This window comes from Euwallacea similis, chromosome 8, assembly GCF_039881205.1.
Source record: "Euwallacea similis isolate ESF13 chromosome 8, ESF131.1, whole genome shotgun sequence".
NCBI lineage: Eukaryota > Metazoa > Arthropoda > Insecta > Coleoptera > Curculionidae > Euwallacea > Euwallacea similis.
In genome coordinates this window covers 40,137-1,148,863 of record NC_089616.1, presented here as the reverse complement: position 1 = coordinate 1,148,863, position 1,108,727 = coordinate 40,137, and the positions used below count along the sequence as shown (strand labels likewise).

Below are 1,108,727 nucleotides of genomic sequence, written 5' to 3'. Positions count from 1 at the left end.
ATGGCCTAATGCAGAGGTGCAGTGGTTAAGGAACAAAAACAAAACATTTCATGAGTCATTCCACGTATTTTATATAAAACAAAAACATGAAAAATGTGAAAAATTAATGATAACTTCAAATAATAATAATTATACTTAGTTATGTCGTTACAATTCTAAGAACAATCAAAGATAGGACATAGGGCAAATCACAATTTTCACTTTCCAAAGCATTGCACTTTGCCATTTAATAATATTAATAATTTTATTGAATTACTCATCACAGATAATCTTAACTGTACACCCACCAAAAAGGCAGAAAAAAATAAATACGTATAAATATTATGTCTTAACTAATTACAGCTAAAAAGCCTTGTTTTAGCGTAAGAATGCATTCCTCGATACAAATACAAATCTACTTAGGCATATCAATATTGTTTAAAAATAGTTTTTTCTTTATATCTTGCACATGCACACGTATCAATTGCTACTTAAACTACAAGTTAAGTTGCCTGCGATTCCAGTTGTCTATCCGGCGTTTTTGATATGCAATATAAATTACAAAATACCTTTTGTTATCTAGGACTTTTTCACTGCAATTTTGAATCCGCCCTGGATTTGCAACATTTACAACTGACTATAGGAAATAGCATTGTTCCTCGAGACACTCCAGCCACATTACTACTCAAAACATTAAACTACTATTTATATTTATACACAAATGTTGTAGGTGGATAATTAGGTATAAGTATACACAACCAAGTACGTTTTTTAATGAGAAATGAAAACAATATACTAAGTTAAGGTCCCTGAGCGTTGCTAAAAAATTACAATTTTCCTAAAACAAATATACAACAATTCTATGTATAGGATTCAAAATTGGGCGCGATACTGAGTGACGATAAGATTAAAAGGGTACCTACCCCTTGTGGTTTGATCTAAAGTGGGCAAAAAGCTAACATTTTTTACAGCCGATATAGAAGCGTTTGAAAGGCCGGCTGCAAACAACTGATTTTCTTCAATGAATTAGGGAAGAGTACCCTCTATTAAGACAGTCAAAATGCCCTTTGATTTAAATTGAAAACCTAACTGAATGGGCGTATAAGTACACAATACTTCTAATGCCGGCCATTTGTGGAAAATACCCTTATCCCCACTCCATAGACCAAAAAACCCTTAAACCGCCATCTTTTCAATTATAATTTTTAACTTGAAATTGGTTTTTCGAAAAATCTGAAAAAAATCACTCATATATGTATAGAAAACCTTCGCGCATTCACCATATTTTTTTCGTTTTTTTCCCTGCTAATTCTAATCTAAAAACGTTTTTTAAAATTTTTAAATTTCATTTTTCATAATTCCATTTCATTCATTTTTCAGAATTTCATTTTTTATAATCGAATAGTATTTATTTATCGAATTTTATTTGCTGTTTCTCGATTTAAATTCAACAGTTTTTTACTATTTATAAAGATAGTTTTAATATGACTACGAAATATACAGAATTGAAAAAAATATTCTATTCACAAATAGTTATATAAAAAACGCATCAAATGCCCAAAAACGCCGAAATGTTTAATTCGGTATTGAAAAAAATTCCAAAAAAGTGAGTTTTTGTACTTTTCAATACGGTGCAGTCTAAAAAGTGGACACATTTTATATACACTTAGATTTGCCATAAAAATGTCCATCATTAGAAGAAAAAATTGGACCTGCAGTTCATTTAAAAAGAAGTTATTCCATTTTGAAATTTAAAAAAATGAAATTTAAGAATAGGATTAACAGGAAAAAAACGAAAACATGTGGCGAATACGCGAAGGTGGGATTTTTTCAGATATTTCGAAAAACCAGTTTTCAAGTTAAAAATTATAATTGAGAAGATGGCGGTTTAAGGGCTTTTTTGGTCAAGGAGGTGGAGGGTAAGGGTATTTTGCACAACTAACCGGTATTAGAAGGTTAGAATTTATGTATTTATATGCCCATTCAGTTAGGTTTTCAATTTAGATCAAAGGGCATTTTGGCTATCTTAATGGAAGGTACTCTCTCACTAACCGGACGAGAACCACGTACTTAGGTGCTTTGGTGAAGAATTTCGACAAACGAAGCTAGTGCAAAGTTTCAATCGATAAAGTTCTGGTGGTTTATCTATCAAAGTATTTAAATCCAACTATTGATAATTAAGTTACAATCACTGGTCAGCATCGCCCGAAAGGTATCGATAAATGTGAATAACCCGCGAAATGGGAGGATACCAGAATTTCCCAATTTTGCAAGTATTTAATGGCTTATGTAAGAATTTTGAGACGTTAAGTGAAAAATGATAATAGATTCTCAATAGGATTGTTATAAGAGGGGCACTAACAGAGAGTTTGTGAAAACGATCATTTTAGTGGAGAAGAAAGGTGGTGTACACTCCTCACACTGGACCAACAAAAATATGCTAACCAACGCCTATTGAAGATGTATTGTGAGAGGAAAGAAAAGAAGGAATGTGTAAGACTACCTGCAGAACATCTTAGAATATTTCCAATAACTGAACAGTGAGTCGAATAACTGCGGAAATTCCACAGGGTTCAAAGAGGGGCATCTTTGCTGCGGAACACCTTATATCACTAATACCAAATTCAGAATATTCTCTCAATTTGGTGGGAATGACACGCACTATCGGCAAAAAGTGGAGGCACAATTCAAAATTATCATGACTGGAAAAAATGATTTAAAGACTTAATCGTCCTGTATACAAAATTGATTTTAACTTGTAAAAAATATTCTTGTACACAAATATTTATTTTTGATTTTTTTTGTCGAGAAGGAAATGATAAATTTACTGCGATAAAAAGTAGAAAAACACTTTTGTTACTGCAATTTATTCAAACAATTTCCCAAAATTTTTGTACAGAATAGTACCGAATATGCCGTGCAGTCATTTCAACATGATAACGACCCGAAGCATACTCCTGGGGTCGTTAAACGTTGAATTGCAGAAAACGAGATTTGCGTTTTGAAATAGCCAGCGCTGAATCCCGATTTGAACCCCATCGAGAACTTATGGGATCAGTTAGATAGACAGTTATGCCAACAATATTCAGGAAAACTTAAAAATCAAGGCGAACTGTTCTCTGCATTGGAAAAAGTCTGGGTTTCTGTAATTCTCGAATACATTGAAAACCTGATTAAGTCAGTGAGATCTAGTTGCATTGACGTGATCAAAAATAAAAGATACGGAACTAGATACTAGTCATTGTAAATATAAAAAGGTTATTAATAAATGTTTCTCTACTTTTCGTCATACCGAATTTATCAATTATTTCTCTCGTAGCAAAACAATTCAAAAATAAATAATCATATACAAGAATGTTGTTTACAAGTTGAAATCAATTTTGTACACAGGATGATTAAGACTTTAAATAATTTTTTGAAAAGTTATTGATAATTTTGAATATTTCTCCATTTCTTACCGATAATGTAAGTGGGAATATTCGGCAGGATGCCAATTTTTAAAATTATCATCAGCATGTGATAACGCAAATTTGCCCCATTTTGAGCAAATTTGTATCTCTTACGACGTTAAGACAAACACCACTTTAATTGAAAGCCATTTCAGCGACTAGGAGAGTTTAGCAAAGTCTGAGGCTGATATATTTTTAATTATTAGCTAACATTTTCAAAATCAAACGTAACGATCACTACCCTTATCATCATCATCATCACAATCATAAAACACATAAATGAGACATATAGCGAATATAAATTTTGCAATAAAAAATGACATTCATTTTTAGTAAATTTAAGTGCGCTCTAGTAAATTTAAATACGGCGCCAGAAAAAAGGGGGGAAACAACCTTAGGTGGTTAAAGGCACAGAAGGGGCATAGTCTTCCTCGTAGATGATGAAGAAATTATACTCTATAAAGCAGTCAAACGTTTGGGGTGACGAGAACATGGACTTCGCTCAATATGTGAAAATTTAGCACAAAAGAGCGTTAATGGGGTGGACCACCTACAAAGGCCCATGCCAACAGTGGACGGCACTCGCAATGAAGAAGCATGCTGCGTGGAGTAGTTGAGGCGGATTATTCATTTTTTCTATTACCTTGATCGAGAATAAGGCTTAACACACGAGTTATGGAAGTGGTAGAAACTGAGAATTCCAAAAAGTTCCACAAGATTCTGAGCTACTTCACAAAATAAATTCATTATACAGGGTGAATCTGAAAGTGAGGTTTTTTGCTTTGTTTGACAAAAAAATTGTTTATATAAAAATTTTAAGGTAACGGAGATACTGTAACTGTTACGGGGAACTCCATGAGTGGTGCTGCAGCTTCTCGTCTTTATTTCAAGTTTTCCATTACGTGTTCACCCATGAGCAACTGCATTTGCCCGTCTAATTCAAAGAGCTCGAAATACAGGAAAATTCAGAGAAAATCGAGGAAGACACGTCGGCAGAAATAGACCGCCTCGAGTGCTCGAAGAAAAAATTATTAATTTGATTGACGATGATCCCACAACTAGTACACGATAAATTGCAAGACAGGTCGGTGATAGTCAAATGAAAGTTTGGCGCACGTTACAAGAGCAACTGTACCCTTATCACGTCCAACGTGTTCAACCCTTATGCCCCGTGATCATCCCCAGCGAGTGCGGTTTTGTCTGTGGCTTTAACGACAACAAGAACATGACGAGCATTTTACAAGACAAGTTTTGGTTGCCGATGAATCAGCCTTTACAAGAAACGATGTTAAAAATTTTCGAAATACTCGTGTTTGGTTAATGGAAAATTTGCATGCTGTTCGCAGAACTAACTTTCAGCAAAGATTGTCTCTTAATATTTGGGCTGGAACGTTTAATGGCGTGCTTATCGGCTCCTTCTTTTTTTTAGATAGGATGCCAGATTCAAACTATGTTAATTTTTGCAATAGAATTTACCGGTATTGCTAGAAGATTTGAATTTAAATATACGTCAAGTAATGCGGTTTTACACGACGGTGCTCCATCCTATTTTAATCGTCCAGTTCGAGACCACTTAAACCCTCAGTTTCCTAATAGGTGGCTGAGGTAAAATGGACCACTTTTATGGTCTTCACGGTCACCAAACTTTACCCCAAGTGATTTTTTTAGTGGGAGTACATGAAAAGCTTGACTTGCGCAACAGAAGTAAATACTTTGAAAGAGTTACGTAATCGAATTCAAAATGCTAGTGAAACAATTCGAGGACGCGGAGATTTTATTTTAAAAGCTTCTACTAAGTCTTGGATTCGCCAAGCAACACTATGGGCACATCAGACAAATATGGATAATTTTGAACATTTTTTGTGACAATTTTTATCATATTTTCTCTAATAAATCTCTCCAATACCTCCATTATCTTAAATTTTTTAAGTAAATAATTTTTTGCCGAACAACTTATTTTGGTCAGTTCTATATCCTGTTAAAAAAAAACTCACTTTCAGATTCACTCTCTATAAGAACTTCTTCGCTACTATGCATCAAAAATATCTGAAACTTCTTGATCATCAAATTGTTTCAGCCACTACTGAGCTTTTTAATATTGAAATCAATAACGTTTAATTTCAACGAGACGATGGTCCTGCCCACAACAGTCAAGCAGTGCGAAAATAATTAAATCAAAATTTTCCTAATCGTTCAATTATTGGATTTGGAAATATTAAGTGGACTGCTAGATCACCTGACTTAACCCTAAATGACTTTTTCCTCTGGGGTTATCTTAAATAAAAAATCTTTCAATATGAGGAAGGTCAGGCACTGGATTTAGCGGGGCTAGAATAAAAAATTCTTGATGCCTGTCAATCAATTACTTCGGACATGCTAAATAATGTTCGTAGGGAATTCTATGATCGTCTCGGGTATTGTTAAGGGATGGTCGGTTTGAGTACCTTCTATAAATCTCTTTTTTAGAAAAGATACATTTTCTTGTAGCTGCGGGTTTTAATCGCAAAAATTTTAATTTATTATAAAACAGAATGTGTGCACGTGATTCGTGTTTTCCAGAATCACGTAGAACTGCATCCCTCCCTGGATTAAGGCATACTGTTTGCGAGTCAACGACGTTAGCCGATCGTGGACAATGCAAGGGGAAACGGTAGTCTGTCTCCCTCGCACTCATCAATCGCCTAATTGCCTCTTGCTCGCACTTATTAAAACTCCATGTGCATAGCAGCGAAAAAGATACTATATTGTGGGAGGGGGGCAAGTAATCTAATTTTTTCACTTTTTTGTGAGAAAAATAGATGAACACCTACAAGGTGAAGTACCAAGAATTTCCAATTGCCACTCAGTATATTTGAATGAGGATGCTTCTTAATAGACTCTTGTTTGAAACTAAAATATCGTCCAATAATGGTTAGTGTTTTTAAAACAAAATAAATTGCACTTGATGTTTACCTTGGCTTAAAACATCGGGATTTACAATAGTTTTATCATGTTAATAATAATGTGGTAACTTAAAGGCTTAAGGGAGGTTTGCACAATTTGGATTATCATTTGTTGCAATTGTAGTATTATACAATAAAATTCAATATTAGAGACTATTAAACAATAAGTTAAACAGAAAAACTTGTAATTGCTAAATTTCGCCTATTAACAAAAACGGAAAACTACGAAAGGAAAAAACACAGAAAATATCACTTTTCGTTACCTAAGAAGACCTTATCGCGTCGATATGTTTTTGAGAAACGTGCGAGTTCCATTTACAGTCAGTCACATTAGTCTTTGTACTTCTGGCAAACTCATATTATTTCATAGTTAGAATCATGATCCAAAAAATATTTTTAAATATATTGAAATCCTCTCATAAACGATCTTTATTGGTAATGAAAACTTTGGGTTTCGCTTAACAGGTTGGAAGGAAAAAATTAATATACAAATTTCCGATCTCACAAAAGCGAACATACAGCAAAAATACCACAAATACTACAACTTTTTTTGGGCTTAATGGATTTTTATCGCTCATATACTGTGACCCACTTAAGAGCGGGACACCCCCGTAAAATTTTTATTTGTGGTCCGATATAGATATTTTTTTTATATGTTGTATCTCAAATTCCGTTAAGAAATGTTTATTCATAAAAAAAGTTATAGAACAATCAAATTTTTTATCAAGTGAGCAATGTGAATTCTGCAAGTTTTTTAAAACTATTGAGAAATGAATTATCCGATGCGATTGACAATCTTCCACTAATATACACAAATAATATGCACTTTTAACTTGATGGAAGTCCTCTACATAACGCGAGAATTGTTCGGGAGTGGTTAAATACAAACGTTCCCAATCAATGGATCGGACGGAACAGTCTATTAATACAATGGCCACCCAGATCGCCAGATCTGACTCCATTAAATTTCTTTTTGTAGGGTACCCTTGGGCAAAAAGTGTATAAAAACCGCCCCAGAAGTAGAGAACTATGCATGAACTTGACGCGCTTGTGAAGAGATTATTCCTTTATCTCTCAAAAAAGTGATGCGGAATACTAGAAGATACAAGAAATATATCCAGTTGAACGGTGGCTTAATCGAAGCAAGTGCTTTTTAAAATGAAGTAAATATCTTTTCTTTATAATTTTTTTTTCACATTGAACGATTCATTAAATATTTCACAGGGGTGTTCTGGTTTTAAGTGGGTCAAATTTGATTGTCTTATAACTTTTTTATGAATAAACATTTTTTAACGAAATTTGAGATACAACCATTTTGAATTATTCTGAAGTTATTACGGAAGTTAAATTGAAAATAAAAAAATCCTTAATGCCTTTTTTTGAATTTTCGCCACAAGAGGGGCAAAGTAGACCTTAGATTTTAAGCGAGTATAACAAATTAGAGTTTTTGATGTCCTACAACATATAAAGAAAATTGTCAGAATAGGACCACAAATAAAAATTTTACAGGGGTGTCCCGCTCTTGAGTAGGTCACACTGTATATGCACAAATAATATTTTAGTCTAGTATAAAATTTTCAATAAAACATAAAACATTATACAACAACAATAAAACATTAGAGAACTAATAGTTCCATTACGAAACGAGGGAAAATCTTATGGTGACGTAGCAAAAACTGTTAAGTCAGCTCGATTTACAGTGCACACCAGTATAAAAAACTTTAATTTCACAAATTCAACTAATAATAAACCCGATCTGAACGCTCTAAAAAATAAGTAGAAAAGTTGCATTAAACCAGAAAATTAGTGCTTCAAAACTGGGAAATGTGTCAGTGCTGAAACTATAAGAAGAGTTTCGAGATCAAAGAGATTTTGTGGACAGGTTCCTAGGTAAAAGCCCCTGATCTCCCAGCAAAATAGAAGAAAATGCCTAGAATTTGCAAACAAGCATTTAGAAAAGGGCCTTGAGTTTTGGAGTTCCGTCTCGTTTACTGATGAAAGCAACTACAACATTTTTGGTTCCGATGATAAAGGAAAAATATAGCGAAAAACTAATGAAGAACTGAAACTTGAAAACTTGTTACCCACAGTCAAGCATGACGGAGACAATGTAATGGCACGGAGCTCAATGTCTGCGGCTGGTGTAGGAAATTTGGTGTTCATTGAAGGTGTAATAGATCATTGGAAGTATATCCAAATTTTGCGTGATAATTTATTGCGTTCAGTTGAACGTTTGGGATTAGGAAACCAATGGATATTCCAACAAGACAACGATCCCAAACATACCGCCCTGCTTGTCAAAGAATGGCTCCTTTAGAACGTGCCCAAGCAACTTCATTCTCCTCCACACTCGCCAGACATTAACCCTATTGAACACCTATGGGACGAATTAGAACGAAGGGTGCGAAATTACGAAATTTCAGGGAAGGAATCGCTAAAAAGAGCATTAACCTCGGCTTGGGGTGAAATTACCCCAGATATTGCAAGAAATTTGGTTTCGTTCATGCCAAGGAGGTTGCAAGCAGCTGTAGATGCAGAAGGGGGACTAACAAAATTTGTTTTTTTATTGTTTTTTTTTTAAATATAATAAAATTTATCTGCTGTGTGTTCACTTTTGTGAGATTGGAAATATTGATACTGATTTTTTCTTCAAACCTACTGATCGAAACCCAAATTTTTAATTACCAATAATGATCGTTTGTGAGAGGGTTTCAATATATTTAAAAATATTTTTTGGATCATGATTGTAACTGTGAAATAATACGAGTTTACCAGGTGTACGTAGACTTATGTGACCGACTGTGCATGACGATTTAAACGACTTGAAAACATATTTTAAAGCAATATTTAGCTTCGCAATTCGATGGAAATTGAGAAAATAAAAATACATTTTAATACGATAATAATAATAATAACTGAAATTGATTTTATTCTACCATACATTGTTTGATAAATTAAATAGGTAATGGAATTGACGAATTTTAAAGCTGTTGCGAAATTGCAAAATGAAAGTCTAATGCTTTATTAAAACGCGGCTTTCAAGCGAGCATGTTTATACCAGCTTTACGTTGGTGATATACAGGGTGTTCCAAAAATTATGGACATTCCCAATTCTCTGGGAAAACTTTATCGAAAGTCTCACACCGACTTGGCTCGTTGCATCAGATCACTCCAACTGGGATTACAATGAAGCCCTTCCGTTCTTTTTGAATGTGTTCACCACCGTGCTGCGAGTTGAAAAAACAAGTCCGCGGTGTTTTGGAGATCAAATATTTTCCCCTGTATAATTTTTGGATTCCCTCGTTTGGGAAACTAAGCAGCTTTCGATCCGAAGTGGATTCATATATTTTTATGATTCCCAGTTAGCGGGTAGCGCCCTACTACTCACACGTCCTCCAAAACATAAGCGAAACTTTTCCGACGAACCGAGTATTCCGAGCCCAAACCAAAATCGTTAAACTCGCCCTAAACCTGTTAAAAATCCTAAAATTCAACGAAAAACTCTCAATGGCCGATGGCGTGTCACCTGGCCACAATCAATGCCGATTCGATTCCTAACAGTTCCTTCACTCTATCCGTATATTTCACTAGGGCGATTTTCGACGCCCTCGTATTCAATTTCTCACCCATGTTCAAGAACTGACAACAATGAGCCTGCTCTAAAAAGTCCGTCATTTTCAGTTCTTTGATCACATTTTTTGGGCTCACTTTGAGGCTGGGCGAGGTGGGGGTGGAGATCTGTTTCAACAAGGCATCTCGCGACTTAATTTTCAGGAAATGGGACAAGTCCTGCAACAAAATCCATCGGTCCGCAGGGGGATCCCCTCGTAACGTGTAGAGGTTTGGTAGTAGAGCTTCGGACATGTCGATTTCGATGTCTTCCAGTTCTCGGTCGCAGTCCTCCAGAGGGGCATCTTCAAAAACGTCGTAGCCCCAATCGTCCGGATCTATAGTAATTTATTTATTAATTGTTTCGAAGGAAATTCTTGTATGTCACTCACCGAAACACGAAGAAGGGCCGTAAAATGGCCAAGGTGTTCCGCCTTCCCCTGCTTTATCACTAAGATGGTCCTTCAGGAACTTCCTGGTGTTGTCATCGGAAGCTAAGGAAATTGGAGTCAATCCTGCGTAGGTGGCTAACGTAGGGTCGGCTCCATATGAAAGCAACAGTCTTACGATCTCCATGAAACCATTTTCTATCGCTTCGTGAAGCGGTCTGGAATTGTGATTACATAAGGATAATACGATCATTGGGTTATTAGTTGTAACTGAAATATACCGGGTGTATTTTTAAAAACTTGCCACCCTCCATATTTCTAAAAGTGTAAATTAAAGTTAGAAATGGTCAGACACGTTGATCTTAGAATGGAGGGGGAAGAAGAAAAATTAAAAAAATATTCACCCCCAATCGACGATATTGCAAGGCTGGCAATTCCTTTGTGGTTTTAAATGGAGAACATGGGTTAAGTGATACATCATTTTAAACGTCTTCAAATTCTCCAAACAATGCCAATATTTTGTTTTTTTTTAATTTAAATTTCATTGAAAGAATGGATTATTCCGTGAAATTATCAAGAGAAGAATGGACTCCCAATGTTGGATGGGGATTTATTATATTTCTAACAGGATGGTGCATTTCCACATTAGGTTTTACCGGTTCAACAATTTTTTGACAATAATTTTTCTGATAAATTGATTGGCAGAAAAGATACTATCGAGTGGCCAGTTAGACCTCCCGATCTTACACCTCTTGATTTCTTTCTTTGCGGATATCTTAAAAGAGTGGATGCGACTCTTGTACAAGATTTTTAATTATTACATCAGAGAATTGCAGAAACTTGTCATAATATTTCACAGTAGGTGTTTGAAAAAGTAGGACGCGAGTTTGACGACTGCTTGTATTATCGCATGCAGGATAATGGAAGGTATTTCGAACGTCTCTTGAAAAATTTGAATAAAAAAACTAACATTTTGGCATAGATGCTTAGAAAATTTGAACACCTTTAAAATGATGTGTCACTTGATCCATGTTCCCTATTTAAAAAACCGAAGGGGTCGATCGGGAGTGCGAACTTTTTCCATTTTTCGTCGTCCTCCTCCATTCTAAAGTCGACGTGTTTCAGCATTTTTATCTTTAGTTTACACTTCTAAAAATCTGGAGTGGCAACTTTTTAAAAATATACTCTATATGTGAATACATTGAGCCTGTATTGAGGCCCTGAAGTATCGGCGTTTAAAGTTAGAACACTGGAAATTTTCAAAAAAGTTCGTTTTTCGGTTTAATGGAGAGGTATGTTGTTTCAACATACTCCGAAATAATCGTTTTCTTGTAATAATAAAGAACCAAATTATTAAAATGCTGTTAGCTTTAGTCTCATGCTAATTTCCACAGAAACCAAGAATCTGACCTATGCTAGACTCCGGTTCAATTATTCTATACAAATTAACTTGCAATTAAAGTTAACAGTACATTAACAATCTGGCCCTAAGGGCCAACACAAGCAATCAGATAAATTTAACATAAATAGTGAGTATAAATTGACACCTACCTTATACCACCCTTGGCAGCCTCGTGGACATTGGCACCGTATTTCAACAGTAATTTTGCAATTTCCAGTTGACCTCTTGCACAGGCCTCATGCAAGGGCGTATACCCCGCATTGTCTTTTGGTCCTGGAGGACAATCCATTTTGTCCAGACAATAGGCTGTGACGTCCTAGAAAAAATGTCGCTGTTAGTGTCCATCGAACCAGTCTTGTGACCAAATTGCACAGAGTTAGGTAATGGATACTCGTTAAAAAATCCTGCCATTAAACAATTGTAAATTGTTATTAACAAAAAATCTTTCGCTTGAATTTATCGACGAGAAAATACGTTTTGTAATGTTTTGCCGGAAAATAACAACGCTTAACAAAGAACGGAAAAACTCAGTGATAAACGAAAATTCCATTCGCAAAGTTATTATTAAACAGAAAAGGGCATTTTTAACCTGTTTCCACACATAGTAGATTTAATGCCGGCCACTTAGAAAAACGGCTATTTGGCGCCCCTGGGTCATAAATAACACCTTCTTATCTTTCTCCGAAGGAAGCCGGGGGAAAATGGAAACGGCATTTTTACTTTCGGGTTATTAACGCTTTCGAGGTGTTTCGGAATTCATGAAAATCTTAACCAGATCCAATTAAGATGAAATTTTTTAATGCTGGATAAAAGATAAATTTATATAATACCGATTCTCAGACGTGAATACGTTTAATGAAATATCAACAACGTGTATTTCCACTTTTTTAAATCCAAAAGTTAAAGGGAATTTTGAAGCTCGCTCTAACCACTCAAAAAAATATGTATAAAAAAACCACAAAACAAAACAAAAAAATGCGCCGCAAGTAAAAAATAGAGCAAAAATTCTGAAATAAGTAAAGGCAAACTTACCACATATCCCAATCGAGCTGCCCGATGCAAGTGCGACTCCCCGATGCCCTTATTCAGCACCCAGCTCTTGATTTCCTTCTGGATGTCGTCAATGGACTCCGGTGCTTTGGCCGGTACCAGTCTCTTCTTCTTCCGCTCAATATTACCACTGTCGAATTCTTCCTTTTTCGTTTTCTTCTTCTTTCTTATATAGTCGAAACCGGAGCTGAATTTCCTACGTATTTTGCCGTACTTGCTTTTCCGTCTGCCGGTCATCATGGCCTCTTCGCTGTCCAAAGACATCGTCTCCGAGCAGGCATCTGGGTCCTTCTTTACCACTAAATCAATTAATTTCTTGTTCTCTTCTTCGTCTTCTTCGAGAACTTCCTTCTTGATTTTCGCAGCAAGTTCTAAACTATTGTCAAAGTGTTGTTGGTTATTGTTGTTGTTGCTCCTATTGGTTTGATCTAAGGCTAGATCAGTTTTCTCCTTCTTGATTAAAATCTCCTCCAGGTTCTTGGAAAACGGCTCTAATTGTAGCATCACCTCTTTTTTAGCTTCATTAACGCAGGTATCAGGAGGAGCTGAGGCGGGCCGATCCTCCCCAAACACCTCCTTGATCGTAGCCCGTTGTTTCATGGCCCTCGTCTCTTTTCTAGTTCTAGAGGAGAGCACGATGGTGGTGAATTTATCGTGCATTCCCAAGATGTTATTTCCGCTATTTATGAACGCGTCCTTAAAATGATTTACTGTATCTTTTCTGAAGGGAAGAACAGCGGAAGTCGTGCTGATAACTGGGGCTGATAGACCCTTGGACTTTTCTGGAGATTTCTCTGAAAGCTCCACACTGGGAGTTGGGGTGGCCAAGAGCTCCACAGCATTCTCAGCTTTAGGAATAATTTTAGGAGAGTGATCATCCTTTCTCTTGTTCCTCTTTCTTCTCCCTCCGCACTTCTCCAGCAGTTTGTCCAATATGGACATATTTTCATTTCTAGTGTTCGGAAGACTCCTAATCGACGATGAGCCCTCGGAATCGTAATTGGTCTTGCTGAACACGTTAAAACCACTAATACTTTCACTGTCACTGTCCGCAAGTTCCGATTTAAAGCTCTTTTTGGTACTAATAAGAGATTCTTTCAGTTCCGTTTCTGTTGTTATAGACGTAGTAGGGGACTGAGGACAGGGATCTAGGTCTGGTAAAGAAGTGGACAATCGGTTGGATGGCCTAGTCGTTGGTATTAAACTAGGAGGCATTCGTAGAGATCTTTTATACTTATACACTCCTTCTTCCCATCCTGGGTAGAAGCCTGAACCGTCTCCAAATAAGGGTTTCTTTGCTGGGCGGATTATTGATATAGCGTCCACTGGCTTGGATGGAGTTTTCTCCGTTTCTTGAGGCTCCACAACTTTACCTTCACTCTTAGGTTCAGTTAAATCAGCAGCAACTTCAGATGTCTCTAGTTTTACGTTTTTAGTACTTTCTTTTTCGTTATCACTACTATCGCTGGACGAAACAATTTTACGGACTACACGATGCTTGTTGCGCACTATCATACAGCCCCCCGGCTTGATTTCGCTGTCCGAGAGATCACTATCGCTCTGAATCACGTTCTTGGTTAAGGGGGTGGCACAATTCTCCGCTTCTACAGCTTCAACCTTCAACAGCTCTTCATTACTGATACGCTCTATTGGTTCATCCTCTACTTCCACTTTAATCTTAACCGCTTCAATAGCCTCTTCACGAACGGCCTCTATTTTTACTTCAACTTCCAAAGGAGTCCTCCTGACTCGTTTAGCCGGCTTAGTTTTTAATTGTTCCAGGAATTTATCACAGATCGACCTGAAGATGTCGTCCTCAGGGCTTAGAGACCGTTCGAATGGCTCTATCTTAGTTTCCGCCTCCAAGCTAAGCAATGACGTTGAATTCTTTAAAGAATTCCTCCGATCCTTCCTCATAGCACCCAACGTTTGTCTCTCCAACACCGGCATTTCGTTTTCGTCTTCAGAGTCCGGAAAATCGAACACGGAAGTCTCGGAGGAGCTGCGCATGGACTTCTCCCTGCCGGGAATGTGCTCATGTTTTCCTGGGTCTTCTTCGTTTTTACTGAAGAGCCGCTTTCTTGGAGGAAAGACTGAAGGTTTTTCTTTGATCAACTTAGGGGGCCCACTAGGGACATTCGCGGAGGGAGGCAAGTGCATATTGGGTCTATTGGGAGATTTGATGGCGTCCTCCAAGAAAGCCTGAATTCTGGCGTCTCTAGCCGCATTCGTGTGGTTCTGTGCCAACTCTTTAAGTTCTCCTTTTGTCCGTATTCTAGCTGCTAGAAACGCGGCTAAGCCATCATAATCGTTGTTCAAATTGCTGTTCATGATAACTGTGCTCTCTTCATTTGACAATTTATTAATTGCCATCTCCGATGATGGAACCACCTTCGGTGGCATTTTACAAACATTAGGGTCAGGTACACTAATCGGTGTGAAGGGCGATACATTATTTCGATCGATGCCAGGTTTGGGCTGCAAGGGGGCCGTCACGTCTGTGCTCGGATGCTGCACATCACTTAACTGGTTCAAATCTTGCGCTTTTTGCTGCTCGATTTTCTTTTGCTCCTTGATTTCTATGCTATTTCTTAGCAAGCTCAGAACTCTCTTGTCAGCCCCGGACGGGGCATTCTGCTTCACTGCGGGGGCCAATGATTGTGTGGAATTGCTGAATCTAGAGACCGGATTTACATACAAATATTGTGAAGACTTTCCTGGAGGATTAAAGTAGCCTGGATAATTATGGCTGGACGAAGGTACGTAGTTTTGATGACCAACTTTCGGCTGCACATTCGGGGCCTTACCAAACGAGGTTTCTTGAGTATTATAGGCGGACTTTTGATTATAGTAATTATAAGCGGTAGTTCCATTCACCGGTACTTGTCCCACAGCCTTAGAATGTTGCTGCACCACCGACTGAGTGCGCTGCTGTTGGATTTGATGATGTTGCGCTTGCAGCTGCTGCTGCCTATGAGAAGTGAATTTCTCCTCGATTTGCAGATTAATAGACTCCATCCAATTATCAACTTTAGCCAATTTGGCTGGAATTGCTGGGGATACCACTTGACCAGGGCGTTTGGCTGTTAAACCGTCAGTCTGAGGCATGAATTGCCGCGTATTAGGTACGCTGCTAGGATACTTATTCTTGTACAGGTACTCCGGCTGTTGTATGGGTGAGGGCTGTTTCATATAGGACGCTATCACGCTTTCTTGATAGCGCCTCATCGATTGCTCATCCACAGGTTTCGATGCCGTCCAAGTGTTGGAATGTTTGGAAGAAGCTGATAAGTTGAAATTCGGTTGGAACTCCACCTTCGGCGCAGTCACAGTGGGCGGCTGAGATCTCTGGTTGAAGCTGCGCTCTATGGTGTTAACGTCCAAAGTGGGATAGCTGTGACTCAGTGATTTATTCGGACCGTATCTGTTCCGAGAAGCCTCCCCTTCAGTAGAATCAGCGGAGGACTTCACAGTTTTCACGGATAAATCTAGGGGGCTCTCCTTCCTCTGCTTGATCACTGATGGGTTAGCTGCAACACTCAGCATCTCGCTCTGAACAGAATTTGGCTTCAGGTAACTAACGTTTTGATTGGGCTCGCTTTTAACAACGTTCAGCAATCTTTGCTGCGAGGAATAGTGACTTTGATTATTATTTGGAATAGTGTTTGTACTGGTCATGATGACATTCGTATACGTCTGAGTAATGACCGTGGAGGCCTGACGGTTATTTTGATTGTAAGAACTGAATTGATTGTAACTGGTAGCACTGGATACCGGAGGATTGTAAGACTCAGATCTAATAACAGTTTTCCCGTACTGAATTGTGGGGGTGTGGCTTGGATACGAGCTAGGAAAAGGTACTTTAGGACGGGGCAATACGCTCTTAACAGGATCCTTGGCCTTATTCGAATGATAACTGGAAACTGCAGCTATAGGAGGCAGGTTATGCGTCGCCCTGTAAGGCGTCTGCTCCCCGTGGTACTGCCCATTGCTAGGCTTCAATGGAGCACTGGCCTGCATGGGCACAGAGGAACTTTGCTTATTACCGCTGTAATAAGAATGCTGCGCAGATTGCATTTGCTGAGTCTGAGCAGTACCATAATACGCCCGGTTTTGATGATAAGTGTACTGACTCTGCGATGGTACCGGAGGCCTAGCAGGTTGCTGATAGGGTGCCATATTTGTTAACTGTTCCCTGGAAGACGGTCTGGACAAGTGTGGATTGGTCGATGGTTGATAGCTGGAGCTGCCAACGTTAGGCTGTTGGTGGTACTGTTGACTAGGGTGCAGGTCACGGGACTGGGGTCTGGTGAACTGGAAAGTAGTCTGCGACGCGTGCGCCATCGAGTGGTGGTCTTGGTTTGGCTGTTGTGGTGGAGGGTATGCATTATGGTATTGTCTGGGACCTTCTTGGTACGGCAGAGACGAATGTGATGGCGGTCTTGAGCCGGATGAACTATGGGAAGAAGGTCGTTGTTGGAGTGGTGTGCGTTCCCGGGTAGGAGTCCTGAGGAGTAAGAGGAAAGTATAAAATACTCGAGTTCAATGGCAATATTAGACATTGCTTTTTCATCAAACAGCTTTTCAAAAGTGAACTAGGGAATTACAAGAGTTGCGCTACCGGCAAAAACAATTCAAAATCATCAATAACTCTGCAAAAAATGATTTAAAGACTTAATCGTCCTGTACACAAAATTGATTTTAACTTGTAAACAATATTCCTGTATGTGATTATTTATTTTTGAATTTTTTTACTAAGATAGAAATGATAAGTTCGGTGCGGCAAAAAGTAGAAAAACCTTTTTTTAATAACTTTTTTATATTTACAATGACTAGTATCTAGTTGCGTATTTTTTATTTTTGATCACGTCAATGCATTTAACTTCCATTGACTTGATCAGTTTATTAATGAATTGGATAGTTATAGAAACCCATGCTTCTTTCCATACATAGAACAGTTCGTCTTCATTTTTAAATTTGCCTGGATTTTGTTGGCGTAATTGCCTAATTGATCCCATAGGTTTTCAATGGGGTTCAAATCAGGACTCTGCGCTGGCCACTTCAACATTCAAATCTCATTTTGTGCAACCCAACGTTTAACGACCCCAGCAGTATGCTTCGGGTCGTTATTATGTTGAAATGACCGAACGGCATATTCGGTACTACTCTGTACAAAAATTCTGGAAAACTGTTCAAATAAATTGCAATAACAAAAACGTTTCTCTACTTTTTGTCGCACCGAATTTATCAATTATTTCCCTTTTAATGAAAAAAATCGAAAATAAATATTTATATACAAGAATATTATTTACGAGCTGAAATCAATTTTGTATACAGGATGATCAAGTATTTAAATCATTTTTTGCAGAGTTATTGACTGTTTTGAATTGTTTTTCCACTTTTTGCCAATAATGTGCATGAATATTCTGGGCTCATGGCTCTAAGCGTTCTCAGTTCTCATTTCGGCCACACAAGAAGACATTAGGTGGCTTACAGGTGTCGAAAGTAACAGTAATTGTTTGAAGTACTCATTTTGCATTCTTTAAGATTGTAGACATTTCACTGCTTAGCGAAGTCTCAATTCCGCAAAAGGGGCAAATTAAGGGTCCGAGGGTATAAGAACAACCAAAGTAATTCAGACCCTGTGTGAAAACCGGCCACACAGAATACCCAGCAGACCAGAAAACCTGGTCGCGGCGCGACAATCGGCAAGGTGAAGAAATGCCTAGCATTGAATGGTTGAGAATAAGATGCAGGCTCACTGAGATTACTGTGTGCTGGTACGCAATCATACCATTTAGTTTTGTTTGTCGTGTACCCTCCACATGATCCAAAAATCTGCTGGCTACCCACGACAGTCGCTTTCCCAATCAGCGACTATACAAATAGCTACGTGAAGAATGTCTCACCTGCTTCCTTCGGATGGGCTATGCTGCTGGATCCAATGGCCGGAACTCGAAGCGGACGCATTAGCAGTTTCGGCCCCATAGTGCTCGTTGCTTTGTTGGTAGTACCCTTGCTGTTGCGGCTGACAGTGACCGTGTTGCTGCACCTGATGCTGCGGTTGCTGTTGCTGCTGCTGCTGCTGCTGCTGCTGCTGTAGATTATGCTGAGATCGCTCGTGGTGCACATTCTGCTGGAAGTAGGGGCCAGCCGCCGCACTCGCCGTCGGCAGCCCCTGGAAGTATTGACGCGCCCCCTCCAATACGTTCGTAAAAGACACATCCATAATCTGCAGGTGTCAACCTGCAAACCGGTAGTTTTCAGTGTCTGAAAACAGATAAAACATCGTCAAAAAGACAATAAACGTCGAGGGCGAAGCTGAAATGCCGCATCAATCCTCTGTCCAGTTCAGACAATTACTTTGGGGTAACGGTACGTGGGTTATTTGCTCTGACAGCATAACTTTGGTGATTGATTTTGCACTTTTGAGCCGCCCAGGCTAGTTTAGCGGAAGCTGGCCCCGATGTGGCTTTTCGACAATTCTCTTTGTGTTGCATATGCAGTCCCCATGATATTTGCGCTTGCCAGTAACGTGGAGAATCCAATTCTGTCCCTTGTGGCCCGAATGGCAGAGACACGTCCCGAATAGATTCGTTTCTTATGTTGCTGTTAAACAAAATGTAGATTCGACCCAGAAACGAGAGATACCACTCTTATCTCGAAACAAACAACCTGCGTCATATTAAATATTATTAATTGTGTCCTTGCGTGTGTTTCGTTACACACAGGGAAGATTAGGTTGTATCGGATTGTGTTACATATTGAGAAAGGTCAAGCGATTCGCTTGTAGGTCGTGCTTACGTAAACAGGCTCCTGCACTATTGAATATATAAACACCACCGCAGTCCATTGTTCGTGAATGTAATTTACACTCGTGTGTGCAATGGAGACAACTTGAGGCTGCAGCAGCAGAATCAAAGATGAGTTTAACGGTTGTTGGGGCCAAGACAATGAACACGGTCCGGTAATAAGAGCCCCGCCCGAGGGGGAGGGCGTATGAATTTGTTAGCTCAGGTATATGATCTAACACGTTTGCATCCGCTGGACACTCGTCCAAGATCCCCACAGTAGCCCTTCCGTGGCCGCAAGTGTAGCAAATCTACCTGGGTCAAAGACTATAATACCTTACTATAAACCCCAGTTTACCCCTCACGTAATTTACTCATTACCCGGCTTGTAACGTTAATGGCCAATACCGCAGGTGTAATGTAGTACAATATTGTACAAGGTGTCTTATTTTCGTTGTAATCGTGGGATATCTCGGTTATTAGCAAAGGTATGGAGATCCGGTTTTCGCGAACTTATGTCACACTTTAGTGAAACTAATGATAACGTCGACAGAATTAGTCAAGCTATCTTGGTTTTTACGCTACGGGGCGTTTTTGAAAATATTGCATTTTGGGCCCCCCTATAGTTTGAATGTGCGTCAAGTTATTGTAAATGTAAAAACGTCGTCGGATAGAGGTTTTTACGTAAAATCCAGTGGCGTACTCAGATTTTATTTATAATTCATGCTTTTAGAGATATGAACCAAACTCATGTTTTTTTTTTTACAATAAGACACCCTGTATATTTTTTGCTATTCGGATTTCCCTAATTTTTCCGATTCCAAAAACATAAAACTCGATATGGTTATTTCAAATAATAATGTCACAAATTGACATTTTCTGAAAGTGGTCTTTATGTATGGCGTGCCATGATTAAGAATCGACCATATTTAAATATACAGGGTGAGTCAGAAAGAATGGGCCAACACTAAACTGGAGATCTTAGTCACCAAAATATTGTGATTGAGCTAGGTCAACATGGCTTATAACAATGTCACTGGTTTAAGAGATACAGTATGTTCAAAGCTTTTCTTCTGAAATATCTCAACAATTAAGAAAGTTTTGATAGTCTCAATCTGAAAATTGGTAATTTTATCTTTTTTGGTGTGAGAATTACGAATTTTAAGGTTATTTTGACGTTGCTCCTAAAGGGTGCTGGTTCCACCGTATTATTTAAGTAATTTAAGACATTTTTTTTTCCTGTTCAGCCATACTTAAAACAAGTCGAGAATTTAAAAAAACGCTCAATTCTACAGAGAAAATATACTTTTGTTTAGGTTATCTAAACCTATTGGTTTTTAAGTTATTTGCATTTAAAAAATTCAACGTATTTTGTTATGATTTTTTTTATTCTAAAAAAAAGGAAAGGCACGGAGAAGTAATCAAAGCAACAATAACTAACAATAACAAGCATTGGTAATACTGATAATGACAAATTTTAAATCAAATGTTGGAAGTGTCCACTACCTACCTCAATATATTTTAAAATGCACTTTTTAAATGCCTCTGAACGTTAAACAAAATTTCTCTATTATTTTTAAATATATTCGCGGTTTCTTGTGTTATCTGCCGCAGCTCCTGAAGAATATGGAAATGAACGAAAAAAGAAAAACAAATCTTAGCACAACGCATTGAACATTTTAAATGTAAATTATTTAAAAACTGATAGATTTAGACAACCTAAACAAGAGTACATATTCTCTGTAGAATTGATCATTCTTTTAAATTCTCGACTTGTTTTAAATATGGTTCAACAGGTAAAAAAAATATCTCAAATTACTTAAATAATACGGTGAAACTAGCGTCTTCTAAAAGCACCGTTAAAATAACCTGAAAATTCGAAATTTTCACACAAATAAACATAAAATTATCAATTTTCAGATTTATACTATCAAATCTTTCTTAATTATGGAGAAATTTCTGAACAAAATTTAAACTTTGAATACACTATATCTCTTAAACCAGTGACATTGATATAAGCCATGTTGAGCTGGCTTAATCACAATATTTTGGTGATTAGTGTTGACCCATTCTTTCTGACTCACCTTGTATATAATTCATATATTTATCTTAGACTTCTTTTTATGGAGGTATTTAAAAAACAGGACTTATTGAAGATAACAAGAAAATATGGATGGTTCACGGATTGCTACAGAGGAAGCTTTCCAACACCTAGAAAGACACCTGGTAATAGTTTTAAACGGCTTAAACAGAATATCCAAAATATATGAAAAATGTTTAGAGGTGATCGGAGGTCAGTTTGAACATTTGCTTTAATTTACATCATTATGCAGTTAAAAAAAAAATGGTAAATTTGTTTGTGCTAGTAATATATTCATATTTTAAAAATAAGATTATATGTTGGGCCCTTTCATAATGCACACTGTTAATTACATTTTAACTGTTAATATAGTTATTAACAATTATAATCGTCACTAATTATTTTGTTTTAAATATGGCCGCCTCTAGTAACTATTCTAGCAGAAAAAGTTAATTTGTGACATTATTATTTGAAATAATTATATCGAGTTTTGTACTTTTAGAATAGGGAAATATTAGGGGAATCAGAATAGCTAAAAATATACAGGGTGTTCTATTTTAAAAAAACATAAGTTTTTGAGGAAAACCTTTTTTTTTAAATTATTTAATATTATTAAATTATTTTTTTATTAATTTTTAAATTAATTATAAATAAAATCTGAGTACGCCACAGGGTTTTACGTAAAAATCTCTATCCAATACCGTTTTTATATTTTCAATAACTTGACGCATATTCAGACTGTAGGGAGGCCCAAAATACAATATTTTCAAAAACGCTCTGTAATGTAAAAACTAAGATAGCTGATCAATTCTATCATTAGTTTCATTATCATTATCATTAGTTTCACTAAAATGTGACATAAGTTCGCGAAAACCGCATTACTATGCCTTTGCTAATAACCGAGATATCTCATGATTACAACGAAAATGGGACACCTTGTACATACAGAGCGTCCGGGAAGATCTTGTCATAAATTCTAGGAGTTATGGAGAAGGCTAAAATAATGCCAGCACTTCATATAAAAAAGTTCCTAGCGGCCTTCGTTACCAAGTTATTCGCTCTCAACGTAAGAAGTTAAAAACAGTATTTTTGTTGTAACTTTCAAACAATTTTCATGGTAACAATGAAAGTTAGGCGGTTTAAATAATTCATGGTCTTGCTTACTTTCATGTGTAAACAGATGTTTCACATGTTTTCCTTATACGGGGTAAGTCAAAATTTCTCATTTAAACTCGTGAATTTTTTTAGTGAGTCGATGAACTTAGTTTTTTTTCACAGCTTAATTTTTTCATAACTTTCCTGCAAAAAAGATATACCTCGCTTTAATCGGTAACTTGTACCGCTTTTGAGCAAATCGCGTTTAATTATCGACACGCACCATACATGCCAACAATTTGAAATAAAATAAAATAGGTGTTTTTATTATAAAAAATGGCATGTATTGCAGCTAAAATGATCAACAATGTTCAATATGAGCACCTTGAACTGCAAGGCAGTATCTTCGACAGCATCACCTCCTACAAGTCCGAAAATTAGATGCATATCTGCACGCTCTTTGTTGCTGAACTCTATGGTATTGTTGAAATAACTAATGTTGATGACACTGAATATTGTTGATATTGAATGTTGATACGAACATTTTTGATAATTTTAGCTGTAATACATATAATTTTTTACAATAAACTGCTACTTCATTTGATTTCAAATTGTTGGCATGTATGGCGCATATTGATAATAAAATGCGATTTTCTCAAAAACGATACAAGTTACCAGTTAAATCAAGGTATACCTCTTTTGTAGGAAAATTCTGGAAAAATTAAGCTGTGAAAAAACCAATTTCGTCGGCGCACTAAAAAAATTCACGAGTTTAAATGAGAAATTTTGACTTCCCCTGTATAAGGAGAACATATGAAACATCTGTTTACAGATGAAAATAAGAAGGATTATGAGTTATTTAAACAGTCCAGTTTTAATAGTTACCATGAAAATTGTTTGAAGGTTACAGCAAAAATACTTTTTTTTAACTTCTTTGAGAGCAAACAGCTTGGTAATGAAGGTCACTAGGAATTTTTTTATATCAAATATCATCATTTTAGCCTTCTTTATAACCCATAGAATTAGTGACGTGACCTTTCCGGACACCCTGTATATCTGCACGATGTTTTGAAGAAACGTGTCTCATAAAGTCAAGAATTATAATTCCATCAAAGTGTGGTTCTTGGCGAATTTCGTCAAATTTAGTCACTAAGTTCTATAATTTAACTGCATTTAATGATGGATTATTCATTTTCTCTTCTGTTATGCTTGGGAATAACGCCCCACACAGAAGTAGGAGTTGTTGAAGTGGTGGAATCGTACGCTATTCTCAGTTAAAACTAACTGAGAATAACGTTCACTCTTTATTAAGGGCTCGGACGAAAACCCTTATTAACGTTTCGGCTGAGGAAAGACAGTTTTTGTGGTTTGAGGTAAGTGATTGATCGTTATATCTAATTTAACCTGTCTGGTTTAAAACGTTATTATCTGTGTTGGTGATCACTTTAACTGGTATTTGGTAGTGTTGAGGGTCTTTTTATGTGGGAGAGGTTGACTTCTTGTTTAAACACAGGTATGTAAGTGTTACCCATGTTTACTGAACCAGGGGCCACACATCGGCTTTCTATTCGGACAAAAACCTTTGTTACGTCCAGGCCCAAATAAAGGAAGAACGTTATTCTCAATTAGTTTTAAGTGCAGGTTCCACCGTTACAACAATCCCTACTTCTGTGTGATAGGTATTATTTCCAGACAAAATGAAAGAAATACAGGGTGTTCTTAAATAGGTCCAAATAAGACGATTTTTCGTTTACACAAAAGTCGCAATCGCTTCGTTATTGAAACACCGGGTATTAAAATTAACATTCCATAAATCAGAAGATGAACAAGTATACAGGACGTTCCTGAATATCATGTACATACAGAAGGAGGTAATTCTTTAGATTATTCCGTGACTAAAAGTTCATATAAGCATAGATGCGTAAACGCTTTGTTACCCAGCTACAGGGTGTTCAAATTTTAAAAAAGTAAGTTTTTCCTTCATAGCCCCCAAAGTTTTTGAGATATTTAGCTAAAATTTAAAATATAGTTTACGAAGTAGGACTTACATAATTAGGCATATCAAATAGTTTTGATAATCTACAGGGTGATATTTTTTCAGGAGTTTGTTTTCTCTCGTTAAACTTTTTTGCGATTCGCCACTGATAGAATCTAAAATACAAAATGACAATTTCATCTCATTTAGAAACTTTTTGGTCTGTCGTACTTTTTTCGTATCTGCGTCGGTTATCGGGAAAATAGTAAAAAACGATTTTCTGTAATTCGCCAGATGAGATTAGAATTTGAATGATCTTAAATAATAGCTTAAATAATAATAATAATTAGCTTAACAAGGAAACTACGTTACAGCAACTGTCGAATGTGAAAATTGAAATTCGAACACCCTGTATATAGATAATAAAGCGTTTGCTGACCTATGTTTATATGAACTTTCAGTCTTGAAATAAACTAAAAAATAACCTCCTTCCATATGTACATGATATTTAGGAGCACCCTGTATATTTGCTCATCTTCTGAGTTATGGAATGTTAATTTTAATACCCTGTGTTTCAATAACAAAGCGATTGCGATTTTTTGTGTAAATGAAAAATCGCCTTATTTGGCTAAGCAATGGCCTCCCAACATATTTGCGCGCCTTCTTGTAACACCCTGTGCAAAATTCACTATAGTTGAATATTTTATTGATGTATCAATTTTCCCAATGGAAAGCTTTTTGATCAGGAACTAAAGTGCGGCTTCGTTAATTCAATATGAATTTTGTTCGGAGAGTTAATGCAGATTAGATTTAAACAATTCTGATGGCTTTTATCCACTTATGTTGATATGATCATGATACAAAAGTTGATATTGACATGTTCATTGGTAGTAAAAGCTCGGTACATATATTCGATTTTTAGTGTGAATAATGAAGTCAATTGGTTCGTTTTAGAAGTGCTACCGCTGCGGTACTCTCGAATGTACAGAGTGTTCCGAAATATCCCCAGCTTAGGGAATAGCCGTTTTGTCCGCAGAATCTTGGTTGGGGTAGAAACTGCCCTAAATACAATTCCTGTTCGACCATTGAAGACGTACCCACGCACAGCGTGAGACGTTCCTACCCAAACACAAGACACACAGCAACAAAAGAAAAATTTAGTCACTTTTATTATGACACCGATTTATAGGTAGGTAACGAAGCTTAAGTGAGGTAATGACCTCATTATTACTCCATCAACATAATTATAGTTTTCGACTCTGTGGGCGATTCCAACTATTTTCCATGCGATGGCCTGCGCTACATCAATTGAGATATCTCAATTGACATATATTCTCTCAATGATTTAACTGTTTTCAAAGATAAGATTATCTCTAGATCTGAAATTCGCATTATTGTCTTCCACCTCTTCGACGCAATTTAGTTACCGGTAGAAATATAGTTTGTGGGAAAACTCTTATTGGAGCTTGTTTGCTCGTGGCGTATTGTTTCTAGGTCACGAGAACGGCAGGAGCCGTCTTTGACCCGAGGCGGAGTTTACGTACGGCCATTCTTCCATATTACTTTTGTATTCAAATCTATTATTTGTGAAGTGAATATATTATTACTGAATCTAGATTTTATTAATGATGGGGTTAGATCGGGATCTGTCTGGTATTATGTTTCAATAAGGCGTGCTGTTGTTTTGACAGTTTGGTAATGGGGCCACGTTGAGGCTTATCTTTGAACCTTCATGGCCATATGGTTGACCGCCTCGAGCGCAGCTCTTTCGCTAGGTGTCGATCCAATCGGTGGAAGTGACGAAGAACCAAAAATAACTGATTACGTGACTAGGTTGGAAATGTGTAGTTTTGCGTAACGGGAGATTCCGATTCGATCATTCACTATGGCGTCTATTATGGCATTATAGAGTTATACCAAAGAGCATTTCTTGCGCGCACGAAGTGTTGTAATTTTACCGTACGATGAAGAGATCATAAGAAATTATTGCTCGATTGAAAGTTCCAGGTTAAACCTAATATCTGGAAGTACACACGATTCCGAATTGAGTTTATTTTCACTGTTCATTTTCCGTCGCTCCCTGCAAACAAGCGTTTTATGTATGGCATTGGGAGAATTTTCTATTATGTTCGGCAAAATAAAGACGCTTGAGCATTTTCTCTACCTCCATAAAACGTTTTAATGACCCACAACTTTTCTTCCAAACAATAAAATTTTTGATGACTACTGATCTGACTGAAATTACTGAAATCGCGTAGAAAATGACTGTTGACAATTTAATCGGAATCAGCAGAGGTAGACACTTCGACATGCAAAGATTTCCCAAAATCCAGATTGAAATTACGCCTTATAGAAGAGTTAGTCTACATGCATACAGTGTGTTCATTTAGAACTTACCACCCCGACTATCGTAAAAACGGAAATACTTGTGAAAGTACTGAGTAAAGTGGTTCTTCAGGCTGCGAGGGGGAATACATTAAAAATTATCTCAGTAAACCTAATAGTCACCCCTCGCCGTCCCGCCACCCTCACTTGAAAATTTTAAATGGCACCTCCACCGAGTTGCACCTCATATTAAAGGTAATTAAGTGTACAAAATATCGCTGGATTAAGACATTCAGTTTGTCAAAGCGTTTCACATATATCTTATAAGTGTTTTATATCTAAAGCCTGTTTAAAAAAATGTAAATCCTAACCTTCGATTTGAAACAAAGTAGCAAGTATTATTTACTGTTTCTGGAAAGCTCTTGGCAAGTAGAATATAACTAACAGTTAACATACAGGGTGTCGCATTCAAGAAACCTCAATTTTGGTAATTTTCTCATAAATAGGGACATCTGGAAAAAATTGAGTACGCCACTGGCTTCTGCACAAAAAATGTGTAAGATTCCGTTTTCACCTAGTTGATAACTTAGAAGATAACTGAATTACAATGGGTGTCTGAAAATGCACAATTTTCAATTTCACCCTGTGTTTCAAATATCAAGAGGGCCATGATAAATCTGCGGCATCGTTTGTTTTACAAGAAAGCGTCGAAAATTGGACACCCTGTATATATACAGTCGATGATCGATACGAGCATACATATAAATTCAAACTCATTTCTAATCCATATTTTTTCGAAATTTCCTGGATTTCAAGAGTTTTTTAAATAATATCAAAAAAATTCAATATCAAGACGCAAACCCCGTTTTTAAAATCCGAAAAAAAAAAAAATTAAAAAATATTTTTTAACTCGCGTAGTTCTTGCAATACGTATTTAGAAATCCTAAGAAATTTTAACGAGCTTTTGGGCAATTAGGGCAGTATGTTTTAGGGCAATTAGAAAAAAAAGGAGAAACCATAAGGAAGCATCGTATCAGTCATTTGCGGAAAAACCCAAAGTTTCCTCCCAATTTCGGTGATGAGTTTCCTCAAAAGGCTGAGTTGATGGTTGCTGGAAATTTCAATGTTTTCCTTGTCATGCTTTTCAGGGAACATCGCGTTATGTGCGTGTAAGCACGAACATGCACGGCATGCTGCGTGTGTACTATTTAGTACAGGGTGTCCCATATTTGATTCTCAATATGGGGATCTCGGAAACCGTATAAAACACAGAGTCGGTTAAATGGAGGCAAAGTTGTGTCTTTATGAGAGGAGTACTTTATCTTTTTAATTTTTTTAATATTCCAATTGCTTCTGGAGATATCCGGAAAAACCTAAAATTCCTATTTTATTTTTTTCTGCTTTTAATTATAGAGGAATATGAAAATGACAACACTTTCTTAAGACATTTTTTCCCGTACTACAACATGAAAATAGTTTTTCAGAAGTGCGACGTTTCGGTTTTTCAATATCATCATCAACTTTTTTTTTCAAATAAGGACTTGACTGTTTTATTATGAATTCGACTACTTATTGATAATTGAAAAACAACTATGTGCCACATTTGCCAATTTGCAACGTCTAGATCAAAAATATTCATTCTCAGGAGAAAGAATGCCTCAACATTTTCACGTTCTGCATTGATGCATCTTACTTACTCAACTTTTATGGTAGAAATTGAAAACCTCTATGTTAAAATGAATAGCTCAATAAATGTCAGATCACATGACAGGCATAGACGCGTTACAGTTGGTGTCACAGACGCGGCCTACTTGTCTACTTTATTTATATTGTTATTACTAAACCGAATATTTCCAAATAAATGAACGGGTAACCTTGGTGCGGTTCATTGGCCTGCCCACAGTCCAGACCTGAATTAACAATCAGCATGTTTTAAATATATTTTAAAAATCCTAACAATGAATATTTTTGATTCAGACGTCGCAAATCGGCAAGTGTGACACATGTTGTTTTTCAATTATCAATGACTGGCTGAATTTGTGAAAAAAAAAGCGGTCAGGTCTCTATTTAAAAAAAAAAAGTTGATGGTGGTATTGAAAAGCCGAAACGTCGCATCTTCGAAAAACTATTTTCATGTTGTAGTGCGGGAAAAAGTGTAATACCTTAAGAAAGCGTTTTCCATTTTCATGTTTTTCTGCAATTTAAGGCAGAAAAAAAATAGCAATTTCCGATTTTTTCGGATATTTCTCTCGAATATCAAATCTCTTGGGAAATCTGTGTTTCTGTGTTTCTTAAGGATCTCTTCGCATCTGTTATTTTAACAACGTTTCTGGGTCGCCTGCTGCATTCCTCCTCGTAACCCACCCTTGAAATCTAAACTCTAGTAAAATTCCAACTTCTATGGCTAATTGTAGTAGACAGTGATTGCTTTTCAAGTAGGAACTATTAAGGTGCTATTTATTTTACACATATGTGCGATGAAGCCAATAAGTAGAGACACGTGTCGCTGTTATCCTCTTTATATTTCTCATTGAACGCTCCATTCCTTTTGCGGGCTGGCCACTAATTCTTTCTGTATTTATCTATATAAAACTTTTCCCATTTTTAACTATAATTACTACTACTAAGGTATAATCTCCTTGAAGCTCGATAACTGACATCATCATAGAATGCTTCAGAGATCCCTCACAATTCATTAAGTCATCAGATTGTGGACTCGGCTGGGAGTGCTGTGAATACATGATATATGAAACCGTCCTTTTAAGGATACAGGGTGTTAATTAAGTATGCAGATTAATTTTCAGCAAGAATCTTTCAAGAAAATGAAAATTAAAAAATTATTAATTGTGTGTCGTACTATGCACCTTGTCCACGGAGCGGCTTACGGCAATGTTTACACCGCAAGACGGACGCCATTTCTTCATTGAGTGTCTCTAAACGTCGTGAAAGTTTCAAAAGGACATCGCATTTGCCAGAAATTCTGCAGCAGCGCGAACAGCTGAGATTAAAGAAACAATAAAATCGAAAGAAAATCTTCAAATTAGTACCCGAAAAACTGCTAATGATATATCCACTTTGTAGCAAATTTTAAAGGCTTAGCAGCTTTATTCTTATAAAAGCGAGCTTTTCACAGATGAGCTTCAGAATAACCATATTTGGCCTACATAGGATCCGCAAGCTCTTGTAGAAAATTATCTTTGAGTATGTACAAATATTGAGTGTACCTCAACATTTGTGTTGGAATTTTCGATAATCACCTTATTATTACTTACCAAAGGTTTTTGGAATACGATCTTTCTGAACATTTAGAAATTGACGTTGGGTTAAGGACCAGGCTGGTCTACCACCACACTTTAGTTCAGTTACGAGTCAATTTCTGACGGCAACTACTCTAACTGTTGAATAGGACGAGCAGTATCGCATGCATGACCTCCGAGAACACCCGACATAAACCCTTTAGATATTTTTTGTGGGGTCACTTGAAGTCGCTACTATTACTACTTAAAAAGGTCAAGAAACTCATTCATTCTTTCCGTTTCTTTATTGATCTGAGTAAATTTAGTGACGTGAACCAAACTTGGATCAACTAACTCGTTGTGTCTAAGAATGTAGCACGCACTACGGCCCACTAAACTATACGGTCATTTGGCCCAAAAGGCGATTTTACAGAACCCACGTGTGTATTTTATTTACAAGGCGGTAATTTATTACCCCGGCCATTCGTGCCGGGGGTTTACGTATTCGCATGAGTAGATCGATACTTGGGGGGTAATTAAAATCGCCCATACGGAATTTATATGTTAATATTTGGATAATGACAGTCGTTTACCAGTTCATTCAACACCAGCTATTTACACGCGATCTAATTTTAACTTAAGAAGTTTATTTTTAGAAGAAAGTTTAAACAGTATTGTTTTGCGGCGATTTTATTTTGTGTTTATTTATTTTTGAATATTCATGTGAAGCACCCTAAAGCTTGCGAAGGAAGAAAGTTCTGGGAAGACAGCCGTCAGGTCGAATAAAATGCTCTAAGACTGGCAGAACATGAACTTTGAAAACCATTTTGGAGTAAATTCATATACGAGAGGAGGAAAATGGGATGTATAATAATTTCATATTTTGTTTGCGTGGGATACATATTGGGAGAAGGGCCGCCGACATGAAGGTCAGTTCCTCGATTCTATGGGTATGAAAGCTGGTCGTAAATTAAAATGGACCGCTGAATCCTCCTGGACGACTGGACTTTTTAGGCCAGATTCAGTATTAGCTTTACATAAACACGTTTCTCGTACGAACCCTGAAATATTTGCACATCTCCGTCACTAACGCCTTTATGGCCGAACAGAAGCTTTTCCTTCGCTGGAGGCTGTTTCAATATTTCAAAATCCCGTCTAAAACATATGTAAATTGCTTAAAAGAGAAACGCCTGCGACTTTCGCTAAGCCACCAAGGCAAAATAGCTGTAAAGATCAAGTTCACATCACATAAACACATTCATTCGGTCGGTTTTGTGAAATCTGGGTCAGATCCGATGCGTCCGCGACGCAGAAACTTTTCCAGTTAAAATCGAATCACGTAACTTAAACGCCTGTTCAATTTGCCACTTTATTGAGAGAAATTACGTTTAAGTTTCTACGAATCTGAACCTGGAAAACTTTGGCTTTAATTTCGCGTGAAGCAGCCGTTAAAAACGACGATTGTATTGTGGCATTTTGCAACGAAAAGAAGCAGTCATATCGCAATTGACTGTAACTGCTTATTTATTACCGTTATGTCCATCGGCAAGAAGCCCCGTAGTCCACAGCCCATTAGCCCAGAACGAATAAACCATGGCACATGCATGTAAATTGAACCCACGACATGAACAACGTTGCGTCGCAGGACTTAATGGAAATTTCACATTTCGACAGCATTGGCTGAGGCCCATTCAAGTAGGTAAACGGCCGTACATTACATCAGGACTAACATTGCTATTTTATTTCCCTTCGGCAGCATATATCGATTTTTCGCAACACGGTGGAAAGTTGTATATATCAAAGCATAATATAGGACGGATGGCAGAAAATCTTCCCTGTGAAACTTTCCCCAGCGGTGGAGTTCGTTTGTTAGGGGTGCCAAACACGAGGGTTAAATCCGTTTGCATGTTCGGGATACCAAACGATTTCATTAAATATAAAATATAAGGCTTTTTTTGCAGTTTAAATTGTTCGATTAAACAGTATAAAGGGTGTCCATTAAACATACGGCAAAAATTCGGGCGATTATCCCCTGGATTATTCTAAGAGTTTTTTGTTCTTTGAGGATTTTTAAAAAGCCTCTGCGCTCCGAAGGTACACAGCGAGAAACATTTCCAACAATAGCAACATTTTATTACTAAATATTACATAAAGCTCTTAATCTACAAGAACCGTTGAAAATAACTACCTCGAGTAAAGTAGCTATTATGAGGTCCACCTCGACCAATCCATTTCTTGAGAAATTCGTTTCATCGGTAAAAAAGAATCGTCGTCGATGTGGACATCACTTACGGCCTGCTCGATCTCCGGACTTAAATCCCCTGGATTACTTCCTATGGGGGCATCTAAGGTCATTAGTTTATAATACTCCGATGGAAAATGTGGAAGATTTGAAAAATCGGATCATTGTGGGTGTAACTCAATAAGAAACGACTCTGATGTTTTTGAGAGAGTTCGGCAGTCAATGAGGGGAAGAATAGATTCTTGCACCCTAGCTGTTGTTATTGTCAAAATTTTTCCTCCTCCTGCATCTTCGAAACAAAGAGTATTTTCAAAAATCATCAAAGGACAAAATATTCTTAGGATAGACCAGAGAATAACCCTTTGAATTTTTGTCGTATGTTTAATGGACACCCCGTATAAATGTATTTTATGCCTTTAAGGCGGGTTGTTAATATTTCTTTTATTTTGTTTGGGACTAACGCCTCAAACACACGTAGGGGTTCTTAAACGATGCAACATCTTAAAATACGTATGGACCATAGTTTATTTATATATAGTGGTGTGCAAAATAATAACAGCGCTAAGACCAGTTTTGCAGAAGGTTGATTATTAACTTCGGTAATGCTTTTCGGGAATCATAAATTTCAAGCCTTCTCACGATACTCTATCAGGCCTTGAATGAGTATAATTATAGACAGTTTATGTTGAAACCTTTTTGGGATTCCCCTATTTATGTGAATTTGATATTTATACACCTGTGCAAAAGATTAGCAGTGTTGACTGTAGTACGCATTAAAATACTACGTAATTTCATTCTAGAATTAATTTAACGTTTTAAAGTTTTCATTTAAGGTAAACATAACTTAAGTAGTAAGGTTCAACTGTACATTGACGATTTTTAGTCGAAATACTATGGGTAGAAAAGTTCATTGTACGACAGAAATGCGGAACAGGATTTTAGCACTTAGAAATTAAGGGAAACGTTATAAATTTATTCAAAATGTATTAAAATGTTCCGCTAAAGTAATCAGCAATGCCGTACAATTTGTAAAAAAACCGGAAACGCGAGGTAGAAGAAGAAAAACCACGTCAATAGATGATAGACAGAGTACAGAGGGTGATGAAAGTGTCTCCTTTCTTAACATCTAAGCAAATAAAAACACAAATTGGAGTTAACGTGAGCATTTTTACAGTACGGAGGCGATTTGTTGAAGGAAATTTACGTGGGAGATGTCCAAAGAAAGTTGCTGAATTAACTCACAGACAGATCTCCAACTGTCTAAAATTTGTAAGAAAGCATGCCCCTTGGCCTCCATCTAGATAGAAAAATATTCTTTGGTCAAACGAATCAAAAATTGTTCTTTTTGGTTTTTCAGGACAAAGACAATATGTTGGAAGACCGCCACAATCTGAGTCCAACCCAAAGTATACCCTGAAAACTATAAAACATGGTGCGTCCTCCATAATGGTGTGAAATTGTTTTTCGTATTACTGTATAGGTCGGATACATCGTATTGAGAGGATCATGGCCAAAGTTGTCTGTGCTGATATCCTGGAAAATGGAATTTTTCCTTATGCCGACCTCAATATGCCCATCTGGTGGATTTTTATGCAGGATAATGGTCCTAAACACACGAATAGAAGAGCAAGGGCATAGTTTGCCGACAACAGAGGATCGAGGTGTGAAGTGGTCTGCTCAATCTCCGGAACTTAACCCTATTGAGCACATATGGACAGATGTTAAAAAAGGAGTTTCTGCAGCAAGACTAACCAATAATGAAGATCTGTGGAAAACTGTTCAGGATACTTGGAATGCAATTCCAGTCGAGAGGTGTCAACGCTTAGTCGACTCAATGCCGAGGAGATGTTTGGTTGTTATTGCTCAAAAAGGGTACAAGCCAAAGTGTTAATATTAGTTTACTTAAGTAAGTTACTTTTTTAATTTCAATACTTTTCTTTCCATTCTCTCTGACTTTTAAGAAAGACTGCTATTTTTTTGGAATATTTATTTTCCACAGAAGAACTTAAATATATTTTTTTAATAAGGGTTTTTTTATAAGCTGTTTTGCCTTTCCTTGCGTAATTAGTGAAGTTTTATGTTTCTTACAAAAACAATAAACTACTGAAATTTGTTCAAAACTAAAGGTTTTTTTTTTTAAAGTACCTGCACTGCTTTTATTTTGCACACGTATGCGTGTGATGAGTTGGTTAAAAGAATGAGATAACTTTGTTATTTACCAAAACATCTTTGTTCATTAATCCCAATCAATCAAGGGGACGATGTGTTAACGCGTGATCTACAGTCTGCTCTACAAAGTTGCCTGATCCTTTTTCTGCACCTGTGACATTAACTAGTCGATTGAAATGTGGTGCCTAATAGCAATTCAAGGTAGATAGAAGATACAGAAACGTTGGATAAAGACAAATGGCGGCAATTAGCGATGATTTAAATATTATATAGTAATTAGGTCGAATTGACGTTTCTAGGCGAATGAGTATGATTTACCGAGAACGAATGACCTCCTTAAATGACTGCAGATTTCTAAAAGAAATGGAGCATCGAAATTCTGTTATTTCCAGAAATTGCTGACCTATAGAGGCAAAGAATTCTACGAGCCAAACATCCATCATTTTGATTAATTAAATTTGATCGGAAGCAAAAAAAAAACAATTTTGGTTTATTTCCAATTGACTTGTCAACAAGCGTTTTATTTTTTATGGAGATTTTATGTCTTTTACCTTAAAGGAAAATTGCAACAATCATTAAATGTAATGTGATAGATCACCATTAAACAATACAACTCGGATCTCGCACGATATAGAGCAGAAACAAGGTCAACGTCAAAATGGTGTTATTTTTAGCCTTTGCCTGGGGAATTTATTATTTTTGTGTTCCGATAGTCTCTATTAATTATATCGTGGTTGAAAACAAACGGCGTGAAATGTTAATTACCTTTAATGCGATTAAATCGTTATTCTGTTATATTTATCCGCCTAAAAAATGCGCCACAGGTATTTAGATAGCATTCATGCTAATGTGATGCTATTGTGCGGGATTAATGGAGGTTAATTTGCTAATTGAGATTTTTTAGGGCTTTTTTAATCGCGTTGAGTAAAATTCACTGGGAAGTCTTCGTTAGAGCCGTCTTCGTATCTCCAAGACGAACATAGATATAGCGTTGATAAGACAATCGCACCAATCCACCATACAGGGTGTTCCAAATCCGATGTGCTATCATGGCTATCTCTTAAACGGTAAGAGTTACAGGGTCGGTTAAACTAGAAAAAATGTGCTAAATTCAATTCCCTTGTTAGTACTGAAAACAATGTTGCCAAATTATCTTTAGCTTCCGAGTTATTGTGAAAAAACAAATTTGGTCAAATTTAATCTTCTAAGTGAATCGAAAACTAAAGGTTTTTCAGTAAAATTTTTAATACGAAAACTTCATAGTTTTCTTATATCTACAAACTAGTAAATTTCAAAATTTTAAATATTGCTTCGTCTTTGAGATAATGACAACAACTTGAGTTTATTAAATGCGGACCTGTACATTTTTTGGCAATTCTTAAAAGCCCTTAGTAACCCCTTTGCAATGATCACACGATATATATTTTTTATGTTTTAGGCCAAAAAAAGGATTCTGGATTTTGCTCTTAATAAGCTATGCCAGTCCTGGAGTTCTAAGTAAAAAATGTAATTGTTATGTTATGCAGGCAAATAAATAATTAATCAAGCCATAGAAAATTAATAATAAATCGGTAAAACATGTACAGGTCCGTATTTAAGAAACTCAAGTTGTTGTCATCATCTAAAAAACTAAGCTATATTTAAAATTTTTAACTTTACTGGTTTGTAGACATAAGAAAACTATGAAATAAAGTGTGAAAATGACGTTTTTGTATCAAACGTTTTACTGAAAAACCTTTAGTTTTCGATTCATTTAGAAAATTAAATTTGACCAAATTTAAGTTTCTTGGAAACTAAAGATAATTTGGCAACATTGTTTTCAGTTGTAACAAGAGTATTAAATTTGGCACATTTTTTAAAATTTCACCGACCCTGTAACTCTTGCCGTTTAAGAGATAGCCATGATAGCATATCGGAGTTGAACACCATTTGTTCTTTTATAGATTTGTAAACGCCTTTGATTCGCATTTGCTCGATTAGTCCTTATCTCGCCGGGCCTCCTCATCTTCGAATCCCCTCATTCTTTTACTGTAAACCAATAATACCACGATCCATATAGGCTCTGTCTATCCTTTGCCTCTCAATGTCATGAACTCAATTCCGGTGTTCGTATCCTCTTTCTTTAATTAAAAAGGATGCCGACTCGCAGTCCTTTTCGTAAAATATTATCGCGTTTGGGACGGCTCCGTCCAATGAAAAGGGCAAATCTGACGTCAAATATGGTCTAGACAAATTTTAATTTTCGGTTGCAAGAAGTGGGAGACAGAAAACTGCCTTCGCCACGTATAATCCTCGAGAATGGGCCTGTCAAGTTGCACCTATGTAACTGGGGTTACAGTAGTCTCGTCTACTTAATGAAGCCGACGAGCCTACTGGACATGGAATTTATTATCCCACGGACTGCTTCGGGCACGCAGGAAAGCTAAGACATTGAGCCAGCTTTCCTGCGTGCCCTGATTGCAACAAGTAAACCTACGCTATCGGCAAAAAGTCGAGAAACAATTCAAAATCATCAATAACTCTGAAAAAAATGATTTAAATACTTAATTGTTCTGTATACAAAATTGTTCTCAACTTGTAAACAATTTTCCTGTACATAAATATTTATTTTTGATTTTTTTTTGCTAAGAGGGAAATAATTGATAAATTCGGTGCGGTAAAAAGTAGAAAAATATTTTTGTTATTGCAATTTATTCGAACAATTCTCCGCAATTTTGTGCAGAGCAGTGATGAAAATACCGCGGGGTCATACTTCAACTGAAGATATTAAATTAAATATGATAGAAAAATTCATTAATCGTGAAAAGCAGGCTTCAATTGTTGGACAGTTTCATCTCAATCGAAGTGTGATAAGTAAAATGATTTCAACTTTTAAAACGTTGTGGAACAGTGAAAACCCCTAGGAAAACTGGAAGATCTAAAAAACAACCCCCGCTGCAGACAGACTAATGAAAAGATTCGTTGTAGCAAATCCAGTTGCGTCTTCCGCTACAGCGAAGAAAAAATGCCCAGAAATATCGCCCTCGGTTTGTAATATTCGCTATCGCTTGGGCAGTATGGGGCTTTATGGAAAACGTCCAGCAAAAGATCATTCTGACTGAAGTATTTCTAAATGGAGGACTGTGTTATTCGCAGACGAAAGCAAGTTCAATTTGTTCGGATCAGATAGAGTAAGGCGGGTGAGACGGCCAAAACAGTGTGGGTTAGACCTTAAATACGCATTACCAACAATAAAACACGGCGGAGAAAATGTTATGGTGTGGGAATGTTTTTCTGGGTTTCGTGAGTGTGGTGTTGGCCCCTTGATTAGAATACAAGGAAAGGTGGATCGATTTCAGTATTTGGACATATTGCAGAATCAAATGTATCCATTTGCAAAGGGAAATATGCACTTGTGCTGGACATTTCAACATGATAACGAACCGAAGCATACTACTGGGGTCGTTAAACGTTGGATTGCACAAAACGAGATTTGAATGTTGAAATGGCCAGTGCAAAGTCCTGATTTGAACCCCGTTGAGAACCTATGGGATCAGTTAGATAGACAGTTACGCCTACAACATCTAGAAAAATTTTAAAATCGAGACAAACTGTTCTCTGCACGGAAAGAAGCCCGGGTTTCTATAACTCCCGATACATTAATAACTTGATCAAGTCAATGGGATCTAGATGCATTGACGTGATCAAAAATAAAGAATACGCAACTAGGTACTAGTCATTATAAATATAAAAAAGTTATTAATAAATGTTTCTTTACTTTTTGCCGTACCCAATTTATCAATTACTTCACTCTTAGCAAAAAAAACCGACAAATAAACATTCATATAAAGGAATATCATTTACCTAGTTGAGAACTATTTTGTATACACGACGATTAAATCTTTAAATCGATTTTTGTATAGTTTTTGACCATTTTGAATTACTTCTCAACATTTTATCGACAGTATAGTTATAGCCCCCCCAATTTAATTTAATATGAGCTACACTGACTAAATTTGTCCACATCTGGGTATAGTCCGACAATTTAAATGTCTGTCTGGTTCCATGTCTCGTCGTCACCTTCGAAGTATCTTCTACACTCGGGGTCCTTGGCAATACCCAAGTTCATGCCACCGAAGGTAACAGTGAATAGGTCTGACTCATGTGTTCTTTCAAGTCGAAGTTGATGCTTCGTCCCCGAAATTTGAACCGGCTGCGTGTGACTTACAGTGACTCACAAATTCGTTCACAGCTGTGTACAAATTGAGTTATTTGATTACTTACTTCATGAAAAAATTGTGGGAAGTCAAGTAAACTTTTTTTGTATAATTTTATTTAGCTTAGCACAAAATAATAACTCCAAAAAAATGAAATTGACCTTTAGCATGATTGATTAAATATTAAAAAAAAAATACCGAGGGTGGACGATTATATGATTCCTGTGTTTTAAAAGTCTTTCAATATTTGGTACGGTTTCCTTTAGCTTTCAAAACTGCGTGGATCCTTCTGGGCATATTTCTCACGAAATTTCTGTACTGTTCTGGATCAATGCTGTCCCATGCAAATTGTGTTTTTTCCCAAAGTTGGTCGAAATTTGAAACATCCCCTACAGAATCGGCTAAAAATCTTTTTAATATTCCCCACAAGTACTCTATTGGATTAAGGTCAGGTGACTATGGGGGCCATCCTATAATATTAAAAACACAATCAGCTAGCCACTGTATAGTGAGTTTGGCAGTATCTTAGCAAACTGTATTCGAAAATATTAACGTAATCCTTAGCAATCATCTGTTCTGAAATACTATAAAGCACTCCAACACCACTTGACGTCATGCAACCCCAAATCATTACGTTCCCATCACCAAATTTTACATTTGGGAGGACTGTTCGAGTGCTCAAGGGTTCTTTCTTTCCGTTCCAAACCTAAACTTTTCCATCTGACGGTAATCTATTCATTTTGGATTCGTCAGACCAAATCAAATTATCCCACATTTCTTCTTTGCAGTTTTTATATATTTTTTTACAAAATTCAAGGGAAGAGAAACTTGTGGCGTTTCGTTAACACTGGCTTCTCTACTTTTCTCGTCGCTTTTAATCCGGCCTTACGCAAACATCTTCGTACTACTTCAGCACTGACATCTGTATTATCAATATCTCGCAGGCTAAGTTGAATTTGGACAGCATTATCAACCTCTCCTGATCGAGTAAAGCGAATGATACAACGTTTCTGGTTTCGGATTTTTTTTAGGGCCACTCCTATTTTTTTTAAGGCCACAATCGAAAACTCTGGAAGATTTTTAAAACGTTGTTATTACACCGATAGAGCACTCGTATTTTTTTTAGATTTCACGGTAATAAAGTCTTCCTTGCAGAGATTTTATTATTTGATTTCTCAAAAACTTCGACAATGGTTTCAAACTGCAATGAAAAGAAATAGAATATAACCATTAAGGAAGAGAAATATATCCAATATGTGAGAAAAATAAGTAAATTAATAATGCCTGATTAAACAATTAGAGAATTTTTTTTTGGCGAAATTTCCACTGAAATAACCCGAGACACAAAAGTGTCTACACGAAGATTCGAGACGAACCGGTTCAGTTCAAAAATGTAAAGCTAAAGAATTATTATGCTAAATGTTTGTTTACTAAGAGTTCAACGAAATCAATCCTGTTGTTATTAACAGAGATTTTAAAAAAATGTTGGATTTGCAAAATTAGGCATAACAGAAAATTGTTAACCAGTTTGCACAAATGTGCGAATCACTGTATGTCCATTTGGACCGCTTTTCGAGATCTCCACACTCCATTCGGGTCCGTCTCGAGGTCAGTTTGGTCAGACGATCTCTCTCCCAATTCCTAGAACCCCTATATGTTCCCAATTTTTCTTTCATTTCGAAACCTTTCTTAATTGCGATTTCTTGTGTCATATAATACTTCTTTGATGCCTACACAATCAAACCACAAATTTTGTTACACAACACTTAAGCGATTAAACATTAATTAATTAATTCAACTAACTCTAACTTTCGAGCTTTTTTGTTAGTTTTAATTGGACAAAACATTTAAAAGCTGACTGAAATGCCACCTTCGTACTTCATTACAGATAATTAATATTCCTGAGTGGTTTCACGTCAAGGACGATAAATGGCCCAATGGTTATTCAAAATATTAAATATCGAACAATTATTAATAAATATATATATAGATAAATCAATAAAGAATTTTGATTTTCCAAGGAGAAGCGTTCGTTTAGTAACTTTTGAACTTGACGATTCGTGAAGCCAACAGTGGAGAGAATCATTACTTAAAACAGCTTTAAATGCGTGAGTCATTCACGATTACCATTACAATCAGAAACAGATAAGTATACACTGACCCATGCTAACGAGATTAAGGGAGAGGACCTGATCGCAAAGTTTACCGTACAGTATAACCCGGCCGAGTACGGTCATCCTCTTCGGTTCTTTCCTCTTTTTTCAATTTAAAACAGCCGGACGTGATGAGGCCATTGTTCTCGCCCACCGAGGCCGTGAACGTCTTTTCTTGCCTCAAGTTGGAGTCAGCAACATCGGTTGCCCCAGTTTTTTAATAGGAGCTCTGAACAGTTGCCAGCCCTCCATTAAAATTCCATTTCTCAGGATAACGGCATTACAGGGAAAAGGGTCATTCACTGTTCGATTGATTTTCCTCCGGCTACTTTTTGAATATTCTCTAATACCGAATTCGCTATCTTGTCTGTAGTAAGTCGATTATACCCGAATAATAAATGGCCTGAAATACATCACCTTTTCTTCAGTTATTTGGCGTGATGTTTGTTTTAACGACCGTGTAATGAAGGTGTGGAGCATAAGACATGGGTGAAACCGCTTGTTGATATATTGGGGCCATTTATCTCGAGCTATCTCGCGATCTTCCAATTTCAGGGTCTGATGTATAAATTTTTTTGCCTACATAGTGGATGAGCTTTCTTCATTGCTGCTGATGAGCCATGAGGTTTGCAAGATGACCATGGGTAATGCAATTAACATTTGATAACAATCAAGCAAGCACACTAATATTATATTCAAAAATTTAAAGGTTAAATTAAATTAATGCTCATTGTGTCTATTCAAAAATGCCTTTTGTCGAGAAACTGCATTCATCTCTCCAGATCGCTTTGCTCGAAAAGTTTTGGTCCTCCGTTATTTTTTCTCGGATCCATAAACAGAACTCTAATCTTCGTACTTTATCGCCGGGTCTTACAGTCTGGCTTACATGAATTTTGTAGGGTTTATAGTTATTGCGTTTTAAAGTTCTCCAAATGTTCGCTCTAGGCATATTCAATTCATTTTCGAAATATCTAACAGAAGCTCGGGGATTGTTACTAACTTTAAACAAACTCAAAGTTGTTATAAGTTAAATATACAGGATTATTCAAATGTCCTGCATAAAATTCATATCTTTTTTATGAATGATTTTTTCGAAAAACGCTGATAGATAATTACCACTTACCTAATTTCATTTAATGTAGTAAATGTCTTACACCACTCGATTTCTTTCTATGGGGGTATTTAAAGGAAAGGATACACCAAAATAGACCCGAAAACATGGAAAACCTTAAACATAGGATAAGGATGGAAATAAATAATATTTCATCCAAAAATATTCGTAGTGCAGTAGATAATACTTATCCTAGACTCGGTGCATGTCAGGTGAAAGGTGGAGGTCATTTTCAACATTTACTACATTAAATGAAATTAGCTAAGTGGTAGTTATCTATTTAAAATAGCTAATTTTATTAAAAAGGGTATTGTCCTTAAAAATAATTAGCACTTGTTTTATCGAAACGGAATGAACAGATCCAGATTTTTTTGGTACCACTGAAGACAGTTTTTGAAGACCTTTTCATAGAACCCTCATATAATCATAAATATATAAATATCTAAAGCTGGGGTAGCTAAGGATGAAGGGGTTGCAAATAAAGGATGAATGTTATCATCAAAAGTTGAACAGTGATTTCAATGAAGTTTCGTGTTTCAGCATTTTTCGAAAAAGTCATTCATAAAAAAGATAGAAATTTTATGCGGGACATTTGAACAACCCTGTATAGTATTAGTTACTTTTGTAACTAGTGCGCGAAATCCTATATATAAAAAAACTGGTTTTCTCACTGCATTGATAATATCCGCTCCTTGATCAGCATCCAGATGGGGTGTATAACGATTTCTTGATTTGTTAAATGTACCATAAGTTAGCAGGTTTTGGTCCAGTAATCTGAAATAACTTCCGTGTGGTTGCAAACGTTCTGGGTAGTATCCAAATATTGCTGAACGGCAACATTACTATTTCTATTTGAAGAGTAGCAGATTTTGAAAATATCGCGTTCTTCTTCGTTAGAAAGATTCGTTTTCTGGCAACGAATATTAATACATTAACTACTAGAGCATGATTTTTCATCAACGAAAGATTTTTCAAAATAGACAAGTAGGCCGCGTTTGTGACACCAATTCCGAGGCGTCCATGCCTGTCATGTGACCAATATCTGACATTTATTTAGCTATTTATTTTGACATAGGGGTTTTCAATTTCTACCATGAAAGTGGAGTAAGTAGGACGCACTGATGCAGAATGTGAAAATGTTGAGGTATTTTTTCTCCTGAATGAATATTTTTGATCTAGACGTCACAAATCGGCAAATGTGGCATATGGTTGTTTTTCAATTATCAATGAATAGCTGAATTCGTAATAAAACGATCTAGTCCCTATTTAGAAAAAACGTTGATGATGGTATTGAAAAACCGAAACGTCGTACTTCTGAAAAACTCTTTTCATGTTGTAGCACGGGAAAAAATGTCTTAAGAAAGTGCCCTTCATTTTCAAATTCCTCTGTAATTTAAAGCAGGAAAAATAAAAATGAGCAATTTTCGTCTTTTTCCGGAGATCTCCAGAAGCAATTGGAGTATTTAAAAAATTAAAAAGACAAAGTATTCCTCTCATAAAGACGCAACTTTGCCTCAATTTAACAGACGCTGCATCTCCTCCGAGATCCTTATGTTAAGAGTCGAATATGAGACATCCTGTATAGAGAAATATATAATACAACTTTTCCTACCTCTACTCGAATAAATTTGTCATTATGTTCCTAAGCGGAGTAGATGATACAAAAATCACTCTACAAAACGCTTAAAATAAATCAACACGATTTTTAGGCCCTGTTTGTTAAAACTGATGTCACACATCTTCCAGATGCGGTCAAATTTCCGCGGTAACAAAACCCAGGGCAATTTTACTAGCTTCATGCCACCACGCAACCAGAAGAATCGCCCACTGACCTTATTCAAGATGTTTTTTTTTTCTACAATGTGCGATAAAATAGCTTTAGTTTTGATGCTTGACCTGAACACCCCGGACACGGCTGGATGTTAACGAAATGCTCTGGACGTTCATAGCTGCTATCACAGTAAATCTTACCTAATTTTCTGTCCAACTATCCGGCGGTGTATCTTTGCCAGCGAGAAGCCGGCGATTCCGATAGCTTTGTCATCTGAAACAAACATTTCACTTATTCCCAATAAGATTTTTTATTTTTATTTTAAGTCAACAGCACGTCTAATAAAAACGTAAAAATAACTCTACGAAGTCCACTTTGGTATCTTGATAAATAACAGTTTTAATGAATAAAACGTGAACTAGATATTTATCAACGTCGTATCAAGTACATGAGTCATTGGTTCGTAATTGAGGAACGGAAACTCCTTTCAGAGGCAAATAATGGTGGTGCTTTTCATCTTTCTCTCGCACGAAACGTTTTCATCTCCCGTCCCATAATGCACTCTTTAACCGACTAGAGTGTTAGAAGGCTCTATCAGTACCCATTCCCGTTTTCAATTTATTATTTCTAGTCACTGAAAATGATCGCCTTCAAGGCTGCAATAATGTTTAACACCCTGTATATAGTATGTATATCAACGTAAATCCTCCGAGCATTAAATGCTTATTATCATTCAAATCACAACAAAGGATTCCTATTAATACTCGAGTAAATGATTTGTAACAGTGGATGTTTTGGAAACAGGGGCCATGTATTTTTAGAGCCGGAATATAAATTTAGAAAACTGGAATTTGGTGTTTGGTTGGTAAACATCCATGCCACAAACCTGCATATTTTAAGATAAATCCAAATGATCCGAATAGATTTAATGGCAATAATAGAATTAGTGGACTTAGGTGCGATTGAAAATGCCGTTCCCTCTCAAGGGTTAATGAGGGCGCATTCCTCTTCATTAGATTTTTGGATATGGGGAAATTATTTGGGAGGTTTATAAGGAGAAGAGAAACCTGGACAGGTCGGTAATTATCATTAATCTCCTAAGACGGTTTCAGATTCCTAATCTAAGCTAAAAGATCCAAATTGAGTTCAAAAGGGGGAAATAGTCCATAAAATGCTACCCATTTACATAAATGTCGAACCAAATTAGAAACCAGTGGAAATCCTTTTTTAATGTTGGGTTCTCGGAGCTCAAAAATTGTGGGCATCCTGAAGTCTATTAGCGCTATTTGAGATTAAAACAGTAGCAAAAACGTCCAAAACTTCAGAACAAGAATTTGACTTTGCTAAAAAAGAGAAAAAACTGTTGTTAAAGAAAAATGTTGAAAATGCAATATCCGTCAAAAATTATCTAACAGCAGAGAATTTGATGTACACCATCGACAAAAAGTGGAGAAACAATTCAAAATAGTCTATAGCTCTGCAAAAAATTATTTAAAAATTTTATAGTCCTGTATATAAAATTGATTTCAGCTCGTAAACAATATTCCTGTAGATAAATATTTATTTTTGAATTTTTTTGTAAAAAAAAAATTGATAAATTCGGTGCGGTAAAAAGTAGAGATATTTTTGTTATTGCAATTTATTTGAACAATTTTCCAGAATTTTTGTACAAAGTAGTATCGAATATGCCATGCGGTCATTTCAACATGATAACGACTCGAAGCATACTGCTGGGGTCGTTAAACGTTGGATTGCACAAAACCAGATTTGTATGTTGAAATGGCCAGCGCAGAGTCCTGATTTGAACCCCATTGAAAACCTATGGGATCAATTAGGCAGTTACGCCAATGAAATCTAGGCAAATTTAAAAATGAAGACGAACTGTTCTCTGCATGGAAAGAAACCTGGGTTTCTATAACTACCAAATACGTTAACAACCTGATCAAATCAATGGGATTTAGATGCATTGACGTGACCAAAAATAAAGGATACACAACTAGATACTAGTCATTGTAAATATAAAAAAGTTATTAACAAGTGTTTCTTTACTTTTTGCCGTACCCAATTTATCAATTACTTCACTCTTAGCAAAAAAAATCAAAAATAAATATTTACATACAGGAATATTACTTACGAGCTAAAATAAATTTTGTATATAGGACGAATAAATCTTTAAAGCATTTTTTGCAGAGTTATTGATAATTTTGAATTGTTTCTCCATTTTTTTGCCGACAGTGTATGCAGTCTTCTCTCTATGGCGTTCAAAAGCTTCCAAAAAAACAACTGAAATTGATGGAAAATAACGGTAAAGTGCTGGTTCTTCAATGTCTTGCTAAACTGCATGTGAAGTGGTTTACAGTTAAGGGTGGCCATTAGTCAAATTGTCTCTTTTCATTGCGGAAGTATTTCAGATAGCTTCTCAACTGCCGGTTAAGTTTTAACATCAGGTCGAAAAAATAATCTGCCAGCTAGTTGCTAATTGACAGCTGTCGCTAACTGTACGTTGAAAAACCAATCTTAAGGTTGTTTGTACATTAAAGCGAGTTACTGGAAAGTTAAATCATATAGAATATTACGAACTCCCACGGTAATAAAGTGGTCTGGATGGCTACCTGCTGTGTGGAGGGAGTCGAGTTCGAGCCTCGGTCGAAATCGACTTTTGTATTTGTTAAAGCACTATTATAAAGCCTAAAAGTTGTAAAAAAATAGCTGGAACTTGTAACTAACTAGTGACTATCGTAACTGTAAAAAACGGCCTCAAAACTTTTGTGAATTTTTTTCAAACGAGTTCCAGAACTGTTAAATCGTATTGAAAATGGCTCAGGACTTATTTGGATTTAGGTAATGAAGATTTTTATCCAGCCACTCCTGCGACAATTTGGCCGGTTCTCAGATCCTTTCGGGGACAGTTTTTTCAGCATTAACAGAAAACATCGCACAGACATCGCTTTAAACAACTTTAATAATTATCACTTTACGAGAAAGAGAAATAATTTAACTTGCAAAGTAAATACATAATACATATTGTCCTGCTCAATGGGCACGTTGCATTATTGCCTGCTAACGTATATCACTTAGGGGCCAGTAATGTTTAGAGCGTGAAATTTAATGGGCTTACTGGACACACAAATCGATATATTTGGGGAATTTTTGCGATTCAACGTTAAAGGGCATCTATTTTGCCCTTTTTCATTGTTTCCCGCTTCAGGAACGTTCAAAAAAGGATTGTGACTATTACTTTTCGACTAGACACTGATATTTTGAATTACGCACAGAAGATTGCAGTTCAGTGATGCTTATTGATATAGCGGTCAGAACGGATGGTCCGACAATAGAGCAGATTGCAAAGAGTACCCCCCGTTAAAATGGTCAAAATACCCTTTGATCTAAATCGAAAACATGCAAAAAAGTCGATTTTTTTGGCGTTTTTTTCAATACCGAATTAAGCATTTCCGCTTTTTTGGGCATTTGATGCATCTTTTATAATCCAATAGTATCTATTTATCGCATTTTATGGCCAAATGCTTAATTCGGTATTGAAAAAAGTGCCAAAAAAATTGAATTTTTTGCATTTTTCAATACGGCGCAGCTTAAAAAGTGACACATTTTATATTCACTTAAATTTGCAATAAAAATGTTCATCGTTAGAAGAAAAAACTGGACTGCAGTCTATTCCGAAAAAAATTATTTCATTTTGAACTTTTAAAAATCGTTTTTAAGTTAAAATTAGAAGGAAAAAAAATGAAAAAAATGTGGCGAATGCGCAAGGGTTTTCTATATACTTGTGGTTTTTTCATATTTTTTGGAAAAACCAGTTTTAAAGTTAAAAATTATAGTTGAGAAGATAGCGGTTTAAGGGTTTTTTTGGTCCAGGGGGTGGAGGGTAAGGGTATTTGCACAACTAATTGGCATTAGAGGGTTATAACTTGTGTACTTACATGCCCATTCAGTTAGGTTTTCAATTTAGATCAAAGGGCATTTTGACTATCTCAATTGGGGGTACTCTTTGTAGATGTTTCGATTAATATACTCAAACTTTTCAAAGCATGATGGGATCTGATTTTCTTGTAAATGACCAACATGACATTTCGCCAAGATTATACAACTGAATGTTCTCCGGTAGCCGCAAAATGAATTTCCGAATTTTCCTTTTTATACGTTCAGCCAAATAAAAATTTACTGGGATTCAGTATTATTCTTCTTTGCCAATTATTCCAATATAATTCAATTAAGAGCGACCAATCGAATTTACCATAAAATTTATTTTCTCTTGATTAGACCGTAATTTGGTTATCCAGTTGGGAATAATTAAGTGTAGCTATATTTCACATTAAGTGCACTTTAACCTAGAGAGTTCACCTGAAATAAGCACTTTGTGGCTACTTTCTCCTTCAATTTTCATTTCCTGAGAGTTTTAGATTATCCAGAACGCCGCTATTCTTCTCCTAGGCTGAAAGCTGGATCCATTTTACCATTCCGTCTTGATCCGTTGAACTCTAAAACAACTAAATACGAACTTTGTGGAAACTGGGTTTCCTAAAATGACTAAATCCTGAAAATATAATTAATGCCATTAATTATTGGGCAACTTATTTTCCCTTTAACAAAACCAGAAGGCAATTTTCACCTTTTCGAAATTACTGCACTACGCGATTATTTTGGACACACTGTAGGCCTCCCGTCTGGCTTTGAAGGTTCAAAAAATGTCGAAAAAAGCGGATTACGTATTTCTTTGAGCAGTTAAAAAGGAATTTTAATCTCTAAGCCCTTTCCACGAAGATGATGTTTTCGTGCTTTTTTATTTACTCAAGTTATTTAATATTAAGAAAAACGTGAGTACTAATTGCGAAAGTACAAAAACGAAGACGAACACTTACTTGTCTTAGTAATAACCACCTCATCTTTGGCTACTTTATTTTCCAATATTTTTTAAGGACAAATTCAAAGCTTTCGGTTGACCGCAATCGGGTACTATTGAATTTTGGTGATAATTAATAGCTCAAGACCCATCAATCCGTATCACTCCGTATATGAAATCAAAGTCCGAAAATTTCCGTTTGTAGGAAACACTCGGCGTATGATGTACAAATTTTCAGCAAGTTTCGATAAAAAATAAGCAAGTAATTAAAAAAAAACAAAAAAGTGTTTTTTAACACTCTGTAGATCGAAGGCGAAGCATTTTTGGACATATCTTTATATGAACTTTTCGTCTTAAATTTAGCTCAGGATTCATCCATTAACTTTTTTTCCATCTGTTCAGAAACGCCTTGTATAGAAGATCTTTGAAATAGGATGAATCAGACCAAATCAAAATCAAAGGGAGATCAACAACTCAAAGAGACACAAAATGCAGACCATTTAGACAGGTAAAATGTAGTATAGATGAATATGAAACCGAAAGGAAGGAAAAAAACTAGAAAATGAGAGATTAAAGTTGTTGGGACATCAAAGGAAAAATAATTTGTGTTTCTATTTTCAGTTTTAGCAAAGAGAAATATTGTACCAATGAAAATCAATCAACTTGGGCGGGTTGTTCAGTTCTCTAGTTGGAACAGTCTGCACAAAAAAAAGATAATCTGAAAAGAGTTTTAAAATGATTTATTTTTTATCACATAGTATATAATAATCACATGATTAACTTTTTAAAAGTTTGGAAGCTTTCCCACATTACTGTCCTCTATTTCCCATCCCAATTTCCCCACTTAATTTCCCGTCCTGATTTCACTCATCGATTTTCTTGCCGCATTTTAATTATGCATTAATATGTATGTAATGTGTATTAATCACTGAAATCCGATAATTATTACAAATGCGAAACAAAAAAACCTGAAGATGTGTATTGAAAACCAGTCCATGTTATTTATTTGTAACAATATAAATATACAGGATGTCCGGAAATTAGTGGACTAAAAGGAAATGGTGAATTATATGGTTGATAATAAGAGAAAAACGCTTAAGAGCACATGCCCAAAAATACCCTCCAGAGGAGCTACAGCTCTTTAAAGAAAGAGCTGTGACAAAGCTTTTTTGACAATAATGGCAAAATGGTAGCAGTTAAAATCATTAAAGTTGGTTGGTATTAAGGTATTAAGGTGACTTGACACGTTGAAGAAGCTGATATATCTCGTTTTGCAAAATGTTAATCAGAGGCGTGCGTTTTGGGGGGTCTGAGGAAGACTTTGTTGTAACTTTTTTGGACACCATTTTATGCTCACCAATATTACTTATTATTTTAACATACCCTCAAAAATATTTCCATTTTCTTAAATATATAGTTGAGATCGGCGTTTAAAATATCGATACATTTCATATATCGATATTTTAAACCATAATGATGAGGTATAAAATTAGATACAATACTTTCAAATCGCGTTAACTTGAAAACGGTGCACCCAAGAGAGGTCAATCAAGAGTACCTTTTTCATGAAAAGTAGTTTGAAATTTTATGACTTGGCTTTATGCTACTGGAAAAACGGTGTTTAAAAAAGTTACAGCAAAATCTTCCAAAGACCCCCCCAAAATTCACGCCACTGAGTGACATTTTGCAAAACGAGATATAACAGCTTCTTTGACGTGTTTAGTTGTCAGAATACTCCAAATTTGGTGTTTTAAATAGTTACTCTTTAGCTATTATTGCCAAAAAACCTTTGCCATAGCTCACCCTTTAAAGAGCTGTAGCTCCTCTGGAAATTATTTTTGGATATATGTTTATAAGCATTTTTTCTTATTTTCGACCATAAAGCCCACCCTTCTTTTTGACCTGCTAGTTTCCGGACACCTTGTATAATACTGACCTATTTGTTTAAATAAATAATAATTTGTAATATGTTAAATGAATTGTAATTAATTTAATATCAGATTACACTGATTGAGCATTTAAGTCCTTCTCGATTCTGCTGGAAACATAATCTCTCGATAGTAACAACACGTTTCTCATTTTGTATCCATAGAAAACTGCAGGTGATTATGAACTTCCTAATCTCTGAAGGTCAGACACGTGCCACGGTTCTGAGACTGCTGAGATCTTTTTTGCGAATATGTACAAGAAAAATAAATAACAAACATTTTTCCTCAATTTTAGTTTCTTTTTGTAACATTCGTTGGCCCGATCCTGGTTTTTGCAACGTCCCTAAACAGGAACGTCTGTACATGCACTACTTAATTTCTTCACTGTTATTTTATATCAATGGAAAACTAATCATTAGCCTGTTAATTTACCACGAATCTTTACCTCAGAACATTTCATCATAAGTTTCAATCGAACATATGCTTTTCAAGGCTAATGCAGCCGGAGGTCGCAACATTGATGCGATGATATCATCATCATGCCCGCCACGAAACAGAAAGAAAAATTACCGATAGAGCAGTCGGTTAAATGTAAGTAAACGATATTAAATACTGCCATAAGTATTTTGGAAATTAGATGCGGAAAATCTCCAGAACGAATCTTCGGCATTAAGTCGTCAAAAAAGGGGGTTTTGAACTTCCAACCCCCGGGGTTAAACCTTTTTTTTTCAGGCAAAATCCTCTTCCGGAGCTGGCAATTTATCGACAAAGGACTTTAATGGGGGTATTTTCATCTTTTGATCTCGTTTTCGCTGTTTCAAATTACGCAGCGATATTCAGCAGGAAATAAAAACTATTTTGCACAATTGGACGACGTCTGCAATAATTGCGTAAGCAGACAGACACACCTTCTCCTGCATCACAATATGAACTTCACACCGTGCATTCTCATAATAGTGGTCATTGTCATAAATTAATGGCCCCACTTATTACGTATTCACCGCGAGATATTTTCTATTCAGCTCTGTATGCCACCGATTTGCATTGTCCTCATTATGTAGCTACACGCTTAAAACATACTCCATGCATGAAGCGAAGTCAAGGTGAAGGCAACTGTTGATATTGTTATCATCGGGTTTTGTATTATATTTATCAGGTTACGTGCTGTAACCAATTCTGAGATTTTAAAATATGATAGCTTGAGGGAGTTTTCGGAGTTATGTCAATAGCATTCTATTTATTTTGGCTTTTTATTAAATAATTCTCTGCCCAACGAGTAAACAGTATAATAACAGATAACGAGTCGATACTTCTCATTTCCTAGAACGTGTTCAGCAAAAATACTCGGTTTTGGTAAAATACAATTCATGTGAACTAAAAAATCAATACTTTCTGGGTAGATCCAACAGCGGTATAAGGCTTGAAACCAAACGGTTAATATCACAATTCTCTCTAGGATCAATCTGGGTTGTACAGGGTGTTCCGATATTTAAAGAGCCGATTTTTTTAGTTGTTTTAACACGAAAATGTTATATAAACGAATGTCCTAAAATGAGTCATTTTCGAGATACAGGGTGTTAAGTATTAACAAAAATATATTTTTTCGTATTTTCAAAATGGCGCAAGATATTTATTGAAATTCCTGCACAGTAGTCCAAGCAGTACATTTACCTTCTATTTAAAGAAAATTGCTGTAACCATAAACGTGTGCAGGGGTTACCATATTAGTTCTTATAGGGGAATGGGGGTACGCCACTGGTATTTTCCAAATGGGACAAATTTTTTCAAATAACCGATTCAAAATACACCAAAACTGTCTCTTGAGTTTTTGATACGATAAGGTGTCTTTAAGAAAAACAAATAATTCCCATTGAAAATCCATGCTGAAAATAATAGCATAAAATAATAGTAACAGGTATTTTTGAACGTGTTCGAGAGTCCATGAGAAAAAAGATAGAGCAAGTATTATGGCAAATAGTGGCCATTTTCAACCAACAATGTTATAATGTATCCATTTTGGAAAATACTAATGAAGTAGCCCCTATAAGAATTAACATGGTAACCCTTATTCACGTCTATGGTTACAGCATTTTTCTTTAAATAGACGGGAAATGTACTGTTTGGGCTACTGTGTAGGTATACGGAGTTATACGGTACACCATGTATCTCGGAAACTATTCATTTTAGGACATACGTTTATATTATGAGATCATTTAAATTTCATATCTAGCCAGCTGTGCGATTTTACACAAAAGAAATAGAAGATAAAAAGTAGGTCGTAGCTTGATCATATGCCGCAAATTGACGTTAAAATCAATTTTTGATAAAGGAGCCGAGTGAGGTTATGTTACTTTATTTACTTTTATCGACATAAGTTCTTTTCTTCAACAAACTTTACAACTGACTAGATGTGAAATTTAAATGATCTCTCTGTATAACATTTTCGTCTTAAATCATCAATCCAGAGAATCAGCTCCTTAAATATCGGAACACCCTTAGGGACCATCCTGCATAAGGTGAAGTGGAGTATGTGTGTAAAAGAGGTAAGTGCGTTACTACTACTACGTTTTCTCTGTTGTAATAAAAGTGAAAATGCACTTGTTAATGATTAGAAATCTTCTTAAAAGTGATTTCAATCCAACGACGTAGATTTAGCTTCATTATTTGTGGGTTTCCCCTGTGTAAATAAATTAGTTCGGCAGCGCTTCAACAAAGAGATGTGTGCAAGTTTAGACTCGTAATTGAGGTGCCTTGTTCTTTAGTGAAATATTCATTTCCGAATTATAATTATTGGTAAGTATAAAGATTGTTTATTAAAGTTTATGTTAAAAATAAGAATTGTAGATTGTTTATTAATATTTATTGAGAAATGCACTAGTCTGCTGCCCCGGAAATATTTCTACACGGGGCAAGTGCATGTTATTTTTATTGTTTTTAGTCTAAATCTTATATTTACTGTTTTTTTGCTTAGTCTAGGTGTGATTTTTGGTTTTTAGATCCGGCATGGTTCGGAATTATCTTAGAAAATAAAATCGAGGGAGTCATTCCCAAGACACATTGTAGGAAAGATTAGAAGCAATTAAAGCTGAACGCATGAATGCATATACAGCATGTAAATTAACAATTCATTCTTTACATTATAATTTTTTATGAAATAAAATTATTATATACATATTAGATCTTTTTAACTTTTTATTTAGCCAAAGTCCTACTTTAATACGTACAATAAAGTGTTTTTGTTTTGTTTAAAAGCGTTTATGTAGCAAACTAAACCAGATTTATGAATGCGGAAAAAGCAATTTGTAGCTGAATCAATACTAATTCTGATCTGGCCCCTTGGCCTGTGATATACGGCGTCAAAACATTTTAACCAGGCATGTACACACTTGCCCCATTTTCGGGGCAAGTGCAAAACAGTTGATTTTTTTACGATTTCCTATAATACTGAATATTATGATGAAAATTTGACGTTTTGGCCTATTTAATTTAAATAGCAATAAGTCAGGAAGCTATTGATATGAAAAATATATACTTACATAATTAACAAAATATATGTAACAGGGTAAATCGGAGTTTAACAAACCCGATCCGCAGTTACCCCACTGCACCTTAACCGAGAAGTCGTAGAAATTCCTCCAAATTTTCTTGCAGGAGGGCCCTAGATAGAACAGCAAAAAATCTGACTCACACCTCTACAAAACCAAAATAATAGCACTTTTCACTGGCCTCGCTAGGGCGGATTAAATATATCTGTAACATTAGTTAACCAAGGGTAATAGGGCAATATAAAGTTAGGGACAGCGATACCTTCGCATTGCCCTGATGCGTCCAGTAGAAAAGTCTATTAGTCAGTATTGGCCGGAATCCCTTACAATTCGCTCCTCAACCTTCCCTAAGATCACTTAGCTCAGATTAAATCCGTCAGTATGAAATCTGTTCATGTCAGTTCAAGTGATTAGCTTGTTTTCTTGAACAATTCGGTGTTCCGGGTATCATTTTACGTTTAAAATATCAAGAAGGTTATTTCAAGACATCTTAGCTACGTGGAAAAATTCAAGTTTTAAATAGATCTCGTCGCTTCAAGTTAAATACCTTTTATGAGAAATGCAATCCTCAGATTACGATCCTTCATAGATTCGATAAATGTAATTTAATTCTAGAAGAAACGACCTTCCAAAATCTCGTTAATGATGAATTTCGGCTAAGGCATTTCTGAAACACAGATCATCAAAAAATACCCCAAACGTTTTGCCGCGATGCTTTCTGTGAACAGTTTATGAAGAATTTTTCCCGCGTTACTAATACGAAAAAAAATCTAATAATATACCAAATCTCTTCGTCTTGTCATCAATACTTCACGAGTTCTTGTCTGAAGTTCTGGTTCCACCGTAGATTGAGAAAAATCCGCACCCAATTTATCCGCGGAACTATTAAAGATGAGTCATCAGCATAATAAGACAACTTGCACTTGCTTTTTATAATATTTGTATAATATACTCACAGCTGTGGTCTATGTCATCTTTAAATTAAACCCTAATAAACACATTATAAGAATGAAAGCTTTTCTGCTTGCTGACCCTCGGTGACTTCAATTAAGAGGTAGTTTTCTCCTTAGAATAAGCGAGCCCGTGATAATTGCACATATTCATTTGGAACCCATAGGTCGATGTTATTGCCGCAATTAACAGAATCGAAAGCTTTAGCAAGGTCTGCGAGGCAGCATTCGAGTTATGTGACTGCTTGTCCCAATTGTGGTATGGTTTGTCATGGTTTTCTTCGTCATTTATACGAGTTTGAATAAACACATGGCCTATTCTTAACGGATGGGTCGGAAAAGAAAAATAACTTCCTATACAGGTTGTCCCGAAAATGCATGTCAAAAATGGTATCATGAGATTATTTAGGTGTAAGATTATATGTGACATCAGCGTTCACACTGACAATACCGATAATTATCGAAGTGATGGCAAATTGGTGTTCTGCATGAGAGAAAAAACTTTTTTCAGCGAGAAATATTAACGGTACGAGAAATTTCTAAAAGATAGAAAAATTGTGAAAAGGTCTAATACTATGTGTCCACGGATAGACTTTACTATACTTGTAAAAATCTTTATTTTCAGTTTTTCGAAAAAAAGTCATTTTTCATCATTTATTTTGGTTGTTGTATAAATACGATTCACGTTAAGAAACTTTGATTTTGATATACAGAGTGCGCAAAAAATGTAAAAATGTAGATTTTCCAAATTAAACATTTTTGAAACATCAAAATGAAAGAGCTTAGAAGGAAAAATCGACAAGCCGAATAAAGTTTTTCGATAGGATTTGTGATTGCTGTAATATTTTATTTAAAAATTTAATCTCTAGAAAATATCAATAATTTATTTAACTTATTACATTGAGATAAATGACAAACAGTTAAATTTATAAAAAATTTTAAATATTAAAAATCACAGTAACCATAATTCCTATCGAAAAACTTTATTTAATTTTTCGATTTCTCCTTCTAAGCTCTCTCATTTTAATACTTAAAACATTTTTAATTTGGAAAATCTACTTTTTTACATTTTTTGCGCACCCTGTAAATAAAAATAAAAATTTCTTAATGTAAATCGTATTTATACAATGAGGAAAAGAAATTATGAAGAATTAATTTTTTTAGAAAAACTAAAAAATTTGTTACAAGTATAGTGAAGTCCATCCATGGACACACAGTATATCATCAGAAAGATATTAATACGATGCTGCTACTCAGTGAACAGCTCTGGTCATTTTTATACGAAGATGGCTAAGAACTAACCACTTGTGCATTGCGAATAAATATGAATGTTACATGAAAAGAATCCCTGCACTAATGAATAAATGCACAATATGTTTTATTGAAATCCATTGAAGCATTCTCTAGATATAGCGAAAAACATGTTTTAACCAAGAACTTTGATCGTCAATAGTGTCTAAACGAGGCATTTTTTTCAAATAATTTTCGAACCAAATCTTGATGTATTAACCCAGATAATTTCATGATACAATTTTTGACATGCAATTTCAAGACGCCCTATATTCAAAAAAGTGAGCAGTAGGCTTTAGAAAGTTTTTTTAACGAAGAGGTATAATTCATGTCATACTTGACCTGTTAATAATTATTGCAACTAGAGAGGGAAACTACTCCAGAGATAGTCCTTATAAAAATTAGAAAAAATAGATACTCGTAAACACAGATATAAACAATAGCTCCACTAACACCCAGAACATTAATACTAAGCGTAGTTTTACAGCGATCCATAGTCTTTTGAGACGAAGTGTCTTGAACTTGTCTTCGAATAGTAGGAGTGGCGAACCCAATAAAACATACCTGCCTTGAAAAAGGACTGTTGTGGCCTTAAGTTCAACAACGGCCTAATTGTCTAACATTACGTCATTCCATAATGGAACAGGGTCAGTTATATTTTCCCGGAACAGGGGAAGGCAGGCCAACCCAACGCTCCTAAAGCCGGCCTCCCACGGCGAGTCAATTACCGAGTGAAATTTGAAGAAATGTGCTCTGGTTCGACGACCCTTGTTGCATTCTGATGGTGTGTGTAGATAAAAATTCTTGAACGGTATCATTGGACTATTCGATTCTGAATGGTTAATGTAAAAATGGAGCCGGTAAAGTAAGGGCACTCCAGGAAATTTTCTTCGTTCTTTCTCTTAAAATTCAATGAAGACGCGTCACAGAAATAGATGGCATATGCTCGTAGGATGTCGGCTTTAGACATCTGTAGGCTATTGTATTAACCGCAGTAATACACCGAATTCTTGATAAATGACATGTAGTTATCGTAAAACTGATATGACCTAGGACAAGCGAAAACCGATGATCATATCAAACGATTGGAATTCCTAGTATCGCAATAGACTTCCTCAAGTAACTGGAAAATTTTATTGGTAATATAACGTATAAAATGTATCACCCCGACAAGCACTGCAAACAAATAATCGCACGCGATTTGCATTCAATTTAATGTTATGTGATAATGCATGTTTATGAGTTGTTTTCGCAATAGAAACAAAACCGATTTAGTTTATGGAACTATTTTATAGAACACCTGAGTACTGTGGTAAAGAAATAAAATAATCGAATTCTATAAATCCTTTACTGAGGGCCATTCAGGCATTTTCGTTAAAGGTCCTCGAGTCTTCAATGTAGGCTATACGGACAAAAAAGATAAGGCACTTTTTTCAAGTCGACAGAATGAAGACAGAACACAACTGCGCTTTGAATTGCCGTGGAATGCCGACTTTAGGTCATGCGCAGGCTAGGAGTTCCATGAGTTTGACTTTCAACTCGCTGATCCTTTTATCGGAGATTGTGAGCTTTAAATAGCCAGAGGCTGGAACTTTGGCGAATGAATTACTATGCCAAACCACACATTTACATATTTTGGCTGATAATGTGGGATATTCAAGGCGATGAGTGGTAGTGGACATGCAAATATTTTACATTGAGGAGAAAGTAACAGAGATATTTATGCTGGTAATGCAGGATTTCCAAGGCAGGAAGCAGTGAAGATGCATATCTTTTATATTGAGGTGGAGTGTCGAAGATCTTCCAGAAATACCCTCTTAAACTCGTACAGGCGTTTATACCTCAATTAACAACGTTTTGAGCAGTTTTACCGAAAATGGGTTGCCGCAGGGGAACATTTTAAGTTGAATAACGTATAGACAGCTCTTAAACTTAGACAGAAAAGTTTAAGGACAACGAGCAATTTCCAAAAATATTCAATTGAAATAACGCCGAATCAGGAATTCTTGTTGAACATCTTCGACCAAAATTTAATGAAGGATTAAAGTAATTACAGTCAACCGAACTCAAATATTACGGGCCGAACTTGCGTTTTGAATTATCGTGGGATGCCGGCTTTAGTTCATTTACAGGCCGAGAATACCACGAATGCGACGTCCTATTTGCTGCGGCATGCAGGCTTTAGACATGTACAGCGCGTTTTATTTTCGACGGGTTCAACTAACCAAATTATTTTTTGTAAATAAAATGTATAATGCTTTATTTACAGGACTCTCCAAATAGTCCAAATCATTAATTTGGAGGAAAATGCTTGGAATGCATTTAGAGCAGGCGAGAAGGTTACAAAGACTTTCAACACAGGAAGGTATGCGTTCCTATGAAATAAATAATCCAGAGTCGGACTGTTTCCGGGGCTTTGCAATGCTCGAATATCGTAACATAGGATTGTATGCAGTTACTCCTCTACTTTAACACAACGACGTGAGGATATTATGAGAAAAGACGATGAATTGAGACTCTATCGAAAGACGAAGAACTGGAAGGTTCAAATACTCATATTCGTCGTAGTATCCTAGAATTGGAGGATCAAAATGGGAAATAATTAGTTGTTTTGCGTGAAAACATCATCATTAAGATAATCCAAATTAACGTAATGCATATTCTCAAGTATCAAACGTGATTAAGGAAAGAAGGTCAAGAGCTTTAAGTCTTGAACAACGCAAGTCTAGCATAAATGTCTCAAATGAGAAACTGTTTGTATAGAGGAAAACTGGAATATCGCCTTATGACATTACGGTTAGATAAACTGAAGCCCCTGCTGTAAAAGTTTCTAAATGAAGAGATACTTTGCCATCAAGGCCTTTATGTTGCCTACAGGAGTAATTTCGACGGAGGTATTGCGGATAGGGATAAAACTCTTAGGACAAAGATGTCTGGATTTGAAAGTATGCATAGTTGCTGTGAGGAACGATTTTTCAGAGGTGGCACTGCAGGGAGGTTAATCTTAAGTAGGTCATGATACCTGAACTCACTTGGAAGAGTTTTATACCCGGATATTTCGATCGGTTCACTCGCAATTTTGCCCGAGAGAAAATTTTATTTTGGCCACTGCATAGCTCAGCTCTTCAATTTAGCAACAAAGTTCGCATCGCTAAGATAGTTACTAAGTTTTCTCGGTCGAAGAGAAACTGGTGCCTTTAGAGTAAATTATGTTTCTGCCCTTAAACTTAAATACATGCATTAAGTCTAAATGCCTATTGATTATGCCATGTGGTGGGTCGTAAACTCGAAACCTGCAGCAATTAATTTTATACGGCCTTTCGGGTCGGTCCTACGTTGACCTGAATAATCTTAATTTAATATCGATTCATCCTCGTCCTGCCACTGTCGGCGGAATATGTATAGTGGATTAGAAAAATATTCGGACACCTATGTTTTTGAATAATATTTGCTTATAACTAACAAAAAATTAACGGGTGTTCGTTTTTCTTTTTAATATGATTTTGTAGTCGTTTATTATTAACAAAAATGCGAAAATACGTAAATGTTTTCTTATTTTTTAATTCTTCTCGTTATTAATACAAAAAAATATATAAAACTTTAATCTCGTATCGATTTTGGACATCAAAAAAATATTCGGACATTTGTTGATTCTTCAATATTCTAATGTTTATTCCCACAAATAACTCAATTTGGCGATTTGAAATCAGTGTTATTCGTGAATTTAAAGTTAGAACCGAAAAAAATGGGTCGAATTCAAAATAAAAGCAATACTAGTTTTGATTTAAGACAATTAGTGATATTCAACTATGAAAAGAAGCTTTCCCATTGCAAAATCGCTGAAAAACTAAATTTGGCGAAAAGAGTGCAGTTAGTGACATTATCCAACGTTATAAGAATGAAGATCGCGTTTCTCCCCTAAATCAAACCGGACGTTCACATGCCTTAAACGAACGAGAAGAAAGGTTCATTATAAACCAAGTCAAGAAAAATCCCAAAATTGGCGCCGCTAAACTGCAAGGAAAATAAACGGGTAAAAAAGTATCTGCTGAAACTATTCGATGCTGCATAGGCAGAAATGGAAATAATGGGAAGGTAGCTAGAAAAAAGCCCTGGTTCAACAACAAAAATAAGAACTTTACATCCACGTTTGCGTCTAAATTAATTTCAAAGGAAGATGGGTTTTGGAATTACGTCAAATAGTGTGGCGAAAGCCAAACAAGGAGTTAAAATCAAAGAAAAGACTTAGGCGCTACTGTAGCGGGTGAGTTTTCACCGCGATTCAATGATGGTATTGTAAGGTGTTGTATTTCGTCTCAGGGAGTTGGTGAATTGGTTTTCATTTAAGATATCATAGATAAAACAATATACTTAAACATTTTAAAAACTAATTTATTAAAAAGTGCAAGTGACATGGGCATAAGGAGGAGTTTAAAGTTTTATCAGGACAATGGTCCAAAGCGCACTGCTACAATTGTGCAAGAAGAATGGATGTTGCACAATTATTCAAAAGTCATTGAAAGGCCTGCCCATTCCCTGGATCTTAATTCCATTGAAAACGTATGGCATTATTTAGACACAAAGATAAGACAACATGATATTTCAAACAAAAATGAATTAAAACGAATTTTACTTGAAGAGTGGAAAAAATTGATATAAGTTTTATCAAAAATCTCACGTCATCCATGCCTAGACGTTTGCAATGTGTGATAGATCGAAAATCGGGTCATGCTAAGTATTAGTTACTTTTTTTATGTGATAAATAGCTTTAAGACTGATTGTTTGAATATTTTTGTGATGTCCGAAATATGTAGTTTGTTGTATTTTTGCTAAATATTCTGTTGAAATCATTTTTTAATATTTTTACGTTATTGTTAATAATATATTATTACAAAGACTACTATAAAAATTCCATTATCTATTGTTTCTTGATACGGCATAGACACATATACGCATGCTTATACAGTGTGTCTCACTTAAGATGAATACAGTCTTATATTTTTCTTATTTTTAAAGGTCAAGAAATAATTTTTGATACACATACACAGCTCCATAAACTGTATATTTTACGGCATTTAGCATACGCAAAATGTCGAGAAGTCGCCTGCTGCGATTGATGAACAAAGCGACTTCTTTAATATTTAGCTTCGCGTTAGAGATATAGAAAGAAAATATTTGAAAAAGTTGTTTAAAATATTATTTCCAGCCTATATTTTTCATCGAAAAAAAATAGTAAAATAAAAAAATAACAACTATTGTTTAAATATCATTGTTTAAATTCAATTGTTTTGGGTTTCATAGTTTTTGCATTCATGGCCTACTAGTAAAGATAATTATATTAGAATTAAAGGAAATCCCTGAATCAGTTTAAGAAATTTTACACAATAAGCGTAAAACTGTAGAATAATTAAGAAACTAAAAACTGGAATTTTTCGATGAAAATCGATATATAGGCTGAAAATATTCTAAACAACTTTTTCGAATAACTTTTTTCGATATCTCTAACGCGAAGCTAAATATTAAAAAAGTCGCTTTGTTCATCAATCGCAACAGACGACTCCCTGATATTTTGCCTATGCCAAATGCGCAAAACATGCAGTTTATGGAGCTCTACAAGTGTACCAAAAGTGATTCTTCTACGTCTAAGAATAAGATAAATATGACACCGTATTCATCTTAAGTGGGACACACTGTACATAAGCGTCCTAATATTTTTCTAATCCACTGTAGGTTTAATCCTAAAAATTAAGCTCTGGAAATACCACACTTTTTATCGCCATTTAAAGGGAAAGTATAACGATTCGCCGAATCCCGCGCGTGCTGAGCGCACCTACTCGAGGACTTACTGTTAATAGATTGATTTGTGTTTGTGTGTTTTTTTTTGTTGCTGGAAATTGTCGGGCTTTAGTTTAAAAATCACTCTCAACAAATAGATTATTTGCTTAACCGGGAAACAAAGGCTAATGCATTTTTAATTGGCGAGCGAGTATGTACGATTTGTTTGCTCAGCGTTTATCACCTTTGAAAATTGGCTCATTGTTTATGAATTGTTTTCACACTCGAATGACCCGATTCGCCAGACAGATCGGTTCGTTACTTTGCAATTTTCACAACATTTCTGTGTGAAGAAATCCAATTCACGTATCGAAGATTAGCCTCAAAGCAAATGTCGTAAAATAGTCGTTTCCCCGTTTATTTCCGGCTGCCTGCTGACGCATCTCGACATAATTCGAGGCCACGTAAACAAGATCAAAAGATGACTATACGTACAACCATAAAGTACTTTGGCGATAAAGTTATCGGCCACTGCTAAGATTTTGCCGCAAAACGGTATTAAATCCCAGACTAAAGGTCAAAAATCGATTTCTGATGCTGCTCTTTAGTTTAGGTCACACGTGCGTGTTTTTGCTTCGGATCTTACCCTATTTTCACATTTCTGCAGTTGCAAGGGTCAAATCTTAAAGAGATTTAAACTTTCTTGATGGAAGTGAGCTCGCAATTATTCCCATTCATTTGTGGGGCCCGTTTAGCGCGTTCCAAGCCGCAATAGGCGTACTACGTTCGTAGTTGTTGCCCCATGCGTTCCGGTCGCATTTAGAAAAGACCACAACCGAGGGATGGAAAAGAATGAAAGATTAGGCGAATAAATCCGTAGCAAACTATCAACATTTTAATTATTTTATTGAGTCATATAAATATGTAATGATGTCAACTCTTGCGTTCTACTCAGATGGAAACTGTTCGACGTCTGACTGGTATCTTCCGCTCGGGTGGAAAACGCGCACTTTCCAACCGGATGGACGTCGACTGATACGTCAAAGGCCCAACAAATTCTTTTCGGTTTTGTATAACAGAAGCAGGCCTACCCGATATTTAATCTCCGACACGTTTTCTAGAAATTTCCTCTGATAAACTTTTTGAATAAACGATTTATTTCCCTTGCAACTTCTAACAATACAAGTACCGGTACAACTTCGGTTGTACATACCGAGGCTTGTTTAAACACCTAAGTCCACATTTTTCTTTCATTTTCATACTTAATGTAACAGGTGAAAATTATGGCTCAATTTAGGACAATATGCTATGATAGATACGAATGTGGTTAAATCGCGCACTCCACAATTTCTTCGAATTTGGGACACGCTGTATTGTTTAATTTTCATGTGCACCCAAACGACGTATATAAGGGGTTTTCGAATTGGTGAATTTGAGCATGCGGGGTAAGTAAAACATTTAGGGTAAATGACACTGACAATTGACACTTTTGCCATGTGCGATGGCGACATCTCGAAAAACAAATCGCGTTTCTTGCTAGTCCCATTTTTTCAGACTTGGACGGCCGGAATTAGCTGGACGACTTTACAGACAAGTTCTTTGGCCGGATATGTAACAACTCTTAATTGACATCCGACAATTTATTACTTGACGCGATTAGTAAAACCACCTGCAGTTGCACAAATTCCAGACAACCATAACTAAGACACGAACGTTGAGGAGACCCAGTAATGAAAGTGAAATCTACCACATGGTTCAAACTTTCAGACAAATTTCGCGGCACCAGTTGGCAACATCGCCTGCCTTGGCATATCGGCCGGGCATGGTTTATATCTGCTCTGGTCGGAAAGAAAGAAGCGCAACGCTGTCGGTAGAAGTGGAATTTTAATACCATTCTGGCCAGATCCGAGAGAAGTCAGTTCTGGGGGTCACTGCCACTAAACTGACTGCTGTTAACGTAACTGTTTAATCCAACAGAAGAACATTTTGCTTGTTTCTGATTTTTAATCAATAATCATTATTTTACTACCTGCCAACAATTCTAATAAGAATAAACAGAATCTGTAATGGACATTCTCGAGGAGCTATAAGTCACAAAGCACAATATGTGTTCAATACTCCCAGACTCGGACCACATCTAAAAAAAAATCCCAGGACAAAAACCCTATTTAATTTATAATCTCTGCTTGTGACACATGCACCCTAATAGATCTTAAGTCCTATCTTTTATCCGATTTTCCTTTGACAGTTTTATTGGTAGGCCCATTTCTTTAGTCTGACCCGAAGTCTGGAGAAAGTCCTTTTGGAGTACAGTAACCTGATAAAGATTCTTGTTAAATTTTTAAACGGTTCCGTCTATGGTTATGCATTGAGGCCCATATTGGGGAGAAATGTTATAAAGGGTATTAGAATAAGAACGCAAGATTTAAATTTTGAAGAAAACACGGCTTTCTATGGCAAAATACTGAAATATTTATTGATTTAGAATATAGACATGTGGGAATTCAGTATGAAATAACGCATCCGATAAATGGCTGCCGCAGCTTTGGTGGCACAAATGCACTCAGTCAACGAAATTTTGAACAACTGTTTTGTATAAATGTGACAGTATTTGTTTGATACAGCGTTCAGTTTAGGGTTTCAATGCTTGGGTGGTCTTAGATTTCTTGGCATAAACATGAGATTTCAAAAAACCCCAAAGAAAAAAGTCAAGAGGTGTTAGATCATATGATTCTAGAGGCCACTTCTTGCTGCCACAACGAGAGACGACTCGACCAGGAAAACTGTCGTGTAAGATCGTCAATGTTTGACGGTAGCACTGTCCTGCTCAAACCACATGTCCCCAAGAGCAATATCTTGAAATAGAAGCACAAACCACTGGATTATTATGTCGCGACAACGTTTGCAATTTATCGTTATTGCATTACCTGATTCGTTTTCAAAGAACCATGGTCCAATGATTCCTCCAGACCAAAATGCACACCAAACAGCGACATGACTAGGGTGCATACGTTTCTTGCAGATTTTCTGAGCCCCAAAAGAGACAATTTCGCTTATTCACGAACCCACCGAGGTGAAAATGAGCCTCGTCACTAAAGATTATTTTGTCCACAAAATCGGCATTCATTTCTTGTCGTTCAATGATCCAATAGGTAAACTCTCTTCGCTGTGCATGGTTTGTAGGCAAAAGTTGTTAAGTCAGTTGGATTTTGTAAGAATGGAAATGTAAATTTTTTTGTAAGAATATGATGAAGAGTGGCTGTTGAAATGTTCAATTCTTGTGCACTTCGACGAATCGAGAACCCTGGATTCTCGCCCACACTTTGGGGAACTGCCGTGATATTTTCTTCTGAACGATCGCTACGAGGTCGTTTTATGTCTCCCACATCAATAACAGAACCAGTACTTTCAAATTTATCGCTGATTCTTTTTGCAGTTGATGAAGTAATAACACTATTCTTACCGAAAATTGGACGCACTTTACGCATTGTAGCAACCAAGCTTTCACTATTTTTATAGTAAGATTTAATAATAAGGACGCACTGCTGCACCGTATTGTATATCGCCCCATGTTTACTAACTACCATCTGTTTTCTTTCTACCAGGCACGCATATTCACTTAATAAAAGATTATAGCCAAAAAGCCCAAATTCAAATCTTGTGTACTTATTGCAACACCCTTTATACTGTATGACTCTAAAGTAACGGGGGGGGGCTCCCCTCCCTCTTTTTAACAAATTATAACTTTTTAAAACTTCAAAAGCAGCATTAAATATGACAACAAATACTATCTGTTTGACATTTGTTAATTTTTTTAAATGTTTCTTACGTTACTGGTAACATAAAATAGTTGATTTTTAAAAATTGAAACATAAGTCAAGTTACACCTGAAATTAAAGGTTTTTCAAAGCTACATTTAATGGTGCCTTGCAATTCAAAAGCTATAGATTAGTTTTTGAGAAAAACACGTATAAATTTGGTAAAAAATGCAATACAAACTTAGTTAAATAGTACACAAACAAGGAAAAACTTGTTTATTGAAAGAAAATTGGTTTGTTTTGCGCTCACAAAGAGTATTTGGTTGTTTTTATTTATGAATTTAATTTTTGTTTTTTTTTTAAGACTTTTTTGTGAGCATAAAATGGAAAACAAACCAATTTCCTATCAACCAACATGTTTTTTCATTGTTTTCGTACTATTTAACTGAGTTTTTATTGCATTTTTACCAAATTTATATCTATTTTTCTCAAAAACTAATCGATAGATTTTCAATCGCAAAACACCATTGAGTGTAGCTTTCAAAGATTTTTTATTTGAGATGTCACTTGACTCATGTTTTAATTAAAAAAGTCAGCCATTTTGCGCTCCCGGTGACGTAAGCAACATAAAAAAAAACCAAACGTCAAAAAATACAATTTTTTTCCTATTTAATGCTGCTTTTGAATTAAAAAAAATATATGTTTTAAATAGTTAACAGAGGAGACAATTTAGAGCCGCACGGCTACGTTGTAGGCCACGTAATTGTCGAGATCTCGGAAATAGTGAAGGGGACAGAGTTGGCTAAATAGAGGCAAAGTTACGTCTTTTTGTGGTCAAAACTATCCTGCGATAACATTTCAGAAATTCCATATGTTTCAGAAAACATTCGGGAACAAACGAAATTAAGCAAAACTGCTTTTATTTCTTATGGATTTAAGTCGAGCTAGATGAAATAACAGGGTCGGACATATGTCTGAAATAGCATGATGAATCATGTATCCCTCAACATCCTATCTAAGGACGTCTGTCAATATAGATAACTGGACCTCATTAGGACCAAGCGATAATTAACAACATGAAACCGCCCCTAATGAGTAAATTGCATTCTTCTCCACAATTTTCTGCAAGCAATTCTGCTTCGAGTTGGTTATTGGTCTATTAATTCTTAAGTAAAATAAAGCGGCTTTAAAAAAACTGTTTGCAAAAAAAGAATCTTATTTGATGACACATATGAAGGAAAGGAGTCTTTGATACACTGTAAGGCAAAATTACTCAAATTTTGATTCGATGCAAGGCAAAAAACAGTACCTATGGATGAATTTCATTTGCTTAACTTGTCATCCGCCATCAAGCAGTACATCCCCTATATATTATTGATTTTTTAAACCTCAAGAAAATTAAAGTGTTTTTCGTTCAGCATTTCGTATGTCTAACTCCATCTGTTCTTGAAATACTGAAGCATTACAAACCGAATATTTATTAATTTGCTCTTTACCACATTATCGACGTTTTAGTCGTGGGAATTTCTAATAAATTTACTTAACACACGCGGAAGTGATATTCCACCAAACACTGATTGCAGTTCTCAGGCGTTAAATCTGGTAAAAATACCGACACGCGTACAACATTTTTTCAACGAGCGTGCGTGAGTTAACTTTGTTCTCGTTTGTAAGTTCAATTAAATCTTAGCGTGCGATAAAGTCTTTACCCGCACACGTGCGGAAATAATACATTAAGATACAAATATTATATGATGAAAACATTGGCGCGCGAATCCAAGTTTGGATGAATGTGTGTTGCAGCTTACGATGGACAAGTGTGACGAGTATGAGAAAATAATAAGTTTTTTCGCATTAGTCATTCATTATTTCACAAAGATGGCCTGGGGTAAATTGTTGGCATTTGAGCATTGTAGCTGATTTAATTTGCTTTTTTTTAAATTTTAATATCTGTGTTGGTGATTATTTAAGTGGTAATTATCAGTGTTACTGTCCTTTTATGTGTCCGAGGTCGATCTCTTGTTGAAACATAGTGTTATCATGCACACTGAGCAAAAGGCCACACATCGGCTTTTATTAAGTAAAATGTATGCACTTTCTTTGATTTTACGCTTCTCTGATAATGGTTTCTTGGTAACGATGCAAGCGTCGTTCCATTTATTTATCAAAGGCATGCTGGCACATATTTCACTTATGAAATACTCTATTTTTAATGTAGTATTGGTGCTCTTCAATTCTCATTTTTAATATCTCTTTCTTTTACATAAATATAATTTCATAGATCAAATATTTGCCTACATGTCTTTGATAAGGGTCACATAATTAAATGAAACGACGCTTGCATCGTTACCAAAGAACCATTATCAAAGAAGCGTAAAATCAAAGAAACTGCATATATTTCACTTAATAAAAACCGATGTGTGGTGTCTTGTTCAGTAAGCATGGATAACGTTTGATTATGCTTGCGCAAGAGAGGTCAACGGCGGACCCATTACAATAGAATTGTACTGTGTCCGTCATTAATTTGTTTTTCTTATCACACGTGTGTGTTAGGAATTGGTAACACCCGCTTGTTAGCACGTGTGTACTCTCTCCGTTGATTATCTTCACTTTCGTATGAGGCCGTGGGAAACGTGGCTTGTCAATACTTATTGCAGGCTCGCAGAAAAAGCAAATTTTCATTCATTTAAGTGGCCGATTAAATAGCAACCCAATTAAATATTAAATCTACACTACCTAAGAAAGGCAAACCGGTTAAATATTAAAGAAGGGATATCCTTAGCCTCTATTCGTTAGTAGGTGCCTACGTGGAAATTTGAAAATTATGGACGGAATGAATTGATTTAGACCTCTCTGCTAGGTTTCGTCTACCAGTCCCCCATCCTAATCATCTTCCACCTAATAGATTGGGCACTAAAATTTAGCGATGCCTTTTATAATTTTAAATCTATCAAAGTACAATAGCAACAAGTAACTACAAACAACCGACGTAAAAATAGACATTCAATTTATAATAATGATAAATTTGCATCATATAACCAACAGAAATAATCCTGGGAAATTTTTCATAGTATTATAATAGTTATCTATCCTAATCCATCTCGACTCATAACGCAACAGCAAAATACCAAGCAGTAATAAATTTAGAAAATAACTATGTGGTTGGCATTGACCCTGATAATTCCAAAGTTATGCACCTTGTGATTTACAATTCGCATGGGAGTGGCAAATGACGTTCCTGGCCCTGGTGTTCAATTCAAAATTATTATACTCTACCTCGAAATCAAGATACTGATTGATGAGATTTGGCCTACTGGTGGTAGGTGGTGAAATTTAAAACAAACCCTCGCGGCGTGCGGAAAGTGAACTTTTCACACGCTAATCATCCATGTTTTTCACCGCTCTAAAAAAGAATGTCGTCAAACACTGTAGCGCTCTACTTTACCAGTTGGTCGTTTTTTTTACCCGCGCGTGTAAAACAGGTCTTAAATGAACGTAATGATACTGAAGACCGGTAATAAGCGATGTTAATTTGTGTAATTTTATATTCTCGCTCATATGAAAAGGAAGTGCGTCACGTGCCAACACTACCTGAGAATCACGTATATCACAACTCGGCTAAAGGAAGCGATATGACATCACATCCTTAAACGACGAACAACGGTACTTTTCACGGTTTATCTACGGAAATTTGACGCACATCAGGCACAGTAAAAGAAATCAAGTCCGACGGTCAAAAACAACAGTTGGCATCGATAAAATCATCTAATTGTTTGAACCGGTACGGAAGAAGAAAATGCCCCCGAGAACTAATTCAAAACGAAAAATTGAATTACTTAATAAACCGTCCAGAATTAATTTGTAATTTTTCTAATTTAAAGGCCGACAACAACAAAAAAGAAAACAAAAATGGGAAAATAAACGATGGCACTTGTTTATTCTGTTATGTTTCACGGAAGTAAATTAATGGGCTTAAAAGCTGCCAAGATCCAATGAATGAGATGAAAGGGAAACGAGAAAGCTAAATTCTTCTGCTGTTGGAAAATGTAGAAGAGTTTAATCGTTGATTTTATACTAATTGTTTCCTTTTGATGAGGGGAACATTGTTACCGGTTATACAGGTGCGAAAGAACTAGATTCTGGAGGAGCATTAAGACCGCAACAGCGACTACAGGTGCAAGCCAACATACATGCGAAACAAAAAAGAAAATAAAATTAACATTACCCCACATACCGAATATATACACTAAACATGAGGCATTTCCAGGACGGACCTGGAAACGCTTGCGCATGCGCCGTTCAACGGTTAACCAAATACGTATATTATCTTTATTATCAGTTGAAACTGCGAAAAAACTTCTTATCGTCACACATTAAGGGAATTCAGGATGTAGGCGCAACAAAAATATATTTTTTGTTGCACAACAAATAAGCTTAGTAGGTACATATTACTTTTTAATTAAATTTCAATACAGGTTTCGTCATTCTCATCATCAGTCGCTATCAACGCTCAATTGAATAATTACTGAGGCAACGGGAGGTGACACATGAGCCGCACAGCTTTCACACTACATTGTCTAATTCACTCATCACCTGCCGGATATTTTCCAAAACTGCATCATTTAAAGTCGGTGACTTATTTATCTTTCGTAATATAGTTTTTTGTGATCTCCCAAAGTATTTCAATTGAATTAAAAACGCAATAACAGGGCGGCAACACCAAATTCCATGTCCTTGATCGCAGCCCACAGCATCCGCCAAAATAAACAGTACCGAAACAAAAGACGCTGCGGAGTTGCTTATAAAACATGCATCTGTCATATTTGACTTAGCTGTCATTAATTGACATTTTAATCATACGCTGCAGTTAAATTTGATTTTAAAATGGTTCTAATGAAAGAAAAAGTGTTTTCGATAAAGCATTAGTTCTGACCATACGGAAATGGCCGCATTGATAGTCCAAGCTTACAATAGGTGTCAATGAAACATCGATAAAAGTTTAATAAAGTAGGTCCCAGTAAAAGCCTGATATTAACTGTTGTCGAAAAAATTCGTTGCGCTATCGTGTCAATGTAAAGTTTCTTCAGGTCGTCGAAAAACAGTGCGTACAAACAAAAACAAAGGACGTGTTTTTGGCCAAGTTGTGTAATCACCTCAAAGAAGCCTTATCGGAACTGCATGTAAACCCAACATCAGTGAAACGTCTACACGTTGAATGTTCAAATCAAACGATGGTTATCCGTACCGTATGCAAGTTGGACAACGGCTAAACGCTGCGGACAAACGTGCAAGAGAAATTTACTGCGGTCGCGTGTTGAGCTTAATTTAGGAGGATCCGGAATTTTTGAAAAACATATGGTTTTCAGACGAGAGTCGCGTTCACCTTAGCGACTATGTTAATCGACAAACAACCAAATTCCTTGGATTTAAACGTCATGACGTTATTATAGAGAAACAACTTCAGTGTTCAAGTTACGGTGTGGTGCGCGGTATCTGGTCACGGAGTGATTGGTCTTTATTTCGTTGAAGACGAAAATCAAAACCCACTTACTGTCAACCAAGAACGTTACAGAAAGAAAATTATTGTACCGTTTATGAGAGATATAAAGAACTTTTGTCGCGCACGAAGTCTACAGGTGCGCACATAATATTTCCAACAATATGGTGCAACGAGCCGTACAGCTGTGCGCACCCTAGACTTGCTCCATCAGCATTGTGATAATAGAACAATTTCCCGAGGAACAGACTTCGAATATCCTTCTCATTCTCCTGATCTGACGCCACCTGATGCAAGCATTTGGGGCGTAATGGAATATAAAATATTTCACTCAGAAAATCCGCCGGCGAATATTTCAGAACTACGAAAAAGAATTTAAAAATCGATATGGGGCCTGTGTGCGTCGAAATGGTGACTATTTTGAATATTTAAATTACAGAGATTAAAAAATAAATCAAATTTGTATTTGATGTCGTACCGGATGTTGTACTTCCGCAACATCCGGATGGTGCGGATCTTGTAGTTTTTCCGTTACATACCGTTACTTCTTTTTTGAAATTTTATAAGATTCCATTATATCTAATCTTTTTTTGTTATTGTTTTTTTCTGAAATATGTACATTTGTGTCACTCATAAAGTTGATTATATCCTGTTTCTTTGTACTATTATTAGGGATCTTGACTAGTAACCGGGAATGATAAGGGGCGTCGTCCATTACAATGCCTGAGTTAGGGAGATGTTTGGTACTAGTTCGGCGATCCATTTTTTGAATAATTGAGCAGTCATGTCTTCGTAGTAATCAACACAGGCTTATATTTTTAGCAGACAGCAACAAGCCCTTTGGCACAAATCCATTTTCACTGCCAGCGAGCAGAATAATAATTCGTTTGCCTCTCGAGCATGGCGTATCTAAACTGCAATTTTTTGAATTATCTACCCAGCCATATTTAATCACGTCATGAGTGTTGAATCACGTTTCATCTAAATAAACTATACATCTTCCTAACTGTCGATAATTCGTAATTTCACGTAAATATTCTCCCCGCAAACCAACTATTCGTTGTGATTCCATTATCAACGTTCTATTATCAATATTTTATATTTAAAGTCGCAGTCCATCATAACGGCTCGCAATATTGCTAAGCAGTTATAGTTGTGTGAGTTGTCTTTTACCGTTTCTCGGATCGTCTCTACTAGTAGGTATCGTATTTTCTTTATAAAAATTATAGATAATTTTCCGAATAACATCTCTGTCGCCATCGTCGGTTTGTTTAAATTTTCGAGAAGTCCCTTTCCTTTCAAAGCTACGGTCGATAACATTTTCCTCCTTAGTAACCCGATAAATCGTCAACAATGATAATTTAGTTATTTCGCTGATTCTTGTTACAAAACTTTTAACTGAATTATGCTTGTTTTCTTTCTTTAAACAGTCATAAATATTTAAAACGTGACGTTAACCCTGCACATGCAAATCTTTGTTTTTAAAATCATTACTAAGCCCTGCTGGATTCGCATTTACTTTTTTTTCCTTTTCTTCAAAGGGCCTCCAAAAAGCCAATTAGTCCTATGAAAAGTATACACATAAAATTATGAATGACTTAATTTAACTGTGCAACACCACAAACGATCAACAAAAATTGAATTTTAAAAGCCCTTCGTCGGCGCCACTGGTTTTAGTTTGTTTACACCTGTAAGTACATGTCTCCATGCGGAGTGGGGGCGCATCTCAAATATTCGTCATTTCACCACCCAGGCCGAGTCAATATTCGTTTGGTCCGCTGGCTTAGACATCCGAAATGTTGCAGGGCTCTGTCACCGGATAGTACCGAGGAATGTATGATTGATTTTGCATCGTGATTCATCTTCTCTAGACAAGCTTTTCATCTGATATTAAAAATACTATATATACGTGCTGATTCACTGCATCAGATTGGTATTGGCACAGAGATCAACAACTTCTACACCAAGACGCTCATCTTCGTTTCTACACCAGAACGGAACTTTTACTGCCGCTTATCTATCAAGTTTGTGGTTTCAAAAAAGCGTTTCATTACTGCCTAGGCATTAAAGTTACGCTGACAGCTTGTTTAAACTGTCCCAAGCACATGCGGTAAGTGAAACTTTTACTACGATTCGCTTACTCAAACAGCGTGAAGGGCAATTTAAAGAATACTATTATTGCACAGGGGGCGAAAAGTAGGTACTGAGTTTTGGCTCGGAATCTGAAAAATATCGCAAATATTCTCGTTAAATATCTCAAAACCAGTAAGCGAGCCAGTATGTAAACAGCATAATAAAACAGGAACTAAGCACTTAGCTCTGCGTTTCTCCGATCAAGATATTTAAGTGATTTTACATAAACGCGTAATTATATAGGGCGATGCACAACCTAATAGATACAAAACAGATGCGTGTAGTGTGAAACAAGCCGTTTTTTCATACGAAATTTTTTCTCGTGTTTACAATTACTGAGATATTGGCCTCAGAAAATATCTCAACATAGAACAACCAAATGCCTAACAGGCATTTTCTTTATTAACACTTTTAGTTGGTAGAAACTTGGAGCGACTGGCAGCCCAAGAGGGGAAGGCTTAAGGGCTCACCACCCTTAATGTTCCATCAATTTTTTAGCTCTAATTTAATTTACAATCGAGACCTACCAGGTTTTTTTCTTGTGAACTTTCGGAGAAATCGCCTGTTTCTGAGAAAACTGCGATTTTGCACAGCGATTAAGCCGAACAGAAATATGTGGTTTTACAATAGTGAGTAGGCCGTGTTACTACTGCTCTTCAATTGTTTTGTCGCTAAGATGTTATTGCTGTCAAATGTGACGTTTCAAAAAACCGCCCGTTCCTGAGTATTATTTGTTCAAATTTACGAATTAAGTTATGGCACCCAGTTCTTGTTTTAATTTTTCTATATGGAACTCTTGACTAACAATATTTAAAACACTTGTAATTTTGTTTGATTTAATCGATTTTGACCTTTATCACAAAATCGCATTTTTTCCAGAAACAGACAGTTCTTACTAGTAAAACAATTGAAGAGCAGTAGTAACCCAGCCTACTTGTCATTATAAAATCACATATTTCAATTCGATCCTTGTTAGAAAATTGCAGTTTTTGAGAAAAGGACGGTAAGAATTAAAAGAATATATCAAATTGGATTTGCCGAAAATCTGGTAGATCTCAATAATACATACAATTAGAGTAAAAATAAATGATAAAATTTTAAAGTGGGCTTCCGAAATTTCTATTAACCAAATACATACATTAATAAAGACACTTTTTCGAAATTTGGTTGTTTTATGTCCAGGAATTGCTGAGTTTTTCGAATTTTTAATACACTCTCTGAGGTGAAGATCTCAGCAACTGTAAGCACGAGAGAATAATTTTACGTGCAAAATCACTAGTTTTGGAGTCCTCCATACGCGCCTGATCTGTGCCCATCGCGTTGCGAATCCCCTGCATGTATTTCACGTGACGCCCTGAAAACTGCTAAATTTCGAACACCATTGCACTCAATGGTAAGAACAAACGTAAAAATTCTTTCAGTTAGAATATTTTTATGAGAACCTGAGGTTCTGAGGAACATTTGTCACGCATTCCACGGCAGAAACAAAAACACAGAAACAACCTTTTACCTTTTTAATTAGAGGGCGACATCGACGTATTCAGCGCAACAATACCAAGGCAAATCGATCTTTTATGTCGCGTCCTACGTGATGTAATGCGAATTAATCGGATGTTATTCGCTCTACAGTGAGTTAATTAAGCACAGTTCTTTATCACCGATCTTCCAAAGACTAATCGCTGGTTATCAGCGTCAAACTCTTCTTCTCCGGAGGGTTTATTCAATTTATGTGGAGTATGAATGAGTGAATGAATAGAAATGAATCGTGCGAAAAGTGGGGCTTTGAAACCACGCACGTAATCTAACATAACGCTACAATGCCAAGTGAAGAATTTTTTAAGGCTTATGGCATGCGGTATATATCTAATGCGTTACGTATTGTGCGAACTTTGTACTCTTATTTTTGTTGTGGTTCACTTTCCGTGCTTGCTACACGCGAATGCAAATTTACGAAAGAAGGATCCAGTGTACTGATGAATTACGTAAATAATTAGCGAACTTATTAAGAATGTGCATAACAGTTCAGGTTTGTGTATTTTAAGCTGGCATCAAACTGACGATGATGCCTCAGCAAAAACAGTGATTGCTGTGCAATTCTAAATGTTGTAATAGTTTGCCGTATTCCGAGCCGCATTTATAAGGAAATGCTAATTAACCCAGACTAAACTGGTTTATCTAACAAGTGTCTGCTCTACCTAAGAAAGTTTTGAAAGTCAGTTCCAATCCTATTAAACTTCATCCACTCACGAGCTTATGAGCGCAATATGAGCGCTTTTCCTCCTCACTGCTACTTCTAGTTCTCTTGAATAAGCGGACGAAGCGGTTACTCTTTAATTTCTCATGAGAAAGAGTGCGCTATAGAGACGGGCCATAACATGTGTATACCTCGAATTGACGAGCGTTTCTTTTCTACTCTTCAAAACATATCAAAAAATTAAATCTTGGCTCGAATGCCGTTTCAGCAGCATAACCATTTCCAGACGTGATTTTAAGTATTCACGGCCTTGATTTTAGTCTCGACACAACAAATACTTAATGACTCTATCGACTCTACATGACTTAGTCTTAATAAGAGACCCGGATAAAAGAGAAATCGGAGTGGTGCGAGTTACTTTCAAATGTGAAGCAAAAAGCCGAGATCAATTCGGGGAACTTTAAAGAAATATTTATAGACAAAGTTGCTGAGGAAACTTCGGGTCTGGGCGCGGTTTGTAGACAAATCTATGAAAAAATCAGAACTGCTACTTTAATATCTGTTAAACTCAGCCGTGAGGTTTACTACGACGGTACAGGTTACTGTAAATTTAGAGATAACTCGGGATTAGTTGAGAGTTGGAGTTTTTTCACCCTTTACTAAGAGCGTACCTAATTTGACCTGTCTTGTTTCAAACGTTATTATCTGTGTTAATGATTCCTCTGAGAGGTATTTGTTAACGTTCAGTTTTTGCTTGCGTTCGAGATTGACCTCCCGCTCAAGCATAGATAACCGAGTGTTAACCATGCTTACCGCGCAAGAAACTCCACATAAATTTTTATTAAGTAAAATTTATGCACTTTCTTTGATTTTACGCTTCGTTAAATGGTCCTTTGGTAACGATTCAAGCATTGTTCCAAACGTTATTATCAAAGAAGCATAAAATCAAAGAAAGTGCATACATTCTACTTCACAAAACTCCATATAAGGCCTCTTGTCTAGCAAGCATGGATAAAACTTGGCTGCCTATGTTTGGATAGAATGTGCACCTTGGACACACAGGAAAGGAAATTAAATACTAAGAAACCTTTTAAAATGACGTTTTAACTCGTGTCAAAACTGTCATTTGTCATTGAGAAGAGGATTTTTCAGGGTGTTTCGCATGTTTTATATAGCGACATTATATAAACTTTAGTTCTGTTAATTTTCGTTTTTATGATAATCTGTTTAGCGTTGTTAAGACTGTGATAGCTTTGTCGCAGAAACGTTAACACATGTTTTCGTCCGCATCCTTAGGTAAGGGTGAATGTCATTCTCAGTCATTGTTAACCGAGAATAGTGTGCAATTCTATTGTTCCAACAACTCCTTCCTGTACGAGGCATTTATTCCGAGCAAAATAAGACAAAAAATGAATATTGCGTTTCAAACGTATGAAATATATGAGCCCATTTTACCTACACGTTCACTTTTTTCCTGCATACTTAAAGCTCGGAGTTATCCCAATTTCGGGCTTGTTTTAGCTCGTTTCTAGGGAAACATGTTTCCCACCAACGGGATCCTTACGGTCTCAAACAATTTCGTGACACGTTACCAGCAAAAAGGGCAAATCAACTCCCCCGCAACACCTTTGCCCAAGCATTTTTATCTTCACTTTTGCTTTTTGATTGAAACCCTGGACTGTTCCAGAACACCTCTCTCATCTCAAGAAGTCATCGAGGTTTGCGACAGCTTATCACGGTCTTTGAGAGATTTTAGTAGATGTTTTCGCCAGCCAGCCTCGTTACCCAAATTTTCCGTTCTGCCCTCCAAAGCGATGACTAAACGTTAAAGTTACAAGTTCCGTTTGTCTCGGAGGATTTCTAGGAGAATTCGTTCTAATATTTCTGCCAGACTCCTCGAATCACATTCAATAATAGATGACGTCCTTGCCCCTGAATCCAATCATCGATTGCACCAGCCCAAACACAAAACAAGTTCACCGATATTCTTCCGCTGTTCCATCATCACGCGGAATTGAGCATGGGAATGCGCGGCAACAGCGCAGAACCTGAATTTGTCGGATCTGTGTCACAGCACTTTCACGTCCACGATACGAATTACGAATGTTCGCAGATTTATTAATAAACAGAAACGCCAATGGCACTATCGCAAAGCTTTAAGTTTTATTGCAAACGTCGCTGTCGTTACGATTCGAATGACGTAATTCTCGTATTTAGATTCGGGATATTTATAAAACTGTTTGGCTTTCCTGTGGCTGCGCGCCTCCCGAATTTGCGGAAATGAACAAATTAAAATAGAAATACTTTAAAAATGAAGAAACACCAAACAGACATTTACGAGGAGAATCATTCGTGTGCAAACATTAATAAAGTGCCCGAAATTGCGAATTTCTCACCTGCCGCGAGTGGCGCCTCGTGTAGTAATAGTACCTCGTGCGGCAACGGGGCTTCGTGCGGAATGAACTCGTGCGAAAAACGCAACCGAGCAGATCGGGCCCTCGTGCTGCGCTACTGCCGCAGCTAGCGGGATCCGCTACTACTTTTTAAGAAAATATTTTAATAAGAAAAAAATCCATCGCCGTAGCTCATCAAATTTTTAATTTTTTTGCTGTCTATTAGATTAACAATGTTAGACAATAATTTATCTTTTCGTAGACAGGTGTTTTGAGGTAAACAATTAAATGGAAAATGTTTAAGGCGAACATATTAATAAAACTGTTATTTTTAACCGCCGGGGTCTTAAAAATAGAACGTTATACGGGCAAGATGAAACAACAATCCTCACAACTGAACCATTCTCTCTTTACCTTCAACCACTCTATCGGGGAATTTTTTAAATATTTTTTTCCCTTTTCTTTTCTGCATTTAATCAACGCTTCTTTGCGTGCAGATGTAAATGTTTCTGTCACAAGGGCAGAAAGATCAAATCGTCGATTGCCTTATAGATCTATCTATATACGAAGTTACGTAAAAAGACTAGAGCTTATTTTGGAAGTTCTCGAGACTGGGTTTGTTTGGGCTCTCACCAGCTGTTACCGGAATTATGCCGGATAAAGCCAAAGCCTGTTTTGTTTGCCCGACTTCAACTTTCAAGTTAAAACAGTAATAGATATCCACTTGATCCTAGAATGGGTGCGATTTAAGGGAACGTCAAATTTGCACCTATACAATAATTAAAAGTATTTAAAAATTGTTGTTATTTTTTGAAAAATTTTACTCGATGGTCGTGTGCAATCTGAACGCTCCAATGACCCATACTTGTGTGCGAGGCATTATTCTAAAACCAAACGAAAGAAAAATGAGCAATCCGCCTTAAACGTATAGAACATATGAGCCCATTTCACCTGCACATCCGCTGTTTTTCCTGCATACTTAAAGCTCGAAATTATTCCAATTTTAGGCCTTTTTAGCTCCTTTCTAGGGCAACTTGTTTCCTACCAGCGGAATTTTTCCACTCTCAAGCAACTTTCCTCTACGCCACCAGCATGCAGAGCAGACCAACTCTCTGTCCCACCTCTGTCTAAAAACTTTTATCTTCAGTTTTGTGGAAACTTTGGACTATTCGAAAACACCTCCCTCTTATCAAAAAATCACTGATATTTGCGACTGTGTTATCGGGCCTGATAGCACATCACGTGCGGTAAACAATTATTGTTATCGCTTCCATGTCGCGTTTTAAATAATTACCCTTAAGTCGTAGTTCAATTGGTTCATTGTTTATATCGATTTCGCCGGACACATATTATTTACTTAGGATTGAGATTATTAAGTTGTTAAACGGAATAATTACGCATAAAAATGGGTCAGTAATAGGCACCAACTTTTAATTACTATGGGCAACTTTCCAACTGTTACCGAGATATTCCATTTCTTCGCTTAAGAACGTTTCAACCTCCGATGGATGGTTCTCCTCCAAGAGGGGCTGGAACATTATAGCACGTTTAACGGAATAAAATACTTAAAATAAATAGGCACGACTTCAATTGATTTCTCATTTTAAATAAGTATTCGATTACTTTCAATTGCTCCCATATCCTCAATTTAAACACATCTACTCGACGTCAGCCAAGAAAATTACCTGCAGATTGCGATATTCAAAGCGGGTTTTTTCTGTGTCGGATTGTCTTATTGACCGATGTAGGTCGATCCATCCATAGATTGACAGACCGCTGAACTAAAGATGGATTTGGAGATGACTCCGAACAAATAGGAAATGCGAGGTGAAAGACAAGAATATCGGATCAAGTGGCTCAATGGAAATAGAACTAAGTGAGCTTCCTTGGAAAAGAAAAGAATCGTTCGGGTGTTGAGTTTTACTATCTCCCCCATTTCCTTCCAGAGGCTCCAAAAAATAATCAATTCCAGATAAGTGACATTTGTTTAATATCATACTGTTTATTGATTTTCCGCCGATATCAAAACACGCAGCAGGTGCACGTTTGGAGGCGTCCCGTCCGGGACTTCGATATCGAAAATAGAACAGATTAACTGAAGTGGTTGCACGAGATTCACTTCGTTTTGATGTTGATGTGGAACACAGTCAAACATTCCCGGCTGGTTTAAAAATAACTCCCATTCTGACAATGGTCCTCCCGCCTTCGTTGTCACAGCTAGTTCTGATTCATGGGGACACAAACAAAACTTTCCTCGGCATCCGTTGCAGGAAAACGTGCTAAAACTGCTCACTAAGCCGCAGTCATCATTACTGACGATACCGTTCCGTTTCGAAAGCTTTTATTCAATTTACAAGTTTCTCCGCAATTTTACCTGTTAAAGAAGTATCGAGATTCTCCAGTTCTCCCCATTCCGCTTGCCTGGCACGCTGCTGGCATTTTTTTACTGTTAAACGACTGGTTTTTGAATGCCAACCATCGACATAGTGCACTGGTATATTACGCCTTTTTATTCCTTTGCTTCTCGATACTGGTTCATTAAAAATCGGGGTTTGCGTGATGAGGAGGCTGAATCTCATTACAGCTAATTAAAAACAAATGCGATTTCATCTATATAAATATCTGCTCCTATTGTTGCTAGGCAATATCTCTGTTGCTAGGCAATATCTCTGTTGCTAGGCAACATCTCTGTTGCAAATATGTTTCATATGTTTTGGGAATAAGGCCCAAATAGGGATGGAACTGTCCACTATCCTCGGTTAAAACTGATTGAGAATGGGGCTCACCTTTGTTGATAGCTCAAATGCGAACCCTTGTTAACGTTTCGGTGGCAATTCTGTTCCCTTTTTCTGAATCTGGGGAAAAATGGTTATAAAAGCAAAAATTTGCAGAACTAAGACGTAGAGAATGTCTGTATGTGACGTACTTAGAAAATTCCTCATCCGAATCGCTGAAGAATGAATTTTTAACACGGGTCATGTCATCGTTTTAAAAGGTTGATTTGAGTTAAGTGATTAGTGTTTAATTATTGTACCTAATTAAACCTTTTTTAAATTTAACTTCCTGTGCTTGTGTAAGAGACCACACACCGCCTTTTATTAAATAAACTACACGCACTTCTCTTGATTTTACGCTTATTTATTAGTGGTTCCTGGGTAACCATGCAAGCATCGTTTCATTTACTTCTATGACCATTACCAAAGGTGCCTGGTAAATATTTGACTTTAAAATTTTCTATTTTTAACGTAATAGTGAATATTCTTTAATTCTCTTGTTAAAGGTGTAGAGATTTCGCCAAGATAAAATTGCCCACATTGCAACGAATTTGATGCACAGAATGTTTCATAAACATATCGACAAATTTTCAGGGGATGTGGAGCTCATAAAAGCCAATATTTAGAACGAATAAAATTGAGTCCGAAATCACCTCGTTTCCAAGATACAGAGTGTTTAATTTCTTATGTATTTTTATACTTTTTAAATATTTCAAAAACTGTTTGGAATACAGACATAAAATTCGGGACACGCTATGTCGGGATAAATGTGCATGTTCTGGAATAGAAAGAATATTTCCATTTATACCAGTAGCGTCCCTGCGGCCATTTAATAGGATGTTTTTAATGAAAAAAATAGTACGCCACTGATTTTCTTACTACGAACATTTTTTCCTCAATATTCCATCAATTCCTAATAAAAAAGGCCTCTTAGTGTTTTGTTTTGTTTCGTTTTCGAGATAAAAAGTAATTTCTCATTTGTGTGCCTACCAAAAAAACGGTATAGGTTTCTAAGTGCGATTTTTTTAACTCTTTAGGAGAAATTAATTTAATTTTCTTTTAGTAGCGGTAGAGGACATGAAGACAAACATTTTTTGTCTAATAAAATATATCCGCAAAAAAACCTGTTTTTTCTACTAATAGATTTAGGATCTCGATTAAGAACCTCGACTATGGATGTGTGGGTTATGTGAATTATTCTAAAGAACTTGCTATTAAGGGAACCGTGAAAAAATCAAAAAGTAGGTAAAATTAAACTAAAACCAGTACGTCAATACTCAAAGAATGGATACAATTCCACAGATATAATAAAATTATATTTAAATCTGATATTAATTTGATCAAAAATAATTTATAATCAAAAATATACATAAATGATTTTAATCGTTGGTGAGATAGTATTCAAAACAGCTCCATTGTTAAATATTGCAAACAAAAATTCTCATTTCAATGAATTTCATTCAATGAAAATTTAATAACAAGTTTCGAACATCCAATAATAATATAATAATAATAATGATAATAATAATAATAAGATAGTTGAAAAGACACGAATTAATCTGTGCAACAAAAACCTCTGAAACTGAAACTCCTTTTATTTCCAAAGGCTTAAAGTATTCTGGCATCCCTGAATTTATTCCCAACCTTGACTTCATTTTAGCTATAGAACAAACAGTTCAAAACTTACCACAGGAACACCAACAAGAGTTTAAAATTAGGTCAAAACTAATTTTAGATAAACATCTTAAAATTAATCGAAATTTTATCCTAATTGAACAAATGGCGAAGGTAACGCTGCAAACATAATGAATTGTGTTACCTATGAGCAATAAATGTAGGACTTTTTAAATAATGGGATTTGCAGAAAGTAGCAGGAAACAAGTGGAAACTTAATTTCACAAGTGTAGATAGATATAAATTAAGCACTCGAAAAAGCAAAACACCCCATTTTTATGGTGTTTCTCAGACCAACAAAAATAACATACCTTTAAGACCTACTGTTAGTAGCATAAACTCACCCACGCATTCGCTGTTAAGATTTCTATTAAATATCTTAAATCCATCAGTAGGAAACACAGATTTTTAGTTTATTCATAAACATTCCAGAAAATAAAACACCTTACAATAATATCAATTGCTAATCTCTATCTTTTACCTTTCATTCATTAAAAAAATCTTAAAAAATCGACTGTATCCTTAAAATAAAATCCTAATTTGATCATTTCTAGCAGTTACTGTTCTTCCTATTTTCTACATCACTTCTCACAGCTAGCTCAGTTGAAAATCCCTGCATTATCACAGAACAAATTTTAAGTATTTTATATTTTTTATTATTCTGTGTAAACCTCCTACACAAAAAAATATATCTTGGAGAACGAACGAAATTACACATGAACAGTCTTATGAAGGTAATAACGGTCTGTGTGAAAACAACTTATTTTCAATACAAAATGATTATTATTAGCAAAACTCTGCAAAAATTTAATTGTGTTTATAACAATAATTTTAAACTTAGTTTGGATAACTTTCTCAATCATCTAAATTTGAAAGAACTTACTGCAGAATTTATGACTGAAAAACAACCAAATAAAAAACTGAAACTAAACTTTTAAATTGAAAATAATGGGCAATTCCACCGCTCCAACAACCTCTACTTGTGTGCGAGACGCTATTCCCAAATAAAATTATAGAAACATACTTGTTAGATCATGTTTTGTTATGTGGAACAGTTCTATAAACTGTTTCGTTCCCAGAAAATTGAGTGGAGTAGAGACTGCCTTAAACACAACAGAGGTCCACCAAGAAAGAGGTTCCAGAAGGTGGACATGGGTCTAAGAGGGCATCTCGATGTTAACTAAGGTGCTGTTTAATGCCTTTCAGGACCGCTATTTTGATGTTTCCTCTATGTACTAGAAGACCAATATCTTCTTTCTACCTACTCCATTCTTAGTTCTACCGTGGACTCTGTGGCAATGCCCAAAACAGGGTCGAGATCAGTAGATTCTTGTGCAACATTGCATCTGCCTTTGTCCCCTTTGAACGTTTGGTCCAAAAATAAGAACCAAAATATATCAAGTCCATATTAGCACTTCTGAAGACTTTCATCAGCTTTTATCCCACCGTATATCAATTTGCTTGCAATGTTTGCCTCTATTCTCCAGCACTCCGACAGACTGATGCCGTTATCAGCCTTCCTTTTCGGTGCTTCTTTTCGTTATCCATTGTCGTCAATATTTTAAGGGATAAAGCTTTCCAAACTAAATTATATTAGGATAAATGGTTGCCGTGTTTGTGTTAATTTATCCTATAACATTGAAAAAAGGTGTCGTTAGAAGGTAAAGAAGAAATTTTAGTTGTTACTTGACACTTCAAGCAACGAGCATACATTTATCATAGAAAATTCACTCCCCCAAAGACCCAAATAAGTTCGGGATACCTCGACTGAACCTGTCTTTCTCTGCTCTATCGTTGGAGCCAGTGAAACAAGCAACTTCATTTATTTTAGAGCAGCACTCGATGATAAAAAAGCCAAATTAACAACAGAATGGTGAATACTACTAGACTAGACGAATAGATCAAAGTGCCGGGGCTGAGGGAACTTTCTATGAGCGTATGTGTTCGGTGTTACAAGGTCCCACTGGACACTGCTATATTGACTAAATTTTTGATTATACTCAATGCGGGAATTCTGTCGCATACCTACTATTGATCAGGACTTTATGGGTTCTTCAGTGATCTTTTGTGCTAGTCGAAAAGATGGTAATTGCTTATTTATGAAGTAAATCGATGCAAACCCTGAAGTTTTACTCTGAAGCTTGATCAGCCAATTTGAACACTGTCAAAGCATAATACTCCAAATTGCAGACAGGCAAAGAAATAAGAGGAAAAGTTCAAATACAAACAAAGGTCGATGAAAGCTTCATTAAGACATCGGAAAATCGAATTTCTTTCTTGAATTTTTACCGAGATTTTTCGTCCTGAGTTTCAAGGAAAATTAACTAGAACGTTTTTGAAATACTTGAATCAAATTACATTAAGAAGGAAAGTAGCTGCTTATGTCCTCCAAAGTATGGAACATTGCTTTAGAACACTATCTTTCTGAACGAACGCACTACTTGATGATAGTGCGGGGTGACCTGAGCTTCCTGGCACAAAAACAGCTTGCTCAGTATTATTTGAAAGAGTGTGATTCATACTTGAACAACAGCAAGAAGTCCGAATACCGATACTAGAGTTTATGCGAGCGCAGGAAGAGAAAACAAAGTGGAAATATGGAAAGTGTCCTGATTAAGATTGATCTGGTTTCATGGGTGCCAGAATCCAAATCCACGGATAACGATGAGGAAATGTCAAGCTTTCAGCTCGCAAAGAGACAGGGAACTTTTCGCTTTCCGAAATCTTTAATGAATATGAAAAAGTAGTGACGACGAGGACCAACGTCCTCACAATACTCGGCTTGTGTCATGACGGAAGTCACGAGACACATACCCTCGATGAGCGGACATTAAAGCGGCTTCTAACGGAGTCATGTCAAGATTTGTTTAATGAAAACACCACAAGGAAGTGACGTTCAAATCACTCTTTGATAAAACGGTTTCCCGACAGGCAGATTCCTATAGGAAAAACCTGAAAATAACACCGAGTTCTGAACTTATTGCTCCTCGTGGGAATAATACGAGGAAGAAACTTTCAAACAGTATCTCGTTATTTCCTTTTCTCGTTCGATCTCACTAACTCTTTGGCCCTAATTTTCCTTTTTTACCTGCGAGATTTAAAATCTACGAGGACGCGTATGCTTCGACTGAAAGACATGTCTGCGCGTTACCTTCTCCGAAGTTTCTTCCGGGTTTTTCTTATATCAAACGCCTTTTGTACGACCGGACCGTAATCTGGATGGATGTTCACGCTCCAGAAACGACCAAATCCACATGACATCTAAACGTTCTTGGTGCGTGGGTCCCGTGGAGCCGCTTCAATCGATTAAAGTTGAAATCGAAGGACCATTTGTTCGAAAATATCAAACCCCAAATAGGAACATCGGAATGGGAAACGGAATTGTTCCACTTTCGTTATATTCCCGGTGTCGTGTCGACGAAAATCCAACTCACGGTTCGCGCCGACGCGTTTCGAATCTTTGTATACACACTTCGGTTTGCCGCCCCCTCCGCCGCCACAGTTTGGCGGACTAAATTGTCGCACCGCGTTGGCCTTGGTGCCGATGCCATTTAGGATGAAGTGCAATGAATTACGACAGAATGTTCGCTTCATAGCATACGACACTGCAGTTTGCCTGCGTCTTCCTGGATACGCCGTGGATTAATGAGTTCTTTTCATCGAGTTTATCCGTACGTTAATCGGGACAAATACATTCACGGTGTAACCGAGACGTCTGGAATCGGATCAGGTTCTGGCGCGCAATCCAGTACCTTCTGGTCCGAAGTCGCAGGTGACGCAGCGACCTGGATCTCACCCGGACTAAATCTTGATCTGGTTTGACTCTGGGAGCTCTGGGTGAACTCTGGGAGCTCCGGGTAAACTCTGGGAGCTCCCGACATCAGTCCGTCTCGCTCCTATTCGTTGTAAATTGTGGAGAAAAAGTGAAACGAAAGAGTCACTCCGTGTACTTAGAGCTCCTTCCGAAGGCGGCTAGTCATTGTAAATTTTTTTAGCTGAGCTACTTGTTTGCAATAGCGATGGTCTTTTTTCCGAATACAAAAGCCAAAAGGTCGTTATTTTACGGTGTTGTGGCAACTGCGACTGTCTTCAAATAATTATTAAAGCTTAAGAACCGTTTGCCCGCTTATCGCATTCTTTTCATTCTTCTCTCTTTCGTGCTTCGCATTGTTTGGACTAGCTATACATGTATTCGAAGTTGCCCCGTTATGCCAGCGGAACAATATAAAACGGATTTTTATTTTAAATTTAGAAAACAACGTAAGAGAGCATTGCTTATTAGGTCAATAAACCAAGCCAATCACGATCGTTCGCGAACGCTATCATTCTATTACTTCACTATCAACCATCCAAAAGTTTTAACCTTTTCAGCCTTAAAATGTTTCCCGAAGAATTCCCAAAATTTCTCGAGAGATTTGTTTGCTCAGCTATAGATTATTGTCCCTGTTAGGCTGGTCAATTTTAGCGCATTCGTACAGCGTCGCCCTGCAAGGGATTTGCGCTCTCCATAACAATTTTGATACGGAATGGAAGAAATATTGACCTTGGCATTGACCCATTAAATATTTAATACATTTTTTGGAGATGGGCACGATTTGAACTTCTAAACAGATCCTAAGGCAACAAAAACGGACTTGCGAATTTCAGGTTTTCTGGTATCTCTCTTTGGGAGGATCAATATTCCCTGGAATTTCCTGCAAAAGCCGGAAAATAACTATTAAAGGCGATGAGAAACATATACCTTAGATGGATCGAAAAATAGACCAGAAATTCCACTGGCATAATTGATATTCGCCCCAATTTTCTTTAGCCTCGACCTTCGCTTAGCGCAAATCTTCCATCGCACCGAACTGCGTAACCGACAATGGCTTCTGTGAATTTGAAACCAGTTCATATTCATTAATTTTATCTTTATCGAAAATTCACTTTATCAACGAAAATTACTCTGGCAAGTTTCTTATTTTTGTATTATTATACAGGGGGTCCCAGGACTTATGACCAGGACATTAGCAGGTTTAAAAAGACGTCTCTTAATGGGATTCAAGGTTACATCATTCGTATTTTTTTCCTTAATGAGATTCAGCTCCTTGAGGTTTATTATTGTAATTTTTTATTTCATTGCCCCTTCAATTTTTGAGGCGTATTTTTGAGACGTTAAAATTGAAACTTTGTATGAAAACCGAGGAAGTTGTGTGGCTATAAAAGCCAGCTTGACTGACTGTACATTTTCACAGCAATTTTTCTTAAATACCATGTGTGTGCACAAACCGGAGAAGTTCTTTTATTTCACAACCTCTTCGGTGTTGGTCCTACTTTTTGGATTAAATCGGTATTGCAAATGGATCTTGTAAATGTGGGTAATCACTGAAGTAGAAAATCGAATAAAACACGCTGAAATTTCATCAATTCTTCTCAATGTGCTGCTGTCAATCCGCGTCACAATCGACAAACATTTTTATGATTAATCAAATGGTTTAAGATGTGTAGTGCACCTTAAACGGAGCCGAGCCAGAATTGACGGAGATTGAAGGCCCCATTCTGTAATATTTCGATAATCAAGTATTTAATATTCAATCATGAATATTCATAGAACGCACTCGGGTCAATGCTATCGTAAACAGCTGGTTTCAAACAAACACCAAATCAAATATTGTCAATAATGTAATCTACTACAAAACAAACCGATTTAATGTCAGAATAATTGCTAAAGTTCGCTTCTTAAATACATCCATCAAAAGATACGTTTGTAGTAGAATGGCCCGCATGGTCGCCCATGTGGGCAGTTCTATGTGTTTATCGTATGGTAGGTCGGTACTCTCCGCTTCCTCTCATATCGATAATGAGATTTGTTTACAAATTTTCAAGTTAATTGTTAGGTTCACATGTTCTTTTTTTTGCTCCTAAGCTGGTTAGTAATTCTAACGGTATTCCATCTTACTTGGTTGGTTGGGTATGATGGGCAAGCTGTTTAAATCTCTAAAATTCTAATATACACTCGCGGCCAAAAGTATGGAGGGATCTTTATTTTGTATTGTATTTGTTGCACTGAAGAAGGACTCATTTAATTGTATTATTAAATTATACGTTTTTTTATTGATTGAACGTTTTTTAAACATCTTTACATTTCTGGGAAGCCGATATGTCTGTTTTTCTATAAATATTGTTGATACCTCGAACAAAAACATGGAAAGATAAGCATTATTAGTAGTTTTGAGCCAATAACTCCCACAGTTTTCTTATTTTGTGTCTCTAAACAACGATGCAACGATGGGTAAAAATAAGTATTTCTCAGAGGACTTACGCAAAGAGATTGTGGAATTGAATCGACAAGGTTTAAAACAAAGTGTTATTGCAAGAAATTTTCCAATCAGTGAAGGCTGTATCTAAAATGTCGAAGAAATTTAAACTGGTAGGCAAGGTAAAACTCTAGAAAAAGTTGGACGTCCCAGGAAAACCACCTTGAACATCGACAAATGCATTAAACGTACATCACTTGCGAACCTCAGTAAGACGATGCGGCAAATTAGGCAAGAAATATGCGAGAGATACAATGTAAACATCACAATTCAAACGGTAAGACGTGGATTATGTGCTGTTGATCTTATGGGAAGAACTGCCATCAAGAAACCTCTTATTTCTAAGAAAAACCGAAAGGCGCGAGTTGAATTTGCAAATGAACATTTGACTTGGTCTTCACAAAAATGGAATACAGTTCTTTGGAGCGATGAATCCAAGTCCAACATCTTTAACTTAGATGGAAAAACGTATGTTACAAGACCAGTAGGCTAAAGATTCGATCTTAGATACCAGAAACCAACGATAAAATATGATGGTGGCAAAATCATGGCATTGGGATGTTTTCGTGGTCCGGAGTCGGCCTCCTTGTGAAAATTGACGATATTATGAATCGATTTGTTTATTGGGATATTTTAGAAAGTAGGATGTTGCTATGGGCCGAGGTGGAAATGCTCCTTATTTGGTGATGTCAACAGGATAACGATCCGAAATACTCTTCACGGCTTGTGAGAAATTAGTTTCTGGAAAACAGTACTAATATATTAAAGTGGCCATCTCAGTCAGCAGACCTGAACCCCATCGAACACTTATGAGACCGTTTAAAACGACAAATAAAGCAAATTAATGTCCGCAACAAAAAAGAGCTTTGGCATAGAGGATGTCAGGCAGTCCTCAGGGCAAAAAGTTATGCAACTTCATATTGATTAAATAGCTTTATGTTTATTTATTTTTGAATAAATGTTTCCTTTTCATACTTTCGTCCACATTAATTTAGTTTTACTTTAAATTAATTAAAAATAGTAGGCACTAAAGCTAATGGAATTTGAAATCTACATTTACTTCAAACAAGATTTTAATGCCATAGAGTTTATTTCTTAAATCTATTAAAACAAGAAATATTGATAATTTAAAGATATTTCCCTACTTTTGTCCGCAAGTGTATCTCGAAAAATTTTAGTGTATTCCTGAAAAAACCTTTAATATTTTTAAATAAGCATTTCGTTGTTTTTTCGGAATATCTTTTGCAGACCAAAACTGACCATCAGTATTTCGTATTGTATTTTAATTCGTCAGCACGTTAAATTATCATTTACCATAAGCGTACTCTTTAGGTTAAGCATGCCCTGGAGTACCTTGAACACATGAATATTCAAGGCAACTTGCAGCGAATTATTATGGCTGATGATTACGCGTATTAATAAAGCTTTATGTCAACATTTGTTTGATGTGCATAAAGGTAATAATGCTTGGTTAAATCGCGGCTTAAATTAATGGCTATAAGCACCTGTCAGTGAATTGCATCAATTAGTAAGAAGTTCGTTGATTACTAAGTATTTACTGCAGGCTATCTTTCCCTTTAAGATACTTTTAGGGTCCAGCCAATTCTTTCTATCGAAATTACAACCTTGGACAAAAATATTTGCCACTTATGTAAAACCTCAATAATTTTAAATTATTTCATATTTGAGATAAAAGCAAATTACCAGTTGATAACAATAGGAATATTTATTAAAATAAAACATTAAACATTAATATTTAGTAGAAACCCCTTTAGCTTTAATAACAGCGGTGATTCTTTTGGATAAACTCGACACCAAACGTCGGCATTCTTGGTGAGTAATGTTATGCCACTCCTGAATCAAAACATTTTTTAGTGATTCCTTTGATGTAATAGAGTGTTCTCTAATTTTGCGCTCCAGTATCGACTAAATATGTTCAATGGGGTTGAGGTCCGGTGACTGAGCAGGCCAGTCTATGACCTCAACCCCATTATCTGAGAACCACTTCATTATCGTTCGCGATTTATAACATGGCGCGCTATCTTGCTGAAAACGAATCCATGTTGGTGTCACCAAACATTTTATTAAAAGACGGTTCTAGTGCCGTTTCCAGTACTTGGATCTATTTATTTGAATCCGTTCGGCCCTCACACACAACGATTTCGTCCACCCCGTATGCCGACATGCTACCCAACAACATTATACTTTCTGCTCCGCGTTTTATGGCTGGTACGATACATTCTGACTTGTATTCTTCGCCTATTCTGCGTCTAACAAAGGTTGCACCCGCGGTATCAAAAGCTTTAAATTATTACAAAAATCATGGAATATTTAAAAGGCGACTATTAGGAATTTTACTTGTTTATTGTTATAATGTATTTGAAATAAATTCATAAAATAAGTATACCTCGAAGTTATACACGTGCGACCACACGATATTTCACTAATCTTCTTCAGTGAAATTTTTATGTTGAATACGCCATTGCAAGTGGTTTTTTTAAAATTATTTTCTGGCATTTCCGCAGCCACGGTTTCTTCCTTGCTGCCCAACCCTTGAGCCCCGCATGTTCAAGCCGTCTCCTGACTGTTCTAGCAGAAACTTCTTTCTCAATGCTCCCGAATAAATTTAGAGCCAGCTCAGAAGATGTGTCTTTCCGATTTTGTAAAAAAGTGTGTACCAACTGCCTCTTGCACTTGCAGTGCGTTTTCTACCACTTTTTTTAAATTTTCATGACTTTTTGATTTTTCATAACGTTTTAATGTATGTATATCTGACAGTACTAAGAGGGCACTTGACTATTTTTGCGATTTGTGTTTTACTTTTACCTTCCTCAAAAAGTACTTGAATTTTTATGCGTTTCGCTAAATCGAATTCTCTCGTTTTTGGCATTTTTGTAAAAAAATAAGAGTTTTCTTTAGAATAAACGACTATAATCTAATAATTATTAATCAGTGCGCACACTACGAGTGACCAACTAAAATTCAAGTTTGTTACTGTAATCGTGTTGCGACTTGTCCTGCCGCGTTGATGCTTTGTTTACGTTGCTCAGGTGATCGCGCCGATTAATAAGAAAATACAAAATAATTGTTTAGAGTAAAAAGAAAATTAAATTTCCAAGAATTAAGAGGGGCAGCAAATAGTTTCGGCCAAGGCTGTACATCATGGGCGCCTCACGTGGTTGTTAAGCATTAGCAACAGGGGAAACATCTGCGAGTTCACGTTTTTAAAAACCGTTTTCGAACACATTTTCGAGTATACGCGTGGAGCTAAAAATATAATTACCAACGCGGATTTAATTATCATTAAACACACTCTATATTGGCTTATCCATTAGTAACGGGATGTCCCACTTTTTATGTAAATCTGAGCCAAGTTTGCCGGTTCACGCGATTATTCCAATTCCGCCATTGTACGGTATGGCGGAGACGAACCGGCGGCCTCGGAAGACCGAGCATGGGTCGCGATTATGGTTGAGGAAGCCTTTGGTTGGAGTTATGATGATGGTTGTTTTGCCTTTGACAATTCAGGTTAATCATATACGATGCAGTTTTCTGTTTTTGCGATGGAAATATGCGTTCGAACACACGAGAGATATAAAATCAACACGAGGCAGCTCTTTACAACTAAAGGAAGCATGGAAAGTTTTATACTTGATTTTACGCCTACTTACGTTCATAACACATAAATCTCCGAGATTCTCGACGGTGCCAACGATTTATTAGAAAGAAAGCAAACTGCAGCGCTAATCCTCTCACCTGAAAATTAAAACATCCATAAAGAGAAGTAAATTAAAAAAAATTACTACAGTATACCTTGAATGACTCGGTACGTATTGAAACTCGCTCATTCATAGGAAATCAAAACTCAGATTATTTAATCCTGTCTAACCTCAAAATTCATCGGTGCATGCGCAAATTGACCGTGATTTTATTTTAAAGGTAGAAGCTCGACTCAGAAACCTTTTGACGTGCTCGACGCGGCTAAAAATGTCAGTTGTCATTAACCAAACGCCCAAATTGAAAATCGAACTTATACAGGGCGGTCCAATTGCTTAAAACGTTAATGGCCCTTTTACAGTGAAAGGTAGATGCTTGAACTAAATATCAACGTATCATATCGAATATTCCTAGGTACATATCTCTGCAAGATGATATATTTTCAGAAATTGAGAAAGTCTATTAAGTAAATATATTTCTATTAAATAAACATCTCGGCAATTATAGTATTGAATTGAAGCTTCAACGTTCAATTCTTTCATCGATTTGAGAACGTCAATTTTTACTTTGTTGAACACTACATTTAAGGGAAGAAAACAATTAAAATAAAATGGCCTCAAATTGACCTTCTATTTCAAATAAATGTTCCACTACTTTCGATTCCCCCTATATCTTAAATTTAAATGCATTTACTGAGTGTTAACTATTGGGAAATTACTTGCGAACTTAGATATTCAACCGTTGTAGACTGTGTCAATAGCGACAGGGTTCAGACCAAGTCCACATATCAGATCTTACAAATCAAAGTTTGTGCCCCCTTCAAGAAAATCTCAACTAACGATCTGTTGCTTTGTAAGAGTCGTAGCAACATTTTCATATAAAGCAGCTAAAGGCATAAAACATTTTCAAAACGGATTACTCACCAGCTATAATGACGTAAAAGGTGCCCTCTTATAAAAATCTCTTAATTTTTTAAAATGTTTAATAGAAATCGAAAACGGCTTTGTAACAAGTCCGTTACCAAGTTGTTTTCTAAATAGACTTTATGTAACACTTTTACAGATGCTGTTACAAAGCTGAAGTCCGTTACAGGCCTACGAAGACATTAATAAAACAATAAAGTTTTTGTAAATTTCGAATTTTTTACACAGAAGTAGGTACAGAGAATAGGAAATGGATAAAAGGTAAAAGTAAAAAGAAAAAGTAAGTAAAACTATCAATTTCTGGACTGAAACGACTGAACGAGTGCAAAAACACTTTCCGCACGTGCGTGCATACGCCTGTTTCATAACGCGTAACTGTAATTTGCACTTGCAGAAAGCGATTTTACAGTCACTTGATCCAAAAATGGAAAAGTTTTTATAAATTTGGCACTAATTCGCATCTCAAAACCAAATCTAAATTTTTGTTTCATTTCTTCAATTATCTGCTTTATTTCGTGGCTATTTATGCCCAATTTCATCCTCTATCTATCTGTATTAATGAACTGCAATCCATGGAATAGCCGTAGAGCAGATTCGTTTGCATTTTTCAATTTTGTAATTTTCTTGCTTACTTCATATTCATTGTACATACTTTTTTGTAAACGCTAAAAATTCCGAAGTTAAACTATTTCTCGCTGAAAATTAATCTTCTATTCAATTAATAAAGTTTTTATTAGAGTTTTTACATTGTACTAGAGAACAGGGATAGGGAACTTTAGAGTTTTCTAGAACATAAAACAATCTTCAGGAAGCAACAAGTAGTGTCGGATATTCATAATTAAGAGGCCTCAATGAATAAGTTCTAAAGAAAATAAAGATAACGTCACATCATATTACACAGGGTGTTTTTTTTTTAAGTGAAACAATGTATTTACTTGAAATCCATTTACAGTGAGCTGATAAAATTTAATACTCCTGTTTGGAGCAAAGGGAGATCCTTTTTCATGATTTTTTTATCGCAACTTTTTCACCACACTCGCAAGGGCAGAAGTCCCCTTAAAATATTCAATAGAATGGGATACTTTTTTCATCGGGATTCGATTCTACTAATCAAATGGCCGTTATTTGTTTTTGTTACAATTTGAACTTGAATAAGTATAAAACCACTCGAGAATGGGACTAAATTGAGCTACACCGAGAAGGGCGTGTACGTTTCCAAATACCATCAAGTGACTCAGACCAAGTCGCGGTACCACGGGTTCAAAAGAGCAGAGGAAACCCAATAACGTATATGAAGCGGGTCTTGAAGAAACGCGAGTTGAAATCCAAGAACTTCTCGAGACGGTGAACACATAGAGATGAACTTGGCTGGGTCTTGGGAAACATATACCAATGTAATGGGGATTTTGCAGTTGGCCTGGTCGGGTGCTTTTTGGCTAAATACTGTGCGTTTAAAAAAATTCTGGTCAAGCAGGCTTTGAAATTATTTCACGTCAAGCCCGTATGTCTTTGATATGTTCTTCTGCATAATCTTAAACGTAAACAAATAAACCTAACTTCACTTAAATAGAACTCTGTTTACCTTTAGTATTAGTTGGATTTTATTAGAAATAGTCTTTTTCAAGACTTAAACTTTAAACAAATTCCAATATTTGTGTCTCTTTTTATAATCCGGGGATGAAGTTTCTGAAACGCTTTGTATAGATATAATCCCAGATTTTTTAAAAGAATTCAAGGACAAGTGCCAGACGATACGTCCACTTGTTGAGGAAGTGTTCTTAAAGATGTGCTAGAATTGTCATCCAATACTCGCCTCATGTGTTCAGCGGTTCGTTTAGTCGGTCTACAACTTCCCGATTTCCTTTGAACACTGCCAGTTTTACAAAACAATTTCAGAACATAATTCAAAAAGTCGTGAAATTGCGATTCCAACACTGCAATGTTGGGAAATTTTTCAAGAAACTCTTAAAGACAGGGTTGAATTTCAAAGGCCCATTTTCCGTTTATGAACTGTTCATTCCGAAAAAAGACCCAACCATAAAGACTTTTTGTCTGAATATAAACACCATTTTTAGCGCTCAGAAAACGTTAACTAACCAACACACAAGTCCGTGGGGTCTCGAAAAAGACTATTTTTAATAAAATCCAACTAATAATAAAGGTCAACACAGTCGTATTTAAGTGAGGTTAGGTTTATTTGTTGATGTTGGAGATTACGTAGAAGAACATATCAAAGACATACGGACTCGGTGTGATATAATTTCAAAGCCTACTTGACAGAAAATTTTTCACAACGCAGGGTGCTTCACACAGACTATTAAGGACTCCCGCATGGTACCGCAGGATAAGCTGCGAAACCGATTAGCAACAGAAGCTATCAATATGCTGACCAATCACTGTAGCTGATACAGAGAGTGACAACAATCAACGTCATGATGCGGCGCTTTAACGAGTGACCTGCCGGTGATTGAAAATGTGATAATGTCTGACAGTAGTTTCTAAGCATAGACAGTTTCAGCACGTAGATATAGGTTGTGTGGCAGGAATTGTAATTTTATTGCCCATTTTAAAGCGTCATTTTACGCCCGCAAATGGGCCCTCGTAAAATTCCACTTTACGTCCGGACGTACAAAAACATTATTTTGAAGATTTGCAATGTTCATTAGGTCGTCTTGTCAGCATATTCTTCGGCATGTTGTGATGATACGAGAGAAACCGTGAAAGTTTGTAAATTTTAACTGTTTTCTCTCACTTGAAATAAAGTCGTTGAGTACTCCAAATGTAATTAATGTTCGATGAATTAATTACATTTACTCCTGGATTTACGCATGTTTTTCTTGACATTTCCTTTCATGCTCTACACGTTAGAGGCGAGCTATTTTTTATTTTATTATGTTTAGCAATAACTCCTTACTGATAAGTAGAGATGGTTGTGTGTGGAATTGAGCACTATACTTAGTTAAATAATTTATTACGCAGAGATTAGTAACATGTTTTTCGCGTACTGAATAATAATAATAATAATAATAATAATAATGATATTAATAATGATAATACTGATAATAATAATGATGATAATGATAATAATAACAATGTAAGCACAGAGAGTAATAAATCTGTCGCATAAAGATATGCGAACTCTTATCTTTTCTAAGGGTAAAGCCACTCCCAAATATATTCCTAAGCTTGGCTTCGTTTCAGCTATAGGAAAGCAGTCCAAAACTTACCGCATATTCACATATGTTACGTACTCGCATTCCATACAGTTAGTTCTGTTAATTTTCGTTTTTACAATATATTTTTTTTGTTCTGAAGACGCAAATAAATTTATCCCTAAAACGTGAACAAGGGTTGTCGTACCAACCGTTAGCTAAAGATGAATATTATTCTTCGTTGATTTTAACTGAAAACGATGTGCAATTCCACCGCTTCGCAACCCCTACTTGTATGAGGCATTATTCCCAAACATAAAAAACGACAAAATTGACATTTTCAGGACATTTTTTTAACTTATACCTCCCTTTCGCTCGGCTGTTTGTCCTCGTGCTTACCACTCAAACACTACATAAATCATCTAAAGCAAATCCTAGAACAGTCCTTGAAATTTTGATCTGCAAGGTGTCTCTGAACACAGTGCCATAAATTCAACCACGTATTCTCGGTCCCAAAATATGACGAAAACTTCATATAAACATGTGTCTAAAGGCCCTTCATTTTCGATATACAGGGTGAGAAAGGTTGGTTCATGAGGATGGTTTTTTATTAATATTTTTTAAATGTTTCGATATAAATTAATGAAATTGTGTACTTTATTATGACTTTTTGTGCTCTTTCTGAGTCCATAAATAGATTGCCACATTTTTCCAGAGGCGGGTAATACAGGGCGGTAGCCTTTAAAAAGTAGCTGAACTTTTTTGTATTTAGCTTTACTGGCGATTTTATAGGAAAAATATTAGATTTGAAGATTTTTACATAAAAAAGGTACTCTTGTTGAATGTCGAAATCTAAGAATTTTCAAGAAAATTGAGATTTAACCAATCAATCGATACTATGTGTTATTAAATGAACATCAGATTTAAAACTTTTTTTATCAATTTTATTTTGTTTTCATTAATTATCATTTTCACCACCAGAGTTTATTTATAAATGTTAACATATACGGAAATGTGAAAAATAATTTTTTGTTTTATTTCTAGGCCAACTCGGTTTAAATCTAATATTTATTTAGTAAAACATAGCATTCACAGAGTTTTTAAATCTCAATTTCCTCGATAACTATTGGAGATTTCGATTTTCAACAAGAGTGCTTTTTTATGTAAAAATCTCACGTTTAACATTTTTCCTATAAAACCGTCAATAAAGTTAAGACAAAAAAGTTTAAATACTTTTTAAGTACTGTCCCCCTGTATCGCCCGCCCCTGGAAAAATATGGCAATTTCTTTACAGAGATTTAAAAAGAGCACAAAAAGTTATAATAATGTACCAAATTTCATTAACGCATCTCAAAACATTTCGAAAATACTAATAAAAAAAACCGTTCTAAGGAACCAAACTTCCAGATCCTGTATATCGAAAACGAAGCGCCTTTCAATACATATTTATGAAAGTTTCGTCATATTTTGTGGCCGAGAATGTGTGGTCGACTTTATGGCACTATGTACATACAGAGACGCCTTGTATATTGTAAATCGAACGAAAAATCATTTACTTAAAAAACAATTGGTCAATTAGTAGCCACATTCAAATTAGCAAATTTGCCCAAGATCCGGCACCGTTAGTGAAGAATTAGAGAATGAATAGGAGGAGGTGGATGACTTCGACTCGGTTTTTGGCCACGCCTGTTAAATATTACGCCGCAAACAAGGGAACGTATTTATTTCGAAGATCATTGATCTCGGTCAAAGGAAACATTTTCGCTACCTCGCATTGTTCTCACACTTTTTCCGCTCACGTACTCATGATAAAGGATAGACTTGAAAAAAACGTCGCTTCGGATTTCACTGTTATAGAACCTTAGGCTTACATCGCAAATTCCTTGATTTCACAATGTTGACAATACAGATAAGTGCCATAATATTACGTGTAGGTACGCTTTCACTTTGAACTACTTCATTGTACCATGTGCTCAAAGCTAACGCTACTTCAATAGCCTAATAGGTCGTCAACCTGAAACTAGGCACCTTCATTAAGTTTTTTTCTCGTCCTGAAATGTATAATAAAACATATCGGTTTAATGTTTTATTAAATCCACGCAGACTATCGGATTTCCCAATGGAAGTCGTCACACAAAACCTTTTCCCTATCGATAATTTCGCAATATCACCGATACGGTTAAGGGACAATGAACGGAAAGATAAGCCGAAAAGATAAGAGTAACTGAAAACAAGTTATAAAAGTTGCGTGACCGCACAGGCAAATTGAAGTGACCTTTACGGTCTTTCCTGACATATTACGCTTCATAGAATTCTGAGTGCGTTCGAACGCTGGAATCCTAAATACATCAACTTCTGAAGTTTGCCTCGCAAGACGGGACGGGGTGATAAAATTATAGAAAACAAGCCAAAATAAAGGGCTCTAATCAAAAATTTAACCGCACCGCCTGAAGGCCGCTTCTAATTAACTAAATAGCACACAAACTCGAGTCCGGTCAGGCCATTCAAAAGGCGATCCCGAAGCAACGAACTCCCTACACAATCGTTATATCGATTCAAGGCCTCGTGTATTTGCATAATTTGAATACAAAACGTATGGAACATATACCTGAAAGGTGCTAAGCGATGAGTATTCCAAGGGAATTTAAAAAGCTTTATTAAACAAGTCATAAAAGATGCAAGGTTAACTTGGTTCAAACAAATAGCAACATATATCTTTTGGCGATTTGACCGAATAAAATTTCGCTCAAAAAAAAGCTCAGATCCAGGAATATAAAATCGAAAGATTTAGGATTAAAAAACGGCGTTTAACGCGTAAAGGAATGATGAAATTCTTTGTAGAAACTGCGCTGCAAAAGAAATAGCGATCACCAATGGGGCAAGCGAGCCAACGTGACGAAATTTTTATTTAAATTGGTGAAAGTGAATTTGTGACATTAACAGAGAACATTCGAGCCGATTGTTAAAACGTATTCTTGCACTTGACATGGACATAAACACACCGGAAGGTGACCTAAAAAATAGAACTATGTGCGCCTAACTTGGACTTCGATAGCTGAATGTCCCTAATAATTGCCTTTAATAATGCGTTTTTGCTCTCAATAAACAAGATACTTCAAAAACGAAGTTTTCCCCTTAAATCCGACGAGCTCAGTTTCTGCCCTAAATTTAAAATTTATTGTTTTCCGCCACCGGCAGAGTGTTCAAGCAGTTTTACGCTTGTTTTGTCCAAAATCGACTATTTGTCGAGGTTGAGGTAATTATTTTGCTGAATGTACCCGCGTGTAAAAACGTTTATATTGGTTATTTTCAGGTTAAGGTCAATATTGTGGGTAATACTGCACTGTGTTCATGTCGCAGTCGTAACCATTACCGAAGAACAACAAAATAATTAGTAATGCCAGCGCTCGATTGTTTAACTACGCTGCTGTTTTATCTCTTTTAGGGTTTAAGTTGACGCGCGTAAGTCCGAATTTTAGACGTTGACGCGCGTAAGTCCGAATTTTAGACGTTGACGCGCGTAAGTCCGAATTTTAGACGTTGACGCGCGTAAGTCCGAATTTTAGACGTAGACGCTCTTCCATACTTATCTACGTATGAGGTACCCATTGTTCTAATCCATACGTCTTTGGGACTTTTGCATACCAGGTTGCTAGTGAACTTTCAAATTCGAACGTGCAGGAATCTAATGCGAGATGGTCCTCGCACTCGACTCCAACGTTTTCTACCTCTCTTCGAGCAAAAAATGCACGATACCAAATCCGGACCGCGATCGCGATGTTGAATTAGCGTGTTAAAGCATTAATAACGAAGAAAAACCCAATTAGCTCGTAAGTTGCAACTATACAGGTATGAGGTCTAATTTTTTATATGAAATATTTTTGGGTGCTCTCTTCTTCGCCGGTCGTCAGACACTGTATTTAACACGAACACAAGTCGTAAATAGGTAAAAGAAATAAATTCAAACTCATAATTTATTAACAATACATACAAATATGTTCAGTATTCGCTATTAACATAAAATAGTGTTTCAAGATCGCGTCCATTTGAAGTTGTGCAACTTCACAAGTAGTCAAATGAAGGGAGAAAAGTGTACTCGGAATTTCATGCAGAGAGCTAAAATAAAACGATTGTCCCAGAAAAAATTAGAAATTTCACATCATTAACGAGGTACAGAGTGTTAAAAGTTTCCGCTTTTAATCAACTTTTGCTCATCTTACTTTTTTAAATATTTGACTCAAATCTGGGTTGCAGGTTGTCCTTTATGATCAGTACAGACGGAGAAATTAACAAGATGTTCTCTTTTTTCTACAGTCAGGCCTTCATTTTTTTAATGAAATATTTATGAACGCGCTTTTCTTTCGAGTACGTTCATTTTCCGAAATTTAAATTTCATGTTTAATTTAGATCCTTTTTGTTTCATGAATCGTTCCCTCATCTCTCGCCGTTTTCGAGCCATTTGCAATACAATCAAGCATTGCGTGCAGGTTTATGCTCTTTATCTTTATGGTTAAATTGTCTCATTTTTACGCTTAAATATCAAAATCGGTTAAGTTTGACACGATACTTTTAACACCCTCTACCTGGACGACAAAGTAAAATCTCAGTCTTCCAAATTTAGAATTTCTTGTTCCCCTTATCTAGCTTTAAAAAATTTCTAGATGTACGGAATCCTGGCAATCCCTAATTTTCTATCCCAATTTGAAGATCAAGAGTCTGAAATAAGGCCTTATAAAAACAACAACAAAAATAAATACCGAATCTAAAAATGAGATAATATATAGGGTGTCCTCATATTGTACCTCCTCCACTTTTCCTTTTTCAAATTCAAATCGTCTAGAAAAACCGGGTTTAGCAGATATTTAGCTTTTTCGAGCAATTTTTATTCTATTAGGAAGGTCAGTTTGTCAAGGCTGTATTAGGTATTTTCCATTAAAATCTGCCTACGGTAAGTTTGTTAATGATTGCGGCGAGGCACTTAAAGAAATTTCGGCGTGGTAAATATTTATTAATTTTAAATGTGAAGAGCGAGCTCACCTAAAACATAATAATTGCATTAATGATAATGATTAAACAGTCTCAGATCAATTAAAAATAAATTATAATACACTCGTCACTTTAAACAGTTGTTGTCCACGGAATGGTTTATGAACGAGCTGTTTTCAAATTAGCATCCTTCTTATCACTTAAAATGCCTCCGATTAAATTTTATGTATCATAGACACGGGCCGTTTTAAAGCACCAATGACTTTCTAAAAATTAAATCATTAAAAATTAAAGGCACAAAATACTGGACTTCCTGCAACAGCATGAGAAAGCTCCCCCAAACGCCCCCTCTCTCTCTCTTTACAAGTTATACTATTCGCAGTTTGTCCTTGCCTGTGCTAAGATTTAATTATCTCCTTTTGGTCGGTGAAGCAGGGAGGAAATTGATTCGAAAGAGATATACGAGTAGCTACGAGTGCAACAAATCGAATCTCTGGATCTTAGTTTAGGTCTACCCTTTAAGTTTATACTTTAGACACTGAAATAAGGTCAAAACCAAAAAACAGAATTACCGAGAACATTTTCTCATAAAAGATGAACACAAACATTGATCAGTCTCTCAAATTGAAATTCTACTTATGGTTTTGTTAGATGTTACCTCTATGTTACGCGTTTGATGTATCGATATACAATTCGGACTCGAATTACAAGAGCGAAATAATATGAAAGGTGCTCTATGCACGCCGAGCTGAATACATTCGAGATGTGAGTTTATAGAAGAAACCTGGAAATATCGCAAAATTGGCAGTGGTCAGGACATGGGAACATTGAGAGAGGACTTGCAAGGTAAAAAATGAAGAGCACTGAGCAATATTACCTGTATAACCCTTTGATTATCCTCTAGAAATTCACTCAACTCACCTCGGCTTAGACGACCAATATTCCCTTTGATTATCCCGGGTTGATATTCGACCCTTTGGTAATAATTCGTTTGCAAAATGTAATTCGCAGGGATTTAACATATACAGGATGATTCGTGATCGGTGGAATGTTAGGCGTTTATCGAAAACCGGACCCGTGATCTTTCTGAAAATTTGTGAAAATAGGCGATGAGCCTCGCTCTATCGACCCAAACTATTTTTAGCAATGCGACGTTGCTGGTTATATAAAAAGGTAGTTACAACTGCGACACTTTAAAAATAATACCCTGTATATCGTTTAATTTTGTCCTATGTAGCAAAAATGGGTTCACTTTGTACAAGGTGGCTTAAAAATAATTCTTTTACGTTGACCCCTCTCTGAAGTGAATTTTTTAATGGGGCGTTCTCTCTTTGCCTATTAGGAGGAGAAGCAAATTTCCTTACCGCGTTCCTGTGTCTGAACCGTTATATTTCACAAATAAATACTACAAATGAAGGAAAGGAAGCTTATATGGATACAACACAATTTGGAGTTAGCATATATTTCGATTCAGAAAATCCTGGCAACATAACATGCTTGTATTCAAGTTCGCAAAAGTCCAACCGCTAAAGCCAAAAGATTACGAACACAGAATCTACTTTTGCGAAGCGATTTTAGTATGCAAACTAAAAGACACCAACTTTTTTAAAAATATTATTTGGTCAAACGAAGCAAAGTTTTCCAGAAATGGCTTTTTCAGTAGACAAAATAAACACCTCTGGTCTAATCACAATCTACAAGTGGTTAAGGAAATAGGGGAATTCAGTTTAACGTTTTTTTTGTTCTCCTAAAGGGTAAAGCTTCGGCGAACTCCTGAGATCTATAATTAACGATTCCTTTGAAAATCCAATTCTAGAAGTATATCGCCCCTGCCGATTCCAATTCGACAGATCACCAAGCAAGTAACAAGCGAAGCTTTTTGAAACGATCAACGATTGTTGGTTTAGACGTTTGGGCCCGTAGGATTGGCCTGCTAGATCTCCTGATCTTACTCCAATGGATTTTTACTTGTAGCAATATAAGAACAGGTTTACAGGTTGAGAGATAAAACAACAAGTCTACATCACATCAGTAGTAAATCGTAAAGAGAAATTGCGTTAACGTGCTAGTGAATTCGTGAGCTTGATGCAAATGATATCCAGAGGGCCACAAATCACTCTGTAAAATTCTGTGGTGTTTGAAAACCAATGCCGACCATATTCGGCATATAATGTAAATATGAAATAGGTGTATTATTTCGTTGTTTATATGAGTTTTAGTTGGGAATGCAGTTATTTCGTGCTTGTAAAGTTGTTCTACATTTAAAGACTTGCGGTGTACCCGTGTAAATACGCAAACTGATATTCACAACCCTGCTACTTGTTTGTTGAACAATTGCATAGTTTTCAACCATCATAGCGTTCTAAAGCCATTTTCCGCAAATATGCCAAAATAATCCATTGTTTAGAGACAATAAACAAAACAGCATTTAATTGTGAAATGTGACGGTTTAGATACAGGAACATGATACATTGTTTTAAAGGAAATTAAATTGTCTTTTAACGAATTTACATATATAAATTTTAAAAAATCTAGTAAAAAAAGTACTTTAGGGATGTTTAAGTAAAAGTATTAATTTTGAGCCACCCTATACAAAATAGAACTGCTTTTTCGGGATGGGGCAAATTCGCGGACCTTCCACTTTTTGTGACCTCAAATCACGTTGTAACAGAGGTTTCATTAGGACCTTATTTTTGAATTAAAAGATGATGGGCCCCGTTTTTTGTAAACTTATAACCTACCGTCGACCATGAATCACCCTGTATAAAACTGAGGTCGTTTCTCGCCCATTACTTTTCTATCTATTCCTGGAAAGGATTTAAGATACAAAGATTGTCCTCTAAATGCATCGAAAATTTGGGGTGCTATACAGCTTTGAAACGACTGGTTCAAGTTCTATCAAAGAGGGGACGAAACCGCTAAGAACAGTAATAGGTATATTAAGGGTAGAGAACATGATGGAAACAAAATTTTTAAAAATTTTTTTGTATATTTCAATAAAACAAAAAAAAGGTTATTTTTGGTCTTTTTTTATTCTTCCGAAAATGGCTTTTTTCACACACTCCATGGCAACATGAATTTAATTTTCACTTACAAGAACCTAATTGACCACAATTCCATTCGAATGGGAAGAATTCGCAAAACCATATGGTTGTTCATGTATGTAGGCAAAATTGCGTGTGAAAGAAAGCAGACAGGCAAATCGCGGAAATTATAAGTCCCACAAATTTCAATATATTATTTCAGCCTCCTGAACTTAAGCCGAATTATTTATAGTTCGCCCCAGAAAACGCCGAGGGATAAATGGTAATTTTCTGCTGTGAAAATATGAAAGCAATTTTCAAACTATCGTATATTGATGATGGTTTTTATGAACGTTGGGGTTCGCAACGATTTGTCTCTGACGCCGGGGATTTTTCAATAATTTATTAGGTTATTCCTTTGTTATCCACACCATAATTGGGAACATTTGGGCTAAGTCCCCCCCTTACATATTTAAACCAAACAAATATCCGAAAACCGTTCAGGGCCTTGCAACAGGCATGACCCAATTTCGCTGCCCCGCGCGAAAACAATAAGAAACTTATTAATGGCTTATGACGAGCCCGAGAAAGTGAAGAACCTCTTTTATTTATTATCTATGCATAGCAGTTGAAACTGAATTCTCTTGGCCTGAATTACTTAAACCAACCGCAATATCAATTATCCAATTTCCACGTCCAAGTCGAATACCTGATTAGCTGAGACCTGCGATAACCGCTAGGCACAAGCAGTGACGTGGAGGTTTCGCAGTACCGGAATGGCGAGTCGATTCACCGAACGTAGTGGTTCCTTGAATGATCGTGAGGTATTCGGCGGTACTCGGTGTCGGACAGCGTTGCCGTATTACCAAGCTGATAGATCTGATTATCAAAGTGTTTTGGTTGAATACGTTCGAGGTCGGGCACATTGCAATAGCAGGTAGGTATGTATGAATTCATAATGTTTTCTCTTTGACACCGATGAAGGTTGAATAAAACCAACTCCGTTGAAGAGGAAAATTAAGCCTGCGTTCGTGGTACCGATGTATCGAACAAGTCTAATTCCTGGAGTTGATGTTATCGCAGCTTACAATACAGATTTAAGCCCATCTTAAAATATCCCCTTTTTTGGAGCGGTGCAGTTAAACTTGCGACTTCAGATACTCTTAAGAGAAAAATATCCAATGAGTTTAAGTGTGGAGATCGGGCTGGCCAAAACTGCTGAAGTCGACTGGATCAATCCGTCAAGCCGAAAATATTGCGTTAAAAACCTACCGAATTAATTTCAACTAAAGAGCACTAGAGAAAATCTTCCATAGACCACGATAAACGCTGTGGATAGCAAAGCAAAAATGCGAGCAACTAAGTGGTCAGTAACACGCAATTCAATTCGAAAGATTGATAGGAATCTTCAAGTACTTGTGGAATTCGGATTTTCTCGGCCCACACGCTGCCAGTGAAATCTTGTAATAAAAGTCGATGCATCAGATGATACTCAAATCGGTAAACTAAAATCGAGAGAAAATTACGACAAGAACGTCTCTGAATGACATTACCTTAAATATTCGCGATGAAGTAGAAGGCAAGCTGAAGAAACTTGCAGATTCTGTATATCAAGTTAAGAGGGATGTCGATGTTGAAAGACGAACTTTTGCAAAAGTTAAAGCCCAAAAATAGAATTTTAATTTTCCCTGCTCAGCTGTCGAAAAATGTATTCTTGATCCACCCCGTCGGAAATACTTTAATTAGTTTCCCTCGATTTTATATGTCCTTTTTTGAAACAAAATATTTCAGAAATCCGCACAAACTCTCAGAAACTTTTCCATCTAAAAGGGCCAAATTTATTTCATCTTAGTTAAGTTTATCGATTCCGACTGCCGCTGAGACCCCATAAAGCGACTATAGAAGTCCATGGACGTTTAAGTTTGCTTTATCTCGTGTCGACTGTATGCACTTAGTGCAGCAGTTTCAAAACATTCCGATTGTTACTGTCGACAAACTTTGAGCAATAAATAAACAAACAGATAAACAAACAAATAAATAAATAAATGTATATATATGATAAATTGAACACCTCATTAAATCGCCGTGTGTCAACGGTTCTACAAGGTTTCATGCTCGAAAGCGACAAAGACAAGGGTGAATGCCTGACTGTTAAGGGGGAGAAACGCCACGTGTGTTTGTGGCATTCACTTGTCACTATGACATGCACTGAGGCATATTCTGTTACTGACTCATGTGGACCCTAAACGATTATTGACATGATTCTTTTCCCTGACTCGTCTACCTGTAAATTTCTACCTCGTGGGGAGCCGACGTGATTGGACGGCACAGATTAGGTTTGGCCCGGGGTTATCGGACGGCCTTCTTTACCTGTTTCTAAATGCCCCCTTTTCACTTATCTTCGCTACAAATGCTTTTCATGTCTCATCCGAGTGATAAAACAATTAAAGGGGGCTGCATAAAGTAGTTATGTAGGTTAGGTGCGCGAAGTTGCCTTACATTAATTAATCGCTCGGATTTTCGCAATCAACTGGTAGTAAATATTTATTAACTGGGCAGCCAAGTGTGTATCAAATGCATAGCTGAGTAGTTTTTAACGATTTGGACCTAATGAGCCTTCAGGTTTTATACGAGTGGCGTCTTTTAAACGCTTGACCGTTAGGACGTACGCGCAACAAAAGAAAGTTTTTTTTTTATGGACATTCTACATTTATCACTTCTGCTCTCTACACCCACTCCTAAGAGCTCTAAGAGCAGAGCTAAGCTCTGTGGAAGTCGTTTCGAGCTCGTCAGAAATGCAGTGGAGCGGGGCATGGCCTTCGCAATAATTGCATAACTTATCTAATGTTATTGTATACTATTGCTCAGACCATCCGAAAGTTCAACTGCATTAAAATTGCAAATATCGCATTCTGATGGAGACTCCCAGAACTGCTTCCGTGTTGCTGACACCTGAAAATGTGAGGTTGAACATGCATTAAACATAATTCATCTGCAGGGCGTGTTGCAGGAATCAAAGCCGGTGCTTAGATATGTGGACTTAGCAAACTATGTCACCTGCAACGTCTCAGAGCACCATTAAAGGTTGACGGTTATAAATTCACGACGTCGTGGGTCTCACTGGAAAGAAAATGCATCAGCTGGGTTTCTGTAGGTTCACCTCGGCCTATAACTAGCGGTTTCGAGTTCGTGGACTCCCACTCACTCAGTTATCTGGTATCTTTGCATCTGCGAGTTTCGGAGTTTAGCCGCAATTGCCTTCGAATAGAGAAAATGGAAAATTTGCAGTTCTTCTTCATCGCTTCAACCAGAACGTCGACAGGGCCCATTCGCACTAAGCACATTGATTGCATTTTTCGATATACAGGGCGATTGCAAATTGAACGCGAATATTTTAAGAGAGCGTTTTTGAGGTCAAAATTAGGCCGTTTCTTCCTATAAACTTGTGTCCCGAAATGCACCCCTTCGGAGCTGGAGTCGTCGAGAGTTGGGCGGAAAAAATCGACTTTGTCAAATTGTGACAGTTACCGATCGAATTTCGTCAAAATTTGCAAGTCCTCGTTTTTCAGGTGCTCTATTAATTTTTCAAAAATTATATGAACCTAATTTCAGAAGGGTTGGAGGGGGGCCATACTATGTGTTTATTTTGCAGTCAACGCTTCGAGGAACGAAAAACAGGGAGAAGAGCTTGAACTAAACCAGAGCGTCAACAATAATTGCAAACACTAAAAAAACAAAAGAACAAACGACAAAGAGGAGAAAAAAAATGACGAAGTCGCAGCGATCACGGTCCACCAAGTCTTTTAGTTTGTCATTTCGCTAACATTAATCTTTCGCTCAACAACGATTTTCTTACGAACGGTCTGTTGTAGCGAAAAAACGCAAGACATCAAAATTTTTCATTTTCTCACGGGCTACTAGATGATAATCGCGAAATTTGGAGTTTCTCGGTGGAAACGTTAAATGTGGACTACGCAAAGCGCAGACCCCTCCAGCCCTTCTAAAATTAAGTTTACATAATTTTTGAAACAAAAATCGAATAGAGCGCCTGGAAAACACGGGCTTGCGAATTTTCGTGAAATTTCATCGGTGGTCACAATTTGACCCAATCAATTTTTTTCGCCCACCTTTCGGTCACTCCGGCTGCTAAGCGGTGGTTTTTGGGACACAGGTTCGTGCGAAGAAACGGTCTTATTTCCACCTAAAAAATTCCCTCTTGAAATATTTGCGCTAAATTTTGAATCGCCCTGCATTCTTAGAAGTCCTTTAGTTTTTACCCGACAGATTACCATCTCTCGCCTGCCATATGCAGGCAGACGTCTGCGACGTCCGAGAACAATCAAGAACCGTTAGATCTTGATTAGGCCGCACATGAACCTCCGTATTTGTAATCTGTATCAGATAAGACATTTCGGAAACTGCAATTCCACCGGCAAGAGATCCATTAAGAACCCAACTAATTATATCGCTCGAATCCGACTATTAAGTGCCAAGCGTTCAAATCTTAATTAATGCCCCAAGGTCGCTCACTTGACCTTCATCATGAACCGAGTAGCAGCACTTATTCTAAATAATTGCAAAAGCATATTTTCGTCCATAATCCGAGTCAACGGTTTCCAGACAAAGAACAATCATCATGCAACGACCCGGGATTCCCTTTATGGCTCCCATATGCGATTTGTTCCGATAAATCTCGCGATAAATTGTCTTTAAGAGTTTTAAATATTTTGATAACATTGTTCCAGCCACAACAGGCATGTCGAAAAGTGGAATATATCTTAAATAAAACGGCGTGAAACTTGCGACTGTTACAAAAGTTTATTTTAATCGACTCGGCCTGAAAGTGGGCCAACGATCGAGCTCGGCGCATTTCTCTTCGGCGGTCGCGGCCAATGCCTCGTGCTTGAAAGGAGGGGAGGCCCCTTTCTTGATTGCCCGGCTGCTCCCCTGGGGTCCAAGGGGGTCCGTTGTATTTGTGGGGCACGTATAGCTGATATATTGAACTTTGAGCTGGCAGCTAGTTTGCTTAAAGTTTGTTATACCTAGCTATAAAGTCTAAACTTGGCGAATGGGGATTATCACAAGTTTTAGTGGTCTAACCTCCGGAGTTCCAGTTTTTGTTGAGTAGGTTCGGAATAAGTTCAATCAAGAGATAATTCCGGTTTATGACTCCATTCACGAGAGTTATTTCCAAGGTTAGTTCAATACTGCACTTTCAGGCCGTGGCATCAAAAGGAACGAGCGATGCTCGGAGATGTGATAAATCGTCGGCTCAATTTTGCCCGTTTCGTGCATGACGTCATTTGTGAACACGCGTAAATAGATGTGCACTTTTTGTGTTACTTTCGATTAAGGACGATTTGACGTAAAGCCATTAGCGGTCCAACGCGGTGACGTCACCAGGAGGACGATATCATCCTAAGTAGTATCTTTAGTTTCTAAATGAACGTGCCTTCATTATTCAAAACGTTCGAGGCACTTACAGAACGGAACCGTTAGCAAGAAGTGGGCACGAAATAAGGTTCAACACAAAGGTATTAGTTCTATAGATTTTAGACAAACCCACGGCACAGAGTTAGGTACTAGAAGCGACAACCCCGCAAAATCATATCGCGTTCATATCTCTCGAGGTTGGTGCAACATCTTTGTGGTGACTCAAGCACTTCACTTATCACACTTTTTCAGCACTTAGAGTATTACAACAATTGTACTCGAACTCACCGTACATGTATAGTCAGTTCCATCATCACCATATACGGGGTGTTCCTAAATATCATGTACATACCGAAGGAGGAAATTCCTTACCTTATTTCATGACTAAAAGTTCATATGAACATAGCTCCGCAAACACTTCGTTACTTATCTACAGAGTATTCAAAATTTTAAAAAATCAGTTTTTGAAATATAGTGTACGCTGTGAGACTTACATCATTGGGAACATCAAACGGTTTTGGTAATCTACAGGGTGATATTTTTTCAGTGGTCACGTTCCCTTTTTGTCCACCTAAACAGAGCCTACTGCGCTTTTTCACACTCATTTTAAAAGTTTTAATTTCATTTGACGAATTGCAGAAAATTGTTTTTTATTTTTTTCCTCGATAACCGACGAAAATACGAAAACGCTAGAAGAGACCAAAAAATTTCTAAACAAGATAAAGAACTTATTTTGTATTTTAGATTTTACCAGTGGCGCACTGCAAAAAAATTTAGGGGAGAAACGGGGGCATGACCCCTGAAAAAATATCAGCCTGTAGATTATCAAAACCATTTGATATGCCCAATGATGTAAGTCCTACAACGTAAAATATATTCCCAATTTTAAGAAAATATCTCAAAGATTTACCTGAACTATAAAGAAAAAACAGAATTTTTTTTGAAATTTGAACACCCTGTAGATAAATAACGAAACATTTACGGACCCATGTTTATATAAACTTTTAGTCACAAAACAAGCTGAAGAATTACCCTTTTCCGTCCGTACACGATATTTAGGAACACCCTGTATATGGCGATTTCCATCACATAACTTTGCCCAGAAGTTAGTTCTGCCTCCCGATGCTATAGATAGCAGTTTAATTCAATATTATTCAGGTTATGCACTTAATTAAAATTAGTTTTGGCTGAAGGATTCAATTTTAAAAATCAATCGACTATTCGTCACTCGCAGTATGCTGCTTTTGTACAAGATCCGTTAAGTCGAACACAAAACATTCAACTAGGACGAGCGCGACGATTAAGTTGAAAACGCTATAAAGTTAATGAAGTGGCATGGTACTCTCGGTTCTTAAATATACAGGGTGATAATTAAGTATATAGACAAACTTTAAACTTTCGCTTTATCTTTAAAGATTTTAAAATGAGAAGTTTATACTGCTGCAACGGCGGTTCCATAAATATATAATAAAAACGAGGCCGAACTACGTTTAAACGTTTCAGCGATCGCGAACGTTCAGAACGGGGAACGCATCTTTAAGTTTCTTCCCTGAAATAAACTCCTTGGGATTACGACTGCTGAAGCAACACATTTTCATTTTAATTCACCTTTCCTTGTTCTAAATATCTTAAATATTTTTCACGCCATTTGCATAAAATGCTCGTAAAATGCCTTGCTAGTATGGTGTTCTTTTAATTGCTGTTACCCCAAAATACCTCTATGTTGCATACCAACTCAGATTTACCTATACGTCCTTGCTTGAGACATTGTGGAAGTAACATTCTTAGTCACATTCACCAACTTGAACGGAAAGTCGGACTAGCTATAATTTATTATTCGAAAATTACTATACCATATTGAGCACATGGAATCTCACTATGGGAAGTGTGATCTTCAGTGATGTCAATGTGAAAGCCATGTGAACTTCAGATCATTCTTCGGCTCTCATTCCTAATTTTTTTTTTATTCCATAAAAACCTAAAAATCGCATTGTCATGGATGGTAACTAATTCAATACCTGACACAAAAGCATTCTATGCCGTACTTCTGAGAGAAGTCGTCTATCTAGCGTGTACAGCAGGCGAAATAGGGGACTTTTTTACAAGGAGTGTAAGTAGGCAAAATCAGAGGCAAATCGGCCGTACGCGAGGGGCCCCAAAGTGAATCATAATTCAATAAAATCAAAAGAGAAAGAGACTGCTAAAGTGCTTATCAACAATGAGTTATTGGGGACGACATCGACGTTTTCCAGTGCTTTTGATGCTTTTTCTAGTTCCTGATCACATCTTTGATTACATACCGACCAAGCGCCGATTTCGACTTGAAAGTATTCTTTTCTCTTGCACGATCATCGCTCACAGTAGCCCCATCGCGCGGGAGCCGAGTGGGCTCCCCAGGCCCATATTAAAACCATCGTAAGTACGAGTAAAGATTATCGGTTTTTCGGCTATTATCCAGTCGATCCTCAATTTGCAGAGACCATATACCCTCAACGAACTTCGAACCTCCAATACAATTACCGATCCGTCATGACAAATCCTCGAGTATTTTAACCCGAGGATTTTTCAAGCCATTATGAAGGATTCTGCGAAAATTCCCCTGAATATTCTCAAACCAAACATTACGAATTAAGCACCTGTTAGGACTACTCTCTTCGGATCTCCCTTGCGTAATGTTTGCAGGTATAGGAGCCGTCCTTTCACGTCCAGGTTAATTTATGGTCTGCCCAAAACCATTATGGGTTTGGTTCTGGTAATGGTGTGATCCTAATTTAATATAATACACTGTGACAGAGCTTCTAACTAAATTGCTGCCCAAATTCACTAATAACCGACTCGAATGTAGGTACATTTACGCAGATCGAACAAGTTTCAGAATCGAATGGGAAACAGGACCCACAAGTTTGCTTTCTAGCCGCGAATTCGGAGTTTAGCGGACATTCAGACTACTTTTTACCAGAAAAATACCTCAGATGGGCGTCCAGGGTAAAGCACGGAAAAACGGCTTATTTTGACACCCAAAACGTAAATTCCCAGCCAAGCTCACGATCGAGGTCACATCACAGTTTCACCAGATGTTCCGCCGCATTGCAAATTGGAATTTTGAACATTGAGATTGAACCTGAAGCATTTAAAAAATTAATGAGAATGGGCATGAGAAACAAGATGTTAAAAACAGATTAAATCAGACCTCGGGTCAGATTAACTGTAATTTATGTTATGCTGGACTAACTGCTGAAAATCCTAGAGAAAATCAAGGGCTGGAAATGAAATCTGAAGAAAAGAGAGGAACTTGAAAGATTTAAAAGTTTGAATTACTTTTATAAATCTCTATTCCAGATCCAGATTTAATTACGATAATTATCATTTTATGGCTTATGTGGCGATATCGGAAAGTACAGGCTGAACGGCCAATAATAATAACTATCAGCGAAGGCTTCCGTAGGTAACAGGTAGCTACTCATCAAAAAATCAGTGCGAGTTCCAGTATTCTTCTCTGATTACCCACTTTTATGACTTAATATTTATGTATTATCAGCGAATGTCCTTAAATTGATTTTCTATTAGCTGCGTCTCTCAATAGAACGCACTAATACGTACGATTAAAAATCTTAAAAATCAAGGATTATTGAGGAAAAAACGGTCACAGTCATCTGTTAAGCTCTGCTAGATAAGTCACTGGAGTCATTAAAGACCCATATTTGATTACGTATTATATTTATGATAAATTCCGTATCACCGCAGCTTTACGATTAGATTAACACTCAAATGAAACTTATGGGAGTTACAGCGCTATTACGTTTCGTTTTACAGCTTTCTTGTAGATAAGAATATTTTTGTTAGTATCGCGCTTTTTTATCATCCTTCTCCGTATCCCCCCTCAACGCAGTTGAGAATCAAATATTGATTATAGGAATCGTACAGAAGAACAAAGGGAGACTTAAATGGTAACATTGAGTTCTGACCTACTCTTCTAATTACTTAGCGTCTGCTGATATATCTAAATTCTACGTTACGGTATATCTTTTCTGTCCTCTATAGAGCTCTAGAGGCTTAGAAAATCTTCTTACTCTGCTTTTTAATGGCATCCATTTTTTCTAGTAGGCCATTTATCTTTTGAAAACGCATGCGAAAACAGGTATCTGAGCACGATAAAGCCGGATTCCAAGCCAGATTAGCTTCTTAAAGCAGAGTTAGCCTCCCTTTCAGAGCTTATCCATAACTGTAAACAGGAGGCCCAATTTGGTATGTACAGGACGGACTAATTTCGAGGTTTATACAGGATGTCCATTAAACATTCGGCAAAAATTCAAGGGGTTGTTCCCTGGACTATTCTAAAAATATTTTGCCCTTTGATGATTTTTGAAGAGTCTCTTTGTTCCTAAAGTACAGGACGAGAAAAATGTTTGACACTAGCACCATTTTATTACTAATTATTACATGTAAAGTTTCTTAATCTACAAGAACTGTTGAATGACTATCTCTAGCTAGGATGGAAGAATCTAATCTTCTCCTCATTGATTGCCGAACTGTTTCAATAACATCAAGGTCGTTTCTTATAGAGTTACCGGCAGCAATGATCCGATTTTGCAAATTTTCCACATTTTCCGCCGGAGTATTGTAAACTAATGACTTTAGATGCCCCCATAGGAAATAATCCGGGGGATTTAAGTCCGGAGATCGAGCAGGCCATAAGTGAGATCCACCTCGACGGTGATTCTTTTTATCGATAAAGCGAATTTTTCAAGAAATGGATTGATGAAGGTGGTCCTCACAATGACTACTTTACTCAAGGTAGTAATTTTCAACAGTTCTTGTAGATTAAGAAACTTTACACGTAATATTTAGTAATAAAATCTTGCTATTGTCGAAAATTTTTTCGTCCTGTATTTCCGGAACAAAGAAACCGGAGGAAGAAAACTTTTCAAAAATCATCAAGGGACAAAATATCGTTAGAATAATACTGAGAATAACCCCCCGAATTTTTGCCGTATGTTTAATGGACAACCTGTATAAGACATTTCAGAAACTACACAAAAAACGACTAGAGAGCTCTTAAAATGTCTCTTTTGTGTGATTTGAAGTTTTCACCATAACAATCTACTCTTAAAACTGTCTTAAATACAAAGCGCAATGAAAATCGCTAAAATGGCGATCGAAAACTTTTAATCGCTGCCCTAGACTTGGGTCCAGAAAAGACATTGAGAGTGCTCTACTTCCTTTTCTCTACCTCTTACAATGACCGAGATTTCCTATATAAACTTCGAAATTTGTTTTTTGCCACTGTGAACAAATGCGCATTAGACGACCGTCTGAGGTTTGCGTTCACGTAAAACTTTGTGTGTCCGCATCTGAACAAAGCGTATACGTAAATACGTATTCCACCAAAAGTAGATATTACGCTACTTACAGCATCGATCCAACAGATGCTTACCCTTGGTAATTCAAATGTAAACAAACTTATTACCGTGCTTTTAAACCTATTTAACAAAAATTTACCAAACATTCAATTCGTAAGGAATTACGACGAGGGGCTGACTGTTAATGTGTTTACTAAGGTATTTTAGTGCATGTGCTAGAAATATTTCAAATTATTTCGAGGTATTTCAAGGTACTTAGAAGTATTTCCGAGGTTCATATTTCGAGGTATTTCAATGTACACCCGAGCCATTTCGAGATATTTGCAAGATATCTTAGAATATTTCAGAACTAAGAAGAGCCCCCCAAATATCATCACGGAGCAATGTCTCGATGCACAACAGACACTGACAAATGCTACTTTGTTTTGCAAGTGCTACTGTCAGCTCATAATGCGTGCGGTAAGCCCCCTTTACCGCACAATGGAAAAACGTTTTAGAAATATTCGGCTTCGACTCTATTTAAAAAGACTGTCGAGCTGGGCTGAACTTAAAGGAAACAGGGATCACGGCTCGGTCTACGGCAGTCAAATACGTTAACGTTTATCTCGATTTATCGTGCGCTATAAGCGGGGATTAATCTGCAGTTGGGGATAGATCTGTAGGATTAGTAGTATACGATACATCGGTTATGGATAGATACAGATTAATTATATTACTATTTATAGGCATGTAGGGAGTACCTGCCGGTACCGACCCTGGTACAATTATTTAAAAAAAAGGATATACAACTTTAAAAAAGGAAAGAATCAGTTACCAGAGAATGACCCCCTGGGTTTGCACTGTTCATTCGGCCCAACACGACTGCGTTTACGTATTACGTAGAACTGAGCGTAGAACCAATAGAACTCTTGGCGCGTGCGTTCCTGCGCGTAGCCAGAGAATTAGACCAGAGTTTATATTCTCTACGTCTGTGGTTACGCATTCTTTCAGCCCTTAATTGGATTGCACTTTATAAAATACCCACAATTAGATCACTGCTTTGACGTCATGGTAAAGGACGACACATTTTGTTAGATATTCGTAAGTCGTTTGAACTCGACGTTTTTTGCTAGATACCTAATCGCTGCCTAGTGTACAGTGAGGCCACTGGGATTTCAGGGCGAAGAGGGAAATTTTACTAGTTGCGGCTGAGTATGGCGACTTCGGTTCCGACTTACTGTAATGGACACAAATTGATTAGACAACTGGCTAGACCTTGCGCTAGATGATTTATTATGCTACCGAGCGTGCAGGTTTGTGAATTTGCTAATTACATTACGTTACGTTAACTACGATCATCACCTTAAATGAGACCTTTATCGAAAAGTTACAATAGGGGTTAAAAACGAGCGCTAACTCGGGAGTCACCTGCAATAAGGTAAACGTAACCCGAAGTTGTTAGAAACTCAGTAAAAGCTATTAACATGTCACTGGAACGGAAATGTCTAATTTGAACGGTCCACAGTGTCATTAGAACTGTCACTGCGGCTGTCTCTCCTGTGCAATTGTTTGCCGTGCAGCATTTTTTTTATAATCAGCCGTGCGGTAAGTACCGTCTGACTACCTTAACTCAACATCAAATTTCATGAGAAAACATCCAATCTTCCAGTCTCCAATTTAAAAAAATTAAGTAAAATCGAGTGATGTGACTTTGTCGCACGCTTTACAGTACATTCATAAAGAAGTCCTAGTTTTGACACTTAGTATATTACGTAAATGAAATTGTTAAAGCATGCAAAAGGATTGTTCCCTTTTTTTGTGAAGACTCATGGAAGTTTGCCAGTTTTTCATGGGAGCGGCAATGGAGTGTGACTTTTACAGCTTTTTAATATAAATAACTGAAATAAGAGGAGACGCGTTATGTATGAAAGTTAAAGCCTGACTGCTAAGCGAACCCCGCTGCAGTTTGCATTAAAATAACACTTCCGGCCTTTGTAAGGTAATAAATAATGCGATTTTCTATATTTCTACCCGTATGCGGGAGAATATATTTTTCGCGCACCAAACAGGGACGCACTTTTCTGCACAATTTATCCGCACGCTAAACCGACACGCACTTTTATGCATCTTAAGTAAATAGGAATGTAACCTAAGATATATTTTTTATTTAATTTTATTTTATTTAAACTATGGCAAAGTCATAATTAAGCAGTGAGAAAATACTCAGAAAAATATCTAAAGAGCTTTAAATTAAATACGGTTGAAGGTCAAGGCATATTTTACAAGCTATGTAGTTGGTTTATTAACGCTAAATGCACATTTCAATAGCGTAATCTACGTACTATCCCTGAGAGTATCTCAATTCAGGAGTTTTCATTTGATGTTTCCATAGAAAAAACTATGCAAAACTCGTGAGGAAAGTGTTTTTTTTTTTCATGTCGGGTGAAGACTTACAGTTTCACGCACTAATGCGGGAAAGACGGTCAGGTATTGTGACATTGACCGCACTAATTTGACTAAAGTGACTGTGACGAAAGGCACCGAAGTGGCTGTGGCCACTGTTTATCAGAGTACCTGAGGTCACAATATCTTCCTAGAAAAGCTGTTGCCCTAATTTGCGAAAAATGCTTTTCTAGAACCATGCTTAATTGGCAATGTCCGGGCGCATTTGCGCACCGCAGACTAAACGACACTTTCATCCACAGTGAATGAGGGAAAGAGTTTTTCCCGCACTCGCACTGTATCTTTTGCAAGTGTAAATTTTGCCTTCTTTTGTTGCTTTGTAGATTTATCAAGGTTTATAATCTTCCTCATAAGAGTTTACGTGGGTAACCTATTTAGAACATTCCCCGGTTTTAACTTTTACATGAAAAATAGTGTAGGCATAAAGGCAGTTTTTGTCCAATTCCGAGTTTTTACGCTTGTTTAAAAAAAAATCCAAAATAAAAAGGTGCTTCTATCTATCTGCGCTAGTAGGAAAAAAACCGTTCCAAACTCATGTGAAAAGCATGACTTTCCGCACTTGTTAGAAAAATAACTATTCCCGCACTTGACTGCCTGCCGGAACTCCGCTTCGCGCCGATCGTGCAGGGGCAGTCGCGTGCGGGAAAGAATCACATTCCGCACTTGTTAGGAAAATAACTCGGCTGGATGGCGAAACACTGCTTTCAGTTGCGTGCGAAAAACTGTCACTTGCCGTACTGGTTCGATTCTTAAATAGCTATTGTCACGTGTCAAAGATAAAGATTTTTACCTTCAAATAATACGTGGCTTAATCCAATCAAAGTACTCCTTGTATCCAATGGCGCAAGTAATCCAAATAAATCGTAATGCAACACTTCACTCGACGAGCTGAATTCGTCATTAATCAACGCAATTTCGCCGTCGCATCACTGGTCAGCGATGCTCAGGACCCACGCCAACCGCTCGTCAGTACAAAAACAAAAATCACTGGAGATCAAGAAACAAAAATAACTCATAAACACAGCAACGTGGCACAAAAATAGCAGTTCTCAATACACAATCCAATTTTGTTAGAAATGACGCGTTTAGTGTGTCCCAGTATTTTTAAAACTTTTCCTTAAGGCGAGGACACTGCACACAACTCGTGTCCCGAGACAAAGCGGATCCGTCAGTCGCTCATTTCGTGTGGCGGCCTCGGGCAGAGACCGGACGAAAAACGGGGGATTTCGCACGTGTCCGTTTTTCACGGAGAAATTCAATTTTTTACGACAATCAAAGAGACAAAGTGGTTTAAAGGCGCGGTTCCACTCGGCGGGACACACCGCAGCACAACGCACCGACGACAACTCCGACTGAAATGAGCGGGCGCGGGGAACGGTATGGGAAACCGCTTGACTTTGGAGGGGGGTGTTTGGATGAGAACGATGAGAAGCGACGATGCCGTCCAGGGCAGCAATTCTCAGATCGCCGGAAATCGCTTTCGGTCCAACCTTGCCGGATATGACGTTTTTCGTACGGTCTTGCCGAAAGTGACACATTTCTCACGATCGACCCGAGAGTGTCACTTTCCGCAAGTGTTCACACCGCGTTTTTTCCACGGTGCCAGAAACGTGAAAGTAGTCTTTTGTGGTTCGTGTGCGAAAAGTGAATTTTAGACAGGCGCACAAAGTTGTCCGGGTCAATTTGCAGTTTTTTAATTGGTACAATGCAGTGCAGTATTGTTTGTTTTCGAAATAGTTCTTGGGGAACATTCATGTTATGAAACATCCCCAAATCTCATTGAAGCGTAGCATCAATCTTATGATCGAGTCGAAATTATACCGTGATTTTCCATGATTTTCAGGGAATATTTTGCATAAAATTCAAATTTATAATAATCTTTTGAAGATGCCATTGTGAAAACTAATTAAAGCTCACTAATATTTTCCAATCCTGCCGCTTAAATTCAACGCACATCGCGCTTAAATATATTTTAGCGTTTTCAAGATACGCGTTTTTAAATTTAGAGTAAAAGTTAGCATTATGCGATGGATTTTGCCAGCAGTTTATTTTTGAAATATTGATCCTTGAAATATGGCACTTTTAGTACTTCCGAATGGTTTGTATTATGGCGAAATGGCGCCTGTTCGCTTTTCCATAGACTAATCGAATAAACGCTGCAATTCTCTATTGTTGAAGTCATATCTCCTTAGTAAATTTGATGAGGTTCTCATGTAGTAATTGTTCAAGATCGCGTTGTCATGGCAAATACTTCTCATTGTGTTAGGAAACTGCTTTGTTTTAAGAGTCAATAATATACAGAAAAGTTGTTGAAAAGATTTATGACGCTTATTTTGCTTTTTAGCGGTTATAAGCAAGTACTCTCTCAACAGCTTCTCTCCAATCCCCTTCAAAAATTACCAATTCCATCACTTGTTACAGAATGTTACTGCGTAATATATACCAGCTCATTTAAAAAAATTTTTTTATTAATTATTATTTATAATTTTAATTAATTTAAAATACATGAGAAACAATCAGAAATGAAAGATATACAGGCGAACTTCGCGGGCGATCGGATTGTAGTCATATACAGGGTGTCCACTAAACATACGGTAAAAATTCAAGAGATTATTCCCTGGACTATTCTAAGAATATTTTGTCCTTTGATGGTTTTTGAAAAGCCTCTTTGTTCCCAAGATACGGGACGAGAAAAATTTTCGGCAACAGCGACATTTTATTACTAAATACTACACGTAAAGCTTCTTAATCTACAAGAATTATTGAAAATGACTACCTCCAGCTAGAATGCAAAAATCTCATTTTTTCTCATTAATTGCCAAACTCTTTCAAAAACACTAAGATAGTTTCTTATCGAGTTACACTCAGCAATGATCCGATTTTCTCAATCTTCCACATTTTCCACTGGAGCACTATAAACTAATAACTTTAGATGCCCTCATAAGAAATAATCCAAGGGGTTTAAGTCCGGAGATCGAGCAGGCCATAAGTGAGGTCCACCTCGACGACGATCCTTTTTACGGATGAAGCGAATTTCCCAAGAAATGTATGGGTCGAGGTGGATCTCATAATAACTACTTCACTCGAGATAGTCGTTTTTAACAGTTCTTGTAGCTCTGATTAAGAAGCTTTACATATAATATTTAGTAATAAAAGTTGTTATTGTCGAAAATGTATCTCGCCCTTTATCTTCGCAACAAAGGGACCTTTCAAAAATCATCAAAAGACAAAATATCTTTATAGTCAGAGTAGTCCAGGGAATAGCTCCCTGAATTTTTGACGTATGTTTAATGGGTGTTCTGTAAATGGTGCTGATATGCTGATCAATCAAAAATTTGGCAAAACTCGATCCATAATACAAGTAACACGGATTGTGTTAGAGAACGTATAGTCTAAAACTCGTAAGAAATAGTGCTATTCGTAGACCTCGTCTCCGGCTTAGCCTGTAAGGTTTTCGCTCGTGTGTCATACTCCTTATTTATTCCATACTTTTTATAGTGGTTATTTAAAAAAGGCTTAACGTAGGCGTTGAAATACAAAATTTAACATGAAATTTATTTATTATCTGTCGTCAATGTCGGATGTTCGCTGGCAAATAGTCAATGGTTTAATCGACGCCCTATGATTACGGTTCACCGCCTAGCGTTGGCTTCTTTTTAATAATTATTTAATGTTATGAATTAATAATAATTTAACCATTACTCGTTACCGATACATTTCTTTAATGTGTAAAAAATATTTTGCTAGCAGCAGGCCCATTCCTGATATCTAAATTTCTCGTTCTATTCCTTGCCCCGTTCAGAGAATCTGGAAAATTCGTTTCTTCTTTGGCTTTTATCGACGTATGGAATGAATGATTTCCGAGACGATTTTTGTAGTGAAGATTTTCTCTCCGTTAGACGAACGGTATTTCCGGCTAATTGCGAATTGTGCAGAAATATTCCACATGTAATGATGACGCTTTTCAAATGAACTTGCATTAGGGCTTTCTGCCCTGGAGTCTAGGAGAGCACACTAAGGCATGTCGAACACAATTCTTCTAGATATTTGTCTCTCGGCTTTCATCTTCTCAGGTTTTATTATGCGATGTGAAGAGTAGTTTTCTTATTAAATTCATCTCCACGTCCATCCATCATATCAATCATAATATAACAGTACCTTATAGTATTAATTGGTCATTTCACAACTCTCCTGAACGAGGGTCCAACGAAGTTGCTTGTACATTCTGGTGTTATTAAATTTTAAATCTCGTTGCAGCAGTTGGTAGTTTCTTGGTCGGAAGTTTTGTTTTAAAATGTAGTTTATCATTCTTCTTCGCTTCTAAAAGGCCGTTTTTATAGGTGCATTAGCTCGTTGGAAATTGAGATCACCCCCCTATAGGGCTCTAAGAGATGGTATTGAAACTTGATTCAGTATTACCGTTAATATATCCGTTAATCTTCCTCCTCCCGCTCGAAAAGTACCTGAGCTTCCGAAACTAATCCGATGCCATTAACAGAAAAAAGGTCCTCTTTGGTTTGTTTTATGCGTGAATCTAACATCGCATCTTGAATCGCTAGATCTAGTCGTCCACATCGGAGACCCGGTTCTTGCACTACTGAATGATTGAAATGCGGTAAAATAAAACGAAAGTATGATGAATGATAAATTACATTTTAATACAGGATTTCCGACGAAGAAACCAACAAGTATTTCAAAGAATAAATAAGGCTTATGACCACGCAACACTAGAATACATACAGAGTGTCCCCAAAATGCATGTCAAAGATGGTGCCATGAGATTACTTGGATCAATGTATTAAAATTTGGTTTAAAAATTATTTGAAAAAAGCGTTTCGCTAAGACGCTATTGGCGGTCAAAGCTCTTGAAAAAAAGCATGTTTCTTGCTATATCTGAAAAATGCTTCAATGGATTTCAATGAAACCCATTGTGCATTTACTCATTAGTACAGGCATTATTTTTACGTAACATTCGTGTCTATTCGCTACGTGCAAGTGAAAAGTTTTTAGTCATCTTCGTACAAAAATGACTAAAACTTTTCACTGGGTAGCTGCATCATATTGATTTTTTTTCTGATGATACATTAGCTGTTTCTCCAACTTTTCAATCATTTGGAATTTTCTCGTAGGGTTAACATTTCACGCCGAAAAAAATAATTTTCTTTTCTCATGCAGAACACCAATTTGCCATCTCTTCGATAATTATCGATGCTTGTCGATGTGAACACTGATGTCATTTGTGGAAAATGTAACAACAAAATAACCGTGACACAAGACATCATATTCTTTTCACAAAAACCCCATATTTTTAACCATATCGATGGTTTTTTCATTAGAGAACGCCATTATTGATCTCAAAAGAAACTTAAAAATTTTTATGACATTTTCCATGATACCATTTTTGACATCCATTTTCGGAACACTCTTTATGAAAGAAACCTGATTGGATCGACGTTCAGAATAGTGTCGAAGTGAGTACTAATGCTGTGAAGACTCAAAGTAACCCCCCCGGTAACATTTTTAACGTGACAAAAAAATGTTAAACGCAAAAGGTTGAATTTTTATTTATACAGGGGGCCTCACAGAAACGCAGTGAAGTAGTAATACTTTTTTAAAGGACACTCTGTATATCACTTCAGTTTTGTGTTCTACGTTTATTATTAGTTATGTACAGTGCGGACGTTAAAAGCCCCCCCCCCCCCCCACATTTTTTTTAACGGAGAAAGATATGGACTTGTGGTTCATTTTATTCGATTTAGGGTCACATCTACTACATTCCGATGGACAAGTGACATATGTTGTGTGAACACCCTCGGAGAGGGCGCTGTTAACGCAATTTTTTCAAATGGAAAGAGGAGTCATGTGATATACCGTTTTAAAGGGAATTTGATTTCTTTTTCAGCGAACTACTTTTTATTAATATCCGTTCAGCGATTGGAGAGAACATTAAATACAATAACTTATTAAAGAAAAATATTTATTGTGAAAGGTACATATTATCTCAATAAGTGTTCGAAATGTTCACCTTGTACTCCCTGGCAATAAAACAGTCTATTCTCAAATTCAGCCCTCACATTCTGGAAAATTTCTCGAGAAATATTAGCACACACGTCTCTAATTCTACCAATAAGTTATTGAGATAGTCTGTACCTTTTTCAATAAATGTTTTTCTTCAATAAGTTTTGTTTTTTATTTTCTCTCTAATCGCTGAACCGATTTTAATAAAAAATAGTTCGCTGAAAAGAAAATCAAATTCCCTTTCAAACGTTATGTCACATGACTCCCCTTTCCATTTGAAAAAATTGCGTTGATAGCGCCCTCTCCGAGGGTGTTTGCGTGACACATGTCATTTGTTGATCAGAATGTCGTAGATGTGATTCTAAATCGAACAAATTTACCCCAAGTCCATATTTTCCTCCGTTTAAAAAAAATAGGGGAGGGAGAACTTTTAACGTCCGCACTATATAATTATATATTATTGGTATTATTATTGCAATCCTTAATTTCATGTTTTGAAAACAACTAAACCTAAGTGCAGTGTGTGCTACGCGGAATCTGCTTAGAATTTTACGTAGAATGTAAAAATGCAATAATTTACATGGTGTCCCATTAAAAAATTACCCCTAAGTCACTGCGCTTATGCGAAGCACCCTGTATAAATGAAAGTTAAGCCTTCAAAGGGGTCGACTAAAGCCATACAGCTTTTGTATTTGACATTTTTCGTAACATTTTAAATTAAAAGTTACGGGCTGAACGACGGGCTTAACATTCTGACACGCATATAGCGCATTATTCACCAAGGGAACTAATCGGCCACAATGTCTTCATCATTCCCATTGTTGTTTTATTTATGGTTGCCATGGAAGTGAATGTCAGATGAATTATCACCGTTGATTCAAGACTTGCGTTGTCTTTTTTGTTTCGAATTCAAGGTATAAGTTGTAAATGGCGTAAGAGGTGTAAGTTTATCAAATCTATTTAAATCCAGTAAGTAGTGGACAAAACCGTATGTATCCCGTGGTTATGAAATATTTATAGCCCTCACTCGTGCTTTGTGCGGTTATTGTTTATCAACTTTAGGCCACTCTCCTTATACAGGGTCCGCCTTTGAGAACTGACATAAACCGTATATGGAAAATTAGAAGTTTAATGTATTATTCAAGTTTATATTTTGTTTTGTGGAAGCAATCTGACATTGTAAAAATAATTTCCACCGGATATGACTTCCGGATAAACCGGAAACTAGTCCTTACTTCATTTTCTTAAACGGAACATAGCAGTTTCTTTTGTGAAAGTTGATTTTGTGTCGAAAATAAGCATAAGTTTCGTAACATAGCACCGATTCTCAACTGTTTTTTATTTATTTCAATTTTTTATACTTCTTCAACATTTTTAGAGCTTTACTAAAATTCAATTATTTACAAAACTATTTGACATAAATTGATGAAGTAAATTTTAAATTACTGGAAAATTAACAAATTTTTATAAACAGTTAAAGTGAGAAAAATATTTGAAAAAGTTTTTTTTAAAAACTATTGAATTTAGATTTTTCAAATTCAAAAAGTCATTTCTTTCAAATAGCCCCATACAATTATTTTGCACTATTTGATTGATAGGAAAAAGTGAACAAATACGATATACTTCATAAATATAAAAAATTAACACTTTTTGAGTAAGCTGAAAAAAATTACTTTACATTGCTTAGATAACAGATACATAAGCGTAACATTGCACAATCAAATTGCCTGATGTTTATTTTGATTATTTATTTTTTGTTATACATAGTTGTTAATAGAGTAAAATTGTTCATAATTTAGGTTCCTTCTGGCGAAATGGCTTGACTTAGTTTTTTTAATCAAGGTTATTTAAATTTAATGCTAATTCATGGAGAATGTCATAGAGTCGTAGTGCGAACAGTAAGAACATTTATCGAACACTATCCAGAGCGTCTCCGACCATCTGCGGATGCAATAAGACGCCTGGTTCAAAGTTTGGAACGGTTTGGCGCATTTATCAACTCTGCAGTCAGAAAGAAACCTGCTGTTGATAATGAAGAAAATGACGTAATCTAACATAACCATCTAACGGGCAACATTTTGAACATTTATTGGAAATTAGTTGGAAACATGTATTGTTAATTATTGTTAATTAAATAGTTAGAATAACACAAATTTTTTTTCAATTATGTTTTTGACTAATTTTTGACTAAAATTTAAAAAAAAGCGAAACAAACAATCAAAATAAACGTTAACCAACTTGATCGTGTAACGGTGCGCTGATGTATCTATTATCTAAGCAATTTGGAGTTTTTTTCGATTTACTCGAAAAGTATTAATTTTTGATACTTATTATGATGATGATGATTATTATGATGTATCTCGTATTTGTTTAATTTTTCCTCTCAATCCAATGGTGCAGAAATAATTGTAGGGTGCCATTTGAAAAAAATTATTATTTTTTATTTTAAAATTTAAAATTTCAATCATTTTTTTAGAAACTTTTAAAAATATTTCCCTTAATTCTTTAATTGTTTATAAAAATTTGTTAATTTTTCAGTAATTTAAAATTTAACTCGTCGATTTACGTCAAATAGATTTGTAAATAGTGGAGTTTTAGTAAAGGTCCAAGAGTGTCAAAAAAGTCGTAAAAATCAAAATAAATCAAAAACAGTTGAGAATCGGTGCTATGTTATGAAACTTATGTTTATTTTCGACACAAAATCCATTTTCACTAAAGAAACTTCCACGTTCCATTTAAAAAAATGAAGTAAGGACCAGTTTCCGGTTTAACCGGAAGTCATATCAGGTTGAAAATATTTTTACAATGTCGGGTTTTTTTCACAAAAAAATACAAACTTTAAAAATACATTAAACTTCTAATTTTTCATCCACTAATTGTGTCAGCTCCCAAAGATGGACCCTGTATCTATATATGATTGTTGTCTCTAGTTCTGTCCTTATGAAATCCATGATCATGCAGGAAATCTATGTACATATGTACATATACATATTGTTTTTGACATTCTTCCGGCAGTTGATTTGTGACGTTATATCCAGCTAATCGTTGGACTTCTGAACATATCCTCTTATAGAAAATAGGGGATTCACAATTCCCCTATTTTCTGACCGATCTGGGACCAACTTTAAGGTTGTGCAGCCTTTAAATTGGTTCCCTTTTGCTTTATGACCAAAGGTCAGCTCGTAATATTTTGTGCCTAATCTTTCTCCCTTCCCCGCCTTCGTCCATTCTTCCACATCTGACCCCGATAATCGGTCTTCTTTGGTTTTAGGTTCTTCATTCACTAATTTTATGGTTGCCAAATAACGGTCAGGCGGCACTCCAAGGTTCGAACTTCTTATATCGCTTCATCCTCTGATTTATCAGTTCCCACGGTATTCGGATCGTTTTTTTGCATTTGTCTCGTCTGTGGAATCCGTTTTATTGCTAATCCTTTAAATAACCTGGTAGATAGGAGCTTTTCCGAAACTATCTTCTGTATTTTCTTGAAATTTAGATTGGCTTTTATTGTCGTCCATAAAGATGAAATCTCGGTTAATGGGCAACTTATGGGTTTCCCCTATCGAGGAATCGGAATGCCTTAGATTCCCCACTATACTCGACGAAACCTTTTTCGCCTTTTCATCGAGTTTTCTTGTTTTTGGGTTCTTCTTGGGTGTGTGCACCCAGAGAACAAAGAAGAAAAAATGTGTCATAGACACAAAAGTGAACACATTCGTGATACATCATTTCCGCTTATTTCATGATCCGTACGGTGACTGATGTAGTCTTAGTACGCAAATCATTCTAAAAGAAATTGAAGCCACATTGATGATAGCCTCAGCTCAACAAACATCATCAGAACATGCATTTAAGAGTCATTTTCCAATCATAATTTTGCCACGTTCTGCTTTTTCTTCTGACATCTGGACTTTACTAGAAAAAACCTCCTGATTTGGAGCCATTGGTTGTCTGCAACTAAGAGACCAATTCTGGCAAGAGCTTCATCGTTCCTGTTTTTCCACCTGGCCAATTTAGTAGAACTGGTTTCAGCGGGTTGATTCTGTTATCACTGCTCATACATTTTCTTAATAATAAAGGAGTTTTTGCCATTAAGCCTTTGAGTTGCGCACCTTAATGAGTCTCTGCCATTCTCGCAAAGAGCTCTTTACCCTTTACACTTATTGGATTTTATACACTCTTTAGTCAACGCCATTAACACTGTTTAGGTCACTTTGCGCTGTTTAGGCTGGACTTAATAGAATAATAGCTAGTCTTCATCAGTTTAGTTAGTTATTCAGTGAGTAACCCGTAATAAACGATACAAGGTGAGGAGTAATCCGCAATAAATGTAAAGGTCTGCAGAGGTGTAAAAAGGTCGTCAGCGATAAGCACGGTTTCTGTTTAAACTGACTTCCCACTAACCCAAACATGCCAAACATGCTTTTCCGGATAAATTATTTGAAGCTTCAGGTAGGAAGTCCTTTAAGAGAAAGGGTTTTCCATCCTTATTGCTAAATATGTTCAATCTGGTACTTTAATTGAAGTACATATTCTAGGAATAGTTTTTTAAGTGGTTGGGAAAAGTAAAATTTTTCCGGGCTCCAAAGACTTTTGCGGGCGTCCCTTTAAGTGTCAGAATTAGGGAAAAAATAATCTTGAGCTCATACCAAGCTCTTGCTTCGACTTCGTAACTTATTGAAGTCTGGTAATAAATGAGTTTTGTGTTCAATTTTCAGGTTTTGGCCTGCTGAGTGATTTAATTAGTTTCGTAAGTCTGGAATCTTCGAAATTAAAATGAAGTTTTTGTCTATTTTCAAAAAAATTTAAGAGCTTTTCCTCTAGAAATTTCAAGACGATTCTAAATTGGGTATCTACTATCGTTTTTAAGAGTCTCGAATCTCAGATTTTTTTCAATATTTCAAACGATTTGCAGTTTTAAAATTTTCTAGAAGCTTTGAAACTGGTAAAGACTTTTCAAATCCCTTGCAAAGTTTGTTCGGATCCTCAATTCTCTCGATACTACAGAGATATTTTTTTATCTTACTTTTTTTACAGGTTATTTTAGAACTTTGAGATCAAACTTCTAGGGATTGTTCAGTGCAACATTAGAAGACATCTGAGTATAAAAACTCGAAAATGTTTCCCTAAGGCGCTACAGCCTTATGATGCTTTAAGGCAGATATGTGCAAAACTGTTTTTATCGAGTTTTAGTACGTTGCATTTTAATTTATTTATACAAAATAACACTACAGTAATTGTTCAAAATGTCGTCTTTAAAGTTGAATACACCTGTTGAAACGACGTACATGATTTCTGCGGACTTGACTGAAAATTTGACAATCATTTTGAACGACTTCAAACGCCGCAGTGATTTGTGCAATCAGGTCTTGCTCTGTTTCCACTGGCGTTTCATAAATCAGAGACTTTAAATGTCCCCACAGAAAGAAATCTAAAGACGTTAGATCGGATGACCTAGGAGGCCACGGAACTAGATCACCTCTGCCGATGCAATATTGTCCGAACTGGCGAAGTTCAAGGACGACATTTTGAAAAATTCCTGTAGTACAAACAAATTAGAATAAAACGTACTAAAATTCGATAAATCGCTTTTTTGCACATAACGATCTAAAAGCATCGTAGGGCCGTAGCGCCTTAAGGAGACATTTGCGGACACGGATTCTTACACTCGGATATCTTCTATTGTTGCACTGAACAATCCTTAAAAGTTTGATCCCATAGTTCTGAAACACCCAGTATACATCTTTGGATTTTCAAATTATTTATTTAGATTATTTACGTTTCTCATTGGCTAATAAGATTTCTGAGAGATTCGGTTTGGTTCGATAAAACACAGAGTAGACTTCATATATACCGCGTTGAAATAAGAAGGTACCTGTTTTTTTTCACTAACCACATGGCTTCATAAAAGCTTTTGGAGTCTCTTAATAGTTAGTCAAGCCGTCTGTTCAGATTCTATTTAGCCCAATTCCTGAGAATATCGAATTTACAGAGAAACTCTTCTCTCTGACACAGGAAAATCATGTATTAATGAAAAAATAATGAATTAATGTAGGGGTCATTAATGAATGATTTTGTATACATTCGAGGAAAGTGCTGACTCATCCACGAAGGGCACAAATAAGCTAAACGCGATGTTGTGGGGAGGTAATACCCTATTTTACTTAATGTGTATATATTAGGGGCTCATAAGGTCTCATTTAGAATATGGCAATTTAATTTTAAACTCTCTTACCAAACACCAGAGAGAGTCTCTAAACAAAGCTCCATATGCGGCTCTTAGGATGGGGCTAGAGCTTGAAATTTACCACCACAAATCGCCTTCTAGTTAAGGCAGGCAAGGCGGGGCTAGAAGTCGGAAGGAAAAAACTTTCCATCAATTTTGTCCTTATAAGAAGACATAGGTACTTGTTGTGTTGTGGAGAATCCGACTATACAATCCATTGAACATTTTGAGGAGGTGGATCTTTGGAACGCCTTGTATGCAGTAGGGGCAGGTCTTCCTCAATTTATTAAAAGCATACAGGAAAATAAAGAAATTGGGAAACATTCCAAATAGCACCAAATGACAAACTTTTTCCTTAACAAACGACAAAAAATAATCATTAGAAGGCTTTATAGGAAGGTAGAGAATTGAAGGGATGCACGATAGTACACACCGATGCATCAATGAAGAAAGAAAATGAAAAGCGGGGTTTGGGGGTGATGAATACTGAACAAGATATAAATTTTTGCCGAAAATTATCCGATTACATACAGATATATAATAATGAGATTATAATAGAACTGACCCAGATTCCTGGCCGTAAAAGAGAAAGAAAAAAAGTATTGTTCTCCAAACCCTGAAGTTTTTGGTATCCCCTGGTTTGCTCGTCGTTCCTCATGAATATAGAGTGGTAAAGCTAAATGATTTAAAAGCCAAATTGCAGATTTCATGCTTCCTAGTCAACATGTTGTGTGCGCCGGGGCTAATGAAGATATCAGACTTAAGCTTCAAGTTTTTCTTTTTATGCTATTTGCTCTTATTTTGCGTTGTACTAAGAAATTAAAATTTGCTTCTCTGTTCATGATTATGGGACGCATTCAGAGAACAGCAACGCTACAATGCTTTAACTTAGCGGTTTCATTTCGCTGCAGCATTAATCCAAAACTGTAAAGTATACGTTACGCTGGAAAAAGGAAATTTTGAATAATTAATTCCCACAAAATCAAATTAGCAACTGCTTGTCAAGGGAAATTGTTAGACAAAAAACAGTCACTGAATTCAGGAGTCAGCAAATACCCTGAATATGCCCATTGTACATTATCTCCCAAATTACTAAAAAATGCCACATAGATCTATTTTTCCATTAAAAAAATAGTAACTCTACTGGGAACCCCCATTAAACGTTTTGGGAAAATTATCAATAGCGAAGTTACGAAAATTTTGTGGTTTGGTAAGTTTTGAGACGACTTGATCTAAAATATCTTCAGTAACGTCACACTTCCGGTTGGACCGGAAATCGGTACTTGTTTGCTTATTTGAAATGAAACACCCTATACATTATTGTATTTTTTTGGATTCTGCGTTTAATTTTAATACGAGTTTATTAATATGTTGGCTATCTTAGAATGAATAGTTTTCAAGATATATAGAATTAAGTGTTAAAAGTAACAGATGCAGACGTTTGCAGAATTACGAATTGTTAACAAACGGAAAAGTATGTTGTAACTCTTTTTTATCACAATACTGTAGAAGGTCCATATTTTAGTATGCTGTCAAGCTTTGCTTCATATTTTCTATAGAGTGTCTACAAAGATAGAGCTAATTTGGACATAAAAAGATAATCAAAATTTAAAAATTTTAAATGGAATCCTGCTATTATTTTAATATATGATGAAACTACGTCCAAAAAGAAGCTTTGTTCACATTTAATTGCATATAGTAAAGTTGCATAGTTTTTGCATAATTTCGTTCTAAAAGTTGATGCAGGGACAATACATCTCTAATGCTAAGCTGTAATATGAATATGATAGACGTATCCATGGAAAAGGGAAATATCAGCAAAATGCTATTGTTATGTGACATAAATTATACACACTTAAATAAAAAAATTAGTTATATAAAATTCATTTAATTATGGAATTATAACTTAGGATTAGGGATGTACTAGCCCTATATCAACTTTTTACGAAGGAAATTACGCTAAAACTATACAATTTTACTATAGGTAATTAAATGGGAACAGAGGTTCTTTTTGGATGTAGTTTTATAATACATTAAAATAATAGTAAAGTTCCATTTAAAATTTGTAAGTTTTGATGATTTTTTTAGGTTCAGGTTAGCTCTATTTTTGTGGACGTCCTATAGAAAATATTAGGCAAAACTTGGCAGCATACTAAAATATGAATCTTTTACAGCATTATAACAGAAAATACTTACAAAATACCTTTCCATTTGTTAACAGCTTGCAATTCTACAGTCATCTGCATCTGCACTTTCAACACTCAATTGCACTAGATGTCTTGAAAACTATTAGTTCTAAGAAAGCCAACGTATTAATAAACTTATATTCAAATTTAATGTAAAATCCAAAAATGCAATAATATATAGGGTATTCCATTTCAAATAAGCAAGCATCGATCTCCGGTACAACCAGAAGAGTGACGTCACTGAACATTTTTTAGATGAGGCCGCCCCATAGCCCTTACCAAACCATTAAATTTTGATATTCATAGTTTCCCAAAACGTCCAATGGCGGTTCCTGGTGAGATACCCTGTATAGGGTGTTCCATTTAAAGGTGCCCACTTTTGTTATTTCCGAGACGGGTAAAGTTGCGAAATCGGTTAAATGGGAAAAAAGTCGCTATGTTTTGTGACTTAATATGCCGTAAACACCCAGTATAATGGTTATTACAAATATGCGTATTGGGGGATTGTTCAACTCTGTAGCATATTTTCCTTGTGAAAGCTCCTGATACTGCTCGTGTGGGAAGTCTGGAACACGATAACGTTCCGGTGGAAGAATGTGCTGTTCAGGTGTGACCTACATCTCTCTTCTTGATATAAAAATGTGCAATAAAAAGGTGGAAAATATTTATAAACTTAAAGTAAAACACATGCGCTTTAAACATTGTAAGTATAATTTCAAATAAATATTCCAATATGTATATCTATATTCAACTTAGGTGATAATAAAATCCAATTGGAAATAATCATAGGGACATTTGGGAACATTACATATTTTCATCAACTATTATTAATTAAAAATAAGATTTAATTCGTAAGATTCGCAATAAAACCTTTTTCTACGACTCTGCAATAAAGATAGTTACGAGTCGTCTTGACCGTAAATGTGCGTGCAAACATTTCAACCTGCTTGAGTGAACATTGCCTTTAATGCACTCGAATGCTGACAGCGTCGTACAATTATCAACATGCGGCAAAGCATCATTTTCCGCACTTGTTAAATAAATAGGTCGGTAACTATAACGTTAACTGATGTCTTTGTCAAAACTTATTGGTACACCTGTAGGTACTTACTCAATATTATGATTTTAGGGACATATTGTGCTTTTGAGAAGAACTAGCGTACAAGAAGTTCAAGAGTTCAATAAGTACCAAAAATTTCAAGGCAAATAGGTATCTATGAACGGACTTAAATGTACTGGGCCTAACAGAAGAATTCGATTTTTTCTCAATAAAAAGCTTTTTTAATTTCTACATCATTATAATAAGGCACTAATATTTGATGACCAATAAGGCACAATGTTTCCACTTAGTTAAAGAACCGTTCCTTTAAGAATGATTATACAAACCAGTCGGCATACTTCAATTCCTACACCCAACAAACGAAATAAAGCCTCAAAACTGAATTCTATACTTGTTAGGATCAGTAGAGCTTTTCGCTTCGCGCCCCAGGGAATTGCCCCGCCTCAAACCACCTCCATACATCCTCAGTTTCGATGGAGTTGGCAGAGAACTCGCTGAATTCTCGCTTAACGTAGAAGCAGAGTCCCTCTCCCCTGCACTACCACTTCTAATTCTTCCTGCAGACTTCCTCAAACTGGCAGAACTGCCTCCACTTTCACTCAGCCGCCCATATTCACCGAGCTTCCTCGGAGGTTGAATTAACGATCTGGCAGGAGAAGCTCTTCTTGAGCTGTTGTTTGATGAGAGAGATTCAGCCCCGTTGGAGTTTTTACGCTGAGGTTCAGTATTCTCCAACCTATTGTACTCCCCTATTCTGCGCGGGAGTCCCGAGCGATGCGAAGGACGGGGCGGGCGGGGCAACGAGCTGGGGGATGGACAAATGTTGGATCCTTCTTGACCCCTGGACATATCGTTTGCTTCGGTCATACGCTGCTGCTGTGAAGAACGGCCTTGCTTCTCCAACAACATCATTTCCCCGTTTTCCTGGCGATTTGAGGAGGTGAAGAACGTCGAACCTCCAGCCGTAAAGGGAGACTCCCGATCAGTTGAGTTTCTTACACTGCCCAGTAGTGGTTTGGGAAGTTTGCCCTTTCTCTGTGCAGACATCGGATTAGCGAGTCCTGGAAAACAGCAGAGGCCACGCTGTAAAGAGGTAGAAACGTGTTTTCACGGTGCATTGGGATCTGGAAAGGTTAGTAGACACCGCAATCGGGGAGAGGATAATTGAGAGTGCCGTGCCAGAAAGAGCAGATGAGTGGGAGAGATTATATTTTGGCTTTGTTTGGATATTTCTAGGAATTCTACGGGATCCTAGACTTTTCGAACATGATCGAAGTTCCATACTTGTGGCCGATAAATGGGAAAATAACAATTCCCTTTGGAGTCCATCCAAAAAAATATTTAAACTAAACATCAATTAAAATGGTAGACCCCAATTTTGGTATGAATTTTAGAGAGCGTATAGCTCTAATTTATTGCTCCGATGCCTAAGTATAGTACCTTCAAGATAATATGCGATCGTTAAATTGTAATCTATATTTTCCCTTTTTAGAAATGTAAAAAGCTTCTTATGTTTTGACATATCCATATTGCCTTTAGTGATAAAGGGTGCTCTTAGCATAGAGTATTTAGCCCAAAAGATTGACGAGAATTTTTTGACCAATCAATGTCGCTGTTGATCTATTGTCGTTCATATGGAATTAGAGCCCTGAATATCAACCTATAGAATAGCATTTAGCGCTCAATATTATTTTATATGGCAATAGTAAGAATACTTAAATTTCGAAGGAAATAAAAAAATGTACTATTTCACCTGCCCTCAAATGTCTAACACACAAAGATCGAGTTCATATCGTTAGAAACTCTTAAAAATGAAGAGATACCAAAACTCCCAGTATAGTAACAAATGGCCTCCGAACTTTTCTAAGAATTCCCCACTAGAGATTTATGCTCGCTACTTGTGAAGCAGTTAATGTGATATCATCGACGTTAATGTACAGATGGCAGAGATCAATTTTCATTTAGAATCTGGTAATACCTCGAAATCTTTGGCTCCGCTTGTTTTTTTTTTAGGTTCTCGTATTATTGGAGAAATCTCAAATTTCAAACCAAAATCGGGATATTCCTATAATGCTTAGTTGAGGATTGTTGTATTGGATTGCAACTGGCACGATTTAGTGACAAAATAGGATTTAAAAAAATGCAAAACACTAGTAATAAGTCCAGCAATGGCAAGGCTTTATATACGGTGAGCGCTGAACACTGGGAGAGATAAAAGCATCAAACACACACATATAAAAACTATAATTTATTTTTAACATGCTAAAAACACGATACATGCATAAAACTAAAATCGACGGCGGTCATGTTAGCCAGAATAACATAAATTGCTTTAAAATCAGATCTTACGTTAAAGAACAAGCTTTGCAGATAAATTGCCTAATAAATGCGACAAAGAATAATGGTTTCTATCCAACGAATCTATAGACGGTTCCGAGTTATCAAAAATCTGTTACCAAGAAAATCAAGAGTTCACCTTGATTATATAATAAACAGCGACAGTGCCCAAGAAATTTAGTAAATGTCTAATTTCAGCTCAATTCCAACTCATTTATTAAAATTGAACACCATCTATTACATATACAGGAGAAAACATTTGATTTTTATGTGACTGCAGGATTTTTCTGTAATCTGGAACATAGCATATCTTGATTTTACATACCTACACTCATTCTACAGATTTACAAGCCTATTAATAAGTCTAGAAATTCTCTAAATTATAGAATAAATCTGATTAAAAACCTAAATTCGAGTTAGTGCTAAAATAATGAGAAATTATTAAATAAGTTCTTGGATCTACTAAAAACTATTTTTGGATCAAATCTGAAGACTAGAATAAGATACAAAATGTAGTTGGTTTCATAGAAATTTTTAAGGAATTACTGAACTTGGAATGTAATTCTAGGCCTGACTACGGACGCCGAAATACAGTAAAAAAATACTAATAAAAATAAGAATAAATCGATACACTACTACAAAAAAAAATGATCTAAAATTGCATAAATTGCGAAATAATTTAAAAAATACAACAGATGCAAATAAAACTTCCTAAATATTTCTTTGGTACGTTAGCGTAACCGAATTAAACAAAAGCGAGGCAATAGTCACTGTAAAAAAATGGCGTTTTAATAACTTAAAACCAATTTCACATACAGCGCGACCAAAATATGGTTAGGCTCACTAATAATTCTAGGAAAATAACGATTTAATCGCAAAAAACAGTTTTTCCAAATTCTTATATCATCTGAGATAATAAATAGGCATTTCCATCCATTTAAAATGTCTTGGATTATTTTACAGTGACTAACTAAATCCCTAAAGGCACCACACTCATCAGTAAAACGTCTCAGTTTCTCCTACCTTGCCCAGTAGCTGGTTGTCCAGTTGGCTGTCAATTTCCTTAAGCTGATTATCTAACTGCTGTTTTGTGGCATCAAAGTTTTTATTGGAGTCGTATTGGCTGTAAGACGGCATGTGATATGAAGTTTCGCTGCCAGTGTACGAGTTGCCTGAACCGTATGCTGTAGAGTTTTTCAGGCTGTTCACTGAAATTAAAATTAGAATGGTGAGTTACTTATACAGTGAGCACCAAAATTGTTCCTTCCTCTGATTAATTGATCACTAAACCGGTAAATTCATTCAGATAACTGCACCAGTAGACATCCATTGAGACAATATGGCCAACTTTTTTTTACTGTGTTTTACCTAAATAAATAACAATGAAAATGGGAAAAAAGTGAATAATGCAAAATTTACTATACGCGATCATCTGTCATATACTAAAGGACACACTCGCTTAAAGGTTAATATATCAACTCAAAGGCATAAAGCCTTTCAAGAATTGCAATGTTTTAAATCCAAAAAGGAAAATCAGAATATGACTCAAGACAAGATAAATCGGTTACGCGTGACCTAGCTGAATCTTTTTCGATGGGTTTATATAAGGTATGGGTATATGAATTTGGAATCAGTAATTTCATAATTAGTGTAATGTATTTCAAGAGCTTCGTTCATAATTTCTCAGCGAAATTAGCTCACCTAATTCCTCCCGTGAAACTGTAGTCCCCAAGCCGATATCAATATCGGCGCCTCCTAAACTTGGATGCGGGGTATGATGCGGAGATCTTCCTAATATTGACACATCTTTGTCATAGGTGTGCTTTTGGAGAACTCTGATCATTGCATCTTTTTCTGCCAACTTTGATTCTAGATCTTTCAATCTGAAAATGAAATAAAGACAATTACATATCAGCAAATATTAGAGGTTTATTCTTCATTTAATTGCAAAGCCACATCTCTTTGGTATACTTTCATATGTTTTGGTTAGCTTAACTAATTAAAAAAATTTATGTACTTGCCTTGATTCCAAGTCTGCGACTTTCTTTTGTGAGGCGTGAACTTCATCCATGTGCCTGATTTTTTCATTACGGGCTTCCGCTATTATCTTCTCAGTTTCCTGACTGGTTTTCTCTAAGGCGGCAATTTTTGCGTCCCTGCAAAACATTTGAAATTATCTCAGTTTGTATTTTAAAGCTTATATCGTACTTAGGAATGCTTGCGGCATCTATGGCCGCTTGTCGCAGCGCGTTCTCTTCCAAATACCGTTGTTCCCATTTGGCGCATTCTCCTTCGAGTCTCATAAGACTCTCATCTTTTTCACGCAGTTGCCGTTTGAGTTCCGAGGCCGATTCGTTTCCTAATCCACTGGGCAACTCCCAACCTTTATGTTCTCCTAAAATTTACAAAATAATCTGCTTAACATTCCCATTTTTAATAATCAATTTTACCTTGCGCTGCTTTGGCTCTCTGCAATTCGGTCTCCAATTGAAGCCTCAATTTTCGTTCGGTTTCTTCTCGTCGGTCGCTTGCCAATTGCAATGAGTAGAGTGCTCTCTGCAGTTGCGCCACTCGGTCGACGTAGACTTGTTTCTTTCGGTTCTGAAATGGCCAATTCAAAAGATAATTATAGACTTCAAAAGAAAATATGAATAACTGCTATATACCTCTTCTTCGAGTCGGACTACATTTCCTTGTGCGTTTGTTAAGGCCGTATCTAAAATATCGATGTGCGTTCGCTGCTCTTGGAGAGTGGCTCTCTGAGCCGCTAACTCGATTTCTTGTCTTTCTTTAGCTGCTGCTAATTCCTTATCTGAAAAAAAAATTAATTATTCTTGCTCGTTAGTTCATAATTTTTCAGATTTACTTTGCATTATTAATTGCTTGATTATTCCCTCTCGCTTGCTTAGCTCCCTTCTTAGGCTGTCCGGGCCAGTGGTGTCAGGTACTGGGGATCTGCTCAGCACTTGTGTTGAAAGTAGGTCAACCTAATCGTGGGTTTAATAATTTTCATGACTCAAATCTAGAGTATTTTAGAATGGAGGACAAACTGAACAAAATCTAAAATATTTCTGTTTTCATGCATTTCACATATCATTTTTATTGCCAAATAAAAATAATGTTTAGCTTACTTGTTCACGTAAAGCTCTATTTAATTCCTGATAGCGTCGGCCATCTGCTTGCAAACGAACCCTGGCTGCCCTTTCCAGCCTTTCCCTTCTATCGCATGACTGTACCAAGTCTTCATGAGCCTTGTATACTTTCAGAATCTCTTGTTCTAGCTGAATATGAACAAAAATATAACATTGAAAAAATGCACTTCCAAATCGGTTTAAATTATTTTAAAAAACACACCAAATCATAAAAGTTAATAGCGTTTCCGATGGCTGCTGCAGGGCAATCCGAAGATACATTTAACCTTATATTACTCTTAAGTTAATAGATAGAATTACCTTCGCACCGCCCTAGGAAGGCCACTGAAAAACGCTATAATACTTTTCAGTATTCGTCATTAACGCCGACTGATTTGAATGATAAGTAAACTTGTTTAACATATGATTTGGAACCAAATTTATGATAAAAGGAACAGACGTCTCTGAAACTCACTTTATGAGTTTTCTCGACCCTCCTATAGCAATTTTCCAACTCATGCTTTAGGGCACTATTTTCCTTTATAAGAATCTCCACCATCTCCCCGGAAGGCCACACTTCTTCATTCTTCGATTCATTTTCCTCTCTACCTTTAGTGGGAGGTCTCGGAGCTGACACTCCTCTTCTGAATCCTGCAATGACAGCTGCATCTTCTACACACATCAACCCACCAATAAAACATTAATATCGCAAGAAAGTATTGAATCTCTACCTGTAAAGTCAGACTTGGCAACGCCGACCGAAGTCAAATCGGGCTGCGACTTGGACAATGACAACTTGTCATTGATTATTTTGTTTTGATTGTTAACGGCAGCTTGTAAGGGCGATTTATCTGCCCATTTATTTGGGTATTCGGTGGATGATGGCAGGACGGTAAAATCGAAGGAAGCAGCATCAAATCTGCCTATCAAATCGTGTATCATGTCGTTGTTGACTGTGCTACCAGGAGATGGAGCTTTTACCTGAGTAAAGCACATTAGCATTATGCTAATTTAGAAAAATAACACTGGCACATACCTCTTTCGCTAAATGCTTCAAAACGCTGGATTGGCTCAGGTAGTCGTCCGGGATTTCAGTTATTTCTTGAACGCCTAAAATAATTTTAATGCAGCTACATTAAAAATGTTAAAATGAAAGCAGTGAACTGTTAGTTTTTCAAACGAATTGAACGTTTAGAGTAATAATAATGTATGTGTCATTTGCAAAACAATAAAGAAAGAAACTAGCCGTATCAATCAACAACCAATAAAAGTAACACAACAAATTTAAGAAACTTTACACATATGTACGTTAGTGCTCAAATATTTACCTGTGCTTGTAACTGAAGGGGAAGGAGAAGTTGAGCTCCTTTTCAGGCCTGGTGACAGTTTGGTATCGTAAATACTAGATTGTTGATGTAGGTAACTTTGGGGTGACGATGTTGGACCAGAATTTCTCCCTAAATAGAAAAAACAATTATAAAATGACAGGTGTTGCTTAAAAAAATAACCAGACTCACCTGTCCAGGGTTCATCTCCAGCACTATGAATAATCAAAGTATTGTATGAAGACGATGACACATCTAAAGAACTACGGTTTGAGGGCAAACTATCCCTTAACGAGCTTCGGTTACTGGCTTGGAGATTCTCTTGACCTTGAGGTTCTTGCCTGGGAGTGTGCCTAATAACGTATTTTTCCTCATTTGAGAGGTTTTCGTTAGAAGTGGACACGTCAGTCTCACTCCCACTCAAACTTTGACGAAACGCACCTTAAAAGTATCCAAATGCATTTTAGATAAATGACTAACATGTGTAAGTATAATCACCTTGTCCCTGACCAACTTGGATTGAATAAGACCTAAATCTGTTTGCTTGCTGCATTATTGAATTGTATAAATTGATGTCCAGATAAGCTGGAGCGGTAAGAGCATACCTGCAAGAAACATGAGATTGACTGCACTTAAAAGGGTAATAAATTTGACCTCCTATTTGTTTTTAATCTGCAGACAACCTACACTTTAAGAGTTAGGCAAAATTCATTGGAATTTATAAAATAAATACCGCACATAAGCTGCTATTGAGAACTCGATATTATGGTGCTTATCAATTTCTCGTTTCACATTCCAATAAAATTAAAAATATAAATACTTCGGTGATTAGATAGATGAGTTATTTCTTGAAATTCAATATAAATTTCTTATTGAATGGCAATAAAAAATCAAAGAGCCGTACATCTTTTTACTCAAAATTCCCTGCTAAAAGCTTTTTTGCCTTTTCTCTTGTTACTTCCAATCTAAATAATAACAATGAAGTAGGAAACGAAAACAATTTGTAGGCACACTTAATAACATAAGTACACGTTCTTAATCCTCACCTCATCCTTAATATAATAATTGTTTCCACTTCTATACTAACAACGTATAATTCTTAATAAGAAGAGTAAAAACACAATAAGAATTATAATCCCTCAATAAACAGCAGCACCAACAACTGCCTGAAAAACTGCTAAACGTACTAGCTTATTTTCATAAAGATAAGCACTTAATAAATTTTATCATTAGAAATAAAAATGAAATATTGCAATATCTTGATAAGGACATTCCTCAGGAAATATTTAAAGACTACTTCAACCTGGTATAAATATTTGAAGTGGTGATTAAGGGTCTTCAGTGACGCATTTACAGGATGGCTAAATCGACATTTTAACAGCCTAACTATTGTGATTTTAAGTATGTAATTTTTAACGTCTACCCAGAAATAATTACAATGGATATGAAGTAATAAAGCTGCAAAACTGAAATTTGCAAACAAGTTTGTAATTTTATTACCATGGCCTGTAGTCATATAAACTTTTATCACATCATAACTACCTGCAATTTCAATTCATCAAAAACGATCAAACATTCTATCAAAAATGCCTTGTTAGTAATAAAAGTTTCATTTCTAAAGGGGTTTTCTGAGAATTTTAGTGTAAAAAAAATATCACTAGAAATACCCTATAGAAAACTGTAAAAGTGTATGAATATATTTTATTAATGCTTTATTTTTGCTCTGTCTATGTGTTACAGAATCTGCAAAATCACCAAATCTCTTTGAATTTGGATCACTCTATCAATATAAAAATGTGGATATCTTGAATTATTTTCACAGGTCAAAATTTTATCAGTTCTACAATTATTCTATGTCCTGGAATTAGTTCAATATGAGAAATTCACCAACCTATATACATATGTATATCAGCAGAGGCAACAGATAAGTAACTATTTGCACTGTAGTGAAGCCACGTTTTACAAGGGAACTTTTAAGGATGCTCTGCACTTCCAGCATACTTCACTAAGTTGTTCCAGATTCATGAATATCACTAGAATGATATTTCCTTTTTGACTAAACGAGCAGTGCCAGTAAATAGAACAAAACTACATGGGTCAGCCCAGGTCAAGTGATTGAAGTGATTGACTGAACATTGAGATAAAAAAATTATATTTTGGGTTCTACAATATAAGAATCAGATTAAAAATTGACTCTTATTGGGTCACAGAATGCCAAAGGAGTCTTAAGGAGGAGGAGCATTCTGAATGAATGTCTAGCAGTTGCTAAGCAAATGCTTGATCTGTTTCATAAAACAGGAATTGTGACAACAGACCTAACAGGATGTTATTTAGAGGGGCAGTGAGGTTTACAAGGAATCTGGACATGCTAAGTGAAGACTACTCAAAGTCATTAAATTATTTAGGGATTTGCTTACTCCCAGTAGACTTTTTAGATTTGCCCTAATCCCGATTTATAATGTGCTACATGGTACAAACTGGAATGTTTGAAGCCTCAATAAGTTTGCCATTAACATTTCTTTTAACTTGTATTTTCTTGTTATATTCATAAGTATATTTATTAAAATATTGTTTATTTACACTTCCATACTAGACAACCAGGTATTGCTCAATTGACAACTCTAAACGGAACAAAATTGTTAAAATAAGCCAAAGAATTTATAGTTAGTAAATTGGCATCTTTTTTGTCCCGTTTTATAGACTGTTTACAAGCCATTTAGAGGTGATTTCTAGGATTTTGAGCAACCTGATGACATATATTTCTATTTGGTCATTGGCTTCATCAGACATTGATGTGTACAAAGTAGATATACAAGTACATATTTATTGTGCTGTACATGTCCGAAGACATAAGTATATATGTACATACAGATTTAGTCTGGAAAGAAAAAAAAGAAGACACTACAACCAAGCATCAGTTCAGTCTTTTGCAGACACACTCAAAGTTTCCTCAATTCATATATTTTTTTATTCTTTCAAATCATGGCTACTAGTGCTTATATTGGGAAACAAGTTTTTAACATCTAACGAAAATTTAAAACTGTTACCTACAGTTTTTGTTTGCAAAATGTCCTTGACAAACAAAATAAAATTAATTGTAAAAAATATAGTATTATTTACTTGCTATTTATTTACCAGTTGCCTTGCCTGAATAGACCTATATGCCATGTCTAAATACTTTGAGTAGGCATATATTAGTTGATACTGCCCATTACTAAAGGCATAGGTATTTCAGCTGACCTATAAGTAGTCTTGAACTTGTATTAATAGTTACAACATCAAACTTGTATTACACATTTTTTTGTGCTTGTTCAGAATTTTAAAGGGAACTTGAGCATTGCAAACAGCAAATTATCCTGTGTTTATTTATTTGACTGCATTTTTTAGCATTTCTTTGTAGGAAAAGTAACAGCATATACGATTAGTGAATTGATACGTTTTTAAAGACTTAAATTATAGCAAGCTATGAACATTTAAATTGTCTTTTATGATAGTTCTACGCCAAAGCTTTCTACTTCCCCATTCAGCTGAAATAGTAGTTATATTAAAATGTAATTTCTACAGTACTTACGGAAAAGGAAATCCAATGTCTTGTGGTGGAAATATATAGTTATTTTCCGTAGCAGCTAGCAGCACAGTTTAATTTTCCACAAGGCTCAAGCAAAAGTTAAATTTATAAAATTAAAACAAGAAAAATAACCTTTCTCCCCGCATTCTCCGAGTGACAGACTGACAGACAGTGTCATACCAAATGTCTGAAATTCTTAGAATTCCTTTCACTTACACGAATGACATTGAAAAACAAGTGACTAGTGACATGACAGAGTACACCGGAGTAGGTTCAGAACTTGCTCGTAGAAATGAGTGGGTTGGACTTTACAAGTGTTGGACTCTGTTGATTATTTCGTGCGGCACACAGTGTGCGAACTAATAGTTTAGGCGGACAAAATTCAATTTCTCAAAATATATTTTTAATGATTTTTATCAGCAAAGATAATCCATCGATTTATTTTATTTAAAAGTAAAGACTCTGTAGCTATGAAATGAAAAACTTGGGTGACTAAATAAACATTTTATTAAAGAGAAAATTATACCTCTCTTTAGAACATCAAATTCTTCTGAATATGGATCATATGGGTTTTCAAAAATTTACGTATTTATAGACGTCATACAGTCCATCATGACTGTAGCGTTACCTTTATTATCTAAAAGGAGATTAATATATATTTTTTTAAAATAATAAAGCGTAATTTACAACTTGGTCATAAAACTTAATTTGTTACTTGCAGCGCTACCCTGTAATCGAGTTACTGTAATTTTCACGTTCAATTTGAAAATTGCAGCTTGGCAAGCATTTTTAGCGTGACCCAGAGATCTCTTGCGACTTGCATGCGAATATTCAATTGTTTTTATCCATCATGGCCTTCCGTGGACATTTTCAACAAAAATGCCAAAATAATCTAATATATAAAGACAATACATAAAACTTATTTTTTGGGGAAAATGTGATGATAAGATAATCTTTTAAGTAATATTTTAAACGAAAAGATTTAAAATTCAAGTTACTTCAGGTTGGGGGTCAGTCTTATCCCCATCTCGAGGTTAACGGCCCCTGGATGTCTCTGACCTCTGAGATCGGGCGTTCTGGTAGAAGGGATCAGGGGTAACTAAGGTGAATCGTCCTGGTAATGCCCGACTATTGTAAGGTTGTTCTGCGTATGGAAGGAAACATTTTCCATCCAGAATTAGTCCCTTTTAGCCTTCATCAAGAAAGTGGAGGTCGGAAGCCCTACTGCTATAAGCCATTTTCAATAAAGAGAGATGACGTTGTTGGCCTTCTGATAAATAGCGACGAAGGTTAAATACTGATTAGAAGGTTGATACTGATGAAGGTTAATACTTATCATGAATACAATGAGGAAGGGAGACAAAGAAGTAGAGGAGAGACTGGAATAGAGATCTTTGATAGAAGAGAAGAAACAAAACACAAAAACATATAAAGATAAGGGCCAAAAACGATACAGTTAGTCAATTTTTTTATGATGATGACATGACTCAATGATCCTTAATGATTGAGAAGAGGAATTTTCGCGATTTTTACCTATTCTCCTTTCATATATTTCAGTTAACTATTAATTTCCGTTTTTCTAGTAATTTTTTCCCAGGTCCTGAAGATGGTGGCCGATTGGTCATCGAAACGTTAACAAGGATTTTCGTCTAAAGCCCTTAATAAAGGGAGAATATTATTCTACTCTTAGTTTTAGCTGGGAGTAGATACGTAAAAAACGTAACAAATAAAAACTCTTTCTAAATTGAACAGCAGAGTATTTGAATATCGTCCGGAAATAAATGACCACTGACGTAGGTTCTTCGAAAAAAGTTTGATGTGGATAAGGGAGAATTAAAAAACAAGTTTCGCGTGCTGCAATTCGATCCCTTTGTATATGATCTCTTCAAATTTATAGCTCGTAAATTTTTCTTCTAAATCCTAGAAGAGCTCAAATCCACTTGTTTGTGGTTGGACACTTTTAAAGCCATAGAAGGACACTCGTAGAATGATAAATCCATGATATCCATGAGAGGACGCGTTTTCCGCACTTCGCCGTCATCGATTTGCCGCATCGGGTCGCGCCGGCGTCTCGACGCTCCATTGGCCGGGCGTCCGCTCAGTCGCCTTTCGATGTTCAGAGGTTTGCGTGGACCGCGTTGAAATCTCGTTTGGAAAGAGTCATCGCGATATAGTGTAGAGTTTTCACTTTGATCTTAAACTTAGTGAACATTTGGCAGAGACCAAAGTAGATTTTTGCAGAGGTCTTTTCAGGTAGATGCGGAAAATGATAGTACACTGAAACATCTAGATTTCTATAGGTAGGTATTTTGAGCATTCTGTGAATGTAGATTTCTGGGGGTTTTATAGGTCAACCAAAGGCTTGACATGGAATATTTGATTTGGGATCAAAGTGCGACTAAAATATATTGAGTAGTGATAGTAATGTCGTTGGTAGGGGAGCATCGACTAATAATTAAATTTATGTTTCCCAATTTTAATTATTAAGAATATTGGAAATGTATGTCAGTACTTTTTTGGGAATTTAATTATTGAACTAGTCCCATAAGGTTGGGCGAGAATAACAACTTAGACTTCAGTACTGCCAGTACATACATATAAAACGAGGTGGTACACCTATTTAGTTTTAATTTTTGATATTTAAAAATATTTGTTGCGCACTGACAATCGATGCCAGTAAAAAATAAGGAAATCCAGATGATTAAAATCAATTTTTTTATATTTTTAGAATTTAAATTAAAATAATCGCTAGAAAAATCTCAAATATCAGAGGCATCTCTTGGATACATTCATCTATTAGCCATTGTTAATGTTAGAGGGTAAATCTAATATTGACCAATGAAACAATGGCTTACGTTTATGGTTCCCCGCCTACTGCGAGGTTTTTATGACCACCCGTTATTGCAATCTTGAAATATTAATAGGTTTAGTTTTGACCTTACTCTATGAAAAAAATCTATTTGCTCTGGTTAAATCTTTTGCGATTCGAAATGAATTAAGACAGTTCTCACCCTCTTCCAAAATGGCGTTCTTTCTCTAATATAACAATAGTAGTGGTAGGTACACGATATTTCACACATCCTGTATAAATGCATTCTGCCTGTAAAATCCTCAAAAGGTATCTAAGGATTTTTGTTGAATAATAATAGAACTATAAGAGCAATCACTTACTAATTGCTACGTTCTCATGGAGCATTGAGACATTTTTGAGTTTGCACCCGATTTCCTGATAGAGCAATAATGGGCTCGAAACGGTTTCAATACTCCGTGAAAACAACGCAAACATTACAAAGCAACTTACGCAGAAATTACAGTATAATGCAATTGCTACTTCCCACAATATGTATTTAAATATGGTTAAGAAAGTTCTAATAACATGCAAAGAACTCGAATAACTATAGGAATTTAAGTAATGTACAACTGATCAAATTCCGTTCATGTAATGGTTTGACCTTACATCTCTATTATCAAATAGGTAGGTAAAGATTATGGTAGTGTGTGCACAGGATGGTTCAACTTCCGTATCTACGTGCATATTAGAAATGGTAATAATAAGCCAAAAAACTATTATGCGTATGGAGGTCAGGGGATGTATTTTAGAGAAACAAAACGCGGTAAAAAAATTATTGAAAAATCACCCATCGTTTTCGAATTAGAAATTTCTTATTCTCTATTCTCCGACGCCAGGTAACCATTGATGAGTGAACTTTAACTAAAGTGAAATAATCGTGAGAGATCCTATACCGAGCATAATAAATATTATTAAAATCCTGGTTGCTCAAAAGTTTTCTCTCCGCAACCCCAATCCGAAAACCCGAGGTTTTTTAGTCTACCTTACCAAATTATAAGAAATAGGGAAGAGTAATCATTTTCGGACAGTACAAAACTATATGTCAACAGAAGAGAGCCAAAGCCAAACATACAAGGTTAACAGTTTCGGATTAACCTGGAATATTGCCATCATATGCATTTTCTCATAAATTTCATATATGCGGTATGACACTTGGCATCTTTTACATAGATAAATTATAGGGCTTCTCAGTCGCTGAGTCCCGTAATACACACTTCTTTCTTAGGGCTCGGCAGCAGTTGCGCCCCATACTTTGTTTAATTTACAGAGCATTGCATTAGGGAAGTATCTTTGTCGAAGTAGGAGAACTCTCCTTTTTCATCCAGAGACATGACACTGGTTCGAGCTTTAATCTCAAACGTATAATCCATAATAACCCAAATTACAGACTTTCGTCACGCACTAACCCTCCGTTCTCCATTCCTTTTCTCCGTAACCCACTAAAGTGCCCTTTCATGTTGTTTCTTATCCAATTTCAAATCTTTCTGGATTGTGTGTTTACGGTTACATTCGCTGTAATTTCTGGATATATTATATTGCGTTATCATTTTAATAAACTGTCATTCACAGTCATCATTTATGTTATTACCTACTTTCCTCTCCATTCATCATTACACTCCATTCAACATTAAATCCCTCTTCATCTTTCTTCTGAGTTAGGCAGGTTTATTTTTCAAAGTCCTGGTAACTCTGCCGCAAGATCCAGAAGTTACAAAGAAACTGGCCACTGATCTGTCGTTGTTTCATTGTTTCTATGGAAATTATCTTCTTAGTGAAGCTAACTTTCAGCATTTAAAGTTTTCATTTATTTACAATTTTGACTGTTTTGTCACGCTTATTAAAAGTGGCTTATGCAGCTTTGTTTTCACGATGATGGTTTGGTCAAGTTTGATGGTTTTAACAGAACAGCAACATTTAACGTTTAAAATTTTCCTGAATTTAGCAGGAGCATGTCGAATCGACTTTGCCCTCTTGGCTACTGCTTTAAGTTTTATCCTGGTTTAAATATATTTTATCTTTGTTCAGCATGTAATCGGCAGAGAAATTCAATATTTAACTTTTTTTGCTCCTTTTTCCACATAATAAGCTGAATTAATTTTCGTTGAAACATAATAAAATTTAAAAAAAGAGAGAAACTGAAGGCAAATTTTTGTAAATTTAACTGTTTTTCGCTACGTAACGATCTCTTTTAATGGTAAATAAAATACATTTGAAATTTTCAAAGTAAAAGCGAAAAGTAAACAAAACACATTAGTTTTGGTTGCTCAATTGATTTTTACAGCAATATATAATTTTTCAGTTGCTCCCCAAGAAGCCATAATATGTTTAATGCCTAATATCATAATTTAATAAGGCGTTTGGGTTGAAGAACCTTGAGCTAAGTCTTTTACTTTGGATAATTAAGAGTTTTGTAATTCTAGCCGCATGCTTCATACATAAATTTAATCCTGGCGTTATTGGCCTTGTTTTTACATCGCTAAAGTTAAAATACACATCAGCGATAGTGTCATAGGTCGTGATACATTCAAATGATTTATTGAACTATTGTACATCTACCAATTTTCGTGACTCATTTTTCAGGATTGACACGTGTTCCTGTCTAGCTGCAAAATATGTTCCTCGGCGTTTCCCAAAGATCATAATCAGTGAGGAACCGGGACCACCCGATGCCCGTCCCAACGTCTGAATGACGTCGGAGGACGCGAAGGGCGGCATCAGGCCGTCCTCGCCCTGCCCCAACAGTACCGTGTTGCCTAATGACTACATTGTAGACCCCACCCTTCATCCTGAAGCCTGTTTGGCCACTCGGAAGTATTGGTGTTTCTTGCTCTCTTCGATTTGCACGTTCCTCGCTGGATTATGCATTGTCCTGGTAAGTTATTTGAAATAAAGGAACCTATCAATAATATAGGAATTTCACTTGCACATTTACCCTATAGATTTTTGGAACCGGGGGGGGTATTAACACCTCATACTTCAGAGCCCCTAATGAAACGTGGGCTAAATAAACAAGCGTGTTTGTCCGAGACCTTAATAGAGGGCGAATGTTATTCTCAGTTAGTTTTAATTGAGAATAGTGTGCAATTCCATCATTCATCATTCCAACAACCCTTACTGGTGCGTGAAATCCAAGTAAGGAGCGGAACGAAGGGCTCGAAGGAACACTCTTGTTCGTCTGAGCGTACGAGAAAAATGTGATTACATAGTTATCACCTATTTTCGTTGAAATTTATTATTCATGTTTAAGAACGTTTTTTAATTATACATACAGGGTGACCGCTTTTCGAGTTTAAGCAAATAGATTTCGGTTATTTCGCGATTTCCGAGGGCTGCTAAATTAGGGCAAAGTTGCATAACTTGGAATTCAACTAAATGCTGCATATACTTTTTGTTCTAAGCATTTTACTGCAAATCGCAAATTTCGTCCTTTTAATCGCATAAAAGTCGATACTGAATGATTAAGTATATTATTATTCAGTCATAACTAAGAATGGTTGTCTGTAATATTCTAAGCTTTCCGAGTATATCTATGCGAATCACGCAATGGACGAGTCATACGATATTGACGTCGTGTTTTGTCCAAAGAAGATAATCATTTATGAATAGAATTGTTTCAACTTTTATGCAAATTAGCATAAGGGCGTGGGGAATGGTTGCTGTGGGATACTGTGGGAGTATACCTTAATAGTGTTCCAGAATATTAAGTTTTATGAAATTTCTCTCCACAGACCTTCTACTATGGAGTGCACGTGGAGAAAAGTTCCATGAGTTACCATTAAAGCGTTTGGAGCATTTTAATAAGAATCAAATATTTTAATTAGTTTTTGAATGAATACCATTTCAACAATTAAATAATCAACAGCAGGTACAGTAAACACAAAACAACAATGCGTTATTATATAGTTACAATGGAGCAAGATTAAATTTTCTTTACAAATTTTCATTGTAGAACGTTCAGTATCCCTATAATTCAATAAAGAAAATAAAAGGTCTGAAAAGATTATTCACCTCCTATGACCCAAATTAAACGAAATCGAAAAACCCTGTTTTTATAGGTAAATAGGGCGATTTATAGCCAACAAAGGAAAGTTTAAGGGTAGATTCTATGGCATAAAAGAAACATTTTTTGCTAATAAATTTATCGTAGAATCTTAAAAATTAAAAACTCGTATTTTACAATAAAATCCATATTTACAATTCGCCAATTTACAACAAGTGCTAGAAGAATTAAATTACTACTAAATTAAATTACCGAAATGTCAATCTAACATTTTACTTTTCAAACAAATTACCTGTACGCTCCTATGGTATAGTCAATAAGTGGGAACATTGCTTATAACTTCAATACTTCATAATTTTTCAATTATTAAGATTTGATAATAAGTTTATTAACCGAAAATTTTTATTTTGAACCCTAGTACCTGTCCCTAAATTTACTTTTGTTAATTGTGAGTCATCCTGTATTTGAAAATTCCACCCTGTTACGTGCTGTACGATATTTTTTTAGCTTATTTTTTCATACCTACTTTTGTATTATTTTTTCTAATTTATTATTCAAAGTAAGAACGTGCTGTGAGCGATGATGACAGATTTCAAATCATGATTTGCAAATGTCAAGAAAGTACAAGTGAAACAAAAAGAAAATAAATATGTCAGTAATTATTGAGATTTATGCGTGTATCCGACTATTAGCACGACCGCTTAAATGACCTTCCTGGCAACAGAGGAATGGAGGCAAACATGTTTTTAAATAGCTATAAAAACTCTAAACTGGATAAAAAGTCGCTATTATTTTCATGTTATTTTTCATGTAAAAAGTAAAACTAGCGCATGTTCTAAATATTTTACTCATCTAAACTCATATGAGGAAAATGACAGAGCTTAATAAATGTTAGATAAAAAAAGGAGATAAAATTTACTATTAGAGAAATTACAGCACTAGTGCGGGAAAATATTAATTTTCACGTGCAAATGCACGTGGGAACGTTAATTAAGCATGTTAGTAAAAAGAACTACCTCAAGCAAAGTGACATGTGTCAGTGTCAAAATGTTTATTACGCACGAATATATTTTTTCACTATACGCTAATATATAATTGAATTTAGAAGACAACATAAAGTAACCACGCAACTTTGTAGGAAAACATTGTATCTAACATGTGCGGAAATGTCTACCGCACTTAGTTGCTAGCCGAAATAATATCGCTTTTTGCTCTTACCACTTCCTACCTTTCCTTTAAATGATATCACATCAGTCATCATTATAAATCAAAGAGGTATTTAGGCATTTTCAAGCAACGCTTCTTCTTTTGACGAACTGCTCATATTGTTCGTCGTCTCGTACTCTAAACCAATTTTTTTTTAGTAAAATCTTATTTTTTGTGCCTTTAACAGTTTGCAAAAAACACATACAACAGCCACAAAAAGCCTTTTGGGTTCTCTCAGTTCATGTCTTTAATTCCCAAGTAATTTTCTTATAAATAAGCGAAACGTCTCCAAATTTCAATTAAATATTTCGAAAACTGCACGTATAGAGAAGAAAGAACCGAAGTGAATAAATTAATTCCTCATATGTTAATTGTTCTCTCTATACAGGGTTATTCACCCAACCCGTTCATTAGAAGTTTACTAGGATCTAAAAGTGATACGAATTTGAAAATTTGGAGTTATGTTAAGTTCGACATATACTATTTTTTTTTAAATAGTTTCAACTTGCTGTCACTTCCGGTTTAACCGGAAATAGCTGTAACTTGCTTATTTCAAATGGAACCCCCAGTATATTATTTTATTTTTACATTCTTCATAATATTTTAGGTACATTTTCTGTATGATGTCCTATACTTAGTTCTTACCGTTTTTGAGATATTTGACCTTGAATTAAAAATACGCCTCTGTAATGGTCAATTTTAAAATTGCATATCTCCGCAGTTATTATGGGCATCATCTCCATATTTTGCAGAATGTCAATACATAGTCTTAGATTCACACTTTCACTATTTATATGGCTTAGTGTTATACAGAGTGTCCAAAATTCAGCTCCTAACATTTACATTTTTGAAGTTGCAAAAGTCGTTTTTTTTTAATAGGGCACCCTATAACTTTAAGCAGTATCAAGTAGAAAATGTAATTCTCTATCGAACTGTATTAGGGTTACCTATACCTATTCCAAACCATTTTCGAAATAATTAAGTTTATGTGAAACTAATAATAGATATTCATTCTGGTAAATTTTTATTATTCGCGTAGTTGGCCGTGAAAAAGAAATAATGACAGTTATTTGTTAATAATGACAGTTATTGTACGTTTCTGTTTTTCGGTGGATGTTAGTATTTAAAGTATTTAAAGTTAAAATTAAAGTGAAATTTTGAAACAAAATGGAAGAATACACAAACGCTGATATTCTCAATTTTGATTCAAAGTTTCACTCTAATTTTGCTACTAACAGCCACTGAAAAAGAAAAACGTACAATGCAAGTAATAACTGTCATTATTTCTTTTCCATGGCCAACTACTCGAATAATAAAAATTTACCAGAATGAATATCTAAAATTAGTTTCACATAAATTTAATTATTTCGAAAATGGTTTGGAATAGGTATAGGTAACCCTAATACAGTTCGATAGAGAATTACATTTTCTATTTGATACTGCTTAAAGTTATAGGGTGTCTCATTAAAAAAAAAACGACTTTTGCAACTTCAAATATGCAAATGTTAGGAGCTTAATTTTGGACACCTTGTGTAATACTAAGCCATATAAATAGTGAAAGTGTGAACCTAAGACTATGTATTGACATTCTACAAAATATGAAAATTATGTCTATAATAACTGCGGAGATATGCAATTTTAAAATTGGCCATTACAGAGGCACATTTTTAATTCAAAGTCAAATATCTCAAAAACAGTAAGAACTAAGTATAGGATATTATACAGAAAATGTACCTAAAATATTATGAAGAATCTAAAAATAAAATAATATACTGGGGGTTCCATTTGAAATAAGCAAGTTACAGCTATTTCCGGTTAAATCGGAAGTGGCAGCAAGTTGAAACTATTTAAAAAAAATAGTATATGTCGAACTTAACATAACTCCAAATTTTCAAATTCGTATCACTTTTAGATCCTAGTAAACTTCCAATGAACGGGTTGGGTGAATAACCCTGTATATAGCTTGTTTATGCCATCGATAGGTAGGTACTTAAATCAATCATGATATTGAATACCTAGTGAAATACCAAAATTTAAAAAAATCTTCACATCTGGACGATACATTGCGATTTACGTTTTTAAATTTCGACGCAGTTTTATGTATGAATGTATGTACGTGTTCCATTCCAGGGAATTTGATCCACAGCCATGTGTCGATATTTTGCATTTTTACGATTAATATACTGTACCCTTGCTGTACCCATGCCGTTGTTAACGACAAGAGAGCAATAAACGTATTATATAGCCTCCATAACGATTCTTATATTAGCATAGTTTTATTCTTTACAATAGTAATCGTAGTAATAACATTAACGACTTCCATTCATGGGATTTACATAATGTTCTACTATCGTCACAATTATGAGGCAAATTGTAAAATATTAGTACTTTAAAATCGAAATCATCCATTTTAATTTATTGCATTGAGGTTCTTACTTTTATGTTTAGATATGGCGATTGTTCGCGTTTCTGTGCTGTCGCAAAGAAGCCGAATATGGTCCGAACGACCCCAAACAGAAGGAGCAAAAGGCAGCCAGACAGGGAAAACAAGAGTTCGAAGGCACTTTTATGACAGAGGCAAAAGACTGGGCAGGGGAACTTATTTCTGGACAGACCACTACAGGTCGAATTTTGGTAAGTTAATCACTGCATTACCTGAAACCTCTTTTATCGATGTGGTTTCTCTCGGGTGTTTAACAAAAACACACTTTACTTAATTGAAATAATTCTAAAAAAATTTCAAACAATAAGTCCACTGCACTTGATTCCTCAATCCTTCTAGCTTTCTGACTTAAATCCGCGTTTAAAGCGCTTATACTTAACGCAGTTATAGACTTGAAGCTATCATCCGATAATCTATTACTATTCTTTATTGTTCACAGCTCCTTTCTGTCCTTTAATGATTAAAAACAAATCAATAATCGATTTCAAGTCTCTATGTATAGAGACCTCGGAAGTCCGAATCGTGTATCAAAGAGCCGAACCTTGAAAACCATCCATTAGCGGCAATAAGTGCGAATTAATTCTTTATTGTCTTTGATAACATTCAGTAATTTTTTTTAAAGATGTTGGTATTATCGATCGTTAGATAGAATTGCTCTTTAGTATAACTTTTTATTTTTTCTGAAAATCGCCCTTTTGCTTGCTCTGGCTGCGATCAAAAGTGTCCAGCGCACTGCAGGAACTCGAGCTCTGCAAGCAGATCGCAGGATGTTGTTGGGTTTGCCCCCCCTCTAAAAATGTGAAGAATGAATAGTTTATTCGCTGCTTTTCATTTGTGAGGTAGCGCAATGTTTGCCATGAAAATAATTAGGTGCTGAATATTTTCTAAGAGCCAGTTGCTCAAATTGTTCGCGTTGTTTGGCCAATGTCCGACGCGCACGGAAAACAGGATTTTTCAGGATAAGGTGCAAATATGGCAAACAAGCATTTTATGAATATTTTAATTATTTTTCTCATTTCCACGTGTATGCTAAAAGTTGTGCATTTCGACGCAATAAGCATTCATCCATAAAACATGTCTATACCGTTGCTGTTCTATTTTGGATTTAATTATTTATTATTTTCCTGATCCTCAGTGTAAATATGAAAGTGGAAATACAAAGATTACACTCGAGCGTTTCGCAGATTTTAGCGGGAGATCGAGGAAAAAACTGAAAATAATTCCAGTTCTGAAAAATTTCAAGCAGGGATGCCTTGGCCTGATATCCTCTGTTTTTTGCGAACTTTTAAACGAAATTACACAATCATACTGGTTATTTTTAAGCAACTTCTGTTATCTATTTTCCGCGGACAGAGAAATATCGATATTATGGTGGGAAATCCAGCTTTGTTATGTTCAGAAAGGAGAATGAGGTTCATGTTAATGCCTTAGACGTAGTTTTACACTATCCTAGTTACATGTCTGTCAAGTTTTTCCGAATAACTCAAATTGGCCTTATTTTAAAATTTCCTATTATCAGGCTCTTTTTTTGTTATGTGTTTGTTGCTAGGTTACTTTTTTCCGTGCTTGGTGATTGCTTTCTGTTTCGTTGGTCTTCGCCAGGTGGACTAACACTGAAAAGGGCCATTTGTAGCTCCCCTTCCCCCACAGTAGCACCCCAAAAACAATAGTTTTGACAAAACGTTCTTTACCATTTACTGCTGTGATGTAAACTTGTCTTTGTATTTTACTCCACAAGTAAAAATCTAAGAGTAGGAGATCTAGTAGGCAAGTCCCACGGGCCCAAACGGGCTGAAACAACTGCCGTCAAATGTTTCACAAAACACTCTTGTTGCATCTATTGGCTGCAAAGAGCCCGCCCTCCTCCAGTTAGAACCAATAGGTGCGATTTTCTTCTAAAGTCACATGTTCTAACAAATCACTATCATTAAAGTTTTAAAAGAAAATCACAAGTCATCCGTAGAGCCTCTGGAGAGAATAGCCTTATTATCAGCATATAGTCAACAGTATTTTCGTTCTCTCTACCGTGCAGAGAAGTTGGGTAAGAGCAACTTTTGTAGATAAGGATTTGTCATGTTTGTGTGTAGCCATATATGTCAGTTTTTCGCCGTTTTACTGCTACCACTGCAGTCCCAATTAAGATAAGGACATCGTCATGGACAAGGTTCTCATGCAAATGAGATATAAGAACTCCTAATTTTCTCTTTCTGTTGATGCTTAAGTATTTACAATTTACGCCAAACAACAGAAATAATTACAGAGATGTACAACAACACCGCATCTATACCTTTGTCGCGGTTTGATTGTAATAAAATTTTATGTTAATGTTTAACCCAATTGTATATAATCTTCTGAACTGTTTAACTGTGAATAATGATTTTATGGCACAATGAGACTTGCGCAGCGATTTTTACGATTCTTCTTGTATGCTTTCGATTTTCCAACAAACTATTTATTTATTGTGCAGTGATTTGTCGGAATTTCCCCATACTAAGGAATTTTGTAAATTTGGTGGGTTATTCAACTTGCACTACGTTGATAATAGAGAAGTAGTGTTTATGCCAAATCGTAAACCTATTTGCTCATCTCGCGATGCCGGCGGTCACATGGAGACGTAAATAGCTACGTGCTCACTTTGAGGTAAAATAATGGCTATACAATGTTTCACTCCCATATATTTTCATTGTCTGGCGATTTCGCGGCACTATCAGTAAGCTTACTTGCTGATATAATCGGTCAGTCCTAAACGATTTTCCGTTTCCTTTTGGGACACCGAATCTAGGTCACATCGAAAGTTCCACACGGCAATTTTCCATGAAAAATGGCCCTACAATCAATTTTTCCTGCGAAAATTAATATTTCATGCAGGACCGCTTAGCGCTCTGTATCATTTACGGATCGGTCAGTAAGGCAATTAGATTTTCGAGTGCACGAAAGAATTTCCTCGAGTTTCACACCCGTTATATCCGATCCGCAACAAAAGGATGATTAATGCCTTTATAACAACGCTCTGATACCTGCTGAAATGCCCCGACCATTTGTTTTTCATGGCGTACGTTCCAACATCGAGTGTTGATGATTTTATTCCCCCTATTTAAGCATTACATCAGAGTCCAATCAGAATTGAGACTTCTGAGTATAACTTGGCACTGACTACGATCGATTCATTTCACAGTCATTAATTTTGATCTCTAAATTTCTAGTATGAAATAAGCTTGCGACTTGCCCAACGATCTATGATCTGTTTGTGGTAGATGTTTCAAGGGATGACCCTGAATATGAACACTTGCGAAGCAGAGTCGGATTTTTCACAGATTCAGATTTTCATGCCAAGTACCATCTATTCAACACGTCAAATTTCACACAAATCATTACTGCATCGCACATTAATTGATTCACTAATTGCGTCCATTCTAAATCTTTCAAATATTAATCGTTAAATCTATAAAACGGGAATGAATGAAAATAAACATTTTTGAGAGACTACTTCGTTTTATTAGGTTCCAAAGTAGGATCGCCCGTTGAATAGTTTGCTAAGTAGATATGGGTTAACTTTTGAAAGTGTGTGTATTTATATACATACATCGGACGTATCTAATTATAATTTCGCTATATTTAGCTAAAGTACACACCAAACAGCGTAAATAACTTGTTTGGTTGCATTTTTTGCAGTCTGATGCGCGTAATTAGACAGATTCATTGCAGGAGACTTCAGAAGAGAAGACTGTCATTAGAAATTTGCTATTGTAAGCTTAAGAAAATTTCAATGAAGGAAAACTAATGGCGGAGGAATTCAGTTAAGGTTAAAAATATCCATCACCAATCTCCAGACTTCAGACGTTGCCTAAAGCGTTTCCCTATAGCTTGTGATACCTCGCTGTAATGCGATTGTATTCTTTTAGTTGTCGCAAATCTTGTAATAATTCAGGCCTTAGGTGAATTTTTACTTTTAAACCTAGAAATAACAGAAAGTTCGGATTTGTTAAATTGGAGAAAAGTGCAGGCTATTCCGGGTATATTCTCCTCCCAATATTCCCTCATCGTTCAGAAAGATTGACATCAAAGAAATTATATTACGGACTTTGCGTAATGTGAAGGACAACCATCTTGTAGGAACAATTTGGGTCTTTTCATGGGAAAGCTGCATATGTAGTCCTTTTCAATTACGTCTTTCGAGTTTAGATAAATGGCGACTTCTAAGGTAACGAATAAAGGTCAAACGACAGTTACCTCGCTTTTCCCTATAATATTAAGAAATACCATTCGTCGAAAAAGAAGATTAAAGGTTCAGTTTGGATGGTCATTGCGTCACCCAATCATAATATTACAAAATTCCAAACGGTACTTATCGAAGAAAACAGCAAATTTCTTCCACGACTGTTGCTCGATTACCTTTAAAATTGCCATTTTTATTTTATTTCGCCATAAACCAGTTTCATTGAATTTTGCCATTAACTCAAGTTAAGATACACGGTCGTGGGAGAGTTGAGGAACGGTCATAATATACTCTTTGTGTAATGATCTAGGGCAGCAGTAAAGTTCAGAACATAATTGCCACTGGAGTTCAGGTTAGTTCGGGTTATAGGTAGCCCCAATAAAAAATGTTAGGAGAAGAAGCAGGCCCCTAACAGACAATTATTCTCCATTATATGAAAGTAGCACACAGAAACTCTGTAACTGACACAAATTTGAGAATAGAACATACGAACAGTGGGAAAAGACAAGACAGGGAAAGTTTCTGCCTCACTCATTCGAAAAAACATTTTTTTCTTAATTTGCTTACTATTACGAGCAGATTATTACATGAAGTAAAACATATTTTGTTCCCATTGAGGTAATTTTTCGGAATTGGAAAGTCCAATAGGATCAAATCAGGTGAGCTGAGTGGAAACTCAATAGGCCCCCTTCTCTCAATCAAATATCCCAAACTTATTACATATTGAATCTGCAATATCTCTACGGACGGCCAGCATTTAAATCTCTATTAAAGTTTCCGGGGATTCAGTTAACATACAAGCGAAATGCTTAATTTAAACGGTATTATGTGGATAATGGTTTAGGAATTGCCTTGACCCGTCGCTAGAAAGCAATAGAGCCAACATAAATAGGTGTACTAGTCTTGATGGAAACACGTGTCTCGTTCCTGGTTAATTTGTCAACTAATTAACATTTCCAATGGATATTGATTGGTGACTCTGAGGCCCTAGTTTCACAGCGCACAGCTGCATATAAGTTTCAAACGAAGTAATTTACTGTAGATAAAAATCTTTAACACACATAATTATCTCTTATCTGATATTAGCAGGAAGATGTTATTAATTACTTAAATCCATCCAAGTTTATAGCCGTCAAGAATTTTTACAAGTTTGAAGTGTCGGTGGGAAAGTTGCCAATTTAAATTAAACTCCTACGAGTAATATTAACTGTTTACTCGAGGATTCGATGTAATTATTGTAAAGCATACATTTACTCCCTAAGGAAAATCAATCAACGAGTTTATTGCTCCAAAGACGGCACGTCTTAATTAACTCACCACGCAGTGTAATTAGGGCGGAAAAGTGCGAGTAAACAGTTTTCCTCAGGTCTTTAATGACGTCTTATAAGAAATATTGCGAAATTAAAGCCTTGCTAGTGGTGAATAGATTGTTTAGACATGACGACAAATAAATTTAAGTTTGTTGATCGGGCCCTTTTCGTTTCAGGTTGTGCTGGTGTTTATCCTAAGTATCGCCTCACTTGTGATCTACTTCATAGATGCGTCTTAGTAAGTATATCCACATTCCCAATTTACTAATGCTATTTAGCTCTATTTTTGGTTCTACATTCTCGTGTCTTAGATTTATCAGTGAATCAAGTGAATTTTCATTATCACATTATAATTCCCTATAAATATCTACATAGTAGCGTTGCGCTATTTTGACGTGTATTAGATGTGCTAACATACATTATTTGGGAGAAGTTTTGTAAATAATTTTTTTTATTTTTTAGTTACCATGCTGGGTAAATATTTTTTGTTACTAATTATCGGAAGTGCAGATAAGTATTCGATCACACAATGGGACGATCTTGAATTAACCACATTTTTCAACTAATTTTTACATTTTTATCGTTGATGTTGTTTCAGTCCGAGGCACTAATGTCGTTCTAATTGTGCTTTAATGTTGTGTGCTTATCTTATAACGCTACTCATATAATAACAATTATGTTAGATACAGCTGTGTTGATATTTAACTTAGGTCTTAGGCATTCGCTTAGAATTTTTTTTACACTTGTATAACAGAAAATGTTATTAATTTTTTCTAAACTTAATAAGCAGCGTAGAACGTGAGTAATCTGAGAACACATACACAAGATGTATACAAGAGGTGTACTACATAATATGCCGTGAAATTTCAATGAATGATTTCCTCACTAAATCCTCACTAATCCACTCACTAGATCGAGAATTGCAATACGTTTTGTAAACTTTTAGGAATCGAGTCTCTGAAAAACTAACTGAAAATTGTCAAGGAAGTAAGTAAAATTCATATCAGATTAATTGGAGGTTAATAAGGTTTTCATATCTTCCCATTAAATTCAGAATTCTAGTCTAGCGCGTTTAACACTTTCACTGTCGGCTTGAATTTCAGCATTAATGGTATCCATCAAGATTAATGGTATTTTTGGCATTTCTGTATTTTGCATCCGCGTGCTATGGATATTCCGTAATTTGCAATAAATTTGAGTCAGTGGTACACGTTGTATACCACCGGCACTTCACCGTGGGCACTGAACGTGTTAAAAGACCTATAAGAACCACTAAAAAACAATTTTGAAAAATTACTTGGGCATTTCCACTCTTATGCAAGTTAAATCAGGTTACTTGAGGTTAAAGAGGTTTTCAAATCTCATCATTAAATCAAGAATTATTTTAGTGCCCTTTGTGGACTGTTGAGAACCGCCAGAAAGGCAGTATGGTATTTTTCCTGTATCCTCGAATGAAGCATTTCACAAGGTGCATCAAATGACACAATCTTGCAAATATGTATAACCCAGGAAATCTTCACTTTGCAATTTGACTGCATATTTAAGGCACAACAAAAGAAAACATTTAAAATCCAAAATATCTTGCTTGGATTCACTTAACCCCTCTAATTCGGCCTATTTGGTACACACAGGGTGTAAAAGTTATCTTGTCATTATTACCAAAATATCAGAAACACCATGCACACATCTGGGTCAACTTCATGCCTAATGATGTTTATAATCACAGTCGTCTGTATATTAAGCACGGATTTGACCAAACAAGTAATATGTCTGCCTTATTATGCTAACGCATACTATAGCAATTCTATGGATTATGTGTTTTTAAATTTGCTGGAAAACTTGACTAATCAACATGTCTTTCTTTCCAGTGAGGGTGTTGAGCATTGCCAGGAGTGGAGTAAAAACATTACTCAACAGATTGATCTTGCCTTCAACATATTTTTTATGGTCTATTATTTTATACGAGTAAGTATGAGGTGCGGAATTTCTAGTCAAGTACTCCATAATGTTGACGCGAATTGAATTGGAATAGAGGCAGAAGTGTGCAAGCAAACATGTTGCAATAATATAACTGATGTGCATACATGAGAGGCACTTGTTGGTGATGTGACAAAACCTGAAAATCCACAAATTGGCAAATAAACGGTCATTGCAGCTCTTATTTCTTTGTTTCAGTTTATAGCTGCTAGTGATAAATTATGGTTCATGCTAGAAATGTACTCGTTCGTAGATTATTTCACGATACCCCCGTCCTTTGTCTCAATATATCTTGACCGAACTTGGATAGGTAAGTTTTGAGACACTAAATGAAACTAAAAATTTATTCATGTCGCAATATTTATGCAACACATTCGGCAGGTCTCCGATTTCTTCGTGCATTGCGTCTCATGACTGTACCGGATATTTTACAGTACCTCAACATTTTAAAGACTTCCAGTTCCATTCGTCTTGCTCAGCTAGTCTCTATATTTATATCTGTATGGCTTACTGCTGCAGGAATCATACATTTGGTAAGTCTGCTTGGTAAAATTTTACAATTAAACATTACCTACAGAAAATAGTTGTGTTGTCTGGATGACAATGGTCTGGATGACCACCAAGAATTCTGAATGAAGTATTTGATAGCGACGAAGTATCACGTTTCAATTCATTTGAAGTGAGCTGGCAGCAGTTTATTGCTGACTAATTTGACAAAAGCTGGATAGATGTCTGCGTCGGTAGTACCAGTATATCGCCGACTGCTGAGGCGTTTGGATGGTCCTGGATGCCTTGCCATGCACTTTTTTAACAAGACTATTGTAAATTCACACCAGTAAACTGTTATTATTACTGATCTTACTGAGAAGATAACTTCATGGAAACGGCTTAATGAGAGCTGATCATCGGTCAGTTTCTTGGTTTCCAGGAAAATTATTTTCCAGTTAAACCTGCGAATACTTTTCCTCACTGAATTTCTTTCTTTCCGAATGTGGTAGCTCGAAAATTCCGGAGATCCGTTGGATTTTAAGAATCCCCACCAGCTGCCTTACTGGACCTGCGTGTACTTTCTGATCGTGACGATGTCCACTGTTGGATATGGTGACGTGTTTTGTCACACCGTCCTAGGGCGGACATTTCTGGTGTTTTTCCTCTTAGTTGGCTTGGTAAGTATTGTCGCTTAGATGTGTCGATTTTATCTTTCATTTTGGCTATTTATTTAATCTATTTCAAAGGAGAGCTGTGATGTCGCCCTGTGCTTACAGTTTTCTTCTTTCAAAACTTATGCTTGATATATCGAATATTGCCTTACTAGAAGTTCCAAACGTATTTGACGGAATTTCTTGGACGATATTTTTACCGTTTTCGAGTACATTGGCATTAAACAAAATAAATACCAAATAATATCTTCCCACCTCCTTTTCATCACTCAAACAATGATTTCATCCAGTCATGTTTCCCCCTTCCAAACCCAAAAACAACTTTTGAAGGAATATAATAGCAGTCGCTGGATAGATGTGTCTGTTCGCAAAGGTAATTAAGTTGATAGAGATTGCATTATATTCTTTAAAATCGGTGTCTAAGCATGCCCCTTTGAGTTCTTTCTGTACCTGCTCTGTGCTTTAAAGCTTTGCATTAGGATGTTGTTATGAGCTTTGGTGTCATGTTACGTAATTGCCACCACTTTGACACAGGCAACGATGATATTATATAACATGTTTTACAACACATTTTGAGTTTCGTAGACTGATTATGAACTGCAGACCAAAGTAGTTAAAATAAACACGTTGCTACGCGACATGCTATGACGATGACGGCGACAATAGTTTCGGATTCTTCCTGGGTTATAAAAGTAATTGCGGCTAAGTAGAAGGAACGCATCTAGCCACGCGCGAATCGTTGTTTAGCTGAATCAAATTTTCTAAATTTCCTACGATTTGTAATGAGGAAATACAGGGTCTTCAGAAATATTCGCAACCGACGTCGCAAGAAATTCTTTAATTGATTTCTGTTTTTTTTTTCATAATACAAAAACCCATTAGCCATTCATCAATTGTGCTGCGATCAGATTCATATGTCAAGACGTACATTTTTCAAATTCCGTATGGATAGAATTTGTGGATCATGAGTAAATGTTGATTTGTCCTTCCGCGACAGATGTGAAATGTTCGTACGTTCATTTTTGTGTATCGAAATGGAGGGAGAAAGAGGGCGAGGCAGTAAGTTGATAAGCAATATTTGTAAAAATTTCGCGTTGGTACTCTTAACCCCAAAGCAGTGCGTCCATATTGAATATACACGTAGGCCCTATAGGAGGCATTAGAGGTGTGCCACAACTACCCTAGTTTCATAATGGAACCCGAATATCCATCGAATCCATTATTTGATTTCCGTAGTTGTTATCGGTTAAGACCCAGTAGCATGGCCAAAAAAGCGATCGCTAACGTCTTGTAAAGGAAATCCGTTTCTAACGATACATTTAATGACAGTGACGGTTTTTGAGGCTCCAAATGCATTGATAAAGCGCCGAGGGTGACTAGGAATGACGAAATCGCTTGTGGAGTAAGTCGATAAATTTCCGAACCACCAAACGGTTATGAGCGTCATTATGGTGCGAGAGAGCATATCAGTTTAGAGCACGGTTCCGGTAAGAGTACCGCCAACGGACCAACAAAATGATTAGGGAAAAGGGGTGAATTAAATCACGTGATTCTGGATATGAGTTCGGCAAAGGTAATGAACGACGGTGACGGGGTGAGGGAAGTAGCGATATCAGTTTCGAGTTCGGTAATGCGCAACGGCGACAATGTGACCAACTAAGGGAAGATAGGTAAGTTCATGAGGTGATCAAAGCAAAGATGAAGTCATGAGCTCAGAGCAAGTAATTCCTCAAGTTATGCAACGTTTTGAGCCAGTAAGATCGGTTACGGGGTCGGCAATGACGTAGATTCGTGTTGCGGTAACACTACAGGGCTTTCCTAAACATGCAGCGCAAATTTAAAGGGGTATTCCTTCGGTCGAAATAAAAAAGTTCCAATGAACAATAATAAATAGATAAATAATAATAATAAATTAACACTATAATAGTAACAATAAATAAATTATATATTCGGAATCGCGTTGTAGCTCATGGTAATTTTGGGACGTAATCCGGGAGCTCCCAATGTGCGTGTATCTCGATGAAATTATAGAGGCTTTGATATGCATTTCATGATTAAAATCATCATTTACATAGTCTATACAGGGTGTCCGAACACCCCGTGTACGCCCTACCAGATATAGTACCGCTCATAATAAGTCAATTTAATTAAACTTGTTTTAATATAAAAGTTCATAATAACGGAGCTAGAGGGTGTCAAAGTTGAAAAAAGAAATCAGATTTTCTTTAATATCTTTCCCCTTCTTCAAGCTAATTTCACGAAATTTTGTATCCGGGGGTTTTTTGCGATGAGAAATTCAAATTTGTAAACCATTTTATTATATCTTCTAGAAGGTGCCACAAGCAACCATTAGGACATTTTTAAATCGTCAAAACTTTTTTCTGCCAGTAGAAAAATCTTTTACCATATCTTTTCTGCTTAAAAAAGGTATACTTGTTAAATATCACTAAAGTCAACTGTTTAAAAGATATTTGCAATTTTATTAGTAGATGTAATTTTTAATTCAAAGCATTTTATTACAAAAATTTCATAGCAAATGTTCAAAACGCGAATCGTTTTATTTGTATTGTAACATAAGTTTTTTATTATTTCTATGAAGACCTTTAAATAAACAAATAAAAACAACACTGCACGTCTTAGTTCCTTTTTGACGTTATTAGAGTGTTGAAGTTTTATTAAGTCAATAACTATCGCTTTTTCACAATGGGTTTTTGAAATCCAAAGTTTATTCGACACCAGTTGATCATATTCAACAGTTACATAATCGAATTTTCAATGCACTTGATGATGTGAGAAATAGGCCAGAAGTTGTGCAGAGAATGCACTTTAATTTCTTGAAAAGAATCAGTTTATGTATGCAAGAAAATAGTGCGCATTTTGAGCATTTGCCATGAAAGTTTTATAATAAAATGCTTTGAATTAAAAATTGCATCTACTAATAAAATTGCAAATATATTTTAAACAGGTATACCTTTTTTAAGCAGAAAAGATAGGGCAAAAGGTTTTTTTACTCGAAATTGACATACACCGTGGCAGAAAAAAGTTTTGATAGCTTAAAAGTGTCTTAATGGCTGCTTGTGGCGCCCTCTAGAAGATGCAACAAAATTGTTTACAAATTTGAATTTCTCACCCCAAAAAACCACCGGATACAAAATTTCGTGAAATTAGCTCGAAGAAGTTGAAAGATATTAAAGAAAAGCTGATTTCTTTTTTCAACTTTGACACCCTCTAGCTCCGTTATTATGAACTTTTATATTAAAATAAGTTTAGTTAAATCGACTTATTATGAGCGGTACTATATCTGGTAGGGCGTACACGGGGTGTTCGGACACCCTGTATATTACCGACATTAAGGGATGATATTTTAGGAAAAAACTCTCCCAAAAACCTGAAAAGTCGAAGACGCTCCTTTAAAGAAATTTTGGTTTGCAGTTCATTAGCTTCATAATACACAGTTGAATTTATAATAACGCAATTATTGGGAATGATGTTTTCAGGCAATGTTTGCTAGTAGCATTCCCGAAATCATAGATCTAGTAGGTACTAGGTCCAAGTACGGAGGCGAGTACAAGCGAGAACATGGAAAGAGGTACTTACCAACCAAAGGAAATCTGGTTATATCATTAGATTAGTTGGATTATGACATCGCTTGCGTTAGCGACACGTTGATTTGATATTGGTACACAGTAGCATGTTATAACCATATTTTCTTCTGCATTAGAGTATCGAGAATATGTACAGTCTTATGTCAAATAAATACATAATATGTGGATACTTGTACTTCGGCCAAGACCTAAACAGTGCATGCTTAAGAAATATAATACAACTAACGATTTTTATTTATTTTCACACAGCCAGCCCGCACAAAATTAGTACATATTATCCTTTTGTTTGGTAACTGTAGTATAATACACGTACTTTTAACACTCTTTTAAACACTAAAATAACCTGATGTTTTTGAGAGATATGCGGAAATTGCTATTTGATAAAGTTTAAAAAATGTCAGGTGACTTATTAGGTACTTACTTAGTACACTATTTGAATACACACTTACGTATTCTAATATGTTTTTTGTTTTTGAGTAGACTGAAGGAGCACTTATAACTGAATGACCATATTTGGATTACAAATCTACTTTTTTAGTATTGATACGACCGCATAGCCCCAACTGATACCTCGCATCATACTCCTCATTCACTCGCCCAACTCCCTCCATCACTCAACACTAATATACAATACACATCCGATTAATGAGTCAATCGGTAAATCAGCCAGTAATAAAACAGTTACTTGAAGAAATTAGAACTTTCCCTTCGACATAACTTGTTTTTGTTCAAAAAAATCTGGCACAACTCCTTGTACGTGTCTTTTAATGCCCTGTAAAAAAATTCGACTAATACAATTAGTTAGTAATAGTAGATAGTTAATTGGGGAGCCTAATTGGGGATAATGTGGGTTCTCTGGTAGGCTGTATTTGCCAGTTGGATCCCGGAGATCACAGAGTTAGCGGCCAATCGTTCGAAATATGGTGGGAAATACAGCAAAGATATCAGGCGCAGGTACTCAATGGTTCAGCAATCACAGACCATGATTGGCACACTTTTAGCATAGAGATCAAACGAATTTTAGGCTACGAAAAGTGTGGCCTATTCGTGCATCTACATGTTGTTTAAAAATCGTTAAGAGTTTGGAGCAATAAGAAATTGTAGATGCATGGATCGGTTGCGGATTTTGCTGATTTTTACACGAGAATTCCATGAAGTGTATCATTTTAATTAGAATGAAGCTGATTACTGACGTTTTAATGAATTCTTACTACAGTAGTGTGACATGCTGACCCGAGTATGTTTAAGCTCAACATTGGAAAAACATTTTAGTTTCAAGCATCTACATGATAGATCTTTCTGTTTTTTTTTCTATCTAACGGAGAATTTTCAATCATAAAATTGAAGCATTCCTTCACAGAAACGATCTCAATCAAACTGTGTTATTTATTTTTTTTTTTTTTGGGTGGGAGAGGGGATAGGTAGAATTGGAGTGTCCAGAAAATTTTTAATAATGCAGGGTTCCCACGGAATGGGCCATCTCGAGTTGCGTTTTGTGACACGTACGTGGTTTGAACACGATTTAGTTGCATTAGACCGTTTATCAGACTTACTCTCAGCGGCAGAATATACTTTTAAAAAAGAACGCTCTAACCAAGGCGTCATCTGTGTGGTTAAGCCAAATAGAGAGTAAGAGAAATCCAGAAGAATTAGTAAAAGATTCAAATAATGTTGAATTTGCGAGGTGGTGGGAGCGAGTGAAGCAATATCGTGATGGAGTTTTCAACTCTGGCCATCTTTTAATGACAAACATTTATGAGAGCTGGTTGGTGTGCCTGTTAATTGTAAACACACATGTGTTGTAAAAACGAGTAGGTACCTACTTATATCATATGGTATGTATTATATATGCTTATCATTAATTTTCGGGGTTCGAAAGGCCGCAGTACAACACCCATTTCCTGTATGGAGGGAAATCCTAAGTCCGATCCAAGCTACTTCACTAACAACATTTAATATATTTAGTTACCTTTTTGAGTTTATAGCACTATTACCGCCTTGAAGGTGAAGCAAATTGTAAAATAATCCGCGTATTCCCAAACTAAACTGATTCAACAAACCTTATTCCTATATTATACGTGCGACCATTTAATCTGGTAATGTTCATCGATATGATTACAGGACATGCTCGTTAACGAATGGTTGTCGTAACAATATATACTTATTCCAATGTAAATAACAGATGTTGAATGATCTATGGTCGTTTTCGTGAAAATCAATGGTCAATTGCTGCCATTCATTATCTCCCTTTAAGAGCCCCCGTACCCACCCTCTGTGCCTACAAAATCATCGAATATGAGAAAACTCTTCTTAGCAAATTCCCCCAAAAAGGTCTTAGAAATCTGTAGATTATGTTGAGCTTAAATACACCGGACTATTTTTAAAAGCTTTAAAGTTACTTACAACTGCAATTTAGCCAAAATTACGGCATGTCTTAGAACTTTTCAACTTCCATCAATACTGCCTTTCCGGCCTGAGCGGGCCGAAGGGTAATATTTTTGATTAAAATTACAATTTCGTTTATTAGTTTTTTTATATTTAGGCATGCTGTGCTAGGCTAGACGCCGAAAGTAACCAATTTGCTCATTTTGTATGCTTAACGCTCAATTTTGACGACTATTTAAAGCGCTTTGGCTTATGTTTACTTATTGACACTAACAACACGCCGCAACCAATTCGAGGAGCATACAGAATGAGAGATTATAGTGATCCAACTGAAGTAAATTTGAGATTAGCACCGAAAAAAATTTTATGGAGTTTTGGACCACTACACTTGTATTCAATTGCCTTAGATCCCATAGTTAGACCAAGTAGGTAGCCCATTAGAAGCATTTTATTGCCTGCACAGCCTCACTGAGCCACGCACGGGTCAAAATTGGTCGGCAAACTCGCAGATGCGATCTTCACTATGGCAAAATAGTTAAAGTCTACTAACGAGGTACTTTATCACATCATGTATGTTTCAATTTTTGAAATTTCTATTCTAGATTTGGTATGGAGAAAAGTGAAGTGGTAAATTAACTAAATGGTTATTATAGGTATTTCTAATAGTATTAGGGTGAAACTTTACAAATATAGCAATCAGTGAATAGTAAAGTTGTACTAACAGCAAAGTTGTGGCTGCGTTCCAGAAGTAATAAAATATTTCTCATAATCGAGCTTAGCTAACACATTGACCTTATAAGGCTCCTCAATTATTAGTCCTGTGTTTGTGAATTAAATTCTAGTTAGCTGTCCCTTTCCTCTTTTTCCAACACTCCTGAACTACTTCCCAATACTCTAAAGCTTACATAAAAAAATAATAGTTTCAGGGTAACACTAAAAGTGAACCGTCTATTTTTATTTCGTCACAATAAGGATTACCTCTCGCGTTTCGCTAGTCAGTCCCAATCAATTTCAATTAAACGAAATGCCAGAGGTAATTTCAACAATTTGTGTATAATGTCCTCAGAAATTATGCAAATGTTTATTTGTCTCGCTATAGGCGATTTTCGCCAGTTGTATCCCAGAAATCATTGACTTGATCGGGACTAGACCAAAATACGGTGGAACATTGAAGAATGAACGGGGTAGAAGGTGAGAAAACCTAGAATTTGTTTTGCATTAGGTCTGAACTCATTTGAACAGGACTCCTTTTAAGGTCCTTAGAAACGGATTTAAGCGTTAGTTAGTCGGATACACGATTCAGCATCGGTAATGATGCTCAGTCGCAAATTGGGGAAAATGTGAAACGACAAGTTTCACTTTCCCATTATTTGTTATAAATAAATAATATAGTCTGTTTGTTAATCGATGTGTGTTCATGCCGTAGTCTCAATGCTCAGTGGCTATATTTTCCTGCACGCTTATTATCATTCCTATAAATGTGACTTATTCGTTATTTTTGTTGTGTTGTTTTTCATATTTTTTAACATTCAAAAAGCCCGGCCTTACTCTATACTAATCATTGTGTTGTAGACAAGTACCACAACCAGTAAGTTCTTTTGCTGGTCTCGTAGATGTGAGAAATATATATAATTAAAACGTAATTTAGTAGATGTGATTTGCATGAACATGACATGATGTGGCGTTATGAAAAAATCCTAGTTTAAATTTTATACTTTCACATATCGATTGGAATCTACAATGTGCGTGGCCAGGCTGTGGTTAGGTTCCCACTTTTAGATGTAAATATTGAAATTTTAATTACCCAAATAGGATTTGATCGACTAAGTACAGAACTGTATATTTTTACATGCACAATCTAAATTTTAATTAAAATTCCGATTTTTTTGGTTAGTTGCATGGGGGTTTTAGTTCTCAACAGCAGTAACAATACTAACTTTTGTCTAGATTTTTCATAACATTGTCGTACGAGCAACTAACTAGAACCTTCCGATGGTCCGAGGCCTTTGCTAATCCATTTTTTTATGCATTAGGCACATTGTCGTTTGTGGACATATAACCTACGAGTCAGTGTCGCACTTCTTAAAGGACTTTCTGCACGAAGACCGAGAAGACGTCGACGTGGAGGTAGTTTTTCTTCATAGGTAAGATGCTAGTTTATAGATTTCGTAATTGTTGAATATAAAGTAGGTATTCAGAAAAAGCTCAATAAGCGCCGAAAAGAGAATGTTCTGCCAGGGAGCTAAAACGAAAAATCCGTTCCACTTGATATATTCCAAGTCATGCTTGTTACAGTTATACTTCGCTGTGAGTCAGTTATTTTGGACCACAATATATCAATCTTACCCGATTCAGGACAGCCACCTGTCCAATAGAAACCCTGAATCTTAATTAGTTACAGAAAGACACTTTCTACGTCCTTTCAGTCCATCCAATTTCTGTCTTCTTACCATTCATGTTAGGACTCAATAATGTCTAGGAAGATCCGGAAGTCACTTTCCCGTTTGTGCGGATATGCCTTGTTCCCACGTATCTGCAGCAATTTATCTTAAGACTCCAAACGCTTACTCGTTGGGGCAGGATTCCGATTTCCGACTATCTCGGGAGAAATTCTGGACAAGATTTCAAGTTGGTATAAGCATCTGTGCTTCCACGTAGCCCGCACTCTATACAAGCCCACATACCAAACATTACCCTTCAAGTAAAAAATTTAAGTAAATATACCGTAAAAACGACGGTTTCCGTATTTCCCATTGATGCGGGTAAAAGTCTCACGTAAATCGCGATTGTTCAACTCAGGACTCTAAGCTCTTACCACTCAACTAAAGACACAAACATTAACTGTTTACAGAGGCCTACTACCCCTTCTCACTTCAGGTACGGGTGAGCTGTGTCCCCACGCGCCCCCCACTTCTTGTGTTTCTCCGGAAAATTTTTCATATTTTTCGCAGATTCTGGATAGTAATAAGTTAAATTTATAATAATTTGTAGAAAAGAGCCAGACTTGGAATTGGAGGGATTACTAAAGCGACACTACACAACCGTGGAGTTTTTTCAGGGCACCATGATGAACGCAGTTGACCTTGAGCGAGTCAAGGTATCCATTTGGTGGGGTTGGGACAATCGAAATTCGCTTTTTTCCATACCTTTATTATATACATACAATAATTATTGCACACCGCCTACCTATTTTGAGTTTGGCAGAATTTTTTACGTAACTAGTAGCTGCATGGTACAACTCAGGAATTCCAAGTGTTCTCGATAGACGTCAAGCAGTATTATTCGCGCGCCCTTGTTCGCCTCTTTGATTTTGAGTTTTCTCTATTTTATGTTTTTTACTTTTTGGGAATGTACAGGAAGCCTCCTGATCTCGAACTGGAAGGCCTATTCAAGCGACATTTTACCACCGTGGAATTCTTCCAAGGTACCATTATGAATCCCATTGATCTACAAAGGGTCAAGGTAAGTAAGTTTACTCACAACCCAATATACTGATAGGGACGTTTCCTTGTGCTGGGGGTTTCTACTTTGGCACGTATTGTAGCTACATATTAACAGACATGAGGAGGTTCAAATATTTCTTGGGACAACTTAGAATACAGCGACTTGCTAGAATTATTATTGTTTACATTGCAGTATGTCACTATAGTTAAAAATCACTCGTAATGTGTTAGTTATAAACAATAAAAAACAAAAGGAACATATTAGATATACAGTAAGGGAGGACGAACAGAGAAATAAAAAACTTCGTACTTATAGTTCGGTCGTTTTTCTCTCATCATTTAAAATGGGGAATATAATTCTTTAAAAGGTATCTTTTAAAAATAAGAAACTGTGCAAGATGCCATATCGACAGCATCTCCCTAATTTCTCCAAAAAGCAAGCCCTCCCGTTTCGTTTCCTTTTCAAGCAACCGATCTTTTTTTTATCATGAGGAAAATCTTCGAAAGACACCCCTGAGCTGCTTGTCCTGTCCGCTGGGTAGTGTGGGATTCGCCGAGCCTCCTCTACCCATCAAGAACCTCGGAAATTGAAAAGAACCCTTTTTTCTCGGAACAGTCCCTGAGGGATTAAAATATCGTCAGCGTAGGAGAAGATTTTTATTTTTACAGGTTTTCTTCCACTTCTTTCATCTTGAACTTTACCTTCAATATGGCGCGCTCCTGACGTGTATTTTTTTTTGTCCGAGGGCCGGATTTCTTTGGTGATGCAAAAGGTCGTCCTTTACCTACCTGCGCGGTCACACCCATCCATTTGCTAACCGCGCCTGAAGTCGCTCTACTTCGGCGACCGAACGGGAACATGCAGACCAACGTGGTAGGCGACCAGCTTCGAGCAACCGACCCATGGGTAGTTCTTCTACCGTAATCTGATTGCATCTGCGATTATATTAGTTATAGGTTATTCATATCAGAACTTCCTCTTGGACATTTAGAAGAACTCCCACCTAGCAAGGAGGTGCATTTTTGTTGATTCCTCTATATTTTGACATTTTCTAGATGGAGGTCTTAGGTGTCGAGTTCGAACCTTGGAAAATTTTAAAGGCAAATTCGTATATCCAAAAAGTGCACACTGATCTTCTACCTCTTAAATGAGTGATTTATATGTGTTTCGTCAAAACAAAGAGTAAGTGAATAGCCGATGGTTTCAGTTTACAGCCAAATTGATATATTGGTATATGTTTGCCCATTAGTAACTGAAGTCTATTTTTGTTGTATGTTTAAAAACTTGCCTTCGCTCTAAAAGTAATGTAATCGGTGTGTATTCGTATATTGTCCAATCTAATTAATATTCTAATGGTGAATTTGTTCCTCATAAAATACCTTAATAGTATATTATTATACGAGCTTTTTATGATGGTCATTATTTTCTAAGAGAAACGTTTACGTCCCAAGCAGCAAGCGAAGAGCGCCCGTCTCCCGAGGGGATAATGGCCATAAAACATGTACTATACGTTTGAGATGGATTGCTCATTCTTCCTTTTATTTTATTCAGTTATCAGTTAAAATTAATTGAGAATAGCATTTCTCCTTCATTAAGGGCTCAGGTAAAAACCGTTTTTAATGTTTCGGTGATAAATCTGTCAGCGTCTTCAAAACCAAGGAAAATTGGGTAGAAACATGAAAATTAACACTTAACCGTGCATGAGAAATATCTAGAGATTTTCTGGAGGAATTTCAGAATATTTATCACATTTTAGACCCTTTGACGCTATATTTAACTTCAGTCAATAAACTGTATGCAATTCGATGTCCACTGAATTCCTAACATTTTCAAGACACAAGATTTCCGGCTCTAATATCCGTCAGCGTCTGTAAGAGCAATCAACTGGCCCTGCTCTAAACCAAAACTGGAGTCAGTCGGAGAACCATTGTCATTCTGTGGGCTTCTGTCTAAGACAAGACTTGTTGGCTGGGAACCCCTCAAAAACAACCGGATATTTAGACTGAGATCTGCAACTAAGACTTAATCTCTTCGTGCTGTTCTGAGTTCAGGACTTCCGCCTCGTTTCTTTTTCCTGCACGTTACGACTTTTATGTTGATGGGACTAACTGGATTTAGAAAATCTATCCCCAGAGGCTGCTGCCTATGACACTTTCGAACTCTTATCGAATTCTTGACTCGGTTCTGCTGATACTCGCTTCTCGGCCATCACCCTGGCTATATGTCTCTCGACCTTCGTAAAGTTCCCTAGGGCCCCAACTAATAATCGTGCAAATTTTAATAATACGCAATGAAGGGATGGTGAGTGTGATAGGTTTAGGCAGTTAAAGACGAGAACTTCGAAAATTCCTGTTTTGAAATGTTGTTGGTAATAGAATAGAAAAAGCTCTACGAGATAATAAGTCTCGGATGGTCTAGAAGATGGGGGTTAAAATATTGAATGTCAAACGATACTGTATTTCTAATACCTAATGATGCATTTATTCGATATTTTCTTGCATTCAATGTTCGACATAATATCTCATCTTCTACAGACTGAGCTTTTTGTATACTTTGCAGTTGCTTATATTTTTTTCCTTTAATGTGGCTAATAGCCGTGAGACCTACGGCACAAGCGGGTTTCAATACTAATGATAGTCCGGACGTGCTTTTCAACCAGACAGTCGTAACTTGCATTAGATCGGTCGCATAACATGAAATTCTGCGCTAAATACTTGAAAATGCTCAAAAATTTGGTTCGTATCAAACTCTATCGTTTTGGACATTATGTTTAGTACTGATCAAATTCAATTTCAAAAGTAACGTTGTTGGCGACAACATTGAGAGAAATATTCTTTAAATTGATCTAAGTCAACTTTAGTGACATACATGCGCCAAAAGACAACCCAATAGAAAATTTAGAATGTTCAACACATCCACACTACACACATTAAACATTCATAGACTAGGACAATTAAAACATCTCACTAGTAACGATTTCGGTAAGGAAGAATGCACTCTAGACTTACAGTTAGAGATTAGAAGTTCCTTAGCAACTAACATTTATATAAAGTCAAAACACAGGGAGGGCTAATTACGCTCGCACTTTAAGTTTCAATTAATAATCGAATTAATAATCAGTGACTAATTAAATACGGGAATGGAATAGGGCCAGTTTCGGGGTAAGTTGGCTCCCGAGCAAAGAGCAGTTTCATTCTTATGATAGATTCCGCTTGCATGCTGATAGATGAGTTCGTTAGAGCCTTTTTAAGACACTTTAAAGCACTTATGTTACCATTAAAACATTATTTGTTCTTCACGGCGTATTGACTTTTATTATCGAATAGAAGAATGTTAGAAGTTTAAGCATGGACAAAGGCAATCCATATCTAGACAAACACTTTATACCTACGGCAACCTTCACAGTAAATGTCTTGATATGAATGATCTTTGGCATGAAGTTCCCAAATATTGGAACCAACTAAGTTCTCCAGTTCATTCTCATAGAGTTACTAGAGCTGTTAGTTTCCTTTTGGTTCTGTTAAAATTGACTTGATTAGTCGGTTTTATTCAGAGTTAGCAATAGTTAGGTATTATCTATAGTCAAAACACGTTGGTGTGGCTACCCTATGCACAGTACCGGAAATTCACCACTTTTAGGTGCACGAAGCCGATGCTTGCCTGGTATTGGCTAATAAGTATTGTCAAGACCCAGACGCAGAAGATGCAGCCAATATAATGAGGGTGATATCCATTAAAAACTATAGTGACGATATTAGAGTGATCATTCAGTTGATGCAGTATCACAATAAGGTGAGTGCTTGAGCTGTTGGGAGAAGGTGATTTTGGAAGAAACCATATAGGCTTATCTATTGAACATTCCATCGTGGGACTGGAAACAGGGCGATGATGTCATATGTCTGGCAGAACTGAAGTTAGGATTCATCGCTCAGTCCTGCCTGGCTCCCGGATTTTCCACTATGATGGCGAATTTATTCGCCATGCGCTCCTTCAAAACTGTAAGTAGAAATTTGACTTTGGTTCTTGAAAAAAAAATCGGGAAACGTTGCTTCAGTGCCTGGAATAAACAATGGTTAAGCAATATCGGAATAAACGAGACTAATGTCAGTTTTCAACTTAATTAGGAGCGTTCACCACCTCTGCAATCACCCAGATATACAGGATGATTTCAAGAACAGGATGTTTTCACAGACGCAATTATTTTAAATTTATTTATAGCTTCATAAGAAAATCGCAATAACAGAAGTCTGGAGGGTGTGCAGGCCAAACTGCAGATTCATTTCGTATGATTTATCTTATTAAGAAATAAAACGCTCGAAAATAAATACCAAAGCTATTTTTACTTAGAATATTTGAGTAATTCAGAATACTTTCTGCTCCAATTTTATTGTTTAATGTGGAATTTCCTCCATAGTTGATTAATAAACGTGGATAGCTATCTCTATTGCATCCAATGTAGATTCCAGCTACTGTAGTTACAGCGAATCGGGATTTGTTATTCAGTTGCGCCGGTTTTAAGATAAAAATTAATACATTATAGTTTCATATTTTTCTTATAGTTAACACTTAATTCGGAAAATAATTGTATTTTGTAAAAAAAGCAGCTTTTGACAGACCTACGGAAAAATAACTACTTAACAATCAACAGCAGAAAAAACAAATTTCTCTGGACATTTTGTAACGTACCTAAATTCTAGTCACCGGGGATGCAAATCTGGACCAACGACTACTTGCGGGGCACCGGTATGGAAATGTACACGGAAACTCTCAGCCCTTCATTTATCGGCATACCCTTTGGGCACGCGGCCGAGTAAGTCAACCATCATGGACTCTTATCGGACGATAATGAGACTGCACCCTTATTATAATTTTTGTCATGTGCGTTCTTGCTGAACCCGTCTCTCTGCGAATCTGAATTGTCTCTTACTACCATCTCTGTGCCCGAAATTGCCTTTGTTACACATATTCAAGGTTGAACCTCTCTTGGAGTTGCGTGAGATCAAAGAAGCTATAACAGCGAAACTTTAAATAATGTTGGAAGTGTGATGTGTAAGCCAAATAAGATTTAAAATCCAAGAAGTACCCAACATGCCTTTCAAGTGTAATGTAATGTAAAATGTAAAAATAAGCACACAAACGCAAACACGATATTATGGGGTTGTTTGACAAGCGTATCGGAACTGGAAATCTCTGGATGTAATATTCCTATTGACCTATGAGATTCTAGATCTCGATGTACTATTTCCGCAGTTTGTATAACCGGCTATCTTTTGGAAACGTCTTTAAACATCAAATAGGAAACGGTACCAAACTTTGGCAACAAAGCTTTTAATCTCTGAATCGAAATTTTTGGCGATATCTTTAAATCCCAAATAAAGAACTTGAGAAACTTTAAATATGGAGGGGGGAGATCAATTGCATAATAAAATTATCTTATACAATGTGTTCTAGATAAGGATGTCCAGCATGGCAATCTCCTAAACGGTAAAAAAGAGACTTGGTTAATTGGGAGAAAAGTTGAGGATTCAAAGGAGTAATTTCATGCTGTGAACAGATCTGCAAAATTATTTCTAGTTTTTCCGTTATTATTCAATCAGTTTGATTTAAGTTTTCATAATGCTGAAAAAAAAATTACCAGGACCGTATTTAGGAAAAAAATTAATTATCACTCTTGACAAATGAAAAGTCCTGTAATGAATCGAAGATTGGCATATTGAAACTTATAAAAAACCTGCAATGGAAAAGTGATTTTAGTTGTCAACTATCTTTTTCCATAACTTGAGGAAGAAATAAAAAGAGTTCGAAAATTTCGGTTTTTTCGAAATTACTGAAAAAGCAAAAATAAATTTATAGATCTATATGCATCGTGAAACTACTCTCTTAAGTACGTAAATATGTCTTCCCTTTAACCAAATCTATAAGTATTACTGTGTACGAGATCTTCATTCTGGACATCCTTATCTCGGACACGGCGTGTATTATACCTACCAATGTTTCTCATACATATTTTTACTGTTTTTATAAAATTTGCTTTCCTGAATTCTTCTGCTACTCAATGGTTTAGTACCCCACAAAATCTTCGCAAACATACTTTCTTCGAAATTTCAATATTTCAATGTAGTCAGCAACAACAAGGGTCCAACCTTGAGGGACTAAAACACGTGCTGTAGTACATTGTATATAGTCCTACGTCCAGTTGTATCAGAACCAAATTGAATGATATGTCTTGTGGAAAAGTGACACGCAATTCGTGAGTTTTGTTTCGTTTCTTCGCTGAAGGACGCTGTATTATTTGAGAATTCCAAGCAAGCTTTTGTGATTATATCTGCTGTTGGTGTGTTCTTTTTATTCATACGTATGGCGGCATGAAACCGAGGAAAAGGCCGGCTGGAACGGTCACTTAAATTACGATCCACCAATTTCCTGTTTGTCAACAGTGAAATTGTATTTTTCTTGCGAATGCGCGGTACAGTGGCATTACCGCACGTATTTGCCAGCTGAAAGTAGCATATTACCGCACGTCTATGGTGAAAATGCCTAGCGCACGCAAGACAAAGTGGCATGTGTCGGTGACAAACATTTTTGCGGCCAACGTCAAGCCGTCATTTATATGCGTGCGGTAAAGCTAACACACGTGCTCTCATAGGAATAAAATTATACCCAACACGTGCGAAAATGTCTTTACCGGCCTCGATTGCTGCGGAATTCGGTCCGCTTTGCGTTGTTCCGTCAGCTGCAGTTAGGGTGCGGTAAAGTATCACTTTCCGCACTTAGGTAGGTAGGTAGGGACTCGAGGGCGTTTATAAATGCATTTTGAATGTTACTGATATAATTAATTTAATTTAGAACCGAAATATGGAGAAACGGTGATGATTTTTTCAGTCTCCCGATACTCAAGTATGGCAGAACGATTACCTTCAAGGGACGGGGTGCGAGATGTATACTGAGACTCTGTCCCCCTCATTCACGGGCATGACCTTTCCCCAGGCCAGCGAGTAAGGCTCCCTAATCATTTCAAACACAGCCTTTCACAATACACAATTAACAAATTTTTGGCGGAGCAACATATTCAAATGAATGGAAAATAAAACGACAAAAATACTCCAAATTGATTCTGAAAGTAAACTAAAAGACTCAACCTCTGCGTTGGATGTCGTTTTATTTATCTAAAAATGGCAGTGGGTACTAAATTTTCGAGTTACAAGTCGAGTTAAACGACTTACACCAGTGTTGTGAATTTCTATATTTCCTTACTGTCTTAATTTTTGTAGAATTTAGATTAATTCTTGCATCTAAAAATAGAATAGGTAGGGGCAGTTCGCAAGTATGATCATACTTACAAAAACATGCCACAAATAAGTGATTAGGGGATAAGGCATTTTAGAACGCAGCATTTTAGTGTGTTTAATTCAGGGGTACCTATCAAAGAAATATCGTACTTTATGCTATGTTCCAAGTTAGAATTATTATATTGCAGTGTTATGGAAATCGCAGAAATCCATTCAGTATTTCCTCTTGCTGTGATTTCCATAGCGCCAATTTTTATGACCGCCCTGTATAGTTCGTTATTGAAACATGAAACGAATAGCAATGCAAATTTAATCAAATTTGTGCTCCAGCTTGAAATATATTCGCTTCTACTAACCCGTACTAATTCGCTTGGTTCAAGCCGTTTGTCCGTTTTGGGTGCTTTTGCATGAATGTTGCATGTATATGTTTTGTATAATTTTATCTATAATTGATTATCATCTAGGCAACGTTAAGGGGGGATTCCAGGGGAGAGAAAGGAAAAATTAAATATGATGTGGAAGTCACACTTTGTTGCAGGTTTTAACCTGATCTTTCAGCAAATATTTTGTTCAGAACGACTACTTCGCTATCCGTCGGTTTCTGAAAAATCGTTCTGAATTGAGGTTCATAAAGGCCTTTTCCCTTTTTTCATTTCTTCGAGCTCTCCAATTCCAATAGTTTTACTTCGGCTAATGAAGTTGATTCTAGACCATTCGCAATTAAGAGCCAAATTATTGAGGCAGGCTTGGAGAGAAAATTAAATTCCTGTTAACCTGGTTCTTTTCCTCCATATCCATGGAAACTATACTGCAGCTCAAATTCTCTGCATTTCAGTAATTTCAACATAAATAAAACGTAGCTGTTCTGAGCAAACCCTTTCTGTTGCTTAGATTTCTAGGGCTATTTATACTAAAACTAAAACATTTCTCAATTCACTGAACCAGCCTTGTATTCTAAAATAGGTTGTGCTTCACTAAACTCAAACTTCTCCTTTTGGCGATCGAAGTTAAGGGCGTGGAGGGAGCGGACACTAAAATCTCCATCAATCCAAAAGGGGCGAAAATAGTCGCTAACACGCAAGGATTTTTTATAGCTCAATCAGCCGATGAGGTGAAGAGGTAAATGTCCATCCAATTAACCACTTATCTCTTTAGGTGAGATGTTTGGAATTCCAGGGCGTGGTTTTACTGCAAGGCTTGTCACGAGCAAATAAAAGACGAAACTTTGATCAAGAAGTGCAAGTGCAAAAATTGTAAGTGTGCATCATTGCTACCTTTGATATTCTCTAGTAATAATCATTCCAAACCCATTCGGACACACTGCAGAATTTCGGGCATAATTCTGCTTGATACGATATACAAAATTTAAGACATTGTTGAAGCGGGACCGTCTTCCTTCACAGAAACTGTTATGACTGTAATTTTTGTCCTGATGGAAAATGGTTCTGCATCACATTTGTGACTCAGTTTAAACGCAAAAATTATAATACCCTTTCTGATGACTTTTAGTGGCACAACAGCGTAACTGGTCCCACGATCTAGGTAAATCATTGATTCTAGATCGTTCTAGATCTTGCCTGCGGATCAGCTCTGATTTTGTTTATTGTTCTCGATTTTTAATCATTTTATTTTGTTCTAGTGCACCAAATAAAATAACGTTTTTGCGTTATTATTGCCCTTGAAAAGCAGTTGTGCTTATTTTATTTGGTCCATTTGCTACATTGAAATTTACTGTTACCTTTTATGCATTCGACACGTGTTTATATACTCCCCTCACTCTTAGCCATTTTCAGTACGTAATGTCGACTTTGTAGATATTTTGCCATTACATGAATCCTAAACATTGTTTGTAGATTTTTCACGGAGTGCACATTTTTCCCGAAGAATTTTGAACAACTTTTTAAATTTTTTTCAATTTTCTAGGCTTTGAAATCGCTGACCAGTTCTGCCTGCGTAACGGAATGTATATTGACACACATTCTGTACCCCTTTTGCACATTAAAATGCATGGCTGAGTTTACGTCCCTATTTTCTCTATTTTACCTACGAATTGTTGAACATAATTTAGCTGCGAAAATGTCCAGGCTAACAATACTTGTAATTTGAAAACAAAATTAAGGCCTGAACTAAAACTGGTGAGGTGAACTCAGTAATTTTCGTATAAATTATTGAACAATCCAGATTTGGAGGCACAAGCTTGACTGCAAATTTTGCACTCGAGCAGGGAGCGTTTTGTTTAAATTTTCTGCAGTGATAAAAATTCCTACATATATCCGTTTGTGTGTAGTATAGAGTTTATTTCCAAAACGTTCTTACACCATTTTCTAGCTGATTCATTCCGATACCTTTTTTAATTTTGTTGAAGTAGGAATTTTGTTTTAGCATAAATATAGGTATTCGTCGCGATCTGCTGAAGCATAGAATCAGACCTAACTGGTTTCATATTTTTTCCGATAATTTAAATGCGAGCAGTAGCAAGTGATGATGATCTTCCACTGGTTACTACCGAGACTTCTACCGTTACAACCATAGCTGCTAACGTGATTAATAACCGATTAATAACTTGAAAAATAAGCGTGAATAATAGAATAAATGCGAAAGTTTGATTTTCACAATTGGATATATCACAAAGAGTGGATTTATTCAAAACGAGTCTCATACAATTTCAATGTGACCCAATAAGACAAACTACACTGAATGTTTGGCAGTCAACCGTAAAACATTCCTGTTCCGCATCACTAACTAATGCAAGAAAGTGGAGTGTCGGTTCTCGTGGAAGACACAATCCATTTGCTTTCCTAAAAATACTCAAAAAGATTTGTGTTTTGACACGATAAACAGTAAATAAATCCGTCTTAAAATTCTTGGCCACAAAGGCCAGTATTGGGAACCTAACTGAATAGAGATATTGCGCAGGTAACCAACTTCACAGTAATTCCCCGGGAGCTCTCACATGTCTTTATGAAAATAAATGCTCCAGTACAGGTCCTTCGTCTGCAATTTCTCTCAAACAACAGCAACGCTAAACTGGTTGCTAAGAAAATTGCATTTATATAAGTGAATGAAACCTGTCTAAAAGGATGATGTTGCTCCGAAACACGAACACTTGAAAAATAATCTGAGGGCACGTAAAAATAGATTGCGGGCACGTGAAAAATAATCTGGAGGCACATAAAAAATGAGCTGCGAGTACGTAGAAATAAGGGAGAAAAATGGATGTGGAACAAAACGAATTTGAAAATAACAAATTTATTTTACCGCTGCTTTAGTATTGACTTGTCGTGATTTTGTTAAGAAATTCTTTCTGCAAACTGATGGCGCAGATAATGGTTTAAATGCGGGCTATTCGAAGGGTTTCTGCTAAAATTGGAGTGCTTTAGGGGAGGTTTTTTCGAGATTTAGCAGTCCAGAAACCATAATTTCCCACAATGCAACTCGTTACAGCGGACACTGTTTTGTCGCATTACTCAAAGAAATAAGTAGTCAGCTTCATCACTATCTAATCCCTTCAAGAAAGCAAACAAAAAAATATTCCATTTTTTCGCTTTTAATAAAGCAGCCAATTATGGAGAAGCATCGAAGACTGTTCAGGTCTTAATCCCCTTTTCGAGATCATTAAGAATCGTTTGGAAAGACTAATTTTATTAGAAATCGGCTGCAACTAGAAAAATAAAATATTCTGGAAAACAACACTATACACAATGGATAAAGCTCTGGAAAAGAAAAAAAAGAGAATTACGTGTGTTAGTTTTCATCTCACCAGTTTTAATACTCATATAAGAGATTCATACACGACATGTATACATTCCCATCACCTTCCCATCTATAAATAGGCCAATATCTGTTCGGTGAAAAGTTTTAGCCCTTTATGTTCAGGGATTATATACAAACCGTGCGGCAAATTCATCTTAGAGAATATCTCTTATCTGGCTCTAGCCAGGTGTTTTTAGGGTAATGTAGCACCTCTGATTGATCTGACAACTTTCTTATTTAAGTAAAATAGATGGAACGGTTTAACAATAAGAATCTTAAATATCAGGACATATTTACTTTATTGGGGAATTCTAGGTGATTGTTACATACAGGGTGTTTGGAAAAATTAGTACAGAATGGAGGTGAATGTAGAGCTAAAAATAGTAAAAAAAGTTCCTAATAGCGTTGATCCAACGGAGCATCGTTACTGAGATATGTCCCTCCAAAGGGATCCTATTATTTGGATATTTTTTAAAATAGCTCTCTTTCTGATTGAAATAATGGAATAAAAATTGTAGATAGTAATCGTATCATAAGAGTCTTTAACCGTTATAAGTTTCATTAAAATCCATTATAAATAATCGATTTTAATGGAACTTATAATACTTGAGGCCCTTGTGGTATGATTAACTACAATTTTCATTCTATTATCTTAATCAGAAAAAAAGTTATTTTGACAAATGTCCAAATGATAAGATCTCTTTGGAAGGCTACATCTCAGTAACGGTGCTCCCTCGGACCAATATTTATAAAAACTTTTTTTACTATTTTTGACTCTACACTCACCTTCTTAAGTTTTGTTCCAACTTTTCCAAACGCCCTGTATACAAGTTCTACACCTTATAAAGTAACATTATAATTCCTTGCCAATAAGTTTCGTCTTGTTTTTTTTGTTTGGAAATAACTCCTCATATAGAATTAAGGGTTTGTTATAGCTGTAAAATTGTACACTATTCTTAGTTAAAACTAACTGAGAATAACGTTTACTTTTCAGTAAATTCGACTCCTCTAAAAACCCTGACTTCTGCATGAAACTTTATTCCCAAACAAAATAAAAGAAAAAACGAACCATGTGCCTCAAACGTATAGAACATACTTGCTAATAAAATCGAGATTGTGGTTTTTCGCTTTTTCCAGATGTCGGAATGATCATGATGCAAACGGGTATGGTCAAACAAGGCCTTAACTACCAAAGATACCTCGATGGTAGGCCACAGTTAAAAGTTCCTCGCTTTGCGCTTAATCGGTGTATTTTTTCGTTTGTTACTGTGACGGGTGAAATTTTTAAAGGAATGTTTCTCTTCCACTCCCAGGGACTAATTGCATGCATTCAGGCTAACATTCAAAATTATGAAATGACCTTGAAACCTCTATGTCAGCCTGACCTATACAATTGGCCCTAAGAAACTAAATACAGCTAGGTTTGGCATGCGTACTCATTGGATTTACTTGAGAGCTTCTCTACCGGTCAATCGCGTTTATGCAAAGGCTGAAGTAGGGAGGTTTTAGAGGAAATTTGCTTGTTCTTGACCAAACCAGGCTAATACTCCATGTCTATGCCATTCTGAAGTATGAAGTAATTTGATAAGTCTGATTTTGAGTAAGTGATGTCGACAAAAAGGTATCATTCTCGAACGTATGGAATGTCCCACCTGAAAATGTGTCTCAGGAAAGGAGCATTGATCAAACAAGATCAGTTGAACGCTCTTGTGCTTCGTTTGGTGTAGATATTCCGCACGTTCGTCTAAAAAATGCACTATCAAAATCAGGCCTACCAGAACACGTACATTCCTAGAAAATGTAAAGCAACAATACCGTCCGTAACTGCTTGCCAGATCAGATAGATTTTGACATTTTACCTAAGCACTGCCTTATTAGATGTCAACAAATCCGGATAACTGCTCATGAAACCAGAGAGTGTTGAATAGAAAACATACACCTGAGGACGATGTTTCACGAAAAACACTCGGTAGAGTCTATAACACACGCCGTTTTTATTATGCTAGCGCTTAAGCCACCAGGCGGAAATGTTTTGCTAACAATAAGTCTACTCACATTAAGCCAGTCCCTCGTACATACATGCGTATCCCAACCCTGTACACTGTATTTCCCATCCAACTTTTCTAACCGAAAGTAATAATTTCTTTTGATTGATTGTCTGCAGTGGCGCCGTTTAGGAAAGGGGTCCGGGCCATCCAATTGGTTGGCCGAGCAAGTACGTATGTTTAACGTTTCTTTTGTCTCTTGTTCTTCAGTCTAAGAGTATTGCTATCAAATAGGTCAATATATTCGATAAATGGTCAAAATCACTCTTCCACATGGAAAACACACACACACAATTCGTGTAGCACATTATTGTTGAAGATGACAACCGATGAAAAGATGTCTCATCACTGTCTTCTATTTATTGAAGCACTTATCAAACTATCACAGAACACTCATACCCGATTGAACGTGTTTTTCGAGGGTAATTCTCCAGGAACCTCTGAAAAAATTCAAGCGTTCCTTGAAGGGCACACAGTAAATCATACTACCTTTAACTATCTATATGTGCTAGATTGTGTGTGTGATACTACTAGATTGTGCAATAGAGGTTCTACTATGTGTATAGAAACTTGAAGTATTAGTTTGTATAGTTTGATAGTTTCGAAACGGTTTGTTACACAGGTTTGCAACTGTTCATTGAGAGAGAGAAGTATATAGAGATCCTTTAAGTCGACAAAGATAGGAGAAATGCGTTAAGTGGAGGAGAAGATTGCAAGATGGTGGGGAGAAGATTGGGACGTCCAGTCCAAAAGTTTCGAAAAAGACATCGGAAGTGCAGATTTGCTATGCAAACATAGAAATTTTCTGACGAAAGGTCTTTAAGGCGTTATACTGAGTCAGTGTCTTGACATCAAAAGGGGGATAAACATTTATCAGTTGCGTTGATGAGCCAAACTTACTTATCATGCATTATGATATCAACAATTTAACCTTTGAATTTTTTTTTTTTAATTTCATAAAGCCATGCTTGTGCCATGAGATCAGACTTTCCCTATTTTTTTTCGATTCAAAGGATATTTCCACCCTCCCTGAACAGCTGCATCCTGCATAAAACAATTTAACATTCAATATTAAACTTATAGTGAGTATTTTATCGTATTGATCGTGCCCTATTTCTTCTCTATTTCAATGACATTATCACAGGTCAGGCGGATTTGTCTCTGCTAAGTAAGTCCGAATCATCACCTTGCAACTCATTTCAATCACCTCTCCCACCATAACTATTATCACAAACAGTTTTCAGGGAAAAATATCAAAAAAATGAATTAGAAACTGAATTTTCAATCAAAAGAGAAACATCTTTTGCATGCACTTTTCCAATGTCCCCTGGCGCACTTACGTATGTTGAGCTCAACTCCATTTTTGCATAGGAAATAAAATTGGTTAAACTTTTATGAGGCATGAACCTGCTCTTTGCATGAGGTGTGCTTACAAAGCTTTCTGAAAAACTTTTGGTAGACGCCTCTGAAAACATTCTGACCACGTAGCTTTTTGGAAATCTTTGTACATTGTGTTTTGGTCTTTTGAATCTATTTTTACTTTTTCTGTATTTTTTGTTTGTTTTGAGCCAATTATATCTTAGCTAGAATAGTAGTAATGAAAACAAGCCGCTCTGAATTCTATTAGCTTCAGAACGGTTTTTACTTAGATTCTAGATCTAAGTTAGCCTTAAGTCAAATACAGATTTAATTTTTCCTCATTGTAACAACAAGGAATCTGTATTTTTGAACCATAATAGAATAACTATAGACTTAGCGTAGGCTACAAAAATGTAGTTGAATGCGAGTATGGTTTATGGTTTACAGATGACCATCATCCTCCCCCTACTTTTACACCACCAGAGTTGCCCAAGAAGGTTCATGTTAGAGGTACTTCACAGAACTTAGCTGATAATTCGCTAAACCGATGTTTTGTTTGCCTGTCCGAATTCACCGAAATCATTCATAATTTACGTTCAGTAATATACCAAACTTCAGTTATTCCATCAAAAGTTTAATATTTTTATGCTGGTCATATTGAAGTAGTTTTAGTGATAGAGAAATTAGGTGCTTAGGCGATGCGTTTTGAGATATATGAACTTTTTAGCAAAAGTTTTTATTTCTTTTAATTGTGATTTTTGTGTACAGGAGTGGCCTCATTTAATTCTTCTAATAATAAATGGATCCGTGACACTGCAAAAATTGATATTTAAAACGCTGATAAATGAAATTAAAAAATACCGATCTGCAAAAAAGTATAGCGGAAAATATGACTTTTTGAAAATTTTGGTTCATATTTTTACGTTTATCATTGCTTCTCCACCTTAGCGCCTTCATAATGTTTCTCATTAAATTCACATTCACGTAATTCATGTTCTCGCATTTGATGTATTTTAAATTTCTTGGCCTGAGCGCCTCTATCTGTCTCTATAAATTTACGTTGAAAAATTGCAGTTTTCAGCGGTGATTCAGTACTATTGAGCTGTAAAAGATCTATTGCCTTGGCTGAAACCTAGCAGGAGGTATGATATTTTTTAAAATTGTCGTTTCTGTAAGATTCTTTGATATATTTAGTTCTGCTTCGTATATTACGCCCTTCATTTAATTCACCCCTATTTTTAATTTTGAAACTTTGAAATTCTGAACACAGATGCAATGTTATAACTGAATTTTAATGGAGAATCACAATTTGATCCTTAAAAGAAAGACATTTTTTAGTTATTTCAGCAAGAACTGTCTTTTTCCACTTGCGTTATTACTGAACGTAATTCCAAACTACCAAAAAACTGTGACTATTGCAGATCTACCTACATGTTAATTTTATTTCGCACAAATCATCCATTCAACCATCGACTTTTAGTGTTCGTTTAGATGTATGCTCGTCTTAGTTGAGAATTTTAATTTATAATTTAATCACGAAAACAAACTGCTTCTTGACAAACTCTGCTAAATTTCCACCCTTCAGCCATTTAGTCTACACTAAAGTGTCCTTCTAAGTCCCTACCGCACTTACTGCTTCAAGAAACTTAGTTTCTATTGTCAGTCCATATACATTTTTGCAAAAAAATAAATTATTGCTCATAGGAAGTGTTAGCTTACACATCGATTTAAGTGGTAGCGTAGTCTAGTGAAAAAAAAAATGTGAATTGTGTGTTTTAGACTGATTCCTACTTAAAGTTTCTGTTTTTCAGGTGATATGAACCGACATGATGATCTACTTAGTAAGTTTTTGCTGTAAATAACTCTGTCAGTGTTTAGTTTAGTTAGGTGTAGGCTATCCCGCCTTCACATGCATATTATGTACAAAAGGGCTACAAAATTCAATGTGTTCGAGCAGTAAATAATTTCTCTGTAGCTGTGCTAATTAAGACGAATCTCCCTTTTAAAAATGTTCATCCAAGCGTTTTGCGTACTCTGTAATACCTTATATGTTCAGACACCTAAATTTCATATTAGGAGGCAGGTACTTGATGATAATAAGATCGCTCTGTTTTTAGTGGCCCACCGCAATCAGAACCACAGGAATAGCACAGTCCCCACGATGAATATGGTGAACTCCACGAAACAGGTGAACAAAGTGAAACCGAACATCACTAGGAACGCTACGGATAACTTAGTGTCTCCTAGTTTTAATTCCCGGTATGTTATACATTTAAAGGTTTTAGGATGATTACAGGAATACTGATTTTAAATCACTACTAATAGAGGTTAAATTTAAGATTCTGTCCTATTAGCAGTGAAGAAGGTAATACATTTTATGAGTTGGAGGTGTACACTACAAATCATTATTTCATAGATCTAAAGCGCTTATCAATTGTGAAATTTTACGTGGAATTTTTGATTTAAAAAAGTTCCTATCTGAAACAAAAATTTCAAAAAATACTTAGAGCTATTTTGAAACTTTGACACCCAGTATGGCTACCTGTACTATAAGCTGACGACGAATAAGAGTTTTCCAACAAACTACCAACCTACCAAGAAATTAGATATTACGAATACGTAAGACTGCTAATCCGGTACATACAGGGTATATGCAAATAGCGTCCAAGTTCTCCAGCACGATTTCTGTCTTGATTTAGCAGTACATGAGAGGTCTCAGATTTTGGGTAAAACCGGTCTAATAATTTAAACGTAAATACCGTTAAGAGTTGAAGAAAATTTTAAAAACTGTGTACTTCGATTGTTTCTCGTAATTTTCGAACCTTTCGCCACCGATTTTAAGCTTTACTTACTTAACAAAAAATAATTATACCTACATGTGGTGTGCTATCAGCAGTGTGCTATTTTCAGCCCGCCGGATCCAGACACTACGACTTACGCCGGCTATCATCTTGCCTATGAAGTCAAAAAACTCATGTACGCTTTAGCCGATACTAACTCTTCTAATTTTTTTTATACAACAGTGGCGTCCCTCGCGCAATTTGCATGCATGCTTTCTTTAACGAAAAGACAAGCCGATGCCGCCACTGGTCTTTAAACTTAAACGTTGCAGCTTGAGTAGTGATTTGCTTTTGGTGATATTTTGTTGACTTTATTAGTGTTGGTGTCTAGGTAATAATAACAAGATTGCTCAGTGAAAATTTTTTTAGGTAAGGAATGCAGTGATCACTTTCATTGATATGGTACCTACGAAATGTCCCAATATCAGTAGCTTCTCAGTCGTTCCAATTAATTACAGCTAAATTGAGTTAAATTCAAGTGAATTAGTAGCAAAAAGGGACTCGGGAAAACTTCTAATGTGTATGCGCGATAACCACGTTGCCAAGTTATACGTTTTTTTGGAGGAATCACTTAATTTACGTAGTTTCAGTATGAGTTTTAATACCTCCTTAAACTTCAATTTTTGCTAAAATAACTGCGTTAACAACAACGCATTTTCGCGTTATAATCTTCCATCGAAGGAAATGGTTTTTCTGTGATTCTATGAGTGACTTCCAGTAATGAGTTTACATGATACATTTAATCGAAAAGTGATATTTTTGATCAATTTAAGGCACCCCTATCATCCACTTGACCAGTTTGATCGCTTATCTCTCCTTCTTTCCAGATTTTTTGCAATATTTTACGCAGTGTTTGCTTGAATGTTTTTTGTTCTTAACTTTCTGCTACCTGCTGATAGGTCAGCCACATTTTTCATAGAATTTTTCCTAAAGGCATGTAAGAGGATAACCTAGATGTTGATCAAACGAAATTAATGTCAGAACTTTTAACGTTTTTCGAAGTATGTGCATGTGCTACTGCAAGTACGTCTAGGATAAACGACGTTAGCCGGTCTAGGACTTAAGCTAGATGTTGGTGTTTTTAGTTCTCGTTATTCTTGATAGAATTTAACAAGTTTTTCGTTAGCACGTCGCATCTTGAATTTGTAGGCCGACAAGTAGAAGTAGCGGGGGCACCAACCAGAACAACAACGGAGTGGCGCTGCCAGTGGGCCTAGCCGATGATCAAGCCAAAGATTTCGACTTTGAAAAGACTGAAATGAAGTATGACAGCACGGGGATGTTCCATTGGGGTCCGGCCAGGAACTTGGAGGAGTGCATCCTGGTACTGTCATGGACATTTTTCCCTGAATAGTCCGAAATTAATTTCAATTTTAGGATCGCAACCAAGCTGCGATGACAGTGCTCAACGGCCACGTGGTGGTTTGCTTGTTCGCAGATCCTGACTCTCCCCTTATAGGACTCCGGAACCTGGTCATGCCCCTGAGAGCCAGCAATTTCCATTATCACGAGCTGAAGCACGTGGTCATTGTAGGATCGGTGGATTATATCCGACGAGAATGGAAAATGCTACAAAATCTACCAAAGATTTCTGTATTAAATGTAAGCTCCTACTGCACCTACTGAGATTCCTTCCATTTTACCACTCTTTTTCATTCTTCAGGGTTCTCCATTGAGTAGGGCAGACCTTCGCGCTGTTAACGTGAACTTATGTGATATGTGCTGTATTCTCTCAGCCAAAGTGCCAAGCAATGACGATCCGACTCTGGCTGACAAAGAGGCAATTCTGGCATCCCTTAACATAAAAGCGATGACATTTGATGACACGATAGGAGTGCTGAGCCAAAATAACGAGAATGAAGAAGATGGAACGCCAGTGGGAAGTCCCATAATATTGCAAAGGAGGGGTTCGGTATACGGAGCTAATGTTCCAATGATTACAGGTAAAAAATCGAGCATTACAGAGATTAACCTGTATACGCAATTATCAATTTTATTTCAGAGTTAGTAAATGACAGTAACGTACAATTTTTGGATCAAGACGATGACGATGATCCTGACACCGAGTTGTACTTAACACAACCATTTGCTTGCGGCACCGCCTTCGCTGTCAGTGTGTTAGATTCTTTAATGTCCACGGTAATAAGCCACTCATAAATTCTGAGAAACTTTAATAATTTTACATGTTTAAAGACGTATTTCAACCAAAATGCCTTAACACTCATACGTTCACTGATCACTGGAGGAGCTACTCCCGAACTGGAACTGATACTTGCCGAAGGAGCGGGTTTACGAGGAGGCTACAGGTCAGTTATATGAAGAAAACATATACCTATATTTGCACCAGATTCAAAGAAACAGAGGTTTCTCAATGTTTTTTTAACCAAACTAGAGTTCTGATTCACAGCCAGAAGTAAGTACACTCCAGTTCGATGCTTAGATTAGTATGGATTTTGTTGCTTTCGCAGCGACGGAATTTTTTTTAAATATGACAGCAAAAAACAGCAATGTAAATAAATGAAAAAGAAAACGATTAATCCATCACCAGAACTTATGTTAGTAAAAATTCTGAAACAGAAGTTGAAGTTTGGCCGAATTTAATTTTTCTTGTAAGTGTTCAGATAGCAAGTGAACTCGATATCTCGCCCCAAACAGTTAAGAGTGTTTAAAAAGAAATAAATTTAAGTGCGACAAGTTGCAAACCACCTAAAAAGTTTTTCTTGAGAATCACATCAAGCGGATGGGATTTTGCTAGGATATGATGAAAAGGGCATGACGTAAATGATAAATTCATTAATATTTTATTTACTGGTAAATTTTCATTTTCGTTGCATTGCCGTAATAATCTTTCCATTGCTGTAGGTTATTCAATGGAAAACAAACACCTTAGCATACCATAACGCACTCAATACCCTCAAAAAGACAATGTATGAAATGGCATTTTCTCAGTTGTTGGGCCGTTTTTTATTGAGGGAAGCCTAAATACTAGCAAATATTTTGATCTTTTAACAGGAGAAATAATTCCTACTATTCAACAACAGCAAGATATTAATTTTAATGCTATCTAGTATCAACAGGACGGCTGCCCTGTTCATAATGCAACTGTAGTAAGGGAGTTTTTAGAGTCCACTTTTTCCAATCACATTATTAGTACGAATGGCTCGATCAAATGGCCTCCTAAGTTTCCAGATCTGTCACCGAATGTTTTTTTTCTATATGGGGGGTATGTTAGTCGGCAAATTTAATAGCATTGGCGCGAACGTACCAGAAATCTGGATTAACTTCGTGCAAAAATGACTGATAGAATTAGGAGTATCCCCATCGAAATATTGGGAAATGCCCGGCACTAGGAGGTGGTTTGTTTTGAGAATGTGTTAAAACGATTCGGATTTTGTGCTTTAGAATGTTTTTGATTTTATTGGAATTTTGCTCGGTTAGTTTATTACAGAAAATAAGTTCATTTCTTTTAAGATGAGACAAAATAAAACAGCGATAAGAAATTCAAACGTCATAAATGCGCGTATTTATGTATTATTTTGATGGAATTAACTGATACCTCTAACGTTCCCCATATGACAGTTGATTGGTACTAAACATTCTTGTAAAAGGTAAACATACCTCAAGAGGCACAGTGCTGCCGGCTCAGTCTTCGACTAATCAAAGGCTCATAAACAAATATCCAGCGAATTCACATCATCATATTCATTAATAACGTAACCAAGTTATGCTATAATAGAGAAATGTGCAATAATTAAAAATTCGAAACTAATTTAATTCGCCACTAGAACTTATTACGAATAAAAACCCTGAAATGGTAAGAGATCCAGCAAACAACGAAACAACTATGCTCATGTCAGTTGCCAGCCGCGCAATCCACTTCATTGATCTTTGTCTGAGGCATATTAAACCATATACGGTCCTTCTCCCACCTGCACAATCCCTATGTCCCTCCCCCTTGAACTGGTTTTACCTGTATATGAAAGACCGTACGTGTTACGCATATTCCTTCTCTGTCTTTCGTCTCGGCATTTTCTTGCTTTGTCTTACCTACGGTGACCGACTGACCTACATACCTTGGATTGGCGCTAAAAGCACTTGCCAGTGGAATGTTTGGAATGTGGATAAAACCGGTTCTTGGTGGCGTCGCTTTTTTTTCCCTGTAACTGGGTCATGCAGTGGAATGTTCGCAAAGCGGATATAACCGGTTTTTGCGAGCACCGCTTGTTATTATTAAAGGGATGCGGGCATTTAAATATTATAGCGAATTTAAAGACAGTTTTGGAGTAATTTTTCGGAGAACTGAAGGAGTTTTAGAGAGTTGCTGTTTATGGTCTATATATACATATATCTAGAAAGAAGGTAATGGCAAATGATATTTTTTAAAATATTAATAAATTTTTTTTTTTAATGATTAGTATATTAGGTAAATACCAATTTAATCCAATTTAATTATTATTATGGGGTGATTCACAACTTATCTATAAATTTTTAGGGATAGGTTTGTCATGAAAAACTAAGTCGATTTTGTAAGAAAAATTTTTGGAAAATCCTTAAAAATTTTTCGGAAAAAATTGTTAAAGTTTAACCATTATATAACTGGACGACTGTAATGTTCCCGTTTTTCTGCAGAATCCCTTTTAGATTCATCAACCTTACTTATAATTTACAGTTGGGTCTCCCACGTGTCAATGGTTGGGAGCTGAAGACATAGGTGATCCGACTTAAGGGTACTTTTGTTTCACCCGAAATAAAAGAAGCGAGCTTACATGTGTAAGCAATTTTGGCATCATAAATTGTTACCCTTAAGTTGGATCACCCATGTCTTTATCTCCCAACCATTGACACGTGGGAGACCTAACTATAAATTATACGTAAGGTCGATGAACCTAAAAGGGATTCTGCAGAAAAACGTAAATATTATGGTCGTCCAGTTATACAATGGTTAAACTTTAACAATTTTTTCCGCGGAAATTATAAGGATTTTCAAAAAAATGTTCTTACAAAATCGACTTAGTTTTTCATGATACACCTACCCCTAAAATTTTATAGATAAGTTGTGAATCACCCTGTATATTCAACATATAAAATGAGTATCGTAAACACTCAAAAACAAACAGGTTCTACAAGCCTCTAATTGGAGATATATTCTTAGACACCCTATAAGTGTCAAATAAGAAATAACTTCAAGAGGGGACCGATTTACCCCTGCTATGAGAAAACATGAAGTGAAATATCGTATGAATCTGACGTGGTACACCATTCTGATTTTAAAAGGGTTTGCTCGAAGAAACGCGAGCACTCTTTGCACCATCCACTTTGCAGATCCGAAATTCTGCTGTTTACAATTCTGAAAAGCCAAATTATCGTCGTCTTTTAAGAGACAAGGATTTATCGCACTCTTATTATGTGGTATATTTCGCCTAATTCTTTTCCTTACTGGGTTATTACATGGCCGTATTGTTCTTCTTAAATAGCGGCACGCTCCATTTGTTCCTTTTCTTTAACCATCGCAGAAATGGCATTACTGCAATGATCTCCCTTCGTTTTGTTTTCTATCATCCCGTTGATGAGAGATGTTGCGGTCAGATTGTTCACACACTCATTTGACGGTCCTTTTTGTTCTTCGAATAAGGGGCATTGAAAAATGCAGTGCTCAGTAGTGTCGTCCGTAATTCCTGCAATCCTGGGCCCGTTTTAGCTGTACGGTACGTGTAGCTCCTGAAGCTTCCGCTTCCGCTAAATGCCTGAGTTAGGTAGTAATTTAGGAGCCTATGTTTACACAAAATCCATAAATTTAAGTCAGACATAAGTCTTTTTGTCCACTGACCCTTGTCCTCAAGACTTAACTCATTTGCTTATCCTGCGGATTCTTCTTGGGTCTATCAACCGAACCAGTTTTGCAGTTTTTCACATCTATAGCAAGATGCTTTTTAACAGACACTGGTTAAATATGCACTGAAGCGCTCCGGGATCGGTCTTGGCGAATTACACAGCTATCTCTTCTAAAACTTTACCTGGACCAGGTGTTTTTCTAAACCTTAAGCAATTTGCCACGGCTTGAAGCTAGGGTTCAAGCCAGACACAATCGAAAAGAGAGAGAAAAAATTTTGGCTTAATTATTTTTTTATTAAATTTTAAGCTTAACTTAAAATATAATCAAGAGAAACCTCTGCTACGCTCCTTTTGCCAGCTACTTCAAGTGCATTCTTCATGTTATTCCCTAGCACTCCCGAAAGTTTAGCCAATCGGGATCGTTGCCGAGTAGGCCAAATCTCCCTCTATGATGGTCCTCTGGCCCAATTCGGCGAAACTGGAAAATACGGGGATCTCTTCGTAGCCGCTCTGAAGCAATTCGGGATGCTGTGCATCGGCCTTTACCGATTTAGGGACACCAGCTCGTCATGTGATGCAAGCAGTAAGCGCTATGTCATCACGAATCCGCCTGATGACTTTCAGCTTCTACCCACGGATCAAGTATAAATTTAAATCCTAAAAATTGAAACTTATTAACCAAAAGCATGCGATTTCAGGTATTCGTTTTAATGCAGTTTGATCCAGGTTTGGAGTACAAGCAGGTGAGAGGTGGTCGCTCGAATACTGGTCAGGGTAGCGGTACTGGCGGAGGAGGCACCAACAAAGACGAGAATTCTTGACTGTTGTTGTGTAGCGCCCTCACAGATGGACCTTACTCGTACATTTAAATTGGTCTAATGAAAGTAAAAGTTCCCACCATTCCATTATTTAGTAGTGAAGGCGTTTTGCACAGTTTCTTTCAGTGCATTAATGGTATAAGTGTTATGACAATTTAAATAATGTTGTGTTCCCTTGTTTGTATAAAATGTTTTTTTCTTGTTGCAAGAAGCGAAATTTTGGGTTTAGCTCCTTCTTTCAGCTTGTCACACTACTTGTGATTATTTTTTCGGGAATCTGGAGCTCAGGTCTGGTTTAAACTCGCTGCATTGGCGATAGCTGAAAACTAACTCACTACATCACAAAAATTTCAATAAGTACGCAAAGTCATAGCACTATAAGTCAATAGCTGCGTTATGAACTTTTCGTACGTAATGGTCTTGATGTATCAGCTAACTTCGTACATGCAGAGGGTTGAAGTGCGGAATAGGACCTTATTATCGAACTGAGGGCGTTACACTGTTAAGTAATTATATCGATGTACAAATAGTTGTATATAAAAGCAAACTAATAATATTTCTAGCCAATGGGAAACATATTGTACATTCGCTGATAATTTTCATAGCAGTTTGGCATAAAACCACAAGGATTCAAATCGGAAAATCGCCACCAACTGGTGTTTACCGTTTGGTTCCAAATGACTGGCTTTTGTAGCGTTATTTTTACAGCTACATCGTTGCTGATAAAAGTTAACGGATAATACTGCTGCTGTTTGGAACTAGGAAATGCTTGTACATCGTGCACCCAAATGATGTAAAAAAGCTTCTTGTAGAAGAATTTAATATCTCCCAGATGCTCCGGTATCCCTTTATGGGCCACCCAATGAAAGGGGGATTTTAAACTGACATTCGCTACGTTTTAATAAAATAGATATTTAAATAATGAATAATTACAAGCGTGATGTAAGATACTATCAATGTAATGTAATAAAAAGCTACCTACACAAATCATTAATTTACCTTAAACAATTGAATTGTGATATTGTAAATAATAAATAAACTGAATAATATAACAATGTTTGTTAGGTTTTTAACGTATACATAGAACTTATTTATTAGCAATATGGACTGTGAAATTGTTATTTATATTTACACCAAATTCTTGTTTATACAGGGTATCCGGGGATGACGGGAATATATTTCAAGAAGCAATTCCTTAGGTCGAAATAAGAAGAAAAGATCCTTTGAACATGAGTCCAGAAATAAGTTTCAACAGAGCCAGAGCCCTTTGAAGATAACGCCTTATGAACGGTATTTTCTAAGTATCTCAGATGATATTCAAGCCACATGGATAAAGTACGAGCACGATTGAAAACCTCTGAAAATCGTGATGCATAAAGGAAATTCTTCGCGATTTTGCCGCAAATGATGCATCCTACGTATGTTCAGCAGGAGAATCGTTTTTACGTAAAAATGTACGGAGAATTTTGATTTAAGAATATACAGTACTCTTCAAAACATGAGTAAATGGTGCATGTTTAGCCTAGAAATTCTACGCCAATGACGATAGCAATTTTCTAGTGCTTACATGCATTTGTAGTATAAAAATAATATCCAGGTACAATTTTCATCCATGTAGCCCGAGATATTTATATAAAATACCATTTATGGAGCGTCATCTTCGAAGGGCTCTAGCTCCCTGAGACTTCATTTCTGGATTCATGTTCATAGAAATTTTTTTTCGTACTTCAACCTAAGAGATCGCTTCCTAAAATATTTACAGGCTGCTCCGGGACACCCTGTATATTATTGTGCTAAACTATTTTAAGTCGTTTTTTGTAGCCTGTCGGGCAAGCGTTCTACAAAAGCATATGTTCTATATTTTGCTCATTAGTTATTTTTTCCACGGTGATTCACATACTTAATAATATTATTCCACATCGTTGTTACGTTGTTTATATCGATAGAGTCACACTTCAATCACATGAGTGTCTTTGTAAAAGGTTACCCTAAATTCACTTATAAGATTTTTGTAGTTGTATATTGTTGATTCGATTTTATAAAAGTTATGATAATTTTGAAGTTAAGAGAATATTTGTTATTCCCTTTGAACATTCTTCCATCGATTTAATTTACAACCAATTTGTAACTGTGCGTAAGGGGCGCCTTATTTCGCATGGTTTCGATCCTTTTTGAATTGAAACCATTCTAAATCTTGGGAGAAGAGCTTCTCTGCCTATGGAGAGATTGATTAGGTGTCAAAGTAGGTACTTGCAAAACCTCCCGACTAGAAAATCCTAACAATATTAGCCCGTTCTTGCCATAAGCCCTTGTAATGATAATTATTTTTGGGTTCTACATAGTAATTATTCAGACAATCATTTCTACACCTGTGAGTTTATAGATTACGTGCCAACGTATTTGGAGAAATACTGTCGAAAAATTCAGCTACGCCACTGGAAAACTAGCAATTCTAAACAAATGTTGTCATTAATCATGTTGATTCTCCTTTGGTGGTTGAAAGAATCCGTGAATACAGGGCGACTTTTCGTTACCTGCTCCTTAGAAAACTTTGAGGAAATATAAATGATAATCTCCGCAAATCCGATATACAGCCATAGAGAAATTTTCAGTAGTACAACGTTGTCAATAATATCTGAGAGCAATGGCATTATCATGATTTCAAATACAACACCCAGTATATGTATTTGGGCATTTTTTGGCAACGTAGCAAATGATATTCTGATTTTCAATTGTTTGCGCGATTTTGACGTTCGAAACATGACGCGTTTTGCAGCTTTGAGAATCGGGTCATATCTTACAAACAGTTTGAGCTGAGCCAAAATGATTGCCACATTTCTATCATGTTTTTTCAAAACGAATAAAAATTCAAAACTTTACATGTACCAAATTAGTACGTTTAGATTTGTCTTACAAATTTAAGTTAGGACCCATTGTGAAGACATCTGCCACTTGCCATCAGGAAGAGTGAGGTTAGTTAGCTTTGAAAATTTAAGATTTCAATTTCAATTATTTTCATAACGTTGGTTACTCTTTATAACTATTCATTTTTTACCTATAGTGCGCTATATTTACTTTTATATTAACTTTTAGTATCTTTATTCCTCCCTCAATAATTCTATGCGGTATTTACTAAAGTATTTACATTTATATTAGCATTTGTTGCAATAAAATGTTCCAATCCCTATATATCCACACAGATATTACATGTGTAGAAATTATTGGCAATTACTTATTTGTGGGTAAGAACAGATACTCAGAAGTTTATGATGGCGATGATTGTCAATATTGAGATAATGCTGTGAGCTTTTTAATGTCAGTCTTTAACTACTCAAAATGTTACATGATAAATAGCTTTCTGGCAGTAGTCACAAACAGTATTTATGAGCTGCTACTGAGTAATTTATTATTAAAACACTGTTTTAGCAAAAATAAAAAATCCGTATTTATCAATAACTGTAGAAGTGAACACCAAGTTATGACATTGATATTTACTTCTGGCGAATAAACATTAACTGTCTTAGGAAGCATCGCATTAGTCAACCCTTTGATTGAATGGGGTAACAAAAAAAAAACCTGTTACATTATGGTCAATCAAGTTATCAATACTTGTTTCGTTGGCCTTACCCATATCTTCTTTTGATTGGCTTTTATGTATGAAAATAACATAGATTTCTTTCTTATCCCATTTCTTTTTTGTAAATTTCAGGGACTGGTGGAAATTTACAAATCTATGATACACTGACAAACAACCTAGTACAAAGACACCAAATTTTTGATGGGCAAAACATTACTGGCATTAGACCAAATTCAACTGAAACCATACTTATAATCTATGGGGGCAAACACATTACTTTGCTACGAATACAATGGAAGTCAATCAAAACAAATTCCACTAGCAGTAGCACTGGCAATCAGCGCAAACTTAGTGATTGGATTCTGGATGCCAAGTGGATTGCTAATAATGGAAAATTTGCAACTGTTTTCATGCATAATAAAATTACAATTTGGGATGAGGCCTTCAACTTTGAAATGTCAGTTAAATGTGAGGAAAGGTGTATTTTGTATAGTGCTCATTTATGTTTTGACACTGCCTCTGAGTTAATTGTATTATCTGGCACTATATTTAGTGAGATTTTATTATGGAAACCACTTTGCCAAAATGAAAATGGTTTGGCTGTTGTTTTGAAGCGATTAAACCAGCATAAAGTAAGCATTACAAACTAGCTCATTATACTTCTTCTTTCTAACTTAAAAAATTCTTTAGGGAGTGATTTTTTCCATTAACTATAATCCTACCAAAGGATTAATATGTTCGGCATCAGATGACAGATCGGCCATTCTCTGGAGGGTAAAAAATTCTAGTTCATTAACTAGTATAACACCTAATAATTCACATTTAACTGAAATTGTAATGGAGTGCCAGGTATATGGCCACCTGTCTAGAGTATTTCGTTGCATAATTATGGATGATTTCTTCATGACTGCAGGGGAGGATTCCTTTTTGTTATTGTGGAATTTTCAAGGATTACTATTGAGAAAAATTAACATTCATCAAGGTGGATCTATGTGGGCATTGTGTTATAATTCCAAGACAGATGTGGTGTGTACTGGAGGAAATGATGGAGCAGTATTAACATTTAAAGCCAACCTGAAAGCTTTGAATCAAAGCACTATGTTGCCGCAACTAGAAAGTCCTAAAAATGTTGGTTTGTTCAAATCTGGAAGATTGGTTTGCTTCTCTGAAACTGGTACTCTTTACTATAATAATTTCGAAAATAAGTGGTCAATTGTGGGAGACTTTACAGGCTTGCAAAAATATTGCATCATGCAGTTTAGTCCTTGTAGGAGACTATTGTCTTTGTCTGGATTTGAAGGTCAAATATACATTTTTCGTGAACAGGAGCGAGTTGTGAAACTCCAGCATAAATTCCGCCTGAACAATCAATCAAGAATATTTTCCTTCCATTGGCTGGATTGCAGAACATTTCTAGTTTCTCAGAAAAACTCTGTTGCCACCATATATTTCTTGAAAAATAATACCATTAAGTTTGCTCAGAATTTAAAGCTGCCAACTTCAAAGAAGCCCTGGCCCACTGCAGCTTGTCTCTACAAGGATCATATTCTTCTTGGAGACCGCAAGGGAAATATTCACAACTATAAAATTGGCTCTGAAAACAGGTTAAATTCCCTCTGGAGAGCACACAGCTACTTGGGGGTTACCTGCTTGCAACGAAGCCTTAAGGAGATAGTTTCGTTAGGCAGAGATGGCTTGATAAAAAAATACTTATTAGACAGTGAAGATGGCCATTTAAATTGCATAGAAACCAGTAAAACAAAGTTCTCATGGTTAGCAGCTCTGGACAATAATCTGCTTCTGTCTTTTGGGGGAAATCAGTTTATTGTCTCAGACTTAAAATTCCAGAGGATATTGTTTCAGGTACCTTGTGGAGGAGGCCACAGATCCTGGCACCACTTGATCACCTCTGATGCTTTTCAATTCTCATTTATTAAAGAGAAAGTTGTTCACTCAATTAAAACAAACAGGGAAGATTTGGAGCCTACCAGCGTTGTAGAGGGCTATCATATAAAGGAAATTAATTGTGCGAAAATTCTTCATAAGGCGGATGGTTTAGTTGTGATTTCTGGGGGTGAAGACACGGTTTTGCGCATAAGCCTAATTAAAGAACACCAATTAAGAGTTTTGGAAAGTTTGAAAGTACACTTATCCAGTATTAGAGCAATGGACCTTTGGTTTATAGAAAAATCTAGTAAATATCTGTTGGTTACTGGGGGAGGACGCGCTCAAATTATTTGTTGGGAGCTAAAATGTGATCAAAAATTCAGTGTTACTTGTAAAGAAAAGTATAATTTTTATGAGCCATTAGGACATGAAGACTCTGAAACCAGAATAATGGATGTATTGATTACTAAAGTCAACGATATTTTACTGCTATTTGCTGGAAGATCTGATGGTTCTATAATAACCTTTAAGGTCTCTAGAGACCACCAGTTAATCAAGAAAAATTCGATTGTGCACTCACAACATAGCATAACAAAACTAGACAGAATTACCATGATCTCTGCGGAGATTTTATTGACAATGGCTACAGATGGACAAATAAAATTCTGGTCTATATCAGAAATTAATCCAGTAGAGTTAAGTTCATTTCAAATGCACCAGTCCGGGATAACCAGTATTAGTTGTCTAGTAAATGGGAATAATCTGTGGCTTTTGAGTGGAGGAGATGATAACTGTACAAGTTTAGCCTTATTTGCATCAGAAGAGCCCAACCTAATAGTTTCAAAAATAAATTCATTTCAAAGCAGCGGAGTGCATTGTGCGCAAATTACTGGCTGTTATTTAATTGAAAAATATTTTATAACTTGTAGTATCGACCAAAGAATAATAGTGAGTAGTTGGACTTCGACCAATGGAGAAGTGGAATTTAAAGCTATAAAAACTTATAACACAGCAATAGCAGACCCTCAAGGTTTACAAGTAGCTACTTGGGATAATAAATTGGTGGTGTGTGTTTATGGAAATGGTTTTGAAGTGTTGGATATCACACTATAACATCAAAAGCAGAGAAAAGGGAATTTTAGGGATACACACTTGTTACAATGTTAAAGAGAAAAAATGGAAAGGGATTGTTTCTAATAAAGAATTTTATTACTACTATACTCTGATTTTATATAAATTAGGGGTAAATATTACATACATTACAAACATTATTATTTTATTTTGTATCTGGTTAATACAGCGAGTAAACCTATGGAGCGCATATTGTCTGTCTATCAATTTTCATCAAAGAACGGTGCGTCATTGCCATTTTAGATTCATAGCTTTCGAATTGTTACAGCAAGGTTCGGTCATCAGCTGATTACGACAGACTTCACTTACATGACGCATGTGTCAACATTCGTTTGTTGTTCGTTGGGCCGTGAGTTTGTGCATCTAATCTTAAATTTTTATTTAAAATTTACCTACTCTTTCACAAGTAAAAAATTTCCTTATTGTTATAATGGGTTGTGATGGTGGTACCATTCCTCGTCGTGATGAACTGGTTAGAGTTAAAAAGAGGCCAGAACAAAAGGACAAGGATGCTGAGCAAGCAGCCTTGTGGAAGTGCTGTGCTATAACTCAAGAACTCTTGCAAGAACCCATCGTAATGTGTCACTTGGGTAAATTATACAACAAGATGTCACTGATTGAAGCTTTACTGGACCGAAGTGCATTGCCCACCCAGTTTCACTACATCAAAAGTCTCAAAGATGTCAAGAATTTAAAACTCACTAAAAATCCTGAATACAAAAGCCAAGAAGATAAAAAGGGAGGAGCTGTTGATCATCGAGGCTTTCCCTATATTTGTCCAGTCTTGGGGCTTGAAATGAATGGCAAGTTCAGGTTTGTGGCTCTCTGGAGTTGCGGTTGTGTGTTCTCTGAGAGAGCATACAAGGAAATTGCCACCAAAAACTGCCACAAATGTACAAAACCTTTCGAAGATAATGATGTGGTTACTTTGAATGCTTCAACTGAGGAAGATGTGGCATTGATGAAGTCAAGAATGCATATCCGTCAAGCACAAAATAAAAAAGATAAAAAGAAAATTAAAGTTGAACCTTCAACACCAAGCAATTCAAGTGCAATTCCTACTACATTCCTACCTGAGGATGCTAATATGAAAGGAAGTAAACGTTCAGGACCCAGTTGTGAAGAAACAGCTAAAAGAGCTAAAACCCTTGTAGGTCCCTCAAGTTCTTTATCAAAAATTGGCAATGTTATTGCTTCAGGGAAAGTAACAAAACCTGAAGAATTGAAGAAAATGGCTGCAGCTTACAGTATTGCCAAGGATAACAAAGCTACTGACGTTTATAAGTCATTGTTCACATCTCACAAGTCTGAACAGGAGCAAGACAGAGCCCATTGGATTACCTATAATCCATTTTATAATTAAGCAGGTACTCAACATTGACATTTTCTTGCAAATAAGATTTTGTAAATATTTATATTTGTATTGTTCTCTTTTGTTTGTCCTACTGGATGTCCTGGACATAATTTATTTTGTTTAAATAGGGTGAGGTATTTCCTAGGCACCCAGTTATGAAATAAAAAATTATTGTCATAATGAACCCATTTTTATGAAATTAGAATTATTAATTATTTATGTTATATAATTAGGTACATGATTTTATCTATCATCATTCAAATAAATATAGTTAGGAGAGGTTTTCCTGATTGCATAATTGTAGGTAAGTATGTATTTCTTTTCACATATTTAATCAAAGGTACCTACATCACTTCATTTAAAATTTGAAAGATACCCCCAGTTGTCTAAATTCACAGTGGTTAAATTGCAAATTTTAACTAGTGTTCCTTAAGAGAAAAGAATGTCTGTGGATATCCGAGGTGGAAACGCGGAAATGGAAATTTTGCTGTTTATATACTTTTTCTCATTAAAGACTACTTCAAGAACTACCTTTCCGTTTCTTCAGAAATTAAAATATTTTCAAACATGTAAATAATCATTAATGTATTGTAAAACTTTACGATAACAAAAGATACACGAGACAATGCAAAAAATTCGTTGGAGCACCCGTAATCCAAACAAATATATAATAAAGTACAAAACGTAACTGAGTTCTCAAATTTAAAATATAACATTTTATGTTGTAAACTAGTATTTGCTATTAATCCCAATCATCTCCCCAACCTTCTTCACTCACATCTCCCGTATTAACTGACAGTTTGCTGCTAACTAAATCACCGGTTTTTCCTATTGTAGTGTTGATTACAAATTTATTATTCGTCCGTATCACCGGTTCCATATCCTCAAAAAAATCAATTTCATTCTGTTCCAACTCCATTTTAGTCTGATTTTTAATATCTAATTCTGTAATGTCTATTATCTTCTTCGTTTTACTGCCATTCATTATTTTATTCGAATTTGCTTCCGACAGTCTAACTTCCTCTATGTCATTTACATGTAAATAGTGAGTGTCAGTAATATCTTCTATTAATGTCATTTCGCCAATTCCCTCCACATTCTCGTTATCCCAATCATCCCAAATATCAACATCTTCTTCTGCCGATTGTTCAATTTCCTCTGTAGACGTTTCTCCTTCTTCACCATCAGGTCTGGGTCGTTCTGGAAGTTCATGGGGACTTGTATTTAATTCAACACTCGAGCTTGTTGCGCTTGATTCAGGCCCAATGATTGGAAGATTTTGACCAACCATAGAATTAAATTTTTGAGGATTTTTAGACGATTTGCGGGAAGAATTGTGATGTTTTGGGCGGCCGTCGTTGAATAATTTAGCGCGCTTGCCTCCAATCACTACATCAGCCCCAAGAACTGGCACTAGATCTGCTAATGTATGCAGAGTGACTGCTACTAGTTCGTTATTCGTGTCTTTAATTCCAACCAAAAGCTAAAAAAGAAGTTTAAGAAATGGGATTTTTATGGAAGAACTAAGAAGTTTACATACTTCTGGCAAAATTTGTAATTGTAGTTCTTCTTTGGTGAAAGAATCTATAAAGTGACAAAAGTATTCTAGAAGCAGAAGTCGAATTTGGGCATCTCTAACGCAAAATATGTTTAAAAGTTGAGGTGCTATGTATTTTCTGAAAACCGAGTCAGAAAATAAGGCACTGTTTTCACCTGAAACAAGATAAGACTTTTTTAATGGTGTTGAATGTGAAGTATATTGAACATCAAATACTAGATTTTCAAGGTTGAAAAATGAGGCCATTACAACGTGATTTTTGTCAAAAACAATCATTTTGGTATTCTCTTCAAATATTATCCTTTTCCCTATAACATCAGTGACAATACTTACCATTCTTTGGAATCAAAATATATGGCAATAAACAATTCCTTGCTGTCTTATTTAGAAGCACCATCCTAGAGACTAAAAGGCGACCCAATTGACTAGCCACAACTTGCTCATCCAGTTCCTCCAGTTCACGTTTTAAATTCGTAAAAAATTCTGTTTTTTCTCTATCAGCCTTCAAGGGCAATTCAATAAGATAAGAGTGAATGAAAATAAATTTATGCTTGAAAAGCTCATGTTCTAGTAGAGATATTAATTTGGGCCGAAGCAACACATTTGGCTCTTGCACTACTTTAGTACATAACTCCTTAAATGTATTTAAAATATCCATGTCTATAAAAATGGCTTTTAAGGTCTGTCTTGTTCTAAAATACCTAAATCAACATACCACTGTTTTTGCCTTTCAAAATTTCAATGGCAAATATGCAAAAGGCAAATGTATCTACAAAATCCTTTCTTCCAACATTGTTCTGTACATGCATACCCTCATTACTGTCTATTGCTTTGCCATATCTATGAGATCTGGATTTTTGCAGGTACTCAGCCGTTAAGTGCTTGTAACGACAAAGGTATTCTAATCCTCCCAGTTTCCAAGTCCCCTCCTTGGTTACAAAAATTGAAGCCAAACAAACATTGTTATGGGAGGCATCAGCATTTTCATGCAAAAAACTCAAGGCTTTCAGGATAGAGTATAAGCCAAGACAAATTTCTATCGTAGTCATATGAGCTAATAAATGAGATAAGGGAATTACTTCCTCGACAGCCAAGAAAAACTTGTTGGCCTTTTGCCATGATGAGATATAACGGATGATGCTTGGATGACGGTAAAGCATCAGATTCTAAAAGAAACAAGTGGAATCCTGTAGTTATTGTATCATAATGATTTACATCAGGATTAAAGCATTGGTCTAACAGTTACTGATGAGGAATACCTTGTTGAACCTTTCTAAAGGAGTTTGAGGCACCCAGAAGGGCTCGTTTAAGAAGATATCTCCTACAAATATCGAGAGTTTCGACCCGTTCTGCAGATTGTTCACAGTGGCATTATGTTGAGCCCAGAAATCAGATACTTCTATGGCCTTTTGTTCGATCTCTATTCCCGGTATTTGCGACTGTTCATTACCCATATTTAGAAATTAAAACAACTTTTTTAACATGATTGAGAAAATTACAAAATTTCTTTTAAAGGGAGATAAATTGTAATTTTACCATATTTTAATTATGAAAAACTACAGGACGTGTCTTTAAAATTCGCTTCAAATGTAAACTTCCATCCGAAAAACACCGAACGGCGGTCTTTTAAAGCCAAAGAGTTTGGCTGAGAGTGTAGTAGGGACTTATGAAACTACTTCTCTCTGCACTTTCTATTCTCTCTAACATTCTCCTGGTTGTATTGCGTCAATGTCATTGTCAAAAGTTAAATCCATCTGGCTCTGTTAAAACTGGTCACCTATTAAGGGAAACGAAATGAATTGTCTAAAACAAATAGAAAACTTTAAATTTTAAAAAGAAAATAAACATGGAAGCGTGTTTGGCAGTGGAAAAAGACGTGGAAAAAGTAATTGCCAAATTTACAGGAATTAACGAACATGGTAAGCGGGTCCTCTCGGACCTGGTGGATCAAATAAGCAGCCTGAAACAGGAGTTGCAAAATGGTACGTTCTTTCTTTGTTAAAAATTAATCTATTTTAAAACTTTCTGCGTAATCTCGGAACCAAGTATCCACATTTGCTTTGTATCCGGGTTAATGAAATTCTTGCTTAGAACTTATGCTGCAATTCAATAGAGTAAAACTATATACAACTCTTCCATTAGAAAAATGTATTTAGTGCTGATTGTTTTGACTAGTAGGTCAATGGCCAGCTAAAGGGCCCGATAATGGAGCTGATAACCTAATAATTTTCAGCAAGTTGTAGCTGAAACATTTCACTATACTAATACATGGTTCAAGAGACATATCTTCAGATTTATCACCTTTGATTCCAACTTAGGTTTGACCAAGGAAAACAGGATATCAAGAAATTGAGTACAAATATTGTGGGAGGTGATTCTTTAGTAATAAAGACGCATGTAAATAGTCATAAGAAAAATCTGACAAGATTAAGAATTTTTAATACCAGTCTGGATATTAAACTCTGCAGTACAGTAAACCAGATTCGCTTGTTGTTAGTAATTTCCTCAACCAATTAAAAAGAAAACAAGGGGTCCCAGCAGAACCCATAATTTAAATAAAGTTAGTCTAAATATGTTAGTCTAATATATTGTGTTTGGAAAAAATGACTTCAGTGCCACTTTCTTTAATCAGATATCTACCCCAAAAATAGTTTTTTTATGTCTTTTTCTTAACTTTAGCTCCTGAAGACCACATTTTGACAAGTGTCCAGCAAGAGTTACTTAAACAAACAATGACGAAAATAAAAGATGTAACGTCATGTCTTACGCAAGAGCACAGAGATCTACACAGTTCTGTTTCCAAAGTAGGAAAATCGATTGATCGTAATTTCATCCAAGATTTTGGAGCTTGCAGCAGAGACAGTGTGTTCAATGACCCAGAAAAAGTTAATATTATAAATAAGGTCATTTGTAACCATTACTACAGGTCAGTTTTACCAACTATAACACTTTTGAAGTGAATTTTGTGGGTCCAAAATTGCAGGCAAGGAATGCATGATGTCGCAGATACTTTAGTTGAAGAGGCCCAGGTTTCAGTAGAATGTTATGATAAAGAGCCTTTTACTCAGATTCACCACATTTGTGAAAGCTTAAATAATAGAAACTTGGAGCCTTTGATAGCATGGGCTACAGCCCTCCATGATGCTCTAGAAGCACAAAATTCTCCTCTGGAGTTCATGATCCATAGGTTAAAGTATATAGAACTTTTAAGAAAAGGACCTGTTTATCAGGCAGATGCAATTGCATATGCAAGAAATCATTTTAGGAACTTTGTTCATAAACATGAAAAAGGTGTGTTTTTGCTAATATAGCAGAGGCTTTATATGCTTATTTGCTGTTGTAGATATTCAGACTTTAATGGGGATGTTACTATACGTACCCAATGGCATAAGCCATTCTCCCTATAGTTCGTACTTTACCACAGATAGTGAAATGTGGTTAGAGATTTACGAGATGTTTATCAAGGACGCGTGTCAGATGCTCGGAGTGTGTGTTAATAGCCCTTTAATTACTTGTATTAATGCAGGATGTCAGGCAATTCCTGCTCTACTCAACATAAAACAAGTCATGATGCAGAGGCAGGTCAGTCAGATATGGAAGGGAACTGAAGAACTTCCGGTTAGTAAAAGTTGTCTTTTTTGGTGGAAATTTAAACTTGAATTTTTGATCGATATATAACTAACATTATTTAATAATTTAGATTGAGATTGACTTAGGCTCAGACAGCAGGTACCACTCAATGTTCGCCTGCCCCATATTAAGGCAACAATCGACGAAAAACAATCCTCCCATGAGACTGATTTGCGGTCACGTGATATCGAAGGACGCTTTGCAAAAACTGGCAAGCGGAAACAAGTATGTTTCGTTTTAATCTTGAGAAGGTGTGTGAAAACGATGCTATTCCAGATTGAAATGTCCCTACTGCCCAATGGAACAATCTCCGCAAGACGCTAGGCAAATTTATTTTTAGATCGCTCTGGGAATGGTGTTTGGAGTAATAAGTCAATTAGCCGTTTTGAGATTAATCGTAAAATATCGTCGTCAAAAGGGTTTGTCACGAATTTGGGTCTTTTCTTATGACGATTTTCTTTGACTGCCATTTTGTTGGAGATTTTTTCCTTAATCTTGTTGAGGCGACGTTACTAAATATAGAGGGTGTTTGGCGCATTTATTTGTAGATTTTTTTTAAACATATAAATCCTCGTTTCTTAGAAAAAAGTTTATGTAAACTATCCGGAAAGCAATTCATACTGAGATAAGTATAGGAAGTTAGACCTCAAAAATTCTAAAACACCACATGTATTTTAGTAAGGAATTGCTTGCAACACTTTGCCTAAATAAGATATATTTTTGACAACCTTGTATCTGCAGGGATAATCAATAAAAATATTATGTGTTTCAAGGGTTTCAAACAGAAAGAGCAGCTTTTAAATAGAGTTGTTGAATCACGGCTTAAGCTTAGTTCTGCCAAACTCGTTTCTCGTACAGTCTGAAAACCTATAAGGAATTGATTTATATTAGATTGATGTTATGACGACAAAGCATTTCTTATGCACCTGAAAATTTACCAGGATCAAGTTTAGGTGGACGGTTTTAAGCAATGATTCAATAACTCTGCCTAAAAATTGCACTTCCTGTTTGAAAAATGATGTACGTTGTCTTGCTTTCTAAATAGTCCAGTCGTTTACGCGATAACACCCTGTATATCTAGTGACACTAGAAGAATGAAGTAATTGAAATATTGTTCATTATATTAATGAACAGGAATTAGGCGCCAGTTAGTGAAAGGAGGAATTTTGTCTAGTGGGTTGTTGGTCCAGGCTCGTCTTTAACAGATTCACGCATTAATAAATACATTTCGCCGTGACGTCCCTTGTATAAAGTTTCAAAAATGATCTCTGGAAGCCTGAGCAAACAAACCTTATTTTTGTGGGTAATAGTCGTTTTAAGTCGTTGTTTTCTACTAATACCAGCACTCATTACATTAGATAGCCATTTTTGCTTCAATAAGTAATAGCAATAGATATATCAGCTAATTTAATATCAAATTAGAGTCGTGCTTGAAATAAATATGTACCAAAAATTTAAAAAAAAACTAAAAATATTTTTTAAGATATCCATATTTCTAAAAATGATTTAAAATATAAAATCGTATGTTTCTATGAAGTATTTTACTGCACGATCCTTAAAGCTTCAACCAATCCTTAAGGCAGGTTTGTTACTTAAGCCAATGGCTCTAACAATATCTGATTTGATAACAATAAATAAAATGGTAATAATAAACCAGTTAATTTTATCAACGGCATTCACAATACTTCTTGCCGTTTAAATACAACACATCATTGGGCATTCGAGTCATAAAAGCAACATTAGACTGTTTTGCGATCTGCTGTCCCCAGATTTCTATGTGGTAGTATATCATCTGAGAATCTTGGCCGCGCATTTCGATCCTCACACTGGTCTTTCCGACACCCCCTTCGCTGATTCTGGTTTCAGCCGCATTTTTGTCTCTGGCCATACGGTTCAGGACTCGTATACAGGTAATTTGGTATATGTCGCGGCCATTCCAAGTATACTGAAAACGATTTTAAATTAATTTAGTACGTATTGTAATGTTACCTACAATGTAACGTGGATTATAAATTAATACAAGGGTTGTTGAGTGCGCATATGTATACTTTCCATACTTATGTGAAAGTGTAAGATGCGTTTTCTACACACTAATCATAGGAGTCTTATTTCGTGTTTTTACAGCTTTGAGCACTGCTCCACCACACAGAGAAAAACGCAATTTTCTGGATAATACTCCATTTCCATACTTACTGTTGTTTTTTTGTTAGTGTACGGATCTGCCTCTTTCCTGACATCCTCATCAACCAATTTTTCACCCATACAGTTTCCTTGGTCAATGCTATAAGAGTAGTCGGACCACTCTAAATTATTTCTGGAACCAGTAGTGTAGTAAGTGTTTGGTCGTTGATTTGACGTTGTGCCATGGTAATTATTGTATTCAGCTAGACACAAACAGCTCAAATTCAGGACAAATACAACTAGAACGACCGAATTCTTCATTCTCGAATAGTGTCAGTGGGGTAGAGTTTATCTGGCCAGACGTACTTGTGTAATGGTAATTGGCGAATCAGTTGTTTGTGAGCTATTTGGATTTGTTTATTAATCTTTAACCCGGCTTGTTATCATTCGAATAACAAACAATTATTTTCAGTGTTTTGGAAAAAAAAGCTCGTGTTCTGATGTTTTTCAGAAGAAAAATTGTGGAAATGTCAAGGACAATACATAGCAACGTTGTAACGAAGTATTATAGGTGTACTTTTCGTGTACGAAGAGTGTTGATGAAAACATGTCAATATATTCAGTGTCTTCAACTTTAAATTCCCATTCCAACCACCCAGACCCTAGGTATATCGCTTCAAACTTCAGTATCAGTGTAATTTAGAATAAGAATCAAAGAGATGAAATTGAAAAGCAAGGCTTTTTCCTCCGGCGTGTCTTCAGATTGAATTTTATAGGGAACAGGAACTCGTTTTAGTTCCACCCTGTTTATGTGAAAATTGACATTGCCTCTGCGCATGACATTCTATTCCTTTAATCCCCTTCCACTTGAACCATTGAGGAGCGACTAAGTAACGAGACAAAATTATTAATATAAGCGAAGGAATGATGCAAAGTAATTTATTCGTGAAACACCAAAATGTCAAGATAAGTAGATATTCAAATAAATCTAGATCCTTGTATAATGGAAGTTTAATTCTACAGTATGGCCTCGTATGGGAGGAGCAGGGCCACCAGATTTTCGAAATAAATCGAATTTACTCATTTTTAAAGCTATATAATTTATTATTTTTCCATATTGTGATTATGTCATTAAACTATCTCATAATACAAGTCATGCCAGGTCAGTAATCAGTACGATAAACGAATGTGTATTTAGAACTCAACACCCCTGAACGGAAAATCGTTACTCTTTTCCAAATCTTCAGCACCAATGGCTCTAAAGTCTTTATTGTAACTATCCAAAATCTTCATTTCTTCAGAAGTCAGCTCGAAATCGAAAATATTTATATTTTGTTTGATTCTAGCTGGATTTTCCGATTTCGGGATTGGAATCACACCCAGTTGAATCAAGTACCTGGTTGGTTAAAAAAAAAATGTTTTTGCAAATTGATCAATAATTATGAATACAGACCTGAGAATAACTTGTGCGCTATTCTTTCCATACTTCAGACCAATCTCCACTAACTGAGGATCATCGAAATCAATTGCAGGATCATTAGTCGTCTTCCAGGGCCTTGCAGGGGATGCAAAAGGACTGTATGCAGTGATTTCAATGCCCCTCTCTTTGCAAAACGCCGTTAGTTTTTTCTGGTTCAATAAGGGGGTGACCTCAACCTAAAGCAAGGAAATAACTTTTCTTATGCTTCATTAAATATTCATCTTCGACGCTTACCTGGTTCATCACAGGCTTAATTCTGGCTTTTTCCAAAATCTTTAGAATTTGTTTGCTATTAAAATTTGATAATCCAATGCTTTTAGTCAAATTCAAGTCTACACATTGTTCCATACCAGCCCACGTTTCACAGAAATCATGGTCAACAATTACTGTGTTCTATAATATTAAGTAAATGAATTTCTGAGTAGTAATAGGATAATGAGTAATACCTTGAATGGAAGATTAATGTCAATGGGTCCTTTAACACTTTGCGAAGCCACTGGCCAATGAATCAGATACAAATCAATATAGTCCAACCCCAGATTCTTCAGCGATTCTTTTAAAGCCGGCACCACTTGGTCTTTTTCATGAAATGTGTTCCATAGTTTGGTAGTAATGAACAAATCTTCTCGTTTGACTAGGCCTTAGACTTAAAATTAAATTGGGTTTTCACTTGTTAAACTATATTCATACCTTCTTCTATGGCTTCCCTAACTCCCTTACCCACCTCCTTTTCATTTCCATACAGCCAGGCTGCATCAATGAGCCTATATCCCTCTTTGATTGCACATTTGACTGCTTGAGTACATTGTCCTGGTGAAGACTGAAGCAATGAAGTTATATTAGTATTTATTGAAACACAGTAATATGGCAAAACTATTCCAAACTCACAAGCCATGTTCCCAACCCAAGAACTGGGCATTTCTTGCCATTATTCAATGTAATTTCAGTAGCAAGTGGCATTTGGACCTGGCGTTGAACAGTGTACAATATCAACTTGTGAAATATCGTTTTATAGGTCTTATCAGCAAAAATTATGTATCGATGGGATCGATGACTTGCATTTTTAGATATATTTTACTTGTGTTAGAAAACTGAATTTTTAATTTACTTCTCAGGACATAGAGATTAGTTGTCTCTAATTTGTATTGCTGTTCCTACAATATTGAAAGAACTTCTGAATATTACAAATTCGAAATGTGGTATTCCAGGAGACTCTCACGAGACTTTCTGCAATTTTGTAAACAAAAACCTAGGGGATTCTAACCTGGTCCTAAGATAATGAGGTATACGGTGAGACGTAATTGGTTAGTGTACGTCTACGAGGTTTTTATCGTATCAATTCATTCAGTAACGTTAAATCTCCCGTTATCAATACTTGTGGTTAATTTAGGTTAATTGCATATTACGTTATCGCAACGCAATGTTAAATACCAAAATATGCCAATTCATATTGATAAATATGCGCATGAATAAGTTAGCAATTTACTCGTAATTAATAATCTTTCAATTCTTTCTTGAAAGAAAACTTTAAACTTATATCTTAATAATAAATGAATACATTGACATATAAAATTTGTAATAGAGTAGATGAACCTCTCTAGAAAAAATTCTTATAGATATAGATATAGATATATAAATAAATAATCTTTAAAAAGGCATTTCAAAATATAATTGACATCATAAAAAAATCAAGAAATCCGTACACTTTCTTGTGGTACCATCTTTGTATGAGTAACCAAATTCAGTATTGCGGGATAGAAGAAATCTGTATCTTTTTTGTTTCAACATGCATTTTAATACAGCACCATCTATATATGGTTATCATAAGTAATCCTTTTCCTATCTAAAGAAATCTATAATTTTACTTACAGCTCCATCTCTAGGTAAATAGTTAAAGTGTGTCATGCAGTAGAAGAAATCTGTTTATTTTTAGCGCTACTGTTTCCCGTGATTTATAGTTGACGCCACTACTCTATTAAAGAAAACGACGGCATGCTGATGCACTTTTTCAAAGATCGATTTGTAAGGTAAGGTATACGCGTATACTTTGGTTAATTTTTTTTAGATATTTTTCATATCGTAATTTATTATTTTACATTAACGATAACAGGATATTTCTATATATTGTGATCAGTAATCTCATTGGAATATACATCTTGAAAATATTTATTAAATACTTAACAACATTCAAGTATTTAATAATTCATCACTTTACCAGGTCGTGATCATGATCATCGGCTTCAATTTAAGCAAGTTTAGCAGATTAGACTTTATCATGTTCTTTTATTTATTTTGACATAAAATTTACGACACAATGATGATTTTTAATTATAAAAATGAATATATTTACCAGTCAGGTACCAATACCCATAATAAGACATTTTGCCTCATTATTCAACTGAATCGTAGGTGCGGACATGCTGAGGTTACACTGTCTGGCAAATACTGATAGATGAAATAGCGATAAGCTAGTAATAATAATGTTTGTATCGCAATGTACGCAAATTAATGTTTTTCCTATTTAGTAACATTATTACAACGAATATATGGAGCGATTTTTCTGGTTTTTCTGATACCTACATAGCGAATCATCGATTTGGGCAACATATTTTTTTAACAAGAATAGCATGGCCTTGTGCCATTTTTCTATTAGATTCCTACCAGGAGAAGTGGAAATGTGAACCTATTATAAGGTCGAAATGCTAAGGAAAAAAGTAAATTATTCTCATCATGCAGCATTTTTAGATTTATTTAAATATAGAAGGCAAAGCCAGACAGTTTGTTAATGTGTGTAAAATTGATAAGACTACGACTCATTTTTCTGTTATTCTAATCATTTTCTTGTACAGTTGTAACAACTTGTAATTGTGCATTATGTAGTATAGCATAATTAAAATTTTCCCTACATCTGTAAAAGTAATAAGAAAAATTACCCATTAAAATATCATTAGTTAATCCAATTTATCAATTCTATTTATTAATATTCCAAGCGGGTACGATTCCTCGAAAAAGTATTTAAAAGCATTGAGAAAGTAAAGAGGAAGTTGAGTTTTAACCTGAAAATATACTAAAGACTCTCGCGAAACTCAATTGTCTCAAGTCTTAAAACACAATTAAATTATCTAAGAAGAATCCAGGCATAAACTTAATGCCAATTTTAGCATTCTCTTCTCTTATTTCAAATTTTCCGGAAATTCCTTGAAATCATTGCAATTTTCTATAGAAAATCATGGCCCATATGGAAGCTGTGAAAACTCATTAGGTATCCTTAAAGGATATCATGAAATATCCAGAAATGTGCATCAAAAATGCAAATTTTCCGGTTAAGAATAATTGGCTTCACAAACGTGTTGATTTCTTCTCTCCATCAATGAAATGACAAAGGTAGGCAGAGATTAAGGTAAGCATAGTAGGTATTTAATTGGTTAAATGATATAATGCCTTGGGTCAGGATACTTAGTGAAGACACTTTTAAGAGATTCGAAGGTATAAGTAAATTTACCTGTTTACCTTCGGGTGCCACCATTGGAAATAAAAACCCAAGTTGGAACTTAAACTCCTAACTTTTGAAGATTTGTTTCATCCGGCTTTTGAGGAGTTTTTATGGCTCTAGAAGTACTACACCCTTGAAGATTATGATGTCTGCTCTTCCCATCCCGATTTTGTCTTCGAATCGTTTCCTATCTTCACCCTATTTCTCCCTTCTCCTGAGACTTTTATAGCATGTTTAATTTCGATAATCTTTCTTTCGAAAGCAGTTGAAGACTCCTCCAACTCTTAGGATCATAAGATTGACAAAATGTATCTTATGGTATCATGAAGCGTAACTCTTGTAAAAGACTTATGCAATCCTGCAGCATTAGTCGTCATTTCTGAAAAGAAGCCTGGCAGTCTGATGCAAATGATATTTTTAATTTCATCAGATTATTTCCTATCCAGGCGACTCTCTTCATCTAGAGTTTCAGTCTATCGCAACCCTTCAGGACTACAGGCTCAGAAACTGGCTTAATATGCTTCGAAATTTTGATTAGTGCCCAACACAATTTTGTGGACAAAATGGCGACAATACTTAATAGGCAAGTAGCACTACTGATTTAATCGGTACCAGCAGTACCTATTATAGCCTTATAGTTTTAGTACCAAGCATTGCCAACAGATACCCTGGCTAGTACCACCTGGAACCATTCTATAAACTACTTAATTATCAAAACAAACAGATAACATAACCCTAGAGCCTACTTGAAACATTGCTCATCGGTTGCGTTACATACATACGTAGCTGTTCAGTGGTTCTTCAGCAAGTAGTGACTGAAAATGGCTTCCAAAGTACCTATCGTTAAGCTGAACAATGGCCTGCAAATCCCTATTTGCGGCCTGGGAACTTGGAAGGTAAGTTTGCTTTGATTCGCTGGTTCGTACATTGTTGTTGACCGTTTATTCCGCTAGTGTCCGGCTCAAGAGGTCAGCACGTTAACGGCTTATCTTGTGCATTAAAGATGTCTCTACTTGACATTCATGTTAGTGTTACCATGCAATTAGTGCTTTTATTTCTGATAAATACTATTGTGCCAAGGGGGGCCGTGTGTTTTTTTTTCTAAGGCTTTTTTGGGGTCATTCAAAAGTTATCGAAAGGACCATAATTCGAAGAATGGTTTGGTCACGTGGTTGGACCACCCGAGACTTTTGATAAGGTTTTCACACCGTGACAAACCTAATTTTTTGTTCGAGAATACTGGAATATTGTCCCAAAAACAATGCAAAATTAACGTCTCCTTAGTTTCCTGTTACGTACTGATAACAATACTCCAGTTTTAGTTGAGTTTCGTAATTCAACAAGAACGGCTTCTAATATACTCGTTCAGGTATAAATATCTTATCAACGTGCCTACATAATATTTGTCCACTCTTTAAGTGCAAAATACATAATTTGTTGAAACTAAAGCAAAATATGTTTAGGACTTTTATTATTCCGTTCAATTTGTCGTTTTCTACGGGCTTAAATTTGTTCAAGCATTTATTTTTCTGTATCTGATTTCAAGGTCAACTAAAATTCTCGCAGTAGTGCGATTGGGCCTTAATCGCCTGAGTCTAAACGTTATTATTGACGAATGCATTAGTGTGTAGTGTAGTTTAAAAAGGCAAATAAAAAATAGTCTGATGATGAATTATTCGGGTTGAAACGTTCATAAATGTAAACATATCATAAACGGGTTTGTTAGGAATAAAAAGTGCTCTCGAAGTATGAGATAAAAATTCTAAGTCCGTATTTAAAATAATGAAGTTGATAACGATTACTTAGTTATGAAAAGCTGTACAATGATGTTAGATATGTCGTTTTGCAGAGAGTAAGAAGTTGTGAAACTTTGTAATTTAAACTTCTTTTGTGTCAGAAACAGTATACGAAATACGAAGGATTGAAGTTTTAGGCCTTTGTCATATTTTTCCAAATATTTAGGAAACTACTGAACATGTGGCAACATTATAACAATTTCCTTAATCAGCTTCACAAGGGGCCAATTTAGTCTAGTTTAATCGAAGTTGTAACTCTCACCGTTTCGAAGATAGCAATAGTAAGCACCTCAAAAAAACCCACTGTATGGAGGGTCGAAATTAAAATTTTGTTTTACTTTTTAAAACTTTTTCAAAAATCGAGGGAATTCAACTGGTAACTCCTTCGGTTTATACAGCACTTGTAAAAAGTATTGCAACACCTTTATAATTTTCATAAACTCGATATACTTAAAAAATGCTTAAAAACGCATAATTTTATTTAAAAAAAGGCATTTAATGCATTATTTTCGATTTTCAAATTCTTCACCTCTATTAACTTTTTTTTTAATGGAAAGGTACCCACTGTAGTATATCAAATGAAGGGTAATTCAATAAAGGATACAACGGTATACTCAGAACTAAAATTGAACTTATAGTTTCCTTAAAAAAAAAAGAAATGAAGCCTATATCCTAAAAAGGTTAAAAGTTTTAAATTAAAAAGGGACAACAAGACGTAGAAATTCTAAATCGTCTTCAATTTAAACTATTTTTTAGATACGAAATATTTTGTTTTTTATAGACCAACTTATTGATAAAAGTGTAGTTTGTCGGATTAATAAAAAATTTCAATAACCTGGAAGTGTGAAAACTACTCTAAAAACTGTGGAAAACTTAGACGATTTACGTTTTAGACATCAAACAGAATTAGAATTAATAACAGAAGCAACGCTGGATAATTGCATAAAAGAATTTGAAGAACGACTGAATCATTGCTGAATTGTTACTGGAACCCAACTTGAGCATTTTTTTGGAAGGAATTTCAATTTTGTTTGATGTAATAGTTTTTAAATGGGTTCTTTATTTGGTATCTAGTAATTTAATGGTTTTAAGGAAACTCTAAATCCAATTTTAGTTCTGAATATACCGTTGTATTCCTTATTGAATTACCCTTTATTTGATATATTGCAGTGGGTACCTTTCCATTTGAAAATAAATAGTTACTAGGGGTAGTTGGATAGGGGTAAAAAATTTGAATATCGAAAATAATGCATTAAATACTTTTTTTAAATAAAATTATACGTTTTAAGCAATTTTTTTAAATATTGGGTTTATGAGTTATAAACGTGTTCCAATGCTTTTGACAACTGCTGTATACATCATTGGTGTATTTCTGTAGCGTAAGTGTTAATGTCCTGATAACAATTATCAGAAGTCGGCGTACTTACATCTTTTGCCACAATCGTTTTTGTGGTTTGAAGTCTCGATGGTATGAAAAATTCATTGCATTGAACTTTACTTTTGTCCCAGGTCAGACAAAATAACGATTTTAGTGCATATCACGCAATAGGTATTATGGGTACTTATACTGAAAAACCTGTAATTCCATTGGTTATTTTTCCTCATCAATCATCAAATACTTGTAGCTAATATCGACTCGAGAGAGACACGTACACCAATTTCAACATAGAAAATATAGAAGTGAAAACATTATTTACTTAATCGTTATACCAGGCTGAAGGCGCATTCACGTTTAGATTCAAGATTTACTTTTTCAGAGACGACCAGGTGAATAATTAATCGATTATTGAAAATGTGATCATTCTTATCTTTATTAATTTTATTATTATTAACATTATCCAGTTTTTCACTTCCCTTTCTAAAAAAAATAATGCAGAAAAAGGGTTTAAAATTTTTTCCCACGGAGCAAATCTGTCAAATTTTGCACAAAAGTAGTAACGCGGTAGATTTTTGCAAATTTCATAATTATGTCCATTAAAATTACATCTTTCCACCTTTTAAGTTTTTCACATTTCGCCTAAATTAAATTTCAAATTTTTGCACGTCTCTGAACGGACTGCCGCTAATTTTTTTCACCGCTGATCGAGTTTTTCCAGAAAAGTAATACGAAATTTTCACAATGATTATACATGGGCTGAAGAAAACCCACATGAAGATTATGCAATTTCCAATATCATTATTCATTAAAGGTTTCGGTTGGAATAGTGGGAGACTGACAAATTGGACCCGCATTTTTACCAGAACAAACTCTTCCTGCTTTTTTAAAGCATGTTCCGTTGGTGGCAAGAAACGAAATGTGAATTACATGTATATGACGATAGGACACTGTGCTTTGGTTGCGTTTCTATATTTAACAGCAATTTACGAAGATCTCTGGACTGGTCGAGGCGGTCCTCACTTATGGCCTGCTGGACTTCCAGACTTAAATCCATTAGATTAAGTAAGCAAAACCCTTCGTAGCGTTTCAGTTTTCAATAGCTGTCGCTACCAACACTATTCTCTCAAATTTATATGCTCGTATATCTAATTAATAATATGATTCAACAGCATCTATCATTTGCTCCTAAGGACGTTATTCGAAAACAGCATTTACCCCCTCAGTAATTAATAATAGTAAAGAGCTACAATCAATTATTATAAACATGTTTTTATGTGGTGCTAAAACACATAATTAAAGTAATTACCGAACTAATCGATAAAAATTAAATGCGGGATAATCGTGAAATTAGAATTTGGTGACTTCGCGTTGATAGCTTTTCATATAAATATGTCTTGCGTCGATGAAAAACTATCAGTTGAATCCAGTCAACCCCAGCAAGCAGACCATGAAGCTGGCCATACTATTCGCCTTGGTGGCTTGTGCGTCCGCCGTTCCTCCCACTGATAGAAATGTGGTGGTTTCCACTCCTGAAAAAGTGGTGGTAGTGGCTGAAACCTACAATGTGCCCCAACAGAAAGGTTTCGCCCACTTTGGACAATACAGTGGCAACCAATTTGGAAGTCAAGGTGACAACATTTATCAAGTAGCTCAGTATATTGCTTACCAGTTCAAATATGCCCAACAACAAGGGTACACTGCAGCTGAATTTTCCGAATACCTTCTTCAGCAAGGATTCCCTCATGTAGTTGCTGAATACCTTAGCAAACAATATGAAGCTGGTGAATCTGAGCCTTATTTTCAGTCTCCTTACCAAATCTTCCAATACTACTACACCCAAGGCGTAAACGAGGAAACTTTGCAATATCTTACCCAACAGATCACTAAGGCCTTCAAGCTGTTCCAGAACTTCTTAGCCCAAAATGGACAAAAAGTCTCTGAACAAAAGTTTCCTGGAGTTCCCCATACAATTTCCCAATACGTCTTGGAGCAAGGCAAATACTATAATGAAAATGCAGTTACTTACCTAGTTGCCCAACACGCTTACCAACAATTGCAGCAGGCTCAACAGTATGCTCAAAACGCTCTTGAGTACTTCACCAATGGACAAATCTCCCAGGAGGCTTACCGCTATCTTTTCGAACAATTGCAGCAGGGAATTCACTACATTCGTAACATCCAGGTGTACCATAACTACCAACAGAACTACCTCCCTTATTATGCTGCGCAGTACTATACTCTTCAAGCACAAGAAGCTTACCAGTTCTTCCAGAACGCTTACCAATTCATCCAAGAAGAAACTCAAAGTGTTTTCCCTCAGTCTTTTGTCCAACAAGTCCAATACGCTTACTTTACCGCTCGGAAGGCCTATCAAACTTTCCAACAAAAGGAAATTGTCTCTTCTGCTTTGTACGAAAACCAATATCAGGGCTATAGTGGAATTTACCAGTACGTCCAGAATTTGTTACACTACATCCAGTTGCAGCTGAGCCAAGGAAAAATTTCTCAAGAATTCGCCAACTATATGTCCCAACAATTGCGATTCATCCAACAGTTTCCATACGGCTCTCAACACTCAATTCAACAGGTGCAAGAGTATTTTCAGAAAATTTTGCAATTCGTTAAACACCAGAACGAAATTCCTCAATACGTTGAGCAGTACATAAACCAACAAGTCCAATATGCCCTGCAGGTTCTGCAAAACTACTATCAAGGATACCAATATTATGGCAAGTACTACCCAAAGAGCGGAAGTGGTTTCTTCCAGTCTCTCTACCAAAAGTACTTCGATAAAAACAACCAATACTCCGGTTATCAATACGGACCTTACCAAAGTCAGGCTTATGGAAACCAATATGTGCATTCTGGCCCTTTCGTTTCTGGTTACCAATATGGCCGTTCTTACGTTCCATCTGGAAACCTCCATGGTTACCAATATGGTCCCTCAGTTTACCAATGGGAATACGTACCTACTAGCCATTACTATGGTTACCAGCATGGTCCTAGCCACTTCGAATATACTAGCTACCCGTACCAATACCAGTCTGGATCCCACATGCCTTCTGCTACTTTCCAGAACAGTTACCCATACCAGTACTCTCAAGTCAGTTCTATTCCTCAAGGTAAAATTTGGAATTAGGATGTTTTTATGTTAATTGTGTTTTGTTTAATATTTACTGTAGTTTTATTTTAGCAATTGCTCTATTTGTTTGTTCTATTCTAGCTGCCTAAATAATGAGTCCTCTAGGACCAAAGGAGATTCTACCGGAAATCAACTTATGAACCAGTTAACATTACAATCTATACAATATTTTGATAATAAATTTGTTTAATATTTGAATACTCTGTTTTTCTTCATATGGAATTTGTAAATAATTCCTCAAAGATGAAATACCTATACATTGGGTTTTCTTGAAGAGCCTCGCTAATACCTATGACTGAGTGTTTGATGCCCCACTTACTCGTGAAATCTTTAGATGACTCCATAAAAAAGATCAGGAGTGCTTAAATCTTTAGAGTTAGCAGGCCATTCTATGACGGTCTTTGCTGAAGTAGCTGATATAGTCTCTGGAATGAACCCTTTCCAGTCTTTGAGTGTTGCTGGGCGTAATATTGGTTCTACATTTACGGTCTTACATGATTTATGGGGAAGCGGGGAGACAAAGCAAGGGATATTGTATTGCTGGAAGTTATGGTAGTCCAGGACGTTAACAATATATTAAACTACTTGCTATAATTGAAAGTTATTGGCTGAAGTATTGAAGAGTGTTTTCGACGCATTATTGAGTTTTGGACTAGAGATATTGTGGAACTATTTTTCAGGAAGTTTACAGTATCACTCGATGAAAAATTTCAAATTTCCCAGTGGCGGATATATAACCGAGCAGTTCAGTGCTCTGTTCGGGCATCCTTTTACCCCTTAGTCCGCCGCTGACTGTGAGATAGGGCTCTAGCCAAAAAAGGGGTGGTATCAAGCACGACTATTCAGCGTTATTTATTACCTATTATACTATACGTATGTTATAAAGTCACGTATTCACTCATACCTAAATTCAAAATACGAATAATATTTTTTAATTTCTAAGCCTCTGTTTTTTGCCTCGCCCTTATCTCATTCGAAATGTTCCTAATTTTTCCTCTAATGTTAATTAATTAAAAATGTTTTAATTCGTTAGATAAAATGAATTTTGGCAGATTGTTAACCAGTGAACAGTCGCTGTGTTAAGTGATTATTGTTATTAAACAACACAGGCCATTTCAGATAAAAAAACATATTTTTACTGATGCAATGAGTGCTGGGTTGGCAACAAATTTAATTGTTTTTGTGGCAAATTCCAAGCATTAAAAAATAATTAAAATACAAATGCAACAGAAATTCTCTAAGGTGGATGATGATCTCTTATTGCTTTTATTGCTGTAAAAGAGACTTCTTCCTTTAAAAGTCTATTCATGTGAAAGTACATAATGATCATTTCTGCCTCTGGTAATAATAGTCACATGCTTTGAGTAGTCCTCAATTGCAATTGTTAAGAAGCATGGGGAGAAAGCCCTATAGGCATATTCAAAGTTTCAAAGTACGGTCTCCATCTAGCCCTTGAGAACATTCCCAGTAAAGCCCACAATACACGCTTCTAGGGACCAAACGCCATAGTTGCGTTGGAAGATGAACTTCAAAAAATGTACTGTATCCGATAATGGAGTGTATCTAATGAAATAAAAGTGTGCCAAGAGATATTCAGCACCTTCAATTCGTTTTAAAAATGCACACGAGTTTTTATGTTATGCAGGTAAAACCAGTTCAAGTGGATACTAGGGGTTGTGCGAGTGGGAGAAGGACCGCATAAGGTTAAATATGTTTCCGACAAAGATGAACAACAAAGTGGGCGGAGTCAGTCTGGCCGGCGCCTCCACTTCGATATTTAGATTAGTATCGATTTTGCTACCTTCGCGGTTATGGAAGTTTTAAAAACTATTGGAGCAAAAAACGGCGATAAGAAATTAAAACATGCATAAATGCGCGTATTTACGTGTTATTTTGATGAAAAGAAAACACCAATTCCCGCAGAACACACACCTTAACAATGGATATTTTTAGGCAAACTATATTGCACAATAGACAAACTATTTGCTTTCTTCCCTGCACAAAAGATTTCATAAATAACGACCAAGTATATTGCAATCCATAACTTGTCATTTATTGAATCAAAATGTCAAAAAAAAAACTTTTTTTAGCGTTACAAAACTGAAAATTGATCATACATGGTGTCTCAAAAAAAAAAAACAGGCGAAGCTATAAGTCGGTTATTTATAAACGGATTTTAATGAACTAAAAATCAAACCAGCCTGAAAAATATAATTTTATTTGATTTTTAGTCCATCGAAATCCGTTGATAAATAACCAACTTATAGCCTCGCCCGTTTTTTTTGAGACACCATGTGTAAAATTCAAATATTTTTTCAAAAGGTGTAACGTCACAAGTGAGTGTTAGTACTGTTACACCTTCTCGAGTTGGCCTCGAAAGCATTGATTCAGTGCTTTTCTATAGCATCGATGAGTATTTTGTAGAAACACCTCTAATATTTTTCCTTTGCCACGGTAGTACCTGTATTATGCAATTTTGCAATAATTCTGCCCTACAGAAGATTGATCCGTTATGAGAATTCTAAAAATTCAACGTCTGGCTCTCTGATTGAAAAAACAACATCCGTGACACTTCACCTTCGCAAAATTACCATTTAACTTGTCGCCAAGCAGAGATTAGTAAATTAATTAGTGCTCACCAACAAACATGTTTTCTTTACAAGCAATAAAATCAAAATTTTGCTAATTAAAACTATCATAATTCGATAAGGGGTGAAAATGTTCAATGCTACGTTTAGATAATTTTCGGTATAAATACGGGAAGGTAGATTCGAAACACCATCAGTTTGATCCGATCGTTTGCTAGTTCTTTACTGTAGAAGAAGAGCAATGAAGTCGGTTATCCTATTAGCCTTGGTGGCTGCTGCTGCTGCGGTGCCCTTCCCGACCAAGCCTCTGGAGGTGTCCCGTCCTGCTGTAGTTGGTGGTAATATTCCAAGTACTTACGGTTTCTTTGGTCAACAATACGGATCCGAAGGTAACATTTTCTATGTCGCCCAATATATTGCCTACCAATTCAACCACTTCCAACAACTTGGCTACACTCCTGCCCAAGTCTCTCAATATCTCTTGGAACAGGGATACCCACAATATGTGGCCAACTATTTCAGTCAGCAATATGAAACTGGGTTGAACCTTCCGTACTTCCAGGCCCCATATCTGATTTTCCAATACTTCTATCAGAACGGAGTTCCTCAAGAAATTGAACAATACGTTGTCCAGAAAATCAGCCATGTTCACCAGCTTTTCCAAAACTACTACTCTCAACACGGTCAACAAGCTTACAGTCAAGTTTTCTCTGGAGTTCCCACCCCATTCTCCCAATTCATCACAGAATTCGGAAAATACTACAACCAGAACGGTGTGACTTACTCCAGTGCCACTTACGCTTACCAACAATTGGTTTTAGTTGAGCAGTACATTCAAAAGGTCTTCCAATACTTCCAAACTGAAAATGTCAACCAACAAATTTACCAGTACGTCTACCAACAATTGGAATTGGCTTTGGAATCCATCCAAATCGCGAAAGAAGTTTACCAATCCTACCAATCTTACCATCACAACTACATTCCTTATTATGCCGTCCAGTACTACGGTCAACAAACCCATCAAATTTACCAATACTTGCAAAATGTGTTCCAATACATCCAAGAGTATCAATCTGTGTTCCCTCAATACGTCTTCGAACAAGTGCAAATGGCTTACACCACCGCCTTGACCGCCTTTAAAACCTACCAAAACTATCAACCCAGCCATTACACCTTCGGACAAGAACACCAATACGGTTCCACTTACGAATACAAATACGTGCTTAAGCAAGTGTACCAATACACCCAATACTTCCTCCAATACCTCCACCAACAAGTCAACCAAGGAGTCATCAGCCAAGAGTATGCCAGCTACATCTTCCAACAACTTGAACTGATCCTGCAAGTAACTCAACCTGGATACCAATACAACAGCGGATACCAAACTGTCTTCCAACAAATCTTCCAGTACTACCACAACATCTTGCGATACATTCAAGGAAACTCTTCCTCTACTGTGTCTCAGTACTTCATCCAGTACTTCATCCAACATCTGCAGTATGTTCTTCAAATCCTCCAAGGAGGACAATACCCATCAAGCTATTTCGGAGGATACTTCTCGAAATACTTAAACAAGTTCTACGGACAAGGATCTTACACCCCCTACTACAGCTATGGACCTTACAGCACTTCTTCCTATGAATCTGGATCTTACACACCCTATTACAATTCCAAGTTCTACGGTAACTACGGACCTTACAGCCAAGACTACAGCTACAATGGACCTTACAGCTCCTCACACTACTACGGTTCCTTCTTCCCTAACACCTACTATGGAAGCTACACCCCCTACAAATACCAATCCTATGGAACCTACGGTTACAGCGGAATGAAGGATCAATCCTACATGCACCCATATGTATTCGGCAGTTTCTCTACTTCCGGTAAAATCGCTGCTGCTGGTAAGTTCTTGCACCATTGAAGCATGACGAGTTTATTAATAGTTATTACCTTTTCAGCTGCCTAAACCATGGTAGAGCCAAGAAGACCTTATGACGAGTGCACTACTATTTAATTTTATGTGGAATATGCTAGAGTCAATAAAAGATATGTTTTAGATGGAAAATAGTGTTTGTTCCTTATGCGGTTTTGGAAGAGAAGATTGATAGTCGAATGAATCTTTCATTTTGAGGTTCTCGTCTTCCCTAAGTACCTTAATAGCCATTTTTTAGTATATAGGAAGTTGATTGTAAGATATGCAAAACTAACCGAATACCATCGAAAACGAAGTACCGGATTGCACTGTCTACCCAAGATCAGTTCTTTTGGTAATCAAGTTTTTGAAGATCCCTATGAAGGTCTCCAAAATTCAAAAATCCTCAAAAACAGGACTTTCTTCAGGACTGGAAAATCCGTCAAACGTGTTTTTTTCTTTACAAACATTAGTTCTTCTGGCAATCGATATCTCGTTACAAATTCCTTAGCACCCTTTTAATACTCATTGCCTCATAAAATACCTTTAACTCTCACGAAGATCCATATAACTGCGGTCAGTTCAAATGCATAGGGATGTGGAAGTGGGAAAAGGTTCGCATAAGATTTGATATGCCTCCGACAAAGACCGACGAAGTGAGTTGCGACGCTGGTGGCTGACTTGGGCGGAGTCAGTGTTACCAGATCTCTCACCGTTTCAAAATGTTTACTAATATAAGTTTTAACGATGAACTAATTGTTTTCCTTTCATTTATTGATATTACTGCTTTTTGCTGTGATATGTTAAAAAAATCCATCGCCACAAAATCAATATTAATCTATACATCGAAGTGAAGACGTCGATCAGACAGACTCCGCCCACGTCAACTACCAGCTTCGCAACCCACTTCGTTGGTCTTTATCGGAGGCATGTTAAACCTTATGCGGTCCTTCTTCCACTTGCACAGAGTCTATGTTTCCACTTGAACTGGTGATACCTGTATACAGGGCTCCTGAGCAAATTAAGAAATTTCTTCCAATTTAGACTGAAGGGATCACTTCATTTTCTAAATTTATAACTAATTGAGGAAATTTCTTGCAAATCAAAATAATCGCCCAAGAATGCCCTCAGAAACTAAATGGACATTCCTTTGAAATTCACTTCTTCCAGAATTTAGTTCTCTTGGAGAACGAGTGTCTTAAAAATCCCTTTCCCTTTAATATGCTAAAAATCCCCCCTTTAATATGCTTAAAATCCCCCCTTTAAATATGCTTTGAAGATCCAACAATCCTCAAATGAGGGACTTCTCTCCTGAAAAACCCCTTAAAACCTTTGCAAAAGCAAACACCCTGCAGCGCAAGATTCTTCAGAAACTGAAGAAATCTAATGGAACTTAAACGTTTTGAGTAAGGAATCTTAGGTTCCCTTTAAGTGAAGAGATGACCCGTTCAAGAAAAGGAATTCATCAATTTCTCAAAGAAAAGCAGGGAGGGGAGGGGGGATCTTCGAATTTGAGCAGCTTCAATACTTTTACTATTTTTTCCACAATCCACCTTTTTTACTTTAGTCTGGAATTTTCCAGCTGAATATGCATTCTGACAAACTCTGGGGTTTTTGTATATTATCAAAATTGTGATTAATTTTGGCTGAGATTTTTTTTTCTTCTTCAGTCCCAACCTGGCCAGGTAGAGCAAGCCGTGAAAGATGCCATTGATATTGGTTACCGCCATATTGACTGCGCCTATGCTTATCGTAATGAGAAAGAAGTTGGAGATGCTCTGAAAACTAAATTCGAGGATGGTACCGTTAAAAGAGAAGATATTTGGGTCACCGGGTATATAACTGCTAAAATTGGCTTAGTAGGTTGCTTAAAAAATGAATTTCTGATTTAGAAAAATCTGGAATACTTTCCATAGACCAGACTTAGTCGAGAAAAACGTCAAACTATCTCTAGCAGATTTAGGTTTAGAGTACCTGGACCTTGCCTTGATCCACTGGCCTTTTGCGTACAAGGTAAATCAGTGTTGTAAAATGAATGAACTATTTACCCTTATTTTTGTCTTTTTGTATATAGGAAGAGCAGGATCTCTTCCCTAAAGACGAAGCAGGTAAAATTCTTTTTAGCGACGTAGACTATCTGGACACCTGGAAAGCTTTGGAAGCAGTCCATAAGAAGGGGCTTGTTAAAACAATTGGACTCTCCAACTTCAACAAGGCTCAGATAACAAGGGTTTTGGAAAACGCCACCATCCCTCCTTCAGTTTTGCAGGTACGCTTCGATTTATCTACTACAGCATACTTACGACTATTAATTATCTATTGGAACCCAGATTGAATGCCATCCATACTTGAACCAGAAGAGATTGATCGATTTCGCCAGATCCAAAGGGATTGCAGTCACTGCTTACAGCCCTCTCGGGTCCCCTGACAGGCCCTGGGCTAAATCGGGTAATTGTTTAAAAATTAATCAGAGGGTTAGGTATCTAGATAAGGATTTTAGGTGACCCACAACTAATGGAAGATCCTAAAGTTGTTGAACTTGCCAAAAAGTACGGCAAAACTCCTGCTCAAATTTTGCTGAGATACCAAATTGAAAGGGGGGTAATCGTCATTCCGAAGTCAGTTACCAAGTCCAGGATCCAGCAAAACTTGGATATCTTTGACTTTAAATTGGCTCCTGTGGATATTGCCCATATTGATTCATTTGACTGCAATGGGAGGTTCTGCCCACTCACAGCGTAAGTACACTAGCCTTGCTGCTAAAGTTTCAATTTTGTTCCCTTAAAATTCAACAGTTAATCTATATTTTCTATTTCAGGGCTTTTGGTCATAAATATCATCCATTCGAAAACGATGAGTTTTAAATTGTTATTCACAGTTATTTGTTAATAAAGATATTATATTCAGAGTTTTATTAAAAGGAAGATTTAGGGGGGTTAAACGAAGAATTCAGTGGAATACCTACTCCACTGGATTTTGAAATGTATACTCAGCCGGGTTTACAGGATGTCCATTAAAAATACGGCAAAAATTCAAGGGGTCATTTCCTAGACTATTCTAAGGATATTTTGTCCTTTGATGATTTTTGAAAAGTCTCTTTGTCCCCTAGGACGAGAAAAAATTTCGACATTAGCAACATTTTATTACCAAGTTTTACATGTAAAATTTCTTAATCTACCAGAACTATGAGCTGAGTAGCAAAATTAATTTTCAACATAAGTTTTCAGTAAACGTGTGGGGTGGTATGATTGTGAGTTATTTAACTAGTCCTTTTACTTTGGAGAACGCTTCACAGGAGAACACTATTTGAACTCCATTCAAAATGAATTACAAAGACTTCTAGAGAATGTTCCTTTAAACATCCGAATCCTATTGTACTACCAGCACGATGGAGCTCCTGCACATTTTGCTCGGCAGGTTAAGCAACATTTAGACGAAAAGTTCCTAAGGCGCTGGATTAGTTGCGATGGTTCTATTAGTTGGCCTCCAAGATCTCCAGATCTTACACCATTCGACTATTGTTTGTGGGGTTGGTTTAAGAATGAAGTGTACAGAGTCAACGTATTAGAAATGCTGCAGCTAATATAATATTAAAGAACAACTTGAAACAATCAGGAGCGCAACGAAGGCTCTTCATTGACCAAATAAAAAATTTTTAGAAGTCAATGGCAGTATTTTTGAATATTAATTAACATAACACACAAAATGTTAATTTATGAAATTTAAGAATTTTTTGAATTTTATGTTTTAATTTTATTTAGCTTATAATTGTAAACAAATAAAAATCGGATAACAACATTTGAGTTTTTTACATTTATTTTTTCGTGTATTATACGCTTCTGAAGTTTGGCACGATTCTCCCGACTCACCCAGTAGAATATATACAAATGTACTATCGACCACAAAAGTGGCCGACCAGTTTCAAATCAAAATCGCTTGCGGTACTGTGGGTCGGATACCTTTTTTTGTCACACTTGACCTAGATTACTTTTTGTTAGATCCCCCTTTTTGTGTATATACATCAATATTTTGCACAAAAACATGTATTGCTGGCCCAATTCATTAAGACAATTTTATTTTTTGGTATTTTCTCAGTTCACCGTTAAGGCGCAATGGCTCCGAATCTGAGCAAAGACATAAAAAGTAATATAGTACTTTTGTACGAACAAGGGCGTAATATTTCCCAAATTAGTCGTGAGTTGAATATTACGGTACGTAATCACATTGTCTTTTTTCAATTAAGGTAACTTTATTACTGGCTTAAATTTGGGGACGTTTTTTTGTTTATATTGTTACTTCTGGCAAGAATTTCATCTCGAGTTGAGCGAAAAGTCTGTGAGACGTCAGCTGTGTTATCTATAGGAAAAATTGCTGTTCAGAAACTCAAGTTTTAGCGGTTTTTACATTTTTTTGTATCTGTGCAGTTTTGATCTCGCTTCAGAGGGAGACCATCCGTCGCTGGATCACCAGTCATGGGGTCGAGGGTCACGTAGACCAGCGACCCAGGCCTGGTAGACCCCCCAAGTTATCGGACGACCAGTGGCAGGAACTGGTCGCCGATTTTCGGAGATGTGGTTTCCGACGAACATCCCAGTGCGCTGTACGTTGGGGTGTAAGTATGCAGACCATCCGAAGGACTCTTCATAAAGAGGGTCTTCATAATCGGCGACCAGCAACGAAACTAGCTCCGACAAATCAACATAAACAGGCCCGCTTAGCATTTGCCCAAGAGTATTTAAATTTCGATTGGGCAAATGCTATTTTTGCTGACGAAAAAACTTTTTTGTCAAGCGAAAACGGCAGGCTACATTTATGGCGACCTCATAATACTCGGTACGATGAACGCTATATTGTATTGAACAGAAGGTTCGGCCGAATACGGGTTAACTTCTATGGGTGGATGTCTGCTGATGGTCCCGGCGAACTGGCAAGTTTTGAAACAAGGGCGAATTCTATTGAATACGTTCGGATGCTCGACGAAGTTATGCTTCCTTCTGTTCGTACTTTGTATCCTGTAGCAGAAATACGTGTCATCAATTATGTTGATGACAACTGTAGGATACATCGCACAAACATTGTGAGGGACTGGTATCACGAGCATCCAGACATAAATAATTTTCCTTGGCCTACATATTCACCAGACCTAAACCCCATAGAAAATTTATGGGGCCTAATGGTTCAAAGGTGGCACAATAATAATGAACGTACCACCGACGATTTGGTGGCACATTGAAACCAAATCTGGAATGCGGTTAGAGGTTCACCCTTGTGTTAAAACCTTGTGGGTTCAATGGATCGGAGGCTGCAAGACGTCATTGACGCCAATGGGGGAGTAACCCGCTATTAGAATTGTTTATTTTTAATTTTGTCACTTATTTATATAAATTTTAAGTTTATTTTCTCTCGATCGTACTGTATTTCCGAAAAAAATGTGTCTTGAAATTGTCCCTTTTAACGTACGCATTACGAAAAACGCCGTTTATGTTTGTCTAAAGAATTTTGCAACATAGAAATCGCTTGATTGTTAAGTGAGAGGTAGGAAATTACTAGCCGAATTGATTTATTTGAAATTATCATCCTGAAAATATTCCGGCAAACTTGGTATTTGATGTAAAATTCTAAATTTATTCGCTCAACACAACGTGTCTGTTATATAGGTCTGTGGGTCATTTTTTGTGAACTAAAACGCCTTCGCTCGGAACACGCGTCAAGCGATTTTGAAACTTAGCGTGGTCGACCACTTTTGTAGGCGATAGTATATAAGATATTGGCTTTACCGAGTACTGAAGTCGATTTCACCAAAGTATTAGTTCCCATATTACCAACTCAAATTAAGTTTAGACCACGAGTATCATATGTATACAAATTGAAGCCTTATGTAAGGTTCTCAGCGAAAAAGCTATATCGCATTACCATACATATTTATTTGCAATCAGCTTTTCCTGCATTAAAATGAAGACTGTGAATCAGGATAGTTCTGCAAAACGCACTGCGATCGTCATTGGGGGTGGTTTAGTACTAACAGTGCCTTAATTTGTTCAGAATTTCCCTTTTTCAAGTTTAAACTTTTTAGGTGGGGTCTTTGTGTACTTGTTTGTTGGCTGAGCGGGGATATAAAGTGACTTTGTATGAGAAAAGACCAGGTAAATTATCATCTTCTGATTTAAAACACACTCAAAGTCCGATAGATATTAGGAAATTAACGATAGCTAAGGGGCGATCAATAAACTTGGCCCTGTCGCATAGAGGCAGGAAAGGTCTTAAGTTGGTGGGTGTAGAAGAACAGGTATTGAAAAATGCGATTCCAATGATTGGGCGATTTCTGCACAGAAAAGATGGATTTACTGTTTCTGTGCCTTATGATCCTGTTTCTAGTCAGGTAGGAAAGATTTGAAGCAGAGATTTACCAAAGGAAACGATGGAAATTGGGGGATTTTTCATTATTGTTTTAGTGTATTTACTCCGTGGGGCGTAATCTGCTAAACCAGATACTCCTAGATGGTAAGTTATATGAAATCCAGCATCTAAAAGATTTATTAGCTAGGTGATTGTACAGGACGTTCCATATTCGACTCTCAACATAGAGATCTTGGAAATCGTAGGAGATACAAAGTCGGTTAAATGCAGGCAAAGTTATGTCTTTATGAGAGGAGTACTTTGCCTTTTTAATTAAAAAAAATCCGATTACTTCCGGAGATATCAGAAAAAAACTGAAAATTGTTTTTTTTTCTGCCGTAAGTTACAGAGAAACTCAAAAATGAAGAACACTTTTTTAAGGCTCTTTTTCTAGCGCTACAACATGAAAATAGTTTTTCAGAAATACGACGTTTTGATTTTAAAATACCATCTTCAACTTTTCTTTTCAAATAGGGACCTGACCGTTCTTTTACGAATTCGTCTAGTCCTTGATAATTGAAAAACGACCATGTGACACACTTGCCGATTTGCAATGTCTAGATTAAAAATATTGTCAGAATTTTGAAAATATATTTTAAACATTGTGGTTGTTGATTCAGGTCTGGTCTGCGGGCAGGCCAATGAACCGCATCACGGTTATTGATCCACTTACTTGGAAATAGTTTGGGAGTAAGTTGAATGCACTAATGCAGAGTGGGAAAATGTTAAGGTATTGTTTCTCTTGATAATGAATATTTTTTATCTAGACGTCGCAAATCGACAAGTGTGGCACATAGTTGTTTTTCAATTATCAATGACTAGCCCCATTTGTAAAAAAACGGTCAGGTCCCTATTTGAAAAAAAAAGTTGATGATGGTATTGAATAACCAAGTATTTCTGAGAAATTATTTTCATGTTGTAGCACGGGAAAAAATGTCTTAAGAAAGCGTTTTCCATTTTCATGTTTCTCTGTAATTTAAGGTAGAAAAAAATAAAAAGAAAATAGCAATTTTCATTTTTTTCCAGATATCTCCGGAAATAATTGGAATTTAAAGAAAATTAAAAAGGTATAGTACTCTTCCCATAAAAATACAAATTTGTCTCCATTTAACCGACTCTGTATCTTCTACGGTTTCTGGGATCCCCATGTTGAGAATGGAATGTGGGACACCCTGTATATAATCCAATCCATGCAAAAATTCTCTACTCAATTAGTACTAAAAATTACTTTATTACATGGATGTCAACGCTTTCAGTTGCGGAAAGAAGTAAATCTGTCTCCCTCTGCTTCGAACACAAGTTGGTGAACGTAGATTTCAATACCGATATCATAACCATTCAGAAGTAAATTTTTCGAGATCGTTTATCTCTCTGATTGAACGTCTTCGACTATTTTTAAAATTTTAAGGAATGGTTGGGAGGACTTAATCAAAACCACTGCTGATTTTATAGTCGGGGCAGATGGAGCTTTCTCATCTTTAAGAGCATTCATGCAAAAAACCCCACTGTTTAACTTCTCACAAAATTTTGTCGATCATGGATATTTGGAGTTGTCCATTCCACCAGAGAAAAGTGATAATATGATAAACAACCATCTGCATATTTGGCCCAGAGGTATGGCAGCGTTTTCAGTTTGATGAGTTACAGATAATTTTCATCAGGTGATTTTATGATGATTGCCCTGCCTAATCGAGACAAATCTTGGACAGTCACTCTCTTCATGCCCTTTAAGAACTTTGACGCTATTACCAACGCAGAGGAGTTGCTTTCATTTTTTAAAACTACCTTCCCAGATGCAATTCCTCTTATGGGCGAAGATACTTTGAAGGACTTTTACTTCAAAACTCCTCCCCAGTCTCTGGTTTCAATTAAATGCAGCCAGTATCACCTGGGAAAAAAGTTTATGATCATTGGTGATGCTGCCCATGCAATTGTGCCCTTTTATGGTCAAGGTATGAATGCTGGCTTCGAAGATTGCACCGTCCTCAACGAAATCCTTAATGAAACGGACGATGACATCCAGAAATCCATTGTGTTATTCACTGAAAGAAGGCGAGGAGATGCTTTTGCAATAAGCGACTTGGCTCTGTATAACTACAAGGAGATGAGGGACTTAGTTACTAAACCTTCGTATCAGGCCAGGAAAGTGATTGACACGTACTTAGCTAAGATATGGCCGAAATTTTGGGTTCCTTTGTATAATTCTGTTAGCTTTAGCCATATGGGTTATAGACAGTGTGTGGAGAACAGGAAATGGCAAAATAAAGTAAGACTATTAGTTAGATGACATGAGAGTTTGATGCAGGGTGAGTTTTCAGATGTTGATCGTCGGTCTGAGCCTGGCGATAGCTATTGCAATATTGATGAGTCTGGTTTTGAGAATTTTGGCTAACAAATAGAGGTATCATCAATGTTAAGACGAAAATGATCTGATATCGTCGGATTTATTGAGAACTGTGTGCATTGCCCTACCTTGGTGTTTTGATTATAAAGCTAGTAGCACTTTAAAATAGTATGCACATTAGTGGTGTTTCCTTTATTCCCACCTACTCAAGACACTAGGAAAGAATTTTACATGTGTCACAGAACAGATATCTTAAGTATCTACCTTTTCGAGGGGTTTCGCATGGATACGAATAGATCTTCAGCATTTCATCTACATTACCAGAATACATAATGCCTTGCCACGAGAACAATAGAGACCGAATAGCAAACGAACAAGGAATGGTACATTACGTTACGAGGTTAGTAAAAGGCACGTTACGAGCGAGACGAAAGTTTGTTGCCGCGCTGTAGACTATGGCAGTAATTTCGTCCTTTCTTTTCAAATAGTGCAGAATGCTCTTTGCATGACTTACTAAGTCAATAACATATGTACGAGTATGGATCATTTCATCAGAAACTTACTGAAGATTCCATAATTTTGATAATACCCAGGATCACGTTTGTTCTGTTTGTATTCCGAAATACTGACGCAACATATAACGCATATTTAATGGCGTGTACTGTGTGTGTAATCTATCGGCTTGCCTCAGTTAAACAATGTTACGTAATAGTATTACGCACAGTTTGAGTATTCGTTATCCATATTTATCTGTAATTTTCCGTTATAACTTAACTTTTATGAGGTGAATTTCTATGAAGGATATAGAGGATTTTGGACCTGAGCGAAGCTGAATCTTTTTTATTCATATCTTGCGGTTCTGCATTTGCCCTCCACCTTTTGACGTATGGTTATTTTTTAAATATTGCTTATGTTACCGGTACCGCTAAATGTTTAAAAATTGAAACATAAGTCAAGTGACACCCCAAGTTAAAGGTTTTTCGAAACTACATTTAATGGTGTATTGTAATTCAAAATCTACCAATTAGTTGTTGAGAAAAACAGATATAAATTTGGCAAAAACTGCAATACAAAGTCAGTTAAATAATACGTAAACTACGAAAAACCTCTTTGTGGAAAGGAAATTGGTTTGATTTCCATTTTGTGCACACAGCAACTTTGTTTAAAAAATCGAATTAATAAATAAAAATAATCAAAGAGTTTTTGTGTTCACAAAATGAACCAAGTTCCTATCAGCAAATAAGTTTTTTTATTATCTGCGCACTATTTAACTGAGTTTGTATTGCATTTTATACCAAATTTATACCTATTCTTTTCAAAAACCAATCGGTAGATTTTGAATCGCAATACACCATTAAATGTAGTTTCGAAAAACCTTTAACTTGGGGTGTCACTTGACTCATGTTTTAATTTAAAAAATTCAGCCATTTTGTACTACCGGTGACGTAAGCAATATTAAAAAAATAAAAAAATCTCAAAAGATAATATTTTTTGTCCTATCTAATGCTATTTTTGAACTTTCAAAAAAAATAACGACTTGTTAAAAAGTTAGCAAGAAGGGTATGGGGGTGGGTAATTTAGGACCGCACGGTATATTTGACTGATTCAATGTAGCTTTTAATGTGCATATTTTCTTTTATGCTCCATCACCATCCAAAATAAACTTGTTTACGTTAAAATATTCATTGATTACCTTCATCAAACCGAAAATCAAGGCATCCTGAAAATTTTCCATTTGACGCATCACGCACTAAAACTCTTCCATTGTGTACTTTATTGGTTCAAATAAGATTAGCTAGTTCCTCCTTAATTATATGTAATTTACTAGTAACATAAAAATTTCGCTAGCCAGTCACGTACTACGGGCCTGGCAACTTTACCACGAGGATAACTTCTGTAGAAGAAAGAGTAGAGAGTAAAGAAATAAAAACAAGGACTTGGTTTCCTTAAAAATGCTCTTTAAGATTAAATACCTTTCGAGCAGAACACTTTTAAAATCTGCAAAATCATCGTCGTAAATTCAAGTGAGTTATGAAATGGCTTGTGATGATCCCTGATAATAAAAAACTATTCAGATAACTCGTGGATTTGTGAAGCTCAAATTGACTGCCTTCGTACTATTATGGCAATTTTTCGCAATTTCAAGTGGGTATGAAATATACGAAGCTATTTCGTATTTTTAAACAAATATCTATATAATAATAATAAATATCTTTATCAGTACAGTCCAGCAAAATAACGTCAAAGGGCTCACAAATTCCAAACACTAACATTTCAGATTTGCTCAAAAAACATTTGGCTCTGCTGAGGCTATTTATAAGAGTTTCTTTACTGGTAAATCCAACTATTTTTGGACCGTTGCCGGACTTGTTTCATGTTTGTCGCATCTGCTGGTGAATTAAGCAATTTTCGCAAATTCACACTTCACATGCTTTGCAAATTTCGATTTAATTGATCACCTTTGCAGTATCAATCCGCCTATGAAATCTGACCTAAATCCGTCCCTGTGCAGTTTCATTGATCAAGGCTCCCTCCAATTCTCCTACCGTCTATATATCCCCAAGTTAAACTTGAATCGCGCATTTGGTGCGGGCATTTTGCGTTTTGTGGTGTCTGAAGTTGATCGCATTTTACGAAATATGGCTGAAAAAGTACCCAAAATCAAGTTCAATAATGGGCAGGAATTCCCTGTTTTCGGTCTGGGAACGTGGAAGGTAAGAATTACCTTAATTTTCTTTCACAATTTTGACTTTTTTACTGTTGTTAATTTTGTGGCCTTGATGATGGGCACTCACTTCACGTCCGGCAGGTGTGAGGGGCAAGGTTGGCAAATGTTATGCAATATTGTTATTTACTTCCTGATTAATGCTGGCATGCAAGTTGAATACCAGTAAACTAATTATCGAATCTTAAAATTAACGGAAGCTTAAGCTAGATTATTTCCCGGCGTTTTTTTCTTGTAAAGCGGTTTCTTCAGAAATTCTTCTTGCTCAAAGGTCAAATTAGAATTAGACATAGGCAGTACAGACATTGGCGTACAAAAAAATTTTTGTTAGAAATTTATTAAAGTAAACCAGGAAATCATGGGGAGAAATGACGTCACTTGCTTAATCGTATGAAAGATTAGGAGGAAATTCTCTCTCCTTTATCAGGAACTTCTTAAACTCGGCAAGTTGTTTCAGTGCTCCCGGAATTACAACAGGCTCCGCTTCTGGAACTCCACTTTCGCTAAACAGTGGGATATCCCTAATGCTGACTCAGGTTCCACGAAAGGTCAATCTCCCCTTGGCGAAATGCTATTTTTTAGAAATTTACAAGCCAACTTCGGAGGTCAATATCTCCTCCACTATCAATCGTATTTTGAGGTCCCCTACACACACCTGCTCTGTGTCGGTTCCGTTACGACTCACCCTGTATAATTTGGTGTCCATATCAACTTGGGCACTTTTTTTCAACGGTTCCATCAGGAACCTTTTAACATCTAGGTTCTTCAAGTGTTCTTGGATTCTCAGGTTCCACAAAAGGTGAGCCCGCCCTCGATGCTCAATCAAAGCATTCAGTATCATGCGACCTTTCTTAATGGCTTTAAAATTAAAATGGAAAGTTGCAGTGGCGATTAATCGCTGCTCGCCAGTTTGAGCAGGTTTTAATAAGGCCGACTTCTCCATGATATAACTTACACATATTTCTGTTGCGTATATCTCAACTTTGAATCTAGGCTCAATCTGCGGATTTTATCCGCACTTTACTCGTTTTTTTGAAGTCAAGCTTTAGCTGTCCGTTTATAGGAAAACTAATGCTTTCCGCACCGTGTTGACCACGCAGTTGTCCAATCTTGTGATCTCTATGAGTCGCGCTACTCACTTCACTTCTTTTTAGAGCGGATCTGTAACTCCAAAGAGCGGCGTTTCTTTCAGGGAGAGTACTTTCCTTTGTTTCTTCAGCACCCCCTGAATGGTGCTGGAGATGCACCTGTTCAGTCCAAATGTAAAAATTTACACTTTTTTCTGTGTTCTTTGTCGTCTGGAAATGACCGGACTGCAGACGCTTCCCATAGGATCAGAGTGGTCGACGGACGAGTTGTCCACGGGTAGGGATCACAGAAGAAGGGTCGAAACCCCACCCTGCCGACAGTCGCTCCTCGCTCTAAATTTGACTCCAGCCTTCCGTACATTTTTGGAGGTTTGAACACATCGAAAATCATAGATTTCTGGGAGACATAAATAGTGGCTGCATGTAACACTTCAGTACACACTGTGACCAAAAAAACACACATTCTTGAAAACCGTAAGGTAAAGGAATGCTAACTGGCAGTAGCAAAAGTTGCAAACTAGAAAAAGGTCAATTTTGCGACACGTGAATTCTAATTTACAAGTTACGGATGTATTTTAGCAATTCAAAATATAACAAAAAATTAAGTACTATTTTAGCGCAAACAGGTTCAGTTAGAGTGGTTATTTTAATTTTTTATCTACTTTTATACATGATAAAACTTATGTAACGATCGTTTTTTTATATTAAGAATAATGCCTAAACTAATAAATGAGAAATTTGTGCATTATCCAGCAAAAACTGTAAATTCGCTTATTTTTATTAATCAACATCAAAAATATAATAGTAATGCACTCACCTTATGGGGAGTTAAGCTGGCCACAATCTGAAGAAGTAAGTGTTATGAGCTTACTCGAGAATATCTACAGGACCAGGAGAAAGACTCAATTTTCAATACATATTGTATTATGAGTCCCAAAATCGTTTGAATTTACCACGAGAGAAGTCTTGTTGCAGGAAATTTCTATTCAAAACAATTACTGCCCTTTAGATGCAATGAGTCCCCTTCATCTCTTTCTTCTCCTTCTCTTCTTCTTCTCTTCTTCTTCTCTTCTTCTTCTCTTCTTCTTCTCTCTCTAGGTTCTAATCGAAGATCTCCAAATCGACAGTGAGGTTATTTGATAACGAATCAAATGGTCCATTTTCGCTACCAGTCTCATCAAACTCGTTCCTTCAGCGCATCATAACTTTATTTTCTAACATACCTGAAGTGGTCACGTAGAAACTGCTACGGTGATACAATTTTTCTTTCTCTTATGTTACTATGCAATCTGTCAGCGTTGCAGACAAGAAGCAATTAGATTCACAGACATGGACAGGAGGCGAAACACTCCCATTAGAATGCTTCGCACGCTATTTTATGGTATTCAACAGTTACCAGGTATCGCAATTATTGCAAGCGTTGCTGAAGGTCTAGCGGGTGAATCCTTTTCAGTCTTTTGATCGCCACTCCATCCAGCAATCCCCTAACGAGAACATTCGGGTGGTCTTCAAGTCTCTGCTTGTAATTGGTGAAGTACTTTCCGATTTCCTCTCGTACCGTGGTAACTTTAAAATTATTGTGAATTGTCTTATTGCTGATGTACCATGGAGCCTTGGTTATACTCCTGAGTAGTGTTTTTGATTGGGATCTTTGCAAAACTTCGATATTTGAGTTACTCGTGGTACCCCATAGTTGGATGCCACATGTCCAAGTGGGTTTTAATATGGTTTTATATATCGTTTATAACCTTATACCTTTATGACCGTTTGCATTCCAGAGCGCGATATTTAGTGTTAGATGTTTTGGGTGTGTTGGATGTGTTGGATACAGACATTTTAATTGATTTTTGAGATGAGACATGTTATTAGGTTCATTAGAGCGGCAAGTTGTTCTGTTTGCTTCATGAGGATATTTTCTAGCTTAACGAATGGTTGGCTGATCAGATTGAAAGTTGTTGCTTGTTCATCATGATTCTGCTCTTCTGCTTGATGATTCCCAGTTGTAGCGTTGACATATGTTAGGCCACTTGTTATCATATGATTTAGATTAGTTTGATTACTTTCTGTTCCGGTGACTGAATTGCGTGTGTTGTTATTTGAGTTGTTGTTTGGAGAGGGAGTTTTGCGTTTCTGGATGTCCCGGTAAACTTGACATCCTTTGTAGTTGGAGGTATGGGCACCATTGCAGGGAGCACATGTGGGAGGAGTGTCTTTGCCTTTACTGCATTGCGCGGTTCCATGATCACCACCACTTTTGACGCATCTGGGAGGTCTCCAACAATATGATTTGACGTGTCCATATCTTTGGCACCTGGTACACTGTGGGGTATCCTTCTTTTTTCTTGGTGGTTCCACTGCTATGTCCTCTCTAAACAGTCTTTTGACGCTGTATATTTGTTTACTTGAGCTATTTGGTTCTAGATCGAGGAAGAAGAGTGGTAAATTTTCATTTTTGTCTTTTCTGTCTCTGATGCTGGATACTTGGCGTACTTCGAAACCTATTTTTTCAATTTCAACTTTTATATCCTCTAGTGGTGTGGTTGGGTAAACTTTTCTGAGAGCGACACGAAAAGCGCGCTCCAATTTTGGTTGAAATGTGTGAAAGGCAGCATCTTTACTTTTAAGAAGTTGGACAATCCTTCTATAAGTATCTATTGTGTCTGGTGTAATTTTTATTTCATCATTCTTAATTGTGTTATAAGACATAGTGGTAATGTTTGGTCTTAGGCAATTCTTCTAACAGCAGCTTAACATTATCTACCCTTGGTACATATATTGGTGATGGTTTTGGCTCCTTGTTTTGTCGCGAATCAGGCTTGTTATTACTAGAGTTGTCATTTTCAGTGTCCATTTCAGAAAGAGGTGCATATCTGTTTCTATTTTGGTTGCTTAGTGTGGTTTCTATTTCTTCAGTAGGACTATCAGATTCTCTGCGACTCTTAGCCGTTCTTTTAACTGTTTACCATCCATTAACTGCTCGTGTTAAAGCAATATGAGTTATTGCTGAATTAGGGTCAGTACCGTTTGCAGAGTTGACAAGATTTTCAGTACGGATAACAGTTCCTGGATGTAACAACATTTGGCTAATGCTTTCGTTATCTGACTCCATGATGTCCATTTCGTTAATTAAATATTATTTGCAGATTACTGCGGGGTCCGAAACCGCAGTCGACACAAGATATTTTGAATCGTTTTATTCACAATTTAGTGCAATATTAATATGTGCATTGAGAGATTACGAATTCTTGAAATTCCTTTTGGGTTTTTTATCCGTATGTAAATATTTGCTTCTATCAAGCACGTCCGAACTCATTGATAGCTTATAGTCCGATACAATTTTTGAATCATATTATTTATTCGTCCATTAAACTGTTGTTTTTCTAGACCTATGGGGTATTCACCTGTTAGATGTAATGTGTTTCCTGTAGTTTAGTTAAATTCGCATGTGATAAAATTAGACAAGAAGCCACTGAGTTTCTGACGGTAATTTACGTCCAAAGTGACCTTGCGGGCATTTGCCAGGAATCCACACTACCACTTCCATTAAGTTTCGCTATTGATTCGAATTACTTGCACTTTTATCGTCCAATATCTACTTCGCTAATATTTTGTATAGGGATGTGCACCCAAGATCTTATCAGTCCGTAAATATTTATAGTTTATTTGTATCCAATAACTTGCCTTTCTCTCATTGAAAACAAAAATTTTATTATATAAAACCCGATATTTATAGCGTATTATACAAAACCTTTGAGTGATGTAGTTGTGACCAATCTGCCGAGATAACATTTATCCAAGTCATCGACATGTTCACGCTTATCCTCTCTCAATGCTTATGCAAAAGGTTATCAAATAACACTTTTCCTTTACCTCAAATTGTTTGCACAGTGTGTCAATTTGAAAACGAGCCATACTCAATATTTCGGTGATTATATTATAGAAAATATCTTCATATGCAAAAACACGTCGATTTTATCTTCAAGGGGGACATTTTTTAAGTCGGTTGTCTATTATATTGCACGCACCCTCTAGCGGAGGCGGAAACAACCACTAGAATCTTAAATGGGCGGGGGGGTTGAATTGAAAAGAAGAATTGCAGTTGCGTGTAGGGAAATTCAAATAGAAGTTTTTGTGAATGTTTGACGAGTGGAATTTTAAAACACATTTTATTATTGTTTAGAAAATAATGGACAGCATTTTGAATATTTAAAATATTAAGCATAATTTTTGTACAATAAAATTGATACCGAAGCTTGTTTACGCTTTGAACATAATTTTTCGACAAGCTTTCAATAAAGAAAAGGTACATTTGGAAAGGTAATTGAAAGACTTTTCGAATGAGGTATAACTCAACCCCCCTTCCCATTTAAGATTTTAATGGTTGTTTTCACCCCCGTTAAAAGGCGCGTGCAATATAATAGACAACCAACTTAAAGAATGTCCCCCTCGAAGATAAAATCGACGTGTGATGAACATATTTTCTATAATCACCTAAATATCGAGGGTGGTTCGTTTTCAAATTAATACACAGTAAGTGTTTCTTAGTCGAAACCAGGTGAAGTCACTCAAGCAGTAAAAGATGCCTTTGACATTGGCTATCGTCATATCGACTGCGCCCATGTGTACGGAAACGAACCTGAAATTGGGGAAGCTATCAAGGGCAAGATTGCTGATGGGACTGTCAAAAGAGAAGATATTTACATTACTAGGTGAGAGCCCTAGTTCCCTTTAAAAGGAAAAATAACAAAGTTCTTTCTTCTGCAGTAAATTGTGGAACACAATGCACCGACCCGATTTAGTAGAACCAGCCCTGAGGAAAACCCTTTCAGATTTAGGGCTTAAATATTTAGACTTATACTTGATGCACTGGCCTTTCGCCCTAAAGGTAAGTCTTGACCCTTCGGTAACCTTAGTTGTTGAATAATTTCTAAACAGGAAGAAGATGCTCTTTTCCCAGTAGATGCAAGTGGCAAAACTGTGTTCAGTGAAGTAGACTATTTGGATACATGGAAAGCATTGGAAGAGGTTGTCAAGAAGGGTCTTACTAAGTCTATTGGCATCTCAAACTTTAACAAAAAGCAGGTGGACAGGCTATGGGAAAATTCCACCATCAAGCCTGTGACTAATCAGGTAAGAAATGGTATCGATTATACCATTACATCAAATTGCGGTTATTGTTTCGGAATCAATACAGCATTGTCCCTTTTTAATTTCTCTATTATCCTCAATTGCTTTTCAGGTCTTGGAATTACTCATGCATGACTTTATTTGTGTTATTGTTTTAAGCAGATAAGTTTGAGCATTTATTGCACATGTTTATCGATTCTTTTATGAGCTCTATCATGAGTTAGATAAGAGTTATCATTACTAAAAAAGCTGTTTTTCTGGCCACGCCTAGATAGCTCTCATATTATTTCCGATATCCTAAAATAGCACAATTTGCTCCAGTAGTTTAATAAGGTTTTGAAAATTTTAGCGAATTTTCATGATAAAAGATTTCAGTATGAATTCGTATTCGTACTGAATTGAATGAACGGAATTGAAGTGAGTAATTCGATTTCAGTATGAATTGAATTACTAAGATAGAGAATCTATGTGGTAAGATTTAGAGAATTTTCACACCATATTTGTTATTTTCCTAAATCTGCTCTGATAATTGCCGATTATTCAAACAATACTTGTTATAATTTTTAGAACATTTTTTCGTGATGTAGTTTAGAGAAAACGGTTGTCGCAAAGTTTAGAGAAGATTCGTTGCTTCGAGGCGTAATTTTTTTTTTAAGCGAAGAAGTATTTTATCATAAAATATAGAGCAGTTCCCACGTAGAGAACATTGCCGATGCAATATGTAGAGAATATTTATTCTTCATTTTTGTGCTCTAATCCGATATGTGTTAAAAAGTTAGAGAATGTAGGGAATAATCTTTTGAGTTTTAAAGCTGTAGTGACTAAACTAGCTCAACGGCATCCAGAAGACCTTTTCGATAAGATTACACGTTTATTTTATTATTTCAGCGAATACTTACTGAATTATAGGTACTGAACGACAAAGAAACCCAAAACACATTAGCATGCAAATATTATTGAATTAAAAATACAAACACTGGGTGTTTACCTTTCTTTGTCCTTCAATATATTTTTCAAACCTGCCATCAAACGCATATTCTCTCAAGATGCAATTACGATTCCAGATTGAGGTCCATCCATACCTCAACCAGAAGAAACTTATCGCGCATTGCCAAGCAAAGGGCATCACCATCACCGCTTACAGTCCCTTGGGATCTCCTGACAGGCCCTGGGCTAAACCTGGAGACTCACAATTACTTGAAGATCCTAAAATCCAGGCAATTGCCAAGAAGTATGGAAAAACGCCTGCTCAAGTCGTTATCAAGTAAGGATCGGGGGAATACATATTATAAAACTGACGGGAACTTGGTCCATTTTGAAGACTCAAATTCAAGCAATTGTTTTGGTGTCACTATACAGGATGTTACTTAATGATGGGCCGTAGTTTCAAGGGCGCATTCCTGAACCAAATTATGTTCATAACAACAAGACAACATTTTCTAGGAACCAGTAAAGTTAACTTGACTTTATTTTAATAGTTTTTCGGTATGCAATAAAGTGGTTTTTATTTTTTTCCTCGGAAACGAAACAAGATACGAAATAATAACAAGAGATGGAAACGTTGCATTTTTAGCTGATTAGTCCGAAAAAATACAAAACTTTTAAAGAAAGTCAGTGGCGTATTTTTTTTGGTCAATATTATTCGTATGATTGCCCCTCGGAACGTCACTGGAGCTCACAATTATCATCTAGTTAGTGCTAACTTAGCATCTTATTGCAATAAACAACAGAGCCAAATTTCAACAAAATTGGCAAAAGGATCTTTCAGATATTAATAGAAAACCAATTTTTTTTTACCTTTGACACCCTGTATCTTGAAAACCTGATTTTCTAGGACATGTGTTTATATGAATTTTTCTATTTGAATTTAGTTCAGGAATGCGCCCTTGGAACTACGGCATATCATTAAGTAACACCGAGTATTTTCAATATCTTTAGATATGGAATCCAGAGAAAATTGATCGTTATTCCAAAATCGGTCAATAAATCCAGGATCCAGCAGAACTTCGACATATGGGACTTTGCACTATCCGCAGACGATATTGGTCACTTGGACAGCTTCGACTGCAACGGCAGAATTTGCCCATATACCGAGTAAGTTTAATAATTATTACAATCTTTCATAAGTGATGTTTTCTGTGAATAATTATTCTTCATTCTCTTCTAATTTTCTAGTGCTTATGACCACAAAGACCACCCTTTCATCCGTGATGAGTACTAAACCAGCACCATTGCACATTGATGTGATCAACAATATCTTTTTACTTAGTTATAAAACATACAAATATTATTTTGTGTTATTTGTTAGAAAACAAAATAATTTTTTTAATACATCCGTTAATTTTGAGCTATATTGGTTTTATTACAAATTACCTTTTATTCGTGCCACAATTTATTCATTTCTTTTTTTTTTTCATTCATTACATTCATTCATATTCAGATGTTCAACTGTGGCGTCTTCCAGTCCTCATTTCTCAGGCGATTTATTCTTACTTGCGATATCTCAACAACTGAAAATGTGTGCATCGAAACTGAACCTTGAATGTAGGAGAAAATCACAGAAATGGAAGAAATACTGCCCAGGGCATGCGATTTCATGGAAACTGAAATGTTAGAAAACTGAACGCTAGAAATTCTTCTATTCGAAGATGGTAATAGTCAACGCTACGGGAGGTATTGGAGCAAAACAAATTGTATGATATAAAAAATTTAATTAAAAATTGAAAATATTGAATCTGATTGCAGAAGAAGTCATTGAGACCAGATTATTCCCCCCGAGACCAACGAACCTGCCAAATCCAAAGAAAATATGATTCAAGTGCAGTCCTATTGCTTCTTTAATAACTGAGTTGTATTCCTACGCAAATCATCTAGTTCAATATAAATATCTGATGAACAGCCCATTTAAAATTTTGATATACTTAGCTGCGTACCGCTTTGGTCTGCTGATTCCCGTCTGATCACCGAAGTATAGAGAGACGTCGGGCTTAGATAGCAAATGGATTCTGCATCACCGCAAAAAGAACCCCTCGGCCCTTGGGCAAAAAATTCACAACAGGAGAAATAAAACGTCAACACGAAAGCAGTAAAAAGAAAAAAATCCGTTTTTTCCGGCACTGATTCCTTCAAGGACAGTTCCGGATCGGAGAAAGAGAGGGGGAAGGGTTCTTTCGTTTCCAAGATTTTTAGTGCGTGGATAGACGCCATGGCGAATTTCACACTATCTCCACTACCTGGATGATAAATCAACCCACCAGGCGTCGGATATCTTTCGAAGATTTCTCTCGTGATAAAAAAGTTTTGATACATATACAGTAGCAGTCAAAAGTTTTGCGCTTAATATACAGCGCTTGTAAAAAGCACTCCAACATATTTATAACTTTGATAAACCTGATATTAAAAAAAAACTACTTAAACACGTATAATTTTATTAAAAAAAGCATTCAATGCATTATTTTCGATGTTCAAATTTTTCGCCCCTATCCAGCTACCCCTATTAACGTTTTATTTTCAAATGGGAAGGCACCCATTGTAGTATATCAAATTAAAGATAATTCAGTAAGGTATACCACGGTATACCTGGAATTAAAATTGGATCTAAATTTTTTTTAAAGATAAGATTAAATTTAAAAGAGAAGATTTTCTGGTAGATTTAGGTAAATTCAGAGCGATTATAGATAGTAAAAATACATTAATTCATTTTGAATTTCTATATCGAATAATTATATTGAATGGTTCAACGTTTTTCTAAAGAAAATCTTTGCAGAGTTCGAACAATGATCCAGTATTATTGGTCATCATGCCGCATAAAAAATAGGATAAAACAATATTTGAAAAAAGCTCAAACATGAACAAACTTGTTACTACCCCTCTCACTAACTACGCCAATGACATAACACTCCTTAGATCAAATTCTATTTTCATATCGACCTTCAATTTTAATGAAACAGTGTGCACATGGTGATAGCATACCTAATCGTTTATTTGACTTCAACAAGTTAACACCGAACCAGGCGTCCCCGGTTAGTACCCCAAACATGCCACCCAAAGTACCAAGCATCGTTCTTAATGATGGAAAACTCTTGCCTGCTATTGGTCTTGGAACTTGGAAGGTATGTTTCTGTTAAGTATCCATAAGGTACTTAAAATATACCATTCTCACAGTCCAAACCCGGTGAAGTGACGCAAGCAGTCAAAGATGCCATCGATGCTGGGTACCGCCACTTGGACTGTGCTTTGTATTACCTCAATGAGGAGGAAGTAGGTGCGGGAATTAAAGCCAAAATCGACGAAGGAGTCGTCAAGAGAGAGGACCTCTTCATTACAAGTAAGCTATGGTGCAACCTCATGAGGCCTGATTTGGTGGAACCGACCATTAAGAAGAGCTTAGGATTCCTGGGGCTGGATTATTTGGATTTGTACTTGATTCACTGGCCCACAGCCTTTAAAGTAAGTTATGAGAGTGTTCTAACATCAGATATTATCATCATTCTAATGTAATTAAGATCCGCTTTTATTGGTCACATTAGTAACATGCGGTACACTTTAACATCCAGCTGATTTCCATGGAGGCTCAAAGACTTGAATATATTATATTATTTGATGTTAATGATATTTAAAAACAGTCTTATATAAATGCTTTCCAATATATTGTTATGTACTTGATACATCACAATTAAGTTAATTTCGAGTGCTATTTATGCATAAATGGGCACCAACCAGTGATAAGTGTCGTCAGTATTCAGATATCAGCTTGAAGCAAGACAATTTCAATGCGTATTATATCGAGTAAAGAGATAATGTTGGAACAAGCAATTGGTTCATGTTTTGATTAAAAAATTATATAAAATAAAATCAGACTTTTGTAAAGTGTTTATCCTTTGCTAAACTACCTGAATCCGGAAGTAACATGTATGACCGAAAATACTTTAAAAATATTGAAGAAATTCTTGAATCAAAGTGATGGACTGGACTACGAAAGACTGTAGTAACCAAATCTTGTATAATCTTACTGAACGGAAACATCGAGAAGAAGTCCAGCTCCAGAGTCTTCATCGTAATTATTGAATTCCTTGAGAGTCCCTATGAAAGCTTTCTCCTTTCAGGAAGGTGGTGATTACACCCCTAAGGGCCCAGATGGTGAGACGTTATATAGTGACGTAGATTATGTAGACACGTGGAAAGCCTATGAAGAGATCCACAAAAAGGGACTAGCAAGGTCCATCGGTGTGTCCAATTTCAACAAAAGACAGTTACAAAGAATTCTGGATGTAGCCACTGTTAAGCCAGTAACGAATCAAGTCGGTATCACATATTTATCGATTGAGAACTAAATGATGTCATTGTCTCCAGATTGAGTGCCATCCCTACTTAAACCAGAAAAAACTCATCTCCTTCTGCAAATCCCAGGACATTGTGATAACCGCCTATAGTCCGTTAGGCTCCCCTGACAGGCCATGGGCCAAACCTGGAGACCCGATCTTAGTCCAGGAACCTAAAATCTTGGCTTTAGCTGAGAAGTACAAGAAGAGTCCTGCTCAAATCATCTTGAGGTATCTAATACACTCTGAATTTGCCAGTTTAAAAGAATACAGTGTAAAAGGTATCTTCACCAACTTGGAGTGGTGCCAATTCCCAAATCCGTCACCAAATCCAGGATACAAGAAAACATTAACATTTTCGACTTTTACCTGGAGCCTGCAGATGTGGCTGTATTAGACTCGTGTAATTGTGAAGGAAGAGTATGCCAACATTCAGAGTATGTTAATTTATGATAATTCTTGCTTAAGTTGGCGTTCTAATTCCTGTTTGGTTTTAGGGGCGCTGGTCATCCAAACCATCCTTTTGAAAACGACGAATATTAGGCGTAAAATAACAATTCTTTACGATGCGAGAGGTAACTTAGTAAATGAAGAACAATGGGGGGTAAAAAGTTAACTTCTAGGTAAAGCAATTGCCATAGTTAATAACAATACACCTTTTTTGGTTTTTATTTCTCAGAAAGGGATTCAAATAATTCAGATTCAGCTTCTGCATTTCAAATTTATGAAATATGTTGTTAGATTTTTTGGGTTCATATCACTTTAACCCACCAAAAGTTCATGGTTTTTTTTTTTGAAAAAATAACTTCTTTGATATTGTCATTAGTGATTCTTTACAAAAAATTGCGGATTTTTTATTTATTTTCCATATACAATGGATTCCGTTTATAAAGTACTCTCTAGGGAGCAAAAATAGGGCACTGTACAACCGGAGGTACGTTATAAAAAGTACAAAAAAAAAATTCGTATTTTAACCAATAAAATACGTACTTAATAACCGAAAGTGCGTTATATTCCATGTACGTTATAGACAAAATCCAGTGTAAGTATCTGCAAGATTTCGGGACTGTGAAGTGAATAAGGGTACTGGTATATAATGAAACATCATGACGACTCACATACTTTTGCATCATAGAAGTAGGACAGAGTTACCTGCCGAGGGTCGCAAGCAATATTTTGATTGTCCTTTATAAGTCAACTTCCAAGGGGGTGTACTGGTTAGCCGAAGAGGGATGTGCGATTTTCATGGTGGTACGCAAAATGGTCGATTATATGCAACTTACAATGGTCGGTTGTACGTTGGCGTGAAGTTGTGCATAAAAAAATAACTGTAAAAAATATTTTCATCTTTTTATTTACCTAACTAAACAAAAGTTTTCAGGATACACATTAACCCCTTTCTATCGATACACCTGCAAGATTTTCAAATAAAAGATAAACAATTTTAAATTATTTTATTCATTTGTCAAAACGAAAATTATTACAAATATATATAAAATATTGCATTATTAAATTCCTAATTTTTGCATCAAACAGACGAGACTGGCAATTAATCATAGCATACACGCGAAGAAATTAGGAGTCTGTTTGAAGCAAAATAACCGAGATACTATTATAACATCACTTATATAATAATCATTATATTCTTTATGAGAGTTTATAATATAGTAACTTATAATATAAGTGCATAAGAAGGCTCTTATACTCGAATATTATAGAATATTTTTTATTACGCAATGCAACGAATTGACGTGTTTAGGCATTTAGGAGTATTACGAGTTTGTCTAAGTATCTAGACATGCCCGAAATGAAATTTCTAACGTTGTTTATCTACATAGGCATGTACCAGAAAGGTAGTTTTATGCTCACCGATTATGCTGCGCGCGTAATAGAAAATCATTTATCGCTAATGTGCACATACGAAGGCCAGAACTGAATCGTTTTGGTACGAAGTAAAAGTAATATAAACACTCGTGCTGGTAAAAAACTTGCCCCTTTGTTACACCAATACATGTTATAGCAAAAACTCCCTGTAGGTACTATACGTTACTATAAATCGATGCAACAAACATCTACCATCATCATCAATATGACAACAGTGGCAACATGTAAAAAAGAATTTCTAAAAGAAAATGCATGTAAAAACCCCAGCTATAAAAATAAAATTTCCCTAAATCCAAAAATCCAATAAAATTTCCAGATGTAAAAACTCAATAGCGAAAACTTAAACGTGATGTAAAATTAAAAAAACAACTCCTTCCGTAAATGGACTTCACTCATCCCCTTCAGGGATAGTAGGCGGAATCAATATAGGCCCATTACTCTGACTAGGCACCATAGCACCAGCCTCACTTGGATTGGGAGGTAGGAAAGTGGGCCTCTTTGCTCCCTGGTAAACCTGCGAGGAATTTTCAACTTTGCTTGACTCGGCATCTTCGAAGTCGTCGTCTTCTATTGAAGACTGCTGCTCCAAGTGCTTTTCCAGCTGCATCAGACGCATCTGGAAATACCGTTTCTCCTCGTTGATGCAGGCAAGATCCTTTTCTTGCTCTGCTATCACTTGCCTCAAATCAGAAATAATGTTCAAGTCTTCTTGGCGCGATTCGCGTCTTTCGTAGCGTTGGCGCACCTCTTCGAAGCTATTAACGAGGGATATTCAAGAAGAGGAACGAATATTGGAAAAAGAACTTACAGTTTAGTAAGGCATGTGACCTTTCTTTGCAAATGGTCGATAGTTTCTTGGCTTTGCTTATGGGAGCCCATGTATTTAAGCCTGAAAGCTTCTCGTTCCTTGTCCCTCTCATCCAGTAACTGGGCTATGGATTCGTGTAAGCTTCTGTGAGAAGGAATAGGGGCTTATAGGAGTTATAATTTAAACAAATTTTGTGTTGAAGTTTACCATATAAGCTGCCAATTAGTCGTTGTGATGGTTTTGGGTTATAGTTTTATACATTATTATACGATGAAATTGTAAATTATAAATGGTCTAAGAGTAAATTTATGGGACATGCACAGGCGATGTATGTATCTGCTGGTTATAATTAATGAATGGTATGATTAAATACACACAACTAAACTTATATGGAATCGCCCAGCATTTAGTGGAAAAAATCTTTATTTTGCAAAAAAATAGCAAGTGAATAAAAATCGAATTTGTTTACTGTTAAAAGGAGTTAAATTCATAAAAAGATTATCAGATTTGTTCCTGTACTCTCGGTTCTAGTGTTTCGATGTAGTCTTAGTGAAACTATAAGTTTTTTCTTTCCGCAAATTTTATTAAAAACGCCTCACGTGGGGTTATCAGACGTGGGGGGGGGGGGGGGGGGGTGTATTATTACTCTTTCGTAACAAGACATGTCTGAAAGGAAAATTGCACGAACGGTGTGGGTTACACAAAGGGTTGTTTCAAAAGCTTATTCAATATTTCTGGAGTTGGGGACCCTAAAAAACAGGCCTAGAAGAAGTCGTAGAAAAGTCACTACAGAAAGTCAGGATCGCTTTTTAGCTCAAATAGCAAGAAGAAATCCCACAACATCCCACCCCGAGCTTCAAAGGCAACTTTTGCGAGCTACAGGTTTCGGTTGAAACTATCAGGAAAAGACTTCAAGCTCGAGGTCTTTTCAGCAAAAGACAGCTAAGAGTTCCAATCCTAGCAGTACAAAATAAAGTTGATCGTTTAAATTGATGTTTGGAGTACTAAAACTGGACAATTGAAGACTGACGAAATGTCTTGTTTTCAGATGAAGCCAGAATTGACCTACAATCAGACGACCGGCAAATTCTTGTTTTAAGAGGTTGTAGGTCACAGGTTAGGCTTGGAGCTGCTCAATTTGTTTCCAAGTATAGAGGAAGAACTGTAATGTTTTGGGGTGGCATTATGATTGGTGAAAAAATTCCTTTAATTCCCATTAGACAAACACTAATGCGATGAAGGTATGTGGATCTCATACTGCAACCCGTAGTAAGGCTCTATAGAGGTGCTTTTGGTGATTTTTTTTTATTCATGCACGATAACGCACGAACCTCCACATATTAGCGGAGCTAGGAGAAATTTTTTAGGAGTGGAAGATGTGACAGTTTTAGATTGGCCTTCTTGTTCACCGGATCTTAATTCAATTGAGTACTTGTGGATTAAGATTAAAAGAAGAAATAAAGCACGTCAAAATAACCCTGACCTCGTCGAACAATTAATACAAGTAGTTTTAGAAGATTGGAGAAATGTTCCCCAAGAAGCCATTGATAATTTAATAGAGAGCATGCCTCATCGAATTCGTTTTTGTATTATCGTTAAAGGAAGCAATACTGATTATTAAATTTAAAGAACCTATTATTTTTTATTAAATTTTTATTTACCTTACATTTAATTTTCCTACTTAAAAAAATTATTTTATTTTAGAATTTGTTTCGATAATTTTTTTTATAATAAAACGTTTTTGGATAAATTGATTTTTATCTTAAAATTATTTGTTTCAAGTGTAATACTGTTTCTTCGTAATTACTAAGTGATTCCATATAAGTTCGGTTGTGTGTATATTTCTTGAACAGCATTATTCTCACCATGATACTGGAGCAAAAAATGTGAAAAAGTTTTGTAGCTTCCCCAATTCTATTAAATAACTTTTTTTGAGCAAATCATAGTGGAGCCACGGAAAATTTCTGTAATTTTTTGGAAAATTTGAAAACGCAATAAAGGAACATAGGTTTTGGGTTTTTGGAAACTAGGGAAAAAACCTGAATAATCGAATTTTAAGAAACTTGTAATGACCATATACTAGAAAGCTTATAGAACTGCGCAACTTCTGATCACAAGAAAGTGAAGATTAAGAGATCTCTGAGGAAACCACAGATCATTTTATGCATTATTTTGGAAATTCGAAGACATCTAAAATACAGAAACAGGAGATTTTTGAGTAAGCGAAAGATTTCGCCAAATTGCAATTTAGGATTTCCGAGTCGCATCGAGCCCAGTTTCAAACCTTTGAATTGTTATGGAAAACATTAATTTCAAATAAATTTCATTAAAACTTTTTAAAATTGGATCTTGCTCAGGTGGAAAGTTGTTACGAACTAACCTGACATTGTGTTCTTATTCGCATTATTTGCAACAAATCAAATCGTACCAAGTAAACCCACACTTTACCTACTTACAGTGATTTTCGGTTAACAATGTATAAAACAGAAATTACGATGAACACTATAGTTTGGAATATGGACTGGGAAAGGAGGTACGAAACTAAAGGAAATATCAGTACTAAAACCGGAGTATCCGAAGATAGACCATTATTAGTAGATCTACATAGGAAGACAAAAGAGCCACATGAATAATGGTCATGAATGAAGGGTGGAATTGAACTTATACAAAATAACTCACCGTATCTTTTGCTCAGCTTCCTTTTTCGACTTAGTCAATTCGCTAGTTTGTTGGGCAATTTCATGGTTAAGCACTTGAACTCCTCCTTCCAAAGTCTCAATGCTGCTTTGCAAGTCATCTATTGTAGAGTCTTTACTCTGAATGTCATGCTTTAGAGTGTCGATAGCTTTTAGCAGCTCTATTTCTCTCGCGCTGGAAGATTTTTGCTGCATGCAAAGTTGGTCTTCTAGAGTTCGGTATTTTGATACATATTCGTCTTCAACTAGTTTTACAGCTTCTGATTTTTGGTGCTTAAGGTTTTCCCATTGGGTATCTAAAGGTTTATGATGGAATACTTGTTATTAATTGATTCTGGGAAGAAAGAAATACATACCTAATTCATATCTGTGTTGCTCCACCAACGCTTCCATTTTCTTCTCAGCATCCTTTTCCAGTTGTTCTTTAACATCTTCTAGGTTTGAAGTAACATCTGATAGACGGCTTTTCCAGTGATTTTCCATATCTCTCAGCGCAACTTCATGTTCCCTATTGATTTTCTCTGGGAGACAAATGTAATTAATTTTCTTCCCTATTGTTGAAGTTAAAGGACCTACCAATTTCTTCATCATGCTGCATGACAAGTTTCTCATAATTATCATGATGAGTCATATCAATTTTATCCATAAGTCTTCTAAGCTCCATTATATCTCTATCGGTATTAGATCTTACTCTTATTAACTCATCGTGGTAGTATTCATCTTTCTGATCCAGGGCTTTCTTAAGAGATTCGATCTAAAGAAACATTTTTGTATATATTTCTTTATATTTACATTGAAAAATTCCGTACCTCCTTCAAGCACTCCTTCAGTTTGCTCTCCCACTGGTTCTGCTTCTTCTGAAACTCCTCCTCCTTCTGCTTTCGCACAGCTTCCATTGCAAAATACTTCTCCTCGTTATGGATCTGCTCCATCTCATCCTTGAGCCTCCCACATTCAGTCAACAATTTGTCCTCCCAATACATCGCTATCTCCGTTCGCTTTTGATTGAGGGTGTCCTTGAGCTTCCTCTCCTTGTCTAACAGTTCTTGTCTATGGATTCTTTGAACGTGTTGGATATTTTCTTTCTCCATTTCTGAAGTTGCAATGAAAGATTGGAGATTTTCGGCGTGCTAAAGATACTTGCCTATAAGATTAAGCAGTCTTTTGGTTTCATTTTTTAGGTTGGCTTCCGCTTGCATCATTTGGCCTTGCTGGTCTCTCATTTGTTGCAAAGCTTTTTCTTGTTCAGAAGTTCGGGTTCGAAGCTGCTGTACTTCTGATTCGTATGATTTTAATGCTTCTACCTGCAGGGTAAAAACATTAAAATCACACGTTTTTAAATATTTTTAATAAAAATACCTGTCCCAACATCTTCTCAGCTTCCTCCATCCTCTCTTCAGCCTCCCTGTAAGCCTCCTGTAGCCTTTCTTCAATAAGTTGCTCCTTATCGTCCAGCTTCTTCTTACAGGTTTGCTGCACTTCTCTTAATTTCCATTCGAAATCGTTGAGCAAATCCTGTTCTTTAACTATATTGACCGTTCTCAGTTTTTCAAAATCCTCCTTCCATTTTTTTTCAATTTCTTCTTTCTGCTTGGAAGCTGTTTCAAGAGTTTCTGCCAATTTTTTCCGTTCTTCATCTCTGTAAAGTCCAGTGATGAGTATCAGTAAAAAATATTTCGGATTTTAATACCTATCTGACTGGAGCTCTGCATGTTTAGCTTCAAGCTGCTCTTTTTCTTCCTTCAATTCATTGATTTGACTTTCCAGAGTTTCAATTCGGAGCCTCAAATTTTTGATCACACCTTCAAGCTCGTTGATTCTGGTTTCTGTTTCTTTCTCATATTTGCTGTATGACTCTAAAATCATCGAATTTGTGAAAAAAATACTTGTTTAGAAGTGGTCCTCACCTGTTTTGTTTTGAATTTCTTCGCCGAGATCGTGGTTTCGTTTACGATAATTCTCAAGTTCATTCTCCAAGTGGCGGATCTTTTGCCGTACTGTGTCGGCTTCTTTATTGGCGGCATTGAGTTCAGTTTGCAGTCCTGGATTTGGAATTTATAAGGAGGATTGTTAAAGAAATGCTGAGTACGTACTGTCCATGCCAGCTGATTTGGCGAAAACGTCCCTTTGCAGTTCATCCATCTGGAAGCGGAGTTTCGTTGCCTCGGCATCTCGAATGGACAATTCTTTGGATAAGTCATTGAGTTGGCTTTGGAATTTGGCCTCTTGGTTTATTAAATTTTTCCTGCAAAGAACGAAGACAGCCGCTGAGTGAGCGTAATTGGTGTCAAAAGAACCAACCTGGCCGAACTATTTGATAAGACCGCCGATCTCAAATTGCTAGTACTGAACACTAATAACTTATACATAAGGAAAACCACTTTGAGTCCAATTTTTAAAACTAAATCTGTCTTGCGCAATACATGCATCGACGCACTAAAGCAGTCACTTCAGACCAACCAGCGTCTTGATAATGAACCGATCAACAGGTCTGTGAGCTCGTTCTAACAGTCGTCCGCTTTAAATAATCCAGACAATGGAGTAATTAAGATTTCCAATAAGAGCAAAAACGGGAAAGACAATGTTAATGTTCCAGGAATTGCTGACTAAAAATAAAAGCAAAATTTCTGCTCTTTTATTTGGATCTGAAAATAATCGCAAATCCAAGCCAGGTTTGTCTTTGAAGAACGTAATGTAAAAGGTAAAAGAGTAAACGGGTGGTGAACGAACTTCTGGTTTTTAAAAATATAGAAAAATGTTGTGAAAAAAAGTGGTTTAGGTTCACTAGACTAAATATAATCGAGCTAAATGAGTGACTTAATAAGAGACTGATATAATACTTTGCTTGTTTCTGTGTGCCCACATACGAAAACATGGGTAAATTATTTTTTTAATCCACAATGCACGTGTATCTCCCAATTTTACATGACATGAATTTGAACTATAAATAAAACACTTTGAGGTGGAAAAAAAATAACATTACGATTCCTGATTTTGTACCTGGTGAAAGATAATAACTATCGCACTGTCTCCTCCTACAAGTATTTATTGAAAAAAGGTTTTATTTTAAAAATAATTACACAATTCTTTTTTCAAGAAAAGTATCTAAGATATCTTTCTTACAGGCAAAAGGATCTAATAGGTGTAACTTCTGCCCTTTTGGAACTCGTCCGCTCTTCTCGGACATATCCTGCAGATTTTTGGATAATCCACGCTTGCCTGGCTAACGGAGAGTTTAATTTCTTTTAATGCATTGGAAGTTTCACTACTTGGGAGAAAAACTGCTGGCAGTTTTTATAAAGCAAAAGATTCGGTAGCAACAGTACAAAGTATTTGTAGTGTAAGTCCAAAGCTGCATATCAATAATAAAGGAGAACACTTTTGAGATATTTTCAGCTTGTTTGACGCGAATTGATTCATAATACACCCACTCGGATTTCAAAATAGCTGTTTAGACTATTAATAGGTGTAATTCTGCGTTTCACGATGGTTTGTTTTGTCAGAGGGATTATTCAGGTCATGTCTTTGTTTTTTCTGTAAAAGCTGCAGTTTTCATAAAAAGCTAAAATTGTTTATCCTGTCTCTCACAATAAAACGCTAATACGCTTAAGCTATTATTTTGATTTTAAGGAAACACAAATGTTCTATAGTAAGGAAATCAATATCAAAATTCATGCTGAAGAATGTTTCCATTTTTGCGCATATTAAACAAAACACCGAAAATATATAAAATTGTTTCACGAATAGCAAATTCAAGGAAAAATATGTCTAATGAAGGATTTGATTTTAGAAAAATTTATAAACGACTTTCGAAAAACTGTTTTTAAATTGAAAACCATCGGGTTCCTTTGGAAAATGTTTGAAGTGAGAAATGCACTCATACTTAGAAACGTTCGATTTTCAGGCAATCGTATCAATTTGGAGCCAAATAAGTGTTCCTGGCATGATAAAAGCATGATTTTGTTCGCGATACAAATCCAGATTTTTTTCAGTTTTGTCTAGATAATATGACCAGTTTGATTATTTTCCAACGTCTTACTTAACTACTACTACGTCAACTTTAACTTGACACTGACTAATTTGTTGTCAAATATTACACTTTGTCATAAAAGGATCATTCACATATGGAATTAATGATGAATGTAGCAAAATTAATCACATCTCCATTGAAGACATGTATAGTTTCACATTTATGATTCATTCTGACTCGCAATGGATTCCGGCAATACAGTAAATACTTTTTAAAGACATAATTGTGCTTATGCCGAGTGGGTGAGATTTTTTGGGCATGCTTCCAGCCAAATATAAATCGACCTCATGTTCGATCCAATAAATTTATGTGTTTCCTAGCTTAATAATTGTTTTCTGCGAAAAAAAACACTTAAAATCAGCATATAGTCCAAAATCTTTAAATTAGTCTCAATTTTTGTTATTATTAATATTTTGCAATGATTGTGGCTTTTTCCATTAGTTTAAACCCGACATTCAAAAATAAAGAGAAATATCTCAAAAACAGTAGAAGCTGTGAAAAGAAAAATTTGAAAAAAAATCAACTGCGAATTTGGCAATCTAAGAGTTTCCGGATGTATGTTTACACTATGGACTTCTTCATAGTTGGCGCATTGGTTGTAGTATTATTGCTTTAAAAAGAGGAGAAAAAATATAATAATTTTACTCTACAAACAAATATTCAAATATTTCACCTTATATATCAACTTGTTAAATTGTATTTTGTACATTTAATTCAACTTTAACGTATTCCTCATTTTGAGTAAACTATTTGTTCACCTTCTGTAACTTAATGCATAATGGAATTTGTGGACGTCATGGGAAAGACTATTTTATTTATAGAATAATTCTGGAGTTTTGGCAAACGACGTTGATAACAGGATTTCATATTTCAATTGAAACTCATTAATATGAGCTGGCTGAAAATTTCAATTTTCGTTTTCCGCAAAGAAGATATTTGCAGTTTTATTTTTAATAGATAAATTGAATTTCAGAACATTTAAAGGAAATTAATTTTGATTTAGTATCTTCGTAAATAGCGTTGAACGAGATTGAAAAAACCCCAAATAGTTTTTTACTTTTTACCCACTTGCAAATAACTTGAAAGTTGAAGTAGATAAGAAGAAAAAAACACAAAAGAAAATATTGCATTCGACAAGATATTAAGATTTAGCATTATGAAAAATTAGTGACATCTTTTTTGACAAATTTGACACCTATCAAAGAGTTTTCAAATTTTCGACGCATGTCAAACCTGGAATTCCGATGATCTTTAACGACGAAGATAAGTATGCAACCTAAAAGCCACTTTGTCATAGCCCAAGCCTCTTGAAAGTTACGACTATTGAAAGTGTAAAAAGTGCCATAATTCAAACGTTGACATTTAGAAATCAGTTGAAATTCGCAATAAGACATATTACACGAGATGTTGGGCATGAAGACGAATTGGAAAATGTGAAAATATATAGAGTTCCATTTAAAATAAATGGAAAAATTTTGTCTTGCCTCATCACTTGCTCCTCTGCAAAAAAATGTAATAGATTCTCGTATATTAACCATCTCTCAATAGCTAATATGAGTTTCAATATCCATCACGGCATCCCTGCTCGAATCCTTATCTTGGGTGCACTGTATACATTTTTTTCAAAACAACCATCGGGAAGGAAAATTCTTAATTACGCGATAACCAGGTATATTTAATCAAGTCAATTTCTGAACAAATTACTTCAAAAACTGCCTAAAATACGAAAATTCAAACTTTCAATTTTATGTCCAACAAATTTGGAAAGCACGCCAGGTAAAAGTGAATATGATTCATTAGGCTCAAAATTCTCTCGTGTTAATGGGTATTTCACTTTAGCAATTTTTTAGAAAGTACAGGTGTTTTTCTGGGCACTTCAACAATTTGTTTAATCCTAGTTAACGTCCGTTTTTTATTATAATAATAAGGAACTTCAATGCAACTCTAAGCCATAGCTTCACATATTTAAAGTGTAATATTGATGTTTCCTCATTTGTTAATTTTAATGTTGTGGTTAAAAATAACGAACATTGAGTTCTCTCCGACCTACAGATGTTTGGAATGACCTTTGTCTCATTTATCATAATGCAAATTTATCTCATCGCTCATACTTTTATGAAATCAGATACAAAACTATGATAAAACTGACAATTTTTCGACATCCTTAAAAAGAAAAAAATAAGTTTTTTAAAATATTGTGTCAGACTGGAGTTAAAATGGCTCGAGATTGTGTGAAATTCATCTTCATCATAATTTACGCTTGAAAGTATTTGCAGTCCAACATTAAATTGCCTGACAGAATTTGAGGCAAAATAAACACTTCCATCTTATGATGGATGGTAATACTTCTCATGAGAAGTAAATAGAGTTAAATTTAAAGCAATCGAGAGATTCTAATATTATTAAGCACACGTGAGTTACGTACTCATCCATCTCACTTCTATCCTCAAGTACTCCATTGGGAATTTTCGCTGCTGCCGGGAAATTCTCAAACTTCTTCCTTTCCTTCTTATCCTCAAGATCTTCCTGGTGATTTCCCTCAATTCCATTGACAGTGTACCTGAAAGTTTTCTTAACTTCCATAATGGGGCTTCCTGGTGGGGTGGCATCCCTCTTCGCGTTGGAGCTCTGGAGGGGCGATCTCGGCAAAATAGCGGTGGTACCATGTCCACAGGGCTTCACACAAGAACCGCGTCTTTCTGTGAGTCGATTTCCATCGTTTGGATTAACTCTAAGTCCGTTTACGTAAGGATCGCACATTTTTGAGTCGTTTGGGTCGTTGTCTTTTTCGGAAAATGTCGCCACCTCACTATAACCGATAGTTTTAGCTGCATTCACCGCATTTTTTGGCAGTGGAATGGAGACGGATTCGGGCGCAAGTTCAGGTGTGGAAGGTTGATTATTTTTACACATATTCTGCTCATCATCAGACGAGGATTGTTCTGTCATTCCATTCAGACTTTGGCCAATTAGTTCTTTATTTATAGATGTTGAGGCAGTAACACTGTCACGGTCTTCAACAGGTGGCTTGTCACTAGGGCTGGAGCTTTTCATTTCCCTGTTACCATTCTTGGTCTTCTTCGAACTCTCATCTTTTTTGGACTTCTTGAAGAAGCTGAACATGTTTTCCTAGACTGAACTGAACTCAATTGTGTGTTATTCGAAGCACCTCATGTTGCTTCTATTTACACTCGTACACGCACTTGGACGATTGTCGGTTTTAGACTAAAACTTCCTCACTGATATTCAAAAAAGCGCGTGTTAATTTTAGAAATAGGAGAGTCCACTTGAACCGAAAGCGTTGAGAGGTTTCTCAAAATTGTGCCATCAAATTATTATTAAAATCAACAAGCGAAATCGAGTCTTTTGCAACGGAGCAAGTTATGATCCGGTTCGGTAATGCTGAGCGAATCTTGCGAGAAGGAGCAAAAAACAATGAGCAAGCAGGGTGTTAAGGTGGGAGACAGTCCAGAAGCTGGAATTGGCGTCACAAAAAGAAAACCGAGGCAAATTTAGATCCTGTCCTTGGTGTGGATTTAAGTAGAAACACTTGTTATTTAGGTGGCTGCAGCTTTGATTTGGGACCACTCAATTATCACCAATGTTTGTTCAAGAAAATGCATTAGTAGATACTACTGTTACCAGACCTTAAAACGTCCAGCGATTTAAAGCAAGCTAGACAATGCGATAAAGAGCCAAAAGAAGCAAACATAAACAAAACAACATTTAGATGTTTGCGCCATTAACCTGATAATGAGTGTGCATTTTCTAAAAAAAACTAATAAATCTCATGGTGTTTCTCCTGAAGGAGCATCGAAAATCTAACATCATAAACCTAAAAATAATACACTAATGACGCAATTTTGTATCGAAATCAAATTTCATGACGTGAACTGCAGAGGTTTTGTGTTAGCTATACAGGGTGTTCCAAAAATAAACCACCATACGTTAACCATGAATTCTACGCCGAAAAATAACCTTAATATGCTATATAGACCATGGTCCAAAGGTGTTTCGTTACAGAAACGCAGGTCGTTGAAATAAAATTTAAAAAACTCAAAAATTCAATTATCTTCAAAACCGTTTAAGGTATTGTAATATTTGGGTGGTGTCGATAGAAACGTAAGCCGAATATTTTGCGATGCAAAATAGTTTTTTAGAACTGCCAATGGCGTTGCGCTACGCCGCATTTTTGAAGAAAAAAATACGACACTGATTTTTCCATAAATAAATTATTTCGTTTAATTCTCTGTTCCATTCTGAAGGGCTTAACTCCCATGATATTTTATTGTGTGATTCACGATTTTTGAGGAAAAAATACTGTTGTTTTTCACCGCATTTCAGTGTTAAGAAAGTATTCTCGTAAATAATTATTTTACGCGCTAGAAAATTGAAAATTAAAGTTAAAATAAAGAAGTATTTTTAAATAATTAATAAAACTAACAAGTCTACAAAAATTGCTCAAAATGGTCTCCATTGCTTTTTATGCATGCTTTTTTTAACACCCTGTATTTCTGTAACGAAACATCTTTGAGCCGTAGCCTACATAGCGAACTAGGGTTATTTTTCGACGTAGAATTAATGGTCAACATATGGAGGTTTATGTTTGGGACACCCTGTATAGTGATAAGGGCACATGGTATTTTTGCCCTGGGGAATTATTTATTCTATTCTATATTTTAGGAATATAGGACGAAATGATTATGAAGCACTTCAGTGTGATAGTCTAAGATAGATTGAATCTGTTGTTGACCTAGATCGGAAATAGAAACTGTGCAGTGTGAAATCTAAACGTTGATATGTAAAAGTGACTTTTAGTTCATTCCATTCTTTGTGCTATAGGGAAGTGGTATTTTCCATATGAATGGTCCAGATTTAGCGTTAAAACATTAAACTTTTTATATAAAAATTAAAATTACATTCATACAAAGACCATTTGTATTAAGAAATATTAAAATTATTAGAAACGTTATCTATACGCCGGCATTAAAGCATGTGATAAAATAGTATTTCTGTTTAATTTTAGTGCTGCCAAAATGTGATAAACAACCTAATTATTAAATACAGAGAGATTTAACGTTGATAAATTTCAACCTCTGGAATGTTGCTTGAATATAAATTGTTGAAATTGAAATTCGAGCTTGAATGTGAAGTTGAGAAATATGCACAACTTATACAATAATTAATAACACAACCAGGAATTTGCTGCAACCATAAAAAAGGCTACTAATGCTGACAAAAATAAAATAATGATAATTTGTAATGTCTTTCAGAACCAAAGGTACAATATGTACCCTCGGTGATGGTGATCCATCTGTCAAACCATCTGTCATGGCGGTATTTCAATAGGATTTGATTCTATGTACCACCCATGACTATCGTTTTACACCATTTTCAAATGTACTTAAAAAAATATCACTTATGAAGTATTTCAGAAGAATTATTTGAATGTCAGCGATCGTGGAAAATCAATTGAAGCAAATTTAAAAGATAAATCTAAGAGGATTGTAAGAGGATTTGAAACGTTTAAATAACTTCACCTTCGCCATCGTCAAGATACGAAATATTTCTGTTTCGTATACGGGATATCTCATTTTCGATGTTTCTGCCAAGTATTTCACTTATTAATGAACATGGGAGGATGCGATTTTCATGGAGTGTTGTTAAATTTTTATAAAACCAACGAAGGTATCAATGAAAGTGTTATTCTCCACCTACACAGGAACTCAAAAGAATTGGGACAGTTATAGCTGAAAGCGGAAATTTGAGTTCTGATCTTTAGGATGGTACTGGACTTCTGAGCCTTAATAATGTAACCAAAAGATACAAAAAGTTTAAGAAACAAAATCCAAAAATTCAGTGACAATTACTAGCAAATAAATGCAATTTCCTTAAAATGAACATTGATACGACTAATTAAGCAATTAGTTTGGAGTTTATAATATCATATGTACTCGTATCATACGACTTGGTTACCAAGCAGCTTTTACGGCGATAGTTGTACTTTATTGAGCATTATAGTAAATTAAGTGTTTGCACAAAATATTAATTTAAGAACTGTTTGATTTTACAAATACACCTTTGCCATTATGTCAAGAAACGGGATCTGTGTTATTCAAATCAAAATCAAATCACTACCTTACTCTGTATACGTGTAAACATTTTTCTTTGCGGTTTCTTGATAGGTGCAGATATTTTAGTTTGAACGCTTGCATATTCCCCATTAAGCATTTAATCTTGAATGCCCACATAAAACTACCTAGCCAAATTGGCAATTTATGTTGAAATTAGTGGCCCTGAACATGGGTTTTGTATATGAAAACACAGGTACAAATTATGTAATTTGTTTAAGTAGCCAATCGTTTGCGCTTTATTCATAATAAAATATGTAGATTAGCTGAGAATAGAATTTAGTTACAAGTGATGGTGGATAACTTTATTTAAATTTAAAATTATTTATCTATTGGATGGTCAAAATCAATCTTGCCTTGTTCAGGAATTGAAGTTTGGACAATTAAGGAACAAATTTAAATAAAATTTGCAAGTGAAATGTTACCAACTCTAACATAAAATCCTGTAACACTTTCTATAAAATTTCATTTAGCTGGAAGTGATACCTTCTATTAATAATTTACTTATAAGTTAACATGACTTGAACATACTACGTTCTCCATAAGCTCATCTCAGCACCCACCTACTGCCTGTCTAAGAATAACTTTGACAGCACCACAAGGCACGAATTTCGAAGAATTTTTCAGGAGAGAACAATAGGCTTTGTTAAACAATATCTAACATAGAAAGAAACACATACCAGTATCCAAAAAAATTTGATATAGTCGCGCAATCAGGTTCAACGTTCATGCCCTCAACAACAGTCCCTCCAAGTCTTTCTACAGGTATACTGGCACCACTATCATTGAGAGAAGTACCTCCACTCAGTCTGCTACCCATGTTGCTGTTGCTGTTAACAGGGCTGAAAGAGTCCGACGGAGTGAACACCCCAGTATCATCAGATTCTTCACTGGACGTTTCGCTCAAATCCTCTTCATCATCAGGGTCGTCTTCCAAGCTCGAAGCGCCACCACTCATTTTGCTGAAGATATTTTTCACAAAACTCATCTTTCTTCTTCACCGATGAGAAGTAAAACGACACAAGGCGTCACTAGAGTAAAAGTTTGGCGTTTATTTGGTACGACGTTATTTGCAGCGCAAAGGCACGCGATATTTAGCCGCAAAGCTCGATTCAATTTATTTTTGGCTCTATTCTAGATAACTTTTAAGCTTGTCGTCGTCTCTTTCTAACTTGTTTGGGAAGGCTGTTAACATTTTGAAAACGTGGTTTCAATGCACCTTGAGATGCGTGTTACATGCTGATGTTTCATTTGGCTCCTGAAACTTGAGCAAGAAAAATTTGGATTGATTTGCTTTTTGTAAACAATATTTTTAAGCGGACGCTGAATAAATAATTCAGTAATCTGTTTATTTGGATTTTATTCGAAAGTAAGTTTCTGACTAATGCTTTTTTCAAAGAAACGATAGAAAAGCGTAAGTAACTACGTACTTATGAGAGTCATGCTAAGAGGAATTCTTTATTATTCTCTGTCACAATTCAACCGACCTCGTGCGTTACCAAGATCTCCCCTGTTGAGCTCCAGAAACAGACACTCTGTATTCGATTAAGTCTTGACCTGGTCTGGCCCAGCTGCAAGGCTCTTACAATCAAAGACTAGAGAGTTAAGTAGATTTACAATTTTCAAAAACCGTGCAGATTTTGTGAATTTGGGACCTTTTTGGAAAATTTTTAAATTGGTGTCATTCGGTGGATCCTCTTGAATGACCTTCACAAATCAGGCCCTAAAAGCCGAGTAGGCCTCGGTAACGTAAGAATTCACTTGTCTCACGAACCTCTCACAGGTGACAGCTATCAAAGTGCTTAGCAACCAAAACAACTTACGAAAGCATTCTCCGTGGTGTACTCATTATTAAACTATATAAAAATCAATCTCGTAATGGAAGGTAATAATTATAATAGTATTTTTATCCCCGATCGCAGGCCGATGATGTTCAAACATCAGCCAATTATGTGCCCTTGGGTCTCGAGTCAACCGTATCCATCAGCAGAGCTGCTCAAAAATAAACTTGACCACCTATCGAAGAAACATTCTGCCAATAACTCATCGGTAAGCAAATTGGGCTAAACACAGTTTAATTTGTGCCCTAAAAACATTTTTCGGGCTTCCAGAAGAAACCTGAGCACCTGTCTTCAACCTCTTATGCCACTCTGTGGAAATCGTCCTCGTCAACCCACTTTTTCTACTTCCTGCGCCTGATGCAGCTATTTCCGGACACTCATCCAGCCACCCTTCACACTGTACTAACTTTGAGCGGCCACAACTTTTTCTTTGCCATTGATAAGTTGTTATACGCTCAGAAATGTAAGATTGACCTCAACCGTACGTTGAGCGGCCACGGGCAAACTGGGTAGGTATTAAGGTCTTTTTGAGCCATCAAGTATTATCCGCATTACTTGTTGCTATTTTATATAGGGGAAGACGTCCCTCACCATACGCTAGACCAGCCCCGTCAGGTCTCAGGTATCAACCACTGACCAAAAATATGCCCACAGATCCTACAGGAGTGCAGAGGATCATTGGTATGACCGAGAAACCTTGCTTGAGAGTACAATCTGGGGAAAATGAGCAGGTTGGCGTTATAGATGGTCAGCACATGGGGAATAGAGTTTCGCAGATTTGCCTTGATGCTCCTGCCAGGTTGGGGCATGGTGTGTTTAACCAGATGTGTAATGAGTATGGGCCTAATTTGTTACCATTATTTAAGAGACCCAGACGTTCATTGAAACAGAAAATCATGAGATGATAGAAATCGTCTGTTTTGACAATGACCGCTCATTGCTGAAGCAGGGTCAGAACATTCATGAGGACTCTATAGATAGTGAGACTTTTGATCAAGACGTGGAGAATATTGTTCCAACCATTGGAGAAGGAATGTCTCTGGGTCCCATGGAGGACGACTCAGACCCTCCCGTTATTATTGTGGATACCATGCCCGATACAGACGTTACACTTGATTGTATAAACGAAGGTACTCACTCTTTTTGTATTCCACCTATAGGAAACAGCCACATTTTTAACTACAACTTTCACTACGAGAGACGTCCGGTGATTTAAAAATGATTTTTTATTGTGCATTAAAAACTGAGATGAACACAAAAATCTGTTGAATATATATAGAAACGTGTGGACATTATTTACCGCGTGAAGACAAAGCGGGTGACCAGAGCAACGTGGAGAGATCGTATATAAGTGCGTCCAGATCGGTCCATAAATATCCCTCAACTTTGAACTTTTTGATTGAAAATAGAACTTTCGACGGCTTTGTTAGTATGGAAACTTTGACCAGCTTAGGCATTACTCATAAAAATGTTTTAATGTTCTTTTTGGTTGGTGCGAACTATGTTAATTAGTCTACGTTGGAATTAATCACAACCGAGATTATTCATTGGAATTGTAGATAATTAAATCCAAAACAATAATTTTTGATAACAAATTTATGGTCAGATTAGAACTTCAGAGGAATCTGAAATTTTCGTTATATAATGGTGACGAATATTGCAGACCTCGCAGCTGTAATTTGGAAGTAACGGAAACAATATTCGCACAGCACTTTAGGATCGTTTTAAAATAATTTCAATATTCTCTCTCTTTTCTTTTTGAACACTCATGAGATTTTATGGAAATATCGTTAACACTTTCCTATCGTTTCTAATCGTCCAGTCTTCTAGCTATCAAGCGTGAAAAGTGCTAGTGAGTAAAACCGCATTTTCCTGCAACACTGTGTTTGTTTCTAGTGATTTCACTGAGAGTATTTAGATTCAATATACAAAAGCGAAAAGTGCTATTGATGAGCATTCGCATAAGCTACCAATAACACTTTGCGGCTGTTCCCTGTAGTTTGTCTACTATATTAGAAAATTTCGCTAAAGTATTTACATTCATATTTGCTCTACTGGAACGGAAAAAATTACTATCGAGTATTACCGAAATTGCTTTTAGGAAGGGTAGGTTTTAGGGAGGAATGGGTATTTGAACTAAGTATTATTTCTTATAGGTGACAATGAAGAATTAATAATTTATTTCCATTTCGTGTTTTGCACTGCAATAATGCAATCTTATCCATATATTTATCTGAATACTTGAATTTTTATTTTAGCACAAATACTTTTAATCCCAAATACCTTTATTGCCGAATACCTTTAATCTGTTTACATTTCACTTACTGAACGTATTAAATTCTTCTCTAATAAAAACAGATAACAATAGTAACTCAAATGAATTTACCTGATTATGTATTGAAAAAACATCTTTCACGACCAAGAAACCGCCGAGCCATAGCACTGACGTAGGATTTTTCTAAAATTTTTGGGTAGACGATGTCGGAGAAGCACTAATTTGAACAAAAACAACATTAATAACGAATGAATTTTGGGTAAATCCACAGACTCCGCGATTATGGCTTTCATAAAGCGAGTAGTGAAGAACTTGGAGGCAGAAGATTGTCTTGTAGGAATCTTTTGCGATCGTACAAGAGCGTTCGACTGCGTCAACCATGAAGTCTCGCTTGAGGTTATTAATGTTTCAATTATTGTTGACTTCTGTATTCTCTCTTTTAGGTTACCTGCTAGAGGGCCATAACAACCTGATCGGAGGAAATCTTGATGAAATCACAAATAGCCGTATCAGTGAAGAAACCTTAGAACCTGAAAATTTGTTGTGAGATTGCAGCAGTACACATATGCGATAATGCAAAAAATAATCTTAATTAATACTTTAATTTCTTTTATTTATTGGTTGCTCAATGTTAGGCATTCAAGCAATGTTATGATTTTTTGATAATAAAATAGGCCGCACAATGGTCAATGGAGAACAACTTGTATGAATTTCTTGTTTGTTAGTATTTAGGTGGTTTCTGTTAACAAATGTTTTGCTTCAACCAATCATGGGGTTTAGGTTGTTTTCTGGAATATTTAAATGATGATGGCATGGATTACAGGTTTTGACCTACATGTAAAAAAAAAGGGGAAACAAATCTCAGTACAGAAGACATCAAATTAAAATTCAAGAATTTTCCCTGTTTTTTTAGGCAAACTTCGCCTCTGTTTTTTTTACTAATCACATATAAATCATTGTGTGATTAAATACAATTGCTATTCGCCCAACTACGCTATTGTTTAAATCTATGAAAATAAATCTACTGATTTTTGATTCGATCAAATACGCTGATTTCCTAAAACTATGATTAGTCAGGTAATTAGCAAATTCCCATTTATAAAAATTACCTGAATATCATAAAAACTGCTTTAATATTTTTGCATAAGGGTAACCTTTTATGACCTTAAAAACAAAAATCCTAAAAACAATGCGCTGTTTTTGGACACGTTTCAGACACGTTTTTAGATTAGCAAAAGTGACGATTTATATTACTGGCCATAAATACCTTATTAGTCTTGCGAAGTTCTTGACAATCCTTGCGATAATCCATAGTTCATATACAGGTAAAATTATGGACAAGAATGTATTATATTATATTACTATTACTTAATCTCTTAGTCCTTAGAAACAGGCATCGAGACCTGTAATCTCCAGGTAAATCGTGACATACGTCGCATCTCATGTTTGAAATGTCTATAGAAGGCATGATTAGTGACTCTTTTAGAAATCCTTTCCTCATAAAAAATTAGAGGAATCTGATGTGCTAAATTTAATTTTCAGTGCTACCCATCCTCATATCACAAGCTGCGAAGAGATTTATCAATTATATGGACAGTGCGTTCCACTGCTTCAAACTAGTTTCGATTCCAGGGATGGGGAAGTAGCTTTGCCAATTTTCTCCGATGCTAAAAATAACTGAAAGGAACTTCTTTGACTATTCTAAGATTGCACCATTTACGCCTTTGGCTCTATCACGATCGGTGAAAAACTCAATAATTTCTCTTTCGTAATGCAGTTAAGAAAGAGACTTACGACTTTTCGCTTTTGAAACTCTTTGGCAATAAAAATGTAGACACCATTATGCCATTTCGGCACCTCATTAGTCCCTAATCTGCAATCGTCCTCTCAGGTGACATTCTTTAATATAAATTATTCAATACTTTAGATACCAGCACCAACCAGGTTACTTCAAAGTACTTCCCTTAATCTTGTCATTCACCATTCTTCTATAAATTTCACGTTTTCCCTTCTAAATTTCCAATGATCAAATTAATAAAGTTCGCTATTTTGTTTACTTTGTGCTTGTTCCCCATTATAATTACCTCAGGTAAGATATATCTACATATAACTTATCTAAATAATATAATATCAACAAGTTTTTCAGACTTCCGAATAAATCCTCTTAAAATCAGACCCACACCTCTCATAATTAATTCTCAAAATGAGGTGCTGTACCCAGATTCCGGTAGCTCTGGCATCTCATTGCCGGCTGGACAGAAAATTACTATTGCCTGTCCTGGAAGTCAATTACTAGAACAAAACATTTTATTAGCAGAATACATTACGGCAACATGTCTGGAAAATAATTATTTAAATTCCGCAGGACGTAAACTGGACTTTTATTCCTTGCACTGTCAACGAATACCTGAGAACACTATAAGAACTACTCATAAAACATGTGCCGAGGGTGGCAAAGAAATCGAAATCGGTTACCTCATTCCTGAAAATCAGACCTTTGTTAGGCAGATAAGGGTTTGCTTTGATGACGTCAATCTCACTCCAGTTTATTCCCAATATATTTTGACTTCGAAAATTAATAATCGTCATTCACGAGTGCCGAGACAATTCTTTGAAGAAGATGGTTTCTACTCCACTCAGAGCAGCTTGGCTACATTGTACAATAGAAATGTAGAACGAAGAACTATTAACACCCTCTTGGGTTTGGATAGCAGATCTGACACATACATAAAGGATCATGGTGACAACAGATTTATCAATAGAGGCCACCTCGCAGCACAGGGGGACTTCGTCTATGATTTTCAGCAGTTAGCAACGTTTCACTACGTAAATTCGGCTCCTCAATGGGCTTCTATCAATGGAGGCAATTGGAATGAGTTAGAAATCAGCCTGAGACAACTGGCTAATTCCTCAAGTACAGATTTTGATGTTTACACTGGAGTTCATGGAGTATCAACATTGAGACATTCGAAAACCAACGAAAAAACTAATTTATATCTGCACACAGAGAATAATAAGAATCTCATGCCGGTTCCTCAATTATTTTGGAAGTTGATCCAAAGCAGGACAGATGGAAAATCCATTGTTGTTGTCTCAATTAACAATATTTATGAGATTGATGATTTTCTTGATTTCGTTTGTAATGATGTGTCTGATAATGTCTCGTGGTTTAATGAAAATCTCAGAAGACAGAAGAGGAATCGTGTGTTAGGATACATGTACGCTTGTTCAGTTACGGAGTTCTGTGGAAGGATAAAAGGGTGTTCACGTGTGCATGCAAGAGGTCTGTTGCTATGAAATTGCTTCTGAACGAAAGTCCACTGAAGACCTACAATGCAAAAAAGATGATTCTCGAAAAGCGAAAATCGCTCACGAAAATCAAATTTTTCATGAAAAGGCAGCAGACACGTGTAATAGTCAAAGTAACAAAGTAACTCAAAGTAACAAATGTAAATAGAAAATTGAAAAATTATTGTAATATAATACTTAAAAATTGGAACACATTACTTTAAGTTGGTACTTATTATTAATTTGCATATTTTTTGTTTGCAGGGTATCTAAAAAAATGGACGAAAGTATGACTCCAGTTATTTTAAAACCAATTTTGATGAACTAAAAACCACATAAAATGATATTTTTCAGACTGCTAAGTAGCGTCCAAGTTGATTTTTTTAAACTCAACTTCTTCGACTTCGGGTGTCAGCTTCAGAATTTCAAACAAGACTCCATTATTTTGTTTTTAATTTTTTCATAGAAAATATTTATCTGAATTTAGTGATGTATAACAAATTAATGTTAAAACAATTTTTAACTCAAAAAAAATGAAAAATTTTAATACTATGAGGTGTATAGCCATCTGTATCGTTACAGGCATTGAACTTTTGTACTTGCATCAAACTTTCCTTACAACAACATCGGGAAGGTAATTAACGCGTCTTTTGTAATGACTTACTTCACAAGCTTACATAATTTTTTTATGTCCTTCTGTATTTGTGGATTCAGTTTGTCTCTTAGCCCACCGATCATATCAAAATGGTCTGATATTGAGGGTCTTATAGAGCTCGTTGAGTCCCACGACACTACTCCTTTTTGCGACTCTAGATCACAGATTACTTTCGAGAAAATCGCCGAAACTGTAGAATTTTAATTTCCACAATTGACGAATCGATCTCTCCACTGGTTCACCGCCCTCCTCAGAAGTTAAAGTTGTCCCTCCTCGTATCTGCAGAACTAAAACAAAAATTGTCGTTACTGGTGCCATTTATTAACTGAGTTATAAAATGACGACACCTGCTTTGATTTCATAACTAGTTGCGAAATTAAGCACTTCTCTTCTAATCGCCTGGTTCCATTACGAAAACTGACACCTTATTTGCCAAAATTAGAAAAAAAAAATTTGTAGATAGCTGTAAATATGTAAAATAAAAAGTCCATTAATAATCTTAGAAATTACTCTGAATTAGATTTTACTGGGTCCAAACAAAACGCCAGATTTGAGAAATCCAAAAATTCTCTGACAAATATCTATAGTGAATTAGGGACAGGCGCAATTACAAAAGATAATAATATAAATATGAAACCATAAAACTCGACATATTCCCCTTAAAATGTAAAAATCAGATATATGGAGTAATAATGATTGACCTTATCAGAAAAATGGTCGGTTTTCTAAGATCGGCTTAAGTGGCAATTAAATTTGGTCCTTAATAAAATCATTAAACCGCCACTCTACTAATTGAATAATGATTCTCAGATGAATATGGAAGTATATTGCCTGTTCCAATACTGTAAAACGAAGAGATAAAAGATTTTGCACAAAAATTAAAAGAAAAAAGAAAACCGAAGCAACAATCAAATAACCAAAATTCCATTAATGCTATCAATATTTCAAAGCAATAAATCACCCATACGGATTCAATTCTTGAAAAATTAAAATAAGAATCCATTAAGACATACGCTAACTCTCAATTATAGAAATTCCAATTTTCTATAATACAAACTATGTAACTACATTTAGAAATGTATAAACACTTTTCTTAGATACCAGTGATAGAAAATTTACAATCTCCTTATCTCTAAAATCCAGTAGCTTAACAGTTTGCCTCAGCTTAGTGAAGTTTACGAAACAAATCCAGATTACTTGCATTACAAAGTAAGTATAAATAAGAGATTTCAATCGAATAGAGTTGTGAGTAATAGAAGAGATTCACTATAATGGTACCCTTAGTTCTGGTCCTCCTCCTGAGCCCCACTGTTTTTGCAAAGGTTATACCTCAGTATACCAATGCTAATGCAGTGAAAGCGGGTAAGTACCATTTTACATCCAATTTGAAGTCATTGAATCCCCTTTAATTGAAGCTGTGGCGTGTGAGATTGACCCCTTCTCAGGAGGCTCACCAACTCCTTTGATAATAAGAGGGGAGGAATTCGTGTACCCAACAGCATCTGGAGAAAGCACCTTGAAGTTCTCTGAGGGGGAAACCGTAGATTTCGCTTGTCCGGGAGGTCGGCTTGTTCTGGACGGAGCTACTACTACCCTTGATGTCGCTACAGCATCCTGTGTCACTGGAGCTAGATTCACTATTAACAATGCTAAGTATTTGTGGTGGCAAGTTCAATGTTCTACCAACCCAGTTTCAAGTGGAAGGTTCACCGGAAATGGCTGTGAGGTTGGAAGATCTGAAGTTGAACTTGGGTTTGAAATTAGCTCTACGAGGTTCGCTAGGACTATGCTGGTGTGCTTTGATAAGGACACTGAGACTGCCATCTACAGTTACTATGACTTGATTCCAGCGATACGCCAACAGGTTACAGGTACCGGAGAAAAAAATTAATCTATTAAGATAAAGCTATGGATTTGTAGGTGTATCACGTCCTAGTTTCACTCAAGGCACTGATATCTTCACCTTAAGCAATGTTAACAACCTCTATACTACCTCCACACAAAGAGTTACCATTAACGGACTTTTGGGGCTACCCTCCAATGATTACACTTACATTCAAAACAATAACAACTATTTCCTGTCCAGGGGCCATTTAACAGCTAGAAGTGACTTCTTTTATGCTGCTCAGCAGAACAGCACCTTCCACTTTGCCAATGTCCTACCCCAATGGCAAACATTCAACGGCTTCAACTGGGACCAGACTGAAACTGATTTGCAAGATTATGCTTCAACTAACAACGTGCATCTTCAAGTTTGGACCGGTGGATGGGGAGTAACCACCCTACCTCATGCAATTACTGGAGAGGATACTGAGCTTTATCTCTATGTAAATGGAGGTGACAAAGCTCTGCCAGTTCCAGACTTGTACTGGAAGGTTGCATACAATCCTGTATCTAGAAATGGGGTTGTCTTAATTGGGGTGAATAACCCTTATAAAGATGCAAGCGATATCGATAAGTTCTGCGATGATAAATCGGATTTGTTGTCATGGTTGAAATGGAGGAAGGATGACCAGGCTAGGGGAATATCATGGGCTTGTACCGTTACAGATTTTAGAAGAATTGTGCCAAATTTCCCTGAGTTGGATATCAGTGGACTGCTAATTTAACGGGAAAGGTAATTATAAAAGCTAGTTCAAATTTGGTCATTTTAGAGTTAATCTGTACCGATAGACATCGATACAGAAATAACGCGGCCTTCATGTAAAAAAAAGAACATGAAGTTTCAAATTAGTTACAAATAAAGTTCTGTTGAGTAAACATTTTATTTTATTAATTATGGTCGAATAATGTATAGGTTGAGGGGTCTTAAATCCAAATGAAAGGAAACTTAAAGGCCCCTACTTCACTAGAAAGTCTTCGGCTGGACAGTTGAGGAAGTGATTATCCTTGTTCCTGTCTCCTTTTTCACATGTCCCTTAATGTATAACGTCCATGGGTTTTCTTGCCCTTCCCATATTTCCGGCCTTACTCCAATAAGCGCGTCTTCATGCTTTTTTCTTTTAAAGTCACAATAAAATCTGATGATATGCACAGCGTCGGCTAAATTAGCCTATACATACGGATATCTTGAAAACTATAAGAATTAAGAAAATCAGGAAAAAGCTGAAGTTTATTGGCCAATTCAATGCTATTTTGAAAAATGTGTTTTTTCGTTTTTGAGGTACCTTCTAAAAACCAAAAATTTGCGTTTCAGTTCTGAGATATTAACGTCAACTTATTTTTCTTTCAGTTGTTTTGATAATAAGATTTACTCCCCCTATATCTTGAATTCCTCCTGTTCTCCTAAATAAATGACTTATTTTTTTTGGCAGACGTTCAAATCCCTAAATTTATTAAACCAGAGATCACAAATAAAACTGCAACCAGCGAGCGGTAAAGTATCACTTTCCACATTTGTTAGATAAATAACTGTGTTAATCTTAAAATCAATAATTAGGCTTCTAATCAACTTATTAATACTTTAGCTTAGGTGATAAGACTCTGAAGAGTTAAGAAGAAAACGGGTCCTCTAAGTCGTACCAAAACCTGACGTCAAGAATAGCAATAAAACTCTCAATATGTTTATATAAATGTATTTGTTTTGCATTAAACTAACAATGCTTTAACAGACAATCTAGGCAAAACATCGACAACCTCCCGGAAACTGTCTATAGTACAAGCATAGCAATACCCACCTACCAGACTGCTTTTGCAAGTAAACCATGGCAAATATTCAGAAACATCTTCACACAATGGCATGAATTCTTCAATATAGGGATTATTAACACCTATCAAAACAACCCCTGCGCGTGTTAGAGGGTTGAAGGCGACTTTGTAGAAAATCTCAGGAACTGGAACAGCCTTGGTGTTGGAATCGATGAACAGGTACAACTCAGTGTCTTCCCCAGTTAGTTGATGAGGTAGTGTGGTAACTCCATGCACACCCGTCCAAACCCAGAGGTTTTCACCTGTTAGCTCTATATAATCCCTTAAGTTTACTTCAACTTGATTCCAATTGCCCCCGTTGAAGGTGTGCCATTGGGGAGCAATGTTTTGCATATAAAAAGTCGCGTTTTGTTGTGCTGCGTAGAACCCATCAGATCTTGCCGTCAAATGTCCCCTCGCCAAGAAGTAATTACCAGATTTTTTTATGAATTTATTTGAGGAAGATGAAAGTCCTATTTGCTTATTTATAGTCCTTTTCTGCTGATCTCTCGAGTAAATATTCTTAATTTTCTCCATAGAGTAGATTTCAGAGCCTTGAAGCCAGCTAGGTCTAGGAGTTCCCTGTATTCTTTGATTGATGGCAGCAGTCTGGGTTATAAAAGTATAGTAAGCAATCTGCAGCTCCACATTGAAGCAGATCATGAGGAAATTCAAGAACCTTCCATCTCCTAGAAAGAACCCGACCTCTAATTCTATACCGTCACTTGCGCAAGTACGCCCATTGTCTCTGATATCCCTCCAGGGGTGGCCACTGCATCTGAGCGACTTCCATCTCACCAAATCTCCATCACTGGTCTGGAAGGTTGCTTCAGAAATACAAAGGGCCATCAAAATTGGGCTTCTGGTGGACTTGTTGTTGATCAGAACATTACGACCAGGGCATAAAAAGTCGATAGAGGTACCTAAGTCGAATCTCAAGACATTTTCACCCGGTTCTGGATAACTCCAGTCACTACTACCCGATAAAACTATCAAGGGGTGGGGGTCTACTTCGAATGGGTCGATCACACATTCTGAAATTTCGTTTGTTGTAGTGTTTAACGGATGAAATAAATGAATAAATTTGAACTTACCATTCTTTATCATTATTGCGCCAAGGGCTATATGGTACCAAAAAAGAAGGAAAGTTAGATTTTGCATGCTTAGAAATATTCAAAGTTGTTAAAAATGAAGACCAACGACCTGATTCTCTGGTTGTTGTGCGAAGTCTTCATGGATTCACAAAATATAATAGCTGTTGGGTAATATTCCTTATTGTATACCGACCTCGTGTAACGGTATGTTGTACAGCATTTTGCAGCAATTCTTCGAAAGGAGATTGTTTTGTTGTGGTGTTTTTAATGAAGCAGTTTTTACCTTTAATAGCTTATAATAACATCATACTTTATAAATTTAATAACTTAGAATGTCGATAAAGGGTTATGATCAATACATATATCATACATACTCTTCACGGGAGGATTGATTTACAGTGAAGTGATTATTAAATTATATACAAGGTGTTCTACAATGATTACATGGTTTACTTTTAACAAGAAATGTTATATAAACATAAATACCTAAGTGGTTGGTTACCGGAATGCAAGATATTAAAATCTGAAATATTTCTAAGATATTTAGACTTTTGAGGTAATTTCTACTCTTAAAGATATTCATTATGTAGCATCTCAAGTGAAACTCAAAATCTACAGGGTGATAAGTCCCTATTTATATCTTCCTATATAGGGTAATACCTCAAACCAACCATCAATCTATAGACTTTCACCTCCGACTGACATGGTATATCGCCAGTATATTTAAGAGTAGCATTCACCCCAAATTTGAACCATGTAAATATCTCATAAACTATAGGAGCAGGAAAAAAGAATTGTAAACCATCTTAAAATTTGAACACCCTATATTTCGAAACGAAGTCTTAATCAACCTCGTATTGCTCGAGTGACGTTGGAAGTACTAGAATATATTTATTATACTTTTTTTTAATAGAGATTGGAGAAATGCATTTACGCACACCAGACCGTTGCTGTTAAATTGTTGATCGGCCTGGTAATGTGGGACTTCAGTGTTTGAGGCAATAGCTGACCACCCACTAAAATCCTTTTCCTCTCTTCACCCTGAAACCCTCCCGGAACCGCCTTTCGGCATTACTTCAGAGGGAATATATGTCGGAGATTTATTAGTCTTTAAGATTTGTAAAAATAGTATTAGGATAGACAATAAGATGAAGGGCAGGCTGACAGGGCCTAATCTGATTAATCTGAAGACAAAGCACTGTCGAACGAGGTCACTATTGCCACGACGCGCTTAAGTGGCCATATGTGCTAATTATTTGGGTGACACTAAACTATTGGTTCCTTCGTAATAGGGACTAGCAGATACTTTTCCCACGGTTCTGAAGGACTCACCAGAACTGGGAAAGTTAAGACAACAGGGACAAAGAACTGGCAGTTAATAGATTGATGGGAAGAAGAGCGGTAGTGGAATAGTGAACTGGTTTGTCTGTCTCTTCTATCTTTCTTTTCTCTGTTAACAAAAAAAGCGATATACCAAATACAAAAAAGAATGGAGAATACTTCACAAGTTACTCCGGCATATATTATACTAGATTCAGGATATCTATCTAAATGGACCATAATTGCAAAAGGTTTATTTGCGGTAAGTGATCTGTGTTTAATTTAACCTCGCTCCAAGTGGTTTTTGTCATTGTTTATATATTTTGGCTAAAACATAAACAAGTTATATGTTATTTCGTTTCGCGTATCGTGTCCAAGGTCAGACCGAAGAACTGTACGCTCCCAAAAAAGGGTGTAAAGGTATTTGAATGTGGTTTAAAGGTCATTGTATCGTTGTTATCATTCGTCTTGTGACTAGTACCTTAGCTAAGTTTTGGAATTAAGTAACTTTATAAAAAAAAAACTTTTATTAAAATAAAGATTACAAGACCAAATATTCTAATTGCTACGATTAATTTACGAGAGCAAAAGATACTTTATCGGGATGCGCTCCCTATTTTATATTCAACAAACTGCAACTTAAGCAAGGTGTAAAGTTCCATATTGGAGTGAGGAATTCTTATTGTATGGATTCATTTTAGATGAACTTATTTAACCCATATACAAGGAATTTGACAACATAATTCCTTTGCAAAAGATGTCGATTCTTAGATGATTCAGCTACGTAGTAGCAAGGCAAATAAGATATTCGAAATACGAAATAAACAAACATCGAGTTAGTATGAAATTCTAAATTAGTATTATTCTCGAGAAACCTCTAACTTCTTTTTCTTCTGAAGTTCTCTTTGCGACAAGTCATGTATTTTTTATTCCGTCGGGGTATGTTTGCATAATGAAGGTACTGCCTTGAGTTTGGAACTTTAGCGTATCCTTTTCAAGGATGATCAGCTGTACCTTGACAAAAGGCAGATAGTACCGATATCACTTTGTAGATGATTCACTCGAATGTTAGCGCTGTGCCGAACAAGATGTTTGTAATGTGCGTTCCACTAATAATCTGAGTAATCGGGTTTTATTTTGTTCTAAAGACTCGTGAGGTACGCCGTTGATATATCCATGACTTAGAGAGTGAAAATGGATATTGCTGACGTGAGTCTGGTTAACGTTTTTGGTGCTCGGGAGTCACTTTTGATTGTTGTTTCTTGTGGTTTACAATTAAGTTTTGTGAGGTCAATGAGAAAGACGTAATAAGAATTTTAGTTAAAAGTTGAAATCATTTGCAATTTTGGCTTTTTTGAAAAGTACTTAGGACCATCTTTGGGCGTGGCTGAAGAATGATATCACAACTTGAGCTGTTTCAAAGATTTTAAAATTTTTTTATGTTTCAGGTCTTAACTACTTACGCCTCTACGAGTCGAAATTAATATGAAACTATTAATTTATTTCGAAGACTAAAACATTTTTTTTTTTCAAGAATGAATATTGATTTTTTTTGTGTTTCAGGTTTCAACTATGTACGCCTCTGCTTCAAGTCGAAATTAATTTAAAACTGAAATTGTTTGGAAGATTTTCAAAACTTTTTGCAGAAATTAATATTAATTTTTTTGTGATTCAGATCTCAACTGCGTGTTAAGTTCAAAATGTATCTGCGACTCACATTCAAATTGGAATTTTTAGCATTAAAAACGTTCGATGTTTTTTGGACCCCTTCTTCTTAAATAAATAAAAATAATTTCAGTTATTTGTTAAATTATGTATACTATTTTTAAAATTACTCACAATAATACAGTAAAATCTCCCTTGACGGACACCTCCGATAAGCGGACCTCTCTAATAACCGGACAGTTTTCTGGGGACCAACTCTTTCCCATAAGATATTCTAATAAATATTTCTCTATTAAGCGGACTGTCTATTAAACGGACACGGACATTGAATCTAACTCCATTTTTACATTTTTTCTCTCATAAACGGACATTTATTTAGCCCGCGACCAGGAAATAATTTTCGAATGAACGTTGCCGTTCCTTTTAATATATTTAACGAATGGCAACGTTTTGCCTGGCCGCACGTCTTTCGTAGGGGAATTACCGGACTCCCGAAAGGCATATTATGTATGTATAACCATGCCACTATTTTTGTCTACTACATTTGTATTTAACGCAACGTTCGGAGTAGTCGTAGTAGTAGTAGTATTTCTCCTTGTGTGTTTTTAGTGTTTATATGTTAATAATGGCTCCAACAAAACGTCTGTTAACTTTAAAAGAAAAGCTGCAAGTAGTGGAAGTTTACGATAGAGAAAAACTTAGTGTACGTAACTTAGCGGCCCGATTTAATATAGGAAAAACCCAGGCAAGTGAAATAATTAAGAAGAGAGAACAACTATTAAACAGTTGTGTTACATCATTTAACTCGGAGCAGAAGAGATCATTCTTCAAAACTAAGGGATTTAACATCGACAAACTAACTTATGAATGGTTTGTTAAAGCCCGGAATAAAAATTTTCCTATATCAGGGCCTATAATTCGATCAAAGGCGAAAGAACTTGCAGAAAAAATGGGGTACCAGGATTTTCGCGCTTCTTCTGGATGGCTTGAAAAATTTCGGATTCGACACAACATTACGTTTCGTTCAATTTCAGGAGAGGCTGCTACTGTCAATACGGAGCACGTCGCCATTTTCAAGAACAATATTTCGGTGTTACTGAAACACTACGAGCCAAGAAATATCTATAATGCTGACGAGACTGGCCTTTTCTTTCGTGCCTTACCCGAAAAAACATTCGCTTTAAAAGGTGAAAAATGTGCGGGTGGAAAAATGGCCAAAGAACGCCTCACTATTTTACACTGTACAAATATGGCAGGTGAGAAGGAAAAGCTTTTAGTTATCGGAAAATCAGCAAGGCCTCGTTTCAAGAAGTTGGACCTACGTACTTTACCTGTCACGTGGTATTCAAATAACAAATCTTGGATGACAAGTAATATCATGACAGAATGGCTACAAGTGTTTGATCACAAAATGGCCAGGGAAAAACGGAAGATTTTATTATTTATGGACAATGCCGCTTCTCACCCAAGAGACCTCAATCTGCAGAATATCAAAATAATTTTCTTACCACCAAATACGACAGCTTTGTGTCAACCATTGGATCAGGGAATAATAAAGAATTTTAAAATATGTTACCGCTCAATTATATTAAGACACATTTTAATAAAAATGGACAGTGTTAACAACGCTAATGAGTTAGCCAAATGTATAAATGTACTGGAGGCGGTGTTTTTCATTCATTCAGCTTGGAAACAAGTATCTTCTACGACCATAAAGAATTGCTTTACTAAAGCTGGGTTTAGATATGAAGTTACACCAATATCAGGTGAGGGTTGGGACCCAGATGACGAAGTCCCGTTATCAAAACTTGCGGAGGTGTGCAAAATGATGAGACATGCTGGACATGAACAAACTGATACAGATGCTTTTATTAATGTTGATAACGCTGTTCAAGTTGAAGATCAAGAAATGGAAGTTTCAATTTCTAATGAAAACACGGAAGAGATAGACTCTGAAGATGAATCGGATACGATGATATACAACAATAATATGAGCGATAGTAAAATACATTCTTACAGTGACGCGTTTAATAATGTAAATAAATTAAAAGAGTTTTCTTTGAAGAACAGTGATTTGAGAGGATTCGAAATGTTAAGTAAGTTAGAGATACATTTTGAAGAGGATTTTATGAAGAAAAAGACCCGTCAAACTTCAATTACTGAGTATTTTACTTCTAAACTTTAGTTACCTAAATATGTATGTATATATGTAGTACATACATGTACATACATATACGTACTTGTTAATTTCTCATTTTAAAATATTTCTTTTTTTGTGGCTGATTAGTTAAGATTATTCTTATTTTACTCTCTTAATTGAATAAAATATTTATTTAATAAATAAGTTTTAAAAAACCCATCTATATTTTCACATTTTCTAATAAGCGGACACCTCCTATAAGCGGACAAATAGAAGACGACCACCGGTGTCCGCTTATGGGAGATTTCACTGTACATAAATTATCGCAATAAACTAATTAATTTTAATACCTATTAACATCGACCACTATTACAGATAAGTCAATAACATTATAGTATTATAATAAGTACCCAAATGTAGAGAATGAAAATCCCTTTACAATGATGTATCATTTAACCCCCTTTGCCATTTACAATATTTGAGACGGTGGCTCTACGGGATAGAGGGTTGAAAGAGGCGCAGTAAATTCTGCATAACAATTTTTCCTCCTTGATAACAAAATAGAAGTATTCTGATGATTTAAAAAAATTTTATCCCGTTTCAAGATAATAAAGGTAGGAAGTTTTCAAATTGACACCCTTTATAAATTATTTAAATACTCAATAAGCTTTAAAGCAGAAAATAGGGTATTTTAATTGAAATTCCGGTTTTATCTAGATAATTATAATTTCATCTGGCTCAAAGCTATTTTCAAACATAGCATAATAATATTACACCAAATATGTCTTTTGTTACAACAATAATCCCCTTTCGGCAACATATGGTATATAAGACACTACGTATCTCAAGCTTGTAATAGTACAAGCATAACAGAATCCCAACTCTTGATTATTCCTATCACAATGCAGCCAGGTCAACTTATCAGAAACATCAAAGCACAATTTGTTGAAAGTCGCATTGTATGGATTATTCACTCCTATCAGTGCCACGCCTTTTTCAGATATGGGGTTATAAGCTACTTTCCAAAATATCTCTGGAACTGGTAGAGCTTTCGATGTTTGGTTTACGAACAAGTACAACTCTGTTGGTTCTCCAGTTATTGCGTTGGGCAGGGTTGTCACTCCATACACTCCTGTCCAAACCTAGATAAAAATGTTGCGTCATTGACCAAATGATTAAATATAATTTACCTGCAAGTCTACTCCATTTATTGAGGCATACTCCCTAACATCCATCTCAATTTGATTCCAATTCCATGCATTAAATTTCTGCCATTGAGGAGCAATATTCGACATGAAGAACGTAGCATTCTGTTGAGCAGCATAATATCCATCACCTCTGGCTGTCATGTGACCTCTGGCCAAAAAGAATTCAGTATCGTCTTCAATATAAACCTGCGAATCATCTGTCAGATTCAACAATCGATTCACGGTGGCTCTCTGATTGTTCCTATAATACAGATTTGTAACAGATCCTATGGTATACAATGCACTTCCTTGCAAAAATCTCGGCCTTGGAGTATCAAGCACCCTGTGATTTATTGCAGATGTCTGATTGATATAAGTGTAATAAGCAATCTGCATAGCAGGATTAAAGCAAATGGTTAAAGTCCTTATGAATCTGCCATCAGAGACTGAGAAGCCGCTCTCAAGTTCCTTTCCGTCTGTAGCGCAAGTGTTTCCAGTATGTCGAATATCTCTCCAATTGTAGTCGCTGCATCGTAGATCAGCCCATTCAACTAAATCACTGCCAATCTGGAATTTTGTGTCTGAAGAGCATGTCCCAACTAAAATCTCGCTTTCTGAGTCGGTTTCTCTAATGAAAATTGTCTTTCCTGGACAAATGAAGTCAACGTTTTGCCCTGCAGGAATTCTCAGAACTTTTTCCGGCCATGTGGGAAAAAGCAAGGAGGAGGTTCCTGAGAGAACAAACAGTGGATGCGGGTTTGCCTCAAATGGATAAAAGACGCATTCTGCAATAAAATATTTCAATGATTAAGATGTCGTGGTAATGACGGTGTTGACTTATGCACATTTATTCAGCAGTAATTTTGTATTGATTTAAGTTTCATTTTTTTTACTTCACTTTTTTTATCACTGTATTAAATGGAAAATCGGGCCTGACTAGGCAAAATGTCTCATAATATGTAAATTCTTATACTAGGAGTATAAGTAAAGATTTCCAAATACACACATGGCTATTTGATGATAATTCAATTCAAGGATCATACTTTTGCTCTATGCAGGACTGAATAGAGAATTGCAATAATTTTCTCAAGGAAAAATTTCTATTTTTCTAAATTCTCAAAACCACCTCAAATTGGAACGATTACCCTGTATAGGACATTATACAGAAAATGTGATCCAAATATTATGTAGAATCGAAAAATAAAATAATATACTGGGGGTCCCATTTGAAAAAAGCAAGTTGACAGCTATTTTCGGTTAAATTGGAAGTGACAGGAACTTGAAAATATTTTTAAAAAATAGTACACGTCGAAGTTAACTCCAAATTTTCAAATTCCTATCACTTTTAGATACTAGTAAACTTTTATCAACAGGTTGGGGGAATAACGTTGTGTAGGGAGATGTAAGAGATAACTGGGCCCATTAAAACATGTCAGCACATTAAAAAAAAAACATTTTAAAAATCGTCAAATATTGCATATATGTATTTTGATCGATAGTTTAATTACCTTTTTTTATTTAAGCAGATACATAAAATTAATCTGTCACACTCTCAAGTCCCTAAAGGGATTTGTGTTAAAAATTGAATCATTTTTTGGAATTTCGAAAAATTAACTCCAACGATTAAATTAAGCCCAAAGAGCCATATTGTATAGCTCTAGTTTTATAAAGAAAGTCCAGGACCAGAACTTTCCTTTTTTATTTTTAGTTGTTGTCTGTATATTGCTTTCATTGAATAAAGTCAGTCTTACTTGTATCTTCAACCTACGTGTTCCATTTTAACAATTTGAGGGCATGGTTATTCACTCACATACAATAAGCTGAACAACTTACCTGTGATAGGTAGGTCGTTGTCTTCATGACTGTAGTCCATTAACCAATACATGATTCCCACAACTACCCCTGCAGTGACCACTATGGCAATGACGATACAAATAAAAGTAACTGTTTTGGATACCATTTTGCCACGATCACCAGAAGGACTGAATAAAATGTAAGCTAACCTTTTATATTTTTCCTTCCACGTGGGATTGCTGTTATTTTCGATAGTATTGGGAAGATTAGGCATCGCGTTCTTGTAGATCCTGATTGATCAATCTAAGCCTTAATTATAAAATAATAAACCGATTTTCTTGATATACATAAAGTATCAATAGTAACGGAACGATATTTTTCAGTAAAGCTCGGTTTCAACGAATGAGATAATACTATCTTGGAGGATTATCGATGATATTATCGCTTATTTATGCCTTTCATAGTGCGCGCTAAAGGAAGATTAAAATGAACACATACGAAGTATGTTCAGGAAAAAACGGGTATTTTAAATTTTTGGAAAGAATTGTATTTATTCGACTACGTCAATTTTATTCCCTTCAAAATAGTCTCAGTTAGTTAAGATACACTCATGCCAGCGCTTTTACCAATACCAATACCCGAAACACTTCTGAAACTCAACTTTGGAAAACTATTTAGCTCTTTCAGCGACGCACATTTAATCTCGTCTAATGCTTGCAAAACGACGACCTTTTAAAGTTCTCTTTATTTTCGGGAACAAAAAGGAGTCGCACGGAGCCATATCTGACGAATATGGAGCTTGTGGTATAATTACAGTATTGTTTTTGGACAAAAATTCACGAACAAGCAATGAAGTGTGAGCGGGTACATTATCATGGTGTAAAAGCCATGAATTTTTTCGCCCCAAATCCTGGTGTTTTTTTTCGATTTGCATCACGTAAACGACGTTGAACCTGCAGGTAATATTCTTTGTTGATCGTTTGACCTTATGGCAAAGACTCATGGTGTACTATGCCATCAAAATCGAAGAATGCTCTGAGCATTACTTTCGCATCCGATCGCACTTGTTAAGCTTTTTTTGGGATTAGCGAACCAGAATGCCTTCCCTGGGATGATTGAGTCTTAGTCTCGACGTCATAACCATAAACTCACATTTCGTCACTTGTTATGATATATTTTAGTAGTTCTGGATCGTTGTCGATTACATTTAATGACTCATGAGCAGGTTCTATTCGCCATTGTTTTTATTCGAAATTCAACAATTTTGGAACAAACTTTCCAGTCACATGTTTCATAACCAAAACATGCGAAACAATTTCATGGCATGAACCTACTGATATACCAACATCTTCAGCAACCTCTCTGATTGTAATTCGCCGAGTTTTCAAAATCATTTCTTCCACCTTTTCTTTGTTTTCATCTCTTTTTGATGTGCTGGGCCATTCAGTGCGCTCGTTATCTTCGAGGTCTTCACGGCCTTCTTGAAAACGCTTATATCACTCGTAAACCCTTGTTTTACTCATGGTTACAATTTTCCGTTATTTTCTCAACATACCTCGTATACAGGATTTGAAAAAATGTGGTATTTAATTGCACATAAATCAACTAAGTAATAATGTTGTAATTTTATGTTTTTATATGTGTTGTTGATTACCACAAACAGCAACAGTCTAGTAACAATAATCAACGAATTTTGCTAAATACTTTGATAACAAAAATGAGCTAGACCTGATAGTAATAAAAATTAATACTTCAAATTGAGATTAAGGTATGACAGGCAATATTATTTCCAGTGATAATTAAAAAATGAACCATAACAATACTACTCGATATGCTAGTAAAAATTGTTTTCCAAATTAATACCGCAAAAAAGATACAAAGAAGTAGTACATCGGAGGAAGGAGGTCCTTCTGAAATAAATATATTGTACTCATAGGCAATTGCGATTCTACTAAAGTACTGTAAAGAGCGTTGAATTTCTACAAAATGTGCACCTTTTCTTTTGTTTTTTGAGAATTTCATTCTACATTTTCTCAATTTTCTAGAACTTAACCACTAAAAGTAGTCATCTGTAGTTAAAATTACTTAGATCTCAGCTTTGCGGAATTTGGAGAAATGTAGCTTATGATCTTCAGGAGATATTCATATACATATTTTTTTTCAGTGTACATGCATTTTCTTGTAGTTTCTGAAATTTTCATTGGTAATGCTTCTCAATTTGGGAATCTAAAAATATTTAACTTGTGCTTAAAATTTCATCTAAGAAAAATGGCATTTAGTGGTGACGTAGTTTCTATGGATCAGAAACTGTACAAGTTATAATTTTTATCCGAGCCTCTTCAATGCTTTCTAAGACTTACATTTCTTTATTTTTCTTCAACTTGAAATAACAATGATATTCTTTAAACGGTCATAAAACTACCATACAAAGCTTGAGGAACAAAAACAAAATTAACGTCTGAAGAAAAATCTAAGTTGTATGTTATTGGCCCTTTAACTTCCAGGAACTTTTCTGATGTGTGCTCATGTTGAACGTATACACCTTGCTGAAATATGACAGTTTTATCACTGAGCTCAAGCGCTTAAACACGTAAAACTCGAAAAAAAATAAGCACACTTAACGAAGTTCCAGAAATTAAAAGATAGAACACGAATCTTAAATCAAATAGCTTCAAATTCTTGAAGATCGGCCTTGTGTAGGTTGAATGAGGTTGCTACTCTCCCTTTGAACAATCCCCACTTCTAATAAGAGCTGAAAACTAGAAAACGACCTTTGCATTATTCTTTAATTTCTCCAGTTGTTCTTTTAACAGCAATATTTTACCTATAAGACAAGAAATCTTCCAATTGGAAATCCTTCAGCAATATTTATGCATGTCTATGGTGGTCTACTTGATGTCTCATATGAAGGTTCTTGTCTGTTTAAGAAAAAAGGAACTGTTCTACACGATATTGAGGAGCCCACATAGCATCCAGACGTTGCTATTCTATTATGAAACATGCCATTTTGTTGCGCCTAAAATTGTCTCTTGCTAAAGTATCGTTAATCATTAACAATTTTTCCCTGAAGCAAAGCGATTAAAAAATGCTTCAGTTACCGTCATATAAGAATTTTCTTTGCATGAATACAAAGCAAATTCAAAAGAAATACGTCGCTTATTTTCATAACACTAGCAGGAATACCTTTGAAAACCTTCATAGATGAAACGCAATTATACTGGTGCATATAAAACTTTTCAAAAATTAACTCCGCTGCTGCAATAAAAACAATTTCTACATAAATAACACTCTAAAGGATTGTGAAACTACACAATTTCCTGCAATTGAAAGCTATTATTTGCTTTGGCGCTGCGACGATACTCAGAAACTCTACCATGAACGAATTAAATTGCTTCTCATTATACAAAGCCTCAGCCCTAAGGGATAAAGTTAAGCAGAGAATAAAAGTAGTATACGAAGTACTTTCGGCAAAGCATTATTTTCAAATTTTCCATCGCTTTTAGAAGATTGGAACGGTTGAACTAGGTACATAATTTGCGTCTTTAGATCCATGCTCAACATTACAGAGGTAACATAACGTTGAAATATTATACAAATTAGAATTGTTGAAAATGATTACTTTCAGCTAAGATGCAAGGATGGATCTAATTTAAATAAATAAACAAAACGAGATTCAATTGTGATTAAAACCTAAGGAAGTCATTTTAAGTATAACTGTTTCTCGTATCTCCAGCGCTATGTAGTAAATGTGTATATGATTTTGACGGGGATATGCACTATAAACATTTGGTTCTACATCCTTGTTGCTATTTTATGGTGAAAATGAACATCCAATATTAAGGTGTTGAAGTCCGTGGATTAAATCCAAATAAAACTACCATTCTTTTAAATTCGTTTAATGCTATATATTCACAATATACGTCAAGTACTATAGAAAAGTGCATAAAAGTGGTGAAACTAACTGCCCAAATACGGACATAAACAAAAATGTTTATCCTTTTTAGTGAATCAAACATGGAACCCAGCTTACTTTTAACAAATACATATCAAGTGGAAATAAAAATTGGATAAACGTAAACTGGGCTTATAATCCTGAACTGAAATATTTCTTCAGTAAAAGTAAAAAAGTAAATTCCAAATAAATATTTGGGAAATTTAACACATATTAGTGTTCAATCATGCAGTTACTTACAGTTTAGTTTTTACTCTGAAAACAAAATCCAGGGTTACATATTTCAAGGTGTGATTTTTTCGGTCATTTTATGGAGAAAAAATGGGTTCTCAAACGCTTCCTTACCGAAATACAGTGTTATGCAGTATGTCAGAGTTCAGGTTAAGTTATTGAATGAACTAGTTTTTCAGTTATGTTAAATAAGTAATATTTGGATTGATGGGATTTTATGATAACTAAAACCAAGCAGATTTGTAGTAAATAATAGTAAAAAAGTACTTTCTAAATATCATTTACTGTTTTACATTCTCATGAAGAGCCCAAACACAAATACGGGAAAAGTGGTAGAGCCAAATAAATTTCTAAATTAAACTGACAATTCAGTTTTCAAAGACAAACAGTCAGTGGCACACAATAAAGAAGTTTAATTAAATTGTAACTTTTAACATGCGGTATTTCGGTAAATAAGCGTTTGCGGACTCACATGCTCATAAACTTTTCTTTATAAAATAACCCGCAGTATCATACCCTGAAATGTGTACATAAGATTTTAGAACACATTGTATAAAGTAATTAATATATGGATGTATTCTATTAACGTTCATTAATAGGTCGTGTAGAGTAACCAAATTACATTCCACTTGAAAGTTTAATTTCTTCAATCACTTCATTTCTTATAACCGTTTTAATAAGCAGAAAGATCATACATGGAGTAATCGGTTTATTTTTACTGCAAACAATATTTTCTGCGAAATCTACATAATATAAATAACACTGCTGTTAAACACTAAACTTATTTTCCTCTTCTGTTAGGTTCAGTGGCAGTCGGTGGCGGTGGAGGGCCCCTCCTGTCCAATTCTTCCAAATAATTCAAAACCAGTTGTGTTCTCTCTTGAGGAATGTGGTCCAGAACCAAAAACCTAAATAAACCTCGTTAAATCATCGTTTTTGCCTAATGCAAAAACACGAAAACCAGGGACTAAAAACTAAATTATAAATCAATACCAGAAAATATTAACTATAAAAAATAATAAAAATAAAATTTGGCAGCCCCATTTACAGCATATTAAGTCTCTAAAAATGGCAATTTTTCTTCCATTTATGTAGAAAAATTTAACTATTAGACATGTTAGATCTTGAAAATTACTCAAAAAAGTTCATATTGAACTACAGCTCATTTAAAACATTTACCTTCTGTCGTTCTTCAAAATATCTTCGATTTCTTGCATATGATTTTGATTCTCCCTGAGCAAAGTCAAGGACTTGTGGGTGATCAACTTAGTCTCTTGAAGTAGTTCTCTGAACTGGCTCTTTGCGGTTATAAGCTTGTCTTTAAGATAGTCCTTAAACTCCCTTTCACACTAAAAACAACAGGCTTATTGGTCAAAGAATAAATTTTCGTTGAATTCCAAATTAAAAAATTGTCACAGGAGAGAAATTTCACTTAATTAAACTTACCCGATCACTGGAGGCGAACTTGGAATACCTAGGATCATCTCTAATCAATTTCTTCACATCCTTCCAACTGCTGACTAACGTGACATCAGAAGTTTCGTCGAGCATTTCCCGGAATCCCTGTCGTTTTTTCTTCATTAGAGCCTCCACATGCTCGTTGAAAAGTTTCTCCTTTTCGTCGCGGGACAGTGAATCGGCAAGATCCCACCTGTGATCTTTTTTCAAAAGACGCTTCACTTCCTTCCAGCTTAGATCGGTGTTACGTACCAAGTCTACTAAGAGTGCATTAAAGTCCTGCAACAATAAATTAAATATGAACGTTTAAAGATAATTTTGGAATTTAACCTGTCTCGCTTCCTCTCGTTTGTGCTGTTCCCTTTCTTTGTCTCTGTCTCTCATATGCGTTGCCAACGTGCGCTGAACTTCTTCTTCGCGTCTTTTTAGGCTAGCTTCCGTTTTGGCTTGACGCTCTTTCTCGCGTTCCTCTTTAGCCTATACAAGAAAATACAAAGATAATTAAACAAAAATACAGGGTGTTTTGAAAGTTGAGGCTTTTACTCTAACAGGTTAGGTTTGATCAAGTTAGTTATAGAACTCTTAAAAATCAATAATCTTGTCATAACGTCAAAGAAAAATATCACAAAAACACATTTTCAGCGGATATGGAGACGTTCACTATAGATCGAACTAAATAAAAATAAATAAATAACGCAGCGCAGTATTTAGATTTGATTTACTGGTCTCAGAAGTTTAAAAATATTTTATTAATTTTCAGTTAATTCGACATTTAACAGTTAGCATTTAGCATGGGGAATTAAGCAATTTATGGTGAAATAATTTACATTTATGAGTACTACAACCTGTTGAACGTTTTAACCTCTCAACAAGCTTATCATAAGCAAATGAGTTTACTGAAAATTATATCTCACCCATTGCACTAAATATATTATTACATTCTCACCTTTTCATTGTCAGATTCATTTTCGGCCTCAGGCTCTTCCCCTTCTTTTTCCGAAGTGTCGTCATTTTTACCTTCATCTTTTTTGTCCTCATCGTCAGCTTCACCTTCTTTAGATTCCTTGTCTTTCGAGTCTTTGTCCTCCTTCTCTTTCTCGCGTTTCTCCTTTAACCGAAACAAAAATGTATCGTAACGTGACAAGTACAAAACAAACTTTTGATTTTGCATCCTGCTCAAATATCTTATTTCACTTCATATCAATCTACCAGATACTTCAACACATTTCTTTTTTTAACTTACATCTTTCCTCTCCTTGTCCTTCTTCTTGCGCTTATCCTTCGACTTGGACTTCTCCTTCTCATCCTTACGGCGTCTCTTTTCTTCCTTCAACATCTTGCAGTACTCCCTAAACCAGTCCTCGCGCAAGCCATGCGAGTCCACGGCTTTGTAGCGCGCATCAGAATCGAGTTTGCGCTTCACCTCGGACCAATGCGCGTGCCGGTCAATATCAGAATGTTCCCGAAGCATCGCTAGAAAGTCTCTCTTCACCTGTAAAAGTTCGAAAGTCAGAAACGTGCCGAAATCCAGCGTCTCATCTACTCGCTAATGATGCTGAAAAATGCTAAAGAATGTTACTGAGTAGAATTTTATTACATTGACGAGAAAATTGTATGCCACTCATGCTGTATTAATCGAATTAATCGTAAATTATGAGCACAGTAAAGTGCTTCAGCAGACACCTGAAAACAATCGATTAATTCTGCAAAGGAAAATCAAAATTAGAGTATGTATCTGGAAAAAATATATGTTATCCTTATACATAATGATGTATATCAGAAAATTGAAAGAACTCGCAAGAAATGCGAACTCTCTCCTGAAAAAAAGTGTCATTAAAATATAAATAAACAATGATTCATAAACGTCGACAAATCCTGAAATAAAAAACCATTAGCAGATATAACATGGTGGCATTTTCTTACGAAAACATCAGTTTAAAGCTCGACATCAATAGTGACCCAATTAATCGAACACACATTTCGGAAAATGGGCTAGTTTACCTTGCAAAATTTAATCACCGTGACATTGAGTTTCACCTATATGATGGGTGAAATTCAAAACCCACAAAAATTACCAGATATAGGACATGAAAGGAAAAACTAGCCCATATTTGCAGTATAGAAAACTCTTGGTCTTAAATGTATTGTTTTATGTACCGTCAAGTAAAACTAAGCTCCGAGAGACCTCAATTGACAACAGACAGTGTGTCGATCCATCGCGTTGTGCGGGGGAATGCGACAGAAAGACAGTTATTGACGGGCTCACGCTGCACCAGCACACTCATCATTCTCTCTGACGACCAGGAGCTAAAGAACACTGTCAACTTTAGAATTTTGGTTGGGCTAAATGACTTACTGGAAACTTAAAAGTAGGTGTACTCTTATAAATAGTTGGAATTCTAAGTGCGGCTCGATCCATGCGGCTGGAAAAGCCCCACGAAAGGCTAAATGATGGTCGTCTATTGGGTGCTGTTAGAAAAACAGCACGCTAAAATGTCTCCTGAAATAATTTGTTTGTGCAAATAAGTTTCTGATAAATGTGAATAAGGGAAGCAACGTCTGGAATAATAGATCATTAATATTCGTTGATCCAGCTAAATTTAAATGAAGTGTATGTACTTCTTATTTGCACATACTATATCATCAATCTTTCATATCACACAATATACAAAACTATATATCTCTAAAGAGTGTAATTATTATTAGTAATTTATTCTTATTTTGAGCTCACATACGACAATTTTGAGATAAAATAAGGAACATAAAAGATCTCTTGTGATTATGGAAATGTCTTTGAAGCACAACTCTTAAAAAAAATTCTCAAGCCATTATTTTCTACATCAATATGATAGGCTCGAAATATGAATTAATCAGTCTTTTCAAACCCCAGATGTTTGTATATTGTAAAAAGTTTAAAGAATGCCGTGCAACCATAGAAAATTGGCCGCATCCGAGACGTCCAAAATGTTCGACAATACGAACAAACATTGACTGTAGAAACAGCTCAATTCTTGTTAATAAAAGATTATCTGGATTTATATATATATATATATATTACCGAAAAGGTTGCTTAAGATGATCAAAAACAACGACACTTGTTAAACATTGGGCGGAACTCTACATTCACCATCTAGTTCAGATTTCTAACAATGTTTTCAGTTTGGTATTGCCTAGCTTAAAATTTTAAAGCTATGATGGCGATACTAAGTTTGCATATAATGGCTTCACGTTCAACCAAAAACATTCTACAAATGGCATTGTTAAATTCCCGCAACGACAACAAAAGTATATTGCCTTAGAATGTGAAGAAATTATAAGGTTTTATTGCTGACATGTTGCCGTTAAATACAAAGTATTTAACAGTAAAAATAAAATGTCAGTTTATTTTTGAATGTTTTTCGTATTTTTCTATTTATTGCTGTATAACAAAATCTCCTGAATCCCTTTGAAGACCCAAAAATCTTTTTTAAGGATTATGCATCGGTGAAATTTCACAAAAAAGTACCTTTGTGCAATAGTACAAGAAGGATGCGTTTCGTTTTGAAACATTAGTTAAGTTGTTTTGAGGAAACCTAGTTCTGGTTAATTGTCCTTAAATTTTGTTTTCAATACTTCAATTGTTATTGCTTAATTCATTTTTGGAAGATAAAGTTTCATAACATGGAAATTCGACAGCATCTGCATTTCATAGAACCGTAAGGTAAACCGTAACAATTTAAGCGTATTATTGATAACCGCTCAAAATCATCATTGCAAGCTTAAAATAAAAATCGAAATATCGCCGATAAAATCCAAGTCCTCCTTTCTCCAGAACATATACTTTACCATTACACCTACAATCGCAGGAGACCCCTCCTACGAATACTGCTGGATGACTATCTATTAAATGGAAGCTACTTGTGCAACGTATCAGTCACAAGTGAAATGACACAATACGAAAAAAGTGAAAGTATGAAAGTCACTTTAAAAAGGATACCAGCCAATATAAATCACTAGTATGCAAAAATTCGACAGGAGAACAAAATTTTCAAATTTGGGAGGAGGAACAGTTAAGAAAGGAAATGTTATCAAACCTATATTGACTTGTATTCGGATACTTTGATCTCATTACTAAGATTGTTTGGCTCCTCCCATTTGAAAACACATTGACCTCAATTGCCGTAAATAAATCAATTGTATATAACCTAAATTGACACAACAAGGTTGCAATAAATTATCGGCATCAGCGGATGAAATCCAAGGAAACTTACCGCTTCTCTTTTCTGGAACTTTTCCTCCTTCTCGCGCCTGCGCACCTCAATGAGGTACTCATTGAAGAGACTCTCCCTTTCCCGCATCTTATCTACGCCCTTAAAACTCTCGTCGCGAGAAAACTTTTGAGCGAAATCGCTAAAGGACGACCTAATAAATTGAAAAAAAAAAAAAATGCATAAGCACTACGGCAGTTGTCGGTGATTAAACGAGACTTACTTGCCATGTAGGTGTGCTTCGGTGAGTAATTTTTTAAAGGCGTCCTTCTTTTCTCTTAGTTTATTCCGTTTTTCTCTGCGCTCCTCCTCGGCACGTTCTTTCACGTACTTTTCGAATACCTGTTTACGCTCCTTGGAAGTCAATAAAAGATACCTAGAATTATTAAGTATTGAAAATAAACAGCCCCTGTTTTGGTTAATCAAAAAATGACAATAAGGTGATTATTAAAAGCATTTTAAATTGTTTTGATGTCGATTTTTTATTGAAACAAAAAATAAATTATTTAAACTCACCTGGAATCGAAGACAATCTTGTGCAATTCCTTCTCCCACGTGCTAAAAGCCGAAACCTGTTTTTCGGCTAACATTTCCTTGAATAAGTTTATTCTAGTTTCAAGGGGGATAACGGCGCGCTCCTTGGCCGCCCTAACTTCGGCCTCAATGGCCGCTTCCTTACCAATGTCAACTTTTTTAGCTGGTGTACCATTTGCAGCTAGAATAATAAAACGAACATCAATAGTGATCGAAAGTTTTTTTTTGAGAATGACTGCGAAAATTATATTTGTTTTGTATCAAAGTCTCATGATGAAATTTACCTCACTAAGTCGTAAGTAGACAAAAAATACTTACAACCCGCATCAGATTCCACTTTAGCCTTCTTGGCAGGCGTCTCCCCCTCGCTTTCACTGTCAGACGACCGCTTCGTCTTAGTGGGCGTTTTGGCTTGCGCAACGTCAAGCTTATTAGCGACACTGGTGTTCGCCAGTGTATCTGGCGGCGTCGAGACCATTTTCTCAACATCACTGCGCTTAACCAATTCATCCGGACGTTCCCATACCGAGGTACGAGACGATGGATTGTAGAAGAAGACTCGACCGTCTCCCGTCCATACAACGCACCTTTAAAGGAAATAAAAATAAAAAAACAGTTTGAGTTTAGGTAAAACATTAATTATTAAAATCTTGGGTTTTAAATTATTAAAACCTAAAAGTGCGACTTACCAGGGAGTGCCTGGTACAGGAGTACTTGAAACGGGGCGCGACTTGTCCTGCGCCTTCTTTTCCTTCTCCTTTTCATCGTCTTCCTTTTTCTTCTTGATTTCCTCCTGCAGCTTCTCCAGTTTTTCCTTCGCCTCTGCTTCTTTCTGTGCCTGCGCCTCCTGCTGCTTCGAGAACTCGCCATTCACATGCGAGTTATTCTTACCTGAATCGGAAAGGAAGGCTGGAAGGGGCGTTTCAACCTTTGGTTTGGTCGAGATTCCCTGGGAGGCTGCCAATTTGGCACCTAAGTAAATTGATGTTTCAAAAAAGAGAAGAAATTAGGGAAAACTGAGATTTTTTTTTAAATATCCATAAAAATGCTAAAACTTAACGTCAAAGTAGAGTCAAATTTAAGAAAAAATTATTAGCTTCAACCAGGATTGAAATAATTATTTTTTACTTTGTATGGTTTCTCTTACTACTTACTTTCTAGTTCTTTTAGAGCTTTAGGTTTTTCCCACACTGACTCGCCTTTCTTAGCATGGTGGTAGTAAAGACGCCCATCAGGGGACTTATGCTCGGTCCATTCCCTTGCCTTTTCTATTATATCCGGATCTATTTTTGAAAGTATTTCTGCTTCAGTGATTGCTGGTTGAGCACTGGGAATACTCACAGCTGTAAAAGCCATATTAAAAATGAATATCAATATAGGCTATTCCAAATATACTCCACAAAATTCCTCAAATAAGCAATTAATTTACTTACGAGGTGGCATAAAACCTGGTGGTAAACCCCAAGGACTTCCTGGAGGCATCCAACCCGGCGGACCCTGTCCTGGAGGCGGCATCCCGAAAGGAGGCATCCCAAATGGTGGAAATCCACCTGGAGGTGGTCCGAAATTCATACCTGGTGGGGGACCCATCATACCCGGAGGTGGACCCTGACCGGACGGCATTTGTCCCGGTGGTAACATGGACATTTTATTGCCCATATCTTTCATTGAGTCCTCAACTTCAACTGCCGGAAAAAATTGTAAAATACACCACTTCTTCTTAATACGCCAATCAAGACTACTTAAAAAGTATTTTATACCTATTTTTTCCTATTGTCTGTTGTCTAGCCTAAATAGTTACAAAAAAGAACCGTGTAGATCAGGCGAGTTCGGTTTGCAGATATACAGGGTGTCAATTTGAAAACTCGTATCTTTGCAAAAATATTGATTCTTAGATGATTCAGTCCAGTGATAGCACAAAAAATAAAATATTCGAAATGAGGAATAAACTAATCGAGATAGTTTGAAACAAAAATTGTTTAGCAATATCTTCTTTAGTTTCCGAGATACAGCATTAGTTTGGACTCTCATTTTTGTGATTTTTTAATGTTGAAAAAAAGATCCGAAAAGTGTCTTTCCAAAGCTCTACGACCTTAATGGTAGTATACACGGTCAACATATGTAGGTTCCAAATATTTAATTGTAATTTAGGAAATTAAATTCAAAGCTCTTGTGTTTCAAGTGTCAACTGTTTGCGTCTCTTGTTTGAGAGAAATTATTTGTCAATTTTGACTCTTCCGGAGACAACTCTAACGGTTTCCAAAATTTTTTAAGTGTCGAGTACGTCATCCACAAACATGTTATTAATAGAAATTACAAATTCTGGATATTTTCGTGGAAAGTTGTCTCTGCAGGATCGCAGGCATGATGCTTATAGCTATCGTTCATAAGATAATTAAATTTATTAGATCACATACATCATTTAGCCCTCCAAGATGTTAAGTTTTAACAGATCGAGACAAAATGTTAAGATTGGTAATGGCTTTAGCTTTATTATACATATATATATATATACACATAACATGACATCTTAAATTATTATTCTTCTCAAAAAACCGTTGATTCCCTTTTCTATCGCTTTGCTATAGGAAATGTACTTTTTATTCCGTTCGGTATGTGTGTATAATGAAACTACTGCCTTGAATTCACAACTTCTTCCTCATTTAACTAAATCTGGAAACATCGCACATTACTTCCTGTTGCGTATCGTTTCCTAAGCCGATCAGCTGTAGCTTTACAAAAGGTACAGCTGATCGTACCGATATCAGTTCGTATATGACTCACTCGAATGTTAGCGCGGCTATGAACGTGATATTTGTTACGCGCCGCACTAATAATTGGGATAATCGGGTTTTCTTTTGTTCTAAAGAGTCGTGGGATTCGCCGTTGATATATCCATGACTTAATAAGTGAAAATGGGTGGCATTTAAGTGTCATCTTGTAAGTGAAAGTGAATGTTGTTGATGGGAGTTTGATTCACGCTTTCGGTATTTGGGGAAGAATTCTGATTGTTTCTAGTATTTTGAAGTTAAATTTTGTCAGATAAATGAAAATGAGGTAATAAGAATTTTAATTGAAAGTCGAAATTATTTGAAATGTTTACTCTTCTGGAAATTACTTAAGACCATCTTTGGATCTGACCGAAGAACGATTGAGTTGTTTTGTAGATTTAAAAAGTATTTTGTGTTTCATATCTGCTTCAAGTCGAAATTAATTCGAAATTCAAACTGCTCTAAACATTTTTTTCAAGAATTAATATTGAATTCTTAGGAATTAACATTAAATTTTTTTTGTGCTTCAAAAGTTGATTGTGTGTTAAGTATAAAACATATCTGTGACTCACATTAGAATTAAGATTTCTAGCACCAAAAACTTTGGCTATTCTTTCCTATCTTTTTTGCTACTCATAAATAAAAATAATTTCAATTCTTTTTACTAACGAATTATTGCAATAAATTTTTAACTGATTTGAATACTTATTAACATCGGCTAGTACCACGGATAAGTAAATCATATTTTATTTTTATAATAGATACAAAAATTTAGGGAATGAAAAACTCTTTAAAATGATGCATCACTTAACCCCCTTTACCATTTCAAATATTTGAGGGGGTGGTTCTGCGTGGTAGGAGATTGAAAAAGACGCAGAGAATTCTATATAAAAATTGTTCCCCTTCGATAACAAAATTGACGTGTTTCGATGATTTTTTAAAACTCTATCCCGCTATTCCCCCTTCGATATAATAGGAATGGGAAGTTTTCAAATTGTATAATTGTTATTATAATTGTAAAATTGTATTCTCCTGTATAAAATGTACGCATAAGCTTGATCGAGCATACGAGTTCGACAATTTGCTGCGAATTGGATTCACTGCTGTATTTTTAAGCAGATTCATATAACCTTAGTCCCGCCATACGGTTTGAGATAGCTATAATGACATAAAAAGTCGACGCCTTATGCACGTTTCAATATACTTATTTTACGATTAACAAATAAAATTGCGATTTCAGCAGAAAATTGGCACCGAATTCACATTATGTTTTCAATATTTAACTTCATAAATTGTATTTTTACAATATGAAACATGATTCTACAAGTGAAGTTTAATTCAGAGGGGATAGTATGTTGCCCCATGACAAATTAAACATAATATTCCCAATTTAACATTTAAAAAAATTACCTTTTCCTTCTGGTTTGTTTGTGACACTAGCCTGTGCTACCGCAGCCTGCGCAGCTGTTGAGGTATTTTGGGGCTGAACGTTAGGTCCGCCAGTAGCTTGAGCCATTGCTTCAATTTGTTCCTATAAAATTCCATAAATATTCACTAATATTCATTTACTGAATCTAATAATAAAAAAAGCAGTGGCACATGTAAGTTTTATCATTATTCTTTAATTTTTGTAAAAAAATTATCGGTTCATGCCATTTTTGGAACAAGTCAGAAAACAAGAAAAGTTCTTACGAGTTTTTTGCTTACAGTATCAAATTTAGTGTTAAGCTTTATAATCCCTTAAAACCATGATTCAAGTTCTTACATACCTGGGTTACAACCTTGACATTAGGTCCCTCAGGTTTGGTCCAGGTTGTCTCACGTGTTCTTGCGTTATAATAATACGACTTTCCCTCGCCAGACTTAGTCTCAACCCACAAATCATTCAACTCAAGTGTGCTAGGCTAAAATTGACAAAAACAAAATTTTATAATGATAAATAGGACAACATATGATTTTTATGTTAAAACTTGTAATCAGAATTAAAGTGTTGTGCCAAAATGTTTCTACATAAGGGAAAATTGCCACCCTGGAAATAATGACTGATACAATACAATCTGATGCTTTACTCAACATGTAGGTCTTATCTATCAAGGGGTCCAAAAGTGGCCCCTTTGATTCAATTATTGAGTTGAGCAGTTGATATACTACCAACAAATTACGTTAACAGTAAATTCTCACACATAAAAGGAAAAAATACCAAAAAAATTTTTTTTTAAAGCTTACATCAATAGGCTTGGCAGGAGCACCTTCTGCAAAACCGCCAGGTGGTCCGCCTGGAGGACCACCCATCATAGGCCCTCCAAATGGTGGATGCCCACCCATCATATTGGGTGGAGGTCCTCTTGTTCCAGGAGGACCCCAATTTGGACCACCTTCATTAAAATTAGGAGGTGGACCATTAAATCCTGTAATAAAGGAAGAAGAATGCTGTCTTATAATTATTTATTTAGTAAGATTTGTTAAAACCAGGTAAGTGAGGAATGAACTCAAACAAGTATGTAGTTAGCTTGACAAAAAACTACAGCTGTCTTGAGATTCAGGATTATTTGACAGCATAGAAGCATGTTTTGTGCTGCGAATCCAAAAGAAAAATGTTAATTATCATAAAAACAGCCTTATGTCATGACACAATCAAATGAGCAAAGAACAAATGAAGCACCTACTTAATACACTTACAGGAATAAAAAATATAAATTAATTTTGTTTTATTAATTTTCTTTTCTAACATTGCAAAGACAGTACAAGAACAACAATGCAATTTTAACCACTTGGAGATTTTTCAAGTTTTTCTAATCTAACCTTCAAGGCACAAAGGGTTCTTCAAAATATTTAAATCAACCTGTATATAAGATTATGTATATTTTAAGTAATACCATTTAACATTAAGTTCCCACTAGAGGATTGGTTTGAAACTATAAAACTTGGCTATAGGCCCTCTATCTGTCTAAATCTGAATCCGTCAGATTCATATTGATTATACTTGTTCTTGTTCATTTACACTCATCTGGAGGGCATCTTAAAGGAAGTCTTGCTCTAAATAATAGTGGCAGTTTGCCACCAACCTCTCTAAACATACCTGGTGGTGGTCCAAAGCCTCTGCCACGAAATCTTGGAGGTGGGGTTGATCCAGGTGGACCAGATACTACTGGTGGACTGCCCATGAGTGGGCCTCCCACGGGTGCAGCTCCCACTGGTGGAGCTTCTGACCATCTGTTACTGCAAATGAAAGTGTTTTGGTTTTATTTATAGGTATATAGTGATTTTTTTAGGTATAAACTAAATATGCAACATTTCCCAGCATAAATATTCTGTAAGTCTGCACACTGGCTTTGTCCTTAAGCATAACTTAAATAGAGAATGTTGTAACTAGAAGTGTCATATTAAACCATATTTAAGGAGTTGTGGTAGCAATGAACTTCATATGATTTTACTTCCAAACTTAGTTTATTGTCATACCAAATTTGATTGATAAACTGAAATTGGAGGGAATCTTTGTATAGGCCTAGAACACTTAAACTCGACTTGTGTATCTATGGAAAATACAAGGGTAGGCTGGAATAAACATGACATATTACAGTATTATTTATTTGTGTGTTAGAGTTTTTAAGATTTGTTAGAATTTACTACAAGCAGCTATAGTATAAGTACAGCTTTTGCAAGTAGGAGTGTAAGGTCGATATTGATGTTCTCATTTCCCTATTTTACAGTTCAAAGTCAGTAATTTAACTCATTGATCATGAACAGTATATTATGGAAGTATGTGATATTAACATAAGTTAATCGTAATCGGAAATAAAAATGTAAGTTTTTTTAACTCTAGTATTTGACAATTTTTAAGCGTAGCTTAGTTAAGCCAAGCTTATAGTGAGGTTGTACAAATATAGATTAGTATTTTCTTACCTGAATCTGCTCTTGCGTTTCTCAGGAACATCCGCGGAAACATCTTCATCGAACCCACCAACATCATCACGATCGAAAGCCTCCTCAGCAGAGACTTCATTCTCGCCGGTGGTTTCGGACACCTCCATTCCATCTATATTTTCAATTTCCTCCATCGTCTAAGTTCGATTAAAGTTGATTTGCTTTAGCACTTGGCTGAAAATGGGACTTTAAATAGGCCTTTTTAGGAACTTACAGGAAATCGGAGCTATTGTTTGGTGGAAATGAGAAATTCAATTGTCACATAAACACGAGACCGTCGCCATCGAAAAACCCATAAAACCAAACGCAACACAGCTTGTCAAACTTGTCAAGATCAAAGTCAAAAACGTGACGACTTGCAATTTTCCCAGAAACCAGTAACGTAAGAAATAAAAGTAACCGCTTTGGAACTGGATTAGTTATTGTTTACAACAATTTAAGCAATAAATAGATGGCGTCAGGTTATAATGAAGCGTATAACACATTGTGTTATATTGTTTTTGGCCCTAATGATCACTTTCCATATTGTCAAGAATTAAAGCGATAAAAAACCTTGCCGTGGACAGTGAACCATAAAATAGAGCGTTAATTAAGGAAATTCTTATTTACTGTCAAGTATCTGAATACCAACGTACTAATAGATGAATCTATTCAAGTCGTGAGTCCAATATTTCAACGCCACATTGAGTATCTTTTAATGATCACCCCTTTTGACGGATTCGAAATAAGAGCTTGCCATCTAGTGTCGAAATTCGATATTAATGTTAGTCACTGACAGTACCACAAAGCGCATTAAATATGTTTATAGGTCTCAGCAATTTTGTCGCACGTAAATTATGAATTTTAAAGGGTCAATTAGAAGCCTAAACTATCGAATTATAATTCCTTTATAGGGATTAGAAACTCCAAGCTGCTGAGCCCCAATCAATATCTGGCTAAACTGATTATGCGTTAAAATGTGTTAAACACATATGTATAGCAAAATAATGTAATACCTACCTGCATTAAAATGCTGGGGCGACACTTCACAATTGAAAAAATTTAGGAGATATAAAAAACTTGCACAATAAACTGTTACAAACGTCAAAGAAATACGAAATAAACGTGAGGTGTTGTTATTGTTATTGTTGTGCTGCCAGTTTTTTGTGCGAATAAGAAGTAAGAACTGGTAACGATAACTGATAACGAGAACTTATGGGTATCACTAACGGTTATTTTATCAAATATATAACGATTTGGACAAATGAACAGATGCGCATGCGTTGAAATCCTCTGACTTACTGTCAAAACAGGAGTTTGCGCGTTCTCGGTCTGTCACAACATCAACATGTCATCAAAGCGATTCGATTCCAAAATATTTACAAACAATTTGTTAATTCATTAATTCTATCATTCCGTATTTTTAAATCGTACAGTTGAGTTAAGTCAATTAAAAACCGTCGCTTCGTTACCATAAATTCTTATTAAACTAATTTTTTTCATTGTTTCGAGACAAAAGCGGACGTGTAGTTAAAATAGCATGCGCACTTCTTCCGATATCACAAAGGTTTTAACAGTTTCCACTGGACTCCAGTTATTAGTCAGCTGTAAATTCGGAAATATGGCTTAAAGGGACCTTTTCGGGTGTATTTTCTTTTAAGGCAGTGGTTAATTTTTATCGGGGACAATGTTCAGTGGTTGCCCAAGTATTCTGTTTACCTTTTTCCTTTTGGCTTTACATCCTACTCACAGTGGTAAGTATTGAGAGAAAATGATTTTTTTAATGAGAGACAGATGACTGTGGTTTCCTAGTGTATAGTTTGTACTTACAAACTATTCAATCGTCTTTGTTTCTCTACAAATTAGTAGTAAGTAAACCTTGAAAATTGTAGGGGGTAGGTATCTTGCTACCTACCTACCTACTACACCATTGGCCATACCACACCAATTGAAAATTGTTAATAGTTTAAGTTATTTTTAAGGAGTTTCTATCTTCTTGGGTCAAATTATTAAAATACTGTTAACTTTAACTGCAAACTACAGGCAAGTTTCCATATAAACATTGAAATGCAATCTTAGTGTTGGTCAGTTTCTTTCAAGAATCATTGGGATGTTTTGGTGTATACACTTGAGGTATTTCAAAGGTAAATATTTTGGAGCATTTCTAAAGTACTTTGGTGTGCGGCAAATTCATCAGCAATCTACCTTTTAGACTTTTTTGAGGATTCTTTCATTCTATTTGCACAGAAACTGAGAATCAGCAATACCTAGGCTCTATTTTGGTGTTTCTATAGCAATTAATTTATGCAGCTTGCAATTAAAGTTGATGGTATATTAACAAATTGGTCCTAAGGGCAAGGGGGACAAATTATTAATATGCAGTTAATTTTAATGGCAAGCTAGTTTCCACAGAAGCCATGAATCTGATAAATACACAGTCTCTACTTCAAAGTTTCTATTGAAATTCATGCGGAAATCAAATTAAAATTGATAGCATGATGGCACATTAATAATTTGGGCCTAAGTGTCTATTGTGTACCGATTGAGATAGTTATCAATATCCCTGATGCCTTTACAAACATAATAATTTGTGTAGAAATTATAATATTTGAGCTGAGCATTAGCCAATTTCTCCATTTCTCTGGAATATATCTTAAGAGTTAAATTACCAACATATTGACATACAAGGTTAGTGAAAGAAGTCCTTCCCTCTCCCTCTTTTAATCTTAAACAAATAGATACTGAGAAAAAAGCGTTTTCTATTTCCTTGTATTCCGTAATCAAAATGATGTGTCTATTTCACAGTGTAACCCCAAAATCGTCGATAAGAAGCTGTTTCATATCAGTGTCTTGATTAAATCGTAAGTCTCTTGGTTAAAAGCGGTAAAAACCGACAGTATAGAATCTATTGAATTCGCTAATGTTATAACAGGGATTATTTAAGTGACAATATTATTCTTTTATCTTGAAAGAATTGTTTTAGAAAAATAAACAATTTGCCTCATTTAACCTTTATATCAAACGATGCTGGCAGGAGGATATCAAAAAAAGTTCAGTAAAAAGCTCAGAGCTACATTCAGTAAAGCTTTGTTTTATATTTATTATAAAAGATGAAAACCGTGCGGAGTAGAAAAAGTAGAATAAGATACACGATTCATAAGGTTCATGTTGCACACATCTATTACAAAATCCGTCGCTTCGCTCGTTGAAAACCGGAGTTAGATTGGTCCGGCAATGAGCTGCCTTATGAATCTTGTATCTTAATATACTAGCGTCTATCTAAAAATTTGGTGATTGGGAACAAGCTTGTTGGTACGTTGATTTATAATGAGCAGCCCAAGCCAAAGATATATAAGTAAGGTCAATTTATAAATGGAATAACGTATTTTTTAAATAAATTCCATATTCGGCGTTGAAATCTTAAGTATTTTTCGTATAACATATTTACTACGTGTGTGAATATACAATAACATTGGAGTGGTAGCAACATCAGAGTATGAGAAAGCAACAAAATTAATACATTTTATCAATCACGAACGGCAATTGAGATTATTTGTAATGAATCTTGATTGGCTACGATTATTGTCCAATAGCTCCAAATGTACAGGGTCTTTCATAAACTTCATTAAAAACTTTTTTGTTACCCAGGAAAGAAAAATATACAATACAAATGTACTATCCAAATAAATTAGGTAAAATTTTCAAATTTATTTTGTTATGTGATTTGCACTTTTTTGCGTACAAAAATGTTTTTGAAGAATTTTATAAACTTCTATATACATTTGGAAGCATTAGGCAATACAATTATCTCATCTAATCAAGTTTCATTACAAATAATCTAGATTGTGGTTTATAAATTAATAGGAAACATTATTAATTTTGTTGCGTTATTGCTTATTGAATTTATTTATGCACATAGTACGTAGTAGAAAAACGACTTGAAATTGAATGTAGAATATAGAATTGATTTAACAAGTTGGTTGGCTCATTAAAGAAAATGGATTTGGGACACTTTGTATAATTTAAAGTATCCACAAAATTAGATTGTCCACTTCAAAACTTCATATGAAACTTTTCTCAGTATATATTTGTTGGGATTTAAAGGGGGTGCTGCTTCGTTGACTAATACTGTATTCAAGCTATAAACTACTGTGCCATTCATGCATATTTTGCTGAAAGTTGAAGCGTTCGATAGGGCGGAAAGGACGACAAATACGCGGATGATAAGTGAAGGGCTTTCTTTTTAGGTGCCATTTTAAAGCATTGTACCGGGCTTCTATATTTTTTTTATGTGTCTTTTCTGTTTTTGAGTAATTACTGTACCTGTTTTAAAGCCCGTAAAGACCATTTCCTGGTTATTAATGTTGATAAAGTGGGAAGTGATTTACTTACCGTTCGGTTACCGTTCAACCAAATGGTAAGTAAAATATATGGTTATTTACGAATTTTTTAAAGGGTTTTTTAAACACCGATCCATCATCATACAAATAAGTCACTCGCATATTATTTCCTATTTATTGAAATTAAAATTAAAAGTACAGTTGTTGCAATTTTATTACTTGCTGGATTAGGATCTTTCTTGAGGTAAAATATTTTACCTAAGTTATTTATTTGTGCTTGTTGGATGTGCATACGAGAATAAACGGCGTCTCACCCTGCCTGAACATGCCTACGATACAAGACAGAGAAGTTTCCTTAGAAGCTCCCCTTTCTGGATGGATTCCAGTAAACTCTGTTGAAACTATTTTACAATAATTTTTTTAAAAAAAGTTCCCAATAGTGTTAAGAATCTTAACAAAATAAGTGTATAATAAAAACTATTCGTTCAAGCAGTTCATTATAATTACCAGGATTTTTTAAAAGCCAACCTAGACACCGATCGCTCTGCAATATACTAGGAAGGCCTTTGCTGACTGAAAGAAATCTTAATTGTTGTGAATTTTAATTTTAATTTCTTATGCTGTTACTCTCACCCTAATACACTCACTTTCACATGAAATGCACCACCCAGTAATAATAATAATTAAGTCTTGTAATTTTGGCAAAATAATGCTTCATTATAGAGTATCAAATGATCATACTTTCAGTAAAAAAGAAAGAATGTTAGTGGTTTTTTTGTCATCGACCTATTAGATTTTTTATTCAATTGTAAATAAATAAAATAATATTTACATGGAAATATCAGTTTATTTTGTTGTTGAACTGTGAACAAGACATTTCAAAATGCCCCCAGTGAGACAGCGTCGAAATTTTTCCCACGTTTCGGATTTTGATAGAGAGCGAATTATCGGCATGAAGGAGGGTGGACTTTCTTTTCGTGAGATTGCCCGAAGAATGAATCGGAACCACACCACGATTGCGAGAATATGGTCTTCGTGGTCTGAAGAAAGGGTTCAGCGACATCGTCCTCCCCGTAGCAGCAACGCACGTGAAGACCGACCTCTTAGACGGATGGCCATTGGTGATCGATTTCAAACAACAATGTCTGTTGCAGTAGATTGGATGGGAGCTCTAAATCGTCGGGTGTCGATGGCAACAGTTTACAGAAGAATTTCGTCTTTTGACTTGCATTCATACCGCACAACACCAAGCTTCCAGATTGGCCTGGTGTCAAGAACGAATTGATTGGAATCATGAGTGGAACAATATCGTCTTCAGTGACGAGTCGCGATTTTGTTTATGGATCAATGATGGTCGTAGAAGAGTTAGACTATACCGAGGTGAAAGAAGAAATTTGCAATTTTGTCAAAGGCGCCACATAGTTTTAACACTTAGTGTTATGGTCTGGTGTGCGATATGTGTTGGTCGAAGATCTTCTCTTGTGTTCGTTCCAGGCACCCTAAACGCACGTCGCTACATTAACAATGTTCTGAGGCCAGTATTAGTACCTTTCATGCAAACTTTACCAAATGGCATTTTCCAATAGGATAATGCAAGACCAGACAGTGCGAACATTACTTGACGATACCTGGAAGAAGCACAATTGGAAATACTGCCTTTGCCTGCACGATCACCGGATCTATCGCCCATCGAACATCTTTGGGATATGATGAGTCGCCGTCTTCGAAATTTACCGAGGCTTCCAAACAATGTGGATGACCTACGACATCATCTTGAGGTAGTATGGAATGAAATACCCCAGGAAGATATTGATCATTTGTTGCAAAGCATACCGCGAAGAATACGTGCTTGCATTGCCGTACGAGGCGATATCACTCATTATTAATTTTTTAATTATCAAATGTTGTATCTTTTAACTAAAAGTCTTATCATTTGATACTCTATTATGAAGCATTATTTTGCCAAAATTATGAGACTTAATTATTATTATAACTGGGTGGTGCATTTCATGTGAAATTGAGTGTAGCAGTTTTATCTTAATTCATTAATTTGCTGTGTTTTTTTAACTTATACTAATTTAGACTATGTTGATGGTTATGTTAGATTTTAGTGTTTTACACGATTAAAGTTGAAGTTTGAATTATCGTTAACTTTATTTAAATGTGTTAAAATATGTCTGATAGACTTGAACGCTAGATGATTAATTATCAGGTGAAATTTTGTTGACAAAGTCTGATTTATTTCGTAGAGTCTTTGATGTAGTTTTTTAGTTTTTTTTTAACCTTAAATTTAGTGGATGATGATGGATTGATGATGTTTTCCAATATATGAGCATGATAGTAATCATTTGTGTAACTTTCTCATTTAAATTTAAAAGCACCTAAAATAAAATTTACGTATAACTGAGGAAGAATAAAATGAAAATACTTTCTTCCTTAGATATTTTAATCATAAAAGGCTTACAAAGTTCGAAACAATTGTTTACCGGAAATCAACTCTCACAGACCGTTACTTGAATTACAACTTCAACCATGCAATCAAGGAAAAAAAGTTAATTGTAAGATATCTATCTCATCGGGTAAAATTAATGTGCATCTGCATAATCTAGGAAAAATGTTATAAAAAGGAGAATAACTAGAGTTTTCGTCTAAGCCCTTAGTAATGGGTGAATGTTATTACCACTCAGTATTAACTGAGAACAGTATGCAATTCCACTGCACTAACAATCCCTACTTCGGCGTGGGGCGCTATTCCCAAACAAAATAATAGGAAAAACTGTATACAGAGTGTTTAATACCCTACAAAAGTAATTATAGATAAATTAAATCAAGGGTAACAAATGTGCCATGAGCGAAAGGAAAGGGGTAGGAGAGAAGTTTACAAATAAATTTACAACTCAAGCCACAAAGAATAATGTGACAATGAAAATTAAAACAAGGAACAACGGAGAATAAAATTTTGCATTTGATTGCGTGCTGGGTATTGGACAAAAACCGAATAATAAAAAATAGTGTTACAGTTGCATCGGGGCAAAACAACTTTCCCAGGTTGTGCCATTGAATTTACACTAACTTGTTAAAAAACAAAGTTTCTGTAACGATGATTTGCTTTTATAATAGTTATAATGGTGAACTGGCCAGTCGCCTGTAACCAGGTTGTGTGACTAATAACGTAACCGGCACATACAGGAACTCCCGTCGGTGTCAGTGGCCTTGCAAATGGGAGATACGAAGCGGTCTTCGTTTGCATACAAATTATAATTTTTATTAATATAAATAGACTTATAATGATCTTAATGAGAGCATTCGTTGTAGCTTTTATTTGCATGTGGGAGAGGGGCTTCACGCAAAGACGGTTTCGTTCACTCACCCTCCGAATTGTTAATTGGGGTAAAATTTAATAATATAAGTTTATAGTGGTGCGCACTAATCAACCCTTCTCTTAATCCTCTCAAAAACTAAAAATTATCAGAATTTCATGATTCTCCCATATAACTTGACCCTTATTCGTGACACTAAGCTGGGGATTGGGAGGAAGTGTGGTTTAACCCTCACGATTTATTTCATTTCCATAGGGCTTACTTAATTTATTTCTACGCAATTTGACTTTGGATTATTCCTTCCACACAAGGGTGACTGTAATCTTTAATTATTTCACGTATATAGAATAGGTAAAACTGAGAGTGGGAAGAAATGCTAGGAATGTTTGGAAGCCCAAAAATTATTATAATTAAAACGGTTGTTTAATGAACTGCAGCCACCGTTTGAGAAATAATATACGAATACTCGTATTTTTAGTCATAAAATAAACAAACCCCTGAGCAAACTCTCTGAATATTCGATTTAAAGCAAACCCTCGAGCCAACCGTTTTCCCGGAAAAACTACAGTAAAATTGCCGTTCTCGGGAAATGTTCAATGAATCATATTTCAGGTGAAACGATGAGTTTGAATACTAGTGTTTTAGTGGTAATTCTGTTGCGAGAAAGATAAACTTCGACGTTGTTGGTCATTAATATTAAGGGTTGGCAGAGTTTTTATGTATTCCATGAAGACTTTGGCAGGATATATTCGAAAGAAAATATTCTTGGAAATATTTACACAGCAAGGAAAAATCAGCAAATATCAACCACATTAGTCACTTTAAGTAATGATGAAAAAGATAGTGGAGTTTTTTAAATCAATAAAATTTTAAATCGATCTTACGTGCTAAGCAGTAATAGTAGCTTATTAGACTTCGTCAAGGTTATAATAAGGAAATACCTTATTTACCTCCGATTAACCTACCTTCTAATTTGTAATCACCCTGAAAGCTCTGTTTTGTAATATACGTACACAATCCATGGTGTTCTGTTTTTATTAGTTGCTGTTTGTTACACGAGTTTTATCGCCCATTCAGCTAATTGTGTCAAAATAAATATTTCGGTAATCTCTCCTAATTGAAAGCTACTGCAATCCAAATGACTAATTTTCCAGGAAACATGTTGCTTATCGTTCGATTATTATTAAGAAGTGGAACAAAATGTGCCTCATAGCAATAAACAGTATGGAGGACCTTGGACACGACTATTGATTTTTTTTTTTTGATTGATTAAATGGGAAAAAATGAAAACGCTCGAAAAAAAGAAAACGTTAAAAATATTTTCACACTTTTCATAATAATTAATGGAGGGCACTTCGCTAATTTACTTCAGCATGGGCATAACAAGAAATACGATTTTCTTTTGGGATTAATAGATGAATTTTAACTTTACTTATAATAAGAGATGTTATTATACCAGATGGCTCATTGTAAACAAAACACATGAGTTTGTGGTCACGAATTTTTTGTTCTATAAACACCGAGATACGTCAATTTAATTTTTAATGGGGACAACTTTTGTGATAGAATTAACTTCCAAATTGTTTTTCTCCTTTGCGCTGTGATTACAACCCTAAAATATTAATAGGGATGATAATGACATCTTATTTGTAAGGCCTGGCTTCCCTGAATTTGGTGCAATACATTTTTTAAAATTTTATCATGTGGATTAAAAATTATTCAAACTTAAAGTTGCAAAAACGCATTGAAATAGTACCTTTGCCCATAGCTAGAAAGGCATCAAAGCAAATAAACTATGTCAAATAGCATTTATACAAAAGTAACCAATTATATCTGCTGTAAGAGTGCCTATGACTTTACGTATTATTTATCTTACGCAAATAAACCGCAAAAGGAAACGATTTCCTTTATCTTACTGGTTTTGTTAGTGAGTGTATTCGTATTCATGTTCTATCACTTCTTATATATTTTCATTGTCTCTAAGCTCGTGTCAATGTACGGAAGACGGGCAAAATAGCCTGATAACAATCTTTCGCTTTTAATAAAAATGGAGCGCTCCCAGACCGAACTTTGCTTTCGTTTTCATAGTGTAACGACTCTTTTAACCCCGGGACAAGCTTTTATTTCTATTTTTGAAAAATATTTTAGAACCTAATAGAAGCATCTGCTATCATTTTTTCGAAGAATTCTCGTTCATTTTACCGCTTTTTAAGGGAGATTTTTGTTTTTTATTCATTATGCCTGAAAAGTTGATTCAATTGTTATATGCAAAGTGGATGTAACAACAACACGGGAAAAATTGCTGCGTTGGTTTTGTGACTGGAGTCAAAAAATGGTTTGATGCATGCATATTAATGCGATATTTTTTCTACTTCAGTAAATCTATTCACATGTGGTACAATACGAATTTACTGTGGTTTAATATCATGATTTATCTTTACTGCTTAAGTTGTTTTCTTTCAGCTATCAATGCATTTAGAGCTTAATAGAAATATATGGCCCATTCTGCAGTAGATGCCATCGCACAACTTCAATTTAAGGCATTAAACCTAATCGTTACTGTGCATTTAAAGCTTGAGCTTAACATGAAAAGTTTATATATCATTTTTAAAACGTTTCATAAATAACCTAACTAAAGCGATTGTATCTCGTAATAACTCGGGCTTTATTTGCAGAGCAATGGCTGGAAACCGTTCGAACTTGGGAAACAATAACAACCATGTAATGTTGTAGGATGGAACTTTGGTTTAATTGTTTTCAAGTTTGGTTCGGCTATTGTGATAACCCATTTTCCATTATGGTTCATTCTTTGGTGCTTTGACCAATTGAATTTCTCTACTTAAATCGGCTATATTTTAACTCCGTTCAACATGTAGATACACCTAAAGGGTGGTCGTACGATAACAAAATAACATACTGAAAATTCGCCATTGTAATAAAAGAGTATTATAATGCTCATTCAAAATTAGGATGCTTAACGTGGGGAAATAAGCCTTGGGATCGCGTAAATGGTAAGAGAGGTGCGAGAATGTTTAATTGAAAAAATTTTGCGCAATTTTAAGATCGAAAAAGTGCTGCTTCGAAGTACTTCTGGCAGAGACATGGAAATAAGTAATTATAAAGACATGTTGCCACAGTACCCCACCTAATTTAGATCCTGGACACGTTCCTCGACCACCCTGTATGTAAAAACCCATTACTTATTTATGCACTTGACAGCTGTAGAGGCTGGAATCCCGTAAATTAAATGGGTAGCGGTAGTAACAGTTCGAAGTCGTTGGGCCTCTATGTCGTGTATAGAAATTTATTTCCGAAAATCCAGAAAATTTATTTGGGAAATGCTCTTTTCAGAAGTCGGAAGTAATTTAAGTCAATGGTCAAAATGGCAGAACTTTGTGTTAAACCAGTTTGTCTTGATTCTGTGGAAATCTGGAGAAAATGTTTTATGGCTCGGTTGCTTTTCAGCTGCTCTATATTGCAGTTTACAGGAGCGAGGTCTTGCCTGTAAAACCCGAGCAAGCCGTTTTGTGCAGGCAACACAATGCAGACTTCAATACGTTAATCGAAAGTTACAACGATGTAACGTGCCATAGTTGCAATAGAAATGTGTATGTATTGTATATAGAAGCGATTTAGATATTTCAGCCGCATCATTTCCTGGTAATCTACTTAAAATGATATGCATATCACAACTAGTCAACTGGAACAATTTGGGACAAGCAAGCAAAATTGGCATTATTTGTTAATAAATATAAATAGCAAAATGTAAATGATAAAACAGTATCTTGAACTGGGGCACACATACAAAACTATTTTGTTGTTTAATCGCTTCGTATTTATAATGCCGAAATTGAAATGGCCAGCAGCAAAGCTGAAAACCAGGTTCAAATAAATGATTTGTGTATTGTAGGAAATTCGGAGATGAAAATAATATTCAAATAGGTGTTGTGTTATATCTCGTTAAGCTGTTGAGTAATGAGGCGTTTCCGGCGTTGGGTCTGTTAAGCAGAAAATCAGTATGCTCCAGTTACTATAATATTTTAGGTGGTTTTCTTTTCAGTGGCATGTTATAATTGTAAAAAGTCTACAGAAAAGAAAATGTCTAGGCTGAAGTCTGGCTCGTAGTCAGTACGTAAATGCTTAGAAGCTGAGAAGATTTAGTTTGGACTACAAATTTTAAATCATTAGGATGGCCGAGCATTTTGCAACATTTTTTTTGTAGCAAAGATTTAACCACGTATTTTACGCCCAAAAATAGTATTAATTCGCCATATAAATTATATTCAAAAAGAGCTTCATTTTCGAAATAAAGAGTTCTCACTAATGTAAAGCGCCTTTGAAGTTAAAAATAACAAAGAAAAAATTTTAATATTAAACACGTACTACAAAATATATTTTGTGTTATGACATTTTCACGTGTCTGTTTTAAAATTTAAATCTTTATGATTCATCTAAGTTCTCCTTCACACAAAACTTGAGGCTAAAAATGGAAAGATGTAAAGAATTAATTTTATATTTTCCAAGCCACATTTCCATTTTTTATCGCAAAATTAAATAATAATTCCGTGTTACATTTAATCGAGCATATAATTTACTACATTCTAAAGTTAGAGGTATTTGTAATAATGCTTTAAAAATGCAAGATTTTTATAATGAAGGGTTGAGTTTCTTACAGTCGCGCAGGGTAAGTCTAGGTTTTGTTTTTGCACAGAGTCTTGATTTTAAATAAAGGGCTTTGCTTTTTGCTAATTTTGTTGTTGCGAAATAAAATATTGTGATTGATTATTCACTGCTAGTCGATAGTGATATGATTAAAAAATCATACATATACAGGGTGTTTCTAAACATGTATCAGAAAATGAAGGGTGTGATTCTTTGGCTTATTTTAAGAAAAAAAAGGTTCCTATTAACATGGGTCCGTAAACTCACTGTTTTCAAGATACAAGGTGTCAAAAAACAGTTTTTTTTTAGTTTCTTGACAGTATCTTAGGAATTGTTTGAGATACAAAAGTCACATTTTGTACCCCTACCATCATTGATATTAGTTACGTTTTGAGCGTTACTTCATTTTTTCCCATACGCCAGAGGCGGAAATTTTAGGGTTGCGTGAGATTTTCATATTTATTCATGTTGCTAATTTTTTACATGTTTTTCATCACAAAATGTTATTTTTCTCAACAATGGTTCGCATTAGAGCTATTGACCATGAATACCTTTTTTGTGTAGAACACATTGGCGGTATAAAACGTGCCTATAAAATGCTAATTTTCCCAGTGGTATAAAAATTAGGGGCAAAAAAATTTCACGTAACTCTAAAATTTCTGCCTCTGGCATATGGGAAAAAATTGAAGTAGTGCTCAAAACGTAACTAATATTAATGATAATAGATGTACAAAATGTGACTTCTGTATTTCAAACGATTCCTGAGATATTCTCAAAAAACTAAAAAAAATACTGCTTTTTGACACACCCTGTATCTCGAAAACGGTGCGTTTGCGAACCCATGTTAATAGGAACTTTTTTCTTAAACTGAGCCAAACTATCACACCCTTATTGAATCCAGAAATACCTAGTATGTTTTGATTGGATAATTCCTCAGATAACTCTCAGATTTGTTTAACGTGAACCTAGAAAGTAAAATTAGTCGTTTATAAGATTTTATCACTATAATTGTCATCGATAAAAGCAGACAGTAATTCACGAATAGGTTGTAAGAAAGTAGTATTCGAAGCCTTTGTTATTTATTACGAACACATTTATTCTAGATAATTATTAAAGTTATATCAATTGTGACAAATGAATCATATTTTAAGCCATTAATGACACGTTTATTTGTAAAAAATACAATAATATTTACGATATAAAATATTGAATAAAGGAATTAAATTGAAATATTTTAAAAAGGTAATAACTATGCGGAACACGAGTTCCATATTCTTTAATGAAAGCGAAAAAGTGTACGAAACCAAGAAAAGAATTGAATAAGAAACATTTTGAAAAAAAATTACAAGAAGGAAAATATCATATCATTGCATGCCACATAATTGGGAAGAGGTTGTTAAAAAAGAACAGAGGCAACATTGACAAGGCCTGGAGGCAAATAATGTTATAATGTGTAAAAGTAAAATCATTAAACAAGAACTCCGCATACTATACAGATTGGCTTCACCGTTTAAGTAGGTACATGCATAATTAATAATAAAAGAGAAATTTAGAAATGAGAGAAACAGAAATGTAAAATAAACGAAGCTCTGTTCTAGTGTCTTTATTAATTTGCTTGTGAGAGAAATGAAACACTATTTTTAGATGTCATTCAATTCCATCAGAACAGAACTAACCTACCATCAAGGGTACATCACCCCTATAAAACGATGGTAATTACACCACTGCAAACTGCTTTACATTGTAACGAAGCGTAGTTTAAAAGCAGATGTTTTGCACCAGTGTTACGTTTTTCGAGCTCAACCTATTCATGTTTCTTGTAATAAACGTTTCATTAGTGAAGTTAATTAAATGGTGCTTCCACCGAAGCTGAAATGGCCGAACAGGCACAAAGCTGAAGATGCTTAAATATGTTTCGTACTTAAAATAGAATTTTTAGGTTAAGAAAAAAATTACCGGAAATTAAATTTTAATGTTGTATTTCTTGTTCATAATTGAGTAGGTTCCCGTTATGTGATTTTAAATCACCAAAAATAATTGGAGATAAAGCAAATTCCATCTACTTCCCGTAAGAGGAATAATACAAACATCCGGCAATTAGTAAAATATCGACCATCTGTTACCAAGAGATGACGCTAATGTGATGAATTAGGCCCCAGTTGCCTTTAAGGATATTCGAGATAAAAGAATGGAAAGTGATATATTTATTTACTCACTTTGCATACGTACATACTTAGAGAAAAGAGGCAGATGTGAGTTCAAGCGTATGTTTTCTACATCTATCATCATAAATTCACTTTCACGAGATACTCACAGCTTAGTGTTGAAAATAAAAGTTTCATGGTCGTCTGCATGAGCTAAACTCTTCGTTATCATTTCAAGAGGAATATGTAGTTGAATCTTTTCTAGATTCTAGAAACATATTTCCCTTTCTATTGCTTTTATTTCATAATTTTCAAGCGCAGGCATGTTCCAAACCCTTCATACTTTATCCGGAACATAAAAGGGTTGTTTCCGTTCGGCAAAAACGATGCCGACTATGAGCAGCTCAAACTTAAAAGGAAAATCGACTCCAACGTAATAGAAAAGTGATTGCACAAAGCTTTATATGGGATTTATCGATATATACACTTCGACAAAAACAAAAATGTGTGTTGTGGATTGAATCTGGGTTGTCAGCCTTAATTTTTTTACAGCCTCACTAATTTCATTACAGCGGGTTTTTGTGCTCTAAATTGGGATTTTCGCAATCTGCAAAATCGATTTTGTAAATAACGACTCCAATGAATAACAATTAACATCACTAACAAAGAACCTTTATCTCTCACAATAGCAGTGCCATCCTTAATTCCAGTAAAAACCTCTTTAGACCTGCTTTGAGATTTAAAACACCTTGTCGTGTGTTCAAGTTGTACCTTTGTTATTACTAACCAACAGTTTTAATTATTGTTAAGAAGCGTAAATTAATCATTGCGAAATTTATCATCAGCTTGTGCTCAGACATACATATATATATATTTAAATTGCAGAAAATACACGAGGATTCATTGCGTTCTTGAGATACTCGATAATTTATGAATGATAAAGTGTGTACGGGTAATGTAAAAACGCATTCCTGGAGAAATCTTATTAGTAGTAAAGAGCGAAAGTTCTTGCATTTTCTGATTTAAAGAGTGGACTTCTTTTTGCGTCTTCTCGTTACTGTCATACGACTCAGGTGACCCGAACGTGAGATGATAAATAAAAATATAAAGGAGACTCTTTAGTCACGAAGAGTTGTAAAATTTTGAATATATGAAATTGGCTATAGCTGTCTTGAGCTAAAGCCAGTCATAAAAAACTCGACTGGTATCTTTGTTATTTAGAATCTGCATTTGAGGGTTTTCTAGCCTGTCATCGTCATTATTCGTTTCACGGAAAGAAGTATAGTCATCGTCGCCGGAAGGTAGGTCACAATTGTCTTCCACATGAGCTACATTTCGTTGTCTTTCATATGATTCCACATAATTCAATTTTCCATGACAGTACGGAATTACCCCAATTTCGTTTACGGCAGGAAGAGACCCCCGAAAATGTATCTCCTTCGTGTAAAACAAAGCAAAATGAAATGTTAAATGTGCCAAAAATTGACTGCTTACCAAGAAGAAGTAGTTAATGCCATTGAAATTGGAAATTTCATGAAAAAATGTATAACTTGGAATAATTATCAAATTGATAATTTTTTAAATGAAACTTCATCGCCGTATCTTTGTTTGATCTCTCAATTTTTGAATATAGTTTATACAGCAAACGTTCGTATAAACATATTAAAACGGTATATATTATAATATAAATAATTGAATTTTTCCTAATTATAACGCTGACTGATTTGATTCTCGTTGCTCATAAAAACACTTCGTCCTCCATCCAATTACTCACGTATTAAATAGTGTACATGCAAACAACCAAATTCATTTTGTCATGACAATGTCTTTGCGGTGATAATGATTCCTACTTGCATTCGTGATCATATTACTTCTAGGAAAGAAATGTGGTTACCTACTATGGAGCAGTCTGATATTTCCGAGTATGAAAATCCTTTATCAAGAGGAACGTTGTTCATCTCTTCTAGAATATGTAGTTGAAGCTCATGTATTATGACTTTATTGGCTTTGTAAATATTTAATATCCCACATACACGCTTCTATGTCTGTGTCAGTAAACATTCAGGAAAGTTTTGGTGTCTCGTTATTAAATCCGTTATTGAATATAATATAATACTCTTGTAGGGGCTGTGTGACCTCGATATTCCCCAGGGCTAATGCATGTTTAAAATCCTTGAATTTACTTTTTCATTTTTAAACATTATCGACACATTTACGTGCTACAAAATACGTTTACTTTCAAAGACTTGCCTATGTTTATCTGAAGCTGTAAGTGAGACTTTCGGGGTACACACTTGTTTTATCTGTTTTTTCCCTTTCGTTGTAAATTCGCTAAGTCATGGAGCACCAGAAATAGAGAAGTAAACTTGAAATCTCTTGTTTTTATTTTCCAGTCGCGATGATTATCACTCAATTAAGTACGGTTTTATCGCTAATCCAGCAAGAAGCCATTGTTGCTATTTTATTGTAGTTCTAAATTGGTAAAAATAAATTCACTTTCTACTGATTGTTAATACAATTATCATTGAAGAAACTAACCTACTTAATCGGTTTTCATGGATATTCGGAATTATTCTTAACTGCATTTGTGATTGAGAAACTGCGTTAAGAAAGCTCTAATAATAATAATGGCCTTCACGAGTTATTCTTCGTATGTTAACTAACACTTAACCTAAACCTTGTTGAAATCAAATTTTGAAAGTTTGGTTTTATTTAACCGTATTAACCATTCCTCTTTTGTGAGAGCGTCAACTTAGTTAAAACTGATTGTAGGTAATTTAATTTTACTTGCTTTAATTTCCGATTTTTTGGAGCTCGCGATTGTCCGAAATGGATTATCTGGAACATTTATAATGCAAAACACCGCTTGAAAATAATTGCTATAAAACTGATTTTGTTTCAGCAAACCATTTGAACGAGTACATCAGCCACTATGAACCTCTCAGCTACGACACGGGAGCTGTCCATAATGCTCACTTGCGCAGTAAGCGGTCATTGGACAGTCACGTGTATTTGTCCTTTAAAGCACACCAGCGCAATTTCCGAATTCGGTTGAAACGGGATTTGGATGTGTTCAACGATAAGTTGGAAGTTTTAGATGATAAGGGTCAACCTATTGCTGCGGACACTTCGCATATTTATACTGGACAACTTTTAGGTAACTATTCCTATTTTTTGAAATTATAATTTGTAAAATTGTTATTTTCAGGCGAACCAGACAGTAAGGTGTTCGGCTCAATTATTGATGGCGTTTTTGAGGGAAGGATTCTCTCTCCGAATGGCTCGTTTTTTGTAGAGAAAGCTCATCATTATTTCCCGCACAAAACGCACCCAAAGAGGACCTTTCATTCGGTGATTTACCACGAGGATCACGTGCACGATCCTTATGAAGCCGTTAGACAAGGTGAGTTACCTACTTAGACTTGTCTTTGTCTTGTGAAACCATATTTAAATTGAACTAACCCGAAATTCACTTTTCTTTTAATTCGAATCGTATTGCTTCATTAACTATCGCTTAATCTCGGTTAATTTGTTTACATGGAACAAATTGGCGTTTTACTCCAGAGAGAGATTCGTGCCAAAATAATGTAATGGAAGGCTTTATCACGTTTCCCGATAAGAATCGGCAATAATGAAACTTCCCATTAAGGAGAGTAATGAGGTCGCAATCGACTTTTAATGTTGATTAATTTCGAACCATGCTTCTTACATTTAACGACTTTTTTAAGAAGCTCGTGACAGAATTTATTAAGATTCTAGGAAGTTGATAGTTTTGACATTAATTTCCTGAGAACTACCGCTTCTTTGTAAGCGGTTTTTTTGTTAAAGTGTACTGCACTCGCAAATCCACAAATACCTCGTTTTCATTGTAATATTAGGAATTAAATTCTCGAATAAGTTGGTGATATACCTAGTATATATTCAGAATTGTTAGGTTCTGAATGTAGAAATTTTGAAATTATGTAGGTCATTCCGCCGGTTGCGGCATTAATGATGACGTCTTGGCGTGGATGGATTCAATCCAAAATTCAGAAAGGCCAGAGCAACCTGCTGCGCCTCAAATTCTTGAGCCAGTCAATCCGAAATTAAGAAAGAATCTCGAACAAAATAAAGAAAACAATATTTTATTAGATAAGAAATTTTCAAAGGAGTCTGAATATCAATTTCCCGGAAGTTATGAGCACCGGTCCAGTAAGTATTCCAAAGAGGCGAACGAAGGGCATTCGAGGGTTAAAAGGGCTGCGCGGAGGGATGAACATAAAAATACCTGTTCCTTGTATATACAAACTGATCCTCTGATTTGGAGACATATTAGAGAGACTTTTCCAGAGGTTAGTTGTGTGACTAATCGTTTTTGTGAATGTTCATGTATGAATATTTATAGCACACCGATGGCAGAAAGGAACATGAAGTAAACGAAAAAACCAGGGAGGAAATATTGTCTCTCATAGCCCACCATGTCACTGCCGTTAACTATATTTACAGAGATACAAAATTCGATGGGAGAAATGAGCATCGAAATATTAAATTTGAAGTGCAAAGAATCAAGGTTTGCCAAATTGTCAGTTTTGTTTCAGCGTTTTCCAAAATTTAACTTTCAGATTGATGATGATTCCTCTTGCGGATGTACCAGACATCCTTGTCCGGATCCCAACCAATTTTGTCTGGAAAACATTGACGTTAGCAACTTTTTGAACATCCATTCTTTAGGGAATCATGAAGACTTTTGCCTTGCCTATGTGTTCACTTACAGGGATTTCACTGGTGGTACGTTGGGACTGGCTTGGGTTGCCAGTGCTTCAGGGGCTTCTGGTGGAATTTGTGAAAAGTATAAGACTTACACCGAGACAATAGGTAAGTAATATCATATAGAAGAATAAATTTTTCTTTCAAAGCTTTGGAGCCATTATCGACATATTTTAAACTAAATCGGCAATATTTTTTTAATTGAGGGTACTTGCTTCCATTATGTAACTAATAGTGAAATCGAACTTATTTGGTCACTAGTTTGGATTACGAGAAGTGTTTTTCTATTTGTTAAAATTAAAGATAAGAAATTCTAATTTTTGAACCTAACAGGACGACTAAATGGATTTCATTTTGCAACTATTAGCAAATGAAACCAGGAATTTTCATTTCGCAATTCAGTTAACAAATGGGCCCAGCAACAAGAATGTTTTCTGTAATTTACGAGATACGTGGCGTAACTTGGATAGGATCAAATTTGCGCATTTTCCTTTTGATTTTTTCCTTGTACAGCAAAATTAAAAAATCATGTGTGAAAGTTATTAGGAAATACTATTTTGCGTAACTCATGCCATGTTGCGGGACTCTGCTTTATTCGCCTTGCAGAAACAGCTATCTCACTGTTCGAAAGATCATTCGTTGTTGTCCGGAAACTGCGTAGGAAGATTATAATCGCTATCCTCTTGTTCCGTAGACAAATATCTTTAAAAAAATCCCAAAGTTTCAATTTCTATGAGTGCAATCTCCTCCCAGGGGAGAAACAGCTTCATTCGTAAGAGACACAGGGGCTATCAAGTGTATCTTACCTCGTTGGGCTACCTTCACCTTATTTAAGAAGGTCCCGAGGGTATCCGTATAAGGGGTGCGAAATGGGGTTGAAACTTTGGTTGTAAAAATTCCCGACATTTTAAATGCTTTTTTGTTCATGTCGGGATTGCCAAAAGTTACAAAAAATTACTTTACACACTGGTCGAATGAAGCACGGAGAAAGAAAAAAGGCGATATTTCACGTGCGACGAAAATAATAAATTGTAATATCTATTTTTACTATTATTTACTTTGTTACAACCATAGTTTTCCCGCATGTTCTATAAATCTTTCACAGTAGATCAGCATCAAGATTTGTGTTTTTTTTTCAGGTGGCATGTACCAATCAACAAAACGTTCTTTGAACACTGGTATCATAACTTTTGTAAACTACAACAGCAGAGTGCCACCCAAAGTGTCCCAGCTGACTCTTGCTCACGAAATAGGGCATAATTTCGGCTCACCTGTAAGTCCCACTGCTTTCTAATTGCCTACTTTTTTTCACTAATTACTTTCCAGCACGATTATCCCCCCGAATGTCGTCCAGGAGGAATAAATGGAAACTACATTATGTTTGCATCAGCCACCAGCGGCGACAGGCCCAATAATAGCAAATTCTCCCGTTGCTCTATAGGAAATATTAGCAATGTGTTAGACGCAATTGATGACAATAAAAAGAGAAATTGTTTTTCTGCATCTGCGGGTATGTACTCGTATATGTGAATGAGCCAGTTTGTCTAAATCCCAACTGGGGATTTGTCGTTGAAAGCATAAAACCTTCACTAGCTGCTGAAAGTCTGCATTTTTAGGTGCATTTTGCGGTAATAAAATTGTGGAAGCCGGCGAGGAGTGTGACTGCGGATACGACGATAATGAGTGTATGGATAAATGTTGTTATCCCCGGGTGGTTAATCCCGAGGTTAGACAAAGAAATCCCTCCGCAACCGGTTGCAGAAGGCCAGTGGGTACTGAATGCAGGTATTTTATTCCCACCGAATCTAGACTTTCGGTAATAATTTAAATCCTTAATTTGCAGTCCCAGCCAAGGACCATGCTGCAACGGTGATACTTGCAAGTTTATTCCCTCATATCAAAGCGAACTTTGCAAACCTGAGTCCGACTGTTCTCGCACCTCCTATTGCAACGGAAGGAACGCCGAATGCCCAGAACCGCAGCCCAAGCCCGACAAGACTAAATGCAATAACGGAACTCAGTTATGTATTAAAGTAAGTGCGGAATAGTTTTCCCAGGTACCCATGTAAGTTTTGCGCTTATTTCAGGGCGAATGTATGGGTTCCATATGTTTGGAATGGAACCTGCAAGCATGCTCTCTAACCTCGCAAGGTCACCCCAATGTAGACAAACGGAAACTCTGCGAGTTGGCTTGTCAGAATGGCACGGATATGTGCAGAAGTACCAGCGAATTTGCTAGTAAAGTGGGCCTGCCTCCTGGGGGGATAAGTTTGAGGCCTGGCTCTCCTTGTGATAATTTCCAGGTAAAGAACTCGGACTTGGTGCTGCTTTTATTAATTGATACTGTTAACAGGCTGTTTTGACATACAGTTTAAAAGCAAATTCAACTCATCTTGAAAATATTTTTACGTTAGTGTAAATTCTTCATCTGGGATTACATACAATAATTTTCTTCAATTTTTATTTATAAATATGAATGAAGCAACTTTTTAACTGCAGTCGATTTAACCTTAAAGAAACATAAGAGTTGGAGTCTAGTTTTAATCATTGGCCATTACTATTTTTCTGTTTTTAGCGACAACTTTTCGTTCACTCTAAGCTGTATATATTTGGAGACAGTGCACATTCACCTAAACAAGAATAGAATTGTAAGTTTAATTCATATCTCGTGTTTATTCAGGGCTACTGCGACGTGTTCTTGAAATGTCGAGCTGTAGATGCGGACGGTCCACTAGTTCGTCTCATGAATCTTCTTTTGAATCGCCAGACTCTCCAGACAGTGGCCCAGTGGATCACCGAGTTCTGGTGGGCGGTTCTCTTATTGGGCATCGCCTTTATCATTTTCATGGGAATGTTCATCAAATGTTGTGCCGTGCACACGCCGTCATCTAATCCAAAGAAACCTCCAGCAAGGAGGATAGGGGACACGCTGCGGCGGCCCATGAATACTTTAAGAAGAATGGCAAGTCATTGTATTTAGACTCAGTAGTATGTGCGGGTTTTAAACTCCATCTTATGTTTAAGTTTCGGATTCGACGTATGTTCTTTTTCATTAATTTAACTACAAGTAGAGTTTAAAATGATGATATACAACTGAGCCTTAGAAGTCTTGGTTGATTTATTTATGTCGTTGCTGGGCAATTTAGAGATACCACCATAACACGCCTAGTCGTCCACCGGCCGGGCCGCAAGTTCAAGGTAGAAGTCGACCGGAACGGTCGGGGAGGGCAACATCTAGTCAAAGCGGGCCCAGACCCGGTTATGGGGAAGGACGGGGCCATTACCAGGCACCTAAAGGTAAAAGTAGTAAAAGTACGTTCATCTTTTTATTTTATCTGTTGTCATTTAATTTTTTTCTTAATTTCGTTATTAATATCATATGAAAATAGACGTTCATTGTATTTTATTATCGTATTTTGCCAAGAAAATTGCATATTATGTGAGCCCTTCTCAATTAAGTGATTTATGTTTCTAATTTATTATTTAATTGCCGGAATACAGGTGTCTCACATAAGAATCAATCGTATGGAGGTCTTGGAAACGGTACAAAAGTAGCGTATTTTAGAGCCTAACAAAATCCTGTTTTAAAAATTAAAAAATCTCAACTATAAAACTGAAAAACAATCCCTACATCCAACTATTCTAGACTGTTTAATTGTTTTATATAACGTTTTGTACAATGTAACTTTGTATCTTTTATTATTTCCAAGATCCTCATGCCGTTCATTCTCATATCGAACCTTTTTTTCTCCTAACATTAGATAGAAATGCTTTAATAAGATGGCAGTCTCTCGCATTAAGTTACTTGCTCCGGATAAGTTTTTTTTTGTAAATTACCTTCTAAAAAAATTCGTTTTAGAAAAACTGGTAATTATTTATAGCGGAAATCGACTCTCTAAAGCAAAAAATTTCATTGAATTACGTTCGGAGATGAATAAATAAGAACATTGTTTATGCAATCTTTTATCTCTTGTTCTTTTTGTCGCATAAATTTCTACTAATTTTCTTGATTTAATGAGGTAATGTCAGATGCCAAGTCTGGAAAATGTCAATGAATATTGTATACCTGGTGGCGATGCATCATATATTATTCAATTTGACACTGTCCTGTAATATACATATAAAAAACTTATATTTTAGATGTAAACAAATAATACTTCTTGAAAATGTGGTGAATGCCATGTTTATCGAATGCAATTATATAGGTATTCATAGAAACTTTTGAAACATTTCCTATTCAGTTAATGAATATTTTACTGTTTGCCCCCTAAAAGGGGAATGTTACAATGTTTTAAATATTCTTTAAGTTGAAATTAGTACCCACTTAAATCACAATAAGAGAAAAATGTTTATATAAGAAATTAGTTATGGATACAGCTGTAAGTCTTCGAACGATTGATCACTAATTAGTGTCGCAAGGTGACTTAACAATAATATTCAGTAGCGGGTGCTATAATCTTCGATTTTCCGGTCACAAATCAGCACACACAGTTCAGGGTAAAAAAGATCCACCCGGACAGTATGAAATAAATGACGTTTTATCATGTGTTTATGGGAATGTCGCACTATCAATACGCATGAAGAAAAAGTTTAGGATACTGAATATGAGTAGACAAATTAAACAGTCAAAACTTTTTTCAAGGATACAGTCTCCATGTGCTTTCCATAATTTTCCAAACTAAATAGATATCTTCATGTCTCCATATAAATTGTTACTATTTTTTGTTCTAAGGTGAAAATTCAATACAATGACATTTTCTGTTCTTTTCTTTGCGTTTTTAATTTGATGAAAGTCGTACACTGCGCATTTCAAATATTTAGTGGGTTCCGTACCCTTTTTTAGTTAATATAAATAATATAATAAAACACAAAAGCTATAAGTATTTAATTAAAATAGTTTTCTCACGCTACTAAAAGACTGCTTATCTTATTATTAGATCGATTCTGCCGTTATCTCCATTAATATAATTTCTGTTTTTGTACTCATTTCACTGTGTCATGTGTGTTTTTCGTGCCTGCAATCATTCACGCTAACAATTTTGTCGCATTTTACGTCTGCAATTGAGCTTAACTTTAGCTACAAAAAAAATTAATGCTGCTTTTGCCTTTTAATTGTCTATGTAATGCAATAATTTAATAATTGTGCTTAATTTAATAAAAAGTTTGGGAATTAATGTCTATATTAATGTCGTAAATGCATACTGTCAAACAAATTGCCTTACCAAACCTACGAAGGTATAGGAGTGTCGAATTTGCTTTAGTATTTTTTTAAATGTATTTCAGAACTACTTTGTTTAAAATGTTGTATCTGGAGTTACTTACTTCTATCTTAAATCGTTGACAACATAAGTATAGCACGTGCTTCATTCAAAGAAAAAAATCCTTCAACTTAGCAAATATTTAAAAATAAAATTAGTAAATGAAATGTTGCAAGAAAATTTTGGTATCTGAAAAAAATTTGTATATTTCACAATGGCTAATCACCGTATCGGGCATGCAGGTTCTCGTCGTATACCAATTGCATCAATTTGTTTACGATTTGGAGTTTTTCTCAAACTTTTTATTAACAATGCATAGGTTTTTTTTGTTTACAACTTGAAACATTCTTTACGACGAAATAAATTCTATGTCCAATCTTTAACGATTTATTGAATATTACATTGTGATACAGATTTTGTTTCGGCAACTTATCGAAATTTAAGAATATTTTATTAACCTATATTTTATTATTGCATGACAATAATGTTTGTTAATAATAAAGGTTCATCTAAGCATGTGAAAAACACACAGAGACTAACGTGATTCTTTTATCTCTTGACTTAACTAGACTATACTCCTTTAGCCACCGCCCCACCTACTGCAGGAAACTACCAGTATGCAGGAGCTTACGAAATGAGAAATAAAGTCTGACAGAAAGTAAGTACTTAAGGTTATATTAGTAATCACATTTAATCAATTTGTTGTTTCTAATATTACGGAATTTCAATTTATGACGAATACGGGCAATTAACATTTCTTGGGTCAAGGATTTCTTGTCTCTAAATAACTCAACCGAATATTCGCGAAATCGCGTGCGTTTCATACTGTTGTTAAGTTGAAACTCGACGTGTAAATCTTAAATACCTTTTTATTAAGTGCGCTACCCGGGTTTCGGCCCTAAGGGTAATCTCAGACGCACAATAAGTTAAAATCGGACTTACTACATGACGTCAAACTAGACAACCATTAAAGTAAATACAATTCGCACTAGTTACAGAGTGTCAATTTGAAAACGTCCCACACCTATTATTTCGCAATGGGATAGATTTCTTTAAAATCGCTGGAACACGTCGATTTTGTTATCGAGGGGGAACAATTTTTATACAGAATTCACTGCGCCTCTTTCAACCCTCTACCTCACAGAACCACTGTCTTAAATATCTTAAATGGTAAAGGGCGTTATATGATACATCATTTTAAAGGAATTTTCATTCTCTACATTTAGACCCTTATTATAAAATTATAATATTATTTACTTACCTGTGATACTGGTTGATGCTAATAGGCATTACATAGTATTTATTAAAATTAGTTAATGATTATTGCGATGATTAATGTGTTATTGTGAGTAATTTTAAAATTAATATACGCAATTCAGCAAATAACTGGAATTATTTTTATTTTTTGGGAAGAAGGGGTGCAAAAAACATCGAAAGTTTTTAATGCTAAAACTTCGAATTCTGATGTGAGTTGCAAATACGTTTTGGACTTAACATACAGTTGAGATCTGAAGCACAAAAAAAATTCAATATTAATTCCTGAAAATAAGTTTGGAAAATCTTCGAAATAGGTCGAGTTCCGAATTAAATTCGACTCCAAGCAGTGGCGTGCACAGCTGAAACCTAAAATACAAAAAAAATCCATTTTAATTCCTGAAAAAATTACAACATTAAGTCCTAAAAACATTTCGAAAATAGTTCCAGTTTCGAATTAAACAAAAAATATATATAAAAGCCTTCGAAACAGCTTAAGTTGTGATATCATTCATAGACCATATTTAAAGATGGTCCCAAGCATCTTCCAGCACAGCCAAAATTGAAAATAATTTCGGCTTTTAACTAAAATTCTAATTACGTCGTTCTCATTGATCTCTGACAAAACTTAACTGTAAACCACAAGAAACAACAATCAACTGATTCTCGAGCACCAAAAACGTGAACCAAACTCACGTCAGCAACGTCCACTTTCACTCACTAAGTCATAAATATACTAACATTATACCTCACGAGTTTTTAGAACAAAAGAAAACCCGATTATCCCAATTATTAGTGCAGAGCGCATTAAGAATATCTTGTTCATCGCCACGTTAACATTCGAGTGAATCATTTGCAAAGTGATATCGATACAACCTGCCTTTTGTAAAGCTACAGCTGATCGGTCTTCAAAACGATACATGCGATGTTTCCAGATTTAGTAAAATAGGACAAAAGTTACGAATTCAAAACAATAATTTCATTATGCAAATATACCCCGACAGGATAAAAAATACTTTTTCCCTTGCAAAGAGAATTTGGTCGAAAAAGAAGTCACAGGTTTTTCGAGAACAATACAAATTTAGAATTTAATAAGTCGCGTTCATATTTGATATACATATTTATGCATATAATAAAGATAAAGCCATTACCAATCTCAGCAATTTGTCTCGGTCTGCTAAAACTTAACAACTTGGAAGGCTGAATGATATATGTATGTGATTTAATAAATTTCATTCTTCTATGGACAATAGTCATAAGCGTCGTGGCGCGATTCTGCAAGGACAAAGTCTTCTCCACCAAATTGTCCGGAATTCGTAATTTTTATTAATAACACGTTTGTGACTAATATATTCGACACTTTTAAAAAATCTTGGGAACCGTTAAAGTTGCCTTTGGAAGAGTCAAAATTGACAAATAAATTCGGTTCAAACCAGAGGTTCAAACAGTTGACACTTGAAACACAAGAATATTGAATTCAATTTCTTAAATTACAATTTAAAATCTTGAACTTATGTTTGACCGTTGGTATAATCACCATTGAGTTGGTAGAGCTTTGGAAAGGCACTTTTCGGACCTTCATTTTGTGCACCCAAAAATCGCCAAAAATTAGAAGTAAAAATGACGCTGTATCCTGGAATCTAAAAAAGATATTGCCAAACAATTTTCGTTTTGCGCTAACCTGATGATTAGTTTATTCCGTGTTTCGAACATTTTTTTGTTGTGCTACTACTCTGCTGAATCATCTAAGATTCGATGTCGGTACCAGTCATAGGACGAATGTTAACAACGATACGATGGCCTCTAAACTTTAAGTAACTTTACAGCCTTTTTTTCCGAGCGTTCAGCTCATCGGTCTGGCCATGGAAACGATTCGCGAAACGAAATAATATACAGCGTGTATATGCTTGAGGAAAAACATATAAACAGTGACAAAAACCGCTTAAAGTAGTTACCTATACAAAAAATAAAATTAAGCGAGGGTAGATTAGGTACAATGATGAAACACCAATCCCTTACCGCAGATAAACCCTCTGGGATTGTAATCTATTTAGAATCCTATCAACAAAAACTTCCATTCCGCGTCCACTGAGAAGGAAATTTTCAATTGCTATTTACTTTCCACAGAGCACGCACTGCACTGCCCGGTTTTACGTCCGTCTATGGTTTTTTTCTTTTCAGTCGTCGAAACTTTTACTTTAATTCAATTTAAACTCCTTCCAGGCATGCTCAGCGATCGTGCGATTTCGGAGACCCGAGGACAACCGACACGATATTCCCTGTATTGTCAAATGAAATCCAATTTTAAACATGCGATATTTACCTATTTTTAATCCAGCACAATATAAACAAGATAATATTTGAATTTTTCGAAACAGCAATCCATTGCAAATAAAAATAAACAAAAAAAATTCATATTCTAAATTTATCAGATTGATAAACATTTGCTGCAGTGATTAATGCATCATTTCTTTTGATGATCAATTTAAGATATTTGAGAGGGTGGAGGGTGAGTGAATTCTGCATAAAAATTATTCACCCCTCGATAGCAAAATCGACGTGTTTCGGTAATTTTTAAAAAAGCTACCCCGTTTCGAAGTAATAGAGGTAGAAAGTTTTCAAATTGACACCGTGCATATAAGGAAGTAAGTATATAATTAAGTTTATAATTTTTCATTAAGTTAAGTATATATAACTCTTTCTGTTGTATTTTACAGGACGAGGGAGGAACGGGCAACCCTGCCGCTCCCCCTCGGGTGTCTCCACCGCCCGATTACCCAGGTACCCCCATGTTGGCGAACATTACTTTGAATTTCGAAACGGCGGCTAGTGAGCCACCGCATCGGTTGCAGCAGGCCGACTTAGGTCAAGAGGCAACGTGCAATCTGCAGCTTCCAAACGGCACACAACCGCGAGTGTCCAGCCCTGAGGTCATCATTCGACCGGGGGTCAGCGCGATTATGTCGTCAGTGGCAGGACGCGAAGCTGCTACTTAAGATCGTCGGTTAAAGGTTAAAATTTCTGTTTTTACAGTAACGTTTATAGATGGCGGATGATTTCCGAACCAGCCAGCCCTAGTTCAGGTCCAACTTCCATTGGCAAAAATGTTAGTTTTCTTAGCGAACGTGTGTTATTTCACTTCGTTGCAAGTCTGAATCGATGTGTATACAGGGTTATTTACCCAACCTGTTTTACCGAAGTTTACTAGGATCTAAAAGTGATACAAATTTGAAAATTTGGAGTTAAGTTCGATATATACTATTTTTTAAAAATATTTTCAACTTGCTGTCACTTCCGGTTTAACCGGGAATAGCTGTAACTTGCTTATTTCAAATGGAACCCCCAGTATATTATTTTATTTTTAGATTCTCCATAATATTTTAGGTGCATTTTCTGTATAATGTCCTATACTTAGTTTTTACCGTTTTTGAGATATTTGACCTTAAATTAAAAACGTGCCTCTGTAATGACCAATTTTAAAATTGCATATCTCCGCAGTTATTAAAGACATAATCTCCATATTTTGCAGAATGTCAATACATAATCTTAAGTTCACACTTTCACTATTTATATGGCTTAGTATTATACAGAGTGTCTCATTAAAAAAAACGACTTTTTCAACTTCAAAAATGTAAATGTTAGGAGCTGAATCTTGGACACCCTGTATAATACTAAGCCATGTAAATAGTGAAAGTGTGAACTTAAGATTATGTATTGACATTCTGCAAAATATGGAGATTATGTCGTTAATAACTGCGAAGATATACAATTTTAAAATTGGTCATTACAGAGGCACGTTTTTAATTCAAGATCAAATATCTGAAAAACGGTAAGAACTAAGTATAGGACATTATACAGAAAATGTACCTAAAATATTATGAAGAATCTAAAAATAAAATAATATACAGGGGGTTCCATTTGAAATAAACAAGTTACAGCTATTTCCGGTTAAACCGGAAGTGACAGCAAGTTGAATATATTTTTAAAAAATAGTATATATCGAACTTAACTCCAAATTTTCAAATTTGTATCACTTTTTGATCCTAGTAAACTTCTAATGAACGGGTTGGGTGAATAACCCTGTATAGATTATTGGTTGGTTGATCTCTATTTTCCTTTTGCTAAATGGATGTTTTAATGCCAACGTGCGACCGGTGGTAAGTAAGAAGTGTTAGCCAACATGTGTTCTGTGATTGAACGAAAAAACTTGATTCTCTCTCAATTTAGTGCGAATAAGATTCCGTTTTAGGTGGTGTAAAGCGGGTGAAAAGTAAGGGACAGGAGGGTATTTTGTTCCATGGCATGTTTGGGTACTTACTGATTGAAATGTGCTTCTCACATCTATCGTTGGGACGTCTAATGTTTTTTGTCTTTTTTTAATATATATAATCCGAAAAATTCGCTGATTTCGGAGAATCATCTTAGTATTAAAATAAGTTTGTGAAGAAAAATATTCGTGAAAAATGGTTTGTTAATTTTTCTGTTCTAACCTATTGTATTTGGTTGCCTATTTACCTTACAACTCCCCATTTTAATGTCATTAAGGACCAGGTCTTCAATGCTCTGCTAAGCCGCATGTGAAGTAACTTATAGCCAAGAGTAATGATTAATCAAATGGATCTCTGTTAGCTGTGGTGGTGTTTTATATGCATAGATCCTTGTGGCTTACTATCTGTCGTTCCCTAATTAGACATTGAAGAACGGTCCCTAGACGTCCTCGTTGAAGTAACCAACGAAACTCTGAAGCCAAGGAATAAAAAACCCTCTTGTCCTTTTGCGATTAATTAGCAGCTTCTAATTTTTAACCTTAAGAAATAATTTGTATATCTGAGAGTTCTTTGATGTCAGCTGTATTAAATACGGTAAGATATTGTTTTAGCTTACTTGGAGACAAGGCTGATTTCTTGTTCAAGATTCCATTTTTGTAGGTTTTAAATTGTGAACGTTGTCCGTTTTCTTGTTATTCCGTGGCATAACGCCGGGTTTTTACACTTTTTGAATGGTTTTATCCCTACGTCTAGATCAAACGTGTTACGATCATTGCCAATATTTTATACGAACATAGCAATCGTATTAACCCACCTTTGCCATTGATGATGCACCAAATATCCAGTCAGTTTATTTTTTTATACATACATAGTCATTATTGTTTTATTAGATTATTTATTACGCCGATAAGAAACTTGTTTTAAACGCGAATTTCAATATTGAAAATATATTACCTTGTATGTATATCACCGTAACTACCAGTACCTCATAACAATGTATTCTTTGAATTGAAATGACCAAACGTTGCAGATATGATATTTTCTATAGTGATGTGTATTATAATGTGGCGGTTGAATTTTGATTTTTAACCATTAATAAAGTTTCATGCACTTTGCTGTCTAATCGGCCGCTGCGATAAATTGTAATTAAAGTTTTCATGTATCATAATTATTACAAAACTTGTAACAAACATTATCTGTAAAATTTGTGCAGATTTCTTTTCGGATCTCATTAATTTTTAAAACGGAAATCCTTCGTGAAATAACGGTATTTTTGTATTGGGTAAAAGCGTATTGTACTATTTATTGTTAACTTCTTTGGAAATGTGATATGACGATTATTCGAAAAAAACCGCAAGGATTACGCAACTGGAACAAACTGTTTGACTTTATCCACATAGAAGTCTAGTATATCAAAATATATTTGACGCTATTCTCTTGTAACTGGTACTGTATAAATGATATTTTATGTAAATAAGGAAATAAAATAGTTGTTTTTATACGAATATTTGTCTGTTTTATTCTTAATTTGTTGGATCTGTTTAAAAATCATGTTCTTCATAAACTTGACTACGTTTAACGTATTGACTGTATTTTTTTTTATAGAAGATTTAATGAATACATAGCGTAGCCGATCCACACACGGCAGTACAGGAGTGGTATCATCACACTATTGTTTGCAAAGTAAAATCCAGAATTTTCAGAGCCACCTTGCTCCGCAGAGGAACTCATTTCTCTAGAATAAGATCCTCTCTTTCATGAAGAAAGTTCGAGGAGGTCCGCATGAAGCGAAAAAAGGTGGATTGGGGAGTGGGAGGATCTCAAAATACACAATCGTAGGGCTTTTACCCATGTGCCTTACTATACTACTCTGTTGATCGTCTAAAATGAAGTTTTTGAAGTTAAAACATATTTTCTCTATAATGAAAAAAAATCCGAAACTCGATGGATACAATCAAGTAGTCTTTTTATGTTTTTCCTTTAATCTCTAGAATCCTCTAGAGCTAACACTCGCTGGAGATAGATTACCACAACCAGGCGGGAGGAATTTTTACCACAAAAAAGAGGACGTGTTAATCAATGTTAGACATAACACATGAAAGAAATGTTACTTTGCGTAATTCGTCTCATGCGAAAGTTCACTTAATAATATAATGAAGATATGTAAAAGTTGAAATCACTAGTTATGTTAATTCATGCTTTTCTTGCATGTTAAAGTGCAATAACATATATGGATGATTCAATTTGAAAGTGATTCAGTATGAATCACTGTTGATTTTTGCTGTTTTTATGAATGCACAAACGTAGTATTTAATTTCTTATAGCTTCTGGAACCCTACTCACTCTAATACTAATCTTCATGATTTTATAATAAACTGATAGAGCGTTCTACTACGCTTTTAGTTTTAAACACCTAAAGCTACTCTCCAACCTTATTTGTTCGAACTAATTTGAAAACACCTATACTTCAACGCAATGTCAATCTCTATATTTTTGACATATGTCACCTGTGATATATTTTTCTTATTGAGAACATGGGAAATGGGAGTGTTTTTATTTTCTAAAAACCTTTTTGACTTAAAGGTTTCACAATATTAATATCTATAGTTACTTGTAGTGATAATTCCGGTAAAATGTCACGACAGATGAGTCAATCTGAGCGAAAACTCGCTGAGAAATTAATAATCCTGAATGATAGGGGAGTTGGAATGCTTACCAGGATATACAACATTAAAAAGGCTTGTGGGGATGCAAAGTCAAAGCCCGGATTTCTCTCCGATAAAAATTTGGAATCTTCGATTAAGAGTATAGTCCGAAGGTTTCCCAACTTGGATTCAAAGAGTTTAACGCCTATTCACGGTCTCCGAAATGAGATAATCAAATCTCTTTCCTTATATTACTACACATTTGTGGATTTGCTGGATTTCAAGGACCATGTATGTGAGCTGTTGACAACTCTAGATGCATACCAAGTTGAGCTAGATATTGCTATTAATTTCGACTTAACTAAGAATTATTTAGACTTGGTAACTATTTATGTCTCACTGATGGTTCTCCTGTCACGTGTAGAGGACAGAAAGGCTGTGTTAGGGCTTTTCAATGCTGCTTATGAGATAGTTCATGGATCAGCAGATACAAGTTTTCCTCGCTTAGGATCCATGATTATGGATTATGATGTGCCACTAAAGAAACTATCAGAGGAATTTGTGCCTCACTCAAAGCTACTGAGTCAAGCTTTATATTCACTAATTCCAATTTATGTGCCGAGAAATGTTACTGCTGATCAATGGAGAGCTGATCAAAAGTTAAGTTTGGTGGGCAATCCAGCAGTGCTGTTGAAACCAGTACATTCAGATAAAATGAGTTGTGAGTTCTTGTCCATTGAGACACAAGAAAGATGGATAGTGTTTGGAATAATGTTGATTCATACAGTATTGCTAGATGCAAGGCAGGATCATTATAATAAACTGCTCTTAAATGCCTTAGAGAGCTTTTGGGTTTTGCCATTATTCAGAGATGAAGTTTTACATATTCATCAGTACATTTGGTCATACTTAGACACACTGAAAGGTTAGTAGTCAGCTTGGTAGTCAGTTAGCAGTTACTCAGTAATTTCTGTCTGATCCAGTATGCAAATTTTGTGCTCGCATGCAATATTTTATGATATCTTTTTAAATTTATTTTTTTTGTGTCATTATGTCTCCAACCAGCATTTACTGCATTTTTATGTTTCATGTATCCCTCATGTGAGACTCGCCTGATTTATTTTAAAAAGGTTTTAAATACCTGTTAAAGATAAAGGATTTTTTACACAGGATATGGAAAAAGGATAACAGATATCAAAGATGCCTATCAACAAGCTGTTCAGAAGGCTGGCTACAATCATCGTGAAAGAAGGAAATTTTTGCGCACAGCATTGAAGGAATTAGGTCTAATTTTTGTTGACCAGCCAGGACTGCTTGGTCCTAAAGCTTTGATGGTTTTCATGGGACTATCTTACTCTAGGGATGAGGTACTGTGGCTGTTACGGCATCATGACAATCCTCCTCAACATAAGACTAAAGGTAAGAAGTCATTAGTTATTCACATATTTATTCTTGTCCTGTACTCAAGTATTCTTGGTGAATCCGCGATAACATAGGTTACGTACAACCTGACAAACATAAACTATTATTTATTCCTCATTCTTATCATAAAATAAAAAAGAAGTCATTCCTTGCAATAAACACTCCTGGTCCCTGCCACACAAATTCAACAAGTAAACCTTGAGAAAGACACCTGTTAGTGCTGTCTTTGTCAAGGTCAATAAAGCATCAACATCGCGTTAAACAAGGTGCAAATCTGCACCTTTTGGTCATTTGCTGTTACTGGCAGCTTTAATAAATAAGTGAAACAAACGAATTTTATTTCGACATAAAATCAGTGCCTTACCGTCGATTACATCTTCATCCAACTTAACATGCCGAGTCCATGCAACCAAAAGGAAAAGAATCCATTGAGAAAAGTATACAAAAATCGCATTCAAGAAGTAACGAGTCCAACCTTAAACAAGTAACAGTATTAAGAACTGAGTAACACTAATAATGATCCATTGATAAAAAGATGCTGTGTTGGATAAACGGCCTTGAGAACCATGTGATCACGTATCCAAAAGATTTTATAACCCGATGTGTTTTCTCGAGCTCTTGCCATTGTTATGGAAATTGTTGGGGAAACATGCGAATTGTCGCTACTGTGATCTGGTTTCTGTTAAATAACTTGATCTTGAACTTAAGTATTATTTGATTTGTTTACTAAATAAGCTATTGTAATTCTATCAAAATGCATTTCTTTCAGGAAAATCAACAGAAGACCTTGTGGATCGTCACCTTCCAGAGTTACTTTTTCACATGGAAGACCTTCGAGTTCTTATTAGAAAGTACAGTCAAGTAATGCAAAGATACTACGTTCAATATTTATCCCACTTCGACGCTTTGTGTCTGAAGGAGCAAATGCAAAAACTTCAAAACTGTCCCGAGGATGAAGCCATTATTTTATCCTCCCTATGCAACACCATATCCAGCCTCTCTGTAAAGCAAGTCGAAGAAAACGAAACCTTTAATTTCTTTGCCTTCAGACTGGATTGGTTCAGATTGCAAGCATACACGTCCACTCAACAGTCTAAACTACGACTTATGGATTTTAAAGTTTTGGGACCTCTGATGGACATGATCCAGTTTCACACTAAGATGGTGGATAACCTGGATGAGATGCTCAGGGAAACTTCGGATCTATCAATTTTCTGCTTTTATAGCAGAATTTTTGAGGACCAGTTTCATATGTGCCTGGAATTCCCTGCCCAGAATCGTTACATTGTTGCTTTTCCGTCAATTTGTAGCCATTTCCAACACTGCACTCACGAACTTTGTCCAGAAGAGCGGCACCATATCAGAGAACGTAGTCTTTCTGTTGTTAATATGTTTTTGGACGAAATGGCGAAAGAAGCGAAGAATATTATTACAGCAATTTGCGACGCGCAGTGTAAGATGAGTGATAAGCTGCTACCCAAGAATTGCGCTCAGTTGATTTCGCAGCAGATTAATAGGAAGAAAAAGGAGAAAAACAAGAAAAATGCTATTGAATTTGAAAAACCGGGCAAGGAGAGTTATAGGAAGACTAGAGAGAATTTGACAACGATGGATAAGCTGCATATGGCCTTGACTGAATTGTGCTACGCTATCAACTATTTTTCAAATATTAACGTTTGGGAGTACACTTTTGCCCCTCGAGAGTATTTACACCAGCATCTGGAAAATCGCTTTGCTAAAGCTTTGGTTGGGATGGTCATGTATAACCAAGACACCCACGAGATCGCCAAACCCTCTGAATTGTTGGTGTGTGTAAGGTCATACATGAACGTCCTACAAACCGTGGAGAATTACGTTCATATAGATATCACTAGGGTGTTCAATAATTGTTTGCTACAGCAGACGCAAGCCATGGATAGTCATGGAGAGAAAACAATCGCCTCCCTTTACACGCAATGGTACTCGGAAGTTTTGTTGCGAAGAGTGAGCGCTGGAAATATAATTTTCTCCATGAACCAAAGATCATTTGTGAGTCTCACAATGGAAGGGACGATTCCTTTTAACCCTGAAGAGTATTCGGACGTAAACGAGCTTAAAGCATTGGCAGAGCTAATCGGCCCGTACGGGATGAAGCAATTGAGTGAAACTTTAATGTGGCACATTGCCAGTCAAGTGGTGGAACTAAAAAAGCTTGCTGATATTAACAAGGATGTTCTTCTGCAACTGCGGACCAATTTTGATAAGCCAGAAGTGATGAAGGAGCAATTTAAGAGACTTTCTAATGTAGATAACGTGTTGCAGCGAATGACCATAGTAGGAGTAATTCTGAGTTTTAGACAATTGGCTCAATCCTGTTTGACTGACGTTCTAGAACAACGAATTCCGTTCTTATTGAGTTCCATATTAGATTTTCGCCATCATCTCCCTAGTGGAGATCCCATGAAGGTGGTTAGCGACATGTCCTCTGCAGCCGGTTTGAATTGCAAAGTAGACCCCACGCTGATTTCAGCGTTGAAATTACAAAAGACTGAAACTGAAGGCGAAAACGAGCACCTTTTAGTGTGTCTTCTGATGGTATTTGTCGCAGTATCCATTCCGAAGTTGGCGAGGTCAGATCAATCCTTCTATAGAGCTTCTCTAGAAGGTCATACCAATAACATTCATTGCATGGCTCTGGCTGTGAACCACATCTTCGGAGCTCTATTCACGATTTGTGGGCGGGATGACATTGAGGACCGCATGAAGGAATTCTTAGCCTTGGCTTCCTCTAGTTTATTAAGGTTGGGTCAGGAAGCAGACAAAGAGGCGGTGCGAAATAGAGAATCGGTGTATTTGTTGTTGGATCAAATTGTACAGGAATCGCCGTTCTTGACTATGGATTTGTTAGAGTCGTGTTTTCCTTACGCGCTAATCCGTAATGCTTATCACGATGTTTACAAGCAAGAGCAAAACATGTAAACAAACATTTGTGTGGTTACAGAATATTCATTTCAAAAAATATAAGAAGTTTTTGTAAATGTGTTGTTGCTTCTAATTGGTGATGACTTTGGTTAATAAGTAAGATCGAATATAAAGTAAGCTTCTCTAATGGTGGTCAAGCAGGATTTTAGAAACCTGTTAGCTCTCCTGTCCCAAACGAAATCAAAATATAAAATAACCTGCGTTTTATTAGCCAAATTATTTATTGTATAGTTGCTGTATTGTGGAAAATGCTGATAGTTATTCAAGTTAGACTAAGTACAAATTTGTCTTGCAATATTCTTGTAGCATTTTTTCCGCTAGACACCTTTATTTATTATATGTAAAGTATTATTAAATAATAAGATGTATAATATTTAAATAGAGTTTTAAGATTTTATATTTTAATCGCATCCCTGATGTATTCACTAGTGAAATAAATAAATTTTAATATAAGTAAATATTTGGGATTGGTAATTTTTCCTACAAACTTTCAACACACGGGCGTGAAGTGTTGCGTAAGTTAACTTTCCAGATATGGTAAGACTGTTTTTAAAAACTAAATTTTTATTAATATAGAAGTACAATTGGAATTATTATATCGTATGGTTACTAGTCTAATAATTAGATGATCTTGTCTTGAAAAACAGTTTTATTGAGGTAAATGCAAAATCAGCATTTGCTTGGCTTGGCTGGACTCATGCAGGGTTGTGCCTTAATTCGCACGAGTTGCAGGTAAACACGGCAATTATGCGAGTGTGTTAAGTGGTATAGGGAGTAACTAGGTACAAACTTATAGGGGTTAAAAAAAAAGACGAGGGTTTTACAAGAAAATCAAGGTATAAATGAGTATGCATATAAAATTAAAACTTAATAATATCTGAGTTTCCAAGTGATCAAAGAACTGCGATAATCTCAGCGTCATTATTGAGTTTAATAATAATAGTACAGGGTGTTTAAATTAACAGCTCAAGATTAAACTCAACCGCACCCACAGTAAAATAGAAAAGTGCCCTTCTTTAGGAAACACCCGACAAGCCTTCATTGGCAAATTTCGCCAAAATGTCACAAAACACGAAAATGAAAAATAAAAAGTTTCCGTCAATTAAGCTACTATCAAAAAAGCCGGGGAAAATAATTGCGCTTTTTTATTTGCGGCACTTCCCGTCGAAGCTTGATGGGTAGTCCAGACTTTAATGACTCCCGTATTCCAGACAATTTAAAAACTGCGCATTCGGCAATAGGGTTAACAATGTCGTTTCGTTTTACAAATTTGTCGACAGAACTGCGAACCTGAAGTTAAAAAGAAGCTTACGAGGCAAAAAAGCGAAAATAGTTCATGAGGAATGGATTTATTGTTACTTGACGAAGCCCGCGAGAAAGGAAACTCTCAGACAAATGATTTCGTTGTCTGAGTTAGGAATAGTTCGATTTTTATTACAATGCTTCCATTGTTCACTACTAAGGTGCAATTAAAAAAAAACGAAGGGCTTCAATGCGGGCCTCTTCTGGGGCCTACTAAACCTGAAAGCCTCCACAGGGGGCAATAAAACCAAGCCCAATATTATTTTTTCTTTTGTACGTGAGAATCTGTCTTGCCCGAATGTATTGCAACCCTTATTGCCAGTAATTTATATTCTTCGCCTGACCTTAACGTAATAATTCCGACTTTAATAAATTGAAACTTTCCATTCTGGGAAGGCAAAAGAATATTTCGTCAATAAACTTTCCGATCATGCCTTCATATATAGCGAGATTCCAGTATCGCGGAAAAACTTGCATGATATGGGGTCGATGTCTAATGATGAAATCTAAGCTATTTTTCGTTTTTGTACAAGAGTCAAATTTGGGGCATAAATTAATATACGTGACCAATAAAAACGTTTCACTCGACAAACGAATGTAGCGTTCAGTGGAACCCGACCATAGGAAACCTAAGTTTATTTCTTCGACAATTTAAATACTTCTAAGAGTTATCAGAATCACGTAGAATATTAAACCGTCAGAAGTTTGCAACGCGCTGCAAAACAAAGTAATTTTAACTTTTAATCGACATTCCGACGAGGTACATGTTCAGCACAAAGAAAATAGCTTAAAACGGAAACTATAGGATTTAATTTCTAGGTTTTAAAGAGTCTCGCCCACTTGTATTCTGGAATTTAAATAGGAAATTTGATAATAATGGCTGGATCTGCCTACTGATTGGATAAAGCCGAATAAAGCTCAGTGACCTTTGTGCTACTAAGTAATATAGAAAAAAAATGTCTATCATAATTCAATGAATTATGCAAGCGTCGATTCATTCCACCATACGGGGAATACATTCAGTAAATCTCGAAGAGAAATAATGCTGTCTCTCAAAAGGGCATTCGAGCTTGATACATGAGATCTGCTTGCCAATCAAACTTTCCTGTTAAATGTTCTGCTGGCATATCACGAAACAATCGTGTTAAAACAAATGATAAATAACCGATTGTTCACCCTTGACACCAGCAGAAAGGGGTGGCTGAGGGGTAATAATGACGTCTCGTTATTGTGAGAATGATCCCGAAATCAGTTTGAAAATGAAATTAATTTCTTATTGTGGCATTGAGGGAGAAAAGCAAATTATTACGTTCGGGGTATTTATCCTTTAGGTACATCTTTCAATATTGTGTAATACTGTTAACGAATGTATTAGAGGATGCCTCAGATTAGGGACTTACCTAACTATGTGCGATATACAGGGTGTCAATTTGAAAAATTCCCACCTCTATTATTTCAAAATGGGATAGATTTTTAAAAAATTGACGGAAGACGTCGATTTTGTTATCAAGGAGGAATAACTTTTATGGAGAATTCACTGCGCCTTTTTCACTATCTACCCGTGAAGCGACCCTCTCAAATATCTTAAATGGTAAATGGTGTTAAGTGAAAGATCATTTTAAAGGGCTTTTCATTCTCTACATTTTGATACCTCATTTGTTACGGTCGACTGTTGTGTTATCAAGTTAGCTGTCTTTGATTGCTGTAATGTAGTTTTTCCTATTAGTGTTTTTTGATCGCGTCGAAACCAAGATTTTTTTAATTCAAACGTGTCTTGTGATTATAAAATTGTTGTAATAAATCAATTTACTAACCTACTGATTTATTATTTATCGAGACGACCATAAAAAAAAAGAAAAAATGATTAATCACTGAAGCAAATGTTTATCAATCTAATAAATTTCCTCGGTCTTCGAAAAGAAATATCTATGTAGAATATAAAAGTTTTTATTCATTTTTATTTGCAATGGAATGCTGCTTCGATAAATGTTGATATTACCTTGCACGGAAAATATTTATTTACTTACCTGTGGTATTGGTCGATGTTAATATTATACAGATTGTAGATTAAGTCAGTTAAAATTTGTTGCGATAATTCGTGTGTTACTGTGAGTAATTTTAAAAATGGTATACGCAACTCAGTAAATAACTAAAATTATTTTTATTTATGGTTAGCAACGAAGATGTGCAAGAAGAACAGTAGAAGTTTTCAATGCTAGAAATCTTAATTCTGATGTGAGCCACAGATACTTTTAGGCAACACAGAGTTGAGACCTGAAACACAAAACGAATACAATATTAATTCCTGAAAATAAATTTTGAAAATCTTCGAAACAGTTCAAACTTCGAATTAATTCCAATTCGAAGCAGAAGCGTACACAGTTTAAACCTGAAACACAAAAAAAATCAATATTAATTTCTGAACAAAATCTCCAAGACAGTTAGAGTTTCCAATGAATTTTGATTTGAAGCAGAAACGTACACAGTTGAGATCGGAAACACAAAAAAAATTTAAATCTTGGAAACAGTTCAAACTGCAATATCATTCTTCGGCAATGTCCAAAGGTGGTCCTCAGCACTTTCCAGAAGACCCAAAATAATTCCGACTTTCAACGAAAATTCTAATTGCGTCGTTCTCATTGACCTCACAACACTTAAGTGTAAACCACAAGAAACAACAATCAGAACTTATCTCCGTGACCCAGACTCACGTCAGCAACATTCACTTTCACTCACTAAATCATGAATATATTAACAGTATACCTCACGAGTTTTTAGAACAAGAAAACCCGATTATCCCGATTATTAGTGCAGCGCGCATTAAGAATATCTCGTTCATCTCTGCGCTAACATTCGAGTGAATCATCTGCGAAATGATATCGGTACAACCTGCCTTTTGTAAAACTACAGCTGATCGGTCTTCGAAACGATACATGCGATGTTTCCAGATTTAGTAAAATGGGACAAAAGTTACGAATTCAAGGCAGTAATTTCATTATGCAAATATACCCCGACGGGATAAAAAATACATTTTCCGTTGCAAAGAGAATTTGGTCGAAAAAGAAGTCAGAGGTTTTTCGAGAACAGTACTAATTTAGAATTTTGTATGGTCTCGTTCATAGTTGATATACATATTTTTGTATATAATAAAAATAAAGCCAGTGTCAAACTTAACATTTTGTCTCAGTCTGGTAAAACTTAACAACTTGAATGGCGAAATAATATAAGTGAACTCATAAATTTAATTCTCTTATGAACAATAGCCATAAGCATCTTGCCACTATCCTGCAGAGACAACGTTTTCTCCGCCAAATTGTCCGGAATTTGTAATTTTTATTAATAACACGTTTGTGGATGATGTACTTAACACTTTTAAACATCGTGGAAACTGTTAGAGCTACTTTCGGAATAGCCTAAATTGATAAATAATTTCAGCTCAAACCAGAGGCGCACAGTTAACACCTGAAACACGAGAACACTGAATTTATTTTTACAATTAAAAATCTTGGACCTATGTTGAACATGGATATTATTAAGGTCGTGGAGCCTAAAGAGACACTTTTCGGACCTCTATTTTCAACACCAAAACATTGCAAAAATTACAAACTTGGAAATTAATGAAGCTATTGTTAAACAATTTTCGTTTAGAGCTAACTCGATGATTGGGTTTATTCTATATTCCGAGTATCTTGCTTGTCGTACTACCACTCGGCTGGATCATCTAAGAATAGGTATATTTGGCAAAGGTACAAGTCAGAGAACCAATGGAAACAGTGATACCATAGCGTCCAAATATTCAAATCCTTTTTTGTGAATCTACAGCTTATCGGTCTGACAATAAAAACGATTCGCGAAACGAAATAATATACAGCATGTATATGGTTGAAAAAGGATATGTAAACAGTGACAAAAACCTCTTAGAGTGGTTACCAACATAGAAAATAAAATAAAGCGAGATTAAACTAGATAAAATAATTAAACACCGATCCCTTGCCGCAAATAAACCTTCTGGAATGATGATCCATTTGAAATCCCGTCGACAAAAACTGCCATTCCGCGGCCACTGGGAATAGAGATTTCAATTACTATTTATTTTCGACACAGGACGCACTGCACTGCCCGGTCTCACGTCCGTCTATGGCATTTTTCTTTTCAGTCGCCGAAACTTTTACTTTAATTCAATTTAAACTCCTTCCAGGCATGCTCAGCGATCGTGCGATTTCGGAGACCCGAGGACAACCGACACGATATTCCCTGTATTGTCAAATGAAATCCAATTTTAAACATGCGATTTTTCCCATTTTCAATTCAACACAATATAAACAAAATAATACGAAATTTTTCCAAAACAGCATTCCATTGCAAACAAAAATTAACAATAAAAAATTTATATTTTAAATTTATTAGATTGATAAATATTTGCTTCGGTGATTAATGCGTCTTTTTTTCTGATGGGCACCTCGACAAACCATAAGTTAATAGGTTAGTAAATTGATTTATCACAATTTCCTAATCATAAGACATGTTTGAGAGACGCCTAACTTGATAACGCAACAGTCGATGTGTCAAATGAAGTATCAAAATGTAAAGAATCAAAAGTCCTTTAAAAAAATGTATTATTTAACAGCCTTTACCATTTAAGATATTTGAGAGGCTCTGCGGGGTAGAGGGTCAAAACAGGCCCAGTGAATTGTACATGAAAAGTGTTCCTCATCAACAATAAAATTGACGTGTTCCGACGATTTAAAAAAAATCTATTCATTTCGAGATAATAGGAGTGGGAAGTTTTTATATTGATATCTTGTAGTTACTACAATTCGACATTTTCTGTACTAGTTTTTTCTTCAGCAGTGCAATCATTTAAAGTTCAAGAAGAGTATTTGAAAAGAGTTTCAAACTGATAATTTTCAGAAGTAAGATAGCCGAAAGCATTATTGACTGAAGTTTACACAATATTAATCTCAAAGCAGAGATAAGCTTTTGCTATCAACATCGACAGCTATTTAGCATGCTTGAACGGAGCGACTCAAATCGCCAATGCTAAAAACAAACTTCCGCTTCTCTGTGGTATCTGATCTCGTAATTCCGTTTTCGTTGGCTCACAACCTCGAAATAAACTGCTCACAAAAATATTCGAAACAGAACATTTTTCACGCGACACATTTAAAATTACGGGGGACGCCATAAAGTCTTTATTTTTTTTATGGAAATTTAGCAAAAATAATAATATCTACGTTGCTAAAGCTGCGCTTAAGAGTATTTGGGGAAATTTGACTTGAATTAAGTTGATTTTCAATAAACAATATCTTTTTAGTATTATACATGGTAAGAAAAATGAAATGTGTATTGTTAATTTCACGAAATTCGAAAAAAAAATTTAATGACGAGAACTTTTTTTACTTTTTGAAAACACCCCGCAATTTTTTTATTTGTGGAAAAAACGCAAATCCGCCAAACATGTCTTGAGATATCGACCAAAGCCACTAAATGAGGTTACAACGGCATTTCTACAATACTCATAGCTATCAAACGCAGTGAGTGGAAAATTAAAGATTTTGCATAGCTTTTTTTACTGTACGTGGTGGCATTCAGAAAATTTTTATTTTCAATATGATTCGATGATCGATGATTCAAGGAGGCCTGAACAAATTTTCAGAATTTTTTGTTGATGAAAATCAGCTATGGCATTTACGAAATAGGAGCTCTCAAAAATGCCAGAAAAATGACCCCTTTCGATTATTTTTGTGAGCAGTTTATATCAACAGCCAAATGATATTTCCGATGACAGTCAGTCTAGTAAAAGGCTCCGTTATGAACTCTGCTTCCTCCACTGTATCAAAAGAGCGTTGTTGCCAAAATACCTATTCCACTTGGGCAACCTCGAAAGAGATAATTCTCTACTTACTCTCATGTTGACATTGATCAATGGTATAATGGCATATTGTGCAACTAGTGCCAAAAAGAGATTTTTGTATCTGTTTCTGACTATGGATTTTTTACTACTGCCAACATCCCGCTGTGTGGAAAATACACTTTTCACACGCATTTTAATGGGCATTCGCGTTTTGCAGATTATATTAGATCAGTTTGTGAAAATTATTCGATAAATCTCCTTCTTCGTCGATCTGAATCTCCAGAGAGCAGGGTTGATACTTTTTGAGAGTATTGGCACCACGGTTTTAATCTAGGGAAACTAGACAAAGAGAGCCAACTAGAAATGTCGTCGTTATCCTATTGGGATATGGGGGCTATTTGTATTACTTAGCCTTAGCTATAATGCTTGCGAAAGGGATGGCTTCACGATTTTCACGAGTATTAAATATGATTTGTGACAGTGCTTTACATTTATGGCTTTAGTAATTACTCTATTACTCTTTTCGGTTATTACGATGACGCGTACAAACGTGCTAATAATTCCCGTAAGGCGTTTGATAATGGAACCACAAAGCATAGGCGACGTTCAATAACCGATTAAATCGGCTCTTTAAATTATGTTTAAGTTGAAATTTAAACCCCGTTATGGCAGACAATAGATTAAGGCGGTAAAACCGCTCGAAAAGATATAAACCACACAGGGTGCTGTGCGCTAATGAATACCCACCCGCAGGATGAATATTTATATAAAATATGGCGGCCTATTTATCTTCACAGAAACTGTCCGGCACGGAATGCGAATTACTTACTGAATATTTATCACGTACAATATATCGGAATAATGTTGTCAACACATTGTTCCTGCATCTGACAGTATAGTTGCTCGCCGGGCTTATTTACTGGCTTGGAGAATATATGCGAATGCGTTTTGAAGGACCGACAGGAAATCGTTGCCTTGTGCGATATTTAATAAATAGTCATGTAATAAAATTTTCACACAATTGAATATGTAAAAAAACAACGGTCTTGAATCCTGCTCGACGTCTCAGCTGTTACCCTCACAAACCTCTGTCTGCCTACCGCCACTTGGTGACTAGTTCTTTTCCTATCAAGTTCCTAAAATTAGGTTGGAGTATCGTCTTTATACAGGGTGCTTTTTAATGGATGGAAAAAATGAAATGGGTGAATCATGAGCTTATTTTAAGTTAAAAACTTCACATAAAAGTATATCCTAAATTGTTTCCATTTTGATTTACCGGGTGTTGAAGTTTCGTTTTTTTTACTTTCATTAATTTCTCTGTTATTTGTAAAGATAATTAACTCAAAATTGGTAGTAACAATCATTTTAGCGTTACGAACAAACTGGAATAACAATTATTTAAAATACTCTACAGGGCGTTCCTTTTTTCGTGGCCGCTCTCAATATTTTACATCAGAAGTTTTTTTATGACATTTTTGGATTTTATTCATTAACTTCATTTATGCCTTTTATCGCCTTTTTTGCCGCTTTACTTTTTTTACTAGGAACAATAGTTTAAGAGATATTTGTAAAAATATCTAACCATGTTCGCCCTGATTGACCTAAGGACATGGTAAAACGGCGAAGTAGTGAACACTGCAGTTAAGCATAGTAAGCTGTGGATTTTGCATTTGTTTTATTATTATATATAAAATATTATATATAAAAGAAATTAATTTTTTCCAGTTTGTTCGTAATGCTAAAATGATCGTTACTACCAATTTTAAGTTAATTATTTTTACAAATAACATATAAATTAATGAAAATCGAGAAAAAAAATTAAACTTCAACACCCTGAAGATTAAAATGAAAACAATTTAGAATATGCCTTTATACCACGTTTTTATTTTAAAATAAGCTCATGATTCATCCATTTCATTTTTTACCATCCATTAAGAAACATCTTTTATATCATTTTAAGAACGGCAAGTGTTCTAGAAAATGTCCTACTGTGACACAATGTATACCTGGTATTTCAATCCATGGAGGTTAATACATTAATTCTAGAATTTATCTATTGCGTAAATCTATAATATCTAGTGTTGTACTCTGAGATTCGTTTTATGAAGCCATCTGTAACTTTGTTTCCATATACACATTTTGGCTAGTTGAGGTTAATTTAGGGTAGTCCGATGGCCCTATTGATAGGTTAGCAGTCGTAGTAGTAAAGGAGCGAGCCTGAAGCCCAACGATTAGATCCTTGAGGGTCTTTTTTGCCTCCAATTCACTTTCTTTCACTCCATATTCCTCCCCCTCTGTAAAACGGCTCGTCCTCTTTGAGTAGGAGAGAATCCTACATGCGGCTGTAAAAAATAAACTTCGGGTACGTGATAAACTGCGGGCACGTAGAAATGAACTATGGCACCTAGATATAAATTACGGGCACCTAGAAATAAGTTATGGGCACGTAGAAAAAAACAGCGAGGATCTGAAAAATAATCTGGGGACACGGAAAAGATAAACTTCGGACACGTGAAACATTCAAGAGCCAGATAGTCCTGGCGGAGGAGAAAGATGGCTCTGAAAACTCCATACTTAAGACGTGAAGTAATAGCATGAGAATTGCAATCTGTACCGCAGTGTTTGCAGAGGGGCTATCCTCCGTTCCCAGGAGATGTCTCTTTAGTCTTCCATGACCTGCGAGAACTTTTACGAGGTCCCCGATGCATTGTTGGTTCCTCCGTAGTAGCCATGAAGCCTTGGATCTGTCTGGGTTAGGCACGATATCATTGATTTGTCTACACCACACTGCTCCTATATTTATACGGTTCATACCTTTGTTCTTTCCCACGCCATGTGTTCAACCCGTGGGAGACGTACCTTTTGCTAATTCCTACGGACTCCTTGCTTACCCATAGATTTCAAATCGTAACTTTGCACTTATTAATACTTTAGCATCAACGTCCCGTCTTTTTCTCCTGCTCTGTAGTTAATTTTTACGTGCTCGTATTTTTCTGATCATAACTGCAACGAATCACTATGGATTGTTTCTTTTTCGTGCTCCTCATTTACTATTTAGTTACGTGCCTGTAATTTACTTTTTATGAGCATGCAATTTTATTCTTTTCCTTTGAAAAATTCTGTGATCCTGAAATTTCCTTCACAGATGAAGAAGAAGCGTATTAAATTCTGATTTAAAGCATAACATTTTTAATGGGAACTTGAATAAGAACAGAGTCAATTTTGTGTATTAAAGGGAACTTCAATATAAGAAGGAAAGGTATGTAGGCCTCAAGATTCTTACATAGTTTTTGAACAACAAAAATGAGAGTGGTAAATATTCGAATAGTTGTTATTTGAAACCCTGGAGTTGGATCATGAAGATGAATTTGTGATGTGAGCAATCTCTCAGATAAGGCCTCTTTGTAACCTTTTAAAGCTCACTCTGATGTAAAAAAGTTAACTTTTTTCTCAGCGCCTATAAAGCCAAATAGGGAGTCAACCAGGAAATTTGAGATGGAAATGCCGGATTTTGATGATGAAGTGATTTTGGAGAAATTATGATCGGCAGGAACAATTTTCTAAAAAAACTTGAATCGAACAAAGTATCAAGTAATAGATCTCAACTTTCTTCCCAGTGTCAATCAGGAAAACTAAGACTAGTCAAAGACAGTGATGAAATTGTGAAATCGAGTCAGTTTCTCAGTAAGTTTCGAGAGTGGCTTCAATATGAGAATATCTGCAGTAATCTCGTTTTTCTTTTCCAATTCTGAAGAAACAAATTACAGAAGAACCAGGGAATTTTTGACATTAATGTACTTAGAACTTACTATTGAAACTACATAGTTTTTCTTAGAGTTTCTTTTGAGCATTGTTAGAAGTTGGGAAGAGCTATACTTACATAAAATCCAGGACCTGACGCAAATTATTTAAATTGTAGCAAGGTTCCTGGTGTGATTATTACTTATGTTCTTCTATGAGCTTCTATTATACAAATTGATATGTTTCGTGTCAAAGGAAAATACTACTTAAGATATTTAATTTTAAAATTCACGCTATTTTTACGTTTTTTTATTATAAACTATAAATACCAAACTTTTATCCAGAACATCTCATTTCAGTTTTAGTGAAGGTTAATGTTAGATTGGATTGACTTCGAGAGACGTTTTGTTACAGTTTTTTTCTTTTTATAATATCTTTTTATAAAGCTTTAAAAAAATATTGTTCATTTGACTTCAAATTTACAACAAATATGTGCTATACGTGATTTTTTCTTTTATTTCGTTTGGGAGTGACGCCTCACACACAAATAGGGATTGTTGGAGTAGTGGAATTATACACTACTTCCAGTTAAAAGGATTGTTAATGCTTCGGTGAAAAATCTGTCACTATCTTTAGAACGCAGGAAAAAATTATTAGAAAAATGACAGAACTAACGTGTATGGACCGCGAATATGTAAAATATGTGAAACGCTCCGAAAATTCCTCGCTTCAATCGCTGAGGAATTACAGTTTTTTTTTTAACTGTAACATTCCGAAAACGCCTCGTCTGTCTCGCTGAGAAATGGCAGGTTTTTCAAACACTCCGAAAACTCCTTGACTCCTAAAAACTGTCATCCCTCAATAATTGATACAAGGAGTTTTCGGAGGGTTCCTTATATTTTACATATTCATGGTCTATACATTTCAGTTATGCTATTTTTCTTTTTGCTACTACTTTTTTCGTAGGTTCAAAAGACGATGACAGATCTTGTCACCGAAATTTTAACAAGGGTTTTCATTCAAGATCTTAGTAAAGGGTGAGTGTCATTTTCAGTTAATTTTAGCTGAGAATCGTGTGCAATTCCATCGCTCCAACGACCCCTACTTTTGCGTAGGGCGTTATTCCTAAACAAAATAAAGGAAAAATTAGAACAGCAATTCATGATTTCGCCTTCGTTGCCTTTGTCCAGACTCTCACAAACGGTTGTTGAAGAATTAAGAGTTCGGAATATACAAAAAGCTAAAAGTCTTTGTGTAAGTTAGCTTCGTATTTTCCAAGTTCTTTTCACTTGACCCGCAAGTCCGAGCAGGGAATTAAAAGGGTCAAACAAAAACAATGTGGATGCTCGCCACGTCACCGAAATTTATTGATCGATCATCAAAGAAAAGTCAGAAGTCTGGTTTATTAGATTGATAATGTTGTTTGAAGAAGCCAGTCGTGCCAGAAAACTAGGTCATTAAATTACGACGGACGCTGAGGGGACGGCCAGCTATATCGGGGGAACTTGCACAGGGACGGAGTCTGGGGATGAAAAAAAATGAATGAAAGGAAATGAATAAGATTCTATCTTTAGTGTCTCAACATTGAATAAAATTCGGCGTTCTCTAAACATTCTGTATCGTTTATTGGGAAATGCGGAGATAGAAAACTCGGCAGTTCGCTCCATATGCAGTAATCTTCCGAATCAATTTAGAACTCGGCTCATACACGGAACAAAGCCAAAGCGACGATAAATTGCTTCGGAAATCTGAGAAAGGAAATTCATTTAAAAACGAGTGTTTTCTTTTTAAAACAAAACCGGTAAATCCGACATCTGAAAAAGCTCCGCCAGCCACATGGCTGAATTCAATCCAGCGGTCATCCATAATCAGGAGCATTAAAAGCAGACAGGATGAGCTGGATTGTGGGAAACTGCCGCCTGCGGCCGTTTCGATTCGAATTGTAGTCGTAGTCGGAACATTAGACATTGCTGTTTAAATCGCGTCATTAACGAAACGTATCAAGCGATGCGGTTCGTCGACGTTTTCTCTATTAATGACCATTCCGCGCTTGGGAAATGGTTTTGTCTTGGGTCAGAACCATTTCTCGTTGACATCCCTTTGTTTATCCACCAAAAGGACGCCCGCACTGCCCGTAAATCACTGCAAATAAATCAATGCATTTATCACCGTAAATCTGTAAATACCGTTCCTAATAGGAGGTGAGAAAGAAAGCGGGAACGGAGAAGCAAAAAAAAAAGAAAACAAAACTGCTCCTTATTTTTATGAAAGAGGTAAATATGTTGGATAGATATATAAAGATTCGTTGTTGGTGTCTTACTAAAAATTTATTTTGCTCAAGTCATATCGATGAAATCGATGAAATTAAACGTTAAAACAAACGGCAGTCTGGAAATTTAATTTTCGAACGTAATTGACGACAAATTTACGCTCCCGGCATAGGGCTTATGTCAATTGTTTGAGGCGACTGTGTTCCAAATTCCGCTTCTGATATCACGTTTATAAAATTATTATTTTTTTCAATGAGTTCGAGAGGGCATTCTTCCTTACTATAGAACAATAGAATTTTTACTATGAAATTTTATGGTGGTAAATAAGTTGTGCGTAAAGATAGGAGAGCTAGATATCCTAAGAACATTGCAGGGTAGAGACGCAAGATATTTTACGAGAACAATCTGGTGTTGAAGCAAAATCATTGCCGTTGTGCGTGTTCTTCATCAAACATCATATATACGCAGTATTGCGCAGGACATTCTCCTCCACTCGACGAATGTGTGCCTCATGAAGCTTAATTGTGTACAGTCTAGAAATCCTCCTATAATGCTACATTTCGTACAAGATTAATTACGTAATAATAATAAAAACTTAGTGGCAATATATATTGTTGTTATACCTTTGCCATAATTTAAGAAAGAAGCAAGCAAACAGATTTCTAGCGAGCAAACCCCAGTTAAAAGCTTAGCTTTTAATGGAACTATCATGACCGCTGCTTCAGCATACTAATTGGATCCCAGATAATAGATCGCCGGTATTTAAATTTCTGGTGCACTTTTGGCAATAAAAGTTCTCAAAGACTCGTTTTCCGTAATATCAGTTCACCATGTTAAAATTCATGAAATTAAGCCGGACTTTATATGAGCGATATCTCTGCCTTTAAAGGTATCAGCATATTTAGGCTGACAGGCAGGTGTGTGCCTCCCTCCACTTTAGCCCAACTAATCTTGAAAATAATTTATCCTAAATCCGGATTCTGTGCCCATAAATTAACCCGATAAAACGGTATCAAAAAATGACCAGCTTCAAAACCCAATATACATTTTTCTTGTGGAACATGATTAAGCCCGAGGCGGGGAAAACTGCTTGTTCATTAGGCATTAATTCCAGCCCTAATCTCAGAATGTGCAAATTGAAAATTACTCAGGTGGAGCAGCCAAACCGAGTGGAAACCCTAATGGTATATTGCACCCGGTCAAATCGGACTGCTGAAATTGGATAATCTCATTGGATGATTTAATATTTCTGTAGGTGATTTTGGTTCCGTATTTGCTCAGAGTAAACTACATAGTCTTTAGATACGCCCAGAAAATCAATGCAATTTCTGATTAAGTCTAGTCAAACGGGCAAAAAGTGAATATCATCCTTGTTCAAAACTGGACTGTATAATTTACGGAATGCAATCAAAACAAAACTTTGCATTTAAATCGAAACCCAATCGAACAAAACCCGCCTTCGTCGTTATTTATTTGGCGAGGGACATTATCCAACTGATCTACTCAGACTCCCTTTTGTTGACGTTATTTATTCCACTTCCATTATACGGCAAGCTTTGCTGCTAACCTTTACATTGGAAAAAGCAATAAAATAAACAACGAAACGCTTCTGCCCAAAAGCCGGCTCCAATAAAATACGAATCACATTTGTAATAATCGACGTGAAGAGTTATATCGCCCTGTATACGCTATATTGGGCCATTTACGCCCTATGTATTCAAATAAATCTTCCACCTCTGTCTATACAACCAATCAATGCCGACGTAGGCATTTTCAAAATATATTCAAAGCACAATATTTCTTTATGAGAGTTTTTTTTTATCTTCTGCGTTTTCCAAATTTCTATATAACTGCAATTAGGGAATTTTGACGCAGTGAAGGGAGTACTTTGAGTGGATTCATTTTTTATAACTGTTTTCAATAAAGCAAGCTAGACCATAGTAATGAGGAATAAGTTTTAGGGAACTGGGGGACTTAAGTTCTGAAGCTGGTAGTCGAGAGGCACGTGGGAATAGGACACATTCACGTTAGCGTAGTTGTAAATGTCGGCGGCTGACTTCCACAATTCGATTTTCATACTTGTTACGTGAATTCTCTATTTTAGTCTCCTACTGACTAATTGTCTCCGAGCTACACCTCACGTGGCAATGTATGTATATGCCATGGAATTATTTGGTCGTCTTTGATTTTATAAAGATCTAGTTTGAATTAAACTCATGTTTGACCATCAAGAAACTGCAGAGCTCGGAAGTTTGCAAAACACTTCATTTAAAAGTGACTTAATGGGAAAATTATGGGTAATAACAGTAAAAGTTGAGTGAACACTAACAGGAGACGATTAGTTTTGACTAAACTGATGACATTCTCTCTAATTTACCTCAATTTCAGTAGGTGAAAAATGAGTAATTAAGGTAAATGTTTTACACATTACCGTTATGGTTTTATAATAGTCTCGTTACGAATTATAAATAATTCGTTAGCCTGAAAACGGTTAGAAATGACACACACAAAATATTACTATTACGAGAATAATAGACAGGGTGTTTGAATACAAAATTCTAATTTTTAAATCATAGCTGTTTTATTTTTGTCGAGCTACCTTTTTAGCAATATCTTTAAACTCTACAATATACAATATACAAAATGGCTATTTCCGTGTTCGAAATAAATACGGGGTGACTCAAAGGAAAAGCGTGTTCAGTCTCCACTGAACCACCGTGTATACCTTCGTTACATGTTAAGCTGGATTACAAAACCCTTTATACTGAATTAACAGGCAAATAGCTATACGGAATATTCTCGCCTTAATCTTATAATCTCATGTTCACACATAAAAGCCAAGCGATCTGTCATTGTTTCAGAGAGTTGGTATTCATATGTAGAATTAATTACATGTTATGATAGGACCGTGCAAGTTCTTATTTCTGATCATTAGTTGCTTTGATGTGAGAACCGAATTGTTGAAATTATTCGGGTAGATACAAGGGCTAAGTTGAACAATCAGGATGTACGTGGGATCACGACTTATTTATATGCAGTTATTGCCGAATTGTCGAGTAAATTGCATTCAGTTCGCAGAATTTCTTTGGATCGTTCGAATTAAGACGTTTCTATTTCCCTATAAATAATGTTCTTAAAGTTGGTTCTGTTGCTTTATACAGGAAGTCCGGATTGGCAACGAAGGAAAAGTATTAATCTGACATGTTAAACAGGCATTTATAAACAAGTAATTCCTATTTCGAGTTGAGAAGGGAAATGGACAGACATAAATACAAATAAAATAGAGGATCTGTTATACGTCAATATTGGTCCCATGTATAAAATACTTAATTTTGGTGTCGTACCCTGCCCTTCAATGGGCTCCGAATTCTGCAGGATATTGCCGTCCTCAATCATGTACGACGGTTTTGAGTAAGTTCATATTTTTAAAAACGTTAAGAAAATATACGGGCTAAAGTAAGACTCTCATTTAAAACTTTTATTATCTCAGTGAAAACAAATTCCATTTTAGAGCAAACAATACGTTCCCGTACTTCTACGCCCTAGAAAACCAATTTTACAAACTTTCCCTGGAAACCACGACTCTTAAAATTATAAACGATAAGGCTGAAGCATGCTTATGGAAATTCCGGCAAACATGTTCACGTGGGATCACCTTGTTGGCCTAGATCCTGAGAACGTTAATTTCATTTATACCGGGGGTCGAGTGCAGTTTCAACTGAAATATCCGGACTGCACGATCGATTCTTGTTCAAGTTTTCGGCTAATGAGCTTTTGAATGCCGATTTTGTGTGATGGCTGCACGATGTTTGTTCGATTTTTTTCAGGAATCCCGCAAAAATAAAACGGCTGATATGAAGGTAAATTATCAAAAAAACCCGGTACATTTTCTTCCGGATTCAAAACTCATGCATAAATTGTTTCTCTTTACGAGAAGCCGAAAACTGATTATGCTCTATTTACATTTCTTTTATGGGATTTACCGTATCCAGCTTAAAGACGCGGATTATGAGTTTGCCGAGAAATGCCTGATTGAATAGGAATGGCTGAATAATTTTAAATAAAACCAACCCCTTTTGAAGTCAAGCCAAAAATTTAATCTGAGTCAGCTTGCTGCCAGCTGTAAAGCGAACCTGAGTAAGAATATTTCTTGTGGCTTTACTTTTAATTTTGAGTTGGTTTTTGTGTGATCGTTTTAAATTCGCTGAAACATTTCGTGTATCTTGACCTCAAGACTTCGAAGCCAGTAACTATAGAGCACTTCAAGTAGATTTAGACAAAACCAAATTTACATAAAATGGAAACTTCGTGAAATATCCTGTTGTATAGAAAACAGCTTGGGAAATAAAGTTTCGGAGATAAATGTAGAATTTGGCACCAGAATTTCCATATGAATATATGGTACAGGTATCTTGGGCTCTATTCTATTGTTAACGTGCTTTCGCCACAAGACATCCTGGAGAGGGTTTATTAAACAACAGTATTGTGGAATTTTTTGATAGCGGAATGCACTGGGTATGTAAAACTGGATTTCAAACAAATCTCTGGTGACTACAAGTCTGAAGTATGAAATCCTATTCACTGCTTGGTTGAATTAAACTTTTAAACAAGTTCTTATTACAAAACGTCATTGTTATAGTATTGCAGAATGCTCTTGTTTGCCGTCAGAGGCATCATATAACTGAAACGAGAAACTTTAACAAGTTTCTAGGCAAGAAATGCACTGGTGAAATTTCCCTAAAGTTTTTCGTATTATAATACTACGTCTGAATATTTTGCTCTAATTCGAAACCTCACTTTGAGCAGGAAAATTACATATAATACAATGCACACAAACACAAATGTTCTCGCGAATTTCCGAAATGCCTTCAGGAAGTTCGCGTCTCGCCAAATTCGGGATGGAAACTTGGAACTTTAGCCATTTGAGCCTAAATCCCTAAGATAATATATTATAAGAATAATAAAAATTCAATAGGAGTAAACATTACGGTAAAAAGTGGGTTAAGGGGGCACTTTCAAAAACGCAAAAACATAGGAAGGGCGAACGGCAATAATCTTTGCAGTGGCCCTTTACAGCTCGGAGGGACTTATGTTGGGCCTCTTCCTCGATGGTCCTTATCTCAGACTGGCGCAGAAAAACACGTCAAGTGGATAAAAAGTAATCCGTGGTATCGGCTTTTTGTTTCCCTGAAGGAGAATGAAATCAAGACCTATTTATGTCCTTGGTGTGGCAGTTTTCGGTTTTTAGTAGGGCTTCGCCAGGCCGAGACCAAAATTGAGTAGTCTCGGATTTACAACTAATACTTCCACTGGCAGCTAGACACGTTTCCAGCTGGATCATTGGAAGGAAGAGTTAACAACTTCATTTCAGTACTTTTCCTGCAGTACTGAACACTTGACTTTGATTTCTCCACTTCCATTTCGTACTTGTGTGAATAACTTTTTCTTTACGGAGTTTTAAATTTGACAGTTAATTGATTCAGAAGAATGTCTCCCGAGCTTTGTACTAAAATCTTCTTAAAATCCGTAAGATAGTTTTCTGTAATTAACACAACGAGCTTTCCCTCCAATTCGATTTTCTCATCTTTCAACCGTTAAAATGGAGAAACATTTAGCCATTAAGGAATTTCGAGACAAGTGAGATTTGCATATTTGATGTGTGTTCAACTGAAGCACACCGAAGATCAGTTTCGAGTCTCCTTTAACAAGACAAAAAAAACACATAAAAGCAATTGTTTGTGAAAAATCCCTATGACTCATGTAAAAAATCACCATGAATGCACTTTATTGTTCTAAAAATCAGGACAGTTCTTTAGCTTGGAGTGGTCTAATAGTGGGGCGGCGTTTGAGGGCATCAGTGGGAGGCAAATAAAACTCTTTGAAAAATTCTATGCTACAAATGGAACAGCTTAGAAGGCTGATTGTAGACAGGGGCGTGTAAAAATGAGAGTAATTACTACGTTACAGTACCGTACTGGGAAGACATTTGACGGCATCAGAATGAGGCAACACACGAACGTTCCCATTAAGATTGAAAGACTCCATCTTTCAATTAGAAGACTCTTGAAAGTAGAATTTTAGACAGGGCCGTGAAAGTATATCTGGTCTTTAATTGATTTAATGCTGAAAGCAATGCAGTAGTTTACAGTGATGGCGTAAGTATCCAGACGGACCCGGCGCTTGAGGATAGAAGTGTAGGGCAATATGGTGGTAAATCTATCCAACGAAAGGTTAGATTATGGGAAAAGCTCGATACAAAGTGAGGATAGCAAATTTTTTTAGGAAATTCGCTAGAAGCAGTCCGTTTTTATTTTAACTTCCGCATTACAAAATCAATATTATACACGGAGTGATGATGGTGTTGTACGTACATATCTGCTGCTAATTTTCAGTTTTATTGGTAACGAATTTTCGGTTAAAAAGTTACGTTTTCCAGCATAAACACATATTTCCAAATGTTAACATTTCACTTTCAGGTCCAATTTGAAGGTAAAAATTTCGTTCCAAAAATATTTCCTAGAAAGCAAATAGGGTAAAATGGGGGCAATAAGGTAGCAGGAAGCAGTAGCGCACTCTTGTCTGCTCCTAACAATCCAAGCTATAAACCGGGCAAACTGTACTTTATTTAAGTCGAAACTATAGAAGAATTTCGCACGAAATAAATCCAAGATGAGTTGCACTGGCACAAGAAGTATGAATAAAACTCGGCATTGCAACGGTAAAATTGGCTTTTCCTAGTCGAAGCATTTGTTCTTTTCCATCTGAAAAGTTTTAGTAGAAATATTGCAAAATCCGCGCGATAAATCAACGAATTATTATTTCTCCTGAGACCCGCCCTCTACGTAAAATATATTTGTTCGCAAGTGAACAATAAAACCGAACAATGACCGATTCAAACCCTTATGCTGGAGTGCTCCACTATAAATGATTTACAAAGTTCTGGAAATATGGAAAGTGGGTAGTCGTGTATCGACCAGGGAATTCCCCAGCGTTATGGTTCCTGGCGCTCCAGGAATTTTATCTTAAAATATTGCCTGCTTATGCTCCAGGTAATATATTTTAACATATAGGAGCAGGATGTTCTATAAAGCGGATCAAGGTCAGACAGATCTAGAGGGCTTTTATGTCTCACAAAGGATGCGTTGTCTTTTTGATCAAGGTACGTTATACGCGGCTTATTGGTTTTCCTCAATATGCATTTATAAGGTTCTTTTTCAGCGGCTGTTCTGGAACAAACCATTATTTTCAACTTAAGTAGGGCGAGCTGGAAGTTTCATTTCTGGTGTTGCAGCTCGTTAAGACGTTGTAAGTCACTACAGTCTAGTTTAATATATGGTTTCACCACCGAGCATATATTTATCTTAGAAAGTTCCCTTGGCCTCAGAACGTTGATCTAGTCGGATTAAAGCGCATTGCCGATAGAACCCGGAGAAGCGAGATGTGTGTAATGCACAATTACCTCGCTTATTTTGGTTTGATAACGTGCTAAAGTAAATAAAGTTGCTGCTTTTGCTGCTTCCAGCGGGTGTGCGCGGCAAGAGATAGGGGCGCCGACATATCGAGGATGAATTCGAGCATTTAGCCAAGTTAACTTTCTTCGAGGAATATACGTTCGGTGGTTTCGCCAAAAAATTGATCAGTTCGTAGCTGTTCATGGTTAATGTTCGTCCTTTCGAAAATACCGTAGCGGAACCTTCTTCGATGCTGGTTTCTCAGAATGGATGATTCATCTATGATGGATGGTAGATTGCGGTTTCTGAAACTTATAGTGGCAGGACAGCTCCTTTCGTGGCAACCAAGGCATAATAAAAGAATCGAGTCTCAGTTGCTCGTTCGAGTCTCAGTACTGTAGATCATTGAAATGTTATAATGGAAAGGGAACTAAAATGGAGAAATTCTAAAAATCAGAATGAGTGGTGACCAATAATTTTTTTGGATAAAAAACCTTCATTTTCAGAATTTACAAATGACTTTTTTTCACACAAAATAAATGGATGAAGTCCGTTGTATAATAGCAGCAGTAATTGGCAATTTTTTTCAGTAATATTTTGCGTACGGTGCCAAAAACCACCTTTCAAAATCCGATAATAGTCCATCATTTATGCTTAAAAAATATCAATAAATTATCTCCCCCTGGCAAAGCCTTTGCGATACACCATGTGTATAAATCATCGAACAGCTCTCACAGAGGGAGAAATCTGTTTTGGCGCCCAGCGAAACCTCCCTGAATACAAGTGGGGAAAATAAAAGTAAACCACCGCAACGCCTTTTACTGATACCTGTGACTGATATGCATGGTTTGCCATTTTTTGGAAGCAAAACGAAATGAAACGTTTAATTAAAAAAAAAAAAATTGGTATTGACTACAGTGTCTGGAGTGACCGCGTGCTTACGATTCCCCGGCCAGCTCATCTCTGACCTCAGGAAGTTAGTTGAAAACATGCGATGTTCACAGCTAACTGTTTCCGCGATGGCAGTTTTTCATCCCCGGATTCGCCCCTTTGAGTTCAAGAGGTAATCAATAATATTGAGTCCTTATATGGATCCTGAGTTGACATCCTGGAACCTTGGAAAATCGTTTTTCGGGACCTTTTAAGGCTATAGCTCCATTGGTTTCCGAGATGTTAGTATTTAAAATTTGAAAACTGGTAAAAATAGGTACTTTCTCGTTTTTGAAAATTCTCAAAAAAATTATATTTTTTTTAAGGGGACGTTATTGGTTTACTATAGCTTAATGTATGTAAAAGTCTTTATTTCCAGAGGAAGAGGCTGTCAACCTTTTGGTCCCTCCGCCCGTGTGACAAAAACACTTACATTTACACATAAATAATCATAAAAGACAACGAAAAGAAGGGAAAAAAAATACATTTGGAATTGTTCCAATATAGTGGTTGAAGAGAAGAGGAAGCGGGATTGGCTTGTTTATCTTAAAAGGAAAAGAGGGTTCAGAATGGTCCACATATACTTTAAGATAATATAAAAAAACATTATTAAACATTTTTGTTAAAGAACATTTATTAAACTCTATTAAAATACAATCGAGCTCTACCTCCCCGCTAGATTTTTCCTCATTATATAGCTTTTTTGTTACTTTAAAAAGCTATAATTTGGATACTGTGTTTCTGTATTTTACTGAATTGTTGACTTAAAACTTACTGACATATTTCCAACAAAAGCATGAGCAACAAACTAAAAAACTGCCATTTGTGATTTTTGTCACCGCAAGTTTAGGTAATGTAAGAGCACTGCGTAAGTATTGCTTAAGGGTAAATTTTAATTTTTGGTATGTGGAACTGGAGAGTCACAGTTTTAGTAAACATCTAAGAATGTCATAAAAAACTTAAAACATAAAATTAAATATTCATTAAATCATTGCAAATCGGACCCTTATTTACATGATTTTTACGTTGGATGTGAACTATAAAATAATCTCCTAAAGTATCTTCTTCTCATCATAGAACATTCCGTGTATGTTGAGGAGGACGACTACGTAGCCTTAATTCGGGATGCTTTACGATTATCGATTACTCTGGTTACTCTCAAGAGTTTACGATAGGCATAAAACTTCACTTGAACTTTGACAATAAGCCGTTCCCCTTCAAAGTAACTTTTTCACACACGAGTTGTTAATTTAGTTTCGTTTACACATCCCTAAAGGTATTAAAGCTGCGTATTTGAATGCATTTTCAAGCCGTCGTAAAAAAGAATATTTTCGCTCCGACTTAACGTTGAAACCCACCGAATTTTCCCTATTGTTCCCCCATTGTCGTTTTACGAGGGGTGCATTTGCATTCTGTTAAATTGTGAAATCGAGTTGCATCAAAAGGCCAAAGGTAAACACGGCTATTGTTTAAGGGGAAACCAGATTTCAGTTTGGAAACTTCACATCTCGTTTTGCGGTGACTATTATGAGTCATTAATTATAAGGGCTAATGCACAGTCAAATCAATATAATTGCTGCGAAGTATTACTACGGTTCAATATGAAGAAAATTTATATATTTAATAGTGGTTTCAGGTTTTAAACGGAAAAATTAAGTTTTTGTACAACGTAGGTTGACTATGAGTAGAGGCTCTGTATATGAAATAGTTAGCGATGCGAGTTAGAAACGGAGTGGAGAAGCAGAAATAGATACGGTATATGAATTTCAACCCATTGAATTTGCAAAAAGGTTCGCCTCTCTATTGACTTTACGTTGAAATGTTTGCAAAACCATCAATCTATAGGTTGTTCAGTACAAAAACCGATGCACGTCATAACGTTGATATTCAGCGGAGGTGCCGTTTGCACGATTCATTCAATATTTCTTATACAATACACAATCTGTGAAATTTAATAAAAATGATAAACATACTTCTCTGATGGCATTGTTGTCCCTTTCCCGTTCCAAGTACTCTATTAAGAAAGCAACAAGCTCCTTGCATCGACTATTTAACTGATTTGGCATATTGAAAAGCACTAATAATAAACGTGAAGTATATTTACTCTAGCCTGCATTGTTAAAAGAATAGTTTGTTTTAAAAAAATCACTATTAAAATAGGGACTTTGATAGAAAACGGCGAAAACTTCGATAATATTTAAGTAAAAATAACCGTCACAACAAAATAAAGTGGCAGAATGGGGAAGGCGTAACGTCATAACGGACAAACATATGGTAAATTTGGCGAAACCGCGCCCTGCTGCCAACATTATTGTTAATATTTCCTTTGTTTACATTCATGTTAAGTTTAAATATTTTACTAAACATTAACGAGTAGGTTACCTTTAGGTTCAAATACTACTTGCAGTTCATCCATATAACTATTGTTTACTTAGAGACGAATTCTTCTTGAAAACTTTTTGTATTTTGAACGTGAGGGTTGACAATGAAACTACATGGTTTATTACATTCATCGGTTTTTGTACTCGACGACCTATAGGTCAGACGCACATTGGAGCACATGCAACATACTCGATGTAAGCTAAGACAGCGCAGGTTTTTGTACCATATATGTATATACATATCTACACTTGTATGATCACTTAGACCAATAATTGTTAAAGTGAGTTTCGATAAAAAATTTATTTGTATTGGTACATTTAGTCCTTACCACACCCCAAAAGAAAAAATCTCAGGGGTTCATGTCTGACCAGTTTATCGGCCACTCTAGGATACGACGTCTTTTCTAATAACAACTTGCCGCAATTAAAGGCTTTAGAGCATAAAAAATACACATTGAATTAGAAAAGACAGACTGTATGGACACCCTGGATAATTCAATAGTTTTAAAATTTGCATAAAGCGAGAACTATATTGACGTGTCCCAGCTACTTTACAAATATGGCTTCGAGAAGAACAAGGAAGTCAACAATTCGAAGCAAAACTTTACTACAACAATCTTAATAAAAGCCCCTAGTCAAATCATTTCTGTAGGTCGTAGTGGTCTATCTCGAGAAAGCAGCATTTTATTTCAGAGCGTTCCCTCGGGATCTAGCTCATGCCCGAGCTTACTTAAACTTTCCTATCTAACCCTACATTGTATTTCTATTTGCCTAAAACCAGCAAGTAAATAACAACAATACGGAAGCGGAGGCACAAAGCTCTCTATAGATTTTTATTTTATTGCCATCTTGCGGAGCAACGCGGGTAACAATTTTACTGTAGTAAAAATATCGGTCGTCATAAAAAAACGAGAGGATGTCGAGAGTATGTTTGAATAACATGAGACATAACGGATGTCCGGGTAGCGAAAAAATGACAAAAATCAAGGAAAAATGAGCAGGGGCGTCTAATGTTTGAGTTTCGGGACGTTCGTGTCAGCAAAAAGACTGCTCCGACGCAAGAAATGTGACTCCAATTTAAGTTGTTGATGTCAGACGGTGCAAAAAATGTTGGTCATTTATAAGGCGAGTCCTAACTTTAAAACCAACTTATTACTTCAACGGATCCATTTATCATATGCTCGGGGTGAAAAGTTCCCAGGTTTTAATGTTATGTGACTTAATACTTAAAGTTCGACTCGTTAAACATTCTCAAGTCGGCGTCTGTTTAAATGACCAACATTCATTGATTTCGGTTAGTGTTCACTTCAGCAAGGCCATTAATGAAAATCTGAACATGTGACGGGGCATTTTTAATGAGGAGCTCGGAGGTTCAGGCCGAAGAAAAATTAGGGCAGTCTAGAGGGAAGAAGTGTCATTCCCCAGCTCACCATTTCTCCAGAAAATAATTATATTTAAAGTACCTATTTATCAGACCACAAGGGCTAACCAGTATTTAACGGAACGTCAACATCGGCCTAACGCACGTAGCCCAAAAATATGTTGATGATGTCTTTGGTGTCATTAGCAAGCTATTTATCTGGCTCTGCAGCTAATCTCAATAAATTTATCGGTAAATATGAATGCCCTACAATGTGAACGTAAAACTCAATTAACGTAGGCCTACAATTAGGCTCAAAGAGTAAACCCCAGATAATTGGTGTAGAGTGCACTTTAAATTACCCAAAACTGTACTTCCTATAGCAAACTGTAATATATAGGGTTGTTCGCACAATATATGTTCCAGATTTGCGCTACGTGTTAAGCCACAATAGTGTTTCGTGTGGTAAACCCCATCTACTGAATAAATTTGATGCTCTATCGTTGCATTAGAGACTCATGACCTGGTTTTGTCTGCAGAGAGATAAATGCTAATCAAAGCCCCATGCACAACAAGATTCAGTATTCTCTTTGATTTAGTAAGAGTGGAAAATTTTATTCAATATAAATTTGTAGGATTAAACACAAATCCCTCTAGTGTCAACTATTGAGAAACTTTATGTTTTCTTACGTTTTATGGGTTTAAAATCCTTTGATTAACATAGAAAGTTTCAAAGACAAAACTTTTTATCGCCGAGTGGATAAGTGGTGGATTCTGCTCGCAGTGAATAGGCCTTGTCTAGAGATTTATGTACCCTTCAGGCCGAGCCAAATAATTTACAGTCTTTTCTTTGGACAAGTGCTTTAATTTTCTGGAGTAACTAAGTTGTGGAATATCGCTACTAAAATAACCACCATAACGACACATTACGCAAAAATATTTTTACTGCAAACATGGATTTCCTTCCTTTTTTGCAAAATTAAATTTTTGGGCAGCCTCAAATGGCAAATAAATTAGCACTATAAGTTTCGAACGTAGATTCTTGCTAGCGCGTATTAAGATAGCAAGTGAAAAACGACACAAACACGCGATTTGCTTGTTATGCTTTATAAACTTAAAACGTTTCATGTTCATTGCGAGGGCATATCTTTTCGACGACCTGGGACTATAACAATAACATCGAGGTTGAGGATCGAACACACGGTGTCTAATTTGGAGATTAGGCAAAACCGTTTTAATTAAACAGCCTTTAATTGACTGATCTTTTTAGGGCAATTGGGTTTGAAGAGAAAATCCTCTGCAGTTATTTCCTCAGTACCATCAGAGCTATTCTCATGTGGAAAATTATTTCCTGCCATTGACGTAGATATACTCTGCCAACTTTCCATACCAGATGCCTTCACGGCTTTTTCTACATATTATGGTTGCTAGCTAGGGTTATTTTATTCTCACAATCAGTTCTTGTTATTTGAATTTGAGGGAAAAAGGGAAAAACGGAATGTGGACGATTGTCGTCAGATAGAAGTCAATTTTCAATTCCTTTACCATCTCCGTCCCAAATAAATACCTTAATCCACTTATATTGCTAAAAACATGGTACCATCATGGTTTTTAAAGATACAACTTTCTGTTTTTAATTTTGATTTGAACAAATCTATAAATTACTGGGTCTATGTATGGGAAGTTTGTTTCAAATCGTTAGGCGACCTTTCCAAAAGATCTTGTCTGTTTTGTGTACTTTTCAGGCACTTCCATATACAGGGTGGCCATAAATAACATGTACATAGAAAAGGGGGTAATTCTTTAGTTAATTTCATGACTAAAAGTTTATATAAACGTAAGTCTGCAAATGCTTCGTTATCTATTTACAAGGTATTCAAATTTCAAACATTTTTCAGTGTTTCCTTTATAGCTCATGCAGCTTTTGAGATATTTAGCTAAAATTTGGAATATAATTTAAGCTGAAGGACTTACATCATTGGGAATGCCAAATGATTTTGATAATCTACAAAGTGATATTTTTCCAGGGGTTTGCCCTTTTTTCTTGCCTTCAACTTTTTCGCGGTACACCCTGGTAAATTCTAATATACAAAATTACTTTTTTATTTCATTTAGAAACTTTTTAGTCGCTTACAGTTTCAAATGATCTAATATTCAATTTCGTAACTCATTAACAATATTCACTTTTTATTTTTTAATTTGAATACCCTGTAAATAGGTAACGAGGCGTTATAGATCTATGTTTATATGAGCTTTTAATCATGAAATAAGCTAAAGAATAATTCCCTTCAGTATGTAGATGACATTTAAGAACATCCTGTATGTTTTTTCGAATACGATACCATAAAAATGTTGTTTTTATCTTGAACTTCTTAATGGTAAAATGCTAATTTGCGACCAATACAGACAGTATAAGACAGCAGCCAAATTAGAACAATAACTACTATTCATCATTGGATTGAAGGTTTCACGGTAATGAATATCATATTCCTCCTCAAAACCTCTTATCGTTTTGTGTTTCTCATCTTTCTTCTTATTGATCATTAAATATAATAACTTTTCTGATCACAGGATCAAATAGACGATGATTTATAGATTTCTTGTAATAGCCTACAAAAATACATTGTTGGCGTTTGAGTTCAAATTTTGTACGTTTTGCTTGCCCATTTTGTTGAGGTGTCTATGGGGAAGTAATCTCAACTTGAAAACCACTTTGATTTAAGTAAAATTTCAAGTCAAATCCATCATATTTACTGCCATTATAACGTGAAGCGCCTTAACCATAATTAAAGTATTATTTTTGTGCTACAATACAATAAACCACTTAAATAAACCTATAGCCTGAACATTGATCCGTACACAAAATAAAACACCGTGCACCCTGTACAGAAGGCACATTCATAGGACCACAAACGTCGCTATAAATCCTCTCTCCGAGAGCCATTTTTCTATGTTCATGTTCTGAGTTCAGGTATATATAACACATTGTTTATGGTGGCATTTTCCCAACAGCCATTAACAAATTTTGTAATTTTTGTAGTCCCTTTTGCTTGCACCTTAAGAGTTTTATTCTTGCTAAGCAAAACACTTGAGTGAATGAAATCACAAATGAATAACGTCAATTGACCATGTGAACTGAGGCTTCACTCTTCATGGTGCAGACATCTTCAGATGTTTGATCCATTAGTCCAACGTTAAAGACTGACTCGCCAAAGCTTAAAAAACTCTCATTAGTTAAACTTCCTGGGTAATTCCTCCTGCCTCCAGGTCCACCCCTGTGTTGGTTTTGTTCTGGTTTTCAGTCTGATTTATTCCCACACTTGTTATCCACTTTTCTAAATCGACAGTGTTTTGCAGCATTATTCCTTTACAGCAATTGTAACATACAAAAGTAGAGTGATCGTTGGCTTTCTTATTTAAATTTTAATTTCCATCCCTTGAAATTTCTATAGCCTTACGTAGTTTTATTGTAAGTTTCGGAATGGTTTGTTTAAACTTGTTCATAGACAGTTCTGCTTGACTAATATTTCTATATTTACGTTAGCTTTTTCACCAAAATTATGAGTTTAAGCACAAATCGTATTTAATTAAAAATTGGTTAAATGAAAATAATGTCCATCTAATAAATTGGCCGTCCAAGTCACCAGATTTAAATCCCATAGAGAATCTATGGGAGCATTTCAACAGACAAGTTCATCAGAATAATATTACCAGCCTTAAAGAACTATTCAATTTATTAAATGAAGAATGAAAAAAGATTTTTACGCAATATTATGCCTCTCTAGTGGATTCTATGTCACAACGATGTGTAGCAATCATTAAGGCAAAGAGTTTTGCAACAAAATACTGAATGTTTGACAAAAGTTATTAAAAAAAGAGTGTAACTGTTTTAGTTCCCATTCTTTTGACCAACAGTTTTTTATTAAAATGTAATAAAGTCGATATAGATTGTTTTTTATTTCCATTTCCGTGTTTATTTAGTGTTACTTGATATTATCTTTTTCATTAAATACTTATTACTTTCTTTCGATGGTATAATACTGTAGAATCTTAAAAAAAATAAAGTTTCCATACTTTTGGCCGCCACTGTAAATGTGAAAACCTCCTGCGGTCCCTTTATCCGCTGAGTTAACTTCTACTGACGCAGGTTGAGCAATTGATCTTTCGATAATCCCATATAGCCCTTTTATTTTTATGGCACATTTTAATGTGAAATGTTCGCTGAGCATACTACTGCTCGTTAAATTTGCTCATCACTCCAACATCTACTTTATTGGTAATTTTCCTGCTGTGGAATACTTGTTAGCTATACACAAAATAAGTTTTTTGTCCCCAAAAGTTACTTAAAATATTAATTAACTGTTCAGAGTCTGAGCTCATAACCTGTTGAGGATCCAAGATGTAGTGCATAACTTCGAGATTAAAGGAAAGGTGACATCAAGGGTTTTAATTAAATAGTCTTTATGACGGCATGACCTGATGCTATGGTACATCGCTTTAACTAGGGTGTGTCATAATTAGCGGCGATTATTAGTTATTTTCAAATGTAAAAAAACAAGAGTTTAATAATCTAAAAGTTCAAATAATTAATCGATAATGGATTTTGTCTAGATGATACGCCATTGCTTAATTGGAGGTAAAAGGTGAGTTTTAAGAGTTCGCGGTATCTCTTGACAGTGTAGCGGCGGGAAGGCTTTTTGTGCCGCGAGGGATGTAATATAAATCTGTGATGCAATTGGGTCAGGAAGCTTTTAAACCTCAATGCCATATTGACAGGAAAATAAAATCAGTTTTATCTCTCCTATCCGATTTAATGCACTTGGGCAGCGCATTCCGGCAGTAACCTTAATATCGTCGTCATTTCACTTAACCATCGCCCAGAGAAATGACTGATGTTATTTATTGAGTTTCCGGGTTGGGAAATGGTTTATCCCGGGTTTCAGTGTGAAGTGCTTTTATTATGGGCTAGTTTATAGTATTTCTTGAGAAGAGGTTCAAATTAAATTTATCCTCACGTTCTATGTTTGTGGAATGAGTTGGTACGGTTCAAAGTTTACCTCTACTCGCATTTAATTTCATGTATACAGTGCCTTTCACATTTGACCATCTCGATATGATGTTAGTTAAAGACTAAATCCGATCGTCCGTTACAGATTCATGAGATATAAGATATGCAACATTCAGGCTAATGAGAACATTTCTTGATGCTTTTTCGAATTTTACAGTGGTGACCAAAAGTATGGAAACTTTATTTATTTTAAAATTCTACAGTTTTGTACCTTCGAAGGAAAGTAATAAGTAGTTAACGAAAAAGGTAATATCAAATAACACTAAATAAAAATGGAAATAAAATCAATCTACATTGACTTTATTACACTTTAATGAAAAATTGTATGGTATGGAATTAATTACACTCTTTTTTAATAACTTACGTCAAACATTCAGTACTTTGTTGCATAACCCTTTACCTTAACGACTGCTGCACATCGTCGTGGCATGGTATCCACCAGAGAGGCACAATATTGCGTAGAAATCTTTTTCCATTTTTCATTTAATAAATTGAATAGTTCTTTAACGCTGGTAATTTTATTTTGGTGAACTTGTCGGTTTAAATGCTCCCAAAGATTATCTATGGGGTTTAAATCTGGTGATTGGGACGGCCAATTCATTAGAGGGACATTATTTTTATTTAACCAATTTTTAACGAAATATGATTTGTGCTTGAAGTCATAATCTTGCTGAAAAACCCATCGTAACGGCTCTTCTTCAGCATAAGGCAACATATTTTTCAACACGGCTCGATAGACAAATCGATCCATACTACATTTAATTTGAATTAACGGCCCACAACCAGATCTATAATAGAAAAGCACCCTTACACCATCACGCTGCCCCCCTCCGTGTTTCACAGTAGGTAATTGATATTGATAATCATATTCTTACCTTTTGGACTTCTGACATATTTTTTGCCATCACTTCCAAATAGCGGGAATTTACTTTCATCAAGGATAGTATTTCATTTGGTCGGTAACTAAGATAGAAGTTCATGTGCAAATTAAAGGCGCGCCTTTGGACTCTTTTTTGAAATTAAAGATGTTTTTACTGCAACTCTTCGAAATGATACCTGAGTATTTAGACGTCATCTGATAGTTCGTGACGGTACCAAAATGCCCATATCGCTCATTTTTTTGGCGATTTCGGTAGAAGATGTTCTTAGATCTACCAATGAAATTCGTTTCATAACGTTTTCTGCTCTTTTACTCAACACTGTAGTTCTTACTGACTTTAAAGCAATTGTAGTTGTGTCTATTTGATTATACTCTCGAATTATTTTTGAAACAGTCCTATTTAAAATGTTAAAATTTCGACTTATAGTAATTTGTGTAACTCCTGCCTTATGTAGCTCTATTATTTTATTTTTTAAGTTCGATGAACGATATTTTTTATTGCCCAGATCACTTGAAGATATTCACGACAAACGGATATATTCAAGTTAAAGTAAAACAAAATACAACCCATTTTGCTTTTGATTTTAATACCTTTGTCTGACCAGATTTAGGTCTTATTTCCAAACAAACTAAATAACTAACATACGAACGAGTATTTTCAAGAAATAGTTTGTTTATCTATTATATGCGAAGTTTTAATATAGGAAGATTTAAAATAATAGCGTTGTTGTCATATAGCTTAAGAAATAATAAGTTTTCATAATTTTGGCCACCACTGTATATGGTGGGCAAAAAAGTTATGACCGCAAGGTAAATTTTTTCAAATGAAAAATCCTAATAAATGGCGCTTAAACTTTTACATCGTTTAAGTTTTAACGATCTACAGTTTCTACACGCTCTAAGATCGAACAAAACGGTTTGCACTGTCCTATCTTAGTTTTAGTAGATGTATTAAACTATCCTAATTTTCAAAAGCTGTGAAAATTTTTAAAATTTTGAAATTTTTTGCAAGTTCCCTTCTAAGCAATGTGTTTAATGCGAAACGGACAATGATTGAACATTGACTGACGGACATAATTAAAATGTCTTTAAACAGGTGATAGCAGGTACTTCAAGGTATTTTAATTTTTTACTTAAAAGTTAAACTATTGGGAAAGAATATGAAATTGGACATGAAGCGTTGTACTTATATATTTATTAGTGCTCTTCTGATGGTTTTTGTAAACCGCAACGTGCCGAATCAAGATCAGACTTAATTATTTTTACCACCATTCCAAGACCCATACATTAAACCTGCAAAGGAAGTGCCAATTTCCTGGTTTCACCATGTCTATTCTCGGAAATGTGTTTTCTTTGGCACATTGATTTCTCTCCGCGATAATGGCTAAAAAGGCTACACACAGTGCGAAATAATCAATTGCTTGTATACCAATTCGAGGCCTACGATATTGCACAAATTTCAGGGGAAGACATCACCTCTTATTCACTTATTTTGTCCGTGAAGAAATATTGAATGAAATTTCGAAAAATGCCTTTTTGGACAAAAATTTTAATGAAAAGTGTACTTTTCATCTGGTAATGATTTTCAGATTTTTCGCATTCTTACTCGCGCGTAAAGTTTAATCATCGGCCGCCGTTCCTAAAAAACTATAGTACCTTATATTTTTTGCCACTGGGAGTATGTTGACAAAATGTTCGTTTATAGAGATTTTTTTAGGGACAGAAGATTTTAGGGAATAATTTCAACATTCTGAACACACATTTAAATTATTTTCTTTTCCTCGCGAAACACCCTGTGTGCCGTTACATCATTCACAGACTAAGATGAGGCTAAAATTATTAGTGTGGCCTGTTGTAAAGTATCATAGGTCTAAAGGCCCAGGGGTCGCGTATTCCACTATGATTCAGCGTACGCGGCCGAGTACGCGAGGGTGCTTTTCCCCATACCTCTTTATTGGGTAAGGGTGAATGAGATTGGCCATTCCCCACGTTGAAACTACACAAAACATCCCTTCGGCAAGTGACATTGCCAGTCCTGTATTAGATGTTGTGGACGTGACGTTCTGTGTTCGTTAGCCGTCTATTTTGTGCAATATTTTTGATAAAAACAAATTCATTGTTAACGTGTCGCACTTAAGGCCTTTGTTGTACAGACACCTGTAGATGAAAGAGAAAAACTTGTGTGCGTGACCGTGTAAGTCAGTGTGATTGGAGAATTGGTACGAATTTGTTATTGTATCAGTCCAAAAGGTTGCCTAAATAATTAGTTTTGGAATTCTACCTATAATGCAAATTACTGCAGCCTCAACAATGGAGCCTGAAGACTATTCTCGCGACTCGAAATCTTGCTATCAAGCTGGTTCTCGGGACGTGGTAAAACTTTTCGTGGGCCAAATTCCGCGCCATCTAGAGGAAGAAGATTTGAGGCCGATGTTCGAACAGTTCGGAAAAATTTATGAGTTCACCATCCTCAAGGATAAGTACACAGGCTTACATAAAGGTAATTGTTTTGAGGTCGGTGACAAACCGATACAAATAGCACCTATTATTATCGACCCTTTAAGCTAAAGCGTAGGGTGTATTCATTACTCAAGTTGTCACCAGCAGAAATATCAAAGCAAAACGGTCTGGCAGCTAGCATGTCTTCCACAATGGGCAGATTAGCTTGGGGAGTGTTACTTGCGAAGAATGGAAATAGTTTAAAGCAATTTTTGATGAATTTATACCCATAATAAACCATATTTTCGTTCATAAACGCTGGAACGCAATTTCTAGCTCATCCTCGATTTACATTTTAATTATAACTGGAATTATGGCAAGCGTTCCCTGGGAGCATCCCAGCATCTAGAATTCGTCTTAGTGGATCGAATTTAGGATGTACGTTCGTCCAATTAGATGCAAATGCAATTGTAACGAACGCTTTTAGTTTGTGTCAGTTCATTACGAAGAACTGTTTTCGGGTTTGCTCTGTTGGAATAGAGAGAGAAACGGGTAATTTGCTTACTGAGAATTTGTTATCCTTCATAGGAGGATCTCTCACAGCGAGAGTATGTAAGGAATTATTTAGGTCTGCGTAAAAGCATAGAATTAAAAGCAAAAATATCTCAGAAATACGTGGGAAAGAAAGTCCAAACTTCATTTAGTGAAATAGTTAGTTTTTAGCTTACAGCGATCAATACATCGTAAACCCATTTTCCTTATGCGCAAAATGTTCTAAATTATTCCTCTATTTTTGATTGATATTGCTTCATCGAAATGCATAATTTCGGCCCAGAAGTTGTGATTTATTCTTAAAAGAATACAATTTTTTTAATTACTGTGTCTATCGCCTTCTATCACTCCCCGAATAATTGATCTCTCAGAGATAACAATAGGCGAGTAGATGAGAAACCCGTGCAAAGTGTCGCTCTGGGAAATGCATTTATAGATTAACAAAAAACTATTATTAGAGAATATTAGGAAAATTTGGCATAATGCGTACCATAAGCTATAGAAGATAGTAAATACCATACACTCTAATGATATACAGAATGTCTCAAAATGAGGTGGTCAACGCTTAACCACATATTCCTTAGTCAAAAATATGTCGATTCATGGTGATATACTTATATATGAAATTGTCTCCTTCTGGAGATGCAGTTTTTCAAAGCCTCACTTTTTTAAAGTTTTGCAGATAGGTCGAAGACGGTTATATGGATTGCAAAGAAATTTTGTGTATAATTTTCCTGCTTCTCGGGCACATTCGACGGAGGTCATTATTCTAAAATCATTAGGGGTAGTTATTAGGAGGTCGAATATTAAATACACCAAAACTTTTATATTCGCTCATGAAGAAGGTTTTTTTTTAAATGAAATTCCCGGTCCGTTACGCATCTTTTTATCTCATTGAATTTTTATTTGGAACCTCAATTGGACAATTTGGAGATCACCGATTTGGAAATCACCCCGCATAAACTCTCGCATTATTATGATAATTTCTTTGGCAAAATCCCAATTTGTGAAACATATCTATTAGGTCTCCAAAACGTATCCATTTTTCAAAACTTCCTTAAAACCTGTTAAATCTAAGTAAATCAGGAGGCTATGCGCTCACTGACATTGTCAACAGTGAACTGAGCTGGTGACGGCGTTCTTGTCAATTACACAACAATGGCATTACATTCATTGTAGCCTGTTTTTCAGAAATTTAAATTTAAAAAATTGCATTTTTTTCGTCTAATTGAGACTCTAATTCAACATCCAATAAAATATAAAAAAAAGTTAAGTAACAGACCGGAAATTTTATAAAAAAAGAATCAACCGTCTTTATGAGCGAATAAAAAAGTGTATTTACCATTCGATCTTTTACCAATTGACCAGTACCTTTGATGGTTTTAGAATAATAACCTCTGTCGAATGTATCCCGAGAAGCAAAAAGATTATGCACTAAATTTCGTTGCACTCCATATAGCCGTTTTCAACCTTTCTGTAAAACTTTAAAAAAAGTGAGACTGCGAGGCTGTATCTTCAGGAGACAATTTCATATGTAAATATATCACCATGGATCAATATATTTTTGACCAAGGAATATGTGGTTAAGCGTTGACCTCTTCATTCTAGGGCATCCTGTATTTAAACATAATTTGTTTCAAAAAATAATGAAAACGGGAGCATATGAGAGCTAGACATAGTTTTGTGAAGTTATTATTGAGGAAGAAGTCAGGTAGAGATAGGTAGATACATGTATTTACTTGACTATGTTGTCACCACAAGCACCAAGTCAATTTCACGTCGATAAAAATTTAAAAAATAGTTACATTTAAAGTTTAAAAAAACATAAATCAATAATGTTAAAATTCAGTAAGATATAGAAGATAAAAATAATTATATATTATAACACAATAAATATGTATGCACCTATAAGCTACACATAGAAACGGCCACGTGTCGGAGAATGTCGTGTTCATAACCCGAAATTAAAATAGCCTGCACCCAGCAGAAGGAATTTTCATTAAAAATTCGTTCGATTATTCAATTAAAGTTGCTAAAGCAAATTTTTTTAAATTTGAAGGTAACTTGTTAAACACGTTCAAATTCAAAATGTTCCAGTTAGTAGACACTCACAGATGATCATCATTCCGAGCGTTAAATGTGTGCACATTAGAGTGCATAGTAAAATTGTTGGTATTGCTGTGAATCTGAATCAGACGGCTGTAAATGTAAACGGATGGTAATGTCATAATTCGTAACCTGCCGAAATGCTCTCTGCAATTTCTGTATATTCCAAAATAAGGATTCTCATGAGTCGCTTTGCTAATCCGAAAATTTGAATGGCACCACTTGAATTTCCCCAGGGAGTTAAACCATGTTACATCTTCGTATGATAGAGCAAAATAAGCAGTTTTCATCATCTGTTCAAACAATACCTTGATAAATCGCCTCAAATTCCTTAGTATAAAGAAGACGAATGATAACATGACGCAAAGGAAATCAACATGATCGGGTCTTACATAAGTTGATCATGCTATCTGCTGCCGATCCTGAACCAAAAAAAATTTACAGTAGCAGTTCCAGTACCTGCAGCTGAAAATATAATTTTTTGTGTCTTTTCCTTATTGACAAAGTATGCGAATAAAACACATTTTTGGAACTTTGTACAGTTGTCGAAATTATGTTATTCAGATTAGATTCAAAAAGAAACAATGTAAGCAACAAGTTGACCGATAAACTTTTTAATGAGACGTGAAGAAGTAAAGTGAAATTTCTAAACCAAAATATTTTACCACTTTTTTAACTTTTCAAGAGGCATGGATCTGGAACTTGATCTAATAGACTGGGATGACGTACTAAATATTTATTGTATGTTAAATTTACATTAAATATCAACTCGTTTCAAGCTTTACCCTAAAATAGTCAAGTCAACTATTTATTTCTCAAATTTCAATTCAAACCACGAATTTCATATTAAAGAAGTCTGAGCTTAGTTCTATTAGCTGCGTAGTTACTTCACCGTAAACGATTAATGTCGGTGAAAGTTTTAAAAGTTACAATATGTCAAAAATAAGAGAATCAATGTCGAAGTTACTGAAAAATCAATGACATTAACATCTTTTTGATCTAAGTGGAATAGAAGTATCGACTTCCGTATAACCGGTCCAGGGATTGGATCTTCAGCTTCCGAATAACCAATCCCTGATCGAAAATTGAGAAACTTACTTTGAATTTAGGATATCACCGACCGGCGTACTGCAGTTTACTTCCATGTAATAATAAGCTTAGAAAATCCGGGCAACACATTATGCACGAAGGACTTTTAAGTTCATTTTCCTTCCCGAGGAACAACGGAGGGCGCCACGCAGGGGTAACTGACGGGCTTAATAGGGATACAAGGGCCCCTTTTATTTCCGTTTTAGAGCAGGATATTTTTGCATTCTCAAAAACTTTCTCAGTAACGTTCTAAGCTGGCCATAAAAACGGTTTTAAAGGTTTTATGTCCCGTACGTCTCGCCTACGAAAAAATTTGGCACATAAAACAAGAAAACGGCGTTTTTTTTTTCAATGAAACCTGTATCGTCAACGGGCCCAGCTGGAGGCACAAAGATCGATTAGCGGCCCCAGCGAATTAATTATTGAACGCTAGGGATTTACATAATAGGGCGAAACTGAGGGCAGGAGCATCGGCCCTTATTGTCCGACATATGCCTCTATTTTCGTGGACGCATCTGTGAGGCTCAAGTTCTCACCGGCTCTTGATTAAGTCAACAATGGCCTGATAGGTCGATAATGCTCCCATCTCCGTAAATATTTTGACGTGAAGTTTTTAATGGACTATCCGTGTTCAATTATCTTTTTTCTCGGATAATTGCGGAAAGGTTTCTCTGCTTCTTTTGTGTATTAAATTAAGTGGGCAATTTGCTCTTTTTTAGAAAATGCATTTTTGCAGTTGTATAAACCAATCGTTGCGTTAATTTACAAACAGAGAATTAGTGAGGTATTAGGCAGATCATTTCTGTCGTACATTCGTTTGCAATCTTCTGACAATTTTTAACACACGGAATTCAGACAAATATTGTTCCACCAGAACTCTCAGCAAGTAGTTTCATTCTTTTATCAATAACTGTTTCACATTTTTCTTAGCTCTAGTCGTGAATTTTCTCCTGTCGCCACCTAGATGAGGAAATACTACGGTAATCGATTCGAAGGAATACTTCTAGCTCTTCGCTGACACCTAACCATACGAATTAATATTCTTCATTAGTATCAACATGAAATCAAATTAAAAAAGCTGAGATAATCTTCTTTGCAGATACATTAGGAATGTGCCTGTTTTTACCTATTTATCTAACCTGAATTCAATAATAGACTCTGATTTAATGGGAGTCTTCAGAAGATGCGCCAAGGCTAAAATTCAGATTTATCACAACTTAGATCTTAATGTGGCAGAAACGCTAGAATTTCTTATATATTTATACATAACATAAAAGGGTAAATTTATCTCTTTTTAAATTTCAGTGGAGAGGAGTTCATAGGGGTCTTAGGAAGAAGGGCTCAATAAAAGACCAAACTTTCTAACTGCCGAGTTTTCGAAATATGTTCCAATTCCAATCCATCTTTCGAGAGCCAATTTATAAAATACGAGAATTGAATCTCCACATTAAGATCGTATTCAGAAATCGGTGTTTGTAACTGGGCGGTACGTTAGTGAGCACTATAGGTCGCCAAGTACAAAAACCGATGCGCGTTGTAACGCTGAAATTCAGCGGTGGTACCGGCTGTATGATTAATTCAATATTTTTTATGCTAGAACTACTCGTGACAAATAACAAAACGGACATGGAATGTGTGAAATTAATAAAAATTATAAACATACTTCTCTGACGGCTTTCAATGGCAACAAAGGGCCGTTGTTGTTCCTTTCCCGTTCAAAATACTCTATTAAGGTGGCGACAAGTTCCTTACACCGGCTGTCTAACTGCTTAGGCATATCGAAAAATACTAATAATAAACGTGGAGTATACTCACAGTAGCCTGGGTTCTTAAAAGAACAGTTTGTTGTAAAGATATCACTATTGAAACAGAAATTTTGATAGAAAACGGCGAAAACTTGGATGGTATTTAAGTAAACACAACTGTCACAATAAAATAAAATGGCGGAATGGGGAAGGCGTAACGTCAAAACGAGCAAACATATGGTAAATTTGGCGACACCGCGCCTTGCTGCCAACATTGTTGTTAATATTTTCTTTGTTTACATTCATGTTAAGTTTAAATATTTTACTAAACATTAACAAGTAGGTTACCTTTAGGTTCAAATACTACTTGCAGTTCATCCATATAATTATTGTTTACCTAGATACGAATTCCTCGTTGAAAACTTTTCGTATTTTGAACGTGAGGGTTGGCAATGAAATTACGTGGTTTATCACGTGCACCGGCTTTTGTACTGGGCGACCTATAATTAATTTTCATTTTAATGGACGTAATGTGTGATTAAGTTCCTACTACGTAAAGGCACAGACCTTCTTTAACATATATATATGTTTTTTGTGGACTTTTTCATATTTCAAACAGTTTGCATTTTGAAGATGGAAATTCTTCATAGTAATTGGTTAGCATCGCCCACAGAATACAGAATATAGTGTACAGGAAATAATACTGAGGATGCACCAGTTATGAAGAAATGTTTCCTAAGATACGTTTGACAAACTTTTTCATACATTTTGTACATGGAGAATATTGCTATTTCCATGCTCTCAGGCATTGGGAGTTTCAAAGTTTTATCACGGTGGATATCATGAAAAACAAATATGAAAACTGTTTAGTTTTATTTTTCTTTCAACTACACAGCTAGAGCGTTTGCTGTGAAATGTTACTCTGGTTTTAAGCTTGCATTGAGTATAATCGATATAATTAGTATATAAACAGCTCTTTTACTCAAATTAGGGTAATAAAACAGCATTACGGTCATAATCAGCCAAGGTTGGTTAAATGGCATTCCCCATGCTTAGAAAATTCCCGTTCCTTGATTTTCATAGGTTCTTTAAGCATTTTGTTTTCCTGTATAGAATGCCGGTGCTTGGAAATATGGAGTGAAGTTTTCTCAGTGAAAAAAATCATTATTTGGAAAAATTACAGTGCTTAACGGTTAGTGGCTCATGCAGGATTTCTAGAATTGTCCAAAGAATGCCCAAAAACGTTTTAAGAAAGAGTGAAAGTTATTTTCCAATTGAGAAACAATGAAGCCTCTTTAAGATTGTAGAAATATTTGTATGACTGTGAAAAATGGCAAAAACTCCCTTTCAAGATCGCCAGACATCCAAACAGGTATTGCAAAATAGATACTCATTTTTATGCATTAACTTCAGTTCAAGTAAAGCGTTACCCGTCTCATTTCGTTCAGCGTCAAGGCTCAACGCCATCAAGGTAAAAAAGGTTATATATAAATGTTTAATTTTTTAATGCATTGAACCTACAAAATTTTCTTGTATATGTCCATAATATTCTCTGTATTTCATGCTGATCTCAGCATAAATCTCTAATTAAGGCCCTCTATTTCGGGCTCAGTCTCCCGGCTCGAGCAGACAAAACTCCCTTTTAATTTTGCAGACCAATTTCCAAAAGCGGCAACACATCTGCATCGTTCCAGCTTTTAGGAGCAACACACACCCCAACTCCGAGCTGTTCAGTGTAGTTTTAAAGTTTCACCCCCATTTCCTTCTTAGCTAAATAACTTTGTCTGGCATGCATTCGGGGTCAATGGGGTATTTAAATTGCGATGGGGTCATGTTTTTGCATCTCGCCTGCATCGTTTGATAACAGATACAGGGCCGTTTGTTTCTGTATTGGCCCTCGGAAGGCGGGAAGGAAAGTTGCAAGATGAGCGTTTCGCAAGAAGTTTTAGGAAATTAATTCAATGGGTCTGATTTATGTAACGTCCAAGTCATCACTCAGGTGAGACGTTTTCCAGACGGGCGCATGCTCCTATCCAGACGCTTGCGTCCAGATAGACGAGGCCTCGTGGTCCGCCCGATTTCTGTAGTCGACTCCGTTCGTATCTGTCGTTCGTTGCCAGGGAGATATAGCTCTAACTATCGCGAAGACTTTTTCCGCGAAATATACCGGTTTGGTTCTATCACGTGATCATTGTTGCCTTTACCTAAACTAAGTGAACTGTGAACGTCCAGTGTCGAAACACTTTCTTCGGAAGTTTCCAACGCCTGCAAAAGTTTCGTGTCAATATACTTGTTAAAAGTTACTCGCAGACTGTCTGAAAGTATTTTTAAATTTGGCGATCGATGGTTTCTGGAAGTTGCTGGGTAGCAAATCAGTTGAGTGTAAATTGGTTAGTTTTTTCTTGCCGGGAGATCCTTGACCAGAGCTTTTGTACTGCCCCGTGTTTGGCCTCAGACAACAGGTAAATGTTTAAAGGCTCCTCGTAATTCTATATTGTATGATACACATGCCTTTGTAAGCCGGAATTTGCCAGCATACAATAGATTGCATTTCTACTGAGTACAGTAAATGTAGTGTAATATATCATAGAGCATAAAAATCAATTTCCGAGATTCGTTTTATAATGTGTGCACACATTACGTTTCACGAAAGAATACAGCTGTGCCGGAATTGCCTCGATATCAAGTAATCAGTGCTTGAAGGAATCCTGTGAAATGTATGAGTATGAAAATAGACACATCATTAGTTGCAATGCAAATGAAAGAATGAAATTTGTTGTGTGTGTTTAAGTCAAGTTTCCGAAGTTTTCTTCAAGTCTCCGACGTTTAATGTAAAATGACCTTGAATAGTTTTATTTATAGCTGAACTGCAACCGTATTTTATATTTACCCACAATACATCTCTCAAATTATTTGGAATTGGGTCTTTTGAGATCGTGATGGACAGTTGTAAGCTTTCCAAAATTAGCCCCACTCTGTCGATGTTAAACTTTTCTTAGGTGGCCTTATTGTTGTTGGGCCTAAGGCTCATGGTTATCCTTTTTTTAACAGCTCGCAATATCCTTTCGGCAATTGTTGTGAAAGGCTATATCTAGTGTTAGATAGCGCATTGCATAGGGGTTCATTCTTTGTGCTTTTCTTCTTTCAGTTTCAGCTTTGCGATGTAAAGATTTACTGGAAAGGAAAGCTTTAGACGCATTAAATCTTTCCATTTGAGGTTCAAGTCCATGATGTTTCGGTGTCAGATATCGTGAATTAGCCTTTGCGTTCGCTCTAATCAAATATTAGCATAAAGCATGGTTAAAATGGCAAAAGAAAATGAACTTGTTTGTAAAATTCAAATGTCTCTATCTATGTGTCGAATTCTCAAAAGTAGAAAGTGACTTATATTACTTTTTTTATGCCATACCACATGACCCATATATCTGTCGCTCATTTGAGAAAAAATTTGCGGGTGGTTTCTACCCCTTGCTCTAATGAAGGTTAAAGTTCTTGCAGAGGCGAACATTTGCGTGCAAATGAAAATAAGATAACTCGTAATTGTTCATTTCTTTAGCAAACGATTCACTTTTCTAATTTGTATCTAATTCCAGGTAAGTGTTCCACTTGTATATAAATGTGTTGCCCAAGTAGGTTATTTGCCCTAATGGGCGTAAAAAAAATTACCAACGCATCGATTCCTCGTTTTTGGTCAGTAGGTCACTTTCAAAACTGACCTGATCTAATCTGAACTAATCTACTCCAATTTGAATTCGTATAGTATAATCGCCAGAAACATTTTCCTTCGGACTAAAACCAAGGGGAAAATGTTCTGTCCAGATTACGTAGCTCAAGTGATTTTTAGGGAGATGCACCCTGGTTATTGATTTCATCTCCTCAAGTTTTCCTTTATGGTGCAAAGGCTTGGTATGTGTTCCTTATGCTGATTCAATTTTTGCCTGTGCCTGATCACAGTGTGCCCCATTCTCATTCTCGCACTGCATGGATTTTCGTTGTTATTGAATATAGAGCAGAACCGGTTAAATGGAAAAAGTTGCGAAAAATCATGTAGACAAATTAAATTAGGTCACAGGAGCTTGAATAATAAATTGGCGTAATGATGATAAATTCGAATGTTAACTGTCGCGGACGGCTTTTAAGGGCCAATTTTATAGGTTCACGTAAAAGGAATCTCAAAATTATTATAATAAAAATTGTCTGAACCAACGAAGACAAAGTTTCCAGCCATGCTTCTTTTTGAAACTGTGCGGCGGTAAGGCCAACGTCTCAGCATCAATCCCAGTTTCTCTTCAACATGAATCTCACATATCAACATTTTTCTCACAAATATCTCTCAGAGTCAAGCACTATTTCATTACAACGTAAATATAATAAATATAACAGATCTCAGTTCCAATCCAAGTTTTGAATAACGTGGATACACACTTTTCAACTTCAGCCTCAACTTCCCATCAATGTAAGCACAACACGACTCAGCTTTGACCTAAATTTTTTGCAGATGAGAGTATCGTAGGAGCTCAAATTTCAGCTGTATTCCCGAATATCTTTTCAGGGTCAAAATTTGTGACTCACCACTATGAAGTCTCTGCCAACTAGCAAATCCTGTAATCTTATACTGTAAGAACTGTGATCTAACCACTCAGGGGATGTGAAGTGTGACCTGAAAATAACTCTATTGCATTTAGAAAGACGATGGCCAGGTCAGGGTGGGTCTACTGGATTTATTCTCAGTTTCCCTGACAGAAAAGCGAGCTGAGTGTATTTTATGCAACCATTTATAGGGCAAAAGAACGCAAAAAAATGCAAAAATGGATGCATTTATTCGTTTCAATGCTGTTTTTCATTCATTCGTCATCCGACGAAATGAACTATAATTATTGTAGTTGCTTGAAATAAACTGTGCAATAATTAAAAACAACTTGGGTCCAATTAGATTGTTTGTCCTATTATCGTTCCGTCAGATGATGGACGAATGAGATGCGTGAGGTGAAGGACATATAATTGAATGAATTGCGCCAAGAACAAGAATAGATGAAAATTACTTGTAAGAATCCGGAGAAAGGTTAAATAAAAGGAAATTGAAAAGAAATTTTAAATCTATTGACTGGTCGAGACGGAAACGATAGAAATTGACGAGGACAAGTTTCGTATGAGATATAAATGTTGGATCATGCACTTCCATAGTAATTTTATTTGAACAAAAAAAAATTATAGGCAGATTAGTAAGAGAAGGAAACATTGACGTTCGCTGTCACTTTATTGTAGAGAAGATTATCGAGAGTATGACAACACTCTAGAGTGTTATCCCACACATAGAAAAGTTGCCAATATAGTAACAAAAACACTTGCAGGTGTACTACTTGTTAGGTCTATGAAGTAGATAATTGACTTTATATTAAACAAATATAATTAAATTTAAAAATAACGTTTTAATATTTTCGTTTTTTACTGAATAAACTGATTTATGTTGTTTAAATACGTCACTGGTTAAAGTCACGTGTTACCTCATCCGTCAATATACAGGGTGAGTCATAATTAGTAGACCAAACTTCACAACTGGATTCTTTATTCGAAAATAGAGTCAGTTTGTTATTTAAACTAGTCCGGAAATGCCTCATATGAAAATACAAGGTATATATAAAGGTTCATTTCAAAAATTCAAATTCATTAATATCTCAAAAAATAATTCAGATATTTAGATGACATTTTGCACTTTTTAACAGTTAACTGTAATGATTTTGTTAATATATAATTTTAGTTTTATCAGTGGCGTGTGTACGGGTATATCTTAGCAGAATTTTATTGAAAAAAATGGTATGTCGTTGGTTTTTTTCAACGCAAAAATTGTTTTTAGAGTTCCCTTTTAATTTAGAAGAAAAACGCTCTTTTGATGTTATATTTTATGTCAAATGCACAGTTTTTGAGGAAAAAAATTAAAACTATAGTATACGTACATTTCGCGAATTTATTTTACAAATCTCGTGGTAGGCTTATAGTAATTCTATCGCAACAGATTGTCAATTAAACTTCAACCTTTAACAATAAACAACTTCAAAGAATAAATAATAAGTTGAACACTAAAGCAAATGATTAAAATGTCCACCTTCTGCTTCAGTACACACACGGCACGGTCATATTAATGACGCGGATAATTGTTGAACATTATAGTTTGTACGAATTTGATTTACTACTGCTAAAATTCTTTCATCAATTCGTTCCTAGTATTGACTTCTTCACGATAGACTAATTACTTCAAAAATTCCCATGAAAAGAAGTCTCGTGGATTTAAATCAGGACTTCTTGCTGGCCACCTTACAGGACCAAAATGACCAATCCATTTATCATTAAAATGATTATTTAACTAGTTAGTAACTATTCTGCCAATGTGAGGAACTGCACCATCATTTGGAAAAAACATCTGTCTTCTGATATTCAATGGGAGATCTTTAAGTAAAACAAATAACCGGATTTCGAGAAAATTTCAATAAGCATTGGCATTGAAACGGTATTCAAATTCTTGCATTTCAAGTCGTAGATTCCTCCCCAAATGTTTATTGAGAACCATTGCTGAAATTTTCTGTTTCTCGTTACGTTAGAATTTTTTAACTAATAATAGTGGTAATTTCGAAAATTTGTAATTTCATCTTTAGTAAAAGTTGACTTGTCGGTCCATAAAATTGACGAAATAAAAGTTGGATCAGTATCGGTCTTTTGAAGAACCCAGTGACAAAAAGCTAACCGCTTTTTCTTATCTCCAGGATGAAGTAAATGATTGCACAGCCTTGTAGCGGTAAGGATGTAACTGTTCTCTACGTAGAGTTCGCGTGACAAAACTTTGGGACACACTTAATCGCAGGGCAATTTGACGAGTACTGCAAGTAGGATTGTCTAAAACTGAACCGACTACGGAAACCTCGTCCTGGATTGCATTTTCTCTATATGGTGCTCCAGCTCCTTGGGAGTGCAGCAGACCAATTTTACAAAATCTTTGATAGGTTCTGCTAAGCACTCAACGGTTCGGAATTCTTCTTTCAGGAAATCTTCTCTGATATTCCTTTCTGGCTGCTGGGATATTTTCATTGCAAAATTCATATACGAAAACTGTCTCCTGTTTTCCTTGGAGTAAAGTCAACCATATTTATAAATTTATTATTATCTGTTTTATTACCTTATTATTATTATTATTTTATTATTTGTTAAATTAAATACATAAGACACCAAAAAGGAATTTTTAAAAAGCAACGTAGTGTTCAGAAACAAATATTAATGTAAAAAATTACCGAATTAGCGAAATGCACGTATACTGTAGTTTTAATTTTTTTACTCAAAAACTGTGCGTTTGACAAAAAAATATCAAGAAAGTGTTTTTCTTTTAAATTGAAAGGGAATTCTAAAAATAATTGTTGTATTGAGAAAAACCAACGGCACACCATTTTCTTCGATAAAATTCTGCTAATATGCACCCGTACACATGTTACTGGTAAAACTAAAATAATTGGTTGTACATAAAAAAATCGTCATAGTTAATTGTTAAAAAGTGCAAAATGTCATTTAAATATCTCAATTATTTTTGGAGATATTAATAAATTTGAATTTTTTAAATGAATTTTTAACACCTTGTATTTTCATAATGAGGTATTTCCGGACTATTATATCAAACTAATACTACTTTCGAATAAAGAATCCAGTCTTGAAGTTTGGCCCACTAATTATGACTCACCCTATATATATATATATGTAGCTGTGATATAGCAATTTTTCCTGTTTTCCACCAATTAGCTAATTAAACGCTGTTTAGTTAATACCCTTAGTGTGTCCTTTTGCTTAATATCCAAATTATGCACTCTGTCTTCTCTCCTCAACCCCAACTATCTTAAATTAATGTAATGAATCTTTGTTAATGAATTAATAGATTAATCTGAAACGAACGAGGAACCTTAAAGGGATTGCAGTGAGAGGACTAATATGTTTCATTTTGCTAGTAGGTGGCAATATAATTAACCATTTGATTTTACGTGAGTAATAAATACGCATAAAATATAGCCCTAAGAGCCATTAACTCTAAGTGAAAGTCCCCGTGGAGAATAATAAATTGACCTTTAATTCATGAAGGTTTAGGAATTCCAGGACGGTTGTAATTATTACAGGGAAGTTCTCATTTACACATTACCCCATCCACTCGGAGAATCATTTATGCCGAGCCCACAGGACCATAAATTTCATTAGAATACAACGCTGCGCATCTGTGGTACTACTATTTCACCCAGCGATGGTGAATAAATAATATTTGGTTAGGAATTACCGCTACGTTCAAAAATGGATTTAAAAAGCACTCAATCCAGCTGCAGAGCGAGAGATGGAGTCGAAGTGGAAAATAGCTTTATCAGGCCTGCCCCACATTTGCTTTCAAGCTGGTTGACACCTTTTGCTGGAGGCGAGATGCGCGTTTGCCTCTACGAATCAATATGTAATTATAGAACAGCACCGGTCTTTAGGACCAAACATAGGAGCATAAGGGCATTCAACCAAGATATTCAACCGAACGAAAATTTATTTGTCACCTTCGAGCTCTGTTGAGAAGCAATTACCAAAATGAGTTCCATGTTTAGGGGCCCAATTAACTTGCGGCCCTGAAATTCCACCGCTTATGCAGGAACTTATGCAACGCCTGACCCGTAGGGAAACCAGGAATTTCTGCACATTCGCATTGGTCCAAATTAAGTGGCTCTGAGGTAATTAAGAGCCAAACTATTGCTAGCATTGCCATTTGAAATTTGTCTGAACTCATTTGGTAATGTAAACCTGCAGGCGAACGTAGCGTTCCACCTACATCCGAAAAATCCTTCAAAATTAACAGAGTTAACACATTGTTCTGCATTACAATAGCACGTTTCTTTATTAAGAAATTTCCAGAAATAAGCCGATGCCGAGCTTTAAATGGTTACAAAGGTTACCTTATGCACGGGTTTCGGTGCGGGAAACTGGCAATAACCGTAGCCTTTTCACTAAAGAACCATATTCTTTATAAATGCAAAAAGAACTGTTTTCAAGTACAATATAAATACAATGAGACTCTGAATGAAAATTTTGAATCAAATCTTCATGAATAGCGAAGGTCCTCTGGTATTAAAGCAATTTACAGCTATTGCAATCAGCTACTGAGTGGTAACATATTACTTAATTGAATTTGGGAAGGCAATTTAGCATGCTCTGGTTGAAAGGAAGTTCGGGACGAAGCTGGGACTTGTTTCTAGGCAATATCGCATTTGTTTGAAGCTGGCAATTGTGATTTCAGGACCTTGTAGCTAAAAGAAAACTGGGGCGAAAATTGAAACTTGCTCGGGACGAAGTTGAGTCGCATACCAATGTGATGCTCAAGTTGAAAGGAGTCAGGTAGAAACTAAGACCTCTACCTTCACGATGTTTAGGTTCGAATGGGACTTAGGTTGAACTTTAGATGAGAGAATCTGCATAGCTTCCACACGATATTCACGTTGAAACTATGCAGCGGACCTATCCTGCTTGGGTTAAAAAAGTTCGGTTTAGATCGACAGTTAAATTTAAGTAGAAAGGGAGCTCGGGTTCAAGTTGAGGCCCGTGGTTTGATGATGCTCTGAGTGAAGGAAAACTCTGGTTGAAGCTGAGACATGTAGCTTCACGATATTTACGTTGGAAGTAAACTTCGCCAAAAAATAGTTTTATAAATCAATTTGGGAAGGTTTTTGGACGAAACGAGGAGAGGCAATGTAAAAACTCACAATTGCAAATGGTTTTTTAATTATAATTTCCTAAATTTTTATGACGAAAAATAGTTTTTGGACAGCCATTGGCGCCATTTTCCAAGCAATTTAATTACTCATATCAACTTTTTCTTTTATGAAACAGCACGAAAGAATTATTGGGCCTGAGATCTGATTTTAGGCAACGGCGCCACCGAATATCCATGAAATCGTAGCCTTTCTGATGCATTGTGATTCGAAATATTGAAAGACACATTGGTGGCAAAGTCTTTAAAATGCTGAATATGGCAAAAGTTCGTTATTGACTGATTCCAGCATGATTCAGAGGGATCCACGTCGTGTTAAAATCTTTATGTCACTCAAATGGAGAGTTCCTGTACTACTTCAAAATTGTTCACACGTCTCTGTACCAAAAGGAGCCGTTTTGGATTTCCTTTTAAAGAACACTGAAAACTTGGAAGGAAATAACCAGTTTTATGTTGAAACGGAATGATAGTCCGAGGAAAGGTTAAAGCTCAACTTTACTGCTAGCTTAATGATAGCGCCAAGAGCTGATGTCGAAAACTTACTTCGACTTACCTAGTACTAAAAAGGAATAATATGGCTGGTTTACCTTTGAAAGACAAATTGGTGTGTTCGTTCAGTTTTCATTTTATCTCCGTTATGAGAAATAGTTCAATAATCTTCCCGAGGCCCAATTGGACGATTACAGTTCAAGCCCGAGTTAATTGGCCATTCAAAATTAATTTCATTTTTGCTTTGTCGAGTTTCAAATTTGAAATTGCTAAGAGGGTGATGCGTCGATACATCAGAGATTATTATGTTTTCGTCAGTGGATAAAAAGCCGCTGGCATTGCTTTACTGCTGCGCATGTGAAGCAAGACCAATTTGCCATTAAACGGCTTTAATTGATAAAGCCTTGCTGAGCAGCCTTTATCCTTGTGACACAAGACAACTTTCTCTTTAGTGAGATGGAAAGCAATGCATAGAGGCTGCATTTTTCCCATTTTGCAGACATGATTCGACATGAAACCGGCCTCAAATGACCACTTTGGTAGCTAAAACAGATATGCCATTTTTCCATTGCCAGGACATTTTCCGCATTAAACTTTTGATGTTACAGTATTACTCCATCAGCCTAATGACCAGCCAACATAAAAATATTCCCCAAATAAGCGGATAACAAAAGCTCTGAAAAAGTAAAAATCTCCGGGGGTTACTTCGCTTTTGAGAGCTTATCATTACCGTTTTTACTGCACCATTCCGCCTGTTGAAAATAAATGCCTTATTTTAGCGGGGTTTTGTAATCAACGTTTTTGTTTCTCTTGCCGGCTATTTAAAATAATATTAAACAAATTTGTTGGTTGGCTCAAATAGGCTCTATCGAACCACAGAGTCTTGCCAAAAATTCTGGCTTTATCTTTTACGAACGCGTCTAAAACCGAATAAAATGCACGAAGAGCAAAAATTTCATAATTCGTGTTGTGACTTTATTACACTGATATTGGACTAAACAGCTCGCAGAAAGAACCGGCTATATTTCAGAGGTGATTTACTACTGACTATGATTTATTCTGCATATACACAACTTCTGGCTTTATAACGGAAACCGAGGGAATCCACCGTGTTTTATTCAGTATAGCTTCTTTATGACCCTCTTGGTGTAGGATAGAGACTTTTACTAGGTGCATAATGTGATGCAATATCTCCCATAAAAATCTTTTAAAAAGAATAACAATTAGATCGTCTCGAAATGAACTTACACAATCAGAGAGGACACGGTACGCAATTTCCTTCAGAACATTTTTCGGAAATACGAAGATTAAAAGGAGGATAAAATGGAAGATAAACGAATCTGCCCTTTGAGCATTTTTTAAGTGGATCTGGGACTTCCTTTGGAAAGGAATACGATGTATTCGTGTCAAAGTAAAAACCCTTAGAGGTAATTTCCCCTTTGAAATGTGTTACTGGATTTACGTCCTTTTTCAAGCAAAATACATTTTCGCATTATTAGCTGGTTTCGCTAGGAGAAGTTACGTAAACTCCAAGAAGGGCTTGCATAAAACCATCGGAGACGTTAAGTGCTGCTCCAGGAAATAAGTCCCTTTGCGTGCACCGTGCGTGTTTGTTGGCGCACAAGTTCGTTTGCCATTACGCGAACGACGGTCCTTAAATATTAATGCAGCCCTTTATCCCTAATCTACGGTAATAGGCCATCAAAGTTTCAACTACTTGGTTAATTAGTCGAAGATGCTAATGTATTTCGCGAGCTGTGAAACGCTTAAGGGCTTAGCAACATTTGGTTAAAATGCATAGTCATGAAATGCCTTTGAGAAGTTTCTTTAAATAATAATTGCTTAGTTCGGGTTAGTTCAGGTTAATAATTGCGTAGCTTACTTTGAGGAAAAACTTTGGCTTGTTTGAGGGATCGCTTGCCTTTATTTCTCATTCAACTAACCCGAATAACCCGGAGAAACCTCAATTAAATTCCCCTGTCCTCATTACAAATCTCTTGTTCCTTTTGTTAAACTATGAGAAAGTCGTCCGAATTTTCATATGTTTCCTGCTAGTGTGCAGAACAGCCACTTTGCCGCTCTAATTTGGATACGGGAGGGAGTATTTCCAGCACCGATTGCTATAAAGTTTATTTCAAGTAAACTCACTTTTCCGTCGACTAGGTATTAACACGTTCCTTTAGCGTATACAAAATCAGTCATTAATGAGCCTCATTAAAACACGATTTTTCATAAATGCATGATTGTGCAAATTTTATATTTAGGTTGCGTTTGCTGTTTGTGTCTAACAGAGCTCAATCATGGGGATCGCGGTAATTATAAAAGATGAGAGATCGGAGTTTAACAAAATGCCCTTTTCAAGTGAAGGAAAACGGAATAAGTTAGCAATTTCGTACACTTCACATCGAAATTTGCAAGTTAAAAGTTGCTCCTTTAGATTTAAAATAATCCTACTACTTCGACAAGGGTTATATCGGAAGAAACTAACGTATTTCGACGTCGACTGGAAAACATTGTAACTAATACCTAAATACAAATATTAATGAGCGTTTAATCATCTCGGGCTTTATTGATCCGTTCGCTAGGTTCACGCCTAAAATATCTCGATTATTGATCGTCGTCATTAATACACTCGTACTTACGTTAAATGACTTTATTACCGCACTCATTTGTATATGAAAGGATCAACTTTCCTATTCTGAGCGCGTTAAAAAAACTCCATTCAGATTCTTTGGATTTAATGATTTTTTGCGTGACTTGAGGGAATTTCTTGAAGGTTATTGGGTCCTTAAGATCTTGTTGAACACCCATAATTCAAAGAATTGCTGCCATTTTCATGTTAATAGTTATTAACGAGAACAAAGGTGAACGATGAAAACTATTTCAGAACTCTACATGATGTTTCGACCAACCCAGATAAATTACCTGGTATCAGGTTTGGTCCTGTAGCTCTCGTTCATTTATTAATGTACCGTACCTGGAAAACTGCAAAAAATATCATGAATAAAATCTAGGGATGTGGCTAATAATTAATTATTCTGGTGGCCAGGAGCTACTAAATAATGAAAATACGAATATAATGTTTTTTGTAAAGAGGCAAAATGGTCGAAATGATTGAATAATATGGAAAAAATCGACTGAGAGTAACATTCGTCCTCAGTTAAGGGCTCAGACGGAAACTTTTCTAGCGTTTCTGCGATAAATCTGTCACTATCTTCAGAATCTTAGAAAAATGAGTGGAAAAATGGTTAACAATTAACTAAAATATGTGGGAGGTGAATGTTAGGACTTGCGACGTATTGTTTTATCACGGATTATGGGATCACGGGATATGGTTCGGTTATTTATTAGTTTAAATGTTCAAAGTTAGTTTAAGAAACTGATGTTACGCCCATGGACAACCCCAGCCATTGGGTAATACTGTTGGAATTCCCAGCGCTTAACACCTATCTTCGGCTGAGGGAAGTTATTTTATGATTGGGATTTCCAGCACTATTCTTTGTCGGACTAACATTGCGAATTTAAATTAAAGGTACCGCCAAACGAATACAATGGCTGGGCTCCAATAAAAGCCCAGCGATCGTGCCTCTAAGTGCCACGCTTTAACGTAACAAGGTAGCCTAGAAGCCGCTAATGGGGCCCTATCGGGGGTACGTCTATGGGCGTTACACCTCCGTATCAGTACTTAAGGAGGGTGCGAAACTGAAGAAGCTCTCTTTTCTCGCTACTTCATCACGGACTCGTACGCGTTAAACTCTCGTCAACATTCTTTAAATAACGCATTTCTCGATATTGTATAGTTGTTAATGTTACCAATAAACCTTTGTTAAGTTAAGGTTTAGTTTCTTTTATACGCGAAAACAGTGTCTCTGAGACTGCGAACTCAGGGTGGTCCTTCATAATCGATCAATCCAGTCCACGATCTACGTAGTTCACGGTTATCGTATCGAAAGGGGTGAATCGACCCAACCACGTACACGCGCCAAATTTTGGACCTAACAGTGAATATCTCAAATGTGTGAAAAATATTGAAAATTCCTCCCCTTAATCGCTGAGAAATCAACTTTTTCACATGAGTCATGCAATTACGTCAAAAGATTGATTTGAGGCAATTCATTAGTGTTTTGGTTTGTCATTAAAACGTTAAAAAGGGTTGTCGCCCGAGCTCTTAGTAAGGGGTGAATGTTATTTTCCGTTACTTTTAATTAAGAATAGTGTGCAATTCCACCGGTCCAACAATCCCTACTTGCATGTGGGGCGTTATTTCCGGATAGAATAAGAGAAAAAATGGTTTCTGTGAGCCTCGAAATAAATCCTTGTGACGTTAACAAGTCGAAATTTTCCCCAAAACTATCATTAACCTGAATATATATTTCCTGCTCCATTTCTCCTCATTTCAAGCGCCTGAGCCAATCTCTACAATAATAATAAATGTTTTTCGACATGAGTTTTCCTCATTCCCTCAGATCTTCCAAAACAAGTAATTAAGTAAATTAAAATTTGTTTTCTCTGAACTGTGCATAAAATGTTCATAAACAGAACTCCAACATCACTAGCAGATACTCACTTTCGGCCAGTATTATTAGTGTAGAAAGAACATAATCCAACAACAAAGCATTTCGTCCTGCAACATGTAATTTGAATCGCATCAAGCTGAATAATTCACCCCCTAAAACTCGAACCATTAAATGGGGTTAACATGTATATTTAATTGGGGATATTTCCTCGATGGATAGACGAGGATTGACGTTGTCAGGTGAATGTCTATCCTGTCACTCCAGTACCCAAATTAATGTTTGAAAGTTGGATCGCTGCACACCTTCGTGTCCATTATTCCTAAAACGTCCCCAGATTTCCAGCAGCATTCTAATTTATTTTATACAAAAATCTAAGACAGGAATGAAAATTGTGAACCTTTTTAGTATGCCGAGATTTCGTGATTTTAAATTCCACAACTCCCTAAATTATAATATCGTATTCTTAGGGAGGCCTAACGACTGCAGACAAAGCAGCTTTCGAATCCACTCCTTTCAGCCAGGTTTTGATAATGTCACGGAATGCTAAGGAGGGATTCCCTAAAGGATGGCAAGGAAATTTTAATATGCATTATTTACTCGAAACAATACGGCGCACATAAATGGAAATTATAGTATCCCGAGATGTTAACGGGCCAATCGAGATAGCAAAGGTGGTTAATGACAATGATCCTTGTATGACGCGACGAAATTTAATCCACACGAATTTGGACCTATCCATAATGTTTAGAGCTGTGACAACCGATCGTGACATATTATTGACCCGAACTGCAGGACATAAAGAGCTGCAGAAAATAAGCTAGAAGCAATACGTCCTGCTTCTAGCGTTAGAAGTTGTAAGGCGGGTTAATTTCAAAGTTATATCGGGTGATTCTAGATAAATGGGACAAGCAGATATCTTAAAATTGCGAAGATCTACAAAAAAATGTTCAAATAAAGTATTTTTTATTTTCGAGGGCTCAACTTTGATGTTATCAATTTTTTTTCCAAGGTCACCTTCATCTGTCTTTTGGGGTCAACTTCGTTTTTTCAAGTGAAACATTCAATTTCTTTTGGAGATTCAAATTCTTTGTTGACAGTAAAAATGTTGTTATTTGAAACATTTTTTGCTGAAAGTGACAAAATTCATAATAATACTAGATACAAAATAAACGCTTTATTAAACTTTATTAAGGTATTTGAGCAATATTATTTGTTATGTAGAAATTTTACTTTATTATAAAAAGAAATCAGTCCAATAAATGTTCGAAATGGTACCTCTGCTGTTCAAGGCACTTGACAATTCTGTTTTGAAATGATTGTGTAGTATTTTCTAACATTTCAGGTGTGATGTTTTGACAAACGTTTCTGATCTGAATGTTCATGTTTTCGCTAGTAGTTGGTACTCGGTCATAGACGATATGTTTCAAATGACCCCACAAAAAAAATCTGGTGAAATCAAATCAGTTGATCGGGCTGGCCAGTTAACTTCACTACCACGCTCAGTCCACCTTTGTGGAAAATGTTCATTTAAAACTTTTCCGACATTTCTGGCACAATGAGCAGGGCAGCCATCGTGTTGAAATCACATTGTCAACCTCCGCTCTAAATTAATTTCTTCAAGAAGGGTTGGCAAATCTTCTAGCAAAAAATTCCTATACTTTTCTGCATTGAGGTTTCCATCAATGAAATATGGCCTAATCAGATGTTTACCTAAAATATCACACCAAACATTCGAAGTCCATGGTCACTGTTTTACTACTTCACGCAACCAACGCGGACTTTCAATCTACCAATAATAATGCATGTTGTGGCGATTCGTTGGGCCGTGGTTTGTGAAGCTTAATTTATTCGAAAATAGCACGTTTGAAAAAAAAATTACATTTTCGTGAAGTTTTCTTTGTGCCCAAGTATAAAAAGTCACACAAAAAACCATTGTAAATTAATTTCAATTGGATTTGTCTGGTTTAACAAAAATTTGATAAAATTGAACTTGTAGCACTGCCGAAATAACAGTATACTTTGTATCTAGTATTGTTATGAATTTTATCATTTTTGGCAAAAAATGTTTTTACTTGAAACATTTTTACTGTCGACAAAGAATTCGAATCGTTAAAAAAAATTGGGTGTTCCTTTTGAAAAAATGAAGTTGACACAAAAGACAGGTGAAGGTGACCTTGGAGGAAAAAATTGACAACATAAAAAGTTGAATTCTCGAAAATGGAAGGTTTTATTTGAATATTTTTTTTGTAGATCTTCTTGATTTTAAGATATTTGCTTGTCCCATTTATTTAAAGTCAGCCGGTATATCTGGCTGATTTGAAAAGAAAGAAAATGTCTAGTTATCCATTTTCTTAGATGAAATTTGAAGTGTAGGTGTTTGGGCTTGAAAATGAATGCTGTAAGCGCCCGGAACGATAAAGAAAAAAAAAGAATAGAGTGAAACCCAGTTCTGAGAATGTAAAGCGTCAGTCGTGGGGTGACCCGTGATCGATAAGGGTCCCGAATCCGACCCTTAGGGCTTGTCTTATTAGATAGGTCGTCCGAGGACTTGGATAATTTTGACAAGGAGGGGGATATATCACCGATCCTCGAGTTTGCGGAGTATAAACTAAAACATCCTTATCAGTTTCCAAGATCCCCAATTTTTAATTCCGCCCCGTGGCATTTACATTTTAAAGCCTTTGTTCTGTTAATGCGTCAAAATCGTACGATAAAAAAGTAGAAAAAAAAAGAAGAAAAAAAGCTTTAGTCTGGTATAAACTGCTGGATTAAGACATCGCGTGACACTGTATTTTTCGGTTTAGCTGCTATTCTCAATGTGGAACGGTATAAAAATATTGTTGGCGGATTAGAACAAAGGGCAAAGCGAAATATCACCAACAATCTTCCAGCTAAGTGTTTTACTTTGTCCCAAACCTGGAGTTTTTGTTATGTAAATTATACGACACAACCCTAAAGTTTTAGAGTCAAGGGTCTAATTTCAGTTTTTGGTCATGCAGGATAAATTTCAGGTCAATTGATCGCGGTTATATGTTTCGGAACTTGCATATTTTTCTGAATTGCTAAGCAGAATATAAAAGCCCTACAATCGACTTTGGCAAACATGCATATTATGACGCCGAATAATATTATATTTGATGTGAGGCGAACCATAGTGTAGAAAAATGGTTACAAAGGAAGTCAAATGGGCGGATGAGGGAAGAACGTAAAGCAAAAATAATCGGGGTACCGGGAGACCCAAAAAGAGGGAGCTGACAGGTTTTATTTCTAATCACACGTGTAATCATGACATTAGTAACTTTTTAAAATTTTGAAAGAGGCACATTATTGCTCTCTACTTCTCGTCCCAATTTTCATGCTTGATTTTCCTTTCCGATTTCCGTCATCGATTTTCTTGCCGCATTTTAATTTTGCATTAATATGTACGTAATGCATATTGATTCCTCAAATTTGGTAATTATGTATTATAAGTGGAAAGCAACAAAATTTATTATTAATAAGCTTAATTCCTATTTATTTAAATAAAACAAAACTAAATTATTTTATTTATTTGTAACTACATACGTAATACTGATCTATGTAATTATTAAAATTAATAATGTAATTCGCATTATTATAAGCACTAATTGAATTTTTAAGCCCTTCTTGGTGCTGCTGAGAAATGCTTATGTCCTGCGAAGGCATGTCATTTGACGCAGACGGAATGAAATACATTACACAAAAAAATATCCAAGCACAATTTTACATTTTATTCAAAAATTCGTGGTTGAAAATAAAATAGTATGCTATTTTCGATGGGGCATTTTCGATATTCTCTCGAGATTTCGTATATCCCGAAGCTATACGTCTTGATAAACAACGTAATCTTTCGAGAGTAATAAAACATTTTCCATCTTGCATTGTAATATACTATTACATAGCTGTCCTCCCAAATTACAATTTTAAATATATCAGTCTTCTTGACGGTTCTGCTAGCAGTTTGACATTACCGTACGGCTACGGTTATATTTATTTATCGCAGGCATGTCAATGCTACAGTTATCTCACTGTCCCTTAAGCAATTTGCTCTTAAAGACACTTGACAGCCTACTATTGTAAAAGTATATTTTTTAATTTTTGGCCATTTAATTTCCCGTATGGATGTATACTAATACTGTATACTAATGAACATTAATAATTAATAATTAAATAACATCTTCAGAGTAGACGAGTGTACAGGTATCATTAGTTCAAATGGAAATATAGGGGTTCTGCAGGTAGGAGAGGGACCCCACAAGCTTTAATATGTCTCCGATAAAGACCAACAACGAAGTGGGCGGAGTCAGTCTGGGTGGCGTCTCCACTTCGATATGTACATTGCTATCGATTTCCCTACCTTTGCGGCAATGGAAATTTTTTTAAATATTAGAGCAAAAAGCAGCAACCTAAATAAATTAAAAAAAATGATTAATGTCTCACTAGAATTTATATTAGTAAAAATTCTTAAACGGTGAGAGATTTGGTAACATTGGTCTGACTCCGCCCACTTGGCCAACGTCTCCACTTCGATGTTTAGATTAATATGGATTTTGCTGCCTTTGCGGCGATGGTAATTTTTAAAAATGTCCATTAATTATATATAAATGTAAATAAATGTTGCAATTGTTGAAACTGCATTCACTTGATAATCCTCATAAGTCGAATTAGAGGACCAATCAGCTCTTTTCGTATTCAGCCGCATCCAATATCCCGAGTATGTGACATTATTCATATAGATCTTGAGAACGTGAATGCTCTGTCTCCATAAGCTCATGGAGGATTATTGCGCCATGGACGATCGAATTCCTCATCAAGTCTTGACTTGGAACTTGAAGTTATTCAACAGTAAGGCGTTACGTAGAACTGGGTATGCTGACTGAAGTTTGCACGCTGAAGTGTTTTATTTATTTCACATAAATTCTCTAACGGACTGCTTTTGCGAGTTATATTGTATGTTTTATCAGAAATAATAAAATTGAATAAAAACAATCCAATGGAAGGCATTTTAAGGTCCCATCGGGGCAATATTTTTGTTGTTGTTGTTGAATGTAAACTGAATATTAGCTATTTCAATACGAACACATTTGTTTAAATAGACTACGATGTCCTAATTAAACTATTTGACTGAAAAAACATAAATGTATGTTGTGAATTGATTAGCGAACCAAAATAAAACCCAATATATTTTATTATTATAAGCATATTAACAAAACAAACATTCATAACGAGCAGAGAGCACTAATAAAACAATGCATCGAGAGGTTTCAGCAAAAAACACGGGCCATTATTAATAAAACCACGTGTTCATATTATATTCAACAATATTATCGATTCGTTTTGTTGTTTTCGTTGTAATACTGTCCACCATTTTTAAGGGATTTTTTTCTATACAGGGTGTTTCCTAACTACGTGTAAAAAATTTAAAGGCGTAATTCTCGACTGATTTTGAGTCAAAAAAGTTTAATAAACATACAGGGTGTCCGGTTTTCGTTGGACAGCGGCTGTATCGCGGTAAGTAGAGCAAGTAGCAACTTCGGACAAAAAAATTTATTACTAATGTGACTATGAGAAATCTCTGGAAAATATTTTCAACTTCGTGAAATCGCCGTAAGGGGGCGTAGTAGGGACGGTAGTTCCTTAAAATCGACAAATCTATACTAAGTCACTAATTAAGTAGCACATTTTAATTTTCTATCAATAAGATTACAGCATTCTGAATTTTTTTTGTTTGACACATAATTTCATAACCCACACAATAAAAGTGGGGGAAGCCGATGAATCATTCTAAGTTCAAACTATCATATCTCTGTTTCTAATTATCCGATTTCAGTGATTCTGCACTTCATTGTGAGGGAATTATAAGCCGATTTAATATCCACATTGACCAAAAATCCATAGTCCAAGACAAAATCGCTAGAGGGCATTCTTTCAGGTAATGGCGATTTTCTTCATTTTTCTTTAATAAATCAAATGGAACTGTACTATTTTCATAAGCCCATCTTATAGAGCTTTAAAAAACCTACATTTTTCCCGAAAGGCGCATTTCAATATTCTTTTTCGTTTTTGACTTATTGATAAATAACTGAAAATTTTAACTTACAACGAGTTTTCCAATAAACGGTAAGTAGGCTTTGGAGTGAAACCAAATGTTTTTGTTATTTTGACAAATAAATGTCATATTAACTACTTTACTATAGTTAATATTATTGTCGAGTTATTGATTACTGATAATATTCCTAATATTTCTAAGTATTTTGTAATGGCGTTTTCGAATGAAGACGCTTACGATATGCTGGCTGTGTATTTTCAGTGTTACGAAAATGTGGCAATTGCAGCAAGAGAATACAGTGTTAAGTATCCACTGAGAAAACATCATTCAAGAAAAGTTTTTAAACGATTGGCTAACCGCCTTAAATTAACTGGAAATGTTCATCCTACTCGACCTGTTACGCAAAAACGCAGAACCCGAAATCAGCAAAATATTGTTAATATTTTATCCTATATTAATTATGATCCTAAACGGAGTACCAGAGAAGTAGCACGAGAGTTAAGTGTTCCAAAAACAATAATCCATGAAGTGCTAAAAGAGCATAAATTGCATCCGTATCACATTGTTTTGCATCAACTTTTGAGTGACTAGGATTTTGACAATCGGCTAAACTTTTGCCATTGGTTAGAGAATATGATATGTGATGAAACTGACTTCCTATCAAGAGTACTTTGGTCCGACGAAGCAACATTTAAAAGTAATGGACAATTAAATCTCCATAATAGTCATTATTGGTCGGAAAAAAATCCTCGTTGGATGCGTTAAGTTGACTATCAATATCGCTGGACTCTAAACGTATGGTATGGAATAGTTGAAGGAAAAATTATTGGGCCGTACTTTTTTGAACAACCTCTAAACGGGGAAAGATATTTGGTATTTTTGAGCGATTTTTTATCCACTCTTTTAGAGAATGTTACTTGGAGAACGAGGCAAACCATGTGGCTGCAACACGATGGTTGCCCAGTTCATTACGATAGACATGTACGTCGTTTTTTGGATGAGAAATTTCCCTCTCGGTGGATTGAGAGAGGAAGTATTTTTCCATGGCCACCACGGTCTCCTGATCTCACGTGTCTAGATTTCTATTTTTGGGGACGTATAAAAGATCTTGTATATAAGGAGAGTCCTACCACCAAGAACAATATGAAGGTTCGAATAAAAAACGCCATCCTAAGTTTAAGTAAACATGAAATTGAGAGATCTGTAAATTCGACTTTGCCAAGAATTCGACGATGTATTGAATGTGACGGAAAACATTTCGAACATTTATAGCTTTTAACTTTAGAACTAATTTCCTTCTTCTAACTTTTAAACTTAATTTTTTCTGAATATTGTTTTTTTTTTTAATAAAATGAATTAAGTTATGTGTTTGTAAATTAAAGAATTTAATAACATTTATTTGTCAAAATAACAAAAACATTTGGTTTCACTCCAAAGCCTACTTACCGTTTATTGGAAAACTCGTTGTAAGTTAAAATTTTCAGTTATTTATCAATAAGTCAAAAACGAAAAAGAATATTGAAATGCGCCTTTCGGGAAAAATGTAGGTTTTTTAAAGCTCTATAAGATGGGCTTATGAAAATAGTACAGTTCCATTTGATTTATTAAAGAAAAATGAAGAAAATCGCCATTACCTGAAAGAATGCCCTCTAGCGATTTTGTCTTGGACTATGGATTTTTGGTCAATGTGGATATTAAATCGGCTTATAATTCCCTCACAATGAAGTGCAGAATCACTGAAATCGGATAATTAGAAACAGAGATATGATAGTTTGAACTTAGAATGATTCATCGGCTTCCCCCACTTTTATTGTGTGGGTTATGAAATTATGTGTCAAACAAAAAAAATTCAGAATGCTGTAATCTTATTGATAGAAAATTAAAATGTGCTACTTAATTAGTGACTTAGTATAGATTTGTCGATTTTAAGGAACTACCGTCCCTACTACGCCCCCTTACGGCGATTTCACGAAGTTGAAAATATTTTCCAGAGATTTCTCATAGTCACATTAGTAATAAATTTTTTTGTCCGAAGTTGCTACTTGCTCTACTTACCGAGATACAACCGCTGTCCAACGAAAACCGGACATCCTGTATGTCCGCAAATGCCTTGTTTCCAAGATACAGGGTGTTGACTGAAAACCGTTGAAAAAGGTTTTAAAGGTTTCTAAAGGTTTGGTGGTATTTACTAATTTGTTTATTGTTTTTTTTTTTTTTGCTACTTCCACTACTATAAACAAGATAGTCAGTGTTATTTTGGTGTTTTACTCTCTAAAGTGAAAGAATTTAGTTCTGTGTCCCAAAAATCAGATTATACCTCAGTTTTGAAAATTTTTCAAATGCTTAATTACACTAATCAAGAAATGGCCAATATGGTTTTTGTTTACGGCCTTGCTGATGGTAAGTGTTTGGCAGCGAAGCGCATTTACATGGAAAGGTTTCCAAACCACCAAGCTCCCAACCACCAAACCTTTAAAAACCTCTTTCAACGTCTTTGTGGAAGAAGGATGGAAGCGTGCATTATGAGTAATGGTGGTCATTTTCAGCAATTCTTATAATTAATCATTAAAGCATTCCCCCAAAAAATTGTCTTTTCTAAAATTTAAACACCCAAATTGAGTCATTTTGGAAATAAAATCTCTTTTTCTTGTCACATTTCAACACCCTGTATCTTGGAAACAAGGCATTTGCGGACATATGTTTATTAAACTTTTTTGACTCAAAATCAGTCGAGGATTACGCCTTTAAATTTTTTACACGTAGTTAGGAAACACTCTGTATACGTTAAAACAGTAATTTTACTAACGATTCTCTAATATGTACGTTAACATTTTTCGACTCCCTGCTTCTATCTACTCGCCCTTTTTATAAAAATAGGGCATTTCCCAAACTACCCAGGAAACAAGCGGGTAGACCCGAGATAAAAAAAAATAACTGCCTCTAGGGGAGCTGCTGCCTCAGAAATTGAGCCCAGCTTTTGTGCTTGGGGGACGGTATATGGTGGCTGTGCGATTCAGATTTTTTTCTTACTTTTTGTGATGTTTTGAACGCAAATTGAAGGTGAAAGGACTTCAATTCGATCTTAGTAAACTGGTTCAGATATGGAGAGCCTGGTGGCAGATCGCCACAAGGGCAATTTTTGAGATTTTTCATATTAGGATAGTGAAGGGAGGAGTTATCAAAATCGTATCGTCAAAGATAATTAGTTTCTGGGTAGATATCGGAAAAAATTTTGCAGGCAATATTAAAATTTCTCTAGAAAACTGGCAGGGTTTCGTCGAATTGTAGTCATAGATTCCGGACAACCAAGATGCGGTATTAGCTGCATGAAGGGTCAAGGGTCATATCAAACCTACAAAATTCTAAAATAAATTTGTTTCGAGCAACTTGCGTAAAAAAGTTTTGAAATCTTAAACGGACAATTAACATGCCCTTTTCTTTTTGTTAACTGCAACATCATAAGCACAAGAACACCAAAAAGCAGCGCTAATAAGTATTACAACAACTGTTCAAAATGGCTTCCATTTGCTTGAATGCATTTCCTTGCCCTTAATGTACGTTCCTCCTCTAGAGGATAACTAACTTTTGTAGGTCAATAAGATATAATCGAAATGTAATTCTAAATGAGAAGCCAACTTACGTTAACGGTGAAGGAAATGTGAGGCAAATGGAAGCTATATAGAACAGTTATTGTAATAATTTATTAATGAGTGCGAGTTTGGCTTTGTATCATTTAGGAACTGGATCAGCAAAAGAGTTCATAGGGGAATAAAGTACAGAGTCAATTAAAGTTATTGAAAATTTCATAAAAGTAACTTTGGCGGAGGCCGGACCTGGAATCCATTAGTTATGTTATCGTCATCCTACGTGTACCGTATCACAAATTATACCATCCAATTTTGCATTTGATATACAAGATGCTTCAAAAGATATGGCAAAAAATACAAATTGCCCTATATCTCGGTAACTCATCGGAATAAATCCAACTTATACATATGTGTGATTTTGAACAATAGGAAGCAACTCTACTCTCTGGAAAAAAACACTCTGAATCTCTCTGTATAATTGAAGGGGGTTAGCGCCGATTCCTTTTTCACTAATCTGCAAATCTAAGACTGTCGTCGTTCAAAGAATATCTCAGGTTTGCTTAGGTCTATTAAAGTTCTCTTTTATTTCGATAGTTCCCGAACTGTTGAGGTATAAAAGGAGCTCAAATGTAGGTCTCGGATTAATAAGAACTCAAACTGCATCGTCCTTTATTTATCTAGTTTACCTGCGGCTACTTTGAATTAATTCAAATTTTGGACTAATAAATACCGCTTGTATGTTACTCGTTTCAGCAAGTAAACCAAATTTTTATCTCTTCTTTTGATCTTGGCAATATAATTGATTGGCGTGCAAATATTTGAATATTCACGCTGAGTATTTCAATATAAGTATTACGAAAATATATTGGTGCCGTTGTTTACGTGATATGGTTTCTATATTATTAAACCTTCTATGTACACCTCTTGTGCATTCAGTTTGCCGCTTTGACGGAATAATAAGGGGGTTCAATATAAATAAGATTTATTTTCTTTGCCCAGGAAAAAAGCGTAATTCTCAGCCAAGTTGATATAAAGGAAGAGGGCCAAAAGCCCTAATCTCCATCCCCATCGGGCCGTGCCTCAGCAAACACGCACAGAATTTATTTTTAGTTTTGGTCCAAAACTTTGGCAAACAAGTTCGGCCATCACGTTAAAGTGTCTAACTTTCTGGGAAAGCTTATTCCTTATTTAGGACATGATCGACTCCAACGTTTGCTTTCCCTACTCCGTATCTAAGTTATTTAAGTTTTAAGGAAATATTTAGTCAAGACCAATGTTGTCATACGTTATTTGACATCTCTTTGCCCTTATCACGTACCTGAAAGTTTTATGTTAAATTTCTAATGTTAAATAAAAAGAGTTTCGACGTTTCGGTCCAATTAGAGCTGTCTCTAACATCTTTTCGTAGAAAAGTTTTTGCTCCGTCACGTTACGGCGGCGGCGTCGAGTTTGGCCTGAACTTTGTTAACGTTATATTAAATTTCTGGGTCCGCAATAAGAATTCCCAACTCCATTTTCCTTCGGAAACATTTTTAATTCGATGTTTTACTCTTTGTAACCTTTTATAATTATTACTTCTGTGAAAGAACAAAGATTCATTTTGGCTGGTGCCGTTGCTTTAACGAGTGAATTGCTCAAGCCCTAATTATTTACTTCCTGCCAATACACTAAACAAAGTTAGCAGATTATCATAAAATGAGCAGGAGAAAATGATAACGTGAAGCTCGGTATGTGTTTGTTATGGCAAAAGTTAGATTGGTATTATAGTAAAAGCGGGCTCCAAATATTATGAAACTCTTAACCCAGCGGTAATGAGTTATCAAAGTTCGCAGCTTCTTTATTAGTTCGTATAACAGCATCCTGAAATAGCCCATTTGAGAAAGCCATTAACGGTTATGTAGGTAGATTGAACTAAGATTTAAAACAAACACTGTCTTAGTTCCTCTCCTTATTATTTGCCATATTTTTCAAACTTAAAATGAGTTTGTGGTATTTTATATTGTCACGTGAAAATCGAAGTGATCACCATTTAAATGCATTTTTGGTCGCGTCGCGTACAATACTTTTTTACCATCGCCTTTAAGTGATATTTTATTCGGTTTGTTTAGTCTATTCTGGAATTTGCGAAACAACGACATAAGCACCTTTCTAAAGACACTGATATTTTCCGAAGCTTTATAGTATTATTTTGCAGACAATGGGAACTTTCCGGCTTTGACTGGAAAACCGTTGAGGTAGAAGAATTGAAAAAAAAAGTACGTACCTTGCGGCTGGTCGTAAAAAAGATCATTTTCTTGTGCAAACCTTTTCCAGATTCTTTTATGCTTACTCTGCAGCATGGTTTTGCTCATCAAGCAAACTTCTCCATCGGGGATGATGGCCCTCATTATATACCCGTCCAGTAGTATACTATATGATAATAAATATGTTTTGAATGACGTTTTGATGCTGTAATTTGTTGACAGCGTAATGATTGATAATTAGACCGAAATTAATGTTATTTGTCGAAAAATAAAAGATCAGTATAGGCCGCACTAAGACGGAGTGAAGGTAGCTATCTCTATCATTTGTTAACTCAAGACTAACATAAGGTTAAGGGTTTCTTAGCATTTCTCCAGTACGGCCAATGAAAAGTGCTATTAGAGAACCTATCATTCTTCATTCTCTGAAGCGTAATCGAAATTCTGAACGACTAGATAGAACCTTTACGAAGAAAGGAAAGACATTGAATCTTGAGAGCAAAACTGCTAAGAGATTTTACGGAGGAGCTCTAGGAGTAGTAGTGTTCTTATCTATTAAATCACAGTCCATAATATTCTACACTGCTCATAGGCTCAATATGTCAATATGAGAACAGATGCAGAGAAACATGGACATGGATATGCAGAGAAAATGCTCAAAAATATATAGGGGACTAAACCGGCTGAAATGCTGAGGTTTTCTAATAGTAATATAACAGCAAAGGATATTGACAAACGGAAACGTTTCCTATAGAGAGAAACTTTTGAATGCTTACCATCCTTATCGAATAAAACCAGACCGGATACCAGACCTGGACCTGCTTGATTTGACTTTAATTAAATATATACACAATTTCTAGTAAGCGTTTAAACTGATTTTAGAACAGCATAATCGCATTATTTGCTATTAAAGAGGGTTTAATGGGATTTCATACATTTTGCATCTACCACAATATGGTTTTAAAATTGCTGCATTTAGCCCTAATTGCTTGAAGGGCACGTGGCTGGGTATAAATATAAATGAACGTTGCACGCGAAACTTGAATTTTGACCCGTTTCCTCGAACTTGCTATCACTTTATCGAAAACTGTCTTGGAATGCATTCTGAGAATAACAACGTCTTTTTCCATTATTTTTATAACGAAAAATACGCACTTAAATCATTTTGATCTGAAGACTTAGTGTGTGCATTTTATTCTGGTACTAAAAACTAGAATGATTTAATATTTATCTCACTCAGTTTGAATAATTTCGCAATTTTTCATACCAATGAATAATAATTAATTATTTTTATATGTTAGCATAAATGCAGGAAAGTTGTCTTCTGTGATTTATTCAACGCATTCGACTACATCTATTCCTCAGTGTATCTTGATAAGGTTTTGAGGGATTCGTTGTCGAGCCACTATCTTAAGTTGATAGAAATTATTTGAGTAATAGCACTTAAACCCCATAATAAAGGGTAACTAGATTGGATGGGAGGCAACTTACAAAGGAAGGAGTAAGTAATTTAGAAGCGGAGGAATGTTTAGAAAGTTGAGGATTAGATGGGAACAGTGAAGTGTGACGATTTGGGGATAAACAAGGGAATAAAATTGAAACGGGACGTTGTTAACTTGAATCGAAGATAACATATCGGTCGAGGAAGAGAAAAGAGAAAGTGACAAGCGGCGAGATGCTCAGAAGAAAGAGGGAGAAGGGAATAGAGCAGAGGGTGACAAATATGAGATAGAGAAAGAAGTAAACTTGTAAGGAGAGGCAGTGAAAATAGGACAGAGGAACTGGAAGTAAACGAAAAATGCGCAAAAACATATAGAGGGAAAGGAAATATTTTGAGGAAATATAAAAGTCAATGAACTAGAGAGCGAAGAAACTGCGAGGTGAATAGATCGCAGTGCAATCAAAAAGTAGGAAAACGCCCAAGGATCAAATGAAATATCTGCAGAATAAATTAAGAGGAGGAGAACATTGAATATGGAAACAGAGTGTGTTAACGAAACATAACAAGAGACCACTGGTGCTTGAAACTGCAACCTGACTCTCCTAAACTAACTACATAGGTTCGGCTTGTAGACATTTTTTTGAATATTAATCATGAGATGCTCTCTTATTGTCCTACTCTCAATGGAAATCCACGTAAACTGTCCTGCATTCGCACTAGTTCATTCAACTAAAAGTCCTATCCATCTCAACGGCAAATTATCTTCACAGTTTCTTGTATTGCGCAAAACTCATTATATGAAACCCCTATCCGGAAAGCCGACGGCGATAATCCTCATAATTTACAATCCCAAACCAAAATGAGTTTCGCAGTTTCTTTGGGCCCTTTCATGTACGATTAGCGACCTAATCCTTTAACTAGTTAACGTTTTGTGAGTGTAATGGTCGCTGGCAAAGTGAATCCGGAATCCTGCTCGTATATTTCTTCCTGCATGCCCGGTTTGCGGCTAGACCGGCTCTATGAACGGATATTTCCAGGGACGTTTAGCGCCGCATTTTCCAGGAATAAGCCATAAACCGGTCAAAATACTGGTTTGCATTATCTTGGAACTCTATATTCCTGCGACCGCAACTGACATTTACTAGAATACTACAGTATCTTGCGTTAAGTGGCTACCCGCTTTGTTTCAATAAGATCCGAAGTTGCAAGAAACTTTGTAGACAATGCAAAAATCAATCGGCTCTTGTAAAATTGTTTGCCCGTGAATTCTCTCTCAAGGAGCGATTCGCCACAGCTGTGCCTCTTTTGTGGAACTTTCGAATGGAGACAGCACAGTACATTTTAGTCTTTTTGCTCAATTATTCTTCGTATATCGGAGACTTGTCTGCATTTACTTCCGCTAGTAATGGTAAACATATGAGCTTAAAATGCACTTTTATCCCTTGCATGCGGGTTTCTCGTGCACGTGTTTTTTCCCAACATGATTGACACTCTATGTATAGCGGATTAGGCTGGTGATCCATTAATTCATAATATCATCGTGACCCGAATAAAAGACGATTAAGCAGATACAGGCGAAATCTTCACGCACCACAAAAATGTTTCGGCTAAAACCCGCTAGGCAGGCGAAGCTTTATATGAATCCAAGAAAATCTTTCTCGTAATTTGACAAATGTCTGTTTTGTATTTCTGCTCTTTATGTGGGTTTCCTGCGCGATGCGGAACCAGAAAAAGTAAAATACTGCTTTTGAATTCGCTCGCGACAGACCTTGATAAATGACAAAACGACTCCTAATATTGTGCAGAAATACACTAAGCGATGTATGTTTTTCTTTCTAATGGGTTTGCTACAGTTTATATTAGCGCATTTCGCGATCAATTTCAGTTCTTTCAATTATTTTGACACCCGAGAAGGATTTATGGATCCTTTTTGTTGTACCACTGAGCCACATGTAACATGTTGACACTTCCGAGCTAGATAGACTTGCAGTACCCTTATGTTCGATTATATTATGACGGAAGTGCGGAGATTAATCGACATTTCCCGAAATCATTACGCGTATGACTGACAAAAGCAAAGTTCTTCAATTTATATAAAATACTCTCAATGATATCCGCAAATTTCATATACGAGTTACTAAGCACCGACTGCAGTGGATAAATACTACTGGACAAACAGGTTGACCCAATAAAGGTGTAACTGCCAAGAAAATCCTGGTGAGGTCGGGAGCGCAGTCGTATGTGTCATTCTTCAGGTATATGACAGATGTTACTGAGAAGCTCCAAACTCTTTTTAGAACAATTGGACTAAGTTCGAGAACTATACTATCGGTGAGGAATCAATTTTCGATCTGGAAAGATACGTAAATGGGTGAACAAATAGGAACATATTCGACGCATTTCTTTGGGAACGTGATAGGGCATGAGGTAAGGAGTAAATAGAATCTATATATGCATATTCCAAAACTCACTAGGTTTCGAGCTATTTCCATTTTTTTTAGTTCGAGGCCTTAATGATTTCGGAGCGATTTTTCAAAAAATTCTTTTTGGATTTTTTACTTTCGCTACTCGATCACTTGTCTAACATTATAATCTTCCGTATGGCATGAAATATTTCCGAAAATATTTGCGTTATATAAAGATTAAGTTATATAAGATAGTAAAAACTTTCATAAAATAATAAGTCCAGACTTGACGCCCATGGACTTTTTCGTTTGGGGGCACAACGAAAGCATTAATGTATAGGGATGTACTTGGACCTATAGCAAACATTGATGCTCTAAGGCAGAGAATTATTGACGCGGCTAACGAGCTGAGAATTACATTAGCGACAAGAGTAACAAAAACGGCAATTAGATGTCGAAGGTGCATTCGGAACAGAGGTGGTCACATTGAGAATGAACAGTAATTCAATTTAAATGTATTTTTTTGTGTTTTTCCTTTCAAACGCACAACATTTTCTGTTAATTTTCCAGTGATAAATTTAAATTAAATTGTTCATCTAAAGCATTTTGACTATTTTTTTGAACCACAAATAATTTGTTGAACATGTAATATCTCATCGAATAGCTATTGAAATGAGAAAGTTTTTAGAGCAATTTGTTCGCATATTGCCTTGAAAATATTTTGAAAACTGCTCAGAAGAAGTTAAAGTATTTGGTCTTCGAAAATTATTTTATGAAAGTTTTTACTCAAAATCTTTATATAACTCAAATGTTTCCGGACATATTTTTTTTCATACGGAAGATTATAATGTTAGACAAGTGATCGAGTAACGAAAGTAAAAAATCCAAAAAGAATTTTTTGAAAAATCACTCTACAATCATTAAGACCCGAATTAAAAAAAAAATTGAAATAACTCGAAATCTAGTGAGTTTTGGAATATATGGAAGTGGAGTATGGAATATGAATCGGATTGTTACTTGTGATGAGAAATGGATCCTATATGACAATACCAGACGTTCGTCGCAGTGGTTGGATCAAGATGAACCACCAAAACATTGTGCGAAAAAAAATCTTCATCAAAAGAAGCTTATGGTGCCCGTTTGGTGGTCCAACGCAGGTGTCATCCATCACAGCTTCATGAAACCTGGTGAATCGATTACAGCTGATGTCTACTGCCGACAACTGACCGAAATGATGAGGCAACTGACGGTTAAGCAGCCAAGATTAGTCAATCGAAGCGCACCGCTATTGTTGCACGACAACGCTCGGCCACACACCGCACAAGTCACCTTGGCCAAGCTACAGGAGTTGGAATTGGAAACTTTTCGTTATCCACCGTATTCATCCGACTTAGCACCCACTGATTACCACTTCTTTCAAAATTTGGATAACTTCTTGGTAGGGAAAACATTCAACTCCGACGAGGCTGTCAAAGCTGCCTTCCAAGAGTTTATCGACTCCCGGCCTGCAGGCTTTTACAGCAGGGGAATCAATGAACTTCCCGTTAAATGGCAGAAGTGTATTGATAATGGTGGTGCATATTTCGATTGACAATAAAAACATTTCATATGAAAAAAAAATGACTAAAGTTTCAATTCAATTCTACTCATTTCATACTACACGACCTAATACATAGATGGGTTCAATTTACTGCTTACTTCATACCTTGTGGCCTCCTCAAAGGAATACGTCAAATTACCAGTAATCCTGTATAAATATTCTTCACAAAATTTTTCACAAAGCACAATTGATGACCTGCACAATTAGGTAGATTATCCAGAAAATCGTAGTTAACGTTAATGAAAAAGAATTAACTCCCTTCTACATGTTATAGCGTTTCCGCGGCATGTTAATATTTCAAATGAAGCGAATGCGTACAATTTAAATATTAAATGCGAAAATAAACTAACAAAAAACGAAACAAAAACACATTGAACTATTACTACTAACATGAGAAACATCAAGAAAGTCAAACGTTCTAATATCTCTAGGTGAACGTTAAAGCTAATAGGATTCTGCTCAACATAATAGCAAACCGGCTTTATCAAATTGGTTCAATTAAGAAAGTTGGACCATCCATGAATCAGCCTAAAGCTTCCCTCACCGGGGGGGAGGTGACAACGTTTCAACGTTTACTTCACTAATACGATTCTTACAGCGAAATCTATTTAATTTTTGCTTTTTTCGGGAAATATATTAATAAAATTTCAAGGCGCACATATCTTTTGACCACATTGACCGAACATCACAAACGAGGTGTTTAAGGAATGCCAGTCCCTTTTCCATACGATTTTTACATTCAATAGAAATATTTTGGTGATGGCACCATTTAGGAGGGTGAAGTTACAATTTTTCTACAATGTAGATTTTGAGGGGTGGAGGCTGATTGTGAATTTTAAATGGACTGATATTTTGTTTGTAATACTCGAGTCTCATTAATGGGACAAATCATGGTTATTTACCCAACAAGTGCGGAAAGTGACGTTTCGTGTGACCATTCCATATTTATGTCCCCAGTACATGAGGGGGGAGTTAGTAAAACTATACTTACGTCGATGATAAACAGCACTGCCTTAGACATATGGCATGAGTAAGAAATTTGCAAAGACTATTGGGAAAGGTCCTTGGACACCTCTCTACATATTTATTAACCAATGCTTTGAATCTGTAAATTTTCTCATTAAATTTACTACCAGCAGGGTTATCCCAATTTTTAAGAGCAGGGATTACGGTGAGGGCAGAAACTGTCAACCCATATCTCTGGATCCGTCTGTTTCCGGGCCTCTTGACATTGCTATCAATAATAGATTATCCAGCTTCCTATCGGGAGAATCGCGATCTGCTTTCGATTTGGCTCTTCGCAGAGTAGGTCAACAGGGCAGGCGTGAGGGGGTAAAACAGATACACCGCTTCCTGTGACCTCTTGAAGGCTTTCGACTGCGTTTCGCATATAATTCTTTCGGACAAATTCTACGAATACGAGATATGCGAGCGCGCTTAATAAATTAATAAAATTTTATTTACGGGACAGGGCTCAGAATGTCGAGCATTAGGGGGTAAATCATTGTCCCGCTAAGTAATAGCTGAAGACCCGCAGGGACCGATCTGCGGTCCACTATTATTTATACTATACGTGAATGACCTCTTCTCTTTCACACCCATTCCCTCAGTTATAGAGAAAGCTGCCGACACGTGTTACGGCTGCCAATAAGGATGAGTTTTAAAGCCAATAAAACGCAAAGTATCTACTTCTCACTGAAAAGTGAGATGAGCATGGGTTGTTGATTATCACGGAGGCCTGAGGTTAACCGATTGTGTAGCAGGCTCTCAAGTGTTGTTTTTCTATTATGTAGATTGCCCACAGGGGTTCTTCTGGTGGTCACTCGGATAGCTTATTTTTCTATTTATCCTATGTTTAACGCAATGCAATCAAGCGTGTGAAAATGAGGACTTTTAAGCCCATGGTTAGAAGTATCCTGATTACCTTGTAGCCGTGTAGTTTGAACGTGTATCTAGAGGAGCCTGTTCTGAAATAGAAATTTCAATAGATTTAACTGTTGTCAATTTCTTTTTTGCATTTTTTAAAAATCTTGAAATGAATTAGATGTGTCAGAGTATGTTTTTAAAACTGTTGAAGATGTTAAAAGCCTTCCTGTCTATCGAGTGACCAAATATGTATTATTATTATTGTTATGACTATTTATTGTACTTAAAATATCCTCCCTTTCATCAATATCGCTCTCAAATCAATCCTCTCATTGCCCGCCTCTACCTCTCTTAACGATATCCCCCTCGAGGATTCCATCCGCTTTGATAACTACTCCAGAACAATATCATCCAAAAGCAGGAGTCGTTTTTGTGACGATACATATTGCACTTTAGTGTAAATATTTTTCTGCAGTCACTTCACTGACACACATTCAGATACTTAGAACTGATCGAAAAATGAATACTCAATAATCTTAATTCTAGCCAATTTATTTGAAATCGGTTTCTTGTATGGGCTGACGTGATGGTGGATGAGAGGAAGATAGGGACGAAGGGGATATGGAATAAATGGAGACGTATTTTAGGGATATCATTCGTATCTCGTATTGGCTATAATGCCCCACTGATCAGCCTCGAATTTGGATTACTTTGTAATGGAACAATTCTTTAGTACCAAAAAAGCCTTAGAAAATATTTTATTGAGACGCATAATAATTATGGGGGCCTCGAGATTTAGAACTTTTATGAAATCGAATAGAGGCTATTCGATATATTAGAATCACCAAGACGATCCGAATATGTAGTAATATTTATGATATTATTTTCAGGATACTGTAGGTTAGACCTCATTCACTTTTATGGGCACTTTACATGTACGAAAATATGTTGTATCAAGTCTGCCAAAATTTTTCAATAAAATGGGCATTAAAGGCAACAAACTGCATCATGTAATATAAACGGCCAAATAGCTTCTAACCTTTGATTCAAATAAACGGTCCAATACTCCAATCAGTGTTCCTGCTCAAATTCCTCTACGATTTCCTGCACAAATTTCTACGATTCAACTACTATTTACTGAATCGGGACTATCTCGCATCAATATCGAAGATTATGACCTAATTTAATTTAATGTTTTTTAAAGTGATTTTGTACTTAATAAATTCTTAATTTTAGTGTACCCGTACGTGAGTCATTGCAGCCAGAACTGTGAAGTTTCGCTCGAGTTAAAAATAGAAAAAATAGGGGCTGTTCTAAAAAAGTGGCAAAAAGGGTCTTTTTGCAAGTTATCAGCATAAGCAAAAAACTTACGATAAATTAGCACGGTATTTGAAGAACCCCCAATTTTTTGCCATCAAACCTGCTTGCAGCTGCTTCGTCACGATCACAAAGGCCTTGATTGATACTTAAATGGTTTTTAATACTAACGTGAGAGTTCGTTCTTCGTAACTAACGCAATATATTTCGATCAGTTCTTTTATTCCCTAGTAATTCCTCAAAACCTACTTATGGTCCTTAATACCGCCTGCCCAATTAACTATACGGAGTCCCCAGGGAAACTTGCTTCTGACAAGAAACATTTCTGAGATATATTACAAGTCGCACCAAGTAGAAGCAATGTCTCCTTAGGGACACTCTTAACTAATAACGACTTTCTGGATGCCACCTTGTTACGGAGATAAACTGTCTCAATAAAACGATCTAAGTATTTTCTGAGATGTCCCAGTGAGACGTAAAAACTTACAATTCACATTGTATAGGTATATTTATACTTGCGGGCACAATTCAATTAAAATTTCTGAGCCTCAAGGGACGATATTCTGGTGGAAGCAATTTTTAAACAGGGCGCATATTTTACGTCATACTTTTAATTAAAATAGGATTTGGTTAGGGCGGTAAGGAAACTGGGATTCTTCCAATTTAATTTTTTCCAGAATCAGTTTCCCCGTTTAACGTCATTCGATAAATAAAGCGGAAAAATAATGAATGAACTAGACTAAAATTAAGGTGAAGTGATTTATTCTGCCTTGAAAGGCTTATTATCCTTGCGATCGAACGTCTTAAGCAAATAGCGCGGACTTCAATTTTCCTTAAATAATGAGACTTTCGAGTTCCCCAATATTCTGATATTATAAGAACCATTAATCTACATAGGTAAATGCCCGTTCGTTTTGGAATAGAGTGGAAATTACCAGTGGCGTAGCTTTAATTCGACGAAAACATGGCTAAATGGAATGCTTGGGACACATCAGGTATATGGAAATAAAAACAGAAAATATTTGAGGGAAGTTATGGCTGAAGCGAGTTTCCTTAAAAGACATAAATTTTACATTTTCTTCATTTTCGAAACTTTTCAGTCGTCCGACGTTTGAAATATTTAATTTAGAGTTGACACCAACTTTGCGCCTGGCTCTATTTTGAAGAAGGCGAGTGAAGGGAGCCTAAAGAATGCATAGACATATCGATTTAAGTTTTATTAAACCCTCTCTCAATATTTCTTTGTCGACTGCGAGACAAATAGACAAGTCCCACGGAAACGTAAAGGGCACGGTTCACGGATGTTCACTCTAGTCACATCTTTTTTATTTATTTCTTCCAAGTTGTGAACTACGCCTTAGGAGAAGAATAATGGGGTCACCCCCATACAATAAGCGACACGATTTTATATAGACCCAGCTTACGCCCATGGAATATTTAATTTTTTCTAATTTGCCATAATATATTTACTTTTTTATGTGTAGTTGTTCTGTTGCTAACGACCTTCAAGCCTTACTCGTAATGCTAAAGATTTTGCTTCACCGTTTAATCGAGCAAGTATTATTTTAAGCTGGTTTATATTTTCGTTAAATAATCTTAGTTCTCATTGTATACTGATAAGTCGTCAACATAAACTTATTAATTTAAAACATATATCATTAGAAACCTAGTTAGGTGTCACAAAATAGGTCGTGTTGGAATGTATCATGATCATTTTTGCGTAGCTGCGTCATCTAATTTCCTATTTGTATTTAGTATACTTGAAATAAGGAAAAACGTACATATACAGGGTGTCAATTTGAAAATTTTCCACCCCCCTTACCTGGAAACGGGATAGATTTTTAAGAAATTGCCAGAATATTATAATTGTCGATTTTGTTATTGAGAGGGAACAGTTTTTATTTAGAAGTCACTACGCTTCTTTCAACACTCTACCCCGCAGAACCATTTTCTTAAATATCTTAAATGGTAAATGGGCTGTGATATATCAAGTGATACATCATTTTAAAGGGCTTTTCATTATTTACATTTTGACACTTATTATAAAAATAAAATATGGTTTACTTACCTGTGGTACTGGTCGTTGTTAATATGTAGTCAAATCAGTTAAAATTTATCGCGATAATTCGTGTGTAAAAGAGCTAAAATTATTTTTATTCATAGGGAGTAAGGAAAATGGGCAAGAAGAACAACCAAAGTTTTTACTGCTAGATATTCTAATTTCAATGCAAGTCACATATACGTTTTGCACTTGGAACGTGGAACAGACAGTTGAGACCTGAAGCATAAAAAAATTCAATATTAGTTCCTGGAAAAAAATTCTCAAAACAGTTAGTTTTGAATTAATTTCAATTTGAAGCAGAGGCGTACACAGTTGAGACCTAAAAGACAAAAAGTTTCAATATTACTTCCTGAAAAAAATTTAATATTATAATAGTTACTGTAAAAAATTTAACATTAATTTTTGTAAAAAATTGAATATTAGTTAATTTCGATTTGAAGTAGAAACATACACAGATGAGATCTAAAATATAAAAAATATTTAAAGGTCTTTAAAACAGTTCAAGTCGCGATAGTGTTCTCCGGCCACGTCCAAAATCGTCTTTAGTATCTTTCTGAAGAGGAAAAATTGCAAATACATTTGACGTTCAACTAAAATTCTAATTGCGTTGTTCTAATTGACCTGACAAAACTTAAGAGTAAACTACAAGAATCAACATTCAGAACTCACTCCGAAGCACCAAAAGCGTGAGTCAGAAGCACATCAGCAACATCCACTTTCACTCACTAAGTCATGGACACACTAATGGCGTACCTCATGAGTTTAGAACAAAAGAAAACCGAATTATTTTTATTATTGATGCAGTACGCATTAAGAATATCTCGTTCATTGCCACTCTAACATTCGAATGAATCATCTGCGAAGTGATACCGGTACTACCTGCCTTTTGTAAAGATACAGTTGACCGGCTTTGGCAATGATGCGTGATAGGAAATAATATGCGATGTTTCCAGATTTAGTACAATGGGGGGAAAGTTCTATTATGTAAACAAACCCCGACGAGATATAAAATATATTTTCAATTACAAAGAGAGCTTGATCAAAAAATAAATCAGAGGTTTTCCGAAAAAAATACTAATTTAGAATTTTAAAAGTCACGTTCATAGTTGATATGTATATTTATGTATATAATAAAGATAAAGCCGTTACCAACTTTAGCATTTTGTCTCGGTCTGTTAAAACTTAACAACTTGGAGGGCTGAATGATATACGTATGTGATTGAATAAATTTCATTTTCTTATGAACAATAGTCATAAACGTCGTATTGCGATGCTGCAAGGACAACGTCTTCTCCACTAAATTATCTCGAATTCGTAAATTTTATTAATAATACGTTTGTGACTAATATATTCGACACTTTAAAAAAAATCTTGGGAACCGTTAAAGTTGCCTTTGGAAGAGCCAAAATTGACAAATAATTTCGGCTCAAACCAGAGCTTCAAACAGTTGACACTTGAAACACAAGAATATTGAATTCAATTTCTTAAATTACAATTTAAAATCTTGAACCTATGTTGACCATAGGCACCACCATTGATGTCGTCGAGCATGGCAAAGGCACTTTTCGGGCCTTCATTTTCAGCACCAAAAAATCGCAAAAATTATAAACTCGGATATTAACGAAGGTATTGCTAAACAATTTTCGTTTTGAGATAACCCGGTGATTACTGAATCATCTAAGACTTGATATCTTCGCAAAGGTACGAGTCATTGGACCAATGACAACAACGATATGATGGCTTCCAAATATTCAAATACCTTTTTTGCGAGCGTACAGCTCATCGGCCTGGCCAAGAAAACGACATTCTAAACGAAATAATATACAGCGTGTATATATTTGATGAAGGACATATAAACAGTGAAAAAAACTCTTAAAGTGGTCACTAACAAAGAAAATAAAATTAAGCGAGGTTAAATTGGGTACAAGGACCAGACACTAATCACTTGCCGCAAATAAACCTACTGGAATGATGATCCGTTTGGAATCCTGGCATCAAAAACTGCCATTCCGCAGCCATTAAGAAGAGAGATTCCAGTTACTATTTATTTTCATTACAGCACGAACTGCACTGCCCGATCTTACGTCCGCCAATGGCTTTTTTTTCAATCGCCGAAAATTTACTTCGTGTTTCCCTGTTTAAATTGCGAAGTTATAATTGTTCGAATTATTCATTTTATAAGGCATGTGATAATCTTTTAATGTTTTCCTTAGCAATTTAACCTAATCCTAATGAAATTAGACTTTTGCTACATTTCTCATCGTACTTACATGTCAAATTCAATAGCCAATCGAGTTTGGGAAAAGGCCCTATCAAACGGCAATTCCATATCGTTTATCAGAAGAACCTCACATGTCTTTCAAACTACCACAAATTTTTTTTATATTAGATGAATCTTAGCCTCGAAACTACGCCACTGGCTTTTACAACATCGCTTCGAAATCATAGCCCGTTTCCTGGAAGCAGCTGCAATTTCTTTCCTCCATAATTGAACTAGGACAATGATGCCTAAAGCGAATCTTTGCGCGGAGCTTCCTCTGGAGAATTGCTTATCAAAGACTGGAGAGCAGCAAAGGAGCAAGCAATTCCAGTTGTTGGGGGCAGGATAACCCCTGACTCGGACTTACCTCTCGGCGCTTCGGGAAATCATCAGTTGTCCTTTCCCATGTTAATCCTGGATTTATTCCAGGGAAATACTCAGGAGATTAGAAAAATGACTCTTTTTTTGTCTAGTTGTTTGGGCTAATTAGGTTTTGTAACAGTGCGCTTTTGTAATACCTAGATAATTGAAAATGTTGCATTGTGCAGTAGATATAAATTGAAATTGAGTTTTGCGAATTATTTAAATAACAAAATTAGCAAATTGATAGAATTGAATATTTATGAACAAAGCTGATCAGTTCGTTTACGTATAGGTATGTGCGTTCATTATCATCAAACAGCTCTTAATTTTCTGTAGTTAATGAATGTTGGATCTCCAATTAATATGCAAATTCTTGAATTTAAATTTCGGTCCCTCGCCGCAAAAATTATGCTTTATTCCAGACCCGCTGTGCTGTTTACCAAATAAAAACCATGCAAATTTTTTTCGGCTGCTTGTCTGTCTTTAATGTAGGTATTCTTTAATCTATATAGGACATAAAAAGTTTATTTCCTGGCCTAATGTATCCCATTTATGGCTCTATTAAGCCGACCTCAATTTTTACACCAATATGATCGATACGGATGTTCTGCCTCCAACTATTAAATTACCGTTCAAAAACCGCCCCGAAACATCTGTTCCCATTTCCCGTGACTTTTCTAGGCGGTTTAAAGTGTGCATTTATTCACCAGACTTCATTATTCTTGATCGATCGAATCTGAAGGAAATTCTCCCAAATATGTATGCACCCCCACGTTTGCGTCATCCATAACTTGAGGTTTCGCGATGTTTGCACTTCAGGTCTAAGAACAAACCCTTAAACCTATGTCATCGCGCGAGATCGATTCGATTTGGCTTCGATTTAATGCACAAAATGCTCGAATTTTATATTTCTGGCAAGGGTAATCAAGTTTGCTCCGTCAAATATCTTTGTTGAACGGGAGAGGGTTTAAGAATCGATTGATGTCTAGCCCATTGATAGCGATCTGTCAGGCGAACACCATCAAGGATATTAATGCTCGGCTTGATAATTAATTATCAGTGTCTGGTGCACGAATTATACATATATGCAAACCCGATTGGAATTAATTAATCGTTTACCATCTTTTATTTACGAGGACTTCTGAAGATTTACTATTGTGCATTGCCAGGAAAGATTAAAGTAGTGGCAATTATGAAATGTGAGAAAATTGCTTTGCTCGATCCAGACACAGCTGGCAACAGCTCGGCTCTTGTAATTAAAGTTCCAAAAACCAATCATTTGATGGCTGCTACTGAACGAAGTGCGACAATTGCCTCATAAGAAATGAGTTCAAACCAGAAAAGTAGACATGTATTTGGGAGGTGACCGTCCACATCTCAATTAGCCTCGAAGATTCGATGGATGTTTCTGAACCGGATCTCGATTTTCGGAAGAACAAATAAAGAAACCATCTGCGTTTACCTGCATAACTGCATCGATCCGGAAAAAGTTGAGGCGAGAATTTGCGTTGAAATACTCAAATGATGGGGAGACATCATCAAATCTTCAAATCTTCAACATATCTTGGAAATTCACAGTTTTGACAATGGAAATTTTACAAATAACCTTCTCATATATTACCTAAATGATCTATTTCCGCGGGCGGCTTTTTCGACTACCTGCATAATGTAAAAATGTCCAATATAGGACAGTCTGGGCACAGATTCTATAGAGGTACGTAAGAGTGAAAATGAAACTTTTGTCCCATAAAATAGGTCAATGGCATTTTTGGCCAATCCGCATCGTCAAAAAATTCATATTCACTTTCACATATTCAATCAGGGCCCTGAGCACTGCATCTGTAGTAACATGGGTTTAGAGGTCTCTTCCCGAAAAATATAATTTTCCCTAAGTTTTTGCAAAAGTTATAAAATGTGAAATATGTATCATGCATAGTTTTAGATCTTCATTAAACACTTAGGAGCCTCGCAAGCAAGCAAAATTTAAGATCACGGCTTGACGGGTAACTACTGTGTCTATGTGCTTTAATTAAGTCCCGTGTTTTTCAACTTATTTGTATACTCGTACCCTTAATCTGTGTACACTGGGTTCATTTTATTTTACTACACATTTAACCGACTGTAAAATCATTATTTGTTGAGATAGAGGTGTCGTTCAAAAACGGGGTTAAATGTTTTTTTCCAAAGTTTTATGTAGTAATTTTAGATTTTTTCTATCGCGTTTTGATTTTCATGCCGTCGCATAACCTCATTTTTTTCGAATAACCTTAGTTCAGGTTAGCCAGAGCTTGAGCCAGAAAATTAATGTTAACATATTTACATGGTACATATTTAAAATCAAAACAACAACATTTATAGAAAAATATCAAAATGTAAGGGTGTCCCATTTGAAAAAAGTGAGGTTATGCGGCAGCTTGAAAATCGAACGCGATAGAAAAAATGAAAAATTACTACATAAAACTTTAGAAAAAAACATTTAACTTCTTTTTTGGATGACACCTCTATTTCAAGAAATACTGAGTTTACAGTTGTTAAAAGTGTATTAAAATAAAATGAACATATTATACATATAATAGAGCATTTGTTTCATTAATGCAAAATTTTTTGTATTTTGTAAAAGTTTTTCTCTATAGAATTAACATAATAGTCTAAATCCAATGATTATGTCTAAAGTCGCTAAGTTATCAAATATCTGAACTGATTCAATTTATGTTCTAAAACAGACTTTTTTTAGACACTTTTCCAAGATGATTATGAATGATTCTTGTGAAGAAATGACTAGAAAATGCAAAATCACTTAAATTTAAGGAAATGACGAGGTAACATTATCTTTATCAGATAAATGACCTGTCATTACAAGGACAATGAAAATCCGTATGTGTTCCGAGAAGATAATAAGCAGTTTCCTAAAGAGATCTATCTATGGTTTGTGATTTTTGAAAATTAAATAGTAGGATAGGTCTGTTTATTTTCTAGAAAATTATTCTCTTACGTTAGTCATTATAAGACGAAGATCAAAACCCACAGTTGGATGATAAAAATTTACACTTTTAACAATTGATTCCAAGACCTCAGAAACAGGATTACCGCCCATTCAGGCGGTTCAAAGACTCAGTCGAGGATTTAAAGATACGTTCATATTTTTCTTAGACAACCGATCTATGGGCGAATGAAACTCCATTTTATTTATATTGTTGCATTAGGGCTTTCCAGACGTATACAATTTTTCGCCTCAAAGTAGGGGTATTATAATATAATTATTTTGAACTTGAGTCAGTTGAACGTGGGGGTTGAATTCATATTACAAGGAATATTGATTTTAAACATTCTCCTCGACAATTGACGTATTTTTGGTCTTGACCTATTTTCGTTTATCACAAAAAATAATGGAGGTGGCTTTTCATGAAACGAAAGCATTGCTGTACTGATGATACTGTTTCGGTGCAAAAAGGTCATTCAAATCTCAGCGAAAGTGGAAGATTCATAGTTCAGTTCAAACAAGGCTCGAAACTAATCCTTGGAATTATACTACTAGATCTTCACCATTGAAATCAGTGTCAGGCGGCTTTATATTAAATTGTAAAATTATTTTATTCAATCCAAAGTTTTAACGATATTTTAGCTTCACCGAGCCCTTTTAGACTCCCTAAACATTCGTCTTCTCTAGGCTGTTACCCTAAATTCATTCGGCTCTATTGCTAAGTACTAAAAATAAAATATAGATCCCGCGAGACAAACTTCGCTAGAATTTAGACCAACGAGTGATTTATCATAGACCCTGGAGTTTTTCAATCAACATATAGGTTTTTCTGTGTACGATATATATTACGAAACAGATTTTACATTTTACGACGAATTTATAATATTCATATCATGGATAACTTGTAGTAATGCGGTCGGCATCAAAGGCGAACGTAATTTTAATTTGCTAGTTCACATCTGAGGTTTATGTATTATTTCAACGCTTGACGGACTCGAGGGACGATGTGAATCGCAAAGTTAACAGGACACATTTTTATGATTGTCTCTCAATATTTGAAACAATAATTTTTATCATTTGCAAGTAAAATTGAAAATGATTTTATTTTCGCTTTTGCACCATTTCTCTGTATCTAAATAATTCCCATTTATGTAGGCATTTGATTATATGTATAGGGAGGGGGTGGTATTTTCAATATTTTATTTAATAATTTCATATCCATCCAACCACCCAAGATGAGGAGAGTTATAAGGTCGGTTCAATTAGGAATAGTTGAATAGTAGAATAGTTGAAACAATAGGTCGTATAGTAGAGTGCATGTAAAATTGGTGTAATGACTTGAGTTGATGTAACGACTGAGGAGTAGAACGTTCCCCGGGAAATGACACAAATACACGTCATTTTGATGTAATTTCCGAGGAGAATTCTAATGTGCTATTTTGCTAATTTGCCCGTAATACCTTGGGAAGTGACGTTGATGGTTACCATCTCGTGCCGATTACCGGTGACATCGGCCCACCAAACGGAGTATCTGAGGTGACAATATGCTCGCAGAAAAAATACTTTCCCTAACTTTTGAGCGAAGTTTCTTTCCTGTTCTTGACTGTTCCGTATCACTTTTCACCCTTAGTCACAAATATAACTATCTCAGCGCATCAATGCACTATAGAATATTTATCGTCTTCTCGACAAAGCTCATCCAAAGAACGCAAATCGCAGCTAAAAAACTATATCCAGAAAAAATCCGGTTGGAATTTTTCCGGACGTGGTCGTTTCGATTTCACATTGAAAACATTACTTTGCTCAGATCATACACTTCGCTGGCTTAAGCGCTCGCCTGTTTATCTTATTGTCGCTATAAATTCAATCTCTTATGTAACTAACGTTTTACTTTCTGTAATTTAAGATTTAGATGGTAGTTTACATTGTTGGTTAGATTCCGTGCGGAGTTCCGTTAAAGAATTGCCCGGAAAGAAGGCGCAACATTAGTTGGCGCTCTGTTTCGTAGCGTCTTCCAACTTCAACATTCCGCTATTCACGTAAAACTTTGATAAACGGTTATAAGCTCTATCCGAATCTGACAAATGGGCTTCTAATTTTAGTAAAAAGCCCCTCTAATCCGATTTTAATGACCGCAGAAACCAGGCATACACAAAAAGAGATTTTAAAGATTAACTTGGACCCACAGAATTTTCACTGGCGTGCCATTTAGAATCTTGGAGCTCGGGTATTGATTACTTTTGGGTCATTGCAAGGGCAATCAAAACTGTCCGCTGACCTAAATTTACCTAATATTCGGAGCCTAGGATTCAGAAACTTCGTTAGCAGGGAATCTTTATAGCTCCCATAAAACGAGATCTCCTCGTCTGGTTTTTGCCGGACTATAACGCCAAAAACATGATGGCCATAACAACGCCAAACCGCGATTACTCGCTCGTTTATAACTTCCAAAAATGCGTCCCGATGTCCAATAAATACTTGGACGATACGGTGTTTACAAAGGAATCGGTTTTACGAGGACATTCCTATATAAATTTGGGGGTTTTATTAGATTAAACCAGCGCTTTGGATGCACTGGATGCTTTCCTGTAGCCTAAACTTTTGAGTTTATGCTCAAACTTGCTGCGTTTGCTTTGAATATATTTCGGAAAATTTACAGCCCTTTCATGTAAATTATTTTTCTAAAGGTAATTTGGGGAGATTTCTTGCATAATTCGACTGTTCCCCACTCGTCACCAATAAATCTTAAAGAGGCGCCAGTGTAATTAAACACATAGGCTTTAAAACTAAATTTGGTCGATTAATTATTCAGAGGACCATCACTTGCACTAGAGCAACTTAATTTCATGTAACAACCGATCTGAATATTGTTCAGGCGATAAATTTCATTTGTCGCGAGCTCAGAACAGAACATGCCCGATCAGGACCTGATTGATGTCCTGCAAACTGATAGTAATCTGCCTGTAATGCACAAGGACTCTCGAACGCATTAGGGCATGTGGATAATTAATTAACAGCAAATTTTAAGCGGGTCAGGTGGAATGTTGTCAACTGCGCTTAGGTTGACTCTGCATGGAATTTACGTAGATAAGATTCCGAGCAAATGTTGGTTTTGCTATCGTCAGTTGTGGTATCGCAATGGTTAAAGTCCGTCAAAGTGATATTTTTGCCAGAACAAGGCTCATTAGCTTGAAAACGAAATTCAAAATTTTGGGAGAAATTGCAAAACTCCTAACTCCGATGGGTCTGATACTTCATTATAGCCATATTTTTCACGGAAAGTATGAACTGGAAAACTTGAATTGGAAGTACATTCTACTTATTAATATCAGCCTATCAATATCTATATCTTATTAATTCCTTCATATATATACATCACAGCTTTCTACTTTATTAGTTACTGCAACCATCATGATTATCCAGGAAACTGGACTGCTAAGGAAATTTGGCAGATAAAAGCACTGCAATGATGCTTCCTGACCTTTGCCATGGGTTTGGTAGACGATTTTCCTCCAGGGGGTACGAGACTTCTATTGTTTGGACACCATAATTAAAGGCAACTATTGTATATAGGTTTTTCGTTGTCAGATCGCTCTTGACCTTCGTAGCCTTAAATATTGGATACTACAACATTTTTATTTTCTGTGAAAAAAATATTATACCGGCCCTATTTCCGTCTTAAATCAATTATTTTACAGCCTTCCGACATTTCATTAAAGTAGCACTAACAAAGCTCTAAATTTCTTCGTGTTGGTTGTATTTCATAATTTTGATGTCGAATATAAAGGCGTCGCATTGTTTTTAGAGTGCAATTTCCGAGATATTAAAACTTAATTGAATATGTATTATATATTATATTTGGTTAATTCCAACCCTAAATTTCACGCATATTCTACATTTCCTGTTAAATGTAGTAGAGTTATTATGCCCCAGAATGCAAACAAGAGAATATTTCACTTTTCAAGTGAAGTTCGTAGAAAACAGAAATCAATTGCATTTCCCTGAACGCATTTTTAGTTGATAAGTCTTATCTTCCGCTGTTAAACTTGGCCTTAATGAGTTCATCCCAGATTTTTCATAGTTAACCGAAATATTAAACTTGCCTTTTGCACCGTCAGGCTTCAGGCAAGCAATTATAAGATATTAATGTCAAATGTAAAGGGAAATTTACGAGCTGTTTTACATTTTTAATCACAAGCTTATTTCGCTTTTGCTGCAGTATTCGAGGGAAAATGCCAGATATTTCACATTTTATCATCCGCTGCCATCAGTGCTAATTCGCTTTTGCAATTAGCGATTTTGAGAAGAGTCTTGCAAGTTTGTTGTCGACTTTATAAAATTAATAAAGATCTGGAAGTGGAAACATACAAAGGTTTGCTGGTTCATAATCGTCAAAAAAACAATTTTATTTTCAATGAAAATGCCTTTTCAATTTCTCTATCTCTTATCCCCTCTTTGTTCAGGGCGCACAAAGAGCAGAGTGATTAAAAGGATCGGTCCCCTTTTCACGTCCAGGCAAGCTAGATATTTTATATCATTCCCCATCCATAAGGAAATATAAATTCCTGTCAGCATCAGCATTATTTTTAAGTAATTTTCTATGTTATAACAGACAATGCATTTCTTTTTCAGGTGAGGTTGAGGCCAAACAAATAACCCAAAATTATCATCCTGGAAAATTTATCCATAAAATCGTTTAGATGAGTAAGTCCTGCTCAGTGTTGTACTGTGTTTTGTCTGTGAATTCGTTGTACCTCTGTTGTAAACTCGCTACCATGTTTTACACAACAACAAAACATGCCTTTCTGTGTATGCATAATTTGTGTGGACATGTTGTTTGTTTATGTTTTATGTTAGTTACGTTATCGATGCCTCTCTGCGCACATTTAATTCAACGATGTTTTTCAAATTCCGAGTTTATTCAGACGAATTATACGGTGAAACAGCAACTGATAATTTTAAAGAGATGACAATGAATATAAGCTTTCTCGTTTTTCATGGCTAGATATTTGATCTGCAAAAAGCATTTAAGATCCAGTAAAGAGGCACCGAGGCGCCTCTTGGTCAATACGTGACGCGCCTTTCAATGCCGAGGACTCCTTAAAAATATTACGCTTTTCTTATGGCTGTCCTTTAAGATCATGGAAAACATTAGTGACAAGTTGTCTTGTAAGTGCAAGTTTTAACTTGCTGAAGCATGTGCAGGATATAATGCGTCACCAACAATGTTCGGAAAGAAAACTTATAATAAATAACAATACAGTATTTTTCTAAAGAATATTCCACAACAAACTGTTAAAAAATCCTTATGAAAGTAGAGTAGAAAGAGAGTTCAGTGTTTGTTGTTATTAATTTCATTTTCCCTCAGGAGTTCTTATATAAGTTTATTTTGCTAACATGAAAATGGTATTGATTTTGCCAGTGGTAAGAACACTGAAGTTCTATGTTCAGTATTAATATTTAAAAGATCCATAAACACCTAAGGCAGATTAGCCTTTATTTATATCAATATAGTAGTCCTCTGGTAATCTTTAAAAGTTACTATAACAACGACTATTTTTTAAAATGGCCTTAGCTAAATTTGTAAAAAATAATTGACAAACTTTATAGGGCGTGAGGGGTAAAAAATAGAGTAATTCAATTAAATGTCTGATGCTTATTATATTTGTGCTACAGGGTGTTCAATTTTTTTATTTAAATTAGAAAAATGCAGGTTTTGATTAACACGTTTGAATTTATTCCCAACAGGGTTTTTATATACGTCAAAATTTTCGAAAAACTCCTTTCTAATCTAGCTGATAGTTGGTATGATCTGTGTTTTGCAGAAATAAATAAAGTCGGCCTATTTTATTAATGTTGATACGATTTTTAAGTATTCTGATCCTCTGAACTCTTTTACATGAAAAAGGTATTTTGATAAACTTGCATTTTTGGGTCCTACAGATTTTGCAAAATAAGTATTTTGTGCATTTCCAGATTTGTGAGAACACCATTGTAAGACCACCAATCAATTAACTTATAAGACAGGCCAAAAGTTAGTTTGTTGTGTTCAAAAATCTACTTGTGAGCATTTGCAAACCTCCAATTCAAAATTTTTTTTCCGTTTTACGAGATAAATTAGTTTATGATCTGACGAACTTGCGAGCGGGCCCAAAAACGAATAAGTTAAATAACATTTTCTTACATACGAATTAGACATATTATTTTATGTCCAATTCCATGTTACTTGACTATTAATTTAATTTTTAAATCAAAATTAAAGTTCCTCTGAAATACCCTAACCACCTTTTTAAAAGAAATTAATGTCCTCCACAGAAAACACATATGTTACAACCGGCTTTATTATATTAGCAGCGTAATGAATCACTTTATGTCCACAAAATAGGATCATAAAGAGCCTTTTGTATTTAAAGAGGTCATAAAAACATAAAAACCATTGGGGTACGATATTCGATCAATATTTTGCGATATTACTGCGAAAAGGATGATTGAAATTCTGTAGAAGAGTAGTTGTTGCGATAATATCATGATACGATTAAGTCTGAACGACCACTTAAGACAGGTATATTGTGTACTTTCTACATGAAATTTAGAAGAAATTAGATTTCAATGCCTAAAGTAGTATTCTCCTGAGTTTCATGGTACACAAAAGACAAGTATTCAATTTGAAATTACAGGTTTTTAAAAAAATATTACCAAAATGCGGCATATGTCACATCTGGAGGTTTCAAAGACTATCTCAGTTTCGAAGATTTCAGAAGGAGAAATTCGTAATTCTAAAATATCGAAAAAATTTCTATGTCATTACGATTCCAATATTCTAGACTATAATTAAATTTTATCAATGAAAAGTGGCAGTTCGTATTAAATATTCAAATCGTAATGGAGGAGAAATTGGATTTCAATAGTTGTTATTAATTAAAATCTCGCACACAATTCGATTGCAATATTGTGTATAATCAACAATATAGAAGGAACAAATTTATATTAAAAACAGCAGAAACTATGCAAATATATTTTTTCTACTCGCGTGGACGAAATGTCAACTTTTTGCTCGCATTTCAGTGCAGGACTTTGCACTTTTTTGCAATATAGTGCACATTTTTTTTGAGCGAGAAAACAGCTGTGTTCTTCAGACGTGCAAGAAAGACACTTTCCGCAAACGTTAGAAACAATATATTTTCTAAGAGCGAGCTATGACCACTTATTTGAGATACTCTATTTGGTGAACAAATATCCCAGTCAGTTTCAGGTAATCAGCGCAAGAAATCATAACTTTCTGCATTGAAACTCTTACGAGAAATCCCTTGCGTTTTATTACACACAAAGAAAAAAGAAATTCCGTATTCAGTTTTTTTTTTTGGTATATCTTATGTAAAGTTACCTATTTACAAGGTATGAAGTTATGAAGTAGCATGTCTGACGTCTGGATGGTAAGGCGGTTTGAGGCATTGTTCGTATAAAGTAAGGCTGCCTCAAGGGGAGATTAAAGCAGACGTTATTAAACTAATATTTGAGTGAAATTACTGGAAGAGATGCGGTTCTTTTATAAAATGTTAATCTAGAACGGTTTCGCCCAATTATCGGTATAACGAATTCTGCCTTAACTTTCGCTCCATCCGGTCCTCCTATTTATGTAAACAACCGGTCAAATCGCCCCACCATCCAAACATGCTACTTCATATCTTGTAATGAAGGTAGCTATGCCGTATATTTAGTGCTGTATTTAGTTCAAAGTTATTGTTTTTCCCTATCAACCACCCTAAAATTTATCTATATAGGCTCGTTGGCATCTTGCCGAACTCCGTTATGCGTCGTTTAGGCAATTACCCTCGCGTCCGGAAAACTATCGCTTTCAGCATTTGTTAGGAAAATGACTATATTGAAATCATTTTTCAATTACATTTATAGCACTTAATCCAAATGGCATTGTACAGTTTCAAAATTATTTTATCTACTTTCCTACAGCAATAACAATGTGGGACACCGCACTTCCTAAATTTCTCTAGCGTTTTCCAGCCACTACGTAAATTAAATTTTCAGTGGAAATTTATTTCGCATGCTGGGTCTGCGTTTTTTCCACATTTTTTTCCACTCCCGCATTTGACTCCAAACTAAAAAGACAAAGCGGCATTCCACAACACCACAATAAAACAAAATTATTACCTTTTACAGGGGCTTTTAACTTATTTTGATGCCCGCGGGGACCTTCACCGGGAATTGAATAGGGAAACCTGAAAACTCATTTAGTTTTCGGACCGGTAAAATGCCTTTGTGATTATATTTTATTGTGTTTAGTTCCAAACTAAGCCCTCACGAAAGAATCCACCTGCTCTAAACGGGATTGGCTCAAATTGGATCGAAGCCATTGTCATGGAAAATTTGATAAAGCTGTTTGGTAAAGGACGGCTTATCGGGGTCATTATCAGTTTACCGGAGTCCGATAGTAGCCCGGAACAAGGAAGGACGTAACCATCAGGTAGATAAATCATCGAAAATATAGGCTGCTTAATAGGTTACCAGGCACCTAATCTTGTATGTTTGACGTCTATTGGATTGAGGTGAACAGAAAACCAGGTACTTTCTATAGCAACGCTGGTAGCTGCTTTATTTTGAGCATGTTAGTGAGAACCGATATGCCTTATTTATGTTTCAACAAATAATGCATTCCCGAGAGCTGACTATGTTTCATTATGTCTGTCGATCTATAGCAGCTTTGGAAATTGAATCAAGGCTGCAGCTATTTCGAGTTTTTAATTAAAATAGGAAAGTCAGGATTTGTTTAGTTACAACAAGTTGTTTATGTTAGTTTAATGGTCTCCGCAAATAGATAATCTCAAAAGGTATCGAAACCTGTTTGGGTTTTTTTAAATTTCTATACTTTTTATTTCTTCGAAGGCCGTGGGATCGACTCGTCTGTTCAACAACATTTTGAAATTCTACGGGCACAAAATGGCTATTTCAAATAAATACGAGGGGGCTCAACAGGAAGGGGAGTTCAGTCTTACGTGTACACTTCACATTATCCCTTACATGTGGTTGATCCGGCATGATTTAACTTGCACCGACGCCTGTAATATTGTCTTCTTACGTCGGTGTACCCGAGTTAAACTTTATACTTTCTAATCTGAATTTGTTAAGTCGAATTTATAATGTCGCAGTAAATTCCCCAAGGCCTTGGAATCTGCCGATGGCATTTAATTTTGTCAATATTTAACCAGTTGCCTTTAAATTAATCGTTAACCTATCAAAGGAGCTTAACAATAGTTTCAATTGTGCCACCAGGGAAATAATGTCTAAAATTAGACGTCTAATTTCTCTCGGCTAGTTTTATTTTACCCTCAAGGCTTTCAAGCAGTTTTGCTTGTTTTGTGCCTTTGCGATTCTCCATATTATTTTATATTCGTAAGTTACACTCACTACTATAATATTAACTATAGACATACATTGGTATATGATCAGAACTCGTGTTCCCACGGGTTTTCCCCTTTTTGGAGAGTTCCCCATTCCTCATTTCTGTCCTTTAAGGTTTGCTTCAGTTTGGTACTTTTAACAATTGCTTTGAGAACTGTAAGGAATCTTCTATATGTGGAGTAAAGCGTTAAATTGGTCAAAAATTTCATCGTACATTATTTGTGATTATTTGAATCCGGTGATGCTTTTCTACCTTAAATGACGTTTTTTCGCTGTGCGACAAGCCAGGGACGATGCAGACAATTCTCAATAATTTTTTTCTTACTGATGAAGCCAACACTTGGGGCAATATGTCTCTTGAAGGACTTCGTTTTTCTGTTAGGAATCTATGAGTCCGGAATCCCTGTCGTGAAGTCCACAGGACTGAGCAAGTGGACGACGATAACAGAAAATTTGCTGAAACCAATTGTTATCGTATAATTCAAGTTAACCTAATTATTACCACATTCTCCACTCTAGTTGTGGAATAGAAGGCCATAACGTCGAATTAAAAACAAATTTGGATTTTCGGTAGCGTTCCTCTATACCACCGGTTACAGCCTTTCGAGTAGGCAAATGGGCCATATTTTGGTCGAAGAGCTCGCGTGTACCTACCGTGGAAAATTATTCTTCAATTACAAAATAATTCAGATGCATAATTAAAATAAACGCGAAGCCAGAGCAAACACAGGTTAAGTGCAAATTTTGTAACGCACGAACTCCCATTTGGATGAAGTTATTTTATAAAATTACTCCGTATCCGGCTAATAGTAGAGGGATATGTAAATTGTAATTTAATGGAAATGAAGGTACATGTCCAGAAATGGAAACAATTTTAAATATTGTTCTGGAATGTTAGCAAAATAAAACAAAACTGGAAGCGCCATTGAAGCGATTGATTCAAATTGGGCGGGCATTTATACAAAAATGTTGCCTGACTTGGCATAAATCCACTACCCGTTTTGGCTATTCATTTCGCATGGTTTTTTAAAGGTTAATGGATCCAATCCGGCTAGCAGATTATTAATTACCATTTACTATCGACGGGGAAAACCTAACTGACTCCCGATGTCCAGGGAGAAATTGAAAATGCTATTTGGGACAAACAAAAACGAGGCACGTCCGCCTTGTAACGACGAACGCGAAGTGCAGAGTGTGTGGTCATTGAAAGTTTATCACGTAGCCAATTCAATATTAACAAAAATAAACGTGTAGGACATGCCCGGACCAGCGGAGATGCTCCAGCAACTAAATCTCATTACAGAAACACGATAGCAAAGTTATAAAGTCGATATAGGACGTGGCCCGGGAGTTGGAGACTCTCTTGCAAGTCCACTCACGTGCATCTTTAGACTTGGCATGTCGCTCCATGTAAGAGATATTATGTAGTGGAATGTAGTAATGCAAAGAAATATAGGTCTATAGGAATTGATTACTGGATATTTGGTTATGGGAGGGATTGCTCCTCTTTCATGCTGATGTCTCGTAAGTTCTCTAGTGACGCAAATAAAAAAAAAACCATTACTGCAGAATATGGATTCTCGGGGGGTCGAATCCCTTAGCAACTGAAGTGTTGGAACCTCGAAACGCATAATAAAAATTTATAGCTTATACTTGAAGTTAAATATCTCCGAAAATAACGAAGATATTTGAATGCGGGAAACATATTCAGAGAGGTGCATGCTTTTTTTTATTTTGGTTTGGGAACAACGTTTCACACATAAGCCGTGGAATTGCATACTATTCTCAGTTAAAACTAACTGAGAACAATCTTCACCCTTCACTAATGTCTCAAACGAAAACCTCTGTTAACGCTTTTTGTTATTTTTTATTATCGTTAACTTGTTTTTTTTTTGTGCGAGGTGTTATTAAGAAAGCTAAATATACAGGGGAAAGCAAAAACTAGAAATTTATCAATCCATTTCTAATGTGTTAAATCTGCACCGAATGTGATGTTATCGATCAGACCTTGACACGTTTCGAAATTGGGCGTTAGAATATCGGAGTTGGTGATCTTCCTTCGGAATTTACCCGTTCACTATGCTCATTGATTCGGAAACAGCAGACACCTATGCAGGCTGGTCCCAGATGCTGGAAGCAGGTAGGTGTTTTTGCAATTTTAATTTTTTTTTACTTTTTCTTGTATATCTAGTGTGCTTCTTATTAGTTTCTTACTCCTAGACGAGTTGTCAAGAATCAACTGCATGTCAACATTATGAAAACAAGAACAAAAATATCGCTCAGACTGCATATCAGACTGAAATTTTCGATAAAACGATGTTTTTATCGAACCAGGTAGGATATCGAAAATCCGAAACACTGCCCGAGGTGTCACATTCCTCTGAAAATTGCCTCATGAATGTATGGCCTGAAATTTTTTTCGGCGAGTTATGCACCGAAGAGATTTTATCAAAAATTCACGGCCATTTCGTCGATCCTGTAGCAGTTTTCTTGCACAATGTATGGTACTTCATATACCCCCGAATGACAGTCCAATGATGGACCTATTTGAACGTGTTTATCCCATTCAAATGTGTTTTTTTTTGAGACATTTAGTTTGGAAAATAAGCTACACATTTTCGTTGTGCGTTTTGAAATCTGTAGCAATTAAAAAGTTTATTTTCAAATTAAAAACGTGATTTTTGAAATCACAAATCATGACTAAATCGTCAGAATTCTTAAGAAATTTGGCAATTTCCTGTTATAGAAACTGCTACTGGAAAGACGTTCACAAAACGTTTTCAGAAATTTCCGGTTTCGAACAACTATCATGACTGAACTCACATTACTGTGCACACCCTGTATAAAAAAAACATATCATTTTAAATCAGTTTCGAAGTCTTCTAACACGAAAACGGAGCACTTTCGGATATAGCTCTCGGCCTGTTTTCACCTGAGGCGCTTGTGGTATTTTCGTCCACGTTTTTCTGCCCACTACGAATTTCCGAGTTGATGCATGATAATTATCCTCCAGTATAATAACAGCAATTTACAACTCCATTTGAACCTTAAAAAAATGTGTACCATGATTAAGAGTAAGACAATAACTTACTTTCCGAATTTCACTATAAATAATTCAGAAACGATCCTATAAGAGGTTTTCCAAATGTCTTATTATTTTCAGTTTTCTAGCTCTCAAGCTATAAATTTTTAAGCTCCCGACTCTGGCAATCGAATGTTAATAATGTATTTATTTGGGTCTGCCTTTTTAGGTTGATTTGTTGTTTAGAATTTTCGCAGTCGAACTATTATTACGAAACCTGGATATTTAATAATTCAGTAGGATTCGGGCGCATCGCGAGATCTCCCAATTCGAATGTAAGCAATGGTTATTAGCAATATAGCGTTTTGAATTAATATAGCAACATTGCGTTTTGATTCTGATCAGATTTGCATTATACACCCGACTGATTTCAGTCTATTCAAATCAGTACCGTACAGCATTAAACGGTTTGCATGCTGAGCAGGCTGAGTGAGATCGAGTGACTACAGTCCCAATTAATACTTGTTCTACCGTCCCATCCTGGGTCGTTATTATAAATTTGCCATAAATTATAGTGCTTGGGAGCGGAATTATTCGCTGGATGCTGAAATCGACTATCCGGTTGAACGAACTTCGAATCGTGATTGTATTAAATATTAAAAGAGGCCTCGGGCGATATGATTTTGTGTTTCGATATTCGCCTGTTCCATAATTTTCCATTAAAAACAATGATCTAATCGACCGACCCTTTGTAGCAGCCATTATAAATATCCCTTCAACAATTATAATTCAAAACAAAACGAGTCCATCTCAGATAAGGCACCTAACAGATAGTGAAGTTATAAACATCAACTTGTCTCCCGCGACACGCAAATGTGTAGGAATGATTAAAAACGGAGTTTTATTTTATTCGACTGGTCACGAAAATGCATTCAAGTGTTTTTCCCTACTTTTATCGTCCGTTTAATTTATGAGCTCCCACTCCAGTGTGTTTTAAAATTTAATTTGTTTCTTTCACTGTTTGCTAAGACTGCAGTCGATAATGCAAAGCAGCGAACTGTATTTCAGAAGATAAGGCCAAACTTAAGAGTTTAAAATGACTTTAATTCTCAAACGTTTTTTTTTGTTTTTTAGATTGCTCTGCTGGATTATTCCTATTTCATTATTCCATGTAATTAGAGGGACGTGGTTAGGTATAATCCCAAAGAAAATGCATTTCGGGAGGGTATTTTTTAAATTCTTTTTAAAGTCGTGTCTCCGCGTTAAATTTCAAAAACACTGACTTGCACGTTAAGCAATGAAACAAACTACATACCACTAATTTCATCTCCTATCAATCCATGCAGGGAAGACAATTCGCGAGAATTTCCGAATTCACTGAATTACAATTACCTACAGTACATATACAGGCACAATTCATTATGTTTTAGATTGTTCTTTATATTACAGCTTAAAGTTATTTTGCACTCATACTTCCAGGAAATGAACGTCCTGTGTTCATTAATAGTGGTTGAATGTATATAATTATATTACACCGAGGATTTCAGGAGCGAAGTTTGAAGAGATGATTGATAAATGAATGTTTTGTACTGGAACATGAACTGGACTCTTCTTGGAATTTAACGCTTTTGAACGCTTAAATAACACTTTATGCACCTAAACAAAACCTAAATAAATAAATGCTTCAACATCTCTAGGAAAACGATTTTAATTACAATTTACAACTTAACTAAAAAATATGTTTAAAAAATTATTAAAAAAAGTTAAATAAGAAAAAGTAAGTAGGCAAAATTTAAAGGGCGAATTTTTGGAGAATTTTAAGCTTAACAATTCACAAAGAGACGTGATCTCGAAAAGCAAGGTATTCAAATTTAAATTCGTTTTTTAAACTTATTCAGCACCTTGTGGACTTGCAATTTGATCGTCCCTGAAAGCTACCATAGCATGAGAATGCAGCCCGGAATGCAGATTTAGAAGAATCAAAGTTGGTTCTAGGAACATCTTGAAGTTGTTTCAATTTTGTTCTAAGCTGTTTCATAATTTCAAATAATCTCATTTTACTACATGCTATGAATATTAAATTGTTAACTTAATGAAAAGGATGCGTGCTGGGTGCTTAAACGAGTAAAATAGGAAATTTGAAAACCCAAAAAATGGAGTTATATAGATATTAAATTCAGATGATGATATAACATATTCTCCTTTACTAAATTTTTATAGGGTATTGAGTTCATTTTCAGCTCTCAGTTCGCATTAAATATTTAATGAAAACGGCTTATGAATATTCAGGTGTTGTAACTATACCCATGAATGTGAATATTCCATGCATGAAAAGGGGAAATCTCACTGAATTCAAAATGATTTTAATACTCAATGAAACACAGATAAGTATTCTAATTGTCGTTATCTTCACCACTCTTCAAACCCTGGCGTTGTGCGCTTCAAACCCAGAGCTTTTCAATACTCAGAGAAGAAGACAAATGTTCCATGTGAACAGCAGGCCTGAACAATTGTTCAAACTCGTTTAGGAACAAAGCGAAGATTGATTCACTAAATATAGGAACTTCTTTAATTATGAAGTATGAGAATCTGAGTTGTGACAAACACAGGCAAGTTTAAGTAGTTCTTGCAGCCAGAACATTTTCGGCTTTAGAAAGGTTTGAAAAGTAATATTAGAATAGGGAGGAAATAAAGTAGGTGACCTGAAAAATTAATTAGCTTGAATGCGACGATATCAGAAAACATAGAATATCAAAGGTCAGGCAAGTGGAGCTAAGCACGAGCCGCAGGAAGGACCTGACCAGTTGAAGGAATATTCTTGATGGTTATTAGCATTGTGACCTTTACTTAAGCATAAAATATTTTCGAAATATTCTGTAATCTCACTTTTCTATCGTAGCTGTCTGATGCAGCATATATGTATACTAACCTAAAGTAGTTTCTAATGGATCGATAAAATAGTAAAATATCTGAACTTGAGGATAAAGCTCTGGATATGAACACACAATCAAAAATATACGGTGTTCATAAATAAGAAAAAACTTCCAGCCACCATTCATTGGTATAATGCGAAGTAAAGTTTACAAGTACAGTTAATTATTCCATATTACCTGATAAGAATCTCAAAGTACATTAGTTCAGGTTTGTTTAGAATAAGTAGCACTTTCGTATGTTTCTATTATTATGAAATGCAGGTACATGAAGCAGGTGCATTGTTTTAGCTTTTTCTCGTACAGCGTATTCTACTGGGAAAACAAGTGCAAAAATAATGCCTATTCTTGTTCCTGACTATTGAAAAAGGCAAAAAAAAATGCTTAATTCATCATTATTTATTTATTAGGTTTATTTTTTCATCTTTCCTGCTTTCTTCTTTATTTCCGGAATTCCATCTGTTTTTTTTAGATAGTATACAGGGTTTTCACAACTTATCGGACAAACCTCAACCACATATGCACTGTTGCATGAGAAGTCCATTTGTTAAAAAAAAATTTAGTGAAAGTTCTACAGGTAACCAGATATAGACAATAATAAAAATTTGTTTATTGGATTAGACTTGTTGATTCATTTGACTGTATTAAAGCTGACACTTCACGTACAAGTTGACAAAGAAGTACCTTGCTTCGCCGTACACTAAAACAATATTCATTAGTTCCTCATTGGTGTACCCATAAGCTATTTTTATTAACAAATAATTTAGAAAAATTAACCATTAGAGAAAGAACATAGTCTTATTCAAATAACCACAAATTGACCATTTTCCAAACAGGCCACAAAAAAAAAGATAAATAATGATAGGTATTGTCGCTCTTTCATCAATATGGAAAAGCATAAACATTTTTTTTACTTTTTGTCAATTTGCATGTAAAGTGTTAACTTTAATACAGTCAAATGAATGGATGAGTCTAATACAATAAACAAACTTTTATTATTGTTGATCTCGTTACCTGCACAACTTTCATTCGATTTTTTTTGGACAAATGGATTTTTTATGTAACAGTGCACAAGTTTGCCTGATAAGTTGTGAAAGACCCTGTAGAGATAAATTTTATATAATTTGGCGGTCTCTGTATAAGATGTTTCTATCTCAAACCGTATAGTGAACTGGAAAATCTGTCTGCGCCGAATCTTTTATGGTCATTGCGGCGGGAGGTAAAGATAAAATTTACATCCCTCAGAAAGTAAATTAGCATTTTCTTCCGGTGAATGGGGAACAAAGTCGTTATATTTAGGAGCAGAAAAAATCAGCATAGGATTCCCCCTAACCTGTGTGACCACTGTGATATTAATTAACGAATCTATTTTACAAATACGCGCAATTTCTCTGCAGATTTAGCTTCCTTGAAATGTTTCCCTGAAGACAGCTGCTCCCTCAATGTATCCAAGAAATTCACAGTGCTTGCATTAAATTTTACAATTCCGATTTAAATATGGCAAAATGATAAATGGTCGTATATATTGTAATGTTGTAGTTTTGATGAATGGCTGATTATTATCAATTACTCATTTACACTTGAAAAGAAAAAAAAAACAAGATATCACTAATTGTAATTAATGGAGTTTTTAAATCATATGAATAAATTATTTTTGAAGCGGCAACTGTGATACATATTATTAATGGACTAAGGAGCTCCGATTTGCATATAGCTTCTAAGAAGTTCTGCAATACGTGTCAAGCCGTAAGGGCTTTTGTAGTTAAAACGCGTTTTCCTCGGCATTGTTTCTCGCCACTATGATAAACTTGTCCCGCCCAGTGTACTTAATAGACCTACAAAACAGCTGTTTCTAAGGACATATACACTCAGAATTACGCAACTGTCAGCGCACGCAATTCGTCCTATCCATGGCAATACATGCTATGTTTAGACAACCACAAGATTGTACCTTTACATCAGTATCACGAAACGTTCCTCAAACCAAATTGAGTCGGATAATCAACGAAACACACGCGATATTACGCAATTATTACGATTGTATTTACACGCACTCTTTCTGGCTTCACCTATTCATCATCAAAATTAAACAAATTATTCATCACGACACTTGAATGGGAGTCTCGGTTTGGATAATTTATGCATGTTGATAAGGAAGGAGCAGAGGTATTTACTATAATGTTCGGGGCGTCATTGTTAATTAGGAAATTAAAAGGATACTTCACAATGAAATTTATGGAAGTAGAGTTAAACTATATACAGGTCTCAGCAACTCGAGTGGAAACATAGGGATTCTGCAACTGGGAGAAGGGCTGCATAAGGTTTAATATGCCTCCGGCAAAGACCAACGAACTGGGTTGCACGGTTAGTGGCTGAAGGGGGAAAGCCGGTCCAGTGTTTTGCCAGATCTCTTACCATTTCAGAATTTTTACCAATATAAATTTTAGTGATGAATTAATCGTTTTTTTTAAAATTATTTACATTGTTGCTTTAATATTAAAGAAATCCATCGCCGCAGAAGCAGTAAAATTCATGCTAATCTAAATATCGAAGTAGAGACGTAGGCTGGGCGGGCCAGTCCCGTGGGCGGAGTCAATCCAGTGTTACCAGATCTCTTACTGTTTTAAAACTTTTACTAATGTAAGTTGTAGTGGCGGATTAATAGTTTTTCTTCATTTATTTGCATTGCTATTTTTGCTCCGATGTTTAAAAAAAATTCCATCATCGCGAAGGCCGCAAAATCCATACTAATCTAAACATTGATATAGAGACGTAGGTCGAACGGGCCAGTCCCGGGGGCGGAGACAGTTTAGTGTTACCAGATTTCTCACCGTTTCAGAATTTTTATTAATATAGCTTCTAGTGATGAATTAATCGTTTTTTTTTAAATTTATTTCATTGTTTCTTTTTGCTTTAATATTATAAAAAAATCATTGCCGCAAAGGTAGTAAAATTCATACTAATTCAAATATCGAAGTAGAAACATAGGCCGGACGTGCCAGTCCCAAGGGCGGGGTCAGTTCCATCTTGCCAGATCTGTCACTGTTTCAAAATATTTACTAATATAACTTGTAGCGACGTATTAATCGTTTTTCTTTTTTTATTTGCATTGCTGTTTTTGCTCCGATATTTTAAAAATTTTCCATCATCGCGAAGACAGCAAAATCCATACTAATCTAAATCGAAGTGGAGACGTCGGCCGGACTGACTCCTCCCACGTCAGCCGCTAGCCGCGCAACCCACTTAGTTGGTCTTTGTCCGAGGCATATTAAACCTGTAAAATAATTTAGGTGTGTATATCGATCGAAAGCATATGCCTCCAAATGTAGCTAAATTTAGAAATGATTTCTTTCATCGTGATGGACTTCTTTGGAGAGAAAATTTGCATATTGAGAACGAAATATGTTACACTAATGAAATGTTCAGCAAAGGTAGAGAAAAACATGTTCTACGTAGAAATTCTGCAGCTTTGCTGAACTTCAATAATTTTCAATCATATTATTATGCTCTAAAATATAACGCTATCGTGTAATGGAAAATATGCGGTTTTCAAACGTTAAACCACAAAGAACTTGTTGCCCTTATAGAAAATTTATGTTCCTCCATAAGGGCATGTGACAGACGCGACCAAAGAAACCGATGTCTGCTGGAACAGTGAAGTGGTTTCGATGCCAATTCTTAAATGTGAAAAATTTTCCAGGGCATTATTTCAGAATATACAGATATAGGAGAAAGGCTCTATGCCAAATATATAAAAAGCTTTTAACTTCCCAACTTTAGACGATTGGTATAGATGATGCTGCATTTCTCCCCCTGTAAAGTGAAATATATGGAATTAGAGGAATGTATTATATATAAACAGATTCCGAACTAAAAGCGTAGGTATAGTAAACTTCGACAAGAGTTTAAAACTTTGTCATAGCCCATTAGGTTGGCCCAGTACTCAGATGCGCCTGAAAGTTTCTGCATTTGTTATTCGGCTGTAATCGACCAACTCGAATGCCAATACAGAAACTTTATCAAGATGTTCAGTTCTGACTGCTTTAGAAGTCGTCTTTATGAGTCAACATCGAAACTACACATCTTTTATGGGCCAACATCGAAACTACACTTTAAAGTAATTACGTACACCCTCCATGTCAAACTTAGTCCAACATATCGATGTTGATCTACCCTGTGTATAAATAATGTAGCCAGTGGTAATTACTCACGTTTTGATGACTTTGATCATCAACGGCGTGATGGATTTTCCCGGAAATAGACGTGGGAAAATTGAGTTGGAAAATGGCCAAGAAGCTAAATAGTCCCTCGGTAATTTTGCGTTTAGAGCCGGACGGAGTTTAATTTTCTTAAATTGAATCATGCCAGAGTGCGAATAAAAATGTTGCCCTCAGATAAGGGAGTGAAGTTTGTGTTGGAATTACCCCAAAAGCTTGCTGCAATGTCACCAAAGGCTTTCTTTGAAAATCTTAATTATGATAATTAGTACAGAGTGGATTTTGCTGTTCACAAGACAAAAACAGGAAAATTCTAAAAAATGTTGCCTGAAATTACTTGAAGGGAATTTCATTATGTGATATGTCATGAAAACGAATGCAATCTAATTCAGCAAGAATTCAGCACAACCCCGATAACGACACCCCCGAGTTCAAGACGAAGGCTAAATTTCCAAATCAATCATTCTTTAACAGCAGGATGCCATATTATCGGCTATAAAGGGCGTCGCGTGTCGGCTTTAGGAGAGGCATTGTATTTGTGTCTAGCTTGCTCTATATTCCTTTGTGAAAATGTAGAGCCCGAAATTCGGGCCTCTGCGTTTTAATATTCCAGCTGAAACCTGCCCTTTCAGCTGTATTTTTAATTACTTGATGACACTAAATTCTCAACAACAAACGAGGGGAAATGTTTTTTAGACCTAGCGAATAAAAATGCAAATGTAACGACAAACGTCCTCATTTCGTTTTATATTTTAATTGCAGGTTGCGCATTCCTAACGTACTTCAACCCGGAGAGCGCCCTCAATTGCCAGAACGCTCTGCATGAGAAAACCACGTTATCAGGGGTGAGTGGCGTCATAATGTTTAGTGTTCCTTTAATTTCCTTGTTATGAATTTTGATGTTAATTTTGTGAAAAAAAACTACCATTAATGGAAACTGTATGAAATAAGTCAAATAAAATTATTTAGAATGCCGGATTTGGACGAAGAACATATGTAAGTAAAGTGTCAGCGTTCTGTAGCCTTGGACTCACTAATTTTTTTATCAAATTTCAAGGGAATAGAGGGTTATTTTTATTATCGAACTATATGAGCTTCGTGATGCTTCAGATCGATTTATAGTTCCATGTCAGTTAGACGTAAGAAGTTGCCGCAAGTAGTAAAGAATCACAAATAAGGATAATTTCAAATTGACAGTCTCTCATTACGTCTTACGGATAAATTATGAATGACACTGCTAATTATAAACCATTAAATTTTATCTTTGATTTCTCTTACATCTAACTTCTCAGCGCTGCAGACCTATAAATACGGTTATACTTACTTTTCAAATTATGCCTTTCCACACAATAGCAAGTCTCTCCCCTCTTCGGCCTTGTACATATGGCTTTCTTGATCACATTTAAAGCTGAAAATATGTCAAGAGGGATGTTTCATCGATCGAACAGCGTAAATTTCAAACAAATATCTCACTCCTAATGGAAGTTAAGATTTGGAAAATTCTATTAATTAGAGAGATTTGCAGGTCTCTTGAAGAGTTGTTCTTTTGTAGCTTTGGACTAATGGCTTTCTTGATCAATTTTCAAGGAAAAAATACGTCTATAGGGGTTAATTCAACTAACGAACGTTGCAAAGTTCGAGAAAATAACTTATTCCTAATGGAGTTACGAGGTTTTCGACATTTTGGTAATTGAAGAGTTGTGCTGATTACTGAAAGATTTTTCTTCAGTATTACCATCAAATTTCCAGCAAGAAAATACGTCCGTGGACTACTTTTACAGCTATTAAACTGTGCAAATCTGGATGGAATAATTGATTACTAATGAGAATTTTCAATTTTCGGGAATATATTTAAAAGAAAGTTGTGTTGGACTTACCCTTTTGGCACATTCTTCAGAACTCATCGATTTCTGGGTAACTTTTCCAGGAAAAAAACACTTCTCTAGAGGCTCATTTCAACTATCAAACATTGAAAACTTGAATAAGAAAGGTTATTCCTAATAATGCCTTAAAATTTTCCTAAAACACTGAATAAAAAAAATTAATCCTAATGGGAGTTCTGGATTTTTGAAAAGTGTATTAAGGAGAAAATTGCTCTGAAGTTTATCCCCTCTTCAGGAGATTGCGGCAATTGCAGGGAAAAATACGTCTGAAGAGGGTTCTTCTAACTATTAAATATATCATGAGTCCCGGATAAATAACTTATTCCTGGTAAATTATTTTATTGAGTTGTGAATGTTTCAAATTTGCATTAAGAACAAATTTGTACTAAATGTTATGTCTTCGACAGCATACGACATGGTGGTTTCTGGATAAAATGTATCTGTAGAGCGTTATTTTTTTTCCAAGCAGTGCAAAAAATCAAATATCTTCGAAACATCAAGGACTTTTTTAATTAGTTTTTTTTTAAATAAATGCGATGCTGATTTTAGCAGTTTCAGACGAAAATCTGCTTGAAAACTTCGGGATTTTTCCACCAATCATGTTAATATTTTGTATTCAATATTACCATTGTATATTCTCAGAATATTTAAGGTAGCGATGTGTCAAAATAAGAAAGATTACCTGCTATGTACATTCTAAATATACTCAGAATCAATTATAATTTAGACTTGATAATGGTGTGCACACAGGTATGTTTTTTTATGCCAATTAAGCAGTCGGCTAAACTTTCGACCAATCCTAAGTTTGTAGTCTTTAGTGGCCTGAGTAATTCTATTTCTTTAGGTAAATTAGGCAAGCGGCGACTAAACTTTCGTCCTCGCAAGTCTGTGGTCTGTAGTGGTTTTAATATCATACATACAGGTATCACCAGTTCAAGTGGAAATATAGGGATTGTGCAGGTGGGAAAAGGATCGCATAAGGTTTAATATGCCTCCGACAAAGACCAACGAAATGGGTTGCGAGGCCAGCGATTGACGTGGGCTGAGTTAGTCCGTCCCACGTCCCCACTTCGATGTTTAGATCAGTATCGAATTTCGCTACCTTCGCGGCGATGGAAATTTAAAAAAATATCAGATGTTACACACAATAAATGTTGCACGTCTTTAGTCACGCAGAGGTCTCGGCCGATTAATTCAAAAACCTTAGGTTGCAGGAATCGCGCCGCCTGCAACCTTCGTTATTGGCTTCTACGTTTTTATATCGAATCAAAACTGACGAATAAATTATTTATACTGAACCAAATAATTCCATAACTAAATATTAATTAGACCTTATTTAATGAACATAAATAATTTATAATAATTATTATAAGTACAAATTGATCATAAAAATATAAAGAACGATAGTAACCAATAATATATACCAATAACTATTCGATATTTTGTACTCCTAATTAATTTATAATACAAAGTAAAAGTAGCTATGTAAATAAATGAAAACAAAAAAATTAATCCATCACTAGAACTAGTAAACATTCTGAAACGGCGAGAGATCTGATAACACTGAACTGATTCCGCCCACTGCACTAGCCCAGCCTGGCCGATATTTAGATTAGTATGGATTTTACTACCTTCGTGACGATGGAATTTTTTTTAAATATCAGTGCAAAAAGCAGTAATGGAAATGAATGAAAAAAAGATTAATCGACCACTAGAAATAATATTAGTAGAAATTCTGAAACGGAGAGAAATCTAGTGACATTAAACTGACTCCGCCCACTGGGACGGTCCGTTTGGCCGACGCCTCCACTTCGATGTTTAGATTGGTATGGATTTTGCTTTGTCTTCACGGCGATCGAAAATTTTTTAAATATGAAAGCAAAAAGCAGCAATGTAAATTAATCAAAAAAAGATTCATTCACCACTAAAACTTATATTAGTAAAAATTTTAAAATGGTAAAAGATCTGGTAACCTTAGACTGACTCCGCCCACGTCAACCACTAGTCTCTCACCCACTTCGTTGGTCTTTGTCGGGGGCATGTTAAACCTTATGCGATCTTTCTTCCACTTACACAGTGTCTATGTTTTCACTTGAATTGGTGATACCTGTATGCAAGATATGCGTAATTCTTCGATCCAAGCCAGAAAACCAACAGCCTTAGCTTGTGGATTACTACCACGCGAACTTTTTATCTAAAAGTATTACTATTCTTAGTATTTTCTTAGGACTTCAGCTCACTAGTTCTACTCCTAAGAATACTTCTCCTTCAGGTTTCGATATTTAAAATTGTGCAGTCGCAGTACAGTCGGAGAATTTGGAAATGAGATTTTTGGATGTAAATGAGTTGAGATCGCTAGGCACTGAATCACACCTCACTCAGGATACACAAGCTGGGAATGCTTTCCTATACTAACTCAAAGTAGATGACATCTTATATCTATAAAGCGTAGGGCCGAGTGCCTATCTCCTAGAATGGATTTAGGTCACGTCCTACTTGTGATTCAAGCACCTTCTCCAACTAGCGATAAACATGAAAAGACGATTCTAAAAAGAGGTTCTACTCCAGAGAGAGCCATAGTTAATGGATCGATCGCAATAGTTGTGGGCAAATTGAATGGCAAAGATGGCAGATGCCGACGGGAAATGTTAGGGCATATATGGAGTACATCTGGAGAGAGGAGGTGGATAACTGTTTTTCTTTGCATAATATCACAATAGAATTCATTTGCTTGATTTTTGTTCTTGCACCTGAGCTATTATTAAAATCCTGATAATGAGAGAGTGCGCCTATAATATCCTCATCGTGAATTAATAAGTTGATATAATGGTGCACAGGGAAATCGAAAATTCAATATAGATATTTCAGGAATAAGAAATCCAGAAAGCGTTATGTACTCAAAGGACACGTGCGTGGGAATAACAGTCCCATAGAGCGATGTCCAACAAGCGTGGCTACAGTCAATGACGTATTAGATACTGCATATGAATGGATGAGTATGAAGAGAATGGAGAGATGAAGCAAGTTGTGGCATGCGTTACAAAGGGTAAATTGATGGTACATGAGAACTAGATATTACTTGTTTCACTTTCTTAAGCGGAAAAAATGTCAAAAAATTCCCCAGCAGGGAATTCAATAATTGTAAATGGAAAATACAAATTGTGAGGCAAATATTGCAATTGCAGAGGAGAAAATGAAGGTACTATGAGTGAGGTGGAAAAGTTGAAGACTTAACGTATCTAAGAAACTACAGCCACTAAAGTGAACACAGACGTTAAATGCAAAAAGTTTTATACTTCAGGCCTTTAGGTTGTCATTACGACAGTAATAAAACTTAGCTTTAACCCGCCCTCGGAATTTCATTCCGTTTTAACATAAAGCCAGTTATTTCCTTCCAAGCTTTCAGTGTTCTGGAAAAGCAAATCCAAAACAGCACGTTTCGGTTCAGAGGCGTGTGATCATGTTTAAAATACAGCAATGGAAATGGCAAATTCAATTTGAGTTAGCATATAGGGCTTCTAGAACAAAGCAGATCGCAGATAATGTAGGAAACAGGCAACAACGAACTGATCGGGATTCGGGAGCCCTTTTTAATCATGAATCTGAGCGCTTGTTTGGGCAAAAAGTATGCCTTTGTTGTATTTTGTCAGTGGGGATTGATTGTTATTGAAGGCTTCAAGCGTTCTTGTATAGGTTCCAAATTTGACAGAGGTTTGTATTTTTCTATTCACGAAACGCAAACAAATTTAGGTTCAATTTGGATGAACCTTGTTACAGAATATTTTTAGGTTCGTAAGTATCTTTGGCAAATAAGGAACAAAGGCAAACCTATGAAGCCATCAATTTGTGACTCATCGGTGACTAAAATGGGCTATTTATACTCGTAGCCTTCCCATGGCGCCATTAAAAAAATGATGATGGGTGGGTAAAATTAAAATTATACATGAAAACTTTGGGTTTTGTAGGGATATTTCCGGAAAATGCCTAATTTGTTCGCGTATCTAAGCGAAATTTCATTAAGACATAAACCATATCAATTAAGCAGCGTTTAACTTAAGTTGATCTCTTAGAGTTTACAAGATTCATGAGTCACATAGAACAAAAAATAATTAATAGCAATTTCAAACAAAATTAAACATTTTAAAAAAGGTTTATTGATCACATTTTCATTCCCTCAAAAAGTGATCGTAACTTGCTTTCCAATTTCCTGAGCTCCTCATACACACAACTTAGCCCTGAAGGCCAGATATATGGAAAGATCCCCTTTTTGGACTTATCATTGAAACGAGCTAATTAGCATGATCGAATTTGAGTATATAGGAAACCATCATTCACTGACAGGTTAATTTTGTTTAACTTTAACTCTCCGTTTTCTCCCCATTTGCACCATTAAATTCTTTCTTTTACGGACTCTTCAACCTGCCAGTGTCCGCTTTCAATCAGGAGTTGAGTGTAATTAAATAAATTGCGTCTCTTAATAGTTTCCTTACGTAAAGGGTTGACAAGTATTATTACAAATTCTTGAGTAAACACAAAATCTCTCATAAGATCATTCACAATAAATGCCAGACGTACATCCAAACTGTAATGTCGCTCTTAAGATGGTTGGTGCTCTTAAAAGACATATGTTAGGACTTAAGACAGGGCAGAAAGATTATCAAAATCCGGGGTTTATTGTCTTAGCTGCAGTAACTGCTCAGCCACATAAGTGGGACCGTCTGGAGTTAAAATTTCAGTTAGGGTTCAAGAACATACAAATTGTTTTTAAAATACAGCGGTTCGAAGGTACAGGAGACCAATTCGGTCTTCGCTAATCGTCTGTTGTCTACTGGACATAATTTCCCAGGTGACGACAAGGAGGTGGTCCTTCATAAAAGGAAAAGGGAACAAGTTGGATTTCTTGGAGAAATTGGAAATTTACAAACCTAAAGAGTATTCCAGTTTCACTTGCGTACAGGGTTTCCTACATTCGACCCTCAACATGGGGATATCGGAAACCGTAGAAGACACGGAGTCGATTAAATAGAGGCAAAGTTGTATCTTTATGAGAGGAGTACTTTGCCTTTTTAATTTAAAAAAATCCGATTACTTCCGGAGATATCAGAAAAAAACTGAAAATTGTTTTCTTTTTATTTTTTTTCTGCCGTAATTTACAGAGAAACATGAAAATGGAGAACACTTTCTAAAAATTCTTTTCCATCACTACAACATGAAAATAATTTTTCAGAGATTCGAGGTGTTTGCTTTTTCAATAACATCATCAACATTTTTTTTAAATAGAGACCTGATCTTTTTTTACAAATTTGGCTAGTCATTGATAATTGAAAGACAACTATGTATCACCCTTGCCGATTTGCGATATCTAAATCAAAAATATTCATTGTCAGGATATTGAAAATATATTTTAAACATTCTGGTTATTGATTCAAGTCTGGATTGCGGGCAGGCCAATGAATTCCACCATGGTTACCCATCCACTTATTTGGAAATATTTAGTTTAGCAATAATAATATAAATAAAATAGACAAGTAGGCTGCATCTATGATACCAATTGTAACGCGTTTATGCCTGTCATGTGATCAATATCTGATATTTATTGAACTATGCATTTTGGCATAGGAGATTTCAATTTGTGTTATGAAAGTTGAGCAAGTAGGATGCATTAGTTCAATATGTGAAAATGTTGAGGTTTTGTTTCTCCTGACAATGAATATTTTTGATCTAGATGTCGCAAAAAGGCAAATGTGACATTTGGTTGTTTTTCAATTATCAATGACTAGTCGAATTCATAAAAAAACGGTTAAGCCCCTATGTAGGAAAAAAACTTGATGATGGTATTAAAAAACTGAAACGTTGTATCTCCGAAAAACTATTTTCATGTTATAGCGCGGGAAAAAATGCCTTAAAAAATATTCTCCATTTCATGTTTCTCTGTAATTTAAGGTGGAAAAAAAAAAGAAAATAGCAATTTTCATTTTTTTTCAGATATCCTCGGAAATAATCGGAATTTTTAAACAATTAAAAAGGCAAAGTATTCCTTCCATAAAGACACATCTTTGCCTCCATTTAAACGACTCTATATTTTTTTGCGGTTTCCGAGATCCCCATGTTGAGAGTCAAGTATGAGACAACCTGTACATAAGACCTTTAATTAGTAACGGCAATTCATATTTAGCAATTTGGAGGATCATAACGTATTTCACTGAGATCGAGGGAACGTAAACATAAACGTTTTCAATGCTGTGCACCACCTGATAATGACGAGACTTTCAGTTTTAATGTATAGCTTAGTGCGTGTGTTTTGACCATCTGTAAGTCCGATTTTAACTCGTTGATGTGTGCAGGTTTTATTGTTTAATGTATTTATTACGTTTACTGTGTGCGTATTACATACATGTGATACACTTACCGAGACGTGTAGGATCAAAGTAAACAGAATTCTGAAACATAATAGTCAGAAATGAAAATTTTTTGAAACATAAAAATTTTGAAATTTCAGTCCTATTAGAAGGTTTTAATACAGTAGCGCGTGACTTGTTGAACCACATTGCGGAGAATCACAGGTCTGATATTCTTTCATAATATACAATACAGAGAAACGTGCAAAGGTGGGCAATGATTTATCACAGAAAAGTGTGAGCATTTAAATCACAACGACTCGGTGTTTAAGTGCTCACACTTATCGGTCAGAATCATCGACCTGAACTAACCTGGAAAGCACAGTGTGAATTTAGAATGTGAAGGAAATATGGGGACATTATGAGATGTTTTATTGTGCACGGCTTAAAAAGCATGTTACAAGAATGATCCACATGCATCTCATTTTCCCTCATAAATCCTTTATGGAGAAATCCCCAGTCTCGACTCAAATTATCTGGGGCGAACCCATTTCTTTCACGCTTGAAAAGACAACGATAGCCCACCGATCGGAAACGTTCCTCCAGATTCTAAACAAGTTTTATGCGGTTATTCAGGGCTTCAAATCGAAGTTAGTGAGAATACTAGGAACAGAGAATACTCCACAAAACCTTCCGGGGGAAACTCTGTCCATAGTTGTTCGTATAATTGCATTTTTAAATCTTTGTTTTTGTGTTCGAGCGTTCGTGAAGTGATTGCTTGAGTAGATAGGTCTTTTCTGAACCCACCGGAAAATTGCTTATTGCCTCGCTTACCAAATCGAAGGTTCTAAAAAGCCTTCAATTCGGACGCTGTGTCGGACTATTAACCTGAGAAAATTAAGGCCTTTTACGACTTTATGATATCTGGAATGAGACTTATGCTTGGTACCAGTTTTGCTCTTAATTTACTCAGCACCCTAAAGACCGGTATCGAGCGTCTTAGATCCCATCAGTTCGGTTCATCTCGAGTCAAATGCAGGAAAATCGGCAATGTCAGCGGTAAATTTGTTGAGCCTGCAGGAAAACAGTCTACCAATGTCATCTGCTGTATCCTCTCTACTGCATCTCGACCTAATCTTCGAGTGTAAGCCGCAGGATTTATTGCACAAGACCAAGAGTAATGGTGGTAAATACAAATGGTCTAATAGGATCAGAACCGGTCTTTGGGGGTTCTCGAGTTAATTTGATGCTTTTCGACGATCGTTCGTAAGAGCATTTGCATTGATCTTTGATCCTAATTTTGACCAAAGCTAACATCATCCTGGACCCTACTCAAAGGCTGAGCTGGGTTACATGATTAGATTGTCGTATGGGAGTCCCGGGCTGACCTGGATAATGGAGGTGCTGTGAAACCAAGGGCCGATCGAAGGAAGAGAGGAAAGATTTGGAACCCTGATAGAGCTGGATTGGAAGGTGTAGATATGAGCCCAAGAGCAAGGATGACTGCAATAAATCTTGAAACGAGCAAAATGGATAGGCACGGTAAAGTGCAATGGTTTAATACGTTCGTTGAAAAAAATTAGGAATTTGATGGTAGTCAGGTGTTCTGTTTATTTTTCTGTAATATAAAATATCTGGTTGCTTGCCTTCTGAAAGAAGTCGCACGCTCCCAATTCGTATGAATAAAAAGCGGGACGAATGGTAAATATCAAGATTACTGGTCGAAATTAATAGTTGGACAATTTAAGGATAAACCCAAAATTGAAAAGTACCCAAACCTCTAAATTTTTTTCGCAACGTTAAATCTAAAGCTATGAATGTCGAGCGTGGCTATAGGGATTATGGCCCGAAATTGCTTTTGCTAATTCTAAAATTGAAGGCTAAATTGAAAATCTATGAAGGTGCCATTAAGCTGAAAATAACCCAATTGAAAATAGGACTTCCGCAAAAATTTACGAGAAAATCATAAATAACGTTCGTTTCGAGTACAGTGTTTCAGTTCCTGCCAATGGCCGAGCAACAGTTAATCGGCCGGATCGGGCTCTGCCTTTCAGCAGGCCCCGTATTTTTCAGTTTCAGCAGCTGAAAATTGTTTGGCGCGCGCTCTGAACGTGGCTTATGCTTAACTTCAACCGGCAGGCACGCGATAATATAAACAAACATGTCGGCCGACTAAAAAACTACTCCATTTTACCAGTTGGGCCCCAGATTGCCTCTACGTTTATCGGGACCGGGAACTTTGTTTACGGAAAATTTGCTGCCGTGTTTCGGAAAATCGTCTGTGTTTCCTCCTATCGAACTGCTAACACTCCCAGTTTCACCAAACAACCGGCTTCAAAACGCGAGTTAGTGTTATTCAGTGTTTGAGCAACCTGGCAAGTTCTGGATAATTGGATAAGTTGGAATCGCCTTGCCCTTTCTAAAATGGAATATGATTTATTCATCTACCCGGAATTGTTGGCTTACTATGACACTGCGAATTTGGTAGGTTTGTTAAAGATGATGAAATTTGAATGGCTTATACATGGAGAGGCTAAATTCATAACTTCTGCGAAAAGCAGTCATTTCTCCACTGTAATAGCTGCTGAAATGACTGTTTTTATCAACTGAAATTCAGATGTTTCAAATCTGGATCCGCTAGTAGTCTTGGTTGAACGCTACACTCTCCACCAGCTCTGTGTATACCAAAGATTGTAGCTTTTAAGATAAAAATGTTAAAGTATAAAATCGCAGATTGTAAACTGTCAGCGATAACGAATCGTGTAAGTAAGAACGTGCACACTATTCAGCAAAGCTTAAAGGTCAGTCGAGGATAAAAGAGATCCTCATTGACACAAGAAGTGTACCGGATTCCATAAAGCTGTGACTTTGTGTACTTTTTATATCCTACAGGACGTAGTGTTAACACAAGGATCACTGTGCATAAAAGGTGTTGCAAACTGGGACATCCAATAGAGAAGTCTCTGCCAGAGTTGAGCAACATCTCTCGGATGGTCAACAGATTTTTTCAATAGAGTGATCAGCCTTCGTCAACTGTAACGCTACCATCTAAGACTTACCAAAAAGGCTGTAGATATGTACCAGTACGACCACAATTGTCATCAGGACTAAAAAAATCACTGCTCTTAATTTGAACTGAGAATATATACTATGTCATGTTATCTACACGCTGGCGCAAAGATCATTCCCCCCCCCCCTCCCCCCCCCCTCACCAGAGGAAGAGTCAATTTTGGGGGACGTAGGTCACTTCGCCGTTTACATCACTGCCCTTGATAATGTCCACTGCAGTTGTCGACGAAATGTCAGGAAGTATTTTCATTGGAGCGCAGCTTAGGCAGTCAATGGCAAAAGTGAAATAAAGAAAATCGTTCATTTGTGGAAGAATAGTTGTAATCACGCAAAATAAGCATATCGCCAGAACATTAAAGTGCTTTATATCAGATGTGTTGCATTGCTCCCATGCTCGGTAGATATTTAGAGCACTTCAAAAAATACCAGTAATACGTGATTTCTGTGTACTTGATCTTTATCTAGCCATTTTGGAAGAAAGGTGAAATGTGTCTAACCTTTAATGTAAATTCCCAAAATGAAATAAAAAGTAAGGGTTCTTCGCGAAAAAAAATATCTTAGGAGGTGACTGCTTTTGAAATGAAAGCCACATTACGGGGAGGACCTTTCTAATTGAATTGAACGAAATATAAATGAGCTACAAAACATTTCTGGATTAATAATCGCACTTAGGCGTTTATCAAATTGGGCCACTTTCATTGTTCATGATTTATAGAGGGGAAAAATATTTATATTCCATGGCGCCTCAAGATTTATCACCAGTTCGAATAGCGTATGGTTAAATCAAGTTAATTCCCTGCAACTCAGCCACTATGCTGAACCAATAATGACTCTGAAATCATATTCCACACCATTTTCGTATACTTTTAATTAGTGAGAGCAACCTTTTAATTACTTACAACTAAATTTAAAATACGTGCCTTGAGAAGCATAGCACTCTTCTTTCTTACTCAAGTTCCTTTGAGAGTTTCAAATGTACCTAAAAGACACTATGCATCAAATAATGAATAGACCGAGGTCCTTTAATTAAAAAGATGGTAATGAAAATATACCGACCACAAAATTAGGTGTAGCCATGGAGTACGGGGTTGATAAATGACCTTAAATTAGAATTCCTGCGTGGGTACAAGGTGTAGTCTTGTAAGATGCAAGGATGCTGAGGCCCTTTAACCTTTAATCCCCAGGTTATTATGTTGGTCAAAGGTGGCTGATAAAATTAATTGGGTCAAACGGAACCATTCGGGAAATTAAATGCAGCGATTTTAGTTGACAGACCTAAAGTCTCTTTGAAAATACATCAGGCAAAATCTAACTGAATCGATGCATCGATCGGACTTTTTGCTGGTTAAACCATCAGAATTTATTACCGGGCCCGTCGTCGGTTCTCTCGACTTATAAAACGAAATAGTAAAATTGAGTGAGTGACGTGCTGGAATGAAAAATCGCCTTTGTCTTTCAAGTTCTGTTATTTTCGCGCCTCTGCAAATGTTGGGAAAACAAGATAATATTTTTGTTCGAAACAAAGCGCCCTTTATATTCGGGTTTTAGGGTCTGTCCCTTTTGACACAATCATAATCCATTTGTGCCAAAGTTCACTTTATGACGTCCTACTTGTTTTTGCAAATATGAGCGAAGCGTTTGGTCAACGATATTTTGACCGCCAAATGATCATAATTTCCTTTCATGAATTTGTATTTATTTGTTTATTTTTCCGAATGTGTATTAGCGCATGAACGAAAATCAGCAGGTATCATCCCCATTCGAGCAGTTGAAACTCAAATTTGAAGACGGTCACTGTCAGACCTTATCAACATTTGGAAGAAATACACATATAAGTACATTTCGCAAAGTTTTCGCCGCAAAACTGAAGATAAAAAAATAGCCAATTCGTCACCTTTAAAAACACAGAAAAGATTTCAAGTAGAGAGTGTATTGGATTCGGAAGTTGCGCCTTCTTCGAATGGATATTTCAGAAAATTTTAAGCTTAAAATAGAATTATGGAAACTTTCATTTCGGAAGCCTCAGCAACGATGAATGAAGCTTCGTTAAACGTCATGGCAACAATGGACGAAAAAAAAATCAGAAACAAACAATTCTGCCGTATGGTTTTGTTGACCGTCCAATTCGGCTAAAAGAGCTAATTTATTCAAGCCGAAGAGATAAACAACGACTTTAACAGTTAACCAGAAATATTCAATTTGCATCTTTAGGAAAACGTATTAGTCCACTTATCGCTGCTTCGCGAATGAGAGAGAGTGAAAAATAAGTTAAATGAAGGATGTGTATATTTTCACCAAGATCTTGAACTCTGAAAGGGATTTGGGGGAGCAGGTACTTAACGAGTCGCTCGATATTTGCGCTCAAATGAGACGCTCTAGAACGGTATTCTACATGAACACTCCGAAAATTTGAGTTTGTTTCGCTGTTTGATTTAAAATTTATTGGGAAGAGTAGCAAGAAATCACTAAAACTGATTTAATCCTTGCCAATGGATCAAGCAAATATAAAAATTGGAAAAATCTTTACTTGGAATTGTCGTTTTTTCTTAATGCTTCTTAACACACATTCATGTCTTTTAAAACAGTCGATTTTATTAGAAATTTTTATGATAGGTTTGCTTAAGGCGGATGAGGGTGTCATAACATTTTTTCAAATTGTAATAATACGACCTCCTTGACATCATAATTGACGAGTTTTTATATTATCTCCCTTTTTCCTAATGAAGAACGAAGCGGCTGTATAGATGGTAAGCAGATGCCCATGAATCTCTAGGAGCGAGAAAGCTATATAGAGCGTGAGTAACTGTACCGGCTCATTGCTCCGATTCCTCATATTTATAGGCAAATTTTATTGTTTTTCCAATATCGCACACATTTTATAAAACCCATTCCATTACAGTAACAAGCCAGACACGGGGGGCCAAATCCTTTATCGGGATTTATTTCGTTACTTCTGCTCTGCAAACTTTAAATTACGTGCCCCGGCCGCACGGCTGCCTAATGGTCAGTGACTGATGCTAAAAAGAGAGGAAAAAACGTGTTCGACGTCGGACACAAATAAATTGATTTGCAACTTTGGAAGGTAATTAGGTTTTAACATATTGCTGCCCATGGGGGGAGACCACCCTTCTCATTCAATTTGTTCTTTCCAAGAATGACGCAACACCGCTTTTTCGGAAAAAGCCAAGGATTAGACATGATGGATCTTTGACGCCCGAGATTCCTCTAGTTCACGATAAAAATAAGTGACGCAAGCAATTTTTCTTAATATAAGACATCTGATCTGTATTCATCACTACCTCCAGGACTACGTAATATATTCTTGGCTCTATGGCTTGTCCGCCTATTACTTTGATCTAATAAAGGAGTGGACGGAAAGAGCAGAGCAAAGCCTGCTGCATATTTATTTTCATCTTATGCTTTTCATCCATTTTCTCCATTATTATTCCGAAGGCATCCATTGAAAATGGAAACCTGATTACATGGCTCGGAAGTGCGATTATATTTCATCATTCCTTTGTTTTGTGCAATTATCACGGTACAAAATTAATATATTTTTCGAGATTAATTGCACTGCGAGGACCACTCAAAGCAAAAGAACTGGGGATGCCATAATGAGAAAGCAGGAGTATCAAATTAAGGATAATTAATTAAGGATGTGGCAGTGGAAACTTCCAAGATTGCCGATGACATTGGCCGAAAGGTGTGTTACTAACATATTAATGCACAAAAGTGATAAACTGCAGCTAAAATTAGCTCGATTCATCACGTGTTTAAGCCTCGGCTGCGGAAAGTATGAAGCAATCGTAAAACAGTGTATGTTGGCTATACGTCTTTTCTTGGGTAATTGCTACTGTTTATTTGTCTTGGTTAGATTTGGTTACGTTGGGTAATAGCGCGTGCTTCCGGTGAAATTATTTTTTTAAAGTCTTACGTATTAGAGAGTGTTTTGTGGCGTATTTTCAGTGATGACTGTAATGTTAGCCTTCAGACCTAGCTATCTTACCAAAATTAGGATCAGAACAAAAATCTCTTATGTTCTTGCTTAAGTTTCCAGCGAAGTTAAGACACGTGCATTAAGTGTTTGCAGGAAAAAATATTATATCTACATCCAAAACTATAGTATAGTATATATAGTATCAAACAATATACTATAATAATATAGTATATATAATATAATAATATACCGGTTGTCCAGGCAAACCCTGCGCCTACGAGATTAATATGGGAAATCGGTTTTTATTTTTTGCGCCTGCAAGGATTATCCTGTAGAAACACTTTTGCATGGAGGTCATCATTCCGCAACTTTTTCAATCTTCTAATTAGAGCCGTTTTGGCTCAAAATGCCTTCAAATTTAAAAAAATTGAACGTCCCGCGTGACCGTTCGAGGCCACGATTGGTTAGAATCAACGTCAGAATTAAACAGACAAAGTCGCCAACAACACAAGCGTAAAAACCCCATGTCAAATAAATTTTCACTTTTTGCTAAATTCTAAGCAATTTGTAACTTATTTACGAGTTAATTCGGTGAAAGATCAATGGAAAACCTGAGGGTAATTATCATGTGATCTGCTTTGATATCCCTACAGTAAATAAACAAGTTTCTTATTAACTTGAGGTGATAACACAAAGATATAACCTATATCTTTTATCTCACTCGTGGTTGCGCAGGACATTCAAGTTTTGTAAGTTTAGAGATGTTTCGAGCCAAAACAGCTCTAATTAGAAGACTGAAAAAATTGCGGAATAATGGTCGGTCTTGAGTACTATGATGATGAGTAAGTTTTTCAAATGGATAATCCATGCAGACGCAAAAAAACAAAATCCGATTTTCTACGTTAATTTTCTATATCGAGGGTTCGCCTGGACACCCGGTATATAATAGTATAGTATAACACAATAGTGTCGTATAAAAATTTCAATAAAATTCTGTTTTATTGTGTTCAGAATGCAACAAAAAAGCTCGTAAATTCTGCGAGAGAAAGTTGTTTTTCAGCTTCATCAAAAATACTCTTATGCTATAAGTAAATAAAAAGTAAAGGCACTTTTAAATTATGCAACGATCAAAAACTTCCACGGTACCGAAACTTACGCAAACCGAAACGAAAAACTTCCAAAATTAAAACGCCCTAATACAACCGCTTATTTGCTTTTGAAAACTTGGAAACAAACTTACGGTCATAATTGTAAATTTATTAGTCACTCCCTGGAATTTGTTGGCTTTTACGAGTATGAATGTGCTTTATATACGCCCGGTTTCGACTTCCTTGGAACAACAATAATTGAAGTTTCGGACGAAGTTTTGGCCGATCTGGAACTATGGAGTGAAATGTTGGCTGTTCGAATTGGATTGGTGGCGAAACTGACGCCTTTGAGGCTTTCTGCAAAGTTACAGTTTGCGAAGGTAAATTTGCTTACGGGGAATTAGATTGACATATTCCAATAATATTTCCCAGAAGGTGGGTATAATAGATCATTAAACGTCGCCCTCTGGAAACGTTTTAAATTAAATATTGGAAACTTAATACGAATCACAGCAGGTTAAGTTAAAAGTGAAGTTCTCCTGTTCGGAAATAGGTTTTTCTGTAACTTAGAAGTGTAACTTCAAACGCAGCCGCGAATAATGTAAATCGATGGGAAATCAATCCTTACTGGTTTTGCTTTGCAGCTAGGAATCGAAAACATATAATTTTCATTCTCCAAAAATAGCAGCTGACGCAGCAAATTGCCGCTCTATTTTCCTGCCCAGTCATAAACATACTTCCTTTTAAGAATGTTAACTATTTACCGCCAGCAGAAGCATATTGGGGCACAAGAAGTATAAAAACGACGTATCATTGTCGCAAAAATTAATTCTTTAAAACTACCTACATTCGGAATGGCATCTCCCTCATTCAGTCCCTATAAAACTACTTATAGCGTATCTGAAACGTTACAGATCGTCTTTATTGAATCATAAATTCCACGTCTTATGTATTTTATGTTTTCCGAAAAGCGGGATATCGCATAAAACTTTTATACAAAAATAAATAGAAGGAACGCTTTAGAAGGAGGTTTACGCCTGGCCGTAAAAAGTTCGTGACAATGTAGCGATGCGGTTAATTTCGCTTCACACTTTAGACCTTCATTTTTCAGGGGTTAATTTGATGCTTGCCTTTCGATTTCTCCCGGGATTTTTCTACGTTTTAATTGAAATTTGGCTTAATGAAAAAAGCGGGAGTAATCCAAGCGCTGGTTTTCCAGGTTATTATGTAATTTTATAGGCATTTCGTGTTTCGTTGGAAATCGTATGATGAAGACGAGGATATCAGCGGCGATCAAAAAAGAATTCATGGAGTTGCCAACACATCATTTAGATCAACGCAGAGTGTGATCGTTGTTTGTTCAATATTTGCTTTGCGGGCTGTGCAAGAGGAAGGAGCGAAAGGAAGAGAAAATAGTTTTTTAAACTCGGTTTTGTCAAATAAAACCATGGACAAATTTTGGAAAAATGTGCGGGACATTTAAATCGCTAAATTAGAGAGTTTTTTGAGGCTCCGAATTTTCCGGCCGGATTAATCGCAAATCGCGTTTGAATATGTTTTTGCGTTTCAAGCTGTGCGTTTTAAAATTTAGAGTAAAAATTAATATTATACGGTTATAAAGGAACCTCTATAATCAAATCGAAAACTTGATGATGATTGCCACAGCAAAACACATATTTGCTTTGTTCTACTCAAATATAGTTTTACTTGTACTAGGACCATAATAAATAAGTTTATGGCCACAAAACGTCACCACAAAGAGCTGTAGTCAAATGTTTTTAGAAACAAGACGAGAAAATGCATTTCACAGACATTCGACGCACCCAATAATCGGGTCTTTTCAAGCCAGCAGTGGAAAGAACGATTTATAAGGCCAGAATCTTAACTTGCTTTGCGTTGCATTTACCGGGCCTTAAAAATTTGATCTTAAGAACGACTTCAAGTCTTGAAACATCTTTGAAATCTAAACTTCCACTTCAGCAAATGTTCCGAAGTGTAAAACACCATTAATTGTTTGACCGTGGCAAAGTTCAAGTGATCAGAACATTCACAACTTCACTTAAAACTTTCAAACTTAGCTGCTTTGAGCCTGCTCTGATGGAACCTTTAGTTCCCTTCTATAAGTTTACTCGTTAAACGTATGAGTTACTTTTCAATCTACAGTAATAAAATTGTTAAAACCTGAAATCATCACTGACAAAAAGTAAGAACATTTTGAAAATTTTGATTGTTTTGAGGATATTTCTTGCATTAGAGCTTAGCTACCTCCTCATCCTTTAATCTGCTCCTTAGGTATTTTTCTTTGAAATGTTACATATTTCGTTTCCTCTGTTGCTTTGGAAGGATATTTACAACACAATTCAGGAACAATTCCGCGCTTCGGTTTCCAATTTTCATGTTTTATTTATTTGTTCCTTGCACGATAACAGAAAAAATAAAACTGGAACATATGTCAGCATCAGCAGGTATATAGAGGTTTTTTGATGGAGTTTCGTTAAGTCCTCATTGTGGTCATTATACGAATGCATCATTTCCTGCCGTAACGCGACTAGTCATGTGAGTAAAATTGCTAATTTTTCAAAATTTTCTTTTTTATATTTTTTTACGAAATCTTTGCTTTTTTGAGTGGTGCTTAACAGTGATTATGAATAATTAAATTATGTTATATATTATATTTTATTTTTTATACTTCAAAATAATAGTATATTTTTCCAAAATTAACCTTAATATGTTAACAAATAATAACAAAATAAATTATGTTAGGTTTAATTTCTTTATTTATTATAGTTTATTTAATATTTAACTTTAATGCGCCTGGGCTCATATATAAAATAAAAATAACAAACCTAAATTCCTATAAAGGAACATGGGAAAAAATGTCAGTGAATTACAGAAATTCCTCTTTTCTTGCGCGATTATTTGTTACGCTTTTCTCTCCCAATTCCCGCATTCATATTTAGGACTGGGCTATGATGGATGAGCCTTTCAAAGACCTAAATTACTCCCACTGACATAAACCAATTACCCAGTAGGTACTCAAAACCTTTTCATTCTATGGAAGTTTCAGAAAATCGAACAAGAATTCCAATGGACATGTGAAGAACGTGAAATTAATATTAAAATTTTTTTCTATCTTTTTTAATTTTCTTTGCTATGAGCACTCTAATAGTCTTGAAAGGTGAATCGAAGCCAAACATAATTGAAAATTTTTGTAAAATCATGCATCTGCACAAAATAATTTCATAAGCACTTTGTCTTGTGTACAGGGTGTCCCATATTCGATTCTCGATATGGGAATCTTGGAAACCGTAGAAGATATAGTGTCGGTTAAATGGAGGTAAAATTGTGTCTTTATACGAGGAATACTTTACTTTTTTAATTTTTGATAAATTTCGATTACTTCCGAAGATATTCCGAAAAACCCAAAATTGTTGTTTTCTTTTTATGTTTTTCTGTCTTAAATTACAGAGAAACATCAAAATAGAAAACATTTTCTTAAGGCACTTTTCCCGCACTACAACATGAAAATAGTTTTTTGGAAGTACGACGTTTTGGTTTTTCAATACTATCATCAACTTTTTTTCCAATAAGGAGCTGACCTTTTTTTACGAATTTGACTAGTCATTGATAATTGAAAAACAACCATGTGTTACACTTATCTATTTGCGAAGTACTCTTTTCATAAAGACACAACTTTGCCTCCATTTGACTGACTCTGTATGTTCTACGATTTCCGAGATTCCCATGTTGAGAGTCTAATATGGGACATCTTGTATTTGTATTATTATTGTTAATTATTATTATTACTATTTATTATTGTTGTTATTGTTATTTCTATTTGCTTCCTTTTCCTCATATCTTATTTCATTATTTTCTCATTGGTGCAAACAATGTAGCTTGAAGTGGATATTTAGGAGCATTACCTCTCGAAATAGTTGTTCCTGTTTGTCTCTTGCTCAAGCTATTTTCTGTGTTATCTTTATTGCAGTAGACCGAATAACAGCAAACCGTATTTGTTGGCAAATTTTCATTTTGTAATTTTATTACTTACTTCATATTCATTTCTCACCTTGGCGTAAATGCTAAAAATTCCAAACTTATAATAAATCGTAGCATAATTTTATGAGCTCGGAGTATACACTGTAATATCTTAAAGCAGTATAGGTACTTCTAACATAAGTAGTACGTAGTTTTCAAGCACTGCAATGTTTATTTTTGAATCTAAAATTAGGCGGACCATGCAGAGCAGGCCTGCCATTAATTTATAAAATATCCCTAAGGTGAAATATTGATCTATTTTAGTAAACAGTAGATTTCGAATTTTACGCCTTTAGTAAAATAAATACTTGCCAAAGTTTTTCGCGAGTCAAATTTATATTTTAATTGAATTTGCCTATCTCTTTCAAGCAGGTTCACTCAGCTATAATACCGAAGCTCTAATAAGATCATTAAAACCTGGAGACTAACAAGAAGAGACATTCTACAGAAGTGCGCGTTCAAGTGGGGAACTTCTGTTAGTTATTTCTCTATAACTGGAAATTTTATATTTAATAAGGAGCAAATTGCTAGACGAGGAATATAATAGTGGCAATTCCTTTGTTTACTAAAGAATAAAGGTCACGTTTGAACCCCCGTTTTAACCTTGTTATTCGACATTGCCCGATGTTTTTCGATTTTAGGCTTAAGGTAAATATTCTCCCCGGGCATATGTAACAGTTTAAAAATAAATTTGGACATTCACAAAGTAGATCTGCCCATATAAACAAACGGTGAGCACCCGTGTTTATAATTTGCTGGCGAACCAATACACAGACGGGCTGCTGTTAAGCAAACACTTTTTGATTAGTGATATTTGTCGGAGCTGCCGAACGTGCAGATAAACACTATGGATGAAAACTAAACAGAGCAGCTTCCGCTTATAAGTGAAATCGCATATATTATTCTGAAAATGTAGAGCAAATACAGCTAATGAAATGAAACAATGTAGGGCTTACAGACCTGATATCACTCCTGAATAAAGGAGTTAGTTCGGCGATTAGCTTTCTTCAGCTGACTTAAGATTTCCTCAATTGTTGACTCAAGTAATATGGTTAAACCAAGGAAAATACCAAAGTTGTCAATGTCAAAAAAGACCTTTGGAGTTTCGCTTCTAAGTTTCTAAATGTCCTACAAATCATTTCTTCACATCCCTTGATAATTGTAAGATTAAACTTCAACTTTATCAAAGAAAAGGGTACCCATACGTGCCCTGGTTAATGCAAAAAGGAAGAACACCTGTGAATTGGCCGACTATAAATGAGAAATTTTGCTTTACTTCTTGATAGTAAAAAGATCTTGAAAAAACTGTTCTGGTGAGATGAACTCTCAATAACAAAATTAAAAATGACGTTGATTAAAATCTGATCATCCTGTTGGCCACTCTGTTACGTTTGCAGGGTTGCCCAAATTACAAATTAATTTTTAATTTTAACCAAGGCAACGAGCAGAGGTGATTAAAGCTGGTCATAAATGTTCGAAATGGGTTAAAACTAAATTTGCCCAACGTCCTCCAAAATAAATGGATATTCTCCAGAACTGATATAAAAGAGAGAGCAAATTCCTTTAAGTTCCTAGTATACATTATGTTGCTCCCAATTGACATTAAATTTTGTTGAAATAGAAATGTTTGTTTGAGGTGAATTCTAGGTCCTCTTCGAAATGCTCTACGAGAAAATGGTAACTTGTTAGTTCAATAATTTAAGGGCAAATAAAACTGCAGTAGATTTTAACTTAATAACTACTAGAAATGCATCAAAATCCTAGCTCTTCGGCACGTTATTGCACTTAAGATAGGATTGAATTGATGTCATTCAATATCGAGTTAACGCTGAACTTACATATTTTGTATCACGATATAAGTTTTATGCTTCAATATGTTTAGTATGTGAGTGTCTTTCTGTCGCATTTATTCCTAAACTATAAATTGAGTAATTCATCCGGAGTGGCACTCTTCTGTTGTCCTTCAGCAATAATTAAAACCACAGAGAAAGCAATATTTCACGCAATAATGTTGAATATGTATAGAGAACTTGATATTTCAGCGCAAATATATGGTCTTGGCATGTCACCAACACGCTAGGGTTAGGTATTTATTTCATTAATGTATGGGGCACTCAAATTCTGGTGGAGATGACACGCCTGACGCATAACGGGAAATGAAAAGCTGCCTGGAAAATACCATAAACATTTCCAAACGAATATAGAACCATCGGTCAATACCTGCCCAATTAGCGTTGCCGTTAGTTGACTAATTAACGGCCATGATGGAACTTCGGCTCTTGTTGAATGTTTCTGTGTAATTTTCTCATCTATTTGTTTTGTGAAAGTATTGAAATACATGTATCTAGGGGAGGTACATACATATAATTTTAATAACTAAATTAAAATATAAAAAGATAATATTTGTTAAACTTCATTAATTTAAAATAATTTTCTCATGTAGAACTGTGGCTCCAGCTTAGCATATTGGTCTCTGCCTATTCTAAATATTCGTACTTTTCAAGGCTTTTCCAATGTAAATTGTTATAACTACATTTAAAATTGAACATTCTTATATCAGGAGGTTGAGGAACAGTATCCAAAGCGTGATACCAGTATATTTAGGTACCAGAGATCGTTTTAGAGTTTTCTTCTTAAATCAAGTAAACACACATTCTTGCGATGAAAATCTTTGAATTTATTATATCTTCTTCCTGTGTATCTCTTTATGCGGTTTTTGCTTCTGGATTTCTGGAGCAAATCCTCTGTTGGCATTATGATATTCAGAGTTACCTGTAGTAAAAGGTATTTTCAGGCAGCCTTAGGCTAGTTTCGGTTGTTTGACTCGAAAATAATATTTTGTTAGAACACTTCCATTTCATTCTTGCCTTGGAAAAATTATCGCAGCTTTCCGTCCCAGTTTGGTATGTTCCTTATCGGAATATGTGGGTGCCAGGTCCATTCGAAGTCTCCCATGCATAAATTCTTTTCTCCAATCTACGCAACGTAAATTGGTCAAAATTATTTTCATAATACGAATTAACTTGAACTGTCCCGATTCGTTGTCATAATTTAAAGCAACCCAAGCTCTGATTGTTGTCGTAATCCTGCTTTTCTTGCTTCTACCAAAAATGAACCCAAATTTTCAAATAATGTTCCAGTAAGTGAACTGAATCGAATTGTTTCCTTAAGGCTCAAACATCCTGAACTGACTGATTCATAATTCCAAATTAGCCGACCTGACCGGAATCGTTCCTCAGTTTCAAAGAGCTGACCCGACAGCAGTGACCAGAACTAAATCGTAGCTATTTATGTAACCAGTCAGGAAATGCATACTTTGGTGAAACTGTCAGACTAGGCGAGGCAATGTCACAAAATAACATTTTCTAATGAGTTTCATTTGTCCAAATTTCACGTAACGTGAGCTGACCCTGAGTTTTCACAACTTGAACTGGACAGAATCGACCAAACTGATCTGAATCGTTATGATCGCTTCAAGTCTTCGATGCGATATTTTCACACACGCTGGCTTGACGTGTGATTTGCGATTTACTCCGTGACCCTTCACCTTGCTAGTTCTTTATCTCTAATTGCTATTGGAATGACAGAAAGTTTTGTCAAGGCGAAAATAGATGCCACTCTGCAGGAAAAGAATATGGTACCTACATGCATATCTTTGACGCATAAAAATCTAAATCTAAATCTGAAACGAGGACACAATTGCTTCGAAGCTCAGACAATAGCACGAGACGTCGTTTTCCGAAGGATTATCAGTTCGCTTCCTCCCATAGAACACTAATAACCAGGCCTTTATGTCAAAAGATGCAAAACGTCGCGACGGGCTCATCACCATAACATTCTCATTATTTCTCGATTTAAGCGAGAGATATTCGTTTATTAAAGGCTGCCAGTTTCCTAAGAATGCCTCGAACGTTAATATTGCTCGGTTGACTCCAAAAACGGTTATTTCAACTTATTGACGTTTCAATGAAATATCCGCGTTTAACCTTTATCCCTTAACGAATTTTCCGCTTTTTAAAAGGGCATTAGATGAAAGTTTTTGGCAATCATTTCCTTTCTGCTGAATTTCAGTGCTGGAAAAGCAACGGAACCCGAGAGCCACGACTGGCAAAGGAACAGATGTTGAAATCTGGTTTTGGCAAATTTGTCTGCTGACCGCATCGTTAATCTCTGCAATAGGTTTAATTTAATTATAATTACTTTTGCTAATTTGCTAATTATTGTTTTAGCCAACTATTCGGAATAGGATGTATAAGTATATAGCCTGCCTGGAAAAATGGTCCAGTGGTGCCTGAAGGTTACCTGGATCCTCGTTAGAAGTAATATATCGAAATTCCACGTTGTTCATGGGTTCTTCTCAGGAGGAACTCAACAGCTAGATCTGAAATAATTCGGTGAACATTCTTCAATTAGCAAATTTATTATTCCCTCTTCTAGGTTTAATATACTACTAAAACTTTCTTTGTAATTTCCGTACCTTTACCCTTCGTCGGTCTTCGTCGCGTCTACAAGCTCGATTTTTATGTTCTAGTTGGAGCAGAGCTCTCTTTGGAGTTCCAACTCACAGTCTCACATTATTGTGAGGAAAATTCTACGAAGAACTATTCCTTAATACATACCGAGTTTCTATAAAAAACATTTAGGTCAAAACCCGTATAAATTCGAGAAACCTAATTTTTGCTTCTAGCAAGCGAGCGTTATCTCACATTTTAAGATTGATTAGCCAGATACTCATATGACTTTTTTAATTAATTCTTTGCGTGCATGGCGGACTCGTTTTAAATAGAGCTTCAACTCTGACATATTCCTTTCCACATAAGTTTTTCACCAATCATGTAATTGGATTCGGAAATGAAGGGTGCTTGAAGTTGCTGGGTCTTGATAACGATCGAACCTCAAGGAAAGAATTCCGTCTAAATATATTGTATATAAAAGTAGCTTTTCCCTTCCGTTTTCTTTAATAGTCGTACATAAATTGATGAGTTTATAAAGATATCGGGCCATGTTGACAGCAAAAATATTAATGGAAGGCTTTGTTAAATGCTCTATTCAATATATTATACAATAGCCGCGCTTATGGACAAACCAATATTGGTTCCTTGTTAACAATGGACCAACCATGGGACAATAAATTCTAAAGGGGAAGTTGTAATATATTAGGTCGGGGAGGTTCGGAATAGAGCGACGATATATTAATTCACTTCCTAAAGAATTTTATAGGAAAATAATTGATTGATAATCGAATTATTTCGCTCACTGTGTATGCGCGTTTATCCTTAAACGAGCCGTTTTAATATTGCCCGCCCTTCACCGAAAATGGTTTATCAATATTTAATATAGCCTGTCTGTTTTCGAGGAAGCATTTTCTTTGCTCTATTTGGGGGTGTGAACTCTGTAAACATCGTTTAGTGGATCATGCAACGTACTGAATTTCCTTGCACACATACATATAGCTTCCCAACATGCAAACCTCTTTTTTACAATATTAGGGCTGTGGCTATTGCAGCTATAAATACCCATTGTATCCAGCCATTGGGAAAGCTCACTCACAATAGTTTAAACTAAAAAATGTTTTTCTTGGAGATCGATTCTCCTTAAGGCTGTTCTCCAACGGACTGGCAAGTAATTTCCTTCCGAGTACGAGAAAGAATGCGGCCCCTCGGCATCAGACAAGGAAGTGTCTAATTTTAAAAGTTTAAAAGAAAAATTGTTTTAATAAAACTTGCTCGGCTCCCTAGGCATAATAAATCGTAAAAAATTGGGTGACTAACGGCTGATGTTTTCGCATAAACGTTATGCAGTGAAGCAAGGGATCTACAGGAGTCTTAGATTTGAAAAAATGCCTTTACGAAATCATTGACAGTGACTAAATAATATTCTTGAGCTCGTGGCTTCTCCTACTATTTCATACACAAACCCTCAAATAGACAGATTTATTCGAATATCAATCTTCCACTGTTTCAAATGCGAACGTTCATTATCAGACTCAGTTTTAAATATGTAGAGATTAGTCCTAAGATTCGCATGATGTGTAAAATCTCAAAGCCGTTCAACTTTGCTGTATTGCTAATATGTTAATTCCAATTTACATAATGGCAAAGTCGAGATTCCGGAGTATTATGTCTCATCAAAGTTTTGTTTTTGTCACGATACTGTTATTGTCTTGAAGTTTTGCCTCCTTAGCAGATCTAAATCTATAATGTCGTTTCGGCTGATACAGGTGAGCGGCTTCATCTTCGCCATGATTACGATCCTTATTAAGAATAAAGGATGTTTCTAATCCTCGTTCAGTTTGGACTGCATTTTATAGTAACTGATTATGATAAAACATTCTACATCTCATATCCTCAATTTAGTGTCTTTTCATGTACTCTTAAACCAAGCACTTCTTCAGCAATTCACATTTTCTGCATTCTCATCAGCTTGAATTTCCTCGTCCGACTATTTTGCGCTTTTTCCCAATCTTGCCAGCGATTTCCATTTACTAGTTTCCAACTAAGGTGCATTTACAATGCAGCATTTCCCCGCTTTATGGTTGAACCATAATTGTAAGGTGGTTTATTTATAGTATCTACTTTGCAAAACAATTATAACAGACGTGTTACTGTTTCAAGTTTTCTCTGAGATCAAGCGTTTCATCTGTTTGGTCCAAAAATCCCAGAGTATGATAATCCTACATTTTCTCCATTATTATGATTTCGCAACCCACTGGTTACTCATCCTGTGTCTGAAAGTAGTGGATAATGCCCTCATTCCTTAAAAATATTTCTTGGATTTTTTTGTCGGCATTATTTTTAAGTATCACAATGTGTCGAATAGCGTTTTGTTCTATACCAAGCGAATAGAATCAGAAGCATCGCACAATAAAAAGGAAAGGACTGACGGGCCCTTCGACTGTTCAACGGCAAACTTTCAATTTTGTTTTTATTTCATTGTGCGGTATTATTTGCAGACATGTGGATGGTTCTTGTCTTTTCAGCTTTGATTCCTACGGGTAGTCATCTTTATCGGATTTGGTCACGGGACGATTGCACTGACGATATGAAAAGTTCGATTTGCGCACTGTAAGAATGGGAACAGGCTAAATCGAGAAATTATCTGTCTACCATTAATGAGTTTCAAAGTAGATTCAAGTAGTATCAAATTGCTTCTCAGGTGTGGATCCGAGGTCTTCTAGAATCTGTAATTTGAAAATACCAAGCTTTTAGTGTGCCTGGTATGCTCTGGGAGGTCTCTTTAAATATTTCCGAGTATCTAATTTGGATTAATTCGACTTATGCACAAGCAGCTCCGAGCAATATTCTCATGAGAGCTACTTTGCTTCGGGAATTTTTGTGCATTGAGGCTGGCTATTAATTGGCGTTTAATGCGGAAAACTTGACTTGGCTCGATCGGAGCGGGTCATTTAATTTATATGGTTCTTCAGACGTGTTCTTCTGGATTAGAACATAAACACGCCGAAGCAGGTTCAGCTTCTGCAACTGCGCGACCAATAAAGAAGCAATAGCCGAGAAAATGAAAATGCAGAAAAACTTTGTTTGTCATAATTATAGCTCGTGACTGCATAGAAGTACCACGTTGGTACCTACAAAGTCCTCAGGCAAAGATATGTAGTATCGGGTTTTGATACTACTACTACTGTAGATATAGGATGGTGTTTATATCTTATAATAAAATCACAGATAGGAAAGGACTATAAGTATGCGTTTATTAATGTAAAGTGAACAAAAGAGAGTATAAAGTAACTTGTGAGTTTAGCGAGCGCGGACGCGACTTCTGAGTTACCAACGACAACCGAACCCAGAAGAAAAGAGGGCTTGTATATGCCCTGCAAAATCTTAAATACTAAAACCCATGGTGATAAACCATGGGCGTACCCTGGCTAGGGTGCCGTCTGTACCACCCGCCGCATTAAACCGTTACATCTTAAGCTGGGAATTGGAACTGCCACTATAGGACCAACGAAACTTATCAAGGGCAATTCAAATGCCGACAAAGTATATTACAAGCAGTTCCAATGCCGACCCGGTTTATTGCGGGGATTTCCAACATCGACAAGGCATGGCATGGGAAGTTCCCATACCCCAACTAATGCCCACCAGAGTCGTACCCCAGGGGTATAACAATCTTAGAGTTAATTCCTACTATCTAATATGTATCCCATTTAACAGTAACACCTATCTACAAGGGGCGCGATCCTACAGATATTGAAAAATTCAGATTTTTGAGAGGCAAGAATTGCTGATTTTGAAAAAGGCGAGATATATAGAATTTGAGACAGGAAATAACAACCGCTAAGTGTCCTAGATAAAGCTCTGCGATCAGAAATCAGCGGTACCTTCCACATTAGCGCACATTACCTGTCATGGTAATGTGCTTTTAACAAGTTCCTTCCTTAAATTGATTTTTATTCACTGGCTTGCGGCTTAAAATTTAGCGGAAGATTGCTTTAAAATTCTATCATGTTTCATCCTTTTTCGGATATACCCATGATAGATACCATTTTTTGGTTCAGCACGAACGTTTCTAGGCCAAAAATTACCCCAACAGTAAATTTCAGTCTATGCTAAATGCATTTTAATAGACACCAAAAAATTTAATTACCCAACGAAAATTAGCAAGCCATATTCCCATTAGTGGCACTCCCAAAATGAAATAATGCCCAACCAAAATTTATTTCATGGAAATCCAATTAAACAGGCTTATTTCGAAATCTCGCAAGTCCATTTATTTAAATAACATTAACCAGTTACGTCAATTTAACATTTATGAAGGCTTTTAAAATTATTAATTTAGCAATATAGATGCGTTATCGTTTCCTGAATAGACTCTGGAGAGGAAATTTCCATATATTTTCGATTTGTTTTGAGGTTCAGCATGTTGAGGAAAGAACGCTTGAATAAATTACGCGAATTGCTTTTCTGGTTTCGACTTTATTTAATCATTTTAGTGGGTTTGTAAACCAGACGATTTTTCTGGTGGAACGCCGGTATGAGTTAGTGAAAAACATTTTTTAATAAAGTCGAAACAAGTCTTGCATCTGGTTATAATAATTCAGAAAATCCTGGAAAGCGATATCGTAAACAGTCCCAAAGCAGGCTACAGCAGCAGGTGCTCGAGATGCTCTCTATGTCAACGGTATGAACTTAAGCAATATATTTACAACTGTGAACAAATAAAATTCTCTCATTATCTTTATTTCTCGACATTGCCCCCGAATCTCCCCATGGCGAGCTACTTTACTTCCCTTGTTGAATTAATACTACGGCCCAGATGCTGGAAAACGTTTACAAGCACAGCAGGTGCTCTCTAGGTTTAATCAGCTAAATTTTCTCTTTTAAATAGACTTTTGCCCGTTTCGTGTCCTCCATTCCACTCAGAATTATTCTTAAAGTTCTTGCAATGAAGACAGTGCAAGCGACATTCATATTTAATATTGCCACTTACAGCGATGACCTCTAAAACTTAATATTTTCTGGTGTGGCGAGGTACAAACTGATCGATCTCCTTCACCCATTCAAAAGGTTATTAAGTTTGCAGAAAGATGTGTAATAATTCAAAGATATATGCTCACGAGACACGTAGTTCGTAGCTCGATCAGCTACGAAGTGGATTTTCTTGCTCACATCAATCACCGGAACGTGTTTCGGCCGAAGAGGCGGCATCAGTCGGAATCGAAATCGACGTGACATCGGGTTAATTAGAAAAGTGAGGGATGTGGTGAAATTCCAGAGATGTGGGAAAATGCTTATTTAATAAGCTGCTCTAAAGATCCAGAGGTTTCTTTTTCTGTGGAACATTTCGAGCGATCAATTTACTCCCAAAGATTGGCAGTCAAGTGCGACAATTATCCCAGCTACGACCCGCTTTCCGATATGCAATTAGCCAGTTTACAACTGACGTAGATAAGTCAGCTTACAACTAACTGGCAGGTTGCAGGTACTGGAGACATCGGAGTTTAATTACTACGATATCAATCGAACCATAGTTTTCCGTCATGTTTCGCTTCCCCTGGCAAGATCAACCTTGTAAACCAGCGATAAATATAAATATTTCACTGAAAGAATAAAGATAAAACGTGGTGACACGTGTTTCGCCTAGTTCGGCATCAACAGACTTCCAATGGAAAATAAAACTACGAACTTTAATTAACATGAAAGCGATAATAATCACCCTACACTGAGTGTCAAAGCGATATCGACACGGACCGAACAAGTACTTAATGTAATTAAATATTAAATTGTTTTAAAAATTAATGACGTGGTAAACTAATTTAGTATAGGGCTTCTTTTACCTCTAATAACTTGAATTTTCTCCCAACTTCAGACCTTTTCCGCACTGGTGAAGTACTTTTAAGCTGTGACCGAATGACACAACATGATTAGTCGGCTTGGCCTCTGTTACATGTATCTTCCTGTGTTTGTTCATTTCAGCGACATATTCTAAAACACATAGATTCTCTAGCACTTCTCACAAATCAATTTTTGAACGACGCTCTACATGTCTTTGAGTCACCCTGTATAAACGAAAATTAGTTTAAAATATACAGGATTTAAACTAAAAATTGACAGATCCCAGGGCGTTTTAGAAAAAAGCAATAAATTAATTTTAAATGAATTGTCCACTTTAATTTTTTGAGATCGCCGTATAGTATATATATTAGTCTTGCTGCAAGACTAGAAAGAGTCTTGCAGCAAGACTAAGACTAAGATTAAGGTTCACTCAACAAAACCAAGACCAAAATCGTTGGTGTAAACCGGTTTTGCTCATCATTAATTTTAAAAATACCAACAAGGAATCTAATATTTTTTCAAAGATACGCTTTATTGTTAATATTTCAGTTCAATTTTTCCTTCGATATTGGATCCGCACAGTTTTATCTCGGGAGAAATAAAGCAGTTTGACTTTCCATATTTGTAATCCAGGCTATATGCTTTCATTCATTCCACACTGATGTTTTGTGCAATGTGATACATCGAATTTGCGTTATTTTGGTTTATAAGCATGGAAAAGTTTGGTATGAACGACATGTCTGGACTTGTTCATCCCATATGAAACTTTTCCATATAGTTAACATTCTTGGCTGGATAAAGGACAGCAGCGCATAACTTCGGTGGATATTCTGGACTCATCCAGAATTTGAAGAAACTTTTGTTGCGTATAAAAAAGGCTGAGATGATGCCCGTTCGCAGTTCCTTTTTCTTCTTCCACTCTCTCCAGGTTACGCCTGCATTTGTGTATATCTTCCGACATACACATCATGACGCGTTCTTCGCACACATGCCAGATGTAGCCAATAAGTAGAAACACCTGTCGCTGTAGTTTCTTCACACTTTGCTACAGGTCGTTTCTTTCTGTGTCATACTATGGGAAAATGGAAAAGTTACAATGTAATCGCAAATCAACGTAAATATAGTTTAACCCCAATAAATCGGACAGCGCTTTTTGTCGAACTCGATAAAAGCAACGAAATTTTCTCGTTCCCTTTTTCCCAGTAAACAAAAGAAAACTTTTAATCGAACATTTACCCGTCAATAGAACTGCTCTACGAGGTGTCGGTGCTTTACTGCTCCACCTCGTCGGCTATCTCAACCTCTAGGGATGGAAACTTTCCAGAGCGCAAAAATACTTTCATAAATTACTTTTAGCATTCAGTTTGCTTTTATTATCCACAATTTTTAGGACACGATTGGGAATGAATCTCGGTCGATTACATTTTTGTTCGATTGCTGGAAATACCGCATTAAAACTCTACTTTTGAACGGCAAATAAATAAGGAAAACTGTATGGCGAAATTAACGAAGTAGAATGAGTCCCTCGACTTGAAATAGTCGTATCGTTAAGGAAAACTCACATGTTGAATGCCTACCAGACTGTGAAACTGTTTCGTGCTTCGTCGCCTAACTGGGTCATTAATATGGATTTGCTTTCTTCTTGTTATCTATTATCTCGATTGCCCGTTTTAATTGACACTAAAATCTGCACTGGCACTTACGAGAATTATTTAGGCAACGAGGGCGAAGATCATTAAGCTCGTTTTATAAGGACATGCTTGCGAGTAAACTCACTAAGATTTCACAGGAATCCCGTGAACCACTAAGAGTTCGGCCTCGCACGAAATTTAGGAAATCCACGACCAAATTGAGAATATGTTGGGGAATTTTGGCAAGTTTACCAAATCTGAATTAATCAAAATTATAATAGAAGAAGGGACTGTTGGATGTGTTTTCGAATGGAGCTGGATATTGGATTAAAGTTATTTTAATTCAAATCAATTTCATTCGGCTGTCAACCCAAAAACTGCAGTTAAATAAATTAATCAAACGAGAAATAAATTGCACGTCCCATCAGGCATAAAATTGCAAAATTACTGGAGCTTTATGCGTTTCAAAATTCATTAAATTTGAATTAAACATTGCAGATATATCTAGTTATTCCTAAACCCGAATCCGGTATTTTTTTGGAGAATTTAATTCGCGCCAAAAATTCATTAAAAGCGCACACAGGAACTTTAAAATGTAATTAAAGTTCCTGAAAGAAGAATGTCGTTTTTAATTGAGAAGAATGAGAGTTCGATATTCCCATTATGAAAAGTCGTTAAAAGTTTACGAGAAACGTATCGCGAGCTCCGACAATAATTAATTTCAGTTTTAGTTTAATTTTAGTGGCGCATCGCGCTCAACAAGGATTTCCCTGTTTTATCAAGTGAGAAGCTCCAAAAGAGCCTCCTCAAAGCATAATTAACTATCCAGAGCTCCATCAGCTTGGTTTTAATTTTGAAGACGGCCCAAAACTTGTCGACTAATGAAATCCAAATTTGATAATATCGACCGAACTTTAAAACCACCGCAAAAGATTCCCGGTTAATTCATTTTTCAACTCTTTCAGACACTTAATAATTGCATAGTACATTTGCAAGTCTCGGGCAATGGTCAATGGAAAAGCAACCGTATTAAAGCGAAAGCCGGCCATTAAAAATTACAATACGTACTCAAAAGCAATTACACATCACAAAAAGCCATATTTACATAAATGAAATTTTGCTGGCTCTATAATTTGTTAGCAAATTAGTAGTTTTAGCCTTAAAACTGCCGTGTTGTGCTCGTGAAAAATGCTGCCAACAAAATAGCGAAATTACGACGCCACGCACGCTACTTTATGCTAACCCACTTCTTTGTAGACACACCATCACGTGTCGGATTTGGAATTTTCATTAATGAGTTAGTATTTTTTATCTGTTGATATTTTTCATGCCCAATTAATTTTAGTGTCATAGCAATTGCCACTTAGGAATGAAGTGTCAAGGGTGTAGAATATGTCGATTGGGTACAAATACAATTTCATTTCCTGGCCATGTGGGTATTCTTTCAACTTGTTTTGATGAAGAATCCCAATTTCCTTTCCCAAAATTGCAAATATATTTTTTAAAGAAGGCAGGCGACCTCACCAATGATATGACGATCGCTTTGCCTCTGGACGGTAGCCCTTATTACCTGGACATGGATTTCAAATATCCCCACACCCATGTGTGAAGGGCAGTGGAACTGCCTATAGACTATAGGTCTTCGGACCATTAAATTATGAGAGGAAGGCACCTTAGGCAAGTCGTCAGAGCACTCATCTTCCAAATTTTTTGCTTTTGAAAAAGCTAAGTTTTTGTTGTCCACTTTGAGGCTCAAAACCGTCTTCAAAACTTAAACGTACCTTGGTGTAATCCAGAAGGTCAATCTTGAATGTAGAATTCTATGAAGCACCTGTGTTTAATGCTGTGTTGAATTTTCCCACTGCTCTTCGTTAATTCCTACTTCTACTAATTTCTTTTTACATCTTTCATTTAGGTAACTGGGATGAAGGTTAATGAAATAAAGACTACCTTGACGGGGCAATTATTTAAATTTGCTTGATTAGAAGCATTCTAAAAGAAAGCCTCAAATTCCTCTGTGAAAAAAAACTAAAGGAATTTCTTGCTGCACTTTTTAATGTGACCAATTGGAGGCTATTTCCATTAGAGTCACATGCAAAATCTTGGAAGGTTAAGGCCTATTACGCCTTTATGCCTCATTCTAGCTCTGCGTCTAATTAACTCGAGCACCCCAAAGACCGGTTTCGATCCTATTAGATCTCATCAGTTCGGCTCATCTCAAATCAATTAACCGCAGGCACAAGTCGCTAATGTCACCGGTAAGTATGTTGGGCCTGCAGAAGAATGTCCTGCCAGCACCATCTGTCATGTCTTTTTTGCTGCATATCGTCTAAATCTTCGAGTGTAGGAAGCAGGATAGTGCATACCTGATATAGCCAAAAGTGGTATCAAATAGCCGTAGGAACATTTTTAAAAGATTGAGGCTCATTTCAGCTTCATTACTTATCTTCATTACTCTTGGCTACAGGTCGGCCTTGTGCAGTAAGACCTGTTGCTAACACTTAAAGATTTGGGCGATATGTAGTAAAAATTGTGCTGGTCGCATATTTTCCCTCAGGCCCAACATATTTGCCGTTCACATGGTCGATTTTTGCTTGCGTTAAATTTACTCGAAATGAACCCAACTGACGAAATCTAATAGGTTCGAATCCGGTCTTTGGGATGGCTCTGGTTAATTAAACGCACAGCTGGAATGAGACAGCAACTAGTAATAGACATTAATTTTCTCAAATTTTTCCTGCGACCGTTCGCATTTATTTTCAAGTGCTCTTGGGAAAATACCCAATATCATCGTTAAGTAGATTTTTAAAAGAACACCTTGTGATGTTAATTATTAATTTCTTTGAATAGGGGGATCTTAGAGCTATCCTTTCAATACGTGTAAAAACTTCGATAGTCGCTAATTTTCTTTACTCAAGTAAAACAGAATACCTTGAAGTTTCAACTCTTACATTTCTGCCTGAATAGAGGTATATCCTAAAAGGAGCTGCAAAAAATCAAGTTTCAAAACATTCCAAGGCTTTTGAATTTTGTTTACTGAAAGCTTAAAGCTTACTTATTTTTAACCAAAGATTAATTTCACGTAAAAATATTCAGAAAATTGAGTTCGGCTCTTTTTAAATTGCAATATTCTTTTAAATGGAAGAAGATTGCTTTGCTGTTAGCATCTTAGCTAATAGCATGTTACGGGCAGAGGGTTATTGGTGTTAACAATATGGGTACAGGATTGAACGGAGCTGATTCAAAAAATGGTCCATTTCGCTATTAAATAAATATGTCTTGTTCCCACTTGAACAGAATCTCAATTTCAGCACAAGCTGAAAGCTTGTGCTGAATATTGCCAAGGAAGCTATCATATTCCATATCTAGACAGGCACCACTTAAAACTATAAGTTTTCACTTCCCAACGATTGAGGTCGATTGAGAAGCAGCAATTCAAGTATGTCGACTAAAAGCCCAACACTACTGCTTGAGGATTAGATTCGCTCGAAGGAAATTAAGATCTCTGTAGCGTGGTGAATAGAGTCGTTAAACAAATTTTAATAGAAAGTGCTTTCACATAATCTGCCATATTACGATGCCCCATTTGTAATGGTACAATAATACTCAAACAAAACTTTGCACGACAAGGAAGCTATATGGCTCCATGTACGACTTATTGTTCACTAAACTACATGATACTTTCTGTTATATCGTACTCTGCGCAATTAATGTATATTGCAGGCTCTAAATCCCAAGATGCGATAAAAACGTTATCAGAGTCCCGCTTTTGTAAATTATTGTCTCGAATAACCCATTCTAACAAAGGGCTCTTATTATAAGGGCCGTCTCGGCCCTTGTTGTCTCGTATTCTAACTAGGTGTAGTTAACGTTCATTAGTTGAATACGTCGTGATGGCCCAATTTGGTTTCAATTATTTTGCTCCCCAAAACAACAGACTTTTTATTTCGAAGCTCCAAACAAACAGCAATCCAAATTGATATTCCTGAATCAATGTTTAACTTCCTGTTTCCATGTAAATGAATTCAGTTTATTGTCCCCGAACTTTTTGCTGTACGGTACTCGATTTTTAATTAAAGCCGCTGCAATACCATCAAGGGAACCGGGCCTCTAGTTTTATGGGTTTTAAACAATTTAAAAGTCTAATTTGCAAAATGGTTTTAATAAAACTATAATGTAATTGCGAATTATACAAGCAATGTTTTAACGGCCCGCAATGGCACTTTGACGTCGATAATTCGTCGAATGGGAATAGAGCAAATAAAATTTTATTATCAATTACCGTTTGTACGGCAAAAACAGCCATTAATTCTGTGGAATCATACACCATGAATAATGCGGCCTGGATGGAAAACAAATAATTTTAGCTTAATTTAACGGATTCGCAACGAAGTAATTGACTAGTAAATCAAACTCGATTGCAGGGCCGTTCACCTTCAAATTGAAGTGGAAACTGATTTGGCAAAAGCGAGTTTCAGTTTCAATCCTGATGCGAAGTTTCACCTGAAAAATCCGTCAATTATTAGCTCCAGTTGGGATTTGGATAATTCTTCAAAACTCAATTTAGTCAAGGGAATCATCGTTGTCATTAATTGATTGCTTTGTTTTCCTTAATTTGCTCTTTTACTCAGATTAACTCCCTACAGCAGTGTAGGCTGCTTGGTGATTGTACTGGGACCAATTCGATAAAATTGCAAGGAAGGCTTCATCAAGTGGGGATCCATTTACCATTTTTGAAAAAAAAACATTATTAGTACGATTTTATTAGTTATTTTTTAAATTATTTTTTAAGTTAGTTTTGTTAATTGACAAACCGTTCCCTTTGACTTACCGTTTAAACTGTGGCCACTCGCCCTCTTCTTCTCGTAGTACTCGGTGTGCAATTTTTAAACATTCAGACAAACAGACACGGACGTCGAAAATAACATAAAATTTTTTGCAAATATACATGTGCATATGAAGTACTCTTAAAAATCATGTATTAAATTGATTCCTAGGGTTACATATCTCAGGATTTAATCTTTAAATGATATAAGGGATTTTTGGCGAAAAGATTCTCTCGATGCAATTAGAAATTACTTTAGAAACCGGTCACGAAAGCGAACAAACCTATTAATTGCGCTTGCCTTCCCTGTTGGTTTATTTAAAAGTTTTAGGGAATTTTCCTTCCTGAAATTAAACGAAACTTGTTGCCGCCAAGTACCGCTGGAGAATTTTTAGCACCTTTAATTCTCAAAAACTTTTAATTTTAATAAATAATCATCGTGATCGCGTCATAGCTGTGAATTCGGGACCCTTATGTCTCTTCAGGACAAAAGCAAATTACCCTTGGGTCTGAAATTTGCATTTAAGCTCTGAGGTTTACCCATTACTTCAGCTTTATTGACCCACATTTGGGTTCGATAATTACATGAGCAAACATCCGGTAGATGGGCTACATCCCAACTTGTCCAGCAAGTTATAAGCTACTTAAAATCATTCTTGACAGCAACGATATAAATTACCTAACAATGTTGTACGTTATAAGCACATTAAAACTTTCACGAAAACCGAAGAGATTAACATGTCTAACTTCCCAGAAGTTTCCTTCCTTCGTGTGGGTTGCTTGCGCTACATTGCACTTGGTATTATGTATGCCCCGTTTAATAGTTTTGTTGTTTTATTGATGGAACAGCTGACGCTTCTTTTGATTTTTACGCGTCAAAGAAGAAATTTAATTACCTAAAAGCCAGCAGCCATTATCGGCGGTTATCGTGACAACAAGGCATAAATGGCTCGGATCTCTTGATTATTCTTCCTTTATTAAAGGGTTAGATGATTAATTATATAACCTATAGACTTGTCCTATTTTTTATTTTACGCCACTTTTTAGAGCCTCCCCACAAATAGCTAGTTCGCTTGGGTTAGTGAAAACCAATAAAACCAACACGCCGATGTCTAATTCGGGATAGCCGCCATTATAAATTATGTTTGCGTTTTTATTTCTCTCGGTCGGTTGCAAGAAAATTAATTATCTGAAAGGCAAAAGTCGTTATTGATGGGAATCGCAGACTGTCGTGACGGGAGAATACAATTAGGATTCTTTTTATAACATTTTCAGTGTGAGAAATGTCAATAATTTAGGTGTTGAGTGCTATTTGATCACAACATTTCTAGTAGATGCCCTTTTCCCCTGGAGTATTTTATCAACCAACGCCGAAAGAAATAATCGCTAATTACGATCGAAGATCGGGAAATGCTCCCAGAGGCGGCGTTTTGGAAACCACTGCTTTGAGACTACCCAAAAATATTGTCAAAAATACGAGGAAATAATTTTTTCCTGGAATGTGGAAGGAAACGTCGACGCTAGCGAGTTGAATCTCAGACTCCAAAAAGAAATTCTTAAAATTGACAAAAAATCGCAAATCTTAAACTCGGCAATTTGATTTGGTTAATCCGAAATTCGACTGCTATAAACTCTTTGTCTTAAAATGCGGTATTTCCACGGCGAGGCATTCAACATTGCTCATCTCATAAATGACAAGTAAACTTCTCACTCGCTCTTCACATATATGAAAAACAGCCACCTGAACCGGTTCCAGCTAAAGAAGTGGAGCATCAACGAGAGATTATTAACTACCGCCATCGCATTGTGCTTTAATAAACAGTCAATTATTTATAATACAGTCTTCCCTTTGAGAGCATGAATGGCCTAAATTAATTAGGCGTAAAAGTACATTAGTGACGAAGCATTTTCTGACTATGATGGGATTATATTGTTGCTTCCATTTATCTCAGACATAAGCAGTTTGTCGGGCGCTGTGTGCGATAAAGGCTCGTTTGGAAAACAGCATAATTTTCCTAACCACACCGACCAAATATTTTCTTAACGAAATATAACGATCTGCGGTATTTTGCCAGGCGGAATGTTCAACCATGCAAGAGCATTTGAATACGTTACAATATGCCAGATGAAATCGCAAAATACCGAATACACTCAATTTCATCCCGATGTACAAGTGGTAACGGCGATATTGCCATTTTCTTTCCATTTGTCCAGCCCAATTTTATCCAGAAAATGCAGACGCGAATTCGATTCGGGAGCAAGTGAACCGATACGCACATACAAGCCATACTTCAAATTAAGCCATCAAAAAGCCTTTCCAGAAATGTGCTCCAGAATATGTTTAAAATGAAACGTTTCTTGCAGTCGTATTTTCTGAACGAGCACTTTGGTAACAATTAATCTTTCAGGGGAAACTATAAATCAAATTGCTAAAATTGCGAAAGTTTGCCAATGGTTTTCATTAATATTATTTAATTTTAGACCCTCTGGTGTTACCGAACAATATATAATCAATTCATTTCAGAATATTTCAAATAGGTAGTTGAACTAAAGCAGGAATTTCAAGCGTCTCCTATCAATAAACAAGTAGGCCAGATTAGCCACTTTATTGTTAAAACATAGCTATAAAACTTGTTTGAGCCAAAGTGCAGCAATGTGGCGGTTTACAAGTCGCATATAAGCAAAACTAGAGCATCCACCGAACATCAAACTATAATTTAAAAATTCTCGTGTCATAAAATCCTTATATTGCTAACCCTAAAAGCATAAATAGGAAATTTATGGGATTATTAAACCCGCACTTTTATAGCGGGGCGAAGCTACGAATTTATTATATATGGCTTGAAAGTAGGGTTAAAGCTAGTGCATTCTGCGAATATTCTGTGTACATGTTATGGTATAAATTTAATTAAATGCTCTAATGAGTAGTATCCGAGTAACTCAGTTACATAAATCATTTGAACAGGACACACCCTCGACGTCGTTGAATTTAGGCCTGAATGATTAGTTGCGTACTTTTCATCCAAACTGAAGCTTTCTTCAAATTTTTTTGACATTTCCTAGAAAATTTGGTTCCAATATTCAGTATTCCCCCTTCTTTTGCCAAAATAGGTAAGAATTTTTACGAGCACTGTTCAAAATGTTAATGGGTCTTCGCAAAAATTTACCAAAAATAATATTATGCTATGCCAGATGTCCAGGCAAGCCCTGGACATTGGAGATTAACATGGGAAATCGGTTGTTATTTTTTTACCCCTGTTAATTACTTGAGTAATTATGAAAATAATAATGAAAACTGCGGGCATGTAAGTACTACGAAAATAACTTTATTTATGTAAACTTTCCGTGGACTATCGGCCACGTCGCCCTCTCAGCGTAATTCTTGATCTTCTGTTGGATTAAAAGTCAGTCCGGTGCCTTTTTCTTAATATGCATAATCAGCTTATTGCATTTAACGTTAGATTGCTTACGCTGAGATGTGACGTTACCATATCAATATCCAGTCAGGCACACCTGCACAAGAAGTATTAGTCGCTATTTTCTTAATTGGCTAATGATAATACAAACGTACTTTCCTATTACAATAAATACAGAACAACCCCTGCACGGAGTATCCAATTAAAAAACTTTTACTTGGAGGTCATAGCACTCAAGACCGGCCATCATTCCACAATTTTCTCTTGAGCGGAATCGTTTTGACTCAAAACGCCTCCAAATTTCAAAAATTTGAATCTATCCGCGTAATCGTTTGAGGCCACGATTGGTCAAAGTCAACGTCAGATCTAAACAAACACAAAGTCGCCAACAACATAAGCGTAAAAACCCCGTGTCAAATGACTTTTTTCTTTTTTTAATTAAACTTTTAATTAAATGCAATAAAGGAAAAATTAAAACAAATAAATTAAACAACTACCTACATATTGAGGTTCAAACAAACAAGTAAGTGAACAACAACAAAAGACTTTGACGTTGTTTGTAAAAACATTTACAGTATGCATGTCTTTGTAGTATCATCATAGGTTAATAAGAAACTTGTTTATTTACTGTAGGGACATCAAAGCAGATCACATGATAATTACCCTCAGGTTTTCCATTGATCTTTCACTGAATTAACTCGTAAATAAGTTACAAATTGCTTGGAAATTAGCAAAAAGAAAAAATTCATTTGACACGGGGTTTTTACGCTTGTGTTGTTGGCGACTTTGTGTTTGCTTAATTTTGACGTTGACTCTGACCAATCGTAGCCTCGAAGGGTTACGCGGGACGTTCAAATTTTTGAAATTTTTAGGCGTTTTGAGGCAAAACGGCTCTAATTAGAAAATTTAAAAAAATTGCAGAATGATGGTCGATCTTGAGAGCTTTGACGTCCATGTAAAAGCTTTTCAACTGGATAATCCATGCAGGTGCAAAAAAATAAAAACCGATTTCCCACGTTAATCTTCTATGTCCAGAGTTTGTCTGGACACCGGGTATTAATTATGTATGGACTAAATATATATGCGTACCGGATCGAATAGAAGATTTATTTTCCTCAAAGAATACGGCAGCAAGATTGAAATACATACACCAGTTTATTATCATTACTGTGCCCCCCAGGGAAATTATTGTAATTACCGTTCTAATCCGCCATTGATTGGTCCAGCGTAACAATCAGAATTTAGTATTGTATTGTTGAAGTATCAAATTTGGTAGAAAAATGAAAATTTTGATTTTTACTGCACAACAGGTGATGAATGAAATTGTCAGAACTATTAAACCAGTCGAAATCACCTAATTAGGCTATTTTTTAGGGTTAGTTTTTCCAGATACCGGTGCTTCTGGGATGCTCAACAAACCCACTCAATCGTTTACGGGTGACAGATTGTGGTAGTTTCACCAATATTGATTATTCTCACTGCTCTTACTATTATTTCCACGTACTCGCTGTGCTTTATTTAACAGTTCAAACCTTCTCTATCTAGTTCTACCTCTATGAGATATTAAAGACTTACTGAGTATTCTTCTATAGCTTCTTCTTTGTCCGTGCCTGTACTAAAGAAACCTGATTATTAAACATGAGGCTTTTCGGTTCAATTTAGGTGTTGTTTTTATTATATCTTACCGTCATACGAAAAACACAGTACCAAACTCTTGCGAAGAGTGTCTTTTCCGCGCTTGACTAGATGGCCCTTCAACGCCCCATTAAGACCCTTCAATTGATCTTAGACATGCCGTATACACAGGGTGAATTTTTTAACGTGTTGCAAGGGGTTATCTCAGGAACCGTTTTACTATTTAAAATGACATTTTAAGAGACTAATATGTTACAAGGTGCACGTATTTTGATGTCGTAATTAAAATTTTATGGCAGAGTTACGTAAGGAATGGGGGGCTACATTGACTTCTGTTGTTTTTCCATTGAACGAGAACTTTCCCTTCTAACTTTCTTTTCTTATCCTGCGTTTTTGAAGTGATGCGGTGAAGGATTATTGAATTAATTTTGCAGAGTTGAGAATAATTAAAAATCATAGAGAAACTGTCAAAAGGTACTTCTTTAGATTCTGAAAGAGAGACGAGGTCGTTGAATAGGACATTTAAAATGACGAAAGCTATTTTCGAGAAATTGCGAAACGTATGACGAAGAACTAAACTATAAAAGGGTAATTTTATCTTGTTATGGAGGAGTAAATTTTATGTATGAAGAGGGTAAAAATAGAACATTTCAAACAGATATAAGACACAGAAATAGAAGCAGCACAAGAATCTGATGAGTCATAATTTAAAGCATAGAACAACAAAAATGCTGGCCCGACTTCTTGAGATCAAAAGGGTCTAAATCCATGAAAATGAAAATCAAAGCAAATAGCAATAATTTTAAATCGCTGCTGAGTCAGTAACATAGCAGCATAGGAAAATTACAATGCATTTATGTTATCAGCGATGAGTCGTCAGACTTGTTGGTTTGATAAACATTCTTAGGGAATAACCTTGCCAAATTGCCGACAATCTTGACACCCCAAAGCAATAATTCGACACCACTGGGTGGTTGTTGGCACATGAAGGCGAAATTTGGCAAAAACTAGAAGCCGTTCATCCAAATCCGGACACAAAAGCGTTTAACTCGGCGTTAAATTGGATGTTCTAATTACAATGATATCTGTTTCCCACACACTGTCCTAATTGCTCCATAAGTTGGATTTTCGGGTTTTATGTGATGAAAATTGAGGATTTACCACTTTCATATGGCATCTGGGACTTTAGTCCTGTGATAAAGAGCTGCACTTTATAAAAGATGATGGAAAAAACGGGTGGAAAACTTTAAATTGGAAGCCTGGAAAGGTGATTTTAATTAATTCGGCTTCGCTGGGCTAGGACCAATTAAATTCATTTCCGGCTGACACCTCACCATCATGACTGGAATTGGCAGGCCTTTCTGGGAACAAAAATTAAATAACATTTGTTGTGTTTACTACCAAAACGATCTGTGTTAATGGAATTGGGTCGGCTTAACGAAAAACTAAAGCGGATTTTTTAAATTCCCTCTCGGAAATATGAAAGAAAAGGAGATAACACCAGGACTTAATCGCTTTATCCATGATTTAAGGTGCTATATCCAGTTTTAGTGCATATTTTTATTAGGCACCAAATTTACAACTGCTTTTAACGATATTAGACCGCTCTTGAGAGATGAGGCTCGTAACCTGAATACGTAATTCTATTTTACTTATCTATAGAGTGCACTCTTTGGATTCCCTCTCCAAATTTATATTACTTTATGTAAAAACTTATTAAATTTACTGTCGTAAAATATAAAGTAGCTTTGTGCTAGCGTTTGAGAAGTTGCCTAATAAATTTGCTTTTCTTTAGGAAGTATTAAACATGAAATTCACTAAATTGTGCTAATAGATTTAAAAAACCTATTTCTGAAAATTTATTTGTCTTTGGAGCAGGATTTCAGCTAGACAAAGCGGTGACAGAATATTTTTCACAAAAGAAAGAAATGGCTGGAAATGGATCGTTTGACCATATAATATTAAAAGGGCTTCCACTAGGAGAAAGGTTTTATGTGCAGGACAATAAATCATCATTTTCTCTAAAGGAATTCTTTTTGATGGCAATTTAGTGCTTCGGCTGCGATAATTGTTTTGTTTGCATCCGGAAGGGAAATATTGAAAGAAAATGAAAAATAGATCTTTAGAAATTGACAACTCATGAATTTTTTGTTCCCGAGTTAGCGAATTCCCGAACATCGATCGAGATTTTATATCTTTTGTTCCATAGCTTTAGAACTCCAATTCTTCACAGCATCAAACTTTCATCAGTTGCCTAAATCTTTCACAGGTATTCCGATCCATAAGAAAAGTAAGCTCAGGCATAAACACTGCGCTTACATGACATAAATTCCAAGCAATAAAAAGGTGTCCTTATGCCAAAAAGAACGTTATATCGCCGTTTCAAAGTGGCGATATGGGCCAGGAAACAGCCGTGTTGCATTTTCAAAACGGAGCTGCCCTATAAAACTGCATAAGATATTAGGGCGTTTATAAAATATATTGAACTAGATTCAGAGTTTTTAGAAGGGAAAGATATTCGGCTTTAACGGATATGATCATTGTTGCACTTGTTGCATAAGGTTCTAGCTAGAGAGGGCAATAAAATGAGTATTACGTAGTCTATAAACAAATACTATTGCATTCATAGGAGATTTTTAAAACTGTACGTTGTTGGGAATATAAAAGGGTGATTTAACGTCCAAATTATTAAATGGCGTTTGAAATGCTTAATAACAAAGCAGATATTGATTAAAGTTAGAGAAAAAATTTGCCACTTTCGGTTGGGTTCGACTCAGTAACAACTTTCCAGGTACCAACTGAGCTAAAAGGGCACCTGTTTCGTTGGACCTACTGGGGTACCCTTCTTCCATAATTTTAAAATGTTAGTGGTGTGGTGGGAGCTGCTAAAGGAAAAAGAATGCATGGTCAGAGCCTGTCGTTCATCATTAATTTTTAATGTAGGGGGCAATGTTTAAAGTTATAGACCTGTGGTCGTGAACGCGATTACTTTTGCTTTAACACCTCCCACCATACAACTAATACACTAACATAATGACAACACCTTCAAGATATGGAGGAAAGGTACCACAATGGGGCAAACGAAGCAGCAGGGTTGCTCTATCAGGCAAATAATGTTTTACTTTTGATTCACATCGTATGTATTTCAACCTTGACCTCTAGTACCATATTCCGTTTTTAGTAAATTTAAGGTTTATTTAGTTGGGTGATGAATGCATTGGCCCAAAACTTTACTCCGAAATACTAACATGCGTCAACATGTGATTCAATGCGATGAACAGTCCTATTACTCACTACTCGGTCCTTCGCAGAGCCGAATGACGAATGCTTCAGAAATACGCTTTATATGAATTATTCTTTTTAATATGTTATTAATCTATTTGAAACTGGCGAATTCAGCCTCTGGGGAATCTAAATCATGTCGTTTGCGATCACAACCACCACATTACATAAGACGATAATAAATTTAAATTTATCAAAGGTTAAAACATACTTTTTGCTTCACTAGGAAAATTCCGGTCGAGGACCAAATCCAAAAAGGAAATTAGGGGGGGTTTGAGGAACATTCGTTAGGTACTTCTTATAAATTTTACGCTAAATCGGTCTGCGTACTTTATTAAAGTTTAATAAACTGTTTAACTGTTTAATAAATTATTAAAATGCAATTTAATTGCTTCGAGCACTTCAAAGCAAATGGTTTGTTGTTCCGCTGTGCGAAAAGTAAATATTCGATTGACAAATTAAAAATTAATTTTAATTAAATTCGACGTCACTAGTGGAAACATCCAAATTAACTTATCACTTATGCTCTGTCGGCAAAATGCGATACAAATACACACATTTGGTGCGGTAATTAAAGTTTTGTTTATTCGTTTAATTTCCAGTGCAAAATCGACTTTCTATGGGCCACTATCATTTTTTAGTTCGGTCATGCGGAATTTTATCGCTGTGTACTTTTGTTATTTGATCATATTTTACGGTTTTAGTGTTACCCAAATGGCGCTTTGAACGGAAACAAATTTCAACTTTTTAATAGCCAAATTACTTGCTACTTTGTGATAAAATTCTGTCGTGTATTAATTTTTTTCTGTCATGAAATATGTTTTGACCGCAAAAGAAAATGAATTGTTTATGCCGTTTAAATAACGCTTAATGTAATAATTTCAAATACCGCTGCATTGCGCAATATTGCAATAATAGTCGAGTTTTTGTGCATCATTTTTTTTTTTTGGTAAATGTATAACTACGCATTTCAGAGGATTATTTTAGTGCAAAATATTACAGGTAAATTCGGTTTTGTCAGGTAAATTCCACATGAATGAGACGGGCCGATATGTTCATGCAGGGATTGTTATTAAATTGTAAATTGATATTATTTTAAATATCTGTTTGATGTGAACATGTGTAGAAGTATACACAAATAATTGTTTTTAGAAATGATTTAGTAGTTCCACCATTTGAAAGGGCATTCGGGTTCAAGAATATGCAAAAAAGATACACTGGAAAAAGCTTTCTCTTTGTTTTATTGTTCATGCATATCTCTTTGGGTCTAGATGGAAGTAATCAATTGCACAGAATTTGCAGCGGTTCACGTGATTCATTTTGTATAATACATTTCGTTTTGCACTGAATACATCAGTGAAGTAATCTAGAGCCTTTGCGAACGCAATATATTTCCCTCGACCTATAAAGGAACAACTACATGTCAATTTTTCTGTGGTTAAATAGAGGGCAAAGAGCAAATGGCTTAATCAGCACCCAATCGTTGACGGTTCACCGTTTATTGCGAGTTTTTTTTTAAACGATCATCCCTTATCAATCTAATGGATTCCGGTTATCATAAAAACGCCCTTAGCGTTGTAATTTAATCTTAATTTAAAAAGTTGTAAATTAACTTAACGAGAAAAAAGGCGAAGGACAAGTCATTCGAGGGCATAAATCAATCGTGAATACTTTTCCTCCATGCCACAATTTATTCGCCCAAGGTACATTTAACAAAGCACATTTGTTTAGAAAAAGAGTTCGGAAAATTGATGGGAATTTACAGATTCCACTCGAAAGGTATTTCCATTCAGGTGAAGTCTAATGACTTCAATTTTTAATGCCCCTTGATACATTCATTTAATCGGGCTGAACAAAGAGGTATTTGACTGCTAAAATTGATATTGCACATTTAAAAGACAACTTTCGCAGCTGCTATCAATAACCTTTTAATTAACCAATTATTAATCTCTAACTCGAGTAAATTGTAATAATTAACCCAACCCTATTGAAACATATACCAACAATGTCTAACGAGCGACGAACACGAAACTTTGCATTTTAAATGGTATTAATAAGGTCGGCATGCCAACTTGTATTGTTAGAGGCGCCGTCATTGGCAATACTCAGAAGATTTAGAACCATTTTACCAGTGAATTTAAAATTTATCGTAGAATAGTTAAATCCCAATAAGTAAATGCCTTAACCATATTGTCTCCATCTCCATGTTTTATATCGAAATAGGAAAATATCTATGTATCATATTTTATACAATTGTGAGGGTAATTATGTGTTCAAAGTGTTTGAAGAAAACTTGTGACTGGGCGCCCTCAGCTAATGAAATGTGAAATGTTCCTCAACATGAAGATGTAATTACTTGTGGTAATCCTTGTGGATAGTGGAATATTTCAGATTTGTGTCTCGTAGTTCCACCCTTTTGACCTTTGGATTTCCTGTAAATATACTTTAAACCTGCTTAGTGGGTATTAGTGTAGTAAAAATTTCCCTAACAAACGACTTAAAGAAGGAATATTTAAGGAACAGTTAATTTTTAACTAACCCTGTAAAATGTTTGTGCACCACCAGACACGCAAATGAAAATAGTTAGTTAAGTATTCAATGGGCTTGGCAATATCGCATATATTGCATTTTTCCCATTTTCCTTATTGCGTAGTATTGATTGGGCTGTTTCATATTTTATGTAAATGAATGTTCGCAAAAGTGAACAATAGAGGGAAAACTAATGCCAAAAACGAGATTCCAATTATACGTGCCGGGAAAAAGTGGAATATTTCTCTCTCTAGAATAAAGCCGGTTGATGTAACAAAGGAATTCAACCTCTTGTCTCTGAATAGTGTGTGCTTTGACCAACATACTCAAAAAAATCCTATGAGAACTTAAAAAAATGCAGGGAATCGAGCTCTTAAAAAGTGTGAACTGGTCCATGTCTTCTCAATAGTTCAATCAAGTGTTCATACATTCTCCTGGAAATTCTAACCTCGAGGCGCTCGTCTCCTACTCATCTTTTATTCCGGGGGACATGAGTTAGTGCAAAACCCAAGAGAGTCCTACATATCTGTAAGTCAGTATGCCTAATGAACGCAATATCTCACTACATTTCCTCTTTTAGCTCCCCTCCACATTTATAGGACCGAAAGATGGTTCTACCAATGGAATTCAATAGCTTGAGTAACACATAAGAAATAACAGCATTAGATTCATGGTTCTCAATAATGTATTGCATATACTAGGGTGGAAAGTATTCTGTCTCTGTCTCGAGCAATGACTGATTTCGGCGCTATGTGCGCCGCTTCGCTCTTTTGCTCCCGCCAGAAAAGGAACCCTTCCTTCCTAGGTGTGTAATCTACTAACTTTACTCCTGCAGATGCCCTACGTAATATCTGTTTTGTTAGATTGCTTGAAATATTTATCACAAAGATTTCGGTTTTTGTCAGAAAATCTTTCCCTCAGGTAAGAATTTGGGCCAAGCGGACCCTACCCCTATAAAAACTGATTAAAATATTCATGTCAGGAGCCTTACATTTTTACTCTAGAATATATTCTTCTGACTTGAGCATTCTCCCTATTAAAAAAGTCCATTTTCATTCCATTAGCAATCGTTAAATATTTAATACTACAACGTTCGTTTGGCTACGCTTTGTTCAACTTTCTTTCCTTCGGGGACCTTCGCCGGAAAACTTCGGTATGCTAATGGATTTCGTTTAATTCACAATATCTCAAAATAGGTTTCCACCTCACTTTAAATTGTAAACTAGTGCGGTAAATCGATATTATGCTCTGGAGCCAAAATTCAAAACCACAAACATGTTTTCACCATCGGCAGCCCATCGTAATCAACAGTGATATAAAGCACTATTTGTTCATTGCCATAATTAGTGCTTGATTTACGGCATATACCCGTGGATACATTGCTCACAATAATCATAACAGATGCGTCTCTTATTTGTGCCCAATACCTATTTCTAGTATACTGAATTATTGGTAAACAGTCCGAGCTATTGAGTAATTGCGACCAGCTTTGTTTCGTTAGTAAATCAGCTCTAATGACTCTGTTTACGAATGGAGATATCATTGATATATTGAAGTAGTGTGGTTTAAAAATGATATAAAATTTGTCTTTTGCAGGGACTGACCGCAGCGCCACCTGCTGGCGACTCGGCCCGGTCCTGCGTGCGCTTCAAATGGTGGTTTTGTGGTACGTTGCCTAATGGCCACTCCGCCACTGGATGTTTTTATCTGTGTTGTCGTGTATTTAATTTTCAAGTTTCTAGTGACAAAATTGATGTTGTTTCTTGTTTCGTGACGGGCTAGAGAACGAGTCTTTTTATAAAGCCATGAGGGAAAGGAGTTTTGAAACATTCAGTCACACGCTGAGACTCCTCTCAAGCCAAGTTCTTTTGTCACTTTAAGGATTTATTTATGTCACTTAAAGTTCTTTCGGTGCACGATATCTATTTGTGCTAGAGTGTTCTTTGTGGGGTGACTTATTAGAAAACTGCACCTCAGATCATTTTTTTAATAACATTTACTTCATTTTCAATGTGTGTAATAATAAAAAAAATACTTCATGATTGTTACACATTTTGCAGCACTTACAGTGTGTTCGATGTAATAGTTTTTGCATGAATCAACACTGGGTTCAAGCTTTAGATGTTGTGTGATTTACCTACTTTCATTCCCAAGGTAATCCTTAGGGAAAATTTCAATTCAGGAACACGTAAGTTGCGTAAAGGAAGCGAAGATATTGAATATTTGTAAGTGACTGGTGGTAACTTCAATATTTTTGGTTAGCTGCTCTGCGATTCTTGTTCACCTTGGTAGTTTATTGGTTTGCCATTATTTGTCGTCTCTCACCAAACTTGGAATAAAAAGGATATTCAAAATAGAAAAAATAAAAATATATTTTTTTTAAATTAAGGCGGTGTTGCGAGATCATTAATTGAGCTAGAAAAATAATGAGATAATGAAACTGGACCAGGAACGTCTAGAATCGACAAACAGAAGAAGAAATAGTCAATAGAGGATCTTCATTTCCTAAGATAAAAATGTTAAAAATTGATCTTATTCTGATAAGAACTGGAGTAAACTTTCAGAACTTTATTTATCTCGAAAGACAATTAAAAAATCTATTCATTGCAAGCAATTTTATGAAGTCGGCAAAATTCGGTCGGTTTATGAATAAAATTCTTATTGAGCTTCAATTGAAGGCATCAATATACTTCAACTTCGTAATATTCAAATGTATCTCAAAAAATGAAATTAACATCTTAAGAATCGTAGGTATCATTATTTTATGTGTGCGGGCCGATTAGTTTCGTTTCGAATGAGGATTGCTAGTTAGTTTTCACAAGAATTTTACAGAAAAAATCCTTAGGCATTTATGAAAAACTCCAAAAATTTCAAGAGATAAATAGTTCTCCCTTCTGGTGTCTCAGGGCCTTTCGACAGTAGTTCGACAGTAGAAAATGATAACCTTAAATATCTTATTAACGACTCCATACAGTGGTCAAGGTAATTGTGAATAATTAAATATTTCTGAAAGTGAATATTTAATTTAAACCCTGTCGTTTCTTTGACATGAACCAGCAACCTAAATATAATAATGTTCAGTCCCGGAATATTCGGTAGAGAAAGAGAATTGATAATGGAATATCGCCCTAAGATCAGAGGCTTCGGCTCTCAGCCAGCAAAACTGCATTTCTCAGGGTAATTTACCGATTTTGCCCGATTTAACAGTCATTTTATCATTTATTATAGATTATACCTAATGCTGGAAACGTGACTGAATCGCTTTCACTTTTTTCTTTAAGTTATTTAAAGCCCGTTCGAAGTGAATAATTTTGGCAAGAATTGCTAGCCCACCTGGCCAAAGAGAATGACGTCTATTTAGATGGATTACTCATAAATAAAAAAGCCACTTTTCACCGCTCAATTCCAGGCAGTAAACGTGGTTTTCAAATCTTTTGATCATCTGTCTTCATTAGGAACACAATGGACGGGTTTAGAGATGTCTGTTCTTTTAGATGATGTAACTTTTCCTCTTCTCTTTGTTCTGTGACTCATGTACCGCCACGCCATTGTTTCCCCACTCGACAGAGAATAATTTAGACTATTTTAAGCTGAATTGGCTTGAATTAATGTTGTCAAGTGCTTTTTATAGGTGGTTATTTATTCCAGTTGCAAACCATGGAGTGTGGGGTTTATTCAAATCGTTTAGAATGGAAGACAATAACAGGGTATATCCATCTAGGTCGTTGCCACATTTCCTTTCACTGTAACCTTTAGCGAAATATCAACAGTCCACGTTGACGTTATCGCAGCAATTTCTGCTTAATTTCCGTACAAAATGTCGATGCGATTTGCATAAGCGCGGTGCCAGATTTTCAATTTCCCGACTGGAATTAGCAAAACTGTTCGACGTTTTTAGTTTTGGGTTTTCCCCAGGTCCCCAGAAGGGTGAAAAATTGCAAATGGTATACCATAAAAGATTTCCCCGGAAGATCCTCTAAACTGGTAATAAAATCCTACAATGCCGATTGTCGTTTCAGACGTTACGTAAAGCCTAAAAGCGACGCCAGACGTTTGTTTATGACTCCAACATTAACCTACCTTCCATTTTGATGGCCGTTTTAATGACATCGTCGTAATGCCCGCCATGGCATAACTTCGCAATCGTTACTGTTATTCGTCTTCTTTTGTTGGTCAGCCAGAGCATGAAAGGCTGTTCCAATTTGGGTGTCGAATCATTTTGTATCACATTGTTTTGGGCAAAGTGAATCGCTCATTGAAATTCAGTTGTTCTGCTGGAACAAAACTCTCCCAATGTTGAGTGGAAATTAGTCCTGGACCTGGGGCTACTAGGCATTAAAAATTTCAACGATTTCAACGGCGCACGATGTTAATCAGTTAAGTAAGATGAGCAACAAAGTATGGCGTCACATGGACTTCTACGGTACATTTCAAAAATTGGACTCGGATTGACTTTATTCTCATGCGGTGGGATGTTCTTATTGAGTATATAACTTAAATATTAGCAGCAAAGTCATATTCAAAGGCCATTTTTCAGCATAAATATGATGCCAAAATAGAGAAATATTATTACCTTACACAACCCCGTCCCAGAAAATTATGGAATTGAATTCGCGGCACGTAGTATCATTCTGCTCAGCGATTCCTTGCAAATATGTCACCATCAATTTCTGACAGAATAATATACTATTGAGGCAGTGCCACTGCAGAAATACCATATTTTCCTCTAATATTACCGATATTTTATAGACGCACTTAAATATAATTGTATTACGATAAAACTTGCGTAAAAAAATTGAGTAGTAGCTATGATGTGTGTGCAATAATGCATCTAAAATTCGTTTTATGAACTTCTTTTCTGCCGATGTAAAGTCTTTGAAATTCGAGTCAGGCCCGTCGTCTCTGCTAAAAGCTTAAGAGTAACTGCCTCATAGTTTCTCCGTGGCGCAGAAATATTCTCATTAGAATTTCGTCAGACGCTTTTGGGAACATTATCAATCCGAACGCATAATTTCGAAACACGACCCCATTCGGTAATTTAACGGCTTAATCAAAGTTCACAACACGTATTAGGGGTCCCTTTGGCGTTGCTTTCGTGCATGTTAACTAAATCGTACCTCGGTTTGACAAAGTGTTACCACTATTTTGCTTGAATCTGTCTTGAACGAATCTGATTCGATCAAATTTGATTATCGAGTTGGACGGCTTCAAGCCTTTTAAAAGAGCTATAGGCGATACAATAAAAGCGCATTTCTTCGCTTGAATGCTAACTCAGTTTGGAGTCTGGAGCAAGAAGCTGGATTAAGTTTACGTAAATGCCTTAGGCATCTTTGAAATAAGTTAGAGAAACATACGGACAAACACTGAACCTTTATGAGCAACCATACTGTTCATGTGGTAAATCGAAACTCTAAGGAAATATATTCCAGTATTCCTGTTAGAACTCTTATGGGGCTGCAGTATTGTGCAGGCAGACGGAAACCAAGAGTTTTCTAATAACATAATGTGCTTTTGAGTTGGATCATTCAATTCATATTACATATCAGGTTAGAACAAAAATCACCACTAAAATTTTCCGCATTTGATATATATAAATGACATTTTGTTACTAACAACAAAACAGCGAAGGCAATTATTATTCTAAACTTAGCTTATGCTCTAGAGCACGAAACTAGGTCCATCCTACATAAAACTCTTAATAATAAAAATTTATATTTATTATTATTGCCCTTTACTCCTCGCATTCCGGGGACCGGAATTGTAATGTGGCAGTAACTCAAATTAATGAGTCAATTTTGAGGAAAGCTTCAAGTCGCTGCCGGGAAATGCGGTTGTTATACGTGAATAACTTACCTTTAATGCACCCTTTTAATACAGTTAGTGTATTAACTTCCTAAGTCCTTAGATGCTTAGCGGCTTATGGCAATAATTTCATGCTTTTAAAAGGGTTTTAATATATTATGTCCGGTCGGTTTTAAAATGTTGTGACATTTTGAGTAAGTCCTGAAAGCAGGTGATATATAATGATAGGTGCTTCGGGAGGGTAAAAGAAGAGAGTTTGACTAGGAACAAACAGTTTTTGGTAAGATATAGCATAATAAGATATTAAGGAAAATTTTATTAATTCAAGAAAATCGTACAGAAAATATATTGATATTTGAATGATGTGAGATGTAAGACATTTTTCGTTACAAAAAAAGTATAAATGATGAAAAAGGAGAGAAATTTCATACATTTTTGAGTAAGTCAAACAAATAATCCAAGTAATAATTGAAATATCTAAATTAGTAATAATCCGACATAGAATGAGTTGAGACCAGAGAGGCCTCAAAGCGGAAAAAAATCGTTTTTCCCTTATAAGGAGAATCGTATAAAAATCCATTCTTCTCTGAATGCCCCTGGAGAGAAATTATTCCGAAACTTCTAGTAATGAAACAGCTATAGCAAATCGGAGAACATTCTCCAATATTGGCGTAAACTGGTGGAGCCTAAAAAGGGGGAATTTATCTGCTGTATTAGTACATTCCAAAATACAGAACTTTTTATAAAAAATGTCCTCATGGTTATAAATGAATATTTTCACGATATTTTATGATATCATAGCCCAAGTTTTTAGAAACTATAAAGACTCTACTTTCTTTATCGCGAGGATAACTAGAAAGACGTTATCTAAATATCGTGCTGTTAACCTACTTTCTTCATGTACCATATTATGGCGAGAATAGACAGATATGGCAGGATGTCCATATAATGGATCTTCAAAGCACAGAGACCCAGATTTAATTTGTGGCTCTACAGAAGCTTCTGTAAAACTTCTGAAGACTTAAAGGGGCGTTAAAGCGACTTGAAAAACAAAATCATATTCAGTAGCACATTTTAGAACCCTAATATCAAGATTGTCTTTTTTTGCCAAAGAGGGGAAAATTACTAGTTTGGAAAGGAAAATCAAGTAATGCTCTAATCATACAAATTATTTGAATTTAAGTACATTATTTGGGATCGCCGATAAGTCTGGCCGTTACTACAGTATACGCAATGATCTCAAACGGATTCGAAATAGACTTAAATTCCAGAATTAGGATTAAGAACACTATGAGTGTAAACAATTGGTCCAGATACAGGCAAGCCAATTGGGGTGCCCTTCAGAGAAAGATGAAGGTCGAAGATAAATCTATATAAGGGTTGTATAATTGCCGCTTAAAAGCATGTCAAAATACTCATCTTGACCTTTCAACACATTTAAATTTAACTACTCGTAATTTTAACAACATTACTTTTAAGACATGAAGGTTCATAGGATCCAATTTGACGTACTTTTTAATCTCCGATATTTTTATTATTCGGAACATTCAGTGCATTTTATGAAAAAGCTAACAAATTCCCTTCATAATGGTACCATTACTTGTAAAGGAGAATACACTTTACAATATCCCCTGTGAATAATCTTTATATCGCAACCCCCGCAAGCTTCTCATAAACAAAATGGAGTGCAGGCAACACTACGTTTAATGGCTATAATCCATAAGTGTGTGGTATGCTTTAAAGGGAATTATTTTAAGAAACATTATTGATGACCGTATGCTGTAACAACGTATGTGAAATTGATATTGCAGCGGAGAAAATAGCTCCGGTTAGTTTTCAATTTACCGAGTAACGATATCTGCTGTTGTTGTGTTTTTCTTTATGATGGAGGATAATGTGGTAGTCCTTCGAAGATTCATTTATATGGAATTCAATGGGCTCTCATGATAGGCCCCTAGCTACCTAATGGTCCAAATTCAATGGAAATTATCCCCAAATATCATCGCATTATCACGTAATGCCAGGATTTGGAACAGAGCCAGTCGAACGCAGTTAGGTATCGGACTTCCGTTCTTCGATTACTCCAACCTAAAGGGTTGTTGTTGAATCTATTTTAAGCCGGACACAATAGCAACAAGGGCGTATTGAAAAAGTTTAATGGAAAATAGAAAGAGTGTGAACTCGACACAATGGCGATGCCGAGTGTTCTGGTATTGTTGGAAATAAATAGGGAACTAAACTTTTAGAAAACTGGGTGATATTCAGAACGGTAGTTTGTGCTCCCGCTGCATTTACAATCGCCCTCTTGGGACCGAGGATATAAATTTTGATTGTTTTTGTTGCTAATCCTGGATTGTTCTGGGTTTAGGCCGAAAAATGGGACAGCTTGACCCGCTGCGGTCCCTGCAAATCAATTCCTGTTCGGATCGGTCATTATTTATTAATATTATAAATTTCTGAATGGTCAAACGAGCGCGGAATACAAATAGCCCTAAGTGAAAAATGGTCCCTATTCACTTTGAAGAATTCCTCATATCTATATAACTATCCACATCGATTTTTCATACTATTAGCCACATTTTTCGACCACCAGAACAACACAGAATAAAACCAAAAGGGCATAGAGACAATAATTGCCGTAGCGCGACTCTAACAACTGCGAATATTGTAAAAACTGAGTCATTAACTTGAGGAACTGGGGCATTACAAAGCCAGCTCTGAAATTTTAGAGCTAAAAGCAGTAACGATAATTGTAAATTTCTCCCAAAGAATATTATCAAAAGAGAGTTGAAATTTCGTTGTGCAGAAAGAATAGTTACAAGTTTAAAGGCAGTTTCGCCGTCTCAAACGATGACTAAATCTCCGTGGAGGACGCAAAGTTTGAAACTTCGTTTATAGGTGCTCGGATATTACACTTTTATTTGAAAGAAAATTTCAGAAATTGTTCTCATTTTCTTTCTCGAGGACGAGAGCGCATCCTCAGAGTAGTAAAATAGAAAATGTTTTTGGCTTGAGCATGAGCTTCTCGAGTAGAAACAGTTGCGAAGCAGGCGTGCGAAAACTGATAGTTTACCGCACGGTAATTGTTATTGATTGAACGGCGCGAAGCAACCACTTTGATTTCCGTGCGATAAAAAGAAAGAAAAGTGCTACTTTTACTCCCGCCAATTTCTTAAGAACCGTCTCAAAGCGGGGGAGCATCAACAATCAGAAAAAAGTACTTTCCATTGCCTTACACGGAGATCCATTGAAATGTATATCAAATAGGTGAGGTGTCCCTTCACCCATTAAAGGTATATTCAATAAATGTCTGAGTGGGAATTCCTTCCCCCTTAAGATTTACAAATGAAAAGGAACCCATAAGCGCAAGTGACTTGTAGGTCAATATATCCGATTCACACCATTCCAAATCTGTACGAGATTATGATGCATGAAATACGCACGCGGAATATGAATTTCGCAAGGAGTAAAGCACCAAAGAGTCCATAGTGAAAGAGCAAAACATTGCATGCGCCATAAAGTCATAAGGATAAAAAATCAGGGAAAGCTCAGCTGATAGTACTAGATATTGAACACATCTGAATCAGCTCACCGTGGAATTCAATAGTAAAGTATTTGATCTCGGAAAACTAGGTTGGTATGTTTCATATCGAAAAACATGCGAAAAAACACACAAACTAATCAGACTATCGTTCTATGAACATGATGCCAAAACTCGAAGGATCTGGATCCAATATAAGGAGATTCATGTCATGTGCAATTATGTCAACAATGCTTTACCTTCTCCAATGTAATATAATGTACCTACAGTTGTAAAACACACGCAAGTAAATTGCGCACTTAGTTCCGAGATTATTGGCTATGTAACACCCCATTGCATATCTTAATCATAAACGCCAATTGTGTTTAAACACGAGATTTTGACGGACAAGCAATGGAATCTAAGTAGAATCTGAGATTTAAAATTCAGGTCGAGTTTAGACCTAAGAAATTCATCTGGACCTGGTAACAATGAAGAAGCTGGAAATCCCTCGATCAGTACCACTCACCTCTCTTTCATGATGGATACCAGTCAAAGATGGAAAATTTGTTTCGTGCCCAAAGCAAAGTCCTGAAAACGAGACAAGTCTCATAAAGCATTTTCCAATATAGACTAATCCTCAGCGATGGAACTGTTTAAATGAGTCCCAAAACCACTTTATCCTCTTTTTCAAATGCGATTTTAGATACTCAATTAGTATTTCATTAACTGTGTATAATAATTTACAAGGCTGTTTGTTTTAGAACCAGAATTGCTAACACACCTGTTTGGCAGTTCCATTATTGAAAACCGCTATCCCCTGGAAAATCCCTATTGTTATTTCCCAAATTGAATTATGTCAATCAAAATCAATCAACTGTCATCAGACGAAAGGTCCAAGTAAATGTTTATAAAATAAAATAATTAAAATTATTAATGAATTCTTAATTGAAATGAATTAAAAATGTCCATAAAATCTAGGCAATTTTAGCCTGCAAATTCCCAGAAAATAAAAGCACGAGCCGTTCAATGCGGAAGAGACGCTTTCCGCATGAGTTAGGAACAATATTTCTTTCACTATCACGAATTAATAGGCTTTTTTATGTTTTTTTATTTACATTTTTTTAATTGCCCTGAAATCTATAAATAGGTCAAAAAATTATTTTTATTTCCCTATTATTTTTCATGGAAAAATTAAAGTCAACGCATGTTTTAAATAGTTTAACCATCTGCACTCGTATGAGCAGCATAAGAGAGCTAGACAAATGTAAGAGCTTGGAAAAAATAAAATTACAAAACGAAACACTAAATAAAACAGAGTGCTGTGCGGAAAACCGCATTTTCTCGCCTTGATCTGACTGCGGAAAGTTACATTTCCCGCACTGATTACCTGAAATTTACTGTAAAATTACATCTGCTTATCAAACTGAATATCTAAAATCGAAATATGCTCGCAGAAGATATGCTGTTCCTAAGATTTTTGCGGAAAGTGCGTTTTCATTGTATGCTGAAAATATGTATTTTCCAGTCAGTTATATATTACTTAAAATACACACTTCCAAACTTATCGGAAAATGCATCGACAATTTTCTAGACTCTACTGATGCAATTCAGAGTAATAATATACAATATCGTTCATTATATGTCCGGAAATAGAGCCCCCAGATTGTATTTCCAGCCAGTGGCGTCGCCATTTTTATCAGTGTCACCCCAATGCTACCTTAGAATTTGCGCATTGCCTTTAAATCTGTTACAAATTTGATAAGTAGTGAGCTCCTAATGAGTAAGTAACTTCACCAATTTAAATTTACACTATCAAACTTGGTTGCTGTTTAAGGCCTCATTACGACATGGATTGAATTTGCGCAAAGTTATGTAATTTTGGAATTAATACAATGCTCTTTAGAAATTTGGTGAATTTCCACTGGTTCTGGAGAGTAATCGAATTTTTATTTTTCTGTAATTGGTTTGACGAGATAAATGCAAATAATTGTCATGATCAATCTATTAGGACATGATGGTATCAGATTTAAATTTCGCCATTTGCTTATTTGATAATCAGCATCAACCTATTTATTTATATTATATATTATAAAACAGACGTGGTATTTTTAAATTTTTAATTACTGATTTCACTTTATTTTCCTATATTTATTCATATTTTAAGGCGAAGAACAAAAGCCATAAAATGAACCTAAAAAAATGGTTTGGTGATTGTGTAACCCTCAGGTCTATAAGAAAATCAATTTTGTTAATGCAAGTACAGGTCACTTGCACGCACCATCTGCGCTAAAAACTTATTAACTACCATATGCGATCGAGTATATACTAAAAAGGAAGTTAGGAATCCCATGTAAACGAAATATAGAACCAAATTTTAAAAAAGAAAGTTGATGTTGGGTTACAGGTAATCACAAAGTCAGATCTGAAATCTCTTAAGGATTTGTTTTTATTTACTTGTTTTGTGAGAAATATTTTTTTTAATTTTAAGCGATTGCTCAAAAGCAAGAAAATAATAAAATGTCAAAACGGAAATTTGCAATCAAATCTGATATGCAGTTGTTCCGTTGATTACAATTGATTATTACGGATAGATAAGGACTGAAACTGAGTATAAATAGCTACAAAAGAAAGCGTGCTATTGAAGGAATTTAACAAAAAATGAAATTTGGTTTTGAAATGTGAGTCAAAGTTAATGTATGGAATAAATGGGTGACTATAAAATCACATTTTGCAGGTGCATAATTGCGTTTGCTTCGCCAGTGCCCTTTCTCTAATTAAATTTGAATAATAAAATTTTAAATTATTTCATTTCATTCTGAAAGGTGAATCAAAGTTAAACATAATTTAACATTTTATTATTCAAATTTAGTTAGAGAAGGAGCGCTAATGAAGCAGACGAAATTATGCACCTGCCGTAAGTGATTTTACAGTTACATTATTCAAAAATGGGTATGTTTTTTATCCATTGATTCCATATGTTAACTCTGACTCACATTTCAAAACCAAATTCCACTTTTTGCATAATTTATTCAATTATCTGCTCTATTTGGTGACTAAATTTCATTCTCCATCTATATTGTATAATAATCGCTTGCAACTAGTGGAAAAACCTCAAAGGAGATCTGCTTGCAAATTTCATTTTTGCAATCGCATTGTAAAATACTTTGAGAAGGTTTCAAATATTGTAAATTATCTCAACAATTATGTGCATGGCAACCTTATTCCAGTTTGATCGACCTCGCAGGTTTTTAAATATCCGAAATGCCCATGCTTAAATTTAAAGCGGTCACCCTGTATATACTAATGTAGCCAGATTATAATTCCAAATGTAATACTACTCTCAAATACCAACCTTATCCTAAATGCATTTCCTCTGTAATTTGTTGCAACTTACTGGAATTCCAAGCAGAACAAGGCCCTTCCAGGTCTGCGACCCTAATGCGACCAGAGCCATTCCATTTAGAACAAACCTGGTAGGAACAAAGGAATTTATTTTACCGAGTGTTTTTTTTTTGTTTACCGAAAAGAATTTGCATGTCGAAATTACTGTAATGGATTTTTCCTGAATGTACTTTTAACACAGACATAGACTACAATTATATCCCCTCGCGCTATCTTTAAACTGAAATTTCCACCCCAAAAATTTGGTTTAATTAAAATGGGGTTTTAAGATAGGAAGAGCGAAATGAAATCGATGCTTTTTATGTCTTTTTTGCCCTGGTTTTAATGGAATGTGGATAACTGACGTGTTCTTTTTTTCATTTTAGGTAAGTTTTCGGTTCCAGCTGACCTAGACAGGTAAGATTGTGAGCATGAAATTTGCGAGGAATGCGCTAGGACGGGAAATAAATCTGTCACTCCAGGAGCCCGCATATTCCTCTACATTATATTCCCGGAGGCATATCGTAATTCGTTCTTCGCATCCCGACGACTAAGTTAGAAAAATTCATGTTTATGTAATACGGCGTTTTCGGGGCCGCAACAATGCATTTATTATTCCTGGGGTTCACGAATGACAGGTCGTCTACATGGAGAAAAAACCGCCTTCTGGGTATTTTGCCTGGAACCGTTCCAATTTTTGTATATTGCACTATCCGAACAATTTGGCGATTTAAAAATGCCACCCCGCATAAACATTTATTTTACGATAACGGCTCTGGATATGAAATACAATTTTTTGGCAGGAAATTGGCGGTTCTGGTCCAAACAAGGAAATTGGTTAATATTCTGCTTTAAATTTTGCCGCCCTATAATATACCATACTTTAATAGGACAAAAGCGTGTCATACCTTCCTAAATTATGCAACATCTGCTTTTAAAAGCCATGCGACTTCATGTTTCATTGTCAATATAAATCCTGAGTAACATTTTACTTCCCCAGTGAAACTAAAACGGAAATGGTTATGGCCCCCGCCACTGTCTGCCGTAATATGACCACGATGAGCATAAATTTGAGCAGGTTTTTGTTACGGTTAGTCGGGTGCTTTGAACTTGAGTATCTCGGATACGTGAATTTGAATCTATTTATTTGAATATGCTATCCGGTGCCATCTCACTGATACGTTAAAGCTGGCATCAGATGCCATCGTAGTTTGGAAGTTTTATTGAGTCGTATTTTGTAATGTGGATCAGGTGTGAGATACGAGTTTTTTATCGACTGGCAAATGTACGAATGAGAGAGCGGCAGGTGAAAATGTGCTTTGGAACGTTTAACAGATATTTTAGCGTCTGAGTGTCGGAGATAATGGGATGGGATATGTTTGAAGAGAACGGTTAAAGATCTGTATGAAAGGGTTTTGTTTTTCTTTTCTCGGATAGAGAGGCTGCCAGAAGTTCCGTTGCAGGGCGTCAGGGTGTCGTATAATACGAGTCGAGATATACTTTTGCAACATTACGCTATTATAATATGTTTCAATACCTTCTAGTTAAAGGAGAATTTTCGTTACAGTCCCAAAACGATGAGGCTTGCGAACGATCACACGCTTCGCAAGATGTCTGAACGAAGAACTACCTCACGATTTGTTATGCTGTGTCATTATGCAAAATTCTTCGGTGAACCTAAAAAAGTTGCGAAGAATTCATTCTAATCGAGCACTTTACGTTTTGCACCAGAAAGGACCTCATTCTATCTGCGGAATGAAGCAAAATTGATACTTGAGCAATTGCCCATACAAATATAAGGATGGCAATAAAAGGCTCCAAAATCATGTCCCTCTACGGATCGAAAGGATTTTGGATTCTCCAAAATTATTTCGCTCGAATTCTGGACAGACAGCGAATAGTCCTTTTTGTTTTAGGGTGTGGCTAATTCTGTCTCATGTTCTTAAGTATCTATATATATAACACCTCACCCACAAGTAGAGCTTATTGGAGCCGAGGAATTGCTCATTATTCTCAGTTAAAGCTAAGTGAGAATAATATTCACTCTCTACTGAGGGCTCGGAGGAAAACCCTTGTTAACGTTTCGGTGACAAATCTGTCATCGTTTTTAGCCTATAGGAAAAAATTATTAGAAGAAAGACAAATAATAGAACTAAAGTATATGGATCGTTAAGGTATAAAATATGCGAAACTCTCTGAAAATTCCTCGTTTCAACCGCTGAGGAATGGCATTTTTTGTGATTTTTCCATTAAGCTTCTTAGTGTGGTTTAACTTGCACGTCGAATTCACACTCACCGCATGCATATCTCATGTATTTCGCCGTTTTTAGGAAATACCATTGATTGTCTCTGAGGACCAATAGTCCTCAAAAACACAAGTCCAGCAACACTTGAAAGTACATATTGAAACTATTCATTCGTTCCAAAGGTCTTCAATCTATCATTGCGTTAATCGAAATTGATCTCGCTAAGGACTTGCAAACACTGTCGACATTGCACACACATTTCAACCCCTTTTCGAAGGAAAGAATTGCGGAATATGCAGACTGAAATTTCTCAAGAGACATTTTTGTGACGAAAATACGGGGTGTATACGTCCGTCACTGCCAGTTTTGATTCTTTTTACCATTGGCCTCAAAAGAGTATACCATTTGCATGAAGTAATACATGATTCATGCAGACAAATTCTACCGCATTCTGTCTGATAGTTAACCTCTCGGGGGTTTCGGGAACTATAAATTATAATAAAGCTTGCAAGGAAAGCACACATTCACGACTACTGTTCAGTTAAGGCAGGTAGGGGAGTAATTTGGCTTTATAACTGTTCCTCCGTGCTTTCTGTGAGACGTAACTATCCAGAAAACGACCCCATCCGATACTCAAAGCACGGAATCGAAACCTGGATTTAAAACGTCATTAAAAAAATGGAGGAACGAGCCCGATAAAAACCTTTGCTCCCACTTGAAAACCAACAAAAATTCCCACTTGTGTTAATTCTGTTTGGCTACGTGCACGTCAAAGAAGAGTCAACTTTTTGTTTAATTTCAACGGAGCAGTTTCTTTTTCATTTTGAATTCTGATTAACTTTTGTGTGCATTTTGGCGTGGCGTAAAAACCAGATGATTTATGAACTCGCCAAACAGAAAGAAGTTTAATTATTTTTAAATGTAAATTTGTGTGTGCTAGAGAAGCAGCCAGACTGGATTAATAAGGCCTCCAAGTTGGATGAGCACTTGGTGTTGACAAATTTAGTTAGTTCAGAATTCTTAAGTCATTTGTTTAGTATTTCAGCTTCCGCCTGAGCAATATGGAATATAAGTATAAAAACAAAGAAGAGGGTGGTTTGGGATGTGCGCTATTGGCCCTCATTAGCTCAGGTCAAGTGTATTTGACAGGAAACACCGATGTGTGATATAGACGGGTCAGGGAATTAATAGATATAAACTGTCCAAATTTCATTGTCACCATGGGATATCAATGATGGCAGGTAGTATGTACCCTCAGGGGATCAGACAACTCCAATTCGGCTAAATTTAAAGGTCCATTAGCCACAGCCCCAACATAAGCATGAGAAGCTTCTTTTTGCACTGAGCAAAATGCCTTATGGGGGTTATGAAGATCCACAATAAAGCGATGAAAGTCAAAATGTATAGGGCGCCCAAAATCGAGCAAAAACCTTAACCGAACAAGTTCGGGCAAAGGTGAAAGTGCACGGGCAAACACCGTTAAGGTCAATACAGCCCCCAAATTACGCTCGGTAGTACTAATTAATTTAAGCTCTTCAAGAGTGGAAACCCTGTTGGACAATTGGACACAGAGAGCTGATATTGATTTTATCTCAACCGAGTATATCCCTGATCCTGACTATTGCCGAATACGTTTAACCATCAGTGAAAAAGGTGACGGCACTCTACATCCGGTAATAAGAAAAAAATCATATGAATGAAGTGGTTCGTTATCGCAATTCCGGGTGTTAAAATGGTTCTTAATCTTTTTTTTTTTCGATTACCTTCATCTTTATTTATGTTTAACAATTCAAATTTGGAGCAACTACTACTCATAAAGATGACGATATGACATATCAGTTGGAGGTGAAAATCTACAGATTTTCTACAGTCTTCAGGCTACTACATTTATGGGATTTTTTCGCATTTTGGATGTAGGATCTGCCTTGGCGCTCTATTAACGATATTTTGCAACACTCTGTATACTGGAGAAACGCCTTGGCGCATAAAGTTCTGATGCCATATCGAAAAAGATGTAGCAATTGGAGCAAAGATTTTTCAGAGAATCCTGATCTTCGAAAACACCAATCACTTGGTCACTCATGTCATGAAGCTTCGTGACGATTTAAGAGCCAGTCAGCCCAAAGGTGTAGCGCGAGTGGAAGCAAATAAATTACAACCATCCAATCTTAGCAGAAATCCTGACCAAGCCCCTTGCGTAAGAAAGCCAGACAAAAAAGAGCCTTCGCCTTGGACGTCATAGGAATATCAACAGGAAACATGGAAAGTACATCTGCCAGTCTATATGACTGCTTGTTTTCATTATGTAGCTAACCGTTTGGTCATGGGTTTCCATTATAAAAATTGCGAGTTTACATATCAAAATTGAAAAAAATATTTTATCATCAAATTTGCAAAAAAATTTAACTAAAAATTAAATGGAAATTTTCTCCCTGGAATCCCAAGAGGAATATGAATAATTCATTTAGGTTCTAATAAATATTTAAGTGCTGTTTCCGATATGTGAATAATATCTTCATCACTATTGATGAGGTCATGTGAAAAACACTCTTTCTATCTAAAAATTGTGAACAAATCATCATTGTTTAATGGATTGGATAGCCGGAAAATATTTCTAATTCCAAATGTTTCCCTGACAACGGTACCCTGCCTTGATAATAAAACTTGTGTGTGACACTGGTATAATATCATGTGGCAAAATCTCAAGATCTAGTTTATATTCTCTATTAATGTCCCCATAATTTTTTTTACTAGTTTGTAACGAGACGCCGAAAGACATTAGGACGATTATTGAAACTTCCGCCGCCCTCAAGGGTGTAATAAAGTAATCAGATGCTCTTCTTTATTGTTCGACTCAGGCCTTAACTACAAAGAATACGCATCTTCTAATGACGTAGCGTTCGGTTAAACGAGAAGCGGGAGTAATTCGCCCTCTTAATAGCTCCACAGAGTCCCTTTTGAAGTATAGCAAACGGTGTAAACGATCCTATAAAACCTAGTGGGACTTGGTTATCATTATCTCAAATGTCTGTTCTATTAATAGGTTTAATAAGTACGCTTTTTGGTGAAGTTGTCTGGTGCTTGTATCTTCCGCTGATTAGAGAGAAGGCGCATAGAGGGTTGACCCTTTATACTTCATCAGGTTTTTCCATTTAATTACTCCCACAGGAGCATTCTAATATCGCTCAAACCACTACAAGCCCTGATTATTAATTAGCCGACACAGATTGCGTAATTGCTCATCCTCCCATCCTCCGGGATATGCGCTCGATCGATGTCTACATCATCTCGTTTAACCCTCTCTCATCCCTTAATTAGTGAGCACCTACCTGCCCTCCTTTCGGCCCTTTTACGTACATACGCCCTACAAATGTTGACTTAGGACTTTCGTAGTCATAAAGGTTACGTTCTGGAATATGGTCAGCAGACCAGGACGTTTGAGTGATAACATAATTTAATTATTCAACGGTAAGTAAATATTGCTGGATTTCTACGAGCGACTAAAGGGCGAGTATTTATGTGAACGGTGTTTACTTCAGTTCCTGCGGCCATAAAATTTGACTGGCGCCGTAGTAAAATTCAGATAACATAAACTGATTTTATTCTGTTGAAAAATGGGTCAGAAAATCTCCCCAGGGCCCAAAACGGTACGTGCGGAGAGATCGATGTCTAACATTGATCAATTCAATCAAGTGTGTGTTAAAATTTGCATTCGCGTCCCACGGGCCGAATTTAAATTGCATTGGTCAGCGTTCGTTCAATGTCTGTTCTCGATAAATTCCGCCATGTTCCATTTGTAACGCTGGAAAAGTTTCACTTATTTTGAGTGTAAACTGTGTCATTATTTCAATTGGAGTGTTGTGCGGATGAAAATACAATCTAAAAGCGCTGAATTAGAGTATAACGTAAACATCGCTGCCAGAGCTGCAACACACTGGAAATGGACGAAATCACACTACCAGAAAATGAATATTATGGAACGAAAATCGGAGAGACAAAGGCACGTCTAAATATCTGAACAAAATTGAGTTAAGTCAGAACTAAAGAAGATATTGCGCAATGCGCGGAGTGAGTATTTCTTCTATAAAATAAAGTGCAACATTCTCAAGACACTTCTTTAATGATGATGAACGATGATGAATGATGATTTTTTTTGCCTTTGCTGCTTTTTATAATAACCGAAAATAGAATGGTAAATTCTATCACTAAAATTTTACAGGAATTTTTGATAGTCCACCTTGGTTTTTTTTTGCACAAGTATCGAACCGTCAGCAAGGATTTTCGTCCAAGCTCTTAGCGAAGGGTGAAAATTATTCTCAGTTACCTGAGAATGCTGTGTAATTCCATCGCTCCATCACCCCTGCTTACACGTGAGGCGCTATTCCGAAACAAAATAAAATAAAAAATTTACCACTGATGTATTTTCGATTTCGGCACACCATGTCCCTAATAAACTCACACGAAATTGCAAACTCCCATATTAAATCGCAGTGTCGTATCAAATTGAAGGTAACAAGGATAAATGCAGGATAGCATCCGATTTCAAGGGTCCAGATCTTGCCGATCCAAATTCTGACTTTGACGTGACCTTTCGAAGAACTTAAAACGACTTTGAGACTTAGAAAAAACATACATTAGATTAATTTCTGCTTAGTCAAAAACCTTTTGGTTGTAGCAATTTAGTCACCAATTTCACACATTCCTAACTTTTGTAAAAATTAAATAAACTTAAAGGAGAACATAGAAGAACAAATGAAAAGAACATCGGAAGAGTAAAAAGATGATGCAAAGTATGTGTCTTTTCACGTCATGCTCATTATGTTATGTCCTGAAAAGGGAATTCATCTGTCCATTTAAAGACTGAAAATATGTCGATAGTTGTATGCGTGGTGGTCGGGCAATTCACACGGTACGCCTCTGGTTAATGGAGAGTGAATGTTCTACATTTTCTTCGTTCAACAAATGCCTTTACCTATCGTTTTATGCAGCAAACAGTAGAGAAACACTTTATTTTTCAATTTACTTACTTCAATTTACTTTAATCAAGTCTTGTCAAATCCTATTGAAACGAAAATGTACAAGATCAGACTGCAATAATCAGCTAATCTAAGCCATCTGGTATGCTGGCTTCCACACACATTTTAGTTTTTAATCAAGGCAAAAGCATTACTTTCGCCTTGAAGCAAAAAAAAACGAACGGGAGTGTCACGTTTTTGGAGAGCGAATGCTCCAATATATCAACCAGCAATTAAAGATTTAATTTATTTTCATTGAAATTGATTGAAGCGAAATTGTGACGATAAAGTAAAAAGAGAGAACGTTTTTTTTGTTCCAGATTTGCTAATATGATCCTTGTTAAGCCGCCCCTTGTCCGTGCTCAGTTCCAAAACGCATACGCTCATATTTCTTGCAGAACAGACATGCAAATGTTATGAATAGGTATGATTTCCCCCTCATAGGGGCAATAAACAAGATCGTCAACAGAAATCGAATTTCTATATATCGCCCTGGTTGGCAAAGCCAATGGCCATGTGTCTTCTTTAGCAAAACACCGGAAAATGATAACCTTATTGCTCTTTCCAGCGTGCACTTTTGTTCCGGGCTGCATGCATCGTACGGCTGATTTATTTTAGCGCCTAACGGACATTACATGAGACCTACCCGCTTATTTATGGGCAAAAACTTTTGCCAAGGTGGATATGGGGCCTTCTGGAACTGCGGTTTCAAATCCGGTTCCACTGCTTTAATAAACTCTTGCGGGACTGGAGTTAGACTGAATCAATCTGACTCCTCCAGCTTTCAGTCCACGGAATTCTTGTCAGGCAGAGTGAAAGTGGGCAGTTTAATTTTTAATCAAGAAACTGGAGGTATTTAGGAAGTTTCGAAATGGCTTTTGAAGCAGAAAATCGATGCCCCTTCAAACTAGGTGCATTGGAAACTTCCAACAACAGACTTTCCTGTAGCAGACGAGGAACTTTGCGGAGGATTACATGCTGCCTCATAAAGCCGCAAACTTTAATTAAAATAAAACTACTTTCAAGATAGTCTACTTCGCAATTTAGTTAACAAATTGCTTAAGGTATTGATTTAATCTACATATTCACCTGAGAATCTTCAGAGCTATGGTTACTTGCGTTTTTTCGATTTTTCCACATATGTATAGGTTACTCCAACCTCATTATTAACTTTTTCTTTCGTTTCGTTTGAACCTCTCAGCTAGGCTCTAGATAGGGCAAATGTGGGATATAATTCTAATTCTAACAGAGTCTGTTAAAAAATATACACATCACCCCTAACTCCTTTTGTTGTTGGCAAATTCGACAAGTAGGTTTATGCCATTTAGCCCTTATTGGAATTAAGGTGCTTTGTTCGACCTACACATTAATGGATTATACATAATTCGTTTGAATGCAAACGATTGAAGATAAGGTCACGAAACCCTATATTTTTGAAATCAGCGTGAAGGGGCAGATGTAATAAGATAATTTATGTACTGGATATTTCATTGTAGAAATTATGGCCTTATACATGTGCACATTGTCCTCTTGCGTGTGCGAATATAAATAATGGATATTTCAAATTTTTGAAATGAATACCACCCGTTGACTAGAAAATCAAGGATCAGCATTACTTGGTCGTGACTATCGATGTTAGATGTACTTGGAACAAAAGAGTTTTAGACCAAACGTTCATGTTTCGTTACCCATTTAGTTACAACTTTTCCTAGTTCCCATCCACATGGGTAATGGTATTGGGCGTCTGACCAAAGTTGGGACACCCTGTATACCGTCTTCCGTTCCACCAGACATTTGCTTCGAACAGGTATTTTTTGTGCGTTGCAACAAGCGTTTTGTAGCCTACTTCCGCCTAATTTCACTATAGTATTCTAAAAAAACGAATTCTTACTTGTATCAGTGGTTGCAATTCACTGCCGCATTTCGTTACCATAAAATTTGCATCGATCAACGACTTATCTGCATTTAAAGAGGAAATTTATTCCCTGCTTTAAAATCGTGTGGAGAAGCCATGTGGCAGTTATACTGCCTTATTTATTTTAAAACATTGCTTCATTATCATCTCCGCCTCTCCATACATGTTTTGTTTACACAAATCGATATCACCGGGCAATCCTGGCGGCCATGCCATAACGTGAACTTAAAGGCAAAACCGCAAGCAGACCCTAAACTTCTTAACGCCCTAGTCATTCTGCAACGCAGAAAGTTGCGATAAAGCTCTAAGTATCCACCTAAATGTGTAATAGCAGCAACATGGAAATTAGACTCCGTGAAAGACTCTGACCGGGCTTGGACTCTAACCTTTCATGAGATTCAACGTCCTGGAACTATCTAGAGAGAAGTTTTGACATTTATTTGTAAGCTTTGAAGGTAATAATAATTACCAAACAGGGTCAAATTTTTTTGGTAGCGCTGGGATGTAGAGCCCTCGAGGAATCATGGGGCCTAACCTCTGTTGAGGAAAAATAAACCACTTTCACAATCGCAATGTGTAAGCGATACCTATGCCTGACGTATTCTTGAGGTAGATTGATTGTAAATTTATGGGCGTTACCCACTTTTAAAACCCTTTAGAAATCCCGGGAGCTAAGCTGATGCTATAACTATTTTAAAACGCACAAAAAGGCATAGAAAAAAGGACGTCCCATTGCATTATTACGATCAAAGCTTAATAGTGATAATGATGCTGAGAAATTAATAATTTGATATTAAAGTGGGACATAATAGACTGACATCATTATAAGTTTTTCCTCGGGACTCACTTTATTAAAACCGAGTTCAAACTTTTTTCGTTCCGTAAGGGCAACAGCGGCTCGTGTTGGGGTTTTAATGATTTTCCAGTTCGGGCCTTCGCACTTGGAACACTAAGTTGTTGTTTTTTGTTTACGCTTTATGGACCGAGGCTAAATAAAGTGATCCTCTTCTTTCGGCTTTTTATGATCAGCCACTGTGTTCAATATAATTAGTTGCTTAGCGAGCTGTTTTTCCTCAGTCTGACATTGTGACGGAGGGTCAATGAAGATGCTTCAGGCCTCTCAGCTGTCTCGTATCTAATTCATCACGGATATGAACGGGCATATCCACGTCAGCGCATTCAGTTTCCAACAGATCTAAATGCCCTATTAATCATATACAAGCTGCGTTCTACTCTTATCGCCGAAATGCTATCTGAACATTACACTTTGATATTATCCCATAAATTCTCTTCTGTCCGAAAACACAAATTCCTAACATTTGTTCGAGTTAAAGCGGCAAAATTATTCCGCTTCACGCCTTGAGCTAGCTCAAGAGAAATTAATTTGGTTTATTGGATTATACAAAAATAGCGGCTATTTTGCAAACTTGGATGCTCATCCTTTCTGATAGAAATAATTACTTTCCGGGTTCTACTACGCACTCCATGAAAAGACTTAGCCAAATCTCCAGACTATTAATACAACTAGATTATATCCTAATCAGGTGCAGGAAATAGATGGTATTTGCAGAAGAAAATATCTAGCGGTTAAGGGATGCGTATTTGTCAAGCCTAACATGTAATCATGCCGGTGGTTAGTTGATTAGGTTATTCCATCCTTGCTTCCGCCCCTCTGCAATTTATAATGCTTTTCTATCTAATTTAGCTGCGCGGTTCGGTTCGGAGATGAGACTCATTTTAATGGCTTTTCTGTTTTAGTTGATACCGAAAGTAATATTGTCAAGTCGAGTTGCTCGATTACCTGAATTTACTTTGATTTTGGTAAATGGATTGGTGAAATTCGGATGGGGATAAGCTAAAGCAGGTATAATGACTCATTAAATTACCAGAGCTTCGTTCAAGACGAATTAGTTTTTAAAACTGAAAGGGTAAAGCTTGCCAATAAACAAAACTACATTAAATCTCTTCGAAGGAGGAATTCAATAGGGGGCGCACGAAGAGGAACAAACTTTAAGCCTGGGGAGGAGAAAACTCACACATGTGACCAAAAACTGAAAAAAAGAGATAAATTGCAGCAAAGCAGACACTGTTTCTTGCCATTGGTATTAAACGGAGAAAATAATAGTTTTCTTTAGATTTAGCAAACGATTTTATGTTTTGTGTCTGAGTCTGATAATAAAGCCACATAGAATTTATTGAAAATTAATCAGGCCCAAAAAACCCGTCCTGTTGCAGCTAAAACAGCAACATATCAAGTTGCATGTTCAAGTCTGTTACAAAAGTTTAAGTGCGTGACGAAGTTTTGCTAAGCAGCTCATTTCTATAGGAAAGTTTGGCGCCTATTAGGCGAAAGCTTGCATAGAAGATAATGAAATATGTCTTGGAAGGATATTATCAGAAACTATTAAGGGAATTTCAGACGAAAATTAGAATGGGACAATAGAAATATGAAGAAAAAACGATGATCAATTTAGACACCTTGGAAAAGTAGATAATGTACGAGTAATAATGATGTTGCGGCTTCGGCATTCGAGTGATTCTACTGTACTCACTTTCAACGTATGCATTATTTATTAACGGAAGTATGAAGCACTTGTGCACTACATGCGTTCGTGCTTTTTTCATTTCAAATTGCATTCATGCATATTGCCGTCAAATTAATTGATAATTTTCTATGCACCTGCTATATTATACATTGCCACACAATCAATTTTCAAATGAAATTACTGAATGAGAAAAATATGTGGGATCAGACATTTGCAGATTGCAAGACATTTAATTTTCCGTCTTTTCACAGTGGGTGATGAAAACATCATTTAATCACTCCTGCCTCGTATTTACTCCCCTTGGTGCGTCACCTTTATTTAACTATCACATAAATAAAGCCCAATTATCCTGCAAGTTTGCAACCTGCAGGTTCAAACAGATGAGGCCCAATTTATTTTGCCGAATTTCTGTGATTAAACGGCCTGCGTTTGTAAGCCAAATAAGTTTTCACGGTATGTGTTACTTGGTACTTACAAAATTTCCACTATGCAGAAATTCTAACTAAAACTCGCTCAACCTAATGTGAATGAGATCTCCTGAAAAACCGCCCCCATTCCTTGCAGCATCAAACAAAAAACTCTCCCCGCCACTGACAAATTCCGCTCACATTTACCCCATACTACACTCTAGCGGACGTTAACTTCACCCCATCTCCAACCACCCTGTCTGTCCCCTTACAGCTGGCGTGCGTCAGACGGATCGTGTTTACAAATAACACGTGTTTGAGTCACGTGAACGGGGGGTGGAGCTCTACCTATCGATCCAGCGGTAAAAAGTAATTGGGGAGCCATCTGTACGCCGAATGGCCTAAAGAGAGCAGTTTCGATCGGCAATCTGGATTATTAGTTTACGAGGATGCGGATGGGTGGCGCTGTCGGTCTCGCTTTCCAGGATATTGCGTTTATGGATATTTTGTTTTTCGATATATATTTCATTCAAGAAGTATGAAATGCGTTACCTCAAAGCTGCCCATTCATTGATAATTTTGAGTATCTGAAATGTCAATGCCTCAATGTTCAAAATATTATATGCGAGTGCTTCTTTGAACCAAACTTTTCTCTACATTCTTTTATTTACTGGTTATCTAAATTTTGAAGAAGAAAGCGCAAAATCTCAATTTGAACCCGAGATCCCTTTCGATACGCGTGTTGTATGCATTCGACTAAACGAGAAAATATCGGAAACGGATATCATTATGGATCAGAAATAGTTGCCAAATTTAAGAGCAAGAAATCTTTATTTACTTACACTGATAATGCTATCATCTTAACTGATAAATAGAAATTGCAAACTTGGTTATCAGTTTGAGTTATTGGCAACCTCCCTGTCAGCTTTTGATTATCTCACCGATTTGAGGTCTAATATGACGGAGATTATTGCTACTTCACAACATTACGTTACATTAAATAACTTTAAATCTTTAAGTTTAGTTCTCCACAGTCTTTAACACATGTTAATTGGGTCACATCAAATGTCCTAGCTGTTGTTCTGAAATTCAACAAAATTCGAAAATTCTTGTCCTAAATCGGATTGATAGTTGAAAAGAACCATCGGGTCAAATATTAACAGCCGACCGTTCAGTACGGCTCCGTACTCCGGTATCGCTTGAAATGAACCTAAATTACCGTAGAGATACATATGTTGTCAACATTCCGTATCCAACACTTCAACAATCCCGTCTTAATTAACTTCCATTATCCAAGAAGCAATCTACAGCCGCCGAGCTCATTAATAAAGCAATTTAATCTACATAATACATAACAGATGCCCATATTGCCAACGGACAATTCCAAATTGTGGCTTAATACGGGTCTAAGGAACTATACCATCAAATTATGCTCGCTAAATACGTAATCTTATGTTGATGGTGGTTAACTATTATTCTGTTTAATAAACATTCTGCCCTTGAAGGTGGAATGTTCTTGCCTTGTTTGCAGGACTGCCGAGTACTTGTTGCAATCACAGTTCACGTGGCCTGACAAATAAAAATAAAAGTGTTCCGCCCTCTGGGATACAGAGTAGGAAGAGACAATTTTAAATCGAAAATTGAACTTCGACGAAGTCTCTGTTGGTGTTTCGCTTTCCGGTTATTACAAACTTTCCTTTCCTTGAATTTTATTATGTTTGTCGCAATTTATGGTCGTGCATTAACGAAGAATTAACCTGTCAGCGGCGGTTACTTTAAACCTCACGTTTTACCTTATACAAGTCTTTTTTTGGCATGATTCATACCTAAACAAAATCGAGGCAAAAGAAAGCATAATCTGCCCTAGTACGATGAATTCCGAAGTCCCGATTGTTGTTGAAATGCGGTTTTGGAAGCTTGAAAAGGAATTTTTTCATGTAGGCCATCGATATTACTACTGTATCGTTTCCGATGGCCACCCCGCAAAACGCAATAGAACAAAATTGAAAATGTCCGCATCACCAATTTGCCCAAGTCACAAAACAGCTTGAAAGAATTGACTGGGGCTCGAAAATGAGAAATTCAAGAGTAAGTAGATTAATTTAGAAAATTCTAACTACATTTTTCCAACATTTTCTTATTTAATAAAACTCTGATTAACCCCATGATAGCCTTACGAAGAAATCTCAAGGGAAAATTGTTGTTTTGGACTTACTGGAACGTTTTGGTTGGCACTTAATATACGTATATAAAATATCTACGAATTACTCACATTTCGTTGTATTTAATATTCAGGCCAACATTACCGATCATCTAGAATGATTGCCATTGAGAGATGATTGCTATTGTGGTTAAAACCGCCATCACCCGCCACCTATCAAATTACATCCCAGTAAGTATTTCGAAATATTCATTGACCCAGGCAACACTCGTGAACTAAATAGGCATCCGTCCTCATTTATAAATTTTACCGATATGTTCTCGATAAATGATGTAAACATATCGTAGTCTCTCTCTGCTGCGAAAATGTCTGCTACTGCTTCGATACCATCTGCCTCATTAAGCAGATCATCTTTGAATCATCCCACAGGAGCAAATCTTGGATAAGCGAAGACGTATTAAACAAAGCGGATTTTTTTAGATTTCTCCATTGAATGTTATACATTTTCAGAGCACAATATCTCATGAAACTTTCTTTGATGCCAAACCATTATATAAAGACAGACTGCAGTCAGAGAAAAATTATTTTTACATAAAAATGATAGGTACATACCTAAACATAAATAAATGCTTCATTCTCAAATTCATGTGGCAAACAATCAACACCACTGCTCTAGCAAAATTCTTGATCTCCTCTAAAATATGCATAGATGAGTGTTATATCTCCAATTCTACGTTGATTACCGAAGAATTTTATTCCTTATTTCTTGGCAGTGTTAATAATCTTTTGAGCAGTAACTTACCATAGAACACCGATTTATCTTAAGGGGCAATTTTGGATCATTCAGTGCACAGTGCCTGCTCTAGTTAGGAAGCGTGTGCATAATACTTTTTGCTCTTCCCTATTATCACAGACCATAAAACACCACGCTGTATACAGAACAAATCAGCTTGTTTATGCTTAAATAATATACCCATTTTTGTTCATGAAAAAATTTGGAATCTCATAAGCCTACCTCAGTCTCATCTTGTAGATGCCTGGTATCTCAGGAGCTTTTCTAAATAAACTTAAGATCGATGAAATAATTCTTCTTTTTAAAAAGAGGGATTCAGAAAAGATCGGAAATTATAAGGGCGTAACTAAGCAATTTTCTTTCTTTGAGCTGTTTGAGAAAGCTATGAGAACAAAACTAAAAGGGTGTTTTAAAAGTATCAATTTAATCATCACAGCCCACCCTCCGCTTAGGAGCAACTTATTCTGGCTACAGTGGATTTTGATTTCATAAATTTCATCTTTTGCAATTTCCCACATAGGTTTGTTCCTCGGCCTGATCCGGACATTTGACTGTGTTAACAGCAATTTTCTATATGAAAAACCACAAGCACTCGATTTAAGAACGTCAACATGGGACTGGCTTCGATCCTACATAAAGAACAGAAAGTTACAAGTTAGAGACGTCTAAGGTAGATCCAAACCACTGAGCTCACCTTATGGCGTTCTTCAGGACAGCATTATATTATCAACCTTGTTATTTATTCTATTGATTTCGGAGGTAACGCCCAATCTTCCGAAACTTGAATCATAAAGTCAAACCAAAGTGGCGGCAAGCTTGACTGGTTGAACTGGTTAGAACGCCCCAACGGCCAAAGGGGAGAAATTAATGATATCAATAAAAATGAAAAGTAACATGCCAATCTGGAGATTTGGAAATCAAGCCTGGAATGCTAAAAGTCCAGATAGAAATGTGCGGTAAATTGTTAATGGATTTTGGATGTGTATTAATTAAGAGATATGACCATTTGTGAAAGTCTGTATATTTTATCTTTATTCAGTTGAAGATATATCTACAAAATCTTTCCTATACTTTGTGTACTCGATTTCGGCAAAATTCGAAATTTCGTGTCCTGTATCGGATTGACCATCCAGCACACCCAAGGGGTCAAATATTAACAGCCGACTATTCAGTACGGTTCCGTGCTCCGTTATCGCTAGAAATGAACCTAAATTACCGTCTGACACATATGGTGTCAACATTCCGTGTCCAGCACTTCAACAATCCCGTCTTAATTAACTTCCATTATCCAAGAAGCAATCTGCAGCCGCCGAGCTCATTAATAAAGCAATTTAATCTACATAATACATAACAGAGGCCCATGTTGCCACCAGACAATTCCAAATTGTGGCTTGATACGGGTCTAAGGAACTATACCATCAAATTATGTTCCCTAAATACGTAATCTTAAGTTTATGGTAGTTAACTATTATTCTGTTTAATAAACATTCTGGCCTTGGGAGTGGGGATGTTTTTGCCCTGTTTTCATGGCTGACGAATACTTGTTGCAGCAATCACAGTTCACGTGGCCTGACAAATAAAAATAAAAGTGTTCCGCCCTCTGGGATACAGAGTAGGAAGAGACAATTTTAAATCGAAAATTGAACTCCGACGAAGTCTCTGCCGGTGTTTCGCTTTCCGGTTATTACAAACTTTCCTTTCCTTGAATTTTATGATGTTTGTCGCAATTTCCGGTCGCCCATTAACGAAGAATTAAGCTGTCAGCGACGGCTGCTTTAAACCTCACGTTTTCTCTTACACGGAACTTTTTTTTGGCATGATTAATACTTAAACAAAATCGAGGCTTGGGGGGATAAGAGGGGGGGGGGGATACTCTGCCTTCCCGGGGCGAAGGCAAAAGCCCGGACCGTTGTTGAAATGCGGATTTGCGAGCTTCAAAGAGAAATTTTTCATATAGGCTATCGATACTGGTGTATCTTTCCGATGGCCACCCCTCAAAACGCAATAGAACTAAATTGAAAATGTCCGCATCACCAATTTGCCGAAGTCACAAAAAAGCATGAAAGAGTCGACTGGGGCTGGAAAATGGGAAATTCGAGGAAAAGTGGGCTAATTTGGAAAAGATTTTCATTTAATATTAGCAAATATTGTAGGTCTTTTATAACCTAATATGATAGATATTCGAAGTACTTTTTTCCAACATGTCCTTTGCATATCACGCTCTAGCTAGCTCTTGCAAAGGAAAGAAAATAAATATTATTTTATGTCTTCTTGATCTAAATACAAATCATAATTTCAAACTCATTCTCTTTAGAACTTATTAAACGAGTTTTGATAGCGTCAACAGATAGAAAGTGTTCAACCCTTTTTTCCGTGTTATAGGGTTGATAGGGTGACAAGAAGGGGTCTTCTTTGAAAACTTTATTTTATTTTCGTCATTTCCACTTGCTACAGACATCCAAATGCTACACATACTACAATACTGATTTGCTGGCGTTTAAAAATTTAGTTAAAGAAAGAAACAGGGAACAGTATAAAATTTGTGGCGACACATCCCTAACAGTGTTTAAACTAATTCCTCAAGGCGGTCTGACAGGAACAAGTTTACTTGTTACGATACTTATCTCCTGCAGAAAGTTCCCAACTTGTCCAACACTTTTTACAAAATTTACCCTCAGTTGACCATTATTTCCGGATCTTTTAGAAGAAGCCATTTTATACCTGTTAATTCAGATAAAAAGGCCTGGCAGACACTTCAAGATACAACATGCTACTCGTGGTGTGATTCTCAATTGATATGCTCAAAGAAGCCTGAGTTTAACTCAAAAACGAAAGATACAGAGCAGCTTTAGGTCATGGGTTATTTTTATCTTTCTGATTGTTTTGCAATTGATCTCCCACACTTTGCACTGACCGAGGCAGTTTAATGGACCGGACTTCGCTTGTTTTTTCAGTATATAAAGGGCTTTTTCGACACTGAAGGTATATCACCCAGAGACAGTTCCGGGTCGTTAAAGTTTGGTTCCTTAGGTATTCCAATGTTTTTAGTAGGACGGTGGTTGGGTGAATACCATACTACCCGTGCTGCCAGGGCAACAAGTCGGGTGTGAAAAAAGCATATAAAGAACTTCCACAGGTTATATTAACCCACTCAAAATGACCGAAATTAAGGGTTGTTGAAAGTTGGGAAACTGCCTATATGAAACTCACGAAATTTGTGAGATATAGCATGAAACAATCCATCACAAAAGAAGATGCAGGACCCGAAACTTTTTTATAAAATTCTTGAAAGCCCTTGAGGATAAACTTTATTGATGATACTGTCCCAATAGAGAAAATTACGCCACGGTGCTGCACTCAAAAAGTTCCATATGGAACTAGATTGAATCACATTATTTCTTCTCTTTTAAGAATTTACAAGTTCAAATTGATTAATGTAACCAATTTGTCCACACAATCTCCTCGTCGAGATGGACACAAGTGAATTCCGACTCTCTAAGAGATCCTCTTTCTCCGCCCTCTTCATCCAAATACAGGACAATGTACCTGTCTGTTCTGTGTTGTTCTGCTTCTATCGGGTATTGTCACAACTTCATAACGTTAATTTGCATACAGGTATATTTGTGGATTAAGTGATTCACCAGTAGAGAATGAATGAGTGTATTGAGACCCTGATAGTTACTGTATTTTAAAAAAAATTAAAGCCCTGGAATACTAAAGGAAAAATAATGGATTATGAATTTATGAAAACAAAATTAATGGATAAATGGATGAGAGAAAATTCCAAGAAATCTTTTAAGAACTTTTAAGTAAGAATCATCCCAATAGACATCTTAAAACCAAATTATTAGTAGTAAAATGAGAGAATCTAACAGTCGAAAATGGAGAAACGAGTCAAGCATTCAAGAGCCATAAAATATTTCAGAGAATAGGGAAACATTATTCCTCACAAATAGTAGGTGAGGTAAACTTCCTTTTGCCTAAGAGGATTCCCATGAACAGCCCGACTTGACATTAAAATATTTTATTGAAATGTTATGAAGATTTTTGGAATAGATATCCATGTTCGTAATAGTTCAACAAAAGATATTCACTTCACACAGCGCTCTCGAAAGCGTTTTCGCAGAATTTCAGCATGTGCAGTTCAGAAGGACCTTTATGGGCATCAAAAACAGGTCAACTGAATAGATCGAATCTCTTGGTTTCTCTATTTAGCCCAACTAATGTTGAGCAATGTGCGTTTATTAAATAGGAGGAATCAGATTTTAGGAGAATCTCCCATATATATTAATGTCGTCAAAGCCAATGTTGAAGGCAGTGCGCGTGAAAGCCGTCCATTTTGTTCGATTGCGAGGGTTGATTCCGAAAAGGGATTTTTAATTAGCTACAGAACATTTTTGTGCCGCATCGTGGCATGAATTACAGATTTTACAGATTCGGGTTTCGTAATTGTCACCCAGACCGTCCCATCCACATTTCGACTCTTTGTGCCGAAGAGTATAAGCTTCAAAGCCATCTCGTTTCGAAAACCCGCTAACGCAAAACCAACTAACTTTTTTTTCGTCTCTAAAGGAAAATATCGCGTGTCCTCCCTTTTCCAAGAATAATTTCTCGCCACAACCTGCTTGAATGTGATACACTCGGTAACTATAGCCGTAATTAGGTGTCACAAAGTGATAATAAATGAGGGTTTCCGTAAATATATCCAGGGTCCTGAGAGGATCCTCGTTGTTGTCGTCTTCTAGTCGTCACCGCTAAAACGGCCACCTGATTAATGACCCCAAACTTCATGTTTAACAACGATGTTTTGTTATCTAAACACCGGAACAACAATTGTGACTGCAAAGTATCTCCGGGAGTGACAGTCAGACTTGTTGGGCTATTAAGGACATGTGATGAAAGGCAAGACCATTATTTTGACCTGTAGGGAATGCTACGTAACTCTAATTATATCTTCAGTCATTAAATGACAGTCTGGCAATTAATGGTTACAATCTTGGAAATTTGGCTCTTTAATCTGTCTTTCTTAATAAAAGAATAATTAATGATGCTACTATACAGGGTGTCAATTTGAAAATTTCCCACCCCCATTAACTCGAAATGGGATAGATTTTTTAAGAATCGTCGGAAGACGTTGATTTTATGATCGAATTCACCGCGTCTCTTTCACTTCTCTATCCCGCAGAACGATCCTATCAAATATCTTAAATAGTAAAGGAGGTTAAGTAACACATAATTTTAAGAGGTTTTTTATTCTCTACGTTTTGGTACCTATTATAAAAGTATAATATTATTTACTTACTTGTGGTACTTGTCGATGTTAATAGGTATTTAAATCGATTGAAATTTATTGCGTTAATTCGTGTAAAAAAATAACTAAATTATTTTTATTTATGGGCAGCAAGGAAGACGTGCAGGAAGAACAGGAGAAGTTGTTAATGCTAGATATCTAAATTCTAATGTGAGTCACAGAAACGTTTTGCACTTAACACACCGTTGACATCTGAAGCACAAATAAAATCCAATGTTGGTTCATGAAAATAAATTTTGAAAATCTCCGAAACAGTTTGAATTCCGAATTAATTTCAATTCGAAGCAGTGGCGTACACAGTTGAAACCTGAAATACAAGAAAAATTTTTAATTCTTCAAAACAGCTCAAGTTACGATATCATTTTTCGACCACGTCCAAAACTGATCATAAGTATCTTCCAGTAGAGCCAAAATTGCAAAAAATTTCGACTTTCAACTAAAATTCTAATTACGTCGTTCTCGCTTACCTGATAAAATTCAACTGTGAACCACATGAAACAACGTTCAGAACTTATCCCCGAGCACTAAAAGCGTGAGTTAGACTCACGTCAACAACATTCACTTTCACTCACTAAGTCATGAATACACTAACGTTGACTCGTGAGTATTTAGAACAAAAGGAAACCCGATTATCCCGAGCACGCATTACTAATATTTTGTTCATCGCCGCCGCAAACATTCGAGTGAATCGTCTGCGAAGTGATATCGATACGAAAACATACAAAAAATGTTCTTCCTTTTGTAAATGTATAGTTGATCGGTATTGGAAACGATACGCTATTGAAAGTAATATGCGATGTTTCGAGATTTAGTAAAATCGAGGAAAATTTGCGAATTCAAGGCAGTAGTTTCATTATGCAAATATACTCCGACGCGATAAAAAATGCATTTTCTACTGTAGAGAGAACTTGGTAGAAAAAGAAGTAAGGGGTTTTTCGAAAACGATATTAATTTACAATTTCATACGTCGTGCTGATAATTCATATACATATGTAATTAAAATAAAGTTACTACCAACCTTAACATTTTGTCTCAGTCTATTAAGACTTAACAAGTTGGAGGGCTGAATGATACATGTGATTAAATAAATTTAATTCTCTTATGAACACTACTAATAAGCATCGTGTCGCTATCCTGCAGAAGCAACGTCTTCTTCACCAAAATACCCGGAATTCGTAATTTTTGTTAATAACACGTTAACATATTCGACACTTCTAAAAAAATCTTGGAAACCGTTAGAGCTATCTCCGGAAGAGCCAAAATTGACAAATAATTTCGGTTGAAATGAGAAGCGCACACAGTTAACATTTCAAATACAAGAATTTTAAATTTAATTTCTTAAATTATAATTAAAAATCTTGACTTTACATATATTGACCTCTATACCTGTTTTGTATTTTAAGTATTGTAATAGTTATTAACAGCTCTTCTATGGGTGTGCCTGGTTGGATCTTTAGCATGGTAACGTCGCATCTCAGCGAAAATAATATAACGTTGAGGCGATATGCTGGATAGATAGACGGAGAAAGAAAAGATTGGAACTGAGGTTTTTTTGGCGTAACCGATTCAGATCAAGCAATAACGCTGAGAGGGTGACGTGGCCGATATGTTAATAGAAATGTTAATAGAAAATGAAGTTGTTCTCTTAAAAAGGTACATGTCCGCAGTTTTACTTATTTTATCCCTAATTACCTAAAGTAATTAACAATACTGTCAGTGAGGTCGTGGAAATGCACTTTTCGAACCTCCATTTTCGGCATCAAAAATCCCAACAATTAGAGACCACAATAGTCCTGTATCTGGGACACTAAAAAAAGATATTGCCAAACAATTTTCGTTTTGAGCTAACTCGATGATTAGTTTATTCCGTATGTCGAATATTTTGTTTGTCAATACTACCACTCGGCTGAATCATCTAAAAATCGATAATTTTTGCAAAGGTGTGAGTCATAGGACGAATTATAACAACGATACAATGACCTTCAAACCATATTCAAATAACTTTACGCCCTTTTTTGGGAGCGTACAGCTCTCGGTCGAGCCGCGGAAACGATACTCGAAACGAAATAATATACAGCGTGTTTATACTTGAAGACGGACATATAAACAGTGTCAAAAACTACTTGAAGCGAGATTAAATTAAGTACAATGATCGAACACTGATTAATTATCGCTAATAAATCTTCTGGAATTATGATGCGTTTGAGGAATAAGCATGCAAATCGAGTTAAATAACTTTGTGTCATTGTGCGATAAATGACAAAAATATATTTAAACCGATTTTTATTTAACACGAGTTGAATAATTTTCTAGTTTTCGAGATATATTTTCCATGAAATTAAATATAAATGGATTTATTTTGAGTGCACCAATGAATTTAGCTCTCGCCAAAAATACACATTCTGTAAAAATGTCAATTTTTGAAAATATGCATTTCCCTCGTTTTGTATTCATGCTGCTGACCAACTTCAGGCGGAAATGGTGGCGTAACTAACGCACTATAGACATTAAATTGTCATATCATTATTCCGAATATGCAGACCGAATATCCTAAAATCAACGCCAAATGTGAACAAAATACGCGAACTATACGGCAAAAAACCCTAAATGTTCATATTCTGTATCTCCAACGAGGCTTTGCCGACCCGCGCTGATATATGGTTTTATGTTTCCAGGCGGAGAATCTAACCATAAATTTAGAGCCTCGAAAATTGAACAACCCTGTATACTTATTTCCAGCACATAGATTAATGGTGGCACGTATCTTTGCTACATTGTAGGAATAGTTCAGAATCGATATCAAAAAATATAAACAAAATGGACATGCTCAAGTTAAGCCAGTCATCTCATTTATCAAGATAGCTGGCAGTAATGTTCGACTCACCTTAGAAATAAAGTTCAATCCGTTTTATTTTATTGACAATTCGGAGGAAACTTTTGCAATGTCTTAAACGGAGTTCCAGGCGAAGTTCCGTTATCAGATTCAAATTTGCTGAAGGGAACTACTTTAGCCTGTTTTTCGCTCAGCGAATTCTATTCTCGGCTAAATAGCTATTTCTGCTAAGAATGCACAACGTCACGGAATTAAAAATCCATTTGACTCAAGGATGTTAATAAAGTCGTTATGTTCGAAATTACAAACTCAATTAAAGACTGCCATTAGTCATGTAGAAAACAATTTTAAAAAATAATAAAAATTTTTCCCATTCTTTATTTATTCTTCCGGGGCCATATCGTATTTCGGCAATAATTCTCAAAGCGTAATAAATCATACTTAAAAGAAAATTTGGGAGAGGCAAATTCGTTGATTTATTACCTTAACCTGTTATATTAAAGTTAAATGCAGGTATAAGATTTATAGGATGGAGAAACTTATTTAGAAAATGTTGCAGTGTTTCGCCTCAAGAAGTTTACTCATCCAGGACGGGAATAACATTTCCAGTTTATGTCTTCCAGGTTAACGTTTAGGAGCTTATCGTGCCAAACCTTCTTTCCTGCTGGTGTTAGAAATACAAAAGCAATTATTCGAGAACTTGTGCCCTTAATCCATGTACTTAACAAAGAATGTTATTTCGAGTGAAAAATATTCAAGACAATGCAACAGGACTAGGCCTGCGGAATTTCAAACTGCACGCTCCGCCTCGTGGCAGTGCCAGCAGGTCAATAACTAACTAGGTCAGTTCTCTTACCCAACGAAACAACTGCCTAATGTAAAGAACCGCCCGCAGTTCGGTCATTGGTTATTATAACACCCAATAGTAAAAATTTATAATTTTGTGCACCTGACCAATAGTTATGCACTCTTTCATCCAGAGTATATTTCCTTCGAGCAGAATCTCTACGAACCCAGTGTATATGTCTTAAGCAACTGTATCTACCCATCATATCGCCGGATATAATATCGAACAAGTATTTTTTTATTTAAGAGTTCCTATTGCTCTAACATAAAATTTTCTCTAATACGACAAACAACCAGATCGAAACGTGATTTTCCATTAATCATGGCAATTATTTCTCTCATTTCGTAGAATCCAAATCGAGCGAAAATTGAAATTATGATTATGTGGCTCGTTGGTGGATTAATTTGTTTTTTCTTTGGCGTTTCCAGGTCTCATAACACCTGAAATTGGTTTCTTATGTAAGGCAAAACAAATCAATCTTGGGGAAATAAGTTTAATGGTGTGAGGCAGAAAATGGCCCGGATTAGATTTGGTCTTGGGGGACGTTTCTGGTTAGACTTTGTCTTAAATGGCAAAGGGGAGTCGAAAGTCGAGAGTAGGTGTTAATTTGAAATTTAAGAACAAGTGGGAAGATATGACTGGTAATACATTAGGTGGAGAGGGAAATTTTCTATTTCCTCCCAAGGCAGTAATGTTGTGTTTGAGCTCAAAGAAACATTTTAAATTGGTGCCCATTATCACAAAGAGATTATGACAATGAAAGCATGCCAAATTTAGATCGAATGTAAATGATTATGGACTGTTTCCTTGGAATCATAATCTATCATTGCATCTCATATTTTTTGTTTGTTTCAGGTAAGTTACCTAAGGAATGATTTGAAGGGCCGCTTACGAACTTGCGATGACTGGTGGGTTGAGATATATTAGTTAAAGCTATAGAAATGGTCAAGGTTAGTCATGATGTTTTATATATTTCTCAATTAGGTGTATTCACCACTCCTCTTATTCATCGCCTCAGTTTTTTAGATAAATAACAGAAGAACTACAAATAAAGAAATAAGTTGAACTACTATTATTTGTCTTATTTGATAGAGTGTTCGTTGTTTGTTAAGTATTAATCTGTAAGATTTGTTATAGGAAAAACTTAATCTTTGTTCATTTGGTCCAGTGATGATTACAAATAGCATACTTCGTAAGTCTTAATTGGCCAAAGGCATAAATCGGCAAAAAAATGATCTGCCCCTATCCCCCATTCGGAATAAAAGTCGTGGGGGTTGTGAAATTTTTTCTATGAATTCTAGATAAAACAGATGTCGAATGGTCCCGTTAAATTTATGGCCGACGCAGCCATACCTACCTGCATGCAAGTGCTAAGCCCTGTAGTATGAGCTATTCGTCAGATTTTCATTAAGCAAATTATACCACTTTTTTGGTTATTTTTCCTAGAATTACTGTATTTATTTACGAGCATACTAGATCGAAATATCAGCACTATATTTTTGGTCTGGTAGGAGCAGAAGGAAAATTTAAGAGAGTCCTGGGATCTGCATCTCCATGATGCCGGGATCCGAGATATATTAGTACCCTAAAACTCACGTTCGGACGAAGTATATGCCGGGACCTTCGCAACAAAAGATAAAACGTTTTTCAAAGTATTTGTTCGATATTATTCAGTCAAATGAATTTGAGATACGGCAAACACTTCGAAGACTGCACGTGGCCATTAGCTCTTTTGTGGCACCCATAAATTTTTTATTAGTAAACATTGAAATTGGGTTAAATAGGCAAACGTGGATATAACTCGAAATTCCACTGTGTTTATTAAATAGGCGAAAAACTTTGAGACTACTGGAACAATCGGCAAACAAAAAGAAAATCGGCAATTATTTCAACGTTAAAGATCTCGTAAACTATTGATTGAAAAAAGTGTTTTTGATCAGTAAATATTTTCGCGCAGAAACCCATCATCGTTACTTCTAACTTGAACTTCTGAAACTTGATTTGAATGAAATTGGAAAATCACCGAAACCGTTCAAAGAGAGGGAACTGACGTTCTTTGTGGCTCATACTATATAGTTACAAAAAATTTTGCTGCTTCGAAATAGACAGCCATTAACGACAATGATAGAGTGAAAATCTTTCATTAAAATGCTGTTGTAGTTTTACAGATACAGAGAACAACTTGAATATGTTTAAAAACATTTCTTTATCGTGCGGCAAAATTCGGAAAAAAACGTGCATGAAATTCATTAAAAAGTGCTACCTTGGGTAACTCGTGTCATCTCAGTTTGCTCGTCCCACAAAATCCCACACATCCCATAAAACTATGCATTTCCTACCTGGTTACGCAAATAGCTATTATCTCGCATCATTTGATGCAAATATACCCACGTTGGATACAGTCTGCTTTGAGAGTCGACCTAATCAAGATTTGCGGTTGTCTGATTAATTTCGAAGTGCTGTGATAATGGGTGTTGCTTCGTCTGTATCCCTCTGCCTCAAATTATTTTCGTAATGGTGTACGATTCCATGCCCAAATCTACCCAATAAGCTTTAATTGGCTGCATTTTCAATTTGAGAGCGAAATTTCGGTTAATTGTTACTTTAATATCGGAGCGGAATAAAGGGAGCTTTGAATTATGGGAAACGCCTGTTAATAAGCTGAAATTAGTGTTGATGTGATGGCAAAATTAAAATCATTTCGCTACTAACATGGATGATTATACTTGTTTAAGTTGGGCCATGAATCATTTTATAGTCAGGGGCAGAAATTAATATATGCCCCATATTTCCTATTTTATAGTATTTTTCGAGTAAATACACCGAGAAGTGTATTTTCAATTTATATGACGCTCGTAAATTTCATTAGTTCATTTATCATTTTCAATTATGCGAGGCATAATTAGTTTTTGATTAAATTAATGATATGACATAATAATAAATGATAATCAAAGTTTTGTAAAGCTGACATTTATTGACTGCTGTATCGAGTTGATAGTAATTTGTTAGCATTTTACTCCATTAAATTTAATTAGAGGCAAGTGACTAAATTTTGTTTTCACACACCGAAAAAAAACAGAAAGGAAAACATGTCGGGAAATCCCTCTTTTTACCTTTTTACGAAAAGGCGGCAATAACGACTTCATTAAAAATGTTCCCCATACTTTTGAGCGATGAAATTCCAACTTACAAACAGAATCTCGCTAAGACATGTTCAAAGTCAAATTTAAGAGGGAGTTTCGAAATAATTGGTTGTATCTCGGCAACGAAACTTTGCATTTGAACTCATCGGCCAAGTTCTCGAGGAGTTTTGCCGGAATAACGAGCAAACTTCTTATCTGTCCACAATGGGCTTGAGTGTATGTGGTGGCAAGCGAAATATCAGCTCTCTTCTTGTGTAAAGCCTTCAGTTTAAGAGCAATGATTTGCCCGAAAAAACGACTTGAAATAATGGTGCGGAAAATTTTGAATCTTTCGAACTTGTGAGAAATAAACTCGAGCAAATTGAAAAACAAAATTCAGTTTTCAGAATGTGTGAAGAATTCTGATGATTTAACCGTTCAAAGTTGCGAGAAGAACGTTCTTGGGTCAGTTTAAGTTAGTAACTTGTTAGATACCTTGTTTTTGCTCATTATTCGTGTCACGGGAGCGGTCTTGAGTCCATTCGTTGATGATCCACTTCCCCGAAGGTCCTGAGCCAAAATCCTAAATATGAAAAGACTTCAATCAATCAAATCAATGCCTTCTTAGGGCAATTCAGGTTATCCCTGATTGCAAAATCATAGTGTAATTGAAAATTTTTACTTAGAGAAATTACGTATAAAGTTAAGTCAGGCTTCATAAGTTTTTCCATCTTTCCATATGTTAGAAATTTACTTTTAGTTATTCATTGCTAGATATACATATAGAGACTTCCTCCTTTTACGTCTTCATTAAGGCCAGGTTAATTTGGGTTCTTGATGGGAGTAAAAACTTCCCCAATCAAAAATTTGAAGTGATACTTCTAAGAATTCATCAACTCACTTAAAGCTACAGAAACTTCCTGTGAATAAAAATCCAGAAAATTTCCTCAGATTAAAACGAATTTAAAAATTTTTTTTTAAGAAAAGTTCAAACAGTTTCCCTCAGTATCACTTCAGATCTAATTATGGCTACTGAAGAGAGCTCCCACCTCTTAAAAATTTTCAAAATGTTGACAAATCACACTTAAGGTTACTTTTGTTTTTTTAAAGATGTTTTTAAAACTTTTGAAAGAATTGGAATTAAAAGGTCTGAAGATTTCTCCTTAAGGTTTGTTTAAGGTAGCTTAGGTCCCACAAGACGTCATATATCTTTTTCATGTGTTAAGATAATTTACTCAAGGAAACTTCCTTCGCTAAAGAATCTAGGAAACTGCCGTTAAGGGCAGTTGAGGTTGCTATGCCCAAAGCAAGGAACTCCTGTCAAAATATCCAAAAAGGCTCCTCCAGCGTCGGTTCATATTAAGTACCCAAAGTTTTGGTAATTAATACTGTTTAAAAGTTGTATTAAGGTTGACAAGGTTGATCATGGCTTCATATATTTTAATGTATTAAAAGTCCGGAGGATTCCCCTTAAAATTAGTTGAGGTTTTAACTGGTTGCTCGTAAAACCTGTCACCTTTTAAGGACCTAGAAAAAAATAGAAAATGTTCATTAAGGGTAGAGTTATTGATATTCATGGAAATTTGCTCTAGTCGTAAATCTATAGTTTTCGTTAAAGTCAGTTTTGGGTTTACTCAAGGGTACAGCAATTGCTGTAATTACATTTTCTGGAAATTCCGCTGAACGTTTAGCTCAGGTTACTCAAGGCTTAATGGGTACATTTAAGTTTTATAAGTAGAGATAATTTCCCCTACGGTCAAGTCATGTTAGCGCTAATTCCTCAAGTAAACTTCCTCTTAACAAAGATGTAAAATATTTTCTTTAAAGGCAATAGCGGTTATTTGTGGTCATAAAAAGACCCTCTTGGTCAAAATTCAAAATTTGTTCTAGGATCAGCTGCGATTATTGAAATCTGGCTTTGGAACATTCTTACTTCCTGACCAAACAGTAAGCATACTCCACTTCTGTTGAAGGCTCTGATGAATTTTGTTCGATGAATGAAGGAAGATGTATTAATCTGTTAAAGCAAGAGGTCTTGGTCTTTTTCGTGATGTGACAAACCGCGACCATCGATGCACTAGCTACAACATACGGTGAAGTTTCAATGTAAATAATCCTCTCTTCCAAAGTATACGTTCATTTAGGGGTGGTCCTTGACGCTTCCAGACAATGCACGAATTTAATTTCAGTAATTTAATTCAGTTAAGATGAGCTAACCCGAACTAACTCGAAATCACTAGTGAGCAGTAAGGACAGTAAGTAAGAGATGCAAACTATATTCCAAAAAAATGATGTTGTTTTGTCTGTTAGGAGTATAAATCTAGGCTTATGGTTTTCACCTGATCAATTTGAGCAACATTGGTTCTTTAGAAATGTAATCGTTCAAACAAAAGAAACTATAACTTTTGTATACATACGCAATAGACCCATTCAGCTTGTCAGAGAAATTTCGAATTCAATCACAAAAGCCCTCGTGTAATTTCCAAACCAACTCTTTCATCCTTTGCATTGTAAAGCAAATATCGAAACATCACAGAGGATAAATTTTATGAACTGCGTCATGCGAATGGTTAGATTTACAAAAACCCTATATATTTTTTTTTATTTGGTGTTCAAATATTGCGAAATCGAAATGAAATTAACGGATAATGCACATGCGGCAATACATCAAACAATGCATTTGTGCGATTAAAATATTGTAAACAGTTCGCAATGTTCAGTCGTCTATTGATTTTGGACTTGCAATAGTCACAGTGAAAAAAATCCTATTTTTTGTGGCTTGGTTGTTTGAAGAATTGAGTGCTGTGAATAATGAACATCCGCTCCTATTGGGAAAATCTAATTTATCAGATTCGGTTGAAAACACTAAATTGGAACTATTGAATTACCGAGAAATGCAGTGTGTTATGCAAATTCATGAAGGAAGACTCAATCAAGTTTCAACAATAAATCCGATGTCGAGGCAATATTGTTAGCGCCTATCAGCCCTCGGCAGTAACCGACCACAAGTCCGTATCTATTATCGCTTAATATCTTGCAATCGACCCTCATATGATGAGGTCAACACGGTGTGGTTAACATGACTTTGACCAATCGAGATAATATCCAATCTCCGCAAACAAGGCCATCGACGATGAGTGGTGAGTGAAATGTAAGAGACACTGGATTGTCGTTAAAGTCAACAAACGCAAAAAGACGTCAACACGCCATGGAGCTAACAGATTTTTCATAATTTTTTTACTTTAAGTCGAAATTACTGAATCGAGGACCAGAGTCAAAGTCCCTTAAAAAGCGTGCCTCCAGCACTTGGCGGCCCTTGAGGCTATTAAACAAGGCAGACGAATGGAAGAAACACATTCAAAGCAACAGCCTGTTTATATTGTTTATTTTGACTTTAATAACTCTATGAAACAGTCAGAGCCTTTCTGACGTTAATTATGTTTTAAACATTTGAATTAATCGAGAAATTAACTAAAGCTAAGGAAATATGTAGTTCGAAAGTGAATTGATGGCCCGGAAGGGGATTTTCTGTGCCAGAAAAACTCAGTGCTACATTCTCTGTAGTAAATATTTTCCGTAGTACATGAAGCTTGCAACAAACTTTGAGTGAAATCCTGGACAATTTTGATAAAATTGGAGTGTCCATGGAAATGTTTTCCTTTTTTAAACATCAACGTGTAGCCACTACATAGTCGAATTTGGTGGGGATATGCAAACAGGGGCGCTCATTCGTGCAAGGCAGCTCAGTCGTCGGATTTCGGTAAAGACGATGTACGTGTGATATCAACTCCGGCCCTTGTGCTTCTGTAGCACGTTCCAAAACACATTATCACTCCTAAATCTCCTTTTCCTTCAACCGATTTTTCGGATTTCGTAAGCCTATTCCCTGATATATTATATGTCTTACAGATTTTGTTTCGTTGATCTATCCTTAATTCTGCTGTTTGTCGATACAAAACAGTTTTGATTTTTCGAAACATACTGTGTAAACACATTTATGCAGCTAACATTAATAAAAACATATATTTGATATTTTATAATTGATTATATAAGTCTTCTTCTATTTTGCATGGGAATAACGCCTCGCATGCAAGTAGGGTTTGCTGGAGCGGTGGAATTGCATACTATTCCTATTTACCCTACTGAAAATAACAATATTTACATCCATACACTCCATACAGTTCTGTTCATTTTTGTTTTTAAATTTATTTTTTTCTAGGTTCTGAAAACGGTGACGGATTTATCTCTAAGATGTTAACAGGGGTATTCCTCCAAGCCCTAAGCAAAGGGTGCCTATTGTATCAATTAGTTTTAACCGAGAATGGTGCGTAATTCCACCACACCAACCACCCCTACTTCCTACATAAAAAACACCATAAGTGATTACCACACATGACATTTTGCAGTTTCATGCAAGTTACTCCTGTTGCAAAATCAAACGAGCCGTCACTCCAAATGTCCTGAAGCATGTTTAATTAAATTAATTTTCTCAATTGAATTGATATAACAACTGCTCTGAGTGCGTCTAATGCTTGAGGATTTGTGATATAAAGGGATTGACGGCATTTTATCAATAACTCATCGAATGATTTTTTTTCGGCATCGTCAGCAACAGTAGGCCAAGAATGTTGCAAAGAATTCCATTCATGCAAAATCGTGCGGTCTATTAAAGTTTCATTACATGAGGAATTTGGGCGTGCTCAATTTCTTGTCAGAATCTATTATATGCCAATATGGCTCGAGGAAACTTCAAATTCATTTACTTAGGATTCCTCGGAGCGAGCAATATCACTTCAGAAGGATTTTATGTGGCCGGCATTCTCGACGAAGCGCAAAAAAGGAAAACGAATTGAACCCGTTGTTTTCATGAAGCTGCCTTGGATCACGATGGAAATATTTTTCCTTTAAGAAAAATTTGTTTCTGAAATTACTATGTGGAGAATATCATTCTCGGTATTCGGGTCGCGGAAAAGCGGTCATTAACCTTTAAACTTTGAAACAAAGAGGTGAAGTTCTTGACTGTTAACTGGTCGATGCGCTATTTTGCGTCTCACCTATGTGTTTCTTTGTGGAGACCACACTTCCATATCATCAAGATAGAGGACTAGTATCATATACTTATCTAGTAACCAAAACGCTAGAATCAAAGCAAGAAAAACTGGATTTCCATTAAATGGAATTAGACACCGGTAAGTGATCGATTCAGGTCAGTCATGATACTTTACCAGCAACTCGTCTGTGCCCTTCATTTCCAATTTGATATTTTACCTTGCAGTTTTCAATCGCGTAACAGCGTTGAGTAATATTTCCACGTCCGCTCGGTCTTTAAAAGTTTAAAGCCACAAAATATGTCTGTTCTGACTTCCGGTTAGACCGAAACCGCGATTGGTCGAGTTACACCCACCGCTTCTTTATCCTGGTGAGCATCGTCCCCACGTGCCTTTCTCAGACTAAAGCTTTGAAACCATGTCTCAAGTGTGACTCTAGTGGGCTCATATTAATAAATACAAAACCATTAATCAAAAATGTATGAAAATTAATTATCAACTTAATCTGACTGACATAAAGTGCAGGCACTTCCTGTAACATTGCTCTGAGTAGGTATCTCATAATTTCCAGTAAAAAGCTCAAATCCAGCTTCAACAGGTCGTGTCAGCTCGTCGACAACAATCAATCCTTGACATGATTAAATTCGCTTCAAAAATCCTCTCGAGCTTAACCCTTTTTTTAATTAAATCAAAAAAGGAAATCTATTCAGGAGACAGCTGTCTCACAGGGGGACCCGCTTCATTACGTTTTTTTCGATATAACTAATAAATTTGGCAATTTCAAGCATAATTGAACACTAATGGCTGCTTGTGTCGGTGAACGCGGAGACCGAAGGAAATTGCGTGGCCTTAGTTTCAACACGAAATGTAAAATGTGGATTTTAAGGGCCTACTATAGCCACTATTCAGTATTTTAAAGGTATTTTTTTTCATTAGGAAATCAAGAGGAGCTTTGAATTGTCCACCACAGGTATTGCCGGGGTCTTAGCGCTGTTTAATTAACAGCATTCGTCATCAAAAGCTCATGAGGGAGAGGTAAACGTTTGAGTAGAGGATCGTGAACATAATAGGCCTATCCAGGGAGTAATAAGTTGAAATTTACCTACGCGTAGCGATACAGAACAAGCTCTGAGGGATATAGCGTGTTCCCGACATGTCTCATATTACAACGTTATAAAGGTTGTTCCGTACGCTTTACACCTTTTACGTTTTGCTTGGGCCTGATCCCAGCGTGACACTTTATGGGTCTCAAAACAGGGCTTCCAGCTGACTCCTCTGAGAACCAATTAAAATGGCATTTTTCAACGTCTAATTTAGTTGGTGAAATGCGCCTGAAGGGTGCCTCTCAATATATCTTAAAACGCAGCCGCAAAAATTCAATAAATTTAATTTAAGTTAAAATAAAGCCAACACAAATACAAAATAGAAGGGTAAACGTAATTAAAATTCTCGAGAAAGATGCTGCTCAACACGGGGTTGAAATCCCCGGCCCTGACAGAAGAATAAATACTCGAGTTCGAATTAAGGGGGTTGCGAGGGAAACTTTTAACTTTGGAACAGGTAAAAGAAATATGATCGCTGAATTGGGGAAAACTGGCAAACAACATAACAGAAATACTTGAGAGGGTTTTCCGAAGTTTCACCGAGACGACAAAGATTTTGAGCCGTGAGTGTATTGATTTTGTAAAGGAATTTCTTTGGCTCAAAATGGCAATAATCATTTACACATGGTGTAACGCCTCAAAATAAATAGAAAAGGTTTGCGAAGAATTGCAGGTTGATGTGTTCTTCTCAGTCAATATAATTTTTACCATCCATAAATTTCTTGTAGTAAATTTGTGATTGGGATGTTATATTTAAATTTTTTTTTTCTGAGAGATTCTTGTGCGTCATAAGATTTGTTTTGAGTAATTTGGAAAAATTACAGGCAAATCTTTAAGATCTTTTCCATTTAATTTGCCCCAACTTCTTGATATTTTTGGATGGGTCCGTCAGAAACTTCAAAAACTACAGTAAGATGTTTTAATAATGACTTAAAAATTATTGAAAAAACGGCCCATTTTCCAAAAAATGAGAGGATGCATAATCTGGATGAATATTGTGTTTGCTAGGATAAAGCTCCATTCAAATGTCTAAATAAATTAAACATTTTTCTTCTATTATTTAGAAAATGCGTCTAATGAACTGCTCTTAAATAACTTGAATAAAATTTTGTTTGCCTGGAATCCCTAATTAAATGTTAACTTCCTCCAGGGGTATTATTTGGGAGAAGTTGATGCAATGAGATCTCTTAGTATTGAGAAAGTTTAATATTATCTCCTCACTAACTTCGCATTCCCTGCTCGAAGATTTAGGTTAAATGTGGGTGACTTCGTGTTGTGTAAAGTATATTCATTACTGAGAATCTCGTTCAGTACGTGTTATACACAAAAAAAAAGGAATATCATTATTAAGTAACAGTCGCAACCACACTGACAAAAAGGTTATCACGATGTCGGCCAATCTCGTCCCCATTAATTCATGAAATTCTCTTCTGAACATAACTCGTGCCTTGAAAATTATGCACAATTTTAAACCTATGTACATACATATACATATGTATATGTGGAATCATAAAAAAACACTCGTGGACTACGCGCACTCGTACTTTTTTCACCTCAAATTGCATTCATGTACATTGTCCTAAAATTAATCGATAATTTTCAAATTCAATTTTGTTCAAATAAATTATATTACATATGATTAAATTTTTAATAATTAAAAACAAGTCCCAACTTTAAGTTTCAGCTTTTACTATACATACAGGGTGTTAGTAAATAAGTGTGAAAGATTTTAATGGGTGATTGCTGAGGTTTTTTTAAGTAAAAAAGTTCATATAAATCTAGGTCGGAAAATGCTTAGTTTTCAAGATACAGAGTGTTAAAATTCTCATACAGCCATATAAGATATATTAAAAAAAAAAAAAGGCACGCCAACGATTTTTTTCAAATGATCCATTAATTGTTAACAAAAAAGAAACCTTTTAGTATTGTGTCGCTCATGTCGTCGTTTTCAAGATAAAAAATTATTTTATTATTATTTTAGTATCAATGTCTGTCGTCACTTAGGTGCAGTATATTCCAATCATTGGATGGGTCGGGGAGACACTCAACATTGCCCTGGCCGCTCACCAGGTTTTAATCTTTTAGATTTTTGTATCTGGGATTTTCTCAAGTCTTTAATTTATACAATTCCCGTGGAACACGCTGAAGATTTAAGAAATCGAATTGTGACGGGTTGTGATAGAATAAAGAATACGTCAGGATTATTACAACGAATACACCAGCCAATGAGGTGAATACACTAGTCAATGTAAACTCTTGTATCACGGCTGAGGACAGTCATTTTCAACATTTATTATAATTATATTTTGTTTTAAAATAATTTTTATCATTTTTGTTAACAGTTAATGGAACATTTGAAAAAAATCGTTGGCGTGCCTTTTTTTTCTTAAAAATAAATCATGGCATGGCTATATAAGAATTTTAACACTATCCTGGAAACTAAGCCTGGGTTTATATGAACTTTTTTACTTAAAAAACCCTCAGCAATACATTAAACACCCATTAAAATCTTTCGCACTTATTTACTAACACCCTGTATATTGTGTCCATGACAATGCTGCACTCTTTAGAAGTTTTAAAATTATTTCCTGAATTTACTTGAAGGCATATTATACCAAGATAAGTTTCATATATTCATTTCCACGTTTCTCCTCTACATAATGGTTTCACATATGTATGTATTTCCAAGTCACGTCTCTTTTTTATATTAGTTTTTACATCATCATTGAGTGCATCTTCATCTTGGAAATCTTGGACACTACGAATATACTAAACGGTCTACATCCGATTTATGAATCTTGCATATGTTTTTGTTATGAAGGTCTGAAGGAAACTTGCAATTTTGATTTGGCCTGGTAAAGATATAAGAGAAGGCCAAACCTTTGTCTGTGTCAGAAGAATATAGCATTTAGTTAAGAATAGGCATACGGGAGCATCAAATTGCGATGTTTACGAATAATCTGCCAGTTTCCTAGGGGGATCAAATTAGAACTGATTTAAACATTAGATCTTGAACGACCTTGACGTGGATATCGAGTTGATATACTTTTTGCTTCAGTAAAGGTTAACAGTGTTATTTGCTTAAATTCAAGGTCATGCGGGTCTCACTTGAAGATACATATTTAAGGAATTTGGAACGGTCGAGTACTATAGAATAAACCATGAGTATAATCGACACCTAGTCGCTATGTCAACGTTTCTATGGAATAGTTAAAGTTAACTGGATATTAATGACTTGGCTCTTACTTAGACAACTTTCTACTAGAAGGCACGTTTATACTTTCAATGAAATCGAGCACATGCTCAGTATGTCTCTATATTGGATTACATTATGACACAAACTGGATAAGGTCCAGAGGCTCGCGTGTTGATGAATAAGGAACAACTGGGTCTATGCGAACGACTCCCACAAGAGTGGAAGTGTTGTTAAATATTATGCCCCTGAGTCCTATGCCTATTTATTAGGTTCGTTTGTGGGAATTGAATTACTTCTCATTTATGAAAGCAAATTATAATTATAATTAATTTGACCTAGTATTGGCATTATGAATTACGATTACTACATTCAATAGGTAATTTAGTTAAAGTAATCAAATATTGAAATGTAATTGGACAGGTTTTTTAAAAATTATTCTAATTTAATTAAAGGAAGCTTTGTTAAAAAACCAAATATCAGGAATACACTCCTGAGCTTTATTTATGTTCGAAAAAAATCGACAGTGTTTTCTAATTAGGAACCGGAGCATGAGGGAGTATCACATTGAGATCATCACAAAATCAGTTTTTCAGTGTAATGAGGAGGTCGGATATGGGAGTTTGTAAAATTTGAAACAAATATTAAACCTTGAGGGGCTCTGGAAAGTTCTAACCATTATTTATGTCAGCAAAATTCAGCAGTGTTTTCTAATTAGTTTAAGTCAAAACCATGCGTGGTATTCACATGGAGATCGCCAGAAAATCTTAATTTCCGTTCAGTAAAAAAGTTAAATTTCAAATTTTAAATTTAATGCGCCTTTATATAGGCATAGTATATATTTTTGTTTGCGACAAGAAATCAGTAGTGTTTCATAGTTAAAAACAAGGATGATAACATGTTAATTTTAATTTGAACTCCAAGGGGGAATCGGATTTGGGAATTTTTGTAATCGGAAAGATACTCCAAACTTTATTAAGCTCTGGCAATAGCCACCATTTTATATTTACTGTTATTTATCATCATTTTGATCTCATTCAACGATAATTGAAACATGTTGAGAACGTTATAATACCTGAAGGAGACTTCATGCCTCGTCGAGCGTTGGCGGCGATGTCGTCATAATTATTGTCTTTATTGTCGTTTTAATAAAAAAATCATTACTTCCTGTAATCTGAGGTAAAACAGGGACGTAGGTGGGTATCAAACTGGCTAAATCAATCATTCTGAAAAAAGGCACACGGGTCATATTTAAATTTATGAAGTCCTTTCACGATGGGTTGGGATTGACCCTATCCATAGAAATTAAAAAAAAATTATCGGTTAGCAGATCGGATATTTCTTGATTAAAAGTCAAATGCCATACTAAAATTATTAAAATTCCTCGCCTTTTTTACGGAGAGTGTTTCCTCTGGCAACTGCCTAATGTTTGATAGAAGCCTATATTAAAGACGAAATTAGAGTTCAACAACTTTTGAATCTCAATGAAGTTAAAATGAGGCTCAGTAAGCACCAAAATTGAGCAGGATAATATTATCATTTGCGATTAAAAATTGAAAAATCGTGCCCAATTATTAACTTGTTAAAATAAATTAAATTAACTAATTTTCTGGTCATTTATAATTACCACTCCTTATAGGGAGAAAGATAAAGCAAACTGGAAAAAAGCACAAAAATGGGCGACGGAAATAATGACTAAAAATAAATGAAATTGATGACTAACCAACGGAGTAAAAGCTACGGGAAAAGTACAGAAGATTGCGAAAAAGAGGTTCCTTAGGGCATTGTACAGGGTCTCCGGAAAGGTCATGTCATAAATTGTAAGAGTTATAGATGAATAGATAGAATGTTCAATATGAGCACCTTGAACTGCAAAACAGCAGTTTCGACAACATTACTTTTGCAAGTCCGAACATTAGATGCATATCTGCATACCCCTCGTTGCTAAACTTCATGATATATTGAAATAATTAATATTGATATAAACATTTTTGATCACTTTAGCTGTAATACATACCATTTTTTATAATAAACTGCTTTTTTATTTTATTTCAAATTGCCGGCGTGTATTGCGAATGTTGATCATAAAATGCGATTTTCTCAAAAATGGTACAAGACATCAATTAAAGCAAGGTATACCTTTTTTATAGAAAAGTTATATAGAAATTAAGGTATAAAAGAAAATGTTGATTTCATCAATTCATTAAAAAATAAATTAGTTTAAATGAGAAATTTTGATTTCTCTTGTATAAGGAAGACATATAAAACATCTGTTTACATATGACAGTAAGCAGGACTATGAATTATTTAAACCACTCAACATTCATTGTTACTATGGCAATTTTTAAAGGATACAGCAAAAATAGTTCTTTTTCACTTCTTACTTTGAGAGCGAATAACTTGGTAACGAAGGCCGCTAGGAATCTTTTTTATATGAACTATCAACATTAGTTTAGCTTTCTCTATAACCCCTAGAATTTATGACATGACCTTTCCGGACACCCTGTGTAAAGAAAAGTTCACAAGAACGTGAGGCCGCAAATATTTCCTTGAAGAAATACAGAGTGTAAAAAGTTAAAAAATTTTTTAACGTTTTGCCCCTAGCTCCGAGAGATTTTGTGACGACGCATAATAAAAAGGTATTCTGAAAAAAAGTGCCTTGCGATTTTTTTATTATTATGGGTTTACACTGTAAAATCTTCTATATAATATATAAGAAATTAAAACAGCATTTAAAATTATCGCTTTTATGACATGAGATCTTATTAGCAATAATTTCGAGAAGTAGACGATTTGAGCCTAATAAATATCAAATTTACGGAGTGCGAATCCAAAAAACCAAAAGTCCAAATATAAGCACAAAATTCTGCCTATATTTGCCCAACCAATCGATATTCAATCACATAAATGTAGACCGTTTTATCAGAGCATGCACATAATCAAATCAAGACGACATCTAGCTCCTTATTTGCTTTCCTCTTACGGGAACTCTGATTTATTTGTTGCTTTACGGAGGCAGCGTTCTATAAAATGACGTCAATTTCGTTTCACTGGCTCTGCAAATAATAACAACTATAATTACATAGTGCGGTGTATTTTGAATGACTTGAGGGTTTTCCAAGCTATCTGCAAGTGACATTCGGCATCGAAACTGTTCGGCCAAATCTAGCACATTCGGCCAGACCTAAATGTGCGTTGTGACTGTAGACCGGCGGTCAGAAGCAATCAAACACTGAAATAGCTTTTCGCATAATTAGACTTGCAAATGGGGAAAACTCGAAGACGTCGCCATAATTCCAATATGGAGGATGATAGAATAACTTCAGCGCCTTTCCTTCCATTAGTGCTCGAACTCCCGAGCCATTCTAATTTCCAGATGAAATAATTTTAAACGAATTCGAATAACAAGCACATCGAAACTTTGCGCATCAGTCCTTATGACCCTTTGATATTCTTTGCCTCTTGCTGTAATTGGCCGCCTTTTCTTTTCCTTCTCGGAAAACCGGAACGGAAAATGCTACCTTGTTAGATGAAATGTTTTGCTTCAATAGTTCACTTCACATGAAATAATCGTTTGGAGAACAGTTAGCTTTTTTTGATTTCATTTCTGCAATGTATGAAATTTCTCAAGGATTATGATTCAAACGCGCATTGTTTGCTGTGCAGTGCGAAAAATGTAACTTAACGTTGCACATGGACTTTTATTTTCACTTAATGCCCCATTAAAATGGATATCGGGTCAAATTTTAAATGTATACGTTACAGGCATGTGTGAAGTGGAAACCGTAGTGCCTGCCAGACGTTAGATTTCATGGATGAAGTTCTTTAAAGTTAGAACGCATTTAAAAATTACTGTGGAACTTGCAGAAAAAGAACTTCTTTACGTTGATAGTAATGAAATGTAGATATTGCGTTTCCACTGATTTTCACGGTATTATATTTTTCCTTTCTTCAATCTGTTTTGAATCTCTCTTGATTTAGGGAGATTATGTGGGTGTGTGTGGACCACCGGTTTTTTCCCAATTTTAGGAGAATTATAGCAAGTCTCTCTTATCGCATATCGAGAAGTATCTACGGGGGGGGGAGTAACTCAAAGGGTATTTGGTAGAGCTTTGGACTAAGTTGTTCGAGTTGATATTGACTTTCGTGTGCTTGGGTCTTGAACGAGCAAAATCAAACAAACTATATAAGAGGCCAGATTTCCCTAGAAATGGGTAATACAATTATCTAAGGGGTTAATTGAAGGCTAAGGTGTTTGAAATTGTAATCCAGACTTGTTATTGACTTTAGCAATCTGGTAAGGTGGCGCTAGAACTTGGCTAACTAACCACTGGTGGTTTGTTGAATCCAGTGAAATCATAAAATGCGAGAGGGTCTTCATAAGCGTGTTTTTAATAGCCAAAAATGCAACTAAACAAAAAATATTTGGTTTTCTCTCTTTTTAATCTCGCTACTCTCCCTTACCAACTCTATCCATGTCGGTTTTATTTTATTGACTTTAGTGAACTTCTAACATAATTAGTTTCCCGCCCCCGTAATAACCGTTACACTCAATCCAATTCTTCTGGCAGAATATTGCCGAGGGAGAGGCGAAAATAAAAATGACTAATTTCTGGCTCTGCATCCACATAATGATATCTCGGGAGTTTTTCCATCCAAACTTCTCGAAGTTGGCTTTGACAAACGACGGGAAAACGCTCGTCATTTGTTATACCTGCTGTATTATAGGGACTGTATCAGAATTCGCACGCACGGAGATTTATCCCGTCCCTGTTCCGTGTCAATTCTTGTTTATTTCGGGTTTATTAATAAAATATTTATTAAAAATTAATGGAGTTTCGATGGAAAAAGTGAACGCCAGAGAGTTTTGTTGAGTCAGAAAATATTGGATGGGATATGGGGGAAGTTACTGATGAGGAAAGTTTGGAATTGGTGTCGGATTAGGGTGGCGTGTTTTGAGCTGATGCGTATGAGTGTGTATGTTGCTTTGAGCAATATCGCCCTAAATACAATATTTATTTGAAATGCGACATCGATTTTGAATCAGAAACTTATCCGAGCGGAAGATCAAAGATGGCGTATTATTAAATAACTCCCACAGCAATAATGAATTTCTCTCCGAAAATCTGATATTGAAGCCGGGAAGTTGTTACTGAGGAATGCGTCCCGAACGGCATTGTTTTGTCAATATTAGAAATTCTACTCTGCAGTTTCTGTAACAGTTAAGCAGGGTATATTAACGTTCCACTTCCAGGCAGAAGAGCAAATTATTAATATTAATTTATAATAATTAGGGCTCGGGTGGTTTCACGGATTTCAAGGTGCGAAGAGATTAAAGGGGAATAATTGGTGATTTGAGTGAAGTGGATAATATGGTTTCCCAGATGAGTTATGCCATTCACAGATAAAGAAACCGAACATAAATCTGAGTGTAGCGGGATCATAAATTCCCGTTGTAAATACACCGACACCTATTTTACGCGAAACGTAATATGTTACAGTTTGTTTTCAGTTTCATTTTCCATTTCGACGTAGACAAATTCCCTTCGCAGTATCTATTTCTCGGTATCCGGTTACGAAGGAACTTTGGACCCTGGAAGATGAAGCAAAAGAGAATTATTATTACCTAGGCAAGCGCCAGTTTTGAGCATTATTAACGACTTTTATACATAACTTTGCCGACATTTATCATCGGGATGTTTCTGAACCACCCGCTTGCTGCAAACACCGAGGTTAATTCTCGGAATATACGCCGTTAAGGTGGGGCTGCATAAATATAAATAATTTATTAGGCCATCCAACCGTTTTTTACTTCTTCTATTTTATGCTGTTTATGGAAATATATAGGCCCAATCTGCCCTTAAATGATTTTTACCTTTAGGCCCTTTATGGCAGCCTTTTAACAGCCGCTTCGAACTTTGTAAGCGTAATGTGCTTATCGTTCCCGTTCGAGCTTATATTCCAATCGTTAAAAGTCAATACACTTCTTTCAAATTGAGATATATTGAAAATATAAGTCTATCAAATTTTACAAACCGAAAAATGCAACAAAAACCGCAAATCACGAAATAAAATGAAACAGAAAGTGATCCTTTACCGCACGCCGATAGCAACTCCCCGCTTCGCAGCGTCCGGTCAGCCGTTGAGTGCGCCAAAGACACTAATGCTCGTGCTAAGTTTAACATTTCTCCAACGAGGCTGTGTGTTAACGTTATTGTGAGTGCAATTAAATATTAGCGTGTGGTAAAATCTTTACACACACACACACACACACACACACACACACACACACGGGCGGTACACAGTTTTACCGCACGCACGTGAAGATCAAATACCTATACAAAGTTTTGGCACTGATACGTGTCACTTTCATTTACATACAGTAAAACTTTTTACCACGCGCTCGTAGGAAAAAATCTTTATACGGCACTCACTAAAGTTAATTCAGGTGTCAAGATGATAGACCTCCATTTGAATCCATGCCTAAAATGCCCTTTAGCACATCAATGTTTAACAGATTGGTGAACAGTTGTAATTACATCTGCCGCCTACAACTGATGTTCTATGCTCTGGATAACCTTGTAAAGCTCCCCATTTCTTAGTTGCTTCCCTTGCTCCTTCAGTCTTTTGTATAACTTTTATCATTTGGTTTCTTTTCGATTCCGCATCAGTTCGTGTTCTATGACATGCCATGTATAAAATTTTGACCTATAGGAAAAGTAGATCCAAAAGAGTACTAATAGAAAAAGTAGATCCAAAAAAGTAATCCAAAAGAGTACTAGAGATGAGTTTATAGTTGCCAGGCATGTACGAGTATAAAAAGTGATCAGATGATGAAAAAAAATTCCTTAGTGTTATCCTAAGAATGTCTCACTTGTATTCTGGTTTATTACTGACAATTGGTTTTCTTGATCGCTTTATGACATAGATGCTCATGTCTCGTGGCATTGTCTGCCTATAAACTATCTGCCTCCCCTATTGTTCCTCTCATCTTTCGTCACCAACTACAACGAACTTCAATTAGCTTCATTACAAATTTCGGAGCAGGTTTGATTAGTTTCTCATAACTTGACCAATGACGTAAATTTGTTTATTAACTCATATAAATGAAGACGTAGGTACAACGTGTCATGAACTGGACTGTACGTTAATTGGACCTGCAAACACTACCGTTTCTACGAACCAATTAAACTAGCAACAATGCATATAATATACAGAAAATTGTCACCCCTGGTTAGTGTGTATGTTTCCTTTGTACCAATACAGAGTATAAACTCTGCACGAACTACATTATTTAGTTCCATTTCAGAATTCAAATTATCTCGAAAACATAATTCCACCGCCCGTGTGCTATGTATAATACTCATATAAAGAAGAACTTTAGCCCCAAATTCGGTTCACTTTGATTTTCGGATTTAGGGGTCCACGTATGGAGGCTCGTGCTGTTTCTGCCAGCTCATTTAACTTTGTTCTGAGGACTTGTATTAAATACAAAAAAGTTTCAGGTACGGAAACTCGTGTACTGCTACTCATAGTTGGCTAAAACTCTTTTAATACCTACATAGAATAGCAAATTAGCTATAATAATAATTAATTATTGCCCGGTTTTTTCCTGCCAAGTTATGATGACTGGAAGATTTAATGATCGTTGAGATTAAGGATGAAAGTAATTACAAAATTATATCTCAAAAGTACTTTTTAAGTAAGTATCGGATGGGAAAATCCGCAGGTTGAATATCTGTAATAAACTTCCCCCACAAGGATCGGAAGCTTTCATAAAAACACACTCTTTGCTGACTTTCGGCAAAGTTTTTTGCTTGAATTTTACCTGGGCATATTTGAACTTTAAGGCAGATTGATGAGTTTAGTCCTGCTGCGTACGGGTGGAAAATGAAGTTAGAATGACTTTATTTTGCTAAACTTATCTTACATATTTCATTTGAGTGTAGAAACTAAAAATAACCTAAAAAAATCTTTATAACTCCTGGCAAAATTGCTATTTTGACAATAGAATATTTAACACCAAGGTTGAGAAATGTGTTATTATGACCTGGATGTCAAGTTTAAATCCAGAAACTAAAATCATCAGTATTTCACAACCGTTGTGTACATACGATTTTTTTCTATTATTATATTGTGCTTTAGAAAAAGAGGAGAGAAAACGTCTTTCAAAGCCATTCCGCACATGCCATAGTAGTTTTTCAAAACTAATAGCAGGAAAAAACAATTTAAATTAAAGGAAAATATATTGCATAATCTAGTGATGTATGACACGTGCGTATTTTTTAGTTTAAGCACGTAATTAAATATTGATATCCAGGCCCCTGCGAGTGTTAGAATCCGATCTGTGACACCGAAATATCATTCATTTGTATGTCATTTAATAATTCCCGTCACGTCTCGTATGAACATCATATATTGATGAGAACAGCAACTAATTTGGCCGTACATTGATCGACTGTTATTCGATGTGCCAGTTTTATGGCGATGAAAAATACATTTATACATAGGATTAAATTTTGTTATGTGCAATGGATATGCGAGCAACAACGTTTATGCAAATTATGATTGTTTTTATTATTAGAGGAAAAAAGGAAAGGTTGCAATTTGTGTTTTTCATCAATAACCAATCAGGAAAATAGCCATTAGTATATATGATTATCATGTGGCTTAGTTTCCGAGGAGAACGTCAGTTCTTTATATTTGAAAAGCGTCGAAACATTCAAACTTAGCATGTCCAATAAAAATATGTCCTTTAAGAGTCATTATCTCAAGAAGGGTAAAAGATGGGGCCTCAACTTTTCAATGCAGTTCTCGTTTCTATTTTCGCAAAATTAAGAACTTTGATTTTTCAAGACATACAAGGTACCATACTGCCTTCAGTGCCAATTTAATCATGTCGATACAATTAATGATTTTTTTATTTCATGCGAGTATAGATCTGAGGCCATTTCCTTCGTGAATCAAGTTTTGGAAATTTCAACATTCTCATGACCCAAACTTTCAATACATAAAAATTCTTCGAACATCTGCAAACTTGTTACAAATTGATCGTGAGTTGAGATGAGCCATCAACAGGCTACAGGCCCTCAATTTAATAGAAGACCTAAAGCCACCATTTGCGTGTTCAGCTTCGAAGCTCAGCTATAAAAAAATCATTTCTAGTGAAAGATCGAACTCATAACATACATAAAAGGACCATAAATTCTCATTGTATGCCATTTCCTGTACATTGACATATATTATCTGGTATTTAGTATTTTCCTTTTTAACATACTCTTTAACCTCTAAGCTTTCACAACTAGATGTGTGATTCATTATATGTACAGGGCGAGTCGTAATGAAACCGACACAGAGATGTGTGTAGGGGACCTCAAAATATGACAATTTGTTGAATATTTTTTTCTTTTGTTGATTGATAGTTAAGGAGATATTGATCTTCGAAGTTGGCTTATAAATTTTTAAAAAACGGCATATTTCAGTAATGCGTCAACACAATGCAATCAAATTTGGAATATGCTTTATTCTTATCAATATTTTTAAATGGTAGAAATGTGAAGTCGATAAATGCTCAATAAGGGTTGGATTAGGAGTAAGGCAAAGTCTAAAAGAGTTTGGATTTTTTTTGGAAAAATTTAAATTTGATTTTAGACAGGATCGTATTAGTAATTTATTGAATTTTATGGCAGTAAAACCCCACAATTCCGGTACTGGTTGCTCGTGGGCCGTGATATTATTACTGAATATGGCAGCATACAATGTGATGCTGTACACCAAATTTACTTTCAATATTTCCAAAGGTTGGAGTATATAAAAAATAATCGCTTTTTTAAAAGTTTTCAACGCCTGATACTTTAAAACGAAGCATTTAGGGGCCTATGTTGATATGAACTTTTTTTCTTAAAATAAGTTTTTCTATCGACTGTTAAAGTCCTGCTACAAAAAAGTGGGCCACCCTGTATAGCCAATCCAATTCTTCAAAAGTGGAATCTGAATTTTCTTTTCCTCGATTCTAATAGGATTTTATTAGTTCAAAAATAATATTTGTTTGGTCCACGCGATCTAGATTACCCAATATAGAAAAACTATTTCCAAAACATCTTTTGACTGAATTTCTTCTCAGCTACTAAGTGATTCAATTTTTTGTAAATTTGGTTGTTTATCTTTCTCTTTTATTACTTTCGTCAATCAATATTGATATTAGCATACCTCTAATTAATTGCTGAACTACAAAAAACAAGTAAGAAAATCATGATCCACTGTAAATTGATCCAAAAATGCCTTCTGGACTCGGCGGAACTGCCTTATTTTGCAGACAAGCAAATTTATTTAGAACCGTCGATTGGAGAAAAAAGTCCGTTGGATACTGAAGAAAAGGATTGTTTTTAATTAAAAATTTGTAATTAAGCTCAAAGCAGATTTTTATCAAATATTTACGGTAATTTAAAAGTAAATGCCGCCTCAATATCAACTTGACTGCTCATTAAAAATTAGCAGGGTGGACTCTGTTGACGGCAAGTTACAGTTTTATTTAGAGTTGCTCCTCTAAGTCTGAGAAGGAATAAGTTCACTTCAGGGAAGCATGGGAAAAAGTATTTTAATCCAGGTATTTAACACTGGAATCAAAAAACGTGTGAGCTTAAAGTTATTTCCTTGTTTACATTGCTATAATTTCAGGTCGCATTGGGCCGTTCCGTGCGAGTAAACAATATGAATTTTTAATACTTTGCAACACTGAGACGTCACGATCTATCAACAGTAGCAGCGAGACAATTTTGCGTAAAACGTTCCTCGCATAACCTAAAGCCTTGTTCATACAAAAAGAAATGGATTGAATTTATGCTGCCTAAGAGGAGGATTTGTTTCATTGATTTGTTTCTGTGGAGTAATGTTTTAAATCCACCAAAAGAAATGTCTTAATAGCATTAATCGTGAAAAATTTATTTCATTTTGCTCGCTTACGTGCATGGGAAAAGTTCACTTTGCCCTTTTTTTTACAATATTCTGCTATCCACAATTAACAGGTTATGACTTATTTTTTACGTACAAAAGTGGCCCTAATAATGTTTTGAATGCGAAGACTTGCAGGTGTCAATAGCATATTAACACATACAATACCCTGATGGTGTACGAAAAGTTCTTTTTGCACAATCGCGGTTATTAGGTTATGCTGTATTTTTTGTGTGCACAAAAATAGCCAGTAATTTTGAGTTACCGAAGTCTTTTGAAAGAAAATACTTTCAAAGTTCGTTAGCCCTTATCCCACGTAATCTATTGTTGTTCAACAGACGTTCTGTAAACGGTAGTTAGGAGGATGCTTATATTCGCCATGATATAAGAGTTCGCCTTGCCTTGTTCGGGATTAAATATAGAAAAGACGGAGTGCCTCGGGACATATTTGGATAAAGAGAATTTATCCGACGTTCACTTTCCTTTAATTTTTTAGACGAGGAACGGAAAATACTGAAATTGGATTTGCGATAGGTACCAGCAAAGAGCTACGTCTGCATTAATTATTCTAATGTCCATAATAACATTTGCATTAAATAATGGAAAAGAAATACGGCCAAGGGACCGTTCTGTGCCTAATTCATTTCTCTGTAGACAAACCAAGTTCCGCGAAATAGAAAATTTTACACAAGCTTGTTTTGTTCCAAATCCCCGATCCGAGCAGGAGCTGAATCGCCCCGAGTTACTCAAACATACAGATAAACAATGCTTTATTTATGTAATTCAAACGAAGCATCCATTCGAACGAAGGTTTTGTAATTGAAGGTAAAGCGAGATGCCGTTTTCTTTTTAACTATGTCCAAAAGGGCACCCAACATTACGTTTCTCGAAAATGTTTAAATCACAATACGACATCTGTTCCTAAAATACCTCCCCTTTGTATACATAAAACACCTTTTTGGGGAATATTCGAAGGAAATCTCGAACTTTTCTATTAAAACTTCACATGCATATAGATTTTACGGGGAACGTTGGAGCAGTTCAAACATAGATTTGCCTCGACGAGGCTACGTAAGGTGATTAGGAAAGTTTTACCATACCTCCGAAAGGAGAAAGAAACCGGCTCCAATGTACTCCAGTCTTTATAGCTTTGTTTACTTCCAGCCACATGCAAGTTTATATAACACTTCGTTTTAGATTCAAGGCAAGGGGATTTTACTATAACATCGATTAGGCATTGATTGTCTTTGTTTCTTTTATCTCCCAAAGTAAAATATTCCTTATACACTAAACACATGAAACGACTCTAAGCGATGCTTACGACCACGGCAACACTTCTATAAATAGAGACAAAACGAAATAGTTTTAGCCCTCGCAAAAAATTTTGAGTGTTCAATGGGAAATGGAGTTCCACACTCACTTATGCACATAAAACACATACAGTGTGTCAATTTCAAAATTCTGGATAGCTTATAATTCCGAAGGTTGGAATTATAAGCAATCCATTTTTTAGGATTTAGATTTTGGATTAGGATTAGACATTGGAAAATCGTTTCAGCAGAATGGAAGAGGAACCATTTTAATAGGAGTTGCAAGTTTCTGCGTGTATCAGTAAGAGGGATAGGTACCCCAACTCTATCAAAAACGACTTGCAATTAAATGAAAATCTTTTACATCTTCGATTGGATGGTGTTTCACCGCATTACGCTCCATAAACAAAACCAATTATCCAGAAAGATGGATTGATCACAGGGGAAAATAGAGTGGCCACCGCAATCATCGGATTTAACAGCCCTCGATTTTTTTTGGGGAGGCCACATCAAATCAGTCGTTTACCAAACCAAGCCAGCCAATTTGCAAGATTTACAGCTTCGAATTACCGAAATATGTCAATTCATTACCCCTGAAACATTTGAAAAAGTGAGAGAATTTGAGTTGTAACAACTTTTTTGTTTAGAAAAAACAGTGAATATTTTGAACTGTTTTTGTGGATATTTTTTTTTAATATGATATTTCTGTATTAAAAATGCTGTAACTTCTCAAAAATTGAATTTTTTAATTGAAACTAGTATTTGTATACGCATTTTACAAAGACCTTTAAAATGAAGTACCACATGATACGTATTACAATTTAAAATTTAAGAACTAGAGTAGTTATCTCCCTTAGGGGTCCACGTAGAAACTTGCAACCACTATTAAACTGGTTCCTTCTCCATTTTGCTGAAACAGTTTTTAAATGTTTTTAAACAAATTTCAATTTTCAGAGTTATAGGCAATTCAAAGTATTAAAATTGACACACTGTATACACATACGCACATACACACATACACGTGCGCGAAGTGACCTCACTAAGTTCCAGTTTTTTTTCCGTTTCAGTTTTAGTGATTTGCAAAGCTCTACCTTTTCCTCTTTTTATCTCTTCCTCTACCTACCCTCAACTCTAATTATTCTCTGTTTTCATCTCTACTTCCTTTATTCGTTGAGATGGTCATCTCAATGTGACCAACACAGACTGATAACTTGATGGAATGAATTTGATAATATGACCCCCTGCGGGCCCCGTTCTCAGTTGTTGCTGCCAGCTTTACTCCTCGCTTTCCTCATGTCTACGCAAATTGTGATATTTGATACAATTGATTGACAGTCGAAGAATCAAGAGGAATTTTAGATGGTCCGTATCAAATAAACAAATCTGTTGTATCAAGGGTATAAACTTGCTCCTACTAATAATCAACTGATGTCGACAGGGGGAGGAGAGGATTTCATTATACAGGATGATTCACAGCGCACCCTTAAAAATTTGTGAATTCAAGAAATGAAGAATCCTATATGATTGCATTTTCATGAAGAAACTCCTTTCTGCTTTATTCGTTACATACTTAGCAACAAATCCCGAACATGTTGTAAAAAATTCCGCGCTGCCACGAGGATCTATAACTCCGCTACCGATCAAGGTCGGACACATACTTATATGAACTTTTCTCTTTATATTCTACTAGAGAATACACACCTCAAATTGTGCCGCGAAATTCTGAAACACCTTGTATAGATACTCGATACAATCGTGCTATTCTTCAACTTAATTTTTATTCGTGCTTATTTTACACCGTGCAAAGTTTGCCGCAGTGCAAGAATGTAATCGTTTTCGTTGCAGTTTATTATATCACTCCTGAGACTCAATATTTGGTTAGTTGGTGAGAAGGGATGAACAAAAACAATCGGACGAAGCTTCACACGAGGAAATTTGCCTACAGGCGTCCGATTAATGCCTAACAGCACGAAACCGGAAACTATCAGGGATAGGTTTCTGTAACCAGTACAATGTGGAACGTTTCTGAACATGGAGAGTGATCTCTTGTGATAATCATTATGTTTACGGAAATGTTCTATTTTATTTTAAAGTTTCATGTGAAAATAAGATGTTGCGAGTAATTCGTACCTTCTTTTAATTTGTCTATCGATGTATTGGAGTCGCTTTCCCTTTAAAAAGGCTTTGCAAACTCAATTTGGAGCAAACTTTTCCCCCCGGATGAAAATAAATCGCTTCGAGTGGACTCAAAACCGATGTCGGCATCACTTCAAAAGAGAGACATGTGCCCCATTCAAGGTCGCCGTCGTCGTGGTACACAGGTTACCACGGACGACGCACCACACGCGTTGAACTTGACGCACGGGTGGGCTGCTTTCGACGTTACCCCGACGACGCTACGAAGCCGCTACAGTGCGCAAAATTGCACCGCCTTCGAACGCCGTGACGTCACGACGCTCAAACTCCTCCTCAATATAGAGTCGGCCACATTTCGGCCGCCTGTTGCTAGTTCTTCACCATCGATAGCCGGCACATTGCTGTTTCGACTTCCAATTTTAAAAGTGACTTTTGACGCGCGTTTTGGCGGCCCATCACGAACTCTACGCCTGGTGGTACCCGGCACCATTCATGACACTGGGATAAGCAACAGGTTAGAATTTTCTTCTTAGGATTTCAATGATTAACTCTTGGCTCTCGTGGTCAATTTTTATATCTGTTGATAGATTTGGTTAGCAGCGTAACCAACGTGTTTAATCATACTACACAAAGCCTATAACCTTTTTGATTGATTATTTTCTTCATGCTTTTGAGGCTATGATTATGTGTTATGACATTTTAAGACTTCATTAAATATTAAATGATTGTTTATATCTGATTACGAGTAGTTTATAGCTCTACATAACCGTTGCATGTATGACACGCATTTCTATTTACATATTGCGAAAACATGCCCTCTAAGTTATTTTCTCAAAGTATAATTAATCACATCGTAATAACTATTTATTTATCCGTATTGTACAAGGCCTTCTCTTTGAAACTCGTACTACAAGAACTTTGTTTTTATTAGACATGTTAATATATGAATTGTACGTTTATCCCCTCTTTAATATTAGAAGTGGGTCATCGAATAGAATAACAAGGATTTTAAGTCTTCGGCATACCGTAATTTAGACAGATTTGTGTTCTGCATCGTTTTGAGATTTATTATATAGCCTTTCAGATTTGCCATTTTTCATTTTGGACCTGTTGTGTCGACTCAACCATATTGATGTACCACATGGATATCCCATCGAAATGCATCACAATTGAAAACTTCTTAATTCTAAATCCACAACTGATATCATCGTATGTTCTAAAGAGGATTTGTCACGATTATTGCTTCCGTATGTTTGTACCGCTGTTGCCAAACTTCCAAAATTTTCCAAACTTAACAGAGTTAAGTAAAAATGTTATTGTAGTAAAGTTATTCCCTCTTTGTATTTTGTTACATTTAGAAAGCCTGAACATTTGATTGATTAAAGATGTATATATTTTTTCCATTGCATTCAGATTTTTCGCCATAAATTTGAGCTACTTTGTCGTATTTCGTACTTTAATTTTTCGGTTTAAGACCCACAAATTTTGACAAATGCTGCCTGGGTGTTATCAATATAAAAATGCATCTAAAAAGTAATTTTATAATGAACTAATTTGACAGTAAACAATAGAATTAACAGTACAGTAAATGGTAGGATAAAAAGCAAAAATACCTACTTTAAAACTTCATCATTTTATTGCTGGATAAATAAAATAATCCAGTGTTCTGATAACAACAATACGGGCAGGTAGTTCTATTTGAAATAAGCGAGCCATTTTACTTAAGCGTGTTTTACAAATGTGTCAGTCTTGAAGATTTGTTACAGCGGTGCTATTTTCGTTTCGTAACGTTAAAGGAATATTTTAATACATCTTTGACCATTAAAAGCCACGACTAGAATTACTAAAGAATCTCCATTACTGTATCCTGCAGGGCTCAGATCCTCTCCAAGTCCACAATTTTCACTTTGTTCTCATCAAGGTCCACTGGGAATATTTTCCTCTGTGGGTATTAACGTTTTGCTAGCTTTTCCAGAAATCTAGTTTCTGAAGAAACGAAACTCTGACCAAGTAACACTTAACCTCTTTCGCAAGTTTTCTCGCTACACTAATTTTATTATGGCATAATTAATAGAAATGTGATATGTCTCTTTCTCTCTCTCAGAATAGGAGAGAGAGGAAGAAACGTTCAAGTCCTCTTTAAATGTTAACGTCGCAGCAAAATATTTTTAGCATAAGGAGAAATGGTTTGAAAACCATTATCTTAGTAACATGTAGGAAGTAATCTTTTGAAGAATTTATACATAGTCTTGGCTACACGCGTCTGTTTAATCTTAACTTATTCGTTACGTTTAATTTCTTAAGTAACATAGCCAAGATGAAAAGTGGATTGGACTAGAACCTCTCTTTTGTAATCGATTTCTAATTAATGAATTGCCATATTCTTATACATAGTGTTTGGAATCACGATTATTACCTTGAATCCATGAAAACTGAAATAAAACCAGGTATCGAATGTATATGTTAAAAAAGTTGTGCTTTCAGCACCGTAACACACGTTAAAAATTAAATCCCATAAACTCCGATCTGTCAGATTAGGGTCTGGATTTTGACTTATTTTTGAGCGGGACATGGGACTTATACTTTCGATTGTACGAATTACACCATGTTCCGAAAACACGATTTATGGTAACTAAAGAGTATGCTTCCTCAGAGTCAAGAGATATTAAAATGAACCATAATTTTTGACCCACGAAGGGCCAGCCCGTATTCCCACGTGTCCCTCCCACGTCTTTACCTTCGCGAGTCTGACCTCTTTGCAAAAGTAGGTCTTTATTTTTCTAATTCCGTTCAGTGTCTACAAGTATTTCTAGATGTAAATTTTCTTCGTAAGACTGCCTTAAATGGAAACTGGGAAGGCGCAAAAACCCCTCTCGAGCCCCATCCCTTGATATAAGATATGCGTCTAGAGCTGAGGTCTCTGGCTAATATGCTTATAAGGTATTTTGGGTTTCTAAAATTCATGTTGAAATTTGTTGTTTGATGAAATTCATGATAATGAGTATGAACAGTTCATGAAAAAAATCACGAATTGATCATTCTTTACAGTTAACTCATTCTTACGATGATGCTCTAGATAGGAGCTGTTTGTGTATTGAACTTTTAGAGCAATAAAGAATTAAAGGTGCAATTCATAAAGAGGTAAATTAGAAAAAAATTGTTAGAGAAACGTAAATGTGAAAAAAATAGAAGCAATAAGAACAAACGTGAATTGGTTAGTACAGTCATCGCATCAATTGCTTTACATGTGTATGAAAGTAATTCGCAATTCCGTCAACGCCTTTTAAAAGCATACAAACGCACATCGTTTATGGGTACATACGTATTCTCCGTCATTTCGAAATGTATTTTCCGACTTGGGGTTCTCTATGCTCCTGTTTCCTGCTTACATTCGCTGAAATGCACTTGCAGAAATGAACAGAGAGAGGGAGAGAGCCCAGAAGTTATGCAAATTTAAAAAGGTTTTCGAGTTGCCACATTTTAAATGAAGTTACGGAGACTTTCAACTCTGAAGAGATTAAACCTCTTTAAAAGCCAATTTCGGTCAGAGAGATAAGTATTAAGGTAACAGGAATTAAGTTGAGATAAATGTCACTCAGTTGTCCAATTTGTCGTAATTATTGTCTTAATTTTTCCGGCACTTTTTCTTGCCAGTTGTCAAAGTAAATATAAATAAGAGGTTGCATCAAACAACGAATTCTAAGTCTTTGTTAAGGGATCTCGCGGGCGCCCTTAATTAGAAACATTTCAGATGAGCGCGGTAAGCACCTGCTTCTTCTGGGATTTTAGGCAACTTTCCGAGTGTTTTAAGCTAGGCAAAACCGGCTTAATTGGTAGATTTATTATAAAGACATCGGAAATCCATATCGGGCTCCCTAACTGTTGGGAAATATAGTTAATGGCCGCCGCAAACCGCACTCAACGAAACTTTTGTTATTGATTTATGAAGGTATCTCGCCGACGAATGAAAACTTTGAAGGCATCAGATAAGCGGCTTAAAGGGAATAATCCCTACATTTATTAGTAATTTGGTTTTAAAATAATTACACCTACACAGCATATAAATAAAACACCTGTCAGGCTGTCGTGTGCTAACAAATGGCTGTTTTTATTAGCCCTTTCAGGGGAAATCTGTATTAACCAGCAACCCAATTCAATAATCCATGGTGGCCAATTAAAATAAGCTCTAATCCATGCATGTTATTTCGAGTATTTATTTTCAAAATATTAGTGCATTTAGTTGCCGGATTAATTCCAGCGTCATTAGTACCAACGAATCAAGCTTTACCGTAAGAATCGTCGAAATAAACACATCAGGGAGCCGGTCAATCCTTTCAGATCAAACCTGCCAAAAACTCGATTTATTAGCCCTGAAGGGATTAAATAATTTTTTTTTATTGCCTACACAACAACCTACTTACCGAGTGAAACTGTGGATCATCAAACAGGCCGGATATTAAATTTTGCCCTGCTCAAACTTCCCCCCTGGTGAGGTGGTGCCAACAGTCAAAAAGTTAACAATTAGCGTTGAATTTCTGGCATCTCCCATAATCCAAAGGTAAATTTGAAATGTAAAATTCGAATTTGGTTTGCAAATGTCGGCCGACTTAGAACTCGACGGCAAGAATAACAGAAGGAAGTTTCCCCTACATTTACAGAAAAGTTAGGCGAACAGGATTTTTACATTTGGGGTTATTGCCATTTTGCTTAAAAGAAAGATAAGATGGCTATACCCCTAATGTAATAGTTGCAGATTTGGGTTAATCACCTATTTTACCTACTTTACTGAGATATTTGTTTTGACTATTTAATCTACAAATTCCTTCTTTCTAAATTTTCAGAGGATTTCAAATTTTCGAATTTTGTGGGATGGCCTTGTAAGATTTTGAATTTCCTTATGAACTTGAACCTATTTTTTCTCAAATGGGAATTTATAAGGTTTGTTCAATACTTTTTAAAACCTGTAGAATGCTTTCAAATTGGATTTATTGAAATTGTAGTTCGGAAATTGGCAAGTAATATACCCAACCTGATAAAAAAAGTTTTTCGAATTTTTATACACTGAAACACACAAGCCTAATTAACGTTGTTTTAAATGAAAAATATTTATGAAATTTCGTGGTTAAATTTGGAGTTTAAAAATTCATAATTCTCATCTGGAATGTTTCAGATTAGTTTGTTGAGGTTTTCCAACTATATGCGTACATTTAAGTAAGTTTAATTAAGTAATGTTATCGATTTCTAATTCTTTAAAACATAATGTAAGTTTTGCCACAATGTGACAATAAAATCTTAACAGCTCCTCGACAATGTCTAAAATAAAACCGCTTTTCAGTTATTCTTTATGGAGCTGACTATACCATTCATGGGTCTTTTCATGCTCAGAGAGAAAAGATCTCACCACAGGTTTGTTTTCATCTTATACATGTCACATATGTGAAAGAACAAAGGGAACAAAAGGGTGTAAAACACATTATACTAATAAGCTTCACTTTTCAAGCAGGGAAACAAGAGTCATGTTATAAGGCGAGCATCACGTTAATTGCTTTTTCCTTTGTATCGATTCTCGTTCCAGTAGTTTATGGTCCATTAGTTTCTTATGTTACTCGCTGAAAGAGGTTTTGCGATGTGAGTTTCCCGCTTTAGGGATTTGCGAAACGAAAATATCATTTAGTCAACTCGGCGAAATGAAAAAGCGTATTCTTTAATATAGTTTCTAGGTGAAAATTAACACTTTTGCTTCTGGAAATAAAGAGCTTTTGAAATGTTTTAATTAAACTCTCGAAATAGAAGTACTTTAGACACGCTGCTTTCAGATTAAGGGACGCTTTAACTGGGAAAAAATATGTTTAATTACTTCGCTCGAGGGTTTTTGTTGTAGTCGAAGTTACACTGACATGAGTTTCTGCTCGTTTTACTTAGTTTAATTCAGAAATCACTGCCGTGAAATTAGCACACCAAAAAGTATTTACATTTTAGATCATACTTAATAATACGTATCAATCGATGATTTTTCATAAAACTTATGATACTCATTCAAAAATATAAATATATTCACTTCACAGCAACCTATTTCGGATGCAATGCATACTTCACCACATTATAAGGTATAATTTCTGTTAGAACTTCGAACAAATCTGTTTTTCGCAACTGGTGTTGCTCTGTCAGCTCTAGCTAATCGTACTCGGTTTTTGTTTTCTTCCTGTCGGCCCTTATTACCCTTCAAGAAATTACTTTGCAGTTTGAAGTTATTTGTTTCTTTGCCGCACTAAAAATCAACAGACTGGTAAGTACACCTTTCTTCGCTTCATCAATTCCACATACAAGTATCTTCATCGTCCAGTCGACTAACTTCCTCTATGGTTTATGGTCATGGACGAAAATTTATGTCTTCATTCAGCCATCAATCTGGCTATTCATATCTCGTCCTGAGCAACCGTTCTTTGTCAAATCAAGTCCAGCAAATTCATCAAACATGAATGAAAACGTGAATATAAGCTTTGAACTTACATTCACTTCTCCATTTGAATTCCCAATTCGTCTCCCAATGTCACTATCGGAACTTCAATTTGGAGAATTATTTGTTATTTGGCAAATTTTTCAGGTGTCTCTAGTTTCTTGAGCTCCTTTCCTTTCCTCTATAAGTCGTCATGAACGGAAAATAGATATCTCTCCAGAAAGCGAAGAAAGCTACTAAGATTAGCCATTTATCGAAAAGTATTTCGACTTTGCTTCTGCACTCTCAAAAGCATTGGAGTTCATTAAAAAAAAAAAACAGAGTTAATTGCATTTAAGTCTCATCGATTCGAACTTATTGGAGATTGGAAGCTTAATCCTTGCGTCGGATTTACTGTGCACAAATTATTTCTGCCTTCCACTCCAATTTTATTATCAACTTCATGTGTCATAGTTCTGGAGCTATTTGAAAAGAAAATATTGCTTAACTAACTGAGAATTACTCCAACCGAAGCTGTTTAGATTTTTGTTTTTGTTGATAAGGGGAGAAAAATTATACAATTCGGCAACTAATTTTTCATGTTCTTTGAAAGGACAGTAAATTAGATTCGAGGATTAAACAAAGCCTTTGTTCGCCGCAACTCACTTTCAAATGAAATCGTGCAAAATATCCGAAATTCTCGAAACTCAAATTAAATCATAATGGATTTGTTGTTCAACAAAACCACCGAACTAAATTTCGCAATTTTTGTTTACATGATTGTGATCACGTAGGGTACGACGCTCTGTCGGGCATAATTTAACATATAATTCCATTAGGGATAAAATGGTTTCGTTAATTAAAGTATAAAGGCAAATCTAATCCAGTACTAATTAAATATCGCTTCTGTATTATTGTCAGGTTACAGCAGACTGATTTGTTAAATACTCTGCTACTGATTAAGAAGCTTAAAATTAATCGGATGAGCCAATTATTGTAATCAACGAGTCGGATTTAATTCGTAGCTAATTTTTTCTGTGATTGTTCATTTATTCCTGCTCAATAAGCTCATTATTGGGTATACTTTGAAGGTCCAATTTAGAGTATTTCCATTTACAAATCGTTAACATTAATCTGTAATACCCTTTGGCATCCAAAATAATTTACCAACATGAAAATTTCGAAGCAACGAAGAACAATGTAGAAGATCAAAAAAATATAATACAAAAGATTGAGATGCAAAATTGATCTAATTGATTTTAATAATGTCAAAGGAAAAATACCCTTGGACCTAGATCTGAAAAGCGTGCAGTCCAGGAGACCCCATTATACATGTATCCTGCCCTTTAGCGCATCTGTAAAAAAAAACAGAAAAAGGAAAAAAGCAATGTTTACATTTCACAGATTTACACAAATATTTCAGAAGGATCAAAAAGCCATTGTGTAATAGTGCCATATTTATGGGAGTCACGTTGTTGCTCAGAAAATGAAGAGAATCTAAGAAGAACTTGAGGAAATTGTTATCAAATAGAAACAAGCATATAGTGTGAAATGCAGGGATCTTTGTGAAGCAAAATAGGGCTCAGGAGAATCTTTGAGTCCATGGAAATTCCAAAAAATTAGTGGGGGAGTGACAAATTGGACCATAGGATTTTTTGAAAGCTTATCTGAATAAGGTTGTCGGCTTTCATTGGAACAGTGGATTTTCTCCTAGGAATTTAACTTAATTAGATTCTAAGGCACAAAGGATATTCTGAAACTCTCAGTTCTGGCAAAAAGACCAACCTAGCCATAACTAAACTAATCCAACTTCTATATGATTTAGGATACTCTAAAAACTTTTAGAGAAAGGAACACTCACAAAACTAAATAAAAATTTATGGAAATACAAACAAAATCACTAGAACATTCCAAAATTTTCACAAGTTTGATATAAGCTGCACGCCTAACCTTAATGAACATCTCAGCAAACTTTTGGTTGAGACTAATTGAATTCCCGAAAATCCCCCTCTTTTCCGGGCCCATCTCCAGGGAATAGAGAAAAGCGTCTGACAAATCGGTGCATTCCAAGAATTGAAAAATGTATTATACTAATCTATATTAATCGCCTTAATTTTGGTTACGAATGGTTTATAAGCAAGTCCAGAGAACATCAAGACTATATTTCATGCTGTCTAGGTCCGTTGGAAAGAACAAACAGCACGAAACAAAATGGACGAAAGTAGGAAATTTCTGCCAAGAAAAAGTTCACTTATCAAGATTAATAGAATTAAATGGTATTGGCTTTTCGACCAAGTGTACGGACACACCGGGGCACAAAGTACACAAAGTTGACATATTGAAGAATCGACAAACAGCAGGTCCGCAGCTCAATACTTATTTTGTACCTCAGTGGGGTTTATCTATATTCGTCGAGTGCCGTGATGCACTTATTTTGATTAAAAGTGTTCAGAACGGATTTGGCGGACGTGCTTCTGTTCTGGTGTCCTTCGACAACTTTTATATTTGATTATGCTCCACGATAAAACTAAAGCATTACCGTGACGTCCTCGAAGAGGAGGGCTTTAAGAAGGTCTCTAATTTCAAAGATGTCCCTAAAGTGAAGTAGTTTCCAAGCGTGTCAGTTTCAGGCTCTATTAGCTCCCTCGTTCAATTCCAGAAGCACTAATGCAACATTAAGTAGAGAGATTGCGGATTGCGGATGAGAGTTTTAAAATGTGCAACCCGGTAAAGTGATAAATTTGGTTCCAAAAATTAATCGTTCAGGCGCCGCCACTGAACGAGATCCGTTTGGGGCGAAGGAGAGAGGAAGCTAGAGGCTTGAATTTTAATTAGTACTTTGTATGGGCCTGGCAGATGAAGGAAACTAGGAGCAGACTACGGAGGATATTGGAGCGAGCTTAGCGTACAAGGGCTTAAAAGGATTTTTTATTAAGTCCCTGCGACATAATTGTTTGTCGTTGCGGAGCGGAATACCGGATAATAAGAAGCAGGTAAAGCACCTTTTGCTTTCTGTAATGGCGCTAAATTTTAAACTTGTTTAATTCCATTTCCCTGACAGCAGAAGCAGACATAATCAGACGTAAGAATTGTTATGTACAGTTCCTCAAGTTCGAATGCGAAATTAATGCTTCCCTACTTCATAATAATTAAAACATTTTTCTATCCACTAAATCAGATTCCCTTCCAAAGCCAGTAAACTGATGACTATAATGGAATTATATTTAATGTGAAGCTTTAAGCAGAACATTGCCTGTTCTCCCGCATCCTTTAGACATAAATATGTTTTCCTTTGTTACTCGCCGGAATAATAATATCAGAGGGATTATTTTTAAATTTTATATCCCGAATGCCGTTCGTACCTGTTTGAGATTCCGCTTATGTTCCGGGCTCCTTTCTCTTTTTCTTTCGTCTTATCCGTTTGACCTTCCTTTATAGTGCTGCTTATCTATTTGGAATTGAAATTGTTTAATGTGATTCGAATTGGAAATAAAAGCCCCATTTCCACCACCAGGCTGAATTTTATGGAATCCACTCTTATCGTTCTACAAAACTCATATTTAAATAAAATAAACCGAACGAGTGAACTCGTTTTCGCTTTAGCGACACATTAACTAATTGAAACTCTATATTCGCTCCTCGACAAATACGTCGAGCTTTTAACGAAATTAACGCTGTTATTTGTGCATAAAATTATCAGAGTTTCAAATAAGCATATACAGAATATGAAGCGCAAAAATAATCTTTCAACGGGGATTATCAAAGCAAACTGAAAATAAATTAGTGCTTGTAACTACCCGGGTGAATTTGAATCTCGGTCCTCCAAATTCATATTTCACCTTATGGTACCGTAGAATTCCGTCGACTTCTGACCGCGTTATTCTATAATCGGTGAGAACACAAAAAGGAATCGCCAATGTGGACCAGGTTTTGTCTCTCACTCTGTATCTGGAGAACCGGCAGTTGTAAGTCCTAAGTTCAAAGCGTGACCTGTAATTCTAGAATTTAATCGTAAACTGTGAAATTCCCTTGGATAGTTCCCGCTTTCGTTTATCTCAGTCTACCAGTGTGTGATTAGAAATTAATCAGCCTGATTGGTCTAAGTGAGATTGAGCTGGTATGTAGTCTGACCAGATCCTTCAATTTGAAGATTGTCAATGGAAGATATCCAGATTTTGATATGCGAATTGTGAAAGAGATAAAATTACATACAGCTCTGACCCCGATGAAACCCAATTCTCCAAACTCGAATGAGAATGTTTCGCATCCGGGTAATATCATTTTTGAAAAAAATTAAGTTTTTTGTCAGCGTAAAACTCTAATGTGCATCATTTTGGCATCATTCGAGTACGTAGCATTCCAAAGCTACCCGTACTTACTAAACTGCGAAACAACGTGTTGCGTGAAGGGGCGGCTTGACCCGTTTGGTCACATGGAGGAGTGTACAAGGGGAGGTTAACAAGGGGTGAGGTCACATGGGGAGGTTAAGGCACCGTTAATAAAGCAATATTTAAGTTCTATAATTGGTATTTTGGAAGGTAATAGCGTTTAGAGTAAGTATATAAAGTTTAAGTGATATAAGTGTATAAGGAGATCTTTAAAGCACGCGCGACATAATCTGCATACCTAGTAACCGCACATGAATCATAACGACCACTTTACGCACGTCGCAACGTGCGTAATTCCCGTCTATTATGAACTCGACGCTGAGAAATACCCTCTTCATGCATGTCCCGATCCCTATCGTGCAATTTCCGAGATGCGTAATGTTACCAGTGCTATTCCTCTTAATAAGAGGTTTTTTTTCAAACACAATACCCTCATTACACTAGGTTTCCATCAACGGCAGCGGAAAGCACATCACCGACATGCCAATAATCGAACCCAATTATCCGGCCTTGCGGTTTTTCTGATTTCCCATGGGCAGTGCGCCTATTTTCTAACTTTTCAAATATCACAATCAACCGTGTTTCAAGCACTCGATAATATGCAAAACCCATTTTCATTGCATGCACAATTTCAGGAAGCGACTCCCATTTGCATAATATGATTACAGCGGGCTTTTTACGCCTAAAAAAGTTTCGGTTTTGTGTTAAAGAATTAATGTGAAAGGGTATAAGTCGAAAACTTTCAAGTTTATTTAGATACTCGGAAAGTAGGGATTTTAATTCCTCTTTTAGTATTCATAACTTGAAGGCTAATTCTAGGCGGGTTCGATTCTACGCCACCCCCCAAAACACCATCAATCATTCGTCGAGCTATCAAAGCAAATTTTAATTGGGACTTTAGAGCCAATACTAATTAGAGCTTTGGCCCATTATTTCTGAACATAATTTGAATAGGTAATTCCGCTGGTTTGCAGTGCAGGATGGTGGAAGAGCTGCACAAAAACAGAATAGCAAATGGTAAAAGGCAATCCTCCTAATTAAAAACTTTTAATTGGTAATGATATTGCGGGAATTGGCATAGTTCGTAAGAAATTTGCGAGTTATAGAGAGCAATAATTGAGGAGAAGATTCGCTAATGGGGAATTAAATCCTAAGGCTCTTAAAACTGATTTTGCGTTTTGCCGAAAATGGCACACCAAAGAAAGTTTTCCCTGTACTTACTTTAAAAAGTCGATCGACCGTAAATCCTACACACTGATTTATCCGTATCAAATTCGGCGCTTCGCTGAGTTCTGCGGGTTCAGACTATTTGCATTTACATCAAAAAAGGACGAGAGCATGTCTTGATTTCGTTCTTTGAACTTCCACCGAATATTTTGTCTCTTTCGTTACCCTCAAGTCCCTCGCTTAATAACTTGGGCCTGCTTTCTATATGTATTAAAAAAATGTATAAGACCCTTAACAAGCCTTTGACATTATCTCTGACCGTTTTATGAGATAGGGTGCTTTCGACCAAGGCGGAGGTCAGCTCTTTGTGACGTCGATTCTTCTTTGAAATTCACTTCGACGACGCCAATGAATCACGTATTTCATGAAGCAAAAATCCTGTTTGCATTTAAAAATTCTCCCTCCAAATTAGGACTCGTTTTTTGCAGTTAATTAGATTACTACTCCTCGGCACACACTCTTCAGGTCTGCACTAATAATGTTTTGCCAAGTTCATTAAGTGTGTTTGTTTCTGCAACCGCGTCTGACTTCACATCGTGCACATTTATGACGTAATCAACATTCTATTCATAACACCATGTAGATTAGCATCGAAGCCAGGGTCTGGCCTTCTATACCCTCAAACTTATATGCATAAAAATTAAATTTTCCCAAACAGGAGATTAAGCCCGGAGATCTATTTTATATGGGTCAAACCTAATAGAATTCGCCGCCTCGCTCAATTTGACTCACAAATCCCGGGCAATTATCTTAATGCCTTTTTAAAAAGCTTCAGGTGCTTGCGTAGAACTGAACCGGTTCATTTTAGATTCATCTCAGAGAGGCGCATAGAAATTCCTTTCGAAACGATCACCTAAACGTAAAGCTGCGGTTGGTGAAAGTGAATTGGACGAAACGGGCTCGACTTTCTGGAAATGCTGAAGTTCGTCCTGGTTTCATTCGAAAATACTGACACGTCAAATTTTTGGTCTCAAACTACCATCTATTACTTCTAGAGCGTCTTCTAACGTTGCGCAAAATTATACCTAATGAATAATTAATCCAGATTTCTCTCCCTGGAGAAACAAGGATCGGTAAAAGAACCGATTCCCCTGGAATTATTTCACAAAACTAATAGCGTGTAGGTATACCTTCTTTCAGCAAGTTTATCCCTTGTCTTCTAATGTTAAGTCCGCACAGTACGACACAATAACCGTAATCCCCGTGGGCCCCCAAAAACAATCTAAAAGGTAATACTTTATTCAACCTTTCGTGCGGTTCAATGCTGCTTAATATAAGTTTTGTTTTTACTTCGGGCCCGTGATTGGACACTTTGCCCAACTTTAATTGGATACAAAGTTGTGTGAGTAGTTTTCGGCAGTAATTTGTTTTCATTTGGCTCTGATAATCCTACTGGAATATTATTTTTGCTGCTATAACCTTCGTCTCTGACTGAATGTTGTCAGAACAAAAATATCTCATGTTTTGCTTATTAGCGAATAAAAGCTAAACTCGTACGAAAAGATTTTCTATTGTTGAATTATGTTGGTAGTTTCAATTTCCATGTCCTAATAAATTGGAAAGGTGTCGAAACAGTATATTGGAATTGGGAGAATGCATCTGCCAATAGTAAAATGGAACGAATGGGTGTTGCCATTCAAGTAAATTATTATTATTTGTGTTTATTAGTAACATTCTTTTGCTCCTTTTTTCAGTCTCAACTTTCAAAAGCATTCACAACTTTCGTTTCGTCCTGACAGGCATTCTCATCTTTCCCACGTCTTACAATGTGTGGCTTGTTCTTGCTCATTTCGAAATCACTCTTTCTGATACCTGTTAAGAAATAAGCTATAATTGATTTTGGGGTAGGAAGTAGCGCTTTTCTTTATTATTTGTCGTCATCATATTCAGTACCACAGGGAATCTTATGAACCTGGAGTTTTGATGTTTCAACAGATACGTTAAAGGAAGTATTAATGTCGGAATGTAATATATTCTATGACGAAGATGTACTCTACTCTCTACACACGCATAACCGCTCTACACCATTACATCTGGTACTGATGAATCCGCAGGCCCCCCCCCTTAGCTCAGTCTATGAACTTTTCGCTCGTGCCTCTTATTCTATTTCTTACGGGTCTTAGACTATACTTTCTCTAGCATTACGATCTACGATGTTTTCTAAGAGCTTCAAATTCAAATACCTAATTAAATATTCTTTAAAGAAAACTCGCTAGACAATTTCGTATCCTAAAATGCATAAACATTAATTTTATGTGAATATTGTGTCTGATTTTGTGCGGTTTTTTTGTAACTTAAATACCTTAAATGTATCAATACGTCGTCTTTGCTACCAATAATTCGTATTTATTATTTGAGTCAAGTGAAATGGAAAAAAAATCAAAAAGTTTTCAAGCGATTTTCTAAGAATATTCCGGTATATAAACTTCCGGAAAGTTTCCTGGAAGACAACGTTTTCCGCCCCAGCTCTAAAATTTTCTTTTCTATTCGTAAAAACCTTAATAATTATAAAAACATTTTAAAATGAAATGAGATAGAGAAAGGCTAGAGAAGTTCATCATATCATATCATGATGAGAAACATTAAAATCAATTCGTTTGATAGCGAGAAATTAATATTAAGGAAAGAAAATAAGAGCAATATATCGACTGGAGAACTGAAGTTTTGAAAGAATCTTCCAGTTTGACAACTAACCCGAAAGTAGCTCGAACTTTTACCGGAACGATGAAAACTATGTCAATTTGAGTAGGGAGTATTGGAGATGAGGGTGTCAAATTTGAGGAAGAAAAATAATGAAGAATTAATCAATACATTATGGAGATGACTGAAATATTTTTTGGTTTGAACACATTAAACTAAAAGAACAATTTGCTAATTGAAGTGCTAGAACAAGGCGTAAAAAAATAACTCTTTTGTTAATTCAGAGACTTTTTACTGTTGGGTTATTATTATGAATGTTAACGACTTATTTGGAAAATTATCGAGGCAATGCATGGGACTATTGCCTAATGGTCCTAATTTACGTAGAAGTTTCTTTAACATAATTTAGGACCAACTTGGCTAGTAGGGAAAATCATTTTACACTTGAATCAATATATCTTACAGATCAATAATTACTTCTCTAAAATCAAAATGTCTCTGTTATATTTCAAAACTCTGCGCCAAGTTGGTGCTCGTACCATGGAAATTAGGTAAATTTGTGTGCGTCCTATTCCTAAGAAGTTATGGCAAGAAACATCACCACTTAAAGAAAGATATCAATAATGGAAGAACCATTACCTATATACTTACATCGTACGACGTATCTAACATGTTTTATATTCTGCTGCTGTTGTTTAACAGCAATTTTAAAAATATCTCCTCATTTAAAAGTTCAGAATAAAGCTCAAAGTTCATACAAATTAACCTGGAGTTGATTCTTGCGATGATACACCTTCGAAACTGAAACATCATTAATCTCTGACGCTACGTCAGCTTCGCAGGCGGAAATTATGACATTGATTAACATGGCCACATCCAGAACAATAAAATATGAATATTTCTTTCCGCATAGAACTTTTTCCTTGTTGCTCGTGCCATAGAGCACCGTCCTTTGTCTTCATGAGAGAATAACTTTTTAAATCGAGTTAATATCCCCATTATTTATTCGCCTTATGCCCATCAAGTTCGCTTTCTATAACTTCTACTCGAAGACGGTCTCTTTCACTTTTTATCAATTTACAAGCGGGAAAGGGCCTAATGGAATTGGGCCACAACTTTAGAATCCGCCCCAGAGAAAAAAGATTGAAATGGTATTCTAATCGAATTTTTCTTACATAATATTGTCAGGCGAGGCACTGCGACATCTTTCGATAACTGAAGAGGCGACCTAATATTTGCATTGCCGTCTTGAAATGAAATCATTCCTTTAAGAGTTTTTAATATGAAAATGGATTCGGTGAAGTATCTAGCTATTAATTTGCTTATGGATACTGCGTGCACAACAGGTGCTCTCAAGACATGAACAAATTGTGCCACAATTCACTGAATAACGCAGGTACAACGGTGAGGACAGCATGACATGGAGGAATAATACACTTTAAATATCATAAATAAAGGCGAGCCCTTTAATCATGTAAAGCGCTCTGGATTATGCCCTTCTCATATTAAAGGGGTTTAGGTTTAACGAATGACTGGCTATTTTTTGCTACGTAAAGCGACAGGTGTCCAGTTTCACTACACTCAAAATATACTAATTTCTAGATGTAGGCTCATTTCTCATATTTCAACACACCCGTTTTCATCAGGCTTTTACTATGATAATAGATAATATATCTTTTTGTTTTCAAGTGAGTACAGAGGAATAGCTAGAATGCAACTGATCATGGAGGGTCAGTTCGATGTTGCGACTTTTTTGACTCGTGTTTTAGAAGTTGTGACAACAAACCTTCATGAAACGATCGCTGGCAAAAACTTCATTCTCAGCAGGTACCTACTTATTGATCCAGCTTGGAGCTATAGCTCTATTGTAGCTTCCACATTAGCGTACGAAATAACGGCCTTGTTTATCATGACCTTCGCATAATTCTAAGAAATTTTATTTATTCATGATTCGCTAAAGAACACAGTAAAATTTATGATGACAAAAGTGTTCAGCACGTTTTTAATTTGGTCATTTGCACGAAAACCGAACTGAATTTGCAAATGAATGTCTCTCTGTCAGGATTAATAATGAGAATCAAAGCGGCTTTGCCCATTTTTAGGGATTTCAAAAAGGGACTAATTTAGCAGACATGTGTCCACTTTGTAATCGGCAGAGCGAAATTATGCGCCGCGCTGAATACTCTTTCATAAGCTTTCAATTTTCGCTGTATACGAGGCCGAAATAAAGCGGATGCCGAAGAATATTCGTTTCCAAAAAAGACAGATATCCAGGAAGCGCGATCGATCTTTCCAGGAATATGAAAATTGACTTAGAGTCCCCGGAAAAACAATCAGCCATTTGTCAGGGAAGCATTATGAGTCAAAACAGATTAGACTGAACCCCTGATGAATATATTTATAGGCGCAATGCATCAAAGCGTACCCCCAATGATTCCCCGACGCCCCGGGAGCAAACACTATACGCTTTTTTGCTCTTTATAAATCAAATTGGAATTTTAATATTGAAAATTCGAGCACTCTCCCATTTCGCGAGTTCGAACATTGAAATATATCCGAGAGGTGTTGATGCGGTCGGATTGGAAGAACCACCAGGTGCCGTGAATAAGCATAGCTTTATAACTTTCAATACAGTTTAAGTGGAAACATGGGGATTGTGCAAGTGCGAGAAGGACCGCATAAGGTTTAATATGCCTCGAACAAAAATCAACAAATTGGGTCGAGAGACTAGCGGCTGAAGTGGGCGGAGTTAATCCGGCCGACGTCTCAGCTTCGATGTTTAGATTAGTATCGATTTCGTTATCTTCGCGACGATGGAACTTTTTTAAAATATCACAGCGACACAAAAAACAATAAATCCGTCACTAGAATTTATATTAGTAAAAATTTTGAAGCAGTGAAAGATTTGATAACACTGGACTGACTCCGCCCACTTCAGCCGCTAGTCTCTCGACCCACTTCGTTAGTCTTTGTCGGAGGCATATTAAACCCTGTGTAGTTTTTCACCCACTTACACAATCCCCATATTGCCACTTGAATTGGTGATACATGTATACATTGAACTTCACCAATAAACCCTATCCATTGCAAATAGAATATTATGCAACAAATGCTGATAAGAGTACCATTCAATGTTATCGAACAAAGCTGGGAGAATCCTAAGTTTTGTGCTGGGATCTCAAGAATCTTAGTACTATCTTGTGTATGCTTAATAATATTGGCTGAAGTGAAGGGATAAAGCTGGGTGAGCCCAACCGATTATAGAGTTTTGTTTGATAACGGCTCATGTTCAAGGTTCCATTTTTGAAATCCCTTAAACCCCCCTAATTATTTGATTATTATGAACACTTACCTGAATTCCTCATGCTCTACAGCTTAGTTCAGATTGAATTTCAAAGGTATAAATTCCACTGATGATGGTAGTCGCTTAGAGGAATCCAGGTCGGTAGTTTAACCGGTTGGGAAAGATCTCTGCGTAGAGTTGCTTGGCCTAAATCTTGTTAATCCATAGATTAACCTTAAAACTTCTACTTCTAACTGATAATTCCAGGGTTTATCTTGAACTTTCCTTTTATGGTTTTCAATATAATACTTCCTATGGAGCAGATAGGGGAAAAAACCTTCTTAGATAAATATCTTTACTGTACATTCCTAAATTTGCAATATCTCACCTTAATTTCAGTTGTTTGGGGGTATTCTGTGTTGGGAGAATGAAGATATTATGTGTTGATATATTAATATTGTCGCCTGTTTGCATCATTTAGACCCACTCCGAGGCTGCAATGGAAGTGTCGAAGACTCATGAACACGTTAGTTCAGGTTAAGTGCGACAATTCACTCTAAAGCAAAATTGTATTGACTTATTTTATTTTCTAATCAGGAAAATTTGTTTCTTTGCCGAATTTCTGCGCCCCTGAAATTGCTACTTCGCTGACGCTTCAACCCAAAATAGCAAAGCTCTTTAGGTTGTGCGCGTCTTGGGACCAAGTTTATTGCGCCGTGATATTGAATATTTAAGAGTTTGCTAAACGTTTTTATTGTCTGACGAGTTCTGTTAAAAGGGTGACGGAATCTGGAACTATGTACTCGAATCACAAGCTTAAATTGCTCAGAATAATTCCGCCCTTTACAATTATCACAAACTCCAGGGCTAACCTGAACTAACCCGAACTAACCTAAAAAATGTGGTACGTGACGTATACCTAATCTCACTTGTTAAATAAATTTGCTCGGTTTGATTTGTTACCGCGCCAAAATAAACGAAGTTCTTGTCTTCCAAGTGATAGGAACTACTCTCTTCGATGAGAAAGCAAATATTTGTCACCTTCCTAAGAAGGAGATATTTTATTTACTTAAAATTATATTCCTTCTTGTACGCCCTTTCAATTCGTTGTGCAAAAATAGACCTTTTCTTATTAGTGTTTGTTAGCAAATAAAAATAGAAAATATATTATGTAAATTTTATGGCAGCCGCTTAATCTCAATTTGTAAATCGCGAAGCACATTGACTAAATAATGGCGTCTTAATTTAATATTCCCAAAAAAGCTCACCCCTCATTTCCTCATCTATCTAGTCCTAATTGCTTAACCAACCGGTTAAAACTTCATATTGAGTTTCCATCTCATGCACAACAACTATAATTTAAAATTATCGATGCTAAAATATATGCCAAGCGGGAGAGAACTTCTCCAGTTTTAGAGACTTGTTATCAGCTTCCGCCTCTTGAATAGAGACTTGTTTGTGCAACCGATTAATATAAATTGTTGCTCTTTGCCTTCCTTGCTAGCGCGGAGATAACTCTGATATGGAGGAGTTCGTGAGTGCACACGTCTACCGGATTTATAGCAGGTGCCAAATGTTTTGAATGTTTCGAAACTACATAGATTTAGTATTTTGCTTTTTAGTGTAAAATTCGGTTATGAAATGTTTACAGAAATCAGAATTTGACGTTGCATTTAATGCAAACTTAGCAAATTTAGTCCATGTCCGTCAGTGGCCTAAAGTTGCATAAAGGCCTCGGAATCATGAGATGCTCACGCCGCCCTTGAACGTACATCATTTTTGTAACGGCCAAGTCGTTTGGTGAAAAGACCGAAACTGGAATTCTCGTAATCCACCGCTTCGCCAAAGAAAAGCAGCATCTATTCCTGAGAGATGTCCTGCACGGCGAAGATTAAATAACGAGGAGACTCCAAGATCTGCGGCAGTATATTTGCCTATTTGTTTCAAATATCGCGTTAAAAAAAGCACAGTATTCTCCATTTTTTAATAGATTTTGTGTGTTCAAACGCGCCCCAAAAAGATCCCACTAACTTGTTTGGCACGAATCCGTTCTTTGGATTGATAAAAGGGTTATTTGGGCGGCTAAAAATCACAATTACGGCGATCACCTGCAGGTTCGATATGTTGTTAAGCAGAAAGGTAAATACAAGTGCAATTGTTAAAATTGTTGACTCAATCTAAAAATACCTTAATGCTTCGTTTTTAGTAGGGTAGTTCGAGGAATAACAGTAAAACTCACACGTCAATGTTGATTGAAAACGTAACAGATGGAAAGACACAAGAAAAATGGTGCTGGCTGCGAAAACCCATTTGAAAGATTCCATTAAATATGCTTAGGTTGCAGGAATCGCTTGATCTTCAAGGCTTAGGACGAAATACTCATCTGCTTTTTTTCCCGTTATTTTTTTATCGCTTAAAACCCGGTAAGCCAGAAATAGCAAATAGCCATATTTAATTGTTTCCGAATTGTGCCTCCGAAACACAACGGCTTTAATGGAAATGGAAATTGTGTGATTTCTCCCGTTTCCATTTTGTTGGAAACCTTTGAAGGGGACCTGCCGCTGTCCTGTCCAGTAATTCCAGAGTTTATACAAGTGCCGGGATTATTTAGTGCTACGCCGAGCGGGAAATGAAGCATCATTTGTAACCTATAAATTTGATTCTGCATTCAGCACGGTAACCGCTTTCAATTGTTTCGGGTTTTGTTCATTCGAGATCGTTATTGAGCAGTTTAAATTATGTTTTTAAATTGACGTCGCAAGTGCCCCTTTGATATGTCACGCCGCCGTTTCGCCATCAAACTCGCTCATAACTCGTTGGAACATCGGCGTAATTGATATTGCAGGGCCGGAAGCATAATTGATCGTCAGAACAGAGTTTTAATATAATTTATGTCATAACAATTAGAGAGTGGTCGAACACGCCGCACCGCCTTGGGTTGCCGCACCTGCGACCGACACTTGATGGAATCGCTACATCTCTACCACGTTCGATATTATGCCCGCCACAACGCTCTCGGACTTTCATTAATGACCACATAAATCTTATTCCGCCGCACCTCAAAAGAATTTCATAATTTCTGTTTCGGCTTCAATGTCTTGCCTAATTGCTATTTGAACAGACCTAATAACTTAGGAGGGCTTGCTACTGCTCATAAGAGGGGAAAAGGCAATACAACGTCTGGAGTTAGTAACATAATTGCGATTTTCAGTCACTTCAATGGCTGCTTTCTGAGGGCTTTTCGAATATCCACTTACAATTGATTCATAACGGGGTGTCCGTTTCCGGAGCTGTGAGTGTCTCGGTAGCCGTAAAAGGTACGACCTGATCGGGGCAAAGCTGCGCAATTTGCAATTTAAGAATGTGCCGTCTTAAAATTTGAACGGTTCCGATGACTTTTGGCGGGATTCGGAAAAAATTTGAGCCGCGAAAGAATGTTTTTATGTTGTGCCGCATTTCTAAATGTGAAAATTCAAGGTGCCTTAAGGAAAAGCAAAGTTTGATGATGGTTGCCGAAAGTCGAGACGTCGGATTTCAACTCGGAGTCACCGAAATTTTTAAATTTATTATTATTCAGCCCTAGAACCTCCTAACTTCCCATATTAATTTACGCAGCTGTTCTTGACTAAATTTGAAAGGAAAAAAATTCTCAAAGTGCTTTATCAATTTTCTTACAGGGCTGTAATAAAAACGCTATAAAATCTTATTAAGATCTCGGCCCATAAAAAGTATAAAAATTATCTAATAAACTTTGCTTTCATTACGCTTTCTTTATTTCCTTTCGCCAACCTGAGGGGCCCTGATATGAAATTTATGGACTGTAAGCAATATTAAATAATAACGGTTTTATTTCAGCGGACCCAGCATCGTTATTGTCTGTTTGTTTGATGTTCTCCTGATATTAATAATTAAAAATTATATAATATTTATGATACCCGTATCGCCCTGAAGCTCTACTTGTGAGTACAACTTTTAAATTCTGCAGAAAACTTTCCAGGAAAAGAATATTAATTTTAAAACATTAAAGATAATATTCGTTTAATCGTTTAAATTTTAAGGACTACAATGAAAACATAATGACTCCCGGGCTCCCTTACCGGCAATTCATGTTTTATTCACCAAATGGCATGCGGATCGTTGCTAAAAATCATGAAAGTAATAATGCTGTTCGACGTAGCATTATATAGAGTGATCAGTCGAAAGTGTCGTAACTTTTCGAAGCATGCTTTTGCAATTTTTGCGCAATTTGCACCGAAAGAGAAGGAATATTATTCCATTATTTTCTATTAACTTTAAAAGAAAGAAGTTATATGTAAATCTTTAAACGATATCGTAGAACTGTACGCTTCCTTTTCTGATGAACAACAAACTAAATGTGTTGAATTTGCCACTGATTTACTGCATTAACCATCAAATTGAAATTCGTAGCGTAGTTAAATACCGAGGGATTAAAATTTAACAAACATTTTTCAAATGAAACATTAAACATTTCACAGAAGGTTTTCCATATTAATCCACGCTGTTTTGTTTGCATTAAACTTCACACGGCCCAGTGGCAAATATGGCAAATAAACGTGACGATGCCGGTTGAAATCACGATTAACTATTAGGAAATATATATTGGATATTTCGATACAACAGTTGTTTGTGTTATTAGAGCGGAAACTGGTAATTTACCCCTCTAGAGGAGGGCAGTCAGTTCCGGAAAGATCGATAGCGACAGTTTTATTGCCAGGAAAGCCATTATTATCCGCTTAGGTATATATTTTTTAATGTGGTTTTTCCGGTGATGCCGGTATTTGAAGAAATAACAGCGTCAATAATTATTTTCTGGAAGTCAATATTAATATAACGTTCCTGATATCTCCTCCACATCTGAATTTTATTGTCAATACATTCACTTCTATATCTATTTATTTCTGCCCTCGCCTACTTGTGTTCCATCATTTTTTCGAAAAATTTATTTGTCGGTTCTAGTTCATTTTTTTTGCGGGATTAACCTCGAAAATAATATTCTTCAAAAAATTGAATCTTTTGCGAAAAGTCAGTTCCTACCCTGTCCCTTTATCAGAATCATCCCGCTATAAATTAATTTAACTAAGGAGGCTTTTGAATTGTTCTGTAAGTTACTATCTCCGTGGGGGAATTTTAAGAATTGAGAAACAGGTAAAATTTACGTCAGTTTGGATTAAAATCCCATTTCTAGCAAGGGCATTAATCAAAACCTAATCAAAACCAAATCCGAACTTACTTTATTTCGCATTTAGTAATGGAGGAAAGAAGGCGATTATTTTATACTTTTCCATGAGGAGAAATTTCCCACGAAAAAAAATATAATATAATAAGTTTTGTTTTATTTTATTATTTTTTTGAAACTACTTAGAGCCTCCTCCCTCCTTAGAGGAATTTTGAGGATTGAAAGGAGACCAAACTTGCGTAAGTCGGATGTTAGATCCTTCTCCTGGCAAGAGCTCTAATCAGACCCAAATCGGGATTAGTTTGTTATCATCTTTGGAGGCAGCTAATAATTATTCTTTATCTTCAAGTGTCCTTACAGAAATTTTCAAAGCTGCAGATAGGTTAAATTCAAGTCAATTAGAATTAAAATCCCGATCCTGGAATGTCTCTTTATTAGAACTGTTCGTAGCTAATTTGAATTTACTCGGTGGGCTTTGAGATTACTCTAGGTTTAATCCTTAGGAGAATTATTCTGCTCCTTGGGAGAACTGAAATAAAGAGGTTAAATTTACATCAGTTTGGATTCAAAACTCAGCTGTCTCCATCAAAACAACCTAGAACTTAGGCACTCTATTTCATGTTCAGAAACTGCGGGAGGCCATTCTGTATAAGCTGCACACTTCTTAGGGGAATTTTGAATCTGATCTGAGTTAGATTATTTTGTGGTTTACACGCCCCCTAAGGGAATTTTGAGAGTAGAAAACAGGTCAAACTTATATCGATTTGGATTAAAATTTTATTTATAGGATCAGACCTGCTTGATGTCGGATAAAGCTTATTCTATACCTTAACTTCTAGTTAGGAGCAATTCTGACAGTACGACCGACCAAGTTTGTGCTAAACCAAGCAAAAATTCTATCCTAAACATAACTTATTTGAGGGATTGAGAATTATATTGTCTTTTAAGCGCCCCCGTTATTAGCATATAAATCATTAATAGCCTGTAAAGTTCTTAAAAGGGTTTCACTGAAGGGGTGATGTTAGTTTAGGTTCCTCCTTATAGGGGTAAAGCTGATCTGTTCTAAAAAAATAGATCAGGTACCCCAACACCCTTTAAGGAAATTTTGTGAGGTAAAAATATATAAATATTATTTCAGTTTAAATTAAAATCCCATTGCTGTCGTTTCACCTTAGGGAACAAGTATTATTCTGGTAATGCCTGTCTTTTGTGTGTGTATCCTTCACATCCTTTAGATGCATTTTCATATGTATAAATAAACCACAATAACGACAGTTTAGATCTAAATTTTCATCACAAGTCATATGCTGTTAATATAATGTTTCTCGTGATATCAAATTTCCCTTAGGAGAACTTTGAGAATATACATACGTGATCAACTTTTTTATCACATAAAATTGTTTATTAAAGGGTAATGATAGTGTTCTTCCAATCAAGTTTCAAACGTTGTAGTGTATCCTAGTTAAATTGAACTAGAGTGAAAATTCAGGAATCAAAATCATTATCTGAGCTAAATACCTTTTAGAAGAAGTCTGCGGATTATGTTAAAATCTCACGTCCGGTCAAAACCTCATGTCGGAAGTCTATCTTGATCAATCCTTTCGAACTAACGATAATGTAGCAAATGTTTTAGATTAAGGGAGTACAGTTCGACGACTACTCACACCCTCAATGACACGTCTCCTGCTTAAAATTCTTTATTTTAATTCATCTCAGGAAAGTTGTGATTATTTACTATTCCCTCAAACTACCCTACATGGTTATTTTAAGGATCACAAGCAGCTCGGGTTAACATCGATTCGGTCTAAATGTTTGGGTTGTGTTCTATTCAAGACACAATTTCCTTTCAAAGGTGTTGAATAAAATTTTGCGACGATTTTTCATTCCCTTAAACTTGCCTTGGGGGATCCCAATCCGTGAGAGCTATCTAGACGAATCGTTAATGGGAGAGGCGTTTCTGTTTCTGATTACCCTCAGAGGCTAATTGAGGCTGTAATATGAGTTCAATGTGGGTTTCAAAAAAATATCTGGTTATAAGATATTCTCAGTACTATAGAAATAACAAATTTGAATTAAAACTAACTTTAAATGTAAAATAGGTAATAAACAGATAAACAACAACCCCACAAGCGATTTGGCATGGGCGTCAGGTTGGACAATCTCTACCTCTTTATTTTATAGGCCTTTTGCGTCCAGAAAGCGTTCAGATAGTGGTGCCAACTGTCGTTTTATGGCCATATTTCCGTTTGTCCGAGAACGTGGGAAACGTCCTAAATTCTCCCTTTGCGTTCGCCATTTACAGTTACCTCTCCAATTTGGATGTATGGAATTTTCTTGATTTGATTATATCGTCGTTAAAATACCCTTTGTCATTCTGTTTCGTCATGTGTATACCCGTAATTCTTTATGCAAATTGCTAAATTTCCGTTACTCAGGTATCGAGCTGTGTTCGATTAGATTGTCATTTGCATTGCCAATAATCCTTGCTCTATGTTTTCTGATTTGAATACAGTTCGTTGCTCTAATGATGTAAATTGATTCACAGACGTGTAATGGCAAGATTGCTGCTAAGCCTTTCCAAAGGCTGGCAAAGAATTTATTCAATATTCCACTTTATAAAACCCCTTACGTATTTCTGCAGCATACCGTCTAGCTAAAAATAAAGGGCAATAAAACCTCGCTATCGAGCTATAAAGAAAAATTCTGTCAAATTCGTTTGATGCTTTTATGAGCCATACATGATACATTTTCCAATAAATTGGAAGTCGAAGAAAACGTAATAAAACCTTGAGCTCTATGTACCATCAGCCCTATATTGCAATTTTAGTGGGTAAAGTATATTTCTTAGTAGAGTTGTTGAGTAGGTACTTATAGAAATTTTTATCTTTATTGTCCTTTGAACTCGAAGCCAATTTGTTCCAGTTTTTACTTTTTGATTTAATGGACTTGATGTCCACGATTACTTTCACCAATAAGTAGTAAGTAGAAGTTTTGGTAATTGTTTATCTCAAATCCCAACCAGATTAAAGCACTTTCTCCTGCTAATGTGCCTTTCCGATTTAATAGGCTCATTCGCAGGAATAACACATATTTCAGCGCCCCTACGCCAATGAGAGCACGTGGAATAGCGAAAGCGGAGCTGACTAACTAATTAATTAGATCCATTCATCGGAAAGAACAAATGTAGCTCTCAGAGTGTCGTTACGCTTTCGCGGATTCAATTTGTCGGAGTCATTCAATGCAAGCAGAATTGCCCTGTTCTCGTTTTCTGCATACGAACAGCAAACCGAATCCGCTTTTTCCGGCTCATACTGTGCTCAATTGGAAATTAGCTTAATTGAATGGACTAGTTTTGTTTCTCAGACCTTCCATTTTTTACGTCTTTTTCGAAAACTTCTCGAGGACAAGAAGTTCCTCAATAAGACGTAATAATTATTTGTAAAGCAATTATCACAAAAGGCTATTCATCCTATTGTGGCGGCAGCTGCCAAATAAACAGGACCTTTGGAAACAATACAAATATAAACTTTTGCCTCCAGAAAGGACGAACTCTGCGCTGTTTGTTTGTGTCTATTGAGAGACGTTGACTTAGTGCTTTCGGAATTACAAATAAAAGACACATTTAATATTTTATTATGTCTGATGTGCTCATCTGTTTTTATATGTGTACGCCGAGTGCTCTAACCAAGAAGTGTTCGTGGACACATTAAATTTTAGAAGTATCCTTGGAATAGTTCAATAAATGACAGTTATTTATGCCCACGAGCAGTAGCAAGTGGCCTAAGTTCTTAGAGTGAGTAAACAGATTTAAGTCACGAGTTTTAAATTCAAATATATTATTTCTTTTGTGCTATTTATGCTCAATTTCGTTCTGCATCAATATGTAATAATCAATTGCAACCGGTGCAGATTTGCTTGCAAATTTCCATTTTGTAACGTTATTACTTACTTCATATTCATTTTACCTACTTCTGCGTGAACGCTAAAAGTTCCAAACTTAAACTATTTCTCCCAGAAATAAATCTTCTATTCAATTGCCATATAAATGCTCTATGCTTCTTTGTGCACCGTACTGTAATTTCTCTCTGCCTTTGGCAACCCTCGAGAAATGAAGCTTATAGGTCTTTGAAAGCCATCAAGCATAATATGCAAAAGTTCAGCACCTATACCATAGTCACTACTATCAAAGCCAAACGTAAAGGTTTTTGTTGATGAAAATACACTAGAATCGAATCAGAAATCGTGGCTTTTCTCGCAAACTGAAAAGCTTCTTCACATTTTTGACTCCAGATAAAACCCATTTCTTTCTCTAACAAAGAAAACAATGGTTTCAATGCATTGGTCGTGTTTTTGATCAATTTCGAATAATCGTCTTTACCTTTTTATAATGTTTTTTCAATTCCTTTTACGATATTACTTAACTTAGGTAATGAATTTTACCTTGAGGAAAAACTTTTTTCATTTAACCTAATTTAGTCTGGTTAGTAGCAATGAAATATCAGAACGGTAACGGTTAACATCTGACTTTATTTTAATAGAACCGGACGGTATCGGGTAATAAGTCAGGAGGCGGTAGTGATTTCAGGCGCTTGTTTCTATGGTCGATAATTCCCAACGATAACGGAAATAAATAAGGTATTAGTAGAATATAATACTTAACGAAACTGATTATAATCTCTGGAATGTTCACCACGGAGATTTAATCAGCCGTCTCGTAACACGCCTAGAGAAAGATATTCACGGCTGAGGGCAGCTTTTCTCAAGAATAATAATCTATCTGGAAGCGACATCGCAGGAAAATTATTTCATAACTTTAATTAATTAGAATTTCACAAATAAATTGATTGGAAGCGCACCGCAAGCCATGTAACCTTTACTCGAATTGGAAGAGTTCTATGAAATGATTTAGATTTACAAATTACAAAAAATCATATTTGAACCCTATAGCCTATACATACATATGTAGGTATTAGCGTGGAAACAACGTATTACTAGATTAAATACATCACTAGGGAAATTGGATATCGTGATTTCTCTCTCAGCCTAAAAATCACATTTCAGTATCATTTTCACTTACAGGTAAGGTATGCTAGTATGGTGGCGCCATCTATACAGAGCCCTTGAATATTAAACTCGAAATGGGGCTCTGCTTGTGTCATTATTTAGTTAATTAACTTGAAAAGTTGAAAACTTTATTACAACTCTAACACTAAATCCTCATAATTCTTCGAACTTTGCTTCCTAGTATGACAAATATTTCTCAACATTTTATAGGCCTCTGTACTAATTGAAATTAATAAGTCAAAAACCTCCTGTCATCCTCAACTTAATTAGCCGAAAAGAACTGCTCTAATTTCTCACTGCAAATCTCTCAATCATCTTAGATATTGGATACCCTGACCTTGTAAGCCACCCTTTGTTGTTGTCATCTTATTCCATATTTCCCTTCAAAGTATACCCCAAGTTGGTAGGTTTTATAATTCGTTTTTGCTCGTAGCTAAAGGACTCAGAAACATAAAAATCTTCATTGGAAATTTTTATTATCACATAAAGGATGATCAGTACAATTGAAAAATACTACCAACACTCGATTACTGTTAGATGCATGGCGAGAAAAGGTCCATTATACCAGTATGTCTTTCATATAGGATATAGAACACTACATTGCGGGAGGGTTATTTTACACATAAAAAAGTCATATTAATGTTAGCGGTATTATAAAAAAAAATTTCAGCCTAATTAGTAAGATTGGGTCTCAGTACCAAGCTCTAGGTTCTGGCCTACTTTTAGGAGCTGCGAATCCACTAGAGGGACAATCATAATATCAAATAATTGATCTCTAAAGGTACGAAGAGGCATTTTATGCAAAACAAAATCATCTCAGTGTAGACATATTTATGAGAATATTTCAGTTTAATTCGTAGGAGTTATACCGGTATCTTCTTTGACTCTGGGAATCTAGTAGGGAAACAAATCTAATTTAAAATTTCTAAATGTGCAAAACAAAGAGTATAGAAAAATAGTTATAAATTAAAGAAGCGGTCTTAAGGAATACTTCAAATGCATGATATTTCAGCTTAATTTCTTTTTTAACACAGCTCGAGTATCTAGGCAGTTTTTAAACACTGCGAATGCCTACAGAATTAATCTTAATTACTGTCTAGTTACATAAACATACAGATATCACCAGTTCAAGTGGAAACATAGGGATTGTGCAAGTGGGAAAAGGATCGCATAAGGTTTAATATGCCTCCGACAAAGACCAACGAAATGGGTTGAGAGACTAAGAGCTAACGTGGGCGGAGCCAGTTCAGTGTTACTAGATCTCTCACCGTTTTAGAATTTTTCCTAATATAAGTTCTAGTGATGGATTAATCGTTTTTATTTTTATTTATTTACATTGCTGCTTTTTGCTTTGATGTTAAAAAAAATCCATGGAGGCGAAGGCAGCAAAATCCATACCAATCAAAATATCGAAGTGCAGACGTCGACCGGAGGGGCCAGGCCAGTAGGCGGAGTCAGTCCAGTATTACTAGATTTCTCACCTTGTCAGCATTTTTACTAATATAAGTTGTAATGGTGGATTATTTTTAAAATTTTTTCATTTATTTACATTGCTGCTTTTTGCTCTGCATTATAACTTAATTAGGAGCAAAAACACCGAGTCGTTATTGTTTATTACTTGTTCCTATTGTTCTTTACATTTTAACGATTAACTTGGATTTGTAATAATTATTACAAATTATCTATCTTGATTGGATAAGGTCTGATTAATATTTAGTTATAAAATTATTTGGTTCAGTGTAAATAATTTATTCTTCAGTTCAGATTGTATTGAAAATATAGGAGTCGATAACGAAGGTTGTTGGCGGTGCGATTCTTGCAAAATAAGGTTTGTGAATCATTCGGCCAAGACTAAAGACGTGCAACATTTACTGTGTGTAACATCTGATATGTTTATAAATTTTCATTGCCGCGAAGGTAGCAAAGTCGATACTTGCCTAAACATCATAGTAGGGACATTAGATGGACTGACTCAGCCCAAGTCAACCTCTGGCCTCGCAACCCACTTTGTTGGTCTTTGTCGGAGGCGTATTAAAACTTATGCGATTCTTCTACCACTTGCACAATCTCTATGTATCCACTTCAACTGCTGATACCTGTATAATCATATTTTCAGTGTACGAAACATGGATCATTCAAATATTAATTTTGAAACCTTTACGTGTGGAAAGTAATAAACCAAATACGTAAATATCCGTGTTAGTTGGGATGTTGAGCCTTTATAGCAGTAATTGGCTCGAGTCTGAATCCAGGAAACTATTTGCTTGACTAAAGCGCTGTTTCCACCATGCTAATTGACAAATACGATCAGTTCGAAACCAAACACATATCTGTGTTATTTTAAGTAAACAACGAACATTAAATATCTACATCTTCATCCATAATAACCGTTCTGTCGGCGAAAGCAATAGAGACGGAAAATCCAGCACTTGTTGTAGGAGAGTGGGTCCAATCTTTCCTTAAGCCTGGCAGCTCCAAACAAAACGAATTTTCACAAATATTACACAACATTTCTCTAGAGTACTTCGACAAACAAAGACCTTAAAAGAAAGCAATTTTCGCAACGTCGCGAGAGCCTAAACTGTATTTTGCCAAGACGAGAGTGCTACAAAGAGCGTAAAGGAAATGTTTAATATCTTTTCGATTTTCTCCAGCCACGCATCGGAGGACAGAGTTTATTTGCCATAGGAAATGAATAATTTATTCCTACAAAAACCGTCCTTATTCATTTAGCTCCCCCGGGGACTACGTAATGTCTCCGGTTACAGTCGAATCAGGTTCAACTGGAGTTGATAATTTTATATTGTTTCAAGGGAATAAGCCGGATGAAGTGTTTGGCATTGCACGTTCCATTGTGTATTTGAACGGAAATATAATAAGTTTTAGTTGTGATAACATTTTGAAAATACTGGCGTTAAAAGCGCACTGAAAGTTTCGCCTCATTCACTTTAAGGTATTCTTGAAACTAATTTCTAACCCGATGGTTTCGTTGCTGAAATACCTAGATATATACATATACTGTATAGCATTCCGCTAACAACATTGTGAGAACTGCTCATATAAATTTTCATCAAAAGCAAACAATGATGTGAATATGTTTATACACTTGTAGCACCAAGCATACATAATTAAATAAAGTTCACTCAGCCGTTCAATATTTATCTCGTTAGATCAAAGTAAGGCTGGTAGAACCCAAAGAAGCCACGTATAGTCAGAATCCGTCTCTCATTTGGCTCACTCTTAGCATACCGCTAAAGTAAACAAGGTATGTGACAAGGTTGCTGATTTCGCCAGTTCCAACAGGTGCGCAAGGCAAGGGTTAGGGACAATCATAGCTGGGATACTCCTGCCCCCGAGGCGCTAACTTTGGAGAGGCGAACATCACATAGAGTCATACATTCCTTGAATTATTCAATTTCTCTTACCATCTTTCCCTCCTTCGTATCTATCTCTTTTTGCCAATTTTTCCATAACTGTTTCCGAGCATTTGCCCTTCCCTGAATCAGTTTCTCTTCACTTTCATTATCTTCGGACAGATAGGATCTGCAATTGAACTTGAGAAGCTTTTTCGAAAGCTTCCATGGTATGCCAATTCTAGAACATCTCCGTTTACCAATGATTATAGAAGCACATAAGTAGTTCCTCATCTATCATTTCGTATCTTGTTCACATGTCCAGTGTCTTGCACCCTACGAGAGTCAGATGGTTTCGATTTTCCTCCTTATTCCTCCCTTTCCACGGCATGCTGACATAATTAACAGAACATGTCATCATTTTTCCTAGCAATCCACATGTAACATCGAGTTCTCTTAGAGGTTATCGAATACCGGCATTTGTCCTTAGAATGTGACTCAATTTCATCATGCGTACGTTAATTTAGTTTCGCAAAAAATGTCTTCATCTCTATGTCTCCCTTTATGTTTGAAAATGTTATCACTGTGGTTTCTGGCCTGAAAGTAAGTCTTTGCAAACAATTTACGGCATTTATTTGGCAGAGTATTACGAATCGTGAGAGGCCATAAATTAGGGAGCAAGAATCGACGGTATTAAGGACATAAATATCAGTTTATCGTACTGCCGATAGACGTGCTCAGGAATAATGATGACTCAGCTAATTAAAATATTCGCAATTAGGAAAATCCCTCTTAAGACATTGCGATGCTTCCCTCGGCATATTTTTTCATTACGTCGATTTTTAAAAGGGACTTTATAATATTAAATCAAGGATTTAATTTTTTTTTGAACTGTGTGTATGGAAATTAAAAACACTTTGCGAACATGTTCAAATAACGTTTATATCAGTTTTTAATTTCGTGCAGAACGCTCGCAAAATGTAATTCCCATTTTGCGAATTCGAATAACGAAAAACACGACAATCGTACTTCGATATGTTACGAGAATTTTAATACAATTTTATTTGGATATGAACCAATCAATACGGGTATTAAATGCTCTTCACAAATACCTTGCTTGTTATACAATAATAATTAATTTCCTAATTGCGATATTTGCACATTAGACCTAAAGAGGTATTACAGGTATTACGCTATTTAATTTGAATACAAAATTTTACCAACGAGAGCTAAACGTTACTTAATAAATACAAAAATTATCACGTGATCAAAAAATATGTTTGGCGAATAATTCAGTCCAGCATCATTAACAACTGTTTTCCTCGCCAATGAAAAAACAAGAAGAAAAAACACGCAACGAAACATAATCCAGGCCATCCTGGCACAAATATAGCAACATCCACACCTTCTTTGCCCAGTGTAAACACCAATAAACTTTATGTTCGAGGGGGAAATCGATAATTTCCAGTTCACCTTGGAAAATCTGCACTCGACCATTCTCTAACCACGTAATAATCTCGGAAAGGCGACACCTGCCCAAATTGGAAGTGGCTGAGGGCCATTTCTCCATAACTTAATATAGTTAAGGGATCACGTTAGTGGAAAATGTATCGAGGGTATATGGTAACTCTGTTTATGCAGTAAGCGCCCGCCAATCCTGTGTACTGGCAATAATATAAACAGCATTAGAGGATTTGAGCTTAATGCTCACACGTGCATTGAAGAAGAGAATATTGTTGCCACATATGTGGAATAATTCTTCGACTGTGCAGAGATTTAGGTTGTTTCGGAAATTGTTTGTATTCCTTCCTTAGGGAGGTGGACAATAGTGTTCGTGGAAATTAGGAAATTTTGAAAAAACTGAGCGAGGGATTGAAAAAATATAGTGATAAATACAAATATGAAGAAATTCACCAGTAAGCCTTGCCAAATGACCTTTTCGCCCATGCATCAGCTATTTTACGGTAACTCAATCGAAGTGTCATCTGCAATCAAAATGCTTGAAAAAGTTGCGTTGTCGTTACTTTCGTCCTTCCCTTCCGCCGTCTTTAACCGGGTCATGGGTCGAGAGACATTTGCTACCTTGCTATACAGCGTTTTATTCACCAAGTTCATTCTTAATTTATCAGTTATATTCCCTAGAATTTGGCTATATAAACGACTAACCTACTGTTAAATCCTGACATAATTGAGCCTCGTTTAATCCTGTATTGAATTGCAAGCCCTTAACAATTATAAATGAAGTCCCCAAAAACAAACGACCTTAAGTCCCACTATCTCCCCAAGAAGAACAGCTAATAAACAGCTAAGAATTAACAGACTCAACGCTAAGCTCGAGTATATTATCTTGTGCTTTGTCATGATGCGCCCATAAATCTTCGCAGGGACAGGGTTTATCTAGTAATAAAAGAGAACTTGCTGCTGTAATCCCATTGTACTTTAATTAGCTCAATTTAAATCCACTAACTTAAGTTTGTTTCTAATAACATTTTTATGTGTTTTTTTCACATAAGTTAGGGTTATAATGAGACTCGGGAATCTTCTCTAAATATTTCGGTAACCCAGGAAAATCTAGGCTCAGTATTCCCATAAAGTAACTAGGAGACGAAATTTAATATTATAATTTAATTTGCCGTCAGCTTGGCTGTCACGTAGAAAATTAGTGGAAATTGTCTGGCATCATTTCTCCAGTCTTTCACAGTTTCTTGCGGTAGGTTATGTTGAAAACAGAAATCAAGTCACGTATAATCTAAAGTTTATTACATATTGTCAGGATGTTTTTGCAGGGTGATTGAATGGAACTGAAAAGGTTTCAATTCTGGGGACATCCAGACGTCTTCTGCCTTTCGTGCAAGAGGAAGAATTCTTTACTCATGTAGTCTAGTTTTATTTTTTAACGACATTTTTACTTTTCAACGTAAAATGTCCCGAGTCCTGAAAAGTTCCGAGAAGCCGATAACACGAAACTAAGAGAAAACAAGCCCTACACTAAATCACCTTGCCGAGGTCTTAACTGCTTACGCCGTAATATGTGTTAATAATTTAGAAAGCCTAAGGAGGAAATTAATGAGGATTGAAGAGTCAGTTAGCGTGGAACTTCGGGATGGATATGTGAAGTATGTTAATATTTCCAAAAGGCTCTTGGCGATGAGTTAAATTTTCCGTTGGAGCTCGTAACTCTTTTATGACATCCATTCACGGAAATCACTTAGCGTTAAACATATTTCGAGTAAAACACTATCGAAGGAATGCAAAGCGAGAGCTATTATACGAAATCCAGCACAAACGCGGGCTTTATGTCCGGGAAATTTGGAGAATCCTACAAGCTCTGGATTTTGCTGGATTAGAGAAGACGACGGCCGGATAAAGCTCAATTTTTAGACGGTCAGTTGCCCTTCCCTTTCTTATTTTTTTTCCACTCAGAGGTATGCCTAAAGGGCTTTCACGATTTCGATGTTGCTACATTCGGCAATTTTTTAATTAAGTGTCGAATCCTCCTTGCCGGGATGAGAGACGTCGGTTCTGTAAACATAGGGAACAGCTAATTAAGTCCAATCGAGACCGGTCCATCAGATCCATTAGCCACCCTCTCGTGTTTGTGCACAAACTTTGATGCTAATTGAACACCGGGCACACCGAAATATTCATTTGTAAACAGTTAAATCGCTCTCGCTGCTTCAATCTGATCAGATAACCCTCGGCTAAAATCATACATTTATGGAATATGTTTGCTTTTTTACAACGTTTCAGTACGGATACTACCAAGCTAATGTTTGCCCGGATTTAATTTCTTCCACGGGTGTATGCAAATTGTTCGATACGTTTATACGACAAGAGTATTATCGTTTCCTTTATTTGTCTTTCGACCGTAATGCGTATTAACATTTTGTGCACTGCTAAATTCGAGAACATGTTGTGTCTACCGTGTTGCATCAATAACGTTTCTGACAAGGGCCCCATTTAGAGGGTGAATTTTTTAAGGTATTACAAGGCATTGACTTTAAAACGGTTGATGGTGAATTGATAAAATTACATAGTGACCAACCGACATATTTGAGGCCTTTGGGTGAACATTTTGTTATTTTTTCTAACTATACGGGTCGTGCAAAGTAAATTCTATTAACGGAACGTCTGCAAAGCCCTTTCTTTTTCAAACAGAAAACAACACAACATTCCTTATGCAGCATCCTTTATGCCCATCTTCAATGGTTTTCTAGAAAATAGCGCTTGAACCTTTACATTATTTATGCCTTAACGATCTGAAGTTTCTAAATGGTTTGCGGTAGGGCAAAACGATTTGCACCGTTACATCTTAGTTTTGGCAGATCTATTAAACGAAGCTAATTTTTAAATTTTCAGAAATTGTCAAAATGTTTAAAAATTAGTCGTAAGGAGCTTGATAGACCTGACAAAATTAAATAGGGCAGAGTGATTCGCGCTAAAATTAGATGAGATATTTCTATGCCGTTCAGAAGAGCCTCGAAAATCATGTTTCGAATCGAGAATCAAAAAGACCTATTTTCCAAATTTCGGGTTGGAGCAGTCACTTTCGACTTAAGTTCTCTTGAATTTATGACGCTTTTTCACCACTCCAACCAGTATTCCTGACGTGCCCAATCAACGAACAAATCACATTTAAAATTTAGTTGACTTGTTAATAAAGTACGTTTGCAAAGGGGTTGGGCTTGTCGTCTTATTGTATGGATTTTAATGTTGGATGAGATGCTCTTGCTTCCAGAATTTAAAATTGGGTTGAAGGTTACTGGGGTTTTCACAGGAACAAAGAGCAATCAGAGATTTATTTTGTATGTGAAATTATATTAAATATCCACTAGAAGAGGGGGGATCTTCCGATTCTCTCAGAATTCCACTTTTAACTGCTAAGCCTTGACTCAAAGTTTCTGAAATGTCTTCATTCTTGATTTTTTTATAAATATTTTAAGCTTTAGCATAATACTGACGCATAAGATAACCTTATCCTCGTACGATTTCCCTCAAAGATTTTGTTTCGCTCTATAATTAAAGTTCCTGGAATAGGTTTAACGTAGGGTGTTGAACGGTGAATCAAGTCGGGATCCTGAGGCTAAATCTTGACAGAACAAACCACATTCGGCCGGCCGATCAATGGACATGCAGAGGACCGCTATATTAGTCTAACTTATCATCTGGTCTTAAGGGTCGACATTCAATCAATGCCCTCAAAGGGAAATTAGGTTTAACTCCAAGCCGTTTGCTCCAGGAAATTTACCCATCCTGCTTGACAATAACATATTTGATTTAAGCTGCCATTCCCCATAATTCGATACTAAAAATACTTATCGTGTGCATAAAATCAACGAGCTCTAATGTAACCAAAAACTAATTACAGGAGGGTCCCATGTCACCCCTGAAACATTCATATATATCGATATTATCTCGGTCTCTGTCTGTCTCCCGTTTCCAATTTACGTCCATCAATCGAGACCAATCTCAGTGAGAGGATTACAGTCAAATGAAATTTACATAGACTCGAGCGACGTATAAGGTAAAGCCGGCGAATGGTTTTTAGTCTAAGCACCTGATACTATTTAGTACTCAAAGCTCCTCATTACATTTTCAAGTGAATCTTGTAACATTCCCTGAAAATCTTATAATTTGCTCCTGCCTTCAAACTCTCTTTATCCTTCCTCTTCCAATATTGAGTGGAGCAAAAAAAATCGCGAAGATGCAGGCTGTCAAGAGAGACATCGTCCGCGCTACGAGATTTTCGGGGTTCGAGACATTTCGGCATACATTCAAACACAGTTCATTAAAGCGGAGAAATAAATAATCATAATTGACTTCATTAGACCCACTGTAGTAGTCCACTAACGTTAATCCAGCTGCATTTCCGCTTACATCTTGGAAGTTACCGTGCAACGTTCTATCACCAAATGTAACGTAATGTTCTTCAATTTTCCGGAACGGTCACATAAGAGAAAATATTTTCCACTAAACATGTTTGTTTACTTTGCGGATCTTCTTGGCCTTTCGACCACGTTCCTCACTTATAAATAATCTGCACTCTTCACAGTTTCTGATCATGCTTTCGAATAGAAACTGAATCCTGATTCTGGAAATCAATTCTAAGCTTTGTCTTGTACGTAAACATCGATTTTCTGTCGCGCGCTTATATATGAAGTGGTATTAGAGGGAACAAAACTTATCAGAAGAAGGATTAAGAATCAATTACTAACCATACCGAGGCCGGGCACACTGTAATGAAATGTTTGTCTACGTAAAATGTTTGTCTAATAAATCATCCAGCGATTACGTAAGGCGGATTGTGTATTCTTGGATATGGTGTTATTATAAGTGAATTATTTTCAATGTTGTTTATTTGCTTATCCACAGAATTAGAGGAAGGAAAACCGTGTATTTGAGACTACTCCCATAATGCACCCCTAAATTCAAACATTACTGATGTAGGGGAGTTTCTTACAGAGTCTCGAAAAAGTTAGAAACGGGTCTCACACATGTCGCTAAAAAACGATGTATTGTCGCAATAGTAAAAATTTGGCTAATTGCAACAACCTTCTGCCAAATCGGACCATGACTCATTAGCAACATAACTCAATGGAAATAGGTTGCAATGTGGAAAGAATTCGCGTAGGTAAAAGCCGAAATGGCGGCCGCAGGAACTCAGATCGGAAAGCGAATGTTCCATGGTCTGATGGTACGGGAGGGAGCACAGTCTAGTGCCTACCAACGAAAGGAATCCAACATCCTTTTCAAGGCAAAGATTCGAAATTTAATCTAAATAGAAATCTCCGAATAGCGTAGATTCCTATTTGGGTCCTTATGAAAATAACTTTTTTATTCCACGATGACGTGGAAATATCACTATGTGCATTGGATCGTTGAATTTTCAAATGTCCATGACTTTAATAAATTCATTGGACAGTTTTAGAGAAATTTAGTTTCAGAGCTGAGCATTCTTTATTCTCCGTTAAACGTTTCAATAAAAAAATACGCTACGGGCACGTCATAAATGCTCTACGAACTCGTAGAAATAAACTACGGGTACGTAAACTTGTTTATTTCATTCAGTAGCACCTGTCGGATCTAGTTATATTCATACCTGTAACCTTTACCAATGTATACTGCGTACAAGCGAACTCATTTTCATTTCTGATGGCCTATAAATGAAGAATATTTCCTTATTACCAGTAGGTCATTTTCCCCACTTGTTGCGTCATGGAACGTTTCCTTCTTGGGGCCGATAGTGTGGTCGCAGGGGGGCCGTTGATGTTCTGTTTTGGACCCCTTAAAACTGTCCTCTTTTTGCTCCTGCGTGTCTTACATTTCTTTTTTTACCTTCTGATGCTCCATATCATTCCCAAGAGACTTCTACTTTGTCGCTCGTCCACGGCACTTTTCGATAACGACGAGTATAGTCGGTCACTTGTGCCACTCATACTTCGCTAATGGTACCTCGTCGTTGTCTGTCCACGTAATTTTCGTGACTATTGAAGAGAGAGACAAGAACCCTCCCTTCTACCGGTGGGGTTTCGACTTTCCCGGATGAAGTAAGTCCGAACCAGACCAATTGTCGAAACCGCTTCGATTTATGTCTGTGATCTTCCGGATCCAGAGTGGAATCTTAAGAGTTGGTGCTCCTGTCCCTAACGGTCTCTCGGTGTCCGACACAGAACACCACTTATAAATTAAATTACAAAAATATTACCTCCGTTTACGTGACCTGTAGTTGATCGAACAGTGATTCACACAAGTGTAAACGAAAGATACATGTTATGGTGCGATAATGGATTTTTCATAATTTAATACTTAATGAAGACCTTGCAGGTAATCTTGGCAGCTGCCACCGAATAATTGATGGAATAGAGCATTAAAGCGCACTTTATTAGATTTAATGTTTCGAAAAGGGGCTCGTCATCCCCATGCAAGTGATCAATCCACATTATATTAAAAATTCAATTTAGTTATCTACTGGCCAGTCGCGGCCCTATGACAGGTGTGGTTGGTAATAGCGTTATAATAGATGTCACCATTGATGGCTCGATATTGATGAGCCAGGCTGCGTTTATTTTCTGCAACGTGTCGAGGTCGTGATAAAATTTCCGCTGGGTTCCGGTTAAAGCGAATTTTACTGGCATCGATGATGTAAAACGGACGCCGAATTATGCATTTTTAATGTTGATTACAAATTTAGATTTTGACTCGTTCGGTGTGCTAATCGCTTATCGATCGACCAAATCAGAAAGTTGAAAATCCCAGACAAAAGTTAAATCGAACCCAGGAACTTGTATGATAAATCTCACATCTCTATCTCCTTAAAAACATTCCAGAGTATCCATTACTGAAATTTACGGTCCTTTCCTTCCTGGGAAATTGCCGTGTTTGCAGAAGTAACTCAAACAAACATGTAAAGTGTACCAATATGTTGAAAGGTTACAACCATGAAGTTTAGAAGTAGTTATTTTCGGAGATGACACTTCAGACAAAGACGTTGACTTATTTAATTTAAAATTTTAATACTTATCTAATCAATCAATATCGGAAAACGCCCAGTCTTTATCGCTGTAACCGGAAAACAGGTCAAGGGAAGTTAAGGGGGTAAGCATGTAAGAGGATAAATTTAATAAAGTCTCAAAATTTAATAGGGAATCTTGAGTTTTTTATTCAAGACCCATTAAAAACTTGAACAACTCCCTGTTTTATTCATAAACCCAAACACTTACTGTACAACAGACAAGAACAGCCTTCAAAGAAATTTCAGATTTCGGTGATTACGCATTCGGGGCGTCCACTGAATGAAAATTAGGCTCCCAAAAAGCCCCGGCAAGTTCCGATTTGTATGTTCACTCAAGCGTTTAAGGTATAGGAAGTTTCTCCTTCGGTTTCCCTTTGATCGAGAGTTCTCTTATATTTTAATTTATTATATAACATTCGATAGACAGGTTTCGATTTTAGCATGTAATCACAAACTTTTTATTCAGCACATCTAGTGGGAATCTGCCAGGCCCTAAACTAAGTACTTTAGGGCCTGCCGGGAGACGAGAAACCTTTTAATACAGGACCGTAACCAATAGAGGTTCTTTAGTGAATAGGCCGAATCGATGAGGCGCGTCTTTATTTTATTTCTTGTGGAAAGTGCGAAAACTACGTCGACCGAATACGAATAGCCGACAAATGTCGCAATATATCGAATTGAAATCCGGAGCTTCGGGCACAATTTTCTATCCCGAAGTCTGTTACGTTTTAAAGTTGAGCAATAAATTCCGACGAGGAGGATTTGCTAATCGAATTATTAGGATAGAGTTTATTTGAAGGCGGTTCCTGTATGAACAGCTTTCTTTTCAGATATAAGTTCACGTGACAGTAACTCGCCTATGGAAGCATTAATGTCTTCGGTGTTCTGCGGCGTCTTGGAACAAAAGGGAGAACCTTAAGGATTCGGCCCTGTCCACCCATTATCTTCTAAATTTGTCTAATTTATTCGGCCGATTTCTAAACTCATCAATAATTGTGGCGTCGAGAATTAGGGTGACCTAACCCCAAAGTGAAGTAAATAAGAAAATGAAGCTTTAAAATTTGGATTTTTTTCAGAATTTCAATTAGCGAAAACGACTGCTTTAGTATTTACAGTTTTTATTTAATGCGTCTGATCTTACTTTATTTATAAGAGATACACACATCTAGCTCGTTCTTTCTAACCCCTCAAAAAATGAGTTTTGATGTGCTTTGGGCCATTGTAAAATTTTACATTACAATTTTCTAGAGAATTTTTAACTAATAACATTGTTTAAAACATTTATTTTAAAGGTAATAATGTCCGAACACCATTTTAATCCGATTCTTCATCCGTTTGATAGGAATCAAAAACCTAGCTTTAAAATTTATTCATATTGGTTTCTCGATAAAATCAAAGAAGAATGCCTAAAACTTACTAAGAATATCACAATAAAAGTGTATACCTTAAGTTTCCAGTTAAGATGCTTTTGTAAAAAATTGAGTTTTTCCTGACAAACAGCGAAATAATTTATTTCATTAGAAGTCCGAAAAATAGCATTTCCCGTGCGCGTAATCAATTCTCGTGTGAAGCGAAGCCGAATACGGGAAGTCATGCAAGACGATACTTTTCATTATTAGACTCTGAATTTCATTAGAAGTCCGGAAAATGGCATTTTTCCGTGCGCGATGTATTTTCTCATGTCCTTACGGGAAAGGTGCATTTTCAGCACAGTTACCTAACTGGGTCGTACAATGAAAGTATTTTTACTTTGCCACACGTAAACAACGAGTGAATTCAGTAAATTTAAAACTAACAATAACCTAACCCATAGTATTTTGATACGATATTAATGACTTGTCAGAAAAAGTAAATGTTGTTCGGATTAGGTCGCTTTTCGACTAAAACTTTGAATAACGGCTTAACTCAGATATCAGCGACTGCTCAAATTTCAGTCCTATGAGACAAAGTTGATATACCTCGTTTGACATGAGATAAGACCAATCGTCTTATATATGTAGTTAAAACCATGGGTGTGCGGGAATATCACATCAAGATCTCCAGGAAAACTCACATTCAGCACAGAAATCGGATTTGGGATTTTAAAGTCTGAAATCAACTCTGTATCTTCACGAGCTTTGGCGGAGATATAGTCGAAACCATAGGAGATAAAATCAATATCATTTAATCGAAAACAGTGAGGCGAGTGGTTATCACATCGAGATCACCACCAATCCTCAGATTTCATTTCGTTGAGGAGGTCTCATTTTAGAGTTTCTAAGATCGAAAAGCGACTTATCCTCAAGTGCCTTGGCAGAAATACAGTTCAAACCTTGTTTCAAATAAGACACAGACAAAGGTATACAATTAAGGCCCCTTCTCAAAATTACACTTCAAGAATAAAACGAAACCTATCTTGAAGTTTTTTTAGAGTCATAACGATAACCTTCGTGCTTATAAAAAATTGTCACAATGATCTGATGCTAATCCGAGGAGGAGTGCGGGGAGATCAAACTGGGACCATAACAGTTAACCTGAAACTATAAGTTCAAATTTATGCATCTTCCTCGACCGGAAAGTTGTCGTGTTCAGGAGATCTTGATTTTGAATACTAACATCTGCCCCCAAAACGACGTCAGTTTTAAAACATAGAGCAAATGTTTAAAATTGAGATTTTCCATATTAAAAATCAATGAACAACGGCCGGAAAAACCGCATTAGGGCCGAAATCCGCTATGGTCTAGCAATAGTTGATAATGTTCGGATGGCAGGGGTTTTTGAAAAATACTCGAAGTTACTGGTCTGAGATGCGTAAGTTTGATTTAATCAATATCTTCAAAATGCCTGGAGCAATTAAACCCTATTGAACCGAAATCATGCATCGATACTTTAACGCGTAACTAAACTAATTTCGCGTCCCATTAAGCCACATCTCAAGCCAAAATGTTGGATTCTGATTAACATTCGGGGTCAATCCGACCGACTCCATTAAGACCTTTCCGTCCGCATAGTTTAATAAACCAAACTTAATATTCGGAATATTAGTTTGCACTCTAGCACGTTCAATCAGCTAGTTCCTTGTTGTTGATAGGAAATTGCGTAACCAAACACATGTAGGAAGACAGGGGGTGAGACTAGTAATAAGCAATTAAGCAAACTAGTTGGAACAGTCTTCGACGGATCTTTCTCTGCTTTGTTCCTGATGACGGTGCTGAAAAGTTGCGAAATTGAGATGCTAATTAAGACTGTCGTTTTAAAATTTCAGAGCTATAAATTGAAAAGTCTATTTTTCATTCAAATCCTGAAAAATTATTCAGACCCGAGGTCACCTCCGGTCCGAATATAATTAGTTTTTCTCTTTGCAATTCGATGCGCCAACTTTTGTGGCTTTCAGGCCGTTCTTTGTCGTCCGGGCTTCGGCTTTTTATCCGCTGAAAATCCGCTTTTACATTCGGTTACATATCCGGAGGCCACGTTGCTAACCCGATGAAGTCTACCAAATTCGATGTAGATGAGACAGGCAGACTCAAATAAAAACTTTTCCTGTTTTATTTGAAATTCAGTGTGCTGATCACTTTCGGCTTTTGACATGCTAAACGACCACTGTTCCGACGTAGTTAATTTCGTTCCCGACTTTGACTTTTTCCGGTTTGACGATGTCATATGCTTGAGATCGAATCGAGTCACTCGCCATAATTTACCACCTCCACCATCTTAATTGATATTACGGAGCGGTGACCTGTAATCTGCAACTTTGCTAATTTCGTAAGCAAACAGACATTTAATCCGATTTTTGGAATACCAAGTTAAAGCTTTCGTTTTAATGAAGGCGTGCTAGAAGCAAGCGCAAAAATTACTTATTTCAAATGTGCACCTGAAACAAATTCATTATTTCTTTTGGGCTTCGGTTTTCCTTAGATATTTCAACAATCCGAGAAAAATTTGTATTCCAGGATGTAGTGGAAAACTCGGTGATATATTGCTTCATAATAATAAGTTAAGCTTTGAGGGGTAGATAGGACCATATCCCTTTCTCCCGCCTTACACCGTTTCGTACTTTCGTTCCGTTGTTTTTCGGTAAATAATGGGATCTGTCATTTCGGATTACTTTTCCCAATGTCTTGAAAAGGCACTGTTTACCTACATATACTATAGCAACATTGTATTTTTTAAAGTAATCTCTGATAGTTTTTACCTCGGTTGCTTCGTTCGTATGTTGAAGTATTGAGGATAACTCAGAAGTTGATTATGTTGTTCTCCATCCTATTATTTCAGATCAAATCAATATAAATGTCCAAATATTTGAACTTGTTCGAGCTTTGGCATTTTGTTCTATCACGTTAAGTTATTTTCACATACTTCGGAGATTTTACATTTTCGTGCATATTTGTTAGGCAATTCGCGTAAATGGAGAAAAGTTTGGCTAGACTCACGTCAAGATTATATTGTTGATCCCCCCTTAGTACTTGGGGATTTCTGTCATCAAAGAAAGCACATCTGAAAGTTGTGTTCAGATCCTCGCTCTGGTCCTCCTAAACCTGTGATTATTCCTACACGAAGTTAGTACAAAGCCGTATGTTCAATCATTTAGTTCAAACTGGCTGAAAAAGTGCGAATACTTCGACACGTTGAAAAATGCTATAATAGATAATATACAGGGTGCTTCATTTTAAATATGCAAGTTCACATGCACTTCTGGAATAACAATATGCGCATAGTTTTGTAATACCCAAATATACAAAATCTCATAAAATTAGGGTAAACGATAATGAATATTGTGAGCATTCGAAAACTTTGTTGCCCTTTGTATATCGATATTTTTATGGATAATTAGTCACGAGTCTTTTGGACTAATAATTAAAATAAAGTATAAAACACAAAATCTTATTAAAACTGATGCTTATTAGAGCACGAATATGTTCTATACGTTTAAGATCAATTCTTAATTTTATTTATGTTTTGAGAATAACCCCTCACCCACGACTAATAGGTGTTGGAGCGGAGAAATTTCACACTATTCTTAGCTATAACTTACTGAGAATAATACTTATCCTTTACTAAGGACTCGGACAAAAACTCTTCTTTAACGTTTCGGTGACAAATCTATCACCGTTTCCAGAAGAATTTTATCTCAGGTATTGTTTTTACGGTTAAACTTACATCCGAGATTCTTTGGAGTCTACTAAGTAACTTTTAATTTTAAAGTAAGAAAATTGTCGTAATTAACATGTAGAGGATGTTTTTTTAAGCTAGAGATTTTAATACAATAATTTTTCAATGAATTTCACAGCTAATATCATCTAACAGGCGATCACTTGCAAAAGTGGTCCCGATGATGTTTTTCAGCTGAGATTACTGGGTAGGATTAGAAACTTAATAAAAACTCTATTGAAATCATATTACAACATTCCAAGCAATGCTCGGCCTTAAGAAATATGAAAGAAAACATTAAGTCCTTTTCAGCTAAAGCGTGCATTTTTATTGAACTTTCCTCTCACAGTCCCAAAGGTAATATCAGCTGCAAAGCATCTAAACCACCTTCATAGATAATGACTGTTCATATGTGCTCCTAAATCACATTTTATTACGTAGGTTATGATATAATAAACAAAACACGTATTTATGAGTTAATAAAGGAACGAAATTGAGAAGCTAGCTTAACTAAACTTACCATATATGCATTACTACAAAATGTGTTTTTTAACGTGCAACATAGGTTTTCATGTTTCAAAGTTTTGGTTCCATGTTTGCTTCCACTCTGCTAAAATTAAAGCTGTGGAACTTGGTAAATTTTAATTTGGCACTACTAGCTTTATGCTAATGAATCAATTGAGTCAAAAAACGTGCATAAAGTTCTAAAATAGTTATTTTCATAATAAGTGCGGAAAGTGATAGTTTCCGGCACGTGATTGCAGTTGAACGAACGACGTGAGGCGAAGTTTGGGCAAACAGTCGAGTGCGGGAAAAGTTTCCAGATAAGTCAGGAACAATATGTTTTTTACTACCACGAATAAATAGAAGTGCTTTTTAATTTTTTTATCGAAATACGTTTTTTTAAGTAGGTATTAAAACTCTAAGTGCGATAAAAAAAACTGCTTCCATTTCCATATTTCATGTAAACATGAAAACAAAGCACGTTTGAAATAGTTTACCCATCTATGCTCGTATGATTGAGATAACAGAGTTTGATAAGCGCAAGAAATAAGAAAACAATGTATTCTTTTTTCAATAACTATTAAAACTCGAAAGCGGATAAAAAAAACTATTTTTATTTCCATATTAAGTTTCATGCATATATTCATCTTTCAAATAATTTTCCCACATGTGCTTCTATCAGGAAAGGGTGTTCAATACTGTCTTGCTGATTCGCTCTGCAAAGAAAAAAAGGTGGTACGGACGATACAAAACATCGTATACCTACAGAACGATCATTACCATCTTGGCAGGACCATATGGTGTGTTTTCGGATCTCCACAGGCATCTTGCCACTTCTACTGTGGACTGCATTTGATCTATGATCTTCCGGCTGTGGGGCGTGGACGCTTAGACGTATGCTCACGACCTTATTCTTGGACACCATGGAGGGAACATATGTGTTTTAATCTGGATGATACTCGATACCATATGTGAGTGATGCTTGAAAGGGATATGTACGTCTGCGAACACGATTGATAGTCCTCTTGGACAACTCGAGATAAACGATAAACAAACCACCAAAGCACCGCAAGAAGCAACCTAAGCAATTTGCAGTCTGGCAAGCACAGCTTTTTTCCTATGAAGTGAGCTTTTGGCCTGACTTCTCTTCACATATTATCAGAGAAAAAGGTCAGGTGGACTACATACCGACTCCAAAACACAAGTCAGTGTGTGTAGTAGGCAGCTTGGATTTTTGGCACTGAAGCATGGAGGACAATGAAGTTGTCGAATGTTTTTTTAAAGACCAAGCGAGGGGCGCCTTCACTGGATTAGAGCCAGTCCTCGAAATATTCAGAGAAATATCTGGGAAAGGCATCATTTAGTGAGGACCCGTACAAACCGAACAGTATTGAAATAACGGCTATAGGATTCTAGATTGGGCACTCTGCACTGCGACACCATACATGAAAAAGACCAGTCTGGCGGAAAACTCTGAATGCAGACTGTGCATGGAAGGTGAAGAAACGGTTGGACAAATCCTAAGTGAACGTCCAGCGGCGGACAGACGAAAATTTCAGCAACTAAAACTATTATAAATTGAATTTAAGTAATTTTAAGTGAGCCTTATTTGAATCTTATCTACGCCTCGCATGAGTGACTAGGTATGTACATTTTTTTTGTCTATTCCCGAATCACTGTCACTCATAGCAAAAAATAATCTGCACTAACATTTGAGTCAATAATATTGGAAAAGCCCGAAACTAACTTTTCCCAAAGAATAACGTATTCCCAGCCGAAAAATTTTTGACCGACTAGAAAATGAAATTTGGGCACTCCATCTTGTTCCCCAGTTTCCTTCGCACGTATTCTTGCACCCTCTTTTAGTGCTAAAGTTTTCTTTATATTCCCATTTCGCCAAGCCATCCCGTTCATTACAGTTGCTATTCTTTCGCTCCGTGTGAAAAATCAGGAATGTGTAGTGCCGAGACGGTCCTAGATTACCCTAATTGATTTAGGGCTCGCCCTTAAAAACTCCCAGTTAAAGTTTCGGCTAAGTCGATCAGTGGCCACAGCGAGAAATTTCTCGAAAGCAGCTTATTGAAAATGTATATATTTTCGAAAACAAAACGATCGCTCTTCAAGTCTGTTTCGCTCGAAAAGACGATTTCGCCCACAGTTAACAATGGTTTTATTCTCGTGTTTAAGGTCGTGGGAATCGGCGTATGGCGGAGCCTCAGTGTTTGCGAGGTCACAGGAATTAAATAAATATAACGCCGATTGAGAGGATTATTGTATTCTTGGGGAATTAGCACAAGCAGAGAGAAAACAGTTTACTTTTCAGTTTTCCTCGCGTCTCAACAATTCCCAGCTGAGAATTAAAGCAACTTTCCAGAGACAGAGATATATGTAAATGCAAGAAAAAAGTGTTGAAAAGATTAAATCTGTCATTAAAATAGTGTGCATCAGCTCACCCTTAAAGCACATATAGTACTTATACTAGATGGATGATATCTAGCGTAAACTAAAGTCCATGTAATTTCAGGTGAGTACATCGCAGCTGGCCACAACTTTAGCAGTAAGTAAAGAAATGCTGGTCAGAGCCGTACTAGACTACCAAGGCTGCCTCTCAACTTTCGCGGAAGTGCCGGTCCCTGTAGACCATGGACTCATCTTTCACAGCGAACCGGTACGAATGTTACTTTTTCGCTGTACATAAGCCGCTTCATCACGACTTCAATAGAATTCACCCTTTAACTATAATAGGACATCTTAGACCCAATAGGGATTCAATACATCAAATTTGCATGTCGCAGCTCATGTAGTGTTACATGCCTCGAGTAAGCTGTTTATAAAGCAATAACATCTGATCATTAAGCACTACTTCAAGGATATCGATTCCCTGCTGCAATAACATTGCGTATTGGATTAGATTTCAGAGCACCTGAAGTACCTTGATAATATGGAATTATTACTGGTAGTAATTTGATCGTGGTGTGCTAGAAAGTTTCGAGTTAATCTGACATGAGGCTTAATGTCTTTTTCTTGCTCGTCGTAAATTTAGGCCGATGACAGACAATTTTTTAATAGAATTAAGTCCTAAATAGCAATGACGGATTATGTGGAGAACCGCACTGAAGACTATATCGTAAATTATGAATGCACCACCCCAGGATGTGTGTGCAAGGGATGATTGATTGTGCTTCCACTTTATGGTTGGGTTTTTGGCTTGTGGCCAGTATTATTGCCTTAAATCTACCTTCAACGTTCCTTATATTTATTCAATATATTAGGTTTAGCAAACTCAGCCTAAAGCTTTTACACCAAAGTGTTTGATGTCGTTTAGACCCAATTAATTCCCCAACATGTAAGAAGCCGAATGCCTCAGGAAAATATTCCGGGAGCATTTCCACGAAAGAGCACACAACAAATTTCTGTTCAGCAGCATCCAAGACTGAGGCAATATTTCTGAAAATTAATTGACTTTAAGCCAACGTAAGCAAGTACACAAAACATGTTTACTTTAATGAGCTCAGAATAGCTTCCGACCTATTTTCAATTTGTTGCTAGACGGCTCTCGTGTTTGAGCCGATCATAATTTCCGGAACACTGAAGTTTAATAAATATTGGTTCGCTTAATCTCCTAACAATAACTGATTAATCGGAAAGTTAAGAGGTACTTTAAGGGCACGTTTTTTACCCTGTTTATGAAGGGTTAATAATGAGCAATTACGCAAAGACTGTAAATTTTAGGTAAACTAAAAATAAACATAATGTACTTTATTTTTTTTATCAAAGGCTTAAAGTTCCTTACAGATAAGATACGCCCAGGAAATTGATCATTTTGACAGAATTTTATTTCTGGTTACCCAGGGACAATGTATGTGACTTTTTGGTGCTATAACGTAGATATACAGTGACGGGCAGAAGGACGCTCCATGAGGGATTTTTTAAAATTAAAATTTATTAGAAAATTTTATTCTTAGTAAAAGTTTGTGCATTACTGCAAACTCAAAAAACACTTTACAAAATTTGTATATCTCATTTCATACGGGGGAAATTCGAAAATTATGAAAATGGCTCATGAGTAAAGCACTTTTATTTTTAATTTTAGAGGAAACATGTATTAAGAAAAGTTGTTTAGAATTATAAAATAAGACCAACAATGAAGTTTCAAGTTTCTATTCTATAAAACACTTTTTCGGATTTTTTTATGTTTTACTCCGTATAGAAAATAAAACAAATAATATTATCTGTATTTTTTAAACCTCTTTTAAACGAAACTGACATATTAACTAAATAATATTGTTTGTATTTTTTAATTCTGTTTTAAACGAAACTGGCATATCAAATAAATTTGTTTTATTTTCTATACGGGGTAAATCATAAAAAAAAATCCGAAAAAGCGTTTTGTGAAATAGAAACTTGAAACTTCATTGTTAGACTTATCTTTTAATTCTAAACAACTTTTCATAATGCATGTTTCCTCTAAAATAAAAAATAAAGGTATTTTGCTCATGGGCCATTTTCATAATATTCGAATCTCCCCCACATGAAATGAGATATGCAAATTTTGTAATCTGCGTTTTTAGTTTTCAGGAATGCACAAACTTTTACCAAGAATAACATTTTCTGATAAATTCAAATTTAAAAAATCCCATATGTTGCGTAGTTTCTGCCGACTACTGTATATTGGATGTCAAATTTTTCACTGCAACTTTCCTCAATCTGAGAAACCCCTACTACGGAAAAATCATAGAGATCTGGAATTACTGTACAGGTTAATTACCCTTCAGGTTGACGATAGTACGAGCATATATTTCAACTACAACTAAAATCGTAGAGATAACATTCTCGTCAGTTTTATTCTTTAAATTTAACGATATAATTTGATGATTAATACAACTGACGAAATTAGTAATGTCTCAATTTTGTTCATCTTGGACATTACGAAGGCTAATTTACTAAGGGCCATACACCCCTTTCATCGTCGTCAGATATTTCCAAATTATAGTGCCAGGTGTCTTACCCTAAAGTGCATTTGGAAGCTCTTATTTTGACTTCATTATTCCTATTTATGGTATCATTCGGTAGATGAAGAACTGTGTAATGCTTAGAAATTCTAGTAAAACATTTAAAGCATGCTGAGCATCATATCAGTTTAAGTTATGCTAAACAACTCAAAGTCAAGCCAACAACTAAAGCCGAAAACTAATCCAACGTTGTAGTTTGTCAGACTGTGGAGGAGTCTGTGATAAAATTAGAGCGGCAAATAACGAAACGAACAATTAGCCCAAGACGCTGTAAATTCCGACACAGAAGATTCATAATAGTTTAACGAACTTTGCTCTCAATTAAACTAGGTGGGTATTTTATCATGACTATAAAGTAATTTTGCGCAAACTTCCCCTCGGGCAATTTATCTCGCCTGATTAGTTTTTCTTTGAATTAATTGCTTCAATTGTTTTTCTCATTTTATCCCAAGACTTAGGCCAAATTTCGTTTCTCAAGCAGTTTGCATTGTGGCCAATTCTGAATCCAGCTTTTTGGTGTATCACCCTGAATGTTAAAAGGATAATAAATATTTCTAAGAGGATATTTTATATACTGTGTGTAGAAATCTTGAAATCGGCGAACAAATTTATGAAGCTAGTCAGGAATTTCTTGCTTTTAACTGAAGTGGGTTTTGGAGTCGTCAGGTAGCAAGAATGGAATTATTCAAATAGTAGAGCATTTTAACTACGCTGAGCTAAAATATTTGAAAACGCATTTTCAATCTCAGGAGGATTTGCTGTTTGGATCCACTGGGCCAATTCGTATTTTATAGTCGCTCAAATGGCGCCAAGAGGCTGTAAAAAGGGCAGAGTTTTACATCGTCATCAGTGACAGATGCCGAGGAAGCAAACAAGTGGTCGAAATTATTTATGGGTCCTATTGTGAGTCTGAGTTCGAAGCCAATTAAATAAAATCCCTTTTCTTCTTTCACATCGATGCCGTTAGTTTACAATGATTAATGTCTTTTTGTGTTTTCATTTTAGAGCTATTTTCTACTCTATTTGACTATAGATTAATGATCTTACATGATGTAAGAAGGATTTTTCCAAGGGATTAGGCTGTCTTTTAGGTGTAGGCATCGGACACTCCGGGTGCCTCCTTTGCCCCCTGAATTGTGCGCTATGTTCATACAAATTATGGAAACATTCTGTTATGTGTTTACAAAATTGAAATGTAATGTTAGAATGGAAATCAAAAGGACGTACTTTAGTTGTCAATGCTTGCCAAACACTCTTAACTCTAAGTATAATAACGTCGTCCTGTATGAGACATCAGAAGAGAAGACTGTTTCAAGTTTCATTAAAGCAGCATAATGAAAATTTATCGAGATTGGCGACCCTCCATTAACGAGGAAACATGCAGTGACTGAGTTTAATATTCCACAAAGATCTTATGGCGGTTCAAGGCCGTATCTATCGATTTATTCCATTAATTGGTATTCAGCGGCAACGTTCCACCGCTTAATGGTCTCTAAACAACTTTGCCGCTTGCTTTTACGTCTTTAATTTTAGCAAACACAGATTTTACGTGATTCAATATAGAGCCCGAATGCTGTTTAGTACTGGTTCGGCTTTTAATTTTCATCTGCGAATTATTGTGGGGAATTGCTTCAGTTTATCATCATAAAAATTCATTAGCCTAAAGAAAATCTGATTGATAATCGCTCAAAAGTCTACTTTACGTCGCGCAATATACCACCGAATCATTAATTCTAATTTCGAGGTGGCAATTTTCGAATTTCGGAAGATGTGTTGTTGTTACCTCCGACACGCAGTAATTTTTCACAAGCATTTGCCATATACTTCTTCGAATAAATGTCCTGAAGGAGTTTTATGATCTACGAGAAGGAAAAATCCAGTTTCACTCACTATAGACTCTTAAGGCGTTTTTTCACGTTTGGTTACACAGGTTGGCACATCTGATACTTTCTTGATTTTTATGTTCAAATTAATGACGTAGCCAAGACTCAGTGGGTGGTAAGGAGCTCCGTGTTCTCTACCCTGTGAAGATGGACCATCACTGAAGTGGTGCACCTATTGTGAAGGAGTAAGTGCACTAGCCCCCATCACAGCAAGGATGTAAAAATGTTATCCCAAATATCACTGACCTGTAGGGCTTCTTAGAAGCTGGAAATGTCAACAGCAGATTCGTACCATATACTTTTTGTGCAGAGGTCATGATTTGTCGATTGGCTTCACATTTAACATACTTAACTTCTCAAACAACGGTGATAGATATCACATGTACAAATCACAAGCTCGGACCATTGATTCATCTTACATTGACGAACAGTTTTACAAATGACAACGTTTGACAACGTCGAAAAAACGTGTCAAAATGAAATAAGGAGAAAAGTTTTTTGACGACAACCATGGTATGTACCCGTATTTTCGCTTTTTTGGGTACCTCATGGAGATTTATACGTGTTTGGTAGCAATTTAACATACCTTACATCTATTTTAAACAATTTGCGAAATATTAAAGATTTTATTTATTGTATTATTCTCTAAAATACGCACGAGGAAAAAGTTAAGGATACTGAATATTAGTGTACAAATTTAAACAGTCATAAACTCTTTGCTAAAGCTATAATCTCCGTGTATCTTGTCCGTGACTCCGTGTAAGTCTGAAAGGTCATCTTACGGCCTTCCACGGGTAACCATAAAAAATTTATTAAGGTCGATAAACTACTTCCTAGAAGTGGACCCAAAAAAGACCTACTAAATGTAGAAAAATAAAAATCCCTATGTTTTTTGGAAAGTGCTGGAGTTTCACTAGTTTCTCGTTTTTGTATTAAACTACGGCTTTCTTTATGCCTGTTATAATGAGATAGACTTTATCTCGAGTGTAAAAAAGTTATAGCTTATTTTTGTGAATGAATTTTGGTCATTACAAGACTGTGTATGATCACCTGAATGCTTATCGCTGTTAGCAATTTGCAATATGCGGGGTGTCTCTAAAAGTTCTTTACGACCCTCCAGCCATATTGATCTTAATCCGAAAGTTCATAATTAAAGACAAATTTAAAACCACTAATTTTTAATCACAGTTTTTATACTAAATCATTTAATTTCATTACAATAAATTTAAAGAGTTTTTTCAAGAAGAGTAATTCATACCTGCCACCGATTTAGCTCCACGGTGTTTGTTTAATCGAATTTAATTTCATGAATTTGAATTGTTTAGTATAAGAACTAATATAAAAAAAGAGTAATTTTAAAATTTTAACTTTGCCATCCTGTGGCTCTGTAATTAGCAACTTTTGAATTAAGGCAAATATGGTGGATTCTTTTTGCCTTGACCCCAGCAAATTCTGGTGGCACATTGTAAAGGATTTTTACAGACACACTGTGTAACTTTGGCTTTGATAAGACAAGACTCGAAAGCAGGTTTAAATCATAAATAATTCTAAGAATTCATTTTAAAATAGCAACAGGTCCGCAGGATGCACCGATAGCAGCAGCAACTGGTGGCAGAGCCGGATTCCTGGCGCCAGGGAGAATTTATAAGTTGCATGCAACAGAGTAATTGGCAGGTGTCCAATAGCGCCGTCTCTTTCCGCTTATATAAGCGTCCCTAATAAAATCTACACAATTTACCCTGTTTTATGCCTTAATGGAAAACTATTTTAGCCCCTAACTCAACTGGATTAGTGGCAAATTCCTGCATGCACGACAGGTTTTTTCTTACTTTTGCCCCCTATGCCTGTTTAATATAATTTATGACCACTTCAGACGCATTCCAGGCGAGCCATGTTAAGAAAATGTTCTTTTCACGGCTCGATAATAAACCAAACATTACGCTAGCTCCTTTGAAAATAAACTTCGATAATAGATTCTCAACAACCTACCGAGCTTAACATTATATTAATAATCTGGTTCCTGGTAGAGATTCAATTCTGGTTGTCTTGTTAGTGAAGTTCCCGGCATTATGGCAAGGAAATTCCGACTGGAATTATTACTAATTGGAATGCTGCTCGTCTAAGCTTGTTGCGTTTAATAAATACGCTTCCAAGGAGTTTTCGACTAACACGACAAGCATGTACATATGTATATTGATAAGTAAATCAATACAGATGTAACTTGGTCAAACTTCAGCTGATCAGACCTGTTTAATTCAAAGCCGCTTAATGAGAAATTGATCAGAAATAGGAGTTCCATCATAATATAAGGGTGTTGGGATCGAATATAAAACCCAATGGCAATGGCGCAACTCGACAAAGGATTAAATGTCGGAGTCAAAACTATTAAAAGTTAACTCTTTAATTAAATGGAAGTGATAGTATTAGAAGTTGTTATCTCAAAGGACCGGCCGATAGTGTCAGTGTATGTGTGCTCCGAGCAGATAATGTAACTGAGTTTCGTGTAAAAAGCCCGTCGAGGGCCGACAGTGCACTAACTGCATTAGAGCTCGTACATTTTCCAAGTAATAGCTTTCAGCTCAATGCTCTATTCGCTAATGGACAATATCGCATTTAATATTAACAATGTGCAAGAAATGGTATCAGAGCTAAAGCTAGTGATAAAAATTCTGCATTATCCCAAACCAAGCAACAGAGAAAGGGGAAGGAGGAGAGAAAGAAGAAAATGGAGTGGTGCTCAAATGAAAGATTACGAACGATCAAAATCCGGTGAGAGCATCGGAACATCCAAAAAACCATGTCACTAATTGAGAGACAGGTGGGAGTAAAGGAGCCCGTACATTATCAAATAATATTTTGCCAATTTTTGGTAGACCCATTTCCAAAATATTTTTAACACTTTGTGCATAGGGGAACTTGTGGAACGCGTTGTATAGCTTATGTGCGAGTTGCAGTTAATTACGCAATATTTTTCAGTTAACCAGTTATCGCTAACCCTCAAACACTGTTATACCTTGGTAAATAATGCACTTATAGAACACAGCATTGCGCAATGCTTCAATTATTATCAAACCATCTTTCCCCATTCTCACACCTGCAACAAAATTCAGTCCATGATAAGGCATTTAACTGATAGTGGTTATAACAAACCACAAAAAAGGTGTCACGTCAGAAATAGCAAGCCTAGACTAATTGTGTCGATAAGTGAAAACATGACCGAATTGAGGTACAGGGATGAACTCATTAGATAATATGTAGAGCAAGAATAGTTACCAATATTTTGTGAGATTATATAATGTATGGAATGGCCTGCACGAAGCCCAGATCTAAATGTGTGGAATCAAACAGAGCGAAAGTTGAATGAAAGGGAAGTGGGATCTCAAAACTTGAATGAATTGGCAAATGCGATTCGTGAAAAATGGAAAGCCATTCCTCGAAACCTTCTTGCAGCTTTGTTAGGTAGCGTGCGGAGACGTGTAAAAGATGTATGTCAGGCTCGTAGCGGACCAACCAAGTATTAATCTTTTACCTTTAGGCATGGTAAATGTCACATAACAAAATTAAATGAAACTTTGTTAATATGATTTTTTTGCTGTTGAGAAATATGAAATACAGAGGAAATACGTTTTCCATGATAATAGGAGCGACAAGCCTACATTTAACCGAGGAATCGGATAATATAAATCCAAAAAATTTTCTTGTACTTATCCAGTTGTAATATTTTTATATATTAAACATTTATCTCTTTCAATTTATCGGTTTTTCACGGCCCTAATCTTATATTTACTTCCCTGCACACGCACAGAAAATTGAAAGTCGGTTATGTAATTTTCTAAATATCCCTTAAACATATATTCGATGATACCAAACCCAATCAAAACACATTACCCACATTTTGGATCGATAATAAACACATTTTCTTTAAGATTTTATAATACGTTTATTTGCTGGATGATATCACTGAGCTTAACGGATAATATTGAATATACAAAGAATTCAGGATTGCAGAAACAGACTAAAAGCCATCATGGTTTCACTCTTGATGAAAATTAAAAAAATGATTTTTTCGGATTGTCGGCCAGTTCCTCAGCTACGGAATTCCAACCAAAAATGTCCTAAAACGTTTGTAGATATTGATCTCAACTACACTTTTTCATAGTAGGATAAATCCAAAAGAATGTGCTTGCGACTGGAACGAATTAGGAATTTTAGCTATTTTCGAACAGATATAATAGAGTCGTAATACACTAAAGATAAAATTCAATGCATGAGCAAAAACATAATTAAACATGAATAATAAAAAATATTTTAAAAAGCCAATATGCCCGAGAGCTCTGCACTAGCAAATCGCTTAAACCTTACATAAAATAAAACTAGCTCCTCAAATACTTCAATTAAAAGTAAAAATGCTTGGACTCGTCGATTTTGTTAACGATAGCGAAGAGTTTTTCAGGGTATATTGAAACTGCTGCCTGCAGGCTCTTGGCCTTCACCCTCAAAACTTTAAATATTCGAAATGTCTTTCGATTTTGTTTACGAGCATTCTGATTTGTGCCTTTTCCATTAACGGTTTCAAATAATTCATTCTAAAATTTATAAAATATTCTTACTGCTCCCTCAATGAAAGGTGGAGCCACGTACTTTATGCATTTTAAAATTGTCGTTTCCCTCTAATTAAATGAAATTATGCCCGGCTCGCCAAAAGAGTGTCATTTTAATGAGACACACCAGAGAGTAAAGAGTAACTTCTCGTCAAAAACTTTAAAAAACATTTTTTCTGCGACAATTTTTTGTCATGCTTAATAACCTACCTATCACAGTAGTACAGTATCTACAATAGGTCATTTCGAACCTAACAAATTGAAGTTATCTGTTCGAGAGGTTTGAAAAAGCGTTGAAAAACTGCAAAAATCCTTTAGAAATCCGTAATTTTTCTCTATGTTCCAAAAGCTCTAGGAAGTGAATTTCTAAGAAATAGACCAAGGACTAACATATGTGACTTGGATTAACTATGTTTGATCACTTTTTGACATTTTAACTAAAATCATCAAATGAATGCGTCTAAATTCATGATATGCAAGTTTGAAATATGCGACGTTAGTTAGGCTCAGTGTACTAGAAACACCCACGTTCCGGCAATTACTGCGAATTCAGCTTTTCTTACAGGTTAATAGGAAGTAGATGCAAAGTAACCTTCCTAAAAAAATTGAAGAAAAACCCAATTAGTAAGCAATTATTAACCTCCCAGTTCATTTTAAATTTCGCTTGGGTTCACATTTCTTTAGGCACTCCGGTCGGCTTCATTTGAATTTCATCTTCGGGATAGTAAGATACTTGTTTAAAATTTTCGGGGCGAATTTTCGAGTCCCCCTTCGAAATGATCTGATATGAGATATTATGAAAATGGTAATGGAGAATAGCAATTTTATTAAATTGACGTTTCGCTGAGGCACTTTCATCAAGAAACGAAATTTTAATTGCTCTTTTTATGAATTGTTGGATTGAATATTACAAATTTGCAATTCAGACGAGCGACCCACTCCCCGGGCCCCTATCGGAATTGTGTCTTACAACTAACTATTAATAGAACAACAATTTAGTTAAAATTCAAGCAATGCGAGTCAGAAATCCAGCGGGTGTCTCCGGATTTAATCAGCCACTCAAGAATATGCAGCTTCAGTTATGCATGAATTTAATTGGACTTTCGAGAACCATTGTCGAGGAAATTATTAGGGCTAATTAAGGGTCAGATATGTTCACGAACTGGCTAGAATTGACTAACGAATATTCCGCAGGCACCCGGAATGAATGGATATCGATCCAGGATATATGAAAGTTTTAACAAGCACATTATTCGGTCCAGAAAACAAATACCAACGGCCCACCGCTGGGGTTTCAGTGTGTGATCACTTAGGACTAGTGGGTGTCTATTTCATCTAACTGTTCAACTTTTAAATAGGTATCTTAAACTTTATTCGAATTTATCGCAAAACTATGCAAACCGCCTAAGCTAAATGAAATTGAATACCGAAAAATACCACGCTTTCTGCAATTATTGTTATTAATCACAATAGCCAAAATAATTTGTACAGATCGGTTCTTCAATATCCTACAAAAAAAGTGCGTGCAAACAGTTAAATATCCGCTTTAAAACAGGTTTTTTGTGTACATTTCCTCCAATTAGGTATTTATCGAAGCCCGCCGGTGTCAAATGCATTTGCTATTGAGTTTTATAAACTGACTTTTTACATGCAAAAAAAGGAATTTTGCCATGTTTTAAATTTTCTTTAGGTTTCAATTAGCCCCAACTATGAACACAGTAATAGGAAAAAAAATTAAGTTAGAAAATAGTTGTGGAAACGACTGCAATTTTTAAAACGACAGATCGCTAATTAGAAGCCGGTGAAGTAGCTTAATGACAATTTTACTGACTCAGGTATTGTAATGTTCGATTTATCGGACGCAAATCGGCACGATGCCGCACAGAGTAAACAGATCTACCCGGCTAGCGTGAAATAAAATTAATTAGGGATAGGACACTATGAAAATAAATGCTAAGACTAATACCTGATAGCAGAGGCACGTATGAAGTAGCACTATTTAGGGCGAAATTATTAATGTGCTGTGAACTTTAACGGCAGGTTAAGTTCCACAGAAACTAGTCTGCCCTTACGTTAAAATTAACAGCACATTAATAATTTGGAGCCCGTAAAATATTCTCAACCAAGAAACCTAATTGCAATATTTCTTGAAACTAGTTATTAGACAGTTGCAAGTTGTAGGTCTAACGTTTACCGAATTAATTAATAATTAATCTTATCTTCTACTGTAGATAATATTTGCATGTCTACGAATAATTGGGATGCGGATCATTATAACTTACCTAAAAACTTTATTTGAAGAAGGCGGCGCTCGAAAGGGGGCTGAAGGCCCGAAGTGTTTGCACCCTTGGTTTAGAAAATTTCCGGCAAAACGGGGCACACAACGCACAAATGCAAATTAATATTAACAAAGCTAAGGCTTGGTCTGCCTTTCCGAAATGAGGCTTTATTTTCCTAATTAGTTTAGTTATAAGTGATTTTACACAAACCGAGAACTAGAGCGTGACAAAGGGTTAATCTAAATGTTGGTTACCGCTCGCGGACTGATACAAGATTCTCCTTTATCCGGATTAATTTGCCGCGAGTTACTCACTCCAAAGCTACATCTTAAGCCTTATTACGCAACGTATCAGATTGAAATAAGTAGGTATTTAACGAAGCATGTGCACAGGTTTTGTATCGGAAAAAATTGGAATCCGGATAATGTCGGAGAATGGTCCATCACGCCGAAATGATTTATGAGCCTCCGGCAACGAGTTGTGTACGATTTCCCTAACAAAAGGAAAAGAAAGAAGAAATTCAATTCTTATTCAACTCTAATCGATTAAACGTTCAATTGTGCCTTTCACCACGGCTTATTGGCGTGTAGTAAATCAGCAGCTAGGAATAGTGCTTCCAAGCAACAGGCACATGTAGCAACTGGTGGCCCCTGGAGGAACTGGAGGATTAATTTTTTTGTGTTACATTATTTTGGGGAGATCGTCAAAATGATTTATTACCTGGCTGAATGTAGGGTTTTTTTTTCAAGGAGAAAGGGTTTGCTCGCTAATATTGATCATGATTAATAATTGTTATTGTTCTTTCGAATTTTGATTGTAAATGAACAAAAATGTGCCCGAAGGACGATAGCCCTTGAATGCTGCTATGTCAGTTCGGGAAATGCCATGTAGAAAATAATGGTCTAAATAAATTGGTTTTGAAAGCAAAAACAATTTGAGTTCTCTATATTGTTACGCTGAAGATTCATTATAGATATTGATGCACTCAAAATATCCTCTTCTACGATTACAGACCGAAGATATACAGAAAATTAGAATCCCTCTTGTGTTAAAGCAAATAAGAGCTGACGTGTACAGTTGCTTTTTGAAATCGTCGTTCGTTAATAAGAAATCCAAACTTACCAGGTGCAATCCGTACAAAGAAAAACATTTTATTAGAATTAAATATAGTACATTCTAAGCTACGTGTAAAAAAGCATTTTGCACCATTTTAGCGAAAGATTTTGGGCTATAGTTCCGTGAAAGTCACAATTGATCATTTCAGTAATTGTGCCAACGCCGTTTCTTTCTATAATTTGGTTAATGTGATTGCTTCAAAGCACCTCCTCAGTTGGTCGTGAAGTTAATTCGGATTTTCACTGTGATGATTCAATTCCCGGTTTGATAACATTTTTATTTTTACCTTTTTGTATACGGATCACGAAATTCCTTAATATACTCACGTGACTATCGTCTTCGCTTGTAACTCGTAACAACATTTCGCACTCGTGTGTTTCTTCTTTCTTCTCTTGTTATGTAAATAATTACTACATCCTAAATGTGCCTAGTAGGGCATGTTTTAGTAAATTTCATTATGTGTAACTCTTAAAACCCATTTTTTCTCATAGGTGACAGGTAAAGGTGCGTTTGCGATTAGGGTGTTAGTTTTAATAAATTATTTAAGTTTAAGTTATTTAATTTATTATATAAGCTACAGGTAACTTATTTCTTCTAAAAGAGGCCTCATTGATTAGGGTGACTTCTAAATCTTCCTATTTATGGCAATTAATCATGATCTGGACATAGAACACACTCAATATAAGCATGTATTAGTTATGACTTGTCAATGGGCGAAGGAAATAGAGTCTAGTACCTCCCAGCGATTCTTTGATAGTGATATTTTCAGTTATTTCAAAGGAAATTTTATTGATCCATAATTATTATTTTGCTTCGTCAGTTTAATCGCATTTGAGAAATTTAACATCTAACCTGAACTAACTCGATTTTCAGTGAAAACCATAATACGCGCTGCTCTATATAAGGGGTCCAAAATTTTCTTGGTCGAAAATTATCTGAAAGCCTCAAAGATATAGACGAACGGTTTGAATAAAAAAGTCATAAGACAGAAGCAGAAGTATAAACGTAATTTTAAACATTTGGGGTGGCTCACAAAAGAGTTATTCGCTCCAAAATGGAAGAGCCCAATTGAACCGTACCTGACTATTGACCTTTGACGTCTGAAAAAATATCATCTCAGGACTGGAATCTACGAGAGGCATTTTTGTCTCCCCCTTCAATTTTACGTCCTTGCTAGCTGGAATATAGATGTATTTGGTAATAAGGTATTGGTAATAAATAAGAGGCAATTCATGTTCTGTCAAAATAATCTTTTACTATAAAATAACTGAAATCTGTTGGAAAATGGCTCCCCATATAATTAAGAACCTCATCCTCGTAACAGTAAACCAGTATAAATTCAAAGCCTTGTTGTAAAATAGCCCAATAGTGATTCGTTTTAAACTAAATTGCAGCCTTAAACTTTAATCCCTTTTGCATGCGTTCGCTTTGTTATTAGGTTATTAAAGCAAATTAGTCAATCCAAATAGGATATAAACATAATGAAATAGAATTAATGTTGGTTCGAATACAACGCTGTTGGCTTTATGCATCACAGACTCACTGGCTTGTTATTTTGGCATTACGCAACTGATTTTAAATAAGTTAATGGGATCAAAATTAGATTCAATTTCTGCGCGCTTAGATATCACTAAAAGCATCAGGAATTGAGATATTTTTATGAAGAGAGATTTATTTTTTACTGCTACCCCCCAAGGGACGACGACCCCAAAAACTTTTAGCGCTCTAACCTGCCCTGAAAGTTCGGCAATGAATTATTTAAAATCAATATTTACTTATAACATATTCATAGCCAGACAATGAAAACGAATTTCATTGATCAATAAATGATAGGAATCGACGGCTCCCAATAATTTCCCAGAGTAAACCGAGGAAAAGGGGAAAATAAATTAAAAATGCATTTAGGGCCCTCGCATTTTCATGATTAACCAAACTTGTCGGTACAATTAAAAATGTATGCGATCCCTTCAACGAACTGAAAATCGATATGGTTTTGGATCCATTCTGTTTGTGCAGAGACGTGCCTGCGTAACTTTGTTGTTTGGATAGTCCATAAATGATGATTAGAAAGAGAAATTGGAATAATTGGAAAGAAGCTAAAATGTTGGAAAGCGATTTAGACGGATAGAAGGAATATTCACAATATAAATGGAAGTAGTCGCGATATGCAGCATTCAAAGAGGCATAAATCTTGCACTTTTGGGAAAGAAGTATCTTCCTCCTCATTTTTGAATCGGCCTGTACTTTCTTCTTCTTCTTCTTCAACTTATCCTCATTCCGTCTACTTTACTTTTGTCAAATAATTGTCCTGTACCTCATAAACACTGCTGAAAATGCGTAATACTTCCATTTTTGAACTTGTGGAAGTATTTAGTTATTGTTTACTAAGTGACACTTTTTCTTTTCAGGTGAGTTCCATCTTTTTTGATTAGCAACCAAAATGATAATGTACATATAGGTAAGTTTTGATAAAAGAGAGGAATTATTATATAAAAAGAATATACAGTAATTAATTATAAAATAAAAGTGTGAAGATATCTTACGGTGATGGAAAGAATCTTGCATGAAATTCCTTAGTATTGTTTATGACCCAATCGATTCTCCCTCTAAAATACTTAATTTTTCATTTTTACTATTGTCGTTTAATATTGTTAAGAATAAAAATACGTTTATTAACGTTGTTTCTTCTCTATTATCTGACAAAGTAAATTTAATACAAAAATGTGGTATTGAATTTTTGCCTGAGAATTATTTATGCTTTAATGATATATGATTTTATGATATAATGATGATGATGATGATGAATATGATATAATGATTTTATGATATATCTATTCGAAGATCAACAAATTAACTCTATCCAAAGTAATCCTAGGTCAATCAACTTAGTGAACGCAGGCCAGGCAGGTTTTTCAAACTCCCGATAATTTTGCCAGCAATATAATTTTCACAGAAATGAACATACTAGAAAACTGGTCAATTTCCTCATTTCACTCGTATAGCAGATTTGGCTAAAGTGTCATTCTGCTAAAATTGCCGATATTAGACAGCGAGTAGCTTTGCGATCTTTAGTCCTTCCATCAGCTTTCTTGCTAAATCTATAGAAAAGTTTTATTCGATAACCTTTCCAAACTACAACAGACGGCAAAGAATACTCGGTATTATGAAATGAAAATAAGCATTATTTTTAATCTTCTCAGTCTACTCTATTCTCTCTTCTCTTTAGATGTTATTCTTCTGTTGATGTTCCCAGGGAGATTTTGCTCTTAAGTTTTTCTTATTAATTTTGACCTCAACGGCTCCTTAACTGATTAAGTACTAAGATATGTTTTAGTGAAGTCCATTCGGGGACTTTATAATAAGATATATTATATATGAAATAACCCTTCATCCAGTTGCAAATAAACTATTTAGTTTTAAAACCTCTCCTCTGATTGGAAATTAATAATGGCCGACTAACTTTACACTTCCGACCCAAATTTCCATATTTTCCAGACCGACGATAGACCGAAACGTCTCCCTACTAAGTAGATTGGTCAGCTTTAAACACCTTTTCGTGATAAATCAAAACAACGAATTCCCTTAAATCTGACCCAGATACGAATTAATTTATTTTGGTAGTTAAGCAGCTTCTAAGGATCGGAACTGGTCAGCTTTGTTTCATTATTCAAAGCCTTCGAGTTCTGTTAAGCCGTTTAACTACGCTCCAAAATAAATTAGTAAGTTTTAGAAACGGGCACGATTTTTTTTTTTCATTTTTGGAAAGAAAGTTGGAAAAATATGTTCCTAAATTTAAATGGAAAAGCATCTACATGTTTGAGAGGGATTTGTCTCGAATCACTGATCTAGAATATTGTAAACAAGACGGGGTAGTGGTTTACGTTCTGGTCCAGCTCTGATTATCAACTCAATCCCATCACTGCGTTCGCGATGAGTACACATCACATTGATCAAAGGAGCGGGCCCTTTTCCCACCTCCTGAATTTCGATTACATACAGCGATATTCTATAAACGGTTTCATTACCGTTCTCCTCTTTACACAACAATTTTTAATTGTTATTTACATGTGTCCTTTAAAATACATCGAAATATAATAATAATAACCAAATTTTCTAATTAAATTTCCATGCAAAGGCTTTGCATTACGAGCAAAAAATGCATATCCAGTAATCCCTACATAATAAAATTATACATTAATATTGGTAAATTTCTCTTCAACAGGAAACCATTAATTTAACAGCAAAACAATCCGATTGGCCGCTCAGCAATATATAGTGTAATATTATAATAAAATTTTCTGAATTGAATTTTCGAATGAATGTGAAGTAGGGTTAATAAAATAGAAGTAATCGATTTGGTGAAGTGCTCGATATAACCACTGATTGGAGAGAGTATGAGTTTTCACTTAAAATGCGATGCTTTATATAGTACGTTAACCTCGGTTTAATGAAATTCGATTATGAAGGTCAAGAATAGTCAAATTATCTATTCATAAGATATGTGTATAAAGATTTAAGCTTTTTCTTCGAGGTAGGCGTTATAACTATTTTTACACCTGGACTAAAATTATACATATTCCGACGTTTAATGGATTTCGGTTTGGCTTGAGCAGGTTGAGGGCAGTGTCCCTCACGTACTTTGTCACTTACAAAAAGTTCTGTTTCGTCGTTTTAGTGCCCGAATTCCATACCTTGTAAACACGAATCCCATCAGTAAAAAATTAAAAATTCGCTCATTCAGCTATTTTTTTAATCAAATTCTCCTTTTACTTTGTGTAACTTTGAACTTTGCAATATTTCATTGGCCAACGTGAAAGTGCATAATTCGCCACTGTACGATACACCTTTCTTCTCAATATGCTTACGTCTGTTAATGGCCCTTCAGTAACAGTACTTTAAGCTGTTAGTTATTCATTTATTCTATTTAGCCTAAGTTAGTTTAAGGTTAGTAGGTTAGGGTTTTTTGAATACTTAAATGTCAGATTTACTTTTGACCTAGTTAAACACGCTTATTCTAGTTGGCAGCTCCCGAGTAGAATAAACGTTGTTCCTAACAGTAATGTTAATATTAATTCCGCAATAAACGTGGTAGATGCATTTGCCTATTCAAACTGTAATTTTATGGCTTTCCAAGGGAAGCAAAAATCTGATGAATCCACCCTTCTCCTGTGACGACACGTTCATAATTCTCGAAAACGGCTATTAAGAAATTTCAATCATAAAATGGTATTACGTCGATTGTAACGATTCCGATTACAAAATATTAAAATTCGGTCTTATCACCTAGGCAAGTAGCGCACATGTGTTAACTAAAGCCCATAAAGATCGTTCGCCATTATCATAAAATATAGGTTCATAAAAAGCTCGTTGACAACTGCTCTATAAAACTCCTTCTACCGGCCTAGGGGGGAAATTCACGTAAGTGCGCTTTTATTGAATTCCACTAAAGATTTTTGTTGTTTCCACCGGCGTTTTTGTCGCCTCTGGAACGCGTAATGATGTAGTTTCCAGACCCTTTTTTATTCGGCTGTTAGGCTGTTGTGATAATGACGCTCATTTCTGTCTGTAGCAAATCTAAAATAACGCTCCCTTGTTGTCTACCTGAAGTATGCCATTATTATCTAACAGGGAGATTATTAGGTATTGAGAGAAACTCGACATCTTTGATAACGGTTAAAGGGCCTTTGTTTTTCTTTTAGCCCTTGTTAGCGCTCAAATATTCGTGCCATCCGAAATCAGAAACTGATTTCAGTTTAATACGTTTCACGTATGCAGGACCATATATTTATAACAGCCAATTGCTTCCTGCTGTAAACCGCAATGACAAACCGTAAAATTGCCCTGCCACATGTTACAATATATCGATGTTCCACTCAAGGCGAAAGACGTTTAAAGGCTTTTTATTCCCAAACATGAAAGCAAATTGAAATGTCTGGTGACATTTATTTTAAGGCTTCACACACGTACGAAATTCCCCATCTTTGAAGTTCCTTGAACATCTTTCATAACTTCGCAAAGTGTAATATACGTTTCCCTAAAAATTTTATTGATGTTACTTTTGCAGCAAAAAGTATTTTAATATAATCAAAAAAATCTTATCTCATTTTTAGTCTCTCATATCAGTCAGTAAATTGTTTTCCGGCCCTGTCTCCAATTTCGCGGGGAGACAGATGGGAAAAAACCCCAAATCATAAAAATTTCATATAGTCACATTACATTCTGTCGGGATATTTTTATGCCGTGTGACACCTCGTATTATTCGCAACGAACCCAGTCGGTTGGCCGTACGCGCCCGTACATGTGTCACCGTTATTTGCAGCCAGTTCAAGCATGCACCTGACAGCTGTCTTATTGCCGAACGGCGAAAATGTCGCCTCATTTCTTCTACCTTGCCGTGGAAAGATCGATAGATACTCATGAAGTGGACTGAATTCCAGGCATTTGCATAATATGGGGGACACATATCTTTTTCGTAGGAGACACTTCAACGGTTGGAACTTTAATTCTAAGTACTGAATCATCATAAATTCAATAAATGACGAATGCTATTTTCCTTCGCACAATTGTCTAACAAGAATTGTTATAGTTAGTAATTACATCAAAAATAGTGACTTTATCAACAAATAACTTAATCACGAAACTATTTGACTAGATGGAGTTTTAGTGGTCTCCTGCTGCTAATTGGATCAAAAGTGGAAATTACTCAACTCTGTGTCACTAAATTCATATAGAGAGTTTCTCAGACGTAAATTCGTCCACTCTCAATTGTGTCCCTGCCACCGTCGTTACAATTCAGATGACACTGGGAGCTTAATATGTAATCAAAGCATTAGGACAAATGTATATTTTTCTCAAAATAAGTTTTGATTCAATTCGAGATATTATATAGGAGCAGCTCGTAATGAACCTGGACAGAAGTTGCTGCACCCTCTTTGAAGAGTGACACGATGCAAGAATTATATCCCAAATCTGGAAATTCCAACAGACTCGGAACTTGAAATGGACGGAATAAGAATGAAGCTGGAATACCACTATAACAAATCCCTTCACAAAATTTCTTAGAGTATGTTAGAAATCCAAATTCCAGAAGTTTTCTGAATTTATTGTCTCAGCTAACGGAACTTCACTGTTTAATATCACTGATGCTGTACACGATTTAGTAGACCAAAGCCCAAACTTGTATCAGCACCCAGTCAATAACACCAGAATCAATCAGTTAACTGAAAACTTTATTCTTCAGAAAACTTCCAAAAGTACTTCACAACATCTAAATTTCGTTATGCAAATCCAGGATCAGTTCCTCTTCGTACATTAAAAAAAAACTTGTCTATTCAAAATTTCGTTTTTTAAAATTTAGTGCATTATTACCATATATGCTGACCTCAAAATTTTCTGGGGAATATATTGAATAACGTTAAGGAAATAAAAACAAAATCACGGAAAACATCTAGTAGGAACACAATACATTTGCTAGTGTGCATTGAAGTTGAGTAAAAGAATTCTCGAGTGTGATTCCGATTTCTTTCCGGCACGGTCTCTCTAAATACTTGTTTGAATGCATGGGGAACTTTAAATGGACCAAACGAGGTGTTTCTCCTTTACTTCACTTTCTTATCATCTCCATCCAAGCGAGACGCCATTGACATGGAAGTAACACTGACCTAGACACGTCTAAGTGAATAATAAAAAAAGCTGCCTTAACAATTTACGGCTTCCCCTATATAGCCTAGGAATTTGTAACCTTTCAATTTCCAATAGAACGAGTAAAATTTATAGTATTATTCAAGACCCTAATAAAACTCCCAAATGCGCTTATCCCATGAAAGAATAAATTATTAGAAGGTCTCCCTATGGAGGGCATCAAGTAGCTGGAATTCGTGTTTGTATCCAGCTCTGGAGTTTTTTGCTGGAATTTAATGCGGCCCTGAGGAGGGCCCTAAATGCTGTTCGGAGGCATAACGGCACGCAAAGTGTAAATTTTAAAATTTGTTACGCCGAAACACGAAACCTCCTTTTAACTAATTTAAGTACTTCATACTTCTTTTCTCTGCAGTCTTAAATGGAGCGAAATAGTTAATAGTATAATTCAAGTTGGTTACAAAACAAAACAAGGAAACTAAAGTAAGTTATTCGTAACTACGCTATGACGTAGGTAGAAACTCGTTATATGTTTGATAATAGAATTTATTCTATAGAACTTCAAAGCCTTTGGATTCGCTCTATATATAGGAATGTCATCAACAGGTGCAGATAATGAAACAATTGTAGCAAAACGTGAGGATTCCATTACCAGGCTTAATTCTCATACTGCTAATTAATTACAGATAGGTATACAGAATTAAGGAAATAAAAAACACTCCTGAATAGATTCATTATCCTTTTTATTACTGACATTACTGACTTCTTAAAGCAGTGTCCTCAATCCAGAAGATCGCCTCTAGCCCCGTTACTATTAGAAATAACATGAAATATCGCCCATATACTGAGACTTTATTTCAATGCTTTCATACGAATGTTGCAGACCAAGCTCACAGCACATTAATAATTTAGATCTAAAGCTGCAAACGTTTGCCTATCTAACTAGCTTTCGCACTCTGCTAGTAACCCAGATCTCTATAGGTGCTCAACTTCCAAGAAAGCTCACTCTATTTTTCACAGAGCGGCCAATCGCGGCAATCAGCCCTAAAGAAGGATCTCTGCCCAATCAAAATCCTCAAAGGGGCACCTAAACCAAATCAGTGGTTCATAAGAGATTTGATTTCGAATTTGATCTAAAATTTCAGCGTTTCCATTTCAATTGAGCATTCTAATTCGCACAGACCTGCATGCAGCACATACATAAAATATCTGTGTTTTACATTTGAAGCTAATTTCTGCCACTTTTCCGGGGCAAGTTGTTGTACCTGGAATTTCAGAAAAATTATCTGTATGACGTCCTATTTACCTTACTAAGAATAAGCATGTCTAAAGAAATGATAGCATTGATGTTATTTCACAAAATAGGAAACGTGCACATTATAATATCAGGAGAATTTTTTTTTCTAGAAGAAAAAAAGAAAAAATGAGATAATAAATCATTATGGAGGGCGTGATTTTCCCTAAAAAGAAGAAAAGTGAATAGGGATTTGGGAAAAATGTGTACGCTTATTCCTATGGTTACTTGATGTAAGTACGTATAGTATTTTCAATATCAGTTGAAAACCTCGCCTATAGAAGATGAAACACGATTCAAAATCAATCACAAATTCCTAGGTACTATCTGATGACGGACCCTATAACATTTTGCATGTCTAAAACAGCGGACCAAATAAATATTGCCTCGGCCTGGGTAGCGAGACAATGAATGTTTGAGATGTGCCACCACTGTGCACTGAGACCGGTACTTGCAGATGTAGACAAATTGAAACCAGTGGCGCCGACAAAGGGCGTTTAAAATTCAATTTTTGTTGCCTATTTGTAATGTTACATAGTTAAATTAAGTCATTCCTAGTTTCATATGTATACTTTTCATAGGATTAATTGTATTATTACTAGCGTATTGATTTGGTAGGTATATATTTGTTCTAATTAAACTTACACGTGCAGCGTCAATAACTCATTTTGAATATTTATGACTGTTTAAAGAAAGAAAACAAGTATAATTCAGTTAAAAGTATTGTAACAAGACTAAAATGTGAATTATTAAATTATCATTGTCGACGATTTATTAGGTTATTAAGGAAGAAAATGTAGTATAATATTATAGACCTTAGCTTTGAAAAGGAAGCGACTTCTTGAAAATTTAAGCAAATCAATGATGGGGCCGGAGATGTTATTCGAAAAATTATCTATAATTTTTATAAAGAAAATACGGTCAAAAACACATATTCCAGAGGAAAATACAAAAAACAAAATTATTAGGCGTAATAAAGTCTTCAAATTTCAAAAAGGAGTATAAGGACATACAATTTTGCAGTTATCACTCTATTATTGCAGTTTTAATCCAATCGAAATAATTTAGAATATTATAGAAAAAAAATTACGAAAGAAAAATAAGTCACCAACTTTAAATAGTTCAGTTTTCGAAAATATTCGGCAGGTAATAAATGAATTAGACAACATAGTGTGGAAAAACTAGTGTTGCTCACATTATACAAAAACAAAATAACTATCACGTGTCCCTTCCTGCTGCCTCAATAATTATTCAGCCGAGCATCGATAGTGACTCCACTGATGATGAGAATAATGAAACCTATATTTAATTAAATTAAAATATATATATATATATATATATTTATTTAGTATATTAACCTACTAAACTTATTTGTTATAATTCAAAAATATAGTTTCTGTTACGCCTATGTCCTGAATTCCTTTAATGTATGCTGGTAAGATGTTTTTTTTGCAGTTTCAACTAATAATAAAAATACCATCCCTACATATATTATTTGAAAGAAGCTCATTAAAATTTTTGTTCTTATAACAATTTTTTCCTAGATTCTGAAGATGGAACTGAAGATTTGTCACCGAAACATTAAGAAAAGTTTTCGTCTGAGCCCTTAGTAAAGGATGGATGTTATTTTCAGTTAGTTTTAACTGAGAGTAATGTGCAACCCCTACGTGTGTGAGGCATTATTCCCAAACAAGATAAAAGGAAAATTAACATTTGCAAAGTGACATAGCTTTAATTTTAATAGAACAGAAGCGAACATGGGATAACAATTTTAGCACGTGAAATTCTATGGGGAACGTTAAAAAAGTACTGTATAGGGTGATTCAAAAACAAATTCTCTCGTAAATTTATAGAAAAAACATAGTGAAAAGCTAGAAATCTAGAGTTCGATTAGTGTTAGAAGCTTTAATGGCCATTATAAATACCACTTCATAATTTGCTGCTGGAATATAGGACCTCTTTAAATATCCCAACCTATTTCACTCGTTTCCTGAGCAACAATTAGATTGTTGTTCCTCATCTATGAGATTGAAATAGAAACCGCTTTTTCCAGATTTCGAACAATCTCTAAAACAGCAACACCAAACTAGCTGGAACCGAAACATGCCCCTTCTATAAAAAGGGTTGGAGGGTACGTGTCATAGGACCGCACGTCCTGTGGCCATCGAGTTCAACGTGACGCACAGAAACCGCACGACCCATGTTTATTTTCCACCAGAGGTGTATAATGCATCAGAGACCCATCGCACACAAGACTCTTCGCTAAATAATGTAAAAATTCGACAATTTTTCTGGCAAATAAACAGATTAATTGAATCGATCAATGATAAAATAAGATATAATGCACTCGGTAAAATCTGAATTTCGTATCGGGCTCCATTCTTATGCGTCCAATTTGTCATTGCCCTGGAAGTGGGAACCAGCGAACATCTAAACTGACAGGAACGGGATATTGAATTGCAGATGAGCGAATCACTTAGTTGAAATAAGTTCAACGTAAAGCGACTATCTGCACCCTGACTTAATTAAACACACCAGATATCTCATGCCCATGCTGGAGGTTTTTGATAATAAGTATATACAAATTTCAACACCGCATAAATATCTAAGCATTTAACTCCTCTCAACACTGTGACTATTTGTTCAATATATTTAAAGGAATTAGACGTCGTAGCATGGAATTACCTGGAAAGAGAATGTGGATAATCCAGTTATTAATGAGATCACGCTTGAAATTTTAATCCCGAAAATACATGCATAGACAATAGAATCCGTTATGAATGCTCTGAATATAATATGAATATGCACTTTCCTATAAACAAAAGTATACTTTTGTTGCCTAACTATATGTAAGTATAAACGTATGTAAATTTCTTCTCTACCTAGGAACGCCTGAGGAAATCGGCCTGGCACGAAGAAGAATCTCTCAAATCCCCTAAATTTACATCCTGTCTCGAAAAGAGGGATACGTGTCAACAACATGACCCAGATAAAAATCTCCCAAAGTCAGTGTGTTCGTAGGTCAATAACCCGATATAATTCAGCCCTAACATCAGCGGACAACACCCCTTACGCGTGTCTAAGGGAGGTAATGGGAATGTCCCACTCATATGGGTAAAATTTATTTGCCCTGACGTCCCATTTCCATTAAATAGATGTTTCTTGGTGTTAGTGGGGACAAAAACTTTTAGGATTTGCCTATGATATTAATGGTTATTCATAATTATTATAACACAGGAAAGTTTCGATTTTTCTGACGTAAATATTGCATATTATTTGTTGAAATATTACCTCTAAATCTCCAAAATTGTCATGGATCAAACGATTTCCAAATGTGGTGCAAACACGTACTTTTTCGGAGAATTTGCTCAAAAATTCGAAAGCGAACGTTCAGTGCGTAAATAAAGGTCGAATGTTATCAGGAAGTTCACGACATCAAAAATGTATGTTAATGTACAGCTGCTGGACATCTACACACGTACCTGAAAAGAACCGTTAATTTTCACCAAATATGAGACACGCTCACACACATGACATGTACAGCTTGTTAATAAATAACAGTTTAACAATAAATAAATATCATTTATTACCATTAAATTACGAATAAACTGAAAACTAATCGCTAAAAATATATTTTATTGTCTTAATTATTCTCCGATATTTAAATATTCTCCAAATTCCAGAATACAAATTTGAACACTTCTCAAAGTGAAAGATTCTTGGATAAACATTCATAATGTTCGCAACAAGTTGTTCTCGGTTTTCAGGGATTTCCACATAAACCAGACTTTTCAGGCATTCCTAAATAAAATAATCGAGGGCATTTAAGTCTGATGACCGTCCTGGCTAAGCAGCTGCATCAAATTGCCAGTTGCGGTTATTTTGGTTATACGTTATGGAATAATTTTAAAAACTGACATGTTTCTAGCTGGGTTATGATCGAACTTAGGGCATATGTTCACTAGATATTTTTAACGTTAAATTGCTTACATTCTTAGGATATGGCACAGACATCACGAGATAGCTTGTGTAAACCTGGGCATTAGAGGTTCAGTGCCATATGCACAAAATAGATTTGAGTTAAACATATTTTTTGGGTGCGAACTAGTGCTCGGCCCAGTGCATACCCTTCTTCGTTTAGTAACAGTTTATTAGGGGCCTCAATCAACTTTTCTTTTAAATGAGATAATCCGCCTGATTACGAAGGGTAGCCACTCCAAACAACCTCCCTTTCTTTTGAACAAACCTCACCCAATTACCCAATGGCAAATCTTCCAAATTAAGGCACAGCAGCCTTCGAGCGGACAATAAAATTGCGTCGCCATCTAATAAAATAATTTGTCGGGGTGTTTAAGCTCGGAATTTCTTACAATGTTTAGTCAGATGTTGATAATGCCCTCGCCAGCAGTGGGGTCGTTATTTTTCACGTCCTCCCTCAAAAAATCAAGGCCCCTGGAAGCTGCGAACAGGAGATAAGCCCGACCGTCGTCGCTCCAAACGTCAGGAGCTTATTTCAGGTCATCCGCCATGTACGGCAATTAGTTATTGTTTATAATACATTTTTTGAGGTCTTGCCTGAGGTTTATATCCGTGAATATTTCAACGAGGCACAGCTGGGCTTCGCAGCTTATACGATCTCTATTATGCGAGGAATAAAATATTCCTGAGACAAACCTTCCCCTTTCTGGAATCATTCGATTTGAATATGTCGTTATGTGTGATATGACTGCTACTACAGAAAATGTTGTTCTTCCTAAGTCTCACCAGGACCGGGTTAATTCTCCTTATTCTCCATACAGTCGGATGAAATAGAAGACGAAGCAATGGGCTGAACTGTGCCTGCACCACATGTATTCAGATTAACTATAAAAGAAAAGCATCGTTTCTTACTGAGTTTTAACGTCGAAGCCCATTTGGCTTTGCTTGAATTTTCCGAAACAGCTTCACCGCTACTTTATTTTTATACGTTATTGCAAGAAAGCTAGTTCCAGGTTCAGGTCACATCTTACTTTAACAGCACGGCTGCGGATTGTCGAAATAGTTATTGTTTTCGATGCTTTAAAATAAACAAATCGATACATCTCCAGTGTTCACTTAATACATTCAATCTGCTCACACTACGTGAAATCTCTTCAGACATTTGCGCCCATCATCACCACCTTCTCACTTCAATCGATTCCTTTTATCTAAGTTTAATTAAAGAATTTCTCCGGAGCTTGGAGAAAAAAATTGGGAAATAAAACGCTTTCGAGGATTTCGTCTCTCGCCGCGTTTCAGATGTTTATATTTAATAAAACTTTGGTGCGTTTCGGCCTTTATAAAGTGCAAAAGCCAAAATTTAAATTGGATTTTTGTTGAGTGGCATTCGCAATTACCCAGTGAAAACCAACACTCTCAGTCGGTGGGAAAGACGTTTTTATTTGCCTATACGTGTTATAAAACTCAATTTTATAATTCAGAGATTTATACATTTTCTGTATTCAAGGTCTTTTCTTGCGGAGACGGCGGACCACTTTAAATTTTGTTAAGCAAAGTTTTTATTGCTCGGGTTAATCAAGAAGGGCAGTAAGATGGTGGTAGTTTTTAGGGCAATAGATAATGGTAGGCAATAACGTAATGGTTAATTGGCAGATAGGCTGCATCTTTTTGATGGAGGAGCACACAATTGTCACAGTAAACAAAAAAAGTAGGTTGTTTTATTTTTTTCCCCCGAAGATTACAATAATAAAAAAATTATGATAATTAAGTCGGTGAAATCGGGCACAAATAATTTTTTTTCAAAAAATTAGAAGTGTTGGTTGGCAAAGTCTTGGTTAAGAAGATACAGTGTGTGCAGTGTGCGGTGGGTAGTAGTGGGTCGGGCTTAGTTGTTTCATCATTAGCTTATTTTGGTCTCGCCGTTGAATGTTCTTTTCCTGAAATTGGAATTCCTTGAGGAGTTTAGACACTTTTTTTTGTTTCCAACGATGTTTTCTTATCATACAGTGAACAAAATTATGTTATAAAAAGTATTAGCTTTCCCATGTGAATATTCAGAAACATAATAAAATGTAAAAAGAGTATGTTAATTGAGACAAAACGACTATCTTCATTGAGAACTGCTACCACCAACAGTGGAACACCCATAACCTTGCTACTTCCGTACATCAGGCAAACTTACCTCGGATGGTCACAGTTACATTAAAATATTCCACCGAACAAAGAAGAAGTCTCTCGTCGTCAATCTCTGAATCCGGGCATCTAAAACGACGAGAAAAAAAATCTTAAGAAAGGCATTTCATGGGGAATTGTTACTATTGCAATTTATGATAAATGAATCCAGATTTACCTCCAACACATCGCAAAATGTCGAGGACCAAATCCCACCCTACAAGAATCCAGACGTCATCAAAACTGATTGAAAGTCTCGGACAATAAAGTGTACGTGCTTTCTGCATAGCCTCAGGATTCCGGTAGATGGCGCACGTATTTGAGCATAAATAACAAACAATTTTAGGAGGCACGTTCCAGTGATATTGGGGAGCGACGGCCCTGCAAGTATTAGAGCCTACAGAGCCAAAGATTCCTATTACTTTAAGGCTGTAAATCCTGAATTTTTGAAAAGCTTCATGCCAAGGGATGGCTGTTTTAATTACATTGAACCCTTTGTGCAAAGAAGAAGGATGATGGCGTTTCTCAACGAGCCGTAGTTCTCCCAGAAATAAAATTTTCCATGCATTGCCGAAGATTTCTTGGAGCACTGAGCAAACATTTGTTTGTTTACGTTCCCGAAATGGAGACGTAAAATCGTTTCCGACATAGCCTAAAGCAACAAATGGGATATGATAAAAGAACTCGAAAAAAATTAAAAAAAAAAAAAAGAATTCATTTTAGCTGAAAAGCATGGTTTTTATGACCCTCTCGATGTAAAAAAAAAACTTATGCTTGCTAGAAATGCGAACCTTTTGTTTCAGAAAGCACTCAATCATTGCATTCCACAACAACTCCACCACAGTCGACAGCCATTAAATAATCACTCCCATTACTCCACATAAAGAGTTATTCCGTTCCATTTTACGCCTCCTCCAGATAGATTCGAACGAAAATTGAGAACGTGTGTTGCTGATCTCGTGATAGATGATTTGAAAAGGAATTACCAAAGTTTACAACAAAAGTATATAGTTTTACCGGGGGAAATCTCCAGGCTATCCCTCGAGATGAAAGATCGGTCACGTTCCACGATACAGACGTATATGTACGTAGATATATAAAGTCTGGCCAGGCGTGAACGCTGCGGAAGTTTGCTGAACTTTTCTGGACTAATATCTACTGAGATTCTAAAAAAACTTTGCCAGAGATAAGAATGGATCAACATTGAAAATAAAATTAGTAAAAATGCCACAGTCTCAAGGGGGGATACAAATGAAAGGGAAAATTAGCGAGACAAAATTCATTTCGGGCTCAGAAAGTTAAAAACGGGGACAATAAGGGCGAATGTGTCCAACGCATCCCCTGGCGTTCATTAGAACTAATTACTATTTTCTTCACACTCGTGCTCCCAACGATGGTGCAATAAACGCAAAAGTGTCCACTCGGGAATATTCAGCAATAGAATTTCATATGGCCACTTTTTTAGAGCCCTTTTTGTCCCTTAGAGAATGTCTATTAAGCGTTGATAAAAGGTTTTCGCGAGATCTTATCCGCGCTACTTGAGAACTTCAAGTTGTTTATAGTTGAGATAACACGTTTAACCCTCCTGTTTGTTAAATTTATACTAAAGTTTTAATCGCATTTATAATTTTGCCACCCTTTCGAAGGGAATTAAGTTTTTCCTCGCCGTTTCTCACATAGTAGGAAGGTAATAAAATACCTGCGCAGGCTTGAAGGGCTGAAGTTTCTAAGATGTATGTACACTCTCATTAGGCTTCTTTTCCGCGAATTAATACAGAATAGCAGATAGAAAACAGTATAAGAGAAAGCCCTATAGAAATTACCCGTCTTGTCACGCAGGATTGCGTAGTTTTCAATTAATAATGTGTTGAGCCCCTTCTATTAACTTCACACTCTATCACTCGTGGTGACATTGATTTCAGTAGACGATTCATGTCGTCTTAACGAATTTCCTTTCGAGCAATCAGTAGCTCCCACCAGAGAATTTTCAATGCCTAAGGCGGATCAATTAAATTTCTTTGTTTCCATCCCATAATTTTTCATACACAGTCGCTTGGCGAGAGATCGGGAGATCGGGGTGGCCATGACAAAAGTTTGGTCTAAATATTTCTATCCCTTTTTTGTGCTGCAATTTCTATGCTACTGAGTATATTTGGACACATCAGTGACCAGATTGCTGAATCTGGGGGGTAGAACATTCTTAGAAATGATATTAAAACGACTTGAGTGAGTAATATCAAAATAACAACAAATGATTCCAGGGAATGCGCTGCCCTGATACCAGGCATGTTTCTCTTTGTTCGTCTAATTGTTTCTTATTCTTATTGAGCCGTTTTCATCCAAGTTCTCATTTAGTCATTCGTAAATTGTCACAAGTCTTTTATCCCGCGGTAAAAGACTAAAAGGCTCTCCCCTGTTCCAATTTTGTTTCCTTGTTGGTTCGTCTTATACAGAATAGAGATTAACAAGTGGAGGAATAAGTTTAATATTTTCACGAAATTTTCAATTTGACTTAAAAACCTGAAAAACCAATGTTTTATTTCGTGGCTTGACTATTTTGTACTAATGCTTGTCTTGTCAAGCTTTTTAAAACAGTTTTATATTTGACAAAAATGTATATTGTGGCTCATTAACTCGCTATTTCATCATCATTAGTACTCCATTATTCAACTATTAAAAAAGAGATGAGAAAACGTACTTTAGAGTCATTCGACATACTCAACAATAATATCTTTTAAAATTAATACAATAAGCTCTTATTGAGCTTGTTACAAACGCTATCAATTTGAGTGTAACGTGTCCATCCATTGACATCTTCCAAAGGCTTGTAGTTTTGGACATTGCTAAATTATGTCCATTGAAATTTATGATTTCGACAAGTTCTAATTGTAACGGTTGAATCAATAGCTTTTTAGCTGCACACTAATGAACAGAAGGACTTTACATTTTGCGTCAGGTTTGTTACTTCATTAACTATGATTGGTCGGGTTCCCACGTTCCGTTCAAACGTTTAACTTTTAGCTTCCTAAAAACTCCGGCTGCTCCAGTTAGGATCCAAATTACAACCCCGTTTTCTTTTGACAAGGACCCGGCACGCACACTTTTGTTGGTACGGGCAAGCCCGTGCTTCAACGTGTGCTTATCGACCATTAATCCCCAGTTACATCGACCTCGTAAAAATTTTCCTGGCTTACCTTTTTTGTCCCTCATATAACTTCGTGACATGGATACAGCATATTCGTTACTTAACATTATCTTTCAATTTTCTAATGTTTTCCAAATATAGAGAAAAGTACTGTTCATTCTTCAGTTATATGAGGAAAATTGCCACATTTTAATGTTAATTGTCTGATTGCCAGGTTCTCTACATTCACTAGTTAAAATGGTTAAAATCCATAGTGTTAGTAATGAGTTGGAGAAAATGTTTTGCACAGTATGGTTTCAACAAGATCTAATTGTAACAATGACATTAAACCTTAAATTAATGTCTTTTCAGCTACATATACTAATAAACGTAAAAGAACTCGTGAGAAATTCTTACACTAAACCTTCTCTGTTATCACCTTCTTGAAGAAATTTGCCATTGATAATGAATTATGTCAATCAAGGTGCTTTATCTCGTATACAGCATGGGTAGTCGTTTGTAAATCTCCCAATGGAATATTTCACAATTTAATCTTTGTTTCATATTATTTCTCTATCATTATTAGTTGAATCTTATTGTTGACAATACGTAGATGTCAAATCATAAATTGAATACAAATAGCCTTGCGATATTTCCAAACCGCCACAACGCTTCCAAACAAAGCACAAAGCAACAAGCAGTTTTTTCGTCGATGGCGTTGTAGCCTTGACGTGACGGCGTTCTCCATTCAATGGAAAGGGACGTTCACTCGTAAGATTTCCCCGTTAACTCGGCTCTATCTCTTTGACGACGGCTCCCGATCGATGGGAGTGCGTGAGGCGGTGGCGCCCGATTGGCCGCACGTTCGGCTGCGTACGGCCCTGCACGCTCAAAGGGCCGACGGCGTTGCGTAAGCCCTCTCACACCGAAACAGACGAACCTGTCGCGCGAACACACACGCAACAATTCTCTCCTTGTTGCGGCTTTTCGTCCCGACGACAACAAAACTTTTTTGTACCTTTTGCGGAGCTTTTAAACCCAACACTGTCTACTGGGAACTTGTTGACTATTGCGATCCGGTGGAGCTTTTTCAAACTTTCCATATGGTGCAAGTTCTGGAGATGGTGCGGTCCAATTCGCTCGACTATTCCACGCAAGTAAGCTGTTCCTTGTACCTTTTTTTTTCTGTGTGTGCGCTTGGCTTTTAATTGGGTTTTATTGATTGGGCTTGTTCATTAACTTAAGTAGTTAGTTAACTTAATAAGAGACATGGACGCGCAATAAAGCTCAGGTAAATGGCAAGTTTCGGACGCTGTTAAGTTCGAGGAAGTGGATGTTCTGGTTAGTTAAATTTTTTCCAAGTTACAAGTTCTATTAATTTGTATCTAAACAAATTTGGTTAAGTTTTGCTAATTTATTTCCTACTTTAATAAATTATTACAAGTTATCGCTGCTTTTGACATCATCTCTCCTTACTCCGTCTTTCCCCTCGGAATTCGATGAGAAAATTTACAATCTTTAAGTAAAGACTTTCGCGTAGAAATGTATATTTAAGAAGCGTGCTAATTTTTATTCAACTTCCTGTATTATCATGTATATGTCACAAATGGACCGATCGCGCCAGCTGTAAAAAGAACCTTTGCTCTATTAAGATCTTCAAGGGACTGCCAAATCGAATTAATGCTACGCAACATATTTAGTATTGACTTTGACCTAAACCGTTACCATTTCAATTGTGAAATACTGTGTTTTCTTTATCAGGCCTCGTAAATGCATAAATAAATGACAACAGTAACTGTAAATGAAATAAAGTAGTGCAAATCAAAATTTTCCGTTCTATGAAATTTTATTTTCGCCAGTGTTTGTAATTCATTATTTATCTTCAATATTCCATTAACAAGTGTGCCAGATATGGAAATATGGGGTTTATGACGTTTTAAAATTAATTTAATTCGAAAAAATCCAGTACATTAGTTCCCATTTTAATGCATGAAATGTCAATGTGTTATATTCTGAGTTCAGTTAAATTTTCTATAATCCCTTTTTTCTAGTACGTACGAGTATCAACACAGAACAAGTTTGCCAAAAAAAAACATCATTTAAAGCATGATGGCATTTATGAATCATCCCTATATCTTTGACCCGAATCCAAATTCTTGTGCTTCATATTTACGAATTGTGTTTAAGTAGCAATCCTTAGTAGTCCTTAAGTAGTGGTCCTTGTTATTTTCATTGCCTATCAGTGCTATCGGTCATTGTTGAAACATATCTATTTTTTTTCGTCTAATGTCCAATATGTCGAAATGCTGGCAAGTTTAGCAAGAAGACATTTTCCGCGGAAAGCAAAAAAACTTTTAAATGATTTCTAAGCAGGCAGGATGTCCCAATTTCATTTGAACGCTAAATATCATCGCCTTGATATGAATTAAGAATCAGGTAAAATTTAGGAAAACTGCGTGCTACAGGGTGAGTAAACAGTGCAGTTTTGGGCATAAACTGCAGTTTCTTTAATGGAGCTGGATTTTTTGTAATTGTTGTCTTTACTTATAGCGTCAACTGTGTTTGAGTAAAAGTGAAATTTATTGGAAAATGAAACGCACCACTAACTGCTAGTAGAGAGGCCAAAATATTTATCCGTCATCCAGCTTTTCTGTTAAGTCTTCCGCAACGTCATCATCTTCTCGTTTCAAAGTCTTTCCAACTAAGAGCCTAGGTCCTTATCATAGTTTCATGGCATCAAAGTCCAGACTTCAACGATCATTAACTCCTCGTTGTTCCCCGCCAAAAGTAACTTTGTCGGTATACGTAAAAAATCAAAATTTTTCGCACGCATATATTGCATTGAAACCGTTTAATATTAATTTGAATGCTTTGGTATTGAAATATATGGCAATGTATCAACCCTCAGGCTTCCAAGCTGTAACGGGTCCACTATAGGTCTATGACCCATGACTCATCTTTGCATCACGCTCTGTTGCACCCTGATATTAAAGATACGACTGTGTCCTAGGGCAACCCTGAGGGATTAATAGCACTGGGGAGTAAAGTCTATAAATTAAAATAAATATGGCAAACAAAGAAGAAACATATTCCAAGAATTATGTAATGTTCCAACCTATTACTGGCGCACATATTGTGATATTAAAGGTACACGTACAGACATAAACAAAAAGAGAGAACACATTTCGGTTGTGGCGTAAACAAAGCTCAAGTGGGAAATAAACACGTGTTTCCGTGCGTTATTTTTAATATTTTATGAGTGGTTTTTAAGACTAGAAGATTATTCCAAGCTATTTTAAACTCTCGTGAGGGCTTCATTGTTGTAATACCGAAGATTTCCTTGCATGATATAAATCCAGCTCCTGTCGTATATTTATTTCAAATTTTATTTTCAACTTAATGCGGATAAAGTTATTCACCCCTCGCTAAGTTCATTGTCATTGGGGAGAGCAGGTGCAATTGAATCTAATACGAAGGGGTTGGGGTCAGTTTTGTAAGGGACAGCACCCTGTCAATTATTGCGTTATACATATGTCTACCTCAGATTTCAGGAGATGATTTTTACTTAAACTGGCATCACCCCAATCGGCCACTTTATCTAATCTCCTGGTAATTGCGACACATACGTGTATCTGTGTATACATGCATCGATAACAAGATTGATTAGTAAAAGCTCATTATCAGACATGTTGCTACATTCAGATAATAACCTGTGTTAAAGCATTGCAAGATATGGGCATTGGGTCGATAGTAATGCATACGTAAAGTTCGATATTCTTTGGGGGTTCTCGTTTGTTATTATTGCGTTCGAGTTGGAGCAAGAGCAAAAATCTTATTTCAAACATTATCTGAAACATCGTCGATGTTAAAGCGCTCCTCGAGGTAGATCTCCGTCTATAATACGTTCAAAGAAATAAGCATTATAGGTAGTGTACGTTCATATTATTTGCATATCGAAGATTCGACGTATATAATCTCATTTCCTTTAAATTTAGTTGAATAGAGAATGCTTTGGAGAAGAGTTTTAGGCCCTGCTGCATCCGAATTGTTCGGAGAATTTAAATTTGCTTATTTGCTCTCTTTCGATGAAAGAAGGTTTGAGTTTGATAGGGCTTTTGAAATGGAAATGCCAGGGATAGCTTTGCTGATGAGAACTGGAGCAGGTAGTGAAAGTAATAAATTAATAAGGAGAATGACTCTACGATGAAATGAATGATTAATAAAGCAAACCGAAGTGAAGGCAACAACATATCAATAATTCTCCGGGAAAGCGACACATCTAAATCAACGAAATGAAAAATCGGATATCGTTCTGCGAGTCAGCCGAGCGACTGGGGACTTTTTTTTTATAAAATTAGTCCCCTCCTGCGTTTTATATACGAGAGCAAACCCTTATCAAGATGCGCCTGACAACCGCTCTCTTTTAATAAAAGTGAAGTGTTGCCTGAAAGCATCTTTTCGAATGACCACGCTATATTGTGGCCCTTCGGCGGCCGAAATTACTTTTATTCATCGATTTAGAAAGATTATTTTGGAGACGTTTTTATTTTTCCTGTCCCGTCTTGAACGCTCTTTCAATTCGACCATGCTACATGGAAGCAGGAATTACGCTGGATGGAGTGGATATTAATTTTCAATTTGTACGATAGGGGTCCAAAGCATCTTCAGAGTCAAGAGGGATGTTTTTCTCGAGGGAAAACATAATATATTGAGGAACCAAGTTCTTCTGCTTCTTCTACCTAATGTTCGTACATTTTAACAGTATAATTTCGGTATGTGAGGTTTTGGCTTTCGAGCTCGCTTATTTTGGTTATTTAATTTTTTGGGGTTTGTCACTATGAGGACGACGGAAATAATAACAATAATCGAGAACTCTCGATGAGCAGGAAAAAGATCTCCTCTGCACTCATAAGGTTGACTATTGCACATAGTTCACCCATCGTCTCAGTTATATCCAGAATTAGAGTGTTCGGTCCACTAAACATTCATTCAATTTAAGGAGAGAATGCGACTCCTCTTAGTAGGTCACAGGGTTGATCATGGTTCACTAGTTTGGAAATTGCACGATAGTTATAGATTTCAATTTACGTGCATTTATTCCTGGCATGTGGAAAAAGACCAATTTTGAAACGCGGCAACTAACTCGAGATTGTCTAGACCAACTGGGAATTTTTCCACATTAACAAAATGTTAATTCCAGAGTTAGAGACTTGAGTCTTATTATAACTCATTTTCTCAATGCCATCGATCAATCAGTCCCCCATTTAAAACTCAACGTCTAAGTCAAGACTGTGTAGTTCACCATTGAAGTACTTTTATGTATATTAAGACGACCATCTAGAGTCTAGAGCCAAGTTTCAATATTAGCTAATGAAATTAAATCGAAGCCTTAAGAAAGCTTCGGATTAAGGAAAACTCATTTCGAACATAACCTCAAGACAGGCCGTTCCGATTTCAAAGAGTTCCCGTTTTGAAGGTTGCTTTAATTTGGGACAACTCGGGAAAATTTATTTCAAATTTCAATATCGGAATCTTGAGATCGCCGAGGGCAAGTTGCAAGCTTTTAACTTCGTAATTAACAACTTTTTGGTATAGTTTTAAAGCGCAGAAGTTTGATGCGTTGCATTGTTGCTAATCCTCTCCGAAAAGTTTCCAAACGAAGTTAGCAATTTAGCTTTAATTAGAAATTACACAGGTGCAATAAAAAGGCTAGATATGCAATTTTTTATCAAATTTCTTTCAGGAGACATCGTTCTGTTGCCAATTAGATTTCCTAAGGAGAATTTGACCTAAAATCCTCTAATTCCCCTCTATGAGCTCTGGCGATAACCGAAAGTTATCCCCCAGCCATAAAGAGGTTAAAGCTCCGGATTGAGGCTGATTCTTTTTCTTTTCACTGCAGAAATTTTAAGAACTTCCAACTTATGTAGGTCAAAGGGGGACTTTCTCTCTGACAAGCTTCTAATCTGGATGTTAACAACCCAACTTCCTCGTGTAAAATCGCTTTTTATTTCTTATTGAATCATTCGAGGACGTTATGAGTTTTCGTAAATGAAAATTGAACAAATTCTATTGTTGTTGGTTTATTAGTGAATAATTTAAGTGCGAAATTTGCTTTATAATCTAGAGAGAAAATCTCTCAGAGAAAAAATTTAATTTAACCAAAAAGCTATAGTTACTTAGTATTGACTCCAATCCTGCAGCAAGGATTGTTTGATGAGCCTGATTTATAATTAGATCTTCAATTAAAAATTCTATTAATCTTTGAAATTCTTAGGAACCTTTCAGGTTTGTTGCAAACTTCCTTACAGAAGTTCTGGTTATTTATTGTTAATTCAGATGTTTTAAGGAGAGTTCTTTAAAGGTTTTCATCTTCATGTACTTATTGCCTTCGTTCATACTATTAATATCTGAAATGATTAAAAAGTTTTCATGTTCAATATATGTTTCTGTGAAAGAGTGCTGGTTATTATGGAATCGAACCCTCTATAAGGAGATTTTCTTTTTAATTAGACGATTCTCGAATGAATATTGTCACATTTTAAATAGTTCGCATTTAAATTAAATCACCTATTCTCCCACAACTTAACGCATTGACCAACTTCTATCGGACAACTTATAGCCACCAATTTATTTAAAGAAACTTAACAAAAGCGATACCATGGTTAATTTATCTAAACATCAGGAAATTGCGGCAATAAAACACTTGATAAATCGCCCTTTTTCGTGATGAAACACATGAAAATATTCAGTTTGCATCGTGAATAAGTGATAATATTGAAGTTGCAGCCCCACATTTGGAAACACGTTATTAGCTGCTATTAGAGCAGTTTTCATACATTACACTTGTATTTAGTAGTTTTTATGTTAATAGAAATGTTTTTTTTTCAGATGAACCGCCCTATCCAAGTGAAACCAGCGGATACCGAAAACCGTGGTGGTGAGTTGAACTTTTGTGTTAAATATTGTGGCTCAGTGTAAATGTTTCTTGTATTATAATAATAACAACCATCAACTAACTGGACTTAACAAAAAAGGACAATAAGAATCTAAAAGTTTGCATAGTGAGTCCAAAATTTAAAGCAAAATTCCACTACTTGAGGTCGAAAGTTACCAACACCGAAATTTGTTTTACAGATTTTGAGAAAGAAAAAAGCGCAAAATCAGGCTCGTTTAACCGGTTTTATAATAACGGGGATGGTACCGGTAAGCATCGACGTAGTTAGAGAAATTTCACAACAATTTTACGATTTTTTATTACCCGCATTCTTTCGAATTTATAATCTTGTATTTATACGTTTTCATTTTGTAGATATTATAGCAGTCATGTGCCGAGAATTTTCGTTTTTCTTGATTCCAGAGAAAGCTACCATTTGTCTCGGTACATTACTGAAACACTTCTTTAATGGCGACATAAAAGTGCAATTTTATACGGTTTGCGAAGAAGTGCCAACCAATTTTTTTATGGCGTCATAAATCTTTATTTTTTTAATTGGTAGTGTCCATTCAACATATTTTATTTGCACATATTTTGCTTTCATTCAGTACATCTGGTGCTTAATATTTAATTAGATTTTTTACCTATCCAGTGATCGTGTGCATGTTAAAGCTAGTAAGATCATAGACACTTTTCATAAACAGTTTTGGTCGGGTTGTTCCATCTTATACAGAGACTAGTGTGGAAATATAATATTACTTTTATTACGCGCATATTGGGCTTTAGGCGCCAATATAGGATTAACAAATTCTTGTTGGAAATGTTACGGTTATTTACTCGTTAAGAGGAAAGGTTCACTAAGGCCGCCCTTGAAAACCGAAACTGCCAAAATTCTCCTCTTGTCTCTGAGAAGCAAAACCACAATCTCTTCTCTCTTTTTTGATCTCGACTGGAACTTTCGTCTATTCATTCTACTTAGCATATAAAAGTAAATGAGTCTGACAGATAACCAAAGACTACAATAAATGAAATAGCAACGATATCATCCTAAGGTCAACTGAACAGACTCAAAAGAGACAGGGTTGTAAATACTGTAAGAGTAAATGGTAAGGAACAAAATTTGTACTCGTTTCATCCTGTCGGGTTTCTCATCACTCGAATGTTTCACGCTAGTTTTGTCCCGCCGACATTAAAATAAGAAATTTAGTCTTAATTTGTATTTAAAACCAGTTAACAATCTTAGTCCAATCTTAGCCTTGGTGTATGTAGCAAAACCTGAAAGAGGAAAGGAGAATAATTAGGATGAAAAAAGGAGACTTATATGTATAATAGTAGCTAAAAGCTGGCCCTCCGATCGGTCAATGCGAAACACTGAGTCCGACTCCTCACAGGAAATACTAATTAATATTAATTTGTTTTTCGATTGGAAAAGGAAATTTTTGGTGTACATGTCATGAACTGTCATACATTTTTTTCTCATAGAATATGTGCTTAAGAGCTATGACGTGCAGTCTACATTTTTAGAACCGCTCTCCATGTTTGACTTCCTTTTCCATTTTCGTTGTCAAGAATTCCACGTTCTTAGAGGATTGAGCAAACTTGGAAAAACCTAAATTCAGGGAAGCCCAAAATAATAGGAACGAATTTGTATATTAACCAGGCAGAGGGTAGACAGGTTTTTGCAGATTATGTGATTCCACGTTCCTGAAAAATCACATTATGAGCATTTTTCTAATTACACTATATCGAATTTATTCAACATATCTGGAGATTCCATTTCCCTTGAATATTTTTTATATCGAACTCCACAAAGAAAATAGGTACACTGTCTTTTTGTTCTAATTTGGATCATGCCCTTTTAAAAATAAAGCCCTTGTTGAACACGTTCTGAGACCTAAACTGCTGCCGCGTTTAGTAAAGTAGTAATATTTGAGAGTGATTTCTTACGTTTTATAATTTTCCATGTGAGTAATGAAAGTCACCACTGACTACCATTTGCTCAATGCGTCAGTGAAGAGGTGAAGAGGCTCTATGTCAGGTGGGATTTGTTTCAGTTTGATGTAGAATGTCAATTGTGGTACATCGATCTATGTCTTTATGCATATTTATAAAAGTTAAAAAAAAGTGGCAATTAATATTATCTTTTTTTGCACATTTTGTTCATCTTTCTGAAGAGATCCTCATTCAAAGAATTGCTATTTTCATTGAATTTTCATGCAGGAGTTTATATGCCCTTTATGTTAATGCTTCTTACAGTTAATGTTCCTTTTAGTTCAATTTATTCAGTATCTAGATGGTCCAAAGTTTTTCATTTGATTGTCTCAGAGATAAACTTACCTAATCCCCGTAAGTGATTTCTTCATCCTTTAGTTCAGGTCTCTGAGTACCGATCGCCATCCATAAAGAGGATATTTTGAATCCTTTCTTGTTGATAACAAAGTTGATAAGTAAAATGAGCAAAAAGTTGGAAAAAAGTTGAAGTTGGACTTGTAGACGTTAACCAAGATCATTAAGGGCCAATATAAAATTTTTGGTAACGTTGCCAACGCGATTTCCCATAGAAATAATAAATTTAAAGCATGACATTTATCCGTTTGTTCATTTTCATTGAATCATTTTCTTTCGTATCGTCACGAGAACTTTGATACATTGGGCCTAAAAACAGATTACCAGGTTACCCACTGTCACATAAAGATTTTGAAAAAAATTCAGGTCGTAATTTCATATTCAACTTTGAATCTATTTCCTTTTTCTACGAAGATTATTGGTCATGACGGACCTTGAAGTTTTTCTAGATTTGTTTTTATAAAACCTGCAGTCCCCAAAAGCTTAGGTTCGTTTTATTTAATTTCTGAATTCTACTGCGTAACTTATATGAGCTTCACAATTTTTGCTTGTCACGCTTCCGCCGGCGACTACAGAGAAAATCGTTGTGGGAACGTTTACTTTGAATGCATTTTTAGTCAGAAATTTGATCATAAGCTTCGAGGAAGAATTTCAAGAGATCGCTACATCAGAATATTTTCAGTTTTTCAGAACTTTATCCAGTTTTTTGAATGGTGATCTATGTGTATCCACTACCCGAGGGTCCCTTTCCTTCTTTACTCAGCTTCAGGGAGTGGTAATTAAGACATCACGTAATCGACCACGAGATAATTAGAAACCTTTCTATTGTATTTACTTTTTCTATCCCTTGATTTTTATCTTTGCCCTCTTGTCTTCTTCAGTCAGAGCTGGGGCCTATTGATTATTTGTTTGTCGTTTGTCTCGCACGCCTCAAACTTCCCGAAACTTCTCTGACAAAGAACGACACACCACACATATTATATACGTGCGCCGAGAAGAAGTTACAAAAACTTTTTGGCCCGAGATTGTTTCCTCGCGTGATCTATGAAACTTTTATAGCGTCTAAGTAAAAAACTCCCTCTCACTTTATAAATTTAAAGCGATGAAGAAAGCTTCTTTTCGATTCGCTTATTCGAGGCCTCCGTAAAACTCCCATTCGGTTTGCCCTAATAACCGTCGCAGAGAGAAATGGGAAATCAATGAATTCAATTATTAGTCTTCCTTATACTCTAACGCTGGGCTCACCAAAGTCAAGTTCTAGATAAATGTTAGCCGGGATTAGGAGAATTAATTGCGGTTTATTAAATTTCTCTTATTTGTACAAAAGTCATGATAGTTCTAATTTGTCAGCAAAACATTGTGAAAATTACTCGGAGTACACCTAGTGTTTATTCAGTCTCCAATAAACAGATCTAATACGTGCGGCTTGCTCATTATTCCTCAAATCCTGTAAACTGCAGGACTACGTGATTCGCAGGATAGAGAGGCAGGCTAAACACACGTTGAGAGCACTTAAGTCTGACGACTCATCGCTAGCATGATTCATGCAAATACCTGCATTCGCTGATTGTCGTTTACATTCCTTGTCTCCGATTAAATGGTAGCGATTGTGCCCTTTGGGTTGTTAACTAGAAAGGCATTTTTAGGCTGCAAATGGGATGTAAAGGAAATTTGTTTATTTGGAATTTGTTAACAAGTTAAATCGCTTCACAATTTCAACGTTTTACTAAACCGACGTCTTTTTCCGGATAATACGTAGATCAAGTGCCTCGTGCTTATAGTTGATCCGGGATCGTATCGTCCAAGCTCACAATCCGGATTGCCTGGGGGCTGTATGTACATATAGGATTAATATTCCTCCTCCAAATTTATAATTTTATAGAAAAATTAGTTTAATATCTGAGGGTTTTATAAACACGTCAAAAATCTTTCATTATCAAGAAAACCCAAGAAATTCAAGTCAATTTTTCCTTTAAGAATTTTCTAGACAATTCGGGAAAGTTTTAGAGTTCTGATAAAAGAAATCAAGTTTATAGGAAATATTTTAAAACGCTGTTCCAGACAAAAAATATCCCATTGAAGTGCTTTAGAAGAATAGGAATCCGAGGGCCCCAGAATGTCTGCTTTATCAGAAGCAAAGATGTGTACTTTTCATTAAGTTGAAAATTTATTACCTTTGCAGTTAAGAAATTGAAGTAAAGAAATTCTCAGAAAACGCAGTGAAAAGCACACAGTCTCACATAACAAATAGAAGTGTTTTAGAAGAATGGGAATTCGCGAAACAGCAAATCAGATGAAACAAAGAAGAGCACGCGGTATCATTTAAAAAATACCCCAATGGTATTTATAGAAGAACCGGTATTTGTTATAAAATATTAACGAACATTTATTTTCACAATTGGAAATTAAAACAGTAACTTATTCAAAAAGTATGGATAAACGTGCATAGTCCAAGGACAGAAATGTCTCTTTAAGGTAGTTTAGAAGAATTCGAATGTGTTAACCCCCGAATGTACATCCTGGAAAAACTAGATATTTGATTAACGTTTCAGATGATTTAAGAGTATACATAGACTTTGCAGAATCGAACTTTCTAAGTTCTCAATTTAAAGGCTATCAATTATTAACGGTGGCTTAATGTTTAAATAGGTTTCCACTTTAAAATTGGAAATATTTTTCAGGTATATAACCCATTGTCTAAGTAATACACGGAATCCGATAGACCCCTGGTTCACACAAGAGATCTATTTTGTCCTTGGACAACATTAGTCTCAGTTGGATTAAATGAATTGGTTCCAGCTTAGCAAAACCTAAAGTCAGAGAAAGAAAAACCGATCCTTTATCAACATCAGGAGAGTGTTAGACTCTGTGTAACTGTGGCGCTGTATTTAAATACATATAAGCACCACAGAACGTGGCATTAACACGAGAGTCACGAGGCATAAGAATTATGCTGCACGGTATTTACACTGCACTTACTTCAAACTGCAAAAGTGTGCGATGTCACGCTCCATGTGCGTCGATGCTCCATTCTCCACCACCAAAGGAAGAGCGAATAAATAAAGCGGACTCTCCAGTTACCGCTTTCGTAATCGTTTAGAGACATGAAAAATCATTTCATCCGTTATCTCAACTTCTTTGATAATGTCCATCGCAGTTGTGGACGAAACGGCAGAAAACAATTCCATTGGATTACGGCTTATATGTCTGCAAAGTATTTCGAATTGTATGATCTACCTAGTTTCCAATTTGATTTTTATTATCCATAGTGTAAAGATAGTAAAGGAACTCGAGTGATGGATTCATCGTTTTTTTTTTCATTTATTTACATTGCGGCTTTTTGCTCTGATATTTAAAAACAATTCCGCTGTCACAAAAGCTGCGAAATCGATACAAATCAAAACCAAAGTAGAGACGTCGGCCGGATGAGCTAGTTCAGCAGGTGGAGTCAGTCTAGTGTTACTAGATGTCTCACCGTCTCAGAATATTTACTAATATAAATTCTAGTGATGGATTAATCGTTTTTTTTTTTTCATTTATTTACATTGCTGCTTTTTGCTTTGATATTAAAAAAATAATTCCATTGCCGCGAAGGTATCAAAATCGATACTAATCTAAGCACCGAAGTGGAGACGTCAGCCGGACGGACTAGCCGAGTGGGAGGAGTTAGTTCAGTGTTACCAGATCCCTCACCGTCTCAGAATTTCACTAATGTAAGTTCTAGTGGTGGATTAATCATTTTTTTCATTTATTTACATTGCTGCTTTTTGCTCTGATATTAAAAAAAAATTTCCATCTCCCCAAAGATAGCGAAATCAATACTAATCTAAATATCGAAGTGCAGACGTCGACTGCGCTGACTCCGCCCATGTCAACCTCTGGCCTCGCATCCCACTTCGTTGGTCTTTGTCGCAGGCATACTAAGCCTTACGCGGTCCTTCTCTTATTTGCATAATCCATATGTTTCCACTTGTACTGGTGATACCTGTATGGGCTAGATAGATAAAGTGATCATATTCAGATGTACCATGACGAAGTAGTGTATAATCTACATTTTTCTTTATTTTGCATATGGCCCATGGTTATTGAAAAATAGTATACAAACCCAGCTAAAAAAATCTAAAATATTCTCGCGTGATCGCGTGTGCAACATTTTACGCTCGAGCGTTAAGAATTACTTTCTTTGCTTGTTATATAAATAACCCCAGACATGTCTAAAAATGAATCCTAAGTTCACCAATTTATAGGTTAAATATTTCTAAAGTTGCTTTAATATTTGAATAGATTTGCTAACATTTGGAGGTGACAAGATGATTTTGATTGGTTCTTCCAAGAGAAGGAACTGACGTAAACGTTTTATCAGATGTATTGTTTTGAAAAACTGGCAGGTCCTCTACTTTCTCGAGAAAAGCTGTAACTGAACCTTCTTTATATGTATAACTTTCCACCAAACGGAAACTACTTAAAAGTTTAACCATTTTTTCAAAAATTCATAGGAGTAATAAGGTTTATATCTCTTTTGGTAGAAGTTCTATTAAATCTATATTTCATAAAACACACAAGATACTTATTAGTAATTCATCCAGTTTCAATGATTTTAAGACAATATCTGACAATAACCGATACTGCCTCAAGTTCACTCGAATTAAACTCCGAAAAGTGAAAACTCGTTGATTCTATATTCCAAAACAGCCGACATTAAAGTCCCATTCATTCGAACCGCTACGTAGTTTCCTTTTATCCTTGCAGCTTGTAAAGAGGAGCGCTTCAGTTTCTCCTAAATAATAAATGCACTTTGGAATTATTCAAGGGCCCTTTTAAACCAATTTACGTAATTTAGATTTCCTTTTACTAAATTTTATCTATCTGAAGACATGTAAATAATTGAGGAAATAAGCACGTGCTGAAACGAGAGGGAATCGTGGCTTATTTATTATTCAGCCAAATGACCGAGCAACAACACCTGAAGGTTCCTTCGCGCCTCTTATTTCTTAACATTGTTTTGCTTTGCATATTTCCTGTCGGGGGGATAATTCTGGTGTTTGTTTAAGACGCCCCGGCTCCCGTTACGGTTTTAATCCAAATTACATTAAGTCCCCAGGGGGCTATGTAAACCGTAAACGAAAATAATCCTGCGATATGGATTTTCTTTCGTGCTCGTACACCATCCAAGCTCCTACCTTCCTTCCTTTTATCTAGCGGCTATAAAAAAGTTTCTATTGAACAAAGTCTCGTCACAAGGCACATCATTATTTAGATTGTATCTTTTAAAGTAACTGTCAGAAAAGTCACTCACATTTCCAATCTTCTTGCGCATACATTTATTTTCGAGAGTTCATTTTTACGTTCTGCTGAGCACCCTCCTTATATATCTAAAACTACCCCTAACTTTTTGATAAGCTCTTGTCAATCACCCATGAGGGAATATTTTTATCTAGAAGCGCAATTTACAATGAACCGAGTAAAAGTTTCCCACTCGCGTATATGTTGGATCTAAGTACTTTGCCAATAGCAAAAAAAGTCTTGCTCGGAACAAGGAAAAACCAATTTCTCACATTAAGGGCAAGTTCTTTTCATTTATTTCGTAAAAGCGGGTCCCTGTGACGACAGCTCCCTTTAAAAACCCAATTAGGTCTGAAACCCTCACTTAATAAAGTCAAAAGCAATATGAAGAGCTGCGACTCATACAAAACAGGAGTATGTGGGACAAATTGATGTTGTTTTTCTTCTGGGGTATACTTCCGGTACAATAAGGGAAGATTTCATTTTTGAATGTTCCGTACGAAGAGAGGCATTTAAGCCACGATATAAGAATTACAAGAAGAGATAGTTTCAAAGAGCGCTTTAGAGTTTGCAGGTTTTTCTCTTGCGATCTATTGCAACTTTCATTTAATTAATCGTTCTTCTCTTTATTTCTGCAATAAAGCATTGTAACCAACGTTGCAAGTAATGTGAATGTTTGAATTCGTAGTGTTCGCTGGAGTATTTTTTTAAATTTTCGTCAAATAAAAAAAATCCATTTTGTTTTTCCAGTGGAAAAATACAAAGCTTTGTTATATTGAACGTTGGAGTCTGAGGAATTCACGACAGGATATTGTAGCTCTAAAAGCAGCTAAAAAGTCGCCAAATTGCGTAGTTCCAGCCGATATGTTTTAGGGGCATTTTGATGAGATGGAAAATTTAAAATCATTTCCTTCTTGAAGAACATAAATATTAAACGATAAATCTGAATATTTAATAGACCCTCTTAGGGTCGCGTGCGCATGATTAAGAAAATATCAATATTCTTAATATTTATAACCGACGTAATATACAAATAGAGCTAAGCAATAAAAATGTCAAAAAAAATACTTGTCCTGTTTGCAACAAAATATCACATAGCATATAAAGTTTTTTCGGAAAATTTTCAATTTTTATGTAAAATCCCCAATGTAAGATACAAGTTTCCCCCAATTCTTACGTTTTCAGACAGAAAAATTATGATAACAAAGAGATTCAAAATTTCATTTTGCCCTGAACTCTTGCAAAAACACTCATAACTGTTTTTATATGAAACTTCTATTGAGGAAATATCAACGTTTTCACAATTCGGTCTTTTTGAGATTTAGAGAGAAGATTCGAATTTTGACTGAAGAGGAACGCAGAGTTAAGCTGCTAAGCTATCTTCTAAAATTTGTGCTCTGCTTGATCTATTTCGACGGAATATGATATTTAACACTCAATCAATGCCTCAGAGTATACCCTTTTATGATTTATCACCAATCACTGACCAACGGTCTAAAACCGATAAAGGGATATTGTTATATGAAGGGATCGCACCTAAAATGTTTTGTTAAAGATATAAGATAACACAGAGTGTAGGTTGCTAAAAATTTAAAGTTCCTTTTCAAAGTTCCTCTTCATCATTCCAAAGACTTGCATCGTTGAAGCAGTCGGGTCCAATTAGAAACTAGTACCTTAAACCAATGCTTTTTCCTAACTTCACATTTACGCCATGTGCTTTTTTCTATAATTTCTTCTCGTCTCTCAAGAGTGACGAATCGGCTTTTTACATCTAGATACCATATTGAAATGATTTTTTCTCTGGAGCTAAAAGATAGCAATACTCGTACTCCAAGTTATGTGCTAATGATGACAAGGATGCAAATGATGCACTTATACGAGACTTGGAAAAGAGAGTGGATGCCAGCAAACAGTAAAGCAGAATTGAAAATATTTGCAAACCCTGGTCTAATGAAAATGCTTCCTGACGTTTCATCGACACCTGCGGTGAACCTTAAAGAAGCTGATAAGATAGCCGATCTTCTGCTCTGAATTGAAGTATTTATCCATTCTCCCCCTGGGGGGAGGCGGGAGTTTGGGCGCACATATGCAGCGGCATGATTGAAGTTTAGTCGAAAAGAATGTGCAGCAGGGAGAAATGAACCGCAGAGATGTTCAAGCTTGACGAGAAATTTAACGGGAAAAAAGAATCACTGCCCTTAATTTCGATTAGAAATGTATTCTATGTCTTGCACGATGTGCGCTGAAGCATCGCTTTACACCATCAAGGGAGAAAGGGCTCAATAACTGAACCAAACTCGTCAGATACCGCTTGGGTCAGTGACTGTGGCGGTCATGACCCTTCAGTGGATCGCACTTACCGTTGAAGGATCACCACCACTAATTTGGAAGAAATGTTTTAGCTGATGAAATTGAGTCATTCAAAAACTTATTTGATCAGTCAGCGCATGGAAAAAAATCCAAAAAAGAGTTCTGCATTAACAATCAATCAAATACCAGAGAATTTACAGCTTCAAGACCAAAACTACTTTGGTCTAGTGTACTACTTCACCATGAAATTTATAAATGTGCAAACGAGGAATATCACTAAATAAGTTAGAAGTCATCGATGTAGTAACGAGTCTAATAACCAGCACTTTTTACAAGATTTACCATCTGTTTCATTTTCAGAACATCAAAAGTAATGCAGAGGAGTCTGCTTTTGTAGGAATCACACACTTCAGGAACGCTATTAAATTTCACTCCCCATCTAAGATATACGATGTATATGCTTTAAGCTGCAATCCTGTGGTGTTGAGTGAATTTGGGTTTATAATGTAGGAAGCAATAAAGAAGATTCAAGTTAAAACAAAGTGAACAATAAAATTAACCCCTAAAAATCAGTCACTCAAAATGTAATGAATGTGTTATTTTACTTGCTAATACTGACCCGAAATTTATCTTATAAAACTCAATTGTAATTAAGTAGGCATTGGTGGATTCGGGGAAATGGGGGCGAGATACATAATGAATAAAGCTCGTTTTACGCTTTTGACCCATATCTCGACAACAAACGACCCAATTAGAAGTGACTCTCCCCTCATATCATCTAAATCATCTTAAAAATACCCAGCATTCACAATTATTCCCAAACAATTTTTAAACACCAGCTTGAAATTCACGTTGTACAACCTTCCAACGAGATTGACACATGAATCAAACGGGAAAAAATGTGGAAAACCCGTTTTACTGGTATGGTAAACATGGCAACACCCTCGACAATTGAAATAAAATCAGCATTTACAGAAGAAGAGCAACAAAAAGAGTGCCCCAAATGCACATTTAAATATTTGTGATTCGTGCACGATTAAGAGCTTTTGTCAGTCATGGATTCGGCGTGGCAGGAGTAAACAAAAACAGGCCGACAAAAGCTTTACGCCAAATAAATACGTTGGGTTTACGCTAGATGAAAACTGGTGTTGCCCTCGGAACGAAAATTGAGCGATAATATGCACACGAAGCGAGTAATAAAAAAGTCGAAGCCAAAATTTGCCTCAATTTCATTAAGAGTAATTTGGCTGAGACATTAATCAACTGCAAGAAAAGCATTTGAAAAATTAATAAATATTAAATCTAAACCCTCGGTGGAAAACTTCGGAATAAATTAATAACTCCTGCCAAGTTAGTTTTCATTTTCAATTAAAATGTTAATATATTCACGAGCAAACTTGAATTTTTGCCTTAAACAGGCCCCAAAGGGTTGACGAGCTGTAAGCAAGCTTAATATAGAGAAAGAACCAATAACGGCATCACACAAGAAGAGATATTTAACATAACTAACCAGGACTATAAAAATTCAACGAGGTTCGTAATAAAAAGCATACGGCTTGGAAAGAACACGATAAAAGAATATTTCAGGGAGTTCAGTCAAAAGAAGTTGCATCGGTTATCGAGCCACGGCAGCAGAAAAGTCCATAAAACTGGGGAAGACAAAGAGAAACATCAGTCAGAAACAGTAGTCGCTGAAATACCTAAAGTTTAAGTAAATGCCGGCAATTTACTACAAGAAATGAACCTCATCCAAGATATTCAATTCTCTTAAGGCGAGCGATTCACCGGATCTCCCGTTTAGGAAGTTGATTGTTTTATTTTAAATAAAGAGTTCGCCGATCTTAAAGGCTTTGTTTATGGGGATTCGTTCCCCTTTTTTGCTTTTCGTCGAGTTTCCCTTACGGAGATCGATAATTATTGCCAAATTGGGCGATAAATTTTTAAATTACTACTGTGATGAAGTATACATCGAGGGGATTTGAATAGAGCCTCTATCCTGACATGCAACCACAGGGACGAATTGTATTGATTAAGTGACCATGATATAGAGCAGTGTAGGTTTTCGATTTGTAGATCTCATCAATTTGCATGGAAATGTTATATCCCCATCTGCCCGTGCAGAAATTTATCTGGCAGCGGATGTGTGAGGTGTTCCACGAGCACATTATTTTAGTGAAATACATATTCAGATTTTGAATTATCATTGAAATAATCTAAGCGACAAAGGTTAAACTGCTAGCTAAATTCCGAAAAGTTTTTTCGAATTTGGTGTAAACGTCATCAAAATTTTCATGAAACTGAGCTAAGTTCAGGGTATTGTCCAGAAGCTTCTAAATGCAAGTAGACAATTCCAGAAGTTGCAGGATTCTAAATAACCCAAAAGTCACGGAAAAGATTATTGAAATAAATTTCAGTACTCTTTAATCCGGTTGCACACGAAAAGGACATTTACAAATGTGATGGAAACATTTATGATATTTCAATTGTGTTGTCGAACAATCCACTAAAATCAAATGGACACACACACACGAAAGACACATTTATCGCTAGTGACATTCATGTCCTTGGGGTGTAAGTGCTCATTTGGTTGTACTGGTTTATTGAAAGACACAATTTTATTTTCCACCACACTTCTAAATGTATCTTTGGCATGCAACCGGACTTAGGGAGGTTTTACAATATTAATTTTCACGCATAGTCATCTGCCATGCTAAGTGAATTTGTTTCTTTTTCTTTGTTCCACCAACGTTTCTAGAAGATCGTTCCATATAAATAAATGATGACGCAGCTATCTGATTGTATAGACAGTGAACTGACCAAGACTTAGCCCCCGCTGTGATACGTTTGCTTCCCCGTTTGATCATACTTGACAGAAAAATTTGATTTTTTTGTTATCTACATCTAGAAAGAACAACGAATCAAATCCACCACTCTGTCAGATCATCCAATTCCGACAACAAATTTTCTAAAATTAGAAATCCTCTGCGTTCGTTAGTACAGTATTCAATAAACATAATTGAGCTTTTGTGGAAAACATATCGATATAGTCCTCTCGCTTCCGCCCACGATCGTACATTTACCCCAAATACTATGTGAACAAAAAAATCTGTGTCTCCCCCTTTTTCCGGGTATTTACATTAACCTGTGTGATTATCGATTTCCCCCCTAAAGTAAATTTAGTTGAAGTAATTCCGCCTGTTTGCATATAAATAATAAATACCGACGCTCTGTTTTCGTTTAGAGGGACAAAAGGGGACATATGAGCGATAACTTCACCTGAAAATGAAGTACTTATAAGAGGGTTATGTTAGTACAAACCATTTGAAGGTGAAGTATGAAATTATAATAGCATTACTCATTACTGACTGTAAAAAATGTAAAGTGAAGAGATCCTAATCCTCGCGTGTTTTAGACAAAGAATGGGACAAACCCTACATTAATTAACATTTTTCCCTGAATTAAGCGTACCTACGGCCTTATTTGACTAACACCCAAATTATCAATTCTCCGGAAACTTTATGTTAGCCAAACAATTGATGCTTCGATAATATGCGAATTTTATCAGACGAATTTATTAAAGCACTGAAAATTTTTCGGTGCTCTTATAAATTAGCCTCATATAGTTTAAAATAATAAAACGAACTATGACTCCCGCTTTCCAGTCGTGGTCCTTCATATGCCATTAGCAACAATAAAATGGCGTTCGTCCACTATACGGTAATATTCATTGAAATACCTGTAATTTGTGGGTTTAGTTGTGTTCGTAAAAACTCATCATTAAATTAATGGTTTCGTATTTGCCATTAGACAAATGACAAAGATTATCGATGATTTATTGCTGGATTTGTAATGGGAATCGACTTGTATGAGTTGCCATTGAACAAAGTAATTTAGGTTCGGTTTTTGTTCTGGAAAGCTTGTGGTTTGGAAAGTGCTTTACCTGTATGAAGCTAATGGAAGAATAAGTATAAAGCTAGGAAGGTTCAGCTTAAAGGTGAATTTATCCAGATTTAGTTTTTGTTTTACCATTATGTACATCCGGGGGGATCTCCATCTTTTCCTTGACACTTGAAATTTCACAGTAACCTCCATGAGCATTCAGGAAAAACAGTTTTTATCAAACAGATATTTAATTAACATATTGCGAGGATAAGAATTTTACCAATTACTAACGGTTCGATTGTCACGTCAAAGAATCTACGACCATAACAATTATTCACCTCATGCATTATTTGCAGCTTTGCTTGAGGAGGGACAGATTACTCGATCGAAGATTTTCCAGCTTATACAGGCTTTCGAATCTATATCGCACGACATATTAATCGGGATATTGGAATTGTATAACTTTGACTTAATAGACAGTGTGAGGCTTATTAACTCCTATCACTATGACCGTCACCAATACGTACAGCACCAAAAAAAAAAATCACGCAGTCTTAGAATTTGGCATGGGACACATTAAGGGCAAAGTCCTGTCCTTAATCCCATATTTTTTCTTCTCTGCATAAATAACATTAATAACTACCTGACCCACACTAATAATTACATTTCCTCTTTTCTGGATGGTACATCTCGCCCGGAAAATAAAAAAAACATTTTCTCAATTAGGAATCTTCGCGGCCTTGTGTCAGATCGGAAGAGGTATTTGTCACTATTATGGTTTTCCTTCCATTCATAAAAAAGTGACGTTTTAATGACACAACAGAAAGGATCACTTTTAATTCTAAGGCTGTAAAGAAACACTTTTGCTGCTGAGACATAAAAAAGTTTTTCAATCACTGCAAAATTTATAGATAAGCGACATTAATAGGCATTTATGTGTAAAGGGGTGAAATAAGAAGATTACGTCCGCGGCCGGAATTTGAGGCCCTATTTAGTCAAGGGCGTAATCCTTCTTTCGGCCTGTGGTATGCACAATGTTTCACGCACAAGTGATATTTTGTAAATCTTCTACATACAACTACAATAATATACCTTGTGTTTTGATTAAATATGGTTATAAAACTAACAGGCGCTACTTTTACTTTAGAGCCCGTTGCCAAGAACGACGGGCGTTATTGTGGCTTTATGGCCCGTTGCCGAGAGTGACGGCCGTAAAAATATAACAACGACCGCTAGTCGTAAACTCATTGTTTCCTCCATGGAAACTCAGACGTAAGCAAGCAGTTTCGATCTATTTGGGCGTAAATAATTCAATCACTCTAAACCATCGAGTCTCCGGGGTCAAGGACAAGACTAACCACTATAGTGTTAAGTTTTTTATGTTGTGCTGGGGGCTTTGAGAGCTGTTCCTCTTGAATGATTTAAAAAAGCTATTAAATATATTGTAAATTCTAATGCTTTTTATTGTAAGGATGAAAATGCAGTATATATTTTCTTAGACTTTAATGGCTTTCTTTGCAGGTCTGAGCGGCACTTACATTTCCCATACGTTCCTCTTGTTTGTAGCACATACATATATGTAATTTTAGTATGTTTTGTAGTATTATGTAGCGTTTGTTGACATATGAAAATACTGGTATGCCTACTATGAATAAAGTTTGATTTTATTTGATTCTGTATCTCACACGTTTGTACAGGGTGCTCTAAACTCGAAGCCCACCATTGTGATCTCAGAAAATGTACAAGATACGATATGATTTCAATGGGTTTCAAAGTTTCATATGGACTTACATGTCGTAAAATTACCTATATCAAAGTGCAATTATTTTTAACATAAGAAATTTGTGGTTCAATTATGTAACCACAATTAATTATGAGACTTCCTATCTAATACGTTTTGCAACATTTCCATCCAAACTATTCATCACTTAAGTTATAAATAAACTATATGATTTAAAACGAGTATTTTAAAAAGTTACTCTATGTTTTGAACGAAAACGTTGGAAATTTAGAATGTACGATTCATGACTAACATAACATTTTAGATTCTCAAAACTAAACAAATTTTAGATATGTACTTAATTCAAAATTCAAATATTTATTGGAAAAATAAGTTAATGAGGCTGTCGGAGAACCGAAACGTCGCACGAATGAGCAAGATTAACATTTCCTTTCCGAAACTTTTTTTTTTTTATTTCAAAAAGTTTGATACTCACAATAATATATAAAATCATAAAATCAATTATGTTCCACGTCACCTAAATAAGATAATCACTCTATCATTAAGATTCACTGAAACAACACAAATATACGCTGGTATAGTACACAAGCAAAAAATGTATTATAAAATATTAATTAATTACATCTTAAGTCACTTAAAAAATTATTAGTATATTAAGACCGGCTCAAATGTGTCCCAAGAAAATCATCTCGGTTTACTCCATTTTTAAAAATGAAGCCAGGGAAATTTAATGTTTTTCTTTTGAGATATTTCTGAAATGATTATCGCCATTTATTATAAAGCAGATTTAATGTCTTACGGATTTCAACATGTTAATGGTGCGGGCATTGAACTTGGAGCACCCTATAGAAATATAGTTTTCTTTTCAAAATCTTCTTGATCTTGACCTTTTGGAAATTGTACTTTAAATAGAGAAACATTCTATATAGAGAATTTAATTTACGCTTTCATCAGACTGATCAGAGAGCTGTAAAGGCACCGTTGCAAGTGCCTGCCAAAAATTTCTGGAAATAAAAAAAATACATTTTTAATGGAAATGCACGTTTAGCTGTGGTGATCCGAACGCTTAAAAGTCAATTGGTTTTTTAAAATAATTTAAATCAAGTCGATATAAAATAAGGAAGAAATTGTTTATAAAGTTATATCAGAGAGATGAGTTAAGTAATTCTTATCGATAATTTTGCTTTCAGACCACTTCATGTTGAAACAAAGCATTTGAAAACAAATTCTCTTAATACATTTAGGATAAGCAAGCACATAAAATATCCGAAGAAAATGAAAACTTTTTCGGAAATCCTCAACCCCTAATCAGGAGATCAACATGAACAAATTCACTAAAAAACTTCCCAAACGAGGGTTCGAAACTTTGATTCCAACATAACAGCATCTTATAAGCCTATGCCAGACATCTGCCAGTCAGAACTCTCACGAAGTTTCTTCGAAAGGGATCATTTTCAATATCGCGAGGCCTATAGATGTATGTGAAGTTTAAACCGAATAGAGTTCTAGAAACTTTCGAATTTTAAGGCTTATGAGATTAGAGAGAGTAAAAAAAAACGATTGCAGAAGCAGTGCTGCTAAGACGCCGTCATCAACAACTCCACTTAAAGTTTGATCCCTCTAACGCGAAGTTCTGAGTGAGAGGTATTTAGTCAAAGATGGCCGTCGGTTTCCATAACGCTCATCGGAAATTTTATCGGGAGTAACCTAGTAACTGATAAGCTTCTCTAATTAAGTAATTGCTATTTCGTATCCCTATAGATTGATTGCCCTTTAGCTTGAAGTTTGAAGGGATTCTCAACTCTCTAGAAGTTTAGGCAACTTCAAACTTTCCTAGTAAATACCCGAGCAACGTTTATTAACTGCCATTATACTGGGTGGAACTCCGATATCTTTTAAGCACTTTTATTGCATCGGAAGTTGCTGAGAAGAGAGCGAGAGGGAAATATAAAAATAGTTTGTAATCACATTATTAGGAGTTTCTATGGCACACTTCGTTACGGGTACTTTTCTAAGCATTTTGAGAGATCGTCCGAACAACGAGAAAATAATTTATAACTGTGCCTCCGTTGTTAGGGAAGGAAAAACAGCAAAAAAGAGGGGTTTAAAGCATAACGGAATAATATACAATCGATACATATTTTAACAAGACTTTTTTCATCCGACGTTTTTTAAGCGGCTTTGTTTGCCTTCAATCATGTACTAAGTCTATTGATGTTGGTCACGCAATGATGTTAAAAATAAAGCAGTGTGTTCGCCGTACTAACATCCGAAAATAACCTCTAGAATACCCAATAATTTATAGTCTAAACCAGTGTATTATTTGCATTTTCCCCAGAAAACTAATTAGAGCAATGGCTGAAAAACTCTTGAGAGAAAAAGCGGAATAATGCATAAATCCTCAGTTCAATTTAGCATCAAACCCCTTCAGCCACCATTCCGTTATCAAGAATCTAAGACAGCAATTTCTCTGCATAATTAAATTAGGTGTCTTGAAAGGCTCGAGATAATCTTGTTTTGATGTTGTGGATAATGATGAATTTTAAATTTAGACAGAGCTCTCTATCCTTTTCAAGCGTTCGAGCGAGAAACTTAAATTGTCAATTTTCATTTACATTTAGAGTCTTATTGAGTTTTCCTGGACTAACCCCCTTTTTGTTAGAACTGATAGATTACTCGATCAAAAGGTGGAGGTGTTCGTATGCTTTTGAGGGTTGCAGGGTTCAATTGTCTACTGATAATTTATTCTTTTGCATCGGACATCCTGATGGAATGATGGAACGCTTTGGTAATGTTATAAACCCGCTTTCATTTAATTATGTAACAGAGGTGGAGGACTAGAGAAAAGTTAGTCGCCAAATTGCAGAACTACAGAAGAACTGTAAAAAACTTCACAAAGCATTGTAGTCAAGGAAACTGTGAAAGAAAGCTTTCGTTGAAATCTTACATAAGTAACATTTTCGCAGAGACTGCACATTAAACATTTTCCTGATGGCAAATCATACTGCATTAAATAGCTCATAATACTGGCTATATGAAACCTCTCCAATATAAAACTAAAGTAGAATAATGAAGTTGAAAAAAATCCTCATTTTGCGGTATTGGACTTGGTTTTTCACACATAATTTTCAGATTCATAACAACCATAAACTTCTTGAGAGTTCTCGATTACTTTGTAATTTTTAACCCTCTGTAGATAATTTTTTAATACCAATTCCAATGACATGACAGCCTTGGGTTAGTCACCACAAGTTTTCAAATTCAAATCAGTAAAGAATCTTCCTTCAATTCCATTTATTTGTATCACCTAGATGGTGATACCAGTGATTCATGAAATATACAAGATTTTTTTTCAACATTTTGGGACACCCGGTATATTTTTTAATCCTCACCGCGGTTGAATGCAATGATCACAGTTCGCTTCTGAATTTAGATTGTAAGTAATCAGATAAACAGGCGTCATATTATCAACTGGTTAGTCAAATATTTTGATTTCCTGGATTCTCATTAGGTGAAACCCTAAAATGATCACAATAGTTGGACCGTTAATCGTGTTTAACACATAGTAAATATTTGGGGGTTGAGGACAAAATATGAAGCACTCCGACCTTTCGTACTATCTAATTCCTTATCTGCAATAAAGTTGTTATGGTCCTTGAAAGCGTATTTTTATAGCAACTGTGATTCATGAATATTTTGCAGCAGATAACCAGCAAATTTTTGCTTAAAATATGAAATTAACAATACGTATCTCATGCATTTAATCGACTACTTGTATCCTCATGACACAATTTTCGGTATGAGTGATCTCCATACATACATATATGGAAACATTCAAACATATGATTTACATTTGGAAAGATTCTTGTTCTAATCGGATGATTTTAGCTTTGCATCGGAAAAGCAAACTATCAAATATGAAACAGATACACTGAATTACAAATCTAAGAGAACTTTTATATCGATAAAAAAAAACAGTTATGTCTGGCTACCGGAATTGTGGCCTTAATCAAGATACAACGGTTCACCGTTTCAGGCTGCTTAATTGATTAAATGGTTTCAAATATAAAAATCGAAAATGATCACACAAAATTGCAGTAAAGAAGTTATTCAAGAAAAATTAAGCATTCTAGAGTGTAGGATGAACCATTGATCCAATGCTTCATATCCATAAGGTTTTTCAAAATAGTAAAGGAAATATGGCAAATGAGAGACTAAAAAATGCTGGCGATATTTAATAAAGTATCGTCTAAGTATCAACTGGCACTGCTATTTAACCACTTCAAATGACGAGAAAAAGAACGACTTTGAGGGCTATGACACGACTCTTTTCCTTGGATGCATAAATGCACACATAATTTCTATGCCCTGTATTCGTTTACTTATTTTTGAACTGTTGAGAATCCCAAATACCTAACCTGAACTAACTAAACTGTCAAACAAAATTTAAGATGAACTAAATTTCTTCGAGAAATATAGATCATTTAAGTCCCAAGTTTATAAGGAGATACAACGAGGAGATTAGAGTTTCAGTACCTATTGAGTTTCTATTGAGGTCTTGAAAGTTTAAATTCGGTTTATTTAATTAAATTTTGAAATTGTTTGAAATTGCATCGAAACGCTAACAGATTATGCTTATGTGCCAATTCCTATCTGCTTTTCTGGAGTTTTGAACCTTCCTTTTCTATAATTCCCAACAAGTTAAGTACTTTGCGTTTTCACCAAAGTAGGAGAATAAAGAGCAATAAAATGTTGAAATATCGAACTGTAGAGAGTACGTAAGTTGTAAGTCTCTCAAGTAGTTGCCCCAGCACCCACTGAAGACTGAAGTCGGTACAAAGTTGGAGATACGGAAATCAATCATAAATCATCTGGTAATAATTCTTTTTTCGAATCTTAAGGTCAAATAAAGTAAATATCGCAATTTTGATGTGTGTTGGTTGTCTTTATTCTCCAAATTAAAATTCGAGTTATTTCGAAAGCAAATTCTCAAATCTCTGAAGGCCATATTTTCGAATTTTGAGGTGGGACATCTCCAGGGAATGACGTCAAAATGAGGTATGCCTGATGTTGCTCATGTTTACCGAAAACATCAATTTAGGCTGCTTTGATGTTATTCCTGGTGAGGAATCTGCGCCTCAACTTCGAGAATACTCTACCGTAGGAGAACGGTCTGTAGGAATGATATTTAAAATAACGCGTGCTCGTTGTCAGTAAAGATGTTATGAAAATTCTGTTCTAAGGTTAGTTCAAGTTAGTCAGAACTACCAGTGTCTAGACAGGCATCTAGGCTTTTACGTTATTGTCTGATATTAAATATTCATGAATGAAATTTCCAGCATGTTTTAAAGCTGTAGGGACTTGCTAAAGCTTGCTCAATACTGTGGAAAAAGGCAGCTTACCACTCTATATGAATGAAGTGAACGTATATATCCAATAGCTATCACCTTCCAGATTTGTCTTAGTTATTGTTGAAAATTCAAATCTAAAATTGTATCCTCCATCTTCAACCAATGAGAGGCCAAAACGAATCAGACACCTTTTGTTGCTCATTCTCAATATTCATTATAATTCTTCCAATTTTATCTTCAAATCAGAGCTTGGTCTTTTTCTTGAAGGATGCCTCTACAATCGTGGAAGGTGCCAAAAAATACAGGTATTATATCTAGCTTTTTGCCAAAAATTTCGCATTCTGGGGGCCAATAGATCAAACTCCTAGCAGCTTTACCAAGAGGATAATATCTATGAAAACATTGAAATAAAAACATTCGTCGTAGCATTGGTTAGTACCGTGGGCTTCCTAGGAATTATCTCCCCCGTACAGATATCTCCCATTGAACATATTTCATATATTTTCCTAATGAATTACTAACTAATTAAAATTTACCTAGTAATAAATTTAATAATTTTAATATTAATTAATTGTTATAATTTATTAATATGTATATATTAATATTAATAAAAATTTTAATAATTAATTCGTTAACTCGGCAATTTACATATATGATAGGTCTTTCTTCCCACTATTGCAATAGCCATGTCGTCAAACTATTGAGTACCACAGAATTGTCGAGTACCAATGGATGTCGAGATGTGCATTATTGTATGATAATTTGAATAATAATTCGATATAAAAGAAAAAGTCGTAATTAATTATTTATCTTCTAATGTTTTCATTGTTTATAAGTTTGATGAGTACCTACTGGTTCCCCACGGAAGATTTACTTAGTTCTTATTAACTCACCGGGCAAATACAACAAAGTTTAGTTTAAAACCTACCAACGCTAACTCTAAACTGAAGGAACAACACTGTTTAATGCTTACGAGTTTTCAAAGTGAATTTTTCATGCTAGATGCCCACAATGAATAATAATGAAAAAGTTATAAATAACTATGCAAACTTTTAGATGATTATAAATACCTACTTGGTTGGTTTTAGCTTTACCTGAGTTTTGTGCGGTCTCATAAATCTATGAAACTTTACAGGTAAAAGTTTCCCATCAAACATTAAAATATTACGCAAATTTTATCAGCTCGAACGCGGGACTTGTTAATGCTAATGGAAAAGTTTTTAAATTCGTTGAAAACGCCACTGCCAAGTCCTGGAATTTTTTTCAGTGTTGTTTTTATGTCTACATCTTAGCCTAATTCTTATGGGAAATGGCAGGGGCATATTCTGATTGCAGAGCTCGCCATGACGCTACCAAGAGGAAACGGCGGCGTCTGGTGGAAGTAAGGGGTAACCGAAAAGCTAGCTCCCCCTCCTCGAGAACACCCGAACCAAAAGCCTGGACCCCCGGTCAAGTAAGACCAAATCCAGTCCTTTGTTGTGACCTTGTGACAGTGTTGTCGTGCGTATAGAGACTAGTCGACATTCAGTATATTGTCTTATTCGCACGAAAGATTTGGTGACCTCCAGAATGTTCTAGAACCTTCAAAGGGAAGCCCTCACTAGAGTCACCAAAATTTTCTGTGTATAATAACGTAGTGCGTTGTTCATGTGCAGCTATGGTCAGCTCGTTTATATGTTATGTCTAGACGTTGTAAATGTTTAATTAGGACCGATCAGTGTGTAATGTTTTTGTTACTCTTATTAAATCGCTACTTCTTAGAGTCTAGACAAGGAGGATGTTACTTCCCCAATGTCGCGTTTAAGATCAAAGTTATTCAAGAGACAGAAACGTTCCCCGAAGGGTAAAAAATACGCAAGCACTACAAAGTCTTGAATTAAACCTAGATTTAGGAGACAAGAGAGTGGCTTTGGCCCGGATTCTGTGGGTAATCACAAACGTCGATAACCGCTTTTAATACTAGATGAAAGCTTTTTGTTAGGCCTTTGTTTGAGCCGGGCATGGGAAAGGAAAAATTTCCTTCGAGGATCGAGTGAAAGAGAGAGTTACTGTCACTAATGCAAATTTGATCACTAAATTGATTTTCCCATATTCAAATTTTAGTAGGGAGGGCGTACGTTCGAAAGACAAATTTTGCCTTCAAACTTTTTTGTAGATTAGTTGGGGGATCCTGGGGTTCCGTGTCGATAAAGACTATTTAAATATTTACCCATCAATGATTAAATTTTCCATGGTAAGTAGAGGTCTATGTGATTGTGAGACTGCCAGAGTGTTACAACGCTACTACCAAGCACTGTCAGGTATTCCCTTCCCTTATCTCTTCCACCCTTTAGGAACATAAAGAATCCACTTGACTAGAACAATCAGTGTCTTATCTTATACGCTAAGCTGCACTTCAGGAAATTACACAAGATTAGTACTTTTAATTTCCATGGAAAACACCCTTTTAATTATTAATATAGATGTTTAAAGATCAAATCCTAAACCTTATTCGTATCCGGGCATAATATACGGAACCTCCATCAGGACGGACTCTACGATACTATACGATTTAGCTCTGATTTTGATCCAATTATATCGGAGGCTCCCCCTGTGCATTAGACCTTTCCCTTATCCCTTGAACAGCCAAAACTCCCCCATATTAAGACCTATCCCTTTATGAAAACATATATTGCTAGCTGCGTACCTTGATGTTGGATACATTTTAGGAGATATATGAACCAGTTGACGTGTGCTTGTTTAGGTGCTAAACTTTTATGCTTCTTATCATTGCATTTGCTTCATACTAAGGGTCAAATCATTAATGTTTCGTTAACTTTAATGTTAAGTTAGTTTCCATAGAAACGTAAAATCTGACCAGTACATACAGGGTGTTAAGTAAGTATGTAAAGAAACTTTAAGGCGTAATTCTTTGAGGAATGTTATGATAAAAAGAGCATATTAACATAGGTCCGTAAGGGTTAAGTTCTTGAGAAACAGGATATTGAAAATAAAGTTTTAATTCTGTTTTTTGATCATATTTTTGGACAATAATACAATTTTGCATATCTGGAAAATTTATGATGAGAAACTCAAATGTCTACTCAGTTTTCTGTTTGCCGGTGAAGAGATGCCGATAGAAGGTGCGCATACTATGATATACCTGAATTTGAAATGCCGTAACTTTTTTATAGCTCACTGTCTACAATATTAGATTAAAAATGTATTCCCCATGTATTTTCATCTACAAACAGTAATCTGGTTACAAACTAGTGACTTCAAGCGACCCACAAAAAATAATCAAACGAATTCATTTCGAATAACCGCGGAGGCCATGCATGCGGTTTTGCTCTTCTGACTTCACCACCATTTTAGAAACTAACGCGTAACTAAACCAAAGTATGATGGTGCACCATCGCATATGAACCACACCTTTTGTCTGACCATTAAATCGACATCTAAATGGTCGTACTCCAACTTCCTTCGATGCAGATCACCATAAATCTTTCTAAAAGAATGCTAAATCTAATAAGATGGTTACCGATAACTACAATCTAAATGTTGAGAGAAAATCGTTCTTGATTATGATGTTCTATGAAAGGATGGAGATTTGTTGCAGCCCAAATACGGTTGTTGTGCTAAGTAAAGATAGCGTTATGAGAATATGAAGCTTCATCTGTGAAAAACTTGAAAATCCAGAGTTACTGCTAATTGAGGGCGTAGTCAAGTGCAAGAACTTACTCCGAGAGGAAAATTCCTAGATAAACAGGCTGCACACGTTGCATATGATAAGACAAAGTTGTTGAGCTTTTAAACTTTGTGAAACTGCCAGCTTCACAAAGTCTTGCGTGAATATTAATAAAACTTTGGACGTTTGGAGGCATTCGGTGGGGAAATAGTGCTTCATACATTCGTCTGGCAGTTTGAGCATTTCCGTGAGCCATTCCGTAGACAAAGCGCAGATCTGCCATTCCTGCACTGGTAAATTGGACCATTTTAAATACAACCCACAATTTATTACTCAACAACTCACATTAAAAATTGAAAAAAAATAGACATAAAATTCATCTTTTGGCAACCACTGTGAGGTTTTTGAAAATTTACTATGAATAAATTTTATTATTTTATTGCGAGGAGCACATGAGCTTTGTTTTTAAATTTTGCTCTACATGCATTATTTTCTTGGTCATTACCGCTTAAAAAATGAAAAATACAGAGTGTATTTTGTTGTTTTGATAGTAGTAGTTCAAATTTCAAACACGTTTTTTTCCCGGTTGGTTTTTAGCGGAAAACACTAAGAGTGCTGTTTATCGACAACAAAAAATTGAGTAAATATTTGAGTTTCCTATCACCAAGTTTCCCGGTAGGCAAAATTTTATCAGAATTCCGCATTATTGCCCAAAAATATGGTTAAAAAACGAAATTAAAGTTTTAATTTGAATACTCGATATTTCGAGAACTTAACCTTTGCGGATCCATGTTAATATGACCATTTTATCTCGAAAATTTTCAAAGCTACACCCCTTAAAGTACTTAATTGACACCCTATATAGGATCTATTTCATATGTTTCTATGAAAATTGCTCGGCAGTTAAAATTGACAGAGCATTAGTAATTTATCCCCAATACGTATAAATATTGCATTAGGATTGATGATAAACCTACACGAAGTTTTATTTAAAATCTAGAAAATTTTTAGAGATGTATGTAGGTTTATGGATTGTATTAATAAACTGTTTCGTGAAAACAGGCCCAGTCCGAGTCCGAAAGTACACTTAAATCTAGGGACTTCCATTCAAAAGTGGAGTTTTCGGTTAAACTCTGCTATATCTGGAAACATTCATCATAAATGCAAAATCCAAAAACATTTTAAAAGGACGTATTATTTGACTCATTAGTTTAGCAAAATAAAAAAATATAACAATAATGGAGGGTGATTGCTTAAAACATTTAGTTCTAGGCCGCTGAATAGCAAAAATGAAATTATGAGCTTGGTCTGGATAAACTCACCAATATATAAAAATCGATAGAGATAAATACATGACTACATACTAGTAAACACTTTCCCTCTAGGCGCTGGAATCCAAATTGTTTTAAAAACACACGAGAGAAGTTGAATTTCAAGACGATGAATAGCAAAATCCAAGTTTTGAGCTTGGTGTGAATAAACTCGGCAATATCTGAGAGACCGATAGAGATATCAATCTCTATCGGTCTTTATAGCTAGGGGCTATGTGATGGTAAGCTCTATTTGTATAAATACCACCAAAACTATCTCTCTATAGATTTACTGCGTGTAATAGAATAGAATAGACAGCATACAAAAGTAGACACCTAAACAAGATCCACAAAAGTGTAATTCTTTGTTAAATGATGCTGCACCGACCTTAGATGAATGTAACATTCACTGTATCAAAAACGATCAAATCATCTGATCTACCCGAATTCTAATCACGTTTTCTTCTCTTCTATTCAGATCGCAAACTCTTTGTGGGAATGCTAAGCAAGCAACAGACAGAAGAGGATGTCAGACAATTATTCGCACCGTTTGGTACAATCGAGGAATGCACTATTTTAAAGGGACCCGACGGAGCCAGTAAAGGTAAGGCTAGAATGACCCCTCTTTTGTCCACACTAATCAGGTTTGACCAGAGAAAGGGCCGAATTTCGCAACAACCAAATCCAGTTTTTCCTCCGGGCTTTATTTCCCTTTCGTTTGTAAACATAGAGAGCGATGTTATAGGAACGAAAGTATACATGGATCTCTATAGTGTTTAGATTGTAAGGAGATCCGATGTTTCATTAAGTATATTTTGTTCCTCTCGTTTTAATTGGCATTAACTAAGTTATATCGTGAATTGGAGAATTCAAAAATTTTGCCTCTGTATTGTTAAAAGGCCAGAAGATCAAAACAATAGAAACTTTCCGTTAATTTTCCTCGCTTTATGGCTCTCATCTGCGTAAGTTTTGCGAAAGCAATTTCCCATGAAAACTTTTTTTGAAGCGATTTCCCCTTGGATAAAACTGGACTTGGACTATAGCGATATTTTAAACGTCAGACAAAGAAATAAATAGAACAGCCAAGGGACAAGTAATATATTTTTCTAGAGTCCGGATTAAAGTGGTTTGCAATCATAATCTAGAGGGATTAGGGTCTCGTGTTGTGGCTAACTTTTGAAGGTACCTGGAAGTTGATTCTCTAGGGCTGCCTGGATAAATCGCGTCAGATGTATTAGAAAAGAAGTTTGTTTAGTTTTTTAGACTGGTGAAACTAACTGCAGAAAAAGCTATATGAGTTTGTCTTGAAATTTATGAACTTGCATGATTGTTTTTGAACTTCATAATTAAAACATCGCAAAGTCTCTTTGTTAACTCCTTAATATTTAAGAATATTCCTTTCTCTCTTTAGTCTCTATTTTCTCAAACCATCCTTGAATTTGAGGCTTCCAGGTTAACTCACCTTTATTTCATTAAAAAATCTCCACGTTTAATTAGTAGGCGTGTTTAGTTTGCTTCTTCTCGATCACTTGATATTGCTCGTTTTCGAATTTGGGCCTTTCAAGATAGCTCAGCCCTTCACCTCATCAAAAAGCACATTTCTAATTCTTAATGTATAGGTCTCCTCTCTAGGTGAACTTTTATTGCTCTCTCAGTCTTTTCGACTTAATTCGGTAGAATTACCTGGATAGGTACTACTATTACCATCATATAAATATTACCATTTTGTATTTTAACATTTAATAACAGGAAGAATTTGAAATTTTGATTCCAGAAATTTATTTTCATTGAGAAGCAGCAAATGCGAATGTTCATAATTAACTTCCACAAAAAAATCAAAATTATCTACTGTTTTCGTCCGAGTGGTTCTCAGGATGTGTGCAGCAGAATTTCCACATATTTTGGGGAAAATATTAATTAAAGCTTGACTCTGTTAGAGATTCACCCAGGCTTTATCTTTTGCAGACTACGATCCACAAAGGTAGATTATACAAAGAAAACACATTTTAGCGTAGCCAATTACATTTTTCCTTGGGCTTTATTTTGTTTTCGTCTGCAAATACATACACGTGGTCTGGTACAAAAGAGTCCGGCCGCCCTCAGCCGTTTTCGTGGGGAAATAATGGAATAGTTGAATGTTTTTCATAAAAATTCGCCAGATTTGTTCGTTTTAATTGCTGAACGCTTATTAATTGAAACATTTTATTTTAATTTCTTTTGTCTGCTTTAATTGTCACAAAATAGCGCTGGTTCATTATAGGCTGAGACATCGAGGTGGTACAGACGAAGGACACGAAATCGTTTTGTGCGCCAGCAAACGTGCCTGAAAAGTAATAAAATGAAAATCGTATCAAAGGAGATATTAAATTGACAAATGAGTTAATAAAAAATGAGGGTCCCAAGTAGAGCGTAAAGGTGTATTCAGAGACACTTATTAAGATTACACGGAGGGACTTTTTCTTGATATAAAGCTCAAACTTCGCCTCGATATCATAAAATTGACAATAACTTCCATAAAGTTTTAATTAGAATCTCTCGTTGCCGTTTTTAATTACTTTTCTGCTGCCGTCGGAGACGAGTTTTTTTCCGAGAAACTTTTGAATACCGACAAGCTAATAGCAGCTATGTCGTAAATAAGTTTATGGCAGTTTATTGATACAAGGAAACTTTGTTGTAGTCCATTAGAAGTAAATGTCATTAAAGTTAAAATCCTGATGGTTCATATTTTATAAAAGCATCAATAAAAAAATCTCTAATTGATAGAGTATACCATTCGCCAGCTTGCAAGACCTTCCATAAGCAGGTCAGGTCAGGGCAGTTCCGATTCTCTTTCATGTTACGACAAATAGAGAATGCCCGCGATTTGGATGCTACTAATATTTATTGTGCGATAATATAGGTTTGGCAACTTGTGCAGTCAATAGTTAATTAACTACCTGAGTATGAAGAGAAGTGTGATTAAAAAGAAATTAAGCTGGCTAATACGTAAATTGAAAAGTTCATAAAATACGGATTTCCATGACAGACATTTAAATAAGTTAACTGTTTATTTGGAGTAGAAGCTATAAAAGGCTCTTTAAATTTTCGCCGAGGCGGGTCCGAGTTAAAAATTTAATTAGCTTTTCATTAATTGCCTTAGCGAATTTCGCGAAAGGTCTGAAGCTCTGTAATTGGCTTTGGATTTTCATTAAACTCCGCTACTAATTTCGACATTCACCTGATATTTTGCGATGCAGTATTTTCCCTGACGAGCCCTGATTATGCCCTTTGGACAATTTATTTGAATACTTAAAGAGAAGGAATAAGAAAGCGAGAAAATGAAAGGGACTTTTTGGAGGTGCCCGTGGGCCATGTCTCAATGCTTGAAATTTTACGAAACAGCCAATTCTCGCTTTTTGTCTGCGATACAAGATTTCCTTGCACTTAAGATTTCTCCAAATGAAATAACGTGAAACGTTGGTTTTGATATTGCTCTAAAAGCATGCCTATTTTCCGGCATTAAGTATGCACTTTTACTTTTGCAAAGGAAAAACCTCTCGGAGCTTATCTCAAAGAAAACGCCCTTTTCGCGAACTTAATAGCCAGTGAAGTTGTTTTTCCGGTAAATAACGTCACAAAGGGAAACTTCACGCCTGCTGTTTTTGCCTTTCGCAGGAATGAACTACCGCAGCTCGTCAGTCACAGATTTGCCTTTCAGCAGGAGCGTTTTTTATGTTTTCCATTTAACCGGGACGCCATTTCTCTAAGCTGGAAGTAAGAAATTAGCCTCGCAGGGCTTTCACGGAACCCTATTTCTTTATTAAATAAATTTGATTATTCACTTGCCTAGAATGGAAAGCCTTACAGTTACTGTATCGTGCCGTATCACTCAGACAAAGGCGCTGCTCGGAATGCAAATCGACATCATTTTTATTCCGATATCTCCCGAGAAGTACTAGACAGATTTCAGGCATCCCAAATTAAGTGAATTCATAAAGTTCCTAATAAAAGAAATGTGAAAATCCACTCCGTCTGTCGTTCAAAATTTGTTTTCCATTACAGGAGAAATGAGCATATTCTCCTCGCAATTCCTCGGAGAAAATTCGAATGCAAAGCTACTCTATTTCTGTCAAGATTAATTCAGATCTACAGGAATTTTTCGGGTCGTCGAGATAAAGCACGAACATAATTGCATGCCGCTACCACTTTGAAAACTCATTTTTGTCACAAATATAAATAACTATTTATTGCGTTTCCTTGCCGAGCAGAAAAGAAATATTCAGATTATCTCGTGAAAAATTACTTACCTGTTGCGCAATTTTATGTTCTCCTCTTTTCCCCCTTTTTTCGATAGAAATATTTTAATACAATTACTCCCGCGTGGGGTTTCCTACTGCATGTTCGTAAATAACATGAGGTTGGTCACCGCTAAATCAAAATATGTATTCTCAAAAATATCGATATGAATAACAGGCAATTCCTTCCACTGCTTTGAAACGGAAAAGGGAGGGAATACATAACCGAAAAAACCTATGCGCCGTGATAAATGACATATACGTTTAGATTCTGCTGAAGTTAAACTTTTTATCCACAGACAACACATGAGCTAAATCCACATATATCACCCTGATTCATGAGTTTAGGTTCAAGCTTCAACGATTCATCGCAAGGTATCCGGCAGTTCTGATACAGATAAGTGGTGTTTTCATGTACCTACACCCGATTATACATGACGACCCTAAAATCTAGTAGATCATGGCAAAGTAGTCGGACTCTCTTTCACACGTGGGAACACGACTTAATTTACAGTTCCACATCAATTGAACCTATTCCCACGTGGCTTACAACTGTTCTCTTCGAAATCCCAGGTCTGACCAGCCATATTAGTCTCCAGTTTCGGTTTGGGGCACCTACGAAGTCTGTTGTAAGGGATACATAAAAGGAAGGGGAAGATGATACCCTGAAAGGAACGTCCAATTCCCATTCAGTGAATTTGGCTTTAAGACAAGATTATAGCCAAAAAATTTTTTTCCCACCAACAACCGTCGGTTTCATATTGTGTTTTATTGAGTCGCTCATATCCGGATAAAAACTCGATAGAAGCATCAGCAGTGAAAATCAAAATATAAAACTTAAACTTTCTCTCGAGTACGGCTCCGGGCTCATTCACCGTTGGATACAGCTAAGCAGTATTCCCAAGTGCCTCTCAACCATTCGCTTCGAGATGATTTTAGATCCCAGATTTCAGACCTTTTGGTATGGATAGTCTTATTTTCACATACGAATCTATCCTTCAACTCACGACTGTAGATACAAACTATTCAAGTTAATATTAGGAAAGCCTAATACGTAAAAACACGTATTATCGGGCTGATCAACATTCTCTTTCATGTCTACTTAAACGCTGTTGAAATTTTATAAAAATTCTATCAACACTTCCCTGAAAATACTAAATTTGTGAATGCTACTAGTTAAAGAGAGAGAATCGTCTACCGGCTAAAACCCCAAAATTAAGTCGTGTTCCCACGTGTTTACCGTCTATTATCGATAGATACCAGAGTCCGACAAACCTCTTTTTCATCGAGCAAGTAAAATTTGTGAAGATGGGACTTAAAAGGGAAAGAACAGAAATGAAACACTGAAAGGGACTTTTAATGACGATGAACTTCTTGAATTGTACGCAATCACGTCTTTAATGGTAGATACATCTAAATTCATTGAATTTGGCTTTTATGACAAAAGTTTAACCAAAGATGTTTTGTTCCTCAAAGGTATTACAAAGCACTAAATACTCTACTAGGATACCATTTTTCACCTCAGTGATAAGAACAAGTCGTACTCCCATGTACCTCCCTATCCCTTCACCCATTACTGCAGAATTCAATTTTTCATATTCTTACCGGATTAATAAATTAAAGTGGTTTGATTATTAACTTGGTTGAATCGACTCAAAAAAGTAACATTCCTTTTTAATCCTCTAGTAAACTCCCTTATTTTATTTATATCTGGGCTCACTTCACTTTAGCTTACAGAAACGACTATTTTAAAAATTGTTGTGACGATCAAACGACATGTTGACATCCGATATTGCACAAAAAAGTATCAAAATAAATAAAAAATAGTATCTACTTACTGTTTTTTAATAAAAATGCTCAGTTTAATTTATTAGAATGCGCCTAATTAAAGTAACAAAATCCTTGGGTTTTATTGCTGCCTGTGGAATGTGTTTGAGGAATTTTCATCAATAAAAGTTATGACTGAAGGAATGCGAGCCATTTTTCATTTATAAAGACGGAGAATGAAATAAAAATGCAGAAAGGAGAAGTTTGTTTGGACGAGCCTTCTTAATTAAAACCCAATCTGAGAGCTTCTTAACGTTATTTTTTAATAAAATATTTCTCCTTTGATTATTGCCGCCGGATTTTTCACTTTATGAAACCCTAGTTCCTGTCTCAAAAAGAAAGTTATTAGGCAATAAAATTAAAAATTGAACTTACCGAAATGTGAATTCCTAAAAATGTCTTAACATTTTCTTCTCAAGAGATGAGTATTACATGTACGTACGTGTAATCCTCTTAAAATGGGCGTTAAATTTCCATGTTTTTTAACGAACATGGGGGAACCTAATATATTTGAACGACATTTAAATAAATAATTTTGGGTTTTGCCGGAGAGACTAGCACAGACCAAAAATTTAATATAACCAACCCTCGAAAACGCCTAATTTGCATTTTGGAATGCGCTAACAACATCGTGGCTTCAGGCGGGGTAGTCAGTCGCTTCTCTCTCAAACTGGGGGTGCCAAGAAAGGGGTTTCAAACCATTGGCGTCCATCGAAACCTATCCTAGAGCTTTAGCTATGTTTTATGAGCCTAAATTAACTGCAATCCCTTGAGGCTGGAACAATTTCAACCGTCAGAAATTGTTCGTTCATCGATGAAATGTTGAGTGGAATAAATGAAATAAATTGTTATATAAATACAGGTAAGACGCTGGTTTTTCGGCTTCAAATCATTCAAGCTATACGTGATTAAAATTACGCCCCTTGTATGTAGCAAGGGACAAAAATTAAAGAGCGACCCTTTAAATTACTCTTCGAAGAAACACCCTAAATTGCCTCGAAGCTGTCGATAATCCCGCCATCTATATCAAAGAAAATTAATTAATTATTATTTTTCTCAATCTTTAACTCAATGCTCGACTCTTTAGCCCTAAGAATGCCATAATATTTTTAGGATCCGATATTAAAAAGAAAAGAGGATTTCATTTAATCTTTAGTGCGTCTCCGCTAATCCGATTAAACCGAAGTTATGGCTTATATTAGATTTTTTCACCGACCTAATATCGGAAATAGGGCACGGTTAATACTGGTTTTGTTGGTTTAAAGCTAATTTATGTGTTGGGTATAAAAGACCTCGGCGAATGGGTCTGAAAGTTAGTAGTTCGCCACATTCAGAAGTGTTGATTTTTTTATGGCGGAGCATCGCCGAAATGGGTTCAATCTCAAAAGTTAAAAGTTATTAATGTCTATCGATTTATGGGATTTCTCACATAGGGATGTGTGGCCTCTACTCCATACTTAGAATAAATGTTTTATAACAATTTTTCCGCTTAGCGCATTTCGAATTTATCGACAGGGCAGAGAAATCAATTTGAACGTACCTTTCTTGCAATTGAGAGTGAGGGAGCAACCCTCTAAATGCTAATCCGATGTCCTTTCTACTATGCCAACTCCATGAAGCAATATGGTATTTTTGATCTCTGGACAAGATTGTCCAGAAAATTACCAACAACAAAACACCCGCAAGTAAATGGTATTAGATCTGGATGAAAATATAAATGCCCTCTTATAGCAATTCTGCAAAGATTGAGGCGTGATAAGGCATTGTGTATCGCGGCACCACTAAAATAAGACTCATAAAATTCGTCTACCCTTTTCAATAACATCGTTTATAGGGGGGCTTCGACCGCTTTAATATGGTTTATCAATATTTCCGTGCGCATTTCAACTCCTGCAAGAAAGACACTTAAGTTATTGCTTGCTAATTGGTCGACTTCATCTTTCGGCTCTGATTTAACTAACGAAATATCCTACTTAATATTTTCTTGATAACTATAATGAGAACTTGCGGCAACCACACTAAATATTGTCTTTGCTTTGCCGCCCTTTTAATAAAGCTCTTTTAGGGACATGCCACATCTGGTATCAAGAGGCGAAGCAGTCTCGTAAAAAACGATATTGTTTTTAAAAATGCGAAGTCATTCCCCGTGGTTCACCTCTTAAGGAAGTGGAATATATAAAAAATAAATGAAAATACAAAAAATTATGCTGCTCCTAAAAAGAAAGGTCTAATATCCAGGTGACTGGTAAAGCCGTCTATCACCTGACAAATAAAAACAAAACATTTATGACACCTCAAGCATCAGAAGATGGAAACCGTAATTCCTTTCAGGCTTTGGGGTATTTTATTTTTCGCAGCAAAATTGCCGTTTCATACGAAATTATAAAGAGGGAATTTCGTATTGGTGGGAAGAGATGACTGAGGATCTGGCAAATTAAAGTTGAAAACTGTTTTTGCTTTCAGGTCTGAGATTTTTCAGTGGTAAATTTCTTGTTTTTGTTTCAGGTTGTGCTTTTGTGAAATACAGTTCGCATCAAGAAGCACAAGCAGCAATCAATAGTTTGCATGGTAGTCAGACTATGCCGGTAAGTCCATTTTCCGTTTTATGCATCATATTACGCTTTGCTAATAATTTGTACATGGAAGAGGACATTTGCGGAAATTTGGAAAAAATGTGAATTATTCATGTGCAAATACATAAATCAAAGCTACATTTAATTAAATATTTGTACTTTGTGGAAAACAATTCGGGAATGAAATGTCGAGACGCAAAAAGTATTTACACATGTTGGATTTTAGGCCGCGTTACTTCGCAAGTTTCATATTGCACCCAAAAACAATTTGTTCCATTAGTCCAAGACATCAATACCTACAACATATACCTTCTTGTTGTGTTACAAAAAACTTTAAAATAAAATTTTTTGGTTCGTGTAAGTTTTCCAAACCGTTCTCCTCAATTGCTGATAAGGTTGTTTCGATTGAGATATTCAGAATGGCAATAGTTCCTTGCACAACAAAAGGAGGAAAGTGCTGCTTTTGCTCCCGCGAATAATTGAGGCCGAACGTAAACCGGTTCCTTCGAAGGTGTGCATCTAATTTTTGCTACAACCAACATTCTGTTTTCTAAAAGGGAATACTATTAGAATAAATGGAACACAGCCAGGAATGTCAAAGGCCAGCCGGAGTAAAACTTTCCTTCCTTCACTTTCGACAAAGCGAGGTTCTTAATGCTTAGAGTTATGTCACAATAGCAAAGAAAACTAAAATATAAATATACGTAATTATTTTTAGTCACAATTTATCAAACGGGAACTACTGTCCCTTGAAACTTTTTGGAAATATACGAAGCTTTGAATAAAGGTATTAATTATTTCAAAATATCGATTCAAGTTCTGTCCCGTATTCAGTTTTAATACAGAAAGTACATGTACTCGGGAACTAGTTCTGCTACGATATTCTGATCTGATTGGCTCCATTCGGTAAAGGTAACAGTTGAGCAAAAATGTATTTGAAGAGTTGCACAACTGAAATTGAAGTTACCTATATCGATCGCACATCAAAGAATATTTGCAAATGTGGAAAACACATTTGTGGCAGTAAAATTGTGTATTGGAAAAAATCAGTGCAATCGAATGGATACATGCATATAAGCACAAATTTATAAATATGTCTTTGGTGAGCGGCCGGGCTTAGGGGTTAGAGGTGACGACATAAATAACCTCATTCAAGGGAATCAACAGTTGAACAACTCTTGGGTTTTTGCTCACAACGTGGCACGTTTTTTGCTTACAAATTTGCTACAGAATAGTCGCCCAATAATTATTACATTCTGCTTACAACCAATTCGAAAGGAAAATTGCATTTTTTATGAAGGTCGTATAAAGAGGAATTTTCTACTCTTTAGTGCTCAGTGTCAGTGTATTCTTTCCGTAAATTTCCGTTTTCAGACAGCTATTAAAAATTGCTATTGCATAGGCGTACCAATCTCTTATTTACAGACACGACTGAATGACACTGAATTAATTTCTATTTAAATATCACTTGCATTTAGTTTTGAAAATTTGTATTTATTTATCGAGTTTAAAGATAAAATTGGATTTTTGTTTGTCCACGCCCATGCAGAGATTACTTAATTTAAATATCGAAGCCCTAAATCGAATGCCATCACTATTGGCTAGCTGGAGAGCTATTGAAACCGTGTCCGGGGCAAATTTTATAGTCCCAATAAAATTTACTGTCCCGAGTCGAATTGTTCTTGTAGTACACTGTACCCTATTTAAAAGTCCACTTTACATTTGTATTTCATTGGCCGACCGACTAGCCCGGCTTTTGGTGGTAAAGCGAAGCATTTTTATCGAAATAGGGATCGAAATATCCACTCGTGTAATTCGAATCGCCAAACAATAATATCCATTAAACGCATAACAAACTGCAAGAAAGTTGGTTGTGCAACTAAATACATCTGGCAAACTAATCTCTTTGGCCTAAAATCGAGCTAATGGCCACGCTCGCTTTGCCCGGACAAAACATGCAGCTTTGTCCTGGTAATGTCACGTTCTTCACTGAAGTATTGCAATAAAATGGCTTCAGGCATTCAAAAGAGAATTAGGAGGTTAAACCAAACGAAACTATTTCGGGATGCCCTTTAATATGCTTTTAGTTCGATAGGTCAGGCGAATGTTCAATAAACGGGATGACGTGCAATTCCCGGCCGTCATGTTCCGAAACTCTTCTAATCTAAATCAGTCCCAAGTGCGGGACACACACACAATCATCCATTATACGTTTCTCAAAACGACGGCGATGTCAAGCGGCGCAACAACCGAGAATTTCTGCTCGTGACACCTCCACACTTCACTCTAATGCACGTGATAAACCATATTCCTATGACGTCGTTGCGGTTAGATGTAATGAAGCAATTTCCAGCACCTTGGTGTAATAATTGTCTTTTGTTTTGCTGCTGACGTTAAGGCGAAGTAGTTTCGGGTTTGAATGAGCTTGATTGCTCGGTATACCCGAAATTTGCCTTATACCTCTGGTCTCGGAGTTCTTCACATTTTCAATGAGCTCTGAAGGTTTTGAGAACTGCCTCCGGCAAATTTGGAACAGAGCTATAATCCCTAGTTGTACCTTTTATTTCAATAATTTCAACTTCATTTAAACTTTCACTTCCATTAAAAACGAAATTAAGAACTAAATATGCGGGCTGGATTCGTTTATAGAACATTTTGAAGGCGTTTAATTCGTGCGAATCTCGTAGAAGCCAACTTATGGAAATTTATTCTCACCTGTATGTCCACCTCATTTCGTGAGGGTACGGTTGCTCGAGCTGACCTTCCAGTATCGCTTTTATATTTTTCAATATGCCCTGCCAGAAGAATATCCTCTTTCAGATTTTCAACACTGCACTCTTCGTGAAATAAAAGATGCCGTTCAACAAACGTTTTCAAGCACAAAGTGGGAAATTTACGTTTAAAAATCTCGGATGTTTAGGGGAAGCCTCGTCTTCCAGTGTACCAACATGCAAGCGTGTATTGCAACTGACCTCTTTGTTAACGCAATCGAAATCAAAGCTGTTCACCGGCTACAACCTGATATGATTTAATTTAAGTGTTCACTGTGGCGGATAGTTCATATAATGCCATATAACGGAGCGCGCACAGTATAATACAATAAATACAAATACACAACCAAAAAGTCGGTTGTGTGACAGTGATAAATCCGAAAGTTCAACAAATTTTCACGAATTATGCGGAACTTGGACAAAAGTTAAACATTTATTTCAAAATTAATTTTAATTTAGCGAAAGTTGGAAGTGTAACAGAACTTACAAATAAGTTAAGTTTTAACTGTGACACATTTAAATAACACTGTTGCAAAGAATCTTAGCGCATTTTTCGCAATGAAAATGGAGGTCTTTTGACGCCCCCTTATAAACATCTCCATGCAGATGACTCTATTTTCACATTAACAATAGCATTAAAACGTCTTTCTCACAATAACACATCTCTTATACTCATGCTAAATAAAATTAGTTTCCAACTTAGCCACAATATCCCCAGACTAAGCACGAAAGTGACTTGTCTGTCCCAACCAATATGAAAACTCTCAAATTGCTATCTCTGTCAAGTTAAATACCTTTCCCGGTAACAGCGAATATATTTTATAAGGGTCTGGCCCAGAGCTGGAGCTTTCAGGTGAGGTTGTATTGTGAAAATTACAAATCCCCAGGCAACTTTATAATTTGCCTAAAATATTACTGCAAACAACGCAACGTATACGTAATGGGGAAAAGTTGGGTGAAACGAAGTTAAACTTGTCTTGCAATTTACGATTTCGTGTATTTTCGAAGGTGCTTGCATCTAACAAAATAAAATCTTGGAAGCACTTAATTAGAATTAATGAATTTCCATTCGTAACCATCCTCATATATTGCGACGCAGTAAACAGTAATTTTTTCCAACTGAAATCACATTTCAATAAAAGTAAATTGCGAAATCGGAATTTAGATGTGAAACGAACGGTCGCCAGTCATAATTAAAGTGGTTTTTGCTATGTATTTGTATTCACTGACCAAAACCAATAGACCGAAAACATGAAATTAGTATTCAAAAGGGCTGTTGAAAATATGACCGAACTTTTGTGGCCGGCATAAAATATATGCGTGTTTCAACCTACTAAATTCGTACCATCGAATAACATTTAAAATTGTTGAAATTTTCTCATTTAAGCTGCAGTAAATATCAGCTTCCAGAATAGTTTCGCACGTATCCATAATAACAGCCAATTCAAAAATTCGGAAACTATTATGAAAGTAATAGCCTTTTCTCTCAAATCAGTAAAGCTTCCTTGACCACAAGTTAAAAATAAACTTTACTGTAAAGTAAAATAAAAATAGATATATTAGGGAGATCTTTGAAAGAGAAATAATTATCACATGAATGATGATGGGACATGCACTTGTCCTGAAATGATGTGATGCGAAACGAAAACACTGAATGTTACTACTGAATTTCAAATCCGAGGAGAACCTTTCATCAGATCCCTTTACGAAACTCCTCAGTTGTATATGAGATTTAGACTGACTGGATTGAACAAGATTTAGACTGCCACTGATATGCACATCAACCTGCAAATTCTTTTTTCCCGATATTACTTGCAAGGCCTCAACTGCAATTTTCATTGGAACATCATCATAAAACTAGAAAGTGGTAATTTCAATTTTTGCAACTGTCTTCCATATCTAATAAGACAATAGACATGTAACTACGATAGGGTTTCCAAAAGACAACAACAACTTTCTACTTTTCCATTTTCTTCTTGTGGCCGATCTTGGCGTGTGTCACAGTAACAGAATTCTAAGATGCAGCAAACCAGTTACTTGTCTTTCCTCAGCCAGTTTGCTGACTCCTTCCGGTAACCTTTGAGGTTCTTCTAAATCTGCTTCTTCAACTTCACCTTTGCGCCTTTGAAGTTCTCATTCTGGGTTTTGATCCAGAAATTTGAAGCTCTAGTTCTGAATCTTTTTCTTTTGACGCTCTAGATCTCTCCTGCCTGATTCTTCATTTTAAAGTAACCGTATTTTCTCCCGAATGTTTCCAACAAAAACACTTTTGCACACCTTTCAATTACGTGAACGAGATTTAGTTAGCGAAGAGTTTTTCGCTAGTGAAACAAGTCCATTGTGTTTAGAAGTATTGTTCTTTACGGATAAATTGAATTCTCATTTTGTACGCACTTTTCCTCAGTTTCTTCCCGATTCAGCACATTTTTTCTGATAATTAACCCTGAAATCCCACCACAACACAACATTAACCAATTCCAAACAACACCCGCATATATCATCATTTCCAAATCGGCCTTGCGAAATCCTAAAGGATAATCAAATTTTTGCGCAACCCTTCCTGGAAGGTCCCCCGAGCCTTTCCAGTGGGAATCTGGTCATATGGTTTTCGGTTCGGTGTATGAAGTATTATGCAAATCGAGTATATTCTATCATTATGACCGCTCGAGCATTTTGTTTGCTCTGCTTGTTTCCTTAACCTTAGAATTCTCCTTTGGTGCCAAATTTAAAATGCACCATGTTTTATTAGGGCTATTCGAACAGTTCGCCGAATAATTGCGAATGTGGGATTTGTCAGGGATAGGAATGTGTGAAAGCTGCATCTGGGTCAAGCTTACAGAGCGCGAAAAATTGCTGAAAATGGCAGTGTCGTACGATGCTAAAGCTGGCAACGTCGAGTTGTCGTCGGTAAGCTTAGGGGTGATTCAAATTTTCCTTGTTTTTCCAGCAGCAAAAAAGGTGTAAATTGAGGGATAATGTAGGCGGAACAGTCTGTCCTTTAAACACGTTTTTTCTACATAAGACCAAAATGTTACCGCCGAGCTTTCAGCTTCAGAAAAAGTCCACAAGTTAGGGTTTGTTTTACTTAATTTATGTATTTTTTCTATACGGAATTTCATACGTACATATGCAGAATAATTTCTCTGTGGTGAGGCGAATTGTCTCGGTACATGCCTTGCAGGGCTCAACTAAGACACCTGTCTTTATTTGTAATTATCAAGAAGGTCTCGAGGCACTATGTGCCTACCTAAAATTCAAAGGAGGAATTTCTTATAATACGAAAGACGTAATTAATTTCGGAGTTGATGAGTCTTTGTCACCTTGTTTAGAGTTATGCGAGCGTGTACTTAAACAGGAAACACTTATTCGCTATATTTAAGTCCTGGGAAGTTTAAGAAGACTGTTCCCGTTCCCATGGTGGCGACAAATGCTAGTTCGTTCCTACAATTCCCACCTCCAGAGTTATAAGCCCTCTTCAAAGAGTTTCCACCTTAAATGATGTCTCGAAAATAATTATTCTAATTTTATAAGGAGTACGCCATTGAGAAACTATATTAATTAAATATATTCATTGCATGCCGACGCGTTAACGTGAGACAATATGACGAAAAGACATCAGCCAGAAAACTAATTAAGTTCATGGTAGAGCCATAAGAAAATCCTTTTGAAGACGACTGGCGCAGTAAATATGGCCGCGAAAATAGGTCCTTCCTAATCCACGTAATACGGTACAGTTCACTAATGTCATTTGATAATCGTTTATACATGCATAATATGACATAATTTCGGGCTGAGTTAATCAGGAGCTTTACACAGGAAAAGCCGGCAGAGTGTTAAATTTTAGGCCACTAATATGGTTCAGGCACGTTCATTAGACCGGTATTGGATGCCGGGATGCGTAAGGTATAATTTCGGATTAGATTTCAACAATCACTAGTCCTTTATATTGACCAAGCCAAGGAGAATAAATTTGCCACTAAACTTGATTAGCATTGTATGTGCCACTGCTTTGTTAACGGTAACGAGCATTTTGTTGAGCTTTAAAACACTCTTTAGGACTAGTACATTTGGAGATAAGTTGACATTAATTGGGAAAAACCATTGACTGATCCGAGACTTTCTGTTACGTTAGAAACAAATCTGAAAAATAGGAGAAAGATCAGCGGTTAAAAAAATGTCAGGGATGAGCGATCCAGCAGAATTCGGAGTGGTTCGAAAGCGCATTACGTGAATGTACGTAACAATGGGTGGACCGACCACCACCGTCAAAAATCCGAATTTTACGTTCGAAAAATAATGCGGCACATAGAATGCAATCCACACATTTATTTTGATGTGTTAATTGTACGCGAATACAAGTTCATAAACCTAAGTTAAAGGATTGATAAAAGCCTATTGCCTGCGTGCCTCACAACGCAGGTAATTTTAATTTAAATTATCTTTTGGTAGATCCTACGACACAGCTATTGTTTGACGTCAGCTTTTCACACCTGATCCAAAAAGCCCAAAAATTCTAGACGCGTGTTGCCTGAGGCATTGTATAGATCGTTCAGTGTCTCATGCTTATAAATTTTCCATAACTGCAAAGTTTTTCTACTCCATTTCGCTTAGTGGCTTCGAAAGGATATGTGTATTTGGAAATTGCTTTTCCTCATTACTCGATGGATCGATGCATCGCTTAGAATAATTATTATTTGAGAGCATTCACTAATTTCTCTACGTTTGAACCTATGTAGATACGTCATTGATGAATATGATGATCAGATTTCTCTGGTATTTGTTTATGATCTTTTGGTGGGTCGCAGACTGGGCCGAGACTCGAGGTCAATTGATAAACGGAACGATTCGTTTATCGTTTAAAACGATATCGGGAAATAAATAAATTGACCAGAGCAGGTAAAGCATGTAAGGAATTTCGATTTTAACGCGCAAAGCTGTTTTATTTTGGATTTTTTCCATTTATTTACATTGGTGTTTTTTGCTTTAATATTCGCAGCGAAATCGATACTAATCTACACATCGAAGCGAGGAACCGGCCGGATTGGCTCCGCCCACTTCGTTGTTGGTCTTTGTCGGAGGCATGCTAAACCTTATGCGGTCCTCCTCCCACTTGCACAATCCCCGTGTTTTCACTTGAACTGATGATACCTGCATATAAACAAACACCTTTTGAAAGGGTAATTTAAACGAAGCAAGAATAAGCAGCTTGTATGATATGAAGGTTGAAATGTCTTAAAATGCACGTTAGTCTTGCTTAGTATAATTTCCTTCAAGATCTGCGCTAAACTGGTAATGACAATGCTCTTGAGACAAGTAGATAAACTGACCCCAGTCAAATGGCACCTTTAAAATTGCGTTTCAATCCATCGGCGCCAAATAATTTTATTGTAGAAGTCGAAGGGATTTAATATATTTTATTGTATGATATTTTGCGACGTTTTGCGCGAATTCTTGACAATCAGTAACCCAGGGCATTCAATAACAGGTTGTCTGGTGGGCCTTTGCGAGCGCCCGAATTGAATGGCGTTCCTCCGAACATGGGATTTAACGATTTCTAATAGATTTGCTTGGGCGATGGAGCGTGGCTCTATTCAGCCAGAGACGGATCCTTTGTGTCAATTTAACCAACGACAAGAAATTATTGAGAGGACGATTATTGGAAAAAGCGTGCGCTTCGTATCTGGACAAATTATTTACGCTCTGCTCCGATAACCGACAAAGTGTTAGTAGTATGAAAACGCATTCTAAGAAAATTATTTCAGCTCAGATATCCACATGCCTTTTTTTCTGGCGTTACAAACTATAAAGGTCAGTGGCCGTAAAGGGCAATACAAGGTGAAACCACGGAAGTTCTATTCCAAGCTAACAACACCTAATATAAAACCTCTACGATGGGTCTATCGTTTTATGAAATTGCAAGGAAAGTGCAATTTAGCAAATTTATTGTCGTCTAAATGAATTTAGCACATACCGCTGCCGGTGCGGCGTGTTTGCAAGGTGTAATTTATCGACGGTGAAAAATGGGTTAAACTAAGCCTGGACTCACTTTATGGCATCATTTGTTCTAATTTGAAAAAACTGCCGCTATACAGGTCGTTTCGAAATCAATTTGTAAGTCCGGTGGAATAGCGGAAGTGTTGGAAGTTTATGACAATATACGAGTATGTCACGATTATAACTTTTCATCTGACAATAGCAGAAAAGATGATAGGACTCTTACATTGTTTCTCCATGTGATCTTTTATCTCCTCTCTTTTATTGCTGCAATCAAAGATCTATGATGCGATTTGGCACCTGACGATCGCAAAATTGTGAGCACAAAATTAGAAGAGTTTCTTCTGAGCAATAAAAGAAATTTTCATAGCGTTTAAGTCTGCTTGAAGTTTTCCTTCACTTCTTCCTACACTGCTGTTGCCGCGAACTAACCCGTTCTTTACAATCTTTAAAAAGTCCATTTACGCCGACGATATTGCTCTCTTTTGCCAGTCTACCAATTTTGCTACAGCCGAGAACACTTTGACTTCATATCTACAGAAACTAAATGACTGTTTTCAAAATCGTTACCTTAGTTAGTTTTGCTGTTTGTGCTCCATGTTGCCACGCGAAACATGTAATAAAATCCTTTAAACGACCAAAATTATGTAGCTGCTCTGACGAAATGGTGAAAACGCTGTCTAAATATCGAAACAAAATGCTTCCAAACGTCAAAAATTACTACTAAATTACAAAATGTACCTGTAGACTTTTAAATAAAATATTTTTAAACTGTACAGATGCACAAAAAAAAACCACTCATTACCTTTCAAGATGTGGTAAACACATTTCCTAGATTTGGAACAAATTCTAGTTTAAAACCTTCTGCACTCTGATAAAAACGAAACTCATATTAACTCTGACGAAACGGTAAAAAACGCATTCAACATTCCGAAATAAAATTTTTCTATACGATGAAAAACGATGTTCGTCATATTTCACGGAGTTATGAACAAATACCTTCACATCTCTATATAATTGCATTGAGGGTCACCTCTAAAGTTGCGATCTCTGTATGCAAACTCACTTAATTTGATAGTTCCAAAAGCATAATCTTCAAAAAGCCACCGACCTACAAAACAAATCTGGAAAGCACGAGACACAGGCTCTATATATAAAATTGAGTTTACCTTTTTCGTTGCTTAGAAAGGGATTAAAGTGACCTTTTTCAAACTATTAAACATGCATAAAAGGGATATTCCGCGAATCCGGTTCCATATAAGCGAAACAGCCCGTCTAAATTACATAGATTACGAATTATCTTCTCTAATGACTGTTTCATTTTGTTTTCCAGTTCGTTCTGTGGCTAATGTCGCTTTTACGGATTTCATCTCGTGTAAGCTTTCAAATCTCAAATGGCTTCAGGTTTCAGCGAAAAGCACAAAAAGCAAACTATGTTTCAACTTACATACTTTTAGTAAATTTGATCTTACACATTATCGTTTTCAAATACTTTCGTGCGCTAAATTACTGGGAACCTCTAAGTCCTAAAAATTAGACGTACCTCGTACTTTGTAATTAACCCTTAAGCCTACAATATACGTAGCAGTTAGTAAGTATAGCGTTATCAATTAAAACTTTGACAAATTAATTGCGGCAGTTGTAAAGCAGATAATCGCAGCAATTTCTATGATAGCTATAAGGCAATTAGTCAAAAAGTCTGCCTTATTACGACTGCCTGGCAGAACTCCATAAAGAGACGGCGGCGTCTTTAAGAACGTTCATTACGTTAAACACCTGACCCAATAAATCTTCCAAATAGTCGTCTCTCTCTCGCGTTTTGACAAAACCAATGCTAAATAAAACATTACGACATCCCGTTGTTTTGCTCTTTATCATTTCAAGTGTTTTGTCTCAGATGATAAATTTTCATTAGGCTGAGAGGATTCTGATTTTACTGTCAGTTTTGAATGTGATGCGGCAATTGGGCGACAAGAAATAAAAAAGGGTTTATTCAGTTTGGATCTATCATGTCGTGCTCATCGTCAGATCGAAGACCGGTCCATGCAACTATACAGAATAAATTTAAATTTCTCGATTATAAAAAAAATCTAAAAATCAGCTTTCGGCAGTCGTCAAGCCGCTTTAAGAGCTCCAAATGTTGAAGTTACACGTCAGACATATGAAGACATCAGTAAAACCTGTTGTAATTCGCGAATCGGTTTTTTTAGCTCTTGTAAGAGTTTTAAATTACGAGCCCACAGGTCCAAAAATCCGAAAGCGTGTTTTACTGTAATATTCAATTGTTAAATTAATCGGTTTTGCTATTGCCAAAACTGCCTATGATTCACATAATTTAAATTCCAAATATCCGCAATTAATGACTGTGGTATCTCCTGCAAGGATCAAGATATGACGCTACAGGTCCGAATGTATGGCGACATCATTTCTAGCTTATTGATTTACAAGAATTGGTGTATTTGCTGATTTCAAAACTATAATAAAATGTAAATTCCAATTAATTCTTACTAGTTATTGTAAAATGCGTAAATAGAGATATTTAGATTCATAATTAAAATTCAAAATATCAGCAGAGTTTTACCGCAGTTGATTTTTGAAGCAGCAAAACTATTGAGGAAATTTAGCTATTTATGGATTTTTTATAAGAATTAACAAAATCAAATTACCTGAACTTTGTGGGTAATGTAGCCCTCTCAAGGCCTAAAAGTTATAAGGCTAAAGGTCCGAAAATTTGAAAGCTTATTCTGCTCTCAATGGTAAAATACATCGGATCTGCTATTTACAGAACTATTTACCATTGGCATAATTTAAATTCCAAATTTCCATAATGCGTAACTGTTTTAGCTCCTGTGAGGCCCAAGATATTGACGCTACAAGCTGAAAATATATTTATCGTAAAATGGATCAATACAATAATTTACGGAATTTTTGTAAATTTTATTAATTTATTTATTGTTAGACTACAAGCCCGAATATCTGAAAGAACGGTATCATGTTCCTTTCTCAATCGCAAAATACCCCAGGTTTGCAATTTTAAAACTTACCTGCGATTGGCACTATTTAAATTTCAACTTTGGACCGTTTGTAAGGGTTGTAGCTCCTGTAGAGCCCAATATCCAGCGCGCTTTTTAACACACAATATAGAACTCATGTGTTAAAATTTTAATCCCGTGTTAATCCCTGTTCTACTTTAATTAAAGCAGCGAAACTTGGCAAATATTCATTTGGCAGTATTAAAATTTACGTTAATAAATCAATTGAGCCAAAATAACCTGCCAAAAGTCCTATACCATACAGTGGAACTTTCCTCTCTCATATGAGGGAAGGAAATATCACTTTTGCGATGAACGAAGGAGACTAATTTCCTCCGCATATATGTATACGTATATACATATATATATATATATATATATATATATATATATATTTCTCTCCCTAGGAAATTATTTTTCTGTCTAAAGAGAGAAAAAAAAAGATGTTTCCACTCTACATATAATAAATAAATGCTTGATTATTTTTTATGAAAGAAAACGTTGGTAATAGAGAAAAATGGATGCACACCTATGGGAAAAAGTGCCTTTCACTCCTTTGAAAGTTGCTATCCTCTATTTCACGTCCAGCCTCAAAATATTAGTGGAAGTAAAAATTGCACATCCTCCCCATGTTGTGCAAACAAGTCTTATCTTCCTCAAGCTTGATTGAGAATAAAACAAATTTACTAGTATTAATATCCATAATAATTTGGACAATTATATTCCTCTCGTTTCTTCTTGGATAATTATTTTTATAATTTGAATCACCCCGATTGTAAATTGCCACGTGTATGTAATTTTTACATATTAACTTTTACATCTTGAGTTACAAAATAGCGAATTTCAAGGCCACTTTCATAAGTCATAGATACTAGATCATTAATTTATAGTGAGCGTAAACCACAACTGGATATGTAATTAATTAACTTCACTTTTAACTTCATAAATCTTAAGTGACCGACGTTAAGTCATAAATCATAGATTAGCATAAACTCACCATAAAATGTGAACACAACACACAATGCTATATTGCATGTTAAAAATAAACTGTACTGACGCTGCATGGCCGAAGGAGTGAAGACAGTCCTAGCTATTGCAAAATACACTATTTTGACTATTTATGTACTTACAGGAATGGACATAATATAGATTCCAATTATCCGTACTGCGAAATCGCTGCAGCTCTTGCAGGGGTTTCAAATTCCGAAGCTATAGATGAAAAAACTGAAAACATATTCTCTTACCTGTTAAATACACCGCTTTCGTAATTCCCAGAACTACCTATAATTGACGACATGATTCAAACTCCAAATAGTTTGCAACTGTGCTGACTGCTGAAAAGCAAATAATACTAACGCTACATGTCCGAAAGTAAAGAAACATTAACTCTAGCAACCGTAAAATACGCCAATTTTACTGTTTATAAAGCTCCCTAATATTGGTCTAATCTCAATTGTTAATTGTAAACATTCTTATTTTGTGGTATTTACGTTCTATTTATTTTTCAATATTTTTGGTCCCTGGTAGCCCTTAAAACCCATCCACGCAGAAACAAGGGTCAGAACGCGACATGTATCCAAAAATTCTGCTATGTAAAGTCTGTATTTATAACAAAAATGTTGAGAATTTGTAGACAATAAATTCTTAGCTTCCACAACATATTTTATTACAAGAAACATAGCTCAATAAAGTTAAAACTTAAGGATACTGCTGTGTGGAAGTCTTTACAAGCACTAAAAAGCTAAAAACTTTAGATTCAGGAATTTTTCAGGAATGAGACCATTTGGTTTATGGTCCATGCCCGAGCTACCAGCTTCTGTGATTTGTATAAAATTACTCAAGACTATTCTAATATTACCGAAGACTTTAATGCCCAGTTAGATAGTACTAGCTGCCTGGTAACAACTAACTGGCAGATCAACTGCTTTTCAAACTGACGTTTAAATTTAACCACCAATTGAAGTAACGGCGGCGAACTAAAACAGCGCCGCCTTTAAGGGCCGGCTTTTCAACGTCGAGATAAGGAGCGACAGCTGCTAGTCAATGATTAACTCACAACTGAAATGTTTTTTAAACTTACTTTAAAGGTCCCTTAAACTCACAACGAACCGTTTAGGTAAAAACAATGAAATGTAACAACTTCACGATTTAACAGAGACACTTCGATAGATGGTTATCTTAGACTGTAATTTGCTTTACATACAACTTTAGCAGTATATTCAATAATAGGCCCTTATTTGTTTAACGTAATGTCAGAATATTAACAGTTCCTGGATATAGGGATTTAGAATAATGGTAATAATGACCGAACATATATTTTTTGAGTTCAGTTGAGCCTAATATTACCGATATTTTCTAGTACGTTTCCCATTTACGCATTATAATTAAAAATAATAGAAAAGTCAATGAATTCTCTACGTAATTTGTATGTTTTATTGCGTTTTCGAATCCTAATTTTTAATAATATACTTTGACATGATAGAAAAATTATTAAATTGCCTAGCAAAGGTACAATACAGTACCTTCAGATTTGGATAAAAAAATAATGTAAACAGCAAATTAACTCCAGTTAATTATCAGAACGAGAACCTTTACAACATGGAACTAGGTGGAAACAAATGCGTATTGACGCGTGCATCTCTATCTCTCATTAGCCATGGATTACATCCCATCAGTTGATTGGATTAAACTAACCATTACTCGGTTAAAATGATCAAAAGAGAGTTGTTTCTACCGATAAACGACATGTTTAATCATTGAAGTACTGGTTAAAATATGGATTGGTACGTGGGGGACTAACAGGGCTATCCTAAAAGGTTAGACCGACCCTTTTCAGTTACAACTAAAGTTGCAAACAATTGAAACAATTTCCAAGCCGATTAGTTTGACCCTTTGAGGCCTGTTTTCGATTAAATCTGCGTGAAATGACAGAGAGTCGATTCAAGCAATCTCATAGTTCCGCGACCCTTTTCTTAGTACAAAAATTCAACTACTCGTAAAACTCTCGAACTCGCCTAACTAAGATTATCCCCCGTTCATTAATACGGTTTGCCAGTAAAAGGGATTCCAATTTAAAGTTTATCATGGTTTTATGGCAAGTCAATTTCATCATACAACGCGTCCATTAATAATCCAGCAACGAAGCGTTTAATGGAAATCTTTGATGGCAACGCTCAACGTCAATTGTCGTTGATCTCGGCTACGGGAGTATAAAGGTGGAGTGTGTACACATTATGCTGGGGTTGCAGGGTTGAATAAGTGACAACTTAATGAGAAACTAAGTGAAATTACGTAGTTTGTCGTGGGGTAGAGGTGTCTCATTAAGGCTTGACGTCCGCTTAATGAAAACACCCCGCGCTTTTTTGTCCGAATGTTCCACTTCATCTAACTTTTTAATTAATTTGTCGGCGTTTAAAAATTTGTGTTCAGATTCGGCTTTCAGCAAGTCTGGTCGGCATTAGACAGACATCACAAAAGCCGACGGGTCTAATGTTTGCCCTGTACACATTGACTTAGTCTAACGTTATGAGCTTAAACAGAATGAAAGGACTTTCGCCCATTAGAGCGCAGCGCATCTCAAACCGCTCCCGGGCGACGAGAAAATTAGTTTTTGCGGTTCTGGATCAGTTTGACCCATATTTTCTATTTACAGATAGACTACACTTATCAAAAGATCTATGTAATCTTTGCTCGGAATCGTCTATGGAACGTTATAAAAATCCGCAAAAATTCTCAATTTGAGCTGGCTACCTAGTCGATATATTAAAAATCTACAAAAAAATGCTGTTTCTAGTTGCAGCCAAAGAGTAATTTTTTACTTTGGAATTTTAATTTTATAATTTATTAAACAAGAATACAGGCGCGCTATATTATTTATGTTAAAATCCTCAGGACTAACTCTAATTCAGGTGTGAGAAGTTCACTTAAACTCTAATAACAATGTATGAGTTACACCCGTAGACACAATGTTATTAGTGTGGTTATCTATTTTCAATAGTTTGTTTATACTTTCGCTCCTGACGGAGAAAATAGCTATAGAAAACCGTTAATGGTACAAAACCGATAATGATTAAATAACGATAATGATACAATGGCGAATGATACAAGACCGATAATGAGTGAATAAAAAGAATAATATTAGAATTTTCAAGCTAATAAATGAATGGTACGTTATGGGAGCACGTAAATATAGGTGGCATTAACCCGTACTCCACGGAGTTAAGTTACAATGAACTTTATAGACGTTAAATCACGCGTTACGTTATCGTTAGATTTAAGAATCTCTTTCTCTCATTACAATCAATTCGACTCATCTTAACGCTAATAATCTATAAATTTTAAACATCCAAAATGTGGCAAAATGAACAGTTTTTCGACACGAATTCGAACAGATATGTACGTTTGCGCTTGCGATGAAAAGATACAAATGATACGGTTCATAGAATTTACTAAATGGCTAGAATTCCGGTCCTGTAAATGAGCCCTCGTGAAAGACGGATTGTTCCTCCCAATTCCCTCGAATTTTCCCCCATCATCCTTTCCTCGGATCCGAAGCCAATTGATTTGCTCCAAGGGATCAGTGCGGGATTTACTCCGAAACTACTTTTTAGACTTTTGAGATCACATTTTTTCAGATATGGAGTTATGCGGCCGATAAAACTTTTACGGCCCTTTTGGGTTTTATTCGACTGTATCGGAGAGGTTTATATTGCCAGGAATAAATTAATAATGCTGAGATCGGAGCAAATTTAAGGACTTATTTTCTGATCGTATAAAAAGTATGCCTAAAGCTTTCGACATCAAAAGAAAAAGACCGCCTCGCTTTGAAGGTTTCGTTGTGCTAAACATTTGTCGAAGTGAACGTAATATTCTTTCGCGAGGCATCTTTGATATTCAAGAAATATTTTCAACCATTTTGCCTACTTAGCGTTTCCATATTTTTTGTTATGGTTCGTATAAATGTCTCTTTCATCTCGAGACTCCTCAACTGCGCCCCAAAAATTTTATTATCCCGACTAGCGGTGATTTGAAAAGACGTTTTTAATATCTGGGACCTTTTGCTTGCAGGGAGCTTCTTCCAGCTTGGTAGTAAAATTCGCCGATACAGAGAAAGAACGACAACTAAGACGCATGCAGCAGATGGCTGGAAATATGAGTCTCATCAACCCGTTCGTTTTCAACCAGTTCGGAGGTTATGGAGCAGCATATGCACAAGTACGTACCCATTATTCGTCACTTAAACTATTAAGTTAAACTGCTAAGAAGTTTACCTATTTTTCTCTGCTGGACGGCACAGGTAAATTACGGGGCGATATAAAAGAACAGATGGACCTGCTCCCAAAGGGGCTTAAGGGAGTTTATTAGACATTCTGGCCGTCACGCGAAGCACTTAGGCAACAGTAAACTTTATGTTTGGATGTAATTTTGTAGTTAATTTTATTGCATTTCTAAACGTTAATTAACGCAGGCTAAACATTTATGCGGCTTTAATTAGCGGGAAATAAATTTCGATGTCCCCACAAGGGCCAGATTGCTTTTACAATAACTGCTGCACTTGTGCAAGTTAATTTATCAAAATTTTCAACATTCTTCAAAAACAATATTGGCCCGTCAAAAAATAGGAAGGCCTGAAGACCCCTTGGGTTTCCAGCCACAACGTTTATCTGAAATTAATTATAAACATCAAATACTTGTTTTATCAGTACAGATTCCAGTCCGGCTCCAAAACAACCCAGAAATTTAAACCGTTTCAATTATAAAAGCGTTCAGAGCAGTTAAATAGCTTTCGGAAAGTTTAAAACAGCAGTTTTATACGTTTATTCAGCCTACTTCGTTCGTGGTCAAAGTTTTAAGTACTTTCCGCAAATTAAAATTTCCGTTAGATCTGCCTAAATAGAGCAATTTTCTGTAATTAAATAGTTAGAATTCGGTTGGGATACTTCGCGGTAAACACGTTTCCGCTAGAACCAGGTTTAAGTGGATGGAAATCAAATTTTAAGTAGATCATTGAGATGAGTTGGTGCATTGCGTTGGTCAAGTACACGGTCTTGCATCGGTACAACTTTGAAACTAAATCGCAAACTATAATTTTTTTTTACTTGTTGAGCATTGCTTCTCTGGGGGCGTTACAGATTCTGCGGGTCAAATGCTCATCCTGAAATCTTTCCACAATTTCAAACCACGAGAATGGAGAAATTCGCTCGATGTGGGTGATACATAAAGTTCAAAGTCTGCAGACTTTGTCTTGAGATTATTGATCTTCGAGAAGGACTTAGATTACTGCTAAAATGCAACATAAATGCTTTTTAATAATTTTCAATATTCTAGAACCTTTATCCTTCCGGAACATTTACCTTGTTTTGACTGCTCATCAATACTGTGGCCCTGGCACCCAGATATTATTCCGGCCCCCGAATAGAGAGCTAATATGTATTTTTTTCACCGATAATGTTTTCAGCAGCAAGCCGCCATTATGGCAGCAGCGACTGCACAAGGGACCTACATTAACCCTATGGCTGCCATTACCCAACTACCCGCTCACACCATTAATGGAATTAATGGAATCAATGGAATTGGAAACGGTGTGGTGGCGCCTCCTACGTCAGGTAATTAATATTTTTCCAAGTTCACATGTATATCGCTTCGTTAAGCCTACAATTTCATGAAGTTATCGGCTTTTTGATGTCGCCAGTTTACCTGAAACAGTCGGTATGTGGGCGATAACACACGCGAGTACGTCAAACAAATGAATACCTCAGTGTAAACAGGCAACTCCAGAATGTTGATTCGGAACGGGGACGCTTAAAATGTCACTGTAAACTTGTTTAACGGTGCAAAAACACCGGATTTAGAGCAAACAAACCACTGATAGACGATCCTGACCGTTGGGGTTTTATCGAACATCGGAATATTTAAATTGTTTACTCACCTAAGGTTGTGGATTTACATGGGGATGTTTTCTTAGCTGCCGAATACGCGGACGTTCAGGTTGGCCCCCCGGTGGACAGGAACGGCCAACCTGTGAACGGGGCCATTCCAAGCCTGCCGTCCCCCACCATGCCCACCTTCAATATGGCAGCTCAAACGCCTAATGGACCTCAAGTTAATGGCCAGGAAACCGTTTATACTAATGGAATTCCTACTCAAACTTTCCCTCCGCGTAAGTATTTTTGAAAATCGTGCACCCAGACCACGAAAGTTATAAGTTGTGTCCGATGAGAGATATATTTCAAATTTGTGTTGCAGATGCACTGCACTTGTCCATTCCAGCCCAGGGATTGCCCAACGGAGAAGCGGCCATCCAGCACCCGGCAGCTTTCCAAGCCATGCAGCCTGGATATGGCGTCAGCGGTGTTGGTAAGTCCTCTCTTGATGCAATATTCTTCCATAGGTGCTTTATTGAAATGTGGTTGATGTTTATACAATCTATAGATGTTCCATTTTTTATTTATGTTCCCGTGTGATTTTGTTTTAATACGAAGTTTGCGTAGTAATTGTCCTGCGTGCGTAATTTTCAAAAATCGGTTGCTCGATTATTCGGAAACTGCAAATATCATTGTCGGGGTGGAATTTAATGGACCGTGAAAATGCGTAAACTCCATCGGAAATCCAATAAATCAAGCAATTTATAATATTTAATGGATGCATTAAAACATAACATTTAGGCCGAATTTGGCGTATAACTTTATGCACTTTTTGCTGCACTCATGAAAATTTATGTTTAAATTATATTAAATTTGAAGCATATTTTTTATTGATGGCGTTCCGATATTAGCAGTTTCAAACGGTTTGAGGTTTTTAGAAAATATTGTGATTTTGCAATTCGTATTTTACCGGAAAATATTTCAAAAGTAATTATGCATACAGGGTGTCAATTTGAAAATTTCCCACCCCTACTGTTTCGAAGTAGGATGGATTTTTAAAAAATCACCAGAACACGTCGATTTTGTTATCGAAGGGGAACAATTTTTATGTAGAATTCACTGCGCCTTTTTCAACCCTCTACCCTGCCGAGCTACCCTCTCAAATATCTTAAATGGTAAAAGGGTTAAGTGATACATCATTTTAAGGGGCTTTTTATTCTCTACATTTTGGCACCTATTATAAACATACGATATTATTTACTTACTTGTGGTACTCGGCTAGGTTAATAGGTGTTCATTCAGGTAAATTTTACTACGATAATTCGGGTGTACTGAGAACTGAAATTATTTTTATTTATGAAGAGCAAGGAAGATGCGTAGGAAGAACAGCGGAAACTTTTAATGCTAGAAATCCTCATCTACAATTGAGACCTGAAGCATGAAAATTTTTTTTAATTACTGAAAATAAGTTTTGAAAATCTTAAAAACAGTTCAAGTTTCAAATTAATTACGATTCAAAGCAGAGGTGCAGAGGTGTACACAGTTGAAACACAAAATAAAATTCAATTTTAATTACTGAAAAAAAAATTAAATCTTAGAAACAGTTCGAGTTTCAAATTAATTGAGACTCGATGCAGAAGCGTAGACAGTTGAAACCTGAAACGCAAAAAAATGTTTTAAATTTTTGAAACAACTCAAGTTGCGATATCATTCTTTGGCCACGTTGAAGGAAGATCCTAAGTACCTTCCAGAAGATCTAAAATTGCAAATAACTTCGATTTTCCAGTAAAATTCTAATTACGTCGTTCTCATTGACCTGACAAAATTTAACTATAAATCACAAGAAACAACAATCAGGACTTACTCCCGAGTACTAAAAGCGTGAGCCACAATCACGTCAGCAACATCGACTTTCATTCATAAAATGAGTTAAGCGCCACCCATTTTCACTCGCCAAGTCATGGATATGGTAATGGCGTACTTCAAGAGTCTTGAAAATAAAAGAAAACCCGATTTTCTTGATTATTAGTGCAGCGCGTATTACGAACACCTTATTCACCGCCGCGCTAACATTCGACTGAATCATTTACGAAGTAATATCGGTACAACTTACCTTTTACAAAGCTATAACTGATCGGCCTAGGAAACGATACCCGATTAAAAGTAATATGCGATGTTTTCAGATTTAGTAAAATGGGGGAAAAGTTGCGAACTCAAGACAGTAGTTTCATTATGCAAACATACCCCGATGAAATAAAAATACATTTTCCATTGCAAAAAAAACTTGGTTGACAAAAAAATTAGGGGTTTTTCGAGAGCTATGCTAATTTAGAATTTTATACGTCGTATTCATAATTAATATAATATATATAATAAATAAAATCATAATATGTATAATAAAGATAAAACCACTACCAATCTTAATATTTTGTCTCAGTCTGCTAAAACTTAACAAATTGGAAGCCTGAATGATATAAATATGTGATTTAATAAATGTAATTTTCTTATAAACAATAGCCATAAGTATCGTGTGGCAATCCTGCAGGGACAACGTTTAATCCATGAAGTTGTCCATAATTCGGAAATTTTATTAATTACCCGTTGGTGAATAATGTACTCGACACTTTAAAAAAATCTTGAGAACCGTTAGAGTTGCTCCTGGAAGGGCTAAAATTGAAATATAATAAATGATTCAGATATATGATCGGAATGATGAAATATGTTAAATAATTTTGGCTCAAACCAGAGGGGCACGCAGTTGACACTTGAAATACAAGAGCTTTGAATTGAATTTCTTAAATTACAATTAAAAATTTTGAGTATTTGTCGACCCTAGATGCCATCATTGAGGTCGTGGAATCTTGAAAAGATACTTTTCGAACCTTCATTTTAGAAACCTAAAAATCGCAAAAAGCTGTACAATTCACAGAAGCTCTTTAACGATGGGTACCCTGGAATATAAGCTACTTCAAAAGAATTTTTAGCGAAGCATTAAAAAAATGGCTCTCAAAGAGATAATGGAACCTAATATGTTTAACAATTTTACTAATTCGCATTGTTTGAACAAACCACGATTTTGCAAATTATCAACTTGAACTGACCTACGTGAAAGTTACTACTTTAAGCTAACCGCAGTAACCTGGACTAACCTGCTAGGTTTTTGTTTTAACAGCTTTTAGTAACTTTTTGAATTAACGGAGTAGTAATTTATTCGAAAACTTAAACGTAATCGCAATAATAGTAATGGAAAAGTTTATAGGGATAAACGTTAGAGTAGGAAAAGTTAGTGGAAATACCACAAAATGAATGATCGCTGAAGTAAAAATGGCAAGAGAACGTGTCGGCAATATGTGTACCTCCTTATTGACTTCATCGGATATGTGTGCATACAAAACAGGTGGACACACATCATCCTGCACATATCCGAAGATATACTCTTATATAGAGTACGGGTGTAGTCTGCAAAGTTCAATTACTGCCCTAATTCGCTATTTGTACAATATCTCGTAAACGATCAGAGTTAGAACTCCAGTTAAATGAGCCAAAAGTTACTGCTAACGTTAATAATGGTTAATTAAGATTTGAAAACGATGTCTAGCCAAATTTAACTATTTACGAAAACGGTGTTTTTCCAAAATAAGTTCGAAATGCGCGGTTCTGACCAAAGTGATCAGTATGACATTTTAACTAGCCAGACCCCAGTGATTTTTTAGTGATCTAAAGTGATTAGAATTATTTCAACTTAAGTGAATTGAATTTATTTCATACTCGAAAATGACCTCAGTGATCTCAAAGTAACCTTGCTGTGCTTATAATTACCTGGATTAACTTAGATTGACCTGAGTGCAGTTAAAAGAAGCTGACATGAATTGAGTTCCCCGAATTGATCGAAGTAATCTAGACTGACCTGACTTTAATAATTGGAATAAGGTGAAGTAAATAATGTGAACTGGGCTAAGTGAACGTTGTTTTCTAATCTTAATTTCCATAACTGGCAAGAGTAAAATTTACGTAATTAAATTCTTATTTATGGAATATCAGAAAGTAACGCTGAGGAATTTGTCCTCTCATTTTCATCTCGGCAAGGAAATTCATCTCTGAAAATCAAAGAAATTTATGCAGAATGGAATATTTCCGGCATCAGCATTTTATTATCCCAGTTTTATAGCAAACTTGAAACCGTTTGAAACATTCGTACAAATTTTCTACATCGAAGTTAGATCCTTTGTTAGAATTTTATGTTTATTTATTAGATGTAGTGTAGGTTGTTCCGAAAATATATTTTTAAAACTCAATGTGAAGAATGATGCATAGCATGATTGTCGCATCTGACTATGGTATGAGTGTGATTTTATGTTATTTGTTCAGCAGCTTACCCTGCCGTTTATGGCCAATTCCCCCAAGCAATACCTCAGCCTGTCTCAGCGATAGCTCCTGCCCAGAGAGAAGGTAAGATCAGCTACATGAGTAGTCACTTACCCTTTGAAATTTAGTTTAATTTGTTGGTAGCAGCCCGTTCTCTCAGAATCCCTCTTTTGCCTAGGCAAATTTCATAATCGTATTTATTACATTAATGGAAGCAATAGGAGATAGTGATACCTTTTTTAACCGAACATAATTCTAGGTACGTTCTAGCATAAACTGATAGACAATTCGGAAGTAAAAGCGTGCAAAGTTCTTGGAGAATGGGCTACTCAACTAATTTCCCAAAAGTCTGTTTTAATATTCCCTCAAGCACTTAGGGAACCCCTCGTCATACCTGGTAAATAATTTATACATTGCGGTAGCGCTGGCTTTATTTAATTACGTAAATAATATAAAATAATTGGTGGGAGCCACTAAAGCTGCAAAATAGTAAAAGTTCTATTATGTTTTGTAACAAGCAGACTTTCGGGTTGTTAGCTCGATGTGCTATGTGCATTAAAGCTGGAATTTCCAACGAGAATTATTGTCATCTTCTGGTGGAACTTCTCAGTAAAATACCAGTTAAACTTAATGTTGCATCTCTGTTTTTAAGTATTGCCTATGTGCCTCACCAATGTTTACATGATCCATCTTATATGTTAAATATGTGTTAGCTCTTTTTCTCCCTTCTTAATTGTTACTAATCCAATTGTTGTATGTAATGGTACTACCCTCTATATACTTTACTCAGGAGGCACTGGAAGAAAGAAATGTAAAATATGTAAAAATTTCCACCATAGATATTAGTGAAATAGTTTCGATGTTCCTAGAGCCATATATTTCACACGTTATAATCGAATTTTAACTGTCAAAGTATAACAGTTTTATCTTTTACAGCTTACCGTATTATCGACAATCTAGGCAAGTATACCTCACATTCCTTTCTTCCATATTACTGCACGTGAACTTGTTTATTTCAACATGGTGTTCTATATGTGTTGATCAAAACTCCTCTGAAAATTGATGCATTGAAAGTGCATGTTAAGGAGTAATATTTCCGTTCACTGTTACCATCATGTAAGAGAAAAACCTTAACGATTTCGGGCCTGCAGTTATTATTTCGGATGATCCGCTGTAAATCATTAAAAGCTCGATTGACTAAAGCGCGTTTTGCTGATCTGGGCACTTGCCTGAAATATTACATCGAACCCTTAACGTTTTAGTGAGGGAGCCAATAAAGGGTCAAAAGTTTCTTAAAAAATGTCATATTTCAAAAACTTATTACCTTCAAAATGAAGACTGTATAATGGAGGTCTCATAGTTTCTCCGAGAGACTTATTCTTAAGCCACAGATATGTGAAAAGACTTAAACCTAGAACATAAAACCATGGACTAGACCGTTCCACCTTTGCAGGCTTCAAACTGAAATATTGTAATTATTTTTTGCCCCTCAGGCTGTTCGATATCCGGACCGGAGGGATGCAATCTCTTCATCTATCATTTACCTCAGGAATTTGGGGACGCCGAACTAATGCAAATGTTCTTGCCTTTCGGAAATGTCATCAGTTCTAAGGTGTTCATCGACCGGGCTACCAACCAAAGCAAATGTTTCGGTTAGTCCTGTTTAACTAATTTTTGGTAAATTCTCCAAGGATGATGGTTTTGCAGGTTTCGTGTCGTTCGACAACCAAACCAGCGCCCAAACAGCCATCCAAGCCATGAACGGGTTCCAAATTGGGATGAAGCGTCTCAAAGTCCAACTGAAAAGACCCAAAGACACCAGCAGACCCTACTAACAGAGAGATAATCCGGCCGTCAGTGGCGCAGACTCTTTAGCCGCCATAGTATACTATAGTTAGTATGTACGAGTACGTATCATATGACGAGTTGTGCGCGTACTTAAGACCTTGAGGCGTTTAACCAAGGTACCACCGCTAAATATTTATGTAATCCAAACCAAAAGGTAATTTTGTAAACGTCTTGAGGTACTGATACGCCTCTGGGCGAACTAGGGAGGTATCAGCGTGTCGACTGTAATAACCTCCATTTGGTTTGGCAGCCTAACGTATGGAATCCCCGCCGCTGTTCCACGAAGCCTTTAACTCAATCCGAATTATATGCTTAGACTTAGACATAGCGATGTTGTGGGTTCTTAGTACCGTTGGTTTCTACATTAATACTGGAAATTCTCTATTTGTCTTTGGGTGTAAATAAAGGAGGGTTTTAATGAATTGGATAATCTTCGACGCTAAAGTACACGACCGCTATGAAATTCTTAATGAGTATTTTAAATATACGCAGAATGGAAAATTAGATCATTAAATTGATTCCTAATTAATCAAATGACTGAAATGATATACTAGTCATTAACTGGCATTAACTGAAAAAGTATGTGGGCGAGGTCTATAAATCTAGCATTATCAATTTGCGGGGGGCGTGTCTACATAAGTCGTAACCAGAAAATTAATTTAAAATTAATCAGGACGAATCTAATTTAGAAGGGACGAGCTATAAATGTAAATAATATCATTCTACATTACTGTGGCACCAAACATAAACAAAAATTTGCTACCAAATTACTTTAATCCAAAGGTCAGGCTATTCAAGATTTTATCACGCCTTCTAAGAAATTGAGGAACATGGACAAGCTATTGTGTAATGTCTACATTACATCATTTCGAATCGATTACCAGGCCATTCTCCTAATCATATTTAAATAGCCAATCACGAATCGGACGATTAAGGTTATACCGACTAGGATCTTCCAACTCTTTCAGAGGCGTGGTTATACCGAACTTAGGCGTAGCTTCCCAAATCCGCACATGCCACAAGAAGCCATGCCCACGTGAACCAGCAGTGCTATTAAAACTTGTTAGACATGGCTTCCCAATTTATCACTCAATCCTAATATGGATTGGCAAGATTTAGTAGTTATTAAAAAAGAAAAATTAGAACATTATACTGATGACTTATGTGACTAGGATTAATAGTTCTAAAAGGGCCACATGTTACCATCACGCCGAGCCCGACTAAATTCGAGTTTCCTTCATTCGAGCTTATTCTCGCCATACCATTTTGCTGTGAAACTGTGTCAACTAAGTCCTATAGATTTTTTAAAATCTTGCTTGGGGCTACGGCACTGACCTTAATATATGAGAGAACACACCACCTTTACATAATCACATAAGTTACATTTTCCTTGGAACTGAATAAGATTCCAGTACGAGGTCGGTTTATGGTTTCACGCCCCTTGATGAAAGTTAAATTTTGGGCTATCACAGCAGAATATATGTAGTTGACAGTAAGTTGAGACAACGCCACACCCTATTAACATGAGTAAGTGAGACAAATGATAACTTGTTATGCTGCAATATTTAAATGCTCACAAATCATTACACCTGGCAAACCTTATCATGACATCGTGATTCTAAAATTGCCAAAAAAAACATGTTTATCATACCCACGCAAATCACTTATTTTATTCAGGTATCATCATTTATGTGGAAACACAGGGATTGTGCAGGTGGGAAAAGGATCGCATAAGGTTTAATATGTCTCCGACAAAGACCAACGAAGAGGGTTGCGACGCTGGTGGCTCACGTGGGCGGAGTCAGTTCGGATGACGTCTTCACTTCGATGTTTAGATTAGTATCGATTTCGCTGTCTTCACGGCAATGAAAATTTTAAAAAATATCCAAGCAAAAAGCGGCAATGTGAATAAATGAAAAAAACACGTTTAATTCATCACTAGAACTTAATATTAGTAAAGATTATGAAACGGTGAGAGATCTGGTAACACTAGACTGATTTCGCCCACGTCAGCCAACCGTCTTACAACCCACTTCGTTGATCTTTGTTGGCGGCACATTAAACCTTATGCGATTCTTCTTCCACTTGCATAATCGTTATGTTTTCACTTGAATTGGTGATACCTGTATAGTACACAACCAGGTAAAATCTGTTTTTGGCAATGTTGACTTTATTCTAGCTATGCCTTGAGAAGCCCAGAAATTCTATCATGATGTAGTGGTCCTCTAATAAATGAAATTGCTAAAATGTTAATGCCCCCAAGTCACGAGTGATTTTTATTGAAGCATATGCTTTTCACTTTTACTAAAGAAACGTGGCTCCGATAGATCCGCTGATATATTCAAGATTTCTGATCATTTTTCCAAGGAGTATCTTGGCAAAGAATGCAGTAATTTGCCTCACTTTAAAATTAGAAAAAACTCATAATCCAAAGCAACCTATTGACAAATTGTTTAAATTTGCTGACGAATCTTTTTTCAACAAATGTATCTAAATGAATAATGTTAAAAATGTCACAAAAGACTTAATCCCTTGTACGCTTGTATTATCACACGTTAGTTAGGCTGTCAAACTATTCGAGAAATTCCAAATGGGCTGTGACTACTAAACAAATCAGTGTTGTTTGTACAGGCCGTTTTGTATTCTCGTACAGTGTGTAATAATTGCTATTTTGAATACTGCGCTAATATGTTTATAAGTATTTATAAATAATGTGTGTTTGTTGTAACCAAACAAAATTAAACTACTCGCCACGCTGATAGTTCCTCCCCTCTAAGTTGCCAAAACAAAAAAAAATGACATTGCTTAAAGTTATAATATAGTAATATATATCTAAGGCCCAGTGCGCATGTTCTGTGATTGAACAGAATTTCAACTTTGATGCTTGAAAGCGAGGGTTTTAAGCATATACTTACAGGTACCAGCTATAAAGTTCATTTACTGACAAGGAACATGTAAATTCTTAGACTTAGGTATGAAATTAGGTTAGCGAGAAAACAATTGATAAACCTGAGTCGTTGACACTGCGCCGACTCGGCAACACTGTACGTTTCACCTCATCAGTATGCGCAGACCGGACAGTGTGAACCCGGTCTTATCGCCTCTAATGGTAACATAGCCATTCAATCGATTTTAGAACAATGCGTTCACGAGTGTTTATGAATTTTATCTGATTATAGGTTTATATTATTATATTGATGAGATATCAAATGCCAGTTGAGCGTTACCGCCAAAATAGTTGTTGATAAAAAGAACTTAGTTTACGCTTTGCAGGACTAGGCAAAAGCAGCACTTGGACGAGTCGGACTTACTAAATTATCTCAAGCGAGGTCCTGTTTTATGGTTTCCCTCAGTTTGCGAAGTGTAAATATCATCGACTAGAGTTTGAGTTCATAAAACATGACGTCACGGGTTTCCTCATATTTCGTCCGGGTTATTAACTAGTCAAATTATTCAGCCCCAAGGGGCGCTGATTATTAGCGAATCATTTTAGAGTTAATTTTAGAATTAAGACATACATAATATATTTAGCAAACATACTATTTATTACTAAAAAAATTAACATATTTAGAGATATGTATAATGTATTATTACAAAGCATTTTTTTGTTTGTTGGCTGAAAGATTATGTGCAATATTTTTACACAGAACGACTGAAATTTCTTTAGGGAATCACACTTTTAGTTTTGTGCATAGAAGTATCGGAAAAGTGCCAAGAAGCATATCATTTTTGTTTTAGCTTTACTACCATTATACACTTTAGTTGAAATTCTTGCCCTAATCCGCCATCATCAAGCCAAAGATCTCTTTTCGGTTCGTAGAAGAGTAATGCTTTAATGTACATAAATATTCACCAAATACAACATTAGTGGTGGTACCTAATTATTACAGCTTTACTATAACTACTAATGTTGCAAGTTCTAAAATCAACGTTACAAGACAATAACTTAACCAAGCCCTATTTTTAAAACAAAAATCAATATGCTTTTAGAGCTTTGTCCTATCCAGGAAAATCTATACTACATACTTCTGTGGGTTTCCGAAATGTATATGTTAGCAAGACATTTTGTTTACAAATATGGAAATAGCACTTTTGGAGCATCCGAAAAGGAACTTTCAAGATAGACCAAAGAAAACATGAACCCTCAATACCCTCCTCATTAATAGAAGGTTGAAGATCCTACACAAAACCATTCTCATGGAAGAGTCTCATCTATGGAATGTACTATACACAACCATTCACACTGCCTGCAAGTGGTACCAAGGATGTACCACTTAGAGTAGATTTTGCTTCTCTGAAGATGTATGAATTACCCTTAATCATCAGAGACTTAAAAGGTGCTTTAACTATGATGCTTCGTGGAGTTGTAAGAATATAGTTCATTTTCCCCAGTTCCATTGGGCTTGACTTTCTTTCATGCGATGAGAAATATTCCTTAAGTATCGCCCCGTTCTGTTAAAACCCCATAGAAAACCCTGCTTTTTCAACTCTTTTGAGGAGATGCCTGATGTGTGTATTAACGCTATTAATTGCTATTAGCAGATTTCTACTCATTGATGTTCTAGCAGTTGTTATTAAAGCTGACTCTATTTAGAAACCCAGATATCCACCTACTGACCCATGGGTCTTCTCAAAACGAATCGGAAAAGTTCCTTCGGAAATTTACCGGTGATATGGAGATGGAAGAAATTCAACGTTACATTTTTGCCAGACTGAAGTACAAAATGGCTGTATCAGCCTCTATTAATAATGAGGTTCTATTTCTTGGGAATTGATGGTTGTAGTAAACAGCTAGTGCTGTAATGAACACACGGATATTGTAATTTTATAACTGACTCTGCTGATTAAAGGATGACTCAGTGCTGATTTTCATCACAATGTTCACATGACACTGTAAGTGTGAAAAAAATCGTTGAGTCATTGCACAATGGAGACCAAAATTGAGCAGATAACCTACACATAAGTTCTTCACAAGAAATACACCTTTCACAAGAGGCCACATTTTTCCCTTCGATCTCGACCCAAAACTTGAACACCCTTGTCAGAGGTAGATAAATAAACATCCTGGAAAAAATCTCAAGGTATTAGGTCCGGGTAGTAGAAAAGGGAGAAGGAAAAGTAGGAAAATCAATACGTTAACCTCGCCCGTGTATTTTAATTTTCTTTATTTCAAATATTTAACCTGAGTATTCAACTTGTTAAAATGAACGTTTCAGCTTCGAAAATATCCTATATATATCCTGTAGGTTTTCTCCGCTCCGTTAGATCTACCCAGTTATTGCCTTTTCTTAGCTCTAGTTTATTAATCCGTTAAATCACTGCAAATTTCTCTATCCCGGCCTGTTTTACGCACTCCTAAGGAAACACTTCCATTTTATTCCCTAATACACTCAAAATGGCTTGGTAAACTGAATCACTTGAATCTACCTAGCTTGAACTCAAAACCTTATTATAATCCTTATTATCCCGAAGAAACATCTCCATTTTGTTTATAAAGACCAGAAGCCTGGACATACCCAATCAGGCGTTAAATTTCACTTTCATTCTTTTTTAAAACTCGCTTGTTGCTCACGTACATGAGGTTTTGCAGTCTGACAACCCTCAATCCAAAGTTATCACTATCCATTGCTATTCTATTCACCATTAATCATTAGCTACCCAGAAAATAATCACTAGAACCACCGCATTATTAAGAAGTGAGGGCATAATTTTTTCTCTTATTTTGATTTCCTCTCTACTTTACGGCACTCTTTCCTACACTGAATAAGTACTAACATAAACTGATATTTTGGTCAGGTCAACTTTACCGGATATCACCTTGCAGAAGAATTTCAGTGTTAATCGCATTACCCAGACGCAGGCTCAGGCACGACCACTATGAGTAGTGCTCTATATGAAATTGAACATCCCCTTTTTCTCTGATTTATCATTCCTCCTTTCATCCTTCTACACTCTTCCCATTCGTTTCTCCCATCTCAATCATTATGCATTTGGTATTAACACAGGGTGTTCCATTGAAAAACAACGCATTCGGTAGCTAAATACCGCGAGTACTAAAGCTGATGTTCAAGTTTTTACACTGCTTTTGTTAAACTTCTAAGTTTAGTTCTACTAAGTTAAAGCAGATCTACAGAATAATGGCGCATGAGTACTGCCGAAAGGACGGGAAAAAGATATGGAGAAATATTGTGGTGTCTCAAATGTCTTAACAACATACCATTCGGAAACCCTCCCAAATGCTCTTTTACTTCTAAAACACACCTTCGTTATTCCCAATCTGTTATAAAAGACGTCTAAACAGTGTAGAAAGCGTTCGGTTACCTAAATTCTAGCGCTGCTAGTTTATACATAGGACGTTTGAAAAGATGTATATAACGAGCTTTAGATATTTTTTATAAGATACCTACTACATACACACTAGACTAAATTTTTGAGAGTGCGATTTTGCTGTTTACGGTTTTTTGCATCATTCAGTATTATTACATTATCATTATACCTATTTGCGTACGGGAGGGATGGCTAAGTTATATAGAATAGTACAAAGGCGCACGCGCGCACGGAATGGACGAGCACAAAGTGACTATTAAAGTAGCGCACACGCAGGTCGTTGAAGACGGGATTTCTAAGTTAGATATTAGAGCCAAATAAATATTAAAACTAGAGTGTAAATTCGTATAATAAGTCCATTGCAGAGGGAGTTGGCCATTTGCGTCCTCAGAGGAGAAGTAAACCTGGCCATCTTGGTCTGCTCAAAAATAAAAAGCTTCAATTTAGGGAACCTTGAGCTTTCGCATAAAAGCCGATAGGTGTAAACCGACGGCAAGAGGGTAGCACCTGAGAGTATGGCCTATAGATGTCCAATCTGTAAAATATTCGTTTTGTCAAACGCATGGTCTCTACCCACTTGTAAAAATTCGTTTTATAAAATATGCGATCGTGATTTAAAGGATACAGGGTATGTTTTGCAATTATTTATTGTAAAAGGATCATCATTTAGGGAGGCGGTCATTGAATCTTCGCGTCTCCGACAATTTTTACCACGCCTCGTTCGCCAAATTTTCAGACCTCGTCTGTTTATATGTATACTTAGATTATCAATCTATACAAGCTCCTATACTATTTGCAGCCAATAGAATGCTTTTTAAATATAACTATCGGAGACTACAACTAACAGCCTAGATTTGAGACGTATACATATAAATAATAGTAGATTCATCTCATCACTGTAAATACATACCTATTTATTTTATCGGGGTCCGTTACTACCAAAAAAGTTCTCTAGCCGTCAACTTCCGCTGTAAGTTTCCTCTTTTAAATGTAATTAGCGCTTAACTCATCCTCACAACGAGGACTTTTTCCAAACCCTGCCATTCACATATTACATACCAGCCTAATATATCATGTCCCCAAAAATTTATATGGAACCATTATTATTTTATAGCTACTTAGTAGAATTTTAGACACTAGGTTGTAGGACTAGTACCTTATTTATACTTACTATTTATATAAGAAAAGTATGGCAACTATTATTAGGTGAAAGGAACGTGTTACAATGCTGGAAGTTTATTTTCGATGAAAACGGTTAAGTAACGAATTTATCAAATGGTTTGACAAACGAGATTTCACTGAGGAAGCTTTATTTGTCACTGAAAATATGTGCGGGGCTTATTGTAGGTCGTTTGCTTTAGGTCCTCTCATGGCTTGCCTTCACAAGTTCCTGATCCACAATATTGGTAACGTGGCATTCAAAGCTTATCGCTATTGGTGGGAATTAGCATCAGTAAGTTTAAAATGATATTTTACAAAGTCTTCATGCACTCAAAGGGGAAAATCAACTTAGAGATAAAAAATGTGGCCACTCATGGTTCAACGTCGCAGTACAATTTTGTTAGATACCACGTAATTGTGTTGAACCGAATTGGACCGCAGTTAAAACCTGTTGAGTGGATGTTTGATTGTGTGCGCCCGTTTACAACAGACTTGTACACCTGAACAAGCCTTCGTGGCCACTTTAAAACTTTTGAACTCGGGGCTTGGATCGGGAGCGGCCCTATTTTCAACAAGTTTATACTATGTTGTACGCTGAGAATGTACTGCGGCGATCAACCATGAGTGGCAGGCTTAAGATATTTTTCGTTTACTTCTAAATATGAGAAATTTAGGTTCTATGGATGTATATAGGCTAGGAGTTATGACATACACATTAAATTTTATCCACTTTTGCGTGACTATCGGTTAAGGTAATTGGGGCATTCAGGTCAGTTTAGTTTTTTTTCGAGATATCGTAGGCTAAGTCAAGGAAAGACAAACAAAAGTGCCAAAAAATGCTTTTGATAGATGTTCTGGCTAGGGAGCATACCACTAGAGTGCACCCTGTATTGTTTCGCAATTTCAAATATTTTTTGAAAAGTCCAAAACATTTTCTCTTCACTTACAAATAATATAGAAAAACTGGGTTTTTGAGACATATACTATTCGCAATAAAATTTTTCATGAATCTCAAGACGGCAAGGTTGCGACATTATGAAAAAAGCAATAATGAACGCGTGAATTGGAACTGGGAATTAAGAGTGACATTTTTAGAACAAGAACACGTTATGGGCATACACAAAATTTTAATATTTTCAGTTACCTAAATCATCAAAATCGCTATAATCTGGAGTTGGAACTAAAAATTGCCGAAAAAAATGGTCTTTCAAAAAGGCGACAATAAATAATAAAATCTTAACGGTAGCGTTGTAAATTAAGAAGTGATGTCGCCAACTTGGCGATAATAAAATTCGAATTTAACCAATATTTAGAAGTTTAATCGGAATAATTATTTGCTACATTTGTGTTAGTTATAAACTAAAATGAAAAACTTCATAGCATTTTCATTAGCTGGCCAAACTTCACCATTTTTAGCTTAAATTTTATCCTGTCGCGTTTGCAGTCTTGTGCCTTGCCTTCTAAGTAATTGGTGGCGTTCATCGGGAATTTGATTGCGAATAGTGTATGCAGGGACTTACACGTTGAGTTTCATCAATTTTTGCATTTTTGTTAGTCGAGGTAGTTAGGTATCCTTGGAGTAATTGAAGGAGTAGGGTTTCTTAGAGTAGAATCTTATCAGATTTAAAAGAAGCTAAGATGGTATGTTTTAAAGTTCCAAATGATTACGTCAAAATGTACACAAAGTTGCAGTTAAAAATTAGAATTTATGCAGCTCTATGCTAAACCCAGTATTTCCAGTGCCCTAGAACGTCGACATTCAAATTCCTGTAAAATTTCGTATTAAAATGTCGCCTTTAGCACAGACCACCAGAGAACTTGGTGCAGACAGCCTACAAACTTTCCTCAGTTAAATTTCCACATTTCAAACAGTCCTTGTGAACCTGACAATAGCATTTTGTTCTTATGCGCATAACCTACGTTTCCTTGCAGAGCACCGTGGTACTCATGCTTCGATATCGTTTCTGTTATTCTAGTCAAGCATGATCCGAAACTCAAATTCCTTGTTCGCATGCTGTAGCCCAACAGACCCAATGCTGGGACCAAACCCACACTTTTGACCGAATCGCGGTACGAATAATCTAATCTAGTCATGCTCATTAACATGTTTTGCGTATCGAATTTTTGCTTCATATCACGAATTTGTCTAATGTAGATGGGAACTTGTACAATTTCTAAATGCTGTGCTATATACTTTTAACATTTTCTAGTCGCCAAGTACTTAAAGAAGCATTCAATAGATATAGGGGTATAACCAATATTTTTCTATTTAATTTATATTTTTTGTCTGCTATGATTAGTATTTATTTTAGTTTAAGAGCGCTATACATAGTTAGCAGCAACTTAAGAAGCCCTATTGCCGTAGCTGGGAGCTGCGCCATATGTTTAGTAGCTAAGTCCCATACCAAAGTATTATTGACAGCTTTCAGCTGCATCTTTAGAGCACTTTGCTTGTTATTAAATTTGCTATTTATTTTGTTATCTTCTGTATTATACAGTATTATCTACTTCGTGAGTACCCCCCGCTATAACTATACATACTAAAATATAACCAAGACGAAAGGAATTTTTAATAAGAGGCCCTTAAAGGGTCACAAAGCTTTGCACTGGCTTCGAAGGAGGTTTTTCTTGTTATTAAGGAAATTGTCCTTTATATAGGGAATATTTGTTTGAGTTTTTTATCTACAATTATTACTATTGTTGTATTTGTAATAATAATGCAATTCACAAAGAAAAATGTGATAAAACAAGTTTGTTGTACTTAGGTCTGTTACTAATGTCGTGTTGGTAAAGTTGCTCCGGAGCTCGTGCAAGGTTTGGCCCCTTTGGTCCTTCGAAAGTGTATAGCCATACTTTGTTGCATGAATTTTATTACATTTTACTAAATTTAATGATAAATTATTATGATTATTATTGTATTCTATTAAAGTAGATTAAAAACGACAAGAATATAACATTTATAATCTGCTAACTTGTAATTCAGTACTGTAAAAACATATGATTATATTTAGACAATGAATGCGTGAAACTTTCTAGCCATGTATGAAGATAACGTAACATAATACTTATCACTATTTTTTTTACATTGTCAATTTTGCTGGTGTTTTATATTTACATTGTCGATATACAAAAAGAAATGTTACTTTGTACCTTTTAACAATCCACTACTCGATATAATTCTAATGTTTACATACTGATGATACTTCTTTGACGACAATGGTGCCCATATGGCTTACCCAATATGCCCTATGGGGCCTCTGTAACGAGTATTCATGTGGGCCCAACCCCTTCACTCACATAATCTCTACTTTACTCTAGCAGAATAATTGGAAACTTTAAATCGTATTATTTATTATATTTATTACTATTACTAACTTTTTAACTCCCAAGTGGGTGGGATGCGGCGCCCTCGCTCGTACGACTATATAAATTAAAATTACATGAATTTATTAAGATAAATTATTATAATAAATAATGCCATTCGCGAGTGTCCTACTCATTTGGCAAGCTATTCAAGTTCATATAAAACTTTATAAAAGAATTATAAATGAATAAAGTTAATTATAACGCAATTTGTGCTTTATATTTTTTATTACTATTATTTTGCCCCAACGAAACTTGAACTGGACGTTTTGGAAAAACAATGGCACTTATTATATTGTCCTTTCTAGTACTGGTGAGTCATGATCATGGTCAAGTCATGGTTAACTATGAAGAAAACAATTTTTATTTACATTATTTACATATACCGGGTGTCCAGGCGAACCTTGGATATAGGAGATTACCACGGCAAATCGGTTTTTATTTCTTTGCACTTGCGCGAATTATTCAATTGAAAAACCTTTACGTGGCGATCATAATACTCAAGACCGGCCATCATTCAATCTTCTAATTCTTCTAATCTCTTCTAATTAGAGACGTTTTGGCTCAAAACGCCTCGAAATTTCAAAAATTTTAATGTCCCGCGTAATCGTTCTAGGTTCACGATTGGTCAGGGTCAAGATCGATTCATTTGACATAGGGTTTTTATGCTTATGTTATTGGCGACTTTAAGTTTGTTTAATTCTGACATTAGCTCTGACCAATCGGGGCCTTGAACGGTTACGCGGGACATTGAAATTTTTTAAATTTTGAGACATTTTGAGCCAAAATTACTCTAATGATGGCCAGACTTAAATACTATCACCTCCATATAAAAGTTTTTCATTTGAATAATTCGTGCAGGCGCAAAAAAATAAAAATTGATTTCCTACGTTAATTTCCTATGTCCAGGGTTTGCCTAGACACTCGGTATTTTACAATTACATATATTACACTATACATATTAAACTATTTACATATACACTATTTACTTACAAATCTATATCATTTTCGGCGTAAAAACATGTGCTATTTCTATGCGCTTCATGCCTATCCAACATCCTTCTTGCATTTGAAACTTTGTAGACGCCGCTGAAATCTTTAGAGGTTTTAATGTTTTGTTCGAAGGTATCAATTCGAAATTCTTCAATAAATGGAAAAGGACAAGTTTTATCTTCATTAAACCGAATCGAGACCCTATGCAAAACCTTGGACCGGTACCGAATGGAATGTAAGCATAAGGATTAATTTTATTTTTGTTTTCACTGGAGAATCTTTCTGGATCAAACTTCTCTGGGTTTGGATAATACTCTGCCATATGGTGCAGACCAAAAATTGGAATTAAAATTTTTTCCTTTTTATTTAATTTTACGGAATTTGTTCCGAGCTTCAAATTATACGGTTTCACTACCACTCGGCTTGTAATGACTACGGGTGGCCACTTCCTCAAAATTTCTAAGAAATTGTAACACATTAAAATATCTTTAATTCTGAATTTGAGCTAACCTGAAACTACCATATCCATATATAGCATCTCCTGAATTACTTCATAAGTGACTTCAGGATGTTTTTGCGCAATCTGATGGATTTCCAAGCGCAGCCTCTCCTGTACATCTTTATTGAGAGCGAGTTCATAAGTTCCAAATAATAAAGCTGAGGACACTGGGTGAAGTCCAGCAGAGAAAAAATTTGCTGCCATGCCAACAACATCCCAGAATGTCGATTTGAGCTTTAGTGAGCTTTGGTCGCCTATTTTAGAAATGTATGAGTTTAGAAGCGCCTAAATTCTCTATGATCAGATACCGTTATCGCTATTGATAATATCCAAGAGTGAATCAACAACATCATTTCTCTTCACTTGACTTCTGAGTTTCGCACTAATCGATTCTTTGTAGGCTTCCTCAAACACAAGATTTGACTTTTTGTTAAAAATTCTTATACCTAAAAGCTGCAAATATGCAACAAAAAGGGTATTGTTTCTAATTGTAGCGAGAAATGGAAGAACCTTTGAAAGCCTAGGGAAGAACCTATGCATCAAAAATGCCGGCCCGTCCAGGTCGATTTCGGACAATTCCAACGCCGACTTATAAAGAATATTATTTTCACCCCTCAATGAATCTGTTTTAATACCAATGGCCAAATTGGCTGCGACATCACTCGAAAATCTAAAAAACAATTTTCTGGTAGAGTGTTTCAATTCCAACTGAATTGGACGACTTATGCCTTAAAAATAAATCTGCCATCTCAACTTCAATACACCCATTTTCAGAAGTCTTTTCTGAGAGAAAATCTACTAATTTCGTAGTTTCTTCCGCTATGAAGTTCCACAAAAACTTCATTTTTTTCGTAGTTAATATAGGGCTGAGTAAGGTTCTCATCGACTTCCATTTCTCACCTACAGAGGGAGCATTTCTAATGTAAGGCGATTTAATGGTTTTAAGTATACAAACCGTTTTGGAGCAGCAAAGTCCCAGCTGCCATAGATTCTAATTTAGGATCGATACTCAATGGCAAAATGTCAGTGAAATATTCAAAGTGCTTTACAGTTATCGTTTTAATCAGCTCAGGATCAGTTATGCAGAGGACTGGTACTGTAAAATCATATATGCCCATATATCTGTATATATGGGATTGAGTTTTCATCATAAATCGATGTAAATTGAACTAACCCTGTCGCTTTACAGCCCTCTGTCATCCATTTTACAAAGTCGAAGAAGGTAGATTGTCCTCTTAACGGCGAGATGTACCTCCAATTATCCCCTAATATTATCCACGGGGATTTGGTTTGGGTTACTCCTAGATTCTTCCAATGGAATAAAGGTTTAGTCAAAAGATACCATGATGCAATTAAAAGAATTAACATTAGAAAAGCCCACATTTCCAAAAAAATAAATGAACAGTGCCTATAAATAAGAAGCAAAATATTAATAAATTTTTCGTTAGAGATGTACTCTATAAATGTAATGGAATATCTTGAGTATTATATGAGCAAAAGGTGAATAATTAACAACAGCAGATTTGGATTATGCAGTTACTGACTAAATATTTTATAGCTCAAAACACGCACATTTCAAATGAAATATGAAAGGTAATATTATAAATACATAGTCCCCACTCAGTTATACAAGATAAGCAACTTATTATAAACATGCATAAACAATGAACACACACCAAAAAAAATGTTGGTACTTATTATCTATATCTATTTCATTTTAATTCGCAAAAAATGTACAGTGACAAATAATATAAGCTCTTAACAAGTGCAAAACAATTATCGCAGCTAAAACCAACTTTTTTTCTTATACATTTTAAGATGAGGCTTTACTTCAGGCGTTTCGCAAAAAAAAACAGTAAATCTCCGAAAGATAAAGTAATGTTTGTACTAAAATGCTTAACATATTATGAATAATTTCCCAAAATAAACTGGTGTTCTTTTCCATTACTTCAGTAATTAAGTCATAAAACCATACAAATCAATCAATCAAAATTAGTTTATTTGAATAAGCGAACTTTTATTCCCAATATGTTAAATATTTTAGTACAATCACTATTTCATTTTTCAGTGATGAATAATTTTTTTACGCAAAACTGAAACTAGAGCTCAATTTTAAAACACTATTTAAAATTTGATTTCAACTTATCAAGATACCAAATGAATGTACATTTCCTGCAAATTTAGGAAAATATATAGAGTTGTAAAGAAATGAAAGAAATGATGATTAATGAAAAAAAATCGGACTTCTTTTAGCCCACAGAGTAGTTATTAACTGGCAACATCTAGATACCAAATTATGTTATTAACATTATTCGGTTCCACATTTATTACATGCCGTATTATCAGGAAATAAAAAATGAATTTATAATCATAAACAAATACAGGATTATCTTCGATGCTCTTTATACGCATCTTGGTAACTAACAAGGTTAAAAGGTCGGTTAAATGCACAAATATTTACAATTTTATAGGGGAGAAATTTAAAACAACTTTTTTTTCCTAAAAAAGTTCATAGCTCAATAGATACTTAGAAAAAAATAGAATTTTGTTTTGTTCTTTTAATAAGATAAATTTATGTTCTGCCTGAGTTTATATCAAATGATCCTGCTACTTCAACGAAAACCTTTCATTTTAATATTCCAAAAATTTTATTTTATAATCAACAATATTCGGAATATGCGCTATATATAAATGCCTTCGCCCCATATACACACACAGAACTGATAATCAACAAAATTGGTTATTAAAATCATTATTAATTGCTAATTAACACCAAATTTATGTGGTTAAAACTATTACAATGAAGATATAAATATATGTATATGTGTATTATAAAATACTATCAAATATGCTATTCGTTTTATGACGTCTAAATTTTTCAACACAATTTTTGGCAAGAAAAAATATTCGTAATGTACACCACATCCTAAAATTTGGTCTCCGTAAAACTAGTGGTAGATATGACAATTTGACGTTATGCTACAGTTGCCAAATCCAGCATTGTCGTAAAAACTTGATCCTTTTTATAAAGTTTTATTATTGGAAGTTATTATTTTAATACAAATGCACGATAGACTTTAAAAAGTGCATTGCAATGCCTTCGTATGTCAGACATGGCGCCATCTGTACATATCACTAATCATTAGAGATTAAATAGAAGAGATTTCTTCTCTAGTATGCTTGCTGAAGACTAAATGATACAACAAACTAAAAATTTCTTTCGGTTGATGAAGTTATCGACATAATAGTATATAGATGGCGCCAACATAAAAATATTTTTTCAAACTAATAATATAGATAAATGGAATTATTATTGCCATAGATGTTTGGACTGATAACTTTATGTAACAGTTCCCATTTTCACAAATTGTTTGTAAAGGTGGTCTTCTCAGGTTGTTTCAAAGCTTTTTAAGGAGTTCTTTCTCATCCTTGAATTCTCAAATTTATAATTGAAAACTATTTTTTATTCTAACCTCAAAATATGTGTAAGAAGTAAACAAGAGACAGTAAACAAACTTTTCGTTTTATTTTTTTTTCAATTTTGTATTCGTTTTTGTATCAAAATGTGTCGTTTTTCGTCTAATGACAAATGTTCAACCATTGTCTTCACCCTTTCACTTCAGTTGTTCAACTTACACATTATCACTATTGAATGATATTAGAAATTTGAGAAGAGCAAGAGTTATACATCCTATCGTGTATCCAGTCGCGTTAAGGTAAAAATAACAGACATTTTAAAATAAATAATACACAAATGAACCTTCAATCACAGAATTGCTATGAGATAAACGAACACAGGTTGCTATGAGATAAATGTAGAGATTATCTTTCAGATGATATGGCAAGGGGGTGACTGGTATCTTACCATCCTCACTTTTCTAGACAATTGGCTTTTGGGTAGTTTCAGTATTCATCAACAGAAACTAGATAAGGGCAGCGCGATTTTTGGAAATGAGGGGCTTTGGCTTGATTGTTGAAAATATAAATGCCATATTATGTATGTTATATCACGGCACCACTTTCCTAGGACATCTATTGAATTTGAACTACTCAATTTTGGTGGTTTGTTTTTGAGCCTTCACATTTGAATTTCAGTAACAATGTGGATGATATATAATGTTGTAATACTTTGAAATCATCTCCATTACCTACCATTGACTAATAGGTAATTTTTCCACTGTTACAGCTGGCATGAATCTCCTATTTATCCGGGTAAAGAAATTCCAGTTTTCAGGGAATATGAAAAATGTAACCTGCCAAGAAGGCCTAATTTTTCCTCTATGTGGTCATTGATTTAAACAAAAAATTTTGTAACAATAGACTCAAATATAATTAAAATCCAATTTTCCAGGAATTATTTAAAGAAGAAGAGGAGCAACAGTGCAATGCGCACTTTAAGTATCTAAAACACGGAGAAATTTCGTTTTAATAAGCTAAAAATGGAAGAAAAGACTCGTGGTGGAAGTGCCCTTCCGTTCATGAATATACAAAGACGAGAGTTTGGAGATGAGCCGCAAATGCAAAAGCAAAACGATGAAGTGGTCCTCAATGATTTTCAATATAGTCAGAAGAATGATTTATCTACAAAATTAGATAATATCAAAACTGAAGATTTTAGGCAACTTAAGTTGAGGTAAGGACAAAATTTATGAGAAACAAATATCTATTCGCTTATTAGGAAAATTGTTATTCATTATTTATTCAAATATAGCCAGTTTGTCAAAAATGTGTGAAATTTGTAGTGGAAATGTTTATTTTTTTCCATTGGTTTTCCTGGTACATTTCATAGCTCTCTTAGTGAATTATCTTTGGAACGTTCATGAAATCCACACACATAAATCTTCTTTCCCTACCCTCAGAGAAAGTTTCAGAACTCTCAATTAAACAGACGAACGTTTCTTCATCTAGGAACGTGATTTAAATTATGTTTTATTTCTGTGGGTTTTAATTTTCGCATTTTTCCGGTAATCATTTCCTTTTGTTATCGATCCATTAGCTTTTTTGGTAACCAAGCATGAACTTTGTTATCCTTTAGGCAACAACTTCGCGAAAACAGTCATGAACTACGAGACTTGGAACGAAAACTTAAAGCAGCTTATGTTAATAAAGAATTGGCTGCACAAATTGCACGAAAAGAAGCTGAAAAGATTAATGAACAGGTACTCTTTTCAGCGCGTCTTAATTTAATTTAATAGAAATTTGCTAAAGATCCAAGAAAGACGTACCCAAGAAAAGCTACTAGAAGCGCGAGTAAAGGAGGAAGAATTGAAGAGAATGTTAGCAGAAGAAGACATAATAAAGAAGGCTCAATACAAGAAAGAACTACAGGAACAAATTATTTTGGGAGAAGAGTCCAAGCGGTACCTTTACGAAGAATTTCTCAGAGAAAAGAAAATGATAGATGATATTATTCAGAGAATTCATGATGAGGACGTTCGGGAGATGCAGGAGAGGATGTGTAAGGTGAGCTAACATCTGGCAGAAGTTTTATCAGAGTTTTTTTAAAGATTTTCTGAAAATTAGATGAAAAAGACTCGGGAGGAAATGATGGCCTTCAAAGCTGCCCAGGAACAGTGGAAACAGAAAATGATTAAAGATATTGAAGATGAAAATCAGAAAATTTTGAACTTTCTTGAGAAGAAGAGAGCGGAATCTTCCTCTCGACTCGAAGAACGGAAACGCCGTGAAGAGGTCAAAGCAAAGATCAAAGAACAATTGGCCCAAAAAATGTACATGGAAACAGTGAGTATCTTTAATTTCTTTATTGTTCAATTTATAACATTCCGATGTTAAAGCTGCAAAGTTTAAAAGATTGTTGTGCCAAAATTGTAAAGGCAACCAAATCAACTTGGCTGCTGACGCAGTCCATATTGTCGTTCACACAGCCATCTAGTATAATTCTTGCATTTTCATAGGTAAAGAAAAAGGAACGAGAAGATATCCTTCAAGAACTGGTACTAGAAGAGCAAAGAGAAGCCTTAGATCTACGACACCGTCAACAGGTGGAAAAGCAAATTCGACAAAGATTTGAAGTGAGAGAGTCACTATCTGCTCAGTTGCAAGAGAAAGAGGAGCGCCTAAAACAAGAAGCAGCTGAAGACGCAAAATATAAAGAACAGGCAAGAATCCACTTAGTTTCTACCATACCATTTCTACAAGACATGGAAATCAAAAATGTTCTTTTCATTCCTCCATTGTAATCTGTCTGTACATATAAAATACACGAATACAATTTCCATGGCTTGAGGGATTTTTACACAAAAAGCAATATAGTATATTTTTTAAATCAATCTTACGACAAATTTACCTAATTAAGTTATTGGAGAAATTGGCTGAAGACCAAAAACTGGAACAAATGTCTGCCCAGAAGAAACGCTTGAAGGTGTTACAGCTGCGAAAAGAAGTGGAGCAGATGATGGTTGACAGGAGACAAAGAAGGACAGAGGAAATGCAGCATTTGCTTAAGCTGCAGAAGGAAGAGGAGAAAGAAATGGAAAATAGGTAAGATCAATTTTCCTTAATATCTTCTTTGGTGCCACTTCTTTTTTTCCTTCATTAGGAAGAAAATTATTGAAGAAGAGAGAATCTCCCTGCTTAAGAAGCACCTGCGCAATGTTATTGGTTATTTGCCAAAAGGAATACTCAAACCAGAGGATTTATCTCATTTGGCGGGTTATATTGACGATTCCTGAGACTATAGTACCTAAGTTGCTAGCTATAGAAGATATGATGATGTCTATTTTTTTAGTTTGTTTTATACGATCTAGAAATTTATGTGATGAAATACTTTGTAAATTATTAAAGTGTCCAAATTAAATAGCAGAACTTTTAATTCATTATAACTTTTACAGCAAAAAAGTAACTTCCCAAGGTGTAAAACTAAATAAACAAATATTAAAAATAATTTTTAAATAGTGTTATTTTGACTAGTTCTTATTGTATTCTTGATGTTATGGTGAATGTATTCTTTTCTATACTTTCATGGACCTAATTTATTAATAAAAATGCAGTTGATCGATAGGATGCTAAATTTATGGGTTTTAAACAAGGCTCCTATCATAAATTGATGTCCTGCATACATTATTTATATAAGTAAGTATCTATTTAGTACCACCACATTGCTAAATAGTTAGTACAAGGCTATACTTATTGCCGCACTGGAATGTTCTTTATCGCAAATTACCAGAACTGAATATGTTTTCCATTATACCTTTTACATGAAAAATAAAACTTCCAAGACCATAAAACCATACAAAAAATGTTAAAAGTGGTAAAAAAGTACTGTGTTGTTTGATTTAATTTCTGATTGACTATTATTATCTTCTTGACATTATTGCGAATGCTATTTATCCTATATACAATCTTAAAATATAGGTTGTGTAGTACAAAAACCAATGCACGTTATAATGCTAAATTCAACGTTGATACTGGTTTTATGATTAATTCAGTATTTCTTATCCGAAAGTGGGAATAAATATAAAAAAGAGTATAAAGGTAATTATAAAAGCTTATACATACATTTGAAATATGATTATTTATTCTATATCGCACAATTAAAAAACCAACTTAAATTATAATAACTGACGAAATATATTTAAAGAAAAAGTGTTGAAAAAGTCTACACGAGCTTGTATCACACATTTTTGAAGATAAAAGAAGACTTTTTTCCTTAACTTACCTCGGGTAAACAAGTTAATGATTGTGAAGATCCAAAACGTTGATGTTAACATTTTTACTTTGCATAGCGCAATTGCATTAAAACTTTTACAAGCAAATAATATCTCGAAAACTTTATATACTTTTAACAAGGGACACTATTGAATTAAAGTTACTGGGGCTACTTTGTCGGTTTTTGGCTCTAGCAAGTTGTAGTAAAAGTTTGCATTAATAGACATCAATCGTTAAATGTATCACTGTCCTCTGTTTCACTGTCGCTATCAACACTGATTGCCTGTGTTCTTAAAAGAAAAGTTTGTGGTAAAGAAATCACCAGTAAAATGGAAATTTTGATAAAATACGGCGAAAATTGGATGGTACTTAAGTAAACACAACGGTCGCTACAAAATAAAATGGCGAAATGGGGAAAACAATGTCAAAACGGGCAAACATGAGACATTTGGCAACACCGCTTCCTGTTGCCAACATTGTTGTTAATATTTCCACCATTTCCGTCCATGTTAAGTTTAAATATTTTATTAAACGTTAACGGGTAAGTCCAAGTATCAGTTGCAGTTCATCCATATAATTATTGTTTACCTAGAGACGAATTACACGTTGAAAACTTTTCGTATTTTGAACATAAGGGTTGGTAATGAAATTACGTGATTTATCACGTGCATCGGTTACATCACAATGGAGGTCTACTTACGTGAAAAAACGTAATAGAAATATTTCGACTATACTTACTGGAATAAGATCCTTATCATAAGTTCATGTCCTAGATGCTGCCCGATCTACTATACCAAAGGTTTGTTTTATATTGCTGAACTTTCTTTACTATTCTGCATTTATTGCTGAATCGCACCGTTCATTATTGCAAATTAATGGAATTGAGTATGTTTTCTATTGTGATCCCAGTAAACTCTAAAATTCCGTTTGAGGTCTATGCATGTTCGCAAAGGGTTCTTCACAGAGAGAATCCGCAACTTCACAGAATATATTTAAGGTTTTTATTACTGGATTAGTATACTATTTGACAGTATTCATGTTTGCTAGAGGATTCTATTTGTAATCGTCACGTACTTTACAACACGTAAGTGTTAGGAATTCCTAATGCACGTATGTGCTAGGAGTTGTTATGATGACTACCTTCTCGGTTAAATCTGCTTTCGTAGGAGATCGTGAGAACAAATCCTAATTAAAGGAGATAATGCTTATTACTGGTTACTGGAAATAAAAGGCATATAAGCAACTGAAAGTGCTCTTTAATTGAATTGTAAAACACACATATTCCTCTGCTGGGTTTCGTAAAAGCTTCCACAATTTGTAAGATTGAATTGCTACATTTTCTGTTTTATTCACGAATCACTTGTACACCATTTACTTGGTCGTATAAGAATCATAATCCTAGATAGTAACACGTCTTATGTATAACCAAAAGGGATTGACGATTTTTATTTAATTTTGCCTTCTAACTGCATTTACCGGATCTACAGGATGGTTAATTTTATCTGTTGATTAAGACTATCAACATAATAATAGTAAAGTAGGTATTTTTGGTATTAAAGCTAGACTCTGAAATTGTACATACCAAACTTAAGCTAAGTAAATGTTTCTTTTCGTGTGTGTTTTATATGATTCTATGCCGAGCCTCCATTTATCAAATCAGTAAGATTATTTTCTGAAAGGAAAAAAAATATATATTTGTTTTTTTGCTTTAGTAGAAGACTTTCAAAAACGCGAAAATTAATATGAAAGTTAACTAGTATCTCGGGAATTAGAAGACATAGAGCAACCTACTCAGTACAAACTGTACGTCGATTTTTATTTGTAAAGTTCTAGAGCCTCAGTGAAAGTATTCATTATCAGCGTAGTATCGATATATGCCGATTAGAGCAATAAATCTCACATCAAGATTTTGATTTTTCCTGAAAATTTCTAAAGAGGAGAGAAGGGCCCATTTTTAACCACTCTTCAAATTTTTAGCCCCGAACTTTTGGCAACCCGAAGAGCAATTACACTAAAAATCCAAATCAAATGAAGGCAACCCTCAAAAATAGTCAACCTACTTCCACCTTTCCATATCGCCGCCACTGACCATCGATCTCTCGGTGTTGGCGGGAAAACAGAAAGTAGAGCTTGAGTACATCTTGCGCCATCCACCGTCAAGCTTCCGAACCAGCGTTCCAGCTTCTTGGTTGCAGAAGCCCGGCCCCTTTCCCGGTGCACATGGCCCGAAGTGTTAAAGCTCGCTATCCTGCGAGCGGTTAAAAATGTCGATCAGCTGATCCCTGTCCGTCCATTCCATCCGGTCATTAGACCGGGTTAATCTCAATCAACGTCCATTTTCGCCGACCGGTGTTTGTGGGTTCACAAAGTGCAACAACGTGTACAGGTAGGAGTAACCTGTGTCAGGTGCACCAATGGGAACGGACAGGTTACGTCCAATGGCAAATCAGCCTTCGTGTTTATGTTGTAGGACCGGCGGAGCGAAGGTGAGTTTCCACGAGACGACCGTATGCGAGGGGTGTTTGAACGCGGAAAATTGTTTTACGACGCGCCGTTAAAGTTGTTTTTCCCGCTACGTTGTTTTGTAGACGTAGTGTCGCGTCGTTGCGGGGTTCTTGATGGGCCGCGAACGGGGTTCCGAAACGTCGGCAGCATGTCAGTGGCGGAGACGGACATGGCCAGGAGAAAGCAGGTGAAACCCCGGAGAAAAGGTGAGTCGAGTTTAAATTGAAGGCGGGAGCAGAAGGCGCTCCTGAAGGTTAACGTTAAAGGTGCGGTAGTGTTTTGTTTACCGCTTGCACGTGCTCTAGGGATTATTGCGCATGCCCGCGCTGAGGATATGTGATACTCAAATAGGGTAAATGCACCGGTAGCTGACATATTAAGGAGGTAACTTTCAGCGTTTTGATTACGGTTCAAAAGAAATACGCGATTTACGTCAAATCACAAATAAATTTTGTTGCCACGAAACATGAATAACAAACACTTTCTATTACATCATTCTTTAATGATCCCTGGCATCCAGATCCGAAATTGCACGTTAGCTTGGGAAGTTAATGGACGAATAAGTGCTGCTAAGTACATACCTTTTTTTTTTATAGGAGTGTTGGTCAATTGTTCATTTGATAAATTACAACTAAAGGTATTTGACCGGAACGGTCAAGCGAGCGGACAAGTAAAATTACATTTGTACGAACCTTTTTCCATTTTGTCCTTCACACTGCTGTTTCGTCTGGGTTGCGATGGCCTTCCGTCGTTTCCGATGTCCAGGGGTTTGATTCTATAGGAACATGTGAGAGTGACAACGAAAATTTTGCCCAATAAAACTGACAATTGAAAATTGTCGACTAATCGATCGTCTTTCCTCTCATATGCTCCTGTAGGATCAGGGGTTTTATTCTTTTCGTTTGAGAATCCCTCGGGAAGAATATCTAGGGTTAATTGACAAAAAACTCGTGAGATGTCCTGCTCCGATGAGCCTAATCTCCTTGATGTAAGATTAAGAAGGATATGCGCGTAAAAATGCGCATGTCTTTATATTTTTATGGAGGTTTCATTTTATGACCCCTTTCCCACATATGATATTCTCATATGACATATGCGAATAAAGGCCTGAGAGATAGCCAAATTGACAAAACAGAATGAATGACATATGTAACATACAGGACCGGAACAGTAGACCTTTTTGACATATAAAATAATATAAATTGAAAATTGAGGGAAATACATAGAAAATAGTGAGATTTTAATATCTGAATTCGCAACCAATTTCCTTAGTTAACATCAAATGAACGCACTTTGCGCCGAGGTTAGCTATTATTCGAGATACATAAAGAATGCTTCATACATTTTTGTTACATAACCTATTATAGAAGAGAATTGACAATAGTGTTAAAAAATATTCCGAAAAGGCCCTTCAGCATGGCTCGGTTAAATCTCTTTATAACGTGTTGGGATATTGAGAAAAGTAATGACAACACTAAATAGTACTTGAGCCACTTAAGAAAGTTCTATTTTTGGAGAATGTTTCTCTAACCTTAAGACAGTATTTTTGGTTTATGCAAAATGGCATTTCTACTTGTTACCCTACATGCATACATATGTAAGAGAGTTCTTGAATATTAATTTTCCATATCCATGGATTGGTTGAGGTGGTGAACATCTGTGGTCCCCACGAAGTCCCGACTTAAACCCGTTAGATTTTTCTTTAGAAGATTTTTCGAAGTTATTGGTATATAATTCCGCACCTAGCAGAGAGAAGTTATGGAATAGCATTCAAAAAGCATAGCTGTAAATACAATCTGAAACAGCAACGAAATCCTGTCCAAGGTGCGACGAAATTTTGATTTAAAGCCGGGAAAATGTATTGGTGTAGACAATCGATGTTTGCTGTTGTTGTTTTTATCCTTTCCGGTCTTCATTCCAATGTGTGTCTTTACTTTAGGAACACAACTGCATGACATCATCTCGTGGGTACGTGCATTTCTCTCAGACTTACTAACACTCGAATTGTGTTTGGTGTACTTTCAAGGTCGAAACGAATTCTTTGATTATAACTGGCATCTGTCATTTTCTTTTAATTTACAACTTCCATATCTGTGAAATCCACCAAAGACTGCACAGAAATACCCAACATTTGATTCATAAAACAAAAGATATTTCTCTGGGGGTTTCCTCATTTTTCCAAGTCTCAAGAAACAGATTATTGCGAACTTCTTAATACCCACCTAGCAGTTTCCGGAACTGAAACGAAACTTCATCATCCAAAATAGCCGGTGGCGGTCGAACTACTCCAATTAGTAATGACAAAGATTTTAGTATGCAAATTGCCCTTAGCAGTTGCCACGGAGACGACTACGTGGCTTTCAGGTGAGGGTCGTTGCTCATTACGCCATTGTCACAGTTAATTCTCTGAATATCTCTCTGTTAGATACGAGTTTGATATTTATTTACACAGTTCGACACTTTGAAGGGGAAACGAACAGCTAAAAAAAGTTAAACTTATTCTGAAACTGTGCAAATATGAGCACCCAATGTGAAACAATTTCTTAGCAAAGCGCTGCTATCCGGCAGTGTAACCGTTCAACCGGGGCAGACATTTTTAGCCCAGACATAACAAAAGGTGGATACATACCAACTGCTTCAGTAATTTGTATGTTATCATAGGTAGATGCGTGTATATAAATACGAATAACATCCTAAGGAAATTTCGAAATTTTCGCTTCAACAACTTCGTAGGTAGATATAATTAGGCGTTGTTCCAGATCGCAAGCTCCCGTCGAACGCCACTGGCAAACCAAACAAGTGAACCTATTCAAGCACGGGTTAATCCTGAGAGTTATAGCAGACTTGGACGCCGAAATTGCCAGAATTGGTTCGTCTTATCCGTGTAATGAACTTGTCAGGGAAGTAATCAACACGCCTCACCGTTGGAAAGGTGATATGGACCTGTCGACCTCGATACCGTTCTCCAGGTCTCTGAAGCCAGGAGCGATTAATGGGCTCTTGCAAGATTGTCTTGTCTATTATTGGATACGAGTTTCTGAGAGATCGCTGATTTAATTCCTTGAAATTTTAATGAAAGCGTCTTTCGCGACAACCCCCTAAAGTATCTGTTAAATAGCTGCGGTCTGCCTGGCAGGTGACACAAACACTCGCACACGGCATGTTAATTTAATAGATTAATTAAGTAAGTGGAGAGATGAGGTAAAACAACTTGGGAGAGAGTTAATTTGCGCCCTGCTTCTGGTCCCAGTGGCAGGAGAATGGCTCTATGCAAAATAAAGCGGGGAATTTTATGGCAGCTCATGTGTATCTAGAACAGAAACTGCAAGTTTGTGGAGGGACCACTCGAAATGGGAAATGGGAAGTGAGTTTTTAAATACTGTTGATGTGCTTGACCGATTGTTAATGAGAATCGGTCAATCGATTTCATCCATAGAGAGGACTTCTCTCAATCCAAAGTCACATATCATGATGAATTGTGAGCAAAAAGTCTTGACCGTCCCAATATTTCGGAAACGATGCATTTAATAAAAAAGCTTTATGTTCAAAAGTTATAAATCTTTGCCAAGTTTATTTTGAAATTTATTGCATACATACGAGGTGCTTCGTGAAGTTAATATAAATCAAAATTGCATTTTTTTTTAAATGGAAATATATTGCTTTCGCTCCATTTTCTGAATCTATTCAAAAATCAGAAATCGGCGTAGATTTAAAATAGCGGTTGCCGTCATTGCTTACCAGAACGTTACGTCGCCATCGCAAACTTTAACAATGACACCGAAATATTGTCATGTCCACTGCTGTTCTTATATCTCTTTTTGTCCACAATCTGAAATACCTCAGACACATCAATCAAGTTCAGGAATAATACGTTTCTATACACTTCCAGGTCTGCAGCGAACAACATGGGGGTGTTTCTTCAGTAGCAATTAAGCCGCATTTGTAACAACATCGTTAAATTGATTAGCAATGTTTATTGGCCCCCCCTGAGCTCCCCTTTTATTTTCATCTTATTCTTTTTATTATTTCCCACTATGTCATTCACGATTCCCCAGGCAGTTTCTGTCTTATTGTCACATGCCCTAATTTTATTATTGGAATCATTGCTTTTTAACCTTTTAGGCAATTCATCATATTGTTGTTTCTCAGTGCTATACAATTCCTTATAATGAGCATCTGTTTCCTTAAGAATATTCAAAGTCCAGTCTGAACTAACCTGAATTAACCTGTCGTAATGTTTTTGTCTGAAGCAGTGTTGTAGATGCTCTAGATCTGTCTTCTATATTTAGAAAACATATTGAAAGATGTGTTGAAAAACCTGTCTCCAGAGGAATGTTTCAAAGCAGCAATCGATGGGTAATAATTGCTGTTGTAATTGGTTGGTTTCTTCATTCAAAAATTGATTACATCCAAAAGGGCGCGGAAATTAACATTAATATGCTATCATTTTGCTTTGATAAAAAACCTAATCAAACTAGCCCCGATTTGCAGCGATTTGTTTATGGGACCATTAACAAATTGGTTGAGCTTAGTACCTCTAACAGTGTTAATCAGAAAATATTTTGAAGGAAATGTAAATACCCAGAAGTAAGAAATGATTAAAGTGGCAACCGCAGATTAAGAAAAGGGAACTGTGGGAAACAAGAAGTAGGCAGAAATATATGAAAACGACCCTTCCCATCGTTCGTTCTGAATGAAGAAGGAAAATGCAAGATATTATAGAAAATTATAACCTATGCGTCCAAAAAGTAGAATACTGAAGTGCACTTGCTGAAGAGACGTCACTAAATCATCCTCCTTCAAGCTCATATATCTCAGTAATTATTTCACATGGTGTTTCTTAAACATATTACCGACGATAAGGATTAAGCCTTTTCTGTAAATGTGCCAACACTAGTAAATTTAATTTAGCAGCTCGAAATCGAGCGATTCTTGGCCGGTTGCCCGCAACTTAATGCGTAAGTTAAGCCTTCCTAAAAACGATAGTAGCATTATCCAATTAGACGTAGGTTTTTGCAGTTGTAGTTAAGATATCTCCTCACGTTTTCACCAATAAGCATTTTAAAATGCGACGAGTTCAGGAATTATTAAAGATTATCAAAACCGCATAAAAAGAGGCAGTAATTCACTCTTTTACCGCAGGTAGAAAATTGCAGATGTCTTACAGTTTTCCATGAGCAAGCAGAACGTGTTCGCACCTTGCTTTCGCAGCATCTGACTAATAAAATAGGTAACCTTCTCAGAACTGGACACATCAGCGGATTTTATATCGTTTATTGTTTGTAACTTAAGCCAGCATATTAGCTACCTTTCGCATTATGTAGCTAGGTATGCCTAGGGATGGCAACGACATATCGATGTGTCGAAAATTTCGATATATTTTATGAAATTATCGATATGTGTCTGGATTTTTTGTTGCGATATATTGATGAACATGTTATTTTATTTGTGAACTTCGTCTCCTCATGTACTCAGTACTATACTTTTTTATTTAAAGCCGCCAAAAATTTAAGCTATAAATAAAGGCCATCGCTTCATTCCACAGCTTTCGATATATCGATATTTTTTTGCGATATATTGAGTAAATCCATAGTTTTGTTAATATATCATGTGATACAGTATATCGACATAAATAAAACTTTGCCATCCCTAGGTGTTCCACCGTCAGGAAAAATTTGTTTTTGCTTGTTCTGGCCGTCATCAGGTTAGACCGAACCAATCTTCCAATCCATCAGATGAAGCCACTAAAAGTTAATATTAATAGAATAACCGCAGGTGGCCTAAGGCACGCAGTTAGATTGGATTTGTATGTATTGACTTATACAAACATGCAGTGTAATAAAATCTATTTATACTTACAGTCGAAAATAGAACTAACCTGAACCCTTTTAAATTCCCTCGAAATACCTATTGGCAAATCTGTGTGGCAGTTCTTCGAAACAGGAATATCGGGTTACGTACTAGAAATATTCGAACCGTCTCTAAGCTGCAGGAAACAGGATTTCAGTTTTAAAATCATCCAACAATTTTTCGATCAGATTTGCTCATAATTTAAAGGCACGTAGGGTTTTTGACCGTAAAGGAGATAAGGACGGCAAGAGGTGCTGAAAAAGCAATATTAGCGTAGCTACACCTGTTCATAGTAATATTCTTTCCTTTTGGGGGATTTTGACCGCAATCTGACGCCCTTTGCAGTCGTTATAAGGGAGAGTTGTCTTCAGATTTTCATTAACACCATATGGCGGACACGTGCTCGGACCTTCTCGCATCTACCTATACTTTTTACGGCAGTTTTCCTGGACTTCATGTGCAAATGGCGTTCCAGGGATCGTTGGTGTGTTCCCAAACTGGAATTAAATCAGATTGGGTTAAGGGACAAAAAATATAAAATAGTCAAGCATTGCTATCTCAACTAATATATTTCTATGATCAAGATTAGTAAATATCCAATAAATTCAGAGTGAAGATTCAGCGAGGTCATTGATCGTAAGTGAGCTACAACCTAATGTCCTCATAGGCCTTCTTCAGTCTTCTGTATCTTCGTATTGGTAGCAGTTTATTTAGTCTAGAGTTTTTCAATAATATCTTTGATTTTTTCTTTAATTCAATTTGGTGGGCTTCTAATACTTCGCGATATTGCTGAGTTGGAGTATCGCTACCTTCCAAGATACAAACAGAATGCGTTTTATTGAAATCAGCAAATTTAGGATTACGGTTATTTTCCACGTTAACGTCGAGGTTTTGAATCATGGCTTAAACTTGGTATTACTAAATCCGCCCTCGTACACAAAATGAATTTGTTTATGTCCAATTGCAGTTATTATGAGAACAATGGGCGCATTCAGAGAATTTGCAGCAGTCGAGCATTTGAAACTTTAATTCGCTGACTGCTTTTTCTCTGACAGTCTGATTTGACAATGAGCTGCTAATTTGATCTGGTGCAAATTGGAGATCCAAATTCCAGCTTTCCACCGTAATACGTTTTGCCACTTGGAGTCAGTGCTACAGCGAAATGCAACCGTCGCAATAAACCGCTGCAGCGCTCCTGTTTTCTAAATGCCCCCAATACATTCTTATGGATATCAAAATTTACGAGTGTCGGGATTGGGTGAACCATGATTTAACTTGGCCTTAGCCTTCAATTTTCTCTGGAATTGAATATTACCTTTGATGAGCTTTCATTAAGTAAGCATTATTTAATCAGGACATCTCCGCTTTCTAGAACCCACTCTAATTAAATTCACTTTATTTATACCTATATTTTTTATTTTATGGTCATTTCATGCTTTGTCATTAAGTTCCAGGCCTTCAATGTTCAAATACTTCAACATTGTTTATTCAGAAAATTGCTACTCTGGAATCAGTGAAACAAGATCGGATTTTTTTTTGCATCTACAACTTGCTACAGTGTACCTAAGTAATTGGTTGGTTGTAACATTGGACGATCACTACTGGATATTACCAGTGGTAAGCTTTTAACACTTTAACATTGTTTCGTCATAGCATTGAAACAGAATGGTTTTAATTTAAGTCTACTGCTTTCACTTCATACTTGACCCCTGCCTATTCATGAAGGTCCAGGCATTCAATTTTCTCTGGCTTCATTATTGGTTAGCTTTCAATGCTTCGATGTTGTTTGATTAGGAATTCTCTGCCTTCCTGAATATAATGAAAGAATTAGGTTTTATTTCCGTTTGCAGTTTTATTTTATGGTTCAGCATCTTTAGTAGATTCTGGGCATCAAAATTTCTCTGAATTTTGCCATTGGTGCGCTTCTAGTACTTCCGCACTGTTTCGCCAGAATATCAATGCCTTCCAGACTTTAGAGAAATGCAATGGGCTTTTTCTGTGCTCCCGATTTTCTATTTCGTTTATAGCTCACATGTGAATATAATTTTTCATGGATTTCGCGCACCTTCCTCAAATACCCTACAATATTTCGTTTTGAGACAACGACTTTATTTCATGCATGTTTTATCCCAGGATGTAAAATCTATTGAACTGGATATTAAGGTTTTGCTGTGACGTGTATGACGTTTTGTCCAGCTTTGAATGATATTTCCATCTTCAACCTTTCTTATTTAAAATAGCACAACTCGCAATTCCAAGACCCAGCATCGGCGCCGGCGTCCCGATGGCGCCATTTGACCTTTCCGGAAAGTAGCATTAATTTATCATGCCCACCTAAACTGTTCGCCAGATAAATAATTCTACCTGATCCATCTTGTTTACTTTAGTAATGGACCAAATTCAGCGCCTGTTATAAAGTTATCATGGTAATTGAGACGAGTGGGAGAGTCGCTTAATCATTGTCAGAGTCAGCGTGACTGCAAACATTTTTGATGGCCACCGGTGCAGGAGATAAGTTTGCTGCAGGAAAACACACACAGTTCGCGTTATTTGTTTATTAATTTGTGTGACTGGGATTGTAAAAATTAACGGCATCAGTTAAAACCTGATGGCAAACTTCGACCCTATTCCTATCAATTTTGCTTAACTTCTCCTGCAAAGTAATTACCGAAGACTGTAACAATAACCATCGAATTTATCTGCGCGTACTCTCCATTTTAATGATGACCGTTATTAGATTAAGCGAGATTATTAAGGCATCATGGCAACGCTTTAAAAGATTAGGGACTCACTTAACGACCTGCGGTAGCAAACAGGTAAGGGGCTTTTTAATCGAATTTCCTCTTACTTTACGGGTGACAGTAAAACTTTAGGAGGGACTTTCCTTCTCGCTAATTAGTAAATGTATTCAATCTCTACGATTGAAGCTCGTCTGCATCTTTGACTGTGAAAACATGTTTTTCCATAAATTACGCATCAGTTATAGATCTTGCGTGGCTTTATCTCCGCGGTTCTTTAATAAAAATTTCTCTCACTTTAACACATTTAATTGAGCACATTAATGTGCGCCACTGAGTTCTGACAAATATGGCGTTTGAGAATCAGAAATAATTCGGCGGTACTCAAAGTAATAAAAAAAAGTTGGACAAAAGCTAAGTTTGAGAAAACCGAAGAATGCGTGATTGGAAATGTGCATGAAGAAGAAAGTGGAAAGTAGTTGTAGGGATAAGAAGGGAATTTGAAGGAACGTTGAATTTGAAAAGCATGAAGAGTTCTACCATCTGTAAAAACAGTAGAAGGGTGATAAAGGCAAAGCCTAAGAATGAAAAAAGGCTCGACAAGCGCTGCCAAATCTGTTAAATAAGAATAATCAGGCAAGCAGAAGCATAAAATTCAGAAGAGGCAATTCATGGGCACCGACCAGCTAGCTAACGAGCTCCTAAGTAAAGAGCAAATGGGAAGAAATGTAGAAACAGAAGAATGAATGATGAGAAGTAAAAATAATTAGACGTCGAAAAGGTAGAGGGCTCGACAAAAGTAGATTTTCAAATAGAAAAGCTGCTCGATAAGTAGTTGTTACGAAGTTGCTCGAAAACTAATGCATCAAGACATACATATTTCCATATTTAATTGTGCCTTAAATTCTGATAAACTATTAACCACACCTATATCCACCCATTTCCAGTAATAACTGAATTCAAGACTAAAAGCCAATAATCCCACCCTATCACCAATATAAGAGATTCATAATTTGATCCGAGCCACTAAAGCAGAGAATTCCTGCGGAACACAACGCTGAGGCCTTTTCCCTAGGGACAAACCTCGTCGAGCGACAGCGAAATAAAGGTAAAGTATAATGGTGATAATAAAGGTGGAGCGAATATAAAAGTCTGGACGTAATTAAGTTAGGCTGCACGAAGGTGCGAAACGGTGGACAAGGGCCGGTCTTTGAGGTCGACAATTTAGTCCCAAGGGGTGACAAGACTTAATTAAAGAGTTGCCATAGTTACTAATAGTTGCGGTGCGAGGACCTGGACCTTTCACTTGACCCAAGGTGCTTGAAAGGTTCGTCTACATGTAAAACGACCGACGACTATTAGACTATTACGACCATTGCGATTTTAAATTAGTTTAGTGCCACGTCTTACGACCTCCAGGGTTACTGCGTTTCACCCTAAACATGTCCCCTGTACTCGGTAAAAACGCGAAGAATTTTCATTTTTTTTCCGCTACATCGATTATCTGAAGGAACACGTCAGTTACCTTGTAGGGTTATCGGTGGAAAAGCAGTTGAATTTATGAGCATCGAATAAATCAATGTGTCGGCTTAATAATTGATTTATTGAGACAGTGAATGATTGTCCCTGCTTTAAGAGGGCGTTCGTTTTTTTTTTATCTAATTATTCATTGGAGTATGATACACGTTACTCGGAGAGATTTCATTCCAGAGAATGAAAACAAAAGCCCCACTTTAGTGGCCAACTTTATTTCTTCCTGTAACCCCAGTAACTCCCATTTGTAGAAATGTTTGTCAAACTGCTTTGAAACTGCGATTCCCGGTTCCTTCAACAAGTCGTCGAGCGGTAATCTACCTATAATTCTTGGGCAATAATTCAACGATCAACATGTGATCTGAAAGTTTGTTTTTCGGATTTTCGTTTTCCACTTATGGAGCACGTGAACGCAAATCTCCGATCGTAAATCAGCATCTGCATATGTGAAGTTGAGACGTCAATGGAACTTCCGACGGGAAACGTATTTTTATTGTTCGGAAATTTTGGGAGGTATGTTATGTTAGTGCGATTAGTTTTTATACTTTGAATACCTTTAAAAAGGACATTTATGAACCATAAAGGAAAAGGACGTTTTACGGAGAGGTCACCTATCAGGTTCTCGCAGTACACAACATACAGGTCTCCTCTTATTTTGTTCTTCTGGTACCTCGGGGGATAAAGTAAAATAAATAGAGACAAATATCCCTTTCTATGCATTTACTTAGTTATGTTTTCTTTCTTGCAGCTGGGCACAAACCAATTCAAGAAAATCTTAATGAATGAAAGCAAACCGCGTCTTGCTCTGAAATGATCAGACTGGCTTATGTAAAGAGTTTTCAGAGCACCAAAGTTACTCACAGTTAGAGGGATTCCAGATAGCTTTTTCTGATTCTCGTATTCCAATCACTTTCTCTTTCAAATCATGCTCCAAAGTTGAACTTGAGGGCTCTGTTACTACTTGCTGCTTGGATTGAATGCTTTGAGTAATCGATAAAGACTTCGCATCTCAACACCTTTGGTTTTCAATGAATTATTCATTTCCTTGTAATTTATTGTGATTACACTAACTTTTTTGCTTAGCGAAGTTTATGGAAATATCGTTCGACCTGCAATTTAGTTGTTAAAAGTACTAGCAACTCGTCCTAACAGGTACTTACAATGGAATCTGAAAAATAGGACGATAATACACCATTAAGTCGTCGCTGCCTTGGAAGTTATCCTTGTGGTAAATTTGCCGGGATTTACTTGGGAAAGTCAATTACAAATTTAATTAAAAAATTCAAGACAGATTCAAAAAATACTGCAAATGTAAAATGAAAGCAATTCAAAAATTAAGTTACAGCTCGTTCAAATTTAAAACAAGTCTTCCAGATTTGGTCTCGAGAGTGCGATTCCAGGTTTAGCAATAAGTCAAGCCCTCGGGCACCCCGGGTATATTTCCCGCAGGTAGGCAACTCCGGTCCTACTCATGCATTATGCATAAGATATTTTCGTTTATACAAGAAAACAGTCACCTACATAATTTTCTGTGGTCGAGGCAACTTTATTCACAACTTTTCCGGTAATAAAGAAAATGAAGAAATACTTTCGCTTGTCGCCTCTGCAGAATTGTTTTATTTATACTTAATTTCAATGTTTCCGAGAAAGTTCCTCCCGGTCGGTACTTTAAATATTAAACCGAATAATAGTTTGGGGATGTGGTCGATTTTACCTTGCAATGTCCGAAACTATTTTTAATAATTGGTCTATGTATCCCGTTGGTGCTGTAAATTTCGCATCATTGTCGGATGCATTCTCATAAATGTGTTTGTAGGTGCAGTATTACCAGTCAACGGATTTATGTGTTTACGTGTCCGAGATAAAACGGTAAATTACGTTTAATTCCCAATATTATTCCGGTACTTTCAATTCCATATTCCCGATTTAATTCTCTCCCACCAGACTCTAGATGAATCACCCGGTAGAGCAATTTACCTTAGAGGTTAAATTAAAAGTACGCGGCTGCTGTTTGCGTCTGGCTAACGTTAAATATGCCAGTCCACTTCACTTGATTGATATGGCCTTGATGGCCATGATGGTAGATTTACTGTTTGCCAAACAACTTAAATTACACACACGATTTGTTGCTAAGTAAGATGAAGGCAAATTTAAATTTTATAACATTTAAAAGAATCGTGTTAATGTCAATAGTAGAATTAATGAAGCGGAGGAACAAGTGCAACATTGCAATGAGTACAACAGAAAGAGAAACATTGTAAGCACTGCCAGGAAAAAATCAGGGGAAACAGGCTTCAATAACTCATGTAAATTTTAGCAACACTGGCACGGAAGGAGAAAACATGTAGACTGTCAAAAAAGGTACATGTACATACAGGGTGTCCAAAAAGGTCATCTTGTAAATGCGAGAAAGCAACTGGAAGGCGACACTAAGGTATTGTCATATTTTCTTCTGCTGAGTCTTCAACCAATGCCGTCAAGCATCTTTAACTGATCTTTTTCTTATCGATTGGAAATGTCAACTAGAATCAAGTAACACAACAACTGGTGTCAACTTTGACGAAAACGACCTACATATACATATATGATTCAAACTTCTATACCCAACAAGCTCCAGCTCCTTAACAAGGAGCCATTTAGAGCCATGTGGTCCAGTTGTAAGTCAATTCGTTATAACTGAGATAAAAAGTTCCAAGATCAAAAATTCGGCACTTAGATTCGAATTACCTTTCTTATAATGGGTTGAAGCTCTTGAATTATGTCTTGAAGAACTGAAAATGAACCAATGCATAATTACAAGCAAATACCCTTTGCCAGAACAATATCAAAGTCCATTAATCATCGGGACTGCAACTAGAGACTAAACAATACCGAAAGGGGAAATTACTTTCTATAAACGAGAGAAAGTTCGCCATCGTCTCCGGTCCTTATCGGAAAGATACTGAGACGCTCTGCAGAAGATAAAATAGGTACACAGCAAAGAATGAACCTGGTTTAATACATTTCGATAGTAATCTGCAGTCTCCACTACACCATCACGTGGAACTCCCATCCATTACTTATAGTTCATTGCATTTTAATTTATCGCTTCGAGGAGTGCTGTTGCAAGATGTAATCGAAGAAATTTGAATCATTTTAGGTGTCCTTTTGTACCTCATAGTTTCAGTTAGTGGGTCGAACTAAGAAAAGAATACAATGAAAACATAAAAAAGTTTATTTACCTTCTCTAGTTTAGTCCGACCGAAAGGTATTTTATAGCGTTTATATAACGTTTATTCTAATTTCACCTTCAAAATTAGGTTTGTTTGTACAACAGACTTCCAGCTGGTTTAAACGTTCTCGGTGTTGAAATGCGTAATTAGAAAATACCTTTAGTGAAGGCGGTGATTGATTCATCATAAATAAACCAAAGCTCTATCCCATATTATTTATCCTCAAGAAACTGCAGGAATGTACATTTATTAGAGCGAGCAGGCTTTTTACAGCAAAGCCTAAATTCCTGATTTATCAGATTTTAACTCGCTTAAGTTGTTCGCAAGAGCGATTAAAGTGGCTCTATACACAGGCTAATGCCAGATAAGTTCCTGGCTTTATATAGCTCAGGTACAGACTATAATGAAGGTAGATGGCTTTCAATTAACCTTCCCACGTATACACACTCTATCTGTTAAATTTCAGTTCAGCTTCGCACTGCTTCCTTAACTCCAAATCATGTTCCTTCATTTATGGCTTATCACCAAAAATCTTAAATAATCGATCTTAAAGCAGCCAGTCTTTATACTTCATAAAGGGTTTTTGAATGGCAAATTATTAAGGGAGAGTAAGAGTTGGAGAAGTGGTTGCGAAAATGCTCCTCTATCCAGAAGATAAGGTTCAAAGGAAACGAGTAACTTACCGTAATAATCTATTATGTAGTTTAACTTACCTACATATATTTTAATAGTTTAAGTAGGTACTTTAAATTAACTGATTTGTAACGAACGTATGCGGTGCTCGTTGAAATTATGTTGAGCTTTGATGTGGATGAATTCGATTTGTTGCTACTAGAGGTATTTGGTTCATCTAAAATGTAGCCAGGTAACTAATTCTGTAGACAGTAAATGTTCATAATTGAGAATACGTTCTATGCGGCTGAGGCAATTGTTCATATTTTATTTAATTTTGTTTGTGTATTTAAATATAATACATAAAAATATCTGTATAAAAAAAAATTCGTTTTACTTTGTCGCACTTCACTCCTGATCTGGGACGGTGCAGAACACCCCCGGATCTTTAATCAGGTGAAATGTATATTTAAAAAAACATAAATAATGCCACAGAATGCTTACATATCACTTTTATTTAACAAAATATGACGTATTGTGGCAATTAAAATTATTGAGAAACTATTTGTTTCAACCAAAAATGAACCTTTTCTCTTAAACTAAAAAATAACTCGTTCCCTGAGGGTCTTCAATTATTTATGTGCCGTCAACTTTAACTGCAAGCTACTTGACACAGAAACGTTGAAATAGAGCGTGGGTTTGAATCCAATTTCTGATTCCTATGGAAGTTAGCTTCATGTAAAGGTAACAGCACAATAATTTGACCTTTAAACTAGTAAGGTGTTCTTTCCCAAACTATTAAGGCACTCTCTTCTTTTAAGGTATCTTGAATTAATAAAGAAGCAATAAAAACGGAACTACGTAAAACGTTCTTTTAAACTTACCAATGGTAAGTACAAATACTTCTATAAGATCAACTTTAAATTTAAAGGAAATTGATATCTGCCTCTGCATAATAACGTAGGAGCCCGCATTATTGTTCATATTGGGTCTAGATCTATTTGATTTTTTTTTGGTATTAGACCTTAGAAAAGTGGCAGTTAATTTATTATTACACACCTCAGTAAGTTTATCGATTAATGCAAAATGTGACTTTCTTCAGCTTCTGGATTGAGCTTATCTAATGAGCTACTTTTTTCTGGAATAACTGTCACCTTTTTCCTTTTTTTTTTACAGTAGGATTGGTGGTGTTAAACAGATCTGGCAGATAATTGACCTTCTGTCTTTCATTATTTTCTGTTTGCCCAGGAATTAGTTTTAATATTTGTTCCCTATTGTTCGGTATTATTCCTGTGGCTGAACTAACTTGAGCTAATTGATTTGCTCTTGCCAATCTAAGCAAGTCCGGCCCTTCTGCTTCCATTTTGTATTGAAACAACATAAATAGACGTAAATAGAAAGTTCATGTTTTACGGAATGCTTTGGCGGCGATAGGAAGGTAATATAACGGAACATAACGTGAGAATGGCGCCATTTTTGTGAAATATCGCTTGCTTCGCTAGACTTCGATGCAATAAGAAATAGCACCTTCCTGAGCAACATTCAGAACTGGCAACTAAAATAATATTTTCAGATTCCAGTAAAAGACTTGTTTTATTTATAATTTTATAGCCTCCAATCATTGGCACAACTTACACCACTGCATTTAATCCTTGAATTTTCCCACATATACTCGTAAATAAGTATTCCTCAGACACTGTGACATCGTAATCCCTTTTCCTGTAAATCCCCGGGTGTCTGTCCGATCTGTCAAAATAAATGAGGCAATATCTCAAAACTGGCCAAACACGTCTTGAGCTTTTTGCACCTGCTTTGTGCCAATTATTCGCTCTTTATCAATCCTCTTCCAGCCATCCGTCATCATTTCATAAAACAGAAAATCAAAGCGGTACTGAGAGACTGCAACAGTTCTTGTAGATGTCACTTGTCGAGAACACTTTAACTTATCATTACCTTCAAAGCCGTTACTAATGTAGTAAATTCTGACTAATTGGTCTATTTATTCATGCCACTTACCTGGCAAAGCTGAAAGTTCCACTCAATTTAGTCCCTAGATCGTTGACCCCGTATACAGGTTGGGGCCACATACAGGACGGACTTAAACTTTCTATGTACACATAATGAAGTCTCTTAGCCAAAGCCAAAGCTTTGAGTGCTGCATATCAAAACAAGCAAACATTAAAGGGCCTTTATTTTTCGATTAGTCCATAATCGGTCTGAATTGGCGACCGTTGTCCATTTTCCCCTTTGGGGGAGCTTTGAACATAAGTTTCCCCCCGGCCGGGCCGGAGTGAAGTTGGTCACAGGCGAAAGCCAGGCCTGAATTATTAAGAAGAAATCATTGCCGGAGCTTGTAAAGGACTGGCCACTTTAACCACTAATTGAAACGTGAATCGTGCAAACAAGCCGGAATTGGTATTAAAGGGATTTTCGTCGCAGCAGTGAACGGTTTTGAGCTTAATTTGTACCTTGTGCAAGTTTTAGAAGGCCTTTTTACATACAGGGTAAGGCCCTATTACAAATCTTGGGAGGAGTCTCCAGGAAAGTGTCTGATAGCATGTTTCTAAAGCAAACTAGTTATTTTTAAGAAAATGGCGACTGCCTGTCAATGTGTTTTTGGGGAAATCCCCGTCTTGGATCTTAAAAATGAGCTAAAAAATGTTCAACTTGGTAGTGTTGAAATTATGAACGTGCTAGCAGGAAAATTCAATAATAAAATTTGGAAAAAAATTTTTTTTTCAAATAAAATTGTATATAGATATTTACGTCTTAATTTCAATTAAACAATATTTCGTATACTCCGTCTTGGATCCTGGTTTCTTGTCTCTCAAGAAATGAGGGAAAAATATAGAGATATTGAGCGACCGCCTCATTCCCCTGACTTGACAGCATCAGATTTTTTTCTTGTAAGAAGACGTGAAAAGTAAAGTCTATATTAATCCTATAAAATTTCAATTGAGGTACGTAATGGATAATATTTTGAATTAACCAGAGTTATAATGAGCAACCCGAACAAATTCAATTAATTTTTTTGGATTAACTCCGAATCACCTAATGGAGTGAAGAAACGCGACATATCTGAGTAACCTGGACGGTCTTGAATACATTTTTTTGTAATCTAACTGCTTGATGAATTCCAATTGATCTAAGTTAATGGCGTTTTTTTATCGCAGTTAAGCTTTGTCCATTAAGAGTGACTGTTTTACTCAAAACAATGTGAAGAAATGTTACTCAACACGTGCTTTGAAGCAGAATTTCTTCTTTAAAATACTCACATTTATACCTCGCGAATTCACAAAATTGTTTTTCCTGTAGAAAGCGTAACCAATTTCGTTCTTAATCCAATTTGGTACATGAAATAAGGTCCCAAAAATTCCATTTGAGAAGAGCTTTAAATTCTAGGAATTTGTCGGTCCCGTGTCCATTACGCTTAAAGCACTTCCAAAAGAACTCTGGAAACTCCCAAGAATTTTGTAGGAAAATTTAATCTTTAGTCAGGCTAATAAAATACAATACAATTTGTAGAAAATCGTTAAAATCATTGAATTGAAAGTGCTGTATATTCCCAAACATTTTTGAAAATTTACTAGAGAAAACTTAAAATCCGGAGATCATTAAAAATCAATGTAGCAAGTGGTTCTCTATCCAGAAATTGTAATAAAAATTGGAGAATTTTAAATTTTCGATAGGTACGTAAACTAATTATGACAATTTGGAAGAAAATATCGATATTTTAAATACGTCTTGGAAATTCTTAGCAAGTTCTACAAGTGTTAGAAATCCTAAGTAATATGAAGGTTAGGTTAGGTTTCGCTCAGACTACAAAAATCAAATATAATTCTTAAAAAATAAATATTTTAAATCCAAAAATTCTTAGAAATATGCAGGAAATAGTGAATCTCTTTCCAGAAATAAAACAGTATTAAGGATTAAAGTTAAATAGTTGATCAATGGATGTATAATTTCTGTGTTATAGGGATCTATCCCAAGATAGCCACTCTTCTAAGTGAAGCGCATGTACACCAAATTATTTTCCTTATAATCCTTTGGTCACTTCATGATTCAAATTGGCTTTATTGCCTTGATCTCAAATTTCTTATAATTTTCTGAATCCTGACCTGTCCCACAACAACAAGAATTCAATGTTTCCTATGCAGTATTGAACTGCGCTCTCAATGTGGCCATCAAATTTACATTAATTCGCAATTTATTTAAGGTACAGTGTTGTGCATAACCATTTATAAAAATGTTATGATTTCCTGCATTACTCCATTCAGGCGACATGAATATTAGCGCAACCTATTATATCGGTTCCACCTGCCTGGAAACTTTCCAATTATTATTAGCCTCCTATCACCCACCTTCATCCAGCTTTCCGGACATGGAATTCTGTTAAAGGGAGCAAACTTCAGGCTTAAGGTAACTAAATTATCGTGCTGTCTACCGCCATTGCCCTTACACTCTAGTAATTATCTCTCAAATTTGGCCGGGGATCTGGGGAATTACTGACCTCTGCTTGTGAACTACAGACGACAAAAACGATTCTCTTGTCATGACAAATGGCCTGGAATCATAAAATACTCTTCTATTCAAACCGATTTGTCTGGCAAGCTGATTTGCCTAGAAAGTTCTAAATATCAGGTATTTTACGATTAAAGCTTTCGTCCCCTCACCTTAAGCTGCGAATCCAATTTAGGCCCTTGAGACGTTGTTCTTAGGGCGATGACGAGGTCCTGCAGGAACGGGATCACAACAATGAGTGTTTATGATGGCGCCTACTCGGCTATCGTCATGGAAACACCGGACGTGAAACACCTAGGGATGGGATAGACGAGCAGTCCTTGTAAGCACTTTGTCTTATATTTTATTTATAGTTTTCAAGAGTACTTTTATCCTTAAAAAATAGTTGTTTTTGTCTTCAAGGAATTTTAATAACTCCTGAAGTTTTTGCTTCTTGGTATGTATATAAGGGCCAAAGGACGAACGCTTCTGCTCGCCTAAAGGCGACCTTTAAGTGACATAAACCGAAACACCGGCTCTCTCGCCTTCATCCCTTTTAATCAAAGTTTTCCACAAGTTTCGCAGGACGTTATTGGACTCTCGCTATTTCTTACGATTATTTTCTTTTTATATATGGGACAGATTTGAAGCTAAACAGAATAACCACTGAAGAAACTTCTGCGAAGGTGTTTTACCTTCAGATTCTTTTCCAAGAAAAGTATGAGCATCTTGCATTAGATATCAGGAGAAATCTGGATAATTTTTAGCACATTTTAGTGGAAGCTTGATTGATTTGACGTGAAATCGAGTAGCTTAACAATGAAGCAAAACCGGGAGCCTCTTCTCCCTCCACAAATAATTTAAGTGGCAAAATATCTCCCTAGGGACAAACAATGATCCCAAGTTCCTTTTATTTTATTGGTTCCTTATCTCCACTTACTTAACTCCTACACCTGAAGCGGAACAAGACTTAGTATTGATCTCGAAGCATTTCGTCATCCCTTTTCCCAGTGACGTGTCTCCCTAGGGACGTTCCTGATTGCACCTGTCCATATATTTCCCCATTTATTCTTTCCGATAGGCAGAGCGAGTCAATCGGGGGCCCTTCGTTTGGCCTTTTTTCGCTGAACTGACAGAAATTGTAAAGGGAGAATCGAATCGGTAAAGTCTGATAATGTCACTTTACCTTTAGATTTATTCTCAACCCGAGGCAGACTCTGTGTCCGGTGTCGTCTTGAAATGTTTTTAATTATCTCTCGCCCTTTTTTAGCCAGGCGATGGCTCTTTCCAGTCCAAGAACAAACGGTTTCCAGAACTACGAATATTTGGCTTCAAGTCACGGACCACAAAGCGCCCACAAATCATCCATTATTCCAGGTTAAAGACCAAAATCTCGCATATACCTACACAACTTTCCTAAAGGATCTATTGTCGAGGCAGCAAGACTTATCCTCGAGATACTTTAGAGTGGATTGCATCTTGTAAATGTTATAAATCTCTCAGGCCCTGCGCTTCCGCTCATGCTAACCCCGCACATATCCTTGTGTGTTATTCAAACTACTTGAGCCAATTTAACACAAAGTTTCCTTTTGAATTCTTAAACTGACGGCTTAAGGAACTTCGTATGCCACAAGTTGTTTGTGCTTGTTTTCAGTGTGCGGGTCTTAGGAAGTTTAAGGTAGTTCTGAAATGGATTATTTTGTATTTCAATTGTTTGACTACTGCTGACGTTATGGATTAATGTCAATCCAACTTGGAGCTTGAAATTTGACTTGTGTGTCTTCGTAATAGAAATCAAAATAACGCGGGATTTTGGCAGTATGTGGTGGTTGAGTCCCATGCCTAAGGTGAAATTATTAATTTCATATTGGTTTTAACCAATTAGTTTCAATGGAAGCCACGAGTTTGCCCAGACTCCATTTCAATTATGAATGTTTGCCATGAAAATTGACTTGCACTTCAAATCGACAGTATAATAGTTTAGTCTTTAAGAAGATCAATTCAAGAAATTAAAGTTTATGAGAACAGGTAAAACAGTTTTTAAGAATAAATGCAAAATTTTTACATATAAAACAATTACAGAACTATTTGTCCGTTACGAGAAGGAAATGACACTTTTTTACCTGACGAGAATTTCGGGTACCAAGTTATTCCTCACAAAACAGCCTTTCCATCTTTTTCTTCCATGTCATATTCCAGTTCTCTCTACTCCTGTCTCGTATATTCTGCTTTGTTCTTTTTGTGTGTCTTTTTGCTACAGATTTTATTTTCTCTCCGAAAATTCTGCGGTTCCGGTCTCGTAGTAGATCTCAGATTGAGATAGAAAACGGTCCGTAATGAGATCATAGTATGTTGATGTTTTGAGACTTTAATTTGATTCTAGCTTTTTTGGTAGTTACGCAATAATATAAATCTATTTTTTACCAATTTGAAAATATCTTTTAAACGAACTATGTCAAACTTTTATATTAACCATTATATAACATAAAAAGACGAATAAATGTGGGCGTATAAGAGGGAGTATTCGAGTAAATAATAAAATAGTTATAAACTTCAGTTATTGTTTTGACAAATTTCAATCTACCTTCTGAGGCGACCTACATCAATGTCTTTAATGCCGTTTGTAGTCTAAAGTTTTCTTGATAAATCGTAATTTTGACAATTAAACCGAAAAAAAAACAAATGGGTACTTAAGTGAAATTCGAATTCGTTCACTCAAGAAGAAATTGAGAGAGGATATAACCCTAAAAAACTTAAAACTTTTACACCAGGGTATATTGGTTTTGAAACCTTTTGATATAGTTTGCATGGCAAGCTAGTACTCTTCTTGAACGTAGAATTTATATAAAAAAAAAACAATCCACCCTGTATAATTAAATCCCCTCTATATTTTTATACAAATAGCCTGTCCAACCTTACAACTTATTCGAAATTAATTAGAATTTTCCCAAAAGCAGAAACCGAGTTTTATCCTTCATTTTCCACGTTATCTCCTTCTAGTTGTTGCTCACCTTACCCATTAACATTAACCCTTTTCTACCTGAGGGCGTCGCAATGAGTCAACTTACTGCGCCGTTATGGCGTCGGGACGCCACAGCAGCCGCTCGCCTGGAAAAGCGATAAGAACTTTCAATGGTAAGGTAAACGTTAAATCGTCTTTGAAAATTAAAACTTTATCTAAAGGAAACGTGGATACCTTGATAGGTTTGAGATGTGCTTCAATCTAGAGGTTCTGCAACCGAACATGTCGTCGTCAATCCTGGTAATAGTTGGCAAGATGTCTTCTATTTGGCCACAAGTTTACGATTAAAAAGCAGCCAGTTGGTTCGCTAAAAGCCCGTGACATGTAAAATGTATTGAAAAATACGCCCTTTTTGAGCTTCCTCGATATAAACTTCTTCGATGTGTTTGCCCTCAAGAACACTCTTAAAATAAATAGACCTGAAAATAACAAAACGTGGAAGAAAACTCTATTTACACTGGCTGAGAGAAATTATCAGCGGAATAATCTTAACTTTGGCAGACAATCAGTCTAGATTAGAGGGGCATTATCCACCTTGTCTTACCTCTCTCCGAGGAGTTAATTTGCGGACCTAATTCTCGCTTCTTCGGTTCCCCGTTTAAATTTCGTTAAGCAGCCCTTGAAGGAGCAGGAAAGAGGAGAGACTTCCGAACTGAATAAATTAAGTGGCCGAATTTCTTGTTTAACATACAGTGATCGATCGTACCACTTAGACAGGCTTATTTTTGGCAACAGACTCTGGCAGACACATTACATTACTCTTTACTGGAAAGGTGGGTCCGCAAAACGACCTGTTTGTTTTGCTGGAAACGAGATGAATCCGAGATAAATATTTTATACGACTCTGCGCTGTCTCTTTCTACAGTTGTAAATAGAATTTCAATGAGTTGTGCAGTCACAAATCACGGTTAAAACAGTCAGGAGTATTTACAGGGTGACACAAATCATTTCACCGCGGTCGAGAGACATGTGTCTCCAGTGCATCATTACATTAAATGCCACCAGCGAAACAATGGGTCGTTGTCTTGTGAATAAATCTAAATGGGAGCTATCCAGTGAGGCAAATAAGTTAATACCTTCATATATTATGCAAATTGCTTTTATCATATTGACAGTTTCAAGTTCAGACTAAATTAGTTACGGTCTTGGGGCCGAACAACTGCTTTCCAGATAATTTGTTCCATTCTACAAACAATTCAATAGTTTGTGCCTTGTGCCAAGTTACATGCAAAATAGAAACTCCAAAATTTTGTCTAACAGATTTCATTCATGCGTTAAATTTGATATATCATCTGAATTAAGGTTTGATGAGACTGCTGATCTTGCGCTGGTCTGAAGGAAACGTTCAATACCACGGTGTAAGAAAGATTTAGAAAATAGTGTTAATCACTGTGCTATTCTGAACTAGCCCAAACCAACCCGACAATACCAAGACTAATTTGGCAATCCCACCTGTCCGTAGATCTATTCGTCTAAAAGATTGAGTAATCTTGAGTCTTATAACCTGATCTACTCCCGATAGTCTCCGAATTTAAAGAAGTGGAGATTCTAGTAAGGGGAAATGACATTTTTAGTTAGTCTTTTTTGTGCGCATCTGTTTCTACTTATATGAGCTTGGCTTAAGCGGTCTTGGCTGCCCCCCTTTCATCAGGTTAGTGGTGGTCACCAAGGATCATTGCACCACCGACCACACTCCATTCTTCTCTTCCGCGTGGTTCCCACCAAGAACATCCCGATTAATTTCTTCTAATGGCGATGGTGTGCTTTGATGTGTTTCATGTCTGTGCTTCAATTAATTGTCAGATTAATTGAAGCAAAACATGTGGGTGTCATTGAATGTTATCTGTTGGAAATGGGATGCCACCTCCAGTCTGATTGCAGGAATGTCATTGTAGGTGTTGCTCGGCTCGAACGATTAGATAAAATCTCTCCTCCAGAGCCGAGGCAGAATCGCATTGACTCTATTTTTCCTACTACATTTAACACCTACCAAACTCTTCAGACAAGACTCGAGGCATTTCGACCATATCGAAAGTGAATGCCCAATAAAACATGAGAAATTCAAAATAAACTTCCGGCAAGCAGCAGCCTCAAGGGAGCAGAAATCACATTCATATCACGTCTGACATATGTAAACTAACTTCTTTTGCTTTCCGCGTCGAAAATAAAATATTTAGAGTTGGCAAGATATCCAATATTGCTTCGTAAATATCGAAAGGTAGGCAATAACAGGCTTTTGTCTGCGAGGTGAATATTAAAAGCTCGACATCGGTTGTACACAACTGGTGCCTCGATCCCTCTCTTGTTTATATTTTATTTCGGAAAGTCTCGTTTGCTCTGATTTTCAGGTAGCTTTTATCAAATTTTCATGTCTGCGACATCTGCGAATGGATTTCATACATAAATTACAATAACGAGCAATGTTTGATATTTTGTAGTGCGTGGGTTGTGGAATCGGTCATCGTGCTTCTTTTTCATTGGTTTTTATTCGTTTCCTCCCTATTTGTTCCAGGTAAACAAGCGAAATTAATCGAGCGCAAAAAGCTGTTCCAGCCTCACCCTAAAACGAACCATCAAAAGCGAAACATCGAAACAGGGTTGGAAAATCGACGAGTGATTACGAATAATAATTGTTCTGGCCAACACCGACAGATAATAGAAAGGTGAGTGACATTTCAGCAGGAACAGCAGCAGGGGGATGAGCATTGATTGCATTCTACAGGGTAAAAAGTTTCGCCTCCCTTTTGTCAGGCATTACTACAGATAAAAAGGGGCTGGTGCCACATAGTCTGGGTCTTGTACATATAAAATAGCTTCCTGAGGGTAGAAAAATAGATGATATTGTTACCTATAGATCCCACCAGGCCGGTGGGCAGTCTGGCCGTTGAGAGATAAAAACACCCTATTTCTTTTTCCTGTATAGTTTTCCCTGGAACCTATCTCTATCGAAAGTTGTTTTCCTTCCCAGTTTGACAAATGTATTTGACTTCGTCTAAAGAAAGTTCCTTTTAAAAGCCCCGGAAAAAACTTCTAACCGACAAAAAAAAAATCCGGGGCGGTGTTAGATATTGAGCTCTCATTTTTACTTAGAAAATCCATTAATAATATTTTTGCTTCAGGTTAAAAGAATTAGAACTTCGTAATTTTGGACTTTGTTCCTGAAAAACTTTTAAGGCAACCTGCATGTTCGGTCATTTATAACAGGTTATTCTTTTATTTTAATCCGCGGGCTTGCTGAAAACTTTAGAATGCCGGAGATTAATTAAATTGAGGAGTTTTAGTCGCAAATGGAGGCATTATATTTTTTAACATAAAACTTCACTTACAAAGATAAAGAACTTTTTTGTTGAGGGAGCTTAAAACGTTTTAATACTTTGCATTTTTTTTAGTGTTTATCGTAGAACCCATTGGGAATACACCGAAGAGACATTTAGTATGGGCCTTTATTAAGTCATTAACGTAAACTAACCTGAACTAATGGTTCAATCAGTTGTACCGCCGCTACTGTTGTGGATAGTCAAGTATAGTATTTTTATTATCAGTTGAAACTGGGAAAAACCATCCTTCCGGTATACATTAAAGGAATTCAGGACATAGGCGTAACAAAAACTAGATTTTTTGAATTTTTATAACAAATAAGTTTAATAGGTACATATTATTTTTTAATTAAATTTAAACACGGGTTTCATCATTCTTATCATCAGTGGAGTCACTATTGATAGGCACGTGATACTCGTTTGCTTTTTGTATAACTGAGCTACGCAGTTTTTCCACACTATATTGTCTAATTCACTTATCACCTGCGGGATATTTTCCAAAACTATACCATTTAAAGTTGGTGACTTACCTCTCTTTCGTATTTTTTTTAGTCACCCAAATTATTTCGATTGAGTTAAAAATGCAATGATACGGCGCTAAACACAAAATTATATGTTCTTATACCTTTTTTGAAATTTAAAGATTTTACTAGGTCTAATAACTGTTTTTTTGTTGTTTTTTTTCTAGAATATGTACATTTGTCTCCCTCATAATGTTAATTATATCCTGTTTCTTTGTACCATTTTGATTAGTAATCAGGAATGATAAGGGGCGTCGTCCATTACAATGACTGAGTTAGGAGGGATGTTTGGTAGTAGTTGTTCGATGATCTATTTTTCGAATAATTGAGCAGTCATGTCTTTGTGGTAATCAGCAGAGGATTGGCTTATATTTTTAGCGGACAACAACAAGCCTTTGGCACAAATCTATTTTCACTGCCAACGTACAGAATAATTATTCGTTTGCCTCTCGAACACAGAGTACCTAAACTGCATTTTTTTGGATTATCTACGTAACCATATTTAATTATGTCATGGGTGTAGAACAACGTCCCACTTAAATAAACTATACATCTTCCTAACTGTCGATACTTCTTAATTTTACGTAAATATTCTCCCCGCAAACTAACTATTCGTTGTGGCTCCATTATCAGCATTCTATTATCAATTTTTTATACTTAAAGCCGCAGTCCATCATAATGGTTTGCAATGTTGCCAAGCAACTATAATTATGTGAGTAGTTTTTTAGCTTTTCTCGAATGATTTCTACTCTGGGTACCGTATTTTCTTTATAAAAATTATAGATAATACTTCGAATAACATTTCCATCGCCATCGTCGATTTGTTTAGATCTTCTAGAAATCCCTTTCCTTTCAGAGCTACGGTTTATAACATTTTCTTCCTTAATAAATCGTCGACGATGATAATTTAGTCATTTCGCTCATTCTTGTTACAATACTTTTAATTGGATTATGTTTGTTTTCTTTCTTTAAACAATCATAAATATTCAAAACGAGACGTTGGGCCTGCACATGTATGTAAGCCTTTAATTTTAAAATCATCAGTAGTCTCTACAGAATTCATATTTACTTTATTTTCCAAATGATTTTCAAAGGGCTTCCAAAAAGCCAATTAGTCCTATGAAAAATGTACATATACAAACTAGGAATGACTTAATTTAACGATGTAACACCACAAATGGGCAACGAAAATTGAATTTTAAACGCCCTTCGTCGGCGTCACTGGCTTTAGTTTGTTTACACTTGCAAGTACAAGTCTCTATGCGAAGTGGCGGCGCATTTCAAACATTCATCGTTTCGCCATCTAAGCCGAGGCAATATTCGTTTGGTCCGCTGGCTCCAAACACCTAAAATGTTACAGGGTTCCGTCACCGGATAGTACCGAGGAATGTATGATTGATTTTGCATCGTAATTCATCTTCTATAGACAAGCTTTTCAACTGATATTAAAAATACTATAACTGTATTATTATATCTGGGACTTTTATAGTATGGCTTCAGAAAAATGTAGAACAAAACACTTTTGAAGTTAAAATGTCAACATAAATATTATACAGAGTGAGTTATTTAGGTGTATCTGCTATCACTATCTTCAAAACATGAAAATGACAAATTGAAAATTACGAAATTGTGCAAAGTAACGGATGTTCGCCTAGACGTATGGGCAGTACAGAAGGCTAGATTTTGCAGATTTAAATATTCTGCCAATTTTCATAGGAAAATCGCTTGTACTGCCTTTGCACACTATTGTTCTTCTTTTTTGTTAGTTACTACAAACACCATTTGAATGTTGGTTTTAGTGTTTAGAATTTCCACAACCATATAATCTTCACAGTTTTCGATATAATTTTATAATGTACGCACGTTAAAAAGCTCCTTTTCCTTCAAGATATTGATGCCAATTCCCCCCCCCCCCCCCCTTTTTTTTCAACACGGACCTATCGTTTTTATTTCATATCTCGAAAGCGTTTTTTATCCTTGCAAAGTCAAAGTATCATTTGTGCACCTTTTTTTAATTCGCCACCTAGTTGTCCCGATACAACTTCAATGGATTTTTCTATTTGGTGAACCAGGGAAGTATCAAAGATCAAGTTTACAGAACACTATCAAAAATATTAACGATGATGATACAGATGTAATGCTTCCGAAAATGTAAACCCTCTGTTCAATGCAGAAACTTAACAACGTATTCAGCATTTTACTTTAAGTATTAAGTACAAAAATATGAGTTAACTCATTCTTTTTACTATAATACCCATCTCACAATGCAGTACGAAGTGCACGTAGTATAAGTAAAAAGCGCTGATAAAGACAAAAAAAAATCGGTAAAGAAGTAAAAGTTTTAAAAGTAAACAGAACGCAAGAATGTTGAGTTTATTTTAATTTTTTTAATAGTATGTTAGAAGAAAAGTAGTAAATTCTTTGGGATCGTTGCATGTAAAGGTTAATGGGTGTGAATTCTCAACTACCTCGATTTGTAGGAGCTAAGTTATATATTAATGAAGCCTTGCACTCTGAAAACTTGGTTTACCATAAAAACTTTTAGCCGAGCGTCGGTAAATATTTATTACTATGAACTTAAAGAGAAAATTTCCATATTCTGAAATAACTGTTTTGTCTTATAATAAACTAACTGAGATAACCCATAATCACTGATTTATTCTATCAGCAACCCGATGCTGTAACAGATGCTATAACAGCACCAGGCAAATTTATCGGCAAGGTAAGATCAGATTTAATACCTACCTAATTTTTCGTAACAGTCCTTAACAGACTCGTAAAGAAAAACCACGAAGAGCTGTAAGTCACACCTAATTGACAGTTACCGGTAGGTGTACAGTTCCTGCTGAGGATAGAGACGTAAAATATGCGCTGCCACTTTATTACTCTCGGTTTTCAAGTCCCGAAGCGAGTTCTTTTAACACGCAGCAGGAGGACTGTTTCACGTCCTGCTGCGCCTAACAAGTCCACGTGGAAAAGTCCTGCAGGAGAATGTCCTCTATACAACAGTGGCCGAGGTCATTTCCTTCGCAGATCCAGTGATTTTTCCTGCCGCTCTTAACCTGGAACGAAAACGTCCCTTAACAGTATGCATAAACAACAAGGGAGTAAATTAGCTCATATCGAAATCGTCGGGATATCTCTATCGCATCAATGGCATATTTGAAATTCGAACCGCCCTATTGTCTGGTTTATAGGTGATGGAAGCCACAGAGAAAATGTGCTGGAGCAGGTTTATTATCGCTGAAATGGAAGGCGAAAGCAATTTTTCCATGAGTTATGGCTTATATCTACCTAGCGACCGGGGAAACTAGCGTATTTTTGCAGGTGTGTGTAAGAAATTCGAGGACGCATTTGGGGAGAGAAACGGTCGTAAAATATTGGCTGCTTTTATCGGCTTCTGTTTCCTACAGCCACGAGGTTTGAATTGTTCTTTAGCACAAATCAAAGGGGGAAAAAATGATGTCTATCAAATTAAGATTCGTTATAAGGTTACAATTCTTCATGACCACCCGATAAATTAACGTGAAGGGGCCTCAATCGTGCTGTTTATAGAGAAAATTACCAAGATTTAATTCTGGATATAGAGATATGTATGTGTTTTGAAAGCCACACAGATGATCGTCTTCAAGTTCTATACATTATAAGTTCTTCACATTTTATTTTCTTTCTGTAAATTCTCTTATAATTTTTGTTCTGGATTATTTATAAAATACTGTTCGTGAGACTAGAGATTTTTGAGGGAGATATCTGAGAGCTGCAAAGCTCCTAGAACTAATAACCCAACTTTAAAAACGCTCAGTATAACGCGGGCAATGAATACCAAAAATGAAACCTGTTCCCTCGTATTTTTGTTCTTAAATCTCTCTCTCGTTTCTACCTGTCCTTGTCGGTGATAATACAAAAGAAGAGCCATTTTCCGATCGTGAGTCGTCATTTATGTCCCCCACACGGCCACTACTTTAAGATGGTGGCGGACGTGTCTTTTCAATAACAGACAGGTTGCACCCACTCAGGTATTCAACGAGGGGCTGAATCAGCTGATTGCGACATAAAATCTCTTTTAAACTCATACGTGGAGGTAATCTAAATGGGTTTTTGCTATTTTTAGGTTAGTCGAGTGCTCGGTTTTTGATCATTTTCACGATCCCGTATTGTGAGACGAGTAGTGGTTTTCTATACGAACTTTTCTAATTTCGTTTCATGCCTATTCTGTGCAAGAAACTTGCGGCGATTTTATTAAAACCTCCACATCTTTAAATTCCAGGAGAACAGCGTCTCAAAGGCCAGCCAGTTCCTCATTTTGGATTTATAAATAACTAAGCAGGATCTGAAAAAAGTTAGGACAACTTTTCTAGAGATTAAAGCCAAAAAATTACGGAACCTGAAAGCGTTTTCATAAATAATTCATCAAAGGCCCTACCTTGCCTCCTTTACGGAAAAGGCTAATTAACCTTCGGTTAAAAGTTAGATTAAAATCCAGTTTAATAAATAGCCGGCTAATGCTTGAAATATTAAAGGTGACAGGGGCAGAATTTGCGGGGCGTTGTTATTTGTCGGAAGTTCGGCACAAGGTGTTTAATATAAAAATATGCGGCTGACAACTCTTTAAGGGAGAGACATTTCCTAAATTAAGTTATTTACATCCCAAATTCCCTTCATCATGAAAAGTGTTCACGTGTAATTGAAGGGCGTCATCACGGTACCGGTGGAAATTTTATTAGAATTTAAAAAGGCAGGCGTCTTCGAGCAGATTAAGTATTCACTACTTGTTTCTCCAAACCGTATTACGAAAAACGTTAAAAGACTTCGATACTTGAATGTCTAATTAATCACATTTCCCTTGTTACCATAATTTCCACATAAAGGTGTATTTTCCACCCTTCTTCTCCTGTTCCTTCTTCGCCCTGAATAAATTACTTTTTTCGATTGAAGGGGCAAAAGAGATTAATCTAAATTTTTTCGATCCAATCAAGACAAAGCTAATGAAACAAAAAGTAATAGTAAATCATGCAGGGACCCCCTCCCAGAGGGAAAAAGGTGCAGAAAGTAACGTGACATCAAAGGAAGCAGTTAAGAATCGAGGTGGAATTACTCGAGTGTACAAAAGTGGTGCAGAATCAAATGGAAGGTAAAGAACGCCGCTCGAAGGGACAAAAAGAGACTGGAAACTTAAGAAACTTTTCTTTCATCAGCAGTAATGGTTTTCAATTCTTCCAGGCCGAAAGCATGACCCGGAGACCGAAATGGAACGCTCCGCGACACAGGTGGGGAATAATCTCTGTTACACTTCAGGAAACATATAACTTTTATTATAGGGGCAGCTTGGGGATTCGGGTTTCCATTAACTTGCTTTCAGGCACTTTGGATTCGTAAAAAGTTCGATTTACATTGTTATCCGCCATTCTAATTATTCGAATTTTCTTCTTTGAATTTCTCCATTATTCCAAAGAGTTTTTACCTCAGGAAGGAACCGTTTGAAAGATGCACTGATTATGCATTGTACTAGAGAGGATTGAAAAATTGGAGTTCATGAATCTTTCTACAGTTAAAGAGTCCCAAACAATGGAGGAGGTTAAAAACAAAACGTGTAAAGTACACTTTTCCCGAAAATTAGTTACTCAGTGAAATTACGTGTGCTTAACAGCAATACAAGTAATTTGAATCTCAGTTATATTGTCTTTCTGCCCAAGATTAATAGCTAATAAATGAATTTTGACATGTCGGTTTCCGTAAACCTCGAAACTCTCCGTAAACCCTGATTTAAGTGCTATTTTGATTTGCTTCATTTGCTTTTAGATTGATTTAGATCTCGGTTATTATCTTTCCATTCAAAATTTAATGACTTCATCTTCTCTTCTCTTCTAACTTAAAAATGAATTCTGAAATAGAATTCCCTGCTTTAAAGTAAAAAATCCTGATATTATAATTTTCCAAGACGCAGGACATCCAAAACTACAGTGAATATACTTCAGCAATTGTTAGTAATACCTCGCAGGTAGCAATTTGAAATATTTATAACCATATACCTACGTAATGCAGACATTACTAATTTTATTACAAGTTGGGCAATAACATTTTACATACCTACCTCATCTCGCCCTTTATACCCACCCTCCCTTCGCGCCATCCTTTCGTGGAATATTTTTTATTAATTTCTATCATTTTGCTGCACAAACCATTCATTCCTTGCTTTGTTCCCCAAAATCAGCCATTAGAGCATTTTTCGAGCTAAAATTCTTTACTTTTTAGTAGGAAGCTAATGTTAAAAATTAATGTTTTTAAGTTAATAATTAAATCCATGACTTTTATTTATCTACACCTACTAAACTAATAATTTTTCATTGCTGACATCAAATAGAAGAATTTGTGGATGTAAATAAAATAATATACAAACCAACGTGGAAAGTTTCCTTGCTGTCTCGAGACCACAGAGCACCAAACACCGACGTTGTGTAGACTTGGTAGAGTATAAAATCTCTCGGGTAATGAAACATTTTTCACCCCGGCATGTAATATACTATTACGACATTGAAGCTTAGTCGTCTATTTGTCAAATGTTACTTCACAACAAGTACTTCCCACTTCCAATTTAGAGGCGAGAAAGAAAATATTCGTATTTAGAAAGTGTATCAGAAAACCAGGGTAAATATCTTATTTCATTTATGCCCAAGAGGAAGATACTCTGCCTCTATACTTTGCTTCAACGAATCAGAAGGGAACTGAGTATGCAGAATCTTGGACAGAAAACATTTGCAGCCCATAACGTTTCTTCCATTATTTCCCAGGCATAAATATCAATGGAAGCGTATACTTATTGCATACATCAGGAAAGGCAGATCAGGCTCAGCAAGGAATGAAATCATTTTCATCTCAAAAGCTATGGAACCATCCATATCCCCTTTTAATTGTTCGAGCAGCCCTTAATTAACTTAGACTCACCCGATTTGCACATCAAACCAGGGAGTTAAAAGTTGTGAAACAGTAGAAGTAAATGATTACTGAAAATATCCGGATAATTAGACAGATCTGCGGTAAAGTAACGCGTCTTTTCCCTTAGAATTCCCTTAGAATTTACTTAGGAATGGAAGAAGGACCCATACCCATGCAATGTGAATGCAAAAGGCGAATTCGTCGGCATCCACAAGATTTATGAGAAATATTGCAAGTATGCATTCCAGCAACTCATAAAATTTGCAGGAGTGTTCGCTCATCCCTTCAGATCATCTTGCTCTTCATTCGCCAATTTACTACACCATTCAATTTTCCGTTTGATCCATGCATTCGAAACCCACACCAAAGACAAATAAACGAGACTTTATTAACTCTTTTCAAATCCGTAGGAACTCCCTCCATCATGAATAAAAACTTCCGGTGCCCCTCAACGTTGTTGTACCTTTCTGTTTATTGTGCAAACAACAACTCTCAGTTCGCAAAGTGCTTTTCCAAGGTGGGTAATCTGTGTGATAATGCACCGAGGGCCGATTTAACGAGAAGGAAGTAAACTGTCTCTATAACTCCAGAAGTGGAAGTTACTCCCGGAGAAAGGTCCCTAAGAATTTAGTTTAATTCACTTTGAAGGGGTTTTTGTTGATTTTATTAAGTGGACTTGAATGCAAGGTATCTATAGTGTGTTTGCACGTAGATTTAAGGCTCAACTTTCAGTTTGAGATGAAAGTTTTGGTCAATGATAATTGCTGCAGGTTACATTTTGAATGCTTATAATGTTGCACTGTTTGGAAACATACGGATTCCCAAAAATAAATATTTCGTCGCTCAGGTATGTAAACCGAGTTTATTCTCCCCACCGAGCCATACATTAACGTTATAAATAGAGATTTAACGGTTTTTTTTACGAGACTTTAATAACTCTGAAATGGATCAAATGGATAATTTCTTAAGTGCTTTCAGGTAATTTTACGTAACTTTCAGTTATGTTATTTAACGGGTCGGCAGTAATTCTTCATTAACTGCTCGTAAAGTGTGTTTACATGTCAAACACGTAGCCAGACTCACTTAAACTCGCACTAGATTTTCAGTTTTATAACTTAGTTGGAAATTGCAGAGAGGAGGAAGAAAAAATGAAATAAGGATCGGGCAAAATTCAACCAAAGTGATATGTAAATCCCGGAAAGCAGATCCGACAAAGGCCATAAAACACATTTACAGGGTAACATATTGGGGCCCCTTGGAAGAGCTGAAAAGTCACTTTTCTCTGAATCGCCCTCACCGCAGCTTTTATGACGACTACACCTGGCTCATTCATCTTTCGGCACTGTCTCGAACCTCTCGGATCCAATTCGAGCAGGAATATTACGACGATTCATCTGATTGCTTCTCCTGTGGTAAAATAAAACTCCCGCCTACTATATCGAACTCATCAAGTTGTCTTCTGGACACTTATTAGTCTTAACAAGATATCTAAAAATGATTTTTTAAGGATTGTATAAGTGGAGAACAATCATCAGTTTCTAAATAGTTCTTATAATGGCTTCAATATACCATTCAAAACTGGGTTTAGAAACGTTCCGGCCTGCTCATCTAAACATAAGAATTTTAACATTCTCAGGTTTACTAGCATTATGAATGTTGAATGTAACATCTAAATTCTGCACACAAGAGGATATTCAAAGGAAAGAATCTCAGTGTATTTTAGCGGCGCGTTTTATACATTTCAGCTGCAGGTGCTACGAGATAGGGCCAACAAACATAATACAATCTTTATTGATTAATGTTGTATCTGTATTGCGTAATATTATATGTTGGTTGTTGAGTTGCGATGGAAGAAGCCAGCAACGACTGTGGGTTAGCTGACTTTCATATTCAGGGCGAAAAAAATGACAAGAACAACTGACAATTTCTGTGCTATTGATCGACTATCACATTTATCTAGACCTTCTATTCATCTAGACATTTCCTCTTCACTTAAGTGGTTCCGGATCTAGAAACATTTCTGTAGTTCATATCTTTAATGCACAACGGCGACATCGAACGTTTTTTGGGTTCGCAGGTGCCATATCGATTTCGTTGTGGCTAGAGCGAGTCTCTTCCAAGTCGTTCGATGGCGCCTCAGCTTCTTCAAGCTCAGAGCTGTCCGGGGCTTGAATGTTTTGTTGTTGAGTCTGGAATTATAAATGTAGTTTGTCTGGATAGATATTATCACTCTTTTCGTGAGACAGCTCCAAAGACACATTTAAACCAAGAGAATGTGTTAGCGAGTTATGATTACAGTTTGGTACCTCATTCCGGCTCGTTACAACTTGGTGCTTCCAAATTTAATCAGATTGGCAGGATGCTCTACGATTTACTTTGCTAATTGCTAACTGCCAATGAATTTGGTTGAAAAGCAGTAATTCTTGTGAAATCTGGTGCTTAAATTTATCAACAGTAAATTGCTCAAACTGGAAAAGTTGCTGCTAATGGTTTTTTGTTGAAAAAGTTAGTGCAGTTCTTCGTAATTGATTTTGGCCGTTTTGGACAAATGTGCGCGTAAACGACGAAATTCGTCCCCTTTCAGGACTTATAAAAGAAGTTCCCCATATTCAGAGTGTAATGTTATTTTGTGCTTGCTCATCCATTCTAAGAATGTACATCCATAAACGACATGAAGAAGAACTACCAGTTTTTGTGAAGGTGATCGGATATCACTATTCCCTAGACCCCTCATTGATGCATAACAAGTCCAACATCTTCAACAAGTTCCTCCAGAACGAAAACTCCTTGCAGAAACTTAATTATTAGAGTTTCACATTTTGTATAATACAGCTGAAATCTGATACTTCCTGATGATTAAATTTTCTTCTCCTCCACCACTCAATTTAAATTTTTATTTAGTTATCCATTATGATGGTTTTTAAATGATATCTGGAATATCTTCATTTGAAACATGACTTAGCCACTAATATCAAAGAAAATTGTAAACAAGTTTAAAGGCGTCGTTAAAATATCAGTGTTTCTAACGGGCGAAAATTCGCTGTAAAATCTAGTGATTGGCCATAAATTGTCCTCATGTCTATGGTGTTTACAGCAACAGAATTTCTAATTGACTCAGCTGACAGCAACTTAAAAACACCAGAAGTGTATGCAAATTTCAATGGTTCATATCACAAGGATACGATCCCATAAATATAGGTGAACACCGTATAAGGCGCCCATTCCGAACTTTCCGTGTTATTACGCGCCATGAAACAAACCGCAAGTAATACGGAAAGTTGCTTTAAAGTTCTGCATCTGGGAATATTTTGTGCACTTAATTTCCGCCCAACAACGTGTTAGAAGACAAACTTACGGACTGGTTCCGTATATAAATGAGCCGCTAATAAGCCACATACAAATAATCTTCTAAACCCATACTAACCGTTTTCGGTTCGGCTGGCTATAATTGCGGAATTCGGTTTAGATTTATGAAAATTGGAAGTATACGTATAATCTGGCTTATTTGATACGACCAAAGAATTAACGGCTCATTGAGTCTCGGGACAATATTGCCGAATGTTAAAGAGAATCAGTTCTAGGGTAGGAGAAAGACTTTTCAGCAAAATCGAGTCAAAGTCACATGTATTTAATTCTTTGGTGAAGAAAATAAAATAAAATTCCTCAGTGAATATCTACCAGAAAACACTGATGAAATTACCAGAGGAAAATAATGTACCGACGCAAACTGATTTTTGAATAGGTGATAGGGAAATTGATGATCACGTAAACATGTAATTTTTGAGATTGCTATATGTGATGAATTCAGTCTATCCCAAATAAGAATGAAGAGCATGGGGATCTCGGGAATGGTAATAGGTACAAAATCGTTTAAATTATGAAAAACTTGCACAATTTAAAGAAAATTAATAATTTGTTTTTATATCGACTGAATTTTGAATAGTTACGAAAATATTTTTTGCACATAACTCTCATACGGTTTAATGATATATCTCTAAAAGTAAGGATTTAACAAGAAAACTGGCAACACTGCTAAAAAGTTTACAAAAAAAGTGTCTTAATAATGTAAAACTTTCATTTCTCTAACTGTAACCGTGTAAGAATTATTTACAAAGAACGAAAATCGCCAAATTCGTTTCCTTCTGGACATTTTCGTAATCATTCAGAGTTTAGCCGATATAAAAACAGATTATTAATTTACTTTAAATTGTGCAACTTTTTCCTAATTTAAGCGATTTTGTATCTATTACCATTTCGGAGATCTTCATGCTGTTCATGCATATCGGGGACAGACTATATATACATTTAAATATACATATATAAATAAATGATGAAAAACTTACATATAAATAGATATGTATATACGAATATATTTTTTACAACCCTGACAGATATTATATAACCCAATAAAGTAATTTATCTGAACTAACACAAACTAATAATAACTAAATGAAAAAATCGCAACCTGTTGGTTATTAAATCTTTTTCTAAGCTTATAATCCATTTTATTCCTTCTTTCTGGCTAATTTAATTTCGCCTTGCAATATGACAGCTGGAGACCCCATTTCGGCCATATTTCATAATATGCCCTTTTGTCTACCTACTTAACCAACGGACAATTGGCCTTTCCAGCTCTATATTGCTTCCATTGTTACGGTCGTCTATATCAAATATAAACGTGAGGAAACTTCTTTTATACGTTGAGGATACACGTAATCCATGAAAAATTACTTTCTTAATAATCGTTTTGGCTAATTTGCCTGTACGTCAATTAACGTGGCCTTCGGTTCCAAGAAATCCTGTAACAGTTATTTTTAGCAATTATAGTGTTGAGCAAAAACAGTAATAAGTAACAGAGAGAATATCGTTTGAGAAAACTTAAACATAAACCTAATTTCAAAATATATTTATTGTTGATTTTTAATGGTCCACCGCATATATAAAACATCCGAATTTGTGTTCCCAAATATTTTACGACTCCTATACTAAATATTTGGCAAGCACGCTAAAAGGTGTTTAGTGTTTACAAAAGGGAAATCGCTCGTTTGATACATTTTCTCTAAGGCGTAATGTTCGCTTTAGTTTTCTACACTCATGTCAACATTTCTTTTCGAAAATGTGTTGAAAAATTACATTTATTATAGAGAACCTGTTCAAAAGCTTCAGTGAAGACGTGAACAGCACACAGTAAAAACTAAGTGGTCAACATATTAGTCTAAAAGGAGTCTCATTCAAAATAGCGGGTAGAATGTTAACGGAGTTATGATGACCATCAGTTGCAACATAAGACAGCAATTTCCAAATAAATGCGCATTCTTGACCACACATGAACGAAAATTAATTATTAATGCGTCCTGGTGACTTCGTCGTGTGATTTAGAGCGCAATTAAGCTCTTACTTTGACATCTCAAGTTTATTAACAGCGATACACCTTGAGGATTTACTACTTCAATTTATGACTTGAGTTATGATTCACACATACGCAATTGAGTGAATCATAGGATATGTGAAGATTTCAACGAGAAAATATGTGGTCTATCACAATCGACGACGATGATGAACAAATCATATCTCAAATCAAAAGATCGTCCCGGACAAATTATTAAGATGATACTGAAGAGCTACTAAGTGAATCAATACAGGAGATACCTACAGAGTGACAGGAAGACACTTGCTTAAAATACAATACATCTAGAAAACGGATGAAGAAGGAATAAGTTCGTCAATAGATTTTGATTTGTTAACTGAAGAGAAGATGAAGACGAAACTTTCTGTGGATGATCAAAGTGACATTGCAATTCTGGTCACTAACACATTTAATGCTTTTACTAGATAGGGGGGCATGGATTAGATGATAAAATTGATCCCCAGTCCTAAAAGCTGCACAACACTTCAGGCTGAGCTTATTCCTTTTCTCTAATCTAATTTCATGGAATTATACCATGCGTGTCTCTTCCTTGTCCTCCCAGTATTTTTTTATAATTTTTTTGTCCGTTTCTGGTAAAATGTGGATTTATTTTATCAAATTCCATAGCTCACATTCTAAGGTTGTTATGAGTTAATTTTAATCAATCATTCTTCGGACTTTTATGAGAATCTTGCGTCTCCTTCAGATTGGTTCCGTAACATAGTTTTTGAAACCGTATCAGGCCAGTTTTGAGTGGAGTACAATGAAGCAATCAAATCTGATCATAAAAGGAACCTTCTGAGTAATTCGTAATCTCGTGAAAACAAAATCCGTCTTAATAATAATAAAGGCAATGAATTGAATTCTCCATTAGATTCAAGATAATTCTTCCATATCAACCAGGATTATAACAGCAGAAATTAACATATTTCATCAGGTAATATGTAGAGTTTTGAAAAAATATAATCAATAGTTAATATGTTGATATCTTTTATGGGTACCGAAGGCCCCGTGGTCGAAATCCAGATATGGACACTTTGTACGCTAATAAAGACCTGAAGCTATCAAACACTTAGCGTTTATACCTGTTTCAAAATTGATCGAACCTTCAACAAACTAATAAAATTAAATTATTTTACATTTATCTTAAATTATTATTTTAAGCTAACAATCCACAGTTTACAACACTACATTACGTTATTCAAGCAAACATAAGAGCCTGAAAATAAATCCGATATAACATATGTTAATAGCTTCGTTGCTTTGCCCTGTATCCGCTACAAACCGATATTTTTCCATTTATTATAACTTTCCAATACGTTCGTTAACTGTCCTGTCCAGAATTAATTAAACTCTGATATTTGTTCACCTGTCCCACGCGAATCTCATTTGACTGAAACAAATTTAGACCTACACACAAGGTCTCAAATTTCAATCCCATGCATCAATTCAGGTTTTAATTTCCTGTTATGTAGTCTACCTAATAAACATTCACAATGTCCAATATTTTGGCCCTTGAATATCAGTATATTATTTCGTAACAGTGACGCCAATTTCGAATTAGAGTCTCGCAGCCTCCAGCGACATTAAAGTCGAATTCAAGGGATTTTATAAAGAGACCTATAAGTTTTTCGCTCACCCTTCAGACTTCTATTTAATATGGCGCCCGCCCCCGTATAAGCAGGTAGTTCTTACAAGGGGGAGACTCGGTGACAGGTGCAAATGCCGGCCGTATAAAGGGGCGAAACCTATCGAGGGGTAGTCTTGAAAAGAGAGCATGACGTATATGGGGGACAAGAATCGATTGCCACTTTTATCATGGGGAGCAGATTTAGTGTATCGGTTTTGCGAACTTGCACCAATTTGCGTTTTAGAGTGAGACGATTTCGTATTTCGGCAATTAAGTCCTTAAGTTAATATCAGACGAAATGAAATGTCTGATTTTAGACAAGAGAGTAGATGAGTTATGAAATTTTCGGTAAATAATAATTATTCCCTGGCATTGTCAAGGCTGGAGAAGTTTCTTAATTAATATAAAGTACCTTTGTATTCTCTTAATATTTACACAAGAGATGCTAAATTATTTCCTAAACGATAGAGAGCAGGATATATTATACGGTAGGGAGAGAGTTTATCACCACTCCTGTGAGGGAAGTAAAAGTCCTGAAGTTTGAGTGCGTCATACAAGTTCAAAGATGTGAGGAACTGCACAGAGTGGTAATAATCTTTAACAAACAATAACTGTTGGGATCGAGCAACTCGGATGGTCATGCAAGGAAATAGTGACTCGAACCAAGAAACCCAGTAGGGAATCCAGTAATCAGGACTCTCGGAACCGAATATTTAACGTATACGTGAGAGCATGATTTCTTTCCGGATGAAGTTTTCCTATGAAACTAAATCAACACGCGTGCTCCGTCATAGAGGTAACTTGCAATTTAAAAATTAATAAATTTGTAATGAGAGGGACAGTTGGGATGTGCTTTTAAATTCTACGCCAAAAGGGCATATTTACAGTATAAATGTTTAAAAACTTACGCTAGAAACAGTTACATAACGGTTAATAGGTACTTAAGGCACATCCCAAAGATAAACGTACCTGCCTGTCTTAAACAAAGGCGGATCCTTGTTACCTTGTTGAATGGAACAGTTGTTTTAAATAGAGCTAACGCCAAAATTGGATTTACGTTGGGCATTTATGTCACTTAAAGCAGATCCGGATATGTTAACTTTAGCGTTTTTTGCCAGTTTTGGAGTAAATTTTCAACATATGACACTGGAGTATAAAAATTCAGCGGCAATGTAATACCGAAGTCGATGTACTCTCCCATTCTGCCCTCAGCTGCCACAAAGGCCAGAAAGGAAAAACAACCTAATCTACCCTTAGGAACTGTAAGAGACCCCTATAATTACCAATCAACTCCGCATTCACCTCAGATTCTCCCGCAACTAAGGTGTACTTAACTTATACAGTACAGACTCATTACCTTTAATCCAGTAAGTAATTCACCTCTATAAGATAACCGCCGCTTCAAATTACTCGCTTATATTCCGTCTTAGGTTGTGCTTAATTAAGCTATTCAACTAAGCCAAAACATACGCCGTTTGACGTCGTCAACATCAGTGTTGGCTGATATCGTTCATTAAATACCGTGTGATTAAAATTAAAGCTCGTTTTCTTTCCTCGGAATTGGCTGACGGTTAGAATTAACCTTGACTTCAGAAAGCGGATTTTCAGAGTTGTTGCTGACCCATATAGCAGATACAAAGAGATTTTTGTGTGACAAATAAATCAGCTTCACCTTTATAGTTGAGCTCATTTATTTTTAAATAGAACTAATCTCCTGAGACCTAATTAGAAGGAGTCACCTCTGTTTTAATACTTTGTGTACACTCCAGTTGTCACAAGAGAATATTGATGATTTACTGGACCTTCTGGTCTGTTATTTTTGGACGCACTCTGTTATTTTCTGCTTGTCTTTATGAGATATTTGTGTTTTTATTGGGGTCAGTTTTTTTTAACCTTAAATCTAAGTCGGTTTATATTTAAGGGATATGACAATCACAGTCTGAATGACAGTATCTGTTAGTAATGGTATGGATAAAAAATACATAGACGTTCCGAAGCTTCAACGTGTGGTATATCGCAGAAAGGTAGATGAGAGGAAGCTCCACTCCTATGATATACAGGGTGTCCCACCGGAAACCGCCGTTAGACGTTTTGGGAAAACTACGAATAGCAAAGTTACGAAAATTTAATAGTTTGGCAAGAGCCTTGGGGCGACCTCATCTAAAACATTTTCAATGACATCACGTTTCCGATTTTATCGAAAGTCGTTGCTTGCTTATTTTAAACAGAACACCCTATATATTATTGCATTTGTGGATTCTACGCTCAAATTTAATACAAATTTATTAAATTTTGGCTTACATAGAATGACTAGTTTTCAAGATATATGCAATTGAACGTTGAAAGTGACAAATGCAGACTTCTGCAAAATTGAAAATTGTTAACAAATGAAAAGGTGTTTTGTAACTCTTATAACAATACTGTAGAAGGTACATATTTTAGTATGCTGCCAAGTTTTGTCTAATATCTTCTATAGGGTGTCCACAAAAATAGAGCTAACGTGGACATCAAAAAAATGATCCTGTTCAAAAATGGTTTCAGCACAAATGAGAACTGTTTCATTTTTCCTCCTGGTTACAGTATCGGCTACAGTCCAAATCACACGGCTTATGACAGTCGATAAAAGTCATCCCAAAAATCCGAGCACATTGTCCGCTATAAAAACACCCTCCACAGCGTGACGTATTATCTAAAACCAATAATCCCGGTGCGGTAAAAACAGCGATCCCGACTAAGAGACGGGAATTTGGCACGCTCTAGCGCCCATCGCCAACTGTCAATCCTGGAACCAATTTGAGTCCAATTTAAATGGCCACCCTAGCCAAAAAGGGGCCCTTTGTTCCCCGGAAACCATTGTGTACCTTAATCAGAGCCTGTAATCTGCCTATGCACGGCGGACTGCCCGACAACAATGTGCTTGAGGTGTGTGCACCTTCGGGATTGATGATAGGATTAAAGGGCCCCCCCTTCGTGGCAATTCCTGCTTGGGACCTCGGTAATACCGTCTATGGAAAGTCCTGGCCTTTTCAGGACCCAGCAATCTCTTGGGCGTGAAAAAAATTATACCGCAAAAACCTGCGTGCTTGAGCAGAACGTCTCAGGATCGGCTTCTAGTCTCTAAACTATTCAAAGTAAGTTGAAAATGCTAGAGATGAGGCGGGCAATAAAGGGACGAGAACGCTAAGTGAAACATCAAAGCAGGTTGCATTAGACCTATGGACTTTAATGGATTAAGTGCATATCTTTGGCAACCAGTCTGGATCTCCTGAAAGTCGCTTCTTGGCGATATTTGATTAAATACTTTTAGACTTTTATTCTTCCTTGTGTTGCGGCCGTCCAAGACAAGATATATCTTTGACATGAAAGTGAATAGGTTTGAGCACAAAAAAGCGGCGCCCTCATGCTCCATATTGAGGCAAATCGATTAGACAAAGAATAATGGCGCTAGGTAGCAGGTTTTCTGTTCACCTCGCACAAAGGTAGAAAGTCGTTAGGGCATCCATTAGTCTCCAGTTGGTAAAAGCAAACGACGTAAGCTGAAAGAAGGACATAAAAAGTCAAAGGGCACCGCAGTGAAGGTTTATTGTCATTTCGGGGCGTTTGTCTTCGATTGTTCCTGCAAGAGTTTTAATTATTTTAAAGCTTCTTTCAGCTCAAATTGCTTCTCTAATGGATAATTTAACTTATAAAAAAGAGGACATATGTAAAAAACAAGAAGAAAAAAAATATAAATATACCATAATATACGTCGAGGCTTATGTTGTACATATGTGGAGTCCGGATCTTCATACATATAGCACTACAGAAATAGCGAATTTCCTTACCCCATGTCCGAATAGGGGCAAGGTTTTGATTTCGAAGAGGGAGGTTTCTGTGCTAGTAAAATGGGGTCCTCGACTAGAATAATATGGAAGGAGTGTGTTTAACCTGCTTGAAAAGCCCACGAATATCTCACAAGAAAGACACCGATTGAGTATAACATGTGAGCATGTTGTGGGAATGTTGACACATGCACTTCATTATGTGTACATCAATTTGAAATTTTATTATATTGAAATTATATGACTGGAAAATGGAAACAGATATGGAAACAATACGATAAGGCAAAATATTCCTTAAATCAAGTAAACATTTCAAAGTGAGGAAAACATACATTAACTAACGTGCGACAAAACAATTCGGGGTGATAATTTTACCACATGATCTTTCTTTTATGATCTATAAATTTAGTATTGCATATTATTCAAGTTGGTTATCTTTAAACTTAAGATGGTTTAAGACTTAAGATCTCAATATTCTGGGCATGCACTCTATCTCCTTAAAAGTATAAAAATCAGAAGTTGCTGAAGAATCGGGCTCGCACATGTAAGTCTAGCATAACCTTACGCGTGGAACTATCTCGCATACAACAATATATTTTTTTTCCTTCCTATATAATTAATTGATTTGTTTTCCCTCATTCCCAGGAGGAAAATGTCATTTTACTTCTCGTAGGCATGGCAATGAAAGATTGTGTGATAACATTAAGCTGGATAATGACTGACTCTACCGAAAAGCTCCGTCATCGCCTTTAAATTTTCGTGATTTTATTGGGTCGCAGTTATAAATTTTTGAAATCCATTTCGATTTTTTTCTCTAAAGATCGATTTTGCAATATCCAGTTAGAAAGTGACCTATGTCAGATAACAATTGATTGGTATATGAAGAAATTATTAAACCTAAAATAAAACTTAGCCAACAGTTGAAGTAAGGACGGTTAGTCATTATATCATAAGTAGGGATAGTCAGAATATTGCATTGTTACCGAATCTGATTTTATCGAAGGACCCATGATTTCCGTATAGTTTCAATTCCCACTGGTTACGTGAGGAACGCTAAGGAAATAAGTTCATTTCCCAATGCTTCGTACCGATATAGTACATAGTAGAGTATAGATATAAGGCAAAGCAAACAAACATCAAAATTTAGTAAGAGTTGTATCGAGTTTTTAGTATTAAGTCATTAAATGGCTTTTTCTTTTTCGCAAATTGTTATGGTGTTTAAATTATATTTTTCTTAATCAACCGAAAACTACTTGATCAAATGTAAATCTGCAGGGTATCACCCAAAAAGCATTTTTTGAAAGTTTTAAGATAAAGGTACCACAAATAGGGGGTAGCCATTTAACATTATTTAGTTGGGATGGTTGGCGATAGTGGAGGGGGGGGGGGGGGGGGGTAGCAAATGCGGCCGGATGAGTTAATACATCATTTCAGTTCCCCACTGATATTATAGAAATTAATTCAAGGAATTTTTCATATATTTTTTGTTCCGCAGATATAGTTATTGTAAAAGGCCAGAAAGTCCAGTAAAAAGTAGCATTCTCTTCCCTGGTAATGTAAACATGCAGGTAATTTTTTTCCATGCTCTGAAACGTATTTTTTTTATCTGCATATATACATAGGTGAAATCAGAGAATAGTGCCGCGCATTGTCATTGGTTAGATCGGTAAGCTGTATGCTTGTAAAAAAGGCTATAAAGTTTTTTTTATGTTTTTTTTTAATGTATCGTTGTTATCGTCCGGCCTATCACTGGTGCCTTTGCAATAAACAGATTGTAGAGTTTTTGTATGTTTTCATTGGAATATTGCTTCGCCTATTGTACCTATATTCAGCTATGGACTGAATCATATAAGATCGCTGAGAAATGTATTTTTTACTTCTCATAATGATTTTTATAACGTCATAGATAAGTTTTTCTTATGAATGCCGTTTCTTCCCCATATCTAAAAAGCTCTGATTAACTTTCGTATATTTCGAAGATTTTATATCTACCTGTCCTGTTTTTTATGTTTCCTAAAATATTCTCTATTTCAGCATATAAACAGAAATTCAAAATCGTCGTTCATTCAAAAATTCAAAAACTGGAGGCTTCGTTAAATAATAAAGTTAGAAACCTACCACGACATAATATGGCGCTTTACTCTATCGACACACTGTATATTTTAGGCGTAAGGGAACGATCAGCTTTGAACCAAACAAGATAAAAGTCCCCTTTCTCATTATTACCGGCCATTGTGTCTTACCTCAGGCGGTAACCGCCGGTCAATCAGCACCGATACTTACCGATGAATAGGTCACGTGACCCCTGAAGATCCCACGTGGCATTTTTCTCTTTGAAGCCACGGGCGACGTGCGTAATGAACGTTTTCAGATCGAGTCCTGTGGGAATGATTTTTCCCCCTGCCCTTAATGAACTTATTATTTGTAATGTTTAGGTAGAGGCAATTGTACGTAGGATTCGTACGCGCAATTTAAATCAACCAACTTTGCATAAGAATGATTGACGTTTAGGAAATAATTTCAAATTTCCTTTTAATTTCATACATTGCGGAGACCGACACAGAAAGCCTCTGGAATTGTAAATAACATTAAAAAGGGAACTTCCCTTTGAATGGCTTTGACAAGACCGTCGGCGGCGAGATCCGTTGTTGTGTGGCACCTGCGAAAATTAAAACCAAATTGCTCATTCACACCATCTGCTCTTCCATTAGAGACGTCACTCAGAACCGTCACAGACAGAAAGAACGTACCTCTCACCTTATTTCTTTACGGAAAAATTTAATTTCCTGAATGAATTTTCCTCGAAGCACAAACGCCAACTTAAAACATTAACACCTTGGCGAAACGGGGGCTTTTTATGGGTTATGTCAAAGGCAATTTGCACCCGCTTAAAGAAGAAAAAGTTTTAATAAGATTCCCCCCTCTTTTAAATATTGGCGGGCTAATCTTGTATTACTCTTCTTTCAGTGCCCACTCGAATTAAATGAAGAGATCTTTGCTTAATGGCGGTAATGAGCCGACGGGACTGAATGGATTATTATTGATCATTGATTATTAATCCTAAAAAAACAGACAATTTTGTTCTTTAGATCTCATATTATAAATCTACGGTCACAAGCGGTATTGGATGGGGTTAGAGTGAAATGGACTAAAGGGGTGAAAAGTTAGGTTTATTTATGGGTGACCAACTCACATTTTAGAGCCATGTAAACGCCATATGTTACACAGCATATTTAAAATTAAAAACTTTACATAAATATGAGCAATTTCTCTCAGCTGCACCTAAACAACTTCTTGTTAAAAGTTTGGCGTTATCTATTCCGACTTATCTTGACATCTTATACGATCTATTGCTCATTTCTTACTGTAAATACCGAATTCGGAAGATTTAAAATGATGTGAATAATTTGTTTGCTATGTGCGATATAGAGATTATGTCATTCCATGTATCAGATATATATTTAAATATAATATGGGTCAAAAGCGTTTTGTTCATCTTTGGGTATCGGTCACTGTTAAGGAACTTTTAAGGGGCATTTAAAGGGCTTTAATCGGACGAGGGGTGCGACCCACGATTTTAATGTATGATTTATCACTGTACCCGAACATAAAACTCGGCTTTTTAAATGTTGTTTTGCTCATACGGTGGCCCATGTAGATATGTATCTGTGTAATTCCCTATCGAAGTCGCTCAAGTAGTGAAGAGACACAAAAGACTAAAATGGTAGAGCTTGTATTGGAAAATAGCCTGATGTTATGTGCAATAGCAATTGCCTCAATAGGTACAAAACTGATATATTTCCATTTACTAACTTGAAGCGATCAAGATTTACTTATTTATTTAAATATTACAACCTTCACTCCATGTTGCTAATAGGCGGGGAACCTGGCATAATTCTAGTTCATTCTGTATTTCTATATAATTTTCGGGAAAATTAAAAATAGCTCTAATGGCGTTATTAATGTCACCTGTTTCACGTCGCTGATTTTTATAATTCTCCTGAGCATAAAGGTGTTTGGGAATTGGCCAACCCAGCCGGGAAGCACATCTTTTTCTATTTTTATGTCCAAATGGACAGCCGCTAATATAAAATACAGGTTACGGTGGCGAACAATAAATTAGCTTTCAATTTTACGGCACCGCAAAAATGTTTACCTTAAGCCAAGAAAGCTAACCTGGATTTTATTTTTTGATGTTTATTAGTCTGGAAATCCTTTTATTCGAGATTAATTTTGAGTGTGCGGATCGGGTAAATGGGTCACACATTCGAAATAAATTTCCCACATCAAACAGGTTTTATTTTTAAGATTTTAATTCGTTTTTTCCTATAAATAAAAAGCAGATTAAAATCACCATTTGTAATAGTCAATCGCTAATTTTGATTAATCCTCTTGAAAACTTTACAGGTTTTTATACTCAATTAAATTTTTCAAGTCTTAAATCTGACCCTACAATCTAGCATCTGCTCGCCTCTCAGCTCAGTCTGCACTGTATCATGTATATTTAAATTGGATGCCTGAATTGATACGTGTAATTGGAGTAGAACCCTTTAAGGCAAAATAGTGTTTGCATTGCAAATGGAAAACTCTACCTTAATCCTGTATGATGTATATGCGCTCATTTATAACCACTTTTCGTTTAATCGAAATCCACTTGTCATACCGGGGGTAGCCAGCAGCCATTAGGAGGTGATCAGATACAAGGTCCATATTAGAACCTACTATGGTGCTTTACAGGACGTTGATGCAGACTGGCGGGTTCTTGAGAAGGTGACATAGTGTGTTCCAAATTTAACGTACAGCATCGGTATCTGAATCTCTTGGGATCCTAGATCCCTCTGGTTAGATTAGGAAAGTTTTAGAAAGTTTCGCGCTCAGTTAAAATATATTTTCACAATTAATGTAACAATTAGTTCTAGTTAGCAGTTTAAATTTTGCGGTGCCTTAATTTTATGCAATATTTAATTGATAAGCCAACTAGAAATTTTAGATTTTATTCAACAAATTTCTTAAACGTGAATACAGGAGGGCCCTATTTCCATGACTTATTACATCGCCAGCTCCTAATCTGTTAAAGTTTGAAGGTCGATTAAATAAGGCAAGAGTTTTTTAATTCTGCAGCTTTCTGACGCAAGATTGTCTAAGAATTTTCCTATTTAACCTCGTTCTAACTCTTGTAATTTACAAAATCCCAATGTATGATGTCCACCCTGTATCTTCTTTATTCCACTCACATAAACCTTTACCTAAATGCAAAGGACAATTTCAGTTAAAATCTCCGGTTTGTATTTATCTATCGTAAGCCTCCAGCACCTTCAGTCTTTACACATGGACCCCTTGATTGCCGAATGAGTCACCGTATCCGAGGGGTCTTCACCTATTGCTATTAACGTTCACCGGATACTGCAGCATCTGCGTGCAGATCAAAGCAATCAAGATGCACTTGTTTAGCGTATACACTGTGCGTTGGATACACGGGGATTTCCACCCTTGTTCGCTGCCAATATCGAGTTTCCAATTTGATTTCAATGAACGATCGCCTCGACTTGTTCCTGGGCAATTTTCTCGTCGCCATGTTGAGAAATTGATGGTGAAACGAGGACGAAAGCGGCGTATGACAGTAACCAAAAGAGAAACAAGCGAGACGTTGTTAAAAGCCCTTGAATATCCTCCTCTGTGGAAAAAACTTTTAATTTCCACCGACACAATTCATCTTCTTTTTCTAAAGTCTTGTCAATTTCGCTGTCATCTCTAATATATCAAGGTGGGCGACGTTAAGATACGTGACTGAAATTAATAGACCGTCGAATATCCAGACAGCAACATCAACGCCAAGGCGCGAAACTAATTTCCAGGATAAACAATTTATTTACATTCTTCTTTCCAGGAATATTAAAAATGTTTGCCAGAGAAAAAGGAGAAAAGTAGAGGTAATTATTATATTATATTTAAGTGGTGATGTGGATCCTATTTGCTCCAGTGTTCTATTATTGCTCTCATACTCAACTTTGTCTATTTCAGAGAATTTCACTTCTCAGAAAATAAAAGAATATTAATAAAAGAATTTTCAAGCAGAAACACATGTTTTATGTGTATTCTTCAATATGCGAAGTTAAAACCATAAAACACCTTTTGGATTATTTAGAAATGTATCCATGGCCTGTGCGCTCACTCGATTTTAGCTCACTTGACACTGAGGAAAAATATTTTTAACCTAATCGATTGTATTCATTTTTGAAAATTAGGTCACTAAATGACCAGATCACGTCCCTCTTTGTCTTATCAGGCATTGGATGATTTGATTTATTTATGCGTAAATTTATTCTATCCCCGTTGCAAATGCGCAGTATTTCGTGCTCGAAAGCTTCCAGCCGTATCTAAATTTTACCTCTGCCGTGTAACGAACGAAATGCCCGTGCATTTAGCAAACTGGACGAACATCACGTGCATGACAATGCGGAATTATAAATTACATTCAAATTAAACTATGTAATTGCGAAACCGGCGAATACATTCATTACGCGAGGGCGGTTTTATTCTATTTGGCCCTGTTTTATTTGAGGACAGCAGGACGCGAAACTGAATATGCAGACTCGGTAATATATGAATAGCTAGAGTATTGAAATATTAATGTTAATCAGAAAATAAGTTAAGTTTAACTGAGTGTTATGATTGATTTCCCACAATTCTTATTTGGGGAATTTTTAATATTTTACTAACCCAAAAGGCTGATTTCATTCACCTGAATTTACCGGATTACAGAATTGAATTTATGTGGAAGGATTAATTTGGAAATCAATATCAAAAGTTTCACATGGGCTTTAAAAAGGTGCAGATTTTTTTGTGTGCTTTTAATTGTTGCCAAAATGAAAAGAACGAAGAAAATTATATGTGAAGTCAGCGATCCAGAAAGGAGGATGGACGTTTAATCAAATTAATCGATTCACCTACAGCTTATATGATCGCATAATACCAAACAAAAAAATAAACCATACAGGGGTTCAAAAATCTTCGTCCTACTCTAAACTAAAGGAAATTGTAGCTACTTCCCGTAAACCCACTTGAGTATGAAATGGTGAATCAAAAATGTGGCTAACTTACTATCAAAATAAATCTGTAATGTAAGATAGAGTCACATCAGTGCATATTGCGTCTTCTACAAAATTGGCTAGTTTTTCTCAACTGGTTAGCTTCGGACAGGTGAATATTTTATTTTTGCCATTTACACGGCACTAATTCGATAGATCTGGCAATGACTATAATATTAAAATTTAAAGTAAAATTAAATATATTTTTCAAACGGTATTGCAATTCAAGAAAAAGGGGAAATTGATCTCAGAGTTGGAGTTTTTTAAGGCAGCGTAATGATTGCAGTCTTTTCAACACCATGATTCACATTCGTGGAAATCAGAGAAATTCACAAGAAATCCCTCAAGGGGTACTATGAAAATCCAGGAAGTGCAATTTTTAGACGAGGTTTCTATAATGATCCATGTGTAGACCTTTTTTGAACTTTGCCAAACTGCATGTGAAAGTTTCGGACTACTCCTTCATATAAACCTATGTTTCTAAGCCACTACATACTTCATTTCATTTTTTAACAGGTCACATAGCATTCTATCATGCCTAATTTTCAGTCATCAATAAATTGGATTTGACCTCGTTCAGCAAAGGTAACAGTTGTGCAACAGTTTTGCCACTGTTTGAAGTTCGAAGCAAAAATGACGCTAGCTCCCATTTAATTCTATTTGAAGAGTCATTCAGCAAAAATTCCAACAATTACACAACTGTTGACCCTACTAAGCGGTGATTTGGTGAGATTAGATTTGTTTCAACAAAAAAAGAACAGTAGAGTGTAAAGAGGAGAACTTTTATATATGATTTTAAGTTAAAGATTATTTTAAGAGAAGTAATCTTCAATCTTGAAAAATTTTGCCCCTTGAGGAAAATAAGTTATGAAAAATAAATCGTAAAAAAAACACAAAAAACATTTTGAAATAACTAAAAACCGATATTATAATTGCTTACTCCAAACTCATCTAGAGCCAGGTAGGTTTCAAAACTTTGTATCAGTTTCTTGCCTAAGCACATAGTATTCGACTCAGATCCAGCCTCTAACTTAGTCTGCAGGTAAACATCTCCCAGGAAATTCCAAGGTAATAAGATAGTCAGCGGAGTGGAAAGTGTGTGCTTTCCAGTGAGAAGGAGATATCGGGTTAAGACCGTTTTACGATCCCTGGGTCAGAGTTTGAATTCCAGTTTTTCAATTAATTTCCAGAGGGATTATTAAGGTAAGACCGTCTCCAGATAGTACTTAAAACTAAGATTATGTCTGAGATAAAACGAATATATGCTGGAACAGCTTTTCGCCTGGCGAATTAAATTTTTTAAGCTCGTGCCACATCTGGCGAGGTAAATGCGTTACACAAGTAGGGGTGGCGGACAGGAATTAAATACCCTTTTGTCTGAATGCAGATGTATTGTATTCCACCTCAAGTCACCCTCTTTGCCATCTGCCAGTCACCGGTACCTGATAAGTCCCCCACAGCATCCCGAAAATCGATTTCCGAATTAAACTGTTCACTTTTATCAAATATGGCTCAGTACAGCGAGCGTTTCCTTGTATAGAGACCATCTAAATTCAATTAGGTGCCCGGATTTACAATTTGTTGTTCGAGCATAAATCGTCCTCCAATTTGATCTTATCCGTAAATAAGACACAAAAGGGCATTGTTGCTGCTTTATCGAAAAATTAGATTCTTCAACCTGTATAATAAGACGAGCCAGGGTTTAGGGGAGATTAAGTACTAAGATAGAAAACAGTGAGTAAGCATATTATACGTATAGGCTCAGTTCGGCTAAGAAACTATGTAAATTTGCCGAATTCTAACATGACGTTTCCCCTGTAAATATAAAACGCTTCATTTATTTTGATCCATAGGCACAATAAACATGTAAACATGGCACCCAATTTATAAGGCTGATGTTTAACGACTACATTACCCTGAAAAGACGGTTGCTCTAAATTCCAAGAGGGGCCCCGAATATAAAGGTAGAGATTATGAATACCACCGTTATCCCTCGATGCTTACCTCTGCAATCAATCATCAAATAATTTCCATTCATGGGTCGTGATGAAAATCTGAAACCGCATAAAAAGGGAGTTTTCCCTGACAAATTTTGGACGGAGGGTGAATTTGCACGCCAATGTAAGGTCGAAAACTCTGAAAGGGATGTCAGGAGATCATGCTCTCCCAAAGGAGTCTAACTGAAACAACACCGGATTCGGGCTTAGCTGGAATCAGTCCTAATAGTTTAACTTTAAGCCTCTTCTCGGAACTTTGCTCTGGTCACATTGAATCAATGCCGCAATCTTTGGGATTAAACTTCTGTTAGGCCCACCTTAGGGTAGGTGAAACTTTGTACTTCCGAGGTGCAACTTTCGAAGCTTTAAATAATTGCCTTGGCTAAGTTAGTGGGCTATTTATACCTACTAAGTGCGGAGCAAATTGCAGGCTGTTTTCTCGAAATATATAGTAGTAGACCAATTAGTGCGGAAAATTGAAGAAAATTGAGCAGTACAAATTTCAACAGAAAATATTAACGCCACATAGTTATTTCGATTTATTGCCTTGTTATTCCAGCATGTTCTACACTGAAAATAAAATTATTATTACTAAGTAATGACTTATATGGCCTTACTAGTAGATTTATAACAAAAAGACAAAAATTGGTCAATTTTATAGTCTCAAAAGGAGGCCATCAGTAAACATTTTATGGCCATATGCACCGGTAGAAATCGTACGCAAAATATCCTCCGGGCGGTTTTCTGGATGATTTATACGTAAATACGAAACAATATCCATAAAAGAAAGGTATAGGTGAACCGTGAATGGAAGAAAAGAATAAAAACACACAATAGGTATGTATGTGCAGGGATAAAAGTAAACTAGGGGCCTTATAAAATGGACATTGGACGAAAGATTATTTCACCACTGTCCGCTTTGTAGGCTTCATGATGGTTCATGTCTTTTTAGTTTTCACTTTAAACTCATCAAATACTTAATACTGTTGCGGGAAGTATTAAAACACGACGTCACTATACAGCACTCGCATATTTTTCCCTAAAATTGCACGCTAAAACAAGTGGTGCAAATTGCCTTTCTCTATAAAATATTTCATAAAGGTATAGATTTGCATCAACGTATATAAAGAGGACCTTTCGGAACAATCATAAAAATCATATCCCAGGGGTTTTATTTGAATTTTAGGTGAACGACCCACGGCAAATACTATTATTTGGTACCTATAACGTATAGAAACGGAAATAATTACGAATAGTTCAAGCCTTGCTTCCCCCAAAAGGGCACTAACATTATTGGTGAAAGTGTGTGTTTTAGCTGTGACTCATTATGATTTCATTTGAATCCATTGGATACTATCGCAGCAGCTTGACCGCATAAATCTGGGTTAGAAAAATTCTCAGGACAAGTAACAAAGAAAGTTATATTTTTGACAAACAATGTAAAAGTTTTTAAAATAAAAAACCAATGATTCAACTGGTTTCATTTCGTAACTAGTTACATAATTAAAGCAGGTACCTTCATTTCATAACTTAGTTGACACCAACGGTAACAACAATGGTTGCGGTGGTTTTACACATGCAGAACCAAGCTTGAATGTGTTCAAATGCGTGCCACTTTCTTACTTAAGATTTCTTTATTGTACAGTAAAATTTTAAAAAAATCGTGTATGTCACTAATTAGCAAATATTGTTTTATGAAGCTCGTGTCACAATGTGGGATGTCGTTTCGCTCGACAAAAACCCTCTCATTGAAATAGTACTTTTCCCAATTAACTACATAAATAGCCGTAGTGTATTGTACCGAACTTTCGGTGAATTTCATCAATTCGCATTTGTGTATTCGCAAATCATCGGTATATTCATTGATAGGTTTAGGGTAGTCCAGGCTAATTCGGGTTCGAAAGGCTTTGCAGATGAATAATTCCTATAGTACCGAACTCACATAGATTAGATTCAAATTTTGAGTCTCAAATTAGAGACGAACGAGGTACAATTCGAGGAAGACCAAGTTCCGATGTTTTTGTAATGCCAAGGATCACCTTGTTCATGTGGCATTCTCAGCGAATATTCTCTAAAGTGACATTTCCCCTCCAAGATACTTGAAAGTAATGATCTTGTATCATAAAGGTCAAGGGTTAGAAATAAGATAAATAATTAGCGATAAGTTAGAAATTGGAATAAAAAAATTAAATCCATTCATATATTTCACATTCATAGGAATTTTCTTATCAAATGTTTCTCCAACATCAAAAGATACGGAACCATTTCACCGATAGCTTTGCGACAAAAATATATTTCGTTGTAAGTAAATTGGTTACCGGAGACCTTGTATCTGCCTATGATTATAAACAAGAAAGTAAAAAATATCACCCAGTTGTAAACCTCTGGAGATAACCTTTCCTTGTACACGCTCGTTTATTCTGTTTATCCATTACCTTATTTCATCATTCTAAGAAGTTATTGATGCACTTGTTATTCTAATATTCCGATAAACCTATTACGTTGTCTCAAATTAGGTGCTTCGCTGTTTATCGTTTAATTAGAGAATATCGGCGACATTCGTTATCACCGACCGTATAATAATAATTGGAGCAGATCTCCCTGTGGGCCGAATTTTTCCCCACGTCCCGGGAATTGAATACAAGGTAAAGGAAGTAGGTGTTAATTGACTTCGAATCACCAGGATCCGGTTCTGCTTTGGGGGTTTCTCGATAATAACCCGACGTCGGCAGCAGGTGCGAAGGAGAGGTAAGTGTCAGAGCCAGGGGTGGCGCACCCTTACCTAATAAATGGGGTAATTTCCACACTTTCAGCCACCGCCACAAGGCGTCAGTCGACTTGTCCGACCGCCCCTTATTAGCACATCATGTACCTGCTGTTTTGTGTTCCCTCTGCCATTCTCGTACACAACATTTCTCCAGCAAAATAATCCGCTTTCAAAGTCAGTTTGGAGATATGTTCATATTAAGACTTATTGCCGTTCTGTCGGTCTTGGTGAAATAAAATAGGGACAGTTTATTTCACCCCCTTTCTGATTAAACTATTCGGCTTTACCATTCCCCTGGTAATTCCATTTAGTTTTACTGCCCATTTTGCCTGCAGCCAATGTACTCAGGTGTCACCCTTCGGCCGGATTTAATCACGCGGTTGACAAGGTGTAGCCCTCCCCCTCCCTTGACAAAAGGGCCAATTTATCTCGGCAAACTTTTCCTGTAATAAATTCGCAGGTGACAAAGCAAGAGAAAAGTTCAAGTTTTAAACGACTTGGAAGGTAACCAATTTAGTAAACTAAGCGGCACGATAGAAAGTCTATTTGGTCAATCGTCCGCGCCATTCGAAACGTGAAATCCCTTAAGGATACAGGGGCAGTCAAGTGCGAAGCGAGGCAGCTCCTGCAATCCAAGATAGCAGGAATTACATCCCGTTCCTGAACGGTGGACGCAAGCAGGATTAGTGGTTAGGTGAAGTGTCGCCGAAAGATCGAAGTTCCACCTTTGGTGGCTGATAAGGGCTTTACGGAGGTTCGGGAAAGGCTTGCAGGTTTACAGGCGAGATCACGTTGTGCTGAGAAAGGGAGAAATTAAATGTACCCAGAATTTAGAGGAAATAAACAATATGGAATAGAATTTTTTAATTTTGAACGACACTACTTCGTTAGATTAGAGTATCGACCTCGAATACATTTCCAATACCCACTGATAAGTCCCTTCCTATAAAATTTACGCCCTTTTAGTTAACTGTCGCAGGAGGCACAGTTACTTATTTTGACTTCTGAATCGTCCTTAACGCAGAGCAACCCTAACTTCTGAGGCAAAATATATTCACCTGTGATAAAAAGTTGAAGAACTTCTGAGCAATTTGAAGAATATTCATTTTGAAGATATCCATTTTATTTGAAACGGCGAAAATTTGTATTAAAGATAGGTCTATATCTGCAGAAATGAAATAGAGAAACACTCCTACTGCAGGCTAATAGAGCACATTAAGAGGGATAATTAGATCTTCCTAATGCAATTGTTCTTAGGGTTTTGAAGACATAGGCGTTTAAATTTTTGAAAAATAGTCAAAATTGGGTACTTCACCCCTTTGAAATTTTTCAAAGAAATTTCAAAATGCTGCTCGTGTTCCCAAACGAAGCGTCTAATAAACTTCCAATCCTTTGAGAGAAAAGGAGACGCAGCAGAAGTCGTAAAATTACGAAAAACGAAAGTAATCGCTCCATGAGTTCCCAAAAATCAGAGCGTAAAGTTTGGAGTTTGATTTTCATCCTCTTGAAAATTTTAGGCAAGTATCTCAAGAATTGTTTGAGATATCTTGAAATTAAAGAAACATACATATTTCCTGGCTTTGCAAGACATTTTTGATAACCGCCCAAAGGCTTTTTAGGTTTAGTTTTTAACAAATCCCGGTCGAGTAATTATTAGTGAACTTTTAAGATGTGTGGAATTTTTTCTCCTCTGTTTAAAAATGTAAATTTGTGTAGTAACTTTCAAAAAACAAATTTCACGAAATAGTCCACACTGACAATAGAACTATTCTTAAGCTTAAGTAAAATTAACAATTTCTACCTTAAAGCGTTAAATAGAAAGATTCATACTTATCAGATCGAAAATTGGTTTCAATCGATAAACTTAAACAAAGGTCCAAAAAAGGCCACACGTTATGACCCAAAAATCCTTACACTCGCAAAATAGACATATTATGTGTTAATTTGTAATTCGATAAAAACACACACGTTCACCACAGCATCACACATACACAAATTAGGTTACAAATAGATCCATAAGGAGCCATTAATTTAAAGCAACTGATAAGAGATATTAAAGAAGTAACATTGGTTATCAAGTTTTACTGCGTTTTGTCTCCACTGGTTCGTTATTGATTGTAGTTCTTCTCGTGTTGTTGACCTGTTGTTGTCGCGGATTCTGATGGTGATGACTTTCTAGGATTAAGTGACTGTGAGCAGTGACAAGTGCCCATAACGATGAGGTTAAAACAGCAGAACACTCGCAGGATACTCCCAGCAGGTACTCTTTTTTGGAAGTTAATACGTAACGTCACATTCACGTTTGGTGATTGTAAATTCTCAAAGAGAGAAAGATAAACATGATGATTTCACATACAGCACGCCATCTATTATGCAGATTCGCGTGCGATTTGGGATGTTTTGACTGGATCATTTCTCAGACTGAGTCAATTTTACCGATCAATTTAATCGCACTAAAAGGCAGGAATTAGTGATAGTCACAAGAGCAACATATTCAAAACACCCATCAGTCAAACGGTTAAATGCAAACAGCAGATTTCCGGTACCAAAAATAAATTTTCCAGGTGGAGTCACAATTAATAAATCTCTTCTGCGTGTATAAATATACAGGGTCCCCTAAAGGGAAACTCTAAATCTATTCGCAAACAATATTTGAGTTTAAAATGCAAATAGTTCGGTTTAAATCTGGGCAATTGCGGCCTTAGCAGATGACTTTGGTGGTTTGGGACCAATGTACAACGATCTAAATTTAAATGCTTGGTGTAAGGTAATTTTTTGCTTGGAAAGGCAAAAAGGTAATTTGAGAGCACGGGCAAATGGTGTGTCATTTTGAAAAATTGCAGTCAACTTATTGATTTATTGACTGAGGCCCATTAGACAAACACGAATATATAGGAAAGAATGCGTCCGCCGGACCATTTGTCACCTGTCAACCTGGTCTTCTCGTAACGTCGGGCATACATTACCCTGTAGCATAAAGCGTACAAATACTGACAAACTATATGTTATTAATCCCCATAAGCATCATTACGTGTAAATTACTGGTTTAACTATAAACTTGGCAAGGTGAGAAGATAAATTGTTCGATGTTAAAATGTCGCGGAACCCCCTCTGGTTTATACCGGAGCCGGTTGAATGATGTTTACCATCCACAAGAAGTTGTAAAAATAACCTTCGGGAACTGAGGAAGAATCATTTACTTCAAGTTTTGTATTTACAGGCCGTAGATAAAATAAAATTTGGCATCGCATACCTATAATGATTTTAAATGGTACATTTAGACAGTGCGTGCCTAGTAAAAGCCAGAAGGAAATAAAATAAGACGCTATTACAGAAAGCTATCAAGAAACACCCAAGTCATATAAAACTTTTAATATTGTTTTAGTAAAATCCACATAAATTTTTGAAACTTTCAAGCATGGTGACGTTTTGTGATTTTATGTCTGTGCTTTGACCTGGCACGAGATGTACAGTGTCCTAATTCTTAATAGTGAACAATTAAATGTAGTACAACAAATTCATTAAAAATTATTGATACATTTTAGTTCGAGAGGTATTTCTTTAAAAGAAGTTTGATCTAGCGTTTGATCTAGTGTTCACGGTTATTATTACACTAGAGGTGAATATTTTTTTCATATACTTTAAGAATTTGAAAATAATCTTGAAGTTTTGTCGAATATTATTTCTATAACGATTTTGCATAAAATGTTTAACATTGTTGACATTTTCACATAAATGCTTTCAAAAAAATTTACAAGCTAAAAAGTATTTTAAGATCATTTTTGGCTCATTACTTTTTATAACAATTTGACTTTCCGAATTAAAACATTTTAAAAATACAGCAGTCATCGGTTTGATTTCAGCTCTTATTGCAATTACCATTTTTTCTTTCTAGTAGAAATGCCAACCAGACGGCCCACGTTTCGGCTTATTAGCTTCATCAGGGATGTTTCAGCACAAAGTAGCTCACACACCGTGTTGCGCATGTTAAGGTTCGCATTTCTGCAGATTGTGCAAAAGCACGTGTCTCCAGGTTGCCCAATATCCTATTTTCATTTGTACTTCAACGCTTTATTTTTAATATTTTTTGGGGATATATGCCATGAACTTTTCCTTCCAGTTATGTTCATCCGCACGAAACTTTCCATGTTTTTGACATGGAAAGTTTCGTGCAGTAAATCACAGCAGGTATGCATGGCGAAGCTGCCCTGGATATCCCAAACTTATCCTCGAAATTGCGGAAACTTTGAGTGTTTCCACAAAAGTCTGAGCTAATGCCTGCTTGGGGTTTACATTTTTTTCTTCCATCTATTCCAGTCTGCCCCCGCATGTGCGTATGTCTTTGGGTAGATGTTTCGTGGTACGTGCGTACCCACTCTGTACGCACACAAACCTGATGAGGTCAATAATAAGTAGAAACATGTGTCGCCAGGTTACCCGACATTCTCTTTCGTCTTCTACAGGGACGTTTAAATCCTGTTACGGATATACAAGGAGCTTTTTCTTAAATACGATCAATAAGAGAAGCTGCAAATATACATGTCCATCCGTACGTAAATAACTGTGTCAGTCTTTCATCTTTCGGACCTAATTTTAACTCACTTAGCAAATATACATGCGAATATGTGCAACTTTTTTTAACCACATTTATTCACCGCAGTATCAGTTTTTTCTGTAAAGCTTTTATTAAACCGAGAAGGGCTAGAGAATCACCATTATTTATGGTAGCAGTTATGAACCATGATTGAGAACAGAAACCTGAGAACATCGATAAATATTAATTTTACGTGTGGAAGTAGATACTTTATCCGGTCGGGACTGACCGTCAATTCGACTGGTCAATCTCAACTGATAGATCTGCCAGACCGGGCGTAGTCGCCTTTAACATACCATTGTAAATATAAGGAGTTTCTTGTCCACTGTCCTGTTGATATCTGTGAGATATTAACGATATTAATTGTGTCCAGAGGCGATAAGGATAGTAACCCCAAGATTGGATTTTACTGAGTTTTTTTAAATAAATCATAGCACTTTTTTTCCAAAATTTTGGCACCGATTAGCGCCTCCGAAATGATTAACTGTTGCATTTTTCCTTCGGATTTTCTACCAAACTTATCCAAATTAATTTTGAATATGATTTTTTTTTTACTTAATACTACATATTTGCGTCAGATCAAGTTCGCATCATATTAGGGCTGGTGGGGAGTAATAAACAAACTGCTCACATTTCCTTGACGATGCCGATAAAAATTGAAATTATTACAGTGATAAAAAACAGACGTTTTTTTATCGACGTTAAAACGACTTTATTCCGTAGTGAAGCTGACCTGATTGGATTAGTCTATCTTTTCTAAGGACGAATTAATTTGCCGATTTAACTCTCATTTTCTTCACAATTATTTGTCGCATAACCAAATTAAGTTTTCATGCAGCTTATCGACCATCACCGGAAATACACTGTTGCACTTTTCCCAAACATTTTTTGAGAACTGCAAACTGTTTTAATTTCCTTCTATTTAATGTTTGTGCTACACCTACATACATATTCTCGTAACTACGTAGCAACATTCCTTAAGCCATAATAAACCCCCATAAACAATGTAGGTGCGCATTTTTGCGTAAGCGTAAATTCAAAACACGGATCGGAACATATTGTGGAAATAACCTAAATATAACAATTTTGGGTCGTATTTACAGAAACATCACGTATGTTTCAACATTTGCACGAATAATAAATATGATTAACAAAAAGGTGTTCGGGTTGTACCCATTTATAATTATACGACGTGAATAAATGGGACAGCACAATTTCCAGAGACAAATTAGATTCTGCAAATATAAATTGGATATTATTGCTTTTGCTTTATTGATTCTGTTTCTTTTGATCTCCCACATTGCGTTGCACAATCATAATGCTTGTATTTTTATCTCAGGTAGGTAACACAGCCTCAGCCAAGAAAGAGTGTAAGAATGCGGGTAAGTCAAAGTCCAAAATTACTTTCTCATTTAAGCAAGTATTTTACGAGCGATGCCACTTATACATCAGCCTTAATGTTCTAAGGAAACATTCACTGCAAACCATTTGTAAAAAGCAAAGCTCATTAATAAAGCTGACACTAACACCTCAGTTGAGGTAGACTGAAAATAAAAATTAAAAATATTTTGGCAGTCTACTTTTATACCTGAACATATGAGCCAGCCGCTCTCGGAGCTGAAGAAAGCTCTGACAGCAAACCGCGAAGTTTCCACATTTAGAATCAATTTTAATTTATTTTAAACCTGATAACACGTACTAAATCCTAATAAATCCATTTATGACTTCCACGTAATGCAGAACTGAAAACAATCAATTCGAATCTCGGACAATAACGGGGTGAATTTATTGACGTCATTAAATGGCCCCGCTCTTGATTTCGACGATAAAACAAACCCACTAAAATTTGCAGATAGTAATCATTGAAGTTGAAATTTATCAATTAATAAATTTTGTTAATTAGCATTGTTAACGAGGGGGCTGGAATTGAATTTACGGGCCAAATGCTGTTTGTTGAATGCCGGCAGAGCTCTCTACCTACAAAAATAGGATTTATTAGTAGTGTATTTTATTTTTTATCGCCAAGGTATTTGGTTGAAGCATTAGGAGTGAGACATTGCAGTTAAACCCACTCATAGTAAATAGGCTCCAACTGCCACCGTTTTTTAGTTCTAATGGCTCTCCTGCCACCCCCGAACTGCCCTAGCCCGAACCTGCGCCAGCATTACTTATACAAGTAATTCATAAATTAATAATTAATCATCGCCCCCGAAAAACGCCCCTGTCTGCCTAAAACAAATTCAGAAGTTTAAGCAGTAAGAGAATCTCTGCTTTGCAATAATCCGCTCGATTTGAGGAGTGAAACCTTAAGTACCATTAAACATATTTGGTTATCAAAATTTAACTATTTTTTAACTATTTTTAACTATTTGCCCTTTAAATTCGTATTAATACGATTCAGTCGTTTTGACACTCACGTCTCCCGGCCATAACTGAAACGGCCACAGTCTGTCTTTTGAGTAAATATGTGGATATCAAAGAAAACTGGACACTGGGTCGGGAAGCGCTCCATCAAATGAGTGATAGATGAATTCGTTCCATATAAATCGCATCGCATCCAGGGTTGGTCGCGCGAATTGCGAATTTTTTCTCAGTTCGCAAATTCTTCTTCAATTCAGTCTGACAGTTGAGAGGTGCCAAAAGTTAGGGCTAGAGGTGGCACCGCCTTTTTCTTTTGTATTATTGTGGGTGAGTCGTGATCCCACACACGCCCGCCCGGTCGTGTACAGCTGAACCCATTGCGGCCATAATAACCAGTCAGCCTTGACGAGACATTTAAGTGTCTGGTCGTGCCATCTTGATTTTATATTTAAGCTTCAGAAGAATTCAGTCGCATTCCCACGTACTTCTGCCTAGCGTTAACTAGACCGCCACAGTTCACTGAATATTTGATGCTAAAATTTTTAGATTTTTAAAATCGAATCTATTTGACTGTGCACGATTAAAATGGTTCTTAGGTAGCTTTTAACTAAAAAGTAGGTAATATTTTTGTAATAGTTCTTTGATGTCAGTAGGAGATAAAAATTACGTTCTATTTTATTTTTGTGGAACCAGTCAGCTCCTAAAAACAGGTAGTTTATCGTGAAGAGGCCACATTTTTGTCATCAATCGTTAAGTTTCCGCCCTTTTCACCCATAATAGTATGGTTTATTCGTATTCCCACGTACGCCCTTCCGGCCACTCTATTACAGTTTAAGATACGTTTTTGTCAAAATTGCGCATTGTCGTTCTGTTCTGATTGGATATACGATTTTATCATAAATGAAGTCTGATAGTGTATCCCCTTTACTAATATGGTTGAGTCATCCTTCCAAATGCCCCCCGATAAACCAGAACTGAAACCACTACAATCTGACTGTTATCGAATATTTGGTTGTCAAAAGTGAGCTCAAAATTTTCATCGATTTCATTTCCATTCATATAGTTGAGTCGTGTAATTATGTACGAATATTCACGTATTTTTCCTTCAGAAGTTGCTGATTTTAACATCAATGATTTTTCACATGATACACGATCAAAATACTCTCGTCCCTTTCGCACGTCATAATGTATATTATTTTTAGAAAGTGTGAATAAAGTATTTAAAAAAATCAAAGGTAGGCAGCTTGTCCGTCTTTTTTTTATTAGTAAGCACCAACGTGTCAGCAGGCCATTTCCTGCTGTCGGTTGCAGTGATGAATGTCATTTTCGTTAAAATTTATATTTTTATTTGAAGGCGCCAAGGAAATGTTTCTGGTGAATGAGCCAATAGAGCTGGAGTATGTTTGCTATGCAGTGTTTTGTGTAGATTACCTCTCGATTGAATGTGAAATTTAACTGACTTGGATTGCTGCCAGAAGAAGTTTTTATTGATTAGATATCCATCAATACAACATGAGGTTATTCTAATATGTAGCTTAAGGGTGTGTATTTTAACTATAGGTGTATTGTGCGTCTGATAGTGTCCTTAGGGGCGAAACTCGGATAAAACACCCAAAGTGACTGAGTGAGTGTTCACATACTTTTTTAAAAACTTCTGTTGATGGAAGCGGTGAGATTGATAAAAATATTATATTAAGAAATTGGAAATGTAAGTTGACATGTTCCTGGTTTCTATTCGGGCGAATTATCAATTTTCTCAGGAATAACTATACCTTTTAACCATAGTGTTGCACTAAAAAATCAGAAGCAGATTATGGCCTTAGTCAAACTTAAATGATTTGAAATGCACGGTTTTCATAAAATGTTATTAGATTACTTTGTAAATCTCCCCTGGTAGCAACTAGTTCTATTTGAAATGTATAAAAAAACTGAAAATGTTCCATACCTGCAGAAATTTTATGTATAATAAAGTCAACAGCAAAAAAAACCGGCACATCAACAAATTTGTTTTTCGGTTATGTTCATTTACTTTACAATTGAAGAATTGAATTTTTTAAGCGAAACGGAAAGTTTTTATGATATTTAATTAAAAAATGAAACGAAATTAAAAATTTAAGGTGGCTACAAAAAAATTAAATTTTATTTTTAAAAAAACGTGAAAATTTTAAGAAAATAACGAAATAAATTTCTCCTTTTTTCTTAATACAAGCAAAAACAAAAAACAAAAAGTAAGAAGGTTTATTCAAAGAAATCAAATCGCCTCACAATACGTGTGGAAGTAAATTGCTGCAAAATGTCTAAGAATTATTATTGCTGTTTTGTGAAAAAAAAAAGAAATAAACACTGTGGAATTATTTTTTGACAGCCTTAAATCTAAATGATAATCTTATGAATTGTAAACAATAATATAGCAGACGTAGATTTTCAATACATATTTTTCTACATTAACTCACTAGTTAAGACTCACTAGTCGGTTTTTTTGCTGTTGAGTTTATAAAATGAAATTTAATGATAATATTTTTCAAATCGGTTGAAGTATCACTTTTTCCTGGAAACGAGCGATTTCTAATTCAACCGTTATACGACTCAATAAATACTTATACGACTCCTTATACGACTCAATAAATAAAAGCAGAACACGCTATGTTTGAAGTGTGTAAAATTCTAAAGACATTGTTTTATAAAAGAAAATGTCATGTAAATATAGTGCAAATCTGAGTCGGTACGTTTATAGTTTTAAAGCAAATTAAGTATCACTTGTCATAAAAGTGAGGAATCCTTCGAGTACTATTACCTACGCCTCTGTTTTCAGCACGTTGGATAATCATATTTTCCAGCAATCCGTGACTCTACTGATATTCTATTAAACAACCACCAGGCTGGCAATGCTTTATGTCACTTAGGAAAATGTTTAATGCTTTATTTTATGAAATGAAAATATGATTTTAATTTTTTACGACCCGAACTAACTTGATACGGTACGCCACTGCTTTTTAGGTAAGGAAAATACTAATTTTCCTGTAAAGAACTCGCTCATATTGCGTTAGATTCAGTAATCAGAAACGGAACACGCGTTATTTCTTTTGCTGTTTTCTATTACTGCTACATCAAATAATCGCAGGCATAACATGTCGTTTTCTATCAAAAATAATTAAAAAAATATTTTTTTTTATAATGTCTTGATATTTTGCAAGCCTAACTGGGTACTATTCTCTTTTTCAGGAAAAGTTTTCTCTGAAGTAACCCCTGGTTCAAAGTGGAAGCTCCAACTAAATATTCTGATTTCGAATGTTTTGGTATATTCTCAATATTCAAGACACCAAAAGAAAATCTCGTTTAATTTGTAGTCTGTTCTATACGGAAATATGGTGCTTACTCCTAGCTTATTTACTTAAAATTAAATTAAATTTCGGCAAGATTCACCTTGTTTGTCTGCCGCTAAATATAAGACCTAAAACAACATCCAAAGTAGCAACCGTTTACCTAATAAGTCAAACAGCTCCCGAGCCACTTTCGGAATACAAAGATCAAGCTACTTTTGATGCTTTTAGGTTCATCCATTGGCGTATCGTGTGGCAGGATAAGTTTCAACTCACAGTCTTAAGACAGGATTTTGGATTATCTAACTGTTTTTAAAATTATCTCCCTTAAGGAGGTATAGAGTGTCACGCCTCTGTGTCAAAGAACAACAACTCTTCGCCTAATCGGATCCTCCTAGAGCCTAATTAAAATACATCATCAACATTGAAGCAGCCGCAAAATCTTTCTAATTGCTAATTATAACTCTGTGTATTTTATAAATTGCGATCCTAATCGCCAATCATGATAATGAATTAATCGAGGCCCACGATAGAAGTAAACCGGTTTTAATTGCTTTTCCGTATTCCGAACTTCTTTGCCCAGTTATTATTGTCTTTTCAGGGTAAAGGTACGTTTTTATCTTCAAGTTCGCCCTCCGAATGCAAATTGCTTTGGTTTATTAACTTTTTATCTGATCCCCCGCTTTGTATTCTTTCCTTTAGATTACGGGGCTTTTAGACATATCAAATGCCCTCTTAAATATTGGACAACTTTTTTTTTTATTGCAGCGAAAATGGTTTAAAGTGTGACCATTCATTCGTTCCCGTAAATTGAAAAGGATCCAATGGAATAAAACCTGTGCAGATTAGATGGACGCATTCCACTTGGAGATTAAGCCGCAAATGGAATGAAATGAGGAAATAACAAAGGAGACGTGCAGATTCAATTTGCCACCGACTCTAGGTGGGATAAAAAGCCCTCCGTATAAACAGCCTTCTGTTTGAAAGATTCTCCCTTTATAGCTTTGCGGATTTAACCTAGAAAATACCTTCTTTATAAATTAGCATACACTCTCGCCAAAATAGTCCTCTTTTTTAATACCATTCTACTTAAGCTAAAGAACGGGGGGGCTGCTTGTGGCTTGGGCATCTAAACCGAAATTGTCGTAACAATAAATCTAAGGCACCTTGCCGATAAAATTTGCCCCCAATTTTTTTGTGGCATCTGTTTCAGGGGACGCTTTTATTGCTATAGGTATGAATACATTAGTAAAATTGGCTCGTCTCCATTTACGAAGTTTGCGTACCTGTAAAGCCGCGTTCCAAGTTGCCGCTTATCCTTGCAGAAGATGGAGAGACTCAGTAAAATACAAATATGATCCGTGGGGCTCCTGAGGTGCATCTTTGTACTATCGTGGGAGAGCATTTGGAGTTCTATACATTGCCCAAGAAAGCTGCTACAGGGTCAGTAAAAATATCATGTTTTTGCGTAAAATTTCTTCGATACATAACTGCCCAAAAAAAATTTTAATATCATACTTTTGTACTGTAGTATACAGAGGAATATGACAACTTAGAAGAAGTTTTCCCAATTTTCGATATCGCACTCGATTCGGTAGAATTTTTGTTTCAACATTTCCATCTGATATGCACCTGGAAAATATTCCTACTGCTATTCTCATAATGAGTGCATGCTGTTGATCCGCAGCAACTTGTCTGTGGATAAGAAACGAAAAGGAAGCAAACCAAATGTACAGAGAAGGGCAAAAACTAGAAATTAGACAAGCCATCACTAATGCGATCTGTCACCACAGAATCAGTGTTGGCGAATTTGCATGGCGACTTTTTTGTGTTTATTTAATTCGGTTCTATGAGAGTCTCCGCCAATGTGCGACTTAATTTAAAAACATTTCTTAATTCTTAAAACCTCGAAAAAACAAAGAATGTCCTTAGAGTTTATTTTAAAAAAATCCCACATAATTTGTGACTTTAAATTCAGTGAAGAAATATCATTCTAAGAGGGACTGAACAAAAGCGTGTCTGGAAAGATGAGAATTTCCACAAGATTTCTGGAGTTTTGCTATAGAAGAATTAGATATATTAGAAACCAACTTGGAGATGACGTTTTTCGAAATAATTTGAAATTTTCGATATACGATATGTTTATCAATTCAATGGATTCATATGGGTCCTATATTGACCATGGATACCTCAGTTGAGTTCGCGGAACTTTGGAAAGGCACTTCTTTCGAACCGTCATTTTCGCCACCAAAAAATTGTAAAAATTAAAAAACAAAATGATGCTGTATCTCGGAAACTTTAAAATATACTGACAAGCGGTTTGCGGCGCTTTATAGAGCTTACCTTATGCTATAAAAGTTGGATACATGTCATATTTATATCAGGCAATTCCAAGAAGCCGATAAAGAGCAAAGTTATGACAAACCATTATCGCTGTCACAAATTACTACCTTCCTTTTCGAATTTCCAGAATTCCTTCTGACTTGAATTAACCGTCTGGATATGCCGGAGCACAAATGTTTTGCCAGCAATTTACAGAGGCATATTTTAATCAGTGAATTAGCGATGTATATACCGAATTTCCTTCAAATTCTTCAAATTAAAAAAAAAACTCCTTTTTAAAATCTCCTAAATGCAAATTGTTGATGAAAATAAAAAGTGAAAGCACACACACAACCTTAGCTTTACCTGCGGACCTTGAACAAAATAAAATCCTGGAACGAGCCAAAAATACTCCCCCAAAACAGAGAAGAGAACAAAGGCGAGTAGGGCACACATGGCTTCAATCTGGCGTATATTTGGTAAATGCAAACGAGAAATTCGGGGTGTAAAGTGTATCAACCCAACCTGAGCGTTGTAACGTCCTTGCTTTACACCTGTTTTCTGTCCTGGAAAAATTAGTTCTGCTCCCTACATGGAACAGTCGTTCCAAATTTCAATTGAATTTAATTGAATCGTTGGCATAAATTTGTGTGTAAGCAAATTTCCAGGAAGTTGTTGCTGACAAATCAGGGGAAACTCCTACGAAATTGTGAAATTAACTGAGAATAACGGTTGGTCACAGGTCTGCAGAAAGCTGAAAAGGTGCCTCGTGAATGATGAGATGTAATAAGTTAAATTCCGTCATTTTCCGGGAATCTGGCGTCCTGCTGGTGTCATTAGTCAACTTAATTTGCTACGATTCAACTAGGACAAGTCTTGGCGCCTTCGCAATTTCGTCTATAAAGTGTAAATTAATGTTGTGTTTTCTGCAACCAGGTGGTCCGAAAGTCATTCTTTGCGTTGTCGCTTAATTGACTCTGAGAGAAAATTCAATATTATGCAAGTTCCGAATTTAAACAACTCGGAGGAATATTTATAAAGGCAAGACGGTGCTCGCGGAGCACTAATTGGAATAATCCACTTCCAATTAATTCTGTCGAAAGTTCAATGTTACCTTCTGTTCCGAGTTCCTAACTTTATCATCTTATTTCTTCCCTTTGGTTTCCTGCAATAACAAGGAGTTTTGGCATAGTTTTGGAAACACATCTTACATGCCTATCAACGATGATAGAAAATTACTATTTATTGGGAAATCTTTTTGTAGATTTCTGAAGAACGTATCAAAAGAGATTCAGGCAAAATTATGCTAGTTATAAGTAGCTTGAAATATTTTTGGCCTTGAGCTTCAGACACAGTTGAAAAGCAAATTACACAATTCTTCATCTTTTGGTTTTAGGCCGGAGGAAGCCTTCCATCAGGGATTCAAATATCGAAAACTCCCCTGCTTTAGAAACCTTCTTGGAGGTTAATTATGTTATAAGGAAAGACCCCTGTAAAACCGCGTCACAGTTGAAGCCTGATTACCCATATTGTCTTGCAGTGCTTCTTGCGATAAATCGCCTTTTGATTAGAAACGAGCTTGATTATTCAATAATGGTTCCTCATCTCCATCCCCTTGGATAATTCTTCACCAAAACTTCGCAATTTGTCAACAAGTGTGCCATAGAAAATAAACACAAACTTAGAAGACGTTCACGGTTTCGCACAATTTAACCTTCCTTAATAATCCTTCTTTATAATTTCCCGAGCGAATCCATAAACGACTCGCAAATATTTACTCTATCTTTAATTAATAAATGCCAACAAGTACAATATTAGTGGAAAGTTTGCCAAAGAATAGATTAGAATTCATTAAGAAAAACATTCCATCATGAAAACACGTAGATTTCCTTAATGAGCCACCAATTTTCGGAGTAATTACTCACCAGAGACATCATCAAGAGTTTCCTTGTCGAGGTGGGTTGCGCCCCCAGTTTACCTAAACAGGGGTAAACAACAAAACGAACAAGACAAATTAACATAAATTTCCGAGGATTTACTCTGCCTTTTCCGGAGTTTATTCCAAACACAAGGATCCAAAGCAAATACTAACACACCTCTACAACATGTAAATGCCGCGCAGTTTCTTCAATCTGCATCTTAATTGGCTGTCATGTTTATTTCGGGAGTTTAAACTTCGGGGTTTATGGAAATTCAGGGTTTTATGATGGATTTACGTAGGAACTTCTTTAAAGGATATATGTAAGTATAATTTTGTGAACGGCCCATTGCCGAATTTGAGCTTTTCGAGCAGCGAAATCATTCAAAATAAGTTTAAACTTCAACGAACATTCCTCCTACCGTTCTCACTTCTGGCCAGTTTTCGAATATGCACATTATAGGTTCTTCCATTCTATTTTTTCTTTTTAATATCAGATAGACTTAATAAACCAAAGAAATTTCTCTGCTCACCTCCTTTTGTGATGAAGTCTTTGCCTCAATCGCACACATTCCTGCGAATAGAAATTTCCTGTAAGGCAGTGGTAAACTACCTGATACGTATATTTCTAGATCCTGATGAAACAGATTTCTCTCATGTTGACCATGAGAATCAAGGTTTTCAAGAAATATGTAAATAATTGTGGAGGTACTGGGCCTTGACATTCACATCACTGAATTCAAGTTTTATAAAGTTTTTCAGTATGTCTTGTGTAACCTTCAAAGCGAAGTTTACATTTTTATTTTGTGCAGTTGTGTAACTGAACAACATGTATGGTCTAAGTTCGGATAATACTGATAATCCTGATGGTTATTGGAAATAACCTCGCAGTAGGCGGTGAATCGTAAACATAGGGCGTTGATTAAACAATTCTCTATGGGAAATTCAACATCTGACTGATACACATGAGAGATGAATTTATCCAAGACATACCTTCTGATATTTCGACGCCTACTTGAGGTCTCTTAGCGGTAACTCGAATATTTGTTTCTGGGACTTTCTGACCATGAACCGTATGTGTTCTCCTTTTCTTAACACTTAAGATATCTCGGTTTGATTCTGAACTGTTTTCATTCTATCTATGTCGACCTGCTATTGCCATACCATCACCTAATAGAATAATATATTCATTTAAATACAGATTTTAAACCCATTATAATCCATCCACTCGCTTCAACTGTTTTCGTACGTCTGGGATTGCCTAAAGGATTATTTCCCACTCAAAATACCCCAAAGTATTCCAGTGAATTTACCACCTTATCATTCATCTGGATCGGATCCTCGGTACGTGTATGACATATTTAATATTTACTTAAGAACGTCGAGACAAAAGTGACACAAGTTTCATTTCAGACAGAGGTTTATACAGGAGAGACTTACATCTGCGGAAGCTAAGTTTAAATTCCGCAAAACAATTTTGCCTGGAACGTATTAACAGTGGTGACTCGTCCAGAAATTATCCACCTATACTTCACATAACATTGTATTAACATACAGTATATTGCTCAGTGTTTAAAATGGGCACTTCTACCTTCCAAAACGTTCGAGAATCTTTCTCAGTCCAATTTTTGTTTTGGGAGCGTGGACCAAAGTAGCTCTTCCAATGGGACGCCACTGTAACCCGTAAACATTGTGTAACCCGTGTGTGGGGGATTCCTTATACGTGGTTAAATAGCAATCTGAGTTTGTCATTGTTATATATAGGTAACAAACTCCGGCAGCAGATTTAGAATTGCTTGACTGCCACTTAAAAGGGGAAATTTAATTATTATGGTTATCTTTATAAGGCAAGGTAGATGGAGAAGTGAGTTTGTCTGGGTGATGTATAATCCGGGCATAATTCGGCGACGAACTACCTTCCTCTTCATTTAGCGCCGTCTTAGCTTTGTTTTCCAGATTTATACAATTGTTTACACAGCGAGTTAATTTGGAATTTAAATTTCTAATTTATCAGATGCTCTCCCCCTCAAGGGCCTGCGAGACCCTTTGGTATTTCATTTATTTTTGCATCCAGGATTTCGCGATGCACGTCCAACATTCATGAGCTCAAATATACATATTTTCCAATTACTTGGCAGGAATCGAAATTTGAATTTTATTGTTATTGCCATTCCTATAAGTACGACAAACATTTACCTCTCGAACAAAGATACACACAGAGGGTTTAATAATGTACCTTTTTGCCTCAATTGAAATTTTCCTGTTCCGGAGAGTTATACATAATACGTTCTCATTTGTTTGCTTTCCGCACGCTCCGGGGAGGTTGCAAACAATTAATCGCTTGAGGTAGAACGAAACTCTTATGAATTCTCTGGGAAGCAGGTTCACATGTTAAATCTATATGATTTTGTAATATTAATTAATTCCTCTTTGGAAAGTTTTTTGAGTTATGAGGACTCTCGTTATATTTACTTTCACAGCATGCCACAATTTCAAATGGATAATGTGGAAATTTTGGCTCTAGTTCAAAATCAAATTTCGTCATGAATCTCGCCTGCTTTGATACGTGCAATGTGTGGGGTATATTGATTCCTCATTTGAGCTTCAGTCGAGCTTCCAATTCGACTCGAAGAACCAAAATATTGTACTGATTTACCTTTATCTGCTTTTGTACTCGAGATTACCACCTCTATTTCCATCTCTTACTCTTATATTCATCTGAGGTTTATCCTAATTCATTGTTGTGTCAAAGTCAAAAACCGCTTTCTCTGATTTGATGTGTAATTTCTTGAATATATAATATTATTTTCTCATCCCTGCTTTACTACAGTTTCGAATTCAATTTGTAGAATCAAAAAATGGTACCGATTTCCCTTCATTTCTTATTTTTGGCAAATCATTACTTTGCTGCTTTCCCTCTTCTATATTTTTTGTCTTCACATGTGATGGAAATATTGAATTTGCACGAATCCTTTTCTCGGAATCTGATTTTATCTACACAGTATTACTTTCCTTGCCTTAGGTCAAATTTAAAATTAAATTTTTCGTCAAACCCTAGTTTGGTGCATACAGGGTTTTAGGGAAATAACTTTCGCAAATTTAACCAATGATGAAGAACACCATTTGAAACAAAAATGTTTGTTCTAACAGGGGTCGTAAATACAAACATTTCCCTGGAAAGGAAAAAAACATCTTTTGAGAATTGGCAACGTTTTGTTTATTTCATTTCAATACCTACCTAAATAGCTGCAAAAACTAGATATGCATTTTTACACGTTTTTTTTTTCGGTTTAATATGATTTACAGTACATAATTAATAAAATGCCCTAAATTTATAAAAATTAAACATGTAATTTTCATTTTATTATTTTGAAAAGCATTTATTTTTAAATTATTGATGTCACCTTTAATTAGTATAACCTGTTACATCACACATTTTACACTACTCACATAACAATCAAAAAAACAAATTAATTACTGTTTTTAATAAATTAAATGTTCGAAGCGTCAACCATTTGAGCCCATGCATGCTCCGCTCCGGGTACTCCTTGTTGAATCGTCTTCAACAAGGTTTAAAATTTGTTCTTTGGCTTCAGGACCGACTTTTCGCTGTCGACCTCGTTCTTGATAAGTAGGAATTACGCTACCTTTATTCAAAAGTTTTTGGGAAACTTGCACAAATGTTTGTCGAGCTGGAAGTTTTCTTTCTGGATAACGATTAGCGTAAATGCGCCTAGCTTCTTGGGACTTTTATAACGCCTTTCCATAAATCAAAAGCATGTCATGATATTCACGTAAAAAATACATTTTCACGTAGGTACTGTTAATAAATCGGAATAAATTCACGTACTAACAAAAGGTCATTTTTTTATCAATTATCGGATATTAAGGAATTGCAAAAAAATTATCATAACAAAAATAAACTCCTTTTTTTCGATCACGTTCAGTGCGACGTTAAGTTTACCTAATATCATTAGTTATTAATTAAGTTTTAAATCACTTTCAGCAATATTATTGTTGCGTCATTTCAACTTTTTTTGTTACACGTTAAACAATCAACTTCTGTCAAGTACGTTTTTGAACATTCTATTAAAATTTTAAAGCTTATCATAGCTTTTTGGTTACTAATTTTGACATTTTTTCTGGAAAAAACTATTAGGTATTCGACCTCTGTAGTCAGGAACTTTTTTGCTCAAAATGGTGTTCTTAATCATGGGTTAAATTTACGAAAGTTATTTCCCTAAGACCCAGTATACTGGATGACTCACTGAGAATTTTTTACTCCTACTACCTTTCCGTTAACAAATGAAATCAACGAAACCCTTCGATTTAGTTTTTTCGAAGGGAATATTTTTGCTAACGAGTCTCTTACCTACAAGTTCTTGGCAAAAAGGACCTCCACCAAGTAGGACGGAGTAGTACCTCTTTTGAAAAGTTTTTTAATTCTCTTTAAGACTATAAAGACAAATAAAGAAATTTACCATATCTCACAAGGAGAAATATAATTTCGTGGAAGTAAATAGCCACATAAAATATATAAATAGGTCCGATTTGTCTCCATGTCTTTTTCCCTAAAGAACTCTCCAATTCCTAACTGTTCAATTTTGTCTCTGCCCAAAAGATCAAAATTGTCAAGGGCACAATTATGTACTGTGGAGTGTAGAATTTTCCCCGGGGAATAAGGTCAAAATTAGTAGATTCCATTACCGGGGAGTATTCTACTTCATAGTGCCATGCGTCTGCCCAGATTTGCTTTAACTTGGAGAAATCTACATGCTCTTGTGGGACTAGAATTGTGAGAAATTATATGGCTATAACTTCATGAGGTTGCGAAGTCAAGATTTTTTTTCTTGCTGCTTTTCGGGCCCGATCCAAACTTCGCATTCGTCTTGAAGCATTAAAAAAATTTACTGATTAATCTCCATCTGTTTTTATCCTAAGATTTCCATCTCTACTCAAGGTAACTTTCCCGATGTGCGTCTCTTATTTTTCTTCTTCTAGATGGTACTACTACTCTTTCTATCTAAATGGTACTAGAAACATCTGGGTTGCTTAATTTACTCATTCGAGTCTGATTGAAGCTTCAAAATCGACACGAATACCACAAAAAATTATGTCGTTTTAGTCAGACTCATGGAACCATTAAATGATTCCGATTTACTCTGATCTCTTCCCTGCTCGAACAATTTAATAATACACTTTCATCGGACTACCAATATCAAGAATGTTTTATTTTATTTCTTCAATCCTAATTGCAGCTTCCAATTCCAATAATAGGAAAAAAAATTACGATTTTTTACCAAATTCGTCTTAACGGAAAATCGAGTTTTTCCTCTACCTTGTGCCTACAAAGCACTCATCCTTTATTTCTTACTTAATCTTTATTTTTTTCCGTATTTTTTCTCTTATTTCATTCGAATTCAAAATAGTCATAAAACTGTTGCTGCTGAATGTGTATATAGGATTTAACAGCATAAAAAAATGTCTGCCCCCTATATTATTTTAAAAGTCTTGACGAGGCGCCCATGTCCTCTATGATACTCATCCTGCAATCCCGACTGACTCAGACACCAATATAGAAATTCCAATAGTGGCGACACCCTTTGGCCATCGAACTAAGCCGAATAGCGCAAGTTCTCGCCTTTCGAATCAGTTTTGTGGATTCCTGCATTCGTGATGCTCCTGCTGATGACGGTCAGATTCCCGGCCCGACCGATCCAGGAAAGAGCGCCTGATGGTGATACTAAATCCAAACTTTTTATTACCCCCTAATTTATGATATTATTTCATTAGATGTTAATGCCCTTAATTGGAAACTGTCTAATAACATTAAGCTTGATTTCCTGATCGTCCCACTGGGCTTTAGTGGGCAGAAAATATCCCTTTTCGTATAGTTTCAAAAGGGAACGCTTATTTGCTCTGTCACTCTAGTCTAACATAATTTGATAAGGAGCAAGAAATTTCCCTAGCGGTCAGCATCATTTCCAACTTTTATATTTTTAAATTTCCTGCTGCCTGACTCTGGTCGACATTGTAAAGAATATCCCCGAGGTGACCTGGACACACTTTTATGTTATTCCATTTGTGCGAACGTACAAGGTGGTATGTCTGCGGATATTGGACCGTTTTATTATATGGCCAGTGGCCGGCGGATATAAGAACGTCCCCTGCATGTTTTTTCTGGATATTATCTAATATCGCGTCCTTCGTGGCCCGCAGGGCAAGCCAGGGAGGTAATAAAACTCGGATACGTTACATTGCTTGCTTAAATCAACTGATAGGTTAAAAGGCAGAGGCGTAGACAATAACATATTTGAGTCCATTTTCTGAGATTTATCAATAAAGCTGTCACTCGGTCTTCCTCGCCCAGCACTTATTTGATTTGTCATGGCTGCACAGTTGGAAGAGAATCAGTTCACAAGATGTTTGAACTTCATGTCAAGAACTCTTTATTTCTGAGTTTCTTTTAATTGCTTATGTCGTCATCGTCATCTATTCCGCATCTCAACTCTACCTGCAGTTAACTGATCTGCTTTAGCCACAATTTTATTTTAAAATAGCTGTTTTTAAATGTATTCAATCTCGCGTACACGGTGACGAATTTTGAAACACATTTCATAGTATGAAGATCATGTCATTTACATAGAGGGTCGCTCGAATAGCATCTTCAGGATCAATCGGCTGATATCCTCGTATATCAATATTTTTTTAACCTCCAGAAACTTCAATTGATCTTCTGTTAGATTGCCTCTACTTCGTCATCAAGAGATACTTAATGAGTTTAATTTCTCTTCAAGATTTGGTGAAATGCCCAGACACAAAATACCTTCTCCACACCATATCCCTTGCATGCGCAAACATTTAGAAATATGAACTTATCGATTGGTCATGAAACCCTGAAATTATCCTCTTTGAGGACTAATCGTAAAACATTAATTTGATATTGAGTCTTATTGTAAACAAACCCGTAGCGACTATAGTTGATGAATTATCTTTTTATTATCCTCTCTCTCGCAAGGAAACAAGCTATATTTCTTTTCTAGGCCACTTTACGGCATTGTATATACCCGATAATTTACTTGTTATGGCTTTCCTGATATCCGTAAACAATGTTTGTTAGAGCACATACAATTTGTTAAAATTTCCATTGAAATTTCATTTGACCCAAGCAAAGCTCCTCCTCCGTGACACACCACTAAGTTTGAAAAAAAAACATTAAAATTTTATATGGGGCTACAAAAATCTAGTCCAAAGATCAAAGCCTTAAGTCACTGCATATTAATGAACCAATTTGAGACAAAGAAACTTGGAATTTTAATATAAAAATAGGTCTTCTTTGTTAGGATGCTGATTGATGGTGCCTTCGGACCCGCCTAAAAGTTTAACATATAGAAATTTAATGAGAGTCCATATATTTCAAGCACACTTTGTCTCTTTCGGTGTCATGCGGGTTAGCTGCAGGTGTGGCCCATTACCTTCACTTACGAACAATTAAAACTGTCCCAGGTCTTTATTGCTGTTCAGAGCGGAGAGGAGCAGTAATAAACACCGGTGGGTACTTTTATAAATTGAATGCCCGCAGAAACACAATTGCTTTATATTAAACTTTATTGTGCCCAAACAAACAGTCTGGCTGGAGGTTAATGAATCACCTTATGAGTTAGAGATGATGAGTTTAATAAAATTATTATTACTAGTGCTATAATGAAACTTTTCTCATATAAGCAAATCTCTTTTGACACCTCGGTAATAAATACTGAGTATATTGGACGATGGATATTAAACCTTAAACTTTTAGGCATTGAAACGTCCAACTAATTTCAATATAATCAAAAAAGACCCCCATCTAATAATCCCTAACGGTCAGTTGATGCGGAAAACTGCGCCCAGGACGACCTTTTTAAGGGATTATTATCCCAGTCTTATATGACTTTAATCTAATATCTGCCCGAAAGAATTTCATTTTCAATTAATTTAAATCGTCCGGTCTGCTCTTCTTCAAAGTCTCGTCTAAGACCGGGTCCCGAGGGATAAAGGAGGTATTTATAACATAAAGGCAACAATGCACTCAAATGGAGCGCCAGCCCGGTTGTTTTTCCGCTTCATAGAAATTCGCCGTGGGATGATTGGTCTCGTTTATTGGATATTTAGGAAGAAAATTTTGCCTCTCTGAAGAATTCCGATGTATTAGCCCTCCTTTTGATTTTTCTCTATGGTACTAAATGGAAGATGCCACTGAAAGTTCCGTGAAAAACTTTCCAAATGTGCTAACAATAGAAAAGAGCAACAACCTTTTTTTCTCGAAATTGGGGTTAGATGGTGAAATTCTACCCCTGGGATGAATCATAGCTTATCTTTAACTGGTGAATAATCACGCAAGATTTAATTTATTGCTTTACACGTTTAATGGTATTTGTCATTTGTCTTGTTGAACACATGGAAGAATATTCTAAGGTAGAAGAAGATCAAGACTTAGACGTACACGATCTATCTGCAGTGAAAACTAAGAAAAGGATCCATCTAAATTATCTCTACATTATTAGCTCTATATATGTATATACATATATTTAATTTAATTACTTTCCATCGACTTTGCCATCAACTTACCTGCAAGCGTCCTCCGAACATATGCAAGCAGGGAAAATTACAAGAAAACTGTGTTTATTGTTTTGACTCTTGATCTTCTCCTATGTAGTCGAAAATCCCTCGTTAGATTTCACTGATTTAAATACGCTTTGATCACGACAAAAATATCTTATAGAATGGTAATCATTTTGGCAATTGAGGATGGTAGGTTATTTTTCAAAAAGCAAATGATTATAAAGAATTAGATGTGAACTTTTGTTCAGCGAGGAAAACTAATAAAAAACTTACTGAATTTGCAGTTAAACAAAAAGGAAAACATTTTCTCTTGTTTGTCGTTAATCATTTGAGTCATTTGAAAAAGTAGTTGTCTCCTTAAACAAAGATGTCTCGACTGCATCTAGGAAAAGGAGATGAACTGCTGAATGGAAGCAAGGTGCTAGATAGTGCTAGATAGATAATCGCAATAAATGATATACGATAGACAAAATAATACGAAAGCTCAATTTTCGTCAAGCTACTTTCTTCATAGGCACACTTCAATCTAACATAGGCCGAATGTAAAGAGGATAAAGTGAATTATTATACAATCCCGGCTTTCGTAGGTGTAACAATGTGTCTGTGAGTGATTGTAGGTTGCTGAAGAAGATTGCGGTGTCAGGGACATTTCAGGGAATATCAGAGGCGTCCCTAACGAATTAATTATCACGTGACAAAAAACTGCCATTGTCAAGTCTATTACCCGAAAGCGAAATAAATTATTAATCTCTCTGTGAGCTTTAATCATTTAAAATTGCCACTTCCTACTTATAAATTGAATGATGTTTGAGAAATGACATTTCTCTTAGATTTTAGGGGACGTGACGCCCCTGTTTCTGGCCTATCCCCTTAGTAAATCGCCGTGGCCTCAACAATGCCAATTCAAATTTCTTGCTAATGGCATGTTACATTGTTACCTTCCTAGGCGTAATCCAACCTTCGCTGTTTTTGGCAGACTCACTTAAGTGCCAGTGCCAATAGTGGAGGGTCCGGATGGCAAAATTTATACAGTCGAGATTCTAAAATGGATTAGAGTCACAAAATGGAACCTTAATTGTTATTCTTTTGACGGGACCTAGTCGGTTGTTTCCTTTTATGTCGACTCGGAATCGAAGGCGACACATATACGAATTTCCAGATTGAATTATACACGATTTCCCATTCCCGTTTTGTTTCCCTAACACATTGGCCGTTTGATTAAATTCTGAACGGCAGCAGGAATCGTAGAAAGAATTCCCTTATCCAATAATGTCCTGCTCGCGTCGTCTTTGCCAAAGGTATCGGCGTGACCCAACGAAAATAATAAAAGTAATCTGACTTTAAATATGTCAGAGTAAAGTCTTCTTTGTAAAAGCAATAACAATCGACAGTTTTGTGCGAGCTGGCTCCGATACGTGATATATGTGACACGGTAGGGGGAAAATTAGTTTTCCAGAGCGGGACCGTTCGCATTCCACCTATTCCATTCCTCTAATTCCGGCAGTTGAATTTAAATTACGTATAATAAATTTTTTCATGTTTGTCAAAGTATGCATGTGAGAGTTTTTATTAAGGCGCCGAAAGAATCGAGTGCTGCTGTTGCGAAACTGCCTTACATGGCTGATTTAGACGCTACTACCAGCTGTGAGATTATATCGGAATGGCAGCGATTTATAGCAGGAAGTAAACATGAAACAGAAAACAACCAGGCGAGGTGGTAAGTGGCAACACTGAGGACTCCTTTTTTTGTCTTTTCTGCTGCATTACGATGGATCTCTGATAAATTGAAAAACGAAATAAATTTTAGCGTATTCGAGCTCGAAGGAAAGCTGGAACATACAAAAATGCTGCCTCTAAATTAGCAATCCCATAGCCCCAAAATCTACTGTGCACGCCTCACAAACCAACAGGAGCGATGCAATTGCACTGTAATTGAAACTGTAATAACTTAGTATGACATTCATTCTTTACTCAGGACTCGGACAAAAAATTCTTCCGTCTAGGTGTCCCGGCCGTTCGAGTCCAAGTCTGACCGGGGAACCCCGGTCACCCAGGTCCGGCTTTTTGATTGATAATACCCTGTATTAACGATATCTGGTGCTTCAGGTAAACTTCTCTGCGAAAACTGTTATTATTATTATTGAAATAGGATTAGTAAGATCGTAAATGCATTTCACACTGCCAGGTTTCGATAAATACCTAGTTGCGTCCGAGTGCGTCACAACGATAAATGCAGAAAAATATTGCATTAGTCATGTTATCAAAAAACTTTGTTTGTTTTGACCCACAAAACAAATCCTTTCTAAATTAAGCGACAGCAGGGAATTAAATAATATAAGATAGACGTTCATTAGGCATTGTTACGCTGCTTGTTGGGCCCGTAATCTATAACCATCAACTATAACATTGTTTCCATAGAACTTGATTTGCCTTAACATTCTTGATTGCCACCATACATTGTCCACTTTCTTTTGAAATTCGGCAGAGCGACAATACCGATTTTCTTGTGGAATTTCGACGACATCTTTTTGGTATCAAGGCAAGGAAAGTGTGACAAATGACTGAACCGAAAGGAGAAAAGGTCAACACATGGAAAGCGCGAAAGCTTTGCTTCGCATGAGGACGGAGGTTGGAATATACCGTACAAAAGCTGAATAGTGAAAACAACTTCTTCGGTAGCGTTCCAAAAACAAAGAAAATAAGCAAAAAGCACCAAGTAAATTTTATATATTAGGTACTGTTCTTCCACTTCTAGATACTGGAACTTTGTTTTCCCCTATTTGTGTCATCGTGCCTATATGATTTCCACATCGAGCACCCATCTGGGGCGCTCGAAGGTGCCTACTAGGCGAGACATAGAGAATAAAAATTACCTACGAAAAAAGTTCCCTTAATCTTCCCAACCATCCAACACCTTCCAGATTCAATATAATAATTGACAAGTGTCCTGGAGAGCAAATACTAGAAACACAGGTAAGAAAAGAGAAACACAATACATTTATTTGTTTACAGATCTACCACTAACATCCAAAACACATCTGTAATACTAACAAACCGTAATATATTGACGCAGAACATGGTCGGATTGCCGAAACAGGCCCTATATTACCTTGCATCAAAGCATTGTATATACACGTTCACCTAGAGCCGATCAACCCGGTCAATTACGGGCTAAATTGTTTATTTGATTGTGTATCACTGCTGTAATACAGAGTTAATTAATTTGCCTAGCTACCTCAAAGCCTCATTAACTAGACATTGAATAGCGATTGTGCTTGAAGTCCTGTGGAAATGGAAAAGGAGCCAAGGTTCTTTGCGTATGACGAAAAAGGCATATATGCACGCAAAAAGCCAGTGAGGCCTCAAATGGACTGTTGACTCAACTGACCGATGCAGGTATCGAACGGGCGAAACTGCCCCTATTTGCATATTGGCACTGTTTGGGAATAATGCCACAAACTTACGCTGTCGGACTTGTGAAGGTAAACTCCTAGAAATTTGAATATTGATGTCAGAGGCAGAGAAACGGACCGATAGGTCCGTACATAATATAGCTACAAAGAATTGAGCCATTTTGAATATTATATTAATGGAATATCTCTCAGATGATAACTCGAATGGTTTGATGGGATTTGTGCACTAGACCTGAGAATTTTCCTTGTCCATTAGACACCGAACTAGCATTTCCATTTCTCCTTTACAATCACCAATCAATAGCAGGAAAAATGAAGCGAACTGATGACATATGATGTTTATACAGTTCAAAGTACCCCAGTTGCGCCGTGGAGATTTCCTTGCAGTAAACTTTTTAAACGGTTTGTTGACGTTCCCATTTTGGAAAATAAATTCGTGTATCGCTTGAATAACTGGAAACTTTTCGCAAGAGAAAAGAACAACAAGCTGTAACCGATTCCGGTGATGTATAGGTGGGACTTTGTCTGCCGCAGTAACGAAGAAGAAAAAAGTTCATTTGTTGGAGGTCGGGCGGAAAGCTACGAAAGTTGGCTCATTTAGGGAGACAGGAGCTTTTCCAATGCTGCATTCGAACTAATCTGGCTGAATATTATTCTTTTCTTTGCCGGCCACGGGCATAAATATGCAGGGGGGTGTGAAGAAGGCGATCAGTGGCAGAGAAACATTTTTGAGGTTCAAAACCTTTGGGACTGCATTTGATTCCTTTACACCTACGTTAACACCGCCGCCCCAGCTCGCGATGTGAATAAAATTCTGTCTTTAATCCCCGAACTAAAATACATGAAAATGCGACCCCGCCTATGCAAAAATGTTAAAAAAGGACATCTCCGATTCGTTCTTCCACTTGAGTTGGCCCACACAAAACAACACTAAGACAATTAGTAGCTTTTCTTTACAATTAAGAATGGTGGAACTCTTTTCGTTCGCGTTCAGCGGGTTTTGGAAACATTACAATGAATTTCCGTTAGAAGGATTTTTCTTTTTCGGAACAAAAGGATCTGGGCAGCTTGTATTTGTCCAGCACTTCGGTCTTTACATTCAAAAGATAGCAGTTTTTGCATGCAATAGGTCTCAATTTTACCTACTACTGGTATGTAAGGTGCCATGACGTGGTAGTACTTGAGAGTCTATGGATTTTGTGTTTTGAATAACTTAATATCAAATTGAGCATCTCCAATGGGATGTATGTAGAGTTGTTACAACTACAACAGACAGTAATGGAAATATCGAGAGATGCAGAATATCATTTTACTGTTAATTTACGTTTTATTGGGATATTGCAACTTTGCAATTGAATTGAGAAGATCGAAACCAATTTGAAGTTGGGGGAGCAGAAATTAGACTTCAAACCTTCATTACTCCCCCAGTTTCACAAATCTCTGTAATATGAGAATAAATAACAGTAAGAGAATAACCGTGTGTGTCAGACTTGGGAATAACTAAGAGTTGGCATGATGTGACTGAACAAGACTATTGAAATGTTCATTGAACTACCATAAATATTATCAATCAAGTACAAAAAGTTCGTGCAACTTTTTTAGTTTTTATGTATTTTTGACTCAATTTAGTATACTATAGAAGAGTGTATTTTTAACTCTTGACAATCCGACGCACACGTTGCTACAAGATGTTCCAAGAATTTTGGAACTTCCTTGCAGTTTTCCCCAAGGTTGTACGGATCACGGCTAAATATTAGATACCTATGCATATATTTACTTCCTTTATTACTCGTGCAAGAATCACTGCCAGGCCAGGCAAAATATGATCCAAAAAACATAATGCAAAATGCGTGATTCGGCGGTTTTGTTAATCTTTCAAACACGAAGGACTGTGACACCTTCGAATGGCTTCAATAAATGTTATTTGAAGTGATTGAATCTATATCTACGACCGTGAAAACGAATCCTCAAATCCGCAATGGTGCCGAAATCAGAATTATTTATCGGCATCAGTGTCATGCTGTGCATTCATGTAGGATCCAGTTTACGCTCCGTGTCATCAAATCATCCCAAATTTTCCATGACAAATGCACTCGTCCATTGAAGTGCGGATTATATAAAACGTACCTAATTGAATCATATACTCCTGTTGCACTCGTCACTGAAAGTGATCTATGACGTTAATGCATCTGTGAATGATCATTTCTCAGCGTTCAATTCCAAAAGCAATTAACGCAAAGAAAAGTCTCGTATCCAGTACGGACAATCAAACAGATAGAATACAATCACTTAAAGATATAATAAATCGTTCGATAAACGATTTTCACCTATACAGGCTTTTTCCAACAAGAAAAGTCCATTAAATTGAGCACGTAGACGTAATAAAACCATCGCAGTTCCTACAACGACGGCCCGGATTTTTCCTTCCTTTTTGTCACCCGAAGACGCTAAAGACCCTTTGATTGAAAAACGTTTTTTAACCACCTTTGCTCGTCAACGTAATTGCTTCTTTTGGAAAAATGTTTTTCATTTGATACCTTTAAGTAAGTGCAAATAAAAGGAGACGCCGTTTTCCATTTTTTTCTCAAGAGGAAGCCTAATTGTTTTCAAGATTTTTAGCAAACAAACGGCTGATTAGTACTGGGAAAGGAGCATCGAAACATTGAAATGCGCTGCGTTTTCTGTGTGTTTAGATTTAGAAGGTAAATGGGTGAACTGATATTGAAGCAAACAAAAATAAATTCAATAAGTCGCTTCTTGCTATAAATGGAGTTCCAATAAGAGAGTTTGTGATAAGTTAAGGTTAATTCAGTTTAATTCAAATTTTTCTCGAATTTGGGGTGCAAAATACCACACCAAAATCAAACTGTCTGGTTTGTCTTGGCAGAGCAATGTTATTTGGCGTTTTGCATTTCCAGTTCTGAAGCTCTCAGGGGAGCGGTTTAAGCACATGCTAACTGCATTTTCTTCTTAAGTCCTTAATTCCATAGCTATAACTGAAATTGTTTTGGCTCTATACATAGTATATTATGTACATGGTGGTACTTTATGAAAGGTTTCAAACCTCATGAAGCACGAATATCTTACATTTCCTTTCGACAATGGCTTCTACATCATCCAATTATAACGTAGATGGCGAGTGCTTTCAAGTGAGGAAATTAAACTCTTGTCTTAGTTCTTCTTATTTTAGGTATTTTCGAGTCTTCAACAACTTTTTAGCTGTTCTCGTGGATTTATCTTGGAGTGTGGTAGATCGAAGAACGGAGGTATTCTCAAATTAGCAATTCGCTAAAATCGCTAAATGTTTTTATATTTGAATTGAAACGTTACGCCACTGGTTGCATCCATTGACATATTAAAATAAACCATATAAAACCCTAAATGGAGACCTACCAAGAATGGCGTAAAACACATGTTAACCACCGCTGTAGGAGGTAAGTTATAAACGCCAAGTCAGGTAGAAAGGCATAAAGTCTGACCTTAAAAGATGATGCCATCTTGTACAAAGCTGCAGGTGACGTATTCTCACAACCGTTCCACTTCGAGCTTATTTGATGAAAATCTGCATTAATCCTTTAACAGGCAGTTGTTTTTAGCCCCTGCCCCGTTTATTTTTGCTTCAGCTCTGGAGTAAATCCACCTTTTAGAAACACGAGGATTTTTCATTAGGAATTTCAAATGTTGCTGCATCCTACTTGATGTAATAATAAAAACAAACTCGAACAGCTCGGGTTATGTAGCAGAACTAAATTTCCGACTTTGATATACCCTCCTCGATATTTATTGACCGTTTCGTATTTTATGAGCTGTTTACGTATAGCGCACTCACTTTGAGTTTCGGACTCTACGTTTAGAGGTTTGCGGTCCGAAAGTCGTAAAGAAGCAGTAATTCACAGAATCGTTGTGAATAATGAAATCCACTCAGAAATAGATCCATTAGACTATAAAACATCAAAGTGTTTGGGGTATATGGGAGTGTGTTGTAGTTTACCTCTTATTTGTGTGGTGGCACCTAATTGTAATCATCTGCAAAACGTGACACACAACTTCGCCTGTTCCTGTAAAGTTTTAGAAAGTGTATCAACGTACATACAGGGAGGAGTCGCAAGGAATTCCCGTTCGTATAAACAAAACCACCATGACTCAACAGGTCATTCCTTGCGTCTCTAACCATCTTCATCAATTTACGATTTGTTCTCATCTGTTCTCTCTGTTGAGTGAAGTTATAAAAGAAGTACATTATCATATGTATCACTAACAATGGCGTCATCACCTAGGCCATGTGCCCGTGCGAAATTTCCAAGTTGCGATCAATTACTAGGACAAACCACGATAACCCACGTATAAGTTAGCGAAAGATAAATAATCCGAAGACGAATTCGATACGGCTCACCGAAATCCAGATGTGTATGTTTTGCTTTTGTTCCTGTTCTCACGGACTCATTACCTCTTTAAAAATGGAATCTGCGAAACATCTGTTGGACCTAAAATAAACCTTTTATAAAAATGTCACGTTTTTGCACCGAGAGCGCCACGTAATGTAACCACTTTCTATTAAATTAGGTTAATGTTTTTTTCATCAGAGCGCAAAATGGGTTTTGAGCTCTGGAAATATTAAGTGAATTTGCAATCATGCAGAGTCTGACCAGCGGTCTTTCGACTTTCAAGTGGAGCGAAACAGTGATTAGTTAATATTTGAAAGGGCGAAGTGGGTGGAACGTACCGGTAAGGTTTCCTCGGTCATTTCCTGTGCGAAAAAGCAAAAATATCGCTTGATTGACAGGCGAACAAGCCAACACAATCAACACGTCAGCCTTCGGAACTTACATTTGGCAAAAATGTGTAAATTACAAAGGATTCTTCGCAATTACCTACATTTGTGGCTTTTGCCGAAGCCCTATGTCTAATTATTTCGCTACAAAAATAGGTACTTTTATAGGTTGTTGAAGAGCACACAAATTAAACAAATAAGCCGTCCATTAACTGCATACCAAGGCCAATCAACATTAATGGTAAAAGGTTGGAACTGTAACAAACGAATTATTAACACTTGACTCAGAATTTATTCCAATTCCATTTTATTGCTCCACGTTGACCTTTTTATAAGCCCGACCGATCTACTCAACAATTTACGCTAACTTTTAATTCAAATAACAATTAAACAGATGGAGAGGAGTCACACAGATCAATTAAGCGTGTGTTCTGGACTTTAAATGCCATATACCACAGCTCCTTGATGATGATGATGAAAACAGCTAAATTAGTGTGATTGACCCCAGGCTATGTTACTCGTATTACTTTGGCCATCGATGTCATAACGTTTAGAACACCATGAGAAATTTATCTAGAAACGTTTGTGCTATACAGGGTGTGTTCCAAATCTATGCTCTATATCTTCTCCAACGAAAATTTTCTTTTGCAATATTTATTGTTTGGTTGAGTGGAAAAGGTGTATAGAATAAACCAGCCTCGTGCCCTGCACACTTCTCGGATATTGGAGTTCTCCTGCTTCCAGCTGAACCTCCATTGAGAAACGAGTTAAAAATCTAGTTCTGGGGTTTAGTAGAAAAGAGACCAATTAATGCTAATTGCAATGCTAATTATGAAAGGTAATGCTGTAGATCTGGAAAAGCAAAAATACATATGTATTTCAAGTTTTGATAACTATATTTCTTAAAGCTGAAGATAGGCGAAGCTTAAGAGGTTTAGAGAAAACAATATATTTGAAAGTATCTGATCATCTGACCCTGTGACCTGAAATGGATCTTTATGAGAATTTTGAAATAAATTTAAATAAGCACATTGTATCTCGCGACTGCGTTCAAGTGCTGCAGAAATGCTTGATGAACATTGAAATCCTCCTTATATAGGAATTTCCTCATGTTTCAAACCTTAAAAAAACCTTTGTCAGAAAAACGGTCGAACTCTTACTTAGTTAAAATTATTGCTGAAACATATTGAATATGAAAGAAAGAAATATGTAGAGATTTTGATGGTGAACATCCTTCAGGGTAAAAAACTGCTATGGACTTATTGTGTTTGTGGCTTCATGAATGGTGCTGTGATATCAGGTTCCAGTATTTCTTATAAGAACTACACGTTTGAACGTGTTCTTTCTTTATATAAAGGGCAGATCTTCCACTGTCAGAAATCATGGAAGTGGTAATAGTGTCTCTGCTCACGAAAACTCATCAAAAAGCTTAAAGAAAAATGAAATCAGAAATAAGAGAAATTACACTAAAACAGTATCGAATCAGTCTTTCCCTCATTTAATGCTTCTATAGCAAAATCAGTTAAAGTATCATAGGAAACCATATGTAGTTTTACAGAAGATACTACTTTTTGAGAAATTCTAGCCTGTAGATCACATTTACAAAAGGAACAGCTAGAAAAGAGTGTAGCAAATCGAAAGAAAAACAAGTTAAAGAAGATACCAAATTGTTGACAACCTTATTGAGGCCACTCATAGACCCTTCAAGAACATTCCAAAGCGCAAATTGTTACATAGATTTAATTGTTTAAAGTGTTGAAGACCAAATCGGCTCGAATAAAAGTATCTGAAAATATTTGGAATGAACTATTACCCTCTGCATAATAGAAGAATGTCGATAACTTGGTAGTTTTCTTTGAGAAAATATGAAATGATATAGTAGTATGGGATTCTAGCCAAGTAGGTTATCTTCCATTCTTATGGTGTCGCAATGTTGTGGCCAGATTGCGGGTTCTTGCGTTTCATTATATGACATGTGTTTGTCGATTCTTGACTTTTTTTTCATAAAGATTGTTTAGGTATCAATGAGTATGAAAATACCTTTCTCGCTTTCCCTGCCTTAGTTCTATTCGTGGCCACACTTGAGAAACCTAATTTCTCAAATCAGTCTTTTTCTGAGCCCTAGATGAATCAAGTTTGTCATGTTGCTTCTAGTCATGGCTGTTTAGTACTTTCAGAAATTTTTATAGAATGGTTTATTTACTTTGTTTTTTCTGGTTGTGTTCTAGGACCTCTTTGAAAACCTGAATTAACCAAGACCAAAATCTCACCAAACAGTGGGATGTTGATGTTTTCATTCATGAATGAAATCTTTAAGTCGTTTCTCCACTGCAGTTTTCGAAGCTTCTTAGTCTCTTAAAGATAAGATAGTTTCATCATTATTCAACTGTATTAAGAGAGCCATCTAGGGTTCCTGAGGTTAGAACATGCGTTGGCTCGCTCTTATTGAAGAGAAGTATTAAATAAATGAGTTTCTTAACTTATTTTAAAATATTTAATTTTTTATTTCGATGTGCTGGATTAGGAGTGTATAACTGTAAAACACTATTCTCAACGGGCAATTTAACAAATATAGCTGTAAATCTAACAAAAAAATGAAGCTATTGGTAAATGATGGTTCATTCTATAGGCTAAGGGAACTTATTATTTTATGAACACAACAATTCACACAACAAATCACAACAATTATCAACACCTGTAATATTGTACATAGTATACAACTTATACATTTGTTTTAAGATACTGTTCAACTGTAGGGTGTTATACGTTAGCTCCTTTCGAAAATGATCTAAAATAATCTATATGCTACAACATCGAAGGGACTTTGCATACCGTGAGACAGAAATTCGAGGCGAATTAAAGGCGAAGAGGTTGTGCACACACGCATGTAATTTAAACACACAATTAACTCTCAAAAAAGCCTTGACGGAAACATTATGGCTGTTTTTACGTCGCATAAAAAACACCATTTATATTTCAGTTTCAAGATATCTAGTTGTGAAGGTGCATGTGTGTTAACGTGAAATGGGACTTACGTTCATAGCCCTAATCAACAAATCTCTTGCAAGGAACATCGCTAGAAAAGCAACTTCGGAACAACAGCAATTCCTCCGAGTGGATTTCGAATAATTCTATTAAGCAGATTCGATGGGTTAAAATATATGTAAAGCCCGTTAGGATTCGATATATTACCTCTAGTAATAGAGTTGTATACAGAGAGAGACAGGTCCCTAGCGAAGTTTACCAGAAACCACAGAGCGTATTTTACCGCAATCCAATTCGAGAAGTGCATAAACCAGCTCTGGCAATTAGGTGGAGGATACATTGCTGTTAGAACGCTCTAAAAGATCTATATATCTTCTATAGACGAGGACACATGTAAACGTACGTTCGGGTTTCGTTAATTCGATTACTCCAGGGCCTCTTGCTTTCAATAACGCCCGCTTTTTATGCCTATAAAGTGCTCAAGTGGTCGATGAACCTTCAGACTCTTTAAAGGAACCAAGTCCAGACATCGCTTTTGATAAGGAAGATTTTTTTTAGGGTGCGACATTAACTCCTTCAACAATCTCTCAACACGATTTTTTTTTATCAGCTGTTGATGTGATATATTTTTCCAAGTGGGGCTCAAGGTAGTCAGAGACCTAGACGTATAAAAACAAAACTGACGAACACAACGTCCCTTCTTTGCCGATAATTAATTTGAAGCTGCTTCTCAAAAACAACTCATCCATTAAGGAAAGTAATATAAGTGAACGCTATTGAAACAGGGACGGATTTCTGTATATTGTATATATTTCTGTATATTGTACCTGAACTAACCTGAACTAACCTGGGTAAAAAAATCCGATAGCAGCAACAATGGAGACACCCACAGGGGCAGAAATCACAATATAACTATCTTAATTGAAACAAAACTCTTTAAATACATTCGAATTCAGCGCTTTTAAAATTGTCTAGAGCTTAATGGCGATAGAAAGCTTTAAAAACTGAAAAGTGGGGACAGGATTTTAAAGACGTGCTGGGACATTAGGTAACTACAAGCAAATTAATTGTCGTCGAAATGGCTGACATGGGTGAGCTCCACTGACGAAGGGTCTTGGCCCAAAAACACGTATGGGACCTAACGCTCGAAATATCGAACAATATGCAGTGTAAGTTTGGAATTTTTTGTTTGGAAGTCAGTAAAATGGACATGAACGTTTTTTCTTTATTTTGTTTGGGAATGACACACAAATAGGGGTTATTGGAGTGATGGGATTGAACACTACTTTTAGTTAAAATTAACTGAGAATATCGTTCATTTTTTACTGACGGCTCGGACGAAAGCCTTTGTGAACGTTTCAGTGACTAATCTATCTCCGTCTTCAGAATCTAGGAAAAATTTGTTATCAAAACCACAAGTGATTTGTGTTTGATCATTGTATCTAATTTAACCTGCCTTTTTTAAAAAACTCTTATCTGTGTCAGCGATTACCTAAGTGATGTTTGTTGGTGTTTAGTTTCTTTTTGTGTTCGAGGTTGACCTTTTGTTCGAGCATAGATAACAAAATGTTATTCATGCTTACTGAACGAGAGGCCACACATTAGTTTTTATTAAATAAAATATATGCACTTTCCTTGATTTTATGCTTCTTTGATAATGATTCCTTAGCAACGATGCAGCGTTGTTCCATTTACTTCTGTGATTATTTTCATAGGCTAGCTGGCATATACTTGACCTATGAAATTCTTTATTTCTAATTTAAAATTTTTACATTAAGCATAGAGAATTTTATAGGTCAAATATATGCCAGCACACTTTTGATAATGATCACAAATTTTCTTTCACTGTTACCAAGCAACCATTACCAAAGAAACATAAAGTCAAAGAAAGTAGATATATTTTATTTAGTAAACACCGATGTGTGGCCTCTTGTTCAGTAAGCATAGATAACGCTTGATATACTTGAGCAATAGGATAATCTGGAACACTTAAAAAGAAACTAAACATTAACAAATATCACTTAGATACTCACCAACACAAATAATAAAGTTTTTTAAAAAAGGCAGGTTAAATTAGATGTGTGTAGATGTGATGTGCTAATCATCTCAAATCAATTTTTTTAAATGATAACGCATGTTAACCATTGTCGTTCCTCGACGATTTAGACGAGGAATTTTCAAAAGGGTATCACGTATTTTACATACTGACATTTCATGCACGTTAGTTTTGTTAATTGTCGTTTTCATAACTCTTTCTAAGTTCTCAAAGACGATGCCAAATTTCTCACCGAAACTGTAACAGTTTTCGTCCAAGTTCTTAGTAAAGGATGAATGTTATTCTCAGTTAGTTTTAACTGAGAATACTGTACAATTTCACCGCTCTAACAACTCTTATTTGTGTGTGAGGCTGAATTCCTGTATAAAATAAAATAAAAAATAAATATTTCACTTTAAACGTATAGAACGTATTAATGAATATGAAGTAATAAAATTGCAATATACATTCTTTAATCTCATTGTGTTGACAGTTATTATTATTGTCTTTACAAAGCCCGCTACACAAACATATAAAATTTTGTTAACGGTAAATAAAATTTTTACTGAACTACGGGACAGAACAACTATTTTTTTTTAATTTGGAAAAATAACTTCAAATGACTGCGATCTAAATCAATAGATTCACCAATTCTCATAACACATTTGTCTACACCTCAAAGGTAGACGCTGAGAAATATTTTTGCTACACCTATTAATTTATTTAGGAAGCTTGCGGACGATATAGGAATGTTAAGAGAAATTCGACTCGGATTTTACACGAACAAATATCGCACAAACTGTTATATATTTTTTAGAATACACAGCCAAAATTATCTCAAATACGACAACTCAAGCGGTACATGCATATATACCAAACGTCTAAACTCTTGCAAGCTCATAGAAATATCTGCCGAAAGCTTAAATATATTTTTCTACAAACAAGTGTAAAACACACTTCTGTGCTTCTAAACGGGAGCGAATAGTGATTTTATGAGAAATTTTACTTGTTCGCTTAGCGCGCGAACATGAATTTTGGCGCTTGAATAACGCTAGCCACGAATGTAATGTATTATAATTAGTTTGCTTTTGGCATATCGTAACGTTTATTTAATATTTGACGTTTTCATTTATTTGTGTCCAATGTGGCTCTGCTCCAATTCCATATTATTTTGAAATAGCGAAACTTGCCGTGCTTAAGTTAGATAGATAGTCTTTTTCGGGGAAAAAATTGATGTTTCAGTGGGTTTGGGTTTGCGGCCACAAAAGTTCAGATAGATAGTAGGTAGTAAGAACTTTTCGGTGGATGGTTCAAGGAAAAGGCGTGAACCATTATGGCGGAAATGTATTTGGTGAATATTTTCAAAATTTTTTTGCAAAAAAAGTCAAGGCAATGAAAGCAGTTAATATATGTACTTCAACTAGACAACAATTAGTGAAACCTCTCATTTTAATCCAATGAATGATTGTAGAAAAGATAATGTCCCTAATTTGAGAGGAAAATGTGCTCTAAAGAAATACGCATGTTCCAATTCACGTCGCAAGCTTACCTTTTCTCATAGCAAGACGACAATAAATAAGTATATCATTATACGCTCTTAATACACAAATAGCCATTAAAACCTGTTGAAAAGAGGATTCCAAAACGTCGTGGCATTAATAAAGAACAATTATTCTTCTATAATTTTGAGTGTCTTCAATATCGAAAACACTACCTCTAACAAGTTCATTTTAATCTCGTCATCTTCTTTTTCTTGTTTTTTACTTTCTTCATTTGTTTCTATTAAATTCTTCTTCATTATTACTCTTTATTTCGCACCTAATGATTCAAGAGGACTTTAATTGAAAGTTTGTAACATCCTCATTTTGATTATCTCCACCATTTCTTTGGATTTTAAAGCTAAAGAAATGCATTGAATTAAATTTCCTGAATTCGTTTTCACCAAACCACATATAGTACTTTGACTCAAAAGATTTACCCTGAAATAAATATTTAGGACTGAACAATGTGAAACACAGTGCTTCAATCAAATTTTGCGTCGTAGCTTTGAAAATCACCATCTAGACTACCACGATATCGTCATCAATCTATCAGATTCGACATCTAGGCCATATTGATAGAGCAAACATTAACCTGAACTAATTTTATTTACTTATTGTATCGATCGTTTAAACTAAAATGGCAAATATCGGTTTATTTCTATTGAGTTTTATTATTTCCATTTAGTTTTATATGAATTTGATATATGTGTGTGAAGGTTCAAGCAATCGCTATTGCAAATGTAAATATAACACATTTCGGGAAACATCGACTTTTTCTCCAAGATAAGTTTTGAAAAATGTGATATTTTCACACTGAAATCACTTCTTCATTCTGGTTCCAAATTTGATGCATAAAGTGAAACTGAAGAATAAGAAGATCTAGCCAAAACGAAAGAACCCTAAGACATTTTTTTCAGTGGTGTATGTGTAAAATTAATCCAGAAAAACACTTTTACCCAGTAGCCCTAAAGTATCATCACCCTCTTGCCTTAATTGACATTGCAATACATAAATCTTCCCTAATACGCCCCTGTCCAACATACACCCAACAGCCATTAGCAACTTCGTAGTTCGAATCTTTCATGATATCGGATCACAACATGTGTCATCGTCTATAACAGTAATAACAGAAAGGTTGAGTTTTTGTGACAACTCTGGAAAGTTATTTTAACCTGAACCTTTTCTCCTACTTAATTGTTTCCAAAAGAGTGGTGCAGATAAAAGTATATAACTAAATAAATTGGTCAAGTTTCTATATAACAAGTGGATATCCCGTGAGAGCAATACGTAAACGTTAGCCTAAGTAACACCGTTCCCTCAATTAACTCGCAAACCCCTAGATAGTTATTCTTTGACCTGGAGCCAGATTAGATGTTGACCATGTTTGCAATTCCTGGAGGTGTGATACGTTTAGTTTAGCTCCTAACTTATACCCCACCTGGGGACCCGTTCTTGCAGCTCCAGCGTCTTTCGTTTTAAAACCCCATTTCCTTAACCCTGGATCATAATCATAAATTAAAGCTTGAAATTAATTTTTCCTCGATATGTGGGAGTAATAAAATCGCGGTTTTGAAACCAATAAAAAATCCTTGTAGGGTGGACTAAAGCTGGAACCGCACTCCTTTGCCATATATCGCACCCATACGCTGCAAAAGGCAATTAACATTTATAAAACAAATCCCTTATTGGAAGCTCAGAACACGTGTTTCCGAAGATATTAAACTGCCCGATTGTCCTTTTTTAATTGCTTGTGGCTTTGGGGATTAAGCTTAATTTATTTGCATTATTGCTAAAAGGAGAATCGTTATTGCTACAAGCAACACTAAGCACAGGCAAAGCGAGTTTTTTAAATCTTGATCTAATTCTCTGTAAGTCCAATTTTTCAAGTACGAAAATAGCTTCGAAACCTAGTTGGGCTTGATTTAGAGTTCTTTGTGTTTAAAACTGTTTTAAATGGCCCCTTAACAGCTAATAACACGTAATATAAAACAGAGAAGATTAACTGTTTCTCATACGTTTCGTAGTTTTTTTTTAAATTTTGATCTCTTATTTACCGACGTATTAAACAAGACTGAGTTTCACAACGAGTGCTTTGTCTCTGTAATTCTACCTTAAACCACTTTTTATGACAGGAGGCATTAAAGGAATCCACACACATGTTCGACTTAAGTACTCACGCTGTTAGTTGGATATCACGTGTCTTTGTCTCTACAGCGGCGTAGTATAAATTAATGAATATTAGCGACTCCGTCATGAGAAGGTTACATAGTAGGTGACAGGTTTTACAAAAGAAAGGTCCCTTATCGTCCTCATTCTCTAATCAGAATTATGCCAAACACAAAAAGTCTTTAGCTCTAGTTGATTGCCATGCTGATGCTTTAAAACGATTCCATGGACCCCCATGGCAGATCTATTTCTAGTAAGATGACGCATTTGGTACAACCATTTTGGCGATTAATAGCATTATTTAAAAAAAAGTTGAGAAGAAGATAAAATGAAATAAGACTGAGGTCTGTACTTGTAGCATTAGAGTTTCAATGGTTGAGATACGTGACAACTATTGTTATATTTCCGTCTTTAGCTGAACAGAGAGAGATAGTCTGGATGAGATAGAATAGAATATAGCAAGTACAAGATCAATAGTACATTCCTTGGATCAACAGTATCATCCTAGAGTTACCTATCATCATATTGTGAAAAGAAAATCAGGAAAATCTCTTCCGTTTGCATTTATCGTTCGACAGCATTATAATGACGCAGATTTATGTTCTCATCGTGATGAAATTGAACAAATTATGATGAATGGTGGATTCAATTTCAAATAGTCCAAAATCAGGTAAAATTGATATAAACCTTTCAACCATTTCTCAATCCAATTAAACACCTGCCCTCGCTTTAATTCACTCCTGAAACAGTTCAGATCATTATTTCTCACAGAGCTTCTTGCTAATCGCCAAGTTGATCTGGAATCATTCCAAATCTTGCACGTGATCTTGCGATTCTGCTTGACTTAAATTATGTACATTTCAAAAAGGACTTGGATGGAATATGGGTTGAAAATCAGTTCCATAGGCTTCCAAGGTTGTAAAGGACAGACTCAACAGTCAACACTAATCTGTGTATCTGACCGATTCCAATTCCGTACTCAGAGGTAATACAAAGACAGGAAAAAGCTGATACAACGATGAAATGATTATGGTTTGAGTCTCAGTTTGAGGATTAATGGAGGAATTTAAGAAAACTGAGTAATAGTGTAATTAAACTTTTGGATAAGAATAAGAAATCCCCGAGATGCTGAAACTTCATGAGACGTGGGAATCCTTGAAAGTTTCTATAGTACCGGACATGATACAGTTCCATTAAAAGTGCGATCGTCAGTCAAGTGATGTAAACCTACAAATTTCAAAAATTGTAAAAACCTAAAATGCCCCTAGTAACTCCTCTTCCCAAAATAGACCTGAAAATTCAGGGTAAATGAAATTCCGTCAAAATTAAAAGAGCAAAAAACATATCTGCTTTTATATGGAACATCGAAATTTAACTTTGAAGCAGATTTATGTATAAATAAACAGCAGTTAAAACGTACTTTTTGATGTCCCGTGTAGAGTAGTCGTAAATGTATTATCTCAAATCGTAATTTTAAGATAAGCAGTGGCTTTTAAAAACAACGACTTTTTCTTCTAAATCTACAATAAAAAGTTTTTCTCTTGTGAATTCTATCAGTAGATATCAATAAACATAATTTTTCTAAGTTTTTGAATTCCACATTAAATTAGTTTTCATCATAGTTTTTCGTTAACATCTTGCAGTGAAATAGCAAAAGCCTTCCCTGTGTATATTAAAACGTCTAACTCGGTGCAAAAGACGTCATTAAGACCATTCCATTATTCTCATCTGGAGTGTTTGACTTCTTTTTATAACTTTCCTCGCTTCCGACCAATTCTTTCCCTTGCTACCTACCATTATTTCACCGGGCTTTCATAATCGGCGCAGAGAGTTTATTTCCTAATTAAGTTTTACACCTTTTTAATTCTAGTTATAAAGTTGCCCCAAGGGGCGGCGTAATGGCTATGCAGAGAGTTTCCATTCTCGAGTGGAAAATGTCCATATCGTCTTTTGCGATCGGGAAGAACTTTTATAAAACTATATTATTTCCAGCCTCTGGACTGTAAGTCCTTTGTGTTGGTTTCTTTTTCTGAAATTAAATATACTTGAGGAAGTTTATCTGAGGCAAATTAGACTGGGCCCGTGTGCACTCAGTTTGGAAATTATAATTCGATGAACGACCGCCAAAAGAACGGCGGACGGAGTTTTAAAAAATTCAGAACATCCAAAAGGAAATAAACCTCAACCTTAAAACATTCGCTATTCAGTTATGGTAATTAGGATATAAAAAGGGAATTATAAACACTGCGAAAATATTCAGCGACTATTCAGTTACTAATTTGCATATGATTTGCTTTTTTAAAGAAGTTTCTGATTTCCCAAAATGAATTTTTAAGTTTCCATTGTTATGAGATCTAAGACAATTATTTTGTTTCAGGTAAATACCCCAAGTGAACGCCCTTGTTAGAGACCCATTCATCACGAAGTTGGGGCAAACATACATCTTATTCGGATTCCCTGTTTAATTTAATGCGGTATAAAGCGAATACTGAATACATTTGACTGTTACTGACACCATCAATGTATCAACGACAACTCACCGTTCGCTCTTTGAGGGCCCATTATGCTCTTAAGCAGCCACAATCTCTCTAAAGTAACAGTATCACTATAACGTCATTTTTAGTAACATTTCCAACAATTTTATCACTTTTTCAACTCTGAGAAATGCGCATTTCAAACCTGCATCCATCAAACCCTTGATCAATTTGAGTTTTGGCCATATAGTAGGTCTTCATAAGGGAAGGGAGATTAGAAAGGGACAAACAGACCTGTTTAAGCAATTTTAAAACTTAAGTTAATGAAGGAGTCGGTAAATGAAGATAAATGATTCAGATATTGGATTAGTGAGATGATTTTAGGCTACGGGGATAGAATTTTGAGGAACAATGATGCTTTTGTGATTTATTGGTAGCTAGAAGGAATTATTCCGTTTGACTCCCTAAAATTAAGAAGCTTATGGATCTCTGGTGCAACCGCAAGTGAAACGCTTTTATTTAACAAGCTTATGTGAGTTTTGAAGGGGTTGTAATTTGAATTTTACTGGGATCCTATTAATAACCGTAAGAACGACACTTCAAATCTATTTTCTCTTCAAGTTTTGGTACCTCGTATCATAAACGAAACCGAAAGTTGGCCCCACCGATTGAATAACTTGATGAAATGTTAAGATAAGTTCAAACGAAACATCTTTTGACTAGGAATTCTTCGAACATCAATGAAAAGAAATTAACTGAACAAATTGGTGTAAATCGTTCAGAAATCTTGTTGTAAATCTTCCCTTGTAAAGTTGCCTGATTTAGAGTATTGAAAGCCACGTTTGGCCCTGACGTCAATTAGATTTTCTAAAAAAATTCATTGCTTTTTGATCAAATATTTGAGTTTCCTGTCATCAATTTTCCTGGCATACAAAATTTTGTAAGAATGCGTCTGAATACGTACAGAATTTAGTTACTATTTATACATGTAACGAAAATGTTCATTTGAATACCCTGTATGTCGAGAACTTAACCGTTGCGAATTCATGTTAAAATGAAATTTTTGTCTTAAAAGTCTCCAAAGATTCACTCCTTGAGTTTCGTTTACGTATCATCACTTGAATGTAAGAAATAGCTAACTCGAATTTTGGGGTTTTCTTAGTTATCTAGTTATTTACTTACTTCTCATATCTATATTATTATACAAATCGGTAAATTTACTAAACGTAACCTTAATTACAGATGACACTGGTTTTTACACTGATCAGTATCAATGTAAAGACTAGGCAGTTGTTTATTATCGATGCAATTATTGATATTTGTTTCTTAAAACTTTGAAATAATAATTAATTTGTAGCAATTAGCTTGACATATCTACTTCTTGCCTCAATTTTTTGATTAACTAATTAAATAAATGGTAGAGCATAAAGTAGGTAACTAGGTTTTTTTTCAGTTTCCAGTATTTTTTTTATTATAATAAGGTTTGCTATTCATTGAAAGAATAACTTATTCAATACAGCAATTGAAAGTGCTTTAAAAATATAATATTGCAATAAAAACGGAAATTTTAAAATTGATAAATTTTATTTTTCGTCATATCTCAAAATACACACTTCTACCTAGTTACCTTCCTAACTAGCTTCCTAACTAGCTTCAACCTAGTTACTGCATTCAGATGACGATATTTAATTACCAGCCAGTATGGAGGAGTGCTCTAATGCCCTAAGAAGGGAGTAAGAGTAAAGGCTGCGTGCCAGTATATAAAACCATTAATGAAGAGAACATTTTTTAAAACGTTGTGTTTCCATTAATTTACGAACGTTTCATTTGGGCCATAACTCAAATTTCCCGTGAAACAAATGCCTATTGGAGCGTAACTCACTGGCTTTATCCCCAAATCAAAATTTCCGAAATTGCGTTCAATAAAACGGCAAACTGGAAACTATTAACCGGCTCCGTAGGTGAAACTGACGTTTGAGTTGTAATACTTTAACCGTTATCAAAAGTTTGTCGAACGTGAGCGATGAGCAAGCGGCCAAGCGAATGATAAATGGAACGCTCCTGTCAAAGCAGTACGCTTCCATGTACTTTTATTCCGGAAGATGGACTGACCCCGGTGTCCTTAAAAGACCGCAAATTTGAATAAAGTTTTTGATAAAACCTCCCGTGAAGTTCCAGTTCAGCTTTGAGCTGTGACAACAGCACAGACGAACAAAAAAGATCCCACTTTAGCAGGAAATGCCACCTGAAAGTTGCAGGGGGCCCATAATGGAGGCAAAGATGGAAGCGGACGTACGTAGGCCGGTGTGTTGCAGGTTGATTGGCCCAAACAAGGGTCCATTGTTGAGAACCTGTCAAGCAAGTGGACGTTTACCCGGTCTTGATTGATGATGTTTTTGCACCAACTTGAAGTGCTTCGAGTGTGCAAATAAGGAAGCGAGATAATCACTTTATGCACTGTGTCTCAATTCGTTTCAGCCGCAGTGGCGTCCCCAGTAAATAATTCAAATCCAAAACAGCGTTCTTGGTTATGGAATAATGGCACAAATTATAAGTAAATTACCGCCATTAATCGCGAAACCGTGCCGGCGAAAAATAAAGAAAAACTGCGTAGGTACGAAGCGCGCAGCCATTCATTCTCCTTTTTCATCTGAGCGAAAGATCCTTATACAATAGATTTTCCTTCAGGCGAGAAGGCGTAATGCAATTATTAAGCAGTGAAATTTAATAAGCACCTTAAAAACGACTGCCGAAAGAATTTAAACACGAACCCCCGGGGCATTAAATAAAGGTGTATAAGCGTTAAAAATATTAAACGGAATAAGGCGCAGCAACGGGAGGAAATGAGAAAAAGAAATTGTCGTTTGCACACTACCTCTAGCAATTTGCGCAATCTTGATGGTGAGAAGTATATTTATATCTTTTTACACCCCTCGTAGTTAAAAGTTTTATAGCCGTGGCGACTTAAAACCAGGGGCGGCTTAAGGCCGAGGTTATTTTAGATCAAAAAACTGCTATCACACCTATAATAATGGTAACCAATTTCATGCTATGGGCTACACCACAATCATCAAAGCCAGATAGTTAGACAGCGCCATATTACTAGGCTATTCTTCAAAAATATCTTCAGAACTCCGCCGAAACCACACTCTTCGCTTTGTATTTTTTTTTCAGTTTTACACCATCCACCAGGCTATGTGAGAACTTCGGGTCATGAATATGCTCAGTTGACTTAATTTCTCATAGGTTTGACTATTCCTTGATCGATTTAGTTCCAATTGTATATTCATCATGGAGTAGGTATGATCCAGGGGGGGTTACAGCGATAGCCAGTATCTTACTCTTTGGAGTCTGAAGAAGAGCCAGGGGATGATGAGGAAATGGTTCAGGTACCAGTTTGTAACAAGGTCTAAATGAACATTCTTTACAGTAGAGGAAAGTAATTGGTTCCCTTTGAATTGCTCCGAAAAGGTGAGGATTCAAAAATCTTCATCGTGTATACTAAATAGAAGGAAATGTTGATCTTTTTGTTTCTAAAGAGGACCTCATCCACAGTAAAGTACCTTCGTTGAAATGGTTTGCTCCAAACTTTTCGGGGTTAAGAGCTATTATATTCTTTGGCGAATCACAACTTTACAAGGGAATCTATTTAAAGCGATTTCGGTGATTCCCTTTTCAATGCGAACATCCTTAACGGAAGAGTATATTTTGTTTCCCCTTGATTTCATCGAATCTAAGAACTGTTACTTTCATGGAGAAAGTTATTTCCTTCAGTAGACTAGTATGATTTGATTAACTTATGTTATCAAGTGAGATCAACCAAACGATATTCAAAAACCTCCTAATATAATTAGTTAGGGTTTTGGCAAACAATAAAACAAGATAATTTCCTTAAAAGTACAGATTGCAGATTCCAGAAGGATGGCAGTTAGGGAATTTCAAGAGCCGTAAAGGTAAAGCAATAAATTTTACTGGTCGTATTCTGTAAATTGTAAAAGTAATACTACACTAAACGTGGAACATAACCTTCGAATGCAACGTATAATAAAATTTTAGGACTTTATTTTTCACCGTTTTAAGGAGCCGGTTAGGTTTGAATTTTGAGTAGGATTTTATAGCATATTCCCTAAATTTTACGTTTCTTTTTTATGTAAATTGGGTGTCAATTAAATTAGGAGTAATTAGAACGGCATTTTGTTCTATTATGCCCAGAAATTGCTTACTACTGACCAGAGAGATGAAATACTATTCATGATATTGACACTATCGAAGACGGAGCCTCAGAAGCGTTAACATTGATACCTCAAAGGTCATGATTGTTCATCAACAATTCGTTGACAGGGAAGCCATACTTCATCTAAACCTCTCAAAACTAAATTATCCACATGATTAATATTATTTTGAATGCGAATAAAGTATCTACGGTCAAAGTTCTGAATTCTCTATCTTTTTTAGGCTAAATGTTCTTTTCTGTTGGAATATTGATTGTAAATTATCTTTCGTGGGGGTAACACATCCGTATCAAAAACTTGAATAACCCTAGGAAAGCCTGACAGGGCCCAATGCCATAAAAATAAATCGGTTTATTTGTTACGGTTCCAGGCCTAGAAATCAGGAAGGGTGAGGTTGTTTTGCAAGTTTTTTCAGATATCTCATATCGTTAATTTTAATTACTTGCGAGGGAGTTAAGTAACAAAAACCTCGATTTTTTTACGTGCTAATAAGCATTTCATCAAAAACAATAAAAGGGCCTCATTGTTTTTGGTCACCATTTAGAAACCAGCGTCAACCCTTCACAATCGCGTCCTTTTGTTTTACTTTCTTCGCTCGTCACAGGTCCGAACGCCATTTTTAATGTGATAAATTTGAAGCTTTGTACTCTTTAATTATTCCACTTTTTACATTTATCTACCTAATTGTACTCCCTGTGATTCCTCGCCCGTCGACAACAATGGGCCTCCTCAAGAGGTGTCATAAATCAAAACATTTTATATGTCTTGACGTTCCCGAAAAAAATGCAATTTAATTTCAGTGACGCTTCGGTGGACTGTTATTCATTTTCAGTAGTAACCTGAAACCAAAGGGAGCCTCCCCCTCAAACCTTTCTGACAGTTTATCTGGAATTATAGTGACCTTTATACTATAGGGTTATTGATTTATGGGCCATTGAGATTATTAACTTTTAATTTCCAGGAAAGCTTTTAATTGGGTTTAAAAATGTTACACCGTAATTTTTCTTTCCGAACTTTGAATCTATTAAATGTATACATTAAACTAGACAGTGTGTTCCAGTTCAGGGAGCGGTAAGGAAATTGAAGATCATGCTATAATGTTGAAAAATGCGCAGTAATCCAAAATCTATTTACACCGTCTTGCAGAATCAATAGTATTTTATTGTTTGACCAGTAGGAATTCAGAGACGTTACAAATAATACAAATTTATCAGCATAACATTGAAAGAAAAAGAATCTGCTTAAATGTCTCTTGGACCTGAGAGCCGGCTACCCATTACTAGCTGCGAAGGGTTATTTTCATGTATATATTTTAAACGAAGGTTTCTTTGAAAGAGAAGAATTTTAACAAAGCGTAAATTCACCAGGTTAAAAACGAATTGTTAGTTTACAATGTGCTTGATAAACTGTGCATGGTTCTTTAATAGTAAGAATTGCCATCTTTGATGAATTCGGAGAAAGCCAATTTTTTTTTCCAAGATGTTCTCGTAGGAACTAAATTATTAATGTGCTATTACATTGAACATCAAGCCAGTTTCCATGGAAACCAAAAATCTTACTAACATCTATATTCTATTTAAACGTTTCTATCGAAATTAGCCTGAAGTCAAAATTGACAGCAAATTAATAATTTGGTCTAAAAACTTAAAAGTTAAAAATTACATGGGGTCAATAGATTCGATCGAAGCTGCTTCCTGGATGATGTTTCTTCAAGCTAGATTTACATATTTGTCTTCATCTATGGAGGATGTCCTCTTAGAGTATGAAGATTACCATCAGAATCTTCGGATTAAGTTCGTATTTGCCTATTTGAAGAAGTTTCTTACTGCATGGAAATTACAAATATTTGTCATAACCGGCCAAATGATATTCTTCCGCGACAGATGTTCTGATACTATAGAATTAGTATAATATTGAGTGTAAATATAAAAATGTATACATTAGAAATTTACTAACTGCTAATTGGTGATTAAAAAGCAATTACAATTTACGTGTTGTGAGAAGTATATTGTATGCCCTCTAAAGGTGGCAGCTACTTTCCCCGATGAATTCAGCAGGTAGCGATTATGCTATTCTTTGAAATATGTATACGTTGAGTTTGAAAACATTAAATAAACTGAATTTTTTAAGTTTTGAGGTAAATGACCTGCATAAACAGTTTTTATACCTGACCAGCTCGACATGGAGGAACGTTTTAACTTCTTTGCCCCCAACTGAAAAATAACCATGTTGCAGCTCAACTCATGGGCTACTCTTGATTAGTGAATCGATGGCCTTTCTTGATAAAATTGTTCTTCAGAATTAAACAAATTTGAAGATCCGATGATAAGAATCCTTTCTGACCTTTAATATCGAGTCCTCTTCAAGCCGGCTCCTTTAATTAGAAACATTATTTCTTTTTAACTTTCCGCCACGGCAATTAGAAATAAACGGAGGGAGCAAAAGAAAACCGAGAGGGCCCGAAAAAGAAAGGGTGAAGCGGGTTTCCTTAATGGCAACTCAAATGTTCTTTTGCTTTAATTATAGGTATCCTAATTACTCTAACTGCTCTCCCGCATATTGAAAACTTTCAAAAGGTAATTTATTATCAACGTTACTTGCTGAATCCAAAATTGCCTTTTTTCGGGGGAAAATGTGGCCGTCAGTGTGAAGGTTAGACAACGCAATTATAATCATCTATAGGGGATTTTAGCTGGTGCAATTACGGCTGCAGTGTACCTCGAATCCTGGAAAGCGGAGGAGATCAATGCAGTCCAAACTAATGCTGTCTAATTGACAGGTTGTGTTCAATCGCCCTGGAACACGGATATAGGTAATTAATGTCAAGACCCGTGTTCCGCGCTGGCTGCTTGTCTGGCATTAGAGCTGAATACGCTTAACGTTACATGTGTAAGTACGGCTCCCGACTAGGGCATTTACTATCTGATTTACTTTCAATGCTGACAAATTGGGGTGCGATTGATCGAATATCTTCGATTTCCCTTTAGTGCTATTCCACGTTAGCTTCAATTAAGAATGGTAATACATCCACATCGCAAATACACTCCATATATAGCGTTTTATGAGCACTTTATCACTAATTAAACCAAGAAGTTATTAATGGCCTCATACGTTAATTTGCTTTCGTGTGAACTACACCGATGAGACGGTCGCTTTTTTTGTTTTTCCTTGATGGGAACACTTGTTGACGTTTTGTGTAATTATACTCCCAGCGAGTAGAAACACACGTGTTTTTAATGATTATTTATTAGGAAATATGTGCCATAAATAGAGATGGTGAGGCCTTAAACTTACTAGTTTTTATCAGGACAATTCTTATGCCATGAAGACCCCATATTCGAACACAATGTGGGCGTAATTTCGTTTTAATGACGTCATCATTACTCCACTTCCCAAACACCTAAATTAACACTCCAGAGCGGTGTGATTGTTTTTATACCGCGCCATTAAATTCCGATTATCGCCCCCCGAAATTGAGACAGGTTGGCTCGTTTTTTTCCTCCTGATGCGAAAGCTGCTGTAGTTCGATTAGTTTCACTCACTGTTCATTTAGAGTGAAATTGGTTTATCAATTTACAGCCAAATGTTAACTTCCACTCCGACCGGAGTGGTATTTATGCACAAAAAATCATGTTTTTGAAGTTTTTAAGCTAGTCGAACTTGAGCCGCTTGCTACTACCTTTTAAATAGTGATGCTCATGAAAACGCTCCATTAGATCCCTCTGTTGAAGACCCATCCGGCTTACTTTTTCATGAAATGCTGCGATTTGAACCAGAAGTGACGGTGATCGTGTATAAGTTCACTTGGTAAGAAAACCGAGAGTTTTGGTATTTTTCCCAAATAACACTGGTTAGGATCTTTAAGAACAGTTGCGCAGTCTTCAATAAAGCTAATAGATAAAAGAAATTTAAGAAACTAGGAAAAATAATAGAATACGACGAACTTTGGAATTGCCATCTAAGATTCTGCATTGACCCCATTAAAGACTTTCGTGAAGCATGTTCTTCGAGTTGTTTGGAAAAAAACATGGAAAACTTTAACAAATCACCTCGGAAATACCACCGTCTGTTGGTTGGAGGAACCTATCAAAGCAATTTCCCGAGCAGGCATTTAAATCTGTTTCACTCAAAAGAACTAATTGTCCGTTAAATAACTTGAAAGGAAACAGTGTGGTCCACGTGTGCACAGCTTTCTGAGTACCGCTTTGTTTCCGTCTTTAAGATGTTTACGTGCCTTAAATAAGCTCATTGATGTGTTTAGCAGTTTATAATAATTACTTTGTCGATGTCGGTGTACAAGCACGTGCTTGCCCATAGGTGAGTCAAAGGCTAAAATCGATGTAAGCAGGAACTGATCATTTGACTACTCGATAAGGAGAATTTGAGAAGACATACTACGTTTGGGAGTTACATTTCCTCACAGGTAATGACACAAATACATGGTGTACCATACACAAAGCTACAAATGAGTATTAGAGTGTAAAAAAAAGATTTAGCTAAACTTGTGCTATTCAAAAATTGCTTATTTTCATTGTACAAGGTGGCAAAGTAATTTTTTAATCTCGTAAATAGGGAATAAATCTCCCAGTTTTTGGTTTACAGACTTGAAATCGCTTTTAAGGGGCGTTGTGAGTGCGAAAAATTCATTTAAAATCTACGCCTTACTAAGGAGTAAAAAACCTACCTAATTTTCCTTTTTTGTCAGTGTCGATAACTTGGAAAGTCCAATTATGTAAACCCTAAAACGATGGATACGCTCAAAATTTGATTTGTATAACTCTAAAACTATACGAGCTATAAATATAAAATGAGAAGAGTTTTGAAAATTTAAAATTCTATGTTTGGACATCGAAGCTTTAAGTTTCATCGCCATGACATATTAAATTTTCCCAATTAAAATCTGAATCATTCTGTACGCATAGTAAAATCATAGATCCTATTTCTAAAAAATATAAGAGGTCCATCATATACTGGTATAGCGTGAAATGTGCGTGGGGTGATTTAACCAGGGACGTTACAACTCATTTGTCGGATGGCATAAATTAGGGCTTAATACCAACGCTGTAGGAAAACTTTATAAGCAGTAAAGTTCATTGTAGCAGATGAGTCAATAGAATAACTAACTCATAACTTTAATGCTTTCAAATGATCATATCAGGCTTGAACTTTAAAAATAAAGAATAGAAGAACATAATAGGTCAATGTGCAAGTACATACATATGTATATAGTATAATAGACGTCGATATAGTATTTTTATTGTCAGTTGAAACTGGGAAAAACCTTTTAGCGGCATACGGTATAGGAATTCAGGACATAAGCGTAACACCATAAACTATGTTTTTCGAATTATTACCACAAATAAGTTTAATAGGTATATATTTTTTAATTGAATTTAAATACAGGTTTCATCATTCTCATCATCAGTGAAGTCACTATTGATCGACATATGATACTCATTTCTTTTTTTGTATAACAACATAGTGTGAAAATAACGCATTTTTTCACACTATGTTATTTAATTCATTTATCACCTGCTGAATAGTCTGCAATACTGCGCCACTTAAAGTTGGTGACTTATTTATCTTTCATAATCCTTTTTTTATAATGCCCTAAATTATTTCCATTGAGTTAAAAATGCAATTGTAGGGCGGTAACCGCAGAATTGTATATCCTTATACTCATTTTTGAAATTTAAAGACTGTTATATCTAATATAATATAATAATTCTTTTTATTTATTGTATTTTTTTCTAGAAAATATACATTTTGGTCCCTCATAAAGTTAATTATGGCCTGTTTCTTTGTACTATTATTAGGAGTTTTGACTGGTAACCAGGAATGATAAGGGGCGTCGTCCATTACAATGACTGTGTTAGGGGGGATGTTTGGTAGTAGTTATTCGGTGATTCATTTTTTGAATAATTGAGCTGTCATATCTTCGTGGTAATCAGCAGAGGATTGGCTTATATTTTTAGCGGACAACAAACCGTTTGGCACAAATCCATTTTCACTGTCAGCGTGCAGAATAATAATTGGTTTGCCTTTCGAACATGGAGTACCTAAATTGCATTTTTTAAAATTATTTACCCAACCACATTTAATCATGTTGTGAATGTCGAACCACGTTCCATTTAAATAATTTATACATTTCTCTAACTGTCGATACTCTTTAATTTTAAGTAAATATTCTCCCAGCAAACCGCTGCAATTCGTTGTGACTCCATTATCACCATTCTATTATCATTTTTTAAAAATATTTAAAACCGCAGTCCATCATAATGGCTAACAATGTTGTCAAGCAATTATAATTGTAATGTATGTAGTCGTTTATCTTTTCTCGAATCATTTCTAATGTAACTATCATATTTTCTTTATAAAAATTATAGATAATGCTTCGAATAACATTTCCAATGCCATCGTCGATTTGTTTAAATTTTCGGGAAGTCCCTTTCCTTTCAAACTTATGGTCTATACCATTTTCTTCCTTAATAACCCGATTAATCGTCGACAATGATAATTTAGTCATTTCGCCTATTCTTGTTACAGTACTTTTAATTGAATTGTGCTTGTTTTCTTTCTTTACACAGTCATAAATGTTCAAAACGAGACGTTGACCTTGCACCTTGCACACTAAATCATTGTTTTTAAAATCACCACTAGCCTCTGCAGAATTCACATTTACTTTATTTTCCAAATGGTCTTCAACAGACCTCCAAAAAGCTAACTAGTCCTATGAAAAGTATACATATAAAACTTCGAATTATTTCATTTAATTGTGTAACGCCATAAATAGGCAAAAAAATTCAATTTTAAACGCCCTTCGTCGACGCTACTGGTTTCAGCTTATTTACACCTGCAAGTACCGGTCTCAGTGCAGAGTGGCGGCGCATCTGAAACATTCATCATTTCGCCACCCAGGCCGAGGCAATATTTATTTGGTTCGCTGGCTTAGATAAACGAAATGTGGTAGGGCCCCATGATTGAATAGTACCGAGGAATGCATGATTGATTCATCTTGATGCATCGTGATTAATCTTCTATAGGCGAGGTTTTCAATTGGTAGTAAAAATACTATACGTAATATAGGATCATCATCAATATTACTTACTACTTGCATTTATAGTCGTAGCTTCATGGGCATTGATTTGTTCCTGAGTGGAATTTCTTACGGAAATTAACACGTTAACCACCCACCGTACATTTGAATTTTTAGTCGATGGGGCCCAAAACGAAATTTTGTTTTAAAATGATTTTTTGATTACATTACTGTCATATATATTTGACTTTTATTATAAAAATGCGAAAAATCAGTAAAAACACACTTTGAAAATGAAACCCAACGTTTGGGATTCGGAGCCGATTTGACAGAAAAAGTGAAACCCATGGTTTGGGCTTCGTGGCGGTTAACGTGTTAACATCTTCTTCGTTACAATTAAACTGAACTTCCATTCCCGTTTTCACTATAAATTCAGACATGTCATGGTAAAAAGTGAGAAAATTGAGATGTTATTAGCGGATTTATAGTTCTCTAAGGAAAAGAAAGCTGTTTCCGTACCATTTTTCGCCTGTTTAAAATTTGTTACCAAGGGATTTTCAACTCAGAATTGATTTCGGCAATTTGTTACTCCAAACGCAACATCATGATCCTTTGTTCTTTAATATTGTTCACCGACAAGGCAACATTTTCAAATAGAGGTATATTTAATTGAAGAGACAGGCATTCTTATATCACAAAAAGTTCTCATTTAACGAGAGAACATCGCTGTAAACATGAACATTCATTAAATTTCTTTAGTTTTTTTTTAAGTCATTGATACATCCATACCTAGCAGCCGAGGAAGAGTAAATGACAAACTATGAAAATATTCAATTTAAAAAATTAAAGAAATTACTTGAAAATGCAAACAACTTTTGTACGAAGCAAATTAACCGAATCGCTATATTTTTTTTATCCTCTGGCACTAATTTGTGCAATTTTTTCTGGAACGCCCTGTATAGAATAAATACAAGGTATTAGGCCAAATTTAAAACACCAAAAACTTGGAGATGAGCCAATCATTCTTATCCTTTAGGTAATGATCCTTACAGTCAGTTTATGTTCAGTTGTGAAGCTGCTCTGAAATGCTCAATTGGCAACTTTTAAGTACTTTTTCATGTTTATACGCTTATGGCGAAATGCAAAACCGGATTTGTAGGAATAACCTTAGAACCTGGCATTTTATTGGCCGTAAGGTGCGACGCCCACCTGAAGCAGGTGAAATCGCAGGTGAGGAGGATCTATACGGGGCGTTTGCGGACCATTTCATGCGCGTTCTCTTACCTGGCGCAGCAGGTGAGCGCAATGGTTAGAACGCTCCTCCTGTTATCGATTGAACAGGTGAAAAGGCCTCCGATTGGCTCGGGGCGATTGCTTTTTCATTGCTCAAGGTTTCTCTCCTACTCAGGAGTGGGTGAAGAACTAACGAAATCCTCCATACGCATAAACAAATTACTATTTACATGCTAATCTTTCAACACCCACACGGATTTTATACTTTCACTGATACTTTTGTGAAGTTCCTATATACCGCGGTTATTCAACTTCCACGGGAAGCAAGATACATCCGATGTAATTACTCGCATAGAAACTGTGATAAGATATCAACCTCCAGACCCCAGGCCCAGATTTCCTATTACGATCGATTTTTTTCTAAACCTAAATTATGTAAGTTAAGTGGAGGTTGATGCCTGAAGAAGTTTAATTTGGCCTTATTCTCATTCCCCGTCCATATCAATCAAGAATCGCAGAGCTGGAACTTTTTCCTGATTAGTATTCCGACTCTAACGACGGCAGTGCTTGGCTTTGACATAACCAGTTAGTTCGTATTAATAACTTTAGTCGAGTTTATATAAGAAAAAGACCGCTTAGAAAAATGACATGTTTTTACCCCGGCCTGTCCTCAGATTCCAGTGGGACAAGTTCCGATGATCATCTCCTCGTTATCTAATGTCCATTCAGAGTTTTATCTCTTAGTCTCAGCAGCTACATTTTTTGCCGTAATTTCTATTCTTTTGGCGGGACAAAATTTCTAATTACCTACAGAGGGATTCAAAACGCTCCTTGGACAGATTTTTTTACTATGGAGTTGGGACCCACTGGAAAGAGTTGGCCAGTTTCGCTCTGGAAAATTGTTTCGCCGCAGTTTTATATTTTTAAACAGACATCTCGTTGAAAGGTAGTAACTGGAAAAGTGCATGCCGACGACAGCCAGCTAAATTGAGGCATTATACTTTAGTTACACATGAGGAAGCATTAAGCAAAATAGCTTTGGTTTTAGGGGAAAGGTCTTACTAAAGAAAAAGCCATTAAGGTATGGATAGGATTCTATTCAGCAGTTGAGAATATTTATTATTCTTTTTTTACATTTCACATACGATCTAAACTGCCATACTACCATCTGCCATACAACCATCTGCCATTAACAATTCCTTTAGTGATGCCTCTGGTTTTTTAAACGTAAGTCAATTGTACTTCAAATCTGAATACAGATTCTATAGGTATAGTTCTAACTATAAATCTTAAAATGTTCAGCATTAGGATATATTTTGACCCTTAATTGAGATTATTTTACTTACCTCATTAGGCATCCTGATAAAATATTTTACCTTAATTTTAGAACACCCTATATGTTTTTGTAGATTGGAATTTTCGGAAGGCTCGGTGATTTTGCTTTCAGCTCAGGAATTTCATTTTGAGCGTTTTGTGGAATTTTGTGAGAACTTGCTAGAGATTATTAGCTTCCTAAACCCGAAAGTTATTTTATACGAGGTTCAGTTCATTGCTGAAAGACTGGCGCCATTCATTTCCTAGAGTTTTTGAGATATTTTTTCTAAAAAATTGACTACATATAGAAACCTATTCTTGCGGCAAGATTGTCGACCAAGTGGCAGTGTTCATTATCGATATTGAAATTTATTTTCCAGAAAGGTGATTTCTAGTAAATAAAGGCGCTTTCAATGCCTCCAAGACTGTCAAATGAATTGCAGAGAGCAGAATCTTCGAGATTCTCAAGAGTGGTAGAATAAGATAATTTCAGCTTCTGCAAGACTATACATATAGTCTTACAGAGGACTAAATAGACTATATGCGATAGTCCCACTTTGTAACCGGAAGACTGATTTGTCCCTTTGATATCATTGCCTGTCTATTTTGCAGCCATGGATTGGTGTCTCATTTGCCAAAAATGGGGGGTTAAAAGTGTAAAAAAAATAATATCATGTATCTTAGAAACGAACCGACTGCCAACATACACATATATGAATTATTTGCTTTATTTTTTGTTATAGACTAAGCTGTGAAAAGTATGTAATCTAATTTGGGATGCACTGTATAGTTAAAATTTATTTTAGATTTGCTAAAACGGTTTTCCACCAGCAAAAGAGCTGTGTGAAATACTCAACCTGTTGATATGCCCTACTAATTTGTTGTTTCTCGTAATGTGACTTTACAATAAATCCCTAAATTCTCCTTAAAATAATCTTCAATCTTCGCGAGACAGGAATGTGGAACTTTTAGAAAAATTCGTATCGCAATCATAAAATAAGAATTCTGAGAAAAACAGTTTATGCAAATGACAATAAGCCATCTTGCTATCGGATGATTCATGTTAATTTTGATTAAAATTAAAAGTATTTTTTAAGCAGAATTATACATAAATCGTGAAGGTTATCAGTTTTCAATTAAATGTCTCTTTAAAACGCCTAATTAAAATTTTTTTTTAGATTTAATTGTTCAGTACAAAGACCGGTTTTTTCCCCAGTTCATCGAGTTCTGAATTATTCATAATTTATAGATTTATTGGACGAATTTAATTAGTTACTAAATCCCTTCGTTAGTACCGAAACAAGATTTTCATTAAATATATTTCTCCGAAGAATATTTTTTACCAATTTATCATCATCTATAAACATGTTTCCGTATTGTCCATCAATACGTATTAGTCACACGATCTATTATTAAACGATGACCTCGTCCTTTTCTCTGGATTTCTCAAAAGGGGAAAGTGATCAGCGTAACGCATCGCCGATGAGGGTGCCAGTGACTTTTTCCAGGAAATGGCCACATCCTCTCTGTGATTCACCCGTTGCTCTTTTGCAGGATACAGGATCTACCCTGGACGCCCAACTTTCACTTTCCATGTGAAAAGGCATTGGAAGCTTGGAATCCATTATGTTTTTTTTGGCGTAAGCAGGAAATTTCTCAAGGAAAAGAACCTGAACGTCGAGCTCTAACTTCCTCTCGAAACCTGAAGATGAAATTTCATTTCTTTAACACAATTTCCGCGTAGCTACTACTAAGTATTGCGAACCAGATACTGGCGAAATTAATCCACGCTTCTTCCTTGGGAGTTTCCTAAATTAATTAGCAACTTTCTATATTTCTTACTCCCTTCCAGTAATTAAACAATAATACGTTTCAAATCGCGCTTATTTATTTTTGCGCATCTTGCCTGGAAGCGGCTCCATCCAGGAACGGGTTTATTTCCTTCTCTCTGGAAGTTACGAGCACTGGCTGGCAACATCTTTTGCGCCACAAGGTAATTTTACAAGTAATTAAGGGCAATTACTCGATGTCGTTAAACCGTGGCCCTTTTAACTAATAGCACTGATCCAATCCATATAACGTAGGCTTTGTTTTGTAAGCTACACACATCTTTCTGTATAATAAACTAGATTCAAGATAAGGGAGCTGCTATCGGGAGGTCACCTGGGTCTCGGGGATATGATTCTTTAACCTGCCTTCATCTATCATGCGTGTTCCCAAGAGGTCGCACGTGTTATCTCGGTGATACGTTGTCCCATGCGGAGACCTTATTTGATTTTTATATACCGCAGCTTCAGGACTTAAGAAACTGTCCTTTTGGCACTGTTGCCAAACTGGAACGTGGAATTTTCTAAACTGAAATTTTACATTTTTGGAAATTTTCCTGCTCAATGCGAAAATTTTTCCATTACGTATGTCAAACTTGTCACTTATTTCTTTTTATTGATGTTATGATTACTTATTTTATTATTTTTGTAAAGGAAACGTCTTAAACAGAGTTAATCTATTACTCAATAGTTAATTTTTCATATTTTTCTGTGAAATGTTCTGGAAATTTTTTGAAAAACAATCCGACGAATATTTTTTTGGAAGTTTTACATCGCTAGTTTTATCTCAAACAACATGATTAGAAACAAACTATAGTAATGGAATGCTTGAAACATTAATTCGTACTAAAACCTCGACTTCTAGTACTTTTCTATTAAATTTTATTACACTAAGTGTATTTTCAGAACCAAATCTGGCAACTGTGGATGTTACCTCGGCCTGAAGGGCAGCGATTTACCTATTCATAGAATCACGGATGCGAATCGCACGCGCAATTCCCTTGTGGATTTAGAAGATGATTTTTCGGTTTTATGAAAAATAATACCAATTTTACAACCTTATGTGTGTTGAGTATATCGATCAATATAGGATGTCATTGAGCTTGGTTTTATCCAGAAATCTCATGCATCGATAAACAACGAGATTTCCTTAACGCGATGATACCTTCAGGAAGTTCTTTGAAGGGAAGTGTTTTGATTTGATTGTATTGGTTGATTGACCTGAAATAACCTTAATCGATTAAAGTCATTGTTTCGGTTTTTAGATTAGGGAATTTGATGAAATATTTTAGTTAAAGAATGTTGAGCTTTGGTACCAATACAGTTCTTCTTGGTTATATATACATATGTTAATAGAAGTTAAACATTTATCAAATGTAGATGAAATAGATTTTTCTCATTTCCAAAGATATTGGAAGAAGGGGTTTGATGAAATTAAAGATGGTAAAGAAAGGACTTAAACGAGGTATCTAGTCATCTAGTAGTCAGTGAAGCAGAAAAATCCGAGATACATTCGAAAAATTCGAGATCACCGACAAATCGAATTTTCCGTTTCAAAACTTTAATTTTTTCATACAATTTTTGGAAGTATCAAGATTTTTTGAATATATTCAAGGACCGATGCTAGCGTCCTTCTCCCTTGTCTAAAAAGGCACCTTCTTATTAATTAATTTTGATCAACAGGAAGTGGTTATAGTCATATCAGTCAAGCCCGGTTTCCCTTGGAAAAAGTCACTTTCCAGCTGACCAATTTTCTTTGAAGTGGGTCTGCCTGATAGATAATTTTGTACGCTTTATGTCCAGGACTCTCGGTTATTCAATAATTTTTATACTCGTAACTACGTTCCGTTTCTAATTGTAATAGAGAATTTATTCGTATTTCCTACTACATTGACAATGTTTTGTCAGGACACTGAGTTAGTTACTTTTCCGTACTAAATCAAAATATTTCCTTCCGACATCTTCGATCTCAAAAGGCTCCTTAACTTTATTCCTTAGTCCTCCCATCTGTTGCTACTAGGCTGTTTCAATATTGCTCTACCCGGTATGTTTATATAACCTTCTACCTGCCTTTCCTTGTATTAAACTTCAGTTCTTCTCTATTCCTTCTCATGAATCTTTGATCATAAAAAAAATGTTTAATTAACTAATTAAGTAAATTTTCACGAATCACTGGCGTAGTTTTGGAAATTAGGTATCTCAGAGGTGGTTGAAGGAATTTGGTAATGTGTGCGATTTTCGTTGAAATTCATATTTGTCGGGTTATGATTCTCGATCATTTTCATTAAGGCTTGCAGTTCCGCTGATATTTGCAGATTGATGAAATAAATATTCCATGAACTCTCTCTAATAGCATTCGTTTTAGCGTTGTCCAAAGTTGCTTAATTGGATTTGTAAGGACGGCTCTAATTTCATTTCCCTCTTGCTACTGGTTAATTTGTGTAAAATAATAAGATATCAGAAGCACGACTTCTCAAAAATTTCCAAACTTTTAAAAAGTCTTCTTATAAGGATTGGGGAAATAACGAGTTGAGTTCATTTACCTGTACTTCCCATCTACCGCAGCAAATACTGAGTGTCTGCATAATTGAGTGTCGTCACTCGGTATTTTGAATAAAGCGGTTTCAGATATTCTGCAAGAAAGGATAGCATTTGATATACAAATTTCTAAGAATTATGCTATATATTCTATACAACAGAAGTTCGGTTCATAACAGCTTTAAGGCTATGAGTGATCAATCACCTTTAGACGTACCTGATGTACTGTTTCAAGCTCATGAATTGCTAAAGACAGTCCAGCATAACTGTACTCTGAATGGTGTTTAATATTGTTTATACGAGCAATGTCTTGTTGTTATTTCTCGTTGGCTCTTATCAAGGAAACTTCCCAAAATTTATCTCCCCCAATAACAGTTGTTGGCTAACTCGTACGAATCCCGCCTTCGCGAGATAAAAGCGCATCGTCTACGAGATACTGGGCGTTTTAATGAAACAACAAACCGCAACAATAACGCAAATTTAAAGCCCCACTTAAACGCACTTTATTGAGCACTAAGTCAAAAAATCTTCCGCCTGGACCGATAAACAATTTCTGGAAACAAATTCGCCGACATGCAATTGTCTCGGGTCGTGATCCACAGAACAGCCTGTTGGAATCCAGCCAACGACGGGCAAATGAATGCCAGTAGTTGCTTCCTTCCTATTTTTTAAATTTTAGTTTATCGGTTTTTATTTGCCCATTGCCACGCCTATGGTAACATAAACACAAACGTTAATGGGTGGTACAATTTTGTTTATTACTTTTTAATGGGAGCGCACACAAAAAGGTGAATAGTTTTTAATAAACAAGCTTCCTTGGTCCCTCCTGTCTGCATGAAAGGGGGCTTTATTCCCTTTTTCAAAGAGGATCGTGTTTTACATGTTACGTGTAAAAGTATACATGTTGACGAACTGATGCGAGTTTATATTTCCCAAACGGGGGATTTATTAAGAGCATAGAGAGGAGGGTATTCATCATTCTAATTATCCAGAGTTTTATTCATACTTTGTTACTTTTGCCTGTAATTCTTTGAAATATGTTACTCGGGTTTCGGATATGTCTGTTTCGGGACTGGTCGGATTATGAAACGAAAATTATTTAAATACTTAGAATTACGCGCTTGCAATATCATTTTCCACACAACACTTATTTTCACAAAGATTCTACAAATCTTTGTAAAATGCATTTTTTCCGAATAGAGATTTTATTGGATATCAGAAGGAAGCCTGTTACTTGCTTGAGTCAAATCGGAAAGAAATCTGATCTGGTGAAAAAAGTTATAAGGTTGAGCGGCTCAAAGTTCGAACCATTGCTCATAACAATGAACAGTTTGGGAAGATCCAGCAGTAAATATTGTAACAGTTCTTTCCGGATGATTCCTAGAGTTAGCATATTAAAACCATTGAAATGATCAGCATTTATGAATTATGCAGTATGTGGCGACTTCTTCCATCTTCCATTATCGTACTATTGCGACACTAACAAAAATAAACATATAAAATAACGGAGTTAAAAAATTAAAGACCACAGAAGTTGCATGGCGCCTCTGGCCATTGTTGTTCAGCATTGTACTTCTTGCACCGTATATATTCGACTCGGATTTTTCGCCTTACGACCACCGTCCAAATACATAATTTACATTTATATGGTTTACGAGGAAAGTAGAGAAGTTCGAACTGACCGGAAGTGGAATTCAATGGGAACGTGCAAATAAGTGGAATATTTATTTTCATTATATTTCGCTTTTGGCTCTCCTATTGTTATTCCTCTTCAGCGCCGCAAGTTCAGAAGGTCGAACTTTGTGTTTGGAAATAAAGCGCCGTAAAGTTTCAGTCTTCTGTGTGCAATTTTCGGGTCTGTAGAAACTTTCCTCAAAGTCAGTAATCATAACACGAAAATCTTATGGTAATGAAGTCGATGATGGTTATCTATATATTTTGTCCTCCCCAGGAGACTCTATTACGTTATAAGAGTATAGTCAAATAAAATATATTGCTTCCCCGTATATTATACCTATATGATCAATAAAAGGTTTCCTTTATTGGAAAAATTTATGACCATGTGATGTGGAATAATAAATTGGCCTTGCAGAAGGAAATAATCGGTTATATCGTCCACAACATTTTTACAAGATTGCAGCCTACAGAGCTTAAAGCTAAGGTCAATGCAATGCCCCAGGGGGGTCCATCCCCCTACGAAAACATACCGCTTTTAATTGCGTATACATGAATGAATTTCATATTAATTTCTGATTATGCGGGGTACAAAGGTTTAATATTACCATGGCCTCTAATAAGACCTGTAATCCGTACTCACATGGAAATAATCAGCGATTATTAGCACGCCTCGTTCCATTTTGGAACCGTTCCGAGCCATGCAAATTTACTCTCAGGGAAATTTTATTTTTTAATTTCGAGGAGGTATTACACGCGCATTTTGCGTACAAACGCTTTGACGAACCAACGGAAATTTACATAATATCTATAGATTAGTTAGATATCCAGTAATAGGGGTATTTTTGGGGTGTAGTAGTGCACAAGAGGAATATTTTTCCATACAGATTTCGAAATATTTAAGCTATTAGAATTTTTTCTAAGACGAAATTTTTTTCTGCTGTAGATCGAAATAATTTTAATTTAATTTAATAATGAAGCAATAGTTTTTATTAGTAACATAACTCTAGTAACGAATGGCAAAATGGGGATCAGTTTGTTCCCGTCCTTACTAAGATACGCCTTTTTGAAGAGACGTCGGCCCAATAAATTTCCAGGATTCGAGGTCAGATTTAGGAACGAACATTGTACAGTGTTTATGGTTTACCTAGGATCTAAGTGAATTTGTAAGATTAGCCTCTTGGCCACTCATATGAGAGATGACGTTGAACGCATTTTCCAGGAATAACATTTCTGAGTCAATTTCTCATCAATTTTGTATCCTAAAAAAAAATTCTACGAATTGTGTCCCACTCAAGGAGTATTTTATTTGCTGAAAAGTAGAGATTTATTAAGGTTTAAATTGAGCAGAAGCAAATGAAGTCATGGGTGATAGTAAGGTACTCATTAATCGCAAATCTATGCAATTAAAGAATTCTTTAACTACTAATGACAATCATGAAACACACGTAGAAGCTGTCGGCATACTTGCTTTTATTAAGTATGCAAATGAAGGGGAAAATTACTTTACCCATGATCGTCATTATTTCTGCATTGACATCAACCGCCGCGTATGGTGATCGCATCCCATATTGCCGTTTTTTAGTGTCCGTAATGTCGGTTTCCTAATAGGCAGTTTTCGCAAGACAAAAATTCACTAAAATCGTCGGAAAAGAGCAGCTAAAGTCCGTACTGTTCCCGAATAAACAATCACGAAAAACGATTATTGGGGCAACTAGCTTCGGGTCTATCACATGAAACTGAAACAAGCCATCGCTGGTTAAAAAAAGTGTCACTGGAAGCTGGGCAGCTGCAAAAACGCTCTCGTACGTTGATAGATCGTCCGGTAATGCCAACCTAAATCGACGTAAATATTGCCATCAGCTCACCGATGTCTCTTACGATGTGATGGCCGATATTAAAGTAAGCCTCATTTATCATTTTGATCTATTTTAAAGTGTTTCAAGGTTAAGTTCTAGCCTTATTTCCCGCCCAACCCACCTCTTGTGTCTCATATACCAATTCGTTTTTATACCTTGTCTAGCTCTATTCCAAAGAAATATGCATAACATATCCAGGAATCAAATTTAAATCTTGTCGAATCAGGTTCTTTTAGCAGGAGATTTATATGCGTCAAGAAGAAGCCCACACACAGTTTTGTACTTTTTTCGTTTACTCTCCCATAAAAATTTGTTTATTTTTTCGCACTAGAGGGATAAAGTAAGCAGACATCGGGGGTCGCGTATCGCCATTTTGGGCGCCTCGAAGCCCGCTGGGATTGGGATAGTTACAGATAGCATCAACAATCTCGTGGATGTCTGCTCTCCCGTTTGTCATTCTTTTTAGTTTCGAGTTTTTTACTTTACTTTAGATTTCAGTTCTGCCCTCCAAACCTGAAGGATTGCCAGCGAATTACTGCCTCTAAGTTTTTTTTCCGTGTTTTCTTGACTTCCGCCTGTGCCTCATTGCCTCCAAAACTTCGGCCATTCTTTTCCATGATTTATACAGCCCATAATTACTATTCGATTTAATTAGGGCACCTAAGCAGCGATCGGGTTTTCTCTCCATAAACTTCGAAGTTCATAAAATCGCTGACTGGGACAGTGTGGTGCCCCAAAGTTTTCCTTAATCATATGCCTATTATACACAAAAAAAATCAAAAGTTGAGTGGCAAGTTACGGAAATTTTAGACAGGACGCATATTAAATCATTTCAGGGTTAAACGCCTCGTTAATACATTTTTCGGTTGTTTAAGGGCGGTTTTCGCTACGCCCTTTGTTTTTCGGACTGACGCGTCTAATGGAACAGAAAATTGTCTGTTCGGTGTTCCTGCCCGAGAAATTGTATGCATTTTTTCTCAGCGCATTCCGAATCTTTTTGCACATTCCCCATTTTCCGGGGACATTTGTTTGCCCTCAGGACAACGACAAATCGTAGTTATCTACTTCTGGTCATGATTGGAATACGTTTATTCCAGGTTTATAATATGCAAGCAGGTTTTTTCCCACACTCGGGCAATTGTCAAGCTAACGTAAGGAAACGCTTAAACGGTGGAATTCATAGGAAAATTTCACGTTTATAAAAGCTCATTACTAAAAGAAGTGAGAAAAATTTATAAGCTGAACACGATATCACATGGACTCAATCCTGATTTTTAGAAGGATCAGAAGCAACCTCTCAGTATCTGGTGATCTCAGTAGTCCAGATTAAAAAATCATGCGTGAGTTTATTCCATCTTTAAAACTATATAGTCTTAATATCTGCATTCGGTCCAGACATTTTCTAAAGTAGATTAGCTGCCCATTATTCTCTTCCAGGTTTAAAGTCTGGTCGTTAGTTAGTTTTGCATCTCTCAAGGATGGACAATTATATTTAAATTAAATAGTTATTTAACGAAGGGGTGCAGGAAGTGGTACTTTTCCGTTCGCGAAGTTGAGACAAGCAGGAAGAAAAAATCACCCTATGCATGTATCAGGTACAGCTTTTTTCTTTACGTGTTAGCTGAACAAATTATAAAAAATATATACAATGTGATCCAAATTGCTAATGATTCTATCGGAATCTTGAAAACTGTATGACATGCAAACACGACTACCTGGGAAAAGTTTTAAAAAATTTGTATTTACGGTTCGACGATTTTTAATAACTCCCCAAAATGTTTATTGATCCAATCCAAACCATGAACATAGACCTAGACATTGTGCAAAATCAGTTCAGTGGAAAAATATAATGATAATCAAGAGTCAATTTTCCGGCTTGATATTCTTAAAACCTATAGATTATTCCTTCCCCAACTCAATTAATTTCACTCAAGATCGACTTGAGCGCTCCAAAGCTAATAATGAAGAGGCTCTTAAAGGGACACACAAATCAAAAGGACAATATTTCCCTTTATTAGCGTTGCCATTAAATTATTTTTATTGTCCCTAATTTGTGTTATCTGGCCGTGGAAGTTGAGAGTAAGTTCGGGGAAGTTGGTATCACGTATCTGGGGACCTCTCCGCGGCCAGTTGGCCGTATTGTTTGGTCATTAGACCGTCTTGGGCCTGGGTGGATAGGGCGATATGGTTATTTATCTTAAGAATGTTACCGCAAAGTGATCTGTGTGGCTGACAGGATGTCACTTTAGGCCAGTGGGATGAAATACCACGGGAGATGGCATAAAATAATTTTTTTTTAATCAAGTTGAATAGTTATCAGCGAAACGTGGAATATCAAGTGAGTTCTAAGTGGCTGAAAGGTAGTGGAAATATGTATTGTATTACAAATACCTTGAAGAGGCATTCAAAACCTCATTTACATGGAATAAAACGTTACAAAATGTTAGAGGGAAATTTCTTGCAGAAATTTTTTAGGCCTATAGAAGTTTGGCCCACTGCACTCTTATGCCAACTATCCAAGTTCGACAAGTTTGTCCGAAATCGTCCATCCAAATCAGATATGAGGGATGAAGGGGTTGTTTTCGTGGTTAGCAAGCGTTTCGACCACCCTCAGACTTATCTCTATTGCCTTATTGTCTCAAGGAAAACAAGAGGTCTTGGCTTCTGGGGATTCGGCCTTACTTGTCCTATCTTGGCCGGTAATGTACGCTGTTTCTGTTTGTATCGCGGTTTGGCTGGCAAATACTTCGCTCCCGTTCCTTAAGCAGCCTATTTACAGATAAGCGCGACTTAACTCCGATTAATTTCCTTTTGATGAAAAGTTTAATGGGACCTGCGAAAAGGCATGGAGTGAAGTTCTTAATGAAACCTTGTTACTACCGCCTTGAGTCTTTTCCAAATTTTCATGTATGTTTTCCATATTTTCACTGCTACACATGTTTTTTCATGTTTATTATATCTCAAATTACCGCAATTGAATAACCATTGAAATTTTAGGTTAAACTATGAACTTCTGAATCAATTCATTTCACTGTTATTTAAAGATTTAAATTGGGAATAGTTTTCTGTTTATACTGGACGTAGAGAAGAACCTTCCAAATTTTCAGACAATTGAATATTTGGACAGCAATGAATTCTTTGTTGAAGTACATACACTTCGTAGAACTGAACGTTAAAACCAATTTATTAGGTATTAGACGGAGGTATTACTCCTTGAGAAAATAACACCTTGCTTTTTCTTTGCGATTGAGAAACTCAGAGGCCCCGCGGGGCATCTCAGATAGAATGGTATGACGTGTAGGTGATCATCATGAATTTAACTGGTCTTTACCAAATTTGCGTTTTTATTTTTTTCAAGTTTTATCGTTGCTGGTCCGCTACTGAATTGGTTGGAGGATCATTATCAGGACCTTGTGCAAACGAAAAATGTGTGTGTTTGCACAAGATACTTATACAGGTAATGTGATACCTCCCCTACTTCCAAATCTCTATCATACTCAATCTTTTAGATGAGCGGCTTATTAAGGAGACAGCCAAACGTTTTATTTATCGAAAGGAACAAAGCTTTATAGGTAATGCATACAGAAAGTGGAAGTTTCATTTCATGGCAATAAGAAACCTGGAAATTCAGTACATGTCTCGTAAAAGCAATTTAGAAAAACTTTGACATAAGTCTGCAAAGAGAGAGAGGAGAGTTGCACGCTATAAACATGTAATAAACCGGCATTTTATTATATATAGACGCTGCAGGGAATAATAAACATAGTCTATAATATAACATGGCGGATGTAGCTACATGTATAATGCAAATACCGAGCGAAGTTTAATATTAATAAAGAAGCACCGTATTAGTGGGCTGACGTAGCCCATGTCGCATGTAATATTTACGTGAATTGTGCTTTTATGAAATATTATGTTGTCTTAAAATCATCTCCAAAATAGAGTAAGTTTAGGCCGGCTTAAGTGAGTTTTTTGATAATAAATAACACCAAACATAATGAGCTTAAATCAATAAAGCAAACACATCCCCGAATCCCTCGGATCACCCTTTTGTCCCCGTTCTTCCGCTCCCACGATCCGTTCGCTAAATCAGATTTTCTCTTAATGCTTTTTTAACGTCCATAGGTAATAAATTGTAGCCTCACTCTTTAGAATAGACAACTGCCCCGGCACAATACCGATATTATTGAATCTAATTATAAAAAATAAATCGCTCGCATCAACAATAGTGCACCCCCTCACATGTGGGAATCACGGGGAGGGCAAACAAATGAATCATTGTCCGGAGTTGGAAGGTCACGTGTCCGAAAGTAAAGATCTGTCATTGAGCACGTGCGAAAGGTACGTCTGGACCTGGGGTGACATCGGCCACGGTAGAGTGGAGATAACGAATACGATGGAATGATTTTCCACGGGTGTCTGCCATGGCTTCCAGCCCCCTTTTGGGGTCGGGTTGTGTAATTGGGACTGCCATTTTGAATTCGTTATCCCTCGGAAGATTTAAGAACAGCAGATCATTGATTATTGCACCAAGAAAATCTTTAATACCTTTCAAAAGTGTCGCTAACTGAAGTTGAGATTTGAAGGTTGCCAGCCAACTAAAGCCATCAAAACTTTCACCCTCATTGTCGTGGATTAGTCAGACATCCAGACTAAAATTTTACGAGCTCATAACTATTTTATTATCTGATATACACTTAAGAGTTAATGCGAGTATAAATCAGTAACGCTAAAAATTGATTACGTGGGTAATGAAATGGACTGTTTTACTGCAAATCGTTAATAAACCAAGGTGATTATTAACCCAAATGCTTGTTTTGAGTTCTCATTCAATTCTACTCAAATATCCACTCGCCGCAATGCAAACTCATTATGGACAGGTCGTTCTTTTATACATGGCTGGAATTAAGGCCCAAAAGTCCAAGCATTAAAAACAGGATATGAGCCAGCAGGTTATTGCAACTTTAGGTCCCATGTTAATGAAAGAAGCCGCTTGTAAGCCAAGTCTGTCAGCAAACAAGGCGATTAAAATGAGTTTTTGAGGCACGCCCCTCAGTCTGTCCAGACATGATGCAAAACTTTTGTTAATAAAGGCTCTATTCGGTATCTTATCAATTACATTTCGATGCCGGTGGACCATGAAAAGATTCAAATTAAAAAACCCGTCCCACAACCTGCCACGGTCGTTTCCTGGATGTTTATCTGCTTCCTTTCAGTAATGAATGGTGAAGTGCACTTTGTGCATAGGATAACGTGTCAATGCTTCTTGCACGTATCCCGAGATTATCAGGCAAATGACCAGATTGAGTGCCAATTTTGTTTGGAGTGATAACATGCAACCTTCAGTTAGCAGACAGTGATTTCATCATCAGTTACAGATATTCAGTGTCGTTACTAGCAGGGTAATGAATTGATTCTCAATCCTCAGACAAGATTGGAAGGGCAATTCAAATCGCTCAATAATTTGATAATTCTCTACTCTCCTAAGAAGAATTTAGGATAGAGGAAAATTTCGAGAACTCGGAAGGTAAGCCTCGCACCACCCTTAAAAAATGTATTTGTTGCTAAAGTTAACTTGGGTTAGTCAAAGAAATTGATAATCCTCAATTTTCTTGCAAAGACGGTTCAGTTTAGTCAAAAGGCTGAAGTGGTTCACCATAAACCATAATGTCAGGTTTGTTTAGGTTGTACAATTTAATTGTTGTTAGTGAAGTTTTCTCTTGAGGAAAGTTCGGGGTAGTCAAATATTTAGATAATTATCAGCTCCCTCCTAAGGTCGTCTTTGGTTAATAAAGATTCCTGAGAAATGTCAGTAAATTAATAGTGAGTATTTTCCTCTTTAATAATCTCGCTAGTCTTTCTAAAACTCCGTGAAAATTGGTCATTTGGATCTCTAAGAGCATATGATTGTATAATTTCGCCCAAAACCTTCTGATCATTTATTGATTTGTGAAATGGAGCACTTAATCAAGAAGTGTAGTGAAGCAATGATGAAGATGACCTGCCGCTTAAAATAATGAAAAGAATATAATGTGGAATAGAATCGGGAAACCAGTTGTAGCAGATCGCAAGATCATAATGCCACCGAAAAATCATTATCTGCAGAAGCAGGAGGTGTCATAGGGATTATCATCTGAGGATGAAATGTCAAGAAGTTGAAGACTGGAAAAGCATTTGTTGATGATGGTCTTATGCTAAATGCTTAAACGAGACATCTGTGTAATACGTATGAACTTATGATATTCAGTGTCCTAAATGCAACAAAAACTTTCTTACAGTTTTCACCTATCTGATGTACAAACCGAGCTATATATCGTCAGGGTTGGCTGAGGATCAAGTTTACACGCATCACTGCTCTCTTCCCAGCCAAACTTTTTTTGAATCTTGTGATCAACCAACATCACAATAGTGGAGGATCCATATTGTCAGTCCATTCAAGGTCAAACAATATAAAGTGAATGTTCCAGTATTTGATCTAACCGTGAGCTGACCGATAACATGCGTTCTTCTTTAAGAGCGGTTGTCCTGTTCTGGTGGGAAGAACAATTTACAAGTAGAATAAAATGCAAGACTAATGTATCTTTAAACGAAAAAGAAAATATATGCATCAATTCCACTTACAATGACATTTCAGAGGTGTGACTCACAAGCGATAGATCATTATCATTTCGGTCCAAACAGCGACACCGTAGCGTAATTGTATATGCAGATTAGAGGATGCCAGACACACGGCAATGTGTGTCGAAGTCTGGCTTAGTTATATTGTTAGATTAGTTCCACAGGGGTGAATGGGACGCAACTTTTCGCACCCCTATCATTGAAATTGCGTAAAGTCGATGACCTTTTCGCTACTCAGTATAAACCCTTCAAGAATTTTTGTGCAACAAAAGCTCCGTGGGTGTTGCGGACATCAATCAGTGAAACAAACATAATTCGGAACCGGAGAAGCTAAATCCATCTATCATAGTTGAAGGTAAGTCAACTATTAATAATTGTATTTATGACGAGACCGCATCATTGCCCCCATTTCTTCAGATGACGGACCGTCAGCGTTCGTTCGGTATGAGTCAGAGTATTATCGCACCCGACTAGCCCTGGTAAAATTATTACTAATCCGCTTACCGTTTTTCGCTCTGCCATTTTTTGGATCGTTCATGGAGAAATTAGCTTCCCAGATAATAAAAATAAAACGATTAACTCCCGAGAGGATTAAGAGGAGCCTGGTGAGCCCATTCCAATATACAAAAAAAAATTGGCAGTTTTTGATGTTTTGCTTGTTTTAGAATGAGAAAGAAGATTTAGCACTTATCAAAAAAATTGGTAGGGAAGGTGTGAAGCCAAATTAACAAAGCCTCTCGCCTTGGTGCATCTGCACATACGCCTGGTTGTGTGCGTAACGCGTGTCCGGTAAAATGACACTCTACCCTCCCCTGGTTCTAAATCAAAATTTTAGGGGAGCTCAGTTGACAAGGGGTGGCCCCTGCCACTGCATTTGATATTTATACAATCACCCGAATTGCAAAAATATGCCTTAACATTGACGGATGACACGAAGTTTGTAGCCAGCGCTTTAAACAAAAGACTCCTCAAGACTGGCTTCCATTTAGTCTGATGGGAGAGAAATATAATTGCGTTTGCCGATTATTAAACCGTTTTGTTAATTCGATAACGCCCTCAAGTTTTGAATTATTGAGAAAACATGACGAGGGTTTTTTGGATTCGTATCTAATTCGAGGCGACGGTGCTGCATCATTTCTTGTCGACAACGGTATTAACTAATGGAATTGTCGGTTTTGGGGAATGTTAATTTATTACTTTTCTTTGATACTCTGGCAGTTAATGTAAATGTAAATTCATTTTCTAGGGTTGGTTTTAAGAGAATGGCTTGAAGTTACATGTAATGGACAAAACTCTTGTCTTTCATCATTAAGCTGGAATCACCTATTAAAATATGTGATACTTCAAGTTAAAGTTTGAACCCTGGTTTGCGTCACTGGCGATGCGATTCTCATCTCCAGTTTCAAAGTGTGGACAATCGTATTCCTGGATACCTCCTATCCAAACCCGATATCTCTAGACCTGGGCTTTCAGAATTTTCTGGAGATGACACGTTTCTGGAGAACGTATCTCCCGCTAATTTAAACTAATTGCCTCTAGATACCTCCTTTCGAGAAACACAATAGTTTCTCATTGATTTGGGTTAGCCGTGATTCCACTAGAAGACCAAAAATAATTTTATAGATGCTTTTGCCCGTGAACCTGCTCTCTTGAACGCGCAATTTTTCTCCCATCCAACCAAATTATCTATTATCGTTTAGGAGATCCCCATGCTGGACGTCCTAATCTTGGGCACACTGCATAGTTATAGTAGGTTATGACTTTTTTTGCAAGGACCCTTTCCTAAGCTTTAAAATGGTATCGATAATCACATTACTAATTGTCGAAATGGTGAACTGATAGGCATTTTTTGGAGTTCATGCCAAGTTGTATGGCCAAGTGCCACTTAGAGCGGTCGATTGCCACTATGGAACACTGACCATTCAATCGTCCAGTGACTTCTCAAAAATGAAGAAAAAAGTGTAGAAACTCCTTTGTTGTTCCACTTTCTTATATAACCAATACAAGTAGAAACCGATAAATCACAATCTAGTTAAATAGGGTGACATCCAGAAAAGAACCGGTTTAAGTTTATACGTTTCAGCAACGGTTCACTTGGCGCACGCTTGTATTGTTGCCGGTGACAGATTTGTAGGTAGAGGGCGATTTGTTCTATTTACGAACTGAATGGATCCTTGTTTGCTTTGTATTTATGCGAATTTACGTCTATTGACACGTGAGGTATAGGTTTTCATCCCGAGCGCAAGGGTTCAGAGGAACGGTTTTTACCCATTAAAGACCACGTCTCTAGCAGCGACATCTATTATTTCACAACTCAATAGAAAAACGTTAATTGGCAGAGCAGAAGCTTTTAATTAAAAATAAATGGCAAGAAGTGGGCACCGTGTTCGGCCGGCCGAAAGGGCAGTAAGGCGTGAACCCTTTTTTACCTCGTACCTAGCCATTGTTCCCTTGTCCAGTGGCCCAAAAAGAGAAGGATGAATTATAACGCAGAACGAACGCCAGGCTTGGAAGTCAGGTAATTACTTTGCAGACAATACAATCAATTAATTATTTGTGACGCTTACCGCACCAGGTCGCCCAGCATGAAAACTGGCACCATATTCCTGAAGCTGGATATCAAGCTTTTCACTTTCACATGCCGCTACCTTTGGAATCCCAAGTAAACCTTCACAAACGTCACTTCCAAATTCAAAGCTGCCATTTGCATATATATGCTTTAGAAGACGATTAAGTACAGCTACGATTCCAGACGTTTTTGTCTGGAATAAGAGCTAAAATTGTTTTGTCAGGAATAAGATCCCGACTGAAGGCCTCGGTTTAGAAGCCGATAAACCTGTGAAAGGAAGGAAAGGACAAACAACAGGACTTCCCTGGTAGGAGACATCTATTAATATTACTTTGTTCCATTTAATTTCGATCAGTGACTTGCCGAAGTATAATTACGGCAGTTCCAAATTGATTGGCTCAACTCTTATCCAGGGGCAAATAAGCGCCAGGATCTTCTCAGTTGTTCAGGAGAAGCGCAGGGCAATAACTTTCATAATCAAATTGTTACTGTCAATGCGACTCAAAGACTGATAATACCTGTAATGTTGTTGAATGAATAAATGTTGTTAAAATTAGTGAGTAACACATAATATTTAACAATAATCGATTAGAGAGAAAATGTGTGTTAGAAAATTCTGTGTCCCCCGAGGAATACTTTCAAAGCTAATTTTCTCCTCCTGCTCTAAAACATTTACTTTTAGCAATTTCTTACGCTTTACCTTAGAAATCCACCAGACGAAGTATTATCAAGACTCAAAACGTTTATCCATTTTCTGATTGAAACCATGCCAGGAAAGTCTTATGGAGAAAGGCTCAGGAAGTTTTTCATTCTTCCATGAATTAGACTTGCTGTCAAACGGTTTATCCTATCATGCTTGCTACTCCACCTGAATATTTCCTGGAAAAATGCATTACTTAACGCTGACAAGGATTGAGGACTTTCTGTTTTTTGGAAAAGACAATGGAGGTTTTTGGTTATTAAAGAGTCGATAAACGTTGGATTGCCATGGTATCCATGATCCTGATCAGCATTTCAGGTATTGCTGAATTTTTTGGAACGTTACAAAATGCGTATTTGAAATCCACCACCTCTATCACAATTAATTTTCCTGCGAGCGAATTGCCGACAGAACTACGCTTCGCGTCGTTCGATCATCTGTAATCAGCGTGCAGTAAAGTATCACTTTCCGCACTTATCAGATAATTAACTATTATGGCACACTGTGAGAAGCCATAGTATCAAGTGAGTTCACATTAGGTGGCAACAAAAAGGTTGGTTTCTGATGTGTAGCATTAGAGTGGGTGAGATTCCATATTGCCCGTATTCAGCAGAAGTTTCATTTATTTCATATGCAAGCTTAGTGTAAAAATAATATATTTACATCTCATATTAATGAAACTAAAAGACAACTGTGTTACAAAAGCTTTTGATCAGAAAGTGGATAGAATCGAATAAAAAATCCGTGTAAAAACATTCTTGTATACTTACACAGTAAGGACTAAATTATTAGCGTATTCTTAATTTTAATGTCAGTTGTTGTGGTTGTTATGGAATAGAATCGGAAAAGAAATGTTGAAATAGAATCTGGAGATTGGTCAGATTCTAGATTTTTAGGGGAAGCTTGTGCATAAAAGTGAAAAAAAACATTTCGAATGCATTTTCGAAAAAATCCAAAAGATGCTTCAGAAAGAATAGTTGGTATTTCGTAAGAAGTGTGTGAGGCAAATAACGCAATGACAAATTTATATTTCGTCCCTACTTTCGTCCCTATTTATGAGTTTCCTGGTAAATTTAGAAACAAGCGCTCGTACACGTCAATTTTGATTTATAGGAAAGCATCTTTTTCGCTAAAATCATTATATAGGGCGATGCATAAAGAAGGTATTGCGTCATACATCTATCTTTTAATTGGACTTCAGATTTCTGTCATTTTTCGCTTCTTCTGAAGTTTTCAGTAAGTTAAATATGGCATTTCTTCAACTATACTTCTACATACTGGAATCTATGTGAAGTAAAACTTAAAAAATCTCTTTAAAAATCTTCTGATAAAGTCGCCGATATACCAAGATACAGCACTAATTGTCATAATTTCTTCTTCAATCGTAAAACGGAACTAGTAATTTCACCAGTAATTCAGAATTGTAAGAAATGTTCAATAAAATGCATTGTTTGATGCCGAATTCTTTCTTAATGTCATTCAATTTTCGCCACTACCCCTCATTTAGAGCATTGGCAATAATACAAAAAGACCATATACGTCTCGCAGGCAACGGACTGCTTAGTGGATGAAATTAAAGCCGGAATAAAATGGAAGGTGATTTATTATTCCTTTATTTGCTCAATACACTGTTTATAAGTGACGGGGTATTTTTCGTTATTTATTCGTTCGACAAAACAATTTCTTAGCGAGCTTTCATTGAACGGAAAACTTCTAGGAGGTGTTCCCTCGATGCGCGTATTTATCAAACGGATTTATTTCGTTACACTCGATCGTCGTTTCTCTTTTGCCAAAAATTTATAATGGCCCTTAGAAAAGTAATTTCACTTTATGACTTGGGAAAATAAATAACGTCTAGGAAGTTTGATGGGAAAGCTAAACCAGCAGACCAAAGCAGGTTAGACTAAAATTTAAAACTCTTCAAGTAGCATAAATTTCTGCTTTATAGATTATTCAAAGGTTTGTGAGCCCGTACTTGCTGCTCGACATTCATTTATCTTTTTGTTTATCATTTTTTAGCAATAATTAAGCTCGAAAAATCTCCTCATTGGGGAGAAAATGGATCTCAGTTTTACCTAACTGAGGAATATTTGATGATTCATGGCACTTTAATTAGAACTTGAGCCAACCAATATAGGCTAAAATACAATTGCTAATACAATGCCTATTATAACTTGTAGAGTAGTCTTATTGCTAATCTATAAAAATATTACTTTAACCCGGAACTGCATTAACATAAATCTTGAAAGGGGATCATTGTGTACACTCATGTGCGTATCCCCTCATGTTTTCACGAAGAATAGGTGAGTAATTAAAGTGCCATTCTTCTGCACGTGGTTCGATAAGTACTCACTCGTGCGAACATTATCGTGTGTGGGAGCCATAGTGCAACCATTTCTATATATAAATCCGGAACAGGCACTAAATGAAGCAAAAGCTCTACTTTACGAAGTAAAGAATTCAAATAAAGGCTAAAGCCAGTCTAATAAAATAATCGTGGCCTTTACAAAAAGCAGATAGTTCTGATTGATGACGCTGCTATCTCGACGATGTCCGGCATATGACGTCGGCATATTGAGACTTCCTTCCTGACCGCCAGATCGCCATAATGCGACTTAATGGCCTCGGCCATGTGCACCCCCCTCTCATCAATTCATTTTGGTAATTTTATTGATTCTATGAGGTAATAAAAGGTTAATGACATTATTTCTTTTATTGCTCCTATAAATTTGGTTTAGTGGCTTAATCGATGGAGTCGTTTTAGTCTCTATCGACCTGGTCAAAAACAAACAAGAAATATCGTTCCATGTTCCCTCATGTTGTTCGTGTGTCCGCATTTTTATGCAGGATAGTGCACTTGGACAAAGGTTTATTGGCGGTCACTCCTGATGTCTTTGCCTGGCCCGGGCCATGATTTTATATTGAGGCCGTTCCGCCCATATGGCACACATACACAATTTCGCCGGTTCTACCTCGAAATTATTCATAAAGTTTTATAGAAAACGGCACTTTGTTTGTTGATTCTAGACGTATTGTTAGCTTAAAGACCTGTTTCTTATTGATACAACTGCTTTATGCTATATACGTATGCAGATTTTACATTATGGGAAACACCCGTGTAACCTACTTCCACGATTTGATAGCGGTGCATAAATATTTTGAAATAGTGACATCCCGTAAACTTCCCTGTTGTTATAATCCGGTTATGCACACAATGTCAGTTGGGCTTAATTGGAGTAGATCTGTTGACAGCTATTTTACTGCAAATCTTCCCCAAAAGACTGCACCACTGAACGTTTCAATAAATCAAATTAACAGCCCTTTTATCAAATTGAGGAGGGTAGAAGCTCGTACTTTTTATTGTTTTATTTGTTCCATTTCTCATATGACTGCAGAGGTATTACTATCCCCAGGACACACAGCCGCTAATTGTTGTACCTTTCATATTCAATTACATGATTTTGGTCCAACTCTCTCTTCGAAAAAAACTTTACAAAATGTATTCTTATCTGCAACACTTTACCGTCATGGCTTAGATTTTCATCACTATACTATATCTAAATAACAAAAAAATTAGTCATCACAAAAGGTCACGCAAAAAATATTTGTATATTCCCATTACAGTGAGTCAAAGCTGTTGTTAAATGGTAAAAGGTCAAATACGTTTAATTCATTCAAATTTACTTAGCGCCTTTTGTCAGCGACGATTTACCACTTTTCCTGTTACTTTCACCAGGTACAGTTTCTTCAACTTTAGGAATTCTTTTTAGAATTCTATTTTACCACAAACTTTGAAGCGTTCAAAGTTAATAGCAATTACCTTACTAGCAAGTACTGCCTGTATAAAATTTAATATTCTGATTGAAAACATATTTATTAAGGTATTTAATAAAAAAGCTGTATAACAAAAGTATTGCATGGAAATTTTAGATCAATATTGTCTAATTCAAAAATGTGTTTTATTTTGAACCACTGTATGGTCTGCCGATCCCCATAGACATGTTCTGCCGCTTGCAATTCGCAGGTTTTTGTGTAACCTATCTTGATGACTATTTTCTTCATCATTTAGATATAGTATGGTAACTCAGACTGTCAATATACTCTTTCGATTTCGAAGAGAAGCGTCGAAAGCAAATTAATACTTTATGGAAAAAAAAGAAAACCTCTAGAACTTTCAAACTCTTCTCTTTCTGGCAATTTCGTAGTACATTTGGAAGCGAAAAAATAGACAGTTGGTGGAAGTATTTAGTCCATGAAAATAGAGGAAGTCTTCTGGGCCCGCAAGTAAAGTTGAAAATTTTAAAAGTCGCAGGCAACGCAATTGGTCTTCGATTTCCAAGCATGAAAATAGAAATCCATTTAAAAGTAAATGAGAAACTCGTGTGAATGTACCCACTCTTTGTACTAAAATATGCCTTGATGGCTTCAGAGTGTAAATTTTGAGATCTATGGATGTCTAAAAAGTGTATTCATTTTTTCATGAATTCGTCAAAGATTGCACTCATGAAATGGCATTCTTTCGAGTTTTTTGACCTTCTTTTACCCTTCTTTTACCTTAAACCTTCTTTTAAACTTTCTTGTGAATATTGATAAAACTACAAAATAAACAATAAACGTAACAAAATTTTTTTTCTGGGTTATAGGAAATTTTTCTCCCAGTATTTTTAAATTAATGTTTTATTGAAAAAGAAAAATATTTCTGCAATTTGAAAGATACAAAATTTTCTATACAAACTTTCTAGTAGATTTAAATTTGTTTTAGAAAGAAGTAATAGAAGGATGTTTTTTTCTATCCTATGATCATTTTTTCAATGTTTTGTTGTGATTCTGATGCCTCAAAATAGGATATCATCAGAAATAAATGTTGCATGTAAATCTGATAAATGTTTACAGCGTTGAAATTCTTCCTTTGGAGGTGATTTCTTGGTATATTTAAATGCAAGACATACGTAATGTAAATACGGTTTAATATTTTTTACAACATCAACATCAGTTGCTAAAGTTAACATACAAAATTCAGAGTCCCCAGATCAAAAAAGGCGCATTTGAGATTTCCAAATCAGACAAAAATGCTATATACAATAACCGAAGTATTTTGGCTATTATTAAAATTTGGAAATTTTCATTTTGTTAAAAGGAACAAGATGCGCCACTGAAGACATACAGGGTGTTTCCTAAACATACGGTACAAATTAAGGAGATATTCCTTAGGTCAAAATAAGAAAACATTTTTCAATGGACATATGTATATCTGAATTACCTAATTTCCAAAATACAGGATGTTAAAAAAACAATCCTGGTGTTTTCAACAGAATTCGGCAGACATTTAGAAAAACATTGAACTCGTGTATTCTAGTTGGTGGTAGCAATTTTAAACTATGTTTATAGATTTTAAAACATTAATTCCATTTATTTAAAATTTTTGAATTTGAGTAAGGTTGTTCAGAGATGTGCAAGAGTTTAGTTTTAAATTTTAATCTCGAAAACGAAAAGAGATACAAGAAAATATCAAGGGGCAGAAAAGTTAGATTTTTAGTAACTCTATGGGAAATAATTATGAAAATTGCAAAAATTTACTGGGTGTTACTATTTTTGTGCAAAGTTCAGACAGACCGTCAGCAGTTGTCTATACAACTGGATTTTCGACGCTACCAAGACAATATGAGATCAAACATATATATACATATAACATTTTTTAGAAATAAATCATATTATCATAGTTACTCTTTCCACTCCTTGGAATAAATACTTCAATCATCCAAACCAATACATTTTTATTGTAACATTTGCGGCTGAAAACGGTGCAAACTAGACATATAGGGGGTGCCCTATTATCCCTTCGCTCACTCATATCCATATTTCACTTTTATGTGCCCTGTTTATGCTTTTTCACTGATTCAGTGCTGTCACATTGAAGGGCTCTAGTTTTTATTGCCGGCAAATGGGGTGTTTATAGAAACAACTCTTAGGCTCTATCACAAGATTTCATTTTTCCCCCCGGATATTCGAATATATCGTGTGGCCAAATAAATGTAAATTAGATGGAAAAAAGTGTGTATAGACCCACATGATCTCGTATCTGCGCTGATTGTATGGAAAGGTAAAGAAAGGGACAATAGAATTGTGGAGCCCTTTCAGACAGCTGCAGGTACGTAGGTTAATCAAACTAATTTAAGAACTATTAGCTCCTGCCCGTATATCTAAAGCAAACAGGGACGTAGATTATAGGGGTGCCGGGATAATTCTCCTCATTTAACTCTACCTATATTGGATTGCCTTAGGCCGAAACTTTCAAATGGCTCTTCAAACTTCTTTAAAAGGTTCGCTTTAAAAAATTGATTGATACCTTAACCTATATCAATTTGTAAGCAATAAAAGCGATTCTCTCCTGAAACTTTCGAATAATATCGCCGTTAAAATAAAATACGACCGCTCCGAAATAAAACGCGAAATCTTTATAGACTGTAGATGCACATAACCTTATTATATGGCAGAAAAATGAAGATCTTTTATCCCTGTTCCTATAGCCAATTGCTCTTGGGTAAAGTAAACGTAATAGACTCGGCGAGAATTGATAGCAGAACTAAAGGTGAAAAGCGGTTCTGATCCCGCTTTAAACTCTTCGAGAGATTGGATTCGTGCCTGGGAATTTAGATTTCACACTATACTTGGAAGGTGTAAAAGGACGTTCTACATTCTTCAAATAGAAAAATACTTTGTTGACTTGACTTGAAATCAAGTCAGTCTTCGCATACAGAATATCAAGTCGAATGCTTCTGAGGTCGAGTACTTGAACGATCAAAACGAATAAAAAATTAACAACAATTGGAAATAGACAATTATTGCTCAATACCAAAATTAGGAAATACTCCAGACAAACCTGAACACTCTAAGTAAAGTTTCATTTTATTCCACAAAAAACTTCAATAGGAAACTTGGAAATGAAGAAACGGTTGAATCCAACCTGAGCTTATCAGCAGCAGTCTGCAGTTCAGCACGTTAAGTTCAGGTCAATTTGGAGAACTTCGAATTATCAAGAGTTTCATAGTTTGTAATAAGAAAACACTAGAGACGAGAAACTTTCTAAATTGGATAGGGAAGGGAAATTTCGGAATATGAATTAGTGAGTGAAACACCAAAAAAACTCTTGATTCTTCACCATAAAAAAAAAAATTAAATAGTTTCAGTTACATAATTTCATCCATTATTCTTTGCAGTTGAGGCAGCGATGGTAATGAGTGCAGCAGCAAATTCCGGCACCCCCTTCCCGAATTTCCATGAAGATCAAAGTGAAGAAAGCACCCCAGAAATCAAAGAAAACATCCTATTTAACAACAATAACAATAATCAAGAAAAAATCCTTGAGGAGGATGATGCCCAAAGTGAAGACGCAAATTCCCGCTCGCCATCTCATTTAGTGATAAACTATGTAGACTTTTCCGAGGCAGAATCGGATGGAGATGAAGAGACTCGTCGCAAAGAAATCACGCGCCACATCGAATATCTAGATAAAGGTAAGTCCTTAATCCCTACAATACCCTAAAGTGGGGAACGGAATAATAATTATGGGCTAATTACCCCTCGAGGGTACAATATAACCTTCGTCCAGGAAACAATTACCAGTGTCGTCACAAGACACTGGACACCGTAATGGCGGGCGGTCACTCGGGGTAATCAGTTTTCGCGAAAGATGAGGTGGACCCTCGTAAATTAAATTGTGTTTCGACGAGAGAGTGCTAGTTATTAGGGACAATGGCCGGCCACTTTATAGCCATTTATTATCCATGCACGCCGCTAGCGAAACGTATCGCTATCCTAGCGCAATTAGCAGGAGCTTGAAATATTAACGCCTCAACAAGTGATCGTTTATGTGTGGGATCAATTAAAAATTTCTTGCAAAGCACTAGCAGTAATAGTAGGTTTCTTAATCCACTTAAAATGTACATAACAAGAAAAATTAATTTGAGCATAACAGAGCAACGATGGGGTTGGAAAGAGATTAAGAATAAACGCAATTAGTGGAACACTAACGACTAATTTCGTAGACAATTCTATCGTGTTGTTCATGTAATTATGCACACTTTTAATGGGGGAGCATTGTAAAAGAGAAACGTTCATTTGAATAAAGATGGTGCAATAATCTCAATTAAAAATGTTCCAGCGTCGAAAACAATGGAGGACTCCGGGCGCCTTGCCGGAATTCAGCTGCCACGACTGAAATTGATAATTAATGTTGTGTTTATAATAGTCGAATTGAGGAATTAAAAAGTGTACCTCTTTTTCTAAGGGTTGCTAATTACCGCACGAAATTAAGGAGAGAATGACTAGGGAGGCGAGATCGAAAACGCCCTGTTGTGTCTCTTTGCCAAAGTGCAGAAAAATCACGCGAGCTTGATGAAATAGTCAAATAATGGAAGGAAACATTGATAAATTGGAAACGAGTTACATACAGTCGGAGATGATACCGGGGGTTGAAAAGATAAACATTATTCCGCGAAATTGAAAGCTTTCATCGAGGTAGACTTTACAAATTAAAGCGTGTGCTGTACTATTCGAATCATTCGATTCAGAAACTGATGCGTGTACTTTCGCGAGAGGAGCGTGTAAACATATACCTTCATCGAGTTAAAATTTACACAGAGACGGAATCAGGAATTTTGGCAAGTCTACATGTTTCCAATTCGTTGATCTTTGTCATTTGAGTGCGAAATTTCATGTTGCAACTACCACCATTCTGAAGCATACCGGCAATTTATGAAAATCTCCAACGTAGCACTTTTTACGTTCATCTGTTAAATAAGGTCCAATTAATTGTTCCTGACATAATTTGACGAACATTAATCGGTGAAAAGAAGAAGTCTAAGATGAATGTTTGTCTTCATCATTAAGAATTGAACATGATTCTGGTCTTATATAATCTGAATCGTACTTCCATAGGTCTGGTTGTTACAGAAAGAGAGAGAAACTTCGAGAATACTGTGCACTGTCTTCATCCTTTTCGAAATTTTGCATGACGAAGACGACGATTCAAATTGGATCTGTTTTCATCGCAGTATCCTCCTCCTTGTGATCGAGTTCTAAAATCGATTTTCTGCATTTTTACTGTTTATCACGAAAGTAAAGCCACATTCCATTTTTCATTGGCATCAGACCTCTGAATATATATGCCATTTCTTTATCTAAATTCGACATATTGTAGTATTGTGGCACCGCTTTTTTAGTTTGGTTTATAAAAGACTAAACATCTCAGTATCTCCTTATACTTTGATAAGATTAGTCTAAAGCATTTCCTTCTTTTAATTCAATATTCACATATGCCGCTTCATTTCATGACGTATCACACTATCCTCAAGAGGTTCGTGAGTTCCTGAAGTATCAAAAAAAAGTCCAAGCTTGTCAGGGACCCTATGGCTATTCTATACTACCTTCTATTATATTAGCATCTTATCCAGCTTCTTAGACAGCTGTTTTCCTGAAGCCACCTCTTAATAATCGATCTATTTAGGACCTCGGTCTGTCTCTTTAATTTAGCTTCCAGCTCTTTCAGCTTGTTCTCAGAGTTATGATCGATGTATTTTCCCATAGAGTCTATTATTTTAGTTGCTGGATAGTTTATTGAAGGAAAAGTTTCTCAATACATTCTTTCTTCTTGTAAGTCTTCGTTTTTGCTTTATCTTGCTCCGTGAAGATGTCAACAAGGTTGTTCTATTGAAAAATACTCCTTCCCTCATCACTTACAAACAGCAATTGCACTAATGTTTGATTCGGTTTAATTCGGGCCGATAAGCTAATCGTATGAAAACATTTTGGAAATTGTGAATTAACACTAACCAATCTGAATAGGATTTATTACCCATTTTCAAGTAACTTGATACGACGTCAAGACCATCAGGTATTTTCGAGAACTCTGAAATAGTCCGTAGGACGGACCTGAAAAGAATTTTATGAAAATTTAAATGTATCTAACTCATTTCAATATTCACAGAGAATTGTGCCAATTCCCAAGTAATTTCGTCCAATATGAAGAGGAATAACTTAATTTGCCCAGTGAATAATTTTAGACAATTTAAAATTCATTTTGGTATGGAAGACAATATCATCTATTTCCGAGTTGGATCATAAATAGAAGTAGCGTGGTAGCTGGGTGACCTCGTGCAACATCTCATGATTTTTTTAGATAAATTCCCCGATTCTCCACTGCAAATTATCGAATATAAAATAGACGAAAGATTGATGTGTATAAGATGCCATAAGAAGAAGAATATGTTGGTTCTGAGGAACCATTTCTAAACCTTGGTAAACAGAAAAAATTGAAAAACATAAATCCTATGTAACTTGGTCTTATTTTCTATCATCAGTCTATAACTCCAAATCCGTCTCTGTCTATTAGAGACCACAATTCTCATTGCATATCCATAATAGAAAGTGGTAGAGCCACTCACCAGTCATAATATTGACAAACATCCAACAAAGCTCCGGATAGCGTTTAAAATTCAGCCAGAGTTGCTGAAATATAGGGAGGGTAACTCGCTTAACTATATCAGCGAATTAATGTGAATCCACTTGGTAATCGGAGACATTAAGCTGTTTCATTCATGTTCTCAGGAATATCCAGAATAAGGGAGATTTGTGAGCTGAAGGTACTAAAACGAGAGGTTCCTCGAGGGAATGCAAAGTCATCGAAAAACATACGCATGTGGGCCATCAAAACGGTCAGTAAAATCTTTTCTTGAGGCCTTTTGTTCGGGCGATAACGCCACTTTCGGCGGGATAAATTGAAGCCGAGTTTATGAAGCACCTTTCCTCAAGGAAAACTATAACATGGACGATAACCGTAACCATTTCGCCGTTATCCAGAAGTTTGGACCTGCAGCGGTCGTTCTCCGAGCGAATCCTCGCCAACGGCCAAAGATAACGAAGAGGTGTCGTTGCAGAAGTCATAATTGAGAAAGTATTTCTCGGGTTCGAGACATACGGAGACGAGGAAATGGCAGTCTTTGAGGTTTACTTGAAATTTTGTTGTCTCAGCAAGTCGAAGGGATTTTAGATTGAATCACAGGAAAAAAGCCCTTCTCTGGTCATTTTTGTAAAACTAAAGATGACTTCGCGAATACCGAGTAGTTTTCAGTTATTAAAACCTTCAAGATTCCCATGCACGTCAGTCGTAAAGTGCTGGAGGTTTATTATTAAAACCCACTGCACCAGGCAAAATATCTCCAGTATTTTACGACACTGTGTATGTAAAATGTGAGAAAATTTATGGGCTGTCGCAGAAATTACTATCACCGATGACACTATTTTTAGTAAACAGGAAATATTTAATAAGCAATACGCAATTCTATCTGCGAGACGGAATTAAATATTCATTCAAAAGCAAAACTCAAACTGGTCAAGGAGTCTCGCTCGATTAATTATACTGGCCATATAGTTAGTTACTGCCAACTAACTTGTACACGCGATTAGCAATTAAGTGAGGGATGCACCAAACTCCCGAAGTACAAGACTCCTTCAAGGCATCTAGGTTATTTGCATAAGTAATTCGAAAGGATGCAAATGTTGCCAAACTTATTGATTTGATCATTCATCATTCAAAGCAGATGCTCATATTACCAATTATTACCAAACAAACTTCGTCAACGGGAGATTTTAACTACTTGCTGGGTATAGAACAAGAGGACTCAAAAAGAGCTGTGAATGAACCCGGAAATTAGAAAGATGTGCATGCGTAGGAACCACGGTTTCAAATGATCCTTTTTCTAATTATGGTGTATAAATTTCATTTCCTACTCCGCAGACTGTATTTTACCATTAAAAACCTGACCACATATTCTAATGAACTAATTTATTAGAAGTGTCTGGTTTCAAGGACAAAAGAGGCTCTTTTGAAATTGGATTAACATTGAAATGTTTAGAGTATGAAATAAGAAATTTAGCTGAAATATCTTAATCTGAAGTAACTTCCTTCCAGTAAACGCTGTAGATCCCTGCAATGGTAATTAATTTGGCCAAAGATTATCCTGGCTGAACTGCATCCTGCTGGTACCTAAATCTCAAGACTCACTTCTTTTAATTAAATTTAATTAACGTTTTCAAACTCTGCTTGCTCTGAGAAACCGTCCTAAAGTTCGGTAAAGACGGTAATGCAGATTTGTGATCTATGATCGTCTTATTTGTTAGTGGGAAGGGACTAAATCAGGGCCGGTGCATCGTCCTTTTGTGCCTCGACGCCTGATGTAATTTAGGACTGAAGCCCTGTCCTGTTATCAAAGCGAAGTGAAAGCCAAGTGGCCGATAAAACATTCTAAGCCATTTCATTTAAAAGAATCTGAAAAAGAGTTTGGAGTGAAGAAATTAAAGTGTCATTTGGCCCGTCATTAAGGGGCGCTTTAATTAAGGTCTTACCTTATAAGGGGGAGGATTATAATAGGCAACTAATTTATTCAATTAGGATGATTGAGCCCGAGGAAAGAGCTGACAATAACACTTTGCGGGGGAAATGAATTCCCGGCACGAAGAAAAAAATTGAAAGTGGGTCCTGCCTCACCTTCTTTTTCATTCGCTCATAAATCAAGAAAGGTTCCCCCACATACATTCATATACCTGTATTAGAACATAATCGCCTCGAGCGTGGGCCAACATCCAAAAACTGGGCCCACGTTTATCTGGATCGGTTTGATTTAGTGTCCTCATAGAAGGAGGACAGTATGGAAGAGATAAGCAGTTGGTTGGCAACCTTGACCCTTCCGGGCCAGAGGTGAAAAAATAATAGCCAGACTTCCAAGGGGAGATAAAAATTGCCGCTGGCAGATTATAAACAAACGGACCCCGGGGATTTTTTATCTTTTATAATAAATTGTGCCTTTATCGGTCAATATGCGAGTGTTTGTGGCAGATAGGCGGTTTCAGGTAGGCTGTTTTGGGATAAATTTCAACGAAACACAAACTCAGAGATAATGGGATGTGTAATTTTATTTGAGTCGAGGATGAAATTTCTGTTTGTGGTATATAAATCAAATTCAAGGTTGGACATAGTATAGTGATCAAAGCTAAGTGTGAGAAACGTTCTCGATTTTATCCCTACATGGTATGATACCGTTTTCGAATTATTTAATCCTTAGTTTCGTACGGGGCAAGACCGGTACAACCATGTTTAAAAAAACAACTTTACCACTTCATGGTTAAAAATAAGGGCCATCAATTTTCAGGGTATGAACAGTCAGTGGTACAAGCATATGTACATATTTAACGACATAAAAACTCCAGATTAACTCTAAATTCCGTAGATATAGGAGATATATAAATGTTAGAACTAGGAACTTCCAAAAATATTAATTAAAATGGAAAAAATTTAAATTAAAACATATCATATTGCCTAATATTAACCTGGTAGGAAATATAAAAAATTGATTTATTATAAGTAATTACATAACATGTGCAGAAAATGGTATTTTGCCGCACGAGACGGTCGTCTTGCTTCGTGGTTCGCATTCAGCCGTTCGACCAGGAACTGCACTGCGAAGGATTAAATTAAAGAAAAACTTGCAAGAAATGAAATCGCACTAATTTACTGTAGTCACTGCGGTAAAGTTACTTTACGCACAAATGGATCCAAACCGTTTGTTTACATCTTAGTTTCCATGGCGGAAACAATGAGTTTACGACCAACGGGCGTTGTTTTATTTTTACGCCCCGTCGCTCACGGCAACGGGCCGTAAAGTTACAATAACACCCATGGCTCTTGGCAACAGGCCGTAAAATATAAATAACGCGTGTTAAATTTTTAACCGCATTTAATCAAATAATTAGGTATTATATTATTCTGCTTCTATGTAGAAAACTTAAAAAATATAATTTGTGGGTAAAACGTTGGGTGTGTCATTGATTGAAAAAAGGATCAAGCCCTTGACCAAATAAAGACTTTCTGTTTCGCATGGGGCCTTACTTTGGCCGCGGGGGCAATCTTCTTCTTTCAACCCTCTGCACTTAAATGACTATTATCGCACGGGTATGGTAAAGTACCATCTCCCACGTTCAAATGAATGTGCTAAAAGACGTATTACCGCAAGGGAACATACAAAAATTCTAATTTACGTGACTATGATAGACCTACTTGGGCCAAAATTAGTCGCAAGCTAATTCTTTTTCTGGATCACATTATAGCTTAAGTACCAAAACGTTTACTTCGGAAACAAATGAAATTTCATGTTTCCGTAAGAAGTTTATTACCTTAAAAGCCTAGCTTCGTAACAAGAATACGCACTAGCACTATTAAGCCCCTGATAGAATTATTGACTAAAACTAGAATAATTTAAAATCTGACCCTGGACTCGGTTTTCGACATTCATCAAACACAATAGTTTAAAAGAAAAATCCGTTTGAAACCGAAACTTCCAAGAATCTCGATTTACAGTATTTGTCTCTCACACCAAAAGCGCGAGAAAAATATGGTCTCGGACTCGGCCTCGAAATAGAAATTGCAATAAAATGACGTCTCGGTGTCGGCCTCGTGTAAGTCTCGCGGACTCGTGAAGCTGTAACCACAACTTGATATTTCTAATTTTCTAATTCAGCGGAACATCTACCATTAAATAGAATTTTCCGTTTATGAGTTCTATTGGTCTGACATATGTAATTTGGGCTACTGTGAACGTTTTCGCCTTTCACGTTGTCTCTAAACTTCTAAATGGTCACTGCACTAAAAAGTGCGAACCGTCATCTTAATGCAGCAACTAAACACATGTAACAAACCTTCAAATGCACGGGAAACTTGAAAAATTGCTTTTCCCTCTCCCTCTCCTTTGCGGTGTTTTTAAAAAGCGCAGAAAACCGTGTTCGTAACAAACTTTGTTCCATAGAGTGGCAAACATGGAAGAAAAACAGCGGAAACTTAAACGACAATGCACTGTTGAGTGGTTAACAAGATTGGTCCGTTATTAAGATAGCAATCAGTTTTATTTCCTGCCATAAAGACTGGATGAAATACATACACTTTCCTTTTTGGATCTGGATGAGAGGGAGATTCATCGACAGTGAGGGAGATGATTAAGTGGGAAGTGCACTAGTTAATGTCACTTTGCGTTTCCTTAAGGAAATATTTTATTTTCTGTGGAGTTGATGTTAGTTTCACACCTCAGGCATAAAGTGTATTAGTAAGTTTAGTAATCTGCTCAAATCTTGAGCGTCTTTACCCTCACAATCAACTCTTTGCTTGTTGATAGACCGATTTTAAGAGGGTTTTGTCTGTTCCGCCCCTGCTCTCTTACCGTTTCAAAAGAGTAATCTTGACAAAGGAGAACGGCAAAATGTTATTAAACTCCATCAGAAATAAAAGCGTTGTTTTTTCAAGTGTATTACTTTAGATACGACACGATTATGCGTGAGAGGAGATATTCTCGTCCGTGGTGCCTCCAATCTGATGATTGCCGTCAAGATTCGACGAGGAGCGGAAACGCATGTTTGCCCTTTTCCGTTAATAACTGAATTTGGGGTCTCCAAACGAAGGATTTTATGCAAAAGGCCATGTTTGCGTAAACTTTCAATTAACTAATCCGAGAGCACGGGTTGTTGACTGAGGAAAAATCTGAAAATACTCATGGGGCATTATGCAGATTGCTTCTTGCCGTCAGTTTAACCTTCGGAGCTGCAACTTAATTAAATAGCAGTTACGCACCAATCTGACTTTTCAATTATCGAACTATAAGTAACATTTTAATATAGGATAACTCTTTATTAGTATTTTGGTAATTGTGTTATGTCGTTTTCAGTTCGTACTGGATTAAATTGAAACTGCACGTATCTTTGTTTTTTCTCTACCTGGTTTTCTTCAGCACTTAAAATGCGTTGCCCGTCTCTTTAAGACATGACGGACATCCTGTGCTCAATTATAGGATATTTTCTTTTAGGCCACCCTGTATATCCTAATAAAATTCTGAGTTTAGCAAAATTATTATTTCATAATACTTCCTGGTGGATTTCGCTATACAAAAAGTAGAATTTTGAGAAAATTAATATCCTGAGAATGGTCTCGTATGGACCGAAATGACAAAAAAGGCTTTTTTATTTTCTCCTAATTTAACCGAGCCACATAGGGAATAGTGTACAAGTCCACCACTCTAATAATCCCTATGTAAGACATTATCCTTAAACAAAATAAAAGAAAACATTACCTTAGAGGTGGTAGCATTTAATGGGACAATTAGTTAGTAACTGCAGTTAAAGTTAACCTAAATCAGCAAATAGCAAAATCGGAAATTGCTCCATCTATCGCTCAATCATTTAAAAAGTAGCTCACCAATTCCTTCTGGGAAGTTCTTCTCTTTTCTCCTCTCTTCTCAATTTTCAAACTACTCGCTGGGTGTTAAAATAATTATGGCATGTTATGTGAGAGCACATATTCACTCAAACGCATTTGAAGCCTCCATTCTCAGCTTCAGTGGCCGCTCTCCACGTTTCCATTAATCACGTCGAGCTATTTCTAATTATGTACGTTGTTTGAACTAATAATTACAGAACACGGATAGCCATATATGAAAATGATCTGATGGCAATATTAAAACTCGTGGTTATGTCCAACCCACATCGCCATGTTCTGGCAAAGCGGGCTAATCAGCACGTTTTCAAACGCACCGGCCATGTCATTGCCCATTAGAATCATGTTATTCCGATGCGTATAATGCCCAAATGTATATTATCCGTATTATATAGGTGCCCGTGTCATGTTCGACGGTTATTATAGTGTTCTAGTTCATTTAAGGACTCATTTGTATGGGTCATGCAGATATTAATGTTAAATTTCAGCCATGTTTGATGTAGGGATGCAAAATTATATTAGTGTAAAATGCTGATTATTTTTTAGACTCCCCATTGTCTGCAAATTCTTGAAGTTGTTCTTCTTTATTGGAAACCACATCCTGAAAGCGATTAAACTTCAAAAGTTGGCACTTTAAAAAGAACGTCCATAGTTTCCGTTGAAAGGGGCGTTAAAAGCAGCGGAAATCTTAACTGTTACCGACATAATTGGAATTTCATTTTATACTTCGGCCATTACATTCAATTAGGTTTCGATTAAAAAACTGACTCCCTTTTTTAATTAAAAATTCCTGTAAGTCCAGCTGGCGACGGTTAGGTGCAACAAGTCCACGATCTTTGGTTATGGATTTTTAATGGTCCAAAACTCCGAACGAAGGTTTAAATTCCATCAGTCAAGCTGGCACTTCCGCATGGTTGACTCCTTATCCGTAACAGTCCGTGCAATTCCCACAATGAGAAATTCCTTTTAATTCGGACCGAGTAGAAAGTGTTAACCAACATTCAAACATTAAATTCGGGACAAGTTGGTTCAGATTCTACTCCGATAATCCCATTCGAGAGCAGATGGCTATAGATTTAGGTGTGTCCATGTTTGTCCAACAGATTTAAACTTACTTTACGGACTTGCGACTCAAACTGCGAATGAGGTGGCTGCTAAATTGTTTCCTCAGTGGCGTACTAATTTACCTACAATTTTCCTCCAATACCAGATCTCCTTTTAATAGTATCCTGGCACTGCCACTAAAAGAACTGCTTGGACTGCAGAGTAAGCTAAGAGTTTTTAAAGGACGTTTCACAGAGAATGGGAGGCAGCAAAATTAATAGGAATTCCGCCACTGAACGTTCCGTAAAGCTGACTGGAAGCTTCCAATCTGCCTCTTTCCTGAAATCCGTAAATTTGCATTTTAGATGCCCGTGCTTCGCAGTTTGCGATTGCGAGAATTAAACAGTTATTTCGTTTATCAATTTACTCTGTTTATCTTGCGAGATTTTAGAGTTTTACGGCCGAAACATTTCAATCACCTGTCGATAGCTCCTCTGAGTCTTCAGTCCCAAGCGGCGGCTTAAAAGATCATTCAAGCTAGATTACTTAAATATTAATGAGGATTTATCCTGCATCAAAGTTTTATTGCCAGATAATTAAAAATGAATGGAATGAGGTGTTGGAAAGACCAAAGAAAGTAAAACATCGGGTAATTAACGGATTTTTCTTTTTCCAATTAATTGAATTTTGATCGAAATTGAAAATTAAATTATACGTCAAGCTAAAAATTCAAGTTTCACGAAAGTTTCCTTAGGGTTTAGTAGTTTCAAGCTTAAAAGTAGCAGACGGTGACCCGAGGGGAAATGTAGTTCAGACATAGAACAACAAGCGTTGTTCAGATACAATATATCTCAGCCTCATTCGCAGTTTTGCGTCATCTATCTCAAGAACGGAGACGCACAGACACCAAATTTGTGGCATATGTATAATTTTTTACACCTATACGAAACTGCTTCTTTTTGTCCTCAGCTTTTCCATTGAATTGCAGAGATTAAGTGCCCTTACCCGTATCTGCCGCTTCGAGCAGTTCATCATCACTAGGATTAGTCTTTTGGTGAACTGGGTGTTCTTTTTTTTTTGATAGTTTGTTTGTTAACATCATGAAAATAACAATTAAAAAAACGTTAATCTCTAAAACAGGTTTATTCGGGTCAAAACGTGATCTAAATTTCTTTCTGTCGAATATTTGTATATTATTGCAATATTGAATCATCATATCAAAGTGTGATTCAATAGTTCGGATATTCATCTGTGCATAAACAAGTGCGTGGAAACTTGTCGATTATTTTAAGGCAATATGCATGAATGCAATTTGAATGCCACGAGTGCTTTTTTCCGATCCAGATACAAACCGCTTTAAATCTCAAATACTTTTGAATAATATTTTATATAACTCAACGATGTAATTCTGATTCCCCTATATCTGTTTATATTTGTATTATTAAACAGGACTAAACGCTGCACTATTAAGCGAATATGCAGTTAAAATTCACGAGATAATCGGTTTCTGGTCCAAGGGCAGGAACATTAGACACATTTGACCTTTCCAAACAGTGCCCCAATATTTGTTATTTTGTCGAATTGTTGAGCTCGAACTTTTCGATGCATACGCGAGTGTCACATTCACAATAAAAATTATTTCTCCATAGAAAATTTGTCTTGTAAATTTTCAAATCTTCATTACGAGATATATTCTGTAATCACGTATAATTTTTTACTTCCTTAACATATAACTGAACTAACAGTGTCGATTCATGAGTGTTGGAGAAATAGAACAGCATGTCGTTGTATCATACGAGAAGAAACGTATCATAAGAGAGAAAGAAACATTATACTTTCAGTGGACAGCAACTCGGACAGCATGTAATAACATCTATAAGACCACAGTTTATCTCTGAAGAAGTTTCTATGATAGTCCCCACACTATTTCCAACATTCACTCATACAACCGTAGGTTATTTACCATCTCTACAATGAGGTTACCACAACTATTATAAATACGAGTATATTTAAGCACTTTAAGAGGTTTATAATGGTAATCGGGATACTTACGTTTCCAAAATTATGCAAGCTTAAGTTTTATTCTAAGGCGATATGAATTATAAACCCAAAAATGTTTATTGAGGAATGACATCTATAACTCTCATTTCAAAAACAAATTTACCTGGTGGAAATTGGAGTAGTCTTATAAAACCCTTCTATATGATATTTCAGATACTACTGATTCTGCAAATAAGACTGATTAAATCTTTATAATAAGTATTTCCCACATCCTTCTCTCTCGATTTCCTAGCTATTTGAGGCGTTATATCAGGAACCCAAGGAAATTACTTATAATAGCTTTATTCGATCAGAATTTTTTTGTTTATTTTACTTCATGTATAATTTTTTTTATGACCAAATAATCAAAAATCGCTTAACAGATAGCTCTGTTTTCAATATAATCAATTTCCAAATTATTTCCTGAAATACGTAAGAGATCTGGACAAATACCGCAAAATTGTATTCTTTGATTTGTCAAGTGATAATCGGATTATTCTCATTCAACCCCTGTATAATCTCAATGAGATTAAATTCCCAATAAATGTTCCGATGTCCATCTCTATCGGTTACCAAATTATTTGAGAAATTCAATTCTTAAAAAAATATAACATACATATATTCTTAGAATTACCTGGTAAAAATTTGATTTTTCTTTATTGGACATGCTGTATAGTGTTGCATTTCTTGAACCAACAAGCAAGTCCTGTTAAACCTCCAATCGATCTTAGCTATGTCTAACTCAATCAGTTTCCGAGTTACTTGTGGAATCGGAAATTCCTAAAAATTGCGTTCGTTGATTATTCTGCTCAGAATTGGATTTTCTGTGAATTCAAAACGGAGTTACATTTTCCGTATTGAGACAAACCTAATAAACTTAATGTATCTCCTGCATTCTCCGTGCCATATCACCACAATACCATTAGCAAATATTAATAAGTAATAATACTCTTTAGTCTTTCTTAGCAATACTTTACTATTTTAAGAGTACTACCAGATTTGCTTCGTGCATCTATGTACTGCCCTAATGTATACTAATGGGAAATTTCGTAAGATTCTTAGATAATATTCTAGAAGACTTCCCAGAATTTTTGCCTTAAGTCAACCAGATTTATTTCAAATCGAAATTACTTAAAACGTGAGGGCTGAGTCACCTGCTTCTTAATGCTTATTGTACCACATTAACTTTTCCGGGCTTTCCAGGATTATCTCCTCTGCCCCATGAAATATAATAATTTATTAGCAGACGCACTTTTCAAACCCCATGGACTCTTTCCATTGTATTAAACGCAATCAAGAAAACCACTTAACTTTAGCTCCCGAATCTGGAAATCCTGGAAGTGTATCCTGCTAACTGCTAATCCGCACTCCTTACGAAATCTTAAGTAAATAAAACCGATATATTACTTCGCTGTCCTTGTGTAAAATACAAAGGCGACCAACAAATTCCTATTACTAACGTGAAAATTTAGGGGAAGTTCGTTAAGGATCGGACAAGGGTTGTTTAAAAAAAAACCTGCTGCCAGGGGAAGACGATAATGTTCGAGTGTAGAAATAGTTAGATTATTGTTTGCAAGGATAATTACCCTTCGGTTTAAAACGAGGTGAAGCGAGTGAAATTTCAATATCGTGGTATTTAGTGGGGCGTATTTGCTCAAGCCTCCCCTGCATACGTATGTGTGATGGCATTAGAAGAACGTGCTTTGAATCGAAAAGTAAGAATCACCGCTCCTTTTCTCTATTCAGGGGATGAAAGGGTATTTTCCAACCTTTGGATAGACTTGATCCTGATAACCTGTCTGTCTAGTTTCGTGGAAAACTTTTCATCTTGGTGGGTATTGCTTCATTTTTATGGATGAGCGCGACCGAAAGGAAAGCAATGTACCTAAGACGAATAAAGAGCAATTTTTCTTATTAATCCTTTGTTTGGTTAGAATTATGCCATCCTCACGGGAAGCGAAAAAGAAAAAGCAATTTAATACCTTTCCTTGCTCGACTGAAAACCTGTGACGTACGTCATCAATCCCTTTCATCCCGCAACCGCGCTCTCATTTGTTTCTGGCTGATTTGTCTGGATCTCATCGCGTGGCCGTTGCTTGCGGCGGTAAAAACAGCAGAACATCGGTGACACCTCCAAGTGACATCCAATTTTCAGTGCGTCATCTCGGGTGCCTCTGGCGTCGCAGATGAAAAGATGGCGTTTTTCGACGCCACGTAGCCGACGACGTTTTCACCTTTCATGTTAATTTTTCGACGTTTAACACAATACCCCTTTGTTTCGCAAATATACAAATCAAGTAATGCGTGCGTTGTAATAACACAAAACATTAATCACTCCATGCGTGCGTAATACATATTTGTCCAAATTGGAGCGCTGAAATAGCCGATTATAATGTAAACAAGTTTTTCGATGTCTGCATTAAAATTTACGGTCGTAAACGCATTAAAATTTAATATTATATAAATACAGAATAAATTAATTTCGCAAAATATGCCACCTTTGTTGGGCCGGATCAAAAGTGTGCGAATGGCTGAACAAACAAAATATTTGCGATTGGCTATAATTCTATTTGCGTTGTCCGCACCTCCGCCCGACGGGATTTTCGAAATCATAAAACCGTTTGCCAATATAACATGGTCGAATGTCCGGCAGGGGTAATAAACAGAAATTTTAATCACTCTATTGGCCATTAACGTATTATTAGATATCAAATATTACACAACCAACAATGGATGAAATCGTCAGGAACCACTGGAACCTAAGAGTTCAGATTAAATTTATTTACAAGGCAGCCGGAAACCGAACAGTGCCAATTACAATTTAGACACAATTTTTACTAAATGAATAGTTGCAGGGTCGAAAAACACCAAAGGTCTTCACTACATCCTGCGGACCATGCTCTAAACACTACAAACTGATTGAAATTAAGTTTTGTTGGTTTTTAACATTTTTTATTATTTTTAATTTAAATTTATATTTATTTTTACGTCTTTCCTATTTAGCATTATTGGCAAGTTAAAATAAATTTATTTTTGCGATATTATAACGTTAACATGCTGTGTAATAATGATATTGAGAATGGTAAAGAACTTATTCATTTAGAGGTTATTCTGCTACCTGAAGAAAAAGTTGTACGTTCAATTTCGGATCACTACAGCAAGAAAAATAGTCGAACTAGTTTTTTAAAATTAATATTGTAGAGCTCACAAAAGGATTCTCATCAACGTACTAAAAAGTTTGAGCGCGTTTTAAACATACCCTGTATGCTTGGTTTGCTTATGATTTCACACAAAAAAAAAACACTAAGCAATACTTTGCACAAAGTTTGTCAATAAAAATTAATTTTTTACCTGATTTCTAACATAAAATAGCATAATATTATGAGTTGTTATTTTAGAAAATTTTCTCCAAACAAGGTATCTTATCAGAATGATGTGATGCGATTGCGTCTAGATGGTTAGAGATAGACGTAAAACTTAAGAACACATGCTACATTATTTTTTTAGATGCATCTCATAAACATATATTCAAATATACAGGGTCTCAAAAAGGTGTGATGTTACAATTCTGTTTTTTTTTTTTTAACGAAAGTTCCCTAAAATTATTTAAGTCACAATTAATTTTCCCCCGCTGTGTAAAACTCATATTTTCTTCCTTCCGTATATTTCACTTAAAATGATAGCCCATAAAAACTCTCATAAAGTATAAAGAATTTATTTAATATTGATTTTAGAATTTTGGACATTTTTTGAAAAATTTAGGCTGCTTGCTCCAAACAGAGTTTTGTTTGAAATTGTTTAAATACTGGCAATGTGTCATCTAATTTTTAAGACATAAAATGTTTTATTTCTCTCATTACATACACTAAATTCTTTTACATACACTACAAGCCTTTATTATAAGACATTCTTTAAGTTGGTTGTTGGATAGTTTCGGAAAATATAAAGGTGAAAATCACATCTGTTTTCGAACGCATAAAATCAATTTCACATCTGCAAAGCAGCAAATATGCGAATTTGTCTCATTGAATTTAGATATGAAATTTTAATTTAATTTCACATTATTTATGGAATAGTTTTCATAAAATATTTCCATAAAAAAATCGACACTATCTAATTAGTTTTCTAAGTGATTAAATTCTATTCGGAAAAAGTCTTCAAAATACGAAAGTCTACGTTACCTCAAAGATATTTATTTAATATCACACACAAAGTTTCACTTCTTTGTTTAAAACCACGTAGTTTAAGTTGTGTCGTCCATACTATTCATCTTCTCGCTTTCTATATTGCGGTGTCTGAAGCTAGCTTGCAGCACATTCAAAGCTACGATGCAAACTAGTCATAGTCGGGTCATAGTGAGAGAAATTGGTTTTTCCTGGATAATTATTGAAATGATTATGGATGTAGAGTTCGTGCTTTGTTTAAATCTTTTTGAGGAAGCAGTGATTGTTCACGCTCTCTTAATGTTCAAAATTGCCCAGACTAAATTTATATTCGGCCGATTTCTTCTTGAATCCATTAAGCTGACCGCACCTCATTACGTCGCTGGTAAATATTTCTCTTTTAAAAGATTAATATCTTTTCTTTATTTTCACGTTTGAAAGCTTTTTTCGTTTTTTTTTACTCTGACGGTTTTTAAATACCCAGTTGTCTGTCAGACGAAATAACGCTGCTATGAGAAATGATACGGTCCATTAGGGACGATGCTTTTTTAGCCAAACCGGGATGATTTTTTTTGGTGAATCATTCCCGGAAAAGTGTCAGTCCGCTCCTGCTCGCTCAAACAGTAAACATTATCATGCAAATGTTTATTCTTAGATCGGCCTTCCGAAGGCGCAACATTGTGAGGGTCCCCGCCCAGAAAGCCCTTTCATTATCTCCCTAGATTATAATACGTAAATACGCTGAGCAATTTGTGTATATCCGGCTGTTTTCCTTTTATCTAATGGTTTTTAGTTGTGGGTTTTAAGACGGTTACGAGATCATACGGACCATTTAACGCCACTTGAATGTTTCGAAACTTCCCTACTTAAAATATTTGCAGCAGGTTTTATTAGACGAATTTAAATTTTACTTTGTTTTACTTTAGCGGTAATGTCCTCTTTATTTATGGCCAGCGGGGCTTCCGCCATGTCACGAAAGGTCATGGGAAACTATACATTTACATTTCGAGCTTGTAAAAATAACGTGATATATGTAACTTAGTAAATCATCCCATACCATGAAAAATTCTACGTATCCAGTAATAACTCAAAGTTACATACGCTTTATGCCGATTGACTAGCCGATATGTTCATCCCAGCAAGGAATTTACTTATTTTAGAACACTCATGTCCTACATTGCTCTATTTAAAAATTGCTAAACAAATAAGTAGCGAAAAAAAGCGTTTCTCACAAGAAGAGTATAAATTTATACCTGGTTTGTTTGTTTTCTACTCGGGGAATAAATCTTAGCCATCGGACGTTCGGATAACTAGCCAGTGTCCTGTTAAGATATATGCTTGGAAGATACTAGCAAGACATCTTGTATTGATTTAGACTAAAAGCCTCTGCGTGGTGTCTCGTTTTTGCTTCTCCAGTTAATTAAATAGGTGGCGTTAGGGGTTAGATTTATAGGTGGACCCTTAATTATTTATGTTAAACTTGTCCTCATCGGTTGCGCCATGGGCGAGTAACAATTTTAATTAACGGAAGGTATTCGAGCAAATCTGATTTGGAGCGATCAATCCTAACTGCCCAATTTCAAGACCCCCTGGCCCTACTCAAAGTATATTAATGCACGAAATCAGGGACGTAATTTAATAATGATTCCGTCGACATGTTTAATTTCGCCTGGTCAGTCGGGCCGCACCTGTTAAGTCGGTACAATTGAATCCCCTTTTAACCCTCGTTAATTGTCTGGAACGGGGAGAAATCATTATCCAGCAACCGTCCAGATTTCCTGAGAGGAGCACGGGTTCGTGACACGGCGAGCCACAGCATGCTCTTCTACCTTTATGTTTTACATCGCACTTAGACGCTCTTTCTGACCACCGCTGAAGGGTTCCATTAGGGATTTATTTAAATTCTTTTGGATAATCCAGATTAGTGCAAAATTTAAATTATAATTTGTCTGGATTAACTACCAGGATTATCTTCCAAAATTTATGCATATGCAGTGCTCGTGTTTGTTATGAGACCTCTGTTTTATTTTTTGAGCCTGTGTTATGGATTTCGCTGAAAATCACTATGGACATGCAAAATGGCTAGATGCGAGCGGTGAGCGAAGCTCAGAATACATAAAAAAGTTCTCTTGTCTTGGATGGCTCGAAACTCTTTTAGGTTGGAGTTTTTCGATGAACAGTGGTATTTTGGAAAATATAAGATTGCAGTTTTCTGGCACCAATTTGAATTTTGTTTTGTGTTTTTAGATTCATGGCTAACCGAGAAATGAGCATTTGGTTCCTTCTAGGTTTTAGGAAAATTATTATAAAGGCCGAGTCATAATTAGGTTTAAAGTTTTTGAGGATCGATTCAAAACAAAACATTAAAAAAGTTCTTATAAACTTTGTTTGAAAAATTAATGATTGATAGACCCAATTTTTCATAGTACGTCCCTAGAATATTCGCTCCTAATTAGAATTTCTACCGTTTATTGCTATTGGTAGAACAAAATATGCCAACGATGCTTTACTTAGCTTTAGCCGTTTTAAAGGGATGCGGTTTAAATCCGGTTTTGGCTGCCATCTTTAAACTGCTGCATGTCGGACCGGGCATATGCAATATGTTTGGAACAGAGATTCCCTAAAAGTAAGGTTTTTCATAAGGAAAAAATATAAAATGACAAAAAATCACCCACAATAATGGGCATACATTCCTGTGGAAACGAAATAAATTTTACAGAAATTTTAACAGGGTAATTATATTTGAACTTTTCGAAAATTTGAAAAGGATATACGATCAATGACTGGCAAATACTCTCGTTTTCACAGCGTTGGACATTTTACAATGGGGTCATGTAAGAATGCGAATAGGAAAAGTTTCACAACATTGGCAGAGAAATTTCAATCATAAAACTTTAAAGATATCAGTTGCCAGGTGATGTCATTTGAAATTCATACGTTGGAACGAGTAAGGGCAAAAGAGTATGTCATACGTTTCTTTCACATTGTAATGTAACTATCCTTCACGAGTAATAATCTTTCATGATTTTTCTGCATGGCTTGCCTAGTTATCATAAAATGGTACTCTCACTGATTAATCTTTTTTGTTCACTTCAAGGTTGCTGAGTTTGTTTACCAATCAAGTCATATGTCCGCAAATTCAGCAGGATAAAGACTATGTTTATCAATAAAGAAAGCTAACGGACTTTAAGTCTTGGCAAATTTTTGGCAATGTGGTTTACTAAAAGAACGTTTACTGACGTATATAAATACTTGAATTAAATATTAATATATCATAATATCGAGTATTTTTAGGTTTACATATTCGCGAGACAATAGATTTTCTTGGATTGTGAAAGTCCATTTCTTCATTGTAGTTTTGTGTATGTTTGTATTGAATAAATGTAATACTGAAACAAAGCTTCAACTTCTACAAAATCATCGTAATCGCTGCCACAATCAAATGTTAATATTGAAGAGAGTGTAAATCTGCTATAGACAACAACCACTAAATCAAATCTCTTTCCCATCAGTTGCGTGGTTGGTAAACCAGGCGAGCAAATCAACTGTTAAGCCGAAAAGCTGCAAAACATGAGCAAATTAAATCCGAAAAGGCTTTATTAAACTATTCATAGTTGAGTTCGTAATTAATTCAGTAGTGAACATCAAATGAATATATCTTGTCAAATGTCCGCATAAACATACGCCGAACAGTATTTTGGCCCCGTTTTATATCTGTTTGTCCCTGTTGGTTTAATTATCGTCAAATTCAAAACGGGCGCACTACTATATGATCGCTCTCAAAGCTGAAAATTTATTTGTCGTTTCGTGAAAGGAATATTTGTTTACTTTCAGGATAAATCGGTGACGAGATGAAAATGAACCGGTTAGAGATGATAAATTAATGCCACCTTCACAAAAATCAACTTCCAGTTATCTAAAGAGAAATCCAACTAAGGTAATTTGAGTCAAAAGATAAAGTCTGAATTTACAAATAGCAATATCATCTTTGTTCGTCTTTCCTTTGATTCTCTGCCCTCATATGTCCAAATTCACGCTTCAAGGGTGTCTTACATGGAGCACGAACTCACGATCAGCTGCTCTTTGAACTCGTCCCTTTATTGGTCTAGTTAGAATAAGCACGAAAGATAAAAACACAGATAATTTACAAAACAAGCTAAGAGAAAATAAGACCACAACAAATCCCCCGTAATTAAAAGTAACTTTTCAATTAAAGAAAACATTCGCAATAAAAGAAGGCTAATAAAGGAAATAAGGTACGGGGGCAAATTGCTGGAAAAGTGGATTACAGCGGTGTTTCCTACGTGGACAGGAGTTCATTAATTTTCGGCGCAGATATCCGAGGGACTCCTTCTGGAGTAACACCTTTTTCGTGTTCTCTGGAAGACACTGCTGAAAGATCGGCGGTCGGTATGCAAAATAGAGGATGAGGCGTTTTTACGGCACGACGACGAAATCCGTGGTGGCATTAAACCGTTCTCCTTTAAATTACTCCTGATTTCTGGGCCGGAAAGCCATTGCCGAGGGTCTGAAAAGCTTTAAAATTCAAAACTATTTTTAAAACTTTCTCAAAAGATATTATTATACCTTAAGGGAATTTTCGACCGAAAGACCTACACTATTGGCATCCGATATTTATGACGTAAGTAAGTCTCAGGGTTTATAACACACGTTTTTACCCAGGAGGGCTAAGCGTTATCAGTCAACGTTAAAAAGCAAGCGAAAAATTCCTCATCATATATCATCCGGTAACTTTCACCGTCTGCGAAAATGGACGAAATTAATGGACACATCCTGTAACCCATGCTTATCAATTCGTTTTTCTTTACTTGTTTATTGGATTTAACAAGGTTTGGATACCGCACTTTATTTCTATTAATAATATACACTCGGTGATATCTGATGATTAACGAAATTTTTTGTCACGTATAGAAAATCCATACTATGGACTTTTCGATAAGAATTATATTTCATAAATGCTTCATTAAACAAACCAATGCAATTTCTAATTAATATCATACACAGGGTGTTTCCTGAACATATGGTGCAGCTTCAAGCTAAATATGTATATGGCTGGAATTATTTTTTTCCGAAATACAGAGTTTTAAAAAACAACTCTGATATTTTAAACAGAGTGAGGCAGTTATTTAGAAGAAGATTGATTTGAAGTATTTTAACCATTTATTGTATGTGAATGTTTTTGGATTTTTTCCTACCTCGTTCAAATACAAACTGGGATACGAAAAAAATCAAGCAATAAAAAATTTCTTTTGTTTTTAATTGCTCTATTTGAAATAATTATAAAAATTGGAAAAATCTACCGGACGTCGCTATTTTTAAGTAACATTCCGACTCCCTGTCTGTATGCAGAAAATGAGCTAGAAGGCTTAGAACTCGTGATGAATATAGATGGAAGAAGAAGCACTCTATTCGTTAAGGAAGGAAAACTTCAATATTGGTAAATATTACATAAAAGAATTTCAAAACAAGTTTGGATAAATCTGCCATGGGAACATATTGCACTATCTAGTTTCCCTCTTGATTCGTTAACGATGGAGCTTGCTTGACGCGAACTGCAAAACATTCGAAACTATATAGGAATCAGAGTTAAATAAAACATTTCTTCCATTCAGCTGTGAATTACCCCAATAGTATTCACATGAATCCCCGAGGATTGAATTTTATTAGGCAAAAGAAGAAGATCGAGGCGACGCCAATGATTGATGGGACTTTTTAAACAATTAATTTCGTTCTCGATTCCGCGGGCCACGTTTATGACTCGGAAAAGATTTTGAGGAATACTGTCAACGTGTTAGATAAATGACCGAAATTTCCGCGTGTGCTTACATAAATAAGTGAGGGATGGAAAACAGGACGAGAAGAGTCAGTGGATTGCACCGAACAAAGTGTTTACCGGAGCATCAACATGGCTCAAGTAATGATTCGTGCAAAAGGCCTTATGAATAATTCAGATTTCTGATGCTTTCGCGTTTTTTCGTGTACAGGAGGAAGAAATTTCCAGGACGCCCGGGACTTATAATCCCGGCACACAGAACAATTTGTCTAAATTTTAGGGTTCATTTATAAGCCCAATTTATATAAAGCATAATTACGACCCTGGCCAATAAGTAGTAGGAAGTTTATGGCAAGTTTAGGGCAGCAAGCGAAGTTAGACCCGCAAGGAGGAATTTTAGACACCGAGGAGATCCCTGTGGTCTGAAGAACATCCATTCTAACTCATATCCCGCTCCCAACTTACAGTTTGCTACGTGAATTTCGCCACTCATGATCTATGTTGCTATTAAATCCAAACATCTTTGGATTGTTGGGAATTGTAATGTATTATCCCTGCCCCGGGACATTTTCCGTGGAATATCATGATACGAGGATTAATGAGCTAAGAGGTTCAACTCCTTGCATCGTTTAAGGCATTCCTAGAACTGCTGATGGTCACTGTATTTTGCTTCCAACCATCGCAGACAATTAAGCGAACTTACATTAGTAAAACACAAGAACAAAAGTCAAAAAATGAAAAGTTTCAAAAGTGCATCTGCAGTGGTAATTAATCGCGAATCTATGATGGCTTTTAAAGTCCCTAAAAAAAAGTACAAGAACTGCAAAGTGCAGGCTGAACTTACAAAAACCTTCAAATCAAAACACGATGATTGATATGATTTTCAGGAAGTTCCTTTCAAATGCAAACTACAAGAATCTTTGCGTGAATTAAGCTGGCGTGAGTTCATTTGATATTAATGGATTTCTCCATGTCTCTTATACCTTTTCAATATTGTATTTACATGGCGGTATATCTCTTTCTTGGGTGGAGACTAATTTTTCAGTAATAAGCATTCACGATCGTAAAACCATAATGGGGAATTTAATATAGACGCCTCATAAAATTTTTAAAAAGTCCCCTCCTTAACGATGGAAGAACAATGACTTGACAGAAGAATAAAAGGAGCAAATGATTTTATTGCCAAATAGACATAATGGGCCACTGCTTATTTGAAGGCATCAAGGGTGTCGTTAACCGATGATCATACACTCTGAACGTAACTATGGCTGGGCGAATATGATCTTAAACCCTCTATTAATTATTCAAACGTTTTATGTGAAAATTTACAACTTTATTATTAATAAATTTTTTAGAAATTGAGCCGTATTTTCAATGATTTTGCATGATGAGACACATACCTACATATCTTTCGATCGAATCGTGTCATAGATAGTTACTAATATTTATCAGTATTTCCCAATTTCATCCTTTTTTTCTCCCATGCTTGCATTAAATACTTAAATATTAATAAAGCATAAATGAAAATATTTTTTTAACAACATAATTTTTAAATTTCTTTGATTTTAAAATCTCATCACTGGGCATGAAATAAGTGTTGATTTGCAAAAACTCTCCTTTCATTTACCGGCAACAGTTAAATTATTAAATTGAGGTGATTTAAATATTTAACCACAGTAAATCATGACAACCTGATTGGAATTATCAATTTGTGAAATTCGTGTCCGCTTAAATACAGGATGTACAATAAAAGATGCGTAGGTGTGCAATTGTGCCTAAAATTATTCTTTAAAGTGTGTTTTTTTCTTATCTGTTGCGGAAGAGATAGTTTTGTTTCGTTCTACCAATCTTTGGCAGTAATTAATTAGGGAGCGATTTGTGTGGAATGGCAAAAAAGGCAATCCAATTCACGTGCAAGTAGTAAAAAAACCGGCCAAATAAACCCATCGGCGCAAAATAGGCGCGTTTCCCAAACGAAGCACGTCCCACCTCTATCCAGCCTGGATCGGGGAGGCGCCCGGAACGTCGACGCCAGGATAATCCGTGCAACGAAACGCAAATTTACGTTTACGCGCTAAACTCCCTATGTTTTTACGTTTGTCAGCAACATCCTTAAAGTTTTTTCTAAAAACCGCGCACAAGAATCGGACAATGGAAAACTATTTGGACGTAGTAGCCCTTAGTCCTAAAGTAATTCGCCCCGTTGAGATGACGGTCAAGATAAGTTTTTATATGAAATTCAGGCAGCGATTTATAACGATGTATTAAACAGGGGTAATTCGTACGAAATCAAATTACTTCGACTGTATTTACTATAATCCGGTCCCTTCCAACGTCGGCTACTCCAGATTTAATTTCTCAGTTTTCATAACTTCAATCGTCTTCGCTTTAATGTTTTCCCGAGAGCGGAAAAGTGAATTTATCAAGCGCACACCGGCCATGGCCATAACAAAACTCTTGGCAGTGGGATGAATTTGCAATCCAGGCTTACAAAATAATTTTGATTATAAAAAGCTCAATTTTTGCAAAATAATAATACATAAATACAAATTTTTCTATATTAGTCTAAGGCCTAATTAAATTAAACATCTGCCATAGAACTGAATATAGTATACCTATCGTTGTTTATATCTTAAAAGCAGTCGGAATCTAACGGATTTGAACAATTTTTATTACTTACGCGCCAGAAATATCTGAATTTCTAACATAGACCATCCAGTTTAAAAAATAGGGGGGAGCATCCAGCATCTGCGGAGGATTTGGTACATTCCCTAATTCTCTTTTCTGCATGTTCAATTGGTAGCAGATCAAGGAATCGGGGAGACCATGGCAAAAGATTTCTTCAAAAAATCTTCGTTCCAGACTTACAGCACGGTTTTTACCAACAAGATAATTTCCACAGCAACAGAAAAACAGAGAAAGGCATTAGTGAGGATTTTTATTTTCAAATAACCCGAATTAACCTGAACTGTCCTGAGATCAACAGTTTTTTTCAGAATCACTCTATGATCGAAAAAGATTAAGCATACCGGATATTGCACCTTTACCCCAGCAATATTTGAAAAATTGACTACTTCGTATTTAGGTTGTAGATGAAGAGGAGTGCTCATGTGTGTCACTTATGAAATTAGTCCCTGTTTGCCATTGGCAACCATTGGCAACGGTTGCGCGGCTAAATTATTTTAGATCAAACGTTAATTATTGAAGATCCTCATTCAGATTGAACAGTCTCATGAGAAACTTAATGGTTTATTTCTTGATGAATTTGTTTTTTGAGGTGAACGGATTTTTAGGAATGTCTCATTATTTCCATCCACTGTTCCGGCACTAAGCGACCGGCTTCGGCCGGGAAAGCAAAGGCCTAGAATCGGAATTTATAAGCAGAATTAATTAGACTAAAAACCACTGCAGCAGGAACGCGGCAGCCGCCGTACTACTCCTTGCCGGGCTATTTTAATTTACAAAAGCCAAACTTAATTCTTGTTCCGACTAAAGGAATAAAGAGAAATGTAAAGGAAAATTAAAACGATTCAACTTTGGGCTTTGATTGGGTTTAGCCGACTTATCCCTTAAGAAACGCTCTCCCCGTCCTGCCTGCTTGCCCGCTCCTGCTTTTGCCTGGCTGCCTGTCTTATTTCACGTTTTATTTCCCTTCGCTTTTACGGTATTCTTGACTCTGAATACATAATTTCTCTCAGTAACAATTATGCTAATTGTTATTCGGATTGTTTTAAAGTTCATCCCCAAATCACATACATCAACATTTTTCCAGAAGGAAATATTTGTGCCCTTGAATGATCCTTTTATGCAAAGCATGTCTTTTGAATAGACGATTATAAAAGTCTATGAGTTGTAAAAATCGTGAGTGACAAGCTCCGGAACGCGTGTGTACGTCAAAGGAAATGAGAATGGGAAGAGAGTGCGTGCGTGTGTGAGGGGCCTTATATAGAAATAAATGGAGCCTAAAGACGAAGTGATCGCGAGGCTCGACAGCGAGGTGAATGATGACAAATTGACTTTAACTTCGTCACTTTTAACAAATAGTCACCCTCAATTGTTTTCAAACAACATTCAGACTTTAAAGTCTATAAGGAAAATATATCGTTAAATCCAATTCCCTTCCAGCTAATTTAAGACGATTGCGATCATAATCTTGTCTAGCTTTGTTTAAAATTTAAAAGATTCGGAACTAGCTTTATGCCAATAAAACGTCATCTACCAGTAGGCAGCCGGGGAATTAGTGCCGTTCAGTTTGTGCGATACGACGTCGTAAATTGGATCAACTATGGCGAAATGGGAGAATCCTCATGTCTCTCTCCATGTTGCCTATATGGACACAATATGCATAAGGACGCCCTTTTCGAAATATACTGGCAAGCATTAGTCGTGATGAACTGTTATGGCGTTGGTTGATATCCAGAAGACATGCTCTTATGTTTTAGTGTTGTTTCCCTTCCTCCCCTCGCCTTGATGGCGAGCTGCAGCTCACCAACGGCTTTAACTTAATAAGCAGAGTTTACCTTTATGAAAGTTCCATCGTTTACAAGTTTGCAGATTATCTTAAGATGATTAAGAAGCGGCCCTTTGAACTGCAATTTGCATTACCTCTCCCTCTGACCGAACCGAACATTAGTATGCATGCATTGCTTCCGCCCGTTCAAACAGGCCTTCCCGCAAATCCGGACTCGCATCGCACAATTTAATTACGTCCCTGTAAACTCGACCCGGTTGACCAGTGGATATTATAGGAAACTATTTGAGACTTAACATCTTAGGTCTGTTTGAGGAACTTGCATTTAACGTTTAAACTTGGCTAGCTCCTTATAATTTCAAGTATGGGAGGCCGCACCGAAGTTTCTAATTGCTTCGGTCCAGAAATTGTACCTATTCGGAGATTAAGGTACGGAAAATTAAATTATGGGGGTTTAATTCTAAGGGGATGGAAAGCTATCGTTAATTGTCGTCGGGCTATTTGTTTATACACCAGTAAAATTTAATTTCTTGTTGAAATGAGGTGAAATGGGTAAGGCAGGAATGAAGGTTAGCAGTGCCTTGGGTACTGCATTATGTGTCAATTCTCATAACAATAAAATGAATATATATACATATGTATTGAACTAAACATTGTAACCTTCTTTGGTACAAGAGTCACAAGAGTAACTAGTGATGTCTTAAAACGATTAAGTAAATGTAAAGATATTTGATTTTTCATCACTCTTCCAGAAGCTCACTCTAAAGTTTTTTGACCGTCCGCTTTTCTACGATCGACTTCAGTTGTTGATCAAGCGCCGGTAAAAGATGTCAAACCTGACTTGACTAACCTGAACTATTATAATCTATATCTGGTATGTAACGTAGTAAAGAATTATACACTCTCTACATTAGACATTATTTCCCAATTTAAATTCTGGACTTGCCGGAACTCCGTGAAGAGCTGACCGCTGTTAGGAACAACCGCAAGCAATCTGCTAATTGCGCACTTAATCAAGAGCATGCCGACCGCAAAACTTCTCATCAATCTGGAACTTAACCTGAAAATGCTTACTAATAAAATGTTTCACATAGTTGATCGTGCTCGCCTGCGGCTGTATAATCCTAAGATGTTCAACTTCCAACTTGTCCTAAGCGCAGCTCCTGGCCGGCAAACAGTTTTAGAAGTTTATGTGGTTGACCCTCCAACTTGGGGTTTCATCTACTTACATTCAAAACTCCTTTCGTCGAATAAATATCCTGTGCTCAGTTGTCTGTTCTTGTCCTCGGGTTAAAATTGCCAACGAATAAATTTTCTTGAATTCCGTTTTACAGGGGGTAACCCGTAGCAGACCCTACGAATCACTGCGATCCGGCTCTTTTTAGTAGCTTGTCAATACATGTTCTTACATATCCACTATTATAGAATTGACTCGGTAAAAGAATCTGGCTGGAAAAATACTGGATGCTGAATATAAAAAAGCGAATCGAACCGCCCTTGTAAGCGTTTCTACTTTAGAAAACCGTTGGAATTCGTAAACTGTCTAGAAATATAATGGGTCGGTGCATCTGGCCACACACAACCAGATAATCCGGAAAAGTATTCCATTCAATATGCCGTTGGAGTAATATCTGGCGCGACCAAAGGAAATATTGATATTGCATCTGCTCAATTTATGTATTCAAGTTGGCTTTCATGTAAAAACTTTCCTGGGGGTTTTATTAACGTTGGACCTACACTGACCGCGCCGAAACTTTATTGACAGCGCGAGGAATACAGTCTGAAAGTGCTATTTTTATTTTCGTCTGGAAAAGGGCGATTTGGAAAAGTTTTGATGATATTGCTATTGGGTCAGGTTAGTTATCTTTTTAATTAATGAACTATGAAACGTTCAGTTCACTAGTTCTTCAGCTGTAGAATCTGAGGAAAAAATTATATTTCCAGATAAATACGATTGGATGGTTAGTTCAGGTTAGTTTCAATTCTTAAAAGTCTTAGTATAGGATATGTAAGTCAGGAATCTTGAAAATTTCACCTTTTCCCTTTCAGTTAAGGAAAAGAGATCCTGTTTACACGAGTTAAATTGTCTTTTTCGTACCTTGCTCTCTTTTTTGCAATACAGATGTTTTAAAATTATATTGCTATTAACTAAAAACTATAACATATTTATGTTTTCACTTTAGAGAATGTTTAGATTTTTCCTTCTACGTATTTATGAAGGGCTCCCAATCTTAACATCAGGTTGTAGTTTTTCCAAAACGTTTTTGAAACTCTGAAAACTCGTGCTTCCAAGAAATTTGAAATTTTAAAAATGTTTAATTTTTTCCAGAAAAAAGTTCCCCAAAGGTTCCATTACAAACACGGTGATAAACTGCTCTCCCGTGAAAAACGATCCTTGACCCTAATTTTCTTCTGGTAATTTCCAAGATATGCGGTAACTTTGCATTCCCGAAGTGCCAATTTGACCCAAATAGGGTGCCCAGGCCATAGGGGCAAGTTTCCTTGGCTTATCGAAGGTCGGTCCTTCTCTTATCGATTGGTTCTTTTATATCAAAGAAGAACACTAGCACCACCTGTTTGTCTAAATGAACCTTCTTTATTTTGTTCACAGCTGAATGGAGACCCGTTTCTCTCCACTTTTCCTCTTTGTATACATGTTGATCTTTAATGACAATCGGTCGCTCCAGTGTTTCTTCTGTTAGATATCATCAACAATTGTTTCCAGCGTCCAAGAGATGTCAAACTCATTGGTTGGGAGGCCTTAGCTCTGCTGTAGTCGCTTCTTCTGGCCGATCTTCATGTCTTAGGGACATAGCATAGAGTCCAGACTTTCCTGCAGCATTGCCGGGATTCTGCCACCAAGACCCGATGCCTTATATGTTCCAATAAATAAGATTTGTATTGGAGGACGATACGTCGCAGTAAATCCAAAACATTCAGCAATATAGAGCGATGGGGTGCGTCCCATTTGGATGCAAAGCCAAATTTTATTTGGCACATTTTTTGCGGAGTTTTATGACAATCGTATGGAATAATTTCCAACCTTGTTGCAAAATTCGCTTTTACGACGACAGAAGTCGTGAAGGGCGCAAAGTGGATGCCCGCTGCGCCCGGGCCCGTGAAACGCGCATAAAAACCAGGAAATATGAGTTATGGTGACATTATCACATGCTCCATTTAATTTTAGCTCTATTTTAAATGTTCCATTTCAATTCCCGGGGTTATCTCCTTGTTCGCGTCTCCTCAACATTGTCTTTCTGCCCCACGTTTGATTTACATCCCCTTAATCTCTTCGACGGGCAAATTGACTCGACTACTTTCAATCCAACTCAAACGACGTAATAGATCTTAAATGATGTGTTATGGTGCCCCATGTATACATGAAATTCGCAAGACGCAGCAATTTCTTAACCGGATGAGTGCACATTAATCTGCATCTTCTCGAGGGCTATGGAACATATAAGACCGAGGGGTGGAAACACCTCTAAGAATTTACCGGGGGTTAGACTTTGCCACACTGAAGTCCGGCACATAAGGAAATTACGCCGGACCCAAATTCCTTGGGCCGTTTAATTTGTAGCTTGGCCGGGCCCGCAACATTGTTACGTCTCGGTGCTTCAATAAATAGAGCCCTTTTGGCTTTACTGTGAGCAGGAACGGGGGAGGGGAATGTAATGTATGTGCTACTTACGTACGTAAGTTTAGGGAGGGTGGACATCCGGATAACGGAATTGCAAAGGGGAAATTTTTATGATTGATAGAGAGGGTGCGTTAGGATTGTCATACTATTAAAACGAAAGTGCAATGGTCTGTTGAAACGTTGATTCAATTAGTATCTACTCACTCTCGCAATTAAACGAGTATTTACTGAAATATCTTTTTGGGTTGCCTCACGGATTACCCCTGGAATAATCTGGCACGATTCTGCGACCAACTAAACAAGATATATGAACCAAGTTATGATCCCAGCAGTAATCTACCTCTCGCATTTTAAAGCGGCCACTTTTCTTAAGCTGATTAAGAGTGTAAATTGAGATAACTCCTTTATATTTATGACACTTACATGGATTTAACCTGCTGCGGGCCCTTAAAAAACCGACGAGGATTTTTAGCTCGGCTCATAAAACTGCGCCAGGGGCTTTAAAGTGCTGTTAACATTCTAACTTTTTTGTTAAATTAATGGACCAGCACCTTTTAGTACATAATTTGTATTCAAGATAAAGTATGAGCCGCTCGTTATCCCTCGAGATATTAAGTGTTGTTTCTTCTCTGGTTTAATTTAACTTGGCCATGATCCTGAAGGAAAAAACCTGAATTGGGCAAGAATATGTCACTTAGCTTCACTTATACGCTATATATTACACTAATACGTATGATCCGTACAGGGGGTCAGTTTGAAAACTTCCCACCCCTATTATCTCGAATTGGGATAGATTTTTAAAAAGTCGCCAGAACACGTCGATTTTGTCATCGAGGGGAAACAATTTTTATGTAAAATTCACTGGGTCTCTTTCCCTCCCGCGCAGAGTCACCACCACAAATATTTTAAATAGCAAATGGGGTTAACTGATACATTGTTTTAAAGGGATTTTCATTCTCTACATTTTGGTACCTATTATAAAAATAAATTATTATTTACTTAACCTGTGCTACTGGTCGATGTTAATAAATACTAAAATCAGTTAAAATGTATTGCAATATTTCATGTATAAAACGAACTAAAATTATTTTTATTCATGGGGAGCAAGAAAGATAGGCAAGAAGAACAGTCAAAGTTTTTACTGCTAGATATCCTAATTACAATGTGAATCACAGATACGTTTTAGACTTGGAACGTGGAACCCACAATTGAGATCTGAAGTGCAAAAAAAAATTCAAAATAGTTTGATTTCGAATTAATTTTGACTGGAAGCAAAAGCTTTACATACTTGAAACCTGAAACGCAAAAAAATTCAACATTCATTCCTGAGAAGAAATCAATATTAATTCCTGAAAAGAAAATCAATTTTACTTCCAGAAAAAAAATTAAATATTAGTTCCTGAAAAACATTCAATAGTAATTTTTAAGAAAAGTCAATATTATATTCCTGAAAAAATTCAATATTAATTCCTGAAAAAAATGCTCAAAACAGTTCGAGTTTCGAATTAATTTCGACGCGAAGAAGAGGCATACACAGTTGAGATCTGAAATACAAAAAAAATTTAAATCTTCGAAAGAGATCAAATTGCGATATCATTTTTCGGCCACGTCCCATGATGGTACTAAATACTCGTCAGAAGAGCCAAAACTGCAAATAATTTCGACTTTCAACTAAAATTCCAATCACGTCGTCGTCATTGACGTGACAAAAGTTAACTGTAAACCACAGGAGAAGAACCACATTAGTCAAACTCACCCCTAAGTACCAAAAGGGTGAGTTAGAATCACGCCAAGAACGCCTACTTTCACTCATAAAATGACAGTTAAACGCTGCCCACTTTCATTCATCAATTACATATTTATGGCGTACCTCGAGAATCTTTAGAAAGAAAAAGGATCTGATTATCCCGATTATTGGTGCAGAGTGCATTATTAACATCTTGTTCAGCGCCGCGCTAACGTTCGACTAAATCATGTACAAAGTGGTATCAGTACTACCTGTCTTTTGTAAAAGTACAGCTGATTGGCGTTGAAAACGATTTGCGACATTTCCAGATTTAGTAAAAGGGGGGTAAAGTAGCTAATTTAAGGCAGTAGTTTCATTATTCAAATATATTCCAATATAATAAAAAATATACTTCCTGTTGCATAAGACTTTGATGGTAAAATAAGTCAGAGATTTTTTCGAGAACAATACTAATTTAGAATTTCATACATCATGTTCATAATTCATATACGTATATAATAAAGATAAAGTTATCACCAACCTCTTTTGTCTCAGTATGTTAAAACTTAACAACTTGGAGGGTTGAATGATACATGTGATCTAATAAATTTAATTGTCGTATAAACAATAGCCGTAAGCGTCATTTCCTACATCGCGATCCTACAGGTACAATATTTTTTCATCACTAAATCGTCCGGAATTCGCAATTTTATTAATAGCACGTTTATGGATAATGTATTTTGTACTTTTAGAAAAATCTTGAAAACCGTTAGAGTTGCTGGCGAAAAAGTCAAAATGGACAAATAATTTCGGTTCAAACCAGAGGCGGACACAGTTGACATTTGAAACACAAGAGCTTTGAATTTAATTTTTGAATATCTTGTTCGTTGTGGTATCACCTGGTTGAATCATCTAATAATCGATGTCGGGTACGAGTCATAGAACTAATGATAACAACGATATAATGGTGTTCAAACATTCCAATAACTTTACACCCTTTTTTGCGAGCGTATAGCTCATCGGTCGGTCCATGGAAACGATACGCTAAGCGAAATAATATACAATGTGTATATGTATTATTGAGGAAAGCCATATAAACAGTAACAGAAACCACTTAGAGTAGTCACCAACACAAAAAATAAAATTAAGCGAGATTGAATTAGGTACAACGACCAAACACTTACCGCAAATAAACTTTCTAGAATTATGATCTGTTTGGAATTCTGTCGACAAAAACTGTCATTCCACAGCCATTAAGAAGAGATATTCTAGTTACTATTCATTTTCGACGCAGCACGCACTGCACTGCCCGGTTTCACGGCCGTCTATGCCTTTTTCCTTTTAGTCCGTTCTCCAGTTTCGAGCTTTTTTTTAAAACTTCCTCCTTATGCTTCGATCAGTTTTTGGTCTTATTGTCACTCAAATCTGAATCGCAAAGGTTGTAAGAACCTTGTGCGGCTCAACACCAACTTCTTTAAAACAAACGACAGAATAATAGTTTCTTCTATGCTCTGAAAGTAGAAAAATTATTATAACACGTTTGAAGGTTCAAGAGAAACACAAAACAGAGTCATATTAAACTCACCCCCTCTTAAAGGAAACATGACGATGCTGCTTCCTTTTTCCTTCTTTCACTCTATTGAAGTATTTCCAAATGTAGGTTTCTTCTTTTTTTCTTTGCATTCTGTAAATAATTGTTTAAGCATAGATCTAAATGTTTTTGCCACAAAGACAAAAAAAAACAAATGGTCAATAGTCTTTTATATGGAGAATTCTAGAACTATCCGGAACGTACTTGAAAACTTACCCATGCTTTACATTTGTACACAGTGTGTGAGGTATTACTCTTAAACAAAATAAAACAAGCAATAATTCAATGAATTCACGGTGCGAAGATGAAGCTTAAAAAAGAATTTTTGCGACATCTTTACGGTGTTGATAAAATTTTAAGCGTCATCATAAGAATTCCTATTAGAACTGTCCCAAATACTGATCACTGTTTGCACCTTCCAGGAGGACAAATCAATGTTACCATCCAACTCATATTCATAATTCTATAGGATCCAATTTTTACTGGATCTAAACACTTTAATTAATTTGTATCCTTCAACCCGCTTAATATTGACTGCGATATATCTATGGTTAAAAAGTCACACCCTAACTGGCCAACGGCGTAATTTACGACACTCTTGGACTCTTGGGCGTTAATTAGATCAACTTCCATTTTCATTACGTTAATTGAAAACTTAAAACGCCTGTACTATATCATTGGGTATAGGAAATTTGCGCCTGGTCCAAAGTGAGAGAGGAGGGTTCAGTTTCGTAATTATTGTTACACACTCAGTTTTTGAAGGATGTAATTTTAATTTTGTTATCTCGTCCCGTAATCAAGTCCAGTTAGGAGAGTCAAAATTGGATGATTATTATGGAGAGGTGACTTCACTTCTTGACGTCATGATGAGGAAATAAATAAGTCTTAATTGTCACCTCTCAAGTGTGAATCTGTGCTGAGTTTTAATGGCTGCCAGATGCGAAAACGATTGACCTAAGTGCGTTTTGTAAGCCCAATATGGAAATCGAATAATCCGCATAATAGGCGATGTTCTACTTGTTAAAGCGTTTCGTAGATCTGCTTAATGTTCCTTGTTAAATTGGAATTGTTTTTATATGTAAAATATATATTTTTAGGTCAGGGCCCAGGGTCTGGTAAGTGGAGATAACCGATAGGAGAAAGGGCGACCACTTAGCATCTGAACAATGCACCATACGTCTTCATTTTCCTGGAAGCATCCGTACTGATTCGCCTCTTTACTTCGGATGAAAACAAATGGCTGCAATTCTCCAAGTTGACGGAGCATCCTCTACCTGCCTGGCGCATTATGTGGTGTTTTCCTTCGTAGATTTCCGTCATTTCTCACCGTTGACATTGGCAATTCCGTTTAGTTTCTCTCGTGTCCCGATTTCAACGACTGCGACTTTGTCGGGGGCCCCACCGTGGCGGCTGCTCGTATGTCCTGCTCTCGGGGGCTCTCTTCGCCAACATTTTCATTAGCTATTTGTTACGGTCTTATACGGGACTACAAGACCGGAACCGCCGGTATTTACCAGACTTTACGATGATTGATGATGCCGTACTTTTTTCCTTTTGTCTTTGCTACGACGTAAGGTGGGCCGATTTGTTATCAAAATGGCCGTCTACTCGTCAAAGTCGTCCTGTGTTTATGGCGGATATAAAACAACGGTCTTAAGTTTAATCTCCTTAGGAAGCTTCATTCTCTTTGTTCTTGTTTTTAATATAATATTTACCCGTGAATTTTTAAAGCAAAATACACCAATTGCCCAGGATTATCGCCTAATTAAATAGGAACTAGCGGGTGTGTTCAATCCATCTGGAGTTCCTTGGTCTTGATCAAATAATCCGGCATCCAAAAGTATCAGCGACAACGGTTACTACGAAGTAACAGGAAATTTATGAAGAGGAAGCAATTGGAAAGAAAAGATAGAAATCCTCAACAAGAGAATCGTCAAAGGATGTTTTTCGCAAATACGAGCAAAAACGTGGAGAACTTTAATTTAATCGAATTTATCAGAACACTGCTCACAAAAATAATCTAAACAGTATATTTTTAGAGTAATTTTTGAGACCTCGTATTTCGGAAACGGCTTAGCCGATTTGCACGAACGAAAAAACCTCTAAAAGTCCGTTTCTTCTAAAATAATTGACAGACCTTTATATTCCCAAAAAAAATCTCAGTGCCTTCTGGGTTAAGAAAAATTTCATTTAGTCGTGTTGATCGGATTGAATCGTAATTGACAACAATATAAAAACCGATACCGAGTCTGTATCTCAACCGTTATTCAGTCTGTATCGATATCGGTTTGACAGTCGTCAACGGTTCAATGATGCCAAACTAGGCGAAATATATGTCACCATTCTACCGATATTTCTGAAAATCGTTCCAAGATCACTTAAGCGCTCCTCCATCTGTCCTTTTCGTCAATTCTACTGAAAGTCAAGTTTGCAAGGAATTTGTCGTTGGTTAAAATAAAAAACTGCAATTGATTCTCGAAATATTTAGTGAGTATTGCTTAGTCAAATTAGAATATCTTTGTTGAGTTATTCTACTTATATTTGAGGATATTCATATATCAGTTGGCTTTTCCTCCAACGACAAACTTTTCTTCTATTGAAATTTCATAAAATTTATATAGTTGAAATATGTGTTATTATTACAATACAGCAAATTTCTGCTAAAATTTTATTACTATTTCAGGAGATTGTTCAAAGAGTCGCAATTAATTTGAGAAATGGTCTTGAAGAACAATTTGTTTCGTTGAACGATAAGTGTTTTCTGCCAAATGATTTCGATAAAGATTCCTGAGTCGACGTTGATTTGTTCTGCTGATATTTTAGGAGAATGGATCCATTTCACAATTCTACTGAAATTTTAAGGAACGGTGAAAGTTTAACAGTTCTTTTATCAAACGTGTTTCGACGAGATTTTCTTAACCAAATTCATATGTGGATGTTGATTGATTCTATTGATATTTCAGAAGAGATTCTGAGGTTTAGCAAGCATATTTACTCTATTCGGTCATAGAACGTACATAATCATTCTCAATAAGCAAAGAGTCCTGGCTTCTACCCACTCCGATGGGTATATTTAATTTACCCCCAACAAAATTACTTTTTATAGACTTAATCTTTCTCGAAAAGAACAAGAGGTGGACAAGGGCAACGGAACGTAAGCCGACCTGTGTGATGGATTACGGCATCGATTAGACGTGATCCCTTGTTTGCTGATCCCGGTGCTCTTTCCTGCTCCGACCTTCCCATTACCTTTTCGTGTGTACACAATCCAGAACAATTTGGCTCCTGTTTTTCATCGCCCGTAATTGCTTTAGCAGATACTGCACAGAGTGTCTGGATAGAGTGGAAAAACTATTGTTCAGCAATCCCTGAATGGTAATAATAATTAAAATGTAACCCTCGGTTAATTTCAAAACGACCCCGTTAACTGCTCAAATATTGTCAGAGAACGTTGTTATGCGAACGAAGTTTTATTCATAATAATGCACTCAGGACTCATTGTGGAGGGGACCTTAATAGGTTGATGGGAACATTAGCAGTTCGACATTGGCAAAAAACTCTCATTGTCTTTTGAGATGTTGCCGGTCCCCTAACCCTAATAACAATACTGAGGAGTGTAGGTTTTACTTACAACGTTCGTGGTTATTCAGCCAATTTAATTTAATACAAATGAGTAAACTTTATTCAACCTTTCTGTCCTCGTAACTCTTATTTCGTGGCGCGGTCCGCTTAAGTAAATGGGATCCAGGATTCACTCAGTTTGAGGTATTTCAGATGCAAATGTGGCTGATTATCTTTTGCGGAGAGATTCGGATTGCCTTTGCTTTTATCCAGGGCCGTTTTGGCAAAAAAATGTGACACATTGAAGTCGAGCAGCCTTTCCACTTAGCCCAAGGCACACACTCTTTGTTAATGCTAATTTTGTTTATGATTCATATGCTCTACCAGTTACTTAAAATCCACAAAAACTACAGGCACTTAGGCAGCTTTAAAAGTAAACAATTTCTAACAAGTTCAATGAAGTATTTATAGCTAATAGCCGTGAAGAAAAAACGAATTAGTTTTTGGGGTTTACTATACGTTGTAACTCTAGCTGTAAATAAATGCCAGACTGTTTTAAACAAAATTAAATTATTCTTTATTGCCTGGTCAGTTACGAATAGGTGTGTTGCCTAATTCTTATTTTTAGAACGGCACGCTGTAGTAATGTTGATTTTAGCATTAAAAGTTTTTGGAGAGGACTAGCTAGCACTGGACGTGGATATATTACCGGTGTACCCTATTTAAGGCTGTTCCACAATAAATAACGCAGCCCTGGCCGGAGTTTTTAACGGAGCATGATGAACGAGCACCAGGACAAATTAAATTATCCTTTAACATATAAAGGACTAATTTCTTGTGGTCGGGAAAAGTTTAAAAGCCCAACAACGTCGGACTGTGTCACTAACTAAGCGGAACTTTTTCGAGGCTTTCACGTTTTGAAAGTTTTAATCGGGATTAAAATAGTAAACATGCCGCTAAAACTGAACTTTTATACCTATTTTGCAGGTTGCGTCGAGGTACCTCTACGGGGAAACATTTTTGGGCTAAAATGTCAGAATCTCTCTTTAACGCAAACCGGGAAAAACCATTTTTATTTTAAAGCCTCATTTCGTTGACGTTTTTAATTAATCAACTTCCAATAAAAAGGTGAAAATACTGGGAGGATTAGATGCAAAATCAGCGTTCTGGCCTAATGAAACATGGTCTGTCTGTATGCATAGAAAAGGGGTACTGATATATGGAGCACAACGATAAAGTGCAATAATTGAAAATGCTTTTGAATTTTTTTTCTTAATCTGTGGACGTCTAAGTTTCTCAAGGACAAAATATTGAAAATTTAATCCAAAGATTGTCAGCTTAAGAGCATATCAAGTGCACATAGTACAGATTCGCTAGGATTATACATAATTTTTCAAAAATTGAAACATAAACAAAAATCACTTTTGAAATATCGGCTCAATCAGACAGGTTCAATATTTATGCTTCTGAAACTGAAATGTTTCTATTAATCTTTGTACAATTATAAATAAGAGACATAAAATATTAAATAAACTCATTGACGTAGCACTAATGCCGCTTAAATGACAAAATGAAAATAAAATTAAAAAATGGAATAAATAAAGAATTAATCACAATATAAAGTAGATAATTGAAGACATTTTTAAAATGTGAGTCAATGTCTCATTTTGACTGGAATGAATGGATAAAAAAATTTATCCATTTTTAAAATTAGTTTAAAATTTTTAGCACGTAAAAAACTTTTCTTACTAAATTTATTTAGAACTAAAACCATTTCTTGCAGAAAATAAATTTTCTATTCCATCAAATTTATGTTTCGTTGAACTTTTGCAATTTCAGCATAGAAAATTTCTATTCAAAATACAAACTTTAGTAAAAGTCTTAATGAATCTTAATATCAAATTCCCATCTTCGGGACTATGCTACCCAAAATTTTAAAGATATTTTAAATCACCCTTTGAAGATTCCACAGATCTCTGCTAAAAGAAATCCAAAATATTTAATAAATAAAAAACTTAATATAAATTCGCAAATAGAAAAGTTATCTCAGTAAATCTCTCTAATATACGTATGTTTGACACGAAAAGTGTCGCCATGTGATTTATTTTCGCACGGAAGTTATGTAAAAGACGATAAACTCGATAAAGAAACATAAATATGTTACCAGTTAGAAAGTTTGTGAAGTATGGAGCTTGCTGAAGTTCGCTAAACAACTATATTAGATCGCCGACGTTTACTCTTACTTGTAATTTTTCCTGATGTTACGTATCAATAATTTTCAATTCACTTTTTGGTAATTAGGCAACGCAGTCTTAAAGAGACAGAGGCAAGAGATCATTTCTCAAATGACTCCCCTTGCAAGGCCTCATTTTCCCGTTGAACATCAAACTTAACGTTTTCCATTAACAAAACGAAAACAACCGATTTGTACTACTCAAGCACTAATTTTTAAAGTTTTAATTAACAAATTCCCCATCCTTTTATTTAATTACCTTTTCTGGAAATAAAAATGGAAAAAGCGCCACCGTCCGGTGTTTGCAGCGGACGGGAAACGAGAAAAAATTGTGTTACATAATAACAGAAATTTAATTAGCACTAATTAAAGACGGAAAATTTCTGCTTGAGTAATCTTGGTCGTCTATTTTTGTCCGACGTCGACGCTTTGTTCTAAAATTTGCCAAAAGTTTAAGAAGATGCATTTTCTTCTTTTTTCTGATGGAATACGGGACAGTTTACTTCGTCTTTGTCTCGCGCTTAGAGCCAAATCTATCCAAAGTAAGTACATAAAGTGCATTGGAAAATATTGCATCAAAACAACATCCGTGGGTATTCAAATAAACTTTCAGGATTTTTTTACCTTTTTTTTCGTACATTTTCCTTTTAATCAATTCAGGATACTTCCTCCAATTTTGCAATAATTGATTGAATTCCCATTTATCAAATCCCGTGTAGGTTTTCTTTTATAATTACACCCATTAAACAAAATCCATGTGTGCCTTTTGGGAATCGCAAAATTTCCATAATGCAAGGTTCAATTTAAGCGTCTACAACGTTAAAACTGAATATTATGGGGGCTTGATGGTATTGAACCCGCCCTGGAACTATTTCACTGGAAGGTGCTGACGGATTTTCTTTTAAAGGGCTATCCAGGGATACTTTCCCTTGGATAATATATTAAGACGTCAAGATATTGTGCTTGGGGAGACTACTTAAATTGACGAATCTTGAGCTTAAAGAGCCTAATGAAATTCACTTTTCCGAAATCTATAAAAGTGACCAGATTCACTATAGACAAATTGGTTAAGTTACTTCATGTGGTAGATTAAACGTTCGTTCCTTCGAACTTATTTTTATACTTAAAGTGAATAACTTACATTAAGAAGTGAGTAAAAAATAGTGAATATTTTCATTTTGTCTCAAATTATGCTGTAGAGATAATTCAGATAACCATCGGGGATTTACTCATTTCGATCATTTCTATAAGGTTTTCTTGCCTTGTATGTAATTTTTGAGCTTCAAAAGAGCTGCCTCAACAGAGTTAGTTTTGAAACAGTTTGCGCAGATATTACACATACACATCTAAATGGACATTGTCCAAAAAGGGCTCTTCGGAAAAAAGGCCTAAATCACGAGAGAATAAATCTCTGTGCAAACTTTTATTCAGCTACATCACTTACAGGGTTTTCCGAGTTTTCAGTGCGTGCAAATAATTATTTACCTTGTGGGTAACAGTGCATTAAGGCAGTATGATCCCTAACCGATCCAGTGGCGTCCCCATCGATACCAGAGCACACTCACCCAGAAACTAAACCGAGTCTATTCGATACTTTCAACTTAAACATCGACATTGAGATATATCAATTTATAGTTTCGTTTTGTCTCTTTAATATCATTGTTCTTTTTTGAAATATTCGCGCATTGAATTACCACAAAGATTTTCATTTTTCATTTCAATTCAAGTTCGAATTCGAGAATAAACCTTTGAGAGTCATAGCGTGATATATTATGATCACCAAATAAAACAAAAAAACTCTTGGACATCCGCCCCTGTAGGTTTGGAAATGGACTAAATGGAAGACCTGGACCGAACGGGCAGTGATGGAACGGTTGCCAGGCTTGCGACGAGTGCGGCTTACTTTTGGGGACTTAACCTCTAAATAAATGTTTTAATTAGGACAGGATGTTGGGCATTAAAAAGTGACGCAAAAATATGGGTTTGCCGGGCACCGGGTGGGAAAAAACGATTCCCGTAATTTGGGCGGTTAACTTTTCCCCTGTGCCTAAAATTTTTCAACTAAACCTATCGATTTGGCCCTTAATGCCTTTGCGTCAGAACTAATTAGTGCCTTGTAATTGCGGCTGAAATCACCGCTAAATTAAGTAAACTCCGCTATAAACTTCCCGTCGCTATATAGCTACCTTAAATGCTGCGATATTACACCTTTAAGCTGAGTTTTACTATATCAGCATTACCCTGTCTGGAGTGCTTTCCTAGAGGTAATTATTTCTGCCTGCAACTTTGCCTCCACTTAAGCGGTCAATTATTCACTTCCATTAAAGTACATGATTTTAACACAATTTTTGGCCGCATATACTAAATGAGAACATTAGGCAATCAAATAGTAATAAACCAGCTTAATTCCCATCCCTCAGTACTTAATTTGTTTAATTTAGCAATCCCAGCCCCTTAAATGTGGGCTTCAGCGATATTTGCCAACTAGGCACGTGCAAAAGCTGATACGTGTGTGTTAAGGTGCTTACATGACGTCACTTGAGTGCCGCAGTGTCGTCAAACCGCCTCTAAGTGTCGTTCTTAGTCGACATCCAGTTAACAGTTTATTTTAAGTGTGTGTGAAACGACGGTATTATTTCGCTCTAATTTTGCTCTGTAATTACTCTGCATGCTTTAGGGCCGATTTAGACAGAAAAGTATAGGTAAAGGGACCTCGTCCAGCATTATCCAGATCTAATGCACTCTGCTCAGTTCTGGCATCTGCTGTACCTCCTCATTGTCTTAAAAGGTTTATTCGCATTTAGTTCCACACTAAAGAGTTATTTACTTGATCATCTATCAACCACGTTCTTGTCGTATTTTCTAACTCATAAAATTTCCCATGTACATCAAAAATTCAGTTCAATTGGCCAATAACTTAAACTATCAATAAGTCGTTAATTCCCGCAAACAGACGATGGTTTTTAATTTGAAATTTCTCGCCGAATTCAGCTCATTGAACAAATATGTGAATGGCGAAAAGCGAGAGTTCACAATCTGTTACACACCGCGGAACTCCGGATATTTTTCAAAACCGATCCGGTCGAAACATTGAAACCTGTTGCCCGGAATCAATCGGGGAATAATAAAATGTAGCCGATTAAGTTAAGCAGCATTCCAATCCAAAAAATGAGCGATAAATATCGATATCGACAAAAATTGGGGGTGATGAATCATTCGTGCACCCACGTTACTATGAAACAAGGTCACTTTCATTGTGAATCCCCGTGAAAGGGATTTTGTGGGGTGACTTTACGCACCCCATTGCATGCTAAATTGACAATGTTGTAGCTGAGCTTTTATTTTCTCGATTGAAGTCGATTTCAGTGTGGGAAAATGAGTCGATAATGCTGTCCCTCCCTAGTAACTGCCCGCATGTCGTTAATGAATCCCTCTTGTCGTTACGTTCACCTGGGGGGATAAATTCTGCTGATATCGGTTTTAAAATTGTCGATTCCGACGCTTCCGTAACTCTGGAATTTTGCAATTTAGGGTTGAGTTCTGTGGTAATGAATATCGATATTATGTTCAGTAATAAACGCAGGACGTGCGACTTCACAAGCACGTTTCATAATATGTTTGCGGTGATTTTATTGCTTCATCTTATAGCAGCATTTCAAAATAGAAAATACATAAATTTGCTTAACTGGCTTGGCAGTCGCCCGTAATCCCATGCAGACTTATTTTTTGGTTGCTACTTTGTGTGCAAATTGTTGCCTCATGTCGATTTAATATGCAGAAAAACATCCCCTCATGGGGCAAAACAAGCAAATTTAAAAAAACTCTATCGAATACATAATTCCTACATTTGCTCGGCACCGGAATCGACTCGAGCTAAAGCAGGAAGCTCCGAATTTGCCCGAAATCAAACTGGGAGTCGATTAATAGGCCCTCATCATCCCTTAAAACATCCTTACACGAACATTGAGGCTCCGATTGGCTTGCTCCGGTTTCGTGATTTGGGAATTAACTACCTTAATAAAATTTTATTTGTTTTGTTGTTCCTTCCCGGAAATCTCGGATAGAGGAGAGTATATCGAGCTTAATCATTGAGGATCTAAATTACCCAAAACTACCTATAGATTTTTTTACTTAAGTAATACTTATCCTATTGTCGCCGAAGTGTCGTAGTAGGGCTTCACTGAAGAGGCAGCCGAAACTGACGAAATGTGTCGTAATAGCACTAAACAATAAACTATTTTGGGAAAGTTTCCAGACCCCCAAAGCTATAGGCTGGTCCCTGGATCCTCAGTACAAAATTCGCACACCAGATACACTTCCCTTAGATACTTCTCTATTGTCTAATATCTAATATGCCTGTAGTAACTCAGACGTACGACACTTGCACAAGCCATTGCACAATATGATATTTCCAAGGGAGCATTCATAGATTATTGGTGGAGGCCCGTGGCTTTAAAGCCCCTTGCCACAGATTTTCCACGTGCTTTTCTTCCCTCATCATCCAAACAAGCTCACAATAGGTATTTTTGAAGGTAACAAAGGCTGTCGTAAAGCTTTCCTTTCCCTTTCTATCGTTATAGAGTGATGATTTATTGACATTCTAGCTTAACTTTAGCGGTTGCTTTGTTGCTACTAAATCTCTTTACAGCTATCGAGTGGAAGTAATATTTTAAGGTAAGAGAACTTATATACGCTGGAAAGGTTGAGTTTTCAGATCCGCTTGTTTTTATATTTTGATAGACAGCCGTTGTTTTGGCTCGGTTCTAAGATACCGAATTCCTTTAAATCTAGATATATTCTACTATGTATTGGGGGGACTACATTTTCAAGGGGAGCTCCGTTCCGTAGCTTAGGTGGAGGCCAATCTCTCCTCATTGTTGACCGCCTCCGCATGAGGACTATTCTGCTACGTTGTGAATCACTACAGGCTGAATCGCCATTATGGGTGAATTGAAAGCCCTTCCAATATGTTCGTCCTAATACTCCTGTAGTCGAACTAAAAGAGCCTTTTTCCGCTTTTTCCGGGCTCACCATATGACGGTGTATATAGGAATACTGGTTAAAAAAGGCTGTTTTTGAGACATTCTAGACATTAGAGCTCCTTTTACATAGAAGAATCACGGACCAACAATATGAAGCTATCCTTACTCTGCAAGTAGTCAATTTCTGTGACGAAAACCTACCGGCTGGATTATTGAAACTACATAAAAATTTGCAAGAAACCATCGAAGTATAGAACGTGTATTAGCATTGAAAAGTCCGGTAATGTCAAATTATTATACATTTTACATAGATAATCGGTAATATAGAGAGAGCTTCTTGAATGTGGAATGCAATTTATCAGAGAATGAAGAGTGAAGAAACTTTCTCTCACTTCTCTTACTTCCCTTTTACATTTCCGCTTTTATTGTTAATTCGGAATTCGATCAAATTCGCTATTGTGGCTACAAGAAAATTTGTCTTTAGCCCCACCAATGTGTCGTAATTACCAAGCACGTTCGGGGGTGAAATAAACCTCCCCAGGTAATTGGCAAGGCCCTAAGCTCAGTCGGGTTTAATTTACCTGTGTAATGAGCTGAATGCAGATTTGGCCGCCGCCGACTGAGAATCCGCCATTCATGCCGCCCCGTGGACCTTTTAATTTAATTGTGTTCAACCATTATACAGTCTAATTTGATGGAAAACTCACCTCGAGATTGTGGCACTGGGAACCGTATTTTTTCTTTGTCAAAATTGAAGCGGATGTGAAAGATCGACAATCTCCTTTGCATTGGAAAGTTTGCTTTATTGGCTACATGACCCAGATTAGATGGTCCAAGATAAGAAGAGAGGGTTTCTTTGGTGTGATCGCAAATAAAGCTATAAAATTTAGCTGTGCCAATTTTTCTTTCCAAAGACCGCAGCACGGCGCCCCGAATAATGGGGCTCCAAAAGAACTAAGTAATATATGTTTGCTAAGAATTATTGTATACGTACCGCGTAATTTATAACGCTTTAACCAACGATAAATTAGAGATTTTCATTCTTGAGAGTTTTACAACTTCAATTTACGTATTTGTGTGGCAGAGTCGCCTCGGTGCCACTTTTTACCGTTCTTGTGCGGTGCACTTCCTTCTTCCTTGCTTTTCTAATTCGTTGTCTTTTTGCCCAGGACCGTCGTCGCGATCTTACTTTGAAATTAGAAAATTGGGAACAGATCCAACTAAATGAGTTGTGCTGCATACTTGGCGGTAAATTGGGCAAAGATATATTTCTCGAATATCAGACATTATTGCATGTGACAAAAAGTGAAAACTCTTCGACGCGAGAAGAATTTGTGGACGTATTACGTGAAGTATTCGGCCCTCAAATTGAGTTAGCAAAACGTCTAGGTCGACTGCACTCGACATGGCACAATAATGGCCCCATGCCCTGACCATTTTCAGAATGCTTCATCACCTCACACTTAATGAAAATACCGTGCTTGAATTTCGTATTCAGTGCGACAGGAACACTGGGACATTATGCATAATTTCATTGCACCGCTTCTGGCTATTGTCTTTCGAAGAATCCCACTTATTTTTATTAATATGTGTGTGAGGTGCTTTCAACTAAATTCCTCCACCACCAAGAATAATTATTATTTAGCGACAAAACTGTAGGCGAGAGGGTTTTATTCTTTTCTCGTTAACTCATGCTCCAGTAACAACCGACGATAACGTCTATCGAAAACTTAATTGCTTTCTATATTCATTTTAATTTTCCGATGATAAATTTGCATCTCAGATTGAGGGACGAACTTGATTAAAGAAATCGTCAGGAGGAAAAACACTTTGGTAATTAATGGTCGCGCGAAATTAAAGTAACGGATTAGACGTCCTCGGCTTAAATCATCTTGACTCGTTTAAAAATTGTTAATCCAGCTAGAAGAACCGATGTCCTAAAAATTAAACGAATTTCCAAAACAATTTCGGAAGATTAATGTGTAGATGCCGGGATATTGATTCAATTAAACCATACTTTGCCTACGCTAATTTAATTTTTTTGTTATCACTGCAAACATCATTCAGTAACGTATCACTTTCCGTACTCGATGAGAAAATTATTACCTTGTTTCTATGTCAGTTCCTTTTTTTCTACATGAACTCAAAATTTATCCAAACACAGTTAGATACCTAAAATAAAATTTACAAACTTGAGGAAAAACTATCAGGAATACGTTATATAGGATGATCCAAAATATGTTCCCAGATCCCGGCTGTCAAGTTCCTATGTTTTTCTGCTTCTCTCAAATTAGAAATTTCAGAAGTTGTAAATGTTAAAATTGTGGTCGTGTAGCATCCTACAGAGGTTCAACAAATTCACTTGAAATTAAAAACGTTTTACTTAAATTTTATGAATTATTAATTAATATTTAAATACCTATTTGAACATTTATTCCTTTTTGTGATTCTTTGGTGTCTTGTCTCTTAAAAAAACGTCGACAGTGCAATCCTCGAAAGTGATTTCGATCAGAACTTTCAAAGAAATCTCATTGGATCAATCAATATTGGGGAATCCGGATGAGATCTAGATTTTGGCATAATTCGAAATATATTTCATGGAAAACTTTGAACAAACTGCATCTCCAAATCCAGGACAATTGATTGTATAATCACGAACTTTAAATTTAGATACATATGCTTAAAATCTCCAATTTTTGAGAAATCTATAATATTCAGTAACTTTGTAAAAGTCTGCACTAGGAAATTCACAAACATCTCTGCTTTAAATTTATGGGCCATCTTCATTTGAAGTCCTCCTTTACCTAAAAATTGTGTGGAGTACCTACCTACTATGTCTATGTTCGCCTTCAATAGCATTGCTGACTTAGAAAGATCACATTTTTTCCAATATCGTACCTGGCACATTTTTCCGGATTTTTGTAACGTTGGAACGCTACTACGGTTTGGGCTCAATCTCACAACTTCTCAATGAGTTTTTAGACACAACTCTTGCTATACGATTTTGTCTTGTCAGTGTGCACAAACGTCAGTCGCTTTATTATAACAATTACTTTATTTCAAATTGGCTTAGATTTGCTTTTGCTAGTCCTGAATAAGCATTATTTATACCAATAGTTAATATTGAAGATTATTTCCAATGTTTGTGGTTCAAAGAATATTTACAAACAATTTGCCTTGATTGCTACCAAAACTGAGAAAGAACTCTTCAAGACCGAACTGTTTACTTGTAAAAACAAACCAATTTTGATTATCAATGATAAAATATGAATCTGGAGAAAGCTTTCTCTGGCAAATCACTGATCCTCCTTTAATTAAATTTCCAAAATTAACAAGGAAAACTTTGTTGCCCGGTAAAATATTATGTATTTAAAGAGCATGGGTAACCTCGGGCTGTTATATTAAAATTTCAGCGGGATTCTCTTGAGCTAAGATCAAATAATAGAAATATTTCCTTCGATATTTTAATATTAAGAAGTTTGGAATTTTATTGTACCCTTCGCCCTTGGCGGGGTTAGAACCAGGTGGTCTTGTAGCTTTATTTGCTTAAATAAGGTTTCATTACATTGGAGCTTTTATTTATTATATGAAAATCGTTGTTTTCAAACGATGTAAATACCCCTTTGGAAACACAACTGTGCAGGTCTTAAAAACCATATTTATTCTGAACAGTCTGTCCCATCAGGGAGGAAAAAATAGGTACAGAAAAACAAAACCGCTTTAAATTTCAACCTTGTGTGGGACAGATGGTGTCAAAAGCTCGCAATAATCGAAACCCACCTCCCAGGAAGGGAATAGGATTTAAACAGGTCCCATGATAAAAATGGAGGCGTATTTACCAGGCCTATGCCAAAAGTTAAATAGCACTTCTGATAACAATAACTTATCGAAAAGCTCAAGAAAGCTTAAACCTTATAGGTTTCGATCGAATATACTTCGAAATGATTCAAAAATTTACTACACGAGGTGTTGATAAAAAAGTGTCTAACCAAACTTGCTTCCCCTGTATTAACTATTCCCGAATCGATAAAAGCACTAAAGGCAAGTTAGGTACAAATGCACCCTTCAAATAGTTTTTTTCTATATACTCCTCCCTGTAACATTTGGCGAACATTTGTCGAGGCAATTGTGTGATATTCCGGGTAATAAAGGTATAGGTCTCAATGGGTCCCCAGGAATAACAAAGACCATCTTGTCGCTTGTTAGTTCAGGTTGATGCAGAATAACTTAGAATTCAGGAAAATTTTTGTCACTTTTTGTCAGCGACAATACATTTATTAAACCTGATGGTGAAATTTGTTGGCTAACATTGACCTTAAATGTTGATTATTTTACCTAAATAAATATTTGTGCGTTAAGTGGCAACTTTATGTATATACGATAATTCAGTGTATCTTGGAGTCATTCATTTACCGTTTATTCGTAACTTCAGAAATGAGGGTCTCTTCGTAGTATTCCTGTCGTGGTCAGATATGAGTTATTGAGAGAACAGAGAAACGACACAGAAAATTCTTTGTTTAAAAGTTTTTAAATTGCTAATAATGAAGGCGAATCACCCAGGATAAAGGTGGTCGATACACTGATAACACTAATTGGTCAGAGTTTATATAAATACCTTATAATGAATTTATCCAATCGTATTGCTGCATGTGTATGGTGCGGTGCCAGCTTTCTGCGTTCGACCTCAGACATTTTCATTTAATACGATAAAAAGTTAGAGTAATGACATCGTGAGTGGTGATGAGATTTTTGAGTACTGAATTTGAGTTGATGGGTAAGTTCAAAATGATTTTTTTAATTTAGAACGTAATGGAAGCTCCAGTAATATTTTTTAAAAGAATTTTTGCCCGATAGTATTTTCCTAACGATTTTCAATAGATTGACATTAAAAAAATGAAGGGGAGGTGTGAATGCTGCTGCAATTAATAGTACATACATTAGGAGAATAGTAAGACACATGTTATGAGCGAGGCGAACATGCTGTAGGCGGGATTAGTGATTTTTTTCTTTCGAGTAGGATACATTGTACAGTGCTTTTTCAACGGCTTTTACCAAGTTCAAAGGCACCAAGAGAATAAAAACTGGAAGGTCATTTGAAAATAAACTTTTAAAAGTCTTAATAATTTTTCCAATCTCCATAGATTCGTTTTGCTGCAGCCGCTCTCAGCTGAACACTGTGACGTAATATTATTACGCACGATTTGAAGTTTCGTTATAAACATCTATCTGCAATCGCTGATTTTCCGTTACAAGTTGTCTCTATGTTATTTACAAGTTGTTGATATTGAAGTAGAAAAATAATAATTTTTGACAATTGAAATGTTAACAAATGAAGGAGAAGGGGGACCTTAAACAGACGCTATAGGTCTGTGCATCTTTTGGTTTGCCTCTTGTTTCTTACCATGACTGGTACTAATTTCATTTAGGTGATCTTAATGAACCGCCTCTTAATTCCATAATTCTTCTAAAAAAAAACACTGTTTCGCAACCAATCCTGAGAAAAGCGGTAATAAAATTGAGCATAAAAAAGTACGGAAAAGTAAACAATTCTGTGGGATCACAAACAATTTAAAAACTATACCCGCAAATGTAAATGTTTAGATTTGAGCAATATTAATCGCAACCTGCCGCCAGATGAACGAATTGGAGTGCCGCCCCTCCAAAAAGAGCGCACATACAGTTTTAAAAACAGTTGGAATACCGATGACCGCGTGTGAATCCCACTCCTCACCACACATTGGCGTCGGGGGGCGGTCGGTGATGCAACCGGACTCGTTCCCGTTCCTCGTTCGGAGAGTCCCCGTGTAGGTAGCAGCAGCGTCCGAGACGCCGATTCTCCCAAGGGTAGGGAGAGAGAAGGAGAGAAGAAGCGTCGCCGGCGTCGGAGGTGGGGATGACGCCTGCCGCCGCCGCCGCCGATGATCACAGGATAACAACCAACATTGCACAGTGCACGTCCTGAGGGGGACCCGTGCAATCGCGCTACACCGGGCGTTCATTCGACCATGGTCGCGCGAAGTGAGAGCATGTTTAGTTACGACAGTTATTCCTATCGACTCTGGAGTTTAGCCAATGTCTGGAACACCTGTCAACGTGAGTAGTGTTCCTCCTCAATGTGCTGCATGCAACGCTACCTCTGACGTCACCCGGTGATTTTTCTTGTGTTTGCGCGGCTTTTTCTAATTTGTTGCGATCATTTCTGCTGGATGGCTTACCTAACCCTCTTACCCCAAGATGAAGGTATTTTACTTTATTTTTACTTTCGTTACAATTTCACCTATAACTTCCGAAAAAAATGTATTGTATTTTTCAGTGATGGGATAAAAATCTCTTTCTGCCTTTGCATGAATTTAAGTAACAATTTATGAGATTAATTGAGTTTTGCGCGCAAGTTCGCGAAAAGTATGAACACACGCTACCCATCAAAAGCAACGAAAACCACCGCACGTGCATAAAACGCAACCAGTGTTCAACCACTTAAAATTCTCAAAATCTTCACTCAAACCGTTTACAACATTTTTCAAAATTCAAATGCAAATAATACTGATTTAAAAATTTTAGCGCAGCAAACTCGATTTACGCATCTCAAATTCTGGACTAATTTAATATTTTCGCTGCTTGCTGCAGGATTTATAGCCTTTTTGTAAATTTTCACCGGGAGTTCAAATACATTAATCGCCACCTGATAAAATTAAACCAAAAATTTGCAGTTGGTCGTCTATTATTTTTTACTTCACAAGCTTAAAAATCTGCACATGAATGGTTTTAACGCCTCCATTGAATTACTTCACAGACAATCGCTTTAGAAAAGTTTGTTATAAAATTACTTTTGACACATTGATCCATATATGAACACAGTTCTAACATCCCGCAACTGTTAGTGGGTGTAACCAACTAATCTGAATTATTAGTCGTAAATTCCAATAAAAATTTGTTGAAACCTCTCAAAACAAATATTTAAAATATGTATTATAAGCAAATCACTAATCACTGAGTTTAACACTACATGGTGTGGTGTCGTCGGTCAACAGAGTTTATACAATTAAAAAATTACTTCGAATTTCCAACAACAATCCCGCAAATGCAGTTACAAATGTGGAAAGATGTTTGTGGTTAATCAGTTTTTGTTTTTTAGGCTAAAAATATTGTTAAATTAGCACAAATAAGAGAATCGATATTTTTCTGAGCCATTCGTTTAATTTATTATTAACTTTTTTCGTAATTTATTGGAGTTATTCCAGCTCCGCTGCTTCCTATCAGTAAACACTTTTTCCCAGCTTTTTTCTTTTCACATTTAGTAATTAAATAGAGCATAAATCATAATATAATCCTTGATGGAATCACTATTTTTAAATCGCTATAAATGTTATTCAGCTGTCTTAAAATCAAGTGAATATTGACTGGCATGTCGCTAAAATTGAAGAATGACTGAATAAAACTTAAAAATCACATGAGGAACTACGGCATTTGCGTGTAAAATCAATCTGTTTAAATCGCTATAATAGATTTTGTTTATTTTTTAATTAAACTGTATATGAAGCAAGCACGTACATAGCACTTCAAATTATCGCGAAATCAGGGGAAATCACATTACTATAGTATTAAACTTGACGTTGAAATTATTATAAACAATTATATATTTTTTTTATCATTTTTAGCTCTTTTGAAAAAGGTTTAAAATTGTTTGAAATTAAGTAAAAGTCCGATAACTCGTATTAGTGAGTATTAGACTAAATATGATACAAATCAGTTTATATGACTGCAAATTTCATTTTAAATAAATAAATCAGCATATTTCAAATTATATCTGATATAAATCAGTATTCTGTTCACCGTAGCTAGATTTAATTTTTAATAAATAAATCAGCATAATTTAGAATACATACTTTAATTAGACAAATTGAATGTTCCTTGTATTATCGGTGGATCATTAGGTAGGTACTTTAAATCAAGTAATAATAACTGAGATTCCCATCATCTTAATTGGCTCGTAAATAATTACCAGTACCGTCAGATTAGCACAGCTCAAGTCTCTCTAAATGTTGTTACTAATTTCGTTATTTTGTTATATTTAGAGTCGAATTTTATAAAATTTACTGAAAATTCGTATTTAAAATCAGTAGGAGTTTTTCAATTTCTGATAATTAGGTACGCCCTAGACGCAGTTCGAATTAATTCTAAAATCTGCTGACCCAGAACTTTAGAAAATTATACCGTCAAAGTCAGTCAGTGTTGTATACGTGCATTTCGCCCCATGCCTGAAATTGTGTAAATTTACCGCTATAAAAAAGTTTTTTCAAACTGACTCGATTAACGACCCTGAAAAATCCTTTCTAAGGTCATTTCACTTTAGCTGAATATTCCATTAATTGAAAACTCTCCTTTGGGATTACTCAATACGATTATTTCAAGAATCTGGAAAAATCCTGGGAAAAATCACCTCAACAGGTGATTATAGTTGCTTATAATATTTTTTTCGTAAATCTAAGATCAGGTAGAGTTAGTCAAGGGTTCAGTTTGTATTTGTTTCGAAACTACGTACCTAGGTCCTTATTCTCACAGGGCATGTGCGGAAAAGGCGTAATTAAAAAGACATAAAAACTTAAAGTTCTATGGTCTTACGTGCGAATTCTCGTTATTCACCTATTGGTGAGATCTCTATTGGTCCGAACTACATGCGATTATATTTCAGGACTTTTCTCGAATAAACATTACGTATTCTCCCCGGAAAATTCTCTCACACCACGTGAGAATAAAGGTGGAAGAATTCCGGCAAGGTACAGATCTGATTTTTAATGGTGCTCTCATCTATGAGCGAGTAAATGACTACAACCACATACCAATTGTTTATGGATGGGAAAATACTCTTGTGCCCTCGTTGTAAATATAATTTCGCTCTTTTGATCTCTCGGTATATACATGTGTTTGTCTCACCTCAGCATACATCATATCTTTCCGTATCAAGACCTTAAATCAGTTGCCAGACGAATTCTTAATAACAATAAACAAACTCAGACACCTGCAAAGCAATATTCTAAACATCATCTTGATTTTTATAAACACACTGAGGAGGTCGAAACTTTTGTCGTATTTTCTCAGGCAACTTACACACCAGAGTGTGAGTTATAGGTGCATCCACATATTATGCAAAGACCCACCTTTTTTACCTGCTCATTATCTTATAACCATATACTTCTATAAACATTAACCTCTTCCTGAACTAACCCGGCCTTTAAATACCCATAAATCAATGATAAACATTCATTCCTTTTTCCTGAACCCAAATATCCAGAGTGTTTTCGAGAAAATAAGATTTACAGGCAAATAACAAGGACTAACCATTTCTTATTGGTTGTCTGAGGCTATCGGAGGCCATTTGCACCTGCCCCATCAATATCGATCTTCTTTACCTGTTCTCCTTTGATTATACAGGTGGTTTCATGGAGGGAGGGGCTTTCGTTTCATTGGGCAGAAAATCTAGGATATTTTTCTCTTTAGAAAATCCCACAATAATGTGCCTAATGTACCTGATTTTTATTTTATACACTGTTAAGGTATTCCACGAACAGCGGACTAAAAAGGTACCAAAAGCACATATGGTTTTGGGTTTAAAAAACCTGGCGACCACCTTGTCCGCGGCCTTCCTGTTGTTATTCACATCATGAGATATTTCAAGGTATAAGGGTCCCTCTGCTTATTAGTGCCATATGAAATACGATACTTTGGATCGGACAGACCGTAAAAAAACTTTGGATATTCAGGTAGGAATTTCTGGGGTTTTGGGTGGTGTCTAAACTCTAAAATGGTTTTCTAGATTTCTTTGTCCTTACATAAATATTGCAGTATATAAACATTTGGTCGGAGAATTTAATAACTTTTTACCATATGCAAGACTGTTTATTTCTAATTGGTCATAAATATTTATTTAAAGGTAAATTTAAATTCGTGGCAAATGCACCGATCCATATTAATAGCTGTGAGGTTCCGTTTCGCGATTTTAACCCAAACATCCACCTTTAACATAAGCAAAACGGTAAAGTTTTTATTAACAGTTTAATAATTAGAATTATGAATTATTATTTTTGTAAACACTTTCGCATGATTTGCTTTACTTCCTGTGTGAGTTACAAGTTAGTGTGAGTTACTTCAACAATATTGTTACTTTGGAATTAAGGATTTCAAGAATAAATATTAAACTTTTGATTTGCAACAATGCAAAATCAATCAATAACTTAATCAGTTTTTTCAAAATTTTTATTGCTGGTTTTGGATCTGAAGTTTTCCAGGTCTTACAGATTTTAACATGGACATCTGCATACTTCAGCCACAAAATTTCTATTCTTAATTGATTGGGGTGTAAGTAGGGACCGAGTGTAGATATAATAAAAGTCTATTTACCGTCTTTCGGAAACTTTTCGTCAAGCTAGTGTCATAGATTCCTTTAATGACCATTAAGAAGGATTTCATCTAGCAATTGGTGAAAGTTAAGTTTGTGGAGCTCATGTTTAAAGGAATTTTACTTTTTTAATTAACACTTGCATATATTCCTGAATCATTTGAAGAAGAAAATTCCTCTTCCTAGATCCAATATTATATAACATTTTAACCTCTTGGGCACTTTTTAGCAAGGTAATTCGCTAGAAATCCTGAAATCAGAAATCGGTCCTATTTCCCGGGTTTTACCTTCTTGGTAAAGATACCAGGATCTCGATATATTAGCCCTTCGTTTTTAATTCAAAAAACGCTGAAAGAGCTCAAACAATACTACTCTCAGTCTTCTTCATAATATAAAATTTCGCTTTAGTACTCTCAAGTGCCTGCAATTAACTAACTTAATATTTTTGTTTTAACTGAATGGAATTACCAATTGATTTGTTATTATTAAATTTATTTTTATTTAAAAAGAGTGTGCATGTGAAAGGACTGCGAGAAGGTAAAGTTATTGAAGTCAAATGAAAACAAGGAAGAACTGAACTTTGAGGTAAATTGAATATCTGGATGGATACTCAGAGAAACTTCGCTTCAATGATGAAGTAGGAAAAAATGTAATAGAGGAAGGATTTTGATCTATCTTCATTGGTTTTTGGCTAAAATTAAATAACCTTGAGCTAGAGGGAAACTTCATTCGTTCATTATCGATTTGATCCAATTTAGTACTCTAAACAATTTCAGCACCCAGAATAAGGAAAGTACTCTAATTGATAAGAATCGAGGAGCGAGAAGTATTTCCTAGAGTGAAGAGCTAGACTCATTAAAACGGCGCCGATATAGTTCTTACGAGTTTCTTCAAATCTGAACAGTGAGGCTGAATAAAAACATTATGCTCGGTATCTAGGATTGATTTTAAATTTTAATGTTAAAGGATTTACTTATGTATTAGAAGAAGAAAAGTCGGTGAGCCTCTATGACATCCATACACCGTTTTTCACCCGAAACATCCCCCTTTGTATAAAAATGCTAACGAGGTATTTTCATACGTGGCGAGGGATCCTTTGATTCGTGCGAAGCCGTCGTTTTTTCGACCCGATACAAAAGCATTTTATTAAAATTGGATTGTGTCCAACTGGAATAATTCAACGTGACACGGCGTCACAAAAGGAATAATTTTGTTTGTAAAGCTGGCGCTAAAACTTTTAGTTGTCCCGCTAAAATAAAATAAAAAAGTTAAGCGATAAATAGAAAATGAGAGATTTATGAAGATTTGCGTGATTTATGAGCCGAGTCAGCACTTGTGCGAGCAATTTTGCGCGCACGAGCAAAATCGTGTCATTAACACTATAATTTTTTCATAAACAAAGGTATTTTTAATCTACCTTCATCACAAAGTCCATAAAACACCCAGATTGACGCCAAAAAACATACATAGGGATAATCATGACCTAAATCATGACGAAACGCGAGGGAAAAGTGGACAATGTTAAAGCGATTCATTCGCTGTCATCAATCCAGGGCGAAATGGCAGGCTTACTAACTTTGCTCTCGATAATAAATTACAGAATCAATTAATTTAGATCATAAATTTGCTGTCTGTATAGACATTCTTAATACAGTTTATTTTATACATACGTTTTATGTAATGATCGACCGATATGTTTTTTTAGCCGATACCGATATATGTCGGTCTATCGGCCGACATATTTCTATCCAAAAAAACTAACATAACGCCAAACTCACAACACTGCGACCAACAGGCGTCCGATCATAAAATGACACTTTGGCAACCTCGCATGCGAAAATCAATTTCTATCGGTGATTCACCCGTTCGGCCCATTTTTACTAAAATTTTGGTAGACGCGACTCGCAGCCTTTTAGTTTGGTTTTGATATATTATATACAGAGCGTCAAAAAAGTATGGAATCGTTATTATCTCAAAAATGTTTGACTTCATTTAATCAAATTTGGAGGATTGATAGACATAAGTAAATATACTGAATCTGATGAAAAAACAGCCGTTCGAATTGGTGAGACACATAACTGTTATATTTCAAAGTCACTTGATATTCGAAATGGTGTTATGGCACATGAATTATTTCGATAATTTTATGATTAATTCAAAAATACTATAATATACAGAATGTTTTCTTAAAAAGTTAAGAATTAACTAAATTTTTTGCAAGTCTATATGGATAAGTTTCCTATTGGTGGTGGTGCCATACGTTAAGTTGTGAATAGTCCAAAGCCCTTAATTACTTAGTACCTGCAATTTAAAGGTGGGGCTTGAATTTCATTGGACAGGTGCATGCATCCATTTTATCGACCCCACAGCATTAGGTAATTCAAATGGCAGATAGTGCTGCCCATTGGTGCTCACCCCTACACCAACTAAATTACACCTGCGCCATTAAAGAGCCTGAATCACTACCTGTTAGTAATCAGGTTGCAATTTCTAAGGGTGGGCCTTAAATTTCAGGGGGCAGGTGCATAATGCTCTATGGTCAAGTATAAACATGAAATTGTTACTAAAAAAAACATTCGTCACGACCCATGCTTTACAGCTTTACCTGATTTATGAGCTCTATGGACTGCGAAGCATATTGAAAAGGAAACATTTAACTTCCATTCAAAGTTCTTAAATACCCAAAAGTTGTAGCCACAGGTACCCAAAAGCACATTTGGTCGGAACCTCTTGGGCGAAAAAAATGTTGGACCACCTTGAGTCTTCCTGTTAATAGTGTCTTTTAATTGACGTTATGGGACTTGGAAATTGACTTTGGGTATTGGAGACTACGGGATCTTTTGTCTGTGAGACATATTATGTAGGTATTGGACCTCATTTCTAGTACCTAAACACGTTCCAAGACTTTAGACAGATGGCAGTTTTAATACCATCAATACTTTAAAATCAATCTGCACGTTCCTGAAATGACAATTCTCAAAGGACTATAAGAAACGCTGATTTTCCTACAAATAACAGCCGCCTTAAAGGTCAGATTTTGAAATGGTGTTCAGTTCACAATAGTTGAAAAGATTCATACTGAGATGGTGAAGAATCTTCACATAACAATTGGGACAAGGAAGAATTTTGCACGGGGAAGTTTCAATTTTAACACTATTTCTCATTATTTTATCGGTTAGATTTTTCTTATCCTTTTAAAATCATAAGTCGGTAGTGTTGATCCCGAAACCTGGGATATTTACCATAGTAGTAATATAGGAGTTGTAGCAACATTGCTACGACGAGGGGGGAAATTTTCGGTAATTATACATAATACGATAGGCAATTTTTTTTCAAATCTACGCTAAGTACTCTGGAACTAAAAATCCTTCAAAAATATTTGTAAATTAGCGTGTTTTTTTTAATGTCAGTTGAGAATTTAAAACCATTTTACACAAAAGTAAATAAAATATTTATGAGGACTGCCATATATTAAGATTATACGGGGTATTTCCTAATGTATACAAAGAACTTTGGGAGGTGGTACTTCGATTAAAAATAACGCTAGTTATAAACATAAACTTATCCGAAAGTGCCCCCCTTCTGGGTTCTCCTCTACCAAAGGATGGGGTTCAAAATTGCATTTAGATGATTATTGCTAATTTGAAAAAAAGGAGTATTAATAAAATTTGGAAAACTACTCATAGACGGATATTTTGTAGCATTTTCACCGATATTAGTCAATTTTGTTGGAATCCAGTATAGAAATTTTAAGCTGAAACTCAGACACTACAAAACTGAACCTAAAGCAACCTCAATTTCTAAAATCATTCAGTTTTCCCCGAATATCCGAAGGTCAATTCTGGGCAGAAGAAGTTAAACCTGAGCCAACGTTATGGGGGTCAGATATTTCTATCAAATTTCCGTAAAGCATTAACCTGTTTTATAAAGTTCGATATCAATTTAATTTTACTATATAAAAATCTAGTTAAATCACGCTAAGCACTTTATTTTGACAGTAATTTCACAAAAATATTAAGCTTCTAATTGAATAAACCTCGAAAATATTAGAAGTGCCCCAGGCTGCAGTTAGCGTCTCAAGTACTGTATTTTGAAATGAAATCTTGAAAAAAGTATGATTTTTCAGGATTTCATTCGGATCTGTTTCAATAATTGCAACTGTTTAACAAACCATCCAATTGAACCACGAAATACATTTGCAAATCTTCGTTCTTTTAGAAACTGGAGATTCTCATTTAATTTTAAGGACGAACATTGTCACATACTAGGATTCTGTTAGACGTGTCATAACTTTTCACTAACCAGAAAGCTACCAAATATCTATTAACAAACTTGCGCATTAATTTTTTACAATATGGAACCCATCGTTCTTAAGTCCCATAAAATGATTAAAAAAACCTTTGGAACTTCAAAGGTACAAAAAAAAAGGAATGAATTTCCCAAACAATCACATCATAATTAAGTAGATGGCCACGACGGAAATATCCAAGAATACTCCACCTTAATATAAATGTTTAGAGATATTCAAATATTATTCCTACCGCTCGCTGCGGCCATATTGCGCTAGTTAAGTCTCATTTTTCCTGCCGAACAAAAGGTTTCAATTTAATCATTAAACAGCCAAAGGTATACACAGCCGTGTCGCTCAACACGGGAAATAATTAAAGCAACTTAACATTTATTAGGGACATCCTGTATTATACGCTTAATTATTATTAAACAGGCGGTTTCCAGCTTTCAAAGCCATCGGGGCACCAGCCGGGCAACAAAAACCAATTGTCAACGCCAACTTAGGTAACAATAACTAACAACGTTAAGTGTCAAGGGTACCCCCTCAAAATTATCCCAAAATGATTTCTGATATGGAAACCAATATACAGCATCTGTTCCGCAGGCCTGAGAACCGTACGTAGTTTTTAAAGCTGGATGGTTAATGTAAACCTTTTGTTTCAGCTCCGTCCTTGACCAACGGAGCCCTAAAGGAAGAAGAGCTCAATACCAGTCCGGAATTCTTCATTAAATGTCCGCAATGCCAGAAGGGCTGCCAGAGCTTCCAGGCGCTCAAAGAGCACATGGACATTGCCCATGGAGATTTGACAGCTACCTCAGAGAACAGCCTATCAGTGACCAGTGCTGTATCCCCAACCCCCATTGGGGTGTCTGCGGGGGGTCGATATAACTGCTCGCAGTGCAATACGTCATTTTCGGCAAAGGAGCAGCTGGAGAAGCATGAGTTGCTTCACTCTCCTAATGCGCATGTGGTAAGTAATTTAAGGTTTTGTGTGGTTTGCTAATGCATATCTCTTGCTCGATCTGATGAGGTGCATCACTTTGTGTCAAGTGACTCATTTTTTGCTTGTTGGTTAGCTTTGTTTAGTTATCACAATATTTTATAAACTTTTGCACACTAATATAATGATTCAGGCACGTTTATCTCTAAGGGGACTAGTCACATTATTTCACCACAAAAGTATCCGAATCTACCAACTCAACGGTCATTTTTTAGCGCTTTCGACAGCATCTAAGCTATCATGCCAGTTCCTAGAACTGTGTTTTTGTTTATATAAATACATGCAAAACCGACAATTTTACTTTCACGTTCACTCTTATCGACATGATTAAGTGCGCTTTTATCACATTCGCTAACCTACCTACACCGGAAAATGAAACCGACTAAAACGATTAGCACCTCTGAACGAACCGCAATGGAGATGACAGAGGCGTAGGTTTTATAGAATGGTAATTTTTCGTCGCAGAGTTATTGCTGAATTTATCAATAGATTTGGAAAAAATACCTTAATAATTGAAGTATTGGAAAGACTCGTAGAAAAATCCTTCTTTCGCTATTATAGGAACTATAAGGTTCAAAAACATCTAATTTTGAACTTCTGTAACCTGTTTTAGTTAGGGTATCTCGTGGAATAGGTTTTCGTAATGATAAGTATAACAGAGACCAAAATCAGCGAGTCCGTTTTAGTTTAGGCTGTTCAGGTGTTTTATTTCATTTTTTGCATCTTGATCCTAGTCCTAGTGCATTTTGTAGCAAATCGAACGCCGAAGTATGTATGTTTGCTGAGCACCATTTGGACATTCCCCCATGCGATATTAGCCATTCCTACATTCTTGGAAAAAAAATTCTTAATAATTTTTTAAGAATGAAGTAAAATTAGAAAAAAATATATGAACTTCATTAGAAAATGTTATTTTGTGTAATTTATGTCATATTGCGACACTACAAGATTTTTTATATGTTATTTCATTGTTTACGTACCAAGTGCCGTTGAGTTCTGAGTTTAAATTTCTTTTTGGTTATTTTCCTGACTTTTCCTCAGCCGTCATTCACTGTGTTTTAAGTGCAGTTTTTCATCTGTACTTTTGTAGCTTTCCGTCAGACGATATTAAACGTGTATCTCATGTCTACTCTTAGCACTTGCAACGGATTTTTTAGTTGTTCTACGAACCGCTCTTTTCTTCAATACAAATTTTTTTTATCTCACGTTAACGTAAATTCACATTTGCGGTAAGGTCGCAAGAGAAATTTAAGACTGAACGTGGCTTAAATTGACACTTACATGCAAAAGTGTCAGTTTAAGCTGCGCCGAGACTTAAGGCAACGTGTACGCTTACGGTGAATATGGGAGGGTGTTAATGATCTTAACGTCTTCATGACTGGAGATTCAAAGAGAAGTTCAATTAAAATACTATTTTTTGATAAATGAAAAGTCATATCATAAATAAATATACATTGCTCTTCAATAAACTTGCCCGCATTGATATTTTCTATAGATCTGTGCACCCATCCACACGCAACCAACTTAACCAGTTAAATTTGAGCCAATCGCCATAATCAGCTCTATTAACCTTAATGGTAAAGTTCATTTGTCGTAATAAATATTGTGACTACACCATAAAATACGGAGTTTTTGTGATTCCAGGGGTCCAAGGACTCATTTTTTAGGGTGTTTTGAGTGTAAATTGCCATTGCTTGTATTTGCCAGGTGTCGTCGAAATCACATAACGCCGTCCAGGTGCAAGCGGACGAATTTAGAACCGGGCATAAAAGTTCTTTATTTACTCTTAAAACAAAACGCCTTTGTAGCTGAGCTGCTTCTATTTCGGGAAGGATACATTTTTTGTTCTGCGTCCTCGGTCTTAGGTGAATTGCAAGGTTTAGTGACTGGTTTCCAGTCCAGAGAGTCCAGAACCGGGAGCATCAAAGTTGCCTTTTCTACATAACTCATTGGGTCTATTATAGCTATTTTAAGTACCGACACATCACTCGGGCGCGAGCAATTTAATCTATCCAGACAGAGATAGAGCCGACCGTGGACAGATATCCCGACATGATGACAAGTGATCCTACAGGAGAATAACGGACAAAAAATTATGCCACGTGTGGAACTAAACACCGTGTGAAAGACTTTAAGGCTGACGTCGAACGAAACATATCTTAAAGTCATTTTAACGATCGATTTTGTTATCGCTTTTATTGTCTTGGATTGGTTTTCCAGGCAGTGGCGCGCAAGAAAATGCCGCAAGACCAAAAACTAGACCATTAAAACAACACAGTTTCAGACCGCATATACATTCCTGCATGGCTGTATAAATTAAAAGTCGATGGCGCCAATCTCCCAACATGTTTAAATGAATTTAGCAGCCATATTAGTCAGTTCACGCCTCTTTTAAGTGCTCTTTCGTTTTTTGTAAACTACTTTTGCTCCCGCTACTTGACGTGCTGTTTATATGGCCGCATTAATTGAAACTGCTGCCACTTAAGTTCAATCTACCCATACTCCAGATTCGATCAAATTGCATTTGTTTTTGCGCCATGGGCTTTTAGGGGCCTTTATACCTGACTTGTCCGGACCGAAATCCTCCGTTATAATAATAATTACTTATCCCACTTCTGGAACCGTTGTTTTTGTTATCGGGGAGCCGTCGCTGGAAAATTTCCTAATTTTGCCGGGCAAAAAGCATTCCAGGGCGTATCTGGAGGTTTAGATGGCACGTCAACCGCGGTCACCTGTTTTCCGGGATTAGTGCAACGTAGTTGGATTTGCCTTGTTTTAGTTCTTGTTTGTAGAAAGCTAAATTAATGCGAAAGATCCTATTAAGAAGCGCCCTCGAAAGATTCTTTCACCGACTTTCTTTCGTTCAGATAGCTCCAGATAACTTTCAAGATTTCTTTCCAAACGAGAAATTTCAGAATGTTTCCAACCGTCGTGTCGCTTAAAAGTATGTCATTCGTCTCTATATCTTAGAAAGGAACGAAAGAACTGAGAAGGAAACTGGTCTTTAACTAAGACCCTCATGATAGGGTTTCTCTTTGAAACAAACCACTGTAATCAGTTGATTTTGATTCCAGTGGTTCTGAAAAATAGATAACTAAGGACTGGTTCTGCAAAGTCTAGTTAGCTGTCAGTTAATAACTACTCGAACTAACCTAAACTAACTGTAAGTGTTTTTCGTTGACCAATGTTATTTCTTAGCCTTGACCAAAAATTATATGAAGTTTAACAGAATATTGAAGAACTTGCTCTAATTATACTAAACTCTCCTTAGAAATGCAGTCTCTGGCTTCTTTTGAAAAGAATTAAATTCGCCCTAATCTTTTTGTGGTTTCTCGCCTGTTTTACAATTGATCTTATTTTTATTTCTAGTCATGCAAGATCTGCAACAAAACCTTTGCCAACGTTTACCGGCTGCAACGCCACATGATCAGCCACGACGAAAGCGCCGTTCTGCGAAAATTCAAATGCAACGAATGTGATAAGGCCTTTAAATTCAAGCATCACCTCAAGGTGAGCCCTCCTTAATTATTCTTCTCGTCAAAAATTCACGTCGTCCTTTATTTTTTCAGGAACACATCCGGATTCACAGCGGTGAAAAACCCTTTGAGTGCGGTAACTGCGGCAAACGTTTCTCTCATTCCGGTTCCTATTCTAGTCACATGACCTCCAAGAAATGCTTAGTAATGAATCTCAAACTAGGGAGGACTAGGGCCGCCCTGAACAACCCGCTTTTAGATAAGACTATTCCTCAAAATGTGAAGAACGTTAAGAGGCCTTCTGCGAGTCCGATTAATAACAACATCTCTGGAAGTCCCAACCATAATTCCCCATACATGGCAATTTTGCCGAAGTATTCAGACGCAGCTGCTGCCTTGTTTCACTCGCAACTGGCAGTCAGTCCTTCGATGACTCCCTTCTACTTGACCCAACACAGTCTTCTGAATCGCTCAATAAATCCATACCCCGCGACTGCTTTGGGGCACATTCTGGAGCAGCTGCAACAGCACGCACACCAGCAGCAGCAAGCTGCTAGTCCCAGCAGGAGTTCCCTGATGGATACCTCAGGCCCTGAACCCAGTACTACGACTGATCATTACCGCCCTAGAGCTGAAGAATATAAAGTCAGCAACACCAATTTTGATATCAACCATGAGCATGAAGAAATGGATGAATTATCCAAGTCGAATGCTTCTGAGTCTGGAGAGTTGGTGATGGATGAGGACAGCGACCATCAACACGGTGAAATCAATGTTGATGACAGGCCTAGTGAGCACAAGCCCGAGTCTAACACCAATCAAACTTCCCTAGTACATTCCCAAGATGAACATGGTTTGGAAGAGCAGGAGAGTAATAAAGAGTCTCGGAGTGAGGGCTTGGCTGCAAAACTAGAGGCTGCTCTGACGCCCAAATCCGATTCAAGCGCAAGCGGGCCCGAAGACCATGACTTTGACAGAGGCAGTAGCTATAACAATTTAGACGAAATGGACTCGGAGAATTATACCACAACGGACCATGTCAATGAAGACGGGCGAAAAGTGCGAGTGCGCTCCTTGATTTCCGAGGAGCAATTGAGGGTACTCAAAGACAAATATAAAGAGAATCCTAGACCAAAAAGAGAAGAGTTGGACAATATTGCCACAAGTATCGGTTTTCCTGTGAGGGTGGTACAAGTGTGGTTTCAAAACACTCGTGCTAGGGACCGAAGGGAGGGCAGACTAGTGCAGGTCCCTTACAGCCCAGCAACACCCTCAGGGTCTCGATATTCCGCGCCTGCTAAACCTCAGGTGCCACACCCGGAAATTTCAGAACAACCCCTGGACCTATCGGTGAAGAGAGGCAGCGTATCTAACGACACTTCACCCTCATGTTCCCCGGCGCGTCCTCACTCAGTAAGTCATTCCGAATCCCACGACGAAGTTGTGAATCTCAGCCGCAAATCATCACGCAGCCCTACGCCTTACATGTCTTTTCAGAACCATTTTCAAGGCTCAAACTCGTGTGAGGGAATGACACAATCGTCTTCTCCTCTGGAATACAACAGCAGCCGTTTGGCGCAAATCTTGGCTCAACCCGCACATAAACTATCCGCGTTGCCTGGCATGAGCATGGTACCCATGGACCATCTCCTGCAGTTCGGGGATTTGCCCAATCTTTCCCATCTGATTAACAGCAGAATGTCGAGTTTAAGTCCCGGTTCCAGTCACTCGGCACAAGACTTAGGACATTGTGAAGAGGACCTGCAAAGCAAGAGGGCCAAAGTCCAGGAAATGCTGATGAAAAGTATGGGAAGTCCCGCGATGCAAGGGGAGCCTGAAATGGATGGGCAGTTCCAGTGTGATCAGTGTGATAAGGCGTTTTCGAAACAGAGTTCGCTGGCGAGGCACAAGTACGAGCACTCCGGTGAGTAACTAGATCCAATTTAATACTCACGTTTAAAATGTTCAAACGGAAACTGTAGAAAACAAGGTGACTTCAGACTTCACTGTATTCTCTTTAATGGTTTCAATTCACTTCACCTTTTTGGCATTGTAGCATTTTCTGACGAGTTATCTTTTTTTCTAGGTCAACGTCCACACAAATGCGACGAGTGTCCGAAAGCCTTCAAACACAAGCACCATCTAACAGAACACAAAAGACTCCATTCGGGCGAGAAACCATTTCAGTGTAGCAAGTGCCTAAAGAGGTTCTCCCATTCGGGTTCCTACAGCCAGCACATGAACCACCGATACTCGTATTGTAAACCCTACAGAGAATAATTGGGCGTGGCAAGTGTAAATAAGATTCTTTTGTGTCATGGTGCACTTTAGCAGGTGTTGTTGTTGACTTTTCTGACGTGTTTGTTTAGGTGTATAGACTTAAGTTTTTAGACCCGCGTTGAGTTTTGCGTTTTGGGAAAATTAAAATGAAATGAAAAGGGACATGAAATGCTCTCTGAATTTGGAATCTCTTTAGCGTTTTTATAGCTGTGAATTTCGTGCCATAATTATTAGATTTATTGGAACCATTGCCAGATGACTAATACATACTCAGCCAGATTGATGGGTTGGGAGGATTGACGAGTTTCGGTTTAGAAAAAAGTAAATTTTGGAAATTTTTAGACTTATGAACGTCTTGATAAGCTTTACTTTTTATGAAATCAAACAGGAAAAGTTACCTCAAAATCAAAAATATTTAGCAATAGCTATAATAATCTTTAAATCTATGATGAGTTGAAGAATATCGGCAAAATATCATTAAACTGTGTGTCGTAGAATATTCTGTAATTGAAGCAGAAAACTGGTTTGAATGATTCGAATAATTTTACCTCAAATTTTTGAAGAATTTGATATTAGCTTCAAATAACGGAAAACCAGATTTGAACCTAAGTGCAAACTCTGGAAATCTAGTCAATAATACGGGTTATATCTGCTTTAATATCAGAGATAAGTCAACTGCAAATCGCGTCATTTAAATTGATCGATCCGGAAAGTTCTTCATAATATCTAGAACGAGCTCAGACAGATACTGGATTTACCAAGAAATGCAGGGAAAGGTTGGAGACAGTTTGTCTAGACTGATGGAGAAAACCCCTACCTTCAAGAGTCCGACAGTATTGATCAGATTCGAAACAAAATCAAAATTCTGTCCATGGACATCGAAGATAAAATTTAACTACGGAAGGAAGAACCTGGTGAAAGGCTTTGAGGGAATTTTAGAAGCTGAAAAGTAAGAAATGTTTACCCAGAGGAGACAATTTGGGTGAGAACAAAAACAATTGGTAAAGCAACAAATTTTCAAAAATCTGGCAAGGATTCTTGTAAATGCAAAAGATTAAAATCAATAATCTATTAACCTCTTGGATAAGTCTGAAGCATCAAAGGAGTACTAGTATAAGACGAGAAATAATCTGCAAAAAGAGTACAAAACGAGAAAAAGATGAAAAAATGCAAACTTGTTAGGAGAAATATAGCGCTAGAGGAAATAGAGTTTGTGTCCTTCCTTAAGGGGAAAATTTTAATAAAATTATGCCAAAAGAAGCATGAAATGAAAGACAGAAAATTACAAAATGGAGGACACATAGAAGAGATTGAACTAAAGGTTGCTTCAAATAAGGAACTTTGGATTTTCCCAAAATTAAAACTATAGACCAGTGCCCCTCTTTTCAGAACAGAAAGAATATTAAGTAGATACTGGAGTAACAGGACAAATTATCCCCTTAATAATGGTTTAAACAAGCACGACGACAAAATACTGGTAATCATCTCTTTCCTCATCCGCTTGAAAATAATTAATAATCGAGATATCAACTTAAGAAAATCCCAAGTTTGCTGGAACACTAGATTGAGTTTTTTCGCCAAATTGATTGATCCAAGTTAAGTTGAGTAAATGGACTGTACAGTTTCAAACAAAGAATGAGGAGAAAATTAATAATAATATCTAATTCAAGATATTGAGCACATAAATACCATGTGGCTCTAAATTGTCTTGCCAAGCGTAACTTTTTAACATTTTTTTTTTAATTTAAAGGTAGCATTAAATAGGACAAAAAATATTATCTTTTGACGTTTAGTTATTTTTTTAAATGCTGCTTACTTCACCGGTAGCTCAAAATGGCAATTTTTTTTAAATTGAGACGCTTCAAATTAAAGACCTTTTAAAATTACACTCAATAGTGTATTGTGATTGAAAATCTATCAGTTAGTTTTTGAGAAAAACAGGTATAAATTTGACAAAAAAATGCAATACAAACTCGGTTAAATAGTACGTAAATAATGAAAAAACATGTTTATTGATAGGAAATTGTTTTGTTTCCCATTTTGTGCTCACAAACAAGTCTGTGTTAAAAAAATGTAATTAATAAATAAAAATGATCAAAGACTCTTTGTGAGCACAAAACACACCAATTTCCTATCAACAAACAAGTTTTTCATCGTTTACGTACTATTTAACTGAGTTTGTATTGCATTTTTTACCAAATGTATACGTGTTTTTATCAAAAAGTCAATTGCTTGATTTTGAATTCCAATACACTATTGAATGCAGTTTTGAAAGACCTTTAATTTGAAGCGTCATTTGAACCATGTTTCAATTTAAAAAAATCGGCCATTTTACACTATTGGTGACATAAGCTACATAAACGTCAAAAGATGGTACTTTTTTTGTCGTATTTAGTATTGCTTTTGAATTTTGAAAAAAAATTAAAAAGTTATGGGGGGGGGGGGGTCAATTTAGAACCACTCAGTACAGTTTCATAACTCTTCATTTATTACTCTTGTTTTCGTTCAGTCAACCCAAGTCGTGGGTAATTTTTTCCTGTTAAATCAGAATTTTGAAAATTGAAAACATTTTCAAAGAACGATGTCTCTAATCTATCTCATCAGCTCTCTCTCTGATCATTTACCTATCGAAAGCGGGAAAGGATACTTTACCGCATACTGAGTGTAATTGCTTAAAGAAAAATAAGGTTAATTAGGAAAGCAATTTGTTGTGGAAGGGGGACAGACTACCACACCCCGTTCCAGTAAGGCAAATAAATGTTGAAAGTTTCCAAAAGTGTTTTAGTTGCTATAAAGTTATTCCTTAATTACGAAAACATTTTCTAAACCAAAACTCGAACAAAAATCATGCTCATAAGAAAATTCCTTATTTTACTCTTCTTGCCATTGATCATGCAATTTAATGATACAATTAAAGTAAATAGTTATTACGTTCGTGTGTGTATATAAGTTTTCTGGTACCTGTAAAATACTCACTTGTTAGGCTGACAAATTAGTACCAGAAATATGAAAATCCATTGTCTTCCACCACTGCCACAGTGGTGTAAATGCAGGCATGGGGCACAAAAGGCAATTTTTTTATTTTGTGCAATCTTTATAGTAATATTGCTTTGCAACAGCTGCATAATACCAAAAACTAATTGAATCTCAACCAATTTATTATGTGCCAAAGATACAACCATTTTTCCAAATAAAAATTTGTAGTATGTATGATATTATATTAGTGTAGATATTGTATTTATATTGCTTAAATTCCAAGTGCCAAAGTTGAATCAACGATTTAAAACCTTCCTGTATAATTTATTCGTCCTGTACATTATTCGTCAAAGAAAATTGGGTTTCGGACTACATCGAAGTGAAAATTTAGTTCTAGGAGTATTTGAAATCTAAATAATAAAGGAACCTGTCTTAATGCATCAGAAAATCATGTATGTCTCAGTTTCTCCATTACTGTTTTTTCATTCTCTAAAACTTATCAATTTTTTTCTCAGACAGGGTCCAATAGTTTGTTTATTTCTCCATCCACTTTCTTTTGCAAACAGTACAATAAACGGCATTTAAGAGGTGTTAATTGACAATACGTAGTGCAGATAGAATTTTTCACCTACCTATACAAAGAAGAAGATGGTGCCATTGTTACTAATAACGTTTTTATAGATGTTTTAATTGCGAAGACAAAGTACTATACATATTGTATGAACTTTTCCTCGGGTGAACAAGGAAGCGAACGCAAACGGTGATTTAAGTTACCCATAGCGGTTTTTTGAGGTGAAAGATAATTTATATTTTAGAGTATTTTCATAGAGTTAAAGAACGTTTGAACCATTCCAATAAGAAGTTGTGTACCTATATGATAACGATACTTATATAAAGCTAATAATTTCCAATGTGTGGTATATAAGAACGTACATGAATACTATAAGGTTTTTGACAATAACATAGTCATTTATTGATATACATAAATAATATAGGACTGCTAATGTTAAAATTTTAATCTCTAATAAAATAAAGCATTTATTAATACGATACTCGTCTCAAACTGCAGAGGTATATATTATATTGACAAATTTATAATTATATACAGGTTATAACCCATGGGATGAATTTGAAACCACATTCTGTATATATTTATTCAAATGTAAATAGAGAGCTTTTATATATAAATTGGAAGGTTCGTTTAATAAGGCATAATGTATTTACTGACACTTACCGGCCTCATTTTAGTACGTAGATTTAGACTAACGTCGATTTTTATTTTTGTATTAATTTTTGTTGCATTTCCTAATTATTTTTGTTACAAATATCGTTTAATATGTTAATTATGTTTTGCAATTTTCATTGGCTAGTTTTACCAAAGAGCAAATGTATATAAATAAATGTTTATTTAGATAAATAACGGCGTTTATTTTTACGATTGTATAGTGCGTTCCTCGGTTCGTTTTGATAATTTGTAAGTAGTTTTTAGGCTTTTTTTGTTTATGATATTTTATAGACCGACGTGTAAAGACCGTGATTACGATAGACGTACGGGATGTATAATGTAAAAACTTAACTCGGCAAGTTATTAGAAATTGTATTTTAATCTCTACAAATAAAGTATATGAACGACTATAGTATGGAGTTACTGGTTTCTTTTTTATGTTCATATAACCCAAATTCCTACTGTTAAATTAATGTAATTCTCCATGAGGTTCGTACAAACCTAAGCACTGTAGATAAGATTTTTTTGAGTACATTTTCCCATTTTTATAGAAACACTTCAAGATAAAGCAATTTTTAAACCGGATACGAGTTTTTATTGTTTCGTTAAACTGCCCATTTAACCATCTCTGCATCTCTTACAGTTTTCTACACTCCAATACCTGCATCACTAATTTGGATCACACTGTATATTATACGATATGAGGTATGGTGAAATAGATCGCTTATGAAAGTCATCTTCAAACTCGCACATCAAATTCTTATAGGAAATAAAATAATTATTTAATTTTTCAAAAACTTTTTGCTAGAAAAAATTTTGAAAGTTAATAAAAAAAAAACCAAGGAGAATTGACAACAAGAAAACTGACAAAATACATGTTGCCTCAACAACTTTTAGTATTGCATTATTCGAACTAATGCCACGTGACGCGACGGCTTGAGAACGACATGGCATGCTCGAATCAGTTTCTTGTATATGTAGGTATTCTTGTGTTGTTAGGTTCTAAGCCTAGCTTATTTCTTAGAGCAATGTCTTGATCGGAAATTTCGTCTTAAACCAAATAAAAACTATTTTCTTTTGGCAGTTCATCTATTCCTAATGTGAACTCCGCTATCCACGCCTTATGTCATATGCAGCATGCATAGCCATATGAAATTGGTGGTCTCTGAAATAATTTATCATTCCTTCGTGTTCAACAACAGCAAGATTTTTCTTTGCTAGCAGAGCGATATTCTTGCTAATTCTGGGTTTTGCTGCGATGTTCCGCATAGCGATGCTCCCTCTCAAATGATCATCCGTTAGGGCATTCTGCTCTGAGATTCAGTAATTGTTTTGTCTTTAATGTATACGTAGCAATAGGTTAAGACACTTGAACAGTTACTCAATACCAAGGTGTTTTTTAATGGTCCAGAAAATAAGAGAATATTTCATTATCCAAGAACTGAGCAGCACAACTATACAGTTCGTCACATAATAGCATCCTATATAACAATTTTGATCTTTTTATGGACTTTATATGGGCATTTAAAGTGGAAAGTTTCTACTCACTATCGTTCTTGCTCAGTGTCTCTGCTAGTCAGTTTACTGCTGGAACTTTTAAGTTTTAGCGGTTTTCGGTTGATGATTAGTAGGTACTTATAGCGTGTTTTATTTGCAGATCTACTTAATCGAGTTTCGCAACCAGCCCTGGGAAAGTATGGATTTGATCTAATCTAGAGCAATTTCAAAAGAACTTGACATGTAGGTATGTATTTGCTCAGGGCCGGTCTTAGCACGTCTGGTGCTCTAGGTGAAATTTTTAATCACCACCTCCTTACCTTCAAGAAAAACCGCTGACCAGCAAAGTCCGCCACCCTCCGCTGTCGCCCGACCTCGCTAACAGAAACATGGGAGGGAATGATTGTAAGTGGACAGCACAATAAAACATAAAATTAAGGTTCAGTCATAGGAAAAGCCAAATGTTTAACGTCAGAGTCAAGTAGGAATGTGATTTTTCGGACAGCCGGAAATCAGATCAGCGTGGAACTCAATCTTAACTCGCAATTTACTAGTACAATAATTTCCAGACCATGAATTTTTTTTTAGGGCGTCTCCAAGCATTCTCTGTAGGCAAACGGCCCATTTAACCTTTATGCGGCATTTTATATCTTGCACTGACATTGGCGCGAGCTTTTCAACCTCTTGCCAAAAAATCTCACCAAGTCAATAATTAACCCTGACTAACTATTTTCCAACAGGACAAGAATCTAGATAACGACGACCAATAGAACACCTTTACAATCCTAGTTTGTATAGTCCTATATGTATCCTAGTCCTATAAAACAATACAAAACGCTATTTTAGATTTCTTTCAGAACAAATCAATTGACATCAATGCAATCTCTGAAATATATAATAGTATATGCATAAAATATTATATTTCTTGAAATATTTTATATAGGTGAACCATTTTATAGCGATTATTTTATTTTCATACATAAAATAGTACTTTACCCTATCACGAACGCCACTGGTATGGGTAAGAAATACAAATTTTAAAGAATATAATACTTGCCTTGCCATCTATAATCTATTAGCGTAAATTAAATTTCAAATGGATTCACTATATTAGAATTCTATTGTGTGTAATCTGTTCGCTATAGTTTCCTACCATTAGATGTCGGTGCTGTATACAGATGGCGCCACAGAGACGAGAAAAGTACAAGAGCAATAGCGGTATTAAGGCATTCAGGAAGAGAGTTAAGAAACATGTGCTTTTGTGGGACAAGCGAAGTGAGATCCCGCAACACGATACGGGTTACAAATATTTACATTTCCTAATGAATTTCATAGATGACTTTACAATTTTAGTGCATGAAGAGAAAATCAGAATGTCATTTGTCCACAATTATTTCATGTTCATTTCAAATTTAAAATGTCGCACACTCTTCAGAACTTTACAGAAACAGAAAAATAATTCAACGGCATGGAAAAGTTCATATTAGTGCATTACAGGTGCGTTCGTCCGCCAATCCTATCTAATCTTTGGTCCCGTTTCCCAGTAACGTGGCCAGCAAATAATTTCTATGGAAATGGCGACACTGACCAATGTTCTACTGATTTCATCGCTTCCATGGAAATTACCTCATTAGAAATGTTACATAAATACCAGGTTTTAGTACATGTTATATAAAATAAGTACCTTTCTACTTCAAAATCCCAAGAACATTTTGCAAGCTACCTGGGAGATTGTGACTTTAATATGCAATCTGAGGCTCTATAAGGATCAACAACTTAAAGCAGTATCGACGCACTACTTGGACAGCAACTTCCCTGAAAATATAGAAACAGGCCAATAATGGGTCTTTATTTTGCCGTTACTGAAATTAAGTTTTAAGTGTCGTGCACGAATGTTGCACGTAGGTCAACTGACTCAAGATTCAGTCTCTTGCTTTTGTGACATTTTTGGTTGTTTGGAAAAAAAAAGTTCTGAAAATTTTAATTCATGTTCATGTACGTTATAGATATCCTGATGAATTTATGTGAAACAATATTTGAATTACTGACGTCCTCTCTTGTATTATTTGTAAGGACCTTATCTGCAAAGTGCCAACACCAATAATTTAGCCTTCATTTTTATAATGAAAACTGTTAAAATTTGCCAAAAAGAAAAACACATTTTCCTTTCAATACAAGACCTTCGAATATTCATCGATTGAAAATGTTGGAGCCTTGTACGATATTGCTCAATCTTTTTCATGACAGTCAGTGTTTGGTTGAATTCGTTGAAATTCTATTTTGTTTCCTGTACTAATAAAACAACAATTCATCAGGTAAATGAAATAAATATTTATTTGAAACACACGTAAAAATACGGTAAAATTATTTAACAAAAACATCATCATACAGTCGTATATGTATAACCGGAAAAACCGTACAAGGACACCTTCTGGCGCATTGTTAGGAATTTCGTTATATAGAAAATTAAAGTTATAAGAATAGAAAATACTAACAGGAATAATAAACTCTACTACTGACTTAGAAAACATAAAGTATGACATCTTCGCAAATAAATTTAACCTAAAGTTTTGAATTTCAGCTTCAACTAAACGAAAGGTTCAGACCAATACTTAATCTTGCCCTCGCCATACCTCTCGAAAATGGAGCCATTAGCTCTAACTCTAGACCTCAGTTTAACATCTTTAGGTTTGAGCATGTGCTTATGGTTAGTAAGGCCTCGTGGAGGTGTTAAAATCGATTTAGAGCTCAATCCAGTACACTCCAGGAAGTGCTCGTAAGTGGGCTGATTTGGAGACCTCGGGGTTGAATGATTTGAGGTCTTAGGAGTCTGACTTCTTCTCAATTCTAACTGCTTTTTTAGCAAATCAATCGATGTTTGGCTTAGGTTTGGTAACGTCTGATCCGTGGCTCTAATATAGTCCACTCTTTTGGTGTAAACGGTCTCAGTAGGGCTCTTTTCGAGCTCCAATTCTCCTTCCACATCGTACTCCTCAATTTCACAATCGTCCAGCTTGAACTCTTCAAAATTTTGACTTAAATCAAAATTTTCAAAACAAGGCGCTTGCTCTGGGCTATTTTTGGTCAAATGCAGTTTATCCGAGTTTTGAAGGTTTTCAAAACTGGAAAACATCTTTCTCGGTTCGGATTTCATCCGTTCATGCCTCTTCTTTATCTCTTCTATTAGCTGATTGTTCTGGAAACCGCTTATGAGACTTGAAACTGAAGACCCAATTACAATGGGTTTTCTATGGTGAGAGCTCTTGGTTTGTTGCAATATTTGAGTATTGTTCTTCACGTAATTGTCTTGAGAGACCAATTTCTCCTCATTCTCTTCTGGATCATCAGGGATTATGATTTCAGACACTTGGGGAAGTTTGGGAATCTGAACATCATTTTTCTTTTTATTTGAAGTGGCTTCCATAGATTTGCCCAAGCCAGAGGTTTGTTTGGCTAGTTGAATATTGAGCTTCTCAACGCATTTCTTCACTGTCAAACCGGAGATTTCATCTTCTCTTTTGGGCTCTACACTCTCACCAACTGCAACTAAAGGTGTGGGAATATTGAGTCTGCTCTTAATCTCATTTGAAGTTGGACTATGGACTTCTGCTACTACACTTATTATATTCGCAGACGTTTTGTTTTGCTGGGGTAAGTTAAGCTCTGAGATTGAGCAATAGTCCGGCTCTAAGTCTCCATTGCTGCTTAACTCACTCGGAGGTTTCTTAGGCACTGAGTGTTGAATTTTGCCTTTAGCTACCAAATTCGGGGGTTTTGGAGGAAGGGCTGGTGGGGTGCGTTGTATTTTGTTCTTTCTGTTGGTTGTAGTCAGATTTTGAGAGGGTTTTTCCATTTCTATGTAATGGTGGTTTTCATTGGAGGATTGAATGTTGGTTCTTGACGTAACAACAGGCTTTGCTTCTGATGAGCATTCGCTGGATTTGCTTAAAATCTGCTCATAGTCATTGCTGTAAATACTTTGAGGGGTTTCGTAAAAGTTTGGAATCTTCTGAATTGGCGTCTCATAATAATCATCCTTTTCTGCAAGAAGAGTTTTGTTTTCTTCTTGATCGCAGAATTTCACCCTCTTGATTCCATGGTTCTTCCTTTCAATGTTAGGGGTCTTAGGAGGGGAATTAATATCATTGATGTTCTGCAGCAAAATCTGATTCATGCATTCTAACACTGGATTGTTTCTATAGATACTGCTACGTTCTTCATCTTCCTGATCACTGGCACTTGCGTACCAACTATTGTCATTATGGCCTTCAGCCCCACTCTCAAATACTGAAATTGTTTCTGTTAATTTGTTATTTTCAGCCTCTTCTAGATCTCTTTCAGCAGTGTTGATGACAGTTTTTCCACATTCAGAAGAAGTTACATTGGCACTACTACTTTCTGAAGCATTGCTGCTTTTACCATCAAACATGTTTTCAATGTTTTCAGACACCACACTGATCTTATCACTAACACTTTCAGGTGGCAGTGAATCCAAGTTGTCATAATCTGCACTTGTGTTATCTTCATTAGAAACAGGGCTTTCATTTCGCAGCTTCAACACCTCAAAGTACGTCCCAGTGCTCTTTCTTCTGCGCCCGGAATAAGAATTGTATCGGTTTTTCATGAAAATAGTTTTGGATCTTTCATAAGAGTCACATTCAGACTTTTGGTCTATAGCTCCATATGTATCGCTGCTGCTGTCCAGCGACTCTAAGTTTGAAGATTCAGTCACAATATATTCAGAACTGCTATCACAACTCTCTAAAGCAGTTGTTGGATAATATTGATTGCAATTCTTGCAATAAGTGCTAGCTAAGAGCTTCCTAATATCATTGGTCTGAGCCTTGATGACGAAGTCTTTCTCACTTAGCTGATGACTGAGGAGTTTCTGCTCCTGCTTCAAACGGGCTTCAAAGATTAGCAAAGCTTTTAGAACTTTGGCCAATTGGTTATCTCTCAAAGCTTTCTCGTTCTGGTAGAGTTGCTCTTTTTCTTGAAGCTTCCTAGTGTATTCAGTGACTAGATGACGACAGCGTTTGGTTTGGAGCTTGAGATCCCGATGGACGGTTTCTAATTCTGCACGTATTTTCTTCATATCTGCTTGAGTATAGTATATCTGCAAGAAGAAAAGGGGTATAATTCAGATTATATAGTTGAACTTTTAAATTTCAAGTTTATTATTTTAGATGTTTTGGGGCAGCGCCATCAATACAAATTCGGAGGTGTTAAGACAGTGAGTTTCTAGATTACACATTAGTAGTTTCGTTTATTGTTCATATTATTATTTACAACCTTTACTTTAGTTGCCGAATGTGTGATACTTCGCAAGCAAATCTTATTGGGTTCCAAGGAACCAAATATAATATGTACAAATTTATTCTAATTTACTCGAGTTCTTAGATTTCTATTCAGGTTTAAGCAACTTTAAAGAATTCTATGAAAATTTATTGGTGACATTAAGAAATGGAAAAAATTGCGGATGGAAGTAGGTATGAGGAAAATTCTACAAATTTTCCATTAGAACTTCTATTAGAGCACAGTTTCTATTCGAAAGTACTTAGTAGTAATTGAGATCAGACAATCATCATTATAAGTGAAATTTGTAAAGCTTCATTACATCAATTTTTCATAGTAATTTTGGACCTCTCAAGAAACATCTTTACATCAATTGATCGCCCATTAGTCAATCAAAGGCTTGTCTAAGCCTTGAACCCGTCTTGTTGTTAAAAATGTAGCCATTGACATTAAAAACTCTTAAACTCAGGTAAAACTTAAGCTTAGGCATCATTAAATGTTTGAAAAGAAATAATTTTGTTACGTCATCAAATAATAAGGCAACTTTGTGTTGATTACGTTCGAGATATGAATAAAGATAAACTGCTGTGGAATACAAATCAGATATTTAGCTATGTATTAAACGGATGTTGTCGGTTGTTTGTTCCTCATATTGTCTTTCAGAATATTAATTTGCTGTTATATATAACTTTTTATTTCATAATTGGCCTTCGATTAATAATCAGGCGGACATTTCTCGAAAAAAGTAAATAATAAAGTGGTAATTTTTTATCAAAATATGTATAATGAACTTTTATGTTAACTTCATGGTTAATAGACAGAAAAAGAAGCCTAATGGCTACAACTTACGCCGCATTCCCGTATTATAACATCGCATTGTTTTCTAAGTCGATACGGTTTCTCCTGCTAACTCAAATGGTGTGATTTGCAGTTACGAAATGTTTTAATTTTAACGAAAGTAAAAAAATGTTGCCTAATTTTTTTCCGCAGTGGTGCCTTGTAACGCTTCTTTTAATGGATGATTATGATCTGTTGTGAATTATGATGGTCATTATTACAACAGCCGATGTATGCTTCAAAACACTAAAACATGCATGTATGCCGAATTTCAATTGCGAGGGCCCCATATACAGGGTGTCCCCCAATCGATATTACAAAATGTGTAATGAACTAAAAATTTTAGAATCTTATTTAGAGATTCTAGAAAGGCCCTGCTTGTTGTGAAATAAATTTGAAATATATTTCGAGTTTTTGCAAATCAAGTAGGCCTTGCTAGTGCCGTAAAAGTCAATTTGGTCTAAATGGGCTATGGAAACAAAATCATTGATTAATTTGACGTACTGTCGAAACTGACAATTTGTAGTGGTCTTAGGTTTTAATTTTAAGTACTTAATTAATCTTCAATTATGTTAACGTTGGCAACAGAGAATTTACATTGTTCAGCGTTACGGGCAAGGAGAAACATCACTTAGATCAGTGGTAGAGCAGTTTAATGAGAGATTTCCAAACATCAATCCTACACGTATGACTGCAACGCGCATAATTAAGAAATTTCTTGCAACTGGTAGTGTTCCTAAAGTTAAAAAATAGAAGAAGTATGATGAAAACGTTGTCGTAACTATTATTGGTATAAATTCGGTGAAAAAACATCCAAAACCATAATTAAGGAAATGTTCACATCATCTAAATATTAGTAAATCGTTATTAAAAAAATATATAAATCCAACAATATTAAACCACTCAAACCAAAATGTATGCACATTCTTGAAGAAAAAAATGATAGCCATAGATTATTGTTTCGTCTTTCTATCGAAGAGAAATGTTTTGAAGATCGAAATTTTTATAAAAACATTATATCTTTGAACGAATCAACTTTTAATACAAATCGTGTTGTTTGTTCTCAGAATTAACGCTATTGCTTCAGAGAAAATCCAGATTTTCGTATGAATTGTAGAAGGCAACATTACCAATGTGCGGTGTATTATTTCATATCGTTTTGGTATTATCGACCCTTATTTTATAGAAGTATAGTTAAATCAGGATGTTTATTTGCTTGAAAGATTCAGGAAAGAATACTCAGATGACTTACCACTAACAGAAAGACAAGCAATTTATTTTCAACAAGATGGATGTTCTGCGCATTCGACAGCACGCATAACCGAATCGATAAATTTAGTATTTCAAGGAAACTGGATAGGTAGAAATGATCCGATCGCGTGGCCTCCAAGGTCACCTAATCTTACAATATTAGATTTTTTTATGTCATCTTAAAAAAGTTGTTTACTTTCAACCAATACCCAACAATAGAGAAATGTTAAAAGATAAGGTAGGAAACGCGGTAAACTAAATTCGTATAGAAGAAATTCGAAAGAGCTTCAAAGAATGCAGATATCGAATAGAAAGGTGTGCAGAAAATAGTGGAAATTATATTGTATAAAGTAAAATAATACATTTTGTAAATAAATTTTTTATGCGAATACAATTTATGTTATTTAATTAAAAAGATGACATTTTAATCAAAATAGGCAGATCTGAATGAAATTTGGGACAATTCATAATTTTTTTACTGGGAACAATTTTTCTTTTGCCAAGTTATGAACGCAAAGGTTACTTTACCGGAAATGAAAATGATTTTTTCCTTACCGACTGATTTAGAAAAAACTCAAAATATACTTTGAATTCCTTTCCTAACAAGCAGGGTTTAATCCTAGAATCTCAAAATAACATTCTAAAATTTTTAGTTCATTACACCTCTTGTAACGTCAATCGGGGGATACCCTGTATATATGAGCCCATAGCAATAGTTCTCTATGAGATAATAAGTTTTAATTAGTAGTAATGAGACATTTTAATTTACCCCATAAATGAGTACCAATTGAAAGTAATTTAGAATTTAGCTTCATTGAGTTTTAATGGCAACGACTCTTTCGACACATTTAATATTTGGCAACATGCAACTCCAATATATCCTAAAAGAATTATATTGTCAGCGAAGCACAAGTAATAAAGACGTTTTACGTTTAAATTCATGTGTTTTCCTCCAAAAAAATACTCTTGGAGGTGGACACTTTTAGAGTAATTCCTTTACTGCAACTTGCTTCACCATTTGGTAAGTACATTTCTTTAGTATTCGCCGTATTTGTCCAAAATGGTCTGCTGGTAATATTATGTAAGAGACGACAGGAGGCAACAGAAATATATTTTTAATTTGTCTTATGAATATTGAAATATCGAAAAAGCGATTAGGATTAATAGGCAGCTACAATTTGGAGAAAATGAAGCACTTGCGGAATGGAGGTAAATTGAAACGATCATCATACTGAACTCTCTTTAACTAAAGATTCTTCAACTTCGAAATTTCTGTGTTAGACAATCGATAGAAAATGAGTATATTTTGATTCTTCTTCTAATACAATATTGGCTAGATGTTAAAACATCTCCTTGTTCAGACTCTAAATCATCAGATATTGGAAAATGGACTACTGTATGTATATAAATATCTAAAAATGAGAAAAGCCAGAGAATTTGAAAAATTTGAAAATTATATAATGTTAATTATTACTAAATATTCCTCAACCTCGAATGTTCCAAATATTAATCCGATGACTAATCTTAGAAACATTACCCGTATGAATGGGAGAAAACCAATTCATTTTGGATCTTGTAAATAATTAAATATCAATTAGAAACTTCAAATATCGCTAAACTAGCCAGAGTTTGAGTATTAACGAAAAAAACGCATATTGGGGGACTTCAAATTGAATTTTTTACACTGTATTAGTAAATATTCTTCGGCCTTTATGTGTTGTCGTAATGTACCTAATAACTGAACTTGGTAAAATCATAGAATTTTGTTGAAATTTACATATATCTTAGTTCAATATTTACCTATTCAATTTTGATTTAATGTGGCATGGGAAGGAGAGAAAGATAAGATTAATCTTGATTTTGTTTACTTTATAATGTGTAAGTTATGATCTCAATCGCTGCTACCATAAAGGATATCCCCAGATCTTTTATGCTACTCACTAGCTCAGTTGAATATATACATAGCAAATGAAGATTTATATACTTATGGTTTAGGCATACTAAGTGGCGGGCAACCTTTACTTCTATTTTAATTTAGAATTTGAGGTCCCCATTTATATTCTTTTTTCTCGGTGCGTTTAAGTTGCACATCAGTGGGAAAGTGAATTAAACCGGTATATCAGAAAATTCATTTATAAATCAAAACTTACTTGACTGAACGAAAATCACTTCGCGAACTCCTTATTGCCTAAAAGTAAATTGTTAGATATGTGAAAAAATGTTTGAAGAATTAACACGATAGATAGTTTTTCATTACGGGCGTAGGGGAGATTGCAGATGAGATCAAAATACAAAAGCAGATCAGGAAGTCAAAAAATTCACAGGAACACGCGAGCAAGCAAGCACTCGTAGGATAGATAGTGCCTCATCGGGAGTAAAAAAACTATTTTTTTTTTTTAAGTATGAAGGACAAATATTGAAACAAAAGTTTAAGCAGATTTTGATGGAAGCCAGTGAGAAGTCGGAAAAGCCGGACTTTCATGGCAGGTTTCAACATCTGAAAATTTTAGAAAGGTCCTATAGTTTCTCCCTATTGATTTTGCAATTATAAATTAACAAGGAAATTCTTAAGCCTTCCATCTAATAATGGCTGACTTAATATATGAAGAACAAGAACAATGCTCGATCGAAGGTCTACATCCTGTAAAGCTCTTAACAATAAACATTAGGTAGGTATGTAAATCAGTTGACTATGCCAACGAAGTATCACACACGCAACAAATCGAGAGTAAAGGTTGTAAATAATAACATAAAAGACAGACAAGACTACTTTCCATCAAGATAAATGCCGACCTCAATTCGAAATGTAGGTAATACCAAAGTATCGAAAGTTTTCTGCGGTTCATTAAGATTTATTCAACCTGTATAATACACAATGTAGGCACAATTCCAGTAAGTTTTTTCGTTGTAAGCGTATGAAAGCATTGTGGGTTTGTAACAGGCTTCGTTGTCTTGTAAATGCCCATCTAACTACTTAAAAAATTACAGGTCGTAGTCGTAGTCGATAGTTTTCTTCATACATTCCACAAACAACTACCAATTACTCGACTATAAAAAGCAGGTTAATTGCCATTGCATTAAAATTTATTAAAAAATGGTGTTCATCCGTTATTAATAATACCAAAAAAATTCCCTTCATTACTGTTTGTAATATATGTAATGGTAATTGGAGACAAATTAATCAGGCAAGAAATTATTAATTTATTCACATCGCTTTCTATAAAAATTAAGTTTTATGTGAGCTGCACGATAGGTCAGTGCGTAATAACGAACTAGCAGAAAAAATAATGATTTCTGAGAAATATTGGCCATCCAAGGTTGAGTGCGATTGATGTGGCTACCATTTGGTACGCGGGGTCATGCTCTTGATTTTTTTAATTACTATACGGTGGTACCAATATGATTTTTTTCAATGCAATATTAGATTGAAAACAAAGACTATACAGTCCTCTATAGGCTTTCACCCCATTAATCTAGAACAGCTTTTGGCCAGGTGTGTAAATAATGAGGACCTCTTTAGTGCACAGCACAATGGGAGTGTTGACTCACCACCCAGCTTTAAGTTCGTTTGACCGAAAAAACAAGCTGGTTTATTATAATAAGGCGTACGAAACGTGTAAATCATAAATAACGTTAGAATTAGTTTTTACCTTTGCATTGAAAAACGCATTAAAACATATCCTTGCATCACCCGCTATAACATAATGAATAAAATAAAACCCAAGCAATCGAATGTTGCCTTTTAAGATAAGTACGATATACCCACGAGAAAATACATAAGCGATAATGGGAAAAGAGAATTTGTTGATTGAAGAAAGAAATAGGTATACCTTTCAATCGTGCACCCATTTGAATAATGCGGAAATAATGATGAAGAAGTATCGTCTTATAAACGATGAGAATCTGAGCATTGTTGGGCAAGGAATGTGGGTAGTACCTCACGATTGCACAACAACTTTACCATAAAGTTCAAATTTCGTTGTAAACACGTGTAGGTATTGGAGGAACTAGTTCTATTGGAATGCGAGGAATGTCATGCATAGCATGACAAGAGTTATTACGAGGGGGACAACAGACTTCTCTATGGAAGTGAACTATGTAGATATAATTACAATATTCGTATCTTTGTTATCAATGATACTGGTTATTTTATATAAGACGCACTTACATACACTCAGTATAAGCGGAGTTCAATGTGCTTTCCAGGTGGTATACCTGCATAGGTATGCTTATACAGGTACGTCTGTACCATAGGTCAGTTTGCATGTAATGCTTAATATCGTCATTTTCAACATCATTATTCTACATCAATTTCACTTCATTCCAGGGAAATGATCTTGCCTGATTCAATACTCTGATATGAAGTGAAGGTCATCAAACATACACCTAACTTTTTCTAAATTTTATTTCGGCTTGAAGGCTATTGAGTAACCTGGCTCTGACTCATCTAAGAAATTAAATGTTCTCTGGAGATGCAAAAAAAACCGGGCGGTTATTGATTTGGCAAATTGAAGAAACCTTTATCGACGTCAATTTTTGTTTCTTGACTTTGAAAATTGTAGGATTGCTTTGGCAGGTCATTTTAAAAATAGATAATTCTTTTGAGTCAAATTTTTCAACACTAAACGAGACCAACCAAAATGGTGTACCTAAATAATGGAAGAACATTTGAATATTTAATACGTTAATTTCCAAATTTGTATTTCTTTTAAGAATATTTCCTGTTTTTGTCGAAGAGATATTGCATTTGATATTAAAAAATGTAATTTGAAAGTTGCAATTCAAAAGTTATTCACAAATTTCTCTAAAATAACTTTATTAATTTTAAAATTATTTACATCCAAGTAATGCGTTTTAAATGCCCTTTAATATGAGGTATAGTATTTTTAATATCAGTTAAAAAGCTCGTTTATTGAAGATGAATCGCGATACAAAATCAATCATACATTCCTTGGTACTATCCGGTAATGAGGCTCTGTAACATTTCGGATGTTTAAGCTAGCGGACCAAATGAATATTGCCTCGGTTCGGGTTGCAAAACGATGAATATTTGAGATGCACGGAGACCAGTGCTCGTAGGTGGAAACAAATTGAAGCCAGTGGCGCCGACGAAGGGCGTTTAAAATTTAATTTTTGTTGCCCATTTGGGGTGTTACATATTCAGATGAAGTCATTCGAAGTTTAATATGTATACTTTGCATAGAACTAATTGGCTTTTTAGAGACCCTTTGAGGTCATTTGGAAAATAAAGTAAATGTCAATCCTGCAGAGATTAACAATGATTTTAAAAACAAAGACTAACATGTGCAGTGTTAACATCTCGTTTTGAATATTTATAACTTTGTAAAGAAAAAAAAACAAGCATAATTCGGTTAAAAGTATTGTGACGAGAATAAACGAAATCACTAAATTATCATTATCGACGGTGTTGTATCAGGTTATTAAGGAAGAAAATGTTGTAAATCATAACTTCGACAGGAAAGGGACTCCTCGAAAATTTAAACAGATCTACGATGGCGACAGAGACGTTATTCGAAGAATTCTTTATAATTTTCATTAAAAAAAATACGGTACCTATACTATATTTACGTAAAACTAAGGAGTGTCAACAGTTAAGAAAATGTCTAGTTTATTTAGATGAAACGTGTTTCGACACTCATGCCATGATTAAACATGTTTGGATACTTCATGTTCGAGAAGTACACGAATAAATATTTTGCACTCTGACAATGAAAATGGATTTGCATCAAAGGGCTTGTTGTTGTCCACTAAAAATACAAGACAATCCTCTACTGATTACCACGCAGACATGACTGTTCAACTATTCGAAAAATGGATCACCGAACAATTACTATCAAACATGACACGTAACTGAGTCATTATAATAGACAACGCCCATTATCATTCTCAGTTACCAGTCAAGACCTCTAATAATAGTACAAAGAAATAGTGCATAATCTACTTTATGAGAGACAAAAATGTACATATTTCAGAAAAAAAGACAACAAAAAAAGAATTATTAACATAATAAAGTCTTTAATTTTCAAAAAGGACTATGTATGTAACTGACAAAATATGTTGCGATCAAGGACATAAAATTTTGCAGTTACCGCTCTATCATTGAATTTTTAACCCAATCGAAATAATTTGAGGGATTATAAAAAAAGATTACGAAAGATAAATTAGTCACCATCTTTAAATGGTATAGTTTTGGAAAATATTTGGAAGGTGATAAATAAATTAAATAATATAGTGTGGAAAAACTATGTAGCTTATGTTATACAGAAAAAAAAAACGAGTATTATGTGTCACCTTCTGTTACCTCAATAATTATTCAGCCGAGCATTGATAGTGACTACATTGATGATGAGAGTGATGAAACCTGTATTTAAATTTCTTTAAAAAAATATGTATCTACTAAACTTATTTGTTGTAATAATTTAAAAAATATAATTTTTGTTACGCCTATGCCCTGCATTCCTTTAACATTGTCGGTAATAAGTTTCTCCACCGTTTCAACTAATAATAAAAATACTATATGTATCGAGAAGGGTGCTATTTAAGATTCTGAAGTTGGGGTGGCTGGGAGTGAAGGAGTGTGCGTAATATTAAATCTAAAATGTCCCTCTCTTGTAATCTTTGAGATTCCCACAAACCGCATTTCAGTATCTCCTTTCGTCCCTAACTTATTGGAATGATAAGTTTCTACATGAACATACTGTAGATTTGAAGAGGTGATTTCTTATGTCGAAATGAGAAAAAAGTTCTTATTAACATGAGCTCCGAATTGAGTTCTAAGGGAGCTGAAGTCTTTTGACGATTGTACTCTATAAATGGTATTGTTTAAATATAACTATTCAGGGTTCAGGGTTAAAGTAAAAAAAACGTTTGAAAACTTGTGATTCAAAAATTACATGTTTAACCGACGTCAACTTTTAGAAATTTGTAAAAAATTGGGTAAAAATTTTACATTCTAAGTGTTTTCAACTAAAGTACTCTTCTAAGCAAACGTAAATGGTACTTGCTTAGTAGATACCGCGTTACTGGCAGCGATAGAAATTATAACAATGGAACCAAGAATGCAAATGAAGAAAGGTCTGCTAGCAATATACTTTTGCTTTAATAAACTAATGAAATGTATTTGTCTATTTAATTATTTAGTTATTATACGTCAATTTTAGTTAATAAAAAAGAATACTCAAGAATATAAAAAAATCTAAAACTGGGACACCCTTCAAAAAGGATTTTTTTTAAGTCCTTTTTTCAACTATTATCTAGTTTTACTAATGAATTCTACAAATAGTAAACTCCAAGCTTCAAACAAAGATATCTGAAACCATAAAGCTAAAATTAGATGTCCATGAAGAACTTATTTAGCCGCCTAAGCAGGTAAAATGTTTTTTGTGCGCTAATTACAGTTATCGACAACTACTTGTTTCGCTTCTCTTAAGGAATTTCAATATTGTTTAATGTTTCAGATTAAGTTCCAGAAGGCCTTTGAAAATGTAGTAAATCCTTTATCTACTTTTTATTTATTTCTTATGCCTCGATTAGAGTAGGGCTTTCGTAATTTCCTTTCATAAATTATTGTTTATGATCAGTTTCGGAACGTTTAAAAAAAACTATGTAGTTTTGAGCCCAATGATTCATGAGAATGATCAACTTTGATATATGTATATGTATCTATGAAAATAACATGGAATTTCGCAAGATTTGATGAAACGGATTTTGAGATGTGAATAGTAACAGATATCTCTTCCGATTTAGATTAAAATACTTTAGCAGATCAACTATTTCTGTTATGAGAACATGAAGGCAGAAATGGCAGAAATGGAAATGGAAATACATACGTCGTACATTACTTACTTCAGTCTCGTTGAGACATTGGTGGACAGTTTTACATATCGAGAAGAATTAAACGATTTCAACGCTGATCGAAACACAATTTCTTCGCGGAACTTATTAGATGCGTAAAAGGGGGGAAAACGTATTGTTCATTTTTTCAAGTTTTGATCGACGATATCGTAAACTACATCCTAAAATTTGTATTACACGACAGCTTAATTGAGTTAGAAGAAATCCTTTCAGATTTCAAAGCTTAAACTGAAACTACGAGGGCCAAAAGATCTAAAACTGTAATGTAAATCACACAGTTCCTTCGGAAGCTTCAAAAAAACTTTGGAATGGATCGTACTTTCGGTCATCAGTTTGAAAATTCCCGAATATCACTTGAAAAAATCTCGATTTTTCCCCAGTTTTCATCTAGAATATTTACTACTTACATCTCTATCCACCATGAGGATTTACAAACCTTTAGGACCATCCAATTCAAGATTGTTCTATTTCATGTTTTATTATTACTGCCATTGAATCATAGGCAAATATTATATGAGTGGTCGAACTCAAAAGTAAAACCCTAAACAAGCTGCAAATACCTTACCGTTATAACCCTCAAAACAACTAATTCTACCCACGACTACTGTAACGAAAATATAAATCGATACCGTTTAATTTTAATGAACCATGCAATTCCTTGAATGTTTTATACTCAACTAATAAAAACTTGCATATAAAGAAGTTATCCTACAAAACTAGTCAGCTTTTCCTATATTGAAAGTGTGCTCTTAATTGCCTTTACCCATAAATTAACGTCTACTAAACATGAAAAGAAGTTGAAGCGTGGGCACTGCCGCACACTACTTACCTTATTCTTCTCTGATATTCCCATATCCGCGTAAGCAGTGAATCCCGAGGATTTGGTCTCAGCACCATTGGAACCCAAAGTATAGTACTTCATATTTTCGGCAAATGAAGTCTTTTTTAAACGGCTAAACGAACAAGACTCTCCTTTGGCACCTTTACCACTAACAAAACGGGCATGAAGACAACTATTGCTTTTAATGCGATCACTCCTCGATTATCACTATCAGCAAAAATAATTGCGCGCGTATCATAAAACCTGGTGATAAAGAAACGTTAACCCGCACTATACAGGGTCCGTAACATAGCACGGACGTGAGGCAGACAACGTTTGTTGTGAAGAATTTCGAACTTGGTCTCACGAGGAGCGGTCTGAACGGTTACCGGGCCTCTCCCCTGGTCCCCCTCCCCCCTCAGGTTACCTAAGTCGGCCAAGTAGCTATACAAAATACAGGGGCCCACTGTCTACCTGAAGAAAGAAGACCGTGCTTGTGGCATTCTAAACTATTGTTTGGGGCCTCAGCCACCTCCCTGTGAATGATAAGACAGACATCTTTGGTATGTGTGTTGAAGAAAGTTTTCGAGTTTTTTATGATTAATTGGTATAATCGAGAGTAGGGTGGGAAGAAAAATGAAGATTGTTATATTGATGTAGATACTTGGAAGATGCAAATTTTGCCTGTTTTACAGCGATAATGTCAATAGTTATTATATTGATGATGATGATGATAAGTACCTTCTACCTTACTGTTGTAAGTGATCCTCTATATTTTATTTACTGCACAGCTGATAAACCTAATGTTACATATCAACGTTACATCAACAACTCAACATGACGCCTTTGAAAAATAATTTTTGCTGTACCTTTTTTATTTTAAGTCTACATATTGTTGCGATTTCAGAGTTCGGAGGATTCTTTATATGACTTAAATATGTATATGTATATAAATGAAAAAGCGCTGAAACGGCTTCCTTACAAACAACCTGTAACATATTAACTCAATAACAAATAGAAAACAGTCGGATAGTTTTTCGACTATAACATTGATTTTGATATGTCCAACACGCTTTATTTTTTACAAACTGGGGTAGATTGGTGAACAGATTGATGTGAAGAAAATTGCTTGTGACTTTATATTTTTACCTTAAGAATAGCATACAGATCATAATAGTAAACTGAGAATCACAAGCAGTTCGTAACAGTAAACTGAGAACTGCAAATAGATCCTGACAGCCCGAATATGTGTCCCAATGACCATAATTCATTCCTTTAAAAAAACAATCAGAAAACAGTGCTGAGCTTGCTGGCACACAGCAGTGGTTAACTAAAAACCAATAACAAAGTTAAAGGGATCTGTTTTAACCCTTAACAATGATCAGAGTAATAGACTCAATGCTATTACGAATAATAATTTCTTTGTAAGTTTCTTCGTTTTCTAATATAAAGCACTATATTGGAGATGCACACATACAAAGGCCATTTGTCGAAAATTTCAACAATTATTTTAATTCAGAATACGCGAATTTATTGGGGTGAATATGTATATGATCAACTACAAATAAATAAAATACTTACTTAAGTAAGTCATACTGATTGAAACAGTCGGTAAATATATTATTTAAATTAACTCACCATTTTAACAATGACATCACCAATATGAAAAGGCAACATTATTAATGGTCAATGGAACATCATGTATGGGAAATCAAGAGCAAAACTTAGTAACATTTATACGCATTTATAATGGGATCTCATTAAGTTGTTTATAGAAATAGATTAACATTTCATGGTTAAAATGTAGGCTGAAAAATTCATGGTTTCACAGTATTAGCGAGAAAGTACTAATATTGCGAAACTTAAAGCTAGACCTTTGTCTTTATGGATGGGGAACTCTATAGTTATCATGGCTAACACGTAAAGAATGAATACCAAACAGATAAAAACAAAGTAAATATGTTTATGTATTGACTTTACTTCGTAATACGTATTTTTATCGCTAGCGTTGTGCTCATATGCAGGTACTGTTTGGCCATTAAATAAACCACTATAGTTTCAACGCTAATGAGCAATTTGGTTATCAAGCAATGGTTCCGGGTAGAGGTAGCTTTACCAAGAATTAAGCAGTGTAAAGGGACTTTTAATTACCTAGACCTTTGAAGAGGTACTGCACCTAGAAATAGATAATTATCTTTTCTCTTTTCTACCAATAAAATTCAAATATGTCAAATGGGAAACTTAATCAGATTAACCACACAAACGTTTTATTTGGAAGAACAAAATCTAAGTATGAGCTAGGATGGAGCTCATCTCATCACCAAACTCACATTTTATTCTGGGATTAGAATTCTGCTATTCATAAGATAATAACTAAGTATAATAAGTACAAAGAGAAAATTTAAGGTACACCGGCTTTTGCCCCCAATACAAGTATCACATAGAAGACATTTATGGCACCACCACTCACAAGGGGTTGCTGGACCCTACGGTGAAACACGCCGACAAAATTGTTCTTTCTAATAGAAGTGCTGTTGACTATAAGGCAGGTATCACTTTCACGTATTAAAAATCAAAATTATGAGGAGTTCCGCAGGCTGGTCGGCCTGTAATAAAAGACATCGACTTGGTGAATGAGTGGCAAGGCGACACAATTTACAAACACCCCATAATACCCGGTTATGAAGGTATTTAATACTCATGATATAGTAAAAATCCTCTAGATTGTCTTGGATAATTTAATAGAATTTATGCTAAGACAACACACAAAATTCGGCCAAAGACATACATTTCAAGCCACAGAAGCCTTGTACGACCTTGATCGGCTGCAGACCCAAAACAGAGCTGCCCTGAATCAGATGATCAAAATGGGATATCTTCAAGATAAAAAGTTGGATCCCAAGTCTTTGGAAGACGTTCAGGTAATTCTGTTATAGCTAAACACTTACGCAGGATTGTGCGATTTAATTGCCTTATACAACGTTCAAATACTTCAAATCAAACACTACTCATCTAAAAGCAAAACAAACAATGACATATGGCTCTGGTCAAGTAATTGGATATTTTGTGCACAAAACGGCTGATTAGGACTACTAATTATCTGTATTGTCAAAGCATCAAATTTACCTGTATATTTTTTCAGTTGACTCAAAGCAGCTTCAAGTTCCCACTCATTGAGGTACGACCGGAACGTGGTGGGTTGTTGAGAAATGTGGCTGTAACGGAATCACCAGTTATACTACCTACGAAATCTGTTCTACATTTTTCTGATAATATTGATTCCGAGAAATATCTTAAAGCAGGTAAAAAAAGCATATACCTAAGCTAATGCATATGAGTAACAATTATCTATTGCTTGAGAAAATATACTTATTGGCGATTACCATTACATTACTAAGAGATGACACGACAATGGAAAAGCTGGTTACGTAAAAATTTCGATCAAAATAACTCCCTTTCCCACTACCTTCATTCGCCCATTTAGCTGCATGTTCTTACGTTTTCTTGACACTTTTTGCGTGGGTATTCTAATCCCTATTTTTCAACAGGATTTACGCGCCACATACCCTCCGGATATGCAGCCTTCAGCAAAACCAATGACCCAATGACCAATTCTTCCCTTTGCAAATTTGGCTCCAACTACAGTAAGAGATTGCGTAACGAATGGGCCCCAATTGAAATTGATCGGCGCGACTATTCGATGTCCATACAAACTGTTGAAATTTACAATAAACATATCGGACAGCTGCCCAGTTATGGAGGGCACATTCCTGGAGCTATATTTAGGTGAATATATGTTTTTTTTTATTCAAGTCACTTCAAAGGATTATTGTAGGTATGGAAAAACGTATGGGAAAGATTCCAGGGACGCAAAGAGATGGTTACGAGGTGATTTTAGTAACTAAAACAATTTTACGGGATATTAAATTAAGTTTGTTAAAAACACTGTGGTTTTATCTACAGCTCCCTGCAATCAGTTGCAGCTTGGTTTCTTTGGAATAGCTTCTCAATCTTCTGTTTGGTAGCCTCTACTTATTTCATATACTTATATGCATATTCCCTAGAGGTCATTAATATTTGCGATGTGTGTAAGTTTATCACGTGCAGTTTTCTCAGTCAATCTCTTTCTTATCTAGAATTACAACATTCATCAATTATCCAAAAATGAACTTGCCATTTTCATAAATTGATTCAAAGGAACTAAAAGTGGTAATTAATGTGAGAAGAGCAACCACAAGAAGTTCCTTTTAACACGCTCTGAAGAGGACGGTTCTAGTTTGAAATATGATACACAAGGTTTAAGCTTCTCTGAGACTAGATCCAGATTAAAAAAAACACAACCAATCGGTTCAAAAAATATATTATCTTATAATAATATACACCTTAATAAACCAATAGATACAATAACGTTTTCAACAAATAACTATGGCACAAAAGAAGTTAGTTTTTTCCAGACTTCCACTTCCCAAGAATATCCGCTGCGATTTGCAAATTCTGATCTTGCTGCAAAACCACAAAATAACATTTTCGATTGTTATCCATAGATCCGAAATCCAAGATTACTTACCTTAATAAAACAATACCGTACGAAATTTTCTGCTAAAGGTTTGTGCTCAGTAGAATAGAACGCAGTAGGAGGAATTCCTTGCAACCCTACATTCTTCGTCATCCACTTGGTAAACTTGTAGTCCTTGTATTGATCAGTCTCAGAGCTCAGATCAACCTGTGACTCTTTAGATACTTGTCAATTGGATATTTTTGCTGCATAAAGGAATTGTACCTAAACCACTCCAGTCGGCCATCATAAAATAGCCGCCCTCAGGCACCACTGGTTTGAAACCAGTTTCTTGGAGAAATTTGGCCATAAACTTCTTCTTTGGTTCCAGTTCATTGCATATGGAGTTGAAGTAGCAGTTGTCGGAATTGAGACGTTTTATTTCTGTTTCAAAAGCAATTGCAGTGGCTTCCTTAAATTAATTTTCTGTCTATACCTTCTTGAATATTGCACGAATATCCGGAAATATTATAAAAGTACGGGGACGTGAAAGGCGTAAGGATAGAATGGGAAATAAAAATGAAATTATGGAAAGAGAAGACGCGTACTTTGAAAATAAGTCAAATAACGTAATAGGACAAAAGACTCTGCCAAAGGCATAAACGAATCCGAATTCATATTTTTTTTGTAATTACTCAAACTCACCTGGATGGGTGTACACCCTGTATAAACTGAATTCTGATGAATCATTTGAGCATTGAATAGCAAATTTGAAGGTCCATAAACCCATCCTAATTTCCATCCAGTTACACTGAAAGTTTTGCCTGCAGAACCAATCGTTAGAGTTCTTTCCCACATACCAGGAAGAGTAGCTAGTAAAAATTAATACAGTAAAAAATAAAATCGTTCCTGAGAGAAATTCCAAATTGAATCTGGACTTTCCCCATGGGCAAAACTGAAATTGCACATGCAAATAATCCAAAATCATTATAATTTAGAACTTAATCTGCAGAACTAGAATGCTAATTCATCATTAATTTCAAAATTGGAGTTAGATTATTTTAATGAAATTTCTACCTATTCGTATATGTTGATGCGGTTTATACACTATCCACTCATAAACTTCATCTGAAATGCAAAGCACATTGTATTTTTTGCATAAATCTGCAATTAATGTCAGTTCCTCCAAAGTAAAGACTTTGCCTAAAGGGTTATTTGGAGTATTTAATATGATAGCTTTAGTTTTTGTATTGAAGAGTCCCTCTAATTCAACTTGGTCTAATTTAAAGTCTCCTGACGACAACACTTTAGCATCTGTTTGTTTCTGAAAATAGTTTTGCTGATAGGTATGTTAATAGAATATGTTGATCAAAACATACAGGTTTCAGTGAGATATATCTAGGAACACCACCCGCATATTTTACCATGGGGGAGTAGCAATCAAAGAATGGTTCTATAATAATTACTTCATCACCAACATCTACATGTCCTAAAAGCAAATTAAGGATTCAACTTTATGGATTTAAATGAAGTATTAAGTACCATACATATTTAACTTCAAAACTTCATGTGGTAAAATTATCCTTATAAACTCACCTGTAATTGATGAGTAAAGTGCTTCATAAGCTCCCAAGGTAGTCATTACTTCAGTGAATGGGTTTAATTCCCGGCCTATTAGAGTTGAATATAATTGAGCAATAGCTTGAACTAACCTAGGATGTCCCTACACAAAGAAATAATGAATATAAAAAATATAATAAAATTTTGTTTTTGATTGATGGATACAATATAACTAAAATATTGGGTACTTACAAATCCTCGAGTGTACTGATGTAAGTTCCTGTTCGAAGCCACTTCTATTAAGGCATCAGTAACATATTTAGGAGGTGGATAATCTGGGAAACCTTGCCCCAAATTTAGAGGTTTATACTTCAAAGCCAACTGAATATATTCGACCCTAAATATTCAATAGAATTTCTAATCTGATTGTAAAGTAACAAAACTTACCAAACACTGGGTTCACTTCCTTCATAAGCTGCAGGCAACTTGAATTTCTGCACAATATCATCCATTTTTTTAAAGGATACTTGCGAGATGCACTTTACAGATTGTTGGATAAAAAGCAGATGATGCTCTTTAAGTGATCTATGCAGAAAGCGGTTAAAATTGTTTGATATTTTTACAATGACCGACATCTAATCTGGACACTACTATCTAATCAAAATAGAAGTTGTAAAATGCGTTGAAATTGGATCGTTGTTATAGTTTTCAAATTCTTTGCTCTAACCATCTAAATACATAATTATTTAGAACAATATAAATAATTAATATTTTATCATGATTGAAAATTTTGTAATTAAACAAATATTGACAAGAGCGTACATAACCTATCTGACCCCTAGAGCAAGTACTCTAAGGATCAAATAATCAGAGTCAGCTGGTTGTGGTGACGTCAGTAACAAGCACATACGGCAACATCACCCTGAAGGACTTTCGCATTAATACCTTTTTAAAATGCAACATTGCTCTTGTGTTTTGATTCTCAAACTCTTAACAATAAAATCAGAAAGTTGATTGTTACAACCCCTTTGTTCATATATTTTACGTCTGAAAATAATCGTTACTAAAAAAGCTGTATTCTAAAAAGCTTTTGAGGCATCTTTCAAAATCCCGCACAGGATATCTCTCTAAGCTAGGAGACTTTTGCCGAAAACTCTTAATCTGACAAATGTCAACTTCAGTTAAATTCCAATACAATACATTAACCGCCGACTGTCATTCCGTGGACTTCGAGGAAAACGAAAAAAATTGATAAAAATTGAAAATTGGCAAAAAGCCCTCAAACATGAACGAATATTATGGCAGTCTTAAAAGGGCCTAAGGGCATTAGTAACCTCTACAAAACGACGTTGAATGGAAGTGTGCTTTCTTATGCTGATGCAACCAGCGATAACAGTATGTCGAGCGAAAGTGAAGACGAAGTCATCCTGGATCTACAGGAAGAAATTAAAAATATCGAAAATGTAATCGCTCTGACGAGGGCCAATATAGATGCCTTAAACGCAAAGTTTGCCGATTTTCAACACCCTCCTGCTATGTACTTAAAGGAATATGATGAACTCACTTCAAAATTACATGAACTTGAAGAAAATAAACGAAAATTGGCTGAAAAGATTAGTTCTGGGGGACCCAATAGCAAGGAATCTTATAGGTAAAAAGATATCTATTACCCTTAATTATACATACACACAGGCTTCATTATAAGCAGGACAAGTTATAATGCTAATAAATTTTTGCAGTGGAAGCTCGAGCAGTCAATCACTTCTCAGCCAAAGTCAAAGCAGTACCTTAGAGAGAGACAAACATCTTGTAAGAAGCCCACCCCAACAAGCAGCATACCCTCGACCAAATCCACCAGCATTAATGACTCCAAGATTTTTAAGAGCATTTTTACCTAATAAACAAAGAACCAGTGTGCAGATCCGAGATGGCTTAACATTGCGTCGTGCTTTAGCCAAACCCATGAAATTAAGAAATCTCAGCTGTGAAATGTGTGTTGCCTTTTTGGGTGATGAAAAATCTACTAAAAAATTAAATTGGAATGTAGACATAAATACTTTAGATTGTGATTCAGTGACTGTGAAAATAATTGATAAGTTTCCAATTCCTACCAGTATATCACATAATTTTGTTCGGAAGACATTCTTTTCTATAGTGTTTTGTGAAGTGTGCCAGAAACTTGTGTTTACTGGATTTAATTGTAGGACATGTGGTTATAAGTTCCATCAAAGATGTGCTGGAGGGGTTCCTTTTTTGTGCCACCAGGTAGGTATCAAGAGCTGCTGGACAGGTGAATTTTTGTATCTATACATCAATTTGGTTATGACATTGATGTTCTACCCTCATATTGCAAATATTTTCCTGTCCTCTTGAAATACTCTGCATTTCCTTGAATAACATCCAATTAAGTCTTCATCACTGGGTTTTTATCTCTTCCATAGGCAAGAATGACAGATGCTTACTATAGATTCCTCCTCACCCAACCAATGGACTCCAGTGCTGGTATTCTCCAAGTGGGCCCTGCTCATATGATCACCAAACAACAGTTTGAAAGGCAACCTGGTGCACTTGGCCAACAGGACCGATCTAGTTCTGCACCTAATGTTTGCTTGAACAGTGTTAAAGGTCAGTTCTTAATGGATTTAGAGCAAAATAGAAGAGGTTATGTTTTAAAATAATAGTCATAAATAAGTTTTCAAACTATAGTTTCATATGAGTAACAGATTTGTAAAGATTTATGGGGAAAAAGTCCTTTGGTATCTCTTATACATGTAAATAAATGCTTTGAATTTGAGAAATTGTCTATTAGACTTACAGCTAGCAGGGACATTCCAATTTCTAAGAGTAGGCAGTATACCAAATGCAGAAATTATTGTCCTATAACTTATAACTCCTGACTCTTGTCAATATAGGCTCTTGACATACTGATTCATAAGAGCTATAGGTGCAAACATTTCTCTTATATCTCTTTTTCTGTGTTTAATACTAAATCAAGTATGGGTCTCAAAATCTCCTTTGAAAATGGTTAGCGATGCTAAAACCACTATTGCTTTTTGTGCAAATAAAGATTTATCATTATCATTTATTAGAACTATATATCTCATTTGAAACTTATAATCAAGGGCTGGAAGGGGCAAGGCCTTTACCATTCCTTAATAAACCTCCTGGGGAGCAGGATTCGCCGCATTGCAAAAGCACGCAGGCATCTCCTACTGGATCACATCATCCTAAGAGGCCCAGAGCAAGGCAAGTCATTTTTTCCTGTTTAAAATCATAATTTTAAAAGTTAAATTTTTGGAATTAGTAGATTGATGTTTTTGTAAATATTCTCTCATATCTTATAGGTCTGCTGATGAAAGTAAACCCTTGCTAGCAGCACGAGAGAGTATTGAAGATTGGGAAATCCCCGCTGACGAAATTCTAGTGGGGAATCGTGTGGGTTCCGGCTCATTTGGAACTGTGTACAAAGCCCATTGGCATGGTCCAGTCGCCGTAAAAACTCTGAACGTGAAGATACCTACTGTAGCTCAATTACAAGCATTCAAAAACGAAGTGGCCGTTTTACGTAAAACCCGTCATGTCAACATTTTGCTGTTCATGGGATGCGTTAGCAAACCGCAGTTAGCCATAGTGACCCAATGGTGTGACGGAAGCAGTCTGTACAAGCATTTGCATGTAGTGGAAACAAAATTTGTACTCTTTACTTTGATAGAAATTCAAAGACAGATTGCGCAAGGCATGGAGTACCTTCATGCGAAAAATATTATTCATCGTGATTTGAAGTCAAACAATATCTTCTTGCACGACGATTTGACAGTTAAAATCGGAGATTTCGGTTTAGCTACCGCTAAAGCTCGTTGGTCCGGGTCGCAGCAGTCTCAACAGCCAACAGGATCCATCTTGTGGATGGCGCCCGAAGTAATTAGAATGCAAGAGGAGAATCCCTACAGTTTCCAGAGTGACGTGTACGCGTACGGGATTGTGATGTTTGAGATGCTTACTGGGCAACTTCCATATTCCAAAGTGAACAATAAAGATCAGATTTTGTTTATGGTGGGGAGAGGGAATTTAAAGCCGGAATTGACGTTATTGCGACAGGATACTCCAAACGCGTTGCGTCGGTTGTTGGAGCAGTGTATAAAGTTCAATAGAGACCAACGCCCCTTGTTCAGTCAAATTTGCTCTTCCTTAGAAAACTTGCTGAGGAATCAACCGAAAATTAGTAGGTCCGCTTCGGAACCGAATATGAATCGCACCACTTTATCTGAAGACTTTACATACAGTTGCCAGAGTCCTAATACTCCTTCAACTTTTAATAGTAACTTCTTGTTTTATGGAGCAAGTGGTAATATTTAAGATATTTCACCCTAAGTTGGGTTTTTGTAAAATAGGTTATTCTAGTAGTGTTCGCCTTGTTTTTAAGGCAGAAATTTTCACTAATATCACGAATGCCTTCTTTAGGTGTTTCTTAGTAGTTGTATGAGTTCTCAGTGTTAAGTGGTCTAAACCAAACGAGGTGAATAGATCTGCGGGAAGGCTTTTTGGGCGATAGATATTGGGATTTCAAATGGAAATAATTTCACGGTTTTACTATTATTTTCGAGTAATGTTTCATTCCTTGGTTTCCAGTTTTTAAGCGGTTGAAGCGATTTATTGAACAGGATGTTTCAATAGTTACATAAGAGATACAGGGCTGGTAAACAAAGGGTTATGCAAAGTGTCCCAAATAAAACGAGTGTAATAGCGATAATTTATATGTTTAAAATGGCTGTAGCAATGGCAAATATTCTTATAATATTAAACGTTTGCAATAGATCAAAAGTGAAGCACCTCAATTGCTACGAAAATCTCGCAGGGGGTCGAAACAGTTTTACAGCGCATCACGTTCTCGCAAATTTTATGGATAAGCGGCAGCAAAAAAAAATCTAATACAATAAATAGAAAAACTAAATTATAATGGGTTTTAATTAATACCAATTAGAGAAAAATGTTGTGTTTTACTTGACGAAAACGCAACAAATTTCTTCGACTCGACGAATATCGTTGCGCTGTTAAATTTAGTCCGTGATCACCTTATAAAACAAATTCAATATTTTCTGCAATCTTCAAGATAATTTAGTGTGTAGAGCAACGTATTTTTTATTGTTACTGTTTTTTACCTTGCCCAGGTCAGCGTGTGCAAAATTATTGACAACAAAACTGTGCCACTTTGCCTTTTTTAACTGACTCTGTATCGTTTAGAGAGATCTTAATTATGTGGCTCAAATTTGATGATTTGGAGGAAAAATACTAATAAAATAATTACTTATTATGAATGGAAGTTAGAAATGATATAGATAAAGCAGAACAACACCGTTTTATGATGATTTGGATTCTGGAATAATACGTAGGTAAAGTCCGTTCTATAGTTGTCAAGTTATTGATGAAGCAACACAAGAACTGCTGTGTTTTTGAGCAGTGATGAAAAGCTCATGAAAAATACTTTTCAAGGTAAAAAAAGAACAAGTCTGGTCTGTCGCCTGTCCAAGGTATTGTGACTATAGGTTCTATAACGTTATACCGACAGTGAGTAATTTTAAGATTCGGGTGACATTACAAAACGAACATTGTAAAAGGACTTCTTTAACATAAACTGTGGTGTTTTTTCCTTTAATAATCAGGTAAAAACAAACTATTTTGCCTGCTAAAGGCAAATAGATGAGGTTGATAAGATGTAAATTAAAACTAAACTTCACAAACAATACATGCCAAATATAGAGAAATAGATACCTTCTTTTAAAATTTAAATAACTATAATGTTCTTTGAATACCTGATGTATTTTAGGAAACCAAAATCAGTGCAATATTATCGGTTCAAGCGGGGATTAATCAGTATCTCTAGAGTGGAGATTACTAATATGACATGATATTGCCATTTAAAAAGTAAATATTGACAATCCGCATTTAATGTTTTATTGCTTGCAACTTGTAGCCTACCTTCAAAAACACTGAAAAACTATCAATTTCGCTGTCCGTATAAACGTTATAAATCAATAATTAAAATTAAGCTACTTGTAGATAGCCAGAAATGTAAATTTAAGATTTCTTCAAATTGTATTGTAAATACATTTTATATAAACGTAAGTTATCATTGTCTAGAAAGGAATGATACTAAGGGCCGTTCAGTTGTACACCCAGAACGCCATGACATTTGCAAAACTTAAAAACAGAAACAATTTCTTGTCCTAATGGCATCTTAGTAAGATTCAGTAACTATATAATTTCATTGTAAATCATTCAGAAGAAGTCATGAGTGCCATAATTTGAAAAAAAAATTAATAACGTACGGATTATGTCTAATGTATTTCAACTAAATTATTTACTTACTTTGGTTTTAATTAGTTTCTGTTTATTTCAGTATTTGTTAATATATTACTATGAAATAAGTGGTTTTAAAATTTATTACTTTTTAACCTTTATAATTGTTGTGTGGTGGAAGTGAAACTGCAAACAAACAAAAAGTATACTTAATGAAGAATGTATATTACATTACAAAATATAAATTAATAGGAACTAACACATTTAAAAAATATTCTAGGAGGCATACTTGAACCATATTACTATATACTCATCAATTCCAAATTAAAAAGCATTTTATTTGGTAAACTTAACGTGAATTCCATAATTAACTAAATTCGTACTATAGAAAAAAATCACGTTTTTCTTCCATTAATCTTTGAAATATTAGTTTTTAAAACGTTGTCAAAGAACAGCAGTCCTGAAGCTCTTTCAATCAACTCCAGTGACACCTGACAACAAAGATTTATTAATTTCTCTGCTTATTTTAAAGCTGTTAATGTGACAAACCTGAAAGCTATTAAGTGGAATATTATCATCAATAACTGTATTTTCCATTACATAACATTCCATCTCTAATTGCCCAGTTTTAGTTTTTCCTACTACTACTTTATAAAAGTGAGTAGGTACTGACACATGTTGAGCCCCAATAACTTCATACTTTACATACATCTTACCATTTGATTCCTTCCTTTTAGCAGCATTAAAATATTGTTACTTTCATTGTATTAAACTCAGCAAATCACTATTTACCTTGGCAGATATAGAGGTCCAGTACAACAGTACACATCAGGATAAGTTCTTGTCAATTTGCGGACATATTTTTCTAATCTGTTCCAGGAATCTCTGTTGAAACCTTTGCCCACTTGAGGGGCCATGTTGGTGAGATAAAAAGTGTCTTCAATAAATTTCTGACTGGACTTATGATTTCCTGCTGCTGCTAAATGCCCTCTGTCATAACCAGAACCTTTGTAATCAGAATTATGTGATCTATGGGAAAAATATCATATATTTGGATCTGCATTTTTCTACCAATAAAGCTAAGGTTAAAATAGAACAGTTTAAAATTTTCAAATTTGCCAATTGCTGGTATTTCAGTCATTAGTACAGAAATTTTTAAAGGACAGTTTCTCAAGGAATGTACAATAAAATAGGGAAGTAAAAATTCAATACCTACCTGAAGTATGGGTGTACATGGTCAGCCTCCATAAAATTACATGTTGACCTATCAACTTTATCATTGCCTCTCACAGACTCTGCAGTTAAATGTTCAAAAACCCAATGAGCAACCCGATTTCGCCTATCGTAACTCAATACATAATCACTATAAGAGATCACATTGTCTAATCCAGGATAGCCATATTTCATAATTTGTGAGATTCTTGGTACACTGGGTTTGATGGCTGCATTTTCTTGTGAGGGTTCATAGATGGGGGATGCTGCGTCAATGCGACAGAAATTTTGAGGTAATATCTTATTTGAAAGGGATATAATTTTTGTAAGTGGGAACCAAGTTTCTTGCCTTGATGCTAATGTAAAAATTGGAAAATTTGCTTGATGAACGCTAAAATCATTACATGTTTTGCCAGATGTGTTAAATAATTGTTCAATTCTAAGAATAATAAATTAAGTTACCTTTACTACGGCTAAAAGATACATTTTTCTTACATTTCTTTGCATTTGCTGCTCTCGTGATACTTTCCAGCTAAAAAGGCTGCAGTAAGTGCAGTGGCAGCCGAGCCTGAGGCGAGAAAAAGTTTTAGCCTATTTACGGCCATTATTCTAATTCAGTTTTGTATGCCTTAAGTACGAATTAAGTCTTTCAATTAAAAAATAAATTGCAAATCGTTACAACATACAGAAATCCCATTACATAAAAAATGAGGTTAACATTATATATTATTGATTTGACGTTTGCACGTGATAAAAGGTTCTTTCCATATTTGTTGGCATTTTCACTTAATGATGCGTCATCATGTATGCTAATAGGCGAAATGTCCTCGAGTATGCTCGCGAAATGTCCAAGATTTATAATAATATATTATCTCATTCAGTTTCTTCATTTTTTATGTTTTTTCTCATTTTAACTTAAAACTCGAGAAAAGAATCGCTATACAGGTTTTCCCGAAAAAGTAAATAATTCCGTTACAGATTTTTACCTAAATTGAGCATGTGCTGAGAATTATGAAACCTACACAGTAAAATCAAATACCTACCCTAAACTGCCTTAAGCATTGCTTGGGAGTTTTGTAAATAATTTGAAAATAGTGAAAAATATAAGAAAAATACTAGAGGTAAAAAGATTTCTAATAGGAACAGGGAATTCAATTATTAGGAAATAAACGGCAATTAACGAATTTCGAAAAAAATTGAAAGGGAAAGGGAAAAGGAACCTGGCCCAAGGAAAAATTATCGCAGATTTAGGCACATAATAGAGAAGTCTATCTATATAGATTTCAAGGTGTAACGTACCAATATTTCAAAAACTACTGGAGCCCTAAAGCAAGAAGGAAAATTGCAATTGAACTTTAGCACCCTGCATATATTAAAGCTCTGAGAAATAGGAGTCCAATTTGTTACCCTTAGAATGATAGAAATAGTTACTTGGAACAAGATTATGATTTTATGCAAACAATAAGTATACTTTAACATAGAACCTATGGACTAGAATTTAACGATGAGAGAATAATTTATTCCTTAAAATATCCATTAACGGGTTAGTTCCTACTTATGCTAAAATTATGTAATCGCATTATTAGTAATAATGCAAAGACATGTTGGTTTTGCTCAAGATTATACGTTGTCAGAATAAATTGTTACTATTCGATAAAAAAGAGCTTAGATTGTTCCTTTTCCACCACAAATCGTTGATGAGACTAACTGAACATTTGTTTTTAGATGAGTATTTAGTTTGAGACTATCACGATTTAAGGCGTATTTTGCTGCTGCATTTAAAATTCTGTACTCTTAAAAACTATAATGCTGTTTCCTTAGCATCAGTCCAACTTTAATGTCCTCACTTTACGTCAAGAATTCAAATATGAAATGCGGCTTTGAGCACCTTCTCATTTCTTCTTTAGAGCTTGAAGTTCCGAAACCAAGAAATTAAGAACCGAAAGAACTGTTTAGTGGCTTGGCAAATTAAATATGATGCTCCGCTCAATGAGCTCCGTAAGTGGGGAGAGTTAAGAACCTCGGATTTTGACAGATATGTATGTAGGATTCTTAAGTCGAGGCACAATCGGAAGTCGTTGAGTTGTAAATAGTGATAGTACTCTAATACTGTTAATTAGGTTAGGTCTTAATTTAAGATGAAAGAATTGTGAAGGGGCTGATGTTGCCCCTATAGGACGCCTATGTATGTCGCAACCTGGTTAGAAGTATTTTCGTCAATTAAGAAGGTTTCGCAATCATTATCTTCATGCAATTCTGCTATTTTATGATTAACGTCTAGCCACCCTTTGTCGGTACTTGTGGGACAGGATAGCCGCCCTTTGTCGGCGTGGATGAGATGCGCGGCCGCGCTTTGTCGGCATTTCTGGAAATGTACCGATAAAGCGTTATCAGTACCATGGTAACGACTCAGGTGGTGTCATAAGTCAGCAATTGCTTTCTAGCCAGGGTACGACACTGTTTTAATTACCCTTAGTTTAGTATTTAAGAGCGCCCCGAATCTAGCGGGTCCTCTTTCTTTTCGAGTGGCTCACCAGAACTGTTATCCTACATTTGAATCCGTTTCTTATTCAATAAACCCTATGATTCAAAATAAAAACCCCTAGACAACTATATAAAAAACCTACATGTATGTATATCAGAAATTTACAAAGATGTGAGTGAGAGCTCTTTTCCAGTTCACAGTTTTAATAGCATTATATAAAACTTTGAAAGTCAATCATAAAAAGTGACGAAAAATTGTTATTTACTCAACTCTATTGAAGGATTCGTTGTTAGTGAGTTAGTTCTTAAGACTACGAATTAGTCTTATTGTTAATCCACTCCTCTGATGAACGAAGCAGTAATTAAATCAAATCCTAACAATGGTCTGCAGAGATAAATGATATTATTATAAAATTTATTTTGATTTCCTCATATAATACGTTACATTCTCAGTTAAAATTTAAAAAATGCAATATGGTAATATATATGTCCTTGTGTAACCTAAATTACGTGCACCACATATATAACTTTCTCTTTTCATAATATCACCAAATGAATCAAGGTCTGGAACTGTCAAATTTCATCTTTAAGTATAAATATCTCCAGAACGGTTAAGGATAAGCGTAAAATGTTTCATATAAAAGGTGTTTAGAATTCATCGCAGAGTCCAAAAATGCAATAAAATATAGAGCGTTCCATATTTGATTGCATTTTATACCGGAAATACTACCATCTTGAAAATATTTTTAACGTGTGTCCCCCAAGGAATTAGGTATATCCCCCGATTTTCATATTTTTTCAAATTATGGTTTTTCCGCAATCGATCGAGGGACTTCCCGGAGGACTATCCGTATGTATCATACAATGTCCGTTTTTGGAGCTCAACGATGTGGATCTTAGTGACTGTAAAAGAAATGAGATCGGTTAAATTTGAGCAAAGTCGAGCAATTTGGAGTTCAAGAATTAAAAAAAAAAAAAATTATCTGGTGACTTTCGAAGGTGTTTAAAATAAACTTAAAATTTGGAAAAATATTTTTATTTTTTCCTCGCTTTATTTGATGGAGCAGTTCAAAGTTATTGACATGTCATTATAGCAGCTTTTCCGTTTCAAACTGCTACGCTGTCACATTTGAAATCCAACATTTCGATTTTTGGCGATCATCATCAACTTGTTTTTTTTATGAACACCATCATGGATTTTCACATTTTTTTAATTCAGTTTTTTTTCTGATTATGATGTTAAGCACGATTTTTGCATGTTTAAGGTTCAATTTCGCAATTTGGTGCAAATATCAAAACTCTATGATATTTGCGCCACGACATTGTCAAATTGTAGCAGAGGAAAAGTTACAATGATGGAGTACCACTCATTTTGATTTACCTCACCAAATAAGTTCAGGAAAAAATAAAAACGTTTTTTTTTTAATTTAATTTTTTTTCAAATGCCTCTTAAACTAATCGGAATTTTTCAAATTTAAAAACGGCACATTCTTCAATTCGAAATCGAGCGATTTTGCTCTAATTTAATGGATCTCAATCTTTTATGGTTACCGATGTCATCATGGTTGAGCTTCAAAAACAGACTCCCTATATAGTATATGTATATCTGGTAAGTAAAGTATCGGTTGTCATACCGTAAAATAGGCAGGTCATACCTACCAGTAGGTATCTGTACATACAATGCGAAATTAATTGCCCATCTACAAATTCGGTAACGAGAAATAATAAAAAAGAAAAGAAAAAGCAATTCCTAAAAAACCTTTAATTAAAGGATTCAAGGCAACTGCAGAGTTCATTTCATTTCCCTTGAATATAGACGTAAATGTAGAAGAATAGTGGCTATTAGCGATAACTAGGCAATGAAACTTAAGCTCTGTTGAACGGTCGAAAGTAATCACATAAAAATAATAATAAACCATGGAGACATAAAAACTTAATGATTAGTCCATCTCCAGCGGCGTCCAGTTCAAAAATATTATCGAAACATGTTCTGTCTCAACTTTGAACGCCGCTGATAAGTTAAATGACCAAAAGCTCACATCAATAAGCTCGATACCCCAGAAGTTCCAAAACAATGATTTCGAAGAAATTTTCATGCACCATATGACTTCGTTCAACACCCCTTTGCCCTGAAACTTATGATTATGAGTTCTGCTTGAGACCATGAACAATGTCAGTATGTCAGTACTCAACCTTCATTGTGCGGCAAATAATGTAGCGATTGTCTTAGGGACTATTGTAGTTCTTAGATTAGTGCCCAAATTTGTTCGGAAATAATGTAAGTTTGCGCGAATAAAATTTTTGTATAATTACTGTAATTGGGGACAATTTGTTTAGGATGTTGAAGTTTTTTTTAATCTCTGTTGCATTACTGCTGCTACAAAATCACATAAAATTGACCAGCGTCGGAGCAATAGCACTTGGCAAGCCTACGATATGGACAGAAGTACGCAAAGGTTTCATGTTTCTTATGGACAAGTACCTGCCACATAAATTTAGGGTATACAAAGATGTATTTTAATTTGAAATTGTGATTCTAATCATATATTTCTTTCAGAGTTCTATTAATCCGGGCGATAAAGCTGCACTAATGCTGAAGGATTCTTGGAGGCGTAGAGGGCTGCGAGCGCTTGATAGGGTTTTGAGCCGTGATGTCATCATGATTACCGACAATATAGCCTTAATCAAGCGGAAAACTGACGTTGCCCTAGATGCAAAAAATTACAGGTAATAATTTTACGGCTCTCAAACAAAAAATCAAAACTCAATAATTCCTAATATCTACCTTAGAACTTGCCTTAACCGGAAAGAAGTTATCAAATTGCACACATTCACAATTCAATATTCCCCAGTTTCCTATATTCTAATGGAAAATAAATAACCCATTCTGTGCCATAAACATGTTGTTGAACTTTGTTTATTCCAGCATAGGAACACTAATAACTGCCCTCTTATTCGGTGGCCGTCAAAAATCCCTCGGGGGTGCACACTGGTGGATTTGAATTGACTTTGATTTTTACGATGGTGTTAATGGATTTCCTCGATTTCATCCTTGGAAAGTTGCTAAATATATTTGCAGGAATTAATACATTAATTTCTACTCACAAACTAAGGGTTAAAATTTTTTGAAATTATAAAAGGCGTTATAAGAAGGCCCGCCTGTGAGGACACGTTCCACCATATATCAAAAACCATGGCTGCTATGGTTTTATGTAAAAATAGTTATTTACCTAACAAGTGCGAAACGTAAGACTTTACTACACGCTGATTGTAGCAATCAAGCATTAGGTACAATATTTGTTTACGAGCACATGTACATTAATTTTAAGGATTTTTGTACACACACGTGCGGTAAAAATTTTACTGCACTCATGACAAGGTTAAATAAAAAAATAACAAACTGAGAAACTTATCAACAGGTCTTCGAGCCAACAAGAGATGAACTCTTCTACATCCGTCGCTTCATCATCAACTTGGAGAGAAGAACTTATCACCAAAATTGTCTATTTCCTAAGGACACGCGTAATTCAAATCAACTTTCGGAATCTCAATATAATACCGAATTTACGAGAACAAGGTATGTCTTCAATGTACAGAGATCGAAATTTAAATTGAAGTGGGCTCGGCTGAGAACATTAAATAGACTTAATATGTTGTGGAAAAAACTTCTTGTAGTCAAAGATTTCTGTTCTGTCTAATTAAGGACCGAATTATAATAATACCATGGTATTTTTAACAGGAGAACAATCTCCATGAAAATTTCCATTTACAGCTCGTCACAAAAAAAATGGCGGTCTGGGCTCAATGCTAATGTTCGGTGTGGTGGCTGCAGGACTGATAGTAATCCCTCTGGGCTTCCAGTTTTTGGCAGTTTTGGGTGGCAAGGCGCTCTTATTAGCCAAACTAGCCCTTATTCTGACCTCCATCCAGGGTCTTAAGAAAATTGCTACAAGTAACATAAACTACGGGCTTTATTCCACTGATACCAGTAGTCCTTGTAAGTAAATTTAGCTTGTTTTATGTCTCATCAAAATGTTATTGACTATTGCTATTACTACTATTGACTATTGACTATTGCAATTACTACACTGCAAGCTGGTTTACAATTACAAGTACCGCACAGCACGTCTTGTCTAGTTTGAGACATCGAACATCTGAGCAAATAACAAAGACATTGAACCTTACGATATCCCATTTAGTTCTAGTATATTTGATTTGCTGTTGAGTGTTAAACTGAATTAAACTCGCTTTCAAATCTAATTGCCAGTTTAATATTCTTGGAATAAGATGTCGGATTTTGTATCATTTTCATCAACGAAATAAAGTCTGAATTCAGGCTTTTTCATCCAAAATGGAGTTATTCACTCTTTTTATATCAGAGATGCCGATAAATTATTGCCTGCAATAAAAAGATCCATTTTAAAGCTTCCGTGTGTGGGCATAAAAATTGATTCATAAATTCCAAAGCTTCCGGAAGCTCGGCTCAGAATCACTTATGGTTATTAGGGGAGTACTGATAAATGTTTTCGTACCTGATTTTATTCAAAAAACTTTTAGGGATTTTTACGATTTAAAACACCTATTTCGAAATCACAACGCATCGTTTCTCAATTAAATTCTGTTGTTTAACAGGCGAAGAGGTATTCTTGTTCCGTGCGTTACATCAGTTTTAAGTTTGTGGAATAAAAGGTACTAAAACATTACTCTGCGTGGAGAGTGAAAAGGCTTACGGAAGAGCGTTAAAATTTAAAGCATTATAAGCTTATTTCTTGTATAATTTTGTTTACATTTTATATGCAAATCTTATTAAAAATAGGCCTATAAGAGGTTCAGCCACAAGGTAATTTTTCGGCTGTAGTAATTCTCGTTTGGCTTTTTCTAACTAAATTATTAAACTAGTGTTTTAATGAAACTGGATTATATTTGGACTGAATTGATCTTTTGTCAGCTTACCACCTTTATCGAGCCGTTTATCCAAGTTACGTTTTTTAAGTAGGTTCTGCCATATTGTTAATTTTTTTTTAAATTATCCAAAACTTTTCAGTAGGAATAACGTCAGACTTGTGGACTTAAGAGTTTCGGACAATGGTTGGTTGTGTCCGATTCGTAGTATGTATATCGCTCCAACTCTGGTTCAACTGGTTGGAATGTGCCAGACTTTGTTCAATTAAAATGATTAAAACTAGAGAAGTAGGAATCGATTTCGCAATTCGGGAATTTATAAAATGGCTCGTCAAACTGACTGTGGACTGGATATTCACTTTCAGATCACCCTGAGTTCGCCGTTTCAGGGACACTGTTTCGCGCAAAACGTCCTTTCTAACTGTAATTGAGGTTTGTTGGTGTCAAACAACAATATACGTGTTAAAATAATATTGAGAAAAACGAGTAGATTACGTGAATGACGTGACAAAGTGAGGAACGAGCAACTTTCGGGACAAGTCATGCTGGCTAAGTATGAAAAAGGAATGTGTGCCCTCTTAGTTATTCCTAAGAATAAGGTACATATGTCTCTTCAGATTTAAAGTTAAACCTACCCATAATAAAAAAACGGTCTACGACGATGGCGATATTGTTACGTCGACTAGAGTTTCATATGTCTATCTACACAGGTCCTAACAGTTATTGAAACAAAATGTTGCAAAGCATGAGTAATTTATTTTTTAGAAGTTGAATATATGTAGATCGGTGTGAGGAGAATAATTTTTTAAAGATGAATTGCTTTTAAAGAAAATTTTAAAGATGAAGTGGTTGAATTGAAACATGACTTTAAGGTTCGGAAGCTTTGCTATGCTAATATGCCACAAGCCCATAAAGTTATATTAAATTTTCTAAAAGCTGTAGACATCTTGGAATACTTAGAATAATTCTTCTGCGATTTCCAGGGCTCTATGATCGAAAAGTGGCCTACGATTTTGACCCATACCAGTCTATTTACCAATCCAGTTCATTAGGCAACAGTCCAGGCCTGGATAGATACGTAAAATCCTCAGATTTAACTCCATTTTATCCTACAATAAATCCGAAAGATTCTTATACAGCACCTAAATCTCTTCTTTCGACTTAACCATCTACTATGGATGAATATTTATTTAATTTATTCTAATATTTATTTATACTGTTGCGATTCCCTTAAGGAGGGGTTAACAAACTTTTGAAATTGTTAGAATGTAATTGTATAGTAAATTATTCGTAGTTATTAATATGTGTTTTATTCTAATATTGATGAGAACCCAAATCATAACTGCGTTGAAAAAACTTTTGTAACAAATTCACTTTTGTAACATAGAGAAATCTCGAAAATTATGCCATTATTATTTCACTTAAAATATCTTTAGGCAATATTTACCAAGTAGGTAACTTCAAAACGTCATTCATAGCAAATCCCAGACTGGGCCAAATATGTTTGCTTTGTCGTTCTAATTTATTAAATAATTCCCAGTACCAATAAAGCACCTAAAAGCTACTTTCCCTATTACTTGGGTGATTTTCTTTACAGGTCGTTTGCATTTTATATTGTTTAGCTAATATTTCCTTGTTAAAAAATTCATCGACTTGGACACTCTGTATATATCGAAACGCGGTTATTTTGTATTGAATTTAGAAGAACAGCATTTACGTAAAAGTATGTCTTTTGTTGACACTTGGTTATGAATGGGAAGACATAAATAGGAGGCTCTCTGCAAATATTTACAGAAGAAGTGTTTTTGCTATACTTACATTAAGAAAATATCAACCTTTGATTAATACATATCCATCGTTTGTTCGTCTAATATTTGTCTTGCGATAAGTATCTCGAAACCATCAGCTTTCTGCTAGATTTTACAGTCCTTCGTGACACAAAAGAGTACGTATCTTTAGCTTAAGTGAAATTTTGGCAGGTATGTTTCTTCAATATAATATAAAGTACATAAATTAATACAGACCCTTTTGGGCCTTTGATACTACGTAAGTTGTTTATCGATTGGCCCTTCAAGTATCGTGTTTACCGATTTATTAAAGAACTCCCCCAGACTTTTACGTTCCGTTTATTAACGCAATAAATAATTTTATAGCATTGGCTAATGAGTAATTAAGAGAGTGGGATTTTGCTACTGTAGGTATTATTTTTGTCTGGGTGTTAAAATTTGTTACTTAATGGCTTTAACAACTTATTTATTAATTGTGTAAGTGTATCTTCAGTGCAAGCCTTGTTAATGTCAATAAGAGCCTGTTGACTTGTGTGTAGTTACGTAAATAATAGATCTATTCTGCCCTTTGTAAAGATACTAATTGAAATTTGCAGTAACTATTCAGAGTGAAAATCAATTAAGTGTGAAACAGTCCAATTAGCATTGATAAGTTGCAGGCATGCATGACTGATTCTTATTTTTTCAGTAATAGTTCAATATTAATTAGAGGAAAAATACGCGGTCTGAGCCTTAGAGCAGATATATTTTTTCTGGTGCTCGAGAAAACTATTTAGATTCAAAAAAGTTATGATTCAATTTTGATTTTTATTTCAATAAAATTTAATTCTATATAAGGTATAGAATTAAAAAGGTGTATATAATACAAACTTATTTATATTTGCTGATGCATCGGCCATGCATCCTCAAACACTTGTGCAGCGTATCGAGGATGCCCAATAATATATTGAACGCATATTGGAGTACTGGTCAATTTCTCTATTTCTATGAAAATGATGTTGCCAGCAAAGTTACTATGTAGGAATTTTAAATACCGGACCTTAAATACTAACACATCAAACTCCTGGTAACTTTGCCAACAAGAAAATTTCCATAGCCGGGTAGTGGGTAACATCTCTACTTCCATAAAATGAAGGAATGTGTATATGAAAGAATAAATGAATGAATGGATGACTGAATGAATGAAGAAGACGGAAGCAAAAAGAGCCTTTACCATTTCTGCTGCCTCAGAAATGGGTCCGTTACATACCACCTAAATGGAATTACTGGAATCCTATGGAATTGACGAAGTCGACGAGTCGATTGGGATCTAATTCCTTAATCTCGTTGGACAACCAAATTGGTTGTCACAAGTGCTACGCGTTGGGAGGTTTGAAAGCTCTATACTTTAAGCACGTACCAAGATCTAGTTGTATGTCTCAATGCTCATGTTGGAGGAGGAAGCGGCCGCTCAGTAGTCTGGGCGCCATCCTCATGTTCCTCTTTTGAAGTTGAAGGAGAAGTCTCGTTGGTATGGTATTTTGTTCGGCCATGTGGGAGTGAAGGTGAAGTTTACCATGTTAGAGTCTTATTCCTTCTAGTTTGCGGTTTGAGAAGGCTTTTGGATGGGTACGCCCCTGTTTGCTAATGTACTGGAGGGTACCACAGGGGAGTTCTCTTACTGAAGAAGTTAGAAGCAGGCTAGCTATTCAATTGGCAACCCTCAAAGGGAAGTCAGTGGAAGAAGTGGGAGACTTCGGCTTTCCCTGGATTTTCTAAAGCTACTGGATTCTACGCAGAGTCTCAAGAGCAAGCACCAATTGACGATCATCCTCCAAATGAGAACTTTTTTGTTAGAAGTAAACGACATTCTCAACTAGTGATTAAAGACTTCCGACACTCCCGGTTAAAAAGTGTTAGATTACCGGAGTTTACCACTTACCGCAGCTTGAGGTCCATCATATCCCTTAGACTCCTATTTCCATGGAAATTACCTTGTTGATAAAATTACCGGAATATTGATCTAGTGACTCTAAGGGCCGCATTAATAATAATAATACTACTGGTGACTTTACCCGGATGGCAATTTAGAAGGAGACCACTAACCGACTAATTCAGGCAACTCGCATGTTTCTCGGCCATTTCATTATTAATAAGTAAGTTTTTATGTCCTTCAGAGGTAATAGGGCAATCTGCAGGCAGTTTCAAGGGAAGTTAATATCCATAGAAATCAAGAAATTAGCCAATGCTTTGCGTTGATTTTACTGTTTCTATAGACAGTTTTCTTCTGGTAAAAGTATCTGACTTCTACTTTAATTAATATTAATTAATCCTCTTTTCTGCATGCCTCCAAATTTAGTTTTAATTATTATTGTATAAGGAAATTCATGACTAAAATAACAGAATTCATTCGAGAACTGGCTTTAGGGGGTTTGAACTCCCTAAATATTTCATGAAATCTCCTAATGCTAGATTCGATTAAAACATCATTTATAGATGATGGATCTAAACTTAGAATAGTTCGAATAACCGTATCAATGATGGATTTTCGAGTACAGCGTACTTTCTATCCTGATTTTTAGCTGTAGAGGATACTCGAACTGATATTGCAGGGGATTTGGAATACCTATGTTAACCTCATTTTAGGTTTCGTCCGCCAAATTTTAAATTGATTGACATGAATTCACAGTGATATTATGCAACATCAGAATTTTCCAGAAACAGCTAAAAGAAAACTTAAACCTCATAATCGGTTTGCATTTGTAACTAATTTAGCTCTAAATGACTCTAGAGTTAGATTCACTTTTAGAAGTTTCGGACATTTACACAACAAAAATTTTGAGGAATTTTATCAAAAAGGAATGTGGTCAGATTCTAATATTATTAATTTATAAACTTATTCACTTTAGAAAATTTCCTCTATTCTTTCTTTTCCATGAGTCTCTTTCTAATGATTTCTTACTTCGTTAATCTTCCTAATTGTTTTATGTCGTCACCTTTGAATTTTTAGGTATATTAAGTATATTAAGGATCTCGAAAAAGACGTAGAGAAGATTTTTAAAAACTAAAATTACATTTAATCGGGCGTTATTTTTAGTCTAAACTAAGTCTAACTGATTTTAGAGGGGTCTAGTGCCCTCATCATAATCATTTGAGTTTTAAAGACTTAAAGACTGATCGAAGTTAAACCCCGATCTTTGAGAAATTGTCTTCTAAAATCTTCCTTACTGGAGTTTTCCAAACCAAAAAGTTAGCTTAATTAATTATATTATTAAACAGGTTCATGTTGGTACTTGCAGTGGCGTCAACTAAAGTATAAGTAAATCTATGATTATCGTAGTATTTTTTCCAAAATAAATGTTTGTTTACTACGAATTTCTTAAACTTATAAACACGTAAAGCTCCTTTTAAGCTATTTTTAGAGACAATATTTCCTCCCTTGACACGTAAAATTCATTACTCAAGGTTGGCAAACTTTTGCCTTAACCAAATATTAATGTAGTTAGGTCAGGGAGGGACGGTGTCCTGATTTTATTTGATTCTTAATTACTTGACGAACAATATTCAAAACCTTTTACCTTACTAATACTACGAAGATGAGATGATCTAAACCCAATTGCCAAGTAAAGGCATAAAATAAAGGAAGGACAGACTAATTTGGTTCTACTTTTAAAGACAAAAAAATAGCACTTGACCTTAATATTTATCTAATTATTAATAATTCTATGATGGGTATAAATGAGTTCATCATCTGTAAAGGTAAAATCCTTGAAATTAGTCCCTGAAGAACACAATAATTGCAGTTCCAGTGGAGTTTTAAGTCTGTTTGAACAAACTTCCTTGAACTGTTATTTAGCCCGATAAAACTGGAGTGTATACGTGCCCTGGAAAGAAATTTGATTATCTTTTCTAGAATGTATGAATAATGAATTTAAATATCAAATTTCTCATGATTATCAATGCTAAATAAAGGTACGCATATGAATGAACATTCTAGAAAGATTCCCTATATTTGCTTACAACCCAAATTTATTTTTAAGGCGCTGTTTCGCATCCTGTTTCTTGTCATTTAAATGCTTATTAAGACAGTGATTGATATGTGTGGTATTTAAAGGACTCTTCTATGCACACTTTTAGGGTGAAATTTAACATTACATGGAATATGAAGCGCTCCAGCCATCGGCATCGCAGCACTATGTAGCAGCGCAAGACGCCCTCGACGCCTTTTTGGACGCTATAAAACGCGACGCTCCTCAACAACTTGTTCATTGGCCGCGCTTCCTCTTGCACATCCCGGAACTCAAAAACCCTTTGAGGAAGGGCCGCATCTCAGAATCCGTAACATGACTTCGGCCGTGGTTTTGAGTTTCCAAACTTTTTTTTCCGCTAGTGTTTTTGCTTTGGTGGCGGTCAGCGGTCGTCCAGACGGATGGACGGCGTTGGTTCCAACCTCCGGAGCTCCCTTTGGGGTAAGTTGGTATTTTTATTATCTTTTAATATTTGAAATTATCAATTTGAAAGTTTTAATACTACTGATACTTTAGTCTTTCTAATAAAGCAATATGGCGAAATTGCTTAAAAAGAATTCCAATCATTTGTTTTCAGTTAAATTAATAATTACTTCATTAGTAGAATAAGCCTTCTTAAGACTTTCCCTTGAGCTTCAAACAATTAATTGTTTGCAAGGCATTGAAAATTAATTTGAGAATCTAATCGATTTGATCGAATCGAGAACAAAAGAAGCAAAAGTATGTTATCAAGAGAAATTTCGTCTTCAAATATTATTAACGTACAGTATATTAAAAAGTTAAAATTTGCACTAAGGCATCTCAAAATTATACTAAAGCAAGGGTGCCATCGAATCGCATCGCATCAGCCTAAAAGAACTGAGAAGTTTGAAAAAAGATGTACTACCTTAAACTGGCAAACTGCACCAACGAATTAGAAGGTCTATAACTCTCAAAGTATTGCGCGCAAATAATCAAAGTACTCAACCAGAAACAGTGGCGCAGTCGCCTGCCACTTGCCTTAACAAAATTTAAAATTCTTCTTTTTTAAAGGAACTGAAAATTTTAATAATCTATAATTACCAAAATAGATTGTCCACGTTACTGAATTTAGAATTGTGCTTCGATTGTTACATATAAATGGTACGCATAATTCAATGCTTGTTTAGTACATGAAGAAAAACAGACGTACCCTTACGTTTAAGGATATGAAAGTTACTATCTCGAATTTGCATAAATGTATCAACTTAAACATACTCTCTGCACCAATGAATTTCGGATTCGATTATGCCACAAGTGTTTTGGATAAACAGTAAAATTTGCAACTAGTTTGGACAAGAAGCAGTAGTCAACTCGCTTTTTGATATACAGAACTCTCATTTGCACGATCTTAAAAAAATCTGAAAAAAATTGTAAGAACTGGATGTGACTTCTTGGTTTAGTTCTGAAATTTCTAGGTAATTCCTTTATTTAACTATTAACAATTGTACGTGAAATGCAGTTATCTGGAATCAATTATTTGGATTTATAAGAAATTCGGAGTAGCCAGAAAATTTTGAGTTTACATTTGATTAATCGTAGTGAATACATTTAATGCCTGTGATATTGTTGGATAACTTGAGCTATTACAATAGAAGAAACTGGTAACTCTACCTGTTGAGCTGTAAAATCTGAAGATAACATACTAAAATATGTCCTAAATTGATTTACAATCGTAAAGGAATTATATCTAACATTTTGGTTATGATGATTTTTGGTTCATAGTACCTTCTTTATATTTATGTAACTAGAAAATCTGCCAACGTTAAATCTTAATAGTTTGGCAGTATCGAATCTCTTGTTGCCATACCAAAGCCGGAATTAACCTTCCTAAGAAGGTACAGTGGAATTTCTGGTATTTTTTTCTGTAGACAGCATATAGAAAAATGTCTACTATTTAGTTAGTTAGTGTTCTTACCTAATTTCTAAAAATTACTTTTCCAACAAATTCGTACTTTATTTGTCTGTTGGACTATGATCATTTATTATCATCACAATTCCTTTCTCTAATCTGTGCATTAAAGAAAGCATGTTTCTCAATCTGTACGTCCAGTTTTACTGCCTCTTCTCACTAGTAAGTTCTCTTCAACAAGCATTAGAGTTCCCCCGCAAGAGGCACTTAAAACAGGACTCCAATTCACTTTCGAGACTTACTACATTTTGTCGAAAAACCCACTTAGACAGTGGGTGGAAATATTCGAGCTTGGGGCTTTAAATCTAACAGGAATTTCCCCTATATGAAGTTTGTTACATATTTACAAACCGTATTAACTTGAGTGAGAATAAATTTAATTTTTGAGTGATATGATGGATTTATGGAAGAGTATGGAAGGACTTCCAGATCGTACATCATTTTGAAAATTGATAGTAATAAGCTGAGAAACATGTAACAAGAATAGATGATTTGATTGAATTTGCAGCAAAACAGAGGAAAACCGCTCTCAAGATTATATTTGACTCTCAAGAATAGCAGCCAAATAGGTCCAATAAGCCTTTGCGTTTCTACTAAATAACTAATTTTAAAGCATTAGAGCCTTTACTCTACTTATTATCCCGAGATTATCTGCTATACTAAGAAACAGAGAATACAAGAACTGGCCAAAGCTTTCTTAATTATGTTTTAAACTGAGCTAAAGTTTCGAGGTTACAGGAAAGCTCCATTTTCCATAGAAACCAACGCTAAAATGTAATTTTAAGCTTAAGCATTAGACATGGCACTTCCATCAGGGCGCCTTCCTGTCCAAAATAACATGTCACTCTTAATCTTGTTAATTCTTATTCATCTCCTGCTGAACTACAGCTATATGCTCGCTATTTTGGTCACGATTCATAGACGTGGATTCAGTCCATTAATATTTCAGCTTAGTGAATGAAACTCTGGCAAAGACTCCCAATTTGTGTGTAGTTGTTGGCCTAAAAGTTTTCAGTTTAGACACAGCAGATGGCCGCTAATTAATTCGGAAAACTGTCACTTTAAAATTACGTCTCGTGCACTTTTAAAATTATAAATTATCGTCCTTTCGGTAATTAGTTTGGAAATTAACAACGTGCCGTAAAAAAGTGAATTTTTTACAAAAAAAAGACTAACTCGTTGGGTATTTACATGCTCAGATTAACTCGTGGGTGTTCAACTTCGTAGATTTTTAATAATTAAGACAAATGTTTGTATGTATATTAGTAGTTCTTATGACTAAAGCAAAAGTGACAATAACAATTCGATGTGATTTATATAATTGTAAAGAATTTTAACCCGCATCTAATTTATTGCCTTTTAGCTCAAAAAGCACTATAATTATTAATTATAAGCTGAGTACTAATTATAAATAGCTGTCTTGCTCATTAAAGACACGCACCGATAAATCAATTATTTATGGAACTATGAAGTTGGCCTATCAAGGGCTTAATTCCAGTATGTTAGTTTATAAAGGTATGATTGCATTGTTAGATTAAATTTTATTTCGTCCGTGAACATGACGCTGGTTGATTTAATATTAAACGGTATTTGGCCAATATGCCGGATGGGCACAAATGTATTTCTAAATTGAAAAAAAGGTCATTATCTGCATGTTGTGAAGAGCAGTTTTAATTTGCAATTTTGAGTTTATTGGTTGCGAGTGGATTCTATTTTTCGATTTGAGCTGAGAATGATGATGTTAAAAGTTTCATGGCAATTACCTGCATAAGTTAAAATCTGGCCCTCGATAAATAGTCGCATTTATACAATTTTTTGTGCTGATATAATCAAAAACTCTACACGTGTGTGCTCTTTACAATAAAACTGTTTTTTTATGATAAATGAAAAGGTCTCAAATGCAATATTTCTCAGTTTAATCAAATTTACAAGGTTATTGTATAATTCATACGATCACTTATTCATCCACGAATTCACATAAACCAACAAATTAAAAAAAAACTACTTTGGATATTCAAGATTTAGACAGATTTACTACAACTGAGGTGAATTTTCTGAAATACAATGTTTCAGAAAAGTAAAAAATACTACTGAGGAGACGGTAAAATTTGTTTATTTTAAAGTTTGAAGAAATGTTTATCTTTTTTCTAAATTTGAAACAAACATAGCAAATATTGAGGTAGTGGTGAAAAGTCAAAAACATTACAAATTTTTGAGGATTTTAGAATTGTAGAAATACTCCTTGAGAATAAATAATCAGAGAGATTGTTGAGATAATTGAGAACTGATGAACATGGCAGAGAAGTGGACATTTTTAATATTTTGAACGATATTCTTGAGGATGAAACTGATTCTAAAATTTTGGGAAACATTAAGAATTTGAAATAAGGAAATCTTTGTTGATATCTAGGGTATTTCATAATTTAGGGTGTTTCCTTGAGAAGTATAGAGACCAACGTAATAGCTGTAGGAAAAATCCAAGAAGATTAAAGCATACTACGTCTTCATAAATCATTCTACATAGCTCTGGCATTGATATACGTATGTCGATATTTTGGAGATGACCGTCTTTTTTACACGGGTCAATGTGGCCATTTTGTATAACCATTTTTTGGACAATAAATTTTAAAAATGTCAAAAAGTGCATAAATATATAAGGCAGGTGTTTGCCGCTTTTATTTGTTTGGTTAGTCTTAGCCATATTTGCTTGTTCTTCCTGTATTATGATGAAAAAGTAAAATATTTTAAATACATTTTTTAAGTAGAGATGAAGAATTGGAAAGTCTTACACCTACACAAAATCATTTCATTAAGAACATTAATATTTCGCATACAAAAGTAAATTTCTAATAATACCGCTAGTCCTACATATTACAACGGTCAGTTTATTGCATGCCTGTAATACAATTTTGTTGGATCGCAAATCATTATAGTCGAATGTAAACTAGGAATAATTCCATGTCCCCGCTGATTTACTGCCAGAGATAAATAATTAATTCTGACCAACCAAATGGGCAGATAAATGTGTTTATTTTGAGCCATGCTCCGGTTGGAGAATTAGAGAAACAAGAATAAATATATGGATGAATAATATAAATGAAATGAAGTTATCTTTGCAACTTCCGAGAATCAGTTCTGGGAAAATACGTCTCAAATGGATGAGATTAAGTGAAAGTGGGCGGAAACAAGAATGAATTTTCATTTATATTTAGCAAAATATGGCGGGAAATTCAAGAGAATTGAAACATAAAAATGAGAGTTTATTTTCATATGCTGAGTGCGACTGTTGGGTTTATTCTAGATATAAAAGGAATTTAATGAGAAATTTATTTTCTAGGTCAACTTCCGGCCGTCTTCAAAACTCTACTTTAACCAGGAAATTAGAGACGATTTCCTGTCGCCCTCTATAAGGCCCAAAAGGGTTTCTGAACATCATATCGAAGGTAAATTTGCCTAAATTGCTGCTAGATAGAGCAATTTAATCAGCTGTGCACACGTGCGATTTTAGTTAACCAACATCAAAAGTGCGATTTAATATACTATACATGTTAAGAACGTGGCTGGCTATTCTTTAGCATATCAAAGCATTCTATAATAATTCCATGTCGAAGAAGTTAATGCTCAACTCTATTAACTTTTTCTCATACATACTTAAGGAGTTCCAAGATTCGTCGGTCCATTTACGGAAACTTTAAACTTTAATGGAGTCTTAGATTATGCTACGTTTTCGTTTTTATTTTTCTAGAATGTATGCATATGGCATCAGAGGAGGGTGAATTTTATTACAAGGAAAAGATTCACTCGGAAGGAAAAGTATGCGGGATCTACTTTTTCGGGGAACCGGACCAAGTGATAGAAATAACTTTCAATTACCTCGACGTTTCTTGTGAGAATGGAGGTCTTGTTGTGGTAAGAATTAAGAATGTTCATGCTCGTGCTCATACCATCATACCCAATTACTGCACCTTAGCCAATGTTCCTTGGTAAGTTTGTTTAACATATAGATTTAACGAACAGAATGGAATGAAAAGTCAGGTATATTCAGTTAAATCACCTCAAACAAATCTTTAAAGTTCTGAAGCATTTTTTCACGAGAGAGCAATATTTTCAGATCTATTTTATATGGTAGGCAAGCCTTTGAAATTTTAAACCTTATACTCCACGACAATATAATTTTTTTTGAAAACGTTTCCTAATAAGATTTCTAGTAATTTCTTTCAATTTTGAATTTGTTACTCAGGTTAATACAATCTTGTGAAGCTAGATTTCCACAGTATTCATTTTAAACTATTCGTTGAAATTCTGAAATTTTTTCTAGAAACTCTGGGTGATAGTTTCCATTTTCTTGGTTCTTCACTTGGATTCTAGCTGTTATCATCTGAATGTTACAGTTTCCTTCATTTTCGGCATTCTCTCTCTGGTTCATCGCTTTCATTCTATTGAGTTCGACATGCCAGAATTCATATTAGAGACGCACACTCATGAATTTAACTTTCTTGGAACTTCTTTTGAGTTCGAGAACTTTCGCATTCTTGGAGATTCCAAGCCAATGATAGATTTAGTGTTCCACTTTTTAGCTATTGTTACCTAAGTGTTCTAATGTTTCCATGAATTTTAGTATTTTTCTTGATGAACCTTTTATTTTGTCTTCAGCAAGTTTACACTCAGCTATTTTTTCCCTATTTCCAGAACTTCAATTTTAAGCGATTCTAGTCTCCGGTTGATAGATTTTATCTCTATGTTTAGGCGTCAAGTTGTTGATATCAATGTTTCCAAAGTTCCAACATTCTTTGCAATATCTTCCGGTGATCATGCCGGGAAATGCAGCTCGACTAGGTTTAATAAAGCCATGACCTTGAATATAAGACTTCATTTTCCTAACTCGTGGAACAGAAATATTTTCAATGAAATTTTTCATGAAAATCTAACATAACGTTCGTCTTGAAACTACATATCGATATAAAATTAAATCGCATTTCGTTGATATTTGCTGAAATCACTGTTGGATTTGTCTCTTATATCCAATATAATAGTTTACCTTGTCAAATGCAAGTTAGTTTAGGTTTGATTTAGCTGACTGAAGCAGTTCAAATGACACCACTTCCGTTACGCACTATTTACTTTGCTTTACAATTTGGTATTTTGAGGAATATGGGGGTAATCTGCATTATTGAAAATAATAAATGTCTCTTTTTATTCCAACAGGTTCGTCTCTTTTGTGTGTGGGCAGGATACTGAAACTGCGATCGAATATTAAAAAGTTATATTCGAGATATATAGAAAGCAATATTACAGAATAATCTTTAAATAATGAAATTTACATTATCATAGTAGACGGAATTCTTATTCCAATGAAAGATAAATATAGCGGAAGAATTCCAATTTTTATCTTGTGGATAGTGGGAGACTGGGAAAGGAATTATTATTATTAGTTTTCATTGTGAACCGCGTTTACAAAAATACTACACTTAAGTTAAGAGGAAGTTCCGTGTGTTTGCTCGTTTTGAGTTGCGAGAAAGTCAAGGTTTAAATTGAGAAAATGAAGTGAAAAATATGCCTAATGTATAACCTCAACTATTTTTGTCATTAAATAGATAAAAGGCACAAGAAAGAGGTTTTATTTTAAAATCATCTGAAATTTTTTCCAGTATTCTCTGTGACTTTTTCTACCTACTTTGTACATATTTGTGATATATCCATCTCAGTTCACCAAGAGTTTTGTTTTGTAAATTTTTCTCCAAAATTGTATCTTTCACTTTTTATGCTTTTTCCTTTAAGTATTTAGATAACGAGTTAATTCCTAGGAGATTTTAAATTGAGTAGTGACATAATATTAGCAAGACGTCCATAGAAAAGTTTCTTCGGTCCTGACTTAAGTGTAAAAAATAAAGTTTCTGGGAATAAAGCAGGAAAATGTTTTCACAATTTTCCATTCTATTGCAAGCCAGCATTGTCAAATATTGTTTATAAAGCTTCCACGAAATTTTGAGACAACCCACGCATAGTATCATTATATCAAGCCTCCAGCAAAACTATTCGTTTCAGTAGTTAACGAACAAAACAAATTGCCCTTTAATTTCCTCGGATTTTAGGTAGTTGATGGTTGGGAACTGAATGGCGAAATTTTCCCGAATCCGGACGACCACCCCAAAGCTCTAAAATCACGATTCAACGAATTTTGCGGCAAGAAGAAAATAAAAGAAACTTTCGTAAGTTCGCAAAACGTGGCCCTAATCCAGCACCGAATGCCCTTTAGAGGCGCTAGTTTCAGTTTCAACGTGAAAATAGTGAGAAATCCCACACGTAAGTATGAAACATTAATTAGAGCATTATAATCTTTCACTTCACTAATTTCGGGCAATATAGCAACAATTTTGTAAGATTTTATCTGTCAGAGTAAGTCCTTTCAGTCAAAATTAAACTCAATTAAGTTTAAATACCCATTTAAAGGCCATTTAAAAGTAAATTCTATTTAGTGAGGAGTGAATTTTGGCCCTTTTACAAGGCCTATATACGCCGGAATTGCCACTCCGAGGACATCGACGTCAGAAGGATAACCATAAACTTTGTTCTTTATAGCTTGCAATGTTCTGGTGCAACTTGATGAGACTTATACCCTCCGAAACTACGACAGAAGGTCAAATTGCAGCTTAAGCTCTTTGTTTCCGGCTTCAGTAAGGGTTTTAGCCCTTAATGTTGGCATTACACCTACGAGGGAACGAGGGATTGAATTTGAAACTGGCACTTTCCACAAGGTTCGAACTGAGGTAGTGCATGCTTGATTCTATAACGCATTCTCTTAGATTTTTTTGTAGTCATAGAGAAAAATATGCCCCATTTCTTTCCATATATGCAAGAGTAGATTTAAATGTTAGAGGGCTCTGTTAATTTATCTGTGTCATCTTATATGTATGTATGTACACAAACGAGCAGTATACGTCAACTCAAGCAATCTTCCATTTGTTTTCCCTGTGGGAGTAATCTTTCATAAATTTTCATTCAGAAAGGAAAGGTTTGAGGGTTTTTTGCTGCCTAACAGATTTCAGCTGAGGTTTGTAATGGATCAATCTGCTTAAAAGAAGAACATTTAGAAATTAATTCCCGTTCTAATGAATTTTTGAACGGGTTTCTAGAATTACTTTTAGAAAGGGGTTTTAAATTTTTAATTTGTTTTTAAATATTTGACCTATCAGAGTAAATGTAACTGAACTTTTAGTAGTGAAATAGTTCGTGCATCTCTGCATAATATAGGGTATTTTGAAAATAATTAAGTATTAATAAAATAATAAAATAAAAAGCAGAACTAAAAGACATTTCATATACCATAAGACTCTTCATAATATAAATATATCTTCAATTGAAATGGCAAACCCTGTCTTTCAGGAAGTGAGTTCGGAGAAATAGATATATGACATTGGTTAATGAACCATCGGACCGATGATCCCTGCAGTTATATCAGTTTTTTTCCATACCAGAAACGCTTTCAAAAGCTGATTTTGCCATGAAATTTATCAATTTTCATGTGTATATCTGATCTTGAATTTGTATTGAGGCTGCTCAGCTATCAAAAACTTCAAGAATGAGCTTGTAAACGAGATGAAGGAAGTTATGAGAACTCGCATAATTCTTCTCACATCAGGAATTTCCTGAAGACTATGCCTAATGCCTCGGATATATCTTCAAGTGTATATCTACCTATACACTTAGAATGATTTTAATTTACGTTCAGCAGATGTCAAGAACACCATGAATCACCAGTATTAAAAATACTGTCAAAAGCCCTAACAAATTTATTTATTATAGATATGTGTTGAACATTTTAGGTATGGATCAAGATTTTATGTATCTCCAAGTGTATAGAGGTATCACCAGTTCAAGAAGAAGCATAGGGATTGTGCAGATGGAAGAAGGACCGCATAAAATTTAATATGCCTCCGAAAAAGACCAACGAAGTGGATTGTGGGGCTAGTGGGTGGAGTGAGTCTGGCCGGCGTCTCCACTTCGATATTTAAATTAGTATCGATACAGCTACTTTTGCGGCGTTGGAGATTTTTAAAAATATCAGATGTTGCACACAATAAATGCTCTACGTTTTTGTCCACGCAGAAGTTTCGGCCGAATGATTCATAAACCTTAGGTTGCACGACTTTCGTTATCGATTTCTACGTTTTTGTTACAATGAGAACTGAAGAGTAAAATCATTTACATTTACCAAATAATTACATAATTAAATATTAATCAGACCTTATTCAATTAAGATAAATAATTTATAATATTTATTACAAGTACAAGTTAATCCTAAAAATATAAAGAACGATAGTAACTAATAATAAACAATAACTACTCGATATTTTATACTTCTAAATAATTTACAGCACAAAGCAAAAAGTAGTAATGCATATAAGTAAAAAAACATTAATTCATCACTAGAACTTATATTAGTAAAAATTCTGAAACAGTGAAAAATCTGGTAAAACTAAATTGACTCCGCCCACTGGACTTGTCCGCCTGGCCGACCTCTCCACTTCGATGTTTAGATTAATATGGATTTTGCTGCCTCCGAGGCAATGGAATTTTTTTTAAACATCAAAGCAAAACATAGTAATGGAAATAAATGAAAAAAAAGCAATTAATCCATCACTAGAACCTACAGTAAAAGTTCTGAAACAATAAGAAATCTGGTAATACTGGACTGACTCCTTCCACGTAAGCCGCTAGTCTCTCAACCTACTTTGTTGATCTTTGTCGGAGGCATATTAAACTTTATGTGGTTCTTCTCCCATCTACACAATTCCTATGTTTCCACTTGAATTGGGGATACCTGCATAAATTGCTCACAAAAATAATCCAAACGGCTCATTTTTCTTTTTTGAGAGCTCATATTTCAAAAAAGCCTTGATTGATTTTCATCAGTAAAAAAAGATACTGAAAGTGCATTTCATCTACTATATCGACCATCAATCATTTTGAAAAAACATTATTTTAAATAGGTTTCTGAAGATTTTCGTATTTTTTAATGTTTTCAAAATTTGAAAATTATTTCTTTTAAGAAACTCTATTCCGTTGTTAGTCCCTTGATACTGAAGATTTCAAAGCTTGTGCAAGCAAAATTGACTATTTTTCCGATTTCAAACATTTGCTGAAGATTTTTACATATCTTGCTACCTCCACAAAGATTTACTTAACATAGATAAGAAATTTTCAATGCACATTTGTTCTCCCAAGAAAGATTTTCTTGCATGTTTGTTTTCCTACATGCAAATATCTCTAAAATAGGGCACATTACCCTCAATTTGAAGCAGTTTACATTAATTTTGGGGAGCCTTGTGCTCATCAAAGAAACTTTTATCCTACTATGAATATTTCCTCGCTGATGCAATGTATAGAATATTTTCTAGAAACGAACATTTTCCTTATTTTGAGCAATTACAGAGACGACGTTTTTTAGGAAAATTCTCTTTTTAAGAGGAAATGCTTCTCACAAATTGTTTTTAAGGAATATTCCCTGAAAGAGTACTTCGGAAGCACTAAAAGCCACTATCCGACTAATAAACTTGAATTTCTTTTGCCTCTTTATGTGTAACCATCGTATGATTAGAATTTACAAAGTACCTTATTCTATTATTAGACTATGTCGAGCAACAATCTATTCGTTTGTAAAACTGTTATTAAAGGCCTTAGTTCAGAAGTAATGGTTGTAAATTTACTTTAGTGCCAAAAGCGCGGACTGGGGGATTACGTTCAAATAGGAGGCTCGTTTGGACTGGACAGTAGCAACATGAAAGTGGCAGATTCCCTTTGTGGTCTCAACTCCAAACCAGGTAATTAATCTCTACCATATATGACAAACCGCATTACCGTAAAACCCAATTTCCCTAAATCGCCACAAAAGCGAACGATTTCTAGCTTAGTTATGATAAATTTTAGTTCCTTTTTAAATTTAATTTGTAAAAAAATTCAGTAGGTACAAAGGATTTTGCTAAAGAAATAAGATTCTCGGCACTAAAATTCTAATTTATTTATATATTTATCAGGCAAATATTCGGAATATATCGCATGTGACACCACGACAGTACGATTAGTGTCCAGTGGGGCCTTCGACAATTCTGTTACAGTATCCTTTTCGAGGCTGACAGAAAACGACATTAACAACTACATGAGTGTCGTCTGCCTCCTTGATGATATAACTCTGGAGATGTAAGTAAATCTTTAAAAAAACGTTTTTATTTTTCAGATTGTTTGATTGCGTTATATCGGTAGTCAAATAATAAGGAAGAGCTAAAGACGAATTTTGTAGATATTCCCAGAATTTGGCTTTTCAAAGTTTAAGCCGGGTCTGTATTAGTGAAATTTTGGGTTATCCAGAATGAGGAAAGTATGTGCGGTTTTCTCACTGCTAATATTTATATTTATTTCAAAATGATTAAAATAAAAATTTATTTTTTCTTTGTAAATAATATTATGCAAATTCGACAATTCGCTTACAAAATACCTATATAACTCGTTTTAAATTTGTGAGTTTTTCCCCAGAATCTGCGTGTCAATTGACCTGCAATAGAGGTATCCTTTTGGAATATTGAGAATTTCCCAGAGTTATTAGGTGTACAACTTTGCTTCCGCCGTTTTTGAATAGATGTATGTAGCGGTAAGTAATGATCGAAATAAATAACCCCATGTGGGCATGCAGGAGCCTTGGGCACCTGTTAACATAACCTCATAAAAATATTAGTCTATTTGTGTCTTCATCATAAAGTTATTCGCAATTGAAAATGTCAGTGTACGAGCCAAATTCTCGTCATTTGCGGGAGGTTTTACTTTTCTGCTTCAATATGAAGAAATCTGCTGCTGAGGCTCATCGAATGCTCTCAGATACTTATGGGGAAGCCACTATTAGTGAAAGGACATGTCGTGAGTGGTTTCAGCGCTTCAAGAACGGTGATTTTCACGTCGAAGACCAACATAGCGGTGGAAGAAAGAAGGTTTTCCAAGATGCGAACTTGGAAGCATTACTTGACGAAGACTCGTGTCAAAGTCAACAAGAATTGGCACAATCATTGGGAGTGACTCAACAAACAATCTCAAAACGCCTCAAAGACATGGGAATGATTCAGAAGCAAGGATATTGGGTGCCGTACGAGTTGAAACCAAGAGATATTGACAGGCGTCTGTTCGCTTGTGAACAGTTGCTTGCAAGGCAAAGACGGAAGGGATTTCTGCATCGTATTGTGACTGGGGACGAGAAATGGGTTCATTACGATAATCCCAAACGCAAAAAGACTTGGGGATATCCCGGCCATGCTTCCACGTCGACGGCCAAACCGTCTATTCATGGTTCCAAAATCATGCTCTGTATTTGGTGGGATCAACTCGGCGTAATATATTATGAGCTGTTACAACCAACTGAAACAATCACAGGTGCTCTTTATCGAACCCAATTAATGCGTTTGAGCCGAGCATTGAAAAAGAAACGGCTGCAATACAACGAGAGACATGATAAAGTGATTTTGCAGCACGATAATGCTCGACCCCATGTTGCGCAAGTGGTCAAGAAATACTTGGAAACATTGAAATGGGAAGTCCTACCCCACCCGCCATATTCTCCTGACCTAGCTCCTTCTGAGTATCACTTGTTTCGATCCATGGCACATGGGCTAGCTGACCAACACTTCCGGTCTTATGAAGAAGTAAGAAATTGGATAGAATCGTGGATCGCTTCAAAAGATGTCCAATTTTTTCAACACGGGATTCGTATGCTGCCCGAAAGATGGGAGAAAGTAGTGGCCAGCGATGGACAATACTTTGGATCCTAAAGGTATAATTAGTTTTTTACAATAAAATCGCGAAATTCGGAAAAAAAACGGCGGAAGCAAAGTTGTACACCTAATATATGCATATAAAATGAATGTTTAGTGGAATCGATAAATTGGATTTAAAGATGTAGATAGGTATTTATTGTTTACGTCAGTGGAATGGCTGATTTGACCTCGTGGCATCGCTCTAAAAAAGATATCGTTTTAAGATATTAGTTGGACTTCTTCCCACTTTTTAGATGACTTCTTTCAGAGTTTTTTTTTAGTTATTTCATCCATTTAATATAAATCCTTATCCTTTCATGGTCGTTTTTTCTAGCGAGTTGAAATGGACTTTCGTCTTCAAATTGCAATTGAGTTACTATTTAAGAGGCTTGTTTTGTCAACATTGTAAAAAATACTTGATTGAGGCTTTCAGTAGAGCCTTTGTCTGTTTTTTCTGTTTCGAGATAAAACATCGACGATCGAAATATCGAATATAATATGATTCAATACCATAATTGCATATTCCATTACATACGGAGTATACTCCAAAGGTTTTTATACATGACCAACTTCGCATCATAAACTAAAAATATCCATCTTTCTATTGGAAAGGCACAGAGCGAAAAAGATGCAAAATACGATTAGTACATCAAAGAGAAATTCAGTCTTAATGCATTTCTATAACTTTCAACTTGCTTCCAAATATCGAAAGACTGGTTTTCAACTCTTGGTAACCTTTTTTGTTGAATGCTCCTTTTGGTTGTGTCCTATTAAAAAAAAATCTTTCATCACATGGAATGAATGATTGACATTCACAAGTCGTAATAATAACACAATTAAAATGTTTGCGAGGGAGTTTGCTTTGTTCCTTTTCAGCGAAGCACTTCAACTTTTTGTAAATTTATTCCTTTTGTAAAAAAAAATCTAAAAAAGGCGTTCGCAGAGCATTTGCGCTGATAAGGAAATGTCCTGGAATATTCACATATAAACATCTTTTAATGTATTGCTATTATGTCGATTTATCATTGTGTAAGCTGAATTTTAATGCAGCTCTTTTCAAACTCTTTATGAATATTTATGAAGGTTTATTTTTGCTGGGTGATTTTCATTGAAAGTTTTGCAATTTTTGCAATGGTTGCAGGGTTTTAACTGGTTTGGTATCACCAGCTCAAGTAGAAACATAGGAGTTGCGCAAGTGGGAGAAGGAACGCACAAAGTTTAATATCATTCCGATAAAGACCAACGAAGTAGGTTAAGAGATTAGCGGTTGAAGTGGTAAGAGTCGGTCCAGTGTCCAGATCTCTCACTGTTTCAATATTTTGACTAATATAAGTTCTAACCATGGATTAATAGTTTTTTCTATTAAATTACATTGCTGTTTTATGCTCCAATATTAAAAAAAAATCCATTACCGGGAAAACAACAAAATTCATACTAATCTAAACATCGAAATAAAGACGTCGGCCAGCCCAGTAGGTGGAGTCCATCCAGTGTTACCAGATTCCTCACTTTTTTAAAATGTTTACTAATATAAGTTTTAGTCATGGATTAATCGTTTTTTTTTTTCATTTATTTACATTGGTGCTTTTTGCTCTAATATTAAAAAAAACAGTCCATTGTCGCGAAGATAGCGAAATTGATACTAATCTACACATCACAGTGGAGACGCCGGTCCGATTGACTTCACCCAGGTCGTTGTTAGTCTTTGTCGGATGCATACTAAACCTTATGTGGTTCTTCTTCCACTTGCATTCCTATGTCTCCATTTGAATTGTATGTGATTCCTGTATGTTATATCATCGTTTTGTTTGCAGGAAATAAACTTCTTCCCCCAAGAAGACCTTGCTACAAGAGGAAACCGTTTGATCTTCGTTATTTTACAGCTTTCTCCTGAGTTTGCACAGGACATAAAGACTTATTCGGGTATTCATGGATGCGTTTTACTATAATTAATTTATTATTACTTCGTTTCTGACAAGTTCTTAAAGAGTCTTAAATATTAATATTAATTTATTTACGTATATCTACTCATAGAGTAACATTATTATTGTTTTTGTAAGGGTTTGGGCGGTAAGGCAAGTTGTAACTTCTCATTGTATGTACAAAGTGAACTGAAGCATCTGTGGAAAATAAATAATAATATCAATAACTGAACATGTGTGTTTATTTGATAATAATTTTCCTATTTGACTAATGAACATTAAAAAATAAATAACCTAACGAAAGAGGTAGTTATCTGTTACATGAGGTAAGGAACTCTCCAAGAATTTATTATATATTATAACTGTGTTTTTAGCTGGTTAGATGGCGGGTCTGCTATTCTATAATTTATCGACCCGTTTAGCTCATTCTTTCAATCCTAGAGGGCGTAAGAGAAGATCAATAACTACGTGCTACAATCCTAATCTATAAATTACACGTCAGCCAGCTTTCACGATTGCTTCTTCCATCCTGTACAAAATCATTTTTCTACTACTTCCTAAAGAATTGGACATTCTCAAACTGTGTGTTTTTCCAATAGATGGCGATAAATGAATATTTAAATGTCACATCTCAAATGAGAATGCGCAAGAAGAAAATATTATTTTATTGAAGGAGTCTACAGATTTTCGGATTTCAAAACTAAAAAAAAATGAAACCAGAATCTCTGGTCACTTCTTTGACAACATTATATAGCACTAAATTTTCAAGTAGAACCAGATCATCCAATAGTTCTTGAAAATAATCGTAAGCCTAGATTACTCACATTTTATCTGAATACTTGTCTAGGTATGGCAGCACCACTAAAAGGTGATTCTGTCAGGCGTCACTTTCACAACAACTTATTTATCTTACTTATCCTGGACAACAACAACCTCATCAATCAACAAGATGGAGGGAGAGCGGTCAAAGGATTCCAGAAATTTTAGCGGAGAGTACGCTAACACTTCATTTGGCTGATAAGCAAAAAATTCAAGTAATTATGAATCAATAACATGGAAAAGAAAGGAACTATCTCATCTACAATGGATTCGTAAGAACGATTGGCTTGAAACCATCAATTTTTGTGACACAGAGATATCTAATCAGGACTACAAATAAGATTTTACTTTAGCATTGGAAGGATCTACATTCCAGAGGTCTAAGAAGACTGGATTATCTTTCTTTCGTCCATCCTCCATGATTCATCCATCCGCTATAACAGAGAGTTTTTGGGAAAAGGATTGCACGAAGAATTTCAGTATTTGAACCGTTTTTGTAAATGAGTTCAGATATATTGAGAAGACGAATTCCACTCCAACCTTGGAATCTTCTGAGTCAAAATTTTATGAGAAGGTTGGACTTCGAAATTCTACCTCTTAACCGACATATTTGGAATAACTTTTTTGTACTGAAAGTGAGGAATTGCTCCATTAGTCCAGTAGATAGGTCTAGAGTTATTCATGAATAAGATAGATCCCAAAATAAAACCAAAAATCTTTAGCTTAGCGCCTTGGAAAATATCTAGACAATTTTACCTTAAAGGGACCAGCAAATCTAAAAGCAAAGATTCTTACGTGTATCAAGTGACTCTTCTTATTGCTTCTTTTTCATCTTCTCTATGCTGCAACGGAGATGTAGTTAGGAACCATGTATTCTTGTTTTTTCAAAACAATAGTGCACATAAGTTGTGGTAAATCCAAGTACTCACTAGTCTTTAAGAATAATCAAATGATGGACTTGATGATAGTATGCTAGGAAATTGCTCAGCATTGGAAAACAAAAGAAAGTAGATAAGTCATTAATGTTGAGATAGGTGGGATTTACCTTTGTTAAGGTGAGGGGGATGTCTACTGCAAAACTATCTTTCAGACACAGATTTTGGTATCAAGAACATCAACTATTATCCAACTTTTTTCAAAAATAGTTTACAAACAAATGTGTCTTGTTGTATTCTTCGCTATCTCTTAAATCCTGTCTCTTAAACGAATTCCTCCAGTTTAATAATAATTAACCTAAAATCTCATTTCGTACGCACAGGCCTTTAAATTTTTCAAATAATAAATATTCCTCCGGAGTTGGCGAACCACTCAGTCTCCCTCGAGAGAAGGAAAGAACGAGCACAACTCCAAGAGAGTTGCCCAACAATAAAAAGGGTGTTAAATAATGGATCGAGATGTTATTAAGGGTGACTCAAAAAGTCAGGGCCGTTGAAAAATCAAGCAGTGGTAAAATTATGAAAATTTTATCACGCATCAGATCCTTTCAAGAGAAATTAAATTGAATGCGAAACTGGGGATTTTCAAGAATTTTTTTTTGGATTTGCGAAAACTAATTGATTCTAAATAAATAATAATGTTATGATGAGAAAACAACATGCAACTAACAATTCTCAGTCTTTTTGGCTTCCATCTTATCTTACACTTTGGGGGTTGATTTATATTGTGAAAATAAGGATTTAAATGTAGTAAATGGGACGGAAAGGAGATAATTCAGTGTCTTTCAAATGCCATGAATACTGATGAGTGGATTACCTCGCATAGGCGGATATGAATTCTTTTACATTTTTATAATGCTGGTTTCTGCTGGATCACAAAAATGGCAGTTTACTGACTCAATCTCGACAGGACAGATGTAGAATGCAATGTCTGCAACATAGAAGCAGTAAATTTAAGGTCAAACGACAAGCTGCGACAACTAATTCAGCGCATAGCCCATTGGATATTCCGAAGGAGTTGCATTTTAGATGCCATTGTCGGCACTGTCGCAAAAGGGGACAACTTTATCCCTAGTGGTCCTTCTCTGGGGGTATTTGCTTTGATTTGCATGCTCAAAGCAGACTTTGATGTCGTGTCCGTCTCAAAAAGGATACAAATGATTTTTCTCATTTCTCTCCTGATTGTTTTTAACTTAGAATTCGCTGTGAATAAGATATTTTTAGGGCCAATAAATCAAAGCCCTGGCAACTTTTCCAAGAAGAGAAAGTCCATGAAATCGATAAAATGAAGACAGAGCACGGGTCAGTTTCGTGGCTTTCACGAAAATCATCCTCCAGGTAAATTTATCGGTACATTGTTTCTTTAAAGTGATAGATATAAATATCTATAACCTAATATATTCCAGTAGCTTGCTAAAGGTTTTCTTCGATTTTTTTAAGGTCGAGCGAACATAACACGTGTAACCTCGGCATTGCCTGATTGATTGTTTGCACAAGGGTATATGAGGAAGGGCAGAAGGTTCAATTACATTTGACCATATCACCTTGTAATGTGTGTCCAAGGCCACTAGGTCTTAAAATAATATAATTTATATAGAAATAAATCGACCTACCCAAAGGTACTTGGAGTTTCGTACATTGATTACTAACAGGTTACTCTGGGCTTATAAGTTTATTTGAAATCGATCCCTAAGCCATTGCCTGACTGGAAATAAGATAAAGAACAGTGGTAAGCAAACAATAGTTAATATGAGGCAACTGTAGTTTTAAAATCCTGCCAGAACTGCTCATTCAGTAATTATTGTTATGTATTAAATTTAGAACTATGTAGAGTGGATCAAAGGCTTTATAAAGAGCCTTGAAATTCTATGGAAAAGAGTTTCTTTTGACCAACTTGCCACCTCACAAAACCACTGTGAGATCGTCCAACTTAGATCGGCCTTGACAAATTGTTGGTCATCCGATACCCAGAATGTCACTCCTATTTTTCACTTTACAATTTTCTTTCCATGCCACGGCTAATGTTCTTTGCTAGTAACTGGGTTAATAAATAACTTTTTAGATAGTTGTGCCCTTTGAGAGTTATTCATTAGTTTTGTAAACTTTAAGGACATCGATGTAATATATAATATAAAATATAGAATTTAGTTAAATTCTGTCTAAGTGCAGACCTAAACTGACAAGAATGCATAATTTTCTAATATCGGTTTAACTGTTTTAAATAAAAAAGGTATATGGGTTTAAAAATGTACACTTCTATTCTGTTCCTAGATGTCTAAGATTTAAATTTGAACATTCACTTATCACGATTCATTAGTTGACCTCATGTAGTTATTTACGTGCAGAGAGCTGAAAGAAGAAGATTACCTCCAAGACTCGAATAAAGAGCCCTTACTTGATTAAGAGCATAATCCTTCTTTCGACCCGTGATGTTTACCACGTTTTAAATATAAATAACATTTTTTTAAAATTTCCTGCATGCAACTAGAATAATATTTTTAGTGATTTAGTTGTATTTAGTGTATCTAGTGATTTGATTGAAAATTGATTTTTACTTTATGGCCCGTTGTCAAGAGCGACAATCGTTATATAACTTTACGTCCTGTGGTCGTCAGCGACGGACTGTAAACATATAACGCCCGCTAGTCGTAACCCATTGTTTCCGCTATAGAAAGTAAGATGTGAACAAACAACTTCGATCGATTTATGCGTAAAATATATTTTAAATTGAGAAATTTTCACCGATGATGGAGAGTAATTTTTTAATATTTCGATGGAGATTGATTTGAAAATGATGAAGGAAATTTAGCGTTTCAAAGAGTTTTAAATACAATCAACCCCATAGTTAACTGCCATACGCTGTAATCGAGTTAATTCAGAGGGTCTATATACACATATTGAGATAAGGACTGACTGACCTTTGTTAGTTTCGCTGTTATGTGTTGTGTTTAATATGGGACTACAACGGCTAAGTCATTCTCGATATACAGAGTATTTATATTAAAATTTTAATTTTGTTTTTTGATTATGTTTTTGAACAATAACGCGGTATTATGACGAAATTTTGCAAACCAGGAAAGTTGATCATGGGAAACGCAAATATTTATTCAGTTCTTTATTTACAAATAGAGGAAGTCGCATATTGTGATACATTTGATTTTAAATAGTCATAGCTTTTTTGTTGCTCACTGTATGTCATTATTGAGTACAAAAGCTTATTTTCTATTAATTTTTATCTTTCAAATGTACTTTTAGTATTTACTCTAAAAGGAATCTTTTTGAAAAAAGTGGATTTAAAGTTGTAACTTTTAGTATTAAAATAATAACTGTCAAAAACTGAAGTATCAAAATAACAAAATTAAATAAGATTACTAATAATAAATTAATAATATTTACAATAATTGTTAAGTATAACTTTCTTCTTTCGCAATACATGCGTGAACTCTTATCATTGATTGGCGAATCTTTTCGAATATACCTAGTGTTTGTTTAATAATGGCACACGATTCACATATTTTGTTTTTTAGACCTTTTTCATTTTGAACTATCGTTTTATAAATCAGCGACTTCAAGTGACCTCACAAAAAATAACAATGGTGAAAATGTTCATTATATTAGTCGAACGAATTAATCAAAAAAGTGCTCTATGAGAATTTTTTAAAAATGGTAAAAATATAATTTTTAGTTTAAACTTCAACACCCTGTACGTGGAAAATACATTTTTCGTTTATATTTTATCCAAAATGTTGAAACCTACTAATTTGAGATAATAACAAAATTACCAACTAGTTCGCAATTAACGTCACCTCGCCATTTTTCCCGATAAATTATCTGCCAATTAAAACGTTAATTAAATGGAAGGAAATTTTGCTGGGAAAATCTATATGAAAAGGCCTTCATTTGAAACGACGATAAGATATGACTCTTGTGCACAGCAAACTGAAGGCATAACGAGATCTGGTATTAAAGTAATTAGTTTAATTTTATCCCAAAAAAGCTCCTCTATAACGTAATTAATTAATTTGTAGCATTTTCTAATTAATTGCTTCAATATTAAATTAACGATATTGCCCCTCTACCTATTTTGTAATTTAGAATATCATAGTGCCTTTATTTTAAGCTAGAAAATGTTGGTTAACACGTATCTATATCAAAAGGCTCAACTTTAATGTGATCAAAAACGAAACAAAACGAGCGCCATCCAGGCGTAATTTAAATGGCAACATTTCGAAATATTCCAAAGGATAATTCATCTTTTTTCCGTAAACTCACATACCGATATATCGTGACGGAAAAAGTAATATTTCTCAGTCGGGTTCGGTGCGAAAGCAGGTAGAGAAATGCGGGATTCAGGTCAGGTTCTATATGGCGACAGCTAATTCGAATCTCCGTGCCTGGAATATCCAGACTCAGTTGCAACTGACGAGACCTGTGTCGCCATGTTGTTCCAACAAAGGGCCCTCCTTGCCCCTTGTAATGTAAAAGCATTTGCATTGATTTTGAATTAAAGAAAAAGTCAATTAAAAATGTTTTACTTCTGTGGGGATTTGAAAGGTTTGTGACCTCTAGAGTTATTTCCTTACTCTATCAGTTTTAACTTTTTGTTTTAATTAATTGGACATTGAAGAACCAGTCCTAAGGGTCCCTAGCTCAAAATCCTGGTAGCTTGACTAAGAAATTCTACGGAAACGCCAAAATAAAGACATAGTATATTGGTCAGTTTTATAGTTTCATGGAATTTATATTTCAGGTATATATGTTAGTATTGTTCTAGCACTCCTTGACCCAATATCCAAAAAAACCCGTTTAAAATTGCTCAGTTAGGGTTAGTTAAAATAATGATACTTACTCTGGAAGTAGCCCATATCTTACTAGTTCGTCAAATCACTATAAAAATAACCCTCTGTGACTGAATATATTTAACTCAATGACAATTGTCAACATTGGTCAGATACCGTTTTCAAATTGAAGGATAATTAGCAACCTAGATTCTAAATTGGTCTCTTGCAGATAGTAAAAGATTTTTTAAAACTAAAATATACGTTTAATCAAAAATCCTCGTGTGGAAACTACTCAGGTGAAGCTACTCCATTATCTTCATGAAAATCCTTTTTAGTGTCATACATGAGGCAAAATCATGAGAGTTAAAATTCTCAGCGAAGATTGAAATTTTCTTTCAATGTACTTATCACTAACACTGTACTCGTCTTGAAATTATGAGTGGGTACCAATCATATGACAATGGTAGAACCTTTAATGGAATTGACACTTTATATGTATAATATTTGAGCGCATCTCCATGAATAGAATATATAACGAAACTCACTATTATGCTTGCATAATTTCAAGACTTTAGAAGAAAAGGATATAAGTTGCATTTTCTTTACAAAGATTAAAAATCTACTACATATAATAATTAGCTGCAAATACAGTTCCATTTTTCCATCATCTAGCCAGATTTTAATTACAGTAAACAGAGATTTTACGAAACAAATTTTCTACTTGAAACACGCACTTTCACGCGAAACTACGTAAAAGTAATAAAATCAATTAGTCTCGAAAGTGAAATCCCAGGTGTGTCGCGAATTTTCTGCCCATTTACCTTCACCCCGAAGGGAGTGTATACTCTCACTAATATTTGTTTTATCCCTTAGATAAAGGGAAAGAATCACGTCTAGATATGATTCAAAATATCGATTACAGGGTTGTAAACCCAATAGAAACAGAACATTTTCACAATACACAATACTTATCGATTTCATATGCCCATCCTTAGAAGGAAACTTTTAAGGCAAAAGAGAGTAGGATCATTTATTAGGTTCTGACCGTTAATGGGTTAGAAAGTAATTTCTTCCTCGCCAAGAAAAGGACATTATACTGATATTAAATTAGTGTGCTTTTTATTGATTTTGTAAAGTAAGTAATTAATGAAAAAGTAAAGAAGCAAACAATGATAGAAATAGTTCTATGAATTGAACGTTCTTGGTGGGAGTTTTCGTGAGGAAGTTGCAAAGGTTGGACCTTTCGGATCGATAAAATGTTTATTCAACGAATGACGGTGTTCGCTCGCTTTTTGTGCTTAAATTGAAATGATAAATGGAAATTATTCTCCTGAGAATATTAACGTCGTCGAATGTATTTGCGCCATACCCTGGCTGACTAATTAATCATTTGCCAGTTTTCTCCTCTGAGCAGATTATCATATTTTGTGCCGAGATATTTAAAAGCACACGTTATTTTTTTGCTGAGTCAATAAAAAACGAAGACCATGGAAAATCCCTCCAATCCACTTAAAACTCTTGACATAAAATCGATCCTTCATTCCTCGACTTGACGGGGATTAAACACTTTTTTCGTATGTGAATCGTAATTGCTTAAATTGAGACACAAAACCAAAGTTGGCATTGCCCAAGTCTGGCAAAATTCAGGTCTCAAGACAAAGTAACGAGGTAATTTATTAGAGTAGGAAAAGTTTCCTCAAGGAGGATTTTATCTTGACAAATACCAAAGTACAGAGTTTGCTTTATGTTTTAAGGTTTCACTGATTATTAGTGCCTCACCCTTTAAAGGGCAGTTAATCCTTGATAATGTAATGAAGTATTAAGTTCGACGAACTTTGATGGGATTTTAAATTGCTTTTTTAGTACCTCGGCAAATTGTGGGAACTTTTCACAATAATTAACAAACTCCCTAAGTATTGTGACTTGTTAACGTTACTGCATAAAATCTTCATTTAATTCCATCCTTAAAACAAGCATTGAAAAACTACCGTAAAGTAAATATTTTCATTGGTTCGAAAAGTTACTTTTCGCTCTGAAAGTCTAACATTAAGAGCAAAATCCTCTTTACTGAGCCAGAAAGAATTTTAATAATGCAAATTGAAAAACGGCATATCAAAAGTCTTGCAACGAAAACAGGGCTCCTTCGACAGTCTCTTCTCGTATATCAGAACGAAGTTCTGTGTTTTCTTTATACTTTTAAATTTCAAATTATTAAAGATACAGTTTAAGGGCCAAGTTGTAGTAAAACTGTCAGCTACGTCTAAGCAAAGTATGAAATCGAAGGTAATTTCTCTTTTACATTTAAAGAACTTTTTAAATCCAAAAAGATTAAGGCCTCTTTCTTTTTGTGTCCCTCATGATTGCTTCGAAAATTATCCTTTTAAGGCCGTTTTTTCCACTTAACAGTTTTGTTAACTTTTCCTTCTGCGCACGTTTCATACTCTGCTTGTTAACATTTTAAAACCTGTTTGTAAATACGCGACAAAATATTACTAGAAATAAGGAAAAAACGGCAATCTTGCCTACTTTATATCTCTGTTGATGTGCCAGTAGTTGCTGTAATTTAAATTTAAATCATTCTTGTTTCGAAACATTTACATGAGGCAGACTTCCTGTTGCTAATGTAGTTAAACCATATAGACATGAAAAGGACAGCAATTCACGGTTTTACTTTGCTATAAAAAGAAGATTCTCCAGATTTGCTGTAGCACAAATTTGCAACTAAAATTAACACATATAAAATTTTCAGTTTAAAATAATAATCTAAACGAAAAATAATGTTGTCTTTATTTGGAAATTTCTGAATAACCGAAAGGGGATTTCATGGAGTTACATTAATCATAACAAAAAGAAACGTTTTACAACTGGGTAACTAAATAAAGTAATCCTCCCCTGTTGGAAACTTCCTGGAATGGGATTCAACTTTAAATTTTGCGCTAATCTGGCTAAAAGAGGACAGTTTGAGAACAATTTAAGTTTAGTGCTGCATTTTTATTGATAAAAATTGTCTTTCAAAATAATTACGAAGTATGTAAACAATGTCGCGGGCTTAACTCGAACTTACTACTCCAAATATATACGAGGACTTCTTATGCAATTATGCAGTTCCTCGGCAGTTACATCAGCAGTGCTCTGACATCAGCAAAATATCTCTAGGATCATAATTTAGGGTATAAATACCAACATTTTTTACAGAATTTCGCAGGTTTCTACTTCAATAGAACGAAATGTTGTATGAATAGTCTATCCAGGAAAGCTCATAGGGAATAATGAGAACTGATTTAAATGAATAATAATAAGTTGCGCGAGCAGTCGCGTAATACCTAATGAAAACCCTTCACATGGAGTTGGATGAAAATGGAGGGATAAACGCAGGGGCAAAGTCTCCATGTTATATAGATTGAGGATAATGAGGAAAAATCAAGAATTTATCAGAGCGAATTGTACTAATCGCGACGGTTGAAACATGCAATGCTTTTTAGCAAAGATAATAAAATTATAGTCACGAAACCGATTCAAGGATCGTCTATCTTTATAAGTAAACCGAAGACAATATTTTCTTTTAGTTCAGCTGCCTTAATTCTTATAAATAATAGGATATTTCTTCTTCTTTTTTCCATTAAACAGAAACGAAATTACAAACATTTCAGGGGAAAATTTGTTGGAGCATTTACTTTTCCGAATCATGCGGCGATTATATTATTGCAGACATTTATTGTTCAAAATTAAATTGGAAGAATAAGCGTGGAAGAGCTGAAAAAAAAGGAATATAAGTTAACGAAATTATACTCTTTTTCATGGAAAAATTTGGTCTTATTTTCAGTGTTGCTTCACCAAACTTAAACAGTAGGCCTTAGTGATTTCCTAAGTGCCTGTTTAAATAAAAAAATAAGTTTATGTAGTTATTAAAAATAATTGTTTTTCTTAGGGGGAGAATATCAGTTTTAAGCAGCCTTAAATTCATCAGCGGCATTTTCAGGCCGATAAAGCAAGCAAACTTCTTTCAAAATCTCAGAACGAAGCTCGAGATGACATGGGGATAAAGCACGAATAAGGTCAAGGTTATTTGAGAGGAGCATGAAGGATCGAATTGTTCATTTTCACTTCATTTTTTTTTATTAAAGCGGAAATAAACTGACTACCTTTTTTGAATGAGTTTGCTGTTGTTTTTTTTTAGGTCATATAATATTATGTATGTACACAGAAAAGCATAGAAGAACAATAATTCAGAATGTGCTAATAATCTTTGTATTATGTCGTTTAATCCATCGTCATTTTTCATCATTTAATTTTCCAATACAACGTAATGTACTAGAGCCTTTGATGGGTTGAAATTAAACTGATATTTTTTTCCCAAACTTTCTAGAAAAATATCTGATTAGCCATTGTTCTCAGTTTTGACTTGGAACTCCTTCCGAAGATACTCCATTGGACCGGGTTTTGATTTCTACAAACTCTGCAGAATTCCGGTAATGTCCGGATATTCACAGTTTCTCAATAAATTTTTCATAAGGCTAGATCTTAATACTGTCTAATACAAAGCCGAGATGTAGTACTAAAGTACTTTTGGTTTCATTCTTGTTGCCAAGAACCATTTCGAGTCAAGCCGCAGAGTTGAAATCACTTTCTGTGTTAATGTTTGCTCATGATGGCACTCCACACGTCTTTAAAGAGGTGGTCAACCATGCACTCCCCCAATGAGATTTGATGCCCTTGGCTTAATATAAAGGAATTAATTAAGGAATGCATTTTTTAAGAATTTTGAGATAAAAAGTGCATACTAACATGAGTCCACAATGACTAAATCTTTAAGACTGTGACGAAATTTTACATAGTGGAAAAATTGATGATTCGTCAAATATTTACTGTTCTTTGTTTACCGATAAAGGGCACCCCATACTGTAATTTATCTCAATTTAAATAAACATATGTTTTTTGTAGCTTACTATATGCCATTTTTGAATAAAAAACTTGCTCTACACCCACTTTTACAAATAAAAGGCTCTGGAAAAAAAAACGAGTTTTAAGTTTGAAGTTTTAGTATCAAATTAACAAAATACATTCTGTAATTTACCTCTAGACCGGCAATATACAAGAGAACAATGCATGCAAAATACGCCTTGGAAAACAATGCATATGTTTCCATGGCAGAAAAATCAGAAAATTTATTAATAGTTGGTTTTATTATAACAACATGATAATGGTTGTTAACTAAATTTTATGTGTACTTTTTAAAATTTTCATTATGAATTTTGAATTATAAATTGTGGATTTTGTTTAAAATGTACCAATTTACCAATATAGAAATGGCATATGTGCATTGTCTACGGAATAGGTCACAGTAATGCTTAAGCTACAAGACGAATGTATCAAGAACAATCTTCCTATTGAGTATGTCCAAAGGACGCAGTTTTTATTAATATTTGTGCAAGATTTGAATACAGTGGTAGTTTCAAAGAACCAACACATATCTCAGGAATGCTTTACTACTAAGGAATTTTCCTCTCGGAATAGATTTTTGGACTTGCTTACGTACTTAATTAGCAGCAACCCCGAATTTTCGACGTAATCTGCTTTTCACAAATGAAGCTTTATTTTATCCTAATGCCATTACTAATTTTCACGATAACCATATTTGGACTCTAGATATTTCTTTAATAAAAGATCAACATCACCAATACTTTTCTCTAAATCTTTGGATTGAACGTATCGGTGATCTTTTTATTGGACCTTTCAGTTTTCAACACAAATTTAATGACGAACAGTATCGAAAAAAGGCAAAGTAGGTATGTGATTTATATACCACATCTTAGTTGCACATGAAGTTCTGATCGATAACTTTCTAAACTCTAACCACTGGATAGAAACAGTAGGGTTGCATGCAAGGTCTCCCAGATCTCCCGATATGAATCCTTTAGATTATTTGTATGGGACCACTTGAAGTCGTTAATTCATAAAACAGAAGTCCATAATAAAGGAAGTCTAAAAAATAAAATATTTAAGTTATGTGCAATTATTAAACATACATCTGGTATATTCGAAAGAGTTCGTCAATCAATGTTAAGGCGGATCGATGATGATTTATGTAATTTTTCAAAGATTCACTTCTTAAAACTTATCTACATACTTAACTGATATTCTGTATGGTTTGAAGTTTCTTTATTTCATCTTTCATTTGGAGGAGGTACGGTGTGCTAAACATTAGAAGTAAGGTTGATGAGAGGAACGGAAGATTCATTATATTATTTTCTTTCCTAACCTGAACTAACCTTACCTAATCTGAATTAACCTCCTAGAGTAAGAAAAATATATTAGACAGTGCGTTCTTTGTGCTGCTACACAAAGTATGTTTGAAATTGATTTAATTGCAGTATCGAATACTTAAAACACGCCGTTTCATATAATGCAGCTACAGTATATATTTTATCTTACAATTTATTGCTTCCTCTATCATTTCTAGCAGGGAATGAAATCAATTTAACCACGGCAAATTAGCTGAAGAGAAAAAAATTCCCAGCAGAAAAATTAAAACACCGTCGTTTAACTGGTGAACAAAAAAGTGGACATTCCTGTTATTTATCGCTCCTTCAGGACAATCGTTCCCGGCTTTATTTATGGCCCTGGGAATTCATAATTCCCTGCCATGCACAGCAACTATTTAATAAAGTTGTACCGGCAACTAGTGGCAATTGGACGTGGCGATTAAAAAGTTACTGTTACGACGAACGATACGTGACTTTAATGTCAACTTAATAGGATCAACTCCCTCGAATCTTCTTTTTTAAGTTGGCTTTAATTTGAATATATTTAAGGTCGTTAAAGGCCTGGGAGTTTTTTTGGATCACATGCATAAGGCTGCGCAGAAAGGCGTTAATAACATTTATGTCTTGTGCTATAACACATATTTAAATAATGGCTTCATTAAATCAAACATACGTACTTAAATGTTAATACGAACAGTCAGAGCTATTTCCAACCTGATTTAAACTGTATAATGGGCAGCTGGCAGCTCTACTGATACAATCAATTGGCTTTTCCTGTTCAAATGTATGTAGTACAATGCACGCATATACGTCATGCCGTGTCGACTTTGAACCATGCAAATTGCTTTGCTATAACAACCGCATTTACAGTGGCAACAACCACTTAAAACCATGTAAATTTTTTTCTATCAATTCAATCAATTTCGCTGCCGTGCCATGCAGAAAAAGGTGTTAGAGTGCTGAACGCATTTAATAAATTTGCTAATTAATTCATGTACCTATTTCATAAACTCAACTCGGAAATGTAGCCAATATGCAACCACATTAATTTCAAATTTTCCTCATTATTAAGCAATAATTACTGCATCTGTTTGGTCATATTTTAATTGCGTTTCCCCATTGTATTTTGAAGTTATTCGCAACGCTAAACCTACGAATTCCGGACTGAAGTAAATTAAAACCTCTGTATAATATTTCGGCGTAACATCCCCTATGAAATGGAGCTATTACCTGTAATAATTATAACTGCCAATTCTAAATCATTATGCATTTTACTCATGGGAGATGCTCAAAAAATTTTTTTCATATCTCTGGCTTGAAAATAAATAAAAACACACTAATAATGAAACGTGAAAATTGCAGCTGCTAGTAATTCCAAATCATGTACGCATGGACGTACTTTGCACATTCATCGCATGAGTGTTAAAAGTGTACTTTTCACACGCCAATAAAATAATAACAATATTGTTTCTTTCAAGATTAAAATATCTCGTGAAGGAAGTTCCGGCATTCCCATAGTCTTTGCTCACATGTTTAGGCATCTTTCCATGATACATCTACACAGTATCATAATTTTTAGCATAATAGAATGTTAATTTTGTTAATGACAGCTTTTTTTTAATCATCGTAAAAGGTTTATTTCGCTTACTGTACCTGTTATTCTATGCTCTTCGTAAAGTTAGACCTATGAATCGATGTAAACTACATTTCTGTATAATTTTTGGTTTAACAAAAATACATTTCCTTTCAAATAAAGCTATCACAATCGATCAGTATAGCAGTCAGTTCTAAATGAAAATATATTTTTCTCATGGGGATGTTCATAAAAAGTTTTGCGAGTTTCTTAACCCCTTAAAACCATTTTTTTAAGTCATGAAAAAAAACTTCCTTGAATATCTTTCTAGATTTATTTAAAGTAAATATGCTTATAAGTAATTTTACCATTTTCTTATTAAAAGTTGTAAAAGAAAATTTTGTATAATTATATTTAGCTTGTATCAATTATCTGAAGATGTACTTGAGAAAAAAATTACGAAGTTTCAAAGGATATTCAGACATGTAAAATATATCTACCACGTTACTAAAATAAATGGTTAATCCCTTATCTCTGTGATATATTACTCAACAGCTTCTGTTTTTATGCAAACGTGAATATTACATTTTCCACAATATAAATTTGTTTTTTTGTCACATTGGTCGTTGTTACCTCTTTTTCCCTCCTTGATGCGATCAAGATATGGCAAATGACCTATGACATTATGGTAGATTTCAGGATAAAGTCTGACTACCTCTATATGTATAGATTCCTTTTTTCTTACAGAATTTGATGTATTGGTGGATCTTCTCATTTTTACAGTACTTGAAAAACAAAATCTAAAAGTCTCATTTGAGATTTCTTTGGCATTTTTAGTTTTTTGCAATTATTTTGGTATTCAAACCAATTATTTTAATAGCTAAATGAACTGTGTTAAATGTTAGTCGAAGAGTTCACTTTCTTGACCAATAATTTGCTCTAATACACTGAGTTCCAAAAAAAGTGGCTCACCCGATTTTTTTGTCAAATTCGAAACTTTACAACTCTTAAAGCAGTTATCCGAATTCAATAATTTTTTTGATGCTTTATAGCCTAGCTTGTTGGCTATTAATGTAAATGAAAGAAATGGATTTTGTTTCTTTATTCATGGAAATTAATGGAAAAACCTAAATTCATGTTCTTTATCATTTTTTTAAATCATTCTGTGGATGACTGCGGCACTTGTTTTAAAAATTTTTAAACGTTGTTGGAAAGTGCCCTTCTTAACAAACATTTTGATTTTAAGTTCATTGTTTTATCTTTAAAATAGATTGATTAAAAAGTTTCACAATTTCAGGCCTTGGAATGGTGATATACTTCTTTGTACTTTTGCCCCATCTTGATACCTCATTTTGCTTTTCAATATGAGAAACTGGATGTTAGTACCATTAATCGATTATCATCAACCATTTCATCAGAACTATATGTCCTTCTCTATTAGTCACTTCCCAATCATAATGAAGGGGTATTAAATCTATTTACATGGACTGTACCAGCAGTAAAAATATTTTTGGATTTGAGACCTTTAAGGAGTTGATACCACGAAGAATAGTCATCAAAAATAATTTGTGTCCATCATTTAGGATAAATGACGTACTACTGTTGCTTCAAGGCCGAAGATTCTTAGATTATTTTTATTTAAGCTTGGCGTCCCACCTTGATATATAACAAAATTATATGCAATGCCTGATTTCCCACGTAAAACGAATATTTTTATCCCCTAGTTGTGAGTTCGTCCTTGACATACCAATTTATGTTTGAACTTCCTTTAAAAGGCATGATTACGAGTTCCATGCATTGGTTTCTAATTGCATTGTCTAATTATCGAACCTTTTACAAGCTATCAAGGTAGATTTTAGGAATTTCCAGGACACTGACACCGTGTAGATTAGGCCTAATCTGAAAAATTTATTATTAATAATTTGTTCCAAGACAATCTTATTTGCGGAAATTTTAATCACCTTATAGCAACTGTAAACCAAATAGCTTTTGATTTTATATAAATTCGTTGGCCTGAATTATATATTATTCTACTGGGGGCATATGCAGGGAATGTAAGATATTTTATTTTTGTACTTGAAAGATAGGTTAGAAATATGGGTGAACAATTTTGTACACGAGGTGTCAGGAGGCTAAAATAGCAGACATAAACTATTCAATGGGTCTTGCAAGGGTGACGATCGAAAGGCAGCTACACTGCAACTACGTGCACTGTATGTTAACCGTATTAGATTAAGCAGATGTGACAGAAAGAGCAACTCATGTTTAGGACACATTTCCGCTCTAACTTGCCACAAACCCTTTCCAACATCTCCTGCGTGTCGGCCAATAATAGCAACTGTAATTAGGCAATAAGTATTCATGTCAGCTCGACTACAAATTGTCAATCTCGTGGGTAAAACGTCTTAGATTACCAGTAACTCTAAAATGCATAACTAAGTCTGGGGGAGATATCATTAACTACATTGTAATAGGATGGGTGGGGAGGGCGGAGAAGTGGGCCAAAGGGAAACTAGGGCCCTTCTTCTGAATGCCGGACTTAACTAGGCCTGGGACGTAGGGACCTGATTGTTCCGTCTGCACTCAGCGACGTAATAATGTCGCTCAGGGTGGTCTCTCAGTTGCTCTAGCTACACAGGTATATTTCTAATTTATGACTTATTTGTGCGGAGTTTTCAATTTAAATCAATTTCTTATAGTCTTATAATCGATTTTATACAGGGTGTTCGGTTCATGGTTTCCCCCAAAGAATTTCTCGAAGTATGTGGATTTTGTCAGAGATACCCAAAACACGTTATAAACAGCATATATTACGGAACTTTTCTATATTGAATAGAACATTTGCTCTAAAAGCTACATTTTAAGTCTCATTTAATCTTAGCGGGCACTTTAAAAATTAACTATGCTAACGCTACTCATTTTATACTCAATTGTTCCCCAGGTCAAGCCACTATTTCCACATCAGCAATAATAATTGATTTGTTCTCGGGAATGGCTAATGACCGGTGTCTTATGTGAAGGCTGTAGCAATGATATGTCTAGTGCCAATTTTACATTACAGAATGTATTTAGTATGAGATGAAAATTTTAAACAGTCATAAGGAGATTTCGTATTTATGGCTAATAATTCTAGAAATATCATTTTAATGCTCATTAATCGTCATCAAACCACGTCATATGTATCGTGCAGATTAGTCAGAAATTTTATATTTAATGGGTTAAATGTTATCTCAATTTATTACTAAACCACTTCAGAAGACCGAATGTTTTATCAAAACATAGACGCATAATATGCTATTATGCTTAATAGAAAATGCAATCTCTAATACGTCATAAAATAGACATGATACCTACTTCAAGTACTTAATTAACAGTCAAACTGATAATTAAATGACTAGCTAGTTACTTGAATTGTAATTCGAAGTAAGTCATATGGGAGTGCAATAATCAAAGAATAGAAAATCAATGTCATTCATTATTATTGGTAACTATGGATAATTTATGTGGCAACGCAGAAATAAAGAAGATTTTATTAGTTGAAACGTCTATTCATTAAAAAAATATTCAATATTCATTGTTTGCAGAAACGATACGTAACTATTTAAATAATTACTTACCTGTCTCATGTATGGTAGATTTATTACTTTCTGATTTCCCTATTTGCTAAATTTTATAAAAATTACCAATAAAACACTTGTTTCATTCATTTCCATCCTTTGAATTTCAAGGTGTCTAACTGGAAAAAATCGTGATGTATTCGAAAATATATTAGACATCTCAATGCACTAAATATAAATGAAATGCTTTAGAAAAAATTGATAATGAATAGTGTTAAAAAATTGTCAGAACAACATTCTTAAGAAATGGAAAGTTGAAAAAAGACCTTATGAAATACGAATTAGGAATTAGCAATACAAATTAGCAATTAAAAATTAAGTATAAGTAAAAAAGATGATCTTAAAAAGGTAAAATACTTCTCTTGTATTGGCACACTATTGACTCTTGTTAACAGAATTTTTACCTCCGTTGGCTTCCTTGATGCCTATGTTGAAATTTGTATTTGGGACACGCTGTACAACAAATTCAAAAATAAATATGTTCTTTTATTTTAGAGTTGCACATTATTTTCAGTTAAAACTAACTGAGACTAACCAGAACTAACTAATATTCTTTAGTAGGGGTACTAAGGGTTCAGATATAGTGTTTTGGGATGTATAAATATAATATAATAAAAGAGAAAAACGTCAGAAAATATTTAAATAAAACGTTTAGCGGACTAGTTTTTCCCAGAGACATTCGAGACATTAGCTAGTATTTTCTTTGCTGGTAGCAAAGTTTTCGCTAAAACGATGCCGAAAAGTTATAATATAAAGATCGAGACCTGGCTGAAAATTTTTAAACTGAACTCCACATAAAGGAAGAAGTAATATAATAATCCTAGTCTCTTTAGGAGGCAGAGCACGTAATAACCAGACCCAAATTAAATCCAGCTCTATATCTCCCACGAAATGGAAAGTTTTGTAATAACAAGGGCATTCGTATGATGATAGTAAATAATGTAGAGCGTCTTGGCTCTAGCCGCGCAAGCCTCCGATCGAAATGTAGTCCGAGAATCGCGGCTCTCAGTCAGAATCAGCTTGTCACCAAAATAACATCTTCCTCGCCGGGACGCCCATCGAGGACGACGCCGACGACGCCGACGCGTGAGCCCTTTTTTACGTCCGTGCCCTGAGCAACAGATATTTGTTTATCCACGTGTTCGTTCGATATGCGTAAAACGTAAAACCTACTCGACATGGAACTTATTTGCTTTGCGGTGCTTGCTGTCATTTCTGGTACGCTGGGGTACTCGTGGCCCAGCGAAGACCTCACCACGAAGCCGAATACTTACCGTAATGATCCTTTGGTGGTCGAAACTACCAGTGGGGCGGTCCGGGGATACTCTAAGACTGTGCTCGGAAGAGATGTGCATGTGTTCACAGGGATACCTTTTGCAAAGCCGCCAATAGAGCAGCTCCGATTTCGAAGGCCTGTGCCCATAGACTCTTGGCATGGGGTCTTGGATGCTACCAAGCTGCCAAACTCTTGTTTCCAGGAGCGTTACGAGTACTTTCCTGGCTTTGAGGGAGAGGAGATGTGGAACCCCAATACCAATATATCAGAAGATTGCTTGTATTTGAATATCTGGGTACCACAGCGACTGCGCATCAGACACCATGACAACAAGCCTCCCATGGAGCGTCCCAAGGTCCCAGTGCTCATCTGGATATATGGTGGAGGTTACATGAGCGGGACGTCGACCTTGGACATCTATGACGCAGACATAATAGCCGCTACCAGTGATGTCATTGTAGCTTCCATGCAATACCGTGTGGGGTCTTTTGGGTTTTTGTACTTGAATAAGTACTTTCCAAAGGAGAGCATGGAAACTCCTGGAAATATGGGGCTATGGGACCAAGCCTTAGCGATACGCTGGATCAAGGACAACGTCGCTAGTTTCGGTGGAGATCCCGAGCTTATTACTCTTTTCGGAGAGTCGGCGGGAGGAGGGTCTGTCAGTATCCTCCTCATGAGTCCAATGACTAAAGGCTTAGCTAAAAGGGGAATATTACAATCCGGGACCATGAATACTCCCTGGAGTTACATGTCAGGAGAGCAAGCTGAGAGTATAGGAAGGGCCTTGGTGCAAGATTGCGGCTGTGGCAATATATCGCATCTTGACACCAATCCGTTTCAAGTCCTGGATTGCATGAGGGCTGTAGATGCCAAAACCATCTCTTTGCAACAATGGAATTCGTATTCGGGCATTTTAGGCTTCCCTTCCATGCCTACCATCGATGGAGTGTTCCTGCCTAAACATCCGAAGGATTTACTGGCTGATGGAGATTATGAGGATATGGAAATTTTATTGGGAAGCAATCAAGATGAAGGTAGGTTTTGTTCGTCGATTGGATTAAATTGGCCTTCTACATTATTTACCCATCACTGCCAAGGACGTGAATCGTGGGAATGTGGGTAATCGATAGGGAGAAATTGATGTGTAATCCACAAGGGAGACTTACTCGACACATTTTCTACGCCATGTGACAAAACAGTAGATTGTGGTAAAGGGTCCTATTGGCATTTTAGCGCTTTTAGGAGTGGTAATTTCATAATTTTCTTAGGGAAAAAGAATTCTTCCAAGCCGTGAAATTTCAAATTTGAATATTTTTTTGGGAAATGTCCTGTAAATAAAAGTGATTAAAATGGAATGGAATTCTCATAAATTACATATTATACCACAGAAAGCGCTTAATTAAATTTGCTAAATGGCAACATTATTTTGAAAGATTCGTGAGGTAGCAAATCAAAACCATATTAGTTCCCATGATACCCAGAAATCAATAGAACATGATGAGAAACGTATAAAATGCTTATAGAATGTTTTCTCTAAGTTTTAATATAACAAAATCGTCAGAGCATATAGGAAATTTGAGACGTGGAGGTTTTTTTTAAGTCATTTTTGTGGATCCAGATCTTCTATTCATCATATTTAACAAACTTTTACTTTTAGAAATTTTTATAAGGATCGAATCGCGCATGATCTTTATTGCTATCCAATAATGCATGTTTATATTTTATATAATTGCTATTTAACGATATGTGTAATATCAACAATCTCTGTATATTGACTTGTATAACCAATAATGAATAAAAATCCTAAATAGTGAAACCAAATTATATCCACAAGAAGACTTTAGAAAGGAATATCATTCCTGTTGGATTACTTAGACATATCTTTTAAGGGGGTCTTTTCAGCCATTCGTTCTCACTGAACTCGAATCATTTATAACGCAATGACTTGAAAGGAAAATTGCAGAGTTAAAATGTATCATTAAACGATATTTGATAATATGAATTTTTCAAATATTTAATTTAACAATTTGGAAAAGATAAATACTTACTATTTTCAGGGTGTTTTCCTGGAAAACAATATCCTACTCCCGATATCTACCTTCAACATTATGACCATTTATACTTTTATTAAATGACATAATTAAACACAACCTCAACATATCTCATAATATAACTTTTCTAACGTTGACTGTGATTTACAAATACTTTTCAACATCTTGATCAATATTATTAGGCAAACGAAGTCCCAATTGATAGAGAATATTTTTGTTTAATAGGTCTCCCTATTCAATCGCGAGGAATGACATTTTAACAGGAATGTTCGTTGTTCTGATTTTTTTTTCAGTTTCATTTAAACGTATGAAATCGACTCGGAAATCGCAGATCTTGTATATTTACCATACCAAAAAAAAACACTTCACAATGCTGATAGTTCTCAATGAAGTCGCTTTCCATGCTCTGCATGCTCGATTGAGAAAAGTCTTTTGCCAGGAAGTTTTATGTATGGAAAAACTTTATATTCCGCAGTTAGGTCAGAAAGAAGGATTCCCTGCATTTGTCCTGCATTCTTTACAATACGAAAACAAACACTTTCTATGTGACCAACATTAATCAAAGAAGCCTGATGTGCTTTTATGGTGTAAAGACGGGAAAGATATCATTTTAACAGGAATTTTGGTGTTTCTAAAAGTGTAAATAACTTGATATTTTGCTTATGGTTGTGAAATCTGAATATCCCGTATATTTACCATATGAAAACAAACACTTTCCAGACGACCGAAGTTCGCCAAAGAAGTTTTATGTGTTAGAAATTTTCATAATATGGTAAATGGAAAAAAGAATAATCAATTTGACATGATTCGAATATGGAATTATTCGATTGCCGCTTCGAGAATTGAGGCTCTGGGCCCTTATTTTCATATGTATATGTGAGGGCTCCCATGGAATTTTTGTTGGTTGCCTAAAATACGTGAAAGGAACTTTCCATTATCTGCCGGTTATCTCCATTCAGACTGGTTAATAATACTAAATTTGTGGTCAAAAATTTGACTATTGTACTGTCTTTCAGTTATTGTTCAAATTTACACATGTGAAATAACTTTCTACTCGTCAGAAGTACAACAACAAACACTAATACAATAACTTCCGTTGAGCTCTTACTCGAACTCATGAAAATAAGGGCCATGGGCAGTTTTCATTTAAGAGTAAACACTACCACTTGCATGGTATTGTTTCGTAGAAAATTTAATTCTGCATTCGTTAGTGAAATGATCTTTTAGTCAGGGATTTTCGTCTATTTGGTTCGTTTAATCATCTGTTAATATGTCTCAGATTCGACCCTCTTGGCTAGTTTCAATTACTGTTTACATCCTGTTTCTCTTAATATTACTCTGTTTTAGGTGGAAAAAAAACACGTGTCGTCTCATTTAACATACAGTTTTTGCGCGCTTTATTTATTCGGGTACTTCTCAGCTTGAAGTTCCTTTTATCAGGAGTTTTCGTGTCGACGCATTGAAAAAATCGAATTTGGCATTTAGAAGTCTAAAGCTGGATTCGCACATGCAGGACTCGTGAGTCTCGAATGATGAACCTTCGGTATTTGGCAAATTACAATATGAATAGTTTGGAAAATAGTTCGTAAAATAGTGATTATTCGATTATTTGAGATTCGTCGAATTTCGCATATGTAGGTTCAGATTCAAATTCGAAACATTTGGTTATTTTCCAAACGAAAACCTCAGAGATTTCCCTCAGTTACGTCTTATTTGACATAAACTCTCAGGCTCTATTCGAGGGTTAAAGGGCTCTTTAGTCAAGAAATTTGATGTTTTGGCCGATCTTTCGACCATCGGTCTGAGCACGAGTCCTCCTGCTCAGTTTCAACAATAAAATATCATCTACTTTTCATCAGATTTTTCTAACCAATTTTATTTCGTAGAATATTTCATGATAGAATATATTCTATGGTGAAAATGCCTTTAAGTCAGGAAATTTTGTTTCTATAATTTCAGGATAGCCTTCAGTTTACAGGTAACCGGTCCTTCTGATCTAGTTTCTTGACAAAAACAACTACATTTCAACTGTAAAATGATCGATTTTCTTTAGCGACATCTCATTTAATAGAAAATGTCATGCTCTATTTGGTCTAGGAAATACTTATTTCTCAGGACTTTATGTTATTTGAAACTTTAAGAGAGTTTGTTCTTCTTGACGTTTACAGGTTGAGATCCGACTCCTTCTGGCCACTTTGCACATGAAAGATTCTCGTGATCTATTTTCTTCTGATTGATCCCCATTAATAGAAAACGGCATGCTCTCATTCTCTAATGATAAAGAAACTATTTTATGAAGATTGTCAGATATTTTGAAGCAACCTCATTTTCCCTTTATAGGATTTAGATTCCCCTCGATCTATTTCCATTCGAGAATAAAGCCGTTTGACATAAGTAATATTTTCCTCAACGTAATAGTAGTAGAAAATTTCATGCTCTGATTTTATAATAGCAAAAAAACTCCTTTGTCAGAACCCTCTGTGTTTAAAACTTTGAAACAGTTCACAGTGCGATTATGTATAAGCCATAAATTCTCTTCATCCGTAGTTATACAATAAGATAACTATTCGACATAACCCTATATGTTCCTCAATGTAATCTCTTTTGATAATGATTCTCGTGTTGGTCGCTAGTGGATAAGGTACTTTCACCAGAAATGTGTGTATTTTTGAAATTTTATATAAGTTTTATTCCTTTATATAATTCAGTAAGCTGGGGTCTCCTATGATGTTCATTCAAAAAAACGTTTTTGTAATTTTGTATTTTGTAGACACCATTAGAAAATGCTCATATTTTGTCTTTCCAGATAGGTTTTATGCGCCTGCTATTAAGAAAAATCTAATTTAGCAGTTATTCTGATCAGACGCATTAATGTGATATGCTTGTTATCTTAATAATAGCAATTTGTATGTTGCGTCAATGAAAAGCAAAATATTCAATAATGATACACATGGTGTTTTCAAGTAAGGCGCAAAAATATCTTTTAATGAATTTGGAATAATTTACTTATGGAATTTTTAACGTTAACGCAATAGTATGTTGAATGAATATGAAGAACCATTATACCATTATAAAATGGAAATTTGTAAGCAAGCTTCTGGGAATAGTAGAAGAAATAAGTTAAACAGTATGCATTTTTCAATTAATAGAAGTGGTTGAATATGCGAAAGCTTTTTTCCATTTCCATAGAACATGCGGAAGAAAACTTAAAACCGAGAGATTAAAGAGAGAATGTAAAATAATTGTGTGCATTATTTTAAAGATGAAAACTGGGATGATTTAAGTCAATTTTCGTCAAGGAATATAAACACCAATAAGCCATCAAAAAGAAAATTGGAATTTTCCGCCCTATTAAACTGTATCTACCCAATCTAACCATCAAATTGAATTCGTGAGTAGTCTTGATATGTGTGTTGGATCGAATTTAAATATTATCCAGTCTGTCACGCGATGTAATAAGCGCTTCCTCAATCTTTCCCACTAGATAAGTTCACGTCCATTGTTTATTAATAGAAATAAAATAATACGAGTTATTGGTAACAACACAAACCAAATCTAATAACGCTTGTTAACTATAAGAAAAAGGCGTTAAACGTTTCGTAACTCAACTCTTATAAAGAGAAAGATGAGCAGAATCTTAAAAAGTGCAGTCTTAAATGAATTATGTAGGTCACGTTGTTCGTAATTATTACTAACTGAAACCCGCATTGTCCGAAGACAAGAGCATTAATTAGTCATGTTTCTTTGATAATTAAATTTTATAAAAATTAATATTCATTCGACTTGAGAAAAGTCAACAGAGCTCCGGACATAGAGCAAATCAAAGTGGAGGGATGTATTTTAATGCTAATTTTAATTAATATTACAAGAGCACTTTAAAAACTTCGTTAAAACCACATTAGGCACTTTTTAGAGTTTCATTAAAATGACATCATCTTCAAGTCAAGTGGAACGAAACCTAATTAAAACCGGTCTTCTTGATGTGCATTAATAAACCCACAACGTGGCAATTACGAAATTTAAATCAGCGGCACACGAAGCCCATCTTTCATTTCATTTTCGTGAAAATTAGTACGTTTTTACCCCGGTGACTTATTATTCAAATATATGCAATACAACACGTGTAATAAACTAGTTAAATTAAGTTTTGCTGTGTAACATCCGCCTTCGAGTATTTCACATCAAATCAGAAGCCGCCCACGAGTCACGCGAAGCGGCAGTATTTAGCTTTTTGCGGATTGTTTTTATTACCGGGGATTAATAGAGTTGGGATTTATGCCCTTGGGGCTGAAGGGGTTTGTTTTTAGGGTCAAGGGATGGCAAAAAGCTGTCCCATTTTCGAGCGCTTAAATGAGTTTAAATGGTGCAGACGAAGATTATTTTAAGCCTGTAGAACCATTTCATAAATAGGTTTTTTTAAATTTAATTTCGAAATATTAGAGCTATTTCTATCTAAGAGAGCTAGTTCTTAAATCTAATAAGAAATACTTTTAATACTTACTATTATTTTTTGAAGAAAGACGCTTTCTTTGTTAAACACCATTTTCATCCTAGTTATACAAAGTGTCTCTATTCGGTTGTCTTTAAAATTAAACAAAAAATAATTTTGATATTTCCGTATATGATAACATTTATTAATAAGGTCTGATGGTGAAAATGATAATAATGAATAAAAATAAAATAAAATGAATAAAAAAGGGTTTTAAATCTGATATTTATTTAATAAAAACATAGTATCTATTGATTTGTTAAATCTCAATTTTCTCGAAAAATCTTGGAGATTTCGATTTTCAACAACAGTACCTTTTTTATGTAAAAATCTTAAAATTTACTATTTTTTCTATAAAATTCTCAACAAAGTTAAGTAGAAAAAATTTAGGTATCTTTTAAATACTACCCCCCTTGTATTACTCGCCTCTAGAAAAATGTGGCAATTTCTTAATAGAGACTCAGAGAGAGCACAAAAAATTATAATAAAGTGTACAACTTCATTAATTTATCTAAAAACGTTTCAAAAATATTAATAAAAAACCATCCTCAGGAACCAACCTTTCACACTCTATATGCAATATACTATATATGTATATATATATCGAAAGTGAAGTGCCTTTGGATATATGTTTATAAGAAGTTTTCGTAATATTTTAGGACCTAGAATCTGCGGTTGAATTTATGGCACTATATTCAGAAACACCTTATACAGAGTAGGCCACGAAAACTTCGGAATTTCATGACTAAGCCGAAAGATTTTTTAACTATTTCTTTTTTGGAGAATACACAGACGAATTAAGGCTACTTTTTAAAATTATTTTCAGTGTACAGTGTCCCAAACACATGTAATTGGTCAAAGTAGCATTTTTTAATTCAACCATTAAAATAAAGTTATAATAATAAGTATATAATATAAGTATACACTCCAAAAAAGAAACAATTAAAAAATCTCTTAGCTTAGTCATGAAATTCCGAAGCGTTACTTGTGCTCCACCCTGTATAATGTAAACAAGGACGTTAGTTCAATGGCAGAGGTTTTGTATGTTTTTAATAGATAAAATTAAAGATTTATCTTCATAAATACTTTATTTTCAATTAATTACTATAATAACAAACAAACCATCTCCATGACAATAAACAAGTATGTAGTGTTATTATTTTGTGATATACAATTATAAAATGCTTAGTATAGCGGCATATCTTACATATTATTTATTTGAATGTTGCTGGCGCATTGGAAGAATCATAAAAAAGGCAGAAATTTTAATATATTTAAGATGAGCCCTCTGTTTGTGGAATATACTACAGCAAAACCATTATTGTTGCTGGTCCAAATAGGTATAATCATTATTTATGAAGGTGGTTTAGGTGCTTTGCTGTTGTGACAAGACCGTTCAGTAAAAATGCAGGCTTTAACTGAAGAGAAGAATTCACGTTTCCTTTAGTATTTTTCAGAATCGGGTAGCAAACAAATATGTAATATGATCTCAATGGAATTTTTATTAAAAGTTTCTGACATACCCTAATAGGTAGAGTGAGCTGAAAAACACCCCTGGAACCACCTTCATTCATTGACAGGTCAATAATGACCTGTTAAATATAGATACAACCCATTTGAAAAAAAAAACTGAAACCCTTATGATTCGGGCTAAAAAAACACCCCGTATTTTTATCATAGAAAAGTAACATGGCTAAACGCTCAAATACGTCCTTGATAACTCGATTTCCTCTACCTCTTGCCTCACGCACCTGCTTGAAGTAGCGACAGCAGCAACTTAATTTACTTTAGAGTGCTGTCGGATAATAAGAGAGAGTCGAAATTAGCGATGGAATTGTGAATATATTTCGATTTCTTATTTTTTTCGGTTTCTATTGATGTCGCTTTGATTTGACTTGACTAAGGTACCCTAACTGACCGAATTTTTTTGCTAAATATATGTATGTGTGGTGCTACAAATGACCTAGCCTAATATATCCATTAATGAAACCTTTATATGCTATGAGTTCTGTTTGTTGTCACTGGCTAATCTTTTTTTTTAAGTAAATAAACATACGCGTTAATGCTCTTAACCTTGAACGGCTTAATGCTGGTGGCGATTCATCATTTTTGCAAGGAATGTGCACTATTTATTTTCCTACTATCTTCGTTACGTGATACTGATTTATTGTAAAATGTCTCTTACACATTTTCATTTGTTGCCAATTTGCTTTCAACAGAAATATCTTTCAATTACCCAGAAACATGATATCTCGCTTTTTCAGCTTGAGTTATCATGCTCTCTCCATTCAATATGATTTTCTTTTGGAGACTGAATATTATCCCAAATTAATCCAGCTGGTCTTTTAATTTTCGCAATTTTTACTTGATTTTTATGCTTGAGAAATTGTAAAATATCGGTTACCTATTGTGATATAGGATCTCTGAGAAGGGAGGGAAAGGTCATGACTCTACCAATGTCCTTAAATATATTAATATATTAATAATGTATATATTTATCATCTGAAGTTTGCATTTTTATGATGATTGTCGACTAAAGGTGTGCTGTCACTTTGGTGCAAACTGAGAGTCTATTTTGTTTACGAGGATGTCTTTGCTTTGTGAATTAATGTACTTTGACCCCAAATTTTGCATTTCGATCCTGATTGATATTTGCTAGTAAACTCGTGGTTTAGACATTTTAAGTATGACCTGTATTGCACCTTTGATGACTTGGCAGTGCTTTGAATTTTAATCATTAATGAATCGAATATTTGTATAATATGTAGTATTTCCAGCAGTGATTCTGTTGTTCATTTTGTGATGATTGATATTTTAAGTTACTTGTTTGCTGTTTTCACTGACAATTTTACAGCAATTCCAGGGTTGGAACCTTTTGACGATGAAGTTAATCTTTTCTAGATCTGACACTCTTAGTGGATTTATAACGCTCGCTTGGAACGATTTTTGAATTCCGTCTTCATGTTATTCCGGAAACATCTATTGTCCAGATTCTGGAATCTTGCTCCCGAAATCAGTACTGAAATAAGACTAAAAGAAGTGTGCCCCTTCTGTGTTAAAATAATTTGTTGGAGCACTATTATTAAACTTATACGCTTGGCCGGAATAGAATGGTTTCTTTTGAGTTCCTCCCACATATATTTTGAAAAACTTCGAAAATTCTTCTGCACGACCTAAGGTTTTTCACTGTTATCAATTGTGTTTCAGTGTCATCCCAATTATCTCTTTCAAGAATTAAGTTATTCCAATTATCAATTAAAGGCAGATGAGTATTGGTTTAATAGCTAAATTATTTTTGGCTTGCTGGTTAACTTTGTTTATGGTATGGCAAATTTTTAATCGACCTTAACAGTTAAATGAAAATCATAGCTTTTATACTAAATAGCAACGACATAAATAAAATAATAAAATAAATTTCTTGATGTAATAGGAAAGTCATAAAACCCCGCAGTAAGTTATTAAAAGTAGTAAGATCAGTGGTGTGGGTGCATGGATGGTTTGTACTGGAGCTTTTTTCGAATGGAACCAATTATTTCTGAGATTGTTGATTCTGGATATAAAGCCAAAATAACGCATTTTTCGTTCTGCTTCTCAAGTTCATGAATTTGGCTCTTAAAATCAATCATGGAACAAGACCTGAAACCAAAATTTGGCTCTTTCTGACTGAAAACCTAACAAAAGGCCACTCCATTTGCTTAATGCAATAGAACATTAACATTATCTCTTCGTCTAAAGCAATTTTGACCGTAAAAAGCCTAAAGAGAACAAAAGGACCCTTCCCCATCAAAATCTTCTCCCGCCCATGACATTCGAACCTATTCAACCTCAGGCAATTCAACTGTTATTTAACGACGTTATATTTCCCAATGCTACAGTTCCCTAGAAAAACTCTTGTGTTAAAACGTCCTATTTATTGCTCCACTTTAATATCAAGTTTGCTCTCTATCTGTCGTTAGGGCTGCATTGAATAGTTCGGGCCCAATCGATGGGGACGACCATTGAATACAAACGGAGAATAAGTGGAAACGGCTTTGAATTTCCCGAGTCAAAACTGAGTCAATAAGCCTTAAATGATATTACTTTTGTGCCTTTGATTTTCTTGTTTGACTTGTTGACTACGACCCTGGTTTCGCTGAAGTTTTGCCCTAATAATATATTAAGGTCGCTGCGCCTTGAGTTTATGTTGTCACTCCCATAAACTTTTAGTTTACTACACTTGCTAACCTTTTTATATTTGAAAGTGCATACCGTGACCTTTGCATGTTTAAACGAGAATTTAACGAGAACATGATTAGCTTTGGCGAAACATTATAATATTTATTTTCCATGATTTATGCGTCTCCAACTCGCACCTCAATAAAACGAGTTTTTCCCCACCAGAAGGGAAATCTTGAATGCACGGCGAGTCGATAACAGTAAAGTGAATTATTTATGATTATTTTATGATGTTCTGCCATAAAAGATCCATTCGAGTTATCGATCGTTTACCCTAAATGCAAGCAACAAAATTTTACGGCTACGCCATTACAGAGCGTTAGAGTGATAGAATATACTGCTTCACAGATAAATGCTTCATTTATATACATAATTCCCCTAATGTATTCATGTATTCTCACGTAAGAGGTAAGTAACATTTAATATATGATGGCTGCTGAATAGGGAGCTTTTGTGCTTTACCTCCAAAGAGTAAACTCCATAGCTTTTGTATATGAAGACATTTTCATGAACAAATTTCTAGGGTAGAAGGGGTCGAATGAAGCATTACCAACAAGAAATTGGGGCTATTTAAGTGAAGATAAACAATATCTATAGTAAATCTTTGTATGTAGCTGTCTCAAGGGTTGTCAAAGGAGCAAGGTGTCTCTATTCCTTAATAGATCGAAACGTTTTAGCCAGGCTGCTATTTTAGCATGAACGTGTGTCAGAGCCGCCGCCATGGCGCTATTGTAACCACCGTGGAAACCACTTCCTTTAAAACCGAACGATTTATAGTGCTTATCAATCTATTATTAATGTTTGAAGCTATTTTAGCGCCAAATCTTAAATCAATTTTGAATTATTAATAGGGTGCGCCCTACAGCTATAGATCTCGGTCTTCGGGTTGCGCTGCAGTGGTCGAATTAGCATTCCGGGATTTTTGATTTGTATTCGTTTGCATGCAATTTGACTATAATCCGCCTTTTGCCAGGTATTTCACGTTCTCCAAGAACCATTTTTGATGATACTGGTTAGTGGTAACGACACCGTCAGTTTATTTTTGAACAACATTTTAGAATCGCATCCCCCTCATCTCATTCTGCACTCCTGCAATCACTTAGTCTAACTTGTGTTCCTGACAACTGACACTTTATTTACTAGTAAAGCTTTATGCTTCGTATCAGCTCTACGTTTAATTAACTCAAGCACCCTGAAGACCGGTTTCGATCCTATTAGATCTCGTCAGTTCATTTCATCCCCAGTCAATAAAAAGTAGGCTGAAATCTTGAATTATATAAAAATCATAATTCTCATACCTAATACAAAACGTAAGCAATGTGAATCACTGGATACTTCATAATGGACTCTTGGAAAATATTTATATTGGAGAGGTTAGATGTTGGAAGAGCCATAACTAGCATAGCAAATTTGAAAGGTACCAGTAATTTTTGTTTGCTAAGGGCCAATATATCAAAGTACTGGCAATATTATCTAGAAGATAATTGTCTTTTAGACATAATTGCCGGTACAGGTAATGGAAAGAACTCGTCCAAACTGAGATTAAACGGATTCACTTTCTGTAACGAACACGATGGATATTTTGATGATGGCTTTAAACTGAGAATAAAGATGAACTAAGTCTTTGCTGCACTGAGCGTTTCAGCTCCTAATGTTTGATGATACTTATTTGGCTGGGGCTGGTAAAGTGATCAACGTCATTATTTTCTTTCAGCGAAAATAGATATCTGAATGCTGGAACACAGAAAGGATGTTTATTTCCAAAATATAAATTAACCACAGCTTTGTGGTAGCTCCATCAGACTTTTGGTAAATTATCTTTTACCTTAATAAGAAGCAAAGTTTGCTAATTCATTTTAATTTAAGAGTAATTAAAAACAAAGGAAATATCTTCAAAAGACAGACCTTATATTACACTGACCTGAATAAATTACATCTTGCTAAGTTCCCAGGCATTGTCGGAGTTTAATTAAAATTGTTTAATGGAACGTACTTAAATTTTCGCGACCGAAATTTTCCTTTTGTCTCTCCTAATGTTTATTTTCACTCAAAACAAATCTCATAAAACCAGAAGTTTCTCCGACTAAGTCGGCGCAGAGCCTGAAAAGATTTAAGTATACAAACCGATTCTCCAGGTGGAGAGGCGTGTAACATGAAAAGCAAGCAAAACTCCTCATTTCACCTCTCATCGTTTTCGTTTCGAGAGCTTCCAGCAAATGCAAAATCCTACTTTTAGTGCACATTTTCGCATTCAAAGTTCATACTTAATGTACCATTTAAGTATATTAGAGAAATGCCCCGGTAATAGGACCAATTAATGTACCTGGAGTCAGGCTAACAAATCACATTCTCGGGAGGCAATTTCCAGGCTCCATTGGAAATGGTCGTAAACCACGGGGGCGGCTTAAAAAGAATGAACGTAACTAAGCTGGAAGTAAAGTTCTCTTTTCAAATACATTTTTGTTACCTCTAAATGCTCTCCTGCGGCTTACTTTTATTGCGTCTATAAATATCGAAGGTGAATCTCAGGAAAAACTCCATTGGAAAACTTCTTCGGGGTTCTTTTTAAATTGCAATCGTGCTTTAACTACATATATGACTCAGGCAAAGTTCATTTCACACTCCCAGCTTTTTTCATATTATTAAATAATTTTGTTAGTGCAGTCTATCTAACGAACCACCAATAGTAGTCTCAACACCCTGCACTACTGTTCCCTAGAGTTGAAGTGACAAATGAGATATTCGCCGATAAACTTTAACTTCTTTTATTGAAATAAATATTTTTCGTGTTCTTCGGAGTGTTACCTTTACATTCTACAAGCCCCGGGTGAGCATCTTGATTTTTAGGACCGCATCTTTCGCGCAATGTAAAGTAAGAATAGTAGATAAATTCAATAAACGAGATAGAGAATGCACCGTCTCGTAAACTAGAGATATTGAAAGTTTGTGAGATGACTGCAAATGATAAATTCTGTTTTTTTTTCTAAGGTAACCTAACAAGAGAATTAATTTAATAGAGTGAATTAACAAGGAAATATAGAAACATTGGAGAAGAATATCAAACTTTGTCAGAGAAAGAAACAAGCGGAAATGAGATGCATGCAATGAGAATGGGATAATATAAAGAGACAGTGATTAACAACAACATAATAAGGTAAAGTTTAAAGGGGAAAAATCGAGACAGTTGTAATTAATAAAATCATACATGCACATGAAGGGTTTGCAGAGATATCTCATTTGGAACAATGCTTCCAATCCTCTCAATGCTGATAGAATGCTTCAAATTTTAAGGAAGTGCATATTACTTGGCTGTAATCAACGGAAATTCTTCATTTTTCTTTGTAGTTTTTAAGAAACTTTAGTTAGATTCACTTAGAAATTCATAACAGTACCTACATTATGGTCGGTTTGAAGAAATATTTCGGTTTAAATTCTTCATTTTCAAACTTCTTAAACTGTGTAAGGATGTACTTATCTTCTAGGGTCGTGATTATGATTTCATGTCAGTGCAATGACCAATTTTATAAGATTCACTAAAACGAATCTGAAATTTGCATTTTAGAATTGGCCAATCATAATAAAGAAGTCTTAGTTTAACTTAAGGAGGAGCAAAGGCTCGGTTTAAATCAGATCTATAAAACTGGTCCTAAATGAGGATTTTTTTAATAGGTATCTACTAATTTGGGATTCTTTGTCGGAAGTTTTCCAAATTGCCTGAGAGATTTCGTTTCGAATCTTGGAAGAAACTCCTGGAATTTTAAAAATTTATCTTAAAGGATCCGACATTTTTTTTATTTCCAGGATTTCCTAAGATTTTTCGCAGATTTTCTGATATTTTTATGACGTGCTTAAAAGCTTTTGTAAGCGATTTAATTTTATTTATGAGATTCTCTTTGCTTGTGCATGGTTGTTAAAAAAATATCATTGCTTTTTCAGATAAGTATGTATTTGTTTATTTTCTATTACTCATTCCAGAAAATTATATGGTTTTCCCCTTAGGGCTGAATGTCTGCTAAAAACGCTCAGTTTGGTTCGCACGTGCCTCTTATTTTGAGATAATTTTGTTTGGGTTTCCTATGGATTTTCTGTTGTTTTTCCAGGAGTCTGTGTAATCGCGTTTTCGCGTCGCGAAATCGTTTGTGTAATTTTTGTTTAACAGAAGTTCCTGCTTTGTTTCAATATTAAAAAAACATTGGGGTTTTAAGACAATTTTGCTATATTTCCTGTCAGATATTTACCTAACTTCTTCTTCTCATTGTATTATTTGCAATTATTAATTTTCCATAATTACACGCGTATGTTTAAGGATAATTACAAATAAAAATTTTATGATTGCAGTATTGGGGAAATATTTTCAAGACTTAATCACAAGTATCACATAGAATGACAAATTCTAATCATTCTAATTAAGGGAATGGTCAAAATAATTTACGTTGATTATTTCCCTACTACACTAACAATCAATCAAATGTCGACAAAATTTCAAACTCAATCAATAGAAACAGTATTAATTTCAAACTGATAAAACCCTTTTCAGGTTTCGCTACAAAAATTATAGCGGAAAAATGCACCTAGCGGTTTTTTGAGTAGATTTAATATTAATTGAAGGGAAATTTAGACACATATCATTAATTGTATGTAGTTTTCGTCATCGGTACCCGTGAATATATCCTAATTAAGATAAATTATATCTTATCGGGCCATTTAATTTAATGGAATTATTCTAAAATGTACTTGCCAGTTTGGAACGTACGAAAATTTGACTCTTGCGGATGTCACATCGAAAGAATATATATTATATATTCTTTCGATGTAATATATATATAAAATATATATATACTATAATAATATATATAAAATGCAGCGATTTGGAAAGCCAATAAAGTGTGAAGGTTAGAAAATGTACTTTTTCGCGAAATAATCTTGACATGTACTCCTCGACCTACCCGTTTTATCACGTAAAAGCTGCATAGGTACATTAATGGCAAATTTTTGCTTTTAGGAAAATGGTTTCAGCTAAATAATTCTTGGAAAGAAATCCCTCGACCTGCGGTCTCGGGATTTTATCGTCGAATTATTTACTCTCAACCATTTTCCAAGTAAAAGTTTTCAAAAACCGCCTGTACAGAGTTCACCCGTTAAAACTTGAAGGTCTCGGTATATAACATATGAAAACAATTTAGTGGTAATATAATAAATTCATCTCATTCTCCCTTTATAAGTGCAATCGCACATTTTAATATTTTGTTAAAATATAATTATTTGCATAATGTATAATTTCTCTTCATTTAATGGAAACTTCGCAATTCAAATAAATAATATAGTTGTTAAAATTTATATTTAGATGGACATTTTCCACTTTTTAACTTTTATATGGGAAACGTGGTAAATTTAGTCACTTAGGAGTAACTTTATGTCATCCACTCTATTCTCACAGGCTAAAAGGGCGGAGGCCAAACGATATACCTCTTACAAATTTAGTTTCTCGATATACACTTTTTAATACCGAAGAATTTTTATACAATTAAATATTTCGAGATTACTTCAGTTTGGTAAATTAATATTGTTCTAGATCTTGATTACTTGCTAGGGGGTTACCAAAGTCCTAGTTAAAATAATCGAAAAATTATTATTACATTGTAGAACCGTTTAAAATATGTCGGGTATTCTTTCAATTGAGATAAGCACTGATTAAGCTAGCGATTTCAAATAAGCTGTTTTATGGAGAGAAAGCTTCAATCAGATCCCTTTGATCAGATTTTCCAGCAAAATTCTAGTAACGGCGGCAAAAATGAATAACCTCCGGCTGGAAAATCGACATTGTGGAAATTAATTCTTTTGTGGAACAAGGGGCATTCAGCTTTATTGGAGAGCCCGTTTAAACGGTATAGAATGCAGGCGTGTATTAGTTATGCAAATTCTACCATTCGATAGACATTATAAAAAAATTCAAAATTGGATTAAAATTTTTATTCGCTCGCAACCGCACCTTCACATTCGATATCGACTGTCTACAACAATACACTTAAGCAGCACTGATACACGGAAGAAATTGGTTTGCAAGTGAACTTTTAAACTATTTAGTTACAACTTTAGTAGCAAGGAAATTACAGTGGAACACATAAACACAAATGTCCGTTAAGGAGGTTTTTCTGCCGTTAAACGTTCTCTTGCGGTTAATTTTTATAGCTGTAGTAAATTTTACAAAAGGAAATTGGACGAAATGCCTTTCGTTGGAAATGGTTTTGGCCTAATTTTCGAAGCAGCATCCATATAGCGTCTCGCCTTAACATGAATGTCTTGTGCGTGTTCATATAGGCAAAGCATAGGAAATTTTAAATAGGAATAATAAAAGTTATAGTAAGAGAGAGGTATTTACTAGATGCTGTGTTAGTCCTTTGTTGAGAAAGAGATAGACCTATCCCGGATCGTCGGAAATATGCGTAGAATACCAGTCGGGCGTTCTTACTCATATTTTTTACTGTTTGCGATAATCTGGATTGAGTTTTATGCTCTGTTGGAGCGAAGTTGGCAGAGTGGTAGGCGGTATACTAATATTATGCGAAATGGGTAACTTGAAGGAGTTTTGAAATATGAATGTGATATTTCAATTTTAAAGGAAGTTTGAGAAATGACTATAACCAGATTTTCTGGATGGTGATGAGGGAGAATTTTTTCAGGCATCTAATTTACAGTTTAATTACCAAAATCGCAATTTCTCATTAACTGGAATTTGATGGCCCAAAATATAATCAGGTTAGTTAAAAAATATATCCTATATACTTTTATTTCTTGGGAAGAACATAAACTGCCAAATTGAATAAGAAGTAAAAAAATTTGTAACTTGATGTTCCCCAATGGAAAATATCTGAAATGGAACGGATCTCTCCATTTTTTATACTTATGCTGTGCCATGTTCGGTTGAAAATTCAAATGTTTTCGTTACTCCAACCGAATAATCTCTCTATTCAATGATATAGCCGTTGTTTGCAATTGCATCCCATTGCCTAGCAATTCGTGTGTTAATTTTTTTCACCGAAATATGCTAAAAAATAGCATTTTCAAGCATTTTTGTAATTCGACGAGCGAGCTGTTAATTCGGTTAAGTGATTAAACGCGGATAAATAGATGCGCTCCAAATGCGGCCATAATTATAATACGCCAGAGAGCGCTGTTGTGCTGTTCTATTTGGAATCCGGGGCCTAATTGACATTTGCATGGGCGGCTACAAGCCACTGCAATTATGCCGAAATTGCTGATTGTTCCAGATTTCAATCGGTTCAATATTTGCGCACCATTTTGTCTAAATAATCTAAACCACGCCCCTGCCCTTTGTCCCTTCCGTCGCTTAAATATCAATTTTCCAGCAACAAGAAACACAAACAAGAGAGGATATCCATCCTTTGACGTAAGGTCGTTTTATGCTCTTATGCTTCCTCTTTCGGTTTATCCGTCTACTTTTGTTGCCAGACACGAACCAGGATATGGGAATTCCACTCCTCTGTCAAGTCATGTAAATCAGATGACTTATTAGTGTGTCAACTCTAAAAGAGCCTTTCGAATGTCTGGGTCGCCGGGATTTTTCTAAATATCGCCCTTTCATTTACCCGAATGATTTATGCCACGCAGACGTGCCACTAAAAGGCCTTTATATCAAATATTCACCTTTGAAACGTTAATGCCTAGATATCAGAGACCGCATTAGTGGAATAATGGTATCTATTAACCGTTAGCAAATTAATATATCGCGGCAGATCGGTCGTAAAAGGATTTTCCACCTGACCGGAAAATTGCTTAATCACAAAGGGAAATATTGTTCTCAGGTTTCTAAAGGTATTGTGCCTCGAAAATTGGATAATAGCGAGCTAAATGGAAAACTCTCGTATTTCCCAAATGGTGTATTAATTTCAGATCCCAGTCTGAATGTTTTTTGCGGTACTCGATGCATAAATGCTCACAGTTTATTTTTTTGTTCTGTTTCAAAATAATATCCATATGGAAATAGAAATAAGTATATTGTTAAGAGAAATTCATCTCCAACAGAATGTACAGTTTGAGCTTAAATTATTTATACAAAGTTCTGTATGGGTATCTGGTGTCACAATACGATGATTTAACCCAACTCACCTTGATCTAAAAGGTGCCAGTGTCGATATTTGATGACATTTCTATTCCCAAAGATACTTTTAGCAAATCATACGTTAAAGGGATTTCCTTTAAATTCCCTTCTAGAGATATCTGGAGGCAACCCAACAAAATAAAGTAAATATGTTCCATACGTTTGAGGCGAATTGTTCATTTTTCCTTTTATTTTGTTTAGCAGTAACGCTTCACGCATAAACAGGGGATGTTGGAGCGGTGAAATTGCACGCTATTTTGGGTTAAAATTAACTGAGAATAACATTCACCCTTTACTAAGGGATTGGATGAAAACCCTTATTAACATTTCGGGGACAAATCTGTCACCGTCTGTAGAACCTGGGGGAAAATTGTTATAAAAGCAAAAATTAGCAGAACTAAACTGTACGGAATATGAGTATGTAATATATATATGAAACGATCCGAAAATTTCTCGTTTCGATCGCTGAGGAATGGAAGTTTTTGCCCTGAGTTATGCTATCAGTTTAAAATTTGAGGTAAGTGATTGGTGTTTGATCATTGCATTTAACTTAATTTTTATTTTTTTCTAATTGTGTTATCTGTATAGTGATTACATTAAATGGCATCTGTTTATGTTTAGTTTCTTTTTATAAATCCGAGGTGTATATCTCGCTCAAGTACAAGTACCCAAGTATTATCCATGCTTAGTGAACAAGAACACACACATTGGGTTTTTTTAATTACAAGATATTCTATTTTATGGTTCTTTTGATAATGCTTTCTTGGTAACGATAAAAGCATCATTGACATATTTTTGACCTAGAAAATTTCATGTCAAATGTATGCCAACATGCTTATGATAATTGCCACAAATTTAATTAGAATGATACCTGCATCGTTACCAGAGACCCAAGAAACTGAATACTAATCAATACGATTTAGTGTAAAAAAGGGCAGGTAAAATTAAATACAATAAGCAAACACCATCTTATCAGCGATGGAGATGAGAAATTTTCAACACATATCTACAATCCATACACTTTAGTTTAGTTATTTTTCGTTTTTCTAACAATTTTTCTAAAGTTTTGAAGATGGTGACAAATTTGTTATCGAAATGCTAAGGATTTTCGTCCGAGCTCTTAGTAAAGAGTGAATGTTATTCTCAGTTATTTTTAACTGAGAATAATGTGCAATTTCACAGCTCCAACAACCCCTACTTGTGTGTGAGGCGTTAGTCCCAAACAAAGGAAAAGAAAAAAGTGAAGTAGGTGCACTCTCCAAAATAAGACTTTAATCGCATCATTTGTCCTGACACTAACAAGAAACTGAACATCAGCATGGCCTCGCTAAGGCGATCAATTCAAATGATCGCAGAAGAGGATCATTTTTTCTCTTTTCACCTTACCTGAATAATCCTCCGCCAACACCTATCCTAAAATAATCCCAATTATAATAAAGTATGTGAACAAGACTCGTAATTGAACTAAGATTCCTGAACGTATCAAGGTACCTGAAATAATAGATTTGTAGAGGAAATATGATATTAAGAACAAAACGAAATTTAACTAAATTTGTTTAGTGAAAATGAGTATTGTGCTTTTAAATAGAGAAGTAAATTGGAATCTAGGTGTTTTGCTAGTTTAAATCGATTAAGCTAAACTTTATTATCAGTCGGTTCGTATTTCAATACCCACTGCCTTCTAATGCTTTCCGAACAATTTAGAATTTACGTTTTCTACTAAAAAATCTGTGAACTACTTATATTAATTACTCAATATCTGAATAAGTCATAAATTTTAGATCTTCACCTGGCGTTTGCCTCAGCCATCTAAATAGTACTTTTTTTATGACGCATGCCTCATAAACATACAAAAAAAATTTCTCAGTCTAATTTTTGAAGAAAATCACAATCAAGACATGTAGTAGAAAGACGGGCGATAGAAATAGAACGTTTTATAGCTTATCTTTGTCGGTAGAGTAAATGATAAGTACAACGACAATATCGCATTTCTTGACTTTTCGTATACTTGGCTGCCTATTATGAAATCCTGTATTAATGTAAAACAACTGAGAAATCGAGTGTTAAAGTAAATCATTAATGATAGATTATGTGTGCACCAAACAAATAACTTAATAGTCAGTAAATGGAAACAGTTATTTGACTTATAAGTGTATTACAGAGGGTGATTAATGGTCGAAAGATTTAAGTGCATGAACGTAGAGAATATATCTATCACTTATCGATACCACGCGTTTTTGTTTCACTTCAACTTAAAACAACACATTTATTCTTTATGTAGATAATACCATTACGATTATGAAGAAATTTCATGCGTGGAATTTAGAGAACCTTTCCAAGAACCAATAATCAACTGATTTAAGTAGGTATCTACTTAGAATTTTCTGGAAACCTTTAAAGCGCTGGATAGTAGAGAAGCTTGAATAATAGACTTAATACGCTACATGTTTTAAGGTGATTTTCAATTTTTCAGTTAAAAAGATTTCGATTTGGGCTAGAGTTAAACGATTTTTATGCTCTTGAAAATATAATCCAGACTTTACATAGACCATAGTTGCGTCCGAGGGAAATGTGATGTTATCGTCGGCAGTTTCAAGAAAGAGGGATAGAGTCAGTCAAAAGTAGGAGAAAAGAAAAAGATGCGAGGTCATTTCACTGAGCTCTATTATGGTTCATATCGTTCACATTTCCGTGTTTTTCCACTTCTTTCTCAAGTTATCTCTCTTTTACTATTTTTCATAATAACACTGCGATGCAGGCACGTCTATTATAATCATTATTATGAAATAATCCAGCAACTTTTGTGGTAATTTCTATTTTGAGTCCGACTGTGCGTTTTACTTCTTTTTTTTTAACAGAGTATACATATTTTAAATACTGCACAAAACTTTATTATAAAAAAATCGTTTATTTTCAGAATGGTTCAATATCGTAGTATTGTCGACTAAAAGTACGTTTTGCTTATCTCAAGGTTGGGTTTATACAAAAAAATATTATGGTACTTTTATCAAAAAGGGTTAAAAAAGATTGACATTTTTCTGCTAAAGTCCAGTATGGATTTAAAACAAGCACAGCGAACTCTACAAACAAAATTTATTTTAAAAATACTGACTTAAAGAATACAAATTTGAATCCCTCGAAATATATTGATTATAGTACAGTACTTTAAAAATATTCCAAGAATACCAATAATAAAATTACCATTTTCAAGTTATCAAGAGTAATATAATCTACCCCATACTTCTACTATTTTTTATCTCCCCCACACCTCTAATAACTCTTATCACTCCACTGAACTTAAGAAATCTTCAATAATGTAAACTTTATTCTTAGTTATCAAATATCCGGGCTTTTTACCCTCATGCAACACCTTTCGTCTGGACATCGTCATTTCGATCAGTAGATTCGTCCATAACTATCATTACTATTAGGCTTATCATTGGTCAAGAAGATGAAATTCTTAATAGACCTTCTTATATGCTTAATTTCTAAATACTCTCGTCACATTCCTATTCTAGAGTGAAATTTCTGTTCCACGCAGTTGGAAAAAAAGTCTTGCATATTGTTACTAGAACGAGACTGGAAAAAAGTCTTAAACATCTGTTATGCTTTAGTATTTCTTCGGCGCATTGGTTCGACAGCTTTATGTCCTGAAAAATTTTTTTCTGGATAACAACTCAATATGGCAACAACGCCAGGAGCGTTGCTCTATTGGTCGGCCTGAACAGACTCTCTTTCTGGGTGCAACGGAGGCCAAGGTCGCGCTTGGCCAGGGTTTCCAAGGATTCACAGGTGGCGGTGAAACCGGGCCTTTCCTGATTTGTGGCGGTGCGCCGCCGCCACCGTCGACGACCGAAGTAAGATATTACGAAACTACGGGGCCGAAGACTTAGATGTGTGTCACCCGATTGTGTTAACTGTTCTGCTTTCAAGTGGGATTATGACCCACAATTTACGGTCAATTGTTTTTGTTATAGTAGTTACCCTTGATTTCTCTCTCGGGCATAAATCAGTGAAGCCAGAGAGACTTTTTGGAAATAACCTAACATCGAACCTCTCTCTTTTACATTACATCACGTTCAATTTCCGATAAATCTTCGGTTTGATGAAAAAACTTCTCTGGATTGAAGTAGGAGTAAACTTAATATGATAAAACCCTGAAAAACTTTCCCAATTGATGTGTCCAGGGCTTAAAGGCATTACTGGCAATTCAGTTGATGTATCGAGCAACATGTGGAGAATCTTCGAGCCAGTAATATTGAACTTTCCCTAGACTTTAACAGAATCGAATAATTATTTATGCAGCAAGTACGTAATGAAAGGTTTTATAAGATGAATCAATTTATGGCCGAATGAGGTTGCAGCGAGTCCTTTATTGCAAGGTTCAAATAAAACGTCATTGCGTAGGGAGTTCATATAATTTTTATATTCTATTTCATATTAATTTGGTAATAAGTTAACTTTTAAATAAAAAATAAAATACCTTAAACTACAATTTTTTGCCCGTTGTTTAAAATTCAGTCATTTTCAGTTCTCCAGAAAACACACATTAGGCGATTTCAACTGGAGAGTGATACGCATTTGGTACCTAGAATTGGAACGTTTTATCGCTTTTTAAGCCCACGAATGGAAGAACACACCAATTTGAGATACCAAACGCCCATCAACCGGAGGCTGAAATCGCTTTTTATGTTTCCTGCTTTATTTTAATAGGATTAAAAATTAACCTGCTACATCGCTCTAGGTCTGTAATGAGTCATTTTATGGTAACAAACCCATGTGAAAAAGAGCCTTTCATAACCAAACGAGATTTATAATATTTATGTGTGTTTGGCTTACTCCAAGGTCCCCATTCAAATTCGTTATTTTATATTTCCGTTATTTGCTTTGTAATTTTACTTTTCCAGACTCTTTCATTGTAATGACACTAACTATAATAGGGGCTAATCAGACATTGTTACGAAGCCTCGCGGGTACATCAATTTTTTTTCAAGAACAATGGAAAACCATTAAGCGAAAGTACAAACAGTGGGGTGAGATCAATAAAAGCCGTGCCTGGCAAGATGTAGCCCAAGGTTAATTGTCTGTTTATGTCAAAAATTGGATTAATGAAATAGCAATTGATATTTACTTTAGCTGGTTGAATTCAACAAAACAATTAAACCTCACGGCAACAAAACCACTCTTAATAATTATTATTTCATCCCCATCTCAAAGTGTAAATAAATATCTGTCGAAAAAGAAGGTCGGTCAATCAATAATAGACGTTTCCCTTTTTGCCTTTATAAATTCCAGACCGCGGAGGAATACCGATATCCAGAAAACCTTTTTAAAATTTCATTATAACCGTATCAAAATATATGTTTATATGGGCGAAAGTGGAACGCAGTACGTGCCTATTAAAGTATCAAAGCAGACTTGGTTGCTGAAAAATTTGATGTGATACACGTGCGAGAAGAATTGCGAATTTTTTACTTTGTGGATGTGGAAATTCTGTTAACTTAGACAGAAGGCTTTCAGGAATATAATTCCAGACGAGTCGGATGAAATTTAAGTTTCACACACAACTTCAAAGAAATGCGGTTCAGTACTTGGCAAATGTTTTGTCAGCAAATACGATGCCTGGTCATGTCATGCTTTCATTTTCTTGTATTTTTATACATAGGACGCCGGAAAATGCATTCTACAAATAAAATTGTCTTGTGCGTACTGAGAGAAAAATTAAAAAATAATACACTGAACCCTGAAAGCATCATATTAAAAGTTCCCATAAAAAAACTTCGTTGCTCCCTAGAAAGCAAACCTATTTCACTCCATATAATTAATCTTTATAAGTAGTGATGGGCAACTCTTATCGACACGGACTCATCACATCTCTATTTTTTACATATAATTACCGAGACGATTTAGTCCTTGGACTTGCCTTCCAGACTTAGTATAGCTTTCAAATTTATTTGCCATCTTGACTAATCAATTTTTGAATGGGCTTAGCCGGTTTGTATTCCAACTTTTGTAAGAGCACTTTAAATTTAATTTTATCATCACCCACACCAACAAATTCAGCAGGTATTTTTGAACTCTTGTTCAAGCTGTACTCTGCACAAATAAAATCGATTTCTTTTTACTACGTTGCCTCAAGATTACTGGTCCTTGAAAGAAACCAATAACAGAAAACATCTTTATCTAAAATAAACCAAATCTACTGGCACTACATTTCAAGCCCTTTCCGGCTGTTCCATTAACAAAAATTGTTCATATAAATTGCTTTTCTAATATTATAAACAAGTTCCTGATCTTATCTGCTATTTCCTGAGCACACTCGGTGGCCTTGAAGAGACTAGTATTTGTTTCAGGTTGGATTTAGAAGACCCCCACAGACACCTGTGGTGGTGTCTGCTAATATTTTTTTATGCTAGGCGGCCTTAACTTAAATTGTAAGTGCAAAACTTATTATAATGTCCATTGTAGCTCAATCAAGTCCCCATACTTGGGGGTTGGGCAAAAAAAATGGTCATCGAGCTTTATTTCTATGGTGATTGCTACGGTCCTTTTAATTAACCTTATCTCACTTATTAACGTCACAGGGTCATGGAAAACACTTGCTGAAAATTATGAAAGAATTCAAGGAAGCTCAAATGTGTCGTTTTTCGTCCCGCAAATTCTTGTCTACTCGATTGAAAGTGTCTCGTTAAGTATGTGCTATAGTCTCTTTAATCCGTCATTTATGTCCGCAAGATGTGTCTGCTCTGCCCTCGTGTTGCAAGTTTCACCACAGGGCCAGAGCAGGCACTGGTGTTTGTTATCCACTTTGTGAGGTCGTCCCTTGATAGAATTCTCAATCACCCCTATGATGGAACACTCATGTTGGCTTAAGGGTCATATTACAGATTTATTACACGGAAATCCTGGAAAGCTTATTTGTAGCAGACCTTTCTGTGTCTAGTATTGACTGTGTTAAGCATATGGAACCAACATAAAATAATTCTCTTGACTCTAATTCTACATTTTTTAATTCACAAGTGACTGAAATGAATCAACCTAATGTCTTGGACGTTTAAATTTCAGAATTACAACACATAAAATCTTGAATTAAATACCATCTATAACTAATGATGCTTTATGATATTTTAGCCAACAATTTTGTATTTAATTAAGAAGTGTAAGTTTTGATTTTGTTTTAATTTACTTGATTTATTTAAACTAACTTGATTATTCCAGAGATACTTATATTATCGACTATCATCGACATTTGTGACTGCACTTCACTATTTAAACCACTGCAGCAATTATCATATTGAAAAATAGCTTTTGTATATTGGTTATCTTTTTACATTTTAAATACATTCCTCTACATGTTGGATAATTTTGTCCACGTTTTGTCAATCAATTACAGAAACTGTAACTCGAGCTGTAAACTGTGTGGCCGTGAATCACGGTCGATTTCCAACAGGTTGCTCCCATGGTCTTTGTCTTTGAACTTTGTTGGCTTATTGAACTGATTCCATCTGGCTTTCTAGCTGCTTTCACCTTGCATTGGCCAATTCTTCTGGTCTTCAAATATGCAGTTGACTCCCAGTGCTAACTAGTTTTCTTGAAGAGTACATTCATAGTTTTAGGATTTACTCTACCACATACAATACAGGCTCCAATGAGGCTCTTTTTCAACTCTCTAAAATTACAATTTCGATCCAGCTTACGAACATCTGTGACAAACATGTCCACACATTTTCCTCCTCTTTTTTCAGCGTAAAATGAGTGCCTATTGAGCACAGTACTTAATAGATAATTAAAAGAAACCTTACAGCAGGAAACGAATCGTAAACATAGGGCGTTGATTTTGTAGGAAAAATTTGTAACATCGTTAGGTTTTCAATTTGTTACATAGTGATTTCTCGAAAATGGTTAGAGATACGACAAAGAAATAACAAGCAAAGAAAATTTTGAAGAATTGAGTCAGTGGAGTTTTATAGAAACATTTTGAGTAGTCAAGAAGTGCCTGGCTCTAGACAAGTTACACCAAGGTATCTCTAAAAATATCCTGCTTGGAACGAGTTCAAGTCGGTAGGATCTGGGCGAACACATTTATTTCTCGGATAATTGCCCAACATTTTGTATGTTAATGGACTCGTGACATACTAAAACATTAGCTCAAACACAGTCGGCGAAGATACATTTTGTTTCCTAGTGATAAAATCTAAGCACTCATTTTCTCATTTCATTTCGAGCTTATTCTACTTCCTTCTTGGATTAAATCTGACTTATCCGTATCTATAAATCAACATTTCCATCAAAATCAAATCAAAACGTATTCCCTCGACAAAGCAAAATCCCCAACAGAACCCCATTAAAACTAAAGTCCTTTCGCAAATAACTTTCCACGTTGTGTCACCTGCTCAAGTTTAAACTAAACATTCAAAGCGCTTTTCAATGGTCCTCTATGTCATGCTCCGTCTTGACTATATTATATTCATCAGGAAATAAACAAGTTTGAAACTTGCATGCAGTCAATTCGCCGGTGTTTGTCGTCTTGTTTCCATCTAGAAGTTCGCTTTATACATGGTCCAGGGGACATTATTGGAGGGCCATTATGAAACTTCCCGACACATAACTATACTGTATGAACTTTGGTAATTGTACGTTCTCTACTCTCTCTAAGTAAGTATAATTTTTGTACAGAAACAAACTGGGAATACGTTAAGTACAAGTCTTAGGAATACTAGCGAGCTGTTGATTACGTATTAAGTAGGTATCTTGCTGAAATTGGATGAAAAGGAGTAATTATTTCGGGAAAATAATACGGATTAGCCTAATACAAATTTGCTTACATAATAAAGTTTAAACGCTTACCAAAGCTTCCTCTTGAATTACAAAATGGAATTATAAGAGGGCCCCTAACCAAGTCATTATAGTTTGTTATTTTTGTTTGTTTTCAGAGAAATTAATCTTTGTTTTTGTTGTGAAAGGAATATGGGATAAAACCTTAAAATGATCCCGTGGGAGATATTCCAAATTAGTAGCATTGGCAGTATTAGTGGTATTAAACTACGATTAAGCCCTTATTGACCCTTTTCGCTTTCCAATCCACCTTCTTTTCACTGCGTTTGCCCCCTTTTTAAGAAGGAGCGTATCCTGTCCTATTCAAGAGTCGGAAGTTCCTCCTTGAGGAGAAAAGCGTCTGCGCAACCCCTGTGTCTGAGATGTTTCCACCATTGTGTACTTCTAAGAAGTGGTATGAGGATTCTTCTGCGGCTTCATAATTTTTGCAAAGTGGACTGTTCTCCATTTCTAGGATATTTCTATGTGTGCTTAGTCTGCATTGATCTGCGGGTACTTCATCTACTGGAAGCTTCAGCAATGTCAAGAAGAGGTTCAAGGTCGCCAGAGGTGTAGTGATTTTTCAATCCCGAAGTGCCAGTTTAGCCTATTTCTCCAGTTAGAATCGGTCAATCACAAATATTTTCATTACTGCTTTATTAAATACCCCTTCAATGTCAAAGAAGAGTAATAACACCACCTATTTGTGTGATTAAGACTTCTTTATTTTCTGCTCTACTGAATGGAGAGCTGCTTCTTTCGACTTTCTTTTGCTGTTATATGCTGACCTTTGGGAACGAGCTGTCACCCACGAGCTGTCACCCCAGTGTTCCCGTTCCATTCCATCCAATTAGATAAGTTGGATGAAAAACCCTATTTATTAGTATTACTATTTCATTAAAAATTTCAAAATAGCTATTTCCTTTGCAGGTTGAAGTTTGCTGACGGGGTGTCGGTACAGTAATCCCGTTCCTTCAAAGAAATGAAATTAATTAATTATGTCTTGTAACCTTATCGTGAAATTTGGTTATGGATCGAAATGCACTTTCTGATCTCAATATTTTTGTAAAATTGCAATTTTATCTAGACATTTGACTGTTTTTGAAGATGACGTAATCATATAAAAGTGTATTTTAGTTTTCAGATAGTTTCCATAGACTTATCTTAATTATATTGAGTCATCAAGTACAGGGAAATTCATTGAATGGAATTCTCTATTTTTTAGTATTCTTATACTTTAATTAAAATTTTAAAAATAGCGATTTCCCGTAATATTAGACGTAGAATAATATTAAAAGATAATTAAGTTTTTATTTAAACTTGCAAAACAACAAAAAAATCACGAAAATGTACCTCATGACCTTTGAAATTAATGTGTAGAATTCACTAAATTTTGGTGTTGTAAATTTAGGTCGATTTAGGGATTGAAACGGAGTCCAAGTATCATAAGATTCGATATAAAAGACAAAGACCGAACTGGTGTATTGTAAAGACAGTCACTCGAGAAATTACTTAATTTCCATATTGTTTACGTAATGAATGTCAAACTGGATATACATTCAATCCACAAACCCACGTAGCGATGTCACTCCTACACAGGTTCATATACAGGGTACCCAAGATAAGGAGGGCCACTATGGGGATCTTAGAAACGGTAAAAGATACAGATTTGGTCAAATGGGAGAAAACTTGCGTAATCAAGTGCCTAAAAAAATGGCGTTTAGAAATCCCCGAACTATTTTTTGGTTTTTGAGATATTTGAGAAAAATTGGATTTTCCGATTTTACATATTATTTTTTTCTGGCGGTAATATTAAACCTAGACCAAAACTAATGGCACTTCTCAACAGCAACTTTTAATGTACTTTAACGTGGCATTGTCAGTGTTTTAATCCGACGTTTCGTCATTGCGGAACCATCATCAACTTCATTTTTTTAAATAGGGTCCGAATGTTCTGATATCAGATTCTGAAAGCCCTTTTTATTCTAAATTCAAGGATGTAAAACACTTTGCAGTTTAATTGCATTTTAGCCTTTTTTTTCGGCCCTAAACAAAAAAAAAATTATTGCGCACTTGTTTTTTAATTTTTAAAAATAAATAATTAGCTATAGCAATTAACAGTTTATGTCATTTTGGTGTTTAATGATAATCTTTATTAATAATCATTGAATATCTTTCAATGAGATTTCCAGAAAAGGTGATTAGCAGACATTCGAAAACAGCCTAGCCAGCATGTTCACCTGATTTAACTCCGCTTGATTTTTTCGTATAGGCGTTTGTTAGAAATTATGTTTATCAGCAAAATTTTGCTACAGAACAGGAACTGAGGGGGTTAGTTCTGGAAGCATTTTCTAGTATTACGCCATAAACGTTGATTAGGGTGTTAGAATCGACAGTTCTAAGGTGCTATTTGTGCTTGGAAAGTAATGGAAATCTTTTAAAACATATGCTTTAAAGTTAGTTATTTTGTTTGTATTCCTTTGTTGTTGTTTTTTTAATTTTTAGGTCGTCTTTTAATAAAATTTTATTTGTACTTTGTTAATTCTATTAAATTAATGCATTAATTTAGCTATCAGATTATTATTTATTTTAAAAAATTAAAAAACCATGTACAGGTGCACAATATATTTTTTTTTGTTTAGAGCCAAAAAAAAACTAAAACGCAATTAAACTGCAAAGTGTCACACATCATTGAATTCAGAATAAAAAGGGATTTTAGAATCTGATATCAGAACATTTGGACCGCATTTAAAAAATTAAGTTGATGATGGTTCCGCAATGACGAAACGTCGAATTAAAACACTAACAATGCCATGTTAAAGCGCATTAAAAGTTGCTGTAGGGAAGTGCCATCAGTTTTGGTCTAGGTTTAATATTACCGCCAGAAAAAAATAATATGTAAAATCGGAAAATCCAATTTTTCTCAAATATCTCAAAAACCAAAAAATAGTTCGGGGATTTCTAAACGCCATTTTTTTAGGCCCTTGATTACGCAAGTTTTCTCCCATTTGACCAAATCTGTATCTCTTACCGTTTCGAAGATCCTCATAGTGGCCCTCCTTATCTTGGGCACCCTGTATATATAAAAAGTAGATAAATAGATAAAGTTTTTTTTATATAATTTCACAAATAAACTTTTTTCATTTGATACTTAAGCAAAATGTTGATTACCCTTCATAAAATAAAGCATCTACACACACCCTCATTTGGTCAAAGCGTTCGCTACAAATAAAGGACATATACGAATATCATTTTATTACTCTCTGGATGAATTATGCCTTATATGGACATGGCCACATATAAGCAAAGTAATTATCTGTTGGCATCAAATTTATGTTCGCCAATTTTAAACCCTCCGTATTTATTACCCACCTAACAAGGTTTTCCTTGGGAGAAAATGAAGCTGAGAAGATTAATACCCGTCATTTCGTTCGAAGTTCTTATTTACGGCGATAGAAAAGTATCCAAGAAAAAGTTGACTCAATCAATAAAGGTGTGCTTTTACCTTGAAAGGGCCCCAACATGTGGCAAGGGTCTCTTTTCATATTTATATGTTTTCTTGAACAAATAAAAACTCTGACAACTAAATAGCAACTAAGTAAATTGTTGTAGGTATAATAGATGGGATATAAAAGGTGTTGGGAATGAATAGAAAATTAAATATTTCTTTTCTGGTTGTTATTTGAGTTTATGCAATCCGATGTTAATGATTTCATGTAACTTGAATACAATATTAATTAACACTGTAACATTACCTATCTCAAAATATTACCTTATTTAGCATAACAATACAACAGTACTTATGTACCAATCCTCGCGAGCTTCTAATTATAACCTAGTTTTAAGCCTTGCATGGTAATTTCCTTTAAACAACATTAGTTTTCAAATTTAGAAACACTGGTTAGGTGATACCATCAGCCTCCACAATAATAATTACTTTACTTACTTGAAGTTACAGTAATCATAATAAAAATGAAAAAAGTTCAATGGATTTATACACCACATGTTGCTTAATCTATAAGGCATAAAGGAAATTATCTTTTATTGACTGCCCAACCTTTCCCTTTTCCACGTTTCCACAAAACGTCTGAATTTCCTCCAGGAAATATCGGCTGGTTTTATTGTCGAAGAGAAAATTTAGGGAATATTGGGTCGTTTTTCGTGTGCAATTTTATTGGGCATGGAATATGGCAATAGTGAATTGACTCATTTTGTTTGGGTGCAGTTTTGGTTTGGAAAGAATATCAAAGAAAAAATAGCATGCATTGAATTATTGAAGAATATACATATGAACGTTGTATCGATCGTAAATTTACATAAAGGCTTGAGTTATCGCAAATATCATATAGCTGGTTTCAAATAGACCAGGGGTGGAGTTATGAAATATTTAAAAATATACATATTTCGATTTATTCGGGAAAAGGAAATCAAGCCATCCAACTTCGTCAAAAATTAGGAGAATAGGACAGTGAAATGCAGATCAGTGCATCAAAACCGTAGAAAATACTAAAGTTATTATATTGAAGATGTTATTTGTTATTCTTTATGATAAGTTATAAGGGAAAATGGACAATTGGGGCATTTATTTGCCGCTTCTTGGATAAACTTTTATCAGACAGTAGGTAGGCGCACAAAATAATTTGGTAGTTGGTAGGAGACCTTTTGGATTATAGAACAGAATGGAAATGTTATCTTACAACCAGATGTCTCGAATTTACGTAATATGATTTTTCGACTTAAACTTGCGTTTAACATTTTCAAATATTATTAGCATGTAAAAGTGAGATATTGAAGAAGTTCGTTAAAGCAGTTTAATTAAATACTAGTTCTCAATTATTGAATTGGAAAAGTTTTCTCTTTAAGGAAAAGGGTTCAATTCCCAAATTATTGAACACTCATCCTCCATACGAATTCTTCCAAATTTTAGAACGCAGTGGGTCGCTTTAATATTCTGTTAGCACTAAAATTGTATCTCTCAGAAGATTTTAATTTATAGTTAATTGAAAGCGTTGCCTTTTAGCTGCAGCTTGTCGCGGTTCGGCTTTCCCACAAACAAAATACACAATTTCGTATTATCACTTTATCCTTAAGCCGTAAATTTTCCCCAGTAACCAAACAATGCACTGGACTATGCTCTCGAAATAATCCGATACGCTTTTTATAGGTTTTATGGGCTCCGGGGCCCCATTCTCGATTCTCTCGTTTAGTATCTTCCGAATATGAAATAAGCCCAACACGTACAGCGTGAATAAGGAGTCCCAGGACTCTCCAGTTTTGATGCCCCAACTTCGGCGAATTTATTGTTTGCTGGAATAGATTGGCTAATTCATTTGTTGTGGCAATTCGAATTGTGACTTATAGAGAACCACAAAAGAGAAAGGGAAATGAAATGATTGAGAAGGAGGGAAAATGAAATGATTGAAGGTCTTCGTGGCTGCTTAGACACGCAAATTCAGCAAGGAACATGTTTGCCAAACGTGACAATGCTGAATTTTGTAATGGCGTTGTAATTTTCTCGTGCCGGGAAATTGGAAGAACTGAGGGACTTGGCGTCAATATTTGCAAATTCATAATGACAATACCGGCCTTAATTAGGCGACTGGGGAGCTAGGCGTAGGATGCAAAACTTTCGATGCGAATCAGAAATGGTAATTCTTAAGGAAAATTCACCCTCAAGATATCAAAATTCTCGAGAAACTAATATCGCCTACATTTGTTATGCGTGTCTGGATAAATTGGACGCGTGAGACTCATAAAATCAGAGTCAAAACGGGGCAAATCGTGTATTTGCAAAGCCCCCGGAGCCGACGAAGTGCCTTTACAATTAAAATGCCCCTAATTTGTATCTGTCTACTTGTTCGCGTGAAAATTATAAGGTCGTTCCAAGAAAATTTAATTGCCGAATTACCCGGGCCTCCCTGCTCTGACGTTTTGAGCCGTTTTTATGATAAGGGTGCACCCGGTATAAGCGACGAAAGTCTTACCCAAACGGTTATTAGTTCATATATAAGCTGGGGAAAACGTGCAACTTAAACTGGGTTAGCTGGGAAGTTTTTACTTCATATGATTTACTGAGGTTTAATTAAATTTTCTAACGAGAAAGCTTGATTATTTCGGTTCGCTCCTAAAATTGACATTTTAGGTGCCTGTCGAACCGTTAACGTGCTGTTAGGGTTTAAATGCGAGTCGTAGTCAGGATGAAATTTGTTAATATGTAAGATGGAATGGAAAAAATATACAGATCATTATTGAATAGTTATATCAAAATAAGAGCAAAGTATGCTTTCATAGGCAATTTAAAACGTTTATAATTCTAATATTGCCGATAGTTATTTTACTAAGTCGGTTGAGATTTTATAAACGTTCCTGCTTTCAAAAGATATATATAACATCCCAAAAGTACCGTTACCGCTATATTTTAATAAGGTATATTAACTAGATACACATTTTTTTAAATCATATTTTTGGACAATGATACGACATGGAGAAATTTTGTATACCGAGAAAGTTAATGATCGAAAATTCAAATATTTAGTCAGTTTTTTGAGTATTGATAAAGGATGTCGTATACTGTGATATACCCGAATTTAAAAACTATTTTTTTATAGTTCACTGAATGTAACTTTTAATTGACCACGGATACTATCAGTATTTCTCGTTAAATCAATTCTTCTAAAAAAAGACGGCTTTGAATCTATAAATTCTCGATATCTTCAAGAAAGCACCTGTGACTTCATTGATTCTGAGTCATGGTAAGTCTCTAATTAATAGGAATCACATTTGGAATTCTGTTATTCCTATTTAAATATATTTATACTCATTTATTATCTGAATGACCATTCAAATCCTTCTCGTCATGAACTTAGATTCCATGATGCTCAGTATGAATTAATTTCTTTGGCACAGTATACAGGAATTGAGGCAATGAAAGTACTTCTAAACTCATTATTATATCGAGCGCTAATGAGACTGAACTAATGCTGATTGAACTTTCTCATTAAAATTTTTTAGGAAAAATCAGAGGATCCCAGAAGGATTTTTTTGCAGCACTACAAATTATATCTACCTGAGTTATATATAAGTATATAGTTATTGATTATCTTACCTTCTTTAATTTTTTTTCCAATAATACAACCTCAATTCCCAGAAATGACGTATTGCGAAATAAAAATGTCCTACCCTACTCTACACCCTATTGTGTGTCTCTAACATCAATTTTTTAGAACTAAGTCTCGAGTCGACAAAGGAAATGTTCTTCTATAATGCATAAATTTTGGGGATGAACCTGGCTCTATTTTTAGCCTCCCGATAGAGCAAATCCGAATCAATACGCAAATGTCACACGACACTGTCGTCGCAACCTGATTTCGGTCCAAAAAGTTTCTAAATTTATCTGCTAATTAAAATAAATAATTTACCGCTAATTTGAGCAAATTTGATTGGATCGAGACCTGTATATTACAGTTTACCCTTACCCAGAAACGCGATACCTCTCTATTCCTAACCCAAGGAAGGAACTTACTCATGTCGCATACATTTTGCAAGCAAATTCTGAACAAGGAAATAGGATTTGTTCCCTGTGGTTTTGAATTATACAAGCTGAAAGTTTTTTCCATTTGAATTTTAGCAGAAATAATCCAGTTTTTAGATTAAATTCGTTGTACTTGCAGCGATAACACGCTGATGCCATTAGACATGCAAATTTTGATTATATACTTCAAAGTGCAGTCACGCCATCAAGAGGGGGTCAATTAGTTAATTATTTCAAATCGACTGCGACAGCCCTCCATTCAGTGGAAAACAGGGATTTGCTTTTAAATTTTGTTGCATAAAAGGCTAGATGGTATTCAAACTGGAAACTCTCGAGAGGCAAAAACCTCATTCTTCTTATTTGTCGTCACCCCCTTTCGACGCCTACAAAGAAACAAATCCAGCTTCAACAAAGTAATTGCAAAACATGTTTTGATAACTCGTCGCCCCCGTGTATAACTTCAATAACTTTTTATGTGGTGTGCGAGACGTGACCAGAAAATCGAGCAAAATATACCAGGAAAAGTAAATAGAGTAACACTATTCTCTGGCTGATTGCAATCTGGTTATTGCAAATGACGTGTGAAGAGACTGTTAAGAAAGGTTATTTGCCTGTAAATCGCTTAATTGAAGAAACATTTTACATCGATGATTTAATGGTTATATCGACGAAAGTAAGAAACACGTCAATATGACGAATCCCCTGACTAATACCCGATTAACAATAGTCAACAATATGAATCGTGCATTTCGCCTAGATCACGAAACATAACAAATGGCCCCCTGACGTGTCCAATTTTATTCAAATGCGAACCTATTTTTGTCGTCGACCTTTCTCATCATATTTATCAAAATCCATAAAATGTGTTTCCAATAGGGAACTGGTTAAATAATCCCGATTGCATTGTTTAGCCGCACAATAATGTTGATTGTATTGCCATTCATTTGGATAGAGTGTTGTATTGTTGAATATATTGTGCATACTAAGGTCGTGTGTGAAATGGACAAGTGTCATTTTCATATCGCACAAACGAGTAGTGAAGGAGCTAATATCATAGCATTACTATCGGTACCTTATTAAAAGCACCTGGAATGACATACATTAAGCCCCAGCGGAATTTTAATTATTACTCTTGGGAAAGTTGCTCGTTTAGAGAGACTTTTAATGTGGAGTGCAACAGAAATTTTCGTGACGGTATAACAATCAGTTGGGTTAAGATTCTCAAGAACTCGTTACAGTACTGACGTTATAAATACGATTCTAAATTGGAACTAAATCTTTAATTTGTCATTCCATTTCACCTATTTCTCCTATTTCTTAGTGCTTCTATTGTTTAAAGGTCAAAAGCGTGTCTCTTTAGAGACGGAGGGGTCGAATATGTGAATCATCAGAAGCATCTCACTTTTGATATCCCCAACAGTTGAGATTTATCTTTCTACTTCTCAAGTTAACTTTGTGTCTAGACAACCTGAGCGACATTCTTAACCGAAAATTTTAGATGTGAAAAGGAATTCTCGAAAAATCGGTCTGGGGAACAAGTAAAGAAAAGTTTCAAGCTACCAAGCCTTCGACAATGTTTATTATCGTCATCAAGGTGTTAAACATTTCTTGTATAGGTGAGAGATGCGACTTAACCCAGTTATTGGTACATGAACTAAAACAAAATCAACAACATAATTGGTTGCAAATTAAGGTCGATAAAATTATTAAAATTTAAATTACACATTACATCGCACCCCAGAGGTAGACAGGCTACTGAAATAAAAACAGATTAAAACTAATTTTGTTACAATTCCCCGTGGATTGAAAAAGACAGCATGCTAACCATTCTATGAACTGTTAACTTGTATCGAAAAAGGCAGAATATTACCAGTTCTCTAAATTATAACATACTGAGTACTAAAGAGTAATTTAACGATGTGAGCAATCGTGGGTTTAATTTTAATTTTACTTAGTAATTTTATGGAAATCGAGTTCTCCATCGTGTGGGCCTAATGGTCTCTGGTTCTATCCAGCCGAAAAGAACAGGATTTTTTTTAAATTTCAATTACACTTAACGATACTATAAAGATTGTCTACTTAATTATTTACCAATATTTTAAGAGGTTAAAAGTTTTGATAACAACTTCTATTGTAAAAATTCAATTCCTAAAACATAGTCCCATAAAACCTACAATTATGTTATTATTAAATTACCCAAAAAAATATTTATCTTTGTTTAAAAATTAAAAGTTATTGGTAAAAGTTTGAGACGCCACTGATCTTTATATCAATTCACATCACCAAAAACTCGTGGTAAAATTTATGATTCAGTATCAAATTACTAAAAAATCAGTGTCATTCAAAGGGAGATAGTGAGACGCCAGGAACATTCAGATAGGTTTGATGTCCTTTGCATATCATTTCACTCTAATTTCTCGAACCTGACCCCATGAAAGTCTCAGTCGTCTACGTACTAAATTACTTAACAAGTAGAAAGGTACCAATGGGAGGAAACTGTGAAAATTGAGCTAAAAAAAGATCCACCTCTGTACAAAAATTAAAACATTTTCATAGAAAGTTGAGACGCTGCTGATTTTGTTATCATTTCATACCACCAAAAAGCCGTGATAAAATTTATCAATTACTAATGAATTACTATAAAATGAGTTTCATAAAAGAGAAGGTTGTGCAGCAACAAAAATATTGACATAGGTTTAATACCTTTTGCGTGTCATTCCATTCCAGTTCTTCGAACATGACTCTATGAGATCCTGAGTCATGTTGTTACCCAATTACTCGCTAAGGATGAATCTACCTAGGGGAAGAGCTTGGAAAAGTTTGACTAAAAAACATCCACCTCTTAAAATATTTATAGAAAGTTCAGACGCCACTGATTTTTATATCATTTCTCACCACTAAAATGCCGTGTTAAAATTTATGATTTGCCCACGAATTACTAAAAAATGAGTGTCGTATAAGGAAAAGTTGTGCAGCACCCCAAAATGTTCATGTAGGTTTAATACCCTTTGCATGCCACTTTACTCATGTTTCCGGAACCTTACACCATGAAATTCTCAGAAATGTACTTACGAAATTATTCAATAAGCAGTAACGTACTAATAGGAAGAAGTTGTGAAAATTTGATTGAAAAAGCATCTACCTTTATGCAAGAATTTTAAAATACTTGTAGAAATTTGAGACCTCACTGATTTATATGTTATTCCACACTACCCAAAGGTCGCGGTAAAATTTATGACTATGAATGAATTATTAAAAGATTTAGGTCATATAAATGGAGGTTGTGCGGCAACAAGAATATTCACATGGGTAAAATACCTTTTGCATGTCACTCCATTTATTTTCATACAAATTACCTTATACGCAACCTCATCTTACCTTTAGATGAAAATAAAATGTATTGAATATTTCATTTTATGCACATATATTAGAAATCAAATAGGTTATAAGGCAACAAACTAACTCAATTGGCAAGCAAGGAATGAAAATGCTGATAAGATGTTGATAATATTATCATTAAAGTATGTATATTTAATTCTTGAACACTGCAGAAAACTTTAAATAAAGCAGTCATGTGTGAGGTATTTATTGCTTGATTCATTTCTTAAGCTTCGCCTACATAAGGCAAGATTTTCAAGCCAATTATGGAATATCCTACCACGAAGGCAGCAAAATCCATACTAATCTAAATATCGAAGTGGAGGCGTTGGCTGGAGGGGCCATCCCAATGGACAGAGGTAGTCCAGTGCTACCAGATTTTTTGCTAATATAAGTTCTAGTAATACATTAATCTTTTTTTTATCCATTTATATTGTTCTTTTTTGCTGTGATATTGTTAAAAATTTCCATCGCCATAAAGGTAGGGAAATCGATATTAATCTAATTATCGAAGTGGAGAACCGGCTGAACTCACTCTGTCCACTTCAGCTGCTAATCTCTCAACCCACTTAGTTGATCTTTACTGGAGGCATATTAAATCTTATGCGGTCCTTCTCCCACTTGCACATTCCCTACGTTTCCACTTGGACTAGTGATACTTATATAAACATATGTAGTATCGTGTAAATCAACTATCGGAGTTTTTTTTTATTTGAATTGAAAATTGAAATTGAATTTGAAACTAATCGAATTTGCTAATAGTATAACTGAAATAAAATTTCTTCTGATTTGAAACATGAAACTAAATAATATCATTTAAAAATCCAATTTATAGCGGCAATTGTTTAATGCTACCCCCATTGAAGCTCTAATGAAGTGATTTTTATACAAAATTGTATTATGAAACTCAACCTCTAAATTATTCCCAACATCACGAACAGGAGAGAGGTTTTAATTTTATTTTCTTTCCATAGGGAAATCCAAAATTGAATCCGCTATGACTGTTTGCTTCTGTGAGGGCTGTTTTAAATTTCCATTCAGATATAAGTTGACTGCTCGAATTAAAAATTGATCTAATTCAGCAAAAATCCCTTTAATTAGTAGCCAGAGCTTCCTTGAAAAGCCTCATTTGAATAATGTCGTTTCAGGAACGTACTTTCTGCTTTATGACTTCATAGACTTCTTTGAAAAGGATGGACCCAGCTTCCTACAACGGGAAAAGTACCACGATATCGTGGACACCATCTTCAAGAACTTCACTCAACTGGAAAAAGATGCTATAGTATTTCAAGTAAATAACCACTTTTTATATGCATACATGAACATACGTATATATCCATATAACTTCTTAGTATACGGATTGGGAGCATGTAAACGATGGGTATCTGAATCAGAAGATGGTAGGCAATGTGGTAGGAGACTACTTCTTCGTGTGTCCTATGAACGAATTTGCAGAAATGGCGGCTGAGAGAGGCATGAAGGTCTATTACTACTATTTCACCCATGTAAGTAAATATTTCATACAGAGCTGATTACATGTTATTTAAATTGGAACAAAGCCGACTCTGACACAGTCGGACAAATCGCGAAGAAGGGCCAAATGGCGAAATTAATGAGGGTTATGCGTGACTAGCTGTTTCCTCTTCTCAAGACTTGGCGATTACCCATGAAAATGCCTTTTCCTATTGTGCACCCTTATTAGGATTCTTAGCAAACACCTTCGGTGTCGGTTTGATTGTGGGTTTGGTTATTTTTATGTAGTTGCGTGTTGTCTGAAAGGAACTCCTTGATGAGTTTTTTGTTTATCAGCTTAATCATGCTACTTTTCTTCCAAAACTGAAAGTGACGGTAACGAGAACGATAAGGGCATTATAGGATTATGGTCGCAATATCAAGCCAAGAAAAGTTAATATTATACCTTTCATTTTATTTCAATTCAAAAGACATAGATACATACAATCGTACATATATACGATTCAAAGACAAATTCTCCAGCAGTTCTGTACTACAAAGCAGATATTAACTCTTTGCAACTGTCTTGTTGATCCATTGGATGAATTTTATCAAGATACAAGTCAAGGAAATACTTTTTTGATGTTCATTCGATTCCCACTTTAGCTATTATTAGTACTACCATTAGTACAATACAGGGTGTTAGGGAAATAACTTTGGTAAATTTAACCAATGATTAAAAACATCATTTTGAACAAAAAAGTTCCTTACAATAAAAGTCAAAAATTTAATAGCTTTTCCAAAAAAAATGTCAAAGTTAGTAACCAAAAATTTTAGAGAGATTTGAAAGTGTTGAAAAGTGTACTTGACAGATGTTGATTGTTTGACGTGTAACAAAAAAGTAAAAATTACTCAACAATAACGTTGCTAAAAACAGTTTAAAACTTAATAACTGATCATATTAGTTAAACTTAAGCGGCAACGCCGCATTGAACGTGACCGAGAAAAAGGAGTTTATTTTTGTTAAAATTATTTTTTGCAATTCCTTAATACGCCATAACTGGTAAAACATGATCTTTTATTAAGAAGTGAATTTATTCCGACTTAATAACAGTACCTACTTGAAAATTTATACTTTACGAGAGTATCATGACATGCTTTTGATTTATGGAGAGGCGTTACAAAAATCCCAAGAAGCTAGGCGCATTTACGTTAATCTTTATCAAGAAAGAAAACTTCCAGCTCGACAAACATTTGTGCAAATTTCCCAAAAGCTTCTGGATACAGGTAGCGTAATTCCTACATATCAAGAACGAGGTCGACAGCTAGAAGTCGGTCTTGAAACCGAAGAACAAATTTAAAACCTTGTTGAAAAAGATTCAACAAGGAGTATTCGGACTGGAGGATGCATGGGCCCAAATAGTAGACATTTCGAACATTTAATGTAGCAAAAACAATAATTAATTTGTTTTTTGATTGTGATGTGAGTATGTAAAATAAGTGACATAACATGTTATGTTAATTAGAAGTAACAACAATAATTTAAAGGTAAATGGCTTTTCAGAATAATATGAGTATCACATGTTCAAATTTTATAAATTTAGTACATTTTATTGATTATGTATACTGTAAACTCTATCAGACCTAAAAAACTCGAGTAAAAATACATATCTAGCTTTTGCGGCTATTTAGATAGGTATGAAAATGAAATAAACAAGATACGACGTTATCAATTCTCAAAACATTTTTTTTTTATTTTGCGGGGGAAATGGTTGTATTTAACACCCCTGCTGTAAGAAACACTTTTGTTCCAAATGGTGTTATTAATCATCGGTTACGAAACGTTAAGAAAATAATTTACGAAAGTTATTTCCCAAATACCCTGTATACTAAGTGAAGATTGTTAATTGAAAAATGTGACTAGTATCGATAGTATCTTCAATTCTATGCAGATGGAGAATTGGATTTTTTCTGACTTCTTTGAGAGTCCAATGATCTAACGATTTAACCTGATCTAATGTTGCTTATTTTCCTCAATTATATCTTGATTAATCAGAATTAATTCTACTTGTCCCAACTTGTTTCACAAATAGTTCTCTTTAAGTGTCCCTGACCTAGTACTTATTATAGATTTTAGCAGATCGTTACGACCCTCGAGTTTCTTACAATCTTGGTAGAAAATCAGAAAGGATTGAATATGTACTTAATCCAAGATGGATTGAGGAAGAAACTTAAGGTTTTTTCGAGCTTAGAGATAAGGAGTTTACCCAGATTTTTTTTGAGATAGAGATCTGATAAATTCCCTCCCTTCCCTTTTAGGTAAATTTGACATATGTCTCATGAGTCTGGATATATGTATAATGTAAAAAGTAGATAACGGTGTAATGAAATGAATGAAGAGAAACAAGGGAACTTTTGCAAATGCAATTCAGTAATGTGAATCTTAAAATACTAAATTATCAAGGATTTCGAAATATATGTAATTATTGTTAGCCTTTTCCCTGAATCAGTCTGTGTGTATAAAGGTGACTCTCACAGCAGTAAAGACACCACAGCAAGATTTGACTTCTTCTTTTTTAGAAATAGCTATACTAAATTCAAATGCAAATTTTATGATAAGAAAATAAGTAAACTCTTTCACAAAGTTTCTTGTTGCCTTCTTGCAAATTCCCTGTTTCTTCCTACATATACGAGAAATGTCCTCAAAGCCACTATTGTAAGTAGGGTTTCGTCCCATTCTAGCGAGAAAAAAATTGCCTCAGGGCAAACCTATATCAAAACTTGGATGATTATTCCATACTTTTAAAGTTGGAGAGCGTTATTTCAGAAGTTTCGTTTCTCCAGGGCTCGCGCCAAAGTTACGATTGCTCCCCTGAAATAAATAATATCCGGAGCATCTGGTGATAGAACGACCAAACAATAAATCATGTGTTCTGCCACTGATCGGACTTTAAGTTGGCCATAAATAAACATGGCTGACAGCTGGAAATAAAACTATTATTAGAGACGACATAGGTACCTACAGGAGAGAACGTTTCAATTTTCCAAGAGGATGTAGGAAGATTTATCGTGCTCTTAAAGCTCCATGGAAACTTCCAACAAAGAAATTAACTTTGCACTTTAAATCAACGTTAACTTGGGTGGTCAAACATCAGATTTTCGACTTGCGAAGAGTTTGTGCGGTCCCTAGCTTCGAGCTTCCAACTTAGCTCGATCCCACAACCTAATTAGTTTGATTAAAATCGATTAGGCAAAGATGACCCTGGCTTTAAGATAGGGCTGTGGATTAATTTTGTCCTTTATTAAATTATTAAGATAGACATTTAACTGTCTTAACACATAGGACCAGGCCTTTTACTGCGAGCTCTCAATTTAAAATACAAAGTCAAATGGATACTTAGGCTTTTGTAAGCTAAGTATTGCTTTAAGTAGTATTGTAACCTCAACATAGCGTTTCTCCAAATCTTCCCCTGAGAGAGTGACCGTTGTCACAAGTTTCCAACACCGCATTACTAATTCAAATAAGGCGAAGAGTCCTCTGCCTTAGGGACAAAATTTAGTTTCACTTGTTGGGCAATAAGAAAAAGGATGATGACATTAAAATGACGTTGAAAGCTCTATATTAGAACAATTGTTTTTTTAGAAAATTAGCCAATTTTTGACGCTGCAAACAGAACCTATACACTCCTTTTAATAAATTGTATTACTTAATTTTCCCACTATCTTATATTCCACCGTTCTACACCTTGTTTCCAAAGTCAAGGATACATTTTATGTCCCACATCCTATTTTTTTTCAATTTTTTCTGATGCCCGCCAAAAACTCGATTGTTTGATGTATTTAATAATAATAAAATAATGTACGGAATTGAAATTTATATACCGAGACATAGCCGAGATTCATAATTAATAAAATCCAATCAATAATCTAAATTGAACGAAACACGTAGAGTTCAATAAACATTAATCAATTTAATGTTAAACTGTCTAGATGGAAGATGTGTTTGGGAAAAATTTTAATTATCATATGAAAAATGTAAATAAGAATCAGTATGAGATTCATTGAAGTGCAAAATTTGAGAATTCCAGAGGAGATACTATTGACCGTCCTATCTATGTAAACAAACCAAACGAGTGATCACTAGCTTGGTTGGCGCTGATTGGTCGGTTGTGTCGTCTGAACGACCGATATTGCACAAGTGCGACGGGGTTTCACAGGGTTGAACTTGTCTCATTTTTAATGGAGAGTGTTTATTTCAAACATTATAAAGTGGACAGTAATTTAGCTGATAATACGCTTTTGGTGTGTAATATACCCTTATACTACACCTATGTACATCACCATTTTTTAGCCATATACCTTGCATGGCCAGATTTCAGTATCTATTATTCTCAAAAACGGTCCTGTTCAATACTCTCATCTTGAGGAGATCACGTGCTGGCGGCATACATTTGTTTTACATGGATATTTTATTTTCGTAAAATGGACCATAGAAGGTATTATAGAATCAACTCGTGTGTATGCTTCAATCAAAAATAAATATAGTTTAATAGTAAATCATGTCAGAATTTTTTGTAACCTCAATAACCTCAATGGTCGACATCCACCAAGGATTTTTAACTCTCACCGTCCGTTAAAGACCCCATGTCCCCATGTTGCCATGTCCAATTTGAGATACGAGTATGTTAAATATAAATCCAGTATGGTCTGATGTAAACTTAATAACTGGCAATTCGTTTTATTATCTAGGGATAAATTATCTAAACTAAAGGGAAATGGTACATAAAGTTCTTATTAAATTAGAAACGGATCCTCCGGATCCATTCAAACTCCTGCTAGAGTTACCAGCACTCTAACAATTTGGCCCATAGTATGTCAAGATATTCTTAGCTTGACTATGAGCATAATTGCTATAGAAATGCTGAAACAGAATATCATATTATGTAGTTAGAATAAAGAGGGCCTTTCTCTACCTTCGTTAATTCAATTTTATTGACTTTCAAGACTCAAGAAGTGGTTTGAAGAGTAAACAAAAAAGGAAGAAACAAATTTTCTATCAAACTTGCAACTAAATTTAACACGATTAATTGAAAAATATTAATTTTAAAACTTCAAATTCTAAAGTGTTATAAATTCTTTCCATGCAGTTTTGAAAAAATACCTGATGAGTAACGTAGATAATGATAACCTGGTTAAATTTATAGTGAAAATAGATCGTCGGAATATTCCCGATAATCATCATAGAGGAACGTTCCTTCTTCGCTAAATGGTAGGAGTTTTATAATTCTATTCTTAACTAACCAGAAGTGGCCTGAAAAGAAAGGGCAACATCGATTTTTTAGACAGGACTTCTCTGCTCTTATTAATCTTTCGTATCTTTCCTCGTCCAAGTTGGACATGGTGTGAATCTTAAGACTAAAAACCAAAATTTGTAAAGCAAAACTTTTAAATTTGACATTTGACTTTGGCGAACTTCAGAAACAACGTGATCTCTATTGAACTTCGCTTTTGTTGCAATGGAAAACCTGGACTAGACGTGCCCGTTAATCTCTGTCCATGATTTTTCCATTTCCCGCTAAAGTTGTTAAAAAGTTTCCTTGTTCGGCTGGGCTAATTTTTAACAAGCTCTCGAACGTTCTTGCAGTCAATTTCAGCTGTAATTGGTCGATTTTGGTTGAAATTTTCTATTTTAGAGCAGCTTTATTATATTTACGAGCAGTATTTGGAATTGGCATAAAATGTGTTTTAGTGTTCTATATATAAATTTCTCCAATAATAAGCCAGTTACTTGAAGTTTTTGAAAGATAATTGCCACATCAAACTTCATAATATCTATCAATTTTAATTTTTCTGTATAGATAATTTGCTCACGACTGGGCCATATTTTCTAACACAATCATTTTCTTTCATTTTCGTATACACCTCTAGTCCAACAAATAAGCGACGAGTAAACAACTTTATTGCCCATAGAAAATCCCATAAGCTGAAAAACAGCTTTAGAAAATCCCATACAAAGAATCTTTCGCCTCAGCTGTCAAGTAAACGTGTAACAGCTATTGTTGGATGAATTATTAACGATACAGAAAATTATATCGACGTCGAAAAAGCTTTTAATCTTCGGCTTGGTAAACGGAAGAGATTTGGTTTTGACCCATAGTTTTTGTATGTATTTACGAATATCCCTACTCTAGATGTCGTTTTGCTTTGCTATTTCAGCTAACCAGTTTCTATGGTTTTTTGAGGAATTTGTTCACCTCTTTTAATGGAATAATGAATTTATTTTCTGCGAGAAATAGTTTGAAGCTCGGAATTTTAGCGTTTATGCACAAGTAAGAACAATAATTATGAACTAACTAACATAATTTCAAAATGGAGATTTGTAATCTAATTTGCTGTACAGCATTAAGTGCAAATAATTAATTCAGATAGATAATATAAATAGCTTGAAAATGAAGCAGATAATTGAATAATTTAAAAACAAAATTGTGAACATACGGAATCTCACTTCCACACGTTGACTGAACGTTGGCGAAACTGAACAGAAAATTCAAATTTACTTTTATTTTTTTATTTTTTAGGATTTCTAAACACCATTAAATTAATTTTCTTTAACCCATAGTAAAGGTCATTTTGTTCTCAAGACTTCTCCATGGTTTCCCGAGATAATTGAGTGTTTCCATATTTTTTCAACACATTGTAGACAAAAATTGAATAGAGAAGCAACATTTTAAATTTGTTAATACTCTCAGAAAAATTCAGGTCGATTGTTCTTGGATGTCAATAACTGTGCAAGGCGTAAACACCCGTCTACATTTAAGTAATATACTGTATATGTTGCAAACAATTAAATGGAGAATTCTATAAAGATAGGTGGGGGAATTTCTGAATCCTCTTTATAAAAATCGCAAAATAGCAGGTCGTTTTATTCTACTTTTAATAGCTTTTTTTTCATAACTTACTTTAGTCAGCACGAGTTATATTCAGACGACAATATGCTAATAAGAAATGGAAAAATTTCCTCAAAATATGCTTTTGCTCACCTACTAATTCGAAGCTATTTTTGTCGCTTTTGAATAACAGTCCAGGTTTAATTCCAAATTAGAAAACTTTCCCAATTTGCTAGCCAAATGAAAATTACCTCGACCACTTTTCTAATTACCCAAACCCCATAAAAAGTGCATTAAATCTACTGGAAATAAATGGGATCAAAAGTCGCTTCTATTTATAATTTTTGTCACCACGAGCCTCTGGAGGAATCATAAAATTTCAGATATCTACAGGCCTATAGGATTTTACATTTAGTAAAGTTTCCTAGGAAACCGGTGCCGTAATATACGGTACGGTAAATACGATTTTTTGCATAGAGGTAGACAACACCGTCATTAGAAACTATTATTTCCGCCATATTACGACCACTACATTACGGCACCGCTTTCCTAGGAAACCGTAGCTTAAGAGGAACGAGTTAATTAAAGGAAACACTGTGAAATACCTGGTTAATTAGCTAAAGCAGGGATTTACATATCTTGGAAGTTTCGTGACTGAGTTAAGGAGGAAATATTTTTATTGGCAGAGCTGTGTGCGTGCAAAGACCTTTATATTGATGACGGTAATATATTAGAATTGCTTAAATCTGGGTTGTTTTGCCTCTGATTTACTGGTTGATACTCCTTTGATCCCTCAAAGGCCTGAATAAAAGGAAAATCATTATCATAGCCATTGTTAAATAAAGTTTCTCTCAGCTTTTCTACCGCAGTAAAGAAGTTAGTAAATAGTAGTATTCTCTGGCATATAATAACAAGAATAACTATATCTAACTCAAACACATTAGTGAAAAATTACTTGCGGGCATGCGATATACTTGTTAGTTGAAATTGCTTCATGTACATTTAATTATCCGACATGAATAGGAAATAACGCTCGAGCTAAACTCAATGTTACCGAACTGGGAATATAATTAAAAATTAGAGGTGGTATTATTGCGAATTTCAATAAATTTCAGGTTTAAACTGAAATTTCGATATTGTTTGCTAGAGAAGACTATAATGTGGTTAGTGATGATATTAATATTGATAACATAGAATTGATGGATTATGGGAAAACTAAAAAAAATGGGAATAAAATGGGAACCGAAATGTTCAGGAGAAACAACATTTATCGAGAATTTTCATACTAAATTGACATGCATGGCTTGGTTTTAGACAGAGAAGACAGGAAGAATTTAAACAGCATACAGTTAGGAAATATAGTTACATGACCGATGACGCAATCGCAATATCAACTAAACGGGCAGGACATAAAAACAAATATTTTTCTTCTTTCAATAATAGAAAACAAAATCAATATTTCTGATATTAAATATAAACGAAAAATATTCATAAACAAATATTATTGTTGCAACTATTGAGTCGGAAGAAATATACAGTGTGTAACATTTAACCTAGAACATCGAAATATCTCAAATAATAGGCGTCCTGTAAAAAAATGTTTATTATCAAACTTTAATTGTCCTAAGGAGGAAATGTATTGATGCTAATGTTGATTCCCTTCCACATTTCCTTTCATGTGGGCAAGGTGGGAGTTAACTTTTTAATTTCAAATGGCAACCTCCATTTTTTTTACAGATTCGGGTAATACGGCTGAAAATAAGAAAAATTTATTAAAACCATTTTTTTCGATTCATGCAAGAAAATACTGTAATTAACGAAATTCAATTCATATCTTAAATGGCAAACTTCACTTTTAAAATATTTCTGTGATAAATAAATAATAACGTCGTTAATATTGGTTCACGGTGGAGTATTTTAACGTAGAAGAGAAAATCGAAATGGTTTTAGTATATGGAAAAGCTAGGAGGTATTTAGATAATGCTGTCAATCTCTACGCTGGGAGTTTTCCTGAAAAATCACGATCTCGGACTTCTTTCTATCGTGTGATTAAAAAATGTATTAATGAAGAGATTGTAAATCAAAGGAAAAGAAGTTGCCCAGTTACGTGTGTGGAGAAAACAATCAAATTGCAGTCCTAGATGCTGTGACTTTTAATCTCCAAATAAGCAGAAGAAACATATCAGGATTATCAAGAATTTATCATATGAGCGTGTGGAGAACACTAAGGAGTTTCATCCTCATCATATCTCTTTACAGCAAGAGTTCTATGAAAAAGATTTTCAAAATTGTTTAGACTTTTGTGAATAGGCATCTGGACGGATAAAACGAAATCCCAATTTTTTCCATTGTATATCATTTTACGACGAGTCATTGTTTACAAATCAGGGTACAGTTAATAGGCATAACATGCATTACTGGAGTCTTGAAAACCCGCATTTGAGTGCCAGCGTCATTGGACTGTCAACGTATGGTGTACAGTGATTGGCAGTAAACTTATCGACCCACACCTAATTAAAGCCAACTTAAATAGTAAAATATATCAGAATATTTTGAAAAATAAACTGCCCATATAACTTAAAAGTGGGTCAGAACATTTGGTTTCAATAAGATGGTTGTCCGGCTCATTATTCTGCGGTGGCACGGGAAGTTCTTAATCGTAATTTTGACGGTCCATAGATCGGCAGATCTAATCCGGTGAATTGGTCTGCTAAATCTCCAGATTTTACTTCACCGAATATCTTTTTGCGGTGATATCACAAATATCGGGTTTATGAAAAACACTAACAACACGTGAAAATATGATTCTGTGAATTATAAACGCTTGTCCCAATATTTCAGAAGACACACTATGGAGATGTGAACAGTCCTTTACAACACGAATAAATAATTGTATTGAAGTTCGGGAACACCATTTTAAACATTTATTTTAAATAAAAGTTATACAAAAATTAACGTTTTCATCCATTCTAAAGCAGATATCATCAAACCTTTCGGTAAATTATAAATAAAAGAGAAATTGAATTTCATTAATTACAGTAATTTCTAGTATGAGTCGAAAAAATATTTCAGACATTCTTTTTTTAATTTTTAACCGTATTATTTGAATCTATAAAAAAATGGGGGTTGCCATTTGAAATTAAAGAATTAACCCCCACCCCGCCTACACGGAGCTGGAGAGGAATCAACTTTATAGCAACATCAATAAGGTATACCTTTTTTACTTAGAAACGATGACCAAATACTCTACTGCATTCGAAAATCATTTATACCAGGAGGCAAAAAAGTTTCAATCAATTAAATACATACTGTGGGCTGTAAGTGGCACTCTATTAGATAAGTGCAATTCGTCAACAGATATGAATTTGACATTTTGAAAAACTTCCCTACACTAACTTTAATGTTTTTATGTTATATAGAATGTGTATAGAAAATATGATAAAAAATTTATTTTTAATTTTCAACTTTGACGCCCTTTAGCGTTGTTATTATCAACTTTTGGACTACAGTAAATGTAATTAAACCGTCTTGTTTTGATCTGAAAAATCTGTGGTAGAATATTGTAAAGTCCTTTTACAAACACCCTGTATAACGTTAAAGTAATGTTAGTTTCTCCTATAAATTTACATTCGTAAAAGCCTAATTTTAGAGATAGTAGGTGTCAAAAGTTTAATTTGTTTCATTTGAACATATAAATTGTTCATATAAAATTGAACAATTTATATTTTGAGAAAAAAAAAATAGATTGAACTAGACATTGCATCTAAAAAAATCGTATATTATGAATGTTCCTCAGTCGTGGAGGCAAAGTAAAATATATCTTCAATTTTTTCAAGGACATCAAAAAACCCAACTACCTCATTTTATTCACCAAACAACAGCGTCTTTTTATCCTATTTTTATTTATTATATTATATTATCATTTATTATTTCATTTTTATTATTATATGCTTATATTTATTAATTTATCTATTTACTTCCAGGGAATTAATCTAACTAAACTGTGACTTATGATCTATGACAATTTAAATGTTCCGACCTCTTATAATTTTATCTTTACTTCCATTCCTTGTGTCAATTGTTGATCTGTCCATCAACCTGAATGGGAATTGCCAATCATCGATCTCTAGCGCAGTTTTCCTGATTCTGAAAATGAAGCAACTTCAAATTGTGCATTTAATGTTCTAAAATTCGATGAACATTTTTGATAATCCATATTCAATTCCTCCTGCATATGACGATCACTGAATTTAATAAGTGTATCTGAGTGGAGAATTGTTAGTTTTATTGGTGCTCAAACCTGATATCCTGGATGTTACGTATTAGATAGATCATTAATGATTTGAAGATAAACACCTAGTGAATCACATGAACCGATTTATCTTTTTATTAACTGTAATTCCCTGTATTAATTTTGCCTCAAAACTGTAAAATTTTTACCATTCCTTGTATAATAAGCCCCCTTCACACCATGCCCTGTATTAAAATTTGAAACAATGCAACTTAAGATCTCAAATAATTAAACCAGACAAGAAACACTTGCGGAAACGCTTCAGGAATTGCGAACTTGGGTGGAGGAGCGTGTCGTTATGCGACAAGATTTCGCTCTAATGTATTGTAAAGCCGCCTTAAGTGCCAGATGGGTACTTGTAAAATCTCTGAGTAATCCTGGATGTGGTTTTGCCGAGAGCTGCAGTCGGATTAGGGCGACGTATAATTGAATTTTCCATTTCACTATAGGTGTAAGGAACTCTATTTTTTATATTATGTATTATTCCAGAGGACGAGCACGTCATTGTGGGGCGAGTGGATGGGAGTAATGCATGGGGACGAAATCGAGTACGTATTCGGACATCCTATGAACATGTCTCTTCAGTTCAATTCGAGGGAACGGGACTTAAGTCTGAAGATCATGCAGGCCTTCTCCAGGTTTGCGGCCACAGGGTGAGTACCTCCCTCCTCAAATTTTCACTCGATTAAGCCCGAATGGTAGAAGTTTGTCCAAACTTAATCCCAGGGTATTGAGTAGCGCCCTTATGGGCATTGAAGCAATTTCCCGCGTATTAGCAAACCCCTACCTTGCTTCGACAACTTAAACTCAAAGCCACAAAGCACTTGCCGGAAACTTTAGATTAATATTTGTTCGCCGGCTATGCAGCAAGATTATTCACCGAGGAATAGATAATCACTTAAAAAGTTAAGAATTAAATTTTGAACTTCCCAATTAATTCTTAATCAAATGAGAAACCAGTCTCGTTCGTTACAAGTTTATTTGGCCAAGTCCAATTTAAATTTCCGGGTTGTGTCAAGCAGAGCGTCTCCCGGGCTTCAATTAAACAAAGCAGGCAATAATAAGAGATTGGGTTATCTTCACATGATAGAATAAAGGAGAGAATGAGTTTAGTAAGTCTTTACTAACGTCTGGTATCACCGGAATGCATACGTAATTCGTTTAGTAAACATGTGCTCTCGTAGCATCCGGATAGAACTTACTCTTGTTGGTAAACTTTGAACGTAAAGCTGTTTGCATTGCTAAAATTGATTTGTAAATTCGTCGAGCCATAGAGAGGGGTAGTATTAGAGGGCTGTGTGTATTTGAAGGAATAAGTGAGTGAGTCCAATGAAATAAATCACTTAACTAGCTACTTCATCAAATTTCTTCTAATTGCTGATGTTCTCTGGTAGCTAGTTAGTTCAAGCTACCCTATGTTAGAAAATAAGGCTGCAATAAGAATCAAACTGGAAACCAATTTCTTGAACATCAGTGATGCCCATTAGCATTTGACTTCCGAGTAAATTATAAGCAATTTGAGCTCAATTTATTATCGTTTTTAAGTTACATAACGACTACTCATGCAACCAGTTAAGATAAGAACAATTTGGTGTAACTTATAGATTTTAGCAAAAGGTTGCTAGTTGCTCAAAATAGTGATTCCTCAACGTTTTACATTAAAGATTTTCTTTACTTTGACATCGATGTGCGTGTAACATGATTATGCAGTATAAAACTTTTCGGTCGACAAAATGGGAATACAAGACCGTCACGTTGGCCCCTATAAGAAAGACAGATCTTTCATAATCAGAAAACTTTTTACCTCGACCTATTTCAATCCCTTTATGTCATCATAAAACTTGCCCAAATATGGTTTTTGATATTCTTTTCCCTTTCGAATTTTTCGGTGTCTCATTTTCTTATACTAGAAGTTTTTATAGAATTTAAATTCTCATAAGATCTACACAAGACCCGAATTATTGTTATCGACAAGCTTCAGCACCTACTCCACTTAACTACCTCAACAACGGTTCTTTCGTTCGATACGTATAAGGTACTTATATAGCCACTTGTGAATCAGAATTAAAAATGAAGGAGGCAGTTAGCACTAAAATACTACTGTTGGTCATTAAAACAGAGATACAATACCTATTTTCATGATTTTGCAAATACTCAAAAACAAATACGTCCCGATCTGCATTTAGAAATCTCCAAAATACCAACTGGGGTATTAGTATAGAAAGGGCCTTTGAGTGCCTATATCTCGGGAAATTGTAGACTAAAATGCTGTAAGAAATTACTTGAAAGTTGTCGACTTGGTGAGCTTTATAGACCTAAATTGAAATGAACTGCAATTTCTCTTTTAGTTTCTTAGATACGGCGATACAATGATTGATGGAGGAATATATCCTTAAATTTGCTTCGAACTTTTACAAAATACTCCGTAGAACACCTCAAAACCATAAAAATTTTATTTCAGAAAACCTGTTACTGATGATGTAAATTGGCCTTTATATACCAAAGAGCAACCCCAGTATTTCATATTCAATGCAGAGAAAAATGGCATAGGCAGAGGACCTAGGGCTCAAGCATGTGCCTTCTGGAACCACTTCTTGCCGAAATTACGAGAAAACTCGGGTAAGTTACCCACATATTATTCTGTTACACATTTATTCGATTTTACGGACAAAAATTTAAAAAATGTTAATCACATTTAGAGGAATTATAACCTAATAAAAGCAGTCCGATAAATATCCTATCGACATGTAACGTAGATGGATACCACAAAACACCTTTAAAAATGGCTTTAGTCTAGAGATATCCACTCCCTGCTAACCTCATCTAGAGCATTCATCGAATAATATTGGAGCATTGACGCATATTAGCCAATAATAGAGTGGCTTTCGACCGTTCATCGACATTTATTAAGAGACATATTGATGTCATTAGTCCACCGTCACTGTCATGCAATATCAATCAAGATTCCGAATAATTTTTCTTCCTGGATTTATACGGTGCCTGGTTGCGGGTTTATTGGCCATAACTCTTTATTCGCTTTATAAATGGCCGACCCATATGAACGTTCCTCCATAGTAGGTACATTCTGTGTCAACCTCAAATTAATACTTGCATTGTGGAAAGCGAATTCGAACTTTGGGAGTTAAAACTCTCGATTTCCTGCAAAATTGGTATTTATATAAAATTATATTTACTACAAAACTTAACAAATTTCTTGAGTAAATTGCCAAAGTTTGGTTAAATCTCCATGAATTTTTAACAACACTTAATCCGTTAAGAGGTTAGTGAAGTGATTTCCTCTGGAACTACCTCCTTAAAGTTGATTAAAGATTCAAAATTGCATAGTTTAGTTGTTGTTGCTGAGAAAGGAGGTTTTAAAACGATTTGAGGTGTTTAAAATGGAATATCTGAAACTTTTTGCTTTTTTGGAGAACATAGTTTTTCATTACCAATTTCCTCAAATAATTTTAAAAAATGAAGAACGACAGACCTACAGAAAGAACGGCCGTTGAAAAGACAGAAACAGACGTGTTTTGTGGCATATTAAAGTCAACAGTCTCCAAGATTTCATAGATCTTTTTGTTATTAGATTTTTGATCTGTTCTGTTTCGGCACTTTCGCGAAACTTTTATTGGTTCTCCAATTTTGCTCACACCAAAAATTATCCTCTTGTCTAATTCATAATTGTGCTGTACCTCTCAAGTGCTCTGCGTGTAAGTCCTCATCCTTATCTCTCTTTGCGCTGCAATTTCCTCTAATTGAAATTGTGATATTATGTCCTATGAATTTTTTATTTTTTGCTGTGAATTGTTCCCACTTTCTCTCCAGATGTTACATCATCAACTGATTTGTAAAATATGATGGTAAAAATAAAGCGATAAAAAGTATGGCATAGTTTTTGCTTGAATGACGGAGACGCCAGCTTCCTATCTAGATCTTTGTTTAAATAATTTTATCGAGGTCAAATTTCTCTTGAATTATCTGTTCCCGTAATAACGTTTCCTACATCTCTAAATTCTTGCCCTCTGAATTTGTGTTCATTTTATTCCCTCTCTCTCACTCTATCTCTCTGAATGTTTCTCTGTATGAATATTTTTTGCCCTCTCTTTGAAGTAACTTCAACGTCTCTCTTAGTATATAAAACTATTTTTCTCTCTGAATTTCATTTTAATTATCTATCCCTCTGAGTTGTTTTCTTTTTAATGTAATCACTCTCCCTCTTTCTGTTTTTTTTTCAAATATTCTGAGTGGATGCTTCAATTTTCTACAGCATCAAAATTACAAAGAACTTTTTCATTATTCCATAAAAATGTTTCAAAAATTTCCTCAAATGAAATTCATTCATTTAGGCCTCTTCGGTTTTGCATATGCTTTTATCTTATTTTCTGAGTTTTCAATTGGCTTTAAAAACTTTGAGGGTAAATCATTTCAATTTACGAAATTATTTTCCCAGAAGTTTTTGGTATTTTTTCATAATTTATTTAGTAATATGTAATTTTAAATATTAGAAGTCTGCAAACATTTTAGGCGGTTTTCCAAGGACTTGAAGGACCTCCCCAGATATTTAGTTTTTGATTCAATAACAAAATTTACATCAGGATTTCGGGATTTCCCAAGTGCTGTGGAGCTTGCTTTGGAGCTTTTTTGTTTCAATTTACGAATGCTTTTGGCTTCCAAAGAAACGTTACTATACTTCCAACTTCAGAAGGATTATCCGTGCTTCGTCTTTGCAGAAAAAAAATATTTCTATAGTCCAAGAGTACGTGATGTGATAGTAACAAAACCTTATTTTTCACCTAAAATCATACATTTACAATGTAATTGCTCTATTCGAACAACAAAATATGGTCATCACGTTTGAGCCAAATAATGTTATCTTGTTCAAACTTCAAGGCACATACTAAAGTCGCCGTAAATGTACTTGAACCTTCCCTTCAGGCAAGAGCTCGTCTTTATTTCAATTAGACAAAGAAGTTCCATCCCTGGTAAGTCCGAGACTATTCGTGCCTATAAATTTTAAAAGAGACCGTCGGTTGTAAAATTGTTTTACCGTTGCCAAAGGAACGAGGTAAAGCCCTTTTTATTACATTTGTTCTGTTCGACTTCATACTACCTACTGCGTTTCTTAAACTAATTAATTCTCGATTTTCCTTTTGCTTTTCCAACAGTCAATTTTGATGCGTTATTTCGGTTCGAATCGACGAAATATTCTTGAAATGAAATTCGATAAACAAACCTCGGAGTTTGTTGATTTTGCTTTGTGTAACATATCACCTGCATGTGCCGCTCATCAGGGATGTAAAGATGGCTCGGCCCCCATGGCCCAACCCCCAGGGAGTCGCAGATCGATGGGCATGTTTGTATGCACGGAACCAGAGCGGTCAAAATATTACGTTTCCCTTTGGCAAAAGGAGATCGGATTTGGATTTAAAACCCTTGGCAATTTCCTTAGTATTTTCTCAATAGACTTTATTGAAAGAATATTTTATTGGTGCTCTACAGCTCCACTGGGAATTTGCCCTCAAAGGACGTTGATAACATGCCTGCATCAATAGTAACAATTGAATTTCACTAATTACAACTGTAATAACGCATGAAACGCAAATCCATTTTTGTGTCAATCTTGGAAAATCATTAACCTTGGCTTTCTAGTTTCATTCCATTAATCTCTAGGTGATACGATCTAAACTGTGGTTGAACAAAAAGAACAAAGCGATTTATACATTTGTAGTGTTCCAGTTCATAAAATTCCAACTTAGTTTTGACTAATGGCTTATTAATTAACGGTTGGCAATGAAACTTTCTTTGATCACTGCAATGAAGCAATAGGGGGCATTCATATTCTAGTTTCGTGTTCGAAAATACCTAAAAATGTTCAGCAGTCTTATTTACAATCTTGAAATGCCTCACGTGGCAATCTACAATTTCCTTGGTGATTTCTTAATTCCACGGATTTAAAAAACTTCAGAAAATGTTTTGCATAATTTATAAAAAGTAACAAAGATCGATCAGATCCTCCTATATCACAATTTAGAGAAGTTCCTGACCAAATCTATGGTCTTCGTAGCCGAGCTGAAGTGTCGTACGGTATTTTCTACTCTGCCTAGCCTACAGCTTTTATAAAACCTCATTATTAAAAAATAATAAAATTATCACATTTAAAAAGGCCTTTACAGTTCATAAAAGGAAAGTGGTGAAATTTATTAGAACTTTCGTAAATTTAAATAATGTAATTATCTACAACAGATCTATACACGGTGTTCCGGAATGATGGTCAAATCTTTTAACATGGTATTCTATCAGCCATTTTAGGGGGGGATCTTCGTATGAAATTTTTCAATTTGGGTCCTTCTTGTACAGATATTCGAGTTTCAAAATGGCGAAAAATAATCGTTTTTCTCTTTTTTCTTAAAAATGGTAACACTTAGAAATTTCAATTTTGGTACACATTATCAGCTAGTTCAACTCTATTTTTTGGTGGTGTTTGTTCTGTGATTCACGTTTCTATAGGGCTGGAATCAGCAACTCCTAATTTTATTTCTTTCAAAATTTTTTTCTGCAATAGCCAATTTCGATAAAACTTTTTTTTTAATACTATACATAATTTTAAAACTTTTTTTACTCTTATCATTTTTGCATATAACCAACAGTTGGCGTAAAAAAAATAAAAATCGTTTTTCTTACCGTTATAAAATTACAAAAATTGATAAAATATCCTAAAATTCTTCCAGGAATTTTTAAACTTAGAAAAGGTTCTAGATATTTTAGAATCTGCTTTATTAAAAACTGAAATTAGTCCAAAATTCTCAACAACTTTCAAGAAGCTCTCTACAGTCATAGTGCTTTTTTGGAATGCACTTAAAATTGCTTTTAAAATTCTTGCATTTAATGACCATGGACCAATAATTGTTGTAGAGCCTTAATAACCTTGATCGAGTTTTGAATAAATGTTCTTATAATTTTTAAAAATCCTATGCAACCCTAAACAATTTTCAAAACGAAATCACTCAAAAAATGTTAAAACTCCGTTGAGACTTTCCAAATTTAAACGCATTTTTTAATACTTACATGCAATTCAGGACCCATTTGGGGTCGTGTAATGATCATTGTTCCAGCTTTCACAGCTCCTCTAGGACTTGATTAAGAATTAAAAAAATTAACAAACTCTAAGAGGCATAAAAATCCATTAAAATGGGGGATGCAAAAAATAATTTATGGCCTGATGGTCATAGGTAGATGTTTCCTGATATGCTAATGATATTATGCTTTCACCAGATTAAAAATACCAATATTGTCTTATTCAACATTAATATAAATTATAATGAAGAAATATTATTCTTTACCAATTCAATCAACTTATTTTAAACGATTGAAATTAGAGAAAAAATAATTCCAGTTCCGTTCGGACAAAGGCGGTTTGAGCATTAGTTTTTCGATTCGTTTCAACACATACCAGTTAGTGTTTCCGTGGCACTCATTTAATATCGTTTAGAATACCGGATCCCTATATCATCCGCGTCCCAGCAATTTCCTTAATTACAAATGTCATTTAGTCGAAACATACATATGTATCCCTAAGGAAAAAGAAATAAAATGATAGGGAATTACCGTCTAAGTTTTGATGACAATCACGCAAAAAACACGTTTATTTTTCAATAATAATCGTTTAATTTTGTTAAAGGTTCTGGAGACCCTCCCTGCGTCAATACATACATCGGCACAATCTCGTCCTCCTCACCCAGCAGGCTGGAGCAAACAACCGTCTCTAGGGTACTACCTCTAATCGTTACTTTAGCCCTATTTCCCGTAGTAATATAATTTGAGAAATGGCTCAACTTGCATTAATTTAGCTACCCAATAGAGAGCTTTAGGCAACTTCCTCAAGAATGGACAAAACAAGGATGGAAAGTAATTTGGGGGATTATCGAGGACGAAGGCTTTTGAGGCCAGGATTGGTTAGATCGTTGGATAAAATTGGGGAAAGAGTTGTTTAATTGATTCCAATTCCTTTTGGACTTAAATTTTAGCGGTTGTGATTGAATCTTATTATTGATATAAAAATATACAATGTGTATTTTAACAGTAGGCATATGTATTGCTGCTATTATTTGATGTGCGATGTTCCAAATTAGGTGTATTTTAGATAAATTTACGTGCAAAAATGTCTTAAACTATAGTTTCCTCTATTGTTATGTTTGCAAATATAAGGTTTGATGTTGTTAGTCGCTTTGACGGTTTATAGTTTAGTTGCCAATCCTCGCCTCACTAGCAAAACGTTATTAAATACTTCGTGTAGAAAAGCTTAAGTATATTTTTCTAGAACTCACTGGTTTTGAATAAACTGACACTGTGTTAGAGGTAGTACCGTAGACGATGATAAATTGCTATTCATTGTAGCTAGAAAAGAAATAATACTTTTAAGGGGTATATTATAGTTAATCTAGTTGTAGGTGACCATGAAAGAAAGGAAAACAAGGACGAATATGACTGAAATTTATTTTTTAAACCAGAATTCCCAATTTGAAATAATTTGACAACTTGATAACAGGTTTTTGAACGTAGGGTGACTTGCTCTTCAGAGAGTATTCCTCAAATTCGTTAAAATAGATTGAGCCCGTTTTCAAGTTATTCGTCGTCTATTATTTCAGTTGAAAACATGCAGTTTTGTGGTATTTTAGTCTAGGGGAAATTGAAGTATTAAATTACCTAATTTTCATTAACTTGGACGAGTTCTAGAATGATTTTATCCAGGTAATTTAAAGCAGTTTTAGCGAAGCGATTAATTTCTCATGTATTTATTTCTCAGAGTTTGTATGAAATTTTAATACAAAATGCGTAATTTTCATTAATTTGGATGAGCTTAAAATTACCAACTTTCGTTATATTTTGTGAATTCTCGAATACGTTGGTACCCTGGTTAGTAATATATTATCGAAGAAAATTCCTCTTTTAGCAATTATAGACAGATTAACAAATTCATATTTTCACGCAATGCTACAAACAAATTTCCAAGAGAAAATTTGAATTACTAGATATTTGTTTAATGTGATATCAGATTCACTTGAGGTTACAAAGCTCATTTATAGAGCCATGGTTAAAAAGGCGGTGTAGCTGAACCAGTACTGGTATTTAAATCGTCTACAAGAATTGCATTGTTGTCAGTGAAGGTTCCAAATGAAATTAATTCGATTGCAAAGTTATTCATTAAGTGGTTTAAGTACCGGTTCTAGTTCCGCCAAATCGACATTTAAGTCAGGATTGAATAACTGGGCTTGCGAGGGAGAAAAAAATCAAGTCATTTTTTGGAATATATATATTTGTATAACATCACATAGATACTTATCTTAATAAATTGACAATTTAGAGCAATCACAGACTATATTAAAGAGTAATTAACTTATAACATCACTTGTGAGATAATTAGAATCATTATATAACTCAAGTGAAAGAAACATGATATTCAAATTGTTGAAAATTGACGATTTGTCAAATTTAAAAAATGAACCGAAAACAAAAAGGGTTTTAAACTATCATCGGAACCTATTCAAATACTAATAATCAAATGATTTTCAAAACGATTTCGATTTGTATGGCAAAACGTAGTAATTATTCTCATTTTCGATCCTTTTCAAGATAGTGTGTTGGAAAGTTTTTTGCACCTGCTCGGACAATAACTACTAAACTGTTTAAATTGGATCGAAATGGCTTTAACATTCATATCTTAACTTTTCAAATCGAATCTAAATATTTAATAATACCAAAATTCGACTTGACTATTTAAAGTAGGAATGTGACTTAACAGAGAGTTTGGTGGCTACTACCCTAAAAAAGCTATCTTTTCATTAAAAAATCTCAAAAACGGCGAAGTTACTCGGGATATGATACATGATATATGAAATATTTACATATTTTTGTGAAAAATTGTAAAAAAAAACATTTTGGGTCTTTTCTATTTTGCCATTCGATAATTCAAGATTTCATTCAAGTCCAATCCTCGTTGTTCAAGCCTGTTGCTGAGAATTCTGGTTTTCTATTTTGCTAGCTTATATACGAAAACTATACACTTTTGGAAAGCAATCAACGATCGCTATAAAACTGGAAAGCTAATAGTCACGTCAAAGAAGGAAAAGCTGGCTGCCAATAACAGCAAACGTTATTGTCTGGCCCATTTTCCACTGTAGCCACGGGACGTATTGATTCAATTTGGAGGCCCGTAATAAATTAAAAGCTTTGACGTGTCTTTAGGATCGGTTTATCAGTGCTTTAGCACTTAACCAGACATTGATAAACCGAGCCTCAATCCGGCACCGACTGATAAGACAGATCTGACCTAGTATAAATCCACTTTTTCCCTTTTACCATCCACAAAAAATTTATACTAAGTCATAGACAATCATATCTACGACGTTAATAATGAAATCTTATGTTAGTTTAGGGACTATTATTGGCACGCTCATGCCTCTGTAGCTTATCTGATCCTTATAAACTGATGTTAATGTTTAATCGTAGTGACTGTTGACAAGTACATATCACAAGAACATATCTCTTTTACACACATATCATAAGCGAGGTGATAAGAATAATATTTAATGCATATCAGAATATCGTATTAGTATTTTAGCGTATCAAGCCAAAAAGTAAATTACTATATTATACATACATATTGTTTTGTTACAATAATATATACACTGTAAAGTTATACACATGTCTTGTGTTACTAGAGCTGTAGCTGAAGCTGATTACTACTTGTGTAATAAGTTTTACTTAGGTATATAGATGTTAACTGGTTGCTATTTAGGTATTAAGGCTTTTTAATGTTACTTCAAATCCTGTTAAAATCAAATTCTGTTTTGAAACCGACATTTCCGAACTCTACAACGAAATTTGCACACATTCAAGATGGCCTAGATCGCGAATTGTTAATTCAAGGTGATACTAATGGGAGGAGCCATGGAGTTTAAGACTATAGGTATGCGTCCCAGTTTTGTTAAAGGAAAAAAATATGTAGCCTAATTATGAGAAAGGATCGTTAAACATGGTGCATATGAAAAATCAATTTCCTTGCCGTGGCCGTGCTCCCACATTGCTCCTGACTGTAAAGTCTAAACTGGAAACAAACGGGGAGTATAATCTGCTGTTCCTCCAGATAGTCGAAGTTAGCTTCTAGGCCACAGGCGGTCAAATTTTGGGTACTGGATTCAAACTCCACAGGAGTATCTGAGAATATTACCTATCATATTTAAGGGAAGTGAAATAAGTTTGATATTGACGGAAACTTTCTGATCATGCATCATCATGCAAAATGTAGGAACTAGGATGAAGTAAGCTTTACTGATTTTTGGTTTCATTTTCATTAATTTTTTTAGTTTTTAAGTTCAAATGATAAAGCCCGTATTCTCACGGGTGCCTCTCGGTCATTCGATTTTGCAATCCCGAGTCCGACCTTGTATTTGAATTCTTTTCAATTTTGTTATAGATTGTTACCTTCTTTGCTATTGGCAACCAAATTTTGTTAAACAACCATCGGATTGCTAATAAGCTCAGTAAAATTTCATTAATTTACGTCTAAGGCCTAAGTAGACTAATGATCGATCATAGCGGAATTTGTTTCAAGGTCTGTAATTTGCAAGTTCTTACTTGTGTGATAACACGTCATCTCACAGTGGAACACAGTATTCAAAATTTTGTATATGTATATATGATGTATTGTAAGTAGAGATTTTCTTTTTTAACACTACATAGATCTTAAGAAACTAAACAGAATTTTTATGAACATTTTTGCGAAATCTCATAAACAACAGAAATATGCACGTTTGAAAATTTTGATAAATACCAAACCTTTAATTATTACTTTCTCCAAGGCTGGCTTTAAAAGGTGTGCGAAATTGTCGTCATTGGAGGATCGTCTTGAACGATATAGGTGGCCTAGGTCTTCCAGCATATCCACCATACTTTGCTTTTAGATTTTCGGTCTCACAAGCTCTTCCAACAAGATAAACAAATCTACGGACTGTAGGATTATTAAGTTAACGGAAAACGTTCAGCATACAACAGCATATTAACCAATTCGTTTTTAAGTAATGATTATCCATTCTTAATTTAATAGTATTCATATTTATCAAAATAATATCTGGATCCAAGCTTCATGACTGATTTTTAAATCTGCATAAACATAAACAATAAACAGTAAACTGCATAAAAACAGTAAACATTAAATGTTGTTTGCGTTTTTACAATAACTGATAATTGTTTGTGGTTTTTATTTCCCTATACATTGAATTTGCTATTTTATGCAAGGATGGATTTAGATTTTAAACAGAAATGTATTAAAACTCGTACATGCATAATTCGGTTGTTTTTGAAATTTCAGAATACATAATATATACATAAATATCTTACTTAGTTTTTTGAGGTCTATACATATATGTAGTATTAAAAGGAAAACCCCTAATTAAGATACGCATTGCATATAACACCTTACTGTATTGGCATAGAGCTGGTATAATCGAAAGTTTGATGTCAATATGAAACTTTGCTTGCTCTCGTTCATTTAAATGAGCCGTGTTCCCACGTATCCTCCAGCTGTTCAAGTTTCGATCCCAAAACCTGGACATTCTAGTCATGATCTACCATACGACTAGTTTCAAAATGATTGGAATTTCCTCTCCTCTTGGTATCGATACGTGAAAAAGAATTTGAAAGTAGAATTGGGGAAAGAAATTAATCGTTACATTTCTCTATATACAATCAAGCTCGAAATTATTTCCGAAAGGAATCTAACAAGGACATGGAAAAGATAGTTCCTTAAGGAGTTACGTTTCAGTAGATAAAATGAGAAGCAAATGGTAGAAAGTTTATACAAAGAAGATGAGAGAAACCTAGAAGGTTAGGAGGCTGAAGACCAAATTTTGAGAGCTCTAGAAGAGATAAAAATATAATACGACCATTTTAATATGGTGGTTCTCCACGAAAGTTCTCAAATTATTTAGAACTGCCCTAGTTTCGAGTTTTTTTATAAATCAAATTAGTTCTGAAGGTTACATAGGTCAACAAAACACGTTTATTTTTAAGCCTGCACTTTAATGGTTATTTTACGATGTTTAATTCTCAAAAATAACCACAATTTATAATTAAAAATATTTGTCCGTTATACAATGAACAATAGATGCATATTTCAGTTTAAAAATTATATTCATTTATAATAATGAAAACATAGGTGAACCATAGGTGAAATTTCGTTATTTGATTTATATTTACTGAAGTCGTGTAGGTTCTTGCAATATGATGCACCTATATTCCACAATAAGAATTTCAAACGGCCATTACACGTTTATGGGAAACATTCCATAAGCGCAGAGGAACTCTAATTCATAATTCAAGTTTTAAAAAGAATAATAAGAATATTTGAATAAACTATAATATTTCTTTTTTTTTAGTGCATTTTTTATACTCTCACGTACATTTAATAAATTTGTTCTATTTTTGCATATAATGAAAGTGAGAAAAAGGTAATATAATCGTAAAATCAATATTTAATTTAATTCTTACTATCACAACAGCAAATGTTCCTAATTAATTAGGTAGGTTGATCGGTGTTAGAATGATAGTACTGTAATAATATACAGGTATTATCAGTTCAAGTGGAAACATAGAGATAATGCAAGTGGGAGGAGGACCGCATAAGGTTTAATTTGCCTACGACAAAGACCAACGAAGTGGGTTGCGAGACTAGCGGTTGAAGTGGGCGGAGTGAGCCCGGCTGGCGTCTCCTTTTCGATGTTTAGATCAGTATATGTAGCTTTTGCTACCTTGCTAAATCTATATTTTTAAAAATATCAGATATCACACATAATAAATCATACCCGTTTTTAGGCACGTAGAAATCCAAGCCAAATGATTCACATACCTTGGGTTGCAGGAATCGCAATAATTTTCGTTATCGATTTCTACGTTTTTATTATAGTTAAAACTGAAGAATATATCATTTGCTCTGAATCAGATAACTAAATATTAACTAGACCTTATTCAGTTAAGATAAATAATTTATAATAATTACCACAAGTACAAGTTAATTATAAAAATATAAAGAACAATAGTAACCAATAATAAACAATAACTACTCGGTATTTTATTCTCCTGATTAATTTGTAACACAGAGCTAAAAGCAGTACTGTAAATAAATTTAAAACAAAAAATTAATTCATCACTAGAACTTATATTAGTAAAAATTTTGAAATGGTGAGAGCTGATAACACTGGACTGGCTCCACCCACCCACGTCAGCCGCTAGCCTCGCAACCCACTTTGTTGATATTTGTTGAAGGCGTATTAAATCTTATGCGGTCCTTCTTCCATTTGCACAATCCCTATGTTCTCATTTGAACTAATAATACCTGTATACGGTCGTACAAAATAGTTTCTGGATACAAAAAATTTATATTTTTGGTAAATATTTGTTCAGACGTTTCTCATATAACACATTTCATTGTTCTTCTTTGTATCCTTCTCAATGAAGAACTTTAAGGTTTGACATGCTATTCATGATCAAGAACACTATATTCACCCATCATGTTCTACTAGTAATTTAACTTGAAAGTGGTAGTTTCCAACCAGAATTGCTTCCTTATCCATAAAAGTGGAGATAGGTATACATATAGACATGGAGATATTTCTCCAATAGCAATTCAAAAGTTGTTTACTTTTTAATTAAAGTTGATCAAACTGGAGAAGAACTTAGTTACAGCAGTATTTGGTTCAGAGTGTTATGAAACAGATTTAACATATTTAGACATAGTTATTTAGGATCTCGATGCAATTTTGCTAAGTTCTTCATCTTCAAACCTAGATATACATTATGAAAATTGTGTGAACTTCTTCAGGTGTTCGCACAGATTCCATACCATCTGGAAAGGAAATTTTTGCAATGATTCTATAAAAGTATTTAACGGTACGTAATCTGAATATAATTCTGAAGTATCTGCTGTAAATGTCGAGAAGAAAATTAATCAGAGAAATGTTGACGTTGATAAAATTTTTTCAAAGAGGAATAAAACTAGTTGAATATTATCGAAATTGATTCCTAGTTTAGATTGATATGGAATAAAATGCGGTAACAACCTAAAAGTACCATTCATGATTATTGCTTGATTGTGTTTGCCTGTTACTAAAGAACAGTAAACTTTTTATGACTGAATTATTGTAGATTGTTGATACGACCAAACTTTTAAAAATCAGGAAGAATAAATTAAATTAAGCATATTGCTCTTACAGAGAAATGCATTTTTTGCTTTTATGGGAAAATGGTAGGAAAATGGTATTAACTTGATTCAAAATTCCCAAAGAATCTTTTTATGTAAACTGCCTACCTAAACAAATAGGACATTTCCAAGATTTATTATTTTGAATAGCTCAACTGATTTCAAGGACTAAAAAATATTTTGAAATCTCAAATGCCTTCTTTTCTCTTCCAGAGTTATCACAAGAGATTTAACCCTCTTCATAAACGGAATAATTTTTCCAACAGAGAAGTCGCCGCCAAATTGAGCCTCTTTCTCCTTGTAAAAAGTTTTCATTTTGTCCGGGTTTATTACTGATAATGCTTACTGATGATGATTTGTTGCCCGAGTCACCATGATATTAAGAATCTTTTGGAATTTGTTATTGAAATTTAGTTCAGAAAAATTCCAATCCTCTTCGAATCGTGCTTTCAAAATATGTGGTTCATAATCAAAATTTGTTAGTCATTTCGGAAACATAATGCTATAAAAATGACCAAAAAAGTTTGTTTTGGCCAATAATTTTTTTTTTTGTTACTACGTTAAGGTATCGAGTTTCTTTCGCTAGTACGTACGCTAATGAAACATTTAGGATATAAGTACCACACTCATGCAGTGTATAAAAAATAATAATTTTAAAGAAACAAATAAAATAGGCAGTCAAATCAGCTAATATATTATGAACTCGTCCTCTGGAAAACTTGAATAAATGTATAATAGTAGAGTAGAATTGAGAAGAAGATTGAATGATATAGAATGAAATCTTAATAGAGAGAAGAACTACCTTACAGTAAGGTGGTGAATAAACTGAGATTCAGTATGATCCACCATTTGCCTATATGCTATTAAAATATGGTTCACTTCTTAAGCGATCCAGTTCTGTTATCACGCAAATGATACATCAAAGTCAATATAAAAGACTATAGATGGCTATTTCATACAATTATTATACCCTATAATAAGCTATTCATGTTATATGTAAATGTTTTAGTAGTTCTTATATACCAACAAACAAACGCTTATTATACGAGAAAAAGTAATTACCTCTCCTAGATGATGTTATAATAGGCAAGTAGTTTTCCGGCCTTCAATAATGGTAGTATATTAAAAGACATCTCCAGGTATTATTCGATAATAGGAAACGTTAAGCTATAGCTACAACAGGTTGTCTGTGGCCTAAAGAGGGTTTAGTTTAAAGAAGATGTACGATACATTAAAAATTGGCTTGACAAGAGAACTATAATGTAAAATGTAGTGGTTTAGGTCTAGAATAGGTGTGCACTACTATTATTAGCACTATCAAACCTATGAGCGGTCGCAGCTTTAAATTAATCGCCATTTGATGTGATATTTATGCGATAACTTGTTGTACATACATACATACATAAACAGCTTACAATTTTAGCAACCACTCTATTCAATAATGTCAATGCTACTTACTAAGCAAAATCGTCGGTGAAACACCTTAGAGTTATCTAACTATACGTAGTAGATCTGTAAAATAGACACTAACTTAATGTGCTTCGAATTTTAGCTTTTCCATTTCGATTATGTTATTATCAAGAAAAATCAAAAAGTTTGAAGAGATTTCTCGAAATGGAAAATGCGAAAATTAAAGTCGCTGTCCCAAAACTCTTATGATTTAAAAAGGCATTTAACTGTTTCAGTATGGTTCTAGGAAGACCATATTATGCTCTAAAGAGTCAATATTAAACTAGAGTTAGAGGTTAAGATTTTAGATGAAATCCATATTGTATGTAGCCTAATAAGGAACAAACTATACACGTAGGCCTATCTTGTACCAAAAGTTATTAGTTTTATATACACTTCTACCTATTTTGTTATCTTTATATGATGTGTGCGAAATCTAACCCTAAAATGTTATTATATTCAACGTTACTTTATCATTCGTAAAACCTTTATATGTTACGTTGGTTGTCTTATCTTATAATTAAATAAAACGAGGATTATTCCCAAGAAATGTTGTTGTTTTTTGTTATATCCTAGAACAATATTTACTCACCCAATTCAAGTAATACATCTGATGGTTTCGACGAAAATTACTTTTGTTATTGTTATATCTTGAATATCACATAAAATTGCTAGATGATTTTTAAGATAAATCCAAAGACGTCTATTCTTTTATTTAAGGATACATTAGCACCTCGAAAGTGTTTGCTGTCGTGGCCCTGTTCATCGATTGAAGAAATACTTATTTTTTGCAAACATGCAATTAGCGGCCATAAAGTGCTAATTTTTATTACCATTATATTATACGCGTTATTGTTCGTAAGTTACGAGGCGGTCAATTAACTTTTGAATATTTTCATCATCTCTTTCCAGGAATAAGCAATTTGGTTTATGAATCATCAAGCTTTTTAGATAAGAGAATGTCTTGATTATCAGACCAAACTATTGGGCTATAATTCTCTGAGAAAGGCAAAATTTGAACCTTCATCTATTTAAAAGCCATAAAATAAGTCATTTTTTCAACAGTCGTCAATTGTAATTTATCTGGAAAATAAATGTAGGATTTTTATATAGTTGTCTAGGGTTTTTATTTTGAATCATAGGGTTTATTGAATAAGAAACGGAACCCGGAAGGGTAATTAAAACAGTGTCGTACCCTGGCTAGAAAGCAATTGCTGACTTATGACACCACCTGAGTCGTTACCATGGTACTGATAACGCTTTGTCGGTACATTTCCAGAAATGCCGACAAAGCGCGGCCGCGCGTCTCATCCACGCCGACAAAGGGCGGCTATCCTGTCCCACAAGTACCGACAAAGGGTGGCTAGACGTTAATCATAAAATAGCAGAATTGCATGAAGATAATGATTGCGAAACCTTCTTAATTGACGAAAATACTTCTAACCAGGTTGCGACATACATAGGCGTCCTATAGGGGCAACATCAGCCCCTTCACAATTCTTTCATCTTAAATTAAGACCTAACCTAATTAACAGTATTAGAGTACTATCACTATTTACAACTCAACGACTTCCGATTGTGCCTCGACTTAAGAATCCTACATAAAGTTAACATTAATTTAGAGATTCGCAAATTGGCTCGTCCAATAAATTATATTCACTATCACAAACTCTTCAGGAAGTATGAAGGGGAGAGAGAAAACGTTGGATTGTGGGACTGATCCTGGAATCAACTTTTGACACTAGTAAGACAGTTCGTTAACACTCGCCCAAGGCGAATGCCGTAATGTCTTACGAATGTGATATGTAATTTTCACATGTGTTTCTCCCCATACTTTTTGTATGACTGCTTCGAAACCATGAAAGTTTTCTTGCTGATTCCGTTTAATTTAGTTCTAGCATATTAAAAGTTGAACCGAAATGACCCGCTTCTATTAATTTAATTAGAAATTTAGTTACATAATTAATCAAGATAAATTTAGTTTTGCTGATGCTGATACGAATAGGTTACAATGACCGTCAGGAAGCCAATTGATATTTAGGATTTAAAGTCGCTAGAAATAGTTTAGCGAGATGAGATATGACTAACCCAGATACGAAACCCAGCTACAAGTGATCACTAGCACTAGCACTTGTTGTTTACATTCAACATTCTCTATGCCTATTTTTTGCCAGCAAAACAATTATTAATCAATAATCAGTCTATCACTGCTACATTGGTTGACACTATTAAAAGCTCTAAGAAAGCTTAAGGTATTAAAATGAAATTGGATTCACAATACTGTAATGACTCTATCCAAAGAGGCGAACATTTTTCGTTAATATTCTTTAGAAGAACTACCAGTCAGTGCAAGTTGATAATGCTACTCTCATTATTAGCTTCTTTAAAATCCTTCCATTATTTCTGTCGATGATCTAGAAGGACTAAACATATCATTGTTTTTATAGATTTGTCCCCAACGCTGATCCATGGCAGCGAAATCAGAGACAATGATTGTTACCTTGACCCGTTTTTCTTTTTATTTTATTAGCCGATTGCAATAGCGGATGACACATATCTTATGAAAAAAAAGCATCACAGGTGCATTAATACATGGCCATTTTATTGGACCAATTTTAATGGAATGTTGGCAATCGTTTGCTGTGTCACGTCCCCTTCTTCTACCTCATTGGCTTCTGTGTTGGGTCAAGATAAATTCTTGATGGTTTTTCTTTTCCCTCGATATTCTACGTGACCATACCTTTCAAGGGATAATCACTTAGTCCAAGTAAATTGTAAATGTTCCAAACAATAAATTATTTTAATGAATATTGTAGAGTAAAGGACGATCGTAATCGCACAGTATTAACAGACTAGACGCTGAATCTCACACACTAGATCTGAATAATAATACAATTAACGACTATACATGAAGACATTATGATGCTGTCAATAATTATTTTTAGAAACTCAATTAATTAAATTCCAAAATAATAGTATTCAATATAAAATAATTCATCCCGAATTGAGGTTGGATTCTGCATAATGCGCGAATTAGTATTCTATTTCTTGTTCAGAACTTTTTTACGTGAGAGCCCGCAAATAACGTGATTTTCAAGCAGGTATGTGTGTTGAAAATAAGGAAAGGTATATGATAATTAACCCAAGAAATGCGTTAGGATGTTTTCATACTAATCTAGGAAGCACACAAATTCCCTAAAGACAGTATTATGCTTGGAAACAAACAAATGTTAAACCAATAATAGAGATATGTATTTGTACCTTTTTTTTTAAGGCGAATTTAGTAAAAGTTTTCGAAACTGTTATTAATGACGCGAAGAAGCCGCATTTTCCCACAGTAGGAAATAACTATACAAGTTTTTAATGTTAATTAGAAAAATGAGAAAGGAAAAATGTGAAGAAAACACTCTAACAAAAATCAATAACTCAACTGAAACAGCTAAATGATAGAAATTTATAATTTCTCATTATTATTATTTTTATACATTTTTTTTTTTAATTACATTTTGAATTACATATTTTCTATGGAGGATCTCATGGAAATCTTGACGTATAAGACCTCAAATTTTTCAAATTGTCATTTGAAGTGTAGAGACAAGATTTATAAGTTGGTGCTTATCTGATGACCGTGATTCGAGACTCATTTTGACTATTAAATATTTTTGACTTATTGTTTTTGATCTTGAAATGCGTGATAAACATCTAAGAATTGCAGCTACTTTTAATTTCTTCTTAAAAATAATTAAAGATACCTACTTGCACAAAGGTAGGTATATATGACCGCGATATGGGAGTTCAATGAGATGAATGAAATAGCCGTTACCTACTGAAGAAAAAATATTCAAGACAGATCTGAAAACAAATGTCCCATTTATCTTTTGATAAAAAAAAGACCGATTAGCATATCTCAAGAACAGGTGTTCAACAAGAATAATGATGGCTTTGGTAATTTATTATTGTGCTCAAACCACGGTACTACTTTCCTCTCAGTGGGAGTTTAGTGGTAACCATCGGAATTTGCATTTATTCGCCGATTTCGAGGAACCATTAAACTGGGTATAGTTTTATGGAAGCCATTTTTATTACTTTTTGATTAATGTCTGAAGCTAATATATTGTACCTACTCTGAAATCCTAGGTGCTACTACGTTTCCAACTTACGCAACATCTAATTAATACCTAATACAGGGAGCTTTTAAGTTGATCATTAACATAAACGAGCCTAAATTTAGGTATAACTTTTGAAATTAATTGCTATATCACAACAGGATGGGATAAACCCATTTTTTATTGTTGTTTTATTGCCTGAAGGATGTTTTTATAGAACGTTAAATTTGTCGTCAGTTGTCATAAAGATGCTGATTATCATAAGTAGATCTAACTATCAGAGCGTTCAGTGGTACTTACCTACTCAAGGGAAGGAATTTTACGACGTTTTTCAATGATACTTATTAAGCTATTCATACGAATCCAGTTTTGATTCATTCATAAATTTAATTGCAAAACCGTGTTTTCACACCTACGAGGTAAACATTTGCCATTTTTCACGGTCGTCATCAAACCTCAGAAATGATAGACTTCTGGTGAAGCTACATTAATGGATTTTTTGTAAATTGAATAGCAAAGTCGATTATTTTACAAAGCTCTTAGGTAAATACTTCTTACTAATAAATGAATAAGACTAAGGTGAATTTTACTTCCATTAAGTTTTTTGTTCTGAGTCGATCATTAACATTAAACTGGCGTTAACAAAAATATTCCTTTTCTACCCTAAACTGACACATTAAGATAAATACATGTATTTTATCAGACAAACTGTCAAGTGTAATTAGGAAGAAATTAATTCATTTATTGACGACTTCCTATTCGAATAAAACTAAATTTCGACACATTTTTGTTTAGTGGGATTAGCATTCAAACTGTGAAGCGAGTGGTTATAGGCTCTCTGTTGATTTTAATCTGCTCTCCTTGACGTAGTCCATAAAAGTATAATTATTAGCCGAAGGAGGTTAGTAAAATCGGATCTTGGTTGGTGATTGATAACGTGCTTATTAGAACCACATCAGCATCCTATGAAAATAGAACTATAAGAATTAATTTAATTTTAACCATGGACTTAAACCAAAAATAGTATAATTTTTCAAAGAACTTATATTTATACTCTGCCTCAGAATTGGAATAATTTAGAACTTACCTACCATTGAAGTTCAACAAGAAATATCAATTTTCAAGACTATTTGAAGGAAAATGAGACAATGATTTTCCTTCAGTTTAACGGTGTTGAGAATGATTATGAAAATTAATTGTGAATTTAGTCCAGTTGTGTTTGTATTTTTATATTCCAATGTATGGGATATTGTCAATGGACAAGTAAGACAAAAAATTGTTGCAAAAAAAATTCAATTGTATGAAGAAACAGAACATGCTTGGAAAAATATTAATCAAGATATTATCAACACCCTCATTGGTTCAATATCTGCGAAATTCAGAGCAGTGATTGAAAATAAAGCCTATTGGATCAAATAATAAAACATTAAGCTTTTAGAAAAATGATGTTTTATTTTGAAATTTAATTCGGAGTCGCTCTAATTTTGTTCACTACTGTATAAGATTCCAAGATAAAGAATATTAAAAAAATCAAAATCCTAAATAAAAAATGGTACATAAAATTTAAAAAATATGTATAAAAAATTAAAAAATAAAATTCAATTTTACTTTCCAGTACGACTTCAAATTGCAAGACACGAATTTAATATTACTCATTTTTCGTTTGGATCTTACAGTTTATCGTAGTTCTATAGTGTTTGTTAAAATAAACTGTTTCTAAAACTATCGTTTTTGTGCTGATAATTCAATATTCACACGAGAGTGATCTATCCGGCAATAACATACCCGAGTCGCGGATTCCTCAACGTATAATTAAATTTCAGTTTTATCCGTAACTTTAGGCAGAATCACAATAAATATTATATGAGGACTAAGCCATCTCACTGGTCATCTCGTTATGGTCTCGTATCGACCGCAACCCTTGAGCACGGCTAAAATAAAAAAGTATCGTTAAAATTCATTGAACAGTGAGAGAAATACAAGAGGAGAATTTCAAATTAAAATGATTCCCTTGAAAGCTTAATATTGTAAATATGTATCCATTGTCGCGAAATCAATAAATTGCTCAGTAGCTGTTGTTCAAGGTTTCGAACATTCATAAATTTGAAAAACTGAGGCTTAGATATTGTATGAGAAATATTTTTTTATATCTTTGTGCACTTACTCAATGAATTATTGACTCAATAATTATATAATTTAATCTCTATAAGTTTTTAAGTATTCTAATTATATCTTCAGAATTAAAATAATTTCTTTAGCTTTAAGAGATGTTTTCCTTAGACTTTAAGCAGAGTTAACACAATAAAGTTTTCTCTTGTTACAAATCTTTAGCAACATGGATTCAAACGCATAGAAAACATGATTTTGTTCATTAGTAATTCATTGGTAAATTATCTTAATGCGGCCGTGGTTCAAGGGTGGCTAGTATTCACTTCTTATCTTTTAGTAGGAGGCTTAACTTGAAATTGAAAAATAGTATGATTTGAGCCATAAGAAACAACTCGACAAGTGACAAGTATTTACCAACAGTGCATAATTCTTTATAATAAACCTCCATCTATGTCGGTTATATCCCCATTGAATTATCAACATAATTGCTAAACAAATGTTATTTGCATTTTAATGTACTTTTTAAAAGTTGTCTCACAATTATCAGTCTGTCCCTCGTATGTTTTAACGAATATCATGTTACAAATAGTGAAGTTAAGATAGGTCAAAGACAGTCCTCCTCGATGGGAAAGATGAGAGCTTTGTCTCTAATAGTCATTATTCACATATAACGACGAGACATAAATAACGTTTAATTTGCCGTCATTTGCATAATCCTATTATTGAATAAGATTTTTTTTATCCAAAGATTTGTCTATTGTTACGCAAAACTGTATGAATTAATTTTCTGAATATTCAGACAAGACATTTTGATTTACAGTTTGTTACAGGATGGCGACTAAAAGTTTTTAAAAGCTCTGAGGTGCTGTTAATCTCTTCATTCATACACTTAGTAGAATTGTAATTATTCCCCCATTGGAAAGAGTGTTAGGCGAAAATTTCAAATTTAATTTGTGCAATACTGTTTAAAAAAATTTTGATCCCGCAAATTGGACATCCTGTACTGAATATAAAACACTAGTCTTATGGCATCATGAGATGACGCCACAAGTGGAATAATAATGTCTAAAATTTGTAAAATATGTAGGTAAAAAAGATAAGACATGTTTTTATTGTCACTGTCTGGATTTATATAGGAAGTTTTATTGACCATTAATAAGGATTTGCGATGAATCACAATAAATCTGGGCAATTTATTTTTATTTGTTTTATTAACATATCAATTTTTTTATAGGTTTAAGTGAATCACCAGGTCATCGTCGTAGTAGATTTATTTTACTGTGTAAACGTTGCGGGGTCAAATCAAATTTATGTTGCCTCTGGCTTACTTTATCTAACACTTCATCTGCTGTTTAATTTGTAATTTAAGTGTGAGGGTTATTCTCCACAAATATACAACAGGCTGCTTTATTAGGATGTTCTTAAATATTGGATGTTTGGAAGAATGTACTTAAGGAAGGCGGGTTACGAGGTCATTCATTCATTTAAAATTTAGAAGTAGTTTATTCACTAGTTCTGAAAATGTGCCTTTTATGCTGGACATTGTTCCGCAGAGAATCTATTACCTTCCTAATAGAACTTTATAGGTGTGGGATGACAATTCCATAATATTTAGTGCCAGAAATGGGATAAATCAGATATTTTATTAAGGTCCCTTACCCATTGGAAATCAACATACCATTGTTACTACAAAATGCTTGAAAAAATATCATACATAACATATTTTATATTGTTTAGTAAAATAGGATGATATTGTCCCAATTGCAACCCGAAAATTCTTCGAATTGCATTTTGTGCCAGTCCAAGACTGCAAGACTTTTTTGCTCATTACTAACCAAAAGCCACTCGAGGTCCTCGACATCAGGTGGTCGTGATTCCTGCACCGCGGTAGCCAGCGAGTCTTCAATTAATTGTCCTTGGTGATCAAGTCTAGTCGATCTGCAGGATATATAATCAGATGCCAAAATCCTCGGTCCGAGTTTATCTGTGTTGGTCAGACAGATTGGCGGCAATACACTCTTGTGTTTCTTTTTAGCAGGTTTATTCATTAAAAACCGTTCCGCAAACGAGATTATATTGCACGTGAAGGTGATTCTTTATCGGATGCCGAAAGTGATTAATTTTTCCTCTGAACGACTGTTGCTGCATTCGGATTTTTGTCGCTTTTGGTGGTTTTTTCCTGTTGACATTGAGTGAGTTTTTGATTTTATTTTTACACGATATTGTCCTTAAAGTAGGTTAACTAGTGTATGGTGCAATAAAACCAAAATTTCGTATACCAATATCTAACATTATATTTTACGATTGATAATTGTATTGCTAACAAAGTTTTTCTCATGGAGGGCACTCGATCACTAAATCTTAAAGCAATCTTCTATTAGATATTCATAGGTCTACCCACGTGATGCTAATAAAAATAATATAAAATATAAGAAATATGTATACTTAGTTGTACAGGCGGAATTTTCTCCTTAAAATGTTGCATGGGACATAAAATTTTAAAAAATCAGACAGCCATAAACCGAGCAAATGGCGGCATTCTAATGATAAAATTATTTAAATCAATTTCAGGCAATTAACAGATTTTCAACATTATTTATAATCGACGATCTGTGAAGTAGTAGAGAATTGCTTTGTATAATATTCAAATCAAATCAGGAAAAATACTAATTTAGGAACAAACTCATTTAATATACACTTTAAAGAAAAAGTCACAGACCTCTGCCATAGCCGAAGAATCTTTCAGTGATAAAGGTCACAAAGGGTTCCTATGAAAATGAATCAATTAGTAAAGATACATTTCTGCTACTCGCTTACATAAGTCAATTATTAAGAAAATCAAGGGCACTTTTATGCAAATAAGTGTACCCACTTCAATTTGGTATTTAAATGAATTCTAACCTTCTGTGAAGTTTCTATGCAACAAGAAAGGTTAAATTTTTACATGTAGGTTAGTTTAATAAATTAAATAATTCTCTTCAGTAACGATGTGGAAAATCAAGGCAGCGGCATTATAGGAACTGCCGCACTGCAAATTAATGGTTTTATCCTTGGTGTGGTGAATTTGGATCCTTCCTGCATTGGATCGACCTCAGACCAAACTCTTAACAGCTTAATTTTTTAAACTTCTCAGTAAAGTTCAGATGAAATTGTTATTAACGTATTATAAATATATGAATATAAATTGCAATTTTATTTGTTAAGATTTTCATAGCCCTAACAAATATGGTACTTAATAACAAATTTTCATAAATCTGTAATAAAATTAATTTTATGAAGAAAAAATATTTAAATTTCGATGTACCTACTGACTTTCCGCAATGTAAATAGAAACTTCCTAAATTTATTGCGCAATAAGTGGCATGTCTAAGAAATAAAATAGATAACTAACACAAGAAAAAATCAAATTATCCAACAAAATAAATCATAAGATATACAACAAACAGCTTATCTCTCAATAATATCAGTAAATGGCGTTATTCTATACAGCTTACGAATTTTTTATATAATTTACGTAATTTACACGAGAATGATCATCCTTATTTCAAATTGTTTTAGTACTTTCTAAAGATTTCCTGAAGCATGTTTAGGCGCGTTGCTTAATTTGTTTGAGTTACTGCAAGATTTTTTGAAGGATCTAAAGTCTATCATCGGCGTAACAGTCTCCTGAGAGAATTTTATTTTCTGAATTTTAAAACCACATTTATACAAAGGGTTTCAGAACTCCATGTAAATATTTCAGGAGGTGATAGCTGAGGTAATTTCAAGTGGAAAACTACATGAACATGTATCCTCAAAGGATTCGTTACTGACATACATGGTGTCAACGTTTCTAATCTACTTTTCTATATGTATGCATCTGTAGAATGTAAGTATAACGTGAAATCAATTTTAAATGCATTGATGCGAATATATTAGAAAAGCATGCCGCCTGATTTTGGATTATTTTGTTTTTAGAACAGGAAGCAGCTGATCATCCAGAACAGATCTCTGTATGATACCATACTTCTTCAGAATGTTGTCCTGCTTATCATGCCTATTGCTCTCATTCCTCGGCTTTGCATGTATCTCCAGAACATTAGCTTGTCAACGACAAATCCTAAGTAAGATTCTATCGTATTTCACCCTCCCCTCCTGTACTAATTTCCTATAATAATTCCTTCAGGAGCAAATGGAGTGACATCTCAAGAGAAGCAAATGATTATAGATTACCACAACAAAATAAGACAAAGTGTCGCATTGGGTCAGATCTGGGGTCAGCCACCAGCCTCCAATATGATGGAAATGGTAAGGCCCTTTTCGTTTAAAACGAATCTTATCTATATACTTGTATGTACATATATTTTCTGACATGCCTTTCTCTGGATGGAGTGATTTTTTGTTACGAATGAGAGAAAGTTCCGAAAATAAAATGGACAGGAAATATAATTTGATAACGTTTCTTTTTTACATGGGCCTTTTTTGCAGAAATGGGACGACGAGTTAGCAAATCGTGCGCAATGGTGGGCGGCTTCTTGTCATTCTGAAAAACACGATGAAGGTCGGCATAATTGTAAGTTTTATTCTTACGTGGTCAGTCTAGCATCAATCGCACGAAATTCGTAAGGTTTATTTTGTTTTATTTATTAAAGAGGTACGAATGCTATTAGAATTCTAATAATTAATTATTGCAATTTCGAATGGAATGCTTAATCAATCAAATTTATTAACAAACCTGGTAAAATATTGAATTTTATTTTATATCAGCACAAAAAAGACCAGATGATACTTACAACTTAGAGGATGTTTAATTCATACTGTACTAATTAATAGTTTTAAAAAAATTATCAAAAGAAAAACATTCTTGCAGGCTTTTCGATGACATAAACTCTGATTGGAATACCTGTCGGCAAATTACTCTGCCCGGTTAACCACTCCTTCTTTGGTTGAATTAAATGTATATTAAGTAGTCGGACATGGAGGGAAAAAAGAGTATTTTAATTTCCAGCCAGGTTTCCGGTCGGCCAAAATATCGCCACGACGTGGACGACGAAGCCCCCGTCCACTTACGAAGATATTGATTCAGATTTTCCGAACGCCATTCGCAAATGGTTCGATGAATACAAACTATTTAATTTTGGAGGAATTGGACGAGGCAGAACTGGACATTATACTCAGGTGAGTTTTCTAAAACCCTTACCTTCTTTAGGGACAGCAGAATCGGATAAGAAAAGGAAGAGGCACAAGGGAAGCTTCAATTATTTAAAGTTGATGTAAAAAAAGCATAGGGACGTTCCTTTTTTTCATTTTAGATAGCTTAAAAAAAGAAAATCATGTATGAAACTAATTAGGATGTATAGTTTTCTCTCTCGTATCGCTCGATCCACAGAATACCGCGTGTTACATAAAACCCTGCATTTTATAATGGGTTCCATAAATACCAATATGTTTAATAGAAAACTAAAAAGAAGGTAATTTGCCCGAAAGGATCTCTGAAGGGTGCAGGAAACATTATGGCAAACTCAAAGATGGAAGAGGTCGCATGGTGACAATTTATGGACTTAATAATTTCAAGAAAATGGAGCTCCATAACGGGATAAATTTAAGTCCATGCCCTACTAAAATTGAAAGTGAAGTAACTTACAGCCTACGGTAACCATTCTCAGCGAAAATGTCTTTCTTAGAGCCGGTCCTTCCAGTGCTCTGTTAACATTGCTGTCAGCAAAATATAAAGTGATTTTTAATTAAAAATGCAATTTTAAAGTCGAATTTAAACTTATGGTCAAGAGTAAACATCAATCAAAATTTCTCTGTTAATTGCGTATCTTCTGTTTCAGATGTTGTGGGCTGAAACCAACCTAATTGGCTGCGGATTTGCCTTTTATTACGATACCTCTAAAGGTTACACCAAAAATTACGTGTGCAATTATGGCCCTGGGTAAGTAGAATGCCTTCAATATTGAAAGGTACATGTTCCAGTTGCCTTTAAAGCCAAACAAAATTCATGTACCTCGGTCTTATTAAAACTCTTTTGTGTTAACCGCAAATTAATTTCCATGGTCTAGACTAGCACTGTTCGCTCCTTTGTCCGACTGTAATGGATTCTCTATTTCAATTACAGTGGTAACGTTTTGGGTCGGACGCCCTATGAAAAGGGACACCCCAGATGCAATCAATACGGTCTTCAAGAATCCAGCCATTATTCCGGCTTATGTTGTGAGTATTAAACAATTTTTTTTTGGTTACTGGAGTGAAATGATCTGTTTAGTGAAACCTTCAACAACAGCATACTATTTTGGAATTTCAAATTTCATCCTGGATAGGATTTCCCAACTAGAGGCACCCAAAGAATATTAATCTTCAACATCACCGGCGAAAACGACGTATACCTAAAATGAATTTAATATGTTGTGATTAAATTGAGGAGTTAATATATTCAGCCGTGAATTAGTGAGAGAGTCCGAAACAGGAGGAAAATAGGGAATTTAAATTAGAATAATGCCTGGCTCGGTATATTAACACAAAGTGGATGAAAGAATTGTGCGGTTAAAATGCGTTTGTTGGCTTAGGTTATACCGTTTTATGTTTGCGGGGAATGAATTAAAGCTTTAATAAGATACATTTGCTATTGCTAAAACATTTGCACTGCTAAAATTTTACGCGAGGAGAATGCAATCTCAAAGCGCGCATAGCCCGACTCGAGCTCTCCGGTTGGGTCGTGCCAGATTCCACCTGACAGTTGACGTAGACGAGTCCGAAGAGGAGAGGAGGGTCGCCGAGCAGCGCAGGAGGGTTTGCCGCCTCGCAAGATGATGCTTCTGACTGGCAGGAGGAAAGTGTGAAGCATGAGTCTATGAGTGAATGGAGTGCGATATGAGATATGTGCGATGAGACAAGTGAGTGTATGAAATACCTAAGTATATGGTTCGGCAGGAACGCCAAATTTGACGAACACGTCTGCCGAACTATGGAAAGGGTGGGTGGGATCATCCGCAAATTAGAGAGGATCCTACCAAGGATGAACAAACTGGGGTTTGAAAGGAGGCGGTTGCTGGTGACGACGGCAGTGTCGGCCCTGCTGTATGCGGCTCCCGTGTGGCATACCGAGATGGCATACCGAAAGCACAACGCCGCCCTAGAACGGGCAAACAGACTGCTCGCAATCAAGGTGGCGTATGCGTATAGAACGGCTCCGGATACGGCGGTTTTGGTGTTGGCCAAAATACTGCCGGTGTGGATACGGGTGGAGGAGAAGAGAATGATCTGAGAGCGTAGCAGAGAGTGCAGAGGTGAGGTGAGAGAATAGGCGTTAGACGAGTGAGAGAGAGGAACTGGTGAAGTATGAGAGATAGACGAAGGTGTTCGTACCTAGTGTAAAGTGATAGTTCGAGTGCAAGTGGATGAGGTCGGGGTAAGTGTTGTCGCAGGTCTTTATGGGGCACGATGTGTTCGGTAAATACCTGCAAAAAATTGGAGTGAAAGGAAGTGATCACTGCTGGTTCTGCGGAGACGAAGCACAGGGCATGGCGAACACCCCAGAGTACATTCTGTGGGAATGTCCAGAGAGGAAGGGGAGTAAAAAAACAAAGCGGGTTCTGGCTCAACAACGTTAGCATTAGCGGAGTAGTTAGTATGTTCGTTAACGTTATTTTTGCCAGTTGTGATTGTTAGATGGGCGTTGTGCGCAGGTCATAAAAGGAATTGAAAAGTGAATGAAAAAAGTAATATACATGGAGGATTGGAAACCGATATCCTTTGTTTAAGGGTATGTACGATTTCCATTGCGACCAGACCGCCAGTGTAAGGGTTCCTGGTTTAATATAGTATATGTGGCATCGATCTATGTTTATACATTAGTCCTGAATGGATTATCTTTAATAAAAAAATTATAGAATATTAGAATGTTATCAACTATTATGGTTTAAGTGATATATTTTTTGTTTGGTTTTTTTTTGTGTAATTTACCTTTATGGTTAACCACTATTTTCCTTTCGAGTAAAATATACGTATATTTTTGTGATTATTAATTCAAAGCAAACCATATAAATACAGTGCGTATTGTATAGAAATATTGTAATATATTAAATTATCGGTAGCAGCAATAAAGTATAACTCCCGATATATTGTGTTTCGAGTGATAGTAATAAAAAAAATCTAAATTAAAGTAAGTAGATTTTTCGCTCTGTTTTAATATTGTGTTAATATTTTTTTATTTTTAATATATTTTAAAAAATGTGATTGTTATAAAAAGCATTTCTTTTTCTTTCTTATGAAATGTATTTATAATACAAGCTTTAACTGAAACCTGTCTTGCAGTTGTAGTAGAAGAGAATAGAAAGAAGCCCGTTAAGAAATTAAATGAATAGGGCGTAGGAGTCATGACGGTAGTTAAAAAATTCGGTCTCAGCATTCTTTTGGAATTGAAAGACTCCCTGGTGTTCCTATCGAAAAGCGTTTTTTCATCCTTTCAATCACACCTCAACAATTTTACACAAATGGCCTATTGCTGAACCTGTATTGTTGGTAGATTTGTGTGAATATAATGGTTTTTTTTTCAGAAATACATTTGATTTGCACGGTTGCCGTTCATACACATCTATATTGAAATATACAGGGTGGGTCAACGAAAACGAAACGATTCAAGTTAAGGGTTTTTAATGTCATTAAAACAAAAATCGCTTGAATACGTCAATTTATTTGTCGAGAGAGAGATCTTTTAGATTTATTTCAAAATCCCTAGAGCAGGGTACTATTCACCCCTAAAATCTAAATGGGAAGTGGGGTTAAGTGACACCTTGTTTGAAAGGTCTTTCAATTATCTTTTCGATGATGTCTACTTTGTAACATGACGTATCATTTTGACATTTTAAATTAGAAATGTATTCATTTCATTTACAAAGAATCTTGCAAAATCAAAAAGATAATTTAATAATTATATTTTAGTATTACTTAATTAAATGTTCAAGCTATCCAACTAATAATTATGAATTATACAATGTTTATTCCGTCGAAACTTAAACGCTTTTAAAATTGCATTGAATTAAATTAAAAATTGAAAATGTAAGGCAATAAACTGAATTGACGGAATGTTTGCAAAGCAATAAATTTTAATAAAAAATAGAATGTCCGTTTTATCTCTAAATTTAAAATGTACATAAACAAAAAATTTTATAATGATTGCATTAGCCAGTATTACGCTAGAGGATAGTAAAGCAGTGATTTGTACTGTATTTTTTGAATTGTACAAAAATGGTTTACCCTACAGCTGAAAGAGTTGAAATTATTGCAATATTATATTCAAATAATAAGTCTGCATACAGATTCGCTGAAATTTTTAACCAACGGCATCTAGATAAACATATTAATCGAAAGTACGTTCTCGAATTAGTGCAAAAATTTACCTAAATTGGTTCGGTACTTGACAAAAAACGTGATATAAATCAAGTAATCGATGAAACAGTGGAAATAGCTATTATAGGTCACGTAACTCAAGATCCAACATTAAGTGCGAGGAAGTTGAGTAAAGTATCGGGTGTACAGCGAACTAGCGTACGAAGAATATTAAAAAAAACATAAATAACGTCCTTATAAAATTCAATTAGTGCAAAAGCTGAACGAGGATGACTTTGACAGATGACTGCAATTCTGCGAAGTTGTTAGCGATCAAGCAAATCAAGATTCCCATTTACTATTTAACGTTTATTTTTTTGACAAATGCTTTTTTTTGTCAATAAAATTGTAAACCGTCACAACTGTCTTTACTGAAATGATGTAAATCCAAGAATTTTTCACAAGACACACGCAACATCCTGAAAAATTGAACGTGTGGGCTGATATTTTTGGAGACCATTTAGTTAGACCCGTTTTTCTACCTAGCACCCTAAATAAAGAAATATATTTGAATCTGTTGGAAAATGCAATCGAACTCGCTATTATTCAAGTAATGGAAAACGATTAGTGCTATTTACCAAATCGAATAATGTTCCAATAGAACGACGCTCCTCAGCATTATGCACAGCAGGTGCGAGTGTATTTAAACCAAGCATTTCCAGAAAGGTGGATTGGTAAAAGGGGTACTATTAAATAGCCACCAAGATCTCCAGATTTGTCTCCGTTAGGTTTCTTTTTATGGGGACACTTAAAATCTAAGACCTATGCTATTCAATCAATCTGTCTACAAGATTTATGGTGGCAGATTATTTACGAGTGTTATCTTATAACACCAGAATGACTTCAATAATGTGAGACATCGATTTGAGAAGAACTTGAGTCACTACATGGAAGTTAATGGACAGCAGTTAGAATATTTATTAAAATAATTTTAATGGTAAGCGTCTTTGTAAATGAAATGAATAAATTTCTAATTTAAAATGTCAAAATGATATCTTAAGTCACAAAGTTGGCATCATTGAAAAGAAAATTGAAAGGCCTTTCAAACAAGGTGTCACTCAACTTCACTTTTCGTTTAAGATTTTAAGGGTGAATAGCACCCTGCTCTAGGGATTTTGAAATAAGTTTAAAAGATCTCTCTCTCGACAAATAAATTCACGTGTGCAATCGATTTTTCTTTTAGTGATCTTAAGAACCCTAAACCTGAACCGTTTTGTTTTCGTTGGCCCACTCTGTATAATACACCCTATATACTTTAGCTACTCCCCCCTTAGTTAATATACTATATCAACATCAAAATTTATCCACCATCTATATAGATTTGTTATTATTTAGAATTTTTGTGTGTGGCGTTTTTTATTTTATCATATAATGCGATAATGGACATATCTCGCCAACACAAGACATTGGCCATACAATGTTTTTTCTGTAGATATTTAATAAAAACGAGTCAATAAAAACGAAATCTACTCATAGACAAAAATTAAAAAAATAAAAGGACATTAAACATACTAATTTATGTAACATAAATGGCGCCCTCTATGGGTAAAACCCAAATTGATATTATATTTGAGTTTTTCATATTAAAAAATAACTGGTTACGAGTCTTAGTTAAATTCTATTGATTCTTTCAAAAGTTTAAAGACAAAAATGAAAAAAAATCAACTGTGACCCCCTCTATATTCTTTAATATTAACTTTTGGAATAAGATAAATGTACTCCAATTGTACTATTTCCATTTGGGGAAATTAGAATTTCTCGATGTACCATTACTTAAGACTCGTTTTGTATACTTCTAAATTGTTCCAGGCAGCTGACTTTTCTTGACTGAGAATGACATAAATATTCAGAGAGATATTGTTACAATTAAAGCCCCTGAAATGCGTTAGTATTTTAATAAACTTGATAATAATTAAATGACTGTGGAGAAAATTAAATCTCTAACTTGTCTCTCTGTTTATATCATTTAATAGTGGCTGCGTAGCTGCCTATGAATATTTGAGATATTGCCTATACTGGCAACAAAAAAAAATTATTTACAGGTTAGATTTACTCATTCGTCGTATTTGGATTGTCAGATTCATCTCTTTGGAGGTTACAATTTTGTGCCCTTTGGTGCCAAACCTTTGAACTATTATAAACGGGCGTTTCTCTTATTTTTTGTGTACTCAACTCTCTCGGATCTACCAATATAAGGAAAATTGTCATCATCATCAAGTGCACTTATCATTTTACATGCAGAAAAAGTATCTGCAATGTACTTATGGAGATTATTGCAAGTATTTTTCACCAGACAAATTTTTCAATTAAAATTATATGAATATAATTTAGGAAAATGGATTAGTTTTCACCTTTTAGTTATAAAATAAAGAAAATGAAAATCTTACATTAGAAATTAGAAAGCAATTTTATGAAACTAAGTTATGCACCTTATTGATTCAAATTCCTCTCTGTCCTTCTACAATACTAATAATTCATAAATGAATAAATAAGTTAATTGATATTATTATTGTTAAACTCATTTCATAGGTAACAGCAATTTAGGTTGGCAAGTGAAGTTACATTTTTATGAATTTGAATTAATTTGAAATATGAACTTTTATTTTACTTGTTACTTTCCTTTTAGAATTTGTTAAATTCCATAACATCTCAAACTCAGATGCAAATAAGTTACCCATGAATTAGCACAGTATAATGTTATTAGTTATTCATATGAACTTATTCAGTAGGAAGCAAGTTTAGACACCATTGTTCAATACTTGAAACTTAAAACACACCTATATATTTTGTTGCAAAGTAACATATTGACTGGTAACTATTTTTAGAATCCAGCATATAACAGGACATATACAGTATCACTTTACTTGAATGTGAACAATGAATCTTTTACGGCTGTTCAAAAAAGTATTAAAAAGACATGACAGAATGCATCTAATTTAGCAATGAGAAACACAACATTTGTGCATCCACTAATTAAGATACAGATGCCAAGGTTTTAACACCAACAGTTGTCTTAAACAATTTAGCTGCAAAATTGGGATTATTTGTTAATTATAAAGTGTTAACTGTTGTTTTGGTAAGTACAGATTTTTTCTTTCAAAATTATTTTCAGTACTTAGTGTGCAAATTATTTTTGTATATATAGGATCAATTCTCAGTGGTGGAAAACAATATTGACTTTCTAAGGAGAAAGTCTTATATAAAACAGTTGAATGATACTATATATTTAAATGATACACTACATATCATAAAGGATGAGAGTAATACCAAAGGTCCATTTACTGTCAATGTGGAAATAAATGGAAACAGGTTCTTTGGTACAGCTCACAATGTTCAAAGTGCTAAACATGCTGCTGCGACTAAAGCCTTAGAAAATTTGAAATAAAATGAGAATACATTTGATTGTCTTCATGGAGGTAAGAACAAAACTCTTAAAATGTGTCTAAATTTAATAATGTTTTTCTTCAGTAGACGACAATTATAAATCTAATAAAGAATCCATAAAGTAACCAATATCTCTTGTACACGAAGCCCCTCAAAAAAGAGCCTTACCCGTCGCCTTTGAATTAATTGATGAAGTGGGTCCATCTCATAAAAAAATCTTTACTACTAAATGTACTGTTGGTGACTTGGAAGCAACGGGAAAAGGAAAATCTAAAAAATTTGTTGTTGAAAATATTTTATCGTGGCTATTAAAATTATCAGAAGTGAAAGACAGAAGCGCAAATGTACCTGCATCCAACAAAAAGCCAAAGAGAAAAAACAGGAAAATTATCAAGTCTACATTTGATAAAATTAATAGAATGCTTAATCATTTTGGAAAAAGTGTAGTGGTTTCACTTGCAGGTAACAACCAGGTTTTTTATTACGTTTATCTGAAAATGGATAGGTGTCGATTTTACTAATTTAAGTTGAAACTTTCTTTCAACAGAAGATTCAAATTCAACAGAAATCTTCATCAGATCAAGATTCAATCAAATCAAAAATTGATCAAGAAGGAAGTAATTCGAGATCAATGTCTCCAGGTGATGAAATTCTATGCCTTGGAAAGTTATTAAGTCTCCAAATACATTACATAGACTTTTTAGAAAATAGGAAAACATATTCCGTATTAGAAGTTGGTACTAAACCAATTGTTGTAAGTATTATTAATATCAATTTTGAGTAAATGTTTCGATCCTTTCGAATTTTATACCTAACCATACTATTTTTTTACGCTTGTATCTTAAGTTATAAAGATTTTTTAACTTTTATTGTACAGTTAAATGGGAAAAATGTTACTATTTTTGGAGGTCTAATACGCCGTACGCGGTGTGTGTCCAAATTTATTTTTGATGTCGAACTTTTCACGAATGATATGTAAATTTGATCAAATGTTCAATTGAAGATATTTCAAAAAGCATTAATCTGATTAAAAAAAATTAATGAATTTTTTTGTTACTAACTTCTTCTATGCAACAAGGCTTATTATTAAATAAATAAACAATGTGAGTCTTATTTTTTATGCATTTTTTAATTTTGAAATATTTTCTATCGAAAGTTTTTCGTCAAATTTCAAAAACTAAAAATAACTTGACAACACGGTTTTCAACATGTCGAAAGTCTAAAAGTGGTAACATTTTTTTAATTAACAATAACTTGAAGTTTTTTATGCTATTTTCTAAATTTTGATTACCCCGAAATTTGTACTCAATAATGGCAATGTTCCAACACATTATTTAAATTCATCATGTAGCTGGTTAACTGAACTAATTGAAGAAGAAAACTGACACGAATTATTTTCAGACGTGCTTGGATGAAGGCATCAATAAAAAGAATTCCAGAGATTTAGCAGCCAGTTACGGTATAAAGAAATTATACAGGATGGGATATCTGGATAACGTATTGACTAAACATGTAATAGACAGGTAAGATTTGTAGTCGTACAGATCATGTTATGTCACTTTTTTTATTTAAAAAAATTAACAATCTGCTTTAAATGTATAAAATATGTCTATTTAACCCGCGTTACATCTTTTTCATGTTTCCTGTTTCTTTAATTTTTTTCATGGTGTAAGGTATATTTAAATACATAAAAACGGTGTAAACAACGATAAATACAAAAAATTAGTTCTAACTGATTTTTGGCTTCTAATATCCAATGGGTAGTGAAACTAACAAATATTGGCTGCTGGGATCTGTAAGTCGGATCTGCCACATTACACACGATTATTTGTACACTAATACCAAATTCAACATTTTTATTCCTTTCAGTGAGTTTTTTTATGAAGACGACACAGCTGTAAATAAAATTTGGTTGGACGTGATTGAGACAGAAGAGGAACACAAAGTTGCGGAATGCCATAAACAATGAAGATAGTGTATGGGTTTTCTTGGGTATTGAAAGAGGATTCATTTGGATCAAAGGTGATATTATAACTAAATTCCTAGACAAAATTAACGCACGATAAGCAACAACTTTGATGTTAAATAACTTTTAAACTTATTGCCCGATTTTGACGTATTTAATTCTAGACTAATTCTTTAAGAATCGCATGATGTCTTTACCCTTTTAGAGAAGTTTTTATCATTATATACTGGGTGAAATAAATATGCAGTGTTTTTTTTTTTAATTTGAGAACCTTTCATTTTTCTATAGGTCGGAGAAATATTGTAGCTTAAATCGCATCTAATACACTTTTTGTACAAACATACAATTTTATTGCATGAGAAAAACATCAAATTGACATTTTTATATATTAGCAAACGACTGGTAATAAATTGATGGTTATTAGTCAAATAATCAGTTTTATCGAAGCAAACCTCGATTAATTCAAATTTTGCAAACTTTAGTTTTGGTTCAGTCAAACGTTCTTAAGTTCTCCATCTAGTACTATGAAGTGCTAGATTTTGTAAGATTTTAAAAATTTACACAATTTTTAATACTTGTCGGAAGACCAGAAGGTGAATTGTTTCCAGAAGCCATGAATCGCAAATCAAATACAAGAAAAAGTCACTTAATACCACTAACTTATTACTAAGAACGAATGTCACTAAGATTACACTAATTTATATTTACACGAATATTTACTGACTACCGTATGTGGTGACAAATGTCTTGTGCCAATGATCTCTTTCACAAAAGGTAGACCGTATGTTAATCAAAAGGATGAGAAACGTGACAATCCGGGGCCAGACCTCTCAATCTCAACTCTCGATAATTACTATTCTCCCTTCCTCAACTTTCATTTTTTTCCTTTTTGTCCGCTGGCCCCGTTTTGCCCCCCTTGCATGTTAAACACAAGTGTGTCCTTTATTCCCGGGGTTCCTGGAAGTCATACCATAAAGAATGATAATGGATGTTTTTGGTTGACAGAATAGCGAGAAAACCAGAACCCCGATCGATTACATAGGGTCCTACCAATACAAAGAATCTGTCTGCCTGTCTACTTAGGGGTATTCGCTAAATTTATGATGGCACCGACATACTTGGGTCAATTTTTCACGATTACGCATCGGAATGCGTTATGGAACATAGAAATATAAGCCTCGCATTTTATCAAATAAATTGATTTTTTTCTTCTCTTTATTGTACATGTGAGCTTTCATAATGAAAGTAATATGGGGTTGCTTATCAACTCATTTAATGTAAGTGCAATAAAAACATGTCTCATAATGTTGTAACTTATCGTTGGGCATATGCGGAATGTCACAGGCACCTGCTGGTGTCCTATTGTAAATTAGAAATGGACTAAACTTGTATTAGTCAAAATAAATTATTTGTGGTAAAAGATAAAAGTCTGTTTATCATCTTGCCTAAAAACATATGGAGATGCGAAGAGGATGATTAAGGGATGCAAGCGTGGGAAGAATGTTGAAGGTATGGTGTCAGTCCTTTGGAAGAAAAGCAGATGCACATGGAGTGACTCCCACCCATTTTAAAGAGAAGGAATACATTCGATTCCCGATTCTAGAGAAATAAAGAAGTGTTACCTAAACTTGTGTTTTGTTTCTCCACAAAATAGTAACCTGACATAGACATATTAATAATGAACATGATATGTGAAATTTTCAATTCCGAAAGAGCCTCCGATTTCTTTTTCGATGAATTTTTCTTTGAAGTGAAGAAATGTATTTACTCATTATAAATATACTTTATCGTTAAGAAATCTACTTGTTGATATTTTATTTGTAGCGTTATCTGTAAACCCGAATGGTATGCGCGTGCAGTTTTTTTTCTTTGTGGTAATTTTCTGTACATTGTACATGACAATAAGGACATTCTTCAGTAATCGGACTGTGAGTTCTTCGTTTGTTTATTTACATTAATTAAAATGTGGAAATTCACTTAAAATTTTACGTTTTAAATGAAAATATTGTGTCATTTAAAATTGAGAAGGAAAAAACAAGAAAGTTGTCATCCCATTCGATCGATAGAATATCTATGGAACTAGGAACTAGAAGGTAAGAAAGAAAAGAAACTTGTTGTTGAAGGAGTTTTGAATAAATTTCCAATACCTATTCTAATACTTACAGACCATACAAACTAGTTATTACTAGTTTGTATGGTAGTGGGTATGGGTATTAATTTCTCTTTTTTCTAACACAATTAAAACTTATTTTTGGTACTGTCGCAAAGCAGTCTTTTCATAAACGATCACATCATTTATATTGTTTTGAATCACTTCAAGCAAGATTGTTGAGATTTCAATATTTTTGTGTATAATTAAACATACTGAATATTACATTTTTTTGTAGAAAGGTACGTATTATAGTTGCCTGTCTTTTGAGCATAAAAACCAAAACCAAAAGATGTGAAATTGTGGTTCCAACCTGAATGCAGGGAAAAAGATTCTGCCACCTTTAAATGTGCAAGATGTTTATTAGGGGAAGTATTCTTGACGATGACAGAAAGAAGTAGGAATTTAAAATTTTTACCGCGTTAGATTTCAGTTAAAGTTATGCAATTGATGAAACTTGTTATTGAACAATTATATATAACATTAATTTAACCACTATTCCAAAACAGTATGCTAATTAGTAAATGAACCACCTTCGATATTTCGGCGATAACAGAAAATACGTAAATATACTAAAACACGTGCATTTTATTTTTAAGGGTGGCGTTCTTTTGCGGTTTTTTATTAAATTGGAAGTATCTTTTAACAGGGGTGGAAACAACCATTCAAATCTTAAATGGGTAGGAAGATTGAGTGATATTTCATTTGAAAGGTATTTTATTTATCTTTCTAAAGTATCTTTTTTCGTTTCATTGAGAGGTTGTGGGAAAAATTATGTTTAAACCGCAAACAAATTTTGTTATCAATCGTAAAATCTTAAATATTCAAAGTGAAGTTTATTGTTTTTTAAAAAGGAATAAAGTTGCTTTCAAATTTGAATCTAACACTTACAAAAACAATTTAGTCAGATTTATTTTTCGTCCACACAAATAAGTCAGTTGCCCATAAATTCATACCCGAGTAACTGTTAAAAACTTATGATCGAAACTTAATTAATCAAGGAATTCCTTTTTTTGATCATAAGTCGAACATACATATAGTGAAAATATTATATTATTCTTAAATTAGTAGATATTGTAGCGAATTATATTGTCCTAATTATTAGTTAAGTGTTATGGATGAGGAAGATGTAGTGACATAAGAAGAATATAAATTTTACATATTATTTTTTAAGGAGAAAAATTAGATACATTTCTTTACGTATTGATATTTAATTTTTTAGATGATTTTAATATTTATATAAGATAAGAATACATAGCGCAAAGGTACTAATAATTTTTGTTACGATACAGGACTTATGCGTATAAAATAGAATTGAAAATTTGAAATTGCTGATGCATCTGCTAAGTGAAATAATTTTGTTAAGACAATAGGTATTTATATTAAGTAAAAGGAGGTATATAGGAAGGGACTTCTTAGGCAATTTTCCTTTTGAAGAATTTGATTAATATTAATAAAAGATACGGAGGGTAGGTAAGTGTATAAAGGCGGAAAAACTTACGAGAAATATACATAATAGAACGCAAAGTTTTAGAGGAGAAGGAAATGATAGCAGAAATAATTAAAATCAAATGGTGGATGCGAAAGAAGAGAAATTTTAAGTGTGGCGCCATCTAGAAACTAGAGTTACAAAATTATTCTTCTTGTGATTTGTAGATTTCTTTTTCGCGTACCATTGCAGATTTCTTTTTGACGCGCCTCTGCAGATTTCTTCTTCGTTTACACTTGTAGATTTCTTGTTTGTGGTAATTTTCTGTAGATCGTGCATGAAAATAATGACATTTTTTTAGTAATTGTACTGTGGGAGTTTTTCGTTTGTTTATTTATATCGAAATGTGGAAATTAACAAATTAATTTAAAAATGTGCGTTTGAAATGAATGTGGAATTTAAACTTGAAAAGCAAAAAAGAAAAGTGGGATGTCATTTTAGTCGATCGATAAAATATCTGTGGAATTAGAAATTAGGAGGTAAGAAAGAAAAGAAACTCATCGTCGAAGGAGTTTTTAGTAATTGTCTACTTTCAATAACTATTGTAGTATTCGCAGATTAGATAAATTTGACTTTTTTCTAACGCAAGGAAAACTTATTTTGGGTACCGTCGTAAAGCAGCTTTTTGTTAAAGATCACATTGTTTTGATTCAACTTGTACTTGTAATTTGAGGTTGTCTAGTGTGTGTTGCAAGATTGGTGAGATCCCAATACTCTTGTGTATAATTAAGGATATCAAATATTACATTCTTCGTGGAATGGTACGTACTATAGCTGCCTGTCTTCTTTTTAGCACAAAAACTGCAGCCAAAAGATATGAAATTGTCGTTCCAATCAGAACGCGGCGAAAAAGATTCTATCAGCCTCGATAGTGGAGGCATTCCTGACGTTGATGTAAAAAGGTAAAAATTTGAATTTTTACAGTGCTAGACTTCAGTTAAAGTTATGCAACTGAAGAAACTTGTTATCGAATAAACAATTTATATATAAAATGAATTAAACCACTATTACAATACAGTATATCAATTTGAAAACGAACCTTTAGCGATTACAGAAAATACGTAAATATACCAAAACACGTCGATTTTATTTTCAAGGGGAATATTCTTTTAGGGTTCTTTAATAAATTGCATGCATCCACTAATGGAGTTTGAATTATACCCCACTTGAAAGGTGTTTTATTTACCTTTCCAAAAATATCTTTTCTTTCATTGAGAGATTTTTAAAAAATCACGTCCAAAGTATAAACTAGCTTTATTATCAATTGTATTGGAAAAAAATTGTTTATTAAGATCTTAATTATTCTAAATAGCGTTTATTATTTGTTAAATAAGGATAAAGTTAATCGCTTTTAAACTTTAATATTTATAGAAGCCTTTACTTAAATTTTCTTACACGCAGCTGTAATTCTTCCAAGTACGTTCAGTTAAGGTTTAACATGAATTATTAAACAGATTTCACGTTCATTTGTTCTTTTACTTTTTTGTAGTAGAACTTTAACAGTGGATAGAATAATTATAAAATAATATAGGTCCATAAACGAATCGTTTTAAAGATACCGGTGATATATTATTATTGAAGGGGAAAAATTAGATACATTTCTGTACGTATTGATATTTAAGTTTTTAGAAGATTTTAATATGTATATAAGAATACATAATATAAAGGTACTAACGATTTTTGTGACGATACAGGAGTTATGTGTATAACATAGAATTGTAAATTTGGAATTGTTGATGCATATGTTATGTGAAATATTTGTGTCAAGACATAAGGTATTCATAGCAGGATCAATTTGGATTAAATGGTGGATGCGAAAGAATTTTTAGGCGTGGCGCCATCTGGGAGCGTGGGTTATAAATTTTTTCTTCGTGTATACTTGTAGATTTCTTTTTTGTGTGCTTTTACAGATTTCTGTTTCGTGTGCATTTGTAGATTTCTTGTTTATAGGAATTTTCTGTTCATCATGCATAACAATAATGACATTTTTCAGTAATTGTGCTGTGAGAGTTTTTCGTTTGTTGATATTAATTGAAATGTGAAAATTAACTTAAAAGTATGCGTTTGAACGGAAAATGTGGAATTTAAACTTGAAAAGCAAAAAACAAAAGAGGTGTCATCTTAGTCGAACGATAGAGTATCTGTAGAATTTGGAACTAGGAGGTAAAATAGAAAACCAACCCACTGCCGAAGGAGTTTTCAATAATTCTCCATTTCCAATACCTATACTAATACTTACAGACCATACAAACTAGTAATAAATATCCCTTTTTTCTAATGCAATCAAAACTTATTTTTGGTACCGTCGTAAAAAGTTTTTTCATAAAGATCATTGTTTTGTCTCAACTTGTAATTGTCATTGCAGGTTATCTCGTGTGAGTTACAAGATTAGTGGGATTCCAATATTCTTGTGTTTAATTAATGATATTTTGAATATTACATTCTTCGTAGAAAGATACGTACTATAGCTGCCTGTTTCTTCTTTTCAGGACAAGAACTGCAGCCAAAGATATGAAATTGTGGTTCCACCATGAATGCAGCGAAAAAGATTGTACCATATCTAGGAAAGTGCAAGTTGCCTGCTAGTGGAAGTATTACTGAAGGCGACAGAAAAAGGTAGGAATTTAAAATTTTTGTGGTGTTAGATTTGAACGAGAGTTACTATGCAAGGGATGAAAATAATTGTTATCAAAGAAACAATTTATATTCAAAATTAATCGAATGAATATTACAACAGTGAGTTAATTTGAAAAAAACCACTTTTGATATTTCTGGGATGATAGAAAATGTGTTAATATACAAAAATAAATGGATTTTATTTTCAAGAGGGATGTTTTTTTGGGTTTTTTAAATTAAATTGGAAGTACTTTTTAGCAGGGGTGGAAAAAACCACTAAGATTTAAATTGGGAATTTTAAATGAGTAGTAGCAAGGTTGAGTGATACCTAATTTGAAAGGTTTTTTGGGAAAAATGATAATTGTTAAATAAGAATAAAGCGAATTGTTTTTAAAGTTTGATATTTATAGAAGCTTTTACTTGAATTTCTTTACATGTAGTTATAATTTTTCCAGGTAAGTTCACTTAAGGCTTGTCGTGAATTATTATATAGAAGTCACGTTTAATTTATTTTTTTACTTTTTTGTAGTAAGACTTTAAAAGTGAATAGAATAATTACTTTTAAGAACGTTTCATATTAATATAGGTTCATAAACCTTTTGTTTTAAAGATATCGGGTGTGGAAAATGTTAGAAGAAATTTTAATTATTTTTCTTAACTTTCTTAAAATAAATTTACCTAAGAACTATTAACGTTTTGTCGTAATTATTATTTAAGTGTTATGGATCAGGAATATGTAGTAATTTAAGATAGAAAATAGACTATATATTATTTTTAAGGAGATTCGGTAGGTATTCATATTTAATTTTTTAGATGATTTTAATATGTATATAAGATAAGAACACATAGTGCAAAGGTACTAATGATTTTTATCACGATACAGGAGTTATGCGTATAAAATAGAATTGTAAATTTGGAATTGCTTAATGCATATGTTATGTGAAATAATTGCGTTAAGACAATGGGTATTCATAGCAGGACCAATTAGGATTAAATGGTGGATGCGAAAGAAGAGAGATTTTTTCTGTGTGGTGCCATCTGGGAATCTGGGTTGCAAGTTTCTTCTTTGTGTGGTTTTGCAGATTTCTTTTTGGTGTGTTTTTGCAGATTTCTTCTTCGTGTAAACTTGTAGATTTCTTGTTTGTGGTAATTTTCTGTGCATCGTGCATGACAATAATGACATTTTTTTATAATTGTACTGTAAGAGTTTTTTGTTTTTTTATTTATATTAAATGAAATGTAGAAATTAACTTAAAAGCGTGCGTTAAATGAAAATGTGGAAGTTAAAATTGAAAAGCAAAATACAAAAGTGGTGTCATCTCAGTCGATCGACAGAATATCTGTAGAATTAGAAATTACGAGGTGAGAAAGAAACAAAACTCATTGTCAAAGGAGTTTTTAGTAATTCTCCACTTTCAATAACTATTGTATAATTTATAGATTAAATAAATTTCTCTTTTTTTCTAACGTAATGAAAACTTATTTTTGGTACCTTTATAAAAAAGTTTTTTCATAAAGATTATATTATTTTGACTCAACTTGTACTTATAGTTCGAGGTTATCTAGAGTGAGTTGCAAGATTGGTTAGATTCCAATGTTCTTGTGTTTAATTAATGATATTGAATATTACATTTTTCGTGGAAACGTATGTACTATAGCTGACTGTCTCTTCTTTTTAGCACAAAAATTGCAGTCGAAGGATGTGAAATTGTAGTTCCACCATGAATGCAACGAAAAAGATTCTGCCATCTACGAAAGTGGAAGCTGTTTGCTAGTGGAAGTATTTCTGACGGCAACAGAAAAAGGTAGGAATTTAAATTTCTCATCATGCTAGATTTCAATGAAAGTTATACAATTGCTAAAAATAATTGTTATGAGAAAAACAATTTATATATAAAATTAATTGAATCATATTTCAACAGTGTGTCAATTGGAAAACGAATTATCTTCAATATTTTGGTGATTGTAGAAAATTTCTAAATATACAAAAATTAGTGGATTTTATTTTCAAAAGGGACATTCTTTTGGGGTTTTTTATTAAATTGCAAGTATCTTTTAGTAGGGATGGGTGGACACAGCCACTAAGATTTTAAATAGGTAGCAAGGTTGAGTGATACCTAATTTGAAAGGTTTTTTTATTTATTTATTTTTGTTTTATTGAAAAGTTTTGGGAAAAATGATGTTTAAAGTGTAAAGAAACTTTGTTATTAATGGTATGGAACAAAAATTGTTTATTAAGATGTTAATTATTCTAAAGGGCGTTTATTATTTGTCAAATAAGAATAAAGTGAATTGTTTTTAAAATTTGATATTTATAGAAGCTTACACTTGAATTTGCTTGCATGTAGTGGTAAGTTTACTTAAGCTTTGTTGTGAATTATCATATGGACGTCACTTTTAATTTGTTTTTTTCCTTTTTTATAGTAAGACTTTAAAAGTGAATAGAATAATTACTTTTAAGAACGTTTCATATCAATATAGGTTCATAAACCTTTTGTTTTAAAGATATCGGGTGTGGAAAATTTTAGAAGAAATTTTAATTATTTTTCATAACTTTCTTAAAATAAATTTACCTATGAACTATCGACGTTTTGTCGTAATTATTATTTGAGTGTTATGGATCAGGAATATGTAGTAATTTAAGATAGAAAATAAACTATATATTATTTTTAAGGATATTCGGTAGGTATTATTATTTAAGTTTTTAGATGATTTTAATATGTATATAAGATAAGAACACATAGTGCAAAGGTACTAATGATTTTTATCACGATACAGGAGTTATGTGTATAAAATAGAATTGTAAATTTGGAATTGTTTGATGCGTACGTTATGTAAAATAATCGTGTCAAGACAATGGGTATTCATAGCAGGACCAATTAGGATTAAATGGTGGATGCGAAAGAAGAGAGATTTTTTATGTGTGGCGTCATCTGGGAACCTGGGTTGCAAGTTTCTTCTTTGTGCGATTTTACAGAATTCTTTTTGGTGTCTCTTTGCAGATTTCTTCTTCGTGTGTGCTTGTAGATTTCTTGTTTGTGGTAATTTTCTGTACATCGTGCATGACAATAATGACATTTTTCAGTAATTGTATCCTGAGAGTTTTTTGTTTTTTTATTTATATTAAGTGAAATGTAGAAATTAACTTAAAAGCGTGCGTTAAATGAAAATGTGGAATTTAAAATTGAAAAGCAAAATACAAAAGTGGTGTCATCTCAGTCGATCGACAGAACATCTGTAGAATTAGGAACTAGGAGGTAAAAAAGAAAAGAAACCCATTGTCGAAGGAGTGTACAGTAATTGTTCACTTTTAATAACTATTCTAGTACTCACAGATTAAATAAATTTGTCTTTTTTCTAACGCAATGAAAACTTATTTATGGTAGCGTCTTAAAGCAGCTTTTTGATAACGATCATATTGTTTTGACTCACCTTGTACTTGTAATTGAAAGTTATCTAGTGTGAGTTGCAAGATTGGTGAGATTCCAATACTTTTGTGTTTAATTAATGATATTGAATATTAGATTCATTGTGGAAACGTAGGTACTATAGCTGTCTGTCTCTTCCTTTCAGCACAAGAATTGCAGCTAAAAGATGTGAAATTGTAGTTCTACTTTGAATGCAGCGAAAAAGATTGTACCATATCTAGGAAAGTGCAAGTTGCCTGGTGGTGGAAGTATTCCTGACAGCGACAGAAAAAGGTAGGAATTTAAAATTTTTATAGTGTTAGATGTGAATGAGAGTCACCATGCAATTGATGAAAATAATCCTTATCAAAGAAATAATTTATATTCCAAATTAATCGAACGAATATTACAACAGTGAGTTAATTTGAAAAGAACCACTTTTGATATTTCTGGGATGATAGAAAATGTGTTAATATACAAAAATAAATGGATTTTATTTTCAAGAGGGATGTTTTTTTGGATTTTTTAAATTAAATTGGAAGTACTTTTTAGCAGGTGTGGAAAAAACCTCTAAGATTTAAATTGGGAATTTTAAATGAGTAGCAAAGTTGAGTGATACCTAATTTGAAAGGTTTTTTGGGAAAAATGATAATTGTTAAAGAAGAATAAAGTGAATTATTTTTAAAGTTTGATATTTATAGAAGCTTTTACTTGAATTCTTTACATGTAGTTATAATTTTTCCAGGTAAGTTCACTTAAGGCTTGGTGTGAATTATTATATAGATGTCACGTTTAATTTATTTTTTTACTTTTTTGTAGTAAGACTTTAAAAGTGAATAGAATAATTACTTTTAAGAACGTTTCATATCAATATAGGTTCATAAACCTTTTGTTTTAAAGATATCGGGTGTGGAAAATTTTAGAAGAAATTTTAATTATTTTTCATAACTTTCTTAAAATAAATTTACCTATGAAATATTAACGTTTTGTCTTAATTATTATTTGAGTGTTATGGATCAGGAATATGTAGTAATTTAAGATAGAAAATAAACTATATATTATTTTTAAGGAGATTCGGTAAGTATTCATATTTAATTTTTTAGATGATTTTAATATGTATTGGGTTGGCAATTAAATTCGTTCGGTTTTCTTTCCATATAAGTTTCATGCTGATTTGCTTTTTTTTCTGAATGCTATCAAGCAAATTAAATAAACACATGCAAGATCAGATTTCTCTTATATTTTCTACGAACTTTGGTTTGGCTATCATAAGTATCGTACATATAGTGTAGCGGTGAACATGGAAAGAAATAACGTGCATTTTCGTCACATTTTGTTTTATTATTTTAAAAAAGGCAAACGAGCCGCCGATGTTCATAAAAAGATATGCCGTGTGTATGGAAATGGTGCCTTAACAGAACGTATATGTGAGCATTCCTCGCTTATGTTAAGACCATCAAGTAATACCATGTGAGAATGACATGGGGGTTAGCCGTAAATTACTTCTAAGATAAGCGTGAGAAAACGATAGAGGGTTGTTTATGAATTCCTTAACATAGGCGAGAGAAAAATTGATGATGGGTCAGGGAATCGTGGGAAAAGGCCTGGAATGTGGCTTATCAATGCTCTTAAAAAAAGGAGAGGGGTGCTCTCGGGGGTGGATAAGGCATGTGTATCGGGGACTCGGTTTTGGATTCTTGACAAGTAAAGAAGTACCTCAAAACTTGCTTTTGTTTTATTTTTTTTCTTTCAATAACGATACCGAAATCTTACATCAGAAGTGGGATAAAATCCTAATCAGTGCCATAGTCGTGTCCTAATCAGTGCCTTAATTGTGTGCGAATAAGTGCTTTGGTCGTGCTTCAATAGCGCCGAGTAGTTACACGGAAGTTTTTTTTTCCCTTCTTCTTCAAAATCGCGAGTGTGACTAAACTGGAACATGGAGGCTTTGGTCCAAGTCCTAGCTGGAACTCTCCAACAAATGAGGGAAAACGCAGCGCAACCGAACTCTTCAAGGAATGTAGTCACCTCGATCCAAATACCACTCTTCAATCCAACAAGTGACGACTTGGGGGCAGCGAGATGGGTAACCGAGATCGAAAAGCTCCGAGAAACCTTCCATTGGACCGATTTCGAGACTCTATCACGGGCGGCTAGTGGATTGATGGGCGACGCCAAAGAATGGTTCAACGCTTGGCAGCCTTCCGAGAAAACTTGGGAAAACTTCAAGGCGGAACTGTCGGACCTATACCCGCCGAAAAACAACTTGAGTGAGCGGTTTCGCCAGGCCAGCAAATACACCAGCAACGACGCTAAAGAGTACTGTGAGTATGCTAGAAAGAAAATTTCCTTACTTAAGGCCTTGAACTTTAATTTATCGGAGTCTCAGTTGGTAGAACTCGTAATGGGTGACGTTAGAGACGCAACGGTACGAACCGCAATGTTTAATAGTGGAGTCACCACTGTGGCTGCGTTGTTATCTCTCTTAAATAATTTCAAAATGATAGATAATAATAGACAAGCCACCCCTATTCGAACAAAACGCCAATATCCATTCGGGAAAGATGATGGCCCTA

General features: G+C 35.6%; 35 protein-coding genes, 2 long non-coding RNA genes and 1 pseudogene across 80 annotated transcripts; 25 read left to right on the top strand and 13 right to left on the bottom strand.

The window, feature by feature from the left end:
• Positions 1-8,103: 8,103 nt before the first annotated feature.
• LOC136410483 (uncharacterized) lies at positions 8,104-119,431 on the bottom strand. 2 transcript variants are annotated; one of them, XM_066392660.1, is made up of 8 exons: positions 118,856-119,431; positions 92,701-92,785; positions 44,165-44,237; positions 18,730-19,090; positions 12,803-17,327; positions 11,920-12,086; positions 10,372-10,586; positions 8,104-10,317 (listed from the first exon to the last, which is right to left on the bottom strand). In XM_066392660.1, the coding sequence occupies exons 4-8, from the start codon at positions 19,047-19,049 to the stop codon at positions 9,893-9,895; spliced, it is 5,652 nt and encodes a 1,883-aa protein (XP_066248757.1). In that variant the 5' UTR covers positions 19,050-19,090; positions 44,165-44,237; positions 92,701-92,785; positions 118,856-119,431; the 3' UTR covers positions 8,104-9,892. The 2 variants fall into 2 exon arrangements, with proteins under 2 accessions (XP_066248757.1, XP_066248756.1); XM_066392659.1 differs by lacking the exon at positions 92,701-92,785.
• A 13,868-nt stretch (positions 119,432-133,299) lies between these two features.
• Positions 133,300-144,089, bottom strand: LOC136410478 (angiomotin-like 2a). Of its 3 annotated transcripts, none has more exons than XM_066392649.1 (16): positions 141,395-141,509; positions 140,847-140,953; positions 140,541-140,789; positions 140,352-140,480; positions 140,060-140,133; positions 139,755-140,004; positions 139,499-139,674; positions 139,024-139,173; positions 138,759-138,879; positions 138,559-138,704; positions 138,343-138,493; positions 138,101-138,287; positions 137,914-138,048; positions 137,594-137,775; positions 136,916-137,100; positions 133,300-134,638 (listed from the first exon to the last, which is right to left on the bottom strand). In XM_066392649.1, exons 1-16 carry the CDS (start codon positions 141,397-141,399, stop codon positions 133,928-133,930), a joined length of 2,958 nt encoding a protein of 985 aa, XP_066248746.1. In that variant the 5' UTR covers positions 141,400-141,509; the 3' UTR covers positions 133,300-133,927. The 3 variants fall into 3 exon arrangements, with proteins under 3 accessions (XP_066248746.1, XP_066248745.1, XP_066248747.1); XM_066392648.1 differs by having other exon boundaries at positions 133,302-134,638; positions 139,499-139,695; positions 141,395-141,508; XM_066392650.1 differs by lacking the exon at positions 141,395-141,509 and adding an exon at positions 143,920-144,089 and having other exon boundaries at positions 133,303-134,638; positions 139,499-139,695.
• Positions 144,090-145,814: 1,725 nt separating this feature from the next.
• Positions 145,815-198,510, top strand: slo (calcium-activated potassium channel slo). Of its 5 annotated transcripts, XM_066392643.1 has the most exons (31): positions 145,815-146,216; positions 149,348-149,639; positions 154,422-154,607; positions 160,119-160,180; positions 160,405-160,416; positions 161,811-161,907; positions 162,118-162,229; positions 162,301-162,452; positions 162,918-163,085; positions 170,169-170,260; positions 171,103-171,213; positions 172,426-172,531; positions 176,153-176,305; positions 176,356-176,511; positions 179,396-179,508; positions 180,766-180,921; positions 180,979-181,055; positions 184,693-184,761; positions 185,720-185,770; positions 186,745-186,768; positions 187,407-187,469; positions 188,771-188,800; positions 189,077-189,218; positions 189,870-189,935; positions 190,949-191,123; positions 191,177-191,401; positions 191,463-191,742; positions 191,802-191,938; positions 191,993-192,105; positions 196,024-196,273; positions 196,330-198,510. In XM_066392643.1, exons 2-31 carry the CDS (start codon positions 149,454-149,456, stop codon positions 196,450-196,452), a joined length of 3,687 nt encoding a protein of 1,228 aa, XP_066248740.1. In that variant the 5' UTR covers positions 145,815-146,216; positions 149,348-149,453; the 3' UTR covers positions 196,453-198,510. The 5 variants fall into 5 exon arrangements, with proteins under 5 accessions (XP_066248740.1, XP_066248741.1, XP_066248742.1 ...); XM_066392644.1 differs by lacking the exon at positions 160,405-160,416 and having other exon boundaries at positions 145,817-146,216; XM_066392646.1 differs by lacking the exon at positions 189,870-189,935 and having other exon boundaries at positions 145,818-146,216.
• Positions 198,511-199,475: 965 nt separating this feature from the next.
• LOC136410420 (tRNA (34-2'-O)-methyltransferase regulator WDR6) lies at positions 199,476-203,059 on the top strand. 2 transcript variants are annotated; one of them, XM_066392573.1, is made up of 4 exons: positions 199,476-199,691; positions 200,159-200,658; positions 200,717-201,200; positions 201,258-203,059. In XM_066392573.1, exons 1-4 carry the CDS (start codon positions 199,622-199,624, stop codon positions 203,024-203,026), a joined length of 2,823 nt encoding a protein of 940 aa, XP_066248670.1. In that variant the 5' UTR covers positions 199,476-199,621; the 3' UTR covers positions 203,027-203,059. The 2 variants fall into 2 exon arrangements, with proteins under 2 accessions (XP_066248670.1, XP_066248669.1); XM_066392572.1 differs by having other exon boundaries at positions 199,477-199,691; positions 200,717-203,059.
• Positions 203,060-203,396: 337 nt separating this feature from the next.
• LOC136410618 (replication termination factor 2) lies at positions 203,397-204,477 on the top strand. Its single transcript, XM_066392874.1, has one exon. It carries the CDS (start codon positions 203,475-203,477, stop codon positions 204,405-204,407), a length of 933 nt encoding a protein of 310 aa, XP_066248971.1. The 5' UTR covers positions 203,397-203,474; the 3' UTR covers positions 204,408-204,477.
• A 479-nt stretch (positions 204,478-204,956) lies between these two features.
• Positions 204,957-207,528, bottom strand: LOC136410608 (protein-associating with the carboxyl-terminal domain of ezrin). Its single transcript, XM_066392846.1, has 5 exons — positions 207,216-207,528; positions 206,672-207,122; positions 206,290-206,616; positions 205,939-206,111; positions 204,957-205,881 (listed from the first exon to the last, which is right to left on the bottom strand). The coding sequence occupies exons 1-5, from the start codon at positions 207,408-207,410 to the stop codon at positions 205,141-205,143; spliced, it is 1,887 nt and encodes a 628-aa protein (XP_066248943.1). The 5' UTR covers positions 207,411-207,528; the 3' UTR covers positions 204,957-205,140.
• Positions 207,529-207,714: 186 nt separating this feature from the next.
• On the top strand, positions 207,715-211,118 carry Sou (required for meiotic nuclear division 5 protein souji). The gene is made up of 6 exons (XM_066392870.1): positions 207,715-207,938; positions 208,636-208,882; positions 208,940-209,247; positions 209,300-209,574; positions 209,657-209,811; positions 209,863-211,118. The coding sequence occupies exons 1-6, from the start codon at positions 207,803-207,805 to the stop codon at positions 209,924-209,926; spliced, it is 1,185 nt and encodes a 394-aa protein (XP_066248967.1). The 5' UTR covers positions 207,715-207,802; the 3' UTR covers positions 209,927-211,118.
• A 1,714-nt stretch (positions 211,119-212,832) lies between these two features.
• LOC136410616 (aldo-keto reductase family 1 member B1-like) lies at positions 212,833-214,235 on the bottom strand. The gene is made up of 6 exons (XM_066392872.1): positions 214,076-214,235; positions 213,878-214,007; positions 213,634-213,827; positions 213,422-213,580; positions 213,161-213,363; positions 212,833-213,103 (listed from the first exon to the last, which is right to left on the bottom strand). Exons 1-6 carry the CDS (start codon positions 214,145-214,147, stop codon positions 212,902-212,904), a joined length of 960 nt encoding a protein of 319 aa, XP_066248969.1. The 5' UTR covers positions 214,148-214,235; the 3' UTR covers positions 212,833-212,901.
• A 3,083-nt stretch (positions 214,236-217,318) lies between these two features.
• LOC136410617 (aldo-keto reductase family 1 member B1-like) lies at positions 217,319-230,404 on the top strand. The gene is made up of 7 exons (XM_066392873.1): positions 217,319-217,576; positions 229,167-229,330; positions 229,389-229,509; positions 229,571-229,765; positions 229,827-229,944; positions 229,997-230,234; positions 230,315-230,404. The coding sequence occupies exons 1-7, from the start codon at positions 217,502-217,504 to the stop codon at positions 230,358-230,360; spliced, it is 957 nt and encodes a 318-aa protein (XP_066248970.1). The 5' UTR covers positions 217,319-217,501; the 3' UTR covers positions 230,361-230,404.
• Positions 221,242-227,565, top strand: LOC136410348 (uncharacterized). The gene is made up of 3 exons (XM_066392472.1): positions 221,242-222,976; positions 225,785-227,485; positions 227,543-227,565. Exons 1-3 carry the CDS (start codon positions 221,257-221,259, stop codon positions 227,548-227,550), a joined length of 3,429 nt encoding a protein of 1,142 aa, XP_066248569.1. The 5' UTR covers positions 221,242-221,256; the 3' UTR covers positions 227,551-227,565.
• Positions 230,405-233,419: 3,015 nt separating the features above from the next.
• cn (Kynurenine 3-monooxygenase cn) lies at positions 233,420-236,346 on the top strand. The gene is made up of 8 exons (XM_066392263.1): positions 233,420-233,511; positions 233,570-233,639; positions 233,685-233,875; positions 233,949-233,997; positions 235,149-235,236; positions 235,301-235,506; positions 235,554-236,158; positions 236,211-236,346. The coding sequence occupies exons 1-8, from the start codon at positions 233,449-233,451 to the stop codon at positions 236,289-236,291; spliced, it is 1,353 nt and encodes a 450-aa protein (XP_066248360.1). The 5' UTR covers positions 233,420-233,448; the 3' UTR covers positions 236,292-236,346.
• Positions 236,347-238,792: 2,446 nt separating this feature from the next.
• Positions 238,793-247,523, top strand: LOC136410615 (aldo-keto reductase family 1 member B1-like). The gene is made up of 7 exons (XM_066392871.1): positions 238,793-238,950; positions 244,595-244,758; positions 244,814-244,934; positions 244,985-245,179; positions 246,241-246,440; positions 247,115-247,270; positions 247,352-247,523. The coding sequence occupies exons 1-7, from the start codon at positions 238,876-238,878 to the stop codon at positions 247,395-247,397; spliced, it is 957 nt and encodes a 318-aa protein (XP_066248968.1). The 5' UTR covers positions 238,793-238,875; the 3' UTR covers positions 247,398-247,523.
• A 1,647-nt stretch (positions 247,524-249,170) lies between these two features.
• LOC136410239 (aldo-keto reductase family 1 member B1-like) lies at positions 249,171-251,758 on the top strand. The gene is made up of 6 exons (XM_066392295.1): positions 249,171-249,288; positions 249,341-249,625; positions 250,282-250,476; positions 250,529-250,728; positions 250,779-250,934; positions 250,995-251,758. Exons 1-6 carry the CDS (start codon positions 249,214-249,216, stop codon positions 251,038-251,040), a joined length of 957 nt encoding a protein of 318 aa, XP_066248392.1. The 5' UTR covers positions 249,171-249,213; the 3' UTR covers positions 251,041-251,758.
• A 178-nt stretch (positions 251,759-251,936) lies between these two features.
• On the bottom strand, positions 251,937-267,116 carry LOC136410602 (protein FAM184A-like). 4 transcript variants are annotated; one of them, XM_066392829.1, is made up of 12 exons: positions 266,727-267,116; positions 257,979-258,130; positions 257,793-257,927; positions 257,576-257,741; positions 257,245-257,524; positions 257,030-257,189; positions 256,695-256,978; positions 256,462-256,639; positions 256,242-256,406; positions 255,869-256,181; positions 253,190-253,333; positions 251,937-253,136 (listed from the first exon to the last, which is right to left on the bottom strand). In XM_066392829.1, exons 1-12 carry the CDS (start codon positions 267,032-267,034, stop codon positions 252,770-252,772), a joined length of 2,652 nt encoding a protein of 883 aa, XP_066248926.1. In that variant the 5' UTR covers positions 267,035-267,116; the 3' UTR covers positions 251,937-252,769. The 4 variants fall into 4 exon arrangements, with proteins under 4 accessions (XP_066248926.1, XP_066248924.1, XP_066248927.1 ...); XM_066392827.1 differs by lacking the exon at positions 266,727-267,116 and adding an exon at positions 262,341-263,261; XM_066392830.1 differs by lacking the exon at positions 266,727-267,116 and adding an exon at positions 258,187-258,329.
• Positions 267,117-267,859: 743 nt separating this feature from the next.
• LOC136410512 (uncharacterized) lies at positions 267,860-269,399 on the top strand. The gene is made up of 5 exons (XM_066392703.1): positions 267,860-268,095; positions 268,158-268,396; positions 268,462-268,697; positions 268,754-269,017; positions 269,167-269,399. Exons 1-5 carry the CDS (start codon positions 267,973-267,975, stop codon positions 269,397-269,399), a joined length of 1,095 nt encoding a protein of 364 aa, XP_066248800.1. The 5' UTR covers positions 267,860-267,972.
• Positions 269,400-272,184: 2,785 nt separating this feature from the next.
• Positions 272,185-273,483, top strand: LOC136410511 (uncharacterized). The gene is made up of 2 exons (XM_066392702.1): positions 272,185-272,251; positions 272,309-273,483. Exons 1-2 carry the CDS (start codon positions 272,185-272,187, stop codon positions 273,457-273,459), a joined length of 1,218 nt encoding a protein of 405 aa, XP_066248799.1. The 3' UTR covers positions 273,460-273,483.
• Positions 273,484-275,332: 1,849 nt separating this feature from the next.
• LOC136410613 (uncharacterized) lies at positions 275,333-324,089 on the top strand. Of its 2 annotated transcripts, XR_010752263.1 has the most exons (4): positions 275,333-275,467; positions 275,521-275,976; positions 276,026-276,768; positions 324,080-324,089. XR_010752263.1 is itself a non-coding variant. In XM_066392869.1 (3 exons), exons 1-3 carry the CDS (start codon positions 275,377-275,379, stop codon positions 276,712-276,714), a joined length of 1,236 nt encoding a protein of 411 aa, XP_066248966.1. In that variant the 5' UTR covers positions 275,333-275,376; the 3' UTR covers positions 276,715-276,835. The 2 variants fall into 2 exon arrangements, 1 of the variants encoding a protein (XP_066248966.1); XM_066392869.1 differs by lacking the exon at positions 324,080-324,089 and having other exon boundaries at positions 276,026-276,835.
• On the bottom strand, positions 277,687-287,338 carry LOC136410510 (uncharacterized). Its single transcript, XM_066392701.1, has 5 exons — positions 287,032-287,338; positions 285,202-285,983; positions 284,807-285,153; positions 278,887-278,954; positions 277,687-278,826 (listed from the first exon to the last, which is right to left on the bottom strand). Exons 1-5 carry the CDS (start codon positions 287,264-287,266, stop codon positions 277,694-277,696), a joined length of 2,565 nt encoding a protein of 854 aa, XP_066248798.1. The 5' UTR covers positions 287,267-287,338; the 3' UTR covers positions 277,687-277,693.
• On the bottom strand, positions 290,873-304,439 carry LOC136410601 (transcription elongation regulator 1). 2 transcript variants are annotated; one of them, XM_066392826.1, is made up of 19 exons: positions 304,324-304,439; positions 304,089-304,246; positions 303,265-303,404; positions 302,412-302,593; positions 301,955-302,089; positions 301,596-301,716; positions 298,848-299,099; positions 298,569-298,757; positions 298,104-298,386; positions 297,733-298,001; positions 297,397-297,595; positions 297,104-297,256; positions 296,884-297,034; positions 293,877-294,125; positions 293,580-293,741; positions 292,964-293,110; positions 292,622-292,912; positions 292,355-292,524; positions 290,873-292,083 (listed from the first exon to the last, which is right to left on the bottom strand). In XM_066392826.1, the coding sequence occupies exons 2-19, from the start codon at positions 304,241-304,243 to the stop codon at positions 291,957-291,959; spliced, it is 3,375 nt and encodes a 1,124-aa protein (XP_066248923.1). In that variant the 5' UTR covers positions 304,244-304,246; positions 304,324-304,439; the 3' UTR covers positions 290,873-291,956. The 2 variants fall into 2 exon arrangements, with proteins under 2 accessions (XP_066248923.1, XP_066248922.1); XM_066392825.1 differs by having other exon boundaries at positions 304,089-304,410.
• kuz (zinc-dependent metalloprotease kuz) lies at positions 305,405-335,585 on the top strand. 4 transcript variants are annotated; one of them, XM_066392843.1, is made up of 15 exons: positions 305,405-305,842; positions 321,457-321,711; positions 321,763-321,957; positions 322,521-322,885; positions 322,939-323,103; positions 323,156-323,408; positions 324,440-324,573; positions 324,627-324,810; positions 324,917-325,085; positions 325,144-325,333; positions 325,388-325,603; positions 325,981-326,262; positions 326,447-326,597; positions 329,143-329,216; positions 332,530-335,585. In XM_066392843.1, exons 1-14 carry the CDS (start codon positions 305,776-305,778, stop codon positions 329,208-329,210), a joined length of 2,694 nt encoding a protein of 897 aa, XP_066248940.1. In that variant the 5' UTR covers positions 305,405-305,775; the 3' UTR covers positions 329,211-329,216; positions 332,530-335,585. The 4 variants fall into 4 exon arrangements, with proteins under 4 accessions (XP_066248940.1, XP_066248938.1, XP_066248939.1 ...); XM_066392841.1 differs by having other exon boundaries at positions 329,128-329,216; XM_066392842.1 differs by having other exon boundaries at positions 326,447-326,612.
• Positions 335,586-336,602: 1,017 nt separating this feature from the next.
• Positions 336,603-341,553, top strand: Hem (Nck associated protein 1 Hem). Its single transcript, XM_066392204.1, has 3 exons — positions 336,603-337,650; positions 337,896-338,144; positions 338,917-341,553. The coding sequence occupies exons 1-3, from the start codon at positions 336,714-336,716 to the stop codon at positions 341,103-341,105; spliced, it is 3,375 nt and encodes a 1,124-aa protein (XP_066248301.1). The 5' UTR covers positions 336,603-336,713; the 3' UTR covers positions 341,106-341,553.
• Positions 341,554-382,375: 40,822 nt separating this feature from the next.
• bru3 (bruno 3) lies at positions 382,376-700,784 on the top strand. 19 transcript variants are annotated; one of them, XM_066392849.1, is made up of 16 exons: positions 382,376-382,738; positions 427,869-427,940; positions 443,582-443,664; positions 602,683-602,826; positions 640,147-640,195; positions 640,393-640,461; positions 666,561-666,686; positions 674,689-674,768; positions 691,621-691,767; positions 693,014-693,158; positions 693,518-693,712; positions 693,799-693,909; positions 697,785-697,865; positions 698,718-698,741; positions 699,275-699,433; positions 699,489-700,784. In XM_066392849.1, exons 2-16 carry the CDS (start codon positions 427,937-427,939, stop codon positions 699,614-699,616), a joined length of 1,545 nt encoding a protein of 514 aa, XP_066248946.1. In that variant the 5' UTR covers positions 382,376-382,738; positions 427,869-427,936; the 3' UTR covers positions 699,617-700,784. The 19 variants fall into 19 exon arrangements, with proteins under 19 accessions (XP_066248946.1, XP_066248945.1, XP_066248944.1 ...); XM_066392848.1 differs by having other exon boundaries at positions 693,011-693,158; positions 697,788-697,865; XM_066392847.1 differs by having other exon boundaries at positions 693,011-693,158.
• A 9,186-nt stretch (positions 700,785-709,970) lies between these two features.
• On the bottom strand, positions 709,971-713,398 carry LOC136410620 (cytochrome P450 9e2-like). The gene is given in 7 exon segments (XM_066392878.1): positions 709,971-710,825; positions 711,474-711,932; positions 711,984-712,226; positions 712,281-712,701; positions 712,703-712,872; positions 712,928-713,094; positions 713,147-713,398. Coding segments are annotated over 6 exon segments (1,665 nt in total). The 5' UTR covers positions 713,356-713,398; the 3' UTR covers positions 709,971-710,825; positions 711,474-711,477.
• A 2,098-nt stretch (positions 713,399-715,496) lies between these two features.
• Positions 715,497-718,789, top strand: LOC136410612 (meiosis-specific nuclear structural protein 1-like). The gene is made up of 8 exons (XM_066392867.1): positions 715,497-715,688; positions 716,324-716,605; positions 717,008-717,131; positions 717,181-717,435; positions 717,496-717,714; positions 717,888-718,091; positions 718,289-718,473; positions 718,532-718,789. Exons 2-8 carry the CDS (start codon positions 716,412-716,414, stop codon positions 718,662-718,664), a joined length of 1,314 nt encoding a protein of 437 aa, XP_066248964.1. The 5' UTR covers positions 715,497-715,688; positions 716,324-716,411; the 3' UTR covers positions 718,665-718,789.
• A 3,139-nt stretch (positions 718,790-721,928) lies between these two features.
• On the top strand, positions 721,929-926,582 carry zfh1 (Zn finger homeodomain 1). Of its 8 annotated transcripts, none has more exons than XM_066392832.1 (7): positions 721,929-722,351; positions 858,411-858,707; positions 918,097-918,404; positions 921,804-921,944; positions 922,004-923,323; positions 923,408-923,834; positions 923,997-926,582. In XM_066392832.1, the coding sequence occupies exons 1-7, from the start codon at positions 722,150-722,152 to the stop codon at positions 924,188-924,190; spliced, it is 2,889 nt and encodes a 962-aa protein (XP_066248929.1). In that variant the 5' UTR covers positions 721,929-722,149; the 3' UTR covers positions 924,191-926,582. The 8 variants fall into 8 exon arrangements, with proteins under 8 accessions (XP_066248929.1, XP_066248931.1, XP_066248928.1 ...); XM_066392834.1 differs by adding an exon at positions 746,125-746,275 and having other exon boundaries at positions 721,930-722,351; positions 922,004-923,834; positions 923,997-926,573; XM_066392835.1 differs by lacking the exon at positions 721,929-722,351 and adding exons at positions 731,776-731,841; positions 746,125-746,275 and having other exon boundaries at positions 922,004-923,834; positions 923,997-926,573.
• On the bottom strand, positions 737,723-738,176 carry LOC136410560 (uncharacterized). The gene is made up of 3 exons (XR_010752259.1): positions 738,107-738,176; positions 737,898-737,989; positions 737,723-737,836 (listed from the first exon to the last, which is right to left on the bottom strand). It is a non-coding gene; the product is annotated as an uncharacterized lncRNA (long non-coding RNA).
• Positions 926,583-932,152: 5,570 nt separating the features above from the next.
• LOC136410619 (CIMIP2 protein CG18335-like) lies at positions 932,153-949,887 on the top strand. The gene is made up of 8 exons (XM_066392875.1): positions 932,153-932,203; positions 935,075-935,121; positions 948,373-948,511; positions 948,563-948,653; positions 948,712-948,887; positions 949,109-949,268; positions 949,515-949,752; positions 949,802-949,887. The coding sequence occupies exons 2-8, from the start codon at positions 935,075-935,077 to the stop codon at positions 949,869-949,871; spliced, it is 921 nt and encodes a 306-aa protein (XP_066248972.1). The 5' UTR covers positions 932,153-932,203; the 3' UTR covers positions 949,872-949,887.
• Positions 932,200-947,624, bottom strand: LOC136410607 (putative leucine-rich repeat-containing protein DDB_G0290503). Of its 2 annotated transcripts, XM_066392844.1 has the most exons (3): positions 947,605-947,624; positions 945,976-946,502; positions 932,200-935,004 (listed from the first exon to the last, which is right to left on the bottom strand). In XM_066392844.1, the coding sequence occupies exons 2-3, from the start codon at positions 946,066-946,068 to the stop codon at positions 932,476-932,478; spliced, it is 2,622 nt and encodes an 873-aa protein (XP_066248941.1). In that variant the 5' UTR covers positions 946,069-946,502; positions 947,605-947,624; the 3' UTR covers positions 932,200-932,475. The 2 variants fall into 2 exon arrangements, with proteins under 2 accessions (XP_066248941.1, XP_066248942.1); XM_066392845.1 differs by lacking the exon at positions 947,605-947,624 and having other exon boundaries at positions 945,976-946,677.
• A 423-nt stretch (positions 949,888-950,310) lies between the features above and the next one.
• Positions 950,311-952,843, bottom strand: Kyat (Kynurenine aminotransferase). The gene is made up of 9 exons (XM_066392530.1): positions 952,469-952,843; positions 952,274-952,418; positions 952,058-952,184; positions 951,841-951,950; positions 951,539-951,785; positions 951,167-951,333; positions 950,747-950,933; positions 950,534-950,697; positions 950,311-950,469 (listed from the first exon to the last, which is right to left on the bottom strand). Exons 1-9 carry the CDS (start codon positions 952,654-952,656, stop codon positions 950,407-950,409), a joined length of 1,398 nt encoding a protein of 465 aa, XP_066248627.1. The 5' UTR covers positions 952,657-952,843; the 3' UTR covers positions 950,311-950,406.
• A 389-nt stretch (positions 952,844-953,232) lies between these two features.
• Positions 953,233-958,366, top strand: Raf (Raf oncogene). The gene is made up of 5 exons (XM_066392348.1): positions 953,233-953,672; positions 953,761-954,286; positions 954,463-954,646; positions 955,144-955,267; positions 955,366-958,366. Exons 1-5 carry the CDS (start codon positions 953,320-953,322, stop codon positions 956,375-956,377), a joined length of 2,199 nt encoding a protein of 732 aa, XP_066248445.1. The 5' UTR covers positions 953,233-953,319; the 3' UTR covers positions 956,378-958,366.
• Positions 958,367-958,615: 249 nt separating this feature from the next.
• Positions 958,616-960,219, bottom strand: LOC136410213 (endonuclease G, mitochondrial-like). The gene is made up of 5 exons (XM_066392261.1): positions 960,026-960,219; positions 959,535-959,921; positions 959,111-959,347; positions 958,868-959,048; positions 958,616-958,809 (listed from the first exon to the last, which is right to left on the bottom strand). Exons 1-5 carry the CDS (start codon positions 960,133-960,135, stop codon positions 958,714-958,716), a joined length of 1,011 nt encoding a protein of 336 aa, XP_066248358.1. The 5' UTR covers positions 960,136-960,219; the 3' UTR covers positions 958,616-958,713.
• Positions 960,220-964,184: 3,965 nt separating this feature from the next.
• Osi23 (DUF1676 domain-containing protein Osi23) lies at positions 964,185-968,081 on the top strand. Its single transcript, XM_066392700.1, has 9 exons — positions 964,185-964,214; positions 964,264-964,292; positions 964,352-964,514; positions 964,572-964,741; positions 964,941-965,006; positions 965,168-965,260; positions 965,434-965,591; positions 965,787-966,011; positions 967,900-968,081. Exons 1-9 carry the CDS (start codon positions 964,185-964,187, stop codon positions 968,079-968,081), a joined length of 1,116 nt encoding a protein of 371 aa, XP_066248797.1.
• Positions 968,082-968,769: 688 nt separating this feature from the next.
• On the top strand, positions 968,770-988,589 carry LOC136410468 (corticotropin-releasing factor-binding protein). Of its 2 annotated transcripts, none has more exons than XM_066392635.1 (9): positions 968,770-968,895; positions 972,820-973,151; positions 977,978-978,083; positions 978,386-978,549; positions 980,733-980,943; positions 981,220-981,395; positions 984,353-984,461; positions 984,675-984,837; positions 988,250-988,589. In XM_066392635.1, exons 2-9 carry the CDS (start codon positions 973,026-973,028, stop codon positions 988,254-988,256), a joined length of 1,062 nt encoding a protein of 353 aa, XP_066248732.1. In that variant the 5' UTR covers positions 968,770-968,895; positions 972,820-973,025; the 3' UTR covers positions 988,257-988,589. The 2 variants fall into 2 exon arrangements, with proteins under 2 accessions (XP_066248732.1, XP_066248731.1); XM_066392634.1 differs by having other exon boundaries at positions 981,220-981,407.
• Positions 988,590-1,007,322: 18,733 nt separating this feature from the next.
• Positions 1,007,323-1,067,542, top strand: LOC136410179 (acetylcholinesterase-like). Its single transcript, XM_066392215.1, has 6 exons — positions 1,007,323-1,008,658; positions 1,047,370-1,047,512; positions 1,047,574-1,047,726; positions 1,059,341-1,059,504; positions 1,061,313-1,061,470; positions 1,066,533-1,067,542. The coding sequence occupies exons 1-6, from the start codon at positions 1,007,524-1,007,526 to the stop codon at positions 1,066,667-1,066,669; spliced, it is 1,890 nt and encodes a 629-aa protein (XP_066248312.1). The 5' UTR covers positions 1,007,323-1,007,523; the 3' UTR covers positions 1,066,670-1,067,542.
• LOC136410474 (uncharacterized) lies at positions 1,020,291-1,021,355 on the bottom strand. The gene is made up of 3 exons (XR_010752242.1): positions 1,020,847-1,021,355; positions 1,020,703-1,020,782; positions 1,020,291-1,020,479 (listed from the first exon to the last, which is right to left on the bottom strand). It is a non-coding gene; the product is annotated as an uncharacterized lncRNA (long non-coding RNA).
• Positions 1,067,543-1,085,711: 18,169 nt separating the features above from the next.
• LOC136410223 (venom allergen 5-like) lies at positions 1,085,712-1,088,370 on the top strand. The gene is made up of 7 exons (XM_066392275.1): positions 1,085,712-1,085,874; positions 1,085,937-1,086,058; positions 1,086,239-1,086,323; positions 1,086,759-1,086,928; positions 1,087,588-1,087,688; positions 1,087,872-1,087,966; positions 1,088,019-1,088,370. Exons 1-7 carry the CDS (start codon positions 1,085,766-1,085,768, stop codon positions 1,088,105-1,088,107), a joined length of 771 nt encoding a protein of 256 aa, XP_066248372.1. The 5' UTR covers positions 1,085,712-1,085,765; the 3' UTR covers positions 1,088,108-1,088,370.
• Positions 1,088,371-1,088,630: 260 nt separating this feature from the next.
• On the top strand, positions 1,088,631-1,090,116 carry LOC136410508 (uncharacterized). Its single transcript, XM_066392699.1, has 4 exons — positions 1,088,631-1,088,981; positions 1,089,123-1,089,161; positions 1,089,233-1,089,380; positions 1,090,067-1,090,116. The coding sequence occupies exons 1-4, from the start codon at positions 1,088,631-1,088,633 to the stop codon at positions 1,090,114-1,090,116; spliced, it is 588 nt and encodes a 195-aa protein (XP_066248796.1).
• A 3,287-nt stretch (positions 1,090,117-1,093,403) lies between these two features.
• LOC136410507 (double-stranded RNA-binding protein Staufen homolog) lies at positions 1,093,404-1,096,531 on the top strand (annotated as a pseudogene).
• The last annotated feature ends 12,196 nt before the right edge of the window (positions 1,096,532-1,108,727 follow it).

Coding starts and splice junctions, on each gene's coding strand:
- zfh1 (XM_066392831.1), top strand. CDS start 722,150: ATGCGAGGGGTGTTTGAACGCGGAAAATTGTTTTACGACGCGCCGTTA. Junction 722,352..858,410: donor GGTGAAACCCCGGAGAAAAG/GTGAGTCGAGTT, acceptor TATTCTTTGCAG/TTGAGGCAGCGATGGTAATG. Junction 918,405..921,803: donor ACTCTCCTAATGCGCATGTG/GTAAGTAATTTA, acceptor TTTTATTTCTAG/TCATGCAAGATCTGCAACAA.
- LOC136410348 (XM_066392472.1), top strand. CDS start 221,257: ATGAAAAACTATCAGTTGAATCCAGTCAACCCCAGCAAGCAGACCATG. Junction 222,977..225,784: donor AGTCAGTTCTATTCCTCAAG/GTAAAATTTGGA, acceptor CACCATCAGTTT/GATCCGATCGTTTGCTAGTT.
- LOC136410478 (XM_066392648.1), bottom strand. Junction 138,288..138,342: donor GAGAGCCAAAGCAGCGCAAG/GTAAAATTGATT, acceptor TGTAAATTTTAG/GAGAACATAAAGGTTGGGAG. Junction 134,639..136,915: donor ACAACCAGCTACTGGGCAAG/GTAGGAGAAACT, acceptor ACCTCTTTACAG/CGTGGCCTCTGCTGTTTTCC.
- LOC136410239 (XM_066392295.1), top strand. CDS start 249,214: ATGCCACCCAAAGTACCAAGCATCGTTCTTAATGATGGAAAACTCTTG. Junction 250,729..250,778: donor CCTGCTCAAATCATCTTGAG/GTATCTAATACA, acceptor ACAGTGTAAAAG/GTATCTTCACCAACTTGGAG. Junction 250,935..250,994: donor AGAGTATGCCAACATTCAGA/GTATGTTAATTT, acceptor GTTTGGTTTTAG/GGGCGCTGGTCATCCAAACC.
- slo (XM_066392643.1), top strand. CDS start 149,454: ATGACGTCGGAGGACGCGAAGGGCGGCATCAGGCCGTCCTCGCCCTGC. Junction 170,261..171,102: donor AAGAATGAACGGGGTAGAAG/GTGAGAAAACCT, acceptor TTTATGCATTAG/GCACATTGTCGTTTGTGGAC. Junction 185,771..186,744: donor CCAATTGGTTGGCCGAGCAA/GTACGTATGTTT, acceptor ACATTATCACAG/GTCAGGCGGATTTGTCTCTG.
- LOC136410213 (XM_066392261.1), bottom strand. CDS start 960,135: ATGGCCGTAAATAGGCTAAAACTTTTTCTCGCCTCAGGCTCGGCTGCC. Junction 959,922..960,025: donor AGCAGCAAATGCAAAGAAAT/GTAAGAAAAATG, acceptor TAATGATTTTAG/CGTTCATCAAGCAAATTTTC. Junction 959,049..959,110: donor GGACCTCTATATCTGCCAAG/GTAAATAGTGAT, acceptor TGCTGCTAAAAG/GAAGGAATCAAATGGTAAGA.
- LOC136410468 (XM_066392634.1), top strand. CDS start 973,026: ATGACTTCGGCCGTGGTTTTGAGTTTCCAAACTTTTTTTTCCGCTAGT. Junction 973,152..977,977: donor CCTCCGGAGCTCCCTTTGGG/GTAAGTTGGTAT, acceptor TTTATTTTCTAG/GTCAACTTCCGGCCGTCTTC. Junction 980,944..981,219: donor AATAGTGAGAAATCCCACAC/GTAAGTATGAAA, acceptor TGTTCTTTATAG/CTTGCAATGTTCTGGTGCAA.
- LOC136410613 (XM_066392869.1), top strand. CDS start 275,377: ATGGTACCCTTAGTTCTGGTCCTCCTCCTGAGCCCCACTGTTTTTGCA. Junction 275,468..275,520: donor TGCTAATGCAGTGAAAGCGG/GTAAGTACCATT, acceptor CTTTAATTGAAG/CTGTGGCGTGTGAGATTGAC. Junction 275,977..276,025: donor GATACGCCAACAGGTTACAG/GTACCGGAGAAA, acceptor ATGGATTTGTAG/GTGTATCACGTCCTAGTTTC.
- LOC136410223 (XM_066392275.1), top strand. CDS start 1,085,766: ATGATACCATACTTCTTCAGAATGTTGTCCTGCTTATCATGCCTATTG. Junction 1,086,929..1,087,587: donor GAACTGGACATTATACTCAG/GTGAGTTTTCTA, acceptor CTTCTGTTTCAG/ATGTTGTGGGCTGAAACCAA. Junction 1,087,967..1,088,018: donor CCATTATTCCGGCTTATGTT/GTGAGTATTAAA, acceptor TGATCTGTTTAG/TGAAACCTTCAACAACAGCA.
- LOC136410617 (XM_066392873.1), top strand. CDS start 217,502: ATGGCTTCCAAAGTACCTATCGTTAAGCTGAACAATGGCCTGCAAATC. Junction 229,331..229,388: donor GAAGATATTTGGGTCACCGG/GTATATAACTGC, acceptor TTTCTGATTTAG/AAAAATCTGGAATACTTTCC. Junction 229,766..229,826: donor TCCCTCCTTCAGTTTTGCAG/GTACGCTTCGAT, acceptor ATTGGAACCCAG/ATTGAATGCCATCCATACTT.
- LOC136410179 (XM_066392215.1), top strand. CDS start 1,007,524: ATGGAACTTATTTGCTTTGCGGTGCTTGCTGTCATTTCTGGTACGCTG. Junction 1,047,513..1,047,573: donor AAGATGCTATAGTATTTCAA/GTAAATAACCAC, acceptor ATAACTTCTTAG/TATACGGATTGGGAGCATGT. Junction 1,059,505..1,061,312: donor TCCAGGTTTGCGGCCACAGG/GTGAGTACCTCC, acceptor ATTTTATTTCAG/AAAACCTGTTACTGATGATG.
- LOC136410615 (XM_066392871.1), top strand. CDS start 238,876: ATGGCTGAAAAAGTACCCAAAATCAAGTTCAATAATGGGCAGGAATTC. Junction 244,759..244,813: donor GAAGATATTTACATTACTAG/GTGAGAGCCCTA, acceptor TTTCTTCTGCAG/TAAATTGTGGAACACAATGC. Junction 244,935..244,984: donor ACTGGCCTTTCGCCCTAAAG/GTAAGTCTTGAC, acceptor ATTTCTAAACAG/GAAGAAGATGCTCTTTTCCC.
- LOC136410510 (XM_066392701.1), bottom strand. CDS start 287,266: ATGCCTAATCTTCCCAATACTATCGAAAATAACAGCAATCCCACGTGG. Junction 285,984..287,031: donor CAACGACCTACCTATCACAG/GTAAGTTGTTCA, acceptor ATTTTATTGCAG/AATGCGTCTTTTATCCATTT. Junction 285,154..285,201: donor TAAATGGAGTAGACTTGCAG/GTAAATTATATT, acceptor ATTTTTATCTAG/GTTTGGACAGGAGTGTATGG.
- LOC136410616 (XM_066392872.1), bottom strand. CDS start 214,147: ATGCCACTTGCTACTGAAATTACATTGAATAATGGCAAGAAATGCCCA. Junction 214,008..214,075: donor TTGGGTTGGGAACATGGCTT/GTGAGTTTGGAA, acceptor TCATTGCTTCAG/TCTTCACCAGGACAATGTAC. Junction 213,828..213,877: donor TAGGGAAGCCATAGAAGAAG/GTATGAATATAG, acceptor TTTAAGTCTAAG/GCCTAGTCAAACGAGAAGAT.
- LOC136410619 (XM_066392875.1), top strand. CDS start 935,075: ATGTTTTGGGGCAGCGCCATCAATACAAATTCGGAGGTGTTAAGACA. Junction 949,269..949,514: donor CGAGAAATATCTTAAAGCAG/GTAAAAAAAGCA, acceptor ATTTTTCAACAG/GATTTACGCGCCACATACCC. Junction 949,753..949,801: donor ATTCCTGGAGCTATATTTAG/GTGAATATATGT, acceptor GGATTATTGTAG/GTATGGAAAAACGTATGGGA.
- LOC136410607 (XM_066392844.1), bottom strand. CDS start 946,068: ATGAAGTACTATACTTTGGGTTCCAATGGTGCTGAGACCAAATCCTCG. Junction 935,005..945,975: donor GAATATCAGAGAAGAATAAG/GTAAGTAGTGTG, acceptor TTCTTCTTGCAG/ATATACTATACTCAAGCAGA.
- cn (XM_066392263.1), top strand. CDS start 233,449: ATGAAGACTGTGAATCAGGATAGTTCTGCAAAACGCACTGCGATCGTC. Junction 233,876..233,948: donor ATGATCCTGTTTCTAGTCAG/GTAGGAAAGATT, acceptor TTATTGTTTTAG/TGTATTTACTCCGTGGGGCG. Junction 235,237..235,300: donor GATATCATAACCATTCAGAA/GTAAATTTTTCG, acceptor TAAAATTTTAAG/GAATGGTTGGGAGGACTTAA.
- LOC136410601 (XM_066392826.1), bottom strand. CDS start 304,243: ATGGAGGAAATTGAAAATATAGATGGAATGGAGGTGTCCGAAACCACC. Junction 299,100..301,595: donor AAACAAACCAGAAGGAAAAG/GTAATTTTTTTA, acceptor TTTTTCCGGCAG/TTGAAGTTGAGGACTCAATG. Junction 298,387..298,568: donor AGCTCTAAAAGAACTAGAAA/GTAAGTAGTAAG, acceptor CAATTTACTTAG/GTGCCAAATTGGCAGCCTCC.
- kuz (XM_066392840.1), top strand. CDS start 305,776: ATGTTCAGTGGTTGCCCAAGTATTCTGTTTACCTTTTTCCTTTTGGCT. Junction 321,958..322,520: donor TTATGAAGCCGTTAGACAAG/GTGAGTTACCTA, acceptor GAAATTATGTAG/GTCATTCCGCCGGTTGCGGC. Junction 325,334..325,387: donor GAACTCAGTTATGTATTAAA/GTAAGTGCGGAA, acceptor CGCTTATTTCAG/GGCGAATGTATGGGTTCCAT.
- Hem (XM_066392204.1), top strand. CDS start 336,714: ATGTCACGACAGATGAGTCAATCTGAGCGAAAACTCGCTGAGAAATTA. Junction 337,651..337,895: donor ATACTTAGACACACTGAAAG/GTTAGTAGTCAG, acceptor TTTTTTACACAG/GATATGGAAAAAGGATAACA. Junction 338,145..338,916: donor TCCTCAACATAAGACTAAAG/GTAAGAAGTCAT, acceptor CATTTCTTTCAG/GAAAATCAACAGAAGACCTT.
- LOC136410618 (XM_066392874.1), top strand. CDS start 203,475: ATGGGTTGTGATGGTGGTACCATTCCTCGTCGTGATGAACTGGTTAGA.
- LOC136410511 (XM_066392702.1), top strand. CDS start 272,185: ATGATCAAATTAATAAAGTTCGCTATTTTGTTTACTTTGTGCTTGTTC. Junction 272,252..272,308: donor CCCCATTATAATTACCTCAG/GTAAGATATATC, acceptor CAAGTTTTTCAG/ACTTCCGAATAAATCCTCTT.
- Sou (XM_066392870.1), top strand. CDS start 207,803: ATGGAAGCGTGTTTGGCAGTGGAAAAAGACGTGGAAAAAGTAATTGCC. Junction 207,939..208,635: donor GAAACAGGAGTTGCAAAATG/GTACGTTCTTTC, acceptor TCTTAACTTTAG/CTCCTGAAGACCACATTTTG. Junction 209,575..209,656: donor AGGGAACTGAAGAACTTCCG/GTTAGTAAAAGT, acceptor TTAATAATTTAG/ATTGAGATTGACTTAGGCTC.
- LOC136410608 (XM_066392846.1), bottom strand. CDS start 207,410: ATGGGTAATGAACAGTCGCAAATACCGGGAATAGAGATCGAACAAAAG. Junction 206,617..206,671: donor TTTGAAAGGCAAAAACAGTG/GTATGTTGATTT, acceptor CCATTTTTATAG/ACATGGATATTTTAAATACA. Junction 205,882..205,938: donor AATTACAAATTTTGCCAGAA/GTATGTAAACTT, acceptor CTTCTTTTTTAG/CTTTTGGTTGGAATTAAAGA.
- Raf (XM_066392348.1), top strand. CDS start 953,320: ATGGCAGTCTTAAAAGGGCCTAAGGGCATTAGTAACCTCTACAAAACG. Junction 954,647..955,143: donor TTGCTTGAACAGTGTTAAAG/GTCAGTTCTTAA, acceptor CTTATAATCAAG/GGCTGGAAGGGGCAAGGCCT. Junction 955,268..955,365: donor CCTAAGAGGCCCAGAGCAAG/GCAAGTCATTTT, acceptor CATATCTTATAG/GTCTGCTGATGAAAGTAAAC.
- Kyat (XM_066392530.1), bottom strand. CDS start 952,656: ATGTCGGTCATTGTAAAAATATCAAACAATTTTAACCGCTTTCTGCAT. Junction 951,334..951,538: donor GCATCAACATATACGAATAG/GTAGAAATTTCA, acceptor AATTTTTACTAG/CTACTCTTCCTGGTATGTGG. Junction 950,934..951,166: donor CAGGGTGTACACCCATCCAG/GTGAGTTTGAGT, acceptor AATTAATTTAAG/GAAGCCACTGCAATTGCTTT.
- Osi23 (XM_066392700.1), top strand. CDS start 964,185: ATGTCAGTATGTCAGTACTCAACCTTCATT. Junction 964,742..964,940: donor CTAGATGCAAAAAATTACAG/GTAATAATTTTA, acceptor TGTTTATTCCAG/CATAGGAACACTAATAACTG. Junction 966,012..967,899: donor CACTGATACCAGTAGTCCTT/GTAAGTAAATTT, acceptor TGCGATTTCCAG/GGCTCTATGATCGAAAAGTG.
- LOC136410483 (XM_066392660.1), bottom strand. CDS start 19,049: ATGGATGTGTCTTTTACGAACGTATTGGAGGGGGCGCGTCAATACTTC. Junction 10,587..11,919: donor GCTGCCAAGGGTGGTATAAG/GTAGGTGTCAAT, acceptor TCACAATTCCAG/ACCGCTTCACGAAGCGATAG. Junction 10,318..10,371: donor CGGCCCTTCTTCGTGTTTCG/GTGAGTGACATA, acceptor AAATTACTATAG/ATCCGGACGATTGGGGCTAC.
- LOC136410420 (XM_066392572.1), top strand. CDS start 199,622: ATGTTCCAATCCCTATATATCCACACAGATATTACATGTGTAGAAATT. Junction 199,692..200,158: donor TGGCAATTACTTATTTGTGG/GTAAGAACAGAT, acceptor TGTAAATTTCAG/GGACTGGTGGAAATTTACAA. Junction 200,659..200,716: donor AGCGATTAAACCAGCATAAA/GTAAGCATTACA, acceptor AAAATTCTTTAG/GGAGTGATTTTTTCCATTAA.
- bru3 (XM_066392847.1), top strand. Junction 602,827..640,146: donor TCATCTTTCACAGCGAACCG/GTACGAATGTTA, acceptor TTTTTTTTTCAG/ATGAACCGCCCTATCCAAGT. Junction 666,687..674,688: donor ACCCGACGGAGCCAGTAAAG/GTAAGGCTAGAA, acceptor TTTTTGTTTCAG/GTTGTGCTTTTGTGAAATAC.
- LOC136410512 (XM_066392703.1), top strand. CDS start 267,973: ATGATGTTCAAACATCAGCCAATTATGTGCCCTTGGGTCTCGAGTCAA. Junction 268,397..268,461: donor AGCGGCCACGGGCAAACTGG/GTAGGTATTAAG, acceptor TATTTTATATAG/GGGAAGACGTCCCTCACCAT. Junction 268,698..268,753: donor TCCTGCCAGGTTGGGGCATG/GTGTGTTTAACC, acceptor CCATTATTTAAG/AGACCCAGACGTTCATTGAA.
- LOC136410602 (XM_066392827.1), bottom strand. CDS start 263,038: ATGTTCAGCTTCTTCAAGAAGTCCAAAAAAGATGAGAGTTCGAAGAAG. Junction 257,742..257,792: donor AGAAATTCAAAACAAAACAG/GTGAGGACCACT, acceptor CGATGATTTTAG/AGTCATACAGCAAATATGAG. Junction 256,640..256,694: donor TGAAGGAGTGCTTGAAGGAG/GTACGGAATTTT, acceptor ATGTTTCTTTAG/ATCGAATCTCTTAAGAAAGC.
- LOC136410508 (XM_066392699.1), top strand. CDS start 1,088,631: ATGTGCGATGAGACAAGTGAGTGTATGAAATACCTAAGTATATGGTTC. Junction 1,089,162..1,089,232: donor TGCAAGTGGATGAGGTCGGG/GTAAGTGTTGTC, acceptor TTGGAGTGAAAG/GAAGTGATCACTGCTGGTTC. Junction 1,089,381..1,090,066: donor TAGCATTAGCGGAGTAGTTA/GTATGTTCGTTA, acceptor CCTGTCTTGCAG/TTGTAGTAGAAGAGAATAGA.
- LOC136410612 (XM_066392867.1), top strand. CDS start 716,412: ATGGAAGAAAAGACTCGTGGTGGAAGTGCCCTTCCGTTCATGAATATA. Junction 716,606..717,007: donor TTTAGGCAACTTAAGTTGAG/GTAAGGACAAAA, acceptor GTTATCCTTTAG/GCAACAACTTCGCGAAAACA. Junction 717,715..717,887: donor AAAAAATGTACATGGAAACA/GTGAGTATCTTT, acceptor GCATTTTCATAG/GTAAAGAAAAAGGAACGAGA.